Genomic DNA, 1,153,433 nt, shown 5'->3' with positions numbered 1-1,153,433 from the left:
TTTGAAACATGGTGTGGCTTGCTGTAAGACTCACTTTCAGTAAACTTGATATTTGGATATATATTACATAAATTATAACAGCAAGAAAATCTAGGAGAATAATTATGGGAAATATTCAGAAGTGGTCATAAGGAATAACTATAATCATTGATAGTAGGGTATAGTGGCCTAATGCTTAGACTTAATGGTAATATCAATGGCATTGTGATTGTGTTGGTTTGGAAATATGGCCCCCAAATGCTTTTGACCCACTTCCCATCAAGGGCTCTGTGTCCTTTACCCTTAAATTTGGGCTCTGTGACTTCTTGAATCATAGAATATGCCAAAGTGACATTGTACAATTTTCTAGGCCAGGCAACCAAAATTTGGTAACTTCCGTTTCTTGTTTCTTAGTACATTTGCTCTTGGATCCCATCCACTATGCTGTGAGGAAGCCCAATTACCTCATGGAGATGTCCTCAGAGTTGAACAAAAGGCTCTCGCGCACAGCCCTAGGGAACTTCAAGCTGAAAGTCAGCACCAACCTGCTAGTCATCTTGACAGTGGATCCTCCAGCCTCCAACAGAAGCCCTGTGGAGCAGAGAGGAGCCATTCCTATCAAACCCTGAAAAATTCTAGATCTCTAACAAAATAAATTATTGATACTATCTGAGCAATTAAGTTTTGGGGTGATTTGTTAGGTATCAATACATAATTGGAACAGGAAAGCATGCAAAGGGATATCGGTGTTGTCTAAGATTAAGGAAGTTAATTTTATCAGCAGGAGGGCTCTGTGCCCTCTGTGCTTCCTACATCTAAATTGGCTTTGAATGTTTCCGCCTAACATCCATAAGTATCCTGCTTAACTTCCATATGGATATGAAAGTTAAACAGACACACACATTAAACAAGGTTATGTATTGGTCAGTTGATAAAAATGTGACAAGAGGCTCGCAGGATCCTAAGCCTGTATTTCTCCTAGAAACAATGGTTCAGTAATAGCAAATTCAGCATTCATGTAGACTTTATAAAACATTATTGTCATGAACAAGAATCAACTGTACATATTCCAATCTAACATCTCAATGATTCTGCCTAAATTGCAGGTATTTACGTACATGCACACACACACATAAAAGACAACATGATAATATAGGAAATCATTGATATAAACCATGAAACATCAGCCCTGATTCTATTTGGTCTTTTATCATATAAAATTTATTAAAATATATGAAAAACTACAAGTGCTATTTTATGGACAGACTCACTAATGTGGTGTCCAAGTAATCTGTTTCTCAGTCATCTTTGCCACATATAAATTATGTTATCCACACTTTACCTTTTGAAGAAGGCATTGTTCTCTGGATGAGAAGTGAGAATAAATCATGATTTCCTACATATAATGTGAACTTAATAAAAACTGTATTAAACTGAAATACATCTGATTAGATAAATACAAGGCAAAGATGCTGTGGGTTGATTAAATGTGGGTACTCTAAATAGACTGGTTAATACCCCAAACTCTTAGCTGTGATTAAAGTTTTTTTCTACCACTCATTCGCTCTTTTCTTTTTGTCACTGATAAATCTCATCGGTTCACTGTCGGGAGAAGACCTCCTTCTGAATATGTGATGATTATATGATGAAAAACCTTTAGTCTCAAATGTTAACTTGTATTTCATTTTCTAAACTTAAACTCAAATCCTTTAGAGTTGGCTCACGGCAGCTGAAGGGTTGGAAACAGAGGAGCACTTAAATCTAACTTTTCCTGCATGAGCTACAAGTAATCATTTACCCTCTGCTCTCTCTTCCAGATGTTCCTAATCACCCCTCATCCTCCTCCCTCCTGCCACACTGAACTTTTTAATGTGCAGCATACTGGAGAGAAAAAGAGTACTTTGGTCAGATAAGGAAACAGAGCTGAACATGGGAAAAAGAACCATATTCTAATTTTGAAGAAAGCAGGTCAATAGAATCTTAGATTTTCCAACCTGTGGGGCCTTTATTGTGCTAGGGGCAAAAATGGGAAAATAATACAAAAAACGGATTCTATTATATTTTCCCTTAATGGCAAATCTTAATAAAAGAAAATAGAACTTTAGAATGGAAGGAGCATCTGGGCTCATTTTCTAATGAAATATCTTTACTTTACAAATGAGAAACCTAAGGATCAAAGAGAAAATGTGACTTGTCCAAGCCCTCACAGCTTTCCATGACAGAACCTGAAGTAGAATCAAAGTCTCGATGCTCATATTTTAGTATAAAATATGAGTCAGATAATAGCAGAGAACACTCAGAAAGAAACTTTAACAGCTTGTCAACATTCTTATTTCTTGGTCTATAATGTTGACGACCGTTTTAGGATTGATTATTTTAAAGATATGAAAATTTTTTTTCTGTCCTTTTTTTTTTTTTGCAGCAACAGGGCATGCTTTTTTCTCTCCCCATTATTCTGTGGGGGAAATTTTGTGAAATTCCATCCAGTAAAACTGCCTGAGGCAGTTGGGAGAATAGCCACTGCCTTCATCTAGTAATGAAAGCAATAATCTCTGGTGAGAAGACAATTGGTTGCAGGCAAGTCTCACTGGTACTATGATAGGGGACCCAGACACAGCACAGAAAAGCAAATTAACATGACCCCCCGGTCTCTGAAGTCATATAAGACACTAAGTCATATAAATCCTTTATAATGTCATAGTCATAAGGGACTATGAAGCCTATGTGAGTTCAGTGTTAGGCCATGGAGAGTGGAGTAATGGAGCAAGGGAGAATGAATGGGAAACTGTTTGGTGTTTAACTAATATGCTCATAGAAAGCCTGGTAATTTTTGGCTAGTTCAAAGTTGTGTCTGACCTGAAGCAGCTGTTATTGCCTACTGACTAGAGTTTCTTTGTGGAGGTTATATGATTCACTTTAAGTGTTTTCCAATACCAAATTGGTTAGCTAATTTAAATAAGGAACCAGATATGTTATTTCTTCTCCAGACTTCTTTCAACAAAAGCTAATTTTCTTTCCTTCCTCCTATCCAAAACACAACTAATAAAATTGGGAATTCTTAATAATTTAGAGAAACTCAGGAGAACTCCTTAGAAGTATAAACTATCAATAGGAAATAATCTGTGACTCATGGTTAAAATATGCTTAGTCAGTGTTCAGGGACTCTGCTTGGCACCACTCCAAGGACATCGTTTGTAACATTTTTGCACAAATGGAGCAAGACTATTAGTCTGGTTTGATGAAACACAAATCTGAAAAGAGGGGATAACGGAGTAGTATCACAAATCAAGAAAGCCTGAACTATGTGAAAAACCTTGACCCATATAAGAAAAATATGAAGAAAAACATGTTAATCAGAAAAAAATGAGAGCCACAATAAATTATCTAGTTTGGGGAGAATGCATAACATTCTCGAGTCCAGCAGGAGGGACATATGTCATATTTATACCTAGGATCACAAAAATGGCAGAATTGAATCATGGCAGCAAGGAGGACCTCAGATATCTATCCTTGAAATCTCCAGTAGATCCATTGTTGGGTTCTTTATTTCTACCTTTCTCAATCATGTCTACATCTATTCCTCATCTGTAGTCAAAGTCAACTTGAAAAATATTCCCTGCCTTTCCATATCCTGCCCGCCCTTGAACCTTGATTCCCACCACTGCATTCTTGATTCCTTACATTCAGCAATTTGGCCTTGTTCCTCTTCCTAGAAGATGCAAAGACTGTTCACACCTTAGGGCTAGTGCACTTGCTATTGCTCTGTATGGAATATTTTACCCTAGAGTATTTTTATGGTTTAATCCCTCTTGGAATTTAGCTCTCAGCTGAAGTGTTACTTCTTTAGTGAGGCCTTTCCTGAGCATCTAATTTAATAGTCATGGTGGATATAACTCCTTACCCATAACTTTCTGTCATGTTATGGTAATTTACTTTGTTTATAGAACCTGTAATTAGCTGAAATTATTTTGATTTTTTTGTTGTTGTTGTTTACTATGTCCTCTGTCTCCTCTCTCTGTCATGTCCTCTGCTATATTTTTCTCAACAAGAGCCTTACTTGATATATGGTAAGTACCCTTTATATATTTAATGTGAAAATCAAGTTACCAGACTAACCCTGAGGTTGCTTTGCTAACAATTTCATCTCTTAATGAGTCCATAAATAACCAAAAGGAGTTGCTAATTTGAATTTAATTCTTAGCAACAAGGGAAAACTGACTGAGTCAATGGACGTGATAGTAGCTTTGGAGAATGTGAGCAATGTTCTTGGAATTTATAATAAAGCTGTGGAAAAGAATCCTGGGGGACAGCCAGATATCTACTCTGGGCTTCAGGAAAGCAGGCCTCAAAAAGTGTAAGACAAATTAGGAATGACCACATGGCTAGAGATTCAAAAGGGAAGACTGCTTCAGGAGATGAAAGAATAACAATAACATTTTGATAATACAGTCACCGATTATATTTTTTAAAACAAACAATAATTGGAACCCTAGATACTGTCTAGGTTGAGGTCATTTTTAAAAAGACATGTACAAAAGTCAGAATAAACAGTGTATAGCCAAAAATAAAAATATAAGAGTTCCGTAAACTATAAGAACCATGCATCAAGTTGAATGGAGAACAAAATACAAAGTATAGAACTTAAATGATTTTTTAAAAAATTAAGTTTGCTCTTCCCACAGTGAAAAGAACATGTAGAATCGAATTTATTTGGGAGAGACAGAGTAACATTAGCATAACACTAAACTCTTATTTATTGTTTTCTTCCAACTTTTATATAAAGATATTCAATCCAAAAAAAGAAGAAATAAGGAGAAGAGGAAAATGAGGCACAAAGTAAAATAAGACAAATTAATGGTGAGATCAATATAGCCCAGAGTATTAAAACAACTTGAAGTAACACAATGTTTAAGGAATCACGTTGAATAACAAGGAGACAAAAAGGAGCCTTATCTTAAAGTTCACAATGAATAAAATTAATTTTTGAAACTAGAGACCTGTTAGTGTCTTTCATGGTAAAGTTCTAAAGCATGTTATTAGGTCTAGAGGGAGGTGTATTCCATGAACTAGGAACACGGCATTATGTTAATATAAATAAATCCAAACAACTGCTAAATGAGTTTTTTAATATAAATAAGCTTGAAAAATGATGGATCAATTGAAGTTAAAGAAGATTTTCCTTTATTTACTGCAAGTTCGCTGTTTATAATGTGCAATCTGCACTGAGACTTTCCAAGAAAAGGCTGATCATATGTGGTGTTTTTAGTATCTCATGGAACTAGTATCTTAAAGAATATACTTTGGGAAACAGTGTTCTGGTGACATGCTGCAGGGTTTTATACTTTCATATATTGTGCTCCACACTTTTGCTAATAACTTAAACAGGGACAAGATGGCCTGCTTATCACAAATACAGCCAACCCAAAGCTGGGAGAGACAGTTAATATGATGGATGACTAAATCAAGTTTAAAAAAATATTATGACAGGTTGGAATATTGGGCTGAAACTAACAAGATAATACTGGTCTCCAAAATTATCTCATATGTACGAGATAGGAGACACCTGGCTTAATAGTCATTTCTATCAACAAAATCTAGAGAGCTACAAACTCAGTATGAGCCAACAGTGTGTTGCCTTTGCAAACAAAAACAATGTAGTAACACTGTTATACTGGGATGTCTTAACAGAAGAAAAGTGCTTAGAGGAATTCCTAACTCCGTTGTCTTCAGTACTGGTCAGGCAACATTTGGAAGGTGGAGTGATGGAAATATGCTCAGTTGAAAGCTACTGCACCTATCATTATCCATTAAGACCTGCATTCTACATTAGCTAAACTCTAAATCAACCTTAATAGACACCTACTGTGAAGAATAACTCTTGGCCAGGTGCAGTGGTTCATGCCTGTAAGCCCAGCACTTTGTGAGGCTGAGGCATGAGGATCATGAGGTCAGGAGTTCAAGACCAGCCTGGCCGACATAGCAAAACCCCGTCTCTACTAAAAATACAAAAATTAGCTAGGCGTGGTGATGGGTGCCTGTAACCCCAGCTCCTCAGGAGGCTGAGGCTGGAGAATCACTTGAATCCGGGAGGCAAAGTTTGCCATTGCACTCCAGCCTGGGCGACCGTGCCATTGCACTCCAGCCTGGGCGACAGAGAGACACTCCATCTCAGAAAAGAAAGAAAGAAAGAAAGAAAAGAGAATAACACTTAAACATGGAGCTAAAATAACGCATATGTTTTCAAGAGGAATTAAAAAAAAGCTCATTCACATTAAAAACCGATTTTACTCAAAAGGAAAAGAAAACATAAAGAATAAAATACCAGAAGTCATCAGTCCTAAAATAATATTTCTACTTATTGATCACCCCACATGTATACATATTGCTTCTAATCCTCAGAAAAACTCTGCAAGGCAGATATTATTAATCCCTATCAACAGATGAGGAACTGAGATGTCGATGTAATGCCAGTCAGTAAGTTGCTGAACCTAAGTACAAACTCAAATTTGCCCGACCCCTGTGCTCATGATATTTCCTCTACAGCACTCAATCGTCTGCTGGGGAAAGGAAGGCAGGCTTGGTCAGATTGTCCTTTTCCATGCATCAATCTCTATTTTAAAATATTAAAAAATTACAGAATGTACATTTGTCTAGGAAAATGACCCTACTTTATACCATTCCTACCCACTCCCACTGCAACCAGTATAGCAATAGTATAGTATATAGTAAGCAATTAATCCAATTCAAAAAACATTGATTCATTCAGCAAATATTTATGAAAAGTCTATCATGTGCAGGCACTATTGTTGGCTGTGAAATACAACAATGAAAAAAACATGCAAATTCCCAGCCTTCATGAAGCTGATTTTATAACAGGAGAAATTACAACGCCATGAGAAGCATGTGAAAGATATGTTTATTCTTGGCCACTACATAAAAAATATTTAAAATTGCCCATTAAATGACTGTTTTTAGGACTGTGGATTAGTTTCTATTGCTGTGTGACAATTGACCACAATCTATAAAACACTTATTTATAATCTCACCGTTTCCATGGGTCTGGAATCTAGCACCACGCAGCTGAGTTCTCTGCTCAGAGTCTCGCAGAGCTGAAATCAAGGTGTTGCCTTGGGATGCTGCCTCACCTGAAGCTTGTGATTCTTTTACACGCTCCCTCAGAGTGTTGCCAGAATTCAGTTCAGAGATTGTAACACTGAGGTCCCTGTGTTCTTGATTGATGTCTAGGAGGCCCCTTCTTGATTAATGTGAAGGAGCCCTTCACAACATGGCAAGTCCCATTCAAGGCCAATAAAAAAAGGTCTCCGCTACTTCTAATTTCTGACTTTTGTCCTCAACCTCTAGATTCAAATTTATAGGACTCAGGTGATCAGGCCAGACCCACCTGGATCATCTCTGTTTTGATTAACCCAAAGTCAGTTGATCAGTAAATTTAAGTACATCTACAAAATCTTCAGTAATTAAAATCAAAATTTACAGTGATTAAACTCCATCATTAAAATTAGTAATCTTAATTATCTCTTCAGAAATCTATTTTGCTGCATAACATAACATAATCAGAGGAGTGATAGCTCATCATATTTTCATCCATCCACGCTCAAGGGAAGGAGACTACACAAGCACGAGTCATTTGGGGGTCATCTTAGAATTCTGCCAATCACAAGCTGTAAAGGAGTTCAAGAATTCATTTCTTCCAATTTCTTGCTTTATATTTTTCATTCATTAATTCACTCATTTAATATATATTTACTGAACACAATTACATGTGTCCTATGTGAAGAGATGCAGTTACATAGGTAAGACAGAAGTAATTCCTCTCAAGGCCCTAAAAATCTAAAGTAATTCAATAAATTGGGCCAGGTGTGGTGGCTCACTCCTATAATCCCGGCACTTTGGGAGGCCGAGGTGGGTGGATCACTTGAGGTCAGGAGTTTGAGACCAGCCTGGACAACGTGTTGAAGCCCTGTCTCTACTATATATATATTATATATGTATATAAAAATATATATTGAGTAATATATTATATATAGTTATATTATATATAATATACACTATATTATATATAGTATATTATATATAATATATACTATATTATATATATTATATTATATATAATATATACTATATTATATATATTATATTATATATATTATATAGTATATATATAGTATATATATAATATATACTATATTATATATAGTATATTATATATAATATATTTTATATATAATATATAATATAATATATTTTATATATAATATATAATATATATTTTATATATAGTATATTATATATTTTATATATAGTATATATAGTATATATATTGTATATTTTTGTATATAGTATATATATTATATAATATATTTTATATATAATATATTTTATATATATAATATAATATATTTTATATATAATATATTTTATATATATAATATAATATATTTTATATATAATATATTTTATATATATAATATAATATATTTTATATATAATATATTTTATATATATAATATAATATATTTTATATATATAATATAATATATTTTTTATATATATATAGTAGCCAGGAGGTGTGGTGGCATGCACCTGTAATCCGAACTACTCAGGAAACTGACAAAGGAGAATCGCTTGAACCTGGGAGGCAGAGACTGCAGTAAGCCAAGATCACACTGCTGCAACCAGCCTAGCTGACAGACCAAGAGTCTGTCTCTAATAATAATAATAATAATTCAATAAATAATAGTAATAATGAAACAGTATGATAACAGCAATAAAAGTATGTGAACATACAGATTTGGCACAGAGGGAGGGATCCATCATCTCGAAGGACAAGAGAGCATTGTGAATATGATGCAATAACTACATATCAGTAAGTGGACTCAAACCCTTCTAAATAAATAACCTTTATTTTGAGTTTCATGGAAGGACTTACCATGATGACATATTCTCTCTTACTAATATTAGCTTGTTTTCATTAACAACTATGAATGCTAAAATTTCCCACCTCTTCTGAGGTGGGAACACCTCTTATTACATGTTGTGGCTCCTCACTCCAAGGACTAATCAATTTCCAGGTATGTCTGTAAAGTGAAATTGATGAGTCTATAGAGAGGTATTTCTCCTCCATGAACGGAGTCAGAAAGGTCCCATTTTCTGTTAACAATAACACTATCTACTGGCTTTATTACTTTCTTCCATATGTAGGTTGGAAATACAGGTTAAGTCATACCACTAGTAAATCTGTAGCAAGATCTCACAGGGGAATAAAAAACAGTGAATGCATTCATTTCTTGGCTTACATATGGAGGAAGTACATGAATGCCTGGACTCCAAAAGGACGACTTTGTACAGTTCTGTTTGTAGTTACATATGGTCTGTATAAACAGATGAAGGGTCTTTGGCTTCCTTTAGACCAAGAAGGGTAGTGAGATTCTAGCAGCCAGAAACAAAACACTGAAGGTTGGCTACAAACAAGTTTGATCAATGGTCTGAGAGCTTTAATTCGCCATTCTATTTCCTTAGCAAGCACTTCATCTTGTGCCAGCCACTGCTGTGCATGCCATTTGATTTTAGGGACTGGCTATTCATCATCTTTTGGTTTTCTCACCAGGCACAAGGGTGCCAATAAGGCTGCTTATTGCCTCGGGATAGCAGGTGGCAATGTTGGCAGTTAAACAGTCAGAGAGACGTCAATCTTACTTTTATTGCTCTGTTCCAGAAAAACACAGAACTGAATGAAAGCACATTTCCCCACCTCTCAAGTTTTCTAAACTGTTACATTATTTGAAAAAAAGAAAAGCTTTGCCACATAGAAGTTTCTTTTAGTTCAGAGAGTCTACTTGATATTTATTTCAAGAATAAATTAATGAATTCTTCATAGATTCTCCCTAATATATCAAGTAAGATTTATCTTTTTCTGCAAAAGCAAATATGGAAATTGTCTTTTGTAGTAAGATTTTGAGTGATTTACTGTTTCATGGGTTGATCCACACATGTCATCTGCAAGGTTTCATATCATCCCAGTGAAATGTTTCATCCCAATGAAACATGATGAGAACATGTGTTAATTCTATGCCTAGATCCTCTAAGAATCCCTTTATGGTTTCTTTCTGTGCTCCCACCCCTTAGCTCCTCCATGCCGTGCTCCCACAGGTTTACTCCCACACTTTGCTTCAGAGGACTGTCGATGAGCAACTGGAGCTGCTCTTCCCAGAGATGCAGCATGCTGGGAGATGTTGTTCCCGGGGCAGCTCACAGTTTATAACATCAGTTCTGTGCTGTAATTTCTGTTCTACCCTACCTTAGACACAGGCTGAGGTTGAGACATGGCTTGACTTCTTCCCTTCTATCTTCTCTCATCAGCTTCTATTGGAAGAACTTCCTTAATGAATCTACTCAATAAGGTAAGTATTTAAAGAGATCCCTCTAGCTGTGATATGGAGAAGAGAGGGTTGGCCAAGATTACACGAAAATAAGACTGGTCTTCAAAATATTGAGCATATCATACTTGTTTGGGTAGAAACACTTCGGAGGGGATATGCAGTCCCACCTTCAGTCAGAGCAGAAACTCCTTCTAAAACATCCATTACAGAGAATCATTCAGCTTAAGCTTGAAGATCTGGAAGCTCATCCTCTTGCAGAACAGTTTTTTTTTAATATAGTCATGCCTGTTATAAACATCTTCCTATAGAAGGCTCAAATGAGTCTCCCATGAGTTTTGCCCATTGCTCCTAGTTCTGCTGTCTAGAATCTCACAGATTAAAACTGATCCTTTTTCCATGTGTGTAATGGTTAATTTTATGTGTCCATATATCCCCCTGAACTTAAAATAGAAGTTGAAGGGAAAAAAAAAAAACAGAAAAAAGAAAGTGCTACCCCCCAAAATAGATTGTTCCCGTAACAACAAATTGATGCCTGAATTCTCTCAAGTGTGCATTATTGTATACCAGATCACTATGCACAAACATGACAAGAAAGGACCTATCCCAAAAGTATTTCTGGAAGAGTTATAATATCTGCCTCCAGCAAATGCTTGGCTGTGTGGTTAAGCGTCAGGGTCATCGTCACTGCATTACAGTGAATGTAATGCAGGGAGCCTTCTTCACGAGCTGCACTGGGGAGAAGCTTGGGGATTATCTTCCCCCAAAACTGAAGTAACACAAATCAAAACTGACACACAACTTTAAAGATGCCAGCTCCAGGATACCAGTACTTAGGATCACTGCCCCTGAGATTACAAATGCAACTGGCAAAACGATCCTTGAAAGTCACTTACATGCAATAAACACATAAGATCATGAAAAAAGAAATCATGTGTCAACTTTTTTGGGCCACAGGATGCCTAGACATTTGGTCATACAGTATTCTGAATGTGTCTTTGAAGGTGTTTCTGGGTGAGATTAACATTTAAAAGAATGAGTAGAGTGAGTAAAGCAGATAACCCTTCCTAATGTGAGTGGACCTCATTCGATCAATTGAAGACCTGAATAAAACAAAAAAGCTGAGTTAATGAGAATTCCTTAAACCCTGATTGCTTGGAATATTGGTCTTTTCCCACCTCCATCTCAAACTGAAATCCAGCTCTTCTTGGGTCTAGAGCCTGCCAGTTTTGAACTGGAACTACATCGTTAGCTCTCAGGTCTCCAGTTTGCCAAGTACAATGAAGCATATACTACATACATACATACATACATACATACATACATACATGCAAACACACACACACACACAATTAATTCTGTTTCTCTGCAGAACCTTGACTAATACAACAACCTTCAGGTAGGAATATCCCTAGGTAGTCTAATTTAAGATCTACTGATATCTCAAATATATTTCATCCCCCTTGCACAGCAGAAATCTTTGGCACTCATAAGTACAAATGAACAACATGAGAAAACAGTATATTAATTCAAGAATAACTTTTGTTTTACTCTTATCCTAAATTTTATCACCTTTTGAAATAGAAGATACCTGACTAAAGCTGTAAAGAACTGGGTTGTACACCAAGAATTAAACTAAGGTTGGGTGACCTTGAGGAAGTCATACCATCCATCTAGGACTGCCGCTTTTTCTTCTATGTCAAAAGAACTTTGAGTGGGTGAGATACGGGGAAGTATATTTTAATTTGGGAAGTAGAAGTATTGATAAGAGAATTAATACAGGAAGCTGGGGGCTGGTAGAGTCTCATAATTGAGGCTTCTGTAAATTCTGGAGTGGCATGAGGTGTTTGAGATAAGGAAGGGTGCAAGAGGGTGGAAAAAGACGTCTGGTCATCTTTTTTTTTTTTTCCTCAGCCCAACATAAAAAGCTCAGCATAAAAAGAAATTTCTACTGATTATTTTGACTGGTGCCTAGTTTACACATACTTCTAAAACTAATTAGTAAATTTAATATCTTTGTGTATTTTAGACACAAACTATTGTCTTTGATCACTTTTTATGTGGTGAATTCAACTGTTAAGAACAGAATCAACAAAGTGTTTCTTGGCTACGAAACAATTGCTAAATCATATGTTAATATCTGACTTGGTTGGCAACTTTAGGATAAAATTCTCTAAGAGTATAAGTCAAGGAAATGAAACCTCATGGCCTTCAATTATGATCATTCCTGTAGGCCTGGCTTTTAAAGCTATGGAATAGAAGGATTGCACATGACTAAAACTTGCAAAGAAGTTTTGTGTTTTAGCAATAGTTATTTCCCGAGAAAAAATAGTATCTCCTTGAGAAGATTACTTTCATCTTTATAAAATCTTGGCCATTTCTCTTTATGGGTCGAAAATTAATGGGTTAATAAAAAAGATTTGGAAAATGATAACAGGCATTGAGCTATTTGAACACCTAGACATCTTAACTCGATTCATTTACTTAACTAACACCACTCTACATTTGATAGTAATTTTCCTTTGGCTACATACCAATAGCATTTCTAACTTCAGTCAACTTTATTTATACACAAACTCTCTGAAGAGAATGTGTATCATTTCAAATTTATGGCCTGAAATTATTTTAATAATCTTCTATCATACCAAATTATTATTTAAATCTTATCCTAGATTTCCTCATCTTTTAAAATAAAAGACACCTTTCTAAAGCTCAGAAGAATGGGTTGAAGTCCAAGAACTAAATTAGGGCTGGGTGACCTTGAGGAAGTCATAACACCTCTTTAGGATTGCTGCTTGCTATTCCTTTTATGTCAAAATAGGCTTTAAAATACAAGATCTCTGAAATCACTCTCAACCAGAAGATTCTACAAATAGGTTCTGTCAATAGAAATTACATGTATACTCTTATTTAGCAGTATTTACTTTTTAAAAACTTAAAAAAGTACAAGCATTTTCTTTTACCTATTCACAATAACAAAGACAGAATCAACCTAAATCCCCATTGGTAGTAGACTGGATTAAAAAAATGTGGTACATATATACCATCGAATACTGTGCAGCCATAAAAAGGAGCAAGATCATGTCCTTTGCAGCAACATGAATGGAGTTAGAGGCCATTATCCTAAGCAAATTAACATGGAACAGAAAACCAAACACTGCATATTCTCATATATAAGTGGGAGCTAAACAGTATTATATATGGGCACAAAGAAGAGAACAATAGGCAGTGGTGCTTCAGGGTGGAGGGAGAGAGGAGGGTGAAGATTGAAAAACGACCTATCAAGTACTATGTTTATTACCTGGGTGATGAATCATCTGTACAGCAAAGCCCCATGACACACAGTTTACCTATATAACAAACCTGCATGTGTATCCCTGAACCTAAAACACAAGTTAAAAAAAAAAGAGAAAGCATCATGCTTAATGAAATAAGCCAGACACAGAAAGCCAAATATTGTATGATTCCACTTATTTGAGGTTACCCAGAGTATTCAAATTCATAGAGACAGAAAGTAGAATGATGGTTGCCATGAGTTGGAAGACAAGAGAAAATGGGGAGTTGTTGTTTAATGGCGACAGGGTTTCATTTTGGAAGATGAAAAGAGTCCTAGAGATTGGCTGCACAGTGTAAACATACTTAACATACTGAGCTCTATGCCTAAACATTATTAAGATGTGAATTTTACATTATATATTTTACAGTTTTATATTAAAATTAAAAATATATTTAATACATGAAAACCAGAAATACACAGAACAAAGCAAAAAAGCAAGCATTATTTTCATAAATACTGAACAAGCGGGTCTAAGTGAGAAACAAATTTTTTTTAAAAAAGAAATGTACAAGCCTTGGCATAATAGCCGTAGCATATTAACTTTACAGTTGGTGTCTTATAAAGTTGTGGGAAATGTCAGATGTGGGGTAGGAAGGACATCTTCCCTTCTTCACACAGTGTTCTGCCTCTAAAATTTAGTAAGTTCATTCTCACACCTTCCTGAGATCTTAAGTTAAAGCAGAGTTTATCTCCCCATTTCAGATTCCCTATGAATACTGGGCTCACGTCCTAGTTCGAGTGGGAAATTAAAGCTTTTTGTTGAATTGTAAATGAAACTGTGTGGTTTCAACTGATAAGGAGGATGACGGCCAGGCCACTGGCACACCCACACAGTGTCCAGAATTTGCTATGTATTTGCCGCAAAGGCACCAATAATTATCCAGGGAACGCTCCTGGAAAGCACATAGTGATTTCTCTTCTCTTACAAACATCAGACCCTATGAAGACTCTACATTTGAGTCTTCACTTTATTTGAGTGTACACATGTAAAAGAACAGAAAGAATCAGCATACACTGAGAAAAAAAAGGGTATTTGAGTGCGAATTGCTCACACCAAATTAACCTCTTCTGTCTTTTCTTTTGGTTCCTAACATCCTGAGCATAAGTATATATGTCTTACCTATTTATTGAACAACCATATTTGGAGTGGCTACTAAGTCTACTTTAATGCGGAAGATGCAAAAATGTATGTTACAGACAATGCCTTTAAAGAGATAATCGGAAGAGAGGAATGTAAAGGTCATTTGGCACAAATGCAGCATTTCAAGTACGTATTAAGTGCAGTGATCATGTAGAACCACTGAGGTAACAACGGCCACACATACAAAGGCATGTAGGAGTAGAAAATCCATGTCTTTTGGGCTGAAGAAAGTTGTTTGGAGCTGAAGGCAAGGTAAATTGGAAAAGTAGGCAGGTATCAGGCAGCTGTAACTGATTTCAAGCCAATTTATGACACAGACATATATTGTTATTGGATGTCAACAGCAGAAATGGATATCAAACAAAGACATTTTTATTCTGCAAAATTATTGGTGACAAGTTTATCTGTTTGTGGTAAAGTTATACACTTAAGTTTTCTACTTACACAAAGTTAATCCTTCAGACACTGCAAGAAACCAAAACAAAACAAATATAACTTAAACCCAAATTCATCAATTCCATTCATTCTTCTACACAAGGACATGTTATAGCATGAGCATAATGTGAGTCTGAACTCTTGCTATTTCCTCTGTTGGTCTCAGTTCCAGAGCATCGCTCATACTGTGAGTATTTCTCCTTATTTATTTTATTATTATTATTATTTTTTGAGACAGAGTCTTGCTCTGTCAGCTAGGCTGGAGTGCAATGGCACAATCTCGACTCACTGCAACCTCCATTTCCCAGGCTCAAGCAATTTTCCTGCTTCAGCGTCCTGAGTAGCTGGGATTACAGGCATGTGCCACAATGCCTGGCTAATTTTTGTATTTTTAGTAGAGACTGGATTTCACCATGTTGACCTGGCTGGTCTCGAACTCCTGACCTCAGGTAATCCACCCTCCTCAGCCTCCCAAAGTGCTGGGATTACAGGCATGAATTTCTCCTTATTAATTAAGATTGTGAGATAATGCATATCCTTATCAGATTCTCTATATCTCCTTACTAGATTTGGATTTTATTTTAAAAATATATGTGTGTATCTATATATACACACATATATATAAAGCAATTCTACACAATCTAAATGCAAATCAACTGCCTGATGCTTAACCAAATATAAATACATAAATATACAAATAAAATAAATGTAAGTAACATTCCTATGCTGGAGAAAAAATAATGAGCTGTGTTAGACTACTTGAGAGATGCTAATTTGATCCCCAGTATGCACCTTCTTAAGAGACTTAGAGTAATTCTGATTTTATACTAATTTTATCATCTGCATCTGACTTTGTATCCTAAAGTGGATAAAATACATAATTCCATGGTGTACTCATGTTCTTTTCCAAAAAAAATTAGTAACTTAAACTAATTTTGAGAAAATAGGCAAATGAGTCAATGATGTAATAATTTTATCGTTATGAAACCTTATATTTCACATTAATGAAGATTTGTAATCCTAGTGATATCGCTTTCCTAAAAAGCATCACCACATTGTCATCCTTATCATCATCAGGCATGCAGTTTTCAAGAGGAAAACAACAGAATAATAGCAAAACTTGAAGAGATAGTGTCTGTTTTGTAATATTTTAAGTTATTTGATCTTGGTGAACTGTGTCCTTCCTGCCATCCTGACTTTGGCCTGTTTTATGCTTTCCTCCAAATTCCTCACCTGCTTAGGAAATGTGTCCAATCTTTTAAGGAAAGACTTTATAGTTTATCCAGGCACATGCCATTCTGTTGAGGTCGGGGTTGGGGATCCTCAACCTTTATGTTTTAGAGATGACAGGATAATTTTGATAAATATTTTCAAATTTTTTACAGTGATACATTTCTGTGGAAAATCCTGTCACAGCTGGGAAAACCAGTTGAGAATCAAGCATACTGACATTATCAACTCATCTTTTATTTTTTTCACCCAGATAAATGCTTGATGGGTACCGTGGCTCTGCATATCTTGAATCTTTCATGTAGAAGGCAGAGTGTGGGTGTGGAAAGATCATGGTAGGGAGAAGTCTGAGGAATGGAATGTGGTAAGGAAATTTATTGGAATATGGGAACAGACCAGAGCTAAATTGAAAGTAGTCAGCCAGCACCCAGGCCAAGAATACAAGCTTCTCTAGAACAGGAATGTTGGCTGTTCTCTTGTAGCTCATCTGGGCTATGGATTCTCACACTGTGTGTGAAATACCACAGATGTGGGAAAAAATAATGTATGTTGATATTTGAATCTACTATCCACTGACCACTCTGTTGTGATAGATATTAGGTGGAAGATACTCTGCTACCACAAAGCATCATTATTTCATCTTATAAATGTCTAAACCAAGCATGATTTTTTCATAAGAGATAAAATGTGGAGTTTTGCTTTTCCAGGATAGTTAGGCAGAATACCACATGACTTACAAGGGAGGAATAAATTAGGAGAGATGTGAAAAATCAAGAGTTCCTACAGTGTATAAACAAATGATACCTATGCTGCAGTGCCAAAAAATTAAACTTTTTAAAGTATATGTGTGTGTGTGTGTATACATACACATATATACACATATGTATACATATATATAAATAAATGAATTACCATGGAGAGAAAATCCCAAAGATGAAGCACTTTTCTCCATGACTAGTCCTTTCTGACATTTAAGAGAATCAATAAGTGGGAATCTTGAACTTATTTCAATTTTTAAGGAGAAATAGAAGTTAACTTGGAAACAAAGATGAACTCTTCGTGTAAGGGAACAAGCACGATCAGAGGCAAGAAGTGAGGCTCCTTATGCTGGATTTTGGTGTCAATTGGAAGACCGATGTAGCCTAAATAGAAGAGTTATACTGAAGATAAGAGGGAGGCATTAGATTCAGGACAGGATGTAGAAGGCTGGGAATGCCAGTTTCAAGAAATTATTATAAAAATAAAATTTAAAACTGTTACTCATAGAGATTTCACAGGATACTTTATAATTTTATAATGTAATCTTATTTTTTAGGGTTTTTTTGCAGGCAGTAGTATACAGTCTTGCTCTGTCACCAGGCTGGATGCAGTGACATGAACATGGCTCACTTCAGCCTCCACCTCCTGGGTCCAAGCAATCCTCCTGCCTTGGCCTCCCATGTTGCTGGGACCAGAGGCACATGCCACCACACTTGGCTAATTTTTTTTTAGAGACAAATCTCACTTTGTTGCCAAGTCTGGTCTTGAACTTCTGGGCTCAAGCAGTCCTCCCACTTTGGCCTCACAAAGTGCTGAGATTACAAGTGTGAGCCACTGCACCCAGCTTAATAGAAATTTTTTAAAAAGCAAATATTATAAACCATGACGAAAATGCAACTAAGTCAAAATGTAAAACTTCCATATGATACAAATTAAAAGATGATGGATGGTATAGTACTTTGGAAGACAATTTGGCAGCTTCTTATAAAACTAAACATGCTTACCCAAAGATCCAGCAATTATTCTTCTTGATATTTACCTTAAACTCATGTCATGCAGAAAAAAGAAACAAAAAGAATGGATATGAATATTTAAAGCAGCTTTTATGATAATTGCCAAAACTTGAACCAAAATGTCCTTCAATAGGTGAATGTATTAAAAAAAAAACTGTGGTACATCTATAAAATGGAATATTATTTAGCAATATAAAGAAATAAGCTTATGAGCCACAAAAAGACATGGATGAACCTTAAATGCATATTGCTAAATGAAAGACACCTGTCTGAAAAGACTACATGATGTGTGATTTCAACAATATGGCATTCTGGGAAAGGCAAAACTATGGAAAGAGTAAAAAGATCAGTAATTGCCAAGGGTTTGGAGAGAGGCACGGCAGGACAAATAAGAGCACAGAGGACTTCTGGCTAGTGAAACTGTTCTGCATAATACTGCAGTGGCAGATACATCTTATACATTTTTCAAAACCCATAGAAAGTACAACATAAAGAGTGATTCTTAATGTAAACTATGGACTTTAGTCAACAACAATGTATCAACATCGGCTCATGAACCATAACAAACATACCACACTAATGCCGCATATTAATAATGAAGTAAACTTGAGTAGAGGATAGGTTGAGAGGGTATATGGGAACTCTCTGCTTTTATATAAGCCTAAAACAGCTAAAAAATCTATTGATAAAAAAGGACAATAGGATAAAGATGTCTGCAACATATACAACAGGAAATTAGTGGATGGAATGTATAAACAAGCTCCTCAAATCAATAAGAAAAAGACAATGCAATAGAAAATGAGCAAAGGAAATAAACCAGGGAATACACAGAAAAATGCTGAATAGCAAGTAAATCTGCACTTGCTGCAGAAAATGCTGAATCTCAAGTAAATATATTCAACATTCGACAAAATATTTATGGAGTCTTTCTGAGCCAGGCACTGTTCTAGGTGCTTGGGATACATGAGGAAACTAAATATGGAGGTGTGTTTCTATGGAGGTAACATTATTGCAAGTATGACATCATTTGGGCAAAAATTAAATATTGGATTTTAGCAACTGTTGGCAAAGATTTAGAAGAACAGATATTCTATGCCCTAATGGTAGAAGTAAAAAGTGTTTCAAAATTAAAACAAATAAACAAACAAAAAACCAGAATCTTGATAGTATCTTGTAGTATTAAACAGGCATGGTCTATGACCCAAAAATTACACTTGTGAGTATATAACCTAAAAAGACTGTTACATACACAAGTATATATAGCAATAATGTTTATCACAGCATTGTTGTAATATTTTAAGAATTGGAAGCAATGAGAGATTTGAAAAATATGAGGTATATACAAAGGAAGGAATATTACCAAGTAGATAAAAGAAATTAAGCAGATTTTAATATATCAACATGGCTAGATCTCAAACCACAAGTTTAAGGAGAAAAACAATCAACTGGCAGAATATGGAGTATGCAATAAATTATATTAATAAAATTATAAATAACATGTCTATTTAAATATATTAGAATATTACAGGTATAATATTTGTTGCTTGTAGGGAGAGTAGAGTGGAATGGGTAGGGGGAAAAAAAGCAACTTCAACTTTATCTCTAATATTTTATTTACTTCATACAAAATTGATAAAATAAATATGGCAAAATGTTAACATTAGTTTCAATGAATAGGCATAGCTGTCATATATTTTTTATATTTTTCTGTAATTTAAAAAAGATCTGTAAATATAAATGAAATTGTAAGAAGAATAAGTGAATTTTTTACAATTCTACTCCAAGACAAGCAAATAGTTGTATATACCTGTCAGGATTTTTGAGCCAATAAGCCTTAACATAACCACTTCCAACCTTTTATAAAAATTGAGGATGTAGACACCAAAAAGGTAAAAGCTTCCAGAAACACAGTGACAATCTGGGCAGAATTTCCTTTAATTCTTAGACCAAAGGAATTGAAGGAAAAATTACAATCTGTGGAATGCTTAAAGCAGGGGAACTAGAAATAAAGCAAACCTACTCACCAGACAGTAATTTAAAAATCCCCTTAACTTTCCCTGTAGTCTGTTCATTGGTCCAGGGAGGGAACAAAATACCTTACCAGACAGAACAGTTGGCAGCTCTCTTCACTGTGATGGTAGTTTTTTTGTGATGGCCAAATGCAGGCTCTCTTTATACCTTTAGTCATCAGTATTTCTTGGTCTACAGCTCATCTATCGAGAGGACACATTGACTGAGAAGCTGGGATGGGCAACAAGTACTGAGCTGCCTTCCAGGTAGTGAAGTCTCCACATGTAAAGCATTATTGCAGATGTTCTCAATGTAGACGTAAATCACCTGGGAGCCTGTGCATAATATAGGTTTCTAGGTCTTCCTCCTCCTCACACTAAAGATTGTGATGCAGGGGAACTGGGATTAGGCCCAAGGCTCTGCATTCTGGTGCTAACTGGCTCTTGACTGTATATTAAAAACCACATTGTCATCTAATCCCCAGCAAAAAGAGCCCAAATAACAATGTAAACTTAAAATTGTAGGGGCTTCTTTTTGTTCTTTTATATGTTCTGAGTCCTTTTAGCCATATATTATACATTGAGAAAAGTCACAAATCAGTCCAACAAACTGAAAGACACAAGGTGTAGGACTGCAGGTCATACTTATCACCTGTCTTGGGCTGTAGATCTTAGAAGAGAGTTTGAGCACCATCCAACTAAGAACATGCAGAGTCAAAGGCAGTTTGCTTACCTGGTCTATTGACGAAAACTGGATCTAGGTATGTTTTTCCTTGTTTAAGGAGAAGTAAACAGAAAGACAACAGCATGGGATCCAGGAAAGACTACGACAGCACAAGTGAAAGCACAAATTTCCCTAGATAATGAAGAGAAGAATAAACTAAATATATCCCTGAAAACAACACATTATAGAAACAGAAAGAAAATTTTATAACATTTTGCAGTCCTCTTTAAAATATGAGAATATATTTTCATTTTAGCAGATGCAGAGAATCATCAGAGAAAAATCGGAGATAATTTGACTGGAAGATGAGATGAAAAGAATAGGAAAAATAGAAGAGAAGAGGGAAATAAAAGAAGAGGTAGAAAGGAATAAAATAGAAAAGGCAGAAAATAAATCAGCAATTAAAGTTAAAACATGACAATTCTCCTGTAATATATTTTGAACTTCAATTGATTCCAGTTGGTTTATGTGCTGCTGGATAAAATCTGCAGCCCATGAGGAAAGCTCACCCTTGAAGTATGCTCTCTTAACTTTCTCTTTGGATTCCGCTCCTCTGCCAGGTCCAGGTACTGTGTCTACCACCAAATAGCTTATCCCAGAGTTGAACTGGAGCCTCTTATTATTTTTTATAAAAAGAATGCAATTTTTCTGCTATTTTTATTTAGCACTTGAAAAAAGTATTAAGCTATTTGCATGAGGTGCTTTGCCAATAAAGGTTCCTTACCTATCTCTACGATACAGAGCCAAAAGAGCAATACCAAGCCAACTACATTGACAAGTACTTGAGGAAATATTTTTTGTGTGGTCAAAGCTCTTACTAGAATGGCTTGTGTAATTTTGTTCAATTAAGAAAGATCAAAAAGCTACCCAAAGAGGATATTAGCTGTCATCATGCCTTGGATCTATTATCTTCTACCTAGGAACTGTGAATGATCCTTTAACTGTTAATCTTTTTATTAATAATTTTTAATTGACAAACGCATATATTTATCAAGTACAACATGACATACACACACACACTGTGGAATGGCTAAAATAACCTATTTAATGTATGCATTACTTCACACACTTATTGCTTTTATGGTGAGAATACTTAAAACCTACTCTCTGTAATTTTTCAGTTATACAATATATTGTTATTAACTGTAGTCACCATAATATATAATAAATCTCTTAAACTTATTTTTCTAACTGAAATTTTGTGTTTTTTCACCCATATCTCCCCAATCCTCCCACCCTCAGGCTCTGTTAACTATCATTTTTCTCTCTGTTTCTATGAGATTGACTTTTTTACATTCCATAAATAAGTGAAAACAAGTGGCATGTGTCCTTCTGTGCTTGGCTTAGTCCACTTAACGTAACGTCCTGCAGATTCAGCCACATTGGCACAAATGACAGGATTTCCCCACTTTTTAAGGCTGAATAGCATTCCATTGTGTATATATACCACATATTCTTTATTCCTTTATCTACTGATGGACATGTAGGTTGATTCCGTGTGTTGGCTATTGTGGGTAACGCTGCAATTAAAGTGAGAGCGCAGGTGTGTCTTCAACATATTGATTCAGTTCCTTTGTATAAATGCCCAGAAGTGGGATTACTGGATCATATGGTAGTTCTACTTCTAGTTTTTTACCTATGATTTTCCATAATGACTGTACTAATTTATGTTCCAACAAACAATGTAAAAGAGTTCCCTTATTATCTATCCTTGCCAATATTTATCTTTCTTTTTTTTGATAAAAGTCACTCTAACGGGATAAGGTGATATCTTATTGTGGTTTTAATTTGCATTTCCCTAATGATTAGAAGTGTTGATCATCTTTTCGTGTACCTGTCGACTATTTGTATGTCTTTTTTGTGAAATATCTAGTTACATTTCTTGCCCATTTTTAAATATGGTTATTGTTTTCTTGACTTTTTTTTGTGTTCCTTACATATTTTGGATATTAATCCCTTATCAGATGTATGGTTTGCAAATATTTCCTACCATTTGGTAGGTTGTCTCTTCATTTTGTTCGTTGTTTCCTTTGCTTTGCAGAATATTTTTAGTTTGTTGCCATTCCGTGTGACTGTTTTTGCTTTCATTGCTTATGCTTTTAGTGGCATATCCAAAAAAATCATTGCCCAATGTCATGGAGCTTTCCCTCTATGTTTTCATCTAGTAGTTTCACAGTTTCTGGTCTTATATTTAAGTTCTTAATCCACTTTCAGTTCATTTGTGTATGTGGTGTGAGATAAAGGACTAGTTTCATTCTTTTGCCTCTGGAGATCCAGTTTTTCCAACATCGTTTATTGAAAAGATTGTCCTTAACCTTTTGTGTGATCTTGGCACCTTCGTTAAACATTGATTGACTATAAATAAGGGGGCTTATTTTTGAGATTTCGATTTTGTTTCATTGGTCAAATTGTCTGTTTTTATGCAAGTGCCATGCTCTTTTGATCATAATCCCTCTGTAATATGTTTTGAAATCAGAGAGCGTGATGCATTCAGCTTTGTTCTTTTTGCTCATTGTTTTTGCTATTCTGGATCTTTTGTGATTTCATACAACTTTACAGGTTGTTTCTTCTACTTCTGAAAAAAATTGCACTGGAATTTTGATAGGGATTACATTAAATCTCTGGATCACTTTGGGTAATCTGCACTGGATAATACAGACATTTTCATAATATTAATTCTTCTAATCTATTAATACCAGATATCTTTGAATTATTTGTATTTCTTCAATTTAATTAATCAATATTTTATAGTTTTCAGTATACAGGTCTTTTACACCTCCTTGGTTAAATTTACTCATAGCTATTTAATATTTTTGTTGGTATTGTAAATAAGATTTCCTAATTTTCATTTTTGGATAGTCTGTTATTAGTATATAAGAATGTTACTAATTTTTTATGTTGATTTTGTATCCTGAAATTTTACTGAGTTTATCAGTTCTTATAGCTTTTTGGTGGAATCCTTAGGGTTTTATATGTATAAGATCATGTTGTTAGTAAATAGAGACAATTTCACGTCTTCCTTTTATACTAGGATGCCCTTTATTTCATTCCCTTGCCTAATTGCTCTGGTTAAAACTGCCAGCACTAAGTTGAAAAGAAGTGGCAAGGGTGGGTATTCTTGTCTTGTCGCTGATATTAGAGAAAAATCTTTCAACATTTTAGTGTTGAAAATCATGTAAGCTACAGGATTTTTATATATGATATTAATTGTGTTGAAGTATATTTTTTTCTTTATTTTTTATTTTTGTGTGTATATTTATAGGGCACATGAAATATTTTGACACAGGCATACAATGTGTACTAAACCTATCAGGGTAAATGGGTATCCATCACCTTTAGCATTTATCTTTTCTTTGTGTTACAAACAATCCAATTATACTCTTCTAGTTATTTTAAAAGGGACTGTAGTCACCCCGTGGTGCTATCAAATACTTTTATATCTTACTCATCTTTATATTAGTCCATTACTCCATAAAGAATACCTGAGACTGGGTAATTACAAAGGAAAGAGGTTTGACTCATACTTCTGCATAGTTGGAGAGGCCTCAAGAAACTTATAATCATGGCAGAAGGCAAAGGAGAAGCAAGGCATGCCTTACATGGCTGCAGGAGAGTGACAGGACACAGGGGCAACAGCCACTTTTAGAACCATCAGATCTCATAAGAACTCGTGCATCACAGCCCCCATGATCCAATCACCTCCCATCAGATCCCTCCTTTGACACCTGAGGACAACAGTTTGGGATGAGATTTGGGTGAGGACATAGAGCCAAACCATATCAATCCTCTCTAATTATATTTTTGTACCCATTGACTATCCTCCTTTCCTTCCTATCACTACCCTTCCCAGCCTCTGGTACATTTTCTCTATACCTAATCTGTTGAGAGTTTTTATTATGAAAGAGTGGTTATATTTGTCAAATGCCTTTTCTGCATTTATTGACATGATTATAGTTTATTCCTTTCATTCTGCTAATGGGCTATGTCACATTAATTTGCATATGTTGAACCATTCTTGCATCCAAGGGAAAAATCTCACTTGATTATAGTGAATAACCCTTTCAATGTGCTATTGAATTTAGTTCGTTGGTATTTTGTTGAGGATTGTTCCATTTTGTGTTCATCAGAGATAGTGGCCTGTAATTTTTATAAATAGTGTCTTTATCTGGCTTTGGTATCAGGGTAATAATGGTGGCCTTGTAAAATGAGTTTGAAGCCTTCTCTTCTCTTCACTTGGAAAGAGTTTCAAAAGGATTGGTATTAGTTGTAATCTAAGTGTTTGGTAGAATTTAGCAGTGAAGACATCATGTCCTGGGCTTTTCCTTGATAGGAGACTTTTTATAACCAATTCTATCACTTTATTCATTATTGGCCTGTTCAGATTTTCTATTTTCCTGGGATTCAGTGTTGGTAGCTTGTATGTGTCTATGAATTTATCCATTTCTTCTAGGTTTTCAATTTGTTGTTGTATAATTATTCAAGTAATAGCTTATGATCCTTTGTATTTTTATAGTATTCCGGAGTTTTAATGTCTCTTCTTTTGTTTCTGGTTTTATTTATATATTTGAGACTATTCTCTTTCTTCTTAGTTTAGGTAAAGATTGTAAATTTTATTTTTTTAAAAAAACAACTCTAAGTTTCACTATCTTTTCTATTTTTTCCTACTCTCTATTTCATTCATTTTGCTATTAACTTTGTTATTCCCTCCATCCTACTAATTTTGTGCTTAATTTGTTTTTCTTTTTCCATTTCCTTGAGGTGTAATATCAGATTATTTGATATCTTTCTTCTTTATCGATATAGGCATTTATTGCTATACATTTTCCTCTTAGAATTGCTTTTGCTGCAATCCGTAAGTTTTGATACATTGCATGCCCATTTGTGTTTGTCTCAAGATGTTTTAAATTACTATTTTAATTTCTATTTTGATCCTTTGGTAACACATTCAGGAGAGTGTTGTTTAATTTTTATGCATTTGTGATTTTTTCAAAATTCTACCTATTATTAATTTCTGGTTTCATACCATTGTGCTCAGAAAAAATACTTTATATAATTTCAATATTTTAAAATTTATAAAAAAGTACTTTTTGGTCTAGCATAAGATCTATCCTGGATAATGCTTCACGTGTGTGCATGTGTGCTTCGAAAGAATATGTATTCTGCTGCTGTTGGATGAAATGTTCTGTATATATGTCTGTTAGTTTCATTTGGTCTAAAGTGTGGTTCAAATTCAATGTTGCTTACTGATTTTTTGTCTGGATAATCTGTCCACTGTTGACAGTGGCATATTAAAATCCTCTACTATTATTACGTTGCACTCTATCTCTGACTTCAGATTTATTTATATTTGCTTTATATATTAAGTTGTTCCCATGTTGAATGCATATATATATATTTATTATATCGTTTCAGTTTATTGATCACCTTATCATTACATAATGACTTTCTTTGTTTCATTTTATAGTTTTTTACCTAAGCTCTATTTTATCTAAGTATAGCTATCCCCACTCTCTTAGCCTCCATTTTCATTGAATATATTTTTCCATTCTTTACTTTCAGTCTATTGGAGTCTTTGTGGTAAACTGAGATTCTTATGGACAGCATATAGTTGGTCTTGCTTTTTTATCCATTCAGCTACTCTATCTTTTGATTGAAGAATTTAATCCATTTATATTTTAGGTAATTATTGATAGGTAGGAGCTTACTACTGCCATTTTGTTAATTGTTTTCTGATTGTTTGGTGTATCCTTTGTTCCTTTCTTTCTCTCTTGCTGGCTGACTTTATTTATTTATTTATTTAGGAATGGGTTCTTGCTCTGTTGCCCAGGCTGGAGTGCAGTGACATAATTACATTTCACTACAGCCTTGAACTCCCAGACTCAGGTGATCTCACCTCAGCTTCCTGAATAGCTGGGACTACAGGCGCATGTCACCATGCCAGGCTAATTTTTTAAATTTTTAAATATTTTGTAGAGATGAGGTCTCACCATATTGCTCAGGCTGGTCTTAAACTCCTGGGTTCAAGTGATCCTCCTGCCATGGCCTCACAAAGCCCTTAGATTATAGGTGTGAGCCACCATGCTGAGACTGTCTTCCTTTGTGATTGAATAATTTTCTCTAATGGTATATTTTGATTCCTTTTTATCTTTTGTGTATCTATGGTAGGTCTTTGCTTTGTGGTTACCATGAGCCTTACATTAAACACCATATAGTGGCTTTTTAAGGCTATTTTAAGTTGATAACAACTTAACTTCAATTGCATAATATAACTTTACATGTTTTCTCCACCTCCTTCCCACATGTTGTATTTTTGATATTAAAATTTACATTTTTATATTGTATATTCCTTAATAAATTATTGTAGTTATTATTTTTAATAGTTTTGTCTTTCAATCTTTGTCCTAAAGATATAAGTGATTTATACAACATCCACATAGTATTAGAGTATTCTGAATTTGACTGTGTACTTACTATTACCAGCACGTTTTATATTTTCACATGTTTCTGTGTTAATAATTAGTTTCCTTTGTTTTAGCCTGAAGAACTTTCTTTAGCATTTCTTGCAAGAGAGGTCTGGTGATGCTGAACTCCCTCAGCTTTAGCATGTCTGGGAAAGATTTTTTCACTTCTTTATTCTCAAAAGATGCCTTTAGCACTTTTACTATATCCTTCCACTCTCTCTGGCCTATAAGGTTTTTTTTTTTTTTCTGATAAATCCATGGCTAGCCTTACTAAAACTTCCTTGTGTGTAATTTACTTTATTTATCTTGTTACTTTCAGGATCCTCTCTTTGTCTCTGATTTTTGACAGTTTGGTTATAACATATTTTAGTATAGTTTTGTTTGGATTGAAACTTATTGGAAACATTTGACCTTTAGTACCTTGATATTGATATATTTTCCCAGATTTGGAAAATTTTATGCTATTATTTCTTTAAATAAGCTTCCTACCACTTTGTCCCTTTCTTCTTGAACCTATAACTCAAAAATTAGCTTTTTTTAAATTAAATACATAAATCATGTAAGCTTTCCTTATTCTTTTTCAATTTTTTCTTTTTTCTTTTTTTTTTTTTTGAGACGGAGTCTCGCTCTGTCACCCAGGCTGGAGTGCAGTGGCCAGATCTCAGCTCACTGCAAGCTCCGCCTCCCAGGTTCCCGCCATTCTCCTGCCTCAGCCTCCCGAGTAGCTGGGACCACAGGCGCCGCCACCTCGCCCGGCTAATTTTTTGTGTTTTTAGTAGAGACGGGGTTTCGCCGTGTTAGCCAGGATGGTCTCGATCTCCTGACCTAGTGATCCGCCCGTCTCGGCCTCCCAAAGTGCTGGGATTACAGGCTTGAGCCACCGCGCCCGGCCTCAATTTTTTCTTTTTTCTCTTTCAGCTATATATCATCAAATAACTTGTCTTTGAGTTCACATTCTTTCTTCTGCTGCATCAATTTTGCTATTAATGCTATTGTATTTTTATTTCATTAATTGTAATTTTCAGCTCTGGAATTTCTGTTTGATTTTTTTTGTATAATTTCAATCTCTGTTAAATTTATATTTTTGGTTATTTATTGCCTTCATGATTCCATTGAGTTGTTTTTCTATATTTTCTTGAAGTTCACTAAGCTTCCTTAAAGCAATTATTTTGAATTATTTTTCAGTCAATTTGTATAACCGCATTTCTTTGGAATCAGCTATTTGAATATTATTCTATTCTTTTGAGGTTTTATATCTTGGTTTTTCATGTTTCTTGCTGCCTTACATTGATGTCTGCACATTTTGTAGAGTAGTCGTCTCTTCCAAACTTTAAGGGTAGTTGCACTATAAGAAGACCTTCCCCTATGTATGGGTAAGGGGTTGCAGAGCCATTTTCTAGGTGGTGTACAGCAGTTCTGGCATCAGTGAGAATGCAGCTGTGTAGTCTCTATCCAACCCTGTCAGCTGAGATCAGTGTTGAAGAAGATTGCAGCTGTCCTTAGGGGTCAAAGCTGTGAATGTCTGCAGTGAGTGGTGGTGAGACTTGTTGGGGTCTTTGATAGTAATAGCTGCTAAGACTTTACTGATCTCTTCTTCTCTCACCCGGGAACTTGTAGCTGAGGAGATTCCCAGTGGCACTAAGTCTGGTTTAAAAACTTGTTTGCAGTGGTTATGGCACCAGTGTCTGATGGGTGGTGCCTATGGCGTGGTCATGGAGTTGAAGTCTGAAGCATGGGCATAAGTGGAAAGACTATGGCTTTGGGCTTTGGAGAAGTAATTGCACTGGTGCCTGGGGCATAGACACCTCTGCTGTCATCTTGGCAATAGAATTCAATGCATGGATGCTCATGAAGCAGCAGGGGAGCCAAGAATGGAAGCACAGGTACAGAAAAGTTAGAGTAGCTTCAGGGTTGGTGCAGGGCCTAGCCCTCCATGACAGCTCAGCTGGTACCCAAGGCACAAGCATTCCTGCTGCCACATTGGTAGCAATATGCAAGACACAGATGCTTGTGATATAGCCAAGGAGCTAAGAATGGGAACACATGAGTGCACAGAGTCAGCGAAACTGTAGGATCAGGGTGAGGTCTAGCTTTCTATGGTAACTAAAACCGTTCCTGGAGTATGGGAATGCACAATGAGAGCTTGGCTCCGGGGTTTGGAGTGCAAACTATCTTACTGTGGTGGTGACTCCAATGTCTTAGACGTGAGCAGCCCTAATGCAGCTACAGAGCCTAAGTCTGAAGTGTGGGCACTCATGAAGTGGTCACAGCTCCAGCGTTGGGGCTTACATGGGGTTGTGTCAGGTGATGATTTCTTTCCCAAAGTGAAGGGAGGTATGTGGAGCCCCATCTCTCTCTCTCTCTAGGGTCTCTCAGCAGGAATGGCTGTTGGTTATCTCAGTGGCAAGAGATGATGGTGTCATCTGCAGAGCAGACCACTGGGAACTACAGATAGCCTCCAAGTCTCTAATTTCTATGCACACAAAAGGTGAACAAACATAGGTTATGATTATGTTAATCAAGATGATATTAATGTAAACTTCTTACAAAGTATCCAAGTGATATTTGTCATAAAAAAAAAATCTTAGCAAAGAGAAGGACATCTGCTTTAAACCTATGCTTGATCTGTTTCTGGAAGTGATCAAGTAGTTTGTAGCATAGCCAAGAGAAGAATAGGCCTACATGTGGTATTACTCCTTTTTCTTTGGTTTGTAAGACTGAATAAATGGACACAACGGAAATACAACCTAACATACAGGATGTGCATGAGGCTGTGTTTGGTACAAATATATATATTTACAACACTTATTTGGGCTACTTTGTTAGAACTGAAAAAAAAAAGTTAACCCACAAACAAATACCAGTATTAAGTCTCATCACAACTGCTTTTAATTATGAGTTAACTTTTAAAAGTTAGCTAAATGCATCCACCGCACTCCATTCTTCCCAATAATTTATTAACAAGCACTCTTGATCTAGGTTCAGTATACCTTTAGCAGTGAAATCACTTTAGTTCCAATGACAAAAGTGATTATTTTATAATTCCCTGGATACATTAAGTGTACACAAAAGTCACACGTGCCTGTCCTACTGGAGAGTTCTGGCTCACATGGGGTGTCAGATATGCCCATTAGAGCCTTAGCTCGGTTTTGCTCATTTTGGAGTCCTTAGGAATGAGTCCTATCCTCCATTCCCATACTAAGGCCTTCATGCAGTGTGAGTCACTATCATCCTCTCTGATGGTATTTTTGTTGAGGTAGATCAGATTTGTGTTGAGCCCTTAAAACAGCAGCCTGTGTTTCTGTATCCCATACAATATTGTCACGTCTATGCATCCTCAGCTCAATCAAATGACTTCCACAAATGTAGTTTATAAGGAGTATAAAATATCAACGTAGGGAGGCAGAAACCTGCATTTCAAGTGCCTCTACTGGTCAATTTAATTGGTGCTTTGAGATATATGCTTAAAACACATGGAGTTCATCACTACTCTCAGTGCTAGTGTAATGTCCTTCAAATATATATTTAATAAACAAATAAATCAATAATCTTAAACAAAAAATTAGGCCGGGTGTGGTGGCTCAAACCTGTAATCCCAGCACTTTGGGAGGCCGAGGCGGGTGGATCACGAGGTCAGGAGATCTAGACCATCCTGGCTAACATGGTGAAACCCCGTCTCTACTAAAAATACAAAAAACTAGCCGGGCGAGGTGGCGGGTGCCTGTAGTTCCAGCTACTCGGGAGGCTGAGGCAGGAGAATGGCGTGAACCCGGGAGGCGGAGCTTGCAGTGAGCCGAGATCGCGCCACTGCACTCCAGCCTGGGCGACACAGCGAGACTCCATCTCAAAAAAAAAAAAAAAAAAAAAATTAATAGTTCTTTACAACAATTTGTATTGTATCTCTCAGTTGTATTCTGTTTTACCATCTGTCATAACCAATTTAATTTCAAAAGTTAAAACTAAACTTTGGAATTATTAATAAAATGGATACAAAATTACTTTATTTTTTCCCTACTAATAAGGAATAGAAAGGCCCAAAAGGAATATATTTTCCATTTTAATCTTCAATATGAAACTTTTTAATTTCATTCATAAAAATATCTTCTTTTTTCCATAAAACCTAGAAAATCCAGAGGTTTTTCATAAAACCTGGCATATTAAAACAGAATTATCTCCTGATTTGCCTGTGTAATACGTGTATATATTTCTCTTTACCACTCTGCCTGAGTTTGAATACAGACAAGGTATGCTTAAGGGAAAACATAGTAGTTTAAAGCGTCATCCTAATCCCAAATCTCATGTGAATGTGTTGTTTTCCATATTTAGAATTAACATCCCGACTGGTCAGGTGTTCATGAGCCAAGCTACCACACAAATGAGCCTGATGAAGAGAGACCCACATAACTCGGACACTGGTCCCACCCCATCAACAACAGTCTTCTGGAATACTATTTTGAGAGGCTGTTTGTCTTTCAGTATCTGATCCTTTAAGACATAAGAAACATAGCCCACCATGGCTTGTCCATACTACTCTACCTCCACGTCTCCAAAGTTGCCTTTTACTTCCTTACCTCCAAGATAGCACAGTTCCTAAGGGTAGCTGAGGCCTTCCCACTGCAGTCTGATGAGAATGCTGCTCCAAGAGATGTGGGATGCAGTGGAAACAATTCTTTACATCATTACAGCCCCATAAATACCTTTAAAGCAAGAAGGAAACAAAATTCAAAGTATCAAAATAAAAGATTAAAATGTGACAGAACCAATCAGTGTAGATTATGAGCACCCACTTCCTGCCTTACACTGTGTCTACAGGACTTTAAATATACCATTGAAGAGTGTGTGTGTGTGTGTGTGTGTGTGTGTGTGTGTGTATAATCAATAAGTACAATAAGAGTTGAAGACATATTCACTCTTTTCACTTGCTTGTAATCTTGTGGATGTAAAATTTACTCACTTAACGCAGCAAAAGTATAATAAGCTCAGATGCCTATAGTAAGTATAATAGATACTCAAAAGAGAGAATAGATTGGGTTATACGGTTATATAGAGTCAATTTTAATTTTTCTATTAGTGATATTCAAAAGTAATCTTCCTTGGCTATCTACCCAGTTACTAAGAAATTATCTTACTTATTTAAACTGCTAAAGCTGAACCCTTCCCAGTAAAGCTAAATCTGAAACTATCACCCCAGAGAATGTAACACAGAGGTTAAGCATACAAACGCTGCAGCTGGAGTGTTTGCACTCATGTTTTGACTTTATTAGGTATGTGACCTTGGGCAAATTACTTCACCTCTTTGTGTCTCACTTTTCTAATTTGTAAGATGGTATATTTTTAAATTTTTCCATGGGATTACAGTGAAAATTAATTATATTCATATTATTTCTAGTATAGTCCCTGCTGGTAAGCATCATGTAAGTTTTCACTATTATTTCAAATACAAGGATTTGTATAGGCATTATGTGAGCATTTGCTATCATTTCTGGTTTCTACCATCACGTGGCTGACCTTCTCCTACATGGTAATATAATTTGGGAATGATGGACCAGTACAGTACCCTGCAACTGGAAGTTCATGGTTTCTGAATGAAAGAGTCCAAACCAAGCAGAGTACAGATAGGTTGAGTGTGCCCAGAAGGCACTGGAATAAGTTATTTGAAAAAATTGGCCTAATCCTCCATTTCTTTGAGAAAGAAAACAGTTACCGTAAAGGGTTAAGAAGCCTTCACATCCGGAGGCTGACAACCTGTGTCAAAATACTAAAATCATGTTCGAATGTGCTAGTTTTATGAGGCTAAACCCTCAATTAGCCAAGGGAGGCTTGTATACATCACTGCTTCTTTCTTCCTGAAGAAGTCATAAAGATAAATTTATTCAATGTCCCGAGATTTTCAGATATAACAATCAGTGCCACACTGCTTGAAAGCGGTAGGAAATGGTTGGGCGCCATGGCTCATGCCTGTAATCCCAGCACTTTGGGAGGCCAAGGTGAGTGGATCACCTGAGGTCAGGAGTTCAAGACCAGACTGGTCAACATGGCAAAACCCCGTCTCTACTAAACATACAGAAAAATTAGCTGAGCGTGGTGGTGGGCACCTGTAATCCCAGCTACTTGGGAAGCTGAAGCAGGAGAATTGCTTGAACCAGGTAAGTGGAGGTTGCAGTAAGCCGAGATTGTGCCATTGCACTCCAGCCTGGGCGACACAGCAAGACACTGTCTCAAAAAAAAAAAAAAAAAATGTTTTTTAAATGAAAAGAAAGAAAGAAAAAGAAAAAAAGAAAGTGGTAGGTAATTAGACAGACTAGACATGTTGCCTTAAATCACTCAGTTATATTTCCTTTTCTTTTTTTTTTTTTTTTTTTGAGACGGAGTTTCACTCTCATTGCCCAGGCTGGAGTGCAATGGCGCAATCTCGGCTCACCGCAACCTCCGCCTCCCAGGTTCAAGCAATTCTTCTGCCTCAGCCTCCCAAGTAGCTGGGATTACAGGCATGCACCACTACGCCCGGCTAATTTTGTATTTTTAGTAGAGACGGGGTTTCTCCATGTTGAAGCTGGTCTTGAACTTCTGACCTCAGGTGATCCGCCCGCCTTGGCCTCCCAAAGTGCTGGGATTACAGGCGTGAGCCACCACACCCGGCTATATTTCCTTTTCTTGATAGGGAAGTTTTGTATTCCCTTTTCTTTACATGAAAAATCAGAAAGTTCACACCTCTACCTCCATAGCTGAAAGAGGAGAGCCCAGTTTGACTAGGAATAGCTTTGAAGATAATTGTCTCATTCCATACCTTATTTTGTGCTTCTGCAATGTTTTACAAAGAATTTTTTCAAAAGTCACTTTTACGTCTATTGTTTGCGTATAACCTCACAAAAAAAGCAGTTGTCTTTATCCTCATTTTAAAATGAGTAAACTGTGGATTAAAGACATAAAATATTTTAACCAATCACCTTTTCACAGCAAAAATGGGACTAACCCCAGTTTGGCTGGTCCTCAAACGCCTTCTCTTCCTAATCTTCATTACTGAATAGTTTTCAATTTTTCAGAGACGGTGCAGTGGCACAATCACAGCTCACTGCAGCCTTGAACTCCTGGGTTCAAGGAATCCTCCCACCTCAGCCTCTCAAGTATGTAAGACTACAGGTGTGTGCCACCATGCCTGGCTATTTTTTTTTTTTTTTTCTGCAGAAACAGAGTCTCACTATGTTACCCAGGCTGGTCTTAAACTCCTAGGCTTAAGTGACCCTCCCGCCTCAGCCTCTCACAGTGCTGGGATTACAGGTGTAAGCCACTGTGCCTCACCTGAAAATTTGAATTTTCTTAACTTCTGGTAAAAATGCAAAAATAGGGCTTAAAATTAGTTGGAGAAAATGTATTAACATACTTGTTATTGCTTTATAGTTTATCCAGTTATATTTGTATCCAAGAGGAATGAAAAATCATTCTTTACTGTCTTTCTCCCAAATGCTCTTGATCCTTTCCCATAAGGGAGAATCCCAGTTAACATACAGCTTCAAATTGTATATTATGAGTTTCCATGAACTTCCTTTTCATTATTTCTTGGATTCCTCAAACTAATCCCACACAGCTGACAGACAACTGGGGTTTACCCTTTTCTCCAATCCCATTCTTCCAAACAAGAAAAAAAAATCCCATGATCAAGGTACAAAGAGCTTTACTGAACTGTTAAAAAAAAGTTCACACCCCATTCTGTTTTTGAAAAATTAATTCATTCACACATTCACCAAAATATTTACTAAGAAACTGTAATAAGCTGAGCTCTGGAATACGTGTAGGGAAAGAGATTTTAAAAGTAATAGTACAATGAAATAAATCCTGATCTCAAAGAACTTATGTTCAGTGAAACAGCCCAGTTGCAAAGCTATATTTTAATGCTATATGTTTAATGCTCTGAGATGTCTAGGGAAGCCTTCCTGGGGAAATGACATAACATATTAAAAAGACTCCGATCTTGTAGCAACACTAAACATTTGAGGAAGAGGAAACATCTGTTTCCACTGAAATGGTACCAGTACCACTGTAAGCTGGCTGGGAACAAGGTGGAAAATGGGGCGTGGAGTTGGTGCTCCCCTTTCCCCTTCCAAAATATTTTTTTACATATAGATAAAGTCAGCATTGAGACAAATTTAAAGCAAAAGGAGTATACAACAGGCAACCTGGAAGCAAATGGATGGAGTGCGGAGGGTATTTTATCATCTTCCATTGTGGTAGTGTAGGAAGGAGTGCCTAAGGTGAGTCTGTACAGCCACTTCACTACTTCCTTCTGTCTCTCAAATATTTACAGATTCATTGGAAAGGTCAGGCACAAATCAGTGACCCTGGGTGATAAGAAAAAGTACATAAATAAAATATAAGAATGATGAGACTCTGGTTGAGGGAAAGAGAGGGGAAAATAAATACAAACAGACAGAAACGATGAGGAGCAGAGATTTTAAGCCATTTAAAAGGCAAAAATTTTAGAAACTTGGTGCAAATAAGCAAGATGTACTTTCACTATCAGTAGGATTTTGTCTTTCTATTGTTTCTTCTTTTACTTTTTTTCTTCATTTTTGAAGTATTCTGACATCCTCCTTGAAAAAAACTTTTAGCAGAGATACAAAGAAAAAAGTCAAATAAGTATTTCTTAATCTAATAGTCTAATTCAGTTCTGGTACACTCAATGACAATTGAGAAGCCAATAAATCAGTCAATCAATCAATGACTTCAGTAGTTTAAAATTTATAATTATAAGCTGGATGAGGTGGTTCATGCTTGTAATCCCAGCACTTTAGGAGGCCGAAGCAGGCAGATCACTTGAGCTCAGGAGGTGGAGACCAGACTGGTTAACATGGTAAAACGTCATTTCCACCAAAAAAAAAAAAAAAAAAAAAAATTAGCCAGGTGTGGTGGTATGTGCCTGTATTTTCAGCTACTCAGAGACTGAGGTGGGAGGATCCCTTGAGCCTGGGAGGTCAAGCCTGCAGTAAGCCATAATCACGCCACTGCACTCCAGCCTGGGTGACAGGGCGAGACTCTATCAATAAAAAGAATGAATGAATCAGTTATAATTATATAGAGGACACAGTGGCAAACTGTAGTGTGAACATTTGACATAATTGAAGGGAGGAAGGATAATAAATGGTAAAGTAATGAGTCTAATAGTGCCAAGGTGTATGTAAAAGGGAAATCCTAAGTATGTCTCAGTCTTGAAGGGGGAAGGGGAGCCTGTGTTCAGAAGCCTAAGAGAGCAGCAAATTGAAGTCATGTCCTAAGCTGAGGCTATACCTACTGATACGGTTTGGGTCTGTGTCCCCACTCAAATCTCATGTCAAATTGTAATAACCAGTGTTGAAGGAGACGCTTGGTGTGAGGTGATTGGATTATGGGGGTGGATTTCTCCCTTGCTGTTCTTGTGATAGTGAGTGAGTTCTCATAAGATCTGGTTGTTTAAAAGTGTGCAGCACCTCCCCTTCTCTCTCTTCCTTTTGCTCAGACCATGTGAGATGCGCATGCTTCCTTTTTGCCTTTCACCATCACTGTAAGTTTCTTGAGGCTTCCCCAGCCACATTTCCTATACAGCCTGGGGAGTCAAGAACCAATTAAACCTCATATCTTTTTAAATTACTCAGTCTCAGGTATTTCTTTATAGCAGTGCAAGAACAGACTAATATACCCACATACTGATAAAGGAAAATTAGTATGAGACATGTCCAAGTGGTGTGTGTGTGTATATATATATGTATTTCCAAGAGATAGTTAATCTTTAAGGTGACTATCTGGGGAACAAGGTGAGAATTGTGGTAAAACCACTCAGTTATCTACTCTAGCTGAATTTTTAATGTTGAATAATTTTAAGGATAAATGCAATCTAACATTTTTAAAGACCACATGTCTGCAATTTCTGATCAGAGGGCTCTAATATAGATTGGTTATATTAAGATAAGGTCTAGGAGTTTAGAAGAGCTGAGCTGTTTGTGGGGAATAAACACAGCTGATGTCTACCTGCTCTTCATGGTATGACCCCCTGGGTGTTTCTTTGGGATGGGGGCTGGCCATTCTTATTGGTTAGGCACTTCTTTTGATTGATGTGCCTCTGCCATTATGATTGTTGCGTATTTTGAACAACACCCCTGGAATAACTCCATGCCAGAAATGTGACCTAACAACCCAAAAGCTTCCCTTGTCAAGTGGCATTGCTTGCTCTAAGTTGTATATTATAAAGAGCAACCCTGCTGGTGCATTGGCTTTTTTTCCCCATGGGGTAGAACCCATAAACAAGTAAGATCTCCTAGGAACCACCTATGCTTAAATGAATAACTATATGATGTCCATATGTCATGCTGTAACTATCAATCAGACTGTCTCTGAGAAAACCAGGACAGTTTATTGGCAGATAAGAATTCCTTTTGGAAATATAATCCTCCTTCTCCATTTACATAAGGATTCCCTTCCTATACTTGGGGAGAAGATATGAAAGAGCCTTGATCTCCTGATGTATTCCCAAGTTTATTATTGCCAAAGAGATCTGTAATCCAACCAAGAAAAAAATCTCCATGTACTTGTAGACTCTTCCCAGCCCTTCTGCTCTCCTCAGTACTCAGGTGAAAGTGTAGTCATCTTTCAGATCCAGCCACTGCAGTACACAGACTCTTTGGCTCATGCACTGCAAACTCTGGAACTCTCTTCCACAAACTGTTGTGCAATGTGTAAGGAATATCAGTCATGTCAATAATTAAATATATGGCAATAATCATTGCAGGAATTTGTGCAATGTCAATCCACGTGGGAGCTGAGAAGTAGTAAATGCTTTGGAGTAAATTTTCCAACCAGGGCAGAGACTGATGGCTCTATACAACCGCTTGCTGAAATCTATATGACCTCCACAACTCCAGCTCCTAGCAGGCAAAAGAATTCAATGGGTCTGCAAAAGGAAGTGCAGGAGAGGGAAATAGAAAGAAACACTCTCTTGTATCCAATGAATATGTTTTTCTTTTCCTTTTACAGGAAAACAACTTTCTTATTTAGGTGTTTTAAAACACATTTTAGTATATCTCTTGTATTGAGACATGTCACAGGACCTTGTAGAATGTGATTGGCATCTCTGAGTTAGAAGAAAAAACTATCATGGATGAATAAGATTGACATTCAGATGCTCCTTGGATACATTTCACCTCTAGATTTTTCTGGGTTTTATTTTTTCGTGTGTGTGTGTGTGTGTGTGTGTGTGTGTGTGTGAATTTAGGAATGATTTTCATAGCACCAACCTTCTAAGACATCTGGTCCTAGATGGCAAAAAACGTCATGTTGTTCAGACAGTGGCAAGTTCTCAAGACAGCACAGTATTTGCTTTGCTTCATTTCTAGAGCAGCCTACATGTAACAACTTGGCTTTCATTTCCCTTTGTGTTCTTCTCTCTACACATGCCTATCAAAAAGAAGAAAATAAAATGCTCATGCCCCAACTAAAGACTTGTGCCTGCTATTTTCCATAGGGAAAATAGCTTTGCTCTGGTTGAAAAGGGAAATCTTATCACACATTATATGTGTAGGGATGAATTCTGATTGCTTGCCACCAGACCATGAAGCAAAAGAAGAGTGAATAATAACCATATACTTTTCAGTTGGAGATGGAACTGGTAGACAGAATTTGAACCCTGGCTGACTGTAGAATTATTTGCCACCTTAGTCCATACTGATATTTCTGCAAAACACTTCACATGGGCTCAAGAATAGAACCAGAGGCAGACAGAGAATTCAACAAAGGTTATTTATTTGATTAATTTATTAATTCCACAAATATTTTTAAACCTCTTCTATATGCCATAGACAAAGCACTGAGGATACAGAAATGAAGAGCACAGCCCTATAGGAGCTTGACTTCCAAAAACAACAACATAATATACACTTGTAAACACCTAAAAATATGATATAATGTCATGTACTGTAAGTGCTGAAAAGCATAATAAAGCAAAAGATGGAGCTACAATCCAGGTGCACTTTAGATGTGCCTTCAGAGGAAGCCTCCTTGATCCGCATGTGTATGTGGGAGAAGTAATTTGAACAATCAAACAAGGGTTAAGAGCATACAGCATGATTTGATTTGATTTTATCATAGAAGATAGCATGAATTAAAAAACATTAAAATGCATGACATTATCTAAATTCTGAAATGTGAACTCTTTTACACATTATTTATACAATTCTGTGAAGTGGATAGAAGGTGTTAATTTTATCCTCTTCCCCTACAAAGTAAACTGTTAACAAAAAATGTATATAGATTGTGAGAGGCATAACCAGGATCATGAACAAAGACTTCCTGACTCCAAATATAACACGTGCTCAAAACACAATATTTGTCATCTATAACCAAATAGAGGTATTGAATTTTGCAGAGGAGCTCTTTTATTATGGATTCTAAACTGAACTAGACCTGCCCTATTTATGGCCCCCGAATGGGAGCCCATATTTCTGTCTTCTACTCATGTCCTCTTTCCCTCAGATTTTAACCAGAATAGACTCCTAACCCCAAAGGAAGAGACATCCAAAGATGGGTGAACAGCCCAGATTCCATCTGGTAAAAATTTGTTTTTTGTTTGTTTGTTTGTTTTTGAGACAGAGTCTTGCTCTGTCACCCAGGCTGGAGTGAGGTGGCATGATCTCAGTTCACTGCAACCTCCACCTCCCACTGATTCAAGCAATTCTCTTGCCTCAGCCTCCTGAGTAGCTGGGATTACAGGTACGCGCCACCATGCCCAGCTAGTTTTTGTGTTTTTAGTAGGGACATGGTTTCACCATATTGACCAGGTTGGTCTCAAATTCCTGACCTCATGATCCACCCACCTCAGTCTCCCAAAGTGCTGGGATTGCAGGTGTGAGACACCACGCCTGGCCCCATTTGGTAAGAATTTGAACTAAGAGGTCAATGATCTGTAGACAATGGAACTCACAAATCAACTCAAATTGAGAGAGGAACAGAGGAAGTTCATAGGGTGAGAGGGAATAAAAGAGGAAAGTAGAGAAAGAAGTAACTAACACTGAGAAACAGAGACAACCACATTCATCCTGTAGAAAGTAAGGAATTACCCAAGATATTTGCCAAATCCTCAACCATAGCATACGCCATTGGTAGCTAAACTGAGAAAATCAATGATTTTTACCCTAATAAATATCTCTAGGGATAAAATGACTGTTATTTGACAAGGATAAGATAAGAGCTGAAGAACTGTCATCACTTGTTTACTGGTAGAAATAAAAAATGTAGATCCTCTAAAAATCTCGGTTGTGCTGTCTTTTTCAACTCCTTCACCCACAGTAGAGAGCTATAGCATTTCAGAACTGAAAGAGAACTCAGAGTTCATCGAGTTCAAGTAGGTCAAAATAATTTGATTTTATTTGGCCACATAATATCCCTGTGAGGTTCAGAGAAGCAGAGATTACAGATGGACAAGCTAAGGCACCCGAGGCTTTACCCAAGTCGTGGGCTTATGTGTGTCACAGAACTCCTGGCTTCCAGTTCTGTATCTCTTCTTCAGCAACAGTTACATAACAGAACATACTTTATTATCTTAAAGCAGTCGCTTCGTCAAACTTAAAAAGAATAAGGCTTAAGAACTCCACTTCACGGCTGGGCACAGTGGCTCATGCCTGTAATCCCAGCACTTTAGGAGACCAAGGCGGGTGGATCACCTGAGGTCAGGAGTTTGAGACCAGCCTGACTGACATGGAGAAACTCCATCTCTACTAAAAATACAAAATTATCTGGGCTTGGTGGAGCATGCCTGTAATCCCAGCTACTCGGGAGGCTGAGGCATGAGAATCGCTTGAACCTGGGAGATGGAGGTTGCAGTGAGCCAAGATCCCATCACTGCACTCCAGTCTGGGCAACAAGAGTGAAACTCCACCTCAAAAAAAAAAAAAAAAAAAAAAAAATAGAACTCCACTTCAAAATAACCACAGGCCAGAGGGATCACACAAGAAAAAGACCTTAAATGAATACAAATGAAATAAAAAGTAGAGACTTAGATGAGGAGACTCTTTCGGGGCCTAGTGGCCTCTACAACAGCATGTGTTCCAACAACTTCTAAGCTTCCTCTCTGGTCCTATCCTGTTTATTGAGATGAATTGCTCAATTCACCAAAATTCTCCAGGCCCAATTTTCATCTGCTAGGTAGAAAGAAGTTCTGATAAACCAGCATGCTATGAGGAATACAAATGAGCAAAACGAAAGGGACACTCTCTACAGCATGAAGAGATGAAGAGCTGTAAAGTAATGGGTTGATAAAGTTGAAAAGAGGCCTTGACAGGTAATCTGGCTGCAAAATATAGGATAAGGCAAATTATTATCTGCTACCCTGGCAGCTATTAGAGAGTTGAAAATACATGTATTTGTATTTCCAGAACACTTTGTCATGCAGTTGGGAAGAATGCAGAATGGGGAGCGATTCATTTACCTACTTCCACTGCTCCCCTCCATGATGGGGGTTTCTGGTTAATCCAAGATGAGAGTTGATTGGAGCAAAAGAGGTAGCCATGAATTAGAATGAAGTTTATTCCTGGAAACATTCCACCCATTCCCATTCTTACTGCCACCCCCACACTACTACTCAGCTGCTCCCCACTATCTTTTGCCATATTTAATAAATGTCTTTATGCTATCCATCATTATCCAAGGCTTCACACTATTAACTACTACAAGGAATGTTTTCCCCCAATAAATAAGTTCCTTTCCCCTCTAGACTTACTAACTAATAGTCATCACATCAACTTCATGTACTCTTCCACAAACATTTGTAGACCCTATTATTTATTAGGCACCAGCTTTAGCATGTAGCTTCTCACCTCACCAAAATCCTTAATCAGATAAAACGCAGCTAGGTTCCAAAAGATGCTGATGCTACAAATGTCAGTTGCACAGCAGGCCAACAGAACCTGGTACTTCCAACCCCCAGAGATAGGGCAATGAGTCATGTGAGGCAAGGCTGCTGCTTGAATGGCTGAGCAGAGTCAGGACCTGACAGTGGCCCTAGACCTCCTGTTCTCTGAACAGCTACTGAGCCTGAGCTTTCATCAGCGGACGCATGAGTAAAAGGGAAGTTCAACCCTGGGGAGCTGCCACGCAGTCAGAGGATGTGAGTGACCAGCAGATATTGATCTGGCTTATTCCCTTTATACCCCAAAGACAAATAGATCTTTTCACAAAAAGTAGAATGAGGTCTAATGCACACACACAACCTCAGGTTGAGGAACAGCAAAGTGTTTTCGGATATCTCCATTGATGTTCAGAAAAATGCCCTGCTTTTCTCCATGCAGTTGAAGTGCCATTTTTTCAACCCTCATAGCACCTGTCATGAATAAATCAGACAGGCTCTGTTACCATCTGAAATTCTATAACAAGCATTTTTCAGCCTTGGCCAGCATTCTAAAGAGAACAGCTTAATTCTCACCACTGCAAAGTCCAAGGAAATCAGAATATGAATCCACTGTTGATATATTTTCTTTTGACATACACAATTTTACTGAAACTGCTGACTTGGAGTTTGAAATGCAAAGATGTTTCATCTGAAAATTTTACAGGGACTATGACTTCAGGAAAGCTCTTTATATCCCTATTTCAGAAATGCCATATTGCTTATCTGTTTGAATTCACTATATTCTTAAATCTAGAAGCCTTTTCAAAAAGGTTCAAACTATAATCCCCAACATAAACCTCCTTTGTCTTTATTGTTCACTTTATTGTATACCAATGACCAATATGAAAGATGTTTCATTTAGCACTATAGCTAGCAGTATATCCATTCCTGCATTTCTGAGACAGCTGCCAAGGTCCATGTTTGAGCAAAAATATCACATATTCTGTGTTGATCTCAATTTCTCAGGAAGATATGTGAGATGGGAATAGGCAAATCAACATTGTACTTTAGTGTCTGCCGGAATTATTTTGGATCCTTGATATATAGAAAAGTGGTTTGGATAGTTGGTCAGGCCAGACATAGTGCATCCCTGTTTCAAGGAAGGCACAGCAATACACTGGGCCATTCCCAAGCGTTGGGGAAATGCTGTTTGGTTAGGGAAGTTGCTGGTTCTGAAGATTGAGTGATTTAAATACTCTGTGAGGAAAGTTATTGGTCAGTTGATAGGTCAGCCATGGTCTGAAGACTTTTTCTTTTAACATAACAATTTGTTTTCAGACTTTTGAAAACCTCCAATAGACTCAGTGCTAGCCAAGTATTTGGTGGTTTTGTGAAGGTTTTTGGTATTCATGTTGACTGCAGTTCTTCAGAAACCCATTTAAAATGTTGTTTCCTTTCCATATGGCATTCTGAAAGGGAACAAGGGATTACAAATTTAAGATTGTGACAAAAAAGAATGTTCTTTGTAACTATTTCTGTATTTTCTAAGCTTTGTAAATGAGTTTGACTCATATTTTGCCAAGACTAAATACTAGATTTATTATTGGATTGTGATTTAAAACAAAAACAAAGATACATATATTCTTGGCAACTGGAACATATTATATATGTATAATTTGTTGTAGGCTTTTGGTTTTCATTTTTCACTATGTTTTGAAGTTTGATTGACTCTATAAATGAGTCTTGAAGAAGGATAAATCATCTAAGCTTTATTTCAACACTTTCAAAGCAGGTTTAGCACAATTTTAAAGTCTAAGACACTCAGCATTCTTTGCAAGGCTTACCTCATTATCTCACGTTGCACACTGGGAATACCACATTTTCATGGACTTTCAAACACTGTTAAGGCTGTAACCTTGTCCACTCTTACAAATTTGACTCTACTAGACAAGCCAAGTAATGTATCCTTCTGAGAAACCTTGGAATCTCTGCTGAGACCACAGCCCCCTTCAGAATGGTTCTCCATTCATAGATTGCTGCACTTTATGTCTTATGATCTTCACCCCTTACCCTTCAATTCCGGTTGCAACATCTCTGTCCAGATAATGCGTGGTCGATCCAAACGCAGCATCCACAGACTGGGCAAGAACCACAAGAAGTGCAGCTTGAAAATTCCACTCAGTAACATAATGGAATGACTGATACCATCAGATGTCTCGGTGAGAGATCTGTCTGAGAGATGTACAAACAGAGTCAGTAGTGGGAAAGAATTTAAGAGATAAATGAAATAAGATAGAAGGTGCAAACAAGGGGTAGAAGCCTGAAGGAAGCACAACCCATAGGTTGCAGATTTCGTTCTCAAGCAGAAGTTATGGCATGGAAGGAAGGAGCGAGAAGAGAAAGATTTATTAGTGGTAGAAGGTTTCGAAGAGAAAATAGGTAGAGAACAAGGCAGAGGGGAAACTGAACCACGAACATGGCAGAGTATCAATGGGGGTTGCCATGCACCACCACAGCTGAGATATTAGAGAAACAGATGCATTCTGACCAGCTGCCCAGTCCTCTGTAAGTTTGACTGTGGATTTCTTGAGGTTATACCCTGTCCTCCTTTATTCCCCTTACAACTCATCCCCACTAACTAAAACAAAAGAGTAGAGCTTTATCCACTTTCTGATAAAGACATTGAAACCTTAAGTAAATAATTCATTTACTGTAATGAAATATCTATTTTGTGGGTTGGTGCTTTGACAGGTTCTGTGAAGACTATAAATATGAAAATCTGCAATCACTGCTTTCAAGGGGCTCATTTGTTTAAATATATCAGTCCATAGTATGCTGATGAAGGGAGCGAAGGGTTAAAAACAGGCACCATGGAACCAAATTGCCTGATTTCAAATCCTGGCCCCAATATCAACTAGCTGTATGACCTTGGGCCAGTTCCTGAACCTCTTTGTGCCTAGGTTTCCTCATCTATAAAAGAGGGAAATACTCTAAAACCTACCTCATAGTAGTGTTCTTGTAAGGGTAATATGAGTTAAGTCCTACAAAAAGCTCAGAATAGAGTTCAGAGTAACTGAGGTTGTTCAGGCTCTTCTCAGATATCTTGAATTTTTGTGGAAAAGGAAGGAATTGGGTGGATTAGAAGCACCTATTCCTCATGGGAGAACAGTCTTTATGCCAAATCAGGCAGGGTGGTTCAGGAATTACACCTATATTCCAAGGCAACTATCCACAAAACAGACATCCACCAGTGCTCCTGAGTCTTGGCACAGAAGATCCCTCCTCTCTTCAGTCACTCACATGCCAGGGAAGAAATCTGGCTCTCCTGCCTCCCTCCCTGGCTCCTGTTGGCCAGACATCTGCTACGTATGCTGTTGTTGCTTCTGCTTCACCTTTCCCCACATGATCTTATTCTTGCCCCTTCTCTTCCCTCTTCATACTTTCTTACAGGAAAGACGCTGGGGCAATTTTCTTTACAACATATGGAACCATGCAAAACATATATTTCTGCTTGACTCTGGTGGGTTCTCGAGTCAATCAAGACCATCTGGGCTTGCATATCTAATATCCCCCAGTCTACCCCATCTCCTAAATCAAATCCTTTCTGTATAATTTAACAGTGTCTTTGTGCTACAAAGCCCTTAATAATTTTTAAACAAAATTGCCTTAATACATAGCAATTGCTAAATGCAATACGGAAATATTTATTTCTCTTGCCAGCTATGGATTCCAAAGGCTGCCTTGCACAATGTGCAGAACTCTTTGTGATACAAACTATATAAGACATGTTTCTCAAAAACCACTTTTTTGGGGAGTCTAGCCACATATCACATTCAATTCTACTAGATCTGAACATTGAAAAATTATCAGCAAGTTAATTGCCCAAGGAAAGAACTCAAACTAGCCCTGTAATATTTAATTTCCCCTTGTCCCTTCCATGGCTGACATCCGATATGCAGTGCTGAGTCTTTCTGATGGCACCTGTTTTCCAATTGTTGACTTGTACTTATCATTACTGCAAAACACTAAGGCATGAATTCTACTGATAGAGGGAAATCCAGCTGGAAAGTAACAGCATCAGAGCATCCTGGAATATGTGATATGGTTACATAACTAGAGTCATGCATAAGCACCAAAGATAAACAATAATTTTTGTAATCATATACTTATAAAATCATTTAAATGATCAGGAATTTTTCAGTAGATTTGGAAATATTTCAAAGATCATTCTTTCAGGGATTTTTAAAGTCCCACAAGTATGCCATTTTCTTGAATGAATCTTTGAAATTGCTTCAGTTCTTCTGATGCATTCAGCTAATGCTGCGATCTAAACCTTTGTTGTAAGCAGTAGACTTGGATAGATTCTGTGAGGAATACAACAATACATCAGACACAGATTTGAGGCTCCAAGGAGTTTCCAATCTAGTAAAAAGAAATAAGACATATATACCTGTGTTCAGCAGATTGATAGCCATCTTAAAGATGTTTGTGCCCTACACTCAGGAACCTGTGAATATATCACCTTACATGGCAAAAAGTACTTAGCAGATGTGATTAAAGTTAAGCATCTTGTGATGGGAGAGATTATCCTGGATTGTCTGGGTGGGCCCAACATAATCACATGATTCCTTAAAGTGAGAGACTATTTATAAGCAGAGAAAGATGTAAATGGTCAAAGAAATACAATATTGCCAGCCTTGAAGATGAAAGGGGCCCATGAGCCAAGGAAAGTGGGTGGCCTGAAAAGCTGGAAGAAGCAAGAAAATTTTTCCCCTAGAAAATTTTCCAAATGAGAACTCAGCCCTGCTAACATCTTGATCTGAGCCAAGTGACACCCATGTCTCATTTTTCACCCCCAGAACTGTAAGCTAAAAAACTTTGTGTTGTTTTAAGCCAGTGAGTTTGTGGTACTCTATTAATGTAGCAACACAAAACTAATATAATGTGTAACTTGAATACAAATTAGAATGTGCCAATTGCTGTAGAAGAGATATAAAGTGAAGGAGATCTTAGATGAAGGTTAGCATGGCAAAATCAACTATCTGTCTTCTCTCTGATCTTTATCTTTCTTGACTCTATGACTTGGATTTGTAACAAATAACATCCATATCGAAACAGCATTGTAATGTCCTCCCCATCTTCCTGGGAACTCTGCATCACAAAACTAAGGAAATCATGCAAATGAGATAAGTGACTTTTACAAGATAGGAAGCTAGCAAAATTGGCTATTCCTGCACTGAACACAATTCACACCCAAGAAAAAGTTTCCAAAGCCATGTCTAATGCAGCCCAAAGCAAGTTTCTGAAATCACAAAGGTAGATTTATGATAGGATCACAGTGGCATCAAATGCTATTGCTACCTAAGACCTTTTCATTAAAAAATAAATTATAGCATTTCCAGAATGTGATACTCAGTTTAGCAAAGATGGAGTTCAAATAGGTAAAACGTTTTTGACTCAATTAAAGAGATAATCAAAAACAAAAAGTGGGGGGAAGGAATCTGTATGAGAGTCAATAGAAATAATACCTTATACTTGCACATGCAGATTATATTTATGTATAGGATGACACTTAATACTTACAACAATGCTGTTAAGGTCTTATTATCCTTGCTTTTACTGGTGAGGAAACCAAGGTCCCAGAGGTTTGATGGCTTGTTACTAAGTAGCAGGGCACAGGCTCACACCTAGGAGTAAGTAGAAACCCAGATGTCTTTTTTTTCACTGGTCTAGTGTAAGAGAAAGATACTAGAGTATAGACTCCAGGAGAGCAAGGGCTCTGGATACTCCCAACACTTGGCACAATACCTGCACATAGGAGGGTTTCAAAAGTGATTGTGAAATGAAGGAGCGCAGTCTGGTGAGGGACAGTACTCTCTGCACACTCCTTTACCAGACAGCCCTGGAAAAGAAGACAAAATAGCATGCCTTAGGACAACCTCCTCAAGTGATTTTAGGCAGAACTTTTAAGCCTTTGGCACATATTTGAATCATCTGTGGAGCTTTTAAAAATTCAAACATCCTGGCCACACCCTAGACCTGCTAGCATAAGATCTAAATGAGACCCTCTAGAGCTGGATCGCACTGAATCTTTGCTATTGAAAAACAACTTTTGAGTCAGCACACAGCAGAAACCAAATGGTTTTGTTGTTTCTTTTTTTTCACTAAACAAATGACACCTGAATCTTTCCAGACTCCTGAGGTAAGTAAGTACAGTGCTAAACCCTGAGCAGGCCTGGATTCCTTAGTAATGAAGTGCACCCAGATAAGTTCTCCTTGCAACTGACAACCAAATTCTGTTGGTGGAGGGAGAGCAATGGGCAACTGAAAAACTAACCTTGGCACAGGGAGGGTAACAACACACACTGGGGCCTGGAGCAGGGAAGGGAGAGCATCACGATAAATAGTTGGTGCATGTGCGGCTTACTACCTAGGTGACAGGTTGATAGGTACAGCAAACCACCATGGCACACGTTTACCTATGTAACAAACCTGCACATCCTGCGTGTGTATCCCAGAACTTAAAATATAATTAAAAGAAAAAGAAAAACTGTTCTTGGTATGTTGGAGAGGTCTATATGCTTGTACATATAGCCCAAAATAATGAGAATATTATATCATAATGCTCTTACCTCATTCTTTACTCTGAGGGACCTGTTTTTCTCTTAATAGAAACCTAAAACAATGAGCACTCATAATTCTGAATAGAGCTAAAGTTTGGAATGGGAACTCTGCAAACATTATATATTCTCTCTTATTGTAGCATCTTGTTTATTTTCAGCAGGAGGGCACAGAGATCTGGGTGAGTTAAGAACAACGGTCACAGTTTATTGAACTCACCTGTTTTCTTAAAAAGGATAAATTATGCCTGATGCAGTACAGGGTTCTTTAAAGTCTCCCAGGGGAATGGGCCAGACACAGAGATTCTTGAAAGATGTCCATAGGTCATTTTGATGCACACCAGAATTGATGACCAATGTTCTGTAATCAAAACCCCAGCTACTCATGTAGGTAAACCATGCCCAACCCTTCATTAATTCATCATAAAATGGGTCTGATCCTTGAATCTACACTCCCTCCACTGTCTTAATGAAGTTACTCTTCTCAAGTCTCCTAAATACAAAGAAAGAAACTGGTGAAATCTAGGAAGGGTAATATTTTAAAACAAACTTTTGAAATTGTAGCTGAAAAGAATTGGAGAAAATAACGAATTATTTTAAGAGGTCTAACGGCAGAATGTTCTCAAAAGGAGAAAAACAAATGTTCAAGTATCCCTTTTGCAAGACAGGCCCAACGATGAGGTCAGTCAAGCAAAGTGGCATTTTTCCTTGGAATTCATTGAGGTATTCAGGTCATAATTGGCTGTAGGACTTGGGAAAATGTGGGAGAAGAAACTTGGATTTGGAAAACAGGGGAAAATTATCTCAATGCCCCACAAGCTCTCTCAAACTACAGATCTGCAGTGGGAAATTTAGTTAGAATTTCCAGTAATGAAGACAATATATCAAAGCCCTGGATTTCAAACAAGGGGGAAGGTCAGGGAAGTGGTTAAAAAAGGAAAAGAAAACTGAAATAAATAGTCTTGGACAGTTGAATGGTCAGATAATCTAACTGAGTCATAGGAAAGAATGATATGGTGTCTAAATGTTAAGTTGGGGGCGAGTGTCTTGTGCTTATGATCTGATTATGCATTGTTAAACAGGGGTACACAAGACAGATGCAACACCCACTAAAAAGTTTCATTTATCAAGTTTAACATAATAATTTCTTCTTTATCATATTCCCTCTTTAGAATCTGTCTTGCTTACTTTTCATATTCCTTCCTCAGAAATATTAAGGGTTATTGTTATTCTCAATAATAATATCAGTAATCCATCACTTGAGCACATATTTCAGTTGTACCTACTATGTGTCCGATACTGTGCTGAGAAATATAAGATCCACAAAAGAAGTAAAACATAATGTCTATTCACACAAAACTTAAAACCTAAGTGGAACAGAATTTTTTCACATTCAGACATTAAATAATAATTGCCTATATGATACCAATAGGAAGTGTGATGTGATATGATTTCTGGAATGGGAGGTATCAGTACAACTAGGTTATGTTGAGACAAACCCCAGAGGGAAGTTGGGGACTTGATCTGGACCTTAATAATGGGGTAGAAGTGGAAGGTGTTAACTATTAGGTTGATGCACAAGTAATTGCAGTTTTTACAATTAAAAGTAATGGCAAAAACCGCAATTACTTGTGCACCAACCTAATACTAGCATGTGGAATTAACTGAGAGACATGAAAAAGCTCAGCTGGTATAAAGAAATTGGTATGTCTGCTTGACCATTGGAATCAAAAAGTCTATATTTAATATTTAAGTTACAAGAATCATAGAAAAAGACTGTAGCCTGATGGAATGAACTCAGGTTTTGAGACTGGATTCTGATTTTGCCACTATAACCTCAGCTTTCATCTAAAATAAGAAGAAATTTTGGATTTACTTATTTGAAAATGGCTTCTGACTTATTTCTGCTTGAATATTGCTCCTCAGCCTCCTGTGTTTCTCAAACTGCTTCCCCCTCTGGCCAAATGCCATCATTACTTTCCCCGTTTTGAGCCCCACCTAGAACTTTTAGGTACTGTCCACTTGATAGGCCATTGCTTCCTCTCACGTGGAAAGAGTCATGTTGAAAAAGTTTCCTTAAGCTCTCTCCACCAGGGTGGATTTCAGACAAACCTGTCTCTTCCTTTGATTGACCCATGAGTAGTTGCTAAACAAAACATACACATTGCTTCCAAGGATAAATATTTATCTCAGAGTCTTTTCATCTGGAAAAACATAATATTAGCATCAAGCTCCAAGATCATTAGGAATATTACATCTAATTTATGGAATTATGTATATGGAGCATAATGGATGGAATACAAGAGTGTTTCAAAATTGATCATTATTATTTCCACTCAAAAAAATAGGCCAGTATCTCACTTTAAGTAGAAAAAGAAAGCAGAAAAAAATAATGGAAGTAGATGGAAAAAGAAGAAAGAACAATTGATGCTATTTGAATGCCCACTATATGTCAAACATTGTGTGAAGTTCTTCACAAATATGTTATCTCAGTAATAACTACCTATGCAATGGGTGTTAATATGCTCATTTTTGTAGATGAGAAAATTGGTACCTAGGTAGTATAATAATCTATTTAATGTAATAGAGAGGAAGTGACTAAGCCAAGATTAGAAGATTGATTTTAGGCAACCTTTATTAGTGAGTTTTTCTTGGGCTACCTTCCTCTCCTACCCCCATTAGATGTATTTGATTCCACAAAGGTTTTTGACACTTGCAGCTCTCTTTAGGAGGTTCAAACCATTGAGAAATTCTCAGTTGCTATATGTGTCCATGTGTTGCAGGTGTGTGCAATTCCTCTCCCCATTTCAGATGAGTTCATTTCTATTCATGCAAGATTCATCTCACTTCTCACTTTATTATTCATTTTTTAAAATTATCATTCATCACATTGGTGCACAAATAATTGTGGTTTTGGGCTGTGAATTTTAAATAATTATAACTAGGCTCAAATACATCTTTATTAATTAAAATAGGAACAGTTACAATCAACACATTTTTGCCAATGAGAAATAAGTTTGTTTATTCCTGCAGTATAAAAATCCATGTTTCGGGGCTTGATGAACTCTTGGAAAGCATTTTCTGCATCTTGCTGATTGTGGAAGCGTTTTTCCTGCAAAAAGTTGTTGAAATGCTTGGAGAAGTGGTAGTCGGTTGGCGAGGGGTCAGGTGAATATGGTAGAGGAAGCAAAAATTTGTAGCCCAATTCATTCAACTTTTGAAGCACTGGTTGTGCAACGTGCAGTTGGGTGTTGTCCCGGAGAATTGGGCTGTTTGTGTGGATCAGTGCTGGCTCCAGGCATTGCAGTTTTCAGTGCATCTCATCGATTTGCTGAGTATACTTCTGAGAAAGCTGTAGTGGATCAGACCAGCAGCAGACCACCAAACAGTGACATGACCATTTTTGGTGCAAGTTTAGATTTGGAAAGTGCTTTGGAGCTTCTTCTCAGTCAAACCACGGAGCTGGTCATCACTGGTTGTCGTATAAAATCCACTTTTCATTGCCCATTACAATGGGATCAAGAAATGCTTTGTTCTTGTGTTGAATAAGAGGCGGCAACACTTCAAAATGACAATTTTGAAAAATTTTTGGCTCAGCTCACGAGGCGCCAACTTATTAAGATTTTTCACCTTTCCGATTTGCTTCAAATGCCGAGCTATGCTCCTCATCTTCAAGGCTTTCCTCTCCTTTGCAAAACTTCTTGAACCACCATTGTATTGTATGGTCGGTAGCAATTCCTAGGCCAAATGCATTGTTGATGTTGGGAGTTGTCTCCGCTGCTTTATGACACATTTTGAACTTGAATAAGAAAATTGCCCAAATTTGCCTTTTCTCTAACATCATTTCCATAGTCTAAAATAAACATAAAATAAACAGCAAGTAATAAGTCATTAGCAAAAATACATAAAGTGAGAAAAGCCCATTAAAACACTGTATAACATAACCATATTTACTTAACAATGTATTCCAATATCTAACGGCAAATTCCAACAATGCAAAAACTGCAGTTACATTTACACCAACCTAACATTTCACTTCCTCGCTTCAGTTATTATTATCCTTCCCTGGGACCTCATTCCAAAATGTCTTCAAATTAACCTTTATTTACTTTTACTGTTGGAATAGCTATATTGATGTGTGTGTGTGTGTGTGTGTGTGTGTGTGTGTGTGTGTGTGTGTACATGCATGGTATGATGAATATGTTTCTAACTTTTTCATTCAACATTAATTTTTGGAAATCTACTTAGGCTACTCTGTGAACATTAAGTATTTCTTCTATTGTTGCACGTATTCCATAGTGTGCACTGCCAATGGCAGACACCAACTTTGGCTGTAATACTCCAATGCCGCAAACAATACCATTTCATTGTAGACTTATGTGAGAATTTTTCTAGGTTATATATCTAGACATAGGATTTCTGGACCATGTGGTTAGTACAGGAGTGTTTAAACTAAATTGAGCGCTACATCCTTCTCATTAGAATGGTCCACATGCAATCCCACTTGTTCCGGAGGGTTTCCACTTTATCCCTAGAGAGCCTTCTGCACTTGCCTTTGTGGAAGAGCATGCCATGTTAAGATAGCATTCATGTTTATTAACATTAAGATCTTCAAAAGCCTTTAAAATCACACTTTATAAAATATAAAGAGAGATAGCCCCCAAAAGGACATTTCACAAATCAAATTCAATTCTTACAGCAGAATAGTTGTGATCCTTTTACAAGAGATTGGAACATACTAAGTTTCATGTCTCCCCTGTGGGGACGATATTACATGCCCTCCATCGGAGGGAGAGTCTATGCTTTAGCTTAATGGGAAAATGTCAAGTTTTTCTTTTGTAACGACTGTGTACTGTGAAAAATGACTTTTAAATGGGAGAATGAGATGGTCACTAGTACCTAGGTACTTGGCAAGCCTACCAAGGACTAAATGAGACATCAGAGCTTCGTATAATGGCATGGACCTAAGAAGCCTCCAAGACTATGGTGACGAGCAAGATGCAGACCGTCCATCATCTTGGAACATGTAGTTCATTGTTTCTTATCTCCCAGTTGAGAAGCCTTTCTCAGGCTAAGTCTCCACTGGCTGCAAGGAACATGAGGTCTCTTGCTTTCATAAGCTATTTTATAACTCAGTGTGTTCAGGCCCTCACTCCTTTTATTTAAGCAAGATTGTCTCAATTTAAATTTGTCTGGCACATCCAGACCCATCTTTTTGGCCAGGACTTCACTCAAAAATGTATGGCTCTGAGAGAATAATGTTCTTCACACTAGATTTCTGAGGAGCTGTTCAATGTCTTTCCTAATTCAGCAGTGAAAATAATGAGCTGAAACAAAAGTAACCGTGACAGGAATTGTCCTCATTAATCATTTTCCCAACATCTCAAGAGGATCTGGTGGGCTCTTGACCTTGCCCCTTAAGTTAAGTACTTGGAATGTATTTTGACTTCTGGCAACTTACCCAGTACTGTGATAAATGTGACTTAGCTACCTTAGTTCTGGTTTGTGGGAAACAGTTGAATTTTGTATGGTTATGTTAGTGCACTGTTAACAAGAGAGAAATTTTTTTTAAAAAATATGTGTGGGCAGGAAGGATTGTGAAGGAAAAATTATATGGCAAATCTGATTGACTCCTGGGATTTCAAATATGACAAGCAATGCTTTTTCTCTCCACATCATCAATTTCATGCTGTTTAGAATAACTGCTAGGTTTTCTTTTAGGTCTATTAGAAAATATTGGTATGTGACTTACTGTTGATAAGACACATGGGATAAATGTTAACAAAAGGGATGCTCACTCCCTACATGATACGTGGGTTATTATGTATGTTAATAAAAAAGACTGTGCTTTTCAATTTTACTTTGTAGATTTGAAGATCTGTAACAAGGGATGTACTGAAATTTAGGAAACTCTAGTATTTTCTTCTTATAGCCATTTTTATGGCTAATAATTATCATATAAATTATGAAACTCAGAAGATCCTATAATAAAACCATTCATTGGGCATTTACTTCATTTCAGGCATTGCATCATTTGTTCACTCATTTATACATTTAACAAATATTTATTGAGTACTTAATATATGTCAGGCATTTTGACAAAAACTGAGGCTATAATGGCAAGACATAGACAGTCCTTAACCAATGGGAAAGACAGAACCCAGAAAGATAACAAGCAGACAACCACAAGAAAATGTTTCAAATGTTATAATTTAAAAAAATCAGGACACTATTTACTTATCATAATAAAGAAAAAGAGAACAAAAGGAAAACTAAACTAAGGGACATGGAGAGAGAAAATTATATTTAAGCTGAAACCTAAAGGATGACTGAGAGTTCTGCTGAGGAAGAGAGGGGAGGAGTGATTTGCAGGCAATTAGCCTTTAGGAAGAATATAAACCAAAAGAAAGATTACAGCATATTCACGGAATGGAAACGAGTCCTGGTTTTCCTAAGTTGTGCAATGAAAGGTGGTCATAAGCAGTGGCTAAATTATGAAAACCTCATAAAGTATGTTTTGGACTTCAGAATTTATCCTAAAACCACAGATAGATAAATACTATACGACATGGACAGACAGTATTATTTTCACATATCAGATAAAAAATTAGCATAGAGAGGTTAAATATGCTTTTGTTTATTCAGCAAGCAATTGGTCAAACCAGATTTTTTATTATTATTATACTTTAGGTTCTAGGGTACATGTGCACAACGTGCAGGTTTGTTACATATGTATATTTGTGCCATGTTGGTGTGTTGCACCCATCAACTCATCATTTACATCAGGTATAACTCCCAAAGCCATCTCTCCCCCTCCCCGCTCCCCATAATAGGCCCCAGTGTGTGATGTTCCCCTTCCAGAGTCCAAGTGATCTCATTGTTCAATTCCCACCTATAAGTGAGAACATGCGGTGTTTGGTTTTCTGTTCTTGAAATAGTTTGCTGAGAATGATGGTTTCCAGCTGCATCCATGTCCCTACAAAGGACACGAACTCATCCTTTTTTATGGCTGCATAGTATTCCATGGTGTATATGTGCCACATTTTCTTAATCCAGTCTGTCACTTTTTTTTAACAATCACTGCCTGGCTCCAAAAACTCGGACTTTTACTTTATATGTTATGGCCTGTCTTCTAACTCACATAAAACCTAGCCACTGGGTGGCCTTATCTTGACCTACTATTGCATTCAGAGAGACATTGATCCAACATTTAAACATGATTTTTTAAAGATTAAATATATACTATTGTGCCTCAAGAAATTTCCAGGATAGAAGGAGGTTCTATTCATATTTCAAGTAAAGCTTTATATCCTCCTTTTCGTCTCTTTTGGTCTCAATGACACCTACACTTATAAGCTATTTCCCATGTCTCTCCTCTTTCCACATCCAAAACACAAATTCCCTAAGTCTTATCCACATAGGCACTCATACCCCTTCATTTTTTCACTCTTAGTGTAACCTTCATTTATTTCCACGAGTAACTCTTGGTTTACTCCAGTGTGAACTTAGCCATCTTCTACAGATTCTCCGATTTTTGTCTCTCACCTTCCTCCAGTTAGCAGAGGCAGAATAAGCCAGATAGTACTCTGCCTGACAATGTTCTATTGAAGGACAAAACTCCGAAATAATCATGGCTGAGAAGAATTCAGACATATATTAAATCTTATATGAATGAGGTGCATGAATGGGGTGTTACTGAGAGCCCAGTGACTTGGAAAGAGGGTTGCTTCTGTGCAAAGACAGATGCCACAATTCCAAGTGCCCTGGGGTGGAAATCACATGGGATATCTGGCCAGTTACTAACATGAATTTATTGGCATGGGAAAAAAATACAGCTTGCTATGTGCCACTCTAGAAAAGGCAGGCCATTTCCTTAACACAATGGCCCCAGCTGTAAATTTCAAACTGCTTCCATTTCACCCTAAAGAAGAAAAACCATTCTTCTGAAAAACCTCAAGAGAAAAGCATCAACTTGCCAAACTTATCACCACCTGGAGGAAAAAACTCCCTATGCCATTATTCACTTTCCAACAACATGTATTGATAAGAAAAAGCAATGGGTCTATCTAAGGGACATAATAGCTTAAGAGAAGATGATGGCATCAAATAATAAGGACATCGGAAGCGGAAACATGAGATTCTAATAAAAGCCTTATGAAAGAGACAAATTAGCGCACACACACACAAAGAGTATTTGGACCAAAATAAAGAAGAATCCAAACTTAAAAATTAGAGAAATTGAAAATAAGTTGGCTACCAATAAAAATTATGTTGTGTAATTTAAAGTATAAATTGCAAAGTACAAAGAAAGGAAATTCATAAATGAAATCTTAAGAGATATATAGATAAAAAATAGATTAAAAATGATAATCAGGAAGGGACTTCAAGATGACTGACTAGAGGTATCTGATACTCGTTCTCCTCTTCCACAAAGAAAAACCACAAGAGTGAGTAGATAATCACACTTCAAATGGATCATCTAACAGAGAACACTGGAATTCAACAAAAAAATAACAGGAAACACCTAGCACAAGGAGAAAGAGGAAAATGAGTCAGCCCACTTGGCAGGGATTGGCTGGGGAAACTGGAGAGACTTCCCAACATGGGGAAAGGGAAGTGAATGACCCCCAGGAGTCCATATTCCCACCCCAGATTCCTACAATCCTGGCCACAGTAGAGTCTCTAGACCCTTGCAGGCCCTAAGACTAACATAGGTAGTGTCTGGATATCATATAAAGGCATTGCTACAGGGAGAGAACTCACACTGGGTCCCACACACCTGTAGCTACAGCAAGGCTCATATTGAGAGCCCAGTCCCAACTAGACTGTATCTTGCCTTGGAGCCTACCACAGTTGGTTCCTGGAACCAACCCAATACCCATCAATGATAGACTGGATAAAGAAATGTGGCACATATACACCATGGAATACTATGCATCCATAAAAAAGGATGAGTTCATGTCCTTTGCAGGGACATGTTTGAAGCTGAAAACCATCATTCTCAGCAAACTAACACAGGAACAGAAAACCAAACACTGCATGTTCTCATTCATAAGTGGGAGGTGAACAATGAGGACACATGGACACAGGGAGCGGAACATCACACACCACGGCCTGTTGGGATTGGGGGGCTAGGGGAGGAACAGCATTAGGAGAAATGCCTAATGTAGGTGACCAGTTGATGGGTGCAGCAAACCACCATGGCCCGTGTATACCTATGTAACAAACTTGCACATTCTGCACATGTATCCCTGAACTTAAAGTATAATAATAAAAGAAAAAACACTGATGACATAAATTGAAAAGGACACAAACAGATGAAAAAGTATCACATACTCATGGATTGAAAAAATTAATATTAAAATGACCATGCTGTGAAAAGCAATCTACAGATTTAATGCAATCCCTATTAAAATATCAATGTCATTTTTCACAGAAAAATAACAACTATAAAATTCATTTGGGTGAAATAAAGGGCCCAAATACCCAAAGCAGTCCTGAGTGAAAAAGAACAAAGCTGGAGGTGTCACACTTCCTGACTTCAAAGTATATTACAAGGCTATAGTAACCAAAACAGCATGGTATTGGTATAAAAACAGACACATAGACCAATGGAGAACAGAATGGATAACCCAGAAACACATCCGTGTATTTACAACCAACTGTTTTTCAACAAAGGCATCAAGAAAACACAGTGAGTAAAAGACCTCCTCTTCAATAATTGGTACTGAAAAAACTGGATATCCATATGCAGAAGAATAAAATTAGACATCAATCTCCCAGCATATGCAAAAAGAATTCAAGATGGATTACAGGCTTAAATGTAAAAGCTGAAACTATAAAACTACTGGCAGAAAACATAGAGAAAGTTCTTCAGAACACTGGTCTAGGCAAAGATTTTATGGCTAAGACTTCAAAAATGCAGGTTAAAAAAAAAAAATAGACAAATGGGGCTGTACTAAAACAGCTTCCACACAGGAAAGGAAACAATCAACAGAGTAAGGAGACAACCTGTTGAATGAGAAAACATCTATAAACTATGCACCCACAAGGGACTAATATCCAGAATGTGTGAGGAATTCAAACAACTCAACAGCAAAAAACAAATAATCTCTTTAAAACGTAAGCAAAGGAAGTGAATATCAAAATAAGACATGCAAATGACTAAACAGGTATATGAGAAAATGCTTAACATCACTAATCATCAGGTAAATGCAAATCAAAACCACAATAAGATATCATCTCACACCAGCTAGAATGGCCATTATTAAAAAGACAAAAAATAAAATAACAGATTCTGGTGAGGATACAGAGAAAAGGGAACTCTTATACACTGTTGGTGGGAATGTAAATTAGTATAGCCACTATGGAAAAGAGTGTGGAGATTTGTCAAAAAAACTAAAAAACAGCTACTATATGACCCAGCAATCTCACTATTGGATATTTACTCAAAAGAAAAAAAAATCAGTATATCAGATGGATACCTGCACCCTTATGTTTATTGTAGCGCTACTTGTAACAGTAAAGATATGGAATCAATCTAAGTGTCAATCAATGTATGAATAGTCATACATTTTGGGTGTCTGTCCCCTCTAAATCTCACGCGATTCCCAATATTGTGTGTGGGGCCTTGTGGGAGGTGATTGGATCATGGTGGCAGATCCTTCATGAATTATTTAGCGCCATCCATTTGGTAGCAATTGAGTTCTCACTTAGTTAGTTCATGAGATAATTAAAAGTCTGGGAGCTTCCCCACCTCGCTCTATCTTACTCTCTCTCTTGCACACATGATATGCCTGCTTCCGCTTTATCTTCTACCATGATTGTAAGCTTCCTGAGGCCATCGACAGAAACCAGAAGATATTGGTGCCATGCTTGCACCAGAAGCCAAGCAGATATTGGTGCCTGCAAAACTGTGAGCAAATTAAATCTCTTTTCTTTATAAATTACCGAGTCTCAGGTATTTCTTTATAGCAATGCAAGAAAGGCCTAAATGGATTTAGAAAATGTGATGTATAGATACACAATGGAATACTATTGGGTCATAAAAAGAAAGATATCATGTCATTTGCAGCAACATGAATCGAACTGGAAGTTATTATGTTAAATGAAATAAGCCAGGCATAGGAAGATAAATAGTCCATGTTCTCACTCATACATGGGATCTAAAAAGTTGATCTCATGGAAATAGAGAGTAGAATGATAGATACTAGAAGCTGGGAAGGGTGCGTGGGTTCAAGCAGCAGGGAGATAAAGAGAAGTTAGCTAATGAGTACAAATATATAGTAAGATGGAATAAGTTCTAATGTTTGATAGCAGAGTAGGGTGAGTATAGTTAACAGCAATGTTTGGTATATTTCAAAATAGCTATAAGAGAAGACTTGAAAGGTTCCCAATACATAGAAATGACAAATATTTGAAGTGATTGACATCCCACATATCCTGACTAGGTCATTAGAGTATATGCATGTAACAAAATATTTCATGTATTACATAAATATGTAAAAATATTATGTATCAATAAAATTAATCTTAAAAATGATAATCAGAGGAATATTAGAATGCAAACTCAATGAGAACAGGAATCTTGTACTTCTTCATTATTGTCAATTGCTATAATGATGCCAAACCCATGGTAGGTGCTAAATGAATGAGTGAATGAAGACACAGGTAATAGAAGAAAAGTTACCTAAGCTCAAAATTTTTTAAATAGCCTGCTAGATGGGTACAGGCCTGATTTTCCCTACTCCTCTCTAGAAAGTACGACTATAAACTCTGGAAATGGTGTAAATGAACAAACAAATAAACACATTAGAAAGAACTCTGAAAGATGTAAAGGAGAAGGCAAGCTAGTTTGGGAGCCTAGAACTAGAGGAATGGCACAGTAGTAGGATGTCTTGCATACCTCACCGAAGAGGAGTGTCACTCAGCCCCATCTTTCCTGGTCCTCAACCTAACAACAGAAGGCAGCTGAGATAGGCTCATCCTTTCACCAGATTGAGCAGAAGTCCCTCTGGCAACATTAGGTGAGACAGACCACATGGGTAAGGTGAATGGATTTAGAGCCCTGCCGATAATAAGCAGCCTGAAGAAGCATTCTTCTTTCCTGTAGAGCCTGAGACTCCTATATTCCATCAACAGATGTTAAGCCAGGTTGGAGAAACTGGCAAAGAAACCCAGCTTGTCTAGGAAGTTCTTTGCTCCAGTGGCCCAAGAATCTCTGCCTCCTGCCCAGAGATATCATGATACCCAGGAGGCGTTATCCCTCCCCAGCTGAGAGACACTCAGCAGCTTCATCTTGGGAAACCCCTTCTTCAATCCCAGGTAACACTGTCAGAGAGCAACTGTTGTTCCAGAATCACTAGGTAAATCAAGTAGACCAAAAGAATACCACAAAGGCTCAATTTTCTGAGCTTCAGAATAATAGCTCACAAAGGTCACAGGATGACCCTAAATAGGACATGGCCTAAATCATGCTGCTATAAAGACACATGCACACGTATGTTTATTGCGGCACTATTCACAATAGCAAAGACTTGGAATCAACCCAAATGTCCATCAGTGACAGACTGGATTAAGAAAATGTGGCACATATACACCATGGAATACTATGCAGCTATAAAAAAGGATGAGTTTGTGTCCTTTGTAGGGACATGGATGCAGCTGGAAACCATCATTCTTAGCAAACTATCACAAGAACAGAAAACCAAACACCGCATGTTCTCACTCATAGGTGGGAATTGAACAATGAGATCACTTGGACTTGGGAAGGGGAACATCACACACCGGGGCCTATCATGGGGAGGGGGGAGGGGGGAGGGGTTGCATTGGGAGTTATACCTGATGTAAATGACGAGTTGATGGGTGCTGACGAGTTGATGGGTGCAGCACAGCAACATGGCACAAGTATACATATGTAACAAACCTGCACGTTATGCACATGTACCCTAGAACTTAAAGTATAAAAATAAAAAATAAATTAAAAAAATAAAAATAAAAAAATAAATAAGATTTCGCATCTCCTCACATAATAGACAAAAATGTCAAGAAAATAATTAAAAAACACCCATCATACCAAGAACCAAGAAAATCACAATGTAAATAAGAAATCAACTGACCGCAAAATAAAGATGAATCAGATGTTGGAATTACCTTACAAAGATTATAAAGCAACTATTAGAAAAACGCTCCAACAATCAATTACAAATTCTCTTGAAAAAAATAAAACTAGAAAATATTAGCACAAAAATAGAAGTTATAAAAACCAGCCAAAATGAAAAATGCAACAGAAATTGAAATGAAATTAAATTGAAAAATGCAATAGAAATTGAAATGAAAAATGCAATAGAAATTGAAACTCACTGAATGGGCTAAATAGTAGAGTGGAGATGATGACAACGAATAGTGTCAGTGGCTTGAGGACAAAACAATAGATTGGCTCTTAACCAAATCTGAGCAAAAGAAAAAAAAATGAATAAAACAATTAACAGAGTTTGAGAGACCTGGCGAACAATAACAACAAAAAAAAAATGTTCATATCATTGGCATCCCAGAAGGAGAGGGAAGATAAAAGGAGACAAAAAGATTATTTGAGGAAATAATGCCTAAAAGTTTTCCAAATTATATATGTTAAAGACAAAGACCTACAGATCCAAGAAGCTGAGCAAAACCTCTCCGACCACCAAAAAAATTAAACTCAATGAAATCTACACCAAAATCACATAAACTTTTGACAACTAAAGGCAAAGAAAAAAATATTGGAAGCAATCAGGCAGAAGTAACATATATATTTCTTTCTTTTTTTTTTCTTTTTTTTATTATTATACTTTAAGTTCTAGGGTACATGTGCACAATGTGCAGGTTTGTTACATATGTATACTTGTGCCATGTTGGTGTGCTGCACCCATCAACTCGTCAGCACCCATCAACTCGTCATTTACATCAGGTATAACTCCCAGTGCCATCCCTCCCTCTTCCCCTCCCCATAATAGGCCCCAGTGTGTGATGTTCCCCTTCCCAAGTCCAAGTGATCTCATTGTTCAATTCCCACCTATGAGTGAGAACATGCGGTGTTTGGTTTTCTGTTCTTGCGATAGTTTGCTAAGAATGATGGTTTCCAGCTGCATCCCTGTCCCTACAAAGGACACAAATTCATCCTTTTTATGCCCACATAGTATTCCATGGTGTATATGTGCCACATTTTCTTAATCCAGTCTGTCACTGATGGATATTTGGGTTGATTCCAAGTCTTTGCTATTGTGAATAGTGCCGCAATAAACATACGTGTGCATGTGTCTTTATAGCAGCATGATTTATAATCCTTTGGGTATATATCCAGTAATGGGATGGCTGGGTCATATGGTATTTCTAGTTCTAGATCCTTGAGGAATCACGATACTGTTTTCCACAATGGTTGAACTAGTTTACAATCCCACCAACAGTGTAAAAGTGTTCCTATTTCTCCACATCCTCTCCAGCACCTGTTGTTTCCTGACTTTTTAATGATCATCATTCTAACTGGTGTGAAATGGTATCTCATTGTGGTTTTGATTTGCATTTCTCTGATGGCCAGTGATGACGAGCATTTTTTCATGTGTCTGTTGGCTGTGTGCATGTCTTCCTTTGAGAAGTGTCTGTTGAAATCCTTTGCCAATTTTTGATGGGGTTGTTTGTTTTTTTCTTGTAAATTTGTTTAAGTTCTTTGTAGGTTCTGCATGGTAGCCCTTTGTCAGATGAGTAGATTGCAAAAATTTTCTCCCATTCTGTAGGTTGCCTGTCCACTCTGATGGTAGTTTCTTTTGCTGTGCAGAAGCTCTTTAGTTTAATTAGATCCCATTTGTCAATTTTGGCTTTTGTTGCCATTGCTTTTGGTGTTTTAGACATGAAGTCCTTGCCCATGCCTATGTCCTGAATGGTATTACCTAGGTTTTCTTCTAGAATTTTTGTGGTATTAGGTCTAACATTTAAGTCTCTAATCCATCTTGAATTAATTTTCGTATAAGGAGTAAGGAAAGGATCCAGTTTCAGTTTTCTACTTATGGCTAGCCAATTTTCCCAGCACCCTTTATTAAACAGGGAATCCATTAGCCATTTCTTGTTTTTCTCAGGTTTGTCAAAGACCAGATGGCTGTAGATGTGTGGTATTATTTCTGAGGACTCTGTTCTGTTCCATTGGTCTACATCTCTGTTTTGGTACCAGTATCATGCTGTTTTGGTTACTGTAGCCTTGTAGTATAGTTTGAAGTCAGGTAGCGTGATGCCTCCAGCTTTGTTCTTTTGGCTTAGGATTGTCTTGGCAATGCGGGCTCTTTTTTGGTTCCATAGGAACTTTAACATAGTTTTTTCCAATTCTGTGAAGAAAGTCATTGGTAGCTTGATGGAGGTGGCATTGAATATATAAATTACCTTGGGCAGTATGGCCATTTTCACGATATTGATTCTTCCTATCCATGAGCATGGTATGTTCTGCCATTTGTTTGTGTCCTCTTTTATTTCACTGAGCAATGATTTGTAGTTCTCCTTGAAGAGGTCCTTTACATCCCTTGTAAGTTGGATTCCTAGGTATTTTATTCCCTTTGAAGCAATTGTGAATGGAAGTTCATTCCTGATTTGGCTCTCTGTTTGTCTGTTACTGCTGTATAAGAATGCTTTTGATTTTTGCACATTAATTTTGTATCCTGAGACTTTGCTGAAGTTGCTTATCAGCTTAAGGAGATTTTGGGCTGAGATGATGGGATTTTCTAAATATACAATCATGTCATCTGCAAACAGGGACAATTTGAATTCTTCTTTTCCTAACTGAATACACTTGATCTCTTTCTCTTGCCTGATTGCCCTAGCCAGAACTTCCAACACTATGTTGAATAGGAGTGGTGAGAGAGGGCATCCCTGTCTTGTGCCCATTTTCAAAGGGAATGCTTCCAGTTTTTGCCCATTCGGTATGGTATTGGCTGTGGGCTTGTCATAAATAGCTCTTATTATTTTGAGATACGTTCCATCAATACCAAATTTATTGAGAGTTTTTAGCATGAAGGGCTGTTGAATTTTGTCAAAGAACTTTTCTGCATCTATTGAGATAATCATGTGGTTTTCATCTTTGCTTCTTTTTATATGCTGGATCACGTTTATTGATTTGCATATGTTGAACCAGCCTTGCATCCCAGGGATGAAGCCCACTTGATCATGGTGGATAAGCCTTTTGATGTAGTGCTGGTTTTGGTTTGCCAGTATTTTATTGAGGATTTTTGCATCGATGTTCATCAGGGATATTGATCTAAAATTCTCTTTTTTTGTTGTGTCTCTGCCAGGCTTTGGTATCAGGATGATGTTGGCCTCATAAAATGTGTCAGGGAGGATTCCCTCTTTTTCCATTGATTGGAATAATTTCAGAAGGAATGGTACCAGCTCCTCCTTGTACCTCTGGTAGAATTCGGCTGTGAATCCATCTGGTCCTGGACTTTGTTTGGTTGGTAGGCTATTAATTATTGCCTCAATTTCAGAGCCTGCTATTGGTCTATTCAGGGATTCAACTTCTTCCTGATTTAGTCTTGGGAGAGTGTAAGTGTCCAGGAAATTATCCATTTCTTCCAGATTTTCTAGTTTATTTGCATAGAGGTGTTTATAGTATTCTCTGATGGTAGTTTGTATTTCTGTGCAGTTGGTGGTGATATCCCCTTTATCATTTTTTATTGCATCTATTTGATTCTCTCTCTTTTCCTCTTTATTAGCCTTGCTAGCAGTCTATCAATTTTGCTGATCTTTTCAAAAAACCAGCTCCTGGATTCATTGATTTTTTGGAGGGTTTTTTGTGTCTCTATCTCCTTCAGTTCTGCTCTGATCTTAGTTATTTCTTGCCTTCTGCTAGCTTTTGAATGTGTTTGCTCTTGCTCCTCTAATTCTTTTAATTGTGATGTTAGAGTGTCAATTTTAGATCTTTCCAGCTTTCTCTTGTGGGCATTTAGTGCTATAAATTTCCCTCTACACACTGCTTTAAATGTGTCCCAGAGATTCTGGTATGTTGTATCTTTGTTCTCATTAGTTTCAAAGAACATCTTTATTTCTGCCTTCATTTCGTTATGTACCCAGTAGTCATTCAGGAGCAGGTTGTTCAGTTTCCATGTAGCTGAGTGGTTTTGATTGAGTTTCCTATTCCTGAGTTCTAGATTGATTGCACTGTGGTCTGAGAGACAGTTTGTTATAATTTCTGTTCTTGTACATTTGCTGAGGAGTGCTTTACTTCCAATTATGTGGTCAACTTTGGAATAAGTGTGATGTGGTGCTGAGAAGAATGTATATTCTGTTGATTTGGGGTGGAGAGTTCTGTAGATGTCTATTAGGTCTGATTGGTGCAGAGTTGAGTTCAATTCCTGGATATCCTTGTTAACTTTCTGTCTCGTTGATCTGTCTACTGTTGACAGTGGGGTGTTGAAGTCTCCCATTATTATTGTATGCGAGTCTAAGTCTCTTTGTAAGTCTCTAAGGACTTGCTTTATGAATCTGGGTGCTCCTGTATTGGGTGCATATATATTTAGGATAGTTATCTCTTCCTATTGAACTGATCCCTTTACCATTATGTAATGGTCTTCTTTGTCTCTTTTGATCTTTGATGGTTTAAAGTCTGTTTTATCAGAGACTAGGATTGCAACCCCTGCTTTTTTTGTTTTCCATTTGCTTGGTAGATCTTCCTCCATCCCTTTATTTTGAGCCTATGTGTGTCTCTGCATGTGAGATGGGTCTCCTGAATACAGCAAACTGATGGGTCTTGACTCTTTATCCAATTTGCCATTCTGTGTCTTTTAATTGGACCACTTAGTCCATTTACATTTAAGGTTAATATTGTTATGTGTGAACTTGATCCTGTCATTGTGATATTAGCTGGTTATTTTGCTTGCTAGTTGATGCAGTTTCTTCCTAGCATCAATAATCTTTACATTTTGGCATGTTTTTGCAATGGCTGGCCAGTTGTTCCTTTCCATGTTTAGTGCTTCCTTCAGGATCTCTTGTAGGGCAGCCCTGGTGGTGACAAAATCTCTAAGCATTTGCTTGTCTGTAAAGGATTTTATTTCTCCTTCACTGACGAAACTTAGTTTGGCTGTATATGAAATTCTGGGTTGAAAATTCTCTTCTTTAGGAATGTTGAATATTGTCCCCCACTCTCTTCTGTCTTGTAGAGTTTCTGCTGACAGATCTGCTGTTAGTCTGATGGGCTTCCCTTTGTGGGTAACCCGACCTTTCTCTCTGGGTGCCCTTAACATTTTTTCCTTCATTTCAACTTTGGTGAATCTGACAATTATGTGTCTTGGAGTTGCTCTTCTCAAGGAGTATCTTTGCGGCATTCTCTGTATTTCCTGAATTTGAATGTTGGCCTGCCTTACTAGGTTGGGGAAGTTCTCCTGGATGATATCCTGAAGAGTGCTTTCCAACTTGGTTCCATTTTCCCCCTCACTTTCAGACACCCCAATGCGATGTAGATTTGATCTTTTCACATAATCCCATACTTCTTGAAGGCTTTGTTCATTTCTTTTTCCTCTTTTTTCTTTAGACGTCTTTTCTCACTTCATTTCATTCATTTGATCCTCAATCGCTGATACTCATTGTTCCAGTTGATCAAGTCGGTTACTGAAGCTTTTGCATTTGTCACGTATTTCTCGTGTCATGGTTTTATCTCTGTCAGTTCGTTTATGGCCTTCTCTGCATTGATTATTCTAGTTATCCATTCTTCATTTTCAAGATTTTTAGTTTCTTTGTGCTGGGTACGTAATTCCTCCTGTAGCTCTTAGAAGTTTGATGGACTGAAGCCTTCTTCTCTCAACTCGTCAAAGTTGTTCTCCATCCAGCTTTGATCCATTGCTGGCGATGAGCTGCATTCCTTTGGAGGGGGAGATGCACTCTTATTTTTTGAATTTCCAGCTTTTCTGCCCTGCTTTTTCCCCATCTTTGTGGTTTTATCTACCTTTGGTCTTTGATGATGGTGATATACTGATGGGGTTTTGGTGTAGGTGTCCTTTCTGTTTGTTAGTGTTCCTTCTAACAGTCAGGACCCTTAGCTGCAGGTCTGTTGGAGATTGCTTGAGGTCCACTCCAGATGCTGTTTGCTTGGGTATCAGCAATGGAGGCTGCAGAAGATAGAATATTGCTGAACAGCAAGTGTTCCTGTCTGATTCTTGCTCTGGAAGCTTCGTCTCAGGGGTATACTGTGCCGTGTGAGGTGTGGGATGCCCATCTGCACCTAGTGGGGGATATCTCCCAGGTAGGCTACTCAGGAGTCAGGGACCCACTTAAGCAGGCAGTCTGTCCGTTCTCAAATCTCAACCTCCATGTTGGGAGATCCACTGCTCTCTTTAAAGCTGTCAGACAGGGTCATTTGCATCTGAAGAGGTTTCTGCTGCTTTTTGTTTAGCAATGCCCTGTCCCCAGAGGTAGAGTCTACAGAGACAGGCAGGCCTCTTTGAGCTGCTATGGGCTCCACCAAGTTCAAGCTTCCTGGCTGCTTTGTTTACCTACTTAAGCCTCAGCAATGGCGGGCACCCCCTTCCAGCCTTGCTGCTGCCTTGCAGTTAGATTGCAGACTGCTGTGCTAGCAATGAGGGAGGCTCCATGGGCATGGGACCCTCCCAGCCAGGTGTGGGATATAATCTCCTGGTGTGCCATTTGCTAAGACCCTTGGTAAAGTGCAGCATTAGGGTGGAAGTTACCCAATTTTCCAGGTGTTATGTGTCTCAGTTCCCCTGGCTAGGAAAAGGGATTCCCATCCCCCTGTGCTTTCCAGGTGAGGCAATGCCTCGCCCTGCTTCAGCTTTCACTGGTCGGGCTGCACCAGCTGACCAGCACTGATTGTCTGGCACTCCCCAGTGAGATGAACCCGGTTCCTCAGTTGAAAATGCAGAAATCACCCATCTTCTGTGTCGCTCACGCTGGGAGCTGGAGGCTGGAGCTCTTCCTATTCGGCCATCTTGCTCCAAAACCCACCAGAAGTAACATATTACCTATAGAGGAGTCCCAATTCAAACAACAGTTGATTTCTCACTGGAAATCACGCAGGTCATAGGATGTGGCACTATATTTTTCAAGTGATAAAAAAACTGTCAACTGTGCATTCTATATCTAAAAAAACCCTATTATTTATGATTCAAGGGGAAATAAAAACATTCTGAAAGAAAAAAATAACTAAAATAACTTTACACTAGCAAGCCTATTCTTAATTATTACCTAAAGGAAATTCTTCCAGCTGAAGTGAAATGAAAGGATGAAAGATGGAAAGAAAGATAGGGAGGGAGGGAAGGAGGGAAGAAGAAAAGAAAGAGGAAAGAAGAAAAGAAAGAAGGAAGGAAGAGAACTTTGGGGTTTTGTCTTCAATCAGAATAGTCCCGTGGAGAGTCATCAAGTTGTTTGTATAAATTATCTGTTATTTTTCATTGATAAGTGGTATTTTGTGATATACTTTTGCTAAATTTTGTTTAAGCATTCACCTGCAGAAAGGAAAGACAGATTAGTGACTACCAGGAGTTAGGGCTGAAGAGAGGGTGAGAGGTGGTGCAAGAGAATGGAGGGCGTAGTTATGAAAAGATAACAGGAGGAATTCCTGTGGTGTTGGAAACTTGTGGTGCAGTATCTTGACTGAGGTGTTTGATGCACAAACAATGCATGTGATTTAATTGTATAGAACTCAATATATACATGCAGACACAAGTACATACATGCACACAGAGATTAGTAGGAGTAAAAGTAGTAAAGCTAATAGAAATAGGTGGGTTATATCAATGTAAATCTTCTGGTTTTAACAATGTTTCACTATAGATTTTCAAAATGTTACCATTGGGAAAATTTAGACAAAGTGTGCATTGGATCTTTCTGTATTGGTTCTTACAGCTACATAAACATCTACAATTATTTCAGTGCAAATCTCAATGAAACAAAAAGTACACTACTGTGTTAGTCATCCTCAAAGACAGCTCTCCCTGATCCTGGGATTCCCACTCATCCCCAGTATTCAGCCCTTGTGTAGCTCATAAAAGACATTGTAGTTTCTACCTTACTTTTCAATGGATCATTCACTTTGGGGAAGCCATCCATCTGGCATCAAATGTCTCATCTTCACCAATGGGAAATTCAAGAGATAGCTACATTTATTGACTAATGAGAAAAAAAGTGCTATCATAGAAGATTCTTATACCTCCCTAAGATATCCTTCATTTTCAGATACCATAAAGATCCAAAACTTATTCAGCTACTCACTCCATGCACTATGACTGAAGCAATTACCTGAGAAACCAGTCTGATTCACCAAGAAAATTGTGTACAAACTCTCTAGATGTAAACAGTGCCTATAATAGAGCATTGTGCACAATTAACTTGGTAATATTCACAGCAAATTCTGAATAAATGCTTTTAATATAATTAAAAAGTATAATATAAGTAAGTGAGAATTCATGTCATAAAACAGACCTTCTGTGAAGAAAAATACATGTTAACAAGGAAGCAAAATACAAAACTATTTTAGCAAACCCAGGAGTTGGAAGAGAAGTGAAGGATTCATTTGGAGAGTATAACTATCCTAAAGGTCTAGTTCTTGTGGAGATAATGGATAGATTTGACCAAGTAAATACAGTGGGTGGAGATCATAACATCATTTAATTTTAGTAAATGATGTAGATGTAACTGTTACAGGTAAGATTTTAAAGATAAAAAAGTAATCACTAGTTAAAAAGTAGATGCCAAATTATACTTCCAAATTATGAGGGAGAGAAAGAGAATATTTGGAAAGGAATATGATAAAACTGGCTCATAGAAATTAAGGTTCTTGCTTTAGATTAGACAGAGAGGCAGAGATGTCTACACTAGGTCCATCTGGCTCCAAAATTCATGTATTGCTACTCTATTGTGTGGCCTCTATTTATGATTCTAACAGGCTTATACTGAAGATTTTCCAGGTTCACAAGCATCTGTCCCATGTTTTCATCATTTCCAAAATCAGTGAACAAAGCAAATGTTAACAACTTACCCTAGTAGCTTAATTTGGCACTGCAAAATAGCTGGAGTAACTAGCAACAGGAAAAAAAAAAGAGAGAGAGAGAGAATAGTCATTCACATAAGGAAAAATGAGTTAGATATTAGTAAAGGACATCTGACTCATTCAATGACCACCCAGGAGATCAAGAAGGAAGATACTCAGAGAATTGGTGGTGTCTAGGAACTCCAAAGATAATATTTGCAATATGTTTTTTCTCATCATCCATATTTATGTTACTAATAAAATAACAATACATAGCAGTTCTAAAGAAATCATCCATTTCTTAGAATATCATGTTCCAATGATCTTACAACATTGGCTTGTAAAGAACCCCAATAAAAATGAATTTGGATGGCCAATAAACTTATTTTTAAAATGCTTGACATCACTAATCATTAAGAAAATGGAAATTAAAATCACAATGAAATCCTACTTTACTTCTGCAAGAATGGCCATTATTAAAAATTCAAAAAACAGTAAATGTTGACATGGGTATGCTGAAAAGGGAACACTTATAAACGGCTGATGGGAATGTAAATCAGTACAATCTCTACGGAAAACAGTATGGAGGTTACTTAAAGAAATAAAAGTAGGTCTACCATTTAATTTAGCAATCCCACCACTGGGTATCTACCAAAAGGAAAATAAGTCATTATATCAAAAAGACACCTGCATGCATATGTTTATTGCAGCACAATTTACAATTGCAAAGATATGGAACCAACCTAAGTGCCCATCAACCAATGAGTGAATAAAGAAAATATGGTATATATACACACTACGGAATATTATAAAAAGGAATGAAATTATGTATTTTACAGCAACTTGGGTGGGGCTGGAGGCCATTATTCCAAGTGAAGTAACTCAGAAATGGAAAACCAAATTAAGCTATGGGTATGCAAAGGCATACAGAGTGATATAATAAAATATGGAGACTCACAGCAGGGAGGGTGGCAGAGGGACAAGGTTTAAAAATTTACATATTGGGTACAATGTACGCTATTTGAGTGATAGGCACACTGAAATCTCAGACTTCACCACTATAGAATTCATCCGTGTAACCAAAACCACTTGTACCCCAAAAGACATTGAAATTTTAAAAAACTTTGCACCTGGAAAATGAAATTATTTTGGAGATCTCAGAGCATGTAGTGAGAGTGAGTTTGATTTTTAGAGAAAATTGAAAGACAATTCTCTTTTCTAATCAAAATTTTATTTTTTTGAAAAATTGTATCCTTCCTTCAGAAGAAGGGTGCCTCTTTCAGGATGTTTCTAAATGCTCTGTGGCAAAAGTATTCCTTTTCTTTCAGACAATGTAGTATTGGCCTTCCCCCTAATGGTGCCAAGTGCTGTGAATGAGGTTTCATGGAAAAGACAGGACTTGAACAAGGAGAATTTTATCCAGGCAGAAGCACATTGTTTAATGTTACAACTGAAGTTAATGGCAACTGTTGTAGCCCTGAATTGTTTCTGTACCGCAATGAGTGTGGATATTATCCTGAAGTTTCCGAGAAAAAAGTCTCATGCTGAGGTTTGGAAATTTTCATTCTGAAGTAGTCAGAACATTTTTTAAAATGACAAGTTCTGAGCACGAATATCAAAATATTGAATAAGTTGGGGCACTGGATAACAGAGAAAGATGAAAGATCTAATTCAAATGGCTGGGCCAAATAATGACTAAGGAGAAATAATAACCATCTGTAAATATTTTAGGAAAATCGGGAGCAAGAAGGTAAAAGGAATTTCTCTGAATTATCCAAAGGGGTATAACTAAGAGAAACAGGATTAAATTGAGCAAAGAAAAGGTAGGCAGAGAATGAGGGGGAAAATGACCACATAATGAGATCTGTCAGTCTGTGAAATAGTCCTTCAAAGGAGGTGGTGGAAACCCCATTGCTTGAATCATTTTCAGCTAAGTTGGAAAAATTGATCTATTAAGAGTATTATCCAACCATGGAAGAAGAGAGGCTTGAGGATGAGCAATGTATCTTTTCCATCTTTAACTTCTATATTTTTGGAAAAGGAAAAAAAATGAAGATAAGGAAGCAACCTAGTAGAATATCTTGGAGAAAAACAAAAATAATCTAGAAACCACAGGATAACAGTGATAAGTGAAACAAATGGAAAGAGAAAACCCATGAAAACACACCACTTTCAAAAAATATGTAAACACTTAAAACATGGCTAACGAAGGGGTGACTTCAAAGAGAGTTAGGAATTTATTTAAGGGTTTCTGTTTTTCTATTTATAATAAAATATCAAAATCACAACATTCCTCTTAAGTAACTGAAGGACTGTCATGATTATTTGAGTTAGGCTAACACGGTTGTGTTTGTTTAGGACCCCAGCAAATCTGCATGCTTCAGAGAAATCTGGATGATCTGATCCTCTATAGTGGCCAGACCCTGGTAATACTGGTTAAGCAAAGTGATAGAATAATCACAATTAAATAATATATAATTAAATTATTAAACATCATATAAACTATATAAAAATATTGAACATTGACCACAGGCAAAGCACAATTTCAGATAATGTAAGGATTACAAAGGTTTATAAAACTTGGTCATTTTACTCCTTGAGATGTGAGTCTATTGGAAAAGACAGACTGATGGGAAACATAATATGTCTCTGGGCAATGAAGCACCAATGCCCTTCTTGGACAGAAATGTTCTTCTTACTCCCACTCAAAGCCTCAGGGACTCATCCTGCTTTTCTCTTCTCAGGGTGGCTGCTTCTTCCCACTCTTTCTCCTTTCCGCAAACTCAGCTTTACCATTTCTTACTACCGTGAAGAAGAGAAATGAGGGCTTTTTCCTTATTCACATTTAATCAGTATTGGAATAGCAGTGGAAACTCATAACAATATCATATTTATTTTGTGCTTTTTCTATGCCCAGATACTATAATGGGTCCTTAAAATGCAATGTTTATTTTAATCCAAGTCAACATCCTGTGTGTTGAGTAGTAGAATTACCCATATTTTATAGATTTTCAAACTGAGGCTTAGAGATGTTTATAACTTGTCCAAATTCAAACAGGAAGGAAGCAATGGAGCTACGATATGAGCACATGTTGCTATCGACTGAGTTGTGTGTCTCCAGATTCATATGTTGATGCCCTAACCCTCAATGTGATTGTATTTAGAGAGAGGGCTGATGAATTTTGTACGATTTCACCACAAAAAAAGACAGACCTTGATTTATATTTTGTTTCCTCCTACTATTAGCACATAGTTGCAAGCATGACTGTATTTCATTTAATAACCTAATTATTGGTTTAATAAGTATATTTTTATAATTTTTAATTTTATTTCTCATTGTAAAATCAAATAAGCCCTTTGTTCACTGTTACTGAAGTTAATTTAAGTAGCCTTTCTGCAGAACAAGTTGTAAAGCTTATAAGACTTAGATAACAAAAGTTTTTTCACCTACAGCTCTCTATATACTTTTTAAAAATAAAATGGAAGCTTTTTCAGTGTGTTTTATTCTACTTTTGTATCTAAGAAACACAATTAACAATCAATCCCCATCTCTCCTTTTCTGATATCTGCTACTACAACAATGATAACAGACAGCAAAGTCCATATGTATGGTCCCTGATTTAGGATAGTTTGGCTTACAATTTTTCAACCTTACAATGTGTTTATTGGGATATTAAATACATTTCTGACAGGGTATAGTTTACTTATGATGGGTTTATTGGGATATAACCCTATTGCATACCAAGGAACATCTGTATATTATTTGCGTTTAAGTCCTGAATTTAATTAACAATCCTACAACTCTTTATTTTGGTTGACTGTTTTGGTGAATATCCAGGCTACAAAGAAATGCTCTATGTTCTCCAATGGGACAGTTGTTTAAGCTAAATAAGTCCAACAGGTAAAAAGGAATCCACTCTAAGAACAAAACAGGATGCAGTCTGGGAGTGGATAATCATCATTATAAGAAAGCATCCAACACATGTACATTTATGGAGCAAATATGTATCCATGATTACAAATAGGAGATTACAAGTTAATATCCTAGGAAAATGCTACTTTGGCAAGGTTCCCAAATCAATTTGGTAACAGAAATTCTTGACAATACTACCTAAAACTCCTCAAATCTACTTTTTCTGAGAAAGCATTGTCTTTCAATCAGCAGTCTGAAGCAAGATGTGTAACAGTCTGAAATATCCTTTCCATTGTTGAAAGCTTCAAACCTTTCCACACTAAGGGATTTATGACTATTTCTGATATATTCAGTCATTTCCCCTATATTTTTCCTGGCACTATGTTGAAAGGATAATTTAAACATTAAGATTTATGTGCCATTTAAAGTAAAGGCAATCGGTTCATTCTCTAAGAGGTGTGATTTGACTGCCATCTGGCTAAAGTAATGGCTTCTTTCCAGGTTAGTGACAAGTGAAAAGAAAAAAATTGAAGACTAGAGAAGGGTATTCCTAAATAAACTCCAAGCAACAGATGAGGGGAGCCATTTGTATACCAAATGTCATAGAGGAAAGGTTAGGAAGCATTGGTTTTGGTGTCAGACAAACGCAAGTCCTGGTTCTGAATCTATTTACCATATGTATAAACCTTGGCTGAGCTTCTCAGTACTCTGAGTTTTAGCTTCCTCATAGGTGAAATGGGAACAATAACAGGGTTGTTGTATATATTAAATGGGGTAATACACATATAGTGGTAAGTGGTGAATGGACATATAACAAAGTCAATAAAATTATACATTATATCACTATCAAAATACCTTATAAGAAGTAAATGAAAGTTAATTTTTTATACTCCTTAACCACTAAATTATTCTTTCTGAGAATGTGGTATGAGGAAAATTTGCATCAACATCACAACGTGAGCTACTTGTTAAAAATGCTCATTTCTAATGCCCACCTAGCTATACTTAATTTTTTGAATTTATTTATCTGTTGAATGAATCAACAAATATTTTGGAACACTTGGTATATGCCAGTCACAGTACTGGAAATAAAATGATGAATATGACAAACAAGTTCCCTGCCCTTATAGAATTTACATTCTAATGGAGAAGACACAGTAAATAAATAATATAATTAACAGATTGTGTTAAATGTTACATAGTAAGCAGGTTGATGAAACAGAACAACCTGAAAAGGCCACTTTAGATAGGGTGGTTTGGTGAAGACATTCAGGGGAGATGACGTATGAGTTGAGACTTGAAGAAATTGAGACTACTATGATAACAGCCAGAAGAAGAGCATTCCTGGCAGAAGGAAGAAAAATCCAATGGCCTAGAAGTTTGAAAGACTTGGAATGTTTTTATAAGGAGATCAATGTAACCGGAATGTCGTGAGAGAGGAATGGTACGAACTGATATTGAATATATTGAAGAGAAAAGCCCTTGTACCTCTTGGATCCATTTGCTTTCTATTATAAATTCATCCCATCCACTTTTCCAGAATTGTGGTTGGTATCTTTTTCTGGGGAACTATACTAAGGAAAGTTAATGGGATAAGCTACAAACCCCACCATATTGCTGTCTCAAGATTGCAACTAATGCTCATCTTTCTTCTCTGCTGCCCATTCTAGAATTCCTTCAACTTCAGCACTTCTGCTGGTCCAGGTGGCTTATTTAGTGAGGTGATCCAGACCCTCACGTGGAATATAAGCTTCTGGTCACCATGTTGTTCTAGGCCATGACTATTGCACTTTACTACTACTGTTAAAATTAAGAAGAGCTGCAGGAGCATACTAAAAAAATTCCCTATTGTATCACCCAGTTGTCAAACATATTACTTCCTATTTTCACTGTATAGCAGCTATCCTGCTTCCTTCTGGTCTTCAGAGCCTATTACCCTTTGTGCTGATCTCTTTGCATGGAGATCCCAAAGTAACTGGATGGAAACCATACCTTAGAATTTAATGGGATTTTTACTGTGTTCTCTAAAGGAAGCATTATCCTTCTCAGTTAACTAGAACCCCTAGCCTCAAAAAACATGAAGCTGCTGGGCTGGAAAGCACATATGTGGACCATTGGAGGTGATGATATGTGGAGATATTCTGATTTCCACAGTTTGTTTCAAGAACCAATGTGTTTAACCTACGGGGAACCCTGTACCATATGATAGTCATTGACTTAGAGCAGGTGTCAGCATATTTTTTTTTGTAAAAGGCCAAACAGTAAATAGTTTGGGCTTTACAGGCAATATGATCTTTGTTGCAACTCTTAATTCTGCTGCTTTAGTGTGAAAGCAGCCATAGGCAATATGTAAATGAAGGAAAGTGGCCATGTTCTATTAAAACATTATTTACAACAAAGCTGGCAGGTCCTTGGACTGTAGTTTGTTGACTCCTGATTTAGAGGTGTAGTGCATTCTAGGGAATGGCATTCCATTCTTGCAGAGTAACATATCCCACTGATGCCAGAACTGAATATTCAAAAGGCAAATCCATCGCTCTACTGGGTGGGCAGCTTCTAAGTAGTGGGCTGTCATGTCACAGAACCCAAAACTATAACCATTTTATTGTTGTAGGTGGTGTTTGGGGTCTTATTTGTTATTATGAAGGACCGCTTATTATCTGTTCAGTTGATTTGATATTCTGTAGCACTCAGATGATAGTGCTAACCAAGACTATGTCAGCAGGAAAGACAAAATGAATTGCTGTCTTCTCCAGAGTAAGAGTGATTCCATGTAATCAGTTTACTATCAATAGGCTGGTTACCCTTCTGCTATATTAGGGGCTCAGTATTAGTACCCTTTGCTGGATGCTGAATATTTAGAAGTGGCAGTAGCTAGATAAGTTTTGGTAAGTGGGAACAAATAGGGGATATCCTCTATTCTTGCCATTCTGGTTACTCCTCTCATAAGCCTATTGTCTCAGCAGTGAGGTGGTAGATGCCAGATGCTATCTGATATCAGTTGACTCATAAGTTCAACATTGTGCTTTTCCTCACCACAGAACCTCTGGTAACATAAGGTCTGCTGGGCCTTATAACCCAGATGGTAGAGCTGCCTGAATTCTAGCCTGGACGTCCTGCAGACCTCTTATCTGTGTTGAGCCCTGCTAAGAGCAGATAGCTTTTATATCACTTGGTTAGTGGGTTTAAGAAGTATTCCCAAGTATGTAAAATTTTCTCTCCAGGAACCTGAAGGGGCTTACAAGGCATTGTGCTACCTTTCTAATGATAGGATTTGTAAGTTTTAATAGTTTATCTCTTATTTTGGAGGGGATTTACATGCATGCCCTTGACCACCGTAAAATTCACTGATGCAGCAGTCCTTGAATCTTCACAGGGTGTATCTTCCACCTCTGGACTATACATGATTTCCCAAGGAGCACATATATCTTATCAGAGCCTCCAACATACTTGTCACTTTTTGCTTATTTGTTCCAATTAAGATGGGTCATCAATACAGTGGAACAATATGACATACTGCAGAATATCCAGACAGTTGAGGTCTCTTGGAAATATATTACAAGAGAGGGTTGGAGATTTAATATAGCTTTAGGCCAAGACTGTATATATTTATTATTGTCTGTTCCATGTGAATGAAAACTGGTTTTAAGCCTCTTTCTTGACAGAGATGGAAAATAACACATCTGCTAAGTCAATGGCCAAATGCCATCTACCCAAGTCCATGGTAATCTGCTCTAGCGATGATACCACACCTGGCATAGAAGCTGCAATTGGGACTCGTATAATAGTTTGTTGAGTCTGCAGCACTATACTGTTATCCAATAGAATCTCAACGTTTTCACAGGGGCCAGACTGGCAAATTAAATGACAGCATCAATCATCTCTGCCTCCTTTAGGTCTTAATTTCTACCATTCTTGCTGAAATGCAATATTGTTTTTATTTATCATTTTGACTGGGCGTGGAGTGGGCAGCTTCAATAGCTTCCACCTAACCTTTCGTATCGTGATAATGCTTATTCCACAAGCCAAGGAATCAATGTGAGAGTTGTGCCCATAATGAATTACATATTTGGAGATAGGAATAAGAACTTACCTGTGAGCCATTCCTGGGCCAGAGCTCCACTTATTACCTGGCTTTCATAATCACCATTGTAAGCGGGACATCCTTGACAATGCTTCATGCTTCTGAGTATCAGTGCCAACTCAGAGCCTATGTACGAGAGTCCTTGAAATTTCTGGAAATTCCTCTTTTCCCATTGTATAGTGTTATGTATAGTTACATTTCCTTTGGGGAAAGAACTGGAAGAATTATTCCTATATATATTTACCATAGAGTTGCAGAGCCCCTTGTTCTGAGCACCCAGTCGCTCTCCCCTTCAGTCAGCAGGTTCTGGGCCCAAGATTTCCCTCAAGTCTGGAAACTGGGCAACGATTGTGGTATATTATTGAGGGAGGTGCTCTCAGCCTCCTAATCATTAATTTTTCTTGTATTTGGTAGTATAAATTAAGCAATATCCCTGTTTGCTGCCCATGTATCTTTCTCCCCAGGAATTTTGTATTCTGTTAATCATTTTATAGCTCTGTGTGGGTCAGACCCGGAATTGGCACTCCGGTTTTGCCTGTCATTACAGTAATTGTGCACAGCTTGCTTCTGATGATTAAGCACCTGCCCTCTTTCATCCTCATTGCCTGTTTTGGGACAATCCTGGTCTGCAAGGGAAAGCCAGTGTTGAGCTTCCCATTGACACTGGTATCCCTCTCCCAAGTGCAATCCTTGTTCCCTCGGTAAAAAGATTGTCTGCCTAGCCCTCCCACGAACATTGTCAGCTGGTAAGTTTTCCAGCCATATGTAGTGTATCCTTTCTAACATGTTCACTTCTCTCCTCCTATTGATCCCTCTGTCAGCTGTTTGTCCCTGTAGTTCTAGTATTCTTACTTCATTTAGAGCAGTCTTTGTTTTTGTCAAGCTTCCAAGGAGCATCCTAGCAGTATATTAATACTTTCTTCTAAAGTCTTACCAAGGGGTTAAATCCTATATCCCAGAAAAGCAGCAAATAAAGTCTTGCTTATCCAACTTTATATTCTGCGCCCCTGATCCAGCACCTCAGGAACAAATTTCAAAAAACACTCCTGGCCCCTGCTACTGTCTGTTGACTGGGTCTCACTGATCCTTTGGATTACATTTCTTTTCCTTTTTTGGCAGATCTGGCACTTCTCTGGCTGGGATGTATTATGAATTAACCCTAAATATTGATCTGGTGGTCAGGAGAGGAGATGGGGACAGATCCTGAGAGGAGTGCATACTGTCTTTTAAAGCAGGATGGGGAAGCACTGGCCTTTTAAAGGAATGTGTGGGCCATTCCTGCAGGCCCGAAGGGAACAGAGTATCTGGAAATCCAGGATTTTTGATGATTTGACCCATAATGGCCCCATCTCTAGACTCTGGATTCTCCGCCTTCATAATAGGCTTCTGATCTCAGCATGTCAGATTTGCCATGGTTGACTAGTCAACTTTCTCTGGAATTCTACTAGTCTTACAACATTCTTTTCTTCCCTTCAAATTCCAAGAATTGAGTCTCTTTTCTACTACCAAAAAAGCTCCCCAGTTTTTAGAGCTATTATTTAATTAATTGTTAATTATCGTCAGCATTTTAAGGTATTTCTTCAATGACTCAGTAGCACCCAGCAAAGACTGTCTGATTGATTTCACAGCCTTTATAATTACTATTTTCTCAGAATCTTTCAAATGCCTAAGATGATCTCACACTTGTACATTTCCTTTCACCAGGTATCTTGTTCCAGTTCACCATTAGTGAAAGTTTTCACAATAACCACTATAACACGTTAGGGGCTATGAGTACTCTACTCACCTTCTATAATGGGGTCCTCATTACCAGTTGGCCAGAGGTAGTTCCAGCTCCTAGACTTTCACTTTATAATCTATTTCCTGGAGTCGCTCCTGACTTCATCTGCCAGAGGATAGGTTCCCTGTGAGAAATACTCTAAGATAAAAATTTGTATGCAGGAGATTTTTGTGGGAGAAAGCTCTTGGGAACAACACGAGTAAATGATGGAAAAACTGCAGCATTAGGGAGAGGAACAAGTGGAACTGCAACACAGTCAAACAGATGTCTCAGTCCGTCCTCCAGGAAGCTCTGGAGCTGGGAAAGGCCTTCAAAGTAGTCCAAAATGGAGGCAATAAAGTTGGGCCATTGTACCTTCATCAACAGTCAGTCACTGGGTGCAGACTGTCACAGGGAAGGAAGCACAACTTTAGAAGAGGTGGCTTCCTGTAGTTGAGGGGAATTCCCAGAGAGAAACTCAGAGCTGTTTGCAACCAACACCTATAAACTGGGATAATGAGTGTCCTGGTCCTGAAAGCAAGGATCTGTATTGCACTCCATAGCATTTACTAAATCATCACTATTGAGTTCACTTTTTAGTGAGTCTAGAACACTAGATATCTTTCAAAATCACCATGGTGGCAAAGATACTTGGAGCGAGGAGAGTTTTTGGATGTGTGATCAGTAAATGAGATCTGCACAAGAAATGGTTCATCTCAAGTGTCCAAAAATTTTACTTTACCACAGCTGCCTTCAGTATAATTCACAATTGTTTCCAAAGATCCAAGACAATTACTCACTTATTTCTTCCCCAAAAAATCTCTTCCAATTTTACAAGTGAGGAAAGAATGTCATAATATTTAGAATAATAGAATGAGTTGGTATGCTTGCAGCAAAGCCAATCCTACAAGTGAACTTCTAAGCAGATCTTCCTGTGAATAAATGGCCGACAGAATCAAAGTCCTCCCATCATCTTCTGAGTTTGGCCTATAAGCCTGCACATGTACCGGGATTAGAATTCCCATTTACCCTTTATAATTAAGGCATTATCCAGTTAAGCAAAATATTTGTTAAACTACTGTGTGCCTTTAGCAAGAGCTATAAGATATGGGGTTGTTGCAACATCAATGACTCAAAGGTTAAGGATGCAATTTCTTTCATCAACATTTAATGTGGTGAAGTGACTTTTATGACTTTTCACTATGCATATTTTTTAAGCTGGTAAGAATTATGGGAATCAATGACACATCAACTTCCTAGAACTAAAGAATTAACAAGGTTCAAAAGCAAGTTCGTTGCTCTACTTCGTCACCTGAATTCAGTTCAACTTAGATCTAAATCCCTGGAATCTTCAAAGAGAACCAATAAGCCCCTAATATCTACCATTGTTAATTTCTGATGATCCTTGTAGGATATCTTTCTTTGTGAGGAAAGAAGAAAATAATAGTGCATTGCAGTCAATCATTAAATCATGGAAGCTGGGCATGGTATTGAGAAGAAAACTAAACATTTTAGCTGTCAGCAATGTAGAAATACTTTAAAGAATGCCAAATTTGAGGACTTAACCAAAATCCTATTTAAATAGATTTAGTATAAAACCTACATAAGGAAATAAGTCAGTATAAGTATGTGAATTCACATTAAGTTGTTTATAAATAGCAAACAGTTTAGGGAGCCTGGTTTTATGTACAGTGCATTCTTCACTTGGTACTTACAGTGCATTTGGGAAAATGGAAATATTTTCAGTATTACAACTGGAAAGTCAGTAAGCTATTTTACGCCAATGCCTCAGACTTTTCCTAGGACAAGTCTGGAAATATGGATCCCATATTCCTAGGAAACACTTGAGATGGTACTGGAGTTTCAACCTTTTCCTGGCCACAAAGAAACCTGGATATGGCACTTCCTGGCTTCCTTCTATACAGAATAGGCACTGAGAATTTTCTAGGCTGTATAACCATGTTCCTTGTCACAATGCAAGTCACATCACCACTTGTTAAAATCCTGTGAAGGTATTACCATGATCCCCATTTCATAGATAAAGATTCTGAAGCACAGAGATGTTAAATGTCTTACTCCAAGTCATAAAGTCAGTAAGAAGGGAGGCATAATTCAAACCCAGGCAGTTTGCTTGAAGAACTTGTGGGTTTAATTACTTGGCAATGCTGACTTCTGCTCACATTATTTATTAACAGTATTAATAAAACCAGGAGAATTTGAGGAGAAACAGAAATGAAAATATATATAAATCATACCTTTGAAGCTGATTACCCCATTTGATTCTGTTTTGTTACCCAGTCAGTCAGGCATCTGCATTTGATTTGCAAATCTTTACAAGAATTATGACTCTCAATGGATCAACAAATATTCCAGACACTTAAAAGAAACAGGATGAATAATTTTGGTTTTGGTAGTTATATTAGTCAGAGTTTTACAGAGAAACAGAACTGATAGGATATATAGATATAGGGAGAAATGGAGATAGAGGTATAAGAGTAGATTTGTTATAGGATTGGCTCACATGATTATAGGGGCTGAGAATTGGCATGAAATGCTGTCTGCAGGCTGGAGAACCAGGAAACCTGGTGTCGTAATTTAGTTCAGTTCCAAAGGCTTGAGAAAGAGGAGTGCTAATATTTGAGGGCAGGAGAAGATGATGTCTCACCCAAAACTTCTGCCTTTTGTTCCACTGGGGCTCTCAACAGATTGGGTAATGCCCATCTACATTGGTGAGAGCCATCTGCTTTACTCAGTCTACAGATTCAAGCGCTGATCTCTTTTAGAAATACTCCCACAGCCCCACCCAGAAATAATTTTTTATCAGCTATCTGGGCATTTCATAGCCCAGTTAAGTTATCATAGTGGTGTTACTTAAATACTGTTACCCAGACTACTCCTTTTAAAGTTCTGAGTTATCCCAGTGGCATATTTGCTTTGCCAGCTAACTAATCTACAAAATGAATTGCACATGCAAATCTATCAGATGTGCTTCTTGAGTCTCTTTAATTCATTTTTTGGCTATAATTTTCTAAATAGAAATGTGAAATAAATTATATTATCATATCTCATTTTTTTCTGATTTTAAACACAATATACACTTACTGTTAAAATTTACTAAATAGTGAAATACATACAATTGAAGATACACTTAATTTATACTCTTACTTAACAAAGAAACTAGTAATATTTTCATAGATTTTTCTTCCTCCTCCTCTTCCTCTTTCTTTTCCTTCTCCTACTTTTAGCTTTTCAATAAAAGTACATCCTGCAGGTGTGGCTTTCCATCCTACTTTATATCACTGTCTTAGTCATTAACTATTCTTCAAAAGCAAATTTCAGTGGGCAACTGAATAATACTATATTACATGGATACAACTTAAAGGACATTTGGACATTGTATCAGTTCATTTTCATGCTGTCAAGCCATCTTATAAAACCATCAGATCTTCTGAGAACGCACTCATTATCATTCACTGTCAGGAGAATAGCATGAGCAGCATGAAGGTAACCATCCCCATGATTTAATTACCTTCCACCAGGTCCCTCCCATGACATGTGGGGATTATGGGGACTACAATTCAAGATGAGATTTGGGTGGGGACACAGCCAAACCATATTACTCCTGCCCCTGGCCCCTCCCAAATCTCATGTCCTTGCATTTCAAACACAATCATGCCCTTCCAACAGTCCCCCAAAATCTCAAGTGATTCTAGCATTAATTCAAAAGTCCAAGTTCAAAGTCTCATATGGAAGGGACAAGGCAAGTCCCTTCCACCTATGAGCCTGTAAAATCAAAGGCAAGTTAGTTACTTCCTAGATACAATGGGGACACAGGCATTGTGTAAATACAGCCATTCCAAATGGGAGAAATTGGCCAAAACAAAGAGACTACAGGTCCCATGCAAGTCTGAAATTCAACAAGGCAGTAATTAGATCTTAAAGTTGTGAAATAATCTCCTTTGATCCTATGTCTCACAGCCAGGTCGTGATGATGCAAGAGGTGGGCTCCCATGGTCTTGGGAAGCTCTGCCACTTTCACTTTGCAGGGTATAACCCCCCTCTAGACTGCTTTAATGGGCTGGTGTTGAGTGCCTGCAGCTTTTCCAGGCAAGCTGTAGGTGGATTCACTATTCTCGGGTCTGGAGGATGGTGGCCCTCTTATCACAGCTTCACTAGGCAGTGCCCCACTGGGGACTCTGTATGGGACCTCTGACACCACATTTCTCTTCCTCACTGACCTAGCAGAGGTTCTCCATGAGGGCGCCACCCTTACAACAAACTTCTGTCTGGACATCCAAGCATTTCTACACATCCTCTGAAATCTAGGCAGAGGTTCCCGAACCTCAGTTCTTGCTTTCTGTGCACCTGCAGGCTCAACACCACATGAAAGCTGCCAAGGCTTGGGGCTTGCACCTCCTGAAGCCACAGCCCAAGCTGTGCTTTGGCCTCTTTTAGCCAGGGCTGGAGTGGCTGAGATGCTGGTCACCCAGTTGCTAGGCTGCACACAGTAAGGGGTACCTGGGCCCAGCCCACAAAACCATTGTTTCCTCCTAGGTCTCCAGGTCTGTGATGGGAAGGGCTGTTGCGAAGGTCTCTGACATGCCATGGAGACATTTTCCCCATTGCCTTGGTGATTAATATTTGGCTCCTCATTACTTATGCAAATTTCTGCAGCAGGCTTGAATTTCTCCCCAGGAAATGGGGTTTTTCTTCACTATTGCATCATCAGCCTACAAATTTCCAAACTTTTATGCTCTGCTTCCTTTTTAAACATAAGTTCCAATTCCAAGTCATATCTTTATGAATGAATAAAACTCAATGATTTTAAAAGCACCCATGTCACATCTTGAATGCTGTGCCACTTAGAAATTTATTCTGCCAGATACCCTAAATCATCTCCCTCAAGTTCAAAGTTCCACAGATCTCTAGGGTGGGAACAAAATGTCATCAGTCTCTTTGCTAAAGCATAACAAGAGTCACATTTATTCCAGTTCTCAACAGGTTCCTCATCTCCATCTCAGTCCACTTCAGCCTAGACTTCATTGTCCATATCACTATCAGCATTTTTGTCAAAGCCATTCAACAAGTCTCTAGGAAGTTTCAAACTTTCCCACATCTTTCTGTATTCTGAGCCTTCCAAGTCTCTAAGAAGTTCAAAACCTTCCCACATTTTTCTATCTTCTTCTGAGTCCTACAAATGGTTCCAACTTCTGCCTGTTACCCAGTTCCAAAGTCGCTTCCACATATTTGGGTATTCTTACAGCAGTGCCCCACTACACGGTACCAATTTACAGTATTAGTTCATTTTCACACTGCTATGAAGAAATACCCAAGGCTGGTTAATTTATAAAGAAAAGAGATTGAATTGACTCACAGTTCAGCATGGCTGGAAAGGCCTCAGGAAGCTAACAATCATGGTAGAAGGGAAACCAAACACATGCTTCTTCACGTGGCAACAAGAGTGAGAAGAATGAGAGCCTAGCAAAGGTGGAAGCCGCTTATCAAACCATCAAATCTCATGAGATCTCATTAACTATCACAAGAAAAGCAAGAGCAGCATGAGGGTAACCATCCCCATGATTAAATTACCTCCCATTTGGTCCCTCCCATGATACATAGGTATTATGGGAACTACAATTCCAGATGAGATATGGGTGGGGAAACAGGAGAGAACTGGTTGAGAACACAGCCAAATCATATCAGACATCGTTTACTTAAAAAAATAAAACTATAACAAACTTTTCTGTTCACTTCTCTAGTCAAATTATTATCACCTATTTCTTACTTTAAACAGTCTCTTTAATGAGCTCCTACAACTCCTCTTAATTCCCTTCAATCTGTCTTCATGCAGCAGCCAACACAATCTATAAAACTAAATGGTTACTCTTGGAATAAAGACCGGAGACTTTATTATGGATCCCCAAATCCCTCGTTCATCTCACCGCTGCCTCAATCACCAATCTTATTCTAAACCCTTCTTAGAATTCACCTTTTTCACCATATTTATTTATTTAGAAACAAGGTGTCACTATTTTGACCAGACTGGACTTTAACTAAAGTGATCCTCCCACCTCAGCCTGCCAAATAGCTAAGACTACAGGCGTGTTGTGCCATGTCTGATTTAGACTATTTAATTCCTCATCGTCCTCAAGTTTCAGGTCAATTACCACTTTTCAAGGGAAAACTCTTATGTCCAGAACTCTGATTTCTTGTTATATGTTTATATGACATGTGTACATTACATTCGTAGAAGTAATCACACTTGGTAATTACCAATTCTGTGTAATTACTTTATTAATGCTTATATTCTTCCCTATACAATAAGGTAATTAGATCAGCAACTAAGATCATTTTTCATGGTATTGCTACTGCTTTGCAGTAATTGGCTAATAAAAGTTACACAATGAATATTCATAAAATAAACTGATTTCTAGAAGATTTTAAAGCATAATCACATCATTTTGACGGCTTGTCAAAATTTATTTTTATACCAGCAATATAGTAGAAACATCTTTTATCAGTATCATCTTTACCCTTTATAAGGAATTCTGACTTATTTACTTGACATGAAATACCATACCGCTGTTATTTTGTTTCTATTCATTTAAAGAAAACATTTTTTAAAACTTCATACTGGTCTTTCATAGTTTTTCTCCAAATCCTCTATATGGTCATTGCTCATACTTCTATTGTGGTGCTAATGTGTTTCTTATTAATAAGTGCTCTTAATATATGCATACATAAATATATGTGTATCATATATAATCAATATATGTATACATAAATATATGTATATATGTATTTATAAATATATATGTTTCAAAGCATGTATATATGAATATATATATTTGAATATGTATTTATGGACACTTTGCATATTGCTTATTTTTAATGTCATAAAAAATCGTACATTTGCAGAGTGTGCTAGTACTTGTTAGTTGTTTTCTTAGCATTTCTTTTTAAGTTTAGGCAGACTTTATTATATTCAAATGCTCAGTGGTTGCTAGATGTGTAATTTGTTTTTATTATTATACTTTAAGTTCTAGGGTACATGTGCACAATGTGCAGGTTTGTTACATATGTATACATGTGCCATGTTGGTGTGCTGCACCCATTAACTTGTCATTTACATTAGGTATTTCTCCTAATGCTATCCCTCCCCCCCTCCCCACCCCACATCTGTCCCCAGTGTGTGATGTTCCCCATCCTGTGTCCAAGTGTTCTCATTGTTCAATTCCCATTTATGAGTGAGAACACGCAGTGTTTGGTTTTTTGTCTTTGCGAGAGTTTGCTCAGAATGATAGTCTTCAGCTTCATCCGTGTCCCTACAAAGGACATGAATGCATCCTTTTTTATGGCTGCATAGTATTCCATGGTGTATATTTGCCACATTTTCTTAAACCAGTCTATCATTGATGGACATTTGGGTTGGTTCCAAGTCTTTGCTATTGTAAATTGTGCCACAGTAAACATACGTGTGCATGTGTCTTTATAGTGGCATGATTTATAGTCCTTTGGGTATATACCCAGTAATGGGATGGCTGGGTCAAATTGTATTTCTAGTTCTAAATCCTTGAGGAATTGCCACACTGTTTTCCACAATGGTTGAACTAGTTTACAGTCCCACCAACAGTGTAAAAGTGTTCCTATTTCTCCACATCCTCTCCAACACCTGTTGTTTCCTGACTTTTCAATGATCGCCATTCTAACTGGTGTGAGATGGTACCTTATTATGGTTTTGATTTGCATTTCTCTGATGGCCATTGATGATGAGCAGTTTTTCATCTGTCTGCATAAATGTCTTCCTTTAAGAAATGTCTGTTCATATCCTTTGCCCACTTTTTGTTGGGGTTGTTTGTTTTTTTCTTATAAATTTGTTTAATTCTTTGTAGATTCTGGATATTAGCCCTTTGTCAGATGGGTAGATTGTAAAAATTTTTTTCCCATTTTGTAGGTTGCCTTCTCACCCTGATGGTAGTTTCTTTTGCTGTGCAGAAGCTCTTTAGTTTAATTAGATCCCATTTCTCAATTTTGGCTTTTGATGCTTTTTGTGTTTTAGTCATGAAGTACTTACCCTTGCCTATGTCCTGAATGGTATTGCCTAGCTTTTCTTCTAGGGTTTTTATAGTTTTAGGTCTAACATTTAAGTCTTTAATCCATCTTGAATTAATTTTTGTATAAGATGTAAGGAAGAGATCCAGTTTCAGCTTTCTACGTATGGCTAGCCAGTTATCCCAGCACCATTTATCAAATAGGGAATCCTTTCCCCATTTCTTGTTTTTGTCAGGTTTGTCAAAGATCAGATGGCTGTAGATGTGTGGTATTATTTCTGAGGTCTCTGTTCTGTTCCATTGGTCTGCATCTCTGTTTTGGTACCAGTACCACGCTGTTTTGGTTACTGTAGCCTTGTAGTATAGTTTGAAGTCAGGTAGCATGATGCCTCCAGCTTTATTCTTTTTGCTTAGGATTGTCTTAGCAATGTGGGTTCTTTTTTTTGTTCCATATGAACTTTAAAGCAGTTTTTTCCAATTCTGTGAAGAAAGTCATTGATAGCTTGATGGGGATGGCATTGAATCTATAAATTACCTTGGGCAGTATGGCCATTTTCATGATATTGATTCTTCCTATCCATGAGCACGGAATGTTCTTCCATTTGTTTGTGTCCTCTTTTATTTTGTTGAGCAGTGGTTTGTAGCTCTCCTTGAAGGGGTCATTCACATCCCTTGTAAGTTTTTTTCCAAGGTATTTTATTATCTTTGAAGAAATTGTGAATGGGAGTTCACTCATGATTTGGCTCTCTGTTTCTCTATTATTGGTGTATAGGAATGGTTATTATTTTTGCACATTGATTTTTGTATCCCGAGACTTTGCTGAAGTTGCTTATCAGCTTAAGGAGACGTGGGGCTGAGACAATGGTGTTTTCTATATATACAATCATGTCATCTGCAAACAGGAACAATTTGACTTCCTCTTTTCCAAATTGAATACCCTTTATTTCTTTCTCCTGCCTGATTGCCCTGAACAGAACTTCCAACACTATGTTAAATAGGAGTGGTGAGAGAGGGCATCCCTGTCTTGTGCCGGTTTTCAAAGGGAATGTTTTCAGTTGTTGCCCATTCAGTGTGATATTGGCTGTGAATTTGTCATAAATAGTTCTTATTATTTTGAGATACGTCCCGTTAATACCTAGTTTATTGAGAGTTTTTAGCACGAAGGGTTGTTGAATTTTGTCAAAGGCTTTTTCTGCATCTGTTCAGATAATCATGTGGTTTTTGTCTTTGGTTCTGTTTATATGATGGATTATGTTTATTGATTTGCATACTTTGAACCAACCTTGCATCTCACGGATGAAGCCAACTTGATTGTGGTGGATAAGCTTTTTGCTGTGCTGCTGGATTCCACTTGCCAGTATTTTATTTAGGATTTTGGTATCGATGTTCACCAAGGATATTGGTCTAAAATTCTCTTTTTTTGTTGTGTCGCTGCTGGGCCTTGGTATCAGGATAATGCTTACCTCATAAAATGAGTTAGGGAGAATTTCCTCTTTTTCTATTGATTGGAATAGTTTCAGAAGGAATAGTACCAGCTCCTGTATGTACCTCAGGTAGAATTTGGCTTTGAATCCGCCTGGTCCTGGAGTTTTTTTTTATTGTTAGGCTATTTATTATTGCCTCAATTTCAGAGCCTGTTATTGGTCTATTCAGGGATTCAACTTCTTCTTGGTTTAGTCTTGGGAGGGTGTATATGTCCAGGAACTTATCCATTTCTTCTAGATTTTCTAATTTATTTGCATAGAGGTGTTTATAGTATTCTCTGATGGTAGTTTGTATTTCTGAGGGATTGGTGGTGATATCCCCTTTATCATTTTTTATTGCATCTGTTTGATTCTTCTCTCTTTTCTTTTTTATTAATCTTGCTAGCAGTCTATTTTGTTGATCTTTTCAAAAAAAAACCTCCTGAATTCATTGATTTTTTGAAGGGTATTTTTGTGTCTCTATCTCCTTCATTTCTGTTCTGCTCTTAGTTTTTTCTTGCCTTCTGCTAGATTTTGAATGTACTTGCTTCTGCTTCTCTAGTTCTTTTAATTGTGATGTTAGGGTGTCAATTTTAGATCTTTCCTGCTTTCTCTTGTAGACATTTAGTGCTATTAATTTCCCTCTACACACTGCTTTATATGTGTCCCAGAGATTCTGGTACATTGTGTCTTTGTTCTCATTGGTTTCAAATAACATCTTTATTTCTGCCTTCATTTTATTATGTACCCAGTAGCCATTCAGGAGCAGGTTGTTTAGTTTCCATGTAGTTGTGTAGTTTTGAGTGAGTTTCTTAATCCTGAGTTCTAATTTGATTGCACTGTTTTCTGAGAGACAGTTTGCTATAATTTCTGTTCTTTTACATTTGCTGAGCAGTGCTTCACTTCCAACAATGTGGTCAGTTTTGGAATAAGTGTGATGTGGTGCTGAGAAGAATGCATATTCTGCTGATTTGGGGTAGAGAGTTCTGTAGATGTCTATTAGGTCCACTTGGTGCAGAGTTGAGTTCAAGTCCTGGATATTCTTGTTAACTTTTTGTCTTGTTGATCTGTCTAATGTTGACAGTGGGGTGTTAAAGTCTCCCATTGTTATTGTGTGGAAATCTAAGTCTCTTTGTAGGTCTCTAAGGACTTGACTTTATGAATCTGGGTACTCCTGTATTGGGTGCATATATATTTAGGATAGTTAGCTCTTCTTGTTGAATTGATCCCTTTACCATTATGTAATGGCTTTCTTTGTCTCTTTTGATCTTTGTTAGTTTAAGGTCTGTTTTATCAGAAACTAGGATTGCAACCCCTTCTTTTTTTCATTTTCCATTTGCTTGGTAGATCTTCCCCCATCCTTTTATTTTGAGGTTATGTGTGCCTCTGCACGTGACATGGTCTCCTGAATACAGCACACTGATGGGTCTTTACCCTTTATCCAATTTGCCACTCTGTGTCTTTTAATTGGGGCATTTAGCCCATTTACATTTAATGTTAATATTGCTACGTGTGAATTTGATCCTGTCATTATGATGTTAGCTGGTTATTTTGCTCATTAGTTGATGCAGTTTCTTCCAAGCATCAAAGGTCTTTACAATTTGGCATGTTTTTGCAGTGGCTGGTACTGGTTGTTCCTTTCCATGTTTAGTGCTTCCTTCAGGAGTTCTTGTAAGGTAGGCCTGGTGATGACAAAATCTCTCATCATTTGCTTGTCTGTAAAAGATTTCATTTCTCCTTCACTTATGAAGCTTAGTTTGAGTGGATACGAAATTCTGAGTTGAAAATTCTTTTCCTTCAGAATATTGAAGAGTCGCCCCCATTCTCTTGTGACTTGTAGAGTTTCTGCTGAGAGATCTGCTGTTAGTCTGATGGGCTTCCCTTTGTGGGTAACCTGACCTTCCTCTCTGGCTGTCCTTAACATTTTTTCCTTCATTTCAATCTTGGTGAATCTGACAATTATGTGTCTTGGGGTTGCTCTTCTCAAGGAGTATCTTTGTGGCATTCTCTGTATTTCCTAAATTTGAATGTTGGCCTGCCTTGCTAGGTTGGGGAAGTTCTCCTGGATAATATCCTCAAGAGTGTTTTCTAACTTGGTTCTATTCTCCCTGTCACTTTCAGTTTTATCAATCAGATGTAGATTTGGTCTTTTCACACAGTCCCACATTTCTTGGAGGCTTTGTTCATTTCTTTTTTTCTCTAAACTTCTCTTCTCACTTCATTTCATTAATTTGATCTCCAATCACTGATACCCTTTCTTCCACTTGATCAAATCAGCTACTGAAACTTGTGCATGCATCACAAAATTATCGTGCCATGGTTTTCAGTTCTATCAAGTCATTTATGGTCTTCTCCTTGCTGTTTATTCTAGTTAGCCATTCATCTAATCTTTTTTCAAGGTTTTTAGCTTCTTTGTGATGGGTTCAAACATCCTCCTTTAGCTCAGAGAAGTTTGTTATTACTGATCTTTTGAAGGCTACTTCTGTCAACTCGTCAAAGTCATTCTTGGTCAAGCTTTGTTCCATTGCTGGTGAGGAGCTATGTTCTTTTGGAGGGGAAGAGGCACTCTGATTTTTAGAATTTTAAGCTTTTGTGCTCTGGTTTCTCCCCATCTTTGTGGTTATATCTATTTTTGGTCTTTGATGATGGTGACCTACAGATGGGGTTTTCTTGTGGATGTCTTTTTTGTTGATGTTGATGCTATTCCTTTCTATTTGTTAGTTTTCCTTCTAAGAGTCAGGGCCCTCACTGCAGGTCTGTTGGAGTTTGCTTGAGGTCCACTCCAGACCCTGTTTGCCTGTCTATCACCAGCAGAGGCTGCAGAACAGCAAATATTGCAGAACAGTAAATGTTGTTGCCTGATCCTTCCTCTGGAAGCTTTGTCTCAGAGGGGTGCCCTGGGTGTCAGTCAGCCCCTACTGGGAGGTGTTTCCCAGTTAGGCTACTCGGGGGTCAGGGACCCACTTGAGAAGGCAGTCTGTCTGTTCTCAGATCTCAAACTCCATGTTGGGAGAACCATCATTCTCTTCAAACTGTCAGACTGGGAAATTTCTTAGCATTTTTTTTTTTACCAAGGTTTATCCATATTATTGTATATAATTGCATGCTTTCATCTATGGTTTATTGCACTACAAGAATATGCCACAACTTACTAATCCATTCTCCTGTCAATAAACATTTTATTTCAATTTTTTTGTTATTACAAACGGAACAAAGCTGGGATCACAGGTGTGCACCACCACACCCAGCTAATATTTGTATTTTTAGTAGAGATGGGGTTTCACCATGTTGCCCAGGCTAGTCTCAAACTCCTGACCTCAGGTGATCTATCTTCCTCAGCCTCCCAAAGTGCTGGGATTACAGGTGTAAGCCACCACATCCGGCCCAGAAATAACTTTTTTTCTGAATTTCTGGGATATACAATTTGTTCATTTAATATACCAAGAAAAGTCACAAATCTGGCCAAAGTCATTGTAACAATTTACATTCACCAGCAATGTAAATGAGCTTCCCCAGATCTACATTCTCTCCAAGTCTTGGTACTGTCAGATTTTCTTAGGTTCTGCCAAGTGGGTGTAAAGTGGTATCTCATTTGGGTTTTGGTTTTATTTTCTTAAGTTCTGAACATCTCTTCATGTGTGATCATGTGTTTCTTTGTCTGTAATATGTCTCTTTATGTCTTTTACCAATTTTTCTTCTGAGGTTTTTTCTTTTATCATTGTTAGCATTCTTGATATGTTTTTAAGGGTAATCCTTTTGTCACAGATATCTACTACCAGTTTGTACCTGGAAAGCAAGTTTCTTTACTTTGAAAAGTCTTTTTTTAAACATAATTTTGAAATTGTAGCCCAATTAACTTATTAGTCTTTTCTTTTATGGTTAACATATTTGTCTTCTTTAGAAAATCCTTCAGCTATATATTAACCTAAAAGAATGAGATTTTTCTCTTCACATTTCTTAATCTTCTAAGTTCTTTTTTGTCCCATACAGACAACTGATTTTTCAATCTTCACTTATTGAATAGCTCTTTCTTTTCCCAGTGACTTGCCATTTCACTTTTGTCATTCGTGAAAGTTCAAATATTTGTGTTTATAGGCTCTGTGTGCTGTTCCATTGGTTAATTTCCCTATTTTTTCACTAATATTCCACTTAATTGCTATAGCTCGAAAATAAGTATTATATCTGGCTATCCTCCATGTCTTAATATTCTTATTTAAATATATATTGACCATTTGTTATTCCAAATCAATTTTAGAATAGGCTTGTCATATTATACTGAATGTATAGATAATTTAGGAGAAAACTGACATTCTGACAATATTGGATATATCTATTTATCTATAGGATATCTTTCAATTTACATGTATCTTCCTTTGTACTGTTCAGTAAAGTTTTGTTAATTTCAGGAAATAAATCCTGCAAATTTTTATTTGCTTGATCCTAAATTCTTTATAGCTCTTTTTGTCATTGCAAATATTACCCCTTTAAAATTTCATTTTCTAAGTTTTGTATCTAGCATATAGAAATGCACTTGACTTTTGAATATTGAATTTATATCCAATAACCTGACTAAGGTCTCTTATAATTTTTAATAACTCATCTACAGGTTCCACCAGGTTTCTCTGCTGACATTCATATCATTTGAAAATCACAACAGCTTTATTTCCTCCTTCCCAATCATTAGGCTTTTATTTGCTTATTGTACTAACTGGGACCTCAAATATAATTTCTCATAGAAGTGGTATAGCAAATATTTTTATATGGTTGCTGGTTCTACAGGAAATGCTTCTAATATTTTCAAACGTTGAATTACATTAATTTAGGTTTTTTATGGATGTCTTTATCAGATTTAGGAAATTCCCTTTCAATTTCAGTTTACTAAAAATTTTGCCATGTTTTTTCCCCTTCATCTATTGAGACAGTTTTCCAGGTTTCTCTTTTAATCTACTGATATAATAAAGCATGTTTAACAAATCTTCCTTGAATTTGAGGTATTAAGCTCAATTTCATCATATATGATATATAATGCATTTTATACATTTTTAAATTTAGTTTGCTAACTTTTGGTTCAGGATTTTTACAGTTATACCCAGGGGTGAAATAAACCAATACTTTTTATTTCCTCTTTTGCTCTTTCCTGGTTTGGGTAAAAACTTTACAGTATTCTTGTAGAATAAAATGATGACCCTTGCTAATACTTCTCAACACTTTAAAAGACTTTACACAAGATCAGATGATGACAATTAGATTAGATAATCATTTCAAACTTGTTAAAACTTACCTGTAAAATCATTTAAGATTGATGTTTTCCCTGAGGGAAGACTCCCTTGCTGACTGTTAAGTATTAATTACTACTGTAAGAAACATATAGTCTAGGAAACTGAAACACAAACCATCTCTTAACTCCATTTCATCCAACTTTAAAAATTTATATTAACTTTATATCTGTTGATGCTTTCATGGCAAAAACTCACCAAATTTCAATTAAGGAATTAAAACTGTATGTCTTTCCAAAAAGTTTAAATGTTACAATAATATACTATTGCTCATAATACGTTCATTCATATTTTCCTAAGATAATTCTCACAGACTAAGATTATTATTTTCCTTATCCAAAATTTTCAACACTGTAATCATAGTTGTATTACAGTCAAATATCTTCCTCATTTGTAAAACACTTGTATTGTTATTTACTTAATTTATTTCCTTTAAGTCAACTATTTTTTTTATTTTTATTAATGGGAAATTCAAACATCAGAAAGAAATTTGTATTATGAACCCCATGTATTCATCACCTAGTTTAAATCATTATTAAATTGTGGAAAATATTATGTCAAATACATACTCAATCACCTCCTCCAACCCCTAGTTACAGTAAAGTTAGTACCAAAAATCATTTTTTTTCATTTTTAAATATATCAGAATGTATCTCTAATACAGTTGTTTTTTTGCATGCTCTGGTTGACTACTGGTGGTCCCTAAGACCGTTTCAGGGAGTTTATTATTATAATAATAAGAAGATGCTGGTTGTCTTTTTATCTCCATTCTTGTGAAGTTTTCCAGAGGCTACATGACTTGTGATATCACAAAGGATTGAATATAAAAGAAAATATGAGACTCCATTTGTCTTCTACTAAAAAAATCTCTTAAACATGAAATAATGCCACACTTATCCTTTTTTCTTGCTTTGGAAAATGTACTTCTTTTTGTAAAAATATGTTAACATGTAATTGGATTCTTATAATTTTAAATAAATTAATAAACAAGTTTTGTTTTAATTTTTGAGTCTTAAAATTTGAATGCATACATATCAATAAGTATAATCCAAAAGATATAAATAGATACTTCCCAAAGGAAGCATACAAATGGCCAACAAGTATAAGAAAAACTGCTCAACATCACAAATCATCAGAGAAATGCAAATCAAAACTACAGTGAGATATCATCTTACCCCAGTTAAAATGGCTGTAATCCACAAGACAGGCAATAACAAATGCTGGCAAAGATGTTGAGAAAAGGGAGCCCTTTTACACTGTTGATGGGAATATAAATTAATACAGCCACTATGGAGAGCAGCATGGAAGTTCCTCAAAAACCTAAAAATAGAACTACCATGCTATCCATCATCCCACTGCTGAGTATACATCTTCAAAGAAAAGGAAATCAGTATATTGAAGAGATATCTGTACACCCATGTTTATTATAGCACTTTTCATGGTAGCCAAGTAGAAATCAACCTAAGTAGCCATCAATGAGTGGGTAAAGAAAAAGCAGAGCATATAAACAATGAAATATTATTCATACATGAAATGAATGAAATCCTGTCATTCGCAACAACATGAATAGAACTGGAGGCCATCTTGTTAAGTGAAATAAGCCAGGCGCAAAAAGACAAATATCACATGCTCTCATTCATATGTGGGAGCTAAAAAAGAAAAAAAAAATGAACTCAGTGAGCTAGACAGTAGAACGATGCTTACCAGAAGCTGAGAAACATAGTGGGGAGTGGGGCATAAAGAAGGGATGGTTAACAGGTACAGAAAACAGTTGGAATGAATAAGATCTAGTAGTGAGAAGCACAATAGGGTGACTATAATTAACATCAATTTATTAAATATTTTAAATAACTAAAAGAGTAAATTTGGAATGTTCGTACTACAAAGAAATGATAAATGCTTGAGGTGACAGATACCCCAATCATAAATATATATGATTAATATGTATACATAATTAAAAATTTTTTAATGTAATAACTTTTGAATTCTCAATAATTTTTAAAAATATAAGCAATCCTGAAAGCAAATTTTCAGAGGAAACATTTTCATATTTAAGCACTTTAAAAATCCATAGCCATAATGACACTCTCACAGGTAAAACAAATTATAGTTTCTTTTTTTTTTTAACTTTTATTTTAAATTCAGGGATACATGTGTAGGTTTATTACAGAGGTAAACTTGTGTCATAAGGTTTTGTTGTACAGCTTATTTCATCACTCAGGTATGGTTTTGTTGTACAGCTTATTTCATCACTCAGGTATAAGGCCTAGTACACATTAGCTATTTTTCCTAATCCTCTCCCTCCTCCCAACCTCCACACTCTGATAGGCCCCATGGTGTGTTGCTCTCCTCTATGTGTCCACGTGGACATTTAGCTCCCACTTATAAGTGAGAACATGTATTTGGTGTTTCGTCTCTGTGTTAGTTTGCTAAAGATAATGGCTTCCAGTTCCATCCACGTTCTTGCAAAATACATTATCTTGTTATTTTTATGACTGCATAGTATTCCATGGTGGTGAATTTTATTGAAAGCCTTTTCTGCATCTATTGAGATAGCCAAGTGGTTTCACCTGTAGTTCTGTTATGTTATTTCACTTTATTGATAGCTCCCTTTGTCCCTTAGCACGTGATGAAAACCTGAAATAGACTCAAGTACAGTTTATTATAATGACTTTTTAAAACTTACCCTCAGTATACTAGCAATCTCTCTGCCAGCTCTGGAGAAGGCCATTAACATTTAAGAGATTGTTTAGTCAAACAGCAACAGGGTGGAAGTGAAATGCTGTCAGAGCAATGGTTGCTGTTAAGGCTTCCCACAGGACATGGTTCCCTCTGGCCCACACAGTCAAGCTCAGTCTGACTCCACATTGCTGGAGGGGCCAGCTTACGTTCTTAACACAGATGCTATATATTTTGCTTTCACCCTGCATATACTGTCAGCATAAACTGAAGGGAGCATGTGTATATGTTATCTCAATTCTTAAGTGTTTCATTTCTTGTGGACAAACAAGAAAGTATGAAAGGTGGTTTTTCCACCTCTGGCTTCTGCAGAAAACTTCAAAGAGGCCAAAGTTGATGTGCGAAGTTTTATGATTAAGGGGTGCAGCATGTCTTCTCAGCCAGGCTTCTTCAAAATCTGGTTGAGAGAGTTTGGTGGATTGATTCAGTAAAGAGTTAGAGGATGCATATTTCAGAGTGCACTAAATGTGCTTGCCACTGATTAATATCGGCATCATTTTTTCCAATTCAAATGGGATGAACAAAACAACACAAGGAGATAGTAATAAACATTAATTCAAGGGTGATAAACTTCAGCTATTTAATTCTAAACATTTTAATTAAAAATGAAAGGAGTTCAGAGTATAAGAAAAATGTCCTATGGGGCCAGAGACAAAGTTATAGTGCCAGCCAAGCCATTAAAATTTGCAATATGGATGTCCAAGTGTTTCATTTCATGAATCTCTCATGCTAAGAATAATTTGAGATGGTAGTTTATAGGTACAAAGGTTTTTTTTTTTTTTTTTTTTTTTTTTTTTTTTGAGACGGAGTCTCGCTGTGTCTCCCAGGCTGGAGTGCAGTGGCGTGATCTCGGCTCACTGCAAGCTCTGCCTCCCGGGTTCCCGCCATTCTCCCGCCTCAGCCTCCCAAGTAGCTGGGACTACAGGCGCCCGCCACCACGCCCGGCTAGTTTTTTGTATTTTTAGTAGAGACGGCATTTCACCGTGTTAGCCAGAATGGTTCCGATCTCCTGACCTTGTGGTCCGCCCACCTCAGCCTCCCAAAGTGCTGGGATTACAGGCGTGAGCCACCGTGCCTGGCCAGGTACAAAGGATTTTTATACACATTCTCTTAGTAAAACCTTATAAAATTTCTGTGAACCTTCTGTGTTCAAATCATGCTCTTTCATTCAATCTCCACCTAAGATTTACTTGTTTTGCTTTGCTCTTTAATGAAGTACAGTCAGTCCTTTGTATCCACGGGTTCCATATCTGTGGATTCAACCAAATCCAGATCAAAAATATTCAGGAAAAAAACGATTCTGATGCTTAAGTCTGTTACATAAAATGTCACAGTATTTGTGTATAACCTGCATATATCCTATAATAGACTCAAGCATCAGAGGAATTTGGTACATCGGGGTGTCCTAGAAGCAATCCCCCCAGGATATCAAGAGATGACTGTATTTTAAATATATAATCTCAGCTACGTTTCATAGGAAACTACATGGTTAAGTTGAATTCCAAATTCACTCGGCCAGCAATTGTTAATTATCAAGAGATATGTCAAATTTCTAGCCTAAAGAAGCATATGATTTTCTGAATAGACATGGCATGGAAGAGAGTAATGCACAGTTACCAATACCACACACTTAATTTCAGAGTGATCATGAAAATGATGGTCCAAATGATAAGACAAACATTGTCTATAGGTTTGAGAGAACCCAAGGAGTATTTCTTGGAGGAAGTAGAATTTTATCTGGACCTCAAAGGCAGGTAAGACTCAGCTAAGAGGAGTGGAAAAGCCATCTCAGATAAGGAAGCAGATATGGCACAAGTAGATTCCAGTTGGAGAGATATATTCAGTTGAAGCCAAGAGTTCATGATAGGGAATAGAAGAAAGAAAGCTGGAAAATAGATAAAGATGCAGGTCTAGAAGGCTAAATAATTTATCCAATTGGGAGTCATCAAAGATCTTGGAGCAGATAAATACCATGATGATAAATACTGTGTCTAAATATGGAAGTGAAGGGGAGCAAAAGAATTGAATATAACGTTTTTAATATGGATAATGAGAAAAATGGTGTCAGTGACAGAAATAGAGATGCTAGATTGAGAAGTTCTTTCCCCATACCGAACTATGCATATTTTCATTTGAGATTCTCTTCATTTTGGATTTAGTTAATTGAAAGATGTTCTCCAAACTCTAACCTTAACTAAGTACCACTTAGCCCAATACACAGTTGACATTCTCACTTGAATTTCTAAAGCACCTATCAATTTTAGTTCTGCCTATCAGAGGTCTTAACTCCCACCCCCTACCAATTATTCTTTCCTGAGTCTTCCTCATGTTAGTAGATGTCATCTATCCATCAACAAAAACTCTTGGCTCCATCTAAAAAATACATTTCACATCTTTTTATTTCTTTTCACTTCTACCATTTTTCACCTTGGTCTAAGTCACTGCTATCTCTAGCTTTGATTATTATGAAAGTATTATTCTATTTGAGCTTCTCTATAATCTATTTAAAAAGTCAGAGTAGTGCAATGAAAATATGAAATTTTTTAAAACCCCCATATCAAAATCTCCAGCAGCTTCCTACTGCATTTAGAACAAAATTTAATTATTTTTCATGGTCCATTAGGTTCTACGTGATTGATCCCGTTCTTATCTATGACTTCCTCCCCCTTTGCCCCCATCTCTCTATGCTCTTGCCACATTGCCCTTCTAGAGTAGGTTAAGATATTTCCTTTCTTGAGGCCGTTGCCCCTGATGATCCCTCATGCTGGAGTTCTCTTCCTCCAGGCCTTTGCATAGCTAGTTCCTCTAGTCACTAAGCCTCAGCTCAGATGTCACCTCCTCATTGACATTCACTTACAAGTAGCCCTTCCCCACTGGCCTCCCCAACACTTTCTATTACACCATTCTTATTTCATAGCATGCACCACTGATCTTATTTATTCGGTTATTTGATTATCGCTGCCTGCTTATCCCAATGCCATCCCTTGAGAGGGGATCTAGTCTGCATGGCTTAGCCCTCTATGCCTTCAGTAGTGTCTGGCATACAGTCAGCTCTCATTTAATATTTGTTAAATGAGCAAACAAAGTCTCTCTTATATAAGTCAATGTAATTCTAGCTATGAGGAATTCCCATTCTATGCTAGTCTTGAGGATGTGAAAATATGAGGGGAAATTAACATTTTTCAGCAAGCGCTGCTAGAGATCCAGGAGTTTCCCCCTTACAATGGAAAATTTAAACCATGAAGGAAAACAAATGAAGGTTAAATACTTGAGGATATTTGTGGACAGTTATGCTTTCATTTCACAGACTCTGTAAACCTGTAAACAATCAGAAGTTTATACCACATCTTATCTGGTGTTCTGTTGCTTTCTATAGAACAGGAAGAAAATGCAGCTTGTCTATCACAGCAGGACTGGTGGCTTGAAAGGCAGCAGGATTTATGTTTTCAAGTGTGACAGGCTCTCCCACCCTCAGCTCCCAGAGGGCGGAGATCAAGGACCACATAACCACCAAAGCCAATGCTCCGATCTCTGGAGGACTGACAGGCTCCAGGATGAGTAATGAGTTGGGCCCGGCAGATTATACAGTGCCCCTGAGATGAAGAAAAACAGAACAGGGGTGGATGAGTGCCTGTGGGAAAAGAAATGTATCAGCTCTCACACAACCACCGTGCCCTGCGTGACTGGCTTAAACAGAAATCTGGCAGCAAGAAAGGGAACTAAAGGAAGTAAAAAAAGAAAAAAAATAGCAGGCAATCTCCTCCCTTTTCATTCTTTAACTTTCTGATGAGAGAATAAAATGCTGCTACCAGATGTAGCATGTGCTGGCATTAATTATCTCATTCTTCCATCATCAAGAAAGAATCGATTCATATCATCGTTAGTGTGAGACCACTTCAGAGAAAACAGGATGTTGTTGTAATGAATAGTTCAAGCTCTGGATTCCACACAGACCTGGACTCAAATTATGGTTGTTATCATTTAGGGCCATGACACCTTTTACAACGGAAACATTTTACTACCACTACATGAGATTATGTAAGGAAAATATAGACAGTTCATGTGAAATGTTTAATTTAGCACTTGGAGCTCTCAATAAATACTAATAAAATATAAAATTACTATTTTATTATCTAATCTATGTTTTTTCTCCCCTGCCCCTCCCATAAAAACCAAGTAGTCTAAATAAACATAAATTTTCTGCACAAGAAAAATCTATTTGATGATGTTCTGAATTTGGAAGAAATTGAAGAACTTTAGAATTTTAAACTTTAAGAAATTTAGAACTTTAAGAATTATTCTGCATTTAAAATATGTGTAGTTCTAGCAAACCATTCCCACCACCGTTACCAAGCATGAGCTACAGAATTTAATCATTAAGGGTAATCACCAAGCAGTTAAATAGTGAATGAATAAGTAAACTTTTAGAATTAAAATAGAAACTTTTATTCCAATGCAATTTACTGTTGTTATTTTCCATTCACAAGTTTGGCAAAAAGTAAAAAGCTGAATAATAGCTTTTGATAACAATAATGTATATGGAAATGGGTTTTCTAATACAGTATTGTTGGAGGCATAGGTAGATACAAACTATTTGAAGGACAGTTTCTCAATAACTGCCAAACTCTTTAGAAACGTTTCCCATTAGATCCAATAATTCCATTTCTAGGAGCTCACCCTAAGAAAATAACAAAAGAGTTTCACAAAGATATATATATATGAGTATCTCATTTTTGGATTGTTTCTAATAATACCTGCTCCCACACACAAAAAAAAACCTCAACTGTTAATCATTTGAGATTGTCTAAATGATGGTAAATATTTTATAGACACTAAAAATGATATGTAGATAAATATTGACATTAAAATGGTTACGAAGGGTTATTCACTTAAAATTGTTATAAAATAATTTATAGTACAATCTCATTTTTCCTAATAATAATTATTTTTATGTATAGAACAGAAAAGCACTTGAAAAGATATCCTACAAAATATCAACTCTTCTTATTATTTGGCTATAGGATTATAGTTTACCTATATTTTCTTTATGCTTTGGTATTTTAAAAACATTTTATGATGTCCAATTATTTTCCATAATAATAAATCTATTTTAAAAACTTAATAGACTATGAAAAAATCTTTTATACAGAAATAGTATCTAGGTCTTAACATTTATAACATGTAGGGCCTTTAAATTATATCGAGTCTTTTGGGAGGTTTCTGTGGATAAGTTAGTATTTTCCTGAACTTAGAAACATGGCAGCAGTTCTTCGCTGTGTGTATCACTGAATAAAAAGAGACTAGAAAGGCATCATGATGGCACTAAAAATTACCATGCTAACATGGTCAGTGGAACCATTTTTCCTTGGAGTACTATCAGCATTTGCTTGTAGCCTCTTGCTTTGTCTTATCAGTAAAATCAATGGTATAGTATTAAATTATTTTTTACCCATTATAACTTGACCAAAATATTGGCTAGACCATAACACATTAAAGTATATGCTGCTTCAGCACTTAGTGGGAATGATGCTCCTTGTTGTTTTCAGTATGTTGGTGAAGAAAAGTCATCTAGTTTTCTGTGACCATTTATCCTCTCATAAATGACAAAAATAAATGCCAGTGTCCTGAAAGCATACAAGTAAAAACCACGATAGTGAGAACATTTTGAAAACCTACAGGTGTAACTACAAGATATAATTCAAAACAAAAGAAGCAAGAAACAATAGGAGAATTTGCAAATAAATATTTCTAAGACTCAATATTGAAAACCCTTTTCTTCCTTTTTTAAAACCAATGAGAGCTTTAAAAAGTACTGTATTGTTTCCCACTACAACTTACGTCACCATTAACACTTATAGCGTAAAGAACACGTGCCTCTTGTCTGCCCTGGGTATTAGTGAGGTTATAGCAGCCACTGAAAGAAAACTCAGATTTTGGCAATAAAGAACATGTTTTACTTGAGTTCTATTTCTCTTTCCTTCCAAGTCAATGTGTATTTAGTTAATAATTTTGAGACCATTTTGGACTGAATAGAATAACCTTTAAGCCAAATGTACAGCTTATTTCATGGTATGTTTAGAATCAGGTCTACACTGCCAAAATGAGAAAGAACTTTGGATAAATCTGAGTAGTACAGACAGCTCCTCTGGAAACTGCTAAGCAAAAAAGTTTCCTTGTCTGCCTAAAATTACTTGAGTTATCAGAAATTGTTCATTTGCACATCTTGTGTTTCAGGAAACCAACGGAATTTGTTTTTTAATATCCCCCATTTAGTTGGAATCTGTTGACCAAAATAATACATTGGAAAATATGGTGACACATAGTGGAAGAATCTTCACCCCTCCAAGCTACGCGAGTTCTCTCTCTGGGACAGGAAATACCAAGCAAGTTTTAAATGAATTCCAAGGCAATGCTTAAAGCCAAAGCATCGTGGAAAATATATAAGAGCTATTCAATAAGTATTTATTAATGTCTGTATCTATATTAATAATTTAAAGCATATTAGCATATTATATTAATAACCAGCAAATCTGTACTGCACACTTACTCCATGTTAGTCCTCAGGCTAAATGCTTTATTCCGTTTAATCCTACATAATCTAGTGAGAGATATATAATTATTATATTTATTTACTGCCGATAAAACAGAGACTTTAGGAAGCGTACACAAGGTCAGATTGATCAGTACATGATTAGGTCAGGATTTGATCCCTTAATAGGCTTTGAAATCCCAGTCTGATTTCAGAGCCTAACTTTTAGTCACTATGTTATAATTCTTATAGCAGTAGCAGGCATTGAGTGAACTACAAAGAAGTTACAGGCATGGCCCCAACTCCATAGAATTTCCTTTTCCAAATAAAGTGACTAGCTAGAGAGAATGGACTGAGAAGAGTTCTGGTTCACTTTGGGAAGGACCTGAATTTTCTGCATTCCAAAGGTTGGTTTGCTACTAATAGAAAATTCCAAGAAATTCCCCCCAAAATAAACTCCTAAACTAATAAGTGAGTTAAGCAAGGTTATAAGCTAAAAGGTAAAAGTACATAATCAAGTATATTTCTATGTTCTATCAATGAACCCTGAAATTAAACAATCCATTTACACTTCACTCCACTGAAAATTATATACTTAAGTACACAATTAACAAGACATGCACAGGATCTATTAGGTTGGTGCAAAAGTAATTGTGATTTTTGACATTGAAAGGAATTTTTTAATGCTGAAAATTACAAAATTCAGATGAAATAAATCAAAGACTTACACAGAAAGACATACTTCATGTTCATGCATTGGAAGATTCATTTCTCCTGAATTGATGGGCAGTTTTAAAGAAAAACCATTATAAAAAAAAACCCTGACTGCACACAGTGGCTCACGCTTGTAATCCCAGCACTTTGGGAGGCCAAGGCGGGCAGATCAATTGAGGTCAGGAGTTCGGGACCAGCCTGGCCAACATGGTGAAACCCCATCTCTACTAAAAAATACCAAAAAACTAGCCAGGTCTGGTGGTGCGTGCTTGTAGTCCCAGCTGCTGGGGGCGCTGAGGGAGAATTGCTTGAACCCAGGCAGCAGAGATTGCGGTGAGCCAAGATCGCGCCACTGCACTCCAGCCTGGGCGAAAGAGTGACTCCATCTCAAAAACAATAAGCTAAAATAAAATTAAAATTAAAAAAAAATAAAAACCCTAACAAGCTTTTTTTTGTAAAAATGGATATTATTATGAAATATGAATATGAAATGGCAAAAGAATTAGAATAGCTACAGCAGTGTTGAAAAAGATAAATAAAATGAGAGGAATTAGTCTTCTCAATTTTAAGACATACTCTATACCTATAATAATCATGACCGTAAGTATTGTAGAGGATAGAGAGATAAATTGAAACAGAATACAGAACCCAGAAATTGACTCATACAACTATGCCCAATTGACTTTTGCTAAATGTGCTAAAGTATTTCAATGGAGGAAATATAGTGTTTTCAAAAAATAGTGCTGGAGCAGTTGGATATTTTTAGGAAGAAAATAAACCTCAACCTAAGTCTCATACCTTATATAAAAATATTAAAAAAAGATCATGGCCATAAATGAAAACGTAAAATTATAAGAATTACATAAAATCATAGAAGGAAATCTTTGGAATCTAAACCTAGACAAAGAGTTCTTCGACTTGATAACAAAATCACAATTTATAAAGGAAACCACTGGTACACTGTACCTCACCAATGTTCAAAACTTTTGTTCTGTGAAAGGCCTTGTAAAGAAGATAAAAAGACCTACTAGAGACTGGGAGAAAATATTTGTAAACCACATATCTGACAAAGGATCCATATCCACATATATAAATAACCCTCAAAACTAAACAGTGATAAATAAATAAATAAACAAACAAAAAAAATCCAGTTAGAACATGGGCAAAGGGTATAAAGACCCATTCACTGAAGATCTAAAGATATACAGATGCAAAATAATCACATGGAAAAATATTCGGCTTCATTCGTCATTAGGGAAATACAAATTAAAGCCACAATGAGATATCACTGCCTGCCTCTTAGAATTATGAAAGTAAGTGTAGTGACGATGCAAAATGCTGGCAAGGGTATAGAGAAACTGGATCACTCACGTATTGCTGGTGGGAATGTAACATTGTCCAGCCACTGTGAAAAAGTTTGACAGTGTCTTCTAAAATTAAAAATGCACTTATCATACAATCCATAATTCACACCTTTGGGAAACTTCTGGGGATTTATCCCAAAGAAATAAAGACTTGTGTACACACAAAAACCTCTACTGAATGTTCATCACAAATATATTCATATTAACCCCAAACTGGAAACAACCTAGATGTTCCTTCAACGGGTAAATGGTTAAACAAACTGTGATACGATCAGAGCACAGAGTACTCAGAAGAAAACAAAAGGCAGGGGAGGGGGGAACACTGGTGATACACATGACAGTCTCAATGAATCTCCAGAAAATTAAACCAAGTGAAAAAAATCAGTTTCAAAACTTATATACTGTATGACTCCATTCATATAACATTTTTAAAATGACAATACAATAGAAATAAAGAACAAATTACTATAATTATTTGTCAGGGATTAAGGAGGTGAATGGGGTAAGAAGGAAGTGGGTGTGGCTACAAGAAGCAACATGAGGAATCCCTGTTGTGATGTAAATGTTCTATATGTCTATTGTATCAATGTCAGTATTCTGATTGTGATATTACAGTATAGTTTTGCGAGATGTTAACATTGGGGAAAACTGGATAAAGGGTAGATGGAATTTCTCTTTGTCGTTTGTTACAACTGCACATGAATCTATAATTATCTCAACATTAAAAGTTTAAAAAAACAATAGAACAATTTGTGTGTGTGTGTGTGTGTGTGTGTGTGTGTGACAGAGTCTTACTCTGTCACCAGGCTGGAGTGCAGAGGCACGATCCCGGCTCACTGCAACCACCACTTCCTGGGTTCATGCCACTCTCCTGCCTCAGCATCTGGAGTAACTGGAACTACAGGCGCCCGCCACCACGCCTGGCTAATTTTTTGTGTTTTAGTAGAGACGGGGTTTCACCATGTTGGCCAGGATGGTCTCGAACTCCTGACCTCATGATCCACCCGCCTTGGCCTCCCAAAGAATAATTATTTTTAAAGGAAGGAGCACAGCATTGGACATAAGTTCTTGTCCAGTAACACCACTCAGAAGCCGTATGACCTTGGGTAAGTCATATCAGCTTTCACAACTAAGGATTTCTAATGTCTAAATGTGCAGATTAGATAAGTTGATTTTTGAAATTGTGTTCCAGTTATATAATTCTTCCATGGTATTTTATTTCCTAGAAAAGATTGTTTCCATAAAATATACTTTTCTCCACACAACTGAAATAAAGTACATGGGAATTATTTTAAATCCAGAAAAACAGTCATACCCAAGTGTAAAGATCTTGCACTTAAAAAAGACCGATCTGTTTGCTTAGTAATGAAAAAATCTCGAAAAAGGGTCTTCAACCCAGCACAAGACAGCATTTTCCCCAAATATTAGATATGAGAGACTGGTTTAAGATTACATTATAAGCCTCTACATTTTCAGCCAATCAGAGAACTAAAGAAATATGTCCTTTCTAGCTATTTTTGATGTTTTCAGAAAACCAAACTTTTCCCATGCACTATTTCTCAGGGAGGGGGAATAAGTGCATGGCAGGTCCTTTACTTCACTTTAGCTTCAGCGATGTTGGGTTTGGCTTAGTTTTTAGAACTAACATGTTTACATGACATCTGGGGCACACTTCTTCTGCTCTTCTGTCTGTCACCAGCTGATGGACTCCAAGACAGTCTGGATAAGAATCCATTGCTCTTACTGGAAGCTAGTCTGTCTATATTACCTTCACACATGGTTTTTTAAAAGTCATTTTCTCATTAAAAATCTACAAAATATCTTAAAGGAACTTTAAAGGAGCAAAATGGTTATTTAAATACCACATGGCTCTTAAATTCACAAACAGTTATTATTCTGAGTTCAAATTACATAGGCACTGTTATATACAAAACATAATAGCATGATGGAATTCCATGTATACAATGCATACCTGGTGATGTATACATAGAACGATGCACTAGATGAGGAAAGTGATACTCTTGTTATTCAACCAACTATGAAAAACATCCTACATGTTAAATGTAAAACTGGGGCCCATGGGCTGTCTTTAAAAAAAAAAAGTTAAGGTATTGGAGAACTGTTTGAAGATTTTTGAAAGTTATCATACTTGAATTCTTTTCAGAAGCTCAAAGAGTATGCAGTTACAGCTTGCTTACATTTGTTATGGCATTTATCTATTATAAATTTGTATTGGAACCTGCCATGTGTCATGTACTGTCTAGGTGCTAAGGAGAGATACGAATAGGCAATTACCTTAACACGAAGTACTAAATTCTATGATAGAGGTGAGTACTAAAGTGCTATAGGAGGACGGGAAATGATCTAACCCAACCTTGAGAAGAGTTTTCACATGCTTACTACTGCTTTTTAATCTCAGACTCCCATGTGAACAGCAACATCCTGTTTTTCATGTTATGAGTATCAAACAGGTTCCAATGTTTCTAATAGCTGGGTTACAGATATATCCAGAAATTTTCTGTAAACAACTGACAACTCAAATTCAGACTACCTGGTGCCAAGCAGCCCAGCTCACTTGTCAATACCATTGAAGTAACCTTCACTTCTCATGACAGAGTGGATGTAAAAATAGACCCACCACCAAATGGTCATCTATACAGTATGTATTACAGGCTCAGCAGAAGTCTGGCCCCACAGGCTTCTCTGTGGGATGTTCACCTGCATAACTTTTCTTCTCCTCATAGTAACTCTGGCCTTGTGAGTTTTTCCTTCCTTCTCTAATAAACTAGGCCAATAGCTTCAAAGAATGTATTCTGAACCCCGTCACATGACAAGTGAAAACTCAACTGTACTCCTTTGCAAAACAGGCTTCCTGGGTGATGTTGAAATGGAAATCATATGATAGTATGTCAAAGGTTTTCCCCCAGACTTTTCTGACACAAGAGAGTTGGAGTGAAACTTAGAATTCTCATGTAGGGAATGACCTTAGGTTCCCCATGTAAACTCAACTCTCTCCACTCCAGACTGCTGGACTGTGTTAGTGTCTGGTTTGTCTGATTTGATTATGAACCCCCTGGGCAAGAACTTCGTCTAATTCTATGTTCTCTACAGCACCTAGCAATGGTGTTGGCACCATCTAATGCCAAAGGACACTCAATCTCTGTTAACTAGTAATAGGATTGACTTCTCAACTCAACATGATGAGGTTTCTGTCATCTTTATGCCAGTGTTTTTTCTGATATGTATTTCTATTTGTGTCTGGAGAGCAAGCTTCATGTGTTACTGATTCACTCCTGGGCTGATCTTCTTTTCAGGAAATGTAGGCATGAAGTTGAGATTTTTTCAACCACAAGTTTTGGGAACACAGACTGCTGAAATATGCTAGGTTACATGAAGGGGAAATGTTTTTGAAAGCATCGCTTTTTTTTTTTTTTTTTTTTTTTTAGCAGTCATGGGGATCTTTGTGAGCCAAGGATGCAGACTGGTTAGCAGATGTGACCATAAAACCAGCAGGTCTTTTCAATGCAAATATTTCGTTTTAGTTTCTCCATTCCTAAGGAAAACAGTCAGCTTTTTGTTCGATTGACAAGTCTTTATAATGGTATTTCTTTAATTGCACTTCTTGTTTGCTCCAGTACTGAGTTATTAATTAAATTTTCCTCATGTTGTATGAGCCATTGTATTGATCTTTGTAGTCATAAATCAGATGTTACGTATGAAATTTTAGAGCACAAATATAACAAAGGATTTTTCTGTGCGATTCCATCTTAATTCAACTGAAGGTGGAAAATATGTTCATAAAAAGAGGACTCTTTGTTATATGGGTTTTTCTCTTGCCATTTAGCATGCTTTGTAATTGGCCTTTAGTGTAAGGTTTTAGGCTAATCTGGCTAGGAGTTGGGCTGTGTTTAATGTTTTCTATACTTGTACATACCAGAGGTTTCAAATTCCTCTATTGCTCTTTTCGCCCCTGTGGGTTTTTTTTTTTTTTTCTTTTTTTTTTGTTTCCCTAAGAACTCCTCTTCAGAGAGAGTCTGTGTCATGTGCCTCTTTCAGCTGTAATTCTTTGTTATACTGTGTTCTGTTGGTGTGTTGGTAAGGTGTTGGGGCAGAGGGGGAAGGAGCATTCTCTAATTTTATAATTAAATCTCAGTCTTTACATGGGTCTGTATCACTCAGCCGTGACCTTAACAAGTATTTCTTAGCTTTACTCCCCACTTATATGAAACAAGGTGGCTAGAAAGAGCTAGAGAGGAGTAGATGCTCTTCTCTCAGTTGGGATAAGGCTCTAGTAATATCTTTTACCCTGGAAGGTGAGCCTTTGTATGGTGATTGCTTTGGGTAAGTCACTTTTTCCCCCTTGTGCCAAAGCAACAAGGGAATCTTTCTTGACTGTACCATAAGAATCTGGTGGAGTTCCGGAAGGCAAAGTCCAAGAAAGTTGGCGGGTGGGGGTTGCGGGGTGGGGGGGTGGCGGGGAGGCTAACACTGTATTCCTTAGGAGTTTCTCATCCATATGCTCATCCACACTCAGCACGTACAATTCATCAAGTTTGCCATGTAAGTGTTACTATAAACTTATTGCTAGAACTTCTGCTCCAGGTAAGCAGATCTTGGTGGTAACTCTGAATTTGCCTGGTTTGGAGGTGGCAATTCAACATGTGACCTCAGGCCTCTACTGGGCCTGAGAAAGGTAATGGTGTTCAGTGTGTTTAATTTTCATCTTATAATGAAAGGAGTGAAAACTTCCAAGTTCTTGACATGTTGGAGCTGAAACATATGATTTTCACAGGTAAAAATAAATTTGATAAGGGGTTGAAGTATCACTACAAATAGATTAAAGTTTATTTAAAAGTGCTTGAAAACCAATTTCCAATGACGAAGTTAAGTGGATAGGGCAATTGAAATGAAGAGCAGAGCTTAGCAGGGCTTCCACTGCCAAATTTGGGACAATTTGTGCATTATAACAAATAATAAGTGAAATAAATTACAATACATTAAACAAAGAAGGAATCCACTAGCTCTTAATGATACTTCAAAATAGTAATTTCAAGTGCTGAAGAGAAAATGAATGAAAAGCTCTTTTTTATAGAAACATAACTAATAAATATAGAAGAAATGATGAAATTAGAAAATCATTTGCTGACACTGTAGTAATGATTGATTCAAGCAATATAAATTCATGGATGCCAAAACCATCAGGGTTAGAATCACTGGAGAGCAAGATATTTGCACAGTCTCAAAGTATTGCCCCATAGATTACTTGTTAATCACAAAAAGAAAAGAGCATCTTTACAATGAAGAAATTCAGCAGACATGCCTTAACCAAGTAATCAAACTAAATTCTTCAAACAAGGGTACACTGACGTCATGTACTTCTGACAGGCTGTTCCGTGAAGGACACAGCATCTCGTGTGTATTAGTCCTGCCATAAATATTTCACCTGAATTTAATTATGAGAAAATGCTCATTTTAGGGGATAGTGTGTAAAACAATGGTTTGGACTGCAAAAATACCAATATCATGAAATTTTTTAAAAGCTGGGAACTACTTTAGATTAAAGGAGGATAGACAGACTTGAAAACTAAATGCAATGTATGATTCTTTATTGGATTTTGAAAGAAGGGGCATGGAAGAAGGACTTCATTGGGACAACTCTGGAAATTTGATTATGTAGTGGGTTTAGATAATTGCATTGTATCCATGTTAATTATTTTAGTGATAATTATATTGCGGTTTGTGGGAGAATGTTCTCCTTTAAGGAGAGAAATGTTGAAGTATTTGGCAGTGAGTGTCATGATGTCTGCAATTAACTCTCAGACAACTGAATGTTAACAACTAATAAGTCTAATTGAAGGGCCCTTATTGCAACTTTTCTACAGGCTTGATATTTTCAAAATTAGAAACAGGAACAGTAAATAAAATGAATGACGGTAGTAATCATCACTATAAAATCAAATGTTTTATCCTATGGGTGTTAGGTATCATACAGAGAAAAAGTTAAGCTTACCTTTGATCGATAAACACATTAGAAAATCTTTTAACATACTATATGTAAGTTAACAATTTTTGCAAATGAGATCCCAGTTATAGTTAAAAAATCAGTCAACTACACAGAAACATAAAGAATACAGTAGATAGTCCAAAACTTCTTGCAAAAGACAGAGAATTTACAAGGGCTTTGGCATACAGTTGTAGGAAATTAGAAGTAAAGTTTTGGATGCAATAAACTCACATGTATTTTATTTATTGCTGCATAAACATAAAATGTCAAAAATATTAATAGCAAATCTAAATAATTTCAATAAAATGTCCTCCTACCTTAATTAAGCACTTTCCACGAACTTGTTTTCTTCAAAAGGCTGTCTTTTCACTGTACTGGTTACTCTGACAACATGTGAAATAATGAGAACATACACCTAGTCTTGGCTCTGAGCTTTCCCTAAATAGGGCATTTTTAACGATGCTTTCTCTCCTGCAAGTGATGGTAAAGTGATTAAAACTATGGCAAAATTCAACATAAAGGTCAGACTGAGTCTTGCCAACTGCTAGAAACTTTCGTAGTGTGTGCCTGAGTAATGTTTTTATCCTTCCACATCGCCTCCTCTGCTCATGAATTGTGCCAAGCCATAGGGAAAAGTTAGTCAGTGTGTTCATAGACACAGGGGGAAAGTAATAAGGGGAAGGGGAATTAACTATCTTATCTATCTGGGATAAAATCCTTCTGTTTTGAGACATGCTTTTTAAGTTGCTTCATTCCAATTAGCGTCATTGTAAACTATCATACTTAATACACAGCAAATGCCACAGTCAGCACCGGAGTGTAGCCATCCTTACAGGATACAATAATTAACTCACCTGCAAATGAATTCCTGCCTTTTTTTCCCTGCCAAGTTCCAAGAGCAAGGAGTCTGTTTTCAAAGGGCTGTGTCACATTGATTAAAGGGACAATGGCTTTCAAGGAAGAAGAAGAGGTACCTAGAAAAGAGCAAAGCAGGGGCTGAAGAGCCCTGCCCGTCCAAATGCTGTCCTTTCTTACATGCTCTTTGATACTGGGAAGTAGTAGGAAGTGAGTGAGGAGGATGGGGAGAGGCAGAAACTAGTCAGACATTTACATCTTTACCTCTTTGAGACTTTCATTCTCCTTGCAAGTCACACTTTCTCCTTTTGGAGCAGAAATAGGATTTTTGCATCTCAGAATCTGGAGAAGAAGCCTGAGGCTGGCTGCAGGAAGCACTAAAGTCCCAGGAATTTTCCTTCCATTTCTGCACCAGCACAGAGGCCGCTGATCTGGGCTGAGTTACAGCGCCTAGGAACCAAATAGCATCATGTTTTTGAGGCACTTCTGATGCTAGTTCCTGTGTCTTAAGGCCCTGGGGTAAAAGCTTGAACTTCGGACTTCACGCTTTGAGGGTTAAATCCCAGTTTTATAATTTTTTTTTGTTTGATTTTGAAGTAATTTAACCTCTCAGACTCTCAGTATCTTCTGTAAGACAAAAAAAAGTGGAGATGAGGTATAGATACTATTAGCTGTCTCTTAGGTTAGCATGAGGATTAAATGAGAGCATATCTTAGTGGTTCAGCAGCATGTCTTACACGAGAAAGGGCTCAACGAATGACGACTGACCACACACTTCAGCCACTGAGGAATGGCAGGGAGCATCGTCTTTCCTTTGAGTCTCTTCTTGCAGCCACAGTGTGGGTTATAAAGGCTGTGACATTCAGTCCGTTCTGGCCTTCTGTAATGTTAACATGAGCACATCATGAACAAATCCTATACAAAGTTGTAAAGCAGACAACGCTTGTCTTTAATGTTCTTGTCCTGCTCCTTCCAAAATTAGATTTCATGTCCCAGACTTCCTTTTCCCCAACCTTCTTTACAGTGTTGGGGTTTATGCAGCATGTCCCATACAACCCCGTTTAGCACTTCACTCTCCTGTCTCCTATGGGCCCCAGGTTCTGTTTGAATACACCACCTGCTACTCCTATTAACCAATCAGTCCTCTGAGGGTAAGTTCAGTTCTCTTTTCTTATTCTATTCACAAGATTTTTCAGTAACAAAGGATTATGGCCCTAGTGCTCATTAAGTGAGCGGTCTTGGAATTTTATTGCTTTAGAAATTAAAAAAATAAATACAATTTGAAAATATTTTTGATATTTGAAATAAAATATCAAACAGTCTTTAAACATTGGGGATATTCTTTGAGTGAAATTGTGGAAGATTTTCTAGTTTTTCTAACTTTAAAAAAAAAGCAAAGAAAAATGCAGAATTGTAGATTTAAAATGAAAAAAAAAATTAACCATGACTCAATATAACTTGCAAATTCATCATTTTCCAATTGCCAGTCCTAACTCTCCCTAATTGTAAATGGTGGCATTATAGTTGACTCTATACTTATTCTTCGAAGCCCTTAGATTTTTTAAAAAAGTTCTTTGTGTAAGCAGTCTATTAGTCCTTGTCAAGAAATACAATTATTTTACAGCTTTCTGAAAATATGTTTCAGTCATGCACACTTGGGCACACAGTTTGGAAAATTCAAATTAAATTTCCAAGTATTTAGTTCATTACAGAGTCCACGCTAACCGCCTGAGGAAAATTGACTTCTCAATACCTTATCATGGTGGTCACATTCTTAAGCTATTAGTTTTTCCTTACTGAAATCCACTAGTTTTCTAAAAGTGTAGGTTCTAAAAATAGGGAGATCATAGCATTTCTTTTATCTAGAGCTTCTTGTCATGATAGGGTAATTTTAAGTGGTATTTGGAAGGCCCATTATTGCCTTTTTCTCACCAGATTTAAATGTATCTCCATTTTAATGACTTTTTCTGATATATTTGTTATGTCAAACTCCAGCACGTGATAGTATCCTCCCTTTACTTTACGCCAAGATACCCAGTTTCTTCATCCCCAAAAGATTATTCAACATTAAACCAGATGTGTTCTTATGTAACCTATAACTGAATTTTATCCTGTTGGGTACAAAAATTGAAAACAAAAGGTCTCTGACACCTCTTACTACTTTCCACCTTCCCCAACAACCAAAAAATGCATAAAAATTTAGATTTTCTTTTCGATTTCTGAATAAAGAACTCAAACTCCCGTTTTTGTTTGTTTCTTTCTTTCGTTTTAATTATTTAGTAGACTGTCTCAAAGAGTATTTGCTGTAAAGGTGTCTTCGAAGGTAAAATAAAACCTCTATTATTAGGACTGCATATTAAGTCACTCCACAAGATCTTATAAGCCCAAGACTTTTATCATTTATCCTGGGTTTCCTCCCAAGACTGAGCATTAATGCAAAGAGGAAAAGAGTGAAGCCTCTTTTTTCTTTTTCTGCCTATACTCCATGCTCAGGTTTCAAAGCAAAATGTCACACTAGAAATAAAATAAATGCAGGAAATTTTCCTCGTGGCAATACTTTTCAGAGGCAAAGACTAAATAAATAGTAGCAGAGGTGGAAAGAGCATGATAAATATTTTCACATTATTGGGAAGTCCAAATAGAAAGATGGTCACATTGTGAACTTCGCTGTACTGAGATTCTGGTAGAAATCTGCATGGAGAACATACCTTGGACTGACACCCTTGGGAGAGGCCTCCCTTAAATTCTTCACAACTGGACTCTGGAGACAGGCAGAGCTCTGCATGCCAAGGACATGAAAGGAGAGGGAACTACCCAGCTGATTTCTGAGGAAGTTGGCTCCCAACCCAAGCATCAAAATTACAGCCAAGACCCTGATTATTTGTCATGTTTTCCCTGCAGTTTTGAATCAGTAATCATATTTATCTGAAAGTAGATAACATAAAATTATTGCCAGCCTATTTTACTCAATCTTTAATCATTAATTTGTTTAAACTTTCTAAATAAAGGATATTTCAGTTAAGGTTCTGTTGATATTACACAGAAAATTCAACAGTACTAAGAGCGGTGTTTAATTTCCAAATCTTGTTCCTTTAGGAGGTGAATGAGTTTCTCTTTTCTTTATTCTTTTAGCATAAAGATCAAGACCTACTTTTTTTTTTTTTTTTTTTTTTTTTTTTTTGAGACGGAGTCTCGCTCTGTTGCCCAGGCTGGAGTGCAGTGGCGCGATCGCCACTCACTGCAACATCCACCTCCTGGGTTCATGCCATTCTCCTGCCTCACCCTTCGGAGTAGCGGGGACTACAGGCTCCCGTCACCACGCCCGCCTAAATTTTTTGTATTTTTAGTAGAGATGGAGTTTCACCGTCTTGGCCAGGATGGTCTCGATCTCCTGACCTCATGATCTGCCCGCCTTGGCCTCCCAAAGTGCTGGGATTACAGGCGTGAGCCACCACGCCTGGCCTCAAGACCTACTTTTTAAGGGAGGCTTTTCTTTCTAATAAATACTTGCATCATCTCTAAATAAAAAAATTGCTTGCTGTATTTCCTGTTCCCTTTAACAACTGCTCAGATGAATGCATTCATGATTATTATACATCTCCCATGACTTTATTACTCCTAAACTTCTCAAGACTAGTGAACATGTTCTCTATTATAAGCCATAAGAGCCTAGAAACATGTTCAACATTTGGTTAATAATTTACCTTAAGGTCTATTGGCTGTTGAACAGCTTCCTGTGGGAAAGACAAATCACTTTTTTACTCTCATTGCATTATGAAAGATTGTAATTATTTTAATGTAAGATACTATGTTGAATTATTAGAAAATTTAGTATTTGTAATATAGAGATTAATTAAGTTTATTAACTACCAAAGTTTGATCTTATTATAAGAATTAGTGGGTGTTGTTTTCTCACCATCTATTTCCATGTCTGCAGGCTACTTTGGGTTTTAGTGTCTAATTGCTCTCTTTTTTATGTCTCCTTATCTTCCTTGGCTACTTTACTAAAGTCCTACAAGGATACACATGCATTACCTGCCAGCTACACAGAAATATTCTTCGGAATGATATTTACTGGGTATTACTATAATATAAATTCTAATTGATGGTTAGAGTTGGAATAAAAACATGAAATACCTTTCACACCTTGCCATGCTCAAGAATTTCAATATGTTTAAAAGAACACAGGAATTGAAATTTACTAACATACATGCTTTCCAACAAATTGAGTATTCTACTATGTATCAGTCCCAGGGGCTATCATTCTGACACTATCTCACCAGAACTAAACTACAAATCCAATAATAATAATAATAATAATAATAATAACTTAGCTAAATAGGTCAGACTGCTGAGAGCCCTAGCACTAAGTTTATTTATGACTGGGCAAGAATTCTCTACCATGGAAGAATGAAAACGACATAATCAATCTACCTTGTGCTTGTAAAGAAGTGAGTTAATGAAAAAAAGGAGTATATCTCTGATAACATCAAATTGTTCTTTTAACTTAAATCTTGTAACTTTTTTCTCATTTTCTCCCCTCCACATTTTAATGTCATTGGGAAACGTGCCCGTTCTTGTTATATCCTGGAACTGTCTAGAGTTCCATTAGTCCATTGTTTATTTATTTTTTTTTGACTAGATCAAAACTTAATAGGTTAAACCTTATATATACAAATTGATCGATAATCTCCCTCTGTATAGTCCATAAGTGTCTCAAACTTAACTCACTCTCTTCCTGCTCATGTCAATTGGCAAGGGGCCAAACTCAGAATTTCAGAAATGTTACCTCTCTTCATACAGTCAACAAGTCCTATGAATTTCATTTTGAAGCTATAATTTGATTCTGTTATCTCCTTTTTACTCATACCCCCACTTCTCTGCCAACAAATTGATTGTTCCATCTCTGGTCTCCTTAGTTTTCATATATTTTTCACCCTGCCACCAGAGTTTTCTTCCTACAAGGCAAATCCAATCAAACTTTTCTGCTCAAAAACCTCCAATATCTTCCCTTTATGTACAGAATAAAGTTTAAAAATTATTAACATGAAATTAAGACCTGGTTTGTGACTGATTTCAGTTTACCTCCATGTTGTTTTAAATGAGATTTAGTATCATAATGTGATTAAGAATGCAGGTTTTAGATGTTAAAAGCCCTAAGTTTAAACTCTGACTCACACATTTTCGAGCTAATGGACCATGCTTTACAGGTACAATTGGAACCATAAGAAATGGTTCTTAACTTTTGCAATCTGTTTCTTTATATATTGAAAATGGAAAGAAAAATGCCTACTTTACATATTGAGAATTAAATTAGATAACTTGTATGAGGGTGCATAATAAACACTGGATATATAGTAATTATTACTGTTTTTTAACTTTTTGAGTTTAGCTACTCCTATCACCCCCCACCACCTTGGAGCTATCCTATACCTGAGGTAGCAAACAGATTTCATTACCCAAACCAAATTGGTGAAGAGGTAATGTTTGTTTCTTGAGCCCTACACTAAGGATTCTGAGGCAAATCAGACTCAGCAGGAAACAATGTTGAAATAGATTTGCAGAGTCTGCCATTGGGCATAGAAAAGGGTGTTAGTTGCATTGATACTATATACTACATTGTAGCTAATTTGGAATACATGTGGTCCCTTGTATCTCCTACATTCATAAATTTATCGGCTGCTTCATCTGTCCAAAATATTTTATCGTTCTCTCATTTTCCCTTCTACCTGTCAAAATCTTACTCATTCCTTAAGACCCATATCAAACGTACCCCTTGTTGTAAACCTGCCCTCCCTGGGTACTACTAAATGTACTTTGTGTCTCTGTTATAACTCTTCTTGCAGCCTGAGTTGAATTATAACTCTTTGTCTATATTTCAGGTTTCTGCATCTTGAAGGTAAGGACTACTGCTCATTTACCTTTGTTTGCACTGGTACACCAAGGGCAGTGCTTGCAATAGACCAATAACAGCAACAACCAAAATGTATGGAGCCCTATCTATGTGCCAGGCCTTGTTGTAAGCAGTTCTCATACATACGAACTCACTTAATCCTCACAACACCTCCAGGAGTTACATTACCTTTTACAAAGGAGGAAATGAGAGGTAGAAGGTGAAGTAATTTGCCCCAGCTCACAAAAGTAGTTACTAGTAGCAGCCTGTCTTCTCAATCACTACACTTGTACACCTTCTTAAGGAATTTATTATGTTTACTGAATTGAAGTTTTGTAAATTTTTTAATTTGAATTGACAATACTATTCTCTTCACTTAAATGTTTTATTTGTAGACAAAATGCATGGCCAGTTACATTGCAAATGCCCACTCTAAATGTATACGTGAGAAATACCATACTGTAAACACAAAGGGGTGTTGAGTGCAAACGTTGCAGTAGGGGCTGTGTTTGCTGAAATTCTGTATCAACTATATTGTGTGTATGTTTCAGTTCAAGTTATTAATAGATATGTTAGTGTATTCTGTCATGTTGAATATTTTTCTTAAAATAAAAATATTTTTCAAATATCTCTAAAGTGCTTTACAGGCATACATTTAATGTCGGAAATTTCTACTGTGAGATCATTGGAACCTGGCCAGAGATACAACCAAACTGAGAAGCGAAATGGTGCTCATAAGTGCCAAGTTAAGCCACGTGAAACCAGCGATGTCTTCATCTTGATCAAGCATGCATATCCACATGTGGAAGTCTTAAGGGGCAAAGGTGTCATATTTAACTTGGATTTGCACTCTCCCTTTCCTAATACGGATATTTTCTTCTACTTATCATGGGCCAAGTCTCATGCCTTTGGAGTCTCCGGTCTCCTCACAGGAGTTTATGCCTTTGCACTTCCCCTCACCAAAATTGAATAACCAAAGAAACAGGTCTAGGTGGGACATTTGCTATGTTCCTCTGATTCTCTTAAGTGAACTGTGATGGTCTACTAAAGAGCTGTGTAACGACAGAGCCAGAGATATTCCTGAATAAAGGATAGGGGTGAGATTATGGACTTGTCTTAGAAAGAGGACTCAGCCAGAGTCTCAGTCCATCTAGCAAACTAGACTTTTACTTAGAATCCCAATGTAAGCCTTCAGAAGAATCTCAGGCATATGAGATTAGGGAGCACGCTAATGAATACATCTTGGTTTAACATTAGAGTCACATATGTCTTGAACACAATTGGCGTTTCCTATACCATATATGTATGCCCTAACTCAGTTTGCCTTTTTTTATTTAATAGATGTCAATATTTCACTTTTTTAAATGCCCTACATTTGAAGGGCACCTGTAGTCTTAAAGATCTAGCTAAAATAATCATGAACCTTCAGAAAGTAACCAAATACAGACCTATTGAAATGAATTTGCATTTATGTACATTGACTCATACATATGTTTCCTGCCCTTGAGATTAAAAAGTCACCCTGTAAGATCTCCATGCGCAATGATTCTTGGGGCAGCCCTAACATGCTGTGGTGAGCCTCATGCACTCTCTCTCCTCCAGTCACAGATTCTTTTCTTTGACCTATTACAGAAGTGTTGGATGTCTCTGCCTTCCATAGTGCACTGACTCAGTAGGAAACAACTGCATAAGCTAAAATACATTTGGCCTGATTTGGGAAGTACTAGCATGGTTTTCCCACCTAAAAAATATTTCATAACAAGACTTCTAAGTAACTGTCTGCTCTCAGTCACTATCTTTCGTCTAACTTTCTTTGCATCTCAGCATGCTCCTAGAAAGAACTTGAAAAATCTTGTGATTTTTAGAAAAGATAGATACTTTGAAGAATTCTTACAATTGGAGAGCTCTCTGTTCTTGGTGGCTAGGGCTTCACGTTTCCAGCTGTTATCTCATTTGTTCACATGCTCCTGTCTGTCAGAAAAAGAGGAAGCGTATCAAGAAGTAGAAATGGAGTGGCCGCTCAGCATTTGTGTTTCCAGTTTCAGACTCCTACACATTGCTTGAAATTAGTTTAGAACTTCAGGTGGTCATTCCAAATATGAATTCACTGACTGGATATAATTGTAGTCATTCTAAACCTCCTCTCTTGTGAATGTTTACCTGGTGATATTTTTTGAGAGATTAATGTTAATGACCTCACCAGAGAGTTCTTTCCAAATGAAAATTGTACTCCACTGGAAATTGCCAACTGCTATCTTGGAGAATTTTCATAAGATTGCTAATTTTAAGAAAGATTTTGATTTAGGTAATAAAAGGAAGAGGGATCTTAATAACTCATCTCTAAGGACCAGAATATACTTAATTGATTAGTATAGTCTATGAAGCAATTAAACTAAAAGGGTTCTACTTTCTTCTTAATAGGTATTTCAGATTTGCAAATATTCAGATTTCTATTTTGTAGGAAACATTATGTTCAGATTCACTTTTTACATATGTAAAGAAATTCACTGATGACTAGGAAACAGAATTAGATGTTACAAATTTTATCTGATTTTTCCCTACTTCTGTTATGTTTTGTTTAATCCCCATCATTTAGCACTATGCCAAGTATAAAGTACTTATGGGAAATAGAGTAAATGCTTAGTATTTATTGAATAAATGGATGTGCTCTGACTGAAATGTTTGTGCTCCAAAAAATTCACTTAACCCCCAAAGTGATGTTATTATGCTTCATTGGGCATAATTAGCCATGAGTGGGGAGCCCTTATGAATGGGATTAGCGCTGTTATAAAAGAGGCCTAAGGGAGGCTGTTTGCCCCTTTCACCAAGTGGGGATGCAACATGAAGGCAGCATCTCTGAGAAATGGACTCTCACAAGACACAAAATCTTAATTCTGATGTCTTAATCCTGAAATTTGCAGCCTCCAGAACTGTGAGAAATACATGTTTCTTATTCCTAAGCCAGCCAGTTTATGATATTTTGCTTATATCAGCCCAAGAAGACTACTATGGTCTGAGTATGTCCCCAAAATTCATATATTGAGACTTAATGAGCAATGTGACAGTATTAAGAGGCAGAGTCTTTGAGGGGTGGTTAAGTCATGAGAGCAGAGCTCTCATGGATGGGTTTACAAGCCCTCTAAGAGGGCTTCGGGAAGTTGGTTTGTTCTTTTCCCTCCCGTCTGCCATTGAAAATATCTAGAAGGCCCCTATCTATGTGGAATGGTCCTTCACCAGATACTAATCCTGCCAGTGCCTTGATTTTCGACTTTCCAGCCTCTAGAACTATGACAAAATAAATTTTTATTATTTATAAATTATGCAGTCTTAGGTATTATGTTATAGCAGCACAAGTGGACAAAGATAGTTACTAAAACAGAATGGACTTACATATTTAGTTTTCAGTACAATCTGGGTGGTCATTTTAGCCATATTTATTCCTATTGTATGTGGCTATCATTGATTGGTTCATTCAGCTGGTAAAATGGATAAAATAACATTTCCAAACATTGTGTATTTTGGTTCATATTGCTCGTCTCAATTTGCATATTAAGGTAGTTTGTGGTAGATTGTCCTTAGTGTGTTTCCAAAATTACTTTTAGTTCTCCTAAGCACTTGGTAAATTTGTACTTCCGGGTTCCCTTGGAGATAGGTGGTGTGGCGTGATTTGCTGTGGCAATGGAATATAAACAGAAGAGGCATGTATTTTTTTCTGATGGAGGCTAAAGGCCTAGTGTATGACTTGCCATGCTTTCTCTCTTCCTTTGCCATAATATTTTGCCATGTTCTAGATACTAGCTGTTTCATGAACCAGGACTAGGAGTGAAGAGAAATCATATTGGAGCCCAAGGTCAATTTTCTACAAATATAAAGGATTTTTTATTGTGGTATAAGCGAACTCATCCTGACTGGAACCAAAGAAAGAGTGTTTCAGGAGTAAAGGATTAATTAGTAATACTAAATATTGAAGACCTGTTAAAGACTATAGGACTAAAGAATGTCTATTGAATTTGGCTACAGTGAAACCATTTTTTAAACTTTTTTCATTTTAGTGAGAATAGTTTCTATAGAGTGATAAGTGTGAAACCAGACTACAAGAGGTTGAGGAGTAAATGAGGAAGTAAAAAGAGTGATTGTGGAAAAGTCAGGAAGTTTGTCTATGCAAGTGAGAAGAAAATTGACTTGGTACTTGGAGAGAAATGTAAAAATCATAAATGTGATTTTCCTTAAAGATGGAGACTTGAAACATGTTAAAATGTTGATAAGTAGGGGGCAATAGAGAGTGAAGAGAGGGAAAAGAGCAAATAATAAATAAAAAGAGCAGAAGCCCTGAGGAAACAGAAAAGAACGAAATCCAGTGTCTAGGCAGAGGCATTAGTTAAAAAAAAAAAAATTAAAAACCCCTCTTTCACCCTAGTAAGAGGAGGAAAAGAGCAAAGATATAGTGGCCGGAAGTTGGAAGAGGTGGAGACCTACTGGGTGAGAAGTCCAAGGTGACACTGTCTGCTGAGGATGAATGAGGAGATGGCACATCCATAGTTTGAGGAGAGTAGAAGTTTTTGAAGAACAGGACACATTTGGGATATGACAAGTGAAATATGAAAGTTCTGTTACTAAGACTCAGTATGTTTTCATTTTTAATGTAAAATCAAGGAACAGAGAGAAGTATAATGCCACAGATGCAAATAAAGACTCGTGCCTGGATATTGCCAATAAAATGAACTGGCTACATTAAAATATCCCACTTTTAAATTTATATAGTTGGCCCCAAGATATTTGTATTATTTTACCTTCAAAGTTATAAAGTATTGCATTAGATTTCCAATGCTGAGACAGGGCAGTAGAGATCTTTCCATCCCCCTTTTCTGTTGAAAGTTACAACAAAAAATCAAAGAGTTAAAGAAACAGCAACATAAACCCCATGCTTAATCAAACACAAAGACATCTACAATCCTAAATTATAACATTTAAAGAAAGAAAACAGATGGAGGAATCATGAAGATCTTAGCAGGAAAAAAAGAAGAAAAGATCAAATTCAAGTACCTGCATATGGTGGAGAAAGTGGAGATAACTGATAAAAAGTAAACCAATTCACCACATAGGATTTCAAGAAAGGCTCAACAATTAGGAGCATGAAGAACTGCAAAAGGTGTAAGTTAGGCAGGTGGCTGAAAATAGAGATTTGAAAGCCCATTTGTGGAGTTGTTAGGACCCAGGTGCCCACCCTAATGCAGCATCAGGTGGCGGCCTCCCTTCTACACTCTGGAGGCATCAGCAAGGTTCCAGATGCTGAAGCACCAAGCACACAGGAGGGCAGCCATGAGGCAATGGATTGAAAATGAAGATATTATGTGTAAGTCTACACAGTAACTAGTGAAACCCTAAATTCTTCTCAAACCCACCAGCTGAACATTAGCAGTGAGAAGCCTCCAGGAGAAAGGTTAGAGGAGACATAAAATTGGTATGTAGGTATTGACATTTGTAACACCTGAAAGCAAAATACCAGTTTTTTAATCCAATTGCTTTTAAGAAAGCTCACTGACTGGCATGCCATATCTATGCACACAGAACTCCAATCAGCTTTTTTGGTTCCTGACTCTTGCAGAAGACAAAGATTAACACATATTGAAGGAAATCCACCACTGTAGAAGAGAAAGGTCAAAGTACAACAAATCTAATAAAAGGAACTTGGAGGAAACAGAGATAATGCAGAGAAAAAAAATTTAAGTACCTTAACACTTAATGCTTTCAGTTAATTAAGAAGGTGTTGTAACCTTGAAATAAAGATGTGATAAAAACAGAAAAAGTAAAAAAATAAAAATAAATATAAATTGAAGTTAAAACAGCTGAGTTTTATTTTTAAAAATAGTTTCTATTTCAATAGCTTTTGGGGTACAAGTGGTTTTTGGTTACATGGATTACATGGATGAATTGAATAGTGATTAAGTCTGAGGTTTTAGTCCACCCATCAACCAAATAGTGTATACTGTATTCAGTACATAGTTTTTTTATCCCTCACTTTACTCCCAACCTTCTCCTTCTGAGCTCCAAAGTCCATTGTATCACTCTGTATGCCTTGGTGTAAAACAGCTGAAATTTTAAATAAAATTCCTAGAATATTTAAAAGATAAGATCAAGATGATGACCCAGAAAACAGTCTTAAAAAGCAAAGAGAAGGAATATTGAAATAAAACAGATATGAAAATGGGAACATCAGTATACAACTAGTAGGAATTGAGTGAAAAACTCGTGCCTGTAATCCCAGCACTTTGGGAGGTCGAGGTGGATGGATCACGAGGTCAGGAGATCGAGACCACTCTGGCCAACATGGTGAAACCCCGTCTCTATTAAAAATACAAAAATTAGCCAGGCATGGTGGTGCACACCTGTAGTCCTAGCTACTCAGGAGGCTGAGGCAGGAGAATAGCTTAAACCCAGGAGGCGGAGGTTGCAGTGAGCTGAGATCGTGCCACTGCACTCCAGCCTGGGTGACAGAGTGAAACTCCATTAAAGAAAAACAAACAAACAAAAAGGAAGTAAATTATCAAAGAAATAATAGAAGAAAAACATCTATCATTAAAGGATATAAAACCATAGATTAAAGAGCTTAATAATGCTCAGCACAATGAATGTGGGGAAAAAAAAAAAAAAAAAAAAAAAAAAAAAAACTCCATCCAGAAAAAAATCTAGTGCATGTAGTACTCCATTATTTCCTAGACAATGAAAGTGTCTGTATATACTGGTCAAAAAATACTGTTCTCAGTGAAATTATAACTATTCTCAGCAACTTCTTTTACCTGAAATAATTTTCTTCACTGACTATGATTTCTTAATTTATCCTAATGCTTCAACACTTCTAGCTCTTATTCCATAATTTGAAATTGTCTATTTCCAGAGAGTACTGGTCTCCCTGTCCAATGTGCTGAATCCTGCTCAGAACAAACATTAATATCTAGTCGCTTAGTTGGGTCTGGCACCCATAACTCATTCTAACATACATTAGTTGCCAAATTTTAAAACATCCTAATTCCATGGATTCGTATTCAAGCTTGAGAAATTCTTACAGCTCCCAACCTCATCAGATTTTGACTTCTGAAATCATTCACTTTCTTAAAAATTTCATTTCTTGAGAAGGTTCTGAATTTTTTTCAAATTGACTGTATATTCAGATTACTGAAAAATAGGTGCAAAGGAATTGACTCTGTATTTTTTCTTATTATTTAAAAAAATTTGGCTTTCAGTAATATCTACAACAGCAGAGACATTGTCTTTTGTATAAAACCTCTTCCCACATCATATTTTTACAGTTATACTACTCAATAATGCATTTGTAACATGAAAAACTGTAGCTCACAACCTCTGTATTTCAAACTTAGCTGCTTTCATTTACTTTCTATTGGTATCAGGTAAGCACTAAAAACCCTATGTCTTAGTCGGTTTTCTGCTGCTATAACAGAATACCATAGTGTGGGTAATTTATAGTGAACAGAAATTTATTGTCTCCTGTTTCTAGAGGCTGGGAAGTCCAAGATCAAGCAGCCAGCATATGGCAAGGGCTTACTTACAGTATCATTCCATGGTGTGTGGGCAAAGAGAGAGAGAGACACATACACATAAGAGGGCCAAACATGTCTCTTTATAAGGAAACTACTCCCTTGATAACAAGCTTACTATTGTAATAGCATCATTAATTCATTCATGAGGGCATATTCTTCATAGTCTAATAAGCTCTGACTAGGTCCTACTTCTCAACACTATTGCATTGAGGATTAGGTTTCCAACACATGCCTTATGCTGTGTTGGATGGGGATGTCCATTTAAACCATAGCACCCTACCACTAAAGAAGATGGAAGAGAAGACATTCTTCGTCACAGTCATTTGAGGTTATTCTAGAATATTTATCACAATGATTGAGTAGAATTTATTTCCCTCAAGTCTTCTTTATCTAAACTATCTGACTCCAAATTTTAATACTTTTATATGCGCTAAAAATGTGTCTGTTACATCATAAGGTAATTACTAGCCATGAAATCCAGCACAGAAGCCTGTGTCTTAAGCTTTTTAGTTGACATTTAAGATATTAAAAAATATTTTTTGATTTATGTCTCTTACCTTTTGATTTTGAGTTTCTAGAAGTGAAAAAACTTAGACCCTTTTCTTTGATCTAATTAACTGAGAAACAGGTTATAAAAATTCTTAAATATGTAAATATCTATTCCCTTTCTAGAGAAAACTACTAGCATTAAAAAATATCTGTAAGTTTTGAAAACTAGGAAGCATAGGGTCTACCACATAGTAGGATGTCAATTTCTTATCATGTAGTGAATGACTGGGTAAAAAGCACATTAAATAAATGCATAACTTAAATTATTCAAAGGTGATTCCGGCTTGTTAGTAGGTCCATGATGGCATTTAAAGATGACAGATTCTCCACCTAATATTCACTGTGAGGGGGGAAAAGGAGTAAAAGTGATTTATACAGAAGATTATTAACAAATGCAACCCAAGAGACCACAGCTTTACCAGTTGGTAGATATAAATGATATTTCATTTACATAAATACCCAGCTCTTCACAATTCTGAGTAGACTCCAGAACTTTCTAATTAATGACTTCAACACCATCCCTTAATAGGCCACCTGAGGTTTCAGGTTGTTTCCATTTTTTTTCACTGTGGTCTCCCATTCAGCAGCCTTGATACTGCCTCTGCTTTAATTGTCTTCCCCTATCAATCACAATGTTGCATAGATATTTTCTATTGATGGCAGCTATCATTTGAATATGTGACTGTCCAACCTCATGTTGAAATTTGATCTCAGTGTTGGAGTTAGGGCCTAACAGGAGGTATTTGGTTCATGGGGACAGATTTTATAAATGTCTGGGTGACATCTTCCCTCCTGTTAATGTGTGAGTTCTTACTTTATTAGTTTCCATGACATCCTTTTGGAGCATGCACCTCTGCTCTCTCTCTCTCTCTCTTGCTTCCTCTATCCCTATGTGATCTCTGCACAAATCAGCTTCCCTTCCCCTTCTTCCATGAGTGGAAACAGTCTGAGACCCTCACCAAATGACTAATCCTGAGCTTTTCCAGACATCAGAAACATGAGCCAAATAAACCTTCTTTCTTTATAAATTGCTCAATCTCAGGTATTCCTTCATAGCAACATAAAATGAACTAAGACAGTGGCTACGCTATACCAAACTCCTAGTCTACCAAAGCTGTCCTATCATCTGTGTCAGAGTAGTCTGATTGTGGGTGGGGAAGTGTTAAGAAGAATAAACACTATTCCTCCAAGAGTATGTTGCATTTTTGTCTTCTTGCCTTCAAAAGAAGATAAATTTATCTATGTCTGATATGGTTTGGCTGTGTCCCCACCCAAATCTCATCTTGAATTCCCACATGTGGTGAGAGGAACCAGATGGGAGGTAACTGAATCATGGGAGCAGGTCTTTCCCATGACATTCTTGTGATAGTAAGTCTCATGAGACCTGATGGTTATTATAAGGGGGAGTTTTCCTGCACAACCTGTCTTCTCTTATCTGCTGCCATGTGAGATGTGCCTTTCACTTTCCACCATGATTGTGAAGCTTCCCCAGCCACAAGGGACTATAACTCAAATAAACCTCTTTCTTTTGTAAATTGCCCAGTCTTTGGTATGTTTTTATCAGCGGCATGAAAACAGACTAATACAGTAAATTCGTACCCATAGAGTGCGGCATTGCTGAAAGGATACCATAAATATGGAAGCAACTTTGGAACTGGGTAACAGGCAGAGGTTGGAACAGTTTGGAGGGCTGAGAAGAAGACAGGAAAATGTGGGGAAGTTTGAAACTTTCTAGAGACTTATTGAATGGCTTTGACCAAAAGCCTGATAGTGATATGGACAATAAGGTCCAGGCTGAGGTGGTCTCAGATGGAGATGAGAAACTTGTTGGGAACTGGAGCAAAGGTGACTCTTGTTACGTTTTAGCAAAGAGACTGGCAGCATTTTGCCCCTGTCCTAGAGATTTGTGAAACTTTTAACTTGAGAGAGATGATTTAGGTTATCTGGCAGAAGAAATTTCTAAGCAGTAAAGCATTCAAGAGGTGACTTGGGTGCTGTTAAAGGCATTCAGTTTTATAAGGAAAGCAGAGCATGAAAATTTGCAGCCTAACAATGTGATAGAAAAGAAAAACCCATTTTCTGAGGAGAAATTCAAGTCAGCTGAAGAAATTTGCATAAGTAACCAGGAACCAAATGTTAATCCCCAATACCATGGGGAAAATTGCTCCAGGGCATGTCAGAGGTCTTCATGGTAGCCTCTCCCATCACAGGCCCAGAGGCCTAGGAGAAAATGGTTTCATGGGTCAGGCCCAGCATCCTCATGTGGAGTCTAGGGACTTGGTGTCCTGCATCCAAGCCACTCCAGCCTCAGGCTGTTGCTTCAGAGGGTGGAAGTCCCAAGCCTTGGCAGCTTGCACATGGTGTTGAGCCTGTGGGTGCACAGAACTCAAGAACTGAGATTTGGGAACCTCCATCTAGATTTCAGAGGATGTATGGAAATGCCTGGATGCACAGGCAAAAGTTTGCTGCAGGGGTGGGGCCCTCATGGAGAACCTCTACTAGGGCAGTGCAGAAGTGAAATTTGGGGTCAGAGCCCCCACACAAAGTCCCACTGGGGCACCACTTAGTGGAGCTGTAAGAAGAGGGCTATTGTCCTCTAGACCCTGGAATAGTAGATCCACCAATAGCTTGCACCATGCCCCTGGAAAAGCCACAGACACTCAATGCCAACCCATGAAAGCAGCCAGGAGGAGGGCTATGCCCTGCAGAGCCACAGGGGCAGAGCTGCTCAAGAGCATGGGAACCCATCTCTTGCATTAATGTGACTTGAACAAGTGATATGGAGTCAAGGAAGATCATTTTGAAGCCTTAAGATTTGACTGCCCTGCTGGATTTTGAACTTGCATGGGGCCTGTAGCCCCTTTGTTTTAGCCAATCTCTCCCATTTGGAACTGTTGTATTTATCCAATGCCTGTACCGTCATTGTATCTAACAATTTATCTAAAAGGAAGTAGCTAACTTGCTTTTGACTTTACAGGCTCATAGGCAGAAGGGACTTGCTTTGTCTCGGATGTGACTTTGGACTGTGGACTTTTGAGTTAATGCTGAAATGAGTTAAGACTTTGGGGGACTGTTGGGAAGGCATGATTGGATTTGAAAGGTGAGAACATGACATTTGGGAGGGGCCAGGGCAGAATATGGTTTGGCTGTGTCACTGCCCAAATCTCATCTTGAATTCCCATGTGTAGTGGGAGGGGCCAGGTGGTAGGTAGTTGAATCATGGGGAAGGTCTTTCCCATTCTGTTCTCGTGATAGTGAGTAAATCTAATGAGATCTGACAGTTATTATAAGGGAGAGTTTTCCTGCACAAGCTCCTGCCACCATGTGAGATGTGCCTTTTGCCTTCCACCATGATTGTGAGGCCTCCTCAGCCATGTGGAACTGTAAGTCCAATAAACATCTTTCTTTTGTAAATTGCCCAGTCTCAGGTAGGTCTTTATCAGCAGCCTAAAAATGAACTAATACAAAGCCTTATACAGTTTAGCATGAAACTCTCTCTCTTATTATGGGTTCGAAAATACTTGATCAGAATTCAAGATAGGGTAAAGGAAAGTTTTATGTTTTCCCCTTTTATTACTTTCATATTCACCTTTCTTCTTCTCAGACACTCCTGTACACAAACACTTTCTTTGTCAGCAACATCTGCAAAAGTTCCTAGGCACATTATATTCAAGCAAATTCTCAGGAGTTCACAACTCAATCATAGTCTTCAAATTAGACTCAGCTAAGACATGTTTATATACAAAAAAGGAGACAAGGTATAGAATCAATGTGTGGTTTTGTGGGCTGAATTGTGTCCCCACTCCCAAATTCATATGTTGAAGTCCTAACTCTTAGTTAAATAAGGTAATTATGGTGGCCTCTAATCCAATGTAACTGATGTCCTTAAAAGAAGAGGAAATTAGGACACAGACATGTATGTGTGCATAGTTAAGACTGTCTCCAGAATTTGTGGGTTCTTGGTCTCGCTGACTTCAAGAAAGAAGCTGTGGACCCTTGTGGTGAGTGTTACAGTTCTTAAAGATGGTGTGCCTGGAGTTTGTTCCTTTAGATGTTCAGATGTGTCCAGAGTTTCTTCCTTCTGGTGGGTTTGTGGTCTTGCAGGCTTCAGGAGTGAAGCTGCAGACCTTCATGGTGAGTGTTATGGCTCATAAAGGTGGCGCAGACCCAAGGAGTGAGCAGCAGCAAGATTTATTGTGAGCAGGTTGCCACTGCTGGCTTGGGCAGCCTGCTTTTATTATTCCCTTATCTGACCCAACCCACATCCTACTAATTGTTCCATTTTACAGAGAACTGATTGGTCCATTTTACAGAGAGCTGATTGGTCCATTTTACAGAGTGCTGATTGGTGTATTTACAATCCCTGAGCTAGACGCAGAGTGCTGATTGGTGCATTTACAATCCTTTAGCTAGACACAAAAGTTCTCTAAGTCCCCAATACATTAGCTAGACACAGAGCACTGATTGGTGCATTTACAAACCTTGAGCTAGATACAGAGTGTTTATTGGTGCATTTACAATCCTTTAGCCAGACATTAAAGTTCTCCAAATCCCCACCTGACTCAGGAGCCCAGCTGGCTTTGCCTAATGGATCCCACACCAGGGCCATGGCGGGTGGCGGGGGGGGAGCTGCCTGCCAGTCCCGCACCACGTGCCCACACTCCTCAGCCCTTGGGCAGTTGATGGAACCAGGCACCCAGAGCAGGGGAGGCTCGGGCCTCATGGGAGCTCATGGTGGGGGAGGGGGATTGGGCATGGTGGGTTGCAGGTCCTGAGTCCTCAGGGAGGCAGCTGAGGCCTGGTGAGAATTGGAACGTGGCATGGGAGGGCCAGCAGTGCTGGGGGACCTGGCGTACCCTCTGCAGCTGCTGGCCAAGGTGTTAAGCCCCTCATTGCCTGGAGCCAGTGGTGCTGGCTGGTCACTCTGAGTGTGGGGCCCGCCAAGCCCGTGCCCACCCAGAACTTGTGCTGGCCCAGGACCGCCTTGTGCAGCCTGGGTTCCCGCCCACGCCTCTCCCTCCACACCTCCCCACAAGCAGAGGGAGCCGACTCCCGCCTTGGCCAGCCCAGAGAGGGGCTCCCACAGTGCAGTGGTGGGCTGAAGGGCTCCTCAAGCACTGCCAGAGTGGACGCCAAGACCTAGAAGGTGCCCAGAGGAAAGGCTGCTAGCACGCTGTCACCTCTCAATTCCCCTTCTAAACAAGACACCCCAACTGCTGTCGGGAATTTGGCCAATGACCACTTTAGCTACTTCCTGCTGGATAGGGGCAATGAAGAGGCCCTGCAGTTGTAGTGGCCTCCAGAGGGGAGCTCTCTAGGCCAGGGAAAGTGCCAGCAGGTCAGTCCAGGTGTCCTCAGTAGAAGTTGTTATTGAACTCATTTGGGGTTCCATTTGTAAGACCATCTGTAGCTTGATGGCCTCGATTCTAGGGGAAACAATTTGACAAGAAGTTTAAAAATACAGATTTCAAAGGCAAGTAACAGCAAGATGGCTGCCATGGGACCTAGAAAAGGGAGAAACCATGCTGCCCAACTCCAGAGGTTGGTATAAGAATTTGAAAGGTGTTGTCTGATTTCAGAAGCCTTTTCTTGTAAATGCTTGGTGGCATCTCATACTATCCCTGACTGGTTAGTGTAAAAACAATACACTTCCCCTAAGAAGGTGCACAGTCCTCCTTTCTCAGTAGTGAGGAGGTCTAGGCCTCAATGTTTTTGGAGAGTCACTGCTGCTAAAGTGTCTATTTGGGATTGTAGAGTAAGGATAGATTCTGTTATTTCTTGCAAACTGTCTGAGAAATTCTTTGAGAGTATGTGATAGTAGAATAATGAAGTAGATAAACTGGCTATTCAAGTTCCTGTGGCAGTAGGAATTCCTAACCCTGTCTGGGTAGACAGAAATTTACCCTGGCTTTTAAAGGAATAGGGTATGCTGTTTTTTCTTTACTACTTTCATCTCTCTTTCTTTCTGTTCGACTTCTCCTTTGTCTTTCTTTTCCTTTCCTTCCTTCTTTCTTTGACTTTTTGTCTCTCTGGCTCTTCCTCTCTGTCTCCTTCTTTTTATCTCTGTTTCTTCCTCGCTCTCTCTCTTTCTCTGACTTTCTGTCTCTTTCCTTTCTGCTGCCTTTGTCAGCTGCTCATGCTGCTGTTCTCCCCTCTCCTTCCCATTTTGATGGCTTTGGCAGTGTAAGACTGCCACCTCCTTGAGTTTTTGCACTGCATGCAATAACTCCATAATTTCCTTGTGGCATTTAATGGGGGTTGCCCCGAAGTTTAGGAACTCCCTTCTTTTCCATATTGCAGCATGGGCATGTAGGATTAGATAAGCATACTTGCTATCTGTATACACATTTATTCTTTTTCCCTTTCCCAGTTCTATGGCTCAGGTAAATGCCACTAGTTTTGCTAACTGGGTGCTGGTCCCTGGGGGAAGGGGCTTACTTTCAAGTATGGTTACATCACTAACTATAGCATAACCTGCCCTTTGTATACCATTCTCCACAAATGAACTTCCATTGGTATATAGGTTAAGGTCAAGATTAGCTAAGGGGACTTCTAAGAGATCATCTCAGGTGGCATAAGTCTGGACTATAATTTGTTGGCAGTCATGTTCGATTGGTTCTCCATTCTCTGGGAGAAAAGTGGCAGGGTTGAGGGACATGCACATATGTATTTGAAGCACCGGTCCCTCAAGGAATAGCACCTGGTATCTAAGTAGGTGGTTGTCTGATAGCCATAAACTTCCTTTGGCACCTAGTATGCCATTGACATCATAAGTAGTCCAGACAGTGAGATCCTTTCCTTGTATTATTTTGATAGTCTGACACTAAGACGGCCACTGCCACAACTACCCATAAACAGTGAGGCCAGCCTTTTGCTACTACATCAATTTCCTTTCTTAGGTATGCCACTGGTTGTGGGGTTCTCCCACAAGACTGAGTAAGGACTCCAAGAGCTATCCCTGCTCTCTCTGTGATGTATAAAGAGAAGTTTTGTCCTGTCAGAAGGCTTAAAGCTGGAGCTTGTACAAGGGCCTGCTTTAAGGTTTTGAAGGCTGTTTCTGCCTCTGGTTCCCATTCTACTAGATGAGTATTTGCCCTTTGGGTTTTCTTGATTAGAGTATAGAGGGGCCTGGCTATCTTGCTGTATCTGGGGATCCATAGTCGGCAAAAATCGGTAATTCCAAGGAACCTACGCATCTGTTTTAATGTCTTAGGGCAAGGATAAGTCAGTATAGGACGTATTCCTTCCTTGCTGAGGGCCCTGGTTCCTCTGGCTAAGATTAGGCCTAGATATTTGAATTGCTGTAGGCAAAGCTGGGCCTTCGACCTAGGCACTTTGTACCCTTGATTAGCTAGAAAGTTCAAGAGATCTAGAGTAGCCTGCTGGCACAAGGCTTCTGAACTGGTAGCCAAAAGTAAATCATCCACATACTGAAGGACCAGAGTGCCTAGACTTGAGAAGTGGCCTAGATCTTGGACCAGTGCCTGACCAAACAGGTGAGGGTTATCCCTAAACCCTTGGGGCAAGACCGTCCACATAAGTTGAGAAGTGTGGTCTGTGGGATCCTCAAAGGCAAAGAGAAACTGGGAGTGAGAGTGCAGGGGAATATAGAAGAAGGCATCCTTGAGGTCTAGAACCATGAACCATTCTGCTTCCTCTGGTATTTGAGAGAGCAGGGTATAGGGGATGGGTACAACTGGATATAGAGAAATTACTGCCTCATTGATGAGTCTAAGATCTTGCACTAGTCTCCACTGACCATTCGGTTTTTGTACTCCTAGAATTGGGGTGTTGCAAGGACTGCTGTATTTCCTTACTAAGACTTGAGCTTCTAAATGTTTAACAATATCCTGTAATCCTTTATGAGCTTCAGACCTTAAGGTACATTGCCTTTGATAAGGAAAAGTGGTGGGGTCTTTTATCTTGATTTGGACTGGATGGGCATTTTTTGCCTTTCCAAATTGTCCTTCCAATGCCCAGACTTCAGGGTTGATTCCCTCTTCAAGTAGGGGACAACAAATGGGTAACTTGTTTCCCATATTCATGTAGATAATAGCTCTAGCTTTGGTTAATATGTCCCTCCCTAATAAGGGTGTGGGACTTTCAGGCATAACAAGAAAGGCATGTGAAAAGAGCAAAGTCTTCCAATTACATCTGAGGAGCTGGGAGAAATACCTGGTTACAGGCTGTCCTAGGATTCCTTGGATGGTAACAGACCTTGAGGACAGTCATCCAGGACAGGAGACTAACACTGAGAAGGCCATGCCAGTGTCCAGGAGGAAGTCAGTTTCCTGGCCCTCAATGGTTAAATGTAGCCGGGGCTCAGTGAGGGTGATGACATGAGCTGGCACTTGCCCCAGGCACCCTCAGTCCTGGTGTTGGATCATCTGGTTGGGGGCTTCTGACCCAGAGAACCTTCATCCTCTGGGGCAGTGCACCTTCCAGTGATTGCCTTGGCATAGTGTACATGGACAAGGGGGCAGCTTGTTTCTCATTGGACAATTGAGAACAGGTCCCACCAAGCCCATGCCCACCCGGAACACGCACTGGCCCATGAGTACCTTGTGCAGCCTTGGTTCCTGCCTGCACCTCTCCCTCCATACCTCCCTGCCTCTGGCCTCCACCAACCCAGAGAGGGGCTCCCACAGTGTAGTGGAGGGCTGAAGGGCTCCTCAAGTGCCACCAGAGTGGACGCCAAGGCCGAGGAGGCACCGAGAGCAAGGGCTGCTATCACGTTGTCACCTCTCAAGATCATGTAAAGACACTAGGAAAAGACAGCCATCTGCAACCCAAGCAGAGAGGCCTCAGAAGAAACAAACTCTGCCAACCCCTTGATCTTAGACTTTTAGCCTCCATAACAGTAAGAAAATAAATTTCTGTTAGTCTGCAGTACTTTGTTTAGCAGCCCTAGCAAATGAATACTTGTGGCATAAAATTTAAAGCAGAATAAAGAAGGAGGGAGGGAGGGAGGCAGGGAAGGAGGGAGGGAAATAAGGAAAAAAGGAAAGTAGGGCAGTATAAAGTTTCCTCTCAAGAACTTTTTTCAGTACCTGAAGATCTCAGTTTTAAGGATTTTAATTAGACAAAAACTCACAGAGTTGGAAAAGATATGAGGCATTTCCCTTTTCTTAACTCATTTTTCAATTAAAGAATTGAAGGCTCAGAGACATGAAACTCCAAGTTCAATCAGTGAAAAGAAATCCAAGTACCCAATTCTAGAAATAGAGCATTGTTGAAAACTCGGGAGGAAAGTCCATGTCACTTCCAGGGGCATGGTGATTAGAAAGGCAGAATTTGGCTGATGTGGTGGCTCATGCCTGTAGTCCCAACATTTTGGAGGGCCAAGGCAGTAACTGAAGCCAGGAATTTGAAACCAGCATGAACAACAAAGTGAGACCCAATTCAAAATAAATAAATACATAAAATAAATAAAGAAAAAGAAAATAAAGAAAGGTTTTCTTTAAAAAAAAAATTACGAATTTTTAAAGACATCTTAGTATCAGGATATCAGAAAAATGGCCTCACAGAGAGGATGGCTGATAGTCCCACTTCTTTGAATGATGTAATTTTGTCAACCAACTAAACCCCTCTGACTCTTCCTCCTACTTGTTCTTTCCTTCTGCTGATTTTCCCTACATTCCAAATTTAGAAACATATACATTTTTAAAATCACTTACTTATGAAAAAGGGAGACTTACATGGGATGGCTTTGGGTAGCCAAACCCAAGGAAACCTAGTTACCCATTTTTGTGAGTGCCCACCCCAAATGACATAAATTAAACTAAGAGCAAACTGTAAGAGTTGTCTCAGAAGCTTTAGGAAATGTGGAAGTGACAGCAGGTAAAGATTCAATATAACTGATGTACTTAAAAGAAGAGGAAATTAGGACATAGGAATGTACAGGTACAGAGGAAAGACCATGTAAAGACACTAAGAAAAGACAGTCTCTGTTCCAAAGGCCATAATGGGAAAGAAAATCAATATATTTTTTTTAATAACAAAAACCCTTTTTATATACTGTCTTCCAAAGCTTAATATATACGTCTGGTGAAACAGGGTCATTTGTGTCTGCTCTTCCCATTGTCTCAATTATAGCTGTTTTAGGACTTGATTCACAAGAGAGGTAAACAGGTTTTGGTTCAGAAAACAAAAAGCTCCTTTGTTTTCCAGGGAATGGGATGCTGAAGTAATACACTACATTTATGGAACCTTCCCTAAGAGAGAAAATGGCAGATTTTCCACCAAGAAATAATTGCTTTTAGAATGATAAGAAAGGAAGTTAGTTACTCTTGCATAAGTGTATCTGTCCTGACTGGCTGTAATTTTTGTTTTTAGTTTGCTCTTTTAGGTCAGATGGTATAAATCATCATATTCAGACAGTTTAATGTTGTTCAGCTACAGTGTGATTTTCTGGCATACTAAATCTAAGTGTTAAAATAAATTGGAGCCAAGTTTTACATTGAAACAAAGTCATAAAACTCTACATATTTGAAAATGAACAGCTTGAAAAGACTTAGTATTGACCTTGTCTATTGTTTCCTGTAGAAAAGTATTTACATTAATGTCAAATTCCAAAAAGCAAAACTAAATGAGTCTAATATGAACTACATATTAATTCATACACACACACACACACACATTATTGTCCCTATGTCAGGAAAAGATAAATATACAGCCAGTTCTCATGATTTGCTTTTGCAATCTTTTCTCTTTTGGTTTGTATTGTGTCTATTTAATCAGTCTTCTTCTGATCCCATTTCTCCCTGTATTGTTTCTCTGAATCAGGCACTTTATTTTCCTTTCAAATCCAGTCTTAACTTTTTCTTTTTCATTTTTCCTCTCTGCTTTGGGACTTCATCTTATTTTTGTTCCCAGTCAATCTTTCAAAAATGTATTGAGCATCAAGTCTGCACATTAACACATACGTGATTATATACAGATGTGTATATGTGCATACACAAAGACACAGAGAATCTTCAACTTGTGAGAACTCAGCCTCTAAATTTCAAAACTTCTACCAAGCCCTTTGCATAACATACAAGACTCTTCATGATCTGGCATCTGCCTACTTATGCGCTCTCTTTTCCACCCCTTCCCTCTTCATACTTCACACTACAGAAACACTGAGCTGCTTGTAACACCTCTCTTCTGTTTGCCTTTGAACGTGATCCACACCTTAGCTAGAACAAACCTAAATCCTCTTCTCATGGGTCATAGCCTCATCACTCTTCAAGTCTGAGTTCAATAGCCACCTCCTCTGAGAAGCCTTCCATAAGCACCCCCAAGGGGCTCATAAACTCTTTCATCTCTTTCACCCAGGCTGTAACCTCTGTGAAGGCAGTAACAATGTACAGGCAGAACAGGATTATTGTTATATATTTGTCCCCTCAATTCCTAAAATAATTCCAAACATATAATAGAAAGTTAATGAATACAAGATTAATGAATCATCAAGGGAATATACCTCTTGTGCAAAAGTAATTGTCTTGTTTATTGGACATTTAATTCTTAATTGGACATTTAGAATGCCAAGAAGGTATATTTTCTCAAGAGATCCTTTTTGTAACCAGGAATTACTACCCCAGCATACTAGTAATGGAGCGCCTTCTCGCCAATGCCTCTTTCAGGAAAACTGTTGCTCTTCAGAGTAAAAACAGATGTATTAGAAGCTGGGATAAATTTATTGACAGAAATCATGGTATACAAGTTGGATAGGCATGGTTAAAATATAAATGCTCTACTTAAGCCATGCTGTAGGTTAAACTGAAGCTTTATGAGCACATCTGGAGATAACAGACATCCAATAAGCCTGTATCTCTATGGTAAATTGATTATAGGACCCCAGAAACTGATATAAAATTGAATTTCCAGAATTCAACCAAGCTGGGTGCCTCCGAAACGTTAATTAATTGGTGTCTATATTAGCAGCTTAAAACAACACAAATGTAACAACACAAGTAACTAGTTTCTTTGCTCCATGTTTCACAAGGTTTAAATCAAGATGTTGGCTAGGTGAGCTATTATCAGGGAAATAGAGAAATAAGTAGTCCCATTCAAAGCTCATTTAGGTTGCTGGTATAAGTCAGCTCCTTTCAGATTGGGACTGATGTCCTTGTTCCCTTGCTGGCTGTCAGCTGGAGATTACTGTTAGCTTTTAGAAATCTCACTCTGGGCCTTGCATGTGGTCTCTGAATCTCAGACCAGCAAAGCATGTTAAATCCTTCTCACACTTGGGATCTCTTATGATTTTTACTTCTGCCATTTGTTTTCTTCCTCTTGTGCTGCACTTTTCTTTTCCTTCTAGCCAGACAACCTTCTCCATTTTAAGGACTTATCTGATTAGATTGAGAGGCTAGCTAGATGATATAGGATAATCTCCTTATTTTGTATTCTGTAACATTAATAACATCTACAAAGTCCCATTTGCCATGTAATGTAACATATTCACAGATTCTGGAAATTAGGATGTGAACATATTTGGGCAATTATTCTCCCTATCCCAGTGCCAATTCAAAACTATAGTTTTATGATGTTTCTTGTTCATTCATTTACAGGAGCAAAGAAAAACTAATTTTATATTAATAAAAATACATTTTGGATTTATCTATTAATTTACTTCCTCTGGCCAAAACAGAGGGCAACGTTAAAGAAAGTATTTCTTATATTTTTTTGCTCTCTTTGGTTTTTTTTTTTTTTTTTTTTTGCAGTTATAGTTAGTCCATTCCTGGACCCAGATCTGAACATAGTGCATTGGTAATTATGATTTCTTCTCTGTGTGTGTTTGCCTACATTCAACTATATATACAGAGGTATGAGAGTTATTTAGAAAACATTCTTGCACAGTTTACCATCTGTAGCTTGGTAAAGCATTAAAGCAATTGTGCAACATAGAATACCTAAATCTGATGTATCTTGTCTAAAGTATCACTGATCCCCCAGATATGCAGTTGTCACTTCTTTCAGGGATTCTCTTTACACAAGCACTTACTGGGGAAATTTATTGCCAGCCTGCTGAATTTATGAAAAGGAATGTTTTGCCCAGATGTTTATCAATATTCCAGGACCTACCAGTGTTCCCTGAGCCTAGCACTGTGCTTAGTCCATGGTCAGTGCATAATTGGTGCTCATGTATTTATGAAATAAAATAGGGAAGAAAGGAATAACATGAATGAGGTCACAGAAAACAGACAAGCAGTAAAAAATACATATTCTTGACTGTCACTACAAAGATGTAAAATAATACAAGATATCAACTTGCAAAATATAACATCATAAAATGAAAATTAAGTAATCTGTATTAATGCATTAACATTAATTTCTCTTTCAAAGAGAATCACATGTCTTAAGGGAAAGTCTTTAAGACAAGTTTTAAATATCTTTATGAAAATTCTATTTTGCTTTCCAAATCTTTAGTTTATACATTAGAAATCATCATATCCATTTTATACATTATTTATTTATTCAACAAATATTTATACCAGGCCCTTGCATTCTAGAGGAAGAAAACAGACAATAAGCATAACAAATATGTAGTATACAAATTATGGATTAAGTTATAAGGCACTAAGTAAATTATGTAGTAGTTTAGAAAGCAATAAATGTTATGCAAGGAAAAAGAAAACGCAAACCATGTTAAGGGGTATCAGGAGCACAAGAGTGAAAATGTGGGCTTAGAATCATTAAGGTGAGCCTCATTGTGAAGGTGATATTCAAAGTGGTGAATGTTAGCTACACAGTTATTGGGGAGAAAGTATTTTAGACTATGGTAGAGTTCCAAAGGTAGGAACATGGTAATAAACTAGAAGAAAATTATGAGGGCCAGTATAACTGTGGCAGAATGACCAGTGGCAAACAGAGTAGATGATAAGGTTGAAGAAATAATGGAGAATCTGCTCATATAGTGTTTTGTAGGACTTTTAATAAGTTTGACTTTGTCTGAGTGAAATGGAGATCTATGAGAGGATTTTGAGCAAAAAGTTACTTTTTTTACTTGCCTTACTCTTTCAAATTATATCAGTCATGACTGTAGAGGGACAAAGATGGAAGCAAGAAATGCAGTTGGGACGGCATTGTAATTATCCAGGTTAAAGATGATGATAGCTGAGACCATTGAAATAGAAAAGGAAGTGGTATAAAGTGGTTATATTACACATGTTTTGAGGCTTGTCCCAATAGAATTTCCTGAGAAATGGCTATAGAGTATGAGAGAAGGAGAGGGTTCAAGGATGGTGCTAAGGTTCTAGTCTAAGCAGCTTGAAAGATGCTATCAACCAACATAAGGAAGGCTGTCAATAGAGCAAATATGAAGGGAAGAAACAAAAGTTCATTTTTAGACACGTTGGGTGTCAGATGTTGATATCGTTTGGATGGTTCCCACCCAAATCTCATCTTGAATTGTAGCTCCCATAATTTTCATGTGTTGTGGGAGGGACCCAGTGAAAGATAATTGAATCATGGGGGTGGTTTCCCCCAAACTGTTCCCGAGATAGTGAGTAAGTCTCATGAAATCTGATGGTTTTATAAGGGGAAACCCCTTTTTGCTTGGTCCTCATTCTCTCTTGTCTGTTGCCATGTAAGACATGCCGTTCACCTTCTGCCACGATTGTGAGGCCTCCCAAGTCGAATGGAACTGTAAGTCTATTAAACTTCTTTTTCTATATAAATTACCGAGTCTCAGTTATGTCTTTATCAGCAGTGTGAAAGCACTATTCAGCAGCGTTAAAACACACTAATACAGTAAAATGGTACTGGTAGAGTGGGGGCACTGCTGTAAAGATACCTAAAAACGTGGAAGCAACTTTGAAACTGGTTAACAAGCAGAGGTTGGAACAGTTTGGAGGGCTCAGAAGAAGACAGGAAAATATGGAAAAGTTTGAAACTTCCTAGAGACTTGGAGGGCTCAGAAGATAGGAAGATGTGCAAAAGTCTGGAACATCCTAGAGACCTGTTGAATGGCTTTGACCAAAATAATGATAGTAATATGGACAATAAGGTCCAGGCTGAGGAGGTCTCAGATCAAGATGAGGAACTTGTTGGAAACTGGAGTAAAGGCAATTCTTGCTATGTTTTAGCAAAGAGACTGACAGCATTTTGCCCCTGCCCTGGAGATTTGTGGAACTTCGAACTTGAGGGAGATGATTTAGGGTATCTGGCAGAAGAAATTTCTAAGCAGCAAAGCATTCAAGAGGTAAGTTGGGTGCCGTTTAAAGCATTCAATTTTGAAAGGAAAATAGAGCATAAAAGTTTGAAAAATTTACAGCTTGACTATGTAATACAAAAGAAAAATCAATTTTCTGAGGAGAAATTCAAGCCAGCTGCAGAAATTTTATAAGTAACCAGGAGCCAAATATTAAACTCCAAGACAATGGGGAAAATGTCTCCTGGAGACATGTCAGAGGGCATGTCAGAGATCTTTGCAGCAGTTTTTCCCATCACAGGCCCAGAGCCTAGGAGGAAAAAATGGTTTCCTGGGGCAGGCCCAGGACACCCCTGCTGTGTGCAGCCTATGGATTTGGTGCCCTGCCTCCCAGCTGCTCTGGGGGCCAAGCTAAAGGCTAGAAGGGGTATCAGGAGTGCAAAGGTGAAAAGATGGGCTTAGAATTCAGAGCCAAGTACCATGGCTAAAAGGGGCTGTAGTATAGCTCAGGCCATGGCTTCAGAGGGTGCAAGCACCAAGCCTTGGCAGCTTCCACTTAGTTTTGAGCCTGTGGGTACAGAGAAATCAAGAATTGAGATTTGGGAACCTCCACCTAGATTTCAGAGGCTGTATGGAAACACTTGGATGTCCAGGCAGAAGTTTGCTACAGGGGTGTAGCCCTCATGGAGAACCTCTGCTAGGGCAGCGTGGAAGGGAAATGTGGGGTCAAAGCCCCCTCAAAGAATCCCTACTGGGGGACTGCTTAGTGGAGCTATGAGAAGAGTGCCATTGTCCTCCAAACCCTGGAATGGTAGATTCACCGACAGCTTGCACTATGTGGCTTTCCACAGACACTCAACACCAGCCTGTGAAAGCAACCAGGAGGGAGGCTATACCCTGCAAAGTCACAGAAGAAGAGCTGTCCAAAACCACAGGAACCCAACTCTTGCATCAGCATGACCTGAATGTGAGAAATGGAATCAAAAGAGATAATTATGGAGCTTTAAGATTTGAATGCCTTGCTGTAGCCCTTTTGTTTTAACCAATTTCTCCCATTTGGAATAGCTGCATTTATCCAATGCCTGCACCCCCCATTGTATCTAGGAAGTAACTAACTTGCTTTTGATTTTGCAGGCTCATAGGCCAAAGGGACTTGCCTTGTCTCAGATGAGACTTTGGAGTGTGGACTTTTGAGTTAATGCTGAAATGAGTTAAGACTTTGGTGGGCTATTGGGAAGGCATGATTGATATGGAAATGTGAGGACATGAGATTTGGGAAGGGCCAGGGCAAAATGATATGGTTTGGCTGTGTCCCCACCCAAATCTCATCTAGAATTGTAGCTCCCATAATTCCCACATGTTGTGAGAGAGACCCCGTAGGAGATAATTGAATCATGGGAATGGTTTCCCCCATACTGTTCTCATGGTAGAGAATAAGTCTCACAAGATCTGATGGTTTTATATCAGATTTCTCCTTTTGCTTGATCATCATTCTCTCTTACCTGCCACCATGTAAGATGTGTCTTTCACCTTCTACCATGATTGTGAGTTCTCTCAAGCCACGTGGAACTGTGAGTTCAATAAACCTCTTTTTCTTTATAAACTATCCAGTCTTGGGTATGTCTTTTTCAGCAGCATGAAAACAAACTAATACAGATGTCCATCAGACATACAACTTGAGATGCCAGGTAGGCAAATGTGTATATAAATCTGGTATTCTAGAGTGAAATTTGGCCTGGAGATAAAAATTTAGGGGTTTTCAGCATACCAATGGTATTTTTTAACAGAACTGTATAATACTACATAAAAAGTCAATGTAAATGGAGAAAAGAAGAGGACCAAAGAGATACACTGAAGTGCTCCAGCACTAAGCGATAGGAAGAAGAGGAAAAACTGCGATGGGATCTTTGAAGGAGCAATCAGTGACATAGAAAAAAATCCAAGACTATGTTGGGAACTGGAAGCTAAGTGAAGAAAGTATATTAAGAAGGAGTGATCTGTAATCCCAGCACTTTGGGAGGCCAAGGCGGGTGGATCATGAGGTCAGGAGATTGAGACCATCCTGGCTAACACGGTGAAACGCTGTCTCTACTAAATATACAAAAAATTAGCTTGGTGTGGTGGCTGGCACCTGTAGTCCCAGCTACTTGGGAGGCTGAGGCAGGAGAATGGCGTGAACCCAGGAGGCAGAGGTTGCAGTGAGCCGAGATCATGCCACTGCACTCCAGCCTGGGCAACAGTACGAGGCTCTGTCTCAAAAGAAAAAAAAAAAGGAGTGATGAGTGATCACTGTGATAGGTTACTAAAGATAAAACTGGAAGTTGACCTCAGCATTTAACAGTCAGAGATCATTGGTGATGTTGGCAAGAGCAATTTTAGAGGATTAGGGGCAGTGTAAGTTTGACTGGCATGAGTTTAAGAGAGAACGAAGAGGTGGAAATTTGAAGACATTGGAGACACTGAAAATCAAAGAATCTTTCAAAAAGTTTGCTGCAAAGGGGAGATAAAAAGTGGGAGAATATCTAATGAGGGGAATAGGAGGAAACAACTGAGCAAATAAGTGGCAGAGCTTCAGTAGCCCCTAAAAGAAAATGGCAGAAAATGCTTGTCACTATATTATATTGGCTTTATATGGATACATTATTTTTTAAAAAGAGCTTCAAAGAACACTTACTATAATCAGGCTTTAAATCAGTCCATACATGCAGTCAGAATCATACAATTTCATAGCAGTAAGCAATATTCAAAATTCTATATTCCAAACTCCTTATTTCATAAAAAATAACTCTGACAATAGAAAGGCTAGTCTCTTGCTCCAGTGTACAGTTTGTTACAACCCAAAAACCACAATCTAAATATCTTGGTTTCCAATAGAGTATTTATTGTTCATGGTGGTGATAGTCTATTTAAATAAAAATGCAATAATTTTTGTGAATGCATTCCTTCCAAGGGTTGTATAATGTACATATATTCTCATATTCTAAATCCCTCCCCTTTTAAAACCATAAATTTTACCTGGACATCTATAAAGAATTGTGGTCTCTTAATTTATTGCTCCCCCTTCACCATCCTCTTCAGCCATTCTAATAATCAACTCTATGTTACTCTAAATTATTTCTGAAACAAGGTACTATATAAACCCTAAAATTAAATAAAGCCATTTGGCACTATTAAACTCTCCCTCTTTCCTCCCTTTTTCCCCTTTTTTATGTTCCACCAATGTTTGTCAAGGTTTTATGAGTGTTCTGGTTTTCATCTTTTTGTTAAGGAGGAGACAATTATAGGTTCACTAGTGTCATTTCACTAGAGTACAGCAAAAGTTAAGCACAGCGAGAGAAGATACTGAGAACTAGGCACAGGAAGAAATGAGCACAGGGTGCTGTTGGAGCTTAATTAATCCACTGTTTTCCTAGTTTCTTACATCTGAAACACAGACATTCTATCCTTATTTCATTTTCTGAGACTACAAATTCCTTCTTTTCTTTCTCTTTTATTAGTATCATGTACTTCTCCATATCATCTACCAACCTGTGAGTGTGTATTCTAACACAAATTTTTAATGATGACTCTCTTTTTTATCAATTTTTTTATTTTGATAGTTTTTAGGGGAACAGGTGGTGTTTGGTTACACGAATAAGTTCTTTAGTGGTGATTGGTAAGATTTTGGTACACCCATCAACTGAGCAATATGTTGTATCCAACATGCAGTTTTTTATACCTCGCCCTCTTCCACCCTTTCCCCTGAGTCTCCAAAGCCCATTGTATCATTCTTATGCCTTTGCATCCTCATAGCTTAGCTCCCAATTATGAGTGACAACATATGATGTTTGGTTTTTCATTCCTGAGTTACTTCACTTAGAATAATGGTCTCAAATTCCATCCAGGCTGCTGTGCATGCCATTATTTCATTCCTTTGCATGGCTGAGTAGTAGTCCATGGTGTGTATATACATATATATCACATTTTCTTTATCCACTTGGTGGTTAATGGACATTTGGGCTGGTTTCATATTTCTGCAATTGTGAATTGTGCTGCCATAAACATGTGTGTGCATGTATCTTTTTCATATAATGACTTCTTTTCCTCTGGGTTGATACCCAGGAGTGGGATTGCTGTATCAAATGATAGATCTACTCTTAGTTCTTTAAGGAATCACCACACTGATTTCCATAGTGGTTGTATTACTTTACATTCCTATCAACAGCAGAAAAGCATTCCCTTTTTACCACATCCACAACAATATCTTTTTTTAATTATTATTATTATGGCCATTCTTTCAGGAATAAGGTGTTGTTGCATTGTGGTTTTGACTTTGCATTTCACTGATAACTAGTGATGTTGAGCATTTTTTCATATATTTTTTGAACATTTGTATATCTTCTTTAAGAATTGTCTATTCATATCCTTAACCTACTTTTTGTTTTATTTTATTTTAAGTTCCAGGGTACATGTGCAGGATGTGCAAGTTTGTCACATAGGCAATTATGCGCCATAGTGGTTTGCTGCACCTATCAACCCATCACCTAAGTATTAAGCCCAGCATGCATTAGCCATTTTTGCTGAAGCTCTCCCTCCCCCGGAGCGTTTCTCCAATGCTTTCTTGTAGTAGTTTCATAATTTGAGGTCTTAGATTTAGATCTTTAATCCATTTTGATTTGATTTTTTATATGTTGAGAGATAGGGCTCTAGTTTCATTCCTCTACACATGAATATCCAATTTTCCCAGCACAATTTGTTGAGGAGACTGTCTTTTCTGCAGTGTAAGTTCTTGATGCCTCTGTCAAAAATGCTTTTACTATAGCTGTATGTATTTGTTTCTGTGTCCTCTGTTCTGTTCCATTGGTTTTGTGTCTGTTTTTATGCCAGTACTGCAGTGTTTTGGTTACTAAAGCTCTGTAGTATAAATTGAAGTCAGGTAAAGTGATTCCTCCAGTTCTTTTATTGTTTTTGCTTGGCATAGTTTTGCCTATTCTGGGTCTCTTGTGGTTCCATATAAATTTTACAATTTCTTTTCTTCTCTTATTAATTTCATTGGTATTTTGAGAGGGACTGCATTGAATCTGTAGATTGTTTTGGGTAGTATAAACATTTTAACAATATTGATTCTTCCAATCCATAAACATGGAATATGTTCCTTCTTTTTTTTTTTTTTCTGGGGTCCTCTTCAATTTCATTCATCAGTGTTTTATAATTTTCATTATGGAGATCTTTCACTTCTTTGGGTAAGTTAATTCCTAGGTATTTAATTTTATTTTTGACTCCTGTAAGTGGGATCACTTTTTTATTTCTTTTTCACATTGTTCACTGTTAACATATAGAAATGCTACTGCTTTTGTATGTAGATTTTGTATCCTGCAACTCTACTGAATTTGTTTATCACTTCTAATAGTTTTCTTGTGGAGTATTTAGTTTTTTTCAAATATAAGATCATATCTGCAAATAAGAAAAACTTCACTTCTTCCTTTCCAATTTAGATGCTCTTTATATCTTTCTCTTCTCTTATTGCTCTAGCTAGGACCTCCGGTGCTATGCTGACTAACAGTGGCAACAGTGGGCATCCTTGTTGTGTTCTCAATGTTAGAGGAAAGGTTTTCAGTTTTTTTCCAATCAGTCTGATACTAGCTGTGGGTGTGTCATATATAGTTTTTATTACCTTGAGGTATGTTCCTTCTATCCCCAGTTTTTTAGAGTTACTATCATAAAACGATGTTGAATTTTTAAAAATGCTTTTTCAGCATCCATTGAAATTATTATATAGCTTTCATTGTTGGGGTCTGCGTGTTTCCTAAACAAAGGAATGAACACACAAGACAACACAGGACAAGACAAACATGGCGGCCACCCCGAGCAGCACGCTCTGCTTTATTTTATACATGCTTGTGGAATTTTACTACGTCACAAGACACGAGTTGTTTTTATGACACAAGTTGTTTTTATGTCATGAGTTGTTTTTCTGACCTTTCCCTAACTTTCTGATTTCTCAAGATGCTTAAACATTAACCAGTTCCCAGAGTCTGCTGTTTGCGGCTGACTCTCTTGTTCTTCCTGTTTGCAGAGAAGAAACGTCCTGCTTTGTTTGCAAGAGCAGGACTTATCGGGAACATCTCGTTTGCGAGCACATAGTCCTCTACATTCATCCTTCATTCTGTTGTTGTGATGCATCACATTGATTGATTTGAGTATATTGACCCATTTTTGCATCCCAGGGATAAGTCCTATTTGATCATAATGAATGATCTTTCTGATATATTGTTCAATTCTGTTTGCTATTATTTTGTTGAGAATTTTTGCATCAATATTCATCAGAGATATTAGCCTGTAGGGTTTTTTTTTTTCTGTTTTTGTCTGGTTTGGGTATCAGGGTAATACTGGCCTTGTAAAATAAGTTTGGATGTATTCCCTTGTCTATTTTTTGGAATAGATTGTGTAAGATTGGCATTAGTTCTTCTTTAAATGTTTGGTAGAATTCAGCAGTGAAGCCATCAGGTCCCGGGCTTTTCTTTACTGGAAGAATTTTTACTATGGCTTCAATCTTGTTACTTGTTATTGGTCTATTCAGGCTTTGGATTTATTCCTGGTTCAATATTGTTATGTTGTATGTATCTAGGAATTTGTCCATTTCTTTTAGATTTTCCAATTTCTTGGCAGATGGTTGCTCAAGCAGCCACTAATGATCCTTTGAGTTTCTGTAGTATCAGTTGTAATGCCTCCCCTTTCTCATTTCTGATTGTATTTATTTTGATCTTCTCTCTTTTATTCTTAGTCTGGCATTGAAGAGTTAGGCATTTAGTGCAGTCTTCACTGTCTGGGCTAATTTGTAGCCGTCCTTCTTGGAAAGGCTTTCCAGACATTTGAAAGGACTTGGGTCCTGATCTAAGCTGTTTCATTTTTAGGGGTCACCCCACCCACAGTAACACTGGTTCTTGCAGACTTGTAGAGGTACCACCTTGATGGCCTTGGAAAAAAATCCAGGAGAATTCTCTGGATTACCAGGCAGAGAATCTTGTTCTCTTCTTTTACTTTCTCCCAAACATACACAGTCTCTCTTTCTCTGTTCTGAGCCACCTAAAGCTGGGGGTGGAGTGACACAATTATCCCTGTGGCCACCAGCACTAGGACCTTGCTGGGTCAGACCTTTCTGGTCAAGGCCCCGAGGCTCTACCACTAGCCACTAGATGTGCAGCCTGGGGTTACAGGAGGGGTGATGCCAGCACTCCCTTGGCTTCCCCAGCTGATGTCTCAGTGTGTTGCATGCTTCCCCAATCCACTGTCTCTGGGCCTTGTTCAGCCCTAGGACTCTCCTAGATTGCCTGTTAAGTTTACTTAGAGACCCAAAGCACTTTGGCAACGGGTTTGCAGGCACTCATGTCCAGACCACTGGGATTGGCAATTCCTCTCTGGCTAGGGCTGGTTTAAATGCTCCCTCTGTGGGCGGGCATCCACTGAGTTTGGTCTGGTTTTCCTTCCTGCTCTAACAAGACAGCACTGAGCTCAGTGCCTCACAGTTGCTGTGTTCTCCTCCGGCAGCCCCCAGAGATGCTCTCAGGACCACACTGTTGCTGCTGGAGACGAGTGAGACCAGCAGCAGTGATTCAGGATTGTGTTTTCTATGTCTTCAGTTCCTCTTTCAGTGATATGAAGTTAAAATCATGTACTATGAGTGTTTATTTGATTTCTTGTTGTTATGAAGCTGTGTTTTTCTGTGTAGATAGTTGTTGACTTGGTGTCAAAAACTCCCTGCAGGGGAGAGGAGGAGGGGTGAGTGGTGGAGCTTTCTAGTCCACCATCTTGCTCCACCTCCACAGATGCCAGCCCCTAAAACATAAATTTTAAAATATACTTAATGTCTTCATTTTCCACGGTTGATAATTCTTTCTCTGCAGTACTTCAAAATTTGACCCTTTTTTTCACCACCCATAGGCCTAACTTCATCAGTCCATGCCTAAATTGGTGAATAATCTCTTTACTGGTTCCTCTGTGTCTCATTTGTTTTTTGTTTTTTTTTTCTTGGAGACAGAGTCTCCCTCTGATGCCCAGGCTGGAGTGCAGTGGCGCTATCTCCGCTCACTGCAAGCTCCACCTCCCGGGTTCACACCATTCTCCTGCCTCAGCCTCCCGAGAAGCTGCCTACAGGCGCCGCCACCACGCCCGGCTAATTTTTTTGTATGTTTAGTAGAGACGGGGTTTCATTGTGTTAGCCAGGATGGTCTCGATCTCCTGACCTTGTAATCTACCCCCCTCGGCCTCCCAAAGTGCTGGGATTACAGGCGTGAGCCACCGCGCCCGGCCTGTGTCTCATTTGTTTTCTTTCTTGTCTGGACCCGTATCTTACTAAGACCATCCATCTGTCACTTCCTGAATTAAAAAAGATATATAATGAAATTTGGGTGAAGACTATCAGTGGAACATTCACAGAAGAGGAAATCTAAATGGCAATAAATATTTGAAAAAATGTTAATTTCTATTATAATTAGGGAAATGCAAACTAAAAGAAGCAATGATTTTTTTATGATAACATTGGCAACATTTTAAAAGGCTGACAATACTGTATTGGGGAAAATATTGAGAATATGATACACTTATATACCACTGGTGAGAGGGCACATTTTAATTATCATTTGGAGAGGACCATTCATGATAAGATTACAAGTGTGCATATTCTACAATCCAGATATACTACTTCAAGGTGCATGCCCTAGAAAAGCTACACATATCTGCGCAAGGAGACGCATATAAGAATATTAATTGTACTTGTGTTATAACAATAAAAAATTAAAACAGACTTATTGTAAGTTAGAGAAAAATATATTTTATCAATATAGTGAAATCATATAAAAAATTTAAAGGTATCGATTCTGATAAGAATCAGTAAGGATAAATCTTAGAGACACAGATGCAAATCAACAGTGTAGTACTATTTAAGCACATTTAAAAACAGAATGTAAAACCGTGTTTATGAATGCATATACATATGGAATGGATGGGCACACACGAAGACGTGAGAGTGGCTATATTTAGAGCAAAAGAAAATACATAAACCTGGGGCCGTAGTTTAAGCAAATATTAGCTTCATCTGTAGTACTTACTTTTAAAAATTGGGAGAAAAATATGATAACATTTAGGGGTTAAGTCATTAGTGTAATTTAATTTTGTTTCTCCACATGTTTAAACTCTAACCGAATCACTGATATTGAATGAAATTTAATTTAAGATGTAAGCTAATGCTTTATAAAATCCTATTATTCTAAATACATTAAGTGAGATATTTTAAAAATATGTATTGGTTTATTTAAAATATATAACTATACATCTCACATGTATATGTAACTGCATACTTGCATCTATATACAGTGTTTTATATATATGTATTTTTAATATTATATGTGTGTATGTATACGTAAACATCTCTGCTGATCAGAAACAGAACCCCCCTGTAAAGCAGAGAGGGGTTCAAGCCAAAGGCCTGTTGGATTTGGTTATGGAAGTAAGCTCTGGGAATGAAGCATCTGGCCCTGCAAGATACAGAAACAAAATGTGTTCCACACAAAATTGTAGAGAACCTGAGCCAGGTTTACTACTTGAAGCCAAGAACTCGGGAGGGGCTGCTGTATTTGTAAAAGGAGGCTGGAAATAAAGTTGTTCAAAGGCAGCCTAAAGCTACAACTTAAATGAAGTTTCAGGTCTATGAATTACTGAGGTCATAGACACAACAACAAAATTGTAAATTATATTGCAATTCTAACCACAGAAAACGAACTCCAAAGTGCCATTATAAGACTTAGTTCTGAACAAATGGTCCAAAACTCCAGGTGGAGAAAATTACAAACTATTAGAAAGAGCAAAAAGGAAAACGTCTCATTCAAAAAGGGCCTGCAAAGCAAAACACTTGAACAATTTTAATGCAAAGAAAGATAGGCAAAAAAAATTAATATAAATTCCCTTTGGATAAAATAATGTTACTAAGCAATCTGACCAAAACTAAGGAGTTTGGAAAAGATAAACTAGACACCTTTAAAATAAAATTTTAAACTATTTAGTTTTTAATTTCAGTAAATAGAGTAGAATGTAGACTGAATACAGTGAAAGTGAAAATTAGAAAAACGATGGATTGCTCTGAGGAATTCATTCAGCCTGTACTACAGAGAGAAAACTTAAAAATATGAAAGAGTTGTTAAAATATGTAAAGAGAGATTGAAAGACTTGAGCACATTCCTAATTGAACCTCCAGAAATATGGTATTTAGATTGATATAAGCTTCCATTGTACCTTCAATTGTGAGAGCAAAACAAAGACAACTTCAGAAATACAAAGAGTAAGAGTGTTTATTCCTACTCTGCTCCTAACTGAATTAGGATATTACATTAGGATGTAATTAAGCAATCAGAAAATTAAATCTGTAAGGAAAGCAAAGGTTAAAATAAACAGCGGGGAGCACAGACAATAATAAAATATTCTGATAAACTTAATAAACGAATACATATAATATTAACTTTTTTGGTTTAAAAATAAATTAAAGCCTGCATCCTAAGGAAAAATAACAAGATCTAGAGGCATAGCATATAATAGGTAGTAAAGGATAAATAAGATTGTTGTATTCAGGAAGAGGATATGAATGTTAAATAACTATATATTTACTTTTCAGTGTTCTAGTTAAACATGAAAGTTTAAAATATAAGGCTAACCATTAAAAATATAGAAAGATATTACTTGAAAACAAAAAACATCAGGGAAAAGAAAAACATTTAATGTTATCAATTCATAACAAATTAGGAAAAGAGTTAACAAAGCAGCAGAAAAATGTAGAGAGACAAAAATAAAGATTTTTTAAAAACAAAAGTGAAAATAAAATTAGATTTAAAATAGTCTAAAATATTAATAGTAATAAATGTAAATGAAGTAATCCCATCTATTAAATAACAGAGATGATCTGATTGGGATCTAAGAAAAAAATAATACTGCTGTAAGCTACTAAAAGTGACACATGATAAAGTCACACAGAAAATAAAAGTACAAAAAAGATATTTCAGATATTTATTGGTCAAAATAAAGCTGGTATAACAACTCATCATCAAATATAATTGAATTAAATGCACAAACATCACGGGAAATTAAGATAAGTACTATATAATGAAAGGAATAATCTAACAGGACGATAAAACAAGCATTTAATATTGATGTGGTTTTTCTCTGTATCTCCACCCAAATCCCATGTTGACTTGTAATTCCCAATGTTGAGGGAGAAACCTGGTTGGAGGTGATTGGATCATGGGGGCTATTTTCCCCATGCTGTTCTGGTGATAGTGAGTTCTCAGGAGATCTGATGGTTTAAAAGTGTGTAGCACTTCCCCCCTCACTCGTGCTCTCTCCTGATGCCATGTGAAGAAGGTTCTTCCTTCTCCTTCACCTTCCACCATGATTGTAAGTTTCCTGAGGCCTCTAGTCATACTTCCTGTTAAGCCTGTGAAACTGAGTCAATTAAACCTCTGTTTTTCATAAATTACCCAGTCTAAGGTAATTATTTTTAGCAGTATGAGAATGAACTAATACAAATATTAACCTTTAAAAAGGCCTGAAATTTCATTAAACGAAAACTCAGAATTAAAAATAAATCTTACGAATCCCAAATCATGGTGGCATATTTTTGAACACTTGTCAGAAATTAATATACCAAGCACATTAAAAATTATTAAAATTACAGAATTGTTGAATGTCAAATATAATTGATCAACTAAAATACTCTGCATCCAACAGGGAATATGTAGTCTTTTCAACATTGAATGTTTTCTAAAATTGTCTAGGTCAACAAGAATCAACACCTATCAAAGAAATGATATTATATGAACAACGTTCTCTAAACCCAGTTAAAAGATGTTCTTAATTATTTGTAGGATATAAAAATCAAAACAGGTCTGGGTGTGGTGGCTCATATCTGTAGACCCAGCACTTTGGGATGCCGAGGTGGATGGGTTGCTTGAGCCAAGGAGTTAGAGACTAGCCTGGGCAACATGGTGAAACCCCATCTATATTTTTTAAAAATTAAATTAAAATTAAAAAATAAGTATAAAAACAATTGAACTCATAGAGATAGAGAATAAATAGGAGAATGGTTACCAGAGGCTAGGAAAGGTAATGGGGGACTGTGGGAGAGTGGGAAGAATTAATGGGTACAAAAAAGTAAAAAGAATGCATAAGACCTAGTATTTGATAGCACAACAGAGACTATAATAAGTCAATATTAATTTAATTGTACATTTTAAAATAAAGAGTAAAATTGGTTTGTAACACAAAGAAAAAATGCTTGAGGGAATGGATACCCAATTTTTCATGATGTAATTATTATACACTAAATGCCTGCACCAAAATATTTCATGTAGCACATAAATATATATACCTACTAGGTACCACAAAAGTTAAAAATTAAAACATTGTTAAAAGTAAAAATAAAACAGTTCCCAATGATTTTTAAATAGTTCTTTAAATTTATGTTTGTGCATTAAGAACTATAGTTTTAAGTAATTAATGGGATAAAGAGGAAATCACATTGGAAGTGACAAAATATTTAGACTTGGAAAATAAAAGCACAACATTTAAAAGTTTTAGAATGTTGCCAAAGCAGTACATATAGAGAAACCTTAAGCCTTGAAATATTTCTACCATAAAACAAGAGTGTTTGAAAATAATGGATTAGATATTCAAATTAAGAGACTGAAATAAAAACAAAGAGTACTTAAAGGAAGTAAAATGAAAGAAATTATATAACTAAGTGTAGAGAATAATAAAATAGAAAACAAAGGCACAAGAGAGAAGATTTATAAACCAAGAATGTGTTACCCAATAAAAAATAGACAAGTAAAATATTAGGAATATTGGCCAGGCTCACACCTATAATCCCAGCATTTTGGGAGGCCAAGGAGGGTGGATCGCTTGAGGTCAGGAGTTTGAGACCAGCCCGGCCAACATGGTGAAACCCCATCCCTACCAAAAATATAAAAAAATTAGCCAGGCATGGTGGTGGGGGCCTGTAATCCTAGCTACTTGGGAGGCAGGAGAATCGCTTGAATCCAGGAGTTGGAGACTTCAGTGAGCTGAGATCATGCCACTGCACTCCAGCCTGGGAAGTGGAGTGAGACTCTGTCTGAAAAAATGTGTATATTAGGAATATTAAAAGGTCATTGAAACAGATAGAACAGACATTAAAGCTATATGCATAGAATAGTATAAACCTTACAGAAATGTTTTATAAATAAAGTTGGTACTATTATGAAAATATGAAATTGACTGAAGAAGATACAGAGAACTTGAAAAGTATATAGCACTAAAGAAAATAATCGTTAATTAATCAAAAGTCTTCTCAATAACCTATAGAATGGAGGAAGATATTTGCAAGTCATATATCTGATAATGGTTTGATATCCAGAATATATGAAGAACTCTTATAACTCAACAACAAAGACAAACAACCTAATTTTAAAATGGACTAAAGATTCCTTTAATATTTATCCAAAAATGATATACAAATAGCTAACAAGAACATGAAAAGATGTTGAGCATCATCCTCTATTAAAGAAATGCAAATCAAAACCAAGATGTGATACTACTTCACACTCACTAGGATGGCTTTAATCAAGAAAAAGGAAAATAACAAGTGTTGGCAAGGATTTGGAAAAATTGAAACCTTTATACTTGGCTGATAGTAACATATAATATAAGGATGTCATTGCTGTGGATAACATATTGGCTGTTCCTGAAAAAGTAAAACATACAATTACCATATGACCCAGCAATTCTACTCCTAAGTATATGCACAAGAGAAATGAAAACATATGTACACACAGTATTCATTCATAGTCCTAACTACTCAAGAGGCTGAGGCAGGAGGATCACTTGAGCCCAGAAGTTTGAGGCTGCAGTGACTTATGTTCATGCCACTGTGCTCCAGCTTGGGTGACAGAACAAGACCCCGTCACTCTTTAAAAAAGAAAAAGAGACAAAGAAAATATATGTCCATACAGAAACTTGTAACACCATTATCCATAATAGCCTGAAAATAGCAAAGCCCAAATGCCCATCAATGAATAAATGGCTAAACAAATTGGGGTATATTACAAAGAATGAAACATTACTTAATCATAAAAAGGAATAAAGTACACTCACATGCTACAACTTGGATAAACTTCTAAAACATTATGCTAAGTGAAAAAATCCAGACACAAAAGGTCACATACTATATGATTCCTTTTATATGATCTATCCATTATAGGGAAATCCATAAAAACAGAAAGCATATTAGAGGTTACCAGGGGATTTAGGGAGAGGGAAATGGGGAATAATTATTTAATGGATATGGGGTGTTTTATGGGACAATAAAAAGTTTTTAAGCTAAAGAGAACTAGTTGTTGTTCTAGTTCTCTTTAGAGAACTAGAATTGTATCCTGAATTGTACCCTAAATACTACTAAATTGTACCCTAAATACTATTAAATTGTACTTTAAAATGGTTAGTAGTATGTTATATGGCTTTCACCTCAAAAAAAGAGGAATCTTCCCCATAGAAACACCAGAAAAAGTTAACTTTACAAGAAACATTTTAAAAAGCATATACAACAAGTAATCTCAGTATAATAAAAACTAATTCATTGAATAAGGAGGAAAAACTACAAACGTATTTTATGAGGCTAGAAGACTTTAATGTCAACACCCAGTTGGGACAGTACAATAAAAGAAAGTCATAGAGTAATCTCATGTTTAATATATCAGTAGAGAAAATATTACATTCAATGCAGCTGTTTATTAAACATCTGCATTATCACTATAAGAATGCCTTCAAAAGTCTCATCAATCAACTTGACACAACTATAGAATCAGTGATCTTGACAGATCAATAAAATTTACCCAAACTAAACACAATTTTAAAAGAGAATTTTTAAGAAAGGTAGGGGAGTGACAGAACATCTTGGTGTTATGGTACAAGCAAAAAGGTCTAACCAAGTGTAATTGAAATTTCACAAAAAGAGGAGTCTACCCTGTGAGCTTCTCATATCTACTTTTTCTTGCATGTTCTTGAAGCAGCTTTTTCAAGATTTTGGTAGAGCTCTCTTGGGCAAACCTAGAAGATTACTTAGATGAATGACAGCCTCTACACTACTGCTGGTCTCCAGGTTGCAAATGGCACTTCTTATCTCATTCTTTACTATCGATTCTCAATTCTCCTTACCTTCAGCTAGCAACTATCCTGTTCTTGATAGCTTGACCCATGACGTGATCCAGACTTCAGCCTTAAGAGATCTGGGTCCATGGCCTTCATGTCCTTCTGAGACTAGGGTGCTGCATTCATTCATTTACCTTCAGTTGTTGGCAAGGGACTACCAACAGGTAGCCAAGTAGTTTACCTCTGTGCCAAACATATTGACAACTATGATCTGTTTCTACCTATAGAACACTTCTTTTTTTAGATATGAGATCTCCCAGGCTGAAGTTGGAATGCAGTGATGTGATCACAGCTCCCTGCAGCCTTGAACTCCTGGGCTCAAGCTGCCCTCCCACCTCAGCCTCCTGAGTAGACAGGATAGCAGGTTCATGCCACCTTGCCCAGCTAATTAAAAAAAGTATATTTTTTTAGAAATAGGGTCTTGCTATATTACCCAGGCTTTTCTCAAACTCCTGGCCTTGAGTGATTCCCCTGCCTCAGCCTCTTAAAGCACTGAGATTATGGACGTGAGCTACCACATCTGGCCTACTTCTGACACCAAGTCGGCAAGGAGGTTTTCCTCCCACAATCAATTCTCCAACTCTCTGTACACTAGCTGGGTGTCCTACAATTTAATTCAATTCTGATGCTAACTTCCTAAAGACACAGAATTTTTTATTGTTTTGATTCTGTTTCACCCATATTCCTCAAATGCCTGATATATGAAACCAACTAGTGGATTCCCTTATACTGCTATACCATCCCGATGTACCACCAGCAAAACCTTTGACAACTGGATGGTTGTACCAGGGCTCTCTGTGCTTCATCTACTACCAGGAATGGTGTCTTCATTGTTGGCCAAGTGGCAGGTAATCTGACTCCAGAACTCCATTTTAGCACTTGTTTTCTTAAACCACTCTTGGTATCAACTTTATAGGTTGGGTTTCCTGGAAAACAGATCCTAAGACAGGGTTTAGATGTTTACTAAAGTGTATACTTGAACTCAGTATGTGTAGAAAGCAGAAGTGAGCAGAGGGAGAAATAGGACCAACAACAGTGTTGGCGTAGCCATGAGGAGCTCTGGAACCTGTACACCGTTAAGACTGTCTGTTGGAACAAGATGGCCAGGCCTTTATCAGTCATTGGACTTGCCCATTTCCCACCCCTGGAGGCAGCATGACATTGTGTGAAGTGGCTTGCTGAGGGCATTCCTGGTGGGGTTGACAGCTGAAGCCTGTCTGCTAACAGCACTCTCATAGCTGGGGCAATAAGTTCTGCATGTCTGACATCTTCCTTGAGGAGTCAGGTTCATAGGTAAGTATAACTTACATTTCTGTGACTTCTGTTGTCTGGGCAATACTCAGATCTGCCTGGTGAGTCTTAGTATCCACTACATGTCCCAAACCAAACTCTTAAAATTAACCAACACCCTCCACCCCTAAATATGACCCTTCTCCAGTCTTCTCCAGTTCAGGAATCTACCCACCAGTTTTAAAATTAGAAATCTAGAAGTCCTTCCTAATATCTCTTTTTTATTTTAACCAGGCACTCACAATATAGACAAGTGTTAAGTCCAGCCACTTGTTCTCCAACTTATATTTCATATTTCGCCGATTTGTCACCACAGCCACCCACCACCCCTGTCTAAGCTACAATTATCTCATCTGGAAAACTCTGTGGTCTCCTTGCTCATCGCTCTGTTCTCTCACTTGCCTTTTTCCAATCTATTTTCCATACCAGTCATTATAAAATTTGTGAAATATAAATTAAATCTCCTCAACCCTCCTGGCTTCAAACCCTTAAGGGATTCTCGCTACATTTCAAATTAAATACAAACACCTTCACATCTCCTACAAGGCTTTGAATAATTGGTACCATCTCCAGTCTCAGCACAGGCCCTCTCTCTATCACTCATCACTCCTTAGCCATGGTGGAATTTTTTCAGTTCCTGGAAGCTGCTAAGCATTTCCCTGCCATAAATAAAACATTCACCATTTTTGTCAAGCCACTAGTTTTTGCCTGGCAAGTTCTTTATCATCCTTCAGATATCAATGTTGATGTTACCTTCTCAGAGAGCTTCTTCATAAGCTACAGTGACCTTCTTTTGTGGCTGTCTAGCATCTCTTTAATATTCTTTTATACTAATAGAAATTCCAAGAATGTAGTAATTCTTGCATTGTGAATCCTGCTTCCCCAGAGTAAATACCAGAACTCAACTTCCCAGCTCCATTGCTCCACTGCAGCTGGAGTACAGGTCTGTGATCCATGATCGGCCAGTCAGCTGCACCAGAGTTAGCCTTCCACTGAGAAGGGGCTAACATGAAGAGCAAGTCTTACTAGTACTCACTTTTCAGAAAGCAGGTGGTGGAGATGACAAGCTATTCTGGGCAGTAAGGGTGGAGATTCTGACAGCCCACCCTGAGCCTCACTGGTGGGGTTGGGGATTTGTGGAAGTTGTAGTTTCAGAGCCAAGTGGTGGTGGCTATGCTGCTTTTGTTGGAGCAGACCCTGAATTATGTGTGGACATTGTTCCTGGTTCCCCAGTCTTCTCAGAGACCCTGTGAGTCACCTTTTATATGTTGACAAATTAATTTTCTGCTAGAACAAACCACAGTGGATTCCGTTGTTTGGACCTACAACCTAACATTTATAATCTCCCATCTAAGGCATATTTAGTCTATTATTCTCTATCATAAAACACTTTTTGTTTCCTTTATTGTATTAGCAAAACTTATATTGGGTGGGGGACATCAGGGAGGGGGGTGTCTGTGTGCGTGTGTGGCGTCTGTCTGTCTCCAGATTGTACACTTCTTGACGGAAGGGGCTCTGTATTATTCATTCAGCACTGGATATCAGGCCCCTAGTCCATTCATTCAGTCAAGTTTATGGAACCATTTCCGTGTGGTAGACACTAACACAGGCACTAAGAATACAGCCTCAATAAGATACAATTCCTCCTCTCAAAGTGCTCACATCATAGTTGAAGGAATAAATCATTAAAATCTAATACGGTAAATACATTGATAAAAATTGCAAAGCATTCTTATAAGCTCACAGAGGAGGAGCATCTAATATAATCTGCAGGGAAAGGGAGGTGAGGCTTTAAAACAGGTAGAAAAACAGGTGAGTGGAGGAGTAGGAAACCTACTAGGAAGAATTCTTGGAAAACGCAATGCCAGTGCTTCGAGGTGTGAACAGAAGTCTGATAGGTGAAAGGAGGAGTGATGAGGGATCGTGTTGAAAAAGATGATTCCAGGCGAAGGAGAAAGGTCCTACAGCGATGAGCAGCCTGGTGGAGGGAGGGGGAGCTTTCACAAAAGGAAAGCAGGAGAGATGGAGCAGGCATGGAGGAGCTGGGAAGGAAGGCAAAGGACTGGACTCATGCTCCATTGGAGATTCCTAAAATTATGCCTGCATACAGAAAAGGCTTAGAAGGGAATGTGGGAAAAAAAAAAATCAATCTAAGAGATTAGTTTGAGGTATTTTATTTTTTATTTCCTTCATAGCTATTTAAATATCCCTTGTAACATTATTTCATCAATTAACTGAGGCTTGTAAAATTCCTCCCCTGTCTTCACCACACACAGTGGCCTTGCTTGTACTGTGTATTTTTCGGCACTGTGATATCATTTATGTAATATTAGTTATATGTACACTTGTTTTTGTATTTATTTTACTTCCCTTTATAGACTGCATTTCTCAAATAGATCGTGTGTATTCTGTCAATTCAGATCCCGATGATTTTAAATATCTCGGTAAGCCTGCAGTAGCATTTTATAAATGGTTGTGGAAGGAAAATGCAGTCATACTTAGGAAACTTCACTGTAAAGGAAACCTATCCCTTTTCTATGATTGCTAATGTATAGTATCCACCTAAAAGGTTCAAAATATTTCACTGCAATCTGTGTTATTTCATGGCCTATCCCTGCAGAGAATTTTTTAATACATTATTTAGTTAGATAACAATACGTATCAACTTACATTTAGCTTTTGTAAATGACAAAGCAAGACCCAAAGACTGTGATTATCAAATCAAATGAGATTCATAATTCTACCTAGATTCAGACAGATTTCATCTCCAGAACCCAGACAAACTGCTTGTCTAAGCAACCTTTTAACGTCTTGATTCCCAATAAAAAAAAAAAATGTCTTGAAGGTCTTAGTTATATGACCCCTGCTTCACACTCCAGTGGAAGGGAGGTTTCTCACAAGACCCTCACCGGTAGCATGCAGACAGAGAGTGAAGTGAAAACAGTAAAATGAAAAAATACCATTGGCTGGTTAAGAAAACAAATAACTTCTTGCCACCCCCTATTTACTTTTCACTCTGTGGAGACTCTGGATTTAAAATGCTGACATACAGACTTGTGAACAAGCTTTTATAAATGTATCACCAACAATGCCATCTGTGGGATGAATCTTCAGTAACTTCATCTGTCTAACTCCTCTCTATCTCTATTTCTTAGAGCCACACGGGCCTATTCTGCTTTCAGTGGGTTAATTACCAAGGAAACATTTTTCCTCTGTGGTCTAGACATAGAAATATCCAGATATTGTTTCCCTTGAAAGGCAGCCATCCTGCTGAATGTACTTGATCACCAATTCTTATGTTTGCCTAAGGCCAAATGGGGCTACACACAATTTCTAAAGACTCCCTCACCCCCCACCCCTTTTTAACCCATTCACAGCTTGTTTGTTTTTCGTTGAGGATGTTGCCAGACAAACGGAGGGAAGGAGAAGAAAACCCCTTAATTTTTAAGGTAGAGAAACTAGAGAACGATGAATTTGCTATTGCCAAAAGGAAACCATCCTTGGACCTAACAAATAAGTGTGGGAAAAAAGGTTACTCAATATTATATAACTTCAGGAGTATGAGTACACAATGGAGATTTTTAAAAAAATGATTTTCTTAAACAGAAAGGTATATGTGAGGGTGTGTAATTACAGCTAGGTAGAAAGTGAAAGAAAGACAGGAATCTCAACCCTTGAAAAACAAAGTTTTAATCTTGACGTTGCTCTCTATATATCTATGACCTTGGATAAGTCACTTGACTTGTTTGAAGCTTTGTTTCTTCATATGTAAACCAAAGGATTTAGATAAGTTTACATCCAAGGTCTCTCTCCATCTCTAAAATTCTTTGACCGCCCATGTTTCTCTGCCAAGAATATTCTACCTGGAAATAGCTCTATTTCTCTTATGTTCTCTCCCCACTTCCTCACACCCTCTATCTTCTTAGATAGAAACTATCTTCTTGCTTCTGTGGGAGTTACATAATAAGTGGGAAGTGAAGACAGCTGAGCCTGCTCTGAAACCATGAGAAATAGCCCCAATGTCCTGAATGTGCCTTCCCCGTGGAGGCCAAGGGACTCCATACAGACTCAGGAAGGATTATCTGGTACTCCAGCCGAGTGCAGACTGGCACAGAGGCCAGGCACATGTAGGCCACATGAGGTTACTCTGAGGCTTCTCCTTTCTGGGAGGACTTGGACTTCCCTTCTTCCATCACAGGCTCAGATTCCTGAGTCGCGGAGGCCCACGGCGCAGCCACAACGATCGATGTTGCCAGGAACAGTGGTGAGTAGCAAGAGCAGAACGCTGACTGTATCCGGACTCACTCCAACTCTTAATGATTCGGGCAACTCACTTGGCCACCAGCTCTGTTTTCTCCCAGCTTTGCTTAACTAGCCAAGTCTGTGATGGCTGATGCCCAGTAGTGACATTTCCATTTCAGTCCAGGGAATGTAAAAATAAAATTAAAAATAATATAAAAGAGTTAATATGATTAATGTTCTTGAAAATTGGTTTTTTTTTTCTTTTAGTACCAAAACATCACTAAAGTGATTAGAGGAACTGATCACTTTTAGTCACTCTGTGACTCGAAGGACATACTGCCTAAGTGCCCAGCTGACAGGAGGCCAAACTCTCCTCAGCTATTGGTGAGCCACGTGGGAATAACAAAGGCCAAATTGGCAAATGATAGGAACATTGCCTCTCACAGGCCAAACCCTCAACAGAGGAGCTCGGCACCCTCCATGGGGTTACTGAGACTGAGCCTCTCGTTTCTTTCTGAAACGCCTGTTCCAGCAGTATTAGACACACTCTGGAAGCAGCTACACATTTCTGAATGATGAGTTCTGAAGTAAAGACTTGTCAGTAGTATAGTAATGTGGATTAAAAAATATATATTTTATTTGGTGGTAGAATTGCCTGGCTCTTAAAAAGACACTGCAAAACTTAGTTTGACAGCAAATGAATTTAACCATCAAGGGTTTCTGTCTTATTCATCATCAGGAAAAGACGACCAACCTTCCACTTGTTTTTTCTTCTCACTGCACATTAGATGTCATATGAAAACATACCGGAGGAGCAAGTTCAGCCTCAGGGACAGATTTGTCATGCAAGACTCCTCACATGACAGTACTTTTGTCAAACACCTGTGGGTATATTTTCCAGCTCTGTCTCCCCGTCAAAAAACTACCAGCAAAAAAAGAAGATGACTTTCAAGATCTAAACATACTTTAGCTGTATCCCACTGGGCAAATGCCATCAAAGTGGTTGAAAGGACTGATCACTTTTAGTCACGCTATAACTGTGCATCCTAAGGGATGCCTTCACCAACTCAGGCTGCTCAGATACTGCTGAGCCACAGGGAATAATGAGGGCTGAATCGCAAATGATAGAAACGTTGCCTCTCATAGGCCAAACCTCTCACCAGAGGCTCATGGAGCCCTCCATGGAGTTAACCCCATTTGGCCTCTTGTTTCATTCTGAAATGTCTGTTCCAATAATATTAGAGGCACTCTGGAAGCAGTTACGCAGTTCTGAATGATGAGTTCTGAGGAAAATATTTGTCCACAGTATGGAGCTGTACAGTGTTTCACTTTGTGATGATGGCACGATTCATTAATCCATTCTACCCTTGACAGGCACTCAAGCAATTTTCAGTTTTGTATTTTATAAATAGTCCTACTAAGATCTACTAGGACATGTCTTTTGATAAACCTATGCTCACATTTCTGTTGAGTTATATACCTGGGCATCACATGGTTTAGAAGATAGTGCCAAACTGTTTGCCAATGTAGTTGTACCAATTTAGACTCCTACCAGCAGTGACTCAGCCAACAATTTCTGTGGCTTCACATCCTTACTAACACTCAGGATTCTCTGCCCTTTCTGTTTTAGCCATCCTAGTGAAGGTACGGTATTGTTGTATACTGGGGTTTTTTTGTTTGTCTTTTCCTGATTACTAATGAGATTGAATATTCTCTATTACACTGTCTACTTCAGCCTTGTTTATTTCTCTACTGGTTATATGCCTTTTTCTTATTGATTTTTAGTTCTTTATGTATTCTGGATACATGTACCTTGAGGTTCTTAAAGCAGTTATTAATTTTGATATAAACTGAATTATCATTCTTTTTGTTTTAGAAATAGTTCTTTTGGTGTCCCATTTTAAAGTCTTTGCCTGCTCCAAGATCATAAAGATGATCAACAAACTTTTCCTCTAAAAGCCTTATCATTTTGTCTATTACATTTGAATCTATAATCCATCTGAATTTGACTATTTTCTATTTAGTAAGACTCAGCATCATTTATTGAAAAGACTATTATCTCTTTGCTGCACTGCATTGCAACTTCTTCTACTGTGTGTCACAAGTCCAGTGACTATGTTAATATGGCTCTGGACTCTGTCCCAATGGTCAGTTTTTCTGTCCTACAAACACTACAGTGTCCTGACTACTATAATTTTATAATAAATTTTGATATCTATCTTGACTACTATAATTTTATAATAAATTTTGATATCTGGTCAAAAAAGTCCTCTAGCTGTGTTTTTCTCCAATAACACCTTGGATATCCTTGGCCTTTTGCAGTTCCAATTTTCATTTAATAAAAAGTATGCTGGCTTTAAAAATTAGAATTACACTAAATATGTAGACGAATTGAGGCAGAATTAATAGCTTAACAGCATTGAGTCTTCCATCTATGAACATGGAATATTTCACCATTTGTTTAGATCCTCTTTCATTTTTCTCAATAATGTTTTGTAATTTGACTGCAGACGTGTTTGCCCATGTTTCATTGTATTAGTTCCTATGTGCTATGATTGAAATCTTGTTTGTCCCCACCAAAACTCATGTTGAGGTTTGATTCCCAGTGTGGCAGTATTGGGAGATGGGGCCTAGTGGGAGAAGTGTTGGGTAATGGCAGCAGTTTCCTCGTGAATGGCCTGGCACCTTTCTCATGGTAATAAGTTCTTGCTTTACTGAGACTAGATTTATTCCTCAGGAATGGATTTGTTTCTGCAAGAAGGGGTTGCTATAAAGCGAAGTTCCTCCTTACTGTTGGTGTCTCTTCCCATGTGTTTACATCCCCTTTGACCCTCTCTGCCATAGTTTGACTTGGCATGTGGCCCTCAGCAGAAGCGGAGCAGATGCCAGTGCTATGCTTCCCATACTTGCCATCTGGCATAACTGTAGCTAAATAAACTCTAGTCTTTATAATTTACCCAGTCTCAAATATTCTGCTACAGCAACACAAAATGGACTAACACACTAGGTATATAATTTTTGATACTTTGGTAAGTGATAATGTTTTAAATTTATTTTTTCAAGTGTTTCTGACTTTTTAAATTATGCAGATTATTAGATTATTAGAAAGACTCACTAAATTACGCAGATTAATCTTGTATTCAGTGATGTTGCTAAATCTACTTATAAATTCTTATTCCTTTCCTATAATTAGTGTAATGAATTACATTGAGTGATTTCTGATGTTAAACTACTTTTGCATACTCAAACTCCTCTTAATGGTGATGTATCATCATTTTTTATGTATTGCTCACTTGAGTTTGTTAACGTTTTCTTAAGAATTTTGCATCAATGTTCATCAGAAAACTTGGTGTATAATGTCCCTTTGTTATTCTGCCTTTGTCAATTTTATAATCCATATTATGGTGCCTCTTTAAAAGAATTAGAAAGTGTTTCCTCTTTTTCCTTTTTCTGGAGGAATTTGTATAATATTGCTATTATATCTTTCTTAAATGTTTGAAAGAATCACCAGTGAAATTACGTGGGCCTAAGAATTTGAATATGAAAAAATTTTTTATTAAGAATCCATTTTTTAAACACATATGTCTGATTGTTTACATTTTCTATTTCTTCTCATGGCAAAATTAGTAAGTTGTTGAGTTTTTTGAGTCATGAATCCATTTCATCCAAATCAGTAATTTTATTGGAGAAAGTGTTCATAATATTATCTCACTGAATGTATTGTGATCTGTATGTTTTCAATTCTGAAAACTTATGGATTCTTTATTTTTTCTTGATCAATCCTATTAAAACTTTATCAACTTTATCTAAGTCTCAAGCCTCAGGTTTGTTAATTTTTCTCCTTTTCATTGTTTATTTCTGTTCTTTTTATTTCTTTCCTTAGGTTTTCTTTAGTTTTGATGTGCTTTTTACTGTCTAGCTTCTTGAGTTGTAAGTTTAAATAATTGCTTTTCAGTCTTTCTTCTTGTCTAATATATGTAGCATATTCTCTGACTACAAGAGAATTAAGCTAGTAATTAGAAAACATTTTGAACTAAAATAAAATAGAAACATGCCAAATCAAAATTGTAGTGCTACAGTTTCTAAGCACTGCATTACCTGCAGCAATATAATAATATGTTTCCATTGTAATTCAGGTTTTTTCATATATAATATATACTATATACAAATATATATGACATTACAATTCTTGTTTCATACATACAGGCACCAGTCATTTGTATTTATCCACATATTTACTCTCCTGAAGTTTGAAATTTTCTCCTATATTTTCATGTTGCATCTGGAATCATTTTTCTTTTTTTTAATTTTTTATTTTCATTTATTTATTTTTACTATACTTTAATTTCTGGGATACATGTGCAGAATGTGCAAGTTTGTTATATAGGTATACACATGCCATGGTGGTTTGCTGCACCCATCAACCCATCATCTACATTAGGTATTTCTCCTAATGCTATCCCTCCCCTAGTTCCCCACCCCCCAACAGGCCCCAGTTTGTGATGTTCCCGTCCCCGTGTTCATGTGTTCTCATTGTTCAACTCGCACTTATGAGTGAGAGCATGCAATGTTTGTTTTTCTCTTCCTGTGTTAGTTTGCTGAGAATGATAGTTTCCAGCTTCACCCATGTCCCTGCAAAGCACATGAACTCATCCTTTTTTATGGCTGCATAGTATTCCATGGTGTATATGTGCCACATTTTCTTTATCCAGTCTATCATTGATGGACATTTGCGTTGGTTCCATGTCCTTGCTATTGTGAATAGTGCTGCAATCAACATACGTGTGCCTGTGTCTTTATAGTAGAATGATTTATAATCCTTTGGGTATATACACAGTAATAGTAAAGACTAGCTGGGTCAAATGGTATTTCTGGTTCTAGATCCTTGAGGAATATTCACACTGTCTTCTACAATGGTTGAACTAATTTACACTCCCACCAACAGTGTAAAAGCATTCCTATTTCTCCACATCCTCTCCAGCATCTATTGTTTCCTGACTTTTTAATGACTGCCATTCTAACTGGTATGAGATGGTATCTCATTGTGGTTTTGATTTGCATTTCTTTAATGACCAATGACAATTAGCTTTTTTTCACATTTTTGTTGGCCACATAAACATCTTCTTTTGAGAAGTGTCTGTTCATATCCTTCACTTACTTTTGGATGGGGTTGTTTGTTTTTTTCTGGTAAATTTATTTAAGTTCCTTGTAGATTCTGGATATTAGCCCTTTGTCAGATGGATAGATTGCAAAAATTTTCTCCCATTTTGTAGGTTGTCTGGAATCGTTTTTCTACTTGAGAGAAGTTCATTTAATTTTACAGCGGTGGGCCTTCTAGTGACAAAGTCTCTTATCTTTTATTTGACTAAAACTATGTTTATCTTCATTTTTTGAAGGATATAAAAATATTGTGTATGAAATTATAGGTTAGCAGTTATTTTAACATTTTTAAGATGTCATTTCATTGTTTTCTAGTTTCCATCATTTCGGTTAAGAAGTTAGATTTTAGTCTTAGTGTTTCTCTTTTTAAAGCAAAAACTTTAAGCTTTTCTCTTTATATTTGGTTTTCAGAAGATTCTTTTATACACCGTGGTGTAATTTGCTTTGTTTATCTTTAAGTTGGGGTTCTCAAAGCTTTTTGAATCTCTCAGTTGTAATCTTTCATCAGTTTGGAAAATATAAATAGTGATTCCATCAATTTTCTCTTCTTACTTCTGTGATACCTAGTGTGTTTGACCTTCGGATCATCCTATACATCTCTATTCATTTTTTCTTCTGATTTTTTCCATGTTCTTAATTGTGTATGTTTTTATTGACTTATATTTTAATTCACTTGTCCTGTATACTTCTGTTTCTAATCTACTGTTAAATCCATCTACTGAGTTCTTAATTGTAGATATTGTATTTTTCAATTGTATATTATCTATTTCTTTTTATTTAACAGAATATAATTCTCTGGAGAAAATCTCCACACTTTCATCCATTCTTTTTATCTTTTTTCTAATTTATTTAATATATTAATTGTTGTTATTACAAAGGTCTTGATTGGTAACTCTGATATCTGGATCACTTATTAGTTGTTACTATTTCTATCCTTTTCTTCTTCATTATTAATAAAAATTTTCCTGTCTTTTTGCATGTATAGTAATATTTTATTGTATGTCAGACATTAAGTATAAAAGAAATAAAGAGGGTCCAAATAATGTTATCTTTCACCAGACAGGGTTTCCCCTTTCTTCTGTTAAGCCACTCAGTTAAGCAGCTGATCATTTTGTAGAGTCAGGAATTGATATAGGTTTGAGCTGGACTATAGATTATGTAAGTCCCAGTATACATCTGTTTCAGTCATCTTGTTGAAAATTACCATCTCAAGTTTTAATTAAAAGCCTAATCCGTTTCTTTCTCTGCAGTTCTGAAAGACTTCAGAATTTCCAGCTCTATTGTTCGTAAGTTTCCAGCCCAGTTCTTTAGCCTGTCACTTCAGACACCTTAAGAGTCTAGCACATGTCTTATTTAGAGACTAATGGAGCGTCTAAGGTACTCCCCCAGTATGTCTTTTTGAAGATTTTAGATGACTTTCTCAACCTCCAGTGTGGCTGCAGGTATCCATAATTTTGCCAAGGTCATATGGGATAAATTAGCATTTGAAGAAGCCCCTAAAATTTCCAGTTTCCCTTACCAGCCTCCTACAATGGCTAAAACAAACAAACCAACAAAAACTTTGCTGGTTTTTCTTTCTCCCTGGAAGTGGCTCAATGTCTAAACCAAGTCCAATCTGCAGGCTGTGCCTTTAATTAGCTATATTTTCCAGAGGACAAATATCCAGGATTCAGCAAATGTCCTCAGGAAACATTTCTCCTCACCTCAGAAGTGTTATTCCCCATCGTAGAGCCTTCATCTGTTTTCCCCATGGCTGGCAGGGAGGAGGGGGGCACAAGTAACGCCATTAGTGAACTGACTAGCTAAGTATTTTTCCAATCTATTATGTAAACCAGAATTCCAGCCCTTAGAATTTTAAGTGCTGACAATTAACCATTTTGCATTTTAGCTGTGGCCAAGAGACCAACATTTAATGTGAACAGGGTAAGGGTGAAGTAAACAAAGGCCTTACAGAGATAAGAAAAAGTTAGGTTAAGCTTATGTCATCCTGGTACAGCATTATGATCTGTCTCTGCCCATATTCGACTCACCTTTGCTTTCAAGTGTTCTTTCTCTACTCACTAAATCAGATTTTGCTTTTTATACACCATTCCATAAAACCAGGTATAGTGTCCTAGTGATGTCAGAATCCAAGGACAATCATTTGATGTTTTGCTCGGAAAATATTACCCATCTTATTGGTCTTATCCATTTTTATTTTAAAAATAGAGTGCATGTTACAATCATAGTCATACAGATAATCAAGATTTTTGGTTGCATACTCAAACAAAATATCCCAATACCATAGCTTATATTCAATTTAAATCTACTATAAACATTTTCTAATCTATAAGTCTGATATAAATGCATAAATGTTACACTTACAGAAAACAGAACATGTATTGCTGTGTTTTCCTTTAAGGCATCCAGCTACAATGACCAAAATGTTTCCAGCTTGCTAATGTATCTGAATCATGGTCATTAGTTTATGCTTACTTTTGTCCAAAGTTCTTTATTGTCACAACATGCAACAAAGTTAACTCACTGTGAAAAATTAAGACCATAGAACTATTACTTTTGGTTATTTGACTATCAAAAATTAGCTTGTTAAGCACTTAGGGTTGTTGGCACAACTGAGATGGCATGAGAAAGAGAAAGAAATTGCATGCCAGCTTTATTTGTTTGAAAGCTTTTAGCACTGAGTTACACAATGGAAAAATCTCAAGGACATTCCCTGTGTCTGTGTTTGTAATGATTACACTAAAGTCAAGCACAACTCCAATAAACGAATCACACTCAGATGCTTTGGAATTAAAATACTGGGTATGTAGATTAGGTTCCCTGAAAGAGACCAATATTTTTAATGAAATTATTTGAAGGAGATCAGGACAGGATATTTCCTGCTTTATGAAGGTAATCTTGATAATGTTGTTGAGCCAAAGTAAAAGGTTATTTTAGATATCAACACTTAGATTAATATAGTAATTCACAAATTTATAAACTTGAGAGTAAACAGTATTTTTCTCACTTATGGGTAATATGGGAGTTTTTAGTAAATAACAATGTTTGTCTTCTTTCTAAAATCTGCCTATTTAAAGTCCACTTAGAACACCCCACAAACGCCTTGGCTATTGCCTGTAAAGACCATCATGGTCAGGCTCTTGCCTATCTATGTAATCTCACCTTGCCACAAATATCCTCTGTATGAGCTACTTTGAATCATTTGAGGTTCAAGATGCATGAGGCTATTTCTCGTCTTTGTGCTTTAGCACAAGCTATTTTCTCTACATAGAAGTTCTTACCCTACCTTTCACACACAGTAAACTCAACTCAAATGCCACCTTTTCTGTGAATCCTTTCCTGACCTCCCTAAACACCGTTACTTTCTTTTTCTTGCCCCTATAACATCCTATTTATACATCTATTACAGCCTCTACCTCATTACCATCTCTAGCTTCTGCATCCTTCTAGGGCAGGGAAAATACTCTAAGCACATTGATATCCTTAAGAGCAGTACTCCACATGACACAAAGCAGCTCTATAGTTAATACATGTACACATAACTAAGAAGGGGAGGGAGAGAAAGGAGGAAGGAAAGAAAGAGAGACTTGAAGCTTTTAAAATGACCGAAAATATTTCCAAAACCTAAATTTACAATTGCCAAGCTCACAATAATATTTATTGAATGATCTAAGAGCTCCTGAATACTCAAAATGTGTGATATAATAAAGGCAGGTGGTTGCACATAATGTATAGGCTTCCAATGTTATAACATCAGGCATAAAGATATAACAACTTACATTTTAGTCTCTCTTTTTTGTCTTTTGCCTTCCTTCAGGGAGACTTCATTTTCTGTGTTCAGGAAATTTGTTTTCTGTTCTGTTATGTTATCACTCACCAAGCTTCTTAGGGTCTTTTTCTCTGTTTGATGATGGCAGTTGATATGGGTTTTGGGTGTTGTGGTATGAAATAATTCTGGAAAGTATTATAAAACATCATTTTATTAGTATTACATTTTGCACTTTTAAACTTAGAGTTGCTGACTTACAGAAAAATGAAATGGAGGCTGGGCACGCCTGTAATCCCAGCACTTTGGGAGGCCAAGGCGGGCAGACCATGAGGTCAGGAGATTGAGACCATCCTGGCTAATACGGTGAAACCCCCTCTCTACTAAAAATACAAAAAATTAGCCGAGCATTGTGATATGTGCCTGTAGTCCCAGCTACTCGGGATGCTGAGGCAAGAGAATTGCTTGAACCCAGGAGGCAGAGATTGCAGTGAGCCAAGATTGCGCCACTGCACTCCAGCCTGGGTGACGGAGTGAGACTGTCTCAAAAAAAGAAAGAAATGGAGTGGTGCCATGCCAAATAGTAATTCTATTTTCTGAGATAGAATCAGAGATTCATTAAAATCTGTGCACAGTTCAGACAAGTCCAGGGTTCAGAATAATGTATTCTTCCGTTCTGTGATGGTTACATAGTGCTTATGAGTCACAAAATATTTTGCATGTAACATCCATCTGATTATCTTTCATGTGGGGACTCCTAGAGGACAAACAATGGACACATAATCACTCATGCAGTAAATTGCAAAGTTAGAGACCAAAACTGGTCTTCTGACTTCAACTCCCGTCTTATATTTTACTATACTAGGGTGTTTTCTTGTACTTGCTCATTCCCTGGTCCCTTGTATGCACGACCCACAAAAGATGATACTCTACAACCAATGGCTTAGATATGGTGGCATACTCCTAGCTAACTACTCACCTGCTCCTTTAAGCTTTGCTGCTACATTGAAGCTCATTTCCATGGTATGAAGAGGACAATTTGCCAGAAGTACAGGTATAAGACTAGCTGCCTCTAGCTGTCTTTGTAAGGGACTTGACAGATAAACTCTTAATTAAATACACTTAAGCATTTAGTGGGGTTCACATGAATTAAAGTTCATCCGGTAGTCATTAATATTGTTCACCAAAGTACTTCGTTTTCTTTCTTAGAGATTGACATGGTTACACTTCCCTGCCCCTCGAAGTTAGGTGTGGCCATATAAATATCTTTGGCCAATGATATGTGAGCAGAAGTGATGTGTGTCACTTCTGAGAGGAAGCTTTATGAATCATTATGTCATTTGCTTTCTTCCCTTCTGCTCTGCATCATTTCCTCTCACCCTGACTTTTTTTTTTTTTTGACTTGACATTCTGGCAGTGCGGACATTTAGTTTCTCCTATGAGGGTTCTTGACAAAAGACAATGTAGAACACATCCTTCTTTCCCACCCTCCCACCCCCACAAGCCAACCCACCAGGGACATGAAACACTAGCAAATTTTTTTTTTTTTTTTTTTTTTTTTTTTTTTTTTTTTTTGAGACGGAGTCTCGCTCTGTCGCCCAGGCTGGAGTGCAGTGGCCGGATCTCAGCTCACTGCAAGCTCCGCCTCCCGGGTTCACGCCATTCTCCTGCCTCAGCCTCCCGAGTAGCTGGGACTACAGGCGCCCGCCACCTCGCCCGGCTAGTTTTTTTGTATTTTGTAGTAGAGACGGGGTTTCACCGTGTTAGCCAGGATGGTCTCGATCTCCTGACCTCGTGATCCGCCCGTCTCGGCCTCCCAAAGTGCTGGGATTACAGGCTTGAGCCACCGCGCCCGGCCAGCAAATGTTTTAAACCTTTACAATTTTAGTTGTTTTTTTGTTTGTTTTTTTATCAAGCATTACTTAGACTATCTTAACTGGTGCCCTTACCTTAATATATTATTTCAATCCGGTAGTAATGCCCAAGGGAATAGGTCAATGGAAACGTTTTGGAATCTATAAAATGTTAGTGCAGACTGCTCTTAATTAATAATTCTCTTGAAGAATATTGATGGGTTTTAGGACATACTATCCCAAAATGTGGCACCTTGCATTTTGAGAAAACAGCTGAAGCTGGAAAGTCTCTCTCACATGCTCCTACCCTTTTCCCCTAAAGAAGGTCATGAAAGAGTTCTTCAACCTTCCTCTAAAATAGAAGAAAGTTTCGTGCACCTTATTTGAAAGGTGCCCAGCCAATACTTGGAAGATAGGAATGTTTTTATCTTTGAAGACACAGGATCACAAAGAAAATTATGAACAGGCCTTGCTAAATTCTCCAACCCATTTATTACCATTAGGTCATAAACCCTCTGTTCAATCAGACTTCCCCATGACTGCCCACTCTTCATCAAACCTAAGCATAAAAATACACAGGTTTCTTGGTTTCTCTGGGTCTTCATTTCTGAAGGCTCCACATCACATAAAACAAAAGATTGACTTTTGTTCATCTGTATTTTATTCACCCATGAACCTTGTGACGTGTGAAAAAAAAAAAGATGTTGCTTTTTCTTCCTTACACTATTGTTTAAACATTCAGAGGCCCATTGGCAGATACTTGCTAAAATCCTTTTTGAACAAGTGTTTTAGTCTATAACACTGAAAAATAAACCAGTGGAAGAAACAATTTCATGGATAGCCATCTGTGTGTGGGGATCTAAGAAGACTAGGAATGGCTGTGTTTATGAGAAGCTCATTTTTTTCTCCTCCCTCAGCTTCAATTGCCTCCAAAGGTCATAGTTTCAGGAACAATTCTTTTTATTTAGACAAATCTGACAATCCTTCCTTTAGAGACTTCAGACAAGTGCTAATCTTAGCAGACTCTAAGAATAGACATAGGTTGAGACACACTCTGTTTTTGCAACTAGATTCGCATCCAACTTAAGAAGTTTGATGCTTCTCCTGAAGCTTAAAATCATTTAACAGATTAAAGAGTTCCTTTTGACTTTTTTAGTCTCAGCTGGCAGCTCCAGCAAAAAGATGCCCACAATGAATAATTTGAGAACTCATAATGAACCCAACAATTTCTAATTCTGTGCATGACAGTCATTCAGATCTCGCCACCCCAGGCCAAACCTTGTCGACAGGTGTGCCTGCAAGGTTCCCTATCAAGGCCTTAAGGACTGTATGAGTACAGCTAAGGATAGGGTTTGCCCAAAATCTGTGTTTTAACTTGATATCTGTGTTATAATTTTCATCTGGAATTGACCCTAAAGGGTCAGAAATGAGTATCCCAAGATGAGATCTGAGTAAACAAAAGTTGAACACAGAGATGTGCATTTATCTCTCTCAGTTCAACAGAAAGCAAGATCTGCCCAAATCCTACCACAGTGGTTATGCTTCTCACCACAATCAATGCTGGATTATCACATGTAACAGAAAACTTAATTGGACTCAATTTGAGTTTAGAATGTTCCCATCCTTTGACTTCTAGTTAGATTTTCTCCCCCTAGTTCAGAAATGTGAAGTTAGGATTTTGTACTAGAAATTAAGAAGTGTGATTTAGTTAATAGGAGGGAAGAACACTCTTTAAACTTTGTTAAATGGAGTGAGTTCAGATAAAACAAAGCTAACCAAATTTTTTCATCTGTTGAATTAATAAAAATCACAAAATTGAAGGTGATTTCAATAGGTCCCTGTTTACTTCCTGACGGTATTAAACTAATATAATGATCATCGATACTTCTTAACACCAACGGTTTAGATATAGTGGCATACTCCAAGATTTCTTATCATTATCCCTATTGCACAGTTAAAGCAAAAGAAATAAAGGGCCAGAACGTTCCTGGGAAGGTATTTTTTGGTAGCATATTGTAAAAGTTCCATTTTTCGATTTGGACATATTTGTTTTAAATACTAACAACTTTTAATCAGTGTGCAAAACGTAACCATTACATTTTACAGTATTTTTTTAAATGTGGCAATAGTTTCTTTAGTAAATGCTATGGAAAATTATATTAATCTATGTTTACATCTAATTAAATAAAAATGAAAATAATGTGCATATGGATTTTGGGATGCAAATTCCAAAAGCTTCAGGAAGAAAGTATACTTGGAAAAAACTGTAGAATGAAGACATGATGGCACACAAGTCCACAAGAATAATTTAAAGTACATTTCAGACACACTTCCTTTCTAGGTCACTTGAGATATACTGTTTTCATACCCTTGGCGTCCCGGGGGAGCTCAAGGGAACACCAAACCACATTCATTATTTCTTGCCAGGAAATAGTTCTGCAGATTTTTTGTTTGTGGCTACATCCCTTCCTTCCTCAATAGCTGGATTTGTGGGTGGCACACATCAGGTCTGTTTGTTTCCAAAGAGGAACCTGGACCCCCTAAAGTGTCGCAATGCTTCCTGCCTCTGTGGGGGGTCCCTGGCTCCTGTGGATGCCACTTTCTCTTTTTCCACTTTCTGCTCAGAGAATTGAAGCATTGGGATAAAGTTGGGATTGGCCATATGTGGAATGGGAGAAGTACCTGAGAACACAGACCTGGCATCTGTGGAGACCACCAGTTTGACAAGACTAATTTTGAAAAGAAAAGGAGCAACCATTTCCTCCCTTCAGTTCCAATAGCTGAAATCCTTCACACATCTCTTATTCCAGGTTTTGGATACAGTAAGAACAAAAGAGAAGTGGGAAACTCTGCAGTGGTTTGGCTGCTTAGATGTAGGCAAAGCACAAGGAAAATCACCAAGAGAACAGCAAAAGTCTCATCTCCATATATCTGTAATGTTAAGCATGGGCTGGTTTATGCTGTTGTACTACCCCACCCAGTACCATAAAGGTTTACTTCTCATTCACACAAACATCCTCTGCAGTTCAGGATACTTTCCAGGGCAACCGCCCCTAAACCCAGTCCCAAACCCAGGCTTGCAGAGGTTGCCTAGACCTCTACTCCTATCCCCACCACCCCCCAACACACTGCATGATCTGAAGCACATGGCCCCTTTGGAAGGTGTGGCAGTGGGAGAGAGCAGGAAATCCCATGCCAGTGATGGGGACTAATGGGGATATGTCATTCCTGCTTGCATTTCACTGGCCATCTCTATTCACTTTTCGGCAATGCCTGACCTCAAGGAACAGAGGAATCACAGTCCCTGTATATCTGGAAGTGGAGGAGAACTAGATATTTACAGCCCTTATCCTCTGAATTAAGTTCTAGCTCCATGTAGCCTCAGCTTTCCAGTTTTCCAAAGCTAAGGAAGCCAGGTGATAGATTACAGGACTTGGATATAGCACAGAAATAACAAAATCATTGAAAACAGTAGAAAGGAGAATTTTGCATTATCTGTGTCAACCCTCCCATAGAGCAGAGAGAGATACCCTTTGAATCGGGGGGAGAAGAGTGATGTGAGCATGGAACATTGCCTCAGACTCCAGCAAGGGGCACACCCCAGTAGGACCCAGCACCCGTCAGAACACCACAACCCATCTCCAGGTCAGTCCCACTCCCGGCCAGTGGGCTCCAGTCTCCAGCCCACAGACTCAGTCTCAAGCCCACTCCAGTACCAGTTCAGCCCCCTCAGACTCAGTCTCAGAGCCTGACCCACCATTAGGCTAGTCCCAGTGGCACCAGGTCCTAGGCCAGCTCCTGAAAACTCAGGCTGTTGACCTTCTCAGGACCATAGGCCCACCCTACCAAAAGGCTGGCTCCAACAGCCCCAGGCTCAAAACCACCCCCCAGCACCAGGCCAGCCCCTATCTACCCAGCTGTAGACTTCCCCCTTAGCTTCAGACTCCAGGCAAGGACTCACGAACCCAGTCTTTAGACCCTTCCTAACATTATGCTAGTACCCATAACCCTAGCTCCACACTAGCCCCTACTGACAAAGAACCCAGTCCACCTGAATATCAGGCCAGCCTCCATAGCCCAGGCCAACACCACTGTGAACCCAGAACTTAGGCTTGTCCCCACAGATTCAGGCTCCAGGCCCACTCCCCACTCCCCCACCCAACAGGCCATCGCTGATGGACTCAGGCTTCAGGCCAATCTCACTGCCAGCCCAGCCCCTGAAGATTCAGGCTCCAGGTTAGTTCCTGCTGATACAAGATCCAGGCCCACAGCTGTGGACCCAAGATCTAGGACCCCTCTTGGGACCCAGTTAACAAGTCCACTCCAATGGACTCTAGTGTCACACTGTCCCATGAAGATCCAGGACCCAAGCTTGCCCCATAGACTCAGGCTTCAGGATCACCTTTATGGACCTAGACTCTAGGCTCAACCCTGTGAACCCAGTCAACAAGTTCACTCTGGTGGATCATCCTAGGGCCAGACCCCTGTGGACCCAGAACCCAGGCTTAATCCCACATATCCGGGGGCCAGGACCACCCACTTGCTGACCCAGGCATCAGGACAGCCTGGCCAAGGACTACAACAGAAAGCCCTCCTGGGGACCATGCTAGAAAGCCTGCCCAGAATCTCTGGATAGACTGTTTAGTGAAGAGCTTTTTCTGCCAAATCCAGTCTTTAAAGACTGCAATAAATTCCTAAATCTTCAAATGCACAGACAGCAATGCAGGGCCACAAGGATTATGAACAATCAGGGAAATATGACACCATCAAAGAAATAAAATAAAGCACCAGTGGCCAGCCCTAATTAAATCAATATTAACTGTCTGACAAAGAATTCAAAATAATCATTTTAAAGAAGTTCAATGAGCTACAAGAGGACAATTAATTGAAATCATGGACAATACATAAATAAACTGAGCAGTTCAACAAATAGATTAAAAAAAAATTTTTTAAAAAAGAAGGAATTCTGGTTTGAGCTAAAGAACACAATGACTAACTTTAAAAACTTCATAGAGAGATTCAACAGCAGACTCAATCAAGCAGAAGAAATAATCAACAAGCTTAAGACAGGCCATTCAAAATTACCCACTGACAGGAACAATAAGAAAAATCAATGTAAATGAGTGACTAAAGTTTATAAGAACTATGGGACACCATCAAGTTAACCAATTTATGCAATATGAGAATCCAAGAAGAAACAGATAAAGGAAGAAACAAGAGTAGAAAGTTTATTTAAAGACGTAATCAGAGAAAGCTTTCCAAACCTGGAGAAGAAAATGAACACTCAAATTCATAAGCTCTCAGAGCACCAAATAGATTAAATATAAAGAGATCTTGACCAAGACACATTATAATAAAATTTTTGAAGGTCAAAGACAAAAAAAAAGTTGTGAAAGCAACAAGGAAAAGCAGCTTGAAACGTAAAATAGAACCACTTGAAGACAAACAGCAGATTTTTCAGCAGCAATCTTGCAGTACAGGAGAGAGTGGGATAATAAATTTAAAATTCTGAAGGAGAAATCTGCCAATCAAGAATAATATGCCTGGCAAGAGCATCCTTCAGAAATGAAGGAAAGATAAGGACTTTCCCAGACAAACAAAAGCTGTGGGAGTATATCACTGCTAAAACTGTCTTACAAGAATGCTAAAGGAAGTTCTTTGAGTTGACATGAAAGTATGCTGACTAGAAACATGAAAACATATGAAACTAGAAAACTCATTGTAAAGGCAAGAATATGGTAAAATTCAGAATACTTTAATGATGGTGCATAAATCACTTCTGACTCTAGAATAAAAGTTAAAAGACAGTATTAAAATAATAATGATGATGATACTTTCTTAATGGATACACAATATATAAAATATGTACATGTTGATATTAATAACATAAAATGTGGGGATAAGAAGTAAAAGTGCAGTGTTTTGTATGGGATAAAAGTTAAGTTATTATCTGCTTAAAATTGGATGTTATAAAATGATAGCCTCATGGTAACCACCAAGAAAAGTTCTATACTAGGTTCACAAGATATCAAAACTCCCTACTTCAGAAAATCATTAAATCACAAAAGAAGATAGCAAGAAAGGAAGAACAATAAAATCATAAAACAATCAGAAAACAACAAAATGGCATACTAAGTCCTTAGCTATCAATGATCACACTAATTGTAAATGTATTAAATTTTCCAATCAAAAGACATACCATGATTGAATGGATACAGAAAGAAGATCTAACTATATGCTATGTACAAGAGGCTCACTTCAGCTTTCACACATCTACTAAAAGGTAAGAGATGGAAAATAATAATCCATGAAAATAGAAACTTAAAAAGAGCAAAGGTAGCTATTCTCATACCAGAAAAAAATAGACATTAAGTCAAAAAGTGTAAAACAAAACAAAGAAGGTTATCATATAATGATAAAAGGGTCAATTCAACAAGAGGATATAACAAATGTAAATATATATGCACCCAAAATTAGAGCCCCTAAATATATAAAGTAAATATTGACAGAATTAAAAGAAGGAATAGACAGAAATACAATAATGGTAGGGAGCTTTAATATCCCACATTCAACAATGGATAGATCATCCAGACAGAAAATCAATAAGGAAACAGCAAACTTGAATAACGGGTGACCAATGGACATATAAGACATACACAGGAAGAGATGCAGAGCAAGATGGTGGAATAGAAAGCTCCAATGATTGCCCCTTCCATCTCCCACCTGCCCTGCAAGGACACAAAGTTAACAACAATCTATACACACAAAAAAACAGCTTCATAAGAACCAAAAGCCGAGTGAGCACTCATAGTACCTGGTTTGAACTTCATATTGCTGAAAGAGGCACTGAAAAGATAGAAAAAACTGCCCTGAATCACCAATACCACTCCTCCCTAACCCCCAACAGTGGTGGTGTGGTTCAGAGAGTATCTCTGGATTCTGAGGAGGAAGAACAGAGCAACTGTGAGGCATGGACCTCAGTGCCGTTCTGTTAGAACAGAAAAGAAAGCCAGACCAAATTCAGCTGTACTTATACCAGAGGAAATAGATTTCAAGACAAAAACTATAGGAACATACAAAAAGTGTTGCTATATAATAATAAAGGGGTCAATTCAGCAAGGTGATATAACAATGTTAAATATAAATGCACCCAACAATGGAGCACCCAGATATATAAAGGAAATATTAGAACTAAAGAGAGAGATAGACTTCAACTCTATAATAGCTGGAGACTTCAATACTCCACTTTCAGCATTGGACAGATCTTCTAGATAGAAAATCAACAAAGGAACATCAGGCTTAATCTGCACTTTAGACCAAATGAATCTAATAGATGTTTACAGAATATTTCATCCAAGACCTGCAGAATACATTATTTTCCCTAGCGTATGGAAAGATCACACATTAGGTCATAAAACAAGTTTGAAAACATTGAAAAAATTGACATAATATCAAGCATCTTATCTGACCAAAATGAAATAAAACTAATAATTAATAACAACAATTTTGGAAGCTATACAAATACATGGAAATTAAACAATATGCTTCTGAATGACCAGTGAGTCAATAAAGAAATTAAGAAAGAAATTGAAAAATATTTTTAAACATATGATAATGGAAACACAACATACAAAAACCTATGGGATAGAGCAAAAACAGTACTAAGAGGAAATATTATAGCTATAAGTGTTTACATAAAAAAGAAGAAACATTTCAAATAAACAGTCTAACAACATATCATATAAAACTAGAAGAGAAAGAGCAAACCACACCTAAAATTAGTAGAAGAAAAATAATAATAATAAAGCAGAAATAAATGAAACTGAAATTAAAAATACAAAAGATCAATGAAACAAAAAGTCGGATTTTTGAAAAGGTAAACATAATTGACAAACTTTAGCCAGACTAAGAAAAAAGGGAGAAGATCCAAATAAATAAAATCACAGATGAAAAAGGAAACATTACAACAGATACTACAGTAATTCAAATGATCATTAGTGACTGCTATGAGCAACTATATGTCAATAAATTGAGAAATCTAGAAAAAAAAGTTTGAATTCCTAGATATATGCAATATAACAAGCTTGAACCAGGAAAAAAAATCCAAAACCTGAACAGACCAATGACAAGTAATGAGATTGAAGCTGTAATAAAAAGTCTTCTAGTAAAGAAAAACCCGGGACCTGATGATTTCACTGATGAATTCCACTAAACATTTAAAGAAGAACTCATACCAATTATACTCAAACTATTGTGAAAAACAGAGGAGAAGGGATACTTCTGAACTCATCCTATGATGGCAGTTTTACCCTGATACCAAAACGAGACAAAGACACATCAAAAAGGACAACTATGGGTCAATATTTCTGATTAATATTGATGCAAAAAATCCTCAACAAAATACTAGCAAACTGAATTGAGCAATACGTTAGAAAGAGTATTCATCACAACCAAGTGAGATATATCCCTGGGATGTAAGGATGATTCAACATAAGCAAATCAATCAATGTGATGCCTCATATCCACAGAAAGAATGATAAAAACCATATGATCATTTCAGTTGATGCTAAAAAGCATTTGATAAGATTTAACATCCCTTCATTTTAAAAACCCTAAAAAAGCTTGGAATCGAATAACATACATCAACATAATAAAGGCCATATATGACAGACCCATAGTTAGTATCATACTGAATGGAGAAAAACTGAAAGCTTTTTCTCTAACATCAGGAACATGACAAGGTTGCCCATTGTCACCACTGTTACTTAGCATAGTACTGGAAGCCCCAGATAGGGCAATCAGAGTAGAGAAAAATATAAAGACGCCCAAATTGGAAAGGAATAATTCATATTATCCTTGTTTGCCAATGATATAATCTTATATTTGGGAAAACCTAAAGACTCCACAAGAAAACCATTTGAACAGATAACTAAATTCAGTAAAGTTGCAAAACACAAATCAACATAAAAATCAGTAGCATTTCTCATGCCAACAGTCAACAATGTGAAAAAGACATAAAAAGGTAATTCCATTTACAATAGCCACAAATGAAATGAAATACCTAGAAATTAACCTAACCAAAGAAATAAAAGATATCTATAATGAAAACTATAAAACACTGTTGAAAGAAATTGAAGAGGACCCAAAAATGGGAAAGTATTCCATATTCATGGATTGGAAGAATCAATATTGTTATAATGCCCATACTATCCTAAGGAATCTCTATCAAAATACCAATGACATTCTTCATAGAAATAAAAAAAAAAAAACCTAAAATTTATATGGAACCACAAAAGACCCAGAATAGCCAAGGCTATCCTAAGCAAAAAGAACGAAACTGGAGGAAACACATTACCTGACTGTATCAATCCGTGCTCACACTGCTAGTAAAGACATATTCAAGACCGGGTAATTTATAAAGGAAAGAGGTTTAATTGACTCACAGTTCACCCTGGCTGGGGAGGCCCCACCGACATGCTGGGGAGGCCTGCAATGATTCTACAATCACTGCAGAAGGGGAAGCAAACATGGCCTTCTTCACATGGCAGCAGCAAGGAGAATTATAAGCCAAGGGGGGAAATGTCCCTTAAAAAACCATCAGATCTCATGAGAACTCACTCAGTGCCACAAGAACAGCATGAGGGTAACTGCCCCCATGATTCAATTACCTCCACCAGGTCCCTCCCATGACACATGGGGATTATGGGAACTACAATTTAAGATGAGATTTGGGTGGGGACACAGGCAAACTATATCACTGACTTCAATTTATACTACAGAGCTACAGTAACCCAACAGCATGGTACTGGCACAAAAACAGACACATAGACCAATTGAACAGAACAGAGAAACCAGAATCAAATCCACACACCTACAGTGAACTCATTTTTGACAAAGTATCAAGAACATATACTGGGGAAAAGAAAATATATTCAAAAAATGATGCTGGGAAAACTGAATATCCATATACAGAAGAATGAAACCAGAGCGCTATCTCTTGCCATATACAAAAATCAAATCAAAATGGACTAAAGATTTAAGTCTAAGGCATCAAACCATGAAATTCCTACAAGAAACTGATGGAGAAAAATTTCCAGGACATTGGTCTGGGTGAAAATTTCTTGAGCAATACCCCACAAGCACAGGAAACCAAAGCAAATGTGGACAAATGGGATCATGTCAAATTAAAAAGCTGCTGGACAGCACAGGATACAATCAACAAAGTGAAGAGGCAATCCAAGATTTGGAGAAAATATTTGGAAACTACTCATTTGATAAGGGATTAATAACCAGAATATATAAGGAGATCAAACATCTCTGCAGGAAAATATCTAAAAATTCGATCAAAAAATGGAAAAAACTGAATAGACATTTTTCAAAAAAAAATGGAAAACACACTTATGAAAAGGTGCTCAACATCACTGACCATCAGAGAAATGAAATTCAAAGCTACGATGGGATATCATCTTAGCCAGTTAAAATAGCTTCTATTCAAAACACAGGCAATGACAAATGCTGGGGAGGATGTGGAGAAGAGGGAAACCTTGTACACTGTTGGTGGGAATGTAAATTAGTACAACGATTGTGGAGAAGAGTTTGGAGGCTTCTTAAAACACTGAAAATTGAGCTACCATATGATTCAACAATCACGCTGCTGGGTGTATAACCAAAAGATAAGAAATCAGTATATCAAAGAGATGTCTGCATTCCTATGTTTGTTTACAATAGCTAAGATTTGGAAGCAACCTAAGTGTCCATTAACAGGTAAATAGTTAAAGAAAATGTGGTACATATATACAATGAAGTACAATTCAGCCATAAGAAAGAATGAGACGCAGTCATTTGCAACATAGATGGAACTGGAGCTCATTATGTTTAGAGAAATAAGCCAAGCACAGAAAGACAAACATTGCATGTTCTCACTTATTTGTGGGATCCAAAAATCAAAAAAATTGAACTCATGAACACGTAGAGTAGAAGAATGGTTACTAAAGGCTATGAAAGGTTTTGGGGGGCTGCACAAGAGGTAGGGATGGTTAATGGGTACAAAAAAGTAGAAAGAATGAATGAGACTGAATAAGAATGAATGAATTTGATAGCACAACAGAGTGACTATAGTCAATAATAACTATACACTTTAAAATAACTTAAAGTGACTAATTGGATTGTTTGCAACTCAGTGGATAAATGCTTAAGGGAATGGATAACCATTCTTCATGATGTGCTTATTTCATATTACTTGCCGGTATCAAAACATCTCATGTACCCTGTAAATACACATACCTACTATGTACCCACAAAAATTTTAAAAATTTAAAAAAGAAAGATGTATACAGAACATTCCTTTTAAGAGCAGTACAATATACATTCTTTTCAAGTGCACTCAGAACATTCTCTAGCATAGATTATTTTAGGCCACAAAAGAAGTCTTAACAAATTCAAGAAGATTCAAATCATAGCAAGTATCTTTTCTGACCACAATGCTATTAAATTAGAAATAAGTAACAGAAAGAAAATTAGAAATATGTAACAAAGAAAATTAGAAATTCACAAATATGTGGAAATTAAACAACACACTTTGAAACATCCAATGGGTTAAAGAAGAAATCAAAACAGAAATCAAAAGACATGGTGAGACAAAGAAAAATGGAAACACAATATACCAAGACTTTGGAGATACAACAAAAATCACTTTTAAGAGAGAAATGTATAGCCATAAGTTCCTACATTAAGAAAGAATAAAGATCTCAAATAAACAACCTAACTTTATACCTCAAGGAACTAGAACAAGAAAAAAATCTAAGCCCAAAGTCATCAGAAAAATGGAAATAATAAAAACTAAAGCAAAAGCAGAGACTAGGAAAACAATAAAAAATATCAATGAAACTGAAGTGTTAATATTTTGGCAAAATAAACAAAACTGACAAACCTAAGAAAAAAGAGAGAAGACACATATAATTAAAATTATGTATAAATTAGGATACATTACAACTGATGCTACAAAACAAAAAACATTTTAAGAGACTATTCTGAAAAATTATACATCAACAAATTGGATAACCCAGAAAAATGAGTAAATTCCTAGAAACATACAACCCACTAAGACTGAGTCATAAAGAAATAGAAAATCTGAACTGACCAATGACAAGTAAAGAGACTAAATCAGTAATCAAAAACCTCCCAACGAAAAGTTCAGCGATTGATGGGTTCCCTGGTAATTTCTACCAAACATTTTAAAAAGAATTCATCCCAATCCTTCTCAAACTCTTCTAAAATATTGAAGTGGTGAGAACAGTTCCAAACTCATCTTACAAGTCGAGCATTACTCTGATATCAAAGCCAGACAAATACATTATAAGAAAAGAAAATTACAGGTCAATGTTTCAGATAAAGATATATGCAAAATTCCTTAAAAAAACACTGGCAAACTGAATTTAATAGCTCATAAAAAGATTACATACCATGATTAAATGAGATTTATATTTTATTTGGGGGGGATGCAAAGATAGTTCAACATATGCAACTCAATAAATGTAATACACTACATTGATAAAATGAATGACAAAAATCATATGATCATCCCAAGAGATGTAGAAAAAGCATTTGATAAAATTCAACATCTTTTCACAATAAAAACTCTTCAACAAATTAAGTATAGAAGGAACATACCTCCACATAATAAGAGCCATTTATAACAAGCCCACAGTTAACGTTACACTAAGTGGTGAAAAGCAGAAAACTTTTATTCTAAAATTAGGAACAAGATGAATGCCCACTCTCATCATTTCTATTCAATATAGTATGGTAGTGCTAGTTACCACAATTACATTAAAAAAATAAATACAAGGCATCCAAACTGGACAAGAAAAAGTAAAATTGCCTCTGTTTGCAGATGATGTAATCTTATATATGGAAAATTCCAAAGACTCCATCCAAAAACTTTCAGAACCGATAAATTCAGTAAAGGTGAAGGATACTAAATCAACATACAAATGACTTTTGTCATTTTGTCATTTTGTATGTTGTACTTTTGTACATACAAAAGTAGTATTTGTATACATTAACAAGAAACCATTTGCAAAAAATTTCAGAAAACAATCCCATTTACAATAGCTTTAAAATATGTGTAAAATATATAGCAATAGAGGTAAAATACCTGTACACTGAAGATCACAAAACATTGATAAACAAAATTGAAGACAAAGAGAAATGGAAAGGTATCCCAAATTCATGAATTGGAGGAATTTATATTGTTCAAATGTTCATACTACCCAAAGTGATCCAGATTCAATGCAATCAAAATTGCAATGACATTTTTCACAGAAATAGAAAACAATCCTTTGTATGGAATCACAAGAGATTCTGCATAACCAAGGCAGTCTGGAGCAAAAAGAGCAAACCTGGAGACATCACACTAACTGATTTTTAAAAATACTACAAAGCTATAATAATCAAAACAGCATGGTACTGGCATAAAAACAGGTACGTAAAACAAATTTAATTAAATGACAAAGCCCGAAAAAAATCTACACAATTACAGTAACTGATCTTTGACAAGGTGCCAAGAACATAAAATGAAGAAAGAACAATCTCTTCAATAAATGGTGTTGGGAACACTAAATATCCACAAGCAAAAAAAAAAAAATGAAATTGGACCCTCATCTTGTGTCATGTACAAAAATCAACTCGAAATGGACTAAAGACTTAAATATAAGACCTGAAACTGTGAAACTATTAGAAGACAACATAGGGGAAAATCACCATGACATTGGTCTGGGCAATGATATTTTTGGGTATGACTTCAAAAGCTCAGGCAGCAAAAGCAAAAATAGACAAATGGGATTTTATTCAACTAAAAACCTTTACAGCAAAGGAGACAATCTACAGAGTGAAAAGGCAGCCCATGGAATGGAAGAAAATATTTGCACAGCATTCTTCTGATCAGGGATTAATTTCCAAGATATGTAAGTAACTCAAACAATTCAATAGCAAGAAAAAGATAAGGTTAAAAAATAGGCAAAGGACTTGAATAAACACCCCTCAAAAGGAGACATAGAAATGGCCAACAATTATATTTTTAAAATCCTCAACATCACTAATCAAAAGTACAGTGAGATATCACCTCATGCCTATTAGAATGGCTGCTACCAAAAAAGACAAAATATAAAGATTAACAAGGATGTGAAGATAGGGGAACCCTTGTGCACTGTTGGTGGGAATGTAAATTAAGTCATTACGGAAAACAGTATTAACATTCCTCAAAAAAATAAAAACTGAACTACCATGTGATTCAGCAACCCCACTATTGGGTATGTGTACATATTTTCCCAATAACGAAGACATGGAATCAAACTATGTGTGTTAATCTACAGATGAATGGATTAAAAAAAATGTGATACACACACAAACACACACACACACACAATGGCCAAGAAATGGAATCGACCCATGCGTGTTAATCTGCAGATGAATGGATAAAGAAAATGTGATACACACACACACACACACACACACACACACACAATTGCCAAGACATGGAATCAACCCGTATGTGTTAATCTACAGATGAATGGAGAAAGAAAATGTGATACACACACACACACAAACACACACACACACAATGGAATACTATTGAGCCTTTAAAAAGCAGGAAATACACAGATAAACTTAAAGGCATTATGCTAAGTAGAAGAAGCCAGGAACAGAAAGACAAATACTGCATGAGCTCACTTACACATAGAATCTAAAAAGGTTGCAAATTTATTAATGCAGACAGTAGAATGGTGATTTTTCAGAGGGAAGAAGGTAGAGGGATGGAGAGATGTTGGTCAAAGAATACAAAGCTTCAGCTAAGCAGGATAAATAATTTCTAGAGATGTATTATAGAGCATGATGACTGTAGTTGATAATAATGCATTGTAGACTTGAATATTGCTAAGAGAGTAGATAAATGTTCTCACAACAAAAATGATAAGCATACGAGGTTACAGATATGTTAATAAGCTAATCATTTCACAATGTATATATAGATCAAAACATCATGTTGTATATTGTAAATATATACAACTTTTATTTGTCAACTATTCCTTAATAAAAATCATTAAGAATTATAAAAGAAATAAAAAATTTAACTTGTGAGGAATAATACAGATTATAAAGTTCTTTTGAAGATGTCGATTTACGTTAGTTTCAAAACAATCCTGTGAGAAGAACTTATATGCTTCACCTAAGTTACCAGTGACGAAACCAAGACTCAGTAGGTTACATAAAGAAAGTTTAAGGCAAAGGCAGGAATGAGTGTTAGTTAGGGGCAGTTTTACTTATTTCAGGGCCTTTGAAAACCCAGACAAGACCATACTTTAACACATACCTTGTCTCTTCTAAATGTCAGCTGCCACTTGCCTTTTATGCCAATGGTTATTTTCACTGGTAACATCTGAATTCACTTTCTCTAAGTGTTTGCTTATAGTTCCTGGTCTCCTCACCTGCGCGGAATTCACCAAAACTAAACCTGGGAACTCACACTGTGCTTGTCCTTACTTTGGATCACATCTACGGCATTCTCATGGGTCCCCTAAGGCTTCTTTTCCAGCCCTCAATGCCAACTCACAACCTATGGACGCCCAGCTGATCCTGTCTCACCTCCCCACAAATGAGGCTCTCATTCAAACCAGCTCGCTCTGTGGTTGTTTGTTTTGCACCCTGAGCCACACCTCAGTGATTACAGGTAGGCATGGGAGGAAGAGATGGAAGGTCTGTGTGTTTGTGGGCACAAAGCTAAATGTTCCCTTCAGCCCAACAATTAAAAGCCAAGCTCAAAACAGAGAGGCAAAGGCTCCTATCTGCCAAGCTACTTAGAAGAAAAATGTAAATGCCAGCAGCCCAGACCGCCAGCAGGACTGCTGGAAGGTATGGGGACTTGCAGAATGAGGCTGCAGCGTCATGATCTCCTGGAGACAGGACCGAGGCAGGCCAGGAACTGTGCAGGAGGGAGGGAAGGAGAGAGAGGAATGTGTCTCCCAACAGCATGTTTGAGAACAAGCAGTTATTTTCCCCAAAGCCATCTGTGAGACTCTCAACTTGTGCCTGAAAAAGAAAAGGGCGAGACAGAGAGAGAGAGAGAGAAAAAAAGTGAATTACTGGAAAAAACAGGTATCTCTTTGGGAGTTTGTGAGGGCAGCGAAAAGACTGTCTACCAGTCTGTTAGTCTTGGCAGCTGCATATCTGTGAATCTGGCCACGGTCAGGGTTTCCAAGGCCCTACTTCTGGAAAATGCAGGAAGGGTTTAACCTGAAACGTGGACTGTGGATGGCTCTGGCGTGATCTAAGTCAGAGGGAACTGTGAGGTCCCTCAGCACAAGGGGTCACTCAGGTGATATTGTGACTAATTGCATTGAAGATTGTACAGGAACATGTCTCCAATTAGACAGAAGTCTCTCAGGAGGCAGGTTCATACAAATTTGTTTGTTTGTTTGTTTGTTTGTCTCTCTCAATTGCAGTTTGAGAAGTGTTTTAAACTGTACACGATGGATAAGAAATTCCTCATTGCCAAAGGAGAGGGCATTTGCCCAGCACTCTGCATCCACCAGAGGGCAGATGTTCTGGCTAAAGTGGCTGCTTCCTCCAAGCTACTTTGTATTATACAAAAAATAGGACTTTTTCTTCTTTAAGGCTGTAGACATTTAGGGATGTCTTTGATTGCAAACAGCAGAAAACTTGCTTCACAGCCGCTCAAACAAATGCAAGTGTATTTTTCTCACATAACAAGATTTTGAATCTAGATAGCAGCTGGCATTGGTTCAGTTGTTCAGTGGCATCAGGGCTAGTATCTCTGGAATTCTCTCACACTTTCCCTCAGACTTGTCTCTCTCATAGTCACAAGATGGCTGCTGTATCATTGGGCATTATGTTCACATTCAAGATAGGAAAAAAGTAGAAGGGCACAGTCCCCTGTGTTAATCCCAAATTATCAGGACTACAACTCCATCAGAATCTCCATCAGACCTCTGCATGTGCTCTACTGGTCAGATCTCCATCACACAGCCACACCTAGCATAAATGGAGCCTAGGGATATGAGAACCTAACTGGACACCCTGTCAGTCAGAACAAAATCAGAGTTCTATCAACTACAAAGAAGACAGAACTACTACTGGGGAGGAAACCAACAGTGTCTGCCACACCCTGTGCATAACACTGATCAAATTGCATTGAAATATTCTGTTTCTTTCTCTCTCTTCTCTTTCACCAGAATTAACAGCGCTTGGCAGACAGAGACGCCCAGTCATTCTTGTATTCCCAGCACATGGCACACACTGCCTGGCACAAAATAGACTTAATAAGCATAACTTAAGTTCAAAAAATATAGGCAGAACTAAACTCCAAATAATAGTGAGGCAAAACAATTGCATTTAGGTTCGTTTTTGCCTGCACATCTCCCTAAAGATAGTAGGAGATATTGATGGAAAAGAAACATAAGTTAATCAAAAGATAGGCACCCAGAGAATGAGTAGATGATGCTCTTTGGAGGCACAAAGTTTCTAACACATACACTGAAATAGGTAATGATAATAATAGCTACTGCTTATTAAGTGCCTAAGAAACGTTCGATGTTCTGTATATACTACCTCTGATCCTAATATCTTTATAAGTTACATATTATTTGCTTAATTTTAGAGAAACTGGGAAAGTGGCCCGAGGTCTAAGAGCTGGAAACAAACATTAGAACCAGAATGTGAACCCAAGTGAGTCTATCTTTCTCCACTCTCCATCCTGCCTCCTGCATGAGGGTGTCCAATACTCTCATTTTACTCAAGGGAAACTCCAGTGCTGGGAGGTCACATGAGGACTTGCTCCAACTACATAGTAAGTTTCCTGTCTCCAAGGACACGTTTTTATCTTTATTCTCTGCTGCCCTCAACACCTCACTAAGCAGAGAAACAGTGTGCTGTGCTGTTGAAGCTACACTGGTGTTGTTAGCTGTGCTGTGCTGTGTTAGCGATGCTGCACTGTTAGATACAATGGTGTTGCTAAGTATGAAGAAAGGCTTACTGACAGCTGGCTTTCTTATCCAGATCTATGATAAAACTATAGAGAAGAAGATGAAGCCAGAAGTGTGCAAGTCCCTCCCTTCTCTGACTCCCATCCCATCCAGCGGAAGAGGCAAGTGTATGTGGTTTTGGAGCATTAGATAAATCATCTTACAAATTTCCTGTAAACATGTATGATAAAGCGTGAACAAAGACGAAATGGCTGCATTTTGATTCCTGGCTTCATGTTGCCCACAATGGTCCACAAGTGATTGGACGTCCCTGATCACCACCTTTCTCTCTAATTGATAAGTTGAGCTCTGTGCCAAGAGCTCAGAGTCAGGTACGCCTTGGTGGGAAAATGTAATATTTCAATTCTGACTTACCTAAAGGCCAATATCACATGGCCAACAGTCTGTGGATGTGTCCAAAGGGTATCAATTGCATTGCTTATGGCAAATACAATACAGATGAGGTCCTTCATCAAGAAATCAGAACCTAATTCAATAAAACCTGCTCACGCAAGCAAAAACAGTCTTGAGTATTTCAGGATGCCCAGGGGCTGAGAGACAACCCCATCCAAGTAGTGTTCATGGCATTTGCACTCTTCTAAAGCATTCACTTCTGAGAATATGTACAAAATAAGGGTGGAGTTGGACGTAGTGAAAAACCTCAGATACGTCGCAGCAAACCAAAACTGGCTTTTAAGGATCTTGAGCTCAGCAGCAAGATACACACTGAGGTCTTATAATCCTTTGGATGGAATAAGGGAATTCTCCTTAATACGAAAAAAATATTCTGAGCTATTCAGGCACAAACAGAGACTGTACGTTTTGGCAGGAAACTCATCTGGAATTTTAAAGCCAGAATTATAAGCTTGAAATGAGAGAAAAGAGAACCAGAACCAGGGTTGTCACAAATAGAATAATTTTATTCTTCATGTTTTCACCAAAATAACAATCATACATTTCAACAGTGGGTTTTTTTTTTCCATTGGTACCAAATGGATTATTCAGAACATCTCATTTTGATTTACTGAGAGCAAACATAACAACTGTTCAAATTAGAGTACAGAGTTTAAAATTAGGTAAACACTGGGAAGGAATCAAACAAAAACCTATTTTGAGCTAAGCTGGGAGTCTCTTGTGTGTTGAGGAGTGGTGTCACATGCAGTCCCAGGGCCCTCAGCTCCAAGTCCACATAGCCAGGCACTCCTGGGGCTATGCCCAAGGCCTTCAGGGCAATGGCGTCTGGTTGCTGTCTCCCAGCTTCGTTGCTGGTTTGCATAACTCTCGCAACCAACTCTAAACCAGAGGTATATCCTGAATTGGACCTCCTGGGAAATGAAGTGATTACTTCCAAATTCACCAGTCAGAATCTCTGTAATCTGGAGCTCTTGGCTGTGGCCAGAAAAGAGCAGGGTGGATGGAAGGTGGAGAGTCCTCCCTTGAGCTCTGCCACTGGTTGCAAGTTATAGAATCAACATCATACAGAAGCAAAACAACCAGGTCAGAGTTTCACCAGCCACCCTTGCGTGGGCTACTAAGAGCATACTTATTATTCCAAAAAACATGGTGGGTTGTGGAAATGGAGGATAGATGCTGGCCAAGCTATGCCTGCAGATGGGGAACTTCTAGTCTACCCTTTGGGAGGCAATCTCATTCTTGATGAAGCCATTACAAATGCAACGACAGAAGATATTATGGTCACTGCAGTAACAACAGAGATCTTATGGGGAAAAATCAACATCTTAATTTCTTTTGGATTTTTTAATAGAAAAGTATTTTCTATTCCAATTATTAAACATGAGCGTCAGGAGGAGTAACTAGACTAAAGTTTTGGGTCAGTACATGTAATAGAGGAACTTTCTTGTTTGTAATAAGCTTGTTTCTTCCTTGTGTATTTGTTTTCAAAGTAAGGGCTAAATTCTCCCCTCTCCGAAACCTGACAGGAGAAAACTACATAAATACAGTTGACAATTATAATAAAATGTATACTTTTATATACTTTTGTATATCAAAACCTGTTAAAATTTAAGGATAAAGGCATATTAAATGCTATGGAAAAAGTATACCTATTACTTTCATATGACACACTCTACACCTAACCTTGTGTGCACTAAACATTCCAGTTCGGCATCCTTTATTCTGAGAAGTCTACTTCCTGACCTGATACGTTCACCTCCCTGGCAAGGTATCAGTAGAGGAACTGGAGTATTAGAAATAGAAATACAAACTCCCATGCAGTTGAAAGCTGAGAAAGAGAAACTGTGATATGTACTTTATGGGCCAGCTTTCTCTCCCCTAACTCAAAATTAGAGCAAAGGGAATGAAATCTGAGCAATCATAACTCACATTTCCATAGCTCCTGCGGTGTACAAAGAGACTTTACACATGTGATCTCATTGAAACAGCAAAACATCCCACCTTCTGAACAATTTCTAGGGTGAGAAAGTGCATGTGTAAAACAGAATGTGGCCTATTCTTAAATAAGGATCTTCTTAATTCATAGTAGGTCAACACAAACATAGCTGAGTCCCTTAGGTTTGGGTTCCAGAAGCAGACTCAGACTCTGACTCAACAAAAAAATAAATAAATAAATAAATAAAGAGATAAAATGTGAACAAACGTGGGAGTGATTCACTCCCAACCAGGAAATTAGGACAGGGAGGGAAAAGTAGCCAAGCAAAGGTGGGATTGCAGGCAAAGTCCTAGCTTCAGCCTGATCCCCAAAAGGAGTCTGGAATATAAGCCACACTTCAGAGTTTGTCCTGACCAGTAGCACAGGGGCCGGGCTTTCATATTCCTGAAGATACACTCATGGGCTCAGGGCTCAGGGGAGTGGAGTGGAGTGATCGGGGAACACAAAATCCCGGACTCTTCTGGCTGTCTGCACAACTCCAGAAGAGTTGCAAGTGAAGACTGTCAGGAGAAAATCAAACAAACAAAAGAGGGGAAGCTCACAGACATAAACAGTAAAAGGGATTTGAGGGAATCTGGGCAGAGTAATAGCACAGTCCACTGTGGGTTTAGCTTTACAGACAACAGACTTTGAAAAACAGAATATTAAGGCTATCAATTCAAAGCCCAATACCAAAACTACTGAAATGTTTGCAAAAGAATGTCATGCTGTAAGTGTGAAAAGTAGTCGAAGGAGAAAGATCAAGTGGAGCCTTACTATATGGTTGTTCAAAGGTGGCTTAAAACATAAAATTCTATTGAGCGAATCACAAGGTTCAATTAAGGCCAACACTAAATTAATTCTGTTACTGACTAGCCACACAAGACGTAAGACAAATCTTTTCACAATACTGAGTCCCAAGCTGCTTTTTAAATGGAGGGATAGGAGATAATGTTATAATAACAATTAACATGTATTTGTATATTTATACTGTGCCAGGTGCTAAGTGGTTAGCCCAAATGATCTCATTACATGTTAGTGTTATAAATCTCCCCATTTCATAGGTCATGCAAGCTAGTAAAGGGCAGAGCCATGGTTTAAACCCAAACATGTCAGTTTCAAAAACTGGGTGTTAAACTGTTCCAACACTGCTTCCCAGAGGGAATCCACATCATTTATAGCTCTGGAATTCAATTGTTTGAACTTATGCCATATGAGTTCACTTGCGGCAGATGTAAGAAAAGAGGGACACAGAGTAAACCAAGACATTCATAGACAGGATACTGTCTCCACATTGCACGACTCCTAAGGACACTGGTTACCACCTGTATCCACCATCTGGGGTTTTGCATTGCTGGGATATTCAACAAGGCCCTGATGAAGCAAGTTTAGATGATTCCTGCCATCTCAATTCTTGATGATGTGCCTAATCAATATGTTGTAAACTTAGTTGTATGGATTAGCTTTAGAAAAAGCTAATTGAGATGTCAGGGCCTAATGACCACATTTTCCTTTTTTTTTTTTTTTAAGCCTTTCTTTTCTATTGCTAGTTATTAAGGAAGTTGCTGGCTGTCCAAGTGATTCTTAACATTTTTTAAATCCACGGTTTTCCCTAACTTAGTGTGCTGCCTCTCTCCAATAAAAAAAGCCTTCAGACCACACTAAACACAAATGTCACCTTAAAAGCTTGTACCATTTATGATGGCAGTGTGGGGAGTGGGGTAAGGGTGGAAAGGTTTTCACCTCACACACACATCATACAGGAAACTTACCTATGTTTTAAGCACTACCCATGACTTTGGTCTAGATTTGAGGCCTGAAAAATAGCATAAAATTTGTGTTCTATTAAAGTACTTTTCAGACAGAATTGACTTTGTCAAAGAACTCAAAACATTTTGACATGAAGATTTATTCCCACATTCCTGGGATAGATCTCCATTATAGAAATTATCAAATTATTATTATCTGTTTATATAAATTTGTGAATGCTTCCTCTTGAAGGTAATCTCTTTGAGGACAAAAGCCATGACTTAGGTGTCTCTCTTTCCTCAGATCTGGAATCTGACAGCTATTCACTGTCAAGGACTTAATGAGTGTCTAGTACTATGCAGCACTGAGCATGTTCTCCTATGTCCTTAAAGAAGAGAGAGAACCCTTACATTTACTTACCAGAGAACTGAGAAAATGAAACCACATTCTTCATGCGTGATGAATCAAGTCACATTGTACCCTAGGGACTCAATAAGGCTACTTCATCTTGCAAAAAAAAACTCACTAGAAATATTAAAATAAAATGTCAAGACATGTGTATTAAATTGGGTTGGACCAGAAATGTATATTTTTTATTCAAACATGAAATGGATATGTGCCTATCCAATGTGGTTTTCAGAGTCTATGACCCCATGTAGGGGAAAATATTCTCCCTCAATCACTTGCCTTGAGACCCGCCCTTAGAGCTGTATTTTTTTAGCACGGTGTTTAGGGTGGAATGGAAATCCCTGTGGGATAGGAAACACTTTAACTGTAGTTATCAATCACTTATAATTTAATATGAATAAAAGCTCTCAGAGCAGAATTTTTATCAAAAGCACTGAGGATGCGAAGGTGTAGTTACACTTATATCAAGGATTATAAAGTAAAATGAAAAGAGAGCAGAGTTTTTCTGAAGTCACATTTCACCTCTTCACTGACTTGCCTTGGGCTGACCTTTAACTGCAACCAGGCAGTCATTTGTCTGCGGGCATCAGGACCAACTCTCCCCTCCAAAGCAGAAACTCAAAATACACTGCAATCTTCAACCATTCTTTCTGTGAGTCCAACGCACAGCTGCTGTTGCTTCCTCCTCAGTCTGGGGAATCACCCGAAGATCATTAGATTCAGAATGACTTGGCAAAGCAAAAGCTTAGAGAGTGCAGTCGCGTGGCCCAGTCACTATTCCACAAGTCCTCGGTTGTGAGTCACAGTCAGAGTACTTCACAGACCTTAGCAAGTGATGCAATAATCTGGAGCCTGAGAATTGTGAAATTGAGGATTTGTCACCATTAACCCTGTAACTGTAAGGCTTTGGTTTCCTTAAATGCTAAACAAAAAAAAAAAAAAAGGAGGGGAGGGGAGATATTGCATAATCAAATAAAAGTAGGAAATGCTGCATTAAAAGAAACTAATGCTTCTTTTTTTCATTTTGGGACTCCCCAAGCCTATAATATGTTAATATGAACTGCAAATCTCCAGGAGGGGAAACAGTGTCCCGTGTTTCCCAACCCCATTTGATTTTGGAACCCTAGTTTCTTTTTTTTTTTTTTTTTTTTTTTGAGATGAAATCTCACTCTGTCACCCAGGCTGGAGTGCAGTGGCAGGATCTCACTGCAACCTCAGCCTCCCAGGTTCCAGAGATTCTCCTGCCTCAGCCTCCTGAGTAGCTGGAACTACAGGTGCGTGCCACCATGCCCAGCTAATTTTTGTATTTTTAGTAGAGACGGGGTTTCACCATGTTGGCCAGGCTGATCTTGAACTCCTGACCTCGTTATCCACCCACGATGGCCTCTCAAAGTGCTAGGATTACAGGCGTGAGCCACTGCGCCCAGCTGGAGCTCTATTTCCAAATATCATTTTTTAGAACTCGTATTCCAGTAGAATGCTAGTCTAAATGATTCCCAAAGGCCTCCCAAGCGGTAATATTCTAAAATTTTACTCTATGATCCTTTTTTCCCACTCTAATCCTAAAAAGGACCTCCACTTGAGATTCTGCATATCCAAACTCTTTGCAAACTTCAAAATACCAAATAACTGTTAGCTATTATAACATGGGGGCAGGACGAGGGAGATGAAGCATATCCTCCTGTCAACACCCTGAGAACATGGGTAACAGTCTCCACTAGAAAATCTCTGACCAGCAATTATGTCTTTTTTTTTAACGTGCTTAATTACATACTTAGAAAATAAATTCTAGAATTCCAGCACAATTTTTGTTTAAGGAAATAAGAAAACCCTTTGTTTTGCATAAACGGTGTTGTAACTAATTAAGGGAGAAATTAGCTGCCAGGTTACATGAAAAGACAAGACCTGATTCCATGACATCTTTGCATTCATGAGAAGCGAGCTGATGGTCTGCTGCCTGTGTGGTGTTTAACTCAGCCTCCACCGACTGGGACTCATTAGCCGAGGGTTACAAAAAATGTAACCAATGCTTTTTCCAGATATTCCACCGCAAACCAAGCAAGACGGTGTCTGTCCCTTGCCTTGAAGGCCTGGGTCTGAGCCACTCACGATGCTCCCTCCAGCTCAGCCTGCAGCATGGGATTTTCATTAGATGGCGTTGCTTGCATTCAAGCGAGTCCTGCTGGGGTATAAATACTGTTCCTTTCTTTTTGGAGAAGTGAAGAGGGAGGTAAGCATGTTAATAAACAGCTATTCATTAACTTTTTAAATAATTTTAATGTTTAATAAACAACCTCTTGTTCTACTCTTGTTTTTCCCAAGGATAAATCAACATATATTCCAAGTGGCTTTGGGAATTGGCTAAATACTGGCCATGCTTTTTCCCTTAGTGAAAGTTTATCCCATTTTGTGACTCGAGAGGCTTATTCACAAGCAGCATTCACCAGAAGAGCCACAGAACTGTGGATGCTTGTAAGGCTCAGGATAATGGGATGTGAAATACAGACATTAGAGGCCCGAGTGAACACAAAAAGCCACACGCAGCCCAAGAGCAGGTCTCAATTTCACTGCTCTGCAACTGCTATGGGCCGTCCCAAGGCCAGAGTGGGCAAAGGAGGCTCCCTCGATGTGGGACGCCCTCCCCAGCTCTCCCCACTTTCCTCTTGGAGATACTCTGCTAGTTTAGAGAACACTAGCAGATTCTCTGTCTCTGGATGGCTGCTGTTAAAAATCTACAAGAGTTTCTTACCTTCCATTTACTTATCAGATTTAACGGTCCTTTCAGAAGAACTAAGAAAATGAGACCACATCTAAGGAGCGTTATTATGGGGCATGAGATTGGATCCTGACAGGACCTGGGTGGCAGAGAGTGGCGAGGACCAGACACAAGGGCAGCTCATAAGATATTCACATTTCATGGGGCTTTGCCAACCAGAGTAGGAGTGAAGAAGTTAGAGGAGTATGTCAAAGAAAAATCCCAAAAGGGAACTCTGAAAAGGAAGGTGGCCAGCTTCACAGGGAAATAAGTGCTTCCCCAGCAAGTCCTGCCCAGCCCCCAAATCAAGCTCTAATGAGTTTTTCTAGTCCAAACAATATGCACACACTCAAGCAAGAAAACAAAAAGGGAAAACAGCAAACCTAAGTCACTAACAATTTAGCTCTTCCATGTACCCTAGACACAAGAAGGACAAGATTTTAGAGAGAGTGACACAAAAGCATACATTTTCTCAACAACCAGAGGTTCCATACACCTGAACTGTTGCCAATTCAATTCAAGGAGAAATGTATGGCCCAGAGATAGTGACTTTGCTGGTGCCCAGAAGAGAGTGGAAGGGCTCTGGTAAGAGAGAGGTGAAAATTAAAAGTGACAGTATCATGTTTTGGAAATATAATTGTAAGGAAAATAATGAACAGGACAAATAAACTGAGGATCCAGACGCTTCTCCTAGTAAATTGGTTGAAAGAAAGAGAAATAAACAACTGAGCTGGGTAGCCTTGTTTTCCTCCCACTGAGACTATCTCCTCAAATATCACCCATCCATCCTCAGCAGTGAGAACTTCCAACCTTAGTGGTTCTGTACTTTTGCCACAAACTTTATTCTTGAGAAGCCAAGAGCAGCAGAAAACCTAGCTTTATGTTTTCCTTTTTGAGAGAGCCTTGGACTTCCTTCTCAGAAATTTACTAAACAATGTAGAGCAGGCTTGGAGGTAGGTGGTTTAAAAAAAAAAAGAAAGAAAGAAAGAACAGACTTCTGAACATCCAGAATGATATTCAGCCTGAACTGCAGTTAAATTTCAATAAATAAATACACAAAATATATCATCTAAAGTCCTTACTATTAGACCACCAGAAACCTTAAAGGAACCCAAAATGTATAACCTTAGAGGAAACCCAAGGGCCACTTAAAGAAGCCTCATTTTACCAAACCACAGCATAGCTGATTGCTGATGCACCCTCAGAATTGCATATTTATACTCTTGTCTGCTAGTAGAATAGGTGGCTGGGCTTTTGTTTTGTTTTGCTTTATCCAAGTGGAATGCATTTCTCTAGGAGCACAGCATATCTTGGACCTGGGTCTGGATGGAGCCCAAGGAATGCAAGATCAGAGAGTGCCTGAAGTTACCAGATAATGGCCAATAGGCAATGAAGCTTTTGATTCTGTAAAACAGAGAATTGGACGAGATGAACTCTAAGAGTCTTCCAGCTTGAACATTCTGTGATTCTATGCTTCCACTCCACATTCCATATTCATTGACAAACAAGGAAAATCTGATCTGGACTGGTGGTGGTTTTTAAAACCTCACGATTCTATAAAGCACCAGGAAAATGTGGTCATACCAGACATATTTAATTTGTGTGTATTTCATCATTGCAGAGCCCTTCTCAAATGTTAAACTGGGGCTAGGGTTCAAGGGTATTTGAAAAAAAATTTTTTTTTCATCTGGCTTTTAGGTTTGTGCTATATTAATCTATGGGAAAAACAGCAAAGATTCTTAGGGGGCTGTGATCCTGAGGGCTATAATCAGATATACACTAAAGAACTCTATGATGAGAAAAAAAAATCCTTGAGGGAAGGGTTTGGAAAGGGAGATCTGAATGGTCAGTGTTTGCAATGAACTAAATGTGTATTCACCTGCCCTATTCATATGTTGAAATCCTAACCACCAAGGTGATGGTAGGAGGTGGGGCCTTTGGGAGATGATTAGGTTATGAGGACAGATACCTTATGAATGGGATTAGTCCTCTTATAAAAGAGACCTCAGAGAGGTTCCTCACTCCTTCCACTACGTGAAGTTACACGGAGAAGGCACATCTATGGAGAAGCAGGAATCTGTCAGCACCTTGGTCTTAGACTTCCCAGGCTCCAGAACTGGGAGAAATAAATTCCTATTGTTTATAAGCCACCAATTACAGGAGTATTTTGCTATGGCAGCCTGAACAGACCAAGACAGGCTTGAAGTTATGTCCAGCTATTATTAAAGATCTTTTGACTGAGCTAACAATATGTTAGAAAAACTAAAATGGTTTTGTTTGCAAAAACAAAATATATTTAGATAACAAGAACAAAAAACTACATACTCATTTTTTAAATTGAGGTTTAGCTTAGATCCAGCAAAATTCACCCTTCTTAGTATACAGTTCTGTGGGTTGACAAACACATATGATCATGTGTAACTAGCACCAAGATCAAGACAAAGAACAGTTCCACCATCCAAAAAAGCTCCCCATGCTGGCCCCTGGCAGCCACCTACCTGTTCTATGTCCCACAGTTTTCCTTTGAAAGAATGTAATTTACATGGGATAGTATCCAGCCTTTTAGGCCTGGTGTGTTCATTAGCATAATACCTCTGAGATTCATCCATGTTGTTGCATATATCAATAGTTTGTCCTTTTTGTAGCTGTGTATTATCCTATTGTATGACTTTATCACATTTGGGAAACATCTGGGCTATTTCCTGTTGTTGACAATTACAAATAAAGCCACTGTGAACATCCCCATACAGGTTTTTATGGGAATGTAAGTTTTCATTTGTCTATGGTAAATACTTAGGGAGTGAGATTTCTAGGTTTGTATGCTAAGTGTATGTTTAACTTTATAAGAAACTGCCAAATTATTTCCTAAAGTGACCAAACCATTGGCGTTCCCACCCACAATGTAAGAGGTCAAGTTCTTCTCCATCGTCACCCACACTTGGTATGAACAGGTTTCTCTTTAAGCTTTTCTAATAAGTGTGCATTGACATCTCATGTGGCTCTAATTTGCCTTTCCTTGCTAATTAATGATGTTGAGCATCATTTCATATGCTTATTTCCATCCATTTATTTCTTTGGTAAAGTGTCTACTCAGATCTTTTGCCTACTTTTTACTGGGTTATTTGACTATTGCCTTTCAAATGTTCTTTTGTATTCTGGACATAAGTCTCTTATCAGATATGTGATTTGAAAGTATTTTCTCCAGCTTATCTTTTTATTCCTCTAACAATGAATGTTTAAGACCTATAGTCCACTTTGAAGCCCACTTTTGAGAGTTGATAGAAAATGGAGAGACAGTGAAAGCCCATATCTCTCTTTTGATCTCTGTCTTCTCTGTGGAGAATGTTCTTCAGAATGGATATTGTGCTACAAACACAGTAGGATCGGATTAAGCTTAATAAATGTATTAAAATTTACATAAGTGCCAAGAGACCATCTACATTCTCTAAACAAGTTCTATATTTCTATCAGGGAGAATTTTAACCCCTGTGGTTGAGAGAAATGCAAACGTGATGTGTGCCCATGAGGAAATGGGAAAACCAATAGAGGATCAGGAATATTGCAGACCCACCAAATGTTCTTCTCATTCCAAAACAGAGAGATAGATGGAAATTGCACACACCAAAGGACAGTGAGCTACCCTCACTCAGAAGAGGGAAACATGGTGAAGACACAGTTAACAGTTTCTACTAGTAGTTAGCATGAGTTCATTAATAGGCCACAAGAGATTAACCTATTTTTCCTATTAGGCAGGCCAAAAGGCCACATGTAATAGCTATGGAACATGTGATGTCTGCATTTTACACAGTCTCTCTAAATAGTTTAGTTGATAATATGGGAAAACAAGGGAGATGACCATTTGACTAGTTGCATTTGTAATTTTTGAATAACTGTACACTATGCAATAGTCATTCATCTGTGTATCAGTGGCAACCTAGAGAGAATTGTTCTTAATTATATCATAACACATAATTTTATCAATAATTCATATAAAAATGTGAAAGATAGGTATCCCAAATTTGTAGATGGTAGAAAGCTGGAAATTATTATGAATGATTTATGATCAAATAAAGACCAAAAACATCTTCTCAAGCCAGGCTGAATACAATGAGATGAAATTTAAAGGAGATGAATTTAAAATACTTCACTGAAGTCTAAAAACAGTTTGAGTTCTGGGTGGTGAAGGACACAGGGCTCAGCATGACAGGTGAAAACATGACTTATGGTTTAAATCAACAGCAAGCCTGAGGTAAGTCAACAGTGAAATATAATGTCCAAAATTCCTAATATGCAATGTTGGGATATGTTGATGAATGTTTATCATTTTAGAGTGAAGAAGGATGATAGTTCTATTTGGTCAAACCCAGAGTTTTGTGTCCAATTTAGGGCACTACACTCTAGGAAGCCTATAAACTGAACATGTGCTGAGAACAACAGTCTGCCATATGATGTAAGCAGTGAGCAAGGAAACAGGAAATGATAGACATGTGAGGAAAGAGAAAAAGACTTTGGGACCCATAGTTGTTGACATACAACAGTTTAAGGTTTGCATGGTATTGAAGAATCAGACTTGTTCCAGATAACTCCAAAAAGGTTATAACTCTAAGAGAACTCTAGAACTAAGGCTAGGAGCAGAAAGTTCCTGAAAGGAGAATATTTCTGACATAGTTGTTCAAATATAAGCTACATTGTTTTGAAAGTTAATAATTCTCTTAAGAGGAATTCAAGAATAAGCCAGATTATCTCTCAGAGGGGATGTCTGTATATAAAGGAGATTTAAAAACACAATGAATAGATGAATAAAATAACCATGAAAGTCTTATGTAACCTAATCACTATGTGATTCCATGATCATATGGTACTTGTTTGAACTCTCATTTCTCTGAAACTTGGGATAGGAGGAGGAAAATTAACAAATATGTAGAGGGAAATAAGACCCATAGCTACAAAAGAATATTTGGAATCAATTTGGAAGTGCTTCCAAGAATTTACATTTGAACAATTTGAGTTGTTTTTTAATTTTGCATCAAACTGAAGATAAGATGTTATGATTTTATAAGTTGCAGGGATATTAAATTTTTTACATTGTTTCTTCCACTTGACATTCATAAGAAATGATAAGCAATTGAAATGAAAGTAATAAACAAATACAACGTTAAATACAGTGAGAATTTCTCATTAGACATAGTGGGAGCTTTAGAATTTTGTTGAAATTTAGGAAGAGAAAATAAATTAAAATTTGGAAGGGGGAAAAAAGAGAGTGTACTGGCATTTGGGCTCAATACTGATCAACATATTGACAATTCTCCAGAATAATCAGTGGAAAATCACTGAGAATTCTTCACTGATTATTTTGGAAAATTAAGATGGAAAAAATCACCTTAAATAGTGTAATAGCATATAAAACAAGATAATAAACTAAAATAACAAAGGAAATGTACATTGATACAAAAACGTGTCTAGAACTACATGGTAAGGAAACTGAAAACCATCAAAATCTTGTCAATAACAATGGATTGCACACCTTCTCTAAAAAGGATCAGCACTCAGTATTGCCAGGAAATCATCCCAGAATCAGATTGCTCTGGACTGATAGAGCCCAACTGGTTAAACAGCTAAAAATAAGCAATCAATTCACAAGCTGAAAAGTTCACTTGCCCTGCAGGTGGCAAATGAGAGTGCCAGACACAAAAAGAACTGAATTATAATTTCCCAGACCTTGTGATTCTTGGTGCCACAATCAACATCATGTAGTACAATGACATGCTGTGTGATATATCATGCACGTATACATATACACATACACACACAAATACATACACATACATGTATGTATAGGGCTCTATGTAAACACATATACATACTTTTTTCTGCCAATTCTTTTTTCTTTGCCCACACCACTCAAGTCTACACTGGGAATAAAAATGTAGATCTTGCATATATATAAGTAAGCCTTAAATCACGGAATTCATTCATGAGTTTATAAAGTGTAAATATATCATAACTACATTAGGAGTTTACAGTCTTATGGGTTCTGTCATTATAGCTTAACTAAATCTAAAAATCCTTCAGGGGAATACTCAGGGAGGGCTGTAAATCAAGGTAGTCACCTAAGCAAAGGAGGAAGCATTTCTTCCACGAATTTGGAAAGACACTTGGTAAAAGTATATTCTTTACCATCTAAATGTCTTCATATCAGAAATTTTATCATTCTTTTAAAACTAAGCGTTGTCTTCCTCCTATAAAACTCTTTGAAAATCAAAGTTCCTACAGTAGGGTTAACTCATTAAGTTCTAAAAGCTAAATGCCAATTCGATTATCAATTTTTTCCTAACCAGCAAAGAGAGAGAAGAATGAGTGAACCCCAGTTTTACATCACAACTGTCAAGGGAAACAAGGGTCTAAGAGAAAAAGGACGAGAGAAGATGAAGTAAGTAGAAAATACCTCTGACAAACCTCACTTCCCTTCAAACCTTTGCTCCAGCGGATTCTGACCTTCGTAATGGTCATTCCCCAAGTCATCAAGCACAATGCAACATGATAGAGCTGGTTTTACCTTAGCAATAATCAAAATAAACCAAGCTATGAAAAATGTTTAATCTTTTCATTTCAGGTTAACTTTAAAATGCATTCTAAAGACAATTCCTCCTGTTGATCAATTCACTTTTATTCTCACTCTCTCTTTTTTTTTTTTTTTAGACACGGTCTCACTCTGTCATTTAGGCTCACTGCAGCCTTGACCTTCCAGGCTCTAGTACTTTTCTTACCTCAGACTCCCAAGCAGCTGGGACTACAGGTGCATGCCAGTGCAGCCAGCCAGCTATTTTTTTTTCTTAATTTTTGTAAAGACAAGGTCTCACTATGTTGCCCAGGCTAGTCTTGAACTCCTGACCTCAAGCAATGCTCCCCCATTGGCCTCTCAAACTGTTAGGATTACAGGAGCAAGCCACCACACCCAGGCTTACTTGTTTTTTAAGAACAACACCAAAATGGCATATTTATCAATGCACCTGTTGTATTATAGAGGTAATTTTTTATAGGTGGCAACCTATAAAAAATTCTCACAAATGTCACCTCCTCCATTAAGCTTTCTCTGATTCCCCAACCCAGTCTTCATGCTACTTGAGGGCTCTGCTAGCCCTTCCCTTCTAACATTTTTCAACATATTGAATCATTTAAACTTACCACTCCAGTTAGATAATAATCTCTTTGATGTACCCAGAACCTAGCCCAGAACCTGGCACAAGGATGGTGTTTAACAACAGTGTGACACATGAATGATCAACTACCAAATTACTTGTTACACTGTAAATGTGTGTTGACTGTCTCCTTGACTATGAGCTCCTTGGCATATACCCTTAATTATAGGACAGGCCTGTTCAGCAGTGATGCTTCTTCCAAAGTATCTCTTTTAGGTCAGATGTAATTACCTAACCTTTGATAAATAGTAGGTAGTGATCCTGTACCACCAGGAAAATGAATTAGATGACTTCTTTGGGATTTTCCTTCACAGAACCATTTCAGAAGCATTAGCAAGGAGATATTACATTAACTAGAAATTCAGGCATCAATTAAAATGTCTTCTTTGCCATCACTGCCTTCATTTAATTCTTACAAAATCATCAATGTGTTTGGGGAGGTCCCAAATCTAGTTAGTCAGAACAACTCAATCCTCCTTTCTTTTGAGTCTATATCCTCTTAGTCGACAGACCAATGTAAAAATCATTTCCCTCCTGCAAAAGAGTCTGCTTCTGCCAAGACAAACAGCAGGCCCAAAAGTAAATCGAGCTGGGGCCTTGGCTCTGCCTCCAGGCCCTAGCTGTGGCAATAAGCATTTTCTACCTCTCCACCCTGCGCCTTCCACAGGATGCTCAGTAACCTCTCATGGAGCTTCCAAGTTCTTTGGCAAATGCTCATCATGGCCAACTGGATTTCTCTTAAAGGGTTTAAATTTCTCCACCCTACCACCTAGTCATGAAGAAATTCAGAAATCATTAAGCTTCTGGAATCAATGACTTCTTTTTTTTATATAAAAAAGAATATCTTACTATGCAATCTCTGATTAAAATAGTATATACATTAAGTGTCAGCAAATGTCAGTGTTCACTTTGGGATGGTACTAGATACTTTAAGGACTAGTAGTAGGACTGAAATGTAGTAGGACTGAAACTTGTAGTATATACAACAATTCAGATATATCCTACACTTGTTTTTGCCATTGTCTATAACTTTTCTTTCTCTAGAACGTCTTTTTAGGCAGGAGGGAAAACAAAACCGTTCTCTTTCAAATTAGAATTACTTCCTTTGAGTTAATCCAGTCAACTATAAGTGTCTCACTTATTTAGGGGTTTCTCCCTTCTGCTCCATCTTCCAAAGATGGCATCTACATAGTGGGAAGACTCTGCATATCCTCCATGGCTGTTTTCTTCCCTGTCTACCACACAGTAGTCGATCTGGTCTTGCCCTTAGGAATCCTTCCTTGGTATTTGTTGAAATGAAACCAGTGCCTGGCATAGATCAGTTTAATAGCTTCTGCCATTTCCTTGTCCTGAGATTTAGTGCTTAGGTGTCTACTTGCCAAGGGATACAGAAATATTTAGAACCCCTAAAGGCCACACTCAGACTACAGGTTACCAGCACATCACGTGTGGCCTATCTAACCTGGCTGCCATCAAAAGACTCCAACACACATGGAAAGAAACAAATTCTGTAAAGGGCTGACTTCAATATTCCCTGTTTGAAAAGTGAGGAGCAAGCCTCCCTGTGCTGGGAGTTTCCCAAAACTATCTGGGTATTTCTGCCTTTCACTCCCACTCCTTAGGGTTTTGGCCAAGAGAGGAAAAGTAGGACAATAACATCTGATTTCTTGTTTCTCTTCCTCTTGCCTTTTTCTCTTTATGGGAAAAAAAAATAAAAACAAAAACCTAAGTACCTTGATGAGAACTTTCCTTAAAACAGACTCCAATATTTCTATACAATGGCTTATAACAAAACTTTCTGAAGGAAGTCTGCCAGGCTTGGTTTTTGATATTTATTGTGGGAGAGAGTTAGAAAGTTAATAAATTCTTTTCTTTCTCAAAGATACCAAAACCATTCTAATACTATGGACTCAAAAACTCATCTTTGAGACTCATTTTCAAGGCAAAAACCTTCTTGTCTTTTTTTTTTTTTTTTAAACAGGGTCTCATTCTGTTGTCCAGGCTGGAGTACAGTGGCACGATCTCGACTCACTGCAACCTCTGTCCCCAGGTTCAAGTAACCCTCTCACCTCAGCCTCCCCAAGTAGCTAGGACTACAGGTGCACGCCACTATGCTCGGCTAATTTTTGCATTTTTTGATAGAGATGGGGTTTCACCATGTTGTCCAGGCTGGTCTCCAACTCCTGACCTTAAGCGATCCGTCTGCCTCAGCATCCCAAAGTGCTAGGATTACAGGTGTGAGCCACCATGCCTTGGCTTAGTCTTAACGACAGGAAGCATAAAGGAAAAGATGATTTAAGACAGAATGAGATCAGGCACAGTGACTCACTCCTGTAATCCCTGCACTTTGGGAGGCCGAGGCAGGTGGATCACTTGAGGTCAGGGGTTCGAGACGAACCTGGCCAACATGCTGAAGCCCTATCTCTACTAAAAATACAAAAAAAATAGCCAAATGTGGTGGTGGGTGCTTGTAATCCCAGCTACTCGGGAGGTTGAGGCAAGAGAATCACTTGAAACCGGGAGGCAGAGGTTGAAGTGAGCCGAGATAGCATCACTGCGCTCCAGCCTGGGCAACAAGAGCGAAACACTGTCTCAAAAAAAAAAAAAAAAAAAAAAAAAAAAGAGAGAGTGAAAAATGTAACTGATAAGTATTTTTTAAATTGATACCTTTTTAGATTTCTGATAATATTAAAAAACAGCAGAAATTTTGTATTAAACCACGCCTTTATTTTCTACCATGTAGCCTACTATAAAGAGTTAATAAAGAGAAATAAAATGGAAAAAGGCTTGACAAACTATAAATACAGAGAAATAATTTCCCTAAAAATATCTGGATGTGATGTTTTAAGGTAAAACTTGCTATTTAGCAATAAATAAACTCAACCAAAATGTCTTGGGCCTATCATATGCCAGGCACTGAGGATAAAGAAATAAATAAAAATCAAAGTCATGATCCTAGCTGTTTTAATGCTTGTTCCTGATTATATTATTCTGTTATTCCTTTAAAAATCTATCAAATACAGACACATACTTATACATAGATATATATTTACATCTATATTATATACTAACAGCAAAGAATGATAGTACCTTTCTCTTCTTCAAATACTGTGACAAGAAGGAAAAAGTATTTATAACCTTATACATAGACAGTAAATTAAGATTGAAATTTTGGGTAACCTGCCCAAGGTCACTGAAGTTCTAAGTTGAGACTTAAACCCAACTCACTTAACAATCAGTCTGCTACTTCTTCCAGTGCATCATTCTGCATCTCCTTGTAACCAAATATATCCATGAACTAGTTTAATTTTCCCCAAAGAGCCAGGAAACATATGACTCAGAACCCTATATATTGTAAACTGGTTCTAGGATAGTTATGGGACTGAAAGGGACAAAGACAGACTCCCTGTCCCAGTGTATTCTGCGTACTGCTGCCTGCCAGGTTAATTATGCTTGACCCTTGTTTCTTAGTATTTTTACATGAATAGAACCTCTGTATTTTAGCTAGACACCTGCCCTCTCCATCCTGCTTTCCTGTAGCAGTCATATGGAAACAGAAGCAAGCTGTCATGGACCATGTGAACAAGAATGAGCCCTAGGGATGGTGAAGCAATAAGATGGAAAGATACCAAAGCCCTGACTCTGTGGAGCCAATCTGCCAGCCTGGACTGCTTAAGTCTAGATAGTTAATAAACTGAAAAATAAACTTTTATCTTGTTTAAGCCACTCTTACTGATGGTTTCTGTTAGACCAGCTGAACCTTTAATACGTTTATCTTCCCTAATCGCTCTTTAACATATGTTGACATTTAGATACCATTGACAGTTCTCTGTTGCCTACAGAACAAAATACAAACAGCATTCAAGGGCTTTTATAATCTGGCCAACACTTACCTTCCTCTCATTACTTCCTCTACTTCTTTTCTCCCCAGTCAGACATGGATTCATTGTTTCTTGAACATTCCTCCACTATCCATCCTCCCCAAAGACTCTCCACAATGAACTCTGATTTCTGAAACCCCCTTTATTCTTTCAGTGAACTCTTTACAGCCCACCTTTGAGCCCACAGTATCCTATGCCCAGAAAATGCTTAACAAAGATTCTTTTGTTGAAAAGGGGAAGGCAGAGGAGGAGGGTAGAAGAAAGAGGAGGAAAAGGAGGAGGGGTATGGGGGGGATATAAGAAGAAAGAGTAGGAGAAGGGGAAAACAATTGGAAATGGGTGACTATTGTGTTTTGTTAATGTAGATAATGTTAAGCAGCAATGTATGCAATGGGTTCAAAAATAAAATGTAAAGCTATGAAAGCATGAGAGGAAGTCTGTGGCCATAAGCATGTTTTGTATACTTTTATGGACTTTCTATTTGAGCATTTTAATTTATTTCTTTGGAAAACAATTGGGCAAATGAGAAACATTAAGAAATGGGTTTCCACTCGTTTACTGAGCTATTTTCAACTCATGTAGCATAATTTGAATAAACCACAGATTAATTTTCTATTGATGGTACCAAAATGCCTTTGTGCATTTTAGGATTCTCAGAGTGGCTATTTGAAACTTTATTTATTTTTCAGTATATTGCTGAAATAAAGATAAAAATCTCAGCATATTGCTACATTTGAAAGAAGCTGCATTCTGTTTTCATTTAGGACTTTCTGCGTTGTTTTCTCCAGAATAAAACAACAGCTATGTCTAGGCAACATACAAAATGATCAGGGAGAGTTGATTTGAAATATTGAAAAAGATAAGGGAGGAGCATCAGCAAAAGAATCCTATGAAAAAGTGTAAGTTCATAAAAAGGAAAATTTCATGAAGATTATATAAGTTATACAGTTTATTATAGGTTAACTAAACATATTAACTTCCATCCCTGTGTAAATAAGGCTGAGTCACCAGAATTTTTCTTCTGGCTTTAAGTTTCCATGTCTTTGTCCCCAAATATATATTCCTAAGTATTCCCAATACTCTTGAAGAGTACAACCTTATGAGTGAGAAGTTATTTCTAGTTTTCCCAGATAGCAAAGACAACAGGCGTCCCTCATGGTAGCTAACAGAAGTAAGTACTACATGTCTCTACATACAAAGAATGGGGCTTCCTTTGTCAAGCAGTGGACCCAAAGCAACTGTATATGCAGTCTCCTTGGTATCAGATTTAGCCTGAGGATGAAGATAATGTGAGCCAGTTTAGGGGAGGGCCAGGATAATCCTCTTGTTCCCTGCAGCCAGGAAAACGACAAGCCCTGTAGAGAGAAAGACCTAATGTGTATATTTTATTGTGTTGCTATTACAGTCTATTACATAACTTGAACTGAAATGTTTGCATTCCACCCAAATGTTGGATCATCAAAAGCAGACTCAAGTCTGCTTTCGATTTGTATTTTCCAGGCCCACTACACTTGTACCACGGTTTACCGACCTCAAAGATACAAACACCTTACACTCCCTTGTCTACAAGATCGAAATTATAATTATTATTTAATGCCAAGAACTCTTATCATGTTACTCAAGCTATTTTTCAAATAACAACAATATCTTACATTTGTATCAAATTTTGTAGTCTCAAGTTCATTATTTCATAATGCAGGTGCAGTTTCTGTGTAATTCTCTTGTTAAATTTTTGAAAAATGTGTCATCTCATGTTGCCAATGATTTTATTTAATACACATCTAATTAAATTAAACCATCATTAATTAAGCACCTACTACGTCTCAAGCTCATGTCACCCTGTAAACATATTTACAAATGTTCTTCCATTGCAGCCTCAGACAAATGGAACATATCGTAAACCCCATGTCTGTCACATGAATAAACTATACTACTCTACATGATGATTCTAGTAGAAGAAAGGAGCTTAAGAACATATCTAATACAATTAAGATTTGGACAACTATCAAAGGTTTTCCTTGAATATGGTTCTATAAGTTGGGGTAAACTTATAAGCTTTTTCTGCTTAAATAGCTTCCCATTTCCAATTACTAAATATGCCATAGGAGAGTTCTGATGTCATGTTGCAAATACATTATCAAAACTGTATAAACAGCATTACTTTCTTTTACATAAGGGAATACTCTCCCCTGATACTTTGGATTTACATTAATCTTCTCATGGTTCCCACAGCGAGAAGCTATCCTTATGTGCCCTCAGTTTTTGTAACTACTTGCTACCCACTCTTCTTATTCCACAGGCACGCCTTAAGGTCTTTTAGCCAACATTTACTTTTGCCTCCCAGTTGACCCTTTCCCTGGAATACACCCTTGTCTCATCTTTTTCTCCCAGACAATCTGCTCTTCTCCATAGACAGCATGTCCAAACAACTCCAATTTGTATTCCATGACCTTTCCAACAACCCACACACCCTCTTAAATGGATGTTTTACTCATACAATCATGATGCTTTTCTTGTTTCCCTATGATTCTCTGTATTAGATAGTTTAGAGAACAGTGCCCCAGTTTTTTAATTATAGGATTAAGAACTAAGATTTATTGGATGCTGCAATGTGCCAGGTACCATGATAAAAATCTCATTTAAGCTCCATTACAATTTTTGGTGGTCAGTATTAACCCCACTCTACAGATGAGAAAACAGCCTTGGACAGTTTAAATAACTTGTCCAAATGCGTTGCTCATGACAGGTCAAACACAGATTTTAACTTGAATCTATCAGACTGCATCATTCATGGTGAAGCCAAGAACATAATGCCTGTGTTTTTTAACTCAGAAATTCAAGAGGGAGTTTACCATAGGGTATTATACACAAAGGTGTTAGAAGATCCCAAAGAGCAAACATTGGAAGGGGAAGCAACCAAGAATTTTCAACTGGAGGCTCCTATTATCCCCAGACTCAGATGAACAAAGGAAGCGACAACGTTACTAAAGCTCAGGAGGTAGATGCAGTAGAAGCTGAAATGAAACAGGCTCAGACAGTGGGAGTTGGGGCCATGGAAGAACAACCTGCCTGGCAGGAGCTGGAGCTTCACAAGACACACAGCAGGAAAAGCAAAGAGACATGGAGGCAAGTACCCTAGGTTATCTCTTCCTCCACCCCTCCTATCTCCTACCAGTGACCTCCAATGAGACTTCTAGGGAGAAGTTAATTAGCAAGGAAGTCTTGGAACTAATTCACAAGAATAGCTTCTCTCCAATACAGAGAGGGATACAAGGGAAGGAACTTGAGAATAAACAGGTAAAGGCTCACTGGACTCCAAAGCTCAGGTTAACCTCATTAAGCTATGTCGCCTACACTCCATCATTTGCATCCAATAGTGTTAACTGAGTGTAACCTGTAGCTACGACAAAAACAAGCTACCCATTTGCCAATATCAGAATGCCTTTCTGTATCTTAAGCATTACCAAGCACCTCATATAGTGACTAGAACATTGTGGGCACAATGACCATTAGTTTGCTTTTTTCCCCTCTCAAATGTTGACTAAGCCAATCAAATCATCTATAGGAAGAGTAAGTATAAGCATAAGGAATGGATCTCAAGTAACTAAATACAAAAAAGATAGAAAATTCTTTTCCATGATACAAGAAAGACAGGAGACCAGCGTAATTTTTTTCAATTTTGGCCTTTATGTAACATTGTTTTATGAATTTATTGCTAAATCAATTTGATGGCTCAGATGACTGGATCACTATGCAAGCCAAAATGCTGTCTAGGTAGCCTGAGAGGCCTTTAGACAGCTGACTGTTCCTTCCTACCCAGCCCCAACTTCTTTTTTCTGAAGAGAAAAGGTCAACACCACTTTAATGCTGTAGAAAAGTCACTTGCTCAGCTTTTTGGTACAACAATTGATATTATTTTTGGAATTCATTACTTCTCAAGTGTCCTTTATTTAATCTATTTCACATTCATAAAGAGTATAAAATCCAAAACCAGCATAGACTCAATTATCCTCATTACTTGATCTTAAATGTAATTCCCTAACATATGGAAGAGGGAACATTTTGGGAAAACGTCAATGGGTCTGAAGCATCAGGGTGACAAAGTTCTCAAAGTTGGATACTCATCCAAACATATTTAATCCCCCTCATTATAAAAATTACACTAGAAATTTCATAAGAACCATCTTACTAGCAGAATTCTAGGTATTTCCTGTTCCCAAGGGCAGAGAAATACTGCAAAATCAACGTTTTTAAAATGACATTTCAGTACTGTCTCTCTTGGCTGAAAACAGAAAAAGCAAGAGACACATAAAAATGAAAAAAAAAAGTTAATTAAACATTTTCAACTCTTAAATAGTTGATTTTTATGTTAACCTTTAAGCAAATTTGTATTTTATCCAAACGAATTTGCTATCCTTGGTGACAACATCATGAATACATTAAACACATCTGCTTCCTCTAAGTTTAATTCTTCCACGATTACTATAAAGAGAAATGAGCATTACCATTTCAGTGTAAAGACCAAGCATCATTTGATTCAACTGTTTGGCTGTTTCTGCATTATAGAAAAAAAAATTCTATCTTCTATCACTCATTTTGAATACAATCTGAGATAAGCTCATTTGAACTGGTGGCAGAGTCTAATGTTTATTGAAGTCTGTGAAATGAATTCACTTTGAATATGATCTCTTGCTCTGAAAGTTGAGTATCAAGCCAGCATAAACTCTTCTAGCAGTAAAGTTATAAATTTCTCTCAATTCGAGAAACTCCCACCCCACCACCACCACCACTCATAACACATGCGCGCGCGCACACACACACACACACACACACACACACCCCTTCCATCACATTACCTACAAGCCTCCTCCTATAAAGTAGAGCAGGCTGCTCCTTTGTGTGTTTGTTCTCAAATCTTTTCTTCCCTCACACCATATTTTGCTCTGTAACGAGGATGTGCTGACTCCTGCAGGCTGCATTCCCCAAGTTCCCAGTGGGCCTCTGGCATTTGCTAAAGAGAGGCAACTTGTGGGAAAATTGGAGAGCAGGAAAAAAGGAAATACTCAATATTTCTACCTCTCTGTTTTCCTCAGGCTGTGTCTCCAGCAAGGTTTCATGGCAGGAAAGGCCAGCCATAGTTTCAAATTCCACTGGATGACCCTCAATCCCTAGGATCCCATAAAAATGCCCCTCCCTTAGTCTCTCTTGGCATGGTTTTCTTTGTTGCTAATCTCTGGGTTGCCTCTCTATCTTCTGTTCCGTTTCTCAGATCTCTCATCATGCATATAATCAAGTCCTTCTATTAAGCTTCCATTATTTTACATACTTAGGGTATTTCCTGTGTTCCTCCTTGGAAACTGACTAATACAGTTTCAATCAAAGCTGACAAGGATTATAACTCACTGTTTTCTGTTACTCTTAACATTTGCTCCTTAGAAACATAAACTGTGAGAGAAAGTAGGAAAAGAAAGGCGAGAAGAGGTGAAGAAAAGAGGAGAGGAGAGAATGGAAGAGAAAAAGGAAGGGTGGGGAGAAGAGGGGAGGAGGAAAGGGAAAGGGAAAGAACTCTCTTCCTACGTGCCTACAAAGTTTCAGTGTGGTTCTCTGTGGAGATTACTACCTGGGTCTTTTTGTTTCTTCCCCATTTACCTAGAAATGAAATGGATTTGAAAAATATTGGCTATAACATTCTCCACCCCTCTGCAGAGTCTCTTTGCTCTTCTTGTAATCAGAACAATCCAACACTCAACACAATCCCCACCAGAATCCACTTCTCACAGCAAAGATGGGAACAGTCCATGGCTGACTGATCCATCTGAGGTCCAAAGTCAGAAGATACCTCTGCTCTCCACCCTTTTCATGGAGAAGCAAGAGCCTGGAGTGGCTAAGGACTCCTCAAAAAATTCAAGAAGTTCAGTTGCTTAAAGCAGCAGCATGATATCCTATGACACACAGACTCGGGCCTGAGAAGCCTCACTTCTGGCACTGCTGGCCCTGAGAACTCCAACATGCCTGCCAAGGTAGTTGCCTCCAGAAGCTCCCAAAACTTACGGTCTGCAGAAGGCATGAGCATTTCTCCCTGACTCCGCACTTCACTTTCCACCTGGTCTCCAAAGAATCTCTGCCGGCCAGAATCTCCAATACTCTCTTGAATAGCCAGTTCTTTGACACTCACTTCTCTAACAATAGGAATTGAAAACAGTCCACTTAAGCAAATGAGAGTGGCCATCCTCATCTTCTTGCTTCCCCCTTCCTTTGTTCAATCCTACATCTGCTTTCCCCCAACACCAAAACAAAACAAATATGACGGGGGATATCAAGAAATGTAAAAAGTTCCGTAGCAGTAATGAATAAAGCAACTATAAAGAAGGACAGACCTTCTTTAGGAAGTTATATAAGATTCAACCTCAGACCTCCATATATTTCTGCATTCTGAGAAAAATGAGTCCGTACATATGAGTGATATCGCTTTATGTACAAAGTGCCATGGGACAACGTGGAAGAGAGAAGCCAAGCCTGCTTCGGAGGCATTAAAGACAGGCCTCTGTCCACACTCCTGCTGCAGCCAACAGATCAAGAACACAGGGGTCAAAAATCACATTCACTTTGGCGATAGTACCTTAGTCAGTTGAGGTTGCCATTACACAGTATCATACACTGGGTGGCTTATAAGTAAGAAAATATTTTACTCACAGTTTTGGAGACTAGAAGTATGAGATCAAGTTGCCAGCATGGTCATTGCCAGTAAGAACCCTTTCTTGACTGCACACCGCCAGCTTCTCCTTGTGTCCTCACATGGCAGAGAGAGGACTAGAAAGCTCTCTGAAGTCCCTTTTATAAAGGCACTAATTTCATTCATGAGGGCTCCACCCTCATGACCTAATCATCTTCCAAAGTCCCCACCTCCTACTCCTAATACCCTCACATTGGAGGTTAGAATTTCAACATATCAATTCAGGGAGGACACAGAGATAATAGGGATTAAAGGAATTCAATTACTCTTTTATTTTTTTCCTTTCCCCCTTTGGGCTTTTATTGCTGTTGTTGCTTCTGTTCATTTTTCATAAAAATCCGAGTTCTGTGAAAAAATTCTGCTTGCTGTAAATAAATGCTCTTGTTGCCAAAATTTCTTACCGTGAGAAGTACTACAAAGTAGAAGAAGGAGCTGGGAAAGAGAAGTTAATTCTGAGTTCATGGGCCTAATAATTATTCTTATATTGTATTTTGCAAAGCTTTTATGAAATACTCTGATTTCTTTTTTTCCTAGTGAGTTTTTCCCTCTACTTTTTAAATAAAGGCATCAATATTTATAAATAACCATGGGCTGTGTTGATTAGATAGAGTAGCCTAGACATCCAGGCCTTGTAAAGCAAGTTGATCTTCGTTTTTGACTGGTCAGTTAATCTTGAGACTTAGTACTCACAGACTAGTACCTTGCACTTTAGTTCATTGTTATCTTTTTGGGTTTTTCTTGTTCTCTCTCTCTCATTGATGCTATAAAATTCCAGTGCAGGCCTAATCTTTAACAAATACATAGCTAGAATGCTTTATTCCTTAGCTGCATGTACATTTAGCTTATGAGAACGAACGACACTCACAGTAATGTGAAGAACTTCCGGAGGGGTCTCTATGAGCCGAGATTTCCATATTAGTCCTTTTCAGGGGGGAAAAAACAAGTCTAGGTTGCATACTTGAAATGTTTTCAATCGGCAGCTTCACATGCCAATCTAAATCCGCTTTCTACTTTCCTGGTCAAATCTCTGAGATTTGTAAGGACTGTGGACTTTTTCAACTGGTCAGCCCCTTTTTGGAGTCAGATGTTCCCATCCTAAGCTCTAAGTTCAGTTGTACAAAATGAACCGCCTACACTATGGGCAGCTTTCTGTCAGCCAGGTTTATGTGGGCCCAGTCTCTGTCATTCTTCTTGGACTGGGGAGTTTGAAAAATCATCCCAAGGCTACTTTGAATCTCTAAGTTAGCTCATTCTTCACTTTGATTTCTGGAAATTAACAAGTCATTCTGTTACACTAACCTCCTGGCCATAGACCACAGTATCGTATTAGAAATGCAAAGGAAAGTAATTTCTGTTTCTACTTTTCCCATATAATATAAAGCAAGACAAAGCAATTTTTGAAGGCTAGTAACACCAGATACTAGCTATAATATCTTATCTCAAAGCCTTAGTTTCTTTTCTGTGAAGTGGAGATAGTAAGAACTGTGCTACTGAAATTGTTACGGAAATTAGAGATGACAAACAGTATGTAAAGCAGTTGCTGCTGTTATTAATATTAATAGTGTGTTTTCAGTGAGAAACACAAACAGACTTCTATTAGATAATGGCACAACTGAGAAAAGAAAATATGCACATGGGCATATAAAATGGACAAATATCACTGCCCGGGGGCTTCACCCGGGCACAAGCAGAAATTCTACGGCCATGTGTTGAGAAGCCTATAGCCCTTCCTGGAGGGAGGCACACTGTTGAAATGACATGCCAGGAAGTTAGAGAAGGTAACTATCACATAACTGTCAGCTTTAATACAGTTTCACCAAGTGAGTGCCACAGCAGCCTTTCACTAAATAAAAAAGGGTCTTTCCCGTGTGAGTGACAGAGGCTGTGGTGGCTAGCCAGGGTATGGAGTAAGTCTGTATTAGGAAACACTCCGCAGCACTCGTACTCCAGGCTACATCCAAAACCATGGGGTCAGGCCCTAAAGAACAACAGTATTTTGGGAGACCTGACAGTTGTCATTTTGTTATTTAGCCAACTTTTTCTTTTTTAAATTTATCCTGGTTGATTTTTAAAGCAACCCTCTTACTTGATCCTTAATTATTTTTCTTCTTGATCTTAATGGGTAAGTTATTTATAGCTATCTATATAGTTGTGGGCTGGGTTTATTAGACAGCGATTGTAAAGAGAAAAAAACAGTGTAAAAGACTTGAAAATGCTATGATGCCCCTGCTCTTTTGGCTCTTTCAACAACTGAGCATATCTTCAAATAGTTTTCCCAGGCACATGGCTCTGAACTTGGTTTAAACTCAATAAAAGTTTCTGGAACCCCTGCTAAAATTAAGGACCCATTCTGCCTTCCTCTAATTGACAGTATTACTTTTTTAAAAGGAGATTATAGTACTTTCCAGTCATCAAAGCTTCCCATTGTTACAGATCGGCATTTCTGGTATAGATTAACAAATGCCAGAATTATCCTTCAACTCACAGCATAGATTCAGGTTTGAACTCTGTATGTAGAGCAGCTTACAATTTATGGGCAGCAGAAATGACATCATTGAGAAAAGTTAGCATGAACCACAAACAAAAGATTAAATTGTTTTCCCAGATGCAGCTTCTGAATTTTTAAGTTTTAAGTAAATCTTTCACCTAATTAAAGCTTATTTTAACTACAGAGGTTTCATTATTAATGCATAGCCAGAAAATTCATTACCTCTATTGAATCTCTAGTTTTCTCTAGATTAACCTGAATCATTCAGTTTTAAGTGTGTTCGGGCTTTCTGCTGCTTGAAATGTGGCATTTACTGGGCTAATCTCTGTCCTATGTTGGGAAAGATAGGAAAATTGAGATAGAGATGAGCAAGTCATCAAATTGTCAAACCTGAAACTACATTGGCCAGAGTGAAAAGCATTCAGGTGGAATACATGCGTAGAGCTCTGTTCAATATGTCAGATATCTACTGAGTAGTTCAAAGCTAAAAACTATGGATAGAAGTTCAGAGAAAAGAAGTGCCTGTTTAAATATACTTTAAACACATAAGCCTGAGCATTAATTACATTTAGAAAACTTGAGAACAGCTGGAGAAAGAGTTAGCTCAATCTTGAGTAAAATTGGTCATTTGAGGAAAAAAATGAACAAAATTGTTTCCACCGTGTCAATAGCCATAGACATTTTCACTGACCTTTAAGAAAGTCTGTACACAGCAGTCTTATAAAACACATAGTGATTTCCCATTTTACATGAAGAATTCAGCAAAATTCCATCTGACATTTATGACTTGTGATTCAAATCTATCTCCTACTAGGTAAGCCCAGAGATCGTCCTTGTATTATATAAATAACCTAAATCTGAGGTTCTCAAAGTATGATCCATAGTCAAACAGCATCAGTATTATCTGGGAACTTGTAGAAATGCAAATTTTAGCACATTTATGACTTGTGATTCAAATCTATCTCTTACTAGGTAAGCCTAGAGATGGTGCTGCTATTATACAAATAACCTAAAGCTGGGGTTCTCAAAGTGTGACCCATAGTCAATCAACATCAGCATTACCTGGGAACTTGTAGAAATGCAAATTCTAGGACGCTTCCAGAGACCTGCTTTATCAGAAACTGTTGGGAGTGAACCCAGCAATGTTTGTTAGCATTCTGACAGCAACTGGCCTACAGACTTACAGTTACAGATTGCAAAGTAAAGATGCTTCTACCTCTATTCTCTTCTCTGAAATCAGCTGAAAATAACAACAAGAAAAAAAAAAAAAAAGGAAATTCCATTTTAAATGATATTAGTTACTACAATACCAAACCAAAAACTACGAGGAATACAGTGAGATTTGGATTCAATTGAGCATAATAGATGCATACCTTAACAGACCTCAGGCAGAGCATGGAATTCTACAAAGGAAAGAGACACAGCCCTGAGGCGCCTGACTAGGGATTTTTTATTTGAAACAGCAAATTGTAGAGTGACAGGCAATGTGGGGCCAAATGACAAAGGAGGCAGACATCCCGTCTTTCAAACTACTAGGCTGGCAATATGGCAAGGAGAGATGGTGGGTAACCGTTGCTGTTTTACAGTTGCTGTTCAAAATTGCTAAAGTAAAATTAATAAATATGAATTCCAACACATTGCTCCATTGCAAGATAAGCAAACAGAAAGGGCACATCTGTGAAAGAAGTGAGCAAAAATCTGTCCCCTGGCAGAAACTTTGGAAAAAGAATTGAAAGAGCATAACCATAATAAAGCTATATTCTGCCCCAACTTACTTCCCCAGCCCTTTTTCAGACTATTGTTTAGCAAATAGCTAGCTACCCTAGAAACAGTGGCCCCATTTAAAGATGAGAAAAATATCAGAAAGAAGCTGGAATAAAACCAACATATAGAGATACTACAAGAAAAAAATGAAAAAATTATACAAAAGAGGCACACAAATTAAATGTAACAATTATAGAAAAAATATATTATTTCCTCAAATAATTTTCAATGATATTGAAAAAAATTTAAATAAAGCCTTTTTGAAGAAGTATTTGGAACAAGACAGAATGGCTCAAAGAAGAAAAGAGAAGCCAGTAGAAGGATAATAAAAGTAAGCTAGCAGAATTTAGCAAGGAAATAAAAGAAATAAATATGACTCATTCAGAAATAAAATCCACTTTAGAAGCAGACATTTTTTAATGGATATCACCAAAAATACAGAATTGATTATGGAATTTAGACTTGAGAACACTGAGTAAAATGAACAGGAGAAAAATAATTTGAAATCATTGGAAAGAAGAATTAAAGATAAATAAAAATTAATATGGAAGACAATTAAATAAGATCCAATACGCACATCCATGAAGAGAAGTAAATGAATTAGAAACAAATTCAAAGATGTATTAGAAAAAAACATTCTAGCACATTTAAATTAAAAAAACAAGTTACAATTTCAAGGCAAAAATTATTAAATTAGTCAAAGAATGGGACTTGATAATGATGAAGTACATACTCCATAACGAAGACCTAGCTATCCTTAATATCTATGCACCAAATAATATATCATCAAAACGTATAATGCAAAAAACTGGAAGAAGTAGACATAAATGGATAGTAATACAAAACAAACACACAGCCTTTGACAAATGATATAGATTTAAAGTAAGTACCAATACAGAAAAAAACTAAGTAACATAATAATATGGATGTTATATACATACACACACATATAAAATCAAATGAAGCAACTTTTAAAGACAAATGGAAAATGTGTTAAAGCTGGCAGGTAATAGTCCATAAAGAAAATTTCCATAAATTTTGTATTATAATTAAATAATGTCTGTCATCTATACTATTTTGCACTAGCAAATGTATTAAGGTTTTCCTTAAGAGCTATACATAGATAATAGTTTTTAATTATAATGCCAGACATAAGAAATTTGCAATAACAATTAAGGCCAAAAAACCAAGAACTGAAACATTCTCAAACAATTCAAGTCAAACAGGAAATCAAACTGAAATAGCCATATTAGGAGGCTGAAGACTTGAGGGTCCTTGGTTTTAATTTCCAGCCAAGGCCATCAGGTTAAACCTTTCAAAATAACTTCAAAAAGAAAATAAGGGAATACATAAGATTATAAATAATAAAAATCATACATAAAAGTAATTGCTCTCCTATACACAAGTAAGAACTTTTAAAATACAGGAGCTAGAAACATTTCACTTTCAATAGTGACTCTCAGTCAGGGCCTAGCTAGCAATACAGAGTTCTGACATATAATAATTAAATAAGAGAATTTAATGTGGGAACTAATTATAAAGGTATTAGAATAGCTGAAAGAGTAAATGAAGGAAGGTGCCATCAAAAAATTATTCACAGTGGAAAGCTGCTAATATCCCTAAGCCGCAAGGACAAAAGGAGAGGACGATATTCCTAGGGTCTAGGCACTGGGCCCACCAAAAATGCTGGAACTCTGACAGGACTGCCTCTTGAAAGCTGTGACTAAAGAGGGAGTTAAAGCACAGAGGAGACTGGACCAGAGCTGCCACCAGGAGCAGAGGAGTCAGGAGAACTAGCCTCCCTTCTTCCCAGCTCCTTCCCTCCAGTATCTTCCCAGTGTCCCCTACTGGCTAACTTTAGATGAAAGTCACCAGGCAAGGGAGCCTGGGAATGCAGTTCAAGTGGTGGTCTATCTTGTAACCTACAGGGAAAGGGAGGGAGACGGAATTGAAAGCAAACAGAAAAAAGACCATTGGCACAGCAAGCAAAACAAAAAGAAGAAAAGAGAGAGAAAATTAGCTCTGTCTCCCATACTTCACCTAAAGGTCCTTGATAGGAAATGTGTTATGGGCAATGCATGTGTTTATTTAATTATTTTAAAATATGAAGGGGAAAACCCACATATATTGTATACAAATTATACACAATAAAAAACAAGTTTATCTCTCCCTTCATACCCCCAGTCCCTCTACACAGCATAGCCACTGTTACTTATTTTGTGTATGCTTCTTGAAATTTCCCATATACACACATGAATATTTTTAAATGTCCACAAGCATCAAACACATATTATTCTATCTCTGTTGTTTTCCACTTAGGTATATATGTTGGAAACCTTGTCATAATTTATTTTTAAAAGTCTCCATTTGATGCATAAATAGGCCATTTCAAGGTTTTTTTTTATTCTAGAGAAGATATTACAAAAGTAAGGGAGTAGTGCTAAAATTATTTGGCTAGTATCTTTACATGTCAGGTATTTGAAACAATCCGGTTAGCATGTGTTGGGCCAGGGGCGATACAGCTAAGAGTAGAACATAAGTGGGCTATGGGATTTAAAAGTAAGTCACTAAAGCATGGAGCTATGTCATATTCATTGTTACTTATAATTCATTCCCATATGTTTGTGAATGTTTGGAAGGACATGCAGATGTAACCAATATGTGCATTTTTACCCCCAAGGCAATTGCACATACCAATGTTTTTATTCTCCCAAAACTAAATAAAACCTGATCCCCTCTGTTTTAGCCAGGCCTATTCACTTGCCTCTGAAATTTTTCGGGTTTTTAAGATTGCTTAATTGTGTAACCTTGGACAAGGCCATAATCTCTGTGGCCTTCAGTTTCCTCATTAAAATGAAAGTGTCATCGTAATCTATCCTGCTCTTACAAATTCAACAATTCTACTTGTCCTAGCTCTGACTATCACATTTTCAGGAGAAAAGAAAGAGCAGGCTGGGCATGGTGGCTCAGGCTTATAATCCTAGCACTTTAGGAGGCTGAGGCGGACAAATAGCTTGAGCTCAGGAGTTCAAGACCAGCCTGGGTAACATGTTGAAACCCTGTGTCTACAAAAAATACAAACAAACAAAATAGTCGAGTATGGTGGCATGCACCTGTAGTCCCAGTTACTTGGAGGCTGAGATAGAAGGATAGCTTGAGCCCAGGAGGTGGAAGTTGCAGTGAGCCAAGATAGCGCCACTGCACTCCAACCTGTGAGACAGAGCCATACTCTGTCAAAAAAAAAAAAAAAAAAAAAGAGTGGACAAAATCTCCTCCCTTTAAAGAGAGGACAGCTTGGAGCCCATTCTCCAATAATTTAAAATTTTCACACTGGGGCCGGGTGTGGTGGCTCATGCCTGTAATCCCAGCACTTTGGGAGGCTAAGGCGGGCAGATCATCTGAGGTCAGAAGTTCAAGACCAGCCTGGCCAACATGGTGAAACCACGTCTCTACTAAAAGTACAAAAATTAGCTGGGCGTAGTGGCAGGCGCCTGTAATCCCAGCTACTCAGGAGGCTGAGGAAGAAGAATTGCTTGAACCCGGGAGGTGGAGGTTGCAGTGAGCAGAGATCGCACCACTGCAATCCAGCCTGGGCAACAAGAGAAAGACTCTGTCTCAAAAAAAAAAAAAAAAAAAAAAAATTCACATTGATCTTTCTCTGTAATCCCTGTACTCTCCCCTTGATTCTTTTAAAGCTCTGGAGCTTCCACAAGTTTCCTCCAAGGAAGAAAATTAGAAGAATAAAATATTGGAGAGAGTAAGAGAATGAAACTGTTGAACATTCCCATAAATTCAGACTGCTATTGCTTTTACTGTCTTCAAAGAGAATAAATTATGATGCAACCTTAAAATGAAAGTTCTATACTCAGTCAACCACTGTAACATGACAAGTCATGAAATTAAGGCAATAAAAGTTTCCAAATTTGGGGAAAGATCATAGAATTTTTAAAGTTAAAAGAGTTTAGTGGGAATACACAGGTCCTGACAGACTACTACCAGGCAAATTCTAAATACTTGGCCACTTAAAGTTTTCAGAAAATTTGTAAGGAAGTTGTTTAATTTTCAGTAACATGTAATTCAGTTAAGGGAAAAAAAAATCAAAAGTTTCATCAAATAGGAAATGAACTTAAAACTCTGATGTTCTTGAACACATCTTAGAATTATTTTATCAGTTCTAAAAGTGAAACTGCCTAAATCTCCAGCATGGATTATGAAAAACAAAGAGTTCTCATGTCTTCAAACACCACTGCCAAAGGACAAAGGTCCTGAAAAGTCTTCAGACGAGCAATATTAAAAATGTACAGACTCAACTTTGGGATGTTGAAAAAAGTGGTAAATCGATTTGCTTTTAACAATAAGCTACTCTTCCTTTAGAAATTATTTATACATTAAATACAATGCTTTGGAAAGTTGACATTAAATGAATAGCTGCATTGAGGAATTATAAAAATTAGCTGAGCTATGTTTCAGTAGCATATTACTGAACTAGAGAGGTTAAAGAGTACTGTGAGGACATAGAATTGGCAATCCCCAAAAAAGTGATTCATTAAGTCAGCCCAGGAGAGTCAGGAAATATTCTACATAAGAAGCCAAATTTTAAATCAATTTTGAAGGGTGAGATGTAGATTACCAGTCTTAGAAGAGGGAAAATGTATTCCAGGAAGAGAAAATAGCAAGTACAAAGGCACTGAGGCATGTTTGGAAAGAAAAGAGAAAAGTTTAGTATGATTTCTGGAACAGAATTGTGTACGCACAATGGGAGGAGATCAGGCAGGAATGTAGGGTGGGGCTGGAATGTGCCGTGGAGTTTGAGGTATGCTCAGACACCCTGGCCTCTTTAACAACAAGAAACTATGCTAAACTATGGAACCATATGTTTTATCACAACATATTAATGACCACATGTTAACAGAGAGGGAACTGGAAAATAACCGCTGGCTATGGCAATGACTCAAACATTCTCCTATTTCAGTCTTCAAAGCACCAGCATGCAAGATGACACTCGAGAGTATACTTTCTTTACATCATATTAAAATAAGCAGAAGTCCAGCAATCCAGCATTTTAAAAAACACTAAATCTTGGATGAAAACTAACTAAATAAAAGTGGTGGAGTTAAATTCACTTCTTGGAGTGTTATATGTCTTTATTGTGGTTAATGGAAATACACCCAGGAAATAAGTAAAAAACATAGTGTCAGAGAACCACAGAGCTCTCCAGATTCCAGCGTTTCTCGGCTTCTGAAACCAAAAAGCAGATTTGACTTTTTTAGAACTTATGTAGAAAGTAACTGATTTTTTTTAGAACTTATGTAGAAAGTAACTCTGATTTTCCCAGTTGTATCTCCTATTTTTCCCACCCTGCTGGCATATTTACTCTTGCACATGCATATCTTGGTTTTTGCCACATTCAGTGTTCATGCCATTCTCAACACCCTCTTAATCAAATCTGCCGATTCAAATTCTACCCATTCTTTTTCCTTCCAGTTTGAGCATTACTGAGCACGTATAGGAAGCAAGAAATATGTTTTTGGCATATGGTGGTAGTGAAACAAAAGGAATAAAGCAAACATATGTTAAACACCTAGAACTTATTCAGCTTGGGTTCAGTTTTAAATGATTAATTTGATGTCATCATGTGTCAAGACCTTTCAGTGCCTTAGAGTCTAGACCCAAATGCCTGCCACTTTTCTCTCCACTGATTACAGTCTCATGCAACCCTGGCCCCTTCCTGCCTTTATCCATTCTACTACTCTTTCACTGGATTTATTAAAATCCTTGTGTTTTCTTATTTTCTTTATAACAACCTTTTCTTCAAACACTTCTTATCCTTCACTAAAACTAAAAGGTCATTTCAAAACCCTAAAAATATATTTAATATTAAAAAATTTTAAAAACATCATTGCGACCATCATAAAAGCCCTTCTGAATCAGTTTTCTCACCTATCAAAAGGGGAAATTTTCAAGATCATTTCTCTAATTCTTTCCAGGTATTTGGTAGTAAATATTAAGAATTTCCCTAATTTAGTTATTGTATTAGAGTCCTGATTTCTTAGAAGTGACAACTCAATCATATCTTACTTCAGCCAAATCATTTCTCTTCAGGGAAAGAATATAAGGTACCCAAGAGATGAAGACACCCAAATCATGATATTGCACTCTCATGACTAAGACTTATTAGTTCAAGTCTGTCAGTCTCCACGCTGCTCCCTTCTGGGTAAGCCAGCAAGCCACAAGGATTCATTCAAATGGTGAGTGGGACACAAAAATATTAAAACTAACATCAAAGATCAACTGATTAAGGTCAAGGACTATTCAATATGAATTTCTGCATTTTGAAGGACGAAACCGCATCATTCTGCACTTCAAAAATGTGGTAAATTAGGTATTTAGAACGTCAGTGTTTGTCAGACAGAATGTGTTTCAAGGACTTGATTACAAAATCCTGCCAGAAACAGGAATCTGATCCCTAGGGAATTATTAAGTTCTGTTTATTTTAGTTACATGAAAGCACATGTAAGTGAAAAGAGTTAATGTTAGTTAAATCAGATAACAAATGGCTCTTTGGAGACTCTGGTGTGACTCTCATGTGAGTCTGCGGTGTTTCTGTAACACTTCAGCTGTCTGAGATGTCCTGCCTCGTATTGTCATCATGCTCCCTCCACTTTCTGTCTTCTATGAGACTGAAACATAGATATGAGAATTCTTCTAATCCAAAACCCCAAACAGGTGAAATTAGAAGTTTGACTTAAATTTTATCTCAAATTTGAGAATTATCAAGCAGCATAAAAGGCAAAGCTGATAAAAAGGCAAGCATCAAAATGGAATCAAAAATGAAAATCAAATACATAGCCACGCTCTCCACACAGTCTCAAGAAACAAAAGCAACTGAAATGGGAACAACTCTCCTTGCTTACCCTTCAGAGACAAAGCAGCAGGAAATTGTGAGATTCCTCCCAGAGCCCCACTTGCGAGGAAGCCCATTTAGTAAATGGTATGAGTTGTGGGATCTGTTGTTATTGGTTTTCTTCCCTGGGAACATAGCACACTGGGGATTCAACTGTACCACAAAACGGTCTTCTAAAGCCTCAGACATGTCAAATGCAGACTGAGAACTGCTCCTTCTGGGTTTGCAAAGAGCCATAACTCTCCTTCTTGGCCCACTCATTCTTGGCACTCTTGAATTGCTGAGGAAAAGCTTTTGAACCCATCAGTCGAAGAGCTTGGTGCCATGGGCAGCCATTAGCTCAGCCTCATAACATCTGGTCTGTGTTTTTGTTGTATAGGGAACCTGAAGCCCACAGGATGAAAGTGAGGGGACCAGAACCAAGTCATGGAGAGGCTTCAGGGAGAGAAGCCCCTAAAACGTAGCCTGCAACTTCATATTTACCAAAATGTGCTCTTTTTTTTGGCATTAACAAAGGTTTCTCTCAAAATGAAAAGGAAAAAAATGACCTCCAGAATAGTGTATTATAACAAACATATACAGAAAATAATTCCCAAATATATATATTTTAGGTGAGATTTGTATTATGTATAATAGTATCTTCTGGGTGCCTCCTACATGCCAAGCACTACTCTAAGCATTTTACATTTATTAATTCATGTAGTACTCACAATAAGCCACAATAAATCAGCTGGGTAGTATTATCTTTTTCTCACACGTGAGGGAAATGGGGTATGTCACATGTCTAAGGTCCCAGAACTAGAAAATAGCAGAGCTGGGACTTGAACCCATGTAGCCTGGTTCCAGAACTCAGATTCTTAGCTATCAGGTCATATTGCCTCTCATGCTTACTAAAACATAAAAAGTCAAACAGAAAAATGAAAATCCAGTTTGGAGGCAGAAATTTCTCTTCAAGTGCTGGTAATTGCTCCCACAGGAACCTAGAAATACCTAGTATCTCTTTCTGGTGTCCATGGTGGGTGCACAGGACTCCACAAAAGGCATAAAAGGCATCTTTGAGTTCCTTCTGGTTCGTAGACTCAGCATCGCAGTGCCACATCAGGCAGCAACAGTGCTTGCTGCACTTCCTACACTTGTGTGAGAAAGAAGTCAATGTGCCATTGGAGTGATCATTCCCCTGTTGATAATAAGCTATGTGAGTTAGCAATCGTGTCTCTTGGGCTTATTGCTGTACCTCCAGTGTATAATACAGTATCTGACTACAGCAGACATTCAGTTGCTGTTTAGTAAAACAGTTAATTCTGCCATGTGAGTCACATGCATGCCATATATTTACGCTTTATTTTATTTTATTATGGAGAGGGTTTTCCATAATTGTGAGTTGACAGAAAACAAACATCATACTTGACGAAATACCTAAATGAGTGCAGACTAGACTGTAAACATTACATTTTTAAAGGAAGAAGGAATATCTGCTAAATCTAACTAAAATTAATCTGAGAAAAATTGCACATTTAATGGAAAATGGTTGAATAAAATATAGATGATATCTCTTTAAAGCATTTTTAATAAATTGGGGGCTCAAAATAAATTAGAGGTTCTCACTATAATTTAGAGCTGCCAACTATTTATTAGAAAGATTGACTTTGGTGGATATAATTTTTATGATACTATTTTTATTGCCAACATAGTTTTGAAAAGTATAGTCTATTAAATAGGATAATGATTTCTATTGAAGACTGTACCAAAATAGTAAAAAAACAAAAAAATATCAGTTGCATTTCATCCAGAACAAAAGGAGATTAAATTTACCTCATCCCTGGATATGGTATTTGGCCCAAATTGCAGTTTTGCAGTAGGGTGGAGTTTGAGATCAAAAACACCAGAAAATTATGCATTTGATGAAAGCCAACTTTCTGGCAACTAGGGTAAGCATTGTTTTGTCCTATTTCTGTGGAATTTTGGTGACATCCCAGCTATCAAAGAATATTCTTTATTCCTACAGAACTACAGCCTCAAGAAAGATGGATACCATATTTGCAATAGTCCTTAATTTCAATGTCAATTGTGTTTCTCCATGCACTGAAATGAAAGTACATATGCGTAAACCAAGAGAAAAGAGTATACGTTTAAACCCTTCACTTTAAAAATGAAAAACAAAGGAAAGAAAGAGGGTGACAATTGATTGCCGGTTATAGTGGCAAATCATTAACATTTTAGAGCTAAAAAGGAACCTTGAAAATAATTGTGATGGTTAATACTGAATGTCAACTTGATTGGATTGAAGGATGCCAAGTATTGATTCTGAGTGTATCTGTGAGGGTGCTGCCAAAGGAGATTAGCATTTGAGTCAGCGGACTGGGAAAGTTAGACCGGCCCTCTATCTAGGCGGGTACCATCTAATCAGCCACCAGCGTGGCCAGAATATAAAGCAGGTAGGAAAAACATTAAAAGACTAGACTGGCCTAGCTCCCAGCCTACATCTTTCTCCCATGCTGGATGCTTGCTGCCCTTGAACATTGGATTCCAAGTTCTTTGGTTTTGGTACTCAGACTGGCTCTCCTTGCTCCTCAGCTTGCAGTCAGCCTATTGTGAGATCTTGTGTTCGTGTGACTTAATATAACTCCCATATATATATATATATATATATATATATATATAAAATATATATATATGATTCATATATATGTCATATATATCATATATATCATATAGATGATTCATATATATGTCATATATATCGTATATATGAGTCATATATGAGTCATATATACAATATATGAATCATTACATATATCATATATATCATATATATGATTTATATATATATATCATATATATATATCTCCTATTAGTTCTGTCCTTCTAGAGAACCCTGACCAATACAATAATCTATTCCTATCTTCTGATTTCACGAACAAATAAATGGGAATAGTAAAAAGTACAATGATTTATCCATGAACTCACAGTTACTGAAGGACAAAGCTGAGACTAAGACCCAGGTGTTCCATTTGTAGTCCAGATGTGTTTCATTGTCCCATGCAGTCCAGCTGCAATGCTGCCTTGTGCCACTCTCAGGAGATGTTGCTCAGTAGCAAGGCATACTCAGCCTCTGGTGATAGTTCTGTGACTGGCTTTAACTTGAAGATACAATGCATCTCCCTTGGAACCTGGCACCTAATGCCCTTGAGTCTGTGTATGGTGGTTATCAGCACCATTGCCTGAACTTTGTTGGTTGTGCAGGAGTTTAGTTTCTTTTCAATTGTGTCATTCACTCATGACAGCCTGAATCAAACACATCATGGCCACATATATTTTGTGCTGTTATGTAATAGAAATCTCTAAGAAATTTATCTAAGAGGGTTTTTTTTTCTGAGTAGTAAAATTCACTATATTTGCCATTGTCTGAAAAGAAATATCTCTCTCAATCCCTTGTCTTCATCCTCTTTCAAAAAAAATCACATCTAATTTTTCAAGGAGCATGAAAATTCCATGATAGAGCAGCACATATGAGAGTCAGAAAGACAAAACTCTGGTGTGACAAGTAACCTGTAAAGACTTGAGATGATTTCTTTGGTGCACCCAATCCTGTAATCCCAACTAAACCATCAGTCACCAAGCCAGAAAAGTCAATCCTGATGGTGTTAGTCCACCAACAAAAACTTTGTTTCTGATGATATTTCTGTCCATTCAGCTGAAGTTTTATCACACAGGCTACCAGCAGATGCTTGGTTGTTCTCAGTGATGGCCTGATACTGTCATGTCCATGTTCACACATATCATCCCATTTACATTCTCATTTGGAAAACAAATTCCTTCTAAAATAAAGAATTATGTCCCGTTTACTTTATCTCTCTCATTCTGCAAAACCTGGAGATGAATAGACATTAAGACAATCACAACAGCCTATATGATTATAATGAGGAAAGGCACCTGAGTTAGAAGTAAATCCAAACACTGTTTCATAATTGTTCAATTTCCTAGAATTGATAGATGCACCATTTAGAGAAGCAAGAAGCAGGGCAGTTGAAGTAATTGTCAACCTAATTGCCTCAACCCTTGGCTTTCTTTGAGTCCCAGGGCTCCACTTTTGGGAATTGACAGACTTAGATTGTGATGCCAGCCTGGTTTCTTGCATGCTTTCACTCAACAAGCCCCTTCATGACCACATGCATTTGATATCCACCAAGAGGACATAACATCTGCTTCCTCTCAAAAGTTCCATGTAATTTGTAGAGATCAACGGGAAAAAGTCTCTGAAGAACAGAGCTATCAAGATTATTACTGTAAATTCCTAATTCTACCTATTTCATTTTAATAGAAATTCCAGTTTCATAAAATAAAAATTATTGGTAAGAGAGACTGGGGTGACATTTATAAGTCCTTTATGTAACATTTTATAGCTTTACACATTATAATTCAGTAATAAGAGGAAAAAGAAGAAACATTCCATATTTTCTCTCAAAATTATTTAGTCACATATACTCTTAATAGAATTTTTAAGATACATTATCCATTTTTATGAAATGACCTTAGTTATACCCATTGTATAAGGATATTTTAAATTATATTATCAGTTGCATATTATAATTGTTGATAATAATGACAGATAGTTCTCCAAAATATTCTAGCAGAAAACTGGAACTTTATTTCCTTTTTCATATACTCAAAGCATCATTCACTTCAGTTGTTGCTATCATAACTTACAACTCAACGATTGTGTCTGCTTAATTCTGTACTTTGCCTCAGTCAAGATCCCACATAGCAAAAATTTCCAAACCTTTTGACGTGGGAGCATATTTTCAAATTTCTAAACTATTTATAAGAGGTAACTAATACACAACAAAGCAAGTAGATGAGATGTAACAATATCTCATCCATATCTATATCTATAGGATATATCCTGTATCTCAGGAATAGCAGTTAACAGCACAACTCAGAATAGAAGCCCCAGTGTGAACCCCAACCTAAGTCTGAGGTAGAAGTAGAATTAACTGACTAGAGTGGATGAGTGGAGTTGGTCTTTATTATTAGTGATCTGAATTTTTTTTTATTAAATACAATCACAACCATTCATGTAAGGTGCCAAATCTTGTGCTAAGCCCTTTACATAGAATTTCCTCATTACTGATTATGTACTTGAAGCTCTAAGAAGTAGATCACACATAAGAAGCAAAGCCAAGAGTTGAACCCAAGCTCTCTGAGTCCAAGGCCAAGATCTTAATCTCATATGTAAATAGGTAGGTAAAAAATTTAAAACTCAGGAGTTCAAGGCTGCAATGTGTTATGATCTTGCCACTACACTCCAGCCTAGGCAACAGAGTGAAACCATGTCTCTAAAAAAATCAAAAACAAAACCACACCATATTCTATCCCTTAATACATTCTAATAACCAGAAAACTAAATGGTCAATTTCAAACAGACAATTTCAAAAGAAGTACAAATGACTCTGAATGTCAGAGAAGCTGTTGAATCTCTATTAATCAGGAAAACACAAATTGAAACAGCAATTTATTATCTGTTTTATCATCCATTATATTTGGATGTAAGCATTAAAAACATTAACAATATCTGTTTTGGGTGAAGATGTTGATCTTCCTATTTCCTGTCATTTTCAGGAGATTTTGGAGAGGTGTCTGTCTCCCCTTGTCCTGGCAGCCTGGGACACTGTTATCACATTTCCCTCACTCTGTAACACAGAAAATCCCATGGCTAGCCCCTCTATGTGTGTTCTAAGTTGAAGGAAGATATTACATCTGAGTTCCCTTTCTACTGAATTAGAACCTCTAGCAACCTCTACTCCTTCATTGTGACAAAGTAGCAGTGGGGTTTCAAGGTCTGACTTACCTGGCATTTATTCCAGTTCCAAGACTACCACATGCACCAGGGAAGAGCTCTGCTGTCCTCTCAGCAGGCACCTGTGCTGCAACCCTGCCTCTGAGGTCACTTCTTTTTCACATTCCTTTCTATCGATTTTGCAAGGCCCATTCCTTGCTGCTTAATCTCACTTCCTCTGACTTAACCCATTTCCTGTCTAGTACCTGTCTGCTCCTCCCTTCCTCTGGCACTCAGTGTCCTTGTCTGCCTTATTTATAGTGTCTGCAAGATCTTCCTTTTCCCCTCCAAGCTTTCCTGGCCACCCCTGTTCCTGAAGACCTGAACACCCTAGTTTCCCAACTTTGGGAATTCAACAACCAGTAAATTTTTTATAAAATGTAGAGAATTGTCAGAAAACTGCCAAGTGTCAATGTTGCCAAGTTGGCCCATCAAAAACAAGAAATACCATCTATCATCACCCTCATTTTGTGAACAAAAGGCATTTTAAGTTTAAAAATGAGGAAAGGTCGTAATCTCAGATAATAAAAGTGTTTCTCAAAGAATACCAATCAAACAACTTTGGGTGGAGGGGAACCCTGATATGGGGGAGGGACTGATGACTAGAAGAAGCTGATGTATTAGAAAACAGTCTGCCTGTCCAGCACAGGGATCCTCTTGGAAGTCAAAGCAAAACCACTTTTTGCAGCCCATCCCCACCTCCTCTCCCATCTTAAGGTCCCTTGTTTGAGTTCCTCATCTGCTTATGCTAATGGATCACATTACCTGCTCATCTCTCTCAGAAAACACCGTGCATCAACAGCTGCTGGCAAGCCACAGTGGAAATGCCAGCAAAATGAAGCTCACTCATGTCTGGAGTATGCTGCCTTCCATCCAGAGACACTACATAGACCCCGCATTGTGTTCTATAGCTTAGGATACTTTAAGCCCCTCCCAAAGAGTAGAGTTTTTGACATGCAGAGAGGCTGTGGAGGTGTGGAGGAAAAGCCTCAGCAGAAGTATTAGGGTGAAAATAGACAGTGGTGTCCCTATAGTGCTCATTTCATCAAGGACATGTAACTGTCCATAGAAAGGATTTTAGGGCAATCACTGGTACTTCAGCGTAAGATTTTAAATCCAAAGGGTTCTAATTATGGAGAATTTTTTTAGGTGAACATAGTTCCTGAAATGCAGCTCTTTTCTTATCGTTAATCAAGTAAACTTTATTATTCACCTTGATTACTCGTCAAAAATGTGTTCCAAAATCACAAGCTTAAGTGACTAAATGACTTTTTTTGTTTTTATTAAATGCCTAGGTTCTAAGGTGTCAACTACTAGGTTCCAAGCTTTCAGTCCTCTCTTGGTATCAGTGGGGGATTGGTTTCAGTACTCCCCACAGATACCAAAATTCGAGGATGCTCAAGTCCCTGATATAAAATGACATAGTATTTGCATACAACCTATGTACATTCTCTCATAATCTTTAAATCATCTCTAGATTTGTTAATATTAATACAACATAAATGTTAGGTAAGTAGCTATTACACTGTACTACTTAGGGGATAATGACAAGAAAAAAAGTCTGTACATATTCAGTACAGATGCAAATATTTTTCCGAATATTTTCAATCTGCATTTGGTTGAATCCAGGGATGTGGAACCCGCAGATGTGCTAGAGGATTTTGACCTGCATGTGCTAGCCATAGAAATATCCTCGCCCTCTGACTCAGGGCATCAAATCTTACACTTCTTATCAGGAAACAGTGAAAGGAAATGGAAGGAACAGAGATAGGACCATGGCCAAAAGGGCCTGAGTTATGAAAAGAAATTGGTCAACTTGGTCTACACGAGGATATCTGGGAAGGACAAACTGCACAGATGTCCCACTTCTCCACGCGCCAAATAAATATTAATGGTGGTGTATTTACTCCACTAACATTTGGTAGCAGAGGCAGTGTCTTGCCCCAGGCTTATTGCTAAATAATACAGAAGCTAGAAGGAAATGTAACAAGGAAGTTGGGAATGTGAAACATGTGGTGAGGTCAGGACACACACACCCACATGCCCACACAACACATGACTATGTGGTTTCTTCTATCACTGTGAACACAACTGCCATTTCTGTCACCATCATTAATTAGAATGAAAATTCTTAAAACTTGCTGCACCATTCATCTGTAGCGCTAAGTAGGATTATTCCGGGCTTTCAGCCCAAGTTTTCTAAAAGCCCAGCTGATTAAAAGGCATTAACATTTGTGTTTTGCCAACACTGATTATACTGATTGCTGGCAAGTGTTTATGTGATAACCAAGACCTAACATGAGAGATGCAGAAAAACACAGTGAGCATAACACTTGTATATAAGGGATACCCACCAGCTGCTGAAGTAATTGCTTCTTCCTTGGCAAAGGAAGTAAGTTACCTCATTGTGGTCTTCAAGGCGCCATCTAGGGCTAACATTTTATGACTTTGATGAACAGAAAACTTTTCAGAAGGCATCTGCTGAATAACATGAGATAAAAATGTTTCAAAGGCTAGTTATCCATTTTAAGTACTCCATACTCTATTTTTACCTCTTTTCCTTCTGTTTCTTACCACGTATTCATTTTTCACTAAAATTGCTGATCAAACAGGAGAGAAAAAGAAGTTTTATTAAGTCAAATTGGATGAGATAGAAAGTTGAAGTTCTGAGATTATGCACAGAATTCTCCCACATGTTTAAATTCTCTGAAATATGTCTTTCTTCGGTGGCATTGAACAGGAAGAGTTAGCTGTGATTTGAACCTTAGCAAGCTTAAAGATTGATTGTAAAAGCACCTCTAAAGGAGAATGCTGGCAGAAAATACAATGAACTTCCGCTAGAGACTTCAACACAGCTGAGAATCTGGAAATTTGTGCTATTTGTGATAAGAATTTAAGTAACCAAAAGTCTTTTGTTTTTTGAAAATGAAACAAAACAAAAAGCAGTGACTTGCAAGTATACAGGAAGCTTATCTCCTTCAGTTCAGGAGTATTTGTTTGCCAACTAAGGGTTACTTTTCACAAATGTAAAGTTAAGTCAACAACTTTCTTGGCATTTATGACACTATATGTAAAAGAACCTGTGAAATATGAAATGAACTTTTCAGGTTTTGAAATTGATACACCAAGGTTAGGAAAATAAACCATTTGATGAGTGTTTTGTTGGCTCATTTAAACTACATTCCCAATCATAACTCTTGATTTCCCAAGCAAGGAAACAGAAAGAGAAAGAGAACACAGTGTGTTCTGAATAGAACTGAGTGCTCCTTGCATAACTTAGGAGTTAAATCCACATGAAACATTTATGCTTACCATTACTTACCACTCCCATCATTACTATTATTAATGTTGTACATTAGAATTAAGTAGTTTCCAAAGTGCTTTCATATATTTTTTCTCATTTTTACATGACTTGCCAATCCTGTGATGTAGATTAAACAGGAAGTATTCAGATATATTAAGTAATTCAGCATCCATCACCATTATCATCATCATCATCATCATTTAATGAGCACTTACTATTTGCTGGGCCCTGCACTAAATAAATGTCTTATGTGAATCATCTCATTTAATCTTCACAACAATTCTATGCAACTGGCATTATTATTGTCTGTGTTTTATAGATGAGAAAACATGGTTGATTGGGAGCTGGAATCTGGAGCTTATGAGTCCAATTTCAGTGTTCTGTCCATATTGTTTTAATAACAGAGTTTAAAAAGAACAAAGAGAATCCTAAAGTTTCCAGTTCATTTCATATCAGTTTCTTTTAGACATAAATAAGACAAGAAAGAGACCATGAAAAGAAGGTTAAATTTTCAGCCTCTTCCCAAAATAAATACTTACAAAAATGCAATAGACAAAAATATTTGCCATATCTTTTGGAATTTTGTAAATTGCAATAAACTTGCAATTCCACTATATTTGCAGCTAAATGCAAAATTCTACTTTTAATCCTGCTACTGACCAAACAATGTCTTTTTTTTTTTTTAAAGTCTTTGTTAAAAAGACTGACAGTGTGGTGTAGCCTACCATGACTGATAAAGCTCTTGAGCTTCCAAACCAGCCTAGTTGCAGCTTGGTTGTCTTTAACTAGGTCAGATTCAATTTCCACTCAGCAAGTCTTTAATGAGTGTCTACTATATGCCTGGTGTCAGGAGATGTGGAAGTAAACAGAACACTTGTTGTTTCTGCTCTTTTGAAGCTTATAATGAGACCAAGACACATATACGAGATTAATTATAGTGTAGTTTTACAACAGAAGATTCATCCTTGTCTTGGGACTTACAGGAGGCTTCCCTGAAAAAAAAAAAATGGCATTCAGATGGAACCTGAAGGAATGCCATTAGTTAGTCTAATGGAGAAATGGCATGAGGACTAGGAGACATTCACAAACTTAAGCAAAATTTGCATCCCCCATGAGATGAAGGAGGTTTCCATAACCTGCTACAGGGTAGAGGTTTTGGAAGAGAAGAGATTAATATATAAAAAGTCAATCTTTAAAATAGTTTCCTTTCTTGGTCAAGAATTCTCACTGTGAAGAAGCTAGTTTATAACTACCTATTCTGGAAGGAGCGTGAAAGCAACACACTACTGATGGTGTCTTAGCTAATTAGAATAATTGTTTCATCAGCATCCGGGAAAAAAAGTAGGGTATGCATTTAAAAGCGCATAAGACAAGAAAGTACAGATTGAAAAAACTGATTGGAGAAGGAATAAAAATAGAGAAAAGGGAGGAATACTCTAAGTTAAATAGAATTATAGTAAGAAAAAATAAAATTTTTACTATGATGAGTTCTCAATTACCTGCATGTGGCTGGAATAATTCACAACATATCATTCCATATTCATTTATACTGCACTTGGGACTACAAGGGAAGATTATATATTTGAGCAGATTCACTTTCCTATGTTCTGCTTCAGTTGGTTAAGACTATGGATGGAAAGAAAAAATACAGTAGAATCCTTGATTATTTTCCCTTCCCTTTGAATGTGAGTTCCCAATTCACTTTAAAAATTATGCATTTGTTTTGGATTGCTAAGGACACCAACTGACAGAATAAGAAAGCAGCCCATTGAGTGCTGGGAAAGGAAGAAACTGATAGCTTCCCAGAAGTAATCCATGCACTGAATAACCTCTAGTTGTCCACCTGTATACACACATCAATCTTTTCCACCCTGCTCTGTGCTCCAAAGGTTGACCTGCATCAAGGAGCTCCCTGAGCTTTCAATTGAGTGTGGTCAATGGGAAACACCAGTAGGAGATAAGAAAATGAGAGACTTAAGAGATTAATGTACTCCACCATCCCTGGGTGGTTTCCACTAAGGCTGCTCACACCCTTGAAAACAGCCCTTCATTAATGTCTCCTTAATGGCCTAGGTTTAATGTGCCATCTTTTTCCTCACCCCAAAAAATGGAAAAAGAAGTGCAATGCAAGGTTAAGGCAATGATGATAGACAAAGAAAAGGTATATTTATGAGATAGTATGTTAGATTAAGAAACCCATTTGAAAACATCTTTGAGATATGTCCATTGTTTTCCTCTCATACCAAGAAGAGAGAGAACACCACATTAGAAGCAAGTGAAAAAGGAGACAGCCAAACTATTTTGGACAGTGATTCACAATAACCCCTGAGGGATAGGGCATTTGGAGGAACTATTTGGGAGGAGTTGAAGATAAGCACATTGAACATTTCTGTAGCCTTTAAAAACAATAGTGCCTTCTAAATACTTACCTATGCAAATCTCCAGTGCCGTTTTCCCTCTTTGCCCAGGCTTAAGGAAACCAAGCCAAGATGACTCCAGTGGCCTCATTCTGACCTTCTTTCCAAAAGTGTATATTTTATAAGAATAGCTACCAATTTAGTAACCTTTTGCATAAGTAAGTGTCAAGTTACAGACCTCAGTCTGCTGATGGTATAATGAGGAAAGAATAACTTCTTATCTCTTTACAACCACTGTGGTTAAGTTCTATTGGCTTCGTCTCAGTTGCATACATTTTAAAAATTCAATTTAGCTGGATGATAAATACTAACAAGTGAATCTCTCTCTAATATGTTTAAATTAATCATCAAATGTTTATTAACTACCTCTGCATCTTAGAGGGAAAAAAAGATGCTATACTTCTTGGGGTAAAGCTGCTTATTTTAATGTCTCCCATCTTCCTGTGCTACTCCTTAAATAACAATGACAGCTAAATTATTTTTTCTCAGCCCAAGAATAATGCGTTAGGCTTCCTTTTTAATGACAACAATCTTTTTGTTGCCAAATGCTTCACGTCTTAAATAATGGCTTGAATCTTGGCTGCAATTACAAGATAAGCTTTTTTCTCATAACCTTTTCATAATAGATTTTCATCATCTCCTTTATAAAGAAAATTAAAATTTGCATTTAACTTTAAGCTCTTGTATCTAAAATTGGACACACCACTGGCACATTTAGACAGTATTTATAAAGGAACAGAGTTTGCTTTAGAAGTTTTCATTTAATTTTATCTCTAAAGGAAAAGAGAAGGAAAAATCTAATTGATATTAATAAAGAATCAATGGAGGTTGAGTGGCAAAGTGGCAAAATAACTTAAAAGTGAAGACAATAAATATATTTCTATTAAGTACAGTGTGCTAAGTCCCAAATATTGCCAAAACAATCTATTTACCTTACAACAATTCTCAGTAACATCTGAGATTCAGATAATATGAATATACATGGATTTGATGTATAACAGAATACATGTTGCCAGACAACAAAGGCCACCATACGTATGACTTTGACACAGTGAGTGATACCTTCATTGCTCTGAATAAACCTCATAACAATAGCCATGGTCTAATAAAATCAAGATGTACCTAGGAATTAGTGAGAAACTCCTTTCAGGCAAAGTTGTCAATTCAGTTTTTCCAGAACCCAAGCTGGGACTCTGTATAACCTGAGAGTAAACATCCCTCAGGCCAGGACTTGAGAAATACCAAACTCTACACTTGTGGAGAAGTGTCTATTCCTGATCCGGTGTTCCAGCTCCCTGACTTGCTCTAAATGTCTCCTTCCTTCAGTATTAGGCAAGTATCGCCAGTTTTTATGGTAGGTAGGATTTGCCCATATTACTGTCTCAAATCAGAGAAAACATTCAAAACTAAATGAGACAATGGCTAATTCAAAAGCAACATCTGTGGGAAATATGGTTGCAAACTAAGAAGGCAAGTTGTCTATCAGGAGACAAGTGATTCATAAATGTTTCTGGCAGACACTCACACAGATGGAGTTGTACACACATGCTATTTTTTCCCACTAAGATTTCTGCCTAACACAGAGTAAGTGATTGCAGGCCTGAGTGAATATGCATTGCAATCTGAAGCAAATGTAATAGACTTTCTGATCAAAGCACAATTGAATCTCTTTCCATGTGGAATTCACAACTCTGGTTTCTTCCTTTCAGTAGGCAAGTTGGGGAGATTCTCCACCGAAATGTTTGTGCAGGTGCAAATATTGTGACTTCCCTCCTGTAGGGGATTTCAACCTTGACAGGATATAGAGGAAAGAACAGTCCTGTGCTTATTTCCCAGGGGCTCTAGAAAAAAAAAAATGCCATAAGTCCTGTTTGGGCCTGGGGTTGAGACATAGAGATGGTCTGTAATGTGAAAACACCACACGAACAGAATTTGAGAATGGTAGAGTTGGGATCTTAAAAGTTCACAGTCCCAGCACTTTGGGAGGCTGAGGCAGGCAGATCACAAGGTCAGGAGATTGAGACCACCCTGGCTAACTCGGTGAAACCCCATCTCTACTAAAAATACAAAAAAATTAGCTGGGCGTGGTGGCGGGTGCCTGTAGTCCCAGCTACTTGGGAGGCTGAGGTAGGAGAACGGCATGAACCCAGGAGGTGGAGCTTGCAGCGAGCCGAGATCACGCCACTGCACTCTAGCCTGGGCCACAGAGCAAGACTCCGTCTCAAAAATAAAATAAAATAAAATAAGTTCACAGTCCAAACTTCTCGTTGTACAGAAACTGAGATCCAAGAAAGTCAAATGATTCATAATTAGTTAATGATGGAACCAGGATTAGAACCCAGTTGTCTTGATTCCTCTTGATTCCAAGTTTAGTAAGCTTTTTCCCCATTATGACATTGATGTTTTTTTCATTCATCAATTCATTGTCCACCATATGGCAAGCTGTATTCTGAGTTCTGGACAAAGAACAAGGAACAAGACAGACAAAAGTTCTGCTTCAATTAGTTTACATTCTTGTAGAAGAGATGAACAAATTTTAGATCAACAAATAGATAATATCATGTCAGGTGAGTAAATGCTACAAGGAGAATAAATAAAGGTCAACAGATAGAGAATGATGAGGGGATGCTATACAAAAGAGATTAATCACCCTGGGCATGGTGGCTCATGTCTGTAATCTCAACACTTTGGGAGACTGAAGTGGGAGAATTGCTTGTGGCCAGAAGTATGAGACCTGCCTGACCAACATAGTAAGACTCCATCTCTATAAATAAAAAATTAGGCAGATGGAGTGGCAGGCACCTGTAGGGCCAGCTACTCAGGAAGCTGAACTGGGAGAATCACTCAAAACTGGGAAATTGAGGCTGCAATGAGCTATGATAACTCCACTGTACTCCAGCCTGGGTGACAGAACAAGATTCTGTGTCTAAAAAAAAGAGAGAGAGGTGGGGGTTAATCAAAGGAACTGTCTCCAAGTGATATTTAAGCAGAGTCTGAATGAAGTAAGGGTGCAAGCCACACAAACAATGTGGGAAGAACTTTCTCACTGAGAGAACAATATGTGCAAAGTCCAGGAAGCTGGAATGAGCTTAGTGTTTTTGTATGGCTGTCATGGAATAAATGAAGGTAGGGAGGAGTGAAGAGGAGGGCAGAGAGGCCACTAGAGGGCTTTCAGCAGGGAAACAATGACCTTATTCAGCTTTTTATAAGATTATTCTGGCTGTTATGCGGAGAATGGGGGAAAGAATAAGAGGAGATCCAAGAGGCCAATGAGGAAACGTCTCCTTAAAGCAGAACTTAAGTTATTTGAGAGAAGGGGTTTTTATTTGACTGACTCATTGTTGCAAAATTAGCACCAAGAATAGTGCCTGATACACTATTGGCACCTTCTAAGTCTTTGCTGAATAAATGGAAACCTGAGAGGTGGAGCTAAGGAGAAAGTTGATAGTGGCTTGGACGAGGATAATAGCAGAAAAAACAATAAGATATTTTTGGATGGAAGTATGTTTTGAAAGTAGAAGTGACAAGAACAGCTTCAAGATTAAATGTGAATATTTTGTAAGAAAGAACTTAAGATTGACTCCTAGATTTATGGTCTAAGCCCAACAGGTGAATAGCATTGACTTCTCAGGTCAGTGGGAGAAATTAACAATTCTGTCTTGATCATGTTACATTTGAGCTATATACTGGTCTTTAAAATGAAAATATCGAGTAAGAAATTGAATTAAAATGTCTGGAGCTCAGAGGAGAGATTAAGATTGGAGACATAAGTGGATAGTATTTAAAATCATTGAACATAATAAGATAACCCAAAGAATAAGTGTGATGGGAAATTCATAAAGTCCAAGAAACTCTTGTCATTCCAACACTTACAGGTCAGTAATGAAAGGACCAACAAAGGATTTTTGATTAACACAAAATGATACAGATAAAGAAGCCTGAAAAAAAGAAACACCAAAAATTGTGGTGTGCTAGAAGCCAAGTGATGAAAGTACATTTTAAAAAGGAGTGATAAACACTTTTAGTTGCTCCCAAAAGGTCAAGATGAAGACTGAGAATTGACCACAGAATTTGGGAACACCTAGAGCACCGATACTCAGTTTTCATGGCATGATGAGGACAAACGTCACTAAGCGAGTTCAAGAGGAAATGAAAGGAAAAAAAAGGGGGAAACAACAATAGCAAGCAAACTTTGCAGAAATTTTGCCTCATATAAAGGGAGTAAAGACATGGAGAAACAGCTGGAAAATAACAAGGAGATCAAAGGAGGGTTTCATGGGCTTTTTTTTTTAAGTGCAAGACATTACAGCATGTTTATATGCTGATAGGAAGATCCAGTAGAACTGAAGGAATTCATGTTGGAAAGAAACAGGCAAGAGAAAAATCTAGGTTAGACAACAGAAAACAAGACCCAGCGCACAAGTGGAGGACTTAACAGTAGAAAAGAGTAGACACAGTACATCTGAAAGGGACTAACGGTAAAATATACTGGTACAGATATTATTTGGTGGTAGAAAAGAAAGTCCTTTTCTACTTGCTTCTTTTTCTCCAGTGATAGGGAACTTCAAAAAGCCCATGGACATGGAATTGAAAGATAAAAAATATGAAGTATTTCTTACCATAAGCCCCATCAAGTTCAAGACACTTTTGTAAGCAATCAAATCAGCCATCGGTCTATCACTAAAGAACTGAAGGTCTTGGGAATTTAACCTTGTCACTGGAGACTTTTTTACACTATTCACTGGGAAAAAAAAAAAAACTGGGCGCCTTTTACAGATTTTTGTTTGTTTGTTTTTTGTTTTGCTTGTTTGTTTTGAGTCCGGGGTCTCGCTCTGTCGCCCAGGCTGGAGCGCAGTGGTACCATCTCGGCTCACTGCAAGCTCTGTCTCCCGGGTTCAGGCCATTCTCCTGCCTCAGCCTCCCAAGTTGCTGGGACTACAGGCGCCTGCTACTTGTGTGTGTGTGTGTGTGTGTGTGTGTGTGTGTGTGTGTGTATTTTTAGTGGAGACGGGGTTTCACCGTGTTAGCCAGGATGGTCTCCATCTCCTAACCTCGTCATGCCCCCGCCTCGGCCTCCCAAAGTGCTGGGATTACAGGCGTGAGCCACCGCGCCCGGCCCTACAGATTTTTTAAGACTGAGAAACAAAAAGAAGTTAGAAGGAGCCAAATTAGGATGGTAATGATGTCCCATTTAAATTCCAAAACTGTTATTGTTTGATGAGAGGAATGAGCAGGAGCACTCTCATGGAGGAGAAGGCCTCTCTGGTGAAGCTTTCCCAGGCATTTTTCTGCAAAGCTTTGACTAATATTCTCAAAACACTCTAATAATGTTATCATTCTTTGGCATTCCAGAAAGTCAACAAGCAAAACATCTTAAGCATCCCCCCAAAAAAACTGTTTCCATGACCTTGGTTCTTGACTGGTCCATTTTTGCTTTGATGGAACCAATTCCACTGCTTAGTAGCCATTGCTTTGATTGTACTTTGTATTCAGGATCATATTAGTGAAGCCATTTTCAACCTCCTGTTAACAATTCTTCAAAGAACTTCACACAGTCATTAAGTGACCAACCATTCTGTGGAGCCAGGTGTGCACATATAAGGGGGAGAGTTGGCTCCAAATAAGAAAAAAAAAAAGAAAGAAAAAAGAGGCAGGAGTTGTTTTAGACAATTTCTATCTACTTCAAATCCAGCTGCAAAGCTTGTAGAAGAAAGGAAATAACTAAAATCAGAAAAGAACTAAATGAAATTGAGACCCAAAAGTCTGTTACAAAGATCAATAAAATCAAGAGTTGGTTCTTTGAAAGAATAAGCAAAATTGATAGAGCACTAGCTGGATTAACAGACATGATCCAAATAAGCACAACCAGAAATAAAAAAGATGCTATTACAACTGATCCCACAGAAATATAAAAGATCCTCAGAGACTATTACAAACATCTCTATGCACACACATTAGAAAACCTAGAGGAATTGATAAATTTCTGGAAATACACAAACTCCCAAGATTGAATCAGGAGGAAAGTGGAGAGAGACCAATAATAAGTTTAAAAATGGAATCAGTAATAAGAAATCTATCAAAAAGAGCCCTGAATCAGATGGATTCACAGCCAAATTCTACCAGACATAGAAATAGCAAGTGATACCAATCCTACTGAAAAATCGAGGAGGGGCTTGTCCCTAACTCATTCTATGAAGCCACCATCAGCCTGATATCAAAATCTGGAAGAGACGCAATGAACCAAGAAAACTTCAGACCAATATCCTTGATGAACATGGACATAAACATTCTTAACAAAATACTAGCAAACAAAATTCAGCAGCACATCAAAAAGTGAATTCATCTTAATAAAGAAGGCTTTATTTCTGGGATGCAAGGTCAGTTCAACATATGCAAATCAATAAATGTGATTCACCACATCAAAGAATTGAAACCAAAAACCATATGATCATTAGAGTAGGTGCAGAAAAAGCCTTCAATAAAATCCAATATCCCTCATGATAAAAACCCTCAACAGACTGGGCATCAAAGGAACATACCTCAAAATATTAAGAGCCATCTATGAAAAAGCCACAGCCAACATCATGCTGAATGAGCAAAAGCTGGAATCTTCCCCTTGAGAACTGGAACAAGACAAGAATGTCCACTATCACCACTTCTATTCAACATAGTAATAGAAGTCCTAGCCATGGCCGGGTACAGTGGCTTATGCCTGTAATCCCAGCACTTTGGGAGGCAGAGGTAGGCAGATCACCTGAAGTCAGGAGTCCAGCCTGGCCAACATGACAAAACTCCGTCTCTACTAAAAATACAAAAATTAGCTGGGCATGGTGGCTTGTGCTCATAATCCCAGCTACTCGGGAGGCTGAAGCAGGAGAATTGCTTGAACCCAGGAGGTGGAGGTTGCAATAAGCCAAGATTGCGCCACTGCACTCCAACCTAGGTAACAGAGTAACACTCCATCTAAAAAAATAGAAAGAAAGAAAGAAAGAAAGAAAGAAAGAAAGAAAGAAAGAAAGAAAGAGAGAGAGAGAGAGAGAGAGAAGGAAGGAAGGAAGGAAGGAAGGAAGGAAAGAAAGAAAGAAAGAAAGAAAGAAAGAAAGAAAGAAAGAAAGAAAGAAAGAAAGAAAGAAAGAAAGAAAGAAAGAAAGAAAGAAAGAAAGAGGAAGTCCTAGCCAGAGCAATCAGGTATCAGGGAAAAGAAGTCAAATTGTCTCTTTTTGCCAATCTTATGATTCAATACATAGAAAATCTTAAAGACACAAACAAAAGGCTCCTGGAACTGATAAATGACACAAAGTTTCAGGATACAAAATCAATGTACAAAAATCAGTAACATTTTTATACGTCAATAGTGTTCTAGCTGAGAACCAAATCAAGAACACAATCCCATTTTCAACAGCCACAAAAAAAATTAAATACCAGCCGGGTGCAGTGGCTTACACCTGTTATCCTAGCACTTTGGGAGGCTGAGGCGGGTGGATCACCTGAGGTCAGGAGTTCGAGACCAGCCTGACCAATATGGTGAAACCCTGTCTCTACTAAAAATGCAAAAATTAGCCAGGCGTGGTGGTGGGTGCCTGTAATCCCAGCTACTCAGGGAGCTGAGGGAGGAGAATCGCTTGAACTCGGGAGGTGGAGGTTGCAATAAGCTGAGATTGCACCACTGCACTCCAGCCTGGGTGACAGAGCGAGACTTCATCTCAAGAAAAAAAAAAAAAAAGTGTCATCGTTATTTTATTTTGCTATATCCTACCTTACACCCTTTTAGTAGCTTTTCATTGCATCTAGGGTAAAAACTTAGATCATTACTGTTACTATAGTCAACAAAACTATTGAGTTTTGCCTGGCCTCTGTCTATAGCCAGTGAGGCTGCAGTGAGCCAAGATCGTGCCATTGCACTCCAACCTAAGCAAAAAGTGAAGAAGAAAAAAAGAAAATTAAATACCTAAGAATGTATCTAACAAAGGGGGTGAAAGATCTCTACAATGAGAACTACAAAACACTACTGAAAGAAATCAGAGGTGACACAAATAAAATGGAAAAATATTCCATGCTCGTGGATTGGAAGAATTAATACCACTAAAATGGCCATATTGCCCAATGCAATTTGCAGATTCAACACTATCCCTATAAAAATACCAATGTCATTTTTCACAAAATAAGAAAAACATATTCTAAAATTAATTGGGAATGAAAACAGCCAAAGCAATTCTAAGCAAAAAGAACAAAGTCTGAGGCATCACATTGCCTGACTTCAAACTATACTACAAGGCTACAGTAATCAAGACACTATGGTACTAGAAAAAAAGAAGACATATAGACCAGTGGAACAGAATAGATAACCCAGAAATAAACCTGCACACCTACAACCATCTGATCTTTGACAAAATCAACAAAAGCAACCAATGAGGAAAGGACCCCCGTTCAATAAATGGTGTTGGAATAACAGGCTAGCCATATGCAGAAGAATGAAACTGGACTGCTACCTCTCCCCATATACAAAAATTACTCAAGATGTATTAAAGATTTAAATGTAAAACCTAAAACTATAAAAATCCTAGAAGAAAGCCCAGGAAATATCCTTTTTGACGTAGGTTTTGGCAAATAATTTATGACTGTCTCCAAAAACAATTGCAACAAAAACAAAAATTGACAAATGGGACCTAATTAAACTAAACAGCTTTGGCACAGCAAAAGATATTACCAACAGAGTAAACAGACAGCCTCCACAGTGGGAGAAAATATTCACAAACTATGCATCTGACAAAGTTATTATATCCAGAATCTATGTGGCATTTAAACAAATCCACAAACAAAACCAAAAAAATCCAATAATAAATGGGTAAAGGACATGAACAGACACTTCTCAAAAGAAGACATATATGTGGCCGGTAAACATGAAAAATTACTCAACATCACTAATCATCAGAGAAATGCCAATCAAAACCACAATGAGATATCATCTCACACCAGTCAGGAGTGGTGATTATTAAACAACAAATGCTGGTGAGGCTGTGGAGAAAAGGACATGCTTACAAATTGTTAGTGGAAATGTAAACTAGTTCAGTCCCTGTGGAAAGCAATTTGGAGATTTCTCAAAGAACTTAAAACAGAACTAGCATTCAGCCAAGCAATCCCACTACTGAGTATATATCCAAAGGAAAATAATTCATCCTGTCAAAAAGACACATATATGTGTATGTTAATTGCAGCACTATTCACTAGCAAAGACACAGAATCAACCTAAGTGCCCATTAACAATCGATTGGATAAACAAAATATGGTACATATATACCATGGAATACTATGCAGCCATAAAAAAGAATGAAATCATGTTCTTTGCAGCAATATGGATGGAGTTGGAGGCCATTATCCTAAGCAAGCTAACCCAGGAGCAGAAAACCAAATACCACATATTGTCACTTAAAAATGGGAGCTAAACTCTGAATACACATGAATGTAAAGAGGGGAACAACAGATACTGGGACACCAGATGGGGGAGGGAGGGAGGAAGGTATAAACTGAAGAACCACCTGTTGGGTACTATGCTTACTGCCTGGGTGAGGGTATCAATGGGACTCCACACCTCAACATCACTTAATTTACTATGTAACAAACCTGTATATGTATCCTTTAATCTACAAATAAAAATTGAAATTATAAAAAAAGAAAGAGAACTTCAAGATGGAATAGATAAATCTTGTTCTTTATGGATATGAAAATATTAAAAAGTAATAAAATATTTTTTTCTGAATAAAGGAGGAAAACATTTGTCACCTGAAAGTATTAGTTCTTTCATTTGAATAGTTCATAATGAAAAAATATAGTCACACTCTGAGTCAGCAATCACACTGACTCTGTAAGGATCCATAAAGTAGGATCCATGAATACTATGACATTTAATTACACAGTAAGGCATTCTGTACAGGAAAGATTAATAATGTAAGTTAATTACCTAAGAACAATAATAGTGATAATTACAGAATTATGTTTTCCTTCAGTGTGCTTGAGAGTGTAATAATTGGAAAGACTTACTCATTTAATCTGAATAGTTCTATTATTTATTCTCTATGGTGGTTTTTATTTTTAGATCCTTGCTTCCTTTTTATGGAAGGTGTTAATTAATTCATTTTACTATTTTATTAATCTTTCTCTTGATTACGGTTTTAGATAACAGTGAGATTCAAATCTTTGAGTAGTTTGAGGGTTTCCTTTTTCCTTTAACACTTCTAAAGCACGTACATTCCAACATGAAAGATCCAAAAAAAGCAATATTAAAAAAAACAGCTTAGCAAGCTTGTAATTTCTTTGGGTTAAAGGAATCATAACACTGTGATTTTCAAACTGGGTTCTTGCGTCACTTTGTTGGGAAAGAGTATGTACAAAACATGCACATAACACAAATACACACACACACACACAGAGCTTTATTTCAAACTCAGATTTAGGGAAAGTCTTTGCATGGCGTTTAGATTTCATTGCAAGGAAATGTTCTCATAATTAATTTTTTTTGTTTTTATTTGAATTTAAAATGAACTTTCTTTTTGAAATATCTTGCATTTTGCTAATTTGGGTGTTGAACAGAGTATTTTCAAAGTGATTCATTCAACATATTCTTCTAAGTTAAAACCCTTCTGACTTTCAAAAACATTCTTCTTTATTTTTTTCATAAACTCCTCTTACATATTTTGCTTAGCTACATTCACATTGAGTTTCTGGAAGAATGTCACTGTGAACACAAGAGGCACCTGCATACGCCCATTTGGATTTCTTCATGTGAAGCAGAAGCCCTCTGGCCCCATCAGTCAAGACCACAGCTAGATGGCTACTTTTTTGAATGAGTTGAACTCAGAAGACAGGAAAGACAAAAGGGTCCTTGCTCTACAGTGTTCATTCCTGCTACAATCAGTCCCTTCTATCTACGTTTCTATACCCAAGTAACTGCATAATCTGAGGGCTGAGCACGAGGGCTAAGTAAGATAAAGGCTTGGGAGCCTAGGAGTTACAGAAAAGGGCCTGGATTGGAACAATTAGCCAGTCTAAGGTCATGTAATGTCAAAAGCTCAGTCTTTGAAGTTAGACCTATATTTAAGATCTAACCACACAATTTAGTGGGTGTTTAGTCTCTAAAAAGGTACTTAGTTTCTCTGACCTGAACTATACCATGGGGATAATAATGGCCCTACCTCAAAGACTTGTAAGGATTAAAAGATAAGATGATGTAAGGTGCTATACAGTTGGAATGTTTGTCCCCTTCAAAACTCATGTTTCAATTTAATTGCCACTGTAACAGTATTAAGAGGTGATAAGGCCATGAGGGCTTCACTCTCATGGGTGGAGTTGGTGCTCTTGGCCTCTCTTGCTCTTCTACCTTCCACTATGGGGTGACAAGGCAAGAAGGCCCTTGTCTAATGCCAGTCCCTCAGTCTTGGACTTCTCAGCCTCCAGAACTATGAGAAAATTAATTTTGTTCATTATAAATTACCCAGTCTGTGATATTTTGTTAGAGCAGCACAGAGCTGATAAGACCTAAGGCAACTAGCATATTAAGCATGAGTTATGCTTTCATTGGTTCAGTTTATAGAAGAGGAAATAGATCTCAGTGAATGCTCAAAAAAGTCCCATGAGGTAGGCTCCATTGTAACCATCTCTGTTTTATAGATAAAGAAACCAAAACACAGAGACTTTGAGTAACTTGCTCGAGGATATAGTCAGTCAGGGCCAGAGATGAAATCTAAAGCCGGGCAATCTGGCTTTGGAATCTGTCATCCTAACCAGGAAAGATAGAATGGATAAACAAAATATCCAGTTTTTTCTGTTCTTGGGTTAGTTTGCTACACAACACTGCCTTTCACAGTTCTTTGCTCTGAAAGGTCTGTTGAAATAAGAGTTAAGACAGTGATTGAAATTAGTCACTAGATGGAAAAGTGGAAGACATAGCAACAATGATGCCAGACAAAATCTAGCATTAGGATCCAAACAGGCAGAACTTGCTCTTATGTCTCATATGCCCATTGAAAGATAGATATCAGACAGTAGGCCAAGAACCAGCAAAGCTGAAGAATGTAGGAGGGGACCAGCTTCTGTCTGGTGTCTAGTGTTCATAGAGTGAAGCTTCAAAGCAGAGTATAGAGATGCAGCTAATGCTTCAACTACAGGCTATAGAGTGTCAGGTCTCCCCTTTATTGCCCTAAACTCTAAGTTTAATTGGTGAGGTAAATAACATGGTGCACGAAAGACAACCACAGACCATAAAGAAAGAAAAATAAAAGCAAGAACAAGTGCCATCTATTTCCAGGGCACCACCCATAAAGTAGGATGGATTTGTTGAGACCTTTCTCATAGTCAGCAGGGTATTTTATACATTTTTTCCTATTGATGGACACTTGATGATGGTTATAGACTTAGGAGGTCAGTCTGGATGCACTTTGCTGATTTTGCTTAACAGAATCATGACTCATGGTTCCAGATTAAACAGAAAAGATTATGCTGGTCAAAGGCTTCTTTTTTAGAACTCTAAGGGTTGTCACCCTTTTGCATAACCTCTGCTTAAACTGCCCTCTCCTTAAACTGAGCAGTAGCTTGATATTGTAAATTTGTAATTAAACTTGCTTATGCTATAATTCTGACCCCTCAAAAGTTTATTTCCAACAATGGACTACTGGAGATATGACAAAACAATCCTATGATTAGGTTGTATCTGGTTTCCCTCATATCATAAAGTAGGTATTGAGATTCTTCCATCATTACCTGCAAAGGGCCTAGAGAAACAGCAGCCCTTCAAACTGAACATCTTTATCTAGTTTGTATTAATATCAATGTTGTTTTCCTTTCCTCTCCTTTCCTCTCTTCTTTCCTGTTCTTCTCCTGTTTTCTTCTCTCCCTTCCTCACACCTCTCCAGATGGGACACACTAAGACCTTCAGCCTATTCCCACACGCTTTTTCTTGTTCCTGATAGGGCCAACAAGCTGTGAGCAATCAGCACCAACACCAGGGACAGCTCCTTTCCCTAGGGCTTCCCCGTCAGGTTCCCAATTGTGGTTTTTATTGCAAGACTGACATTTGTGGCTAGGAGGTTCTTCAATCTCCCACCCTCATTGTAGCTTTTAATACCAGAGTCTGGCTGAAGCAGTAAGTGTAGCTGCTGCAATATTTTCGTAGCTCTCAAGGTCCAGTGGTAGATACATGGAGACAGCAAAGACTCACAGGAAACTATTTGATCATAGTCCAGTCAAGTCAGCATTCACAAATTAGACTCTATTGGCATTTGTAAAGGGCCAAGTCTCAGATGGATGTTTGGGTACATTTGGAACCATGGAGAGGATGGGTGAGGAATAATAATCTCTGCATCAGTATTTCAGGGTCCCTCCTGGCCTGAGTTGAACTTGCTAGGCTGGGCTCCTGAAACACCTCTTTGCTTCTAGGGCCTCAGCAAGTTCTGTTGATGCCTCCACAAGCTCTCACAAGTGTCAGCACTGTTCAGACAGACCTAACAAGCTTTAAGTGGCAATTCTTGTGTAATTTTAGCACATTTCATGACATACCCCATGTGCTCTGGGATATTTTAGACAATCCCTTGGAGTCCCAACTCAGGTTCATATGTTCTCTGTAGACATCCACAGAGACTGAGTTGGAATGTGGTTCAGAGACAAGGACTGTTACATTTTGGGGAGTCAGTGTGCCCTGGAAGAAACTTATACAGCCCATTAAGTATCTTCAGGGAAGCCATAAAAGGTACTCTTGTATGGGAAAGCAAGTTCCTCCAGATCTAATACAGAGTACTGATTTATACAGAGTAGTCACTGTATTCTCCAACCTACCTGATCTAACTCACAGAGAAATTTATGGCCTATCTTAATGGAATTCCAAGCACATATTTTTCCCATGTGTTATCGGAATAATAAAACATTTGAGAATTCTTTTCATATTTCTCATGTGGGGGTCTAGCACCTCTGCATATATTTCTAGGAAGAAATAAGAAAGAACAGTTGGTGTGGGCTTTCTAAGCTAAAAAAAAAAAAAAAACACTTTCTATGACAAATAGCTTTCTGAGATTCAATATGTTCAGCTGTGACTATGCCAGAAAGTTCTAAGTAGGCAGCTTGACACTTGCTCTTAAGTTCAGTGAGCGTGTTTCAAGGAATTCAGAAAATGAGAAGCTGGGTCCCTCAGCTCAAGAGAGCTAAATGAGTTTGTAGTTATAGGCTCAAAGACACTGGGCTGCTAGTGGTACGAGTGTAGCTATAAGAGTGGGCCATCTTTAAGTTGAGGTAGGAGATGCATTTATCAAACTCTTGAACTCTAAGGAGCCACTGGATTATCCTGACCTACATAAATGTGATTTTAGAAAGAGTTAACGCTGCTAGCAGATCAAGGCATTTTGTAGGAAACTATGTCAACTCCTTGAGGGAAGGCCTTTGTCTCAGTTGTTTACTATTGAATCACTAGATCCTGTAACATACCTGGCATCTAAAAAATGCTCAAGAATATTTGTTGACTGATTGGTGAGGCAATCCAGAACACAATTAAAATGCCCAATAAGCTTGACACATATGGCCAAAGTAGGCTTAAGGCTTCATGAGAGCCAGGTATGGCCTGTTTCTGAGGATACTTTCTGAGTATTAAGATCATTCAAGGAGCTTGTTAAACTGAATATTCTCAGGCCTCTGCCCAAAGATTCTGATTCAATAGATCTCCTAGAGTGGGGCTTTAGAACTTCTTTCTAGCAAGCCTCCAATGAGGTGAATTTAAAGTGGTTTGTAGTTTGAGAGCTACTAAACTAATCTCTCCAAAAATGTGACTGAGCTGGTCCCTAGTCCTGGAACTACAAGCCTAATTGCATTGGTCTTCATAGGAAATAAATACAGAGCACTGGCTAGCTATCTTTGGGCCATCTCTAGAATAGCCTTGTTCCCTGGGAACACCCAGAAGCCTGCATCCAAACTCAATCAAATACTTAGAGAATCTATGTTGAAGGGAGTGCTTCAAATAAAGGTAGAAAATGTGAATTTTTCTAAACATTTCATCTTTAAGGCAGTCATTTTGATGGTGGAAGTGATAGTGTCTTATACCATCCTGAATCTCACAGGAAAATTTATCTAGAATTTCTAGGCATTCATAATAATAATATTATGCTAGTTTCATATGTACACATTCGTTTGGTGATAAGAGCTTGGTCTGGGCTTCATTATATCAAACAAAATTAACTGAAATGTAATAGATGTTTCACAAGTATTCAAGAGGTGACATTGTGACTGTGTATGCCAGAAGACTCACATTACCCTAGTGCTGAACTCACTCACTTCTGCTTGATGAGAGAGCAGAGGCAAAACATGTCTAAGAAATTTAGCTACAGAGATCCCAGTAGATGAGAAGGACCTCTCTTTTCAAGCACTTTTTTTCCTATGGAAATTGAATTTCCTGATTTTTTTTTTCAACTTTTATTTTAGGTTCCTGGGGTACGTTTGCTATATGGGTAAATTGTGTGTCACTGAGTTTGGTGTACAAATAAATGATCCTGTCACCCAGGTAGTGAGCATAGTACCTGAAAAGTAGTTTTCAACCCTTACTCCCCTCCTACCCGTACCCCAGGTGGTCTTCAGTGTCTATTGTTCCCATATTATGCCCATGTGTACTCGATGTTTAGCCCCCAGTTATAAGTGAGAACCTGTGGTATTTGGGCTTCTGTTCCTGTGCTAATCCTGTGCTAATTCACTTAGGATAATGGCTTCCAGCTTCATCCATGTTGTGGCAAAGGACGTGATTTCATTCTTTTTGTGGCTATATAGTGGTTCATGATACATATGTATAACACTTTCTTTATCTAGTCAACCATTGATGGGCATCTCAGTTGATTCGATGTCTTTGTTATTGTGAATAGTACCCCAGTGAACATACAAGTGCATGTGTCTTTTGGTAGAACAATTTATTTTCCTTTTGGTATATAGCCAGTAATGGAATCACTGGGTTTAAATGTAGTTCTGTTTTAAGTTTTTGAGAAATCTCCAAACTGCTCAGCCTCTGAGGAAAACAGTTTGGAGATTTCTCAAAAAACTTAAAACAAGCTTGCATTCCTACCAACAGTGTACAAGTGTTCTCTTTTCTCCACACTCACCAACATCTGTTTATTTTTTCTTGTTTTTTTCTTTTTTTGTCTTTTTATTAATAACCATTCTGATGGATGTGAGATGGCATCTCATTGTGGTTTTGATTTTCATTTCTCTGATGATTAGTGATGTTGAGCAGTTTTTTGTGTATTTGTTGGCCGCACATATGTCTTATTTTGAGAAGTGTCTCTTTAGTCCTTTGCCCATTTTAATTGAATTTTTTGTTTTTTACTTGTTGAATTAAGTTCCTTATTGATTATGAATACTGGACTTTTGTTAGATGCACAGCTTGCAAATATTTTCCTCCATTCTGTAGGTTGTCTGTTTATTCTGTTAGCTTCTTTTCCTGTGTAGAAGTTCTTTAGTTCAATTATGTCCCACTTGTCTATTTTTGTTTTTGTTGCAGTTGCTTTTGGAGACTTAATCACAAATATTTTGCTAAGGTAGATGTCTACAAGAGTATTTCCTAGGTTTTCTTCTAGGATTTTTATAGTTTTAAGTCTTATATCTGAATCTTGAGTTAATTTTTGTATATGATAAGAGGTAGGGGTCTAGTTTCATTCTTCTGCATATGGTTAGCCAGTCATCACAGTACCACGTATTAAAAGGAAAATCCTTTCCTCTTTGCTTGTTATTATCAATGTTGTTGAAGATCAGATGCCTGTAGGTGTGTGGTTTTATTTCTGGTTTGTCTATCCTGTTACACTGCTTTGTGTTTTTATATCAGCACCATACTGTTTTGGTCACTGTAGCCTTGCAGTATGGTTTAAAATCAGGTAGTGTGATGCCTAGGATTGCTTTGCCTAATTAGGCTCTGTTTGTGCTTTATATGAATTTTAAATTAGATATTTCTAATTATATGAAAAATGACATTGTTAGTTTGTAAACTGCTTTGGGCAGTATGGTTATTTTAATGATATTGATTCTTCCAATCCATGAGCATGAGATGCTTTTCCATTGGTTTTTATCATCTATGATTTCTTTCAGCAGTATTTTATAGTCCTCCTTGTGGAAGTCTTTCACTTCCCTGGTTAGACATATTCCAAGTATTTTTCATGTGTGACTATTGTAAATAGAATTGTCTTCCTGATTTGGCTCTCAAATTGAATGTTATTTGTGTGTAGAAATGCTACTGATTTTTGTACATTAATTTTTGTATCCTGAGACTTTACTGAGTCATGTGTTAGTTCCAGGAACTTTTTGGTGGAGTCTTTAGGGTTTTCTAGGTATAGAATTATAACATCAGTAAAGAGAGATAATTTAACTTCTTTTTTTTTCCTATTTGAATGCCTTTTATTTCCTTCTCTTGCTTGATTGCTGTGGCTAGGACCTCCTTTAGAAATCTTTACTGAAGTGTTACATCTGCAGCTGTATAAGATATGGCATAGTCACATATGAGTTCTTTCTGTAAGAAGCCATTAACTTATTATAAGGTAGGAACTGTACAGCACGGTGATTGTAATCCTGGACTTTTTACTCAATAAACTCCTGGGTGATTCCAGAAATAACACCTAGGGAAAGAAGTTTAGTCTGCAGGATTGTACTAATAATTTTAACATTTTCAATGTACCCAGTTATAACTCCTCGTTATATCAAAATTACTTGAGGTAATGGTGTCTTTGAATGCTTTCATAACTCAGTCGGGTTCCAACATGAAGCCTCCTATAACCTTGCACATGAAGGGAAAGTAAAAGAACCAGTGGAGATGTAATTTTTGAACCTGACTAACTACAGAGATGGTCTTGGCCAGAGCAGCTGAACATATGTATATTTTAGTACGTGGTGTGTAGAGGTCAAGTGATATCCTGACAAACTTAACCACTGTTTGATGTTTTTGTGAGCCCAGAAAGAGTAAGTACATGGATCTAGAGCTCAAGAATAAAGCCAGGGATCCATTTTTTCTTTCTTTTTGGTTCTGCAAATTGCTTTAATCTCTTAACTCAAATGTGTATACTTCTGAAAAGCCACATTTTATTTATTTTTTCTTTTTCTGGACTTATGAGTACAAATGCAGTTGTGTTATATGCATATCTTACATAGTTGTAAAATCTGGCTTTTAGTATACCCATCATCCTGATAGTGTACATTGTACCCCACAGGCAACATTTTATCTCTCATCCCTCTTCCAATCTCTCAACATTTGGTGTTTCCAATGTTTATAATTCCACTCCACTTATCCATATATACCCATTGTTTAGCTCCCACTTATAAGTGAAAACATGCAGTTTTTAATTTTCTGTTTCTGGAGAGCTCGAATTAATTCCTCATTTAATCCACAAGACAAAGATCAACTTCTAAGGCCAAGAAATTTCCTGAAAATCACATGTGGATTTGGAGGACTTGTCAATCAATTATTGCTACAATAATGTTGCATAACAGAATCCACTAAACATTATTGGCAAACAACAACAAGCACTTATTTGGCTCATGCAGTGCAGGTCTACTAGAGGTAGCTAATCCAGGCTGGACTTGGCTGAATAGTTACCCCCGTCCCCATATGTCTCTCAGCTTTCTCTTAAGACTAGCAGACTAGCCTGGGAATGTTATTCTCATGGATTGCAGAAGCACAAGACAGCAAGTCGATACACACAAAGTCTCTAGGGCCTAGGTTCAGAACTGGCACCCTAGACGTGCATCTAATTCTATTGGCCAAAACAAGCCTTGTGACCAATCCCCAAAGTCAAGGGTGAGGAAATAAACTGTAGCCTTTTAATGAGGGAAACTGAACAGTCACATGACAAAGAAGATGAATACAGGGGAGAGAATGCAATTGTGATCTGCCACAGAGGCGGTCAACAAGCAGACCAAATAACAAGCAGACCATAATGGGACTTCTGTACAGGTACGAAGATGACCAGCAGACCTGTCATCTTAGGCCAAGGCTACTTCTGCAAAGTGTGCTCCCTTTATGTGGCCTTTGTTATTACTGAATCCACAATAAGAATAATGGATATTGAATCAAATCTCCTCTGGTCAATACATACCTTCTGAAATAGCTCTACAAAAGTGAAATGAATGATCATTCTTCCCCTTAAACATTATTCTTTAAATTTACTTAGCATATCACTAATACTTATGAATAAGTAAGCATATTCAAAAGAGTTTATAAATCCCTTATTATTTGGACACTGAGTGGTGCTCACTAGTTATTGTATAATAACTAATGGTGAAGAGATCACCTCTCATAGTCTTTACCAAGCTTTAATGATTTGACCATCTGGGTGTAGATAGCATGAACTTCAAAATTTCTCTTCAGAGATTTTCAAATGCATTAAATTCTCAGTGGGCTTGGCAGTAATTATAGATTGTGTTATGACTATCAAGTGAGAAAGCTAGGTCCATCCGTCTGCCACTTAGGAATTACTATAACATTAAAAGGAATTCGGTAAGGCTTTGGCAACTTAACTATGTCCTTGCATTTGGAACAGGGTGTTAATCCATTCAAATTACCCTCCCTGGTGATAGTGAAAATATTTTTTAGAATCAGAGAGATTAACACAACATTTGCCATTTATTTAATTTTTGGATCATACTTTCAAGATTGTCATCTGTCTTCACAAACTTTCTTGTTTGTTGTTCAAGTGTCTTGCCAGAGTATTTTATCTCAGAAAATTTAACCACATGCAACTCAGCAGCTGTTCTTAGTTATTATCTTCAGGTTAAATCAGTACACACACTATAAACTAAAACTTGCCCTGCATGTTTGTTTTTAAAGTTAGCAAGTGCATTCACAGCTTTGAGACTTGTATTCCCTCTCCCAACCCCTAGCATTCTCCAAATCAGGATGTTTCAAGGAGTATCAATAAGCCATCATACTTGAAAAAGTGAACATATTTTTCAAAATATAAACACCATTAAGGAAAAGTAAGATGCATATTACTTTGGTTGCCTGGATTATCAATGACTGCTACTAGAAAATGTACCTGCTTATTCAACCATAGTCTCACAAAGGCATATAAATAAATAAACACATTTAGACATGATTAAATAAAACCCCATTCACTAGATAATCCCCCTTTTTTTTTCTAAATAAGGCATGCCATCTAGCTTCCAGGGAAAGAAATAATACTTCAAAAGATTCTTCCTTTAAGATGATGGCTAAGCAAATGTAAGCTGTTTCCATTTAGGAAAATCATATGAGGGCTTTAAAGACATTTTAATACTTTTCAAAGTAAGAAATTAGAGCACCAAAAGTTTCCACTGATAGGACATTGTGAATGCACAACTAGATGTCATAGTTATAACATGAACTCATCACCTCATGTAGCTGCTGCCTAGACAAGTGACTTTCAAACATTTCTGACCGTGGCACACAGCAAAATACACATTTAACATCACAACTCAGTATGCCCATACTCACACCCTCAAACATACACACATACATGAAACAACAGTTTTAGGAAATGGTGCTTATCTTCAGTATATAAGATATACCCTGATATTTTGCTTCTGTTCTATTTCATTATGTTTTCAAATGCTGATGGTGATGCACTGAAAATGATTGCATAAACTACTAACAGACTGTGACATACTGTTTAAACCTTGGAGAAGTTGAAACTTAACAGATGTCCAAGTTCAGATTTCCTGGAAATCAGGCCCCATGGTAAGGTTTTAGTGTTTGGGGGGCTTTATCTCAGGAAAGCAAGTGTGAAAGGAAGAGTGAGTCAGGGGAAAAGGAAGATCACATATAAGATGGTGCATTACTCAGCTGGCCACAGCTTTATAAGAACAAACAGCTGATTGCTCAGTCACAAGGGAGGGACATCTCCAGTGTGGCCACATGGAACCATTACATCCTAGAAGAGTCCTTTGTAGAGGGTGGATGACGAAGGGCAAGCTATTGACTACTAGCTCCTTCTCATCTGCAGTCTCTCATTGGTTAAACTTCATCCCAGATCAACTCCTCTCCCGGCTATTTCTAGATTGCACCACTAGTACCTCTGGGCAGAGTCTCCTCCAATAAGGTGAGACTTGTGCCAAGGCTCACCTTGGAAACACCTGCCCTTGGAAACAATGTCAATGGCCAGATTTTGCCCTCAAGGGAGGCTGAGACAACCTAAGATTAGGTACTAGTCATATAGCTAGTGCTTAATACCTTAGAAATGATGCAACCTGTCACTGTTCTCTAGCTAGGAAAAGGGACAAGCATCTAAGTCACAGGAGTCATGTAGGGCTGAGCACATGTGGGGAGGCCCAAAATTAGGGCCACTATTTGGGAAAAAGCACAGATCTTGGAGTTGAACACTCCTACATTCAAATCCTCACATCTGTACTTCCCAGGTATGTGATATCTGTGTAAGCTGCTTTACTGCTTTGATGGATGATACTAACACCCCTGCAGAGCTGCTATAAAAGCTAGAGATATGCCGGGCGTGGTGGCTCACGCCTGTAATCCCAGCACTTTGGGAGGCGGAGGCAGGCAGATCACGAGGTCAGGAGATCGAGACCATCCTAGCTAACAAGGTCAAACCCCGTCTCCACTAAAACTACAAAAAATTAGCCGGGCGTGGTGGTGGGCGCCTGTAGTTCCAGCCACTTCGGAGACTGAGGCAGGAGAATGACATGAACCCGGGAGGCGGAGCTTGCGGTGAGTCGAGATGGTACGACTGCACTCCAGCCTGGGTGACAGAACGACACTCCATCTCAAAAAAAAAAAAAAGCTAGATAGAGGTAACATGATTTCCTCCAGAAAGGCTTTTCCCTTCCTAGATTTATTTCCAGTTTATTATAGCTTATATTTTTTATGCTAGCATTATTTTTTCCTTTCTTTTGTTAATTAATGTAATTAAATAGGCAAACTTTTATTTCTGGTATCGAAAGAGAAATTTTCAGTTTCACCATTAAGTTTTATTTCTGTAATAAGGTTTTGTTAGTTGCTTTTTTTCAAGTTAACAAGTTCTCTATTTCTAGTGTTCTGAATTTGTTTCATGAATGTATTTTGAGTTTTATGAAATGATTTTCAGCATCTATTGACATATTGCTTTTTGCTTTGATCTGTCAACATGGAGAATAATATTGACTTTCCTAATGTTTCTTAAAAACTTTGCATTCCTGCAATAAACACAACTTCAGTATAATGCATTATTCTTTTCATATATTGCTGGGTTGGCTTTGAGAATACTTTGCTGAAGATTATTTTTATCTATGCTCCTAAATAAGATTTGCCTGGAATTTTCCTTTCTTGTACTGTCCACATTTGGTTTTTTGTATCAAGGTTACAATCGCCTCATAAAATGAATGGCCAGGCACAGTGGCTGACGCTTTAATCCCAGCACTTTGAGAGGCTGAAGTGGGACGTTCAGTTGAACCCAGGAGTTCAAGACCTGCCTCAACATGGCAAAAACTCATCTCTACAAAAAATACAAAAATTAGCCAGGCACAGTGGCATGCATCTGTATTCCCAGCTACTCTGGAGGCAGAGGCAGGATCATCAATTGATCCCGGGAGGTTGAGGCTGCAGGGAGCAGTGATCGTGACACTGTACACCAGCCTGGACAACAGAATAAGACTCTGTCACAAAAAATAAATAAATAAAATAAAATGAGTTCTCTTTCACTCTAAAATGTTCCCTCTTTTACTCTATTTTGAAATTATTTCTTTTTTTTTTTAATTTATTTATTATTATTGTACTTTAAGTTGTAGGGTACATGTGCATAACGTGCAGGTTTGTTACATATGTATACTTGTGCCATGTTGCTGTGCTGCACCCATCAACTCATCATTTACATCAGGTATAACTCCCAATGCAATCCCTCCCCCCTCCCTCCTCCCCATGACAGGCCCCTGTGTGTGATGTTCCCCTTCCTGAGTCCAAGTGATCTCATTGTTCAGTTCCCACCTATGAGTGAGAACATGCGGTGTTTGGTTTTCTGTTCTTGTGATAGTTTGCTAAGAATGATGGTTTCCAGCTGCATCCATGTCCCTACAAAGGATGCAAACTCATCCTTTTTGATGGCTGCATAGTATTCCATGGTGTATATGTGCCACATTTTCTTAATCCAATCTGTCACTGATGGACATTTGGGTTGATTCCAAGTCTTTGCTATTGTGAATAGTGCTGCAATAAACATACGTGTGCATGTGTCTTTATAGCAGCATAATTTATAATCCTTTGGGTATATATCCAGTAATGGGATGGCTGGGTCATATGGTACAGCTAGTTCTAGATCCTTGAGGAATCGCCATACTGTTTTCCATAATGGTTGAACTAGTTTACAATCCCACCAACAGTGTAAAAGTGTTCCTATTTCTCCACATCCTCTCCAGCACCTGTTGTTTCCTGACTTTTTAATGATCGCCATTCTAACTGGTGTGAGATGGTATCTCATTGTGGTTTTGATTTGCATTTCTCTGATGGCCAGTGATGATGAGCATTTTTTCATGTGTCTGTTGGCTGTATGAATGTCTTCTTTTGAGAAATGTCCGTTCATATCCTTTGCCCACTTTTTGATGGGGTTGTTTGTTTTTTTCTTGTAAATTTGTTTGAGTTCTTTGTAGGTTCTGGATATTAGCCCTTTGTCAGATGAGTAGATTGCAAAAATTTTCTCCCATTCTGTAGGTTGCCTGTTCACTCTGATGGTAGTTTCTTTTGCTGTGCAGAAGCTCTTTAGTTTAATGAGATCCCATTTGTCAATTTTGGCTTTTGCTGCTGTTGCTTTTGGTGTTTTAGACATGAAGTCTTTGCCCATGCCTATGTCCTGAATGGTACTACCTAGGTTTTCCTCTAGGATTTTTATGGTATTAGGTCTAACATTTAAGTCTCTAATTCATCTTGAATTAATTTTCGTATAAGGAGGAAGGAAAGGATCCAGTTTCAGCTTTCTACTTATGGCTAGCCAATTTTCCCAGTACCATTTATTAAATAGGGAATCCTTTCTCCATTTCTTGTTTCTCTCAGGTTTGTCAAAGATCAGATGGCTGTAGATGTGTGGTATTATTTCTGAGGACTTTGTTCTGTTCCATTGGTCTATATCTCTGTTTTGGTACCAGTACCATGCTGTTTTGGTTACTGTAGCCTTGTAGTATAGTTTGAAGTCAGGTAGCGTGATGCCTCCAGCTTTGTTCTTTTGACTTAGGATTGTCTTGGAGATGCGGGCTCTTTTTTGGTTCCATATGAACTTTAAAGCAGTTTTTTCCAATTCTGTGAAGAAACTCATTGGTAGCTTGATGGGGATGGCATTGAATCTATAAATTACCTTGGGCAGTATGGCCATTTTCACGATATTGATTCTTCCTATCCATGAGCATGGTATGTTCTTCCATTTGTTTGTGTCCTCTTTTATTTCACTGAGCAGTGGTTTGTAGTTCTCCTTGAAGAGGTCCTTTACATCCCTTGTAAGTTGGATTCCTTGGTATTTTATTCTCTTTGAAGCAATTGTGAATGGAAGTTCATTCCTGATTTGGCTCTCTGTTTGTCTGTTACTGGTGTATAAGAATGCTTGTGATTTTTGCACATTAATTTTGTATCCTGAGACTTTGCTGAAGTTGCTTATCAGCTTAAGGAGATTTTGGGCTGAGACAATGGGGTTTTCTAAATATACAATCATGCAAAAAACTCTCCAAAAAATCAATGAATCCAGGAGTTGGTTTTTTGAAAAGATCAACAAAATTGACAGACCACTAGCAAGACTAATAAAGAAGAAAAGAGAGAAGAATCAAATCGACGCAATTAAAAATGATAAAGGGGATATCACCACCGACCCCACAGAAATACAAACTACCATCAGAGAATACTATAAACACCTCTACGCAAATAAACTGGAAAATCTAGAAGAAATGGATAATTTCCTGGACACTTACACTCTTCCAAGACTAAACCAGGAAGAAGTTGAATCCCTGAATAGACCAATAGCAGGCTCTGAAATTGAGGCAATAATTAATAGCCTACCAACCAAAAAAAGTCCAGGACCAGATGGATTCACAGCTGAATTCTACCAGAGGTACAAGGAGGAGTTGGTACCATTCCTTCTGAAACTATTCCAATCAATAGAAAAAGAGGGAATCCTCCCTAACTCATTTTATGAGGCCAACATCATCCTGATACCAAAGCCTGGCAGAGACACAACAAAAAAAGAGAATTTTAGACCAATATCCCTGATGAACATCGATGCAAAAATCCTCAATAAAATACTGGCAAACCGGATTCAGCAACACATCAAAAACTTATCCACCATGATCAAGTGGGCTTCATCCCTGGGATGCAAGGCTGGTTCAACATTCGCAAATCAGTAAACATAATCCAGCATATAAACAGAACCAAAGACAAGAACCACATGATTATCTCAATAGATGCAGAAAAGGCTTTTGACAAAATTCAACAGCCCTTCATGCTAAAAACGCTCAATAAATTCGGTATTGATGGAACGTACCTCAAAATAATAACAGCTATTTATGACAAACCCACAGCCAATATCATACTGAATGGGCAAAAACTGGAAAAATTCCCTTTGAAAACTGGCACAAGACAGGGATGCCCTCTCTCACCACTCCTATTCAACATAGTGTTGGAAGTTCTGGCTAGGGCAATTAGGCAAGAGAAAGAAATCAAGGGTATTCAGTTAGGAAAAGAAGAAGTCAAACTGTCCCTGTTTGCAGATGAAATTATTTCTATGACGTTGAAACTATTTGTTCTTTGAATGTTTGATTGGACAGCATGGTAAATTATCTAGGCCTGGAGTTTCCCTCTGTGGGAAGATATTTAACTACCTGTTCAATTTCTTTAATGATTATGACCTTTCATGTGTCCTATTTTTTAAAATCAATTTTTGTAACATTTTACTAGGAATTTGTCCATTTCATATAAATTTTCAAAGTAACTGGCATGAAATTATTCATACTATCATGTTATTGTCTCCTTAATAGTGGCAGTTATATTCTCTTTTATATTCCTCATATTATTTAATTGGGATAGCTCTTTTTTTCGTGATCAAAGATTTGTCAAATTTATTAGTCATTCCAAACAACCAACTTTTGTTTTTGTTCATCCTTTCTACTCTATGCTTATTTTCCATTACATTAATTTCTGCCCATATCTTCATTATTTCCTTTCTCCCAGATTCTCTGTGTTTACCTCAGTTTTCTTTTCCTATCCTCTTAAGATGGCTGTATCAGTCATTAATTTTCATCTTTGTTTTTGTTTTAATATAATAATTAGAAGCTAGAATTCTAATTGCTGCTTTATCTGCATCTTATAAGTTTTAATGGTAGTATTTTCACCATCATTCCATTCTAAATATTTTCTGGTTTTACTATGATTATTTTCTTTGACTTGTGGTTTATGTAGAAATGTATTTCTTAATTTCCCAATACATGAAGTTTTATTGGTTATCTGTTGGCTATTGATTTCTAGCTTAACTGAATTGTGTTCAAAGAATGACAGGTAACTTTGGAAATTATTGAGACTCACTATATGGTCAATTTTTGCAAATGTCCCTTGTGTTCTTGTACAGAATTTGTATTCTGCATTGTGTGAGTACAATGTTAAACATGTGTAATAGGATATAGTTGGTAAACTGTATTGTTTAAATCTTTATTTTTCTTACTGATTCCTTATCTGCTCCATCACTTGTCTTCTGATAGATATCTTAAGACCTTCTTTATAATTGAGAATTTATTTATCTTTAATTTCTGTCAATTTTTGTTTCATTAATTTTGAGATATGCTATTAGGTTCTATTTATCTTGCCTTTTCCTGATTTCTTTTTTCTCATTTCTTGCCTTTTTAAATAAACTTGGTTATTTTTTATCACCTTTTTTCCTCTACTAGGTTCAAAGACATGTACCATTTTACTATTTAATGGTCTTCCTAGAAATTATAACATGCATACCATAAAAATATCTTCATTTCTTTATTGAACAACACAATTTTAACTTTATTCATTCCCTTCCCAATTTAAGTGCTGTTATTTTCCAGTATTTTAGTTCTGCCTTTTATTTCAGTATTTTAGTTTTGACCTATTCCTCATGCCCCTTTCTTTCTTTCTCTTTCTTTCTTTCTTTCTTTCTTTCTTTCTTTCTTTCTTTCTTTCTTTCTTTCTCTCTCTCTCTCTCTCTCTCTCTCTCTCTCTCTCTCTCTCTCTCTCTTTCTTTCTTTCTTTTCTTCATTTTTTTGAGACAGAGTCTCTCTCTATTGTCCAGGCTGAAGTGCAACGGTGTCATCTCGGCTCACTGCAACCTCTGCCTCCAGGGTTCAAGCAATTCTCATACCTCAGCCTCCTGAGTAGCTGGGATTACAGATGCACACCACTATGCCCAGCTAATTCTTGTATTTTTCGTAGAGACAGGGTTTCATCATGTTGCCCAGGCTGGTCTTGAACTCCTGATCTCAGGTGATTCACCTGCCTTGGCCTCCCAAAGTGCCATCTTTATTTAAATTTACCATTATATTTGCTCAGCATTTCTTAATACATCTCAGATTTCCCATCTAGGATCATTTAAATCCTTCTTGAAATATATTCTTTAGAAATATATCCTTTGATATAAAATCAATGTACAAAAATCAATAGCATTTCTATATAACAACAACATCCAAGCTGAGAGCCATATCAAGAATGCAATCCCATTCACAATAGCCACACAGAAAAATAAAACAAAATACTTTGGAATACAGCTAACGAGGGAGGTGAAAGATCTCTACAATGAGAAGTACAAAACACTGCTGAAAGAAATCAAAGATGATACAAACAAATGGAAAAACATTCCATGCTCATGGACAGGAAAATTCAAAGTCATTAAAATGGCCTTACTGCTCAAAGCAATTGACCATTTCAATGCTGTTCTATCAAACTACCAATGACATTTTTTACACAAGTAGAAAAAAGAAAACACTATTGTAAAATTCATATGGAACTAAAAAAGCGCCAGAATATCCAAAGTCATCCTAAACAAAAAGAACAAAGCTGGAGGCATCACACTACTCAACTTCAAACTATACTACAAGGCTACAATAACCAAAACAACATAGTTAAGGTACAAAAACAGACATGTAGACCAATGAAACAAGTTAGATACATCATATATAAAGGCACCCACCTACAATAATCTAATCTTTGACAAAATCAACAAAACAAGCAATGGGAAAAAGAACCCCTTATTCAATAAATGGTGCTGGGATAACTGGTTAGGTTAGCCAGATGCAAAAGATTGAAACTGGACCCCTTCCTTTCAGCATATACAAAAACAAACTCAAAATGCATTAAAGACTTAAATATAAAACCTCGAACTACAAAAAACTATAAGACAAACCTAGGAAATGCCATTCTGGATGTCAGCCTTGGGAAAGATTTTACAACAAAGCTCCAAAGTCAATTGCAACAAAAAAAATTGACAAATGAGACCTAATTAAACTAAAGAGCTTCTGCACAGCAAAAGAAACTATTGACGGAGTATACAGACAACCTACAGAATGGGAGAAAATATTTGCAAACTATGCATCCAACATAGGTCTCATATCCAGAATCTATTAATACAAAAAACTTAAATTAACAAGCAAAAAGTTAACAACTGCACTAAAAATGGACAAAGGACATGAACAGACACTTCTTAAAAAAAAAAAAGGCATACCTGTGGTCAACCAGTATATGAAAAAATGCTCAACATCACTAATGATTAAAGAAATGCAAATCAAAACCACAATGAGCTATCATCTCACACCAGTCTGAATAGCTATTACTAAAAGGACTAAAAATAACAGATGTTGGTGAGGTTGTGGAGAAAAGGGAATGCTTATACATTTTTTGTGGAAATGTAAATTCGTTCAGCCTCTGTGGAAAGCAGTTTGGAGATTTTTCAAATAACTTATTAATAAAACAAAACTACCATTGACTCAGCAACCCTCATTACTGGGTACATACCAAAGGAAAATAAATTATTCTACCATAAAAACACATGCATACATATGTTCATAGAAGCACTATTCATAATTAGGAAAGGCATAGAATCAACATAGATGCTCATCAATGGTTGACTGATAAAGAAAATGTGGTACATATACAGCATGAAATACTATGCAGCCATAAAAAAAGCAAAAGATCATGTCCTTCACAGCAGCATGGATGAAGCTGGAGGCCATTTTCCTAAGTGAATTAATACAGGAACAGAAAACCAAACACCACATCTTATCATTATAAGTGGGAGCTAAACACTGAGAACACATGGACACAAAGAAGGGAATGTTGGACACTGGGGCCTACTTGAGAATGGAGAGTGAGGATGGAAAAGTAACTATCCTAGTACTATGCTTATTACCTGGGGGACAAAATAATCTGTACACCAAATCTCAGCAACATGCAGTTTACCCAGGTAACAAACCTACACATGTACCCACTGAACCTAAAACAAAGTTGGAAATCAGGGGGAAAATATAATACTATGATGTAAATTTAAAAATAAAAAATAAAAAGAAAGATATCCTTTAGAAAGTACTTTAATGATGATCTTTGGGTAGTCAGTTGAGTTTCAGTTTATGTTTGCCTGAAAATGTTGTCGTTTTGCCTTTGATTTATAGATAGCTTCACTCGGTTAAAACTTCATAATCAGCAATAATTGTCTCTTACCATACGGAATATACTATTTCTCTTCTTCTGGCTTTCATTGTTGCTGCAAGAGACCAGCTGTCAACCATTTCTCTGTAGGTGATCAGTTTATTCCTTCTGATTGCTTTAAAGATATTTTCTTTGTCTTTGGTGTTTTGTAGCTTACTCATGTATTTTGGTAAGGATTTCTTTTTTAATGTCTGCTCTGGATTTATTGGAATTTATGTATCTGAGGATTTATGTCTTTCAATAATTTGGGGAAATCCTCAGCCATCATCTCTTTGGATATTACCTTTTCCCATTCTCTTCATTATTTTTTAATGAAACTCAAATTATACTTACATTAGATATCTCACCCTCTCCTGTGTGACTTTTAAGCTCTTTCATATTTTCCAAATATTTATCTCTCTTAGTGGAGGATGTGGAATTTATATTTCACCCTCCCTGTTGTTCACTCTCACCATTGAAGGGAGAGTGTTTTTGTCCCAGTGTCCCATGGTCTCTGTTTCTTGTCTCATAACTCTGTGAGGAAATTGAATCTGAAGGCTACTATGTTCAGTAAATGTCCTCTGGATAAAGTAAAATTTAGCAGTAGTTTAGCTGTCTGGACTTCTGTTTTATCGACCCAGATTTTAGCCAGATAGTTATCTACCTTATTGCCTGCTCATTAATCCTTTTAAGCACTATTAGATAGCATTTTTTAATGGTTTTCACTGGGAAAGTTTATTTGAGTATCTGTCCCACCATATTATCAGAAATAGAAGGTGATATTATTTATATAAATTATCAGGCATGGGTTAGGCATTTAATAAACTGTAGCTATTATTATTATTATTGTTTATTCTCCTAGCCTAACCAGCTTCTGTCTGTTATCTTCTTTCCCTCATGAAAATGTCATGCATGGAAAAAAATGATAAGTTTTTTAATCAACAAGGGAATAATTGTTCATTTGTTTTTCTATTAGTAGAATGCCAAGAATAAGTTCTGAATTCTAATAATTCAAACCAGAAAAGTAAAAAGCATGGTCATACATGTGTTCCAAGGCTCTGTAATAATAATATGGAAAAGACAAACAGCTCCTTTTTTTAGAAGACAATAACTTTGATCACGCAAAACACAGTGAATAGTTGAAAAAAAAAAAACAAAAACAAGAAAGCACTCACACACACATTAAATTATACAGCAAACTTTGTCGGAAAAAAAAGAAAAGGAAAGACCTATTTTTCCACATGAATCATAAATATCAGCTGATTAATATAAAATAAAATGTTTTCATGGCTACATGGCCATATCTGATGAAACTGCAGTGTCTGATGAGTGTTGCTGCTTCTGTCTGCAGGAACAGGAAAGAAGTAAAACACTGTAATTTCAGAATTTATAAACCAGACAGGGTTGCTGTTAGGATACTGACCATGAAAGCTGTCATAATCCTAAATCATAAAAGTGAGTATGAACACGCCTAAATGCCAATATCTCTTTACTATTATCTCTTGCCAGGTTTGTACTGACAGAACTAATTAAAGGAAAAGTGATACTCACCACATTCATCTCATTGGTAAAATATCAACCACATAACTAGCTTTTGAACTGTCAAGATTATGGCAACATTTAACACTTCTCAGGGGAAGATATCAAATAGAGTCCCAGATTGTTGCTCAATGCTGTTGCCTCCTTTCAGATGTGAAGACATGATTCTGAGGACAGCAGCAAGAACTTCAAGAACAGCACATCTGTAGAACAGAGTCAATCATGATAGAATATTTTATTTATTTGTTTAGTTAGCCCAGATATTTTCTATGGATCAAAGTTACTGGAACTCTAAATTCTCACATCTCAGAAATGCAAAGTATTCATTAGCTATCCTACAGAAGGATATCACAATTTAAGAGTATGTGGATATTTCCTGTTAGGTATCAGAATCATAAGGAAAGTAAATGTGGGGTCACATAAGATACATCCCCATTCCTGAGTAAGAGATAAGCAGTAAAATAGGGGGAAGTAAGCCAGTAAGGAGGCAGTATGGAGGTAGTGGAAAGTGTAGAGGACAAGTTGTTTGCAAATCTCAAACAAGCCCTGGGAGAGGAACTAATAACTGGGACTGGCAGGGATCGAAGGAGTGAGGGGGACAGAATTCAGACATCTGGCTGGTGTATAGAGGAAATTTACCCTGGAGTATCAACATGCAAAGGGAGGGCCAGCGCACCCTGCACAACCTGGAACCATGACAAGGGACAAATACTGGTAACTAGATTGGACACTGATGGTAGTCACCAAGGAGAAAACGCTAACTAAGCCTAATCACACTAAATTTTTGAGATGCGAGTATAATTGCTGAATTTGCTGATTCCTGAATCTGCTCCAGGCATTAAGACTTAAATGTGCTGATGGTTGAGGCCACTTAAACCATAAGCCATAAATAATCACAATTGATCTTAGTAATGAATCAAAATATGAATCATTGTGAAGACCACGCAGATGTGTATTTTAAAGAGAAAGAAATAAACTTAAGCATTTAAAGAAGTTTTTCCTTCTTCACATATAAGTTGAAGACCAGAGCAGAAAACATTCCCTAAAGCATAACTTCCAAACCACACCAAAGTCTTTGGCTCTTGACTCCCCAGTACCATGTGCTGTTGAATCAACAGTATTGTAAAACCATTCAGTTTAGTGGGACAAATAGAAGTTGAGCTCCTATTGTGTGCCAGGAAGGTGTCAGGAGACAGAGAGATAAAAAAGACATTGTCCTTGCCACTATACCCAGCATTCTCTTTTCTTCCAAGCATTCTTTATAAAAAGGCCATAAAGCCTTTGAAGAGAACTTTGTGTAATTATTTTTGGTATTTACTTAGTGTTTGTGTCCACGTGGCTCTAGACATTGGACATGATGCAGGGGCTCCATAAACTTTACTAAATGGAAAAATACCACTTATTTGACTTATGCGTTAGTTTTCTCTTGCTGCCATAACAAATAAACACAAAGTTAGTGACTTAAACAACACCCACTTATTATCTCACAGTTTTGTGCGTCCAAAGTCCAGGTACAGCCTGCCTTAACTGGGTCTTCTACTTGGGGAATCATAAGGAATTAATCAAGATGTTGGCTGGGATGGGCTATTATCTGGATGCTCTGGGGAAGATTCTGCTTCTGAGTAATATTCAGTTCTCTGTGGTTATAGAACTAAGGCCTCCATTTCCTTCACACATGACCCCTTCGTCAAGCCAACAATAGTACCTTAATTCCCTGACTTCCCCTTCTGTTACTAGCCCAATAAATACCTCAGCTTTTCAGTGCTTATGTTATTAGATTAGACCTGCCCAGATAATCCAGGATGATCTCTCTATTTTAAGGTCAGTTGATAAGTGACCCCAATTATACCTGCAAAGTTCCTTGTGCCATTTAACATAACGTATTCATAGGAGTAACACAAGGGAACCAAATTTCTGCCTACCACAGCCCATTTAATTGCAAGTGATATGAAACTGCCCTAAGTGGTTTACACCAAAAGGGAGTCAAAAGAGAATGTATTAGGTAAATGGGAAGTAAAGGAGGGATGCACCTTTACTATGAATACAGTCATGCCTGAAGACGTTTTCAGATCTCAGTCTCTGACTCTCTTTTTAATCTTTCATCTCTGCTCCCCTCTATGTGGCCTTATTCTCTCCAAGGGCAGACTAATTTTCTTTAGTTCCAATTTTATTTATTTCCAGATTAGTGACCCACCAAAAAAAAAAAAAAAAAAAGAAAGAAAAAAAAAGGCTTTTCTCTTGCGATGTCTAATCAGAGCCCCGCTGCCTGGACTTTGAATTTAAGTAGTGTTCCAGTGATGGGTAAATGGTTGTTACTCATTCATTCCAATACCATGATAACTCATTCTTGATATTGAGAACTCTGGTCCATGGTCACAACCCCACTAGGGCCATATGGAGTGGAAAAGAAGGTTGTGTTGGGAAAGGCAGGAAAAAAATAAACATGATAGTCTACTTCACTAGTAGTTATTTTCGAGAGTCTCAAATTTCTGACTAGTTTGTGTAATCTGAGAGCCAGGGCCACGTGCTAGTCACCTTTGTATATTCCATACCATATGGCATAAGGCTTTGCACAAAGCAGAAGCTCAATAAATATAAATGGATCAATTGCACAGAGGTAAATTTCCCAAAGTGTTTACTATCTATCAAAAGGCAACAAGGAAACAGACAAACTGAAAAAAATAGCGTTTTTACTACATATTTCATGTTAATTACAGCTACCTTTACATAGTAAATTCCAGTTTACATAGCATGTCTACATATAAAGACAGCTATAATACAAGTTGGATTTTAACAACAGCCCCATTTTACAGATGAGCCTGAGTGAGGTAGAGACTTGCTCAAAATAGTCAAAGTAGTAAGTATTGAACAAGAACATCTGATTCTTATTTTCTATTTTTTCTGCGACTAAATATTAGCCAGGGAGTCACACCCCACCCTCAACTTGGCCTCGTGTTCCTTGTGCTGGGTGTTCTTGGCACCTGAGACGAAGGAGAGTGACTGGACTGTGGTGATGAGAAAGTGTGCTCTGTGAACTGCCAGTCATTTCAAAAGAGAGGTTAATGGCGGCATGAAGTAAGACCACAAGGGGTGCCTAACTTAGACCTGCAAAAGACAGCCAGCTAGGGGTATATGAAGAAATAAGAAAGACCCTATCCTATTCAGAGCTCTCAGAGGCTTTATTATTATTTTCCTCTAATTCCTGGCATCTATTGTTTCAGCTACTGAGCACTTTCATTTCTCTCCCAAAAAGAAAGCAAAGCCAATCCAATTTATCTTCAATAATGTAGCTTTGCTCGTATCCTTTAAACATAATTAATTAGGGTGGTGTGTGACCACTTCCGGACCAAGAGCCAAAACTTTTCCTGTAGCCATTAAGAAAACATCTCCCACCCAAAGAGAAAGCCCTCCTTGCTCGTTCTCAACGCCAAAAAGCAGAGAGTGAGAACAGGTCATCTGTCTCAAATCTATAGGTATCATCTGGGCCCTGGGTGTCTGAGGTCCAAGAAAACACAGAATCCCATTTGAGTAGCTCTCAAAAAAATCTTTTGCAAATCTGTTTGAAATTGTCTGCTGGCTAGAGCTTTCACGTTCACACTGATGGTGTCTGATTTTCCATTTTTTCCTTTAATAATGTGTTTCTACCTGGGACTATTGATTTCAAACTATTTTACTTCAGGAATGTTAGACTTCATACTGGCCAGAAAAACAGGAGAACCCTCCCTTGGATCATCTTCCCTGCCTGTCCATCCCCCACTAACAGGAGTCCCTGTGGTCTTTCCTGTCAATGTCCTCAACTTCAGAAGATTCTTCCAAGCAGAATCCAACACAAACAGAAGATGAAAATCATCTGCCCTGTTACATTTGTCCTTTACTCAAGAATTTCAAAGCACCTCTCCAAGAACCAAAAAATAAAATATCTCTCCATAAACAATGTTTTGGTGGCCAGTATTGTTACAGTCAAAAAGATCTCAGTCCCATATTCACCAATGGTCTGATTCAAGAGTCAGAGAGGTTAAGGGACACACCCCAAATCATGCAGGGGTTCAGCCGTCAGAGGTGGAGCTTCTTGTCCACACTCTCTCCCTAGGTCTTAGCATGGTTGTTTTCAAATACCATTTTCTTTGAAAGAACTTGTGAGTTTTTCCTAAATTAAACCAATTATCTTGGTGCTAGATCCCAAATATTTTATCACCCTTTTTGTCTTTCATGTTCCCTAGTTAAAAGGTCATTATTTTTTAACATCTAATGCTTATTAATGCCACAAAGTGTGGAGATGAAAAAAAGAGGTCCTAATAGGAAAGGAAGGCATACCCAAAAGTACAATAATTCAGAGAAAGGGTGTATTTCTGAGGGATGTGTGAGTTTGGGGGAACCACAAAGGCTAGTTCAGTAACCTAGAAAGAGTGACAGCTGTTTTAACCACCAGTTGAAAGAGAGAGAGGAGGAAGCAATTAGCAGAATCCAGAATGAGTGAGAGTTGGTTGGAGTCCACTATCTTGAGAAGAATCGTGACATTTGGTAAACTGACACAGCCAGTGTCACAAGGAAGGGACCAAGGGATACTACATCCTTGACCTCACTGTCTTTCCCTGCCACAGGCTCCTGCAAGATCTTTCCATTGTCCAAATCCTGAAGAAAACCTCAGGACATGGAGAGCCCAGTTGATGTAGTCCACACAGGAAAGCCTTTCAGAACCAATAATTTTTGTGAGTTCTTGCAACTCTTAGAAACGATAATAACAAAAACCATGTATAGTATTTATCATATGTACTAGTCATTAGCACTTTATTTCTTTGATATCGCTACCACCACCCTCTCTGGTGGATATTTTCTCTCTGTCTTACAGATGTGGAAACTGAGGTTCAAAGACTTCCAATAATTTGCCCAATGTCATCACATGGCTAGTAAGTGCCATATCCCGGTTTAAAACTCCATTCTGTCTACCATCAAAGCTAGTGTGCTCCTCGTATGCCCCACTGCAAACAAAGTGCCCATGATCATGCTTAGTACATAACAAGGTTTAGAAAATACTAGCTAGGCAGGTAATACTATTAATAATAAGAAGAAAAGACCTGTCTCTTACTATCACTGCATGCTATTTGCTGTGCTAAGCCCTTTATATACATTATCTCAGTTAATCTTCACAGCCACGAGTAGATGTTTCCAAAAGAAAGCTCCCCTTGTTGCTAGAGAAAAGCACAAAATTTGACCAAAGACTACATGTTAGCCATGAGAATATGCCTCTTGGATCTCCCTCTGCAGGGCGGGTTATTGACAACAACTGGAGAGGTGGCATTCTCAAATCTCATCAATGCCTTTGCTCCTAGGTCCCACTTTCCACCAGCTACTCCCAGGCCAGTGATTAAGTGCAACAGGGACACTAAATCAGGCCTTTTCCTGGGAAATGCAAGATTCCTTTGATAGGCAACTTTGGCCCAAGGACTCTTCAGCGGGGAGGTCAACCTTTTCTTAGAACTGTACTTCAGTCAAACATGTTTCCACCTAAATTTTCCTCCTTCCTTCTCTCCTTCATTTGCTGTCAGACCTGTGTTTACAAACTGATGTCTCTCCCAGTTCCTTCCCTGTTTTTGCTCTCAGGCATTTTCCCCAGAAATTTCCCCTAAAATATTCTTGCAAATTTAATTTTGTCTTGGTGCCTGTGCCTGCTTCTTGGCAGACCCCACTAACAGAGATCCTAGCAGTCTCACTGAATTGTAATCTTAAATGTAGTACTATCGACAATTACTGAGTATCTATTATTTATTAAGTTGCTATAAAAAAAGAAACCAAATAAGAACTGAAATTCAAGTCACTTACAATCTAGCAACAAGTTGTGTATGTACAAAGATACACTGTTAGCTGGTTACCTGGTGTTCTAGAAGGAGACCCCACTGGGAGGTCAGACTGTATCCTTTCACGTTTTATGCTATTATCAGTGGGAATTCCATGTATGTTCCCTGGCAATGCATTTCTTTGAAAATTTGGTTCTGAATTCAATATCAAACTGTGTTTTTTTTTTTTAATCCTAAGTAGAAATGGCTTGGCAGGATGAAAAAAAAATGAACCAGCTGTCTTTGTCCAACTGTTTAAAATATGTTTTTTCCAAGCATCCCATTCTTTCCACGGTTTTTTTTTTTTTTTTCCCAACAGAGACCCCCCTCCTTTTCACAAAATATGTTTGCACTCAGAAAGTCTTCCTTTCCTCTGAGGCAGATGAAGTTAGCAACCAAGCCACTGGTCTAAAGCATTCTTTTAATTTATATAATAGACTACTATGGTATGCCCCCCTACCCCATTCCACTTCCCAAAAAGAAGGGTCTCCTAAAATTTTCTTATGTAGATATTTGACCAGCTTTATTTTCTTTCTTCATAATAAATTTTGAGGTATATGTGAAATATATAAAAAGACAGAGACACATAGAAATAATTCTACTTATTTTTGTTGTCAAGTTTGAAACATATCTTGTACAAGTTAAAGAATGAAGAAATGAAAGACAATTCCAATTTTCTACCATTTTCTCACTTAAGGCAGTTATGGACTTTTGTTAAGCCATGAAGCCCTTAAAAAAAAAACAACAACAATGATTTTTTTAACAAGCATGGGATGTATAGCAAATAATCACTCAGGAGATAGGATAGTAAGTATAGAAATAGATCATGAAATCCAGTTATGCTAAGTTAGTTTACTGAGTGATTCAAGTGATTTATCACCTTTGGTGTGTTGGTGTGTTATTGAAAAAAATCATAATAATAACCTTATCAAACTATCACCTGAAGGAAACAGGGAGCCTCCAAAGCTTTCAGATGTTTTCTCAACTAGCAGGAGGCCCCTGCTTGCTGAAAACAGTCTATGCTTTTTGTTTTCTGGGGTTTTTTTGTTTTTTTGTCTGTTGGTTTGTTTGTTTGTTTAGAGATAGGGTTTTGCCATGTTGCACAGGCAGATCTCAAACTCCTGGACTCCTGGGCTCAAGTTATCCACCCATCTCAGCCTCCCAAAGTCTTGGGATTACAGGCATGAGCCACCATGTCTGGTCTTAGTCCATACAATTTAAGCAAGAGGTTAATGGAGAAAGTCTCTGCTTTTCTAAGGGTCTCTAAATGTTGTGGCCAGATGTCTTCAGTCATTATACTTATGTCATCTCACTGACTCTGAGAATCCCAGCATGTATTCTGACAAGAACTCAGTAAAACATCAATTCCAAGTCATCTCCTCCCCAAGCTTGACTTAATGGCATCCTCCATCAACTGCCTGGCAGAAATCCCCACCAGAAATCATTCAGGACACTAAAGCAGCTGAGGGGCAGAATCCTCTCTACCTTACATTCAGACACTCACAAATAATTGCTCTTATTTGAAAATAACTCTTAACAAAAAGTAGAAGAAAAATAAGAAGGTATCCAAGACTCAATAAAATGAGAATAGCTATTTCTAGTCAATTTTATATAAACTTTATTAGGGTTCCAGAAGAGTCTCTCCTTTTTACAGAGTCATGTGTCCCTTCTCTGTAACTTTAAAATTTTCACTGTCTTGGTATAAAAATTAACTAAATTTATTTTAAATGTGCTGTTCTTATCTTCCTTTAATGTAGCTCCTTGGATATTGATGCAAAAATTCTTAACAAAGTACTAGCAAACCACATTCAACAATTCATTAGAAAGAACATTTATCATGACTAAGTAGGATTTATCCCTGGACTGCAAGGATGACTCAACATATGCAAATCCATCATTGTGATACATCACATCGACAAAATAAAGGATAAAAAAACCATATGATCGTTTCAATTGATGCTGAAAAAGCATTTGACATTATAAAATTCAACATCTCTTCAGGATAAACACCCTCAGAAAATTGGAGATGGAAGGAACATATCTCAACATAATAAATGTCATATATGATAGATCCACAGCTAGTAGCATACTGAGTAGGGAAAAACTGAAAGCCTTTCCTCTAAGATTTGGAACTTGACAAGGGTGCACACTTTCACCACTGTTATTCAACATAGTACTGGAAGTCCCAGCTAGAGCAATCAGACAAGTGAGAGATATAAAGGGCATCCAATTTGGAAAGGAAAAAGTCAAATTACCCTTGTTTGCCAATGATATGATCTTATATTTGGAAAAACCTAAAGACTTCACAAGAAAACTTTTAGAACTGATAAACATTCTCAATAGAATTGCAAGATGCAAAATCAGAATACAAAAATCAGTAGCATTTCTATATGCCAACAGTGAACAATGTGAAAAGGCAACACTTGTACGCTGTTGGTTAGAATGTAACTTAGTACAACCATTACAGAGAACAGTTTGGAGTTTCCTTAAAAAAACTAAAAACTGAGCTACCATATGATTCAGCAATTCCGCTGTTGGGTATATGCCCAAAAGATAGGAAATCAGCATGTTGAAGAGATATCTGCACCCCCTATGTTTGTTGCAGCACTGTTTACAATAGCTAAGATTTGGAACCAACCTAAGTGTCCATCAACCAGATTAACAGATAAAGAAAATGTGCCACATATGCACAATGGAGTACTATTCAGCCATAAGAAAAGAATGAAATCCAGTCATTTGCAACAACATGGATGGAACTGGAGATTATTAGGTTAAGTGAAATAAGCCAGGCACAGAAAGACAAATATTGCATGTTCTCACTCATTTGCAGGACCTAAAAATCAAAACAATTGAACTCATGAATAAAGAGTAGAAGGATGGTTACCAGAGTCTAGGAAGGGTAATGGGGGGCTCAGGGAAAGGTTGGGAAGGTTCATGGGTACCAAAAAAAATAGAAAGAGTAAATAAATCCTACTATTTGATTGGATGATAGGGTGACTGTAGTCAATAATCACTCAATAGTACATTCTAAAATAACTTAAAAAGTATAATTGTACTGTTTGTAACTGAAAGGATAAATGCTTGAAGTTATGAATACCCCATTCTCCATGATGTGCTTATTTCACATTGCTTGCCTATATCAAAATATCTCACATACCCCATAAATATATTCACCTACTATGTACCCACAAAAATTAGAAAATTTATTTAATAGTTTAATGTAGCTCCTTGAGGGTAAGAATCAGCGTATTTCCTCACTGTACCTAAGCCACCCCTCCCAGCAACATACACAATAGGTTGCACTTAGTAGAAGACCAATAAATAGGTAATAAAAATTAGATGCCCCAGAAAAATAATCAATTACTTTCACCTTCTAGAAAACTGATTGATGACCAAAGTATTAAAACAGGAGTTCAAATATGCAAAAAGATCTTTACTATAAAAATATACAGCCATGTAAAATGAACAATCTTTGTCTTTAGATTTCTGGGACAAAAAATCTCTGTGACCACAGAATTATTAACTGATTACTTTTGCTCTAAGCCATTTTGAGTCATTTTTTATTTCTTCCTCTTTTGTGGCTTACTTTCTTTCATTAAGTCTTCCTGGGAAGTTTCCCTTTCAGATTGGGTCAAAAAGCTGTGGATTTCCTGGCTTCTGTGAGACAAACAACTGGAGGAAAATGTTAATTTACCGGGAAGGGTGGCGATAAGAGTTCTTTGAGGAATAGTTGAGCTTCAAGAGACATTCCCCAAGATTATGTGGAATGGCCTTTCGAGGTGGTTAAGTCGGAACTGTCATTGGAAGAACTCGAGATTATAGTCGTAAGGTTAAATCATTCCAAATCTGAGGCAGAACTGATCAAGATTTAAGGAACCATCTGGGAAGCAATTCTCATTCCACAAACAGCATTTGCCTGTTTCGTTTCATGCCAGAATATTTGGAGAGGAGTGACAGGTGAGTCAGGACAGGAAGAGGGAAGGTGTTTAAGGAAATCTTTCTATGCTGACTGCTTTTCTCTTCCTTAGATGCTATCTTGATTAAGCAACAAACCATAATCCTTATTAAAGGTAAATACAACAGGGGCTACTTTTGCCTGAGAATTGCACTCTATAACTTTTTTTTTTTTTTTTTTTTTTTTTTTTTTTTTTGCAGTTTTTACATTTATTTAAACAGAAAACGTGCACATGAGCTGTCTACTCATTTTCTTCACTGCGCAGCCTGGCATTGGGGTTGGTGACTCTGATGGCCAGCTGGGCGGCTCTTTCCACGCTGGCTTTGCGGTTCTTGGAAGAAACATTGTGAGCAATCTCGGCACAGTAAGATTTGTTGCACATCAGCAGCACTTCCAACTCCTTGACGTTGTGGACCAGGAACTTCCGGAAGCCACTGGGCAGCATGTGCTTTGTTTTTTTGTTGCTCCCATAACCAATGTTGGGCATCAAGATCTGGCCCTTGAATCTTCTACGAACCCTGTTGTCAATGCCTCTGGGTTTCCGCCAGTTACGCTTAATTTTGACATATCGGTCTGACTGGTGCCAGATGAACTTCTTGGTTCTTTTTTTGACGATCTTGGGCTTCACAAGGGGTCTGAGGGCGGCCATGATGCCGAGGAGGAGATGGCTGCCACCTCCATAGGCAGCGCGGAGGAAGAGAGAAGGGACCACACTCTATAACTTAAAGCTACCATGTGCTTTTCCTGGCACATCTGATGTTATTAATGACCTGGAATATTGAAAGAATTTTCAAACCCTCAGACAAAAACACAAGTAGTTACATCAATAATTAACACTAAAGAGAATTTTCGGCATCTGGATATTTCAGTAATTAAGATGGCCCAGAGCATTTCAGTCTGTTGTTAAGCACAGGCTATCAAAGAAGCGCTTTCCACAATGTATAAATTTATTTCCTGTCTCATCTTACTTGCAGCCTATAGAGGCTGAGCGCTGGACTTTAGTCCTAAGAGCGGTAATTGAACCCCATCTATCACTTACTACTTTGTAACTTTGGGCAAGTTTCTCAGTCCCTCCAAACTGGAGCTCTCCCATCTATAAAACTGGAGTATTTTTATCTACCTTACTTAGACAAAAGGGTTTTTGTGAGGCTCAAAAAGGGGAAATAGATGTGAAAGCATTTTACAAATCCAAGGCACTGTGCAAGAGTTACTGAATAGGATCGCTGTTGTGGGGTGTCCTTTGATGACCCTTGCCTAAGTTCTACTAACAATTGTGTGGTCCTCTCCTGACCATCATCCACCACTCAGGCAGACCTTCCATTGCCCAAATCCAGCATCAGATGAGGCATGAATGAATTGAAACCAAGTCAAATCTGTGTTCACTTTGTTCCTGACAGCTCTTCTGTTGATAAGTACTCCAGAGCTGTTTTCAAAAATAAAAATTGAGAGATAAATCCTAATTGCATTGTCAGTTTCCTGTATTCTATTACATTACTTTTGGAGAGGTTGTATTAAATGATGTAACAAAGGTATATGTATTTCACAAGAATGTACATAAATATTAATATTCTTTGCTTAAGTTCTAGAAACTATTATGAAAAGTATTCATTTGCTCCTTGGGCCTTAGTAAAGATGTTTTATCCTTTCTACTAAATCACTTCAGATTGTGTTCCATGCCAGTGGTGTACATTATATATCCTGCAGGTCAATAGCTGGATGGCAATGGTGTTCATCCAGATTCTCATTTTTACATAAATGGCTTTAAAACACATTCTCTATATTACACCCTCATCTTATCCTAGCCCAGCAAAATACACATGATTCCATATAATGCGATTACTATTATGATGAGAAAAAGTTACTAAGGAGTCAAAATGGTGTTACGACTTACTATAAAATCCATATGCTCAGTCTGAAAATAATCCAAATAAGCACTAGAAATTGACAGTTTAATGTGGTACTGAAAAGGTCAGATCAAGAAGCAGGAAGGTTGGCCGGGCGCGGTGGCTCAAGCCTGTAATCCCAGCACTTTGGGAGGCCGAGACGGGCGGATCACGAGGTCAGGAGATCGAGACCATCCTGGCTAACACAGTGAAACCCCGTCTCTACTAAAAAATACAAAAAACTAGCCGGGCGAGGTGGCAGGCGCCTGTAGTCCCAGCTACTTGGGAGGCTGAGGCAGGAGAATGGCGTAAACCTGGGAGGCGGAGCTTGCAGTGAGCTGAGATCTGGCCACTGCACTCCAGCCTGGGCGACAGAGCGAGACTCCGTCTCAAAAAAAAAAAAAAAAAAAAGAAGCAGGAAGGCTCATGAAACCAAAGCATATGCAAAAGAAATAGCCAAAAGAGTATCATGACTCCTGAAAAGATTTTTATGTAGAGGCCCAAATTTCTGGCCCTAAACTTGATATACTTCTGCTCATATCAGAGAAAAAAAATCTACTTATTAGAAACATTGGAAAAGTAGAATAATGTAGATATTATGTGTTTACTCTGATTTAAATCAATGGAAATTTATACTTTTCTTAGACTAAATAAATGTGAATACTTAGAGTTTAAATCTGCCCACATACCAAGATGTTACATATCCATCTGCCATTTAATTCAGCTGGTCTGATGAGAATTCTTCATGTGCATTATACTTGAATATGCTTGAATATGTTTTATACACAGTTTGCTGTTGGCTTTTTAAGAATAATGTTTTCAAGCATGGTTATAGATTTATATATTCAAATAGTGCTTTGGGGGCAAATCTCTTAAATAATTTTTGCTTAATTAAGTGTAGCTTCAAATGTGCATCTTCTAAAAAGGGTCTTGAAGAATTTGTCAAGGTCTTATAATTACTTATATTTGTGGCCCAATAAAACATCATTTCTATATTATACCCTATATGATCCCATTTCTATATTCCAGGTGGAGAAATTGAGGCAGAAACGGGGAAACCTTGATTTAGAATATTCAGTGATTGAGTCCAGCAGCAGAAATCATGTTTCAAAATTCCTTTTCCTATAATAGTTTTCTGGAGCTGCCTTAGAAGACCTTGCTGTTGGTATGACCAGAATTATGACAAACAACTTACTGCTTTTTAAGACAAGAAATTGACTGCTGGAACTCCCTCTAATTGGTATGAGTGAAATCAAAATCTAGTAGAACCAAAGAACCTTGGCTCACGCTACATGACAATTCTAACAGTAAAATTCTGAAATGCAAACATTCAGCCATTCAACAGGAAAAAAAAAAAAAAAGGCTTCAACATGTGTCTCAAGCCAAAACAAATCAAAATAATAATAGAATCATGAGATGCTTTCAACTTGGCCTGCATAAAGCAAATAACAAAGTTGTAGTATAAAATAATTGAGAAGAAACCCTCTTTTTGAAATTGCGCAAAGAATCCCAGGTATCATGTCCCTCCCTCTTCTAGCTTTCCCGCCAGGGCTCTAACTACCTGACCCAGTCTGAGGCGGAGGCTGCTGCCTAGTGAACAGGGCGCAGTGGGAAGATGCCGCCACCTCCCTTTAAACGAGAATGAGTCAACAAAGTACTTAATCAGACGTTTTCCTTATTGAGAAAACACAAAACTAAAACAAAAAGGACCACAGAAATCATAGGCAGAAAATAGGATATCCCAGAATTCCTCTATCCCAGAATGAGAAGTTGGAACAAAAATAAGAAAATATTAAATTTTGAGGATTCTTTGGTTTGTGGCAACTGCTACAGATTCCTATGTTTTGATTCAGAAGTTATTTCTTACAGCAACATTGGTAGCAATGTGCACTCAGCAAACGGCAATTCTTTTTAATTCCAAACTTGGGAAACTGTTTCTGCTTCAACAATTATCATATGAGGTGAGAAGTAGAAAAAGATATAAATAACAGTGCCACAGAGATTGGTTGTAAGTCAGTGAAAATAATAGCAATAGAAATAAAAATCCTAACTTTCTAGTTCAGAGACTCTTCTTCCTTTTCAGCAATGTTTGTTACCACATAAGCACAATTTTATGTTTGCCTTGTTAGTATTTTGTGACAACTTCTTCCTCAGTTGAAGGGTAATTTTGAAAATGTTTTGAATAGAAAAGTTTCTTGAATCACTCAATAATTATTGGCAAGTTAAATTATGCAAAAATAAGTTTTATACAACCCAAAGACAAATCTAACTTGAGAACCACTCAAAGAAATTGACTGTTTATGTATATACCTGCATTATATCTGTTTCAAGTGTATGATTTTTTTAAAAAGAAAGCTGTCGATAAAGATGACAGGGTCATAAACCTGATAAGCCAAAGTGGAGAAACCACATGTTACAATCCCTTCAGTAGAAAATGAGACTGGGTCGCTCAGCCTTCAACCTGACAGTTTCAAAGAGAAAAGAAATCTATTAGCAAGTTGCTGATGTCTTATAAAAAGCTTATTGCAGAATCTTGCTCCTCTATTTAAAGGCATATTCCTGTCCTTTCTCATTAACTCTAAAAGAAAAAAAAAGAAATCAGATTTGACATCCTGTAACTTGCTCCTTAAATATCAGAAGTCATATGTACACAGCAAGTTCTTTATAATTAAAAATTTTATACCTTCTTTTCTACATTCCTATACCTTAAAAATGTTTTTCAAAGTTGTGTGTGATGTGTGTATTTTTAAGAACTATCATGAGCACAGAGGAAATACAAGTAGATGCCTCTTTGTGGTGTTTGAAGAGAACAAAGATTAATATTCCTGGCTGTGTGTAATGAATGTTCACTGTTGGAATCATTGTGATATTTCAAGGGGAAAAAAGTCATCAAATTTCTGAGTGGTTGGGCCAGCCACAATGGTTAATGCCTATAATCTCAGCACTTTGGGAGGCCAAGGTGGGTGGATCACCTGAGGTCAGGAGTTCGAGACCAGCCTGAGCAACATCTCTACTAAAATACAAAAATTAGCAGGGCATGGTGGTGCATGCCTGTAATCCCAGCTACTCGGGAGGCTGAGGCAGGAGAATCTCTTGAACCCAGGAGGCAGAGGTTGCAGTGAGCCCAGATCACACCACTGTACTCCAGCCTGGGCAACAGAAAAAAACTCTGTCTCAAAAAAAAAAAAGAAATCTGAGTAGTTATAGTCTATGTATTATAAATAATACCCATTGGCTGTGCCTTCTTCTTGCAGAGGTAGTGCACAGAATTCATAAGCATAAGCTGGCACGCTAGATCATGCCAGCCATGGATTCTTCACCCAAATAAGAGACTCCATTTGATAACTGCTCCTTTATACCAAATAAATCTGCTCATAAAAGCCCATATTTCAGGAAAGTTAAAAGGTAAACATAAAATAGCATGATTCCCACAAATCTTTGAAAATAAAATGGAAGCTTGTCTGTCAAGGAACTGCAGAAGCCTAAAACTCAGGACCATCTTATTCAACATCCACATTTTAAAGATGGGAAATTTCAGGCCTAGAAAGGTAAAGTCACTTGCTCAATTCACAGATGATGAAGTAAAGTTCATAACTTGAACCTTAAAGGCCAGTTTCCTGGAGTTTTCTAGTGGTTCTTCTGACCAACAGACTAATTCAATGAATTGACATAAGTGAAATGGTTTATTGTGGTATTTAATGAAATCAAAATATGGTCTAAACATTTACTCTAGGCATATTGGTTGGTACTCAACTATCACATGAAGTTGGTACTCACATGTTTATAAATACACCTAAACTCCAACCCCTCTAGACTATTACTGTTTAAAATATATATTTAGTTCCCCTATACTGTATAACCTTGCTTTTAAGATTGGACATAAAAGTTCCTTGTATAATTTGAAGCATATATTGAATGCCATCTCTACCATGATTTTCTGCAGCTTTTAACCAGAAAGGGAGACTTCCAAACCTAGAATATCTAATTTATACGTCTTATTTAGCATTGATTTATTGTATACTTCCTTGCATTGATCTTACTCATATATATATATACACACACACACATATATATATACACATGTTTGGGATGCAATCTGTCAGCATCTTTAAAAAATCCATTAGCATATATAGATACATATATATTTTACCTGATTCGTCATGTCTAAAATGCATAGAGTTTAAGTCAGAACAGTGTTTCTCCCTCAGCTATATTATTAATGTAACATTTGTCTTTTGGAAAACCCCATCAACCTTTTGGGTTCACAGTTCAACGTGTATTATAGTGAATTATTTATGAATCTGGGTCCTGCAACAAATTGGAAAGCACCAATTTTCTAGGTTTATGTTTGTTTACCTGTTTGTTCTTAAAAACTCCCATTGCATGCGGCATGTCACCTCACCTGGGAAGTGAAAGTGGTCGGGGGATTTCCCTTTCCTAGCCAAGAGAAGCTGTGACAGACTGTACCTGGGAAAACGGGACACTCCACCCAAGCACTGCACTTTTCCCAAGGTCTTAGCAACAGGCAGGCAAGGAGATTCTCTCCCATGACTGGCTTGAGGGTCCCACGCCCATGGAGCCTTGCTCATTGCTAGCCCAGCAGTCTGAGATCAAACCGTGAGGTGGCAGCCTGGCTTGGGGAAGGGCGTCCCCCATTGCTGAGACTCGACTAGGTAAACAAAGCAGCCAGGAAGCTCGAACTGGGTGGAGCCCACCACAGCTCAGCAAGGTCTACTGCCTCTAGATTCCACCTCTGTGGGCAGGGCTTAGCTGAACAAAAGGCAGCAGACAACTTCTGCAGACTTAAACGTCCCTGTCTGACAGCTCTGAAGAGAGCAGTGGTTCTCCCAACACGGCATTCGAGAAGAGACAGAATGCCTCCTCAAGCGGGTCCCTGACCCCTGTGTAGCCAAACTGGGAGACACCCCCCAGTAGGGGCTGACAGACATGTATGTGGGTGCCCCTCTAGGACAAAGCTTCTGGAGGAAGGATCAGGCAGCAATATTTGCTGTTCTGCAGCCTCCACTGGTGATACATACCTAGGCAAACAGGGTCTGGAGTGGACCTCCAGCAAACTCCAACAGACATGCAGCTGAGGGACCTGACAGAAGGAAAACTAACAAATAGAAACAAATAGCATCAACATCAACAAAAAGGACATCTACACCAAAACCCCATCTGTAGGTCACTAACAACAAAGATAAAAGTTAGATAAAACCACAAAGATGGGGAGAAACCAGAGCAGAAAAGCTGAAAATTCTAAAAATCAGAGTGCCTCTTCTCCAAAGGATTGCAGCTCCTTGCCAGCAATAAAACAAAGCTAGATGGAGAATGACTTTGACGAGTTGAGAGAAGTAGACTTCAGGAGGTCGGTAATAACAAACTTATCCAAGCTAAAAGAGCATGTTCAAACCCATTGTAAGGAAGCTAAAAACCTTTTTAAAAAGGTTAGATGAGTGGATAATTAGAATAAACAGTGTAGGGTAGACCTTAAATGACCTGATGGAGCTGAAAACCATGGCACAAGAACTTCCTGAAGCATGCACAAGCTTCAGTAGCAGATTCAATTAAGTGGAAGAAAGGGTATCAGTGATGGAAGATCAAATTAATGAAACAAAGTGAGGAAACAAGGTTAGAGAAAAAAAGAGTACAAAGAAATGAACAAAGACTCCACTCCAAGAAATATGGGACTATGTGAAAAGACCAAATTGACGTTTGATTGGTGTACCTGAAAGTGATGGGGAGAATGGAACCAAGTTGGAAAACACTCTACACGATATTATCCAGGAGAACTTCCCCAACCTAACAAGGCACACCAACATTCAAATTCAGGAAATACAAATAACATCACAAAGATACTCCTTGAGAAGAGCAACCACAAGACACATAATTGTCAGATTCACCAAAGTTGAAATGAAGGATAAAATGTTAGGGCAGCCAGTGAAAAAGGTCAAGTTACCCACAAAGGGAAGCCGATCAGACTAACATAGATCTCTTGGCAAAAATCCTACAAGCCAGAAGAGAGCAGGGGCCACTATTCGACATTCTTAAGGAAAAGAATTTTCAACCCAGAATTTCATATCCAGCCAAACTAAGTTTCATAAGTGAAGGAGAAATAAACTCCTTTGCAGACAAGCAAATGCTGGGAGATTTTGTCACCACCAGACCTGCCTTACAAGAGTTCCTGAAGGAAGTACTAAACATGGAAAGAAACAACCGGTACCAGCAACTGCAAAAACATGCCAAATTGTAAAGACCATCGAAGCTAGGAAGAAACTGCATCAGCTAACGAGCAAAATAACTAGCAAATATCATAATGACAGGACCAAATTCACACATAATAATATTAACTCTAAATGTAAATGGACTAAATGCCCCAATTAAAGGACACAAACTGGCAAATTGGATAAAGAGTCAAGATGCATCAGTGTGCTGTATTCAGAAGAACCATCTCACCTGCGAAGATACACATAGGCTCAAAATAAAGGAATGGAGGAAGATCTACCAAGCAAATGGAAAGCAAAAAAAGCAGGGGTTTCAATCCTAGTCTCTGATAAAACAAACTCTAAACCAACAAGATCAAAAGAGACAAAGAAGGCCATTACATAATGGTAAAGGGATCAATTCAACAAGAAAAGCTAACTATACTAAATATATATGCACCCAATACAGGAGCACCCAGATTAATAAAGCAAGTCCTTAGAGACCTACAAGGAGACTTAGAATCCCACACAGTAATAATGGAAGACTTTCACATCCCACTGTCAATATTAGACTGATCAACGAGACAGAAAGTTAACAAGGATATCCAGGAATTGAACTCAACTCTGCACCAAGCAGACCTAATAGACATCTACAGAACTCTCCACCCCAAATCAACAGAATATACATTCTTCTCAGCACCACATCACACTTATACCAAAATTGACCACATAGTTGGAAGTAAAGCACCCCTCAGCAAATGCAAAAGAACAGAAATTATAACAAACTGTCTCTCAGACCACAGTGCAATCAAACTAGAACTCAGGACTAAGAAACTCAATCAAAACCGCTCAACTACATGGAAACTGAACAACCTGCTCCTGAATGACTACTGGGTACATAACGAAATGAAGGCAGAAATAAAGATGTTCTTTGAAACTAATGAGAACAAAGATACAACATACCAGAATCTCTGGGACACATTTAAAGCAGTGTGTAGAGGGAAATTTATAGCACTAAATGCCCACAAGAGAAAGCAGAAAGATCTAAAATTGACACCCTAACATCACAATTAAAAGAACTACAGAGCAAGAGCAAACACATTCAAAAGCTAGCAGAAGGCAAGAAATAACTAAGATCAGAGCAGAACTGAAGGAGATAGAGACATAAAAAACCCTCAAAAAAATCAATGAACCCAGGAGCTGGTTTTTTGAAAAGATCAACAAAATTGATAGACCACTAGCACGACTAATAAAGAAGGAAAGAGAGAAGAATCAAATAGATGCAATAAAAAATGATAAAGGGGATATTACCACCGACCCCACAGAAATACAAACTACCATCAGAAAATACTATAAACACCTCTATGCAAATAAACTAGAAAACTTAGAAGAAATGGATAATTTCCTGGACACTTACACTCTCCCAAGACTAAACCAGGAATAAATTGAATCCCTGAATAGACCAATAGCAAGTTCTGAAATTGAGGCAATAATTAATAGCCTACCAACCAAAAAAAGTCCAGGACCAGACAGATTCACAGCACAATTCTACCAGAGGTACAAGGAGGAGTTGGTACCATTCCTTCTGAAACTATTCCAATCAATAGAAAAAGAGGGAATCCTCCCTAACTCATTTTACGAGACCAACATCATCCTGATACCAAAGCCTGACAGAGATACAACAAAAAAAGAGAATTTTAGACACATATCCCTGATGAACATTGATGCAAAAATACTCAATAAAATACTGGCAAACTGAATCCAGCAGCACATCAAAAAGCTTATCCACCATGACCAAGTGGGCTTCATCCCTGGGATGCAAGACTGGTTCAACATACGCAAATCAATAAATGTAATCCAGCATATAAACAGAACAAAAGACAAAAACCACATGATTATCTCAATAGATGCAGAAAAGGCCTTTGACAAAATTCAACAACCCTTCATGCTAAAAACTCTCAATAAATTCAGTATTGATGGAACGTATCTCAAAATAATAAGAGCTATTTATGACAAACCCACAGTCAATATCATACTGAATGGGCAAAAACTGGAAGTATTCCCTTTGAAAACTGACACAAGATAGGGTGCCCTCTCTCACCCCTCCTATTCAACATAGTGTTGAAAATTCTGGTTAGGGCAGTCAGGTAAGAGAAAGAAATAAAGGGTATTCAGTTAGGAAAAGAAGAAGTCAAATTGTCCCTCTTTGCAGATGACATGATTGCATATTTAGAAAATCCCATCATCTCAGCCCAAAACCTCCTTAAGCTGATAAGCAACTTAAGCAAAGTCTCAGGATACAAAATTAATGTGCAAAAATCACAAGCATTCTTATACACCAGTAACAGACAAAGAGAGCCAAATCATGAATGAACTCACATTCACAATTGCTTCAAAGAGAATAAAATACCTAGGAATCCAACTTACAAGGAATGTAAAGGACCTCTTCAAGGAGAACTACAAACCACTGCTCAATGAAATAAAAGAAGATACAAACAAATGGAAGAACATACCATGCTCATGGATAGGAAGAATCAATATCGTGAAAATGGCCATACTGCCCAAGGTAATTTATAGATTCAATGCCATCTCCATTAAGTTACCAATGACTTTCTTCACAGAATTGGAAAAAACTGCTTTAAAGTTCATATGGAACCAAAAAAGACCCCTCATTGCCAAGACAATCCTAAGCCAAAAGAACAAAGCTGGAGGCATCACACAACCTGACTTCAAACTATACTGCAAGGCTACAGTAACCAAAACAGCATGATACTAGTACCAAAACAGAGATATAGACCAATGGAAGAGAACAGAGCCCTCAGAAATAATACCACACATCTACAGCCATCTGATCTTTGACAAACCTGACAAAAACAAGAAATGGGGAAAGGATTCCCTATTTAATAAATGGTACTGGGAAAATTGGCAAGCCATAAGTAGAAAGCTGAAACTGGATCCTTTCCTTACTCCTTATACGAAAATTAATTCAAGATGGATTAGAGACTTAAATGTTAGACCTAAAACCATAAAAACCCTAGAAGAAAACCTGGCTAATACCATTCAGGACATAGGCATGGCAAGCACTTCTTGTCTAAAACACCAAAAGCAATGGCAACAAAAGCCAAAATTGACAAATGGGACCTAATTAAACTAAAGAGCTTCTGCACAGCAAAAGAAACTACCATCAGAGTGAACAGGCAACCTACAGAATGGGAGAAAATTTTCGCTATCTACTCATCTCACAAAGGGCTAATATCCAGAACCTATAAAGAACTCAATCAAATTTACAAGAAAAAAACAAACAGCCCCATCAAAAAGTGGGTAAAGGATATGAACAGACACTTCTCAAAAGAAGACACATACAGCCAACAGACACATGAAAAAATGCTCATCATCACTCGCCATCAGAGAAATGCAAATCAAAACCACAATGAGATACCATCTCACACCAGTTAGAATGGCAATCATTAAAAAGTCAGGGAACAACAGGTCCTGGAGAGGATGTGGAGAAATAGGAACACTTCTATACTGTTGGTGGGACTGTAAACTTGTTCAACCATTGTGCAAAACAGTGTGGCGATTCCTCAAGGATCTTGAACTAGAAATACCATTTGACCCAGCCATCCCATTACTGGGGATATACCCAAAGGATTATAAGTCATGCTGCTATAAAGGCACATGCAAATGTATGTTTATTGTGGCACTATTCACAATAGCAAAGACTTGGAATCAACCCAAATGTCTATCAGTGACAGACTGGATTAAGAAAATGTGGCACATATACACCATGGAATACTATGCAGCCATAAAAAAGAATGAGTTCATGTCCTTTGTAGGGACATGGATGCAGCTGGAAACCATCATTTCCGCTAACTGTTGCAAGAACAGAAAACCAAATACCACATGTTCTCACTCATGGATGGGAATTGAACAATTAGATCACTTGGACACAGGAAGGGGAACATCACACACCAAGTTCTATTGTGGAGAGGGGACAGGGGGGAGGGATAGCATTAGGAGATATACCTAATGTAAATGACGAGTTAATGGGTGCGGCACACCAACATGGCATATGTATACATATGTAACAAACCTGCACGTTGTGCACATGTACCCTAGACCTTAAAGTATTAAAAAAAAAAAAAGATAGGAACCTAAAAACTGGTTTAAAATGATAGTACATGTGTTAAATACACATTAAGAAATACATAAATACTATAATGAATGTGGCACTTAACCGTGAAGAAAACCTGAAATTTGCATGAAGAACTGGGCAGCAGTAGGGTTGCAATTTGTGAGTTATCGTGAAGTGGTAGATGGACGGTCATCTGAAATCAGATGGAACATTGGAATACCAGATGTAGATAGGTGCAGTTCATAACACAGTGAACTGAGGTAACGAGATAGTTGAGGTGTCTGTTTTGTGTTTTGCCAGGCAGCTTGGTTCAGCCGGATGCAGTTTCCTGACATCCTCTAGTATTTCTTACAGAAAAAATAATGCAGAAACAAAATCCACACTATGTTCAATGTGTTCTCTAATACATCAATTAAGTGGAACAAATTCACATTTTAAAAGTCAAGTGTTATAGCAGTGTTTACTATATATGTGTCATTATATGCCAATGCTTTCATTCGTATGAGTTAGATTTCCAGGATAGAGACTAATGGATTTTTTTAAGATGCTGGCAGATTGCATCCCAAACAGCTTTAATAATTTTAAGATATTTTATATTTTCACAACCTCAGAGAAGATAATTCAGTCCCACACCCTGAACCTGATTTTTTTTTTTTCTTTTTCTGAGGTGGAGTCTCACTCTGTCACCCAGGCTGGAGTGCAGTGGTACAATCGAGGCTCACATCAACCTCTGCCTCCCAGGTTCAAGCGGTTCTCCTGCCTTAGCCTCCCTAGTAGCTGGGACTACAGGCATGCACCACCACATGCAGTTAATTTTTGTATTTTTAGTAGAGAGAGGGGTTCACCATGTTGGGAACGTTGGTCTCCAATTCCTCACCTCAGATGATCCGCCTGCCTCAGCCTCCCAAATGAACCTCATTTCTTACAAAGTTTGAGAAAATTGTGAGACTGGGTGAGATTTCCAATAATGGACACTGACTCTGCTTCCTACTAGTCAAAGTAACCAAATGATTCATTTAAAGGACCAGGTGTTTCTGGGGACAAGCAGGAAAAGGAACCCTCCCCTACTTATCCATCCTTCACCTCTGCCTCTGTAGCCCAGCATCAGAAGTAAAAGATTAGACCACAAGGTCTTCTTTCTAAAATAAAAATTTGCCATATTGTAAAATTTAAAAATTCTCTCTTGGAAAGGATTGAAATATACGTTTATAAAGATAAAATGAAAATAAAGTATTATTACTTTACCAGGGGGAGAAAACCATTTTTAATATTTTGTCATAGTCTGTCTTGGTGTTTTGACATCACATGATATTTAGCTTTGAATATTTTCATGTCATAATTATCCTTAAAGTGCTTCATATTAACACTATATACCTGCATAATACATTCTACTATGTGTCATAATTTACTTGGACATTTTTCTATCATTGAAAATGTGGTTGCTTTCAAACGGATTCTGTCATAAAAATCCCTTTCATTGGCATTTTTTGTCTCTATATATTATATATACGTGTGTGTGTGTGTGCGCGTGTGTGTAATATTATATATATAATTTCTTCAGAATAGTTTCCAAGAAGGAGAATTTCTGGATCAATATAAGATTATGTTTAAGTCTATTAATATATTTTACAAAATACCTTTTCAAAAATGTTACACCAACTTATAGCTCTACAAATCTGGCCTTAACCAGATTTTATTACCTTTTGTAAACCTCTTCTAATTTGATATTTGAAATAATATAGCCCAGCACATCTCTGGCTGGGTTATAGTGCAAATTAACTCTAGTTTTTTATCTGGTGTCCAGGAGTGCAGGTAAGGAGAGTTCCTGAAAAGAGCATGTGTTGTCTTTCAAAGCCTGTGTGTCATCTTCAAACAGGGTTTATTGTGGGGTCGGCTACTTCTGTGGGCCCAGAGGATTCAAAGAAATAGGCAGGTACAAGATTTTTGAGGAAATTAACCTAATGTCCCCATTTCAAATCTCAAGAGTCCTTCTGCTTCCTACCTAGGCCCAGATCTTGGTATAGCAGACTTGCTGAGGTTGAAATGGCAACCTTCTCCGCAGTTCCACTATTCCCATAATTAAGTCCTGGAATTGATCTTCGATTTTTTCTTCTTTTTATAGAAGATAAAATTCATTTTGTATGCTACCAAGAAAGCTCACTGGCTTTCATACTTTACCTTAAAGTGGGGATTAATCACCCTTAACCTTTCCTTGTCTTTCTTCTTCAGTGCATTGCTAGTACCTAGGAAAAGCAATTTGACTCCCTTGACCTGGTAATTGCTACTTCCCTAGAACCTCTCAAATGCCTGAGATATTGCTCCTGCCAGTGCATTCCCTTCCACTGGCGTCCTGTTCCAGCTAAGAACTTGTAAAAATTCTAACAACTGCACTGCTACAGCATGCCAGGGGCTATCAGTTCCCCCACCTAATACCAGTGGCAGGGTTCTCATTTCCCTGCAGCCAGCAGGGAATCCAGCTTCAAAGTTGCATTTTAGAGTCTGCTTCCTCAGACACTCTAACTGGTGTTTAAATTGGGTTCCCTAGGAAACAGATTCTAAGATGGAACAATACTTATAAAGGAATAAGAAATAAGAACTGGACAGAGGGGGAAGTTGAACGTCAGTGTGCAATTCTAACAGGTCTTAGCCAGTCCTTCAAGACCCCCAGAGCTAGAATGACTCTTCCAAGTTTTCCAGAATTGAGACAAAAAGGCCAGGTCTTTGAACATCTGCATAGACCAATTCTTTGATGTGAGCTAACTCCAGTGAGAGGGTACTAGAATAGAGTACCTTTATTCTAGAGCAATGTGGTACTCAGCCATGAAAAGTCTACAGCCAATACTTCTCGCAGGTGTGGGAATGCATGCTTCAGACCTGAAGGGGCAATGCAGAAGGCATGCCACAGCATCCACCACATGCTTCAACAGCAACAAAAAATAGTTTGAATATTACTTAGCTTAATAGTTCGAAGGCATGTCCGTAAAAGTCAGCATAATGTTCAGGTAAGAGAACAAATGATGTTTTAAATAGGTAAATCAATATGCTTAAGCAAAAGTGTAGTTTGAATACTAAAGTTGGAGAAGATGTTCATAAACATCAATATATAAGCAGGTAGTATAATAATTATGTTATAATATAGAGAAGTTAATAGTATATAGCCAATAGTAAATAAAAATAGGGAGGGACCAAACTCTTTGGCCAAGAAATAAGCTTTCTTTATAGCACAAGGTGCATTCTGTAAGTTGCACATGCTCTCCACTCCTGCATTTTTCTCCACTTTTGAGTTGCTGTGCCGTCTATAAAATTTGTTTATACAAATTTTTATCTGCCTAACTTCCATGCTGCCGCTCATTATGCTCAGCCTCATAGGCAAGGAACAGTGGTAAAGAAGAGAGGGCATGGTTCCCAAAATAGATTTCATTTCATGCAGTTCCACTAACTACTGTTCAGTCAGCTCTCTGCTTTAACTAGAAAAAAAATATAGTAAGGAGAAGAGGTTGAAATTACTTGAATCTTCCTACCTCCAATATGAAGATTATTAATAAGCATAGATTATTGTAGAAAGCATGAATTTCAAAATTCTGTGGTCTAGGTGATTCTGACCAGTTATCTAGATTAATCTTCCTCATTCTATTTAGTGTGTAAAGTATTCTACTGAAGGCCCTTGAGACCCACTGGTTTGCCCTGACAAAGAAAATTCTTAATCTCATTAATGAAGGAATCAGCACCATTTCAAATAAAGAGCTAATGAACTTTAGTCATAGATAAATTATTATGCTATAAAAGTGTATAAATTATTATATTGTGAATATAACTATTCTACTAAGCAACCCAAGGCCAATTGTCAGCTCTAATGAGATCTGGTAATACGGCCCATATGATCTTGGGATTTCAATAAACCCAGGTTCAAGTTCTGGCTCTGCTACCTGCTAGCTTTGTTTTCATAAGCAAATTATTAACTTCTCTAAGCTTCAGTTGCCTCTTACATAAAATACATATATCAATGCCGCCTACTTCACAGAGTTTTGCAATAATATGAGCAAATAGCATAGTACTGGCTCCGAGAAAGTACTAAATAACTTTTATCTATATTAATTTAATATTATTTTTAGTGTAACAATAATTGTTATTTGTGTTGTTTTTCAACATGTAACTGATCTTTCTCAATGTTCTTGGGTTGTGAGAACAAAGCCTAACAGAAGCAGAGTTGATATTTTAGTGTTTTAAATTGTTGCCCTCCAGAGGACGAGCAGCCCAACTGTGCTTGTTTAATGTGGTTTGTTCTGCACCATATGCGTGTGGGCTTTTAATAAATGCTATTTGATGATGATGATGAGTTCTTGGAGACAGAGCTGTGTTCAGCAGAGTCACTACATTATGTTTGGCCTTGCTTTCTACTACTCGACTCCAGGAATGCTCTTGTGAGCAGTACCGAAACTTCTGAAATTTCCATTTGAGGTAAAGTACCGCTGCCAGCAAGCCGCAAGAAGGGAGTCATTAACCCTCACCCTCTTTTCTTGTGGCTCTTGCCAAACTGACCCTCAGAAGGGCTTTCTCAGCGGGCTGTCCTGCAGTTCTCAGCAGCATTCCACAGCAGTGCTATCTGCTGTCCTTCCTGAGAAAGCAAGGGGAGAGTAGCCACTGAGATCAGTGGGCCAACTCCTAAAGTCCAAACTATGGGGAAAAATTTATTACAACTCTACCTAGAGGAAAAACAAAACCAAGGACTCAGTCTATGGTCAGCCCCTAATCAATGCAAAAGAAGCTTACAGCTCCAGGGACTCAAACAGAATTTAAACATTTTAGAAATGTTTACATTAAAAACAATGACACATTAAAGCAACAAGCCTGAAAACTAAGATCAAAAGCAAAAATTCTTTCTCCCCAAAACTCACATTAAAGTGACTGGGCAGTATGAAGGGTTTTCTGTCCACTGGCATCAGGCTGTTCAAGAGCCCGGTTTTTCATGCACAGTTCACTTTCCAATCCAAGATAGACCTTTCAACTGAGTTTTGTCTTAGTACATTCTCGTCACTGCTATAAAACAATTATAATTGTCTTTGAATTAAGTCTCTTTTGTTTCAAATGTGCCCCCCCAATTTTTAGAAGAAAAGTATTTTTTCTGGATTGAAATGTCAAGTTTCCTATGGACAAAACTTTCACTCTCCTATCTAGGAGTTATCATTGGAAAGGGTCTGGAGACCCCTGATACAGTCTTTCCCAAAAGGGTCCTTTAAATGAACAATGCAGAAAATGCTGTAAATGAATAATGCTTCTTTTCAGACAACCTGGGTTCTCCAAACACAGACATAGCTGTGATGCTTTGCCAGGTCAAGAAAGAGCCTCATGTTTAACAATGATGACCTGGATTTTCAGCAACATTATTAGCTTTGCAGACAGTCTGCCTATGCAAGCTTAGACCTGATTTCCAAGGTTCGTTGAGACTATTGCCTGAAATATCAGAGAAGAGTTAATAGAGTGAATAGAGATTCAAGAGAGCAGAAGAACATCAAATCACTTTTGGGGGGAGAGGGGACACAGGGAGAAACCTGAGACAATGTGCTTTGACTTGGAAAAGGCAACAAGACTATAAGTTTAACATGGCAAAAGTCACAAAAATGAGAAATCTTGCCTTACTACACCTGTTTATGTGTTTACAGTTGCACTCTAAGCCACTGTTTGCTCTTTGATCCACTTAATCAGATTTTACATCCAGTTGATCAATCATTTCATCAAGTTGTTTGTTTGTTTGTTTGTTTTTGGAGATAGAGTCCCGCTCTGTCACCCACTATCTGGAGTGCAGTGGTGCAATCTCGGCTCACTGCAATCTCCGCCTCCCGGGTTCAAGTAATTCTCCTGCCTCAGCCTCCTGAGTAGCTGGGACTACAGGTACATGCCACCATGCCCAGCTAATTTTTCATATTTTAGTAGAGACGGGGTTTCGCCATGTTGCCCAGGCTGGTCTCGAACTCCTGAACTCAGGCAATCCGCCTGTCTGAGCCTCCCAAAGTGCCAGGATTACAGGCGTGAGCCACCAGGCCCGGTATTCATCAAATTTTTAAGTCCATCCACAGAGACTTTGCAACAATATTCCAAGGATTTTTTTTTTCATTGTGGGCAAGTCTGTTGTTACTGGCAATGTGTGTAGGAACTAGTCCTGGTGACCTCCCTGTGAACCCACCAAAAAGTCAAAATTTGCAATTTCTTGTTCAGTGTAAAACTGAGCTTTGACCTTGAGGACTTTGTTGTGGTGGCTTCCCCTAGGAAATCAAAGAGACTGGTCATTTATCAAGTCCCAGAAGCAGTTCTGTTGTCAGAGTCTCTCAGGGGACTTTGAGTAAGAATTCTTCAACTTAATGGTTCAAGTACAAGTTTTCATTGGTATACAGAAGCTGTAATCTAAATAACAAGTCTTTCAAGAAGTGACAGGAAGACACAAGGGAGAGAAAAAGAGGAAACTGTTTTTGAGAAAAGAAGAGGTAAGATAATATAAAAAGTAGTAGGAGGGAGTCAGTTTGAGCTACATAGCTACATCATTCTCTCCATCTTTTTGGAATGTCTCATTTATTTGCTGGGTCCTTTCCATTGTTCTCGCTGGCTCTTCTCATGCAGAAAGCAAATACTTTCTCTGCCAATTACAATTGAATCTTTTACACCTCAGCTGAGAACATTCTGTAGGTTGGACTTCATTCTAATTTACTTGGATGCCCTTCCTATTGGTCTTATTTTCCTTGTGTCTCAGTTATAAGCCTTCCTTAAGAAGTTAGGTACTGCTATTCTACAACTCACTCAGATGTTGACATAACTTTTATCACCAGCAGTTCTACTTGTCAAAAGTAATTAGGCATGCTATCAAATGTCTGGAGCCAAGCAGATCTTCTTTACGATACACTTCAGTGAGACGCTCAATTTGTAGGTTTATTCACCCATATCCTTCTCTGCTTGTTTGCCCAACCCATGGGACCACTTCTCTTTCTTAAAACCACATGGTTTTGTGAAGGCCAGGATCAGTCAGTATTTTTTGAATGAGTACCCATTATGTGCCAAAACTGTGTGTGAGAAACAAAAAATAAACATGAACAGAGCTGAAAAAGACCCTAACTCTTTAGTCTAAAATTTTCATGTCTCCCAACAATGAAACTGAGATCCAGAGAAATATTTTTTCAAGTCATTCTATAATATCATGGTGGGACTGGAATAAGAAAACAGTTCTTACCATAACTCCTGTACTTTCACAGGTTCATAAGTCTTTCAATTAGTTGCAATGACAAATTCCAGAACATCATAACCCAAAAACATTGCCATATACACTTTTATGGTCCCCTCCAGTCAAAAAAATCTATCCTGTTTGAAAATGTTTGTTAATGCCTCATCTTCCTAAGATTTTCCACAAAAGCAAGCTCTAAATAGAAAGGTAATGAGTTCTTTCCATTTTTTTTTTTAATCCAAATTCTCACTGACCTCACAGGTCATAGAAAATCACTATCAACAATTCTGCAAGAGTTATGAAGTAACTCACAGTCAGCAGTGGCCTCAGTGAATACAGAATTGCATATGTCAGGAAGCCTGTGAGAAGAACCGTATGTAAGATTGAAATGTGGTAACTTTTTTTTTTTAACTTTTATTCTAGGTTCAGTGATGCATGTACAGGTTTGTGATATAGGTAAATTTTGTGTCACGGGGGGTGGTGTATACATTATTTCATCACCCAGGTAATAAGCATAGCACCTGACAGGTAGTGTTTCAGTCCTCACTGATCTCCCGCCCTCCACCCTCAAGTAGGCCCCGGTATCTGTTGTTCCCCACTTTGTGTCCATGTGTACTCAAAGATGAGCTCACACTTGTAAATGAGAACATATGGTATTTGGTTTTTCTGTTCCTGTGTTAGTTCAGTTAGGATAATGGCCTCTGGCGCCATCCTTGTTGCTGCAAAGGACATGATCTCATTCATTTTTATGGCTATGTAATATTCTACAGTATATATGTATTATATTTTCTTTGTCCAGTCTACCATTGATGGACATTTATGTTGATTCCCTGTCTTTGCTACTGTGAATAGTGCTGCAATAGATATATGTGTGTCTTTATGGAGTACCATATGATTTATATTTTGGGGGCATATACACAATGATGGGATTGCTATGTGGAAGGGCAATTTTGTTATGAGTTCTTTCAGAAATCACCAACTGCTTTCCACAATACCTGAACTAATTTACACTCCCACAAGAAGTGTATAAACATTCCCTTTGCTCTGCAACCTCGCCAGCATCTGTTATTTTTTGACTTTTTAATAATAGCCATTCTGACTGATGTGACTGGGCATGGTGGTTTGCATCTTAATCTTGGATTATTGGGAGGCTGAGGCCAGGAGTTTGAGATCTGCCTGGGCAACATAGTGAACTATCAGCACACCACTATATTCCAGCCTGGGCAACAGAGCGAGACCTCATCTCTAAAATAAATAATTAAATAAAGAAGTTTTGTTGTTTTTTTTTTAGAACAACTCTTAAATTAGCAGAACTTACTTAGCTCTAGCTTTCAAATAATCCAGACTTTTTAAAAACACACTCAACTTTCTGTCCAAAAAATTAAAAGTCATTAAAACCAACTTACATAAGGAATTTGCTCTAAAGGTATTCCTGTATACCCTGGAATCTGGATTCTATGTATTCGAATCTCACACTAACAATCCTAAACCAAGGATAGTCTATTATTCACTGATTAAGGATTAAAATGGCCCCCATAGCCTCATGGATACCAAAGTAGGAGCATACATTGATGTATGTTAGAATGATTTTCAATACTAAAAGTTTTGTCCCTTAATATTAGAGCAAAAATTAACTAAACAACACTAACTTCTAATATTCCAATAAACCGAGATTTTAAAATATTGAATACAATAGAAATCCATTATAGCCTTTAGTATGTCTAACAACTGAGCATCAGTTTCCTAAAATACACCTGCATTGAGATAGCATCACTAATCCTACATTCAACAGTAGCCATACCTAGTCAAGTAACTTCAAGTCTTTAAGTATCACCTCTCTTAGGCTTAAACTAGAGGTGATGAGCATTCAGCTAAGTGAGTTTTAAGGTCCTTCCCAACTGTGAAGTTATTTGATTATATGGATTCTATAGCACTATTTGTGTATCACCCAAATATTAATACTGTCCTCTGGCAATAAAAGAAAAAAAAACATAAGCACAAAATAAAGTCTTATACAACCTCTCCAGTGTGCTAAAACCCTGTAATTCTCATTGACTCTAAAAGCAGTTCTGCAGATGTGGGAGGAAGAACATAAATAGTGTGCCCCTCTGCAAAGTGAAACTGAATGACTGTGAGCCAGCCAGCTGCACCAAGAATGACTCCGCTTGAGTTATGAGTTGGTAACTGGTTCTCAAACCAGCTATGCCACAATCCTTGATCCAGTCTTATTTGCAACAAGAATGTGTATGGAGACCCAAGGGAAAACATTTATTTGCCTGCAAGAGATTAAAAATAAAGATACCACAACCAATTTGAAAGTCATTGGTGACTATAAGAAATTTCCCAAAACAGAAATATTTACTGAGTATTTTGTTTTTTTGTTATGTTTTGTTTTCTTTTAAACCAATACCCAGTTGAGTATCTACAATGTATCAGAATAGTAATAGACGTGTGGAGATAGAAAGATGAATAAGGTATAGCTCTTGCCTTCAACTCTGTAGGGGAAATAAGACACATACAAATAGATAAAGCACAATGCAGTAGGGATGGGCCCACAAATAATGGAGATAACATTCTTTAAGAATCAAAGTAGGTTTTTGGCTGGTCATCATCAAGTCATTGTGACATATATCACATAATCATTAAAGATATTTATACACATACACACTGGTTGCAAGCCAAGAAATATGATCATGGCAATTGAATGTTTTAAGAAAACAATAACAAATTAAACAAAGTTGGTGAAAATTTAGTGAGGTTTGTAATTATAACTCTAGTTTTACCCCATTAATAAAGGTATTGGAATTTGGTGTTTTCGAGATTAGTAAATCTGATCAAAGTAGACATTTCATACATGTCACTCTATTAAATGAAATGTGTTTTTGAAAACACTAAACTGAAAGCAAAATGGATGACCTCACCCCAACATTCTATTCTTGGAATTTCTGACAGTCTTGTTTAATACTGTTTCATTGTCTTTTTATCGAAAAAGTTTTTAATGGAGTCCTTCATACCTTTAGTGGAAATGGCATATTTAGTAGAAAATACAGAATAAACCTAAATTCTTGTATACAGACCACTTAAACTTCCTTATGAGATTGACCACATATGCATATAACTATTCTCTCCAAAAAATGTGCTACAATGTCAGTAGAGGAATAAAAATATATCAATTCTAAAAAACAAAATAAATTATGAGAAAGAAAACATCAGAGTATGAGAAATTTCAGCACATTTTTGGAAAACTAATGGAGCGGTGGTAACTAACTTAGCTTATGGAGGAATATAATCTCAAGTGCCTAGAAAGGTCTTAGGTCAGGTTCCTTAGAAGCAGAGCCTGAATTGGAGATTCCTGCGTAAATGACGTATTGATGGAATATCCTCAGGAGTAACTTATAGGAAAATGAGGGATGTTGGCTAGAGAATAAGAAAAGGCTAGGCAAAAATGCAAAAATGTGATTTCAGAGAAGTCCAGCTTCAGCCTGATCCCTCAAAGAGTGCTGGAGGATAAATAGTACCAAAAGGTTATCCCTTCCAGACAGAAGAATGCTGGGCTATTATACCCCTGCATCAGTCAGTTACAGGTCTGTCCCAGGCAGAGGGAGAGAGGTGTAATCTCCCATGTGTCCCTGGACCAACAGGCTCCCCTTCCCCAAGGATGATCTTTCAAAGAAGTGTACAGGTGTGAGCCACTAGAGCAGCCAGCATCTCCAACAGCTGGAGGCTGAGTGTATACCCTTAGTAAAGGGAATCTAGGTAAGGTACCAACAGTATCTTCTCTAGTCCATCACTTACACAGCTTAGTCCACTTGCTTCTCACTTTAAATGTGCTCCATTTGGTCACTGCTTCTTCAGGGTTCTGGTTGGTTGCAATTTCCAGTAAAATTTATAGGAGGAGAGTTACTGGGGATGAGCTACTGTCTCCCTGCTGAAACAGGTTTCAAGACCTTAACTAATGTACAACATCTTCCTCTTCTTCCATCCTTTCTAGATTTCCTTCCCTTCTGATAGCACTTCTGATAATCTAGGTGACTTACCTATTAGGAAGACACAGGCCTTCATCCTTGAGTAGTCAAAGCCCCTTGCTAGCAAGCCTTTATTGTTTCACTTGCCAGTTTACAATTGAGACTGGGTGTGACTATATCAAGAGATGTCCCAGTGGCCCAGTGGATCATCTGAGTGCCAAACATATTCCTCCCTGCTTCTTCATATAGCAGTAACTTTACCACTTCAATGGTGAAAAGGGTCAAAATTAGCCCTCCCAATAGACAATTCCTTTCTTTGCCTGATGGTAGGCCACAATGCCAGGTGTCAGCTGTAGTTTTGTTTTTATTTGGTTTTTCTTAGCCACTAGGTCACCAGGGACATAGTTTTAAATTAGGTTGAATGCTTCCTGTGTTCCCAGGTGAAAGAATTTCCTTTGTGGGCACCAGGATCTCTAGACTCACAGAGCCTAGAGCTTCATAGCAATGTGAATTGGATCATGCTTACTTATATCCCTTAATTTCTCTTTTTATTATTACCTTTTATTTAGGTTCAGGGGTATGTGTGCAGGTTTGTTGTATAGGTAAACTGCATGTCACAGTGGTTTGATGTACAGATAACTTCATCATCCCTAGTAATAAACACAGTACCTGATAGGTATTTTTTTGATCCTCTCTCTCCTCCCACTCTCCACCCGTAAGTAGGCCCCAGTGTCTGCTGTTCACCTCCTAATATCCCTCTGTGTCCTCATTATTTAGTTCCCACTTATAAGTTAGAATATGCTGTATTTGGTTTTCTGTTCCTATGTTAGTTTGCTTAGGATGATGGCCTGCAGCTCTATCCATGTTGCTGCAAAGGATATTATCTGCTTCATTTTTATGGCTGCACAGTATACCATGGTGTATACAGGCCACATTTTCTTTATCCAGTCTACCACTGATGGGCATTTAGGTTGATTCTACATATTTTCTATCATGAACGGTGCTGCAATGAATATATGCCTGTGTGTGTCTTTACGGCAGAACAATTTATTTTCCTTTGAGTATATATCCAACAATGGGATTACTGGGTCAAATGGTAATTCTATTTTAAGTTCTTTAAGGAATTGCCACAAACTGCTTCCCATAGAGGCTGAACCCCCACCAGCAATGTATCAGTGTTCCCTTTTCTCCCCAACCTCACCAGCATCTGTTATTTTTTGGCCTTTTTCTAATGGCTATTCTGAATAGTGTGAGCTGGCATCTCATTATGGTTTTGATGTGCATTTCTCTAGTGATCAGTGATATTGAACTTTTTTCATATGCTTGTTAGCTGCGTGTATGTCTTCTTTTGAAAAGTGCCTGTTAATGTCCTTTGCCCACTTCTTAATGGAGTTGATTTTAGCTTGTAAATTTGTTTAGGTTCTTTTTAGAAGCTGGATATCAGACCTTTGTCGGATGCACAGTTTACAAATATTTTCTCCCATTCTGTAGGTTGTCTGCTCCTCTGTTAATAGTTTCTTTTGATGTGCAGAAGCTCTTTAGTTTAATTAGAGCCCATCTGTCAATTTTTGTGTTTGCTGCAATTGTTTTCGATGTCTTCATCCTAAAATCTTTGCCAAGTCCTAAGTCAAGATAGAATTTCCTAGGTTATCTTACAGAGTTTTTGTAGTTTGAGGTTTTACATTTAAGTCTTTAACCCATCTTGAGTTGACCTTTGTATATGGTATAAAGTAGGGGTCCAGTTTCATTCTTCTGCATATGGCTAACCAGTTATCTCAACACCATTTATTGAATGCGGATTCCTTTCCCCATGGCTTGTTTTTGTCAGCTTTGTCAAAGATCAGATGGTTGTAGGTATATGGCATTATTTCTGGCTTGTCTATCCTGTTTAATTGGTCTATGTGTCTGTTTTTGTGCCAATACCATGCTGTTTTGGTTACTGCAGCCCTATAGCATAGTTTGAAGTTGGATAAGTGATGCCTCCAGCTTTGCTCTTTTGCTTAACATTGCCTTGGCTTTTGCTGGCTTTTTTTTGGTTCCATATGAATTTTAAAATAGTTGTATCTAATTCTGTGAAAAATGTTATTGAGAATTTGATAGGAATAGCACTGAACCTGATCATTCCAATGCTCTATCAGGACAGCAGTTTCCAAAGAAGGCTGCAGATGTAAGCTACTAGCAAGCACCATACCCTGAAGCTGAGGAATGTGTGCAGCAGCCTAGTAAAAAGAATCTGGCAGGACACTAACAGCATCTGCTACAGGAAGATCAACCAGAATTGAAAACTGAGCCGATTCATATTTCAGAACCCAAAAAGGCTAAGAATTCTGCAGAATACAGGTAATACAGGGAACAGAAACAAAAAACATCAATAAGTTTAAATTTTCACAAAGATTAGAAAGAAACAGCATTACAAAATAGATGTACTAGAGAGGGTGCTTTGATAAAGAAATAATCCAAAAATAATGAAGAACTTTTAGAAAATAGAAATGTGATAAAATAAAAAATTCAATGGAGTGATTAAAAGATAAAGCTCTCTCTCAAAAGTAGAATTAAAAGATTTTAAAAACTGAAAAACAGGAGAGGGAGAATAATAAGTTTAGAATATTTCAACTTTGACAGGAGTTCTAGAAACAGAAGAAATGGTGGGAAGAAAATCATCAGTTAAATTACTCAAGAAAATTTCCCCATGAAGACATGCCTCCACAAACTAAGAGGATCTACTGAATGCTCACACAATGAAAAGACCTATTGCACACACATCATCACAAATATCCATAAGCAACCAAGATACAGAGTGCACAAGTTTCCAGATTGCATTCAAGAGAATTAGAATTCTGAAACTATTCCAATCAATAGAAAAAGAGTGAATCCTCCCTAACTCATTTTACGAGACCAACATCTTCCTGATATCAAAGCCTGACAGAGATGCAACAAAAAAAGAGAATTTTAGACAAATATCCTTGATGAACAGTGATGCAAAAATACTCAATAAAATACTGGCAAACTGAATCCAGCAGCACATCAAAAAGCTTATCTACCATGATCAAGTGGGCTTCATCCCTGGGATGGCAAGACTGGTTCAACATACGCAAATCAATAAACGTAATCCAGCATATAAACAGAACAAAAGACAAAAACCACATGATTATCTCAATAGATGCAGAAAAGGCCTTTGAAAAAATTCAACAACCCTTCATGCTAAAAACTCTCAATAAATTCGATATTGATGGAACGTATCTCAAAATAATAAGAGCTATTTATGACAAACCCACAGTCAATATCACACTGAATGGGCAAAAACTGGAAGCATTCCCTTTGAAAACTGGCACAAGACAGGGTGCCCTCTCTCACCACTCCTATTCAACATAGTGTTGGAAGTTCTGGCTAGAGCAATCAGGCAAGAGAAAGAAATCAAGGGTATTCAGTTAGGAAAAGAAGAAGTCACATTGTCTCTGTTGCAGATGACATGATTGTATATTTAGAAAACCACATTGTCTCAGTCCAAAATCTCCTTAAGCTGATAAACAACTTCAGCAAAGTCTCAGGATATAAAATCAATGTGCGAAAAATCCCAAGCATTCTTATACACCAGTAACAGACAAACAGAGAGCCAAATCATGAATGAACTCACATTCACAATTGCTTCAAAGAGAATAAAATACCTAGGAATCCAACTTACAAAGGATGTAAAGGACCTCTTCAAGGAGAACTACAAACCACTGCTCAGTGAAATAAAAGAGGACACAAAGAAATGGAAGAACATACCATGCTCATGGATAGAAAGAATCAATATTGTGAAAATGGCCATACTGCCCAAGGTAATTTATAGATTCAATGCCATCCCCATTAAGCTACCAACGACTTTCTTCACAGAACTGGAAAAAACTGCTTTAAAGTTCATATGGAACCAAAAAAGACCCCTCATTGCCAAGACAATCCTAAGCCAAAAGAACAAAGCTGGGGGCATCACACTACCTGACTTCAAACTATACTACAAGGCTACAGTAACCAAAACAGCATGATACTAGTACCAAAACAGAGATATAGACCAATGGAAGAGAACAGAGCCCTCAGAAATAATACCACACATCTACAGCCATCTGATCTTTGACAAACTTGACAAAAACAAGAAATGGGGAAAGGATTCCCTATTTAATAAATGGTACTGGGAAAACTGGCTAACTGTATGTAGAAAGCTGAAACTGGATCCCTTCCTTACACAAAAATTAATCCAAGATGGATTAGAGACTTAAATGTTAGACCTAAAACCATAAAAACCCTAGAAGAAAATCTAGCTAATACCATTCAGGACATAGGCATGGGCAAGCACTTCTTGTCTAAAACACCAAAAGCAATGGCAACAAAAGCCAAAATTGACAAATGGGATCTCATTAAACTAAAGAGCTTCTGCACAGCAAAAGAAACTACCATCAGAGTGAACAGGCAACCTACAGAATGGGAGAAAATTTTTGCAATCTACTCATCTCACAAAGGGCTAATATCCAGAACCTATAAAGAATTCAATGAAGTTTACAAGAAAAAAACAAACAACCCCATCAAAAAGTGGGCAAAGGATATGAACAGACACTTCTCAAAAGAAAACATTCATACAGCCAACAAACACATGAAAAAATGCTCATCATCACTTGCCATCAGAGAAATGCAAATCAAAACCACAATGAGATACCATCTCACATCAGTTAGAATGGCAATCATTAAAAAATCAGGAAACAACAGGTGCTGGAGAGGATGTGGAGAAATAGCAATACTTTTACACTGCTGGTGGGACTGTAAACTAGTTCAACCATTGTGGAAAACAGTGTGGCAATTCCTCAAGGATCTAGAACTAGAAATACCATTTGACCCAGCCATCCCATTACTGGGGATATACCCAAAGGATTACAAGTCATGCTGCTATAAAGACACATGCACACGTATGTTTATTGTGGCACTATTCACAATAGCAAAGACTTGGAATCAACCCAAATGTCCATCAGTGACAGACTGGATTAAGAAAATGTGGCACATACACACCATGGAATACTATGTAGCCATAAAAAAGGATGAGTTCGTGTCCTTTGTAGGGACATGGATGCAACTGGAAACCATCATTCTCAGCAAACTATCGCAAGAACAGACAACCAAATACCACATGTTCTCACGCATGGGTGGGAATTGAACGATGAGATCACTTGGACACAGGAAGGGGAACATCACACACCGGGTACTTTTGTGGTGGGGGGAGGGGGAGGGATAGCATTAGGAGATATACCTAGTGTAAGTGACGAGTTAATGGGTGCAGCACACCAACATGGCACATGTATACATATGTAACAAACCTGCACATTGTGCACATGTACCCTAGAACTTAAAGTATAAAAATAAAAAAATAAAAAGAATTCTCAAGAGCACCATTAGATGATAAAATACAATGGGAAATTCCTTTCAAGTTCTGAAGGAAGATTATTTTCAACCTAGAGTTCCATATCTAGCTAAACTGTCAATCAAAGATGAGGGAAAAGGAAATGTTGTTTGCTTTGCGTTCTTTATTGGGAAGCTGCTAAAGTATGTGTTCCAGCCAAAGAGGAAAAGACAAGATCCAGGGTTTGGGACATTTAACACAGGAAAACAAATATGAATGTTAATCCCAGGGTAACAGCTATGCAGAAGGCTCAAAGAGCAGTGTGTTTGGAATGGAGCCGAAAAATAGGGACTTCAAGATTCAAGAGGAAAGATCTCAAGGGAAAAAATAATTAATATGTTAACCAAAACACTTGAGCATGTGAGACAAATATACTATGGGTATATGACCAGTCTGATAGAGCAAATGGGAAATAATAAGAATAGGTACAAAGAAAATTGTGCAAGATAAAATTGAAATAAATAATCAACTCCAGGCAAAATAGATATACAAGAAAAGAATGGAATCACAATACATTGTAGCTGTACGTGGAACTATTTGTACTATTATTATTATGACTACTGTCTATTGATTTAACTAACATTGGGAGGATATATAAACAAAGACATTTAGAAGATCTAAATTTTCCTCTATCCTAAAAGCAAGTCAATAGATGAAGTCTAAAATGGATAACCCAGGGACTCGGGGGGAAGGCTGGGAAGGGGGTGAGGGATAAAAGACTACATATTGGGTACAGTACGCACTGCTTAGGTGATGGATGCACTAAAATCTCAGAAATCACCACTAAAGAACTTATGCATGTAACTAAACAACCACTTGTATCCCAAAAACTATTTAAATAAAAATAAAAATTAAAAATTAAATAAGGTAAAATGGACACCGCCCCCACCTCCACACACACACACACACACACACACACATACACATACAAAGGACTATCATTTAGAAAAATGAAGGCAATTCCAGAAAAGGCAGCTAACAGAGTTGATAGTGATGGTATCTGAGCATAGTGAGGGATATATCAGAGAATTACTGACTTTTTATAAGCCTTGTCTATAAATATTATATTATCTACCCATAGGTATGCATTACCTTGATAAAAATTTTAAACATTAAATTAAGGAAATAATATAGTGTGCAATAACAAAAATGTGTTTCACATCTCTAGCTTCTCTATATAGGTAAGACAGATCATTTTTGGCATGCTAAGAAGGAACATGTGAGCCAAGTGTTTAGCAAGTAAAAAAAAAAAACAAAAGTAATCCAAATGAGAAGCTGAAAACCTTGCTTTGACCCCGTTATTGCTTCCTGTGCTTAGAATAGCACAATCATCATTTGTGTTATTTTTATAAGCTTGGTTTGAAGTAGTATTAACTAAGTACTGTTTTATATATTTGTACCTACATAAAGTATGTAGAACATAGAGTGCTTAGGACTATATTTCTAACTTTACAAATCAAAGTGCACAGAAAAATATTTATAAGAAGTATATCTGATACATGACTTGAATCAAGAATATACTTTTTAAGGGTTGGGCAGAGTGGCTCATGCCTGTAACCCCTACACCTTGGAAGGCCCAGGCAGGTGGATCACTTGAGCCCAGAAGTCCGAGACCAGCCTATGCAACATGGAGAAACCCCATCTCTACAAGAAACACAAAAGAAATTAGCTGGGCATGATGGCACATGCCTATAGTCCCAGCTGCTTCAGGACACGGAAGTGAGAGAATCACCTGAGCCTGGGAGGTCGAGGCTGCGGTGAGCCGTGATCATGCCACTACACTCCAGCCTGGCAGATAGGGTGAAACCCTGTCTCAAAAAAATAAAAAAGTATGTTTTATGTTTTTAAACATAAAAACTCAGTAATAAGTAAACAGGGAGTTCAACTTAAATATAATATATGTAATATCATATATATTTAAAATATATTATTATTTTAAAATGCATAAGTATATTACATATTATGTATATAATGGATATATGTGAAAGATTTGAATGGTTACTTTACCAAAGAAGATATATACATGGCAAATAAACACATGAAAAAATGTTCACTGCAGAATTAGTCATTACAGAAGTGAAAATTAAAACCACAATGTGATACCACTACATACTCATTAGAATGGCTAAAATTAAAAGACTGTCCATACCAAATGCTGGTAAGGAAGATGAGGAACTAGAATCCCCATAAACTGCAAGTGAAATTTTTAAATGGTACAGTCACTCTTCAAAAAAGTTCGGCAGTTTCTTAAAAACTTTAAAACATACCATATTTCAACCTCAAACAACATGATCTAGCCATTCTATTCCTATGTATTTATCCAAGAAAAAATAAAGCATATGTCCATATAGAGACTTGTATATGAGTATTCTTGACAGCTTTATACATCCTAGACAAAAGCTAGAAAAAAAATGCAAATCATCAATAAGTGAATGAATAAACAATTATGGTATGTCCATACAATGTAGTACTACTCTTCAGTAACAACTAATGAGCTTTCAAAAATAAGGAATGAACTATTGATACATGCAACAACACAACATAGATCAATCAATCTCAAAATAATTGCGCCAATTGAAAGAAGCAATACAAAAAAGAGTATACACTGTATGATACCTTTTATATAAAATTCTAGAAAATGAAAACTCATTGATGGTCACAAAAAGATGGTAGTTTCTTAGGGGAAAGATATGTGGTATGGGCAGGAAAGGTAATTAAAAGGGGGAATGGAGAAACTTTTGGGGGTGATGTCTATGTTCACTATCTTGATTGTGACAATGTTTTCTAAACTTATCAAATTATATGCTTTAAACACATGTAGGTTATCACAGTCTATTATAACTCACAGCACACTTTTTTTTTCCACCAAAACCAAAGTTATTTTATTTTTAATTTTTTAACTTTTATTTTAGGTTCAGGGGTACAAGTGCAGGCTTCCTAGATAGGTAAACTTGAATCATAGGGGTTTGTTGTACAGATTATTTCATTTCCTAGGTATTAAGCCTAGTACCCATTAGTGATTCTTCCTGATCCTCTCCCTCCTCCCACCCTCCACCTTCTGAAAGGCCCCAGTGTATGTTGTTCCCCTCTATGTGTCCATATGTTCTCATCCTTTAGCTCCCATTTATAAGTGAGAACATGTGGTATTTAGTTTTCTGTTCCTGTGTTAGTTTGCTGAGGATAATGCCCTTCAGCTCCATCCATGTCCCTGCAAAGGACATGATCTTGTTCTTTTTTATGGCTGCCTAGTATTCGATGGTATTGATGTACCACATTTTCTGTATCCAGTCTGTCACCAATGGGCATTTAGATTGATTGCATGTCTTTGCTACTGTGAATAGTGCTGCAATGAGCAAACAGGTGCATATGTCTTTATAATAGAATGATGTATATTTCTTTGGGTATATACCCAGTGATTGGATTTGCTGGGTTGAATGGTAGTTCTGTCTTTAGGTCTTTGGAGAATTGCCATGCTGTCTTCCACAATGGCTGAACTAATTTATACTCCCACCAATACTCTTTAAAATACACAAACATAAAAGGAAAATTTTAAAATAAATATAGGAAATAAGTAACCCATATCACTAGATATAGTCATTAATTCATTCAGTCAACAACCCCTGCATGGCTCCTATGTGCTAATCATTGTGTCAGACGCTGGCAGCAGAAATATTTCTGCAGCATGATTTGCCTTCCCAAAGACTTCACAGATTTGTGAAATAACAGACACCCACCACTGGGTAAAGTAAGTTATGGTATTTGTTTCCAAGATGGTAGTTAATGTTCCTTGCATTTTTCTTTACATCAAAATATTAAATAAATATAATGAATGTTGCTAGGAATACCTATTCATATAAAGCACCCTTTCATGAGTAGCTGTTTCTCTGTTATTCTCACCGTATTAACCATATGCTCTTTGGGTAACGGTAATATCTTCCCTTTTCAACATTAGTGTATTAATAATCCAAAATCATTATAACACATTCCCCATACTAATAATGCAGCCAGCTCTCAATTTTGATGGTGGATTCCAGAAATCTGGCTTTGGTCCTTGCACCCTTCAGCCACTTGCATTTAGGGGCATTTCATTGCTTGTTATCGCCTCTGTCAAGAGTGTTCAGTAGAAAAGAGGAGGCAAATCTCAAGCCCACGTAATATCCTGATGAGGGTCATAAAATCTTAAAATTGGAAGTAATCTCCAGTGTTATCTATTCCAATTCCCACTCAGTGCTAGAATCTCTTTATCCTATCCCCAACAGATATTTACCCAAGCCAGATTCTGCTTGAACGCTTTGAATAACAACAGATCCAATTCTCAGTTACTTCACTAGTAAATTTTACAGTATTTTCCATGTTTGCAGTTCAAATAGAAGCTCTGAGGGGCATTTGAAAACAATATTTAAGTTTGGCTATGGAATAGTAACATGTATTATGTATTTCACTTATTACATACACACACATAACATTAATCAGGCAAATAAAGATAAATTCTTCCAAAGTATTATGTTATAAATACCTCACCCTAATATTCCCTATGAGTCAGGCAGGAAGGACGGGAAGGAGGGAGGAAATGGTTAAACTGAAGAATCAATCTATTAGAGCATTTACCACCATCATCTGCCCAACCAATAAATGAGGACACAGCGAGAAGCTGGCTATCTGCAAGCCAGGAAGAGGGCTCTCAACAGATCTCAACCAGTCTGGCACCCCAATCTTGGATTTCCAACCTCCAGACCATGAGAAAATACATTTCTGCTGTTTGAACCACCCAGTCTATGGTATTTTGTGATGACAGCCTGGACTGACTAACACAGTCAGTCTTAGGAAGACTTTTTTTGAAAGTCTATCAAAAGCTTTATCAGAGCTCAAAATACTTTATTGCCTACGTCAACTTCATGCCCACAATTTAAAAGATGTTGTGGATTCATTTCTTTTCAGATCACTTACTCATATTTTTTAAGAGACAAAACAGAAAGAAGAGGAGGAAGAAAACTGACAAAGAGGGTGACTGCCTGCCTGAATCCTGGACTTGAACTAAACAACATCATTGGACATAACTGATGCAAAGTTCTTCCATAAAATAAAGGATTGCAAAGTATGTTAGTGTGCACCTGTAGTCCCAGTTACTTGAGAGGCTGAGGATGGAGGATCGCTTGATTCCAGGAGTTTAAGTCCAGCCTGAACAACATAGAAAGACTCCTGTCTCAAAAAATAAAGGATTGAAACTTTAAATGATCCCCAAATATCCTCTCCATCTACAGAATTCTCCAAATCTTTTAATTTAATATTGGAGGGAAAGGAACAGATGTGTACTCAATTTGGTTGACTGTGTAAAGAACTTTGGAACAAGGTAAAAAGGGAGCAATAATTGCCTCCTAACCAAGAGCATTACAGAACTCTCCATAAGGAAACTGAATTTTTCCTGTTAAGGATTAAAGTATTCTCAAGGTAGATATTCTTACTGGAGCTTAAGTATGATAAAAAACATTATAGCTGAGGCCTTTAAAATGTACTCTGTAACTTCCTCTTCTGTCTAAAATCACTCATTCATTCAACATATACTAGGGACTGAGATGCAAAGACAAAGAAAACTTGCCCCTGCCCCTTAGAGTCAAAAACTAGGGACCATTCTATTTGACAGAGTTTTTCTAGTACTCTCAATAAATGTGATCTCAACAAGCATAATTAACGATAGGACTTCGTATCTTCATAAGCAACATAATATCTCCATTTAGTACAACAAAATGTACACACCGAAGAAGCAGTATGTCATAGATTGAGGAAATTTTCATGTGAAAGACATTTCAGAGACTTTCTTCCCCGAAACCTCTTCAAATGCCTTTGGGGACAGCAAGCTGCTACCTTATTGGAGCGTGTACAGGATTTGATTCTCTTCCTTGCAACTGCAACTCGTTATGTTGTAATATCTACTTAAATATGTCTAGATATCAAGGGGCCTCAGCAGAGGAACCAAGCCTTATTCCTTTATGTTTTCCCAGGAATTTGCACCACATTTGATTAATAACTGATGTTCAATACTACATTTTTGTGGACAATGGATCATCTTAACTGAATTAGATAAAGTGGATGAGGAGGCTAAGATTTGTAGCTACTTGTCCAAGGTCTCACAGGCCGACTGATGTGACAGAGCCAGGGCTGGGTCCCAGATCTCAGGCTCACAGTTTAGTGTTCTTTCCTCGAATAGCTTGCAATTAAGGAGCTGGTACCTCACTTAGACTTCGAATGTGTGTTCCCTTGAGGTAATTAGAAAGCCCAGCAGTATAAACAAAGAAGCAGGCCAGGCATGGTGGCTCATATGTGTAATTCCAACACTTTGGGAGGCTGGGGTAGCAGGATTACTTGATGCCAGGAGTTCAAGATCAGCCTGTGCAACATAGTGAGAACCTATCTCTACAAAAAAAAAAAAAAGAAAAATAATATTAGCCAAACGTGATGTCGGTAATCCCAGCTACTTGGGAGGCTGAGGCACGAGGGTCACTTCAGCCCAGGAGTTCAAGCTGTGATCACATCACTACACCCCAGCCTGGACAACAGAGTGAGATCCTGTCTTGAAAAAAAAAGACCTAAAGAAAGAAATGCCATTTGGCCCAGCAATCCCATTACTAGGTATATATGCAAATGAATATAAATCTGTCTAATATAAAGATACAGGCATGTGTTTGTTCATTGCAGCACTGTTCCCAATAGCAAAGACATGGAATCAACCTAAAGGCCCATCAATGATAGACTATATAAAGAAAATATAGTACATATACACCATGAAATATTATGCAGCCATGAAAAGAACAATATCATGTCCTTTGCAGGGACACGGATGGAACTGGAGGGCATTATCCTTAGCAAACTAACACAGGAACAGAAAACCAAATATCACACGTTCTCACTTACAAAAGGCAGCCAAATGATGAGAACACATGGACACATAGAGGGGAACAACATACCCTGGGGCCTTTCGTAGGGTGGAGAGTGGGAGGAGGAAGAGGATCAGGAAAAATCACTTGTGGGTGCTAGGCTTAATACCTAGGTAATGAAATAATCTGTACAACCCCCATGACACAAGTTTACCTATGTAACAAACCTACACTTGTACCCCTGAACTTAAAATAAAAGTTAAAGAAAAGAAGTGAAATTTTAAAACAGAGGAAATCATGTAAAAAGAAAGAAAACGGATTTGAATAGACATTTCTCCAAAGACAAGAAAATATATAAAAGGCTAAGATGCACAAGAAAAGATGTTCAACACCATTAGTCATCAAGGAAATGCAAATCAAAGCAACAACGAGGTACAATTTCATACCCACTAGGAGAGGTATAATCAGAAAGACAGGCAATAAGGCTATAATCAGAAATATGGGCAGTAACCCATGTTGACAAGGATTTGGAGAAACGGAACCCTCATACATTGCTGGTAGGAATATAAATGGCACAACCACTTTGGGAAACAATTGCAATTCCTCAGATAGTTAGCACAGAGATACCATATTTCATTCCTAGGATACACCCAAGAGAAATGAAAACATATGGCCACATAAAAGCTGTACATGAACATTCAAAGTAGAATTATTCATAATAGCCAAACAGTGAAAACAGCTGAAATGTCCATATACTCATGCAATGAAATATTATTCAGCAATAAAAATGTATGAAATACATGTAACAACATGAGTGAGCCTTGGAAACATTATGGTAAGTGAAAGAATTCAGTCACAAAAGGCCACATATTATATGATTCAATTTATGTGAAATATTCAGAATAGGCAAATTCGTAGAGATAGAAAGTAGTTTAATGGTTGCCAGGAACCAGGGGAAGGGGAGTGGTTGCTAATGGATATGAAATGTTATAAAATTGGTACAACTTTGCAAATATACTAAAATCATTTAATGTGCACTTCAAAAGCATGAACTTTGCAGTATGTGAGTTACGTCTCAATAAAAAGTACCATAAAAGAAAGAAATCTACATAAAACAGTCAAACTTATACAAAATAATGTCTCTATAGAACAATTTTTAAACAGTGCTATGTGGAGAACCTGGTATGAAGTGAAATGAAATATTAGTGCCTAATGTGTCCCATGAGGAAGATTGAGGGAAACCAATGTTTACTTGGAGCCTAGTGTAGGTCTCTGGATAAATGCATTTCCTGTATTTTCTCATTAATCTTTTGAGAAATCTATTATTCATTTTACAGCTAAGCAGACCAAATGTCAGAGAGGTTAAGTAATTTTCCCAAATCACACAGTAATCTAAGACAGATCTGGGAATCTAGTTCAGATGCCTAATTCCAAAACATGTGTTCTTTCCACTCTTGCAAAATACTTCCTTAGAGAGTTTCCCATAAAACTTGGTTTATTGCAATAACCAATAAACCAAGTTTATTTTTTATTGCAATAGCAATATTCCTTAGAATGAAATTCCAGAAAACTTAGTTTATTGCAAGTTCCTTCAGAAGTTGTGAAGTAAACTAGACAAACATCTTCAAATGCCTATGCAAGTGCTTGACAACATTGATAAGCCCACATACTTTTGTATTCATCCCACTTGCCTTCCTGACCATCTCCTTCATGACTGCCAAAGTTGAGGAGAGCATTTTCCCAAAGCCCTTGCCTATGCCTAGAGGACACTGTAACCCTGCAGCGTTCAGATCCGTCATTATAGTCTCCAAAGCACTCAAAGCTGCTTTGTAGTCAGTAGGACTTCAATGCATGATTGTGGTGATTGAATGAACAAACATGTTATCTCCCTTAAAATTCTCATTATCCACAGGGCACATAAGATGAAGACACAGTAATATTAACCACTTTACAGTTTCATAACCAGGTACACCCTAAGAAGCCTCTTTACAGAGAGTAAACTTGTGGACAGACTTGGTAGATGTGAAGCTATTCCCCAATGCTTCTTACAGCGGGTTATAGACTGATGGCAACAGTATCTTCCACATAATGATAGACTTACACTCCATAGTCCTCTTGGGTGGGGCCATATGACTTGCTTTGAATAGTGGGTTGAGAACCAAAGGGACAGATGTTACTTCTGGGCCAAGTATAATTGCTGACTTCAGGCAATTCTCCCTTTTCCACTGCATAGTGACCAGCAGCTGCTGAGATGGTAGCTGCTTCATCAGGTACATGAGTCCTCAATTGACCCACAAGGATATATTGTTGTTTCTGTTTCTACACCAAAACCTAGCCTTCCCTGACATCCAGATCTCCAAAGTACAACTTATATATGAAAATGGTGAGCAGTACAATTTAACTGGAACATGCTTGGCCATGAGGATCTAGAGGAGATAAAAATCGGAAAGAGAACTGGAGGTCAGATAATATAAACTCTTGAAATCTAGACTAGTCCAGAAGATATATTGCAGGAGGAAAGTACTACAGATGGAAAAAAAATAATTAGATTGGTAAGTCCAACGAAATGTGTCAGGAAAGAAACAAAAAACAAAAAAATTATCAGTTAATATCAGATATCGAGGCATGGATGATGTCTTCATTTTGAGATCTGAGAGACAGGGTTGGAAGTAGATAGTGAGGTCAAAATAGAGAGGCCACTAGGCAGGAAATGCCAAACCCAATCAGGAAGCTGCTTAAAGCCCGTGGTTAGGAGGAAAGTTGTATTCGTTTTCTATTGCTGCTATATCAAATGATTACAAGCTTGGTGGCTTATAACAACAGAAGCATTATTTTACAGGGCTGTAAATTAGCAGTCTGACATGCATCTCACTGGCTCAAATGAAAGCATCAATAAGGCTGTATTTCTTTCTGGAGACTCTAGGGAGTAATCCATTTCCTTGCTTCTTCTAGTTTCTTGAGGCCACCTGTATTACTTGGCTCGTGGAACCCTTTCTCCATCTTTAAAGACAGTAAGGCAGAATCTCTCTGACCCTTCTTCATTTTTGACATCTTTTCTGACTACAGCTAGGAACAGGATGGAGTGGAGATACTTTGAAGGCATCATGGTGATGAGACTGTGTCCATCTGGAGAATCCCAGATAACCTCCCACTTTAAGACTTGTAACTCAATCTCATCTGCAGAGCCCCTTTGCCGCAAAAGGTAACATATTTATCATGGGATCTAAGGGTTAGGATGTGGCCATCCTTAGGAGGCCGTTATTCTACCTACCATCATAGCCAGGTATTAAGAATGAGGAACACGGTCAAAATATCAAGAAACAAATTATGGTACTGGGCAGGGGAATGCTCAGTTCTAATGTATTCTGAACAATGGCGGGTCAGACCTGTGTACAGTGGCTCTTGTCTTAAGTCCCATAAAGGGCAAGTTCAGTGGTCTAAATGAGAAGTGATTCACTGGCCTGAACTCTGCCAGTAATGGGGAATGGAATATTACAGACAGCAGTGCCCATGGTGCCCTGAGACTGACTATTCCTTTGCCTCAATAAGTGCAAGCTGAATGAATGAATTGATGAGTGAGATGTCAATCAAATAAACAGGACTGAACAGCAGTTTGGATACAGAAGGCAGAAAAGGGGAAAGGATTTTTTAAAAATTTAACAATCAATGAAGCAGCTAGGAGGGGTACAAGGCTAGATACTGAAAAAACCATGGAAGAGTAAAGGATGGAATTTCTTGACTGAACTCTGAAAGTGACATTTTTTCAGAATTTAATTTCTTTTGCAAAGATGAAGTGAATACACTGGCAAATAGATATAAACTAGAGAAATGTAAAAAAATTGTATGAATTATACTTTTAGAAAAGGATAATTGGCCAGATGTTTTTCAGGAAACCAAAAACTAGACATAGGGAAACTACACATAAAAAGGGATTGAGGGAAGTTTTAATTAGGAGGGTAAGATCATTTTTAAATACATTTTCATCTGTGAATAAATATGAATGGATAGAATCATGTTTTAATTATGAAACAGGGAACTTGGGATGGAGCAAGACAGTGGAATAGAAGGCACTACAAATTGTTCCCATCCCCACCCAGGACACCAGTTTAACAACTATCTACACACACACACACACACACACACACACACACACACACACACACACAAGCGCCTTCATAAGAACCAAAGATAAGGTGAGCCCTCAAGGTGCCTGGTTTTAACTTCATATTGCTGACAAGGGCACTGAAGAGGTAGGAAAATCAGTCTTAAATTGCTGACACCCATCCCTCTGTTCCCACACCTGGCAGTGGTGGTTTGGTGCAGAAAGTGTTTCTGTGCGCTGGGAGAGGGAGATCACAGCAACTGTGAGGCACTGAACTCACCGCTGCCTTATTTTAACAAAACACAAAACAGGACCAAATTTAGCCAACAACTGCCCACAGGAGTAGCATTTAATCCAGCCCTAGCTAGAAGGGAATCATGGATCCCAGTGGTTGGAACTTGAGTTCCTGCAAGCTTTGCCAATATGGGCTACAGTGGCCTGGAGTCCTAAACTTGAAAGGTAATCTAGGCCACAAGGACTGCAACTCCTACACAAAACCTAGTGCTGAACTGGACCCAGAGTCAGTGGACCTGGTTGGTGGGTTGTGGTGGGGCGGCGGGGGGACATGACCCACTGAGACACCAGCCAGGCTGGCTAAGGAACTGCTGGCATCATCCCTCCCCAACCCCAAGCTGTACAGCTCATGACTCCAAAAGAGGCCCCTTCCTTCCTCTTGAGGAAAGGAGAGGGAAGACCGGGGAGGACTTTGTCTTGCATCTTGGTTACTAGCTCAGCCACAGTAGGATAGGGCACCAGTCAGAGTCATGAGGCCCTAGCTTCAGACAACATTTCTAGACACACCCAGGCCAGAAGCGAACCTGCTGCCTTGAAGGGAAGGACCCAATCCTGGCAGGATTCGTCACCTGCTAACTGAAGTGCCCTTTGGCCCTGAATAACCAGCAGTGAAACTCAGGTACTACGTCAGGACTTTGGGTAAGACTCTAAGACTTGCTAGTTTTGGATAAGACTCTGAGACTTGATAGTTTCAGGTAAGACTCAGCACATTCCCAGCTATGGTGGCTGTAGGGTAAGGCTCCTTCCACTTAAGAAAAGCAGAGGAAAAAGTAAAGGAGACTTCGTCTTGCACCTTAGGTACCAGCTCAGCCTCAGTGGGGTACAGCATCAAGCAGGTTCTTGGGGTCCCTGATTCCAGGACTTGGCTTTTGGACAGTATTTCTGGACCTGCTCTGGGCCAGAGAGGAGCACACTGCCCTGATGGGTGAGTCCCAGGGCAGGCAGCATTCACTACAAGTTGACTGAAGAGCCCTTGGGCCTCAAGGAAACATTGGCAGTAGCCTGGCGGTACTCCCTGTGGGCCTGTGATGGCAGCTCCTCTGCCTTTAGAAAGGGGAGGGAGAGTGGAAAGGACTGCATTTTGTGGTTCGAGTGTCAACTCAGCTGCAGTACAATAGAACACTAGGTAGACTTCTAAGGTTTTTGACTCTAGTCCCTGGCTCCCAGACAGCACCTCTGGACTTGCCCAGGGCCTGGAGGACCTCACCCTGGAGTGAAGGCCAAAGGCATGGCTGGCTTTGCCACTTGCTGACTGTAGAGCCCCTGAGCCTTGAGAAAACATAGGCAGTAGCTAGGAAGTGGTTACAGAAGGCCTTAGGCAAGCCTAGCACTGTGTGGGCTTATGGTGTGACCCAAGGCAGTCATAGTGGTGGTGGCCACAGGGATGCTTGTGTCACTCCACCCCCAAGCACTAGGTAGCTCAGAACAGACAGACTCAGTTTGTTTGGGAGAAAGTAGGGGAAGAGAACAAAAGACTCTTCCTGGTGATCAAGAGAATTCTCCCAGATCATGTCCAAGACTGTCAGGGTAAGTACGTTTATGGGTCTGAAAGAACCAGTGTCACTGAACTTGGGGTGCCCACTAAAGCAGATACAGCTTAGATCACAACATCTAAGTTCCTTTGAATATCTGGAAAGCCTTCCCAAGAAGGACAGGCACAAACAAATCCAGACTGACAAGACTACAATAAAGACCCAAGTCTTCAATGCCCAGACACAGATGAATCATCTACAAGTATCAAGGGCATCCAGGGAAATATGACTTCACCAAATGAACTAAGTAAGGCACCAGGGATCACTCCTGGAGAAACAGAGATAATGTGACCTTTCAAACAGAGAATTCAAAATAGCCATTTTGAGGAAACTCAAAGAAATTCAAGATAACACAGACAAGGAATTCGGAATTCTGTCAAACAAACTTAACAAAGAGATTGAAATAATTTTAAAGAACTATGAAACAACCTTTTTGAAATGCCTACCTTACACCTCTGCAGTGGAGGTATGTTGCCTCTGGATTCATTGACTCAGTAAGATGTAGTGAAAACTGAAAACTGTAATAAATCTCAACTCCTATGAGCAACACCCGATTAAATTTCTTTCTGGCTTTTGCACAATGGTGGCAATGGCTATAATCCAGAACATAAACAAAAACTCATATGGAAGCAACAAACACGTTTTTAAAAATCATATGCTATTCACTAGCCCAAAGAACTCTTTGTCTAGGACTTTTGTCTGTGACTTATATTTATATTACTGAATAACTCCACCCAGTGAACATGAAGCACAGATGAGTACAAAAAGGCAACATTTACATAGTCTAATGATTCCCATATATGGACAATAGATATGCACGCCAAGACGTCTGGCAATTCTTTTTTTTTTTTTTTTTTTTTTGAAATTGACATAATGAGATGGTGACAAGTGAAGTGTGTGCATGGTCAGTCCCATGATAACTCAGACATTTACATTTACATTCTCATCTCTTGAAAATCAAGCCACTCATTCTCCATTGCCAATATGCATTAAACCAACATGTCAATAATGGGCAAACTGCCACAAGTCAAATTTGCTAAAAACAGACCCATGGCATAAATAGAAACCAGAGCTTTAACCACTACTAATGCAATGTAAAAGTTAATAAGAACGATACAAGTCTTAAATCTCTTGCTTCTTGAAGCTTACTCTAGGGACTTGACAAACAATGATAAACAAGGACCAGAAAAAATCCATTCAGACTGTCACTTGAAATATGGGTTCTTCCACATCTCCATGTTGATTATCCTGCTAATATAGATTGTCTCTGGTTAAACTTACAACATATGCTGACCCTCTCTGCCACCCAGGACATCCTGTTTACTGTGTATCTGTATATGAGTGTAGTGCTTACCTAGTTTCTCCAGATGGGAGGTGAACCCAGATTTGAAATCCCCATTGAGTCTTCCTACTTCTTTGCCAACTCTTTAAAAGTTTTGCACAATTCAGGTTTTTATAAAGACTGGTCAAGAATAATTGATTCTATACTATTAAAAAGTTAACAAGAATTTGCCAGTATACAATACATAAGACATACAACCGTGAGGGTGTACATCTGAAGTTTACTACTAACCTGCTTCTCCTTTAATAAGGACAGCTTGAGCCATACTCTACACATTCTTGGTTTTCTTCTTTTCCTGTTTCCAACCACTATATCAGTTTTAATCCAGAACCTGGCACCATGAGGTTTTATCTCTTCACCCTTGATGCTCTCGCTGACTCAACACTACACCCCAATTTTCATCCTGCCTGTCCGCATCAGACTTAGTACCTCTGCCATTGTTTTCATCACCCATATTTTCCACACATATGTATTGAACACAATTTTGTGTTCCAAGCACCATGGTAGGCACTAAAGATGTAGTGGAGAAAAGACACTGATATTTGACTCTCAGCTCTTCTTAACAGATCAAGTCTCAGTCTGGTTTCTCCAGCTATGTCTCCTGAGTCTTGAATAGTTCAGTGCTCCAAGATGACTCCTTGGCCCACAAGCTGGCATTAATCATTAGGGAGGCATCTCAGCCACATTGAAACTGATCCCCCAGCAGGGGGAAAGAGGATGTCTGTACAATGTCAGAGCCTCTGTCTTACAGGGGCACTTCAGCCTCCCACCACATTGTCCCGTCTCTTCCTGGTGTCAGGGCAGATGCTACAACGCCCTTGAAGCCTCTCAGCCTGCAATTGCTTAAAGGTCAGTATTGCAGTTGAAGATCTCTATATATCTTATTTCCTTTTTTTTACTTTGGTTATTTTTATTTCTGCACCTAATGACTTTGTATAAATCTGTGTCATTCAAGGACATCAGGAAATGAATCTCTTTGGTACCACTCACTCTTTTCCCATATAAAAAGTGGGGGCAGAGGAAAGTTTTCAGACCATTCAAAATGAGTTGCCTATATGCAGAATTTCTAATAAATCTGTACCAAATTATCTGCTATCAATGAGATGTTTTGGCTGGATTTCAATAAGGACTCTTTTTCTCCTAATTCCATTATGATTCAGCATTGAATTAATCTGTTTTACACAGGCAAATAAATGCATTTGGCATGTTAATGCTGAGTCTGAAGCATATCTCTGCCCATATGGGACAATATCTGAAATCATGAGGATATCACTACACACATTAGAAACACCTCCTCTGGGCAGAGTGCTGAAAGGAGAAAAATGTTTACAAAATATAAAACAGAGAAAAACTCTATATAAGAATTACTCTGTCACGGATCTGCATTCTCTTTACACAGATCACTGGAACTCATTAAATTTTTTGACATACTAAGGCACAACTATTGATATAGTGTGTCTCATTTCGCATTTACCAAGTTTTAAAATACTACTTGCCCTACACTAATCATAGCCAATGAAAATGGAATGAGATGATACATATGGAATTGTTCTGAAAAGCCTCGAGGGCTATGTGTATTTAAGAGAGAGTGGTGATGTTGGTATTACCAGTGGTGGAAGTGTAGCCTTTTTTTTTTTTTTTTTTTTTTTGAGACAGAGTCTCACTTTGTCACCAGTCTGGAGTGCAATGACACAATCTCGGCTCACTGCAACCTCTGCCTCCCGGGTTCAAGTGATTCTCCTGCCTCAGCCTCCTGAGTAGCTGGGACTACAGGCATACCACACCCAGCTAATTTTTTGTATTTTTAGTAGAGACGGGGTTTCACTGTGTTACCCAGGATGGTCTCAATCTGCTGACCTCGTGATCCGCCCGCCTTGGCCTCCCAATGTAGTCAATTTTTTTACAGTCACCCTAATTTAGGGCCCACAGAGCATTAGTTCTGTGAGAAGCCCCTTGGAGGGCAAGCAGATTGTGGGGTTGGTTTTGCAGTCAAATAACCTCAGAAAACACTATACATGACATTTAACTTTTGAAATTTGAGAAGGACATTAGCCTTTCAAGGATTAGAATAGCCTTACAATAAAGAAATATGTTTAATTTTAATAATGCAGAATTTCTAAGATAAAAATGGATTTGAAATATTCTTTTCTACATAACATCTGTTAATATTCCAAAGCATTAGAGTTTCAAAGAGAATCATTATTATTTAGAAGGAACATAGAATTAAATGTTCAACTGAATGAAATGCTTATCATAATAGGCCAACTCCTTCCCCTCATGAAACCCCAAACTCTTGCCTATACTAGCAGCATGCAAAGTGGGATTCTTGATTTATGAGAAAGCCACTGACACTGGCATCCTCTTCAAAAATTAAAACCCAAGTTTGGGACTTAAAAACAATATCCCAAATGCCGATTATTTACACATGCCTATAATATTTTTGTCACAAAGAGAAAAAATCAGAGGAAAATATATTCATGGATTTTAAAGATGTATATAGCCCTCGTCTGAAAACGAAAATAAATCAATAAATGTTTATTAGCATGGTTAGCCCTATACTAGTGCTTTGAGTAACACAGCATTTCCTGCTTTCAAGGAGCTAATAGTCTTTTGGACCCCTCTATTTGAGAAATATATGTTCTAGAAGGTACAAGGAAGGACAAGATAACAAAACTTAAAATAATAGCTAATAGGCATTTGTTCAGATATAAACATAAGTTATCCTGATGTCACCAGCTGTGAGAAACCCTCCTGGCCCAGCCACAGAGAGAGTGGGGAATGAAGAAGCCCATCTGATCCTGAACAGGTGTCCTTCCTTTGCCATGTGGCCAGATGAGACCCAATGCCCTTCTAAAACTCTATAAGTCAGGCTTGATGGCACATGCCTGAAATCCCAACACTTTGGGAGGCCGAGTTGGGAGGATTGCTTGATCCCAAGAATTCAAGTCCAGCCTGGGCAACATAGTGAAACCCCATCTCTACTAAAAATACAAAAACAAAAAACAAATAGCTGAGTGTGGTAGCATGTGCCTGTGGTCCCAGCAACTTGGGAGGCTGAGATGTGAGGACTGCCTGAGCCTAGGAGGTGGAGGTCACGGTGAGACGAGATTGCACCACTGCACTATAGCCTGGCTGACAGAGTGAGACCCTGTCTAAAAAAAAAAACAAAAAAAAAAACAAAAAAGAAACCTCTATACCCTATGATAATAAATACAGCACAGAAAGTCTAATAAAAATATAAAAATGAAGTGTTCTGGAAAGAATGCAAAATGCAGAAAGGATAAATTGAAAATGTAAGAGAATAAGGAAATTAAAAAATAGAAGAAATGAGACTAAGAAAAATAAAATGAAACCAAGACAGAATGACACAAATTCCTTCTGTAAAATCCAATAAGGCCAAAACTATGTGTTACAACTTACAGAGCTTCATGGGATCTGACCACTTTTTTTGCCCAAGAATTTAAGTCTCATTTCTTAACAGGTCATTTCTCTTCCCACTCCCTTACCTAGTGATCTAAAGTTCATTTAGTCATGTGCAATAGCTGTGATGTTCTGGCAAAGAGACTTACCTATTTCCTTATGCATAAAATGAAACTCCAAGAGTTTGACTTTCCTTCTAGGAAAACAAACCGGCTGCCAGAAATGAAGAGATCTGGTACTGGCACGCTCAATGTGCTCACAAAACCATATGGTGGTTCTAAGCAGAAATGACAAGAGCCAACCATTATATGTCCACATTTAGGCAATACATTCATAAATAATATAAAAGCCAAGGTATATGGGGCTCTAAATTGTCCCCCTCAATGCCACAGAGACTCTCTAAAGATATCTAGAAATAGATATTAAAGGAAATAGATGGGAACTAGGCACCATGAGGGTGTCAAGCCATCATAGAGGGTCCAAAAATAAGTGCTCCCGTTCTCAAGTGCACTCAGCATTAGGTACAACTTTTGCTCAGTCAGTCAGGCAAAACTCTTAGTGTGCAGTGGTATTTACAAAAGGGCATATTCTGACCCTTTACATTTCAAAGCAATGTTGAAACACATCTGTTCAAATAACCCTCCCACCTCGACTGACTCACCTGGCAGGAAGAGTTAGTTTCCTGGCCAGCATGCAGCCAGACCCTCCTGATCTTCAACCAAAATATATAAAGCATATCATTGTCTTTTCATCCCAAAAAGCACAGAGATGAACCAAGCTTTTCTTTTCTGTGTGTTACTTAAAGATATTCTCTGTCTTACACCTGGCATTCTCAGTAACCACCTCAAAGCTCCCTCCAATGAGGAGGCTCCATTAGATCTCCGATAGAGCCCCGTACTTACCTTGCCCATAGAATTTACCTCAGTGAAGGGAAATTATCTATTTATTTTCCTCTCTCCCCTACAAGACTATTTAAAATCCTCAAAAATGGAAAGCAAGCCATATTGATCTTCAGAACTCATTTCTATGACCCTGCAAGAAATGTACCAGGAAACTCTAAATGTTTGTTTTTGTTTTGTTTTGAGGCAAATGGGGTAAAGGGGGCTGGGAATAGGGAAAGATAAGAGAGTATTTATTTTTTAATCTCTACAATTCACAGATACATATTGACCACCTTACTCTATGCTAGGCTTAGTGTCAGGAAAAAGGGTTAGGCTCTCAAGGAAAAAGCAGTAAAGTTGAAAAGAAAAGAGGTTAACATATGTATAAGACAAGGTAGACTGTAAAAAATTGCATAAGAGAAGCACCAATTTTCCTTGGCACTTCATAAAACTAACCGGAAATCATTTCCTGAAGGTGGCATGGAAGTAATAAAGGATTTGAGCATGTGTCCGTAGGTGGACCCAGCAGCAGGAGCTCCATTAGCCCCCATGCGGGATCTGAAAAGTTGACAAACAAACATTTTGAAAAGCAGATTGTTTCCCCTGACTGAAGCATAAGGTATGTAAATCAGAATGGAAATAAAGACTGGTCCTGAACCTTGGAAAGGGGCTTTGAATGCCAACCACAAATTTAGGGGTTTTTGTAAATGGTGTGATGCCATCAACAATGTCTGAACAAGGGTATCACATAACTTTTGCCGGGTTTACGGTGATTGCTCTGGAGGCAGCATGGGAGGTGGTTTGGGAATAGGACATGCCAGTCTCAGGCCAGCACACCTGTTAGATCTCTCATCCCAGATCTTCATTTTTGCCTTTCAAATCAGAGTTTTCAAATCATGAAAAATCTTAGGCTGTATAAGATACAATAATTGAGCAGAAAATACTGGATTTACTAAAATTGAACATGAGGTAAATATTAATAAGAACATAAGAGACTAAACCATGAGTAGATGGAACAGAAGATAGACGATAAAGCAGAGACAAGGAATTATTCATAAGGGAAGTCTAGGATTAAGACAATTCCCGTATGGTAGCTAGGGTCTAAGATAGCACATAGTGGGAGTGAATTCTATTTCTACTCCCCTGGAAGGCTTTTTAGTTTTCTACCCTTGAGTGGGAAAAAAAAAAAATACCTGGGCTACATTGCTCTCCTTCCATTGCCCTGCCCCCATGAGAGAATCTCAACAATTAAATTCCTTAAGGAATAAATAAAGGTTGAGGTGACTTTAGTTGACATTGGTAATAGGGAGACTGAAAGCTGAAAAAAAGGTTCAGAGACCTTAATAAAAGTCTAATAGTTTGGAGAACTAGAAAGAGCTACAATAATTTACTTTATAGCAAAAAGGGTGACCACATTTTTCCTAATTAAATAAAGGGGGTACAGCACTGGGGAGAAGGAACCATTTACAGTGGGAATAGAGAGTTTCTTAGGAAATCAAGCTAATATATGCAGACATCAAGTAAATTTGTCACAACAGGGAAAATTTTCAGAAACCAGAGATCTGTGTGGTGTGGTTACATTTCCATCAATCAAAAGGACAATACTACTTGCTTCAGAAGAATAGAGTTAAAGGGCTGATGGCTGGGTCTGGGAGATGCTTACCAAGACTTGAAACTTAGAGAGGCAATGGTTGCAGTAAAGAGCTACTTAAGGAACAATGGTAAGCCCCACCTTTTGGGATTCTGTACCTAGGATACAAAAAAGGTTTAATATTAAGGTGTACTCTCCTTGGAACAAACACTCCAGTAATGAATTAGGAGCTCTTCAATGCTGTGATGGTTAATATTAGACATCAGTTTAACTGGATTGAGGGATACCTAGATGGCTGATGAAGCATTCTTTCTGGGTGGGTCTGTGAGGGTGTTGCCAGAGGAGATGGACATTTGAATCAGTGGACTAGGAGAGGAAGACCCACCCTCAGTGCAGGTGGGCACCATCCAATCAGCTGTCAGGGTAGCTAGAACAAAGCAGGTGGAAGAAGGGGGATACATAGCTTGCTTTCTAAGTCAGATTTCTCTTTCTCTCTTCCCATGTGGTGCTGGAAACTCAGCTTCTCCTCCTCCTGTCCTTGGACATCAAACTCCAGGTTCTTCAGCCTTTGGACTCTGAGACTTGCAGCAGCAGCCCCCCAGGGGCTCTCGCGCCTTCAGCCTCAGACTGAGTGAGTGCTGCACTGTCAGCTTCCCTGGTTTTGAGGCTTTCAGATTTTGAGCCATTACTGGCTTCTCTCTTTCCCCAGCTTGCAGGGCACTTCACCTTGTAACCATGTGATTCAATTATCCCTGATAAACTCCTATATATCCTACTGGTATGTGTGTGTGTTGTGTGTGTGTGTGTGTATCTCCTACTGGTTCTCTTCCTCCTGAGAACCCTAAGACACATACCTAAATTGAGCATGTGTAGCATTGTATGTTGAGTTGACTTCATGGGGATGTTGAGCAAGTGGAGTGCCCACCAACTGGCACAGAGCAGGCATCTGGAAGGTGGAAAGAACTTTCGAGAGGGTCTGGTTAAGCCTCCTTATTTTACAAATGCAAACACATTTACAAATGCAAACACTGAGTCCAAAAAGGATAAAACACCTACCCCAAGTTTTCACTTGGATAGTTAGTGGCAGAACTGGGACTGAACTCCAGATTTTCTGACTCTCCATGCACTGCTCTTTGCAAAGCCAGCAGGAGCTGTGAGGCAGTCATCTGTGGGGTCACCCACATCAGTCAGCTCTACCCTATGGGCCAACAGGAAAACAGTGACTCACAAAATCCAATGGTCCTTTGGAATGCGTAAGAGGTGTGCCTGTCTTCTGTGCTATAAAGCGTTTTCCATTTTTGTAAATAAAATCCCATTTTAAATGCCCTAGGAGAGTTGGCAATTTTAAGTGCCTTACGGACTACGATCATATATGGTCATGCTTAGCACGGACTAAGACTGACTGACGGATGAGTCATTTGATAGATGGAGAGCAAATTTCTGTACCGTATTTCAAATTGTCAGATTTGCTTCAAGTGAGCACACCTGTCTGTGACTTTTGTTTAGGCCAAAAGCCACATTCATTTGCATTTTAAAGCTCTAAGGAGTGAAAGGAAGAATCAGAGCTTGAAATCTGGCCTGGGCAGCACAAACAAATAGTTGAAAATTAACTATTTGAGAACATAGATGTGAATGTGAAGTTTTTAAAGCCAGATCGCATTGTTTTCTGATCCAGAAATCGTTGAAAACTCAAGGATCTCATGGATCAGGTATATTATTTAGGGATAATGTAAAGCTACATCAGGTGAGAAAGAGACTGGGCTCCTCGGACACACAGAGAAGACACCACCCTTTATGTGAATCCCATATGTCATCCTGGCCACACCGTGAGAGGATCCTGCCTTCCTACTCCCTTCCTGCAACCACACAGGGCACTCCAGGGAAACTGGGCTAGAACCACTACTGTTTCTGCCACCTTGCTCAGGCCTCCAAGTCTGCAGGATGCAAACACTCTGTGTTCTCTATTCCCAACAGTCCGAGAGGTACAGGCAAGCATTTATCTGCAAAGTTACAATAAAGACCCTATATTCAAAGAAAAATGAAATCTTGAAAATATTCCATTTTCACCATGCCATTCTATTGCTCAAAAATCTTCATCGATTCTGCATTGCTTACAGAATACAGTTCAGACTACTGAGGTGACCTCATCCCTCCTCTCCATTTCTCAGCCTCATTGTTCTACTACATAAACCCTTCTATTCTGTCATGCTGGCCAATTCACCACCTTCTGAATATTCCTGTGATTTCCCTGGTTGCACACATACCCTCCCTTGTCTGGAATGTACTACTGTGCATCGCTCATCTATTCAAATGCTACTTTCCATGGCTCAGCTCAAATGCCACCTCCTCCCTGAAGTCTCTTCACTAAAATTCAACTATCAAGATTTCATGCTTTTCTTCCTTTGTGAGAACAGATGTCTTATTTTCTTCTGCTTTGAATACCTCACATTGATATCCATTTTTAATAAATATTTGTTAACTGATTAATTCAAAATAAACTCCAAAAAAGGATTACATTTGCAAAGTTCTCAAAAGTAAGGTAATGATCTGTAGCTGTTATAGCCACACAATGGAAACTTCAGAGCATCTAGTATGTTGTCATTGGATTCCTTTCCTTCCACAGAAGACCAAACTAGGTCATTTCAAACCCAGTCACCTTCAGATTGATTCTAGGAAGGGCACACTAAGAGTCAGCAAAGAGATCACATTCCTGGATTCCTGACTTGTTGTCCAGATCTGCTACTGAATCAGATTCAGGCAAGTGTGAACGGGAGAAAGGAACTAATCATAAGTGCCATCCAAACAAAATGAAAGCAGTGCTTTTGTTATGTTGGCTGGATAATCAGGTTTGAAAGGAGGAAAGAATTAAAAATAAGAAGAGAAATACAGCTTACAGCCATCAATTGTCTTTTCTTCAAATGTGCTTTTCTTCCCTTTCGGGTTTTTTTTTTTTTTTTTTATACGTATGTGATGGAACTGGAATGTTTGAGAGGCATTAATTTAGGATTGAAAACATGATTTGTTGTCATCGATAAGGGTATTTACTAACATGCTTTATCACCCAGATTCTCCTCTAAGAGTTCCATTTTGTCTCCCCAGAACACATTTCTTTGCTAAATTAAAAAGTTCCAAAAGTGCTATCGTGCTTGTAAAATCACATCTGATTTCAGGGTTAGGTCCAAGAATAAATAATGCAGTCCTATTTCTAGGTCGAGTAACAAGTGTTATTCATTTGACAGACTTCACTCAGTAGATTTGTCCATGTCCTCAAAAGACATACTACTTGGGAAGAGGAAAACTGAGTTAGGGAGGGTAAGAAGAGTGTAAAACCAAATAGCAAATGGGCAGAAAAGTTGATGTGAAAGTTTTAGCTTTCTAAGTATTCATTAAACTAACAAATGCTGACCGATCTCTATTGTCAGTGCTCAATACTGCTGTTTATTCAATTAGCCAGACTATATATATTTATATTTATTGAGCACTTATTTTTTGCTAGCTAGTAAGCCACTAGCTATAACTTTGTGCAGCCAAAAAATTATTGAATATAATTTGAATAGGGAACGTAGAGATTAAAAATTATAAAAATTAAGGCAAATAATCAATAATGCAAAACATCATGAATAAATTTGAAAACTCCGATGTCAAATTTGTGTTTACAATAAAAATTTTAAATTTTTTATTTCATATGATTGTTCTTGCTTCATATCCCAGGCACATGGGAGTTTAGTTCATTGACTCCCATGTGTAACCAATTGAGAATGAGCTTAGTTACAAAAGAAGCAATTGAGGCTTTGAGCTCTTGAAGCTAACAGATGGAAATACGTATGTAAAAAACTAAGTCCAGTGTAAACTCGGCACATATGGATGTAAGTATTATTATTACCCAAATGGCACTATTGGGTATTTTCTTAATAGATTCTTTTAAAATGCTTTTTTATGGTTGTGGACCTTTTTTAGACCAATAGTTCTTAAGAAGAGGAAGGGATTTTGCCCCTCAGGGACAATTGGCTAAATCTAGAGACATTTTTTATTTTCACAACTGGGAGGGGAGTGTGGAATGGGTACTGCTACTGGCATCTGGTGGGTAGAGACCGGGGATACTGCTTAACATTCTACAATGCACAGGAAAGATCCCTACAACAAAGAAATATCCTCGAGAAAGTTTCAGTAGTGCTAAGTTTGAGTAATTCTGCTCTTCACCATCATGTTTCCTTCTCTTGGAGCTTGGTACCAGCCAAAGACATCAGGATCTAACTTGAGACCAACCTAAGTGTTCTATGTGGCAGCCTGATGTACTGAAGAGTGCCTAAGGTTTGCAAGCCGGCTAGCTGTGGTTCCCCATCTCGCTAGCTTGAGCCAGTTATTTAAACCCTTAGAGATGCCTTTCTTTAAATTTAAAAAAAAAAAAAATCTGCGCTATATGAATCATACCTACCTCATAAGGTTGCGGTGAACACTGAATCAAGTACATATACATATTCAGTACAATTATTTCATTCCTTTATTATTTCTAGCCTACTCATCTCTCCCCCCTCCCATTCCTGCCTTTTCCCCCTCCCGGTACTGCATCTCCCACCCCAAGTCTCAGGTTCTCTTTTAAAATGCTTTAATTCCTTTGGTGGCAAAAATCAGGCTTGGGCTAGGAAGTGAGTCACCACTCAGCAGCGAAAGGAGCTTGTTTTTCTTTCTCTGAATGCATTTCTTAGTAATTTCAGACTGATCCTTTAGCCACTTGTTGGTTGAATCCTCTCTTAATGTTTAAGACACACTGAGAAAGAGCTGTGGCACCAAGACGTTTTCCGATTGTTAGGAATGAGAGTGTTTTAAACACCGAAAATAACCAGAGGGCAGAGAGCTCTGAAATCCTATGTTACATAAGCAGATGCTGGAAGACCCAGGCTGGTTCTGAGGTTCCTCTCTCCACAAGCAAGTCCTCGCGGATCCTCCCCGTTGCTGGATTTACTTTAATGCTGCCGAAGTCTCAAGAGGGGCCTCTGGATGCTCAGAAGACAGGGAGCGCAGGAACTTTCTTGTCAAATAAGCCTTGCCTGGAGGGAGAGGGACGGGGCGGTTTTCACCTGCGGGCGGTGGGACGGGGCTGCGGGCTGGGGGCTGCCTGGTTCCAGGCTGTGTCAGTGCCTCCGGCTCCAGGTTCGGGTCCAAGCCTGCACTTCGGCTCTGCTGCTCGGACGCCCCGCTTCCCCTCCCTTGCCTCGCTTAGAAACCCTTCAGTTCTCCCGGACCGCTATGTAGCTTTTCAAATTCCCAAATTCCCAGAAAACACCTTCAAAAGTCACAATCACCCACAACTCCCTCTGCCAAAAAATGTCATGCAAAAACGGAAAATACTCCAATTCCCCTTTCCTCCCAGACTCTCGCGCGCGCTCTCTCTCTCTCTGTCTCTCTGCTATTCATTTTCTCCCCCACCTTTCCCCATCTGTGGTCTAGATCCCTTTCTCTATTTCTCGTTCCCTCTCTTTTTTCCCTTCTCCCTCTCTCCCTTTTCCACTCCTTCCTCCGTCGTGACCGCGCCCCCCCTCCCCCGCCCGGTCGTCTCTCCTCCGCCTCGCGGGCTCCCGTCTCTGCCCTCTCCTCCCCTCCCCAGAGAAGAGTGTCCAGCTCCTCCAGAGGCTGCCCGCCCGCCGCTCCTTCCCTGCCCACCTACTATGAGGAGCAGCTCCTCCCACCTGCCCATAAAAGCCAAGTGCATGTTACCAGCAGCGGATCACAGCCCTTCCCCGATCCTCTCCGTGGGAGCCCGCGAGCCTCTCTCCCTGATCTTACGTGCTTAAGGTAAGATAGCGCTTCTGCAGGCAGCTGACCTACCGGGGGTTGCTGTGGGGGAATAAGACACCGTCTGGCCAACGCGTTTGCTGTTTGGTTAGAGCTGATTCTTACGGATGCGCGATCCGCTGCTCCTTTAACTAGCAACTGGTTTGAAAACAAACTTGTTTGAATGGTAAAATAAAAGCTCCTTTAGAGAAGAAACAGCAGCATAAATATTGCGAAAACCTTTCTCTTTTTAATCACTTTTTCTCCTGTTGCTGACTGTTGCTGAGGTTAAAATGTATCTGTTTGGGGTGTTGTACTGACGTTTTTCATTGTACATATTTCACACATCAGTGGGGGCAAGGCAAACGTCAAAAATGTCATTTGAAAATGTACTTTGAAAGAACACAGTTAACTTCCTAAAAATAGCACAGTCAAAAGGTCTGCTAACAATTTTGTGATGTTTTCCAAACCCCCAAGACAGCTTCTGTAGTCCTTTAAAAAATATCTTTCCAGGTTTTAGCGCTTGGAAAAAATGATGTGAACGGGTGCCCTTTGCACGGGGACAGTGTATCAGGTGGCTGGTAGATAGGAAAGAACAAATCCAAATTTACAAGCCAGGGTAGAATGTACTCTCTCACCAGGCTATCTTTTCACGACATCCTAAAATGAGAATTGTGATGGAACTAAGAAAGTGTATAAAAGAACTTCATGAATTTCTGTACACACACCTAAACACAAAGCGTTTCAATATGTTTCACAGTAAGAGAATAATACAGGCCAGATTATACAATACTTCTGTGCACACCAGATGGTTGTAAAGAAAGATCAGCTAGAAAGGCTTTGGAAGTTTTAATCCTTTTTTTCCACACGTTTTCCCCCTCATTTAGTAAATTAAAACCTACCTGATTGGCATCCACTTATCAGTGTTTAAACTACCCTCTTTAAAATAAAATGATCTCTTCTTATTCCTAAGGTAGAATAAATGTGCACCTGTGAAAAGAAAAACATACACCACAGCCACTTCTGTAAAACCAGACACTTGGTCCATGAAGTTTGCCATCAAATTCTGTGGGTTGTGTGGGATGAAACTCTCTCATGTGGGAGAAAAAAACCTCTTCAAATGTTTCCTCTGGGGAATTGCACAAGACCACTTAGAGAAGGCAAACCAAAACTGCCAGTCAGGAAACCAAACCACTCTTTTAGCCCTTAAGGTTCTTAAAGTAAGAAGAGAAATGAATTCTTTATTTTTTGTTTGTTTGTTTATATTATCTCATGTGGAAAGAAAAAACTCATCGAAGCTGTATAAAATTCTCCCCTATTAACAAAACAAGACTCATTAGAAATTTAACTTAGGTCTTCCAAACCGTTTCTCCTTAGCTTTTGCATATCAAAAGTAATAAAAATATTTAAGGCCGGGCGCGGTGGCTCACGCCTGTAATCCCAGCACTTTGGGAGGCCAAGACGGGCGGATCACGAGGTCAGGAGATCGAGACCATCCTGGCTAACACGGTGAAACCCCGTCTCTACTAAAAATACAAAAAAAAAATATATATATATATATTTAAAAGTTCTGTTTGAGATGGAGAGGATTCAGTGCTGTTACTCAAATGCAAGAGTTATATGTAAACTTTCAGTCATGTTAAATTTTTCTTCATTGGAAAAAAATATTGAAAGAAGTGCAGTTTCCTTTAAGCAAATGATATAAAATTACTATTGGCCAAGATAGTATATGGCCTGAGCATATTAACATACCTTTTATCTCATGCCACAATGCAGACTGCTTGCTTTATATCTGATGTACATAGGTAATCAACCATGACAAGAGTACAGGTATGGGACAAGGCCAAACCAAGTATGTGGCACATTCAAGTTAATTCTTCTTTTATGATAGTGCCTGACTCACATCCATTATCACAAGGATGAAAATACGCTGCTTCATTCTCCCAATCCCCTTGAGGGAAGTTATCTTTCCTTGGGGTGGAGGGGGAAATGCTCCCAGTTTAAATGAGCTTCCAGTTATTCCTAAGTTTGGGGATAAAAGTATTCTCCAAGGGTTTGCTTCTGCTTTCTCTGGCAATTAATGCACTGGACCAGCTATGAACCTTTTAGCAGTAACTGCCTTCCCTATGTCCTATCAAGTTCAAGCCCCTAAATAACTGAGTGAGATCATCTTAGTTTGCTCATGATCTAACGTTCCCAGGGGCAAAGCTATCCTTTCTCCATAGGGTACATACCAAGCAAGATGACACTACTCTTCTTAAGCTTTTAGAAAAATCAATGTTGAAGTTTCATGTAGTTGCCCCCCAATCTCCCCTTCTGCATAGGATGTGGATACTTCACGTGAGTCTCTTCTTTTTGCCATTATGTAGCTGCCTCTTGATCAAGTCCATGACTATACCCAACCAATGCATTGCAGCGGGCTTGGGAGGACTTCTTAATGTTTCTCAGAAAAGACAAGATGAGAAACTGCCCCTTTCATTAGAGACACAAGAAGGGCACTCTACTGATTTTGAGGGCTTGCTGTTCCTACAGAAACGTGCATTTTAGATGTTCTCCTAATGTCAAAATTATAAAATGATATCCTTTTCATGATCAGAAAACATATGCCACTTTATTCCTATTTGTGAAACAAAAATCAAGGAGAAGGGATTGGGGTGAAAAGGGACTTGAAAGAGAAGCTGGAGGAATCACAGAAGTGCCCTAGGAGAAAAGCAAGATTAGGAGCTCTGTTACGAAATGTAACTTCCCCCAACCCTCATTTATGTGAACATGAGGGGATGGGGAAGAGTAAAAATCCATGTCTGCTCTTGTCTTTTTATTTGTTGTTTTTTAATCAATGAAAGTATAAGATCCATCTTTACTCTGCCCCTCTCCTTAGCCCTCCTTCTTTAACAGAAAAGAACAGCTTGGTTCTAATGATGAAAATGATTTCAGGTTTGCCCATATTTAAAAACCCACAGTAATTTGCGAGTCATAATTCTAAAAGCTATACTATGAGTAAAAAAAAAAATCCTTAAAACATGTTTTTAACTAATGGATGGGTCATGTCTACAAAACCAACCCTCAGTCTCCTGAAAAGCGTAATGTTGAGTGCTTATTTGCAAGCTAAAAGTTAGAAACAGCAATTTACTCCTTATCCATGGTTACTCACTTTGGTGTGGAAACTTGCAGAGAGATTGAGACACACTGTATTTCCTAAAACCTCTGGTCCTCCAAGTAACCCTCTGGGAGCTAGGTGTTTCTGCTTTGACCTGCTTCTCTTCAACCAGACCCCTATAAACATACATGTACATAAGTTAAAGAAGGTACAGATCGTGAAACTTGAGTGTATTCTTGTGAATGGTGCACTATTCTAACTATTGAGTGAAAAGAAAACCGAAAGGAGAGGAGAGGAGAATTAAGGGGAGAATGAATGCCCTTAGGAATTTAGAGAATCTTTCTTTTTAGCATTGTGTGAAAAGGATCTCTCAATCCCTAAAGGAATACACATTTTTTTTAAAGAACCTGTTCATAAGTTGTCACAAAATGCTAAGAATATAATGAAGAAGATCTTCCAGTGACCTGGCAGACCTGGTTACACCCCGCAGTACTAAATTATAGCTCTACTAAACTCCCCCTTTCTAGAGAGATAAGGAGTGAGAAGTATGAGCATGAACCACATTTCAACACCAACAGAGCAAAGCTGCTAATCAGAGATCCCTCTATCACTTTAGTAACTGTTTGTTGTTTGAGGAAGAACGTTCTTCATAGTTTTTCCTCAAGCAGATTTGCAGGAATGGGGTTAAAGGGAGTCACACAAGGTTAGAATGTCTGTAAGCCTGGAGCCCTGTGTACTCAAATCCATGAAGCCATTGAAATTGCATCAGATCAAACTGGAGTGAATGAAACAAAAAGTGTTCACCAAAACGGATCATAATCAATTAAAATAAAAATAATGAATTCTAACTTCTAAATGTAGGATAAGAGCAAAAGCAACAACTTTAGCTGACTATGTAAAATATGAACACACACCTGACAATTCACCTTCAGTGTCCTGTATTTATTTGGTGCTCACTTTCATTGTCCCTCCTGGACAACAAAAACTGACCCTTCTCGCCTTCAGCAAATCTTTCAGGATATGCAGATGCAGTCATATGTGACATCTCCTTTGTTCTTTCACTGGAAGAAATCTCTTTTTAATTCTCATAGAACAAGTTTCTAAAGAACCACTCATACTTGTGGTTTCTCTCATTATCAAAAATTTCCTCATACTTCTCTTAAATAGGATATAAATTTCCACCCTATCAAATGTAAAAGTTTCACATTTTTCTAAACTTTAATTCACATACCTAGAAGAAAGTAATTTAAAATTGCTACTTGCCTCCAACAGAGTATCTGAGATGAGGTTTCAAGATAAGCCGTTTTACTTATCCAGTACCTATTACAACTACTTGGAAATTAAAAAAACAAACCTTAGAGAATCACAAAAGGTAAAATATTGGAAAAGACCTTGGAGTTAATTGTAACTAAAAGTTAATTTTACAGGTGCAAAAAATCAGAAAGGTTAATGTCTTTCCCGAGGCCACCCAGATGAGTATAGCACACCCAAGGCTGGAGTTCATACAGCCAAAGTCTCCAACCCATGCTTAATCTTGAATAACTACAGTGTGGCTCCTTGTATAATGTGAATCTAAGGTGTCTTTGACTATGCTGAGCATTCTGTAGGCACTTAACATACAGGGCTCTCAGAAACCATAGCTTGGTAGAAGTTTGGACTACAGCTATACCTCCACTACCAAATGTCTAGGACACATTGATATAAATTCTTGTAAAGAGTGAAGTCAGTGGTCATCACCATCACATGGATGGTATGTTTTTTACCAGCCCAGGATATGGTACATAGTAGCTGCTCAGTAAATCTGTGTTGAGTGGGTGAGTGAATGGGGAAAAAAGCTAAGTATAAAATATCCATTTTCCTAAACTCCTTTCTTACTTGTAGAAAATATAGTCCATAAAACTACTTTCTACAAAGTAAGGGATTTACAAAGTAAATTTTACTTTGTAGAAAATAGAGTCTATATAGACATATAGTGACTCAGGTCTCAAATGTATTGAGTTTAAGATTCTCCCTTGCTTTGGGAAATATAGGAGAGTTCATTTTAACCTTAGCAATGGCTAAGCTATTTTCCTGTCTTTAGTGTTCTCACTAGTTCTTCCCACATTTACCTGAGTTCTAGAAACTATATTATTTTTTACAGGAGGCTTAAGATCTAGTTCCAATATTCATTTGAGGAACAAATGTATTAGAATGTGATGATTTACAGCGTAATTCTCCTCTTCCACCCAACAGACAATGTGTTGCCAATTTAACCATTTTGTACCTTCCTCCGCCTTTAATGAGAGAAAGAGCAAAATACCCATAATGGATAATCAGGAAAAACATTAAGGGACACATCGGTCAGAATGTGTAGGTATGAGATTTGTTGTAACAGAGGGGACAGGTGATCAAGGGACCAAGAGTATAGAGACAGAACAGTGAAGCTAAGAGAGTTGATTCCTCTGAAACAGAAGAGGGAGAATCTCCAAGAGTTTTGAATACTACAAGAGATTTTAATAGGATTGTCTAAAACCAGACCCTCTCAAATGCTTGAGAGATGACTTTCTGTTTGAGTCAGGGTTCTTTAAATACAACACTAATTGAAGCCTGGATCACAGAGGTGTGAAAGCTTTACTATATCTATTAAAACTTCTTATCCTTTGATGGGACCTCAAGTGGGAAAAGGTGAAATGGGACCTCATTTCACCTCCTTTTAGACTTGACTGTGACCCAGGATAATAACTCCGTGGAAGTCAAGTCATTGAAATGTTCACTGCTAAAATAACAGCACAATTATTGGTAACACATAAAGTCACTCCACCATAGAAAGTGATGAAGGCAGGAAAGAATATTCTTGTATTGTTTCTGTAAACAATTTACCCTGAATAAGCGGACAGATGTTAGCCCAGATGCTTCTTCAGTTTCCTCTGAAGCATGCCTGACAATTGTTTCCATATCTCCGAAATAGTGTGTTTCTAAAATTGATTTATTATATGTTAAATTTAACACAGTCTATGGCTAAGCATGATTGTGAAAACATTCTTTTAAGTAAGTCTTTTTTGAAGACTGTCTCTCTTAAGCTTCCAATTGATGTGTTTACACCACAGGATATTTAGGCGTTGGATCATTTGATGTGCTGAGACTGAAGACAATCACTTCACGTGCTACTTTTCCAACGCTAACTAAACAGGCCCGGGTGTGGGTGTCAGCTGTCAACCTCTCTAGGAAATAACATGCATCTAGTCTATTGGGGAGCTTCTCTAGTCCCCTCTGTTAGCTAGATAAAACAGCTGCTTTTTGGAAGTCTGGGCCAATGGCCTCCATAATTGAGGCTTCATGTTCTAAGGCAATTATAGCTAGTTTATGGCAGCAGAGGGGTTAAGTTGCAGCTGCCATCAGTTCAGTAGGAGGATTTCAAATATTACCAGCTGACTAAAGAGCACTGCAATGGGGCAGGTGGGAGGCATTTTCAAGCAATCATCCCATTGAGGATCTTCCTCCAACTAGCATGCTGTCTACACTCTGACGATAAGCCTAAACTTCATTCATAAATTCAGTGATGATTGTACATTATTGTATTTCTTTAAAGATCCACTTAGCGATTGCCCAGCCTTAAAGTCCAGGAGTCATGGTGTTGATCAGTGCTCTCAATCCAGACAAGCGGCTTCTTGTTAAATGGCAGATGTAAGATTAAAGCCAAAAAGTACATGAAGGGAGGCACTAGGGGGAGCTAAGAATTTGTGAGTTAGGTAGCCAAGATTGTTGAGGTTGGAAGAATGAGGAAAGAAAGGGGATCTGTGGCGAAAATATGCTATCGGATCCACAGTTCCTAATTTAAGGGCATGTCTAGTCCCTTTTCCAGCCCCCAGCTAATTACAATCCCCAGCTGCCCAAATGGAGAGGGAGGTTGTTCACCAGTAGAGGGAGCCAGGGGCTGGGTGTCTCAATAGAAACAGATCTGTTCCCAGAAGGGGACTTTAGATTTAAATTTTTCAGATCGAAGGCAGAGCAAAGTGTCCTTTACAACCAATGGCTAAAATGTATACCATAGTAATACATCACATTGTTAGTTTTCTTTAAAAAAAAAAAATCCTAATTTAAGCCTCTAAGAATAAATCACCCACATTTCTGGCATTAGCAATGCCTGAAATGTCCAGGCTTGTGGAAGTTTATTTGAAAGAAAACTAAAACAATCTTAGCAAATGTTCTTTCCAAGGCTACCACCAGCCAAGACTGAATCTAAATGCTCAGTTCAGTAATAAACAAAGCCTGGCAGCTGGGGGTCAGTGAGAGACAAGCGCTAAGTCTGAGGAAGCCTGCGGTGACTAGACCCTCCCTGTCAGCAGAGTAATGGGAAGGGAGCTGGGAGAAAAAAGACAGAAATGGGCCAAACAGGCTTCTCCAGCCCAGATGGCCCAGAACCTGCTCCCCTAAATCTGGGTCTCTCCAGGGAGCAGTCAGGGTCTTGCCTAGACTGAAGTGAATACCTTTCTGTTGAACATTTCCATTGCACAGCTGTGTAGGGATGGCTTGTTAAGACTTGAGATACTTGCATAATTCAGAACCCTTTGGGGGATAGAGATCAATTAGGACCATAAAAAAAAGAATCCTTGGCACACCAGAGGAGAGCTGCTTGCTTAGTAAAAATTATGACATTCACAGCAAAACAGCAATCCTCTAAGATCATTTTTTGTGTCCATAGAGATGAAGCTATGGAGTTGGTGTGCATGTGACTTGCAAATCACCAGAAAATCTTCAGTGTTTTAATTTCAAAAACACCTTGACTGTCTCTGGGGTAAGGAGCATATCACTGATCATCTCTGTGCCTTTATTTATTTATCTTAAGCAGAACAATTTTTAAATAACTACCTTCTTTGCCACTTAGAGACATGTGAGGTCTTGTCAAGTATTTTTCAGAAAGATACTAATTAAGCATGCATTTTATGGTTATTCATTTAGTATAGTAAATGGATTATACTTACAATACCTAGGAAGGGCTCAAAGTATTTATACAAAATCAGTCAAAATGGGATAAAATGTCAAATAGCCAGATAACCTTCCAAGATATAGCAAGAGTATTTTTGTTTCTTAGAATACAGAGGTCAATCCCACATATCTCAAAAGGCCAAACAAGATCAAGGGTAAGTGGAAAGTAAAAAAACAAACAATAATTAGAAAATGGCTTAAAGAGTCTTAAAAGGCCTATATTCTTACCAATCTATATTTTGAGACCAGCCAAAGGGGAATTTCTCACATACAATACAGGGTTTCTGATGTAAAAACTCTATTTTAACTGGAGAAAGATAACTGTTTAATAATGACTTTTGTATAAAATATCTACATCCCTTGCTTCAATATTTTCCAAAGTGCGTTTCAAAACACGACTACCTGGGATTGATCGATGTTTATACCAGAAAAGGTTCTGTGGTCAAATAAGTTTTAGAAACACTCAATGAAACAATATTAAACATTTTTATTCACTGCATGACTTTACAGAAATTTTTATATGCTATATATTTTTTCATCCTCCAAAGACATTACAATCAAGTGTTCCTTAAACATTTGACGACAGATCTACCCTGCCTGAGCACATCTCCTGGGATTGATATTCTATGGAACAGCTTAAGAATAGTTTAAGAATCACTTCCTGCAGCATTATTTCAAGATCACTCAGAACATGGTATTTTCAGTCTTGCTAGTTGTTAAGTAATACATACTGAATGTCACTATAAGATATGTAGAGAGATTTCTAAAACCCAGGTGAAAAAGGAACAAAAGAAGTAGATAATATGCCTTTGTTCTATGGCTCAATGCTTTATTACAATAATAGCAGGAATGTCAGAATTATTCAAGCCTGTCTCTCTCTCACTCTCTCTCTCTTTCTCTTTCTCTCGCATATCTTCAACCTCCACTTCTACCCAAAAAATCTTTAGAACACTGGATAAACTGAAGTTGTCTCTTCATTCCCGTCTCACTCTCTGAATACTGTGTAGAGAAAAGTGGCCAAGAATGAGCAATAAGTTTAATAAACGAGGAGCCTAGATAATTCTTTGAACTAGCTCATCAGTCTCTGAGCTGTTAATTCCCTGCTTTATCTTTACTATCATTAACTAACCAAGATCATTGGCCAAATATTTTCTTTGAGCATTTGCTTTCTCACCATCAATAGGGAGCTAATTTCTGTAGGAAGAACACACTGATATTCTGGTGTAATTTACTGCATGAGGAATTATTTAGTTTATCTGTGATACTCAGACCTCCCACTCCATACAATTTACTATTTCTCTTAGGACATTACTCTGGGAATTATCTTTCCACTTCACAAAGTTAGTGCCTGGAGGTCAGTATTCCATAAGTGGCACAGTTGAGCACCCTCTCCTTTAAGAAAATAAGTAGCTCATAGTCATCTAAAGGAGAAGGGAGAAATTCAAACACATCATTAGTGGTTATAATAAAAAAAAGCTATTTGTTATTTAACAGGACCAGACATTGTGCTAGTCCCATTATCTATATTCCCCATGTCAACCCTACAAGGAGGATATTATTATTCCCAATTTAACAATGAGAAAAACTAAGCTTCCACTCCTTAAGCAACTTGCCTAGGGCCACACAGCTAGGAAGAGGCAGAGCAGGTACTTCCATCCAGGTCACATGCCAAAGTCCACGGTCTTCCTGCCCGCCTGTGCTGCCTCTCATGATGTCTTGTCCTATCATAACAGGAAAAAAATAAAAATAAACTTCCTATGACAACGCCTCTGACTCATAAAGAAAGTGAGAAATTCTAGTGGCTCTGTTCCTAGACACTTCTAACTGGCTCTCTTTCTTGTTTTAATACAGTGATTTTAATTTCTTTTTCTTTTTTGTATTTTTTTTCTAAAAGCATGCTGTCATTTCAGAGCCAAAAAAGTAAGGACTGTGTAATTAGAAAAGCAAAAAACAAACAAACAACAAAACAAAAAAACATCATTTCTCCCTGGGGTAATTTTTAAGAGCTAAAAGTTAGTCCATAAACTCTCCCCAAATGAAGACAAGTTGCTTGGCAAAAATCCAGTAAAAAGAGTGACAGTCTAGCATGTCATTCTTAAGGCAATAGAAGTTTCCATGAATCTATGAGAAACACTAGAGCAAAGGCACCTCCACACATTAAATGAACTTGTATCTAGCTCCCCAGATTATTCTCTTTGGCACGACTTTTACCATAAACCATAGCCAGATGATGACAGTAAAGATGACTTAAATGTTTCCCCCAAGCCATAAGAGTCACCTAGGAAAATGTCTATGTTGTCTACACCTGCTGCTTAGCCTGCATGAAAGTGTATATAGAAATAAATATACCTCTGTTGTGGGGTGGAGGGAGCGGGGAGGGATAGCATTGGGAGATATGCCTGAGGTAAACAACGAGTTAATGGGTGCAGCACACCAACATGGCACATGTATACATATGTAACAAACCCGCACGTTGGGCACATGTACCCTAGAACTTAAAGTATAATAAAAATTGTTTTAAGAAAAGGAAAAAAAAAAAAGAAACAAATATACCTCAAGCCCTTCCTTTATCCTGTGCCAAAGACAAAAATGAAAACAAAGCCTAGCTTTTTCCCCATGCTCACATTCTGCTATGCTTTTTGGCTTTTGTTCTTGATCTTCCCTCTCTGCTTGTAGTATTTCTCACTTAATCTACTAGATTCATTTATACTCCTCTTCCAAGAGTCAGATTAAGTAAGTATCTTCCCCTCTGTGAGAACATGCCTGAAACCAGCCTGACCCAAGCTGCCTCATGGATCTCTGACAGACTCCCTAGAACTCTGTACGGGCCCTGCCACCATTGTCTCCATTCTATAATGGCATGGGTTTAATTTGGGTATCCATCTCCGTAAAGACCGTGAGCTCCCTGCAGAAAGATTTGTGTCTTATTTACCTCTGCACCCTCAGTGCTTGGCACATAATAAGGGCTTAATAAATGTGAAAAGAAAAGAAAAGAAATAGGGATGGGGGAATAAAATGAGGTGATGGTGAATAAAGAAGATTTTAATTGTGCTACTCTCTGTCCCCATAAATTGTTCTAAGAAGGGACAATTTGGCCTAAGTTCATTCTTGAAGCCTTGATATAATTGGGGTATATCCAGATATGGTAGAAACTCCTTTCCATTCTGAAATATTCCTTGATGAAAATGAACATCTTAGAAAGAATAAAAGTTCTGAATAAAATTTAGAATATCCTGATTTCTTTAGGACTTCATGAAATGACCAACACTACCCCAGTCTTCCCTGTGGTTTTCTGAGAGAACCAAGAACTGAGCTTCCACATTCCACATCTCCCTTTCCTCCCCATCTCATAGCATAAATATGTGCTCTCTCTTGCTCACTCTCGCTCTCTCTCTCTCTCACACACACACAGTGTTACTGGGCTTTGACTCAACTCTGCAGCTAACCATGCAGCATAAGATGAATGCCTAATGGTATTCTAATGTTAGTATTGGTGCTCCATATACCAGGTTACACAAAGAAAAATTATTTTCCATGTGACCATTGTCCCAGGATTGTTAGTACCCTGCTCAAAAGGATTTAATGGCATTATGAAATGTAGAACAAACACTTCAGCTTGACAGTCAAGTCTCACAACCTATCTCACCCCAAAGCTTCTTTTCACCTTCACCTCCCTGAAATCTATAAACAGGAATTCAACCTGATGGGCTACTACTCCCCCAAACATTCCTTTTTCCTTTCTTTACTGAAAATGTCCCCCATTCTCCTTTCAACCTGTCAGAAGAACCATAATTTCAAGATCCTATTAAAGCCTTCATCAGTATTATAACAAGCATTGATCCTTCCCTATTCTCGACTAGCAAGCAGTTACTCTAAATGTCAGTAATATGTCACCTATACACTGTATTGAAATAGTCAGGGCTGTCCAATAGAACTTTCTGCAATGAAGGAATCATTCTACTTTCTACAGCTGCGCTGTCCAATATGATAGCCACTAGCCACGTATGGCTACTAAGCACTTTATTTTTATTTATTTATTTATTTATTTATTTTGAGACAGTCTCACTCTATAGCCCAAGCTGGAATGCAGTGGCGTGATCTTGGCTCACTGTGACCTCCACCTCCCAGGTTCAAGCGATTCTCGTGCCTCAGCCTCCCAAGTAGCTGGGACTACAGGTGCGCACGCCACCACACCCAGCTAATTTTTGTATTTTAGTAGAGACAGGGTTTCACCATGTTGCCCAGGATGGTCTCAAACTCCTGAGCTCAGGTGATCTGCCCACCTCGGCCTCCCAAAGTGCCAGGACTACTAAGCACTGTAAATGTGGCTGGAACAACTGAGGTAGTGAATTTTTTAAATTTTACTTTAATCTCTTTAAATTTAAAATTAAATAACCACATGTGGCTAATGGATACTGTATTGAACAACAAACTATTTAACTTTTTATGTGCTATGGTTTAGGTCCCTTGGTGAGCATATAAACTACTGAAAAAATTGAATAAGATATGCTTTTTTCTATCCCCAGTGAATGCTATAACTGCAGTAGTGTTCATTAAATATCGTTTTCAATGCATTGCCTGACTACATGGTCTTTTGCCAACTGCTATGTTATTTTAAAGAAGACTTCTTCCCTGTATCTGTAATTTTAATAATATTGAACAAATGGTGTTTGCCTCCTTTTTTTCCTTTATTTTAATGGCTTAAAATCCCTCAGAATGACACCCTATCAATGCCTGGATTCTTGATCACTATACAAACAAAACGGGATGAGGAATGGTTTAAACTGAACCTCTGAAAAAGTTCCATTATTCATTACCATCTCATTTCTTTTCCCTTGGGGAAAAAGCATGGTTTAAATACCTGCTGAGACATACAATCGCTTCAGTCTTCAATATGACCTTTTCTACAGAGACAGACTATCCCTGGGTATCTGAAACAAATTCAGCTCACAGATTTTTGCTTTTCTTTCCTCCTGAAACCTCACCACCTTTTAAAGAAAAGTAGTTCTTTATCATAGATTTTCCCAGAGCATTTTTGTCTCTATTTCTGTGTTCTGCAGTGGACAACCTGAAACACTGTGAAGAAGGCTAAGCTCTCCGCCAGCAGGTCAGGGGAGGTAGCATGTCTTGGAATTTGACAATGATGTGCCCCCGGCACTTGCTGGCTTACCGACAGCCCTTCAGGAATCATCGTGCCAACAGGCCAACCATGCAATAAAATCCTGTACCTGGCAAAGCCATGGGCAAAGTGATCAAACATTCTGGCTGCAGATTAGATTCTAAACTATTAATAAGCCTTCAGAAAATAAGCCAGAGTGAATCTCTAACAGCAATAGTTTACAGAGATGTTTAATGATTTCAGAGGTCGGCCACCCTACATGCTTTCCTTCTGACTCAGCACAGAGCAGGACAAGGGCAGGAGAGCCACTCCAGAAGCCAGGGCAATCAGCTGTATCTTTTCCATTCACAGCTAAGTTTATTTGGAATGACTGGAAAAACCTTCAATGAAAACTCTTTCTAAAATAATAAAAGACTTTATCCTGCTGTCATGAGCCAGACAACATCGAGAAATAATTATGGGTGTGTATTTTCCCCTGCCTTGTAAAATGTTTACAAATTGTATCATAAGAAAGCTCTAGAGTGAATGGTAAAGATAGCAATAACATTTAACTTGTAAATTTTTTATATCTAACCATAAAAGAATCACCATGTGTTTCAATCACATTTGAATACATATAAATAAAATTCTCATCTGCAGACATGAGCCAGTGACTAAAGGAAGAATCCATGACTCTTTTTCCACAGAAAAGTACACTGGAGATGTTTAAGCTTCTCGTATTTATGAAATAGAATTCATTGTCACCACATCAGCAAAGGAGTGTTAGCAAGGATCTTAATTTGGGAACTTTGAAACATGAAAATAATCTATAAATAATGATGATAATAACTTTTGTGGAGAAACTTACAGTTTACAACATTTATTTTATGTACATTCCTTCATTTGAATTTGGTAGGGAGGGGTTTTATCTACAATTTACACATAAGGCAGTAGAAGCTTACAGAGATTAAGTCAATTTCTTTTTATCGTTAATATAGTGAGTGTTAGGGCTGGAATATAAATGTGGATCATCCCATACCTGAAGTCCTCCCTCTTCTTTCTACTAATCTGGGCTGATTCTTAACAAAATCACATCCAGAAATGGTTTGGAGCATCCTGGTAGAAAACAGAGAAAGTGCGGCAAAAGAAAGCAGACTGACCTGCAAGGTTTGCTTAGGGAAACGTGATTGAGAATGTGCTTTTCAAGAAGAGAACCCAAACTCTCCTCAATAATATAGCAGCTAACATGTCTTGACGGGCTAGTCAGCAGGAATAGTTTTGTAGGTTATCTTCTCTATAGTTTATGATTTTAAAGGACACCCATTTTATACCTGTCTGTAAATTTTTTAAATGATAGTTTTAAATCCCCCTTTTTATTTAATGCCCAAATGTGTGTCATTTATGTGGACAAAATAAAGTACCTTAAGTTATCTATGGGAAGCTACTACCGTGTCCTGAATAAAAAGCACTGAAGTTAGCATAAGAAGCCCTGAGATAAAGTCCCACTTTTACCACTGAACAATGCAGCCATCCTGGGCAAGACAGTAAGTCTTGCCAAGTCTTTGCCTCTCTGCTCTAAAATAAACTTACCTCTCAGGATGGATGTGAAAGTTAAATAAGATAACATATAAGAAAGTGTCTGCTACTCAGAAGGTGGTCAATACAAGTTTATTTAATACTAATGAAAACCAATTATTGAATGTTTACTTAAGTGCCAGCACAGCGGTCATTTAGGTGAGTAGCAGCTTCAAGTGTCGCTGTCTACATGTTGCAAATAAGGACACTAAGGATCTCTGTGCCTTGTCGCTCATTTAATGAACTCTTTACTTTGCCAGAGTCCTGCTATGCATTGGTCATGGTGGCAGTGTAAACTATTTATGGGTTGATTTATATTTTTGGTCTGTTTTTGATTTTGGTTTGGTTTGGGTGGGGGGTTGTTTTTTGTCTAATGATTTGTTTGCACTAAACGGCAAGAGTTCAATCTCCCCACCAGTTCCCCAGAAAGGAAATTTTCCTGGTTGCACAATGCCTGTCCAGTTCACGGGCACCTCTCTCCCTTCACCATGTCAATGCACAGTATATATAGAGTCCACGTGTGGGTTGTGTGTGTGTGTGTGTGTTTGTGTGTGTGTGGTGGGCAGCTGTGGCATCATCAGGAAAAATCTGGCTGTTCTGAATGTCTCCTCTAAGATCTTACCTCATCCCATGAGTTTCTGGAGTTTTGTGCTGCTGTGCTCTACAACATTCTCCTTGAGGCTGCCAGCATCCCAGATGCATCCTGGCCCCTGCAATTTATGCACCGATAAATCTCCTTAAGGCCTGTGCATATTCCCTACAATGTTTAATGTCAGTGTACCAGAGTCCTTGTATTAGTCAGGGTTCTCTAGAGGGACAGAGCTAATGGGATAGATGTATTTATGAAAGGGAGTTTGTTAAGGTTACTGGCTCACACCATCACAAGGTGAAGTCCCACAATAGACTGTCTGCAAGCTGGGGAGCAAGGAAGCCAGTCCTAGTCCCAAAACCTCAAAAGTAGGAAGGCCGACAGCGCAGCCTTCAGTCTGTGGCCGAGGGCCTGAGAGCCCCTGGCAAACCACTGGTATAAGCCCAGGACTCCAAATGCTGAAGAACTTAAAGTCCAATGTTTGAGAGCAGAAAGCATCCAGCACAGGAGAAAAATGAAGACCGGCAGACTCAACAAGTCTGCTCTTTCCACCTTCTTCTGCTTGCTTTATTCTAGCTGTGCTGGCAGTTGACTAGATGGTGCCCACCCAGACTGAGGGTGGGTCTGCCTTTCCCAGTCCAGTGACTCAAATGTTAACCTCCTTTGGCAACACCCTCACAGACACACCCAGGAACAATACTTTGCATCCTTCAATCCAATCAAGTTGACACTCAATATTAACTATCACAATTCTACCTTACATGATTTCGATTTTTCTGTCAGAAATGTTCTGACTTTTTTACCCCTGTGTCTTCATTACCAAGAAATCTTTCAGTCCAGGTTATCTTAAGAAAATGGCTCTAAGAAGCCCAAAGTGGCTGGGAACATTGGCTCACGCTTGTAATCCCAGTACTTGGGGAGATGAAGACAGGTAGATCACTTGAGCCCAGGAGTTTGAGACCAGCCCGGGGAACATGGCGAAACTCCATCTCTAAAAAATATACAAAAACTAGCTGGGTGTGGTGGCACATGCCTGTAGTCCCAGCCACTCAAGAGGCTGAGGTGGGAGGATCACTTGAGCCTGGGAGGTAGGGCCTGCAGTGAGCTGTAATTGTGCCACTGTACTCCAGCCTGGGCAACAGAGTAAGACCCTGTCTCAAAAAAAAAAAAAAAAGCATAATATGAGAATAAAGGAAATTACAAGCTATAGTGGAAGAGATTTTAGTTCATAAAAACAAAGGAAGAAGGACCAAAGAGGTTTTTTTTAAGACTTTTCCTCTCAAGTTCTATTATCTGTTTTGTTTGGTTAGGACTTCCACGTCAATCTCATTTATTCATTCAATAGTTATTGAGACCCACCATGTGCCAAGCCCTGTGCTAGAGTTTCTACTGTTTCTGTTTCAGTAGACTGCAGGACTGTTTCTACTGCACCCATAGGATGCAGTTGAAAGGCAGAGAAACCAGTAAAAAGCCATTTGGAGAACCAATGCATGGGGAATGTGAAAACCCCTTTCTTCCTTTTACTATGGAAGAGAGGCCACTTTTTGTGCATTTCTCTGAGCCCTCCCTGGGGCAAGTGTCCTCTCACATCGTACCTATCGCTACCCAGCAGAAGGCTGTCACTCAAGGACTGTCAAGGACAATTAATTCAAGACCCATCCCATCCACTAGGTGCCAAAAAGCTAGCAAGTCAGCTACCTAATAGGTGTCTTTTGAGACATTCAACACACGTAGATTTAAAATATACAAAACAGGAAACTGTCTTTATATGGTAGTCTTTCAACTAAAATGGTTATAAGATCTTAAATTTGTTGCCATCAAGGTACTATACAATGAATACTGGTGGTCCCAGGGATGACCCTGAAATACTGTGAGGTCCTGAGGCCCTGCAGCAGAGAGAGGCACTCGGCATTCAATAAATGCTCATTGGGTAAATAGCATCTGAATCGCTAGAGAAAAACTAAATTATTGCAAGTTGAGTTTTAGAAGCAAAATACATTTAAAGTGATATTTCATGAATCTAAAATTCTAACTTTTGACAATTTCAACTTCATAGTACACAACTGAGGACAAAAAGTAAATCAAAAGTGCTCAGAGAATAAAAGACAATGGTCATTAAGGTTTGTATTCGTAAGCAGTCATGTGGAGTCTTCAGTTTGAGCCTATTTACTTTTACTTCATGAATAATGTTAACACACATGGTTCTCTGAGTTCTCAGAACATAACCGACTTGAAGCACCGACCTAGAAAAAGGAGAGGAGTTGCAACAAGTAAGTGCACTGACAGAAGGAAGAAAGAAAAGTATGGAGGCCTAACAAGAAAGTAAGAAAAAAAGAAGCTATACAAACACAAGAAATTAGAAAGCAAAATGGCATTCACTGTGGACACAAATAGTTGTACGGTTTTAGGACATCTTTAAAAGAATCACTGAATCACAGCTAACTACAAATTTATTGACATATTTGGTAGCATCTTTTAAAATGAAAAACATTATGTATTTTAAGTATATATCAAAACAAGCATATTTCAATCCTTAAAGGTATAAAATATTGGGAAAATTTTAATTATCCAAACTGTCTCATTTCCTAAAGATTGTGGAAAGTTGATATTATTCTAATGTGCATGTGTCTATGCAAACACATATGCATAAATACATATAAATTATATGAAATAGAATTCCTGTTAAGCTAGAAAATCTCATCTCCCTAACATACAGTAGAACAGATGATTAACTTTTTGGTTGTCAGCTTGACATGATCAAACTGGTTATCTAAAATCCCAAACCTGAAGTTTGTGCTTTCTTTTCACTGAGTGCAACCAAGACAAGGGAAGTTACTTCACTGGTCAGTAACTCAATTTATCTATTTGTATAATGAGGAAAAAAAAAAAAAAAAAAAAAAGCTTGCCTCACACGGGTCTGTTGGACTTTGTTACTATTTCAAAACTTGAAACTACTTAATATAAATCTCAATAATAGCTCAGTTTGGGGTTATTATTTTTTAAGCAAACACCCCTCAAGGAAAAGATGCAAAGGCAGTCAGTCTTTCCCTGCTTTTCTTTCCTTACAATCTTTCTTTTCCAAAGAACACAATAAAGAAACAAAGAGCCAAACACACTGACTCACGTCTTTTTCTAAGAGTGTTGTGGTCAATTTGCTCCTGCATAAAAAACTAGTAGTTAAGCTTTGAACTCCGGGTTTTGGAAGGCCAAGAGTGGAAAAATGTCTTTAGCAGAAAGAACAACAGCACATTCCAAATCTGTCCAGTGTTACGCATTTGTGAGAGAAGTCCACTTGGGCATGCCATCCCCATTGAAGTCCCTTTGTGTTGTCAGAACTCTCTTGACAAAGAAATGGCTGAACATTGCCTTTCAGTGGAATTTCGAGTTGGTTCTTCTGTACTTTTTTTTTTTTAATCAGACCTTCCTCATTCGAACCTTAAGATGGTTTCTCAGCTTGAACTTGCTTTTAGGACAAATAGGAAAATGGTATAGCTTTGTACCTAAAAAACTGACTTCATCCTTTTATGGGAGGAAAAGACTTATATGCTTCAGAAAGCCAAAGACGTACTGAGAATCTTCACTAAGGCATTTCCTACAGTAAAATTGATGATCACATCCCAAGCTTGATCAGATGTCATGCCTTTTGTTTTCTTAGATGTTGTCACAATCTAACATAGTCATGTGACTCTAGTGTGTTAAGGGCTTTCATGGGTGTTAACTCATTTATTAGACCTAGCATGCACCTGACTTCTTAATTATTTTACAGTTGTTTCTTGTTTTGATTTTAATTTTCAAAGACACCGACAGTCTGAAAAATAATACTATTAACACATTTCTAAATGACTAGTGTCATCTTTTAGCTGATAAGACTGAGTAGCTGGTATAGCCTGCATATCACCCAGTTGAAGAATTTATTTCAGTACTAAAATCTCATTACCTCAAATGCTCTCAGGAACGTCTCAAAAGCGTCTTTACTCTTTTCTCCTCAGGAGGATGAAACACCCTCAACTTAATGCATCTTAACTTCAGGCCATTCTGTCTTTTGCGCCTTCCCTCCTGATACAGTAGAGGAGCTATTTCTCTTCATTCATTTTCCCTCACCTCTTCTCTAAGTGCCCCTCATCCCACACCTCCTACCTTCTGGAGACTTCACTCTTAATTGTTTGCACCATCTGCCACACATAGTGTTCTTTCTCAGTACACACCGGATTGTGACTCACCCCAGTTTAAAACCTTTCAGAGGGCCAGGCGCAGTGGCTCACACTTGTAATCCCAGCACTTTGGGAGGCCAAGGCGGGCGGATCACGAGGTCAGGAGTTCGAGAGCAGCCTGACCAACATAGTGAAACCACGTCTCTACTAAAAATATAAAAATTAGACGGGTGTGATGGCGTGCTCCTGTAATCCCAGTTACTCAGGAGGCTGAGGCAGGAGAATCACTTGAACCCAGGAGGCAGAGGCTGCAGTGAGCCACGATCGCACCACTGCACCCCAGAGCGAGACTCTGTCTCAAAACAAACAAACAAACAAACAAAAAAAAACCCACCTTTCAAAGATATTTCATAGCCTTCCACTGGAGTCCTGACATCATCTCAGGCCTTCATCATCTGGGCCTGCCCGTCTTCTCAATCCCATTCCTTGCTACACCATCTGCTGTCACCAGCCCCACCCTACACTATAGTCACAGCTCTCTTTGAAATTGTCAGACCTCTTAATTTTTAGGGCTTTTATTTACATTGTTTTGTTCTCTCTGCCCAGAACACCCTGCCTTCTCATCAGCTCTTAACTCCCCAAGCATTCCCAGAAGGCTCCTTTGACCTTCTGGCCTAGATAAAGTGGCCCTGCCCTGTGCTCTCACATTGCCAGCATCCCTCTGTGGCATCTAATACTCTCACTGTTTCTGTTTAACTAACTATCTCCACAGCTAGCCTGTAAACCCAGTTACAGCCTGATTTGAGTCTGCCTTACCAAGCAGTGTGTCCCCAGCACAGAGCCTGAAACCAAGGGCAGGTACTCAGTACTGTTAATGAAAGAATGAAGGAAGGATAACAAATGATATTCAGAGAAGCAGATATCAGAGACAAACTGGCAGATACAAAGGTCAACCAAGGGTCTAGGAAAAGTGAGTGGTCAAAAGTCTAATCAAAGTCAGAAAACAAGACGTCTTTAGCAACCAACAGTGCAAGGCAGGAAGAAAAGACCTAAGACAGGCCCTTGGCAATAATGGTAAACAAACTTGATAATCACAGCACTCAATCAGTCACTCTCATTCTGACTGTGGGCAGAGTTCCCCAGAGTGTTTTAAAGTGTGGTCCAAGGACTACCTGCGTCATGATTCCACATCCCCACTAGCTCTGCTGAATCAGTCTCATGGGTTGAGGCCAGAAATCTGCAATTCAAGCCAGCATTCTAGGTGATTCTTATGTATCCTAAGGTCTTCAGGCTGGAACTGGAGACAAAAGCAATAGCTGGTTGAATAGGTACAACAAGACCAGAAAGCAGATACCTTTCCCTGATGGTGGTTAGCTCAGCACTGTGAGCCCCCAGTTGCTCCACGTGCAGTATGTGACTCATGGATAAGGCCACACCCACCCTGATTCATCTATGATGAGCTACGCCTAGCTGGCTGGTGGTTGGACCTTAGAAGTTTCAACAAGGGTCGTGTGTACGTGGAGGAGCGGCGTTTTCACCGCACATTAGTCACAACTCCCACTTAACTTCTCACGGCTGCCTCCCCTTCCCTGTTTGGGGCATAGCCCAATATAATCCATCTGTGCATTCTCTCTGGGCAAATGAATATTTCATCAGCAGTGAATAAATATTCCCTTGTCTAGGACCTGGATAAAGTGCTAATAATAATAACTATCACATCATTCTAAGGGAATACGCCTCTGAAGAAAACAAAAATGTCCCCTTTAGCCCCACTGAGACTGGTTTTAAAGCCCTAATTTGTATTATTGTCAAAGAAAAATAAGTAGATATGGCTGGCTCACAAAAGCATCTAGAAAGTTTGATGGGAGAAAAAGAGGTTTACCTGAAATTAGCATTCCTTGTTTTGATCATGTGTTCCAAGCAGTCTCTTTTTTTCTTCTGGGTTTGATACATATTTTTGTCCTTTATGATCGTGTCCATAATCTGCCATGCTCACAATGAATCCAGAATAAACACTTGATTTCTGTTTCTCTGCTATTATTTATACCTTATGGTTATCCTTTACCTTCCTCCCAAGACTCTGTTCTATTGCTGGCCATTTGATGTCAGCGCACTGCACCTTAAATTCCTGATGAACCAGAATATATGTGATTTGGGCAGGAAAAACAATACATATTGCTTTTCCCAGAGTAGTTGGAATCAAACCTTTTAGGTGTAATTGAAAACATATTTTTACAGGCAAATAGAGCCAATAAACTAGAAAAGCTGTGTGGAAGCACCAAGCCCAGTTTCTCTGGTTTTTAATAAACTGCAGTAGAGAACCTTAGGAACAGGAAGACATTTACATTCCAACCCGGAATCACGCAGGACAAGTGAGTGTGGTGCGTCACAAGTGCTCTGTACAGAAAGTTCCAGCAGGGAAAGAAGAGGAAATTCCTAAGGGCACTGTGGCTTTGCATAAGCTCTCCAAAGTCAGTGTAGGGACCTCATATGCCTTTATACAGGTGGTGTGATTGAAGGGGGAAAGCATGTCTTTTTCTTCATCTGGTCCCAAGATCTCAAAGCATGATTATCTTCCTATAACTATTATTTTTAAAATATAACCATAAAAGAAATATCCTCCTGAGACAGGTCCTTTTTCTCAATTGCAGTGACATAACTCCCACCAAATCAGTGGGACATCATCTCCCACCATTGTTGTTACTACATCCTTGCAGCCAGCCTAGCCTTTCCAGCCCCTAAAACCGGAAGTCTGTGGTGGTGCAATGGGGCTGGCAATGGGTAGAAGGATTCTGGGCTGAGACTGAATCCTTGGCATACACTGAATTGTTCTGGCATATGGGCTTCTCCTGTAATTTCTCTAGCTATGAATTGGGGTGGACTTATTTACTCATTTATAAAATGGCACCATTCATTAATCATTAAAGTAAATCACTTGAGGTATAAGAACTGATTAGAAAGCTTTTAATAGAAATAAAGTAAGAGCTTTTTACCCTACGGCTGGGGGCAGAACTAATTTCTGAATTATAGGTTTTTACTTTATGTACATGTTAAACTCCAGGGAACATGATTTGGCCCAAATTTGTTTGATAGCTAACCATAATGTAACAGGCTTTTACTGTTTGAAAAACAGAGTGGCATGTATAAAAACATCATTTTCAATGTCTATGTCAATTTTTAAAATACACCTCATGCAGTGCTGGCAAGGGAATGGAGATGGGGTAATGATCACATACTATTGGTAAGAGGCTAAATTGGTATGGCTCTTAGAGGGTGAATTAGTAATTCCACCCTAAGAAGCTATCCTTCTTACATGTAAGATAAATGTGCAAAGATGAATATGTATGTCTTAGGATATAAAAATAATGGTGTTCATCAAAGATACAATCCACACAGCAACAAGACAGACAATAGAATGGGAGAAAATTCTTACAAAACATATATTTGATGAAGAGTTAATATCCAGAATGTTTTTTAAAAACTCCTACAACTCAACAACAATGACAAAAAGAAACACAATTCAAAATGAACTAAAGACTTAAATAGATTATTTCTCCAAAGAAGATATACAAATTGTCAAAAAGCACATGAAAAGATGTTCAACATCACTAATCATTAGGGAAAATGTAAATCAAAGCTGCCATGAGATGCTGCCTCACACCAACTAGGATGACTAGTAGCAAAACAAAAAACAAAAACCAGAAAATGACAATTGTTAGTGAGGATGTGGAGAAATTGAAACCTTGTGCACTGTTGATGAGAATATAAAATGGTACAGCTGCTATGAAAGACATTATGGCAGTTCCTTACAAAATTAAAAATAGAATTAGCATATTATCCATCAATTTCATTTTGGTTATATGCTCCAAAGAATTGAAAGCAAGGTCTCCAAGAGATATTTTTACAATCCATGTTCACGGCAGGGTTATTCACAGTAGCCAAAAGGTAGAAGCAACCCAAATATCCACTGATAGATGAATGGATAAACAAAATATGGCATATATATATTCTATTAAATATTATTCATCCAAAAAAAGGAAGAAAATTCTAACACATACTACAACATGGATGAACCTTGAGGACATTATGCTAAGTGAAATAGGCCAGTCACAAAATGGCAAATACTATATGATTCCATTTATATGAGATACCTAGAGTAGTCAAATTTACGGACAGAGAAAATAGAATGATGTGCCAGGGGATGGGGGAAGGAGGAAATGGGGAGTTATTTTTAAATGGGTATAGAGTTTTAATTTTGCAAGATGAAGAGTTCTGGAGCTTGGCTGCACAACTACATTAATGTATTTATCACCATTGAACTGTACACTTAAAAATGGTTAATATGGGCTGAGCATGCTGGCTTTTGCCTATAATCCCAGCACTCTGGGAGGCCGAGGCGGGAGGATCACTTGAGGTCAGGAGTGAGAGACCAGCCTGGCCAACATGGTGAAACCCCGCTCCCTACCAAAAATATTTTTAAAATTAGCCAGGCATGGTGGTGGGAGCCTATAATCCCAGCTACTGGGGAGGCTGAGGCAGGAGAATCGCTTGAACTGAAGAGACAGAGGTTGCCCTGAGCCGAGATTATGTCACTGCACTCCAGCCTGGGTGACAGGGTAAGACTCTGTCTCAAAAACAAAACAAAACAAAACAAAAAGAATAATGTTAATTACAGTAATAGTGAAAGGAGAGAAAACATGCAAGTCCTTCAAATGAGAAAATAGTCATTGTATAGAATCCCATGCAGTCACTGAAAAGATGCTATATATATGCATGTATTAACTTGGAAGAATATATTTGATCTATCTTTTGACTTGAAAAGCAATTTTCCTAACAATGTACTTATAATGACTATCAGTTTGCTAGGGCTAGCATGACAAAATACAACAAACTGGGTGACTTGCAACCATTCTGGAGGCCAGAAGTTCAAGACCAACAGGCCGGAAGGGTTAGGTTCTGTGGAGGGGTGGGAGGAAATATCTGTTCCATGCCTCTACTAGCTTCTGATGGTTTGCTGGCAATCTTTAGTGCTCTGTGGCTGGTAGATAATGCATCACCCCAATCTCTGCCTTCGTCTTCACATGGAGTTCTCCCTGTGTGCATATTTGTCTCTGTCCCCAAATGTCCCCTTTCTATAAGGAACCCAATCATATTGGAGTAGGGACTGCTTAAGGAAGAAGAACAATGGTATCTCTGACGGGATGCATTCTTTCGACTTTCTCAAAGGTGTCACGTTTTCACTCCCGGTAGATAACTCCACTCTGACAAATCCAGGTGTAAAAGGATTTCAGATATTTGATCACAAGTCCTGAGAATAATCATGAATGCTAATAGAGAATGACTAAGTATTCCTCAACAGAGTCAGCACCTATCATAGCCCACTCCTTACTTAAAAAAAAATAATGTTTTTAAATTTTGCTTTATTGTTTTTTGAGAGATGAGGTCTCACTCTGTCACCCAGGCTAAAGTGCAGTGGTGTAGTCAGAGCTCACTGCAGCCTCAGACTCCAAGGCTCAAGCAGTACTCTCACCTCAGCCTCCCCAGCAGCTGAAACTACAGGGGCAGGTCACCAAGCCCGGTTCACTCCTCACTTTTACTAACCGTGTGCCCGAACAGGGCTCACTCCCTTTGCTGTTTGCTCTAAGGCCTCTCAAACTTCTCGTTTCCTGCTCTATGTTTTGCTAATGTTGGGCTTGCAACATTCAAGCAAATATCAGTTGTTTGGGGAATTTTTTTTTAAGGAACTCTAATTCAAGCGGTAGTGGCAGTGCTTTGTTTTGTCTTTTCGCTGCAGTAAGCTCTATAAATTTACCAAATTCCAATGCAAACTGATGTCTGACTCTTTGACTTTTAAATCATATTTTCCAGCAGTGCTTACTGCCATTTTCCCTCTTTAATCGATTTCTGAAATTATGAGAAATCCACACTAGAGGAAACAAACTGTGAAAGAAAGTAGTGAAGATGGTGAAATTTTTCCCATGGAGAGAGAGAAATCTGGATCCTTATTGAAACCAGGTTTTGTTTTTTGGGGAGAATATTTTTAATCCTAAATTTTTGTAAAATTTCTCCACACATCTAAGAAAAATGATTAATGTAGGTTGTTTTTTTAACACATACCATCTTTGATTTAAACTACGAGTTCTATCAAATTATGTCCTGTCCCAATTCTATAAACTCCCCTACCACAGTTTCCTGCACACAATGGACACTCCCTCACAATTCATCGATTTGGGGATTGGGAAGGAGTTCCAACACAAAAGGCCTACCCCTAATTACCAAATACTCAGTGTGTATAACAGCAACGTTAGCATTGAGTCTATCCATGGGACCAAAGTAGAATTTCTAAGTACATTCTCCCATCATAGAAAGGATGTGGTTACACAGAATCCACTGTGCAACGATACAACTGTTTGTTGTTCAGTGTTGGTCTTTCCTCACTCGAATATAAGCTCTCAAGAGCAGGGACTTCGTTTTCGTTCCCTGCTTGCTGATTCCCCAAGGCCTGGAGCAATGCCAGGCACAACTTAGGCCCTCAACTACTATTTGTTGAATGAATTAATGCAACAAGATATTTTTCTCCAATCACAGCTTTCAGACTGGCTCTATTAAGCCATCTTTTGCTGTCCTTTAGTGACATCTTAGATAGATTCCATAACTTCGTGGTCACTTTCAGCAATTAAAGGTTCAATCTTGTTTAAAACTTCAACCTCAGATTCAGTGCAAATCTTTCTTCTCTCCCACCAACAGCTATATTTGTACCCTGCTCTTTTACTCCTCCTCCCAGCTCAGTGCTCTGTTGTGGATGCTGGGCATGTCCCAACTCTGACATCCCTCTTCCCACTTCCCTGTGTGGACACCTAGGTCCTCAAGGGTTTGGGGATGGGATGAGAGAGAAGAAATGCATGAGCTTTTTAAAAATTGTATTCAACCCGCTATCTTCAACCTGCTTTTTCCATTGACTGAAGCATCTTCATTGCGTAGTATCAACTGGCTGTCAAATATTTATGCATGGCCATCCAGCCCCAGTGCTGCTTCTCTCTGGGACATAAGTGGGAGTTCTTTGGAGAATGCTGGAGGGAATGAAGGGGAGGAGCGCGCCCCTCCACTGCATTTTTCCTTGAAGCAGACACTTAGCTTCCACCCTTCTTCGGATGCCAGGGTCTACCTGCAGCTTCTTGCTCTCTCCTGGAAATTTCAGTCCAGCTACCATCTCTAAAGTCCACTTGACTCCGAATAAACTCACACATCCTTGTCACATCCAAAAGTAGGGTATGAGCTTCTCCATGCTCCCTCATCCTCTTCTGTGTTGCCATTTCTCAGACTGGAAGTCCAAGGAGCAGGTGCCAGGCTCTCTCCTTCTTACATGTATTCTCAACTCTCACAAGAGAGCTTCTTGGAGCTGCTTGCCTCTCTACTCCCAGCCTCTCACTTGGCTTGGGAAATAGAAAGCACTCACCATCTCCTCCCGCTCACAGAAAAGCTTCTACCATGATCGCTGACTTCTCTACAGGCAGATGGTTTTAGTCTCCAACTTTCCCCCATTTTAATGTCCTTTCTCAGATAACATGGAGGAGAGCGAAAGTGTTAGGTTTCTTTGCCATAGGGCTGGTTCTTCTGAGGTCTCTTAGTACATCTACCTTTGGGTGTGAGGAGCGATTGGTGAATGTTTTTAGACTTGAGCACCTTTCTGTTTTCAACTAGGACCATACACACCAATTTCAGTGCAACAGGAAACGTCCCATCAGCATCCAGTTACTTATGCCACATAAAATATTGCCTTGTAGATTCACACCTCTCTCAGGGGTTAGCATAGCGCCTTGTTTTGGAAGCAGTGAGGGAGACAGTTAATAAATACTTGTTGAATTAATTTTTTTTTTTTTTTTTTTTTGAGACAGAGTTTCGCTCTTTTTGCCCAGGCTGGAGTGCAATGGCACAATCTCGGCTCACTGCAACCTCCACTTCCCAGACTCAAGCAATTCTCCTGCCTCAGCCTCCCAAGTAGCTGGGATTACAGGTGCCCACTGCCACGCTTAGCTAATTTTTTTTTTTTAAATAGAGATGGGTTTTCGCCATGTTGGCCAGGCTGGTCTCGAACTCCTGACCTCAAGTGATCTGCCTGCCTCGGCCTCCCAAAGTGCTGGGATTACAGGGGTGAGCCACTGCGCCCAGCCTGAATTAATTCTTGATAGAGCAGTTGGTGCCTGAGATGTTGATCAGAAATTCCAGGCTTCCATCTGAAATCTTCTGGAAGAAACTTGTAGGTGTCATGTCCTGAATCCTGATGAAATCTTGGAGACTTCAGACCACTGCATGAATATCTAAACCCCACTCTGAACCTTCACAAGGTTCTTGGCTGGATGGCTTTCCAGGTGCTCTAATCATCAAAAAATCCCCCATGTGAGGTAATAACAGGGGCAATATTTTAAAAATTAAATCCATACTTAGAAGGAAATTAAAAACGAAACTATTTGATAATGAGACAGTGTTTCATCTCTGCTTGCTGCAAGTGCCTTGAACTCCTTGAGCTTCAAAATGTCTCATTAGCTCCTGGCATCGAATGCCATCAGAATACCGAAGCAGAACATATGTTGCATAATCCTCCTTCTTGAGATTTGATTCATATCATGGGCCTTGTCACTGATTTGTCTTTCTGCCACACTCAGATACAGTGGGATAGTTGATATGGTTTTGCTTTCACATTCACAGTTTCACCAACTTTTTTGGATCCTCCTCAAACACATTAGACACATGTATCTGTAATATACATTCAGGGAACAAAAATTTAGACTAGTGTGGAAAGTTAAGGTGGTGGAGAGTGGATTAATCTAATTTTGTTGGTTTCCACTTTCTGTTGAAATTTGTCTCATATGCTTATACAACCCACTTCCCTCTCTGTCCTTCCTTTGTTCCCTCAGTATTAAGGGGTAATATCTACTTTTCTCAAAGAAATGCTATAGGAACTAAGTAGAAAAATATTTGTATAATGAACTTTCAAGTTTATGGAAGACATTCTCTTTGCTCCACTACAAGTTCTCAAACTAAATACATGACATTTGGCGAGCCTTAAACTCTAGTCTTTATTTTACTTTTCTATCAATGCAGGACCAGGATAATTTATTATCCATTTATTATTTATTCTGTAGCATGTTCTGTGGAGAGCATTTATTATATGTTGTTATTTTATTTTGTATTCATTTTATGTGTGTGTGTGTGTATATATATACATATGAAAAGAATCATAATCTGCATTTTGTACAGGAAGAAACAGATTCAGGAAGGCTTGCACGGCATGTGGTTTGGCTGGTCAATGACAGAACCTGAATCCAAACCCTCATTTATTTAGTTCCAAACCCTAGTTCTTAACTCCTGCAATTTCCTATCAGATGAGCTCTAAGCTTCCTAAACTGTTCCTTTGGGTTCCTTGTTTTGAGCCATGGAACTATTTTATTTTCTTGTAAGAGGCATCATTAAGCATTTTTCATTGCTAGTTCCATACATAATAAAAAATAGTATACCTTAATCTTCGCAGCACTTTTGTGTTGTGAGTGATGGAGAGAAAAGAAATATCAGGAAGATTTATCTTCTTTGGCCTTAGGACTCAAAAATACTCTACCTAAACAAGTGGGATTTTTGTTGTTGTTGGGTATGTTAGAGATTCCCTCAGATACAAATTGTACAGTTTTCCTTAGAAGATCATCTATAGCTTACTATTAGGAGGAAGAATTTTTCTCTGTCTGATGTGGCTCTCTTCTATTCTAATGTATTGTCAGTACTTTAGAGTGAATTTGATCATTTTTTCCTATTCCTTTCCTAAGACAGGACATAATAGGACAGGATGCGCTTAAGGGAAGATACAGAAGTATTGTGTTGAGACAGCACGAAGAATGTTAATTCCTTCTTGTAATTAGTGTTTCAGTGGTTGTCTGTTTTCACAGATTAAAAATAGAAGAAATAAAATGTCCATAAATGGGCAGATGGGTAGCTCAAGTCTTACATTAAAGAAAAACAAGTGCACTTCCTCATCTACTCTTCTTTTAAATAACAAATGTTCAGTATCATCTCTGCCTAGGTTTTTATCTCCTTGGAGAAATAATGCATAAGAAATTAGCTCCAACTGATAGATATACTGATTTCATTAAAAAGTATCTAATAATCTTAAGAACTATTTTCTCCATATGTGCTGGACCAGAATGTGAAAAATGTCCATCAGTATTTGAGTTAATAATGATTTTCCTATCAGCTAAGCATTCAGTAAAAGGGAAGAAATATTTGAAACGATAACACAGCAAATTTTAAAAAAGTAGAAATGAGATTTTTTTTTAAACTTTGGCAATGCTATTATAAATAGCATTTTTAAAAACTGTCTGGCTAAAACAAAACAAATGTTTCCTGTCAGTGTGGAAAGAGAAATTCCTGACTAAAACTGTGTTATCAGGTTTTCAGTCCATTTAATTAGGAAAGCTGTTAAATGTCATGCTACATGTCATCAAATGCTCTTTTTTAAAATGATTTCAATTTTTAATAAGTTTATTCCAACTTTTGTGTTTTCATTATTTAATCCTTTGGGGATTTCTTTTAAGTAAAGTCATCATTTTTACAAGTCAAAAAATAAACTATTCTTGCCATAACTACTTTTTACACATCAGATTTAAAAATATACCAGACTTAAAAAGAACATAGAAACATATCAAAGATCAAGTCATCTACTAAAACATAATACCATTTCACATATATCATTAATATTTACTTTTAAGGAGAAAAACTGAGATATGGAAACTACTAGAGCTGAGGTGAGCTCTAATTAAGTGTAACTCTAATTTTTCACATAAAAAACCTGAGGCTCAGAACTTGAATGAAAAGAAGTTTATGAAGTTGGTGGCAGATGATTTCCTTTCTGCAAATCCAGTGAACTTACTTTACTACCATACTGTTCAGAAAACATTTAATAAGCAGCTGTATAGTAATATGCCAGGCACAGTATTAGTTTCTGTTGATGATGAATAAGACAGGGTGTCAGGTCTAAAGAAGTTAGAACCTAAGGGAGAGTAAAATAAACAAATTGACAAGCAAATTACTGCATAACACATTACTTACAAACTTAACAGCATAAAACAATACACATTTATTTTATCACAGCTTTAGTAGGTCAGGAGTTGGGCATAGCTTAACTGGATCCTCTGCTTCAGGGTCCCTCACAAGGCTGCAATCCAAGGTGTTACTGAAGCTGAGGTACCATCTGAAACTTCAACTGGAGAAAGATTCACCTTCAAGCCCATATGGTTGTTGGTAGGATTCAGTTCTTTGCGGTCTGTGGGACTGAGGTCCTCAGTTTCTTCCTGGTTGTTGTCTGAAGGCCACCCTGGATTGCTTGCCACATGGGCCTCCCCAGTATGGCTGCTTTCTTCATCAAAGCATGCAAGTCAAAATGGCAACAGAGAGAATCTTCTAACAAGACGGAGGCTGGTGGCTCATACCTGAAATCCCAGCATTTTGGTAGGCTGAAGTAGGAGGATTACTTGAGGCCAGGAGTTTGAGATGAGCCTGGGCAATAAATGAGACCGAATACCTACCAAAAATTTAAAAATTAGCAAGTGTGGTGGACTGCACCTGTGGTCCCAGCTACTCAGGAGGCTGACGTGGGAGGATTGCTTGAGCCCAAGAGGTCAAGGCTGCAGTGAGCTAAGACCATGACACTACACTCCAGTCTGAGCAACAGAGTAAGACCCCATCTCAAAACAAAACAAAAACAACAACAGTATATATATATATAGGCAGGGACAAAGGGACAGTTGGGGGATATGTTAGAATTTATCTGCCACACAATTTTATAGTAAAACATGATAAATGCTGTGAAAGATAAAAGCACAGGAGCAGTAGAAAGACAGGAGATACGCTCTAAACCAGACTGAGGAGGCTGTCATTTGAGTTGAATTTTAAAGAATGAAAACTCATCAGATCAGTGAAAAAAGGAAGGTCATTCCAGACAGGAGCAGAGTCTGTAAATGCATTGAGTCATTAAAAAGCACAGCATTGTTAATGTCTGTAGTTAAATTGGAATGGCATAATATCCATTAACTGAGATAATTGAGAAGAATTATGTTTGCTTAGAATCAGCAAATTTTAGGGTTGAAGACTATAAAGGGAGAAACCAAGGCTCAGAGCTAATAGGTCTGGCAAATGATATATCTTCCATAAATGATGAATAAATGAATTAATGAATGAATGAAATGCCTTTGTAGTACTAGAAATGGAATTCCACTTCCATATCCCACATAATAACCATTTAGGACAACCTCTATCTCTTTAAGAAAGATAGGAGAGACAACGTTACAACTGCTAAAGAGATAGACAGAGGGAAGCTGTGTTACAACCAGAACCTGATGGAAAAGAAACAAAGTTTATATTTCAATTCTAATATCTAATTGCCATGGTGTGATCCCTGCTTTTTGAGGGGTGGGCTCAGAGGTGAGAAAGTGCTTTATAGACACACAGAGTAATGATGAAATTTTTACAACTAGTTCTCTCACTTCATTCCAGTGGAAAAAATGTTTTCCAGAGCCTTCTTGAGCTCCAAAATTCTGTACAATTTCTGACTCAAAAACATGTAATACATCACCTCCAGGACTCAAGGAAGAGATGGTTTATATATTCATAGATTCACATCTAATTCCACATTTTTGCCTTGGTGTGAAATATATACATATTCTTGTATTTAGCTGAAGAGTTTACTTTGCAATGAGGTAAAAACAAGGTAACATCAAACTGACACGAGCAGTAATCACTAAAAAGAAAAATATTTTTAAGTAAGAACCATTATGGGAAGTTTTTTAGCCAAAAATGAATTTGAGTAGTAACGGCCATATCTCTTTTTTCATCTCAAGTATGTTTGCATGAAATACATTGAATAGAACTGTACATTCATGATTCTTCCATTCATGTGAAGTCAGACCTAATAATAGTCAAATTTAGTCATCCTTTGCTAGGTTGATGAGTAAACACACTTGGAACCAGTTTTTTGGAGAGAAAGCTGGTGAGTCTTTGAGTCTGTAAAGATACTATTTTTCTTATTATTAATATTAGTTTTGATTGATAAGTCATAATTGTAAACATTTATGGGGTACAATGTGATTTTTTGATATATGTATACAACGTGCAATGATTAAATCAAAATAATTAACATACCCATCACTTCATTTAGTTGTCTTTTTTTGTGGTGAGATATGTGAACTTTGCTCTCTTAGTTATTTTGAACTATACAACACATTGTTATTGAAAATAGTCACCCTGCTGTACAGTTACTCTCAAAACCTCTTCCTCCTGTCTGATATTTTGTGCCCTTTGATCAACAAGCACTCATTTCCTCCCTCCCCATACCCTCAGCCCCTGCTAACTATTATTCTAGTCTGAGTTCAACTTTTTTAGATTCCACATATATACCTGTGGCCGGTTTAAGGTACCCCCATTCACTGCCTTTTGAGATGGTGGATTGTTTGCCTTCTTTCCTTCCCCAGTTGTAGCACATTCAGGCTCATGGGGGGTGTGTGTGTGTGTGTGTGTGTGTGTGTGTGTGTGTGTGTGTGTGTGTGTGTGTGCGCGCGCGCGCGCGCGCGCGCACGTGTGTGTGTGGGGGTGGCATTTAAAGGTATAATTCCTTTCTGCAAATTCTCTATAAATCTACAAGAGCATCAAAATCCTCAAGGAAAAAAATTTTTAAAAGAATATGGAGCATGAACTAATGGGAAGGAAGATGATCTCAAAGGAATAGGAATAAAATTATTAAAACAAATATGAAAAATACAAGTAATAATTAAGATTATGTGATTTCAAAACATTGAGAGGATTGTAGAGAAGATCATTCTTCAGATGTGGTAAGGCTCAAAAGCATTTTTTAATGTCTTTGATGAGAGGATGTTCTAAGGTAGAAAACTTAAAACTCGATGTGTACATCAGTTTTTCTCAACTGACAAAAAGTTATATATATTTGTGGTTTCCAACATGATGTTTTCATATTAACATACATTGTGGAATAACCAAATCAAGCTACTTAACATATACATTACCTCATATTCTTTGTGGAGAACACTTAAAATCTACTCTCAGTAATCTTCAAGCATACAATACGTTAACTGTAGTCATTATGATGTACAATAGATCCCTTGTACTTATTTCTCCTGTCTAACTGAAATGGTGTGTCTTTTCACCAACATCTTCCCGGTCCCCCACCGCCTACCCCATAAACCACTATTTTACTCTGTTTGTATGAGTTTGACTTTTTTATACTCCACATAACAAGTGTTGCGAAGGATGTGGAGAAAAGGGAGCCACTGTACATTGTTGGTGGGAATGTAAATTGGTACAACCATTACGGGAAACAGTAAGAAGGTTCTTCACATAATTAAAATAGACCTACCATATGACCTAGTAATCTACCACTGGGTGTATATATCCAACGAGAATGAGATCAGTATGTCAAGATATCTGCACCCCCATGTTCATTATAGAATAACTCAAACTAGACATCAAATTTTGAGAGAAGCGAGTATTCAATTATCTAGAATATACCCAACCTGCTACAAGAGAAAAAAGCAAGTGTTTGGAAACTTTATTCAATTTTTTTGTCTTCTATAGAACACACTAATTGAATTATGTTGAGTTAACCACTTGAGAGCCTGAGAGCTTTTAACAGAGAACAGACACAAGAAATCTAGAACTGGTGAAACCTGAAGGGCTCCATAGAGGCAAACACAAAACTCATCCATAGGAAGTTTCCACAGCTCAGAGCAGTAAGAATTAATTAACGTCCTTGTTTTCAGAAAAGCTATCGAAAAGAGAGGTAGAATACCTGGCCGGGCGCGGTGGCTCACGCCTGTAATCCCAGCACTTTGGCAGGCCGAGGCGGGCGGATCACGAGGTCAGGAGATGGAGACCATCCTGGCTAACACGGTGAAGCCCCGTCTCTACTAAAACCGCAAAAAATCAGCCGGGCGCGGTGGCGGCGCCTGTGGTCCCAGCTACACCGGAGGCTGAGGCGGGAGAATGGCGGGAACTCGGGAGGCGGAGCTTGCAGTGAGCGGAGACCGCGCCACTCACTCCAGCCTGGGAGACAGAGCAAGACTCCGCCTCAAAAAAAGAAGAAAGAAAGAGAGAGAGAGAACACCTGTTCTCTTTAATTTCTTATAAGAAAAAAAAAACTATTGCTTTGATTCATACTTTGGTACTTCCGTATCAATTTGAACTACTCATAGCTATCTTCCATATTTTTCTAACTTCTTTTGTATCTTCCATCTTTTTATCTCATTGGATTACATTCTGAGTGCTTTCCTTATGTAGTGAGCTTATCTAGTCCTTTAATTCAACTCTTGAGGTTTTAAAAAAATTTTAATAACACATTTTCTTTTTAATAAGTATATTTTATTTCTAGAATTTATATTGGTTCTTTTTTTAAAAAAAATGCTTTTTTCAGTGTGCCCTTGTTTTCTCATAAACTTTATTCATTCTATTATCATTGATCATTTTTACACTTATTTTGTCTTTTAAAGATAATTATGCTATCAATAATTTAATTTCTCTAATAGAATTCTTCCATTTGTTGCATTAACTAACTTCCTTAAGCAGAGAGTCTCTGCTAATAGTTTATAATTTTGGTCTATGAGCTCTTCAGAGAGTTGCCTCCCACTTGTATGCTGATTATTCCATAAGATGTGGAGATTCCTTTTGGAATAGTTTTGGAGTATCCTTTTGGAGTAGTTTTCCATTTTCTTTTGTGGAGTTCTATACATTTCACCAGTTCCAGACAATTTTTACCTTAGACTTGTGTTCGTGCACTGCTTGGGTTATGATTAAGATCTCATGAGCAGCTCAGATTTAGACTTTCAATTTCTGCAAGGGTCTCTCCACCCATGGCCCAGGGAAGATCATCTGTTTCCAATCCATATCCCCATGCTATATCCCAGCACTGTCTCCGAACCAGATTTTCTAGCTCCCTTCATGAATTGGACAGACTATTTCCAAATATATACCACAAGTGTACAAAGAACTTTAGACATATGATTTAGACATGTTGACTCTCATTTTTGTGGACTTTCTTTTTAACAATTAAGAAATGCTTTGTAAGTAAAACTGATACAAGGTCATAATTTTATCAAAATCAATACATGTGATTAGTGAATGGGCAACACCTACCTCAGTATCACTTACTTTGATGCCAAAATGTGAGGGAGAGGGGCTTGGTTGTCCTCCTTGATCAAGAGTAAAAGTCCTTGAATTTTCTGGCTAAAAAGACTCAAAAGACTTTTCAGACTCAGATATTAGGAACATTGTGCTTCCTTTCAAAATCCATTATGGGACTACCACTCATGAGTTTGTCTAAATCATTCTCTACCTCTTTATATATTAAAACAGTTTCTTGCCTTTGATGTGAATAATATGATTGTGTTATTCACTGCATTAAACAGTATTAGTCTTTAACATTTATATAAAAGTAAATTTTGAAGAACAATATTTTGGGGAGGAAATTCTTTTTCTTGTTTTTTATTATTTTATTTTCCTGCCTTTCACTCTGATTCTAAGATAATTATTAGTTTTGGGGGATTTCTTTTAAAATATCATTTTATGTGCCATTTTAATAGAGGTAGCAGAGCATAGGTATTAAGATTCGATTCCCAGTTCTGGAGTCAGACTGCCTGGATTTGAATTCAGCCACTTATTACTGATTATGTGACATGGGGAAGGTTTTTAACCTCGGTGTACCCCAGTTTTCATATCTGAACAATAATGATGATGATGTTAATAATAGTGCCTACCACATAAGGTTATAAAAAGGGCTAAATAAGTTATTACACATAACGCATTTAGAATAGTTCCCAACACATGTTACATATTATTATATTTCAAATTTTCATGAGGTCTTTTTGCACAGACATCTCCATAACCTAGCCCAATTATTTCATCAATTACGGGAAATTTTCAAGGCATGTGGAAAGAAACAATCCTATGCTCTCAACTTTTATGATCTCTTGCTTTTTCATGAATGGGTGCTTTGAAAATTATGAATCCAAAAACCCTTCCTTTTTTCAATCAATACCGTCGTTGAGACTATTTATAGGAAATCTCTCCGGAATGGAGGGAGTTGAGGTAACATAAGAACCTTTCAGCTTTGTGGCCAGAGTGTGCCTTCATACCTCCCTGGTGGACCTATGGGCCAAGATAAACATGCTTGGCAAGGAATGCCTTGCTCACTCCACCCTGTCAAGTAGGAGGTAAAGGTTTTGGATTGTGGTATTTCTACTCCACCCAACTTCTGCTCCATTTTTAATATACCTTTGAGATAAAGTGTATTGTCTCCTTTAAAAAAAAAAAAAAAAGAGCCTTGAAGGTGTGGCTGACAAGAAGGAAAGCAATATCCTGCCACTGCCTCACACATGAAAAGTCTTCCAGCCCCAGATCACGACTTGACTCTCTATTCTGGCTATGCAGCTCAGGCTCTACATTTTGTTCAGTAAAAGCAACAACACTCACATACCTCACCACCTGGAAAAAATGCTAGAAATTGTCCCTGGCAAACACCCAGGAATGTAATTGAGCTCACAATGGCCAGGCACAGAAAGAATATCAGCATACAGTGCTTTCCTAAACAACTGTGTTGCTGAAACTCTGCATGAAAATCAAATGTTTGAAGTTGGATCATGTATTAAGTGTATTGGGAATTTGCTACTTAATGAATGCTACAGAGATTGATTTATTGAATAATGATAAAGTAATCGTGATACTTGTTATCTATTTTTCACAATTAGAATTTTGAAATCTAGTTTTCCTTAAAGCAAGACACACCCATAGCATTAGTTTCTCCACTAAACGTATCATCTAATCTTTAGGTGCTCAGTTTTCTTTCGGCGGATACTAGGGAACGAGATTCAATGACCTCTGCAGTTCCTTCCAACTTGAAATTCACTATGTCTAACTAAGGCAGTCTAGGAATAACTAGAGATAAGCCCTCTGGTTTGGTTATTTCTGATTTTCTCATTTCATCCATAATCTGAGAAACTGTGTGCTTCTAGCATCAGTTTCTCACATAGCTCCATGTGAAGCTTCACATTGGGTTGGCATGACTGTCTTGGTGGGTATGACATAGAAAGCTAGAGCCATAATAAACTAATATTTTGAAGCTCCCTCAGAGATCTCTTCCAACGGCTATCTTTCCTGCCTTATTTTTGGCCATGAGAAAAATTGTTATAGAAGATTAGGAGTGCCTCTAACAATTTTATAAGTTAGGACCTTCTTTCTGGATGTTTTCTGAGGCATAAAGCACTATATACAATATTTTGTTATTTGTTATGAGCGCCAGTGATGCAATAAAGGGAAAACCATATTAACTCTACTTCATCTACTGGAAAAATGCACTATAAGTTAATTTGGTTACTTGCAAAAATCATCCAGCAGATTGCTAATGAAGCCAAAGATACTCAATTTTGTGACAGAATTACTAAGCTACACTGCTTGAAGTTAAAATGTCTGACACCAGATATTTTTTAGTTTTTAACTTCCCTTACTATCTCCACTGAACATCATGCTCTTGATCCAGAGAGTTCACACATTCACCAACTCACCCTTGAAATCATCTCAAAAATGAAAGACAACTGAAAAGTAATATTTCAAATTTTAATTAGATATTGGTGGTGTGCCTCAGTTCACCCAACCCATAAGCCTTTAAACACAAACGTAAGTAGAATTTTGACCCCGTCTAAGGCTGAATAAATACTCACACATTAGTGTGAGCATTTGAAGTCATAGAGATAAAAAAGAGTGTGTGATTCATATCAGCGTTATTTCATCTCTTCAATGGCATAAGTAAAAGTGATAATCTATTTGAAATGTCTTGGTGAACTTAAAAGAGTGAATAATCATATTCAGTATTATCATTGCATACAGGAATAATATTAATAGCATTGTAAACTATCATCTGACATTTAAAAGATCATTAAAATATATTATAAAACACTTTATGCCTATAAATATGACAATTTGTGTGAAATTATCAGCAAACTACACAGAAAGAAATGGAAAATATGAATAGTCCTATATTATTTTTAAAAATTAAATATATTTTTATAAACCTTCTTATAAAGAAAATTCCACATCCAGATAGTTTCACCAGGGAATTTAAAGATGAAAAAACACCAATTTCACACAACATTCCCAAATAATAATAAAAAGTGATAACAGGTGTTTTCCTCTTATTTATTAGCACAGCATAATCTTGATCCCAAAACCTGGCAAGAACATTACAAGAAAGGAAAATAGCAGATTCATGGTTGCAAAATGATCAGCTAGGCTTTTTTCCAGGACTACAAGAATGGTTTATGATTCAAAAATCAACCAATGTAATTTACCACATTAATAAAAAAAAGAAAATCACAAAATAAATTCAATAGATTCAGAAAAATTGTTTGATAACATTTAATACACATTCATGACAAAAAGTGCCTAGCAAACCAAGGAGACTTCCTAAATATGACAGAGTGAATACAAAAGTTCTGCAGCAAACATTATAGTTAATTATAACTTTTGGAAGAAGACAAGAATGCCCACTATCACCACTGTTATTCAAATTTTACTAGAGGTCCTATTATGTATATTAAGGTAAGAAAGAGAAATAAAAGGCATAAGAAATTGGAATTGGAAAGGAAAAATATAATTTTCATTATTTATTGTTAGAATTAATAACTGCATTTATCTAGCCCATTGGATATAAGATCAATATTCAAAAATCCATTAACTTCTCTATATAAGCAATAAACAAATAGAAAAATGAAACTTTTTGAAAGATACCATTTAAAATAGCAATTAAAACATCAATTTTAGGCTGGGTGCAGTGGCTCACACCTGTAATGCCACCACTTTGGGAGGCCAAGGCAAGGTTTGGGCTCAAACTCTTAAGCCCAAGAGTTTGAGACCAACCTGGGCAACATGGCAAAACCCTGTCTGTACAAAAAGAAAGAGAGAGAGAAAGAGAGAGAGAGAAAGAAATTATATATATGTAACCTATATATATATAATTATATATAAACACATCAATTATATATATAAACACATCAATTTTAGCAGGTGTATGCAAAGGAATTTAAAGAATGAACATCAAGAAAAGACTGTTTTAAGAGTTACAATTTGATGTGACAGGTGCTTGAAAATACAACCAAAATCAATAAGTATAACTCATTTTTAATAATCATTTAGTAACCAATGTCCAAATCTTTCTTATTCTTGATCTCATCTGTTAGCTTCTAGATTTCTCAAATGCAAAATATCACAACTATTTGAAAATTCACCAGTCATTACCTGACACCAGATAATAGGAATGGCCTTCAGGAAACTTTCCACAGAAGCCTGGTTTTAAATTGATTTTATTTACAGGGAGAGTACAAAATAAGGATAAATTAATACATGATAGTCCAAAGTCTGTTAAAGGGATAATTTTCCATGAAATCAGATAGCTTCTTAATGCAGAACGTCTTATAGCGAAAATATACAAAGTGTTTAGGGAAGCAATTTTGAACTAATAGAGAACTTCTGAATACTATGTCAGGCAAGGTGGAAAGTACTCAAATAATGTGTGAATTTATGATGAATTTGCTAGACTTCAGGGCCAACTTGAAATCCTCTTTTTACTCCTCCAGACTTTTCCATACAGTTCCTCACTCAGAACAGCTTCATCTGTCTATGGGAAGGCTTCACAGGACAAAGAGCTAGGACTTGGCCATTTACACAAAACCAAAAATGAATTACCCAGAGTGTGCTGGCAGAGGGACTTGAATGTAAGGACATGGGAAAATCAACACAGGTTGCCAATGGTTTGTGACTGTGAGAAAAGAAAAGAAAAATTAAAGAAAATCTTACTAGCATAATTCACATTGGACAACATGAGCACATTCCAGTCAATCCACTTTATAGACATGATCTCACTGGTCTCCCCAACATCCCTACAAGGAAATGAGGGGGACCAGTATGGCTCCACCTTTAGGTCAAAAGCCCATCCTTCACTCCCACTTGTGGCTGTGAGTGGGTGGAACACATTTAAACAGGGGAACAAATTACCATCTTCCTTGCTTTCGACCCTTTAACATGTGGGTGAGCAAGTCTGCCTTTTCCCTGCTTGAGGCCGTACAATTCCCAAAACAACTTGTCTGAAATGTTGGGGACTGAGTCATTGGCCAACGATTATTCTCAAACAACTGCTGGTTTGTTTCTCAACCACTGCTTGGCCATGCTGACTTGGACACAATACAACATGTAATAAAAGCGCCTGGGATATTTTCCTCCTTGGCCCAGGGGAGACCTTTAGAAAGGAAAGACAATGGTGAATATGGAAGGGGAGGTGAATTCACCAGAAGGATATGTTGCCAGCATTGTGCTCAGCTGAAGAGAAGGTTTGAGGCCAAGAAATGTGAGCACATTGGGCATCTAGAAGTTCTCCCAGATGGTAGCATAGATCTGCATTTTTCTGGGTTGCTTGTTGTTGTTGTCATTTGTTGTTGTTGTTGTTGTCATTTTCTGCACTATGATGCCTCTCAAGACTCCCTTATGTGTGCTATAAAAAAAAAAATCCATGACAGAATGGTTTATTCTCCACAAAAATAGTTACTATTGTTGTTGAGGTGTTACTAATAGTTACAAAAATAGTTACTAATGTTGCTGAGGTGAAGTCATTGGGAAAGATAGTAGTAAAATAGCAAAAATGTATTAGTATTTTTCACATTGGGAATATAAGACAATTTATTCAAAAACCAACTTCTTAGGATTCATTTTATTATCTTATACTTAAAAATATGTTCAGATTTTTCTTTCTCCCACTAGAAATTAAATTGTCTTATATATTGAGGGATGAAAAGCACAGATCATTATCCATACAAATATTGACACACATACTCACTCTATCCACATAGCTATCTCTTATGGATAAAGAACTCGGCAACTTCTAGCAGTCATCTGAGATGAGCACCATATGTGCATTATTTCACTAAAGCTTTCGGAGCTTGAGAAAAATAGCCTGAAGAATAAGATTGTTTCTTTCTGAGCCAAGGTTGCAATCTTCCAAGTCCAAGATGTGCTTGAAAATACTCATTAGGTAATTGTCAAAGCCTAGGAAGATCAGTTTAAGAATATGAAATAATATTACTACTGACTTCTCTTTTTGTGCTCAATCCAGATGGAAGCTGGACACATGAGAAGCGGCATTTGTATAGTAGCAAAGAAAAGAACAGAGAACAAGGAAGCAAAACCCTTCACACCTATGTTCTCTTTATAGGGTCTTATTACTGTTTACTCTTTATAATCCCCAGAAAATGGAAAAAGTGTATCTATTCAATAAGTTGTAAGAAGTCTCCCTCTGTCCTTCTATAATAGAGTTTCCAGTCATTGTTAGACAATTGCATTTCATTCATCAATAGTGGCCTATTGAAATCATCAACAGGAGAGACAGTTCTTAATATCAAATAAAGAGTCTTGCAATGGAAGTCAAAATACTTCAGTCTTTCACTAACTTGGTGTATGACCTTGAACAAGTCATTTAACCTCTCTAAGTTTGCTTGCCTCATCTGTCAAACGAAAGAGATGAGATAAATTATCTCCACAGGCATTATCAGAACTCTTCTACTCTTTTTGCAAACTGGTTTATATTTGTAGAAAAGGTTCAATCTGTTTCTGGCATGGCAGTGACCAAGTCAGAATCTCTATTTGGGAGAGTGAGAAAAACACATTAACAAGATTAATTACTGCAGCTGAAAGATACATAAATATGGATTGGGGTGTATTTTTAATATACACAAAAACTTCCATTCCTGAGTTACTTCATTAGCAACTGTTACTTCAACCATCTCGGTTGAGATTTTCCAGTAATTCTAGGTCAGCAAGTATGGACCCTACTTATTTTCTAGGAAAAAGCTCTTGTATTTTCCATCCGTAAAATTTTCACACCAGTGGCCTTGTTCCATAGGGTCCAAAAAAGACTGAAAGATTTTGGAGGGAGGGATTTAAAAAAAAAGATTTATGAAGAAAGTTTAAAGGAGATAGAAAGAGTTTGAGTGGGGAGTGTATTTAGTCTAGAAACAAAAACTATGAAGTGTGGCTTAATAAAAGTCATAAGAATATGAAAGACCAGCTGCTCTCTATTTCCTCAAAGACTGAAACCCAGGAAGACTGTCTTCAATTACCAAAGCAGGTGGTGCTTTGGGTTAGACCCAAATAATTTCCTGGTTGGGTCCCTGAAACAAGTCACTAAGGGAGATTTTCACCACTTCTCGGAGATATCTTAAGACTAAGGACAGATACGAGGCTAATATTAGCTCATGTGTATGAAGGGCTTCTATATTAAGGCTTGTGCTAAGTATATTACATTTGTTATCACCTTTCATTTCACAACAGCCCTGTGAAAGAAGTGTTATCACTATTCTCATTTTGGAGATGAGAAGACTAAGAGTCATCACATGACTAGCAAGCAGCAAAGTGTGATATGCAACCAGGGTGTTGGACTCCAGAGCCAGCTCTCTTCACCATGAGGCTCTGCTGCCTCTCTGAGATGGATTGAGTCTCACATAATTAGTTGCAGTTTTCTCTGGAATAAGAAAGGGAAACTATTGAATTTAACTTTCAAATGTACGAAGGCCTTTTATACAACTCCGAAGTTCTCCATCTCCACCAACTGTGAAATAATTAGAAATGCCAGCTAGGTTTGGTGGGTCATGCTGTAATCCCAGCACTTTCGGAGGCCAAGGCAGGAGGATCACTTGAAGGCAGGAGTTCAAGACCACCTTGGGCAATATGGTGAAACCTTGTCTCTACTAAAAAACAAAAAGAATTAGCCGGGCCTGGTGGTGCATGCCTGTAATCCCAGCTACTCGGGAGACTGAGGTGGCAGAATGACTTGAGCCCTGGGTGGTCAAGGCTGCAGTAAGCCAAGATTGTGCCACTGCACTCCAGCCTGGGTGACAGTGTTTAGCACTCAGTGAGCATGAGCTCCCTCCCTACTTTCCCTTCTGAATAAGGGATTTAGGTTGCAGAGGGAAGAACTCACTGACATTAAGTGTGAAATATACCTTGAAGTGTAGAAAAGAAGAGAGAATCGTTATCTTCTGTATGAACTTTTTGAAAGTCCAGAGAGAAACATCACCAGGAAGGTCACTGTTTGCTTTCTCCTTTGTATGTTCAGAATTAAATAACATGAATGTGAAATTTTTTAAAAAGAAGTGCCTTAAGTGGTTTGGAGTTGTAGAGTTCTTATAGATTTTTTTCATAGCTTTATTATAGTACTTATATTTTAATTATTTTTACATGCCTTTCTCCCCCATAAGACTCTATATTCTACAAGTCAAAGTATGTCCTTTGCTGCTCTCCATATTTACCAAAATTTTACTCAGCCAGGGCTTGGCACATAGTAGCTACCAATGAAATATTTGTTAAAGAATGATTGAATAAAAAAATAAATAAATGATAGTTCTCAGCTGGAAAAGAAGAAAAAAAATCACAGGAGATAAAATAAAACTGGAACTTATTTCACAAACTAAGACTTAATTTCATTGAAAATAAGACTTTTGATTGAAAATGGAAACAAGTTTTTGCTTCATTTAGATGTGGGAAGACCTATAATTAGGCACAATATGTAAGCATCCCTCATGATTGTTTAAAACTTCAGAACTCTCTTTTTGGCAGCTCTTGAGGGACAGGATACATTTTAGGTTTTTTTCAAAGGAGTGGGTTGTCGTTCTGGGAAGCAGGTGGATAGGACCACAAGATTTCTTCCAGCCTGAACTTCAGTGACTCAATAATTCTAAATGAACCCTCAGGAATCCTCTCAATCAAATGACTCTTTCCAGTTACCCTGACTGTGCCACGAAAAAGCTCACATTAAAAGAATAGCCCAAATATTTAACCCAATATTGTCACATTGCAAACATTCTGTGTTTACCTAAGTGCATGCTTGCAGCCCAACAGTAGTGCTGTGACTGGACTTTGTCTCTATAAGACCAAAACAATAAGCTTTAAAAAAAAAAAAAAAAAAATCAACATTTCATGAAATTAGGTTTAGGTATCAAAAACTGAAATGAAGTTTTTGTTTTTTGGGTTTTTTTTTTTTTTAAGTGAATTGACTATGTACACTGTTTAGGGTAGTCAAACAGGTTCAGGTTCTTGGACACTACTTCGGTGCTATCAGGTCTGAAATCCCATGATGTTCTGCACTTGTTCAGGCCTGTCATGTAGCAGGTGATGGAAGTCCAGCATGCCACCAAACCAAATTTAGAGCACGAATTTACAAGAAGGGCTCTCTTCTCAAGTTTAATCACTGTGTAATGAGCTCCTCCTGGGTGCCTAGCACTATACTAGACATTTTATATATATTCTCTATATCCCTAAAAACAATCTTGGAAGGCAAGGGTCATTATTTCTATTTTAAATGGGACAAATTTCCCAAGGCTATCTGTCTAGCTACCAGGTTAGAGTCAGGATTCAGACTCAAATGTATCTCCCTGCTTGCCTTCTTAGAGCAGGAAGGTTGGGGTACTGGTATCATTTATTGGCATTTGATCCTGAAAGCTGTAAAAAGATAGGACAGTATACATAAGGCATATTGAATGAGCAATTGTTAATCTTTAGTAAGAGTTTATCACTTACTTCAACCCAGTTGTACATATTTTTCCTACTGAAATGGACAATATTCAGATCTCAATAACCCATTTCCCATTGCTATTTGCGAATTGTCAGTATTTATTTTAATGATGGAATCATTTCTTAAGGTAGAGTTGTTATGTTTACTTTATAATGTCTGAATTTGGCTCCTTGTAGCGTACTTTTCTGAACGGGAATTGTGCTTCCATTACCTAATTGCAAAAAGTTGCCAAAATTTAAAAAGGCACTGGGAAGAAGAGGCAGTACAAGAATTCAAGTGGACCTCAAGGTCTCACTCTTAAAAGAAATGGAAATATTTTTGGACTGGATTAGCATGACTGAATTATCATCCTATTTGCTGGTGTAATTGCAGCTGGAAGGGGAGAATGAAAGGCATTGCTTTTCTACCCACTTCCTCCAGTGTACTTAAAACTGAACCATGCTATTCATAAAGTAAGTCTTCCTGAGTAGTTTGCAAATTTTACCATCTTTAAAAATGTTAATACACCATTTTAGTGCCTCATTCTGAGGAATAAATTTATTCTTAATGTAATAAAGACTCAGAAAAAATGACATCAACCAACTAAAATGAAAGCTCAGACTCTAAGAAAACAAATGCAGATGATGCAAAATGCAGCATTGGAAACTAATGGAAAGGAATACTTCTTAACACTTTTACCATCATCAAAAGCAATGAGAAGGAATAAGAATTTACATACTTTTGGTGTGCCCCAAATCTTAATATCTTCCAAATGTCATGCATTTCAGTCTTCTACTTTTAATTTTATATGTAGAATCATGAAATAATATTATTTTAGTCACATTATACTGGATAGTAAAGTTAATATATTATTTTTATCCTTGCTAATCTTCTGTCTTTTTTAGTTTCTGCATGATCTTAGAAATTTGCCAAATATAAACGTGTCAACGTGAAGTTAAGAAGTGAGACTCACCCATCCCTGCACAGTCTATACTATGCCCTTTCTCAATAGGTATTTTTTCTACCTTTTCTCTATGTCTCATGTTATGGAATTGTAGAGTCTTTTTATTAATTCTCCTATGTTGGTTTTCCATTTAGAATTTTTCTTCTGATACCTTTCCACATAGTGTAAATGATTTTGTTTTCAACCCATACATATAGAACTTTCCCCTGGATACTAAAAGCCTATGGCCAAATCATGTTGATTTTATTTATTTAAGTCTGTAATATGGTAATAAATAGGAAAAGTTCCTGATAAGAGTGATAGTTTATTCACCATGGCAGTTCTCCGTGATTAAATAAATATGAATATAATAGTTAGACTACCTTACCCATGTGAGGTGCATAGCAAGGGATTTGGCAACCTTTTTAACCATGTGAGAGGTTTTATTTTTATCTTTGTTGTTTTCAGTATACGTAAAATACTTTTGGCTCTAATAAATCTTAATATTATCTCCCTTGTCAGATAGTAGGACAAAAATCTCCCAGAGGTACCTAGTTTTGAAAAATCCACACAAAACCAAAATGATTGTAATCAATTGTAACCAAGCATCAACCTCACTTCATCAGAACTAATCACATAGCCCTAAATAGGTCCTAAAATTTCCCAGACAATGTATAGTAAATTTGAACAACATGTTGCATTCTCAAAATAATAATAGAATCATGAGTTACAGTTTTTACCAAAGACCCACAGACATCTTTTAATATAATTTACTATAATACACTATGTGATATTAATGATACATTTCAATTTAGAATAAACCTTGTTACAATGTATGAAAACGAAGAAAAGGGAACAATAAAGTAGCTGATCATTTATTTCACTCCAAGTTGCTTTATTTAATAGGTTTCAGAGAGTAAATTCAGAGAAGGATTGAATTCACAAAGGAGGAAAGACCCTGGGGAGAGGGTCTTATGAAAACCAGAAGTCAGAGAAAAGCCTTCCTTATCCTACCCTAAGAAGAAGAACAGTGAAGGTTCAATAGGAGGTCACTCAAGGCCCAGAGGCAGGGAAATGAAGTCTTTAGAGCAAGAGAACATTAGGAGCAAGAGGACTGGACCACACAGTGGGCACTCCAGCTGTAAGTGCTCAGTGTGATCATCACAACGACTTTGGCTGAGCTCTATAACTGCTCATGTCTCTTTTTTTTTTTTTTTTTTTTTTTTTTTTGGAGACAGGGCCTCACTCTGTCGACCAGTGGCGTGATCACAGCTCACTGTGGCCTCAGCCTCCCTAGACTCAGGTGATCCTCCCATCTCAGCCTCCCAAGTAGGTGGCACTACAGGCACATGCCGCCATGCCCAGCTAAGTTTTTGTTTATGTTTGGGGGGTTTGTCTGTTTTGGGGACAGAGTCTCACTCTTGTCACCCAGGCTGGAGAGCAGTGATGCGATCTTGACTCACTGCAACCTCTGCCTCCTTCCCAAAGAGCTGGGATTACAGACATGAGCCATCGCACCTGGCCAATTTTTTTTGTTTTTTATAGAGTAAGTAGTTTCGCTATGTTGCCCAGGCTGGTCTTGAACTCCTGCACTCAAGTGATCCTTCCACCTTAGTCTCCCAAAGTGCTGGGATTACAGGTGTGAGCCACCGCACCCGGCCTGTAACTGTTCATCTCTGAAAATCCAAAGGCAATGTGGAGCCACCTAGCAGCAGACCAACCAGTGGTTTCCAGGTCAAAGAATTAAAATTCAAGTCTTTCCTCAACTACCTACTGCCTTTTTGACATTAAACAAGTCACTGAAACTCCTTTAGCCTATATTTTCTAATCTGCAAAATATTGATAATAACAGTGTTTGTGCTAAGGAGTGTAAGATAATGGAGGCAAAATGCACTTTGTGTGCCGTTAGGCATCATGCAAATGTTAGTTATCCTTATCTGTTCATGTGTGTGTGTCTAAAACTTTCACATGTCACAAATGGAGAGGGGTAGATGACAGAATTGCACTCCATGTGATGAGGTTGAGAGTGGGGAGCTATGCCTGGGCAGGAGGCTGCGGATGTACACACCAGAGCACCTAGGAATATATACACTAGGTGCTGGCAGTATAAGACTCTGCTGTGCTCTTAATATCATCCAATTGCTTCCACACGTAGCTAATATGAAGCAGGGAAAACTGACATCATCTTTATTCAGGGTTCAAACTGAAAAGCAGCATTTCAGTGAGGATTTGGTGAGAAATTTATTATACTAATAACATTATAACAACAACCAACTTAACATAGTTGTAAAAATTAATGAAACCATTAAAGCAAGAGCATAACAAATATTTATCATTTTGGCAATTTTGCAAATAGTTGTTCAGCTACTGTCACAATAGTTCCTTGTACTCTGCATCTTCCAACGTACTTGATGGATTATTATCCCCATAAAGTGCCTGTAAAAGAAGGCAGCACAAGATAGTTGGCTTATTTAGGATTCTATCAACCAGCTGTTACACCCACCAGCACTTCACCCGTATGATCATCAATATTCATGCAAAATCCCAAAATGCCTCCCAAACCTTTAGAGGAATAAAATGTTCCAAATAGCTATAGGTTTAGCTGTATTTTGTGGTTTTTAATACAATGAAAATATTAAACATATTTATGTTATATATGGAAACACATATCTACTCTCAAATTATGCCAAATGATAGTGTATTTCTTGCTTACTGTTGTAACAAACCACCACAAATTTAGTGTCATCGAACAATGCAAATTTGGTATCTTACCATTCTGGAGATCAGAAATCCAAAAAAAGCTTTACAGAGCTAAAACCAAGGTGTTAATAAGGCTGCATTCCTTCTGGTGGCTCCTGGGGCAAATGTTTCCTTGTCTTTCTAGCTTCTAAAGCTGCCTTCATTTCTTATTTTGTGGACTCTTCTTCCAACTTCAGAGCACATAGCTCCAACCTCTGCTTTCGTCATCACATCTCCCTTTCTGACTTTTACCCTCCCTCTTATAAGAACCCTGGTGATCAGATTGGGCCCACCCAAGCAATCCAGGATAGTCACCTGATCTCAAGATCTCAAGATCCTTAACTTAATCACAACTGCAAAGTCCCCTTTGCCATGGAAAACAATATGTTCATAAGACTCTGGGGATTGAGACATGAACATTTTGGGAGGTTCATTATTCAGCATACCACAGCTAGTTCACTGTATTATTATTACTTCATCTCTGAAGGAAAATAATGTGTTGGCGGCTTTAAAAATTACGTTCAAATATGCCCAATGAGCCCGTGTGATTGAGCTCCATAATCATTGTGTTCAATTCTTCCTGCCTAAGTCAGTCCAACTCAGGATTTCTCACCCTCAGCACTATTGAAATTTGGACCACATATTTGTTTGCTGTAGGAGGCTGACCTCTGCATTGTGAGTTTTAGAAACATCTCTGGACTTTTACTAGAGGCCCATAGACATTCTCCCCTCCCCAACTGTGACAATCAAAAGTGTCTCCACACATAGCCAAATGTCTCATAGATGGAAAAAAATCACCCTCAGTAGAGAACCACTATTCTACACAGAAAGCAGCCAAATTATTGTAATGGCCTCTTCAAGGCAATAACTCTTAGAAAGCAAAAGTTCCACTGATATTAATTAATCACTAATTTAAAAGGGCAAATGACTTACTTATCTCAGCATTTTTGGCTAAATTTACTAGTAATTTTATTTGTCCAAAGAACAAGGAAGTCAGAGTTGAGTTTTATTCATTGAACTAACTCATCTACATGGCATGTTCAAGTGTGGGGTTACACATGAGGCATTTAATTCTTTGGATAGCAGGCAAAGAGTAGAAACTTAGTAGGAAACATCTCCAAAAGCTGTGAGCCCTTAGTGGCAGGAATCAAGTCATACTGTCTTTGTTTCCATAGACCATAATCTCCTCAATCTTAACCCAGCATTATTTCCATTATACTGTGATTGTTCTCAGGCACAAAGGTGATAGCGTCTCTAAAAAGATACCAATCATGCCCTGGAACCCACTTCTTGCTTAATCCCCTAGGCATTAATTCCCAAGCTTTAGTCATTTGTACACTTCTTTTCATAATTTTGCCATTATTTATTTGGTATTTATCTTTAAATTGACTTACTTTTTTTAAACATAAATACTATTTTAGCAATATGTAATTCTTCTAAAACACTTAAATTAAATATATGGCTATAAAATATTTAACATTCATCCATGTGCCATCTAAAAGTTTCTCACTATTAGATGCATATATGATACTTTGGAAAACACTGCCCTGGATGCAACCAACATCAGCAAAAGCCTGAATTTTTAACTTTGAATTCTAAAAATGTCTTCTCATCTATTTAGTTTCCTCACAGACGAGGAAACAGCAAAGGATAGCAAACCAAACTGCTCATGGAGAAATGCTGAAAGCTCTCACAACCAGAAAGAAAAACTCGGGCTACTGTTTATACACTTTACCTAAAAATCTTCCTTTTTATTTTTCTTTAATATATGACAGTTAAAATGCATGCCCTTAAAAAAACAGCATTTCCAAACAATTTGTACTGACACATTCAACATAAGACATCAGCCAGATAACTACAGACAAAACAAAGGGAAAAATTAGGGAAAATAATCTAGACCAGCGTTTCCCAAAGTGTATGCCACTGTTTGTTATTTCTACAGGATCTTAATAGGCATTACATGAGGAAGAGTGGGTGGAGAATAGGGGTAAGATCTGTGGTCAAATAGGATTAGGAAACGTTATTAAACAAAGTTAAAATGACTCATTTATTATAAAACTCCTGATACTTTAGTATTCTACTGTGCTTTGTGAAACTTAAAGGAAAATATATATTAATCAGTCAGTCCTAAATTTATGTGATAAAAACATTTTTTTCTCGAAGAGCATTTCATGAGACTAATATTCTAAGGAATGTATTTTGGGAAATCCTGATCTATCTAGATTAGAAAAAATTTTATTTTCCTCAGACGAAGGTGGGAACAAATTCTAGGGCAATGGATATTTTAAAATGCATTCTACCTTAGTTTTTAAAGTCCCTACAGGCACAGGCTGTCTTCTCTTGATTAATTTTGTTAATCACTGCCTTGCACCCCGAGGGACTCAACAAATATTATTGAATGTGGATGAGGAACATGAAAGACATTGTGGCAGTTATTTTACTGGTGGTAGCATGGTTTGTATTGGCTACCTCTTTGCTTTGAGAAGTAATTAACTTTCATTTTATCTTAACTCATAATGTTCCACAGAATGTGGGCCCTAGTAATCTAAAAACCATCTTTGTTGTAGCTGATATCACCTGAGGAGCATAAATGGACAGCTTTTAAAATTCATGGAATCAGCAAACAGGATATTTTCCCTGGAGGACTTTTACTTCCTCTCTGTGCACAATGCACAAACCTGCAAGGGGAATTCTAAATGGAGATTAAAGCCATGAAATTACTTAATGTAACAAATTTAATTTTCCTGACAACTACAGTTGACCCCTGAACAATGTGGATTTGAATTGCAAGGGTCCACTTATGCATGAATTTTTTTCAACCAAGCACAGCTTGAAAATTCAGTATTCACAGGATACCAAAAGGCCGACATTTTCTGTATGCAAGTTCTGCAGGGCTGATGGCGGGCTTGAGCATGCACAAATTTCTAGAACCAATCCCCTGGGTATACCAAGGGATGACTGTACTGCATATGGTTAGACATGAAATCATGAAAGAGAATGAGATAATGTGGCCAAAACACTGAACCCAGAATGCCTCCTAAGACAAATGAACCACAAAAGGTCATCATCAAATGGCTTTTAGCAGCAGAAGCCATATGAGAGATGTAGCAAGTGATATTGTCATCAAACTGATAGTCATGATACCATGAATTCTTATATGGGGTATACTACCCAACTGTTGTGTGAGCTTGGGTAAATCACTTTCCTTTTCTAGGATCCAGTTTCATCTATCGAATGAGAAAGTTGGGGAAAAAGTCATTTAGCATCTTGCTACTCAAAGTGTGGTCCACGGACCAGCAGCATCAGCATCACCTGGGATCTTCTTAGAAGAAATGTAGAGACTCAGGCTTCACCCAAGAATCTGCCTTTTTATAAGACCCCCAGGTGGGCCAGTACACAGGATTGCTAACTCTGTTCCTGGCACCTCAGACCACTCTCTACCTACCTCACTGCCACCCAGCCACCCTCATGGGGCCTCATTCAAAGGGAAGAATTAGCAATGAGCTTTAAAAAAAAAAAAAAGCCTCTAGTAATCCAAGCCCTCTCTTTCCACAGGTAAGGTAACTGAGGCTCAGAGAGGTAAAGTTGATTTCCTGAAACCAAACAGCTAATTAGGAACAGAACCCAGATTTTGTTATTAGTTTTCCAGTGTGCTTTATTATAACGTTTCAAGAGAATGTTACCAAAGGGATGGGATTAAATTGCCAAGTGTTAATGTTACAACAAATGAATAGCAATGCTTTCTTCTTGCAGAAAAGCCCTTTTAAAGCCTAAAAATGACTAGTTGTTAATGAAATTACGTTATTCCTGGAGGTACTTAGAGAAGAATTGAGTTACAAAGTCTCATTCCTCTTCCAGGTGATAGGAAAGCCTCAGTACTTGGGCCAGATGTTTACTCTCCTCTTTCCTCCCTCTCTACCACCAACCCCTACTCACACACACCAGCCACAACCACCACCACCACCACCAAGTGTAATTCAATTATGAAAACTGGCAGAAACTACATGCATCCATGGTACAGGATGCTCGCAAGCCCAGTTTTAATCAATAACTCCTCAACAACCAGCATTTACCTTGTCTAAAACAAATGAAACCTTCTGTAGCTCAAAAACCAAGGATATCTCAAACAGCCACAGAAAAATAGATAGTAGGCTGAGAAAATAATATTATGGCCATATCTAAACCAATATTGAGTTTAATGGACATTTGTATATTCCCTGCTAACAAGTCTCTTTTGCCTTGGGGCAATCTTTTCTTTTCCATTTTGTTCCCGCTCCTTTTTTCATTTACTATCAAAATCAGGAACAGTAACAAAACCATTTGAATGAACAACTGATCACACTGCATTTTGCCTTAGCAGGTCAAATGTGTTCTTCAGTTTGCCTCAAGACTATTCTAGGTTTTGCCTGGGAAAAAGTCCCAGGTACTATACAGTCATGAGCTATATAAAGACATTTGGTCAACCACAGACCGCATATATTACAGTAGTACCATAACATCACCACAGAGCTGAAGTTTGTAGCCTAGTGAAGTTGCAGCCATTGTAACATCATAACACAACATATTAATCAGGTGTTTGTGGCAATGCTGGTATAAACAAACCTACTGCACTGCCAGCGGTATAAAAGTATTGCACATGGCGGGGCGCAGTGGCTCATGCCTGTAATCCCAACACTTTGGGAGGCCAAGGCAGGCGGATCATTTGAGGTCAGAAGTTCGAGACAAACCTGACCAACCTGAATAGAAACCCTGTCTCTACTCAAAATATAAAAATTAGCCAGGCATGGGGGCACATGTTTGCAATCCCAGCTACTTGAGAGGCTAAGACAGGAGAATCATTTGAACCCAGGAGGTGGAGGTTGCAGTGAGCCAGGATTGTGCCACCACACTCCAGCCTGGGAAACAGAGCGAGATTCCCTCTAAAAAAACAAAAACAAAAACAAAAGTATAGCACATGTAATTATGTACAGTTCATAAAATTCGATGATGGTAAATGACTATGCTATTATTTATGTATTTACTATACAAAGAAAAAGTGGCTGGGTGCAGTGGCTCACACCCGTAATCCCAGCACTTTAGGAGGCTGAGGCAGGCAGATCATTTTTATCCTTATTTTAGAGTGTACTCCTTCTAAATATATAAAAATAAGTTAACTGTGAAACAGCCTCAGGCAGGTTTTCCAAAAGAAGGCATAGGATATGACAGTTCCACGTGTATTACCGTCCCTGAAGTTCTTCCAGTGGGACAAGATGTGAAGATGTGCGGGTGGAAAACAGTGATATTGATGATCCTGACCCTGTGTAGGCCTAGGCTAATGTGTGTGTTTGTGTTTTTAACAAAAGAAAAGTCTAAAAAGTAAAAAGATAAAAGAATTTCAAAATAGAAAAAAGCTTATAATGATATAAAGAAAGAAACATTTTCATAGTGCTGTACAATGTTTTAAGCTAAGTGTTATTTAAAAAGATTCAAAAAGTTAAAAAATTAAAAGGAAGAAATGTTACAAGAAGCTAAGGTTAATTTATTATTGAAGAAAAATAATGTTTATAAATGTAATGAAGCCAAAGTATACAACGTTTATAAAGTCTACAGTAATGTGCAGTAATGTCCTGGGTGTTCACATTCACTCACCACTCACTCACTGACGCACCCAGAGCACCTTCAGGTCCTGCAGGCTCCATTCATGTAAAGTGCCCTATTCAGGTATACTATTTTTAAACTTTTATACTGTATTTTTACGGTACCTTTTCTATGTTTAGATACACAAATAGTTACGACTGTGTTACAGTTGCCAACAGTATTCAGCACAGAAACTTGCTGTACAAGTTTGTAACCTAGGAGGAATAGGCTATACCTAGAGCCTAGGTGTGTCGTAGGCTCTGCCATCTAGGTTTGTATAAGTACACTCTATGATGTTCATACAGTGACAAAATTGCCTGATGACGCATTTCTCAAAACATATCACTATCATGTGACAGAAAATTGTACTTATAACAAAGAAAAAGTGACTGGGTGCAGTGGCTTACACCCGTAATCCCAGCACTTTAGGAGGCTGAGGCAGGCAGATCATTTGAGGTCAGGAGTTCGAGACCAGCCTGGCCAACATGATGAAACCCCATCTCTACTAAAAATATAAAAATTAGCTGGTCATGGTACCTGTAGTCCCAGTTATTAAGGAGGCTGAAGCAAGAGAATCACTTGAAACTGGGAGGCAGAGGTTGCAGAGAGCCGAGATCGCACTACTCCACTCCAGTCTGGGCAACAAAGTGAGACTCCATCTCAAAAAAAGAAAAAAGAAAAAAAGAACTGCATGGTGCCATGTACACGCTTTGAATATGATCTTTTTCTTCTCCCTCATAGCATTTAACATGATCATCACATCAGAGAATTGTCCAGCTAAATGTGTCAAATCAAAAGTTAATTTCAGTATTTGTTTTATGCCTGATAAATGTAAATTATCAATTATCTTCCTCATTCTTCAATTCTTTGCTACCTGCAAATCTTTGTGCCTTTGAGAGATTCTTTGTGCTTAACCTCTTCATCTTATATAAGATTGCAGGGCTTTATTGATAGATCAGCATTCTTCAGTGTGACAAGATTAGGTGATTTACAAAGTTTAGCCAAAAAATAAAAAATGTCTAGCATGAAAGGAAGCTAAGAACTGAGCAAAATGCATACTTGCTTGGTTCTCAAGAAATTTTTTGCTACTGGCAGGAGTAAAAGCTGCAGTAAACTCTTATAAAAGACAGATGTTAGGGAATATAATTAACATCCTCTGCAACCAAATATTTTCTTTTGTTTAGTAATAGTTGTTAAGAGTACTCATCTTAAACCACAATCCAACCAAATAATAAATTTTCATAGCAAGATCCTATAGCAGTACTACTTAATGGAAATATGAGAGCCACATATATAATTATAAATTATCTGGCAGTCACATTTAAAAAGTAAAATAAAACAGGTAAAATTAATTTCAATAATATATTTTATTTAGCCAATAGTTCTGAAATATTATTTCAACATGTAATCAAAATAAAAATTACTCAAGAGGTATTTTCTATTAGTCATAGTGGTCCCCACAAAGCATGTTAATCTTAAGAGATCTGAAGAAAATGGTTAAAATTTAAGAGAAAGAATAAATGATTTTTAAACAATTAAAAAGCCATTTTGGGGTAAAAAACCAGCATAAGCCTTAAGATAATTCAATTTTCATGGTCTCTTGTTTTTTGTATCAAAAAATTCCAAGAGAAAACTGAAGAATTTTTTTCCCACCATGGGTGAGATTTGCAGTTAGTGGTCAGGTTTCTCCATAAAAAATAAAAATAATTAAATATCAGAAGACCAGCTGTACTGTATGTTCTCTCTTCTCCTTCCCTACTTTTTCTCTTTCTCTCTCTCTCTCCCTCTTTCCCTCCTTCCTTTTTCCTGCTTTCCCGGTCCTCTCTCCCTCCTACTTTTGTTTCTATCATAGCATTGCCACAATTTTTAATCATTCATTTATTTGTTGGTTTCCTTCTTTTTAATATGTATTGCACAAAATATAGTCTCTGTAGAGCAGGAACCAAAGATTTTGTTCATTGTTATATCTAGAATACTTGCCCCCCAGCATGGCACATAAGAATCACTGAAAATTTGTTAAAGAATTAAAAAACAGGCTGGGAGCAGTGGCTCACACCTGGAATCCCAGCAATCTGGGAGGCTGGGTGGGCAGATCACTTGAGTCAGGCATTTGAGACCAGCCTGGTCAAAATGGTGAAACCCTGTCTCTACTAAAAATACAAAAATTAGCCAGGCATGGTGGCAGGTGCCTGTAATCCCAGCTACTCAGGAGGCTGAAGCAGGAGAATTGCTTGAACCCGGGAGGCAGAGATTGCAGTGAGCCAAGATTGCACAACTGCACTCCAGCCTGGGCGACAGAGTAAAATCTCAAAAAGCAAAATTAAAAAAAAAAAAAAATTAAAAAACAAAGTAAGGAGTATGAGCTAGGTGAGTATAAAGGTAAATCATTTTTTCATTAAAAACTCTAGAATTCTAGAATTCTAAATATTGTTTATCCTAACATCTGATAGACTAAACAGAAAGAGTGAAGCTATCAGAACTTTCAACTTTTGTAGCACTTTCCATTCCTGGATATTTAAGAAAAACTTCTTCTTTCAAATACTCTCAAGATTAACAGGATTTAGAGCTTCTCCAGGTCCCTACTCAAGGGTAGGAAGAATCTGCTAGGGGCCCCTACCAGGAGAAACCAGGACCAAAAAGGACAAGTCTGACAGTTGGGATATTTTCACCCATAGCAACCAACAACATCTAAGGTAGAAACAGAGCTTGAAACAGGGCCAAAGAGGGAAACCAAAGATGGAAGAGCAGATTGGAGGGAACATCCCTCGAGGGGACAGGCAGACAGCACAGAACCAAAGATGTTGGAGGCCTGTTTGCATATGGCCGCCGCTGGTGGGGGATTCCATCTACCAGGGCTCCCGCACAGAGACACTGGGCAGCCATTCATCAGTCCCCAGTGTTACGCGGTTAATGCACCATCATAACAGAAACGAAAACCAGCCATGCGCACACCAGATTATGACTACCAGAGTTTAAGGTCGTAACCAAAGTTTCAGAAATAGAGGCATTAGTTTGTAATTCATGAGACAGATTTAGGTATAACTGATTCAGATCTACCTTGTTATACTTTCACAATCAACCTCTGAAACCCACTTTTTTCTTGAGTTTTCACGTTTAACAAAAATAACATGTTGTAATTGAGTCTGTTTGCTATAATCCCCACCTGAAATATACACAAAATTTCAAATAGCACAAAGAACTTGAGTGTCTATTTGAGCTATCAAATGTTTCCTGTTAACTACAGGAGACATTAAAGGAGTAGCTGCTACAAAGAAACCTTTGACATGATTAGATCTGCTAATAAACTTTGTAAGTTTATGACTCAGAATTAAATTAGTCAGACTAAGAAGTTAAAAGGGAAACAACCAAATTGTTTAAAATGCTGGAATTGCCTAAAGAGATGGGGGAAGCTGAGATAAAAGCATGTTTTGGGGAGTTAACTGAAAATGCTTTGGCACTAGAAAGGTGATTTCAGACTCTTCCAGCACCTCGGAGTGACTCTAGCTTGAAAAATAAACAATTCTAACAATGAGGGCTACAAATTCTCACCGACAAAAGTCTTAAAAGACATGAGATACTCAAGATTCAGTGCACCTGCTTACATCTCGGAAGACCAATTCCTTTGGAAATATTTGTGGATACACATCTGGGCATTTCTTCTTCATTTCTAATTTATAACCCAGTTCATACCAAATTATATTGTTCTTCTTTTTTTTAAATTATACTTTAAGTTCTGGGGTACATATGCACAATGTGCAGGTTTGTTACATAGGTATACATGTGCCATATTGGCTTGCTGCACCCATCAACTTGTCATTTACATTAGGTATTTCTGCTAATGCTATCCTTCCCCCTCCCCCTCCCCACAATAGGACCCGGTGTGTGATGTTCCTCGCCCTGTGTCTATGTGCTCTCATTGTTCAGTTCCCACCTATGGGTGAGAACATGCGGTGTTTGGTTTTCTGTCCTTGTGACAGTTTGCTCAGAATGATGGTTTCCAGCTTCATCCATGTCCCTGCAAAGGACAGGAACTCATCATTTGTTATGGCTGCATAGTATTTCATGGTATACATGTGCCACATTTTCTTAATCCAGTCTGTCATTGATGGACATTTGGGTTGGTTCCAAGTCTTAGCTATTGTGAATAGTGCCACAATAAACACACGTGTGCATGTGTCTTTATAGTAGCATGATTTATAATCCTTTGGGTATATACCCAGTAACGGGATCTCTGGATCAAATGGTATTTCTAGTTCTAGATCCTTGAGGAATCACCACACTGTCTTCCACAATGTGTATTTTTCTTCTTACTGATAGCACTAGTGCTACCTGGCCAGCTCAGAATACAAATATTTGTGTAAGGGAAATAGCAGAATTCATGTCAGAGAAGGATCTAGAGTAAGTGTTCAAGTCACTCACTGATTCAAAAGGAAATTATGAAGGATGCCAAAGTAACAGAAAGCTGGATCTCTGCCCTCAATTTCCTTACATTCTAGTTGGAGAGAGAAAACATACACAATTAGAAGCTAAACCACTCCATTAAAAGATTAATACAATACTAGCCCCCAGGCTCCATCACATCATTGTATTTGATTTTCTCTATAGCACTTGTCACCATCTGAAATTGCTCTGTGTATGTACTGTATGTATATTTATTATTTATGATGTGTCTTTCCTATTAGAATGTATGCTCCATGACTGAGACTGTTGAATGACGAATGTCAGTGTTAATGATGAATAAAATAGATCACCTGCAGCTTTTAACATTAGGTACTCAAAAGTGATGCCAATAACATGAGCTCCAAGCATTAGAGGAGGAGTACAGTGAAGTTTTATAGTCAAGGAATGCTCCATAGAAGAGGGGAAGATAAGTCAAATTTGAAGAAGTAGAGAAGGACCACCAAAATGAGGGAGGATGTGAAAAGCAGAAACAAGTGCCACTGGTAGACTAGTTATAGGCTGGCTCCTGGGTTTCTCCATGTGATAAATTCAAAACTAAAACTTCCTCTCACCATACACTGCATGTGTTCATTAAAATACCATTCTCTCCATCATATGTATCCAAACTCTAGAGCCACTTCTCTACTTTGCTACTACCCAACAGCCAAGAATTGTCCGAGTTCTAGAGACTCTACTCCAGCAATTTCTCTCTCATCTATATGCTCTCCTCCACTCACACCATCAACATTTGAGCAAGCCCTCATTAACATTTACCTGAACTATTGCAACAGTCTCTGAACTGATCCTCAGTGCCCCTAATCTACCTTCCAAGACATGATTTCTAGGCCTAGCTCTGCCTTTAGGTTATCTAAAGGAAGACACTGGACTTGTAAATCATAGCCTGTCTCTGCCTTAGTCTTCTCATCTGTACGGTACGGTAAGGAGCTTAGAGGGACTAAATCTGTCCACATTCCTCTTCCTGCTTTCACATCACAGAATCCTATGATGTTTCTGTCCTCTGCAGAACCTAGCATTGCGCTTTGGATAGACAGGTGATGAAAGGTTATTTTACATGGATATAATTAACACCAGATAATACTATGAGAAATTATCCAAGAGCTTCAACTCAAAGAACTTTTAGAGATATTTCTTTCTTAGGCTTTATTTTACTTTCTCAAATACATTTGCACTCTGAGCACAGGGCTTTCTCCATTCTAACCAAAAATATAGTTAATTTTCCATTCTAAGGGGGAAAAAAACCGAGCTAAAAACTTTTAATCACAAAATGTTAAGAATCAAGTAAATTCTCCATTCTGAATAACTATTGCTAACCTCTCTCTGTCCCCTCCACCTCACATACACACACACACACACACACACACACACACACTCTTACACATACAGTCTTTTTTAACATAAGTACAGATTAAACAGTCTAGTCATAATTAAAACAGAGTTCTGCTCATAATGTGTGCTGAAATTCCTGACTGTTGATGAAATAATTAGATGAATGAAAAACAAGATTAGAGAGCAGTGCCTCCCCTGTGCTAATGTGCCCATGAGTCATCTAGGGATGTCATGAAAGGCAGACTCCAACGCAGTCTGTCTGGACTGAGACCTGAGACTCTGCATTTCTAACTAACTCCCAAGTGATATCAAAACTGCTGCTCTGAGAACCAAGATGCTAACGACAAGGTACGAGGGCACAGGGAAGCTCAGAGATTCTCGTGGAAACTCCCTCATTTTTATAGATGCAGAGCATGAAATAGCATGAAATGCACGTATACCTATGTAACAAGCCTGTACGTTCTGCACATGTATCCTGTTGCTTTTTTTTTTCAGAAGGAAAAAAAGAAAGAACTAGCATGAAATGGTGTGCTCCAGGCTCCATAGGTGGTGCTCATAGAAGAGGGACAAGCACAGACAGACAGACAGTCACAGGCCCACTCTCTCACCGCATAGACATGCACCCTCACTGGGCCCACTTGGTACGCGAAGTCACCTTTTAGATGAGCAGCAAGTTTCTCACCACCTTCTACTGTGAGAGGAGAGAAGTCTTCAAATATCATCTTTGTTACTTACTTGTCTCAGTGGGCTTAACCTCCAAACCACCAAAGCTGAGAATCAGAAAGAATACTCCTAATTCTGCCAAACCCATTTGGCTGCCTTTTCTCCATTTTTACCACCTTTACCAAAATCTCAAGAGAAAAGATGACTGTTTTTGAAATTTCTTAAATCAGCTGATTATGAAATCTGAAAGGCCCAGACTTAGACATGCTGTCACTACCAAAACATGGCTGAGTCATCCTTTAAGTTGTGTTGTGTGCACGCATGTGTTTGCACACATACACACACCCTGGCCGTGTGTATGCTGGACATTTGGACCACATTCTTGTTATTTTCTGGAAGTTCCATCTCTACATGTGGGCTGTCTGACTTACACTTGGAAAGTTCTAGTAGCTTCCCATGTATAGGCCTTCCCACTCTTCCCCCCATAGCTTCATGATTTTGCGTCAGGCTCCTAACGTCAGAAGGACTTGTTTAAACCATGAAAAGCAAAACAAGAGGAATATCCAGACAATAGCATGAATTTCTTTTCCTCTTGTAAGGACCAGAGGTCACTCACAGCTCACTGAGAGAGCATCTAAAATCATAGCAAGGCCCCAACTGAGGGAACTGGGAAACACACTCATTTTTAGTTTAGTCTATTAAGAAAAAGGTCAGTCTTGAATTCATTTGGTTTCAATTTACTTTTCACAAAACACATATATAGTAAAAGATCTTGGGTTTATGTTTTCCTTTCTGCTTGCAAATTTCACCCCATTTAAAACATAAAAGGAGAAAAATAATGGTGCTAACCAGAGCCAAACAAAATATGGGTGGTCACAGTACAAACTTTCCCTTAGAAAGCTTTACCCCTACACATAATGGGTGAGATTTTTCCTTAATAGAGAAAGAGAGGCATGTCGTTTGGCAATGGAGTATTTTGTTATCAATGAGACACAACACGTGCCCTCAGGGACCTGCATTCTCCTCCACTTCTTGGAGCCCCAGAGTCTGTAGTACAAAAAATGAACTTAGAGTAAGCAGAGCTTTCACTGAGTAAGAGGTGTTATCCTCCTAATTTTGTCCTCTTGAAAGTAGTTTAATTATTTTCTTGAATTGTGGAGTCTTTTTCCAGTCTGTTTCTGAATCTCTCAGCTATCAACTTCCAACTTCTGGAGTTATATAACTCTAGAAACCATTAATTTTAGATCTGGAAGATCATCCTCCATGCATGCCTCACTGAGGCCTTTTCAGGGAAATATTAATATTTCTTAATTGGAGACAGGGCCAGGACTTCTAATTCACAATCCCATGTTCTTTTCACTATAGTTATAATATGGAAAACTATTTCAAGTTTTACATGAAAGAATGAAAAAATTAGAAAGCACTTTGATATTACTGGGACCCATTATTTTCCTCTGCCCTCTCACATTTTTGTTGTTCAGAAGGAGACTGTGATGAAGAATGAGGTAATATAAGCCACTAACTATGCATGAACCTAAGACGTTGTCTCCTTCATCATGTTATTTAAAAGGCAATAGAAAGACTTCTGCTAACTGTCTCCCAGCCCTACCACACATCAACAGCATCCACTCTTAGATATTCTAAACTTCGCGCTAAGCGTTACCCTCTCTAGTGCCCTGTCATGAAATTTATACCTTCCTGAGATATGATACTTAAAGTCATTAACAAACAACTCTGAGTTTGTCTGTAAGATACTTCTCCCCATAATGGGAGAAACAGAGCCTTGGTCTGAGTATCAGAAAGCCCACAAAAAGAAGAAAAGTGCAGAAAGAGAGATGAAGTATGCTGAACTTAACGTGCATCACACTTTTGCTTAAGCCAGGTCTTAACCATCATTGTCATGCAATAAAATATAAGCAGCAAAATTCACATGGAGTCTAGTTGCCTCTAGTAACTGTAGCTAAGGACTGACTAGTGTCCAAAGAGAACATAAATAAAGATAAGTTATCATTTCCAATTGAATCAACATGTTTTTGACTACTAATATTCCAGGGGCAATACAGGGGAGATTTCAATTCCTATGAGTGATGATGATCATGATGACAATGACAGCTAATGTCAGGTGTGTCAGGTACTATTCTAAGTACTTTTATTCATTCATTTATCAATTCATTCATTTATCTAACATATGCTTATTCAGTACCTCCTATGCCTGAGGCAGTGTTTCAGTTGCTGAGCCTTCATGAAACTCACATTCTAGTAAGGAGTCAGAGATAGAAAGCAAATAAGTATATGCAGAATGTATCTGACGGTGTAAAGGGCTGTGGAGAAAAATATAGAAAGCATTGTTAGGTGGAGTTGCTTTTTTACAGACATCGTCAAGGAAGGCTTCAGGGTAAGACCTAAAGGAAATGAGGAAGTGAGCTATAAAGATTTCAAGAGGAGAGAAAAGCCCATGCAAATATCCTGAACGGGGAGCATGTTTGGTGTGTTTGAAGCAAGGAAGCTGGTGAGGCTAGGGCTTAGTAAGCAAGGGGGAAGAATGGTAGAAGCTGAAGTCAAACAGGAATCCTCAATATGCAGGATCTCATAATGCATCAGCAAGACCTTGATTTTCATGCTAATGATGATAAGGAACTAGTGAGGGTGTTGAGCAGAAAAGTGATGTGATCTGAGTCATATTTTAAGAGAATCAGTCTGGCTGCTCTGTTTAGACTCTAAGGAAGCATATGCAGGTGCTGTATTAACTGATTTATGTCTCACAAGCTATGAGATTTGCGCTGTTTCCCATTTTACAGACAACAAAACTGAAACAGAGAAGTCACACAGACGGTAAATTGCAGAGCCAGGAGAACAGCCCCGGCAGCTGGCTCTGGAGGTCATGCTATTAACCTCTACACTCTACCCCTCCACAAGAAAGATGTTAAATGCAGAGGCAAGGAAAACTAATGCAAATATCACTGGATTGAGACCACTAGGGGTTGTCCTAATTGGGAGAAGAAACATCATTTTTCCTCATTCTATTGCCGTTATTTCACAGACCATATTGCACTTTGCAGACAATAAGTCCGAAATACTTGACTGTGTCACATTGTTAAAAAGGAGAAAGTCTATTACAAGGCAGTAATACAGGAGTTATTAGTAGAATTTAATATTGACTTTGTCTTGGTTACCAGAACTGTCAACTGCAATACTGAAACAGGGCCCTGCACGTTTCTTTGTCAGGCCTGCCCAGCAAAAGTTAAGAGGCATGTGGAAAGCACCAAAGTTTGCTTTCAGTGATCTCTCTGTTGAAATGACCCATTCAAGATTCTCAACCCTCACTCCTAGACAACCTGTGTTTCTCTAATTATTTAAAACTTATAAAGAAATTCTCCACAGTGGATATATTTTTTACTCACTTCTCATCTACTTTTTAATTAAATGCCTGGTTGCCAAAAGTTCTAAGAGAAAGTTGTCATTAAATGTTTTCAACATTATCTTAAAACAAAAAGAATCATAACTAAATTAGCTTCTTTCATGATGTGCCAGAATTTTAGAACCCATAAAATTAGATGTGTAATGTTAATAAAAACCTGTATTTTTTACACAATTATGTAAAATGTTTACATATATAATTAGGTAAAATGTAACTACAGATACATAATTATGTACAAAAAAATTATACTTTAAGAATGATTTTTTCTCATTCACTTTTTTTAAAGATTGTCTAAAAATTGACTGAATAAAATTAATCCCACCAGATAACCAAGAACCCAATTCAGCTCAAAGAGAATCTATTTAGTGCCTTAACACTAAAGGGAAAGCAAAAGCGGTACTACATGTAGGATTTTCCTACACTCAAAGATTTTACAGCCTTGTCAGAAGGACAAGGCTTATATATTTTATATCAAAAAGAAAAAATATGCAGCGATAGTAGTTAATAGCAGGGTCAGATTACACAGAGCAGCAGTCCCTGCTCCTTGGAGCAGTCTTAGGGTCAGCTTCCTGCCAGCGCTGGCCCACTGAGCCCTCACTCCCTCCTGCTGTCAGGTGTGGTCCATTCTCCAAGCCCTGCAGACTCTGAACAATCTGGGTTGCTCTGCATTACTACACTTCCAGAGTACCAATCTGAGTCTTGTAAAGTGCATACTTTGTAAGTCTTATAAAGTGCACCTCTAGGAGTGCTGAGGGCTTTTCTTTCTTTCACCCACTTGGAGAGTCACTGATAAAGCAGGAGTTTTAATTGATTGGAGAGAGGAGAGGCTGAGCCAGGCAATTTTGAACATGGATCCCATGAACAGGGTGGCAGTCCTAGGAGAAGTACCCAGCAGGCAGCTTAGGGCAGCAGGAAGGGACTAGATGTCCAGGAGTTTGGGGAAGAACATATTGCAAGGAGGAGAGGAGCCCGGCAAGAAATGTACCTTTCAAATTTGACAGGTGTGACTCTGTACCTCCGAAATAGAAGACATCTTTCTCTACACTTTTTTTTTCTTCTGGCCTATATGTTATTCTTCTTCCAGCCCCCACAAAACAAGGTAATGGTGGAGTTATTTAATTCAAAAACCCAGTTTCCCATTAGAATCCCCAGGTAGTTTTGATGTACATCCAGGTTAGTGAATCATGTAAAAGTTAATTTATTCATTTAACAAATTTATGGAGCCTCTGTTATGAATTAAGTAGGCCTCTGAGGGCCAGCCTAATGTCCAACTTCCCCCGTTTCTATAGGCAATCTATGTTCTGAGCTTCTAACTACTGATTTATGCCATTGGGAACTCGTCCCAGTGGCAAATAGAAAGGTTATTTGTATTCTTTCTCTATTAGAACTTACATGCTGCCTTCACCTTAATGTAAAGAGAGCACTGGAATCCAGAAGAAGGGACAGCAAACCCCTTGATTTTATTTATTTCTCTCCCTTTCTTTGTACTTGAATTATTTGCATGCTGAGAAAGCCTCATGCTACAATTTTTCTAAAGGTTCCAAGAGAGATATCTATCATAATACTGGCTGATAAAACTCTAATACATGACGGATCACTTGATTTACATAACAGTCAGCACAAAAAGACAATGATTCATGTTCCTAAAATGAGAAGATCTCAAAAGTTCACTTATTTATAAGAAGCAGGGAGACTTTGCTCCTGTTTTGAGGATGAATAAACTCTTGCCCCCAGGTACGATATTTTTTGGGGGACTCATAATGAACACAATAAAAGATAAATAATTATGTTATTAATTTAGTTCATCCAAGTTTAACATTTTCCCAGCATAGAACAAATATGATGATAAAAAATTAATAATACCTATTTTTCAATGTCAGTTTTTTTCTTAACATACATTACATTTTTGTATCTCTTTCTATTCTACACTTTCACAAATATCTTAGGTATTTTTAGAAAAAGATCCAAGTTGTATGGTCCTTAAGGATAACCACAGTGAACTGAGTGACAGGCAAATAAATTACTGTTAGGAAAAATATGTAGCCTGTATACACACTTTGGAAAAGGAAAGGGCGACAGCATCTCACCTTCTGTACAACTTCACCCCACTCCACCGTACACCCCGCAAAAAAGACCACACAGGTTTGTGTTTCTGCCTGCCCTCCTCAGTACTGGAAAAATAGTGACAGTGTGAACTTTTGACAGTAGGAAAGGCTGTTAATCTCTGGTTCAGGTCTTCTATTTTCCTAACATAATCTTATTTTTAAAAGCAGAGGAAATTTTCTCAATGAAAACCAGCTTTGTTCCCAGGGTGGTTTTTTTCTATTATTTATTCCTTACCTAGAACCCAGCTCAGGAGAACTGGATGTTCAGTCATTTTCTGAAACAGAAGGTGCTAACCATATCTGATGTAGTCATTCTCCTAAGGAAAAATAGAGAAACACTGCCAAACCCTAAAAAGAGTTCCAGCACTAGAATTCCAAAACCTTAAACATGTTTTCAGACTGATAGCCTTGTGTTGTTACCAAATGCCCTTTATCTTTGATCATAATAAACAGTTCTGACTCCTTGGCTTGTTAGGACTGGCAAGTCCAGAGTTTGTCAGCTGCCTTCACTATAAAACATAAACGACATCAATTCAGTCACTTGATGTGCAAATTTTCATATCATTTCTAAATAAATAACTCAGCTCTGTCCTTTACAGCTCTGCAATGGTAGATTTTAGTAACTACTTAAGAAAGGTTTATAAACTTTACTGTTCATGAGTAATATTGGGTTTTCTTGAAATCACTGCAAAAGGAACATTCTCATAGAGCGCCCAGGAGGAGAGCTAAATGTAAGTCAAGGAGCTACACCAATCTAGTTTGACAATCAGTGCCTTGGATTGATCTATATATGTGTTTTCAAATGTTTAACCTTCCTTGTTCCGAAAGGATCTGGATCAACTTACAATGACACAAATAACATAGTAAGATAAAATAGATGAAAGTAAGTGAAGAAGATGAGTTAAATGGGAACTAAGGACAGAAAAGAGAAATGCAGTATGGTGAAGAGAATACCCTGAATATGTATGAAGACATGCTGTACAGTTGTGAGACGGAGGCCACATCTAAGGCCCTGGTCTCTCTAGCAGGCCCTGTGATAAGGGAAACATGTTCAGTTATCAAAACACACACAGTAAATTAACCCACTTCTCACTACCATTGCTGACACACTAAGAGGGCAGAGCTGCACTGGTCTGAGGAAAGGTACGGTACAGCACTTTCAGGGCTGAATAACCAGGCTCTCAAGCCCTCAGAGGGCACCAGGTGTTGGTTTGACTTCACATCCAACTAAGGAGCTGTCTGCTTCATATTAGTGGTAAAACCAAGGAGCTTCAAAGCCTCAGTTAGCTAACCATTGTCCTCCTTGCTTCTGCCTATAACTAGCCATCACTCCTTAGGAAGTGTAGGTGTTCAACTCTCCCTGACGAGCGTGGCAGGTGTGTTTAGGAAAAAGTCACTGGGCTGTCCCTTGCTTCCTTTTAATTTTGGTCCCTGCTTGCTAGGGAAGAGTTTAGGGAAGACAGAGGATCACATGATTGCACCCATGCCCTGTCGAACTTGGGACACTTCCAGAGACAAAACTGGAGAAAGTGCCATCTAGTAAGAAACACATAAAATAAATAAAACAAGTAAGAAAATTAATAAGATTAAAAACCTGCTAGTCTCTGTCCATGTATATATGTTTAATAAAATAATAGTTAACCTTAATTGAGCACTTACTATGTGCAGTAATCCCACCAACAACCCCATGAGACAGATACTGTTACTCTTTTTTTTTTTTTGGCAGATGTAGAAACTGAGGCAGGGAGAGGTTAGGTGACCACTTCAAAATCACACAGCCACTAAGTGGGACAGTTAGGATTTGGGCCTAAAAGTCTTACTCCAGAGCTACCCTCTTAGCTGTGAACTCCACCCAGCACCTTCTTTGCCTCATCGTTCACCGTTCAACAGCACACATTCCAGAGACTACTGTGTCTGATTTCTTTTTTCCTTTGGTTTAGTGTGATTTCCACTCCATTAAAGAATAATAATAATAAGGGAAAATCACAGAGTGTTAATGGTGCAACCGCTACATCATCCTCAACCACTTCTCAAAGACGTCACTGCTTATGTGGTGAGCAGGCATCCAAGGGTGCATGCACTGAGTGAGTTCTGTCCTAGAACTGGAAACTGAAGAAGATGCCAGATGCCTCAAGACAGACTGTGGTCAGAGACATAACTCAGGGGGAGCGCCTGTCCCTAATTCCTCATTTCTCCTTCATTGCTGGGTCTCCATTCAATCTCTTTGCCCCACATCGAAAGCTAAGACACTCACTTCTCTAACTTGGCCCATTGACTTGCCTTGCCAGAAAATCACCAGCTTGAATTATTCTGATGATAAAACCTTCCACCCGAGGCTGGAGCCCACTTCCTCCACCCTTCTTTGATCCCTGAAGAATTTTTCTTTTTCGGAAAAACCATACTGGCAAGCACACCACACTCCTTCACATACTTGGGATTTTACAGTGGCTTTCTTGGAAGCCTGTTGTATTTTACATGTTAGTTGATCTCTGCTGGATAGGGCCGCACAAGGACCTGTTGACACCTCACGGCAGAATTTCACAAAATGTTCTAGGGAGAGATAATTTTCTAATTATAACACCAAATTTTGCTTATAAAGGCATTTTCCAACCACTTCACTTCCAGTAGTGGGAATAGTCTGAGGGTGAAATTAGACCCGGGGTGCATACTTTCTTTTTCTTTCTTTCCATTTTTTTTCTTTCCTTTTTGGTATTAGGAAGTATTTCCCGGAAAACTAGGCCTTGCTTTCCAAATGCTCACCTGAGAATGCAACCCTAAATGTTACCTTCCTTAGACTAACCCATAGAAGCGACACCACCAAGGCTCTGCCCCTGGATAAGCAGGCTGAGCACCCCCGCCCCTGCCCTGACCAAAGAATGCAGCCTACCCTTCTGGCCTCCTTGGCCTTTTCATTCTTCCTGTCTGCCTAGATGGCTCGTTCTCCAGCCACCAGTTAGAAACACAATTCCTTTTCATCCTTTCAACCTTGGTTCACTCTCAAGGCAGCCTTCCCTGACCCACTATATCAGTGTTCCCCAAATGTGGCCTGTGGACCACCCACATCAGAATTACCCAGGGCCTAGGGACCTGAATTTTAACAAACTCTCGTGAGATTCACATACACATGAAAGTTGGAGGACATCTGCTCTATATTGAGTTCAGTCTCACACTCCACCCTTCCATAGTCCCTGTCCAACCCCGCATCATACTGGTAATGACCTGTTTAATGTCTGTCTTCTACATCAGAACATAAACTCTCTCAGTACAGGGACATAATTGGGTTTCCAAAGCTTGGCAGTCTCTGGCTTACAGTTGGTGCTCAATAAATATTTATTGACTCAAATTACAGCAAATAAATTTTGCAGAGCTATTTTCTAAAAGAAATCCTGGTTTTCAGGAATTAATCTCACTCCACTTTTTAAAGAAGGCAATAAAGCAATCAAAAGATGTTTCTATGAGGAATTTAGCCAAAAACTAGTATCCACAGAATGTCACATGCCTCTCCACATTGAATCTGACCCCATATCTATTTGGTTTGACCTGTGTGATCACATCAGTGTTGTGAATAGCAACAGAGGCATTATCAGTGATTAAAATTAATTTCTGCCCAGAAGATGAGTGTTTTGGTGTAATGTTTTTCTAAATGTTTTTAAGAACAAAGCTTAGATGCAAAGAATTTTCCTATCAAGACACAGTTAAAGAGAGATAGTGACGCATAAGGAAATTCCTTTTAAGAGCCAACTCCCTTCTTCTCATGTGTGAGGAGAACCTAGCTATCAGCCTTTTTACTTTTTGGAGGGGACAGGGGAATCTCAGAACTATACTTGCTATTTAAATAGCCAGTATAAATTTTTTAAACCATACACTCATTCAAATGCCATTTAACTCTGCGTTTCGTCAAGAGTATGCATGCATGTATGTGTGCATGTGCACACACATTTAACACTAAAAAGGCTGTATCACTGAAACAAAATTCTGGGTTATATGTTAAACTAGAAAAAGATGGCCTGGGAATCCCAGAGCAAAGCAGCAACACTGTCATCCAGGGAACTGGGATGTTTCCCAGACTTTTGCCTGGGCTACTCACCAGATATTCTCTTTGCCCTGCCCACAAAGGAAATGGCATCATGCAGAGGAACAGGTTGTGACTGAGCAGGAACCACAGGGCATAGAAAATAAGCCCACTCCACTATCTCCATTCCCTCCAAGCACCAATAGGAGGATTTAATACAGAAACATAATAAAGTTATGTATATTTTAAGGAATGTCAGTTATGTCCAAATAAAAGGGACATTGTTAAACTAAGCTAAGTTGTCAGTGGCCCATAAGCAAAATTCCAAATAGCATTTAATGAACCGAAGCTGTGGAAATTCAAGCATAAAGAAAGAGGTTTTTCACAAACCTTCCATGAGTTTAATCCACTTGGTCAGCTACTGTCAGGAAGAGCAGCCAGTCTGTTGGCTGTTAACAATAATGTTTGTGCCAGGCACAGGTGTGCTAACATGTGGACCAGGCATGTGTGTTATTAATATTATTATCATTATTCCTATTTTATAGGTGAGACAGGGTTAGAGACATTAAATAACTAGCCCACATTCACATAAATGGCTAAGTGGTAAAGTTAATATCCAAAATCAGATTCTATGAGTCTAGGGTCAATGCTCCCTGCACTATTAAGAATCTGGAAACTTCTGCTTTAAGTCATAATATCTTGAAGAAGTAGGTAAATGTGAGGTAGAAAAAATATATATTTTATTTTCTTGATGGAATTTCAGGCTCCACTCCAGGGTCTTACCCAAAGGTGATGAAATCCACCATTTTGGAACTCTTAATGGGTACCAAAAGGCAAATATGTTCTCAAACTATAAATGGTGGAGGGGAGGGCCTTGAAAAAATTATCACTATAGGCAACTTATTGTGACAATTCCAAGACTATTTTCTAAATTATTTTTTCAATTGCAAATCTTCACAGTGGTCAGTCCTGCTTTTTCACCTCATTATCTCACATATGAAATCACTTCCTTTTCTGGTTTAGAAGTAAGGAGACCATTTGAAAGCTTCAGACTTGAAGAAACAGCAAACAAGAGAAAGCCCCCCAAAATGTGATCGTTATTCAGTAGTTACATAAAAAGGAAATTGAACTAGAGTCTGAAAACACAAGGAAAGTAAGTCACTAATAGAAACAAATGTAATAGTCACCATATGATTAATTGTTTTGTTTTCAGCCTTCTGAAAACCCTTTCTTTTCTCTTCTCAAAACCCTTTCTTGCCTTTCCTTTTTCAAAACTCCTGGGATTCTTTTGCACATCTGCAAAACCAATGTCAGTTCCAGGTTCCTATTCTGGTGTTGAACCAATCTGGCCTCCAGCCTTGGAAAAGGAAGCCAGTTCTCACCAGACAAACAAATGGAGGTGACCTAATACCTGGGGGATGTGGGAGTGGAGCCCCGACTGATAAATAGCAAAGGATTTCAGACCTATCTGGTCCTCAGACCATTGACAAACAGAATCACATCACAACTTAGCAGCAAATTGATGCAATCATAGGAAAAAGGTGAATTTTACTTTGAGAGTAGAGAGAGAGAGAGAGAATGTGGGATACAGAGAATTATAAGGTCAAACTAAGTAGTTTTATTCTTTTTAACAGAATGATTTTAGAAAAATAGCAACATAGGGATAATATTTCCTACCTCTCTATCTTCCTAATGATGATTTACGTCTACCAAACCAAGGCTGGTGGGGGAAAAAAGCATTTTGATTCTATCGGTAAATAGAAGTAATACTCTTGGTTTGTGACTTTCTTTCCACTAATAAAAATACTTCAGCCTTTCAGGGTTTTGTTGACCTCTATTAAATTCAGGTAAACTTGGAAGTGAGCAAAACAGAAAACCTGTAGTCCTTGGAAAGCAATAAAGTCATACTTTGGAATGAAAGGTTTTAAAAGGTTAGAAGAGAATGCATTTGGGGCCATTTGTAGCAGAAACCAAAATCAGATGTTATTATCCTCACCAACAACCATGAAAAGAAACTTAGTTATTTGTGACTGTTCAAGTGGTCCTTTCTTTGAGGAAAAAGATTCCAAACAATTCCTGGAAACTCTACCTCTCTAAGAAGATGGCATTTTTGTGAATTGAGGATAAAGGCATCAGCAACATATGGAGTACATTTCCCTTTATAATACTGATTTGTTTAAAATTGAGGGGAAAACCGCTTGGCAAGGTGTGTTGGCCAAGCCAATGGCAAAAAGTCATTTCAGTTTATCGTGATTCTTTTCCACAGTCCACCTCCCAGCCTGTCGGACATCCGGGCTCATGATTTATAGGCCCTGAATTGAAAACCAAGCAGCTGAGGATGCCTAACAAATGTGACTTTCTCTTGGCATATGAAACACAACACTTCCTTTTCTGCCCCATACCTGCAGAGATGATGGCATAAAGGGAAAGAGCTAAAGATTTTCCAGAAACAAGGTGAATTTGAAAAAGCCTCAGAAGTGGCCGTTTTTTGAAAGATTACTTAGTCTAAGGAAGAAATCCCAGAACTGGGAATTAGACAGACAGGGAAGCTTTCCAAAAGTGGAGTGACTTATCACCCTGGCTTGCCCAGGTCTCTCCTTGTTTTATTGCTGAATGCCTTGCATCCCTGGAAACCCCTCAGTTTCAGGCAAACTGGGAAAACTGAGCCACAAAGGCAACTGCAGTCTGTAACAGACTTGAGATGCCTTTCTTTCTCTACGTTTCTCTCTTTCTCTACATTTGAGCCACAAAGGCATCTCAAGTCTTTTTTTTTTTTTTTTTTTTTTTTTTTTGAGGTTTTCTTTTTTTTTTTTTTAATTATACTTTAAGTTCTAGGGTACATGTGCACAACGTGCAGGTTTGTTACATAGCTATACATGTGCCATGTTGGTGTGCTGCACCCATTAACTCATCATTTATAGACTCAAATGTAGAGAAAGGAAGGTTTTCACAAAGTTGAGAACAACTTGTGCAACGTGAGCAAGGCAGAAGAGTAACAAAAATTCTGATAAAGTAGCTAATATTCAGGTAGTCCTTGATTTGTGTCAGGCCTCTGCTGTGTGTTTTAAAAACATTATCTCAGTTAATCCTTATTACAGTCCTGAGAGTTACTTCTTCTTATTGTCCCCAGTTTACAGATAAGGAGGCTGAGGAACAGAGAAATTCAAGTAACTTGCCCAAGTTCACACAAGCAGTAAAGATAAAGCCAGAATTAATGTCATGAAGTACACTGAACTTAACCAAGAACAACTCCTTCAACCTTCCACCACTAAGTCTTCTCATGCCCCACATGCAGCCTCGTTAAATTTTAAGATGGAATTAGAACAGGACATAGTCTTATTTTTGCTACCCCAAGAACTTGCTAGATGCCAGATGCTCCCTCAAGTAACAGACTAAGAAAAAGGGAAACCAGTAAAGCTCACACTTGTTAAATGGCAATTGGTTTAGCACCTCCTAAAACAGAATCCATGAGCTTCTATGGAATAAAGCTACAAACCCTTACAGCAAGGTTACTTGAAACCTGCATCAGTAAGATGTTCAGTGCCTTCCCTCTAAAGCATTCTTTCAGCCGTTGATCCTGGGCATTGGGCAACCTCTTGTGAGCTAAGCACCTTGCCAGACGGCTGTCGTGAGCCCTGTTTAATCCTTCTCTGAAGGAGCAGTGGTATTGTTTCAATAAAGTTGCCACTGTAATTGCTTGGCTTACCGTCTAAGAGTATTATAAGCTCTGGGAATGGATTTGTGAAAAAAAATACAATTAAAAGAAATTTTAACAGTGTTCTATTGAGTATGTAGTTGCACAAGAGGAGCTGACTTGCCCCAGACTGGCCACTGGAGGATTTATCTTATGGGAAGAAGCTGTTTTACTTAATCTGGTTTCCTATATAAAAACAGAATGCCAGAAGCCTGTGGCTCTGATGAGAGGGGAGGAGAAAAAGACATTATGGATGTATGTCCATGTTAACACTTAAAATCAAGGCAAATGAAAAACACAACCAACCCGGGAGTTTAACCATAGATGCACTTGGATGACAAATTCAGACTTCCATGTTTTAAATGAGAGCCCCTGACATAGCTCTCCCTGGATGTATCTAAAAACACATGTATTTATGATTAGTGGGCCAGAGACCACCACCACACAGTTGTGACTGTAATGCAAGTAGCTCTATCTTTTTTGTATTCAGACCATCTGTTTTCAACTTAGTGCTGTACTGGACTTCCTAAAACTTGACCTACCTCAACGTCATGACCAGGGATTACATTCTATTTTCCCCAAGGGTGCCCTCCACTATGAAAGAAAAGCATAAGCATTTGGACAGGCTGGCTGGAAGGAAGAAATTTCTAAAACCTACCCCATAAAATTCCCAGATTCTCAAGGAAACAAGTGACTCTTGGAGCTCTTGATTTATGTAGCTTGTGCTTCCAAAATGTTAACAAAAGTAATGATGAAATGGAATCTATCTGAGGAACTGACCTTTGTTCTGGGGCTATTACAACTTAAATATACTACGCATCTTATTGGCCACCTGTGAGCAGCTCCCTTTATTTTTGTTGACAATAGTCCCAGGGACCTGTTTCCATCCATTTATCCATCATTCATTTATCCATCCATTCTTTATTCATTCAACAAATATTTAAGCCATGATCTCAGGTTCTGGGAGTAAAGTAAAGAATAAGGCAGGCAAAATTCCTTATCTAAAAGTGCTCACACTCTAGTGGAAAGACAGATATTGAATAAGAAAATAAATAAATAAAATTTTTCAGATGACGAGTGCCATAAAGAATAAACAGAGGTGTGCCACAGAGGGAGAAGGAACCACTTTACATAGGGAAGGCCCCTCTGAGGAAATAACATTTTAGCTATTTTATTTAGGAATAATTTTAAAAATTGAAAGAATAATATTCTAGACCAAAGGCACTGTAAATGCCAAGTCCTTAGGGAGCAATAAGCTTGGTGTGTTTCAAGAATAGCAAGGTCTTTGTGGCTGTAGGAAAACAAGCATGGTATAGTCAGGTTATGATGGAGTTGGAGGTTCACATAGGACTTCTAGCCTAAGAGAATTTTGTGTGTCATTGTAAAAGCACCAAAACATCATTGAAAGATTTGGGTAAGAGAGGTGACATGATCTGATGTATAATTGTAATGAATCTATATGGCTGCTGGGTGGAGAGTGAGAGGGCAGGAGGGATGCAGGATACGAGAGTGATCACAGGAAGAACATTTAAGAGACTGTTGCAGTAAACAAATGAGAAATGATGGTGGCTTGGACTATTACTGGAGACAGTAAGAGGTGACTATATTAGGGATTTGTTTTAAAGATAGAGCTGACAGGTCTTACAGATCGTTCAGATGTGAGAAATAAGGGAAAGAGGAGAATGAAAAATGATTTGAAGTACTGGGCTTTTGCCCTTGGGTAGGTGGTAGTGCCCTTTCCTGAGACTGACTCCCTGTGAAAAACCCTAATCTAGAGAAGTAGAATGAGTTAACTGTTCCCCATCTTGTCCATGTTGTCCTGAGAAGCAGGAGGTTATTTATGTATCAGAACTTGTATCTGTAATGACAGTTCCCAACCTCCCAATGCTTTTTTCTGCATTTATCTCAGAACAAGCAAAAATTTGTTGGAGCCAGAGCTACATAAGCTGTCAGCAAAGAAAGAATAATCTTTTCTAGAATATAAAAACATGAGAGAACAAGCAAATACATGGCTTTTTATTCTGTAGTCCTCCCCTTGAAATGAATGATTTTATTGCATCACTAGTACGTGGGAATACTAAAGTGGAGTTGGGGTAAGAGCTTGAAGTGTTTACTCTCTAGACCATTCTGCAAAGACTAGTGGACTCCTGGAGATGGCTCTGAACACTCTATTGCATTTCCCTATTTCACGGAGTTTGTGACAGAGAATTAAAAGGTCTTATGCCTTCACTCTGGGATATTTCTCAGATTGCCCTTATTAAAATAATTACATTTTACAGTGGTATAACCCTTTTTGTCCAAAGGTAGAAGCATTTACAATCAGCAAACTGATTGCCATGTGATACACATTTGAGTCCAAATTAAAACTTGGTGTGCCACATCTCAGTTTGTCATACTCTGTCATACATAAGTGGGTAATTACAGGGCCAGAATTAACCTAGGAGAGTACAGAGTAACAGTTCTTTTAGAATTATATGCTAAAACTGGTTGATGCATGAACATCATGCAAAAGACTATCTTGAGCATTCTAATTCTCATGTTGGTGGGGTAGCACCTTTTTTATCTGAATTCTTACAGCCTGTGAAAGCTCACCCATCAGACCAGCATCTTAAACACCGAGAAAGTTGCACTGAAAAAAAATACTTGTAAGACAAACATTCCGTCAGAATGATTAGCACCAAAATGTAAATTCATTGACTCCCTGAAGATAATACGTAGATTCATTTAATAATATTGACAGTGAAATTTTTATATGCATGTTCTAAAATGTGCTACAAAAAGAAAGCTTATTAAATAATAAGAATTTCAATCAGCATAGTTTTTCAACAATTCCAAACAAAATCAAAACCCAGACAGAAAATGTAGTAGGTGGCCTTCCTGTCACATCAGATGACTCATGATCCCCCTCCTTGAAAGCCCTATTAGTGACACAAGTCACAATTACAGTCAACCCTCAGCACTTCTTTGCATGACATTTGAACTGAGCAAGAAGTACTTTTCTTTTTTTTTTTTTTTTTTTTTTTTTTGAGACGGAGTCTCGCTCTGTTGCCCAGGCTGGAGTGCAGTGGCCAGATCTCAGCTCACTGCAAGCTCCGCCTCCCGGGTTCACGCCATTCTCCTGCCTCAGCCTCCCGAGTAGCTGGGACCACAGGCGCCGCCACCTCGCCCGGCTAATTTTTTGTGTTTTTAGTAGAGACGGGGTTTCGCCGTGTTAGCCAGGATGGTCTCGATCTCCTGACCTTGTGATCCGCCCGTCTCGGCCTCCCAAAGTGCTGGGATTACAGGCTTGAGCCACCGCGCCCGGCCAAGAAGTACTTTTCTAACCCCTTGGTGCTGCATATTTGACCCTAAAGCTTGCTGTTTTCTCCTTTTTTGTTTCAATCCTCATGACTACAAATGCTATTATTAGTCATAAGATTGTTCAGTCCCTTTTAAATTCCAGCCATGGCATTTGACTCTCTGGCCTAAACATAATAGGGAACTCAAAATCCTAATTATTTCCAAGGGGTCTAATTCTTCAGCATTTACTTTGAATTTTCCCAGATTCATATGGAATCAAGACCTGTGTTAAATGTTAGCAATGTTATACCTCTGAATTCTTCACTGAGCATGGAGACCAATGCTTCCTATCGAAAAGTGCATAGGTTTGTGTATCGGCAGTCCTGGAACTGAATCTCAGTCTTGCCACTGAAAAGTTAAGTGAATTTAAGAAAGTCATAATATCTCTGTTTTGTGCTATACATATAAGATAATATTTATATGAGGGGTTATTATATAAATTATATAAATATATTTTATGTAAAATTATTGGCACAAAATAGGCATTTAGTAAATAACAAATATTACTCATTATATCATCAGCAACACCACCGCATTTATGTAAAGTAACTAACAAAGCACTATTTTCCATTTCAGCCTATGCTTGGTAGGGCTTATTTTAGCCTTAAAAATCTTTGATCTGATGATTGGACTGTTCATGGCCCCTCAGAGGCACGACACATCTAATACACCACTTAGAACAATCTAAGAGAATCTAGGCTGTTAGCTGAGTTTAGTCTGAAAATCTATTCTAGGTACATGATAAAATATTACATAGGTTCTAAAATGCAAAATAAATCATTAAATCACAAATCTTAACTGCTCAGAGTGCCACTAGAAATAAAATGATTGAAACTTATTATTTCTAGATGTGAAAACTGAGCCCTCACCAAATTAAGTAGCTTTTACATGGTCATGCAACTTAGTAATGAGCTAACATCAGAAGGAGCCCAAACCCCAATTAGGTATATAACTTAAAACCTCTCTTACTCTGGTAATGGCTCTTATTTTTTTAACTAATGATGATCTTTCAGAGAGCTTGGCTTGCCCAAACTAGGGCTGTAGATAAAGTTGGAGCTACGTTATTTGTTGTTGTGGAATTGCTCAATTCAGATACTCTCTAAGGGCTCATCCAGCGCTAAATATTTTATTATTGTTCTTCTTGTTATTCAAGGTTACCCCTTACATGGACACATATTGTTCATCAGTCTCTAAAATGTTTTTTCTCTTCTAAACAGACCAGGGTCTTTGCAATCTCACAAACATCCATTCCATTGCCAAATTTTTCCCCAAATGCACAATAATCTCCCTCTGTTTATCCAGTTCCCATTCACACTGCAAGACCCAGCTTCCCATCTCCTCCATAATATCTTCCCTCACTTTTCTGGCCTTAATCAAATTCCCTGTCTTCTGAGCACCTATAGTCCCCAAGACTAGTCCACACAACTGAGAACACAGTAATCCACTGTGTATGATGTTATCCCTATTATTTCTTGTGCACATCTTATCTTCTCAATTAGATGATGGCCCCTTGCAGACAAGTACCATGACTTAGGCTTACCAAATTGTTGTGGAGCAGAACATTGTGATGAATGAGCTCAGAGTAGGTATTCAAGTAATACTCAGTTGATTAGGCAGTGGGGCCAGAGAGGAGAACAAACATTTTCTTGTTTCTCCAACCATTCTTGGTTAAGTTCTGGGAATCCTCAATGCTAATACAAAAACTGAAAACTGGCAAGTTTGATTAAGGTTTTGAACTAATTAGAACTAATTAGAGAGGGCAGAGAAGGACAGAAGATAGGCTACTTCTAATCCCATCCTACAATCCTTTCTTTGAAACGTAGGGGAAATCCACTTGAAACTACCCAAGTGACTGATAGTCGTTTCTAAATGAGATTTCTACTTCTGCAGCATTGATTTCTGGCACTAAGTCCTGTCCTTAGAAGTTAACCTTTTTTCTGGAGTAAGAAAAACTTTATTGAACCCATGTGATGAAAGATAAATGATATGGAATGTTATGAGCCAAAATTAGTAAAAAAAAAAAAGTTCAGTTGCACACTTACATGTACCAGAATGCCACAGCATCATTATACAAGGAAGTGGCATTGGGAACATCTTAGGAAAAGATTTCATATTCCAGCTTCATCTTATTTAGCATGAATTTATTGAGTGCCTCATGACAGTAACAATCATGAAGATGATAATAGAATATTAAATATTAAACAAAAATAATAAAAACATTGAGTCCAGGTTCAAATGTTAAACACTCTGGGTTTGCATTCTGATTCTATAACTCTGTGTGGGCAAGTTACTTACCATTCCTGTGTCTGACTTTCCTTGCCTACTAAGTAGAGATATTAATAGCACTGGATTAGAGATTTGTTGTAAGGATTAAACTGAGAAATATGTGAAAAAATATTTAAATAAGTATCTAGCACATAGTAGATGCTCAGTAATATTAGCTTTTCATCAATACTATTTTTATTATCATTAAAGACTTAAAAAGACTCTCCATATTTCAGGCTCTGTGTTGGGTAACTTACATATACATATTTTTAGCAGATACAAGTTTTTTTTTACAGTTTGTATGTGTTCACTAATATATTTCAACCAAATGGAGTTCCTAGCCCATAGTAGACACTCAGGAATGAATTGTTGACTGAAGTAGCCTATCTTCTGTCCTTCCCTGCCCTCTCAACAATTGTTGAATGAATAAGAAATTTCATTTACTCCTCACAACAGCCTTAAAATGTGGCAAGCACTCAGAATATAACAGTGAGCAAGACAGAGTCCTAATTTTCAGGTCTGGTGTGGCAAACCAACAGGCAATTCCTGGCCAGAGTGATTGCTCTGCTAAGGTAGTACAAGGCTTTTGGGAGCAGATATGAGGAACACTTAATCCAAACTCAAGGAAACAGGTAAGATTTTCTGGAGGAAATGACATCCAGGCTGAAACATGAAGCATGAGTAAGCGTGAGCCAGGCAAATCAGAGGTAACAAGGTATGGCAAATCCAGAAGGTAAGAAAGTATGGTGACTTCATTTAAATGAATATAGTTCTGTATAGATGAAGTGAGAGGTGAAGAGAGGAGAAAGGAAGCTGTAGAGGTCAATAGGGCTGAGTGCAGTACTGGGAACCCAGACTTAGACTCTAACATCAGTGGGGCAATTTAAATTATTTAAGTGAGTGAGTGACATGGGCTTCGTAATGATCACTCTGGTCATTTCTTCCATTTCAATGGACTCTCAGAATTCTAACACTTGCCTTGAGCTAGATCAACTTTGGTATTCATTTGCATGTTGGTAAATTTTTTAGTCCACATGACTAGAATTATAATCGTGTATGGTTTTGAGACCCAGACCCGTCTCTGCGGCAGTGGTCTCTAAGACCAAAACTATCCCGAACCTTATGAACCCATACTCTGTGGGCAGGCAGTTGTTATCAAGAATAGATCCAATTAGATCTGTTAATTGTGTCATAGAATTTCTCAGAATTTCTCACTTGGCTACCTTCCCAATACCATATTATGATTGAACTAGTAGATCTCTCTTTGCTGAGGTTAGAACAAAGAAGGCGAATTAACTTTTTGTGCATTGGCTGACCCAGCCTCAGAACATTTTATATTATTTTCTAATATTGAGTGACAGATGGAAAATTTTCAGGGAAGGAGGTAGGTTGTAAGATAGACATGGAACAAAAAAAGCTCCAGATTCCTATAGACCTTTCATTTAATATGTTATTGATATCAATATTTAATGTATATTAAATAACAATATATTACCATGGGTAGCTTCCTATATGGTTAGAATTCTGCTAATCTGAATTTTTCTTTCTCAGAATTCCAGGCGATAACATTATAAAAATAATAGTTATAGATCCTCAAAAGGATATTTCAAGGGAATTACATTTGCCAAAAGGCAGCCTTTCATATAAATATATCATGCAAGCTGACATAAATACCTAAGAGAACCTAAATTAAAACAATCTTTTGTGTTGCTCTGAGCTCTGTGTGAATTGGCTCATCATAGCAAAATGAGCTTCTTAGTGGTCAGTGCATTGAGGAAATGAAAGAACTGTCATGTATTCAAAAACCAGGACCAAGTACTGGATTAGAGTTTAAGAAAAGAAAATCTTTGGTTTTGGAATCAAAAGTGGGGAAGAATTAATTTAAAGCAAGATTTTAGAAGGATGGCGAGGAGTTTCTGAGAACTGAAGTGAGTGGGAGGAAAGACCTTCATAGTGATCCCCTTACCCTCACTTTTCCCTCAGTGCTTTGTTGATTTCAGTGTGGTGAGTAGAAACGGAGAATGGGCAGAAGAAGACAGGTGAACCAAAGGAAAGAAGGCGATGAAAAGATAAAAGGGCTGATGGAGAGCATTCTCCAAGCCACTCAGAATTTGAGGAGTACCACTACAGATAGTGAAGCACAAAAAAGCAAATATGCATCCCCTTTGCTCACTGCCAAGTCCAGCACCAAGTTGGGGGACTGCAAGGCAGGCACTCCCAGTGGTCAAAAAGTGCAAATGTTACTCAGGGAACAATTAATGTGAGCTGTGTAATGTAATATGGGTCAAAAACATGAAAAGACATTTAAAATGTCAGCGGATGGCTCAGCAGACCCATCAGGCAGCCAGAGAGTAGAACACCTGCTTTGCACTCAGTGGCACAGAAGCCACAATTTAGACAAAAAAAAAAAAAAAAAGAAGAAGAAAGAAAGAGAGGGAAGGAGGGAAGGAAGGAGGGAGGGAAGGAGGGAGGGAGGGAGGGAGGGAAGGAGGGAAGGGAAGGGAAGGGACGGGAAGGGAGGAAGGGAGGAAGGGAAGGGACGGGAAGGGAAGGGACGGGAAGGGAGGAAGGGAAGGGAAGGGAAGGGAAGGGAAGGGACGGGAAGGGAGGAAGGGAAGGGAAGGGAAGGGACGGGAAGGGACGGGAAGGGAGGAAGGGAAGGGAAGGGAAGGGAAGGGAAGGGACGGGAAGGGAGGAAGGGAAGGGAAGGGAAGGGAAGGGACGGGAAGGGAGGAAGGGAAGGGAAGGGAAGGGAAGGGACGGGAAGGGAGGAAGGGAAGGGAAGGGAAGGGAAGGGAAGGGAAGGGAAGGGACGGGAAGGGAAGGGAAGGGAAGGGAAGGGAAGGGAAGGGAAGGGACGGGAAGGGAGGAAGGGAAGGGAAGGGAAGGGACGGGAAGGGAGGAAGGGAAGGGAAGGGAAGGGAAGGGAAGGGACGGGAAGGGAGGAAGGGAAGGGAAGGGAAGGGAAGGGAAGGGACGGGAAGGGAGGAAAGGAAGGGAAGGGAAGGGAAGGGAAGGGAAGGGACGGGAAGGGAGGAAGGGAAGGGAAGGGAAGGGAAGGGACGGGAAGGGAGGAAGGGAAGGGAAGGGAAGGGAAGGGAAGGGACGGGAAGGGAGGAAGGGAAGGGAAGGGACGGGAAGGGAGGAAGGGAAGGGAAGGGAAGGGAAGGGAAGGGAAGGGAAGGGAGGAAGGGAAGGGAAGGGAAGGGAAGGGAAGGGAAGGGAAGGGAGGAAGGGAAGGGAAGGGAAGGGAAGGGAAGGGAAGGGACGGGAAGGGAGGAAGGGAAGGGAAGGGAAGGGAAGGGAAGGGAAGGGAAGGGAAGGGACGGGAAGGGAGGAAGGGAAGGGAAGGGAAGGGAAGGGACGGGAAGGGAGGAAGGGAAGGGAAGGGAAGGGAAGGGACGGGAAGGGAGGAAGGGAAGGGAAGGGAAGGGAAGGGACGGGAGGAAGGGAAGGGAAGGGAAGGGACGGGAAGGGAGGAAGGGAAGGGAAGGGAAGGGAAGGGACGGGAAGGGAGGAAGGGAAGGGAAGGGAAGGGAAGGGAAGGGACGGGAAGGGAGGAAGGGAAGGGAAGGGAAGGGAGGAAGGGAAGGGAAGGGACGGGAAGGGAGGAAGGGAAGGGAAGAAGGAAGGAAGGAAGGAAGGGAGGGAGGGAGGGAGGGAGGAAGGAAGGAAGGAAGGAAGGAAGGAAGGAAGGAAGGAAGGAAGGAAGGAAGGAAGGAACTGCATAGCCTGGATGGTCAAGGCTGAGAGAGAGAGGAGACAGGGGCCCTAGGGATGCCCACAGGAGGCCAAAGGAAATGGCTGGAAACCCAGGCAGATTTGTTGTTTGAGGCAGAAAATAAAATGCTGATAAGGTTGTAATAGAAGAAGAATGACTTAAATTTTATAACAATTATTCATCCTATTTTGATATCTGGAGTATAATTAAATTCAGACTTCCTTTGTTTAATTAGCCATTAGGTTTGATGAAGTACATTTTCAAGGCAAGCAGAAAATGACTTTAAAGAAAGGTATGTGTGCAAGTGAAAGGGCAGGGGAAAGTCAGGCTGATATGTGAAAAGACAAAAGGACGGAAGAGACTATCCACCTTTATTATAAAACCCCTGAGAAGATGGCGGCAGTGGGTTTTCGATGTGGCTAACTCTGATGTGCCCTTTTCTGCTTAATTCAAAGTTCGGCAAAAGTTTAAAAGGAAATGAAGTGAAAATTGATACTCAATAGATAATCACAGGAGAAAAAGATCAACACATAGTTGCTATGGACTTTTTTCAATGCCCTACTTTTGAGGATTCTTTTCATCATGTAATTTTTTTTTAATTCCCTAGTACTTAAGTTTTTGAAATAAAGGAATTACCTTCTAAAGGGAATTCCATGTGTCACCATATTCTCAAAAGGCTCATTTTGTTACCATGTGCTTTAAAAGATTCCAGCACATGAAAGACAGGAAACACAGTCATGTGAATAAAAGAGATAGAGAATTACAGACTCCTTTCTAGTGGCGTAAAAGCTCTTTAATAAAAACTCTTATATATGATATCAATGGCCTTGCAAAGCCATTTAGGCAATAATAAACTGCAAAATGATTTAGCATGTGCAGAAACCCATCAAGCTGTAAACTTACACCATTTGACATTAATCTGTCATATAAGCAGGAGTAGGTACCTGACAAGACTTACATTAAAATATGTAAGTTATGCCTCAGTAAAACAATTAAAAATTTAATTTAGAAGTTCTTGCTTGAAAAATTAGTGATAATGTGACACACATTGACCACTGTGAGTAAAATTAATGATAGTTAAAAGAAAACAGCTGCTCTTTTTGGCCAAAGGAATACTTAGAACATATTCATAGAATTGTTGAGTATTAAAGGTAAATAAAACCTTAACATTTTTTGTCCATGTCTTCATTTTATAGTTGCAAAACAAGGCATTCCTCTCATCATGACATCTAGAGGTAATGTTCTTGCCCAAAATGTTAAGAGCTAGGAAGTGACCATCACTATCTTGAGACTATCATTCACTTCACCCATTCCAAGGAAGCATAAACTATAAATTCCAACATTCTTATAGACTATTATGATTTAATTAAAAAGTCTGATTGGAACTAGAGAAATAGAACAGATTTACATGTCAATATCTGGAGAATTAACCTCATGAAATTAGTTATGGAAACTCACAATTTTAAGGGATCTGTAGCAGGTTATCTCATCTTGAGAAAAAAACAGAGACCAAAGCTCTGTGTGTGTGTGTGTGTGTGTGTGTGTGTGTGTGTGTGTGTGTGTGTAATAAATAGATGACTTCTGAAATGAAGTCATATATGTTCAGGAAGGAAGCCTAAGATGTGTGTTTAGGAGATGTATTTTAAGAAACGCCTATTGGTGAGTAGTATTCTGCTCTCTAACAAGGAAAAAAGAGGAAATGAATTTAAATTAGAACCAAAGGAATTTAAGTTAGATGGAAAGATCTTATTGGCAGTGAAGATTTTATAAACCCTGGAAAAGATTCCTGGAGAGGTTTTCAAATTCTCTGTCTGAATGTAGTTAAAAGAAGGGAGATACCTATCAGCTCAGGGTGGTTGAAGTAGAGACCTGCCTGGAATTTGCTTTCAGCTGAATTCTCTGCAAGTCCAGATTAGTTCCTGACAATGCTCAGGATGTCAAAGACCATAAATGCTAGACAGTGGCAAGCGATATTGCCCCTTAAAACAAAAACAAAAACAAAACTCACCAAAGTAATAATTTCCTTGGAAAGTCAATTGGCATATGGTAGTTGGTTATAAGTGAAATGTTCAATTATAATACATTCTTGTTTTATTTTCTTTTTAGTCTAGTTTCCAGTGGAAAGAAGGCTTATGAAATTTCTCTGGCAGGCTATGCCATGCTTAATACAATTTTTATTTTCCTTCTCTCTGTTGGTTACAACCAAATCTCTTAGAAAAACCTAAACCTAAGTAGCAATACATGTACCCTCTGAGTAGATTCCTCTGAAGGAAATACCCTCTCCCTTGACTCCAAAGGAAAACTTTCTCTCCTAATTGAAAGGAGCAGGATGATTATCCCACCACCATCAGCCCTCTTCTTCCTTACCTTCACAGAGTCCACACAAATTCTCTTCATCTTGCAGAATTTCTTCTCATTTCCAACCCAAAAAACAGCACATGCACTAACGGTTCATACCAAAATTCACTAATTTGCTGTACTTCTCTGCTCATACAGCTGTGTGTCTGTTTACCCCATTGTGTTTGCCACAACTATTGTCTGGTTTTTACTGCAAGCTCCTGAAGGTGAAGGATGGAGTCTGTTTAACTTGCTTTGCACGACCCTGTGTGTACATGCAGGTGGACACCATGTGACTGTCCTTGACAATAATGGTTTCTGACATGACTGGATGCTCAAAAAATAATCCCATGGATTAGCTAAAGTTGGAAAGACAGGACTTAGTTTGCAGAATCTGTGTCATTGGTTGGTCCTCCTATATGTCACATACCAAGGTGATCATTGTCTGTCAGGAGTCATCAGGGCAGAGAACAGTGTGGAAAAGGACCCAATCAGCAGCTAGAAAATCTAAGCCTACCCTAAAATGCACAGAAATCAAAACTGCATTTATTCGCATGCTTTCCTTCCACCATGACCCTTCCTTCTCTTGTGCATAAATCCAGTCTTGCTGGAGTTCTCAGCTCAGAGCATTGTCTGCCAGTGACCACTGCCATACCAGGCTGTTAAATCTCAGACACACCCTGGAAGACTATCAAGTTCACAGTATCTTGTTTTTCCTATTTCTTTGTGTTTATAGTCTAGAGGGAACAGAAGTCATTTTTACAAAGATTAATATTTCTTCTTTCCCACCAATTCCCACACAATGCTTTCCAACCTTCCTTTACATCAGTCTTCCTCACTAACCCAAGAAGACAGAGATAAGTCAATCCACATTTCTTAGGTTAAAAAATTCCAATGCTTTTTCATCCCTAGGGTCTTCAAAGTTAGGATTTCAGAGAACAAAATGATTGATGAAAATCTGCTTCTCACAGAAAGCACAGGAAATGACATTTCATTTAATTCAACAGATATTTTCTAGGCACCAATTATGAGTCACTCACTGTGTATCGGGGAAAGAAAAGGGAACAAAACATAGACTCTGGTTTCATATAATATATTTGGAGGTGTGATGTGTGTGTAATAGTCAATTTAAGATTTTATTACATGATCTTAAATATAATAAGATTGCTTTATTTTGGATTGTGGTGAGGATTAAATGACGTATAATATAGTCAAATTATACTTAACACAGAGCCTGGCATGTAAGACATCCTCAATAAACAACAGCTGTTACTATTACTGAACGAGGCTTAATTTAGAGCAATTTTGGGGGGAGTGCTCTCTCCGGAAATCAAATTTTACCTTGGATTAAAGGTATTTTGATTGTTATGGGAAGAAGAGGAATCATCCAAGAGCTGGATTCTCACCAGACTCTCTCTGGACAGCAGAACATTGCTGAGCTCACCCACTGCCATAAGAAAGTTCTTCTCTTAGCTTCTTTTAAATGTCTGTTTGAAAACTTTTCTTACTGCAAAGATGTTACATTTCCTGTAAGAAGCAGCACATCATAAAGTGTTTTGGCACAGAGCTCATTCTACCAAGATTCTAGAGCGTTTCAGAACCTGGATCATATCCCAAACACACACACAGCACATATTTTTCTCGTTCCTGCTTCCTCCTACCGTGGTCTAGATTATGGTTGTTCTGCAGGGCAAGTGGCTACTAAAATACACTTGAAGTTTTTCATATTTATTTTAAAGGTACATAAAATGATTTTATAGAGCATCATTTTAATGATTTAGCTCTTACTGAATCCGTATCAACAATTAATCTTAAGCAGGAATAAACTTTTAACCTCAGGAAAAACTAAGTCAAATTGTAGTCATCCAATAGATTTCTTTTTTAAACTTGCCCAATACAAATGGCTTCACTGGCGTCTTAGCTAAGCTATAGTATTTACTTAATAAATTATTCAATTAATTTTATGGTTAAATATATAAATTGATCATCATGTAAATGTCAAGATAATTGAATACAAGGATGTCGTAATATTATTAGCCCAAGCAAAGGAATCCACCTACTTCACTCTTTTTGGTTCAATTTACGATTTGCTCTATACTCTCAAATATCTGGATAAGTAAAAGAAGACTTCCTGCCATGTTCTTCTTTAACATTTACCATTAGGAAAAGCCTCAGTCTTTTCCTGACCTCTGTTATTTAGAAGACCTCTGACCATGTCCTGCATCACCATTATATTCTCAATATTTTATCCTGACTGAAGGTTCATTCAGTTGTTTCATTCAAAAAAAAGCTAGAATTTCACCTTCCATATTTCCTCAACAAGAATGAGGAATTCTGGGAAACATTTGATATATTTTCCATCTATTGCAAAAGTATCAGAAGGATGTGCTAGAATGAAAATCTTATAGGTATCTTCTATAAAACATTGCCACTTAAATTATAGCATGAGGGCCTAATTTTAGCTTCCAACTATGGAAGCTTCTGTTCTCCAGCTCTCTAAGCTAATGTTGCTATTTCTCAGATTTACTTACGTATTGAAGTGTTAATTTCTCACACCTACCTTCTTTATTTCAAACTAATACAATCCAAAGATTTCATATACACTTTAGTTATTTAGATCTTTTCAGTGTTTTCCTTTACCAGATTATTTAGGTTTGGCTTCTTTGAACTTTGTAACCATTAAATATGGTCATGAGACCATTGCATGGCTTTTATAAAAAAAAAAAAAAAAAAAAAAAGGAAAATTAACGTCTCTCTATCCACAATGTACTCAAAAGAAAGCCAGTGATCTACCAATCCAGACTCTCAACGGTACCTTAGTACAACCTTAGGGAATGTTTTCCTCTCTTCTAATTTATCATGATTAGTTGTTAGTTCAGAATTGATCCTATTTCTGTAGAAATGGATGTCATGATCCTAGAGTTTTATGAGACTATGCAACCTTGAGTTTTTGTAAAAATCAGCCAAAGGCTTAAAGAGTTCCTTCAGATGGATACAGAAAGGGAAATGAGCCCTCCCCACCCCCTCCTCTAGCTCTCCAAGCAGTATAAGAAGCACGAAGCCAAATCAGATGTACTACTCTATGAGAAGGTAAGAATAGCTTAAAGGAACCTCAAGATGCCTCACCCAATTGTCTTTTTCTAAATCCTGGCACTTTTATACAACACAAATGTGCAGTTGCTATGGAAACCTTGTGCCCAATTTAATAGCATTGTTGATCAATGAACATTTGTCATGCTCCAGACAACTGCCATGAATTAGTAAAATAAAATACAGTATCCCTTAAAAAACTTGAAACCAAACTCTGGGATGATGTCAATGGGATAAGAATAGACAGTTCGTTTCTTTTCCTGATTCCTCATTCACCAATCTTCTCCTTCAACATTGCATGAAATAATAGAATCTTTCTTTCCGTTGCCTTTATTCATTTACTGCACAGTTGTAAGAATTAAATGAGACTGTGCAGATAATGTAATTAGGAAGGAGACTGGTTCAAAGGACACGTTTAACAAATATGTGTTTCCTCTTCCTTCAGGAACCATAAGAATGTTTGACAACAACCATACGAATTTTGTGAAGGAAATTCAAAACTGGTGAAGATAGGCTATGTTGAAATGCATATCAAAACTGCCTGATCATCTGAGAGAATACTATATACTTTTTGAAATGTTATGGCATATCTGTAAATAGCAATTCAGATTTTGAGTCTTGTTATCATACCTGGCCACTGAGGCCCAGTCACCACGTTTCCTGCACCCCAGAGTGAATGGCAGAGAAACAGCTTGAACTCCCATGCACTCAATGGAGTCGTTAAGATATCTCATTCTGGAGGCTTGTATTAAACCAGCCTCCAAAAATGAAATACTTTTTCCAACACTTTTGGTGCTGAAAGGGAAGTCTTTTTATTAAGACTTGTTCCTAACCCAGTAAATAAATCACATATTCAGCAGCAATAAAAATATTGGTGAGAAGTGAACATTATTCATTTCAAAGCAAGGAGCCTGTTGAGTGGTGATACAATTTTTAAAGCATTGATTTGACAAGACAGCTCTCATTAAACTCATGAAATAATTTTATGCTTTTGTGATTTTGTTTGTGGGCTTTTTTCAAAATTGAAGCTATGTACTTAACTCTAATCAGAACCATCAAAGCCTTTTAAAATGCCCATATAGTTTACAATTTCTGTTCTTTTTAAAAAATAATGTCATGACGTTTCTTTTGTAGTGCTAAGTTCTGTGTTTCAAAAGTACAAATAATATTTATTTGTAAGGAGTCCAGTAAATATTTATGGAATGCCTACCATGTGCCAGGCCTGGTTCTGGTTGCAAAAGATGTTACAGCACACAAAGCAAGTTTCCTGCTTTGGAGTAGTTGGGGAGAGAAGAAGGATGGGTGTTGAGACATACTGAAAACAAACAAAATGTATAATTAAGTAAGGAAGCTATCACTGCTACTACAGAATTAAAGAGAATTAAAGATATATAAAAATGAGTGCTTAACTTTAGATTGGATGTTCAAGAAAAACCTTTTTGAGGAAGTGATATTCAAGTGGAGACATGAAATGGTGAAGCATCCAGACAGCCATGCAGTGTTCTGGAGGAAGAGCATTATAGACAGAGGAATGGCAAAGCCCTAGGAGTAAGGATCAGCTCTGTTTTTCATAAGTTGAAGACCCGCGTGGCCAGGGGTGGAGGATAAGAAGGTAGGGGTCAAGGTTGGAAAGAAGGCAGAGAGGGAATAATGTGGGGCATAGCAGCCAGGAAATAAGTTTAGATTCATTCTCAGTGCCATGGGGAGCTATTGGGTACGGGGACTGGGGTATAGAAGCAGGAGAATGACATGATCTGATCTACATTTTTCAAAGTGCACCTCATCTGCTGTGTGGAGAGTGGAGCAAGAGTAGAGGTGTGTTTAAGGCAGTTGGAACCATTGAAGGGATGTAAGCAAGAAAACTGACTCATTGGTTTTGGTTTTTGTTCTCAAGATCTGACTATGGTATAGAAACTGGGCTATGGTAGAAATGGAGGTATCAAAGGCGCCAGAGTGAAAGAACGTTCAGTAGATTTGGAAAGTGATATGAATTCAGATATGGAGATCAGATGGTGTCCTTGGGTTACAAGAAGAGACAACACTCATGAACAATTATTATGCTTATTATTTATAAACACACAAATATAAGTATAAACTGTTAAGGCCACATAACAAAATGGGAGTGATGCCTCTACAAGCTGAGAGACAGCAAGGCCTGTTAACAAACATCAGAGCTGGAAGAGGTGGAAGAATTATTTTCTAGAACCCTCAGAGGGGGCATGGCCCTGCCAATATCTTGATTTCAGACTTCCAGACTCCAGACTTGCAGAGAATACATTTTTGTTGTTTTAAGGCAAAAACTAATAAATAAATAGATAAATAAATAAATAAAACAATTATGCATTGTTATTTCTTACATAAATTATTTTAATCATCACCATATTCAGTGGAATAGGTACTCAGCTCATTTTCCTTATATGAAAAATCCAAGCCAAAGTGGTAAATCAGGTTTCCAAATATCCAGGTGTATTAGTCCCGTCTCATGCTGCTAATAAAGACATACCCAAGACTTGGTAATTTGTAAAGGAGAGATTTAATTGATTCACAGTTCAGCATGGCTGAGGAGGCCTAAGGAAACTTTCTACAATCATGGTGAAACGGGAAGCAAACACGTCCTTCTTCACATGGCAGCAGCAAGGAGATGCCAAGCAAAAGGGGGGAAAGCCCCTTATAAAACCATCAGATCTCATAAGAACTCACTATCCTGAGAACAGCTGGAGGGTAACCACCCTCATGATTAAATTACCTCCCCTTGGGTCCCTCCCATGACACATGGGGATTACAGGAACTACAATTCAAGATGAGATTTGGGTGGGGACACAGCCAAACCATATCATTCTGCCCCTGGTCCCTCCCAAGTCTCATGTCCTCACATTTGAAAACACAATCATGCCTTCCCAACAGTCTCCCAAAGCCTTAACTCATTCCAGCATTAACTCAAAAGTCCAAGTCCAAAGTGTCATCTGAGACAAGGCAAGTCCCTTCCACCTATGAGCCTGCAAAATCAAAAGCAAGTTACTTTCAAGATACAATGGAGGTACAGGCATTGGGTAAATACACCCATTCCAAATGGCAGAAATTGGCCAAAACGAAGGGACTACAGGCCCCGTGCGAGTCAAAAATACAGCAGGGTAGCCCAATCTTAAAGCTCCAGAATGATCTCCTTTGTCTCAATGTCTCACATCTGGGTCATGCCAATGCAAAATGTCAGCTCCCAAGGCCTTGGGCAACTCTACTTCTGTGGCTTTGCAGGGTACAGCCTCTCTCCGAGCTTCTTTCATGGCTGGCATTGTCTGTGGCTTTTCCAGGTGCACAATGCAAGCTGTCAGTGGACCTACCATTCTGGGGTCTGGAGGACAGTGGCCCTCTTCTCACAGCTCCACCAGGCAGTGCCCTAGTGGGGACTATTTGTGGGGGCTCCAAGCCCACAATTTCCTTCTGCACTGCCCCAGCAGAGGTTCTCCATGAGGGCCTCACCCCTGTAGCAGGCTTCTGCCTGGATATCCAGGCATTTCCATTCATCCTCCAAAATCTAGGCAGAAGTTCCCTAACCTCAATTATTGACTGCTGTGTACCTACAGGCTCAACACCACATGGAAGCTGCCAAAGTTTGGGGTTTGCACCCTCTGAAGTCACGGACCAAGCTGTACCTTGGTCCCTTTCAGCCACAGCTGGAGAGGCTGGAACACAGGGCACCAAGTCCCTAGGATGCACACAGCCAGCCCACAAAACCATTTTTTCTTCCTAGGCCTCTGGGCCTGTGATGGGAGAGGCTGCCATGAAGGTCTCTGACATACTCTGGAGATATTTTCCCCATTGTCTTGGTATTAACATCTGGCTCCTCATTACTTATGCAAATTTCTGCAGCAGGCTTGAATTTCTCCCCAGAAAATTTGGTTTTTCTTTTCTATTGCATCATCAAGCTGCAAATTTTCCAAACTTTTATGATCTGCTTCCTCTTGAACACTTTGCCACTTAGAAATTTCTTCCACCAGACACCCTAAATCATCTCTCTCAAGTTCAAATTTCCACAGATCTCTAGGGCAGGGGCAAAATGTGCCAGTCTCTTTGCTGAAACATAGCAAGAGTGACCTTTATTACAGTTTCCAAAAAGTTCCTGATCTCCATCTGAGACCACCTCAGCCTGGACTTCATTATCCATATCACTATCAGCATTTTGGTCAAAGCTGCTCAGCAAGTCTCTAGGAAGTTCCAAGCTTTCCCACATTTTCCTGTCTTCTGAGCCCTCCAAACTGTTCCCACCTCTGCCTGTTTCCCAATTCCAAAGTCACTTCCACATTTTAGGGTATCTTCATAGCAGCACCCCAGTACCAGTACCAACTTACTGTATTAGTCTGTTCTCACACTGCTAATAAGACATACCCGAGGCTGGGTAATTTATAAAGGAAAGAGGTTTAATTGACTCACAGTTCAGCATGGGTGGGGAGGCCTCAGAAAACTTACAATCATGGCAGAAGGGGAAGCAAACATGTCTTTCTTCACATGGTGGCAGCAGGGAAAAATATAAGTGAAGCAGGGAGAAGTCTCTTACAAAACCATTAGATCCTGTGAGAACTCACTCACTGTCACGAAAACAGCATGAGGGTAACCGCCCCCATGATTCACTTACTTCCCACTGGGTCCCTCCCATAACATGTGGGGATTATGGGAACTACAATTCAAGATGAGATTTGGGTGAGGCCAAACCATACCACCAGGAAAAGTAAATGGCAAATCTAGGATTCAAAGCTCAGTCTATGTGTCCATACTAAGATTTTTCTGTTCTGCTATGGTGTGCCCAGATCAGAATTAACAAAGGAAAAATATTGAAAATTCCATTCTAAATAATAAAACAATATTCTATAATATAAAATACATAATTTACTTAACTGTATTGATTTTTAGCTTGTTTCTATACTTTTATTCCTATAAATAGAACTGTATAAACATTTTCTGTATTATTTTACCTTATTTCTGATTACTTCTTTATCTGAATTCCTAGAAGCATCAAAGAATATAAATATTTTTAAAACTCTGGGTATATAATGTCAATTTATTTTCCAGTAAGTCTGTGCCATTTATACGCTCACTTAGCCCAACCAACATTAAATATATTTTCATCTTGGCTGATTTGATAACTGAAAGGTTAATTTCATAGATTAATTTGCATTTCCTTTCATTACTAATGAGATTGAAGGCTTTCTAACATATTTATTAGCTTTTTATCTTCTTTTGTAAATTTAATTGCCTATTTTCCTATATGGTGTGAGTATTTTTTTCTTGGTGATTTGTAGGAGCTCTTTCTATTGGAAAGATACTAAGACTGCCTTTTAATTCTTGCAAACAACTTTTCCCAGAGTGTATTCCACATTCAGTTTTCCAACTTTCTGTTGTAAAAATATCATAAATATAAGAGGGTATGCTCCTGCTATCTTTGCTGCATAATAAAAATCAGAGTTTAGCAGCATAAAACAATAAACATTTTATATCACAATTTTAGAAGTCAGGAATTGAGGTAGGTCTAGAAGCTTTTCTGCTCTTATGACTTACTCATCTGGCAACTGGTTGACTGAAGGGCCCAACATGGTTTTGCTCACATATTTAGTACCCTGGCAGTGATAAAAGGAAGACTGAGATTTGCTGGCATTGTCAACAGGAGTGCCTACATGTGGCTTCTCTTGCGTGGTGGTCTCTAGGTAGTCAGACTTCTCACTTGGAGACTCAGGGCTCCAAAAGACAATGTTCCAGCAATCAAGGTCAGCCTCAGGGCCTTTTGTGATTCTGCTGCAGAAGTTACATAATGCCTGCTCCACTGTGCTCAACTGGTCAGTTCATAAGCTCTCCCAGATTCAATGGGAGAGAACACAGAGGAGAATCAAAGAATCTGGCTATGTTTTAAAACCTCCATAAGGTATAACATTTTTAAGGAATAAAGCAAACTCCCCTTCACCTTTTAATTTTGTTCACAAAAATTTCACCTGCAACTGGTTTTTAAGTATTTATGTATGTTTATCTATCTTTTGGTTTCTTTCATTGCTTCATAATTCATTTTTAAAAATTATTTTTAAGCGTCTGTCTACAACCTCGAGGATATTACCAATTAATATATTTAGAACAATTACTTTTTGGTCTTAAAACACTTTAAATACTAAGTATTGTAGTTGCATTAATTTAATTTAATTCTTAATTCTTTTCATCCTTAGATTTCCATCAGTGACGTATTTGAAAATTCACTTTATAAATGCAGGTCAGACCATATATTTAATTATGCAGCTGCTGTGTGGAGAAGAAAAAACAAATCTAACTAAATAATTCTTGCTTAGTACTGTGCCAAATTTGTGGCTCATTCTTCAAAAATTAACTGAAATACAATGAGGTACAGATTGCCTGTGTAGCTAACGGTTCCCTTTAGCTCCTACAATGGTGCTTGAATATTGAATAATTTGATTAATTTCATAAACAGTAATTGTAGCACTCTTTCTCACAGTGTTATGAATAACAAAGTAAAAAAGTGTCATCACATTAACCGCAACAAAAATGTCTTTTAACTAGCAATTATTTTAAAGGACATTCTTCTGCATCATAGAGAGAAAAGAGCCTCTTTAAATAATATGTGGTAAACACTCAGTGTTAAATGACCCTTAGTCTGAGGGTCGAAAAATGGCAATTGAGGTGTCTTCAGTGTTTTTTCTCTGCTTCCACTATTGCATTTCAAAAAGCAGTTTCATCAGCTACCAAGGTGCGGGTCTGGGAAAGTTGTTCAGAGAGAGGTAAACTGAATAAGATACATGACATGTACATAACAGTGATCTTCAGCGTTTGTATTATGCTATGTATCTTCTTCTTGTTTTATTTTCACCATAACCAGAAAGAAAAAAATGATTTTTTAGAAGAAGAAGAAAAAATGAAAAAAATCTTATTGTCTAATGCAGTTCAGCAGCATGAGGGAAGGGCGGTATCTAATTTATTTCTTCAACATTGTATCTCCAACACTAAGCATTATCCTTTGCACATAGTACATACTCAATAAATATGTATTGAAGAATGATATAAAAGAGGCACAAAAATTACTTATAAGCCTCTTCCTGATATCCAGTCTGAATCTGGAGAGTTTTTTTCATGGAGGCAACTACGTTTGTGGTATATCTCCTTTCATATATGTCTGTATTTCCTGCCAGTCTTCTGCAAGAAGTCATACTACATGAGAGTGAACTGGAAAGTCAAGCTCTTGAGTCCATTTACTATCACCAAACTTTATTGCTAAAGATAATTTGAAATCCCATGGCTTTCCAGAGGCAAAGGTTCTCGAATCACCTATGGCTAAACCAAAGTTTATGTCTAAATATCCACAAGTTGAGCCAAAGTGCAAGATGCTGCTGTATCCATCCTTCGGGCCTGAACACACATTGTGTAGCCTCTGTAGGGAAAGCCACATGTCAGAGGCTGGGCCTTGTGCTTTAGGAACACTACTGCTTTTTTAGAATCATTTTGCAGATAGAAGACATTCAAGTACTTCATTTTGTGTTGAGTGCTAAATACACAGAAATTCTAGAACTATACTCTCTAATACTAGAGTCACTATCCACAGGTAGCTTAATTAACTCAAATTAATTAAAATTAAGTAAAACTAAAAATTAAGTTCCTCCATCACACTAGCCATATTTCAAGTGCTCAGTAGCTACACATGACTGGTAGCTACCATACTGAATAGTGTAAAGATGAAAAATTTTCATAATTACAGAAAGTTTTATTGGACAGTACTACTCTAGAATATACCACTTAAATCACATTTCAAACTTACTAAATTTGATATCCAATTCTGCGCTTATAACAAATGCTGGCTTTCAAACTGATGTATTTATCTGAATGACTGAAGTTGTTCCTGTTAAAATATTTGTTGAACAGCAAATGTAGATATTTCTTAAACCAGTTCCTGTGAAACACACGAAAACAAAATAGAGAGTATCTATTACCCAAAACAGAGTTAAATTTCTGAAATTCATTTTAATTGGAGACAAGTCCCATATGATTTCTAAAGAGTCTAGGTTATAGATAACTTACAAAGTTTATTCAACTAGTTAAATTGTGCCAAAAATTCAAATGAAAACATAAAAGTGTCACCATATTAAAGCCCCATCACACCTGATTTGATAAATAATCAAGAATAATTTATAACTCAAATACTGCCATATGTAAATTGATGGGAAATGTATTGTTTAAAAAGTTCATTTTTCTTAAATAAAATTAACTTTTTTCCCTGAGGTATTATTAATATTTCTTCATAAATTTGCATTCTCTATGGCAAATGCCCAAATTCTTTCCAATTATCTCCAATCTGTATTAATGGAAATTAAACTGGTGAGAACTTATCACATAATACAACCATGAAAAGCAATAAAGATATACAATTTGTTGTTTATTTGGACAAAAACCACATATAGCATATGCAGAAAAATAAACTAATAGCATTTTACGTATTTATACATTCCTATTATGCAATTTCTCGTATGATCCAGAATAATACACTTTGATAATCCACTTCTAATTGCCCTGAGTAAAAGTATCCTCTTTTTTCTACTTTAGAAGTTGCTGTGGAAGCTGAGCAGCATCTGCTGAAGAGACAGAAACCAGTCCCAGGGGTGTTACAGGAAGGCACCAGCAAGGACATTGGTCTTTGATTCAACAGTCCTGTCAAGTATAAATGTAAGTGTGAGGAGCAACAGAGGGCAGGGCAGTGGTCTGGGTGGTCCACAGGTAAAGATGCAGATCGCTGTCCAGGAGCACAAGGGCCCCTGGCAGACGCTCAGTGTCTAGCCTGCCTGCATGTCCTGTCTCCCATCCCCATTTCCATCGTTGCAAAAGCCTTGAGACCATCGCTACTATATTAGGTTTTCAAATCCCCTATAGTAAAATACATGTGCAGAGTGTGATCCTAGCTGATTTTTAAGTCTAGGCATGTTGAATACAGTCTTAAAATAATCATTTCCATAGATCTTGACTAGGTATCCAAATGTTCACCAGATGCTAGGAGTTAGATTTTGCGGAGGAAAATTGCTAACTTAAGCTTCTTTTCATGATTCAGCAGAGGGTTTTAAGTAATAAAAGATCTGGAGATTTGTAACATAAATAATTCCAGTGCAAATGGGAAAATTAAAATAATCTTATCATCTCTGTCATGTCTATATGTGTTTTTCTACCATTATCATATTTCTCTTAATTGGGCCAATTTTTTTTCTGGCTGATATTTTATAGTTTTAAGTTATGAGCTGTAATGAAGAAATGATTCTTTTCAGATGACTGAAGTGATATGTACTAAATTTTCCTAAAAACAATCTAGGATGAATGAAACAGAGCATGATATGACAGAAATGGCTTTCTTTGTATGTGGTATTGAATATACTCACAGTGAAAAATAATAATAACAGCACGCCAGAATCCCTTTTATTCCTTAATTGATCTCTCAGTAGAAGCAATAAAAATATAAAGTACCTCATTAACTTTCAAACTTTGACGGAAAAAAAAACACACACACACAACATACCATCCATTTCTGACAAGTAGACATTATCTCATAGTATCCACAGCCATCCTATGCTTATTACTATTGCCTGGTCTTAAGTGTGACTTTTGGACACACGACTCAATATTTCCTAATATATAATAGTACAATGGTTTTTATAGTCTATTTAATTTTATTTCATAATTAAAAGAATGAATTGCTAAGATTCCCCAGATTTTTCGTGTTCTTGTTGGGGCGGGGTGGATACCTGAACAAAAGGAAAAGTACAGCATTTAGCCTTATCGTTAATCCCTCATTGACTGCATCCTGTCTAGAATGAATCCATTTAGAGTTTCTAGAGAAATGCAAATACATTAATGATTTTACTAAGGCATTACATTTTTAATATAGGTACCACTAATTATTTTGACTGGATTCCATCAAAGCCAGATGTTCTCCAAATGAAATCTTTATAATGCAAACCCAGTGAATAAAAAATACATGCTCATCGAAGCAGCAGATTGTAGGACTTGTGGATAGTAGAAAAACTGGAGAAAGAGGCATGATGTGGGTAACAGTCATAATGTCAGAGTAAAGCTCTGAACTCAACCCAGAGGTACTTTATAATTGTTGCAACCAATGACAGGCTCAGCTTCTGGCTTTCTCGTAACAAAATCTTACTGCCAAGGGCATTGATGAGCTCTCCCAGTAAAAAAAGTATAATAATAATGTTAAACTAAATCATAAAAATACAGAAGGTGTTTATTAAAGGGCAGAGGAGAGAAATTGCTTGTAAAGTTCAGGTGGAAATATCAAAAATACATTTTATTGAACTTTTAAGAAATAAGCTCTTTGTTTTTAAACTAGGGTGCAAAAGCAATAAAATGTAAAGGCTATTCAATAAACTATTTCATTCAATGGTCAACAGCAATGATTCAGCAAGTAAAAATAAAAATTACATTTATTCAACATGGTCATCAATTCAGGCAGTCCTGAAGCTTACAAATTATAAGTTTTTGAGTGAAAATAACCAGCTGAAAGTATTTTTTAAATGAATTTCGATTGAAAAAATATAAAGAATTTTTTGAATGTACACCTTTTTCTCAATGAAAATGGACTTGGTTTAACTTGACATAGTATAAAACTCTTAATGTTTTATGTAGTTTATTAAGTTCTGTGGAGAAGTATATTTGAAACAAATGTAGATAATGATCAAAAAAGTTTAAATATGAACACCATTATAGGCATACAATTAAGAAAATGGAAATAGATCATGATAACTAATCTTTTGCATGCCCTCCAAAAGCACAGAAGGTAACTTTTTAAATTATTTTTTAATAATCTGGAGTTTTCTTTCTGACCCTTTTACCCTCCAAAAATATAGATTCCTGAATCATAGAACATAGATATTTTGGTAGACAGATTCTATATTTTCCTCAAGTTAAATAACATATACCTCTAAGTGACAATAATCATAAAAACAAGCTTTTTGCTCATTAAGATACCTAATATGCCTTACACATAGTATGTACTAAATAATATGGGTTGAACTGAATTATTCCCATTTTCTCTTCAGATGTTAATGTGTCTCTTGGATTTACACTAGAGAGGTGGTGTCCCACACATGGGAATTAATGAGCTACATCTGTAACCAAAAATATCCATGGAAAACCTGTTGAATTGATCCATATCTGTTTTATTAATCAAGCCCACTACGGAAGGGCTTTCTTGTGGTTGTACTACACTTTGGAAATAAATAGAGTGGGGAAACCACAGTTCATTTTAAAAGTTGTTTGAAACTTTGAAGAACATGAGGTTTTATATTATATGACAGCAATAAACTCCAGTTTTTGATGGCTGTAATTCTGAGTATATAAGTATATAAATATTCTGTATGTATAATTTTACTGCAGAACATTATGACTGTGGCCAAGAAGACCCTTACTGTTCAATATGGAATTTACTTCTTACTGCCACTGTCTTCCTTCCTCAACTTTTTAAAATAAAAAGACTTTTAAAAATAAAAAGAAATTTTAAAACTAGCTTGGTATGAACAGCCTTTAGCTGAAGCAGATGGCTGGAAGTCAGGAGCCCCAGATTCTATCCTTCATTCTCCTACCAACTTGGAATGTGGCCTTGGGCAAGTCATGAGAGTAAATCTACAATAAAAGAGCTAATAATGCCTTACATGTGTGTGGTGTTTTATGATCTAACAGAGCACTTTCACATACAATATCTTATTTAATCTTCCCCACAGCTTCCTGAAAAGAGTATGGCAGTTATTAACAACCCGCATTATAAAGAGTAGGAATTTGAGACCCAGTAAAAGAAACTAAATCATTTTTTTGAGTCAGGAACAGTCATAGTCTAAGATTCCGGGCTGGTCTTTCTCTTTCCTCTACACCACATTGCCACCCTCTGGCACCTCCAATGGTGGCAAAGCAGGAATGACTATAGCTGCACTGTTCAATATGATAGCCACTAACCACATTCTGATATTGAGCATGTGAAATGTGGCTAGTTCCAACTGAGATGTGCTGTGAGTGTGAAATATACACCAAATTTCTAATGAAATTTGAAAAACAGAATGTAAAATGTCTCATTAATACTTTATATATTGATTGCATGTTGAAATGATGATATTTTTAATATTTTGAGTTAAATAATAGTAATAAATATAAATAAATATATTAATAAATATTACCAAATATGGTTTAATAACATTAATTCCACCTGTTTCTTTTTACGTATTAATATGGATAATAGAAAACATAAAGTTGATATGTGACTCACATTGTCCCTGTGGGACAGCACTGACCAGAGAATTCCATTGTTCAGAGCCCACATGCTAATTTCACAGTACTGGACTTGTTTATGTGCCTGGCTTGATGTGGCTGACACAATTCCCTGAGATGCTGTCAAACAGACGCAAGGTAGATTAGCAGCAATGATCTGGGCATTCTTGCACAGCTTCCACATACAGGAAAAAAGTCTGGTTTCATTAGTTGCTGCCCCAAATTGCTCATTCATCAAAAGGGTCCATTTTATACCTGTTGAATCCTTGAGAGACTTAGAAGTAAAAGTGCTATGGCAAGAACTATAAATTACATTTATGGCTCTATAGCACTCTTTATTTTCAAATACGTTCCCATTAAACATTATGAATGAATGAGACATTAAACTGTTAGGCTGATATGTACTATGTAAAATAATAATTATATATAACTTTGTTGTACAGTATGTTTTATTCTACCTACAAAGTCTTTAAGATATTTTACATACAATCCCTAAATAAATAGCTTATACCTGTTATGGAACAATCTAACTGAAAGTCCTCAGGAAAAATAAGTTCTTATTTAGAAGAAAAAATATGTATAGTAAAAAATAGCACAGATCACTAAAATCTAGCATCCATTTGGCAGTTATTATGTGGGCTCAAGTACCATGCTAAGAGTTACACCAAGGTTCTCTCACTTCATCTTTACAGGGCTTTGAAAATCAGCAAGAGGGAGCAGAACCAAAGGTCTTAACCACTACTGCTTCTTATTTCAAAGCAATTTAAAATCATAACTCCACCTATCATGACAGTATAAGAATATTTGGAATTGATTTGATTTGATTCATTTAAACTCCACGAGCATCTACCTAGCAAATACAATGGACCAGGAACAGTTCTAGACACTGAGGGAATATTGAGCAATAAAACCAGAGCTCTACCCTCAAAGAGAACACTGATTGGTAGGTTTATGAACATGCTTTTGAAAAATGCATACTTATGACGAAATAAAAGGGGAGTCACTACTCATGTTCTAAAGGGCTTCTTTATGTTCCAATAGAAATCTTTATAGTGCTATTCCTCAGTTTGTTAAAATTTACCTATTGTTCATAAAGCAAAGGTCTTATGTAAAAAAAAATTAAAAAATAAAAAACTAAAAAACTATGTAGTTTGAATTTCAGAGGTTTGCTTTCCTCCATTATACTCACTTGGAAGAAGAGGTGCTGAAATTACCTTAAATGTTTTCTAGAACAAGGAGAGATGAAAGCAAATAAACAAAATGAACCTAAGTCAAAATGACTCTTAAAAAATCACAAAATAATGAAAACTAAAGAGTTTTATAACCTTTTATACAATAATAATAAGTTATCTTTGAAGATAGAGATTTAACTCATTATGCATATGAGTTAACTATTAATTTTTTAAAGAATATTTCAAAATATAATGTATAACTTGTTGCCAATTTCTTTTTCTTTTTTCTTTTTTCTTGATTTTTTCTCTCTTTATTTTTTTTTTGAGACACAGTCTTGCTCTGTTGCCAAGGCTGGAGTGCAGTGGCATGATCTCGGCTCACTGCAACCTCCACCTCCTGGGTTCAAGCAATTCTCCTGCCTCAGCCTCCTGAGTAGCTTGGACTACAGGTTCACACCACCACACCAGTCTAATTTTTGTATTTTTAGTAGAGACAGGATTTTGCCGTGTTGGCCAGGCTAGTCTCGAACTCCTGAACTCCAGGGATCCGCCCACCTCAGCCTCCCAAAGTGCTGGGATTACAGGTGTGAGCCACTACACCTGGCCCCAGTTTCCTAATGTTCATGTTTATCTAGAATTAAATAAAAATAAAATATTAATAGCTAACTCTGGGTGGCAGAATTTTAGACAGTTTTGTGCCCCTATGTATACTCTTCTGCAAATTTTTCAAAATAAACATATATTGCTTTTATAATTGGTAAACAGAAAAAATACTGTAATTGACTCCAAAATCGACAGGTGATAAAGACAAAATGTCCAGGGGAAGTAAAATGCAAATTTTGCTCTCAATCACAAAATTTTTAAAAAATAATAATAAACGTAATAGGTTCTTCCTTGCAGGTGTTATTTCCCTTTCTTTGATTCAAGATAAAGCAACCTGTAGGCTATTCAACTTCTCTAGACAAGAAAGGTTAAAAATTGGATTGAATTTTCTAGATTTTCTTGAGAAAGCATTTCACCTTCAGCTATGAACATGAGTGTAAAGATCAAAGTTGTAATGTGGGCTGGTAAAGCTGAAAGTTGTTATCGTAGCAATCAGAAAAGCAGAGCATCATTAAAGTGTACCTCTTTCACCTTAAAACATAAACTGGCTATCAATCATTTCTAATGGCATCTACTTAAAAATGGCCTTATTATTGGCTCCTAAAATGTGTAAAATGTCAGGTGGAAATACATAAACACGTCTTTGAGCTGGATAGAGTCTCGGTGATCCTAAAAAGTGAAATCTAGAGCTATTTTAGAGATGCCATTTAAAAATTTATGGAGAGAGATTTGGTCTTATAATTTCTTTCATGAATACTAAAATTTTACTACAAAGAAAACAAAGAAATGGGTTATTTGTGCCATTTAATCATTAAATCATAAATCCACAGACCATTAGAGCTGGAAGGGGCCTTCTAGATTATCTCCTCCAATGCCGATATTTTACAGATGAGAAAGTAGGAACAGAACATTTATTTTCTCAGGGTTGAGCATGGTGGCTCACACCTGTAATCCCAGCACTATAGGAGGCCAAGGCGGGCAGATCACCTGAGGTCAGGAGTTCGAGACCAGCCTGGCCAACATGGCGAAACCCTGCCTCTACTACAAATACAAAAATGAGCCAGGCGTGGTGGTGGGTGCCTGTATTCCCAGCTACTTGGGAGGCTGAGGCAGGGAGAATCGCTTGAACCTGGCAAGTGGAGGTTGCAGTGAGCTGAGATTGCACCACTGCACTCCAGCTTGGGCGACAGAGCGAGACTTTGAAAAAAAGAAAAGAAAATGTATCTTCTCAGAAAAAAGTAAAATCACTCAAAAATATCTTAAAGAATCCAGAAACATCTTGAATCTTACCTGGGAAAATTTAGGTAAGATTTTGAATCCTACTAGAACTTTAATTATAACTCGAATTTTTAGTTTTGTTGTGGGCAGTCCTACGCAATGAAGGAAAGACACTAACAGTGACTGTGGAAAGCACATTCACAATGAACACTTATATAGTCAAAACCAAAAATAAAACAGACCAATGATTTCAGACCAGGTTATTCATTCATTACTCAGCTTCCTTTCTTTAGTGAGTCAAGCAATTGAAATGAGCTTTCTTAGCCACTTTTAAGATACAATTCTTCTGTTATCATGAAAAATTGGCTACTTCTAAAGTTGCTGATATGCTGAAGAATAATGGGACCTTCATTCTTTGAGTTAAAATATCCAAATTATTGCCAAAATTTTCCTGATTTAATGCATTTATGAAAATGTGCTTATAATAAAATTATATATATTAAGAATATACTCCTCCTCTCCTGCAAATAGATACTTACTTTGCAATTATGGACATCCTGGAAGAAGTAAACATGAAAGCTCTTTTTCTAAGTTCAATGTTGGTCTAAGAAATGGAAAAAAGTAACACTTGGTTTTAAGGAAGCTAGCACAGTGTAGGCATGTTCGTTGTCATCTGTAAAGTGGAAATAAGAGTAGACTCTTGCAAAATCGTTTAAGAATTAAATCAATAATAGATATAAAATGTTTAGTACAGGGCTTGGCTCACAGTTAACATTTAATAAGTCCCCGCTATTAGTATTAGTGGTAGTAATGTTATTATTATTTACAACATGATCACTCTTCCACCACACCCTTCCCTTCAAACAAAACTCTTGTGATCCCCCTACACTATTTCATGGCTCCATGTGCTTGTATATTCTGATCCCTCTCCCCAAATGCCCTATCCTGACTTCTACAGCTGCTGAACTCCTACTTATCACCCAAGGTCAGCTCCAAAGTTTCTTCCTCTTACCTGTGTTACCTAATCCCTCGCTGCACTCACCTATTTCCCATGGCACTCTGCATATATCCCTCTCCTATCAATTGAGATGATGACTTTTACTTGATCCTCCCTCATGCCTCCCTACATGCCACACACACATACACATGCATGTACACATATGCACACACTCTGGACTGTAGTGAATTCATCATACTCAATTTTGTATCGCCATAGAAATGTCTATTGAAATGAACAAACTCCTGCATGAATAAATGACTTTTTCATTTCATGAGTAGGTATCAGGCTAGAATGTGCACCTAGTGGCCTCAGTTTAGATGGCAAGAAGGGCAGAGGGGCACATGAGGAAAGGTGGGACATGCCACTCACCAGCCTGGAGCCCGGCTTTGCCACATGCCTACTGCTATGACTTGTAGTAAGTCATTTAACTTCTCTGGACCTGTTTTCCTTCTCAGCAAAATGGGAGGACTGGGCAAAATGTTCTCTGAGGACCCTTCCAGCACCAACCTTTATATATGATGCTATGCACTGGTTTATCTCAGTGGTTCTCAGACTTCAGCAGACATCAGAATCATCTGGAAGGCTTATTAAAATAGTGGTCAGCAGATCTGATGGGGCCCAAAAACTTGCATTTTTAACAAATTGCTAGATGATGGTGAGGCTGCTGGCAGGGGGACCACACTTTAAGAACCACTAACGGATCTTCTTGACCCAGGATCCTGACACTGTCCTGTTGCTATCTGGTGAAAGGAACTCCTGATATGAAAATGTATAATAAGATGCAGGCAGGTAAACCCACCCTTCTGTGAGGCTGTCATCAGAAGGACTAGGTGCCTATGGGTGAGCCCCAAGGGTGACCACAGAATGAAAGTTTTGCTGACTGGAGTTTTGTTAAAGGCTCACTTTGTGGGAAAGAAAGTGCCTGACTTCTCAATGCTGTAGGGTATAGAAAACACTGACGCCAGGGTTGGACCCATCAGTTAGTACCTGCTGCAGCTGAAGTCGCATGGATCACAATTGCCATCTAGTGATGACTTTGAATTACTGCATCAAGAGACTACAGAATGAAATGCTGCTTTTTCATTTAGAAACTGCTTTTTTCTTTTTTCTTTCTTTCTTTCTTTTTTTTTTTTTTTTTTTTTTACACAAAACTATGTTCAAAATGAGAACCCTTAAGGATAAACTCTAATGTGCTCTGGTCTTATCTACATTTGTATCTCAGTACAATGAAAATAAACACATATATAGTATTTACTACGTGCGAGGCATGGTTCTATGCTTTATATATGTTCAATTATTCACAGCAAACCAATGAGCTAATACAAATTTTCCCATTTTGGAGAAAAATAAAACTACAAATGTACAAAGCAATGAAAAGACTTGCCTGAGGTTGCCCAGTTGGTAAAATGGTAGAGCTTGGATTGAACCTAGACAGCTATTGGGAAGATACTACACTAACCAGTCTCTCTTACATCAATTTAAAACATAGTTGCTGAAACAATTAGTACTTGTAAACAGTTGTCAGTTACAGATATGGGTCTGCAAAATTTGATTAAGTATACACTGAATAAATAAATTTTTTCTGATCCTTCCAAATGAAATCAGCTCATGTGCAATAATTAAAGAAAGGTTTCTACCTACAGAAAGCCAAATGCAACAAAATGAGCACCAACTTGGATTAAGATTTGGAATCATTTTTCTACCTGCTATACAATCTTAGACAAGTCACTTAGATCCACTTTTTCATCTATGAAATAGAAAAAAATAAAACCGTAGTTTACATAGTTCTGTAATTCCCAAAGATGTGGTTTGGGGGTTCTGTAAAGTCAGATTAAATTTTAGAGTAGCTGCTCAAGTTATCCACTGAATGCGATCACAAGAGCAAAGAGGGAGATCATGGATAATAACTATACTGTTTTTTTCAAATTGTCTCTCATGTGTGAAAGAAGCCAGGACAGAAGATTTGATCTCCTGGTCTATTGTCCATAAGTGCTAGCAGTAAACAATAACACTCATAGTGTTTGTGGGAGAATTACAGAGCTCAATCAGATACACATTTCCTTTATTTTTCTGAGTACTGTACTTGGCCTGTGCACCTGCGCTCTGCATCCCTGCCTGTTCTCTGCCTCCCAAGGGTCCTCACCAAAGAACTCCTACAGAAAGATCACATATTTGCCAGTGGATTGAGGTCCAACGCCCCCCTCCCCCTGCCCTCACTCCAACCTTCTTTTATCAGAGACTTTCTTGTATTTAAAAACCAGGTCCCTGATAATCCTTTCTTATCTAAAACAGCTCAGTTACCAAATAATTTCTTATCTCAATAGACCAAACCAGAGTTATCAAACCAAAGTACTAGAGTATTAGGTTTCTTTGCACCTGTATATGTATAACATGCTAAGACTTGCTGGCATCAAATTCATGGTAATGAAGGAAAATAAACATAGACAGAGTCAGAGAAATAATGGGTAACAATTAAAATATAGTAGGGTAAACTATCAGTACCTCACTTTAGTAGATTTCTTGATGTCGTTTCAAGTATTTGCACATATTTAGTCACCAAAGCAACCCTAAAATTAGGCTAGATAAGTTTATTATTAACACCATTTGAGAAATAAAGATATTGACACACAGAAATATAAAGAAAAACAAAGGAAACTGAAGCAAAGCAACTTTAAACAACTTGAAAAAATAAGTGAGGGTTCATATATCCTAGTTACTAGGCCTGTGCTTGGCCCCACAATTACAGTGTAATAATCAAATCCTGATACAAGATGACTCCCTCTGATAGTTGAGTTTTTTAAAAGTTCTTTATACAAATACAGTAGAAGTAAATGACTAATTAGACTTCAAGGATAGTAAAAACTCTATTAATTCACTTAACCAACATGTGTTGAGAATCTACCTTGTGGCTGGCACTGTTTTAGATTGGGGAGTTTAGCAGTGAATGAGGCCAAAAATGCCATTCTACCCTTAAAGCATACATTCTCTCTAGTTGGAGAAGAGATGACAAATGTGAACATAAATAAATATCTATATACTCTTGAGAAATAAATGTTACAGTAGAAATGGAAAGAAATGTGCTTGGTCTCTGAGTCAGTGGTTCTTTTATGGGAACCAGCGTCTTCAATTTCCAGGCAGCTATGCTGTGCCGAACTTGGACTCAAAAGATTTGGGGACAGTACCATCACATCACCTATGCATGATCAAGAAAACAATCATTTTGGGGATACAAACGTCTTAGCCAAAATCACCAGTAAATCCAGCACAGAGCCAAAACTGTGTAAACAGTAATGTAAAGACAGGCACAGAAACTGATTCATATGCAGAGAAAACTGAAGGATCACCAAATTCCAAGGAAACGTGGTTTCTTTGTCAGTCCCTACTTTTTACAGAGAATGCTCCTTTTAAATATTTTAGCTTCTCTGATGGATCTGAATTGGCTATGATCATTTTTGTAGATGAAGAAGAAATGAAATTCTAAAGGCATATAAACTCTAGAAAGACAGGCACTTTCTGTCTTCTTGCTGTATCCCCAGCAATTAGGACGGTACCTGGCAAATGGCTGGCATTCAGCAAATCTTTGTTGAATAAAGAAATGAATAAAGAAAAGCTTGAATAAATTGCTGAATTTAAAGGGGAAAAATAAAGTAGAAAGGAATCTTTTCTTTCTACTTGTTTTTACATCAAAATTCACGTTGCCAGGTGAAACCTAATAAAAATGTTGGGAGAAGATTTTCTTCCTGGGGGTGCAACTCTTGTCTAATACACTCTTTCTCTGGTGTCACAGTTAAGTTCTTGTTGATCATTCATTACACTGACTAAGCATTAACAGATTTTTATCTTAGATTCCTACAGATTTTATGGGGTCTACATTTCTCACCCATTCTTCAAACCCTTTGTTGGGGAGCACTGCCAACCTGAAAAGTTAAACAAACAAAAAAACAAAATAATTGACAGGCTGGTAGCCCCAAAAGATGACTTCTTTTGACTGCCTTGTCAATTCTGTCTAATTTTCTAAGATCCACGTCTAAGATTCTAGCCTGACTTAAACTTGTATCAGTTCATTTACCTTTATCAGTTTTGACCTCATGCTCAGGGCTGGCCTTTTTTCCATCACCATCATTTTATCTGTCATAGCTATTGAGTACCTATGGATGAAAACTAGTAAAGAGATAAAAATGAGAAATGAAGAAGGAATTGAATGGGATACAGCTGTTCCCAAACTAAGGCCCTTTTCAGAAAGTATTTAATGAGAAAACAGAAGCCTCACGCTTTTACAGCATAGAATCTAGACTGGACTTTAGAGGCTACTGTGACTCAGCCTGATCAGCATGAATCTATCCTGTATCAAGTGTTCCTTGAGATCTCTGAATCTAAAACATTTTAAAGTTTGTATAAGTTATTCTAAAGTGAGAAAATAAATAGAATAGAATACATTCTATTAGGTTGGTACCAAAGTAATCATGGTTTTTGCCACTACTTTCAATGGCAAAAACTTACTTTTGCATCAAGCTAATAGTAGAATGTCACAGAGAGATAAAATAAATCTTTCTCATCTCGCCTTTTGGTGACATCACACTTGAAAAATAGGTATGAGGAGAAGCCCAAAGGAGGAATTTCAATTAGGCTAATCTACTTACAAGTAGAATGTCTTCCAGGATTCAAGAGCTTTTGGCAAACATTAGTTAGCACATTCTTTCTAAAAGGTAAAAACCTTTTTTTCCTTTGGCAGGTTTTAAATGATACTTGAGAGTGAAACCTTCCAAACCATAGCCAAAAGCAGCTTAATCCAACTTCCCCAGCAGCTCAAGATCAATGACAAAGTTAGCCCTAAGGATTTCAGGATGTTAATTGTGAAACATAATTCCATTATATTTATGGCTGTATAAACTGGGCAGAGCTCCTCTTGAGTATTATGAGGTGTTCTTTGCAGTACGGGCAATTGGTTATACTGGATGCTGTAACAGATACTGTATTGAAAAGAACCACAGTTTAATCACAACCTATTCATTAGGACTGTGGTTCTCGATCTTTATGGGACATAAAAATTAACCAGAGAATACTTGTAGAAAATGTAGATTTCTGGTCCTCTCCCCAAGCCTTTCTATTCAGGTTCCATGTAGAGGAGACTGGGAACCAGGAAGGCCAGTGAGGAAGATACAAGTGATCTGTAAACCACACATTGAGAAATATTTCACTGAAGTCTGGCTTGAGCTCCTCGAAGTCAGGTCTCTCTCTTTGTAAACCTTAATTCCCTGCGCCTACCACTGACAGTGGAACCTGATAGATACTCAATGAATATTTAGTGAATTCAAAACAATTAGCACTTATAGATGCCAGGCACTGTTCTAAGCACCCTACACATACTAGCTCATTTAGTCCTCATAATAAAGGACTATTATTGGCCTTGACACTTGCTGAACACTCTGCCTGCACACTGTCCAGAGAGTCATATGGCTGGCTTCTTTCAGCTGCCACCTCCTCAGCAAAACCCTTCTTGACAGCCCATCTAAAGTTGCATCGATGCTACTCCCAACCCATCACAAGATCCTGTTCCTTTTGTTTCTTTTTTAAGCAGTTACCTCTATCTGAAATTATGTTGTTTGGTTTATTGTCTTGCTCCCTTCACTAAAAAACAAGCTCCACGAGAGCAGGAATCTCACCAGTCTTATTTGTCACTGTCTAGAAGTACAGTGCCTGAATCACCATGGACAGGAAGAAAATATTTGTTAAATTAATGCATTTAGCAAACACATAACAAATGAAAAGCAAGGGAGTTGTATTTGCTATGTAATTTATCAGTTCTCTCAGAGCTTCTAAAATGTATGAAAAGGGTAAAAGTGACAGAAAGACTTCTATCCTAGAAATATCCTCAAAATGATTTCCTAATCTACCCTGTCCCAAGTCATAGCATAAACATGAGAAAAAGGGAAAACTACATAAGGGCTAAAATATCTGGGTAGATTTTTCATTCTGTGATTCAATATTTTGCTTGAAATGAACTCTCAGGATGTCAGACACATCCGTGTTCAAACATAAGTAAAAAACACATTCCAAGATCAAATGTACATGATTTTCAGATTAACCAATGTTTTTTTTTTAGCCACACAATGACTGTGCTTTACTAGTTTGAAAAGCTGTATCTGCATGACACCAAAAGAGCTAGTTAAATCAATAAAACCCAAACCAGTTGTTTCAACCGTAAAAAGAATACATAGAACAATTCACTTCAAATGGTGACTGTGCCAAACTAGTTGATTGTATTGCTTTGTGCCAACAAAATCATCGTCAGGAGCTGACTGGCTGTAGGCTTGGGAGAGAACATTTTAAATGGGTTTCTCCTACAGTATGATCATGGTTCCTTTAAAAGGGGCCACTTGGCTAACCAAACCCCTGTAGTATTTCTACCATAGACAATCACATCACTCTCTTCCTCTTCTTTATATATGTTGTTGAGTCTCAGGCAAATGAAAGTAAGGCCTAGGAATTGCTACTGTATGAAGCAATTTTTACCACTTCTACTAAAATGTTAGACAGTGAATGTTGTCAGTGATGTTGCTGGAGAGAAAACACTCAAAATCAAATAGAGACTCAAAAAAAAAGTTTTCCTTGTTTTATTTTGAGAAAGTCTTTTCACTGTGCTCATGTAGGGAGTTGGCCAGACCTGGGTTGGCTTCATTAGTCATCTCAGAGCATGTGAATAGATCATGGAAAAATCTTTCCATCTTTGAGGAATTCCTGGTTTCCAATTGAGTTCATTTCAGTCAGTCATTGAGACTTAGCATAAAACTTGAAAGTACCAAAATAAATGGAGAAAAAGAGGCAGAGGCAGGGATACAAACAGTGAGGTGGCTCTACCAGGCAAAGAAAAGATCCTTTCTTTGCAAAGAACTTCAGCTAGAAAGAATTTTGCTGCCCCCTCTCCCATAGAAAAATATTGAATATTTAGTCAGAATATTTTAAAAGATAGGAATTTTTTTATTCTAAAAATGTCCAAGGGCAATCTAGTCAAGAAAGAACATAAATTCTACATTCACAACCCAAACCCTCAAAACCATTTGAGTTAACTCAAAGCCAGGTTTAGCACGTTTTGCTTACCATTTTCTGAGCTAAGCATGATTTGGATTATAAATTTCTCTGACATTCATGTGTAGACCTGACAGACTTTGTCATTTCCTTATCAGAGGCAACAGGAGAAATTCTAACTATGAAGACTCACAGAGATTTATTGCCTCCATTCCCAGCCTGACATTTGGCTCAGCACAGAGGGCAGGCAGCCAAAAAGAAGTCCTCTACTAAGGTATGAAGGGAATTGGCTGCTTGTAAAGTCCAGACTTGGGAGTGACACAAACAGGGCTTTTACACAGCCAGCAAAGCCTCATCTGTTTGAAGTCAGATCAATTGATTTCTTGAACATTTCAAATAAGCAAAATTCTGCAGAAAATGGGAGCCAGATGAATTTTTGACTCAGGAGTTCCTTGGAAGAGAGGTAGAAAATGGTCAAAGAACATCTTCTATTTCACATTTGCTCTCCCAATAGACTTACTCTCCAGAACTATACCCACATGACACGTATATAGAAACAATGATTGAATAAACTTAGGGAAGGGTAGAATTTTTCTTATTGAAATAAAAAAGGAAACACTATATGTCTGATATAAATATATATCAAATTTCTCTTAAAGTACTACACTGATTCTGAAGGAGCTCCAAAACACTTAGCATCTATTGTGGACCTGGCACTGTGTTGGCAATTTTTGCAAACCTCAGAGGTTAGTTATTATTTTCATGGTACACCTAAAGAAACTGAGGTTTATGGTGATTCTGTAACTTGGCAGAGGACACAATGATTGTAAATGAAGAGACTGAGATTGACTCCTCAAAGGAGTCCCCAGCTGATTCTCGGAGTTGAAATGGAAATGGAAAGAATCAGATTTCTAAGACTAAGTTTCTTCTCTACTGGCTATTGCTAGTTTGCACCTCCTTGCACATGGTACAGGAATAAATTGGCAGCCTGTGTTGAAGCTGTAACTACTAGGTCAGGAGTAGTCAGGCAGTTGTGTGCATGTCAGGTTCGCTACCTCGCCAAGCAGGAGCAGCCTATGCACAAATTTCCCCAGGAACAATAAGGGGACAAAAATGGAGTCCCCTCTCTCCAATACTCTCTGGCTTTAGATATATAGAGAAAACATGTGGAACTTGAAAAGAAGAAAACAGACACCCTCTCATACCTAGTTGTTATCTTGTTAACACCTTGTTCTTTGTACTTGTGACTTTCACAGAAGATGAAATATTTATTTTCTCTTAATTTCACATATGCTGCTCAGAAGCCCCCAGGTTTCGTGGAATTTTTATTAAGAATTCCAGCTATTCCAGCAATAAATTTTAGACACCACAGCTTTGGCTGACAGAGAGGCGATACATACCATGTTTGGTACAACTGACCTCTAGGGATTTTTCTCTCTGCTTTCTTCTGCTTTTTCTTCTAGTGAAACTGTCCCGTTATTGGTTTTTATTAATACGATCATATTTTCCCTTCTCAGAAATCTCATTTTTGAGATAAGGAAATAATAAAAATGGTAATAGATAGTCATCGCTGGTATTTCGTTGGCTCTCCTCTGCTCTTGCATTGGAACTGACTGCTCTGTTTCTTGAGCACTTTGATACCAGCAAAGAAAATCACACACATTTTAGCATGGGATTTTTAATGTGTATCTATGTTAATCCGGCCCACTCCTGACATTTGTCATGCTTTGGGCGAAAGTACAAATAAAGGTCCAGATACCATACTCAAATACTTAAAAGTTATCAGTTGAGTTAACAAACTGCTAAAAAAATGTTCTATCCTTCTGCCTTGGCAATATACCTTCATATCAAGCTGGGAGGTAAAGTTCAAATTTTCAGACTCTTTGGAGTTCTAAATGCGAAGATGCAGGGAGACCAGCCTGCTGCTGGGTTCTTTTGTTCCCACCCTCAACTCTGCTATGGACCACAACAGATTTCACGGCAAAACTCTATTCACACAGCAAAACGCTATCCACAACTTCCAGCAAACAGCTGTTCCCTAGCCCCATGTTGGTCCTAGGCTTGCATCCCAGTGATACAGTGTATGTCAAGAGGCAGGACCCTGAACAAAAGCCTGTGCAGACACTGGAAAGGGCTTGAGATCATCTGCACAGAGAATCCAGGATCCTGGGCATCCAGAGCATGGTCTAGGAGGGTGGGCTCTGCATAACACAATCCTTTGGCTTCTCACCCCATGGCAGCTGAGGGAGACATGGCTGGAGGACAGTCAGACCAAAGGCCCCTCTTGGCCCAACCTGGGTAGTACTTGGAGTTAATGTCCCCTTTGTTGTCATGGATAAGTGGGAATCAACCTCTTTAACTGCACACTTTTCATTCATACCTTCTAGGTGGCAGAGAAAGGTATTTCAAAAGAGATTTGTAACTAGAATTTCAAGATCCCTAGCTTCATAAGGCAAATTATCTGCACCTTGGTATCACTGAGGATTACGCAACTTGCTCTTTGAATTGCAACTGCAATCATCTGATTTCCTACCCCAGTTTCCAATGGTCCAAAGCCAACGAAGAAGCAGAACCTGTTACATATTCCAAAGGAGACATCGTAACAATGAATTATTATCTAACATAGAAATAACTTTAATTAAGAGAAGAGAATACAAGCACATATTTCATTGTCATAAATTTCTTTAGAAGACAAAATAAGCAGAAGTCAAAGAAATGTACTCTGGGAGATGAGAGGGAGAGATGGGTTCCTTGGGTTTACATTTGTTCTAAGTAAGATAGGCTGTGCACCCCCTGCCTGTCTGAACCTCTGAATCCACTCCTGCCTCCACCAGTAATGATAGCAATAATAATAACGGTGAATACCTACATCGCACTTACTTCATGCCAGACATCATTCTAAACACTTTACATGCATATACTTATTTAATCTGCATTAAAGTCCTGTGAGGTAGGTACTATTATTATCCTCATTTTCTAGAAAAGGAAAATGAGGCACAAAAACATTTTTGGAAAAAAAACAAACTTTACCTGAAGTCACGTAGGTAATAGGGTTCAGGGCTGGGATTTTAACCCAGGCAGTGTGGCTCTAGAATCCATCCACCCAGGATCATGTTTTACTTCTTGAGGTGGTCTACCACCCAAGGACTAGCCAGCTCAGCCAGTTGGTCACCATCTACTCTGCAGTGATTCCCCAAGTAACCATGCATTTGACCCCAGTAGTTAGAGGCCTCACCTAGGAAAACTGTCTCTCTGGCTGACCTGGGATATCTTGCTTTCATATGGGGTGATCTACCACCTAAGGACCAGCCAGCTCAGTCAGTTGGTCACTATCTACTCTGCCAGGCTTCCCCAAGTAACCATGCATTTGACTCCAGTAATTGGAGGCTTGACCTAGAAGAACTGTCTCTTTGGCTGACCTAGGATTTCTTGCTTTCTCTGTGGTAAGAACAGCCTCCACCTTCTCAGGCCCAGGGACCATCACCCACCAGAAGCCTGGAAAACCATATCACCCCCAAATTCTGTCAACACCTAACTGAACTTTTTAAATAGAAGCTTTGTGCATGAGAATTTTCTTATCTTCTTGTCTGAAGGTTCACAAAACATTAGAGATTGTGCTTATTTTTGTTTCCAATTTATACTAGAGTTCTCTGCATGTAAGAGGTATCCAGAGATTTTTTAATAAATAAAGTTCTTCTTGTTCTTCAATAAGTCTGAATTTTAATCTGGCAGCTCAATGAATATAAAGAGTAGAACAACATTTGTATAAAATTGCAAATTCAATTGTGAGTTGCATGAATATGAAAAAGTATGTATGTGCCCCTGTACATACATGTGTGTGCGTGTACATCATGATCTATTCAATATTCAAAGTTTCCATTCAAACAGGTAATATGTTGTTAGTAGTTAAGTGCTTAGAACCTGGGGGTAGATTCCTTGCGCTCAAATTCCGGTCCTGTTACTGACTGACTGTAGGACTTTTGACATGCTATTTAAAACCTCTGTGCCTCGAATTCCACATAGATAAGTAAGAATAATTATAGTAGTAGCTTTCAGTCAGGCAGATTTTTCTTTTTTCTTGAGACGGAGTCTCCCTCTGTCGCCCAGGCTGGAGTGCAGTGGTGAGATCTTGGCTCACTGCAACCTCTGCAGTCAGGCAGATTTTTCTAAGAATTAAGTGTGACATAATATAGGTGCTTAAATCAATTAAGCAATGTAAAGCGCTTTTAACAGTGTCTGGCCAATAGTAAGTTCTCCATAAATGTTAGCTATCATGTCAAACCATCCCATAATTCAAGTATAAATATGGTACCATTCAACACATAAAATAGTTGCATTTTTTAAGGGAATTAATGAAGTAGTTAACCATACTTTCTCCTTATGGTTATTAAGAGAACAGTTAATAATAGTTAACAGAAAAAAACATAACAAAGAGGATACAAGGAATAACAGAATATAATACATGCTGCATTGGCCACCAAGTGTAGGCAATGCAACAAGTTACATTATGAAATGGCTCACAGAGACATGGTCTTGGCTATCAAAATTAACAGCTGATTCAGTATTCTGCTCTGTCTTAGAGGAAGCTTCACCCTTCTCAGAATAACAGGAAGCACAGACTTCAATCTTAGCTCCAGTCTGGTACAACTGCTCAAACTCACACCAACCAACAGCAAGAGAATGAACTTCACAATCCCCAGCCAACATCCCATCCATTCAGCTAAGGGTATCTAGTAGAACAGGGAATACAATGAAAATCCACAATCATGTCGTTTTTTGTTTACACTCTCTACAATGAAGCCAGAGGGAATTACAGCAAGACTGCTGTATCCAAGATGTTTCAAAGCATATGCACCAGTCTAATCCTTTTTGGAGGCCAAATTCCTTCTTTTGTGATATTAACATTTGCTGTACAAACCCCTCCCAAATTCGTCCCCAGGCCTTCTTCAAGGTAAAGCTTGGAACAACTTATACTACATCTAGTTTTAGTTTGCGTCATTAGGATGTGGTATTTTCTCAATATCATTCGCATAAGTCACGGATCCCTGTAACCAGAGTAATCCTCCATTGGTCCTTGAACTCCTTTTGGTCAAATCTATGTTCTTGGCACCCAACCTAAGAATGTTAACATTTCATGGTTGCTAGATGTTTTTAATACCATTCTCTTCTCTAACACAACAGATTTCTCTTCTGATGCCTAATCAAAATTATTTAAATTACATTCCAATTTCAGAAAAGTGTTCTAAACACCATTCAATGCAACACAAAGTGGTTGTGACCACAGGTATTTTCTTTCTTAGGCTAATATGTAGTATTTATATATCAAATGTTAGCTCAACAAACCCAAGAGATATTACTTCTTTTAAAGACAATTTTGTTCATAGATGTGCCTAAAAAGAGCTGGCTGGTAAAAAGAATATGAATATCCTATTGGATCCTGGAACCACAGTAATGGCAAGAATACAAAGGCTATATACTGTATATTAGTCAAGCTACCCTTTGTTGAGTTTCTGCTAATGGTCAGGCCTCAGCATTTGTTACCAAATATGATCCCCATAGGAATTATTATTCCAATTTTTCATGCTAAGATATGGCTGTGTATTCCCTAAGATTACACAGCTGATCAGTGGCAAAACCAGAATCCAAATCCAGGTGGCTAGGATTTTGCAGCCCATAGGCTCTTTCTACCTTGCAGGCCACCTTACAGCACATGTTCCCCAATCACTGAGGCATACTTGGGAAAGAAGAACTGAGACTTAACAGCTCACTCAATCCATGCTTAAGGTTGGGAAGCAAATTATCACTACAATTATCTGGGAAAGGAAAAGTAAACTTTTATATTCCTGCCTCATTAATATAATCCTTTAACAATACTTCATTTTCCCCTAGTGTTTTCTTTGAGAAAGAATATAATAGACCTCAAGGGAAAATATGACACTATTAAAATTAATATTCACCATAATAATTGGACTTGACTCTCAGAAGCCAGTACTACTGACAGTTAAAGTTGATGTCCTGGCCGGTGCAGTGGCTCACGCTTGTAATCCCAGCACTTTGAGAGGCCGAGGCCAGTGCATCACCTGAGGTCAGGAATTCGAGACCAGCCTTACCAACATGGAGAAACCCCATCTCTACTAAAAATGCAAAATTAGCCAAATGTGGTGGCAGGCACCTGTAATCTCAGCTACTTGGGAGTCTGAGGCAGAATTGCTTGAACTCATGAGGCAGAGGTTACAGTGAGCCAAGATTGTGCCATTGCACTCCAGCCTGGGCAACAAGAGCAAAACTCCGTCTCAAAAAAAAAAAAAAAAAAAAATTATGTCCTCCAGAGGAGGGGGACTCTCTTATGATATTGCATCACAAATTTGTGTAAAGCATTAACTCTTTTCGGTTCCTTCAGATATGTTTTTGCATTCTACCTTAACAATAATAAGTGTAGTACCGTAACACCTTCAAAGAGATGGTGCCTCCTCCAAGCCTGAAATCCTCTGTGGTTCATCTTTTCCCTGTGGGTTTGATTCTGCAGCTCAGAAGGTGACACTTTTTACAATACAACTTCATTCATTTTACAGCTTGCTTTCTCTGATGATTTGGGATCTCACCTATTTTGCCACCATTTATTAATCTTAGAGCTCCTCAGACACAAGGTTTTCATTTAATATTTAACTTTGGCACAGAGACATTTTTAAGTTTCTCCAGCCCAAGGCTTGGAAAAGAGCTAAGGAAATGTAGCCAGGAGAACTCTACAATAATATTTTTAAAACCTCATATGTCCAGATTTAAAAATACATACATTTATCTTTTCTTCAGGAACAGCAATAACTCTAAGCTGACAAGATTTTTATTAATATGCTGGGTAACAGCTGGTGGACCCAACATGTTTTTTTGGAAAAAGAAAGAAACCTCAAATACCTTTCATTTACCCGTGATGACCTGGCTCAGTCCTTGAGAGGATTAGGAGCATTTCTTTCATAAAGTCACATTTCATTAGGATGAATGTTTTGCTGCAACCCAACTATATTGTAGCCCATCAGCCTTTCAGTTGATTACCGAAAAGTGGATCAACCTATAAGGCATCCTGCCACTGAACTTCTGAGTCTTAACATGCAGCAAGGTATAGAGGTGTAAGATACTATAAAAGACAAAGCAAATGCCCCAAAATAAAGAAGTGAGAAGTAAAGATAATACTAATGACAATAAAGTCATATTTTTCAGAATGAGTTGGCATGAGAAACTAATACTAGAAGAATTATATCAATTTCTTGGGCCTGGAACAAGAATATTGCCCATTCTCCTGTTGAATGTGGTATAAGGAGATTGTCACAAACAGTAAAACACAATGGAAGCTTGTCTGCATAAAAGTAACATTTGATTGAGATCAATACATAACTAATCCCATTTCAAATCCAAAATAAAATCAAAATTGGTGACATTAAGGCAAATTATTAGCAGAGTTGTCAGGGCAAAATAAACATTCCTTTTAGTCAGAAGGGGCCTACATTCCTGGATAAGGGACTCCCATTAACTCAAACTCTTGCAAGTTAAGGAATACTGAAAAACATTTTCTTTTTTGCACAGTTGTTCCTACAATCAAGCTCCAAATCATCTGGTCTGATTGTACATGTACTAGAAGGATCACATGGGACTCACAGTCTGTAATCTGCTGATGACCAAATAGGACCGTCAGATGGTATGGGCTATTGCACACTAAGAGCTGACATTTACGAATCACTAGCTACCAGATACTTTTCAGAGCACTGTATATGGAGAAATTTCATTTACCCTTAACAGCACCCAAGTGTAATATGTATTACTAGATGTCACCATTTTATAGGTGAAGAACATGGAGTAAGTGACTTGACCAAGGTCACATAGACCATGAGGGGCAGACCTGAAGCTTAAGGATCTGCTTTAGATCTCATACACATAACTTTCCTGCTATGCTGGCTCTCATACACTTGCCGTCTTACCAGTCAGAATTCTCAGTAAACAGCTTTCTGAGTACCTGATAGAAAATGTTAGTGCAGAGTCAGGTTGGTGCAGTCCTTGGACACCACCCTCACCCTTCTTATTGTCCCCAGTCTCTAACTCTACCAGAGGTCTTCCTCCCTGAGAGGCTATACTCTCAAAAACTCTCCATCTGGCCAGCCCTTCATTCCAATTGGTACCTTCTTATTGGGACAATGATCTCCATTAGAGAATAGGTAAAGGTTAATCTTATCAAAGTTATTCACACGCATGTGAATTCTAAGTTATTCATGTGTGTGAATGACTTCGTAGGATAACTCTATCAGAGAGTACTTGTATTTCAGAAGAGGGTTTTGTTAACCCAAATGAATCATACAAGAAAGGATTTTGTTGTTATTTGGTTGCTTTTGTGGTGCCTGTGGTATAAAGAGCACAGCATTTGGAGTCAGAAAGAAACTGAAATCCTAGCTCTGCCAATATCAGGTATGTAAAATTGTGCAAGTAACTCAATATTCTGAATCTCTGGTTCCTCACCTTGTTTTTAAGTTGACAACTCTTCATAGGAGTGTTGTCACAATTAAATAAGATGATGTATATCTGGCACCAAAGACACTGCCTGGCATATGAAGGGCATCTAATAAATGTCAGTCCTTATCCTATCCTCCAACCATTTCCTGAAGGACAAGGGCCATCATTTTACCAGGAATATTGGATTAAGAAGGTTTCTAGTTGTTGATAAGGGCAGACATTCTGCTATCTGCCTCCTTGGTAGCCTGCCAACTATTCATGTGCTCCTTGGAAAAGGAAACTTTTCCAAAAAGCAGGGACCTCAGAGGGCTGGTGAGACAGTGTCCTGTCACTAAAGCTTCACTAGAGATTGGCATTCACAATATTAGCATCATGTTGCTATATGCTATAAAAGAGACAAAGTACTATCTTTTCCTTACCCATTGTAAGTTTCACTGGGACCCCTGTAACAAAAGACAGATTGGGCCAGGTGCGATGGCTCACACCTGTAATCCCAGCACTTTGGGAGGCCAAGGCAGGTGGATCATGAGGTCAGGAGATCGAGACCAGCCTGGCCAACATGGTGAAACCCTGTCTCTACTAAAAATAGAAAAATTAGCTGAGTGTAGGGGTATGCACCTGTAGTCTCAGCTACTCGGGAGGCTGAGGCAGGAGAATTGCTTAAACCCGGGAGGCGGAGGTTGCAGTGAGCCAAAATGGCGCCATCGTACTCCAACCCGGGCGACAGAGTTAGACTCTCTCCAAAAAAAAAAAAATTACAAAAGACAGATTGACAAGAGAAAATCATACAATTTCTTGTTTTGATTCAAGCTTCCACAGACAAATTTGTTTAATATAAGTTATATGTGACATGGGAGCCTTCAGAAATGAAGACCCAAAGACCCAGGACAAACTTTTTCATGAACAGCTGTGCAGAAGTAAGATTAGAGAACAAAAGGGTATGGTCTAGTGGTAATTAACTGGGGGTAAATGGGAACTTAGCAAGGCCTGTTTGTTCAGATTCTTCATGGCCTCTCGGTATAGGGCAGGACATGTTTGGAATGAGGGTTGTATGACCTGCTTTCTGGAGAAATAGGTCAGATAATTCTTTTCAGGCTCACTTCAGGAGAGAAAGGCAGAAGAAGGTCAAAGCATGACCTTCTTGCTTCTGAGGTTTTCTCAATTACCTTCACCTTAAAACACTCAGTATGCTAAGGTATCATATTGTAGGATAGTGTGTCCTTCGCGATATCAACACCGAAATGGCATAGTCCGCTTTTTAAAGAGATTCATCAGCATTGCCTACAAATTTATTCTTTCACTCAAAAACATGTATTCATCAACTACCATGTGTCAAATGTTGTGCTAAGTACTTAAGACTGCAGAGATAAATGACAGCCAGTGAACTAGGTTTCCTAAGAGCACAGGTGACAATAAAAGAGAGAACAGAAAAGAGTTGTTCTACCAAGAGGTACACACATATATTTATATACAGATATACTCACAAGACACAGAATCATACTCAAAGGACAGTGATTAGCATCCATGGTGTCATCAATTCAGTCATTTTTTTCCACATTTTTTGGAGCACCTACTATTTGCCAGCCACTGGGAAAACAGAACAGTGAAAAGACAGGCCAGGTCCCTGTCTCTTGCAGAGTTTAAATATATGGCAGAGGAGATAGGCAATGAATAAATTAAATAAGCAGGATAATTTCAGCTATTGAGAATGCTATGAATGAGGCAATGTGATAGAGAGTGACTGGGTTTGTGCACCGCCTTCGCCAGAGTGGTCAAGGAAGTGACCTCTGAGGGGACAGCATTTCACCAAGATCTGCACGACATGAAAAGGGGCCATTCACGTGCAGAGCTGGAAAAAGACCTTTTGGGCAGAAAAACAGCTTGTCCAAAGGCCCTGACAGAACCAAATTGGTGAATCCAAAGAACAGAGAGAAGGTCAGTGTGGCCGATATTTATTCAACAAGTGGAAATGGAATTAGGGACAGGAAAGAATCAGACAAGATAGGGATCTGTAAGTCACAGAAGGGAGTCTGGATTCAATGAATAATAGGAATGTATTGGAGGGTTTTTAAAAGAATGCTATGACCTGATTTACATTTGTTAAATAAGAGAGAGTATTCATATAATCACACTCTAACAAAGTTAAATGCATTCATGAATAATTATTTTATATTATACATAGACTGATGACCATTTTTGAATAATTGTAACTTAAAATATACTAATTCTAGCTAGAAGTTTAATTTTAACATCACTGGGTTAAATGTAATGATTGAGAAGTCATTTGAGGATATTTCAGTGACCTTGAGGTCTATAATGATCATCATTTATTAGGTGTGAGGCAAAAAGGTCTCTTTTAATAAATTCTGGCCAAGAAGATGCCAGGCAATGTAAACTCCACTTGAAATTAATGCCCCTCAGCCTAGTGTGCTTTCTGCAAAACAGTCATGCTTGAGCGGGAGCCTTTCTAGCTCATCAAGCTAGTTTTGTGATTTTAATTCTGTGCAGCTGAGAATAAGCCAACGGCTCTTCTGTGTTTTGCTTTCATGAAAATCCCAGGATGTTAACTGTGAAGATGCTAACGGACCCAAAGTGTAATACTAGGCATGGCTAGGTTTTCAAGGGATCTTAGCTCACCCCCTCTGTAGGATGAGGTGTCCATATGGTGTCATATGGGGACATTAAGAAGCCACCTTCCCTCAAAGGTCCTCTGAGTGAGCCTCAGACTCCTGGCTTCCCCATCATACATTCCTCCTTGGGTGACCAGAACTCTAGTAAAAGACAACTGTTTTATCCTGAAGGAGTAATCCAGTGATACCATTGTCAGTCATGAATACCTTCCAATGTTGGTCTGTTAAAGTATCCAGTTACTGCCTAGCAAAGTCCATATGCATTTTTTCTTAAGTCAGAGGAGAATTCCGGGAAGCCCACAATGTGGCTTTAAGATCATTCATAAATAAGTAATAGTACATCCAGACAACAGAATATTATTCAGTGCTAAGATCAAAGGAGCTATCAAGCCATGAAAGACATGTAGGAATCTTAAGTGCATATTACTAAATAAAGAAGCTAATCTGAGAAAACTACATACTGTATAATTCTGGAAAAGGCAAAACTATGGAGATGGTAAAAAGATGGGAAATTTTCAGGGGTTGGGGAGGGTGGGTAGAGAGGAAAGAACAGGCAGAGCACAAAGGATTCTTGGAGTGGTGAAACTACTCAGTACAATACATGTCATTATGCATTTGTCAAAACTCATAGAATGTACAACAACAAGAGTGAACGCTAATGTAAAATGGACTTTGGGTGATAATGACGTTTCAGTGTAGGTTCATCATTTGTAATAAATGCAACATTGTGGAGCAAGATGTTCATAATGGGGGAGATTGTGCCAGTGTGGGGGTAGGAGGAATATACGGGAACTTTGTACTCCCCCATATAGTCCTGTAAACCTAAAACTGCTCTAAAAAATAAAGTCAGTTTTTAGAAATTAAGTGATACACGGCAGAATGAAATAAAATTAGATCTTATTAAAAATGGGGAGCAGGTTTATGTGGAAGATCTCAAGGAGTAATCCCAGGCAGCATGATGGGGATGCCAAAGGATCCAGGGCTCACCGAACAATGGCCAGAACTTGTAGGGAGTGTGTTTCGTGGCCTCCTGGAGATGATGTTTCCAGCCTGAAGATGTCTTTACCAATGGGAACAAATAACTCATACGTAACAATGAGGCATTGATGCCATGTAGTCTTCCGGTGTCTTGAATCCAGAGTAGTCCTGAAGAGTGTGGCCTTTGGAGATAGACCAGCAGATTCAAATCCTACTACGCTACCTGTTAGCTGGGTGATGACCTCAGGCAAGTGGTTTAACCTTTTTGGGCCCTCGATTCCTTGTCTTCAAAATGATTACAATAATAGTCACTGCCTCCCAGGGTTACTGGGATTGTATTAAATGGGATAATTTATGTAAAGCATCTAGTGCAGTGTCAGAACTTGGTAAACCTTCATTCAAAGTTTGTGATGTGACTGAATATAGTCATTATTAGTAGAACGTAGTAGTGTTTGAAACAGTCTAAGCCCTCACAAAATATGTGTTGTTTGATTTATTAATAATAACAAGACTTCAAGTAGGCCATGTTTAATGCCTGGCTTCCATGTCACAGCGAGCAGGCTTTTCTGGGTTTTTAAGGGGAATGGCAGCCAAGAGTGAGCCAAACCCTCCTCTAACCGAATATCACTGCATTTTAGTATGAAGTTTCGCCTCTGATTGTGATCTACACCTGTATGTTTCACAAATAGGACAAGATAAAATACAGACTTCAGCTGCTACTATTTCTATTCATGTAGAATCTTTATTGTGGGGATCTTTATTTTAAAAGTAACTTTGTATCAGTTTGAGGTCTTTGAAGGAAAAGCTTTAGGTAAATTATAATATATAATTGCATTTTATGTGTTTAATCCAAAAGGTACTTTAACGAATGCTGGAATGTTTATTTCTATATCAAATCAGAACTCAGGATCGTGCATAGCTTACCGTGTGAACTCAGGATCATGCATGGCTTACCCTATGCAGCTACCTTGTGTTTCTGTACCACTATGCCTGCTTTGATAACTATGCAGGGGAGAGAAATGATAGGTTAGAAAATGAATAGATAGGTAAGTAGATGACAGATTATATATATATATTAAATATATATAAAAATATATAAATATATATAAATATATACAAAATATATATAAATATTTTTATAAAAATATATTTTTGAGATGGAGTTTCACTCTGTTGCCCAGGCTTGAATACAGTGACACAATCTTGGCCCACTGCAACTTCCACCTACCAAGTTCAAGCGATTCTCCTGCCTCAGCCTCCCAAGTAGCTGGGATTACAAGTGCCCACCACCACGCCCCGCTAATTTTTGTATTTTTAGTAGAGATGGGGGTTTGCCATGTTGGCCAGGCTGGTCTCGAAGCCCTGACCTCACGCAATCCACCTTCCTTGGCCTCCCAAAGTGCTGGGATTACAGGCATGAGCCACCATGCCAGACCCGATAGACATATATTTTTGTAAAATGAATTTTATTCACAGGTTATGGTGCTATTTGATTGTGTTAGAAGCCAGAACAAGTAGAATCCAACAGTAAGACTCTAGTATGGTTCCTCTAAAAAAAATCCAGAATATCATTATATGCCAAAAAATATGTATATTTAGTAATTCTTAGCCTGCCTCAGAGTTCTTATGAATAACTCATCATTTTTTTCAGTGTGCACCTGTATAAGGCCAGGTACTCATAGAGATCATTCAAAAGCTATTTATGTTTGCTATGCAATGTCTTCCATTTGCATTCTTTGCAAGTCTTGTTCAGACTGATGTTAAAATAAGTTTGTTTTTTATGGATACACATCAAGGATTGGAGAGCAGAAAAAGCCTGATCACATGCTGGGAGATGGAGAGGAGCCAGCACGAGATTGTAAAAATGTTGGCAACTATTACCTAAGCCCAACATGTGTGTTGGGCTGTTCATATCCAGCCCAACACACGTGAACAGTTAAATGTTTCCCTGTTACTCATTTCACAGAGATTGAAACTGACACAGGGAAGGAGTCTGAGCAGTGAACTCCTCAGCCAGGCAAACCCTCTAGACTGTGAGTCATTCCAGGACAGGAGCCTCATTCTCCACTCATTAGTGAGTCTCCAGCACTTGTTGTGTCTCAGCACTTGCTAAGTACTGAAAAAGGTGATCAATGAATTAATTAATGAGTGAAAGCATTTCTCTGCATTCCTCTAGTCTGAGACCTCCAATCTTCAAGTCAAGCACTGGAATGGATCTGGAGGTTGTTGAGCAAACCAAAGTAAATGGCCAAGCAATGTTTATTAGGGAACATATATGGAGGAAGAAACAGTAGTGGGTGTGAGGATCCCTTGTTACGTTGGCACATTCCTGGCTAGGGTCATACCCAACGATCCAGCAGGCCTGAAAGTCAGACGCCACGAGAAGGCTCCTGCCCTGTGGATTGTAAAGCATTTAAACTATATGATTAGAGAAGCATCAGCCCTTCCCCTGATGTGATCAGGAATAAACTACTGATATGACATAGCAGAACCTGGACTCCAGTCTCTCCTGGCCACTCATCAATCATGGCTAAAGAAAGCACCAAGCTGTCTGGTGTTCTCTCACCTGGCATATGAGAACCAAGTCTTATAACTCTAGCTATCTAACGTGGCAGGATTTGCCCCATCCATGTGCATGTTTGGGAAGCACAAGACCCTCCTCTGGCATGATGTGGGAAAAGAGGGCTGGGGTCCAAGCCTTGCCAATGACCAGGACTGTTCGTCTTCTGTGTAAACTGTAACCAGTTTCCATGGAGCTTTGGTGGAGGACAATTCCTTTCCTGGGAGGCCAGGCTGCAGGAGATTCCTCTTGAATACATTAACTCTTGTCTCTAAGTGGTGATGTGATAGACACAAATTAATCATGCCATGATGGCCACCCTCTCTTCCCAGAAACTGTGAGAGAGGCTTTGTGATGAGGCTAGGCTTCTCTAGGGTTCCTGTTACATTGTACCTCCATGTTATTCTCTACCCATTCCCAGCAAGGGTAATCCACCTATACCTCCCAGACTGTCCCAGGCCCAATACTTATAAATTTCCTGAGTCCCAGTTCCTTGGGCCATGTTCTCCATTATAGATCAATCGTCTGTCATATAAATCTTTGGACTGTGGGTAAGTCACTTAGCTTCTGTAGGCTTCTGGCGTTTCTGCTGCAAGATAGTCATAAAATCTGGCTATTGAGGAAAAGAGCCCTCCAAAAGAGGCACTACCGTCTAGTGGACTATTTTCATTTATTCCTTATTTTGTTTGCTTACAATTCTGGAACTTTAATACATTCTGGAACTTTAATAGAAATTTCAGGCACACAGCAGACCTATGGAGGAGGTATTTTGAGTTTTAATGCCACCCTACTTATATCACATTGGCATTTCCTTCTTGCTTTACAAGAAGTTGGTCCCTGAACCAGTGAGAAGGAAGATGATTTTGATTCAGTGTCCCACTGTGGCCTCTGAAGGACATTAGTCTTTACTGTGCTTCCAGTTCAAAGTGATCTGAAGAGATTGTAGGCACCAGATGGGACTCAGAAACCTGGGAAAGGGCAAAGAATCAGGGAAGCCACAGGAAAAAGAGAAAGGGGGAAAAAATAGAAAGTCTGATAAGGAAAGGAAGAAGGACTGGTTTCTTTGTATTTTTTTTTTCACGTCTGTCTTTGCCTTGGATTGACATTGAGGCAGAAGTGACCTTTAAGTTGTGCCTGAATCCTCTACAGCTCCTAGCATGGCAGTTCAAAATGTCTGTTGAATGGGACAAACAAGAAATCTAAAGTGGTGTGTGGTCATGAGCTCAGGGGAATGGGTCATGAACACTGCCCCAAACTTCACTGAATGTCCCCTGGTTAGTTTCACTTTGTAAGCAAATAAAATAAGGAATAAATGAAAATGTTACCAGAAAGGGGTACCAATCCAGATCCCAAGAGAGGTTTCTTGGATCTCACACAAGAAAGAATTTGAGGAAAACCCATAAAGTGAAATCAAGTTTATTAAGAAAGTAAAGGAATAAAAGAATGGCTACTCCATAGGCAGAGCAGCAGCTTGGGCTGCTGCACTAAGAATACTTACAATTATTTCTTGATTCTATGCTAAACAAGGGGTGGATTTGTGAGTTTTCTGGGGAAGGGGTGGGCAATTTCCAGAACTGAGGGTTCCTCCCTCTTTTAGACCATATAGTGTAACTTTCTGAAATTGCCATGGCATTTGTAAACTGTCATGGTGCTTGTGGGAGTGTCCTCTATCATGCTAATGCATTATAACTAGCATACAACAAGCAGAGAGGAGGGCCAGAGGGCACTTTCGTCACCATCTTGGTTTTAGTGGATTTTGGCCAGCTTCTTCATCACAACTTGTTTTATCAGCAAGGTCTTTGTGACCTGTATCTTGTGCCAGCCTCCTATCTCATTCTTTGACTAAGAATGCCTTAACCTCCTGGGAATGCAGCCCAGTAGGTCTCAGCCTTATTTTATCCAGCCCCTATTCAAGATGGAGTTGCTCTGGTTTGAACGCCTTTGAGAAAAATACTCCATTAGAGAGTAATGCTTGTCCTGCTGGAAACTTTTCCTCAATACCCAGATTCTATTACTGTCTTACAGCAGAGAAGCCACAAACCTACAGAAGCTGAATCACAGAGGCTGGTGGCAAGCTCAGGACAGACACCACATTTCCCAGCTCTCAGAGTTAGAACTGTGAGATTCAGATGAATGAACAAAATATAAAAGACGGGGAAAGTAAAATAAATTGCAGACTGCACAAAGTTGGAATGGAATCATGACAACCAATCCTTAATCTGTTTGCTATTAGGGTGGAGAACAAGATTGCATTCTGTTCCTCTGGAATTCAGACACACTTTCTGATATTTAAAGGAATACAAGGAAAGCTCACACAGGCTGAGCTGGGTCTCTTTATAGTGTAAATATCTTTCCAATGGGAAAAAAAATTACTGAAAGATGGTAAGTTTGTCTTCTGACAATATTTCCCAGACGTTTTTCTAGTGTTCACAAAGCTCTCTTGGAGTGTCACTATTTCTGAGGAGTGGTAACTTTAAAGCAAAAGGAAGGAAAATTTCAATAAGAACCAAGCTGCCCCGATTCTCCCTTTATTTTTAAACAGAACCATCAAAGGGCAGCTAACGGAAATATACTTAAGTGGCATTAATTCATCCTTAAGAGAACTCTCAAAGAGTTTTATTGCTACATAAGGGAAAGCTATAAACCAGCAGGAGTGGAAAGCAAAGAAAATAAGTCTGGGGAGACATCTTGTGTAAGAAAGTGAGCAGGTGGTCAATAATGTATCCTTGGCTGGTTTCCACAGCAAGGAGACAGAAATTCATGGCAAGGATGTGGCCCACAAAACAGACCATCACAGAGAAAAGAATTATGAAACTTTGCAAAATGCTGTTGAAGAGTTCACTTGAATATGAAATAATAAAATGCTCATCTCCTCTCCTTTTTATCAATACCCATCCCATTTCATGTTAATACTCGACTCCAACCTACTGCCTGACTATGTCCAATCCCTGGCATGATTAAAGACAACAACAACAAAAATAACTAAGATAGGCAGGACCAACGACAGTGAGGTTTTAGACCTAAAAGTAACATTGGGGTCAGTTAGTCTAACAATCTTGGTTTTACAAACAAGGAAATGGGTCTTAGAGGTTACTTTTGTAGAGAGAAAGAGAACTTCAGAGGTTTTTCCTTGCAATGAGAAGTCTTAAATTGTATATTCAGACTGGAGATTTAGAAAAATGCCTCTATGATCCTGTCATTCAGCTCAAGCTAAGCCTAAGACATTTATCATAGGTATAAAGAGAATTTTACAAGTATCCTGAAAATGAGCAAAAGTTATCACTGATCTCAAGAATATTTTACCATCGGTCAACCCTTCATCATTCTTTACAGGGCTTTTAAAATAAAAAAAAAATAGCATTCTTTATTAATTTCTAAGAAAGAATGGCTATAATGTAGGATTTTCCATTCTTGTAAGCTGGCAGGAGACCTCAGGACATAAAATCAGGAGAGTGAAAATGAAAACAGTAAGCAGGGGGAAGAGTAACATCGATCCAGTGTTCAGGTGCTCTCTCAGCCATCACACTATGAAGATGGTACTTCAACATTTAGAAAAGGGGTAGGCAGGATGAAAATGGTGCCATTTGACAAGGATTTGTCAAGACTACTTTGTGCACAGTTACGAACTAAGTGCAAAGAGAATTCCCAAAGATAAAGGTTTGATTCTGTTCCCCCAGACACTTGAGTGAGCTGTTACATGGCATGTCTTTCCCCAAACCAGCTTCTAGAATTTATCACCAAGAATTGGTTTTTCAAAATAAAATGCATTACAGATTTGCTTCACTTAGGGGGAAATTAACCTTCTGTATTTCAACAAATGCCTATGGCTAAATATTTTTTGAGATTTATTTGGCATTTTGGACGTGAGGATCCTACTTTTCACTGTGTATAAAAAGAAGTATATACTGAATTGAGTCTGTGTTTTTTCATACACAAAATTATGTAAAGGTCTATGAGTAAGGAATGAATCTTTTAGACATAACTCTTTAAATATGGTAAACAATAAATAAATGTTTGTTGTAGCAATATTATTATTGAAGTCCCCCAAAACAGTGTGGAAAGATAAAGCTAGAAAAGTGATTGTAAGCTGATGATTTTGCTGACCTAAAGGTTTATATATATATTACTTGTGGATTTTACTTCCTTCAGCAGTAAAAGATAGCCTACATTCTGTAGTCACTCCCACAAAGGCAACCTGCTGCTATCACCTGGCAGAAATGTCTTCAGTTCTCTGAATTTCAAAGCCAAAGCCCTTTGCAGTTAATACAAAGAAGGCTCCCCAGAGTGACCAGTTTTTCTGGGGGAAAGGGAGTAAGAAGAGATCCAGCCTTTCAACTAGTGTTTGCATATGGCAAACAGGTGGGAGACACACTGCACTGAAATGGGCAAGCTGACACAATATTTGTTACTTACTTATTAGAAACTATCTTTACCTTGCCTTTCTTCAGACAAAGAGAACTTCAGAGATTTTTCCTTGCAATGGGAAGTCTTAAATTGCATACTCAGACTGGGGATTTAGAAAAATGCCTCCACGATCCTGTCATTCAGCTCAAGCTAAGCCTAAGACCTTTAACATAGATATAAATAGAATCTTAAAAGCATCCTGAAAATGAGTAAAAGTTATCATTGATCTCAAGAACATTGAGCCAGGGGACAATCGGTCAGCCTAGTTTTCCAAACAGGTCTGAAACAATGTAAAAACAAAAACTATTACCTTACAAATTCTTCAAGATGATACCGCAGTGAAGCAAAGTGTCATGGAACGTGTGCTCAAGATCCCATCTGTTATTACCACTGATCCTCCTCCACTACCACCACCGTTTTCTTTTTCTTAATTTAAATAATAGCTAACACTTCTAAAGTGCTTACTATATTAGACACTGTTATAAGCACTTTACTTGTATTAATTCCCTTAATCTTCTCAACAACCTCATAAGACAGGTAATGTTATCATCAGCAGCAATTTATCAAAAAGAAACCAAGGCACAGACAGGTTAAGTAACTTGCTTAAGATTACACAGCTAATAAGTGATGGAATCAGGATTTAATTCAGGCAGTTTACCTCAAACTTTCTGCTCTTGCTAACTTCGTTGCAAACTCTAGTCAGCCAACTGGACTCATTCATGCCCCTCGCTACTTCCTCTAGGCACTGGGCTTCTACAACCCCCCACTCCCCATCTAATTCACTCCCTTCATTTTACAGTTTAGTAAAAGGAGGCCCTGAAAGGTTTACAAGGATATCATGACAGAGAAGTTTACAGAGAAGACTCCAAGTCTCCCATATCCAGCTCAGTGCTCTACTCACACTCTAAGTCCTAAGAAATAACATTTGTGATCCATGTTTGTCAATGAAATTCCATATGTTCTTGTAAGTTCTGGTGCCTTGTAATGAGTTTTGCTCATAAAAAGAAAAGTCCTTTACACTCTCAGCGTCCTTAACTAATATATCCTGAAGACCTGGCATCTGTTACATAATACTCTGCCCTTTCCTTTCTACACTTCCATTTTTCTTTGAAAAATGTTCAGTGGATTAACTGTGAAAACCTTATGATTTTTCCTCCCAGACACCACATCCATCTCTCTATCCCTCAAAATAAATTCCACCCCTTAAATAAATGGAACTTCCAATACCAAGATAGCTGTGGTTTGGTTGCTCTCCAAGCTTTGCCTTTGTTCAAAGGGCAGGATGTTACCACGCAGGCTAATTATCTAGATGGAGCTGTGGTTGAAAAGTAGTGGATTTTAGAGACTGCCCTCTCTGTGGATGATGATTTATCACAATTGAATATTTTAGGCTTAGCCCCAGGTTTAGAACTAAATTTTTTTCAATTTAAATTCATTGTTGGGAGCAGTCCTGTGGAATGATTTCTGCTACTCTTGAACCATGCAACAAGGAAAGAACAAATCCGCATTTTCACTGACCAAGAAATTGTCAAGATTTTTTAGCTCTTTTATAATTCAGAAATTGTGGACTAAATTATTGCAACTTTAGTAGGACTGCCATTCTGACTGAATGGTGTCTTTGTGTGTGGTGGTGGGTGAGGGGGTAGGAGGAACCAATTTTAGAAAACATTGAATAATTATTTTTATTTTCCAAGTCCTATTGATATGATTTAATGTTCTCCCCATGTAAGATAGAAATCTTATGGCTTAACTTTTAATATCAAGTCATTCAGGGTTATATGATTCAAAATAACCCTAGCTAAATAAAACTTCAACAATATGACCCCCAAGAAATGTATTATAAAATTTATATTTTATATAACACATTATAGTTGTTTGCTCTAAATAAATATTTTTACGATGTCCAGTTTAATGGATTACATTAGATGAAATTTCCCCACACATCTCTCCCTTGCAAAAGGCCTGAAAACACTTATTTTATATTGTGTTGGTTACACAAACTGTACTAGTGCAGAGAAAGCAGAAAGCTGTCCATGTAAATAACAGTGTTCCGCAGTCTTTCTAGAGCCATACCAAGAAGGAACTCACCTTGCCGTGTATCGCCAGGTCCATGGAATGGCAAGAACCTTATTCTTGCAGAGCCCTCACAATCCCCTACTTTACTGTAGAGCTGCCTCTGGATGTTAGATCTTCCATTTTTCTTACAAAATTTTTGTTACTCCTAAAGCATGACTATGTCACACTCATTAACTACCCATTTCCCCTTTCCGATATGCATACTTTGTATTTGTCATTCTTATGACTGGAAGCCTACATCAATATTTGCTGAATGACTGCAGGAATTTTTGAGCACACACATTGTAGGAAGTTTTTATCTTTCATAGCCACTTTTTAAAGGTTTCTCAGTAAGTTCCACATTTGTATTGAACCTTTGAATGTGGTAAGAAAAAAAAAGTCATGTATTATTATTATTATTGTCCCTAAATCGTGTTTCTTATTTTCCCCTTTGGTTTCTGGACAAATAGCTTATTTGACCAGAGGAATATTTACGGGGGATAGGGGGTGTACAAACTCTCCATCCTTATTCCATACCCAACTGTAAGAAGAAAGAGTGCAATATTGAAAAGTAACTGTAAGTATGAGATTGATCTAACTTTCTGACATACAAAGGCTTGAGTGCCTAAGTTGGAGGTGGGGTCTTGCTCTGTCGCCCAGGCTAGAGTGCAGTGGTGCAATCTCTGCTCACTGCAACCTCCACCTCCTGGGTTCAAGCAATTCTCCTGCCTCAGCCTCCCGAGTAGCTGGGATTACAGGCATGTGCCACCATGCCTGGCTAATTTTTGTATTTTTAGTAGAGATGGGGTTTTGCCATGTTGGCCTGGTTGATCTCGAACTCCTGACCTCAGGTGATCCGCCCGCCTTGGTCTCCCAAAGTGCTAGGATTACAGGCATGAGCCACTGTGCTCAGCCCCTAAAATTATTTATTTGTAAAGTGTGGATATGTTCTTCACATTCACAGTTACAAGAAAACTTTAGAAGTAGAAGGGACCTCAAAGTCATATAGCCAATGTTCTCATTCTGCAAATGAGGGAATTGATGCCCAGTCAGGATAGGTGACTTACTTGGGTCAGAACTAAAACTTAGGTATTTTCTGCTCTGAAAACAATGATGCTTTCATATTATGGAAAGAAAAAACTATATATTCTACTTCAGAATTTCTTTTTTAGGGATTTTCTCAAGTGTTTTATAAACTATTTAGCAGCCAACATGATTCCAGTTAGAGAAACAAAAAAATTAACTGCAAACTTCAAATATGTGAGCTATTATTTTAAGAAAAATATTCTCCAGATGTTTCCCAACTCCTTTGAGAATGGAAAAAAGGCAATGAGCTTACAGTTCAGCAGAAGAGATTCAGATTAGATATTAGGAAATCTAATGTGAAATCCTACAATTGGTTACTAGGGAATATTGTAAAATCTCCTCTGGAGAACCTTTGGAATGTGGTGGTTGGCCATTCATTTCAGAGGCATTATGTGTGTGGCTCCTTTCTAGAGCTGGGGGCACAACCTAATTGACTTCTCAAGTTTTGTTGGTCCCATGAGGTCATTATCTGACTATAGCTAGTACATGGGGGTAATTGGCTACTCTCAATTACAGTATTCAGGATTTGTTAGTGAAGCATATAATTTAGGCTGTTTTACATTTATAGCCATCCTGGTAGATGTAAATGAGCAGAATGACCAAAACCAGTGAATGTTTATTTGATGGTCTTGCCCACTGCCTCCATGTGATTGATTGACCAGAATCTGACAGGCTTATTTATTTGGGCTCTCTATTAGTCCATTTTCACACTGCTATAAAGAACTACCCGAGACTGGGTAATAAAGAAAGGGGGTTTAATTGACTCACAGTTCCGCATGACTGGGGAGGCCTCAAGAAACTTATAATCATGATGGAAGGAGAAGGAGAAGCAAGAACTTTCTTCACAAGGTAGCAGGAGAGAGAGAGAGAGAGCGTGCTCCCAAGGTGTGGGGGTTGGGGGGAACTGCCAAACACTTTTAAACCATCAGATCTCATGAGAACTCACCATCATGAGAATAGCACAGGGTAAACCACTCCCATGATCCAATCACCTCCCACTAGGTTCCTCCTTTGACATGTGGGGATTACAATTTGAGATGAGATTTGGGTGGGGCCACAGAGCCAAACCCTATCAGGCTCCATCTCAGCATATTTACCTTGCCAGTGGCTTTGTGACTTAATTAACATTTTAAGCTTGTATTCCTAGTCAGAAAAGCAAAGAGTAAGGAAGCCTAAGAGCTTGTCTTATGTAACAGAAGAATTCCTTATTTCACGCAAAAAGAGGGCCTTGATATTTGGAGGACAAGATGGAGAAAACTGACAGTACAGTTAGATGGATCTGTACCTTGTAAAACAAAGCTGGAACTTTGTCAGCTAATATACTGGATGGCAGCTCCTACAAGTAATTAAATAACAGTTTTCAATTTTTGACTTGGAATGTAACAGGAATAACTGTATACAGTCTTGAATTTCAGTAAAATAATCAATCATATAAATACAGGATGGGGACATTATCAGTTAGAAACTGAAATGTCAAAAAAGACCTAAGAAATGGATATGGGATTAATGATATAATGTATTTGAAGTACAGTTATGTGTCATTTAACAATGGGAATATGTTCTGAGAGATGCACCATTAACTGATTTTGTCATTGTACAAACATCATGGAGTGTACTTACACAAACCTAGATGGTACCACTTGCTACATATCTAGGCTATGTGGCATAGCCTATTACTCCTAGGCTACAAACCTATATAGCATGTTACTGTACTGAATACTGTAGGCAACGGTAACACAATGGTAAGCATTTGTGTATCTAAATATATCTAAACATAGAAAAGATAATGCATTGCACCACAGACAGTATGATAGCTAAGACCTCACTAGGCGACAGGAATTTTTCAGCTCCATTATATTCTTATGGGGCCACTGGCATAAATAGGGTCCTTTGCTGACTTAAGCGTCATTATGCACCTCATGATTATATAGTACCTGGGACTTTTTTTCAGTAAATAAAAAAAAATGTTGAGATAATGCTGAGTTACTTACCTGAGGGTGATTGATCAATATAGTTAAAGAGTTGTTAATATCTCTAATACTAATCAGTTTTGCAACAAAGGTACATATCCTTTATCAGATGACCCTAAGGTGGGCTTATTTGAAAATGATCTTAGCATGATAATAAAAGGTCATGTGCCCATCTTTTATCTTATGGCCAAGTTTTGGGATTCATTTTCTCAACATGCCCTCCTTTCCTCCACCACTTATAGTAAGCTACATGTGCGCCTCCATATATGAATCAAAAAAGGTAAGTCTCTCTAAAAGTTGCTTAGACAATTTAAAAAGCAACAAAACTGTACAAGATAATGAGCTGCTTTTTAAATGTTCCCATCATTATTAATATCCAAGTTAAAAACAGAAGGACTTTCTATCAACAACCTCTGTAGGCAGAATTTTAAATGGGGAGTAAAGCTGAATTCGATACTTTTGAAAGCACCCCTATCAACACACTAAGAATCTGTATTGTGAGGATCCATCAGTAAATACTGAGAAGTCAAATTCTTCTTGGCCTCAGAAAGCTTACAATCATGTTTAGTCTAATGGACAAAAAACAACAAGAAAAAAAAGTAAGCCTGGTTATAATCACATCTGACTTTGTATTTAACTTTAGGAGAATAATGATGATGGAGAAGTTGGGAAGCTTTCACAGAAGAGGCAGGAATAGAGTTGGTCTGAAGGAAAGAAGGTGTGATAGGCTAAGTTGTGTCCCCCAGAACGCATATGTTGAACCCCAAGTACCTCAGAATGTAAGCGTATTTGAAAATAGGGCCTTTAAAGAGGAAATTAAGTTAAAATGAGGTCACTAGGATGACCAGTGTGGCTGGTAAATAAGAAGAGGCAAGTAGGACAGAGACATATGGAGAAAAGACTGTGAAGACGCAGGGAGGTGACTGCCGTCTACAAGCCAAGGAGAGAGGCTCCAGCAGAATCCAACTCTGCCAATATTTTGACCTTGAACTTCAATGTCTGTAGAACTGTGAGAAAATTAATTTCTATTGAGCCACCCAGTCTGAGATACTTTGTTATGACAACCATAGAAAACTAATGGTAGGACTGAAATCTACAGAGAAATAAAAGGAAAATAATTATCTTCCAGGAAAAAAGAATATGGTAAAGAAAGAATTCAAAATGAGGTCAGGCATGGATGAAGAACATACTTTTGAAATGAGTCTATATTAGTGAAAGGTACCTTCAACTAACATTGTAGTAAATAGGACCCTCCTTTTTTCCCCATACGTTGTTTTAAGAGAGATAAATTTCTCAGCCTTCACATATGTATCCAAAATTTACTTCCTCAGATGTCGTTCCCTACCATTCTTTCCAAAACATTGGAGTGCTTCCACTCCATCATTCTTGATCCCTTTACCCTGCTGCTATACACTGAATGTTTATGTCCCCAAATTCATATGTTAAAATATGACCCCCACAAAGTGATGATATTAGGAGGTGGGGCCTATGGGAGATGATTAGATCATGAGTGCAAAGTCCTCATGAATAGAATTTGTGCTTTTATAAAAGACACTCCAGAGAGTTCCCTTGCCCCTTTTATCACATAAGGACACAGCAAAACGGTGTCATCTATGAACCAGAAAGTGGGTTCTCACTAGACACCCAATCTGCTGGCACCTTGATCTTGAACTTCCTAGACTCATGAACCCTAAGAAATTGCTGTTCTTTATAAGCCTACAGTATTTTTGCTATAGCAGCCCTAATAACTAAGACACCCACAATTGCTTTTTCACAGCATTCAAATCTGAAATTATAAAATTTATTTTTAACGTTTATCACCTATCTGTCCACACTAGAATGTGAGTTCAATAAGATAAGACCTCCACTCTCTAATTCACCACTGTATCTCTAATACTCAGAACATTTCCTAACAATTTGTAAGTGTTCAATAGGTATAGCTAATGAATGAATTGCCCTGAGAAATACAATCAAGAGAGAATTTTCTTTGAGAGGCATGGAAAAAACAGGAAGGCAATTCTGGTGAACACTGGAAGAGGATTCTGCCTGACCTTCCCTTCCTTTAGGGTGGCAAATCTGAGGCTCTTGAGAGACTACAAATCTTGTACAAGTAGGAGGCACAGAGGACCAGCCCAGGAGCTGATTAGAGAGGCTTGTACACACCACACACAACAGAGACACACATAGGCTGGGTGCAGTGGCTCACACCTGTAATCCCAGCATTTTGGGAGGCCGAGGCAGGTGGATCACGAGGTCAGGAGATGGAGACCATCCTGGCTAACACGGTGAAACCCCATCTCTACTAAAAACACAAAAAATTAGCCGGGCGTGGTGGTGGGCGCCTGTAGTCCCAGCTATGGGAGGCTGAGGCAGGAGAATGGCGTGAACCTGTGAGGCAGAGCTTGCAGTGAGCGGAGATCGCTCCACTGCACTCCAGCCTGGGCGACAGAGCGAGACTCTGTCTCAAAAAAACAAAATCAAAAACAACAAACAGACACACACACACATACACAAAGACATGCTGTGTTAGCCTATGTGAAAGGGAAAGTTGTATTCAAGGCAAGGACCAACGATTAAATGTTTAAACATTCTTCTGTATAGTAAGCCAAAATATCATAAGGATAAATGTACAAATAGAATGCTGAGGAGCATCCAAAATAATATATCTATCACATTATTCTGTTAATATATATATCACATTATTCTGTTACATACATTACAGGTCATGTGAGGAATCTGAAACTCTCTGAAGCCCTGCCCAAATGTAGGAAGCCATTTAGCGCTGTTCAAGATGTCTAAGATTGGTAATTCTTGACACATGAATGAATGACTGCCTCGGTTCAGCTGTTCTTTTTCTAAATCATTTTTAACAAGTACATTTAATGGCCATTACTGTTTTATTCATGTTAGGTTATCATTATTGCAGTTAACCTCACATTTACTTTGCTACTATCCTTCTCTGAAAATGTTTGACATTTTAGTTGGTTTTGATTTGTCTTTCTGGTCACACTCCATTAATAATAACTTAAATATGAATAGTCCTTTTCAGCTTACAAAGAATTCATATTATCATTTGTACCTCTGAACAGCTTTGAGGGATAGACAGAGATTATAATTTCTATTTTATAGGTAAAAAAATTGAGGCTTAGTTAAGATAAGGGACTTGTCCAAGGTCATAGGCATGAAGAATGGCAGAGTCAAAACTTAAATACAAGTCTTTTGACTTATTTGACAGTGCTTTTGTCATATGACATGACACCCATCACTAAGCCAGCCTGGCTGGCAAAGATTCAATGTTTACATATGTTTAGATATGCTTATGTTCAAGAACACAAACACACACACACACCCAGCTGTCAAACAAATAGAAATCAAAGAAAATATTAAGGAGAACTCACAATATTATTGTGCTCCACATTCCCAGAAAGAGAGGCATGAAAACCCACTATCACAATTTCTTCCCAGCAAAAATTTGCAGGTTCCTTCTTTCTCGCCAGGTGTTTGTATAAAGTTACCCAAATTTGATGTTCTTTTTAGTGATTTGGGAGAACCATCACACCACTTTGACCACCAAAAATATCCTCAGGGACAGGAGAAAAATTAGTAGGAATAAGTAAAGCGGTAAATTCTAACTAGGGCCCTTACATAAATATTCAAGTTAAAACTGAACAAAGTTTATTTAGATAAAGAGCCAGAGAAATGGCAGATGGCAGACCTAAGGAGCTGGTTTAGAGGAGAGAAAGGCCAAGCCTATGAGAGGAAATAATTCAACTGGTATTCTTCCAGGCATTTCATCTCCTTCCAGTTTTCCAGTATTTCATTAGATTGTCCTGGTTTAAAGATTGTTAAGTATAATCCAACACATCCACTGAATTGATGGAAGGGTGAAGGGCCAAACATGCTAGCTTATTATTACAGACTTTACCACAAGTCTGGGGTTCAATAACCAAATTCATTCATCCCCAAAAGTAGAATTAAGCACCAGCTTATACATTACCAGATATTACCACACATTTCTGGTATGGACTAACACTTTCAGATCTCTAGTAACTGTCTTGCAGACATTGAATGTTAGAGCTAAACAAGACTTAAGAGAACCTCCAAGTCTTATTTTAATAAATGAAGAACTTAAAGAAATCTGTTTAGATACACATAACCAGACAAGAAATAAGTACTGATCTTTGAGTGAAAAAAGCAAAAAATAGAAGTGTGTATAGTATACTGCAACTTATGTTTGAAAGGGATGTATATTATATGTGCATATCCACAGACTATCTGAAAAATATGAGGAAAAATTGTTGCTTCAAATATAAGGGATTTTAGATACTGGAGAACAGAAGTAGGAGGAAAATTTACTTTTTGCTAGATATCCTTTGCCACTCAATAACAGTTTACACATCTGTCACCCCTACTAAGAGTACAAGCTCCTTGTTGGTAAGGCCCACTGACCATATTATATTCATCTTAGTATTCCCAAATGGGCCTAGCAACTGTTTCTTCTTTTTTTCAGAGGAAAAATGATTAGTTAGTATATTTAGAAAAATTGTAAAGCATTGAACTTTGTGATAGGGATTCATTTTAAGTATTTTCTTAGGTGCTTTTTATTAACCAATCTTTTTGTGGGCTGTTTACACTCTTGGCATTACCCTTGAATAGGATATTGCAAAATCAACACACATTTTCTAAGAAGTGGAAAACTATGATCCAGAATTAAGTAAGACAAATGCAAAGAAAACAACTCCTGTGAGAATGGAAATTGAATTATTTATAGACAGAAGTTTTTTCAAAGTTTTCCAGAAGACACTTACATTAAAAATTGTGAGAAACTTGCCACTTCTCTCTCTCTCTAGCATTATGATGACATGCCCCTTAAGATTCAAATTTTCATTAAGTCCCTTAATAAAGTGTGAGCATGTAATGGGTGTATGCCCAGTGTTAGTACTACAGGGGACGGGGCTGGGCAGGCAGAATATTGAACAGACCTAAGTGTGTACCACACTGGCCCTCTAGTGTGCGTTTGCCAACAATGCACTTATCTGGCTGTCTGGTTTTAGGCCTAGGGCGTTTCCAAACAGAGGTCTTTTCAAGCTGGTTTTTATAAACAGATAAGCCCCATTTATATTAATTCTGTTTACTGCCAATTTGTAAAGAGTGCTATTAATGGGCTTAGAAACAGCATATTCTTATCAATAGTTAAACATCTCCCTCGTATTTATGCAACTAATTTGCTTCGTAAACTCCTTTCTTTCATAAAAGGACAAAGATAGACTTTAATGGTCCAATTAACCAATTTCTAAACCAATGAATTCATAGTATTTAAATACAAGAAATAAAGGTGCATAATTATGATAGTGATTTTTAAAATATTTCATACTGTCACATGAAGAAGCATTTTTCTCTTCAATTCAGAAGACTTCCGCAGTCTTTGTTGCAGTTTGCTCTTTACATTTACATTTGTTTGAGACTACATCAAAGCAGCCCTCATCTGGCAGATGAAAACTCTCTACTGTAGCATAAAGCCTATAAATTATTAACTGTTTCCATTTAGAATTTAATTTTGGCACTTACTAACAAAGCCTAACTTGCCACCAGTTTTGCCTCCTTTTATCAGAATGTATTCTGTTAGGATTAGATTTCATGCAAATGTAGACTGCCCAAACTAACAGTGGCTTAAAGAAGATAGAACTTCACTTCTCTCTTGGGTAAACAAAGTCCAGATTTAAGGATTGGTATGGCATCTTGTATTCAACCAGGACTGAGGTTTCTTCTAGCTTGTTTTGTCATCCTCCATGCACTGCATTCACCTCATGGTCCAAGATCAGCAATCCAGCAATCCAGCAATCCAGCAAGAAGGAAGGAGGAAGGGGAAGACATGCCCACTCCTTTTTAGGATTCTTCCTGGAAGGTACACCCATGACAACTACACACAATTGGCCAGAATGGCTGAAATGGCCCTGCCTGGCTGAAATGTCTTCATTCTGGGCTGCTCAACTCCCAGGTGAAGACGGGAAAACAGGGGAAGAAAGGCAGAATCGATATGAGGGACAACCAGTAGTCTCTCCCATAGTCTGTGTTCCCACCAATTGCCTTTGTTTGACAGATTCCACTCTTCTCTATTTTTCATTTGTTTGTTTTCTATAGAAAGGTAGCATTTTTCTTTTCATTTGCCTTCTATCATGAAGTTCTGATGTTAAAGACTGTTTCCCTTTTATTCCCCGCTTCTATCTCTAAATAAACTTAAGTCACCTGGCCTTGCAGAGTTTCACCAAGTTGGTGCATTGGTTCCTCCCACAGGTGATGGCTGTGCTGCCTGGCCCTCTGCAGCTGCTGGGAGTGCTGCTTACCATTTCCCTGAGCTCCATCAGGCTCATTCAGGCTGGTGCCTACTATGGGATCAAGCCGCTGCCACCTCAAATTCCTCCTCAGATGCCACCACAAATTCCACAATACCAGCCCCTGGGTCAACAAGTACCTCACATGCCTTTGGCCAAAGATGGCCTTGCCATGGGCAAGGAGATGCCCCACTTGCAGTATGGCAAAGAGTATCCGCACCTACCCCAATATATGAAGGAGATTCAACCGGCGCCAAGAATGGGCAAGGAAGCAGTACCCAAGAAAGGCAAAGGTAATATCACACTCCCAGGCTGTTATAAAACAACAGCTTTCCCAACCTCTAAATTATGGGATCAGAGGGGGAAGATCTATTTGAGAAACTTTAGTTTTAGAATTTGTTATTGGCATTTTTAAAATGCCTACTGTGTTCTAAACCATATTCTTGAAAAGTTCAAACCTTAAAGATACAGATAAGATTACCATTTATGTTTTGCTTTGTTATTTTAAATAGCATCAGATGAAATAAAATATGTTAAATCACAAATAGTCTATCCTCTTATTATTTATTTATTCAAACATTCAGCAACTTTCTATAGGGAGCACCTATTTGTGTCAGGCTCTGGGCCAGATGCTGGGAGCTAAAGCAGTGAAAACAAAGAAAGGTGACAAGTCAGTCTTCTGAACTAAGAGAACAATGTTGTAAGGACCTGCTGTGTTAAAAGTCACATGAAAGCATTTTGCGAACAAAGTATTAGATAAGTGCAAGTGTTTTTAATACTACTCTAATTACATATGTCAATCAATAGATCAACAGAAGGAAACTAAGAGTACAGACTGCATCTAGGGATGACACCTGAAAATCTCTCCTGTTGCTTTCTTGACATATTTATTTAGCACCTACAAAATGCCCCTCAGTGTGATAGACACTGAACAATAAATTCATTTCGTTTGTCTGGAGTTCTCAGAAACCTAGCATTTGCTGCATCAGAGGAGCAATTACCTTTGAGGAAGTGGAGCCAGTCCCACTAGTCCCTACAATGGCAGGAAGCTCCACCTCTGGAGAACTACTGGATTTGGAACTTAGAGGCCTAGATGCCTGGATGCTAGAAATGAAAGAGACCTATTCATTTGACCTTTCTGAGCCTATTTTTCTTCATTTGTAAAATAAGATTGTTGATACAATCAGTGACATACATGCTAAGCAAAGTGCTGAGTAAATGCTAAAGCACCATAGGAAACTGGAGTTACTACAACTGCTCATTCAACAAATCCTCAGTAAGAACAGAGTGTGTTCCAGGCACTGTGCTAGACACCAGGGATTCCTGATTCATCTCTCCTACTCTTCCCCAAATAACTCAATACAGTTAACTACACAATTCACTGGTTAGAAATAGCATGCCTGAATAGTACTATAATCATATCTATTCACATAAAGAAATATTACTGACTTTCTACTCTTTAGGAGCTCGTACTATACTTAGAAGATTATCTCAGACATTTCTTTTCCTTCCTTTATTGAATGGCTTGCCTGGCCTTTGGCACTTCTTGTACTTACTCTGATGGGTACTCATATTTTAAAAGAATATGAATTCTCTGTTTGTATTTTATTCCCGGACAGTAAGTCAGTGAAAAGTACAATGGTCAGGATTAAGGTGCTACTAGTGACATAAGCATTATGCCAAGAAGATACTGGGACCATACATTTCATTTCTCCATGTTATCCATTAGTCCCAGCAGCATGGGAGATCCAGAGTTGTGTTTCTCTGAAAGGCACAGCATGTTCATTCTAACGGCATGTGCTGTGTATTTCAATAACAATTTGAGAAACAGTGACACCTTTCACATTTAATCTTGTAGTGTGGCTATCTTATTCTTATTCTTGTGTGTAGACAGGCAAGCAGAGATGCTCATGGCTTAAGGGACCCAGTCACAATCTCACGCCAAGACCAGAAAGATAAGCAGAGCTTCTTGCTCCTAAACCAAGCTCTCGACTTCATCCATACTGTTTTATCATTCTAAAATATCTTAGCTCTCCTACTTAAAAGCCAGATTTGCATATGAGAAAGTATTTGTTAAATTAATGAACTAATATTTGAGGCTTAGGAAATCCCATAGCACATTGAAGAAATTAAGCAAATCTACTGATTCTAAAGGTAAGATGTTACTGAACCACACACAAAATAAAATAACTCTATTCTTTCCTTTTATATTCCACATCATACTGTATTTAAGCATAAGAGGAAATATTTTGACCATAAATTATTATATTTAAAAACTTTGCCAGGCACAGAAAGAAAAATCCTGCATATTCTCACTTAAATGTGGAATCTAAAACAATCGAACTCATAGAAACCCAGAGGAGAACGGTGGTTACCAGAGCCCTTGGGGTAGGGTAGGAGGGAGAGAATGGAGAGATGATGAAGAAAGGTTTAAAGCCTCAGTTAGGCAGGAGAAATAAGTTGTTTTTTGGATATCTATTGCATAGCATAGTGAGTATAGTTAATAATAATGTATTACACCCTTCAAAATCACTGACAGAGTAAATTTCAAATTTCTCACCAGATAAAAATAAGTATTTGAAGTGATAGATATATTTAGCTTGATTTAATTACTCCACATTGTATTCATGACTCATAGTATCACTTTGTGATACTATATATCACATAGTATCACCCCATAAATAAAATACAACTATAATTTGGATAATGACTCCAATGTTGTTTAAAATACACACACACACACACACACACAGAACAAATGAGATGAAAATATATATACATGTTAAGTGGTTATCTCTGAGTAGTGGGCTTATAGGCAAATTTGATTTTTCTTTATACATCTTTGAATCTTCCAAATTCACTATAATAAACACACCATAGTATCTCCAAGTTTTATACTTGGAAAAATGTTTCCTCATTACTTTTTAGCTTCTTTACTTAACCAATGCTGATACAAGCAGCTTCACGTATCAGTTATCAAAAAATACCTCAAATACATAAAAAAAAATTGTCAGCTTGATTTTTCTTTCTTATTTATTTTTTTCTTTTTGGAGACGGAGTTTCGCTTTTTCACCTAGGCTGGACTGCAGTGGTGCAATCTCGGCTCACTGCAACCTCTGCCTCCTGGGTTCAAGTGATTCTCCTGCCTCAGCCTCCCAAGTAGCTAGGACTACAGGCACATGTCACCACACCCAGCTAATTTTTGTATTTTTAGTAGAGATGGGGTTTTGCCATGTTGGCCAAGCTGGTCTCGAACTCCTGACTTCAGGTGATGCACCTGCCTGGGCCTCCCAAAGCTACAGGATTACAGGCATGAGCCACCATACCCAGACTGATTTTTAAGTTCTAGAAGATGAGCATATTATTCCTAGTCTTTCCTCTTGATAAGTATTAGGCAAATGTGTCAGAAATAAATAATGGTTGTCAGTACTTCATTGATGCGAGAGACAATCTACTAATCAATCTCTCTCTCTCCTCCCATACCCCTTCTCTCTCTTCTCTTCCCAGTAGAAATACCATTAGCCAGTTTACGAGGGGAACAAGGTCCCCGTGGAGAGCCTGGCCCAAGAGGACCACCTGGGCCCCCTGGTTTGCCAGGTCATGGGATACCTGGAATTAAAGGAAAACCAGGGCCACAGGGATATCCAGGAGTTGGAAAGCCAGGTATGCCTGGAATGCCAGGGAAGCCAGGAGCCATGGGCATGCCTGGGGCAAAAGGAGAAATTGGACAGAAAGGGGAAATTGGGCCTATGGGGATCCCAGGACCACAAGGACCTCCAGGGCCTCACGGACTTCCTGGCATTGGGAAGCCAGGTGGGCCAGGGTTACCAGGGCAACCAGGACCAAAGGGTGATCGAGGACCCAAAGGACTACCAGGACCTCAAGGCCTTCGGGGTCCTAAAGGAGACAAGGGCTTCGGGATGCCAGGTGCACCAGGTGTAAAGGGCCCTCCAGGGATGCATGGCCCTCCCGGCCCTGTTGGACTGCCAGGAGTGGGCAAACCAGGAGTGACAGGCTTCCCTGGACCCCAGGGCCCCCTGGGAAAGCCAGGGGCTCCAGGAGAACCTGGGCCACAAGGCCCTATTGGGGTACCAGGGGTTCAAGGACCTCCTGGGATACCTGGAGTTGGAAAGCCAGGCCAGGATGGGATCCCGGGCCAGCCAGGATTTCCAGGTGGCAAAGGGGAGCAAGGACTGCCAGGGTTACCAGGACCTCCAGGCCTTCCAGGGATTGGGAAACCAGGCTTCCCAGGACCCAAAGGTGACCGGGGCATGGGAGGTGTTCCTGGGGCTCTTGGACCAAGAGGGGAGAAAGGACCAATAGGTGCCCCAGGAATAGGGGGTCCTCCAGGCGAGCCAGGCCTGCCTGGAATCCCAGGTCCTATGGGCCCTCCAGGTGCTATTGGTTTTCCTGGACTCAAAGGAGAAGGTGGGATTGTAGGGCCACAGGGGCCACCAGGTCCCAAGGGTGAGCCAGGGCTTCAAGGCTTCCCAGGAAAGCCAGGTTTCCTTGGCGAAGTAGGGCCTCCTGGCATGAGGGGTTTGCCAGGTCCCATAGGGCCCAAGGGGGAAGCTGGGCTCAAAGGTGTGCCAGGACTCCCTGGTGTTCCAGGGCTTCTCGGACCTAAGGGAGAGCCAGGAATCCCAGGGGATCAGGGTTTACAGGGCCCCCCAGGTATCCCAGGGATTGGGGGCCCTAGTGGCCCCATTGGACCACCTGGGATTCCAGGCCCCAAAGGGGAGCCTGGCCTCCCAGGGCCCCCTGGGTTCCCTGGTGTAGGGAAACCCGGAGTGGCAGGACTTCATGGCCCCCCAGGGAAGCCTGGTGCTCTTGGTCCTCAAGGCCAGCCTGGCCTTCCAGGACCCCCAGGCCCTCCAGGACCCCCAGGACCCCCAGCCTTGATGCCCCCTACACCACCACCCCAGGGAGAGTATCTGCCAGATATGGGGCTGGGAATTGATGGCGTGAAACCCCCCCATGCCTACGGGGCTAAGAAAGGCAAGAACGGAGGGCCAGCCTACGAGATGCCTGCATTTACCGCCGAGCTAACCGCACCTTTCCCACCGGTGGGGGCCCCAGTGAAGTTTGACAAACTGCTCTATAACGGCAGACAGAACTACAACCCGCAGACGGGCATCTTCACCTGTGAGGTCCCTGGTGTCTACTACTTTGCATACCACGTTCACTGCAAGGGGGGCAACGTGTGGGTTGCTCTATTCAAGAACAACGAGCCCGTGATGTACACGTATGACGAGTACAAAAAGGGCTTCCTGGACCAGGCGTCTGGGAGTGCAGTGCTGCTGCTCAGGCCCGGAGACCGGGTGTTCCTCCAGATGCCCTCAGAACAGGCTGCAGGACTGTATGCCGGGCAGTATGTCCACTCCTCCTTTTCAGGATATTTATTGTATCCCATGTAAAAAAAAAGAAAAGAAAAGAAAAGAAAGAGATTTTATAGAAGAAAAGAAAATGATGCACCAAAAAATCCAAATGAAAAACGTAATTGCTTCAAAACATTTATATAGTTGGAAAGTTATATTTAAGTGAAAATTTGGACCATCGTGTACAAATAAAAACTAAGATGCATGTTTAATACTCCACACAGCAGCCTGTAATTGAGAATGACGGAATAGATTTATGTATCAAGTACTGACACTTGGTTGTACCCACTGGAATCATATTAGCTGTTATATGTTATATGCTTCCACAATAACCTGCTTATTCAGATCAGTCAAAATATATCAGTATGAAAGATCATAGCTAATGAAAGGCACTCACTCATATTGTTTACTTTAAAATATTTATAAATATGCCTTAAAGAAATATCAACGATAACAATTACATACCGTATTTACTTGCTTAATTTCCTCTGTATTTGTGTAGATACCTTGACATGGAATGTATGGTGGGGAGACCTGTAGTGTTACCGCCCCAGTGGGAGGGGGCCCTGGGGACCCTGGTAATGCTTTAGTCAAAGGGATATCTCTCTAATATCAGAGGCTGTGTCTTTTAGTAACAGCAGTCCTCATCAGAATTGTGTGTCTGTTGTCTCTAAAAGAATGGGTGAACCAATCGGCCATTGTGAATTTACTCAGTGCCTTCTCTGTACCTAGCACTGGGTAAAACACTTTCGTGGAGCATTAGACAGTAACCCTCAAGGAGCTAGAGAACCAGATGGGAGACATGAGCAGTAATTAACTCACCAGAGTTTCTATTTCATCTTTTTTTTTTTTCTGTGACTTATTTTTCTATTTTCTTTCCTCCATGTAATTTTCACTATGGCCCAACTAATATAAACACCTGGAAATTACAAGGAAAAAACCTATTCCTCCAATTGAACTTTCCAAATTTGTGGAATATTTATTTGTAATAGCAGTTATCAGTTATGCTTATATAGCATTAAAAATTCTCCTCCTTTGACCACACACACAACCACAGTGTGGTTCTAATCATGGAGATATCAGTAATTTTTAGTAACTGTGAATTTTGAAGACATATCTCTGTTTAGTATGTATGCAAATTGATGTATAATCTGAGGTTCCAAAGTCAATTTTTTTTTTTTTTTTTTGAGATTCACTCTGTCACCCAGGCTGGAGTACAGTAGCACGATATTGGCTTACCGCAACCTCCACCTCCTGGGTTCAAGCAATTGTCCTGTCTCAGCCTCCCGAGTACTGGGACTACAGTCTTGCGCCACCATGCCTGGCTAATTTTTGCATATTTAGTAAAGATGGGTTTTCGCCATGTTGGCCAGGCTGGTCTCGAACTCCTGGCCTCAAGTGATTCACCTGCCTCAGCCTTCCAAAGTGCTGGGATTGCAGGCGTGAGCCACCGCACCCAGTCAAAGTCAATTTTCAAAATCCAAGCCATACTTTATTGGTGAGGGGGGAGTTTCAGAATTACACAGAAAAATTAATGTTTGAAAAAAATTAATTCTGAAATTTCGAATTTAAAAACGGATGTGCTACTTCCGGGTATAGGAAGTAAAATTATAGGAAAAGAACTGTTTCTTTAGAAGCGGACTGTAGAAGGGCAATGTAGAATGTCAAAGGGCAACAAGAGCCTGTATTTTTAATGTCATCCTGTACTCGGCACAAATCAAAGGCCAATACAAGTCTAAAAAGGAGAAATAAATATTTTTCCAGGTTTTTGCCTGGGCACATACTAACTGCTTTGGGCATCCTAATCTGATCTCAAAACACCGAAAACCCATTTTGAGCTTGCTATTAGCCTGCTGCTGACTCTATTAGTCACTTGGAGCAATAATGTGGGGTGATGGTGGTGGAATCTTATATCTTTTTGTCAAAAATAAAACCGTGAGTTAAGGGGATAGATATAGATGGAAAAATACACAAATAAATACGGTATGAAAACACATAGAAATGTGTCTTTGTCAAATCTGAATCATTATTACCATCACAGAAATCCTTCTCTTGGCCAATATCTCATTTCCCTATACAGTATACAAGCACCATTTCTTCTCAATTTTTAAGAAGAGAAATAAGTCCATTACCACAGGGGTTCTTAGTCACTACTAATTATACAACAATCTTTTCCCAACAAAAGATGACCTCCACAACCTTTGTTTTCAAAGCAGACAGCATTTATGTGGCCAAATATCCTTTGGGTTGTTCTTGAGGATACTGGTTTTGGGCTGATGACTATGGGGGAAACATGGATCCACTGGGCTCCTTCTGCTAAACAGCCACATTGAAATGGTTTAAAAGCAAGTCAGATGAGGTGATTTGTAAAACTGTATTTATCTGTACATGTATGGGCTTTTAATTCCCACCAAGCAAGAGAGAAATTATCTTTTTAGTTAAAACCAAATTTCACTTTTCAAAATATCTTCCAACTTATTTATTGGTTGTTACTCAATTGCCTATATATATATGTGTGTGTGTGTGTGTGTGTGTGTGTGTGTGTGTGTGTGTGTATGCATGTGCATGTGTGTGTATGTGTATTATCAGACATAGGTTTCTAACTTTTAGACAGAAGAGGAGCAACATCTATGCCAAATACTGTGCATTCTACAATGGTGCTAATCTCAGACCTAAATGATACTCCATTTAATTTAAAAAAGAGTTTTAAATAATTATCTATGTGCCTGTATTTCCCTTTTGAGTGCTGCACAACATGTAAACATATTAGTATAAAAGCAGATGAAACAACCACATGTTCTGAAGTCTAGGGATTGTGCTATAATCCCTATTTAGTTCAAAATTAACCAGGATTCTTCCATGTGAAATGGACCAAACTCATATTATTGTTATGTAAATACAGAGTTTTAATGCAGTATGACATCCCACAGGGGAGAAGAATGTCTGTAGTGGGTGACTGGTATCAAATATTTTACAGAATACAATGAACGGTGAACAGACTGGTAACTTGTTTGAGTTTCCATGACAGATTTGAGACTTGTCAATAGCAAATCATTTCTGTATTTAAATTTTTGTACTGATTTCAAAACCATCATTAAATATCTTTAAAAGTGTGTTTCTCATCTTGCTCATATCATTCAGTTGACGCTGAACCTCACAAGCATTTTTAAATTCCTACTCTTATGAATTAGCTGCTGAAATAGAGACCTAAAATAAGCATAGCTTACATGGAACAATTTATTCCTCTTTGACATAAGAGCTCCTAGGATAAGCAGTCTAGGACTCACATGGTAGTTCCAATCAGGGCCCCAGGCTCCTTCTATCTTATTGCTCTTCTACCTCAAGGCTGTTGCCCTCATCTCCATGGTCCAGGATACTAACCATCAGTCACATTCTATCCCCAGGGAGGATGAACAAAGCAGGAAGGACAGGATACGCTTTTTGCTTTAAAGAACTCAACCTAGTAGCTGCTTGGATCACTCTCTCCCATATCCCTTGGCTCCAAATTTAGTCACATGACCACAAGAGGCTGTAAGGAAGTGTGGGAAATTGAATAGTCTATGTAACCATATGCCCAGCTAAAAATCAGGGGTTCTATTTTTAGTAGTATGGGAGAAGAGAGAATCCAAATTAGGGAATAATTAGCTGCTGCATCTGCCACTTCCATTACAAAAGAAAAAATGGCCATGGACTTCTCTTTTCCCGTAAGAGACCAATCTTCAAATACTCCATTCTATTTCACTCTGCCACAAAAATAAGCCAAATATTTTGAGGGGAGATAGTGGTGAGTGGAGCTAAAGGGAAGAAGCAGACCTGTTTGAAGAGCCTAAGGGTCTTAGTAAGACCCTGAGAAGAATTATTTTGTGATGACTTACCAATCCCAGAATGATCATAACTTACCACGTCTAAAATATTACAAAGGGATTATTCAAATCATTCAATAAGCAAGTATGTACCACCAGTCTATGGCTGGTTAACTTACTTGTTTAAACCATCAGGCTACAACTTCCATTCCCATATAGCCCAGTTAGTTTGGTTTTATTTCATAGCCAAATACACTTCCCTCACAGTCATCTTATTGGCATAGAGTGTTGTCACAAAAGTGAATGGAAGAATAGATAGAGGAAATAGAGGCAGGGAAGAATAAATGGTTAGAATTTGTAATGCTGAACAGCAGGGCAAATCTATCATCACTGTTACTAAATAAAGGAAATCAAAATATATATCTTATAATGGGTGTATAGTACCCCTTTATATTAAAACAGAACACAAATAAAGTAGCCCCTACTTGGTGCCTGATACTACTAAGCAATGTGAGGCATACAAAAGGACAGAAAACATAACTCTTCTCCTTAAAAAATCATCTTCTGGGCCAGGTGTGGTGGCTCACACCTGGAATCCCAGCACTTTAGGAGGCTGAGGCGGGCAGATCACGAGGTCAAGAGATCGAGACCATCCTGGCCAACCTGGTGAAACCCTGTCTCTACTAAAAATACAAAAATTAGCTGGGGGTGGTGGCACGCGCCTGTAATCCCAGTTACTCAGGAGACTGAGGCAGGAGAATCGCTTGAACCCAGGAGGCAGAGGTTGCAGTGAGCCGAGATCAATCCACTGCACTCCAGCCTGGCACCAGAGCAAGACCGTGTTTAAAAAAAAAAAAAAAAAAATTATCTTCTGCTTGGAGGATATCAAGATGTTTGTTAAACAGAAAATTGATTTTCCAAGAGCGGAGCCTGCACAGAGCAGGTGTTGTTGACTGGATTCATACGTGCTAGAGAAATTCAGAAAGAGAAAGACAGTTCCATGCCTCCCTCTTCCTGGGAATACCTTCTCTGACCTGTCTGCTGGGTAAACTCCTCACCCTTCAGGGTCATTTTCTCCCCCACATCACCAACCTGCCTCACACATGCCTCTGTCCCTTCACTTTTTCTGCTTTGTAACTGAACCACTTGTCATCTTCCCTATTACAGTATAAGCTTCTGTGAGCAGGCTAGTTCTTTCATTTTTTCATCCACAGCCCATCATCGAGTAGTGGTCTAATACCAGGATGAGGAAAGAACGAATCCTGAAGAATGCTGTGGGGTGAGGGGTGGGGGCAGGGAGTCCTAAACTGGATGTGAGTTTAGACCAAATGGCAGGAAACTCTCTTCTAGCTCACGTATTCAAGATTATGTAGAAGCTAACTGTGGGATAAAAATTTCAGATTGTTGGAGAGGTGATTTTTAAAGATATGTAGAATTTGGAGGGAGGGATCATGAAAATATCCCAAGAGAAACAGCTTCTCCTCCTCTAATCGAGAGGAGAAAACTAAGTGTGTATGTGTATGTGTCTTGAGTGGCAGGCAGAAAGGAAGTTGAGCTCAGGGAAATGGTCTGACTAGATCAGAGCATCTACCCAAGGACTAGTAAAGGAAATTAATTTAATAACTAAAGGAAGGTCAGTCAAGTGACACAGCGCTTCACATACAGGGAAGAGACATTTCTATTTTTAATATGCAATAAGACACAGTAGGTCTTTAAGTGGGAAAATGGTATAAAAATAGGTATTTTAGAAAAATTATTTTGATGATGCTATGAAGCTGACACTGAAGAAGGCAGGTTACACGTATTAAAACCAATTATGAGACCAGACCATCTTTTATGTAGAAATGAAATATTGGGTGATGGCGAAGGACCCTAAATAGACCTTGCAAGGGAGGAGGTAGAAGAAGGTAGGTTCAGGTGTCAGGGTTTAAGGGCTGCAGGACAATGAAGCTGTTTCAGGGCCTCAGAACTGGGATGATGAAGAATGGAAAAACTGAAGAGCTAGCTGAAAGACTGAATTGAACTTGGGGACAATACTAGATGGCCTTATAAGATAGAAGGAAGTTTGGCCCCAAAAGAAGGAAACTTGGCCCCAAATGGCAGTTTCCTCCCATTGACAAACTTGGAAAATAGGGATGGTGCCATCAACAGAAGTGGGTAGGCCATTAGTAGAACCCATGCCAGGCAGGATACAGGGTAAGACACCCAGTTTGCTTATAGACTTGTTGAATCTGACCTGATGGTGGGTTTTTTAGTTTGCTAGGGCCACCATTCATGAAGTGCCACACACTGGGTAGGCTTAAATAACATACTTTATCACAGTCCTGGGGCTAGAAGTTCAAGATCAAGGTGTCAGCAGGGTTGGTTTCTTCTGAGGCCTCTCTCTTTGGCTCACAGATGGTCATCATTTATCTATGTCTTCACATAATCTTCCCCCTATCTGTGTCCTAATTTCTGCTTTTTATAAAGACATCATACTGGATTAGGGTTTACCTTTGTGACCTCCTCTTAACTTAATTACTTAAAGGCCCTATTTCCATATACGTCACATTCTGAGGTCCTGAGGTCCTGCAGATTAGGACTTCAACATGTGCATTCTGGGGGACACAATTCAGTCGGTAACAGTGGAAGATGCCTGTGCTCCAAAGATGTGTTTTTGGCAGGAAGATGAAAGGTAGAACTGTGAGTCTGGGGAGAGGTCTCGTGGCCTCTTGTAATAAGAGGGAGAAAAAAGACTAACCTGTAATTAGTAACACCATTTGCAGAACAAAATAAATTGCTTTACAATTTCCTCCTTTATGTACTACAAGAAGTTAGTTTAACACATCATTTCATCAAAGACACAGCAAAGATAAACATCATCCAAATACATATGAAATTACAAGGCATTCCAAACATACAGAGCCAACATAGAGTTGAAACAAATCATGTCTTATTATATTTTGGGAGTTTCTCCCCTTAATGGTTCTTGTGACCATTAAAATGCAAATGTTCATGCTCATTCCATATCCTGAATAACAAAAATATCTCTGAAGTAGCCTTAGGATTATCTTTTAACAGAGAGTTGCACAGAATTTTGGATATTTTCTTTCATTTTACAGAACCAATACTTGTGTCTAGACAAATTTCATTCTCAAACAACTTATTCTTTATGAGTCAAAATCATCTAATAATGTGTCTCATTATTAGAAAAAAATTTTTTTTTGCTAATTCCTAAGGATACATGTAATGGAATTTAAATCAAAGTGGGACATATCATCTCACTTTTACAAGTTATTCAGAAGCTTCTTGTGTGTGTTACTGAAATACTGGACCATCTAATCAAATTTTCCTTAGACACATCCAGAACCTTTTCAGAAACTTTTTGCTTTGCTATCTTACTGTAAGTAAAAATAGATTTGTATTAGAATCAAAGACACTTCTAAATTAAAGTTTATAAATCTTGAGGACATCTACATTTCACATGGCTTATTAAAACCATCACAACCTAAAAATTAATTTTGTAATAAGCACAGCCAAGTCAGTTCTCATCTGACAAGTGAGTGGCTGGCAGCAATTTTCACATCTGCTCTTCATTCGTGGGATGAGAGACACAGGGGAAAAGCTGATGTAACACTGACGACTCTCCCCTTGCATACTACTAATAATAGTCATCTTTCCTCAGCAAAGATGATGCTGTCTTTGCTATTTATTCTGCCAAACAAGACTCAAAATAAAAAAAAAAAATGTTAGGAGAGGGTTCTAGGGTCAAACCAAAGGAGAACAAATCTCAGCGCCTCTGTTCACCAGCTATGATACCTTAAGCCAATTACTTAACCTCTTTAAACTTCAATTTTTGCATTTATAAGATAGTAAATGATAACACTGAGTATCTTCTACAATAGTTGGAAAGGGAGGTGAAGTACTAGGGTGTGGTATGGAGGGTGTATTAGTCCATTCTCTCACTGCTACAAAGAAATACCTGTGACTGGGTAATTTATTATGTATTTATGTATTTATTTATTTATTTTTGAGACAGGGTCTCACTCTGTTGCCCTGGCTGAAGTACAGTAGTGCAATTATAACTCACTGCAGCCTCGAAATCCTGGGCTCAAGCAATCCTCCTGCCTCAGCCTCCCAAGTAGCTGGGACTACAGGCACATACCATCATGCCTGGCTAGAGACTGGGTAATTTATAAACAAAAGTTTAATTGACTCACAGTTCCACAGGCTGTATAGGAAGCATGGCAGCATTCGCTTCTGGGGAGGCCTCAGGAAGCTTTTACTCATGGTGGAAGGCAAAAGTCAGAGCAGGCATCTTCTCATGGCTGGAGCAGGAGGAAGAGAGAAAGTGGGGAGGTGCTACACACTTTAAAACAACCAGATCTCATGAGAACTCACTCATTCACTATCATGAGAACCACTGCATGGGGACAGTGCTAAAACATTTATGAAAAATGGCCTCCATGATCCAATCACCTCCCACACCCCACCTCCCACACTGGTGCTACATTTTGACATAAGATTTGGGTGGGGACAGAGATCCAAATCCTATCATTCCACCCTTGGCCCCTCCCAAATCTCATGTCCTTCTCACATTGCAAAATCCAATCATGCCTTCCCAACACCTCCCCAAAGTCTTAACTCATTCCAGCGTTAACTTGAAAGTCTAAAGCCCAAAGTCTCATCTGAGACAAAGCTAGCCCCTTCCACCTATGAGCCTATAAAATAAAAAACAAGTTAGTTACTTCCAAGATACAATGGAGGTATAGGCATTGGGTAAATACTCCCATTCCAAAAGGGAGAAATTCGTCAAAATAAATGGACTAGAGGCCCCATGCAAGTCTGAAACTCAGTAGGGCAGTCCTGAAATCTTAAAGCTCCAAAACAATCTTCTTTGACTCCATGTCTCACAACCAGGGCACACTGATGCAAGGGGTGGGCTCCCAAGATCTTGGGCAGTTCCACCCCTACAGCTTTGCAGGGTTCAGCTCCCAGAGCTGCTCTCAAAGGCCAATGTTGAGTGCTTGTGGCTCTTCCGGGTAACAAGTGCAAGCTGTTAGCGTATCTACCATTCCAGACCCTGGAGGACAGTGGCCCTCTTCTCACAGCTTCACTAGGCAATGCTCCAGTGGAGACTCTGTGTGGGAGCTACAGTCCTGCATTTCCCCTCTGCATTGCCATAGTAGGGGTTCTCCATGAGGACTCTGCCCCTTCAGCAGGCTTCTGTCTGAACATCCAGGCTTTTCCATACATCCTCTGAAACTCAGGTGGAGGATCCCAAGCCTCAACTCTTGCACTCTGCATACCCACAGGCTTAACAGCATATGGAAACCACCAAGGCTTATAGTTTGCACCTTCTGAAGCAGTGGCCCAAGCTGTACCTGGACCTTTTTGAGCCAGGGCTGGAGCTGGAATGGCTGGGATGCAGGGAGCAGTGTCCCAAGCTTGCACAGGGTAGTGGGGCTCTGAGTGTGGCCCACAAAACTATTCTGTCCTCCTAGGCCTCCAGGCCTGTGATGGGAGGGGCTGCCACAAAGATCTCTGAAATGCCTTGGAGGCATTTTCCCCATTGTCATGACTATCAGCATGTGCTTTCCTTTTAGTTATACAAATTTCTGCAGCCAGCCTGAATTGTTCCCCTGCAAATGGGCTTTTCTTTTCTACCACATGACTGGGTTGCAAATTTTTCAAATGTTTATGTTCTGCTTCCCCTTAAATGTAAGTTGTAGTTTTATGTCCTTGCTTTGCTCACACATTATTAGCATTGGTTGTTAGAAGCAGCCAGGCCACATCTTCAACACTTTGCTGCTTAGAAATTTCTACTACCGATACCCTAAATCATCACTCTCAAGTTCAAAGTTCCACAGATCCCTAGGGCAGGGGTAAAATACCACCAGGTTCTTTGCTAACACATAACAAAAATAACTTTTGCTCCAGTTCCCAATAAGTTTCTCACTTTCATCTGAGATCTTGTTACCCTGGACCTCATTGTCCATATCATTAACAGCATTTTGGTCATAACAGTTTAACAAGTCTCCGGGAAGTTCCAAATTTTCCCTCATCTTCCTGTCTTCTTCTGAGCCCACCAAATTGTCCAAACCTCTGCCTGCTACCCAGTTCCAAAGCCGACTCCACATTTTCAGGTGTCTTTATAGCAATGCCCTACTCTTCAGTACCAATTTTCTGAATTAGTCTGTTCTTGCACTGCTATCAAGAAATACCTGAGACTGGGTAATCTACAAAGAAAAGAGATTTAATTGATTCACAGTTCTGCAGGCTGTACAGAAGCATTAGGGCATCAGCTTCTGGGAAGGCCTCAGGGATCTCCCAGAGGGGTAACAATTGCTACCATTTAGTGACTGCCAACCATGTGCCACAAACTGCTTTAAATGTTTTTATGTATTGACTTAGTTACTCCTCATAATAACTCTATTATTAGCTCCATTTTACAGCTAAAGAAATGAAGGCACTGGGCATGGTGGCTCACACTGGTAATCTTAGCACTTTGGGAGGTTACCAAGGCATAAGGATCACCTGAGCCCTGGAGTTTGAGACCAGCGTGGGTAACACAGTGAGATCCTGTCTCTACAAAAATATATTTAAAAATTAGCCAGTGTGGTGGTGCGCACCTGTAGTACCAGCTACTTAGGAGGCTGGGGCGGGAGTTCAAGCCTTTAGTGAGCTATGATTGTGCCTGCACTCAAGCCTAGGTGACAGAGTGAGACCTTGGAAAAAGAAAAAAAAAGAAAGAGAGAGACAGAGAGAGGGAGAGAGGGAGACAGAGAGAGAGAGAGAAGAAAAGAACAGAAAAGAAAAGAAAAGAAGAGAAAAGAAAAGAAACAGTGATATAGTAACTTGTCCAAGATCTAATAAATGACAATGCCAGGATTTTAATGCATATATCCAGCTTCATAGTCCACACTCTCAGGTATTATGCCAGATTGCCTCCTCAAGGAAGGAGACAAATGTTCTTAGCTATCTAAGAAGCAAACAACTGCCAGTGAGGGTTCAGGAAATGACAGGGCTCTCAGTTGTTTCTTGATTATTATGCTTACCAGAGACAACAGAAATAGTCAGTTGCAAAAAGACTATGGCAGATGTTACGGTGACATTCCCATCCCTTAGAATATATAAAGGCAGCAGGCTTTGAAAAGGAAAGGGACCTACCTCACACTTATTAGGAAGACTAGTATCAAAACAAACAAAAACCAGATAATAACAAGTGTTGGCAAGGATGTGGAGAAACTGGAACCCTTGTGCACTGCTGCCAAGGAATGTAAAACTGGACCACTGTGAAACAGTATGGTAGTTTCTCAAAAAAATTAAAAATCGAGTTACTATATGATAAGCATTTCTACTTTTGGGTATATACCCAGAAAAATTGAAAGCCTGAACTCAGACATACATGTGTATATTCATGTTCATAGCAGCATTATTCACAATATCTAAAAGGTGGAATTAACCCAAGTGGCCACTAATAGATGAATGAATAAACAAAATGTGTCTTATAATGCAAAGGACTATTGTTCAGCCTTAAAAAGGAACAAAATTTTGACACATGCTATAACATGGACGAATCTTGAGGACATCACGCCAGTCACAAAAGAACAAATATTGTATGACTGTACTTATATGCAGTACCCAGATTAGTCAAATTCATAGAGGCAACAAGTAGAATGGTGGTTGCCAGTGGCTGGAGTGAGGGGAGTTTTTGTATAATGGGCACAGAGTTTCAGTTTTGCAAGATAAAAAGAGTTCTGAGGATGAATGCTGGTGATGGTTGCACAACAATGTGAATGTACTTAATGCCACTGAACTAAACTGTACTTAATATACTTAAAAATGGTTAAGATAATACATTTTATATTATGTATCATTTACAATTTCAAAAAATGGTGTCAAAAAGTTAAACTAAAGGTGAACTATTTGTCAATAGGAATAAACCATAGGAAGCAATTGGAAATGACTTCTAGCAGCCTCCCTTACCTCCAAGTTCACTGCACTTGTCACCAAATGCACCAGGGGCCTAAGCAGCAGCATTTTGGTGGTCCAAAAACCGCAAGTCCCAGCTCTCCCAGGAAAGCTTCTGCAGACCATTATGGAAACTCTCACTTTATGTGCGTCCTCTACTTCAGTGGATATTACCTCGTAGAGACCTTAAGACCTGGCTGCTGGATGCAGATGCTCTGCCTTCACCCATTAACTTCGAAGTACAAACCCAGATGACTGGATTTCTTTTTCCTCAGACCCAAATATGCAATCTGCATGCCAATTCTCTCATTACACAAGCAAAGTTAATCATCAGGTTTTTCTTCACCTAAATGAGAAGATCTTTACAGAGCCCATACATACTCAAGATATAAGATTAGAAAAAGGAAACTTTAATTCAGCCATCTGACCTCAGCAGGCCCGGTCTGGAGAAGGAAGGAAAATCCACTGCCAATCTAGGCAGGGACCAATAAAGGAATATGGTTTTGGCAGCTTGCAGGTCCCTAAGAAACAAGGTCTCCCTCTCGTGGCCATGATAGAAACAGCAGTTCAACAAGCAGGTTTCAGCCAAATTTTTTCTCACAGGAATTCTGTTATGTCAGGCCTTCAGAGAGGTCATAGTGCCTCTGCTTCATGAAGTCTTGGACCACAGCTTGGGATCAATCAACAGCTGATGACTGGAATCACCTGGAGGAATCTTTATTTATAGGTCTGGCTGTAGGTGCTGCCCGTCAGCAGGGACCTTAGCTGAGCTGTGGGCCAGAACACCTACACGTGTTCTTTCCACAGGGTTTCTCTGTGTGGGCTACTTTGAGCTTTCTCACAGAGTGATGCCTGGGTTCCAAGCGAGCATCCCAAGGGAGCAAGGTGGAAATGCGCAGAATTTTTGGGATCTAGCTTCAGAAGTCACACAACATCATTTCTACCACGTTCTCTTGGTTGACATGATAAAGTTCTGCCCAGGTTCAAGGAAAGGGAACACAGATCCCACCACTCAGTGGGAGAATGGTCAAGGTCAGATTGCAAGAAGAGTATGTGAGATGGAGGATATTGGCGGCCATCTTTGAAAAATACAATCTACTTCATTGTCTACCTGGTTGGTCAGTGCTTCACTTGTAGTGGATACTCTCTGGCGGAAACACACATGTGCCACAAAGATACACACACTTTGTGCCCACTCCTTTAGGTCCCTCACAGGCCTCTTCCTCAGGTCTCTTTATTACTGAACTTCAAATATTCTACCTTAGAGACCTTTCACCCAATCAACTATACCATTCACTGTTGCTCAAGCCCCTACGTTTATACTGACCTCAGACTATTTTCTCCATTCAAAGGAGATGAATGCATGTATTGAAGCTCTGCCCACCAGGATTCTGTTCATTTCTGTCCTGTAGGGTTCCTCCCTGAGTGGGACCACAGTGCAGTAGCAATCCATTTTCAGTTCTACCAACATACCAAGCTTAACCAGTTTTGAGTATTTTCCTCCAACATTATCAGCTAGTCATAGAGAATAACCCAGAGGACATAGGTGTGAGCTGAGAAACACAAAAGGCAAGGAGCTCTGGGCCATCTGTTCATGTATCTTGCGACTTTTGGACTTGCTTAGATGTGCTCCCATGTATACCATTTCTGTTGTTCAGTGGATTGTTGCTGTGAGCACCCAACCTTACAATAGCCAGTTCCTGAAGGGCAGTTCTGGTCATAAAATCATTTGATAGTCCATAGTCAAGTGCCTGTTTCTGCTAGGACTCAACATTTTGCTCACAGCTGCATTTCAAATGGTTTGGCTGAAGAAGGCAAAGCTGTACTAGAAAACCCTTGAGGCAGGCACCATGATTCTCTCTTTAGGATCTGCCAGAGATTCCATACAGCATCATTATCTATCACCCAGCACCTTTGGATCTGCCATGTCATTATGGCCTGAGTGGCAGGGCTGCTTGTGTCATAGCCTAGACTTGCTGCTGAGCACTCCCTTCTCTTGACCCTATGCAAAAATGGCAGCCTTTTGAGTCACCCGATAAATGAGTAAGAACACTATTTCCAAATGTGGCATAGGCTATCTGCACAAAATACTGTTTCTCTTAGTGGAAGATGAGAGATACAAAAAATTTTCCTTTACATTGAAGGGGATTCCCAGGTATGCCTCAGATCACCCAACTCCTAAAAATATAATCATTGTTCCAGGTGCCTGAACATTTGTAATTTCTCTCACCCTTTGGCACGCATGTATTTTACTAGGGCATCCAGAATACTTGCCATTACCTGCTGTCTAGATCCAATTAACACTATGTCATCAATACAATGGATCAATGTTTTGTTTCGAGGAAAAAACAGAGTCTTTTTGAACTATATGATGATGGAGAGCAGGAGAGTTAACCAGCCCTGAGAATGTTAACAGAAAAATATCCACAGCCTTGAGTTAATCTGAACTCAATCTGCCCAGGTGAATACAATTGCTTTTGATCTTCTTTCCTCACAGATTGAACTGAACATATTTGCTAGATCAAAATCACATATGAAGTGCTAGCGGCGGTGTTAATCGATTCAACCAAAAATACATTATCTGTTATAGCTTCTCTGATTGGGGATACCATTTGATTCAGTTTACAGTAGTCTACTATTATTTGCCATGGTCCACCTGGCTTCGAAGGGATCATATTGGTTAACTGAACTCCTTAGTCACCATTAGTCTTTCAAGTTGGCATTAATCTCTGCAATTCCACTGGAATGAGGTATGGCCTCTGATTTATTATCTTTGCCAAGGAGTAAGGGAGAGGGATACAGTTTCAGGGACTTCCACTAGGCCCTTCCTACCATAATGGTTCATACTTGATTGGTCAGAGGACCAATGTAATGGTTTTATTAGCTGCTATCACAATTATGCACATGGCAACTGGGGAATGACCATAAGTTTATGGACCCATGACAGCCAGTGTGAAACAGATTAGAAAACGTATCCTATCACCCAGCCACCGCATGCCCCATTCTAAAAGGGGTTTATGGTGCACCTTAGATTTCCTGGTATTGATGTAGTTCACCCTGTATCTGACAGCCCTTGAAAGAGCTAGGAATTCCCAATTTCTCCAGTGTATGGTTCCTCTGAAAAAATGCCCATAGGTTCCTGTGGAAAAAGTATGGGTAAATACCATATATATTTGTGGTGTTGCAGGGGGTCTTCCTCAGGGGGATCCAGATTCTTTTTAATTGATGAGCTCTGAGTTTCCAAACTGGCTCACATCTGGAAACCCGTCCAGAGATCATACTATTCCATTTTGGCAGTTGACATGTGCCTTCTGTTCACCAGCTCAAGTTCACTGTTATTGCTGTTATATAATTCAATCAACACTTTCATTAGCTTTCTACCTATCTTGCCCCTAAAAATATCATAGTCTATGGAACACCACAGATATCCTGAATATCAAGGACCTCTGACTGTAATTACATCCATTTTGCTTCTGATGATTCCGCGCTGCCAAATGCCTTTGCTATTCTAGGATTCTATGGTACCTATTGATACTAGAGCATCTCCTGCTATCATTCCTAGCCTGCACAGGACAGTCGCCATTAAGACTCTCAGCCAAGTTGGTGCTCAATCACTACTGCAATCTTATTGCTTTAGCAGAAAGATTGTCCTCTGGCCCTCCCAGGGGACACAGTGAGCTGACAGGTTCTTTGGTCTTAAAAAACAAATACATTCTAAAAAAAAGTCCAGGGCTCTGAGCCTTCTGACTCTTTCCCTAATAACTTGCCAAGGCAGTTCTGACGTCTCCATCTCATTTACCATACATCACCACTGTGCCTAAGCTTCAAGTTACCTCACAAAATTGTTGGTTCTTGCTGACATAGAGAAAACCTATAGCTTTTCTCATGAATAAGTAATTTTCTCCTGTAGTAAGCACTATATTTTCCACTCCATCTATGCTGAGATTTAACGCTAGTTCTTGGTGAAGAGGAAATTTAGAGAGGTGAAAGCAGATCCTAAGACAACAAAAGCATCATGTTTGTGAGGTGCTCAGAGACGGAAGCTATCAGCATGATGGAAATGGTCAATCACAGCTGCAGAGGAGCTCAGACACGGGTCAAAGGAAAATGGAGCAGGTTATCAACAGTATTGCTTCAAAGTCATAATGAAAGAAGAGGGTGGTATTAAAAAAAAAGAGGATTTTAACAGAATCCAAATCTTTACATACATACAAATACATGTAAATCTTTACATACACATACAAATCTTTCCAGGAAATTCCACCAAGCAACCAGAATTGAGAACCATTGTCCTAAATTATTGGGTTTCAAAATTCATAGAGAAAATAGAAGTCACAAGACAGGAATAGCTTCATCGTCCTGCCATCTCAGGAATCTTCTTAAAATGAAGTGACCCTGCTTCTATCAGATGGCATCTCCTGCATGTGTCTCTGAATTTCCATCTGTTTCCCCTTTGCAAGAACCTGACTCTTGCAATTATCCCCCTTTCTTTGACTCTCAGCAGTGCACCCTTGTCTCTGGACTACTCTTCTCTCTTGATTTGAAGGGATCATATTTGCCTCGCTCTCCTCTTCCCTCTATTTTCTCCTGGCTCTTTGGCCTCTCCTCCTCCACCTGACATCTAAATAGTGGAAGCCCAGGAACTCTTTTCTGCTCTCTACACTATCTCCCTAAGTAATCTCATCCAGTCCCACTTCTCTTCATTTCCATTTCTACTATCAAATTCCAAGACACTGCTATCTCGCTTTGATGACTGCAAGAGCCTCCAACCCAGTCTTTCTGTTTGTACTATTCCTACACATCACCCAGCTTAAAAAACATGAGCAGATCTCACAGCCTAAAAATTGCCTAATGGTTTCCTGCTTGAAATCCTTATGATTGCTGAGAGGCTCTTTCAGGTATGGCCCCCATCTACTTCTCCATCCTCATCTCTTGCCACAGTCCTCCACTAACCCTCCCACCTAGGTCACAATTGCTATGTAGTTCCTTTATAGCACTTTTATCTTTTAGCTGAACTTATCATTTTTATCTGAATTTATTTATTCATTTACTTGTTTTTTGTCTATTTTGTCCTTATTGTTTATGGCCTGTTTTGTCCTTGTCTAACGCCTACCTCATCATTTTATCCCCTAAACTGTTCCTTCCTCCTTTTACTACTCCCATCTATGATGTTATTTTATTTTATTTTTTTAGTTTTTAAGATATGAACCTATAGATTTTTTTGACTTCTGTTTTCCTCACCATCCTATTTCTAAAACATTAGCACAAATTAGTGGTAATGCTCCTCACTTTGGCTCTTCCTTTTTTTCTATACTATTGTTACCCTAGTCCAGTGAGTGTGGGTCATTTTGGGGACACAGACCACATTGAGAGTGCTGTGAAGGTCATGGGGCAGACGGGAAATCACTTACTAGTAACTCAGCAAGTTACTTAATTCTCTGTGCCTTAGTTTCATCATCTACAAAATGGAAAGAAAAATGGTATAAACCTGGAGCAGATGCTTTCTATGCCCCTTTGCTCACTTTCAAATTGGCTCAGCCACGGAGGAAAGCTCTGGGCACACTGTCATCATCCCACCTCAAGTGAGCTGAAGTGTGACCGCTCTACTCTTCTGCCTCAGGGCTTTCTCCAACAGCCTGGGAATATCTGCCAATTCATATCCCTGGCAACAACCCTCACTCAATGGTGGATGACAGTCAGTGGTAAGTGTCCTAGCCTTCTGTCCTTTTGAAGATGCTATGTTGTCTGGGGTGTATACCCTGGGGTTCATTGATGTGCACCAGAAAAATTTAGGACCTGGGCACACACGAGGAGTTTAGGAGCATACGTTTAACGGCAGAAGAGAAGAGAAAGAGGTCTCTTCTTTATATAGAGGAAGGGGTCTCCCTGCGGAAAAGACTGGCTGGTGGCAAATGTGCCGAATTTTCTAGTCCAGTTTGAGGAGGCGGTGTCTGATTTACATAGGGCTCATAGATTGGTTCGACCAGCTATGATGTTTACATAGCACACGGGGAAGGCCGGTCACTCCACCCTAATCTTATTATGCAAATGGACTTTCCAGTTGATCAGTGCCATCTTGTCTGCTCCTTGCAGTACACGTGGCTGGCAGAGACGGGAAGATGGAGGTGCCATTTGAACATGTCTAGTACTTAGTTCCTGCCAGCATTCATTCATGCAGGCTCCCAGCTTGCAGGCTGCTCTTTGTTAGAAAATGATTTGGGGCTGCTTTTCATTAAAAAGAAAAGCCTTACTGAGGACTCCCATACCCTTACTATCTATCTAAGTAATTTCTTCTTAACTCCTGTATCACTTTGTGAGGCTAATTCTGGGGTATATCCTATTTTTTTCAGAGGGTCTCCAACAGGATAAAGAGCCAGCTATTGTCTATATCAAAACCAGTTTAATATCAATCCTCCTTCCTTGTCTCACTCTCTCTGCCTTTATTCCTGCATCCAGGGATCACTTCCCAAATAAACTACTTGCACCCAAGCCTTTGTCACAGGCTCTGCTTTGAGGGGAATCCTAAGTAGGCAGTGATTTTATCAGTTGGGGTCCTACCGTGCAAAAGATGACCCATTTAAGTTGGAAAACTAAAAAGAATTTAGTAAGGGGAGTATTTCTGAACATGAGGTAGGGTTAGGGAAATGAAACATGGTGTAGAACCCCAGGACTAGTAATGGTGGGGAGCACTTACCACTCCTAAGTCTGAAGAGGCAAAGGCAATAAGTAGTTACTAGACTCAGAAGAAAGAATTGAGGAGAGCTGCTGAACTAGAGCTGTGGCCTTCAGTAAAGGGACCAGCATCAGGACTCAAGTGAGACAAGCATTTTCAGGTTGGTGTCAGTGTCAGCCTGAGAGTGACTGCCTCCTTAAATCTGGTGTCCTAGGTCTCTGCTTGCCTCACCCTAGTCCCAGCAAAGCATCTCATGGAGTTATGATTAGATGAATTACGATATAAAAGGCATAGAGAGGTACCTAGAACATGCTATTGTTGATATTGTTACTACCATTATTGTCTACATGATGCAAAAGTTTGAATACATTATTAAGTACACTTATAGGCTGGGCTTATTGACTAAGAACCTCTGCACTGATTAAGACCTTTTCATTGTGTGGTGAACATTCGCAAAACAGCCTTCAAACTTTATCGCTCTTTTACTAATTCAGTTCTTGCCAACCTTTCACATCATGGCATCCATAGAAAATGGTGATATTTGTACAACACTAGAGTGAAGATGATGGTCCCCTCAACCTGAGGCAACTGCCCCAAGGTCACTGTTTCCTCCAAAGGCTGCGGGGTCGGTCTCCGGCCCACCCACGCCAGGTGGGAAGCTCTGCTCAAATCCATTATCCATCCTGCACAGTAATACCAATCTAGCTTTCCTAAAACAATACTTCTAGAATGTCCTTTGCCTCTAATAACAATGATAAAAATCCAGAATTCTTGGTCTGATACTCAAGATCAAGACATGGAGTTGGAAGAGACCACAGGAATCATGAAATCTCTCCCCTTTATTTTACAGACTCACAAATAAAGGCCCAGTAAAGTTTAATAACCTATTCAAAGCAACATTCCAATCTTTCTGCCAAGGAACTATTATTTACCCTATCCATTTTTGCCCACAGACATCCATGGTCAAGTGCTACCTCCCAGTTCACCCCACTGGGAAATGAATGTTTCCTCCTTTAAACTCTGATAATACTCATTCAGATACTAAACAGTAAGAGGGAGCAGAAAAAGACCTAATAGTTATTTCAGCCTGAGCTTCCCTGTGTTAGATGATACGATCAGATATTGGAGAGTATGGTTTAACAATACACTGATTTATAAACCAGGATGCCTATTCACTAATAACCAATTCACTAATAACAAATAGAACAGAAATGAATGCTACAACTTAGGTTGGCTATTCAATATAATCTGGGGTCAGTAAACTTATTTCTGTAAAGTTAGAGCAAATACATGAGGGAATAAATAATAAATAGTACATATATGAGGGCTACAGTCTGCTGCATATCTTTCTTTACTTTTTTTTTTTTTTTTTTGGTTGTTTTGTTCTGTTTCTTACAATGCTTTAAAAATGTAAAAAATGGCTGAACACAGTGGCTTAGGCCTCCAGTACCAACACTTTGGGAGGCTGGAGTGGGAGGACTGCTTGAAGCCAGGTGTTTAAGACCAGCCTGGGCAGCAAAATGAAACACGGTCTCTACCAAAAAAAAACAAAAAGAACAACAAAATAACTAAGCATGGTGGCACGTGCCTGTAGTCCCAGCTACTCGGGAGGCTGAGGCGAGGTGGAATATAATGTAAGACCATTCATAGTTCATGGTACTAAACAGGCATCAGTGCCCATTGATGCATAAACGTTCCATAATTTAGTATTGCCAGACTTCTTCTTCCTTTTTTTTTTTTTTTTTTTTTTTTTGAGATGGAGTTTCCCTTTTGTCAGCCAGGCTGGAGTGCAATGGCACCATCTCGGCTCACTGCAACCTCCACTTCTCGGGTTTAAGAGATTCTCCTGCCTCAGCCTCTCAAGTAGCTGGGATTACAAGCGCCCGCCACCACGCCCGGCTAATTTTTGTATTTTCAATAGAGATGGGTTTCGCCATTTTGGCCAGGCTGGTCTGGAACTCCTGACCTCCGGTGATCCACTCACCTCGGCCTCCCAAAGTGTTGGAATTACAGGCGTGAGCCACCGCGCCCGGTCCATACCTCTTAATTTTGTGATTTATTGCCTGAAAAACCTTCTCGCTGTGGTGTTTTTTGTATTTCCCAGATTAATAATCAGACTGAACATATTTTCATATTTATTAGCCATAGCACTTCCTCCTCCACACTGGCATTTCTTACCTTTCTTTTTCAATAATCTATTAATCACGAAAATCTCCTGTCATCTACATTTCTTCACAAAAGTCACATTGTTTTTGATCTTTATAGATTATTTTACATTTGCCATATTTATACATAATATCTTCCCTTTTGGGGCATTTAGAGTGTGCTGACAAAGTCTAGGCAGCAATGCATTTATAAAACACCTATGAGCTGGGTGCACACGGGGTAATTTTCCACATATGGCTAATCCCGTCCTCATCAGATTAAGGTTCCCTGTCTTGTCATTTCTGAGGATGTATCCTATTAGAAGCCTAGCCCTTTATTCTTACACATTACACTTCCACTACTGTAGGGTGACATCTGAATGGACTCATCTTACTATTCCATGCATAGTACCAGGCACGTTGCGTGCTTTTAATACATTTTGTATAATTTTTACCTCTGTGTTTGACGTCCTGAAAAATACCGTCCACAATTACTTCACAGGTAGCCCCAACACTTGGTGCCCAGCGCGTTTTCCTAGTCCCTCCCTGTCACTTCACGTTGGGAATGGGACAAGAGGCACTGTGGGTCTCTTACCTATAGTTACGAAGCAACGGGCTCCCTTATTACTTCGTTTCCCAAATAGGGGGTGGGATACACAACCGAGGGAGTACGGGCAAAACAACTTTCAGGTCTTTGGCCACTTGCGTCTTACTGTGGGCGAGCCTTTCCAGACCAATTACATTTTCTTTACTCATATTGCATAAATAGCAGAACTACATTTACTACAAAGGCCAGACATTCATGGTCATGGATCCTTGTGCATGTTATTCTAAGAGCAAACTGTACAAACACATAAACTCTGAAACATTGACGCACAAGCGAAAACACACGCACGTGTTTGTGTCTTCTCCCGCGGCCCAAGTTCTTTGAAACTGAGCGGAGAAAAATCGTCTTCGCATCGCGTCTCACACTTTCGACACAATCTTATCGGGAAACAGAACACCTAAACAAAAATTTTTAAAATACATTTTTCAAAAACGATGACAATTCCTTTCGTCTTATGTTCCTTTTTGTCTTTAAGCTTTGGAAAGATTTATTTTGCGTTTCCAAACTGCTTCTGCCTGTCGGCGCCTGTGTGAAAACTGCGACGAGTCTGGAAGTAGCTGCCGGAGAGGCGGGGCGGAGGTGTGACGTCATCGCCGCGGGGCGGAGGCGACAGTGTCTAGCCGGGGCTCCGCGTGTACCTACGCCGACAGAACTGGCTTTGAGACAGCGTGATTCTCCGCAGCTGGCCGCCTCCCCGTGGTGTTCAGCCCACGTCGAATCCTGAGCTGAGATGGCAGACGATCTCGGAGACGAGTGGTGGGAGAACCAGCCAACTGGAGCAGACAGCAGCCCAGGTACCCACTCTGTACCCGCGCTCCTACGGGGCCTCTCCCGGAGCCCTTCCGTGCGCCTCAGCCCTGATCGCTTCTGGCGGTCGCGGTGTCAGCCCGACAGGGGCGCGCACAGCCGTGGGAGCGCGCAAGCATCTCGGGGAAAGTGGTGCAAGAGGCTTTTTAACACGTGAAACAGACAACATGACATTAACTCAGATCTGTCTGCCAGCCAGGAAGGATCCTTTCCCAAGCTTTCTCTTTTCATTATTTCTTGAGAATGGATAAGACAGTTTTTGTGACGAGAAGCAACTTTGTGTGATGGGTAAGGGTGACCCATGAACTGCCTCAATTCAGGGTTACCCTTCAGACTGAGGTCAGAAGCAGGGGTTACTGGTTCAGACTGCTTCCATTCAAATCACGACTGCAGTATTCTGATACTGTTTAGCCTCTTTTTTCTCATGTAAAATAATGATAACAATAATGTCTACTTCATAAAGTTGTGAAGACAGTACAATAATGCACTTTAGCATGGTGCTTGACATATAATAGATATGCGGTAAATATAAGTTACTGTATTTCTTGTGGTCATGATCCTTATCATGTAATTTGGAATATTAGAACTGGAAGGAGGCTTAAATAGAGATCATCCTTTGAACTCACTTATTTTACAGATGAGAAACGTAACCTAAAGATGTCAAGTAACTTGACAAGTTCACAAAGCTAACTCCTTTGAGAAACAATACTAGAATTCAATTAACACAATTTGAATAGTTTCTGCTATGCTTTGCTATGTTTACCAACTCCTGACGGGCATTTTCTCCCCAAGTAGAGTAGCATTAAGTAACCCCCCATGTCAGGCTGGCCTTGAACTTTTTAAGTTCCATCACACCTACCATGCAATTATTGGTTGGTTGGTTGGTTTTTATCACTCCTCAAGGTCTGTCTCTCTTCTCTACTAGAGAAGACAGGTCCAAAGTTGGATTCATACTTCTGTCATCTACAGGGCCCTGCACATGTTAGACACTTGATACCTATTTGCTGCAAACAGTCTTGAAATATTAGTTGTGAAATATCCATTAAAAATAACCAACTTTAGTTGTTGCATTGTTTCCAGAAGGACAAGCCTTCAGGTACAAACTAAGCAGATGTCATTTTTAGAAAGGTAGCCAATACAATATTTCCTTGATTAAACTTCCTGACTCTTTTGCAGCCCTGTGGTGTTCCACATTTACTTTAATAACTACCCCTACCAACTCAGGTGTTAAAAAGCTCTATTTTATGATATGACTGAAGACGAATAGTGGCCATTTAAGAAATAGTTGAATTCTGTTTGAGTGGTAAAGGGGATCTCTTGGTTCTAGTCCTCACTAGCTGTGTGAATTTCAAGTTATTCATCCCTTGAAAGAAAGGCAATCAACATGTTTTGAGTATCTATTATGTGACAAATGTCGTCATAAATATGAATTGATTTAGCCTTCATAACATCCCTAAAAGGTAAGTATTCTCTTCGTTTGTATAGGTGGAGAAACAGAAAAAAGTTAAGTCGTGTTCTTAGGAACACACATTGAAGAAGAGGGCTGGGAAGAGTTAAGTGTGATTGATTTTGAAAGTCATACTTTTCCCACTACTACTATGTGACTTCTCTGGGCTTTTGTATCATAATCTGTAAAGAGCCCTTAAAGATCATCTTTTTTAGGGTTTTACCAACCAACAGTTTTAAACACTGAATCTAGTAAAACTTTAAATTGCTACAGCCTCCTTCATCTAAGTTGCCAGAATTCCCATGAAGACAATGTGTTGGAGTGCCTAAGATTACTCTACTTCTTAAATTCCTTCTAGCCATAAGACTAAGCTTTTTTTTTTTTTTTTTTTGAAGCACAGTCTCGCTCTTGTCCCCCAGGCTGGAGTGCAATGGCGCGATCTCAGCTCACTGCAACCTCCACCTCCCGGGTTCACGCAATTCTCCTGCCTCAGCCTCCCGAGTAGCTGGGATTACAGGAATCTGCCATCACGCCTGGCTAATTTTTGTTTTTAGTAGAGACGGGGTTTCACCACGTTGGCCAGGCTGGTCTCGAACTCCTGACCTGAAGTGATCTGCCCGCATTGGCCTCCCAGATTGCTGGAGTTACAGGTGTGAACCACCGCACCCGGCCAAGAGTAAGCTTTGAAAATTGCTGACATTAAATTTATCATAGGCCTTTGCTTTGTTCGCTGCTCCTAAGCAAAGTAAATATATGCATTTGTTTGAAATCTCCTTGAGTATGCACTGGCAATTTGCCTAACTGTAATCAGTACACTGTTTCTAATTCAAAAGGAATCACAGCTGAACCATTTCAGATTTCCTGATTCTTCTTATGTTGATGGGATCTAGCCTTGATCCTAGAGCACAAGGCTTATTTACCTGGCTGCCTTCTTGAAGTCTTAAGTTATTTGACAGGGATGTCAGATGTATTCAATTGTTATTTCAGCCTAAAATATGTGAATTATGTTTTGTTTCAAAAGTCAAAGGAGAAATAATACGTTAAATCACAGAAAGGAAAGATAGTTGTATTGGTGCTTTTATTCCTATTGTGGATTATGCTACTTGCCTATAAAAAAAAACATCTTTCGCTATCACGTGTTCCCACTTCACATCCATGGTAGCAAGGCAGTGGAACATTTCAGTCACTTACAAATACTTGTTGGTTATACATGGTTTATAACATCTAATGTAGCTGTCTGTTTGTTGTCTGTCTAAGGAACTGTACTATTTTTTGGCTGTTCTCTTGTCTTCTTAGATGTGGTATGTAACACAAAGTTTTTATGGCTCTTTAAAACCTGTCATTTTTGTGCTAGAGTCCTGCATTGCACTGGAGCTCACCATGGGTCCTGGCACTTAATCAGTGTTTGGTGTATGTTAGCAGAATAAATGTGTGTGTGTATGCATGTTACCTGCTACAGAGTATGTAGGTAGACATATAATTTCTCATCCAATCTAGAAACTTTTGTGAGTGGAAGACTATGAATTTAGAATTTTGCAGGGACTCTCCTGGTCCTTAGGGGATGTCTAGTCACTCCATTGGTGGCAACTGGAGTCATGACCCAACATAAGGCAGCTGGGAGTCGCAGTGCTGAGTGTGCAGCCCAGGATGCCTTAGGCATAAGATCCCAGGAATCATCTAATGACATCTTATATTTGATTTATTTCCTTATTCCCTGTAAACCTTCAGAAACTGTTTGAAGTGACTTATAGTAAGTAATACATTCAGTAGAATAATGATTTGAAAATATTAATGCTGAATGAGTAGATACAATGCCTGAGATTTTAATGTAGTTGACCAGTCTGGGTACTTTCTCAGTGTGAAGGTGAAAACTGAGAGAATGTCAATTATAGCATGGATTTTGTGACTTATGGAAGGGAGTCCAGAGATTCTGCAGTTCAAAATGTCACTTGAGGGCCCGTCATCCCAGCACTTTGGGAGGCCGAGGCGGGCAGATCACCTGAGTCCAGGAATTCGAGACCAACCTGGCCAACATGGAGAAAACCTGTCTCTACTAAAAAGACAAAAATTAGCCAGGTGTAGTAGTAGGCACTTGTAGTCCCAGCTACTCAGGAGGCTGAGGCAGGAGAATCACTTGAACCCAGGAGGCAGAGCTTGCAGCAAGCCAAGATCGCACCACTGCACTCCAGCCTGTGCTACAGAGTGACACTCTGTCTCAAAAAAAAAAAAAGAAAGAAAAGAAAAAAGAAAATGTTACTCGATCATCTCCTTACAGAAGATGAAGAGAATACTGATTGCTTTCCCTTTTTATTTCAATGATATACCTATTAAATTACCAAGTCGAGTACCCAGTAGGCAGCTAAGTATGTGAGTCTGGAGCTCCAGGGCCAGATCGAGGCTGAGATGCAGATTTAGGAATAACTGGCATACAGATAGCTTTTTTTTTTTTTTTTTTTTTTGAGACGGAGTCTCGCTCTGTCGCCCAGGCTGGAGTGCAGTGGCGCTATCTCGGCTCACTGCAAGCTCCGCCTCCTGGGTTTACGCCATTCTCCTGCCTCAGCCTCCCGAGTAGCTGGGACTACAGGCGCCCGCCACCTCGCCCGGCTAATTTTTTTGTATTTTTAGTAGAGACGGGGTTTCATTGTGTTAGCCAGGATGGTCTCGATCTCCTGACCTCGTGATCCGCCCGTCTCGGCCTCCCAAAGTGCTGGGATTACAGGCTTGAGCCACCGCGCCCGGCCAGCTTATTTTTAAAGAGCATGTTCTTAGCAGTCTGTAACATTGAGCCTCCATGTCTTTTAAGGAGGGTCTTTCATATGCTTCCCCACCTCATTCTGAATCTTTGATGCCATCTCTTCCCAAGCATCTAACTAGAAAACTGAAGTGTTAAGACACTTCTGTGTACAATGCCAGGAGACTGCAGGTGATAATACCAGCTTGCGGCCGGGCGCAGTGGCTCACACCTGTAATCCCTACACTTTGGGAGGCCGAGGCAGGTGGATCACCTGAGGTCAGGAGTTCAAGACAAGCCTGGCCAACGTGATGAAACCCTGTCTTTACTAAAAATGCAAAAAATTAGCTGGGCTTGGTGGCACACGCCTATAATCCCAGCTACTCAGGAGGCTGAGGCAGGAGAATTGCTTGAACCCAGGAGGCGGAGGTTGCAGTGAGCCGAGATCGTGCCACTGCACTCCAGCCTAGGCAATGACAGCAAAACTCCGTCTCAAAAAAAAAAAAATAATAATAATAATAATAATAATATACCAGCTGGCATTTGTTGAGCACTTACTACCTGCCAGATACTGTTTTCATTGCTTTACACATTCTAGTTAATTTAATCTTCATAAGTACACCGGGGGTAGTTACTGTTGTTATCTTTGCTGATGAGGAATTTGAGACACTGAGAAATTAAGTGATTTACCTAATACTATTTACTTTACTTTACCCAATACTATCTATTTAATTGGTAAATGGGGGAGCTGTGATTCATATGCAGGCAGTCTGAAACCAGAGCCTGTGTGCTTATATTTCGCATTCTAATTATCAGTGGTAAGAATCTCATCTCTAAAGGAATAATCTGTTGTCGGTTTAAAGAGACTCATAATTTAGAAACTCTTTTGTTTATATATCATTATCAAATTGTGTCTGTTAGTCTTCCAAAGTTTACTCTTTTAAAGAACACTGGTTACTTGGAGCTACAAATAAGCAGCTTTTCCATTTGGGCTTTGAGAACCATTTCTGCCAGTAACTCAAACCTGACCCTGGAGCTCAAGGCTTAACATATATGGCTGCCTTCTTTAGATCTTTAGTTATTTAATAGGGATGTCAAATATAGACAAGACCCAGCTACTGAATTACTCTCCAAACATGCTTTTTCTCCAGACTTTCCTGTCTCCATAAATTAAACCACGAACCACCTAATTTCACAAAGGCCTAGCAGTATTCTGATTTATTTATTTTTTTCACCCCTATATCTCATCCATCAAGTCCTGTTGTCACTACCTCCAAAACGTATCCTGAATCTTTCTTTGCATTTTTCTTCTCTCTGCCTCCATTGGAGTATACGTTGCCTTAGCCACTGCAGTAAGCTTCTAACAGGGCTCAGAGTTTCTACCTTGTCCCCCACTCACCAGCTAAAGGTCTTTTTAAAAGAAGTCAGGCCACTCTCCTGCTTAAACCCTCCAATAGCTTTTTCCCTGGCACATAGAATGAAATTCAGATTACTTACCATGGCTGGTGGCCACCAGGTCTTCTACTATTTACTCCCCTATAGTTTATGCTGTCCCACCCACTCCAGCCTTCATTCTGTTCCTCAGTAGGCCACACTCATTCTGTCCTAGCCCTTTGCCTTAGCTGTTTCTTTTCCTTTCTGTCCTGTCCTTCTGATTGGCTGGTTTTCTTTTTTTTTTGAAATGGAGTCTCGCCCTGTCGCCCAGGCTGGAGTGCAATGGCGTGATCTCAGCTACTGGGTTCAAATGATTCTCCTGCCTCAGCCTTCCAAGTAGCTGGGATTATAGGCGCCTGCCACCACGCCCAACTAATTTTTGTATATTTAGTAGAGATGTGGTTTCACCATGTTGGCCAGTCTGGTCTCAAACTCCTGACCTCTTGATCCGCCCGCCTCAGCCTCCCAAAGTGCTGGGATTATAGGCATGAGCCACCAGGCCTGGCCAGCTGGCTCTGTCTTAACATTAAGTACTCAATTCAAACATCACCTACTCAGAGCGGCACTTCCTGATCAGGCAGTCTAGAGTAACTAGGTGCTCTGTTACATTATCACAATATCTATTAAATTATTATGTTATTGTAATCCTCAGCAGAGCCCTTAGCACCAACTACTATTTTTCCTTGTTAAATTATTACTTTTTCCCAACACTAGACTGTAAGAGCTCCATGTGAGTGGATATTTTGTTTGTCTTGTTTGCCTTAGCTTCAGGGCCTAGAGTAGTATCTGGGTACAGAGTAGGCACTCATTAAGTATTTGTTAGTTAACTAATTAGTTCTTAATATTTCATAGTCACACCTTGAAGACCTCAACCTAGGAGATCGTTATCAGAAGGACCTCGATCTGCTAGCAGAGTTGTCAAACTCCTGTCCAGGCTTTTGACAGATTTGGCAAATGCCACTTTTCTCTTTTCAAAATTACATTAGTAGTCCTTGTAAAACTGTGTCTTACTAACATTTTATTGTAACCATATTTGGATTTAATTATATAAATTACCTTTGGAAAGAGGACAACAGACTCTTTGTAAATAAGCCTGTAATGTTTACTGGTGACAACTTTTGTCACCTAGAATCTATGTGCTTATTCTTTTTGAGATTGCTGAAATGAGCTTTGTAAATATTTTCGTTGTAATATCATTTTATGGTATATTCTTCAAATTATATTGCTTTATCCATGCTGAATTCCTTCTGGAAATGGAGTAGGGGAGCACCTTGGATCTTTTCTTTAAACCCAAATGCCCAGGCTTTTTTTTGTTTTGTGTTTTTTCTTTTTTCACACTGAAGTTAAACCTTTACAGTATTAGTTTTACATATAGACAGTCATGCATTGTAGATGTTGTAAGGCATTGTCTCTACATATAAAATTCAGACTTGGAATATTTATAGGCGATGTTAATAAAACACAAAAGAGGATCGACTTCTGGGCATGTTGTTTTCAAAATCATTTGTCAAGCTCTCGTGCTTAGCCTTGTTTTAGACACTGTACCAGAATTAGAGGGAAAAACATAATCAGCTTATATTATAGGATTTACACATTGATGTGGTTCAGTCAAAATGCAGGTAGTATTGACAGATATTCAAGGGCAAAACACAGGGGCAAGATGAATTTAAAAGGCAAGGGGAAGGAAAGAAGAAAGAGGAGGGAGAAAAATGACTACGTTATTTGTCGTTGTTCTATACTTGAAGGCTGTAACAGATGGACCCTTAGATAACCTTCATGGTCTGGTTTAATTTACTGCATATAATTTCTGCAATTCTTGCAAATGATTAAATGAGTGGTTCTTGACAACAATTATGAACATTTAAAGGTGGAGATTTATGCATATTTCCCTAAATTGCATGTCAGGTAGTTCCTGCTATAATTTTGCTAAATGTTCATGAATCTCTTGAAAAATACTACTGATAAATGTGGAAAGCCTATACATAACTTCTATTTCTTCCATCAGATTCAATAATAATATGTTATTTTGTGGCACAAATCTTTTTTTTTTTTTTTTTTTTTTTTTTTTGAGACAGAGTTTTGCTCTTGTCCCCCAGGCTGGAGTGCAATGGCGCAGTCTTGGCACACTGCAACCTCTACCTTCTGGGTTCAAGCGATTCTCCTGCCTCAGCCTCCCAAGTAACTGGGACTACAGGCACGTGCCACCACGCCTGGCTAATTTTTTTATTTTTAGTAGTGAGGGGGTTTCACTGTGTTAGGCAGGATGGTCTCGATCTCCTGTCCTCATGATTCGCCTGCCTCGGCCTCCCAAATTGCTAGGATTACAGGTGTGAGCCACAGAGCCCGGCCTGACACAAATCTTTTATCTGTTGTTCATCTGATGTTCTTTAGTTGAACACTTCAGATGCATTCATAAAATTATACATTTTACTAAATATATCACAGCTTGAAATATAGTTTCCCCATTTTTATAAGATTTCATAGAGTTCTTAATTGATTTTTAAATGGCTAATATTGCTTATAAAAATTAGTTGATGAAGCTCTTAAATTCTTATTTCTGAGTTCCTTGTTCTAGTTAATACTAGACCAGAGGTCAGCAAACTTTTTTCATATAAATCCAGATAATAAATATTTTAGGTTTTGCAGGCCCAGTCATCACTGTCATAACTCTGCTGTTGCAGTGTAAAAGCAGTCATAGAAAATAAATATGTAAACGAATGAGTATGGCTGTGTTCCAGTAAAACTTTATTTATGGACAACAACATTTGAATTATATGTAATTTTCACATCACAAAATAGTCTTATTTTGATTGTTTTTCAACATTCACAGTGGGTCAAATCTGGCCTGTGAACCACAGTTTGCAAACCCTGCCCCAAACTCAGTCACATCCTGAATTGTATGTCACCTGTCTTCAGGAGAAGACATTTGAAACAAATCCAGAGAGAATTGTGTTACTCTATTACTTAGTAATTATCAGCCATGCATTAGACCAGTCACATGTCTGTTAAAATCAGATATTTGATTCTAAAAAATCTCAAGATTAGTTCAGAAACCTTGAAGGTAAGTAAGTGAAGGACCAGGAAAATACTTCAGCTTGAAAGTATCAGGTTGTTGACATTTTTGTTACAAATTGGATTTGTTTTCACTCACTTGGATTTTTATCTGCTTACTTTAAAACATTTCATCAAGTGAAATCACTCTAGAATTATTAGGTCAGCTTCTATTTTCATTGTTCGTCAGAGGCCACACTTTTGCGGAAACAGGATGCTCAGGAGGCAATATTCTTTATGTGTCAGTTGTGTTACATATAGGTCAGACATTACTGTTTTGAACTCCAAATAGTATTCTCACTCTTTAGTTGTATTTGCATTTTTATTATATTATTATTACATATTGCTTGAAATAAGCATGGTTTTTGGTTGTTAATCCTTTTGTTAAAATATAACTTTATTATTATTATTTTGAGACAGAGTCTCACTCTGTCACCAAGGCTAGAGTGCAGTGGCGTGATCTTGGCCCACTGCACCCTCCGCCTCCCAGACTCAAGTGATTCTCATGCCTCAGCCTCCCGAGTAGCTGGGATTACAGTCATGCACCACCAAGCCCAGCTAATTTTTGTGTATTTAATAGAGATGGAGTTTTGCCATGTTGACCAGACTGGCCTCAAACTCCTGGCCTCATGTGATCTGCCCACCTTGGCCTCCCAAAGTGCTGGGATTACAGGTGTTAGTCACCACAGCTGGCCAATATAACTTTACTTTGAAGACTTTTGTCTTAATGGGATTAGAACTGCTTTACCACTGAAAGATGAGTTTCTGCTGGTTCCCATAGAAGTGTCGACATTTTTCTACCCAATTTTTTTTTGGGGGGGACGGAGTTTTGCTCTTGTTGCCCAGGCTGGAGTGCAATGGCGTGATCTCAGCTCACTGCAACCTCCACCTCCTGGGTTCAAGCAGATTCTCCTGCTTCAGCCTCCCGAGTAGCTGGGATTAGAGGCCTGTGCCACCATGCCCGGCTAATTTTGCGTTTTTAGTAGAGACGAGGTTTCTCTGTGTTGGTCGAGCTGGTCTCAAACTCCTGACCTCAGGTAATCCACCCGCCTTGGCCTCCCAAAGTGCGGGAATTACAGGCGTGAGCCACCACGCCTGGCTTCCACCCAGATTTTTAGTAGTTTGTATACTATGTTGTCCCTCTTTTTGTGCTTCCTCTTAAACTTAGGCCAGCTTGGATAAAAATGTACTTTAGTGAGTCTCCTGACATGGGAGAAAACAATTTTGAAATCTTCAATATACAACATGTTTTGTGCTTCTCTTCTGAGTAAAATTTCTCCCAAGATATTTTGTTTTTTTCTGGGACTATTGTTAGTGCATGTTGTTTTTCCTGTTTATGCTTCTTTTCAACCTGTTTGGTTTTCACTATAGGGATTCCAATGAGTTTTTTTCTATTAGCATAATTACCAATGTTGAATGTCACCTGGGCATAACTACTTTTCCTAATCCTGTCATACACTATTGCTATCTCTTAGTGTATTTTCTCAAGTGAGAAAATGTCTTGACTGAATGACCTTCTCTTCTTCATTTACTCATTCTCTATTCACTCAAGATTTATCAAATACCTGCTGTATGTCAGGCACAGTACTAAACACTCTGTACATACATTTTTTTTTTTTTTAATGTCAGAGCTTCATCACCCCCCCACTTTTTTTTTTTTTTTTTTTTTTTTAAACAAACAAGATGTTGCTCTGTCAGTCAGACTGGAGTGCAGTGGTGTGATCATGCTCACTGGAGCCTCGGACTTGTGGGCTCAAACAGTCCTCTTGCCTCTGCCTCCCAAGTAGCTAGGACTACAGGTGTGCACCACCACACCTGGCTTTTTCTTTCTTTTTGGAGAGACAAAGTCTTGCCAAGACGGGTCTTGAGCTCCTGACCTCAAGCAGTCCTCTCACCTCAGCCTCCCAAAGTGCTGGGGTTACTGGTGTGAGCCATCATGCCCAGTCTTCACCTTCTTTTGCAGTCTATCCCCTTCTGCTGTTCTCTTCCTGCTTTCCTTTCACTTAGACTTTTCCACTTCAGGCTTTTAATTAATTTGACCTCCCCCTACTGCCGTCTGCCACTTGCCTGCTGGGACTGCTGCCCATCATCCCTCTTAATGCTGCCCATCATCCCTCTCAATGTGCCCATCATCCCTCTCAATGCTGCCATCATCCCTCTCAATGCTGTCCATCATCCCTCTCAATGCGCCCATCATCCCTCTCAATGCTGCCTATCATCCCTCTCAATGCACCCATCATCCCTGTCAATGCTGCCCATCATCCCTGTCAATGCTGCCCATCATCCCTGTCAATGCTGCCCATCATCCCCTCAATGCTGCCCATCATCCCTCTCAATGCTGCCCATCATCCCTCTCAATGCTGCCCATCATCCCTCTCAATGCTGCCTATCATCCCTCTCAATGCGCCCATCATCCCTCTCAATGCTGCCCATCATCCTTCTCAATGCTGCCCATCATCCCTCTCAATGCTGCCCATCATCCCTCTCAATGCTGCCCATCATCCCTCTCAATGCTGCCTATCATCCCTCTCAATGCGCCCATCATCCCTCTCAATGCTGCCCATCATCCTTCTCAATGCTGCCCATCATCCCTCTCAATGCTGCCCAGGCCTCTAGCTCCTCCTCCTCCTTGAAATTGCAGGGGCCTGGGGGTGTTTGTACAGTGGCGTTAGTGCAATGAGGCGGACTTAGTTAGATAAGTATGGGGAATGGCAGTTTCTTTGCTCTTGCTCTGCTGGCTCCAACCCAGGACACCTGGCTAAAGCAGTCCTTAACCATGAAGATTTCTTCTGGGGTCATGCTTCCAGTTTTTAGTGAAGGATCACAAAAAATATTTAGTGTCGTTCCATTGATTTTTTTTTTCCCCCCTCGATTGAAGCTTTTTGAAATGTTTTTTGAATGGCCTTTTGTGTCAAACATGCCTTGTCTTAAAATGTCCTGTATTACTCTGTCCACACTGAATTACAGGCTCACCTTTCTCTCAATTCAATGAGAGAGTTTTCAGTGTGATGAAAAGAATTACTTTAGCTTTCTGCCAGGGGCTCTGTCTGACCTTATAGAATTCAACATTTTGTCTCAATAGTTGGGCATGCTCATAGCTTATCGGAACTGGAAGGGACCTGAGGAATTATTTCACTTTCCTGTTTTACATATGGAAACTCAAGGCTTAGATTGATGAATGCAAAGCTCGGTGTCACATGAGTGAAAATCTAGGATTGGAATTTGAGTCTCCTAACCCCAAGCTTTTGTTGAATCAACTGATTTTGTATAGTGTTTATTCAGGGAAGAGATATGAATAAACAGTGTCCTATGAGATGATAAATTGTGTATTTTTTCGAGCACCTGGAACATTGATTCATCTCTCCCTAAAAGATCTCAATGTTACCTTTGATTCAGATATGTCCTTATTGCTACTGAAAGCAACAATACCAATCTAAAATTTTTGTTAGTTTTACAAGCCTAGCAATATGATTCTGAGGCCTGGTTTATACAGAAGCGGAAACATACTGGAAAAATGGGATAGGAGACTAAGTGTCAGTATTAAGGTATGCTCACTACACTGGTGATTGTCAGATATTCTACACAAAGGACATATTCGGCTGTTACTCACTTTTGTTATGCTTTTCCTCCTTGTAACTAAGAATTATCACTTTGTTTTTTTCCTCCTGGTCATAAAGAAATCATAGTTTTAGACCTTAAAGTGTGATTTTAATTGTCCTGTCACCTTGACGGAAATAATCTGATTTTCTTGACTCAGATTAGGAATTTTTGCTATCAGCTTTTCTTAGCAAAATATGATTAATTAGCAAAGTTCTATAGAATGAATAATTACGTCTGTGTTCATCAGAAAACTCTTGAATTGTTCTAGTGAATTTAGTCCTATATCAGGTTGACTGTAGATAGTCCATCTTTGGGTTAGATATATGAGATATATGTCGGATGAGGAAATGGGTAGATTTGGGTTTAGGCCTGTGAGCGTGTGTATGTGCATATATACATATAGAAGTAAAATAATTGTAGATGTGCTGCTTTTTTTGGGATGATCTTCATCAGGTCCACCAAACTGCCTCACCGTTTCCTGGAGAGATGGTCCTTTGACCTTTCATAGTGGTAATTTTAGCTTTCCACATATTTCTGTAGATGAATGTATCCAGGCAGTGCATTGATGTGAGTTACCTTCTCCCTCCCATGTGGAGGAAAGTGTTGGAGGTGACAGTTCTTACGATGTGTAGCTTCTCAAGGCCATTTTTGTAAATAGGCTTATCCATAGGCACTGTGGGGGCTTTAGTGGAAATCTTGGTGATGCCTGTAGGTTTTGGTTTAGGGATCCGTGTTGGGATTCTCCGCTTGCATACCTCCTTGATCTTGAATTAAACAAGAGAACAAAAGGTAATTAATGGTACAGTTGGTGGAGAAGCAGTCACTTCCAGCCTCCTTAGACTCCATTGTTTAGGACATGGAGTCAGTTTGGAGGATTTGGCTTTGAAAGTACCAGTTTCAGGGGATATATCAGATTAAAGATTGTCAGGTTGAAGAAAACAATGTCAGGAAGTAATCTGGTGTGTGTTGAATATGTGCTGTGTGCACAGTTCTTGATAAAGATAGTGGTAGATACGGAGATTAATAGATATTTGGCAATCACAGTGTAGTGAGACATAAAAAAGAATAGTGTCCCAAATTAATCTCAGCAAAGAGCCATGAGATTGCCAGAGCAAGGTTAATTTCAAATGAGATTGTCTTTAAGAGTGCTTCATGAAGAATATAGCATTTGACTTGGGCCTTTAGACTTTTAGAAGTTTTCGCAGTATGATTTTGCTGGGATGGGCAGCTCCAATGATGATTAGGGGAACAGCTTGGTAGTATGTATCAAGAACCTTATGAATCTTTTCTAGGATGTAGAGAGGCAGGCAAGGATATTTGATTTTAGCATTGTTTATAACGATGAAAAATGGACAGCTAAATGGATAGTATGTGTTAAATGAATTATAGTAGAATTTTGACAATATGCTATGTTAATGAGGCCAAAGCATCAGGAGAATGTTTACTTAGAAATGTTAAAAGTGGAATTTAAAACTGTATACATGCTTTAATTATTTACACACGAAAAGAAAATGCCAAAAGAAAATGCACCCATGCTATTGGTGGTTAACCCTGATTAGTGGACTTTTTATTTTTCTTACATTTTCTGTGTTCTCCACATATTTTATAGTAAATATGCTATGAGAAAAAGCAACACTAAATTGTTTTAAGAGATAAGAAAGGAAGGAAACAACTCAGAGATCAGGACATTTCTGTGAACAACTCTATTATCCAAGCCATGAGCAGTAGAAGGTGCAGTTGAAGTCAGTGACGGACTAATCAAGTCTGCTAATATTGTGACTGTAGCATTAATAATAGCCTTCCCAAGATAGGTTTCTGTGATGTCCTGTAACTTTATCAAGATTTAGATTGGTTCTCCAATTTAGTGTACAAAAATGTATGTTGGGATCCTTTTTAAATTGTAGATTTCTGAATCTTACCCTATACGTTGTAATTCACTGGTTTGTGGATAGGTCCAGGAATGCACATTTTTAATAAACTCTCAGAGTGATTTCTTTGACTCAGGTGGTCGGCCTACCACACTTGGAAAAGTACTGCCATAATTGAACTTCCTTTAAATGTAAGCTTTATGTTTTCTTCACCTGAAACTCTGGCCTACCTGGGTATGCATAGTTCAATACTGTGAAAGGCCAGGACAGATTGGTATGACACACAGTATTGGTGGATCTCGGTTTTTTTGAGCAACACTGATATGTGTTGGTGAAGAAAATGTGTCTTGGAACGGTGGTCACTGATAACTTTCAGGCCCAGCTGACTGAAAGTTACTGGGCTACTACTTGTTTCTACACCATTGATGTGCAAGCTTTTGTTTTTTAGCTTTTGTTTTAACTCTTAATTTCATTACATAGTTTTTACCTCTAGATGGCAGCAAAGGCTTGTTATTTTATCAGAACACCCCAAATTGTCATTACCAAATCTTAAAAAAAAAAAAAAATGAGCCTAGGGCAGTGGCTCTTGCCTGTAAGCCCAGCACTTTGCAAGGCCGAGGTGGGCGAATCACTTGAGGTTGGTTGTTTAAGACCAGCCTGGGCAACATAGTGAAACCCTGTCCCTACTGAAAATACAAAACAGCCGGGCATCATGGCGTGCTCCTGTAATCCCAGCTACTTGGGAGGCTGAGGCAGGAGAATCACTTGAACCCGCAAGGCGGAGGTTGCAGTGAGCCGAGATTGCAGCATTGCACTCCAGCCTGGGCCACAGAGCCAGACTCTGTCTCAAAAAAAAAAAAAAAAAAAAGTGTTTTTTTTTTTTCTTGGACATGTTTCAGTAAATGAGGTATGGAGCATTAAAATGTGTCATCTCTTGGATCATTTTTATACAGCATTATGTCAAATAGCTCCAAGAAAGTTTTGTCCAAATTTGGAATGCATATTACAAGAGAACTCCATGCATCTAGCTCTTTTAAAAAGACCACACAGTGAATGTTCTACTCAGAGTTGGAGGCTCCTGGGTTTCATCAGAAAGCAGATGTCCTGGAGGAGATTAAGCAAGTTGGAAAACTCATTCATAGAAGAAAACGATTTTTTAAAAAACGCTTAACCCAGTTCAACATGAAGACTGGGATTTGGAATGGATTAAAAGTCTGAAGGATGTTGAGTTCAATGAGGCAGAAGAAGTGGTTCCACCTAGGGAGCAGTAGAAAGAAGAGGAGTATATTTGTGGAATATATTAAATTTCAAAGGTGCTAGTTTGTTTTATCCATAGATTCTCAAAAGAAAACTAGCAATCGGCCGGGCGCGGTGGCTCACGCCTGTAATCCCAGCACTTTGGGAGGCCGAGGCGGGCGGATCACAAGGTCAGGAGATGGAGACCATCCTGGCTAACACGGTGAAACCCCGTCTCTACTAAAAATGCAAAAATTTAGCCGGGCGTGGTGGCGGGCGCCTGTAGTCCCAGCTACTTGGGAGGCTGAGGCAGGAGAACAGCGGGAACCCGGGAGGCGGAGCTTGCAGTGAGCAGAGATCAGGCCACTGCACTCCAGCCTGGGTGACAGAGCAAGATTCCATATGAAAAAAGAAAAGAAAAACAGAGGAGAAAAGAAAAGAGGAAGGGAGGAAGGGAAGAAGGAAAAAGACTTAGCAATCTAGAAGACTCCCTGTTTATAGAGAGTCATTAGGAGGCATTGAGTCATAATGATCAAAAGAAGTATGGAAAGGTGAAGTGTTTTCAGTTGTATTCAAAGTCTCAGATCGATAGCCCAATTTCTACATGACTCTTTTGTTCTTTCACATTATCATGGAGCGCAAATGTACCAGAACAAAATCAACGTTTATGGAGAAACTATCAGATCTCAGACAGCTGGAGTCAGGATGTTTCATTTTCTGTAAATGAAATTAATTTTGTAAGTGCTTTGAACTTTTTGAACTGTATTGGCAACATGTTGTGTAGAAAGCAGTGTTTTCTCAGGAGTGGTCCTGACTCCAGGGACTGCATCACACTTTAGCTCTAGAGGTTGAGAAGTTGAAGACTCCCAGAGACCTCTGGTCATTTTGATATGTGGTAATTCAGGTGGCGTGGGACGGTGGTTGGATTCAGGGCTGCTTACTCCCTCGGGGACTCAGCTGTGGAGTGCTTGGCCAAGGCCGTGTGTTATCAGAATTGACAGTGTTTTTGTAGTTTTGTTTTTATCTCAGTGTTTAATGGGAAAGTATATAAGTAATGATGATGGATATGGTGATGAAAAGGAGGAAGTGCTAAACTGAAGAAAAATATATTTGAAATATGATTGCCTTCTTTTCTTTTGTCTTTTATATTATTTGACAAATCACTGCTAATTTATGGGGAGTGGTGGAATGGAAATAAGAGATAATCTGGCAGCTAGCCCAAAATTTCATAATGATGCTTTGGCTTTTTTCTCTTGATTTTCTCAGAGCTCCCCCATTAAACAATAAAACTTATCAGTACAAGTTTTACACTTTATACAGGAAAGGGTCTTTCAAAGGGAAGCCCTTTGATTTGATTAGCTCATTCTCGTTAACCTCTTATGAGAGATCATTTGGTTTTAAATAGTGTTCTACTGCTGTGGTTTATATTAAAGAGTTGTCCAGTATCTGATGCAAAGGTTAGAGTAAATAGGTGCCTTTATTCTATAATGTATCATGATTTGTGGTTGTACCTAGTCACCTCCCAATCTCTCTTTCTGTGGAAATTATTCATTCGGCAGTGGGGGCAATCCAAGAATAAACATTGAAATAAAGTTTTCAAAATCCCTCCAAACCCCGTTGCCCCCACTTTGTGTCAGACCAAGCATCAGATGTAGCAATACTTTGTTAAAATAAAATATACTAACCTTTAATACTTGTCTTCCTCATTTGTCCTCTTTTTATCCATCTGTGAACTTTTTTCCTTTTACCTCAGCTTTTCTTTTTTTGTATCCTTTCCTCCCTCCCCTCTCCTATTACTTCCTCATTTCTTCATTTGCACCGATTTAATTGTTTTAGTCATTATCAGGGTTACATCTTATAACAGCCTTTGGGTAGTATCTACAGCACAAGCAGTGGAGCCAGTCTTGGGTCTTCATTCTAGTTTTGGCACTAACTTGCTGTGTCTGTTTGAGCAAACACTTTACCCATGTAAACCTCAGTTTCCTCATCTGTAATCTTCATCTGGGGATTAAAATACCTACTTGTAAGTTTTCTTTGGGGAGTAGAGACATTGTGTAGTAAAGTCCCTGGCCCATCTAAAGTTTCGGGTAAGTGTTAGTCGTTCCTGTTGTGATCATCATCGTCATCATCTTTGTCTTTTTCCTTATATCACTTCTTAAGATGCCTATTTCTTGGTCATAATCCTAACTTCTTTGATGGTTTTTACCTTTCTTGTTTTCCTGCTTTATCTCTTAACTATCCTCTCTCTAATTATTTATGGGCAATATGTTACTAAGGGTAGAAATTAAGGCAGCTGAATAAGCAGCACTGATTGCTGGGCTGTACTTCTAACCACCTTTGACCCAGAAATGGCCCCCTCACATGTCCTTTACTCTCCTTACGCTACTTTGTCTGGTCCTTGTGAATCTTTCTTTTTTAGAGTTCACCTAGAGACATTATCTGTTCTTTCCTGTTTTCATGTCTTTTGTTTGAAAAATGCAGTAGTTCTATTAGATCCCCTATAAAGTCCTTTGGCCTTGACATTCTGTGATTCTGTGAAAAGAACAAATGCAGGCCAGCTATGGCTACCAGGTGCCTTATTAGCCATATGAGCCTTTGTTGAGCACCTACTATGAGCACTATTTAAGTCCTGGATAGTATAGGACTGTCTTAAATTTTATATGCCCAGAGAGCCTGTTAGGATGCAGAATCCCTGCAGTGGGAATTAATAGGTCTGGAAATGTGAAACTCTGCAAAGTCATATGTGTTTCTGATGAAGGTGGTCAATGACTGCATTTTAAGAAACACTGATATAGGCCGGGCGCGGTGGCTCAAGCCTGTAATCCCAGCACTTTGGGAGGCCGAGGCGGGCGGATCACAAGGTCAGGAGATCGAGACCACAGTGAAACCCCGTCTCTACTAAAAATACAAAAAAAATTAGCCGGGCGCGGTGGCGGGCGCCTGTAGTCCCAGCTACTCAGGAGGCTGAGGCAGGAGAATGGCGGGAACCCGGGAGGCGGAGCTTGCAGTGAGCCGAGATCGCGCCACTGCACTCCAGCCTGGGCAACAGCGTGAGACTCCGTCTCAAAAAAAAAAAAAAAAAAAAAAAAAAGAAACACTGATATAAGGAGTTAAAAAATAAATGATAACTAATTCTTGCTTTTGAGATGATAGTGTAGGAGGGGTAACAAATAATTATGAGGCAGAATGGTGTGCAATAATAGAATTACAGACAGCAGTTTTGGAAACTCAGTGGAAAACTAAAAAGTAAGGAAGATTTTCCATAGGAAGTGACACATGAGGGATGAGTAGGATTTTAGTATGAGGAACAAAGGAAGAAGAGTATTTCAGCCCTACAACCAGCATGATCAAAGGTAAGAAAGCCCAGTAGTATGTGGGAGGATAGTTAGTATGTTGTCCTGGTGAAGGTGTGGGGATATGTCTAGAGTTTCAAAGGGAGATCAAACGAAAGATGAAGGCCATGATAGAAGGTTTGGACTTTGGGTACTAAGCAATTTTAAGTACTATTTTCTGGGAGGCTGGAGAATTGCCAGGATCAGAATGGTATTTAAGGCTGGATTATAGAGGTGAGGATTTAAATGTAGTAGATTAACTATCTTATAGTACCATCTGTCCTAAAGTCTGAACTTGGGGAGTAGTAGTACAAATAAGCGGGGAGGACAGAGAAGGAAAGAATATGACAGAGAGGAGGATAAGCAGAGAAGTGGGGAATAGTTCCCAGATGTTGAACCTGAGCAGTGGGGAAGGTGATGGACCATCATTAGAGGTGAGACAAAAAACAGTTCAAGAAAGATAGTAGATTGGGTTATGGGCATCTGCTAAGTTTGAAGTGTATAGTTGGGCCTTCTGTGTGGAACTGTTTGGTAGAGTTGAAATATTGAAGATGTTGCTTTGAGGATCATGATAGAGAAATTGTTGATACTATTCAAGTGTCTGAGACAGCCAGAGAGAGAAATGTAATTCCCACTCAACTGCCGCTCTTTTCTTCTCCCACCATAGGTACTTCTACATCCCTTTCCCAGAGCCTGAGATGAATTTTGTGGGATCCTCCCATGTGCCCACATCCTCTGCACAAGGCCACTTTATCTTACTGATAAGAATGTAACTAGTTCTGAGAACAGCCACCTAAGGAGGCATTTCTTCCCACTACTTGAACAGTGCATGGTGATTGAACCATTATCCAGGCACTGATTGGCTTGCTAGGGGAAAGGAAATCCTGCACCTCTCTTCCAGTAACCTGGCTGGCCCCTCGGCCATTGTGTCTGATCCAAGCAGACAGATTACCTAAACTTGTACTCTCAGAAGGGTTTGCCACTTTGTGGCACAGAGCCATGCAGTAAGGACAGGATAGCCTCCCCAAAGCATATTTACTTCCTCATTGGCAGTCTGAGAAAAACCTGGAATAGGACCATATTTGATAAGTTTGGCCTAAAAAAATAGTAATCATCCGTTGTTCTCCCTAGTCTTCTCATTGTCCTTAGAAGCTATAATCAGCAGCCTCAGAAGCATTTATATTTTTCAGTTTCTGTAATTAATATATACTCTTATAATCAGAAAATTTCATATGAAATAAATGGGCTGCTTATGTAAATTACTATGAGAGCTGTTCTCAGGATGATCCCTACTCACTGATTTCCTCCCTGTTGTCCTAAAGGAATAACTGTCTGTCTCTTGTGTTATGGAACTTTTGAGGACCTCTTGCAGTTTTTAGTTAGCTCCTGTTTATATAAAACAGTGGTTTTCTAAGGCTTAAAAAATGACTGATCTCAGGCATAGTGAATTCAGGCAAGAACACCATGAAAAGGCATAAGAATAGAAAAAGAATAGCTTTTTCTTGTTAAAGAGAAGAGAGGAAATAAAAACAGAACAAAACAGCCAAACCACTAATTGTAAAGGATAGTAATGCATTTTTAAGGAATTACTTTGAGTTGTTCGAAGAGTGTCTGTGTTGATGCAGATTCTTGTATGGTGAGGGGAGACATAGGAGCCAACTTGACAACTTTCCTTTGCCATGGCAGTTTTTACTTGGGATGCTTCCTTGGTTTGCAATTTTGTACTCCTGAATTTGGAGACTGACAAGGTTGAACCCTAACACTTCTCCTTCTGACCTGGGAAGATACATAGTGATTATTTCTAAAAAATGATTCTGAGAGTGCCAGTCTTTCCTTATTAAGTTACAGTGTTCCTTGAGAAATAGAAATCCAGATTTAGAGTGTACCATCTGGGAAAATTTTCTGTTTCTGCAACGGCAGAATCACACCAAATGTGGCCTAAGTTGGTGGTGCTAGTCTTTATAATGGCTGGACCTTGACCCCTTGATTGCCTTTTCTGAAAGTCTTGGGTCATTATCAGGATTGTCAAGGCAGCCACCTGCTTATGAGCTTAGGTGTGCAATGGTTGTGATGCTCCTTCCATGAGTCATTTTCACTCACTTCTGATGCTTTTCTCTCCCATCATCTCTGAGGCTGATCAGGTACCTCCTGCTCTGCACATATTGATGTTCTTCATGCTTGGCATTTGTGCCCTTTGCTTACAGAATCTTGCCTTAGGATAGAGTGAACACTGACTGCACCTTTTGTGTTCTGAGAACAGTGTCCTAATGAGAACATGAGCTTCTCTTTGGACTTGCTTTCTCACATCTCCTATCCCAAGTGCCATCACCAGGTCAGTCTTCTCCGTGCCTGCCCATTTGTGTGGGGCTTGGCTTCTCACATTCATTATCTCTTGTCACCCTAACAGTGGCTTCAGGGAGGCAGGTGGAGTTGGAAGGAGAGGCAAATCACTATTGGCTATGGTGATCATGGAAGGTTTCAGAAGAGGCGAGCATTGATACAGACCTTTCAGTGTGGGTCTTATTTCACTTGACAAGAGATGAAAATTGTGTCCATGTAGAGAAGTGGGGAGGAGAAAGGGGAAAGCCCTGCATATGTTTAGGGACATTCTGAGTGTTCTGGCTGAAGTGGCAGATTTGTGAGGTGTAGCACAAGGAGGCAACATTAGACAACCTGTCTATCACCACAGAGAGTGGAAAGGATCAAATTCAACTTATAATGAATTTAAAACCCCTTGCAACTCAGTGTGTTGCCATGGAAAGATAATGGGGCAACAGAATCAGACCTGTTTTCACTCCTCAGTTTTGTGACGTACTAACAGAATGACCTGGAACAGCTTTCCTTATGTGTCAGAGTTTTAATCTACTTATCTCTAAAGTTGTCATAATACCCACTTTCTAAGGTTGTTGTATAATAAAATAATGTTATATAATGGATTTTTTTTTTGCCCTCTCTTTTTTAATGTTACCTCACTACGCAGAAGCCTTCTGTGAAGACAGAGACTCCCTAGTGCTGTATTCATGGTTCTTCACAATCTAACCGGTCTGTGCCCTTTAAGCCTTACCCTGCCCCAACCATCTCAACTTCATCCATATTGCACTGCTCACTGTTCCTTGAATGTTTATTATCTGCCCTCCTGCCTGCCCCCACACCTTTACCTTGTGGGCACCTCTTTGGAGCACCTTTCTTTCTTCTCTGTATCCTAGTCCTCCCCATCCTCCATCCCCTGCTCAATCCTCCTCTGTTTCTGAAGCCTGATCCCCAAATCCCACCTGAGAGTAACCTGCTCTTCCTCTAAATTCCTGTAGTACTTACTGTCTATACAGTTCCTTCTCTGTGTTGAGCTCTTAGTTACCTTTTAAGCTACCCCTTAACTCCTGCCTTTTATTCCAAACTTGAATGTCTGCATAGCTGCCTAGCACAACAACGAGCAGTATTGCGTGCTTCATGAATGTTTGTTGGTTCATTCTTGTAGGTGAATGGTTGAGGAATGAAGGAAGCCTGTATCCTAATAGAAGACGTTAATGCCTGTAGTGGTTATAAGCTAATAATACAGAGGGAATTGCAGCTTCTCAGAGAGGACCTTTTAGAACGGTCTAAACAGTAGAGAGTTATCTCTTCAGTTCTTGGGATTCCTGCTGAAAACTAATTCCCTTCTCCCCCAACTCCATTTAAAGCCGGGGTGGTTGATTTCTAGACTCTTATTTCTCCCAAGGGCACATGAGAAATGGAAAGCTCTAGTTGAACTGAAAATTCTAGTTTAGAATTCAGGTATCTTTGAAAGAGACAGAAGTACAAAATACTGTAATAAATGTTCAAGTATGAACATGCTCTTGGGCCAGTCTGTCAAGTAAGTGGAAACAATTATGCAACAAAACTCTTCAGTATAGGTTTTTAAAGTTGCTTTGAGGCTTATGTTTAGTCAGATTCAAGGTTCTCATCTCTAGACACCAGACATGAGTTTTCATATGAGTTGTCAAATTTTTCCCACAGTAAGAGTGGAACTGGCTTATAGAGTCAGTTGGTCCATCTCTTTAATGTGGTGATTTTTAACCAGAGGGCAATTTTGCCCTCCAGGGAACATTTAGCCATGTCTGGAGACATTATTATCACAGTTGGGGGATGCTACATGTTGCGTAAGTAGAAGCCAGGAGTGTTCCTAAACATCATACCGTGCATAAACACCTCCTGCTTCCCCACAACAAAGAGTTCCTGGGCTGAAACCATTAATAGTCCTGAAGTTGAAAAAATGCTCTAATGGGGAGAAAAAGCTGATATGATTAGGGGTAAAAAATTAATTTGTAGAATCTGGTTTTTTTTTTTTGAGACAGAATCTCAACAGAGCTGTGAAGCTCTGTTGCCCAGACTGGAGCGCAGTGGCACAATCTTGGCTTACTGCAACCTCTGCCTCCCAGGTTGAAGTGATTCTCCTGCCTCAGCCTCCCAAGTAGCTAGGATTACAGGTGCCCGCCACCATGCCTGGCTAATTTTTGTATTTTTAGTAGAAATGGGGTTTTACCATGTTGGTCAGACTGGTCTTGAACTCCTCACCTCGTGATCTGTCCGCCTTGGCCTCCCAAAGTGCTGGGATTACAGGCATGAGCCACCATGCCCAGCCAATTCATAGAATCTTAGAGAAAGAAACATCTACTAGTTTTGACACCTATAAGTGAAAAAATGAGGAAGAAGTTTAATTTCTGGAGGAAAAAAACTCATGTAGGTTGTTGGCTTATTTATGCCCCGACCTTATTTCCCAAAAGGAATTTTAAATGATTTAAGGAGGGTGGCAAGATTTCAAATTCAGAAGTCACTGGAAGTTAGAACCAAATGTGATCTTAAAGATCACCAAGTTCAATTCACTTATTTCAATTCATAAAGGTTAAATGACTTGTCCAGGGCCTCACAACTGACTAGAAAAGGCATAAACCAGAGCCTGATCTATTTGCCTGCCTCCAGTGCTCCTTCGCCTAACCACTTCACTTAACTGAGTCTTCCTCTGTGAAGCTTTCTAATCTACTGTAGCCTTCCTTAATCTCCAGTTTATTGGTAGAGATTGACAGTTTCTCACTTGATTAAATGTTGTCTGATACTCTTGTTTCTTGTTTCATTTCTTGCCCAGGTTAATAAGCTCTTCAAGGGCAGTGAATCTTTCATCTCCATAATATCTGCCCCAGTGGCAAGTAAGAGGTACACAGTTTAGTGTGTCATGATCAGTGGATTGATCGATTGTGTACATGTGATGCTTTGAAGAAAACATATTGCACACTAAGATGCTGTGCATGTCACTGAGACACAAGTTTTGTTGCATAAGGATCATTTCTACTCACTTGATTGACAGATTGGTCCAGAGCATGTGCACATTTGAACATTTATATTTGTGTTAATACCTTGTACCTTTGTCTCTTTCAAAGATATCCTATTATAAACTAGAGTTTTCAGATAAACTGGAGCTTTCCATTTCTACTATGTCTGTGGCAGAAAAAGAGTCTAGACAACCAACCACCTTTACCTTTTGCCAGAACAGCAGATAACTCCCTCTACAGACCTTTCTAAAAGATCCTTTCTGAGAAGTCTCAATTCCCTATGTCTTAGCTTGTAACCACCACAGGCATGAATGTTCATTAGTAACCTACCCTCCACCTATCCGAAAACCTCAGGAATGGCTGAGGACGAGGTGTAGGCTTTGTAGGTCTCTAGGGTTTATATTTGTATATCGTAGTTGTCCAAACATGGCTAGCCTTTAAAGAGCTAAACAGAGGCACAATCCTATCATAAAAACGGACTAAGGACATGAATAGACAATTCTCAAAAGAAGATATACAAATAGCAAACATATATAAAAAAATGCTCAACATCACTAATTACCAGGAAAATGCAAATCAAAACCACAGTGCGATACCACCTTACTCCTGCAAGAATGGTCATAATCAAAAAATTAAAAAATAATAGATGTTGGCGTGGATGTGGTGAAAGGGGAACACTTCTACACTGTTGGTGAGAATGTAAACTATTAGTACATCCAGTATGGAAAACTGTGGAGATTCTATAAAGAACTAAAAGTAGATCTATCATTTGATCCAGCAATCCCATTCCTGGGTATCTACCCAGAGGAAAAGAAGTCATTATATGAAAAAGGTATTTGCACATGCATGTTTATGGCAGCACAATTCGCAATTGCAAAAATATGGAACAAGCTCAAATGCCCATCAATCAATGAGTGGCTATAGAAAATGTGGTATATATACATGGTGGAATACTACTCAGCCATGAAAAGGAATGAAATAATGGCATTCGTAGCAACTTGGATGGAACTGGAGACCATTGTTCTAAGTGAAGTAACTCAGGAATGGAAAACCAAACATTGTATATTCTCACTCATAAGCGGGAGCTAAGCTATGAGGACACAGAGGCGTAAGAATGAGACAGTGAACTTTGGGGACTCAGGGGAAAGAGTGGGAGGGGTGTGAGGGATAAAAGACTACACATTGGGTACAGTGCAAGTGATGGTTGTACCAGAATCTCAGAAATCACAACTAAAGAACTTACTCATGTAACCAATCACCACTTGTTCCCCCAAAAGCTATCGAAATAAATAAATAAAAACAGAGGCAAAAAAAAAAAAAAAAAAAGATGGTCTCAGGTAGCCCCTTAGATATCATACCAGGACCGTTTGGCTGTGGGGAGGAAGAATAACTCACTAAAATAAGAAAACTAGTTTCAGTTTTTCAAAACAGATTGCCTCAAATAATAAGATAAGTTTTATTTATCTTGATCAACAGCTTTGACAATGAAATTTTAAATGATGTCACAAGTGATTATCCCTGGGATGGCTGACTGCAATGCCAAAGGTTATTCCTGAATACATTTTTATAGCAGCATTCTAAGTGTAAAACCTGGTACCTGATGGAATGTTGACAGATTTGTAAGTGCTCCCATGTAAATGGTGTTAATTCATTATCAAATTATGAAGTACTTAGAGGTGTTGGCCAGTTAACTCGCTATACTCCCTCAAGATTCCTTAACCTACAGTGTTGCCTTTGAGGGATGCCTGCTCTGATGTATTGACTGCCCAAAAGCTTTACCCTTCTTGATGTACCTTGAGGAATGGAAAGGGTCCATCTGCTGGAAAGGAAAGGGCTTGGAGTTTAAGTAAAATGAATTTAAGTGGGGTTTAAGGTTTGAGAACCTTAGCAAACTACTTGTCTTCCTTGCTCTTTCTTGTATTTGCTTCACTGTGCCATAAGTTGAATGGAGTCCTTTGTTTTGGTTCATCTAACTGCCGTATTTAATGTGTGTTCTGGACCCTTCCCAAAAAATGCTACAGAGTTAAGTTGAGGGCCTGGGATCTGAGAGAGAAACAGACCTTGTAGGTGTCAGACAGCCTGCTGCAGCTCAGCCAAAGATTTAGGCATCTATGCTTTGCTACAGTTATAAAACTGGGAATCTTCCCACCCAATAAAATGGGAGTTTTTATTGAGCTTTCCTTTTAAATAAAAAGAAAACGTGGAGAATAAGCCTTCTGTTTGTCATGCCAGCCACTAGAGGGTAGAATAGCCACACTTGCTAGGACAGGTGTAATTTAAACAGAGGGACTGTGGTCAGAACACATTTGCCAGTGCTTGTCAATACAGATGCTTTTTGACTTATGATAGGGTTAAAACCACATAAACCCACTGTGAGTTGAAAATATTAAAAGTTGAAAATATGTTTAATACACCTAACCTACTGAATATCATAGCTTAGCCTAGCCCACCTTAAACATGCTCAGAGAACACTTTCATAAATCTACAATTGGCCAGAATCGTCCAGCAGCACAGCACACTGTAGAACAGGGGCCCCTAAAAAACAAGCCATGGACTGCAACCAGTCCGTGGCCCGTTAGGAGCCGAGTGGCACGCAGAAGGTGAGTGGCAGGCAAGTGAGCATTATTGCCTGAACTCTGCCTCCTGTCAGAACCAGTGTGGCATTAGATTCTCATAGGAGCACGAACCCTATTGTGAACTGCACATGCGAGGGATCTAGGCTGAGCACTCCTCATGAGAATCTAGCTAATGCCTAATGATCTGAGTGGACAGTTTCATCCTGAAACCTTCCACCCAACCGCCCGGCCATGGAAAAATTATCTTCCATGAAAACAGTCCCTCGTGCCAAATTGGGAACTACTGCTGTACAGTATCGGTTGTTTACCCCCATGATTGTGTGGCTGACTGGGAGCTGTAGCTCCCTGCCACTACCCAGCACTGGGAGAGAGTATCTTACAGCATATTGCTAGCCCAGAAAAAGATCAAAATTTGAAGTACAGTTTTAGGGTACAACTAACCAGCAGAAGAGTTTGTTAAAATGCAGCTTTCTGGGCCTCTGCCCCCAGAGGTTCTGATTTGATAGCTCTGAGTAGAACTTAATATCAAGGGATTCTCATACAGATATCTTGGATTTTACTTTGAGACACACTGATCTGTAAGAGTTTTGGGGCATGCATTTTTTCCTGACTATCTTTTCTCTTGGGATTACAAAGCAAAATGATTATCTGGAGGAAAAAAATCTGAACAATAACAGAAACCAGGGTATAGGAAAAAGCTAGAGTGTTGGTTAATTTAAAGGTCTTTCCCTGCCTTTGTTTAACGTATTTTAAAAGAGACTTACTTTGTAAATATTCAGAATCAAAGAAACTACTAAAACGTTTTTATTGGGAGTTTTACTTCAACCAGTAAAGACCATGGAATCCTTAGACTACAAATCTCTAAACATTTTTGATAAAATATCCCTTCTATGACCATCTCACAGCTCCCCTAATTTTATCCTTTATGGGTTATGTGGTTTGGCTCTGTGTCCTCACTCAAATCTCCTACCTGTAATCCCCATGTGTCAAGGGAAGGACCTGGTAGGAGGTGATTGGATCGTGGGGCGGTTTCCCCTGCTGTTCCCGTGCTGTTCTTGTGATACTAAGGGAGTTCACATGAGACCTGATGGTTTAAAAGTGGCAGTTTCCCCTGTGCAGTCTCTGGCTCTCTTGCTGCCTGGTAAGATGTGTCTTGGCTTTGCTTTGCCTCCTGCCATGATTGTAAGTTTCCCGAGGCCTCCCCCAGCCATGAGGAACTATGAGTCAATAAAACTTTTCTTCTTGATAAATTACCCAGTCTCAGGTATTCTTTATAGCAGTATAAAAATGGACTAATAAAAATGGATGTCATGAAGACCCCAAGCCTAATGTCTTAGCATTGTAAAATATAGTTGTGGAGACCTTACAAAGAGTATATGTAATTTTATCATGATCTTGATTGAACAAGTATTGCAATTCTTTCTTATGTGTAAAGAGTAAAGATTCAAGTGTAGTAATGCACAATGTCCTTCTAGTAAGGATGACAATTTTATTTTTGTCAGTGCCCCTAGAGAGCAGTGGCATCCTCTCCGGGAAACTTTTGCCATTACTTTTAAATAGAAAAAACATGATAAAATCATTCAAATCTGTGATAGGATTCTACCATTTAAAGAGTTAAAGAGTTAGTGGGAATGTGAGTAAAATGAAACTTGGTTCTGAAGCCAGGACTTAGACTAATGAAAGGTTGGTATGAGTTTTTCAGAGAGACGAAAAAACAGTCTGTCTTCTGTGAGCACTCATGGACCAAAGAATACAACCCTCCACCCCCACATATTTCATATGAAGATTTCTGAAGATTTTCCAGTGTCACTTCCTGTTTCCTTCCTGGTTTTGGGGGGAGTTCTATGATTATATGTTAATGAAAAAGGAAGTTCTGTAATCTTCCAATCTCTTCTCTCTCTCTCTCTTCTCTCACATGCACACAAAAAAATATAAGAAACCTTTTTAAAATTAAAGGCCAGATATCTACAGTGTGTCATTTTAGGTAAAATTCTATAGAAAAAAAGATGTTTTGTAGAAATTATGCTGCTGTTATGATGATCTTTAATTAGTAACACTTGTAATAATGTACACGTTATTAATCTGTCTTCTAAAATTTATTTTGATGCTGATACAAATTATTATACTAAAGGAATCCTCCCTGTAGAGGTACTTCTGAAAAAGAGGTGTTCCTTGAAGGTTTGGTGAATCTCCAGTTATGTTAGATTAACTACTTAGGAAGCCTCTATATAGTTAAAATCTGGAACAAATGATTAAATGAGAATTTGTGCATTATAATAATAGAACACAGGACTTACGGTGTTAACTTTATTATAGAGAATTGCTGTGGCTCACATAAGAAATTGAACCCTTTCAAAATGGGTGGGCTGATGAATAGCCCAAATTTGGCTCCCAAACTCTATTAGTTACAAGTGTGCCAAGAATGGATTTCTACCCTCCTCTCATCCCCCACCAGCACTTGGAGCAGCCAAGAGGAACCTGGGGTGATGGGAATCCCTTGGCTGGTTATCTCTGCCTCTTTATCTGTTTCCCCCAGTGCCACCCAAGCATGTGTTTTGTTTATGCCATTATGTGACAAAGTTGGGAAGACTTTGTTCTTAAATTCTTTGTGATTTCCATTGTTCATAATTTTATGACTAGTTGATTGATGCCTTCCAAAATATTACATGTACCCGCTTTCAGTAACTAGAAAAAGATCGCATGAAGCAGCAGCATTATCATTGTCTGTTTTGAAAGAGCTAAAATTAAGTTGGCCATTCCTTCTAGAGTTCTGGCCCAAGGTGACTTAAAAATAGTTTTAATAAACATTTAGACCATCTTGTATTTTGTAATACAGTTGGGTCACTGCTGATTCCTAAGATAAATGTGTTTAAACAGAAGCTTTCTCATTCATCAGCAACCTCAGCTTTCATCCAAATTTATTTAATGATGATGCAAGCCCATAGCGTTGGTGTTGCAGTTCGTCACCATGGAAGTGTTTCTGTCAACAAATCCTCGCTTTACCATCATGAAATTGATTTTGCAGGGGAAAGGAGGATGATTGTGAAAGCTTTCTTCTACTCTTAAAGATCTTCACAGTTTGCCTGGATGTCTAAATGAATTGTATTTAAAATCAATAACTGGCAATAAAATTAACCACACTAAATTAACAGTTATGAGGTTAGAAAAAGGGAAATGGCAATAAGCTACTTGGTCTGAAATCGTCTTTTTGGAATGTGACTTGGAGACCACACTTGTAAGTTAAAATGTTCCCTGAAAGCTATTGTTCTCTGCTCAGAAGTATAGATTATCCCCAGGGAGTCCCGTGAAGCAGATATCAGAATTTCTAGGATGATTTGGCTGAGTTTTTCTCATCTATATTATAAATGGCATAATAATCACAGAAGAAATTCACACTATATTACTTCTTTCAACTAATATACTGTATTTTTTTTTAAATATGCCTTTTCTATAACTTATGTCATAACTATCTTTGGCTTTTATGTGCTTGTTTAAAAAAAAAACTGTAAAAGTTAAAAAAAAAAAAAAAACCTATAAGCTTCTGAATACAGGCCCTTTATGAGCAGGGTAGGTAGCACCTACATTAAGTAATTCAGACTATTTTGGGAACCACATAGGTAAGAAACAAGAATGACATTTTCTTTTTTTTCTTTTGCTTTGAAGCAGAGTGTTCAGGAGTTTATGTCACAGTGGCTGGTTCCAGATTTGGTTGCAGACATATGTGTTCTGTGGGAGTTTTGATCTCTGGTAGAAATACAGTCGACTCTTGATTGTCAAGGTTAACTACATTTCCAAATGTACTTTCTCTGGCTTTCTATCACATGTCAGAGCTTTTAAATTTTACCATCTGCTTATATGTGCTCATGAAAACCAAAATTATTCAGTAGTATTTTATTTCATTATTATCATAAACATTTAAGTTCCTAATGTAGTCTAAGCACTGTGTTGGGCTCTAGAGATACTGAGATACATCCCAAGCATGAAGTTATGTTTACTTCTGAAAGATCTTATAGTTCACTTTGAAATCAAAGAGATGTAATTTTTATTTATTTGAACCACTTTTCCCTCTTCTAATATGTGATTAGAAGTTGACCGTAAATGAGACATAGGTCCTGTTTGTTTTTAAGGAAGAATTAATAGAGACTATAAGCAAAAGACAAAATTCTATTGTACATGCAGAAATATAACACAGAATGACCAAAAGAAAATTCAGCAAGCAATGGTAAAAATAACAAATTATTTACTGTTTTATAATGTTAAAGTATTTTGCCAAGACAAGTTGCAGTCAAATTAAAGTGAGTTATGGAAAATGAAATACATAAAGATGTATTTATACAAGTGCAGACTAAATATATTTTCCATACAAGTTTGTAAATGAAAAGATACACAGTAAGTGCACACTCGATATGACTATGCAGGCAACAGTTAGTTTCAGATACTCTTGTATAGTTCATGCACAAACCTTCCCAAAGTACGAGTTCAGTCAGTCTTGGGGGATATGGAGGGATGATTAAAAAAGGATTGAGTTCCTTGCAAAAATATCAGTATGGACTGGATGAGGGTGAGCGTGGTCAGTTATATATATTACTTACTGTAATTTGTGATTGTCGAGGAAGAGGTGTGGCTGTTGGTGTGATAGTAATACTGCTGGTGACTTTATTGGTTGTTTTGTTTAGTGCCCCGTTAATTAAGCCTTGAGTTCGGTTATCCTGCAGTGGTGCTGAAGGGCTGGCAGGTCTCACAGGGCTGGCTACAGCTTGCATGTAAGGACTTCCTAAGTGAATGTGGATTTTATTATCCTCAGTAGTTATCACACTTGAACTATTACTGTTTGAACGCTGAAACTGCCATGATGACTGCCGGTCCGGGGAGACTCTGAATATCGCATGCTTGGCACTGATTTCTATTGGTTCTGGAGAGCGTCCCTGCTCAGGAGAGCTAACTGAACCAGTCACAGCCAAAACCTGAATAGGGGACATTGTCCTTTCTGGAGTTAGAGAACCACAAGACTCTGGGGTCTGTGCTCTGGCAAAAGTTGCCATGGTAATTGGGGACATGCCTTGTTCTAAATTCATGAGGTCTTCGGTAGAGGTTTTGGATTTTACTGGTGTTATGGAGGCATTTTGGAGGATGGTTATCCTTTGCTTTGGCGTGCCACAGTTCGGTATCACTGCAGTACTCGTGTAAGAGTGAGGACTCTCTGTAGTCGGGCTTGTGATTTCAAGAGTGGCTGTGTTTTGTACATGGTCTGGAGTAACCTTTATATGAAGTGGCTGCCCAGGTGTGTGGCTTAGGACTAGATCTCCAGGTTGCACAAAGTTGGCATTGGGTTTAGTTTGTATTTTTCCATTCTGAGGATGGCCCTCCTTGGATTTCATCCAGGGAATCCATAGCTTTCTGTTAACAGGACATGGAGTAGACTGGCTGCATTTGAAGGACAGCACAGATCCCTCATCATTAGGGTCCTCGTCTTGATCCTCACTCTCCTCATATAACTGACCATTGATGACTGCACGTTCCAGAGGAATGAGGCTCTTGTAATCAGGTGGTTCATTGTCTACTGCTTCTGTCTGAACTTCTTTAGAAAATACTTGAGTATCGGAAATTCTTCTTCCATTGAGACTAGGCCTGAGGCTCTTACTGAAATGCCGGTACCTCTCTAACTCCTTAGTGAGGTTTTCAATCTCTCTTCCTAAATCTCTGTTCCTGTTTTCTTGTTGATTTAGTTTTTTTTGCAGGACTGAGTGATCTCCCTGGAGGTGACATATTAGGTCTTCAGTTGCCATGTATTCATGAATTTTCTCTTTTAATGCATCCACTTCTCTTGAGAGGTGCCCTGACTTAGCTTCTTCTTCTTGAAGCCTTTTGAAAAGCCATTGTTCATGGCTGGTCTCTGTCTTTTCTGCTAATTTGTACTTAGTAAGTTCCATTTTAACATGCTCCAGCTCTTTAGATAAAAATTGAGCTTTGTCTCTTTCATTAGCGTACCTTCGTTCTAGAGTCTCATATTCATCTTCTGTTTTCATGAGGTCGTCCTCAATGGCTTTCATGTCCTTTAGCTTCAGTTTCAGTCTTTCCACTTCTTGAGAGAGCTCCTTAATCTTATTGTTTTCTTGGTGTAATGCTGTTGTGGATTTCCCAGAGTCTTGATTTAATTTGTTTTTTGGGAAATCTTTCTCAATTGCTTCCAGTGATTGAAGCCTATTTTTCAACATATTAACTCTTGACAGGAGATCATTTCCTTTCTCTTCTTCCGCTTTCAATTTGTTTTTTAAATCATCTCTCTCCTTGGTTACGCTGTACATCTTTTCTTCTACATCGGTTTTGGACTTGAGCGCCCTTTTAGTTTCCTCAATTAACTTCTCAGTAACTGTTGTTACTTTATTTTGCTCCACTTGAAGCTGAGAAGAAGCAGCTTGTAATTTATCTTCAGTTTTCTTTAATTTTTCACTCATTGTTTTGCGTTCATCTACAAACATCACAGTTAATGTTTTCAGTTTAGTTAAATCCTCTTTTAGAGTGAATTCTGTCTTTTCTAGCCGACTTTCAATGGCTTCTAGCTCTTTAATCCTTCCTTTTAAACTCTCCAGTTCTTGAGACAACTGTTTTGTGGTCATCCTTTCTTTTTCTAAATTGCATTTCAAAGAGTAGCATTCTTGTTTGCTTTTGTTGAAAGCGTCTTCTAACTTTTCCAGAGCCATAATTCTTTTACTGAGTTTTTCAACCTCTAGTTTAAAGTCTTTACTCTGTAACGTCTCCTTTTCAAGCCTCTTATTGAGATCTCTGCACTGCTCTTCCATTTTTATGAGCTCTTCATCTTTCCCTTCCATATCTAGCACACGTTTCCTGAGCTCTTCCACTTCAGCCATGATACCAGCGTTTCCATATTCTCCCTTACTGATTTTTTCTTTTATATCCTGCAGCTCCTCTTCTGCTTTTCGTAAAGACCTGTTTGTCTCTTCTAACTCATCAATCTGCCGGCTGAGTGCTGCCAGCTTTTGTTGAAGCTGGCGATTTTGACTGTCCTCATTGGTGAGCTTCGCCATAATTGTGTGTTGGTCCTGGTGAAACTTTGTGGTCTGTGTTTGCAGTTCCTTCTCTAGTCTGGTTGCCTTCTGCTCTTCCTCCTGAACTCTGGCTTCAGCAAGGGCTAGTTTGGTATGTGTTTCCTTTGCATTTGTGGTCAGCTCTTGGATTTTCTGCCTTTGAAGGGTGAGCTGTGCCGTCAGCCTTTGTTGTTCATCCACCACCATCAAAGCAAAAGACTTCAGCTTGGTCAGCTCCTCTTTCAGGGTGGTGACCCTTTTCTCCTTTTCTTGCTCCTTCTCCTCCTGAGACTTGATTTCTTGATCAATTAGCTTCTTTAATCTGAAAAATGTAAAGTGCATTTTGTGATTGATGCTTTAGTAACTCATCGACTGTAATTAAATATATATGTAATTTAGAAATTATGTAATTGTATGAACTGTGTCAGTTCATATACAATATGCAAAAGAGTTCCTGAATTTGATGACAGAGGAAAATCTTGATAAACAGTTATCTTGCTTTTTTACTTGACTACTATTGATCAGTAACAGCTGCATTTCACCAGGAGCCTTAGTAAAAGAGTAAAGGCAAGAATATTTAGTTTAAATTGCTTGGGTAACATATAATTATTAGGCAGTCTGGCCTGAAGACTATGAAAATAGGCACAAGCTTGAGATGATGCAGTTAGACCTGGCTGCAAGACTGACCCTAATCTTACCAACTAATTGATCTGGGCAGTTATTTAACATCTCTGAACCTCAATTTCCTCATATGAAAAATGGGGGCAATAATTATATTTACTTCAGGGGCTTTTTATGAAAATTAAATGAGATGATTCATCTAAGATTCTCATTGTCCTGACACATGGCAAGCATTTGGTATTAGTTCTTGCTGCTGTTCTTTTTTTATTAATAGGGTTATTATATTTATCAAATAGTTTGCTTGAACCAAAGTATGTGGTGCATTAATGTTTGATGTTCAACTCCTTCATTCTTAGTTAAGAAAAATTGTATTCCCATTGCTTAGAAGTTATGCACTTCACTGATAGACATCTGTGCCAATTAAAACTTGGTTTGCACTGGCACAACATTATTCTGAGAACCACTTCACATATACCTTATCCTCATAGTGGACAACAGTTAAGTGAGGAGAATTGAGAGGCATCTGTTTGGGTTTGGTGTTTTCATAACATTTGAGAAGAGCTTGGGGTTTGGTAGGAAAGTGCTTATTGATGAGAGTCTGATGCTAGACATGATGGAAGAGAAACTCTGTTATCAGGAACATAATAATTCCCTCTTAAATGACGACTACTGTGACATGCTGTTTTCTTCTTTTATGTTTTAAATTTGTCTGCATAACAGGAGGATATTTTACATGTAGTATAAACTGTCTCTTCCACCTCAGTAGTGAGGTCAAAGCTTTAAATTTGTGGCACTCTCAGTTACATTGTGAATGGGCTGATTATAGAGGATGTAATTACAGCTTTGCAGTTAAACAGAAGCTAAAATAGAATGGAATCCCTGAGGAATTGAACTAAAGGACTTGTCATGGATGAAGTTATGAATATTTACATTCTGATAGGTATAGATAATTCATAATACTTTAATGTATCTTTTCTCTTAGGGATGAGTTAACTATCAAATGCATGTCTATCATCCTTATCATAGAACTTACTTTTTGAAAGTTGTGTAAGGATTTGAGAGAACTTATTATTTATTTTATTTTATTTTAATTTATTTTTTGAAATGGAGTCTCACTGTCACCAGGCTGGAGTGCAGTGGGGCGATCTTGGCTGCAACCTCTGACTGCCTGGTTCAAGCGATTCTCCTGTCTCAGCCTCCCTAGTAGCTGGGATTATAGGCATGTGCCACCACGCCCAGCTAATTTTTGTATTTTTAGTAGAGACAGGGTTTCACCATGTTGGCCAGGATGGTCTCAATCTCCTGATCTCGTGATCCGCCCGCCTTGGCCTCCCAAAGCGCTGGGATTACAGGTGTGAGCCACTGTGCCGGCTGAGAGAACACTTTAAAAGGAAACTAATTTAGGGTCATCTTCTTGGAAATTGAGTCCTTCTTTTTGAGATTCTAATCTGCTCTTTTCTGTAATTTTCTGTAATTACATTACACAGGAGGAACATGTTTAAAATAATCATATAAGAATTCTCCATCTTTTTTGTGGGAATCCACTTTTAGTTTTTTCTGTTTTGAGGACTTAACAGGAGGCTGGCCCAAGGGCTGTGGCTTGTAAAATTCAGAAGATGCTCGGCGGGATGCTGGGGTGTGGTTGATGATGATCTCATCCAAGGTCTTGGCAAAAGGCTTGCCCATGGTTTCTGGCCATGCCCCATCCCTATTTGAGACACGTGAGAGCCTGAAAAGATAAGCATGGCAGCTTCTTCTCGAATGGTCATGGGACTTCTCAACCCAGTGGCAGCGTCCATGGGTAAACTGCTTTGGTGGTGAAATAGTTAAAAAGAACTTTGGCAAAGTGCTTCTTCCTCCTGCCTTAGCATTAGAATTCATTCGATTTAATGGTTTTGACAATGCCTTGAGCATAATTACAGTGAAATATTTTTCCCCTCTCTACACCACAGTTCTTACAGTTTTATTAGAGAGCAGTTTCACAAAAACTTTTAAGTATTTATTTTCAGTTTATTAAATTATAGCATGTGCTATTTCAGTTTCATGAGAAGGGGGTGTGTTTTCTTAGGATATGAGGGAGGGAAGACTGTTTCACAGTATAATTAAAAGAGTATTAAAAGGGAATGGTGATTAGTGAGTGCAGTGCAGTAACCTGCAAAAAAGGTTTAGAAGAAAATTCAGTTGCTTCCATTTTGTTCAGTGTTTTTGGAGCAGACATGATGCATATTTTTCAGCCTGGGGCATGATGCATATTTTTCAGCATGATGCAAACATAAGCATCTTTTTCATGGTTTTTGTAATTTGGTTGCATCCCCATCTGTTCCCCAAGCTCTGTCTGATTATTTGAATGCATTTTCTCTAAGCATTTCCTTACTACTTGTTTTCCAATAACCTGCTGTTTCCTTGGGCCACTCTCATGAGCGCACCATAAGACAGTCAGCTGTCTAGTCTGGTAAAGCCTGTCGGGGAGGTAAACAGGAATTTATTTGCAGAAAAAACTGTACCCATAGCCATCAACCTGGGAGCGCAGGACAAGGATCCAGTGAGAACTGTGAGCAGGAGGCCCTGATGGAATTGTTTCAGACCCAGTTGGATGCGTGTAATGCTGTTACACGTTGTGTGGTCGTGTACATGTGTGTGAGAGAGGGAAAGAGAGCTGGTTATGCTACTGAGTTTGAAGGAATTAGCACTTCTGATAGTGATGAATGGGCCACTCTAAATCATTTTTTCTTGCCTGATATCCAGGAGCATTTGAAGGTTGAAGTTTGAGGCTAGTTTTTAGTCTTGAAGAAAGTATAGGGTGAGGAGGGTGTGGAGTTGAGCCTCCTGAGCCGGCTTCCTACTTTGAGTAGGAATGGACTTTAGAAAACACAGTCACTTAATTTTCTGTCTGCATTATTTTTCTTTGCATATTAACAGGATTTAGCATTGATACTTGCATTATATGCTAATGCAGGTTATCATGAACTCTAGGTTTGCTAGCCAAAGCAGATAAATGATTTTGATTGCTTTTAACCAGGGTTTTTATAATCTTCAAAATAGCATAGATCTTGAGGTGCAGAACTCTGCAGATCTAAAATTCATTCCCTAAAAGCTGTGTAGTCAAATTATGACTCCTTTTTCCATTAATAGTTACAGTTTAGGTGCCTTTATGCAGGAATAACCTATGTTAGGGTTTCTCCATCTTCAGCATTATTGATATTTGGGGCCAGATAATTTTTTCATTCTGGAGGTCTTCTTGTGCACTACAGGATGTTTAGCGGCATCCCTTTGTTGTGAATTAAGAATGTTTCCAGACATTGCCAGATGTCTCCTGGGGGCAGTCACCTCCAATTGAGAACTACTGATCTGTGCATGTGTATGTTTGTGGCATGTGTGTATGTCAGTCTGTCAGTAGAAGCTGGACTCCATCATTTTGCCTTACTCAGCTTTAATTAAACAGGTGCAACAGAGAGCTCCCACCTAAATTACACGTACACTTGGTGATTTGATCTTCCCTGCTAGTGGCCTATTCTTTACCAGTGCTTCTCACAGTGTAAAGTGCATTTGAATCACATAGGAATCTTGTTAAACTGCAGACTCCAATTCAGTAGGTCTGGGGTGGGCCTCACAATTTGCATTATAACAAACTCTCAGATGATGCCAAGTCTGCTGGCCCTCAGACTGACTGTGGGTAACAAGGCTTTACCATTTACATGTCAGATGTTTCCTGGAGTATTAACTCTGCCAATTGTTGTTATTGATTTATACCCAATCTGCAGTACCACAGGCTGTATTCCTGACCTATATGACCACCCACTTTTTTCAAAGAAGGTATCAGGTGAGAGAATATGACTAAATTAACTAAAATCTGTTCCCCACATTTCTGGGGAACAAAATGACTCGAAATGCATACCATAGTTGGTGGGTCAGTAGCTACATTTTCATGCAAAAAGAGCACTAAATGATTTTAGCTCCAATTTGTGTTTTTTCTCACAAGCACAAAGACTAAAATATAGGAGACTATATAATAGCTGCCATTCTTTACTTAGTGCCAGTGATGTGTTGCCAAGCACTGAGCTGAGTCTGTACATCTGTCGGTTCTAATTCTCATGATAAATTTACAGGGTTTGAGATTATCTCCATTTTACAGCAGTGAAAATTGAGGCTCAGAAAGGTCAAGAAGGAGCAAGGCTGTGCTACTGTGCTATTTCCCCACATTACATTGCAAAGAACACAAACCATTGCATAGGGCTGGTCCACACACAAGGATTTTTATCAAGAACACTCTGAATGGAGAACTATCAGCTTAAAAAATCTTACTTATCATTGCGTTTGTATTCTTTTTAAAAAGTGTGTATCTCTCAGAGCAGGGGTTTTTAAATGTTTATTCTTGTATCTGCTAAAAGAATGTTGAAGAACTAAGTACTTCTTTTCACATTTTTTAACTAGCATCTAGATTTTTTCATTCAATGTTTAAATAGTTGTAAAAGGATATATTTTAACATTTGCCATCTAATCTGAAAGTCCTCATTAACAAATTGGACAGCCAAACCAGTCATTCAGGAAAAGTCTGACTTCATTTTTCAACCTAACGAAATGTGTAAATACACATCCCTCTGGTACCCATCTCATTTCTAAAAGATAAGGCATGAGGACTTGCCCTGCATTGTCCCCAGATGAAGAAACAAGGCACTGCTTCATCCATTGTTTGGTTCTAAACCTGTTGCTGCTGCTGCTCTTACTGCTCTGCTCTGCTCTTTTCTCATAGGACTCTCAGGATTAAAGCTTTCTATAGTCATCCCTTTGTCTGATGCCCCAGAGGGGTTTCCAACCCAGGAAGAGCCACTTGATAAGAGTTTGCTAAGAAGTTTGTTTTGAAAATGTTGTTAGAAAAGGAGAACTCATAGAACACAAAGAGTATATGTATGAATGGTGGACACAGACGTTGATCCCTTAAATCTCTCCATGCCTGTACCCATAGGAAGTCTTTATGTACCCTCAGGGGTACATGTACCCCAGTTTAAAAGACTACTGTCTTGGAGTACTCATATTCATGTTCTAGTACTGACACCACAGCATTATAGGAACATTCATTGAATCCTCGCCAATAAAAACGGGTTTTGGAAGCTGGTTTTATGGACACAAAAGTGAGGTAATTAAATCCAAACTGGCTTAAAGCAGTATCTTATTACAGCTTTTCGTTAGAGTTTTTATTATGGCTCAGAATTGTTATAACTTACTGTGGTTTATCACTATTATTATGTGCAATACCAGTTCCTTGTTTTTTCAGAAACATCACATCTGTCATCTTCAGTATTCTTTGGTACTAACCATAATTCTGGTTCTTCGTTACAAATGATACACTCAGAGGGTTTTTTCAGTTTTTATTTGCAGACACATATGTCAGCACAGATGTGCACCTACACTTTATCTCCTCTGTGAGACACTGAGTGTCAGTAATAATGCAGCATATAATACACATATGAAACACATCGTATGTCTAAATGCTATAACACCAGTCATACCCATAATAATTTATATTATAATTCTTACCGTTTTTGATTTTGTTATTTTTGTACATTACAGTCAACCCTACTAAAATACAGACTTCTTGAGAACAGGATGAGTATCAGTGATTCATTTGTGTGTCCTACAGTGTCTACCACAAAGCCCTTACATGTAGAGGGAGCCACATGAATATCTTTTGAATAAATGAACAAATACTCCCTTTTGTGAAAAATACTGTAGCACTGTCCTAAGTAGTTTTGTTCATTTTTTAAGAAAATGCTCTAATATTTACCATGTACATGTTTTTAGGCATTTAAGAAAATGAGGTATGAGTGGGTTTCCCATCAGTGTTCTCCAAGAACATTATTTTCTCTATTTCATAGCTACAGAGCCTCTAGAAAGAATCAAGACTGTTGGAACAGGTCCTTTTCTCCTTTCTTCAGATCCCTGCATTAGAACTGTATGTGCTTGTTTGTTTGAGGAGAACAGGGTTAGGTGGTAAACTAACCCTGGCTAGGATGTCCACATCCTAGCCCATCAGTCTCCTTTGGCTGTATCAATTCTGCTAACAAAGGAGTGACTATTTTATGTCTTCCTCAGAGTCCAGAGATCTACTGGACGAATATGTTTGTTTATTACATAAGCAACATTATATCAACAGCAGTGACAGTGGAAAAGAAATATCTATAATCTGACCACCCTAAAACATCAATTATGTTTCTGTTTTCGCAGATCGTTTTGCAGTTTTTCAGATGCTTGGTCCATAGAAATAAACTTAGGGTGATCATCAAGCAATAAAACCAATTCCACAAGCCATTAATGGTACTGTATTGTTTCTATTAGTTCCAGAAATCAGCCTGTAAATAGAGAATAACTTCAGAGTCAGCTTAGCTTCTCATCTATCAGTTTAAGGAAACCAATTTTTCACTGTATTCACTATGTAAATCTTGAATTTAATGTTTTTGATGTTATGAATATGGCAAGAATTTTGTCCATTTAATTTACAAACAACAAAGACTATCATTAATACTAAGGCTATCCTGAGATGAACAGGGGATACAAGATCCTGTTTTCAAAGTGTTTATAGGCTATTAGGAAAGAATGAGGAGACAGTTCCAGCACAATTCAGTAAAGGCTTCAGAGCAATAGTTCTCAACCTTTTAGGTCTCATGACCTCTTTACACTCAAAAAATTTTGAGAACCCTAAAGAGCTTTTGAGTGTATGGGCTTTATCTATCTCTTTACTGTATTAGAAATTTGAACTAAGATTTTAAAAATACTCATTCGTGCTCACGCTTGTTGTCCCAGCACTTTGGGAGGCCGAGGAAGGTGGATCACAAGGTCAGGAGATCAAGACCATCCTGGCTACTAACATGGTGAAATCCCGTCTCTACTAAAAATACAAAAAATTAGCCAGGCATGGTGGCACATGCCTGTAGTCCTAGCTACTTGGGAGGCTGAGGCAGGAGAATCGCTTGAACCCAGGAGGCAGAGGTTGCAGTGAGCTGAGATCACACCATTGCACTCCAGCCTGGGCAACAGAGCGAGACTCTGTCTCAAAAATAAAATTAAAAAAAAATCATTTGTTAAAAATAATAAATAATAAATCCATCATCTGTTAATTTAAATAACATATTTTTATGAAAAAATACTTTTACAAACAAAATTATTTAGTGAGAAGAGTTGCATTGTTTTACATTTTTTGCAACTAATGTCTGGCTCAGATCTGTTTCACACATTCCATTAGCTGTCAGAGAAATATCATCATACATCATGGAGCCTCTGGAAAACTCCATATACACTTCTGAGAGAATGAGACAGAAAAAGGTTGTGTTATTGTGAAGATATCTTTTTCACTCTCATAGGGGGCCACACTTTAAGAACCATTACTCCAGAGGATAGACAGTTGTAACATCAGTGGCAAATTTGTCTTTCTCTGGAAAAGCATCTGGTTTGGGCTGTCACCATGTGCTTCTTCAGGCTGGTCAGCCTTTTGCTTCATCCTGATGAAGCCACCAAATTCACTGGCTTAGTCACTGCTTTGATGTTTCCATCATTAATAAAGCCAGTCATTTGCTAACCATCAAACATAGATGGGAGATTCTCTGCCTTCAAATTTTCTGTCTCTCAGTCCATAGAAAAGTCCTAAATGACAAAACCTTTTTCATAAGACATTGTATTTTGTTTGAAACCCCAATTTGAAATAAGGGTATGGAAACCACTAAGTTGCCTGGTTTTTATAAATGGTTCCATCCATAGTGCTATGCAGGTCAGCTGACATTTAATTCATTTCAGACCTTGATGAGACAAATACAGTGACAGCTACTATGTTCTAGGCACCGTACTTGTTGTCAGTTCTTTTTTCCCCCAAACTTGCCTGTATTCTTGCACAGATCAACCTGATCATAACTTACAGTATTCTCCCAGTAACAACCAAAGCTGGTTTGGTCTTAAGATGTTTGAAACAGTGTAACAGTCACCCTAGTCCTAAGTATGTAACTTCATTTTGATGGGCTTAAATTCCTGTATTTGTTCTCATTATTCCAGAGCTAGTTGAATACATTACTTTTTCTTCCTGATTTATATGTTGATTACTAAACAGAAAACTGCATACATCACACTCCTTTATTTATTTTTATATCTGCTCTCACAGCTAGACTTTGATAGCCTGGTTATGATTATATCCCATTTTATCTTTTAGCAATTCTTGTCTAATACATAATTTTAATTGTGTTGCATTGATAGCAGCTGTGTTCATGGTCAAATAACCATGGATTTCTAGCAGTTTGTAGAGTAATTACATGGAATTTATTGGAAAGCTTCTTTATTTGAGATAGATTTTGGTAATTAGGCCTATAATTTATGTTTCCTTGCTTTCCTCCCTGCTTTTTCAATGGGACTTTTCACTGTTTAGTCTAAATTTTAGGAGCACTCATAAAAATAGCTATGACCGGTCTTTTTTATTCTGTGTATGCTGCTTCCTTTTATTTCTCTCACAAGTCAAAGGTTTTCTAAAAATTACAGCTACAGCATACCATAGCCATAATGTAATGTACAATTCATTTGACTTGGTCAGCAAGATCAGTAGAACAGTAACACTTTTTTTTGGCATCTGCTAGTTGAATGAGTGTACATCTGTGTCTGCTTTATGTCCTTGTTACTGAAGATCCTGTCATCATCATTGAGATCCTTTAGAGACACTATAAATGGGTCCAGACCCAGCAATTTGGGTTAATACTATTTTCCTTCATTGTGAAAGAAGAATTAGGGCATGAAGTTACAGAGGAAGCTTTAGCTTGGTGTCAGAGGAATATATGGTAAAAATGGGACACTGTTAGTCAGGACTCTTCATCACCTGAACTATTAATCTTACTAGGCTCCCCAGAGGTCAGGAGAAGTGAAATAAGATGCAAATAGTCAAATGACCCATTACTTATAAGGAGCTTGGGAGCTTTTAGCAGAGAAGCAGGATTCTAAAAAAAGAGTTACTGAAATCCTCAAATTGAGCCCAAGGACTGGAATTGGGGCAAGTCTCACTCTTTTAAGAGCAGAAAAAGGAGCAAAGTAACTGAGAAAAAGGGTCTCCGAAAGGTGAGGTTCCAGAACCAATAAAAGGCCAGTCTGGGAGTCCATAGGCACAGAGCTTGGGTAGTTAGGCAGCTAAAAGGAGAATATATTTTTTTTTTTTTTTTTTTTTTGAGACGGAGTCTCGCTGTGTCGCCCAGGGTGGAGTGCAGTGGCCGGATCTCAGCTCACTGCAAGCTCTGCCTCCCGGGTTTTTACGCCCTTCTCCTGCCTCAGCCTCCCGAGTAGCCGGGACTACAGGCGCCCACCACCTCGCCCGGCTAGTTTTTTGTATTTTTTTAGTAGAGACGGGGTTTCACCGTGTTAGCCAGGATGGTCTCGAACTCCTGACCTCGTGATCCGCCCGTCTCGGCCTCCCAAAGTGCTGGGATTACAGGCTTGAGCCACTGCGCCCGGCCAAGGAGAATATTTTCATCTTGAGAACAAAGGAGGTGCCCATGAATCTGGGCTAGAAAAGACACTGTCCATGCCCCTGTGAAAGGGCCAGGTAGAGACTTGAAAAGGTGCTCAGGCTAGGCCTGGAAGAAGAAATTGAACTGACAGGGGAGTGACAACAAGTACAGCACATGTAAATCTGTACCAGGGTAATTATCACCTAAATAATGTGTTTTGACTTCTGCAATACTATATTGTTAGGGAGCTTTCTAGTAAGAGCCTTTGGACAATGGATGTTCATTTAATACCATGAATATTGTGCCTCTCCTATCACTCTTTTAATTTTTCTTATTAAAAATACCTACTCAAATGAATTTTTCTTTATGCCATTTACTCAGATGATATCTATCAAGAAGGAACTTTTAAAAAGTTAATTACTGTGAATACACTGCTGTGCTAAATAGAAAGCCCACTCATTTTTCTCACTTTTCTTTTTGTTTCCCCCCTCCGCCAGCTCCCACCACCACTCTGAATTGGGGTTCTTGCGTATTTAGAAAAGCTTCCTTAAATCAAAGTTTCTTGTTTTGCATACTTTCCATTTTGATTGCTAATACACCCCCCACCCTCCCAAAAAAAAATGCCTGTCTTCCAACAGACTAAGACTTTAGGTCTTTGTCAGACTAACAGTTTCAGGTAGATGTCCCTTAATCCTCCAAAGCCTACCTGGGCCTTCTACAGCCATGATGCCTTCCCCTGGCTGCCCTGTCCCTCTAGGGAGAAGTATTCAAAAAGCCACTCAGCATGTGATGCCTTGTATTATCACAGATGTATGTATATTCCTGAAAGTGCCTCCTGGTTCATGGCATGCAGAGCTGCCTTTACATGTAACGTGGTGATGGTGCTCCTGGGCTTGTCCTCAGGTTCCTAACACTTTCATTATGTCTCATTGTCTCCATTCCTTCTTCCCTCTCTCTGCAGTTGATTTTGTACTCTGTGATCTACATTCTTCTGTATCTCGTCTGTTTGCCCAAGGTAGCCTTCTTTAAGGCAGGACTGATGTCTTCCCTACTGCCTGTTCCCTATTACCCCAGCAAGAGATTGCAGTAAACAGTACAGGTGGCAGAGGGCAGGTGGAATGACTGACAGCATGTACACTCTCCAGCACTGAAGCACCAATAGGAGTAAGACAGTAGAAAACTATGAGAGGCAGGGCAGGGCAGTACAGAGCAAGAAATTCAGACTCTGGAGTTCAGTTTTTGCAGTTGAATCCTGGCTTTCCAACTTCTATCTAGTGTGACTTGAGCAAGCAATTTAACCTCCCTACAAGTCTCATTTTCTTCATCTGTAGAATGGGGATAATATTAGAGCCTCCCTCACAATAGGGTTGTTCTGAGGATTAATAAAAAACAATCCATACAAAAAGTCCTTATCATACTGCCTGGCACAATACATGTCAGTTCTCATTAGGAGTAGGATGGTGAGTACTAAAAGAGTAGGTTTTAGATGTTCTCACCACAAAAAAATGATAAGTATGTAAGGTAACAAATACGTTAATTAGCTTGATTTAGCCATTCCATGATGTCTCGATATATAAAAACATCATGTTGAAGGCCCTAAATATAGTTCTAATTTTCATTTAAAAAATCAAATAAAACTTTTTTAAAATAAAAGTGCTACTTGCTTGCCATATTGGAAAAAAAAGTAGGACAGTGAGACAACACAGATGAGCACATCGGTCACAATGTGCTGGCCTAAAGTAGGGGTCAGCTGGGGGAAAATAGCACAAATCACATTGGAATGAAAGATATGACTACATAATGTTTATTGCGATCTATTTTAAGGCTTTTCGTGGATCTTTTCAGCTATGCACATGGTTAGTCATAATGATTGTCATTTTAAGTCAGGGTTTTTCAGCCTTAGCATTGTTGACATTTTGGTTAATTCTTTGTTGTGGGGGCTGTCCTGTGCACTGTAGGATGTTTAGCAGCATCCCTGGTCTCTACCTACCAAATGCCAGGAGTAACATAGTATCTCCAACTCAGTTGTGACAACTACTGAATGTCTCCAGATATTGTGAAGAAATTGAGTCTGTTTGAGAAGTCACTATTTCAGGGGATAATTTTTGGGTAGACTTAAGATTCTTTGTATTCATTGTCTCTGGCCTGTATAACTCTTAATTATCTGCTACTCAAATGTATTTGGGATCAGCCACTGTCTTCCATTTCTCTTTTGCTCATAGATCTACTCCACAGCTCTTCTCCCTTCCTGGAAGAGAACGATGCTGTGAATGTTCAATATCCAATGAAATGCCAGCATATCAAAATGGATGCTAATAGTTGACCTTCCCAAAGCCTCACTGATGCTCTGCTCATCTTACTCCTGCTCTTCATTTTTTGGATGTGAATATGTACTTTGTCTGCTGGATTTAGATACTCACAGACATGGTCTACTTGGGCAGCAGTCCCTCAACCTTTTTGGCACCAGGGACCAGTTTTGTCAAACACAGTTTTTCCATGGACTTGGGGGAGGGTGGTGGTGGATGGTTTGGGGATGAAATTGTCCCACTTTAGATCATCAGGCATTAGATTCTCATACGGAGCATGCAACCTGGATTCCTCACCTGTGCAGTTAACAATAGGGTTCACACTCCTATGAGAACCTAATGCTGCTGCTGATCTGACAGGAGGCAAAGTTCAGGCAGTAATGCTGCCTCATCCTGCTGCTCACCTCCTGCTATGTGACCCAATAATAGGCCTCAGACTGGTATACTGGTCTTCGGCCCTAGGGTTGGGGACTCCTGTACTTGGGGACTCAAAGTCAGGCTGGGTTGACTGGGTTAGTACACTGTATATACTATTCCTGAGCTTGGTTTCCATAGTCAAAAATGTCAGGAAGACTATGAAGGATATTTTATAATGCTTTTTTGAGCTCTTCAGAAGAAAATACAAAGCAACAGATTGAAAGATACCCTAGTTGTCTGAGAAATAGGTCATTTGGGGTTTTCATATTGTTGGATAATTAATTTTGCAGTTTATTTTGTGTACTTTTAACTCTTTAAATTTCAATTGTGGATTTTTAGATTAAATTAGTATTCCTAAATATTTGATACATATTTCAAAATGTGTGTATTAAAAGATATACTAGGAACAGTCTTCCTCTTACCACATCATTTATCTCCCCAACTGTAACCACTGATATTAGTTTCTCTTATGTACTTGTAGAGTTTCTTTATGAGTAAATAAGCAAATATAAATAAAGATTCTTATGCTCTCCCCTTTTTACACAAAAGTAGCTTACAAACACTGTTCTCAGCATCTTGTTTTTTGCAGCCAAACATTTGTTGGAGATCTTTCCATTAGATCAGTGTTCTTAAGCAGGGGCATGAAAAGGGAATAAAAATAAACGTGATTGCTAAATACATATTTACAACTTCATGCTAAAGAAATTAAACTTTGTAGGATCTATTTTTAATGGAATTAATATGTAGGAGGTATGGGAGACATATACTTTTGCTGTTTTGAAATTATTAAGATAGATTGTAACAGTAAGATTATTTTCTATCTTTATAATGTCTGTGTATAGCACCTGCATTTATTTTCTTAGTTGAAAAACTGAGGCCCAGGCAGATTAAATACCAAGCAAGGCCATCATTATGGTGGCCCCGGAACTGGAACTAGAGTGTAGACTCCAATTCCCAGTGTGAGACTTGGCTTATAAAGAGAAGGAAGTAAGCATATTGAAGGGCTACTCTGTGCCACTAGATCTCACTTAATACTTATAGCAACTTTATAAGGTAAGTATTACTATTCTCATTTTGCACATGGAGGAGAAACCAAACAACTAAAATTTATAGAGGTTAAATAATTTTCCAAACAGTACAGGTAACAGACCAGAATAAAAATTCACTGGCTGCAAAGTCTGTGTTCTTTCTACCTAACCACAAGGTTATATGCTAGAAACCCCAGACAAAACAATGTTGACCTCAGAAGAGTTTCCTCTTATCCCATACCATGTTTTTGGTGTTCATTTGTTCATTCCCATGCTTTCTGCTCCACCCACTTGACTCCCTGACCCCTTCCACTATTCTCCTCTTTGCTCACTCTGCTCCTCTGCCCACTCACCAGCTTCCTTGCTGTTCCTCAAACAGAACGCAGCATGGTGTGCTTTTGTGCTCGCTGTCTCCCCAGGAGCACTGGACTCCCCTCACCTCATTAGTACCATCTGGCATACTATATTTTATGTATTTATTGATTACTGACTGTCTCTCCTACTAGAATATAAACTTCATGCAGGTAGCGGTGTGTGTATGTGTGCACACACGCATCTTATTCAATGATTAGTCAATCATTGGTCTGTTTTATTCAATACTATATTTCTGGTAGGGAGCAGTACCTGGTACTTAATTGGGGTTCAATAAATATTTGAAAAAATACTTCTTCTATTTTTGAAATAGGTACCATATTTGAAAGTATGGGTATAACTAAGCAATAGACATATAGTAGGCCCTCCTCTCTATAGTCTACGAATAACAGCTGGTTGAACAATTTTTATATGCCATATACCATGTTAGTCCTGGAAACAGTCGTAGGAGGCAGGTATTACTGTCTTCTTATTTTACAAATAAGAACTGAGGCTCAAAAAAGTTAATTTGCCACAGGTCCTGGTAGTAATTGGCACAGCCAGAATGCCAGTGTAGATTTTACTCCAAATCCTGTTTCTCACCCCATTACATGTACATTCACACTTCCTATCTCATACATTATATCTCATGAGCCATCCTCTCCAGTGAAATTTGTGTGTTGTAATATTCTGCCTGTCAAAGATCCCAAATCACCACCACTAGCAATCCAGTATTGTGTCACAGTATTTCCTGTAGGTTTATGGCTACTTTGAGCCTTGATCTTGAGACATTAGCAAATATTCTCTTAGTCATTATAATAATATAGCAAGTTTCGTCATTTGGCATAAATTCATAATTATTTTTGGATGGTTTAAAAAATTGTGACTTTGCCAGTAATAACATCTCATGTTCCCCAGAGGAGGTGGGTTTGTCATAAATACTATTTCTATAGAACATTTCAAGGAACCTAAAGTTCTTGGAAAATATTTTTAACAGGCAGCCATTTCTCAGACAGACTTCAAGGGCATAATACTGTATATATATATCTCCTTAGAAATATGTGTGTATGTATTTTATTAAGAATATATTTTTTTATTGCTCACAATCCATTTATATTTCAATGATCCTTTTGTATTTTAGCAGATTAAAGAATCCAGGAATGATTCTTTAGAAAATCATTCCAATGTAGCTGTTAAATTTTGTTTTTAACCTCCATTAGTCCCTTTTTTCTCTTCCCAGGTCACAGGTTATTTTCATTCAGATATTGCATATGGGTATTTTGGAGGATTTAGTATGATTCCTTCTCTTAATCCTTACTCTTCAGTGGGCTGCTTTTCTTTCCTTTATTCTCTCCTTTTTAAAAAGTAGATTACAAAGCGTGTATCCTTTTCGAGAACTTATTCTGAACAAAAAGTTAAAACTTTTTTAAGCTTCTGTTTTGTTGTTGTTGTTTTTTTAAAAAGGGCTTTCCTTTTTTACGTGGCTTTCTTACCTTAATTGTTGTTGAGTTCACCATATTTAATAAAAAGCCAAAAGAGGGACCAGTCATGTGCCAGAATGGATAAGTTCACTGGTTTTCACCTCCTTGTACTCTGGCTGCCTACACAGAGGCAGTGGCTAAAGTGGTATGCTTGGGAAACCAAACGTTTCCTAACTTGTTAGTGGGAAATTCAAACTTCAGAAATTTAGAAACCACAACAACAGATGCCTGTGTTTTACTGTGACTACTGAAGTCACAGCTTGCCATAGAAACAGGATAGATAGCAGTCTGAAGAGTATAAGATGTGAAACATTTTGATCCCTAGAGGACTTTTTTGGGTCCTCCAGTTTTGCTGTCATAAGTCAGTAAACAAGGAACAAGGAAAATAGGGAAATTTAATACATTTAAGAGTACTTAGAGGTTCAGGCAGTTAGAGGATGAGGGTTAATGTGTGGCTTGGCTTCCTGCTGAGCAAACAATTAGATCATGAGCCACAGTGAGCATCCTACTTCTACCTTTACCTACTCTTCCTAGTTCCTGCGGATGATTGGTTTAAATCTCATCCATGATATTTTTAAAGCTGGAGTTTGGGCCCTATGCAATCTCTAATTACAGACAGGTGGAAAAGTTTTTATTCTGTAATCTGCTGGAACATGAATGACCATTTTTCTTGTGGTCTCTGTTTTGCTTGTCCTCTTGCATGCTTTGTACAAATTAAAATTATTTTGGTTATCTGAGCCTTGTTTAATTTTCCCTTGACTGTAAGTCCAGAGCATTTGGGTTATGTTTTCCTTTTCAGCAAGTTCTGAATACTGAGAAGACAGAATGCATAAACAGTCTGATCGTACTTCCTTTCCTGTAAGTTGGGTTCTTTTAAGATGAACGTGTTTTAGAGGATATTAAGCTTGCATAGCAAGGAGTAATTCCATCAAAATAATGACAGTGGTCAACAGCATATCTGCTAGAGGTGAGAGCAATGACTTTATACCCCACTTCTCTTGGCCCTGGGTCTGCTGCTTATGCTGTCCCTAAGCAGGAGTTTCCTACATTTAGTTTATGTGAGAAATGTTGTTTGTGGCAGTTAAAGAAATGACTATAGTATACCTCATGTGTGTGCTATTTGAATACCATCCATGATTGCCCTGACCATATCTTACCTTGTGATTTGAATTTTAAGAGAAGGCAAACTATCTCAGGTTTGAGTAGCTGAAAAAAAAAAGGGTTTTTGAAAAAATCTCTGGCTTCACTATTCATCACTTTTTAGAGTTTACTAATTCACAGCTACAAACAAAGAAAGCAGAACCTCAGGTGTTAAACATTTGAAAAGCCACATATCTGATGGCCAGGAAATCTTGGACCAAAATCTGCTAGTGACTTAACTATCTGACCGTGCCTCATCTGCTTGTCACCTTAGCTGCAACATGGGGAGAGCAGTGCAATTTTGACTCTAAGGTCTACAAAGCCTTTGGCAATCTTCAAATCTCAGTTCCACAAAATAAATACTCCCAACAACTTTTAAAGTCCTTTCCTCCCTTCTTTCCTATATAACACCGTATACAGATTCACATGTCAAGAGATTTTATGGCTCATCAAGTCTCAATGGTTCAAAAGAATGGAAAACTGTAATTGGAATTCCATAGGATTCAAGTTTATTTGCATCGGTTGTAGTTCACAAGTTGTAAGTATGCTGTAAAAGCAAATAAGTACTTAAAATGTTATACTAAACTGAAAGGACAATTAAACTGAAAAATTAACACCTGGACAAAAAGTATTTACATTGTTAATTTCAAAAGGGACTCTATTGTTTGTGGCTAGGATCTGATATAAGCCATTTAGCCCAAATTGTAAGATTTGTCTTACAGATTTGTTTTTTGTGGGTGCATGGTAAAACAGGGAGATTCCAAACTAGCTTTTAAGCCTTTTGTAGTCACCAGCTCTCTTTGGTCCTTTACCTGTTCAGGAAGTTGTTTCTTACTTCAGATGAGTAAGACATTTTTAGGAAAGTTCTTGTGGGTTTCTGATAGGGGGGACTGCCTTGTAAGCAGGAAAATCAAGGTAAAGGGTAACCTCTCTGTAAAGAGTGGCTAAGGTTAGGCACTCTAGAGACAGATCTTCAACAAGCTTAATCCTTTACTCCACTTCACAGCTGGGTGTCTGAGAACAGGAATTCTTCATGACTGCATCCTACAAAGCACCTCCTCTTTGGCCTGAGACAGTCCCTATATGTCAGTCTGGCGGCACCAGATGATGAAGGAGCATCATCCCTAAGGATAGACTGGCATAACTAGAAGAGTAACAGTATCTGCTGTGGGTCTGGCACTGTACCAACTGCTTCATCACATTTAAACTTCAGGTTAAATTGATGTTACCTTAAGCTGCCTTCCTTTCTGTGTAAGTCCAGGTTGTTCTGAAGGCTAAATAATGGGCTGGGTATTCTGATCTTGGCACAAACCTTATTTCTCTTTTAGCCTCAGGTTGTCCTTTCATAGTAGACTTCTGAAGAATAAGTCTGCCATCTTTTTTGAAATGCTGCATTCAGTCATCTCCATTTACATTTCAGTTCCCATCTTTTCCATGAGTGTTTCTGAACTTGTCTAACCCTGGTTGATTTTCCTTTTCTAAGTCCCCACAGCCCTTACAGCTTTATTACCTAAATAGTCTATGTTATTTTGTACTGCTTTCTAATTTGTTTTAGTACATTACTTTTGCCGTTAAGCCAACTGTAAACTCCTTAAAGGAATGATATCTCTGTATCCCTCATATGGGTTTGAACTCTGTACATACTTAACCAAATGAATGAGAGGTAAAAAGAACCACTTCCTAGGGGAGTAGAACCATCCCTTAGGCTGAGTAGTACCTAAAGTTCTCAGAATTACTTGTTATTAGAATGGAAGATGGACAAGTAGAGTTTTGTTCCTCTTGTTCTTGTCACTTCTGGAAGGAGAACCATTTGGTGAAGTGAAGAATTCACTTGGAGACAAATTTAATTAAAGTCCAGATGCGGGAAATTGGCCAGAGAATCTTAACTCTGCCTGTGATTCTTTGCATCTGTGTTCAGCCTAATGAATTTTATTGAACTGTAAAAATAATCTTATGGGGCAGAATTTGGGGGAGCCCCAAATTACTTGACAAAGTTACTGTCACTTTTATTTGAAAGCCTCAAGAATAATATGCAACTTCAAACATAATGTATTTATTTTAATAACATGAGTGTTTGAAAAGTAGATAATCTTCCTTTTAGCAGGAGTGGATTCATTTTCACAAAATTCCACAGAATAATTCACTTCTTCTGCCATGCCCAATTAACAGACTAACAAGTTAAGACTAAGGGACTTCCACAGTATCTCACTGCATGGGTGTTTGTCTTCAGCAAGAAACCAGCAACTCTCCCTAGGCTCCTAGACCAAGCAACTCCTTCCTTTTCTTCAAATTTAACAGGCAGACACTTAAGTCTTGCCAGCCCAAATGTGATGTTTTACATTCCACTTATGATCTCTGCTCAGAGATTTGTTTTTGTTTTGATTCACATAAAAATGAATTTTAAAAGGAAAGAGAAAAACTTATTTCACCTTTAAACTTTTGTTCCAGGACTGGTGGGCCATGAGACACAATAAATCTGGCAGATTTGCTTCTGTCAGGGGAGCCCATCTTAGAGGACTGACCTTATCTTTGAGGCTGCTCTAGATACAGTGATTTGGAGCTCTCACAAGCCCAAGTGCTACAGCCATGTTCATCTTTTCTCCATTTACATGTGGACTCTTTTCCTCAAATTACCCTCATTTTCTTCAGCTAATTTGTCTCTGTAGTGATATAATCAGTAGCTTGTATTTTTATATTGTCTCTTCTCTACTTGATCAGAGTTCCCATGGGGGTTATTGCTCATTATTCAATCTTTATTGGGAACTGAGAAATACTTGGGGTGGATGACATTGTTCCCTTTTTTGTAGTTTGTAGAAACCAAGGGAACAGGAGTCTCACCCATTAAATGGATGGCAGAGCTAAGAAGAGTAGAACTCTGATTTATCGACCCATTATTCTTACTCTTTTAGTCTCACCATTGAGACACCAACATTCATCCATGTCAGTTCAGTGTCACTATTCAGCAAGGTTGGCCATTGACTATATTCTGTTGAAGTTTTTATAAGCACTCTCCCACACTGTTTATCTTTACTTAGTTTTTATGTGTAGCTGATCTCTCTTACCCGCATTGCATTACCAGTCCGTTAAAAAAGAGCAGGGATGGGACCATAATTGAAGTTGTTGTCCAAGAGCTGCTAGTGATCTTAGTCCTTGTCATTAATGTGGTACCAGTCCATGCTAGTAGCTATAGCTGGGTTAGTGACACGGTATGGTGTGTGGTGAACTTAGTTGCTGGGCCTGTTGTCATGCCTTGTGCTTAGCTCAGTAAATGTTCGCTACTGCTGAGGAGAATTACAAGCCCTAGGCTAGCTTCACAGGTTGACACTGGAGTAATCTAACTTTGAAATTAAAGAAAAATCACTCTTCTGTAAAATCTGGGAGATACACTGGGTTACCCACAGAAACTTTGGAATTAGGTACATGCTTGGGAAAGGCAGTCTGCTGCATGGCAAAGATAAGCCATTTGTGCCCCATAAATGCATCTTCACCTGAAGCACAGAGATTAGAGAAATTCAGAAGAGTCCACCCTTCATTAACCACTGCACTGTGTTCTTCCATATTTTGCTTGAAGGCCATTCCATGCCCCAGGGTGACTCACCTGGTACTCCTTCACCACATATACAAAGTCTTATCTTATTGGGGGGGGAGTTAAACTGCGGTAGATGAAGGTGGGCAGAAAAGCATCTGACTTAGTCTACCTATATAACACATACTGCCGTACAGAGCAGATTTCACTGCCTTGACTTAATCTGAGCCTAACTTGGTTTTTGGTTTTTCTGACTTAACCTGAGCCTAACTTGGTTTCTAGTTAAGTCACTGCCTTGACTTAACCTGAGCCTAACTGATTTCTGTAAGTCACTTCCATATGGTTGCTTTAAGTAGTGGCTGAGATTTGTTTTCGGCTCCTAAACAAAATCTAGAAGAAGGGGCCCTCCACAGCCCATTGTTTGCAGAAACACTTTTTTTTTTTTTTTTTTTTTTGGTATCAAATAAGCAGCTTCTAGGTTGTAATATGTTCGTATATTTATCCAACACCTTTTTTGTCCCAGCAACACACCTACTAATTGTACCTGGGTACCTTCCTAGGCACTGGAGGTAAAGCTGGTTGTAAAACTGACCCTGAATGAGTTTATAGTCCAAGAGACAGAAAATAAGCAAATAAATCATTAATGAGTAATTTAATGTCACATCACAGTGCACAGTTTGAAGGAAAATAAAGCAGGGTAGGTATCACCAGGAGCTTATAGCCTTTATAGGTGACTTCCTCTGCAGTTTTTGGGGAGGTTGTTTTGAAGGCACTGAGTCACTTTGAATTTTGAAAGGGATCCTGCTAACTGGGGACATCTGAGGAATGCAAAATGCTTAGCTGTAAGATAGTAATAGAAGGTGATTTGTCAAGTTAGTGGTGCAGACCTAAATGTCTTTGACCACAGAGTACATAGTCTTTCCAAGGCACCTCTCACCTTCCAAGTAGAGAGTGGGATTTGCCAGCCGGAGGACCTTTAAATACACTTATTTTTTGTTTTCTCTTTCCTCCCTTTATCACCTCCCTTCTGTTGTAGCCTGATTAAATTGTATTGATTTTCACAATGCTTCCTTATCCTTTGCTTTTTTATTGCTTATACTTAAGAACTTTGAACCTTTCTACTTTCTTTTTTTAATGGATTTTATATCTAAATTAACACCTACAGTACGGAGGCTTTTTCTGGGGCTTCTGTTCTCCTCTCTTCCTAGCATTAATTAAGGAAAAACTACTGGTGAGCTGTAGCCCAAGAATGCAGGGAGCCCTGGCCCTACTTCTGCATAGCTGTGTCTCTGGGTCAAGTCACACTGTGGACATCAGTTTCTTCTGTAAAGGGAGGCATTTGGATCAGATGACCTCCATTGCCCCTTCCAGCTGTAAAATTCTGTGTATATTCTGTGCCAAGACTCTCTGTGTGTGTGTGTGACTCTGGGGCCTGGGGTATCCCATTTTCCATATAGTAAAGTACCTTATCAAGGTACTTCTCAAATTCATAGTTGAATGTTTGCTGTTTTGATGTAATATATGCTCTCTTTTGCTGATAATAACTCCTTTAGGCTAGAATAAGTAGTTATCATAAACAGACACAGGAGTTGAGGTATGTCTGCATCCTGTTTGTCCCAATCATACACTTTCCTATCTACTCTACTTGCCTCCCTACTGCTCCCCCGCCTGCCCCCACAAACACATCATTCCCTAAGCTTGTTAAAAAAAAAAAAAAAAATCTATACTTAACAATTAATCACATTTTGGAGCCAGTAGAGCATAGAAATGTGAGGATGGTCAGACTGGAAAAAAGAATACTGCTAATGTGTTCTCGTTCTTGGGCTCAGACTTAAAACTGCTGCTGTCCTATCTTAATCTGCTAAAGCATCTCAGAGAACAAGCATGAAGAGGGAGTGTTTCTCTCATATCTGAAAAAGAAACAAGGGACTTTCCTTGGCGAGCCTTCCCATCTTTCTTTGCCCAGCTTTCCCAGGCAGAGACGATGTTAGTGCAGATGAAGGTCAAGGAGAATCTCACTCTTTTTTTTTTAAAAAAAAAGAGGGATGTGCAAGGGCTTATAAGTGTTGGTGATAATCTGCTAGGAATTAGTGCACCTAACAAAGTGATTCAAAACATGAATGTCCCACCTCATTTTAAGTAGAAAATGATCAGCCAGCCAGAGGAGGTTCTAAAAGTCATTGCAGCACACTTTAAGCATACGTGACTTGATCGGTGGCTAGAAAATGCTGTAGTGATGACAGCAGCAACCACAGAAATACTGCTTTGAAGGTTTGTGATGCTGGCTGCATATGCGGTGTCTCTCCATCTTTAAATCCTTATTTAAATATAATTTACAGAAACTAAACAATCAGTTTAAATTGAAGCTGAATTCATAGTCAAATACAAATTAAATGGACCCTAAAAATCATGTAAAATTAATATGTCCAACAGATAAGGTAGGGTGTATTAGATTTTTTCAAAGATGACAGGCTCTGTGAACAACAGATGGGGCCATTTCAGTTCCTGAAGCAGGTTGAGACCAATATTGCTTTACATCCACAATATCCAGTCTTTTATAAACAGTTCTCTTCTTGCCCCCCTTCCTTTTTCCTTTAAATAGGAGAGGCTGTATTTTTTTTTTTTTTTTCTATTCACCTTGTAAAATGTTCACTTTGCCCTGAAGCACTAGACATGGACAGAACATGACCTAGGAAGAATTATTGGAATCTTATTCTTCCTCCTACATTTTCACTTTTTTTCTTAAATCTCAAAATGCATTTATTACCAAAGGCACTTTTTTGGAGGGGAAGGTACAGCAGAGAACCCTTAAACAAAATTTACAGCCTTTTGAGAAGGCAAATTAATGGGAACTGCTAGAGAACTGGAAAGTTAAGTCAAGGCCTGATTTGTGTTTTCATACTGGCTGTTACTATAGTCTCCATCACAGCATTAGGAAAGTAGCACAAAAATACCGGGGCTTAACAGTTAAGGTTAAACACCACAAAAGGGCAAATGAACTTACTAAGCGTAAAATTATTATGTGCTTTATTTGGAAGTGTAGAAATTCACATTCATTCTATCAAAAACATTTTTCCATCATACAGATTGTCCCAAGGACTAAGAAATGCTCACCCAAAGAGCCCACTGTGAGATAATGTATCCATGATAAATCATACTTAGCTTTCAGTTTTAAAAGAGGTCTTAATATGCGATTGTTCTTTGAACCATGCTTTAATAAATGGGAAAAAGTGTGAAATATTAAAAAGTGTTATTTTAAAATTTTTAAAAATGGATGCTTGCCTGCTTTAAAAAAATAAAAGGCAGACACTGGAAACACAGCTGTTAAGAGTTTTGATGGAAGTTATGATTTTCAACAGTTGAGTTATAGTTTATGGTACAGATGGTACCCTGGGTATAGCTGGAACAATAATTGATGGTTTCTGTTTGTCTTTTCCTCTGTTAGATTCAGAAGAGCAAAATATCTTTTTTCCAACGCAGGAATTTTTCAGTTTCCAATTACTGCTTATATCAAATAAACAACTCTTCCACTGCATATTCTGTACTTCTCCACGGTGACTTGGGTGTTGGCCCCGCGCTTCTCATTATGGTAGGCTTCCCTCGGTTAGAAATAATAGTTTGTGGAAAATCCTACTTCTCAGTACTAACCTGCAGTTTATGTAGCCTTATCCTCAGGCCAAATAACATACAATTTTTCTTTTAAAATGTAAAAACCAAAGTCTTGCATTGCTCCACACAAAATTAGCAAAAACAAAAAAACTCCTATGAGGCAAAAATGATAGGCACCAACGTCATATACTTTTAAAAACCCTCCAATAGAAATTATTAGAAATATACAGATATAACCCACATTTTGAGTATTTTTTTTAATGCTGTGTTTCAGTGATAAATCTGGGATCTGACATTTTCTTCTGACAATTAAATATTAAAAACACGAATTTGTGACACACACATACACCTCAGTGGTTATAGTGTGCTGCTCCTCTGTTAAACTTTTACTGTATCTCTAGTTATCTTATATGGTCATTTTAGTGCCAACTAAAATGCCGGCATTTTTATATCTTGAAGTAAATATAAATGGCAGCCTGTGAATTCTGAGTTTGAATTGTATATACTTATAAAACATAGAGACTGTTTTAAAAGGGACAATTCTGTCACACAGTTGTTAACATTTTATTTTACAATATATGTTTAGACTAGATAGGGTTTGAATGATGAATCAGTTTTTCATCTCCTATTCCAGTGTTCTAAAGTTGACATAACCTTTTATTTTTAATTCCTCTGTTGACTTTTAGTTGGAAAAAATGAAGTGAAATATTATGAAGATTTTTCTGCCAAGTGTTCAGTTACCATACTGTAAGAGTTCACTAGCAGCAATAGCCTCTTCAGGATTTAGATGTAACTAATTATGGTTTAAAATGCTACTGATTAATACAGTTATTCTATAAGTTTTACCTTTTAAATTGGCATTTTTTGCATAATATACTACTATATACTACTATCCAAAATATTACTCTAGAAATGATAACTGTGAGGTTTGTCATTTTTCCAGTATCTGCACTTGAAGCAGAAAGTTGGAACTCAAAACTATGATAGTTGCTTCCTTGTACAAATTGACATACGCTTTTAAGACAAAATAGCATTTATACGATTTTTTGAAGTTTAAAAAGATTTTACTTTTTAAGTTAGGTTCGTCTTAATTCCAAGATGTATTCCTAACCGTGTTTTTCTAGTCACTTATATTAACATTTACAAAAAGAGGGGAAAACCTGGCACTAACAAATTTTCGCATTCTGCTCATGTAAGACAAGCGAGTTTGAGTCCGGGGGAGAAAGAGGATCAAGAGATAGGGTTGCTGCCATACAATATAAGTCTCCCCCACCCTTTCCCCAAAGATTTCTCAATATGGGCAGAATTCAATGTGTAGCTCACTTGGAAAGCGTATGTAATACAGTCAGCTCCCACCTCTCAACATTTAAAATTAAATCTCTAATCTGTTTTCTCCGCCGGAGAAAACTTTTACTTTCAAGTTTTGTGTGAGTTGGAAATGGTTTTGAACCTCGAATTCATTGGATGCGCTTTGTGAAACCTGTCTGCAGTTTGTGATGCTGAGACAGCTTTAACAGCCACCCACAGACTTGCTACCTGGCTCTCTGACAGCAGTGCCCCTTGGTGGAGCGGAGTTGTTCTCCCGGGCTTACCTGAGCTGCCTGCGCCGGGGCGGCCGGGGGCCTGGCCGGGCCGCTGTGGTGCCGCGCTGCGAGCCGGCTGTGCGCGCTCCAGGAGTCGCCCGAACAATGCGAGCGGGGCGCAGTGCGCGCCCGGCCTATGGGCCTTACGTCACTGCTCCGCCTTATAAGGCGCTCCGCGTGTGCGGTGCGGTCGGCGGGGGCGCCGGTGACCGCGAGACCGGCGGCCGCCGCAGCGCAGCAAGGCGCCCCGACTCCTGCGGACGTTCCGGCCGTGTGAATGGACCGTGGTTCCCGGCTCCCACCGGAGGGAATGAGCGGTGGGCCGGAATGAGCGGTGGGCCGGAATGAGCGGTGGGCCGGGACGCCGGCGCCCGCCTGTAGTGCTAACCAAGTCATTGGGAGGCAGGGTCGATCTGCTTGTAACTTTTCTCCCTCTGGGTCCCTAAAGCTGTCACTGCTCCAGGGACTTCAATACACATCCTGTTATTCTTATGTAAACTTTTGTAAATTCATTATACTTTTTTTTTGGTTGCTGGGGGTAGGCGGGAGAGGGAAAGGAGAAGTGTGGGGTTTTGTGGAGACATCTCTGGGGGTAATTTAGACTTCAAACCGTCTCTTTCCTCTTTGTAATGAGTAGGGGTCCTCAGAGGATACTGTTTTATTTCCTGATGATCTAACTACCAAACAATTCTTCAAGTGATGATGGGAAGGCCAGATGAAATCTTATTTTTTTTTCAGTGTTTTTCCTGAAAGAACCTCCTCTTTCCCCATTTCTGCATGCCTGTGTTTTAACGAAAGCAGTTAAAACTAATCATTTTTTGGCAGGGAAAAAAATTTAAAGAAATTAAATGTTTTGTGCTGTACTTTCAACACAATGTATAAAATTATAACTTTAGAGCCAGTTTTAATGTTTGTTCTCTTCTACGGGCAAACAAAATAAAGACAAAAATAACCATGTGAAGAAAAAAGAAATTAGCCAAATATGATTGAATTAAGCATATTATCCTCTAGTCTGGGGTAGATTCACTTGTACAAATCCTATTTCTTGTGAATGAGAATTCACCTCTGAATTATAAGAGAAGTCATACCTAAAGTTCTAGCCCAACTATATGAATCTGCTAAATAAATTAGGGACGTGGCATTCTTGTTTGCAAGCTTCAGATGAGTAATTTTAGTAGCTTCAGTCCTTTTAAAACCTCTTTTAAAATTACATTAAAATAGGATTGCTTCCTATTATGATGTACATATGTCTGTAGAATTATTGTTTCCATATGTTTTGTCAAACAGGAACGATGAAAATAGTCTGCTTGCTTCATTTTCTTAGTGTGGAGTGGCGAAAGGATGTTTGCAGAGTTGTTAGTGGAAATGGTGTGGAATAAAGATGCAGGGCACAACATTAAATGTATGTCCTCTTCGCTAAATTGGGAGTTCACTTTATCATTATTCTAGATCACTCTGAGTACCTACTGAGAAACCTAAAGTAAACTCACTCTTGCTTTTCATATACATTGTGGTATTTTAAGAGAAGTGAGTTACACATACTCTTCAGCTGAACTTAAAATTTAATATTTGATTTGCAGTTGTGTACTAACATTTTGGATGTTGAGTTTGTTAGTTTTGTTAGTTTTAACTCTTCTGCCCTATATTTGTGAACTGCATTGTAATCTTTTTAGTCTCCTGTGCCTACCTCATACTTATTAAACATCCTTTTTGAGATTTTTGTGCTACATTTTTTATTACAAATGAGATTAAATGACTTTTATGAAAGTTGTATGATGCATAAACACCTGAATCTCAGCCCCAAACTGATAGCATACTTTTACCCCAGAGCTAACAGTTTTGTAGCTTGTTTTGCATCTTTTTCCCTCTGATAGGCAAATACGTTTCCTAACATTTAACACTGCCATTTGTTTCTTTCTCACATGTCCATCCTCAAGTATTGCATTTATTTTCACTCTTTTGACTTGCTGGTTCCCCATGAAATATGTTAGTTTTATTTCCTCCTTTTCTTTAGCTCTATTCTGAAGAATAGAGAAAAGAGGATTAGGGCTTCTACTCCTTGTATGCCCTTGCCTGGTACACTACTTGCCTGGTTACATTACTAATGTGTTACTCCTGAAACATCGGTCTCTTGACCCAGCTATGACTCAGCTTTCCAAGTGAGGTCATAGTTATGTGACCACTGTCTTCAGGAACCAATATTAATAGCCCTCATTTGTTGAGCTTTTAGATCATACCTACCACCATAGTTAGTGATCTACAAGCATTTCATCATTTAATCTTCACAACACATTTTGATGTGATATGATCCATGCTTTTCAGATAAAGACGTTTAGAAAGCTAAAGTGGCTTGACCAAGGTCACACTGCTACTAAAGTAATGATGCAGGGATTTAAAGCAATGTTTACATATATAGCCTTCTTGTACATATATAGTCTTCTCTTAATGGTTTGCTCAGAATCTCTCAGAGGTGTATTTGGTAAAGGAGTGTTCAGATTTAACTGAGAAGTTTCTCTCTATTTTCTAGACTGAATCTTGAACTGGGAAAGCCAAGAGTCATCCTATTTTTTTGTGGATTTGTGGATTTACTGACAGTTTTCTGGAAGGTGGCAGCAACGTATCTTGTTCTAGTAAAATTAGAATATCATGACCATTTCACTTCAAACGAACGTCAAGGGTTTTGAGGGAGCAGGACCTTTATCTGATACAAGAGTACCCTGGGTGGTGTATTGCAAACTCCAACCAGCTGTTGGCATTGTGCGCCATTGACCACATAAGTAGATGAGTAGACTTTTATTTCCTTCCCTTTTTCAACCAAAATTCTTTCTGAGATGTAATTTTTATTCTCTTGGTTTCTGAAATTCTCTTCATTTGTGAAATTCTCTTAGTTTCTATTTGTGAAAATAGTAGAGTTATGATCACTGCGCCTCAAAATTGGCTGAGAGAGTTTTACTTCCTAACCTTGTTCTGTCCAATTACCGTGTGACTTTCTTTTCATTTCATAATCAAGAATTTCCTACAAATAAGCATACTTAGACACTAAGGTCCTTTCTACAATTAGTAATCTGAATTTATGATCTAAATCAAATTACTAGCTTTAAGCTGTTATTTAGAAATGATACAAAGAAATTTTTCTAGCAAATTCATTGCTTTCTAATGTGGGAGAAGGGGTTTGTAGGTAACAAGGCTAGAAACAAGGAGGTATCAACTAGATTTAGCCATATTATATTATGTCAAAAACAGCTTAATATCACCAGTTTCCCTGGTTCAGGCTAATTGTCAGGAGGCCATTACAATGACCACAGTAACAGGTGTTATTAGTGAAGTCAATTGCTACTGACCATAATTACAACATCATCATTATTTAACTTTTTAAAAATACCATTAATGTACTGCTAATCACATCAAGCCAGTTCCTCTTTTTGAAGTAACTGCTCTTATTTTCTTTCATGTCTTCTCTCCCTACCTTTGTTTCTTCTTTTGACTGGTCAAGTCTTTCAGTCGTCCAAATATAGTAAGTGCCAAAGAAGAAGCAATAATTAATGGGATGTTTCTTGCAGCTGCCCACAATTTTCACTGCTGGTTCTTTGATCAGTTAAGCAGTGGTGTGCTCTGCTCCCTAGGAGCTCTGCTTTGAGCTATGAGATGGTAATGCTAACTTTGTATATGACATGTTGCTTCTTTGCCTCTGTGAGATAGTATATGTGGAAACACTGTCATGTACAAAGAAAAACAGCAATTATTATGGACCTGGTCCTGTATGAGAAGCTGAACAGAGTGGGAACAGACCCAGGATTGCATAAGGAAAGATATAGCTCCATGGTCCTGCACTGCTTCAGACTACAGTTGGATTGGCCAGAATATGAGCTTTCGGTGTTTATTCCACCCCACGCTACCTTCTACTACCTTACCCACAGCCTTCTTGCAAAGCAGCTTTGCCACTGAGCACTGGATAACCTTGCCGTAGATCCGATCGTGTGCTTGTCCCTTCTCCTCTGCTGCTGCACAACTTAGGATGAAGGCTGAAGGGATATGTAGGCAACTGTGAATGTGGAGCCAACGGGAATGTCTGCAGTAAAAGCACCTTCTCTCCATGCCCTAGACAGTCGTTTTTCTAATCAACCTCATTTCTTCACTCTTTCAGTTCTTTGGGTGCCACCTATCTGACTCTGTACATGTAGATACCCACATGAAATACATCACATCTCCGCACTTAAACTGTATTTTAAGAGCCTTTAACCAGCAGTTAACTGGTTAAATCTTAATATACATACGAACTGCAGTAACTGAATATACATATGAACTGCAGGTCTATATATATAGACTGTCTTTACTTTTATCTGTAGCCTGAATCTCTGGTCCCAGGCCTATAGTCCGCAAAGTCTCCAGAACCCTTGCAATTATTCTGCTCACACTTCAGCTGACTATGACTCTAGAATAGTGACCCTTGAGAACTGATTACAGCAGTAGTGTCCATGTGATGCTAGGGTATGGAAAGTCCTTTATTATTACAACATTAAAATGATGATATTTTGTGGTTTTAAAATTAATTTTAAAATTTTTTATTTTTTTTTTTTATTTTATTTATTTATTTATTTTTTTTGAGACGGAGTCTTGCTCTGTCGCCCCCAGTGGCACAATCTCGGCTGACTGCAAGCTCCGCTTCCCAGGTTCACGCCATTCTCCCGCCTCAGCCTCTGGAGTAGCTGGGACTACAGGCGCCTGCCACCACGCCCGGCTAATTTCTTTTTTTTTTTTTTTTGTATTTTTAGTAGAGACGGGGTTTCACCATGTTAGCCAGAATGGTCTCAATCTCCTGACTTCGTGATCCACCTGCCTCGGCCTCCCAAAGTGCTGGGATTACAGGCTTGAGCCACCGCACCCAGCCAAAATTTTTTTATTTTAAAATTAATAGGCACCCTTCATAATTTGGAAAATGCATAAAAGTAAAAAATTTTACATGTAGTCCTACCACACGAATACTGCCAACTATTAATAATTCAATGTACGGTGTTTCTTATAGTCTTTTTCTGAGCATTTGTAAAGCATCATTTTCATAGTGTGGATGAACCCTGTATATGTATGTATATGTGTGTGTATATATTATGTTTCTTTTTGCCTTTATTATATATTTCTGAATCATGTTAGTGGTTTTTCTGTAGACACTGGGTTATTTAAAAGCACATATTTACATGTTCTCCCTAGCATTGGTGTTCACAAAGCCAACCACTGCCTGTTGGCCCCCTAACATTGCCACGGTCTTGTTCCTCATCAAACAAAGCAAGGAAGTCTGTTTAGTAAGGAATCATCTGTTGCAAGAGACTTCCTACCCTTGGTTTACAGGGAATACCATAAGTTGGCTATGTACTCTAGTGAGCATACTAGTAGGTGAGTAGAATGACTTAGAGAGAATGAAGAATTGATAATGTGACGCCACCATAAGATTATTAAATGGGAAGCAGGAAAAGTCTGTTATTTAGGTCCAGTCCATTTGCTTATTTATTCCTACAAACATTTTGTGTTTCCTTGGTAACTAATAATAGTTTTGAGAAAATGTTGAACTCACAAGTATTACTGCAGAAGTGAAAAAAACCCTCAAATCACAGAAATTAGAGATGGAAAAGACCTATTAGGTCATCTTCCCTGTCCCTTGCCAGTACAGATTGTTCTCAGTGCTTTGTTCAGTCCATTTTTTAAAGGGCCCTTGTCATATAATTTGTAGCCCATCTCTTTTTTTTTTTTTTTTTTTTCTTGAGACACAGTCTCACTGTGTTGCCCAGATTGGAGTACAGTGGTGCAATCTTGGCTCATTGCAACCTCCACCCCCTGGGTTCAAGCAATTCTCCTGCCTCAGCCTCCCTAGTAGCTGGGATTATACATGTGTGCTACCAAGCCTGGCTGATTTTTGTATTTTTAGTAAAGATGGGGTTTCACCATGTTGGCCAGGCTGGTCTCGAACTCCAGACTTCAGATGATCTGCCCGCCTCGGCCTTCCAAAGCGCTGGGATTACAGGCACGAGCCACCACACCTGGCCCATCTCTTTTTTAAATAATACATTTTTAAAGAAACCACTGACAGATTTTCCCATGTAGATGTGGAGCTTGATTTCAGGGTAAATACTTGCAGAGAAAGACCTGTGGATTCAAAGTACAGTTGAACAAGTTTTATTAGTTGGAAGTCATTGGAATAGTTTAGGATGTCTTTGGAATAGTTGACCAACTAAGAGTAGAACAGTTGGGTAAATTGGATTTATATGTTTTCTTTTATCTTTGGAACTCAAATAGAGCAATTCCTGAGCATAAATTTTAATTATAAACTTCTAGACTCATTGAAATGGGCTTAGAAAACCTGAGAAAATAAAGCATCCAGGAAGTAAAAAAGTAAGAGTAAACCTATTCTAAGATAATTTTTATAAAAATTACATTTTATAATATCCCTTTCTGTTCCAAATTCTGCTTTTTCCATTATTTACATAGTCAATTGATTGATATGAAGGTGGCTTCTAATTGTAAAATCCTTTATTTTGTCCAGCAACTTCTTCTAGACTCTAGAAGGACAGAATAAAACTGTCTCATAGAAGCAGTCAGTGGTGGTGGTAAGACTAAATCTTCCACTTCCTCATGTAATGGCTGGAAATATCTTCACTGAGAAAAATGAACAAATTAAGAGTAAAAAATGTGCTTAGAGTTTTATTAAGAAGAATGATCCTTTCATAAAATCGTATTTTAGAGTATAAAAGGCCTTAGAAAACATCTGATCTTCTTATTGCCACTCTCTGTTCCCAATTTTTAAATAAATGAGATAACTGGAGTTCAGAGAGGTTAAGGGACTTGCCCCAAGGTCACACAGTAAATTGGTGACCCAGTCACTGTGTTTTCTGGGACTGAATGTTTCTTTTGGGAAACATGAAAAAATGGCATAAACAGTATGATTAGTATCTGAAATCCCAATTAATAATCGAGTAATTTACCTAGCTTATACTAACTGCAAAACTAATTTAGAACATTAATGAGCTAGTTATCTACTTTATGGATTAGAAATGTTATCTTTTGTTGCATTTGTTTTAAATTGGAGATTTATAGGTTGCTGCTTATCATCTCAGGCCACCAAGATTGGCCACATGTCAAAAACCTAATGGAGATGTCTGAACTTTTAATATAAATTTCTGTGTTATCAAGGAACACCATTATTTTGCATGCTTGCCAATTGGTGGTTCTGTACATGAGAAATTCTATTATAATTTATGTCACTAAGCATCCAGTCTACATCATAAATTGTAGATTTGGAAGATATGTCAAAAATCTTGTGTCTACCCTTAGATTGAATTCTCTCTCAGAACTTCAGTGTTTTGTCCAAGAATTGGTACATGCACAGTCTAGTTGTCATTAATCAGTGCCAAACAGCTCCAGAGATTTTTCACTTTCCCAACAAGTCCATTCCATTCCAAACTGAAGACTGGCTGCTTCTAACTTCCATTTATTGTTCTTCATCTTTCCATGACGCCATGTTGAACAAATGCATTGCTTTGACATAAAAGCCTTTTAAATATTTGAAAAGTTTGTCTTGAATCTTCAGTTATTCCTATATTATATCATTTTAGTCTTTTCACACCCTGTGTCCAAATGGTTGGTGCTTCGAATGAACAAATTATTTCATCATGATTATTTTAGCATTATCAGAGTTATCCTCCCCTTTTATAGGCTATGTGAATGTGTGTGGGTGGGGGGTTGTGTAAACAGATTTTCTTACCATTTTAGACAACCATATCACACTGTTGAGTCAAAGAGCTTACTGATCATCAGTCTTCTAATGAACAACCACACACCTAAATATTGTCGTCATGTACTGCTTGTATGATAATCTAGGATAATCACTTCTATACTGATTTTGTTTGTGTGACTGCATTGTTATAATAATAACAAAAACAATAATAGGTGACACATTTAATGTTTAATAGATGTCAGACACTACACGCTTTACAAATAATAACAACTTAGATCCACATAATAACCCTATGGGATAGATAGATAACTGAGGAACAGAGAAGTTAGGTAATTTGTCTAAGATCACAGAGCTAGGGAATGATGGCACCAGAGTTTGAACTGCATACTGACTCCAGCAACTTATGGGGAAAATCACACTCAGTGTTTTGTAGTAAGATTTGGATTTAGGGGGTAAACAGTACTAACAGAGAGTTACAGAACTTTGTTCTTCTCTCATCTGCCATTTAATTCATTGGACTTGAACTATGGACTAGGAGAGTGAGAATGAATTTTGGAGATTATCTAGTTAGCAACCCTTATACTTCATGGAACTAAGACCCAGGCTGTGCAGTAGCCTGTTCAGGGATATGCAGATGGGAAGAGCTCAAGCCAGAATGGAGTGCTTTTTTACTGAAGAATTCTAAAATGTTTCTGCTTCATATAATATCCTCTCTGTCTTTTTCCCCTTCTTTCTCCTTGTCTTCTCTCCATTTTTATTTATGGTGCTGTTAGTGTTAAAGTAAGTTTCATAGCTCAAATATGGGACCTCTATAAAGAAGTTCCCGGAGTGATAAGGGAAGGGAAAGGAATCGCTGTCATTTATTAAGAGCCTACTGTATGTCAATCACTCTGCCTACCTGCTGTCTCTGATGTCTCAAACTTCCTTCCCACTTTATGGGATTCTGTAGGAGGACCAGCACAATACCCTGCACAAAGTGAGCATTCTGCAACCGTAAAGAATGAGGAAATGAATGAAAGGAAGTGCTTTGAATTCAGCAGAAGAAAGAGGTAACAATCATGTGCGAACTACTCCCACCTATTGCCGATTGACTGTTAGCTTTCAGTTCATTTTTGTACAATTTAACCATTGAGGCAAATGTGTATACAGGATACCATGGAATGCTGTTTACAGTTAGAGATTTTGGTTCTTTTACTTTTGAAGCAGCTGAATACTGATAAGGCTTGGGTCCAGAAACTATTTTTTTCCTTCATTTAATCAGGTTTCTTTACTTCCTTGACCACAAATATTATTTGCTAAGGAAATTTCTTCTTTGGAGTGGTATTTAACCATGCAAGTAGGGAAAATTGTGCTATGATACTGCTCTCACAGCCTGTAGGAATAAAAACTGCAGGAGCAGAGTTTCCTTTCAGCAGTCAACTGTAGGCTCAGTCACTTCTCGACAAAACCTAAGTTAAAATAGTGCTGATTTCTTTTTAAACAATCAATTCTAATGGAAACTGTTCCAGCTGAGTTTGGAAACACACAGAAGCAGCCTTCAGTTACCATTAAGGCTATTGCCCTAGTAATACCAAAGAGACCCTTTCAGCCCATTTATTTATATTGGATGCTTGTAGGGCTATTTCATGGAGACCTGGTGTTGACTCTCAGCAACTTCCACTTTGACTCAGATTTATCTCCAAATGCTGATGCATTCTAAGATTTATAGAAGCACAAGCTTATCTTATTATTGCTAATTTGTCCCATTATTAGACTATGCCCCTTAGAGTTGTAATTACTTCATGACTAGCCCAGTTATATTTTATTGTGCACTTTTTTGGCAAATAAAATTTCTTTGTTAAACTCAAGGATTTAAAATTTAGCACAAGTTCGTAAACTTACTCTGATACTTCTTCACTTCCTTTTTAAAAATACATTAGTAGACTCAAAATATAAAAGTGGCTTAGGGCTCACTTGACCTCTGAAAGGTGCTGACTAACTTTTAGTTAAAAACAGTATTTGTCTGTCTATATCTCTGTCATCTATTTGTGGCTATTATGTGTTGAAACTTTGTGGAACAAATATCTTTCTCCCTTCTTCTTCCCTCCTCTCTGCCCAAAACAGACACACATACACACACACACACGTACACACAGAGACTTGAAGGCTTTTGTGTACATTTACCAACTACAACAAGAAGAAATGAAGAACAATACAACTCAACTCTGTAGGTCTAGAATGGGGAATCTACTTCCCAAAGGCTGTATGCAATATCTTTTCACTGAGTCATGGTAGCCTCCAACAACTAGTAGCACTCTTTGTGCATGAGTTTGTTTCTGATTAAAAATCCACCTTTATTGATAATGTTTGTTCACTGTAAAGGAATTGAGTGGATAAAAGAGGTATTACATTTTCCTTTCTAAATCAAGGAAGGTGGACTATTCAAACAGAACGCTCTGTATGTGTGAACACATGCACATGGACGTGAGTGAGAGATGATTTATGGATATATAAGAGTTAGTCCTACTGTATTATTTTAAGAGGTATTCAGCAACTATTTGTTGAATACCTTCTGTGTGTCTATCACTATGCTGAGTTCCTGGTGAGAGGGGAATGAGTGTAAAGCAGGAGTGTCCAATCTTTTGCCTTCCCTGGGCCACACTGGAAGAAGAATTCTCTTGTACCACACATAAAATACACAAACACTAATGATACCTGATGAGAAAAAAAAAAATCGGAAAAAAAATCTCACGTTTTAAGAAAGTTTATGAATTTGTGTGGGGCTACATTCAAAGCTATCTTGGGCCACCTGCAATGCATGGACTACAACTTGGACAAGTTTGGTGTATAGCATATTCCTGCCCAGATTTTGCAGAGGTGGATAGAACAAACAAATGAACAAAGACCAAAAAAAAAAAAAAAAAAAAAAAAAGTTAACATTAAATTAAGATATTGAGTTGGGTGAAGTAAGAATATTTTTAAAGTATCAGGCGGCCAGTGTGGTGGCTCGTGCCTTTAATCCTAGCACTTTGGGAGGCTGAGGTGGGCAGATCACTTGAGGTCAGGAGTTCGAGACCAGCTTGGCCAACATGGTGAAACCTGTCTCTACTAGAAACCAGTGTCTACTAAAAATACAAAAATTAGCCAGGCATGGTGGTGGGCACCTGTAATCCCAGCTACACAGGAGGCTGAGGCAGGAGAATCGCTTGAACCTGGGATGCAAAGGTTGCAGTGAGCCAAGATCATGCAACTGCACTCCAGCCTGGGCAGCAGAGGGAGATTCCATCTCAAAAAAAAAAAAAAAAAGTATCGGCCAGGCATGGTGGTTCATGCCTGTAATCCCAGCACTTTGGGAGGCCGAGGTGGGCGAATCGCCTGAGATTGGGAGTTTGAGACCAGCCTGACCAACATGGAGAAACCCCATCTCTACTAAAAATACAAAATTAGCCAGGAATGGTGGCATGCCTGTAATCCCAGCTACTCAAGAGGCTAACAGGAGAATCACTTGAATCCAGGAGGTGGAGGTTGCAGTTAGCCGAGATCAAGGCATTGCACTCCAGCCTGGGTAACAACAGCAAAACTCCGTATCAAAAAAAAAGTATCAGGCCTCAAAATATCTGGTAGATCTTCATCAGAAGTTAAAGTTCATTTGGACCTTGAAGGGTGAGTAGGGCATTCCAGGAAGGAGAATGGCAGAACAAGCGAACCATGGATTTACTATAGTCATTGGTTGGCTCTCATGGAGCAGAACTGGGCCTCTACAGGCAGTTGTGCATGTGGTGGATATCACAGCCATGGTTGAGAGATCACATAAGATGGGTCCAGGCTACGAATAGATCTTAAAATTCAAGTAGTGGGGTCTGGGCTTTAACTTCATGTTATAGACAGTCGGGTGCCATCAGCAGCTTTTAAGCAGTTGAATAACATATTGAAAGCAGTTTTCAATGAATCATGGCATTGTTAGAAAATTCTTTTTCAATTGCTTATATAAGTGCAATATATTCATATGAAATGGAAATGGGAATACCCAGATATATATATATACTATAGATATGGATATACACGTAGATGTTGAGACGGCCTCATTCTGTCACCCAGGCTAGAGTGCAGTGGCACAATCACGGGTCACTGCAACCTTGACCTCTTGGGCTCAATTCATACTCCCTACTCCCATCTCAGCCTCTCAAGTAGCTGGGACTACTGGTGTGCACCACCACATCTGGCTAATTATTTTTTTCCCCCGTAAAGATGGGGTTTTGCCATCTTGCCCAGGCTCATCTTGAACACCTGGGAAGATTCAAGCAATCCACCCACCTCGGCCTCCCAAAGTACTGGGATTACAGGCATGAGCCACCATGCCTGGCCTCCTATTGTGTATTAATGCTTGTCTTAGGTACCATCTTCAGACAAGCGGTGATGTGGAGCAGCATCTATTGAAAAATTTTAAACGTCTGCTCTGAGAATAAAAATAAAATGGGTCTATGACATTGTAATTCAATAGGAGACTTTATTTTAGACTTATTAAATATTAGAATAGCTGCCAAAGGGCCAGGCACTATGTTGTGCACCTGTTGCTACTTGGGAGGCTGAGGTGGGAGGATCACTTGAACTTGGAAGTTTGAAGCTACCGGGAGCCATGATCATGCCACTGCACTTCAGCCTGGGCAACGGAGTGAGACCCTTTACTTGATAAATAATTATGATTTACCAAAGGTTCTTCCCAGAGAAAAGTTGGTGGCTGGGTAAAGATCTCCCAGACTACAAGAAACAAAACAAAACAAAAGCACCTCCGAATATTAATGAATTGGTTCGTTGGTTGGTTTTGTAGAGGTGCCTGTTTGATCCATCACTGAAAATAGAGAGAGGCTCTTTATGTTTTAGGTATACCCTCTTAACTCCTTCCTGTGAACAATTTTATATACTGGCTGTGGAAGGTAAAGCAGAGAAAAGAATCTTCTTAGACTGCTTTTTGTGGAGATATAAACACTTTATCTTTGTTTTTCTCTCTTCCAGTGAAAGAAATTCTGTAACCATCTTTGTTGATTCATTTTGATGTTTCATAAATTTCATTGCAAAAAAATAACTCTGCTAAGAACTTTAGATTGTCTCTTTTCTCTCCATGATCTTATTGGGCTTTCATCTCTTTACTTAGTTACTTAGAATTGTGCTTCTTATTTTTTTTTTTTTTTTTTTTTTTTTTTTTTTTTTTTTTTTTTTTTTTGAGACGGAGTCTCGCTCTGTCGCCCAGGCTGGAGTGCAGTGGCACGGTCTCTGCTCACTGCAAGCTTCGCCCCCCGGGTTCACGCCATTCTCCTGCCTCAGCCTCCCGTGTAGCTGGGACTACAGGTGCCTACCACCACGCCCGGCTGATTTTTGTTTTGTATTTTTAGTAGAGACGGGGTTTCACCGTGTTAGCCAGGATGGTCTTGATTTCCTGACCTTGTGATCCGCTGGTCTCGGCCTCCCAAAGTGCTGGGATTACAGGCGTGAGCCACAATGCCTGGCCAATTTTTAAACACATATTTTTAGGTAGAGAAAGAACATCTTTTTTGTCATTGATTATGTTCTATTCAGAGAATATGATCAGTATGTTATCTATCCTTTGACATTAACGTTTGTTTCATGGCCCCACTACATGGTGACTTTTTGCTCAGGTTCTCTATCTGCTTGAAGAGAATTTATGTTTTGTGAAACTTAACAGTTTTGTCTATATAAATAAAGCTTGTTAATTGTGTTGTTAAGATCTTCTGTAACTTTACTGGTTTTTGTCTGCTTGGTTTATTAATAACTAACAAGGATGTGCTATAATCTTCCACTGTGATGGTGGATTAGTTTGTCCTTGTGTTTCTGGCAATTGTTGCTTTACATATTTTTAGATGCACACAAATTCAAACTGTTCCTAGGAAATGGAATCTCTTCACATTATATAATAACCCTTTATAGATGTTTTTAATTTAAAGTTCACTTTGTTTGATATTAACATAGCTACACAGGCCGGGCGCGGTGGCTCAAGCCTGTAATCCCAGCACTTTGGGAGGCCGAGACGGGCAGATCACAAGGTCAGGAGATCGAGACCAGCCTGGCTAATACGGTGAAACCCCGTCTCTACTAAAAAATACAAAAAACTAGCCGAGTGAGGTGGCGGCGCCTGTAGTCCCAGCTACTCGGGAGGCTGAGGCAGGAGAATGGCGTAGACCCGGGAGGCGGAGCTTGCAGTGAGCTGAGATGCGGCCACTGCACTCCAGCCTGGGCGACAGAGCGACACTCCGTCTCAAAAAAAAAAAAAAAAACATAGCTACACAATCTTTCTTTTAATTAGTAGTTACTAATGTCTTTTCTGACCTTTTACTTTCAGCTTTACCATACCCTTATGTTCTGGTGAGTCTCATAAATAACGTATAGCAGGAATTATAATTGTTAAAATTGCTTTAATCTAGTTTTACGATTTTTGTCTTTTAACAGGATCATATTGTCTATATTGTAATTATTTGCCATCTTATTTGATAATTCCCGTACCACCTTTTTGTTGCTTTTATCTCACTTCTTGGCTTCTTTTGAAATTTGTTTTTATCCATTTTCTCTCTCTCTACCTTGTAATACACACTGTATTCCTGTTCTGTTAGGGATTAATAACCCTATGAATTCCATCTCGCAAGTTAAATTCTCAAAGTCGAAAGCTACTCAGTGTCTTAATCCTCCTCCAAAAAAAATCTAAGGACTCAAAACACTTTTAATTCTGAGCATACCCTCCCAGTTTTCATATTATTGTTATTATATATTTTAGTTCTATCTTTAATTCCATAGGACATTATAATCTATTATTGTTCTATTAGTCAATTATTCGTTTAGATATACCAATATATTTAACACTTTCCTTGCCTCTTATTTCTTCTTTTATTCCAAACTTCTCTCTGGGACCACTTTCCTTCAATCTAAATGCATCCTTTTGACGTTCTGTTAGTGGAAGTCTGCTCTTTGCACACTCTATTTGAATCTGTCTTTATTTCACCATCATTCTTGAGGATTTTTACTGGATATAGAATGCTTGGTTGAGACTTGTTTTCTGTCAGTACATTGAAGATATTATTCCACCAACTTCTGGTTTCCCATTTTACTGTTGAAAAATCATCTATCTAATTGTCATTCCTTTTTTCTCTGGCTGTTTTTATGATCTTCCCTTTGTCTTTGATATTATACTATTTCATTTGTATATACTTAAGTGCAGATTTCTTTTATTTTGTCCTTCCCAGGTTTCATTGAGATTCCTGAGTCTGTAGATTAGTGTCTTTCTTCAGTTCTAGAAAATTCTTAATTTATATTAATATTTCAAATATGGCTTCTGAACAGTTTTTTCTCTCCTTAATCTCTTATAACCTAGATTAGACACAAGTTAGACTTTCTCTGTCTTCACATCCCTTAACTAGTCTTCAGTTATTCCATCTGTTTGGCTTTCCAGACTATATTCTGTATAATTTCTTTGAATTTTTCTTCCAGTTTACTAATTGTCATTCCTTGATCTGCAGTTGTTACCTATTTCATTTCCCAAAGTTTCTCTGTTTTTCTAGTTTAACCATTTTCTATAGTCTTTTACTTTTTAAACTAGAAATATCAATCCCCTGTTTGTTTGTTTTTTTCTAACATATTAAATATGTCTTACATGCTGTGTGATTATTTAAATATCTGAGGTCTTTGCAGCTCTGATTCTGCCATTTTATGTCACTCACTGGCTTTCAGTAATTGTATATTATTTTCTCTATGGTTTCAGATTTTTTTATATGAACTCACGTATCTTAGAATTTTATATGTAGGAATTCTTTGAACCCTGAGTTTAAGGTAGTTTCCTCTAGAGAGGATTTCCATTTGTGCCAGATGCCAAGGGGTATTTTCAGCCTAAAATCTTTTTAAACTAAATTTTTTGACCTGGGATCTTTGGGATTTTTTTCTTTTGTTTTGTTTTTGTTTTTTTCAGACCACCCAGTTAGTATGAATCTGCAAATTCTCATGTGGGCTAGCTTGCTGGTATATCTTCTCAGTGGAGTTTATTTCCCTCTAACTCCCAATGCCATAGTTCATGGAAAGCAGTTTTCCTTGCAGTCCTGTAGAGGTTGATTTTGTTTCTAAATTACCCTTTCATCTGGGTAATGTGGGTACTTCCATCTGGGCATTCTGACAGGTTAGCTCTTTGAAGTCTCAGCTTTATGTGGGGCTGGGAGGACCCTGGGCTTTGTACTCTGTCTACATGCCCTATGATGTCATGAAAACTAAAATTTAAGTTTATAGAGTTTAACAAAACATTCTCAAAGCAAAAACCAGCTTTGGTGCTTTGCTTACCTTTCCAGGTTTTCACTTTTATTCAGTCTTTGGCCTTAAATATTCCTAATATTACTTGCCATCTTATGGATGTATTTTTTAAAATATTGTATATATTTTATTTTGCTTTTTAATATGTGTTGGGTTTTTTGTTTGTTTGTTTTGTTTTGTTTTGTTGGTGATACAATAGCTTAGGGTAGCTAATCCATTTCACCATCAGCAATGGACATTAGAACAATAATAATCTCATACTGAAAATCAGCCTGAAAACTGTCTAAAAGGAAATATATCAAATTAAGAAATGGAGTTTTAGCTTAACCCGGTAAAGATTTACATCACAGCATTTCCATTCATTGCTCAGCTTACTAATAAGCCACCAGTGATTTTTCAGTTGCCTAATTATATAAACATTGTGTCCAATATAAGGTCCAATTATTAACAAAACTACACTTTTTAGGTTCTAGTCTTTCTTAGGTCTACATATTAATAGAAGAATCAGTCTGCTATCTAGAATAGCTATGATTCACTAATACTTATTAGCTAAATTTATATTAAATATAATAATTTTTCTGATTTTTCACAGTTGTTACTTCTCAGTTCAGGCAGACACATTAGTCAGAGCCTGATGTAAAGAGCAATGGTCTAAGAGCTTCTGCTATGCTTTTACCAAACCTCTGTGAAAAATAGAATATCACTAGAGTCTCATTCCAGGTACTTCAAAGGGAAACTGTTCTCATGTGAATGATGCCACTTTGAGAACTGCATCTTGAATTAAGAAGTTTTTCATAGTGCACTAGGCAAGTCTCCAGTTTTGTATAGAGAACCATGTAATGTGAGGGCTTCACATCTTTGAAGAATTCCCACCATTGGCCTTCACTGAGAACTGTCATGAAAATGGTGCCCTGGCTTCTCCAAGTGGTCTGGAAGGTGAGTAACCAAAAAATTATACTTTGGCTAGGAAGTGTCCAACTATAATCATCCAAAAACCTGAACTCCCATTGGCTCAAACAATAGTGAAATATATCACCACACAGTAAAAAATCCAGCCTTGCGGCAGGTTCTAGACATACCATGTTGCCTCTGACTCCCTGGTTCTTGTGGCTTTGATCTCTTCCCTTTGATGGCTTCATTGTCACACTGATAGCAAGACGACCTTGGTAGTTCCAGGCATCTCATCCAAACCTGCAACACCCAGAGGTGGAGAAGGTACCATCTCTTCTGGTGTCTCTTTAGGAGCCAGGAAGCCTTTCCCATAAGCTCTCCCCCAATTCCCTACTCCATCTCATCCACCCTCAAAGACTTGTCCTTATGCCTTATTGTCTGGAACTGCCAAAGGGAAAGAGAGTAACATAACTAGCTTATATATCAATCAGATTTTATCCCTGATCTAACCATGGGTCTAGTTCATGTCAATCATGTGGGCTCAACTGATTATTCTGTTATCTTTTACATAAATTCTAATTATACTATTGGCCTGTATTTTTCTTCACAAAGAAGATGAGGCCCCTGTTGGTGCTGATCCCCCAAAACAGAGCTGAATTAGAAATGATCAGGACAGTGACTGGAGGAGGAGTGGCAATGTCTTGCTAAGATGAAAGCAAGATGCTCTGTGTGTCTGTTCTCTCAGGTGTTACTGGGAGGAAATCTGGGGATTTTTAGAAGACATCTTTCTGCTTTCAGGTATCTATTTCCAGTAACAAAATTGGCATCTAGACATTTTTTAATAGGCATTTAGTAACAGTGAAAAATATTATTGTTCATTTTATAGAATTTGAAGTCTTCTCAATCTAAGACTAGATTTTGGTTTTTTAAGGTATGAGGTTTTATGGATCTTTTTGCTGTCATGTAGATATCTAAGAATTATGTCATTTGTTTGACAAATGCAGATAGCTAATTCCTTTAAAGTTATCAAAGTTAGCTATTTTAAAGTAACCTTCAATTGCTTTAATCTCCAATCATTTATGCTCTACAGATAATTTATTTTTCTGTGATGAACAGAAATAGAGTTTCATGCTGATTGAGAATGATTTTTGTTTGCCAGCATCCCTTTATCAAATATATAGATACTTAAAAATATCTTTAGGTTGTACTTCTCTACATCCCAACCCAAGACATTTTGAAGGTAAAAAATCTGGCTACCCCTTTGCCAAATCCATAAATATTTCTGTGAGTTGCTCTACAGTTTTCTTCTTTTTGAAGCTGGGTGTCAAGATATTCAGTACTCATTTGTTAAGGACCTGCTATGTTAAGTGAGATACATTTTGGAGGAGGAAAGCCAGTTAACATGGAACCAGCATATAATAAGCTTCAGTAAATTTTCTTTCCTCTTTGCTATGATACTCAAAGCTTTTTTGTGATGTTGCAGAAAGGAAGACAAATCTCCTGCTTTAGGACAATTACAGCTAGGAGTTGGTTGGAGAGGTATTAATAGAAAAGGAAATAGGATGGTTAAAAACTAAGTAGATTCCACAAGATACATAAATAAAGTACTCTTTCATTGCTGAGGGAGAAGATCTGTATCTGAAAAGGTGTAAGAGAAGGTGGCACTTAGCAGTTCAGGTGAAGGTCTGCCCCATTTGTTCATCTGTTGTGGTGGCCTAACAGGAGCTAGTCAGGTGCCGGGTCTGGCCAGAGGTGGATTCACTGGCCCCGTTAGTTTTGTGTGCTGGTGTGCTATTTTCTTGTTTCCACTTTTAGTTATCACCTTTTTGTTTTGAGTTTGTTTTTTGATACTTTTAAAGTCTGTGTTGCTTATGATTTCTTTTGCTCAACATAGGATAATGCTGAATTTACTCTGAATATAGATCTTAGGGCAATCTGCTTTCTTATAGCAAGGAGGAAAGTGATTACTTTAATTTTTTAAATGTAGGAAGTTTACCATCTTGCAGAAAGACTATTTCAAAGGTTCATTTGTAAGATATTTCCTCATAAAAATGATATTATTAATCAGGGAGTTGATTCCCAGACTAGCACAAGGAGGCTTACTCAACCCATAATAAAGCTGAAAACCTACATTTAGGTAACTGATAATATGGTGATTTTATAGCACTATAATAGCACCATTCATAAGGTTTATATGTACTCTTATTATTACAGTATGGAGTAGAGAACAATATTCTTGCAAATGTATAGACTTCAAGCTATATTTGGGTCAGCTAGCTTTTTGTGGACTAGCTGGGAGCCTATGTGTTACATGAAACATGATATTTAATTAGCAAACGTGTTCCAGGTTCCCACTTTGGATTCTAGGTGAATACCTCCCTGTCACATTCATGGCAGCCTCAGGCCAACTAACCTGAAGAAAATTCAGTAGCTCTGGAAATACTCTTGCCCTCCAGGTGCCATCCTTCGAGCAGGATGTAGGCTGGCTTTTTAAATAGAGAGAATGTTCACTAGTCAGGTGTTCATAACTCAGAGAATGCTTATATATATATTATGTGGCCAGGATGGTTAAACTTAACTGTATTTTATTCTTAGCTGTCTCAGGTTCAAGCATGATAGCATGTTGTTTTAGGCAACTTGCAGTCACTCATGTTCACTGCTGGAAAAGTGGAAAATATCTCCCTTTAAAGAATGAATCATAATCCAACTAGCTCTGTAGTTGGTCTCATATATGTAGCGAGCTTTCAGTCAGCAGGACTTTTTTTTTTTTTTTTTTTTTTTACTATGTATCCCACAACATATGAATGGTAATGTTTGTGGGTTATTCAAGGTACTATATTTCCTTCTGCTCATGGACAAGAGCTTATTTTTTGGCTGATCTCCTTTTGCAGAAGAGGCCAAGTTCCTGGTGGTGTTTGCTGGATTTAGTTTAGGAACGTAGTTCATAATAGCATAACTATGAACCATGGTAATTTTTTTTAACCTATAGATTGGTTTTCGTAAACCAAAAGGGGATGATCAATGCAGATCAAAATAAACATTCATTTCTTATTGTTGTACATGTAACACCACACTTCCACATGTTGTCTTCCTTAATCTCCTTCATCTTTGATGAAAAACCTCTTCCTTTTAAGTACTCTCCATCATGTTTTCTCTTGACTCGGGACAATACCCTAGCAGCCTGCACCCATAGAACAGGTGCCTCCTTAAAAGACTGTGGGTTAAATGTTGGCTAAACTCTAGCAGTGATTGCTAGAAAATAAAACAATGTTAATGTTTGGTGAGGATTGGACAAAGCAACCCATCACCTATGTTTGGTCAAGCTGTAAGCTGTAAAGATAGTCTTCTGTAGAGGAGACATGTGGCTCACTGGAGGAGGGAACCATTCGCTTCTGCAGGGAATTGCCACAGTTCCATATTATAAAGCATGAGTCATGGAGGTCTTTGTGATTACACATCCTTAACATATGCGGAATAAACTTTTAGAAAAAAAAAGGAAGTTAAGGGAAAACAGAAGTGTGAATAACTGCTAATGGTGCTCTCACTGGCTCCATTCCGTCTGCTATTTCATGATACATAAAGGGAGTAGGTCAGAGATTCCTTTCCTGGCAAGTAAGTGGCAACATATGTTTGAAACAGTGAATGGAAACTATAGGAGGAAAATGACAGGCATATGCAAAAGGAAGGCAAGGGAAAATTTGTTGCCCTAATGTTAGCCACATAATTGGTATGCTTTTCTATAGAGGGGCTGTTTCATTTTAAACCGTCTGCATGCCCCATTAGTACAGCATTTCTGTGTGTGAAATGTGTATATTTTCTAGGCTTTGGGGATTTTGTTTTTTTTCATGAATGGTAGTCACCTTAAGCTACTGAGGCTTCATACAGAATCCTTGAGAGAAAGGTTCCCAAAAGAGAACCTAGTCAGGAAGTGAGACCCTTTATTAAAGTAGTAAGAACAAAAAGAGAGGAAGTAGTTAACACCAACTATTTTGATGGGCCAAGAACAAAGGAACAGGCACCAAATTACTATCTTCTGGAGTGCTCTTCATTTAAATTATAATTCTACAATGATAGTGTTAATGATTCATTTGTTGCCATAGCAACTGAACCTTTGTTCTGTAGAGTTTTGAGATTCTACAAGGTTCCAAAGGACTAGGGTTTAACGGTTTTTGTTCCACAATATATTCATAAGCAATGTTACCTAATAATCAGTTGAAAGCACAGTGATTTTCTTTGAAAAAATAATTTTCATAACAAATCACTGTATACAACAGGTGCTGAAGTCCATTTCCACTTACCTGTCATATACATGGCTAATAAATAAAAATTGTGTTTTAAGTCGCAAAATTTAATCATGGCCAATTGGAGAAAAGTGCTAGAGAGAAACATGATTTGTTTCTCAGAACAAATTTTTTTTCTTTATTTGCTTAGAAATGAGTGTGATTAAGAATATTATCAACTTTTGGCCGGGCATGGTGGCTCATGCCTATAATCTCAGCACTTTGGGAGGCAGAGGCGGGTGGATCACTTGAGGCCAGAAGTTCGAGACCAGCCTGACCAACATAGTGAAACCCAATCTGTACTAAAAATACAAAAATTAAACGGTGTTGTGGTGCACACCAGCTACTTGGGAGGCTGAGGCAGGAGAATCGCTGAAACCCAGGAGGCCTCCTTGGGAGGAGGTTGCAGTGAGCCAAGATTGCGTCATTGCACTCCAGCCTGGGGGACAAGAGTGAGACTTCGTCTCAAAAAAAGAAAAAAAAAAGTTGGCTGACTTGTTCTATACCTTTGACAGTAAATAGAGTTCAAAACAAAGCAAAGAAAAACAACTGAAAGTTTCCATTATATATCTCAACTAATTTGTGTTAATTTGCCTGACACCAAATTTTGAATTTTCTTTACTAGTTACATTTTAGATCTTGAGTAGTCTATATTCTCTAAGGCTTAATATTATTGCCAAGACAATGGGATGCCTTATGATGGAGTGCTGGGGTATTGTGGTGTATTTGAGGAGAAATCCAGAATACTGAAAGTAGAAAACCAAAATTGTGTTTTTGAGATTTGGGAAGCAATGAGGTTCTGAGCTGGTTAGTTTATTATATTTTTTGTCATACCACTATCTCATATTTTACCTTGACCAGATGGGGATGTCCAGGATGGGTGATGGTGGTCATAGAGGGTTCTGTAAGAGAACTCCACTACAGAGAACCCCCTATAATGTGTCAAAGCTTTCTGCTTAAATACAGGTGGGAAAACAAATGACCATGAATATGTCCATTGTTCTTGGTTAAATGAAGTTTTCCTTGTTTCTAATCACCATGAATAATTGAGAACCAACTCTATTAAGAAAAGATATCCTACCTCCATTTCTGATTCCTCATACTAATGTTACATTTAATTTTCTCACATTGGTTTTTTTTCTCCAGTTAGTCATCAAAATGTATTTATTTCTCAATAGGCTTATCTAAGTTATTAGACTCTCAAGGAAACTTTCAAAAGCGGGTAGGCTTGATTTAAATGTAGCTTATTTGAGGGTTTAGGTATGATACTATATTTTTGTTGCATATTTTGACATTTTTTGAAGTTTATTAGGAAAAAGGTATATCTTTATATTGTAGGTGGCATTATTTTTAGAGCTGTATTGTAGGTATATGGAATGAAAGATTGCAAACAAATTATACTATATGGAATTGCACAATGACCAGGGCCTGTGTTTGCCTTGATTCTTTATGCCCAACTTCATCCTATCCAATCTCTTCCATTATAAATAGAAACCCAGAAAGATCAGCTAAATAAAAATTACATTTCATGGTGACAGATTTCCATCTGGAATTATGACATGCACCCACTCACACATTAAAAATGTATGTGCAAGTCAGGCACGTTGACTCACGCCTATAATCCCAGCACTTTGGGAGGCCAAGGCGGGTGGATCACCTGAGGTCAGGAGTTCAAGACCAGCCTGGCCAACGTGGTGAAACCCTGTCTCTACAAAAATACAAAAATTAGCTGGGCACGATGGCGGGTGCCTGTAATCCCAGCCACTCAGGACGCTGAGGCAGGAGAATCACTTGAACCCAGGAGGCGGAGGTTACAGTGAGCCAAGATCATGCCATTGCACTCCAACCTCAGCAACAGAGCTAGACTCCGTCAAAAAAAAAAAAAGTGCATTTTTCACATCATCCTAGTAGTTTTGTTTTTGCTTTGTTTTAATAAGGTTTGAACTGTTACATATGAATATCACAGGAAGGTAAAATTCAATGAGATATATTGTATGAACACTGAGTCTGAAGCTCTAATGGAAGTTTAATTTTATTTCAAGTTGCTCTCTTATTAGATACTTATTAATACCAATCAAATTTCTATTGCTAGTTTCATCACCTGAGAAGGCCGGAACACACATACTTTAAAAACATGTGGTTATTCCTTCTTGCTAGGACCTCAAAAACAGCTACAGTGAATGTGCTTTGGTTATATTAGATGGAGATTTTATGTGTGCATTTATTTAGAGACTTACACTGGGAACTCATTTCTTTTTATCTGAAAATATCTTTTAAAAGAATGTAGTTTTTGATGTTTGTTGATCTTTATTTTGCATCATATAAAGAGCCTGCTCAGTTTTATTTTGAACAGGACATTTGGTTATAATTTTCAAAAGCAGATTTTTGGTTTCCAATACCAAGTTATTACACTTTATGGGTGTTTTGGTCATTTCTTATAATGATGCATTCCTTTAGCCTTCATGAGCATTACTAATGCACTAGAGTTAAAAGTAGAAATCACATATTTTAAGGTCATATTGGACATCTTCTACCTAAATCTTTTTACAAAGTTTTCCATGAATTATATTAATTACACAATTAAACAAGTTATTGTATATAAAGGATTTAGTTTTTTTGTGAGATCTAAATGGTAGCTGTTGTGATTGCTGTTGTTGCTTTTTTCTAGCAGTTTCCTAACCCCTATCGCATTCTTCAACAAACTATTTCTAGGACAAAGTACTAGGAATCTCACATAAAGTACACTGTTCCTGAAATTGTTATGATAGATGCTTTACTCCCACCTCCTTGATTATGTTTCCATTATGGTCCACCTTCAGGGCATCTTTTCTTAACACACGTTAATTCCCAGGGTGATGAACCAGTCTCCCTGAGTTTGAATTGCATAACTTCTCTGTGCCACTGTTTTCTCATCTGTAAAATGGGGATGGTGAGAGTACCTTCTTCATAGGGTTGTTGTATATAAATGAGTTGTAACCTTTAAGAGCTTAGAGTAGGGCTTACACATAGTAAGTATTCAACTACTTAGCTGTTATTAGTACATTCCTAAGGTGCTAAATGTGGTGTTCTGGTTGTACTGGATCTTTGAAACCATATAATTCTGAGGTCAGAAGCAACTTGTCAGGATTTTAGGATGAAATATATATAAATGTATGTGAAAGCTTTTTGAAAAGTTAGTATGTAACATATCTAGAACAGTATTTCACACATAGTAGGTATTCAGTAAATATGTATTGGATGAATTAATTTAAAAATTAAAAATATTATACATGTATAATGGTGATATCATTAGTAAAATTTATGACTACAGGATGGAAGTCAAAACCACTCAACCTCCTTGAGTTTAAGACAGAATATTCAACTCATCTACGCTGATGAGATACAAAAAACAAAGATGGTGATAATGAGGATATTAATAACAACTAACACATACCTGGTGCTTCCTGTATGTTAAACACTATTTTTAACCCTTTATATTGATAGAAATTAACTCATTTAATCTTTACATCAACCCTATAAGGGTTATCCCCATTGAATAGATGAAGAAACTGAGTCTCTAAGCGGTCATAAGTAACCAGATTTCAGACGAGATAGAGCGCATTCAGGGTGGTGTGGCCATAGACAAGATTTCAAACCCAAGAAGTTTAGCCCCAGTTGCCATACCTTTAGCCCTATGTTATAACTAAGGTGTAATTTCATAGAAGTTATTTGTTCCAACCATTTCTTAACACACTTAATATTCATCAGAACTTCCATAAAGTACCAAATGGGCTGATCATTGTGTAATCTTCCCTCTTTCTTCTCTTCCATGCAAGTCTAAAATGCTGATACTCAAACTGAGCTGCACATTGGAACTACCTGGTGTGAGCTTTCAGCACAGTTGATGCTTCGACCTCAGAGATTCTGACCTAATTGATGTGCCCCAGGTATCAAGTTTTTTAAAAGCTTCTCTGGTGATTCTTATATGTAGCAAAGTGTTAGAAGCACTGATCTAAAGGAAAATGAAATTGGCCTAGACCCTAGAGTGTGCCTGAGGGGAAGGGGCATGATGGTGGTAGGATCTGGACCCTGGAGAATCCAGGAGTTGAAACTCAAGTCAGTTTCCTTTGCTTCTTATTGATAATTATGAAGGCAGGCAGGGAATACTGGGTGGAAATACTGGATAACATTTGGTGTAGAATTTACCAAAGGATTAAAATGTATACAACATTCTTTTAACTTGTTATTTAATACAAATCAAGTAAGCTTTAGTATTGCTTTAAGGACTGGGTCTTAGATGATCATTACAAATCTTAAGGAAAGTGTTGTTTAGAAAAACAAAATGGCTACACGTTGAAATAGGATAGTGCCTTCCTTTAGAGATGCCAACTTAATTGCTCCAATGAGAAGAGTAGTCTCCCTTTACTAAACTGTTTAGGAAAATTGATATTTATTTCTAATGTTTATGGTTTATTGTCTCAGAAGATTAATGCCAAATGCTCAAAAATGTAGTGACGAGCGATGACTCATTTTAGCTCATGTCAAAACAATGCGCTTTTGTAATTTTCCTGTCCCTGGAGAAGCTATTAAACACTAAACAAAATGCCTCAGAATGAAACTGATTGAGTGTTTCAAATTATGTACTTTTGCTTGGCTATTAGCCAGATGTTCGTCAGGAAAGCTCACTGTACATCAAAGCCTATGATTTGTGCTGACAATAATATTACACAGTTTACACTGCTTAAATATCAGTGATGTGTATTCTAAAGCTAAATAGTCAAACACAGTTCAGTCTCTTTGCATAATCAAGTTGTGTAACTCTGCTCTCAGCCAAGTGATTTTTCCTTTGTTAACTCTGGACGGGATGTACCTAATGGGTAAGGTATTTTTGTCTGCATTATCTTGTTGATAAATAGCACAGATTCCAGCTAGCTTAGGAAGAGAGTCACACACACACATACACACACATTTTTAAGATTTATACATTTGTTTTTTTTGTGAGTGGTACCACCTGTCTTGTCCCTAGTAGAGCTCAGCATAATGTTTTATGTGTAGTAGGTACACAAAATATGTGTTGCTGATAATGATGCCAATAAACAAAACAAAACACAAAGTGTTTTTTTCATTAATTTCCTATAGTCTGTCTGCCAGTAATATATGAGGTGTTATAAGAATCAGTGTTAAGTCAACTATGTTTTATTTTTTAGGGACAAAATATTTAAATGATTGGCTTGCTTTCACTGACCTCCTAAGTAATAGAAATATTTATGATGTTATATTAGACATTTGTAGAAGACAATAAAATTAGTGTAACTGACTCTTAGTATTCAAGACATTCTTAGTACCATGTGACATGTTTTTGAGTTGGAATTTGGGGCATAGTCTCTTGACAACCAAAAGTATGAGGTTACTTATAACAGTTTCTGTTACACCCAGCACCTGAGAAAGAGTCAGTGCTGAATAGATACCTGTTGAAATGAACTGAATTGAACAGATATTCAACTCATTCTCATTTGCTTATATTTTACAAGAAACAGTTTCTCAGATGCATTTCCATGGAGGATGTGGAAAAAGGTAGTGAAAATGAAATACCTTCTGATTCTATGGCATGGTAATAGGAAGTTATCTTGATATATAAGGGTATCTAGCTGTTAGCCCATTCTAAGAAAATGGTGTGAAGGGTAGTAATTCAAACTATTTCTGAAAACTACAGTTTTGGTCCAGGGAAGAAACTTTGGATTATAGTTCATTGTTACCAGTAGACACTGGACAACCAAAAAGATTAACAAGTCAACAAAATGCTTGTCAGGAAGAGATTCACACTAAATCAATGGTGTGATCTTATTTTTTATTAAAAATGGGGCATATCCATGTTATGCTTTCTACTATTCTAGTTCCCTGTCATGGAAAAGGTTTAACAGAATTTGGAGGCTACACAGACAGAATGGTAATGGGGTAACTTCATTGTGAAGATAGTCTGAAATTTAGATGATAAATTGATAGATTAAAGAGAAAAAAAATCTATGAAAGTGATTTATTTAAAGCAACTAAAATCTATAAAATCATAAGCAGTATGGCAGGACAAATACTCTATTCACCTAAACCTAAAACTATTAGATTCAGAGGTTTGATGATAAAGGATGTAAACACATGGTCAAACTGCTGGGTTTGATTCCTTTCCTGCCCATTTATAGTTCTGTGTCCCTAGGTACCTTATTTATCATCTCAGGCCTCAGTTTCTTCATCTGCAAAATGCTGCTTATAATAGTAACTCTCTCATAGGGTTGTTATAAGGATTAAAGTTTAAGAAAGAAGCACTTAAAACAGTAGCTGGCACATCGTAAGTCTGTGTATATTCATACATATATGTACATATATAGACATATGCATGTTTTAAAGAATTTTCCATATTGGTTAGGTGGACCAAAAAAAAGTAGATTTAGAAGAATTATGATTGATTTATGGGTGATTCCAAAAATTGGCTATTAGGAGTAATTCATCTTTTAGGCTTGCATCTTCACAGTACCCTACACAACATCCTTGTAGCCACCATGAGAAACTGAGACCCTGGGCTGGTTGGATCAGACGTGGCCCCCAAAAAAGTATGTTTCTCTTTTTACTGAGATGCTTCATATAGAAAACTACACAATGCTTTTTTCTTATTTTTGAGGCGGAAATAATAATAGAGCTATCATCCCCTGCTGCTTCATTTAATGGTACTAAATTGTCCTAAATAAAAAACTCTTCATTTGGTAATAGAAAAATATGGCTTCAAGTAATAGAAACAAGCCCAAGCTAACTGAGTTAAGCAAGATCTCTGGCCAGGAAGAGTAACTGTTGAGATATGCATCTTGTTTTTCTAAGCAAATGCTCCTACTTCAGAATCTGGTTGGACCTTAATCTGCTTACCTGGTTTAAGCTGCCCAATTTTCAGACACGTAGTTTACATTTCTGGCAATAGTGAGTGTGATGAATGTTTTGGTTATTATTGCTCTTAATAATAAGTATATGGCTTTCATTACAATAAACAAAGGTCTATAAGGGCCATAGACCAGACTGTTTCACCATTAGAATGTGCTTATTTTATTTTCATCATTTGCTAGTATTTTTGTTCCTAATTTTGGAAGAGATCTTTCAGTAGGGAGAGAAAACATTGCTTTCCAATCAAGTATTTGTAACCATTTTAAGTAGTAGAATCTGCCTGGTAAAAAATTATTTGGTTTCTATGAAGGCAGTGTTTTTAGCACTGGCATTTTTGAACTATCAAATTAAAATAGAGCTTTTTAAATATATATTTACCATGCTCCTTTAGCATAGGATATTCTGTTAAAATGAGGTCAAAGAGCTTCCAAACATGAATTTTCATTATTTTGACATCTTTTTATTTCAAACATAGCCTTGAGGTTTCTGTACTTTTCTCGTTTGTTTGTTTGTTTTTACTTTTCTTTATGGATGCTTGTTGCCTTCCAGTCAACCTTAGATTCATGCTAATTGTACCCCCTCATCACTGTAGCAACTACCTCCTCCTTGCCTCCCACACCCACTTCTCTTCTGTGAGACTTTGTTCTATCCATCCTCTTTTGCTCTAGAATCTTCAATCTCAGTTGGCTTTTCCCCCTAATCTCACTGTTTCTGCAAGTGACCAGCCTCTCTCTTTTCTTCCAGTCCTTGGCAAACCTCTTGAAGGAGTATTATTACACTCTTTACGTCTACGTCCTTACCACCCTCTTTGGGTCCTTGAAGTCTGGTTTCAGTGTCTACCATTCTGAAGAAATTGTTCTTTCAGAGGTCATTGGTGACATCCTCAGACCCAAAAGCCTTCACTCTGACTTCATCCTCTGCCACTGCTTCATGCCAGTTAACGTACTTGACTGCCTGGTGACTCCCTGAAATTCTGTTTTTGGCTTCTAAGACACTGGTCTTTCCAAGTTCTCTTTCTGTTTGATAGACTGCTTCTTGTCTACCTTGCTAGATAGCTTATCCCCCTTTGAATGTAGACATTTGCCAGGACAGGCCAACTCCTTGCTTTCCACACTATTTCTCCACTGGGACTTTCATCTACTACTGTTTCAACTTCCCTTCTTTGCTGAAACTCCCAAATTTTTACCTTTAGCCAATGCTGGCCTGAGTTCCATCTAGTCCCATGTATGCGCTTACTCCTAGATATCTCACCAGATCCTCAAGCAAAGGATTCCAAAGCCAAACTCTCTTGTCCTCTACCAGTCTTCTGATTGCTCTTATTAGGACTAATCTTCTTGTCATCAGGGCCCACAACAATTGCTGGTCTAGTCATTGTATGTCTTGCATCTTTAGAACATGTAACATACTCCACTTTACATCTTATAGCATAATCATTATTTCTTCATTTTTCTCATTTATTGAGGTGTAATTTATTTTTACTAAATGTGCACAAATATTAAGCATACAGATTGATACATTTTACATATGTATATATCTATATAATCTCTATCCAGATCAAGTTATAGATTTCCAACTCTGCCACTGGCCTGCTTTGTGCCACATTCCAGTTGATATCCACTTTCTTACTGAGAGGTTACCACCATTTGATGTCTATTACTGTAGATTAATTCTGTCTGTTTTGGACTGCATGCATGTGGACTCTCATATTAATGGAAATGCAACTTCATATAAATAGAATTTACATTGCCATCAGAAATGTATGCAAACTCTAGTTGCTTCACTTCTTTAACATTTGGTAATGTCTTTTTAATTTAGCCTTTCTGGCCAGGCACAGTGGCTCACGCCTATAATCCCAGCACCTTTGGGAGGCCGAGGTGGGCGAATCACTTGAACTTAGAAGTTCAAGGCCCGCCTAGACAACATGGAAAAACCCTGTCTCTACAAAAAATACAAACATTAGCTGGGCATGGTGGTGCATGCCTGTGGTCCCAACTACCTGGGGGGCTGAGGTGGGAGAATCACTTGAGCCCAGGAGGCAGAGATGGCAGTGAGTGAAGATCATACCATAGTACTCCATCCAGAGTGGGTGACAAGGCCAAGACCTTGTCTCTAAATAAATAAATAAATATTAGCCTTTCTGGTAGGGCTGTAGTACTCCCTCATTGTAAATTTAATTTGTATTTCCCTGATGATTTATAATGTTGAAACTCCCTTTCACATGCTCATTTGCATATTCTCTTTAAGGCCCCTTGAAGTCTGTTTCTTTTATATTGGGTTGTCAGTCTTATTTTTTATTTAATTATTGCTTTGTAGGAGTTCTTCATGTATTCTGTATGTATTGCTTGGTTATACGTAAGCAAATATCTTCTCCCAACCCGTAACTTGCCTTTTCATCCCATTGTGTATTTTGATTAACATAACTTATTTACTTCAATAAAGTCTTAATTTTTTAACCTTTTATGGTTGGTGACTTTTGTGTTCTTTTCAAGAAATTTTTACCTTCTTCAAGGTCATGAAGATAAAACTGAAACACAGAAAGGTTAAGTGGTTTGCACTAAGATTGTGGCAGACTGAGTTGTCCTCAAAACTTTAATTGTCCCCATCTTCCTGGGTATATGGATGCCCAACCAGACATTTCTAGCTTTTCCAGTACTGAGAAGTGGCTATGTGAGTTTGGATTGCATCCGTGAAATATAAATAGAAGACATGGTCATCCCTAACTTGAAAGCAAGACACTTTTCATGTATTTTGCCATTTTCCCCACCCACCCCCTAACTCCCTACCATGCACTATAACAGATATATGGTAGAGTTTCAGTATTGATCATGTGGATGAAGACAACGCTGAATGGTCTCATGGAGCGGAAAGATTTTTAACTTTATTTAGATAATATTTAAGGTTATTTAAATAATGTTTAGATAATTTAAAACTTGTTTGAATAATTAGAGTATATTTAAGCCTAAATAAACACATTTTGGGGACTCTTACTGTTATTTAGACTTAACAAATATACAGTTGGTTAGCGTATAGTGGAAGCAGCCCTTCAACTCAGATCTTCAGCTTCTTGTACTCTTAATACTTTGTCATATTATCATAATGCTGATGGAATGGTGTGGAATAGTTAAGTACCTATTACCTATTTATTTATCTATTTATTTATTTATTTATTTATTTTGAGACAGAGTCTTGCTCTGTCACCCAGGCTGGAGGGCAGTGGCGCAGTCTCAGCTCACTGCAAGCTCCGCCCCCTGGGTTTATGTCATTCTCCTGCCTCAGCCTCCCCAGTAGCTGGGACTACAGGCGCCTACCACACCCGACTAATTTTTTGTATTTTTAGTAGAGACGGGGTTTCACTGTGTTAGCCAGGATGGTCTCGATCTCCTGACCTCATGATCTGTCTGTCTCGGCCTCCCAAAGTGCTAGAATTACAGGAGTGAGCCACCGCGCCTGGCATACCCCTTTAATTTGACATCTGCAGCTCTTTGTTTGCTGAACCTAACATTGCACCCATAGCTTCCACTGTTTTTTCACATTATGTGTACTTAAGCCAAACCATGCTCCTTGCTTTTTCCTGAATTTGATTGCTCTTTTTGCCCTAATCTCCTTCCCTTATGCTATTAAGTCCACCTATAATGATTTTTGTTTTCCCTTCTCTTTTTCTCCTTGTCTGAACTATGTCTATCTTTTAATATGCAACTCTAATGCTACCTTGACCCATTAGGGGATCAAGCCATTCCTCATCCCCTAATCAGCGATCACTTCTTTTTCCACCACCTGAATGCTTTCTCCTCCTGAGGTCAAGGGCCATATGTGTGATCCAGTGCCTGGCACATGGAAGGAACTCAGTAAGCATTTTGAAATGAATGAATAAATGAACTAGATGATAAGTGAATTTTTCAGGTACTGAAACTGTGTGTTGAATATTTGTAAATATTGATCTGGCTATGCAATGAGTATGGCCAAGGATTTTTAAATTGTCCAGTTGGTTTTGTGTCTTCTCTATCAGTGAAGTTCTGACTCGGCAGTTCTGAATCAGCAGAATTTCTGTGCTGTATCACTTTCATCTTCCATAACATAGCCCATGCAGCCGGGTAAGTCAGTACAAATTACTGACATAGTATGACCATGACCTCATTTGACCTTTTAGCAAATAAGACTTTTCTATTATAAAGTGAGAAGACATGTACGTGGAAAAAGAGATGCTATTTTCTATTCAAGGCAGATGATTTGACTTAGAGAACTGTGTGACAACTGGCTTCACTCGTGTTCTCTTGGCATCTTAACAGAACATTTGAGCCATATTTGAAATACCATTATGTTCCTATCTGCAAGTTCCACTGTTGGAGATTCTCATTCGGTATGTTTGGGGTTGGGCTCAGGAATCCATACTTTTAAGTATCTCCCCAGACAACAATGATGATCACTTAGATTTGGGAACCACTGGCAGAGAAGGGTTAAGAGCTCAGATATGAGAGTCCTTGAGTCCTAATTCTCCTCTCTAGTTACTAGCAATGTGATCTTGGGAAAGTTACTGTCTTTGAGCTTCTTCAGGATCATTATCTGAATATTATGTGGACAATAATATTACCTCCTTTAAAAGGTTGTTAGGATTAAATGAGATAATCTACTGCACTTAACACAGTGTTTGACAGTAAATATTTAATTAAATGTAATTGTTATTATTATCACTAATTATCAAGTTCTTTACAAGAGACCTTTCTTTGTATTTTTTGTATAGAATATACAAAGTAGAATCTAACATCTACAAAAACAATTCCTATTGTGTGTGTGTGTGTGTGTGTGTGTGTGTGTCCTTTCTTTTAATGGGAATCTTAATTTAGCTTCAGGGGTTTAGTTAAAATTCTATGTGAGATTACTCTGACCCCATTTACTCTTCATGAATAATTTGCCAGTTAGCAACTCTATACTTAAAAAAATTATTGGAGAACTTTAGTGTGTATGTGTGTGTGCATGTGTGTCTGTGTGTGTGTGTGTGTGTGTGTGTGTGTGCGCGTGCGTGCACAGGCTATCAAAGGAATGCTTACCCGGAAAATGTAAGACCAGATGTTCTAGTGCAGCATTTCTTGAACAAGTAGATGGCTAAAGTGTCATAATTTAGGAGCTACAAGTTGAGGCTGTGGGTGAAAGACATGCAGGGAGACACCTATTTCGAGTTCTGGCCTCTTCTCATAAAATTAATTTTTTCTCTGATCCAGTATCAAACAGAAAATGGAGCAGAGGTACTCTGAGCTAGGGTTTGGTGGTGCTACCTGCAAAATAAATTGAATTTTGATTGTATGTATACACTGTACCATGTGCTTGTGTATGTTTCATGTATCCATGGAGGAATGATGTGGAAGCCTTGGGTCAGGTGAGGGGGGCTGGGGTGTGGGTGGAGTCATGGTATCAAAAGGATTTAGAGCCACCCCTGGTACAATAGCTACTTGTTAACAAACTTACTCCCAAGAGTCACAGTGAATAATGGAAAGTCAGATTTTCATGCAGAAATACTTATTCATGGCAGGGCAAGATTTCTTTTAGGTGAAGCAGAAACTCTCTAGAGTAAGAGAATGAGTAAATTTATTTGAAAAATCTTCTTTGCATAAAGAAATAATATGGCTAATAATGGGGTATGAAGTATGTCATGTTTTTCATCTGTATAGATTAAAAAGTCCATCACACTGCTAATTTTAACTCATAATAACTTAAAGTTGCTATCAGTTCTAGTTAATTTAGATAACCTCAGTGTATATTTTGCCACATTTTTATTCCATTTCCATTCAACTGCCTATTGAATTCTCAAATTGCATGGAGAGTAGGTGATGAGAGTCGTAGTCTGCAACCCCTTTCCTGTTCTTTCACTTGAGTGAACCCTTCATATTCAGAGTTCATTTATCATTGTCAACAAGAGCTGTTGTCATCTGACCAGAACAAATGAGAAATTTCAGTTCTTGGGGCAAAACGCATATTCAGAGCTGAAATTTTGATTAAGTATAAGGCTGATTGGTTAACAGTGAAGGGCTTCAGTGTGGGGTCAGCTCACCCTTATTGCACATTCAAGTATAACATTAGGTATTCTTAGATGTCCAGAACCTGTGAAATTCTTAATAGAGTTGGTTTATACATTGGTTTGACTTATAAGAACTTAAATCTTGTCTAAAAACCTATATGGATTTCAAAGGCTTAGAGAGGATTAAAAGGCTATAAAAATTTAAATAACTTCATCCAGTGAGTATGTTTACCTAAATGTGTCATCAACCTTCTCAGTTTTCTGGTTAGAAAACTGGTTTGGGACACACTGACTCACACTGTCGACTGATAGAATGCAAACACATTCAGAATTCTCCTGGCAAGACTAATGTAACAAAAACAGGGTTCTGGGAGCTTTTAGAGGTGAAATGTTTCATTTCTTCAATAAATCTTCCTATCACTAAGAGCTTTTAAAGTAAACAAACACATGTCTTCACAGTTGTTAGGTGCTGGGTGAAGTGGCAGATGCATATTGTCATATCCAGTACCCCTTGCCACTTTCCAAGGAAACAATTTTTATAGGTGACCTGGGGAGTATTATGTTTTAGCCCTTAGATTGACAAAAAGTAATACCCTATAATTCTAACTATTATCTCCATATGTAAATAAACATTTTATGGGGTTTATATTTTCCCTTTGGCCTATAGATGTCAAATTCTTTGCCCAAATGATTACCTATACTCTTCTCAGGACCCTCATGCAAAAAAGTAGATAACTAGAATATTTTTACCCATTTTGTAGATGGAAACATCAACACACAACTAGTGTTATTTTTCTTAATGTTGCCCAACCAACTTGGGCCCAAACTCAAATAATGGCCCAAACTCAAATAATGGCCAAGATTCTCTAAGTAAGGTTAGCTGAGCAACTCTTTTCAAGGATGAAGACATGGAGACTGGACTGTCTTCTTGGCAGAGCTCAGGGTACAGTTAAAATAAATAGACGCTCCTGTTTCTTTCTCTTTTCCAGTTGGTTATATCTCATTGCCGTTTGTTCATTCACATGTTGCTGTAATTAGCCAATTTTAGGCTAGGCAAAGGGATTAGGTAGCGCATTACACACCCACATCTCCCTTTCTGGGATTTAGGATGAAATGAGATTTATTTTTCCATTTGCTTCATCCGAATGGAAATGTATTTCTTCAATCCTATTTGGCTGTAAAGTAAGTTTTTATCAGGAAGTTGTACAATAATGGATAATGTGAAATCCATTTCTCTTGGGTGTTTTGCTCATAAGAGTTTTCTGGTTGTTGTTGTTTTTGTTATTGTTATATATTATATAATAATGTATATATTATATATTATTATAACAAAATAATAATTGTTATTATTAAGTTGTTTCCAAATTTGACTCTAGACACACCTAACACAAGGCCTGTATACACTAACAAATTGCCAGTGGTGGGTTGAGATTTTTCTGCATGACAAATGTCTCATGGTCTCAGGATAAAGGGGAAATCCAAAGTTGTGGCATACAGGGTCTGTATGCCCTGGCTGTAACATACTCATCCTCAACAGAGGCTTAGCTCCACAAATTTATCTTTTTAATGTACCTGTGAGTGCATTTCTCTGCCTGCTAAGTCTACTCAGCCTTGAAGCTAATTGCTGCCTGCTGGGAAACCTTCACATTCCCTCCATGCAGAACTAATCCATCTTTCTAATCAGATCCTTGAGCACTCTTGTACGTGCCTTTGTTACAGCTCACAATTAATTACCTCATACTACTTACGTTTCCACCTGGGCCTCAAAGACAGGATCCATGTCTTCATTTTTTTTCCCTAGTTCCTAGTTCCAAGCATAGTGTTAAGTTAAATGAATGAATGGATAATAAATATCCCCATTTTCTCTCTTTTCATATATAACCTAAATGTTCGTTCTTTTTTTTTTTTTTTTTTTTCCAGCAAATAATCATTTTCTTTACGTTATTTCTTTTTGGTATATCTTCATTTACCTTTTTCCAAGTCTTTATTCTTTGCTTCTTAATAACATTAAAAGTTTTAACTTTTAAAGTGTTAAGAGGCCGGGCGCGGTGGCTCAAACCTGTAATCCCAGCACTTTGGGAGACCGAGGCAGGTGGATCACGAGGTCAGGAGATCGTGACCATCCTGGCTAACATGGTGAAACCCTGTCTCTACTAAAAATACAAAAAACTAGCCGGGCGAGGTGGCGGGCGCCTGTAGTCCCAACTACTCGGAGGCTGAGGCAGGAGAATGGCGTGAACCCGGGAGGCGGAGCTTGCAGTGAGCCGAGATCGCGCCACTGCACTCCAGCAAGGGGGACAGAGTGAGACTCCGTCTCAAAAAAAAAAAAAAAAAAAGTGTTAAGAACACAGCGAAACTTTATCTCATGCCCAATCTACATTATTATTAATAGTTTTATTATCTATCTTGGTCATTTAAATCAACCAAGTTACACATCCATCCTGACTTTTTTGGTTTTATTCAGCCATAAAAAGGAATGAAGTGTACTGATACATGTTACAACATGTCTGAACCCTGAAAACATTATTTTAAGTGAAAGAAACCAGGGACAAATAGCGACATCTTGTATGATTCCATTTATATGAAATGTCCAGAATAGGCAAAACCATAGCAACAGAAAGGAGATCAGTGGTTTCTAGTGGCTGTAGTGTCACTGCTTAATGGGCAGTGACTTAATGCTTCTTTTTTCTTTTTTTCTTTTGAGACAGGGTCTTGTTTTGTTTCCCAGGCTGGAGTATAATGGCGTGATCTCGGCTTCCTGCAGCCTTGACCTCCCTGGACTCAGGTGATTCTCCTACCTCAGCCACCCAAGTAGCTGGGACTGCAGGTGCATGCCACTACACCCAGCTAAATTTTGTACTTTTTGTAGAGATGAGGCTTTGCCATGTTGCCCAGGCTGCTCTCAAACTCCTGGGCTCAAGCAGTCCACCTGCCTCAGCCTCCCAAAGTGCTGGGATTACAGGCATGAGCCACCGCACCTGGCCCACAGAGCTTCTTTTTAATTGACAAGTAGTATTCCGTTACATGGATATACCACAGTTTTGTTTATCCTGGGATTACAGGCATGAGCCACCGCACCTGGCCCACAGAGCTTCTTTTTAATTGACAAGTAGTATTCCGTTACATGGATATACCACAGTTTTGTTTATCCATGCCTCAGTTGATGGACATTTCGGTTGTTTTTACTTCTTGACTATCATGAATAATGCTGCTGTGAATATTTGTGTACAGATTTTTGTGGACATGTGTTTTCATCTTCTTAGCTCTATACTTAAGAATAGAATTGCTGAGTTGTATGGTAACTGCAATGGATTGAATATTTGTGTCCCCCCAAACTCTTATGTTGAAATCATCAGTGTGATGGTATTAGGAAGTGGAGCCTTTGGGAGATAATTAGGTTTTGAGGGTAGAGGAGCATTCATGAATGGGATTAGTGGCCCTTGTAAGAACTTTCTCACCCACTTTCCACCATATGAGGAAACAAGGAGAAGACAGCAGTCTACAACCCCAGAAGAGGGACCTTACCAGAATACTGCTAGCACCCTCATCTCCAATTTTCACCTTCCAGAACTGTGAGAAATAAACTTCTGTTGTTTACAAGCCACCCAGTCTCTGGTATTTTGTCTTCATAGCCCCAGCTGACTAAGGCAATAATTCTACACTTAACTTTTTGAGGAACTGCTAGACTATTTTCCAGTGCACCATTTTACATTACTACACAGCAGCATATGAGGGTTCCAGTTTCACATCCTTGTCAATACTTGTTATTATCTTTTTGATTAAAGTTATCCTAGTGGATATGAAGTGGTATCTCTTTGTTACCAGTGATTAACCCATTTCTAAAGGAAAATAGAAAGTAAGAGGCATTTGAAGTTATTAAGAGTCAGTTAACCAAAGAATGTTGAATAGGAAATAAAAATAATACAATCTAAAGCTCATAAGGTGGCCTGGCTAAATGACTTGCATCTATAAATTTGAATAATATGGAACCACTTAAAAAAAGAATAGGAAAAGTATTGTATGATCTTCATGAATTGCTGATGTATGCTTGTAATAATCTTTTTAAACATAAATACAAGAAACCATTCACGGTGGATTATCTTTGAGGAGTAGGAAGTGAGAGGAGGGCTATATGTGGGACCCTGAAACATATATGCAAGATATAGAGTGAAAAAGCTTGAATTGGAAATTACTTATTTTTAAGAAAAGAAAAAACATAGAAAACACATATTCAGTCTTATGAATCTTGCTAATGCATTTCTTCTGAAACATCTTCTGAAGCTTCAAGTTACCTGTTTGTCAGGTATCTTGGATATTTCAGAGTGTTATTGAGAAAATCATGGAAATAAATGGAGTGTATGTGTATGATAAGTAGGGAGGAAATACAAAGAAGTGAGGATTGGCAAGTAGAAATTAAGTTAAATAGGAAACTAATGTAGAATTCTCAAACACTCCAAACTAACTGAATTTAAATTAGAGAGAGAATTTGGTAAAGTGGGCCTTAGATCCCACTATTTTCAACAAATCAGACTTTTCAGGACCATGTAGGGCCAGTAGTAAGTGTTGTGAACTGTTGTCAAATATGTCATGTGGTGAGAAAGGTGAGCCAGGATCGTGGATTTGGACTCTAAGGCTTGATATAGGATATATGAAGGAGGAAGCCTCAGACATTTCAGAGAATGAGCAACGGAAATTTTTTATTTTTGGAAGACCAGTGATGCTAGGCTATGAGAACCTGAATTTGAAAGAGAAAAGGAAATATACTGAAATTATATTGACAAGGTGAAAAAACTCTTTCAATAAAGTGTTGTAATCTTTAAGTGTTTTTTTTGATATGTTAAGATTTTTTTTTCCAGAAGCAACACATCTCTAAACAAAGCCCAAGTCAGTGGGAAAGTCTGATTCATGTCATTAACATTCACTTTATACTCTTTATAACATCATATCATGTTTAAATTGAGGTCAGATTCAAGATTAGTCTCAGGTAGAGTTATAAAGTAAGAAATTGGCTCTCTTCTTCATTGTTAGTAATGGTATAAATATCTTTTACAACAGGCAGTTTAGCTATAGGTTTTATAATCCTTAAATAGGTTCATAACTTTTGACTTAGCAATTTCATATATAAGAATTCTAAAACAGGGCCAGGCACAGTGGCTCATGCCTGTAATCCCAGCACTTTGGGAGGCTGACACAGGCGGATCACGAGGTCAGGAGATCGAGACCATCCTGGCTAACACAGTGAAACCCCGTCTCTACTAAAAATACAAAAATTAGCCGGGCGTGGTGGCGGCGCCTGTAGTCCCAGCTACCTGGGAGGCTGAGGCAGAAGAATGGCGTGAACCTGGGAGGCGGAGCTTGCAGTGAGCAGAGATCATGCCACTGCACTCCATCCTGGGTGACAGAGCGATGCTCCGTCTCAAAAAAAAAAAAAAAAAAAAGAATTCTAAAACAATAATCAGAAAGGCATAAAAATTAATTGGAATATGAGGCCATTCAGGATAGTGTTCTTTATAATAGTGACAAAGGAGGAATAGAAATGCCCACAATAGAGAATTTGTTACATAAGTTGTGATGCATCTGTGTGATACAGTAGTATTCATCTACTTTAATTGTGATGTAGAGTAGTTGGTGATTTGGAAAAATGGTCATGATGTTTTTGTTAGTGAAAAAATATTGAATATAAAAACTACAAAGTATGAGTTGACTGAGTTGCTTTTAGTGATGAGTTATTGTCTCTGATGTGTTTAATCTTAAAATCCCCTTTTAGGATCATTTTTTTATTCTAGCTCCATGGTAAGAGCACCATACACTCTTACTTCTGCCTTTTTGGGGGTAGCTCTCAAGCTCATTCTGCTTTCCTCATCAAAATGGGCTTGTCTTGTATCCCATTCTCCCATGACCATGCTAACCAAAGGGAATGAATCCAGAAGCTAATTCATGATGAGAGATTAATGGGAAATAATAGATTAAAATGTAGCCAACTTTTCCTACATTTCATTCACTCATTCAAAAAAATATTTGTTTTACCTCTCCCATGTTCTTGGTCCCGTGGAAGGGGCTGTGTAACAAAATATATCAAAAGTAAGCCCACTTGCCTTAGAGTGGGGAATATTTGATTTTTCACAATAACTTTAGACAAGAAGATGCAATTAGTGTGAGGATTTTTGACAGTGGCAAGTCAGAGGAGCACTGGAGTCTTTGGATGTACTTAAAAACCCTCACTTTGGTTCAGTCTTGATTTCGCATATTTGGAAGGCTACGTTTTTCATAATAACCACCAAACTAACATTTCTGTTTCTCTAAGTAGATTGATTTACCAAAAAGAAGAAATGAGTCTTAATGGTTAAAAAAAAAAAAAAAAAATTCACAGAGCACTGTCTTGCCCAGCTCAGTGTTATACAGTGTTAGATCATTAGGACATTCAGTAATTCTCCTACACTAAAGAAAATAGGATACAACCATGCCTTGGGTATGAGCCCTTATTTGTGCCTCCTCTGTATCCTTTGTTGTCATTAGCCTGCAACCTTGCATTGCACTTACTTGATTTTGTGTCTATCTCCCCTACACTAAACAATATGCCCCTTGAAAGCTCTTATTAATTGTCACATTATTAGAACCCAGTATAGGGTCTACTTAAATGCTTTCTTGGCAATTCAAAAAAATGTGCCCATTGGTATCATGCAGAGTACGTAAGTAAACTACTTTGAAGAAAGGCAAATTTGAAGAAAGATACGTATAATGGTTAATTTTATGTGTCAACTTGACTGGGCCATGGGATGTCTGAATAGCTGGTTAAACATTATTTTGAGGTGTATCTGTGAGAGTGTTTCCAAAGAGGTTAGCATTTTAGTTGGTAGACTGCCCTCCCCAGTGTGACTAGAATCTGTTGAGAGAATCCTGCAATCTGTTGAGAGCCAGAATGGAACAGAAAACTGAAGGCAGGTTGAATTAACTGACTGGATTAATTGCGCTGGAACATCAATCTTCTGTCCTTGCCACTACTGATTCTTAGGGCTTTAGATTGGGAATAGAATCTATACCATTGACTTTCTAGCTTTCAGGTCTTTCGGCTACATGACTGGCTTTCTTGAGTCTCCAGTTTGTAGACAGCAGCTCATGGGACTGCCCAGCCTTCAGGATCATGTGAGCCAATACTTTATAATAATGGTTTATACACACACACTCACACACACACACACACACACACACATTCTGTTTCTCGGGGGGACCCTGAAAAATACAGTGCTAATGCTCACTGAGTGCTTTGTATGTGCTAGACACCATACTTAGCACTTCCTGTGCATTATATGATTAGTAATCACAAGAACCTATGAGATCTCCATCATTTTTTAAACAGATGGTGAATTGGAGACTTAACAAGATTAAAGGCTTTGCCCAAGGTCAAATAGCCAGTAGGATCAGATGAGAGGATGGGACCATGCTTTATGGTCCATGCTCCATGTTTGTTGTTCTAACTCGAGTCTATGCTTTTAACTCTGATACCCTATGCTCTTCCATAAGGCCTTTCTGTTCAGTGATATTCACTCATCACTTGTGCCAGCCATCATCTTCATGGCTGGCCAAGGCTGTTTGGCTTCATCTTCTCATCTGAGGAATTAATACACTTGCCAGGAAAGCTTACCTGTGAGTTGCAAATTCAGGATACAGTTTAATTCTAATATCCCACCTTGATTTTCACTTATGAGGCAAAAATTTCCATTTTGATATGATTTAATGGCTCTTTTTCCTCTTTATATTTTTTAGTCCAGATGGAACAGAAGTTTGAGGTTGCCTTTCCACATTCAGTTTTTGGCTACCTGTTTTATAGGGTTGTTAAACTAGTAACCACCAGCCAGTTAGTAGATGTATTTATAGAGTATTTACTGTATGTCCTGCATTCTCCTAGGGCTGTGCGGGCTGTTGGATAATTGCTGTCTTTAATCTCCTTTTTGCCTGATCTTCCACAGTGTTGGCAACAGTGGTGTCTGTGCCACAGAACGGACACCTGCATTCTTCCTAAATTATCTGCAGATTATTTTGAGCGTCTTGTCTTTTCAACTGTATTTTAGTTGTGTATTAGATTTATCTTGGACCTCCCGTAACACCAAGCACATGGTTTGAGTACCTAGGAATGATTCTAGGGAGAATAGCATCAAATATATTGTCAGGAGAACTGGCTTCTGGTCTGGCTCTGCAACTATTTCGCTGGAAGATTTGGTGACTTTTTTTATCTTGGACTTGATAGGCCTCACTTTTCTCAATTCAAAAAATCAAAGCATTGGTCTACATTGCTAGGTCTTTTCTAGCTTAAATTATTGACTTCTGAGATTTCTATAATTTTTTATAGTTATCTGATAGATTGATTCATGGTGGTTGTATTAACAGGAATAAAAAGGTTGTGAGTAGACTTCGATGTGCAAAGGTGATATTAGGTTCAGTTCCAAATATGTGGAAGCAGTAGGGTATACCGAAATCTAGATGTCCTTTAAGAATGGACACACAGATTTGGATTTAAAGTTTTGGTGGTAGTCACTGTCATTCTCACTGACCTCTTTTGGTAGTGGAGTTAGAATCCTAGACTTGAGGTAAAAGGTACTTGTTCATGACAGTCACATAATCACAAATTTTTAGGTGTGAAAGAGACACAGAAATCATATAGCCTGCCCTTGTTTTTTTTTGTTGTTTTGTTTTGTTTTGAGACAGAGTCTTGCTCTGTTGCCCAGGCTGGAGTGCAGTGGTGCGATCTCGGCTCACTGCAACCTCAGCCTCCCGGGTTCCAGTTATTCTCCTGCCTCAACCTCCTGAGTAGCTGGGATTACAGGCGCGCGGCACCACACCCAGCTAATTTTTGTAGTTTTAGTAGAGACAGGGTTTCACCATTTCGGCCAGGCTGGTCTCGAACTCCTGACCCCATTATGTCCCCGCCTTGGCCTCCCAAAGTGCTGGGATTACAGACGTGAGCCACCGCGCCCGGCCCCTTGTTTTATATACAAGAAAACTAAAGATTTTAGGAATGGAATTTGCCAAAAGTTATACATAGCTGCAGATCAGGTCTGCAGACCAGACTCCCGCTATCTCTAAGCTCTCAGTTCATCCCTCACTAGGCTTGTTAGTGTTTTCTTTTTAGCGTTCATAGTATTCTTTTGTAAGCAATAAATTCACTATCGTGTACATTCAAATACACATTCAAAATTATTTGTAAAATTTAGTTCAAAAAACTAAATTTCTGGGTAGGAAAAGCAATCAGGTAGTATTGTCACTCTATGTGAATTTTGACCTCTGAAATTAAAAGGCATTGTATGGAAACCGCTGAATTGTGCAGTTTTAAGAGTATGGTTTTGTGACATCTGTTGAAAGTTAAGTCATCATGTACCATCCTAAATGGTTTTTTAGTACCCACATGAGGTAATTAATCTCTCTGCATCCCTTTTTAGATCCCGTGTTAGGTCTAGCATGTATCCCACAAGGCTGATCGTGTTGTAATTCTGTATAGAATTACAATAACAAAATATGTGTTTGTGGTGGATCTCCATTTTGTTCTGGTAAAGAACTAGATACCCATGACAAAGGTCAAGTGGAGATCTGGCATCCATTTCAATGCTTGCAAGACATAGTCTTGAGAATATGTAATACAAATAACTCCTTGCCAAAAAAACTGAAAGGAAATGATTGCATTTGAGTACAATGTATTCTACAACAATAGTTTAGTGTGTATGAAAATTTAAAACTGCTGGCTTTCAAAATATTTTTTTAAGTAGACTTTATTTTTTTTAAAGCTTTGTACCCACTGTGTATTGCTTTGTGGGATATCCTTAAAAGCTGAGATTTAAGACCCAAGAAGCTGAAAATCTTAATGGCACGATATTGAATTCTCTAGTAAAGTACTTTAGTTTAATGTGTTTATTGATTTCTCCTGAATGTTCTGTCTTCATGAGCATTAATGTTATTACATTAGTTTACCATAGTGGTGCCTTTTTTTCTACCCGTCATGAACTCGTAATGCCTTAGAAGAATCAGTATCAGGTCTTAAAGCCTGCAGTGGTGTCTTTGTTTTACGTAATGAACAAATATTCAGGATTGTATGTAGGTGAGGACTATATCTACCTTATTCGCCCAGTATCTAGTATGGGACCTGGCTTGCAGTAGACATATATATTTAATCAATTATTGTTTTTGTTTTGTTTTATTTTGTTTCAGTTAATGAATGGCAAGTAGCACTAGCTCCAAACTAATGAGTTTAACCTAAAAATTGGAGAAATTAACTCATTCATTTACATATTTCAAAGGAGTATCCAAATCCTCTAGAAAGAAAATTTGATGTTTTTGAGAGAAGCCTTTAAAAGTGGTCTGATTTACTCAGTTAACAGTAGGGTCAAATATGGCTCAAGCAGTGTTTTAGTCACCTTGTCTGATGGCAGTCTGGAAAAATAGGCCTGTCATAATAGAAAAGGATTGATGGTGAAAATACTTGTTTATAAAGTTGTTTCAGACAAAGGGAGAGATGGAAGTGCTTTGTTCTTCATTAAAACTTAACAGCAAAGAACTTCCCAGGGTGTGGTCAAGGCAACAACACTTGAAGCTGGACCCCTGGTGACTTTCCTCTAAAGGGCTCTAAGGCCTCTGCACCACTGTTCAATCCAGTCAAACTTGGACAGAAAAAGGAACAATAGATTAATTCTACCTTGACTCCTTTCTTTGTGGCTTTTGAGAAGCTACCATTTGAACTTCTGATTTACAAAGTTGAACTATCAGTGCTAACCTACTTGGCCAAGATTTTATGAAAAGTGATTTAAGGCTTTAACAAAATCCATGGTTGAAGCCACAGTTTTATACAGAGCTGTCATAACAATATTTGTTTCCTGCTTTAGTTGTTGTTTCAAGACCAGAAATGCAGCAACATATATGGGTAGCATACATAGGTTGTTTTAGTATTCTAAGAAAGAATGCATGGTTTAAAAAAAAAACAACTTTTTTTTTTTTTTTCCTTCAGAGCCTTTTCCTCCATTGAAACTGAAAAAGAAAAAAAAATATGCAAGCTTTTTTGAAAGTACAGGCAAAATTGGCATTTCACTTATGGGAAAATTTTGCAAAATTACATTGACTAAAAGTGACTTTTGTTTTGGCTTTCCTGTGAAGCCATACAGAAAGGCCAAAAATTATTGGCATTGCTTTTGTGTAAAAAACCTTTTACATAGACTCCACCTGTAATTCAGCCAAGTACATAATTCAGGTCATTGGTGACACATGTATCCACATGTTGGAGCTGGTCAGTGAAAGTTGTCATGAAACGTGGATAGAATATTACCATATGGACAGACCAAACCGCACAGATTACAGCTAAGGAAACTTTGCATTAACATGCTTGGGAACAGGCTTTCCTGAGCGGATCCCTGCCCCCACCCACCCTCAGTGGGAAAGCCAATTGCTTACTGATTACGACAGCGACATCACTTGGCAAACATTTTGGCCTGAGCTCAATGTGTGACATCAGTCTCCTTTAGGGTTTTCCACATAAAACAAATTCTCCAAAGAAAACACAGAAATTGAACCTTAATTTGAAATCCATTATTACATCCTCTGAGGTCTCATTAACTACCTCAATCATGTATTTCTTAATTTTTGTATTATTTCCAGGTAGATACAAACCAACAGAATGTGAGCAGAAAAGCTTTACCGTGTTTATTTCAGAGTTTCAACCAGATAGCCCTTTGTATCTGTTTTCAACCAACCTCCCTTTTACTGGGGTTATGATATCTTTGTTTCACTGCTGGGAGGGTTGCTACTTTGGGAGTGGTTTACAACACTTTGTTTGAGGAAGGAAGTAAACATTGTTTTTTGACCCTTCAGGATAAGTTAGCCTCACTTTTGTGCTAGGCAGCTGTGTGCTTGAGAGAAAGCACTCTCAGTGAAGTTGGAAGGACTCAATCATAGTGTGTTTTGCCATGTCACTTGAAAGCAAGGCACGCTACAGGTATTTCACAGTCTTGTGTGTAAGCACCTCCTCTGAGCATTTATTTACCTGAAGTCATTAGTTTCTCCCACTTCCTGTTTCGTTAGATAGTATTCATTTAATACTACTTTGATGCACATGGCTTTAAAGCAGGTAGAAGTCAGTTATGCCTTATGAGGCCTGCAGTCTCCCAGCAGAAGGCAGGAGAGCAGGAAGGGTGGGTGTGAATGGGCCCACAGTACCAAGATACGGGAATTGTGATGTTGTTCAGGCAAAGCAAGGGAAGTCACATTTGCATCAAGTGAGTTGAGAATAAGTTTAATATTGTCACATTCAAAGAATTCCATCTGGAAGCTGTTCCTTGGCATATAGAAACAGATGAATATTCTCATATCTTCTGGAATGGCTAAACAGAGAGTGATAGACACTTTTTCCTACTTCTTGTTAATTGCATGTTCATTTTAATTATTCTTCAAGGCAAAGAATCCTATAAAGGAAACTTTATATCCTATAAAGCAAATCTCTTAAATTCTTTCTCTTAAATTCATTTTATATATTTAGAAATATATTCTTCATATATCGATTCAGTGGTATACACTTTACATTTTTCCCACAATTTTTCTTTTCCTCCAGCCCATGGCCTTTATTCCCACTGATCTTTTGTTCCCATTTATCAGTGTTGTTCCTCCTTGCTCTCTTGGTTTAAATAATCTTTGCCATCTGCCTCCCAACATTCCAGTATAACTTCAGGATAGCCCACTCCCAGCCTTCCTCCAGAAGATAGTAGAGATACACAGTGAATATCAGAACTCTCCTCCAATAGCCCTTCACATTCCCACCATAAATCTGTATCATCTTGCCTTTTCATTAATGTGGTAAGCCCCCTGGGCAGGGACAGCCTGTACCTCTTTGTTCTATGCCAGGCAACACTCTGACCGTGGTCAGTAAATGTTCATAATAATGAAAGATGAAAGAAAGTATCTGTGTTTAGCAAGTTAGTGCCAAATAAGTATGGCGGCCAAATGAGGCCACTAGTGCCAAACCACAGAGGTTCAAAATAACGTTTAATATAACATTGTCTCATTGAATAACAAATCTTATATTGTAATGTCTGAGTCAAATCTTCCTTTGGTGTCAGATTTCTTGTGCTCCTTTAATCTGCCCCTGTAGATATTTCAGAGTTCATGAGGAGCAAGTTAGTAAGACCTTTCCCCTGCCCCCTCTCTGCCATGTAGTGAAAAATAAACCTCCTGGAAAAAATAGAGTGAGTGTAAGTGCCATGGTTTCTCTGGCACTCTGAACAAATGTCTACCATAAAGTATGTGGAAAATAAATGAAAGTTTGCTATTAGCCTGGATATTGAGGTAACTAACTTAAGTTCCCTAGCTGAAGTATGAATTGGAAGTAGTTGAATAAGCCATTTGAGATTGGTTACTTTCCATCTTTTCAGTATCAATAGAGAGGGTTAATTGTCCTTTCAATTTCATATGGATGCTTATACTGTCTACAGTGGTTCAGAATAGAGGGTCAAAGTAGAACAAAATAATCTACCCTACATATGATTAGAAAATACTTACCAACCAAACTCTCCTTTTTTTCAGCCGTACTTCTCAAAATACTAGTTCACATTTTAAGTTTCTACATTCTTGTTTCTTATTTTGTTTTTCAAAGCATTGCAATTTGGCTTCTGCCCTTACCGCTTTATTGAAATGGCTCATTAAGTTCCTCAGTATCTTCTTCATTACCAAATCCTGGGACATTTCATTCTTTTCTGCATTATGTGGTGCTATTTGACTGTTCACTCTCTTTTTAAAGTCTTTGCTTGCTTCATTTCATTGCCTTCTTTAGTCTTCTGGTTCTTCTAAGCTTCCACCTTTTTTTTTTTCAGCTTCCATTTTCAACCCCTTTTTCTTCCAGAAAACTGCCAAGCCTTGAGGTATTCTAAGGTTCCCTTTCAACATTCTCTCTTCTCACCACATCAACACCCACAGTTTCACCTATCACCTACTGCGGATCCATATCACCAGCCCATCCTTTTACAGACCTTTTATTTCTGACCATGGATTGACTTTATACATATTATTCTTTACACCAGATACTGTAATATACCAAGGTACCTTACACTCAAGGACTAAACCAGGACTCATCTCCTACCCACTCACCAAGTATAAACCATCCTGCCTGATCAAAATCCTGCAATACAGAAAACTGTGCCCCATTCCTGTATTTCATATGTTCCTGAATAGCCAGGAGTACGTCTCAGTAGCTCCTTGTTTCCCTTGCTCTTCTCTCCAGTCTAACCAGTCACTAATTCATATTGACTAAACATCATAAATAGTTCTGCGCACACCCCCTCCTAACCTCATGGCCATTGGAACACATCCCCTTGTCTTTCTCATCTGGATATTTGCCTCCTATGTGAGTTTCCTGTGCCCAGTCTAAAGCTCCTCCAGTTGTTCCTCCATGTTCCCTTAACTGTTCTTTAGGAAAGCATAACTGATCTCTTATTTTCTCTTTCACAATTTTCCATTTGCTCCTTCAGGCCAACAGTATAAAGTCCAGCTGCTCAAGGCAAGCCTTTCCTTTTCTCATCCTACAATCATGCCCTTTGCTGTAGCCGTGTGAAAAGCTTGAGTTCCCTCAAAATGCAGGTTCTTTTCCCACTTCTATACTAACATACTTATTTCACCCCTTCCCATGAATATAGTTTCCATTCTTGTTTGCCTAGGGACTAGATCCCTATCGCATGGTCTTTGCAGCCTTCACAGGGCACTCCCTTCAAGAGTTAGGGGCCCAACATTTATGGTTCCACAGTCCTTATCACACATCTGGTTACCCATACGTTGTACTGATAATGTCTTCAAACATATCCTTTTCCTCACCCTGGACTATGAGATCTTTGAGAACAGAGACTGTATCATATTTACCTTTGTATCCCTGACACCTGGTACAGTGGCCAGCTCATAGATTGCAGAATGGGACATTGTTTTGTCCAAAGCAGCCTTACCTTTCACATTCCTGTTCTAGTAAGCATATGAATTCATCACTCTTCTCCATATATTCTTTATGTTTTCTCTTTTCTTCCTCCAACTCCAATATGGTTTGCCTATGGGATTTTTCTACCACTAAAAGCTGTCCCAGGATTCGTCTGTAAGATTCTTTATGTTTTTCCACAACTTTGTCCAACTACGAAAGAAAACACATTTATAGCCTGTTAACAAATTGTTTATATACAGCCATCTTTCAGTCTTTTAGAAATGTCCCTGTTTTGATTAATTCAGCAATGGGTTTTTCTGTTTTTTCGTTTGTTTGTTTTGAAACAGTTTCACTCTTGTTGCCCAGGCTGGAGTGCAATGGTGCGATCTTGACTCACTGCAACCTCCGCCTCCCGGGTTTAGGCGATCCTTCTGCCTCAGCCTCCCAAGTAGCTGGGATTACAGCCATGCACCACCATGCCCAGCTAATTTTTTTTTGTATTTTTAGTAGAGACAGGGTTTCTCCACATTGGTCAGGCTGGTCTTGAACTCGTGACCTCAGGTGATCTGCCTGCTTCGGCCTCCCAAAGTGTTGGGATTACAGGCGTGAGCCATGGGAGCCACAGCGCCTGGCCAGCAATGGGTTTTTTATCTCCTTGTTTAGTGTTTATTCTCTTTTAATTGATACTTTTGGGTGCATTTCAACATAAATGTAGTCTTTTTATTGTAATCAAATTTTTCTTGAGAGAATAATCTGTGTCCCTGTGGGTATCAACAATTTCCACATAACCTCTTTCTGGCACTCTTATGTCTCTGTCCCGAGGAGCTACATTAAAGGAATGACAGGAAGTTAGAGAATCCTTGCACAGTGTTGGATTCGCAGCTGCCCCAGCTGATCTTTCTGCCCCAGCCCACCCTATAGTTCTCTCTACCAGTATATGCCTCTTGTATCGCTCTGCCAGGACATGCTCATGATTTTCATTTTTTTATACATCAAAGTATTTCCATTAAAATAGATATATGGATAGATAATCTGTTATGCGTTGGTGTAGTGTGAATGTCACCAAATGTAAGCACTAAGTCCTTTCTGATTTTCACAGCACCATACTTACATCTTTTTTACAAAATGATCAACCTGTGCCTCTGTGCCTGATATACGTGTTTGTCTCCCCTGCTAGACTGTGAACTCCCTGAAAGCAGGGCCTACATCCTTTTTATTTATTTATTTTATTTTTAATCCTTGGTGTCTAACAGAGTGCCTTGCTTATAAGAGGTGCCCTGTTTACAGATTGAAAACAAAACAAGCAAGCAAGGAAACTGAGATTTATTTATTTAGTTATTTATTTATTTAGTTATTTATTTATTTATTTTTGTTATGCATCTGCCTTTATTGTGAGCAGCATGTGGGACACTTCCAGCAGTAGTTTAAAAAATTTTTTTTTGATTAGCAAAAGTAGGGATTCAGAGAAGCTGTCCAGTTGATACCCTTAGGAGCTTATCCATGGATACTTAGCCACAGCAGCAGGACAGGACTCCATAGCCTAGGAAGAGTGAGACCCCCAAGGACATGAGGAGCGCGTGGCAGATATCCCAGGTGCACAGGACTCCATAACCAGGAAGAGTGAGACCACCGAGGACATGAGGAGCACGTGGCAGATATCCCAGGTGCGCTTGGTGGAGATGGAGGTAACCTCATAAATGAAGAACCAGGCAGTAAAGAACATGCCAGCGGCCAAAAGCATCACAGTCAGATGGAGTTAGACAGCCAGGCTCATTGGGCTGGTTTATCAGCTCCTGGCCTTGAGCTCCATTTTTGTCTGGCACAGGGTAAGCTGCCACCAGAAAAACATGTTGGCAAGAGCTAACTCAGGATCTTTTGCTAGTGATAAATTAAGATCTATTAAGAACTTGGTTTTGAAAACACCCGACTTTCTAGATTAATATAGATGCAGTAACTGATAATGTTGATTGATTTTTACAGTTTGCATTTGTCATAAAAGATTTAGAATGTGTGACTCAGTGTGAATTTAAAACCAATTTAAGTTGTGTATCCTAAAGAGCATGTGTTTGACTAGAAATGTACTTGACTAGAAATCTGGGGCACAAAATGACCTAATCATTTCAGAAAAAGAATACAACTGAGGTGTCCCAGCATATAGGACCCAATCGTTTCTCTCTGACTTCTAAATGCTTAAATTCACGAAATACGTGATTATGCCACACTACTGTTGATGATTTTTAATAAATGCAGCCAGTCCTTTTGTGAAAGCTGACACTGCTATGTTGTATTGCCTGCTGGCAGAGGCATCTTCTGAGAGGGGGGCTCTTGTATTGATTGTCATGGAAGTGTGTCTCCAACCACTGCAGCCCTCTGAAAATTTTATCTTCAGTTGCCCAAACATTAGAGTCCATTGTAAGGAAAATTCAAATCAACTCCTTTTGCAATTTGAGAGTGAAATAGTGATAGGATCAGCTTTACTTTAGGGAAGTTATTAGTTGACTTAGAAAATACATTCAATTTAATTTGTCACAAGATTGACCTTAGAATTAATATATGAATAATTATAGTAGGTATTCAGTAAAGCATAAATGAATTACTAAAAGAGGCTTTTCTAAATCCAAAAACAGTATTTCCTTGGAAAGCTTGTTGTAATTGTCAAGATATGTATATTAAACTTTATTCAAACCAAAGAGAGAAAATAGAAGGTTTATTTAACCCACTCTTGCTTTCCATTGTGTTTTTTTTTCCCTGTATATGTTGGTGGTTGTTTGAAGGGAATGGGAAGGAAGGCTAGAAGGAATCAGTGCCCTTCATTTATTCTGTGACCCCTTAAGTGGTCTCCCTTCCTCTAGCCTCACCTCCTTGCAGTCTGTCCTCATCACTGACAGCATGATTTTTCACCAGTGGGACTTCACTCTCCTGTTCAAGGCCAAAAGACCCTTCACCATCTGAACCTCCTGCCACCTTGGCCCCGTCTTCACTCCATATCTTCCCACCGATCCTACCCAACTTTCAGCCACACTGGACTTCAGGCAATTCTTAGAACTCACCATGGTGCTTCAAGACTGCTTTTTCAATGCCAAGACCTGGAAACCTTTTTTCCTCTTTCACCAAAACTTTTCCTATACATGAGCTTTTCAATGCATATTAACTAACTAGATGAATGAAATTAAACTTAAAAGTTTAATTATACCATTGCTTAAAGTAAGTATTTTAAGATTTGCCCTAGGTTATGCTAGTAATACTGAGACTCTTTTATTATAGTGCCTTGGTAAATCCAAAATGTTGTTTTTATATATATATATATATATATTTTTTTTTTTTTTTTTTTTTTTTTTTGAGACGGAATTTCACTCTTGTTGTCCAGGCTGAAGTGCAGTGGCGTGATCTCGGCTCGTCGCAATCTCCGCCTCCTGGGTTCAAGTGATTCTCCTGCCTCAGCCTCCCAAGTAGCTGGGATTCCAGGCATGTGCCACCACGCCTGGATAATTTTGTATTTTTAGTAGAAACGGGCTTTCTTCATGTTGGTCAGGCTGATCTCAAATTCCCAACCACAGGTGATCCACCTGCCTCAGCCTCCCAAAGTGCTGGGATTACAGGCCTGAGCCACGTGCCTGGCCCATATTTTCTGTAACATATTTTTTGGAAGAACTAAGAATACCTTAGGCTATTAATTTTTTTAAGGTAAATTCTGTTATAGAACCCTAGGCTGGAAAGGAATAGGAAGTCGAAACTCTTGTGGACTGAGTCCTTGACTCTTCCCTCCCTCTTGACCACACCTCTGCTCCTAGCCCCAGCCCCAGCCATGTTCCAGCTCACAGGCTTCCACCAGTTTTTCATCTTAAGTCAGTGTTCCTGTCGTGTCATGTAACTAAGAGCAGTTTGTTCTTCTAAATTATTTTGCCTTAAGAATTAGATAAATCACCTCTAGTTTACCCTAGACATGATTGAGATTTTTTAGATTTTTCAAAAAGAACATTATGAGGAAAATAAAACGGTGAAGGGGCTGTTAACACTTCAAGATGGGGGAATGCAAAAGAAGAATAACTTTAGCATGCAAGATGCTTATTCTGATGTAATTAGGGTACAGTCACAGCTGGTCTCAGCGGGAACACTGCCCTCTCTCCCTTTATTTTCTTCCGCCCTATCTAGGAAAATCCTAGGCAGAATTCCCCTTTACTGTTTATTTTCTAGGCATTCCCCTCTCACCTAGTACTTCCTAGACCGAGGAAAAGGATAGACAACTGAGTTGTGTGTGTGGAGTTATTTTGGCTTCAAGGAATTGCATAAACTGATAGCTGAGGAAAGAGAAATCCATAAGGGGGAAGTAGAGGAAAGAGAGGAAAATTGACAAATTATGGAGGTGGGAATGTGAGAGATGTATGTGTATAGGGCTGTCTGTTGGAGGAGTAATCAAAAAAGGTTGGACTTGTAAAGCAGGGCCAGATTATGGGTCATTTTCAGGGGCACATTACAGAGCTAGGATTGCAAGCATTTGTAGAAAGGGGATATTTCCAGTTTTGCATGTGCACAATAGAATTATTTTGTAATTAAAGTTTTTTCCACTGATTTCAACATAAGTTTGGAATCAAACTGTTTCATTTCACACTTAAGTGTTGAGGGGTTATGCCATTTATAGAGTTTTGTTAGGGTTATGTTCAGAGATCATTAATTTGCATTTGAGCTCACAGGGGCTGGGGAATTTGTGCCTGACACTGTTTCATAGTTAATATGTTGGGAGCCAGTTTACAGTTTTAACAGTATTCACTTGAATGCAGCTCTGGTTCCTTTTGTTTAAAATTTGGATTAAAGTGCAAGTCAACAGACTTTGGGTGGTCTCATCCTTACCCCTTAGAGAAGCAGATCCATATGACCAAACTCCTTCACTATTTGGCAAGACAGTAGTCTCTTCTCTCATGAGACACCAAAGACGAGAATAGCAAGGACATTAGAGGTCAGTCCTGAGGTAGGTTGCCAGTTTATTTGAGTTTATTTGAGGGAAATTTGTCTGAAACTTGCTTTCACTCTCCAGCCTCAACTCATGTTCCTAGTTCTTTCTTTTCTATAAAAATGAAAAATTATGAAATTTTCCATGAAGTTCTCAGAGGAAAATAGAAGAATAAAATAATAATTCCAAAGGGTTTCAGAATGTCAGCAAGTGAAAGAGCAAGCAGTACTGCCTTTTCCCCAGTGGTGGCCGTGTTGGGACTGCCCACCTTTGCGATTGTAATTGCTAGGCACACTTGGTGGGGGAAAGGTCTTTGCTGTCATTAAACTTTGAAGGAAAAAGAAGGTATGCACTCATCTAAAATATATGTTTTTAAAACCTCTATTTCTTGGACAGTTCTTCAGATTATTTCCATTCATGCTCAAAATTTCTATGACATAATACCTCAGCGTTTTCAAAAAATTAACCTCTATGGTTGAACTTTATCTGTTTTTTATTACAGCCTGGGTACCCTGCAAGTTCCCAGAGGGTGTGTGTGTCTGTGTGTGCACATGTATGTGTGTGCATGTGTGTGGTTGTGTGTGTGTGTGTGTCTGCACATGCACGTTAAGGGGGGGAGCATTCTCTGGCATTTGGTAGATTTTTGTTGAATTCAAGAAACAAACCTAGTGAATGCATCCTGTCTATGATTCATTCTTTTCAACTTTCCTGTTGAACTTGTTGTATTTCTCTATTTTGTGTAGGCTTTAAGTGCGTTAGAAAGTAAAACTGTAAGGAATCAAAGAGGAGTTACAGATCGTGCTCATCTGCAGGGCTAGTGCTTGGCTGCCTCCCAGGTACACACCCCTGATGTGGTACATACCTCATTCATTGGTTTCTCATAGATGTCCTCCTGCCAAGGGGCAGATTTCGCTTGAAAAGCATCTCTCTGGAGAGCCTCTAACACCTTTTTTGGAGTGACAAACCCATACTGAGCTTCCAGCAAAGCCAGGTCCATTTTTTCAGCCTTTAAAATGCCTATGACCTCATCTCGAGCCTGTAGGAACAAAAAGTATTTCAGAAAGCCTGCTGTCTCTACTAGCGGTCTCAGCAAGTGATTTTTGTGATAGCTGGCAGTGCTTTCTCTTCTCTTTCAAATATAAATGAATCATATTTCATTTTGACACTTCTGTAAAAAGTATCAAAACTATATCCCTTCATCCTTCTTGTAGTCTAATAACACAATGTTTTAAAAAGTGATTACTATACAACATTGGAGGACTACATTTTTTTATTGTGTTTGATGCAGCTATCATGATATCCGTCAATGTACTAGCATTTGGATTTTCAGGGGGTAGGAAGTAAAATTCTCCTATATGTGTATCAGCTGTTTTTAGATTTTCATGTAGGTTAATAATGCCAGGGCAAGTCTAGGAGCCAGTTCACTTGGGGTACGAAAGCACCTATTGCTTAAACCAATCCCGAAGTCATCTGGCATTGTTGCTGTTGATGCATGCACGTGCACTGAAGCTTCTGAGCAGCATGGGCAGAGGGCGTGACCTTTCACAACCTGTACGCCAATCACATGTCATCGTGACAGCCCCTTTAGATGGGATTAACTGCACTTTGAGTTGGCAGAGGAGAATTCTTTGTATATGTACTTATGCTTTGCTTTTGTGTACACACACGTATGAACCACAGATGAACCACAGATATCTATTTCTGAGGCAGCAGGAACACCAAATTCACAAGCAGCCTTCTGTTTGAAGCATGATGGGGATAACTACAACCCAGCTGACCTGCAGTTCTCCCTCCAGAATGCTGAGGAGAAATAACAGGTCATCTCTTGATAGGTCTTCTGCTTGGTGGCCATTACCACTGTGTGGCTTCTCTGCCTTGGGACATGGAACTATTACATCCGACTCACTGGGGGGGTCTTTGTCTTGCTGTCTGTGCTTCATGTTTTGAGGCCCTTGGAAACTGTGGCCTTTAGTATGTCTTGGAAATTTCTTGTGGGTTGAGCCCTCGGTGTCACTGTCTCTGGAACGCATTCTGTAAAGCCTGGAAGGAGGGAAGACAATTTGTAACGCTTAATGGAAATGGAGTTTTAATAAGAGTACCTATTACTGCTTTAACAAGTCTGCATTCTTGTTATATTTACCACAGCCCCAAACTCAATTTTTTTGATGTCTACAGCAGAGAAGGGTATTAGCAGATTCATAAATCACAGTCTTATTTACACTTTTGCTTTTAAAGCAAACATTTTAAAAAATGTGTTCTGCTTTGATTAAGGCCACTTATGTCTGTGGGTAAACAGGCCGTGTTTGAACTTCATCCCCAGAGCATTCCACCTCCGGAACCCAGGTCAGACCTCCAACCATGGCCTAAGTGCTTGCTTAAGATGTACTTAACATAATTATAATATTGTAAAATGGTGACTTTGCTAATTCTTCTGACTTTCTTCAGATTTACTTTATAGTATTTCCTTTAAAAATTGTTGGGGGTTTTTATGGGGTTTTTTGTTTTGTTTTTAAAATTTGTTAGCCTTTAAAAGTGCATTAGGACAGAAATGGCAGGATTACTGCTACAGAATTACTGCATTACTTTGTTTTGAAGGCCAAGTCTAGTATTAAAGGAATGAAGGCTTGGTCCCTGGCTGTATTCCTGTATTCCTGACATTCTTCTAAAATTCTAGATCTATCCTTGGGTAAGCTAAGGGCTTATATTTAGGACCCTCATCTTCAAAGCAGAGACACTGCTACCTAATGTAGTTGGCCATTCTGGAAACAATATAAAATAAATTAATATTTAAAGGACACATTAGCTCCGCATCTGATTATATAATCATCCAAATGAATTTATAATAGGAAGAAAAATTCTTCCACTGTTGAGGTTTCTAACTAGAAGATAAAATATCAGTTGAACTTATAATTGACTCCGTGGCATATAAGCAGATTATTAATTTTACTCTTTGTCCTTACAAATCATGAAGCTTTCACCATCGCCAGTACCTTCCTTTTAGTTTGTAGTATTTCTTTAAAAATCTGAAAAACTCAAGTGTCCAGAAAAGTGTAGAACTATAACAAACTGCTACATGCTACCACACAAATTTATAAAATTTTAATAATTTACTATATATTAGAAAACAGTTTTTAAGTACTGTATTATAGATGTATTGTAACGTATGTATCTCTTCTGAAACCCATTCTCCTCCCTTCCCACTCCAGAAGTAACCATGTACTCTTGAATTTGGTATTTATCATCCCCCTGCATGTTTCATACTTTTTAAAAGCGTGTATATATTGCTGAACAATGTATAGTATTGCATGTTTTCAAACCTTATTTGTAAACAGCATATTGAATGTATCTTTCTAAAACTTGCTTTTTCATCCTAGATTATATTTTTGAGATTCTTCCTTGTTCCATTTTACTGTAGTTTATGTATTTTGATTGCTGTAAGAGTATTTCATTATATAGTACATCATTTACTTGTTCATTTTACTGTTTTTGAATACTTTTTTTTTCAGTATTCAAAAAAATGCTATTTCAAACATTCTTGCACATTTTTTCCCCTTGTGTTAGGTGATAAGAATTTCGTCACAAATCAGCTGTGGAACTTAATTAAGACACTGACCCATTGCCAGGCACAATGGCTCACGCCTGTAATCCCAGCATTTTGGGAGACTGAGGCAGGCAGATTACCCGAGGTCAGGAGTTCAAGACCAGCCTGGCCAACGTGGCGAAATCCCATCTCTACTAAAAATACAAAAAATTAGCTGAGTGTGGTGGCACACGCCTGTAATCCCAGCTACTCAGGAGGCTGAGGCCCAGGAATCACTTCAATGCAGGAGGCGGAGGTTGCATTGAGCCAGGATCGCGCCCTTCACTCCAGCCTGGGTGACAGAGTAAGACTCTGTCTCAAAAAAAAAAAAAAAGACATTGACCCTCTTTAGGTCCAATGACCTGATCTGGAAGTAAGGGAGCACTTATTATGTGTGCTAAGCATTCTTCTCAGCATTTTCCATGTATTAGCTCATTCAAGTCTCACAACAACACTGTAAGGTAAGGAATATTACTATCTCCATTTTACAATGAACAAATGGAAGCACGAGAAACTTACTGAAGGTTGCATAGCTAGTAAGTGACAAAACTGGGATCTGAGTCTAGGAAACCTGGCTTAGGGACTCACACTCTTAAAAATCATGCCGTAATGCCATTATGCTGTATTGCCTAAGACAAATGCATATATACACTGGTATAAACACCTTGTCTGAAAAATGCCTATAGCCTTACTGAAGAGACTCTTTACAAATACAGTATGGATGGACAATGATGTGTGACAGTAGTTGTCACTGGCTCTTCCCTAGGTAGCCAGGGAAGGGCTCATTTATTGGAGAAAAGCAAAGGCATAGAAGGGATATTTTTGTGTAGGAATGGGAAGTTGGGGATGTGTAAGAGATAAGATTGGGAGAAACCTCATTGTGTGTATATTTATTTATTTATAAAAATATTCATGTACTACCACAGTATATTATGTGCTCTATAAAAGCATTCAAAAAAAGAAAAAAATGAAAAATTATACATAAATAGGATTTCTAATGATCTTTCCCCACCCCCATTGTATTTTCTTGAACACCTAGGAATATCCTTACTCTGGGCTATAGAAATAATGGAAGGTTGTTACATAAATATATTTAATATAGGTAAATATTACATTCTGCTTTATTTATAGATATATTCACACATGAATGATAGGGTCATCTATGTCCTTTGTCTTATATTTTTAAGACAAATGTATTCTTCATTCACATCTCCCATGGTGTATCTGACCTGGTGCTCCACACATAAAGGGCATGCGTTAGGGTGACTGGCTTGCTTCTTTTACTTTGTGCCCAACTGTCTCAGGTACATTTTAGTGTTTAACAAATAACCCCAAAACTTGGATGGAAGCTAAATAACAATGGCTCAGAATTCTGTGCGTTACTCCACAGCTTCAGCTTTCTTACAGCAATTCTGGGCATGGATGGTCTAAGATGGGCTCCCACGTATCTGACTGTTGGTTAGTTGGACTAGGAGAGCCTCAGCTGGGTCCTCTCATCTCAGCCGTATGTGGACTCTCATCCTCCCCACATGGTGGTCTCAGGACAACATTCCAAGAACATGAGAGTTGAAACTCCAACGTCTCATTTGTGAAAGAATGTCACAATGTCAGCCCAGATTCAAGATTGAGGAAATAAATTCCACCTCTACATGGAAGAAGATAAAAGGCCACATTGCAAAGGAATGGAAGGAATTAACTGCAGCCATCTTTGAAAAAGTTCGCCACACCCACAGATTCAGATTTCTGTGAAAATCTAATAAAAGCCTAGTTTAAAAGAGGAGCGAAATATATTTGGTTCTTTACTTCTTTTCATTTCCTGAAAGTACACAGGGTTTGATTTTTGTTTTTTCATTTTTACATGATGAATTCCTATGCTTTCCTCTTGCCCACACAGTCCTGTGTGGAACAATAGCCTACTGATAAGAATCAACTTGTATCCTGCTGCTAATCAATGAGAATTTCTCTGCCCTCATCACCTTAATCTAGGATATCCCTTCTAGAATACCAAGATAATGTAAGCTTTTATTTAGCAGGGTAATTTGCTGAACATTGTTCATAAGTAGTGCCCTTTTAGCTTAAGGCAGCCCTGAGCTACAACAGAAGACTGAATGGAGCTCTATATACATTCTAGCTTCCTCATCTCACTCTTAAAGTGGGTTAGATGAAATCTGACAGGAGAGCATAGATCATTTGCCAGTGATGATATTCATAAGTAGTAAAAAAAGGAATGACCTGAAACATTTTTATACTGTGTTTGTTATTCTTTTAAAGAGATTAGAGTTTTACTGAGACCACCAATTCTCTTTGGAGGCTGGGGATAGTAGCATCAACATTCTCACTGATTAATGAAGTGGTGCTCACACTGGATTTGTGAACAGACCCATCATGTGCAGACTTCTGGTCTACTGAGGAGCATATGTCTCTTCATGTTTACAGTGGTGGAGTTTCCTTGCCCCTCTGCCAGTAACCGCAAAATGATCAGTAATGAGAAGTAATTAAGTATCTAGAGGAAGCAAACAAAGACATGAATTTCATGATACTCTCATGCTTTGTATTATCAGTGACTTCATTGTTTCTCTTGGCAAATTTTTAATGCATCTGTGCTTGCCCCAGGGGTGCATAGTAGTGTAAAGAAAAAATTTGTAATAGCAACAGTGGTTTGGGATTTTCAGGGTACCAAAAAAAAAAAAAAAGTCAAGTTGCTTTTGTGTATACCAAATAATGATGCTTTATTCTTTATAAAGTGCTGACATAGTACCTGGTGAGTTTGCAAGGGAAGAAAACCTGCTTAGTTGTCAGTTTAACACAGCCTAATGTGTTGTTATCTGTGACTGTCATAACCATAGAATGATGACCTTCAGGAGTGTAGCCTGGGAATCAGGAAACCCAGCCTCTGATCCCAGCTCTGCCTTTAATTAGCCAGGGTCTGTGTTGTTGCTTATAAAATGAGAATATTGGGATAGGTTGGCCCCATGAGGTCATTCAGGCTGGAACAAGGACCAAGGATTGTTTCCCTTGACCTCTACCCTGTTCCTCACCCGCTAATGGATTCCCCTGACAGCAGGGTTAGGACCTGAGACTAGAAGATCTTTGAAGTCCCGGGATTTCCCGCTTTAGAATTCTGGGATTCTCTGTTGTCTTGTATCTATGGATACAAATACAGTGCAGTTGGCAGTAAGAAGTAGATCCTGCTTTGTTTTCCTATGTAGTTCCTTTAGTCAGTTTTACTTGGGCTTAAGTTAGTTGAAATCATGGTGGATCTTGGTAAGGATGTGTCCATACAAGAGGACTAGAAGAGAGTTTGTAATTATTTACTTAATTTATTTACAGGAAATGGCCAAATGTAAATAGAGGTCTATTCTACTCATCACCTTCCTCCAGCAGCCCCCCCAGCCAATTTCTTATTATAAAAGTTAAATTTTAAAAATCATTCTTTATTAATGTTGTATATTAAAAATTACTCTACATAGTTAGGTGCTATTTAGACATACTTTTTAGTCTTCATTTTCCTACTCATTTTTGTTTTAGAATTGTGGATGTGACTAGAGGATATTTTTGCTTGTATCAAGTAATTGAAAAGCCTCAATAAAAGAAATCATTTTTGGTCTTGGTCATTTAATATGATATTGAGGTAGCCAAGCAAAACTACTCCAATTTAGAGAAAGAAAATAATAATAATAATGATAGCTAGCATGTATTCATTCCTGATCATATACAAGCCCATCCTAAATGCCTTCCTTTGATTAACTCATTTAATCCTCTCAAAAAACATTTCTTATTACCTCATTTTGCAGAGGAAGAAATTGAAGCTTGAAGCCTTTTTTTGGGGGGGGGGGGGACAGATCCCACACTGTCGCCCAGGCTGGAATGCAGTGGTACGATCTCATGTCACTGCAACCTCCGCCTCCCAGGTTCAAGGGATTCTCCTGCTTCAGCCTCCTGAGTAGCTGGGACTACAGGCGCATGCCACCACACCCAGCTAATTTTTATATTTTTACTAGAGGCAGGGTTTCACGGTGTTGGCCAGGAGGGTCTCGATCTCGACCTCATGATCCGCCTGCCTCGGCCTCCCAATGTGCTGGGATTACAGGCATGAGCCACCTGCGCTCGGCCCGCTTGAAGCCTTTTTAAATAACTTGCCAAAGGTCATACTGCTAAAAAGTGGCAGAGTCAGAGTCAGGCCATAATTTAGGCAGTCTGGCTTCAGAGCCTACTAAATCACTATGCTGTATCTACTTAGGTCTTATAAAAAGGTATACATAGTAAAGGAAAAATCCTGGTTTAACATTAATTTATTCAACAAACATTTATGAAATGAAGCCCCTACTATGTCAAGTACTGTGCTAGACAATTTTGTTTTAACTAGCTCTTCTTTTCTTTTCTTTTCTTTTCCTTTCTTTCCTTCCCTCCTTCCTTCCTTCCTTCCTCCCTCCCTCCCTCCCTCCTTTCTTTCCTTCCTTCCTTCCTTTCTTTCTTTCTTTCTTCCTTTCTTTCTTTCTTTCTTTCTTTCTTTCTTTCTTTCTTTCTTTCTTTCTTTTCTTTCTTTTCTTTCTTTTCTTTCTTTTCTTTCTTCACTTTTGCTCTTGTTACCCAGGCTGTAGTGCAATGGCATGATCTTGGCTCACTGCACCCTCTGTCTCCAGGGTTCAAGCAATTTTCCTGCCTCAGCCTCCCAAGTAGCTGGGATTACAGGCACCTGCCACCATACGGCTAATTTTTTTGTATTTTTAGTAGAGACAGGGTTTCACCATCTTGGCCAGGCTGGTCTCGAACTCCTGACCACAGGTGATCCACCCACCTCAGCCTCCCAAAGTGCTGGGATTACAGGTATGAGCCACCGTGCCTGGCCTACCTTATTTTCATATCTGGACCAATCTCCAATTTGTTGAATTCTGAGTATCCAGAATTGCACAAAAATGTGAGTAACGTAAATTCACAAACCCCTAGCCTTTGAGTCTATTCAGTAAAGTTACTCTTTTCATATATTGTTTATGTGCAAAACCTATATATTTGAATTCGTAGTTATTTTTAAGTTTTCATGTGCTTTTCTCAACCACTGCTATCATCTTGAAGTGGCAGGAGACATGTCTTAATAGAAAGACTATGAGATTGTGGAATCAAATAAAACTGTTCTTAAATCACAGCTCCAACATTGGGCGTCTGTGAGCCTTTAAATGTAAAATGGAGATAATGGTACTTGCTAATGGGTTTATTATTAATATTTGGTGAGCACAGGGCCCCTGTTGTTCATGTCTGTATCCCCATGTCCTACAGAGTTGGACCTCAGCAGGGATTTTTTGAGTGATTGAATCGTGCAGTCCTCAGCAGAGCTGGTTGGCTCTGAATAGGAGCTGCCTCATGGTAAAGATGATTCATTTGTGAACCACTGGCTAGAAATTTAGAAAAAGGGTACTGAGAACCTACTGAAGTAGCTGTGTATAGACCTCTTACCACATGCCAGACACTGTTTTAAGCGCTTCAGTTCATTTATCTTATTTATCTTAAAGAATTTTAGCCTGAAGTAAATGAAAAAAAAAAAAAAACCCTGTAGGAAGAGGGTTGGTAAAGGTGAATTAAGCGTGGAGACTCTCATAAGAGATAGCAAAGACAAATGAATTAATATCAATTTCAGGGCAGCACTGGTGGCTATAAAAATCTCAGGAAGTGTGTGTGTGAGTGTGAGTGTGTGCACACGCACACTGATGCTGGGTGGGGAAGAAATGTTAGATCCACGTAACTTACTGGAAATCTCCATTCAATTTCACTGAATTTTGTAAACTTTTGATCATAAATACCCTGATCTGCTATCCCTCACCCCCAGCCCTCTCACAGACACCCTCACATGCATGAAATGAACTGAGTATGCACTATACTACTTTTTTTTTAAATTGACAGCACCATTAACCATCATTAGTTCTGTTTTTAAGCATGTAACACTTTATTAAGGCAGTGTCGTTTAAACTTGGTGTAGGGGGAAATTTTAGACATAAATTGTTTGTTTTGATGGCAAGAAGACTGCGTAACACAGAGTGAGTCTGTGCTAACTGTAGGACACTCATGGCCAAGGAACAAAGCTGGGAGTGATCCAAAGCTTTAAGTTTGAATATATTTAACACCCCATACTTTGCTGAGTTTAGAGGGCAGACTGTCTGTTGTCTTTACATTTGCACTTGCATTTCCCCCTATCTTTACACAGAACCTTTAAGCTAAGATTTAGTTCCCTGAAAGGAGAATGGAAAGAGATGTATTAAGATTATGGGGTTCTCAGCAGAGCTGGTTGGCCCCTTTAATATTAACTGACGTATGGTAAATGTGATTCATCTATGAAAATAGTGGCTATAAATAGATGTTAATAGTGCTCAGTTGCAGAACAGCCAGGTTGTGCTCACATGGCCAGATTAGGGGAAAAAATCCTGTTGGGTATTTTATGTGGTCTTTCAAAAAAAAAAAAAAAGTTTCCTTTTATTGCCCTAGTCACCCACATTTGAAGACACTAAACTCAGCCAGCTGCAGTAAAGCTATCTGATGGCTAAAAAAAGACAAATTGACAACAAGATAACCTAATTTAGCAATAGGCCTCCTTGATCTTTTTTCTCCCATTTTCAGTAAAAATCATTGAAACATTTTCTTAGTGATATTTTTCGTTGTAAGGCATAGACAATTCTTTAGACAAGGGATTGGAAAGTGGGGATGTATGATTCAGGTTCATATTCCCAAGGATTCTGAGTCCTAAGAGAAAGTCAAAGCCACAGAGAGAAAATCAAGAGCTTCAGAAGGTGGTGCAGTAGTCATCTCATCCATCACCCAGAGTATCAGGCACTCAGTATTTTCCATCATCACCTGCTCACTTGTTATATACCTGGGAGTGTCCCAAAGTGCTTCCTTGTTGTGAGCTGAAATCCAGCTCCCAGGAACTTTGGTTCATGTATCCTGGTTCTACCTCCGGAGCTAAAGCAAGCCAAGCTACTCTTGCCACAGTGTAGTCCTTTAACCAAAAGGACTCTATTCTTCTTTATTCCAAATGAAACACTCAGTTTCTTTATCCATTTCTTATACCACCTAGTTTCAGTCTCCTCCACCCACAACTCACAAACACGTTTTGATTGTGCCCCTTCAGCCCAGGGTCTTTCTTAAAGATATGCGTGGGGGCGGTTCCAAGATGGCCGAGTAGGAACAGCTCCAGCCTCCAGCTCCCAGCATGAGTGACACAGAAGACGGGTGATTTCTACATTTCCAACTGAGGTACCAGGTTCATCTCACTGGGGTGTGTTGGACAGTGGCTGCAGGACTGTGGGTGCAGCCCACTGAGCGAGAGCCTAAGCAGGGCGAGGCATCGCCTCACCTGGGAAGCACAAAGGGGAAGGGAATTCCCTTTCCTAGCCAAGGGAAACCGTGACACACAATACCTGGAAAATCGGGTCACTCCCACCCTAATACTGCACTTTTCCAAGGGTCTTAGCAAATGTCACACTAGGAGATTATATCCTGTGCCTGGCTCAGAGGGTCCCACGCCCACGGAGCCTCCCTCAGTGCTAGCACAGCAGTCTGAAATCTAACTGCAAGGCGGCAGCGAGGCTGGGGATCTGAAGTTCCTCTTCAAGGAGAACTACAAACCACTGCTCAGTGAAATAAAAGAGGACACAAACAAATGGAAGAACATTCCATGCTCAAGGATAAGAAGAATCAATATCGTGAAAATGGCCATACTACCCAAGGTGATTTATAGATTCAATGCCATCCCCATTAAGCTACCAATGACTTTCTTCACAGAATTGGAAAAAAACTACTTTAAAGTTCATATGGAACCAAAAAACAGCCCGCATTGCCAAGACAATCCTAAGCCAAAAGAACAAAGCTGGAGGCATCACACTACCTGACTTCAAACTATACTACAAGGCTACAGTAACCAAAACAACATGGTACTGGTACCAAAACAGAGATATAGACCAATGGAACAGAACAGAGCCCTCAGAAATAATACCACACATCTACAACCCTCTGATCTTTGACAAACCTGACACAAACAAAAAATGAGGAGAGGATTCCCTATTTAATAAATGGTGCTGGGAAAACTGACTAGCCATAAGTAGAAAACTGAAACTGGATCCCTTCCTTACACCTTATACAAAAATTAATTCAAGGTGGATTAAAGACTTAAATGTTAGACCTAAAACCATAAAAACCCTAAAAGAAAACCTAGGCAATGCCATTCAGGACATAGGCATGGGCAGGGACTTCATGTCTAAAACACCAAAAGTAATGGCAACAAAAGCCAAAATCGACAAATGGGATCTCATTAAACTAAAGAACTTCTGCACAGCAAAAGAAACTACCATCAGAGTGAACAGGCAACCTACAGAATGGGAGAAAATTTTTGCAATCTACTCATCTGACAAAGGGCTAATACCAAGAACATACAAAGAACTCAAACAAATTTACAATAAAAAAACAAACAACCGCATCAAAAAGTGGGCAAACAATATGAACAGACACTTCTCAAAAGAAGACATTCATGCAGCCAACACACACATGAAAAAATGCTCCTCATCACTGGCCATCAGAGAAATACAAATCAAAACCACAATGAGATACCATCTCACACCAGTTAGAATGACGATCATTAAAAAGTCAGGAAACAACAGGTGCTGGAGAGGATGTGGAGAAGTAGGAAAACTTTTACACTGTTGGTGGGATTGTGAACTAGTTCAACCATTGTTGAAGACAATGTGGCGATTCCTCAAGGATCTAGAACTAGAAATACCATTTGACCCAGCCATCCCATTACTGGGTATATACCCAAAGGATTATAAGTCATGCTGCTATAAAGACACATGCACACGTATGTTTATTGCTGCACTATTCACAATAGCAAAGACTTGGAACCAATCCAAATGTCCATCAATGACAGACTGGATTAAGAAAATATGGCACATATACACCATGGAATACTATGCAGCCATAAAAAGGATGGGTTCATGTTCTTTGTAGGGACATGGATGCAGCTGGAAACCATCATTCTCAGCAAACTATCACAAGAACAGAAAACCAAACACTGCATGTTCTCACTCATAGATGGGAATTGAATAATGAGAACACTTGGACACAGGAAGGGGAACATCACACACCGAGGCCTGTTGTGAGGTGGGGGGATGGGGCAGGGATAGCATTAGGAGGAATACCTAATGTCAATGAAGAGTTAATGGGTGCAGCACACCAACATGGCGCATGTATACATGCGGGATATAACAAACCTGCACGTTGTGCACATGTACCCTAGAACTTAAAGTATAATAAAAAAAAGAGAGAGAATTAAGAAGCCATTGAAGTAATTACTATAAAGCGTCGACAATATTGTGGGAAAATATGAATGATATAGTACTAACTGAGGAAAACATGATCCAAATTGCCTGTACATTATGATTTTAACTATATAAAATGTACATATGTGTATATAAAGGCAAGGAAAGATGGAAAAGTGAAGTCAGTTGATATTTGAATAAACTGAATTATGTTTCTCCTTTAACTTTTTTTCAAGATTAGCCTGGTGTTGTTATATAATGCATTTTAAAACAAATGAGTAAATAATACAAAAAAGATATGAGTGGAATTGGGTATAATTTCCCAGATATTAAACACAACTAAAGCAGTGAATTGCTGAAAGTATATACTCAGGGAAGATCTTAGCAGCTTTTCTGATAGTGGTTCTGTTGGAATTTTAAGTATGGATCCAAAAATTTGATAGTAGGTGTTTAATGAAAACTTCTTGCAGTTTACATTATCAGGTGAATGCTTGTAATGATATCTTTCACTTGTGTGTTTCTTGATACGTCAGGAGACAGGATATTATTTCCCCAGTTTGCAGCGTCCTCATCTGCAAGATTCGGGAATCTTCAATAACTTTACCTTATAAACAATGGACTAGAGATAAAACGCTAGGTATTCTGACTTTTTTTTTCTCTATGCTCATGCTAAATTAATTGACATTTACACTCTTTTTGGTTTGGAAGTGTTCTTTGGTTTCTTGTTTTCTAAGTGCTGCAGTCAGAGAAGCTGCTGCGCTGTAGATACAGAATAAACAGCCGCTGATGAGGTCCAGTAGGGCAGACTTACATCATGGCTTTTCTTAGCTGTGTGTGTGAAGAAAGGACAAAAAGAAATATAAAAATCTTCAAGTATAAATAGTGATTTATCCAAGTTTTCCATTACAAATCAGTGACTCTTTAAAGATTCTTTTCTCATTTAAGGTTGAAACAGGACTGAGAATGTTTTCCAGATCTTTGTGGAATACAGCAGAAAAAGGAAATTATTTTTATGTAGTCCAAGTTAGGTTTAAATGCATTTTTAAATGCCACACTTCCAACCCTAGATCAGAGCTCTTGAAAATCATATGATTCTTTTAACAGTTTTCAAACTACATCACTTTCCCTGTTTCTTCCAACTCCATGCTCTGGTTTTTCTTAGAAGTACAGTGATATTGAGCCAGTCACTTAACCTTTCTATTTTCTTTGAATTTTTGTCCATTTGGACCTTAGAGCCAGTTTTGTCCAATCCCCTTATACTGTAACCAAATCCCAGCAAGGTTAACTGATGTGCCTATGGTCATGCCCTGAGCCAACACCAGAAGGCAGGTCTCTTGCCTACATCTCTGTTGCTCTTTCCATTGCATCACTTCTTGTTCATAGGCCAACCCCTGTTTCCTCCAGCTCTAAGAAGATGTGAATCCTAAAAGATAAAAATGCACCTTTCAGAGCACCTGAAGTTTCCTACAAATTTTTATTTTTGTGAACCATCTTCTTCACCTTTTAGGTAACAATAGGTCACCCTGAGTGCCTTTTGGCCTCCTCTTGCCTAGGCCAACCCAGCATAATAAGGACCTTGCGGTAAACAGTTGATTCAGAGGAGCTCAAGCGTTTTCATCTTTACATTCCAATATGAGGTCTTCCCTTTCTTTCATCTAAGGAACTGTGACTAGAATAGAGATGGGTTGTTGTAGAGAAGATGTTGCAACCCTTAAAGTGCCTTGGGCAAACCCCGACTTCTAAGCCATTTGGCTCCCCTTTCCCAGCATCTCAGGTATACTCCATTTATCTTCCTATAACTGGCAGAAAGTTTAATAACTTCTTGCCTCTGAAGCATATAAGTTTAGTCTGAAACATTTACACTTTCTCTTTTTAGGGGAAGAGAGGGAAACTAACTTTTGTAAAGCTTCTGTTTTGTGCCAAATAACATGATTCATGCTTCCTATTCCTTACGTCTTTTTTTTTAAGACACATGGAGTTGATATTATTCTCTTCATTCTACCAGTGAAAAAACTGAAGTATTGTAAAGCTCACAGCTTATTATATTAATAGTAGAAATACAGGTTCACAAATAAATATAAAACATTAGAAAATACTGTAAATAATGTTCAATGCACAAAGTGTTTTGGGAGGATTTGAGAAAGAATGACTAATTCTGCCCAAGGGCCTTAGCACAGCCATCTCAGAGATAAGCTTTATCTTGGAGAATGAAAAAGGGTGCCCAGGCCATATGAGTAGGTAGCAGGTGGATGAAAAACACAGTAAGTGAGGAATATCAAATTGTCCCTTTGCTGAAGCACAGGAGGTATTCAGTGATGAAAGGTGAGGGCAGAAAGGTCAACTGTGGGTAGTATGTATCACAGGGCTGTTTATAATAAGTGAGATGAAACAACCATGTATCCAGCAAATAGTGGGGAATAATTAAATGGATCTTAGAATATCTGTGCACATATTCTGTGGCCAGTGAAGCAGCCAGTAAAAGTCAAGTTTTCAAGGAATATTTAATAATGTAGGAAAATATTCATAATTTGTAATAAGTTTTAAAATTTGGAAAAAAATTTATTTATCTATTACGTTGTTTTCACATTTGTGAGGTATTTTTCAGAAGAGAAAAGGGGATGAATGAAATAAAACCTTGAAATTTATCAACAATGCAATAGCATGTTGCCTTGATAGCAGCTGGTTTGATTATCCATGAGGTGAGAAAAGAAGACTAAGGAAATTGGAATGTAGACTATAAATTAGATGATATTAAGAAGTTATTGTTAATCTTATTAGATGTGTTAATGGCATTGTGTTTATGTGAAGAATGTGCTTTTTATTTTTCCAGATGCATAATGAAGTATTTAAATGTGAAATGACATGTTCTCCTGGGATTTACTTTTAAATACCCCAGAAAAAAATAATGGCAGGTGATAGAGGTGAAATAAGTATGGCAAAATATTGAGGATTGCTGAAGATGGGTAAAGAGTACATGGGTTTTATTCTTCTTTCTACTTTTTGTATATTTGGAAATATTCATAATAAAAGATTTAAAAGAAAGCACTAGACACGTAGTATTGGATACATAAACATTTTAAGAAGTGGTTTTCTTGGCCGGGCGTGGTGGCTCACTCCTGTAATCCCAGCACTTTGGGAGGCCGAGGCAGGCGGATCACCTGAGGTCAGGAGTTCAAGACCAGCCTGGCCAAGATGGTGAAACCCTGTCTCTACTAAAAATACAAAAAAATTAGCCGCATGGTGGTGGACGCCTGTAATCCCAGCTACTCGGGAGGCTGAGGCAGGAGAATTGCTTGAACCCAGGAGACGGAGGTTGCAGTGAGCCGACACAGTGCCACTGCACTCCAGCCTCGGCAACAGAGTGAGACTCTGTCTCAAAAAAAAAAAAGAAACAAGACGTGGTTTTCTTAAAAAGAAGAAAAACAAAGTGCCATGGGGGAAAGGGGAGAAAAGAAGGAAGGCACCAAGCTTGGATATCAGGCATACACAGAGAAGCAGGAGAGTAAACTATGTCCCAGGAGCCAAGAGAGAATTATTTCAAGGAGCATAGAACTGCTGTGACCTCATTTTAACAACATTACCACTGCTTAGAACAACTTTGGAACTCCACTTTTGGAGTCATCTGCTTTGAAATATCCCTCAGCTGGGACAAAGCCTGGTTCTTTAAAGGCGAACTCAATTTCTGACAATAAGAACAGGTTCCTTAAAACCAAATCTAGTGAATCTAGTGGTCAGCTCATGCCTATTTTGGTCAAAAGAACCAATTGTGACCTTAAAATAACGGGACTGGCTTTTATGTGTGAGCTTCAAAGGAGGTTTGAAGACATTTCCAAAATATGTCAGCCCTGACACTTTTTCAGAATAAGCTTCATAAGATAAAACCTTTGATAACATTACACATTTGGATTAATAACTCAGGGCTTTGGTTTTTCATATTCCATCTACTTTGGTTAAATGTTAAATCTTGCTGGGTGTGGTGGCTCATGCCTGTAATCCCAACACTTTGGGAGGCCAAGGCTGGTGGATCATCTGAGGTCAGGAGTTTGAGACCAGCCTGACGAATATGGTGAAACCTCTTCTCTACTAAAATGACAAAACTTAGCCAGGCGTGGTGGCATGTGCCTGTAGTCCTGCTCAGGAGGCTGAGGCAGGAGGATCGCTTGAACCTGGGAGGTGGAGCTTACAGTGAGCCAAGATCACGCCACTGAACTCCAGCCTGGGCAACAGAGTGAGACTCCATCTCAAAAAAAAGTTACATCTTTGGTGTCTTGGAGCTTCAGTCTATTTTCTATAATCCAAATAAGCAAAGCAGTAAGAAACAGCATGGTGGACAGCAGGGGAAAGAGCACAGGCTCTGGAGTCAGCCTGGCCGAGCTATAATCTTGCTTCCCTCACAACTTCTGCTGTCCAAATTGGGTCAAACTACTTCATTTCTTCAGGATTCAGTGTTTTACAGGTTATTGGGAGGATTAGAGATGACACATGTAAGATGCTGTGCCTGGTACCTCGAACAGGATAGGAACTCATAACTTATCCTGATGGAGATGTCATAATGATACAACTTTATCTCCTGGTTCAGCAGACATGCCTTCCCTCTTGGAACATCGAATGAGATAAGAAAATAACTAGTGGATTTTTAGCATCACAAGGGGAGTACATTACTCAGGCCCTACCTCACCAAAGGGAGGGAGTTCTTCTAGTCAGTGCTAAACAAGTATTTTAAGAGCGTGTGTTATTTTGTGCCTAACTGAGATGGAGATTGGCAAGCTGAAGAAATTGGGATTTGACCAAGAACCGGTGCTTGTTGTTTAGTAGAGAGGTGATAGGGAACTATGATCCTGCTAGTTTGGAGGGACTTAACATGAAATGACTGCTTGGTCCAAGCTGGCTACAGCTGTTCCAACAAAGATGACGAAGGCTACTGATTCAGAGGGGGATACTCACCCAGGCTGTCACTGGTCTGTCTCTTCAACCAAGCAAGACTGTTTTAATCCTTCTCTAACACAACAGCAACACAAAAGTTACTGTCTGCAGGCACAATGCTCAGGCACTTTGTGTACACTCAATCGTTAGGCACTGCAAACAACCCTGTAAGGTAGATACTGTGATTCCTCTGCACTTCATGGGTTAAAGTAACCTAAACCTAAAGAGGTTAAGTTAATCTGCCCCAAGCCACAGAGCTGGCAAGTGGCAGAGCAGGAATTCACACTGGCTTCAGAGCCCACCCAGTCTTTGCAAGCCTACTTTCTAATGCCTGAATTCCCTCTCTTCAGGAAGAATGATCCGTGTAGAGTTGGGAGAGACATCTCAGCAATTATGGTACACCATTGACTAGATCAGTAAAATTGAAGCAGCCAGTGTCTTGCACCAAAGACCTGCATCACGAAGTGGTGAGAAGAGAAAACAACATAGATCACCAGGGAGAAGGAAAAAAGCCTGGCTTTGCTCAAATCTGCGATTAAGGCACAGAGTGAATTAAATTCAAGCTTCTTCATTACTGTTCATTATTCAGCTCATTCTAGGCAGTAGGGAGGGAGTTATTATAAAGCAGGAGCTTATAACAGCTTTTAGACTCTGCTTAAGTCAAAAATCATCAAGAATCATCAAAAAGCATCAAGGAAAATACATAGAGCAAACAGTCACCCTGCTGTGCTTTTCTTGATGCTTTTTGGTGGTAATGTGACTGTGACTAGACCCTATGAATTTGGGTTAAGTCCTGGGTTCTTCAAACTGATAAAAGGTTTCTTCTCATGTCTTCCTCTAAGAAGGGCCATCTCCACCCTTTCCAAAGTCCCACTCATCGCTACGAAGGAGTGCTTTCCCCATGCTCCCTCATGAGGTGAGGTTGGCTCACCCAGAGTACTTCCCAGGCTTGTTGCATAGATCTGGACCTCAGACTCTCTGAGGTCTGTGGGAATGGGGATAGATTGAGCTTGGGGGTTCTACCCACTGTGTATGGTTCCATACAGCCCTTTGTTAGAAAGTACCCAGGGCAGCCAAGAGTGTGTGTTGACTAAGGAGGGTGGCTGCTGCTAGGAACTATAAGTAAATAAGTGGATGTCAGAAGCTTACAATTAAGGGGGGAAACAAAGAATCATTACTCTCCCTTAAGCATGTTGCTTTGGATGTTTTAGCAATGATTATGAAGCGTTTACACACAGACTAAACTAAGCTCTTTGTGTTCCTTGCAAGGTAGAGAGCCTGCCAAGTCAATTTCAGCATGCAAAACCCAGACAATTATTCTTTTGGCATTTAGGAGCCGCCACTGTTTTTGCTAGGGGTGGGGGATGGCAGCCTGTTGACACAGGAAGCCTTCATAAGGAAAGAGAAGTCAACTTTAACCCCAATTTTTTAAAAAAGAGAAATCCTGTCAGGGTTCTCACATTCCCACCTCTTATGCTAAACCTCTTGTCACAGAGCCAGTGGGAGAAGCCTTTGGGCTCAGAAGTGCCACACACGCTTTGATGCCCACAGCGTGCAACTCATTCATAGCTGTTTTCATATCCTCTTCCTAGCAGCTCATTTGTGAGTGTGTGCATGCAGACAGTTGGTAGATGTATTTCTAGTAATAACCAATGAAAAGATAAGTTCTTGAGATTATGGTTTGGTTCATCACATAATATATGCTTTATCATAGTTGTTCTCAACCTGTAAGCCCAGAACTCCTGGGAGCTTTCAGAGTTGACAAAAGGGGCCCTGCAATCCATATAGCAAAAGCATTGTGAGAAATTAGTATGTCTATTATGTCTTCAGAATAGCCCTGGATACTATTGTGATTGATAGCTTATAAGCTGCTTTAAAGTTTTCTGAATTTGTTTTAGGCTTTTATGACTATGTCTTCACTCAGCCAATGAATAGAAAAAGCTACAACTATCAATGGAGAATTTGGAAATTTTTTGTTACAGAAAAGGAGTTTTCATCCTAGAAAGGGTGTGTAAGCAGTATCCAAAGGTCTTTTCTGTGTGGCTGCTAAACAAAAGACTCCTTTCTTATTATTGAAATTTTGGTGGTGTTTTCTGACGCAAATGATTTCATGTCTGTATCAGAACTGCCCTGTTGATGTAGCTGCAGCTAAAGAATGGGCTGAAGGCATTTGGTCTTACAGACTGTTAATCTGGAAAAAGTAAACGATGTAGTTTTTTTTTTTTTTTTTTAATGTTATTAAAGACTTTATGCATCTAACCCACTCTCTTCAGTACAAGTTACCATGCACATCATAATTACTTGCAGGTATTTGAGAGATGATTGTAGTTTAACATGGTGGTGGCTACATCTGGAGGCCTGAATCCAAAGTATTCTTATTTTTAGCCTTTAATAGGGACTGCTTCTTCCAGTATGTTGGCTACAGTATTTAAAGTAGAGATTTGCTGGCTCTATACTACAAAGGACCAAATCACCAATAGGCACTTGCTCCATCAGGGATACAGTCATTTGTTGCACAGATGCTAACAGAGGCGGGCAGATCACCTGAGGTCCAGAGTTCAAGACCAGCCTGACCAACATGGCGAAACCCACTCTCTACTAAAAAAAATACAAAAATTAGCGCGGCGTGGGGGCAGGTGCCTGTAATCCCAGATACTCTGGAGGCTGAGGCAGGGAGAATCACTTGAAACTGGGAGGTAGAGGTTGCAATGAGCCGAGATCGCGCCACTGCACTCCAGCCTGGGTGACAGAGCAAGACTCTGTCTCAAAAAAAAAAAAAAAAAAAAAAGTAATAATATATTCAGCACTGAAAATGGGGAAGCAAGCACAAAGAATTTTTAAAATTTACCTTTAATTCAGTCATGCAGAGATTTATACCCTTGACCTTTTGTATAGTTTTCCATAGACTTTCTTCTCTTTGTATCTGTTATACTATGCATATTGCTTAGGGAACATTAGCTATTGTCATAAATCTTCCATACCATGATATTTGATAGCTGCATAGTATTTCATTGTATGGACGTGCCATTATTTATGTAACCATTCTCCTATTATTGGATATTTAGTTAACCACTCTGCAATCCTTCCTGCCCCACCCTTTCACCTTAGTGGCCTTTACCCTATGGATCCAGAAGGGACCCAAAGCTAAAAAGAAACTTTGACCTTGTCTGGACTTTACAAAACTGGCAGGAGTCCATGAAAACTGTCCTTGGCTCAGAAAAATATCTGTTTGTTGTTTTAAAGTCATGATTACAGTGTCTGCAGGATTTAATCACAACTCATAATCATTATTCTACCTCCCCTCTAAATTCTTTTTCCCTTACCAAATAAAAATATAACATTGTTTTGAATACTTTTAATAAGGTAAAAAGAAAAATAGAAGGCATGGATACTGCTGGGGTAGACCACTATACTACCTTTCTAGGCCCTGAAAGTTGAGAATTTGAAAATGAAATAAGAATTTAGAATATCTGTCCAAATAATTCATTTTTAACAATAGAAGGGCATTTATTTGCACATTTTTTCCCTTCATGGAGGAAGTTGTTACTATATTTACAGATTACCTCATCATATAGAATTGAATAAAAAATATGAGAATCAGACCTGGAGAGTATATTTCAAACAAAATTAAAAGCAGAACTGTGTAGACAATGGTGGTGGTAAGATAATAAATATTTTTTATTCTAAAGCTATATAACATTCCGTTTCTGATTTATAGAGTGAGTATGTCGTCATTTTAATGCTGTCTTATGTCCAAAAAATAAGTACTTAACAATAGTGCATTAGAAACATGGTTACCAAACAGTATACCAAAACTAAAACATTGCATGGTATAGGACATGGAGAGAAGAACCAAAGTTTGTTTAGAAAAGAGAGTCTCGGGCCAGGCATGGTATCTCACATCTGACCGCTTGAGTCCAGGAGTTTGAGATCAGCCTTAGCAACATAGTGAGACTGTCTCTCCAAAAAATAAAAATAAAAATAAATAAATAAATAAATAAAAATTTAAAAAGAAAGAAAATAAAATTAGCTGGGCAGGGTGATGCATGCCTGTAGTCCCATCTACTTATGAGGCTGAGGCAGAAGGATCGGGATAACCTGAGTCCAAGAGTTGGAGGCTCTAGTGAGCTATGATTGTATCATCACTGCACTTCAGCCTGTGGCGGGGCAGGGGGAAGGAGATGGGGAGAAGAAGAAGGGGAACGGGAAGGGGAAGGGGAAGAAGAGGAAGAAGAGGGGAGGGGAAGGGAGAGAGAAGAAGAAGAAGGAGGAGGAGGAAGGAGAGAGAAAGAGGGGAAGGGAAGGGAGAGAGAGAGAAGAAGGAAGAGGAGGAAGGAGAGAGAAAGAGACGGAAGGGGAAGGCAAAGGGAAGTGGAAGGGAAGGAAAGGAAAAAAGAGGAAAAGGAAAGGAAGAAGGAAAGAAAAAGAGAGAAAGGAAGAAAAGAAAGAAGGAAAGAAAAGAAAGAAGAGAGCCTCAGAATCATAAGACATCATTAGGGTTGGAAGGATCTGGAGATGGATTTGCCCCACTCCCTCTCAGCAGGACTTAGAGACTGGACACCCTCATTGTAAACTGCACCCTGTAACCAGCACACATCCATACTATGAGGGGTCTTTTTGCATAACTGTGTGGTCTTAAAAATGTGGCCAATTCTTTCAAGATATATCCAGAATCCTTTAGCCATTTTATTTCCTAGCACACGGCTGTTAGTTGAATGCCACCTGACATAAATTTTGGTGAGTAAATTCCAAAAACATTGGGAGGAAGATTTCCTAAATGTGAAAGCAGGATAAAATTCCCAAAAATCTGTGAGCAAGTGACCAGAGTGATTTATTGTTAAGACTATAACTAAAGAAAAACTTGCCTTGTAACCTCCTGGTTCGAAAAATGCTGAGTCTAGGCCTACAAAAAAACTTTAGGCTGGTTTCCTCAATTTTTATTTTGACATAGTTGTGTGATTCAATTTGTTTTTAATAGATAAATTTAAGTAAAACCCTTCATAGTTGGCAACTGGCTTCTTGCTTAAATATGTAAATATACTTAGGATTTTTGTTCTTCAGCTCTGTCTAAAAAGTCAGTTGTATAGCAGTTCTTTACTTGGGGAAGTCAGGAATGCATAACTCTCTGTGCTTCCACATATAGTCCCACCTTCAACAGGCAATTTTACTCTCAGTACCTTTTATCAATTGAAAGAAGGAAAAACAAACAACTCTATAGCAACCTTGGAATCTTTCTCAGGGCACTAACATGGCTGTATTTCAAAGTACTTAATATTTTCCTAAGAGAGACAAAGAAGTACATGGTGCTTACATTATAATTTCCTAATCAGAAAGGTACAACAACACTTAAAAGGTGATTATAGTTGCACAATGAAACATTTGTGTGGTTTTTTTAGCCATTATGTATCTAAAGTAGAATTTTTACTTTTTGGTCTTCTAAGTTCTGAGAATCAGAATGAGACTTACGTTAGAATAATTCTTTCCTTTGATTTGTTCATATTTTCCTTAAAATCAATCACAATTATTACCAAGGACATTCTTAATCAGCTGTGTGTGCATGTTAGGGAGGTATCAGGCTGAGTTGTTCCGTTGCTGATTTATGCATATTCTTAATTAATGATATGTATTTCCCAGAATAACCTTTACTTTCATAATCAAAGGTATGCTTCTACCTTCAACTTTATATATATATTTTTGCTACCTGCTAAGGAGAATTGGGGATAAGGTCATTTTAAGGTGTCACTTAGTCTCTTGGAACCATTAGGTTAGAGAACAAAAGTAGTTAAAGTTTACAAAGCACAAGGAGCCACCTATTATAACTGTAGATAAGACTTTTTTCTCATTTACTTCCTTATCTATATTTTCTCTTGCTACTTGCTCTGGTTTCTCTGTCCATGCTATGCATCGGAAATAGACTGTATTACTGGAAAAGGAAGACAGTTATACCAGAGCTCCTACTAAATGTTATAAATTTTTACAGCATCTCATTTAATCCTAACAATTCTGTGGTGGATGCCTGATTATTCTCAGTTCTATAGGTAGGGAAATCAGAACTTAGAAAAGTTAAGTAAGTTGCCCAAAGCCACAAAGTTAGTAAGTGGCAGGGTCATGATGCACATGTCCTATTCCTGAGATTTTTTCACTTATTTATATTATTTTCTGTTTTCACTAGTCTCCCCTGGTGACCTTCCTTTTTTTTTCAGCTACAAAATTTCATTTATCAGATAGTATAATTGAAGTTTTAAAATGTGCTATTCCTAGCAGGAAGCGGCCCATGGCTATATGAATATTCCTCACCATTTCCAGTATTTGCCTCCCCAGACAGAAAGAGGAAGGGAGGCAGCCCACATGATTCTCTTGAAATGTTTCATATGTTCAGAAAAAGCTGTGTGTTAAATTCTTTGTTATGTTTTCCTTTTTGCTTTGTGCTCATTGAATATGATGCTGGAGATTTAGGTAAATATTCAAAACAGAGCTATGTATTTGCCCCAGGAGTAAAAGGAGAGGAGAAAGAAAAGAAAAGGAAAAAGAGAAAGAAAGAGGGAAAGAGGGAGGGAGGGAGAGAGGGAGGGAAGGAAGGAAGGAAGGGAGGGAGGAAGGAAGGAAGGAAAGAAGGAAGGAAGGAAGGAAGGAAGGAAGGAAGGAAGGAAGGAAGGAAGGAAGGAAGGAAGGAAGGAAGGAAGGAGAGGGAAAAAGAGAAAAACTGATCACGGAGACAGTAGTAGCTGGAGGGAGGGGAAGGCTGTCACCCAGGGATTATTGGGTTTGACTGCCCTTGGAATAACTCAAAACTTGTTAAAAGGGATCCAAGCCCTGCTTGGTTTGGCCCACAGTTTCACCTCATGCCCCTCCCTTCGTCACTCTTTCTGCACCTAACGTGCTGGCCTTGAGTTAAGTCACTTACACTTACCATTTTCTCTCTCACTTCTAGGCCTTTGCCTGTGCTGTGCTCACTGCTTCGGCCTCTTCCCTCAGCTGTTCACCCAGCTTACTCCCACTTAGCCCTCAGCCCTCAGCTTTAGTGATACTTCCTGGAGAAGTCCTCCCTGACTTCATAACCACATTATACACTCTAGTAGCACTACGACCTCCTTTTTATAACAGTAATTACAGTAGCTGTTTTACTTACATCTATATTATTACCTAAAGAATTTCAACCTTCCCCACTGACCCCTTAGTCCTGTGGGCACAAGACATTGTCTGTTTGCTCACTGATACCTTGTGCATAGTATGTACTCTGTCAAATGAATGAATGAATGAATGAATGAATGAATGAATGAATGAATGAGGTTGTCTTGAAAGTCATCAAATGACTAGATTTTGTTTTAGTTCAGTCTCCCTGGTAAAAATCACATGGACTTGACCTGGTAGAGCTTATATATTTGCAACTCTGTGAGATAATAGACTAAGAAAGATGAGAAATAGTGATGAAGCAAGTGTTTTTGTACTACCATTGCTGCCTGACCATAAGTAAGTCAATCTGAAAGAATACTTGCCCCTACACCCTTAGTTGAAATTTATTCAAAAAATTACTGTTTGTTCCAGCAGACCATATGTAACTGCACATATGACCTAGGGCCAACTCTGAAGCTGAGAATATATAGATTTGGCACAGGCATCACCAGAGGTTATAAGAGTCACATAGACCACAGTCTCTTATAGATGTGTGTGTGTGTGTGTGTTTTGACTTAATAAGGGTCAATTTCTATTTGAGATCTGATATACTCTCTGATCACAAAATTTGTTTCCTAAATCAAATTAGGGCAGTTTCAATGGGATTATTTTGGCTTAAGCTAGACATCTGAAGTATTTTCATAATGAGCAAATTATCACTATACAATTCAAACATTTTCCTCAGCTGTTCTTCTGCCAGTCATTTTGTCTGTTCAAGTTGAGGAAACAGAATAATGTTCTGGCTGATCTTACCTCAGCCCAAAAAATTCCAACTCTGAGAACCACTGTAAAGAATTCAGGATCTGTGTGGCGTTCATTCATGGTTGGCTTAGTCATTGTGGAATAGAAGCCACAAGGAATGGATCATTTACGTTCTCAGTACATTAAACTTCTGGTGCTAGAAAACACTGTGCTTTGGTTCTTATAGGCAAATGGTTCTTATAGGCATAGATACACGGCTTTTAAACACATACACACAGAGAGAAAGAGAGCTGTTCTAGAAGCATGAATTCCCTCTTTCTACCCTCTATTTTTAAATAATATCTATAGTTTACTAGTTTTGAGTGAAGGGAAAAAAAGAGAAACAGTTATTATTAAATTGCTCATGAATATTCCTAAGAAAAAACACAAGAAAACTTGTCTTACAGATTTTATTTGAATTAGTTAAGGATAATTTCAAATGTATATGTTGGATTGTTTTTCTGCATAATGAAAAAAAGAATACTATAGAGGTATACCCCCAAAATGGGCAATGGATTGTAGATAGTTTTGGAAATAACCCAGAATAGCCTCTCATTGATTTGGTTTTTGTCACTGAACTGAGTGGTCTGTGAAGGTGGATTTTCTAATGACTGTCCTTTACTCGGAAGTGCCAGAACTTTTTAAAAATTTGTCATCTTGATAAAAATATATTTTAAAGTAATTCATACTTAGCTGCATACTTAAAGGTCAGTGCTATGTATATGAACAGCATTTGAAGTATTAAATAATATCTTTTTGTATTTCATTTTCTACCTCCTCTGTGTTGTCACCAATCATTTATTTATATTGGTTAAGTTACTGGTTAAGCTATAACCGATCATTTCTTTGTTCCTCTTACTTTCTACCCTATGTGTAGTTTTTGCTTCTAATCTACCATAGACTGAGAGATCACATAACCAATGAGATTCTAAGGAAGTGAAGTACTTCAGAGGTTCTGAGGGTGCAGTTTGAGGTACAGATGGCTTTATGTCATTTTGTCTGGATTGGAGTTGTATAATGATTATGTCCTAGGAAGGTGGCAGTTGATCTGTCTCTATTTCATGCCACAGTGGACCATTTTACCTTTGAATGGGGTCCTAAATCCTTGCATTTTTAAAAAACTCAATAAAATTCAACCAATCTGTTCTAAGATGACTCTAAGATGACTTTGTGAGGGCTGTTCCTATTGTCTTGCTCATAGAAAGATGCTATAAATATGTTTGAAACATTGATTTCTTGTCATTTCCACTGGAATGTGCTTTTCATAGCTAATGAAACCACAGTGATGGCCTCACCTAAAACTCAGTCTATACTGACAGAGAACTGCCCAAAGAGTCCACATAGGCAATTAGCCAGCTTATTCAATTGTGCCCTTTCATGGGGAATCCTGTCTTCCTTGATGCATAAATAGTCTGCCCATGCTGGAGGCAGAAGGCACCAAGGCATACCTCCCACACTGACCTGCTCTGTGGTTGACCAGTGCCTGCCTTCCCACATTGTAAGTCTCTTAAAACTCCCCTGCAGTCTTCTTAGAAGTTGCATTCTCTATTTTTGTTGCACCCTTAAGAGAGTTGCCTTGTTGTACATGTGACCCTCAAGGAGGAGAAGGAGGTAGTATCTCAGTTTGTAGCAGCCTTAGACTAAGCAAGCTGTATGAGGGCTCATCTCACTTAACCCTTCAGTAACTGTGAGGTACAAATACTGGTCTTCATATTTCACCGGTGATGAACTCGAAGATGAGAAAGCTGAAGTCCATGCCCAACATCACATAGCTAAGAAGTAGTAGAGCTGGACTTTGAGCCCAGGTCATCTAATTCCACAGCCCAGGTTCTCTCTAATACCCCATCCTGCTGCCAAGAGGGTAATAGCATATTCATGCTAGACACACTTTGGGCCAGTATCTCACATAATAATCCAACCACACTGTGAGATAGGTATGTATCATAATGGCTCCCAGTTTACACACAAACAAGGGACATTAGGAAACTTGATGACAGTCACTCATCATTTAATGGCAAAACCTGAAAAAGAACTCAACCTCTGACTCTCAGTTTCTCTAAGCCTCAATTTCCTCATTATAAAATAAGAATAATTGGGCTGGGCACGGTGGCTCACGCCTGTAATCCCAGCACTTTGGGAGGTGGAGGTGGGTGGATTACTTAAGGTCACGAGTTCGAGACCAGCCTGGCCAACATGGTGAAACCCCATCTCTACTAAAAATACAAAAATTAGCCAAACATGGTGGTGCCCACCTGTAATCCCAGCTACTTGGGAGACTGAGGAAGGAGAATCGCTTGAACCTGGGAGGCGGAGGTTGCAGTGAGCCGAGATCGCACCACTGCACTCCAGCCTGAGCCACAGAGCAAGACTCTGTCTCATTAAAAAAAAAAAAAAAAAAAAAAAAAAACACAGACTATTAAGATTATTGTTAGGACAAAATGAAATAATTTTTGTGAAGTGCTAAGCACCATGTCTGGCATAAAATAAGCCCACAATAAATGTTAGCAAAGGCAAAATCACTTTGAATAGAAAAATCCTGCCATTCTCCTCTCATCTGTTTTGACTCTTACAAAGATTCCATTATATAATGGTAAATGAAAGGGTATCTTCTCTCACTTAAAACAAAATTAGATCAAGTGCTGGGTAATTTGTCCTTCATCACCTAAGTGATTACACAAGTGGTTTCAAGGCCCCTTTCAGTTCTGTGGCTATATCATTCTAGCAATGGGGTGCTGTTTTTCCTATTAAGAAATTGCAGGTCAGAACTCACGTCTTCTCTGTAGTAATAAAGTGGCATGCTCACACAGAGGATGGAACGGAGCCCATTATCAAAACTTAGTAAAGACTTTGATTTTCACAGTTGTAAATGACGAGGAGTATAAACAGAGACCTACGGAATATTTGTTTCTCATGGAAAGATAAGATACCTACAACATTTTTAAAAGGTGAAAACAAAGGCTAGATCATTGATTTTTTTTTTTTTTTTCAGCAAAGGCATTTAAGAAAATATTTGCTTTGTGCTTGGCTCTGGGAGATAATAGAAGTAATTATTAAACCGGAATTTAGTGGCCCAAGTTGAATCAGGAAGCCAGTTCCTCAAAACAGTTCCCAGCAATGCTTGAGGACTCTAACAAGATATACAGCCAAAGCCAGACACTTTTTTACTTGTGAAAGACTGTGAAAAAACATTAATCATATTTTCCTGGAGCTCCGTTAGTCCTGCCTATCAAACTCTTTCATGATAATAAAATTACATCCTGGAGAATTGATGATTAAGATCCTTCAGTGCCAATGTACTGAATTGCTTGATTTTACATAGAGTATGGTTATATACCTTCCATATTAGTGTATCCTGGAAGGAAATAAGATGGAATTTCAAGTGGCCCATTCTCCATTTTTGCAGACTACAGATAGGCTTCAGAAACTCCCCCTCCAGGAAAGTACATCCCATCCCACCTTCGAATTAAACACGTCATCTCTGTTCTCCCATATAGCCTATGTAGACTTCTAACGTAGCACGTACCACACTGTTATGACATATTTACTTGCCTAACTCCCAGACTTGACCTTGGAGTCCTTGGCTAGGTTGTAAGGTGCCTGGCACTTCAGAGTTATTCAGTAAGTGTCCACTGACTGACTGACTGACACGTTTTTAAGTTTTCAGCTTCAAACGGGCCCTTACTGTCAATAACAGATTTATTCATTCCTTATTGCCTCTGTCTCATTGCTAAACCATGATTCCAAAGCTTTAACACTCTTTTCATGCCCTTTCTTCCACTTATTCCCTAACCACTCTCACCCTTCACAAACACCTTCACCTTCCTTACCCTTCTTCTTTGTTGCTTTCCTTCCTCTGCCCCCAACACCTCTTCACATCTTTACACATGTTCTCCTTTTCCTGTCTTTAGAAGTATTGCTCTTGGTTTCCAATTCTGTCCCCTCCATCTAAGTTTGTTTGTTTTTGTGAGATGGAGTCTTGCTCTGTCACCTAGGCTGGAGTGCCCTGGCATGATCTTGGCTCACTGCAAACTCTGCCTCCTGGGTTCAAGTGATTCTTGTGTCTCAACTTCTCTAGTAGCTGGGATTACAGGAGCCTACTACCACATTCGGCTCATTTTGGCCAGACTGTTCTCGAATTCCTGACCTCAGGTGATCCACCTGCCTCGGCCTTCCAAAGTGCTGGGATTACAGGCGTGAGCCACCACGCCCAGCCACTTCCATGTAAGCTTTGGATCATAAGCATCGCCTCTTAAATCTTGCCCATCAAATACCCCCTTCCCTTCTGTAGCCTAATTTCTTTCTCACTGTTGGTTCTTTTTCCACAACTTTGTAACATGCCCAGTGGTCCCACTTTCTAATAAAATCTCCACTTTCCCTGCTTCCCACTCTGCCAATTTCTCTTCCATCTTCACATTGCCTGAATTCATTGTACTCATCTCCTAACTTCCCACCCCCAACTTACAGTCCAGATTCGGCCCTCACCAATGGCTTCCTAATTTCCAAATCCAGGAACATCTTCTTAAAGAGGTCTTCCTACCTATTTCTGTCCAGGACTCTAGCTGGATTTAATAATACTGTCTTTTTCCCAGCTGCCCAGGCTAGAAATCTTGGCGCTATTTTCTACCTCCTCTTAACCCTGCTTAAGATTCTGTAAGAATAAAAATACTTGTGTTTATGTTTGTACATTTATTTTTTATTTGGTATACAGCAAAAAAATACTGTATGAAGTAGAGGAGTGATGAAACATTCATCAGGGTGATCTGCTTTGGCAGTGAAAGGGCCAAGCTGGTGATAAAGCATGGAAAGTAGTAAAAGCAGTGAATGAACCACATGCATTGTATGCATAGCAGCTATTAAGAATTCTGATTTCCACATATTCTAAGCACTAACAGAAGGTATTTAGCTGGGCCAGGCGCGGTGGCTCATGCCTGTAATCCCAGCACTTTGGGAGGCTGAGACGGGCGGATCACGAGGTCAGGAGATCGAGACCACCCTGGCTAACATGGTGAAACCCCGTCTCTACTAAAAACACAAAAATTAGCCGGGCGCGGTGGTGGGCGCCTGTAGTCCCAGCTACACTGGAGGCTGAGGCAGGAGAATGGCGTGAACCTGGGAGACGGAGCTTGCAGTGAGTGGAGATCACACCACTGCACTCCAGCATGGGCGACAGAGCGAGACTCCGTCTCAAAAAAAAAAAAAAAAAAGAAAAAAAGAAAGTATTTAGTTGAAGAAAGCCAACCCAACCAAGACTTGAAGCCAGAATGTTGTTTTTTTCACAAATAGTTGTGATATTTTTGAAATGCTAACACAAAATTATGTATCTACACATATATGTGTGTCTATATATAGAGAGACATGAAAGATCCTCATTAGGTTTCTATGTGGTAATATCATCAGACATCTTTTAAGGAACAAAACAATGCTCTTAATCACTTCTTTTTTTTTTTTCATGTCTTCTTTTTTTAATTATTATTATTATACTTTAAGTTCTAGGGTACATGTGCATAACGTGCAGGTTTGTTACATATGTATACTTGTGCCATGTTGGTGTGCTGCACCCATCAACTCATCAGCACCCATCAACCAGTCATTTACATCAGGTATAACTCCCAATGCAATCCCCCTCCACACCCTCCCCATAATAGGCCCTGGTGTGTGATGTTCCCCTTCCCAAGTCCAAGTGATCTCATTGTTCAGTTCCCACCTATGAGTGAGAACATGCGGTGTTTGGTTTTCTGTTCTTGCGATAGTTTGCTGACAATGATGGTTTCCAGCTGCATCCATATCCCTACAAATGACATAAACTCATCTTTTTTTTATGGCTACATAGTATTCCATGGTGTATATGTGCCGTATTTTCTTAATCCAGTCTGTCACTGATGGACATTTGGGGTGATTCCAAGTCTTTGCTATTGTGAATAGTGCTGCAATGAACATACGTGTGCATGTGTCTTTATAGCAGCATGACTTATAATCCTTTGGGTATATACCCAGTAATGGGATGGCTGGGTCATATGGTACTTCTAGTTCTAGATCCTTGAGGAATCGCCATACTGTTTTCCATAATGGTTGAACTAGTTTACAATCCCACCAACAGTGTAAAAGTGTTCCTATTTCTCCACATCCTCTCCAGCACCTGTTGTTTCCTGACTTTTTAATGATCGCCATTCTAACTGGTGTGAGATGGTATCTCATTGTGGTTTTGATTTGCATTTCTCTGATGGCCAGTGATGAGGAGCATTTTTTCATGTGTGTGTTGGCTGCATGAATGTCTTCTTTTGAGAAGTGTCTGTTCATATTGTTTGCCCACTTTTTGATGGGGTTGTTTGTTTTTTTCTCGTAAATTTGTTTGAGTTCTTTGTAGGTTCTGGATATTAGCCCTTTGTCAGATGAGTAGATTGCAAAAATTTTCTCCCATTCTGTAGGCTGTCTGTTCACTCTGATGGTAGTTTCTTTTGCTGTGCAGAAGTTCTTTAGTTTAATGAGATCCCATTTGTCGATTTTGGCTTTTGTTGCCATTGCTCTTGGTGTTTTAGACATGAAGTCCTTGCCCATGCCTATGTCCTGAATGGTATTACCTAGGTTTTCTTCTAGGGTTTTTTATGGTATTAGGTCTAACATTTAAGTCTCTATCTTGAATTAATTAATCCATCTTGAATTAATTTTCATATAAGGAGTAAGGAAAGGATCCAGTTTCAGCTTTCTACTTATGGCTAGCCAATTTTCCCAGCACCATTTATTAAATAGGGAATCCTTTCCCCATTTCTTGTTTTTGTCAGGTTTGTCAAAGATCAGATGGCTGTAGATGTGTAGTATTATTTCTGAGGACTCTGTTCTGTTCCATTGGTCTATATCTCTGTTTTGGTACCAGTACCGTGCTGTTTTGGTTACTGTAGCCTTGTAGTATAGTTTGAAGTCAGGTAGCATGATGCCTCCAGCTTTGTTCTTTTGACTTAGGAATGTCTTGGCAATGCAGGCTGTTTTTTGGTTCCATATGAACTTTAAAGCAGTTTTTTCCAATTCTGTGAAGAAACTCATTGGTAGCTTGATGGGGATGGCATTGAATCTATAAATTACCTTGGGCAGTTTGGCCATTAAATCACTTCTTTAATACCATAAATAGTTGGAATTTTCATACTCTGCAGAGTAGTTCAGCCCTCAGACTGGAAATTAAGCTAATCAGTAGTTACTTGCTTGACACTCCCCCTCCCCCTTTTCTTTTTTCTTTCTTTCTTTCTTTCTTTTTTTTTTTTTTTTTTTTTTTTTTTTTTTTTGGTGTGTGTGTTTGTTTGGAACCTGTTTAATGAAAACACAGGTTCCATTCAGTGATATAAAACAGCACATCACAAAGCTTTTTCACACATAGCTTGTTTTTAGTTCTTAGGCCTGGATATTTGTGTGTTCTTAATATAGGCCTAATAACTGCTGAAATGTCATTTTTTAGATTCAACAAAATGTGTGTTTTGAAGCTGTTTAATGAAAACACAGGTTTCATTCAGTGATATAAAACAGCACATCACAAAGCATTTTCCAAGATAGCCTCTTTTTATTTATTAGGGCTGGATATCTGAGCCCATTGAGCCTTTATGTAAATATGAATATGTCACTTCTTTTTTTGTTTTCAATTTAATTTAATTTTAATTTCCAGGATACATGTGCAGGACGTGCAGGTTTGTTACATAGGTAAACCTGGGCTGTGGTGGTTTGCTGCACCTATCAACCCATCACCTAGGTATTAAGCCCTGCATGCATTATTATTTTTATTATTATTATCATTATTTGAAGGTAAGATGGAGGTTTAGTTTGAATTTAAGAGAACAGTAACAGAAAGGGAAAAAACCAGCCACCCAGGGTCTATTTTTAACTGCCATGGCTTGAGCAAAGCCATGAAGAGAGAGAACTAGGGCCTGTTAATGCCAGCCATGAAAAAGCTGCTACAGTGGCAATGTGTGACTGAGCCTAGCAGGAAAGTGCTTACATAGCACTCAGGCCCACCTTTCAAGGGCCTTGCAAAGAAAGGAGACATTTAAGAGCCAACAGGAATTATAACATGTATGTGCCACAGAAGGGTAGGAGGAATTCCACGGGTAAATGGTCACATGGGTCTACAGTTAGTAGAATTAGACAACATTTCACCATACACTTCCAGTGAAGCTTGGTTTGAATCTTGGTACTCTTGCAAGAGAAGAAGAGAGCTGGGGGCAGAGCAGGCAGTGTGAGGCATAGAGGCATGAGCCAGCAGGGCTTGTTCAGGGAACAGCAGTGTAGATCATGAGGCTAGAGCCTGAGGTTGTGGGGAGGCTCATGATGGAGTAGAAGAGGCAGAGAAGGGACCAGAGGAGATGTCAAAATGAACTGGAGATAGCTGTACTAGTTTGGCATCTTAAAGAATTTTGGCTTTACACTTAGGCAGTGGGAAGCTATTAGTTGTTTCTAAGCAAGTTTTCTTATCTGTAAAATGGAAATAATGAGCTCTGTACCACTGGATTCTTGTGTGTAAAAACATAGCAAATTGTCATCCCTTGGTAACTATTTGTTCCTTCATTTTTTTAATCTGATAATTGAAATAGGTTATAAATGTAACAGAATTTGAAAGCACATCAGGATATGATGGTAATTTTAAAAAAATTCATTGCATAAATGTTCAAGTAGTTTCCATTTTCCCCAAACTTTATTTGTTTATTTTATTTTATTTTATTTTATCTTATTTTTTGAGTCAGAATCTCACTCTCTTGCCCAGGTTAGAGTATAGCAGCACAACCTCGGCTCACTGCAACCTCCAGCTCCCAGCTTACAAGCGATTCTTATGCCTCAGCCTCCTGAGTAGCTGGGATTACAGACGTGCACCACTGTGCCCAGCAATTTTTGTATTTTTAGCAGTGGCAGGGTTTCGCCATGTTGGCCACGCTGGTCTTGAACTCCTGGCCTCTTGTGATCTGCCTCACTCAGACTCCCAAAGTGCTGGGATTACAGGTGTGAGCCACCGGGCCTGGCCATTTTCCTCAAATTTTAAATATTTTATTTTCTATATAAATATTAAAAAGAAGAGGAATTAAGTCATTGAATTTGTCTGTAACTCTAATTCATTACATGGTTTGTATCCATTTTCTGGACTTTTCTGAGCCTTAATTTTTCATGTGTGTAATTTCTTTTGCAGTCGGATAAATTGAATTTAGTAATCTGTAGACCAAAATGCTATAGCCTTTTAGAGATGGAACAAAATTAGTTGTTATAAAAATGTTTATTTTCTAACAGACTCCAATAAATAGAACGATAATGAGTCTCCATTCACATTAGCTCCCAGAGGACATGGGATAATTGTATAGAAAACAATTAAAGGAAGGGATTGTACTAATGTAATTTTTTTAGAATTACCCAACAGTAAGATTATGAGCATGGTTCTTGACTGAGCCCCCAGCCCACTCAGTGTAGGAGGACTAAAACTCAGACCACTCCCATTGTACAAAGGAGTTGTGTTCAGAATGCATTCAGATGGCTAACATCTGTCACTTGCAGAAAAAAAAGGTGTGAGTTAGGCCTAGCTGTTCCTTTCACCTTTCCTCCTTTCCTGCCTCCTTCATTTATAAATTGTCTGAAGTGTGTATAGCATTATGCCTCCCAATAGTTATAATGATTGGCTCCATCGCAACCTGGGCTAAGTTTAACATTGAAAAATTAGTGGTAGCTCACAACCTGCCAAGTACCAGAGAGAAGTAGTTCTTTTCTGTCCAAACAGACAAATCAGTGGCGGTTTCTGTGTGTTTTTCTAGTTAGAGTAGCCACCTTTACACACCTAGTTTTAGTTATTCCTCTCAACAACACTCTGAGGTAGGTTTTAGGATCCCCATTTTACAGATGAGGCAAACGAGGGCTCGGAAAAGTTAAGTGGCAGAACCTGGATGTCAGGTCAAAGACTGTAACTTCCAGCCCAGCCCTCTTGCCACAACTGCGCCTCAATTAGGCAGCCCAGGTGTTTGTCCCTACCCACAGGGGAAAAATCAAAGATTGCGAGCACTAGTAGAAGCAACATTCCGATTAGGAATATAAAAGATTACAGCATGAAGTCAAATAATCTCCCTCCTCACCTCCTGTAGGTCTTGCCGAAATCGTTATTTAGCCTCTTCTTCTATCCCTCCCTCCTACAGTCTTTTTGCCTGCTTCCTAATCATTAGATTGACATGTCAAGGTAGGGGAGAAGTAGGGGAGTCCGGAGTCCTGGTACTGGGATTGAGGGGAGGAACACTTTCACTTTCAGGGCTATTGTTCTTGCTTCCCTTTGGATGAAGTAGTATTTTCTGTTATTCATTTTACATTTACTTACTGTCTGAATTGAATACTGTTAATTTATGTGCCCTTTGGCTCTAAACCTCTGGTTATATATTTTTGTGTTGTTAATATTTTTAATTGGTGTTTCTAAAGTAAATGTACTCTGTGTGTTTGGCAGACCAACAAAGTGAAATGTAAAAAGAGTCTATTTTTAAAAGTCACCATATAAGGTGAAAAGGCCCTTTTCGTGTGGGTGTGTGCGTGCGTGTGTGCAGATCGCAGGTTTTATCAGGAACATGTTCGTTACTATTTATTGTCACAGTTTACAGTGTGCCCCTTGAGTCCCTCTGGATTATGCACAGCCCAAATGACGTAACCTTGGAAAATGCAATAAATCTAAAGTTGGAAACCACTTCTAATGGGAAGTTTCTTGAAAGTTGTAAAGTTAAATTGCCTCTTCCAGGATGAGGGAGGTGGTGCGGAGAATGCCCGAGGGGATCCGGACTTGCCTCTTGCGGGTGTTATCCCCTGTGTTGGAATGCTGGGTTTGTGGGTTGGATTATTTTGTTTTGTTTTGTTTGAAATCCTCTGAGTATTTTTTAACCCCAACACTCCATGGGGTGGCAAGCTTATAGATATGTATACCTTAAAATGTAACCTTTGATCATCCTTTTATGTATCTAGAATGACTCTTATGCTGTATATGCATACCCAGGAGCCCAGAAGCATAATTCAATTCATCAGAATCTTAACTTTGCAAGGAGACAGGCATTATGTAGTTCATTTTGCCAGCCCATATTTGAACCCATCCAGTGCTGTGCAGCCAAATACCAGTCAAAGTATCCCATGTTTTACATTTTAGGACATTCTTTGCCATATTATTTTGGGGAGCTGGAAAGGCTCCTATACCTTTGGCCCTGGTGTCTCTTTTTGAAGCTACATAGAATATTCTCTTATAAGTGATTTAGTCTAAAAAATTTGTTTAAGAATATTTATCTCCTTCCAAGACATTTGTAGATATTTAAAGATAATGGCAGTGATCTTGCCTTTCCCCCTTTCTAGATGCCAAACATCTTTAGGTCTGCCAACCTATTTTCTTATGTCATAGCTCATTTGTACGTTTGTAGAGCACAACCCATGTATATATTGACACAGCTAGAAACTAGGGAAGCACTGAGGACCAATTAGGCTGTGATTCTGCCCTTCAGGAACTTCTGATCTATTAATAGCAGAGTGGCAAGGGCTATTATAGGGGCCCCAAATTTAGACTTGGTGATTGGGGGTTAGGGATGTCCAGGAAATTTTTCTGCAAGACACATCACACAAGTGAAGTCCTGAAGAGAGAGTACTATGAGTTACCCGAGGAAGCGACATCAATGAGGAGAGGAAGGTATTCCAGAAAGGACTGGCTTGCTGGAAAGGCTGAAGGTGAGGGGATGCATGGTGAGTTCAGGGAAGTGAGGGTGGTTCATTGTGGTTGAGGCACTAAGTGGGAGATGAGGAGTAGGGAAAACATGCAGAAATGCTAGAGCAGAAACCAGGGCTAACAGTGGGGAGATGAGGTCACATGTGAGGGGAGCGTGGAAGATGATGGGCAGTCCTCATCAGGAAGGATATTTATTGTTCTCTTGGGTACATAATTACTATGGGCAACATAAAAGGTTCTGCATGAGGTCATTTAGGTTTAGGAATATTTTGTATATTATCTTTTGTTTTTAGAGAAAGGATGTATTCAGTCATTAGGGTTAGACAGATACAGCTGTTTCAGTAGCATGACCATTTCTCCAGCAACAATATGTTTGGAGAAAGAAGAGGAAGAGATAATATTGTTTTAACATTCTTATGACTGTGAGAAAGTTTGGTGGCTTCAATACACAAGATTATAATTAATAATAACAACAACAGCAACAAACACATATAGCACTATAGGCCTGGTCCTGTTACAGTAAGAAATATAATGTCCACATTAACTCTATGAGGGAGGTATTGTCCCCAGATACAGTTAGTTTAAATAACTTACCCAAAGTTAGAAAGCTAAGTGGGAGAGCTAGGATTTGGCTGCAGCCCCTAAGAACAAATGGGGAAAGATTTAAGTCATAGATGAAGTACTCTGAGGATGCCTTAAGACATGGCTCTAGCCTGCTGTTTATGGTCACAACTACATACTCACTGGAATGTTCATGACCGAGATAAATAAAGCAAGTATTCATCCATATTTCACATTTTACTCACACACATTGCTACATGGAAGAGATTGCTCTCTTGATGGCTTTTAGGAGCTAGCCTGGGTTTTACCAGCAGTTGAGGTTGCTTGCAGCCTTAGTTTCTCTCCCTGCCTCCTGCCACTGTCAAAGAGGATTTAGCCTGCCTACGGAGGGTAAAATAATTAGGATAACAGTGCACCAGAGAAAATTCAAAATGCTCTTATTCTTAGGGAGACCTTTCCAGATCAAGCCACTTAATGCTAGCAACCATGAAGGTATAGTTGCCCCAGAACAGTGTGTGGTTTTCCACTAGCAGTGATTTTGCCCTAGCGTTGACTGATCCCATGTGGTGGATATATGTAGGTAAGTCTTGGGAACAGAAGGGATGAAGATAAATAAGAGAAAGTTTGAAGTGATGATCCGTGGAGCCTGTGCTATATAGGAAAAAAAGTAAAAATAAGAGTGGGCTGTGATATAAGGATATAGCACAGAAGTAAGGGGATGAGGGTCTCTGTGGGTCCAAAAAGAAGTGAAGTGGGAGCAACTGCTTGAAAGTATTAGAAGGACAGCAAAGAATGTTGAGTGAGCAGGATATTTACATTTTGTATCAGAGAAGACTTTTAGCACTACTCCTTGCCTTAGTGTTACCTGAATATGTATCCTTTATTATTATTATTTTTTTTTGAGACAGATTCTCGCTCTGTAGCCCAGGCTGGAGTGCAGTGACGTGATCTCGGCTCACTGCAACCTCCACCTCCTGGGTCCTGGTTCAAGCAGTCCTCCTGTCTCAGCTTCCTGAATAGCTGGAGATTACAGGCACACGCCACCATGCTCAGCTAATTTTTGTATTTTTAGTAGAGATGGGATTTCACCATGTTGGCCAAGCTGGTCCTGAACTCCTTACCTCATGATCCACCCGCCTCAGCCTCCCAAAGTGCTGGGATTACAGGCGTGAGCCACCGCGCCCTCATCCATTTGTTAATGATTTAATTAAAATGTATCGTAGCAAAAATGTTCAATAGGCCAGGCTGGAGCTCCCAGGTACAACCAAGGTGAAGCTGATTTCACCTGACTTAATAATCTTCAAGCCCATGTTTGAATATTTGAACATAATGATTGTTGTGTGATTAAATAAAAACAGAGGTCGTAGACTCATTCTGTGGTGCAAATTTACCCTATAGATTTATATGCTTAGTAGGAAGTACATTGAGTTAGTTATTATAAGCAGTGATAATTCTATCTTCAAAATCCATTATGCTTCAGTTAGATTTAATTTTTACTTATCAATATTTATCTTGATTAATGATCTTACCTCTAGCTAGCTTACAGGTTCCATGAGAATAGGGACAGTGTCTGTGTCTAGTTTCTCCCATGTTACCTAGCCCAGTACAAGGCATATGGTACTCAGAGACTTAGGGGTACCATATGCCTTGTACTGGGCTAGGTGATGTTTAGGATGGGTCCTTAAACAGGATCAAGGCCAAACCATTTATATTAGAGTGAGGCAGTCAAGGTCCTGACAGGTAAGTGATCTGCTCAGGGCTCAGAGATTGTGCCAGAACCCAAATCTCATTCCTCACTCTGTTCTTTGTACCATATCACTTTGACATTGAATCAAGTTCTTATAGTGATATTCTCTGTGTGTGTCTAGGGCCAAAGGAAATATGTTCCCTAAGCTAGAGCTTCCCAACCTGTTTCTCAGTATGACTCACAGAGAAATTGGGGATATTTGTCTAGAACAGTATGGTGAACAAAGGAGGCTTCGGAAGGCAGCTGAAGAAAGAGGTCCCCTAGGACACTAATGCCCAGAAACCTCCAGGCTACCCCAGGGGGATCATACCTTCACAAACCTCTTATCCACTATGCTCCCTGTAACTGTTAGAAAACTCTTTCTAAGTTAATATTAGATCACTTGAACATCAGTCCCATAGTGCACAGATACAATAGTTTCCCAGGCTTTAAGACTGTATAAAAATTGTTCTTCAAACCAAAAAGAAACATGATCCTTTGCATTGTATTTCTTGAAGTACCTGATATACTTAGATACTGCTGTATCTGTAAATAAATTATGATACCTTATAAATTTTTAAAGGAAATTTACAAATGTTATTTTCTAGTAATTACCTTGAAAGATTCCATTGGTCCAGGAAAATGTTTTCTGAAGCAATGTTAATCCTGCTAGCCAAACATATCACTTAGTCCCCACTGTGAAATGAGGGATATGTGCTTAAATTGTGAAACAAATATATGAGTCAGGTATTTTTCCTTTGAGTCTAAGTGGTTTATGACTTCCTTTCCTGTTCTTTGTATATGTGGGAGTTCTATAATTTTTTATCAAGATGAAAGGTTGTCCTATGTTCTTACTGGTGCAGGCTGTCACATTTCTCTCTGTTGCCCAGTCAGGTGCTATGGCATGTGCTGCTTCTGGCATAGTGTACTCTGTGGATGTACCAGCATGTTCTTCAGGGTCGTGACTGATTTTCCAGACCTTTGGAATTGAGATAAATATTAAATTTGTAGCTGTCTCTGAATGTCTTCCAGATACTTTTCTTCATTTGTTTGTTTGTAGGGTAAACATACCTGATAGCAGCAATTTAAGCATACCTTTAGAATGACCCTGTATGGCCAGTGCACCTGAATGTGTGTTCCAAGGTAGGGAATCCAGGAATGGCCAACCCGGAGATTCGTTCCTTACTATAATAAATATCTGAGCCCCCTGCTCATCCTGTGGAACATTGGCTTATTGGGAATTGCGGCCCTGAGTTTTAGGTTAAATGAAGGTTGCCAGATGGAGGTCATTAGGGGGAGGGTGTTAAATGAAAATTCTCTATAAACTGCATGCTCTTTACAAGCAGTTGTGGTTTTCCTGCCCAGCCCGCAGCCACTGGGCCATGCAATTATATTGTCCAGCCTGCTGCCACTGGACCATTTCTATACATAAGGCGGTTCTCCTGTCCAGCCTGCCACCACGTCTCCACTCTCTCCCCGTACGTAAGCCCCTAGTAAACCCCTGTCTCATTTGCTGCCTCTGGGTCTTTTCTTCAGCCTCTCTAACCTAGTGCCTTCCCTTCTGAGGTTAATAGGGGTTCAGCACAACAGTGTTTTAACAGAGAAAGTGATATTTACAGGGATACATCTCACAATATCGCTTAGGAAAGGTAAATAAAATGTTCACAACTTGTAGGTGAATAATTCCTTAGATAAATTGTTTCTTAACTTGGGAGGAGTTTGGGAAGGGACCTAAGCAGGCTGCAGAGGCTGGGCGTAGGAGCTTGTAATGAATGGCTGGAAGTTGAAATGGTCAACTCCAGGCAGATCTCCTGGGGTGAAGCAGCTTCTGCCACCAGTAGCCCTTCCTTTCTGTTCCTTTCATAGCCCCACTGCTCTATCTGAAGCCCGCACCCTTCCAGAAAATTGATGGGTAGATTTTTTTTTTTTTTGGCTATATACAGTTTTAGAGCTTAGAACTAGATATAATTCAGTCTAGCATATTTCTCCTTCCCCAGAAATGATTGTTTTTGTGCAGAGCCCCATCACAATAGTATGGAGACTTAGACTGAGTTCACTCATCACTAACAATTAACTTTATAAACATTCAACAAGTAGGACAACTGTTATTACTGTTACTCAGAACCCTTCGCTCTGTATCTACAATTTGATTTAAGATGCCACATTTACATGGCATTTTCAACCTTCAAACTCTAGCAGATTTTAAAACTAGGTGGATGAGAATAGAATCATTCTAGTAAATGTAGTGTGACAGATGTGAAAAATCATTTGGTGAGCAGGATCTCTGTGAAGTTATATGGGCCATGTGTACAAGACGTAACTGAAGAAAATTAATTCAACAGAGTATGCCGTACTTGAACGACACAGAGATTTACTCGAACTGAACTAACTCAACCTGGCAGAACTCTGAGCAGTGTTGATTGTAAAGCCTGGATGAAAATAGATGGAGTATGCCTGACTGAACCTCTGTACTGCCCCACATGCTACACAGGTGGGGGACTGGATGGCTGTTAGGTGATCATTGCATTCTCTTTTGGATCCCTATTGAGAAGAAATGATAAGAGAGGGAAAGGAGATGGGGCAAGAACAGTCTGAAAAAAAAAAGGATAAAGTTCTCAGACTCTCTTCAGACTCTAAGAAGAACTTTCTGAAAAGCTTGGATTAGGTCTGGCAATGGATATAAGCAAAGGACTCTTGGAGTGTATTCTTGGCTCTTAGCCCCACCTCTGACTTTGAGCAAATCAGCTGACTTCTCTGTCTATAAAATAATAATCCCTCTGACATTAATACTTACCTCATGAGGTTATCTAGAGGATAGTGTTGGTAATAATGTCTTGTGTTTACATTATTCCTTTCACAGAGAGCTCAAAGCACTTTACATACATTGAGAGTGAAGCTTCTTGTGAGGAGTGAATAGAAGTGTTCACTTTCTGGAAATGAACTTAGGCCATAAGAGCCCGAATTTAATGCATTGCAGGAAGAAATATGGTACATAGTGATCCAGTGGGCCAAATGAATTTTTTATTCCACGAAGATTCCCATCCTGCCTCCTTATTTTGTGATTTGAGGAAATATGGTGAGTCCATACACCTGGATGGGAGATCCCACATATGCAATTAGAAAGGTCTCTCATGACACATGCAGAGATTGAAGAACAGTCTGGACATTTTTTGATAACGTTCTTTGGGCCTTGGTAGTAACTGAAAGGCACCTGGGAAATCTTAGCTCAGAGCTACAGAAAGACACTAATGGAACCCAGAAATAAAAATGTAGATATGGAGTGTTTTATCTATTTATTTCACCTCAATTCAACCAATATTCCTTGAGTGCCTTTTATATACATGATTTTGAGGGATGTGGAGAATGAAAGAGACACAGCATGCTCAGGAAAGTTAACCTGGTATTAGCAAGGAGAAGGAGTAAGATTTACAAATAGTTAAGTGCAGCAGTATGCGGGAGTGTCAGAAAAGCATCACAGTACTTCAGTACATCTACTTGGGCAATCTCAAACATGTATTACTCATGTACCAAGCAGTATGCTCTTCACAGAGAGGTATAATCTCTGACTTAGGGATCCTTGGGGAAAACATGTGCAAAGAGATAGTTTTAGCACATTCTGGTAAAGGCAGTGATCAAGGGCACCTAGCCTTACATGGCAATTTAGGGAAGGTACCTTGGAGGATGAGACTTCTCCTAAAGTCTTAAGAATTGAAAAGAACATGGGAAGGGAATTCCAGGCTAGGAGAGTAGTATGTTCATAGGCCCTCAGTGTTTAGCCTTCTTTGAACAAAAAATGGCAAACTACAGACAGTTTGGTCTTATTATAGCCTAAATTGTACTTAGGGTTATGAGTGAGAAACAGGGATTAAGATAAAGGAGCTGTTTTGCTGTATTGTTTACTGTTGAATAGTAGTACGAAGTAGGTCCTGAAAAAAAAATGTTTTTGAAAACAAAAACAAAAACAAAAAAAACTGAATGATATGTTGGCTTTAAGTCCTTGCAGCCAGGCTATCCAGGCAAATAAACATGGAAGGTGATGGCAGGTAATCAGGGCTGGAAATACAGATTTGGGAGTCACCCCATATCAGTGGCATTTAAAATCAAGAGCAAATGAAATTGCACAAGGAGAATGTACAGAATGAACAAATTACCAAGAGTGAAGCCTTGAGTAATATAGACGTTTAAGAAGCAAACAAAAGAAGAAGAACCCATGGGGAAACTGGAAAGGAAAAAACAGAGAAATAAGAAAAAATGAGAGGAGAGAATTGATACATGTTCTTCAGGTATGGCATTATGGAGTTCACTGGTGTCTCATCAGAGACGTTTCAGTGCAGTGGCCAGGGCAGAATTGACGTTGTGTCTTGCTTTAAGGTAAATGGATAGAGTGAGAAAGTTGAGAAGAGTTAGCACAGACCTCTCTTTCAAGTCACTTGGCTTAGAAGAGAAGGAAGAGTATGGTTTGTGGGGTGCAACCCAGGTTCAAGAAGCAAAAAGAAAAAAATTCATTTGATAAAATATTTAAATGGGTTTCTGGGTTTAGAGGAAAGAGTAAATAGGCACTGAGAATTTAAAGATTTAGGAAGTAAAGGGGATAATTAATGGAGCTTGGTCCTGGGAGTGCTGAAAAGGGGGGCCATGTGTGGAGGGCAGGATCTTGACCTGGAGTAAGAATACCTCATCCTCTAATTGAAAGAAAGTGCACAAGGACAGGTCCAGGCATATCTAAAAAGGGGAGGGGAACAATATTGGGATAATGTATGTATAATTGTCTTATTGAAGTAGAAAAATGATGTCATCTGCAGAGAAGGATGTAGCCTTGTTTGGGGTCTTGAGCAATATGACAGTTTGGAAACATTGCTTAGTAAAATAAGAGCAAGCTAAGCAAGAATGAGTAGGAGGTTGAGCCAAGTTGATGGCCTATTTGTGACTGAGGAATGCAGATTTATATAGTTGCGTCAGTCTGAAAGCTGACTTTTTCTTCCAGCTGAGCTCAGCAGCTTGGTCACAGAAATATAGAAGTCTGTGTTTGAATTGATTATAAAGATATTAGTGAAAGAATGGTTTCAGTAATGAGCCATGCTATCCCAAATGGGTAAAGCAGTGAGGCCAGGAAAGAGGTCAAGGAACTATGGTTTTCCAGAGATTGGAGAGCAGAGGTAGTGAGAGCAAAGGCATGGGGGGCCTGGAAGGATCAGAGATTGTGGTCATCTTCACATAGTGGATAGGAGGCAGCCCCACTAGATGATTAGTTGCAGGGTATGACCTTGGAAATCCATGACCATGGAGATGAAGGAGGTGAGGAATTTATAGATTGTTGGATGGCTTGTCTAGATGGATACTGAAGTCACTCAGGATGGTGAGAGGACAAAGGATATGTTAAAGGTTGTTGCCAAGTGCCCTAGTCATGAATAAGTGTTGTGGAGGGACCAAGATATTAGTAAGGGGACATCAATGAGAAAAGATAATTGGATAACATGAAATGCAACAAATGAGTCTGTTACATCAGAGGCATTAGGGAGTAATGGTTTAGAAGCATTATAAAAAGGAATAATCAGTTAGGCATTGTCTTAAAATTTGGTTGAGCCATATAAACTTGTTGATATTGGAGTATTTTGACATATAAAAATAGTAATTTCATGTGGTTCGACCTCATACTTTGTGTGCATTAAATCATTCATTCTCACAACTACCTTCTGAAAGGGTTTATCATTTTGCAGCTGAGAAAGTGGAGGCACAGAAATAATAAGTAATTTGCCCAAAGTCATCTGATAAGTTTTTGAGCTCAGTTTCAGACCCAGGCGGTCTGGCTTTAGAGACTACAATCGCTCTCTGAATAGGGAATGCCCACTTTCCCCGCACTGCCCTTCAGGCCTTATGGTGTGTGAGGTGGATGAGACCGAACTCCTCTTAAGCATGTAATAAACTGAGATAAATGCTGTAAAGGAAATGAATGTAAAGTAAATGTAAAGGTTCACTAGTCAGCTTTGAAGTCTCATCTCACATACTCTGTGCTTCCCCACCCCATCTGTGTTCGCTTTCACTCCGAAACTTCTACCTAATTGCAGAACACTTTCTCTACATTTTGCCTAACTGAAACTTAGCATATCCCTGCTTTTCTTGTAGTTCACTAGTAGATAAGTAGGAAACAGTTCTAGACATTGCATGTACAGGGTCACAAGAGTTTAAAAAGAGCAAGGAAAACAATTCATTCAGTAAATGACAAGACATTCTGTATATGGGATATGAACTGGGCTGGGAGAGAGGTAGAGTACTTAAGAGAGAGTGCTAGGATAGACCTCAAAGGATTTTTTTTACCATTTTAAATACCTTAAACATTATACTATCTGCTACAGCTAGCCATGGAAAGATTTTAAGAAGCAAATGTTGTGAGGGAAAAAGACTAGAGGTGGGAAGATGGGTTAGGAAGCTGTTGCCGTCATTCATGTGAAGGAATAGGGTTTGGCAGTGCTCCTACCTGTGTGATTGAAGAGGAGGGGCTGTATTCACAAGATATTTGACAGCAAGGATTGGCAAGTTTTGGTGTCTCTTAAGAGAATATGGGATGCTGGAACCCATAAATGAGATCACCGCACAAGGAAAGAAGTCCGTTTGAAAGGAGAGATGAGGAGTCCTCTTTTCTACATGTTGAATATGAGATGTCTGTAGAATCCGGGTAGAAATACTGGTATGGGACTCAGGAATGAGGTCTCACAGGAGATGCAGATGAAAATATATTAGTATCGCTTAACCTCTCTGAGCCTCACTTCAAAATTCCCACTTCCCCCATCAGCTTCTGTCTTGCAGCCACTCCCTGATCTAAGTTGGTACTAGAGTATAGGGACAGAGACCTGGGTGAACTGTGGCTTTAGACCTGCTTTCATCAGGACCTCACACTGTGGAATCACAGGAGTCTGTATGGTGGGGTCTAGGATACACACTGACCCTCAAACTTTTGAAAGGAGTCCTCTCCCTGCAACACCATTCCCATAAAAGAGAACAGAATTGGTTCCTAGCATGAATTAATGAATGAATAATCACGTTGGGGCCTCTGGATATAGATCATTCTAAAAAGCACCTATACACTCTTTTGGTAGGATTTGGTACAGGTAAGATTATGTAAACCTGGTTGCTGACCTGGATATATGTAGTCTTGATGGGAAATATGGATTAGTCATAAAATTAGCACACTGACATGGAGTATAGTCAGCAAATGGATAAGATTAACCATATATAGTTTGACTAAGCAGTAAGTGAATCGGTACGAATATTAGTGAGAGGAACCTGGTTCTGACAGATAGAGGGTAGTGATATTGCAGACATATAAAAATAGAGACTAATATGCAAAGTGTGGGGAAAGATGTCAATCAACCAGTCTTTTTATGGGCTTAATAAATTTGATAAGGGAATAGGAAGACAGCTAGTCATCTCTTTCCCTTAGGTTGAAATAAACTTGACCCAGTAGAGTACCCTAGTTTTGTTCATTTGCCGAATTGACTTAGATTAGAAATTAGAAACGAATTCCATGGCAGGATCACTAGACTGTAAATTCGTTAAGAAGTCTGATGATATCATAAACTGCGAGAAGCCTCTGTCTTACAGCAGCATCGGAAACCTCCGCATTTGAGTAAGTGCTGGTAATCCATTTTATTTCTCCCCATTAGTTATTATAATAATAACACATTGGCGACACAGTCTCGTTTTCTGCCTCTAGTGCTGTCTACTGCTGGGCACAGCTGCTCCCAGTCATTCTTTCCAGAGTAAATAACGGTTCATGTTTCCACAGGCTGTCGCGAGAGCTTTCTATGCTTATGAAATGTGCCCATGTCACCACCCTGTTGGGAAAGATTGAAGGTATGGGCAAAGCCAAGGAACTGCATGGGAAAGCCAGAGCTTTACCCCTACCCTAAGATATGTTTTTTGCTCTTGAAGACATTTAGATGAACTGGGTGTTAATGATGTGAACTTCCATAAGTGTGAGGCAAGAAAATTCCATCACTTGCATCTGTCTGATGCAGGCCTTTTGCTTTGGAACTTTTTCTTTCATGTTAGATGTAAATAATGAACTCCTTTGTTGTGAGACGGTTTGTTATAAGGAGGTAAACACGTCAGCAGAGAGCATCTTTTGATCTTCATGCCTTTGGCAATAAAAGCTGAGAGCAGAAATAGGCCAGAGAATTTGGGACAGAAACCACTAAAAGCTCTCCTTTTATCTATTCACAAAATTAGGTGCAGAACTATAGGAATAATGGATAGAATGACAATTATTAAGAAAGATGAAGGGCAAAATGAGGCCACCTAAATAATAAAAGCCAAGGTTTAGATTTTATGATCTGCTTTAAAAGTCAGTGAATTCTCTGAAAAACTAGGAGCATTATATGGAAACATCATAAACAAAATGAATAAAAATGTTTTTTTCTCTCTCTTCCTGCGATCTCATTAGTGGATGTTAAAAAATGTTAAATACTCATTTGAGAATACATGTTATAAGAACACTGATTTTCTGTGTGTGTGCAAAATTGCAAAAACTGGTATGTTTTAATGCCTTAATTCTGTGAATCTTGTCTCATGATTGTTAATTCAGTCTTCTTCTAAATATTAAACCACATATTCATATAAAGTAGAAATCTAAAATATGCAGTTATAAATACATATGAAAATTCTTCTTTTTTTCCCTTATTTTGAAAGTTTAAGCTTTATTGCCAGGTTTTATTGGTAGAAATCTAATGTTGCTTTACTTCATGAAACTTATCAACATCCTCCCTTCAGCTCTTATAGAATTTATACTCACATCCTATAGGTAAGTAAATAGATTGAGGAGGAAAACCACTTCTGTAAGAAGAATAATAAATACACTTCAAACATGATGAAAAATAAATGGATCTGCACTCAAAAATCTGTTTAAGCTCACTTTTTCCCCAGTTTGGGTAGCTTTATAATGAAGGCAGAGATTGGGATGCAGGTATCATGTTACATGTTAAATACCTCTATTCTTAGGCCTGGTGTTCGTTGTTGGTGGCAGGTGGAGGGATGGTTGCTCTAAGTTTTAGGTGTTCTTGATAGACAATATATAATTGATAAGTAACTTTTCAAAGATCTTGCATTGTTTTCTATTTTATTCCACTGTTTCCTGTAACCCACAGTACCAAATAGCTGGCTCAATTGCTGTGTGATAAAAGGAAATCTGAGACTATGTACCAATTCCTTCCAAGTTTAAGAACAAGAAGGTTTTCTGAATATTTTTCAGAGGCAGACTGGGGAACTGTTTCTTTTTAATGGTCTTTTAATTTGAAAGTTAAACTAAATCCTTCTAATTGCTTGTAGGTATTGGACAATATGAGTATTTCCATTGGATAACATGGAAAGGACAATTTATCATTGAAGGACTTGTTGTTTTTATCTTAGCTGAATGGGGTGCCAGTATATACAGTTCGTGCTTTCAAGCACAGGTTGATTTATTATGGTTTGGACCTGCAGTTTTTAGAAGGGATCACAAACAGGATTTTTCTTTTTAAATTTAGTAAAGCCCATTTCTTACCTTGTTGACTGTCACTATCAGGTCAAACAACTTAGCAGGAATAAAAACTCATATTTGGGCCGGGTGCAGTGGCTCACGCCTGTAATCACAGCACTTTGGGAGGCCGAGGCGGGTGGATCAGCTGAGGTCGAGAGTTCGAGACCAACCTGACCAACATGGAGAAACCCTGTCTTTACTAAAAATACAAAATTAGCTGGGTGTGGTGGCGGGTGCCTGTAATCCCAGCTACTAGGGAGGCTGAGGCAGGAGAATCGCTTGAACCCAGGAGGCGGAGGTTGTGGTGAGCCGAGGTCATGCCGTTGCACTCTAGCCTGGGCAACAAGATTGAAACTCTGTCTCAAAAGAAAAAAAACAAAACCAAAAAAAAACCAAAAAACAAACAAAAAAACACAAAAACTTATGTTTGGAGGGGAAAAAACCTGTTGTTTTATGACATGTAGTTAAAATTAATTTACTTGTATTCATATAAAGATAATAATTTAGTCCTCAGGAGATGAACATTTCTATATTCTCTTTCCCACCCCGTGGCATGGGCTCTTGTGTTTGCCATACCTAGGTGGATCACTCCAAACTCTGTAAACCTGGGGGTGTTATTTGACCTTTTTGAATGTGCAAAGCCAGAAAATAATACCATTTTCACAAGTTCATTAAGACACATTTATGACAAAAGAGCAACAGTCATTAATTACAATCAGTAATTCTGAGTGTCTGCTAATGTTCCAGGGACCGTACTGAGCATCTTAGATTATCTAGATTAAGCCCAGTGAAGTACCTTTCACCTAGCAGGAATTCAACTTCCGCCTGCTTCTGTTCCTCCCCACTCCAATCTACCAGATTCCTCAGGTGAAAGGAATTTCTGTTTGTTGACATATTACTTTGTCCTTCATTCATGCATCCATTCAACAAATACATACTAAATTCCTTCTAGTTCCAGGAACTGTTGTTAAGTGCTGTGGATATAGCAATGACCAGGAGAGACACAGTTCCAATGGTCAAATGTTCTAGTACAGGAGACTGACAACAGACAGGCATTGAATATGTAATATGATACTTCAGGCTGGGTACAGTGGCTCATGCCTATAATCCCATCACTTTGGAAGGCTGAGATGGGTGGATCACCTGAGGTCAGGAGTTCAAGACCAGCATGACCAACATGGTGAAACCCCATCTCTACTAAAAATACAAAAATTAGCCAGACATGGTGGCGGGCGCCTGTAATCCCAGCTACTCGGGAGGCTGAGGCAGGAGAATTGCTTGAACCCAGGAGGCGGAGGTTGTAGTGAGCCGAGATCCCGCCATTGTACTCCAGCCTGGACAGCAGAGTGAGACTCCGTCTCAAAAACAAAAGGATACTTCATGTGGAAATAAGTGCTATGAAAAAGAGAAACTAGGGTAAACAACAGAACTGAGAAACATAGAGGAAGAGAGGATTCTGTTTTAGAGTGGTCTAGGAGAGGGACATCTCAGCAGAGTCCTGAGTATACACTCATATCTAGGTCATTCTAATAGTGACATTCTTACTCAAATTGAGAAGTCATATATATATTGAGTTGTAGAAGGAAAGTTTAGAAAAATCAACAGCATCCATTATTGCATATTTTCTTTGGGCTAGCAAGCAAACAGTAATAAAAGGTCTCTTTTTGTTGTTGTTATTAGACAAAGTCACGCTCTGTTGTCCAGGCTGGAGTGCAGTGGCACCATCTTGGCTCACTGCAACCTCCGCCTCCCGTGTCCCAGCGATTCTCCTGCCTCAGCCTCTCGAGTATTTGGGACTACAGGCGCATGCCACTATGCCCAGCTAATTTTTGTATTTTTAGTAGAGACAAGGTTTCTCCTTGTTTTCCAGGCTAGTCTTGAACTTTTGACCTCAGGTGATTCGCCCGCCTCAGCCTCCCAAAGTACCCATGAGCCACCGCGCCTGGCCCAGTGTCTGTTTTAATAGATATAAAGCACTTAGTAAGTGGAACATAGTAAGGCTGTATAGTATATTACTCTACTTGAGGAGAGTAAAAAGATACTGTGGGCTATATACTATGCGTTATTGCTTATAACCAAATAATTATATAGAATTCATACATAAAGAATTAAATTGGATAAGGATGTCTATTTTTATTGGATGTTGTAGGTAAGTTATTAAACTATGTCCAAAAGAAATTCATAAATATCATGAACTTGGAAACTAACCCCCCAAGAGAACTGCAGCCAAACTACTACTAGTAGGACCCATGGTGGACCTGCATGTTACTCCAGTAACTAGCAGTCTAGTCCAGTGGTTTTTCTTTCACCATGGTAAAGATACCACTTCATTTTCTCGTGACTTGCATGATTTGCAGCAAGAAGTTTGCCATAATTTTTATATTTTTTCCTCTGCATATGCATCTTTAAAAAAAAAAAAAACTGGCTACCTTCAAGATTTATTCTTTATTTTTAATTTTCAGTAGTTTGAATATGATATGATTTTATTATCTTATTTTATTGTTGTTACTTACCCTACTCAGAGTTCTTTGGGTTTCTCGGACCTGTGGTTTGATGTCTTTGATTATTTTTTAGCAGATGTTTGACCATTATCTCTTCAAATATTTCTTCTGTTCTTTCCTCCTGCTCAGTAATTTTCTCTGGCTTCCTACCTTGCCCCCAGTCTTTCTAATGAGTGCCTGATGTAGGTCCAAGGAGAAGAGTCTGTGAGTGAGTTTGAAACTCCCTGTGTGAGTGCACCTCGCAGGAGTTCTATCCTCTTATTCTAGCCTATGATCACCCTTTAGCAAGTACTTAGATACATAGGGGAATCCTTCTTAACTACTAATAGCACCTAGTATCTGTATGTTAGGATTTGCTGCTTTTTCTTGTCTTTTGGATAGAACAGCACGAACATTGTCATGGAGGGATGAAGCAACCTGGCATGCACTATACACAATTCCCTTGTAAGAGGCATAAGGCTGGAGGAACAGGCAGGCAGCACAGCCTGGAAAGAAAGGCTGTATCACAATGGAGCTGATGCCTCATTCCAGGAGCAACGGGGAAGCCAGAAAAGAGACTTAGACCAGGAAAGAACATTAACAGCTTAGAAAGTTTGATCTGGTAGCCGAATGAAGGACAAATTAGGAGAATAGAGAGATCTGAAGCAGGGAAACAAAGTAAGGGTATTTCTGTGGTTCAGAAAGGTATGCTGGGGGCCTATGGGCAATAGAAGTGGAGTCAGAGTTGGATAGAGTAGCTATGAGAGATGTCAAGGAAGATAGCCATTATACCTAAATTACTTGTTTTCCTGGGAATGTAAGCAAGTAATTACCTCCAAAAAGAATAAAATTATTTTAGTGTCTCCATGAAATAAATTTCAACAACAAAAAATTAGTTGATTTTTTTTAGCATACAGGCCCTAAAATGTGTAGCACAAACAGTATAATATCTTAACCAAGGTTATTTAAATTCTAAATTTTATCAGAAAAATAAGAGAATGGAATCATTTGGATGCAGCATGACACTGCTGAGATCAGGACTACTGGATCAGTTCCTTCATAAACTAGTTAACTTACTTTGTCTGATGGCCTAAACCTAGGCAGTCGTTTACAAGTATGGATCCAATAAGAAAAATCTGTTACCATTACTAGGAAGCTAGTTCAAAGCACATAATATGCATATATACATCATTAACCTAAAAGAAAAAACTGCAGGAAAAATAGAAACAGGCCCAAATTTCCATGTGCAAATTATTATGCCAGATGGTCCTCTTTAAGATTAATATTCTGTTTTGAAGTTCCTCATAATTCCACCTGAAGTCATTCTTTACATAAAACAAGAAATGAAGATTTCAAAAGAAAACATTTTTAAAGCTCTACCTCTGGAAAGTATTATAAATAAAATTTTAATAGTAAAGCATTTAGAATTTATAGACTAAGAATAGTATATAAAAATAAAAAGTCATCTTCAGTGATTCCCTCATGGAAGCAAAAAATTTCAAATCCAACCATCTCCAAAAAACCATTTAAGTTTTTTAAAAAATGAATCTAGCAATCCCACTACTGGATATGTATCCAAGGGAAAAGAAATCAATATGCCAAAGAGACATCTACACTCCCAGGCTTATTGCAGCACTATTCACAATAACCAAAATGTGGAATCAACCTAAGTATTCATCAGTAGATGAATGGATAAAGAAAATGTGGTATATCTACACAATGGAATACTAGTCAGCCATAAAAAAAAAATGAAATCTTGTCATTTGAGGCCACATGGATGAGCCTTAAGTTAAATAAGCCAGGCAGAGAAGGATGAACACCACATATTCTCATTCATATGTGGAAGCTAAAAAAGTTTATCTCATAGAAGTAGGGAGTAGAGACTGGACACCAGGGCTCTCCCCTGTAATCCCAGGACTTTGGGAGGCCAAAGTGGGTGAATCACATGAGGCCAGGAGATCAATACCAACCTGGCTAACATGGCGAAACCCTGCCTATTCTAAAAATAGAAAAATTAACCATGCAGGCCTGTCATCCTAGCTACTTGGGAGGCTGAGACACGAGGGTCACTTGAACCCAGGAGGCGGAGGCTACAGTGAGCCGAGATTGCACCACTGCACTCCAACCTGGGTGACAGAGCAAGACTTTTGTCTAAAAAACAACAACAAAAAAAATCAGAAGTCGGGAGTAGAACAGTGGTTACTGGAGGCTGGGAGGAAAGGGAGGTGGATATGGAGAGGTTGGTTAACAGATAGAAAATTACAGCTAGATAGAAGGAATAAGTTCTAGTGTCTGTAGCACTGTAGGGCAACTAGAGGGTGTACTTAACAATTTATTGTATATTTTCAAACAGCTAGAAGATAAGATTTCTAACATTCCCAACACAAAGAAATGATAAATGTTTGAGGTGATTACCCTGATTTGATCATTACACACTGTATACCTATATCAGAATATCACACTGTACCCCATAAATATATACAGTTATCTATCAGTTTTAAATAAATAAATTTTTCAAAAAACAATATTTTTTAAAATGAGACTCTACCTAAAATTTTATTATGTTCTCTCTTTGTGGCCTTCTTCTGGGCAACACTAAAAAGATAAAAAGCTTGTCTATATATATGGCTCAGAGTTAAGAGATGTTAACCAAACGTATGTTCACTTTTCTAATGAAGCAATTTCTGTGTGGGAGCTAAATTTTGAAGATGATAAACCAGCATTGGAGTCAGGTTGTTCATACGTAGAAATGGTTTTTTTTTCTTTCCCAGATTTTTTTTTAAGACTTGGTCTAATGAGAAACAGGGTAAAACTCCTTTATGAAAATTTGACTAGAAAATGTTTTTTAAAGAAAAAATGAAACCTGTTATTACATGAGTGTTAAATATTACCTCTATATGTCAATACAAAAATCATTAATTAAAATATCATTAGCTTTTTATTCTTACACCAACATTTATGGAACAATGATAATATTCGTGGCATTGCTCTAGAATTGTAAGGATATAAAGAGGAATGGGACAGGGTCCCTCCCAATTCTTACAGAGGGCACAATTTAGTTGGGAGACAAGATGAGTTCACACATAGCTATAATATGAAGTTGAATTTTGTGTATTGTCTTAGAGAGCGAGACAAAGTGCTGTGAAGGGTGAGGTAGGAGAATAATTTGTGGTTAAGGACATTAAGAACATTATTTTGAAGGAGGTGGTATGTAAGTTGAGCTTTAAAAGATGGACAGAAATTATTAAAGCAGCACTGCGGGGAAAGAATTCTAAGCAAAGTTTACTTAGAAGTTGGAAAGTAGAGGGTGTGTCTTAGAAATGATGAGAAGCCTAATTCAGGGCAGTACAGTAAGGACTATATAGCGAGACATGCAGTAGTACCGTAAGCTCTCTTTGGAGTAGTTTATTGGACACTCGGAGCAAGTTTAGCTAAATGGTTAAGAGTCTAGGAGCTGGTGCCAAACTGACCTGGGTTTGAGACCTGGATCTATTAATCTTACCTCTGTGACTTTGGACAAGTTACTTAACCTCTCTGTATCTCAGTTTGCTCACCCATAATCTCTGAAGTCTTGCATCAGATGTTTTGAAATTCAGAATTTTTCAGTTTGGGGAAAGGAATATTGTATAGTACATCAGATATGTTAGATAACGGCCCCACCAAGGTCTGAGGCAGTTCCTCATAACCAGCATATTTTTATTTCCACAGAAACCGTATGGGAATTTACAATAAGTAGAATAAACATGATACACACTTTTTTATACATTCAGTTCAGGTTTTATCCAAATGAGTTTATTACAAACTTAAGAAAAATTGCTGGCTTTCAGCAGTTTTTAGATTCCAGAATTGTGAATAAGGAATTGAGGACTTAGAGTAGTATCATTTTTATAAGATTGTTGTGAGAATCAAATGGGACAGCGTATTTGCAGAGCTTGCACCCTGCCTAGCACTTGGTAAGTTCTCACTATTACCCTTTGTGCATTATTATTAGTTACAGGTGTGACTTGTTTGAAACGAGCCAGAGAGAGAGTGAGTGACGTGTTCTAGCTATTCAGCAGCAGAACAGGACAGGAGCCTCCTAGGCCAGTGCTTCTTCCTTTAACATTATGCTAAGTTTGAGTCGGGTAGTTGAAACCCTTCAATACTGGCTACGTACCATGTTTGCTGGACAATTGGGACTCATTTAACCAAATAAGGCACAATGAAGATGTGAGCTTTGGTAGAATGACAATAAAGAGACAATTGGGCTTGCTAGTGAAATGTGGGAGTGAGGGAAGAGGCAAAGGTTTTGGAAACAAAGGACCTCTCACCTTCATGTGGGATTACATACTCCCACTCTGTCTAAACATTGTGCCACTGAGCCTCACAAACACCCTGTGCTGGGATGTGATGCCAATGTTCTTTGACACCTGACTTTTGTTATTTTATACCTTCCAACTTTTAACTGTGCTGTTTCCACTGCCCCAATGCTAAACTTGTCCCTGACCTCCTGGCAAACTCCTACTTAATCCTCAGGACTAAGCTCTGATGTCACATCTTAAGCGAAGCCTTCCTGAAATGACTTAGGAAGAGTCAGGCCCTCCACCCCTCTGGCTTCTGTGGGATCCATGTCTGTCACAGCATCCAACACTTTGCTATAGTTCCTTATTTGCATGTCCTGTTTCCCTGGCCACTCTTATTAGTATTCCTAGCACTCACGATAATTCATGATAAATGATACAATGATACATGACAAATGTTTGAGGTGATTACCCTGATTTGATCATTATACAGTGTATATCTATATACCTATATACAAATATGGTATTTAATGCAGATTTAGTGTATGTATGAATCCCTGTTTTACAAGTGGAAAATTGAGAGTTTCAATAACTTGTCTAACATTGTGCCTTCAGCACCATTTGAAAAAAATTAGTTGGAATTGGTGTTTAAACAAGGTCTGCCTGATTCCAAATTGCGTTCTATTTTCTCATCTTTACCCAAAAGAGGAAGAAATGTGTATAGGTGTTTATTCACACATGCATATATGTAAATATTGGTGAAGGTTCGTGAGACAACATTGCAGAGCCAAGCATGGCCAGGTATGGTGGCTCACACCTGTAATCCCAGCAAGGCGGGAGGATCGCTTGAGCGATCAGCCTGGTAACATGAGCAGCCTGGGTACCACGACCAGCCTGGGTAACATGAGATCCTGCCTCTACAAAAAATTAAACAACAAATAAAAGCCAAGCATAATCATTTTTGTATTTTATTTTTCTGATAAACATATGCTCTTTTAGTTGTTTATAAATATACATAAATAGAAGTTTATACTTTTGTGACAGTTGTTAGTCTTGTTTTTGTATAATGTTATCATTAGTTTAAAAAAACTAGAACAATATAAATGGTATATATTTTGATATATGTACTTTAGTATATGTTTTTCAATAGTATTGTCTGTATGCATGCATTTCTTCATCTCTTTGTATCATATCTTTTTTTATGCCTGTCATGCTTATACATTTTGCATCCACCAGTTTAATCTGGGGCTGTGTATTTACGAGTGAAGAGCAAACTTTCATTCAGCATTAGGCAATTTTTCTTTTTTTTGTTTTGGAGACAGGGTCTCACTCTTTCAACCAGGCTAGTGTGTAGTGGCGCATTCATGGCTCAAACACACCGTCAGCCTCCTGGGCTCAAGCGATCCTCCCACCTCAGCCTCCTGAGTGGCTGGGACTACAGGCACATGCCACCATGCCCAGCTAATTTTTTAATTTTTTTTATAGAATAAGAATCTCTTCACTCTGTTGCCCAGGCTGGTCTTGCACCCCTGGGCTCAAGCATTCCGCCTGCCTCAGCCTCCCAAAGTGCCGGGATTACAGGCATGAGCCACTGTGCCTGGCCCATTCAGCTAATTTTTTAAAGTATTTTTGAATCACTGAAGTGCTTAATCATGGAAGTAACGAGACCACCATTCATTTGCATGATTCTGTTAATTCCATATGTAGTATTTCATAGAATGATCCTTCTTCATTTTTCAAAAATGTGCTTATAAAATTTGTGATGACAATTGAACAGCCCAACCCTATGAAATGGTAATTTATGCAGCAATAAAAAATAAATAAATTCATATAATGTAGGCTTGCAACTGAAGACAGCTGTGTTAACAACATGTTTTCTAGTCTCTTACATCAAAGTAATACATACAGTGCTGTATGAAAATGTGTAGGGTGGATGTCTTTGAGGTGCCCACATATTAGCGGTGCTTTTGTACCCACTGGGTGAATATGAGGGAAGTCATTGTTCTGTGGCTATCAGGAATAATACATGCAATGATGGAAATATTAAAACTGCCTTTCTTTGAGATGGTGCAGAGTCTTTTTACAGCTATTATCTCACTTGCCTTCAGCGCCATTTGAAAAAATTTCTCAGGGACATTGTTCTCTAACTTCTTTGAATTATTGAAGTAGCCAAGAAACCTCTCTAGCACTGATATAAAGAAATAGAAGTACCAGCTGGGCGCAGTGACTCATGCCTGTAACCCTAACACTTTGGGAGGCCGAGGCAGGCGGATCACCTGAGGTCAGGAGTTTAAGACCAGCCTGGCCAACATGGTGAAACCCTGTCTCTACTAAAACAAAAAAAAACACAAAAAATTACACGAGTGTGGTGGCAGGTGCCTGTAATCCCAGCTACTTGCGAAGTTGAGGCAAGAGAATTGCTTGAACCCAAGAGGTGGAGGTTGCCTTGAGCTGAGATCACGCCACTGCACTTCAGCCTGAGCAACTGAGCAACAATCAGTCTCAAAAAAAAAGAAATGGGAAGTACCACATTATTTACCTAAAATCTCTGTTTCCAACTGTTCAGACCCCAATATTCCATGTAACTCTACCTGTAGCTGACAAGAAAAGTAAAATCAGAGGATGAAAGCAAAGGAGAATGGACCATCTGATGAAATAATCTCATAATGTGGAATAACTTGCCGAAAGAAGTAACAGCACAGATTTGGTTGCAAAACGGGCTAGAGGAAGGCCAAGAGAGGAAAACGTCCTATACCACAAGATATAAATCAGTTAACTAATAGATTTTCATTGTTTTGTTTTATTGATTAATCTCCTAACTTCTGTGATATGTTAATTAGCATGAAAAAAGGATGTGTATGTATGTGTGTGTGTATGTGTATTCAGCTACAAAGGTAAAAGAATATCAGGTGCTCAGGTTTGAAATAATTGATCCATAGTTCTGGAAATACATCACAAATTGACTGAAGCAGAATTTTTAAAAAGTGAAATTGGAATGTGATTGTTTGAGAGCCAAAACTGCATTCTTTGAGTATAATTTTACTAGTAGCCATTCATTTATTTATTATGTAGAGTGTCCTGTCAAACCAAATTAAAGGCTATATTTTGTCTTCTCCACATGTAATCTAGAGCCAAGAATGGAAACCACATAATATATTTTTAGGATTAAACCATTTATTACTGATAGATAATGACAGAGCAGAAACAGGAGGCACCAGTTAGTCTGCATTAGCTCATGAGCCTGGATAACTTTTTTGTGAACTCTAAAGATTTATGAAATTCTATCATTTGCATTAACTTTCTGATAAATTTCTGATGTGGTCAGTGGTTCTGTAGCCCCTGGTCACTGAAGCTCATTCTGCACACTGCCATGAGGCATCTACCCTTAGAAGATCTTTGCCCAAACTTTCCCCCTTCAAGTGCTTTTTAGAAACAATGAACACCTTTGCCAAATCTACCAAGCTTCCTCTCTGGCCAATTACTTTGGCTACTGTGGGGGAGGGAATCCTAGCATGTAGGAAGATGTGTAGTACGAATAGAAAGATCTATGTTTTACTCAGCATTCTGCCTGGTTGAGAAGGTAAGATAACTGTATGATAAAATCAAGGATCATATTCAGCTAATATTTATTGAGTACATTCTTTGTTGCTAAACATCAGCCCCAAAGCACAGTATATAGATATTAACAAATGCAAGATTACGTTAGTAAGGAATTTGGACAACTGGAATTCCCAGGTTAAATAAACTGAGGATATTGCTCTTAGAAGAAAAGATTTAGTGGAAATGAGATAACTTGTGTTAAAAATAAATACTTAAAGGGGTTGCCATGAGGAAGCTATAAGGGGTGGGGTACAAGGTATGTATGGTTAGAAGTTGCATATTCTACCTGTCCTTTTTTAATTTAAAACACAGACTACTAGAAATAAAGTTCAGAAGTTAATTGGAGTAAAGAGAAGATTGAACGAAAAATCATCCTAGGGGGTCAAAGGCTGTTTTAAAAGGTTGAGAAAACTGCAGTTGGTTCTCTAAAATTAGTCTCAAGAAAGTGAGCTAGGGCCCATCATGGTGGCTCACTTCTGTAATTCCAGCACTTTGGTAGGCTGAGGTGGGCAGATTGCATGAGCCCAGAAGTTCAAGACCAGCCCGGGCAACATGGCAAAACCTCATCTCTACAACAAATAGAAAAATTAGCCGGGCATGGTGGTGCACGCCTGTGGTACTAGGGAGGTTGAGGTGGGAGGATTGCTTGAGCGAAGATCATACCACTACACTTCATCCTGGGTGACAGCAAGACCCTGTCTCAAAAAGCCAAGGTGAACTTGCCAACCCGTACTTTTAAAATTAAAGTCTGATAATTTCTCTTCGATCTTGTGAATTTCTTTTGTAATCATGAGAAAAGCTTTTTTTTTTTTTTTTTTTTGAGATGGAGTCTTGCTCTGTTGCCCAGGCTGGAGTGCAATGGCATGATCTCGGCTCACTGCAACCTCTGTCTCCCAGGTTCAGGCAATTCTCCTGCCTCAGCATCCTAAGTAGATGGGATCACAAGCACCTGCTACCATGCCCAGCTAGTTTTTGTATTTTTGGTAGAGATGGGGTTTCCCCACGTTGGCCAGGCTGTTCTCAAACTCCTGACCTCAGGTGATCCACCCACCTCGGCCTCCCAAAGTACTGAGATTACAGGTGTGAGCCACCACGCTGGGCCTGAGAAAAGCTTTTTAAAGTTCTGTTGGATATATCCATAAAACACATTGGAGGTTAAAGTCGGTATGACCACAGAACACATTTGTATCACAATACTTTGATACTAATAGGACTTCATAAGATACAGTTTGCACATGGACCCAAGTCAATAGCAAGAAGTTTATTCACAGATGAATTAATGTCTATAAGATATTAAAATGTATTTCACTTGTGTTTTAATTGTTATGAGGACAAAAGATAGAAAATCTAAATTGTTTTTATTTTAATAAGAACCAGATATTTCAAATATGTTCAAATTATAAGATGTAAAGATAGCTTACATCAATAGAATGGTTGGTAGATGTTGCTCTGCATCAATCTGTAAATTGAATGGGATGTGTCCCAGGAACAGGTGTTCTTTCATGAAGCTTGTGGCATTCGATATGCCCTCAACTCCACTGCCATAAAGACATATCATTGTAAAATAAACAGAATAGTATATGTGCTTCAGGGGGCTTAGAATATATTTTAAATAAAGAAAAACTATATCACTGGCATACATTATTTTTAACAACACAGTTTTAGACATACTAGTGACAATCAGTTTTTCTGAAAGTTGGTAGTGAAAGAAATAGAACAGGAGTTACAGGGCTTATATGAGGTTGGTAGGTGTATTTTTATTTTTTTAATGGGGAGAATTAAGATACTTGTTTGTCAAAGAGAATTACCAACTGCACATGGAGAGAAGAAATTGACGAAGATTACATGAGGTGGTGATGGGTGTGGGCCTAAGAACTCAAGCAGAAGGAGGACAATGGTTCTTCCTCTAGTCTAGTGGCCCTAAGCAGGGGATTCTTTTGCCCCACCCCCAGGGGATGGTAGGAAGTATTATGGCATCTAGTGAGTAGAAGCCAGGGATTCTGCTAAATATCTGCAGTGCACAGGACAACCCTCCACAGCAAAGAATTATTCAGACCAAAATGTCTATAGTGCCAAGGTAGAGAAACCCTGATCTAGTTAGGACAAGAAAATATTAGGAGAGTATACAAAGAAATATTTAGGCCAGGGACCGTGGCTCATGCCTATAATCTCAGCCCTTTGGGAGGCTGAGGTAGGAGGACTGCTTGAGCCCAGGAGTTCAAGACCAGCCTGGGCAACACAGTGACACCCCATCACTACAAAAAAATACAAAAATTAGTCAACCGTGGTGGCATGCACCTGCAGTCCCACCTACTCAGGAGGCTGAGGCAGGAGGATCACTTAAGCCCAGGAAGTTGAGGCTGCAGTGAGCCAAGGCCATGCCACTGCACTCTGGCCTGGGGGACAGAGCAAGACCCTGTCTCTTAAGAAAAAAAAAAAGGCGAGGCACAGTAGCTCACTCCTGTAATCCCAGCATTTTGGGAGACTGAGGTGGGTGGATCATTTGAGGTCAGGATTTCGAGACCAGCCTGGGCAAGATGGTGAAACCCTGCCTCTACTAAAAATACAAAAATTAGCCGGGCCTGATGGCATACACCTGTTATCCCAGCTACTCGGGAGGCTGAGACAGGAGAATCTCTTGAACCTGGGAGGCAGAGGTTGCAGTGAGCCGAGATTGTGCCACTGCACTCCAGCCTGGGTGACAGAGTGAGATTCTGTCTCAAAAAATATATATATATATTTAAGAATATTTAAGTGCAAGAGATTATTTAAACTAAGGAAGTTTGAACCCTCTGGCCTTAATCTTATTAAAATAGAAAGCCACATGTCTGACAAGACTAAGAATTCTGTTATTAACATGACGCAAAGTCAGAATTAGTTTAGCACAGTCCCAAGACCGCAGTTATTTTCTTCACAGGTGCATGTAATGAAACTTTTTTGAAATTCCATTTTAAATTGCATGCATATGTCCAATGAGCAAATCAGCAAAAAGAAATGTTTTTATTAACTATAACATTCTAGCAGTAAACATTTCATTAACTTGATCTGGCAAACAATAATGCATATAGTTCTAGAACAGAGCTGCCAGTCTCATCGTGTTGAATTCCTGAAAGATGTTGAGGATAGTGTCTTCCAGGCCATCATTCTGTTTCTTAAGAATAGCTCTTTCTTTTTTTCTAATCAAATGAAAGTAAAAAGGAAGCTGGTACACCAAAATATAAGGATAAGCTGTAATTTCATTGCTTGTCAATACATACTTCTTAAGAATCTTGTTTTTATATTCTTCAGTTTCGATAATTTTTTCTCTATAAGTGAACAAAAACTAAAAGAATTGTAGGATCTTTTGTCTTTATTTTAATTCAACCCATACATTCTTTTTAGAAAATCTGAAATTTGGCTGGGCGCAGTGCCTCACACCTGTAATCCCAGCACTTTGGGAGGCCTAGGCAGGCAGATCACAAGGTTGAGAGATGGAGACCATCCTGGCTAACATGGCAAAACCCCACCTCTACTAAAAAATACCAAGAAAAAAAAAATTAGCTGGGCGTGGGGTGGCACGTGCCTGTAGTCCCAGCTACTCAGGAGGCTGAGACAGGAGAATCGCTTGAACGCGGGAGACAGAGTTTGCAGTGAGCCGAGATCACGCCACTGCACTTCAGCCTGGGTGACAGAGCGAGACTCCATCTCAAACAAAAAAAAAAAAAGAAAGTCTAAAATTTATCTTCAATTCTATAGGTTTCTCTTATAAGAAAAGCTTTGTTTTAAAGGCCATTTCGAAAGTCCAATTGTATTTTCTTGGTTTGATTCTGAACTGGCAGTTAGATGGTGCAAACAAAAAAGAAATTAACCCTTTCTGTTTCCTTTAAACATAAAAAAAAAAAAAGCATTGTCTGGATTGCCTCTATAATTTTTACAGAAACATATAATAACACTTAAACTTCCACCATTGGCCCATTGTTCTTGGGCTGTTCTTTCATTGGTAATTTTTATTCCAAATCTGGCAGATGCCTTCATTCGCCTGGCTTCTGCCTTGATTTCTATTAAAGCTTCTTTCAGCATTCAGAGTAATTGGAAACTTTCTGTTTTCAAATTTCTGTATGGAATTATTAGAAGTGTAGTGTGACTGTGTCTATACCTTTAGAGCAGGTACATTTTTTATGGACTGCAAGGGAAAAATTAGAAATTATTTTTCTCAACAAATTCTTCCATCTCATAAACTTATTTAGCATTTGTCTTGTGATTCACTCACAGTTCATAGGGTGCTTTCATAGACATTATCTTATTTGGACCTAGCAACAACTGTATGATGTGGGTATTATTATAATTTTCTTGGAGATAAATTAAGTGTAAGTTTAGTGAGGCTTATGACTGCAAAGTTCACAAAGCCAACCTCTGTTCTGATTCCTGCTTTATCGGCTCTGGTCTGTTCTGCTGTACCTTCTCAGGGGCTCTTGACTGCATAGGATTCTAGGTACTAAATGTAGAGGTGGGGGTGAGGTAAGAGGCGGGAAACAGGAAAATCCCCCAGACAAGAAGACTATCACTTTCCATTCTAGTATCTAATAACCCATTTACTGTGTCCCCCACATTTTCTGGAGACCCAACACTACAGCACTCTGTCTGGATGTTTTCCTCAGTGGACTCCAACCCTTCACTCCATTTCCTTATTGGAGCTGTGACATTGCTATCTTAGTCCTCCTGTTCCTGCAGTTTCACTGCTCTTGCAAGCTACTCTGCCTTTATTTTGAAATATTTTCAGATAGTGGAAGCGTTACATTCAAAGCAATTTTTTCAAAATACTCAATTTAGTATCTTTATATATATATTATATATACTAAATATATATATTATATATATATATATATATTTTTTTTTTTTTGCAGAAAAATACCTAAGGAACAAATACCTAAGGTAATCCTATTTAGTATGCTAATATGTTATTGACATGTTAATATTAAAAGTTAGACATTGGGCCGGGCGAGGTGACTCACGCCTGTAATCCCAGCACTTTGGGAGGCCGAGGCGGGTGGATCACGAGGTCAGGAGATTGAGACCATCCTCGCTAACACGGTGAAAACCCGTCTTTACTAAAAATACAAAAAATTAGCCGGGCATGGTGGCTGGTGCCTGTAATCCCAGCTACTCGGGAGGCTGTGGCAGGAGAATGACCTGAACCCGGGAGGCGGAGCTTGCAGTGAGCCGAGATCGCGCCACTGCACTCCAGCCTGGGCGACAGAGCGAGACTCCATCTCAAAAAAAAAAAAAAAAAACAGTTAGACGTTGATTTGATATAAAGGAAAATAGAAATAAATTTTTACTCAAATCAGTTTCATAACATCTCATTACTGAAAAAGGTAGTCAATGTTAAGATTTCAAGAGGATTTTAAAACTGGAGTAGTTCTTTCCTTAGTTCCAAAACACCCGGTATGTGCTTAAGAGTGCAAGACAGAATTATACCCACCAAAAGCAATAATGCCAGTGGTTTATTTCTGACTGTAATATTAAGAAGTATGAGTCTTTAAATCCCATAAAATGACTATTTTTGCAATTCTCTATTTGCCTCTGTTTGTTTGAGAAAGAGAAATATATTGAACTTATGTTTACCCAGCAGCTATTGTATGCCAGATATTGCCTAAGCTCTAGAAATAAAATAATGAACAAAACAGAAAGGCTAGTCCTAACAGAATTGTCATTGGGTGGTAGTCAAAAGAGGAGAGAGAGGCAAAGATAGACAGAAAGAGATAGATATTCTGTTTCTATATCAGGACTTGAACCAGAAGCCACAGATTGCCAACTGCACAATGGCACCCAGCCATCAGAGAACTTAATGTTAATCCATTCATCTATCTATTCACAGCTTACATTGAGAGCCTTATGCCCTTGGGTACTTGCTGAGTGCTGAGGACATAACAAAGTGAACACTACATGTTCAGCCCCCAGCCCTGATTACACCTCCTCTCAACTTAAAGTCAAACTAACAAATGTGTGTTCAATGAATATCTGTTTTGTGTTCCAATGGTGGTTTTCAGTCATGGCCACAATTAGAATTACTGGAGAGCCTTTAAATAATACCATTTCTTGTGCTTCACTTAACACCAATTAAATCAGAATCTTAGAGATGATATCTGGCATCAGTATCATTCCAAAGCCTCCTGGTATAATTCTGATATGCAGCCAAAGTTGAAAACCCATTTCCTATCAGTTGCCCACGGGAGGAAAAAAGAAATGTAAGACAAAAAAATTACCTATATTTGTTTAAAAAAAAAAAAAAAAAAAAAACCTTTCTGGAATTCCATAAAGAAGGTGGAAGAAGCAAACATTTAATTTCCCTTCATGTTTTCTCCAACAGATAAATATTTGTTGACTCCATCTGTGCGGAGAGCAAATGAAAAAAGCATAAAGTCTGCCCCTTCCCTCAAGTAGCTTAAACTTTGGTTGGAAATAAAAGGCAGAGACTTTTGGGAATTAAATAAAAATACAGGTGCTCTAGAAATATCCTCCAATTACAAAGATGCCCATAATCTGGTCCGTGAGTTCCCAGAAGGACAGGTGTCACTGGGGGTCAGTCCTGATATAAGACCAAAAAATTTCTTCCCATCTCCCCCCATAATGGTCTATAACAGGAAATATGCCCTTTCTCATTCAATTTGTAGTAGAAAATGCCCACTAATTTACAAATAAGCAGCCTGTTCTTCTTTAAGGAGAGAATGTTCTCATTAGAAATGTATGACCATTTCAAATGGCCGATGTACCTATTTGTGAAGTATGAGACCTACCTGCAGGGGCACACAGCCTTCCAAAGGTTTTAAAACAGTCAGTGAACGTCCCTTGTGAGGTTTTAGGAGTAATAATAGTAATTGTTCCAAGGCATATTCCTATTGTTGAAAATATGTGAAGTGATTTTATAATTTTTTAATTCAATTGATTTTAAATTTCTCTTTTTTGTGTTTATATATTTAGGAGGTACAAATGTACATTTCTGACATGCATATATTGCATCATGGTCAAGTCTGGGCTTTTAGTGTACCCATCACCTGAATCACAGACATTGTACCCAGTAGTTTTTCAACCCTCACCACCTGCCACCCTCCCACCTTTTGTAGTCTCCAGTGTCTGTTATTCTACTCTGTATGTCCATGTGTATCCATTGGGTAGCTCCCACTTATAAGTCAGAACATGCTGTATTGACTGTTTCTGTGTTATTTCACTGAGGATAATGGCCTCCATTTCTATCTATGTTGCTGCAAAAAGACATTTCATTCTTTTTTTATAGCCAGTAAATAGTATTCCATGGTGTATATATACATATATACACACACATATATATACACATATACACACATATATATACACCATATACATATATACAGGTATATATGTATACATATATACAGGTATATATGTACACATATATACGTATATATACACATATACATGTGTTTATATGTATACACACATATAAGTGGGATTTAATGTATACACACATATAAGTGGTGTATATATACGTGTATATATACATATACATGTATGTATATGTATACACACTTACTACTTTTTCTTTACATAGTCCTCCATTAATGGACACTTAGGTTAATTCCATAGCTTTGCTATTGTGAATTGTGCTGTGATAAAAATACAAGTGCAGGTATCTTTTTGATATAATGATTTCTTTCCCTTTGGATATATATCCCAGTGGTGAAATTGCTGAATCAAATGGTAGTTCTATTTTTAGCTATTTGAGAAACCTCCACACTGTTTTTCATAAAGGTTATACTAATTTACATTCCCATCAACAGTATATAAGTGTTTCCTTTTTTCTACATCCTTGCCAACATCTGTTGTTTTTAGACTTTTTGATAATAGCCATTCTGACTGATACAAGGGAGTATCTCATTATGGTTTTAATTTGCATTTCTCTGATAATTAGTAATGTTGAGACTTTTTTCATGTTTGTTGACTGCCTGTATGTCTTCTTTTGAAAAATGTCCATGTTTTTTGCCTACTTTTAAATGGAGTTTTTTGGTTTTTTTCTTGTTTCTTGTAGATTCTGGATATTAGCCCTTTGTCAGCTGCATAGTTTGCAAATATTTTTTCCCATTCTATAGATGGTCTGTTTACTTCGTTGATTGTTTCTTTTGGTGTACACAAGCTTTTTAGTTTAATTAAATCCAATTTGTCTAGTTTTGTTTTTGTTGCATTTGCTTTTGAGGACTTGGTCATAAATTATTTGCCCAGGCCAATGTCTACAAGAGTTTTTCTTAGGTTTTGTTCTAAGATTTTTATGGTTTCTGATCGTACATTTAGATCTTTAATCCATCTTGGGTTAATTTTTGTATATGGTAAGAAGTATGAACCCAGTTTCATTCTTTTGCATGTGACTATCCAATTTTCCCAGCACCATTTATTGAACAGGTTGTCATTTCCCAATATACATTTTTGCTGACCTTGTCAAAGATCACTTGGTTGTAGGTATGTGGCCTTATTTCTGAGCTCTCTCTTCTGTTCCATTGATCTGTATAACTATTTTTATACCATTGCCATGTTATTTTGGTTACTATAGTCTTGTATAATTTGAGTAAGGTAATGTGATACCTCCAGCTTTGTTCTTTTTGCTTAGGATTTCTTTGGCTATTTGAGCTCTTTTTGGATTCCATGTGAATTTTAGGATTTTTTTTCTACTTTGGTGAAAAATAACATTGGTGATCTGATAGAGATTACACTGAATCTATAGACTGCTTTGGGCAGTGTAGTCATTTTAATAATATTGATTCTTCAATCCATGAGCATGGAATGTTTTTCCATTTGTTTATATCATCTACAACTTATTTCAGTTTTGTAGCTTGGAACTTTACTAGTTCATTTGTTAAATCTAAGAGTTTTTTGGTGGAGTCTTTAGGGTTTTCTAGATATAAGATCATATCAGCAGCTAACAGGAAAAATTTGTTTTCCTCTTTTCCAATTTGAATGCCTCTTACTTCTTTCTCTTACCTGACTGCTCTGATGAGGACTTTGATACTATGTTGAATAGGGGTGGTAAAAGTGGGCATCCTTGTCTTGTTCCAGTTCTTAGAGGGAATACTTTCAACTTTTCCTCATTAAGTATGATATTGGGTGTGGGTTTGTCATATATGGTCTTTATTATGTTAATGTATGTTCCTTCTCTGCCTAGTTTGTTGAGGATTTTTATCATAAAGGGATGCCGAATTTTTCAAATGCTTTTTCTGCATCTATTGAGATAATATGGTTTTTGTCCTTAATTCTGTTGATGTGACATACCATGTTTATTGATTTATGTGTGTTGAACCATCCTTGCATCCCTGGGATAAATCCTACTTGATCGTGATATATTATCTTTCTGATGTATTCTTTGATTTGATTTACTAGTATTTTGTTGATTATTTTTGTGTCTGTGTTAATCAGGGATATTGGTTTATAGTTTTCAGTGTGTGTCCTTGTCTGATTTTGGCATCAGGGTGATACTGGCCTCATAGAATAAGTTAGGGAGAATTCCTTCCACCTTGATTTTTTGGACAATTTCAGGAATATTGGATTTTGCTCTTTGTGTATTTGGTAGAATTCAGCTGTGAATCCATTTGATCTTGTGCTTTTTGTTGTTGTTTTTTGGGGGAGATTTTTTATTACTGATTCAATGTTGCTACTCATTATTGGTCTGTTCAGGAGTACTATTTCTTCCTGGCTCAGTCTTAGTAGGTTTTGTGTTTCCAGCATTCAGATTCAGAAAACAAAGATTACTAGACTTAAAGAAAGAGATAGATGGCAATACAATAATAGTAGCGGACTTTATTTTGCCACTCACAGCACTAGACAGATCATCAAGTCAGAAAATTAACAAAGAAATATTGGACTTAAATTGGACTTTAAATCAAATGAACTTAACAGACATTTACAACAAATTCTTCCCAATAACTACAGAATTATATTATTTTCATCAGCAAATAGAAAATTCTCTGAGGTCAATCACATGTTAGGCCACAAAGCAAGTCTTAGCAAATTTTTAAAAATCAAAATTATATCAAATATCTCCTCAGCACACAGTGGAAAAAGGCTAGAAATCAATACAAGAGGAACTTTGGAACCTATATAAATACATGGAAATTAAACAGCACATTCCTGAACAATCACTGGGTGTATCAGTCCATTTCACACTGCTGATAAAGACATACCTGAGACTGGAAAGAAAAAGAGGTGTGATTCGACTTACAGTTCCAAGTGGCTGAGGAGGCCTCAGAATCATGGTGGGAGGCAAAAGGCACTTCTTACATGGGGGTGTCAAGAGAAAATGAGGAAGATGCAAAAGCAGAAACCCCTGATAAAACCATCACATCTCGTGAGACTTATTCACTGCCATGAAAACAGTATGGGAGAAACTGCCCTCATGATTCAAATTATCTGCCACTGGGTCCCTCCCACAACACATGGGAATTATGGGAATACAATTCAAGATGAGATTTGGGTGGGGACACAGCCAAACCATATCATTCCGCCCCTGGCACCTCCAAATCTCATGTCCTCACATTTCAAAACCAATCACACCTTCCCAACAGTCCCCCAAAGTCTTAACTCATTTCAGCATTAACCCAAAAGTCCACAGTCCAAAGTCTCATCTGAGACAAGGCAAGTCCCTTCCATCTTTGAGCCAGTAAAATCAAAAGCAAGCTAGTTACTTCCTAGATACAATGGGAGTACAGGTATTGGGTAAATACAGCTGTTCCAAATGGGAGAAATTGGCCAACACAAAGGGGCTACAGAGCCCATGCAAGTCTGAAATTCAGTGGGGCAGTCAAATGTTAGAGCTCCAAAATGATCTCCTTTAACCCCAGGTCTCACATCCAGGTCACACTGATAAAAGAGGTGGGTTCCCATGGTCTTGGGCAGCTCCACCCCTGTGGCTTTGCGAGCTACAACCTCCCTCCCAGCTGCTTTCATGGGCTGGCCTTGAGTGTCTGCCACTTTTCCAGGAACATGGTGCAAGCTGTGGGTGGATCTTCCATTCTGGGATCTGGAGGGTGGTGACCCTCTTCTCACAGCTCCACTAGGCAATGCCCAAGTAGGGACTCTGGGGTCTCCAACCGCACATTTCCCTTCCACACTGCCCTAGCAGTGGTTCTGTATGAGCGCCCTTCCCCTGCAGCAAACTTCTCCCTGGGCATCCAGGCATTTCCATACATCTTCTGACATCTAGGCAGAGGTTCCCAAACCCCAATTCTTGACTTCTGTGCACTCACAGACTCAATACCATGTGGAAGCTGCAAAGGCATGGGTCTTGTACCCTCTGAAGCCACGGCCCAAGCTCTACGTTGGCCCCTTTCAGCCGTAGCCAGAGTGACTGGGACACAGGGCACCAAGTCCCTGGGCTGTACACAGCATGGGGATCTTGGGCCCAGCCCAGGAAACCATTTTCTCCTAGGCCTCTGGGCTGGTGAGGGGAGGGGCTTCTGTGAAGACCTCTGACATGCCCTTGAGACATTTTCCCCATTGTCTTGGGGATTAACATTCAGCTCCTCGTTACTTATGTAAATTTATGCAGCCAGCTTGAATTTCTTCTCAGAAAATGGGTTCTTCTTTTCTATCACATTGTCAGGCTGCAAAATTTCCAAAATTTTATGCTCTGCTTCCCTTATAAAACTGAATGCCTATGACAGCACCCAAGTCACCTCTTGAATGCTTTGCCACTTAGAAATTTCTTCACCAGATACCCTAAATTATCTCTCTCAAGTTCAAAGTTCCACACATCTCTAGGGCAGGGCAAAATGCCACCAATATCTTTGCTAAAACATAACAAGAGTCACCTTTGCTCCAGTTACCAACAGGTTCCTCATTTCCATCTGAGACTACGTCAGCCTGGACCTTATTGTCCATATCACTCACAGGCCTTTGGTCAAAGCCATTCAGCAAGTCTCTAGGAAGTTCCAACTTTCCCACATTTTCCTGTCTTCTTCTGAGCCCTCCAAACTGTTCCAACCTCTGCCTGTTACCCAGTTCCAAAGCCACTTCCCCATTTTTGGGTATCTTTTCAGCAACACTCCACTCTATTGATACCAATTGACTGTATTAGTCAGTTTTCATGCTGCTGATAAAGATACACCCAAGACTGGGAAGAAAAAGAGGTTTAATTTGACTTACACTTCCATATGTTGGGGGAAGCCTCAGAATCATGGTGGGAGGCAAAAGGTGCTTCTTACATGGGGGTGGCAAGAGAAAATGAGGAAGATGCAAAAGCAGAAACCCCTGATAAAACCATCAGATCTCGTGAGACTTATTCACTACCATGACAACAGTATGGGGAGAACCGTCCCCATGATTTAAATTATCTCCCACCAGGTCCCTCCCACAACACATGGGAATTATGGGAGTACAATTCAAGATGAGATTTGGGTGGGGACAAAGCCAAACCATATCACTGGGTCAATGAAGAAATTACAATGGACGTTTGAAATTTTTTCGAGACAAATGAAAATGAAAACACAACATGCTTTAACCTGTGAGATACATCACAAGCAGTGCTAAGTGGAAAGTTTATAGCATTAAATGCATACATCAATAAAATAAAAGATCTGAAATTAACAACCTAACATCACACCTCAAGATACTAGAAAAAGAATAAACCAAACCCAAAGTTAGCAGAAGAAAAGAAACAGCAAAGATCAGAGCAGAACTAAATGGAATAGAAACAAGAAAAACAGTACAAAGATGGACAAAATGAAAAGTTGGTTCTTTGAAAGGATAAACAAAATTGATAAACTGCTTGCTAGACTAACCAAGAAGAAAGTCCAAATAAAAATCAAATGATAAAAGGAGGCATTTTTTACAACTGATACCAAGAAATATAAAAGATCACCAGAGACTATTATGAACAACTATACGCTCACAAACTGGAAAACGTAGAGGAAATGGCTGCATGTTATCTTTTTAATCCTCACAATTGTATTATTGAGAAAATGAGTCACATGTCACCATTAAGTGACAAATCCAGACTTTGAGCCTAAGTCTTCCAAGTCCACTGTTCTTTCTGATACCCCACTGGTTCTCAATCTTGGCTACACATTAGAATACGTAGGAAGCTTTTTCAATTTTGCCAGAGCCTGACTCACCAGTAATATTCACAATAGATGGTGGGGGCGGGGTGGGGAGGATAGCAGAGAAACCAACAAAAGTGCTTCCAGAAAAAAGTAAGAAGAATATTTCAGTGATCTATACTGTTACTTCCTCTGAAGTGAATAATTGAGCAGATTTATTAGTAGTTTAAAACTTTGTACACAGAGCTATGAAAATAAAGAATATTATGAAAAGATAAAATAAGAATAGCATGAAGTAATAGAGTTTTGATTTCCCTCAAATACCAAATATCTGGCAATTTAACTTGTAAGTCACTGTCTTATTACACAAACCTTAATAAAATGTAAACTAAAGTATAATGCATTTTGAAGATAATCTGCTTTAAAAATATAAGCTCAGGATTTCTACATCAAGAATCAAGATTAAATTGAATAAAATTATCCAGAAGAGTCATTTCAGGTTCTTGCTAGAGCATAGAGCTAAAACCAGTTAACTGGTATGGAAAACTTGTGGAAACGCAAGTTAACTAGTGTTTAGTTTAACTTGTGAGTTAAAACTAGTTAACTGGTGTGGAAATTCAGAATCATAGTGTACTACTGAAAGGTTTTTTGTTGTTGTTGTTTTGTTTTTTGAGATGGAGTCTCGCTCTGTCACCCAGGCTGGAGTGCAGTGGCGCTATCTCGGCTCACTGCAAGCTCCGCCTCCTGGGTTCACGCCATTCTCCTGCCTCAGCCTCCTGAGTAGCTGGGACTACAGGCGCCCGCCACCGCGCCCGGCTAATTTTTTTTTTTTTTTTTTTTTTTGAGATGGAGTCTCGCTCTGTAGCCCAGGCTGGAGTGCAGTGGTCGGATCTCAGCTCACTGCAAGCTCCGCCTCCCGGGTTCACGCCATTCTCCGGCCTCAGCCTCCCGAGTAGCTGGGACTACAGGCGCTGCCACCTCGCCCGGCTATTTTTTGTATTTTTTAGTAGAGACGGGGTTTCACCGTGTTAGCCAGGATGGTCTCGATCTCCTGACCTCGTGATACACCCGCCTGGGCCTCCCAAAGTGCTGGGATTACAGGCGTGAGCCACCGCCCCCGGCCTTCTGAAAAAGTTTTTAATCCCAGCAAGATCTGTTATCATCTGAAAAGTTATTAATGGCAAAAACTGCAATTAGTTTTGCACCCACCTAATACTTAGTTCTATAAATTAGTAACTATTTGTAAAGGATAAATCTATCCTAAATATCCCTAATTTAGATCTGAAAGTGTCTTTCTTGGAATATTTTCTAACTACAGGGTAGCCCATTGGAAACATCTTTAAGTAGAGTGAGTTTAAATGTTTGGTGTAGCAACCCATTTTGCATGTGTTTAAATGTTTGTATACCAACACATTCTTTGAGTGGGGTAAACTATAAGTACTCAAAGAATGTACATTTTTGAGATTAGATTTTTACCAAACACAGTTACCAAGGGAAGTAGGACTTGTGGGTTGTGCCACTTTCATAGGAGAAAAATGCAGGTATTTTGGAGCTAATTAAAGAAAGACAAAACTCAAAACTTAGTCTTTCTAATAACCACTTGGTGTCCCATTTCCAGAGAAAGAAGAGTTCCTTCTCCTTCCTAGGGTGAATTTACTTCATCTGTAATCCATCTTAATTCCATGACTGCTGATTTCCTCTAGAACAGACATCTGTAAGTGGGCCCTCTATACTATGTATATTCAGTCTCCCCTTTTCTCTTCACCATCTCCCCCTCAATCTAAAAACATGCTCAGATTTCCCACTTTGACAAGGGTAGGTGAGAGGGGAGCGCCCTCATCACCCCTCTGCCTCCATTCAATTTCCCCGCTAGCCATTTCCCTGTATCTTCCCTTTCATTCCTCCAATGGGATCTGTTCCCTGTCCACTGCCCATTAATTCCTCACCCATGCTTGGCCTCCCACCACTCCACATTCTTTTGTGATTATTACTGTGTTTCTTTCCCACTGGAATGGGAGGCATGTGTATTCCCTGCATCGTACTTGTAAGTATAGAGAAGGTGTGCAATAGTAGTTGTATGTTGGATGGATGGATGGATGGATGGATGGATGGATGGATGGATGAGTGGGTGGGTGAATGGATGGAAGTTCATCGCCATCACAAAGGTTACCTCCAACATCCTCATAGTCACTCCATGGACACTTTTCTACTTTCATTTATCTCATTCCACCTTTCAACAGCATTTAACACCAGAGGCCAGTTTATCCATCTTGAAATTAATTCCTTGTAGGCTTCTATGACCCCTTTTGTTTCTGTTTTTTCTCTATTCTTATGACTGTTGTTTCTCAAGCTCCCTTTGCTGGCTCACCTTGTTTCCATCTCTTAAATGTCCATACTTCCCTGGATTTTGTTCCCAGTTCTCTTTACTTTTCATTTTGTTGCTGGATAATTTTGTTCACCCTTGGTTTCAGTCAGCAGTGTGTTGGAGCCAGCTCCTAAAAACCAGTTGTGCATATCTCTTCTCAACTATTTCTTCAATGGTCCTTGTGTCAGTAGCTTGAAACTGACCAAGGTGGGAGTATTTACACCATGGAAATCAACAAAAGCTGTATATTAGAGCCTTAGTTATGTATTTATTCATTTTTTTCTGAGTGCTAGTTTAAGGGCACACCACTAGCCTCATCAATGACATATATGTCTCCAGTTCCTCAACTTGTGTTTCACATTTTCTGAGCTCTATTCATTATTTCCAGCTGATTCCTAACAAGCTCCTCTTGAATGCCTAAATTGAACTCATTATCTTCTGCCTAAGCAGCCCTCTCCTGCACTAGTCTATGGTTTGGCTAATGGCCCCTCCTGTCATTCTTGCAGAAAGCTAAAATTTCTCTCTCCCTCTTCCACTGTATCTAATTGACTGGTATGTATATGTCTCCACCTTGTTTCACAGAAGATTTGTTATCTTAACAATACACATAATGGAACAGGACAGAATAATTTCTCTCACAGTGACAGTAAAGGAGGGGATCTGAGTACAGGAGAAATAAGTTCAAGAAGAATAAATGAACTCTGAGTCCACCTTCGCTAGCAGCTGTAGTATCTTAGTCTACATGTCCTAGCTTACTTACTTTTCCCCACACTCACATCATTCACTTTCCACAGTGCTTCCAGAGAGATGAATCTTTTTTTTTTTTTTTTTTTTTTTTTTTTGAGACAGAGTCTGGCTCTGTTGCCCAGGCTGGAGTGCAGTGGCGCGATCTCGGCTCACTGCAAGCTCCACCTCCGGAGTTCACGCCATTCTCCTGCCTTAGCCTCCCCAGTAGCTGGAACTACAGGCACATGCCACCACGCCCCAGCTAATTTTTTGTTTTTGTACTTTTAGTAGAGACGGGGTTTCACCGTGTTAGCCGTGATGGTCACGATCTCCTGACCTCGTGATCCACCTGCCTCGGCCTCCCAAAGTGCTGGGATTACAGATGTGAGCCACGGTGCCCTGCCACAGTTCTTAAACTGTAACCTAATCTCTTCCCCCAACTAGAAACTTTCAGTAGTTCTCCACTTCCTTTGGCATAAAGTTCAAGCACATACCCAGAGAAAACCTCCACCACAAGATTTTTGGGTTATTCTTTAAGACTTAGCTTCGATATTGCTACTCTATGAAGCCTTCTGTGCCTCCCAAAGGCACTTGTACTGTTTACGTATATCCTTCATATATATCTCAGTTACTGATTCAATTTACAGTTGTTGAATGCCAGTTTTATGCCATGAATTGTATGTAGTTTTGAAGATACTGAGTAAAGCAGTCTTTATTTTTTAAGGATCTCTAGGTAAGGAAGCATATTTAAGCAAATTTTAGAAAGTGTGATAAGCTGTCACTGTGGCAGGGAGGAAAAAGAGGGGCACTGTCTCATAGCACATATCACATTCTTTTGTGATTATTACTGTGTTTCTCTCCCACTGGAATGGAAGGTGTGTATATTCCCTGCATCGTAGTTGTAAGTATAGAGTGAGTGTGCAATAGTAGTCATATGTTGGATGGATGGATAGGTGGATGAGTGGATGGAAGGAAATTGCAACAACTGCCTAAAATTGTTTAGAAGATTATCAACAGACTTTATTTAGAGTTGGGTAAGGGAGGTGCATGAATATGGGAACATATATATCCTTACACTGGATAGGCTAAATCCTTGCCTTGGGAACTTCTCCTTGTGGTTCAGTGAGTCTTTAATCTGTTAGTCTGGAATCTGTTAGAGAGGATCTCAGGGTGTAGGCTTTTCAGTCAGCCCTTTGCTAAACACATCAAAGAAGTCTGTCACTTGATGGTTCATTGCTTTATGATTTGCCAGAGGTTCAGGCAAAAGGTCCCAATTAAAAGCTCTGGGTTGTATCTCATGGTCTCTTGCTCAATGGCAAGGGGAGAGTCCTCAGGGCTTCATCACAGTGCAACCAGTTAATCTGCTAGATTAAAAAAGAAAAAAATGCCATGCTAAAATTTAATAGTTCAGTTTCACACATAGTCCAATTCCCTCCATATTAGACTATGGGCCTCTGTTTGTGTTGATATAAAGATATCTCTAGACTCTAGAACAGTGATTCTCAGTCCTGACTTAAAAACAAAAAGAAAAGAAATACCAGACTCCACCTCCAGAGTATTATTTGCTTGCAATGGGGCCCAAGCATCTCTATTTTTTGGAAGTGCCCAAGTTGATTCTAATGTATAATCAGGACTGGAAACACTGGCCTAGAGTCAAGACCAGAAAACTTTACAATTAGCCTGGAATTTGTTCCACAAAAATTTCTTCCTGCCTTCTTCTGATCCTTCAGGTCTCTATCTAATTATCACCTCCTCAGTAATATTGTCCGGTGACCTTGCTTTTTGTAGGAAGAAAGTCATCCAGAGGGGCTGCTCTATCACCTTGTCCCTCAAAGTATTTACTACAACCTGAAAATAACTTGTGTATTTATTTGTTTTCTTGTTTGTTATGCATCCCTCCTAGTAAGTGAGGAATATCATATATTTATTGGCAGCTGCTGTTGCGTGAATATTGTCAGCTGTAGATCTAGTAATATGTGTGACTGCTGCTAGGCCAAATCAAGGAAGGGGAGAAGGAGCTGGAAAAAACAGTAAAAACAGGTAAAAATTTGATGGGAAATGAAAATTCAGACAATACTCCTAAAAGTGAACATTCTGACCAGACACAGTAGCTTATGACTGTAATTCCAGCACTTTGGGAGGCCAAGGCAGGAGGATTGCTTGGGTCCAGGAGTTCAAGGCCACAGCGAGCTATGATTGTGCTATTGCACTCCATCCTAGGCGATAGCGCAAGACTCTGTCTCTTAAAAAAAAATTAATAAACACTCTAACCCCCATTCCCCAGGAGTAACCACTGTTTACAGTTTGGTGTTTATCATTTGAAGCATATTGAAATGTGTACACAAATAACATACAGATTGGTTTACAAATAATTGAACACTTTAACAAATGTGTTACTCAGTAACTATGTTGTATATAAATGTGTAGTCACAGCCTGTAGTTGCCCTATGGCAAGACACTTGTAAGAGTAGCTCCTTGATTTAATGCCAGCTATGTTTGCCATAAGATAGCCTAGTTACTGGGTGATAGACTTTTTAAAACTGTTCAGTTTCCTTTGAATTATTCTATATTTCACACACACACACACTCTTCCCAAAAATATCTTATTGTGCCTACTTATTAATGCAGTTTAGTTATTTTAGAGGTTAGCCATCCTCCCAGAATTGACTTAGATTTAAATAGGGTTAAGTGGTGATAAATTTGGTAGTACTAGCCATACCCTCTCACTTTATCTCAGTTCACCTATTTGATAGCATACTATGGCCAGTAGATCAAATCAGACCCTTAATCTGTTTTTGTAAGTAAAGTTTTATTGGGACATAGCTATACTCCTTTATTTACATATTATCTATCGCTGCTTCTGTGATGCAATGTCAGAGGTGAGTAGCTGCAACAGAGACCACATAGCCCACAAAATCTGAAATATTACTATCTGACTTTTTAGGGAAAAAGTTGGCTGACCACTGCCCTAGTTGATCAAAAAGATTATACCATCAATAACCAATCAGAACAAACCAACTGAGCCCAGTGTATGAGAATGTATTGGTGGTTCTGGGATTTTACGTATTTAAAACTCTGGGTCTGATTGCTTTTCGTAGGGAGAAAGTCAGCCAGAACATTGTTAAATGACAGGGTGGGGAGGGAGTGGGGAGACGTGTTCCATCTAGTTGGGTCTTGTCTTCCTGTCAGGCAGGTCACATCTTCTCCCTTTCTCTTCTTTCCCCTCCCAAAAGAAGCAGTACACATTGCAGATGTGGCCAAGGTTTTCAAAATACCTGTAGGTTGGATCCTTTGAATTTAAACCAGTCTGTCGTGTCTTTGCTGCCAAACCTCATAAATCATTTGGCTGAATAATTAAAGGGCTGGGTGTCTTATTGAATGCTGCACCAGGTGTGGTGAGGCAACTTACCCTCCCCTGAGCTGCTCAGCATGGAAGGTCGGGGACCCTACACGGTGTCGGCTATGAGGGAAGCACAACGAGATATTTGGTTTTCATCTCTAATGGGCTTGTCCATTCCCCCCCCCGCCCCCCGCCATTCTAAAGCTTTGTTGGAAATGCCCCTCTCTGGAGATTCCATCACAAATCTGCCGGTGATGTGTGTCTGGAAAGGTGCGGTGCCACTGCAAGTGGAAAACATGCCCAAAGCTCACTGGGACTGACCACCTCCTGTACAGGCCTGTGTCTCTAATGAATTCTTTCTTTGGAGCTGATAGTGTTGTACTCAAAAGCTGCTGGGTAAGTCATGCACAGACTGATCATGATTTTGGTTTAGAGTTAGGGTCAGATCATCTCTTTTAAGTTATGAATGATCAATTTTTTGTACCTTCAAAACTTCTTGTTGTTCAAAACATTGTCCATACAGAAGATAGGTCTTAATACATTATATCCCATGATACACATTGGCTTTTAAGCTTCTGTGGCTTAGACTGCAGTATCTCTATAATCTCAGGTGTGAATATTCACATTGCCTAGAACCACCAGTTTCTGCCTGCCACTGCTTACTTACTTTTGCAAGATTTGTACATAGGTAAACACTTCTAGTAATTCAGAGTAGGATGGAAGTAGCCTAAAATTTGAGTGACCTAGATAACTGAGAAAAACTAAAGCTGATTTTGTGCCTAGCTTTTAAAACCGAATGCATATCTGTCCATCATATGGGTGTGATTGACCTGAATTTGTAATGATGAAATTACACAGCTGAAAAAGACCTTGAAGCTCATCTAATTGTACATGTGGAAATGGAGCCTGTGGACCTGGAGTGACTTGTCCAAAATGATGAAGCCTAATCCCTTAGGCCTTAGACCAGGTGGCTTGATCTCTAGTTATACATCCCACCCCTACGACTTCCCCTCTAAAGCATGATTTAAACAAAAGGAAATAGCAGGAACTTCAGTTTGGGTTCATATTGCCTTCTCTGATGAGTATGTGTGTGTTCTGAAGCTCTCTCTGCTGTTTGCAAATCAGACATTCTTGCTGGGTTGCATCAGAGTCCAGGCGACAAGACTGATGAAGAAAGGGCAGAGGAGGGATGACGTAATAGATTGTGCAGCATTTACCTGCGAATTATCTCTAGCTATGTACTGCTTGATGTCTGTGTGACTCACATACTGAGGTACTGCCATCCCTGTTATTCAGCACTGTAGCCTCACACTTACCTCACCCTATGTTTCTCTCCTTTTCCTGCCAAATCTGATTAGAAGTACTTTTGTTGTAAGCCCATGTTTATGAAGCCATAAGTGGACTTCGTACCAATGACCATGTGGAGAAAATAAAAGAATGTTAGAACTGGCAAGTTACATATTGACTCAGTCAAACCAGCTTGATGTCTGTCTCAATGTAGTTCAGTAAATACTTACATAGCACCTGCCATATGCCCAGCACTGTCAGTGTTTTCTTCCCTTACGTGGTTGTTTTGTCTTCTCAGCTTCAGTTTAACAGATTCACATAGAATAAACCTGTAGCAAGTGCCTACCATGTGCAAGTGACTATGATAGATGCATTCACATGCATTTTTTCTTTTGAAAACAAAACAACTCTGTGAAGCAGTTACTCTCTGTATCCATTTTGTAGATGGCGTAAGTGACTTAACTAATGTGTGTCAGAATTGGAATTAGAATCTCAGTCCCTTGACACTAAGTACAGTGTTTCTTCCGGTGCCTCACAAGTATCTTTGATTTGTGTACTCAAGAAGTTTTTGCAAGAAAACTAACAGTTTTCTTAAGGTCATCTTCATACTTGATCTATGATCTTCATACTTGATCTAGTGTCTGCCTCTGTTGTTCGTTTGCCCTTCAGATGCTAAAAGTCAACAGCATAGACATATGTTTATTTATTGAACAATAACCATTAAGTTCTACGTTGAAGTTGTATCATACAAACACTAACTTTGCATGAATTCAACTACACCTGCTCAGCAAATGAATATAAAGAGAGAAGGCATAAAAATTTGCATTGTGCAAACAAGTCTTCTCAGGTTGTATTCAGTGAGTCTATGCCTGGGAATGAACCTGAAATGGAAGGTGTATATTGATTTTTCTGTACATGTCTGGTCCCACATGCCTCTCTCAGGGTAAGCATCTTGCCTTACTCAGATGATTACCAAAACTGGAGGCAAAATCCACCTTGATTGGGCCTACTGAGAGACAGTATATTGGCTTCCTGTATGATGACTTCCTAGGGGATTTATTTGCAAGGTAATTTTGACATAAATTGAGGGTTTTTCCCCGTCACATATTCTCCAAGAAACCTAAACCCCAAGTAAAATGCAGCTTCCGAAGGATGATACTGGGTTGCATATAATCAAGGAGGGGATTTTTCTTTAGAGTGAACTGAAACTGTCTTGGGCTCAAGAACATTGTGTATAATGGTAGCTGAACATATCTTGTATTCTCTGTGTATTATGCCAGGTTGGAAGGATTAATACTGAGCAGATCAAATATTCCTTGTGTTCATAAGAGAACTGTGTTACCACTGAAACCAAGGGAGGAGAACCAACAGAAGGAAAAATCCAATGAGGTCACCCATCAGAGTGGTAGAGAAAAAGGAATAAGAAAATCCCATAAAATTTAGCTGCAGGTGATGTTTGAAAGAATAGTTGTAGTCAGTTATAAGGTCAAAAGCAAGATACAAGGAATTAAGAAAAATCATCATCATCAGAACAGAGTAGCCAACCAAAAGAGGAGGGCTACATGAAGAGAGAGCACCATAGGTGGGGGTTGAGGACTGAGAACTGAGACTGGGTACTGATAGTACCTAACAGATAGGATTGATGGGTTTAAAAGTGGAAGCACGTAATGTCATCAAAATGAATTCTGGCTTCTGAGCTTGACTGAGATTATTAATGTTTGAGTTTCCCCCTATGGGGCAGGTGGGGAAAATCTAGCCACTGAGAGATTAGAGGCAGGAGAATTATTGGTGTCTGTTGGCAAGCAGATTCTCATAGCCTCATACCCATTAGATATTAGATTTCACTTTTATTACTTTTCTAAGTAGTTAGGTTCTAATTTGCTTGCAATTTGAGAAATCAAGGCTGGCTCTACAAGGCTATCATCATGCTGGGAAAGGGGGTGCCAGAATGCAGCAGGACATAACCAGAAAGCCAGTAAAGGTTCAACTCTTATGAATAGGAAAGCCAACTAATTCATTCATAATACCAAACCTTGTCTTATTCAAGGAAGTGGAGTTACAACCAGGAAACCTCCCTTTCTTTCCTGTATTTGTATAGCACCTTGTATTGTTTAAGGTTGTTGGTGATAATTTTCTTTTTCTCAGATTGCTCACTTTGTGTTTTTGGCTCAATATTCAGTGTGACTGCTTGACTACTGTCACTCAAACAGGCTGTCTTGAGAAAGGTGAAGCTGAGAGGTTAGGGGGCTCAGATTAGAATGGGATCTCAAAATGGGGTCCCTCTACCTCCACCATATAGGCATCTCCTTGGGTGCTTATTAAAAATGTAGACTCCAGGGTTCCACCTAAGACCTACTAAATATGAATCCATATTTATAGTATTTATAGCATCCCTGAGGATTCTTATGAAGTCTAGATTTTAAGAACCCTGGTTTAGGAAATGTGAGTGTAGTATAATAAACCAAATTTTAGAAGAATAACCTTTTAACAAATTGAATTCCAATCATTCTAAAGTTAAATTGTATTTATAAAATATAGCCAGAAATATGTGTTTTAATGAAAGTTTTTAAGGCTCTTTGAAACTCTTAGAAAAATCTAAATGCAAGGCACACAGAAAATGTAAGCAGTCATAATAAACACACTTGGTTATGAGGAAGAGTGTTGTGAATTCAGAAGGTTTGTGTGTTTTGTGGAATTTCTATTATTGCCCAAGAGAGGAAAGGACTGAAAGGAGAGAACTTGGAAGAAGCTTTCCTTGGCTTCCAAGATCCTAATCCTCCAAAATGCAGCTGCTTCCTACCCACCATCTCTTTGCCACAGACCAGCTGTGTCCCCATTCATTCCCACCTCCACTGTTGCTTTTTCAATCCACACATGCCAGAACCAGAATGGAGAATGGTAGAGAAGGGAAAGGCAGTTTGATAGGAAGTAGAATAGAAGTTTTATAGAAAAGAGGTTTCTGGAAAGCCCTAAAGCATTAGACCAGAAAGCCCTTAGCCGTAGACCTCTGGGTCAAGTTTGTTGTAGTTATAAAACTGTGTGGGATACAGGTAGGTATACTGGTGGTTTCTGGGGGTTGGGGCAGTAAGACAGGCTGACCCCATTAAGATAAGCTCAGAACCTAACCCAAACTCTTTTCCCCAGCCCTCATCTGATCTTTGACTCTTATTTAAATTTTGTTTTTGTTGTCTTTGAATTGTTTCCTTTGTATAACTATTTCCCTAAATAATCCCCAGATTTCTTCATGACTGGAATAGTTAGGTACTTCTTTTGAATACTTTGCCAACACCCTTTTTTCCTCCTTCCCCATAATTATCATAACTACTACCCACAAATGGATATATTTGGTTCCGATTTTTCACTCCTTTTCATGAGGTTATCATCTAAAATTTTCTGCCCCAGAATCTCTTTTGAAAAAAAGTATTTTTTCTATATAGTCATGAAGGCTATCATTCAAATCCCAGAAGTTGTAGTTTTACCCTTTTTGTTTAGTGCTATTAAAACTCAGCTTTGGAATGATGAGAATTCAGCTCATTTATCTTACATCTTTTCTTTCCAAAAAAAAAAAAAATTCAGCTTGGGTTGCACTCAGCCCTTAGCATAGTGACTCCCAGAGTTTGCTACTTAAGTTAAGAAATTAAAACTAAGATCTTACTCTGTTTTGAATCAGATAATTAAATTAATAATTGCGGCATGTCAGCCAAAGTAAACAAGCATTCTTGATGGGTAGAACCATGCATTGTCTTAAGCTATTTGATTACTAAACCACTGCAAGCTTTTAAAATTGAACTATCTCTAATGTGCATTGAGAAGGATAAAAAATAACTTGTTTTAAAAAGTATTTTTGTTTGATCTTGTTCTATGTACTCTTTGTCCAAAACTAGAGCATATTCATCTTTATAAATCTTTCATTACTTACTGGCTTTCTTAGTGCCTTAGCTGGTATTTTCCACATGAGGTTTACACCATCTTGTGGCCTGCAGTTTTCTGACTCGCTTTTTCTTGCATCCTTGGCATTCATTAGCCTGTTGGTAAATGCTTGAAATGGGAAGAAAAGGAGAAATCACCTGTCATTTTCTGCTCTTAAGGCTTTTATTACTTTTACTGTTTTCTCTTCATGACCATGAGAGTCAATTATTTGAGTCTCTCAGACATACCCTTTTTATCTTTTATTTTTTGAGATGAAAATATCTTATTTCCTGAAATTTTTAATTTGACTAGAAAGCTAGTCCATGTAGAGGAGAGCTTTGGTGATGTGTCTGCCCACAAAACTGATTTTTGCCATGGCTCACTAATGCATTTTGTGTGAAATACCAAATTCTGGAAATCCTTGCTTGTGTATCTCCCACCACAAAAAAAAAAAAAAAAAGTGAAGATGAAATGAGAGAAATCAAATCATGAAAGATGCAAAAGTCTAGTCAGGAGAAACCAGTAGGAGATCCATTATGTAATGAAGAAGAGAGTCAGGGACAAAACCAACTCTCAGTTAGGTGGCTGAGGCACAGAGAGGCCCAGAACTGGCCCAAAAATTATACAGATTTTGCTCTAATTGCATTTGAAGTTCAACCTTTAAAGTGCCTTAAACCAAAAAAGTGTCACTGATGGAAGCTAGAGTATTGTGTAGGCAAAATGGGCCTTGTTGCTTTGACTGCCACTGTTAGGAATTGTGATGTAGTACTGATAGAAAAAATATATTAGTTATCTAGTGGCAACAGGGAATTGGCCACTGCCAGCCACTGAGGTGGCTACTGGTGTCTGCTAGTGAACAGATTCTTACAGTCTCTCACCCACTGGGTACTGCATTGCATATAGTTATTAGTTTTTGAAATAGTTAACTTCTAATTTTCTTGCAAATTTGGAAACTGAGGGCTCCCTGGGAATTATAGGTTATGGTTGTTTTCCCCAGCCCAACCTTGCCTGGGACCTATACACAAAGTGTTTCCCTCCTCCACTAAGTTGCCGTAACATTTTCCACCTTCCTGATGTTTGTACTAACATAATTACAATAAATTGCCGCTGCTCTTGGAGACATTCTCTTTTCTCACATCTGGGTTTAAAACTTTCAGTAAGGCTGCTAAGCAGTGGGAAGGAAGGAGCCTTTCCATAACTTTAAGGTCATTCCTGATAAAGGTAACTACTCCACCCCTCCTTCCCAATTAGATTCCCTGCCAGCAATAGCATAGACTTGAACCAGTGCCAGATGTTTTAATACCATAAGGACTTGCTTGATAAAGGCTATGCATGGCAAAGAAAAAAAACAGCCAAAGTTTCCCAAACTAAAATTTTCCAGGATTTTCATATGAGTTGCAGCCAGGGTACCCTTCATCTAAGTGTTACCATGTGTTTGCTGTAGTCATTGGTATCCTGCAATTCTCATTCTCCGGGACTTCTAGAGATTAGAATTTAGAGGAAGTGCTGGTGATGTCAAGACGGAAATCTACTCTAGCTGCAAAGAATATAGTCTTTGACAAAAAGAAGGACAATAGCAAAGACAGGGAACAATGGTGGGGTTAATACTATAATCTTTCCAAATAATTACTAAATAATTATAAGTCTATTACACAGCAGCATTCAGCATTGTACTTCATTGTTCCATTAACGTTTTGCATATGTTTGCTGGCCTTGCTTCTCTTACTGTTATAAACTCTAGACTAGGAAGAGTATTGTCTTGCTCTGGCCCTTGTATTTTGCATGGAGAAATAACATAATGTGATCAACAGACAGTTGTTGGTTATCTGACTAGATGCAGCAAAGTGATTTTATTCCTGGGCATGGGTGGGATTCATTAATAATTACAAAGTGCCTACATAGTTCAGAAACTTGGAACACCTATAAATATAGGAAAGAAATTTTTTCTGTTTGACATTGATTTTCAGATTTCATTTGTAATGATAGTTTTAGCCTCAACATCCACTCAAACCTTTATCATAGTTGTTAATGAATAATAAAAATGACTGGTTTGCAGTAGACTCAAAAGAAAAAATAAAACCTCTTTGGCCTTTAAATATTAGAATATTCCCAAATGAGAATTCAAATTGAGTGCAGGTGACTGAACTTACTGAGGCCTGTTTCATTTTGATAACTCAAAGCTTTGCCTCCTGTTTGAAGAAATTCTTGGATTTTAACCTACAGTATTACCAAGAATATAAGATCTATCTTCAGTTCAATTTATTTTCCTGTTGTCCTAAAACAAATGGCAGCCAATATAAATTTCCCCATAATTTCACTGAAGGAGTTAGAGTTCGCAGTAGTAGTAATAATAATGATAGCATTAAAGGCAGAAACAAGATTGTCTGCTCCTGTTAGCAACCTGAGCAGTCAAAGACATTAATGGACCATGAAGACTGGATGGCTGTGGTGACTGTGGGTCAGAGCTAATGTACATAGGCAAGCACAGTGTAGGGGAAACTTTCGTCACCTCCACTACACTAGCCTTTTCACTTGATAGACCAAGCTCTTAATTTCCCCAGGTTGTTAATCTGGCACCTTTCATGAACATCAGTGTTCACTTTGGAAAATAAAAACGCAAACAGCCAAAACATCTAAGTGTTAAGGGGAAAGAAAATCAACAGAGGAAATTACAGTAGCACATGATACACTGGCACCTTTTACTTGAGTCATAGGAGGCAAAGATATTTGAAAGTCTGCAGCTTTGACCGTCTCTTCGTAACCAGAGGTCTTGAGAAAGAGGGTGCAATGCATGGTTTAGCTGTAGCCCTGATATGTATACGTGTCCACATTTTCAAAACTGACCCCTTAAAATATGTATGAGAGCCAAGTGGTTTGAAAGTAAATACCACTTTCTTTCACCATTGCTTTTGCTCCATGTTTACCATTTCCTTTCTAACATCAGTAACTGTTTCTAAAGGAATTGGTGTTTCCTGATCTGGTGTAGTTTCTGTTTGTTTTGGATTGCCCATCAGTTGTTAAGATATCTACCATATGTTTTAGAAACTAGTATATTGAGGGTTGAGTACCACACCAAGTTCTCACTTTTTTCTTTCTGTCTCTCTTATTTTTAGGTAAGTCATCTGATTGGAGCCACATTTCATTTGATGGAATTTTCCATTTGGTAAAGTATTGCTATTCTTATCAAATGATGTAAACTGTCGTTTTTGTGATTTGTCAGTATGTTTTTTTCCCACAACATTGTCCTTAGTAGTATACTGTGTTCTGTATGGAAGGAAGAAAAATCAGTTGGGGAGCAGGGAGATTTGGAAACAAGAGAAAAGGCATATAACTGAGTATGTTTACGTGTCGAAAAACACTTGTGAAAGAAACCTGCCTCTTTATAGCTATTGTCCTCAATTTTGCCTTTTAGAGCTCCAAGAAGTAGAGAAGTTATTACTTTTAATGGTATTTAGAAAGGGCCATGCTTACTTCAGAGAATCCAACTAAGAGCAGCGACTTCCAGCTGTGTTTGGTGACAATCTGGCATTCCTCAACATGTTGCTATACATGTTGGCTAAAGCATTCTATATCATCTGAGAGTTTTTCTTTTGCATCATAGTTTAAGTCTACAAATAATTGCCCCTTTTAAAACACAGTTATTTAATAGAAGAAATAGAAAAATACACAATTTAGGAAGTACAAACCCAGGATTCTGTGGTGCAAGGATGGTACCAGGGCTTGTGGTCTGTGGTAATAGAAGATTGAAGCTTCTGATACTGAGCATGACGGAGACAAAGGAGACACTTCATGACAGCAAATTACTTTTCCCTAATGGTTCTGGATCTTTCATTAGCAAGAAGGATGTCTGTATTTGATATACTTTCTGTAAAAGTGAGGTAGGTTATGAATCTAGGAATTCTGTTTTCCTCAGGGAAATGTTTCTTTTTCTGTAGAACTCAACACATGTTGATCTATTGAGTAACAAGCAACCAAAACCTAAAAACCTCCTCCCAGCATCGTACCATGCCCAGCGTGTTTCTTGAGTAGTACTTGCATTGTATGTTTTATTTGAAAGAGACTAACTTAATAAAAAGATATAATTTAAAATACCCAGAGGAATAGTTGGATGCCATATTCCTCCAAAATGGAGTTGGACTCCATTTTCTTTTCCTTCCCTCCATTTTTAATTTTATAAACTAAATACCTGACCATTTATATCTGTAAAGCCTGTTGAGATCATCGAATGTTGGCATTTATTGTGGCTGATTGAGGGAAGACTCAAAATTCTTGAATATTGGATGAAGCAGTGGATAGGATGTCATTGATGTTCTGCCAAAAAAGTTCATACATTAAACCAAAGTTCCTTCTTGGATAGAAGACTGTCCCATCTCTACCCATAGGCTCCACTTCACGGGTCCAAGAGCCCATCAGGTAGGGAAGATCTCTGCTCTGTAAAACACTGTGTTTTGGTTGAATGAATGAATAGAATGATGAGTGGCTGAATTGTTTAATACATAGATACTCTTATCAGACTATTAAAATTCAAGTTTTAGTATCATAATATTAAAAACTTTTAAAAACGGAGAACTTCCACTTTTAGTCACAGTTATCTTGTTTGGCAGTATAAGAGATTATGTAGCTGCTTTCTCGTATTTTGATTCTGATAATTCCCATATCAATTATCATTTACCTGAATTAGATTTCTTTTGAAAACCTTTGTGAGGGAGATGGTATGTGGGAAGCAAGGGATGAATATCATCACTGAGCTCAAAGTATTCAAAAAGCAACCTTAAAAATGTAAAATGAAATATTGTTTAATTCTAAACTTGAGTGGGATTTATAATGTCTTTATCTGTCTTTTATATTCCAAAAGGATAAAATATCTAAAATTATTTCTTCTTTTATATCTTTACACTAGAAAGGAGATTGGTAGGATTATTATTTTGTCAACCAATCAGAAGGCCTGCCAGATATGAGATGTATAAAAATAATTTCAGTGCTGTTTTCCCATTTTCTTTCCTGAGAATCTCTAATTTTCTCATCATATCATTAAAAGCCCAAAACCAAACAAAATATTCTTTGTATTTTTCAAAAAATTGATCATCCAGGGGAAACTCCAGCTTTCTAGTGTAGTATTTTCGAACTTTGGGGGAAATCGGGAGCCTTGTAAAGGGTGGAAACTTCTGGGAATAAGAATTTTCTCTAATATTGGGAAGGCTGGGAAAGGTTCTAGTGCTTCAGGAGGATTTCAGATTCCCCCACCGTGGGCCTAATTATTTCATAGACTCAGTTCAGCTAAACTACCGTGATAAAAGGCAGACATACATGGTTGCCCCAATTATAAAATCAGTTAACATCAAGTTTTCCAGATTAAATCACTAGTAATGGATTGATTGCTGGATCCAGGAAGCATATTCTTTATTTTATTATTATTATTATTATTATTATTATTATTATTATTATTATTTTGAGGCAGGTTCTCTCTCTCTTGCCAAGACTGGAGTGCAATAGCATGATCTTAGCTCACTGCAGCTTCCACCTCCTGGGCTCAAGCAGTCCTCCCATCTCAGTCTCCTGAGTAGCTAGGATTACAGACTGTGCCACCACACCCAGCCAAATTTTTTTTTGCGGGGGGAGAGACAGGGTTTTGTCATGTTGTCAGGTCTGATCTTGAACTCCTGGGCTCCAGCAGTCCACCCACCTTGGCCTCCTAAAGTGCTGGGATTATTGGCGTGAGCTACTGTGCCCAACTGCATATTCTAACAGCAGACCATTTCAAGGCCAATGAGGTCGTGGTGGTGGTGGTGGTGGTGGTGGTGTTTGAGATGGAGTCTTGCTCTTGTCACCCAGGCTGGAGTGCAGTGGTGCGATCTCAGCTCACTGAATCCTCCACTTCCCAGGTTCAAGTGATTCTCCTGCCTTGGCCTTCTGAGTAGCTGGGATTACAGGCACATACCACCACGCCCAATTAATTTTTGTATTTTTAGTAGAGACGGGGTTTCACCATGTTGGTCAGACTGGTCTTGAACTCCTGACCTCAGGTGGTCCGCCCACCTCGGCCTCCCAAAGTGCTGGGATTAAAGGCGTGAGCCATCACACCTGGCCGGCCAGTAAGTTTTATTAGATAGAAAGTATGTAGAGAATGTTTGAAATTATATTTAGCAGAAAATGGAATGACCATATTCATTTGTTTTCTTTGTAAAATAAGCTCTTTCTAAACAGTGAAACGATATTTTTTCCTAGTTTTATTAAGGTTTAGTTGGCAAATAAAAATTGTGTACATTGACCGTGTACAATGTGATGTTTGATGTATGTATACCTTGTGAAATGATAAAATCCAACGAATAAACATATTCATCATCTCACATATTTTGTGGTGAGAAAATTTAAAATCTGCTATTTTAGCAATTTTCAAGTGTACAGTATGTTGTTATTATTAACTATAGTCACTATGCTTCACAATAGATCAACAGAATTCCTGTCTAACTGAAACTGTGTACCCTTTGAACAACATCTCCCCATGTTCCTCTGTCCTGCCCCCTCCCCACTGCCCCTTGCTCCTGGCCACTGCCACTCTACTGTTTGCTGCTATGAGTTTGATTTTTTAAGGTTCCACATATAAGTGAGATAATACAATATTTGTCTTTCTGTCCCTGGCTTATTTCATTTAACATAAGGTCCTCCAGGTTCATCCACATTGTTGAAAATGATAGGAATTCTTTCTTTGTAAACCCTGAATAGTAGTATTACACTGTATATGTGTATATATATATCACATTTTCTTTATCCATTCATCTGTCAATGGACACTTGATTCCACATCTTGACTGTTATGAATAATGCTGCAATGAACATGGGAATGTAGATATCTTTTCAAGATACTTATTTCGTTTCTTTTGGCTATATACCCAAAAATGGGATTGTTGCATCATATGGTAGTTCTATTTTTTATCTTTTTTTAGAAACCTGCATACTTATTTTCTATATTCGCTATTCTAATTTACATTCCCACCAACAGTGTACAAGAGTTCCCTTTCTCCACATCCTCACCAACACTTTTCTTTTGTCTGTTTGATAATAACCATTCTAACAGATGTAAGGTGATATTGTGGTTTTAAATTGCATTTTCCTGATGTCTAGCGATGTTAAACATTTTTTCATATACCTGTTGGCCATTTGGATGTCTTCTTTTGAGAAATGACTTTTCAGGTTCCTTGCCCATTTTCAATTGGGTTATTTATTTTCTTGCTATTGAGTTCTTTGAGTTCCCTATGTGTTTTGGATATTGGATATTAACCCTTTATCAGATTATTGGTTCACAAACGTTTTCTCTCATTCCATAGGTTGCCTCTTCATTCTATTGTTTTCTTTGCTGTGTCAAAACTTTTTATCTGATGCAACCCCATTTGTCTTTTCCTTTTTTCTTCCTTTTTTTTTCTCTTTTTGTTCCTGTTGCTTGTGTTTTGGGGGTCATATCCAAAAATTATTTCCCAGACTAATATCAAGAAGCTTTTTCCCCATGTTTTTTCATCTAATAGTTTTATAGTTTCAGGTTTTACATTTAAGGCCTTAATCCATCTTGAGTTGAATTTTGTGTATGGTATGAGATAAGGGTCTAATTTCTTTCTTCTGTATGTAAGTATCCAGTTTTCCCTGTACCATTTATTAAAGACACTGTCCTTTCCCTGTTGTGCATTTTTGGCACCTTTGTTGAAGCTCAGTTGACCCTAAAGATGTGGATTAATTTCTGGGCTCTCTGTCATGTTCCCTTGCACTATATGTTTGTTTTCATGACAGTACCATGCTGTTTTGATTACTATAGCTTTATAGTATATTTTTAAATCAAGTAGTATGATGCTTCAATCTTTATTCTTTTTGCTCAAAATTGAAGTATTTGAGGTGGTTTCATAAGAATTTTAGGACTGTTTTTTCTATTTCTGTGAAAAATCTCATTGGAATTTTTATAGGTATTGCATTGAACCTATAAATTGCTGTGGGTGGTATGGAAATTTTAACAGTATTAATTTTTCTGATTCATGAACACAGGATATCTTTCCATTTATTTGTGGGATAATACTTTTTACAGATTCTTGGTTTTAAGTTCATTGCTTCTAGAATTCTGATGGTCCTTGAAACCGAATGCTAAGATTATTGAGTAAAAGTTGCTACAGCTACGACTGAAATTACAGAAGAGAAACTTGTTCTTAAGTTTTCTGTGCCTCAGTGTCTTCATCTTTTTTGCTTTCATCGAGCTGCAAGTTCCTTGAAGTTAGGGACTGTGTCTCTGCTTTTGCCCATTTTTATACCTGTAGCACTTGTCACATGGCCTGGTACACAGGAGGCATTCATTGAATATCTGATAAATGAGAGGAGGGACTACTGAATGTAAAATAATCTCTATCACATATGATCATTGTAGGGAATAATGAATGAGGTGTTGTATATGCGTGGAGAACCCAAAAATACTTGCTCAAAAATTGTTTTTTTAAAAACCTGATTCATGCTAATCAAATTCACAAAAAGACAGATTGCCTTATTTTTTTTTTATTTGCTAAAATATTTTCATTGCTTTTATGTTAAAAGAACATGTGCTGACCATAATTTAACCTTTTTCGGATAACCCAAGATTATTATTCACAACACTTCATTTCAGCAAGTGTGATCATCCTTGCAGGCCCTTTTGTGGATTTAGAGGTCTCTTTACCACTCTCCTCAACAGTTTCTGAATGCTGAGCATTGGGGCTATTGAGTCAGCTTTTTTTTTTTTTTTTTTTTTTTTTTGAGATGCAGTTTTGCTCTTGTTGCCCAGGCTGGAGTGCAGTGGCGTGATCTCGGCTCACTGCAACCTCCGCCTCCTGGGTTCAAGCGATTCTCCTGCCTCAGCCTCCCTAGTAGCTGGGATTACAGGCACCCGCCACCACACCCAGCTAATTTTGTATTTTTAGTAAAGACAGGGTTTCTCCATGTTGGTCAGGCTGGTCTCAAACTCCCAACCTCAGGTGATCCACCCACCTTGGCCCCCCAAAGTGCTGGGATTAGAGGCGTGAGCCACCGCACACAGCTGGGTCAGCTTTTTGTAGCTTTTCTGATTTCTTGGCTGTGAAGACTGGCAGACTTCTGTGAGGTGCCTTCCCGAACCTTCCTCCCTGATGTGAATGCTCCTAATCTTCTGTGACCTTGAAACTAAAATGCTTTGCCATATGAATATGCATATAAAATAAGAGTACACTAGGAAGCTCTTTCACATGTAAAGTCTGTGCAATTCATAAATTGGCTGCTCTTGAATCCTTTTTATCCTTTCGCTTATTTCTTGAATCTGAGTTGTTGTAACATTTTAGATATGCGCAAAGTTGCTATAAACTTATTAAGCAGACATTTCCTTTATCTCTTCTAATAGTGCTTCCAGGAACAGATGCAGATTTCATGACTCCTTAGTCTATGTTATCTAATGGCGAAGCAAGAATTAGTTGTGTCCAAAATATCAATCAGAATATTTCCATCTAATTATAGTTCACAGCTTCCTTATGAATCATTTTATATTTACGTAAGATTTGCTTTAATTTTGTTGAACAGTAATGGAGACTTTTAAATGGGTTTTTGTTAGTTGTTCAAATTCCCCAGTTTCTCATATGTGTGTATAATTCTTCATAAAGACTTTTATTGCAGCCTAGTTTTGATATTTCCCTTGTCAAAATGATATTTCCTGAAAATGTTTATCATCAAAAATCAGTATTTATAAAATATGTGATCAATTGTATGTCTGTATCTGATTATCAGTTAAGCTGAAAATGAATTGAGTGCTGGAGAAGAGTCCCATCCAGTTGGTCCATTATACAGCGTGGAAAGCACTAACATGTTACATCAGCAAAGTTTTTGGGGCTCCAATGTAGATTGGAGCAGTGAAGTTAGAAGAGACTTGTAGCACCTCCCGATGACCATGCTGACCACTCCACTAACACAGTTAACTCTCCCATTAGGAGTAACTGTTAGCTCATCACATTTCTTCAGCACCACTTTATCCTCTTTAATCCTCTGTCCTATTTATGTACTCAGACCTACCTGGCACCCACCTACCAAATAAGAGTAAGCACCATAGTAACCAAAGAGTAAAATTCTTGTATATATGCTTTGTGCTGTCGGCAACATGCATCCTGAGATCTTTGCTGAAAAGGCAGTTAATGAAATTTGAGTGTCCTTGGATTATCTGACATGTAAAGTTGTGAGCCAGATGTGGTGGCATGCACCTGTAGCCCCAGCACTTTGGGACAAGCAGCAGGGAGGATCCCTTGAGCCCAAGAGTTCAAAATCAGCCAAGGCAGCAAAGCGAGACCCTGTCTCTTAAAAAAAAATACGAAAACAAAAGAAACATTGATCTTCTCCAGCCGTCGGTGCTCCTGGTTTTCAGGTCTTCAGATCCAGACTGGAATCTCTACCATCAGCTCTCTATTTCTCAAGCCCATAACTACATCATCAATTTTCCTGGATCTGTAGCTTGCAAATTGCAGATTGTGGAACTTCTCAGCCACCATAATTGCCTTGAGTTTCCCAGGCAAAGACTTTGAAACTCTGAGAAATGTATTCAGGAGGATTTTTAAGTTGTGCACAGTGACCAATATGTATGAAAGGTGAAGGCTGGGCGTGGGGGCTCATGCCTGTAATCTCAGCACTTTGGGAGGCCAAGGTGGGCAGATCACGAGGTCAAGAGATCGAGACCATCCTGGCCAACATGGTGAAACCCCGTCTCTACTAAAAATACAAAAATTAGCCAGGTGTGGTGGCATGTGCCTATAATCCCAGCTACTCGGGAGGCTGAGACAGGAAAATTGCTTGAACCCAGAAGGCAGAGGTTACAGTGAGCTGAGATCGTGCCATTGCACTCCAGCCTAGGGGACAAGAGCGAAACTCTGTCTCAAAACAGAAAAAAAGAAAGAAAGATGAAGCAAGCAGAATTAAAGTGTGAGAAATTAAAATGCAGTGTTGTGGCCACAAAGCGTCAGCATATTTTGTAGGTGCTCTGGAGTTGAGCGGGCCCTTCAAAGTCAGATGAGGCTCATTTGTGTTGTCAAAAATGGATAGCCACATGCAGAAGAATGAAATTTGACCTTTGTCTCACCCCATATACAAAAATCAACTTGAAATGAATTAGAGACTAAAACTTAAGGCTGAAATCATAAAACTGCTAATAGAAAACAAAAAAAAATGTTTCTTGACATGAGTCTAGGTAGGGATTTTTTGGATATGATATCAAAGCACAGGCGACAAAAGCAAGAATAGATGAATGAAATTACATCAAACTTAAAAGTTTCTGCATAGCAAAAACAAAAAATCAACAGAGTGAAAAGGCAATCTATGAAATGGAAGAGTATATTTGCAAACCATATATCAGGTAAGGGGTTAATATATAAGACTGTCCTACAGCTCAATAACAAAAAACAAATAAACTCATTAAAAAATCGTCAAAGGCCCTAAATAGACATCTCTCAGAAGAAGATAAATAGCCAAAAGGTATATAAAAAGGTGTTGAACCTCACTAATAATCAAGGAAATATTAATCAAAACCACAGTGAAACATCACTCACAGCTGTTAGAATGACTGTTATCAAAAAGATCAAAGATAAGTGTTGGCAAAGTGTGAGGAAAAGAGAACACTTGTACATTGTTCAAGGGAATGCAAATTAATACAACATTATGGAGAACAGTATGGAGGTTCCTCAAAAAATAAAAATAGATCTACCTTACTATCCATCAATTCCACTTCTGGGCATATATCCAAAAGAAAATCAGTGTCAAAGCAAAAATTCACCTGGTATGGTGGCACATGTCTATAGTTTCAGCTGCTAAGGAGGCTGAGGCAAGAGGATCTCTTCAGCCCAGGAGACTGAGGCTACAGTAAGCTATGATCATGCCATTGCACTCCAGCCTGGGTAACACAGCCAAGGGCTAAAAGTCATAAAAATATGAACTGACAGGAGAGTAACCTCTCAAATCTTACCCTTACCGAAAGGAATAGCAGGAGATTGAAAATTAATAATAACTGATGACATTTAAAAAATAGTCTTTAAGTTCTTTAAAAGTATACTTTTAGTGATTTAATTTCTAGAAAGATTTTTAAAGTAATTTTCTAAAAGAGAGAAAAGTAAATAAGTAAAATTGTTGTATTTTCATGTACTTAAAGACAGTAGTAGATACTTTTTTCCTCTAAAATTATTTCTAGATATCTTGACTATTGCTGTTGACTATCTTTCCATTCCTTTTCTACTTAAAATTCTTCTGTTTTTAAGCAGTATGAATGTAAGCTGATGTATGTTTGTATAAAACTGTGATTCACGTTCTACAGAACTATCATCTTTCAAACTATTATATCAAAATTAAGGAGTAAGATAATTTTTCATCTTATTGTCATCCAACTTCATGACTTATTTTCTTTTTTTAATGTACTTGGAATGTATAGAAGAAAATTCCAGAAAGCTACAGTGACTCCTTTTTTTCACATAAAGGAAGTGGCTAGAATGAGATTGAGGGCAGGGGGGAATGTGGCACAAGGAAACTGGCTTGAAAGCTCTATGTATTATGTGCAATTTTATTTTCTGAGTAATATCACTGATTCAGTAATTACCCTGGGTAGTAGCCATACAAGTTTTCTTGTTCCCTGGAAAGCCTTACTATAATCCAGAACTTTGCTAGCATATCATATACCTTGTAATTTTATTTTCTAAAATTAAGTGGCATTTAATGTCTTAATTTCCCCATGTAACCTTTTAAAAGCCTTGTATCTTCATTTATTTTATTGCTCCCACGCCCTCTTTCTGTTTCACGTAATTCTTTGCAATTCACTTCACTATTCTGCAAATAAATCGTTTGCAGATTTTCTAAAAACTGGATTCTCGCATTTAGGACTTGGTGCCGTGGTTTCTTAGTAGAATACAACTTTACAACCGGAAGTTGCAAGTTCCCCAAGTTCAAAATCTGTACATGTTTGCACTAGAAAGCCAAAATATTCCCTCTGTAGTCACTGAACTTCCAAAAGAAAATAGATGCTGTCAGCCTAGATAGAATTGATTCATTTAGGCTCTAATCATTTTGAAGGCCTCAGATAGGTAGGGCATGCAAGACTTAGCATTGCTTTGGCCATTCTCTTTTGAGGACTACAATTGGGTTATATCTTTTGCCATAAGCTAAAAGACAAAAACATGAATTGACAGGATAGTAACCTCTCTCACCTTACTGTTACCAAAAGGAACAGCAGCAGATTGAAAATGAATAATAATTGATAACATTTTAAAAATAGTCTTAAAGTTCTTAAAAGTGTTGACTTTTAGTGTTGACTTTTAGTGATGTAATTTAAAAATTGCAAAGCGAGTATACATGTTACTATTAACTAAGAACTATTTTATTAGAAAGTAATGAATAATTTTGCTTTTTTTTTTTTTTTTTTTTTTGAAACAGAGTCTCGCTCTGTTGCCAGGCTGGAATGCAGTGCCACGATCTCAGCTCACTGTAACCTCCGCCCCCCAGGTTCAAGTGATTCTCCTGCCTCAGCCTCCCAAGTAGCTGGGACTACAGGCATGCACCACTACGCCCAGCTAATTTTTGTATTTTTAGTAGAGACGGGGTTTCACCATCTTGGCCAGATGGTCTTGATCTCTTGACCTCGTGATCCACCTGCCTCAGCCTCCCAAAGTGTTGGGATTACAGGCATGAGCCACTGCGCCCAGCCTAATTTTGAATTTTCTTAGTGCCAGTGTGCTGTACTTTTCAAGGCCCGTCAATTGTCTAAGACCTCAAATCCTGATGCAAAATTCCCCAGCTTACTGCTCTCACGTAGAACACACTTGTGCCGATGTCACTGCTTTTCCAGGCATCAAGCAAAACCATTGGAGGTAGTTGAATTTCTAATGACACCCTGTAGAGCTCTCCTTATACATAATAAGTTTATTCTTCTTTGGAGTTGTTAAAAAGTGAGGCTCAAGTTTTTGTGCCCTCAACTTTATCCCCCTTGCTTTATTGCTACCTTCCAAGTTCAGCATCTTCAGCATTTTTACTTCAAGAAATAAGCTTATGATGCACAGCATTAAGCAAGATGCTTTGGGAGAGGAGGACCCCTTCCCAGAATTTCAGAACTGTCCCCTTATAGAGAAAATTCCTGTAATGTTTTCTTTTACTTCCAAAATCTGAGTGCCAGAAAGAACAAAAGAGTCGAGAAAGGAGCTATCGTGAGCTCTTGAATTTGAAGCAAAATCTGTACTGTGACCCCATTTTAGAAGATCACTGGCCCTCCATAGAGCACTACTTTGAACAAATCAGTAAATTTTAAATCAAGTGTCTTGGTTGCTTATATTTTTTAAATCTCAAAAGATCTAAATTCAGATGCCAGTGAAAGCTTTGTAAAGGGAACCTCCCCTTCCTCAGCCTACCCTTTCCTTGCATTCTAGGAACTTCTGGGGGCTTTAGATATTCCCTAAATGATTAAAGAATAGATTATAATTCAATAGAACAGTGATTTGCTGATTAAATGAAGAATAGCTGATACTTTATGAAACTGTTCTTAGAAGAGCTGGGATACTAGGTCCCTTTGTGTTTCTGTGTGTGTGTGTGTGAGAGAGAGAGAGAGAGAGAGAAAGAGAGAGAGAGAGATGAAGGGGGCACCAAGACAGACATAGTTATACCCATCTCCTTTTTCCACAAAGCATTTGCAGTAGCTTGTAACCAGCACACATTATAAAATTTACATAGGGATTTTTAAATTTTTAAATAAAAATAGAGTGAAACCTATAGAAAAGAAATGGTATTAGAATAACGTTGAGTCTCTTGGGAATCCTACAAGTCTTTTGCTTCAGATGCAATTGCAGTAGCATTAAGAGAGAAGTCAAACGTCAAACACAGTTCTATCCTGAAGAAAAGGAGCAGACCTTCCATTGGCGCTCCACTCCACTGCCACCCCAAGTTGAGCCAATGCCAAGTCCAATATCAGCCCTTGGGCTTCACCTGGCCTGTGCATTCATTCTAGTTCCACCATCTCTGCCTTCATGCTTGTTACGGCACAACTCTGCTAGAGTATTCATTCCATTTCTTTGAAAAGACCTGCAGTTCAACAATTGCACATCCCATTACAGAAACAGCATTGAGCATGATTTTGGAAAAATCACACATGCATCTTCTATTGGACCTGAGTATTCAAGACAGTTTCAGACACCTTTGGTTTATTATTCTCTTGGCTTCACACGTACATTCATGGAATGGACATAGATGAGGGATACCCAGAAACTGGCCAGGCACAGGGGAAAAGAAAGTGAGGGAGATTCCATTCTGCCTGACTCAGCCGGGATAGGTAGAAAACCTAAGGATCTTTTTCTTCAGCAGTCATCAGATGTTTCCATCATTTGTTCCCATGGTTATTTTCCGCTGCCCAGTTGTTATTTGCACTTCTTTTAAAACATCAGTGCATGGGCCTCAAGAGGCAAAGAGAATTGAGGTCCTACACTAGAGTCAGAATATTCAAAGTTTTGGACTGAGGTATCACCTCTGAGCTCATGCTTTTTTATTGCACTACATTTGGCTGAAGATCTGACACTAGATGCACCATAACCATCGCAAAGGCCATGCAATCTCTTGCTTTTTAGATTTCCACTGACATTTTTGCTTGCTGTTAGAGTAACCACACCTCTCCATGAGTTTCAGGTGTTTAACCATTTAGGAAAAAGAAGGAAGGGAGAAAGAAACGAATCAGTAGTAAAGAGATGGTGCCTGAGAATGGAAAGATCACAGATGAAAGTGGAGTATGTGCTACCCTCTGGCCCAGGCCAGGTGGCTGGGTGTGGATGGACGTTTTGTGTATCCCCAATGCAGTAACCCTTACAGAGATAATTCTCCCAGTTTAGCCACCACGAAGTATTGTTCTTTGTTTTTCTATAGTGCTTGTCAAAATGCTATGACAACTGACTGGTTTTATGCAAACAGAGCCTGGCTCTCAAGAGACAGTGTGTCTGAAAGTCAAACATGGATGGCAGCCATTGGCACACAGAGGAGTCAGAAACCACAGATTGTTTTCTCGTTGGATGAACAGCTTAAAGCAACGTAAAGTTAATTGAAGAATTCCTTGAAAGTGAAGTCAGACTAAAAGAAATGCTCCGAGTCTATAATTTACTAAATGTGAAAGAACTGTAAGTGGTATGAGACTAAAATAGTTTTTTCGGGGGAAAGAACATTTTTGTAAACAGATCTGGCTTTTATTTTTGCTTGGGCTGTTTTAATTATTTGCTCTAATAATGTAGATCTCCAGAAGAATCTCTAATTAGGTAAGGCTTGATTTATGGAGTTGGCCTCATATAAACCATGATGTCATGGTATGCTGCAGAAAATTACAGGCCTGGTCTCGCCATTGACAACTAGTATTTCTACCTAGAACTACTCTTGCTCTGCATGTCTTACTCTCAGGAAAGCAAAGCATTCTATGTTCTCCTTCACAGTGCGCATTGCCCAGGTAAACTCAACATATAGTATTACTCATCAAATAATTGTATCAAACATTTTAAACACTTAGGAGGGAGGAGTAGAAGAAAAACACTAAACACTTAGGAGGGAGGAGTAGAAGAAAAACACTAGAAGTTAAAGAAATCTTTACTTCCTGGGAACCTAGTAGATACCAGCCTATGTTTCTCAGTAGAAGTGGGTTCAGTCCCTCTTCAGCTTACAGATTGGTGAGGATATGCCAGACTATCGAGAGTAGTGTCTGTGTGTGCCTTCCTCCCACAACTCTTCCACACTCCCTCTCCAGCTCCTTCCCGGAAAGGTCTTTCAGTGTCATGGTCGCGTGTTTCATCTGGTTTTAAATAAGAGCCATGGGGCCTCTGTAACATTTCAACATGGTTCTTACTCCCTTTCCCATTGCAGTAGAAACCTTGGTGTAGGGCCAAGGCTTTTCTTTGATTATAGGTCTGCCAATTACAATTTCCTAACTTTTTTCTCACATTAATTATACCTTAGTGATTGCATTTTCTATGATTTCCCATTTCAATTTTGTTAAATTTTGACTCCTATAGAGCAGGCTGTAGAAGGAATCCCTCTAGATTTTTACAAATTGTTTTCCTGTCTTCCACAATTGTCTCATTTACATCTGCCCTGATAGTCAGTTTAAGTCACCTGCCTTTATCAGGTCTTCTTAGACTATTCAATGTACTTTTCAAAGAAAGCAACTCTTTTCTTTCATGATTATATTTCACCAGTTTACATCATATTTAATTAAATTATGTAATTATAGTAACAAATCCAATAGGCACAAGCAGGTTTGGGAACAAATACAACTCTAAGCAGTTTGAAGAAATGCATGGGATATACTAGCGAATGACCTTGTAGCCTCTTATTCAGCATGTGTGGGCTCAGTCCTGGTTGAAACACAGGGATAGAATTGGTTAAGTGGAGCTCAGTTATGGAGGCTTCTGAATCTGTGCTCTCCACGCTGCCTTCATTTTATGGAGGGGGTCCAGGGTGGTTACAAGGCTTGCCCAAGGTCAGAAACAAATTTGTAGCCAAGCAGGGTATCCTGACTTTCAAGACAGGGTTTTCTCAGGGCACCAGAGCAGGACTGATATCCTGGGCTTTTAATATGCTTGTCTGACTGCTCCCAAAGGTAAAAAATGCAAGTTTATCGAGTTTTATTACCACAAAATATCTGTCTTGATGCTTACTTTACCCATAGTTTTTGTGTTACTAATTAACACGCATTTTTCTTTGAATTCTTCCTGATAGTAAAACAGACTCTTTGTTGTTACAGGGCCATAAGATTTCCCAATTCTGTCAATGACCATACTTAGCTAAAAGACAGAAAGGCTGAGTGGAAGAATTTTCCTATGCCTATAGTAGGGCTTGTCCTTCTTGCCACTACACAGCCCCATACTGTTTGTGGGTATTTTTGTTGCTCTAAAGGGCACAGGCCTCTGAAACAAAACTGCTTTTGGGTTTGAGCCAGATTATTAGGTTTGTATTTATTTGATCACGTTCACAACCCATATTTGCTGACTTTCCTAACACCAACTTGGGAAGATTTTTTTTAAATCACTTTCCTTCTTCTCTTCCTTCCTTCCAGTGTTTTCTTCCTTCTCCACCCGCTTTCAGAAAGGATTTGATGTTGCCTAGGGTTAAAATAGATAAATAAAATCAAAACCATTAGAATGAATATGAAGGAACGGGGAAAGATGTTATACTCGACTCCCTGAGGTATGGCTTTGCTGTTATATTGAACAATGCATTTGGCTCTGAGCTTCCTGGTAGACAAAGTGAAACAAGTCTTTGGGTTCATGTTATTTCTATTTGCTGAGAAGAAACATATCAGGTCGTCCACAGAGACATTGTTACCAGGCACTTTATTCTAAGCCAGTGATTTTCATGTAAGTGAAGCTAAATAATCATTTATAATAGGGGATTCATATATACATTAGAGTTTGAGAAGCTCTGCTGTAGTCCACCTCCATTTTTGGTTGATAAGCCCAGGGAAGATAAATAATTTGCCGGTTACCAGGCTTGGCAATCATAACACAGGCTTAGAGCCAGTTTGTCTTGGTACCAGCCTGGGCCTCAGAGCTCCTTTGTTTAGAAAGCACAGGTGTAGTGAGATGCCATATTAGCGCTGGTGTGGTCAAGTACCTTACCTCGCTCTCAGGCAGTATGGACACAGACTATGACATGAGTCTTGGGATTTAGACTTAATGAAATCAGAATATGTGAAAGAGGAGTTTTTTTCAAGAAGCTTTTCTTTTTACCACAAGGCTGGACCTCTGTATCAGGATGCTGTCAAATTGCCATGGAGGAGAAATCTAGAAGAGTAGGCCATAGCAGGTGTCCTTTTTATGGCCTGTTTTAAAATACTTTGTCAAAAATGCCCTTCGTTTAGTCAAAATTGTGGGCAAATTTATGTTATATTTTTGCTGCCATGAGTATATGGTAGAACTTTGGGCAGGGGTCCTAAACTCAAGCTGTCTGCAGGAGACAGACAGGCATAGACAGCTATTTATTATTCAGAAGGCCAAACATAAAACAAGGAGCAAGGTCTATAGTGAACCAAAGGGCCAGTGTCCTGTCTCAATGGGGCAACTGCTTCTCAGCTCCTGTTCATTTTTTATCATGTGAAAAATGCAGGTATGTGGACGAGCAGATCTTCCAGTATTTTGAGAGGAGCTGGAAGTCTGGATTATTAAATAAAATCTCCTGATTTTAAATGTTGGCAACTCTTTTCTTCCACTTGTTCAAGGCAGAAACCTTGGAGTTGTCCTTGACTCCTGTCTTCCTTTCAAAACCCACATCTAACTCATCAGGAAATCCTGTTGGCTCTACCCTCAAAATATATTCAGAATCTGATCACTTCTTACGGATCTCTATTGCACTACTGTGGTCCAAACCACCACTGTCGCTCTCCAAGATTGTTGCAGTAGCCTCCTAACTGGTCTCACTGCTTCCATTCTTTCTCTCCTGCAGCCAGAAGTATTAAGTCAGATCACATTGCCCCTCTGCCCACAATCCTCCAAAGTCTCCTCATCTTACTCAGCGTGAAAGCCAAGATCCCCCCAATAACCCATGAGACTCTCTGACCTCATCTCTGCAGCTACATTGGCCTCCTGTCTGTTCCTCACATATACCAGCTCATTTCCTTGTGACCTTTGTCCTTGCTGTTCCTTATTTTTCCAGGTATCTCTATGGCCCATTCATCCCCTGCATCCCTTTGCTTAAATGTCATCTTCTCAGTGAGACCTGCCTTGGACACACTATCTAAACTTACATACACGAATACACACATCCTTCCTCTCCTTCTCTGCTTTGTTTTCCTCCCTACCACATATCATGGTCTAGTATACTCCATCAGTTTCTCTTTTATTACCTGTTTTCTGCACTAGAATGTAGATTCCACATGGATAGGTACTTTATATGATTTTGTGTTTGTTCACTGCTGTTTACATCTGGAAATGAACCTCACACATGGTAGGTGTTCAATAAATGTTTGATGAATGAATGAATCTTAAAAACAATTTTTTTTTAACTTTGGGCCAAATAAAACTCTTCAATAGGCCAAACCTGGGCTGTACTTCTTTTGGCCTAGAGTCAAAAAGAAGGATGAGTGCTTCTCCAGCAGCTCCTTGTAGCTTGGGAACAGACTTTATGAATGCATCATGATGCCTGCCCTGCTCAGGAAACCACAGATGAGTTCTTCCCTTGCATTCCCACATGTACCCTCCTACTTCCACACTGCTCAACTTCAATACATGCTTATTGTTTTGTGGCTCAACATTGTTTTTCCCAAGGCATTGCTGTTTAGAATGTGGAAAATGTTGTGTGAATTATTTCAGCCTCCTGAGTGCACTTTCAAATCTCTGAAGGTAGCACACATTTGAACAGTTTGACTTACTTTCAGCAACACAGAGTTTAGGACTGGGCAAGCAATAAGTGAGAGGAAGACTGTCGCAGAGGGAAAAGCATGTGTAAAGACAAGTGTAAAAATACCCATGATGCTTAGGAAGAGAACAAGTGAAACTAGAGTGGGGAGTGAGAGGGAAAGTGGTTAGAAAAGATGTTGAAGAGTAGACAGGGCCACTTGCAGACCATGGTAAGGAGTTTGAACGCTATTGTTACATCCAATGGGAAGCTGTTAAAGAATTTCTAAGTATTGAAATGATGGGGTTGGATTTATATTGATTAAATTTTACTCTGGCTATTCTGGGAATTTAGGAGACCAATAATAATAATGACAAAGCAAATGCAACTAACATTTATTAAACACTGATGCCAGGCAGCATTCTAATTGCTTTATACAGATTATTTTAGTTAATTCTTACATCATTCTATTGAGTTAAATGATATTATTATCCCAGTTTTGCAGATGAGGAAACTGAGATACACTGAAGCTAAGTAATTTGCCTGAAGTCACAGAGCTAACCTATCGAACCCAGGCTGTCATTTTTCTGCCTTTGCTCTTACTTAGCCCTTAACCTTTACTTCTTTGACTCTTCTTCCAATCCTGGATTCAAAATGAGCATTTAGGAGGTTATTGCTATATTCCAGGCAACAGCTGGTGGTTGCTTGGCCTTTCTGCTAAGGTGGTTTTTCTATCGTTCCTTATAAGTTTAATATTCATTCTTACAGATGGAGTATGATTTAATTCATGTTGGATAATAGGCCTTAGCAAAGACTGAGGTAATACATTTTATTACTAATTATAAAATGTTTCATTGAATGTTTTTTAAAATACTGTGCATTTACCTAGTAGGCACTTAATAAATAAATCTAAATTATAAAATATCAGGCTAAAAGAGACAATGATGGAATAGCATTTATTCCCATTGATGGAAATATTTATAATTTATCCAGTTAGAAAATAATCTCTAGTTCCTTGTCAATGATAACAGCACATTTCTAGGAGTCAGTTCTTATTTTCTTAAGAAGAGTTGACTCTGGTAAGCTGTCATACCAACTGTACTAGATTCCAGACTCATTACTGTGAACTATTCAGTGGTGATTTGTTTCAATATGCCTTTTTACTGAGATGTATAACACACACAAAGACACCTGCACATATAAACATATACATACAGATATATATCCTGTTGATGTTTTGCCAGCACATCAGTCCATTGTTAGCAGTTACTTGAGCACCTAAACTCAATTCAGTTATTTTTCTTTAAAAAAATTTTTTTGAGCCCGGAATGGTGGTGCATGCCTATTGTCCCAAGCTACCCTGGGGGCTGAGGCAGGAGGATTGCTTGAGCTCAGGAGTTCCAGGCCAGCCTGGGCAACATAGCAAGAGCTTGTCTTTAAAAAATAAGTAAATAAAAACTTAAAAATTTTTTCAGACTTATTTGTCTAAAAAGAAATATTTTTTATTTTCACATGTATAAATAAAATATTAAAATTAATTTTAAAATATATTACAAAAAATAAATTTACTTATTTGTACAGAAAAGCGTTGTTTTAGTCACATAACACTATTGATTTTGGTTATGATAATTGTTCAATAAAGTCCCCTAGGCACGGTCTTCTTAATTGTATCCACTTTAGTTACATAAATAAAAAGCTAAATAGTCATTCATTTTACTGTTGCATTTGCAACCTTTGCCAAGTTACTATCACATTAAATAGTGGTTTTGTTTCTAAAAATATAGCCTATATATACATAGACCATACCAGTGTGCATTAATTGGAGTTTATGAAAGACATAGCTTTTATTTGAGCTCAAGGTTTATTCCACCCTAAATAGTCTAATCATTAAAATAAAAAAGCAAATACTGAGCAGTTTACTGACATTCCATAGAAGATAGAATAAGACTCAGTGTGTGAGAGCACTACAACATTTCTGATGGTTTCTTTTTTAAAATAAAAAACAGCAACCTCAAAACTTGAAGTTTTGGTACAACTTCAAGTTGTACCAAAATGAAAATTCAAAATTCTGCTAGACAAACTGATACTAAGAGGGCTTTTGTAGCTTAGCCTGTCACTAGGCTAAGTGACCAAAAGGGCAGGTTCTGAGTCATGATAACATTCCAGGAGATGTCAACAGTCAAAATAAAATCAAACTATATGTCATCTGGAAAGCTGAGATAAAGACCAAGGGATCTTGGAACATTTAGAAGCAGCCCAGGTGTGACATGAGTGAGGACTCTAAGAAGAAAAACTTCACAGCTGTTTGTAACTTTCTCACAACTGTGTCACATTTCTCTAGTGTGGAATGGAAACTATAGAAATGGAGAAATTCAGAACTGGAAAGGACCTCAGAACCCTTGTTTTAGGAACAAAAAGATAAGGAAATGGAGGCCCAACAAGCACCAAACACTTGCATAAAGTCACACAACTAGAGTTAACGATCGGACTGAAATTGGAATTTAGAACTCCTATTTTCTAGTTTAATATTATTTTCTCTACTCTTTTGGGGCATTTTTACTGTATAGTCATTCGAGTTGTACCAAAATGAAAAGAGCTGGCTTGGGTGAGAAAAGGATCTCTGCCACCAGAAGTCAGTGATTAGGCCAAAGCTAGACAGTGGCTCCCAGACATGCATGTTGGTTTTCCATGAAAGAGGACATGGACTCATTGTCCTCTAAGAGCTTTTCCAACTCTAATTGTAATAAGTATTGATAATTTTTATCATATGTGTAATAGGGTAATGATTCGTCCTCCCTCCTTAAGGCATTATTGCTCATTCTCATTCATGCATGTCTCATCTACTCTAGTCTTTTCTCAGAACCTGTTTTCCTGTTGAGAGCACCTGTTCCAAAGTTGCTTAGTAAGGCAGTGTGACTAAAAAAGCAGGCTAAGACTCCAAGCTCTGTTCACCATTTGGAATCATAAGTAATCATTGTCCCCACAACTAATTTAACCTTGTATATTAAACCAGTATTCAATAACTGCTGCTTTTCCTCTACCATATAAATACAAATCAGCTATATAGTTAGCAAAAGGGAGACTGGTACAGTGAAATCAATCCATTTTCCCTCCCTGCAGCAAGGATGTGGTATGGTAAAAGCTTTGGTCAATTTATAACCTAATAAGGTATAAATGGTTTTTAAAGTACACTGTGGTAAAATGTTCTTTACTGTGCAACTATATAGCTATTCTTGGCTTAGGAATTAAAAATGTATAGATTTGCATTACAAGATAAACTCTATGAGATATGAAGTCTGATTAGAACTATATTTACCACCTGATAATATCTGTGTGAATATAAACATCTCTGTTACCCTCTTCCTAATATAAAATGATCTTTGCCCGTTCTGCCTGTATCCCTTTCTCCAGCTCTCAGGTTCTATTCTTTTCTGCTGTGTTTTAGAATGTATTTTCCCAGGCATCAACATTTTTAGACTATGTACTTAAATGTCATTTTATAATAGGGAATTTCCAGAACACAAGTGATTCAGTCTCATATGCCTAAAGTACCCCATTCTCCAGTGGAAAGCAGGAAGAGTTATTCATTGTATTAGTTATGTGGTCACAATGGAGGCCTGTCTCCATAGGTTTAAAACAATAGGTTTTAAATTTTCATCCAGCAGTCCAATAGAAATGTTTCCAAAATTCCTATTACCCTTGTTTCCACTGATCCTGGATTGATTTGGGAAGTGGGGTGAGGAAGGAGTTGGTGGTAGGGTTCACGTTATTATCATGGTGATCTAGTGAGTGAGTGAAGGATTCCTTTTTTCAAATATAAAGGAAATTGAGAGCCCAACAAGAAAGAAGCCATGTTACAGAACTAGAAAAGTAATTGTCCAGACCTAGCATTAAAACCCAACACCCAAACATGACCTGAGACCCGCATCCCTTGGCTCCTCCTATGTTCTTTTTTTTTTTTTTTTTTTTTTAAACTAACCTATTCTCTCCCCTTAAGGAAAAGTCAAGTTAAGCCAATTTTCCTTCTAAGTCTGAGGATCTAGGACAAGAAGGCAAAGACAGGGAGGGAGGACATTGTATCTTACATGTATTTGCCTCACTTTCTCCCAAGGGAAACATCCCACTAGGGCAGTGTCAACAAACTTTCTTTATAAAAGTAAAAATAGTAAATATTTTAGGCCTTGCTGGCCATGTGGTCTGTGTAGCAACTACTAAACTAGATCAGAATCAGCCAAAGACAATACATAAATTAATGAGCATGGCCGTGTTTCGATAAAACTATATTTTGGACAGTTAAATCTGAATTTTATGTATTTTTTTTGCATCACGAAAAATTATTCTAATTTTTAATTTTTTCAGCCATTTAAAAATGTAAAAATCATGCTTACAGGTTTTATAAAGACAGGCTACAGACCAGATCTAGCCCATTAGCCACAGTTTGCTAACCCCTGCCCTATGGGAATAAATAATGAAATGTGAGGAAGATTGTAGGTGTTAAAACATGGAGAAAAATATGATACTTGAAGGACAATTATTTAAATGTGGTAAGGGAAATTACTGATATGTATGCCTCTTTCAGGGAGAGCAGATGGTTGCCTTGGTCCTTGATTCTGTTTTAGGTAATCTTAGTTGGTACTAGGTCAAATTCCAGATTGATTATTTTGATTTACTCTCTTAAGATTTATGAAAGGCAGGTTATAGCTGGCTTTAGAGAAGAAAAGTGGAAATAAGAAGAGGACATGTGACTTAGAGCTTGCCATAAGGTATGCAGAGCCAACAGAACATTTTATTCGAAATGGCAGCTGGTGGTTTCTGTTATCTGTGAATCATTGTGAAGTCTGTCTGAGGCAGAGAGGAGACAGCTAGCCGAATTCCCCTTTAGCAAAAACGATTCATAACATTGTAAAGCTCACAGAAAATGCATTTTATATCACAAGAACACATAAAAATCTCTATTTTTTGACATACAGGCTATACCGACAAACTTTAAAATAAAAAGAACCTGTAAACATAAAACCATAAAGAAACATTTTAAAAAATATATGAATCATTTATGGGCAGTTGAATACAGCTTTTGTTGCTTTGCAGGTAACTCACAACTATTGCATAAATGGTAATGCAGTTGTCTGTAACAAAGGACCATTAATTATGACACTGATGACAATGATAACATAATTAACTATTTTTTGAGCTGCTACTATTTGCTGCCACCTAACATACATTAGTACATTTATTCCCTGCAACAAGCCTGCAAGGTAGGTATTATTCTCCTGTTGAAAATGATGCTGAAGTTCAGTCACACAAACACAAAGTACCAGGGCCAAATTGCAGTCCATATCCCCCTGACATGAAAGTTCGTGTGGTTTCCACTCTACTATTACGATTGATGAGACATGGTAACCAAAAAAAAAAAAAAGAATTTAGGAAAACTGTCTTCAACTATATTGCTGGATAGCATTACTTTATAAATATTAATTTTACTCTATGATTACTGTATGGTAATGGAATTATTTTGGCCCCTTAAATCCTTAGAAAAAAATCAAACTAATCGTGCCTTATAACATTTGTGGTTTGTGTGTCCATTGACTGTTTGCAATTTCCAGGCAGGCTGCATCCTTGAACTATTCACTGTCTGAACTTGCCCTCAAAGAATTCTTCCTCCTGCCTCACCTCTATGGAGTGGCAGCCAATGAAAAACCCACAAGCTCGGCAGCTGCAGCTCTGGAAGGCTTCCATCAAACCCTCATTCCCAAATCCCCTTTGAAAATCACAGCTCCTAGAGCTTTGTGTTATCTTCTTGAAGGTCTTGACTAATGTTTGTAACATTGTAAAACTTAAGCAAACACTGTCTTCAAGACCAGGATTCCTGAACTTGGACTCTGTGTTAAGTTGCCGGCACCAAATCATTTACTGCCCCTCAACTGCACTATCTTAAATTCTTACCCTGGAAAGTAGCCTGAAAAGCAGATATTAGGATGGGGGCTTTTTAAATGGTCAGTAGGAAATTAGAAAGCTTAATTCGTTTCAGAGAGTGCCTATTTCACAATTCAGAATTGAATTAAAAAAAAAAAAAAAAAAAACCTGATATATTGAGAATATGTGGTGACTCAGCCCTGTTCTTGTTCCTGTAAGTTTTATTCTTTCCATGAATTGTTTTTAGGATTTAGAGGTCAAGTATATAGTATACCTGTCTCAGAGGAAACAATATTATTTTCCTAAGTGAACATCTAGTACCAAAGTAGCTGTTTTATGTATAACTGAGCAGTACCAAAATCCCGTTCTTAGCCAGCCTTTTTATATATGAATCATATTATTTAATCCAGATTTATTTGAAACCACAACCAGACACACAATATGGTTATTTGATTGAAGAAACGTGGACGCTATTATTCACCCCACTATGCGTTATTTTGCTTACATTAGTGACCCATTAATACACTTAAGAAAATAAGTAGTTTGCATCATCATCCATTGAAATTGACAAGACTGGATGCTGGTGATTATGGACACTAAATTCCATTGGGGGAAAAGTTCCTGATCTCTGTGTAGCACAAGATTGGTTTTTCTAGACTGTCTCAAAAGTATATCCAGGAACTCAGAAGTGGGGGAAAAGCTGCAGCCAGGAGACAAATATGTGCTAATGTACCACTTACTGTCTGGAGAAAATGCACACTCATGGCAGCAGTAAGAAGTTATTTGGTCTGTATTTATTTACAATGTGCAGGCTGCAGAATGTTAGCATTCTGATTATGGCCAGATGTAATGGAAAGAATTCACTAGCATTTTCACACTGGCTTTAGTAAGGAATGCACTTTTTGAATCAACATTGGTTAAAAGGTAGCCATTTCGTTCCAGTGATCCAAAAGGTTCTTTGTGTTGCCTAAATAATAGAGGAAATTATTAGGGGCCTCAAATACCATCTGAATTGACTGCTTTTGGTCACTTAAACATGCTTTCTTATCAGTCAAACTGAGTAGACACATTTTTTAAAAAATTTAATAGGAAATGTCTAGTATTTAGGTAAGACAGTGAGTTTAGATTTATGATAGGAAACCCTCAAGAGTTCAAAGAGCACTTGCTTGAAATAATGTTGATAAAGAATATTAGAGTCAGTTTTCCTAATGGGAAGGAGGGGCATGCTTTAAACCCAGACTTTCTATGAAATATGCAACCTCAAGAGAATATCCACTGTGCTCAGTAAACAGTATATACATATGAATATATTTGTGGTATTTTTTTCCCAGTAGAATATCTCAATCACTGCAGTGGTCCACTTTCCTATTTTAATGTTTGACTATCAGTTGTTTCAGTATCAAAAAACAACTTGGGATGTCAAGGAAAAGCCGTTTTGCTATCTCCATGTAGTCAGCAAAATGCTAGGGGGTTTTCTCCAGATAGCTTGAAGACCTGTTTATCTTATGTTATTTTTTAGGGGTTGATCTGATATCATAAATATATATTCAAAATTGTTATCCAAATTGTATGTGTTTCAAGTTTGTGCTTTCTAGGATGATTAGCAATTTGATGATGAAAGCCATCTACATTTTCAAGTCCCTTAAATCAAATCTATTTTAAACAATTAAATTCATAAATGAATGACCAGACTATGATCATATTCCTCCTTAAATTATTATTATTATTATTATTATTATTATTATTATTATTTGAGACAAGAGTCTCACTCTGTCACCCAGGCTGGAGTGCAATGGCGCAATCTTGGCTCACTGCAACCCCTGCCTCTTGGGTTCAAGCAATTCTCCTGCCTCAGCCTCTGGAGTAGCTGGGACTACATGCGCATACCACCACACCCAGCTAATTTTGTATTTTTAGTAGAGACAGGGTTTCACCATGTTGGCCAGGCTGGTCTCAAACTCCTGATCCACCCGCCTCAGCCTCCTGAAGTGCTGCGATGTGAGCCACTGCACGGAGCCAAATTATCTACTTGAATTTTTTAATGCCCTCTGGTTCCTGGTAATCAAATACTTTGACCTTTTTCACCCCACCAAACTATTAAATAAATTGAACCATAGAAGAGGCAGAAACTTTTATCATTCTGATATGCGGGTGTTTCTTGATTACCTTTAAATTTATTTTATTATAATAGAAAAATTCAAATGTAGAGAGAAGTGGAAAAAAAAGAACCCCCATGTGCTCATCACGAGCTACAGCAGTCATTGACTCATGGCCAACTTTGTTACATCTTTATTCCTTTCCCCCTACATTGGATTCTTTGGAAGCACATCACATACATGTAATTTCTATGGATTGTCTATTATGTGATATGAACTTTGTTGGGCTCTGAGGATAAAAAGATGAATGAGACATAGTCCTTGTTCTCAGGGATCTCATCAGATTCATCTGGAATAATAATGTTTAGTAGCCAATGTAATTATAAGTCCATTGTAACATAGAACCAAAAACTAAAAACCCTTGTACCATCTCTACACATTGCATAAACTTAATATAAAAGGAATTATGGTATAATATGAGTTCCTAAATTCAGTTTTATGAAGGCCTTTTAAGGCATGAAAAATTTCCTAGCTCTGTCAACTAAAAGGGTCTAGAATCAATGACACCTTGTAGCAATGAACACATGCAACACATAAAGCTTCTACATCTCATTTCCCACTAAGAGGAACAGAGGCTTCTTGGAGAAGTAGCTGACTGCAGGGCTGTTGGAGGAAAAAAATGATGAGCCTGGAACATCTTTTCATGCCAGGATGTTAGGAAGTCTCAAAAAATGATGAGGACATGTCAGAAGGACACCAGAGTTAGCTTGAAAGGACTCCCAGTGGCCTAATCTGAAACAACCTGAACAGCAAAATGATTATAAAATGGAAGGTGACCCCTTGAATAAAATAAGAATTCATGAATTTGTTCATGGTGATAATAGGTAGATACTACATGTGTAAGAAAGAAAAGTTGTTCTTTACAGTAGAATGCCGACTAATAAATGTAGAAGAAATATAGATTAGAAAACCACCATTTTGCAACCATCATAGTTGCAAATAGTTACCTGAATAGTTACCTGATTCAGGCAGGAAGTATCAATGGCTGCTGAAACCATTTTTTAAAAGTTCAGTGAGGAACAGGATATTTACATATCTCAAAGAATTTTCCACAAAGTACTTATTAATAATCATGGGAAATAGTAGTTTTGGAGTAGAGAAGCCTGGTAGTGACACTTTAACCAAGTGATGAAAGTTACTATCATCAATAGTGGAACAAATTGACATCTTGTGCTTCTTGATGTTATGCAGTGAGAAAGATACATTACTTCTATGGTATTCCTGCCCCAAATATGCATAATTAATTTAATGTTAAGGAAATATCAGAAAAACCTAAACTAAAAGATACTCTTCAAAAATATTAGTATCCTGAAACACATAAATAAAGCTGAGCGATTTCAGATTAAAAGAAACCAAAGAGACATAAAAACTAAATGAGTGGGTTCTTCCGGTTGGATCCTGTCAAGAGGAGGAAATGCAAACAGAACAGTATTGGGACAATTGGTAAAATCTGAATAAAATGTGGGGATGAAACATAATATTGTGCTTACATACATTTCCTGATTTTGATCATTGTATTGTCACTAGGTAAGTGAATTTCTTTATTCTTAGGAAAATACGTTGTAATATTTAGAGGCAAAGGGACATGATGTCTGCAACTTACTCAGATGGTTTAGAAAAACAAATGTGTGTGTATGTAGAAAGATAATAAAATGCAAAAGTGGTAAAAATTTTAACAACTGGTGAATATGGGTGAAGGGTAAAAGATTTTTTGTAGTATTCTTGCAACTTTTAAGTTTGAAGTTATTTTAAAATTTAACAAAAGATTAAAACAAAGCAAACAGACACACACACACATTGTTGTCTTCACTTTAAGTAAAGCCAACGCAACATGTAGAAATCTGAAAATCATACCCTAAGACAAACTGAGGAATACAAAATTTTTGTCTCCCAACAAAGTTGCTACAGAAATCCTTTTAGCAGTCTTTATGTTCAAATCATAAAATTTATAAATAACATAGAAATAGTGTCCCAAATCCCCTTCTGTAAATTGAGGCACACCTGCATTTGTTTTAGCTCTGTCCTGGTAAGTTTCTCTATGCATCTTGCTTACTTTGGGAAGCTCATTGCATAAAGCTGTGTATAAGTGAATGTTTAAATGCGTTTGAAGAAAATGACAGTGATGATAACTTGACCCCCGGTACAGATTAAGACCTTTAAAAAACTAAAGCTCTACTAATTTATTCCTCACAATTACCTGAGTAGCTTTACAGCCACACTAACTGGCTGTGAATCTCTAGGTTTTCCTTTTTAATTGCGTTTCTTTCTTTCTTTTTTTCTTTTTTTTGGAAACAGAGTCTCGAATCTTGCTCTGTCGCCCAGGCTGGAGTGCAGTAGCACAATCTTGGCTCACTGCAACCTCCACCTCCCAGGTTCAAGCAATTCTCCTTGCCTCAGCCTCCTGAGTAGCTGGGTTTACAGGCACCTGCCACCATGCCTGGCTAATTTTTGTATATTTAGTAGAGACAGGGTTTCACCATATTGGCCAGGCTGGTCTTGAACTCCTGACTTCAGGTGATCCGCCCGCCCTGGCCTCCCAAACTGCTGTGATTACAGGCATGAACCACCATGCCCGGCCTCTCTTTTCTTCTCATTAAAATATAACTCTTAATAATAAGAAGAAAAGTAATGAAGTAATGAGTCTATTATTTTGAGCCTATCCAAAAAAAAATTGCTTAACTGACAACAGGTAGAAAAATAAATTATTGAATTATCTGAACGCTGATTAGCCAAATTCTTTTTTCACCATTTTTTTTGCTTATAGAGAATTCGAGTAGGTAATGCAAACAGGCAATACTAGTCAATCAGTTGTAGTGTCTTACTGACTGTTTGGTTTAATTTCAAAATTAACAAACATTGTAATTGCAAAAGATTGGAAATAACCTAAATGTACTTCTGTAGGGACTGGAAGTAAATAGGATTATCCATTTATCCAATACTATGCTTCCATAACAAAAACTGGAAAGCTATTTATCAGTTTTGTTGGTTTGTTTCTTTTTAAAGGACATGATCTCAGTCCATGTCCTCCATAGTAGCCTCTAACTCCTGGGCTCAAGCGATCCTCCCACCTCAGCCCCCCAAGTAGCTGAGATTACAGGTGCCAAGCCACGGTGCCCAGCTGCTCCTTATATACTAATAGAGAAAGATCTCCCAGGTGTATTGTTGAGTCCAAAAAGCACAGTACAGAACGTATTGTCTATATTGTATGCTACCATTTGCATGTAATAAAAAGAGGAAAGAATGAATGTGCATGTTTGCCTGCATATGTATAAAATGTCTTTGAAAAATGCACACACAATATTGCTTGCCTAATAAGAATTTTGTATTGGGAGACAATAATTTTGCGTTAATTCAGCAATAACAGATGTTGGGAAAACTCCTAAATTTAATGCTTATTTATAAAAAGAATGGGAAATTCTGCTTTTCACCAGTGTTGTACTGGTATTGAAATTATCATCATCTAATAATAGTTCATCAAACATAGAGACGTTCCCAGACCTTTCACTGTAGTAGTGAAAACCATTATGCATTTTATCTAATTCAGTTAGTCTGCTTTACTTATTAACTTGACCTCAAAAAACTGAGCAACTTTTCTAAGTGGTCTTGGTCACAGTAGTACAGCCGGTGAAGTACATAAGAAGTACAGCCAAGACTCACCTGCTACAGGAATATCAAAGAGCAGAAGAAATATAATCTATGATTATATTTCACAGTATAAAGATTCACAGTATAAAGATTTCAGTGGAGTTCTACCAAAATACCAACTTGGTTTAATACCTAATTGAAAGGAAAAGAGTAATATTTATTTCAAATTAGATAGTGTAAGATTCAGTCTTACAATATGCGGGATACCAGGAGTACCTTGGAAAAGCCAGATACCAAATAAGATCTAGGAAATTTTTAGGAATCCAAAACAGTCTAGAAGAGCATCGTCCCTGGAGTTGATATTTTAATATATCACCAAATCATTTTGCATTCACGATCCCAATGCTTCCCTTAAATTAGATATTAAATGGCATGTTGGCATGTTGTAATTTCCCCCCAATGGTTTTCTTCATAGTTAACAACTGTCTCTTTTTTTTCTTTTCTTTTCTTTTTTTTTGAGACAGAGTCTCGCTCTGTTGCCCAGGCTGGAGTGCAGTGGCGCGGTCTCGGCTCACTGCAAGCTCCGCCTCCCGGGTTTACGCCATTCTCCTGCCTCAGCCTCCTCAGTAACTGGGACTACACGCGCCCGCCACCATGCCCGGCTAATTTTTTTTTTTTTTTTTTTTTTTTTTTTTTGTATTTTTAGTAGAGACAGGGTTTCACTGTGTTAGGCAGGATGGTCTCAATCTCCTGACCTCATGATCTGCCCACCTCGGCCTTCCAAAGTTTTGGGATTACAGGCCTGAGCCACCACGTCCGGCCTCATAGTTAACAACTTTCTTGATGAATCTACCTTCATTTTATAATTGGATACATGAATTAATCCAACCTGTCTAAATATTTCTTTTTCTTTCTGCACCCACAAAAGTCAGTGAGAAGTAGGAACCTAAGACAATCTCTGGAACAGGTAACCATCTCTTATCACTTACAACGTAAGATTAAACAAAGAGTTCTCTCTTGTGGCTTATTTGCATAATTCTCATCTAACTCCCTCTTTAAAAAGTATTGATTATTCAAATAAATACTATTTATCCAGGCCATAAACAGTATATTAAAGTTCTCTCCCCGAGAATTATTTATATAGTTCCAGATAATAGCGTTCCATTTTATTATAGATGAGTACACAGATGTGACGATGGTTTTAGAAACAGTTTAGGTAGCATCAAGAAACATCTGCACATTTTCCCAGCAGCCTGAGTAACTAGTAGTGATTTGTACAGACTTCTCTGCATCCGCTCTTTACCCCCTTCCTTTTTTCAGCACATCTAGATGATTAATAGACTGAACAGTCCCTTATATATGCATTCTTAGAGCCATTAGGACAATCTTGGTTGACAATACACACATAAGCCAATGTTGTTATCATGAAACACTTCATTTGAATGACTATTACAGGCTGAACAGGATGTCCTATGCCAAGAGGTTGTGACATTTTGAGAGGGTGGTGCTGGGAGCCATGTGGGACTCTTTTCCCATCACAGCCAAGTTAATATTTTCTCAGGTCGTAGGATCATTAGGGCTGCAGAGGGAGAAACTTTGAGTCAGTGGCTGGGTAGATGTCCCTTGAGTCTGGATTATGCATTTGAAAAAATGATTTCTTTGCCTTAGGGAAGAGAGTCTCATTTTAAAAAGAAAAAAAGTTTTTATAACGAGTTCATTTATTCCACTATGAATTTTGCTGAAAACTCTGTCCTGAAGTGTGTCTTTGCTGCCAAATCCCACGCTTTACAGTTAAGCAAAGTTGACTGTATGACCTGTTACATTTTCCTTAGACAGTCGGATGTGATCACAGAAGGGTGCTTGCCAGAGTTTTATTTCAGCTCAGATATAGCTAAATGCAAGAAATCACTTCCTGACACCTTTCTTCTGCCTGTCCCACCCTAAATCACCATTTTTCAAACAAGCTATGGGATCTACAAAATGGCCTACCTGCGTTCCAAGTTAATTTTGAGAATGGCTTTTTATGGCTGGTTTGCAATCTCTTTAGAAAGTCTAAATTATGATGGAAATTCTATGACATCCTAAGCTGTAAGCACTTGAAGATGAATGTAACTTCAGGTCTGTGAAACTAAATGTTTACCTTCCACATGATTTACTGCATCTTTGTACCTTTCCACACTGAGCTTTTTCTTTATGTACATCCCTTCATCTCCAATCTACTTTTTAGTAGCCCTGTTATATCAGTGTTTTGTGATGTTACAAAAAAGCAAAGAATGTGAGGTCAAATTTTCCATTACATACTTCAACAGGAATGCCAGGGAACTTAGCCAAACTAAGGCTACAAAAAAAAAAGTAATAAAAATTACAGGAAAGATGATTCATTAATCAACAATTGCCTTACCAAGAAAATATAATTACTTGTATGTATTTGGTTTGGGGAAGGGGGATGAGTGTAGATAGCCTGGCTGTGGGTGAAATGGAGGTGTTTTATGTCTACGTAGCATGGTTTTAGACCTACCAGAGATCTTTTAAACAGTAAAATTCAGGAGAAAGAATAACTCACGTTGTGCCTTGATTTATCTCACCTTTTTCTTCTTTCAACATGAAAGTATATCACATGCTGACCCCAACTACAATTTTATTTAAAAAAATAATGCCAGCTGAAAACTAGGATAGAAAGGCACAGGCTGCACCTCAAGAACAGTGAGAACAGGGACCATGGCCATTCCTTCCTCTTTCCTCAGCTATATGATCTAAGTCCCTTTTTATTTCATGTAGGTCCCCTTCTGCTCCCTTTCTCTTTATTTTGCCATAAGTTCTCGGTCGTGGTCCCTCCCTAAAACATTGTAATATTAATAGAAATGCTGGAATTTGCCCTTTAAATATAGTCATTGTTACATATTAAAGGATCTACAAAGGGCAAAAATTGTGGCACTAGATGAAAACAATGGCCACTGAAATTTTTTTAAGTCCTCAAGCTCATAAGATTCCTCTTAAACAGAATGATCCAATCACAGAGCTTAGTGCTGTAAAAGTCAAACTCAATATAAACTGATTTTTTTTGTATTCTAATAAGAAGACGAGCCAGTAACAAAAAACATTGGCTCTATGACCAACCAATACCAGATACAGTGAAATCTGTTATCTGATGTTTCGTTAGCTAGCCTGTGAGCACCATCTTGTAATAAAATTCTCTAAACTGTGATTCATGGTGCTACAAGATCTTTGTGCACCTATTGACTAATCAAAGACAAATCATATCAGGCTCTTGGATTATTTTATTACTGAGTATATTTTATTTTAATTCTCTGGAAATTGGTAATCCATGTATGGTTCAGACATTGTTAACCAGAGTACATAATTAATCAGAACAATTCCAGCCATGCCGGATGATACTATATTTACTGAAGAATTTTATTGCCTTTTATGGAGAACATGAGGGAGGAATAGAGAACAGGTTTTTTTTCTTTTCTTTTGCCACATAGCTGATAACCCAGTTGCTATAACCGTTTCTTCCACACAAAGGGACAATGACATGAGAAATAAACATTTTAAAGTTCCTAACAATCGAGTACTACTTATGTGAACCTGAGACAGTTCAAGAAAAGAAATGGATTGAAGGAGAGGAGTAGAACCAAAGTTCCCAGACCTTGACAACTAGGGCAAATGTAACAAATCCACATTCATCATGGAAAAATGTAAAGTCCTGCATGTTTGTGGAAGAAAATGACTGCATTTGCAGAACAAGAGTGATAATGGGCTAACATAACCTGTGCTGGTCACAGCCTTCTTTGCTCATCTCTCTTTACCTCAATGTGAAGGTCAGGGACGGACTCCCCTCCCCCACCCCCAGCAGGGAATGTTTTTTGAATTACAATGATGGAGACAAGTATCGTGTGTCTCAAATTGACAAAAATTAATCCCCAGTCCTCAAAGCCCAGAGAGGCTTTCTTCAGGCATATCCAGTATTTCATTCTTTACTGTGTTGTGCCTCTTCTGCACTCTGTACATACAAGTAAGGAAAAGAGAAAATATATGCAGAAAATCATGTCCAATAGGTTTTCTTCCCCTTTGAAAGATTATATTTCGTCTTTTCAAAGTCTCTCTGCCTCTGTTCTTTTCAGCTGTATTAAATATTTGTTTCCTTCGTTCTTGAATCTCATTTTCTTGAGGCTTATAGCAGCTCAGCAGTCTCTAAGTTCTCTTTTCCCTCATCCATACTGTGACTGCTCTATTTTTGACAACTTTTGCAGGCCAGTGGGTATTCATTATGTCTCATTTGCTGTGGGAGACAGGCTCCACCCCATCCTACCATACTCCCAGATTTTATTCCTTTTAACCATCTAACTAGCCATCCATTTGAGTCAGTAAGGACTTGGAGACTTGAGAAATTTACATCCCTGGAAGGTGATTATGATATGTTGAATTTATTTTTTAAAACTTTTTTTTACAAGATGACAAAAAATTGTGTATATTTAGGGGGTACAATGTGATATTTTAATCTATGTATACATTATAGAAAGAGTCAGTCAAGCTAGTTATATCCATCACTTCACCAACTTATTTTATTGTGACAAGAACATTAAAAATCTATTCTTTTAGCAATTATGAAATATGCAGTGTATTATTTTGAGTAACTGTAGTCATTATGCAGTGCAATAGAGATCAGCTTTTTAAATTCTACATATAAATGAGATCATACATACTTGTCTTTCTGTGCCTAGCTTCATTTCACTTAGCATGATGTCCTCCAGTTCCATCCATGTTGTTGGAAGGACAGAATTTCCTTCTGTTTGAAGGGTAGCTAGTAGTTCATTGTGTGTATATACCAAATTTCTATGATAAACTCAGTCCTGCTTTGCAAGATTTTAAAAGGCAATGTGCTTTAGAACAAGACTCGTTGAGATTTGGGTTCAAATCCTGTGACCTTGAGCCAGTTACTTGCCTCATTTATTCATTTAACAAATTTTGATTGAGCATCTTCTATATGCCAGGCATTGTGATGGGCACAAGAGATGCAGTTGTTTACAAGACTGACATGGTCTTTGCCCTAAAGAAGTTTATATTCTAGTTAGGGAAACCAATGAAAAATAAATATTTAAATAAGCATTTACATCATAGTATAAAGAAGAAGTAACACAGGGGTGATCTATCAAGAGGGGCAGTGAAAACTATTTTTGAAACAATAGGTAAGCTGAGGCTCAAATAATGAGTAGAGTTAGCCAAACAGAGAGTATATAAGAGCACCACAGGCTAAAGGACAGCCTGCTGCAAGACCCCAAGTAAGGAAGGAACTTGAAACAAAAGAGGAACTGAAGAAAGGCAAGCTAGACTAGAGCCCAGTGAAAGAGAGGGAAGTAAAAAGATACAGAGCTACAGTAGTGAAGCCAGATTATACAGGGCCTTATAGGCACTGGCAAGAATCTTGGTCTTTTCTCAGAGCAATGAGTAGCCATTGAAAGATTTTTTTAATGAGGTAAAAACTTGATTTGTATTTAAATCACTCTGATTATTGTACTTCCTCACACAGTAGATGAGAGAAGGAAACCAATGTGAAAAAGGCTGGTGCCCTTTTTCAGGTGAGAGATGATAGTGGCACTCAATGGAGTTCAATGGTTCCAAAACAGATTTAGGAGGTAGAGCTGGCAGGACTTAGTGGCTCTGCTTTGGTGACATTGCAGAATAGGAGTGTCTTTGATGACTTCCATTTTTCTGATGTGAGGTGCTGTTTACTGAAGTTAAGAATGTTTAGAGGAGAGCCTAGCCTGGGCGTGGAGAGGACTAGATCCTAAGCTCAGTTTGGAACATGTTTGATCTGAGATGCTTGTGATATGTCCAAGGGGAGATGGTATGCAGGTAATTATAAAAACAGATCTGGAGCTCACAAGAGATGTAGGCTAGAAATATAAATTGGGTAACAGTTTATAGATGATATTTAAAGCTGTGAATATGACCTCTCTAAGCCTTAGTTGTTGCGTCTATAACTTGGAAGTAATGATCTAGCTGTGCCAAGAGGTCGAAAAGGATGCTTACAGCACATAGTGCGGTATCTAGCTAATAGTAAGCACTCAGTATATGGTAATTGCCATTGTTATTATGTCTAGAAAAATCTCACAGCTTTGTTCTCTTGAGTTGGCACTAAATGACAAAGAGGAGAGTGGAAAAGAGTGAATAAAGGAATGAACATAAATCTGTGAAAATATGTGTATAAAATCAAGATAAAACCATTAGCTTTCATTGTGCTGCTGTGTTAGAATTTTTTTTTTCTAATTTTTAATTCCCAGGCATCCCTCCTCTCACAAACACCTCCTATAATTCTCCCCTTGAAAAATCAGGGGACTTCATTTATCTTAAATGGGACATTTGGACCCAAATGATTTCTGAGGCTGCCACCAGGTTCTTCATCTTGGTGGGTTCTCATCACTGCTGCTGCAGTGACTGATTGATTTGTTGAGAAATATCTGTCTAAATATTCTTCTGGTAACATTATTTTTAGGAAAGCAAAGCCTTTACATTTCCAGACAGCAGCTTTGCTGTGAATGTGGGGAAACCACAGAAAGCTGTAACACATTGCACATGTCAGCAAGGCCTTCTGGGCTTCTTGGCATTCCTAATGATGATAATGATCCCACTTGGTGGAGGCTGACCCTCCCTGCAGCTGGTGTCCTTTCTGCGCAGGGATGAGGTCATTGGGGAAGGGGGAGGAGATGAAGCTGGGGTAGATGAGAGAAGAGAAGGGGAAGAAGCTGTCACATCTGCATTCTTGGTGGAAAAATGGAAACATGTTTGCCACATGCTTGCTTTGTTTATTTTTTTTTTAAGGAAAGGATATGGAGAGGCAAGAGAATAGTGAGGAATTGTAACATGATGACGGCTTGGTTTTCCCCCAAGGCTGCACAGCTATCTGTATTCTCAGTAACAGGCTCATCAAATTTCCCAGGGCACTGATAACCCTATGAATCTAATCTTGAATACTTGAAACTGATCAGAGCCAGGATATTCCAGCTGTTTAGATCTTTACAGTTATGAAAATTCCTAATTCTAGATAGTCCACTCCTCCTTATGCCTTAGATATGTCTTAAAAAGGTAAATTCAGAATTTTCAGAATTATTTTTATATTTGGCAATGTAGTTAAAACTATCAGGTTGTTCATCGATTTCTCAAAGTTGTCACTGAAGGTAAACAACCTTTTTTTTTTTAAATTTCCTAATAGTAGCCTAACTAGTAGACCATAGTTTTATCTCTAGAGCTTGTATATACAGAGATTATAAATCTAGAATTCCCCAACTCCCCCCAGGATTTGGGCTTGTGGTTACAATTGGTTGTTGTTGATGTTTTTGTGAGGAGAGAGGGTAGCAAAAGATGGGTCCCGTTGGCATTACAGGGAATGACCTGGCCTGGGCACAATCACAACTAACCACTTGGCCATCTCAGCTCCAGGTAAGTCAATGCTGACAGAATTGAGAAAAATACTCGAAATGCTCTCAGGATGGTTTTGAACCCTTCAAACCTGATAAGGCCAGGTCTGATTAGCCTTCGAATCTTCAATGCTTCAGCCAGGGCCTGATGCATAGTAAGTGCTCAGTGAGTAGTGAGTGGCCAAGTAACCCAGTTTTCCCATTTTCCATGGTTTAGGACTACTGTTGGTAGCCAGAACAAATGACCATGAGTAATTAGCTGGAGGGAAAAAAATATTTCCTCCTAAATCCTGGAGAAAGAGGCTGTTATTTAAGTAAATGTAATAGTTGACTATCAACAGTGCTCCCGACTTGAGTTTTCAAGATATAATGTAAAGGGTACTGTCCTCAGGTTTTGAAAGTCCAAAACTGCTAAATGTTTAGCCATTAAAGTTTTTAACCTTAATTTCCTTGTTGGTAAAATGGGTATAATACTTTCTCTGCCTACCTTTCTAGAGTTATTTTCAGGATTAAATGTTTTTAAGGAAGTGAAACTAGTAAGAACTATCAGAGGTAAGTGTTGTTATTGGCTTCTTTTAAGAACAATGTATCTTTAAACATTTTTAGAAGAAAAAAATGGTTTTGAATTCCTTGAAAAAAAGGTGCTTCCAAAGCATATTTATTGATGCTATTATTGTAAATCCCTCTTTAAGCTTCATGTATTTAAAAATTAATGACAACTCTCTCTTCCTTTCTGGAAAACTTTTATGACTTAACTCCAAATTCTGTGGGTTTTAAAAAACTAAAGTATCTTGTCCTCCTTAAAGAATACCATTATTATTCATAACCTCTGAAACCAGCGAGGGTCATAAAGCTACTGACTGCAAATGATTAAGTGGCCACAAATACAAGACTGGTATTACCACATGTAAATTCTTCCCCTGCAGTTTGTGCCTCCACAAACAGTGATTCAACTGCAGGTGTCTGTCAAGAGACAGTAGAGTTTTGTCCTTCTGGAAGTCTCACTGTATATGAAGTCAAAAAACAATGCCCCTGCCACTGTCTAGCTATAGCCTCAATCAAATCATTTCACCTCTCTTAGCCTCTGCTTCCTCTTTTCTTAACTGAGAGAGCATTCAGTGGCTGTGCATCTGGGCCTCACTTCTCTCCCCAGGAGGCATTTGAAAAAAAAAAAAAAAAAGGAAGGCATTTTTGGTTGTCAAAATGACAGGGTGGGCAAAAAATGATAGGATGGAGGTAGCTTCTGGCACTTAGTAGGCAAATTTTCTATGGTGAGCTGAGCATACTCACGAAAGAACGAACTGTACCCCCTATAGTGTAAATATACCCTCCAAGAAACGCTGGACCATAGCTTGTGAAAGTGAAAGGGTTCACAATTAATAGTAAGGTGCTGTCCCAGGCAAGCTGGCATATAGGGACCAACCAGCCACAATCCAAGTCCACTTGTGCTTGCATTGTCTTCCTGCATTCTGGCCCTGTTTGCCCCACAGATAACCAGGTCCAAAGCTCTGGTAAACAGCCCTCAGGGAAGGGGAGAGATAGGTCCAGACAACATCCTTCCATTGTCTTTATTTTACTGGGAAAACTAGCAATACAGTTAAAGTTAGATCACTTGTTTAATCCCTTAATTTGGTTATGCTTTAGTCCCAGAGCCCCCTCATTTCTCCCCTTTCCAGACCTTCAGAGCCTTCGGCACTGCCAGCCCTCAAGTATGGCAGCTGCTTGAAGCATTTGTTTGCGGTGGGTTGGGGCAAGAGGAGGAAGAGTAGAGCCAGCTCTTCCCTGCAGCTGTGACTAACCGAGGCAAGCTGTGACACGGGAGCTCACTCCATCTCAGTCAGGGCCCACCCTGAAGCCATATCTGTGGGTGCAAAGTTATTGTGACACATCGCACCACGCAGTGTCAGGGGAGAAACTGAGCATGGTCATTGAGGTGCCAGGTGATTCTTGCACCACTTTTTTGGACTGCTATTTAGAGAGGGAAAATAAAAGCCAAATCAGGACTCATTTCCACTCTGCTGACATCTCACTAAAGGAAGCAATCAAGTCCGGGTGGGTTTTATGTTTCCCAGCCCCTGTACATGGACAAAGACTGGAATTCCAGATTTTCCTGACTAGCCCTAGGTTTTTCTCCAGTACATTTTCTTTCTGCTTCTAAAATTGTATTTTACTCTTTAAGAAAAAAAATCTGTTGTGCAGAATTATATAAGGTTGATATGATGGCCTAGACTAATTGCTTAAATATGGGCTTGGACAGTTATGGAAAAGCACTTTTGTTTGTGTCATGGAATTAAAGTTACCACACACACAATAGTCTATTTTCAAACCTAATGGATTACATCTTATATGAATAAAAGAGTATAGCAAAAAAAAGGGGCATAAATTTTTTATGCCGAAAACAAAGTCGATGTCTGAATGTAACTAGAAAAAAACTGTAGAAATGTGTGTCTGACAATTGCAAACAGTTTTCTTTCCTTGTTTTTTCTTTTACCTTCTCTCCTTACTATTTGAAGTTATACCTTTGGGAACACATAGCTTCTCTATGTTATAGAAAAGTGGCAACTATAAATCATGGTAACAAACTATTGTTTCATTTATCATCTCTTTTTGAGGTTTGAGCACACTCAACAAAGATTAGAGGTTAGGCTATTGCTCTTCTAACTTGTTATGAAACCCTAGAGTCTTACCGAACTTACCAAAGGATGAAGGATTAATTTGGGGAGAGCTTTTTAAAAAATCGCTCAGCGTTATAAGGGAGGTTAATATGGCACTAGAGTGTCACAGTTTTAAGAGAGAGTCTTCTTTTTATTGATTAATCTATTTATACCTCACTTCCAAAATATATGCAGTATAGAAAATTAAAATAATTCATTGAGGTAATAAAAATGATTAAAATATAAAGCCAGAGATAATAGTGAGAAACAGGAATAAGTTGACCTTTGAACAACATGGGTTGGAACTCTGTCGACCTCTGCCATTCCTGAGACAGCAAGAGTCCCTTCTTCCTCCCTGTTCTCAGCCTACTTGAAGAATAATGCATAGTAAATATATTTTCTTAACAAATAGTAAATATACTTTCTCTTCCTTATGATTGTCTTCTAACGTTTTCTTTTGTCTGGCTCACTTTTTTGTAAGACTATAGTTTATAATATATATACAACATACAAAATAGTTGTTAATTGACTTTTTATGTTATCAGTAAGGCTTCTGGTCAACAGTAAGCTATTAGTAGTTAAGTTTGAGGGGAGTCAAAAGTTATATGCAATTTTCAACTGCACGGAGGGTCAGTGACCCTAACTTCTGAGTTGTTCAAAGGACCATATACTATGTGATTCTTTACTGTTATTAGAAGTAAATCACAATTTAGCTCTAAGCTTCGTAGTGGCCTAAGTGAAAAGGAACATGCTTTTTTAACCACACAGACTCACCTGTGGAATGAATCTATTAAGGGCATCATGGGGAAGTGTTTGGGGCAAATTTTTAAAATTTGTTTATTTACCAGCATATCTGGTAGTTCAGTTTCATAGATGAATAAATAAAAAGAAGAATCCCTCTTAAAAATATGACACTCTGGTGCCATATTAACCTCCCTTATAACTCCGAGTGATTTTTAAATGTGCCCTCTAATGAGTCAGGAACTTATACTGAGAGACAGTTGGAGCAATATCCAGAGAAAGGCATATCTTTTTTAGATTTATGTGAAATGCTCAGTATGAAAATTTAAAATCTCTTAAAATTGATTATAAACATGTTTTAATGCTAAAATATAATGCTTATCTGATTATGGTAAGATCCAAATTAGATCATAGTCATTTTCATTATTTTCTGTTTTTTTAGAGAAGTCTCTGTAAATTCTCACAATTTCTTTGTTTGTTTGTTTGCTTTGAGACAGAGTCTCATTCTATCACCCAGGCGGGAATGCAGTGGTGCAATCTCAGCTCTCTACAACCTCCGCCTCCCAGGTTCCAGCGATTCTCCTGCCTCAGCCTCCTGAGTAGCTGGGATTACAGGTGTGCACCACCTCGCCTGGCTAGTTTTTGTATTTTTAGTACAGACGGGGTTTCGCCATGTTGGCCAGGCTGGTCTCAAACTCCTGACTTCAAGTGATCCACCCACCTTGACCTCCCAAAGTGGTGGGATTACAGGCATGAACCACCGCACCCAGTCTCCCCCAGGTTTTGTTAAATGAGCCGCTTTAACTTTAGAAGATAACTCTGTGAGACACATTCTTTGGGAGCATGGAAGTGACTCCTTGTGGAAGAGTCTTCAAGAATTTGATCCTTGGCCGGGCGCGGTGGCTCAAGCCTGTAATCCCAGCACTTTGGGAGGCCGAGACGGGCGGATCACGAGGTCAGCAGATCGAGACCATCCTGGCTAACACGGTGAAACCCCGTCTCTACTAAAAAATACAAAAAACTAGCCGGGCGAGGTGGCGGGCGCCTGTTCTCCCAGCTACTCGGGAGGCTGAGGCAGGAGAATGGCGTGAACCCGGGAGGCGGAGCTTGCAGTGAGCTGAGATCCGGCCACTGCACTCCAGCCTGGGTGACAGAGCGAGACTCCATCTCAAAAAAAAAAAAAAAAAAAAAAAAAGAATTTGATCCAAAAGTGAGCTCTATAATGGCCTCTACCAAACTTATTTTCAAATGTTTAGGTAGCGGTTTCTTCTTGCAAACAATCTTATGCCAACCCTCAATAGAGAAATCACATAAAAGTGATATTTTATTAGTGTAAATTTATTTTTAAACCATCATTTGAATAATATATATTTATTATAAAGACAGTTGTTGAAATCAGTGAAACCCTTTCCATAAGTCAGAAATTTAAATAGACCACAATTCTTCTCTGTCAGTATAGCTTCTTATTTTTTCCCACATTCTGTTTTGTTACAGGTTTTTAAAACTTATTTGGACACCCACCTCAATATATGCTATGCAATTAGATTAATCCAGAAGATTGAAAAAGGAGTAGTAAATAATTTTATTTCAAAATTTAATAATATAAACCAATGGCTTATGTTTCTAAAAACATACATTTTATTATATATATTTTATATAGTATAAGTATGTAATTTAATGTAATATATTTTATATGTCATATTTATTAATATGTGTTATTAAATATATATATTTATAATATGAAGTATATTATAAAATATTTTATGTATTTATACATAAATATAAATGTGATAAATATAAAATATGTCAAGCAGGAAACACATGCAATTTACCAACTCACCCTTAAATGATCTATATTGTTATGTCATATGTGTTATTTGTCACATGTTATTTAGGCTACTAATGGGCATAATTTGTGGTCTGAGAGTTCAGTTCCTTCAGAACTGACTAGGACCCCATGATGCACACTTATAATAGGCAAATGTGTTCAAGCTTTTCTTGACATGTAATTGACTATGGCATATGTGGGCTATACTAATACAATCCATTGGAGTTTATTAAGTGAACTTCTAAGTGAAACTGATGAAGGCTCTCCTCCATTTTCTTGGGCATAGATTAGCAATTCGAGGCTAGTATAGGAAAGAGGAGGGCCTGAGACATGAAGATAACCAAGGAGCAAGTATTAACACTGAGAATCCATGGGTAAGTTAATGCAGTGTTTCTTTCTATAACCAAATTTTAAAATAATTACATTCTAAAATTTTACAAAGGCAAAATGGAAAGTACCTTCCCCAACCTCATGTAAACCAGTTGTTTAAGTATATACTGTATAAGGTTTAAACTTTCTGGATGTGATACGAGATACAGTTATAAATAAATTCATATTTTAAATATGTAAATATCCTTAAATGCCTTGTTATTATTTTCTAGGATTTGTTTTTTCACAGGAATTTTTAAAACCTGTAATATATAATTTCCCCTAAGTAAAATGAAATTTAGTTCATCCCTGGGATAAATGCTATATATATATATCTGTGGAGTTGTTCTCCTGCTCTCCCTTTGGTTACCAGTCATTATTTCTTATTTCCATTCTCTCCTGAAACAAGGGTGCTCCTACTCTGTTGACAGTATGCTTCCTATGCCTTTATCTCTTAAAGCCTATATATTACTCCAATTTGGGGCATAGTTGTAAGTCATTGTATAGTTCACCATAGCAAGCCTTCTGCCCCAGAAGTGTCTTGAAAAGACACAGTTTCCTAGGACTGCCATAACAGATTACCACAAATTGGATGATTTATAGTAACAAGAATATATACTCTCACAGTTCTCGAGGCTAGAAGTTTGAAATCAAAGTGTCAGCAGGGCTATGCTTCCTTCAAAGGCTGTAGAGAAGAATACTTTCTTGCTTTTTCTAGCTTCTGGTGCTTGCCAGCAGTCCTTGGCATTCCTTGGCTTGTGGCAGCATAACTCCCAAATCTGCCGCTGTCTTTACATAGTTGTCTTCCCTCATTGTGTCTATATCCAAATTTCTCTCTTCTCATAAGGATACCAGTCATTGGATTGGGGCCCACCCTAATCCAATTTGATCTCATCTTAACTTGATTACATCTGCCAAGACCCTATTTCCAAATACAGTCACATTCACAGGTTTTGCCAGGTGCATAAATTTTGGGGAGTGGGGAAAATGGGTATTCAACCTGGTACAGGCAGTAAGAATCTTACTACACTCTCTCATTTCCCTGAGCATTTAGGGGTCTACACTGGAGCATTCTATTTGTTTTCACTGCGTTATCTTTCTTACCTGGAAATCTATCCAAAGCCACGGAAACCCTAACTAATCAATTCTTTAGTGACTGCCACAACACATGCTGAGTCTGTATTATTTTATAAAACTGCCTCTTGGGGCCAGATTTTGTTCTCCATTATTCGTGTGCAACTTCCTACTAGAATCAAACTAAATTGCATCCAAGTGTTTCCAAGCATTGACTCTGGCCCACAATTAACTTCTTCCCAAATTCTATACTTTGTTCTTTGTATATCCGGACATTAGGTTTACTTAAAAGTATGTAATATTTTCCTCAAGGCTTTGAAGAGCTACATTATTTCCAAATCTTTTACCACTTGGGCTTCCCTAGTATTGTAAAAGCTGGCCAAGGGTCTCAAACATTTGTGTGCTTTCAAGATAGCAAGTAGTGTTTAACCTTAACTTTAACCTTAACCAATGTTGCCATTGTAGTGTGAAGGAGGTTCAGAGCAGAGGTCACAAACTAACCCAGACATCACATTCCCCCTTTCCTCTTGATATGTTCTCTTTGACTTGCATGATGGTTTTTTGAAAGAACATGAGTTCCTAATAATAGCAAATTTCACAAAGAAATTGAGATATCTGACTTTTCTTGAAAGCTCAGATCTGGAAAACCCAGTCCCACATTCTTGCAGCTGGCCAGAGCTGGTAGTGGCCGTCCCATCAGGCAGAGCATGTATTCTTGCCTGCACCATGAGCCAGTTTGACCTGCTTTGTTCATTAAGTTATGTTATGTTATGTTATGTTATGTTATGTTATGTTATGTTATGTTATGTTATGTTATGTTACCTGCCTGCCCTTGTTGGCATTTGAGCTATCCACTCCTGGCCCAGGACTTGGGAATACAGCGTGAATAATCTTGCAGATGTGGCTCAGAGAAACCATGCTGGACAGTTGGATCAAAGGAGGGCAGATCACTGATTTCCCTTCCCTCTAGGCTGCACTGTCTTTTAGCAGTTCCTACCAATAACCTCAAGCCTTGGGATGAGATGCATACCTTCTATCACCATGCCTCTGGATCCCATAACCTTGCCCCCTTTCTTTCACCGTCACTGGTGTCACAGTTGAGTTCAGATGCAAAAACTGAAATGTTCAGAAGTATGAGGTCATTTCAAATTCAGTCTCATGTTATTCTGTTAAGCTTGGATTTCATTAATCACAACATAGTCCCTTCCAGAAACTTCTGAATGCCCTTTCCCAGCTTGCAGAGCCTCTTTTGGGCCTTCTTGCTGATCATCTCTGCTTCCATGCTTTACCCTTTACCTCCTGGCCCATAGTATTTTGTTGTCAGGTCACAGTTGTCTTTCTGGAAGTCTCCTGCCTCAGACTCTTACCAAAGTCCTCATGGCCTGCCCTTCAGAACATTCTCAGCAGCTCCTATCCCAATTCAGGTCTCCCAGTTCTCCTTGTCCTGCTCTTATCAATTTCTTCTTGTATGCATAGGGTTTCCAGTACAGGACTATCATCTCAAGCACTGAGGATCCTGAACAACATCTCTGTTGCTTTCCTTAGTATCTTTAGCATTACTGAACACCTCTTAGTTCTGTTATCCCCAACATCACGGGCGCACTCAATCCATCCAGGCAATAGAAAATCATGTTGACTGTATGATCCATGTGGCCATATGCTGTTCTCGGGAATTCCTAGGACATGTTATCACATTGTGACAATCACTATCTAACGCTAGAAAAAAACTGATTTATCTCTCCGTATATATTTGTAAATACTAAAGACTGTCTTTACCTTTATTTTAGAGTTTATAAGAGTAGCCCGTGTGCATTGAATGTGGAAAATATACAAAGATGCAAAGATAAAAATATAAATTACCCATTGCTATACCACCTAGATTAAAAACAACAGCCAGCATTTTGATATGCGCATTTTCACATTTATATTTAAATCTCTTCCTCTCCCTGTTCTTTAGTAGTCAAACATTCTTGAGAGAGGAGTAATTTTTGTGATTACTCTTAAATTTAGCCTTAAATTTCAGAATGTTTTTAATATTATACATATTCTTTCTTGTTTATATTAAATTACCCTTCTACAATATGAAGGGTAGATAGGAAGTTTTTTATAACTACCTTCAAGGAGTCCAAAGATTATCTGTATAGTACCCTCATTTTTCTCATAGGATAGATTGTATTGTGGACAACACAAGTGTGTGGAGTCCAAGCTTAGTCTTAGGCATTTGGAGAAGGATAGCCTACTTGATCTGGTTGGGGAAATAAGACACAGATAAAAGAAGATTCATATTTGCTCAAAGTAGCATGAAAGTGCGAGCTATGGTATACCAAGGTCTTAAGCTGGGGCTTGAAGGGAGGAGAAGGCAGGGAGTAGAGAAGAAAGCTACGTAGGTGCATTTTACATTACAAAAATGGTGGGATACCAAATATTATTACCAGCTGAGGGTGTGGCAAGACTCTGGCTAGGAATCAAGTCTGACTCTCAGCTCTGGGATTCCCCCACATTTCCAGCTGATAAACTGACAAGTCTCCAATGCATCCTTCCATAAACATTGTTACATATTCCAGACCTCCCATCTACTTTTTAAATTTTTATGGGAGGCTTTTTAGAAACTTATAGCCTAGAAATATTTATTTTAAACAAAAGTTATTTCATATTAAAATAAATTTCAGTGGCTGAATGCTTACTACCTGGTGATACAAAGATAACAAAAGTTTATAATCTGCTCTTGTTGAGCTAAATAGAGATATCATTAACATTTTAGCCTCTAGGTCAGAAATGCTTCCAGCACTTACTGGCTTTATCTGCTTGTGATTAACAAGTTTGTCATAATATAATTAACACAGCTAATGTTGAGTTTCTAGGAAGCTGAAACAACCAGGTAGCAGCTCCAGACTATTAAAAAAAAAAAAATGGAGCCAGGCGTGATGGCTCACTCCTATAATCCCAGCACTTTGGGAGGCCGAGGCGGGCGGATCACGAGGTCAGGAGATCGAGACCATCCTGGCTAACACGGTGAAACTAAAACACGGTCTCTACTAAAAACACACACAAAAAAAAAAATTAGCCGGGCGTCGTGGCGGGCTCCTATAGTCCCAACTACTCGGGTGGCTGAGGCAGAAGAATGGCGCGAACCCAGGAGGGCTTGTAATGAGCTGGGATCGCGCTACTGCACTCCAGCGAGACTCTGTCTCAGAAAAGAAAACAAAAACAAAAAAAAAGAAAAATGGGGAAGTGATTTTTCCCACAGCTTTGGGGTAGCTCTGTAAGAGAACTAATGATTGGCTGGCTAGGGCAGCAGATTTTAGTGGAAAGCCCTGGACCTGGAGTCTGAGAAGCTCTGGTGCTGACAGAGCCAGGATTTAGCTGTATAATCTTTGCCTGCCACGTGGCTTCTCTGCCCCTCCAGTGGACTAGGTGACTAAAGACCCTTCCCATTCTAATATTCTGTGACTATGTTCTCCAAGTGTCTAATCTTTCTACAGGAAACCAGAAATGCAGTGAGATGTTACTTTAAGGAAAGATAGCATGATCTCTAGGCCAAGCTTCTTGCCCAGCCTTAGGCATGTCAGCTTCAAATACTCATTACATCATCAAGGAAAAAGGCTAATAAAAGCCCAGACCTCTCAAGCTATAGAATCTGCTCATAAATTGGAATGGACAGAGTAGCTGCGGTTTCTCTAAACTCTGAAACATTACATGTTCTCGAGTAACACTAAAATGCATTTTGTGTTCTGCATCTCATTAAAGGTCTCGTGATATGTCTCTGTAAAAGTCTGCTCACCTCCTGCCAACAGGGAATGTCCAGTTGGTTATCTGTCACCAGTTAGTTCAGTTGGTTGAAATCCAAGGCTGTGGGATCAGGCCCCATATGGGACAGTTGGTTTCATGCAGAGAAGCCCCCTGCTTGCCCAGGTGTTTCATAAATGCATGCATTTGGTCACAGAAGGTATAGATGTGAGCATGGCTGGCTCAGCATAACCTATCCCTGCTCCTGGAAAAATCACTCAAACCCTACGTTTTTTTAACAGGGTCACTGCCCTCATCCTTGTTTAGAATTAACAACTGTGAGCACAATGCCGGGCCAACTTCTATGCATTCCTCAAAGATCCTGATGACCTTTAACCCAACTGACCATCTAAATCTTTCGACATTGTGAGAGTCTGATGACAATAGCTAGTTATTAGAGGCTGACTCTCTGTGAGGTACTATGCTAAGTGTTTTGTGTCCATTCTCCCACTCATGCCTCAGAGTAATCCCAGGCAATATGTACAGTTTTTAATTTTCTTTTTGCAGTTGAGGAAACTGGCTAGGGAAGTTACCTTACATTTCTAGGGCTCCACATTTACTGACTGGCAGAACCAAGACTGAGACCCCTATCTATCTGACTCTAGAGCCCATGCTATTACTCTCTATACCCTGCTGCCTCTCTCAGGCAGAAAATTAAGAGGCATCTGAATGGTGTTCTGTGTTCAAGGCACTGAACAGAATTGGGGATTTTAGAAACTGTGATGAGCTCCAACTTACGGAATGAAACTTTGTACAATCAGATGCTTATAAATGGGTATGATTTTCCATTGTTATTCTTTGGAATGAAAAATGAGGTCACCTCTGAAGGCAGGCAGAGAAAACTTGACACACAGTCAAGTGAGGCACATGTCTGTTCTTGGATGCTTCTCCAAGCTTCCCGTTGATGAACTCCTCTCTGTCCCGGCAGCTTGAGATACTCACATCCCCAATCTAAAGCTTTGCTCAGCTTTTGCTCCTCCAACTTTCATTTCAAACACAAATCCCTTGGTGGACAAACTGAGAAGTTTCTCTCCACTTTTTTTCTCCTCTGAATTCCCAAGCACCTCACCACAAACTGACTTCATTTTACACCCTCAAACCCAGAAGCATCAACAGACCACAGGGCCCGTTTTTCCTGACTGTCCCACTCAGAGGCTTTTCAGTAGAAGGAGGATGCTGTATAACGTCCTTTGTTAGAACATTGAGTTAAGCCATGGCTTCTCTTCTGGAGCCAGTTTCATATGTGAAGTTTAAAATAAAGTTTAGTAGTTGAGTGATGTGTTTAGTATTCTAGAACCCTTTTCTTTCTGATCTTCTAACTTGCATTTGAGCGCAAAGGGGCGGTTTGGACAGCATGGACAAGGCATTTGGTGCAAACTCAGGAAAGGGTCCTTGGTAACATCCATCTCTTCTAGTGTTTTTCTTTTTAGATTTTGTAGATAGACTTGAAATGAAGGCTGTCTTTAGGGTAATTTCTCTTTTACCTGGTCCGCACTACAAAGTAAAGCTTAAAGTTTCATGGTTTTCCTTAAAAGAAAGAACAGATTGACTCACTTCACTGTTGACGCAAAAACATATACTTGGAGTTGAAGAGCTTCATTAGATACTCTCGTTTGTTTCTGTCCAGTTTCTGGGAAGCTATCATTTTAAAAATACAATGCCTCTTAATTTTCTCTTTTTCCTTAAAGGGCTTTATAAATCTCTGACATTTGAGGCTGTAATGGGACAAGCCTTCCCTGTGACATCTTTTTTGAGACAATAAAAAATGCTTCACGCCGGTGTCCTTGTCTATGGTTTTCTTTTAGCCTCATCTTCGTGATCATCTGCTTTCATCTGCTTCTTCATTCTAGCCTTTCTTCCATTCATTCAGGAAGCATTTTTTTTTAAGCCCCTGTTAGTAAATAATGGTGTGCTAGGCCCTAAGGAGGTGAGGAGATGAAGACAAAGGCTCTGCCCTCCCAGGGTAGAGGGTGCAGTTCGGAGGCTGAAGATTCAAACAGCATTAAGAGCCAGGAAGGTTTATGAGCGAGCAGGAGGGGGCCAGGTGCAGGACAGAGTAGTGATTGGGACTGTACGGTAATGAAAAGGACCCGTCATGCCGGAAGAACTCAGTCTTTACACAACTCCATCTGATTGGAACCATCCGTATGTGCCGGCCTAGAATTGTCAGAGCTTCCAGTTTGTCAAGAGAAATCAGAAATCCAGATTTCTGTGTGTATGTGTCATCTCTCGATTTTTAAAACATGCTGACAACTAATTCGTATTCTTCAAAAACATCATGTAGGCCAAACAAAACATGCATGTGGACTGGATTCAACCTCTGAGCCTCCAGCTTGGGGAGTTCTGGCCTGGTTAGTGAGGTAAATCACACATGTATGAAACGATTAATTTAAAATGTAGCCCATATGACTAAGGGTCGCCCAGGCAGTTTTCCTGCTGGAGGAGTGTGGGAAAGGAGGAGGAGGAGGGCTGGGGAAATGGGGGGAAGATGGGCTCCAGGTACATGTGCCCTCAGCTGTGCCAGGCATGGTAAAGGGATTTGAGGAAACTGGAGGTGTGTGTCTCATGGTGGGTGGGCTCCGGTGCCAGACTGAAGATGTTGAGATTTAATTTCTATGTCATGAAGAGCCACTAAAGGTTTTTTGATCTACTATTTGAGAAAATAAAATCTATTGCAAGGTAAAGGAGTGAAATACCATGCAAGGAGAAACCATGAGGAAACTCTTGCCTTAGCAGTTCAACTGTTTCCCACTCCACCTCTTTCCATCCCTTTACACCACATCCAAAACCTGTCTTCCTGATGCCCTTCTAAGAGAAGGCGGCTCCCTGGCCTAGCAAGGTAGCTTTAAAGTATGCCAATGCCCTGAACAAAAACAAGAAAATGAAATCAGAGCACAATAGAATAGCATCTCCACCCAAGGAAAAAAAAAAAGACATAAAAACTCTTAGCTACCACGTCTCACTGAGTAAAAACCACCACCTAAGAAGCAAATAGGGGCTCGGCGCAGTGGCTCACACCTGTAATCCCAGCACTTTGGGAAGCTGAAGCAGACAGATAGCTTGAGCTCACAAATTTGAGACCAGCCTGGGCAATATAGTGAAACCCCGTCTCCACAAAAAATACAAGATTTAGCCAGGCATAGGGTGTGTGCCTGTAGTCCCAGCTACTCTGGAAGCTGAGGTGGGAGGATAGCTTGAGCCTGGGAGGCGGAGGTTGCAGTGAGCCAAGATCACACACCACTGCACTCCATCCTGGGCAATCGAGCCAGATCTTGTCTTGAAAAAATAAAAAACAAATAGGGCATCTGCTTGAGCCATGCAGATCTATCAGTGGCCTGTATGCCTTTGAAATGGAGGTGCAAGCTGCAGAACCACGTCCTCATTAACCACATGAGGTGATGAGATGCAGCATAGCAATAGCCACACCCAGAAACCACACGCTTTGCCCCAAGATTTATTAGCAGGGCTTTCTCTCTTACGTGGCCAGTAGATGTGCACATAGAAGGTGACCTTTCATTCTAATCAAGGCAGAAAGGCACTGTTAAAATTAAAAAAAAAAAAAATTTAAAAATAGGAAGGAAGTATACAATTTTTGGATTTTAAAAACTATACTATCTTCCAAATAAACCTAAAATACCAAAAACAAGTGATCCCTCTGTACACAGTGAGTATGTTTGTGCAATGAGAGACTCCTCATCTCTAGACAGCCAGATGCGGTGAGTCCAAGTTGGGGCCAAGCACGTGACTTTCCAGAATCTTCACAGGTGATTGAAGACCCTACACAGTTTTGCTTCGAGATTAAAACTTAAATGTTTGGCCGACGTAGGCAATTCTTGGTTATTCCACGGTGTTAATTTTCCCAGGCCCTTGTTTTACTTTCTTCCTCCTTCTACCCACATTTTCACTATTTTTTTTCTTATCAATACCTCCTGCAGAGAAGGAGAAGAAGAAGAGAAAGAAGCTGGAACTTTTTAAAAAAATTGCTTTACCTCATAATAAGAGCAGTACTAATAATTGCAACACCATTCACAACCACTAGCATTCTTGGGCCTTTATTGCATTCTAGGTGCTGTTCTAAGTGCTTTACGCGTATGAATTCATTTAATCCTCACTACATCCGAGGTATGTACGTGCCGTTATCCTCCCATTCTGAGGTGAGAAAACTGAAGCACAGAGAAGTTAGTGCAATACCCAACTCACAGCTAGGAAATATCAGAGGCAAGATTTGAAGCCAAGAAGACTGATTCCAGAGACTTCACTTTTTTTTTTCATTTATTCATTTATTGTGGTAAAATATATATAATACAAAATCTGTCATTTTAACTGTTGCTAACTGTTCAGTTTAATAGCATTAAGAACATTCACATTGTTATGCAACCAAGACTACTACTCATCTCCACACACTTTTTCATCTTCCCAAATTGATAGCCTTTATTCTTAACCACCGCTCTATATTACTTCCCCAGTAATACTTAGAGATCTGGAAATACCCACTTGTGGTTATCCTGTCTTCTTTTAACAGAAGATTTTGAGCCCTTTAAGCCTTAGCTTCGTTACTTCTCCATTAGTCCCCTGTGTTTTGCATGCCTTGCAGCCAGTCCCCCATACCGGGGTCAGTCACACCAACCTCTCCAGGCTCTGAAGTGCTTCAGTCTTTTCCAAAAGAGCTGTGTGTTGACACATGTGTGGGCAATTAGAGCTACATCACCTCTGCTGCTTCCCTTTTAACATTGATTCTAAGCTGCATACTAATTTCAAAAATCTCAAAACCATAAAAGAAATTTAAAAGCCATATATCTTAGGCTTAAAGAAATAAACTCTTCCTCCAGGCTGAGATGTCATTGTGAAAAAGCTTTGTTCTGGTTCCTCAGCATTCGCCCTATACCGGTCTGGCCCAAGCCTCCTCCCCTCCAGCCTGGATTACTGTGATAACTAGTCCCCCAACTCTCAGTTGCTTGTACAAAGTGGACATCAGGAGACCTGGTTCTAGTCCTATAACCTTGAGCAGCTTGCTTAATCTCTCTGAGCCAGCAGACCTTTTGTTCAGCATGAAAGGAGGATAGAAATGACACATAAAGGCAAAATTTCTAGGAGTTCTCAGGCATCCTCAAGATGGCATTTGGAGTTCATTGAGGCCAAAGTCAGAAGAACTTTGAACTATATTAAATGCCTCTTTGTCATTATTTTACCACTTGGCACCCTGTTTTGTTTTGCTTCGTTTTTACTGCTGAGGTATCAGTACCTTCACCCACTACTTGTTGTCCATTTAAAATCTGCTTGCCCCAGAACTTCACCTCTGGCTCACTTGTTCCCAGATAAGCCCTGGTACTGCTTCTTATTTTTCCCTTTCTCCTCAGTTTAAAAATAAAATTTTAACAGAAAATTTAAAAATTGGTTCCACATTCAGTATTATAATGATCTCAACCAACCATTGAAGGGTCTGAATGACTTATTACTATGTATCTGAATTATTGTATTTTCTTAGTGTAATTATTATTATAGTATTATTATCTGAATAGCTTTTTACTGTAACTCAAAGAATGATGGCCTTAATTTTCTCCAGGTGAATTTACTTAAAAAAAAAAAAGAAAGAAAAAGAAACTTTATAAATCAAATTTAAAGACTCCTAAGCTTCTCTCCCACCCTGCATAATTAGCAACTAATGTGCAGATCTGAATACTTTCTCATCCAGAGTTTGATAGTCTTTTAAAAGTTATTTTAAGGATTATTTTAATCTGGGGACTTGACTTTTCATTAAATACCACTTTTTAACTGGTTAGTGAATTGTGTGTGTTAGTTTTTTTTCTAGTATGCAAGGTTGCAAGAAAAAAAGTCAACCTGAATAAAATTTCATCAGAACTCTGGACTTCAGTGTACAGAGGAAAACTAATTTTTAAAGCATCTAATTTCTTCTCTCTGTAAAGAGGATTCCATTAAAGAAATAAACTGATTTGTTCTTTGAAGTATAGAGAAAAACCTAATTAAATGTTAAAATCTCGCCACATGTTTACCCCCAAGACTGTCAGGAATACATACTGTCAGCCAAACCCGCTGGTGCCAGTATTGAATGTTCACACTTCAGGTTGGAAAAGTTGCTTCTAGTTCTCCTTTCAAACCTCAACTTTCTGGACCTCTAGAAGCAGGTGGAAGAGTTCTTGTTTTGTTCGGTCTTTGTTTTGTTGCTTCTGGTTTCAGAGAACCCAGAAGAATGGAGATTTTGAAAGTGAATTTGAGGTCTGCTGTAAACCTTCAAGGGCTCTTTCCTGTTAGGATTGTGGGGTTGTCTTCTGGGAATGTATTTAAGATGTGTGGTGGTTTGGGAAAGGGGAGGATGTATCAAAGTAAACATTTCATGAGCTTCTGTTTTGCAGTTTAACTTACTAATAGACAAAACTTCTGACCATTTCCTGTGTATCCTAAAGGACCAATTTGCCACCAGCTCCCCAGTCCCACGGCCTCTCTTTTTCCAGCTAATCCTGACTCCCCCTCCCGCAACACCATTTTTTTTTTTTTTTAACATTAAAGCCACTCATTCAATGTGCAACGGTGTTTGTGTTTGCCAGCACCTTACTGCATTAAGTGTGCTGTGACTTTTTGGCTTAATTTATGGGGTAGCTGGTTTTCATGCTTTATGTTTTGACAAATGCCACCCACTATTATATGCAGAGAACTTAAAGATCCTTTGGCTCTCCAGAGGATAGAAGGCCCTGGAGCAGAGGAAGGGAGACTGGCAAAAGGGCTTGAAAGATGCCTACAGACCTGTTGGAACTTTTGATTTCCACTTGCTGATTTTCTTTAGCTTCAGATTCATTAAGGGCATGTTGGCAAATCATACTTATCTGTAAGAACACTCTAATAAGTTCCGTGTTGCTGTCTACTACATGAGAGTCAATTTGACAAACAGCTAATTTTTTTAAGGAATTCAGCAGTTGGATTTCCACACAGTAAAAAGATCAGTAGAGGGCAGAGATTTGGCTGGGGGCCTGGGGGCAGGGCGGTGGGGCAGGGGGACTAACAAACATGTATTCCTGTTGCTGTCTATGCAATGTATATCTACCAACATACGTTAAACACACACACACATACACGTGTGCATAGCAAAACACTGCGAGGCATTATGTGTGAGATGAGAAACAAGACACAGTTCTTGCTTTAGGGTCAGTCTCATAAGATTGTAAACTACGAGCCCAAATGCCTGAATTATAAGACAGAGTATGAAATGTATATATAATTAATATATACACTGGGCAATCTACTTAGTGTAATGTAACAATGCGGGTTCCCAGGCCCCACTCCAGACTCACTGAATCTGAATCTCTGGGAGTACAATCCAGCAATCCATGTTTTAATAAGCTCCTATGTTTTAACAAGAATATCCAGATAATTCTTTTTCCTGCTATAGTTTGAGAACCGTTGCTCTAAATTGCAATTCTCAGGCCAGTCTAACCTTCATGATAGGCATTATTATCCAACTCACAGGTAAGGAAATGGAGAGTCAGAGGGATTAAGTAACTTTGCCTAATATCATCCTGCTAACATTATGGCAGTCTAGATCCAATCCCAGTTCTATTGAACCACATATTGTCTGCATCCTCCATCTACCCCTGGCTGCCTCATCCTAGAAACTACTGTCAACCACATATAAGCCATTTTTCTAAGATTTCGTTCTTGGTCTTCCACTTTTCATCTTACTCTTTCTGCCTAATGAAAAAAGTATTCACTTTAACCATTTTACCACTGCCACAGTGCCCCATAGTTGTCACCATTATAAAGCTGAGGTGCCAATGACACTTGATTTGTTTTCCTTGCTATGTCATCACCAGTCAGTCGATATCACCAGCTGTATTCTTGTATCTAATTAGTCCAACAGCCTCTCAGTTCATATTCAGATTCAAGGTGAAGAATAAAACGTTATATTTCAATATGAATTCAATTCCATCAGTAAATGTTTATTGCCCGGTATCATTTACCTAATACTTGTTCTATGCTGTAAGGTAGTGGTGCTCAAATGTGGCCCCTGGATCAACAGTATCACCTGGGGACTTTTTAGATATGTAAAGTATTGGGCCCCACACTGGACCTTCTGAATCAGAAACTCTGGGAATGTGGCCCAGCAATATGTACTTTTAAAACCCTTCCAGATTATTCTAATGCACATTAAAGTTTGAGAGCCACTGCTATAATGGCTAAGAGAAGTTAGAGACATGGTCTTTACTCTTCAAGAGATTACCGTCTATTTTCCCTTGCCCACCTGTCAGTGTCTGAATTCAAACTGGAATTTCTGATAGCTAAGAGCTGACAGCGATATAATGATTTTGTTTTACCATGTCTGCTAGATTCAGAAATGCCTCCTGCAGCTCTTTGTGGGATCTTTTCTTGTTATTATTTTAATGAGAGTCAATCACTCATTTATAAAACCTCTTACAGAAATTAAAGTGTGTTTCAGTTGACAATTACACTTTTTTATTTCTCCAGGGGTCTCATTTGCAAAGAATTCTTATGGAACTGAATTGTTTTGTTTGTGTAGGCAGTCATTTGCCATGTGGTGATCTTGAAAACAGACTAAATAAATGGTTTGGATGGTGATGTCATGGATAGTGGTGATTAAAGCAAGGATAATGTGGAAGGCTGTACTTCTTAAACCACCCAGGGACCAGACCAACTCCTGAAATCCTGGGTCATAGTTTAAAGATTTTTACATGACCATACCATATTTATAGCCAGTCATTACTTGTTTTCTCACAGGATACTCTGTCTCAAAAGAATATTTGTCTTCTTCAGAAGACACATAAAAATGTGTGTCCCATACACATATTGAGTGAGATTCCTCAGTCAAGTGTGCTTTGTATACAGAAGGGCAAACATGGACTGTGATTAGGTTAACTGTCACAGGGCCACTGAGATGCATATTCCCAGGGCACCAGTCACCTAGAATACAGGAGCTTTGCAACTCTGAAGCCCTGGCTACGTTTCTGATCTTGTTTGTTGGTTGGTTGATTGGTTGGTTGGTTGGTTGGTTGGTTGGTTGGTTGGTTTTAAATAGGGAAATTTTAGCTTCACAGTTGAACTAAACTAAGATATCCCTATTCAAACTGAATTATCATGACCCTTTCTCTCTTCTTGCCTTTCTTGGCATTTATACAAGTTATTCTGGCCTTCCTGTGGCGCAGGTGAAAGTCTAGAAACTCATACCTTGGAAAGCAGGTAACTAAGCACCCTGGTGAAGGTTGTATATATAAGAAAGGTGGAGGCTTTTGGAATGTCTGTTGAATCCCTGGCTCTGATTCTTCCCATTCCTCCATTAGTATACATGATTGAGGATAGTGAGTGATTTTCAGGTAAATTCACATCATCTAAAATGCTGTCAAATCATCTGAATTTTGCAGATTTGATTCAGATACAAGTTTATTTAATGTAAATATAAGCCCTTAGGGGGAAGGAAGAGCAACTAGAATTCACAAGATTATCTAGATGATTCAATTTTCAGTAGTATACTGGTTTGATAATAAACTGATTAATGATTAACTAGCTTAAAAACTGTACTGCACACTGAGTAGGTGCTAAATATATACCACACGACTTTGAAATCGTCTCTGTGGTCTCTATCCAACCCTTGAGTGAAGTGGGCTGACATTTCATAGAGGCTTTAATGGCCACCCAGGAGGACTCTGGGTATAGTGCAATAGAGAAGCACAGTAGAGAAGCACAATATTAGTAAACAGATGCAATCAAAACTGTCCCTACCCTACCACCCGGGCAAGTCATTCATGTCCTTGTGTCAGTCTGTGTCCCAAAGACCCAAGGCACCTCCAAGAACCTTTTTAAGTGCCTCCACAGCATACGCTTTAAAGTCAAGCCAACCTGAATCCACCATTAATGATGGGAATTTAGGAATAACTACTTCATAAAATTGTGAAAGATTACATGGAGCATATGTAAAACTCCAAGGCAATCAGAGAAATGCACGTTTAATCAAAGAAGTACCATTTTTTTTGCGTGTCAAACTGGCAAATTTTTTAATGGTGATACCTGGTATTGACAAAGATACAGTGAATGAGGAGGTGTACTTGCACACTGCTAGTAGATGTGTAAATGGCCTTTAAGGCAGTTTTGCCATGTTATTATAAACCTGGATGGAGGCATAGTGAGATAAACATGAATGATGAAAGAGCCTCTGTGTGTGTGTGTGTGTGTGTGTGTGTGTGTGTGTGTGTGTCTGTGTGTGTGTGTGTGTCTGTGTGTGTGTGTGTGTGTGTCTGTGTGTGTGTGTGTGTGTGTGTGTGTGTCAGAGAGACAGATATAGTATCTTTTGACTCAGTAAACACATTTAACTACAAAACATCATCTGAACTAACACACAAGTCTATCTAGATTCTTTAACAGTTTAAATATTCATATATCTTGATACAGGAATATTAATGTTGGATTAGTGGGTACTGCCAAATAACCCACTGCAAGTTTCATATCATACATAGTATATGTATCAGTTTACTTTTCTAAAACATGAAAAATTCTGAAACAATAGTTTTTTGTTTTTTTGAGACTGAGTCTTGCTCTGTTGCCCAGGCTGGAATGCAGTTGCACCATCTCGGCTCACTGCAACCTCCATCTCCCAGGTTCAAGCAATTCTCCTGCCTCAGCCTCCCAAGTAGCTGGGATTACAGGCACCCACCACCATGGCTGGCTAATTTTTGTATTTTTAGTAGAGACGGAGTTCCACCATGTTGACCAGGCTGGTCTTGAAGATGTTTCTTCTCTTTGTGATTTCAGAGGTTATTTTGTGAATTCACAGGTACCACTCCCAAGAAACTTCAGCTTGCTCTCACCCTCGCCCAGCAGGTGGCACTGTGAAATAGAGGGACGTGACAGTGCAGGGAGCTGCCGTTCTGCTCCACAAACCCAGATAGAATGTTAGCAAGTACCCACATGATTTTGGGCACTTCATAATAGATCAGTTGACATACTTGAAAGCCTCATACAAGTCTAGTGCCTCAAACAAGTTTTGTTCATTTCGTTTCATGTATTCTGTAAGCTCCTGCTTCCTTTAAGGCTCAGCAGCGTCAAGTGCTCACATAGTGAGCATTAGCACAGTGCTCTTCCAGCATCAGCAGGACCACCTAGGTCCTTCAAAAAGGTGCAATTCTATTTCTGCACGTGGATGTTAGCTGCATTCTTTCTATCATTTGTAGGGAAAGCCACACTCTCCTCATCCTGGTGTAGGCATTATTACCCCTCCTGCTTGGGAAAAGATCTATTAACTTCTTGAATAAATTACCTAATTTGTGCAGCCAGCGTTAACTGAGCCAGCCATTAGCTGCCCACATAATGCTCAGCTGCTGTGTTCTAAGCAGGCAAGTGGTTAAGGGAAAGGAAATCGCTGGTTGTGTGTTCCAGGCCTTTCTTTTTGGAAAGACACTTTTTCTTCTTCTCTGATAGTGGTGTTTTGGATTTCTGATACAGCAGCCAGTGGAATCAATGTCACAGTCTAAAAACTAGTGGTTCCTTCAGGCTTTAGTCTCCTGGGACACCAGACAGTTTATACTCATAAGAACTTTCACTGCTTCTCACAGACATTAATAGTTTCCTGGCACTGCCTATCAGGAAATGTCGTCATGGTCTGGAGGAACCAATAAAAATACAAGTAACCTGTTTTGACAGATCTCTTTTCTGCCAGAAATTTCAGAATTTGTGGTAAGAGGAGGTGGCAGAGTGGAGGACCAGTCCATTTGTGAGGGCATAAGCAGAAATATTTGCCTTACGAGAGGGAGCTGATATCTACCGCTGGATGTGAGAAACAGAAGACTCACACTATCCAGTTCATTTTGTTGGAAACTTAAAAAAAAAAATCTGGTTTCATAGGGTAATTCAAATCTATAGTACATTAAGATATTTTTCTTTTTTTTTCCTTCTTATTTCAAACATAATTCTTAACTTGTTTGATCCTCAAATAAAAAACTCATGCATTAAAAATTAACAGTATTTGATTAAGGATGTACACGTGGCACTGTCATAAGGTATGCAGAAAGAAGCCGTGGATTTCGACAGTGATACCAAACAGCTAACATGAAGTTCTCTATGCTCACTCCTGTTACAGCCAGAGCATGATTCTGAATTCCTTTAATGTGAGAAACACTGAGTATCATCCCTTGTTAACTGAAGTTAGATTTTGAGGGGAGGTCAGTTGTTTCTGCCTTGCAAGTTTGCAGGGAAAATTGATCACCATAATACTTGAAAAAGAGTGTGATTAGAGTAAAACTAATAGAGATATCTGAAATGATTGTTTGATCTCTTCTAACCAATGAAATTTTAAAGAAAATTTTATACTAGTGCCAATTTTGAGTATTCTGCTTTTACTTAGGACTTGAGTATTAAATAATGTTGATTTATTCTCCCCATCAGTTTAGTTTTCAACTCAAGTACATTTTAAGGTATAAAACTTACAGATAAACCTTGTGCCAATTTAAGTGGATGTATGGGGTTGTAATAAGATACTGCCCATCCCCATCAAAAGTTGTCTGTGAATAAAGACTTCATATCATTGTGAGTTTTGGGTTTCTTTTTTTTTTTTCTTTTTTTGAGACGGAGTTTCGCTCCTTTGGCCCAGGCTGGAGTGCAGTGGTGCGATCTCGGCTCACTGCAACCTCCGCCTCCCAGGTTCAAGCAATTCTCCTGCCTCAGCCTCCCAAGTAGCTGGGATTACAGGTGCCCGCCACCACGCCTGGCTAATTTTATATTTTTAGTAGAGACCGGGTCTCACCATGCTGGCCAGATAGTCATGAACTCCTGACTTCAGGTGATCTGCCCGCCTTGGTCTCCCAAAGTGCTGGGATTATAGGCATGAGCCACCACACCTGGCCTGTGGTTTTCTTTGTGTATGATTTTCCTTATTAAATTCTTACTATGTGATGCCCTTTTTTTGTTTTGCTTTAAAGCTGTTCAGTTATACAGAAAAAATTAAGCCAAGTTCTTTTTCTGTTTTGTTTTTTTTTTTTTATTTAAGTTCTAAGGTACATGTGCACAACGTGCAGGTTTGTTACATATGTATACATGTGCCATGTTGGTGTGCTGCACTCATTAACTCGTCATTTACATTAAGTCTATCTCCTAATGCTATCCCTCTCCACTCCCCCGACCCCACAACAGGCCCCAATGTGTGATGTTCCCCTTCCTGTGTCCAAGTGTTCTCATTGTTCAGTTCCCACCTGTGAGTGGGAACATGCGGTGTTTGGTTTTTTTGTCCTTCCAATAGTTTGCTGAGAATGATGGTTTCCAGCTTCATCCATGTCTCTACAAAGGACATGAACTCATCCTTTTTCATGGCTGCATAGTATTCCATGGTGTATATGTGCCATATTTTCTTCATCCAGTCTATCATTGATGGACATTTGGGTTGGTTCCAAGTCTTTGCTATTGTGAATAGTGCCGCAATAAACATACGTGTGCATGTGTCTTTATAGCAGCATGATTTATAATCCTTTGGGTATATCCCCAGTAATGGGATGGCTGGGTCAAATGGTATTTCTAGTTCTAGATCCTTGAGGAGTCGCCACACTGTCTTCCACAATGGTTGAACTAGTTTACAGTCCCACCAACAGTGTAAAAGTGTTCCTGTTTCTCCACATCCTCTCCAGCACCTGTTGTTTCCTGACTTTTTAATGTTTGCCATTCTAACTGGTGTGAGATGGTATCTCATTGTGGTTTTGATTTGCATTTCTCTGATGGCCAGATGATGAGCATTTTTTCATGTGTCTGTTGGCTGTATAAATGTCTTCTTTTGAGAAGTGTCTGTTCATATCCTTTACCCACTTTTTGATGGGGTTGTTTGTTCTTTTCTTGTAAATTTCTTTGAGTTCTTTGTAGATTTTGGATATTAGCCCTTTGTCAAATGAGTAGATTGCAAAAATTTTCTCCCATTCTGTAGGTTGCCTGTTCACTCTGATGGTAGTTTCTTTTGCTGTGCAGAAGCTCTTTAATTTAATTAGATCCTATTTGTCAATTTTGGCTTTTGTTGCCATTGCTTTTGGTGTTTTAGACATGAAACCCTTGCCCATGCCTATGTCCTGAATGGTATTGCCTAGGTTTTCTTCTAGGGTTTTTATGGTTTTAGGTCTAACATTTAAGTCTTTAATCCATCTTGAATTAATTTTTGTATAAGGTGTAAGGAAGGGATCCAGTTTCAGCTTTCTACTTATGGCTAGCCAGTTTTCCCAGCACCATTTACTAAATAGGGAATCCTTTCCCCATTTCTTGTTTGTGTCAGGTTTGTCAAAGATCAGACGGTTGTAGATGTGTGGTATTATTTCTGAGGGCTCTATTCTGTTCCATTGGTCTATATCTCTGTTTTGGTACCAGTACCATGTTGTTTTGGTTACTGTAGCCTTGTAGTATAGTTTGAAGTCAGGTAGTGTGATGCCTCCAGCTTTTTTCTTTTGGCTTAGGATTGTCTTGGCAACGTGGGCTCTTTTTTGGTTCCATGTGAACTTTAAAATAGTTTTTTCCAATTTTGTGAAGAAAGTCATTGCTACCTTGATGGGGATGGCATTGAATCTATAAATTACCTTGGGCAGTATGGCCATTTTCATGATATTGATTCTTCCTATCCATGAGCGTGGAATGTTCTTCCATTTGTTTGTGTCCTCTTTTATTTCGTTGAGCATGGTTTGTAGTTCTCCTTGAAGAGGTCCTTCACATCCCTTGTAAGTTGTATTCCTAGGTATTTTATTCTTTTTGAAGCAATTGTGAATGGGAGTTCACTCATGATTTGGCTGTTTGTTATTGGTGTATAACAATGCTTGTGATTTTTGCACATTGATTTTGTATCCTGAGACTTTGCTGAAGTTGCTTATCAGCTTAAGGAGATTTTGGGCTGAGACAATGGAGTTTTATAAATATATAGACATGTCATCTGCAAACAGGGACAATTTGACTTTCTCTTTTCCTAATTGAATACCCTTTATTTCTTTTTCCTGCCTGATTGCCCTGGCCGGAACTTCCAACACTGTGTTGAATAGGAGTGGTGAGAGAGGGCATCCCTGTCTTGTGCCAGTTTTCAAAGGGAATGCTTCCAGTTTTTGCCCATTCAGTATGATATTGGCTGTGGGTTTGTCATAAATAGCTCTTATTATTTTAAGATACGTCCCATCAATACCTAATTTATTGAGAGTTTTTAGCATGAAGCGCTGTTGAATTTTGTCAAAGGCCTTTTCTGCATCTACGGAGATAATCATGTGGTTTTTGTCTTTGGTTCTGTTTATATGCTGGATTATGTTTATTGATTTGCATATGTGGAAGCAGCCTTGCATCCCCGGAATGAAACCCACTTGATCATGATGGATAAGCTTTTTGATGTGCTGCTGGATTCGGTTTGCCAGTATTTTATTGAGGATTTTTGCATCGATGTTCATCGGGGATATTGGTCTAAAATTCTCTTTTTTTGTTGTGTCTCTGCAAGGCTTTGGTATCAGGATGATGCTGGCCTCATAAAATGAGTTAGGGAGGATTCCGTCTTTTTCTATTGATTGGAATAGTTTCAGAAGGAATGGTACCAGCTCCTCCTTGTACCTCTGGTAGAATTCGGCTGTGAATCCATCTGGTCCTGGACTTTTTTTGGTTGGTATGCTATTAATTATTTCCTCAATTTCAGAATCTGTTATTGGTCTATGCAGGGATTCAACTTCTTCCTGGTTTAGTCTTGGGAGCCCTCCCATGTAGCTGGGATTACAGGCACCCGCCTGTGTATGTGTCCAGGAATTTATCCATTTCTTCTAGATTTTCTAGTTTATTGCATAGAGGTGTTTATAGTATTCTCTGATGGTAGTTTGTATTCCCATGGGATCGGTGGTGATATCCCCCTTATCATTTTTTGTTGCATCTATTTGATTCTTCTATCTTTTCTTCTTTATTAGTCTTGCTAGTGGTCTATCAATTTTGTTGATCTTTTCAAAAAACCAGCTCCTGGATTCATTGATTTTTTGATGGGTTTTTTGTGTCTCTATCTCCTTCAGTTCTGCTCTTAGTTATTTCTTGCCTTCTGCTAGCTTTTGAATGTGTTTGCTCTTGCTTCTCTAGTTCTTTTAATTGTGATGTTAGGTTGTCAATTTTAGATCTTTCCTGCTTTCTCTTGTGGGCATTTAGTGCTATAAAGTTCCCTCTACACACTGCTTTAAATGTGTCCCAGAGATTCTGGTATGTTGTGTCTTTGTTCTCATTGGTTTCAAAGAACATCTTTATTTCTGCCTTTATTTCATTATGTACCCAGTAGTCATTCAGGAGCAGATTGTTCAGTTTCCATGTAGTTGAGTGGTTTTGAGTGAGTTTCTTAGTCCTGAGTTCTAGATTGATTGCACTGTGGTCTGAGAGACAGTTTGTTATAATTTCCGTTATTTTACATTTGCTGGGGAATGCTTTACTTCCAACTATGTGATCAATTTTGGAATAAGTGCAATGTGGTGCTGAGGCGAATGTATATTCTGTTGATTTGGAGTGGAGGGTTCTGTAGATGTCTATTAGGTCCACTTGGTGCAGAACTGAATTCAATTCCTGGATATCCTTGTTAACTATCTGTCTCAATGATCTGTCTAATGTTGACAGTGGGGTGTTGAAGTCTCCCATTATTATTGTGTGGGAGTCTAAGTCTCTTTCTAAGTCTCTGAGGACTCCCTTTATGAATCTGGGTGCTCCTGTATTGGGTGCATATATATTTAAGATAGCTGTTCTTGTAAAATAAAGGGATGGAGGAAGATCTACCAAGCAAATGGAAAACAAACAAAGGCAGGGGTTGCAATCCTAGTCTCTGATAAAACAGACTTTAAATGATCAAAGATCAAAAGAGACAAAGAAGGCCATACATAAAGCCAAGTGCTTTTTCTAAAAGAAAGGGGTTTGTTTGTTTATTTTTAAGATACTCTCTTTTTTTTTGGATGGATTAGCATTTCCAAACTTTCTTTTTAAGTTTTTGTAATTACCCCCATTTCAGACATATCACTATCAATCTATGCTGGGGAAGTAGAGAAAAGAAGTTAGATTTTATCCTGATTTTCTCTTACTCACTTCATCTCCTGAGAGCTGCATTTGCTACATAACTTGCTGGGTAAGATGGAGAAACTTGTACGTCAAGAAGACAGTAAGGGACAGGGACTGTGACCTCCTGTGTTCTGTGGGGAAGAACTGCCTCAGTAATGCTCAGTTCCTGCCGAGACTGCCATCCTCCCCATCTTACTGTAGCCTGGCCTTCACCTGAGAAAGACAGTCAAAGTAGATACTGTTTCCTCTTCCTGAGCCTGCCTGGATTTCAAAGCATTCACTAAAATTTACATGGGAGAAGAGTGGGGGGCAGAGTTCAGAAAAGCCCAAGGTGTGGGTCTTCTCCTCCTGGTTCCAGTCAGAGCCAAGCCCCATTTTTGATGTCCTTGGGTGAGTGTTGGAAGTCAACTTGTGGACACATCTTTATCCTGGACAGATCTTCCTTGGTCCATTCTCGGGTCTTTCTTTTATTCTGCTCCAAAATTGCTCTTTCCTGGCCAAGACTGCTCCTCCCCAGATGAACCTTGTCTGGTGCTCCCTCCTGACTTTTCACCTCTTACTCTCTTCTTCCTGCCCTGGTCCCTTTTCCTGTCAGCTCTCAAGGCTTACACTTATTGGGCACCCAACTTCATTATTTCCCAAGTGTGAACCAGTGGCCCATCAACCAGGTGTCTTCAGGGAGACTTTGCCATATCACCTAATTACATTTTTACAATTTGGTGTCTTGTTCGGCAGACTGAAACTGAAGTATAATAAACTCTCATCTGCAGCAGTTCAGAGGACCATTTGTCTCTGTGGCAAACTAATTAGCACATGTTAGGATAAAACCTGTCATCTTTGATGGACTTAAAACTGTCATTCTTCCAGAAGAGAAAGATGGACTCATCACCCACTTTAGTGTGACATGGACCTCATTTTAAGACCAAACACTAGGCAATAAGCTGTGAACTAAAGGTCTACTGATCTTGGCCACTCTAATCTCATGTGCCAAAATCTTTCAGCTCTATCTCCCCAAGCCCAGACCCAAGGATTATTCGCTCAGAAATGGAATGTATGTAAAATTGACAGGGGATTATTTTCTCATTGGCCTCCTGCCCTGGTTCATTCTGTGCATTTCCAAATCTGAGCTCAAACTTGAACAGGACTCTGAGAGCTCTCCTTGATTCAGGCTTGGAGCTCAAGAAACAGTTGTCTCTGGCTGACTTCCTGGATTCCCCCCTTTCTAGATGGCCCTTAATGGTGTCTGATTTTCTCTTATGACTGATTTCATCAACTGAGGCATTTCAATGGTGCAATATCTTGCATTGCTTTGTAAAGTTGTGACTCCTTCTCTGGCGTCCAGTTGCAGCATTTTAACTGTCAACCGACCATCACACCCCACTTCCAACCCCCAGCTGGTACAGTCTTCTTTGCAACAATTAGGAAATCTGGGTTGCCTTCCAAAAATATGGGCTTGCTTGAACACAGCCAAAATACAGAATATGTACTGGACAGAGGTGATGAGGACTTATCACCTGATCTCACTTGATAATGTATTGTTATTTATTTTGGACAGCTTGCTAAAGAACAGAGGTTCTCAAATTCTAGGGACTCATGAATCACTTCAATATGAGAAATAATCCTCTGCTTCCACCATAAACTACCCACTTCCTCTAACTTGTCACTGAAAACCTCGCCAGAGGAGTGAATATTGAGGCTGCTTTTGTCACAGGGTAGTGAGAATAAATGATGATAGCATATGTTTGAAGAGCACTTTTAAAAGTTTTTTTTTGTGTCCACTTCCTTAACATATATCTTGATTAATATCAGAGGCAAAACATAATTAGTTTATGTGTATGTTCATAATAAAATGGAAACCATCATGTTTCTTTCATCTGCCCACCACTTTTTAAGTATGCTGTTATATTATAGAACAGGGGAGAACTAGTACCAGGAGTCACAAATTATAGCCTGTGGGCCAAATCTGGTCTGCCACCTGTTTTTATAAATAAAGTTTTATTGGAACTCCACCATACTCATTTATTTGTGTGTTATCTGACTATTTTCATCCTACAACAGGAAAGTTGAGTTCTTGTGATAGAGATTGCATGGCCTACAGAGGTTGAAATATTTACTATCAAGTCCTTCACAAAAAAAGTTTGCTGGCCCAGGACAGCAAAATGAAGCAAGCTATCCTGTCATGAAAGTATACATTTAAATACAAACGGGGTAAATGTTGTCTACAGCTTCCTAGAAAAGATTGGGGTAGAGGAGATTGTGGGGACTTTTAGGCTTAGGTCAAGAAAACAGAAATCTTGAGGTTTTCTCTTCAGATCCAAAATCAAATAAGGAACTTGGGTCCAGGAAGCAAGAGAAGGAATTCTATGAGTAAATATCTTCATTTAGCACATTTTGTTAGTGCTCCTCAAAGAAGGCCAGGAAGTTTTCCATGCCAGTAATAAATCTTGAGGGAGCCTAGGAAATAACCTACTGATCTGTCTTCTAACATGACAGCCAGTGTTCACTCTACATTCAAATAAAGAGCAGGGTGCGTACTGGGCAAGACCTGTTTGATTCCTCTGTGGGTCTTGGCACCAGGAGGGCTTTATTAAGAACCTTTCCAGTAACTCTTTTTAAGCTTATGTCCCTTTCCTTTTAAAACACCAGAGTTCAACATTCATTACCTTTCTTCCCTTTGATTGCCCACTGAAGTTTTCACAGAAGAAGTAATGGTTTTCCTGTTTCCTTTCCGTGGGGCCATTTTGCACGCCATGGTTCTCCTTCCCTTTTTTCAGTCTTGCATGCAAGTAAAAGCAAGTTGTCTTCTACTGTTAACTGCGGGAAAAGGTTTGTGGGGGCCTTTTTTTCCCTTCCCTCCTCCACAACTGGAAAATATGAGGCAGATCCTGTTTATGTATGCTGTAACCTCAAAAAGAGCTGATACACTGTTGTCATTAAAGAAGAATCCCAAGCTGTTTATCCTGCAGTGAGTACCAGAGCTGTAAATCTGACAGCCCCCCTGGGCCCTCCAGGCAGACTGTGGAGAGCTCTTCACTGCTTTCCCAGGCCAGCTCCGAAATGCAAGGCAAAGGTTTCTGTTGCTGAATCCCTACACTCTGGGAACAGACAAGATGTCAAATGTTGTGGCTTTATTAAAAATCAGGGGCTTTCTTCCCTTGTATTAACTTGTTCTTTGAAATCTGTTTTCCAGAGGGCTTTTCTACTCTAAACTGTAACTTCAATACCTATCTTTATGCTACTTTTTTCTCTGTGGATCTCTTATCATGTTCCAGAAATCATTTTGCAAATTTATTCTATAGCCAGTATGTTTGGCAAAATTATAATAAAATAAGCTTTCTTATTTGTCTAAAAACTAGTAAAACCTATGCTTTAGAAATACATCTTTCTGTCGAAGTTTCGTTCCCAATTTTTTTTAATCTTATTTTCTATTCATGTGCAACATTTGACTTTTTTTTTTTTTTTTTTTTGAGACAAAGTCTCGCTCTGTCATCCAGGCTAGAGTACAATGCCACGATTTCGGCTCACTGCAACCTCTGCCTCCTGGGTTCAAGCGGTTTTCTTGCCTCAGCCTCCAGAGTAGCTGGGATTCCAGGCGCGCATGACCACGCCTGGCTAATTTTTGTCTTTTTAATAGAGACAGGGTTTCGCCGTGTTGGCCAGGCTGGTCTCGAACTCCTGACCTGAAGTGATCCACTGGCCTCATCCTCCCAAAGTGCTGGGATTATAGGCATGGGCCAACACACCTGGCCTGATTTTCTTTTATAATAATGATTTTTTATAAAGCTATGTTTGTATAAAGCTATTTTAATTGCTTATTTTTTTAGGATTTATTTTATTTGTCTATGTTAGTTCCCTTTGTTTTGGTTTATCCTGGGGTCAAACCCAGATTCTCCTTACAAGGATTACATTAGATAGAGATCGTCAAAACCAGAAATGATCAACCTGAAATACTTCCTGGTCAGCTTTTGCTAAAAGAAGATATATCGATGCAATATGATTACCTTTCAAATAATGGACATCTAATGACACAAGAGAACAATCTAGAGCGTGCTAGTTGCTGCCACAGAAACGGATACAGAGACAACCCACAGTCTGGTTCTCATCCTTGTGTCCTTTACCTTACAGGAGAGAAGGGCTTATGATAATAAGCAGAGATTTCACTTTTTTTTTAGGAAGCTTAGGAGTTAGGAAGACCGTAATTTGTTCTTTAAACATCTGTTGCATTTTTATAAGTTCTCTTACCTTCGAAGCTTCGGGTTTTTGCTTTTTACTTCCTATCCCAATCTTTGTCTTCTTCTTTTTTTTTTTTTTTTTTTTAACTGTCTCCTATACCCGCTGATGGCAGACTCTGTTTTCTTTTATCCTCTTTTCCTTAATACACAAGAATTAAATGAAGCAGTGTCTATAATATAAATTCTTGGAAAAATTACACAACATGATAACAACTAATTATAAAGGCAATTTGTAGATTTAGGGAGAATTTCATCCCACAGTGATAGCAACATCGTTGGACCTGAAACCAGGACCTATTGATGACTGACCTGGGGCAATTTATCTCTGAGCCTCTGACTTTCCTAATCTATAAACTTATCTTAAACTCTGCAAGCTTCTTGAGCTAATCCTTCTTGGGTATTAAGATTCAGTTCGGGAGAGCTGAGTTGGAGCCTAGAAATCTTCATTTCTGATAAGCTCTCCAGCCAATAGGCCCTCAGACCTCACTCTGAAGACACAAAACTATATAATCTCTAAGATCCTTTCCTGCCTAAAATTCTGTGATTCTGAGTCTTCCTTCAACTACATGGCTTTGGGCAGGCCTGATGCTTCCTGGAAATTCACTGTTTCATCTGCCATATGTATAATTAAGAAATATATTTGTTCGTTATCTTGCCCGGAAAACCCTTAAAAATGTAAACAATAATTTTGATCAGAGTTAAGTACCTCTTTTTGTCACTGCTCAGTGGAGGCTTGTCTGTTTCATTCCTTTAATCTCTCATCATATGCTTATCTCTGTAAATATATTTTTCCTCTCTAAAGGCCTCTCAGATGCTTTTCATCTTTCTGAAAGAATGTTTAAAGCCAAAGTCCAGGTGCTTACACTTTTGGACTTAATAACTGAGCTGTTTTTACTCACCGCCCCCCCACCACCCTTCTTTTTCTTTTATCATTGTCAGCATGTGCTGAGCCCCTCTGATCGCCAGCTTCACATCTACTTTATGCTTTGCTATTTCTGTTATATTGCAAAATCCTATCTAATCTGTGGGTTACAATATCTATCCAGTTGCTTTTGACATGCTTTCGAGGTTTCATCCCCACTGAATGTCAGTCTTCTGAGTTATTTTTTCCTGGATACTTGTACTTCATTGTATTTTGCCAGACTGAACTAACGGTGTACTTTACTGTTCATTTTTCTAATCTCCAGGGATCCATGAATATTGTTTGACCTCACCTCTGTTTCTTCTACCATCTCCACCTTTAGTGCCATCTGAGGAACTTATTAATGTAACTTCTCAGATTTCCAGGTCATTAATAAAGTTGTTTAATAAGACCTTTTTATGCAGCCTAGGAATTATTCAGACTTACTCAGTTTTTACAGCTCTGCTATCATTTCTTGCCCACTATTATGTCCTGTATAGTTAAGGATGCAATAGAGAGAAAGATTACTTTTCAAATTACAGTTCCTGCAAGAGATGTCTCTTCCCAGAAGACCCTTTACTGTTCCACATAAGAAATCAAAACTCTCATTTAATTAGAGAGGGCTTTCGGAACAAGGCTGGCCAGGGTACGCTTACATAAGCTTGTTTGCAGATTCCAGTTAGGTCTCCCAAGGTCACAGACAGCTGTGTTTTGCATTTAGCGTCCTTTGAAAGAAGAGTGGATGCTTGGATAGCTTATACTTGACATGCAGAGAACTTAGGGACTGCATACTTTCACATGTTGCTCATAGGTTCCAAGCAAATGGCAACACACCATCATGCAGAAACTCTCTATCTGCCGTTATCCTGTGAGCTCCCAGTCAGTGATGCATGGTGTTCTTAAGAAGTAGACTCAGGGAACAACCAAAGTCATTTCTTTCTCTTACAATCTGAGAAGCAAGTATGTTTGTACTTCACTGAGAGTGTTTCAGGACAGCAACCAGATTTAAAAATAAGAGTAGTTACACACGAAAAAGGTGGTTAGCTGTTAAGCCATGGCTGGATTTAGCCTTCAAGGAATTTATAGTACAAAAAGTTAATGCATGGCAGTGTGTATTTAAGATAAGGAGGATTTAAGGAAATGTAGAGGGGAGAAGAGTAACATTCCAGAGAGTGGAATTACAAGATAGCCTTCATCCCCACAAGAATTAACATAGAAAGTAAAACAGTACAGAATTAGATAAATTCAGTAAAAATAATAAGGAATTGGCTGTGCCCAGTGGCTCACACCTATAATCCCAGTGAGGTGGGACAATGAATTGAGCCTAGTAGTTCAAGACCAGCCTGGCAGCATGGCAAGACCCTGTCTCTACAAGAAATAGAAAAATTAGCCAAGCATGGCCGTGCATGTCTGTAGTCCCGCTACTGGGAGGCTGAGACTAGAGGATCGCTTGAGCCCAGGAGGTAGAGGCTACAGTGAGCTGTGTTCGCATCACTACACTCCAACATGGGTGACAGAATAAGACCCTGTCTCAAAAAAAAAATAAGAATAATAAGGAATTATTAAAATAGAAATTTAGGACACCCAGTTTCACTTACTCAGACTCTAAAATGGAATGTCAATAGTTTAACAGCCAGCTAAAACATTATTGTACTAACAATATTGAGTTATCCTATTTATAAGTTAGAATTGGGCTTGCTTTTAAAAAAAAATGATAACAATACATTCTGGTTTGATAACAATTTCATGTCAGTATTTTCGTATACAAACATCACATTGGTGCTAATATATTTAGCCCCACTCAGTTAGAACAACTAAAGAAAAGTAAATTAACTTTTCAAAGTCTTGAAATATATAGGAGGGAAAGTAACAGTAGTTATTGAAATGAAACACCCTCTAGAAATAGAACCTTTACTACCAACCTACTTGCATTTTAACCAATAATTGATAAATCCAGAGAAAATGTAGAACTTTGCCTAGTTTTTTTCTGTTACAGTTCTTACATGTAGAACAATGACATAACACATAAGTAATATAAAACATAATGGTTGTCTTAATTATCTATTGCTGCATAACAAACCACTCCAAAATGTAGTTGTTTAAAACAGCAACAATTTATTTTTTATTGACTAAGTCAAGGGTGTCCAATCTTTGGCTTCCCTGGGCCACATTGCAAGAAAAATTGTCTTGGGCCACACATAAAATACACTAACACTAATGATAGCTGATGAGCTAAAGAAAAAAAAATTGGCCTGGCATAGTGGCTCACACCTGTAATCCCAGCACTTTGGGAGGCCGAGGCAGGCAGATCACTTGAAGTCAGGAGTTCAAGACCAGCCTAGCCAACATGGCGAAATCCCATCGCTACTAAAAATACAAAAATTAGCTGAGCATGGTAGCGGGTGCCTATAATCCAAGCTACTCAGGAGGCTAAGGCCAGAAAATCACTTGAACCTGGGAGGTGGAGGCTGCAGTGAACCGACATCACACCACTGCACTCCAGCCTAAGCAACAGAGTGAGACTCCATCTCAAAAAAAAAAAAAAAAACAGAAAAAATATTGCAAAAAATCTCATAATATTTTAAGAAAGCTTACTAATTTGTGTTGGGCCACATTCAGAGCTGTCCTGGGCCACATGTGGCCCACGTTGGACAAGCTTGGACTAGGTTCAACTAGATGGCTCTCTTTTCCAAATGAGGTGGCCAAGACCTCTGCGGTAGCATTCAGCTGAAGCTGAAATGCACAAAACGACCCCTCATGATCCGGGGCCTCTCTCCCCAGTCCTCTCAGCATTAGCAGTCTAGTACAGACTCCTTTACAGCATGGTTACTGGTTTACGAGAATGCAGAGGTGAGAGTCGCCAGGCCATTTTGAGGCTTGTTTACACCCCAAAGTGGTAAAGGGTTATTATCGGTGCTTTCTGTCGGTCAAAGTATTCGAAAAGCCAGCCTAGATTCAAGGTAGAGGATATAGCCTTCACCTCTTGACAGGATGAATGGCAAAGAATTTGTAACCATCTTTAATTTCTATATAGTTGCTTGGTAAATATTTGTTGACTGATACTATGAATATTGCATTTGAACTTCTTTATGTCCTTGGTTGCACTGAAGTGATGTTTATGTTATTATTTTGTAGAAGAGTTTGCTTCACAGTTCATGAAAAATCAAGAGTTATTTTATCATGTCAGCAAAAAAGTAGATTTTTTTATTTTTGGATAGATACAGCCAGTGTCACTTTTGGTTATTAAAAATCTTTGTAAGGGTGTGGAATCAGAGCCCTCTTTCAGATCCTTCTGATTTTCAATTCATTGTGAGGTTTCATTATTTTATGAGATTATATGAATGCTCCAAACATTACATACCTGTATTCACACTTTAGAACAAAAATTAATCCCACAGCAAATCCCAGGTTTGGGGAGTTACTGCCATTTTACAATTTCTATGCCTCAATTACGCTCATGATAACCAAAAAAAAAAAAAAAAAAAAATCAAGGTTTGATATCTGTATTATTTAAAAAAGAACTCACATAAAATAAACATAGATGTTGGGATTTTTTCTTTTTCTTAAAGTTTAAATAATTCATATATGGGTAATGTAATCTCTAACAAAGGTTTTCATGGCATGTTGAGAAACAGTGGTTTGGAGTGGCTAGATCAAGCAACTCAGAATTCACCATATGAGAAATTAAATGCTTCACAAAATTAACAGTGTAACATTGGGTCTTCTGCAGACTCTTTTAACTTTTACTCCATCCCTCTGCTGAAATAAGCTAGCTATTTTTCTTTTCTTTTTTCAATTAATAAAAAATTAAAAATTTCTATTTTTTTAATAGAGACAGGGATCTCACTATATTGCCCAGGCTGGCCTCAAACTCCTGAGCTAAACCATCCACCTGCCTCGGCCTCCCAAAGTGTTGGGATTACAAGCATGAACCACTGTGCCCGGCCATCATTTTTCTTAAAGCTCTCATAACCTAGCTAAGAGGAGGGGAAAAAAATTTAATAACTCTAGGGTTCTGACTTCCCCTGAACAAACTATCCCTTTACAGAGGGTTTCTCAAACTTTAGTGAGCATAAAAATCACCCAGGGAACATGTTAAAATGTAGATTTGGGGGCATACCCTGGACAATTTCAATTTTATAGTAAGAGATGGGGCCCAGGATCTGAATTTAGTACGTGGGGCGATGCAGATATAGGTGATCTGTGGACCACATTTTGAGAAATCCAGCTTAGATTTCCTCCTGCCAGTCTCAGAAAGGCTGAAAGTGGTTAGATATGAAGGAGTGATGCCTTGTTCTCTTCTCCCCACAGCAAGAGGCAGTGAGGATGGCAGAAAGACTTATGTGGGTTCATCAGATGATTAGAATCGATGTCATTTCTTGGTCATATCAGCTAATTCTTTATTTGCATTGGAACTGGAAGGCTTGTGAGAACAGATATGGAATGCTTCACCAGTTAGTTATTACCCGAATAAGGCAAGGACTGCCTTTTCTTGCATAGTCCTATTTTAGGATGGATGTGTACACTTTTCCTGCCATGGTTACCAAAGCAATCCCTCTGAAACCAGCCCATGGTGCTGTCCTAAAGGATGAGTTTGAGAATATTAATTGGTTTTAGGTCTGTGTTTGCAGAAGATAAAAAGGAGTCACATATTTATGTCATTATTTATTTAAGAAATATCTGTTGAGCATCTTGTATAATGAAGGTGTTATTTTAGACACTCTCAACAGCCAGTGTTATATCCATTAGTCTTGCTGATATTTCTAGCCCCTTATTTGATGAGCCTTAATTTTTGAAAAGAATTGCAGGACTTCAGACCACCTCCATGGTTCATAATCCTCTCTCAAGACAGGACTTCACCTAAACCACCCAAGAGTCCTTCTAATCTTAACATTTTCAAGAGATAAATCATCTTTTATCTCTCTCTCTCTCTCTTTTTTTTTTTTTCCAGCAATAAAGATGGAGAACAAATCACCTTTCATGTAAAGCAAATTGTATACCATGGTTTATTATTATCTCGCAGATACCCTGATGGTCAGTTTATGCTTTTGGAAACCCAGCAGAATTCTTTGAAATCCCACTGTCATACTCTTAAGCAAACTTTAATCTTGTTTGTCAATGCTAGTCTCTTTGAGGAATCTGATTATACTTGACAACCCTTATCTTCCATGTATACTTATGTGTAGAAAGATCTCTCTGTGGATAGCTTAGGGATTAACGACTCATGAAGATTCTTTGGTTGGGAATAACATCTTGTAGTTTGGCCTCTGCACCCTAATTGTTGCCACCTTGAAGTCTGCATGCCAGTATAGTGTGATTTTATGAGAGTGTAACAATCATAAAAAGTTCTCTAGGAAGGGATTTTTTAAAATATATCCATCAATACAGGCAAATAATAAATGTTACAATGATACATCACATCTTTTATTATTTTTATTATTAATGTCTTTTCTTAGTTGTTTTAGAGCCGGGTTTCTCATTCTGTTCTGGGTAAGTCTTAGTTGCAGAGGGCTGTCCTGTGCATTGCAGGATGTTTAACAGCATCCTTGGCCTCTACCATGCCAGTAGCACCCTCTGAGTTGTGACAATCAAAAATGTCTCCAGACACTGTCAGATGTCTTCCCAAGACAACATTGCCTTCAATCGCTAACTGTTTTAGAGTAGGAGGCATGGTGTAGTTAGACTTTAGGCTATCTGAGGAAAAACTGTTCCAGTATCTTATGGTATTCCTTCCCCATCTTCCTAAAAGTGCTACATGAGCCTCTGAAAATATTGGCATGTTCCTAGACATTTTTAGTTCAATTCAGTCTTTAAAATGGAATTGCAAAATACAAACAACTCTTTATTTTCCCATTATGTTGTTTATAACAAACCAAGAACATCGTTGCTAAAAAGTCATATATCATAAAGTGTGCTGCATAGAATTCCTAGAATAGAATCTATTTAACATACTGACCTAAGCTGCACGTGTAAAAAGTAAATACTACTTATTACTCATATAACTCCATAGGCAAGAATTTACAAATACAGTATAACAAAAACTTAAAAGGAACTCCTCTGTACTGCTGGGGAGGGAAGTCAAAATTTTTTGTCATCACAGATAAGAAAATTCACTGTTATCATAACTTACAGCTTTAAGACTGGTAGTTAGTTAATGGTTTCTATTTTCTTCTATCAGTGAGAAATTATTCATTTCCAGGAATCTCTTGGAGAAGACAGCCCGTAATATCTGAATGAGGAATGAGCCAGCTTTGAAGACCCTAAACAGCAGTGTGGCATTCATATTTCTGGTCAGAAGAATGCAGCTCTGGGAAACGGGGTCCCACGGGGTAACTATTTTTTGGTTATAGTTGAGCGCCAACAAATTTTATTTAGGAAGACTTTATAGATGCCACACAAACACACCCATTTTTTATACCCTTACTTAAATGTACTATTACCTGTTTCTGTTTCTGTGAGGTCCATGCATGTCACAAAATCTGTTTGTCAGCATGGTAGTCAAAGACACCTTTGTCGACTTAAGACAGCACCTAGTTTGAAGAGATATAATTCACCCCTTGGGTTCATTTTGTGAGAATGGCCTATTGTACATTCCACAATCTGTAGAATTAGCTCTCCTGTGGTTTTGAAAAAAGAACAAATTGAGAACTCTTGCCCTTGTGGTTTTATTTAATGTTTAGAAAACTTCAGGTTTAATCTAGTACTTTGGGATGTATATATTCTACTGGCTATATTTATGAAATTACAATTATTTTGCAGCAATTTCCAGCTCTAAATAAAATCGTGTATGGATTTTATTGTTTAGGGTCAGACATGTTGGCAGTCAGTACCTGACGGGGTCACAGTGAGAGTTTTTTTACTTAATGCCTCAGGATATTCAACATAGGACTCTCCAAAATATTCAACATGAGAATTAACTAAATAGTTTTACTTTATCTCAGGCTTGCTTGCACCTGTAACTGTTTGTTTGTTTTTATCTCGACCAACTAGTTAATTGCCAAAGGATTATTTTAGATAAGTAGCCCTTAAAGTATGTTGTGTGGAACGGCAGCATCAGCATTACCTGGGAACTTGCAAGAAATGAACTTCCTAGATCCAACCCCAGGCCTACTGAATCAGAAACTCTAGGGGTGGAGCCCAGTGATCTGTATTTTAGCAAGCTCTCCAGCTAATTCTAATGCACAGCAAGATTTGAGAACCATTGTTTCAGATCATAATCATTGTGACATTTTCCCCTCTTGTCTCTGATGCCATGAAAAGCAAATGATTTTTGCTTAGAAACGAATACTAGTTGTTTAGTGCATGCTTCTTTATCTTGTTTGAAATATGAGGCCTACATTTAGTGTCACATTTTTTAAAGTGTTAATCAGTCTTAACTGAATTGTGTTTTCAACTTCATAAAAATTTTTTTAACATCACCATTTCTTTGTTTGTTTGTTTAGAGAAGGGGGTCTCCCTATGTTGCCCAGGTGAGTTTCAAATTTCTGGGCTCAAGCAGTCCTCCCACCTTGGCCTCCCAAAGTGCTAGTATTAAGGCATAAGCCACTGTGCCCGGCCTGATTCTTGCCATTAGAAGTTCCATGGTAGCTTTTGGTCAAAAGTACTAAGGTTGTGAGCATAATTATCAAAATAAAATTTATGTAAGCTGAAGTTGACAGCTGAATTACAAAGAGCATTTCTCCATTGTAGTTAATTTGTGTTATTTCTTCCTTTCATAAAATAATAATAATGCTTGTATTAAAATCTGGCTATTCTGCTACCCCCATGCCAGCAGAAAGGAGCTCCGATTTGTAAAGTAAAGCCTCAGCCGCGAGACCCATGTCATTTGCTGCATGTCCAGGCTTCTAGATTCTGCATTTGTGCCCCAGGTAACCAAAAGCTCCATATTGTTATTTCATGTGCATGTGTAAATAACTTTAATGGCAGCCTTTGGAATGGCTCATTTTAAAAGTCCCTTTTATCTCCTACCGGCTATTTTTCACTAGCCCATTGAGTAGAGGGGTTTTTCATGCTACCCACATAAAAATATGCAAACATTTATAAGCTTAGGTTCACCAAACTAGTTAATTTGTACCTAAATATGAATCTTGATCAAGGCTGCTTGCAAATTCACATTTTGGGCTCACTTTCAGATTTCAGATATATGGAAAAACTCAAAGAAAATGAATAAAGCCTTTCAATGCTTTGAAGATTTGTTTAGAAGGAATAGCCACTAAAAACGGGAAAACAATACAGTATTATGGGAAGTAAGAACCTTATGATAGCCATGTCTCTTAAACGGAGCTTTATGAAGAGGAACTGATGTGGTTTTACTATGTCTATGCAAGGGATTTGACTGTAAAGCCCTAAGTTAGAGAAATCGTCACTTACGTATAAGCATGAGCATATGGATATTACAGATCAACCTCCCTTTTTCCACTTATTTGTGTTCCTAAAACTGAATATTTATAAATCGCATCATAGTTTTCACTTGGTTCATATTATCATCTCAGAGCTGTAGCTTCTTTTTCACTTGCCTAGGTGGAATTTGGCTGCTAAAATACCTATCCCCAATCAGTCCCAGCTTCGCATCAAGTTAGGGAATTATAAATGAAGTAGCCACTATGTAAAGGTAATGTAATGAATCCAAGAGTTATCTCATAATGCAGAAACTCATTCCCTGTCGATGTCGTTAGCTTCAGATTTTTCTGTCATTTGTTGAATTGTGGCCCACTTTTAAATATGTATTTATGGTGCAGATCTCTGCTGAATCTCCTAAACTAAGCCATATCCCCTAAAGTGATGGTTTCCAGCCCAGGCTGCTCAATAGAATCACAAGAGAAACAGTCCTGATCAGTTGAATTAGAATCCCTGGAATATGGAATTGTTTTAAAAGTATCTAAGGTGATTCTGCTGTATAACCAGAGTTGATAACCTGAAGTTTGCCAGAAGAGAACATTAATATTTTAGAGCAGCTTATTATGGTAGATAGTGTGATTATAAACTAGTTAAAATGTTTCACACCAAGAGGACTGATGTTTCATATCTTCCCTTCTCCTTAAAGAATTCATTTCTTTCTGCTTCCTCACGTAGGGAAAAATGACTGACTTTTACTTTAATAGCAGGGTCTTTTTATACAAATGTTGCCCATTTGGGACTATGCTTTCTCTAAGTACTTGTAATTTCTCAAAACCATACATTAATCCAAAGTTTCTTTCCTCTTTTGTCTCAGAAGCAAAAATATCCCCATTTCTTCCTCTCTTATCAACCAAGGCCCCTCTGTGTTCCTCTTTCATCCTTCATCTCAGCACAGCTATAAGATGCAGGCAAATAACATTCTCAAACTTACAGGCTTTCCATCTCTCATGAGGGAACAAAGTGCCTTTCCTCCAACTGAAATGTTTCTGAAGTACTCTTCAGCCACTGCAGTGTTCTGTCATTTTTGTCTGTCACCTGGGAATCAGAGCTATGCATGTGGATGATGACCCCCTCCTAAGTGGCCAAATAAAAGAAGTTACATATGTCTTTTATTCACTGTGTTTCTCTGGAGACCTCCACTAGCAGGAAAAGAGGTGGTTACGTTTTCATGAAGAGTAATATACTCCCACGTTGCATTTTAATGGATAACTTAGCTCTGGGTTAGATTCTTCGGCATAAAGGTCACCACTTTTAATATAGAGGACCATGAGTTTAGTCATTGGACAAGTTAATCAAATGGCTGCTGTAGTTCAAAAGTACATCTGCATTTGAATAAAATATGATTCGTGTTAGAGAGCTAAACTTGACGTTTGGTTTCCTCCAGGTAATAAAATAGCTTTTAATGAAATAAACATGTACCTTTCTGCAGCGAACCTGCATAAAGAGCATAGAACAGTTGCATTTCCTTTCTGGCAGTGGTAGAGAGTCTTTGACCTGCCATGGGCTGCTTTATTGTATTCAGTCTCAGGTAGTTAACCTGCTGAGCTGATTAGAAAACAACTCGAAGTCATTCAGTACCGCAGAAGAAAGGGACAGAAAAGCCACGAAGTTAGTTGTACTTGTTTGGACATCAAGATCATTGATTATATCATTCCAAGTATTACTACTGAGAAATGTCTTGGAATCAGCTGACCCCCTCTAGTTCTAATACCATAAAGGAAAAAAAAAAATCCAGGTTCTACTCTTATCTGTGCTTTATCACTTATAACAGTACCTAACTCCTAGTTGATACTCAAATACTTTTTTTACAAATTTTTTTTAGCCCTAAGCTGTGTACCCAGATCAAATACCTTTTTAAGAAAAAATTAAAGTGATATTTATTACCCACCAGGCTAAAGTCCAAAATATGTGTCTTCCTATAAATCATTGCAGCAATTTAGTGTAGAGCCTCTTAAAATTTTTGATAAAAATCATTGGAGAGTTGGGAGCAATGGCTAACCCATTTTTTCACTTTTTAAAATTTACATATGGTAAAATTCACTTTTGTGTCTAGGACAGGTCTGTAATTCAGACAAATGCATACAGTAGTGTGATCACCACCATAATCAAAATACAAAACACTTCCATCACCCCCAAAAATCCTTCAGGCTCCCTTTTTAATCAGTCCTTCTCTCTATTCTCAACCTGTAGCAACCGCTGATTTTTTTTTTCTATTCCTCTAATTTCACCTTTTCCTGAATGTCATATAAATGGAATCATAGAACTTTGAATCTGGTTTCTTTCACTTAGCAGAATGTACTTGAGATAATATCCAAATTGTCATGTGTACTACTAGTTTGTTCCTTTTTGCTGCTGTTTAATATGCTATCATACAGCCGTACCATAGTTTGCTAATCCATTTACCAGTTGAAGGACATTTGGGTTATTTTCTGTTTGGGGCAATTATGAATAAAGCCACTATTAATGTTCACGTACAGGTTTTAAGTGAATGTAGCTTTCTTGTGAGTGTTTCTCTAGAGTGGAATTACTGGGCTTTGTTGTAAATGAATGTTTAGCATTTTACAAAGAACTGCCAAACTGTTTTCCAAAGTGATTGTACTGTTTTGTATTCCCCCCAACAGTGTATGAGAAATTGCAGTTGCTCAGTAACCTCACCAGAAATTGGTATTGTCAGTGGCTTAGTTTGGTTTTGTTTTTGGTTGATGGGGTTTTGTTTTCTTTTGTTTGGTTTGTTTGTTTGTTTGTTTGTTTGTTTGTTTTTTGGTCATTCTAATAGTGGTATCTCCTTGTGGTTTTAATTTGTATTTCCACAATGACTAATGGTGTTGAGCATCTTTTCATAGACCTATTTTGCATCCAAGTATAGTCTTTAGTGAGGTATCTTTTAAAACCTTTTGCCTTTTTTTTGTTTTATTGTTTTCTTGTTATTGAGTTTTGAGATTTATTTATGTATTCTGAATACAAGACTTTTTCAGATATATGACTTGCAGTTTTTTCCCCCAGTCTTTGGTTTGCCATTTCATTATATTAATAATGTCTTTCACAAAGGAAAAGTTTTTGAAGAAGTCCAATTTATCAGTGTTCTCTTACGGACTCTGCTTCTGGTGTTGTACCTAAGGAATCTTTCCCTAACACAAACTCACAAAGATTTTCTCCTATTGTTTCAACTATAGTTGTTTTTTTTTTTTTTGGTTTTTGGTTTTTTTTTTTTTTTTGAGTCTCGTTGTGTCACCCATGCTGGAGTACAGTGGCGAGATCTCGACTCACTGCAACCTCCACCTCCGGGGTTCAAGCGATTCTCCTGCTTCAGCCTCTCGAGTAGCTGGGATTACAGGTGCCTGCCACCATGCCTGGCTAATTTTTGTATTTGTAGTAGATATGTGGTTTCATCATGTTGGCCAGGCTGGTCAGGAACTCCTGACCTGAAGTGATCTGCCTGCCTCAGCCTCCCAAAGTGCTGGGATTACAGGCATGAGCCACTGCACCTGGCCCCAACTATAATTTTTTAAACTACTTTTGTAGGTTTTTAAAGTGAAATTTGGGAGCTTGCTAGGATGGAAAAGGCAATGAAAGAGAAAAGTTCTCATATGTGTCCCTTAGACATTCCTTGCCTAAACCAAAAGCTTAAATTGATACAGAAAAAAAAAGTTTCATTTCAGAAGTTAATACAGGTTTTCAGTGTAACACTCAGACATTATGGAATAAAGATACCTAGATCCCCCAAAACTAAAAATAAGGCAAAAAAGTAAGTTATTATTGTCAGAGGAAATATATCAAGACATAGCTAATATATGGATAACTAAATAATTCATTTTCTGATTGAAATTAACTTTTAAAACCTAAATCATTTCAAAATCTTTATATTTGTAGAAAACGAATATTCTGCACATTGATAATTCATAATAAATTGCTGAGAAAACGATTACATTTTCAAAAGTGTCAAAGCACACCATTTTCCTCAGTCTTACACAGACGTCAAGTTCTTGCTCTTTCCTTTCTCTGCTTCTCTGCAGTTTTCTCTCTTCTTTTTCTCCTCATCACTCCCTTGAGTCTGCCATTTTTCTTGCTAATCCTGACTTATATCTTCTCGTCCTTGTGCCTTGTAATTTCTTTTTCTTCATATTTTCCTCTCTCGTCTCCATCTGCCCCACTTTTTTGTATCTTTTAACTCACTACGATATGAAACCAGTTTCTTTCTCTGGGTAGTATTTATTTAGTGAGCTCTTTTTGTCCTTTTTGTGATTTAAATGTTTTTTTTTTTTTTTTTTTTTTTTGTCCTTCTGACTCAGAAATTTTTTAGAAGCACTAAGTAAGTCACTGTTTGCATGTATTTGAATCACTCATGGTTTACACTCTCCAGAGAGAAAGTATCCTTTGATGAAATGAGGACATTTCCCACCTCTGCTCTGTAAAGCGCCAGTATTAGAAAGCATCAGTAAGGATCATTTTATCCATTTCCCTACCAGTGAAGTATCCAGGAGTAAAAGTTATATAATATAGTTAACATGAAGTGTCTAGACATAGCTACTTTGCTAATACATTCCAACGTCTAGGTCTCGTTTTCAGCGGCTTAAAGAAATGTAGTAATCTTATTGATCTGCTTTCCAATTTTTCTGGCTGTATTTGCCCTACAGGAAGTATTTTATTAATTAGAGTTCAGTTGCATTTTCAAATATTACTACATGCATATCCACACGCGAAACCATCCAGAGATTTACTTGGTTTTCCTGCTCTTTCCTACTTAATAATGCTAGCTAATACTCTTCGAAATTAAATATTTTCTTTGGTTTTACTAACTTTATGCAAGTAATGGATTAACTGAATTTAAAGCCCTAAAGAGCAGATGGAGATGAAGATATGAAGATTTTTCTGCATCCACCTATAAGTCAAAGCCTCATGTCAAGCAAAAAGGATAGGAAGCAGAAATATTTCTAAAACTGAACAATTTAGTTTAACAGACTAGAACTACGCATTTCCCATTATGGTTCTTTACATGATATTTGATAACTGAATCACTTTACTGATGTCTTACCTTTGAGTGAAAAGGTAGTATAATATAAATAAAAATTTCATAGGCATGTGTATGAAGTAAGAATTCATTGCTTGTTAATAATCTGGAAAAGAAGACACCTGTGGCTAACTGAGGAAGATTTAGCCAGGCTTTTTAAGTAGCATGTCATACTAGGAACAACTGGATTCTAGTCTCCATTTTTGCCACCTACTAGTTCAGTGACCTGGAGCAAGTCTTGTCTTCTGTTTCCCAGGCTGTGAAATGTAGGAATTGACTCAGATGATCTCTAAGACCTCCTCTAGTACTGAACAAAATTGAGGGAGGAAATAATACACTCATCTTCCCTACTCCAGCCCCGCCCCAAAGCCAGCTAGCTTTTCTCCTGATAGGAGTGTGTGGAGCCACAGAAAGCTTCACTGACATTTTCTCAAAGCTCATTGCTCCACTGTCTGCGGCTGCCCCTTTTGAGCTCCTTCCGTGGAGGGCTTGTTCCAAGAGCAGTCCCTCCCTGAACTATGAAGCACTCTGTGAATGCCCCTTCTGGTAAGGCCCCAGGCATCTTTGTCCACGTGGGTCCATTGTGCAGCTGTTTGCTATTGTTTTCTTCAAGATTCAAATTTAACTGTCCCAATCTTCTAAGTCTTTAAGATAGTCAAGGGAACATTAGCTCACTGAAAATAATTGAAAACACCTTTTGGAAAAGTGCAGCTGGGAGTGCAAGCATGGGATTCAATCACACTGGTCGTGATTTTTCAGGGAAGAGATTATTCCTCTACCTTATAACATTTTCTAAGAAATTTAGAGAAAGCAATTCCACCTCAGATTTTCTGAGTCATAGTGTTTGAGAGCAAGACTAGGCCACAGAGATGCGTGACTTGCCCAGGACCTCCCAGTGGTAGGTTATGAAACTGTTCTGCGATCCCCTGCCTGGGCTCTTCCTCTGCAACACTAGCCTCCACCTTTCCAAAGCCAGACAGACCATCCTGGGGTTGCAGTCATGTTCTCTGTAGCATTTCCCATTGCCTTTGACCCTGAGTCACTCCTCTCATGAAATAAGGCTGTAATTAGGACACCCAAATGCTCAAGAAAACCTCTCCATCAGAACTGCACAACTTGTCTCATCACCACTGTCCTAGGAGCTCTCTGCAGGTATGCCAGTGCTGACAGGCTGACTGGCCTCAGGAATGTGGTATCTCCTATTCTCCCTAGAGCTTGCCTGCTTCATTCCATCCCATGTAGTCTAAAGTGTATTTTAAGAAAACTTGAAATGAGTGCAGAGGTTAAACATTTCAAAGTAGCTTGGGATTACAAGTAATTTTAACCCAAGGTCATTTGGAAAATGTCACTCTTGAAACCGTACCTTTAAGGGGTGTGCATGTATGTATGTGTGTCCATGTTCACCTTCTTCTTCTAAAACAAAATGTTTTAATAAATGAACTCGGTGGAATTTGATTGGAAAGATTCATGTTTTGTAAGGGAAGAAGCAGTGTAAGAAATTAGGTAACAAGAGCAGCCAGTTTTAAATATGCTGATAAATGCTTTGCAGCACAAGTCTTCTACCCTGTCCCCAGCCATAAGCATCATGAGTTACTCTGTCATCAGAAGTGTAGCCATGTTCTAACTTATGTGCCTGACTTATATTACAAAAGCATACTAGCTCCTCAATTTCCCACATAATCTTTGTGTCTGAAGCCACTTGAGTATCCCAAATTCCTGTTTCTGCCATATCTGACAAGAACAAAAATAATATTGGAAAACTAACCGTTTTCTACCAGTATCATTAGGCAGAAGTGAAATCCTTTTTCTAGACATATTTCCAGTATTTTCCTTAAGACAGGATTATTTCCTCAGTGTCTCCTCTCGTGATTCGCAGGTACATTGTTTTGATTCCGTGTTGGGCCTGAGTAAATATTAATTGAAACTGTAAAGGCAGTATATAGCATGGTAGTTAAGAACTCAGGTTCTAGGGTCAGATTTCTCAGGTTAGAATCTTAATGCTGGTCTTTACCAGCAAGTTGCTTGATCTCTCTGGACCTATTTGTGCCACATCTGTAAAATGGGGTTGCAGATATTAATATCTATTTCATAGGGCTATTATGAGCAGTGGCCCTCAAAAATGTACTCTGTAAAGAACTTAGAAAAAATGCATACTTCCTCACACATTTTTAAGCTGGATCTAAAACTTTTTATCATGGTTTTCAAAGTTTATTTTTGTTAGTAGGAGGTAGAAAAGAGTAAATATTCCATAACATTATTAAATAAGAATTTATTGTGATTGAAAATAGTTGGCATGCTGGCTAAAGATATCCTGATTAAAGCACGTGTCCCTGAAACCAGTTGTATTTCCCGTCATAGCATATTTTGGATTCCAGGAGTCTGTTTACCCCAAAGACAATGGTATACAAGACAATGAACTATAATAAGATTTGTTATGGGTGAAAAGTTTGGCTTTTTTTTTTTTAACATGAAAAAGCCGGTATGAATGTAGTTGGATTCTCAGGCAGCTAAAAAATAAAGTACAAGTGGAAGTTAAGGTCTAAAGACAAATATCCTTAAAATACCCTTGCATGTGCATATCTTGTATCTGCATGCCCAGTATGCTTACCCCAGTTGGAAAGCCACTAGTTATGAGGGTTAAATGAGTCAATGCATCTTAAGCTCCTAGAATAATGCCTGGTATGTAGTATGCACTAAGCAAACATACATTATTGCTATTATTATTTTAGGTTCTCTCTTTAGAAAAAAAATATTCATACTTACTCTGAGGCCCTACCTTGTCCTCATGTCTTATCTCCCTGCATTCAGCATCCTTTAGAATTAAGTGACTAAGAATCAGAAGAATCTATTACCTCTGTATTAGGATCATGGTTCTATTCTTCTCACAAGACAAACTCATTCCAGGAGTTAACAGCAGGGACTTTCTGGTCAAATTCCATTCAGTTTGGCTATCTATAAATATGACATTCTCCTGGATACACATAACTTTCACTACCTATGGATCCAACCTGATGCTAAAGGTTCCATAAATTGAGAATTTATGGAGTTTCATAAATATTTTGAAGGAGTAGAGGTTACTGGATAACTGCAGAAATAGAATACAGAATGGAAAAAATTGAAGTGTAAAATTTTGAAAGAAAAGGGTAGCTCATTTTAAACATACTCTATGCACTGGTCATCAGACACTTAGAAATCTCAAAATCAAAACAGGGACCCCTGGCCTAACATATTACCAGATATGCTGAGTTGAGCAGTTTATGTCATTAGATATTAGTTCTGTGTTTTTATAGCTGATGTCTTCTGTAACTTTTTAGTTACCAAAACAATGTATGTTCATTTTAGAAAAAGTCAGATAATCCCGAAGGAGAAAATGAAAATCACTGATTTACTACCACCTAGGGATAAAGATTTTGATACATATCTTCTTGTTATTTTTCTTAAACAAAAAATATATGCTTTTAATTTTTTAAGTAAACTTTTTACTTTGAGATAATTGTGATTCACATGCATTTGTAAGGAATAATGCAGAGTGATTCCACATACTCTTCAACCAGTTTCCTCCAGTGGTAACAGCTTACAGGACTATAGTGGAATGTCACAACCAGTATATTGACATTGATACAGCTTAGAAAACATTTCTGTCACCACAAGGATCCCTCATGTTCACCTTTTATAGCTACAACCGTTTTACTCCCACCCCCTACTCTCTCCTGAAACCCTGGCAATCACTACTCTGTTCTCCGTTTATATAATTTTGTCACTTCGAAAACAGTATATAAATAGAATCATACAACATGTAACCTTTTAGGATTAACTTTCTTTTCACTTATCACTTAGCACAATTTTCTGAAGATTTATCTAGGACATCTGAGTTTTTTCTAGTTTTTGGCTATTACAAATAAAACCACCATAAAGATTTGTGTACAGGTTGTTGTGTGAACATAAGTTTTCATTTCCCTGGGATGAATGCCCAGGAGTGCAGTTGCTGGGTTCATACGGTAGTTTTATAGAGTGACTGTACCAACTTACATTCCTACCAGCAATGTATGAGTGATCTAATTTCCCTGCATCCATGCCAACATCTGGTGTCATCACTATTTTTTTTATTTTAGCAATTCTGATAGATGTGTAGTGATATTTCATTTTGATTTTCATTTGCATTTCCCTAGCAGTTAATGATGTGGGACATCTTTTCATCACTTGTCATCTGTATATCCACTTGGATGAAATGCTGGCTCATGTCTTTTGCCCATTTTCTAATTGAATTGATTAGATTGTTCTTTATTGTTAAGTTTTAAGAGTTCTTTATATTTTTTAAATGGTTATCCTTTCTCACATATGTAGTTTGGTATATTTTCTCCCAGTATCAAGATATTATTTTCATTCCCTTAACCGGGTCTTTCATGGGGCAAAAGTCTTTTGTTTTGATACAGTCTAACTTACCAATTTTTTTTATGGATTATACTTTTGGTGTTAAGTATAAAAACCTCTGTGTCCAGGCTAAGATCCCAAAGATTTTCTCTTATTTTCTAAGAGTTTTAATTTTACATTTTACATTTAGCTTCATGATCCATTTTGAATTCATTTTTGTTTAAGGTGGTAGACTTGAGTTCGGATTCATTTTTTTCCTACGGATGTCCAATTTCTCCAGCACCATTTGTTGAAAAAGCTGTCTTTTTTTTTTTTTTTTTTTTCTTTTGAGACAGAGTCTCTCTCTGTCACCCAAGCTGTAGTGCAGTGGCGCGATCTCGGTTCACTGCAAGTTCTGCCTCCCAGGTTCACACCCTTCTCCTGCCTCAGCCTCCTGGGTAGCTGGGACTACATGCCCCCACCACCACACCCGGCAATTTTGTGTGTGTGTGTGTTTTTTTAGTAGAGACGGGGTTTTATCGTATTATCCAGGATCGTCTTGATCTCCTGACCTCATGATCTGTCCACCTCGGCCTCCCAAAGTGCTGGGATTACAAGCGTGAGCCACCGCACCTGGCCAAAAGCTATCTTTTGTTGGTTGAGTTGCTTTTGCACTGTTGTCAAAAACCAGGCAGGCATATGTGCATGGTCTGTTCATAGATTCTCTGTTCTTTTTCATTGATCTATGTGACTTATCTATCCCTTTACCAGTACATACAGTCTCGATTACTATAGTTAGTCTTGAAATAGGTACACTGATTCCTCCCACTTTCTCTTCTTTTTCAACACTGTTTTAGTTATTCCATTTACCTTTCCCTTTCCATATACATTTTAGGATCATCTTGCCTATATCTACAAAAATCTTGCGGAGGTTTTAGTTGGAATTCCATTAACACTATATATCAATTAGGGATAAATCGATGTATTTGCTGTGTTAAGCACAGTTGGCCCTTCGTACCCTTGGGTTCTGTATCCGTGAATTCAACCAACTACGTATCAAGAATATTTTTTAAAATACTATTAAAAAAATTAAAAATAATACATATTTAAAACCAATATACTACAGTGAACTCATTTTTGACAAACATACCAAGAACATGCATTGAAGAAAGGACAGTCTCTCCAATAAATGGTGCTAGGAAAACTGGACATTTATATGCAGAAGAATGAAACTTGATCCCTATCTCTTACCTAATACAAAAATTAAACCAAAATGGATTAAAGACTTAAATATAAGACTTCAGACTATGAAACTGAAACAGGAAAACATTGGAGAAACTTTTCATGACATTGGTCTGGGCAAAAATTTATTGAGCAATACCCCCCCAGCACAGGCAACCAAAGCAAAAATGGACAAATGGGATCACATCAACTTGAAAAGCTTCTGCACAGCAAAGGAAACAATCAACAAAGTGAAGATAAACCCATAGAATGGGAGAAAATATTTGCAAACTACCCATCTGACAATGGATTAATAACCACAGTATATAAGGAGCTCAAACAACTACATAAGAAAAAGTTGAATAATCCAATTTTAAAAATAGGCATAAGATTTGTATGTCTTCAAAAGAAGACATACAGATGACAAACAGGCATATGAAAAGGTGCTCAAAATCATTGATCATCAGAAAACTGCACATCAAAACTGTAGTGAGATATCATCTTACCCCAGTTAAAATGACTTATCCAAAAGACAGGCTGGAAAGGATGTGGAGAAAAGGGAACTCTCATACACTGCTGGTGGGAATGAAAATTGGTACAGCCACTGTGGACAACAGTTTGGAGGTTCCTCAGATAACTAAAATTAGGACTACCATATGATCCAGCAATCCCACTACTAGGTACATACCCAAAAGAAATGAAATCAGTATAGCAAAGAGAGATCTACACTCCCATGTTCATTGCAGCACTGTTCACAATAGCCAAGATTTGGAAGCAACCTAAGGTCCATCAACAGATGAATAGATAAAGAAAATGTGGTACTTACACACAATGGATACTATTCAGCCATAAAAAATAATGAGATCCTATCATTTACAACAACATGGATGGAACTAGGGGTCATTATGTTAAGTGAAATAAGCCAGGCACAAAAAGACAAACATCACATGTTCTTACTTATTTGTAGGATGTAGAAATCAAAATAATTGAACACATGTTGATGGAGGGTTGAAGGATGGTTACCAGAGTCTGGGAAGAGTCGTAGGGGGTGGGGAGGAGATGGGGGTAGTTAAGGAATACAAAAAAAAAAAAAAAAAAATAGAAAGAATGAATAACACCTAGTATTTGATAACACAACAGAGTGACTATAGTCAAAATAATTTAATTGTACATTTCTAAATAACTAAAAGAGCATAATTGGATTGTTTATAACACAAATGAAAAATTCTTGAGGGAATGGATACCTTATTTCCCATGATGTGATTATTATACATTGCTTTCCTGTATCCAAATATCTCTCATACCCCATAAATACATACACCTACTCTGTACCCACAGAAAGTAAAAAATAAAAAAATTTTTAATGAAAGCCAATGCAGTATAACAGCTATTTACATAGCATTTATATTGCATCACAGGGGCTCCCAATCCCTGGGCCACAGATCATACCAGTCTGTGGCCTGTTAGGAACCAGGCCACAAAGCAGGAGGTGAGCAGCAGGCAAGCCAGCATTACTGTCATTGCTCCGCTTCCTGTCAGATCAGCAGCATTAGATTATCATAAGAGCACGGAACCTATTGTGAACTGCAGAACTGCACATGCGAGGGAACTAGGTTACATGCTCCTTATGAGAAAGACTCTAATTCCAGATGCCCTGCGATGAACCGTTTCATCCCCAAACCACCAACCACCCCATCCGTGGAAAAATTGTCTTCCACAAAACCAGTCCCTGGTGCCTAAAAGGTTGGGAACCGCTGTTGTATTAGACACTGTAAGTAATCTAGACATTTTTTAAAGGACGTAGGAGGATCTGCATGGATTATATGCAAATATTGTACTATTTTATATCACTGACTTGAACATCCTCAGATTTTGGTATCTGAAAGGGAGTCCTGGGGCCAGTCTTCTGTGGATACGGAGGGACAACCCAGTGCTCCAACCCATGAACACAGTGTCTCTCTCGATTTTTAGATATTCGATGTCTTTCATGAGCACTTTGTAGTTTTCAGTATACAAGTCTATATATATACACGTTTTGTTGGATTTATGTCTAAAAGTGAGATTGCATTCTGTTTTTAAAGCTACGTATTTGTGAACATGTACATCATGAATATTTTCTAAACTATTAGGTTACTTTCAGCACCATTAATAGACTCTAATAATTAGTTCTGGATTTGAATATTCTTCATTATTCAGCAAATATCACAAAGACTACTTGGTTATTAAATTTTTCCCAGCCCAGGATTGGGCCTCCGTTTCAACAAAATACTCAGCTAGGATACTTGCTACCTTCTAACTTGCAATGCCTTTGTTGCACTTTTTCTGAATAGCTTTGTGTAATATTTTTACTCAGCAGAAACTCTTATCATTTATTTCATTGGTTTTTTAAAATTTTATCAACAGTGGCATATCTGGCAAGGTAATAGTGATTTTTAATGTTTAGCTAGGCATAGTAATGATACGTGCCACATTGCTGTTTGAAAAATCTAGTAAAACAAGAATAGCAACAAGACCTTAGGTCAGGGACTACTTTGACTCTTGGCTGTGCTGTAATTTGTTATTGCCAACCCACTGGAGTCTGTACTGCTTGCAACACAGCCGGCTGAAAGCGTCCCTGTGATTCCCTCACCAGTTAGCAGATTCACATTTTATGACAGATAAAAAAACAAACTACACGGTACCTGTGTTGGTGATGATAAGCTTCAGTAGAAGGAGGCAACGAGATGTAAAGGAACAAGCACTGTGTTTTAGAGTGAAGAACCCTGTATTTGAATGCCATTTCCACCATTTAACCAGCTCTTTGACCTTAGGCCAGTTACTGAACTTCTTTCAGGCTAAACTTTCTCATCTGTAACATGACAGCTAGAATGCCTACCTCACAGGATTCTTGGAATTAAATAAGTTAGTATATTAAAGTATTCAGCATGGGTACCAGGCAGATAGCAAGCACTCAAGAATTGTTAGCTATAGTTAACTGACTCTATAAGCTTTATTTGTATTATTCATAATTGACCTTTGGCTCTTTTTGCTAATCAATACCAGTACATGCAATGAAGTTATTTTCGTGCATATATTTCTTCCCTACTGGAGTATAATTACCTACAACCCTGAAAACTTTACATGCCTCAGTGTGTAGCATATCCGTGCCTTCCAAAGAATGTTGAATGTCATTGCCATATACAGAGGTGGGAACTCACCATGAAAACAAACCATTAGCAAGAATCTGTTTTTAAAAATGCCTTCCTTAAACTAGGAAAACATTTCAGGGATCTCAAATGGCTTCCTTAAACTAGGAAAACATTTTTAAAGATTCCAACTGATAAGAAAGACTTTTCATTCATTGCCTGGAACTAGATACTTCTCAATTTGGGATTATAAATAATTCCAGTTCAGATGGTGTTGGATTCAGCCATGCATGGGATGTGGAGTAGAGTGGTTCAGGAAGCAGGTTTTTGCTTTCCCAATTGCAGGACTCTTCTTTATATATTAAAAGGGAGTTTTCAAATTTCTGCCAATGATCATTTTTCATTTGTAACCCAGAGGAATTTTGAACTGTCATTCTGCAGGCTTTTTCAGGAAGCTTACATGCAGGATTGAATTAATCAGAGGATACAATATTGGATTTCTGCATTTCTTAGTTTTGAAATTGACTTAATGTGGGTAAAAGACTGAACTTTTATCATCTTAGTACACACACTAGGAGCAATCAAATATAACATTACATAGTTCCTTTGAAAAGATACCAAGAGTCTCTTATCGGTACACCCTTTAAAGCACAGAGATGCATAATCCTATCAGAATTATTCATATGTGCATTAAAAGGTAAGCTATCATCTTTCCAAATTTTTTGATAAGATTTTGTAAGAAACAAGCATACAAGGGTAAGGAAGGTAGAGGAAGAAGAGAGCTGGTCTTGTAGTTAGGATGGTAGGAGAAGCCCCTGCCAGCCTCTAGGTGATATAAAATGTAAGTATTTATTGAGGTCTAATTATGTATCCTTAACTAAGTCATTTAACTTTTCTGAGCCTCATTTCCCTATTTACACAGGGGAATTATAATAATGTTTCTGTCTTCCTAAGGTGATGAGCAAATAAGATTACCTCTAGAAAACTATATAAATGTACCATGTTATTCATTCTGTAAATATTTATTAAATACCCACTGTGTACCAGACCCTGTCCTAGGGATAAGGTTAAAACCTCTCATAAGATATGTTCTGTAGCAGTGGGAACCTAACGGGCCACCAAGGAGAGCCAGACATTTGAACCACTTAAGTATGGTAAAGTGTCATAAGTATGCAGAGGTAGAACATTCCAGGTGTGGTTATGGAACTGAGTTGCTGAGAGTGGGCAGAGGGTTTTGGAGTTGAATTCTGAAGCCACAGTGTTGTAAAGATCATCCATGTTCAAGTTGAGACAAACCACAACTGGGAGGGAATTAGGAGGGAAAAAAGTTTGACCCAGTTGTCGAAGTCCTTATTAAAGAAAGTGCAATGATGAGGAGAGGCCAGTAGGTGGCAGAACTGAGGAGTGGGCAAGTGTGGCGTGAGCCGTGAGAGCAGAGGTATTTTGATAACAAGAGAATGGAAAGGAATTGCCTGGAAGCCGCATGGTGGGCTAGGACAGTGCTGCCACTCAGATTTTGGTGTGTGGGCTCTTGAGGCACAAGTAGCCTTCTCTTGAGATGCTCAAGGGTTGTACGTCCTGCGGAAAGGGTTGGACAAGAAATAGAACAGGACTTAGAATGAGCAGTCTGTGAAAAGGGTAAATGTAAGAGTCCCAAAATAGCAATATTTGTCATTTGTTGAACACATATAATGTACCATGTACTGTACTTGACTGTCTTATGCATTATAATATTACCAGACCCTGCAAAGTAATTACTATCATCTGGATTTTATAGATTAGGTCATAAAGCACAGTGAGGCCATATGCATTTAAGGTACACAGCAAGTCCACATTTGAATCATTAAATCCAGTTCTGCCTGGCCGAAAAGCTGTGCTTTTGCATGGTTCCACGTGTCTTCAGAGAGATTCAGAGCACACCATGGGAAGGATTTGGAGGCAAGTCAGAGAGGAAGGGAAGAATCAGAGGGAAGAATGCAAAATTATACAGGAGTGAAAATACAGTAAGTGAGGGGACTATTGACCCTTGAGGCTTCCATTTTTGCTGGTAGCTGAGAATAGCAAGATAATGAGAAATAGCATCACTGAGATATCTGGTGGAGTGTGAGACCTCGCAAGGTTAGTATCGACTTGCTGTATATTCAGGTGAAGTGCTGTGGAGAAGGTGTCCTGGTGTCTTTTGAAGAGAATTCTTTGAGGCAGTTCATGAGGAAGATCAGCTTTTCCTGATTCTTCCATTCCTGGTGGAGTGGTTGACCAAGATTTAGCTTCCTTGTGTGTTATGGGTCAGTTTTTTATCCCAGGTATATAGAGAACAGAGAAGAAAGTGTGTGATGACACTGGCATCTCACTTGCATGCATGTAGGATAGCAGCCAACAGATTTTGAATACCTTGACCACTTTTGTACTTGGAGGCCTCTGGAGCTGGGTGTTACATACTGGAATTGTCATTAGACTATAGTGAAAAATAAACATATGTATTAGCCTCTCCTGAGTGGTGGTAACCAGTTACTTTCTGAGACAGCATTATACTAAGGCTGAGAAAGAATCCCAGGCACAGGTAATGTCCTACTTTCCTTTACTGAGGGACAGTTAATACTACAGCTAAAACGACAGCTCCCCACTGCCTATGAGCTATGAGGAGGAGTGCATTGACTTCACTGACCGAGGACACAGACCAGGACCAGAGACTTTTGTGGGAAGAAGCTTCGATATTTGGTGGGAGGAGCAGTCCAGCTCTGCAGGCAGGTAACAGTGACCTCAGGTAAAGTAGATCGGGTTAGAAGAAGCAAAGACAACCGAAGAGACTCTCACAACCTTGCTTTCAGTGAAGTACTTCCACTGGAATTCTTGATTGTGGTCGAAATAAATATACCCTTCAAAGTGACACATGCACTGTCTGATCCAGTCCAACACAGGAGGGGTTGGGGTGTTAAGAGGATAGCTAAATATCCTTGGAAAGGGGATAATAAGGAAAGAGAAGTGAAAGTAGCCTAAGATGTTCACAGAAGAAATTGGATCCTCATCAGTGTGATTTCTGCTTCTCCACAGGTGTGAAATCTCTCTTTTCTTCAAATCACTCCAGTACTTTATCTGTACCTCTGTTGTGACACTTTTCATATTCCATATTGTTTTATATTTTTTGTGTTTTTCCTACTTCCATTACTAAATTGATAATTCTTAGAAGGCAAGGATGATGCCAGGCTGCATTCTGTGTCCTCCGCCATGCTTTGCATTCAGCAGCTACTCCGTGTTTGACTAAATTCATGACCCCAGGGACACTGTGCTTCCTCTGGGTTTGTTCATTTACTTGGCTATGAAAGACAATAATTTGCAAAGCCAACTTTCTCCTTTTTCTGAGGTCAGCGACTAAATTATTTTAAAAGTATTTTGCAGTGCTGTAAGTATATAGGAGAGCGGTTTTCTGTTTAGGGAATGTTGCTAAGCCCTCGCATCAAAAATAGCCTTTCCATCTACCACCAAGTTCTGCCAGGGCGGAGCAGATTGGCAAGAGCAGGTCAAAGGAAAAAGCAATGTAATGCCCTCTGCTCATGGCATTACAGGTGCCAGTGGAGGAAAAAAGTGTGAGGTTGAGGCTTGGAAGGCTGAGTGCTGTAAAAATGAAGCAGACCGACTGTGGGGGCAGAGATCTAGTCTTTGTGAAAGACCTTCCCTGCCTTTTGTATATTTCTGTGCACCCTTTGACTGTAGGCCAGGGGTCTTTAATAGGAAACTGGTGGTTTGAAGTCTCCCCACATAAGCAGACCAAGCAGCTTTTTGAAAGGAGCCTACTCAGACCGTGGAGAAGGCAGCAGCTCACAATGGCAGCAAGAGCTATGGGACAGCGAGAGTCAGCCAGACGCACACATGCAGAACCCGAAGTCTTGAGTACAGCAGGAAGTTGGGCAAAGCTGCTCCATTCTAAAGGTTATTATGGCCCCACTGGGGGCTGCCACACAAGTATTGGCATGAAAGCAAACCAGTGATGGGATAGCTGTTTTAATATTTGCAAAATCTACTCTAGGTGTGAGTTCCTTTATGTGACTGAAGATCTAGAGTCTTTAGGAGTTTGTTCCTCAAAACTTGAATCAGGTTTTTTCTAGGCAAGTTGGAAGCACGGATTAGGCAGGTAACAACAACCGTTCCTCATGTTGAGCAAAAAGGAGGTGTGGGCAGTTAAGGGCCAAAGTTGACATGGAGGAGAGAATATTGGTTGGCAGCACTGCGCTGTATTAGAAGCCATAGAATGGTCCTTTCCAGCAGCTATTACAAACTGCCCCCAGGAAATTCAAACAAGAAAACCTTTGGGTTTCTCTTCACTGGCCTTGCAATAAACATGTTTGTTCAAATAACAAATTGTTGCATTAAGATAGATCTGTCTGTGTTGTCCTAAAGAAAAGAGTCTATGTCCTGTGTGTTGGCAGGATTATCAGTGAACAGCTGATATTTATGTAAATATCAGCCTTATTAATAAGAATCGTGAGCACGGGTCTGCCAAGGTTCGTGACAGCTTGCTTAATCAGCCGCATTAACTCAGAGGTTTTCAGTTATTAGAAGCGTCCTCTAACACGCCTTATTTGCTTAAAGGCCCGGGGCCATGTCACCAAATTGGGGCCTCTAGCCATCCACTGAGGAGAGATGGTTTTCATTTCTCTGAAGTGAAGACAACCGCTGTCTGTATGTGTTTGGGTTGGAGAGCACAGATAAGTGTCCTCTCCAACACATTTGCATCTCCAACACTCTACAATGAGAGTGGCCCTCTCTCACCCCCACCGCCATTGCCAGTCATGCCAAGTTACAGGGTAAGGGCTGCAAAGAAGCTTGCTCAGGCAAAGCAACTAGATGGGCTGACTGGTAGGAGGTCCCTTTGCTGGATGGCTCACCCTGACCTCTGCCCGAAGCTGGAATCAAGACCAAGATGACATAGCTGTGGTCACACAAAGCCTGTTAACTACATCAATTGTCTTTATTTATTCAATAACTCTGAGCTACACTTTTTTTTTAACAAGAAATGTGACCCACACTTTGTTTGGGATACTCCAGAAAGATGTAGCAATGTGGTTACCGTTTTATAAACTTTTAAATAAAACTGTTAGCAGTTCACAACTTTGTTTAAAGAACAATGGCTTGGAACATAGGCCTGTGTTCCCAAGACCCAGAGGCCAGTGACCAAGGCAGAGAAGAGCCCAGTACAGATCCGGCTGACCAAGGCCTGCTTTTCATGCCCAGGAATCTAAAAGTTCAGCTCTAGGGCCTTTTCCTGTTTTGCAGGAGTAGCAGTGAATTTGACCCCATTGCTTTGGTGATTTGCATTGATGTTCTCAGCTTGTTAGCTTTCATCAAGAAAAACTTTCATCAAGAGAAACTCAGAAAAAGCAGGGATGAAAACAATCACCCCTGTTATTTTCCCTTACCCCCAAAACTGGCTGAGAATCACCATTTATAGCTTAGCTAGCTCAATATCTAGCTATTGCCATCCTTGTTTCTTCACTTCCATGTTTTTCTACCTCTATAGTTTATTCTCCCTCTAACAGCCAAAACCTCACCTATGCTTTAACTCTAATCTTTCTGTAAAAGTATCTGCCTTTATTTAACTTTCTGCTCATGGCATGATTTATGTATATAAGAGTCTTCATTTACAGATTGTTTCTTTTACTATACTTAGGTGTAGCTATTGTTCTCTTGGCCTAGTCTTGGAAAGGGTGTTCACAAGTAAGCATTGTTTAAGTCTCATACACTTTCCTCTAAGAGCATACAAACATTTATGCCTATATAGATTTCTCTGGCCTGTTGACAAGGCTGATTTAGTAGATAATGTATTCTCCTACCAGAGCTTAAAGTTGAAATAACCTATAATACTGATTTGGGAGTGGCAACATTTGGTTCGTAAGTACTCAGGAAAGACATGAGAAATAGGAATTTAGACTAGTAATATCTTTTTAGACACATGTTTCTCACAATTCAGTTTAGCTCCCTGGAAGACATTTCTTTTGGATCGACTACAATTCATATCTAACAATTTCATAGCTTACAAGTAAGACTATTATTAAAATGTTAACTAATTCTGGGGCAAAAGGGACTTCCAGGAAGGTTCAGTAATCATTGAACAGGTTGGTTAAAGGGCTATAAGATTAACCAAAAACATAGCACTTCTCATGTACCCTTTAAGCAGAATTGACAAGGTATTTCCTAGAGATTAATGACTGTCTGAGTTAATAGGCTGACGGAAGGTCATTAATCCTTACACAAAGGTAGTCTGGAAAGTAGAAATGAAAAACAACTGGTCGGTCAAGCTGATGCAATCCCAGGAGACATTTCAGAAGACCAGTCCCCTTTTCAGAAGCCCATGCTTATTACTGTTGTCACTCTCCTTCTCCACATGGCATACTTCATACTCAGGCTGTTAACCTCCTGGGATGCAAGTAGTTTTTTGAAAGGAGCTTGTAAGTTCTCCTTTTATCAAACAAAAATTTTTTTTTTAATCAACGAACTTTCTTTTCTCACTTCAAACTTAGAAACATCATCATGGAAGTCATTCAAATCACGTAGCTTCTCACCATCAGACAGTGTGGACAGAAAGTTGTGCCTGGGAGTCTGGAAGTCAAGGCAGTCAGATTATACCTCCTAGGGGTTTCAATTAGATAAAATATCCATATGTGCTGTGTATAGCATATGGAGAAAATATGAAATGACTGTCAATAGTAGACTAGGATTGATGGAACAATCAGATACAGATACCACATAGTAAATCAGAAGAGGTTGACTTATCAAATGGACACAGCAACAAGTCAGTACAGTCAGGATACCATTATAAGCGGAGGTACAAGCTTCCAGCTGTGGAATACTCTCCAGGGATTTACGCTTGCAGATGATAATGTCAGACTGAAAGCTGGGTCCTCTTCCAGACCAGCCTAGGCATGACTGATTCTACATGTAACCTAATCTGGATCTGTTCCAAGGACCCCTCACCCCCGCATCTAGCCAGATTTATTAATCTCAGGATTATACAAGATATATTTTGGCCTCAGGGGCAAGAAGGACTCCAGCAGAAATGGGGGTAATGGTGGCAGATGATCTGGAGCCACCCATCTGGAACCTGCACCAAGAAACCCCACTTTGACTCTTTACCCAAAGAAAGGTTGAGAGCTGGAGAATGATTTCTTAGTTGAAAAAGATCTGCCTTCATGTATGGGCATCATTTCTCTAACTGTGTGTCCCTGGTAAGGGCTGTAGGATCCAGAAGCATGTGCATGCTTACCTGGCCTAAAGCATGTTGCCCACCTTCCTGCTGTAAATGTAAGCTTCCTTTTGAATGCTTTAGATGAGTTATACCCCATCTGATTCAAATGGTGTCTGACTGGTGGTTGTACTACTCCTAACCTAACGCTCTGATCCCTGTAGTATGTTTTCATACGTCTGGAAAATTTAAGATGCCAGAGGTTATATTGCTGCTTTTTAAAAATATGCAGAAAGTTAATGAGATAACAGAAGTATGCTAAGGGAAACTCTGAGAAAAATGTTTTCTGGTCAGTAGATGAAGGGAGCCCCACTACAGTGGTGACTGGCATTTTGCCACCAGTGTGTATCTGATCTAAGTCTCAAAGAATAAATACTTGTGGATTTTGTTACACAGCCAAGAGATATAAATTTGGAGCTACCAGTTCAAAATGCTTAGTGCTGCAGGTGCAGGTGAAAATCTTTATATTCTTCCATACAGTTAAAAAAAAAAAAATCCTTGTTTCACATACAGATTAATTCCACTAGACCTAGCTGGACCTTTTGAGTTTCTTTACAACTGAAATTGCCTTTTAGAGAGGAACTATCTAGATATAGATGGGAATAGAATAGAATTCTGTGCTGAAGAAACTAGGTTATTTAGGTCATGATTGCAGTTTTATGATGCCATCTGGGAAAATAACGAAGTGCATGTGGGTTTTAAGTAAACTAAAGTTTTTCTCCCTTCAGTGAGCATTATAGCCTCTTTTGACACTTTGTTGGTAGAATTTCTGAACACTTTGTTTACTTTGAGAGTGGTGAATCCACGGGTGTGTCATGATTTGGATTGGAGCTTTCCTTCCGCACATTTGGCAGGTATGTAATGCATCAGTACAGTCTTTCTGAAACTGACCTAACCACTTAACGATAGGCTAGTAAAACTTGCAGTCTTGTGAGTATAAATGCTGTCTTTTTAAATTAGGAAAAAACAAATAAAACCCTGTTGGAAATTCCTTGTTTTAAAAGGAGTAATTTAATGCTCTGCTGTTAACATTCTCCCAAGGTACTATTACATAAATAACTACTGCTAGACAGGAAGAGTCATTTCCCATTCTGAAATAATTTGCACGTTTAGAAATTTCATTGTCTCCTCAGAATCCTGTGGACTGTGAGGCCAGAAATTAACACTTTTTTGATTATGGAACTTTCATTACATGATTTAAATGTTATGGTAGAAGAGAGCAAGAGAATTAAAAAAAAAAAAAAAATTACTTGCTTAGGGCCAGGAAACCTCAGGGAAGGGAAAAGGACGTTTCTACCTTTTTAACATCGGTCAAGAAAATTTCTGGTTTACATTAATAATCAATTTTCTGGGATTTTTCTTAATTCCAAAATCATGAAATGAGGCATTTTAAATTCATACCTGTCCATGGATGTGTAGTCTAGAGCATTGGTTCTTAACTTAGGGGCCCAAAGAAAATACATGATTCAAATGCCAGTTCCTTTTATTTCTAGATGACGTTTCTAGCCCGTGGCTTCTTAATTTGGTCCAGGGAATCCAAAGTTTTGTGTTTGTGTGCAATCTAAGTAGGTCTTATAGCATTTATCAGCCTTTCAGAAGGAACTGACCACATTGTCAAGGCTGATTTTTTTTTTTTAGACCCAGTGTATAGCACCATGGTGGGAGTTTTCTATATTAACGATAATGATAATAACAGCCTCTCATTATTGACCACTTATGTGCCACTAACTGTGCTTATTACTTATCAAGGCAGGTACAATTCTTATCTGCATTTTATGGCTGAGGAAACATGAGGCTTTAGAGGGTAACTTGTCGAGGAACACACAGAAATGGAATTAGAAGCCAGTTATGCCATCTGGGAAAATCTGTGCCCTTAGGCATTAAATGCATTGTGGTACATTCTGGTTTTGACTCTGATTTTGTTTGATATTCACGTATTCAATTCAAACAGTCCTCACTGTATTCTAGTGGTTGGGCATTGCTCTGTATCTAGATGCTACTGTGTTACAATTCCGAGATCAGCATTGGATTATAGGACCCACGACAGTGTCTGGCACTCGTTTGTTTGTTACATAACTAAGTAAGCAAATGAACAAATGTATGCCTCTTCCAAACATGGCTTGGGTCTTCTTTTGTGATACACCGCATGCTCAGCCCAGTGTGTGGTTGTGGTGGCTGTTGTTTTTGACAAATAGTAGGCTTGCTATAATGTCTATCCGAATACTAAAATCAGATCATATTCCCTTGTAACTGTATATCTGTCAGAAGCCAGCAGCTTCTGGCCAGTTTCGCAACATGACATTTGGAAGGCAGGTACTTGGAGTTGATTGCGTAGTTTTTGGTCCCATGGCTTTTTCAATGCAGTTTGACAGTCAGTGTTATACAAGAACAGAGTTGAGTTTTCTGGGTTCTACAGGATGATCATTTTTAACTGTCTCTTAAAGAAAAAAAAAAAAAAACACCTATTTCTCTGCCACTAACTTTCTCAGGCCTCAATTCTTCATCTGTAAATCAAGATGGTTGGACTCTATTAGTCATTTTTTAAGGGTTCTTTTTCTTTTGTGTGTTTCAATATCCTAAAAAAAAATTTTTCAATGAAAATCTGCAAGAATTCCATCCAACACCAAAGCAGAATATGCTGGTTGAAGTTTGAAGTGGGATATAGAGCCACACAATAAGGTATGCTTTACGTATCGTAAAATTACCTCTTATATAATGTACAATTCTGCAGATTTTGACAAGCTCATGCAATTATGTAACCACCGTTATAGTCAAGACATAAAGCAGTTCCATCACCCAAGATGTTCCTGCTCACGCTATTGGAGTCGGTTCCTCCCCTCAGTGTCAGCTGTTGACAAACACTGATGTGTTTTCTGTCCCTATAGTTTTTGGGGTTTTTTCCCACAATGTTGTATAAATGAAGTCATTCAGGATGTAGCTTTTTGAGTCTGGGTTCTTTCAGTTAGCATAATGCAATTGAGTTCATCCATATTGTTGTGTGTTTCATTGGTATTGCTGAGTAATTCATAGTGTTGATATACTATAGTTTGATTATTCATTCACCAATTGAACGGCACTGGAGTTGCTTCCAGGTTTTTGCAATTATGAATGAAGCCACTGTAAATATTGTTACCTAACATTCTAAGGTTAATGATATATAAGTTAGCTGCTAAAGTAGATTAAAAAGCATCAAACTCAGGAATCACTGAGGGAAGAGATAGGCACTGCAATCTGCATCTGCAAATGTTTCTTTTATGACCCCCCCAGTGCCACCCCCAAAGAATCCTTAGTAACTTCTCTACCCATACCCACTCTTCAAACTGTTGGCAACCATTTTTGTTCTTGTTTGAAGAAGAAAGATTAGGAGATGTCATCTGAGATAGAACCAGCCCCAAGATAAATCAAGTCACTAATACACCCCTGGTGGCTTTGGGAATATAATATTTTTACATTGATTGGAAGGAAATGCAGTAATAAGTTTTAAAATTTGAACTACTAACTGTACCTGCTTAGAATCTAAAACTGAAGTGGAAAACATAAAGCTTAACCCCACATGCTCCCTGATCAAATGCAAAGGTTCTTAAAATAGCTTCATTTAAAAATGTTAGTAGCAGGCCGGGCGCGGTGGCTCAAGCCTGTAATCCCAGCACTTTGGGAGGCCGAGACGGGCGGATCACGAGGTCAGGAGATCGAGACCATCCTGGCTAACACGGTGAAACCCCGTCTCTACTAAAAATACAGAAAAATTAGCTGGGCGAGGTGGCGGGCGCCTGTAGTCCCAGCTACTCGGGAGGCTGAGGCAGGAGAATGGCGTGAACCCGGGGAGGCGGAGCTTGCAGTGAGCCGAGATCGCGCCACTGCACTCCAGCCTGGGGCACAGAGCAAGACTCCGTCTCAAAAAAAAATAAATAAATAAATAAAAATAAAAAATAAAAATGTTAGTAGCAGCTGAAACAAGGAGCTGGTGTCCCTAGTCACAACCTGTCCGTTTAATATCGTGGCTCAGAAGCAGCTGCCTCTGTATTTTTTTGTTTCAGGGCCAGCAACTCTAAGGAGAAGCACAGAAGCAGCTTTATCTAGCTTGCTATCCTCCCCTGAATTCCAGTTTCCTGGTCAAGTGATTGTCCCTAGATCCATCATGAAGATATATGTCATCCATTTCAAGCCACAAATAGAGAAAAAAGTAGCTAAAAGCCTCCAAGGAATTACAACAAACTTTAAATACATGTACAGGAAGTTCCAGGAAGAATGTAAAAAAAAAGAAAGAAAGTCGTGTATTTGCTTGGTCATAGCTAATAATAGACAGTACTAGCTATGTGGCTTAACTCTCAAAATCCATCAGAAAAACCTTCTCTGTTCACTGCTCTGCTCAGCTCTGTATAACTCTCCATTTCCTGTGCTTACCATTTTTCCATGTAGAGTATTTTTTCTTGTGAATTTTTCCTCTTACCCACGATAAACTGCTTCTTCACAACAGCCTACTTATGCTTGCACCGGAAGCAGGATCTGGACTGGGTGGACAATGGTCTGATCTGATGTGACAAGTGTTTTATGTTGCCAGGCTGGTGGCACTAATAGCAATGTAAAATTCCATTTGCATTTTGCAGGTAGGTGGATATACTAATATACTATACTGTTCCTGTCCTAAACAGTCACAAACTTTTTAAAATCTTATCACTCAGAATAATTTTTTATTTCATTACAATAATATTAGGAGTCAGTTCAGAGCTTTACAGCCCAGTTTGCCATATTCTACTTCATCATTCCACCCAAAAAGAAGAAGAAAAAGGTAGCAGCTTATATCTCTTTAAGCAACTAAACTGATTTTTGAAGGGCCAGAAGGAAAAACTCTAGGGTAAGGACCTAGAAAGGCAATGGAGGCAGGAAGAGGGTGGTGGGGGGAGGCATGAAACGTTCCTCTATCTACATGGTTTCCTGTTTGCTAATACCACTTTCAAACAATAGGTCAGGGCTATGAGTACTCATGTTGAAAACACAGAATTTTTCTAGTCCTTTATTTAAGAGATTACCCCATGAGGCTGTGCATTAGAGAAAACATTAGCTGGGCTAGTCCCTTAAATATCTAAAACTTAGTTTGTCCATCTGCTGAACAGGGAACAGTAATACCTGCCTTTCCTACAACATAGGGTCAGTGAGTAATTGACAATGCGAGTTTCATACACAGTATAAAACACCTTGTAGGTATAAAATGACGTTGTAATAAAAGTCTCCTCAACCAAGATGAGAAGCACAATAGGCCTGCTTTTTCAGTGTGGGCCCCAGTGATTGACTGTCAGATTAAACAAAAAATCTTGAACTACTGTCAGATTTGAACCCTAGACTTCTAAGAGGCTATAATACAAATTTTCTTCTGTCTTCTTTAGACTTCCTGTCCGACCCAATTCTGAAGAAGCAGATGGTATTAGTATGTGAGTTTTTTGTCTAACATCTATAGCTTGCACTGAAATGTCAAATCCCTCAAAGAAGGCTCAAGTATTTACACTCAAAATGTGTTTTCCAATTCAATTATTTGATGCTGAGATGGTATCTAAAATTGTCTCCATATCTATGTTGAACAACATGTACAATATACAGATTCAGATCACTAGTAATCAGACTCTCTGTGCAGATTCCTACACTCAGGGCATCTGGAGACCATGTTTGTCTCATTCACTGTTATAGTCCCAGTAATCAGAACAGGGCCTAGCACAGAGTAGGCATTCTAAATAGTTGATGAATGCATGAACAAATGAGCAAACAAACTAAGCTATTACTATAAAAGTGTTCCCCTAATATAACTAAACAAACTTATTGTGTGTTGCTGGTAGGCACTAGTTCTACCCTAAGGAAAATAAAAGCTACTAGCACTTTTTCTTTAAATGTTTTTTAAAGTAACATATTAGAAAGGTGAAGCGGGTATTATTACATTGGTAATGAAAATTTTGCTTTAGGTTAGGACATAGAATAATATGGTCTGTAACCGGAAGAAAAGAAGATAGAGCCCCTTACTTTTAGGTTTGTTGCATCCTTTGACCTGCCTAACTTTTGGCAAGTTGCAATGGCAGTCTCCTACAATAATGCTCTATTAAAGGCACCATCATTTCGATGGCACAATAAAATATCTTCATGTCTATTGCCAGCGCCACTACCTAAGACCAAGTCTTGACTAAATTTATTACTTTAATTTATTGCTTAAATAAAGTTTAAGCAAAAAAGACAATTACACATGAACTTTAATAGAAGGTAAACTCTAAAAATAAATTGTCACTCACTTTTTAAATAATGAATGCTTTTCTTTGCTGCAGAACTTTTACAGAGTATCTTTGTATTGGTTAGTTTAAGAACCCAAACCCCACATTGCTTTGGGAAATTACTTAGAAAATTCTCATTAGAGTAGACTTTAATTACCCAGGTGGAAAGAGCCCATGAATATTATTGCTGCCTTTAGAAATTTTTATTAACAAACAGCTCTTACAGTATTTATGCTGATTTTTAATTAAGCATAATGAGAGTTTCATAATAGTGTCAACTGATAAACATAGAGAAATGTTTACTTGGAATATTTGGCTTTGGGAGATAGCAGATTGATAAATCAGAAAATGTCATCACAGGAAAAACATGTTTAACTGTAGCTAAAGGAACATTGCCGTAATTTCAATGCATTCTCTAGCATTAACTACACCATGTTCTCCTTTATGCAAATCTAATACACACGTGGAATATGGTAGTGTAAACAGTGTATTTGTTGCACCTCTTCTATTCCTTCCTGAGATATGAACAGATAATGAATAAAGAAAGAGATGTAGTCATTAATTGGTATGGAAAGAAAAAAGAATAACTGAATATGTCACAACCATTTTAACTGAACACATACCCTCTTCAATGGAGCTCCTATATACACAACTGTGCAGCCACCCTAAACATTGAATAATCCTCCCATCGAGGAGTACAGTGAGCAGAATTTTCTGTGATATCATTTGGCAGCAGCCTAGTGTCATTTCCCATTTGTATCTGGATGTGATGTGCCCATGGATATCCAGTCATCTTCTGTGGGGTGTTACAGAACAAGCTCTTGATAGGTATCTCCCAAGATCTCTCAAAAACCTTACCTCAGAAACCTGCTTCTGTTCTCTGGCTCTCATTCATTATTTCTTAACATCAACAGAAGGTAAACAAACAAAAGAAGAAAGATACAATCTAGTTGCCATTTGAAGATGTTAGTTTCTTCCGCTAATCTTTCCATGAAAAGAGAATTCTTCCTCTGCAATTTAACCTATTCAGTATACTTCTCCATTTTCAACACATTGTGATGATTTTGACATGGCATATTGATCATTCACATCGGCTTACAAAATCAGGCTATTAAGAAGGAAAGCATTTATCCAAACATACTTTTCCTTTAATCTTTGACTATTCATCTTACTCTTAACAGGATAACAATTTAAAGTTTCATTTTGGCTTCCTTTCATGTGTATCACTTTAGTAAAACTTACCTACTGTCAGGATAGTTCCTCTATTTTGCAAGCAACTCTTAGTCATTTTAGCCTAAAAGTCATCATCTGTCATGAGCTCTTAATCATACTACATTCCCTTGCATAATATTCACAAGATCCTACTTCTGGAGAGTGGTGTTGGCCACTCCTAGCTGTTGAAGAACACAGAAACATCCCATCTTCTCAGCAAGGATGGGGACACTTAGCTTACCGTGCAGGTACCGTTGTTGATCACGCCTGGTAATTCCTTCTTCTCATCCCCGCCAAAATCCAACAGTGGAACCCAGGACCAACAACAGCGTTTTCTTCTTCTCTTTTTGGACACCCTCTCAGTTTTTGTTTTGTAGGCTTGAAAGCCACCGAGAGTTTGCACCCGGGGGCCAGTGATAGCTCTGCAAAGGAGAGGCAGTGGAGAGCCCAACAACAAGTGGGCCCAAACACTAAATATTGCCCTCTTTCCTCTCCGGGCAGTGTCCTTCATGCTCTGAAGACAGGCAGCCTTACCAAAACCCTTACCCCACAGCTTGCCAGTCTCTGTGGAAGAAAGGGTCTAACTGGACTGGGCTGCAGGATGAGGTGACCCAAAAGCCAGGAACCATCTGCCCAGAGCAGACAAGTAGAGACACGCACAGGCTGCGTGAGCATGTCTGTGTGTGTGTGTGTGTCTGTGTGTGTGTGTGTGTGTGTTTGCATGTTTGTGCCCAGCAGCTGCTCTCCAGATTAGAAGACACCACTCTTTGGCCAGCAACTCTGAAACACCCTCTTGGGTAATTTTAAATTCATGTGCACATCTTGGCTGAGAGTAGAAACTTCCCAGGCACAACTTGGGTCCCTTTCTTTGCTGTGTTGCTACCCCAGATATACCGTGAACCACAGACAGCAGTGCTAGCACCTGAGGAACAGATGCCCAGATGGACATTAAATTGCACCTCATTTTGTACCCTGCAGCCATGAACCGATGGAAGCCTTGTTTGAGATTTAAGTAACAAGGGCATGACCCCTTCTTTGACACCCATAACTCAAGGCACTGTAAACATTCGCTATTATTAACACTGTGTTGGACTCAAACTGGAATGCCTGCCTGTTCCATTTAGTGTCACGGAGACATGAGGGCAAAGTGCTGAGGAAACTCTAGAGCAACATCAGAATGCATGGTGGTATGTTTATTATTTTTTATTATTATTTGACATTTTGTTTTATATTATTCAAGTGTTAAGAAAAACTTCATGCTTTGGATTGCTAAAATTTGAAGCATCTAATTTTCTTCTTTAAGTAGCATCACTTGTTCAGATTGAGGGGTTGGAGAGAAGGGAGGAGTTTGTTCATTTATTCAACAAATGTCTATTTTGGCATCCCTTATGTATCAGATTATCTACCAGACATGCCTACCACCTGCCCAGTGCTCAAGTCATGCATTATCTAATTGAATCCTCACAGCATCCCTTTAAATTAGTCCTACTCCTGGTGATCAAATGAGAAAACCAAAGATCAGAATAATTTCATAACTTCCTAGGGTCTCACAGATGATAGACAGAAGACTGAGAATTCAAAATGGAATCTGAGTTACTCCAAAGCCCATGCTCTTTATTTTTAATTTTTAACATCAAAATAATTTCAGACTTATAGAAAAGATACAAGAATAACAAAGAATTTCCATATGCTCTTCACTCAGGTTCTCCAATGTTTAACATTTTACACTGGTTGTATTCTCTCTCTCTGTGTGTCTCTCTGTCTCTCTCTCTCTCTCTCTCTCTGTCTCTCTCTCTCTCTCTCTCTCTCTCTCTCTGTTTCTCTCTCTCCCTCTCTCTCTCTCATCCTCCTTTCTACCCCTGTGAGTTTATTTTGGTGTGTGTATATATTTTTCTGAATTAATTTATATACTTTAGTGTGATGATCTTAAAAATATAAGTATACTCTTCTCCATAACCACAGTATAACAATTACATTCAGTAAATCAACTTTACTTTCTAATCCATAGATCCCATTCAGCTTTTCACCAAATGTCTCAATAATATCCTTTATAGAAAAAAAATGTTTTTTTCTTTTGGCCCACGATTACGTGTTGCATTTAGTTGTCTTGTCTCTGCTTTCCTTCAATCTTGAACAGTTCTGTAGTTTTCCTTTTTTTGTGTGTGACCTTCATATTTTTGAAGAGTACATTTTGTAGAATGTTTCTCAGTTTAGATTTGTGTGATGTTTCCTCATTGTAAGATTGAAATTGTGTATTTTTGTGGCAGGAATACTACAGAAACAATGCTGTATTCTTCTTAATCATATCAGGAGTCACATAAATGGAGTTAGTCTTGTAACCAAACCCACTTGCTTAAGGTGATATCTGTTACATTTAGTCACTGTAAAATTATAGTTTTTCCTTTTGCAGTTAATAAATATTTTGTGGGAAGATACTTGGAGACTAGGTAAACATTCTTAGTGTGAAGAAGAGCATTCCCTTCTCCCCGCTTATTTTTTTGTTTCTATCAACATGAGCTCATAAATTGCTGTTTTATTGAATGAGTTATAACTCACTAATATCATTATTTATTTTAATGCTCAAATGATGTCAGATGTGGCCCTCATGTTTTCCTGAGTACTTTCTTACCTTCTGGTAATAAAATGTTCCATAAGCATGTTGTACTTTCTCTGCCCAACTCTGGAATTAACCATATCTTCAAGAAGACCTCCATCCATTATGGAAAATGGTATTTAGAAACCAAGATCTGGGGATTGTGTGAGCTCATTGCTTCCAGGCCCTTTCAGGTAATAGGCTAGGAAACACACACACATACACACACATGCACACACACACACACGCCTATATCTATTGCTCTATTTATATTAAAGACTATGAGATCACACTGATTGCTCTATTTCCAATCTAACACCATAGAGGCAATCTAGCTTTTAACCCTTTCCATATTTGTAACTCCCTTCCCCAACAGTGAGAATAAGGTGGTTTCTGTTATCTGTTATCCTCAGACTACTTATATATTTGCTTATTGCCCCTGTGGGTAAGGGCCCCTTTGGCCCTTAGTCTTTTTGGCCCTATCATCCCTGATTTCTCAAGGAAAAGGAAAGGAAGTAGTCAAAATTTTTTGAATAAAAAAGAAAAGGAAATGATGAGAGTAAGAGTTTCATGTTCTTTCTATACCATAAATTATCTGTCTTCATGGCAAGGTAGGTATTAGAAATCATCATGCAATCTCTGTGAAGGTGTAAAGATGTCACTGTCGTTTATGGAAACGAAAGTTTAATATAAAGACTGAGGGAAGAGTTCAATTATTTATTCACATAAATAAATAATTGCCATGTGTCAGGCACACTGAAAGATAGACATAGCCCTTGCCCATGTGAACCTATAATCTAGTGGATTATTTTTATTATAGTTGCTATTTATTATGTCACACTTTGGCAACACTACATTAAGTACATTAAGCACTTTATTTATGTTATTTGATTTTAATTCAGACAGAACCCTATGGGAGAAATAGTCTTTTTTTCCAACTTTACAAAAAACAGAACTGAGGTTTTGAAAGATTAAGTAATCCTTCCAACATCACTGAGCTAATTAGTAAGAGACTGGGATCTGCATTCAGTTTAGTCTGACTTCCAAGGCCCAACTCTAAACACTAGGGCTATGTGAGAAAAAAATAAGGTGAAATTATTCATCATGGTGGCATCCAGAAGGAATCATGATTTATAAAATCTTGAATGCAAACTCTCCTATAGAACTGTGCTATCCAGTACATTAACTACTAACCACATATGGTTATTAAGAGCCTAAAGTGTGGCTAATTCAAATGGATATATGCTGTAATTATGAAATACACAGCAGATCTCAAAGACATTAGAAAACAACTAATGTAAAATATCTCAGTAATAATTTGTATATTGATTACAGGTTGAAATGATAATACTTTGGATATATTGGGTAAAACAGATACACTATTTTTTTTTCTACCTTCACAATAGCCAAAAGGTGGAAACAACCCAAATGTCCATCAATGGATAGATAAACTGCAGTATATATATATATACACAATGGAGTATTAGCCAGGCTTAAAGAAGATTGAAATTCTGATACATCCTACAATATGGATGAACCATGAAGACATGTTAAGTGAAATAAATTAGGCACAAAAGGACACATACTGTTATGATTCCACTTATATAAAGTACCCAGATTGTCGAATTCATAGAAATAGAAAGTAGAATAGGGTTATCAACAGCTGGTGGGAAGGAATGATGGGGAGAATTGTTTAATGGGTATAGAATTTCATTTGGGGATGATGGGAAAGTTCTGGAAATAGATAGTAGTGATGGTTGCATACCAGTGTAGTTGTACTTTATTTCACTGAATTGTACACATGAAAAGGGTTAAAATGGTAATATGTTCTGTATATTTACTATGATTTTTAAAAATTGGTTTTACCATTTCTAGAAAATTTAACCTAACATACATGGCTTATATCTCTATTAGATAGCATTGCTATAGTATTGTATTATTAATATAGAAAAATTAGTTATTTCTTAAACTCTTCCCTTTTCACATGGCATATTTAAGAGCCTTTGAGATATTAAATGATCCTAAATTAGACTTTTCACCTCTGATCAGTCAGCTTTGAAAGAGTTACAGGACAGCTTTTCACTTACAGTTGTATTAGTGACATAGACTTTTGAAATGAACTTTATGAAACACTAGCCATTTGTTGTTTTAATAGTTCATTTTCCAGTTGCAGAGTATCCATGCAGCTTCTGTTCAAGCACTAACAAACATAATTGTCTCAGCCTATGTAGATCCTAAAATACAATTATCTTAAAATTCCATCTGTTTAAGCTTCCTTGGGTCTATGGATTGATATTAGTTCATCAGTTAACTTTCAAAAGTTGACCCTAGGACAGATGCTCTTTCCCCTTCCTGTGGCCTTTCTGTCACAGCATCTACCCAAAATCGGTATCTGTATGGGGAGGAAATGAGGGACTGTATTGGACTGACTTGTAGGTATCGTCCTATAGATAACTGAAAGAATTGTGAGTCCATAAGCAGAACACATTCTCTAAAGATGTCTTAGTCCCACCCGCTCAAAGGTGACCAAGCAACCAAGCAAAGAAGGGAAATATCAAGAAAAACATTTCTAATCTTTTGGTGATTGTGGTGTTGTTGTTTGTTTGTTTGCTTGCTTTGCTTTGTTTTGTTTTGTTTTTTGTTGACTCTCTGAGCTTCAGTTTCCTCCTCTGTGAAGGTATTGCACTGAAAAAGATGTCTTGGTTCTATTTTAGTACTAACATTATGTGAGTCTGTGAATTAATAACTTTAAAATGATTCAGGAAAGCCTAATACTGTGCTTTTTGCTAGATTTTACAAACAATTATTACTGCACATACCTGCAAGGTGTTGACAGATATATATTGCTAATTCTAGAAAATATGAGGTATAAATTAATTTGTCTATTTATTTTGTTTCTATGAATTATAAAGGAAAAGTGAATTCTTGTAGCAGAGCTAGATCACAGGACATCAGTTTCCCCCAGGCATGCCTACTTTTTCTTGATTCACATCCCAAATCCCATCCTTCCCACTGTCCCCTCTGTATGCTGGGTGGATCATGTAATCCTCCATAGTGCTCCCAAGGCACTCAGAGTTTAACCACACTTTACCCTCAATCCCATGTTACTGCAATTGCCAAGCATACTTGTCTCTCCCCCACTAATGGGAAGTTCTTGGAGTGCAGAGTGCACCTTCCACCTTTGCAGTTGCAGCCTCTGGCACATAGTCAATACACAACACATCATAGAATTGATGCATCTTTGAATGGATGAAGCATCTGACCTCTTTAGCCAAGTGAACAAAAGATGACAGTAGCAGCCCTAGAGGAAAGCAACTTCAGAACAGCATCTCACTGAGCTAGAAGGTAAAAAAATAAGAAAATTACACATATTAAACCAATTAGTCATTTTTCAATTCCAGGGTTGTAAACTTTTGTCCTAACAGACATTTTACTAACAGCAAAATTGACAGTTAGAATTTCACGTATTATCCTGTTCTTAATGTTCCTTAAGAGTGGGATTATTTATATGTAAAAGTGAAAGGTCTGGATAATCTATAAAATAGAGAAATATCTCCAAGTTTACAGGTTTATTTAGGAACTGGTATAATGAGGGGAGCTTCTCTCTTCCTTTGATGCCTACCTTTAGGCAGTGTTTAGGTATTAGACATTTTAGAGCATCATAGTTTTCTCCAGTGAAAATGATAATAAGAGGTTAACTTTTTTTAAAAAATGAGGAAAACATGTTCTTGACCTCTGAAAATTGTTGTTGCAAATAATCTGTACTCTCCAGTTTCCAGGGACTATCTCTTCATGTTCCTCAATAATGCCAAAATACCAGGTGACAGCTGTTTTAGCTCTAAGACATTCCTCGAGTGTCCTATTTTGATGTCATTATGTAATGCTTTTCTTTGGCATAGCTATCATCGTTCAGTAGCCTTGTTGATATATATCACTGCATCGCTTTCTTCCTTGTGTGCCCATATTACTTTTCCAAATAGACACTGGTTCTCTGAAATGTAGAGAAAAAGAGAGGGAAGGGATAATTCTAGCAACATCTCAAATTGGACCAATGTCCAAAGACTGCTCCTTTTGAACAGGAAAATACACGAGTTTGAAGTCTTTTTCCCCCTCTCAGCCTCCTTCTGTCTAAAAATGTTATTTCATTCTAATCCTGTTTTCTGTATTAATTATACATCTTATAAAGAGGTATTACACCAACCATGCTAGGTGTGGCACCTAGCACTGTGCTAGGCCTTGGTCCTTTAAAGACAAAATAAAATGTTGTCCCGTCTCTGTCACTCAGGAACTCATAGTCTAATAGGAGAGGCAGTATGAAATTCTCATTTTAATAGGCTGGGTGTTCTAACGTAGGGCTGAGTAGCCTGTTTTCTGAGTCTTCCTGAGGTGGAGGTCAGGGAGGCCTCACGGGGTAGGGGTGGGGATGCACCTGTTTGAACTGGACACCTTGGGCAAGGAGCAGTAGGTTTCTGGCAGGAAAAGAGTAAGAAGGAGGGCATCCTAGGCAGAGGACACAGAGTCAACCCAGGCACCCTGGCAGGAAAGCGCAGGATGGCTTCAGCCCTGGCAGCTGCCCCTGTGCCTCAAGGACAGGGCTATGGCATCCAGCTTTGTACTCATGAAAATTGTGTGGCTCAGCTTTAACTTTGATACTCCTGCGTGCCCTGTATTTGATATAAAGCCTTAGATAAACCACTTCAGTCACAGCTTCCCCAAAGTGATCCCTGAATTCAAGCAAACTTTTTTTTTTCTTTTAATACTTTAAGTTCTGGGCTACATGTGCAGAACGTTCTGTTTTGTTACATAGGTATACACGTGTCATGGTGGTTAGATGCACCCATCAACCCATCACCTACATTAGGTATTTCTCCTAATGTTATCCCTCCCCTCGCCCCCCACCCCCAACAGGCCCCCATGTGTGATGTTCCCCTCCCTGTGTCCGTGTGTTCTCATTGTTCAACTCCCACTTATGAGTAAGAACATGTGGTGTTTGGTTTTCTGATCTTGTGATAGTTTGTTCCAGCTTCATCCATGTCCCTGCAAAGGACATGAACTCATCCTTTTTTATGGCTGCATAGTATTCTATTGTGTATATGTGCCACATTTTCTTAATCCAGTCTGTCATTGATGGACATTTGGGTTGGTTCCAAGTCTTTGCTATTGTGAATAGTGCCACAATAAACATATGTGTACACGTGACGCTATTGTGAATAGTGCCGCATTAAACATACATGTGCATGTATCTTTATCATAGAATGATTTACAATCTTTTGGGTATATGTCCAGTAATGGGATTGATGGGTCAAATGGTATTTCTAGTTCTAGATCCTTGAGGAATCACCACACTGTCTTCCACAATGGTTGAACTAATTTACACTCCCACCTCAAGCAAACTTATCCTGGTGCTCTGAGGGGGCCCCTGGTGTCACCTCAATGCATGTTTGTTGATGAAGGATGCTGGGACCTCAGAGGCTGGCCTCCCGGAGGGGCTAGAAATAGGTGAGGCTGCTCTCAGAAGCAGAACCAGTAGCATATGTTACAAGTGAGATATTTCAACACTGCAAGGAGAATCTCGGCAGGTGGCTGCAGCACAATTCCAGGTGTGCTACCTGGGTTGGGACCTGATCCCAAGCAGCAGATAGCAAGAGATAATGGAAAGATAAGAATTATGCAAGGAAGCAGAACCCCATGCAAATAAACTAGGTGCTGAGCGGAGCTATATTCCTAACAGAGAAATTAAATGCATGGAGGAAACCAAGGAAAAGTTTGGGCCTATCCCTTGAGCAAATCAGGAGGTGACTGGAGAAAGACTGCTGTTCATGCTGTGTACAAGTACCCAGGACCCACTGCAGGGCTTCTAGAGATCTTCCCCAGGCAGTAAGACAATTCTAGACCTCCCTTTCTTGTGTGGGTGGGCTTCTGGTAACCTACAAGATTTGGTTTTGCTGGCTGAAGAACCACACAGGACACAGTATGAAGACTCAAGATCTTCCATTTTAGCCACTGGGCATAGTTGGAAACACAAGACTGGCACCCAGGGTACTTCTTAGTTTCCAGCAACTCCATGATTTGGCAGCCTAGGCCAGAGCCAAATGGCAAAGTGACAAGGGTATTCCCCCTTAGGCCAGCTTCACAATAGCTCCCCAGGAATATACTGTGCTATTCATTCTTAGTGTGCTGGTGCTTCATGTTAAGTTTCTTTGTAATTTTTCTTGAGTTAAGGAACATCATGCCACGTACATAATAGGAACTCTGCTCTCAACCACAAATAGCTTTAAATTAGAAGGACTAACCCCTCTCCCCCTTATTCAAAATGCATTGTGTGCCAAACCTAGTGTTTTAAAGCAATCGTTTTGAAACGTTCTAATTGCAGCTATACATCAGCTCTCCATTCTCTCAGCTTCTCAAGTCCAGTCAGGGTGGTCCTGGTTAAAATGAATACATGAAAAACCTCTAATAGTAATCCGGATTTATGGTAGTACAATAGTATTTATGGTAGTAAAAACATAAAATATAAAGATGCCCTTCTTTATAAAACATTTATTATTTGCAATTATATTCATTTCATTCATCTATTCAACAATTATTTATTACATGTCCACTATGTCCAGGCATATCTTGAATACTGGGGAGATGATATTTAAAAAGCAGATGTTATTGGTCCGTCCTATCTTGGAATGTAAAGTCTATGGGAAGGATCAAATAAAAACAAGGTAACAAATCAGATAATAAGTACATCTTGTGATAGTGCTGCAACAGAAAGGAAGAGAAAATCGTGGCAGAGAATTGGGGGAGGGAGCGAACCTCAGATGTCAGAGGAGACCTCTCTCTGAAGAGGCGCCATTTAACCTGAGATGGGAGTGATGTGAAGGAGCTAGAGGAGGAAGCATTCAGGTCTGAGAACAATAAGCGTGAAGGCTCTGGGGCAAGAAAGGAGTTTGCATGTTCTAGCACTCCAGGAGGTCAGCATGGTTGGGGTATTGTGGGCCAAAGAGGAGGCAGTGGGATTGAAGGAGGAAGTAGGGTCCCGGTTGGGGGAGCCCTGGGGGTGGTACTAGGGAGTATGGATGTTATTTTAAGTATAAAAAGCAAACTGCTGTGGAGTTTTAACCTGGATGGTTACATGATCCTATTTACCTTCGGGAAAGATCTTTTTGGCCCTCATGTGGAGAATGGAAGGGTCCAAGTGGTTGCTGGGGGTCTAAGTACTGCCTGAACAGGCTACTCCCAGGCTGTGCTCTGGGTGGTCCCAAGGATAGTGACCTGGGAATTCATGGACTGTAGGCAGCCTATCATTAATTTTCCTTCACACGGCTCTTCCTCTAAAGGCCAAAAGTACTTCTCTCTGCCTGATGGTTAACAGAAGAAAAAGTGTCAGAAATGCTGTCTTTCAGATGGGCCAGTAAGGTGGGTCCTGGCCCTAACACTTTGTACGGATGTCCTAAACCTGCTATCATTTTCACTTTGCAGGTTGGTTAAATTTATGCCAACTTCCCAGTGTTCTTCACCTTTGTTCCTGGTACAAAGAAGGTATTCAGTAAATATTCATTACATTAATTTCACTTGGATTTCCAGTGGTCTGGGTAGAGAGGGAGAATTAGAGATAGCACTGGGCTCCTCTTTACCTCCTATGTGGAGAGGATGTATTTGTCAGGTGGTTACCATGGCTCTTGAAGTATTAGTATTTTCAGTCTATGGCGGATACAGTTCAGAACTGAACAACATGACTCTCTGCTAGAATAAAAGGTGCTGTGTACATACAAAAAGTTTTCTAAGAGCATCTGGTTAGAGTTTAATGTGGCTGAAAATACTGCTTTTTTTTTCCTGTTTCAGTTACTCGAATGTGGCTAAAAGTGTGCTTTGGAGAGTTTCCAAAATAAAAATTCTGAGGTGAGAGATATTTCAACCCCAACAATAACTTGAAAATTGGAAGTTGGACTAGCAACCATTTCTTCAACTGTCTTAACTCTGTCACCAGCACTATGATGATTCAATTACATGTGAGAAGTCTAGTTTCTGACCATTTAACTGCACACTTCAGCTATAGGCATCAGTCTTTCCCTTCTTTTCTTTCACAGTGAGTAGATTTAGGGGCAGAAATGAGAATGATGAGAGAAAGCAAGAGGCTGGGGAGTACAGGCCTTTCCACTGGCCCCAAGGTCACAGCTGGTGACCCTGACCTTCTTAGCAGCCTCATGTGATTAGGAGCCTGCAGCAAACCAGTCACAGGGTAGGTCCTGGTTCCCTCCCTGTCCTCACAGTCCTCACCACCCAGCACCAATAGCCTTGCTTGAACATCAAGGACATCCTAGAAGAGGAAACACATCCCCAAATGGCAAAAGGCCACATGGACCCATGTGAGAAGAAAGGGGACAGCACTCCTGAGCGAGGTAGTAGACACAAGGCTCTAGGGACAGGACCTGGCACTGTGTGCTGTCTAGTAGCAGCAGCTGCTCTTTTTATTATTGATGTCAATGGTTTGTAAATTGATTAGATGTATATGTGTTCACATGTCAGGTGCTAACTCTCAGATCCCCCTGTTTTCACTCTGTACCTCATCCCCACCAGCCACTCCTGCACAACCCCTCAGGCACTGCTTGATGCTGCCCTTTAAGGAAGGGCTGTTTATTCTCTGTATTTTAGAGCTGCCCCTGTTCACAGAACTTGCGTTATTCCAATATCTCCATTCGGCAATTGCCATTTCTTCTTAGTGCCGCTCCAAATCTCTTTACTGGGAGAGGTCAGTCTTTGGAAGTGAAAGAAATATATAAATGCATCATTCTAGCCACACCATTTATTCCCTGGCTTCCTCCTCTTTCCCATAGGGAAGGTGGTTTTATTATCATGTTACTCTAGTGCTTCTCATGACAGAACATAACTCAGTTTCTTCAGTCATCTTTTGCACTTCACTGAAGAGTCTGTGATCTCAGGTGCTTCGTTTTGTTGGAAAGGGAAGAGGGGGACACATCTGATCCCTCACTCAGAAAAGCAGGAAATAATCATTTTAGTTAGGGGCCTGGGAGACACATCTGTTTGCAAAAGGAAGGAGTTGCTGTTTCTCTGGCTGTCTGCTTCCTTCCATCTTTCCCAAGCCCACCCTTGGAAGTCATAGCTGAGCATCTCTCAGTGAAATAAATGTTGTAGTAGGTCAAGTAATCAGCAGGCAGAATTATGTTTGGGCTGTAACCTAACTCTAATCGCTGACCTCAGAGAATTAATTTCATATGACATAACACCTTAGCTGTGTGCTGGCTTAAAAGTTTCCACTTGTCTCTCTCTTTTAGCTAGATTGCATTTTCTATTTCTGGATTTGTCATGTTGATGAGTCAGGTGGCCCCAGACTCTTCTGTGGATGAAAGGGACATCCTGACTTGGACATATTTTCTACATATGTAAATTACAAAAAGGAAAACTCTGTGTCCTTTTTGTGGCATAAAAGTAAGGGAAACTGGAGGGTTGAGTGAGGAAGGTATAAACTAGCCAGTGTAAATAAACTCTAGCCCTAGGGCATGAATGCAGCAAGATGTACAACAGAGAAAATGGTGCTCTGGAATAATGCTTTTCTATATTAACAACAGCCATTATAAGGAACTTGTGGTATAATGGATCATGTTAATATTTGCCACCAAGTTAAAAAAATTTACAAAATAAGATATAACATCTGAATGATGAGCTGTGTATTCCTGTGCCACAGTGAGTGGCTTTATCTCTTCCCCTGTAGTACATGTGGAAATTGTCACTCTACCCACATCCCTGAGTCCAAGAACAGTTCCTACAACTAGTGGGCTCACTGGGGTCTCACCTGCTTTGACTTCCGTAATGGAATTTGCTACATGAGTTCAGAGAGATGGTATGCTTTTCATGTTTTTTTAAAATTCACAGTGAATTATCTTGTATACTGAAAAGACAGTTGAAAACCAAAATCACCTTTGAAGACCTAGTTTTGTTTAATAATCAAAGGAAGCTAGTGTGCATTATGCCAAGTTGTAATTATTATGAACCTAAAATAGTTGTACTTCTCTTGAGTAACTGATTGTTTTGTCATTGTCATTTTAGCTTATGCATACTATGAATAGTGACCAGGTTTCCTTTTTCACATGGGTTCCTACAAATGTAGAATCAAATTTGTGCCCCATCAGTAGCAAATGTCTAGGCCATTATATCTTTATCAGAAGTCTTGGATTCATTTCAGGTCCAATTCTTATTTTTCTTTCATATTCACTCCCACTTTTAATTTATACAGTCTTCTTTTTTTTTTTTTTTTTTTTTTTTGTAACCTTGTAAGCTGCCTTAAAATTTTTTCTAGAATAAAATGATGTATAGTTAACTAAGAGCTAGATATTGAAAACATGAAAGAAGAAAGTTGGGCAGAGAGAGAACTAAGGAAGGAAAGCAGACAGGCAGGCAGCTATGCATGTCTCAGTCACTTAACCTTCCTAAGTCTCAGTTTCAAATCTGTAAATTGCTGACATCCAGCATATTTGTGGGACTCACAGTCATTTTTAAATAATGAACATGAACACACTTTATAATAGAGCTCTGTGTAGCTTTGTTGTGATTATTTTAAAGCCATTTTCAATTGAGGCAATTCTCCATTGCCAAACCCTTGGCCTAATCCTCATTCATCTCTGTCCAGTGGAAAGCACTTCCCTAGAGAGCAGGGCCCACGCTCTTCTGAGAGCTTTCCATGGGTCCAGCCAAGAACCAAAATCCTTACAGCACGTAGAGACAATGTCGTCTCTCCCAGGATGGCTCTAAAACCTCTGAGCCTGACAGAGTTCTGTACCTTAGCTGTTCCAGGGCTAGGAAATCTAATTATCTAGCTGCAAAATAGCTAGCCAGCAAATCCTGTTTACCTCAGAGGACATCTGCACAAAATTCCCCAGTCAGGGACCTTCCACCCCATATATAGTTCCCACTGGGATTTGGGGACCCCAAGAGCATCCCATCTCCCACTTAGAAACTTAAAGGGCCATCATCTCACTGCTTACCTAATCCCACAATTAGAACCTCTTGACAAAGGAGTCTGTGGAATGGAGGGCCTAGAGACAGACCTTGGTGATCACTGTTCAGCTGCTGTTACTAGTGATCTTGTTAGAAATAGTTCTGCTTTCAGGTGAAGGGAAGCAGGAAGAAAGACTGGTAAGTACAGCCAAATGATCCATTATTGTCAGTCTAGCTATCTTCTTAAAGTAGATTCTGATCAGGTAGAAGCCTCTCTTAGGTCCCATCAGTGCCATGATTAAAGCCAGACACCCCAGCATGACAGGAGATAGCACATGAAGGAAGACAAGAATGAGAGTCTGCACTATCTGTGTGAGAATCCTTGCTCTGCCTGCATGACAGCCGAGGAACCTGGACCAGGCCCCGTGCCTTGTCAAGCCTGGGCTATGAAACATGGAGATAATAATGAGGATTAAACTGTCCAGGCAAAGTGCATAGCACAATGCCAGCCCTTCTCACATCTGTGACTTTGCACATGTTGTTCTGGAATGTTCTTTTCCTGGTCTGTGCACTGAAGTTCTACCCTTCAACATCCTCTTGAGACTTGCCTCTTTCTTGCCTTTCCTAAAATACAGCAACAGATCCTCACCCCAGCAGAATGTAGAGTTCTATCCTTCTCTGCACATTTTAATTATTAATTATCTTTGTCATAAGATTTATTATTAGATATTATATTTACTTCATTAACACACCAAAAAAATCAAATTGATCCTAAAAATAAACTGATAACATATGGTAGAGAGATTGTTAATGTTTTTTGCAATTTTAAACACCATTAGAAATGTTATGCTGTGAAAGACAAGCCAATAGCTAAATGCATATTTTTAATTTAGTTAGAATTTACATTTATTGAGGTACTCACATCTTAAGTGTACTGTTCAATCAGTTTTGACCCAGACCTAGAACACTTTCATCACACCTAAAAGTTCCCTAAGATCCCTTCCCAATCAACCCCACCCCACCCCGCTACTCATACACACAGAAGCAACAACTGATCTGATTTCTATCAGCATATGTTAATGTTGCCTACTCTAGAAGTTCCTATAAATGAAATCATACAGAATGTACTTCATCCTATGTGCTCCTTTCACCCAGTAATGCTTTTGAGATTAATCCATGTTGTTGCATTTGTCAGCAATCTAATCCTTTTATTACTCAGTAGTGTCTACTGTATGAATATGCCATTGTTTATCCATTCTCTCTTGTTGATAGGCATCTATCAGAATTTTTTTATTTTAACTTTTAAGTATCATAGAGTAAAATTGGCCTTTTTTTCTTTTGGCATACAACTATGAATTTTAATACATGTACAGATTTGTGTGGGTGCCACCACAATCAGTATGCAGACAGTCCCATGAAATAACTCCCTGGTGCTTCCCTTTATAGTACCCCCTACCACCCCTAGCCCCTACCTCACACCTGTTCTCCATCACTGTAGTATCACATTGCATTTTAATTGCTTAGACATGTGTCTGTCTTTCCCCCTATATTGTCAGCTTCTCAGAGTAAGAACCACATCTTCTTCATCTTTCCTCCTCAGGGCTTAGCACAGTGCCTAGTACATAGTAGGTGCTCATTAGATTTTTGAGGGATAAATGAATGAATGTCCATGTGACCACATAATGAGTCCTTTCATAATTTCTAGTAGGGAAGGGGAAGAAGAAGGTTGAAGGAAACCAACATTACCTTTGCTCTTTTAAAGAAAAATTTAGGTTCTTTTTTCACAGCAATAATGATTTTATGATTTTAAGAAATTTTAAAGAGTACTCTCTGGTAATTGCTACTTGAGAGGATATGTTAAGTGACACAAAATAGTAATCTCTCCGTAAAAGGAGTTCAGCAAATATTTATACTAAAAATATTACTGCTGATTAAGTTTGGGCTTGAAAATTAAAAAGGAAAAATTTAAACATGCTTCTTTGTCTATTACCTGTTTCTAGCTATGTTCCAGAAGCCTAAAATTCTCCCCCAGAGTCTTTAACATATTTTTCAGCTACCCCTAGCTCTATAAAGATCCTTTACACTGTATTTAGAGAAACTGAATACTCACACTGTTACTTTTGACTGAGGTTTTGGTTTTCTTATTTTTCCCTAAACCAGTGTCATCTTTATCTAAAATTTGTTTTACTAAAGTCATTATTACTATAAGTGATACTTGGTTCTTATAGTGTCTTCCCTAGAGCATATTCAGTTCTTTTCAGCTTCAACTTTACTTTTCTTTTCTTCCTTTCAGTGTTTATTACTGTTTCCTTTTTCATTAATCACAATGCTGAAATGACTTGGTATATATTCTTCTTATCCTCTTAATTTCACCCACCAGGGTATTATCTCTTACAAACCGAGCCCTTTGCCAACTCCATGTCACATTTTCTTTAAGCAAATAAATTTTCTCCATATGCTTAGCATATACCCTAGAGCCCTACAGCCTATTTCCCCTTTTAAAACAGAAATGGGGAAACAGCTGTTCCATTCCTATAAAGTGTGTCCTGTTTTATAGATAACCCTGAACAGCTCTATTTTGATGTCTGCAATATTACTTGGTCCTTGAAATTGTGAGTTTCCTGGACCTGAATTTCCCGCTCACATTTGGGAAAGAAAAATTAATTCTACTGGATGTTTCAGTGCACTACGCAGGCCATGAGGTCTTCTCTAAAAGTTTGTTTTGGTAGCTACTGAAGGGCTCATTTCTTCCCTGTAGCACAACAGACTTTTAAGCTGTAAACACTCATATTATGTGGCCATGTCATTGAGTATTTTAGCAGAAGTTGATTGTATATATCTGCTGGATTCTATGCTGCCTCCAGAACATCCTAGGATGAAAGGACACATTGCCCTAAGGTAGCCCACAGCCCAGTAGGGAGGACAGATGCAATGTGATGAGTTTTCGAATACCTGAGCTGAAACAACCACCTAGAGTAGGAACCAGCAGACTATGGCATGTGGGCCAGCTGCCTGTTTTTGTATGGCTTGTTTTGTTGTAATATAGCTATGCATACTCCTTTACATATTCTCAATGGCTTACATGTTATACAATGTGTAGTTGTGATAGAGATCATATGGCCCACAAGCTTAAAATATTTATCTGGTTCTTGAACTTTAAAAATTGCCATCTCCTAGCTTAGAAGAAGGACCATCAAGAAAGTGTATGGTTGGTCACCAAAGAATAGGATAGTAGAGGACATCCTGGAGGATGACAGCATTTTAAGGGGTAGGTGAAAGAAGAAAGTACATGAAGTGATGGGTTGGGAACCAAATCACAGTGTTCCAGAAGACAAAGGAGGACAGTGTCAAAAAGTTGAGAGTTAACATCAGTACCAAATGCCCCAGGGTAATCAAGTGACGTAATGGTTATGATGACCATTTTGTGAGAATTTACTTGTGTGCCAGACTGTGTGTTAAGCAACTTACATTCATTATATCAGGACTCCATGTAACAACCCTGTGAAGTAGGTACTATTATATAGTTTTATAGATGAGGAACTAAGGCACAAAAAAAGCAACTAATTTTTCCAAGCTCACACAGCTCATAAATGACAGAGGTAAGGTTCCAGTCTAGGCATCCTGATTCTAGGGAGCTTATAATTTTAATCCCCATGCTATAGTAATTTACAGTGGCAGGATGGCAGTGGAAGATAGCTTCCAATGAGTGATAATGATGTCTACCACGGGCAATACACTATTCTGAGTGTTTCTCCCTATCTCATTTAATCCTCTCAACAACTTCACTTTATATTTTAGGAAACCAAAGCACACAAAGAGGAACTAACTTGCCCAAAGCCAGCTATTAAGTGGCAGAGGTGTGATGTGAACCAGGGCATTCTGGAAGGACACAGCTTGGTACCTGCCTCAGCCTAACCGCCCTACCTACATCTCTACTGACCCCCATCCAGCCTCAGGCCTTTCCCAGTTCTCTTGGAGATTTTGGCCTAAATCTGGTTCTCACTTCCTTTCTACTCCCTGCACCCCAATGTGATAGCCATTTAGGAAAATAAAAAAGAAGAAAGCTCAGTGTGTTTTTTAATAACATTAAGGTGTAGTAGCAATAGAAAACTCATAGGCAGAGCAATGGAATTATACCATAGCATATGTATAATTTGTGTTTTGATTAAAAGAGTCATGACAAAGTGAGGAAGGGAAGACTCATTTGGCAAGACATTGGGACAACTGATTATATATTTTAAAAGGTAACAGAGTTAGGGCCTCACATTATACTTAACAAAATCTATTCCATATGGATTTAAGTTACATGCTTTTTTTAAAGATTAAATTATTTTAAACACTAGATTATGTACTTTGAAATAGAGATAATTTTTCTAAGCATAACTGCAATGAGAAAATGATATATTTGATCTCATTATAATTTAAAACATCTGTAAATCAAAAGTAATTATAAAAATTAAAAGATTAGGCAGCATTAAAAATTAATCTTGGCTGGGTATGGTGACTCACGCCTGTAATCACAGTGCTTTGGGAGGCCAAGGCAGATTGCTTGAGGCCAGGAGCTCAAGACCAGCCTGAGCAACAAAGCAAGACCCCATCTCTAAAAAAGTTTTAAAAATTAGCCAGACATAGTGGCATGTAGCTGTAGTTCTGGCAACTCAAGAGGCTGAGGCAGGCGGATAACTTGAGCCCAGCAGTTCAAGGCTATAGTGATCTATGATGGCACCATGGCACTGCAGCCTGGGCAACAGAATGAGAGCCTGTCTCTAAAAATGAATACATACATAATTTGTTAAGATTAACCTTAAAATCAATAGAGCCATACAAGATGATAAGGAAAACATTAAAACTTTCCTTGACAAATGAACAGTTAAGAACATTCTATGCATATAAGAAAATAAAAAGTAAAATATTTAGTCTCATCAAATGATTGCAAATTAGTAAAATGCTATATTATTTTTTACCTATTTACAATATTAGAAAGGTACTATTCAGTGTTTGCTGGGGTGTGATAAAACATACACAGTGTTATACAGTGTTGATGACTTATAAATTGACCCAAACGCTTGCAGAATAGAGTTTAGAAGCTGTTAAGACCTTTTAAAAACATGTATACCTTTTTACAATGCTATTTCTCTTCTGGAAATCTAAACAGAAATATATAAAATGTTACATATAATGATGTTTATTATACTATATTTGCAAAGCCAAATTTTTGAAATAATCTAAATAATAATAGAAGAACAAAGAAATATATTGTAGACAAACCATGGTTTACTATACAGCCACTAAAAATGTTTTTCAAGACTAATGACATGGGGAAATACTCATAATATTAAAGGATAAAACATTTGCATACGATACATAATTCCAGACATGTAAAGCTATGTGCATATATACATAGTCTTACTCATATACACACAGAGACAGACAAAAGTAAATACCAAAATTGGAATGCTGGATATCTTTTACAGTACGATTGTCTTTTTATAGTGGAACCAAATTTTTTTTTTTTTTTTTTTTACTTTTCTGCATTTTCTAAAATCTCCACAATGAATATGTACCATTTTTATATGAAGGAAAAGGGTAAAAAAAGGTTTTTAAAAATTATGATGCTATCAAATCTGTAGTATGGTATTGATAAACCAAGTCTTATTTTACTCTCTCCTGTTTGTTTACTCCATTAGACTTACATCTCAGCGTTATCTCACCCCATCATGTAAGACTTTAGGGTTGTGGTTCTCAAAGATCAATCCAAACACAAATCATTATGTGAATATTTTTCATATAGTTGGTAGTAAGTTGATAGACTAATTCCTTAAGCCCAGTTTATCAATAAGAAATTTGAAGGATGAAGCAATGAAGGACCTTGTCCTAAGCTATACCAAAAAACGCTGTAAGAAAAGGCTTTTTCCCTTGAGAAGCTGGGTGAGAAAATTAAGCATTCTGAGGCAGGGCAGGTGAGCATTATACTTACCTTGAATGATTTACATTCAGGGATACATTATGTATTAATAGTATAATAGGTAGTTGAAGTCTCTGTGAATGCCAGAGGGTACTGTTAACAGAAATACTGTGTTTTTCCATCGTAACACTCCTCTTCCTTGGGGTTCCACTCTATAACAAGGGTGAGTGGATAGCAGGTCTAGATGTCGCCTCATAGGCTTTTTTCTTATGAAATTTCTGTTCAGGGGAAATTATGTAACTCACATACCCACATGTGGGCCACATTCACCTATATTTTTTTGATGTTACCCTATTCCTCTGTACTTCAGCATTCCACCTCAGTCTGGAAATTTTGACATATCCAGGGTATATAGCGTTCTTTTTTTTTTTTTTTTTTTTTTTTTTTTTTTGAGATATATAGCGTTCTTAACAGAAGTTGGCCCGAACCAGAAGAGAATCATAAATCACAGCAGTATGACATCATCAATCCACAATTAAGAAAACTGTGGCATAAAGTGGTTTGCTCAAGATCACAAAAATTAAAGCTAAAATGTAGGCCTCTCTATCACTGTTCTGGGAGCTGTTAACAGGTGTTCTGCAGTGAGGGGTTTGGGGATCAAATAAATTCGAGGATGGCCTCATCTCCATTTCCTTACTTGGACTGTAGTAATCCATATTAATATATTAAAGAATCTCTGCAATAAGACAGATAATATTAACAAAATAGATGAGATATAGGGAAAACAAGTATAAACCAGGACTAGCCAAGGCGAACCAGGATATATTTTCTCCCTAGCTAAAAGATAGGATGGGGGTGGAGGGAGTGGTAGAGAGTTACTGACAGATATCTGAACTCAGTTAGGTTTGGGTTTTTTTGGAGGAGGGAGGCTGCCTGCCACATGTAGATGAATGTTAGTTAAATAGAACATACATTATTATATGAAACTGGGCTCTACCCATAAAGCCCAGTGGATTCTAATAACCTGCTTAAAGACCAGTGCCACCAGCAAGCTACTTGATTTGCCTTCTAAGTTTGAGGGCCAATATTGTAAAGAGCAGACTTTGAATCAATATTGTGTAGGTCCAAATCCTGGCTCTCTTTTCTTATTAATGTTGAGCAGGTGCCTCCATTTCTACCTCTGTAAAACAGATTATAACAACAGTACCCATCTCATAAGATTGATATGGGAATTACATGAGTTATTTACAAAGAGCATTTAGAACAGTGCCTTGTACAGAATAAGGGTTATATAAGAGCTGTTATCATTAGAATTGGTTTCTATTCCAAGAGTGAAGAATTTATATAGTAATGCTTCCAAATGTACAAGTATTCAGACCCAAAATGCCACCACCAGCATCCATGGCTCTATTCATTTAACTGTAAAAGTTGGGTAGAAAAGATTGAATTGAAATTGCTCATAGCTTGAAAACTGCCCCCAAATATATAAATGTTCAAACATTTCAAACAAACTAGAAAGGAGGAAGGATTGGGAGCTTTAATACTTGCCTGAAGTTCAGGTCATGTCACCTAGCCCCTGATGTAGACTGATGATTCCTGAGGAGCCTTTCCTCTGTGTGTGTGTGTGTGTGTGTGTGTGTGTGTGTGTGCGCGCGCGCGCGTGCGTGTGTGTGCGTGTTTGTGTTTAAGAGACAGGGTCTCGCTCTGTCACCCAGGCTGGAGTGCAGTGGCATCATCACAGCTCACTGTATCTTTGAACTCCTCAGCTCAAGTCATCCTCCTGCCTCAGCCTTCCAAGTTGTTGGGACTCAGATGCATACCACTGCACCTCACTTCCTGTGTGCATATTTAAAAATAAATGAATACAGCATTACTAACCTGGAACAGTCAAATTTTTAGAAAATAACCATTAAGTTCTGCTGACTTGTAGCTAGCAACAGAAATTTTGTAGCATTTAAGCATCCCATAAAAAGTTGAGGCATTTTTCTTTAGTTGTATTTTTCAAATGATCTTTTTGTTCTTAGTACTTTGCCTTCCATCAGAGTATCAGGACCCATGAAGTAACTCCAGCTCAATGTTTTACCATCCTAGTCCAAATTTTCTAGCTTTAAAGTTTTCTGTGGGTACAGGTGACATATTTTATAAACAAACTCGAGATCTGTTGCCTTAGTTAGGAAAATAGGAGCATTATTTTAATGTACATCAGGCTATAGCTGTTGCCACTAAAAATGGCAAAATGAAAGGAGAAAAAGGATCACCCACTCCTCTTTCCAGTTCAGAGTGACAAGAAAACTTCTGATAGAGAGAACCAAATCACAGGGGCTTATATCCAGAAGCATTTGTTTTGTCAAATCTTTTGGAGAGAAGACGAGATCTTAAGGAGCTTGAGAAATGGAGAAGATAGATCATGCCCGGTTTTTTGCCATATGTTAGACAGCAAAAAGGCAAAAAGGAAGAGATGATAACTGGAAAAAAACAAACAAAACTGGACTGATGCCAATAGAAAGCCTGATGAAGCACCACATGCCCACAGCTTTGAGTGGTCCTGTGTCCCGGCACCTGGACCCCAGGACTGCAGGACTTGAAGAAGCCAGGAGGCTGAGGGCCGAACCTACCTGAGCTCCTCCAAGCAGCTCCCTCGAAGCAACCGGATGCCCTGCAGTGGGCATGACAAGCCTGTCTTGGGTTTGCTGCTCCTCCTGCACTCTCCTTCAGTGAATTCCTCAATTTCATACAGGATCTGCCCCATTTTCCTTTCCTAGTGAAAGTTGTAACTGCTTGCTACATTATCCCCTAAGACAGTCTTGTTTCTTGTTTCTGCCTTCAGAAGATCTTTACAGAGGAGGGAAAACCTGAACTGAAGTTTAAAGGGTAGGGGTGAGGTTTTGATGGAAAAAGAAAGAAGACAAGGATAGAGTGAGAACAGGCATTCTGAATAATTAGAGTAAATGAGAGATACACTTACAGGCCATATGATTATTTGATCATGTGGCCTAATTGACTATAAACCCTTCTTTTCTAGTCATAGCATATCTGTAGTAATTATTTTGAAAAATGTGCAGAAGCAATAAAAGATTGACCTTTCATTGTGTAATACAGAGGTTACACAACCTCTGTGAGTATAGGTGGATTCAGAATTGAGAGCCTCTTCCTCCTTGGCCAGGCTGCTCACTGCCTTCACTGCCTTTTCCTCCTCTTCCCTTCCCTGTGATCTGTGTTGCTGGCATGGCCTCACGGCCTTCACAGAGTTCAGTCTCAGGGTCCTGTTCTTTGGATATGGGAATTGTGTTCTTTCTCAGTGATGCTGGTGGGAGTCTCTTAATGAGCTGGGAACATGGTTCTTGAAGAGTAGTTCCCAGCCCTGGCCAAATAAAACATTCTGGCTCCTCGGGATTGAGTAATTTTAGCAAAACACTTTAGACTGTTTAAGTACAGCTGTGTATCCAGCATTACTTTTCAGTGTGTATAATGTAGCTTTCCCAGAGAACAGCTGATGACCTCTAGAAATATAGAACTTCCCCCACAAAATGATACCAAACTAAATAAAATGGATTTTTAAAAATAGAGCCACAACATGATGATAAAAGGAACAGTTCTACAGGAAGTCATAACAATTCTAAACTTGCATACGCCTAAGACAGCTATGAAATATGTAAATAAAAATTGGTAGAATTACTATAAAACATTGACAAGCTCAAAATGAGAGGGGCAGATGTTAATACACACCCCAATAATTGATAGATAAAACAGATTAAAATTCATAAGCATGTAACTTTTTTTTTTTTTTTTTTTTTTTTTTGAGACAGAGTCTTGCTTTGTTGCCCAGGTTGGAGTGCAGTGGCATGATCTCGGCTCACTGCAAGCTCTGCCTCCTGGGTTCATGCCATTCTCCTGCCCCAGCCTCCCAAGTAGCTGAGACTACAGGTGCCCACCACCACACTGTTGTTGTAGAGACGGGATTTCACCATGTTAGCCAGGATGGTCTCGATTTCCTGACCTCGTGTTCTGCTCGCCTCAGCCTTCCAAAGTCTTGGGATTACAGGCTGAGCCACCATGCCCAGCCAGCATGTAACATTTTTTAAAACACAAGTTTATGATCACACATAGACATCTGTACCTAACAATTAGAAACTATATACTCAGAAACAGGCTACAGTAATCAAAACAGCATGGTACTGGTACAAACACAGACATATAGACCAATGGGACAGAACAGCGACCTCAGAAATACAACCACACACCTACAACCATCTGATCTTCGACAAACCTGACAAAAACAAGCAATGGGGAAATGATCTCCATAAATGGTGCTGGGAAAACTGGCTAGCCATATGCAGAAAACTGAAACTGGACCCCTTCCTTACAATTATACAAAGATTTACTCAGGATAGATTAATGTCTTAAATGTAAAACCCAAAACCATAAACACCCTAGAAGAAAACCTAGGCAGTACCACTCAGGACACAGGCACGGGCAAAGACTTCATGATTAAAATTCCAAAAGCAATTCCAACACAAGCCAAAATTGACAAAATAGATCTAATTAAACTGAAGAGCTTATACATAGCAAAAGAAACTATCATCAGAGTGAACAGACAACCTATAGATTGGGAGAAAAATTTTGCAATCTACCCATCTGACAAAGGCCTAATATCCAGAATTTACAAGGAACTTAAACAAATTTACAAGAAAAAAACAACCCCATCAAAAAGTGGGCAAAGGATATGAACAGACACTTCTCAAAAGAAGACATTTATGTGACCAACAGACATATGAAAAAAAGCTCAACTCACTGATCATTAGAGAAATGCAAATCAAAACCACAATGAGATACCATCTCACGCCAGTCAGAATGGCAATTATTAAAAAGTCAAGAAACAACAGATGCTGGCAAGACTGTCGAGAAATAAAAACGCTTTTACACTGTTGGTGGGAATGTAAATTAGTTCAGCCATTGTGGGAGACAGTATGGAAATTCCTCAAGGATCTAGAACCAGAAATACCATTTGACCCAGCAGTCCCATCACTGGGTATATACCCAAAGAAATATAAATCATTCTACTCTGAAGACGCATGCACACATGTTTATTGCAGCACTATTTACAATAGCAAAGTCATGGAACCAACCCAAAAGCCCATCGATGATAGACTGCATGAAGAGAATGTGGTATATATATACCATGGAATACTACGCAGCCACAAAATGAATGAGATCATGTCCTTTGGAGGGACATGGATGAAGCTGGAAGCCATCATCCTCAGCAAACTAACCCAGGAACAGAAAACCAAACATCACATGTTCTCACTCATAAGTGGGAGTTGAACAATGAGAACACATGGACACAGGGAGGGGAACATCACACACCAAGGCCTGTTGTTGGGTGAGGGGTGAGGGGAGGGAATTTAGGGGATGGGTCAATAGATGCAGCAAACCACCATGGCACATGTATACCTTTGTAACAAACCTGCACATTCTGCACATGGATCCTGGAACTTGAAGTAAAATAAAATAAAATGAAAAGTTTAAACTCTTAAAAAAAACCCTTGAAACATTTTTTTAATTGATTAAAAATCCAGCCAAGAGACTAGACACAGTGGCTCACACCTATAATCCCAGCACTTTGGGAGGCTGAAGTGAGTGGATCACCTGAGGTCAGGAGTTTGAGACCAGCCTGGTCAACATGGTGAAACCCCGTCTCTACTAAAAAAAAATATATATATATATATACACACACACACACACACACACATATGTGTGTGTATATATACATATGTATTTATGCATACATATATGTGTGTATACATATACGTGTATATATACACACATATATAGGTATACACACACACACACACATATATTAGCCGGGCATGGTGGTGGGCACCTGTAATCCCAGCTACTCGGGAGGCTGAGGCAGGAGAATCGCTTGAACCCAGGAGCTGGAGGTTAGCTGAGATCGCGCCATTGCACTCCAGTCTGGGCGACAAGAGTGAAGCTCCATCTCAAAAAAAAAAAAAAAAAAAAAGAAATCCAGCCAGGACAAGTTTCTATAAATAAAGTTCATCAGAACACTGCCATTTCCATTTGTTATACACTGCCTAGGGCAGTGTATAACTAGAACAGCAGAGTTGAGTAGTTATCAGTAATGTTCATATTATTCTGCAAACCCAACACCTACTTATCCTGTGTCCTTTACCTTAAAAGTATGCTGATCCCACTGGGTGCAGTTACACAACTGTATGCATAATCCATAGAACTGTTCAGTAAGTTATTTTTAGTATATGTAAAATATTCCTCAATAAACCTTACTTTAAAAAATAATGATTGAAGCCAACTTCCATTAATTTGTAACATTTGCCCAACATCACACAACTAATAATTGCTGAAGCTGAGATTTGAACCCCAGATATTTTAATCCCACAATCCATAATCCCCCACACTATCCTTGCTTCAAAAGAAGCTGCTTTCAGCTTCATGAAATTTCCTTCTATTCCTCTGTTGTTTTGCTAAGAGGTCTCTTTGATGCTTTTATTTTTAAATCACCCCCCAGAAGTCCCCCACTTCCAGTCCCTGGTCACTACTGATCCTTTTTCTGCCTCTATAGTTTTGCCCTTTCTAGAATGTCAAAATAAATAAAATCATGCATTACATAACTTCTTGGGCCTGACTTCTTTTGCTTAGCATCATGCTGTTGAAATTCATCCATATTATGTTTTCTGTTCTTTTTCTTTCTTTTTTAGAAATGCAGTCTCACTATGTTGCCCAGGCTGGTCTTGAACTCGCGGCTTCAAGGGATTCTCCCGCCTCAGCCTCCCTGAGCACTGGGATTATAGGCGTGAGCCACAACCCCTAACCTGTTGTTCTTTTCCTAACTATGAGAACTAATAAAGACAGAGGAGCAAGGTTGTTCGCCAGGGCAGATATAGGTTTTTCTGAGGCCTGAGCTTATGCAATGTCATGGGCCCTGTCTTAGAAAAAGAATGCAAAATTCCTGATACAAAATTAAGTATAAAAGAAAAAGAAAAAAAACAAAATTTAAAAATTAGGTATGAAACAAGTTATTTTAAATAAGAAAAAAAACAAACAAACAATGCTGCCCCAACCACAGCAATTCTGAAAATTTGTATTTTACTCATCCTCATCAAATAAATAAAAAACATATGGTTTCTTTTCAGTCATATACAGTGCACCATCTACTATATGTATCCTACAGGAGAGACGTTCAATTTCAAATAGGCAAAAATGAGAACCTAATTCTCTGCTTACAGTTTTATATTTTTTATGATTAGAAGAATCTTCCACTGACTAGTTTCAGGTTTCCTATATTCCAAACCTGGTTCCTCCTCCACTTCCCACATGGTTCTAGGGACTGATGCTCTAGGCACATCTGTGTCATGATCTACACCCTCTGGCCTTGCCCACTTTATGTCAGAATGTCTGGTGAGTTAGCACAGGGTATCTAGTGCAGGAAGCCAGCACTAGAACAGCTAGCAATCATTTGATCATAGACAAAAGTGATTGCAAACCACATAAAACTCCCATTAAATTCAAACTAAATGTATGTGCAACTAGCTTCCTCTAAATGGATCCCCAAAAATGCTCCCAGCCATCCAGCACTACTCCCTGGGAGATATGTGGCAGGAGAATTCTGAGTGGAAACAGACAATGGTCTTAACATATTGTGGTGAAGACAGCGGTCTTCACATACTCTTGCACATTTTAAAGAACAATTGACTGTATGATCCCATTGCCAGGGCCCCTCCCAGGGTCTTCAAGGGTTTATGCAAGCAAGTACCTAAAAACCTAAGGAAAATGATGGGAAACTGGATTTCAGATACTTAACCAAAAAGAAGATGAAGGTAGGGATTGAGGGAAAGAGAAGATGTGCAGCCTTCTATTTTCATTTGCTGTTGTTGCCAGGGGTTGAAAAAGGACAGTGTACTTGATGACTCTTCTTTTGGAATAACTTAACCAGTCCCATCTGGCAGTGTCTTTTTTTTAAGTAGACTCTTCAAGGAGTTGGGGAAGAGGCAATGCAGTCTTAGTGACTCCACTTAACTGGCTGAATCAACCACTGGGACTGAGTGGCACAGGCCCAGCTTAGCCTCCTCAAATCCCAGCAGTCCTGGAGGAACCTGAGTACTGGAGCCAACCTGGCTAGATTGGGTCCCCATACTTTTCTTTCAGTATTCTCTTAATGGAAATCACAGAACTAGCCTCCTTCCTTCAGAAAAGCAGTTTTCTCTTTTGGAATCAAAAAACATCACAGACTAAGGAAACAACTACATTATCCAATTCACAGTGATATAAGATGATCTCATTTAATATGTTAAAAGGTATCAGATAAAGTAACTTTTTGGAACAAGAAGTAACTCAGATTTAGAGCATTTTATTAGCAAGGTATTTTAATCTTTCTCGTAGTTTTTGTTGCATAAGTGTCACATACCTTTAAAACTATGTTACAGTCAGCCCTCCATATCCAGGAGCTCCACATATGTAGATTTCACCAACCACAGATCAAAAATATCTGAAAAAAAAAAAATGTGTCTTTACTGAGTATGTACAGACTTTTTTCTCTTGTCATTATTCCCTAAACAATACAGTATAGCAACTCTATACATAGCATTTATATTGTATTAGGTATTATAAGTAATCTAGAGATAATTTAAAGTATACGGGAGAATGTACATAGGTTGTATGCAAATACTACATCATTTTATATCAGGAACTTGAGCATCTGTGGATTTTGGTAGGTGAAACAGGTCCTGGAACCAGTCCCCTCAGATACCAAGGGACTACTGTATTTATTTTCAACTAGATTGCTTAAATATAGACTGTGTTCTTCAGCTAGCAGATTCTGAGGAATGGAGGAAAACAGAGTTTATATTTTTTTAAGATAATTCATTGATTTTTAAACATTTATGGAGCTGATCCTGGCAATTATTTATTTGTAGGTCATTCTTTTTACTTCAAAGGATTTTTATGAGGATATAAGGAAATTTGGATTAAATGCTTTACATAGAGAATATATGTTACTTCATAATAAAAATGTAAATAAAGCAATAGGTATGGGGAGTCCTTTTTATTTTTAGTCAACACTGGGTCAAGTACTTTGGGTACTCATATGTACTCTCAGAGAGTTTACAGTTCAGATGGAGAGAAAACCTAACGTTTATGCAACACCAGTACACATTGTAAGACAAGGTAAAATTATGTGCCTATTTACAAGGTACAGGCTACCAACAATGTAGAAAGAAGTACAGAGGCAAAAGGAAGAAGGAGAGACATAGTTTCCCGTAAGGATCCCAGATGAAGATGGGTTGGAGAATATTGAGAGAAAGGAGCCCCCATTGATAGAAGCCAATATAAGAATTTTCACAGAACTAGGGGTAGCCTTTAGATTTCTTGGGATTTTTTATGTACACAATCATGTTGTCTGCAAATGGAGGCAGTTTGCTATCTTCCTTTCTAATGTATATGCCTTTTATTTCCTTTTCTTATGATATTGCACTGGTTAAAAGTTCTAGCACTGTGTCAAATAAGACTGGTAAGACCTGACATCTTTGCCTTGTTCCCAACCAGGAGCAAAGCTTTGGCCTTTCATTATTAGCCATAATGTTGCTGAAAGCTTTTTTACATGCTGTTTATCAATTTCAATTCTTTTAAAATTTGTTGACGTTTTATGACCTAGAATATAGTCTGCCTTGGTATACCTTCTGTGACACTTGAAAAGAGTATGTATTCTGCCGTTGTTGATTGGATTGTTCTATAAATGTTGATTATATCCTATTGCTTGATAGTGCCACTCAGTTCTATATCTTTGCCGATTTTCTATCTAGTCATTCTCTCAATTTTTAAGAGATGACTGTTAAAGTTTACAAGTCAATTGTGGATTTATCTATTTCTCATTTTATTTCTACCAGTTTTTGCTTCACATGCTTTGTAGTTCTACAAAGCGTGTAGAGCCTGCTGTTTGGTGCATACACATTTAGGATTGCTATGTCTTCTTGACAGATTACCCTTTATCATTATATAATGTCTTTCTCATTCTCTGGTAATTGTCTTTGCTCTGAAGTCTGCTTTCCCTGAAATTAATATAGCCACTCCTGCTTTCCATTGACCAATATTTTCATATTATGTCTTTTTTCATTCCTTTGCTTTCAATTTGCCTGTATCATTATATTTGAAGTAAGTTTCTTATAACAGCATATAGTTCGGCCATATTTTTAAATTCATTCTGTCAATCTCTGTCTTTAAATTGGTATGTTTGGGCTATTTACATTTAATATATTCATTGATACGTTGGGGGTTTAAATCTGTGTATGTGTTTTTTTTTTTTGTTCACTAATTTTTGCAGCTCTGTGCAGGGGAGGAGCAGGGTTTGGTCCTCTATCTTCCTATGGATTACTTGAACATATTGTAGAATCCCACTTTGATTTATCTTGGTGTTTTTGAGTACATCTCTCTATATGGCCTTTTTAATGGTTACTGAAACTATTAGTGTGGATTTGGCCTCATTACTGCTGGGTGATGTAGAAAGTCCTAACTCTCCACTAAGCCTCCTCTGACACCATCCCAGTGGGAGAGGAAAGATATAATTCATTACAGCCAGGAGGGGATGGAAGTCCAGGCTTCTCATGTGGTCACCACTGATACCGCAGTGGTGGTGGTGGTGGTGGTGGCAGTGGGGGATGGATGAGGGCTCATTACCACCCTCTGGGGATAAAAATCCCAGCTCCCAGTTTGTCTCTGACATCACCCTGGTAGGAGATGGAGCCTTGAGGGGTCCATCATGGGATGCCTCATTACACTCTGTCAAGGGTAGAAGTCTAGGCTCCCCATTCTGTCTTTGGTGGTAAGGATGAGGTCGTAGTTTTTTCTGTGGTGGTGGCTGCAGTCAAGTGGTTATTGTCTGAAAGGTTTTAGTCTTACTAGGCTTCCTCTTTCTTGGTCATTTTGGTAGAGAGAGCAGACTTTTATTGGGGCTTTTTTGGTCTGCTTCCATTGGCATTTCCAGGTAGCTGCCTTCTTCAGCTCTTAGTCTGGGATAATGGGGCAAAGAGATAACCCAGGGAGTTTGCCATGGAATTATTCTTGGTCCCTAAAATCCCTAGCTGGTCTGCTATCTTCTCTCCACCTGTCAGAGTCTTTCTATTTTTCAAAATACGTAATGTCTAGGATTTTTCACTGTACTTCGCCAGAGGGAGAGGGAACAGTGTAACTACTACAGCTATCTTCCTAGAAGCAAAGATCCTATAAATATTATTTAATTAATGACAATTTAATTGTTCATTTTCAAAGGCCCTGTTAATCTGCCTGCTATTTTTCAGTACCCCATTGGGTAGGCTTTTTTCCTCATGCTGCACACTTAAAAGTATACATATTAGGCTGGGTGCCGTGGCTCACGCCTGTAATCCTAGCACCTTGGGAGGCCGAGGCAGGTGGATCACCTGAGGTCAGGAGTTCAAAACCAGCCTGGCCAACATGGCAAATCCCCATCTCTACTAAAAATACAAAAAGTAGGCAGGCATGGTGGTGGGTGCTTGTGATCCCACCTACTCAGGAGGCTGAAGCAGGAGAATTGCTTGAACCTGGGAGGTGGAGGTTGCAGTGAGCTGAGATTGTACCATTGCACTCCAGCCTGGGCAACAGAGAGAGACTCCGTCTCAAAAAAAAAAAAAAAAAGTACACATATTAGTCAGGGTTCTCCAGAGAAACAGAACCAACAGGATTATATAAAGAAAGAGATTTAGTCTAAGGAATTGGCTCATGTGATTATGGAGGCTAGCCAGCCCAGCCCTAAGATCTTCATGGCGAGTTGGCAAACTGGAGATCCAGGAGAGCTGATAGTTTAGTGCTAGTCCAAAGGCCTTAGAACTAGAGAAGATGATACAGTTTTAGTCTAAACATGATAGGCCTGAGATCCAGGAAGAGCTGATGTTTCAGTTCAAGTCGAAAGGCAGGAATAATTCTCCCTTATTCAAGGATGGGTCAGTGCTTTTATTTCAACCACTTGGATGAGGCCCACTCACACTATGGAAATTAATCTGCTCTATTCAGTCTATCAATTTAAAAGTTAATCTCTCTAAAAACACCCTCACAGCAACACCCAGAATGTATGACCAAATATTAGGGCACCCCATGGCCCAGTCAAGTTGACATATAAGATTTACCATCACAGTATGCAAACATTTAAAAGCTCGGGCCTACCAAACTGGTTAAGTTGGACCTAAATATGAACTCTGACAGAACATGTTCACAAATTCACATTTGAGGCTCACTTTGAGATATACAGAGAAACTCAAGGGAATGAGTAAAGTCTTTGATAGATCAAAAATTTGTTTAAAGGAAGCAAACACTAAAACCTGAAAGGCAGTGTGATATTAGGAGAAATAAGAACCTTCTGGTCACCGTGTTTCTTCAGGAGAGCTTTATAAACAGGAAAACTGTTAAAACTTTTATTTTTCCTGATTCTTAGGGTAAGAATTTATTTTTTCTATTGTGGAAAGGTTAAAAAATTGTAACTAGGAATTTCTCATGACCTGTAATCCCTTTGTCACAATCTTAACATGTCCCCCTGGGGCCAGCATCTAATGTCAAGGCCTGGCTGGTTCTGGGTGCAGGCATCACTTGCTGGGGATAGCTTCGGACTCAAATAGACTTTAGTTCCCAGGCGTGTGACCTTGGGTAAATGGCTTTACCTCTCTAAACAGCAGTCTTTTTATCTAAGAATAGAGGGATTTCATATCTGTAATCAGTAGTTATACTGTAAGAATTAAATAAAATAACGTCTATGAAGCGTAGTGTTGAACATGTAGTAGCCACTCAATAATTCTCGCCCTGACCACTTATTATCATCATAAGACAGCCTTTTGTCATTGTAAACTCTTAATAAATACCATTTTTTAAAGGCTGCAAAACGTCCTCTTGTATGAGTATTCTATAATAAAACATTCCCTCCTAAGGTGACACATCTAAGTAATCTTTAATTTTCCAGTTTTATAAATGAGATTGCCATCTTGGTGCTTAAATATCTGTTTCACTTTGGATCATTTCCTTAAGTGCAGCTTCTTTGAGGCAGAATTAAAAAGTGAAGAGATAGAACCTTCTAGAAAGGTGGTACCAAGATTGCACTAGCAATGAGAGAGAGAGAGAGACTTTTCTGACTTTCAAACTTTATGTTTTCTAGAAGCATCAGATGGTGAAGGAGGAGGAGACACAGAAGTGATGCAGCAGGAGACAGTTCCAGTTCCTGTACCCTCAGAGGAAACCAAACAGGTGAGGGGTCACTGTGGGAGAGCCACCGCTGTTAAATTCTGAAATCAGCCTTTTCCTCCTCTCTGTTGTTGAACTCCCCGTGTCCTAATATCGGTGGTTGGTGGAATTTAAGAGAGCCTTTTACTTTCTTTCCGTTTGAAAAGGCCATGGGCCATGCTTCCTTCATTGTAAACCAGCAAGGTCTGTTTTTTGCTCTAATTCTTTTTCCTCCCCCCCTTTTTTTTTTTTTTTTTTTTTTGAGACAGGAACTTGCTTTATCACCTGGGCTGTAGTACAGTGGCACAATCATGGCTCACTGCAACCTTGACCTTCTGGGCTCAAGCAATCCTCCCACCTCAGCCTCCCAAGTAGCTGGGACACCACAGGCATGCGCCACCACACCCAGCTAATTTTTTTGTTTTGTAGAGATGAGGTTTCTCCGTGTTGCCCAGGCTGGTCTCAAACTCCTGAGCTCAAGCAATCTACTTGCCTTGGCCTCCCAAAGTGCTGGGATTACAGGTGTGAGCCACTGCTCCTGGTTCCTAATGTTTTTTAACTATATAAATGTATTTCACAATAATGATATCTTAGATTCTTACATCACATTTTTGCCAAAAATTCAGCCTTATGCTTTTGGGTACAATTCCTAAAAGGAGACAAATAGCATAGATAGAGAAGATTATCACACACTCGAGTGCATGATTACAGCACCAGGCCATGCTGCCAGCAGGCTCCTGGGACCTTATTTCTACCCAGCATTATGGTCTGTCATATGCATTCTTAACAGGGGATCTGTGGTCTTTGCATTATCAGAATTGGCCATTTGGATAATCTTTTTTCCTAAACCTGTGACCTTTTACTGCCTTTTAAATCTTCCTACTGATGTGAGTAATGCTACTCACATCCATTTGTAGCTTTTTCTCCTTGGGTTTCCATCAAACCTGATTGGTATTTAGTTTGGTGCAAAAGTAATTGTGGTTTTTGCCATTACTTTTAATTTAAAAAAATTACTTTTGCACCAACCTAATAAATCTGTGTGATTTGGGCTTTTTGGGGTTTTGTTTGTTTGTTTGTTTTTGAGATAGAGTCTTGCTCTGTTGCCCAGGCTAGGGGACAGTGGCACAATCATGGCTTACTGCAAGCTCAACCTCCCAAACTCAAGTGATCCTCCCACCTCAGTCTCCTGAGCAGCTGGGACCACACTAGCTAATTTCTTTATTTTTTTGTAGAGATGAGGTCTCACTATGTTACCCAGGCTGGTCTCGAACTTCTGGGCTCAAGTGATCCTCTTTCCCTTGGCCTCCTAAAGTGCTGGGATTACAGGCATGAGCCACAGTGCCTGGCTTATGTGTGAATTTTTAAAGGACTGTCTACTACCAGTCCAAAGTTACTGTATTTTTCATTGCAACAATTTGGGGTCTTATTCTTATTGTAGGTGCTTTAAACTCATTACACCAGAGTGTTATTCTACCCAAAGTTTGTGACCCAGCTCAGGATAACTGTAAGAAGCAATTTAGTGTAGTGTGGCTTAACTTGCCCACCCAAGTGGGCAAGTTAAATTTCTCTGTGACTCAGTCAATGGTAAATGGTAATAATTATGTCTTCCTCACAGAGTTGTAATGATGATTAAATGAGTTGGTATTTGATAAGCACTTCAAACTGGTTATCAAAGAGAATCACTGAAGTGTTAATTATTATAGTTATAGTTAATAATTATAATCTTTTTTATTTTGCCCATTATTTTTTCTTCCTGGGAAGGGATATGCAGAAAGGTATACGTGTTTAATATATAATCATCTTGGTTTTTTTCTCCAACCATTAAATATTTTGCTCAAAGGCCCTATACTGGTTTTAATTTTAATCATTCTTCTGGAAACCTACAGGGTAACACATCCTTAGCTTTTCAGTTTATTTCCTCAAGGTGGGGTTTAATTTTTCCGTAGCTTATCCCACTAATCATACCATAGCCATGCCCTCTTTGACTTTTGCCTCTAATCAATGTCTGCCTACAGGACTTATTTGCACGTATTCTTCTTTATACTCCATTGGCTTTCGTTTTTTCTTGGTTTCCCCTTGATTTTCTTCTTGTTTGTTCCTTGCTCTTTCTGGACCCATTGGTAAAACAAAAAAAGACCTTTTATTGAGCAGTTAATACTGTCACTGTATAAAGCACACTGTACCATATAATCCTGACAGCATCCCTAGGATTACAAGAGAGACAGGTTCTGGGGGTCACAGCCCATCTGGTTGGCTGTGAGCCAGGCTACGAGGATACTGTTGCTTTCCCTTCCCTTTTTACCTGTCCTTTCTCTTTCAGCTGAGGAAAATTGGATTAACTATGTTCTAATGTGTTTTGTTGGTCACATGCCATTGCTATTTTCTGCCAAGCAAAAAAATAATTACAAAATCTTAAGCTGTTACTGCCCATTTTAATCACCTTTCTCTTGCTTTAATTTCTTTCACCACCAAATTGCTTTGAAGAGTCCAAGTCCTTGGTAAGCAAAATGCCCTAACCCCTTTCTCCAACCCTATCCTAATTTCCCTGGCCAGAGAAATATCCTTTTTCTCTGAATTGACATGAGAATCTGCGTGTGCCCCTCTGCTTCATATGAGTGTTGCCCATCTTGGTCCCTGCTTATCCCCAGAAGGCTCACCTCAAGGACAGATTTTATCTGTGCGTCTCCAGAGCGCCTGGCATGGAACTTTGCCCTTAATTGGCACTCATTATTTGTGAATGAAGGAATGAATGACCATACCGGTATCCCAGTTTTCTCATGACTCTTCCCATCTCAGCCCTTTGTCCAGCTTGTGAGCCATCAGCTCCCTGACACAGCTGCCTGCAGAGGTCTTTTGGGGCCTTGTGATGCCCTATCCCTCCTCCAGCCACATCCCTGATTTCCCAAAACAATTCCCTCCTTGAAAGGCTCCTCCACCTTGACATTCAGGGCTGGAGTCTGTCCTCTCCATCCCTGCCTGCCCACACAGTCACCCAGCTCCCCTGTGGCCTCCTTCGTCCTCTCTCTGCCACTGCTCTTCTCCCTCTGGAACTTATCCCACCACCCCAAGGATGACTTACTTGTCAGGCATACTGTCTGTCCTTTCAGGAGTCCTTCTCTAATTGTTTACACTCAGAACTTGAGTCTCCAGCTGGTTCATAAGTCCCTTGGGCCAGGGTTTCTTTTGTGTCCACTATAGTACCTAACACAGTTTGGGGCTCTTATTTGGCAGATATGGCCAGATGTGTGTTTTCTAAATATAACTGCATTTTTTCTGGATCAATTTTTTAAAAATTTTATGCTGTATTTAAATTTTAGATTTGTTTCAGATTTGTTTAAGACTGTGCTGTTCTTTCAGTTTGTCTTTATGCTTGTACAGGAACCACTTGGCATGATGCTGTCAGCTGTAATACACATTTAGGCTTTAATATCACCAGGCAAGAGCATCTGTCAAGATAGATGATGTTCCCTCCTTTGCCGTAGCTGGGCCTCACATTTGTGTCACTGAATACATTATTGCCTCTAGTTTGTTCATATTTTAGGCAGCAGATTTATAACTTTAAAGTTTTTAAATCCATGCAACTACCTCATCTCTAGCAACCATTTCACATCTAAATAATCATCCTTGGCCTGCTTAATAATGTGAGTATAAAGATCTGCCAACAGTTCTTTTTTCCCTAGTAATCACTTCCAAAATAAATGATGAGTTCCCTACTCCTAGAGATTGCATCACCCTCTTCCCTCTTCAACATCAGTCATTTCAGAGCCAGCCCTAGTGACTTTGTAATTATGGTTCCCAGAATATAAACCCTTACAAAGGATTTTGTGACTTTTCCTTGATGCTTCCATGATGTCAGTAGCATTTCAGTGGTTCCATGACCCATCTTCTCCTGCTCAGAGACCACAGTGGACTTCTTTTTTCTTCGCTGTCCTTTTGTTTATCTCCTTTAATCATAAAGGAATCTTCAGCAAGAGTGTTTCTCCCTTTCCCTTCTTACTTTCCTTTCTCTACTGTTGTATTTTCTTGCTACTGCTTTATTTGAGCATTGGTCATTTCATATTTCTTCCACTCTTTATCTCCAAGATTATGCTTATCTATTGTTGAAAGAAAACAGGACTATGTCCTATTAATTCTCTGATTCACCTTTTTCCTTTTCATTATGTTTTCTCAGTTCTGTTCTTTGTATTAATCTATTGTTTCATTGACAAATTGCCCAAAACTTAGCAGCTTAAAATAAAACAAAAACATTTAGCATCTCTTATCAGGTACCAGCCAAGTTGTGGGCTGGGGCTGGAGGCTCATGGGGAGAGTTTACCTTGCAGCTCGCTTGTGTAGTTATTGGCACGTCTCAATCTCTCACCATTTGAGCCTCTCCACAGGGTTGCCTCACAGCATTGCAGTTGCCTTTCCCCAGGCCGAGTGATCCAAGAGGGAACCAGCAAAAGCACCCAAGACAGAAACCACAATCTTTTTATAGTTTATTCTGAGTTAACACCTCGTCACTTTTGCCATATTAAGCAAGTTAGTAAATCCAGGCCACATTCATGGGGAAGAGATTACAAAGAGATTACCAAGAGATCGAGATCTTGAGGAGCTATCCTGGAATCTGGCTACCACACTCTTCCTCTGGCCCCTCAATGACTTACATCCCTTCAATGTGCAGAATATCCTCACCCCTCCAAGGATTGCAAAGTCTCATCCCATTGCAGTGTGAGCTAAATATCCAAAATCTTGTCATCTAAATCAGGTCCAGGTGCAGTTGGGGCTCCTCAGTTTTAATTCCTTAAGTACAGCGCTTTGAGTACATTTCTTCTCAACCTATGAAACTAAAGAGACAAGTTACCTCTCCCACATGCTCAACACACAGTGGTGGGACAAGTGTAGGATAACCTTTATTAACATTTCTATTCAAAAGGCGGCAAATAGGAGGCACATGGAGTCATTGGTACACAGCATTCTGAAGGCCATCCAAGCAAGTATCAGTTTATTTATTAAGGGTCGAGGCCTAAGAGTAATTCTCCGTGGTTCTTGGCTCTGCCCTTTTAATTATCCTTCTTTTTCTTCTTTTTCTATGAAAAGCAGCATGTGTTTGCAACTGAGCATCTAATGCAGCCTGCTTCTTGACAGAATTCTCCATGTCCAAAGGCCTCTGCTCTCATTGTTCTCTGACTCTCTCAGCCCAAACTAGTGGTATTTCTACATATATACCTCCTTTAAAAACTGTGGGTGTCACCTGTGATGCTTCTGGGTGTTTACTCCATTAGGCAGAAGTCATACCCGTAATCTCTTCTCTACCTTGGGCCCTTGCTGAGAGAATATGAGGCAATATCCCTTAAGCTTCCTAGAGGCATCTTGTTTGAGAAAATCTGTGAGCACACCCCTAATTTCTTTAAAGTGCTCCTGTGTGACTGAATAGTATTCTGAGGCACCATCTTTGTTTCTTCTGAGGTCTTAACAAATGGTTTTAAGTCGCACCCTTGATTTCATCTTTAATAGTCCTCTCAATTTAACTCCTTCCTTTTTCATTCTACTGTAAGAGCCAAGAAGAAATCAGGTGTCCCCTTCAACACTATTTGAAAATCTCCTTACCTAGATTCCCCATGCCAGTAGACACATTTTCCATATAATTTCAGAGAACTGTATTGCTAAACTTTCTACCACTGCATAACAAAGAGTCCCTTTCCTTCAGTTTTCAGTAAGATTCTTTCTTCAAGCCCTCACCTTCCATGTCTTCAAAGTCCAAAATTTCATAGAGTGTTGTTCAAGCACATTCTTCATCAATCACTTTACTTTTGACACATTTCAGAGTAGTTTGCAAAATCAGTACACTCACCCCAGATACTTCAGCATGCCTATCAATGACTAATGTTTAATATTTGTCTTAAAGTTTGTGTATTTTCTTTTGAGGTAAAGTTAATATACAATAAATGTACAAATGTCAAATATACCATTCAATGAATTTTGACAAATAAATACAACTGTGTAACCCAAAGCCCAATCTGGATTTAAAAAAACCAGGATCATCACCCCCAGAATCCTTTCATGCCACCTGGGTCAATCACCATGCTAAATTCCTTGCCCCAGAGTCAACAACTGTTCCGATTTTTTTTCTAAAAAATTAATTTTGCCTGTTGTAAAATGTCATAGAAATGGAATCATACAGTTACATGCTCTTTTGTTTAAGGCTTCTTTCATTCAACACAGTATTATTTAGATTCCTCCATGTCAGTGTATAGTATTTCATTCCTTTTTATTGCTGAGCACATTAAGTCTGCTAGGGCTGCCATAACAAAATACCATAGACTGGGTGGCTGAAACAACAGTTCTGAAAGCTGGAACTCCATAATCAAGAGGTCTACAGGTGTGGTTTCTCCTGAGGCCTCTCCCTTCACTTGCAGATGGCCTTCTCACTGTGTCTTCACATGGTCTTTTCTCTGTCTATCCATATCCCTGCTGTTTCATTGTGTCTTCACATGGTCTTTTCTCTATCTACGCATATCCCTGCTGTCTCACTGTGTCTTCACATGGTCTTTTCTCTGTCTATCCATATCCCTGCTGTTTCATTGTGTCTTCACATGGTCTTTTCTCTATCTACGCATATCCCTGCTGTCTCACTGTGTCTTCACATGGTCTTTTCTCTATCTACGCATATCCCTGCTGTCTCACTGTGTCTTCACATGGTCTTTTCTCCGTCTACGCATATCCCTGCTGTCTCGCTGTGTCTTCACGTGGTCTTTTCTCCGTCTATCCATATCCCTGCTGTCTCACTGTGTCTTCACGTGGTCTTTTCTCCGTCTACGCATATCCCTGCTGTCTCACTGTGTCTTCACATGGTCTTTTCTCCGTCTACGCATATCCCTGCTGTCTCACTGTGTCTTCACATGGTCTTTTCTCTGTCTACGCATATCCCTGCTGTCTCACTGTGTCTTCACATGGTCTTTTCTCTGTCTACGCATATCCCTGCTGTCTCACTGTGTCTTCACATGGTCTTTGTCTACGCATATCCCTGCTGTCTCGCTGTGTCTTCACATGGTCTTTTCTCTATATCTACGCATATCCCTGCTTTCTCACTGTGTCTTCACGTGGTCTTTTCTCCGTCTACGCATATCCCTGCTGTCTCACTGTGTCTTCACATGGTCTTTTCTCTGTCTGCGCATATCCCTGCTGTCTCACTGTGTCTTCACATGGTCTTTTCTCTGTCTGCACATATCCCTGCTGTCTCACTGTGTCTTCACATGGTCTTTTCTCTATATCTACGCATATCCCTGCTGTCTCACTGTGTCTTCACATGGTCTTTTCTCTGTCTACGCATATCCCTGCTATCTCACTGTGTCTTCACATGGTCTTTTCTCTGTCTACGCATATCCCTGCTGTCTCACTGTGTCTTCACATGGTCTTTTCTCTGTCTACGCATATCCCTGCTATCTCACTGTGTCTTCACATGGTCTTTTCTCTGTCTGCGCATATCCCTGCTGTCTCACTGTGTCTTCACATGGTCTTTTCTCTGTCTACGCATATCCCTGCTGTCTCACTGTGTCTTCACATGGTCTTTTCTCTATATCTACGCATATCCCTGCTTTCTCACTGTGTCTTCACGTGGTCTTTTCTCCGTCTACGCATATCCCTGCTGTCTCACTGTGTCTTCACATGGTCTTTTCTCTGTCTGCGCATATCCCTGCTGTCTCACTGTGTCTTCACATGGTCTTTTCTCTGTCTGCACATATCCCTGCTGTCTCACTGTGTCTTCACATGGTCTTTTCTCTATATCTACGCATATCCCTGCTGTCTCACTGTGTCTTCACATGGTCTTTTCTCTGTCTACGCATATCCCTGCTATCTCACTGTGTCTTCACATGGTCTTTTCTCTGTCTATGCATATCCCTGCTGTCTCTTCTTCTTATCAAGACACCAGTCACATTGAATTGAGGCTCTACCCTTATGACACCTCATTTAACCTTAGTTGCCTCTTTAAAGGCCCTATATCCAAATATAGTCACATTGGAGGTTAGGGTTTTAACATATGACTTTCTAGGCAACACAATTCAGTTTAGAACACTGAGTAGTAGTCACTTATGCAAATGTACCATTTTGTTTATCCATTCTTCTATTGATGGACACCTGAGGCTATTTCTTTTTTTTTTTCTTTCTTTCTTTTTTTTTTTCAAGATGGAGTCTTGCTATGTCGCCCAGGCTGGAGTGCAGTGATGCGATTCCCGGCTCACTGCAGCCTCTGCCTCCTGAATTCAAGCGATTCTCCCACCTCAGCCACCCGACTAGCTGGGATTACAGGCATTCGCCATCAGGCCCGGCCAATTTTTGTATTTTTGTAGAGATGGGATTTCACCATGTTGGCGAGGCTGGTCTTGAACTCCTGACCTCAGGTGATCCATCCACCTGGGCCTCCCAAAGTGCTGGGATTACAGGCGTGAGCCCCCCCAGCCTAGAGCTATTTCTTGTTTAGGACTATTATAAATAAATCCACCACGAATATTCACATATAAGTTTCTTGGGGAATAGTTTTTAAGCTTTTTATTGTATTTTACATTTTTAATTGACATGTAATAATTCTGCATATTTCTGGGGTACACAGTGATGTCTGTATAGTGTTCACATCAGGGCAGAACATAAATTTTTATTTCTCTTTAGTAAATACATGAGACTTGCTGAGTCATCTTCAGTTTCATTAAAAAAACTGCCAGATCTTTTTCCTAAATGATTGTACCATTTTGCACCCCCACCATCAGTGTGTGAGAGTTTTGGTTGCTGTATATTCTTGTCAACATTTGGAGTTATTGGCCTTTTAATTTTGGACATTTTGGTAAGTGTGTATTGAATAACCTTTACCATGTCCAAAAGAAACTAAAAGCCACTTCTAAGTTGTTTTTATCTTAATAATGAACATGCTTGTTTTGTTATAAAATGGCAATGTAAATTTTTTTATTCTTACCAACCTAATAATCATACATATCTTTTTTAAAAATACCAGCTGGGCATGGTGGCTCATGCCTCTAATTCCAGCACTTTGGGAGGCTGAGGCGGGCAGATCACTTGAGGTCAGGAATTCAAGACAAGCCTGGCCAATGTGGTGAAACCCTGTCTCTACAAAAATACAAAAATTAGCTAGGCATGGAGGCACACGCCTGTAATCCCAGCTACTCAGGAGGTTGAGGCAGGAGAATCACTTGAACCCGGGAGGCGGAGGTTGCAGTGAGCTGAGATCATGCCACTGTACTCCAGCCTAGGCAGTCTCAAAAATAAAAATTTTAAAAATTTAAAAATCAAACAATATTACTTATTTACTAAGAGAAAAATTCAGCTTCTCTAGCTTTTTTCCTTACTTTTCTGCCTTATAGTTTACACTGGTATTTCTTGACTTAGCAATGTCTGATGTAATCTACTGACATCCTGACTTAGCATATGAGGACATAGTTCTCCCATCTGTTATACTTCCTATTCCCTCACCAACTGCTACCTCCCCTGCCAACAAGATACCACATTTTGGTCAAAACAGTTGTCACTATTACATCATTATGATGATGGAAATATTGTTCAATGCTGAGAGAAAGAAGCTATAACCATCCCTCCTTTCTTATACAACTCTTTATTTTCATGGCATTAATAGTTGCTTCATTTCTTTATTTGCATGGCTTTCTGTGTTCCTATTGTTAATTGTTTTCATATGTTCCAACATCTCTTCCACATGCCCATGAATAATATTTTCCATATGTTCAAATAGGCCAGTCATTTTGTTTTGTTTTGTTTTCCTGCAAAACTCCGTATTTCTATTTCACTCCAAATTGGTTATTCTCCAGGCCCACTAAACAATTGAGACCTCTTAACTGTCATCCTAGGATGCCCCTTCAGCGCCCTCCTGGGCTGGACTCCTTTTTAGCTAAATCCCATAGCTTCCTTTTGTTTGGTTTCACCCTTTGTATTCTGAAATACAGCCTTCAGTATCTGCAGGTAGGATGTAAATTTTTTGAGACTTCATATATCTGAATATGTCTTTATTCTACTCTTACACTTGATTGATACTTTGGCTGGGTATAAAAGTTTAATTTGCAAATAAACTTTCTTCATAATTTTGAAAGCATCATTCCATTAAGTTCTAATATCCATTATTGCTTTTTAGAGATCTTGGCACTATTCTTTTTTCTGATCCTTTGTATTTTGTATGTTATATTTTGGAGGGGAATATTTTAGAATCTTCTTTGCCCATAATTTTCTGAAATTTTATAGTGATGCTCCTTGGAATGGGTATTTTTCATATTCATTGTACCCTATACCTAATGGGCTTTCAATTTGGAGTTTCATGTTCAAAATTTCCTTCAGGCAGCACAAGTTTGTCACATATTACTTCTTTTTTTTTTTTTTAATTTTATTTTGTCATGTGTTATTTCCTTGATGACTCCTTTTTAGAGACAAGGGTCTTACTTAGTCACTCATGCTGGAGTGCAGTGGTGCAATCATAGCTCACTGCAACATTGAATTCCTGGGCTCAAGAGGTCCTCCTGCCTCAGTCTTCCACGTAGCTAGGAGCACAGGTATGCACCACCACACAAGCTAATTTTTTGTGTATGTGAGGCGGAGTCCCACTCTGTCACCCAGGCTGGAGTGCAGCGACACAATCTTGGCTCACTGCAACCTCTGCTTCCCGGGTTCAAGCGATTCTCCTGCCTCAGCCCCCTAAGTAGCTGGGATTGCAGGTGTGCACCACCATGCCGAGCTAATTTTTGTATTTTTAGTAGAGAAGGGGTTTCACCATGTTGGTCAGGCTGGTCTTTTTTTTTTTTTTTTTTTTTTTGAGACGGAGTCTCGCTCTGTCACCCAGGCTGAAGTGCAGTGGCGCGATCTCCACTCACTGCAAGCTCCGCCTCCCGGGTTCACGCCATTCTCCTGCCTCAGCCTCCCGAGTAGCTGGGACTACAGGCGCCCGCCACCGCGCCCGGCTAATTTTTGTATTTTTAGTAGAGACGGGGTTTCACCATGTTAGTCAGGATGGTCTCGATCTCCAGTCAGGCTGGTCTTGTACTCCTGACCTCGTGATCCGCTCTCCTCAGCCTCCCAAAGTGCTGGGATTACAGGCGTGAGCCACCATGCCCAGCCTTTTTGTTTGTTTGTTTTTTGTTTTTTTGGTGAGACGGTCTCGCTATGTAACCAGGGCTGGTCTCAAACTCCTGGCCTCAAGCAGTCCTCCCACCTTGGCCCCACAAAGCACTAGGTTTACAGGCATGAGACACCATGCCAAGCCCCCTGCTGTTTTATGTCACCTCTTTTTCTATAATACTATTTATTGGAAAATTGAATCTCTTGGGGTGGTTCTCTGATTTTCTCACCACTTTTTTCTTTTCATTTTTCATCGCTTTCTGGGAGATTGCCTCTACTTTATCTTCATGCCTTCCTCATATATATATATATTTTTTTTTGAGACGGAGTCTTGCTCTGTGGCCCAGGCTGGAGTGCAGTGGCCGGATCTCAGCTCACTGCAAGCTCCGCCTCCCAGGTTCACGCCATTCTCCTGCCTCAGCCTCCCGAGTAGCTGGAACTACAGGGGCCCGCCACCTCGCCCGGCTGGTTTTTTTTTTTTGTATTTTTTAGTAGAGACGGGGTTTCACCGTGTTAGCCAGGATGGTCTCGATCTCCTGACCTCGTGATCCACCCGTCTCGGCCTCCCAAAGTGCTGGGATTACAGGCTTGAGCCACCACACCCACTCCTCGTATATTTTTATCCCACCTTTCTTATTTGTTTTAATGCTTAACTGTCTTTCCCATTTTTACAGCATCTTGTTCTTGTTTCATAGTTGCAAAATCTTCCCTTATCTCTCTGAGGATATTAATTATCATTATTTTGAGGTACCATCCCACTTTTCTCTAGGTTCATTTTTCTTTTTGTTATTTATTTGCTCTTGTGTTGGAGACTTTCCTTAGATGACTGATGAATCTTAGCTATCCATTCTTATTGAAGAGAGATACACTGAAACATTGATGAGTGGGGTTTGTCGATTAGTGTATTCATGGTAGGATGATAGGATAACAAGATGGATTTTTTACTATGGAACTCCCAAATGTCACTCTCTGATGGTATTTCTTTTAGGCCATTACATTTTTCCGAAGAGGCATTCAGTAGTCTCCTGCCTGCAATATATAAGCATGGAATAGGGGCAGGAAATGGAGACAAGCCTCTGCCTCTGCCCTTTCTCTCCTGGCCCAGCCTTGATCCTCTTGATCTCTTAAGAGAATAGATCTCCAGTTGGCTGGCAGGACAGGCAAGGTGAAAGGAAGCAGTAATGGGATAGTTGCTTGGCTACCAGGGTAGGAGATACCACCTAGTAGGGGACGGGGGTAGCTAATCATTCTAAATATAAACTTTCAGCCAATCTCTTTCTTTTTAACCCTTCACTCTCTGTAGTACTTTGTGCCTCCAAATACTGGACCTTCTCAGAGTTCAGCGAGTCAAAGACTCACTTATTGTTAGCTTCTACCCCTTCTGAAACCCAGATGCTAGCTTTCCCTCTGTGCCAAGTCACTTTTCTCCAGCTCCAGCCACTTTCCATTTTCCAAAAAGTTGTTGAAATCTCTCCATTACTGTTGTTCTTTCTCCTGGTTTCTTGGGTTTTACATAGATCCTGCTCAACAGGTCCTTTTCAATGCCCTTTATTTTCAGTTTACTGGCATTTTGAGGTTCATTTGCCATGTTTAACCAGGAGAATCATTCTTAAAGTAATTTTTGATAATTTAAGGAATTGAAAATATGCTCTAGTTGCTTCCCTTAAAAGCCACATTTTTTTTAGGGGAGTGTGATTCTTCAGACTGTGTATTTAAAATTGCTACATTTCATATAAAGAAATGACATTGCTTATCAACTGTCAAAGTCACACAGTTTTGGAATTGATTTCCAGAAATGCTTAGTGGCTTGGCTGGATTCTTCCTACCCAGCCTCCCTGAGGTAAACAGCAGCATTCATAAGGCAGTTAACTAAATGTAAGAATTTTCAATACTGTGGATTTGAATTTCTCCATAAAGTCATCTTACCTCTATGGAAATTGACCCCATAAAATTGGCCTCTTCACTGGCATCCTACCACAGCCAGCTAAAGTAACTAGTCTCCAAAACCAAAGATTATTTTGCATTTCCTTTAGGATGATGTAAGAATTTGAACCTGTCATTTACCTGAAGCAATATCATGGCTAAAGCAGTTCATCGAGCATGTTTGTTTTTCCTTTGCATGATTCAGAATTACATTTTTGTTTTTTCTCCCAGAATTAAAGAGTCCATATTCTTAAAATTGAGCTTATTTCTAGATTTATGTCATGTTTTAGTTAATTGGCTTTGTAAACCTAGCACAAATACAACCAGTACACTAAACTGGGTTCCTCGAGAACACCTCCATACGCTAAATAAGAAGATGAAACAGGTTTCTAAATACGCTTCCCAAAAACCTTGATACTGGTGGAGATAATACAGTATAGTTTAAGGGATCTGCTAATCATATCCCGGCCTTTGCCTTAGGAACATGAGCTGAGCACTGGCCTGGTTTGTAATTGTACTCTTATGGCCATCTGGCAGCTTCTGTGACATATTAGTGGCCTTGGCACAGTTTCTAATTGGCATGTACCAGCATCAAATTGGCATGTATCAACATTCACAAGACAGTTTAACTTTCTAAATAAAAGAAGCCATATCTCTCTTTTCTTTAGCTATGATGCAATTGCTCTTTGCAGGTTTTTTTGTTTTATCTGAAAGGAAACTAAAATTTCAAGATTTCCCATGTCACTTTAATCCTGAACTTTTTAAATCTATTTCTGTAATAACTAAAAGCGAATCTTGAAACTACTGGTCTTTGGCCCCATGTCTTGAAGAAATTATGTAGTATTATATCTTTCTCTCTGACTTCAGGCCATAGACATTCTCAATCTGCAGGCTGTCTGCAAGCTTTCATAGAAAGATTCATCTGTAATCATTTTAACAGAGCCAGTGGAGACAGGATTGCTTCAGTTAGTAGCTTATCAGTTTAAACTGCATATTCTGTGGTTGGAATGGAAAGTTAATCAAGGAAAACTCAGAATAAGTTTTCACTTACATTTTACATCTTACTTGGCAACTTGTTTGACAATGTTGCATAAAAGATCCAGCACAGGAAACATTTTATACTCCTGCTTATGATTAATAAATATGGAATCTGGGGCATTCTATTTTATAAATCAAGGTCTTAGTCCAAATTTCCTGTTTTTCTATATTAGAAAAAACCCTCAGGGTAAAAATAGCACTAAACTGTATCGGGTACTCAGGGGTCAAGGCAACAGGCAGAACAGATTACTGTAGATACTGTGGTGCTGAGACTGTTATCAGACTAGTAGCAAAGACATTCATTTTGTCGTCATTATAGTAAAGGCATTTGATGCAGCTGGTTTATAAAAACGTAAGTTAATATATCCCACTTTGGATTTTCTATGCTTATTGAAAAGAGGAAAGGAATGAATAATACAAACCAATAAACCAGTGACTTGGAAATGTAGGCTCACACACAGCTAGTTCATGGAAAACCCTAGTCACTCTAGTCAAAGACTGTCTTACCACATCTTAATTGTAATCACATCGATTTCTGCTGTATTATACAAGCTCAGTCACTGTCTTCAATCTCCAATACCCTGCACTTCCACACCAAGCACACATATATACTCACTCACACATATATCTTTGTTCAAAGATTTTCCAGTCTTAAGTCATCTGCACTTTGACTTTCTCAAATTCTCTCACCCCAGCTGCTGCATAGTAACCTACAGTAGATCTTCCAGCATCTCTCTTTCTGTAGAATATTACCAAGATACTCTGAAGAATACATGCATGGCAGAAAGTACTTTGGGGTTCATACCACTAATTGACACTTTATCATGAAAAGATTAAAATGTTCTCATTTGTATTTCTTAATAGCCTAAAGAATGTTTTTTGATACAACCAAAGGAAAGAAAAGAGAATACCACCAAGACCAGGAAGAGGAGAAAGGTAATATTAATAATTTCTTAAATTTGTATGGCCCCACATGGTTTCCATCACATTTTTATATGTCATACTTCCATGAGGCAACTATTGTAATCCCCACCTAAGAGATGCAGACATTGTAAGATTCCTTGAGGTTTGGTGACTTTCCGAAGGTCACTACTAATAAGTGTTTCTGTTGGAGCTAAGAATAAATTCTTCTGACTCCTATTTCGGTCTTGTGGAGTGCCAAATATCTTTGTTACCCACCCTATGTTTTCAGTGTGGTCAGATGTCAGACATAGGTTTCTAATTCTAGAAGGAGTCCAGAGCTATCCTCCCCCAGCCCTTCTGGCTCTGTCCATGAAAAAAAATATACCAACCTCCTTTTTGTACTCATTCCAGATTTGAAGACCTTATACCTTAAAGTATGACTAAAAAGAAAATAGTAAGCAGATGAAGGTAGTAAGAGGCACTTCTGACTAATTTGGAACCATAAATTAAGTCAAAAAAGCTCCCCTCCTCTTGCATTTTGATATTTGCCAGTGAGCATAGGAAAGACTTTCTCCTATACATACTTTTTTATGGCTCAGCCTTGGAGAAAGTATGGTTAGCTATGACCTTCTCCCACAGTTGTGAAAACAGCGGTGTAATTCTCTCCCTGCCAAGAGGGGTCTACTCCTGAAGTCAGCCGAGGAAATACGATTGGGATTAGAGGAAAGAAGATGGACTCAAACCAATTACTTAACAGCAAGCTTTTAGAAAACTAAGAGTGTGTGTGCATATGTTTTCTTTTCTTACAAATGGTCAAATAGCAAGATGGGAGATGCCAAATTGGCTGAGGTTTGGCAAGTCCTTAAAGAAGTGACTTTAACTTCTCTTTGATAATTTGTACACTAATGGCCTTCAGGAGTGTTAAGTTCTTGGTGGCTCAAGGTCAAAACTCTAGCTAGATAGTTTATCCTTGACTGAGGTCACGCTAAAATGTGCTCACTGATGACATATTTTTAAAAGTTAATTCCTTTGACAGAGCCTTGACCATTCTTGACAAGTGTATAGAAATGAGGATATTGTAGAAGGAGGGGAAAAAGTTGGGATCAGGGGTGGGGAACGCTCCTTCTGGATCTTTGATGGAACATTAGAAGAAAGTGAGAAGGGAAGCTTATGATGGAAAAAATGAATGATTGTGGGTTTCTACTACACTGCAGGCATTCAATACATGCTACACAAATGAATCCAAATCAAAATCGATGTTGGAAAGTATTTCCTGTAATATTTTTTTCTACTTTCCATAGGGCCACTTTAATACTGTCAGCTATCCAAGACCTGAGAATCAAGGGTGTTAAGTCCCCTCCTCAGTAGGCTCCTATGCTCAGATTCCTACTGTAGGTTTTACACTAATGCCAGAAATCCAAACTAAGACTCAGCACCTCACAAAGCAGGTTAGGCAAGAAATTCTTAAAATTCTAATCCTACAGGAATATAAATCATCTAGGGCTAAAAGAGAGCTTTCCATAGCAATGAGATTTCTTTACTTTTAACAGAAAATAATACCCTAGTATGGAGACGCCTGCAAAAACGTAGTTCTCCTGGAAGTCATAGACCAAGAGTTGCAGGAAGCTTTCTAGATCATTTTTTTCATTTTTCAAAGCAATAGTTATATCCAAGAAGTATTTAGTGAATTTTCTCAAATGTATTTATTAACACCCACATTCACACTTGGCTAACATCAAAAGCTATGTGCAGTTTAAATGCCAGAGGAATTAACCTATTCCAACCAAATGCCATTTTAAAGTATGTCCTCCCATTTTTCTTCCTTCTCATATCTTAGAAGAAAATTACTGATGTTCTTGCAAAATCAGAACCAAAACCAGGGTTACCTGAAGACCTACAGAAGCTGATGAAGGACTATTATAGCAGCAGACGCTCAGTGATTGAATTAGAAGAACTGAACCTGCCAGGTATAGCCAACCTTCAATTTTCCTAATGACAAGGAGCAAAACATAACTGTCTATTATGGTTAGGTGTCTCAAGCAGTCAATTAACATATTTTCTGGCGGGTGTGGTGGCTCATGCCTGTAATCCCGGCACTTTGGGAGGCCGAGGCTAGAGGATCGCTTGAGCCTGGGTGTTTGAAACCAGCCTGGGCAATATAGTGAGAAGTCATCGCTATTAAAAATAATAATAATAATAATTGTTTAAAGAGACATATTTTCAGGCTGGGCATAGTGGCTCACGCCTATAATCTGAGCACTCTGGGAAGCTGAGGCGGGTGGATCACTTGAGGTCAAGAGTTCGAGACCAGCCTGGCTAACATAGTGAAACCCATCTCTACTTAAAATACAAAAATTAGCTGGGCGTGGTAGCACACACCTGTAATCCCACCTACTTGGGAGGCTGACGCAGAAGAATCACTTGAACCCGGGAGGCCGAGGTTACAGTGAGCCAAGATCGCACCATTGCACTCCAGCCTGGGGAACAGAGTGAGACTCCATCTCAAAAAAAAAACATAATATTTCTTTCCTCAATCTAATAGTTTTAACTGATAGATTATATCAAATAGTTTTAGCTGATAGATTATATCCTTACTGGATGCTAAACAGTATTTTTCAAATCTAATACTAAGATTTGTGATAGTATTTTTTTTTTCAAAAGGCTAATTGTTGGGTGTGCATTTTTTTTAACAGACTATTCAACGAGTAGGAATTCGTCATGAGGATAGAAGTTAAAAGTACACATTTAAAAGTATAGTTGTGAAACACTGATTTACTCAACTCTTATAGACAAGAGCTTTAGCCTTAATAAGTAATTTAGTTTTGTTGTTGCTCTTATCATGGATTTCTAGTCATGGTTTTTAGAATAGTATTTTGGGTTGCAGGCCAGACTCTTTCAAGCAAACTATCAAAAGGTAGGAACAAAATTCTGCATGTTTTGCAAGGCTGACACTTTGCCTCAAGGGATTCTTCAGCCTACTAGAGTTTTAGATCCTCTGCCTTGGTGTATTTATAATTAAGCTAAAAGATACTGCAAGATGTAAACAGCTAATTTTAAAAAAATATGTATTTATTTTAGAGACAGTGTCTTCTTGTCTCGTCCAGGTTGGAGTGCAGTGGCACCCTCGTAGTTCACTGCAGCCTCGAACTCCTGGGCTTAAGTGGATCCTCTCACCTCAGCCTCCTGAGTAGCTGGGAATATAGCCATGTGCCACCACACCCAGCGTAAACAACTACTTTTAATTAATTTCAAAATTATGATGCATCCTTTAACTCTTTTAGGCAGGCATGGGAGAAATAGATGTTATCATAAAATCAAACCATAAAAAGTTTGGGTACAACTGCTTCAGATGAGCTATTTATAGACTACTAGGGATATCTAATATTGCTTTTGGAAAAAGTAGAGGGTGGCTTGATTTCCTTTTTCCATTACAATTTTATGCTTTCTAGAAGCTTGAGAAGCTGAAAAACAATCTGTTCCCTGAATTTTTATAATTCTTTTGTGATATCCTTTTTTAAAAACACACATTGGGTCTGGAGACATGAGTGCCCTGTCTGTTTGTTTTCCAAGGAGAGTACCCTTTAGGGAATTGAAGGAGTGCATTTGCACATGAGCAGGATCTGGACTTTTAGACTTACTAAGCCCAGACAGTTCCAACAGCAGTTAGAATCCACTCTTCTGAGCACACCACTGCCTCTGCTGTGAAAACTGTGTCCTGACTGCACTATCACAGGAACTATTCTAACAAAACCACTTTTGAAGCTTTAACTGAAGTTTGATTTTTACTGTGACTCAATGGTCAGTTTTCCATTCTAGTTCTTTGTTAGAGCAACTGAACTTACGAAGGATTTGTGAGCAGTGGGACCACTGCTGTTCTGTAACCTCATGGAACATCATAAACCTTGCTCCTCTCTAGAGTTATAGGGAGTCAAAGCTCAGAAGAAACTTTTAAGGAGTCATTTGAGTTCCATAGTGAATTTGTTTGATATTATTGTTTTATTAGAGTTCAGTAATATAGTTAGGCAAGAATGTGTGGTCATGGGTTGGTTGGGGAGGAAAGAAAATATGTTTGAAATAATGTTATAACCAAAAAGGACAGGTTTTTATTTTTAGTTTAAAAAATTAGGCCATTTAAGACACAATAAACTGAGACATCAGAGGAAGGTTTGGGAGAACAGGCACTGGTCACTACACTGATGAGACCAAGAACAGAGAGGAGATTTAAGCTAGATGTGGGGAAGGAGATACAGTGGGTTATTTAGAATAGGCTCAAGGAGGGACATAAATACCCTTATATATACACATATAAAGTAGATATAAATAATAACATATTGTTCCTATTTAGTTTGTCGAGCTTCTAACTTGGTTTTGATTTGAGGTTGTTTGTGTCTGTAGGGCACGAACATGTCTTTTCAATTAATATTGTGCACTGTACATTGTTAATGTCACACACACGGGCACTGAATTAGGATTTCAAGGCTGGAGTCACCCGGAGCTAATTAACCTCTCTGCTGTCTCCTGAGAGCTGCAGTGTGGTTTAGATTAGTGATTCCTAAATGCCTATAGGCTAGCTGCAACTGAATCACCCAGGAACTTAAACATCAGATCCCCAGGCCCATCCTCAAGAGATTCTAATTCATTATGCAAAAGAGACTCCATCCCAGGAATCTGTACCTTCAGTTCTCCAGGTGAGTCTGATCATATCCAGACTTGGGACATTATAAAGACCACCAAAGGCTCCACAACAATACAGGAGAAAACAGCTTTGAATTACTCACTTAATGAGTTATATGTGCTGGGTCACAACATAAATTTCATTTTGGTCAGTCCAGCCCCTGTTTTATTTTAATGTGTTATATTGTTTTTTATTGTATTGTTATGTCGTGTTGTATTTTGAGACATTATTACCATTCTTCCCTAATCCAAACTCTATTTTCATATGATAGGCATTTTAAAATATATATATATATTTTCTTATAAAATATGTCATCCTGTGTATGTATATACATATTAAAGTGTATCTAAAATGGCTCTGTGCTAATGCTTTCATTCTGTTTCTTTCTTCATTTGACACTTTTTCCAGATAGGACTCTGTAGTTTTATGCATGTCTAGTTCATTGCTTCTAAATGCAACATAATATTCCAGCGTTTCCATCTGTCACATATACTCATCCATTTTCCCAGGTATGGACACTTAGGTTGCCTCAAGCACCCTGGTATCACAAATAATGCCAAGATGCATATCCTTGTGTGTGTACCTTAATAGACCACGCAAGAATTTCTTTCTATTATTTACTTTGAGTTGAAGTGATAGAATTATAGGGTATATACATATTAACATTATTACTTTCCAGAATATCTATACCAGTTTACACTTCCACTTACAGTTCACAAGAGTTTCCATCACTTTGCATTCTCAACAACACTTGGTATTATACATCTTGCTAATAGTTGCCATTCTAATGAGTGTGTAAAGTGTGATCTCATTATATTAACATGCACTTCTCTGATAACTAGTGAGTTTGAACATCTTTACATAGATTTGTTAGCCACTTCATTTTGCATTTGTGTAGTCCCCATTTTATGGATTTGGAAAATAAAGGTGCTTCATTAATCTGCTGAGTGATATAAGAAGCTCCTATTTCACTGCTCTAAGAAATTACGGGCAGCTCCGTGACAGGTTAAAAGTTTACTTGTTGCTGCTGCTGTTATTTTAAATATAGGCAACACTTTAAGATATATAATGGGCCCCAATTCACTAATATTTTACAACCTTATACATCACTCATAACTCACATATAATCTATTTTGATTGTGTGTGTGCATTTACAAAATTCTCTGTATACCATGTTTATCATATTTCTAGACTCCTGTTTCCTCAAGGCCAATGATTTGACTCACAGTCTTTCCTCATACCTAAAAGAAAGTAAGTAAACTCTGATTTTAATCTATTTAAATTTATCCTTATTTTGCTCTGGCTTTGGAAATTTAGGTTTTGGTCTCATTTTTGTTTTATAATACATTAGGCCATTGTTGCTCCAGGAATCCAAAGAATGGTGTTCTAGTCCCAGGTCCCCCACCAATTTGCTGTTTGACTTGAGATGAGTCACTGAGTACTCCCCTGGACTTAATTTGTTATCTGAAAAATAGGGAAGATGGACTATGTGATATGTGTTCCATCTGTGAGATTCTGAAATTCTATTTGCATGTTTAGAACTCAGACCATGGCTATAGTGAAGCCAATCTAATTCTGTCTTTTCAAAATGTATTTTTTGGGAGACTGGAGAAGGACAGGGTCTCACTCTGTCTCCCAGGCTGGAGTGTAGTGGTCTGGTCATAGCTCAGTGGAGCCTCAACCTCCTGGGTTCTGACGATCCTCCTGTCTCAGCCTCCCAAGTAGCTGGGACTACAGTTGTATGTCACCACAAGCAGCTAATTTTTTTTTTTTTTTTTTGATTATTTTTGGTAGAGACAGAGTCTTCCTATGTTGCCCAGACTGGTCTCAAACTCCTGGGCTCAAGAGATCCTTCGCCCTCTGCCTCCCAAAGTGCTGAGATTACAGGCGTGAGCTACTGTGTCTGGCCCTTCAATATGTATTATATGTAGCCAGCAATAACTAAATTATTCATATCAACTGGTCATTTATTTATGGCCAGCAATGAAACAGTTTAGATATAGAAAGTTTCCATTCTTCTTTCAAACTACAAGCAATTCTGATGACACTAAACTTGAGTTCATAAACCTTTCTTAGCGTCAAATTCAGAAAATGTAAATCTAGGTAATAATAGAATCAACCTCACTAGATTATGAGAACTAAAAAGAAAATCTATATAAAGTGCTTAGCACCATGTCAGTATTTAGTAAGTGTTTGCTGTTTTTAAATGTTTGTTCCATTTTATATCTTATGTTGAATTTCCCTTTAAAATTTAACATGACTGAATCAGAATTCATTTCCTATTTAATCAACATTGTGAAGTATCAAACATAAATTAAAATATCAAAAATGTAATATTCCAAATTTTTTTACTTAATTTTAAAATTAGTCACATTTAGGGACTTGGCATGTTTGTTTTGTGTTATAAATTAATGATACTTCATTTTAATCTAATATTTACAATAACCAGAAAATTGAATTATAATTGTAATTATAATGAACCATGCTCACTGTATTTTATTTTGCTTAAACACTCAACAAAGAAGAAATACTCAACTTGGGAGGTGGGCCCTGTTTTGCCATTTTTCAAATAATTGTTTTGTGGTCTTTTTTCCAGTCTGTCCTAAGTGGGTAAAACTTAGGAAAAACCACAGTGAGAAGAAATCGGTCCTGATGCTGATCATCTGCAGCTCAGCCATCCGAGCCCTGGAGCTCATTAGGTTGGAAGGTTCACCTATTCCGTATCATAAATGTTTTCTGAATAACTGATATATGCCAAACTATTACGTTCTATGTGCTGGAGATGTAGCAATAAACAAAACAGAGTCCCTGCCCTCATGGAATTTATATTTCAGTGGGGGAGACAGATAATAAACAAGTGAAGATACATCATAACATCAGGTACACCTATATGTAAGGAAAAAATCAAGCATGGCAAAGGGATATAAGTAGATCAGGACTACTTTTAAAAGGGTGGTCACAGAAAGCTTCTCTAAGGAGATGACAATTTGATCAGAGACTTGAACAAAGTGAAGAAGAAAGCCCAGCAGCTATCGGAAGAAAAGCATTCCAGGTAGAGGGGAGAGTAAGCACAAAAGACCCCAAAGATAGGATGCCATTGTAGGATTTTGAGGAGTTACTTGATCTGAATCATCATTTTAAAGGTTCCCTTTGGCTGCTGTGTGGAGAGCACACATTATAGAGAGCACAGGTGAAGCAAGGAGATCATACCCCAAACAACCAGTTAGAAGAAAATATCTGACTTAAAATAGTAACAAGAAAAGACAGAAGCCAGGCACAGCAGCTCATGCCTACAATCCTGTCACTTTGGGAGGCTGAGATGGGAGGACTCCTTGAGCCCTGGAGTTTGAGACCAGCTTGGGCAACATAATAAGACCCCATCTCCATTATAAATTTAAAAAAAAAGAAGAAGAAAAGAAAAGAAAGAAAGAAAAAAGATAGAATACCACGGAATACACTTATCAAAACTTATGTACAGACAGCATCATCTAAGGGATGCAGAAAACTTGAACAAACAAAAATGTATACCATATTCTTGAATAGGAAAACTCAATATTGTAAGCATGTCTGTTTTACTTAGGATAGCCTACAGATTTCACACATTCCTAGTTAAACTCCAATAGAGTTGTTTTTTTTTTTTAACTGGTTAAACGAGTTCTGAATTCTTATGGGATAATATACAACTAAAAATAGGCAAAGAAATTCTGAAAAATAATACTAATGAGAGGATTATATCACTAGAGATTACAAATTATATATACATATATATATATATACACACACTCTCTGAAGTCTCAATAATTAACAGTATGGAACTGGCACATGCATGACAGATCAGACGAGTGGAATAGAATTGAAAGTTCAGGAACAGACCCAAATGCATATGAAAATGTAGCACATGCCTAAGGTGACAAATCAGAAATCAGTAGGGAAAGATGGATTGTTTAATAAATGGTGTTGAACAACTGAGTAGCCATCTGGAAAAGCAAAGTTAGATTCATATCTCACTGCTTATAACAAGATAAATTCCAAATGGAACAAAAATTTAAAGGTAAACATTATGTTTTAGGCCGGGCGCGGTGGCTCACACCTGTAATCCCAGCACTTTGGGAGACCAAGGCGGGCGGATCATGAGGTCAGGAGATCGAGACCATCCTGGCTAACACAGTGAAACCCCATCTCTACTAAAAATACAAAAAAAATTGCTGGGCACGGTGGCAGGCGCCTGTAGTCCCAGCTACTCGGGAGGCTGAGGCAGGAGAATGGCGTGAACCCAGGAGGCGGAGCTTGCAGTGAGCTGAGATCACACCACTCACTCCAGCCTGGGTGACAGAGCGAGCCTCCCTCTCAAAAAAAAAAAAAAAAAGATTATGTTTTAAAGATAATTTGTCAGTGCTTTACTAAGTGCTTTCATGTACTTTTTCATTTACTGTAGTTTTTGTAGAATAAACAAAAAGGCTTCCACTGGTCAGTGGTAACATTCAGCTTTCAGAGAAGAGCCGTGAGAGTCAGACGGAATTTGCTAGGACCAGCTCTCTCTGAGAGCCTGGCTCTGGGTCAGGCTTTGACAAGAGACAAAACAAAGGAAAATCCAAGTCATGAAGAAAGAGGAACTTGGTCAAATAGACTAAGGTGCAAATCTAGACACTCAATAGTTATTTACATCTGTTTTTTCTAAATGAACTAATGTAATCACGAATTTAGAAAAGTAGTTGTTAAACTTTAATAGTCCTTCAAACCCTCCTTTCTCCACTGAAGTGGAGACACACATTAAATTGTATCACATTGTGCACATACATTAACTTGTAGCATATAATCTCCCAGTGAAACACTTGTGTTTCTTTCCATTTTTTCTGCTCTAAACATAATTGATCTTGAAGATTCCAACTGCTTCCGGGCAGCTGTATTACCAGTCCTAAAATCATGGGAATTCACATTGACTTTTCAGTGCTTTAAAAACTACCTCATTTCAGCTTCAGATGCTAAGGGCAAAGAGTTTGGCCTGGAGGTGGACTCTTAAAATAAAGCTATCAAATTGATTCGAGCTTTTGTTGTACATAAATTCCTTACTGAGGACATAAAAGTACTATGTCGTCACACTTCATTTACCAATTTGCAATATTTTTTTGTGTCCCCAGTAATACTGTGATCCATTTCAAGGTTAGGTGATTTGCAGAAGGTGATTTCTGAGTAGGCACAACAAGCCCTACTCATAAAGACTAACATTTAAGAATTCGAACTTTTGTGAGAACATCTGTTCTACTGAGAGCCATGACTTACTTTAAATTGTCTTCCTGGTTAACCTTGCCATGGAGAAAGCTTATGTGTAAGTAAAAACTTGAGGCAACAGAACTTGTAGAGCATGATTCACTATTTTGCAAACTCTTATGTTTTTACTGGTCAATATTTCTCAAAATATAATAACGATATATGAAGGAAACTAGTAAACCCATGTTAGGTCATCCTCAAATATAGGTGATATATAGAAATACGTTCAACAAATGAAAAACAGGTTGTGAAAACAGAAGCAAGGAAAAAGTAAAGAACAGAAAATTAGGTGAAGCCAGCTAGAAATGGTGCTCAAACTCACGTCCATAAAGCCCCGTTCAGTTGCAACAGTGGCCCCAACTGGGGGCCTGCACTTTCCAACAGCCAGGATCTGTTGGGAAATACTATCAGTTGTCAGATTGATGGCATTCTGTGGGTTTAAGAAGAAAAAAAAAAGTTCCCTGAGAAATACAGTTTTTCCCTCTGTGACATAGTGATAGCAGCATTCTCAGTGTCATCTGTACAACAAGAATCCTGGACAGATAATGTTATGTGGCTGTTTATAGAACAGCTGTTGGTGCCAGCTGAGGACCTGATGCCACAGTAGAGGTAGAAAGGCAGGCATGTCAGGTGCCACCAGCGTCGTCTCCACCCTCAGAGCTGGTGGTCTGGATTGATGTGGATAGATCTAGCTTCTTGACTACCTAGAAACTAAGTGGACTGCCTGTCCTGCTGGTGTAAGCCAGAGACTGTAAAGCGACAACTCAAAGGCTAAGTTTACCCCACAAGTATTTGGCACCTAAAAAATTTTTGAATGACTTGCCCATATTTAAAATCAGATTGCACATATAAAAATCTAAATTTCTGGCTTCTCTAAAAATCAGAGGATCTTAGGCCCATAATCTCACATCCTCATAACTGGCAGAGCTGAGCACTAGTTGACCCCTGTACGGGGGGCATCACTCTCGAGTGCCCCTCAGTCCTCACACCCACCTCCCAGATCACCTCATTTACAATAACCCCTGCCCTCATAGCTTTAATTCCGCCAGTCCTTTGTGTCAGTGGTTTCTTCTTACTTTTTTTCCTTCCTTCTTTGCTTCCTCTTTCCCTTCTTTCCTTCCTTCTTTTCTTTCTTTTGGCTGAAGCTCCATTTCCACCTATAAAATTTTATAGAGAAGTTTAGCCTACAAAGTAGATAAGAAAGGACAGCTCTGACAGAAGGATAGAAACCCGCCTTCTTCCCCCTTTCCATCTCATCCCCCGGCTTTCCTCATGGCCACCACAGGCAGACCTTTGTAGATGCCCTTGGCTCCACAGAGAATGGGCTGACATCACCGCTCTAAGATATCTCTTGGAACCGAATTTTGTATGAGAACTGCTCTGCACAGTTGGAAATGAATTTTCTGCCAGGGACCTGAAATACTGGAATTCTGTATTACAAGTGAAAGGCAGATCATGTGTTACAGTAATCAAGGAAACCTAAGTAAGGTTGACCTTGTGTATGGCAGTGTGAAGCCAACACAGATAAGTACCTGAATAAAAGGCTACCCCACTCTCATTGCAAATGCTGGCTAACCTGCAAATCTCAGAATTTGTGTGTACATATGTGCATATATACACACATATGCACACATCCTTTGAATAAAGCAAGACATAATACTTAAGTAGTCATCGTGGCCTAGAATGAGTTGGTTTTCTTAAGCATTCACCTACTTCTTTTCATTAGGTCGATGACAGCATTCAGAGGAGACAGCAAAGTTATAAAATTATTTGCAAAGCACATAAAGGTAAGCAAGGGCCTGTGATCCCTAAAGGCCTCTCCCAGACCTCAGCTTTTTCCTTTCAACCTCTTCTCCTAATCTCCTTAGCAAGTATTTTATTGAGTTCCTTCCTTATGTAACATTTAACCACTTTTCTAGTTTTTTAAATTCTATGCCTCCACATATCTACCTCCCCCCTACAGCAGTTGCTTCTGCCATGCTCCGTCCCTGAGGCTTGACCCTTTGATTCCTTGAAGATTTAACTTTGAGATAAAGTTAAGAAATTGGTGTAAAATTGCACTTTCTTAATGACTTCCTTTTCTTCTCTTTCCTCTTGGAACAGGTCCAGGAGCAGGTAAAGCTGCTGGAGAAGCGTGTGGTGCACCTGGGTGTAGGAACTCCAGGGAGAATTAAAGAACTTGTTAAACAAGGTATGACAAGAGGGCAGCGATACTCTTGCCCAGGGCTGGGAGTTTGCCTTACCCACATGTGAGTCTCAGAAACTAAATTCAGGATATACAGAAACCAGACCTCTGTGTTAATTCAGGAAGTGGAAACTCAGCCTTTAATCTCTGAAGCCAACCAGCAAGTATAGCACATTAGGGAATGATAAGGGCTGTGGCAAACTGAAGTACATGTGCCCACCTAAACAGAGTCCAATTCCAGCTGCTACAAGCAGGTTAGTGGGTCACATGGCCTTCATTCCACCAGTGCGCGGCCACTGCTTCAGTTGAGTATTCCCGCTCACTCCACAGAGTCTCGGGGAGACTCCCATTTTGAGGGCTGGTATATAAAACATACTAAAACAAAACGTAGTTTCCGTGAATGTAATGCGGGCATTCCATAATTGTTCTTCCCAAATGTGTTTCTCTTTGAGTGCTTTACAGAAAGTATTCTAGACAATATCCACTGGTGAGTTTTTCTAGTTTGCCGACTTTCTCAAAGCCAGTAACCTGAGAACCTGCTAACCTGCCAATTATCTTATTACCTCTTCTACCTACCAGGCACATTCAATGATTTCTTTTCAATACTTATTTCCAAATTACTTATGTATTATCTAATAGAGGTTTTTTTTAAATAACTGTCTGGAGCTATTCTCAGATTATTTTATATACCTAAAAGTAATGTGCTCATCAGTGTAGTAACTCATTATAGAGATGGTCATTTGCCAGGGAGCAACCAAAAGCTAAAACTACTATTGTTTCTCTCCAGATGAAAATCATCCAGGGTTACTTGAACCCACTATATGCAGAGTTTTGTACAAATACCAACAAGTAACAAATTTGGCTGCCCCTGACAAGGAAGGGAAACAACACTTTTGAGTTCCTACTTGTACGCAGTGCTATGCTTGACACCCTTACATATGTTATCTCATTTAGCACTCACAGCATCCTTACAGGCCAGCCATTTTATTTCTTATGAGAGAGAACTGAAGCTCAGAGGGTTATGTCACCCTCCCCAAGGTCTATCACTCCCAGCTTTCCTGGTTCTACAGCCTTTTCTCCTCAGGGAGCTCCTGATCCAGCTGAAGAACCAAATGTACATAGACTGAGATCGATAGCATGAGGCAGTAAATGCCAAGAGCCAAATGAGCACTTCTAAGTGGTACAGGAGTTGAAATGAGAAGGAGATAGTTATGCTGGCCTGAATCTGCAGAGCAGGGTCTTTAACTGATCTTTGAAATGTGGAGAGGATTGAAATAGGCCGGGAGGGTCAGGGGAAGCATCCATGAATGGGAGAACAGCCCAGTGAGATTCTCAGAAAGCAGGCACATACACATGTTATATCACAAGGAATTAGGAGGAGGCAAAACAGTGTTGCAGTTAAGAGCCCCTGTGATGGACTCAGACCTCCAGATTCAAATCTCAGGTCTAGCAACTTACCAGCTCTGTAACCTTGGCAAGTTACTTAACCCTTCTCAGCCTGTTTCTTTGTACGAATGACCGGGATTGTAATAGTAGCTACTTTAAGGTTTGTTATAAAAACAAAATGCCAATAAAGAGCTCAGCGCACTGTCACACCCTAAACACTTAGCAAATATTAGTTATTTATTAAAGAGACCAACTTTCTTGCTTGGAGACTTTGTGGGCTATAGTAGCAGTTGATGCAATTGGAAAGAAATTTGAGGAAAGCCCTTGAACAGTAAGCCAAGGAGTTTGGATTTTTGTCTTGTGGACATCCTATGGCATTTGAAAGTTAAGAGGCACCAAGGCCTTCTATGAGACACAGATTTGGGAGTGATTGACTGGGTATCAGGAGAAGCTAAGGATGGACTCTCAGGTTGGTTCCTGTCTCCCTAGCAGCTTTTAGCTAAAGATTCACCACCAGTCCCTCCTGGCATCCAGATTTTTTTATGTGTCACCAGACTTCCCCAACCCCCACCCCATGCAACAGGATTACTCTTCTCTGTATTTAAAAGAAAGAGAGGAAGAGAAAAAGCAAAGCTCTCCAGACTATTGAAATCAGATCTCTACAGAGTTGTGAGACCTCAATATGCAGGCTTATTTCAGGTGGAAAAATCATTTAAAGGGCGATGTATTTTTACAATATTAATGAAAATAATTTTTACTTCTGATTCTAATTGGATGAATGGTTTAATATTCATTAACCACAGGTCTTTGGCTACATACAAAGTGTTTAAAGAGAATAGTCCCAGCACCCTAAAAATGGGAAATCTAACAGAGTGACACCAGTAGCACATATGTAGCTGTTTATGACTTAATAAGATGTTTATATGTTTATATATAAGGAGAGTTTTCAGACATTGAACAATATCCCATGACATTGGTATGTATACAATTACAGACAATTGTATTGTTTTAATTTAGTAATGAAGGGGATTTTCTGACTGTAGGAGCCTTTGGAAAATGCAAAAATGTACAGAGAAGAAAACAAGTCACTTTAGAGGCAATCTCTTGTTAATAATGAATATATTTCCTTTCAGTCTTTTTTCTATACATTTGTATGTTTATTTTTATATAGCAGAGATTGATTATACTGCATTTCATAACTTTATAACCTACCTTTTTCACTTGCTATATCTCATGAGGACTTACTTTCCTTGTCATGAAGCACGTTTAATTTTTCATTTGTATAGCTACGCTATTTACAATATTCTATTGTAAATTTATTTTTTTGCAATTCTATTATGGTAGACTTTGGGTTGTTTCTAAATTTTTGCTATTATAAATAATATGGCAATGATCATTTTTGCAAGTAGCTATGTTTATGTTTCTGATGCTTCATTGGGATTGGTCATAGAAGGAAATTTATTTTATCAAATACAAGCATTTTGGCCAGGCACCGTGGCTCACGCCTATAATCCCGGCACTTTGGGATGCTGAGATGGCCAGATCACTTGAGGTCAGGAATTCGAGATCAAATAAAAGCATTTTGAAGCTGTTATATTATGCTCAGTTTCATTCCAGAGAGGCTGTACCTATTGCTTTCCTGCCAGCAGTTATATTAAGGGAAGACTGATGATCAACTCATTGTCTTTTCCAGTTCACCATTTTTATTTTAATTTTGCAGAATGTTTTTAATAACAGGCATTTGAATTATAAACAGCATGAACAAGTATTAGGGGCAAAGAGGAAAATATTTAAATACCATGAGGAAAAGCTGAGGGGAAGTGCCGCGGGAGAGGAAGGCTGTAGGTACTGTTAACACGAGAGACGTGGAACAGCTTGGAGCAGAGGCAAGAACTGACTGTATGCCCAACTGTGAGACATCTGAGGACCAGACAATCCCTGAGGTCCCCTGCAGCCCTCACAGTCCATAATTGTCTTGTAGACAGACAGGAAAACAGTGAATGGAGTAATTAAGTGATTTACCAACCTCATCAAAGGATAGCTGAATAGAGCCTATTCATCTCAACTTCCTTTTCTGCCTAAAATGAACCACCCAGCCCTGTCCTCATCTTTCTCCCCACTCACCTCCTCAGAGCCATGCAGACTCCGTGGACTCAACTCCTCTGAAAGGCAACTACCCAAAACTGCAGGATTTAGCTTAGCAAATGCCTGTCAGGAATGAGACTACAGCCTCTGGGTCTTCATGAAATGGAGGCTTGGCCAGCATGTGAGCATTTGAGGAGCTTAGCAAGAGCAGCTTGTCTGCTTTCCTCAGAAGCAGTGATGAGTTGATAAGAAGAGCACGTCTCAGAGTGCTGCGTTTGTTTCCATCAGGGAAGGGCAGCACTTAATGTGCAGAGATGAGTTACTGGGGGAGAGGACAACATATGGGACAAAAAGTAACCCGGAGAATAAAAAATCATTTTAATAAGCTTATGTCATGAGGTCTTTACTGCAGCAACTCTCTCCCTGTCTCTTTCAGGTGGCTTTAATTTGAACCCCTTAAAATTTCTGGTTTTTGACTGGAACTGGAGAGATCAGAAGTTGAGGAGAATGATGGACATTCCCGAGGTACCACGTAACCAGCAGTTGCTTTTAATCATTTTTTCTCTATTTGAACTTGAGTTCAAACACAGTAATAAAGTCTTTGACATGAGGAGCCAGCACATTGTAGATTTTGAAATGATTTCTATCTTTTCTAACTCTGAGCTAACTATAATTATAGAGGCCACCTCCTCCCCTTACACATAACTGTATCCTTTCCATGTGTTTCATGGGAATCGGCTCTGTTGCTCCTTAAATGACCAATGGCCTCTCCTCACTAGGGACCATTTTGAGAAACAAGAAGATCTGAAGGACCTGCACTTTTCCTGTGCCTTTCTTTGTAGACACACTCGTCTTTGTCTTTCATTCTTCTATGTGCACTTTTGGCTCGGGTTGGGGAAGCAGGGGTACAAACTTGCCTCTTTGCCAGCATCTCCACATCCCCAATAACCCACTTACTTAATTTAGAAAGATATTTTGATTTCATGGGGTGGGGAAATTTTTTGATGTCTCAGTGGATTACAATTGAATGACTGAATGCCTTTATGGGCACAGTATTAGCTCATTATATATTTTTAAAAGCAATCCATTATCATCATAATGTGAAAAATTGACCTTGCCACCTACCATGCTGTCATGGGGCTAATTTTTCAATCTAGCCTGATGCTTCACAGTAGCTGTTAGAAAAAAAAAAAAAATGGTTACCAGTCACCAACCAAGAACAAATCATGGCAGTAACTATCAAAGAGGCTTGGAAATACTCTTCCAAACATGCTGAATGAATTAATTTATCACATAAAACTGTATCTCCAGTTGACCAAACCTGATTATAATTCATCAGTGAGTTATTTCAGACATCAGTTCAGGTTAAAAAACAGTTTGCTCAGTTACACACACACACACACACACGCACACACACATACACAGTTGTGCATTTTGTCCCCTGAATTGACTGGTTTCTTAAAACTGGTTTAACAACTTTGATATCAGGCATGAGGCCACAGTTGATTATTTCAGTTATAATATTAAACTGACTAATCTACTAAGTTTCTAATTCTAATAATGAGAAATATCCAAAAACATCTTTTCACCCATAGTTATTTTTATTCTGTTGCTGTCATTCTTAGCAGTTATCCTAAGGCAATAAAATCCTATACTGAACTATCGTATATAATATTGTTTACAGAAAGCACACTGTGGAGTCCTTGAAACACCTTTATATAGCATTTTATTTTGAATGGCTGCACTTTAATGAACCTAATGTTTTATTTAGTACCTCTTCCTTCATTTATATAGTACCTCTTCTTTCATTTATATAAATATTTTAATTCTGCCAGGCATGGCGACACACACCTGTTATCCTAGCCCTTTGGGAGGCTGAGGTGGGAGGATTACTTGAAGCCAGGAGTTCGAGACCAGCCTGGGCAACAAAGCAAGACCCTGTCTCTACAAAACAATAATAATAATAGGCCAGGCGCAGTGACTCACACCAGTAATCCCAGCACTTTGGGAGGCCAAGGCAGGCAGATCACTTGAGGCCAAGAGCTCAAGACCAGACTGGCCAATATGGCAAAACCCTGTCTCTACTAAAAATACAAAAGTTAGCTAGGTATCATGGCACATGCTTCTAATCCAAGCTACTCAGAAGGCTGAAGCATGAGAATCACTTGAACCCGGGAGGCAGAGATAGCAGTTAGCCAAGATCACGCCACTGCACTCCAGCATGGGCAACAGAATGGGACTCTGTCTCAAAATAATAATAATAATTTTTAAAATTTCAACTCGAAATCAAATGTGTGTTAGGACTTTTGCCCTCTCTGATTCTGGCCATAACAGCTGGGTAAATACCAGGGAGTCCTGATGGTTGAATTTATTCACCAAGACCATTTTTGCTTGATCTTAATCTTTTTTTTTTTTCCTTTTCTCTCATTTAGATAAGAAAGGAGGTATTCGAACTTCTGGAAATGGGAGTGCTCAGTCTGTGCAAGTCAGAATCTTTGAAACTGGGCCTTTTCTAAGTCTGTGTCTTAATGAAGATTCCAGTCTTCACAGTAGAAGTTGCATCTTATTTAATGACTCTGATATATTGCAAGCACTCAGTAAATATCAGCAAATAGTTTATGTTAACTGTGTCAGCAGATAGATCGCTGGAATGTGGGGATTCTGAAACAGGAATGAATCTGTCCTTTTGACAACTCTCTTATTTAATAAAGTATCACCGGCTTGTGTGTGATCCTTGTTGAGCAGACCGAGTTTTTCTGTCACCAACTGGCTTCTGATGTAACTGTTCAGGAGAAAGGAAAGAGCAGCTGGGTGACCTCAGGCAAGCCCCTTACCTCTCTGAGCCCCATCTCATCAGCTCAAAGTGGGAATGTCTCACAGCAGTGTTGAGGGTTCCAGGAGATGGTACATGGGGAGCAGATTTGTAAACTCTGAGGCATGGTCCCAGCAAAAAGGGTGGCAAGTATATTAGTCCATTCTCACATTGCTATAAGTAACTACCTGAGACTGGGTAGATTATAAAGAAAAGAGGTTTGACTCACAGTTTCACAGGCTGTATAGGAGGCATGGCTGAGAGGCCTCAAGAAACTTACAATCACAGCAGAAGGTGAAGGGGAAACAAGCACATCTTCACATGGTGACAAGAGAGCAAGAGAGTGAAGGGGGAAATGCTACACACTTTTAAACGACTAGATCTTGTGAGAACTCACTCCGTATCATGAGAACAGCTTAAGAGCAAGGGGGAAATCTGCCCCCATGATCCAATCACCTTCCACCAGGTCCCTCCCCCAACAATGGGAATTATAATTCAACATAAGATTTGGGTGGAGACACAAAGCCAAACCATATCATTCCACCCTGGCCTCTTCCAAATTTCATTTCCTTCTCACATTTCAAAACACAATCATGCCTTCCCAACAGTCCCCCAAAGTCTTAACTCATTCCAGCATTAACTCAAAAGTCCAACTCCAAAGTCTGATCTGAGACAAGGCAAGTTCCTTCCACCTATGAGCCTGTAAAATAAAAAACAAGTTAGTTACTTCCAAGATACAATGGAGGTACAGGCATTGGGTAAATGCTCCCATTCCAAGTGGGAGAAACTGGTCCAAACAAAGGAGCTAAAGGCCCCATGCAAGTCCAAAACCCAGCAGGGCACTCATTGAATCTTAAAGCTCCAAAATAATCTTTGACTCCATGTCTCATATCCAGGCCACGCTGATGCAAGGAATGGGCTCCCAAGGCCTTAGGCAGCTCTACCTCTGTGGCTCTGCAGGGTACAGTCCCCATGGTTACTTTCACAGACTAGTGTTGAGTGCCTAAGCATATCCAGGTACACAGTGTAAGCTGTCAGTGGATCTACCATTCTGGGGTCTGGAGGATGGTGGCCCTCTTTTTACAGCTCCACTAGGCAGTGCCCCAGTGGGGACTGTGTAGGGGCTCCAACCCCACATTTCCCCTCTGCACTGCCCTATAGAGGCTCTCCATGAGGGCTTCACCCCTGTAGCAGACTTTTGCCTGGACATCAAGGCATTTCCATACATCCTCTGAAATTGAGGTAGAAGCTCCCAAACCTCAACTCTTGCCTTCTGCACACCCATAAGCCCAATAGCACGTGGAAGCTGCCAAGGCTTGGGGCTTGCACCCTCTGAAGCAATGGTTCAAGCTGTACCTTGGCCCCTTTTAGCCACAGCTGGAACTGGGCAGCTGGGAAGTAGGGTGCCATGTCCTAAGGCTACACAGAGCAGCTGGGCCCAGGGCCTAGCCCACGAAACCATTTTTCCCTCTTAGGCCTCTGAGCCTGTGTGGCAGGGGGATGCTGCCACGAAGGTCTCTGAAGTGCCCTGGAGGCATTTTCTCCATTGTTTTGGCTATTAATATTCAGCTCCTCTTGTGCAAACTTCTGCAGCTAGCTTGAATTTCTCCTCAGAAATTGGGTTTTTCTTTTCTACCACATGGCCAGGCTGCAAATTTTCAAACTTTTCTGCTCTGCTTTGCTTTTAAATATAAGTTCTCTTTCCTTATGCAAATGAGCATAGGCTTTTAGAAGCAGCCACATCACCTCTTGAACACTTTGCTGCTTAGAAATTTCTTCTGCCAGATACCCTAAGTCATCTCTCCCAAGTTCAAAGTTACACAGATCCCTAAAGCAGGGGCACAATGCCACCAGTCTCTTTGCTAAAGCACAGCAAGAGTGACCTTTGCTCCAGTTCCCAATAAGTTCCTCATCTCCATCTGAGAACACCTCAGCCAGGACTTCATTGTCCATATCACTATCAGCATTTTGGTCAAAACTGTTCAAGTCTCTAGGAGTTTCCAAACATTCCCTCATATTCCTGACTTCTGATCCCTCCAAACTGTTGCAACTTCTGCCCATTACCCAGTTTCAAAGTTGCTTCCACATTTTTAGGTATCTTTATAGCAATGTCCCACTTCTCTGGTACCAATTTTCTGTATTACTCCATTTTTACATGGCTATGATGAACTACCTGAGACTGGGTAGTTTATAATGAAAAGAGGTTTAATTGACTTCCAGTTCCACAGGCTGTAAAGGAGGATGGCTGGAGAGGCCTCAGGAAACTTAAAATCATGGCAGAAGATGAAAGGGAAGCAAGCACATCTTCACGTGGCAACAAGACAGCGAGAGAGTGAAGGGGGAAGTGCTACACACTTTTAAACAACCAGATCTCACTATCTGAGATCTCACTATCTGAGAACTCACTATCTGAGAACTCACTATCTGAGAACAGCAAGGGGGAAATCCGTCCCCATGATCCAATCACCTCCCACCTGGTCCCTCCCCCAACACTGGGAATTACAGTTCCACATGAAATTTGGGTGGGGACACACAGCCAAACCACATCAGCAGGATAGTGGTAGAAAGAGCATCAGGTGAATTTGGCACTTTGTAAACATATAAAAAGACAACAATATAATCACAGTTATCTTACTCATTATTTTTTTTTTAATTTTCTATTTTGAAACTTCAGGCTTAATAGAAAAGTTTAAAAAATGGAGAATTCCCATATCCCCTTCCAGAGCTTTCCCAGTGTTAACTTCTTGTATAACCATAATAGAGTTATCAAAACTAAGAAGTCATCACTGGTACCGTATAATTAACTAAACTACAGAGTTTATTTGGATTTCTCCAAATAAACTGATGTCCTTGTTCTATTCCAGGATTCATTTTAGGATCCCACATTGCACTTACTTAGTTGTTGTGTCTCTTTGGTTTCTTGAGACCACTGACAGTTCCTCAGTATTTCCCTGTCTTTTCATGACCTTCATACTTTTTTGAAGAGTATCCATCGTGTATTTTGTAGAATGTCCCTCAATTTGTATTTGTCTGTAATGTTCTCATGATTTGATTGAAGTTACACATTTTTTGACCAGAATACTACAGAAGCGAGTATGTCCTTCTGGATTTATTATATCAGGGGTACATAATGTTAATATGTCTTATTACCAGTGATGTCAACCTTGATCACCTGGCTAAGGTGGTATCTGCCAGTTTTTTCTACTATAAAGTTATTATTTTCCCTTTGTAATTAATATCCATTTTAGGGGCAATACTTTGAGGCTATACAAACATCTGTTTTTCCTCAAACTTTTGCCTGCTAATTCTAGCAAACATTGGTATTTCTTGCCTGCGACAGCCATTACTGTAATGGTTTTTCTATTTTTCTCATTCCTTCAACATGTGTTACATTTATTACAGAATTCCTCTTTAAGAAATAATTATCTCTTTTCCCCCATTTACTTGTTTGTTCAATTATTTATTTACATCAGTATGGACTCGTTGATACTCATTTTATTCTATGAGTTATAAGGTAATAGTATTGTTTTTTATTTGTTGCTCAAATTCACTTACTTTTCTTACTCATTTAAATAATGTTGATTGGTTACCCACTCTGTGCCAAGCACTGTGTTTACAACTTTCATTTATATATAAGCTGTCATGTTTAATCACTGAAATAGTCCCAAAGGAAAAAGTGTTATAAGTCACATTGTATAGACAATGAAACTAAATCTGAGAAGGGACATATACTAGTTTAAGTAGCAGAACCAGAAGTCAGACCCAGGTCTCCCATATCCACTTCAAGACACCCAACTTATCTGGAGACTGAAGCGTATACAGCAAACAAGAGATAAGAAAGCAAACAGATGCCAGTACTGATATATAAAATTCAAATTTTGTGAAATTGTAAATGAGCCTAACAGGCTAGCAAGTCAAAGTCCAGGAAATCACACACGCCTGCACACCAACAACTTGTTGCTCATGCACTTTGCACCTCTGTGGTCCAAAAGCCAGAATACTGAGAGGGACTCAGAGGAAAGAGGAGTAGGTTCCATCCTGCAGGATTCCCACTAGAGCCCAATAAGTTATAAGAAAAACAACTACTACAGAATGAACATTTAAGCTATCGCTAAACTTAACTCTATCATTTTCATCCCTTTAGCCCTAAGAAGTGAGATATTCTTGGGCGATGGTAAGAAAGAAAATGGACCACATACCTTCTCAATAGAGGCATTTAACTTCCTGTCAAGTGACATGTCCTAGATTAATATGGGGAAAAAAAGCCATCAGGTATGATTATTATCAGAAGAGAGATCTGCAAATTAAGACACTGCAGTCTGTGCTGTCAGAATTCAGACCAATCTGCCAAGCTGCTATGAATTCACCAAAACATGAGACTATCGTGAATATTACATGTGTATATCCATATAATGTATGTGTATATTTAATATATATTTTTATATTTAGCATATATATTTTCATCCCAGCAGTTAATAGGAAAGACAATGAAATATAAGGCAACCCCAAATATGCAAATGTCTGCTAATGCCTGAGAAGGCTATTTAAATGAAGACAAGTTAGAAATCACTTCAAAATTTTCCTTTTTTTCCTTTTTTTTAAAAAAAAAGATGGGATCTTGCTCTGTCTCCCAAGCTGAAGTGCAGTGGTGCCATCATAGGTCACTGCAGCCTCAAACTCCTGGGCTCAAGTGATCCTCCCACCTCAGCCTCCCAAAGTGCTGGGATTACAGGCATGAGCCACTGCACCTAGACTTTGACATTTCTAGTGATACCACAGTATAACTGCTGTTAACAAATTGCTGTATTGGTATCAATCTAGAACAGTGATTCTCAAACATGGGCAATAGAGGCCAGGGATGCAACTAAACATTTTACAATCTTACAGGACAGCCTTCACAACAAAGAAACATCTGGCCCAAGATGTCAGTAGTGCTGAGAAAAAGAACCCTGTTCTGGAAATATCGAAAGGCAATGCATATAAGGTATATTTGCACATTGAAAGTAGATTTATTTAGAAGAGGGAAATAGATGAATATAAAAGTACCTGGAGAATGTATATCTAGCTGTCTCTCAAGAATATTGTCCCAGAAATATTTGTACTTATTACCTGTGATGGCTAATTTTAATGTGGCAACTTGGCTAGGCCATAGGATACCCAGATAGTTGGTTAAACATTATTCTGGGTGTTCTGTGATGGTATATTTGCATGAGATTAACATTTAAATTGGTAGACCTGAGCAAAGAGGATTGCCCTTCATAATGTGAGAGGGCCTCGTCCTGTCAGTTGAAGGCCTGAATAGAACAAAAGACTGACTCTCCTCAACCCCCCAAGAGAATTCTACCTGACTGCCTTCTAACTGAAACATTGGCTCTTCCTGGCTCTATGGCAGCCTGGTGGCCTTCAGACTTGCATTGGGACATCAGCTCTGCAGATTTTGGGGTTGTCAGCCTCCATAATCATGTGAGCCAATTCCTTATAATATACACATATGGTCATATAATCTCCTACTGGTTCTGTTTCTGTGGTGAACCCTGAGTACTACACCACCTGTGAAGCTCCTTTTAGTCTGGGATTTGGGTTAGTTGGTTTTGTTGTTTTATAAACTGTCTAAGAAATACTATTCTCATTGGTTTTTTGCTGTAATTACCCTCTTGCTAGGCATTATGTAATATAATCCCATCCAATCCAATGTTGGAATAAGTATTTGAATCACAAACATACCCCAATGTTGTGTAGGTCAACCCTGTTCTTATAATCTAATCTCATAGCTTTTTACTGCCTTTTAAACCCAAGCTCTTGACCATGTTTATTTAGTAAAACAAATGGTAAATGTTAACGAGAAGTGTTCACTGCCATCTTCTCACACAAGGCTGTCTGACACCAACAACCGTACTAGTTGCCACCTCCAAATTAGATTCAAATGTCATGCTGAAAATTTCCCATTGGTATTTTGCTCTTTACACAGTTTGTAAGTGGAAAGGTTTAACTCTGAATTGGAAACTTCCTAATGTAAGCATTTGCATCAATTTTGTATTCTTTCAAACCAGGTACATTTGCCAAAGTCATTACTTTCTTTGATACAAAAATAGTCCAGGATGGCTTCTCTGTCTAATGTAAATTAAAAGGGAAGATTAGATTAGAAATTCACCTGCTCCCTAATTTTAAAAATTCTAATTCTAAATCTTAAACACCAGTTTTAAAAAAAGTAATTATTAATTACTAATGGCCTAAGGAAAATAATGTTAGTGGATTTCTAACAAGGGAAAAAACCCAAAACCAGACCTAATACTGTACTTCAATGTTGAACATCTCACTGATTATCTTCCTCTTCCTTTCTCTTGCCTCATTCAGGCTACTCCAAAGCATGCACTTAAGAGAGGTTAGGAGGAGATGTTTTTAATCTGCATTTTCTACTAGAGTCTTTTTTATGGATGAAAAAAAATTGGAAGCTGCTGAAATGAGACATCTGTGTTCTACAATTCCCTGTTTGCTGCTCTCTTCCTCATTATCACAAATAGCAAAGTTAGCTATGATCTGAGAGCATTTTTCCAATTTAGTTTATATTCATGTTAAGCCACAGCCACATTTGGAGAAAAGCTGACAGCCCTAACTTTTATTTTTTTGTATTAATCTCCAAGGATCTAGGCAAGTTCCTAAAGATAAATCCATTTCCACCTCTCAGGAAGGGCTTGCCTTGAATTACTCACCAAATCCCAGAAATAGCCCATCGTGATTGCTTCCTAGTGTCACCAGATGTTGGTTTCTGCAGACCTTGCCGGGGACTATCCATCCTAGGCATGACATTTAGCACAAGAACCTTTTTAAGCCTGAGTCAGTTATACTCAGTAATGGCTGGTTGGAGAGAACTGAGCTCCCGTTAAATACCAGGTCTGGTTAAGGAATAATCCAGGAAGCAGAAAGACTTTGCGACTTCAAAGGAAGGGTTCACATAATTCATTTCACATTACCATTATGTGGTATGACTATGAGTAAAAATGTTCTAAATGTCCCAAAAGTATCTGAGTCACCTGCAGGACCAAAATGGAGGAGACACCACAGCATTGCCTGTCCAGATTGCCAGACAACTCTGCCCTGAAGCAGCAGGAGTTACCCGCCCACCGGCTGTATTTCACGGCCAGGAGAGTCCTCTTCGTCTTTTTCACAACAGGAATATTCTGCCTTTGTATGGGCATCATCCTTATATTGTCTGCAAGGAGCACTCAGGAAATAGAGGTTTGTCCCATCTTACGTTCTGAATGCAGTTTCTGAGAATGTTCAGCTTTGGCACCATACGTGAGTATGGTCAGTTTGAGAACACAGCCCCTCAAGAGCGTCTGTATAAGACGGGAACATCCCTCTTTCTGCTGGCAGTCACAGATGGTGACAGAGTCCGTGTAGAGTGGCTTCGTTCATCCCTGCTCCCTCTTGAGGGCAGTTACTCTCATGCCAGTGAGCTCAGACATATTTGTGTACAAGGGACTGACAAAATTAGAAGCTTTTTTTTTTTCTTTTTTTTTTGAGATGGAGTCTTGCTCTGTTACCCAGGTTGCCGTGCAGTGGCACAACCTTGGCTCACTGCAACCTCCACCTCCCGTGTTCAAGCAATTCTACTGCCTCAGCCTCCCTAGTAGCTGGGATTACAGGCACCTGCCACCACACCTGGCTAATTTTTTTGTATTTTTATTAGAGATGGGATTTCACCATGTTGGCCAGGCTGGTCTTGAACTCCTGACCTCATGATCCACCTACCTCGGTCTCCTGAAGTGCTGGGATTACAGGCGTGAGCCACCGCGCCTGGCTGAAGCTTTTTTCTTATGCTGGCAGGGAAGAGAGCAAGTGACTAATAGAGGCAGAAGGAGAGTCAAGGCCACATGACTGCCAGAGACCCATGAGTCATATTGATAAAAAGAGCAGTGTCCAAGATACAGATCTTCAATAATGCCTCATTTTCAAGCATTGTGTCTTTCCCTTTGCAGATGAACTCCCTCTGAGATCCAGGAAAGACAAAAGCCCAAGTCTTTCTGGCATCTTAAGGATATTTAGCAAAACTAAGCTCTACTCAGAGTGAGAAAAGCTGATGCTGAGGGCAGACCTCTCAGGAACAAGCCTTTTGCCAATTTAACAAGCTGTTTGAGGATGAGAATCCCCGAAGCTGGTCTAGAGAGGGAAGACAAGAGCTAGTCTAAGGCTTGATTGGCCATGCCCATATTCAATCTAATGAATTAAGTATATGTCTCATCCATATCAACTCCAGGCAGATTTCTGGACATCCCAGACCACATGAGCTCCACTCTGAAAGAAGTAACCATGGAAAGCTGATCTATTCCCTCTCCCCACATGGCTACTGGCAAAATTAAGATGAAGGCCAAGTCTACCAACATTAGTTTACAATTTTTGAGTGTCAGCTGGGTGCGGTGGCTCATGCCTGTAATCCCAGCACTTTGGAAGGCTAAGGCGGGTGGATCACCTGAGGTCAGGAGATCAAGACCAGTCTGGCCAACATGGTGAAATCCTGTCTCTACTAAAAATACAAAAATTAGCCAAGCGTGGTGGTGCATGCCTGTAATTCCAGCTACTCAGGAGGCTGAGGCAGGAGAATCACTTGAACCTGGGAGGCAGAGGTTGCAGTGAACAAAGATTGCACCTCCGCACTCCAGCCTGGGTGACACAGCGAGACTCCATCTCAAAATAAAATAAAATTTATGAGTATCTGAAGGTGCCTAAGGGTTCTGTTGACTATGCAGAAGAGTAAGATGAGGAAGAATGGATTCGTGCCCTCAATGAGCTGAGAACAGAATAGGTAAAATAGTATGTAGTAAGAACAGAGAGCTTAGCTATGGCTGGCTGTTTACTGCATCACCACCCGCTTCCTTGCACATTGCCCAGTATGTGATAGGCACACACTTATTGAAAGAATGGATTAGGGCAGATAGTGCAGAACCCAAAGAGGAAAAAGTCTTTTCAGGCTCTACTCCTCCTCCCAAAGCACACTGCTCTGTTGCCTCTCTACTTAACACTTTTTCCTCCCCACTTCCAGCTCCCAGAGCTTATCTCCCTGGGAATTAAATGACAGCCAGACCTCCAGTGTTACATGTAAACCCCCACCAGCCTCCACCATGTGGCAAAGGCAAAATGGCAGGAGGAGATGAACCTTACCTTGCTGAAGGGCATAGCAAAGGAATGGGCTTACAACGTTGATGTCCATTTCCACAGAGTTCATGCAATTTACTTTTCTACTTTCTTCCTCACCAATCCCTTTCATTCTGGTTCTTCCTTCCCATGTCATTCTTTCTTCCTCCCTTGCAACCCTGCCCCCCACCCACCCATTGTGGAGTGCAGCCTTCACTAAGACGTACCCATGCATGAGAAGGTGACCTCATTCCATACCAACTATTGGCCATGGCCACTCCGCAAACAGAATGCTTTTATCTCATGAAATCTACAGGCATTTTCCAACTAACTTTGTTTCTTTAGTTGCTTCAGATAGGACTGCTTCTGACACTTCACTTTTATACTCAAAAACCAGTGTTTCATTTTATTGGGTGATAATATAGAGTACACACTCCAGGCCAATGTGATCAGGCACAGACATCATAGAAAAGACTTCTGAGCCTTTCTTCTCACTTAGCCCTGGGGCACAAGGATGTTCTCTCTCTGCAGTTCACTTTAAACAAGAATAATTTCTGCCTCTCCAAAATTCTATGAGAAGCAGACTGATCATTGCTCCATCTCATAGCTATTCATGTACAAGTCCACTCAAGCAGCAAACTGAGGATACTGTCATTGCATAGACAATAGATAAGGGATATTTTTTAGGCAAAAAAGCACCATGGATATCAACTACTCAAAAATTATTTGATCATGAAATATTTTCTTGAGTACTACATGGACAGAACTCACAAGAGGAATTCATGAAGTAGCATGTATACTACTACAGTGACCTCACAGATCAATTAATTGCTGCATGAAATGATGTTGATGGGCAAAATGTGGGCCCTAGAGGTTAAGCACTTAACTCAAGGTCAGAGATTGGCTGAACTAGAACCCCAGTTTCCTCAGACACCATTCAGTATGCTGTCTCTCCATTGGGATACGGCCCTGTTCTTTAATGCTTTTTATAAATTGAAATGTAGTCCACCAACAGAAATGGCATAAATATTTTCAAAATAATAGTTCAAGTCTTGCTGTGTATTTAAAGAATGATTTAGCTACATATAAGCATCTAAGTACAATGAAGTGTGGCATTTTCACTAATCTTCAATTTAGTGTTCACACTTCACCTTTGGGCTTCAAAACCCTTAGTAGCTTTACAAGTATGCAAAATTCCTTCTGTCTTCCTTGTCTTCCCTTCAAAGGAATCCTAACTTCTACTAGCACCTTACCAAGGAGAAAGCTACTCCCTTGCTTCCCTGCTCCTCACACTCCCATAATCGTCTAATCACTCCTCAACACAGTGAGGGCAAGGCAGAAGCAGCCCACTGCAGCACCCAGGACAGCCCCAGGGCCCCTGAGATGGACATTCTTGCAGATCAGGCAGAAGTACAGCCCCGTGCACACCCTCCGGAGCCTCTCCTCCTTACTCTTCTAGCTGCATCTTCACAGAACTCAGTGCCTCAGCCAGAGCTCACAGGAGCCACCCATTTGGGACATACTACCCTTTTTTTTTTTTTTTTTTCCTTTTTTTAGAGAGTCCATTAAACTATTTTTCACAGAATTTTACTTTTAAAAAACAGAATGCAACAGCATTTTAGGACCAGAATAATTCAACATATGTCAATAATCTTACATTTTGGAAACACTTCTTTTTCTGTTTGGTCATTTTTAATAACTTCCTCTGGATGCCATGTAGAATAATTCACTAGTATAAATATTTTCCATACAATAGAATGGAAAAACAGTGAAGTGACTTCCCCATAAAGTTGATTAGACTCAGGCTGTAAGCCTAGTTCTCATGAGTCATTGACTAATACCTTCCTAGCAACTGACACCTCTTTATGATCGGGGGTAAAGCTTCATCACAACAGGTTATATAAATATGCAACAGAAACACTGAACTCTGGGCCAGTGGCAAAATGCTGCCAGTCCCCAGATAAAAGACTGTGGGAAGGCCCACACCTCCTGAACATCCCCAGAAACACCGGCCCTACACATGGGCTGCCGCATTCATGTCCCAGACTATGCGCCTGACCCAGACAGGCGGAGACTTGGGTGGACTCCAGATTTGAATTTTAAGATATGTACCCATGTAACTTTTTAATTAATCATTTTTTTCCTTGCCTGACAGATTAATTACACAAGAATATGTGCAAATTGTGCAAAACTGCGGGAAAATGCCTCTAATTTTGACAAAGAATGCACCTGCTCTATTCCCTTTTACCTTTCAGGAAAAATGATGGTAGGTGAAATTCAAGAAACTTCAGTTGACTTTACACTGATCTATTCCTATGTAACACTTAGAAGTAAGTTCACAATTTCCATGAAATGCTTTCCAAAACTGAAAATATAAAAAATAAAGCAGGATGGTGGTGGTGAATCCGAAAGAGTGTTGAGTTCATATCCCCTCCCTCCTTTTTGAGTATTATTCTCCTCCTTTGTTTCTTTGTTTCTAAGTTGCACAATTCTTTACCTTTCCAACTTTGTAACATAAATCTTATCTACCAAACAGGTTTTACTCTAAATATCAGCACAGGGACTGTGTGTGAATTTACATTGAATTGAACCACAAATTTTATAGTGAGAAAATTAATGGGCTAAGAGGTGAAGTAACTTGGCTAAGGTCACACAGTAGGTTGGTGTCAGGGGTCACACACTTGGGGAAACCTTCACTGGTCATTCCACATGTGCAATTACCTAATTCCCAAGGGGACAGTCTGGCTGTCAGGCACTGTGAGAAATACCAAAGAAATACTGAGAGAAGTCCCCACTCACGGGTTGATTTAGGTCTCATGTTAGTCAAGTCCTCTGAGAAGCAGATGCCAAGACAGGGTTAGACATCCGAGAGATTTACTGGGCAAAGCCTCTGAGGGGAAATGGGGAAGGAGCAGGAGGAGGTTGGGAGAGCGCTGATCCTTAGAAAGGGGAGGGGAGGGGAAGAGAGAAGGAAGGAGGAGGGGAGGAGAGAAGTGAGGAATATTTTTCAGGAGGTGATGAGTCTGGTTTAGAACCAGCTGAATTTGAGGTGGGAGCAGGGCTTGAGGTAGAATGCTCAGTGAGCAGCTCAAGAGAAGGCCGCCCTGTACCTAGATTCAGCCCATGTAGAGTCACTTATGAAGGGGAAGGATGGGGGACCAGGTCTGTGTGGAGGATGCTGCAGGGGGAAAGGTGCAGAGTCCAGAAACAGAACAGGACCTTAAAGTACATTTGAAGAGTTGAAGGAAATCAAATTTTTCATTTGATTAAGTCTTGACTAACAAGTAAGACTGTGAAGGCCATGAAAAGGCTCCTCTCAGATCTACTGCAGGGAGTGTAATTGAGGGATATCACCAGCTGCTGTGCTCTGAAATCACTGTGTGTTTGCACCAAGGTCATGCTTCCACGGCCACCTCAGCCAGTGGCTGAGCACAGCAGGGACATCGAGGTAGGTTCTTTCCTGGGAGTGGGGACTCTTCTGATGGATGTCTTTGGGGATTTCCTGTCAGCCTTGCTGAAACTTTAAGAATGCATTGCAGTCTTGGCCCTTCCTCCCTCACTCTCTTCACCCTCTCTCACTACCCTCCTTCCTTCCTTTCTTCTTTCCTCTCTCCTTTTGTCTTGAGGGCTCAGAATGCTAAAGTTTTTGGAAAAAAAAAAAAAATCCAAAAGGGCTTCAATTCCCATCTGTCAGTGTCCTTCAAAACTAAAACAGCAAATGAAGTGTTACCAGCTGCTAACCATTCCCTTCAGGCAGAGCCTTCTCATAAAAACCCAACTAAACTACTTAGAGCAATCACAGGGCCTTCAGCTCGGCAGCTACCATGCATGACACTGGGGAACCACAGCAATGAATCCACGCACACTCTGTCTTAAAATAAGCAAAGAAACCCTGCACCAAGTGCCACTGAATTTAAAGAGAAGAAACACCATAAAGTGAATTGTGCCTCCAGGGACCATCAAGAAGATGATCTTGGAGGCCTCGTTCAGCTAAATCTTGGACAAAGAATCACTGAAAAGAGGTTATGGAAACGCCCCAGTCCCTAGTGTGCCGAGTATTCTGTGCCTGTTTATTTTGTCATTTACGTGAACATATAACTCTGATTAAGTAGAATTCTCTTTTTAGCTTCCAAGAAAATGTATGGTAAGTTCCATTCTGTGGATTTCATATTTTCTATCGTCATGGGTCAACAATAGAGGTTCCTGCTTTGGATGAGGAAACGTAATGGGTCCTTCCCACTAAGCCTGGCTTGCTTGCCTTCATGCCAACACTCCCTGTTGACTACGATGTAGCCTGCTTCTTCGCCATGGCCCAGCATCTCCTTTTTCAGTGTTCCAGAAATTATTCTCTTACAAGTGACTGAGCTCTTCAGCCTTTCTTGCATTCTAAAGCTGGCCACATTTACCATGACTTTCCTTCCCTATTTACCATGGGTACCACCTCCCATTTTCCATACTCATCTTAAAGAAGATGCTCTTAAGGTCCTTAGGAAATAAGGCCAAAGCCTTTCCAAAATGCTGTTTTTGCACAGGGTAAAAGAATCAATGGACTCAGGGACTTATAAAGGAATGCTTTTGTACTTCTAGCACTGAATATAGCACCTAACACATGGGAAGCACTTAATAAAAGTTAGGCTTTTATATTTTTGGATTCAGGTCTTCATTATTTTGGAGGTATGGAGTGTATTCATTTTAAACAGCTACATGGGACATTTCTATATGTGCTGTTAGTAAAATCTATGAATATGTTAAATCCATATGGATATTTCCATATGTGCTATTAATAAAATCTGTATCAAGTCTGTCTGGAGAATTTCCAGGGCCTTAATATATTACCATAAAGGTAGAACCATGGTGGTAGGTAGTGGCTGGGCAGCCTTACTTACATGGCAGCATACGTGAAAGACACCTCTCTCCTGACAACAAGGCTACTTATTGCTAGGGTGAAAATCACCTTCTTTCTTTTGGATCAGTGAATTATTCCATCTTTTTCTCTATAACAAATAGTTCACCATTTCTTAAGCAAGTATTATGTGCCAGGTACTGCATTAGATCCTAGAGATTTAAAAAAACAAAAATTCTAGGCCGGGCGTGGTGACTCACGCCTGTAATCCCAGCACTTTGGGTGGCTGAGGCTGGTGGATCACGAGATCAGGAGATGGAGACCATCCTGGCTAAGGCGGTGAAACCTCGTTTCTACTAAAAATACAAAAAATTAGCAGGGTACGGTGGCGGGTACCTGTGGTCCCAGCTGCTTGGGAGGCTGAGGCAGGAGAATAGCATGAACCCAGGAGGCAGAGCTTGCAGTGAGCCGAGATGGCGCCACTGCACTCCAGCCTGGGCGACAGAGCGAGACTCCATCTCAAAAAAAAATAAATTAAAAATAAATAAATAAATAAATAAATAAATAAATAAATTCCTAGAGTGGGACTGCAAGCAGCTTCCAGTCTCATGCCTTTCACAGGCTCAGTGTACAGATGCACCTAAATATGCTCAATGGCTTGAATTTTAAATTCTTTTTCATGGATTTGCTGTAAAATCACGTGATTTTTGCTGTCAACCACAACCTCTAAGCAAAGCATTTTTCCTCATATTTCTGGGAAATGACAACATTTATAAAACCAAATTTTATGTATTGAAAATATGCTTGATTATAAAAATTTTTCAAAGAAAAGAATGTAGCAGCCCTTTAAAAAACATGCAAAAATAGTTATTTAGTTATTCCAACAATTCTGTATAGACCAGGATTTCCCACTGTAATTTTTTTCTTTTTTTTTTTTTTGAGATAGGGTCTCAGTCTGTCACCCAGGCTAGAGTGCAATGACACGATCATAGCTCACTGTAACTTTGAATTTCTGGGCTCAAAGGATCCTCTCCTCAGCCTCTGGAGTAGCTGGAACTACAGGCACATGCCACACCGGCCTAATTTTTCTTCTTTTCTTTTACTATAGAGACAGGGTTTTGCTACATTGCCCAGCCTGGTCTCAAACCCCTGGCCTCAAGTGATTCTCCTGCCTTGGCCTCCCAAAGCACGGGGATTATAGGCGTGAGCCACTGTGCCCAGTCCCAAAATTGATTTTTTTAAAATGATTTATTGGGTTTCTATTTCCCATAAATAGGCTTTGAGTTTCTATCAATTTTTTTCTGTGCTTTTATTTTAAAATTTCCTGTCCATGTTTATTAATATTCCAGTTAATTTTTCTTACTCTCCTCTTACTTCTTTTCTTCCACACAGGGTAATGTTTATATGTACTACAAATTGTATGGCTTCTATCAGAACCTGTATCGATATGTTCGATCCAGAAGTAATAGACAACTGGTGGGCAAAGATGTAAAAGTAAGGCTTGATTTAATCTGGTATAATATTCTTTCTTTTTTTTAAACCAAGTGGATTTTTCAGTCTAAAAGAAGAGACGGAAGATAAACTCAAATGCTACAAAACAGAAATGCTGATTTCATTCTTGTGTAAACTGAAGGGACTGGGTATTCAGGATAACTGTTATTGAAAAGTAGCACTTTCCCTCTTTAGAGCAGTGATGTGAATCTTGTCCAACTGAATGGTGATCCTTTCATGCACCATTTTGATAGCAACCTTGAGTAGTTAGTCTCAGCGTGGCTGAGCCTAACTACCATTGTCCTTCCTGTCATTGGGGCCTTCAATCCAGCCTACTTTAAGGAAATTAGTCTCTATTCGATTGAGTAAAAGCCTTTTGCTTTAATCGAATACCTTTTAAAACCTATGATTATACATTTTTACTCTTGGTAGATGATACTCAGCGTGCGTAAGAAAAGCTAGAATGAAATTTTTTTCCATAGCAACATTATTATACTAAAGTGATTTTTAGCAACCACTCTTTTAAAAATGTATTTGGTAGTTGTGTGGATGGATTCCCTGTGATAAGTCATCTAGTTGTAGACTCATGATTTTTATACTTTTCTGAATGTAATACTTCAATATTGCCGAGGCCCTGAGTGATTGTGTGGAACAAAGTCCCCCCCCACCTCCACAACCCCATTAGATAGTGATACAAGTGAAAAGTAAGTTGTTACTGTTTTAACCACTAAAATAAAATAAGCTACATGTCAATAAAAAGAGGTTTTTAAAGTGTACTTCATTATAGGTTTAGCATGATATATAGCACAGCCAGTAAGGTAAAGTTCCTTCTTGCAGACATTTTAGGTATGCTATGTAAATGAGGAAAAAACACAGAGACACACATCCACACACCTACGTATCTCCAAAACACAAAAATTTCCCAGTCTAAGTAAACCAGAAGCCTAGGAAAACCAGGCAGCAGTCTGTAATCTTAGTCACTGCCAATAAGTCATTGGGGGGGTGATTTACATTGCCAATGTTCTCACTTTTAACATTCTAAGAGAGTTTACCAAAAGCATGTCTCATTGCTGTATCCTCTTGCATCCAGGCTGTTGAGGACTGTGCCCCATTTAAAATGTCTGACAATAAGACCCCCATCGTTCCTTGTGGTGCTATTGCCAACAGCATGTTCAATGGTAGGTGACTTTTCCTATCTCCATGGTGTACCCTTTCATGAGTGTGTAACAACCTAAATGTCCAGAAATTCACCTCTGAAGCTAACTGGCAGCTTTTTGTTTTGTTCCATTTTAATTCGGTAAACATCATCTGGACTAAGTCAGAGCACTGACTTACAGTATGTCATTTGCAAATAATTCCTCTCTTGCCAAACATCTGAAGGAATAGTCAAGGAACATGAGTTAAATGGAGCTTAAGGGTATTTTTCAATAATTGGCTCAATTTTGGCAGGAAAAAGAATGGTCTTGTGATTCCAGCATCCATGGCATGTAGGCGTGTTGAGAGTCTGCAAAATCCCTGATTTGTCAGCTGTGTCTGGTTCTGCATTTCAAAGGGTGGCAAAATTGCTAGACTGCATCTCTAACATAATTTTTAATTTCCTTACAGACACCATAATTCTTTCACACAACATTAATTCATCTGTACAAATCAAAGTGCCAATGCTAAAGAGTGGACTTACGTGGTGGACAGATAAGTATGTCAAATTTCAGAATCCAAGTTCCAAGAATCTTGCTGATGAATTTAGAGGTAAGATCCATACAGTAGCTCAATATACTTATCTCTTAATGAAAACTTTGTTTCTTACATGTGGAGAAATGTTTATGAATCCTCCTTCTTTATCTCCTTGTTGACTCCTTTTTGTTCTACCTCTCCCTACCACGAACATCTCTAATGCACACCTATCAAAAACATGAAAAGATTGATGCCCTGGTTTCTTCCAGTTTTCATTAGGGAATAGACAATGGTTTAAGACACTTACTGCTTCAGCTATAATAAGGATGAACATGTAATTTGTTGTCCAAACTGGTACCCTTTAGAGAGTGAAAGGGGGCACTTGAATAGCTATATACTTACTTAAAATTTTTATATCTCAATCAATAAATTGACATAATATTGATGGACTTATAATCCAATTAAAAACTATTTTCTTAGGAGGCCAAGATAGGCAGATCACCTGAGGTCAGGAGTTTGAGATTAGCCTGGCCAAGACTGTGAAACTCTGTCTCTACTAAAAATACAAAAAATTAGCCGGGTGTGGTGGTGCATGCCTGTAGTCCCAGCTACTTGAGAGGATGAGGCTGGAGAATTGCTTGAATCTGAGAGGTGGAGGTTGCAGCAAGCCAGGATTGTGCCACTGCATTCCAGCCTGGGTGACAGAGTAAGACTCTTACAAAAAAAAAAAAAATTCAAAAATCAAAATAGCATATACATTAAACCCACTTGAAAAAAAACTACTCCAGTTATTATCTTAACATTAAAAGATAACATAAGCTGAGTCCTGGGGGGGGCTTCAAGATGGCTGACTAGATGTGTCTGGTACTTGCTTCTTCCACAGACAGGAACCACAGAGTGAGTAGGTAATCACTCTTGGAACTTATAAGAGAATACTAGAATTCAACAGAGAAGTGATGGGAGGCGTTACCAGTGGTGAATCTACAGGGGTCTGCAGCAACTTGATTGTTGCCTCCTCTAAGGAAAGAATTTGGCCAAGGGGCATAAGGCAGAGGGAGAGACCAAGGCGGCAAGTTTTAGAGCAGGAGTGAACGTTTATTAAAAAGTTTTAGTGCAGGAATGAAAGGAAGTAAAGTACCCTTGAAAAAGGGCCAAGCACGCGACTCAAGAGATCCAAGTGCCCTATTCAGCCTTTGACTTGGGGTATATATACATTGGTGTGGTTCTGGAATTTGCATCTCTCCTCCCTTGATTTTCCCTTGGGGTGAGCTGTCTGCACGCACAATGGCCTGCCAGCATTTGGCGGGGTTAGACGGCGGGGTGGGGGCACACGCACCATGGGTTTACTAAAGTTGTGCATATGCTCATTTGAGGCTTTTTTTCCCTTACCAGTCAAATGTTCCCAGAGGAAAATCAGGTATCAGTTAAACGCCTCCATTTTGCCTCTTAGTGCACATGCTTGAGCCTGCTCACCCAACTCCTGAGATTTTATTGAGAAGCTGATGATCACCAGCTTCAGGTGTTGTCTACTAGGAGCCTGCTGGTCCCTGGCGCCAGCTGCAACCGATTATTATTTTACAGAGACAGTTTAACAACCACCTGACTATCACCTGACGGTCACCTGACATTCCTGGGTTGGGTGCCTCTCCTGCCCTGCCCTTGCCTGCCTAACTACCTACTCTAACAGATGCACCAAAAGCAAGGAAGGAGAGAAAGAAAGGCCACCTGTTTGGCTGGGATCAGTTGAAAGTCTGGGGAGGCCTCCTAGTGAGGGAAAAGAGTAACTGGGAGATCTCCAGCAGTTCATATTCCCACTGCTGACTCCTACAACCCTAGCCATGGGAGAGTCCCTTGACCTTCACGGCCATGAGACTAACACAGGGAGCTCCCTGGAAACCACGTGAAGGCATTACCCCAAAAAGAGAACTCATGCTGGGTCCCACCAACTCCAACGTCCTAAGCAGCTGCAGCACAGCACCATTTTGAGAGCTCAGCCCATACCAGACTGCATCCTGGGCAGCTGCCTGAGCCTGCTGCCTGGACAGCAACAGGAGCCACAGGTAGCAATCTGCCCCAGCAGAGGGGCAGCCATGTGTTTTCAAAGCCTGGATGACAAAGAAAAACAGGCCAGGTGCAGTGGCTCATGCCTGTAATCCCAGCACTTTGGGAGGCTGAGGTGGGTGTATCACAAGGTCAGGAGTTCAAGACCAGCCTGGCCAATATAGTGAAACCCCACCTCTACTAAAAATATAAAAAGTAGCCGGGCATGGTGGCGGATGCATGTAATCCCAGGTACTCGGGAGGCTGAGGCAGGAGAATCATTTGAACCCGGGAGGTAGAGGTTGCAGTGAGCCAAGATCACACCACTGCACTCCAGCTTGGGCAGAGTGAGACTTCATCTCAAAAAACAAACAAAACAGAAAAAAACAACTCTGCCTTCATCACTAGAAAGGCTACAGCCCAACATATGGCCTTGGGGTCACTCCACTCTGGCCCACTGCAGTCAGCATCTGCCTGTACCACTGGGGAACCTGAGGGCATTGCCCAGCCTGGCTACAACCCCTGCAATACCTGAGCACATCATCCAGGAGCTTGGGAACCGCAGAGCCCAGCCCACCACCAGTGGCACATGAGTACTCCTCCCAGCATCTGAGGTTAGGCCCACGCAACCTGTTGCTACCACCACAGCTGGCACCCACCCACATATGCCACCTACACCTCTGGCAACTGACTTGCCCAACCCATGCTAGCTACCACCAACACCAGCAAGGACCACTGGGGTCCCAGAGGGTTGTCCCACCACTGCTACTGCCATTGTCCACATCACATCCACTGCCTAGACACTCAAGAACCCATCAATCCACCTGGCCCACCACTGCCATTCCTGACACCCGAGCAAGCCTTCTGGAGACCCAAGCAGCAGCCTGCCGGGCTTCCTAATACTAGTCACAGTGTACATCATGGGGTCCAAGGACCCCCATGCTCAGTTCACTGCTGCCACCACTGGGGCCCAAACACTGGCCTACCTGGTGCCCTAGTTCCCAGCAAAACTTCACCACAGCCTCCACTAACAACCACACTCTGAGCCACAGAAGAAATCACTGATACCATGGATGCTGTTTAAAGCCAAAGAAATCAAACACTGTAACTGCCCAAAGGGTCTTCCTGCCCTTCCATAAACAAAATTGACTCACTGAGACCATGTCATTGCAGTAAAGCAAGATTTTAGTTGATCTGAGGCCGGCCACACCGCACGGGAAATGGAGTTATTACTCAACTCAATCTCCATGAAGGCTCGGAGGTTAGGGGTTAGATGGTTTGGTAGGGGTAGGTAGGGTAGGGGACATACTGATTGGTTGGGTCAGAGATAAAACCATAGGGAATCAAAGCTGCCCTCTTGTGCTGGGTCAGTTCCGGGATGAGAGCCACAGGACGGTGTGGCAGGTCCAGGTGCGGCCATCCAGTTGTCAGAAATGCAAAAACCTGAAAAGACATCTCAAAAGGCCAACCTCAGGTTCCACAATAGTGATGTTATCTGCAAGTAACTGGGGAAGTTGCAAATCTTATGACTTCCAAATAATGGCTGGTAATTATTTAGAATTCAAGCCCCTCTCATCCTCCTAACTTGGCAGTCTTTCATTAGTTTTGTAAGTACAGTTTAATTTTTTTTTTTTTTTTTTTTTTTTTTTGAGACGGAGTCTCACGCTGTTGCCCAGGCTGGAGTGCAGTGGCGCGATCTCGGCTCACTGCAAGCTCCGCCTCCCGGGTTCCCGCCATTCTCCTGCCTCAGCCTCCTGAGTAGCTGGGACTACAGGCGCCCGCCACCGCGCCCGGCTAATTTTTTGTATTTTTAGTAGAGACGGGGTTTCACAGTGGTCTCGATCTCCTGACCTTGTGATCCGCCCGCCTCGGCCTCCCAAAGTGCTGGGATTACAGGCTTGAGCCACCGCGCCCGGCCGTAAGTACAGTTTAATTTTGAGAAAGGACTATTATCACTCAAACTATAAACTTCTCCCAAAGTTAACTTGGCCTACGCCCAGGAATGAGCTGGGGCAGCCAACCTGTGGGGCTAGAGGCAAGATAGAGTCAGCCATGTCAGATTTCTCTTACTGTTATAATTTTGCAAAGGAGGTTTCAAAACTATCCTACTGCATGCACCCAGAATCAACGCCAAAGTGCCCTACCCAACCAACACCATAGACATATCTTTTAAAAAAATCCTCCCCCATAAAAGCAAAATTTAAAAATTGGAAGACGTGACTGTTATATCAAATGCACAGATATCAATGGAAGGATACAGAAAACATGAAAAACCAAGGAAATAGGATACCTCCAAAGAAACACAATAATTCTCCAGCAACAGATCCCAATCAAAAAGAAATGTGTTCGGGAGTATGTTAATTTGTACAGTTTCAAGAGTTCCTCTTGGAACTGATTTCTAGTCTTATTCCACTGTGGTCCAGGAAGATACCTGGTATGATTTCAGTTTTTAAACGTTTATTGAGATTTGTTGTGTGGAAGAGACAAAAACAATTGATAAATCACTAGCTGGACTAACCAAGAAAAGAAGAGAGATGCTCCAAATAAGCAAAATCAGAAATGCAAAAGGAGACATTACAACTGATACCACAAGGAAAGAAAAGATCATCTGAGACTATTACGAACAGCTAACAAACTTTTATGCTAACAAACTGGAAAACCTAGAGGAAATGAATTCCTGGAAACATACAACCTTGTTTGAACTAAGTTTCAATAAAGATTCAAACTTGTTCAAGTTTGAACTAAGTTGAATTAGGAAAAAATAGAAAACCTGAGCAGACAAATAATGAGGAGCAAGATTGAGTCAGTAATAAAAAATCTTCCAACAAAGAAAGAGCCAGGATTGGATGGATTTACTGCAATATCCTACAAAATGTATGAAGAATAACTAATACCAATCCTCCTCAAACTATTCCAAAAAACTGAAGATGAGGGAACTTTCTATAACTCTCTAATTCTGCAAGACTAGCATTATTACTCTGATACCAAAACCAGACAAGGATCCAACAAAATAAATGGAAACTATCGGCCAATATTCCTGATGAACACGAATGCAAAAATCCTCAACAAAATACTAGCAAATCAAATCCAGTGGCACATCAAAAAAAAAAATACACCATGATCATTACACATTCTATGCATGTAACAAAATTTCACATGCACCTCATAAATATGTACAAATATATCAAAAACAAATAAGTAAAATGTAAATCTTATTTTTATTTTTTATTTTTAGTTACCAGCTCTTACACAGAAAAAGGTGAATTTTTACAAATTTAAAAAATAAAAGTAAATCTAAAAAAGGGATAACAAGCAGAATAATTATTATTCATACATACTCACATGCTTTAATGAGTTTATTGGCCATATCTGTCTTCATTACGTACCTGTGTATTTTTCTAATGAATTTATATATTTTTACCAAGGCCTTGTTAATTTTTTCACAAAATTGTAACTTTTTTTTTTTTTTTTGAGACAGGGTCTCACTTGGTTGCCCAGGCTAAAGTGCAGTGGCTCAATGACCACTCACTGCAGCTTTGACCTTCTAAGCTCAAGCTTCCTCCCACTCAGCAGCCACCCCAAGTCGCCGGGACTACAGGAACATGCTGCCACATCCAGCTAATTTTTTTTTTCCAGACAGAGTCTTGCTCCATCGCCCAGGCTGGAGTGCAGTGGCGGGATCTTGGCTCACTGCAACCTCCACCTCCCGGGTTCAAGCAATTCTCCTGTCTCAGCCTCCTAAGTAGCTGGGAGTACAGGCACATGCCACCACCGCATGCCACCACCACACCTGGCTAATTTTTGTATTTTTAGTAGAAACAAGGTTTCACCATTTGATCAGGCTGGTCTCGAACACCTGACCTCAGGCACCCACCTCTGCCTCCCAAAGTGCTGGGATTACAGGCGTGAGCCACCACACCCAGCCCCCACCCAGCTAATTTTTAAATTTTGTGTAGAGACAGGGTCTCACTATGTTGCCAAGGCTGGTCTTGAACTCCTGGCCTCAAATAATGCTCCTGAGACAAGGATTTGAATGTAATAAATAAATAAATAAATAAATAAATAAATAAATAAATAAGCAATCCTCCTGACTCAGTCTCTCAAAGTGCTGGGATTACAGTCATGAGCCCCCATGCCTTGCCTGTAATCTTTTTTAAAGTCTCATTTAATGGTTAATCAATTGGAAATTGTTTACATCTTTAGCTGATTCTTTTCCTTTGACCCTAACTTCCTTTATTGAGAAATGTTTATGGCCAATTTTACTAAATGGAGGATATTCTCAATTCTAATTTTTTTATGGAAGTATGTTACTATTTTAACCCAAATATTGACATAAGCACTGTCTTTTTGACTTCCCGTAAGTTTTTTTTCTCATTTTGGTTCTTTGGAGTGCACCATGAAATGTAGATAAAATCCTGCACCTTCTCAATATAATATCATTCTGACACAGAAAATTTTGTCCAATTGGAAGTACAGCCAAGTGCAGGGGCTCGTGTCTGTAATCCCAACACTTTGGGAGGCAAAGGCAGGAAGATTGCTTGAAGCCAGAAGTTTGATACTGGCCTGGGAAACGCTGTAAGATCCTGTTTCTATAAAAACAATAAATAAATAAGAGCACATCAAAAGAGTCTTCACATACGTCGAGATATTCCAAAGCATAATTACAGAATTTTAAAATTAAATCTTATACATATTTTGAACTCCCATTATGTAGTATATTCAATGATTCCCTTGCTCTTTTAGGGGTAAATTTCAATGCCTTCTTGTTTGCAAGTGTGGTTTTCAATAATTACAATTCTCTAAATCTTCTAAAACTAGAGTTTTTGGTATTCCATATTTCAGATACTTTGTTTAAAGATTTTCAACTACTTTGAACAAAATGCAACCAAAGTTGGAGGGCTTATTTACAGAAAAATCTCAGGGTTGTGGTAGGACACATGGTTTGATACAGAAAAAAGTTATTTAGAGGTTCAAACCCTTCTAAAATTCTGTCTGGTTGATGATGCCCAACAATGAGAGACCGCATATAATACCACATTGAAGTATTTGTTTAATTTAACATGTGTCATTACAAAAATTTTGCAAAGGAAAATTCAGTTTTTTGGCCAGATGCGGTGGCTCGTGCCTGTAATCCCAGCACTTTGGGAGGCTGAGTGGGGGGGGCAGATCACAAGGTCAGGAGTTCGAGACCAGCCTGGACAATATGGTGAAACCCCGTCTCTACTAAAAATATAAAAATTAGCCGGGCATGGTGGTGGGTGCCTGTAGTCCCAGCTACTTGGGAGGCTGAGGCAGGAGAATCGCTTGAACCCGAGAGGCGGAGGTTGCAGTGAGCCAAGATTGCGCCACTGCCCTCCAGCCTGGGCCACAGAGTGAGACTCCATCACAAAAAAAAGAAAAAGAAAAAAATTCAGTTTTTCTAACTGTTAATATACAAAAATACTTGAATTTGTACAACTACAGCTCTTCTTTTGATTAACAAAATATTGTAGCCTGTTTGGATACAATTGTGAATTATGTATGTACCATGACTAATTTTAAGTATATTTCTTCTCTGTCAATTTCTCAATTTACTAACAGCATTATCTTTACTCTGATGTTGTGCTCCACCAAATTTGCAGTTATGTTGTCTCTACAGAACCAAACAATTTAAACCTGACTGTTGAATTCTGTTTAAGGGGTTTTGGTTTTTGGTTTTGGGGGTTTTTTTGAGGCAGAGTCTCTGTCTGTTGCCCAGGCTAGAGTGCAGTGACACAATCTCAGCTCACTGCAACCTCCACCTCCCCGGCTCAAGCTATCCTCCCACCTCAGCCTCCTGAGTAGTTGGGACTAGAGGTGCGTGCTACCACACCCAGCTAACTTGTTTGGGGTTTTTTTGTTTGTTTTTTATAGAGATGGGATTTCACCATATTGCCCAGCCTGGTATCAAACTCTTGGGCTCAAGTGGCCCACCCTCCCTGACCTCCCAAAATGCTGGGATTATAGGCATGAGCCACTACACCTGGCCAATTGTTGAATTTTGTAACTGAACTTATAGTAACGTTTATAATAATGTCAGAGTTTTCATCATCAAAGATTGAACTTCTAAAAGGTTTGCTTTGACTTCATGAGGAATCAAACCAAAAATCAAATCGTTATTATAATTAACCTATTTGATTTTTCTATTTGAAGTATCTGAATACATTCATATAAAATTGACCTCATTTAACTATTTACAAATTATTTTTGCACTAAGCCAACACATTAAAAGCTGCTCTTTGATTACAAAACAAGAAAACATCAACAACCTGTAGCCAGGCACAGCTGTGCACACCTGCAATCTCTGCTCTCGAGAAGGAGGTTGGGGAGGAGGGTCGCTTGAACCCAGGAGTTCCAGTCCAGCCTGGGCAACATGGCAACACCCCATCTCTAAACAAACAAAACAAAACAAAATGTCATAAAAAAGTGAAACTAGAAGGAAATTCATTTGATCTAAATGAAAAGTCATGCTCACACAATGACATATAAGTGCAATTTCTACAGATTGTTGTCTTTGGACACAATCTTTAAAAAATAAGCATAAACTTTTGAAGTAGATTCTAATGTTCTTTGGCAGATGTATATCTTTTGATTTTCACATGGTCATTTGAGACCACTATGGTGCCCATGGTGGGGGGTAAATATCAACCAATATTGCAAGTATAACGTTCAATCATCTTAAAAAAACTGTACTGAACTTTACACGAAATACGTGTTTTCCATTTTTTAGCTCTTCACAGTGAAAATGAATTATTAGCAAATAAGAAACTGTTACCAAATACAATAGTTATATAGTCACACCATACAGTAAGTAACAAGGCCAGGTGCAGTGGCTCACCCCTGTAATCCTAGCACTTTGGGAGGCCAAGGTGGGTGGATCACCTGAGGTCAAGAGTTCGAGACCAGCCTGGCCAACGTGGTGAAACCCCATCTCTACTAAAAATACAAAAATTAGCCAGGCATGGGGGCAGGCACCTATAATCCCAACTACTCAGGAGGCTGAGGCAGGAGAATTGCTTGAACCTGGAGGGCGGAGGTTGGAGTGAGCCAACTTCACCCCAGCCTGGACGAAAGAGCAAAACTTCATCTCAAAATAAATAAATATAAAACAAAATAAAGTAACAGAACCACTGTTGCAAGAGAGTTCAAACTACTCTCAGCAGGACTGCTCAGTATCTAGTTCCCACACATGCATCATGTATCCATAACCTAACCCATAATTTTCCACGTTTCTCACTGACCCCATTGATTTGCAGCCTGGCAGCTTCGCACATCTCATAGGCTAACACAGAAAGAAACTATTGCCTAACTGGCTGGAATGCTTAACAGCTTGCATGGGTTACAGGGATATGTTTTATTATGTTTTGACTGGAAGGGTCTCTGGTTGACTTTCATGTATAATCATATGTAAAAGTAAGCATTCCATTCACTGCACATGGACATCTCACACATTACTAGCTAAGATCATGGCTGGATGCTGGAAGGATGAAATTATATGTACCTTGTGTGGGATACAAGCTAAATCAGATGAGATAATGAACAACAGACATAAATTGGGACTGTGCTAGGCAAACTGATATATATGGTCACTGTATCTATAATTGAATTACTGTTTTCAAAAGGGACTTGGCCACATTCTGTAGCATGTTCTTACCACATAACCGTAGGCCTATACACGAAGGGTCCTTAGCTTTCTCTCATCTCCTGCTGCACTTTGTTCTTACCTCTATTGTAAGAGTTACCACATTATACTCTAATTATCTGTTTATATACCTGTCATGCCCACAGCCTGTAATCCTTGAAGAAAGAGATTGGGTCTTTTGCAGTTTTGTATAAGACATGCTTAGGAACATAGATTCAGGCCATCTTGAATCTATGCTCCCAAGAAAAAAATAATTTTATTAAAAAAAGAAATGCTTATAGATGAATAAATGGATCAATACAAATGACCCGAATGAACTTAGAAAATGAAGTTGATGTCTCTTAGACCATACTTTTCATACTCTCTGAAGACATGGGATGGCATAGAAGTAGGAGTTGGTAGGGGAGGACATGCTTGAACCTGCATTTTTTTTTTTTTTTTTTTGAGACGGAGTCTCGCTCTGTCACCCAGGCTGGAGTGCAGTGGCCGGATCTCAGCTCACTGCAAGCTCCGCCTCCCGGGTTCACGCCATTCTCCGGCCTCAGCCTCCCGAGTAGCTGGGACTACAGGCGCCCGCCACCTCGCCCGGCTAGTTTTTTGTATTTCTTAATAGAGACGGGGTTTCACCGTGTTAGCCAGGATGGTTTTGATCTCCTGACCTCGTGATCCGCCCGTCTCGGCCTCCCAAAGTGCTGGGATTACAGGCTTGAGCCACCGCGCCCGGCCGAACCTGCATTTTTAACAAGCCCCCTGGGTGATTCTGATGTCAGTGGCTCATAGGACACACTGCCTTCAGTCGTGAGCTCAGGCCAAAGTAGACAGAAGGTGAAGTCCACGGTGCAGGTGCCAAAGGCAATTTCAATTTTGATCAAAATTCTTCTAGCATCAGTGATTGAGGTCTTGGGAAGAGCCAAAATAAGTAGACTGTACAATATTTGCAGAAGATGCTCCAGCAGAGGATTATTTCTCAAGGGAATATAAGTGTAGAAACATATGTCAGCAGATTAACCCAACAACACTCCACATATACTTTTACAAGCATCACAGCCCAAGCTTAGAAAACAGGTCTGGGTTTCTTTTAGAACATAGTTTAGTCAGTAGTCAGAGTTGAGAAAGAGTGACTCCCTATTTAGCATTCTAGCATCCTACAAATAGTAGAACTGGCTTTATGGAAGTACAATTTTCATTAAGCAATTTACTCTTTCTGGCTAGCTCTTTACAATTCTTAATGGTTTTTGTCATCAGATTTAACTGGAACCTTTCATCCCTTTATCAAGCACGTATTTAATACCTACTATGGGCCAGGCACTAGACTCAATGCTAATGAAAACACAGATGAGGATGACACTGTTCTCAGGTCTCCTATAGAGTGGGAGAGACAAACATGCCTCCTGCTGTAAAGTGGGAGGTGTGAGAATGACGGTAAACCCAACGGCTCATCTCCTGGAACCACCCTCCACCCTGTGCTTCCAACAGTTCTGCAGCTCCCAAACCTACCAGGCTTCCTGGCTTGAGAACAGGCTCACAATGCCTTTGCTTTCCACTTCCTCCCACTTACCAATTTCGCCTCTCTCCTTCCAGCTTTAGCTCTTAGATGTGGTGCTGCAGTGAACATCTATGTAACCCAGTCTTCATGCCATGATTATTTCCTTAGAATACATTCCTAGAAACAGAATTTCTGGGCCAAAATGTATGCAAAATATTAAAGCATTCAATGCATGTTCCTAGATTGCCGGAGAAGTTAGTGCACCTATCTGCTCTGTACAAGAGTTCTCATTTCTACTGCCTCTTCAATGGTTGTCACTTTTTTGTTGTTAAATATTTTTTTTTTTTTTTTTTTTTTTTTTTTTTTGAGACGGAGTCTCGCTCTGTCGCCGAGACTGGAGTGCAGTGGCCGGATCTCGGCTCACTGCAAGCTCCGCCTCCCGGGTTTACGCCATTCTCCTGCCTCAGCCTCCCGAGTAGCTGGGACTACAGGCACCCGCCACCTCGCCCGGCTATTTTTTTGTATTTTTTACTAGAGACGGGGTTTCACCGGGTTAGCCAGGATGGTCTCGATCTCCTGACCTTGTGATCCGCCCGTCTCGGCCTCCCAAAGTGCTGGGATTACAGGCTTGAGCCACCGCGCCCGGCCTGTTGTTAAATATTAACCAACTTTTAGATGAAAATGGTATCTTGGTTTAATTTGCACTCCTTAGATTACTAGTAAAATTAAATAAAATATATTTCCCAATAAAAGTTTTAAAGAGGTATTTCCTATGTTTATCACTGAATGCAACCACCATGATCATTTTGTTCTATTTTTTTAAATGCTTTATATGTATTGAATGTAGTTGAAGACACAGTATGCATATAATTTGATAGTCCGCTCTTTTTTTTTTTTTTTTTTTTTTCTTTTTTGAGACAGAGTCTTACTCACTCTGTCGCCCAGGTTGGAATGCAATGGTGCGATCTCGGCTCACTGCTATCTTCACCTTCCAGGTTCAAGCGATTCTCCTGCCTCACCCTCCCAAGTAGCTGAGATTACAGGAGTGCACCACCATGCCCAGCTAATTTTTGTATTTTTAGTAGAAATAGGTTTCACCATGTTGGCCAGGCTGGTCTTGAACTCCTGACCTCAAGTGATTCACCCACCTGGGCCTCCCAAAGTGTTGGGACTACAGGCATGAGCCCCCACACCCAGCCAATATTCTGCTCTTTATTAACTTAATGAAAATATCATGATCATTCCTTTAGAATCTTTAAAGCCATTATTTTTCATGGTTGCACACTCAGGTAGCTAACACACACATACACACTTTTTTTTAAAGTATAATTTATATTTCTATTTCCTCAAGAATGCAGAAGTTCTTTCATTCTCTACATTCTAAAGAAAGCTGAAGAGAATAGATGATTTTTTTTCTCTATCATATCACTTATTTTCTTCCCACAGGAACCACAAAGCCTCCAAACTGGCCCAAGCCTATCTATGACTTGGATAAAAAGGATCCAAGAAACAACGGCTTCCTCAATGATGACTTCATTGTGTGGATGCGGGCAGCTGCCTTTCCCACTTTCAAAAAACTGTATGGTCGACTCAATCGAACACACCATTTTATAGAAGGCTTGCCTGCTGGTAATTACAGTTTCAACATAACCTATAGTATCCTTTCATACCACTTTTCTTTCTGGAGATGAAAGAAAACCTGGCTGCTGGTTGTTGAGATTCTATACTTTTCTATTTTCCAATCAAATCTGTATACCAAAAAAAAAAAAAACCAAACGTGTAAGGGAGGATAAAATTCTCCTATTCCCTCCCAGGGGTTAAAGCTGGGACTGACAGATTAACAACAGAAAAGCATATGAATGTTATGCCTTCACATGTACATGTGAGCCCTCACAAGAAAAATGGAGACTAAAAAAAGAAGTGACTAAGTCTAAGTGCTCATATGCTAGGCTGAACAAAGAATGGCAATTGTAGAAACATAACTAGGAAGATAAAGGTTAGTTTAGCAAGGCTTTGTTTGTTTGTTTGTTTGTTTTTGGTTTTGGTTTTGCTTTTGTTTTTTTGTTTTTGTAGAATTCTCTCAGTCTCGACTCTCTGGGAGGCCGCGGCAGGCAGATCATGAGGTCAGGAGTTTGAGACCAGCCTGACCAACATGGTGAAACCCGGTCTCTACTGAAAATACAAAAAAAATTGCCAGGCATGGTGGCACACGCTTGTAATCCCAGCTACTCAGGAGGATGAGGCAGGAGAATCGCTTGAACCTGGGAGGTGGAGGTTGCAGTGAGCCGAGGTCGCACCATTGCAGTCCAGCCTGGGTGACAGACTGAGACTGTCTCAAAAAAAAAAAAAGAAAGAAAGAAAGATTAAATAATACCAGGCCTAGAGATCTGTTAAAAAAAACTGTGAGAAGCATGCCAGATAGGATGGGAGGAGATGGAAGACTATGAAAATAGGAGTTTGATAAGTAAATATAGACTAAAAATTACTAAAACTGAGCCTACAGAACCTTTTATTCTAGGGAAAAGTATCACAGACCACAGGAGCTCTGGACTCAAGGGACAGGTCCAGTTCATCCAAATCCACGTGAAGTGTGCGACAGGCTCTACACTGAAGACGCCATGTTCCTCCCTCCCTTAGGCACAAAGCCAGCATGTGGGAGATGGTGCCCTAACGATTAGGGATATATGGTCCAACTTAGGAGACATATGCTTATTTTTACTTTTATTTACATATTTACTTTTGAGACAGGGTCTTGCTCTGTTGCCCAGGCCAGAGTACAGTGGTGCAGTCACATCTCATTGCAGTATTGACCTCCTGGCTTCGAGTGATCTTCCCACCTCAGTCTCTCAAGTAGCTTGGACTACAGGCACTCACCACCGTGCCCAGCTAATTCTCTCTCTCTCTCTTTTTTTTTTTTTTTTTAAGAGATGGTGTCTCCCTTGCTGCCCAAGCTGACACATGCTTAAATATGAGTCTGAATTTTTTCACTTAATGTAAAAATACAAATGTAGCTCTTGATTTGAAAACAAACAGAACTTAACTTTAGCATGGCACCAAACACTACCTTTAAGAAATTATATATTTAAATGCAATTTACACTAACTCTGTTCTTTAGATTGAATTTTAAAGTCTCCTCCTGATTCTCCCTGAGGTAGCATTCTCTGGAGGCGGAATCATTCCAGGGCTTTTACATGACTTTGAAATTGCAGCCCAGTTAGCACCACTGTGTTCATCCTCCCCAGGCTCCTGGCTCGTTGTTCAATGGGACCCCTAATGGGTCAATTTTAACACAAAATTGTCCACCTCCTTAGTTTCTTTACCTTTCAGGGAGGCTGAATAAGAAATTCTTGGGGAGAAGGGAATGACAGCATGTGCTCCAGTTCCCTGCTCCAACTTTTATTCCTTTCCATCCTAGAACAGATGTGTGGACATCTCCATCCGGACAGGGAAGTGGGCGCATTTCTCAGTCAGAAAGGCCCCCACTGATGAGATGCCATCTCTGCCTCTCAACTTTTTGTCTTCTTTTGTTTACTGACCAGGTGGAGCTATGCCTTCAGTTAGTTCCTTTAGCAGGGTGTCTAATTCTGTGAAAATGAAAATGAAAGCCACAAATTGCCTCTCGTGGAGCATTATAGGTACAGATCAAAGAGTAAACTCTTTGAATAAGAATTTCAGCAAACTCCTCTCTCCCTCAAAATTATTATTATTATTATTTTATTTATTTTTTTTTTTGAGATGGAGTCTCGCCTATGGCCCAGGCTGGAGTGCAGTGGCGAGATCTCGGCTCACTGCAAGGTCCGCTTCCCGGGTTCACGCCATCCTTCCTGCCTCCTCCTGAGTAGCTGGGACTACAGGCGCCGCCACCACGACCGGCTAATTTTTTTTGTATTTTTAGTAAAGACGGGGTTTCACCGTGTTAGCCAGGGTGGTCTCGATCTCCCAACCTTGTGATCCACCCGCCTCGACCTCCCAAAATGCTGGGATTACAGGCGTGAGCCACCGCGCCCGGCCTCCTTCAAAAAAATTTAAGCAGAGGTTGAAAGTTGCTTAAAACTAGTCTCTCAAGTTAGGCCTTCTGATTCTGTCAATTTTGGGGCTGCCTTACCATTAAAGCAGTTATGGGTGCATTCAAGGAGCAGGAAAAAACTTCATGCACTGCGATACCACAATGCGTTAGGATGACTTTGGGGTTGGGAGGATGAGGGAGGGGCATGTTCCCAATAACAGAGACATTCTGTTTCTCCTCTCTGGACATGCTCTCCCTGGGTGACTACATTCACAGTCATGTCTTCATGCTAATCCCTCTCAAATGAAAATCTGTGTACGTAGAACTTCAATGCTAAGCTTCAGGACTATACCTGCACTACCTGGGTAGAGCTCTGGTGTGAGTATCATCCAACCAGACTAAGAAAGTGCCTACCACTTCTAAGGGGAAAAAAGGTGTTCTGTGTATGAGGAGAAGACCCTCTCATAGAGAACTGAGGGAGGGAGAAAACAGGCAGATGGGTTGAGGTGGCACCCAAGAACCTGGTGACAAGGAGGAATTCTGATGGAAAAGGAGAGACAGAACTAGTTCCCTACTAATTTTCCTTGTGCCTTTAAATAGCACGTTGCCAAGTGATTTGAGGCCCTTTAATAGCTTTGCTGGGAAATGCCTCTGTCCTGTGCCGTTGCTATGAGAAGCCTTTCTTTGTTTATTAGTTTGGTTTACAAAAGGCACCAGATGTTTTAAAACCTCAGGCCACATGTATAATCAAAATGACATCATTAGAATGCTAACGATAGCAAACCCACTTCAAACACTTTCTCCCCAGCATGGGGATACTGGCCTTGCCAAAACCCAAATGAATGTACCACCTTTAGTTCGACCACCAAAAATGTTTTGTGATCTTTTTGTTTGTTTGTTTGTTCTTCACTCCCCTTAAAGAATTTTCCCTGAGGTAGGAATTCAAACCTTAGCCTATTAAAGGACTATAGCCTGCCTGGGTCTCCTGATTCATATTTAAAAATTTACGTTTGTATTCTTTTAATTTCCTTGGGTTTGCCAAAGGAAATTAAATATATTTGTTCATTATTCAGTTGTCTGTAAGTCATTCAGATCTGTGTCAGAATCTCTTTTGTAGCTTACAACTATGTAGAGGGAAGGCTTGTTTTCATTTTCATTCCAGCAAGATACAGGGCAGTGCTTGGTAAAGATTAAGTTGCACCATATGAGATTAAATATTTCACCATTTTTTACCAACAAAAAAGCGCAATTTTATATACGTCAACCTAATATATTCAGTATACGCAATACTACAAATGTGAAGTGTTGCGACAGATCCTTAACAGGTCTTCTTAGACTTCCCAGTGACCAGGTTCCAAGGAGAAAAATCAGTTGTTCTCTCCACCCTGACATGGTGTGGGGGTAATAGCCTTTTCTTAGGTCTTGCCTACACAGTGACAGGAGCTATAACATGGTTGGCCTCCTTTGCCATGATGGCAATTCACATCACACTGAAAAACAAGCAAATGTCCTTCTTCCATCAGTAAAGTCAAGCTTTAAAAAGAAAAGGAGGAAACAAAAATGGACAGTGAAGTAACAGAACCAAAGATGTCTGAAAGGCTTGAAATGACTGGAATGTTTCAACAAGGGGAACTAGATTGACTGAACTAAAATCAATTTGAAATAGATAATGAAGAGAATTTTAGAGTTAAAAAGAAGAAGGAGGAAGAAGAGGGGAGGCATAATTATATGTAGTAAAATGTCCTTGGTATGGGGAGAATAAATCACTCTTGAGCTCTAGACCAGTTCTCCAGTATTTATTTGAAGTCCTTGAGCCTAAAGGCAGGTGAACTCCGTAAGAGAGTGCCATCACCAGAAAAGAGCAAGCAACCTGGGGTGCCCATGTTTAGGTGAGTCCTAACCATCAGATCAGGCTCAAACCATGAGTCTTCACTGGCTATCTGAAATTTTCTTTTTTCTTTTTTTTTCTTTTGAGATGGAGTCTAACCCCGTCACCCAGGCTGGAGTACAGTGGCACAATCTTGGCTCACTGCAACTTCTGCCTCCCAGGCTCAAGTGATCCTCCTGCCTCAGCCTCCTGATTAGCTAGGATTATAGGCGTGTGCCACCATACCCGGCTAATTTTTGTTATTTTATTTATCTATTTATTTGTTTGTTTGAGACAGAGTCTTGCTCTGTCACCCATGCTGGAGTGCAGTGGCGTGATCTCAGCTCACTGTAACCTCTATCTCCCAGGTTTAAGCAGTTCTCCTGCCTCAGCCTCCTGAGTAACTGGGATTACAGGTGCATGCCACCATGCCTGGCTAATTTTTGTCATTTTAGTAAAGACGGGGTTTTTCACCATGTTGGCTAGGCTGGTCTCGAACTCCTGACCTCAGGTGATCCACCCGCATCACCCTCCCAAAGTGCTGGGATTACAGGCTTGAGCCACCGTGCCCGGCCTAATTTTTATAATTTTAGTAGAGTCAGGGTTTCACCATGTTGGCCAGGCTGGTCTCAAACTCCTGACCTCAAGTGATCCACCCGCCTTCCAAAGTGCTGAGATTACAGGTGTGAGCCACCGCACCCGGCCTGAAATTATTGTAGCCACCCCAACAATTGTTGAACTAAATTGAGCATCAGGATGATTTTTGAAAACTGATTTTTTTAATGCTCTCCCTTTTCTATAGAGTTAAGTCTTGTTTTTTCCACTAAGAACAGACCAAGCAAAGGTTATGACAATATGCTTAGCACTCAAAATACAGCCATGCACCAAAAAGAAGGGCCAGAAACTTTCCTAAAGTTGGCCAAGAGGGAAGCATTGAAAGTGACTGATTCTCAAAACTATACTCAGCATGTTGAAGGCACAACAATTCTAGAACTTATGTTGGGATGACGTGTTCTAGAATACAAATGATGGTGTAGATTTATGATACTTGAATTAATATTTTGAGGAAGGTTCTCAGGGTCTCTCTTAAAAGGCTTTAATTCCTGCCAAAGGTCCCTTATGGGAGACTGGATGGAATGCTTAGTGAATCTGTCAGGACATGAAATCCCACATATTTGTGTACCTAGCTGGCCACAATATTATACTTTTTAAGACATTTTTATGTGAATTTTTTAGAGACGGGGGAAGATTTACTCTGATGATTCTAGGAGCAGAATTGTCATTGTTAAATAAAAATATAGTACCAACACATGTCCACCTCTTTAGGAGCCAAGAAAGCATTTCTTTGTTGCAAATTTCTGCATTTGTCACATAATCGAGCACTTTTCTAAAATATAAAATAATTTTAGGTACCAACTATGAAATTTTAGAATCCTTCCCCTATCTCACCTTCCATCTGTAACCAATTACCTCTGACCAGGTATGGTAGGTAGAATAATCGCCCCTGCCCACCACCGATGATGTCCACGTCCTAATCCCCGGAATGTGTAAATGTTGTATTAAATGTCCAAAGATACTTTGCAGATATGAATAAGGACACTGACAGAAGGAGATGATCCTGGGTGACTGGGGTGGGCCCACTGCAATCACAAGGGCCTTATAAGAGGGAGGCAGGAGATAAAAGGAGTAGCAGGAGACGCAACAACAGAAGCAGGAGGTTGGAGTGATGTGAGGAAGCGGCCATGATCCAAAGAATGTAAGTGGCCTCTGGAAGCTGAAAAAAGCAAGAAACAGATTGTTCGCTGAAGCCTTCAGATGCCCTGCTGACACTTTGATCTGATCTGCAGAAATGTAAGAGAATAAATTTACCTTGTTTCAAGCATGGAGTGTATGGTAATTTGTTACAATGGCAATAGAAAAGGAACACATCAGAGGCTGGCAATGCTTTAGTCATCTGAGTAATTGCTTCTGGAGCTTAGGTAATCTATCCAGGGCAGAGCACTAGGAAGGGACAAGGCTCACACATCACCTAGGCCCACTGACTTATGATCCTGGGCTCATGGCCTCTTAGTCCACACTCCTCAGTTATGGTACTGGTTAGGAAAGGCAAGAGCACATTTGTTACCTCTCAGCCTTGCTTGTCAGCTTAGGGGATGCTGGATTAGTCAGAGTTCTACAGAGAAGCAGAATCAATAAAGTGCAGACAGGTGTATGGACAGGATAGATGATAGATAGATAGATAGATAGATAGATAGATAGATAGATAGATAGATAGATAGATTTTAAGATATTGTGGAGGCTGGCAAGTCCAAAATCTGATGGGAGAGGCCTCTCAGGAAAGACTTGCAGTCCAAATCCAAGGCAGTCTGCTGGACAAGCAGGAAGAGCCAATGTAGATGAAGTCTACAGGCAGTCTGCTGGGGAGTTCCCTCTTGCTCTGAGGTCAGCCTTTTGTTCTATTTAGGCTTTCAGCAGATTGGATGAGGCCCACCCACATTACGGAGGGCCATCTGCTATACCCAAAGTCCACTGATTTAAGTGCAAATCTTATCCAAAAATACCTTCACAGAAACATCCAGAATAATGTTTGACCAAGTATCGGGGCGCCCCATGGCCCAGCCAAGTTGACATAAAAAATTAACCATCACAGCTGCCAAGAAGGCATCTGCATCCACCAAGTGGTCTAACATTTTCCCAACAAAGCATTTGTCATTTAACTTTATGCTAGAATCAGCTTAATGAAAAGGAGCTATACAAAAACACAAGTCATATCCATGAGAAGCTAAACTCTTCAAGAAAAATGCATGGCCAGAATTTATGACAGAATGTAGATTGTTCCACTCCTTTTTTCTCCTTCTCCACAAGTCAGTGCATCCAAAGCAGTTTATCTTTGCAGGACTCTCACTCTGCTGTGCAATCTGGGAGCCATCCTCCTTAACCCTGATAGAGGAAAAGCACTGTCATTCACAGTTCACTCCCTACCTGCAATGGGAAGCTTAACTTCTCTGGTTTTCTTTCTCGCCTATTCTTTCTCTTCTCTTCCCCTCTCCCATCATCTTGCTCTTGTCTCCTTCCTTTTTTTTTTTTTTTTTTTTTTCTGAGACAGGGTCTCACTGTGTCACCCAGGTTAGAATGAAGTGGTGGGTTCATCGCTCACTGCAGCTTTGACCTCCCAGGCTCAAACAATCCTCCCACCTCAGCCTCCTGAGTAGCTGGGACTACGGGCATCCACCACCACACCCAGCCAATTTTTTCTTCTTTTTTTTTTTTTTTTGGTAGAGATGGGGTCTTTCTATGTTGTTCAGGCTGGTCTTGAACTCCTTGGCTCAAGCGATCCTTCTGCCTCAACTTCCCAAAGTGTTAGAATTACAGGTGTGAGCCACTGCACCAGGTCCTCCCTCCACTTTTCTAATTCTTCATCCTTGTGCTTTTGTGAACTGGTTGGTGAAAATTTGGAAAAATCAAAAAAGTAAGTGCTATTCTACCCTTTCTCCAACTCCGGCAACAATGCTGGAGATGAAGAGATACAAAGTGAGTGTGAGATTGAGAGAGAACGAGAATCAGTGAGAGATTCTGAACGTGTAAGTGTGTGTGTCAGTGTGTGACTGGTTAGAAACTCATTGGGGTTTTGAGGTGCTTTTATTTTGGTGTATATTTTAAGTGCAAGGGCAAAGGCAGTAAGGTATAAAATGGGGCAGGATGAAATTACAGGTGAATGAAAGTGTAGACTTGACCTTTACTTGAATTGTACTTACTAAATCCCTACCTTGTGTGACAAGTGCACTATGTTAAGGATACCGAAATGAGCCACCTGGGCCCCTGTTTGGAAGGTACTCATCATCTCACACCAACCTTTGTGTCCTTTTGAATCCACTCGTACTCAGCCCACACAGTTGTGCATGATTCCATACCCTCCTCACACAGGTTTCTCTCAGTTTCCCGTATGTCAGTCTGCTCCCACTCCCAAAGACAGAAAAGGGAATGCGCTCACAGGGTAGCACCAGGCTTCCAACTCCCTCTGTATTATCCCAGAGCAACGAAGTCCATGCAGAGGTGTTCAAGTGGATAGAAACCTCTGACTTGGACAAAACAGTATCTTTCCCAGCCTGCAATAAGCCCTTCTTGAGGACGGCTGGTTTTTCATCTGGTGTGTTTCATGGAACAGGCTTTATTAACCAAATTTTAATAAGAGAAAACCAGCTTCAGACAGCTGCTGGTGGTTTTCCTTTGCAACGTGTCCAACAGAATTGCACAGTGCTGTGGCCTGTGGCTGTCAACATTGTTGTCTCTGGATGTTCGGAAGTGAAAGGGCTGCACAGCAGATTTCTGCTGGCTTTTCCACTGGGTTAGAGAGAGGGAAGCCCATGTCTGAGAAGGGGGTTTCTCAGAGCCCGAAAATCACTCAGGCACTCAGCCCAGGGTCACCTTCATTAGGACTGTCTCATGATTCCATTGCTAAATCTGCTTTGGTTTGGCAAATATGAAGTATTTATCACTACTAAGCAAGTTCCTGAAAACTTCATTCTCCATTACCTGGTGACAGTGTCAATATTTCATTAGAACTTCTTAGTTAAATGTATTTCAGGGCGTTATGGCCCCTTTAAAAACATCTGCATGCCTGCCCCCCCTTAAAGCTGCTATCTGGTAAAATGATTAGAAGAGAAGGAGATGAAATTATGAGATTTGGATTGCAGTGACTCAGAGAGTAGCAAGAGCAGCTCATTTAGAAGGGGAAAAAAGCTTAAACTTCACTGCAAAGGGTCAGGCTTGTACAATACCCCCATTCTAATTCTGCAGTGGCTGTGAAGTGATTCAGAGCTACTCTGACAAATGTAGGAACTTTCAAAGTCTGGGGAGTGAAATATTGTCTAATAATGAATCTTCCTTTTTTGATTAGTGTGGAACCTGTATCCTGCTTCCAGAGGCAGGACTCAGTTTTCTTATTCATTTTCACCACAGTTGGAATGGAAAAATTGAAATCATTGCTCTAATGGCAAGAAACATCTTATGGTGCTCAGAGCCAGCAATCAGTACAGACAGGCACAGACAGGGGCGCCTTTTGCTCCTTTTTTGGATGGAAAGAGCTTCACTCCACCAAAATAGATGATTTTCTAGTGGAGGCTAACATTGTAATAATAACATACTCTGATGGGCTTTTTTCTTTTTTCTTTATAAGGATTTCTCAGTTTTATGTCTATAATTGACATCTATGGACCAGCTATAAAAATGTATTCCTCAGCCTAAGGTGAGGGACTTTCGAGAGGTCCAGGAGATCCCAATTGGTTTGTGGAAACTCAAGCTGCAGAACTCCAAGAAGTAGGCGAGGGTGGGAGAGACAAGCAGGGCCTTTATCTAGGGAAGGTCAGCAAAACTTTTGGATTTCCGTATTTCTCCTAAAGGTGAAAAATGAGGTAAGAAAACTGAAGGGGAGAAGGGAGACATGAAACAAAAAGAATTAATGAGGATTGAGCCCTTTATGTGCCAGCCCAATTAGAGGTGCTTTACCCACATTACTGCATTTAATCCTCACAAGGGAGTGAGGCAAATCTGTTGCCTCTCCAGGAGTCACTGTCCTCACCTTCCATCCCTCCTGTCCCAGCCCATGTCACATGATAACAGTTAACTGCTAGAGAGCCACTTGGCCTTCATGTCAACAAATGGCCAAGGGACCCAGTTCTGACTATGGGACATAACACTAAGTCTGTTGGGGGAATTTGGAAAACAAGCTTTCCTTCAAGACAAAAAAAAAAAAAAAAAAACAAGCACACATGAGAAGAGCTCTCTTGTCACCTGAGCTGCTCCCGGCTCCCTACATAGCAATGCAATTGTCTAAGGACCCAGTACTTGGAGCTGTAGCAGCCCATCTTGCAAGTAAGACACCAAAAGTTTTCATGTGAGGACAGTGGAATGGAGGATGAAAAAAAGCTTTATTCGGGCCGGGCGCGGTGGCTCACGCCTGTAATCCCAGCACTTTGGGAGGCCGACGCGGGTGGATCATGAGGTCAGGAGATCGAGACCATCCTGGCTAACACAGTTAAACCCCGTCTCTACTAAAAACACAAAAAATTAGCCGGGCGCGGTGGCGGCGCCTGTAGTCCCAGCTACTCCGGAGGCTGAGGCAGGAGAATGGTGTGAACCCGGGAGGCGGAGCTTGCAGTGAGCCGAGATCGCGCCACTCACTCCAGCCTGGGCGACAGAGCGAGACTCCGTCTCAACAACAACAAAAAAGCTTCATTCTTCATGACATTCTTGAGACCACTGATTCAGCCCTAGAGCCATCTACTTCTGGATGTCTTTTTGTGTGAGATAATAAATCTCCTCATTATTTCAGTCACTTTTAGCTGGATATTCTACTGCTTGCATTCAAAAGCATTCTAATTAACACAATATGACTATTTCCATTTTACTAAATTTGTTTCATCCAACAAACCAAGAAAATTAATTCATTGACCACCAGAGTAGAAGCAAAAGACAGTTGGTTTATAATTTCTCTGAAATAATATCTGTACAGTCCTTTAGTTTTTAGCTTACTACATTTCGTCCTCACTGTCCTTCATGTATAGATAACACATGATGGTCATGAAATGACCATGTACCACAGATGGTAACCTTATTTCCTATTATTTCTTGTGGCATAGGTGCTAAAAGCTTAATCCCAATCATCAACCACTAGCCTTAGAATGTGGCCAACACCCTTTTCCACTGAGAAGTTAGAGACAGATAGAAGTTTAGAGGCTTGTACTGTGAGGCCAGTCTAACATATGAACCTTTGATTATGACCTCCTACCATGATGATTATGATATCAGGTTCACAGTTCGGGACAATTCTGCAGAACAAGAAGGATGTTGCTCAAAATGGTTCTTAGCAAAATCATCAGTCATATTTAAGCTTTTAGTCACAGATATATTACACACTATATGACATTTTCAAAAAGACAAATGAAGAAGATTAGTGGTTGCCAGAGGCTCAAGGTAGGAGGAGGATGTGACAAGAAAGAGATGGCAGGCAGGAGTTTTTTGGGAGTAATAGAACTGTATCCTGATTGTGCAGCAGTTACGTGAATCTACGCATGTTTATTCCTTGAACTGTATACCAAAAAGAAGTCAATCTATTGTAAGATTTTTTAAAATAAAACTAAATTCATTCCATAAAACCTGGCTCCTAGGCATTTGTTAATTAGTCCAAATTGATTTATTTTTTTCCTTCAATTGTTAGCAAGAACGAAGGGAATAGTATAGTTAGTTACTGCTGGGCTTAAGAACACAGTAGACAGGTCAGGGAAGGAAAATATCTAGCAATATCAATTGCTGCAATTGACAAGTGTTTGGATTCACCAATAGGCATGGAAGAGAATAGGGTTTCATGAAACAAAACTGTAACTTTTAAATTGCTAGGGCCTCGTCCAATAACTTTTTGGGTTGGGAATTAGAGCCATTTCCTGGTTATAGAAGCTCAGGGTTTGTGATCATCTCAACTGATGCAGAAAAAGCATTTGACAAAATTCAGCCTCTTTCATGATTAAAAACAACAACAACACAACAAATTAGAAATAGAGGAAAACTATCTCCACACAATAAAGACCATATATTAAAAACCCACAGCTAACATCATACTCCACAGTGAAAGACCAAAAGTATTTCCTCTACGATCAGGCACAAGAAAAGGATATCCATTTTCACCACTTCTAATCCTAGAAGTCCTAGCCAGAGCAATTAGGCAAGAAAAAGAAAAACATCTGAATTGGAAAAGAGGTAAAACTCTCTCTGTTCACAGGTGACAAGATCTTATATGTAGAAAAGCCTAAAGAACTCACTGAAAAAAACTGTTTAAACTAATAAATTCAGCAAAGTTGCAAAATACAAAATCAATACACAGAAATCAGCTGTGTTTCTCTACACTAAGGATGAACAATCCAAAAAGAATATTCAGACAACAATTCAACTTACAATAGCATAAAAAACAATTGGGGTCCCAGGTGTGGTGACTCACACCTATAATTCCAGTCCTTTGGGAGTTGAAGCCTGGGAGTTCAAGATCAGCCTGGGCAACATAGAGATACCCTGTCTCTACAAAAATTTTAAAAAATAGCTGGAGGGCTGGGCACAGTGGCTCACGCTTATAATCTCAGCACTTTGGGAGGCTGAGGTGGGTGGATCCCTTGAGGTCAGGAGTTTGAGACCAGCCTGGCCAACATGGTGAAACTCCATCTCTACTAAAAATACAAAAATTAGCCAGGTGTGGTGGTGCATGCCTGTAGTCCCAGCTACTCAGGAGGCTGAGGCACAAGAATCGCTTGAGCCTGGGAGGTGGAGGTTGCAGTGAGCTGAGATTGTGCCACTGTACTCCAGCCTGGGCAACAGAGCGAGACTCTGTCTAAAAAAAAAAGGAAAAAAAAATTAACTGGGCATGCTGGTGGTGGCACACTCCTGTGGTCCCACCTACTCAGGAGACTGAGGTGAGAGGATCACTTGAGCCCAGGAGGTTGAATCTGCAGTGAGCCATGATCCTGCCACTGCACTCCAGCCTGGGCAATAGAGCAAGATCCTATCCCTTCCCCCCACCAAAATATATATATATATACACACACACACACACACACACACACACATAATATAGACACATATCTAATATACACAAACACACATATATATATAAATAATAATTTTGAGTAAAGTTAACAAAAAAGGGGAAAGACTTTTACATTGGAAACTATAAAATGTTGCTGAAAGAAACTAAAGAAGACATCAATAAATGGAAAGAAATTCCATGTTATGGACTGAAAGGCTTAATATTGTTAAGATGTTAATACTACCCAAAGCAATCTACAGATTCAATGCAATGCCTATCAGCATCTCAATGGCTTTTTAATTTTTGTAGAAATGGAAAAATCTATCCCAAAATTCATAATCTATCCCAAATAACAAAAATAATCTAAAAAAAGAAGAACAAAGTTGGAAATCTCATATTCCTGATTTCAAAACTTACTACAAAGCTATAGTAATTAGAACAGTGTGGTACTGGCATAAAGATAGACATATAGACCAATTGAATAGAATACAGAACCCATAAATAAACTCTGGCATATATGATCAAATTAATTTGTGACAAGGGCCAAAACCATTCAGTGGTGAAAGAACAGTCTTTCAACAAATGACATCATGAACATCATGAAAACTGGATCTCCAGATGCAAGAAAAAAAAAAAGAAGAAGAAGTAGTTGGATCCTTACCTTATACCAAATACAAAAATTATCTCACAATGTACCTAAACATCAGATGTGAAAGGATGAAACTCTTAGAAAACTCTGGTAAAAGCTTCACTACATTGGATTTGGCAATGATTTCTTGGATATAACACTAAAGGCAGAAGCAAAAAAAGAAAACATAGACAAACTGGATATCATTATAATTTACAAATCTTGTGCATCAAAAGATACTATCATCACTCCCAACAAAAGTGGATTCCATCCATTGTACAGGTTCAACAAAACAAGATGTACACTGAGCCTGACTCCTTGTGGTGAGCATGAAAGATGGTGTCATTTTCTTGTGGGCAACAGCTATAAAAGCACTTCCTTCATTATAACCCAAAGTGCTAGAATTTCAAAATAATGATCACCTGCAACTCTCAAACAACAAAACCATTAATGATTTCCCAAACAATGAATAGATAAAATGTGCAGTACTTCTTAGAGGACAAAATAATATTACATTGATTATGCTACTTAAATTTTCAATAATCCCTACAATCTGATTTTTGCTTTTAAGAATTTACATTCTTCTTGAAAGCAGATTTGAATTCAAAATTTCTATATTATTCAGTCAAACAAATTCTTCCTACAGAAATAAAAGAAACGGTAACTTTAAGCACTTTTCAGCTACTGAGACAAGATAAAATATCCAGAGGATACAAAATATTTTACATGTACTTCCTGCATTTGTAGAGACCCTCATCCTTCAATACTTGTGAAATGGTGATGGGGTCAATAGCAAAGAGTTCTCGAGGTAAATTCTGGAATTCTGTATGACATAATTCAAATGTATCCATTTGTCAGAATCAACTCTCTGCATTTTCAGACAAAATTCAGTTAATGTCAAGTTGAGGCAAGTGCTAAACCTCGGCAATTTAAATTTTGAAAAATATTCCCAGCCAGATGCGGTGGCTTACACCTGTAATCCCAGCACTTTGGAAGGCCAAGGCAGGCAGATCACTTGAGGCCAAGAGTTCAAGACCAGCCTGGGCAACATAGCGAAATCCTGTTTCTACTAAAAATACAAAAAATTAGCTGGGAGTGATAGCACGCACCAGTAATCCCAGCTACTCGGAAGGCTGAGGCAGGGGAATTGCTTAAATCCAGGAGGTGGAGGTCTCAAAAAAAAAAAAAAAAGAAAGAAGAGAAGAGAAGAGAAAAAGAAAAAAAGAAAAGGAAAAGAAAAGAAAAGAAAGAAAAGAAAAAAAATACTCCTGCCTTGGGGAATCAGGATGAGGTAGGAAAGTACAGTTATTAAGTCCGTAGGTTCTCAGCACAGACTGCCCAAGTTCAAATCCCAGCCCTGCCATTTATTATACAAACTATGTGACCTTCAAGAAGTTATTTCTCACTAAACCACAGTTTTAAAAGGTAACAACAGCACAGTACAATAGTCCTCCTTATCTGCATGGCACATTTCCAAAGCCCCCAGTGGATGCCTGAGACCACAGATAGTACTGGACCCAACTGCTGTCATTTGGAGCGTGTTTCAGTTCATGTCTTCCACTCACAAATTTAATGCCTTTTCCATCTTAGGTAAGCACTTATCACATACTGTGGCCATAACTTTTGCAGTCTGAGGTGCAACAGCAAAACTAACACACATTTCTCTTTCTTTTCTCTTGACAAAAATGGATAAAATTCTTACTGTGGATTTTAGCAACCTCCGCATACTATTTTTTTTCGTTTCCTTATTTAGTTGAGAATGTTCAGCTTTTCATTTAAAGCAAACACTTTACAGCTTCTCTTTGGCATATCCGAATTGCCAGCATCACTACTCTTGGACTTTGAGGTGATTATTAAGTAAAATAAGGGTTACTTGAACACAAGCACTGTTGATACTGCGACAGTCAATCTGATAACCTAGAGGGCTCCAAGTCACTGTCACTAATGGGTGTGTAGCACGGACAGCGTGGAGATGCTGGACAAAGGGATGGTTCACATCCCCAGCAGGATGGAGCAGGATGACCTAAGATTTTGTCACACTACTTAAAATGGCCTGCATTTAAAACTTACGAATTATTTCTGGAATTTTCTATTAATATTTTCAGACCACAGTTGACCTCAGGTAACAGGAACCATGGAAATTGAAAACCATGGATGAAGGGGAACTATGATAACTGTCTCACAGAATTGCTAGAAAGGTGAGAAATGCACCCGAAGCACTTAGTGTCAGAGTAAATGACATCTAGAAAGGGCTCAACACATACCAGCAATTATTACTTACCTGGATACTTTTCCATGACCTTTTGTAAACCATGTTGCCTATAAATTGCACTAGAGATATCCATTGCATATCCCATTGCCTCATACAATTTCAATTGCTAGTCAAGCCCACATTTAATCCTATAATGACAAACAAATATGAAGTTCGATTTTCTTTAAATAAAATCACATCACAAAAGCAGAATTATTACTAAAACAACTCAGCCTCTGGCATAATATTTTACAGATTTTCATAGGCTTTTCCCAAGGTAAATTGGTAATTCTTCATCATAAAAGCAGTCGCTATAGCAATACTTCAACTGACTCCTGCATGACTGAAAGAGACCTTGAAAATAAAATAGCAAAATAGCAACAATTTAAAAAAATCTAGCTGCCTATTAATGGTAAAGTTCAGGTCTATATCGTGACTACTTCTACTCAGATAAATCCTCTGCCTCTGAAATATGACCAATGGTGTAGGGGAAAAAAGACACAATCAACTGAGTAAAAACGCGACTCACAGAACGGGAGAAAATGTGCACAAACCATGTATCTCATAAAACATTAATAGCCAGAATATATTTTTTAAAATTCCTACAACTCAACAACAAAAACCAAAACACCCAGTTGAAAATGAGCAAAAGGACTTGAAAAAAAATCTCCAAAGAAGTACAAACTGGCCAATAAACACCTGAAAAGATGGTCAGCATCTAATGATAAGAGAAATGCACATCAAAATCGCTATTAAATGCAATTTCACATCAATTAGGATGACTGTTATTTAAAAAAACAAAAATAACAACTTTTGGCAAAGATGTGGAGTAACTGGAACCCTTGTGCATTGCTGGTAGGAATGTAAAATGGTGCCGCCACTAGGGAGAACAGTATAACAGTTCCTCCAAAACTTGAAAATGGAACTACCATATTATTCAACAATTTCATCCCTATGTATATACCTGCTCATGTTCACAGCAGCGCTATTTACAATAGCCAAAAGGTAGAGACAACCCCAGTATCCACTGAGAGATGGCTGGATAAACAAAATGGGGCATATACATACAAAGGTCTATTATTCAGCCTTAAAAAGGAAGTAAATTTTGACACATGCTACAACAGCACGGATGAACCTTAAGAACATTTTGCTAAGTGAAATAAGCCAGTCACATAAAAACAAATGCTATACAATGCCACTTATATGAGGTACCCTAAAATTCATAGAGAAAGAAAGTGGGACAGAGATGATTACCAGGGGCAGAGGAAGGGGAGAATGAAGAGTTGTTTAACGGATGTAAAGTTTCAGTTTTGCAAGCTGAAAACAGTTTGAAGGTGGACAATGGTGATGGTTGTACAACCATGTGAATATACTTAATGCCACTGAACTCTACACGTAAAAATGGTGAAAGCGGTCCTGGGCTGCGGTGGCGCGGTGGTCGCCGTGATGGTCACAGGACTTCGCAGCTGACCCCCGGGCTAGGAGAGGGCCCAGTGCCCCAGATCTCAGTGGCCACTGCTGGAGCGCGGCCTGCACCATGGCCACCTCCGCCGCCTCCTCGGAGCATTTCAAGAAGCTGTAGGAGATCTTCCACGGCCTCCACGAAGACCTATAAGGGGTGCCCGAGCGGCTGCTGGGAACGGCGGGGACCGGAGAGAAGAAGAAGTTAATCAGGGATTTTGATGAAAAGCAACGGGAAGCAAATGAAACGCTGGAGAGATAGAGGAGGAGCTACGTTATGCACCTGTCTTTCTGTAACCCCATGATGTCTAAGTTTCAAAACTACCAGAAGGACCTCGCCAAACTCCATGGGGAGGTGAGCAGCACACCTTTGACAGCCACACCTGGAGGCCGAAGAGACATGAAATATGGCATATATGCTGTAGAGAATGAGCATATGAATCGGCTACAGTCTCAAAGGGCAACGCTTCCTCAAGGCACTGAAAGTCTGAACTAGGCCACCCACAGTATTGAATGTTCTCATCGGATTGCCACGGAGACTGACCAGCTTGGCTCAGAAATCACAGAAGAGCTGGGCGAACAATGAGACCAGTTAGAATGCACCAAGAGTAGACTGGTAAACACAAGTGAAAACTTGAGCAACAGTCGAAAGATTCTCCGTTCAATGTCCAGAGAAGTGACAACCAACAAGCTGTTGCTTTCCATCATCATCTTACTTTTGCTCGCCATCCTGGGAGGTCTGGTTTACTACAAATTATTTCATAACCATTGAACTTCCTATAGGGAAGGGTTTGTGGACCAGCACTTTGACTTTGTGAATGCATGATGTTAGGGATGTGGATGGAATAAGCATACTGCTGCTGGATGTGGATGGAATAAGCATACGGCCTAACAGTTCAGGGATGCACTGTGTAGCTGGACTGTGAGAGAAGGGAGGAAAGATGGAAAGCCACTTAAATGTGAAGGAACAGCAACAAGACCAGTATGATATACCAAGATAATAAATGCTGTTTATGACTTCTTTAAAATAAATGGTTAACGTGGGAAATTTACATACTTACCACTTAAACCATTTTTATGTGTAGAGCTTAACCGTTTAGTACTTTAACCTCCGACAGACACTCAAGTTCAATGTGCCATGCCTGGAGTTTGGAATGGCAGATATGAAAAACCCTTTTTGAGTGGGTAATTACATGTGCACTAACCATTTGAACAAGCCAAATATCAGTAAAGAAGATGGCATGATGATGGCTGCAGCTGAAAGCGGCAGCATCTTCTAAAAAGTTAGGACAGCATGCTTGTTTATGTGAGGTTCCTGTCTTGCTAGTTTCACTGGAAATGAATCGTCTCCCTATCAATGGAGAGTTTTATTAACTTGGGTTTATTCGGTTCACTAAAATAGTTCCATTATTTAAGCACTCAAAAAGTTCTTTAGCCAGAGACATCTTATGTCACTACATCACCGAACAGAACTCTGTCAAGGATGCTCTGTAGATAACTTTTTAGCACAAGGAATTCATTCTCCTAAACACATGGGAGCCTCCACATGGCCCTTTAAAAGACACTGACCTCTTTGAAATTAGGACTGCAAGATCTATGAACTGGGGGCAACTCCCAGTTGCACAGATTCCTCTGAACTCTGGTTCTCAGAAAGACTAAATGAAGGAATCATCGGAAGACTCAAAATAGAATCTGTCACATACCAATCCTATGAGATAATGCATGATCTTGCAGAGGCACTAAGAAGAAGGAAGATGGATAATCTGAGGCTGTGTTTAACGTGGTTTATTGGCTTCTATGGACTCAAAGACCATGGAAACAATCTTCTTCTTCCATAAGAATTTACTTCATATATATGTATTTATTAACCTGAAAATAATGGTTAAATCCTAGGATCAGGACTAGTACCAGTAGAATGAAGGAGTTCCTGACTCCCTGACTTCCTTCCAGCCAGATGAGATACCATCAGTCTCTCAGCCAACACAGAAACAGTCTGCATTTCAAGATGTTCATCTTTGACCTCTTTTGCATTGTCAGGGATTTTTAGACAGCCCATAGCTTCATGCAGGCTTCTTTGGCTCACACTAGTGAGAGTTTCCCATATGGACTAAGGTCAGTTTTTGACCTCTGGAATCCTCAATATGCTATTCTCAAGGCAGCTGCCTTCTTCCTAGTGTCTTATAAATTAGCTGTGTATTTTCTGGGATCAACCATATCCTTGGAAAACTGACTGCAGCTCATCCAGAGACAGCTGTGTGAAGATTTCAGGAGCAATAACTCAAGACAAAGGGTCCTCAGTGGTCACCAGAGCCCCAAATTTGGATAAGGTTTCACTTGAATATTCATTGGTTTTAGCAGCTTGGCAAAAGTAGGAAAGAACTCCTAATTCCATGGGGTTAAATATCCTCCCTGAAACTAAAATGGAAAAGATTAACTGCCTCATGGAAAGGATTCTGTGATAAATCTGATGTCCTGGGGTCACTTTCCTAATAGCACCTCCTCTTCTCATCACTCATCTCCCCTGTGTGTCTCTTGAATAATATCACTCTCGAGGATTTAATAAAGATTTCTCTGTCAGCAGCCCAAGTCAAAGCCTCTAGAGAAGCTGGTATATTGTTTGAAAAATCCTGGTCCCTCAGTCCCGATGAAGTATAGGAATAAAGAGAACGTAAGGGAAAAGACGTCTACTGGGGGCACCCTGAAGCCAATAGTATTATGTGTTTAGAAAGGATTATGAGACATCAGACCAAGAGAGATATTTAAATAGACTAGGAGTTAGATGCTATTAGCAATTATTGTTAATTTGGTGTGATAATCGCATTGTGGTTATAGTAGTATTTTTATAGTTTTTAATTAGCGATAGATAAAGGGATAACTAGTTTCAATGCATTCCACTTTATTGACATTAGCAGATATTGAGCTTTTTATAAATTGAAGGTTTGTGGCAATTCTGCATGGAGCAAGTCTATCAGTGCCATTTTTCCAACAGCAGGCACTCCCTTCATGTCTCTGTGTCACCTTTTGGTAATTCTCACAATATTTCAAGCTTTTTCATGATTATTATATCTGTTACGATGATCTGTGATCAGCCATTTTTGATGTGACTATTGTAGTTGCTTTGGGGCAACACAAACCATGCCCACGTGACAGTGAACTTATTGAATAAACGTTGTGTGTATTCTATCTGCTCCCCCAGTTGGCCATTCCCTCATCTCTCTCCCTCTTCTCAGGCCTCCCTATTCCCGGAGACATAACAATAATGAAGTTAGGCCAATTAATAACTCTACAATGGCTTCTAAGTGTTCAAGTAAAAGGGAGAGTTACATGATTCTCACTTTAACTCAAAAGCTAGAAATGATTAAGCCTAGTGAGAAAGGCATATTGAAAGCAGAGATACACTGAAAACTAGGCCTCTTGTGCCAGTTAGCCAAGTTGTGAATGCAAAGGAAAGTTCTTGAAGGAAATTAAAAGTGCTACTCCGGTGAACACATGACTGATAAGAAAATGTAATAGTCTTACTGCTGACAGGGAGAAAGTTTTAGTGGTTTTGATAGAAGATCAAACCAGCCAGGACATTCCCTTAAGCCAAAACCTAATCCAGTGCAAGGTGCCAACTCTCTTCAACTCTGTGAAGGCTGAGAGAGGTGAGGAAGCTGCAGAAGAAAAGCCTGAAGCTAGCAGAGGTTGGTTCATGAGGTTTAAGGAAAGAAGCTGCCAGGCGTGGTGGCTCACACCTGTAATCCCAGCACTTTGGGAGGCTGAGGCAGGCGGATTGCTTGAGCTCAGGAGTTTGAGACCAGTCTGAGCAACATGGAGAGACTTCTTCTCTACAAAAAAATAAAAAATTAGCTGGATGTGCTGGCACATGCCTGTAGTTCCAACTACTCAAGAGGCTGAGGTAGGAGGATGGCTTAAGCCCAGGAGGTGGAGGTTGCAGTAAACCAAGATTGTGCCACTGCACTCCAGCCTGGGTAACACAGCCTGACACTTGTGAAAGAAAGAAGAAAAGAAACAAGCAAGCAAGCAAGCAAGAGAGAAAGAGAGAGAGAAAGAAAGAGAGAGAGAAAGAAAGAGAGAGAGAAAGAGAGAGAAAGGAAGGAAAGGGAAGGGAGAAGGGAAGGGGGAAGGGAAGGGGGAAGGGAAGGGAAGGGGGAAAGGAGCCATGTTCAGAACATAAAAGTGCAAGGTGAAGCAGGAAGTGCTGATGTACAAGCTGCAGCAAGTTATCCAGAAGGTCTAGTTAAGATAATGGATGAAAGTGGCTACACTAAACAACAAATTTTCAGCATAGATAAAACAGCCTTCTATTAGAAGAAGACACTGTCCAGGACTTTCATAGGTAGACAAGAGAAATCAATACCTAGGTTCAAAGTGTCAAAGGACTAGCTGGCTCTCTTGTTAAGGGCTAATGCAGCTGATGACTTTTTTTGTTTGTTTTTGAGATGGAGTCTCACTCTTTTGTCCAGGCTGGAGTGCAGTGGCATGATCTCGGCTCACTGCAACCTCTGCCTCCTGGGTTCAAGCGATTCTCCTCCCTCAGCCTCCCAAGTAGTGGGGATTATAGGTGCCTGCCACCACACCCAACTAATTTTTGTATTTTTAGTAGAGATGGGGTTTCGCCATATTGGCCAGGCTGGTCTCGAACCCCTGATCTCAGGTGATCCACCTGCTTAAGTTGAAGCCAATATTCACTTATCATTCTGAAAATTTTAGTGCCTTTAAGAATTATCCCAAATCTATTCCACCTGTGCTGTATAGATGAAACAAAAGACCTACATGACAGCACCTCTGTTTACAGCATGGTTTACTGAATCTTTAAAGCCCACTGTTGAGACCTACTCAGAAAAAAAAATCACTTTCAAAATGTTATTGCTCATTGATCAATGCTGCTGATCACCCAAGAGCTGTGATGGACATGTACACAGATTAATGTTGTTTTCATGCCTGCTAACACAAACTCCATTCTGCAGTCCATGAATCAAGGAGTAATTTTGACTTTCAAGTCTTATTATTTAGGAAATACATTTTGTGACCAGGCACAGTAGCTCACGCCCGTAATCCCAGCACTTTGAAAGGTTGATATGAGCAGAGTGTTTGAGCTCAGGAGTTCAAGACCAGCCTGGGCAACGTGGTGAAATCCTGTCTCTACTAAAAATACAAAAACTAGCTTGGTGTGGTTGCATGCACCTGTAGTCGCAGCTATTTGGGTGGCTGAGGTGGGAGGATAACCTGAACCTCAGAGGTCGAGGCTGCAGTGAGCCATGATGGTGCCACTGCATTCCAGCCTGGATGACAGGAGTTAGACCCTGTCTCAAAAAAAAAAAAAAAAAAAAAATTTGTAAGGCTATAGCTATCATAGATAGCAATTCCTCTGATGGATATGGGCAAAGTAAATCAAAATCCTTCTGGAAAGAATTTACCATTCTAGATGCCATTAAGAACATGTATGATTCATGGGAGAAGATTAAAATATCAACCTTAACAGGAATTTGGAAGAAGCTGATTCCAGCCTTCACAGACGACTTCAGTGGAGGAAGTAACGGAAGATGTGGTAGAAATAGCAAGAGAACTATAATTAGAAGTGGAATCTGAAGACATAACTGAATTGCTCCTGTCTCATGATAAAACTTGAATGGATGATGAATTGCTTCCTATGGTGAGCAAAGACAATGTTTCTTGAGATGGAATCTACCCTTGGTGAAGGTGCTGTTAACATTGTTGAAATGACAATAGAGGAGCTAGAATATTACCTACACTTAGTTGATAAAATAGTAGCAGGATTTGAGAAGACTGACTCCAATTTTGAAAGAACTTATACTGTGAGTAAAATGGCATCAAACAGCATCACATGTTTTTCATGAAAGGAAGAGTTCATTGATGCGGCAAACTTCTTTGTCATCTTCTTTTAAAAAATTGTGACAGCTGCTGGGTGCGGTGGCTCATGCCTGTAATCCCAGCACTGTGGGAGGTCGAGGCGGGCAGATCACGAGGTCAGGAGTTCAAGACCAGCCTGGCCTGTATAGTGAAACCCTGTCTCTAGTAAAAATACAAAAACTAGCCTGGCATGGTGGCACATGCCTGTAGTCCCTGATACTCGGGAGGCTGAGGCAGAAGAATCATTTGAACCTGGGAGGCAGAGGTTGCAGTGAGCTGAGATCACGCCATTGCACTTGAGCCTAGGCAACAGGGCAAGACTCTGTCTAAAAAAAAAAAAAAAAAATTGTGACAGCAACCCCAACCTTCAGCAACCACCACCCTGATCAGTCTTCAATCACCGACATGGAGGCAAGACCCTCCACCAGAAAAGAGTATGACTTGCTGAAGGGTGAGATGATTGTTAGCATTTTTTTGCAATCAAGTATTTTTTAGTTAAGGTATATACATTTTTAGACATTGTGCTGTTGCATACTTATAGATCACAGTATAGCACAAAAATAACTTTTGTATGCAATGGGAAACCAAAAAAGGTGTGTGACTCATTTTATTGTGATATTTGCTTTATTGCAGTGGTCCGGAACCAAATATGCACTATTTCCGAGGTGTGCTTGTACTGAAATATTAATGGCGAAATGATGACATTTAGAATTTGCTTTACAAAACTGCAGCAGGCCGGGTGCCGTGGCTCATGCCTGTAATCCCAGCACTTTGGGAGGCTGAGGAGGGTGGATCACTTGAGATCAGGAGTTTGAGACCAGCCTGACCAACATAGTGAATGAAACCCCGTCTCTGCTAAAAGTACAAAAATTAGCCAGGTGTGGTGACAGGCGCCTATAATCCCAGCTAATTGAGAGGCTGAGGAAGGAGAATCGCTTAAACCCAGGAAGCAGAAGTTGCAGTGAGTCGAGATGGTGCCACTGCACTCCAGCCTGGGCAACAGAGCAAGACTCCGTCTCAAAAAAATAAATAAATAAAAATTTCAGAAAAAACAAACAAATAGAGAAATGCTGGTAGGGTAATTGATGAAATACAATTGGCAAAATGTTGAGACTTTTTGAAGGTGGACTATTGTTACCTGGGGGTTCATTATACTATTTTTCCCCCATTTTTGTATGTGTTTTAAATTTTCTATTATAAAAAGTAGGAGGGAAAAGTTGGAGGAGAAGAGGGTGCCAGCAATGCTAAATTCACTCAGTATTTCACTTTGAAAAGAACAGCTTCACAAAAATTAACTCAAAATGTATCGTAGACCTAAATGTAAAATGGAAAACTATAAAACTCATGTAAGATAGCATAGGAAAAAATCTAAGTGACCTTGGGTTTAGTGGTGATAAATTTTTAGACACAACATCAGATCACGATCCATGAAAAAATATTGATAGTTGGACTTCATTAAAATCTAAAACTGCTGTCCAGGCATGGTGGCACATGCAGCTGAAGCGGGAGGATTACTTTAGCTCAGGAGTTCGAGACCAGCCTGGGCAACATGGTGAAGCTCCATCTCAAAAAAAAAAAAAGGATGCTCAACATCAGATGTCATCAGGGAATTTTAAATTAAAACAACAATGAGATGTGACTATATAACTCAGAATGGCTAACCAAAAGCACTATGCAACCAGATGCTGGAGAGCATGCGGAGCAACAGGAACTCTCATTCATTGTTGGTCAGAATGCAAAATGTTACAACCCCTTTGGAAGACAGTTTGGCAGTTTCCTACAAAACTAATCTCACCATACTACCCGGCAGTTGTGCTCCTTGGTTGCCTAAATGAGTTGAAAACTTATGTCCACACAAAAACCTGCACATGAATGTATATAGCTGCTTTAGCCATAATTGCCAACACTTGGAAACACCAAGATGTCCTTCAATAGGTGAACTGATCAACTGCGGCACATTCATACAATGGAATATTACTCGTTCCATTTATTCCAATTCAGTAATAAAAAGAAACGAGCTATCAAATCATGAAAAGACACAAAATAAACTTAAATGCATATTGCTAAATGTAAGAAGCCAATCTGAATAGGCTGCATCCTGTATAACTCCAACTATGTGACATTCTGAAAAAGACAAAACTATGGAGACAGTAAAAAGATTAGTGATTGCCAGGGCTTTGGGGGAGGGAAGAAAGATGAATAGGTACAGCATAGGAGATTTTTTAAGCAGTCTAGGAACCCTCTGTATTTTCCATTCAATTTTTCTATAAATATAAAACTTCTCTAAAAAATAAAGTATATTAATTTTAAAAGGAAAAAAAGCTGCTGGTAATGCCTGTCTGCATGAAGAAAGGGGCCAGGGACAGATTTGCCTCCTCTCAATGCTGTACATTACATGTGTGGCCATTAAGTGGGAATACATTAGAGGGTTTACAGCACATTGAAGTTTCTCAAAATTAGGTCCAAGAACTACATCTATCAGAAGCAATTGAGTTGCTTGTTAAATGCAGATTCCTAGGCCCTAGGCCAGAGCTACTGAATCAAAATCTCTAAGAACAAGGCCTGGAAATCTGCCTTTAGAATACCCCAGTGATTCCTATGCATGTTAAGGTTTGAGACTCATTAGTATACACTCTACCAATCTGCTCAACTGTTAGTCTTTTATTTTTGCACACATGGAGGAATAAAGAGAAAATGTCCACTAAATTCTTCTCAAATACACACAACAAGCATATGAACAGGAGGGCTTAGGATGGAAAGAGTAGGATGGACACACCACAGGCTGATAAACAACCAGCTTGGAGAAGCTTCTGAGCCTAAGTGGAGAAGGAGGACAAGAACTAGAGGTAAGCTATTCACTCTCCACACCATGTGACAGCTAGGTTCATTTGAAACAGCAATTAAGCAATACAGAAGATCAGACAACATTAACAAAGTTGGAAAACAAAGGCATATGAACGAAAGTCTTTCAGAAATAAGTGCAAGGTGTTAGAAGTCATCTAGATTGAAGACAGAGAAAAAGTGACAAGAAATATTTCAACTGATTCTTAGGAAGGCTGCTCTGCAGAAGCAAAACAAAATAAACAAATCCAAAAAGGTAAGGAATGCCAAAAAATGGAAGGAAGGAAGGAAGGAAGGAAGGAAGGAAGGAAGGAAGGAAGGAAGGAAGGAAGGAAGGAAGGAAGGAAGGAAGAGAGGGAAGATAAAAAGGAAACAAGGGGAAAAACCTGAAGGAGAAACCCTGAAAAGGCAAAAGTTGAGCCTGATGGAAATAATGTATCAGAAATGACTGAGGCCAGGTGTGGTGGCTCACCCTTGTAATCCCAGCCCTTTGGGAGGCTGAGGTGGGAGGATTGCTTGAGCCCAGGAGTCCAAAGCTGCAGTGAGCTATGCTCAGTCACACCACTGCATTCCAGTCTGGGTGACAGAGTGAGACCCTGTCTCAAACAAACAAACAGAAAAGAAGTGAACCCAAGTAGGAGATAGCTCATGAGCTTTGAGTATAGGAATCATCAGTGATTTTCAGAAAGAACTGTGAAAACAGGCCAAAAAATTTTTTTTTCTAAAAACTAAAACAAATACCCAAAGCAAAGAAACAAGAATATAAAAGACGAGCATTTTCTATCATAGATACTACACTCATATATTTTCCAGATTATGGTTTTCTTTCCACTTAAATAACTATAATTGTAACCTGAGACTGAGGTAACAAAATAAAATCAAACTGCAGAGAGAGGGAGAATGAAGTATCTTTCTCCTCATTGTGCTATATCCACTTGTATAACAAAGTTCTTTTATGTTTATACAATGCTTTATTAGAGCTATTTTAGCACTTATAGCCAGATATGTACATATCTGACTCTTTCACTAGCCTGTGAACTATTTAAAGGCAGACTGGCTCTTACTTACCTCTGAGTTCCCTTTCTCGGGTACATAAAAGGTATTTTGTGAACATGTTTTGTTAATTAATTAAACAAGACCTCAGAGTTACACTCTCTGATGGAAGTAGGGTTCTATAAATGAGGGTAACAGAGCAAAATCCCATCAACTTAAAGCAAGTGGAAGGGGAGACTGAGGCAGTAAGGAAGATTAGGGTCAGCAGCTGCAGAGAGTGAAGAGGAAAATGACATGTGGTCATTAGAATTCCCAGCATTTCATCATTTTTGTCTGATTAGCAGAACAGATCCAGAACTGTACTTGGTCCGCTAATAACCACAGCCATTTTTAGTACAGACTTTTCCCTTCCTGTCTTCTAGCCAACATTTATCTTATTCGCACCCCTTCCCACCAAAACAAACAAACCAACACACCATCTAGAGTAGAACTACTTAAAAGATTCCATACAGTCAGGTGTAAACAAGTTAGGCAGTAGACATAAAAAGAAATCAGATGAATTCTGTTCTAAGTGTTTAGGTAACTAACTGCATAGGAAATGAGATTTGCATTTCAAGTGAGTATATATGCTGCTTGCTAAATTTTCCTGGCCTGTGTTAGAGCTTCTCCAGGTTCTATGAATTAGAATTTTGTTTCTGTTGTCTATAGAACTAAAGAGCATAATTAATATTTCTGCAAAACACTTAAGTAACATTAGAAAATTTTAATTTGACCTGTTTATTAGGCTTACTTTTACTTAGACTAAGAAAGGCATAGTTTGGTTAAGGCCACCCCAGAGGGTAACAGCAATCTGAAGAAAAGCTGCAAGTAGTGAAGCTTTTGTCATCTTAAGTTACTTTGTCATCTTAAGTTACTTTGAAAAAGACAAAGACATTAGGAAAATAAAATTGGAAAATACTGTGCATTTGAAGATTTTTCGTTTACCAAATTATTTTGTGTATATTAAATCTCAACAGAGAAAATACCAAGTGTTGGCAAAGTACATAGCAAACAGATATCTCATACATTACTTGTGGGAGTATTAACTGGACCATCTATTTTGAATAATTGTTTGGTGATATCTACTAAAGCCAAACATATGTACAAGCCATGATTATGCAATCCCACTTATAGGTATATATCCAAAAAAAGGCATATATTTATTTTTTAATTCATAAAGCCAGAAGGGAAAACTATTTAAATGCCTATCAACAGAGAAGCTGAAAAATCGATTATTGTATTTTCATAAAATTGAATACTATACAGCAAGAAAAAGGAACAATCTATAACTGCACAGAACAATATGGTTAATCTCACAAACATAATGTTGAGCAAAAGAAGTCAGGTATAAAAGAGTACATACTGTGTGAGTCCATTATATAAAGTTCAAACACCAACAAGATCTATAGTGGCAGAGACTGGGATACAGAATACGCTTTTGGCAGGGGATTAGTGATTTGAAGGGGTATGAGGGAGATTTCTGGGATGCGGAAACATTCTCTTTCTTGTCCTATGCCTTCATTATATGGGCATGTTCAATTTTTGAAAATTCATCAAGCTGGTCACTTCTGATGTGTATACTTTTCTCTAAAGTATAGGCCAAAGATATCTTGTTTTAGTCTCAGTTGCTACACAAATCCTAGGAGGTTGTCAAGAAAGCTACAATGATATCTCCATTTTATACAAGAAAACGGTGAGGTAAACACAAGATAAATGACTATTTCAGAGTACTTATTTTTCACATTGTTGCCCAGCTGTAAAACAGATCTTTATCCACTTGAGATCAAGAAATGTTATGCTTTGTATTAATTGTACATTTCTCCCCCTTTGCAGCAAGCAGTGCTTTAGAATAATAAATTACTAATTACACTAACATCTCATACACTTCACCTCCTGGGTTCAGATAAGCCTCCCACCTCAGCCTCCCAAGTACCTTGGAGTTTATGTGCTATGATGTCTGACTCATTTTATTTATTTATTTATTTATTTATTTATTTATTTATTTTTTGTAGAGACAGGGTCTTGCTTTGTTGCCAGACTGTCTTGAACTCCCGGCTTCAAAAGATCCTCCTGCCTTGACCTCTCAACATGCTGGGATTACAGGCATGAGCCACCGTGCCCTGAACATTCTAGTCTTTAAAATGTCTCTTTTGTCACTGAAAAGCCAGTAATAAGTAAAATCATGTTTTGGGACCAGATGCAGTAACTCATGCCTATAATCCCAGCACTTGGGAAGCCAAGGAAGAAGAATTGCTTCAGACCAGGAGTCCCAGACCAGCCTGGTCAACATAGTGAGACTTTCGTGATGAAAGAAAATGACGAACTCAGGGATTCTAACTCCCGGCTTCAGAAGCAGATACTGAGCCTCAAATCTTCTAAGATTGCCCTGATTCAGAGTCTTATCCCCTTTAGAGAAAGAGCTGAAAAAATAAAATTAAAAAAATAAAAAATTAGCCAGGCATGGTCGCACACACACATCAGTAGTCCCACCTACTAGGGAGGCTAAGGCAGGAGGATCCCTTGGGCCTAGGAGTTCTAGCCTAAGGTGAGCTATGATCATACCACTGCAATCCAGCCTGGGTGACAGAGTAAGACTCTGTCTCAAAAAAAAAGTTCTAAAAATTTTAAACAACTGTGTGATGGTTAACACTGAGTGTCAACTTGACTGGATTGAAGGATGTAAAGTATTGATCCTGAGTGTGTCTGTGAGGGTGTTACCAATGGAGATTAACATTTGAGTCAGTGGGCTGGGGAAGGCAGACCTACTCTTAATCTGGGTGAGCACCATCTAATCTGCTGCCAGCAAATATAAAGTGGTCAGAAAACTGTGAAAAGGCTAGACTGGTTTAGCCTTGCAGCCTACATCTTTCTCCCATGCCGGATGCTTCCTGCCCTTGAACATCGGACTCTAAGTTCTTCAGATTTGGGACTCGGCCTGGCTTCCTTCCTCCTCAGCTTGCAGACAGGCTATGGTGGGACCTTATGATCATGCGAGTTACTACTACTTAATAAACTCCCCTTTATATCTATTGTATATATCTGCATTTAATGTTGCAGCTCGGGGAGTTAAAAAAGGTTCTAACAGTTTATTTGCTTGGTTAGCTGAAATATGGATGAAAAGGTGGCCCACTGTGAACGAGCTGGAAATGCCTGATCTCCCTTACTTTAATGTAGAGGAAGGGATCCAAAGGTTTAGGGAGATTGGGATGGTGGAGTATATTAGTTACTGGTGAAGATATACCCTTCACCAGTGCTTTGCAAAATAGATTTGTGAGGGCAGCACCTGCATTTCTGAACAGCCCTGTAATTGCTGTTCTCTGTATGTCAGATCTAACAATGGGAACCTCAGTCACTCAACTACAAAATTTAAATACAATGGAAATAATTGGATGCCAAGATGGCAGGGGCCAAATGGTGGCACTCAACTGTCAAAGGCAAGGTGGGCATAGCTACTGTAATGAACAGCAGAGGCAAAGCAGCAATCAGAATAGTCTGACTCATGTAGAGCTCTGCATTGGCTGATTAGTCATGGTGTTCCTAGAAGCGAAATTGATAGGAAGCCTACTGCATGCCTACTTAATTTATATAAGCAGGAAACTTCTAGGTCGAATGGACAAAAGACTAATTTGAATTATGAAAACAGCGAATCATGGCTCCTCAATCAATTTCCAGACTTCAGGCAGTTTACAAGCCCAGAACCTCTCAAATAAATGGGAGGCTGGTCCCCTTGAAGAAGGACCTCACTACACTACTGACTATTTATGCTGTTAATCTTTCTCCCATCCTTCCCCAAGGAGACCTCTGGGCTTTTTCCAGGGTAACTATGTATTGGGGAAAGGGAAATGATCAGACACTTCGCGGACTACTGGACATTGGCTGAGGTGATGTTGATTCCAAGGGACCCAAAACGTCATTGTGGTTCTCCAGTTAAAGTAGAGGCTTATGGAAGTCAGGTCACTGATGGAGTCTTAGCTCAGGTTCAACTTATGGTGGGCCAGTGGGTCTCTGGACTCATCCTGTGGTCACTTCCCCAGTGCCAGAATGCATAATTGGGATAGACATACTTAGCAGCTGGCAGGACCCCCATATTGGCCCCCTGACTGGTAGAGTGAGAGCTATTATGGTGAGAAAGGCCAAATGGAAGCCATGAGAGCTGCCTCTACCTAGAAAAATAGTAAATTAAAAACAATGGCATATCCCTGGAGGGATTGTGGAGATTAGTGCTACCATCAAGGACTTGAAAGATATAAGGGTGGTGATTCCCACCATATCCCCATTCAACTCTCCTATTTGACCTGTGCAGAAGACAGATGGATCTTGGACAATGACAGTGGATTATCATAAGCTTAACCAAGTGGTGATTCCAACTGCAGCTGCTGTACCAGATGTAGCTTCATTGCTTGAGCAAATTAACACATCTCCTTGTACCTGGTGTGCAGCCACTGACTTGGCAAATGCCTTTTTCTCCATTTCTGTCCATAAAACCCACCACAAGCAATTTGCCATCAGCTGGCAAGGCCAGCAATATACCTTTACTGTCCTACCTCAGGGGTATATCAACTCTCTGGCTTTGTGTCATAATCTTATTCGGAGAGACCTTGATCACTTTTGACTTCCACAAGCTATCACACTGGTCTATTACACTGATGACATTATGCTGATTAGACCTGGTGAGCAAGAAGTAGCAAACATGCTGGACTTATTGGTGAGAAATTTGCATGCCAGAGGATGGGAAATAAATCTGACTAAAATTTAGGGAGCTTCTACCTCAGTAAAATTGCTAGGAGTTCAGTGGTGTGGGGCCTGTTGAGATATTCCTTCCAAAGTGAAGGATGAGTTGCTGCATTTGGCCCCTCCTACAACCATGAAAGAGGCACAGTGCCTAGTGGGCCTATTTGGATTTTGGAGGCAACACATTCCTCCTTTGGGTGTGTCACATTTACTGAGTGACCTGAAAGGCTGCCAGTTTCAAGTGGGGTCTAGAACAGGAGAAGGCTCTGCAATAGGTCCAGGCTGCTGTGCAAGCTGCTCTGCTACTTGAGCCATATGACCCAGCAGATCCAATGTTGCTTGAATTGTCAGTGGCAGACAGGGAGGCTGTTTGGAGCCCCTGGCAGGCCCCCATAGGTGACTCACGGTGGAGGCCTCTAGGATTTTGGAGCAAGGCCCTGCCATCTTCTGCAGATAACTACTCTCCTTTGGAGAGACAGCTATTGACGTGTTACTGGGCTTTGGTGGAAACTGAACGTTTGACTATGGGTCATCAAGTCACCATGCAACCTGAACTGCTATCAGGAGCTGGGTGCTTTCTGACCCATCTAGCCATAAAGTGGGTCGTGCACAGCAGCATTCCATCATCAAATGGAAGTGGTATACACATGATCGGGCTCGAGCAGGTCCCATAGGCACAAGTAAGTTACATGAGGAAGCGGCTCCAATGCCCATGGTCTCCACTCCTGCCACCCTGCCTGCACCGACGGCCTCATGGGGAGTTCCCTATGATCAGTTGACAAAGGAAGAGAAGACTAGGGCCTGGTTCACAGATGTTTCTGCACGATATGCAGGCACCACCCGGAAGTGAACAGCTGCAGCACTACAGCCCCTTTCTAAGACATCCCTGAAGGACAGCGCTGAAGGGAAGTCCTCCCAGTGGGCAGAACTTCTAGCAGTACACCTGGTTGTGTACTTCGCATGGAAGGAGAAATGGCCAGACTTGTGATTATATACTGATTCATGGGCTGTGGCCAGTGATTTGGCTGGATGGTCAGGGACTTGGAAGAAGCATGATTGGAAAATTGGTAACAAAGAAATTTGGGGAAGAGGTATGTGGATGGACCTCTCTGAGTGGTCAAAAGCAATGAAGATATTTGTACCCCATGTGAGTGCTCACCAACAGATGACCTCAGCAGAGGAGGATTTTAATAATCAAGTGGATAGGATGACCTGTTCTGTGGATACCACTCAGCCTCTATCCCCAGCCACCCCTGTCTTCGCCCAGTGGGCCCATGAACAAAGTGACCATGGTGGCAAGGGTGGAGGTTACACATGGACTCAGCAACATGGACTCCCACTCAGCAAGGCTGACCTGGCTACGGCCACTGCTGAGTGCCCAGTTTGTCAGCAGCAGAGACCAACCCTGAGCCCTCGATATGGCACCAATCCTCAGGGTGATCAGCCAGCTACCTGATGGCAGGTTGATTTTATTGGACCTCTTACATCATGGAAATGGCAGAGGTTTGTCCTCACTGGAATAAACACTTACTCCAGATATGGGTTTGCCTATCCTGCACTCAATGCTTCTGCCAAGGCTACCATCCATGGACTCAGGGAACGCCTTATCCACCATCATGGTATTCCACACAGCGTTGTCTCTGACCAAGGCAATCACTTTATGGCTAAAGAAATGAAGTAGTGGGCTCATGCTCATGAAATTCACTGCTCTTACCATGTTCCCCATCATCCTGAAGCAGCTGGATTGATAGAAAGGTGGAATGGCCTTTTGAAGTCACAATTACAATGCCAACTAGGTGACAATACTTGCAGGGCTGGGGCAAAGTTCTCCAGAAGGCCATGTATGCTCGGAATCAGCATCCAATACATAATACTGTTTCTCCCATAGCCAGGCTTCACGGGTCCAGGAATCAAGGGGTGGAAGTGGAAGTGGCACCACTCACCATCACCCCTAGTGATCCACTAGCAAAACTTTTGCTCCTGAGATCGTACATAATCTTCAAATAAAGACAATAATAAGGTCATAATTACACCTAACATAATACAACTATCCTTCATACAACTGGAGATGCATCAATCCCCAATCCAAATACTATTACATAAAGTTAGCAGTACTTAAATGCTGATATGAAGTCTATAAATCTTATGTCACACGATAAAGAAAAAGGAAATTAAATGAAGATATTTTCTTAGTACAAGTGTATACATGCATAAACAGGTTTTTAACAAAAGGAGGAGGAAATACTCATGACAGTTACAGTCCTCGTTTCTGCAGCTGGTCACATGGTTGTAACTGGTATCGATGACTACTTTCTTCTACTACCCACTCTGTATTCCCTTTGCCTTCAGCAAGCACCTCAACAGGCCATGGTTTTTTTCCCTGATGGAGTGACCCAAACCTTCACTCCTAAAGGGTCTGGGTAGTCCTGCCTGGATTGGGCTGTTGTAGTTTCCCATTGACCTTAATCACAGGGTATGGTAATACTGAGAGACACCCTAATGGTCTCCTGTATTCCATGCATACTCTTCCTTACCTCCATTGTGGCGTAGTGGACGGATTTCATCTTAACAGACCGGGTAAATCACCCCAGTTAACACTGTAACTCCCTTCTTAGCCTGTTGGCTTAAAGGTAGGAGGAGCTGTGTATAGGTTCAAGTTGACAAGGGGTGGACTTGTGATGGTTAATACTGAGTGGCAACTTGATTGGATTGAAGGACACAGAGTATTGATCCTGGGTGTGTCTGTGAGGGTGCTGCCAACGGAGATTAACATTCGAGTCAGTGGGCTGGGGAAGGCAGACCTGCCCTTAATCTAGATGAACACCATCTAATCAACTGCCAGCAAATATAAAGGGGGCGGAAAACCATGAAAAGGCTAGACTGGCTTAGCCTCGCAGCCTACATCTTTCTCCCCTGTTGGATGCTTCCTGCCCTTGAACACTGGACTCCAAATTCTTCAGCTTTAGGACTTGGACTGGCTTCCTTGCTTCTCAGCTACAGATGGCCTATTGTGGGACCTTGTGATCATGTGAGTTAATACTACTTAATAAACTCTCATATGTATATTAGTTCTATTAGTTCTGCCTATTAGTTCTATTAGTTCAGTCCCTCTAGAGAACCGTAATACAAACTGTAAACTCACAGTAACACAGTAACTATTTTCATATTATATTCCAGGTGAATTAGTATGTTTATGTCACGGTAATCCTAAAATAGGTACTTTTTGGGTGACATTTTATTTATTTTTAAATGAAAATAGCAATATTATACATGCTGAAATATTTTTAATAGAAGTATATAAAGTAAAAGGAAAAGTACTATACCTTTCACATCCATTCAAGAGTAATCACTGTTGGCCAGATGCAGTGGCTCACACCTGTAATCCCAGTACTTTGGGAGACTGAGGTGGGTGGATCATTTGAGGTCAGGAGTTCGAAACTAGCCTGGCCAACACGGTGAAACCTCGTCTCTACTAAAAATACAAAAAGTAGCTGGTCCTGGTGGCACATGCCTGTAATCCCACCTACTTGGGAGGCTGAGGCAGGAGAATGCCTTGAACCTGGGAGGTGGAGGTTGCTGTAAGCTGAGATCACACCACTGCACTCCAGCTTAGGCGACAGTGAGACTCCGCCTCAAAAAAGAAAAAAAAAAAAGAGTAATCACTATAAACGCATCCACCTTTTTCCTTGTATACTTATACATACACACCTATAATTTTGTCTTGTTTTACTTCCATTTAACGTTGTTATAAACATTTTCCACATTTTCATATAATTGCTATTTCAAAGGCTACATATCATTCCTTTCTGTGGATACAGTAATCAGGACTCTTAATTGTAAGTGACAGAACTCAAACTGGCTTAAGGAAAGCAGAGGCTTATTGACTCATATAATTGGGGTGAGCATAGGGGAGATGTTAGATGTGGCTAGATTCAAGGTTCAGATGATGTTTTCAGGAATGTGTCAGCTGAGTCTCTGTCACTCTTCATCTCTTGTCTCTGCTTGTGTGTAGGCCTTATTTGGTCTAACTGCAGCCAGGCTTTCTGCATGTGGCTGAGAATGTCAGGGTTATATTTTTCCAGTTCTAGACTCTAGAGGAAAGAGGAGGTCTTCCTAACCAATTCCAAAGGAAAAGTCAAAGGAAAGGACTTTCACTGACTCATCTTTAAACCAATCACTGTGGGCTATGGAGATGGGACAAACTGGTTGATCACCCTAGGTCATGTGCCTACCCATACATTTAGGAAGGGCAAAGGAAGTGATAGGGAAGAAACAGCTGAGCAGTACCTTTCACAGATTCTAAATCCTGGACTTTGAGATTGTTTCAGTATTTTGGCTGGGACTGGTAACACTGGGAACATCTTTACGGCTATTCCTCTTACTCTTATGGGATTACAATGCCCTCTGTATCTGTGGGTTCCACATCAACAGATTCAACCAACCATGGATCAAAAATATTTGAAAAAATTAAAACACAGCAAGGCAGCTGGCTGTGATGTCTCACGCCTGTAATCCCAGCACTTTGGGAGGCTGAGGAGAGTGGATCACTTAAGGCCACGAGTTTGAGACCAGCCTGGCCAACATTGTGAAACCCCGTCTCCACTAAAATTACAAAAATTAGCCGGATGTAATGGTGCATGCCTGTAATCCCAGCTACTTGGGAGCCTGAGACACAAGAATCACTTGAACCCAGGAGGCAGAGGTTGCAATGAGCTGAGATTGAGCACTCCAGCTTGGGCAACAGAATGAGACACTGTCTCAAAACAACAACAATACAACAAAAAATAATGCAAATAAAACAATATAGTATAGAAACTAAATAGCACTTACATTGTGTTAGGCATTATAAGTCATCTAGAGATGATCTGAAGTATATGAGAGGGTGTGTGTAGGTTATATGCAAATATGACACCATTTTATATAAGAGACTTGAGCATCTGCAGATTTGGGTATCCACTGGAGGTCCTGGAACCAATCTCCCATGGATACTGAGGAACAACTGTATTTCCTTATGAAAAATTCTTTGGAGTAGAATATCTGGAACCAGGGGTATCACACATTCTTGTGGTTCTTGCTACACATTGCACTTATTGTTTTTCAAGAGGATTGTGCCAAAGAAATAGCTTTTAAGAAATGAGACCATATGAAAATTCTGAAGTCCATTTATTAATTCAACAAATATTTGTTCAGCACCTACTACATACCAAGCACTATATTTACCCAGACCTGCCACACAGGGAGTCAGCAGGGTCTAAATCCAAATTCATATGTGTGATCTGTCTTTAGCAAGATGACTACATGTACAGAGATAAGTTCTGTTTAAAAGTCATTAAGGATGCTTGCGGGTGGGGCAATGGTCTTCAAAACAAATTTTTTTGGAGAAAGGCTCTCAGACTGTTGCCCAGGCTGAAGTGCGGTGGCATGTTCATAGATCACTGCGATCTCAAACTCCTGGGCTCAAGCTATCCTCCCAGTTCAGCATACCGAGTAGCTAGGAGTATAGGCGTGTGCCACCCTGCCTAGCTAACCTTTTTAAATTTTTTGTAAAGATGGGTCTCATGATGTTGTCTCAAACAATCCTCCTGCCTTGGCCTCCTAAATTGCTAGGATTACAGGTGTGAGCCACCCCACCCGGCCAGGCCAATAGTCTTGATGTGAGTCTATCAGTTATCAACTTTCCTAAAATGATGTCAGCATTTTTTGGTTGTCCAAATGATTTATTTTCATTGAGAAACTTTTTTTTCAAATGAACTGTACAGACACAATCTAAATTGTAATCTGAGTCACCACCAGCCACCAGCGAGTCTCTTCATTTTTCTGACCTTCAGCTTGCTCATCTCCAAATGACAATGCCTGCCAAGCACTCAGCTCAGGGACACCGAGGGGATCAAAGGCGATGAATGAGGGAACAAGGAGACTAGTTACTTAAAGAGTGACAAGCAGGTTTTGAAAAGCCAATGCAGTGAACATGATAGGAAGTTTAAATACTGAAAAAGATAATTTGTTAAACTGTAAAGTATGATATGAATGTAAGATATTATTACAATCAAGAGAGGTACTGCGAAAGTCAGTTCTTTTTTTTCATGTAAATATGGTACAAAATTATAACCATGGAATATAAAGCTGGGTTTTAAAATTCTGTCACGGCCGGGCGCGGTGGCTCACGCCTGTAATCCCAGCACTTTGGGAGGCCGAGGTGGGCGGATCACGAGGTCAGGAGATCGAGACCATCCTGGCTAACATGGTGAAACCCCGTCTCTACTAAAAATACAAAAAAAAATTAGCCAGGCGTGTTGGCAGGCACCTGTAGTCCCAGCTACTCAGGAGGCTGAGCCAAGAGAATGGTGTGAACCTGGGAGGCAGAGCTTGCAGTGAGCCGAGATCATGCCACTGCACTCCAGCCTGGGCGACAAAGCGAGACTCCGTCTCAAAAAAAAAGAAAAAAAATTCTGTCACTACCTTTACAAAAAGAAATAAAGAAAAAAAATTCTGAAAATGCCTCTTCCTTCAACCAGGATCTCTTGGTGTATTATGACCACTTTATTAAATATGGAGATGGAATGATGAGTTAATAAAAACAAATGAATAAATTTACATAGACTTGCTAACTTCCCTCCAGATTTGAGTTTCATAAACAAGAATGTATCATGTAAGTCATGAATAACAGGGCATGTGAATTGTACTTAGGTTTTAACATTGACTAAATGTTTTTAGAGCTAGAGCCATAGTTTTTTTCCCCCATGAGTGAACAACTTTAGAGATCATTTAGTTCAACTCCCTTGTTTTACAGACTGTTTTGGTTTCATTGCTTGAGCAGAAACTTTTAATATATGCTTCCATGTGGTTACTACCCATATATTTTAAAAAGACACGTTTCTTTAGTCCTCCTTCACTATATTGTGGCTATTTTTGAAAGGTACATAAATAGAGAAACCATTAGAACTATTATGGAGTGGTCCAGCTTGCTTATGAATACATTTCATCATGTAATCAATCACAAGATTTAAAAGTATTTGGCATTTACAAGGAAAGATTCATAAAATGCTTCATGAATGAAGGCCTCATTTATTTCTAAAATGCATTCATGGTTATTGAGTTCCATAATAAGTAGTAGTGGGAATGGAAATTCTGGAATCTCAAATCTATTGTTTTTCAATTTTCAACGTATGTTTTAAACACACACCTACTGCTGGGAACTGTGAGCTGTCTTCTTTCTGATGTTTGCCACATCATTACACTATTAACAAAAGGTTTCAGTTGACTAAAAGCCAAATTGTAGCAGAAAGGAAGATCAATTAAGCACTTAATTATAATTTTCTGTTAAATGGCATTTTATTTAACTCATACTTTATCATTTTATCACCAGTTTTAGCATATGCAAAATTAGCTAATTTTGTTATTGTGGTGAGAAATAGAAGCCATATAGAATTCACAGGCCTCCTGAGTGATGCCCGAACACAGTACTATTTACTTACTTTATTATTTTTTTTTTCCTTTTTCCAAGACAGCATCTTGCTGTCACCCAGGCTAGAGTGCAGTGGTGTGATCACAGCTTACTGCAGCCTCAACCTTGCGGGCTCAAGCAATAGTCCCACATCAGCCTTCCATGTAACTGGGACTACAGGCATGCACAACCATGCCTGGTTCATTTTTTGTAGAGACAGGGTTTCATCACATTGCCCAGGCTGCTCATGAACTCCTGGGCTCAAGCAATCTACCACCTGCCTTGACCTCTCAAAGTGTTGGGATTACAGGTGTAAGCCACTGCACCTGGCCCACAGTACTATTCATTAAGTTGCCACTGACCTCAAACCAAGGTAAGAGAATAATTAAACAATGACAATCCAATGTTTGAAGAGAAAACAGAAAATTACTGAACTAATTGTCTTCCCTATGATATTAGATACATTCTTTAGAAGTAAATAAATAAAGCAAGTGAAAACTACAGTTTCTGTCCCTATTTTTATTGAAGTATGGCATAGAAGATCATTTTCTTCTCCTTCAGCTTTGATCACTAAATTGTTATAAGCCCTTGGGTAGTTGACAATACTTAATTCAGACAGAGCTACAATGCTTGGCACAAAGTGTACAAGCTTTAGAATTGAAGAGACCTGGGCCTGTGTTGGTTCTGTCACTTATTTGATCCCTCATTTAATTTTTATCTCATCATCTGACACATCATCTATGTGTCAGGCATTGTCTGAGAAGTGGAGCTAGAAAGCTATAGAAATTAATCAGACATAATATTTTCCCTTAAGGAAGTTATATTTAGTGGTAGACATAGTCAAGCAACAGATAAATCTATAAAGTAGGACTATTAAAACCCACAAAATGAGAGTACTGTGAAGATTAAGGATTAAGTAAGATGAGGCCAGGTGCAGTGGCTCATGCTTGTAATTCCAGCACTTTGGGAGACCAAGGTGGGTGGACTGCTGGAGCTCTGGAGTTCAAGACTACCCTGGGCAACATGGTGCAACCCTGTCTCTACTAAAATACAAAAAATTAGCTGGGCGTGGTGGCGTGCACCTGTAGTCCCAACTACTCGGGAGGCTGAGGCACAAGATATAGCTTGAGCCTGGGAGGCAGAGGTTGCAGTGAGCCAAGATCACGCCACTGCACTCCAAGTTGGGCTACAGAGTGAGACTCCATCTCAAAAAAAAAAAAAAAAAAAAAGGATTAGTGAGATGACATATATAAAGAACCTGACACTGTATCTAGCCTGCAATATACATGCAACACATTTCTTTTTTAAAAAATTCAATTACAATTTTTTTCAGTGCTAAATAAGTTAATGCCACTGTGCTGGGGGTTGAACAAGTTAAGTTACGGCCCAACCCTCAAGAGTTACCATACAAAAGTTGGAGGGAGAAGAGTGGAAGCAGTCGTTTTAAGTATTTAGATATTTTTGGCACAGATAGCACAGGATAAATGTCAATAATCTATGAGTTAAGTGCCACGTAAGTAGAATAGGGAGACAATAAAACTGGATAAAAAAGATTGCAACAGTAAAAGACTTGATGAAACTGGCTGTTACAGAAGTGTTGTTTATGCTTCAGAAGATTTACATAAATTACTCCAGTAGAGCTCACTCATGCAAATTTCAGAGGAAAGAAGGCAGGCTATGGGGTAACTCAGACTTAGAAATTACTCTGACAGGCAGATAAACTTTCAAAAGATTAAGAGGAGCAAGCGAGGGAAAGATTAAACTGCTAGATCCTTAGTCCAAACTACTGAACCTTGACAGAAAGGCAAGAGAAATCAGAAGAAGGTGACAAGCTGTCAAGAGGAAGGGGGACAGATGGAGGAGGTCACAGATGGAGGGAGGAGCATGTTCAGTGCTCAGAGGGAAAATGAAGAATAACAAAGGGCAGAAGTTTGTAATCAGAAAAAGGGAATTCATGATCTTGAGATATAACTGATAAATGTCTTCAGTGGCCCTGAGCAGAGTCATATTAGTGGTTGGCTGTGGAAAACATGAGATGTGCCACTCAGGCTCCCCCTTTCAAGAAGGATTTGCTACCCAACTTTAAGAAGTCTAGTTAACTGACAGATTCCAGCTGTTAGCTCCTTAAAACCTACTCTGCATTAGAGCTGAGGTTGTACTCTTAGTAGGGTGGTCCTCAATCAATAACTGAACAAGGCGGTGGGTACAAGGAGCTAGCCATTCCCACCCATTGTGGACTCCTACAACTGTTCACCTCTGCAGAGATGCTCCCTACTGGACTAGCAGAGAAAGCATTGTATTCTGACAACTCCCTGCTCAGTCCTGCCTATTTCTCTTCTTTTACAGGTATAAATTCCCCCAAACACCTCTGGTACTCCTAATTCCATCTCACCATCTGCTTGCCAAAGAACCCACCTGTAGAATTTTAGTTCTGTCACATACATTATTGTATGTCTATTTTCACACTGCTATAAAGAACTACTTGAAACTTGGCAATTTATAAAGGAGAAAGGTTTAATTGACTCACAGTTCCACAGGCTGTATCGGAGGCATGGCTGAGGAGGCCTCAGGAAACTTACAATTATGGTGGAAGGTGAAGGGGAAGCAAGGAACCTTCTTCACAAGGCAGCAGGAGAGAGACAGAGCAAAGGGGGAAGTGCTACACTTGTAAACAGTCAGATCTTGTGAGAACTCACTATCATGAGAACAGCATGGGGAAATCTGCCCCCATAGTCCAATCACCTCTCACCAGGTCCCTCCCCTGACACGTGGGGATTAAAATTCCACATGAGCACTTTGGGAGGCCGAGGCGGGCAGATCACGAAGTCAGGAGATGGAGACCATCCTGGCTAACACAGTGAAACCCCATTTCTACTAAAATACAAAAAATTAGCCGGGCGTGGTGGTGGGCACCTGTAGTCCCAGCTACTGGGGAGGCTGAGGCAGGAGAATGGCATGAACCCGGGAGGCGGAGCTTGCAGTGAACGGAGATCGCGCCCCTGCACTCCAGCCTGGGAGACAGAGCGAGACTCCATCTTAAAAAAAAAAGAAATTCCACATGAGATTTGGGTGGGGGCACAGTCAAATCATACCATTCCATCCAAGCCCCTCCCAAATCTCATGTCCTTCTCACATTTCAAATCACAATCACGCCTTCTCAACATTACCCCAAAGTCTTAACTCACTCCAGCATTAACTCAAAAATCTGAGTCCAAAGTCTCATCTAAGACAAGGCAAGTTCCCTTCTGCCTATGAGCCTGTAAAATAAAAAACAAGTTAGTTACTTCCAAGATACAATTGGGATACAGGCACTGGGTAAATGCTCCCATTCCAAATGGGAGAAATTGGCCAAAACAAAGGGCATAGAGGCCCCATGCAAGTCCAAAACCCAACAAGGAAATTAAATCTTAAAGCTCTAAAATAATCTCCTCTGACTCCAAGTCTCACATCCAGGACATGCTAATGCAAGAAGTAGGCTCCCCAGGCCTTGGCAGCTCTGCCTCCATGGCTCTGCAGGATACAGTTCCAATTTCAGGTCATTTTTTTTGTGAACGCATATGAGTGTACATTTTTATAAAAAGATAGGTTGGGCAGGGTGTGGTGGCTCATGCCTGTAATCCCAGCACTTTGGAAGGCCCAGGCAGGAAGATCACGAGGTCAGGAGTTAGAGACCAGCCTGGCCAACATGGTGAAACTCCATCTCTACTAAAGATACAAAAAATTAGCCTGGCATGGTAGCGTGTGTCTGTAATCCCAGCTACTCAGAAGGCTGACGCAGGAGAATCGCTTGAACCCAGGAGGTGGAGGTTGCCGACATCATGCCATTGTACTCCAGCCTGGGCAACAGGGCAAGACTCTGTCTCAAAAAAAAAAAAAAAAAAAATAGCCAGGTAACCTGTTGAATGCTTTGCTACTTTGAAGTTTCTTCCACCAGATACCCTAAATCATCTCTCTCTAGTTCAAAGTTCCACAGATCTCTAGGGAAGGTGTAAAATGCAGCAAGAGTGACTTTTGTTCCGGTTGCCAATAAGTTCCTCATCTCCATGGGTGACCACCTCAGCCTGAACTTCATTGTCCATATCACTATCAGCATTTTGGTTAAAACCAACAAGCCTCTAGGAAGTTCCAAACTTTCCCTCATCTTCCTATTTTCTGAGCCCTCTAAACTGTTCCAACCTCTGCCCATTACCCAGTTTCAAAGTCACTTCCACGTTTTTAGGTATCTTTATAGCAGTGCCCCCATTCTGCTGGTACCAGTTTTCTCTATTAGTCCATTTTCACACTGAGACTGAGTAATTTATAAAGGAGAGAGGTTGGACTCACAGTTCCACACGGCTGGGGAAGCCTCAGGAAACTTACAATCATGGCAGAAGGTAAAAGGGAAGCAAGGCACATCTTACATGGCAGCAGGAGAGAGAGAGAGAGAGCAAAGGGGGAAGTGCTATACTTTTAAACCATCAGATCTCATGAGAACTCACTATCATGAGAACAGCATTGGGGAAATCCACCCCCACGATCCTGTTACTTCCCACCAGATCCTTCCCCTGACATGTGGGGATTAAAACTGCACATGAGATTTGGGTGAGGACACAGAGCCAAACCATATCAATTATCTCATTTTATCCTTATAATAATCCAGGTGATAGAGATGGTAAGAACATACATGCTTCACTTTACAAATGGAAAATCAGAACTCCAGAACACTTCAGTAACCTCACTGTGCTTACACACCTAGTTTGTACCAAAGCTGGCACAAACTTCCTCCAAATCTTTTCTGAGCCCACAGAGTTATTTACCTGGGGGATGTTAAAAGGAATAATGAGTGACAGCAACAGTGCGAAAGGAAGCCACAAATGGGTATCTGTTAAGCTTTGTAGAACTGACATGAGGTTGGAAAGTAAAAACACTATAGTAGAGAAAAGCAATCAAGAGGAGGATTATAAACGATAAAAGTTGTTTGTATTGGCCGGGCAGATGGAGGCTCCCAATTCCCCTACCTGTGAGTTGAATTTGGAAGCCAGATTGAGCAGGACTGAATTTCTGAAATGAATCTGAGTGAGAATAAACCTCCCTAGCAATGTCAGACACCAGGACAAACCAGGTTTAGGGAGCAAGTCTTTAAGTAAGAACCATATCTGACTGACTCCATCCAGTGGGGAGACATCCCAGGGCAAAATCCCATGTGCTTGAAGTCCAGTGTTGGGATAGTGAATCTTTCTCCTCTTAAAAGTTACTGATGCAGTGGCTTATGGCTGGCAGAGTTCAGTACTTGCTAAGAGAATACCTCATGTGTTTATGTCACACAAACGAGTATGTCTGGACAATGTGACAAATGTAGCTAAGCCACAGAAATCATTTTCTATACAATATTTCAAAATTTGAGATGGTAAAAGGATAGGAATATAAAACCAGAAGTACATAATGCTTGAAAGCAGCTGGTAAAATACAACAGGTGTCCGCAGATTCAAAAGCTATTCTTGATTTTAAAAAAAGACTCCTGAATAGTCTTCCTAAAAGTGCATTCTTTTCTAAGTTGCCCCTGACAGGTCCCAGGGTCGTTTAAGGGACAGAAGGAGCTTGGCAGCCAACTTGCTCCAATGGCTTCTCACTGGAGTTACATGAGTGCCACCTAGTGACACTTGTTAAAGCTGAAGGGGGCCGGGATAGACCATCTAGCTCAATTTACCTCATCTGAGGAAACTGAGGCCCCAATATCAGAGATAACTTAAACAGGGCCACACATCTACCTGGCTAGTGGCTAAGACTAGAAATCAGGCGACTTGTTTCACGGTTTCCTCAACTGGAGATAATCTCTGGAGTTTGGGAGTCCGGAGTCCTGCCTACTAGACTGTGCCAGAAAATAAAGCCTAAACCTTTCAGGGTCTCAGGTTACCCAGGCACTAAACTCATAAAATAATATTTGTTTCAAGTCTTTGAGACACATGAGTGTCAGAGAACAGAACCTAAAAGTTGGTCAAAGTGCCCATAGGCATTCAGTCTGCTTTCCTCCACCATGAGTGACTGCCCCTGAAGCAGGTGTACAAGTAATCACATTATTTCCTACAACCAAGTGCTCTGGTCCAAAGTCATCAACCTTAATTCAGGGGCAATGCATCAGTTATAGCCTTTTTAGCACCTTCTGTGGGTGTAACACCATCTTAGAGATCATTTGTAATAAAAGTATCATTGGAACCAGTCAAGTTTTGATTTCCAGAAGTCAGATGTTCTGCAGTTCTCCAGTTCGAGTTTCTATTTCAAGATTAGTCTAGGCCAGTGGTCCTCAATGCTGCCTGCACATTAGCACTGCCTAAGAAACTTTTAAAACTCACCTGTGCTTGTGTCTGACCCTAAACCAGCAGAATCAGAATTCCTGGGGGTGAGGTTCCCTTATCATTTTACGTGTGTGTGTTTTTAAGCTCCTTAGATTATTCTGAGGCTAAAAGGATTGAAAAACACAGTGCTGGGCTGAGCTTCTGCTGAGAAAGAGAATAAAGAAATAAATGTAGGAAAGGTGGGAGGTAGATAAGACCATTCCCTCTAAATCCTGAAACAGAACTTGGTCTATACTCAAGTGCTCAATAAATGATTGCTGAAACTTGTCCAATGTGAGGTGCTACGATGAGAATGAAGGAGTTCACAATCTATTCATGATTTTAGGATTCTTTATGGCCTCATATAAGAAACATTTACAAAGAACCACAAGTAAACTTAAAAGTAGGAGAAGCAGGTAGTCATGTCCATATAGATCAAGAAGAAATGTTTTAAAACCTGAACACTATTCAAGTCTACATTACTCTCTGCTTTCCTTCTCCTTTCCCGTTTTTAATTTCTTGATTCCTCCATTCAACTCACATGTCATGTATGAGATGTGATAAAGGGCACGTATGATAAAGGGACTGGCTACATTCCAAAAGGCTTTGTTGTCATTCTCTGAGGAAGAGACAACAGAGCTGAGCACTGAAGTAAGAGTAGGAAGTAACTTGATGCTATGTGTACATATGTTGGAGTCCAAGGGTGTGCAGGGCTGGCTGATCTTTCAAGACAGAAGAGACAGCAAAAGCCACATGTTGGGAAAGAGTATGGCTTATTCAAGGAACACAGAGGAGACCAGTATAAGAGAAAGAAGAACATGGTGTGGAAAGGGACTAGAATGTCCAGGAGGGTCTTGTCCATTTGCTTTCATATATATACATACCATGTACCACTCCCTCTCACAATTAAGCCTGTCACATGTTTTTCTGCCTTGCTTTGACCTGCTATTACTATCTCACCTTTAGTACCAGTGACCGACTAACGTCCTGAAGAAAATCTCTAAGTGATTTTTCTAAAATTCCAAGCACTTTTTTCTTTACTTTTCCTCTTTTTTTCTTTTTTTTTTTTTTTGAGACAAGGTTTCACTCCATTGCCTAAGCTGGAATGCAGAGGCAGGATCTTGGCTCACTGCAACCTCTGCCTCCCAGGCTCAAGCGATCCTTCTGCCTCAGCCTCCCAAGTAGCTGAGACAATAAGTGCATGATACCACGTCTGGCTAATTTTTGTAGGTTTTTGTAGAGACAGGGTTTCTCTCTGTCACCCACACTGATCTCAAACTCCTGGACTCAAGAGATCCGCCCACCTTGGCCTCCCAAAGTGCTGGGATTACAGGTGTGAGCCACTGTGCCTAGCCCAAACTTTTTTTGTTGTTTTTTGTTTTTTTTTTCAGAGACAGAGTCTTGCTCCGTGACCCAGGCTGGTGTGATCTCAGCTCACTGCAACCTCCGCCTCCCAGGTTCAAGCGATTCTCCTGCCTCAGCTTCCCAAGTAGCTGGGACTACAGGCGTGCACCACCACGCCCTGCTAATTTTTGTAATTTTTTTTTTTTTTTTTTTTAGTAGAGATGGGGTTTCACTATATGTTGGCCAGGCTGGTCTCAAACTCCTCACCTCAGGTGATCTGCCTGCCTCGGCCTCCCAAAGTGCTAGCATTATAGGCATGAGCCACCATGCCTAGCCTCACCAAACTTGTATTCATATTACAAATGTAATACATGCTCATTGGAAAACAAAATTCTAACAATTTATAAACACATAAACAAAAGTTCCCCCTAAATTCTACCCACTAAAAATGATCACCATTAACAATTCCACATATATTATTTAATTTCTATTTGCATGTTCAAATATCATCTCAATTTTTTAGAAAAAATGTGATAATACTAGGCAGCGTTCTGTAACTTGCTTTTCTAAATTAATATATCATAAATATATTTCTGTGTTAGCATCCACAGTTTTACCTTATTCTATTTTAGCATCAGCATGGTATTTCATCATAGAGATGAACCATTCAATAACGGACAATTAGGCTGACTCCACGTTTTTGCATTTACAAGCCAAACAAAACATCAGTGAGCATCCTTGTATATATTCTTACTCGATTGTATAAATATTTCTATAAGTTCTTGGAAAAGCATGTTTCAAAAGGTATGTATATTTTAATTGTAAGTATTTCAAAATTTCCACCCAAAAGTGTTGTATCAATTGACCGCCCATAAATGGCATATGAGAGTGCCTATTGCCATTCTCTGTCTCTGACTGGTAATCTCTCATCTTACATAAATAATCAAAACCAAAATTTACCATGATTCGTGTCCTTCGACCCAATCCATTTCCTGGGCTATAACCCTGTTTCCAACTTTATTTTCATTATGTTTTCACATGTTTGTTTTCTCCACTAGATATGAGATCTTTGGGACCAGGTTATACCTTTCCATTTCCAATGCCTGGCATTATACCTGATACACAACTGTAATTTGCTGTAGGAATAAATGATTGAATGGATTATATATATATACACACACACACACACACACACACATATACACACATACACACATATATAAGTACAAACCCTTATAGAGCATTTACTACGTGCCAGACATTGTTTAAGCACTTCTACTAACTCATTTAATCCTCCCAACAATCCTATAAATTATCAATGAATGAATATGAAATCCAAATTCAAGTAAATCAAATGGCAATAATTGAGGTATGTTTAAGGGGCAGCAGCAGCAAAAGGCAGAAATGAATAACTCTGTTTGGGAGAGAGGGTTACAGAGGAAACGATGCTCAAGGCTTGTAGCTAGGAGCAACCAGCTGAGGGACTGAGTAGAATTAACAAAGCAGAGGAAATAGTTTTAAAAAAGACAAAAGTCATGGAGCAGCAGGGTATATTTTAAGCCTTGAATACAGAGTGGCTGAAGTATATTTTATAAAGAAAGATGGGGGCTGGGCGTGGTGGCTCACGCCTGTAATCCTAGCACTTTGGGAGGCTGAGGCGGGTGGATCACAAGGTCATGAGTTCAAGACCAACCTGGCCAACATGGTGAAACTCCGTCTCTACTTAAAAAAAAAAAAAAAAATTAGCTGGCTGTGGTGGTGCGTGCCTGTAATCTCAGCTATGGGGGAGGCTGAAGCAGGAGAATGGCTTGAACCCAGGAGGTGGAGGTTGCAGTGAGCTGAGATCACACCACTGCACTCCAGCCTGGGTGACAGAGCAAGACTCCGTCTCACAAAAACAAAAACCAAAAAGAAAGATGGGAAAGCACTTAATGAGACAGATTATGAGAATACTGTATCAGTTATAAGAAATTTGGATATTCTTTCAGGGAGTGGGGAGTCATTGAAGCAATTTAGGTAGATTTTCATTTTAGAAAATGTGCAGCAAGAGGCACAAATTCAAATACCTTGGAGAACCTAGCAAGTAACAAAAGGGGTCTGGTTTGAAGTAATGGGAAGTCTTGCGGGAAGCACAATGAAAAGTGTATAAAGACACTGAAGTTATTAAAAACAACAACAAAATAAAAACTGCTAAGTAAATTCAGCCTCAGGATTGCTGGTTTGAACCTCTGGGGTAGAGGAAGTGCTGACTGCATGGGGAAGAGCATAGAAGAAGTAGAGACTAATTAAGGAACCCCTTCATGTAAAATATAACCAGGACAAAAACAAGAGAAAATCTGCAGAAGGGAACAAGAAGCCAACTTAAAAATATTTAGGAAGGGAAAAAATCATAGGCCATGCTGACCGATGGGAAGAAAGACAAAGAAGTCAGACTAAGTTCCCAGTTTCTGGCTAGATGACTGGAGATTTAATGAAAAAATTCAACTCTATAGAATTGGCAGGTAGATGTGCACACAGTCTTTGAAATTTAACAAAATAAAAGTAAATAATAAAGAAAAATTAACAAAAAGAAATGGCAGGTAGAGATTGTCAGGTAGGTAGACAAAATGAGTTTAGTTTTCAAATGTTGAGTTCGGAATATCTGTCGTCCAAGTGCAAGCTCCCAGTAGATGGCTGGATTTATATATGCAGAGTGCCCAAAAAAAAAATTTCTTTTGAATATCTATCTAAATTGAAGGTAGACAAATAGGCTGAAGACAAATGGGCTTTCTCTCTGCTGACAGATTATCACAGAATGCTTTGAAAATATTAATAATTTTTAAAATAATAATGTTTTTTATGGCAACATTATTGTTATAGTAATAATGGGTTGGAAACGGAGATACAGGAGTTACCAGATTATAGGTGAGAATTAACAACAGAGAATTTATTATTGTCCCGAAAAAAAGTGTGAGCAAAATTATAGAGAATAAATTCTTTAAACTGCTGGATGCTTTTGTATCTGTAGTCATTCTTTACGTTCATGATATCCTAAAATTCTTTTTGTTTACTTTTGTATTTTTCTTATGTAAATTTGAGATGTGAAAATGACAATGACAAGCTGTACAATTTAGCTAGGGTATTAGAGAAATCAGCTTGTAAATAACATATTCAGATAAATTGTAACATATACCTATATTTTTAACACACTTTGTCAAAAGCATATATCATATAATTCCATCCAGTTACCTTAGATGATTCCTTGCTAATGATTTTATTTGGCAACACATAGATATACCAAAAAGGAAGGGTGAATACAAGTGTATAAGGCAAATAGAGATAAATTATACATCAAGAATAGCACTGCCATTGTCTGAAGGATTCTGTTTTCAGATTGTGCCTGTGTGTGTGTGTGTGTGTGTGTGTGTGTGTGTGTATGTCCTTACAGCTGTTAGTTCATGAAAAAGCAGGAAGTTCAGTTTTAAAAACTAAGGCTAGTTCCAGCTAACATGTTGTTTACTATCCCTATTTCCAACCAGGAATTACTCAACCCCAATAAAAGCCTTTTGCCTGGAACATTTGGGAACGAAATTGGTATGAGCAAAGGGTTAAACAGACTCCCACATTAAAGCACAAACATCTCAAACCTAAGAATGGGTCAATCCCTATCCAAATGTTTATTTTGGGTCCAACTACAAAACCTATTTAGAGTCAACTTCAATTAGCGAAGACGACTACTAGAAGGATAATGGAGAAATAGAGTTTCCAGCTCTTTTTTTTTTTTTTTTTTTTTTATCGGTTTGCTCAACATTTTAAAACGAATTAAAAGCAGATGTTGAAATTGCAGCCAACTGTTCACTTGTCATCTGTGAATGGGAATTAACTTGGTTTTGTTCATCATTCAATTAAATGTTAAGCTTCAGTAGTTTAAAGAGCCTGGGAATGCAGGTCCTGATGGGATTTTTAAAAAGGCAAATAACTGAACTAATTTCCATAATTGTGAAAACATTTGTCCTTGTAAGGTACAAAGGGAAATTCTTGGGAAAGTTTAGAATTCTGAAACTCTCACACAATAGCTGCAAAAACAAAAATCAATATTTTGTTATTTAACAAGAACTCTTAGGCACTATCTATGCGTTCAGCCTTGCATTTGGTGCAGTGGAGGCTACAGAGGAACTTAAAAACAGTTGCCATTCTCAGAGTTAAAGAATACAAGATGCTGTATGATTCAGTGCCCAGATGAGAGTGCCTGTTGATGGTCCTAAACTAGGTGAGAGGCGACAGAATGTAAGAAGGGTTGAGATGATATAAGCAGGAATCTCAGGGGCAAGTTTCACTGAACAATGAAGAATGTGTAGGATTTAATATCACTTCATGTAGCAGCCAGCCTCTGAGATGGCCCCCAGTGATTCTTGCCTTTGGGTATTCAAGCCTTTGTTGTGGTTCTTTCCCACATTGAATAAAGCTGACCAATAAGATACTGCAGAAATTACGACTTCTGAGGGTAGGTAATAAAAAAATGTTGTCGCTTCAATCATGGTCTCTGTTGAACTCTTACTCTGCGGGAAGCCAGCCACTACGTCAAAAGAATGTTCCAGCAGCCCATGGAGAGGCTCATTTGGGGAGGATCTGAGGCCTCCTGCTAACAGTCAACACCAACTCATCAGGCATGTGAGTGAGCCACCATGGAATTGGATCCTCCAGCCCCACTGAAGCCTTTAGATGACTGCATGACTGCAACCCTGGCCAACATCTTGCCTCCAACCTCAAGAGACCCTAAGCCAGAACATCTAGCTAAGCTGCTTCTAGATTCCTGAATGCACAGAAATTGTGAGTTAAGTATTTATTGCTTTAAGACATTGAGTTTTGGGGCAATTTGTTGTGTAGCAGTAGATTAAAACATCTCAGGTCTTTGTCTTCACCTAAGAATGCACAAAAGTCAAGAAAAGGCTGCACGAATATGGAATAAATGATCAAGAGCTATGATCATTTCTCCATCTCTTTTTAACAAATGGTAAAATAATATTTCAATGAAAACTGAATTAAATTCTACTCACATAACAACTATGACCATGCAGATGAGTTCATAATCCTTACCTGTCCCTGAACCCAACCAGCCATTTCTATATAGGTGAATAGTTTAATCCATTACAAAAGTACTTCAGAAAATTCCCTAGTTCATTTTACAAATATTTATGGAGATTCTACTGTGTCGTAGGCATGGTAGAAATTAAGTACATGTAATACAGTATAAATGACATAATTATATGGCTCAGAACACCAAATAATAGATGCAAAATCTTTTTATGTTCTCTACAATTTCATTTAAAACCAAGACATTTTAATTTTATCGTTATGAGAAATACATTTTGATTTGATTTTATCCAAGGATAATATGAAATAACACACCTTCCCATTAGAATGTGGGATCTACAATTAGATGCACAAATGCAGGTAGGGGATACACCCTAAGATTTCATAATGAAATCCTCTCTAGTTCTTGAAAAGTGTTTTTGTTTTGTTTTAAGCAGAGGTCCATTATGAAAATTTAACAAATTCTACTTGAGGGAGTGAAACCTGTCTCAGAAAAATAAAAATAAAATAATAACAAAGAAAAAGGAGTCAAAGACCTTCCAAGTTTCAAGTACTACTTGGCCTCTCAGCTAGATTTCTAGAGTTATCACTAGAGGAAAAAGGATGTCCGAGGTCTTGAATATCATGACCTTGGAGCAAATACTGAGTAGAACTTACAACAGGTTGATGAATAAAGAGCAAATGGGCAGGGCATGTTGCCTCACACCTGTAATCCCAACACTTTGGAAGGCCAAGGTGGCTGGATCACCTGAGGTCAGGAGTTCGAGATCAGCCTGGCCAACATGGCAAAACCCCGACTCTACTAAAAATACAAAAATTAGTCAGGCATGGTAGCACACGCCTGTGGTCCTGGTTACTTGGGAGGCTGAGACGAGAGAATTGCTTGAACTTAGGAAGCAGAGGTTGCAGTGAGCTGAGATCATGCCACTGTACTCCAGCCTGGGTGACAGAGTGAGACTCTGTCTCAAAACAAACAAACAAACAAACAAACAAACAAAAACAAACAAAAAAACCAAAGACACAAATCCCCAGAAGATACTATCGCTAAACAATTTCGGTTGAAATCTTGTCCCCAATGGGTTATACATCACTAAGATATTGACCCTGTCTAGACCTGGCTCCCTAATTTGTGAGGACTAGTACAAAATTAAAACCAGTGGCTCCTTGTTCCCAAATTATTAAGAATTTCAAGATGGCAACACTAGACTGTGAAATTAAGCACAGAGTTCTTCTAAGCATATGGTCTCATGCTATTGCATAGACTACATGTCCATGAAGCTGGCTCTGGCTCCATTAAAGAACACAGAAGTCAGAACTTTCCACTTTACTTTGACAGAATAAAGAACTGTTTAAAAATGTCAAGTGACATATTTTTAATGGGAAAATATTCTACGAGAGACTATAAAGCAGTTGCTGATTTAATTATACTCAAAATGAATCATAATTGAGTACTAGAATCTTCTTAACCAGTGAACAACTGCTTCTCATGTCAATGACTGAATAGGTTTTAAAACCATTTTTTGAAAAGTTTCTGAAAACCTACTGGCAACAATTGAAGGGACCCAGCGGAGGTCCTGAATATTAGAATGGTAATGTGACCTAGATTCACGTCTTTTATTCTTTTTGATAGAAGGCATCTAAAGTCTCATTCTATGTTAAAAGAAATGTTCCCTAACAGAGGACTGAACATTACAGAGATCCAGACCTTGGAAGTGGGTGCAGTACCATGCAGATCTGTATTATTGCCTTTTAGGGAAGAGAGTGAACATGTTTTTGGTTGTAAATGAGATAGCTGTACTATGTTTTGTATTTATTTTAATAAAAAATAGGCTTTAAAATTATGAAACACTTTCCATACCTAAGTATAGACTCTGTAAAGAATACTGGCCACCTATGTGGCCACCTTGGGCCCTTAATAAAACATTAAAAAATTAATGCAAACTCCTCCCTTTCCCTGAATGTAACTGCCATTCCGAGATTTCTATGTATCATTCCCCTGCATTTTAAACTCATATGGATCTATTTTTAATATACTGTCTTTTAAACACCAAATATAAATGATACCATACTTTACCTATCCGTCTGCAATCTGTTTTGCTCATTTAACAGCGTATTTTTCAGATGTATCCATATTGTTACATGCAGTACTACTTCATCACTGTTGTTTTCAGGGCTTGCAAAAGCATTTCTTTAGGTCCATCCTCCTGAGTGTGTGCTCATCCCAAGGCCCCTGTGGTGGCCAAGTGTCCGCCCATGTGGTGTGAAGGGGAAGTGGAATGGGAAGAGAAGGATTTTGGCAGCTCTCCTTTCCTGGAATTCCAGTCCTAGAATTCTAAATTCGGACTTGATCTTTCAGACTGTTAGGAAGATATATTTAAGTTAGGAGGCTAGAACGTATCTCCTTTAGTATTTAGCTTGATTTACAACTTTTAAATATTCAGACAAAAAGTATGCGGGCCTTCACTTACACTTTTGACGGGGCCTCACAAATAGGGGTGGTCCTGCCCCTTTCCTTACGTCCCACTTCTTTCTGCAAATTAAATTGCTACAGCAGGAAATTACTGAACTGTGGCTCTTCTCCTACGTCCGCCTTCCCTGTGTCAATTCCCATTTCCCTGGGTTTCTCAAATAGTTAGGACTCTAAATTCTAACTTTGTTAATTTCGACGCCAAGCTGGAATGAAGACGCTAACTGGACGCCAAAAAGAGACGCTGTTACCACACAAGGCCTCCAACTGGGACGGCTCCCACCGAGCTCCGCCCACCCCGCCCCGTCCGCGGCACTGTGGCATCCTGGGACATGTAGTCTTTGGAGGGGCAGCTGCCTCCACCAAGTCTCCTCCCCCAAGACGCTGCCTTTCGGCCTCGGGACGCCGTGACGCTGCGTTCCTGCAGTCCCTTGCCACCTCCCTCTTTCTTCCCGTCTGGGGAAGCTCAGTGCTGGACTTCCGAAGACCTTTTACGACATTGGGTCTCGGAGTTGGTCTCAGCGCGGGATCCACTTTTCGGCAAAGTGACGTGGACGTCAACAGCAATGGCGGAAGGAGAAGAGGTCCTGCCGCTGCCAACGTCGAGCGGCGACAACTGGTGAGTGAGAGCCGGGGCTAATTCCCAGTGCCCCTTTATTCTTCCTTCTCAACATCGTGCCGGTCCCCGAGGAGCCGTCTGGCGTCGGCATAGAACGGAGAGGCCGGTCCTAGGCGAAGTCCGGTGCCCTGCCCCGCCCCCTCTGCCTGCCGGGTGCCCCCTGCCTGCCAGGTTCTACCCGAGGGACTGGGGCGGGACTCCCAAGGAGAGGGGTGTCATCCAGGTGCTGGGCCTCAGAACGGTCCTCCCATGTCGTCCGTCAGTCTCCAAAGTGTGCTGGAGAGGGTGGCTTCAGGGCTGGGTTTGGCCGGAGTCCCTGGCTGTGGGAGTTGGAGTAGGCTGAAGACGGAAGTTTGTTGGATGCAGATCTGAGGCACTAAAATACAATATGAAGAAAAGACGTTTTGAAATGACCACTGCGAACTTTGCTTGAGGGTTCAGAGGTTGACCCCAGGAGGATCCCTTCCACGTAGCTGGTATACTTTTTTTTTATTCCGGCTGTTATCTCGTTTTGCATTCCAACAGTTTTCATCATGCGTCTCCTTCACGCAAGTCGTCGTTTCCCCTACTACCACGTTTCTCACAGCTCGATTTCTGAGCTTTGGATGCAGTGTGGGACTTTGCTCTTGCTGCACCCAAGCTTTTGCATGCTTACCTGATTTATAGTCGGGATGGTGGGGGAGGACCGCCAATAATTTTTTGGTAAATTGCTTACCCAGTGTTAATCTTTGGGGAAGGCTTCTACTTTTGAAATGGTTGATCTCACAGTACGTTGTTATGTTCTACAACATCACTTTTGAAAAAGGGACCTTTAGAGGCTTGTCTAAGTTTTACAGTTGATCTAAGTGTATTAACCACATGTATTAGTTTTGGGTTTACTTGTTCGTTATATTCTTTGTGTACAGCTCATGGGCACTTTAAAAATAATACAGGACATTCATAGACCTCGACTTTAATCCCAGAGGAAAAAAATGGAAATCGTTGAAAGGGATAGATAATTAGTAATTAAGAAATTGAGCTCTCCATTAGCAGACATCAAACATTCCTTAGCGCTGGGCTCTCCAAGGTGTCAGAGGAACACTTCATGGTGATCTAGATGTAGTTTTTGTTCTTCAACTTGCTTATGTTGGAGTTGGGGAGGTATAACAAGGTAAAATTAATCTCATTCTTTGTGAGCGTGATTAAAAGTATTACGAGAGGTTGGCAGTGGGGGCTGGGGCAGTTGGAGTCACTGGGGGAAAGCTTCATGAAAGCAGCAGCATTTCAATTAGGCTTTGAAGAATGAGTAGGATTTAAACCCCAGGGCTGTCTGATAGAAGCCACATATTGTAATTTAAAATTCTCCAGTAGCAGCATTAAAAACTAAAAAGAAGCTGGGCGCGGTGGCTCACGCCTGTAATCCCAGCACTTTGGGAGGCCGAGGCGGGCGGATCACTTGAGGTCAGGAATTCAAGACCAGCCTGACCAATATGGTGAAACTACGTCTCTACTAAAAATACAAAAGTTAGCGTGGCGTGGTGGCGGGTGCCCGTAATCCCAGCTGCTCAGGATGCTGAGGCAGGAGAATCGCTAGAACGCGGGAGGCAGAGGTTACAATGAGCGGAGATCGAGCCACTGCACTCCAGCCCGGCGACAGTGTGAGACTCCGTCTCAAAACAAAGAAAAACAAAAACTGAAAAGAAACAGGTGAAATCAGTTTTAATAATCTATTTAACATACTTCAACATGTAATTAGTTTAAAAATTATATAATTGTACATCTTTTTTGTGCAAAGTCTTCAAAATCCAATGTGCATCTTACATCTACCTTATATTTCAGTTTGGTCTAGCCACATTTCAGATATTAAATATCCACACATGGCTTGGGGCTAACATATTAGTGCAGAATCAGATTAAGAGATGGAAAAGGCCTCTGAATGGAGTAACAGCATAAGCCAGGGCGTAGACAAGGCAACTAATTTGTTTTGAGAGTAAGAATGAGAACTACCTGGTTGGAAAGAAGTTGCAGAAAAATACGTCTTTTTGCTTCTGGTATCCTGCAAGAATGGCAGGAGAAAAAAGAAAAATAGGTCTGGAAAAATAGTAAAAAAAGTTTTTAACTAATTAAAAGAACCTTTTATCAGTGACAGACATTACAACACTTTTCAGAAAGTGACCTAGTTGATTATAGCCTGAAGTTTGCTGTTTTGGAACGGGGAATTGTATCATAACCTGGCCTTCACCAGCTCATTGAGTGCCGTGAGGGGAAATGTTTCCACAGTTAAGGTGCCTCTGGGGAGTTCTTAGGTTTGAGGGATTGTGAGCATGTTCCTGGTTCGCAGGGGCAGAGGACATGGAGTGAATATTTACTAGAGACAGCACTTGTTCTCTTGTGGGATTGCTGTATCTTTGGTGTGTCTTTGTATTTTTGCTGGTTTTATTTTCATGAATGGAGGAACACTGACATGGTCAGTGATTTCTGTTTTCCCTCCATCCTCTTCTAATCTTTCTCCTTTTTCTCCTAGCACTCTCATCGTCCCCCCAGAAGAGGGTTTGAATAGAGTCAGGAAGACTTTGGGATTGGGAGCCATAGATTCAGTAAAGCCTGTGTTCTTAGAGTGCTTGGTGAATGGGTTATAGAATGGGGATGCTTTACTCTTTTTTTATTTTGTTTTAAGAAACGAGGTCTCGCCATGGTGCCCAAACTGGCCTCATACTCCTGAGTAGCTGGAGACTACAGGTGTGCCCTATCCGTCCAGGTGTTTTACGCTCTCTTTCTCTTCCCTTCCTCTCCCTCCCTCGCTTTCTTTCTCTCTTTTTGAAGCAAATGTTTTTAACTCCGTCAGATGGAATTTTTTCCAAAATACATCGTATATCTTACTGCCTAGCTCAAACTCATCTTAATGACTTGAGTCATTCAGTTTACAAATGTAATTTAAGGATAAAACTACATGTCTGTCCTCAAGGAATTTATGGTCTAGATACAGGAGGTGTGTTTGAGAACGTGGATTACTTTTGTGTTACTGTAATATGGTGAGACTTTTGGGGCCTATCTAGACAAATTGTTGCTATGCTAAATGACACAGCAGTCCCTTTTCGAGATTGCTTTTTGTAAGTTTTTCCTATTTTCTTTTTTTGTTGTCAGTAGTATCTCTTAATTTGTTCCTAGTCTGTGAAACTAAGTCATTGAACTTGTTAAAATTGTATATACATTCTTAAAAAGGCTCAGGATGGACCTTGAAGATCTTAAAAGTATGTGGACTCTATGACATTGTTTTTGCTGATTTTCAGTTATGTTCTAGTTCAGTGCTTCTCAAAATTTAAATGTGCATTGGAATTATCTGGGGAGCTTGTTAAAATGCTACCCAGGTAATTGTAGTTGTGATTCAGTAGATTTTGAGGTGGAACTTGAGATTCTGTTTCTGACTCGCTTCTGGGTGTTGCCGATTATGGTGGTTTATGGACCACACTTTAGTTATCAGGGTTCTAGATTATATGTATATCAGAATGAGTAGGTCAGAGGAATTTGTGTATGTCACATTGTATCACCTTACAGGTTATACTAAAATACGTGTAATTACATGACTTATCGTTGCTCTTTAGATAATGAACTTCTCAAGGGCAGTGGCTGATAAAAGGCAGGCGGCTCAGTAAATGTTTGTTGAGTGAATGTACGCATGAATGAATAAAGACTTTCATATAATTATGTGCAATAGCATACTAAGCTGTCATTTCATACAAATTTCCTGACTCCAGTGTTTTTGTGAGCTGTGGAATTGTCTGTTAGTATAATGCTTATTCTTTATGGAAAGCCAGAGTAATCAGAAAATGCCTCGGCTTTCAAGCTCTCTGGGATTCAGCCATGTAAGCTCAAAGGGTGTGCTGAAATTTTTGTAAAAATGCTTATAGTTAGTTTGAAGTGATTTGAATTTAATTTAAAAAAATTAATATAAGTTGTGAGAATCTGGATTTGTAAAATTAAACATGTTGAATTGTTACAGTGAAAAGATTGGTAATTACCCTTCTTGGTATTGAAGAAAAATAGCACTGGATTTGAACATATATTCTCATTTTCCAAGACTTTCTTCCTGAAATAATGTCTAAAGATCTAAAGTCATAACTTAAAAATTGTTTTGGTCTTGACGTTAATTATATAACTGTTGAAATTGGGAGTTTGTTTAATTAAAAAATGTTACTTAATATTCAGCTTTTAGTGTTTTTTATTGCTAAACTCTTCTTAAATTATTGCTAAACTTTTCTTAAAATTGTAAAAATATCAATTCCACAAGAATCTTCTATTGTTGTTAATCTGAGATGTGAGTAGCAATTGTTTGAGAATAAGAAGTTATTTTTCAAAGTTTTCTGTACTCTGTAAATAGTACTATCAGTGGTCCCTGTTTAATAATCATTAAAATATGAGAAAAAATTTAAATATCATTTAAGAACTAAGTGTTTGAAATTTCAAATATGATATAATCAATAAAGAAATATGTTAAATACAAAAGAAAAAGTAACTTTGTTTAAGAAGAACATTGTCTACTTGTGAAATTGGGAAGGCTAGATACTACTTTAGAAGAAATGAGAAAATGAACTTCATTTGTTGAATTGGGGTTGTGATTTGACAGTTGATTTTGTAAACTATAATTAGAGGGCAGGCAAACAAATGAAAAAGACATACTGTTTACATTAAAGTCTTTAATTATAATGTAAATTTTATAATTTTTAAAGATAATTTTTTTTTTTTTTTAGACGGAGTCTCATTCTGTCACCCAGGCTGGAGTGCAGTGGCATGAGCTTATGATCTTGGTTCACTGCAACCTCTGCCTCCTGGGTCCAAACGATTCTCCTGCCTCAGTCTCTCAAGTAGCTAGGATTACAGGCATGTACCACCATGCCTGGCTAATTTTTGTATTTTTAGTAGAGATGGGGTTTCACCATGTTGGACAGGCTGGTCTCGAACCCCTGACCTCAGGTGATCCACCCTCCTTGCCCCCCACAGTGTTGGGACTATAGGCGTGAGCCACCACGCCCAGCCTAAAGGTAATTCTTAAGTAATAATTCACTTCTAGGATTTTGTTTCCTGTGGATGTTTTAATATCCATAATTTGAGTTAGCGATTGCTTTTTGCATGCTAAATAAATGTATTTCAGTTAATTCATTTTTATCTCTGTGTACTCACTGCAGAGAGGACAAGTGCATTCCCTATGTAAGTATAGTGAGCAATTCAGAGCACCCAGTTAAATATACTGCAGTATGCAGCCAACTTTTCAGAAGAATCTTCTGGACAGAATTGAGAAAATATGCTTGACAAAGCATTTCTGCTGCATAGTGCTGAAATGTGGATTCTTTTTGGTATAAAGACAGTGCCTTTTCTCATGTGTCCAAAAGCAAAATAGAGTTTAGCAAAAACATTCTCAGTTCAGCAAACATTCGCTGAATAGTGGTTATATTCCAGCTGCTGTGTAAGGTTTTAGAAAAAAATTTGAAACCGTTTTAAGACCAGGAATGTGCGTTGTGGTGCCTTCCTTGGACACTTTAATTTTTTCATCATTTTATCTCTAGGAATACTGTGTGAAAATAACTTCTGAAGATATCTAAATGCTGGTATTTTGGAAATTACAGGCTCTAGCAGAAAAGAATAGGATTAAACAGTTTGAAAAGGGGCAGGGCTTAAAATGAGTTCGATATTGAGAATTACAGATGGAAAGCAAGTAAGTACCTTCCACTGAGCTCATAAAATCAAATTCTTTCTTGTAGAAATAAAGAACATAAGAGCCACTTAAACCTATTTTCTGAAATTTACTGTCTAGTTGTTTTAAGGGTCTGCCTAACTTTTTAACCCGAGTTAAGAAAATAATGTCTAATTACATCATTTGTTGCAAGTCTTCATCTGTTTTCTTGATGCTTAAAGGAGTTTTTTCTTATCCTTTAGCTGACATTGCATTTGATAGTTGGGTGGGAATCTTGTAGTGTTTGCTTCTTTTTTAAAGTAGTTGTTACATTAAACTAGTGTTATGGTGGTATTTAATAATTTTAGCAAGGAGATACAGGTTGAATATGTCTTTGGAATGCTTGTATTATACTTAACCGGTTGAGCATCCTTAATCAAAAATCTGAAATCCATAATGCCTAAGTGAACATTCCTGTGAGTATCATGTTGGTGCTCCAGACTTTCAGATTTTGGAGCATTTTGGAGTTGGGATTCTTGGATTTGGGATGCTCAACCTATATAAGAAAATACTATACATTTACATAGAGCATTACTCTTTATATATAATGCTTATATAAACGTTTCATTTTGATCTTAAAAACAGCTCTATGAGAAAGCATAGTTATGCGTTGGGCGTGGTGGCTCATGCCTGTAATCCCATCACTTGGGGAGGCCAAGAAGGGAGGATTGCTTGAGCTTAGAAGTTCGAGACCATCCTGGGCAACATAGTGAGGCCTTGTTTCTACTAAAAATAAAAAAATTAGCCAGGCTTGGTGGTACACACCTGTAGTCCCAGCTACTTGGGAGGTTGAGGCAGAAGAATTGCTTTAACGGGGGAAATCTAGGCTGCAGTGAGCTATGATCACTCCACTGCACACCAGCCTGGGTGACAGAGCGAGACTCGGTCTCATAATAATAATAATAATAATAATGTACGTGTGTTATTTTTCCTTTAAACAGTTTCTAACCTTTGTTTTGAAGCCTCTGTGCATCACTTTGTGATGCAAAAGATTTTTTCGTCTCATGTATGTGTGCAATTTGAATACCAGAAATCCTTTATTTTGTGAATTCCATTTAGATTAATAACCATCAGCATAAAATTCAGTGAAATCCTCTTATGAAAAAAAATCTTCTCTGATGGTTTCAGTCCAGCTTAAAAAAAAAAACCCAATATGTATTTCTTTGTCGAACTATGATCCCCATTGGCATAGTACCTTTGAGAATTGTCCATATGTTGCAAAGTGTTGTCACTTCATTTGCTATAGTTGTTTCTTTATAACAACTATGTTTCTGAAGTGATAGTTTCAAGACAAGGAATGTTGGTGACACTTCTTTTATCGTTACACTTTGGATAAAGTGGAAATTTGTAATAGACGTAGGTAATATCTCTCTCTGACTTCTTGCTGTTTTCATACCACTCTCTGTCTTAGGCAAAAGATACACTCTATTTTTAGTTTCCAAATGCTGGGGGTAAGAAAACAAGGATGCATTTCATAGTGCCTTAAAAATACTGAAAAGTCACCCCATATATATAGATAGAAGGGAACAGTGTTGAGGATTTTTGTTTTGAGAAAGCATGGAAGAAGAAAGGATTTAGAGTACTCGCTGAAGTTGACTGCTCATTAGAGAAATTACTCTCCAATTTTGTAGTCAAAATCTTACAGCAAATGCATTGCAACATTATACATGTAGTTATGAGAAACCTTTTTGTGTCTGTCTTTTTATTTTTTACTTAGGCAACAACTGAGTTTTTTTCTTAGCAGAGAAAGGGGCACCATTGGTACCGTTGGTGTAATTTGATCTACATGGATTGTAGATCAAAAATAAATCTAAGATTTAAAACACCTGTTCCATTTGTAGTTAATTTTAGTAGCTTATAAAATAACATTTCTGTGATCTCTATCTCTTTTTGTCTATTGCATACAGTGATGAAATACTGTAGCTGTTAAGTTTGGCTTGTCAAGCCAAGAGGACTAGATTTAGCACCTTCTTTACTTGGCCCAAGATCATGATTAAAACACAAATTCTAGGGAAGATTACATTATTCATAAGGGAATCTCCCAAAGCTGTTTTTGTGGATCTGGTCCTAATGCAAAGTTTTACAATTTTTTTAAAGCTGGTGAATGGGTGTTTTTCCCCTTGGCATATAAATTTGTAACTTGTTAAAATGCTTGTAACAAGCATGTCTGATTCTGACACAAATCTAGATAACTTCACAATTGTCAAATTGTATCAAATTGTGTTCTCTCAAGACTTTAAGTTATCAAGTTCTTTTCTGAATGTGCTATCATACTATTGAAATACTTGGAAAGTTTTGATGGTTTGAGGTTGGTGTTTAAAAATAAGTTGCACAAGACATACTGTGGTCATTGAGCTCCATGCGCATCTACTGTACAAGTGAATATGTAACAAAGTTATTCTCTTTTCATTTCTACCAAATGTCATACAGAATATTCAAGAGCTAATTAAGGAGTTTTGTTATGGTAGTACTTTGTAACCAGCGTCCTAACAATAGTAGCAAAATAGGTTCAGACAAAGCTTTGGTCCTGATGTCTCATTACCTGGGCATTAAGAAACCCCCAGAAATGTGGTGGCACAAATTAAGCCATGAAACCACAATTCAATACATGCAGCTTGCCACTGCTTGCTCAGTGTTCCACAGTTTGCTAGTGCTTATGACTAATTAGCTGTTCACTTTAGAACATTTTTAAATAATTGGTCAGAAGCTTATACCTGATTAGGATATATACATGGACAAGCTGGGCTGTCAAGGTTTAATCTGTGCTCACAGTGGTTTACATTCTAAACAAATATGAATAAACTGCACCTCATAGGCGCTCTCACACCTCTGTTCAACAGGATTTAGATGATAGGACTTGGACTAGAACCTTGGAATAGCCATCTGGCATGTAAGCTACATAAGAGCATTGACTTTTTTTTCTGTACTGCATCCCCAGTGCCTCACACAGTGGGTAGCCTGTAGTAGGTGCTCAATACGTATGTGTTGAAGGTTTGAATAAAAGAATACTTATGTCAGGGAAGGAAATAATTCAGAATGTGGGTTAGGAAAGCAGAGGAAAATCTAAAAGAGGGTGTTTTAAGGAGACAGTCAAACTTTGCAGTGTTTGTAAAGGGGACGAGAGCTGAGAAAGATGACTAATGACTTCTGAGAGCACCTTTAGTAGAGTGATGGAGGTTTTGGGTGAATGAGGGCATTTAGCTGAGTCGAGACTACTGTTTTCAAGGAAGTTGAACTGTAAAGGGAAGGAGAGAGGTGACTTTTTGATGGGAAGTAGGTTATATTTATATATAGGACCCTTCAAGTAAGTAAATGTGAAAATTTTAAAGGAAAGGAGATAATCACAGGTTATATTTTTGAATGCTAGAAGTACTTTCAGTGAAGATTTCTGAGTTCTTTTTTTTTTATCTTGGCTCTGTTTAATACTGTTAGCAGACTCACAGGTTTGAATAATATCCTATGTGATAGAAATAACATATTTAAGATGTTTACATGTCAGGCTTTGGGCTTTTATTGATTTCCCAGTAGTGTAGCTTTTGTTTTTTTATTTTAAGAAAACAATAATGAATCTTAGACCTTGATCACTTTAAGACACAAAATTAATTTTTTAATGTGGTAACTGGATTTTCCTTGTAATTTCTCTGTACTCTGCTGTTAAGTGTAGAGTGATTACATATATTATAGGCCCTACTTGGTCCTTTTAAAACTGCTAGTCTTCATTATTTTTATAATTACAGAAAAGGATTCAATTTTGAGAATTTTGAAGATTAGTAAAGCTGACTTAGCTTAGTTGATAGACTGAGAGGCTTCATGAATTTAAAACATTTTTTTTTCCAACCCAGAAAACATTCTATTAATATCTTAGTGTTTTAGTTTTGGTTAAGAAAGAAGGTGGAGATGATACAGAGAGTGGTCCCTATGGAGTGGTGAGGATCAAAGAGGGATGAGAAGTGGAAGGGGGTTAGCAAGAGAGGGAAGAGATAAATTTAAGATGAGGGAAAAGTTGTTACATATATTGTCAAGAATTATTTGTGAAAGGAACAACCAAAAGTTTGGTAGCTGGATGGAAAGGGAAAGTGTGGGGACATTTTTGTGGTGAACATTGCTATTTCTAATGACAATTTTTGAGCATATTGTCTCGGAGGAAAGAGCCAGTAGAAAATAGACTGGAATAATAAGTTGCTTATGTTTATTTGTTTGTTTTTGGAGGGGGGCTGAGATCAAAGGGAAGAGAAGCCTGCTGGCCTATATTTTCTCTTTGGAGTCATAAGTAAAGTCACGTGAGGTAAAGTGGCCGGGTAAGGAGTCTGAAGTAAGTGGTGAATAGGAGATTCCCAGGCACTATTGTTATATGATAGCATCATAGAGTTGTCTTATTTTCCCAAGAAGCCCACAGTGAGTAGAGTATAGGAACAAAGAAGGCAGACTGGTTAGATTAACCTAATGTTAGGAATTTGCAACTTTCTGAATGTAACAGAAAGACCAAGGAGTGAAGAAGTCAAGAGTGTTGTCAAGAATATGCTTTAAGTTTTGGGCCATGGAATCAAGACTGAGGACATAAAGTGAAGTCACAAGAAGACTCTTCTAACTAATCCATGCCACCCTTCCATCCTTTACCTTTGTCTCCATCCACAGAGAGTGTAGGGAGGATGCTTACTCCCTCAAATTAATTATTTTCTCCACTCAAAAATTGAGCCACATATTTTTATATCTTTTATGTTACTTCCAAGTTTATCATACTGAAAACTTTAAAAATACAGTTTGTTGTCAGCTGTAAGTTGAACTTGTTTAGCCTGTTTATACTTGCAATATTAAGTACTGGAGAGCTAGAATGAAACAGTTTAAAGTAGCACATATGCCACGTTGTTTCCTACTTAATGGTTCTGTAAAGTATCCTTTCTTAAGTAGCAGTTACTTAATACGCTAAGCAAAGAAGTAATATGTTTGAGAACATGCAGTATTTCATTTTCCCTTCCTGCCTTAGATTGCTAGGGGTAATGACCTCCAGAGATGACACAAACAAGTGGGAAAACATTCCATCCTCATGGATAGGAAGAATCAGTATTGTTAAAATGGCCATACTACCCAAAGCAATTTGTAGATTCAGTGCTGTTCTCATTAAACTACCGTTGACTTTCTTCGCTGAACTAAAGAAAACTATTTTAAAATTCATATGGAACCAAAAAAGAGCCCAAATAGCCTAGGCAGTTCTCAGCAAAAAGAACAAAACTGGAGGCATCATGCTACCTGACTTCAAACTACACTACAGGGCTATGGTAACCAAAACAGCATGATACTGGTACAAGAACAGACACATAGACCAATGGAACAGAATAGAGAACCCAGAAATAAGACTGCACACCTACAACTATCTAATCTTCAATAAACCTGACACAAGCAACGGGGAAAGGATTCCCTATTTAATACATGGTGTTGGGATAACCGGATAGCCATATGCAGAAAATTGAAACTGGACCCCTTTACACTGTATACAAAAATCACCTCAAGATGGAAATCTAAAAACTGAAAACCCCAGAATAAAACCCAGGGAATACCATTCAAAATTATATTTTCAGTACAATTGAGTTTATTATAAATATATATGTCTATAAATATATATGTCTGTAAATACACACGTGACAAACTGAAAAGTAATTAACAAAAAGTGATTATCTCATGGTAATGGAATTGTGGTTGGTTTTTAATTTTTTTAACGCATTGGCAAAATTGTCTAAAATGATTATTAAAAAGTCATTTTAAGAAAGTAAGCTGTTGTTCAGTAATAATAACAAAAGTAATAGTATTCATGGATTCTGTTTATTAAAGAATTATGTAGCCAAGCATTGCACTGAATGTTTTGTGTTCAGAAACTTATTTAAGCATTAACTGACCCTATAAGGTAAGCACTGTGGTGCTTTTTCCTTTTATAAGGTCACATGGCTGTTGAAGGGCCAAAATTGAAACCCGGATCTGACACTGAAGCTCAAATTTATGAATTTTTATAATACATTAGAGTTGATTTTTTTAATTGTGGTAAAGTATACATAATGTAAGAAGTTTACCATCTTAACCATTTTTCAGTGTGCATTAGTATTAAGTACATTTACATTGTTGTGCATATAATCTCTAGAACTCCTTTCATCTTGCAGAACTGAAACTTTGTATCTGTTAAAGAGCTCTGCATTCTGCCATCCCTCTGCCCTGGTAACCTCTATTCTACTTTCTGTCTCTCTGAATTTAACTACTCTAAGTACCTCATATAAGTGGCATTGTATAGTATTTGTCTTTTTGGGACGGATTTATTTCACTTACCGTAATGTTGTCAAGGTTTACCTATGTCGTAGCATGTGTCAGAATTTCCTTCCTTTTTAGGCTGAATAATAGTCCGTTATAGCTGTACATAAAGTACACCCCCCCATTTTGTTTCTTCATTCATTCCTCAGTGAATGGACACTCGGGTTGCGTTCACCTTTGTGCTACTGGGAATAATGCTGCTGTGAACATGTGTATACAAAAGTCTCTTTCAGACTCTGCCTTCAGTTCTTTCAGACATTCCAGGATATGGAATTGCTGAATTGTATGGGACATTTATTTTTAATTCTTTGTGGAACTGTCATACTGTTTTCCATAGTGGCTGCATCATTTTGCATTTCCACTAACTGTTCACAAGAGTTCACAGCTTTGTCAACACTTGTTATTTTATGTTTTTGAAAGTAGTAGTCATCCTAATGAGCGTGACGGGTTCTTTGGTTTGGTTTTATTGTTTTTTGTTTGTTTGCTTTTTGAGACAAGGTCTTGTTCTGTAGCCTGTGTTTTGAGACAGGGTCTCATTCTGTAGCCCAGGCTGGAGTGCAATGGTGTGATCTTGGCCTTACTACAGCCTCTGCCTCCTGAACTCAATTGATCTTCCTGCCTCAGCCTCTTGAGTACTTGGGACTACAGCCGCACACCACTACAACTTGATATTTTTTGTAGTTTTTGTGGAAACAGATTTTTTCCATGTTGCCCAGGCTGGTCTCAAACTCCTGGGCTTAAGCCATCCAACCAGAAGTGCTGGGATTACAGGTGTAAGCTACTGCTCCTGGCCTGGTTTGGGTTTGGTTTTTGAGTGAGGTTTTAATAGACTTGATCTTTAAATTCTTTCAGACCTCTTGAAGAATAAATAATTAATAAATAATACATATGTATCATACACTTAACCAGTTGAACTACTGATACTTATGTTCAAAATTAAGGTAATTATAATAACCAAAAAGTTGAAAAAACTCAAAAGCCCATTATGTGATGGATGGATAAGTAAAATATGGTATATTCATATACAGTGGACTATTTGGCAATGAAAAGCGTGTACTGATACATGCTACATTATGGATAGATGTTGAAATGTTATGCTAAATGAAACCAGGCATAAATGCCACACATTATATGATTCCATTTATATGAAATATCCAGAATAGGTAAATATGTAGAGACAGAAAGTAAATCAGTGGTTGGTAGAGGCTGGGGGCAGGATAGGAGGTGCTGGTGGGGAGGAATAGTGAGTGACTGCTAATGGGTATGGGGTTTCTTTAAGTGAAGAAAGATACTTGTTTAAAAAAAAAAGGGGATGAACTAAGTTTTGTTTCTTGTTTTTGTGCCCTGTTTGGCGAGAGAGTGTGTACATTTAAACAGTTTTCATAAATTTTGAAATGATGGGAAAAATAAGTTTTTAGAACATGGTTGGTAGGAAAACCAAATTTAGAAAAATGTTAATATATAGTCATTTTTTGCTAGTGGGAGATTTTCTGTAACTTTTTAAATTTTAGGAACAAAATATATGTAATCCAATTGCTTTTAAAAATCATAATTTTTGTATGATTCAATATGGTTTATTCAGAAAATTACAAAATTTCTAATAATGAATTAGTTAATTATAGAAGCATTTGGAAATGCATATTAAATTTGGTAGTGCTTGAAAATTCGTGCTTCCTTCTCCCATACATTGTGCAAATGCTTCCATATGTTATTCACCATTTGGTGGAAGAAGAAAAATCCAATTCATTTGCTAGCTTGAGTATAAACATTAAACTAATTCCATGTAAATCTAGTGACATTGTTTGCTCATTGTAATTCTGAAGCAACTTGGGCTACAATGCTTAGAGTAGGTGATTTTATCATACAACATCAGGTGAGGGGATATTCTGTTATGTTTTATTTAGGTTTTGAAAATATGCTATTGATAGATCATGACAGGAACCTATGGTATTATACCAACACATGTTAATAGTTTAAAAGTCACAGAGTCAGGAGGAGGTGAGTTTCTCCTTCCTTCCAACCTCAGAAGCATTGGATTTGGTCTGTCCTGAACTTTCTGAGCAAAGTAGATAATTTTGCTTATTTTTTGTATTTCTTAGAATAAATGGACAAGGCCTGTACTTTTCTGTTTTAAAACCTTGTCTGGATGTCCAGTGTAACTGTACCAACCTTTAATTTGTAAGGTCAGTGAGAAGCTGCTGTAAGGTCTAAGAAGACTGAACAAAACACAGTCCACCTACTCATACCACACCAGATATGGATTTTGCTTTTGTGTGTTAGAATTGTATTACTTGTTTAAAAGTAGAAACTTGGTTTAGGGGAAGAGGAGAGAGCTAAATGCCATAGAATTCTTATCTCTGCTTGATCCTTCTATGAATTATTTACCTTAACAATTTTCAGCTCTTTACTACTTTTATAAGCACATTTATATTGTCGAAGGTCTAGTAACTGTACCTTTGGATGCCTTGTTCAGAAAATCATGTTACTTTTAATTATTTAGGTTTGTAAGAAGTATCTTTTACTAATTAAGGTGTAGCATTTTCTGGTCTTCGAAGGAGCCCTTGCTGATGGTTCTACTGCTGGAGAGCACATTCGTGGTTCCCTGGGGACAGCATCAAAGAATCCAACAGCAGCTGTATCAACAGAGATGTGCTTGTACATTGTTATGATTTAAAAAGTACTTTGAGGATTGGGCATTTTGCAACAAAATACAAGCTTTGTTCTCGGGAATAGTAAGGGATTTGGCAAAATTATTTCAAAAAGAAAAGAATTTTGCACTAAAAAGTGAACAATTCTAATTCTTCATCTAGTAAAATAATTTCATTTCAGTAAGTAGTGTTTTTAGTCCCTCATTATTTGATACATTTGACTGTTTAAATATATAGTATTTTTTCACCAAAGATGCCATTAAATTGTCTTTGTTTCATGGTTACTAACAGCCTGCCTTGTACATTTTGGCCAGAAGAGAATAGATAAACCCCAGTGTTTATCAGCTGTAGACCTGAACTGTCTCTCAACAGTAGACTTGAAATCTTTTTCTCTACCTCTCCCTTCCAACACTTCGGTGACCATATAGCAAAAGAACTAAGTGTTTCTTGTGTGGTCACTAGTTATCTTCTGTTCATATGAATTTGTAGTAGCTTTGTCAAGGAACCTTTCAAATTCAACAAGTACTTTTCTGTTGAGTATGATCCTATGTGATTACATTTTCATGTAATTCCTTTCCCTTAGGAGAGCAACATTTTATGAAATATGTACATTTAAACTAATATTCTTAGATGCCTATCAATGGGGAGGTTTTCATTGTCTTATTGAAAAAAATGAAGAGTGGGAGTAATTTATTTTCTTCAGAACCACAAAAATGGGACAAAAATCCTGATTTCCTGATCCTAGTGAGATGAACTGCCTTTTGGACTGCTTCAAGGAATGTTATAAGTTGTCCAGGTCATGAAGCTCTTAAAAATTTGTACAGATTTTTAATGTGTGCCGAAATCGTAAACAGTGACTGAAACCTCAGTTTTTGAAAATTCCTAAGGAATTGAGTGATTTTTTGTTTCTTTTTTTTTTTGAGACGGGGTCTCACTCTGTTACCCAGGCTGGAATGCAGTAGTGCCATCTCGGCTCACTGCAGCCTCTGCCTCCCGGGTTCAAGCAGTTGTCTGCCTCAGCCTGCCAAGTAGCTGGGATTACAGGCACCTGCCACCACGCCCGGCTACTTTTTTGTGTTTTTAGTAGAGATGGGGTTTCATCTTCTTGGCCAGGCTGGTCTTGAACTCCTGACCTTGTGATCCACCCACCTTGGGCTCCCAAAGTGCTGGGATTACTGGCGTGAGCCACTGGGCCCAGCCAGAATTGATAATTTAACTGGTTATTTTCTGGCTAGAAAACAATATATACCTTTGTAAAAGTATTCTTTTAGTTATTTTTACCTTATACAAATGAAATTAAATTCATACTTTTCTCCTAAACATAGTAGACCGAACAAAACTGCTTGGTAATTTACTTGATGATTGTTGCGGGAAGTCAGGGACCCTGAACAGAGGGACCTGCTGGAGCCACAGCAGAGGAATATAAATTGTGAAGATTTCATGGACATTTATCAGTTCCCAAATAATACTTTTATAATTTCTTTTGCCTGTCTTACTTTAATCTCTTAATCCTGTTTTCTTCATAAGCTGAGGATGTACATCACCTCAGGACCACTATGACAATTGTGTTAACTGTGCAAATTGATTGTAAAATGTGTGTTTGAACAATATGAAATCAGTGCACCTTGAAAAAGAACAGAATAACAGCGATTTTTAGGAAAAAAGGAAGACAACCATAAGGTCTGACTGCCTGCGGGGTCAGGCAAAAAGAGCCATATTTTTCTTCTTGCAGAGAACCTATAAACAGACATGCAAATAGGGAAGATATCACTAAATTCTTTTCCTAGCAAGGAATATTGATATTAATACTCTGGGAAAGGAATTCATTCCTGGGGGGAGGTCTATAAATGGCCGCTGTGGGAATGTCTGTCCTGTGTGGTTGAGATAAGGACTGAGATACACCCTGGTCTCCTGCAGTACCCTCAGGCTTACTAGGATTGGGAAACTCCATCCTGGTAAATTTTTGGTGAGACTGGTTCTCTGCTCTTGAACCTTGTTTCTTCTGTTAAGATGTTTATCAAGACAATATGCGCACCGCTGAACATAGATATCAGGAGTTCTGCCTTTTGCCTTCAGAAGCATGTGATCTTTGTTCTGCTTTTTGCCGTTTGAAGCATGTGATCTTTGTGACCTACTCCCTGTTCATACACCCCCTCCCCTTTTGAAATCCTTAATAAAAACCTGCTGGTTTTGAGACTCTGGTGGGCATCACGGTCCTACTGATATGTGATGTCACCCCTGGTGGCCCAGCTGTGAAATTCCTCTCTTTGTACTCTTTCTCTTTATTTCTCAGCCAGCCAACACTTATGGAAAATAGAAAGAACCTATGTTGAAATATTGGGGACAGATTCCCCGGTAGATGATGTGATATTATTCTTTTTCTTTAATATACCAATAGATCATTTTTCCCCTCTAACATTTATTTAATACTTATTTTAAGCTAGGCACTGCTCTAGGCATGATATTGATATAGTCATTTACTAAATAGTCTCAGGCTGCAGTGTTTTGAATTCTTGACTGAATTGAGCATAATGTTAAGAACATGAATTCAGGAACCAGACTGTTAAAATTTGAATGCTGGCTCTACTGCTAATATGACATGTGACCATAATATGACATGTGACCATATACCATAATACTGGTAAACACCTTGAAAGAATAGTAACTTTTTAATACCAATAAAGTTATTTCTTCAGTTGTCCCCTAAATGTCTATAACCCTTCTTTGCCTCCATTTTTGCATCTGTATGTGGGGCCGGTAATGTAACCTACCTCATAGGGATTGTTATAAGGATTAAAAAGAACACATAAAGTGTTTGAAATAGTGCCCCACACATAGTTGCTATGTAAAGTCATTACCACTGCTAGGAACACTATTATTACTATGACTTCACAGTGCTGTCAGCCAGCTTACTCCATCTCCTCTTTAAAGTAATCTAGGAAAAGACAACGAAACTGGTTAGAACTAAGGGTAAAATGAGAGTAAATTGACTATATGAAGCCTGAGATTTCCCACCAAGAAAACATGTTGTGTATGCCTTGGCATTACATTTTGGCTGCTGAGAACTTTTGTGTCTTAGACAAGCCTTTAATAGGCCATGCTTATAAATGAATCTTGAATAAGAAAAAAGTATGAAGTAAAGTTTATTTTAATAAATAGGACTTGTTTTTTAGGGAAAAAGATCTTGAAGAAGCTCTGGAAGCAGGAGGTTGTGATCTTGAAACTTTGAGAAATATAATTCAAGGAAGACCACTGCCTGCTGATCTGAGGGCCAAAGTTTGGAAGGTAACTAGAAACTAAAATGAATAAAATATAATCACTGAAGAATAATATTTTTAAAAGTTTGTTGCTTCAGCTGTCTTAGTTGCAGAAAACTTTATTATCTTATGAGCATGCCACATCTAGAAGATTTATCAAACAGTAGCTTATTAAAATGTGTGTTTCTGTAGTGTTTGGTATATTTAACAATAATGGTTTAGATTTTGGAGTGTAATATGTGCTTTTGTAGGCATTAGAAATGGTGTTTATGGGGCCAGGCGCAATGGCTCATGCTGTAATCCCAACACTTTGGGAGGCTGAGGCGGGCGGATCCCCTGAGGTCAGGAGTTCAAGACCCTCCTGGCCAACATGGTGAAACCCCATCTCGACAAAGAGGCTGAGACAGGAGAATTGCTTGAATCCAGGAGGTGAGGCTACAGTGAGCTGAGATAGCGCCATTGCACTCCAGCCTGAGTGACAAAGTGAGACTCCATCTCAAAACAAACGAAAAGAAGTGATATTTATGAAAATTGTTTCGTGAAACAAGATACAATCAGTGAGTAAAATAGGATGTATATTTGCAGATACAGATCATAGCAATGTTAAAAAAAAAAGAAAAAGTATGCCTCTGGCTGTTGGGGTTATAGGAAATTTTCCCTTTGTTTTCCTCTATTCAGCTATTCACCAGTGCGTGTGTATTATTATTCTTTTTAATTTTGAATTAAGATGTTGTTATGATTATAAAAGAAATACATGTATTTGTGGAAACATATATGACATAACAACCACAAAGGATAAAATAAAAATCTGTTATCTACCACCTATAGGTAAAACACGTAAGGTCTTGGTGCTTACCTTTTTACCTTTTTGCCCTATGCATATACGTAACAGAAATGGAATTAAAACTGTACATAGCATTCTGAACATTTTATTATAGAAGTTTAAGTACATGCAAAAGCGTAGAACTTGTATAATGAACTCCCATGTGCCCATAACCCAGCTTTAACTGGTATCAACATTTAACCAATGTTGTTTGATTAGTATCCTCATCCTTTCCTCCACATCTGACTCACTGGACTGTTTTAAAGCAAATCCTTGCTAGCATACTAAAAGTCTGAAACATTTAAAAGAATGGTAATTCCTGGCCAGGTGCAGTGGCTCACGCCTGTAATCCCGGCACTTTGGGAGGCTGAGGTGGGTGGATCACCTGAGGTTAGGAGTTTGAGACCAGCCTGGCCAACATGGTGAATCCCCATCTCTACTAAAAATACAACAATGAACTGGGTGTGGTGGCCGGTGCCTGTAGTACCAACTACTTGGGAGGCTGAGGCAGGAGAATCGCTTGAACCCGGGAGGCAGAGAGGTTGTGGTGAGCCGAGATCATGCCACTATGCTCCAGCCTGAGCAACAGTGCGAGGCTAAGTCTCAAAAAAAAAAGACTGGTAATTCCTTAACATCATGAGATAATTTCTTTAGTTGTCTCATACATGTGTTTTTATAGGTGATTTGTCTAAATTTGAATTCTAGTAGGCCTACCTGTTGCATTTGGATATGTCACTTAAGATTCTTTAAATCAACACAGTTTATTTTATATTTTTAAAAAAACCTTACAAAACAGCAAAAACATTTTCTCAATTTATTAAATATTCTTCTGTATAATTTTAAAATATATATGGCACAGATGTACTTTTTCTTTGCCTGTACATTCTGTTGTTTTTACATTTTAAAAAAACAGGAAAGATGATTGCTTGTGTAAATTTACATATCTAAATATATAAATATTTTGGGTAATTTATTGTATTCCCTAAATCAACATGAAGAAATATCTAATGTAGGAGAATTTAAAATAATTCTGCTGGTTGTGACATGGCTAAATACTCAACATTTGGTGGAGTATAGATACCTTAATTGTAATCTTTATTATTATTTTTAAATTCGGGCCTTTAATTATTACAGCATATTTTCCAAGAATGAGGAATAACATATGAACTAGTCGCTTTTTAAATCTTTCTTCCAGATTGCTCTGAATGTTGCAGGAAAAGGTGATAGTTTGGCATCATGGGATGGTGTTTTAGACTTGCCAGAACAGAACACTATTCACAAAGATTGCCTGCAGTTTATTGGTAAGTTTAATAATCATTTTCAAGCAGAGTTAAATTTTGGAAATAATTTTTGGGTTGAGGAATCACTCTTCAGAATTATTTTCTTATAATTTCAGAATATGAAAAAGGCTTGTAAATAGCTTTAGAACTTTTCTTTTGAAATTCTTATGAAATATTGTCTATTGATTTTAAGGGAGCCTAGTTTTGACTGGGTGCAGTGGCTCACGCCTGTAATCCCAGCACTTTGGGTGGCCAAGGTGGACAAATCATTTGAGGTCAAGAGTTCAAGACCAGCCTGGCCAACATGGCAAAACCCTGTCTCTACTAAAAAATACAAAAATTAGCCAGGTGTGGTGGTGGGCACCTGTAGTCCCAGCTACTTGGGAGGCTGAGGCAGGAGAATCGCTTGAACACAGCAGGCAAAGGTTGCAGTGAGCTGAGATCGTGCCACTGCACTCCATCCTAGGCACAGAGTGAGACTCTGTCTCAAAAAAACAAACACAATAACCTAGTTTTTACTGTTTCTTTTGCATTATATGTTAGATTTTTCGTGTACATTTATGGGTTTGTTGTAGTCTTGACTTTGATTTTTGTATAGTTAAAGATCTGTATGATTATATACAGCCCTCAAATTAAAGAGGAGCTTTGTTGCACAAGTTTATCTATAAATCATAGTTTGTGGTCTGCTGTAGAGAAAGTATTATAAATTGTGATTGAATAGGTTTCCAATCACCCACAATATCTATTTCAATTCACAATGTAGATCAATTTAGTTTATTCTTTTAAATTCATCTCTAGTGCTTTGTTGTATTTTTGTTTCTCTTTCCATCATATTTTAGTTAAATTATTGGCTTGATAGGCCTATGTGTGGTAAGCACACCAGAAACATTATTCGTGGTGTGGACAAAAGAAAGAGAATTTGGTAGTGGAGAATGAATTCCTTTCCCTCTTCTTGCCAGAGTTATAGCAACAGCTGCCCATCATGGGGTAGGTGATCATCTGTTTAGAAAACAGTTTTGCTTCCCAGGAACACGGGCTATGCCTATCTTTGCCTATCCCTTTAATTCAGATTGGCCATTCTTATGTTTGACATATATATAGGTCAGGTATTACTAAGTGCTAGTGTTTAGTAAATACTGAATATATAGAAGTCTTCTGTTTCTTTCCCTTCTCTCTCAATGGACTAGGTAAAGAAAACATGCTTAAGTGAAACTGTATTCTTAATTTTCTTTAAACAACTGTCTTAAAGTTAAAAGACTGTTAGAAGGCCGGGCACAGTGGCTCATGTCTGAGGTCAGGAGTTCGAGACCAGCCTGGCCAACATGGTGAAACCCTGTCTCTACTAAAAGTACAAAAATTAGCTGGGTGTGGTGGTGGTTGCCTGTAATCCCAGCTACTTAGGAGGCTAAGGCAGGAGAATCACTTGAAACGGAGGTGGAGGTTGCAGTGAGCCAAGATCGTGCCATTGCACTCAGCCTGGGTGACAAGCTAAACTCTGTCTCAAAAAAAAAAAAAAGGGGTGGGGGGAGCTGTTATAAAGAGTTTCGACTGTGTGTTTTCCTTGGGTTTTGGATCTGTGAACCAATGATTGTTAAGTGTAAGGGAAAATATACTTTCATGTAGTTTCACTTTGTCTTTCTCTAAATGCGCTAACATAGTATTATATATTTGTAAACAAGTGTTATGTCCAATAACAGCCTCTAACAGGCCCTGGGTAACTTTATTTTTAACATTTATTTTCTAGACCAGCTTTCAGTGCCAGAGGAGAAGGCAACAGAATTACTTTTGGATATTGAATCTGTAATTACCTTTTATTGTAAATCACGTAACATTAAATATAGCACATCCCTTAGCTGGATACATCTACTCAAACCATTGGTGCATCTTCAACTGCCACGCAGCGATTTATACAACTGCTTTTATGCCATAATGAATAAGTACATTCCCAGGTAAAATATGATTTAGTTATTGTAGTTTTTTAAAGTGAATACAGGTCTGGTTTGCCTTGAGCTAAAGTTGCTACATTTACTTTGGCGGTAAAGTAAAAGGTTCAAATAATTTTGAAGGTTGTTTGAGCCATAATTATTATTTTATTTTTGTGGTTATAAACGTTTTTTAAAAGATTCTTTAGTTAAAAATGTATACTTTTGAAACAGTGGTTATACTGGGGTTGGAGTTGGGGAGAAAGTGGGGAGATCTAGGTCAAAAGGATACAAAATAGCAAATAGGTGTGATGAACAAGTTGAAAGACCTAATATACAATGTGGGGACTCCAGTTAATAATAGTGTGTTATATTGAAGATTTTTGCTAAATAAGTAGATTATAGCTGCTTTTGCCACAGAGGGGAAAGTGGGAATGTGAGATGATAGGTACATGATTTTGTTCCACAGTAGTAACCATTTACTATGTATGTGTTTTTTATAACATGCTGTATTATGCACAGAAATTTACTTTTAAAAAAGAATTTAAAAATTAAAAATTTTTAGAGTTTATATATATAATTCTTCCAGTTTATTTGGTGGTATTCCTATTTTAATTTATTTGCCTATAAAATAAAAACATTACAGTGTCCAAGTGGAAAGTAAAATTTTGGAGGTGCTACCTTATTGAGCTTGGAAGGAAATCCTAGAAATATAGGCATTGAACAAGTAAATTGAGGTATGCTAAATGTTAGAAAGGTGAAATATAGAGTGCTATGGGGATGTGTAATGGGGGTGACCTAACTTACCCTGGAGGTCACGGGTGACTTTCCCATGGTAAGTAGCATTTAAGTTGAGACCAGACAGATGTGCAGGTGATTGTGATGGGGATTGTAGTGTGGGGGTCATGGTGGCTCATGAGGCCAGAAAGAATTGTAGTTCCCAGTGCAATAGATCAGATAGTTAGAATTTTAGTACCAAAAGAAACTTTAGACGTAGTCTAGACTAGTGGCTTGGCTGTACAACCTTGAATGCACATTAGAACTATTGAGGGAGCTCTTAAAAATCCTAATGACTATTTGCATACATGAGTAATTAAATCAAAATCTCTTGATGATGGGACCTAGGCATCAGTTTGTTCAGAGCTAACTAATTTCAGCATGTAACCAAGGTAGAGAACCACTAATCTGGACCTTGATAGTTAACTGACTCTTATTTTTTACTACTTTCTATGTGATATCACAATGTATGAGGTATAAGTGTTTTGTATGGTTCTCTACCCTGGTTGCTTGTTAAAATCAACTGAGGCACTTTTTCTTTTTTTAAATAACTACTTTATTGAGATATCATTTACATTCCTTAAAATTCACCATTTTAATATGTAAAATTCACTGGTTTTAATTATAGTCACAGAGTTGTACAGCCATAACCACAACCAATTTTAGAACATTTTATCACCCCAGAAAGAAGGCCCATACCCATTAGTAGTCAACTTTCCACTTTCCCCCAAAATGGGAATGATCGGTATGATTCTCTATATAAGGAATCATACCTTATATGTTTTTTGTAACTGCCTTTAATGTTTAGCATTATGTTTTCTAGGTTCATATTGTACCGTATCATATTTCATTTTTTTTGCCAAATAATTTTTTATTGTATGCATATACCACATTTTATTTACCTGTTCATCAGTTGATGGATATTTGGATTGTTTTCACTTTTTTACTGTTAGGAGTATGAAGCTGTGAATATTCACATACAAGTTTTTGTGTAGACGTGTATTTTCACTTTTCTGGGATGTGTGCTTACAAGGGGAATTGCTGGACCATATGGTAATTATGTTTAATCTTTTCTGGAATTGCCGGATTTTTCCATAGCAGCTGCATCATATGTTCTCACCAACAGTCAGTGGAGATCCCAGTTTCTCCACATCCTCGTGAACATTTGTCTTTTTCATTATAGCCCATCCTAGTGAGTGTGAAGTGATATCTCATTATGGTTGTTGACTTGCATTTCCCTAATGGCTAATGATGCTGAGCATCTTTTTATGTGTTTATTGGCAATTTGTATTTTTTCTTTGGAGAAATGACTCTTCACCCAAAGTACTTTTAAAACATACTGGTCCCTAGAGTTTTGTTTTTGTTTTTGTTTTTGTTTTCCCCAATAAATATTTTGCACTTCTATTTTTCCCCAATAAGCCTTTAGAGTTTCAAATATAAGTGGACTGCAAAGAGCGTTGGTATAGATATTTTTAAATCTCCCCAGGTGACTCTGATGTGTACCAGGATGGAGAATCTCTGTGCTACTTGAAGTCATACTGCTTTATGTAAGGAAAACAGACTTAAAGATACCAGAAAACAAGGCTAAGGTCATGGCAGAGCCAAGACTTGAATTCCTATTTAGGGATCATTCTGTTGTACTAGGTCTCTCAACTGGCTATATTTTAGCACTTCTCATGGCCACCTCTTGCTCTAACAGAGCTAGCAACAGCAAGATACAAGATGTCCCAGCTTTGCCTCTAGAGAATGGTGGTGATGGTAGTTAGGACTAGAGGGGAAAGACTTTTGCATTGTACTTTGTAACATACTGTTGTCAGGTTCTCTAGTTATTGCTTCTATGACTTCCATATGGAACAGCCCTCCAGCCAGGATCAGCATTAATAGCCCTGGAAAGAACCCTGAGCCCCACACAATGCTGCTAGAACTCCATTTTAACATATCTTCTCCTTTTTTTTTTTTTTTTTTTTGAGACAGAGTCTCACTTTGTCGTCCAAGCTAGAGCACAGTGGCACAATCTGAGCCCACTGCAATCTCTGCCTCTGGATTCAAGCGATTCTCATACCTCAGCCTCCTGAGTAGCTGGAATCACAGGCGTGTGCCACTATACCCGGCTAATTTTTGTGTTTTTAGTAGAGATGGGGTTTCACCATTGGCCAGGCTGGTCTCGAACTTCCGACCTCAAGGGATCCGCCCAACTCGGCCTCCCAAAGTGCTGGGATTACAGGCGTGAGCCACCCCTCCCGACCTAACATATCTTCTTCTCTTTTTTTATTTATTTATTTAGACGGAGTCTTGCTCTGTTGCCAGGCTGGCGTGCAGTGGCGTGATCTTGACTTACCACAACCTCAGCCTCCCGGGTTCAAGCGATTCCCCTGCTTCAGCCCTCAAGTAGTTGGAATCACAGGCATGTGCCACCACACCTGACTAATTTTTGTGTTTTTAGTAGAGGTGGGGTTTTACCATTTGCCAAACTGGTCTTAAACTTCTGACCTCAAGTGATCTGCCCGCCTCAGCCTCCCAAAGTGCTGAGATTACAGGCGCGAGCCACCGCACCCGGCCTTTTTTCCTTCTTTTTTTGAGACAGGGTCTCACTCTGTCATCCAGTCTGGAGTGCAGTAGCACAATCTCAACTCACTGCAACCTCCATCTCTTAGGCTCAAGCAGTTCTTCTGCTTCAGCCTCCCAAGTATCTGGGTTTACAGGTGCATGCCACTATCGCCTGGCTAATTTTTGTATTTTTAGTAGAGAGTGTGTTTTACCACTACCGTATCTTCTTATAACAGATTCACATATAAGATGGCAGAATCCCGTCAAGCACAGTGCCTTGTAGTTGAGAGCAGCTTTGCAGTGTACAGTTGTTAAATGAATAGATGCTGTTGCAATGGCTGACTCCCAGAGATGCCCCACTTTTTCAGAAGACAAGATCATGAACTAGGCAATTGTTTCTATAGTGTATGCCCCTACTCACTGTGTATTCTGCCTTAGCATTCTTTTGCCTTGTATTTATACAGTAGGGTAAGTATTAAGACTAAGGAGGAGGTAATCTTGCCAGTATGAATCTAGTTCTGTGTCTGGGCACCTGAATTGCCAGCCTGGGGCCTTGTCTGTAAAACTTCCTTCCACCTGCAGTATCAGAAAGTGATAGATTGAGAGTCATGCAAATCTTGGCATTGACCTCACATCTTAGATTTTAGAAATTATTTTTTATTCCCTTTCAATTACATTGTAAGACTGTTTTTTTTTTGTTTTTTTTTTGCTTTTTTGATACAAAATCTTCCTGTGTTGTCCAGGCTGGTCTTGAAAACCTGGTCTCAAGTGATCTTCCCTCCTCAGCCTCCTGAGTAGCTGGGACTATACATGCATGCCACTCTGCCCTGCTTAAAACACTCCTTATTGGCCGGGCGCGGTGGCTCACGCCTGTAATCCCAGCACTTTGGGAGGCCGAGGCGGGCAGATCATGAGGTCAGGAGATCGAAACCATCCTGGCTAACACAGGGAAACCCCATCTCTACTAAAAATACAAAAAATTAGCCAGACGTGGTGGCGGGCACCTGTAGTCCCAGCTACTTGGGAGGCTGAAGCTGGAGAATGCGGGAACCTGGGAGGCAGAGCTTTCAGTGAGCTGAGATCACGCCACTGCACTCCAGCCTGGACGACAGAGTGAGACTCTGTCTCAAAAAAAAAAGAAAAACAAAAAACACTCCTTGTTAATACTGTCATGTTAAAACTGTGAGGCCACTGCACTCCAGCCTGGACGACAGAGTGAGACTCTGTCTCAAAAAAGAAAAAAAAACACTCCTTATTAATACTGTCATGTTAAAACTGTGAAGCCACTGCACTCCAGCCTGGATGACAGAGTAAGACTCTGTCTCAGAAAAGAAAAAAAAGAGGCCGGGCGCGGTGGCTCAAGCCTGTAATCCCAGCACTTTGGGAGGCCGAGACAGGTGGATCACGAGGTCAGGAGATCGAGACCATCCTGGCTAACACGGTGAAACCCCGTCTCTACTAAAAATACAAAAAAAAAACTAGCCGGGCGAGGTGGCGGGCGCCTGTAGTCCTAGCTACTCGGGAGGCTGAGGCAGGAGAATGGCGTGAACCCGGGAGGCGGAGCTTGCAGTGAGCTGAGATCCGGCCACTGCACTTCAGCCTGGGCGACAGAGCGAGACTCCGTCTCAAAAAAAAAAAAAAAAGAAAAGAAAAAAAAAGAAAAAAGAAAACACTCCTTATTAATGCTGTCATGTTAAAACTGTGAGGCCACTGCCCTCCAGCCTGGGCGACAGAGCGAGACTCTGTCTCCAAAAAGAAAAAAAAACACTATTAATGCTGTCATGTTAAAACTGTGAGGCCAGGTGCAGTGACTCACACCTGTAATCCTAGCACTTTTGGAGGCCAGGACAGGCAGATCACTTGACCCCAGGAGTTTGAGACCAGCTGAGGCAACATAGTGAGACCCTGACTCTACAAAAAAATTTTTTAATTAGCCAGGCATGGGGGTGTGCACTTGTAGTCCCAGCTACTCAGGAGGCTGAAGTGGGAGGATCACCTGAGCCCAGGGAGGTCAAGGCTGAAGTGAGCCATGATCCTGCCGCTGAACTCCAGCCTGGGCAATAGTGAGACCCTGTCTTAAAAAAAAAAAAATTAAAAAAAATTTTAAAAACTGTGTCATTCATTTCATTGACTTTTTTACATGAGGCCTTTTACTTCATTTTCTTTACAGTTTGCTTTTTTAGAGATGGTACCCCTACAAAAATACCACTTGTTGAAATATCAACTTAGATATGGAAGGGGGCAGTATAGCATAATGACTTAATGTCCAGTTTCTGTGTACAAGTCTTAGCACCATCACTTCATAGCTATTTTACCTTCAGTGAGCTGAAGTGAGCTATTTTACCTTCAGTTGAGCCTCAGTTTTCTCATCTGTAAATTGGGTGTAGATTTCATAGGTTTGTTTGATAAAATGTAAGATAAAATGAAATAACTTTGTAAAATGCTTATTACATTGTCTGGCACATGGTATTTCCTCAATAAATAGTTGACTTTTATTATGATGACCTGTGCTTTGACCTGTTTGTAAGTTTTTGCTGATTCATTAGATACATTCTCGCCTCCTTCCCTTGTAATAGTAGAATGTTTGGGAGGCCGAGACGGGTGGATCATGAGGTCAGGAGATCGAGACCATCCTGGCTAACACGGTGAAACCCTGTCTCTACTAAAAAATACAAAAAAAAACTAGCCGGGCGAGGTGGCGGTCGCCTGTAGTCCCAACTACTCGGGAGGCTGAGGCAAGAGAATGGCGTAAACCCGGGAGGCGGAGCTTGCAGTGAGCCGAGATTGCGCCACTGCACTCCAGCCTGGGCGACAGAGCGAGACTCTGTCTCAAAAAAAAAGAAAAAAAAATTGTAGAATGTATTTCAGTACAAACGCTGAATGGAGTAAATTTATAGAACTGAGGAATTAGTGAAGCCTACTGGTCTAAATGAAGATTGAGTTAGTCAGCACCTTGTTAACAGTAACACCATACTTTAACCAAACTGTCTGGAAGTAACTGTGTTTGTAGTATTGCTTTTTGTTTTTAACTGTATGGGTTAAAAAGTAACTACCTCTGGCCTAGCATGGTGGCTCATGCCTATAATCCCAGCAATTTGGGAGGCCAAGGAGGAAGGATCGCTTGAGTCAAGGAGTTCGAGACCAGCCTGGGCAACATGAAGAAACCCTGTCTCTACCAAAAATACAAAAATCAACTGGGCATGTTGGCATGTACCTGTAGTCCTAGCTGCTTGGGAGGCTGAGGTGGGAGGGTGGTTTGAGCCCAGGAGGCAAAGAGGTTGCAGTGAGCCGAGATCACGCCATTGCACTCCAACCTGAGCAACAGAGCCAGACCCTCTCTTAAAAAAACAAACAAAAAACTCCCCCAAAAAACATGTAATTATCTCCCTATATCCAGTAAGATGCACTACCAAAAATCTAGTATCTTTTAAGAGATTTTTTCCATGAAGTATTCTGTTTGAGTTATCACAAACATGGACACAAGAAAATGAACTAATGTGAGTGTAATAGTATCTTAACAAATCCTCTGGGCTTGAAAGATTTTCTAAGAGTGCTACTTATGTGGGAGTTAGAAGATAAGGCTTCTGAATTCGAGATCAGGGACTGAGCATGGAAGGAGGAAGTAACTGTGCTTCCTGAGGAGTGAGCCTAGTTCATGGACCACATCTGGACCTGCTCCAAGGGTTTGTCATCTTTGGGCTCAGATGCTTGGGTTCCTGGGTAGACGGACAGTACTTTTCAGATCAAGGCTGTGGGTGGCTACTGTGACCTGTGGCAGAGGAGTCTTCTTAGAGCTGAGCAGGCTGAAATGCTTCCTGAGCTGATGACTAGAAACTAGGAAATCCATGACCCAAAATTCATCTGTAGGTGCTTTGTGATTATTTCTAACTTTTATTTTAGGTTTAGGGGTACGTGTGCAGGTTTGTTATATAGGTAAATTGTGTGTTACAGGGGTCTGGTGTACAGATTATTTTACCACCCAGGCAATAGAGTACTCTTTCTACTTTTGAAGTCTCTGGCAGGAAAATGTGGTATTTGTTTTTAAAAAGGCTTTTGATAAAAATGTTAATGTACATGTTTGGTGCCTTATACTTTAAAACAACATTCAGATTCATTTTTTCCATTTTGCTCTCACAATAACCCTTTGAAGTAGGACAGTTATTGAACAAGACGAGTATTTTGGCACCTTCTGGAATTTACTCTGAGGAGTTGGTACTTGGGCCACTTCAACAGTTTTTAAGGCCACTATTTCTAAAATGTTCACCTGCCCATTTCAGACTTGTACCTTTGCTAAAGGACATTTCTAATTGAGTATATAAACTGTGGCGCTAACCTGAAGCCTAGTTTTTAGAATTTCCTCTCTTTTGGCAGAGAAGGAAGGACTCTCCAGATCTCCTTTTGGGATCCCAGCCTTATCAAAATAACCTAAATTTGTTTTCAGTGATCCCTGTAGTTCTCTCACTTGAGTGCTGCCTGGGTTCTGTGAGAATCTCCCTAGAGTGGCTTTAGATCTACTGTTTCTACAGTAGAACTTTTGTCAAGTCAGGGACATTGAAAAAGGTGTTAGCAAGAGACCTCTGCCTGCTGCTGTCAGGTGGGCTTCCAGTGAATGCTGTGGAGAGTGTAGCAGGAAGACTGGTTACTGATGTGATTATTTCTGATCTATTAATGCAAAAAAATTTTGCTTCTTGTCTTCTAGGGATTGTTCCCAGAAAGGGAGACCATTTCATCTCTTCAGGTTGCTCATCCAATACCATGAGCCTGAGCTTTGTTCTTATCTTGATACAAAGAAAATTACTCCAGACTCCTATGCACTCAACTGGGTAATAAAGTGAAAGTAGGAACATTTAATGAAAAATAGATTTATATAAAGCTATACTTAGGTGGGTTTTTTTTTCAAGGAAGAGAAAGAAAAGTGCTAATTATAGATCATTTTTAAACCAAACGGGTAAAATTATTGGCATTTAAAAATAACTTTTTTTGCTCTTCAGTTGTGTTCAGATTATTTGATATGAAGTTTACTTTTATTGTTTTACATGTATTTGTAAATGTAACTAATATTACAACTAATTACAAGTAAATATTACAACTACTTACATATATGTAATAAATATGAATATATACATGTAATATATGATACATATATCCATTCAATTGAGAACTTTGTTTAAATTGTTGATGGTGTGTATAAGAATTGGTATACAGTCACGAGGAAAATAACTTAAGGTTATCAAGTGGTTAATATAAAAGAATATAAAGTATAACTCAGCACTCTATCATTCTGTATTTGTATTTTCAATGGGAAGTCTTACTTTAGGTCAGCGGTCCTCAAAACTTTTGGTGTCAGGACCCTTTACACTCTTAAAATTTGTTGATAATCCATATGGATTATGTTGAGAAGAAGTTAAAACTAGACTAGGCGCAGTGGCTCACGCCTGTAATACCAGCACTTTGGGAGGCTAAGGAAGGCGGTCACTTGACTTCAGAAGTTTGAGACCAGCCTGGCCAACATGGCGAAACCCCAACTCTACTAAAAATACAAAAATTAGTCGGATGTGGTGGCGTGTGCCTGTATTCCCAGCTACTCGGGAGGTTGAGGCAGGAGAATCACTTGAATCCGGGAGGCGGAGCTTGTAGTGAGCCGAGATCGTACCATTGCACTCTAGCTTGAGCAAAAGAGTAAGACTCTGTCTCAAAAAAAAAAAAAAAAAAAAAAAATTTAAGGAATTTTAAATGTTTATTAATTTATTTAAAAGTAATTATAAATTTATTACATGTTGATATAAATAGCCTTTTTAAAAATAAAAAACAACTATTTTCCAAAAGAAAATAGAGTAGTGGCATTGTTTTATATTTTTGCAAATCTCATTAATGTTTGGCTACATCAAAGATGGATTATCATATCTGCTTTTTTTTTTTTTTCTGCTTTTTTTTTTTTTTTTTTTTGAGATGGAGTTTTGCTCTTGTCGCCCAGGCTGGAGTGCAGTGGCACGATCTTGGCTCACTGCAACCTCCACCTCCCGGGTTCAAGCAATTCGTCTGCCTCAGCCTCCCAAGTAGTTTGGATTACAGGTGCCCGCCATCATGTCCGGCTAATTTTTGTAATTTTAGTAGAAAGAGGGTTTCACCATGATGGCCAGGCTGGTCTCAAACTCCTAACCTCAGGTGATCCGCTTGCTTCAGCCTCCCAAAGTGCTGGGATTACAGGCATGAGGCCACCACACCTGGCCCATATCTGCTTCTTTATTCAATCTGTGTTAATATCACATATCATGTAGCCATTGGAAAATTCTATTGTTCATTTTTGAGGGAATAAATATGAAAAAGGCAGGTAAATTCTACATATTTTTGTAACAATAGTTTTGACCTTACAGATCCTTTGTAAAGAATCCTGGGGACTTCTAGGAGGTCCCGAGACCACACTTTGAGAACTGCTCTTCTGGTTAACTTGAAGATCTTTCTAAAACAATGATTGGGTGCTAGGAGACTATATATTCATATTGTTTTATTATGTATTGCTTAACTTTTCTTCAGGAAGAATCCCATTTCTTCCGGTTATTAACTGTGTGATCTAAGACAGCCTCTGAGCTTCAATTCCTCATCTGCAAAGTGGAAATAATAATAGTACTGTACCTACTTCAGAGGATGATAGGATGAGTTAACAATCAGGAAATGGGTAATTGGAGAATTCTAACTGGTTTCACTTCTGGGCTCATTAAATCTCAAACCTCAGTAGCCTGTTCTTTAATTCCCTCTTGGCCACAGTCTTGTCACTTTTTTTTGGTTTTTTTTTTTGTTTGTTTGTTTGTTTTGAGATGAGGTCTTGCTCTGGTCTCTCAGTCTGCAGTGCAGTGGCACAGTCTTGGCTCACTGCAAGCTCCACCTCCCGGGCTCAAGTGATTCTCCCACCTCAGCCTCCTGAGTAGCTGGGACTACAGGCATGTGCCACCATGCTTGGCTAATGTTTTAATTTTTTTGTAGAGACAGGGTCTCACTGTATTGCCTGAGCTGATCTCGATCTCCTGGGCTCAAGCAATCCTCCTGCCCAGGCCCCAAAGTGCTGGGATTACAGGTGTGAGCCAAGCCTAGTCTTACCACTTTGAGTTAAAATGAATAAATACCTATAAAACTGTAGCTTTTCTGAGATTCGTATGTTGCCACTGAATCTACTTTTATGTTTAAGAAGTGAACTATTTCTCTTAAGCATTTTAATCATTAATAGTGGTCTCTCTGCCTAGGAAATGCCATTTCTGATGCCAGAGCTCTGAATTAGTGCTGGTAGCTGGAAGTTTGAACTGAGTGGTTTCTCTTCAGCTGATATGCCAGATAGTTTATTCTTGCTACTAGTATCATGTCGATGAAATAGAATTTGTTAAATATCAGGAGATGAAACAATTAAAGAGTAATTCCTAAACCACTGTGAGCAATGCAGTGGTAGCTTTAGTTGAGCTAAGTGAGCTTAAAGATGACTGTATATTGCTATTCTGTTTGTATGTACCTCTTCTAATCTGTGTTTGTAATCGTAATTTTTAAAGCAACCACAAAAAAACATTAGTAGCATTATGTATTTTAAAAGGCTTGTGGTCACGTGTGATGGCAATGACATAGGCTGTGGAGTCTCAGGCTTTTTCCTATTCCCAGCACCACTCACTAGCTCTGTGAGCTTGAGAAAGTAATCCAAGTTCCTCACCTGAAAAAAACGGGCGAGTAATTGAAATCTACTTTCTCACCTGCAAAATGGGAAGAAATGTGTTTACTTTCCAGGCCTGTTGTGAGAATTTAAGTAAGAGATATTTTTAATGACATGTGATAATAGTTTAGTATTAGTTTAGTATTACACAAAGAGTGCACTAAATATATGTGTTCCCATTAATTCTCTTTAGCCATTAAAAATGTTTTAAATTTAAACCTGTAGAGGAATTATTTCTGTATATAATGAAAGTTGAATGATCTAAAAATATTACTTCATGCAACTTAAAACACAATTGGGTTGTAGAGATGCTTATAAATTAACAACTCTTAGCTCCTGAGATATATCGAAGGATATGAATGTTGTTTATTTTATTTATTTATTTTTTGAGACAGAGTCTCACTCTGTCACCCAGGCTGGAGTGCAGTGGTGAGATCTCGTGTCACTGCAACCTCTGCCTCCCAGGTTCAAGTGATTCTCCTGCCTCAGCCTCCCGAGTAGTTGGGACTACAAACACGCACCACCATGCCTGGCTAATTTTCGTATTTTTAGTAGAGACGGGGTTTCACTATGTTGGCCAGGTTGGTCTCAAATTCCTGACCTCAGGTCATCCATCCACCTCACCCTCCTGAAATGCTGGGATTATAGGCGTGAGCCACTGTGCCCAGCCTAATCTCTTTCAAGTGATGTACAAGTGAGCTTTGGGAGCAATTCATATTTATATTATGATTAGAGTTTTATTAGCTGCTCTTAAATTACCATGTTTGATCCTCACAATTACCTTGTAATTTAAATACTGTGCTGTTATTATATTGTAATTATTTTAGTTACTGTTATGGAGCTCAGACCATAATTATGTTAGTTATGCTATGGCAAAGATATGTGCTGGTTACTTTAGGTATTCTTTTCACAATAGTAGTAGAAGATGGGTAGCAGTATTCCTCTTTTTTACAGAAGTAAAAATGGAAGCTTTAAAGAGGTTGACATGTCCTAAGTCACACAGTTAATAAGTGGCTCCATTGTCCCTTGAATTCACATGTTTTGCCTTTGGATTTCATACACTAAGATTAAGGTACGCATTAAATATCAGGTGCAGATAATTTGATGTAATGTTTCTTATTCATTTGCTTTAATACTTTTAAGAGAACAAGTCACCTCCAGTGGTTTATGTCTCTCATTTCATTTCCTGATTACAGCTTGGAAGTCTTTTTGCATGTTACTGTTCCATTGAAGTCACTCAGGCAATATGGGATGGATATCTACAACAAGCAGATCCATTTTTTATTTATTTCTTAATGTTAATTATCCTTGTTAATGCAAAGTAAGTATCTGGTTGGTTAGTTGTTTTTTTTCCCCCTTTTCTCAGGGTGCTCTGTTAATATTTAACTCAAATTGATTTGATTCCCTTTTACAGAGAAGTTATTTTAACACAAGAGTCAGACAGCAAAGAAGAAGTTATCCGTAAGTATCATTTAATGTAGCGAAAACATTTTGGGTCTCCTTATCTGTGTAAGTTACTCAGTTTAATCATTCATAAATTTAGGAGATTAGAAGAGCTCTGAGGCTCCATTCAACTCTCAAATTATATAAACACTCTCCAGGTACAGACCTTGAAGACGATTTTCCTTTATTTTGCCATCTTCATTCATTCCTTCATATTTGTTCACTCTTTCATTGCTTTCCATATACTATTCCTTTGGTTTCACTGTTCAAATAGATCGCCCTCCTCTGTTCCTCTCTACCCATCCATAATTTACCTTTCAATACTCAGTTTATATGATATTTCAATTGTGAAACTTTGGTTCTCCTTTTGGGTTCTCCCCACCATATTCCCCACATGGAGATAGTTACTTCCTCTCTATATTGCCTGTCACTTTGTGCTATCTGTATAGTAATGTTTATCTTATTACATTATAATGATTTATTTTTATTTTTTTCATACAAGACAAAGTTCTTTTAAGTCAGTAACTATTTCTTAGATATTTTGTATGTTCAGGGGCCCTGGCACTTCTTCATATATGTTTGTTAAATAAATCATAGAATTCTAATTAAGGTTAATGAATTTGATTTGATTGCCTGACACCATCCTTCACTAACAAGAGATTTACATTAACAGTTTCAGCTCACTTGGAGAAATCCACTTTTCCACAAGACATTGTAAAAGCACCACTGTTGAGACTCTATTTGCATAGTATTTATGATGAAGATATTTCAGCTCTGATACATAAACAATGTTAATGTTTGCATTTTTCACAAACTACTAAATATTATGTCTATAATCATGTTTCAGAGTTCTTGCAAAATACTCCATCCAGTCTGAATATAGAAGATATAGAAGACCTTTTCTCTCTGGCTCAGTATTATTGCAGCAAAACACCAGCTTCTTTTAGGAAGGTATAAGACAAGAAATGATCAACTATTTTGCATTTCACATTTTGTACATTGTTTAATTACTTTGTATTCACTTTAGTTAAAATACTCTAGGTTGTCAATTTTTTCTGTTTCTTTATGTGTTGTAGTTTTGTGTGGGTTTTTTTTTTCCTCTCCATAAAGACCCTCCCTAGTGGAGGAAGAGACTAGTTAAAAAGACAGTAGAAAGCATCTTACCTCTCTTCTGATTATTGTTATTTCTGATCATAAGAAAATTGACTGTGAGATATTTGCTAAATTAGTGTTTTCTTGACTTTAAAAATTATATTACAGGGCTGGGCATGGTGGCTCACGCCTGTAATCCCAGCACTTTGGGAGGCCAAGGCAGCCGGATCACAAGGTCAGGAGATCAAGACCATCCTGGCTAACACGGTGAAACCCTGTCTTTACTAAAAATACAAAAAATTAGCCAGGTGTGGTGGCGGGCACCTGTAGTCCCAGCTACTTGGGAGGCTAAGGCAGGAGAATGGCGTGAACCTGGAAGGTGGAACTTACAGTGAGCCGAGATCACGCCATTGCACTCCAGCCTGGGTGACAGAGCGAAGACGCTGTCTCAAAAAAAAAAGCAAAAAATTCTGTTACAGTAGTAATCCAGTGGAGGAGGTAGAGTTATGCCACTTTTCTCTGGAGTGCAGGTTTGTACAGTGTTAGTGATGCAGAGCTGTCTTATAATGAAAGGTCATTTAGGCCCCATAAAGACTTAGACCCTTAGACCAGACAGGTGCTTAATAAAGGACACCAGATTAGAAGTGTGAGTGATGTGAACTCCTGAAAAATGAAACTCTTAAGAAGCAAAAGCTAATAGTGGAAGAGGCACAAGTTTTTAAAGCCAGCAGGTTTGTATGTGACTTCAGGTGCCCATGAGAGCATTATTGTCTTTTTTTTTTAAAGCATTCTGCCATAATAATTTCTAGTTGGTACTCGTCATGTCACTGAAGTGTCAAGATAAAGTTAAATTATGTTTAGTACACTGTGTTTTAGAAAGCAGGTAAAGGAAACCTTTTATGATCATTTTCCCTTAAAAATAACTAATTTTAAAAGACTTATTTCTAGGGACCAATTTCAACTATTTTAATAATTTTCTTATATAGAACTCTTCAGTCCCTAACAATGCTGGATAAGTCAGATGGTAGGACAGTAGTTTAAAATACTGAATGAAAAAGACGTCTTATTTTTTTTCTCTTTCAAGAGCTGCACCTTTTATTCTTCAGACATAGTGAATCTGCACTAGCAGTTGTGAATTAGAGCAGGCTGTGGATCAGTATTTTAACTCATTTATGCAATCGATTTCTGCCACATATTTGCTTTTATTAAGATATGAAAAATTGTAAGTAACTATTTTTAAAATTCAATATTAACTACAGGTGGTAGTATAGAAAATAGCTATTTAGAATGTGTTTTTTTTTCTTAGTCTTTCATTTTGTGTGAACACTAACAGGGACTTTATGTGACTTTTTTGCAGTTCTTAGCATATAAAATTTGAGATTAGTATTAGGTTTTAAAAATCACAACTCAAGAATATTATAATTTTACCTGTTGTGGTTTAATTAGAATATTTTTAGGAAGAAATTTCGATTTTTTTCCATAATGTTTAAAAATTTCCCCTCAAACAGGATAATCACCATCTCTTTGGTAGTACTTTGTTGGGAATTAAGGATGATGATGCAGATCTGAGTCAGGCTCTTTGTCTGGCCATCTCAGTGTCAGAGATCCTTCAAGCGAATCAGCTACAAGGGGTAAGTAAAGGAAACCCAGTTTGTTAGGGGACTGTTCATTTTAAATACAAGGAACCAACTTCCTCCCTGTTCAGTGATTCCCACAAAATCAATTTACTGCAACAAGGTGGCTCTTTTGGCTTTTTGAATGATTGTGTTAAATGTTATGTTCAGAGGGTAATTTTAAAACTTGTCAGCTTGTGTGTTGTTTTAATTGTCTACAATTAATTATTGTTGACATTCTTGACACCAGTTTTTGTAAATCGACATATCTTTTTTCATATTTCAGTAGAGCGACTGAATGTGGCATTGTATAAAATACTTAAAAGGGTGAATTTAGCATTTAACAGTTTCTGGTAGTTTACAGCTAATTGAATTACATGGTTTAGTTCGATACAACTTACAGCAAACGAGAATTGTGAAAATGTAATTTTCTGCATGAAAATCTAGTAAGTCAGTTTGACTGATGATGGTTTTTAATATATAGTCTTTATTACTAGTAGTGCAACAGTTAACTGTGGTTGTATTTGGAAGGTGTAGTGTATTTCCAAGATTGAGGGCAAGAAAGGAATGGACGTGGAAAGATATCCTTTTATGGTAGATCTTTCTTAGTTGGATTTCTTACTGTATCTGTGCTGGTTATTAAGAATTTTCAAAATACAAGCATCTCGCTTTTTACTTATTCAGACTAATATTAAAAAACAAATGAAAACATGTTATCCAGTTTAAAGAGACCCACATGAACTTCTCTAGTTAAAGCTGGTATTTCAGAACATTCTCCCTTCATCCCACCCACACGAAATAGATGTTTAGTTCTTATGTGAATTGAGCTGTTGATAAATTTGCAGATTTATTTGCAAAAAAGGAAAGCATATCTAAAGTTATGTTTATAACTATGTAGTGTTTACATGGTACATTGTCAAATTCCAGTATAATTAGTTTTATAGCTCAAACAGGCATTCTCCTTCTGTGTATTTTAAGACTTTCCAGTAAAGAACAACATCTAAAAAAGAAAAATGTTTTAACTGTTAAAAACAAATAAAAGTATTTAGGGCCTTCAGGTTATTTTCTATACTAACTAGGTCCTCCTAATTCCATGTGAGATCCATGTTTTCATAAACTTATTCCCTTCCTTTGGTTAGCTGTGAATATTATATTGTGCAATGTGAACCTCATGGGAAATTCCTATATATCAAATGTTGTTTCCCTTTTAGGAAGGAGTCCGGTTCTTTGTGGTGGATTGCCGTCCTGCAGAGCAATATAATGCTGGGCATTTAGCAACTGCTTTCCACTTAGATTCAGATCTGGTTAGTATAAATGCTGATTAATTATTCTTAAAGTAACTTTTTTTCCTTTAGTTCATAAATAAATGTATAGGTCCCAGACTAGGGAATTTTTTCTTTCTGTTTAAGAAGGCAGTCTCTGCCCTTACAAGAAAAGTGTTGCTGTCAGGTTTCCTTTTCACCCACATATGCTTTTGTGTTGTTTGTTTGTTTGTTTGTTTGTTTCGCTCTTGTTGCCCAGGCAGGAGTACAATGGTGCGATCTCGGCTCACTGCAACCTCTGCTTCCTGGGTTCAAGCTATTCTCCTGCCTCACCCTCCTGAGTAGCTGGGATTACAGGCACCCACCACCACGCCCGGCTAATTTTTTGTATTTGTAGTAGAGAGGGGCTTTTGCCATGTTGGCCAGTCTGGTCTCAAACTCCTGACCTCAGGTGATCCCCCTACATGAGCCTCCCAAAGTGTTGGGATTATAGGCGTGAGCCACTACGTCCGGCCCAGATACCCTTTTGGCATCATAAAGAGTAGCTGAAACAATGCTCACTATGGCTTACTATTGCTTACCATTGTTATGTCAGTAAATTCTGAATTTAGTTTGAGCTACATAGTAGAGCACTTAGCATAGTGGACTGCACGTACTAAGGATTCTTCAGATATCAGCTCTTACTGTAATTGAGTAAGAATTCTGTAGGCTTTATAGTGTGAACCATTTTTAATCATGAGTATTTATACATATAATAAACTAATATTTAATAACGATAGTATCTGGCTTATAAGTACTTAGTTATTAAAACTACTATCCTAGGTCATTTAATTTGAAGAATGGTAAAGTAAATAATTGTCAGAGATGTATAGAGCCGTTGGTAAAATTGAGGCTAACGTCATTTAAGCCATTCTGGGATCATTAAAGCCTCAGGGATGGGGAACACAGGAGTGGGATGAGAAATCTCTTAGCTAAATATTAAGTCTACCTTTCCCCTTGCTAACTTGTCTTAAAAATTTAATGCTGAGACTGAAAGGGTGTGTGAAAGGGCCTAGGTAATATTGAGAGAAAACTAACATAAGAAATCAGAGTTTTGGATATTGTGAGAAAGGCCATCTTAGCTCATCCATATTCTATAGTTGAACTCTGTACCCTTCTCTTCCCTTGATTCCTCTGTCGTTCCTATTTTAACAGTTTACTCAGGTGATTCATGAATACTTAAATTAATTTTTTTTTTTTTTTGAGACAGAGTTTCTACTCTGCCACTCAGGCTGGAGTGCAGTGGTGTGATCTTGGCTCACTGCAACCTCAGCCTCCCAGGTTCTGGCGATTCTCCGGCCTCAGCCTCCCGAGTAGCTGGGACTGCAGGTGTGTGCCACCACATCTGGCTAATTTTTTTGTTTCTAGTAGAGGAGGGGGTTCTGTTGGCCAGGCTGGTCTCGAACTCCCAGCTTCAAGTAATCTGCCCATCTCGGCCTCCCAAAGTGCAGGGATTACAGGCATGAGCCACCATGCCAGGCTTGAATTTTTAAAAAATTTTAAAGAATATTATCAATTTACTTAATCTTGCAGACTTTTAATATCTATTTACATATTTCTTATTTTGCCACTTGATTTTTAACATAACAGTTTCTAAGAGATCTTTTGATATAAATACATTCTTTCTAATGATGCATAGTCCATGGTACATGTAGGTATACTATAATTTATTGCCTGATTGATGTATATGTGGGTTATTTTTTGTTTTCTTGTAATAATGCTGCAGTTATACATTTTGTACTTATGCAAATATTTCTGTAAAATAGATTCTTAAAATTGTTTTGTTGAGGTGTGTGGATATATACATTTTACTAGAGACCACCATATTGCCCTTTAAAAGGGTGGAACCCAGCTACTCTGGAGGCTGAGTTAGGAGAATTGCTTGAACCTGGGAGGCAGAGGTTGCGGTGAGCTGAGATCGCACCACTGCACTCCAGCCTGGGTGACTGAGGGAGATTCTGTCTCAAAAAAAAAAAAAAAAAAGATGGAACCGGCCGGGCGTGGTGGCTCAAGCCTGTAATCCCAGCACTTTGGGAGGCCAAGATGGGCAGATCACGAGGTCAGGAGATCGAGACCATCCTGGCTAACACGGTAAAACCCCGTCTCTACTAAAAAAATACAAAAAAACTAGCCGGGCGAGGTGGCGGGCACCTGTAGTCCCAGCTACTCGGGAGGCTGAGGCAGGAGAATGGCGTGAACCCGGGAGGCGGAGCTTGCAGTGAGCTGAGATCCGGCCACTGCATTCCAGCCTGGGCGACAGAGCGAGACTCCGTCTCAAAAAAAAAAAAAGGTGAAACCTTCTTATGTTTCAGAACTGTAAATGAGAATGCCATTGGTATTATTGGACATTATCAGTCTTTTCTCATCTTACCAGAGTGATGAGTGAAAAATAGTTGTAATTACCAATGAGGTTGAACATTATTTTTTGTGAGTGTGCTGTTTATATTTGCTTTTGTTTTTTACAAATTGCTTTTCTATGTGGTCTGTCCATTTTTCTGTTTTTCACCATACTTTTTGTGTATCTCCATTAAAACAGTTTTTAAACATCCTTGTAGTCATTGTCGTACTTGTTTCCTTGAGGGTAAGAAATGAATATTTCATCTTTGTGTCTCCATTACCTGGAATAGTGCCGATAAACAAATGCCTTCTGTTATTTCTGACTATGCTCTAAGAAATACATGGCTTACCATCTAAGGGGAAACTGAAAAATAGAGCTTGTTTTGATCTATAGTTTTATACTCTTTCTGTCTTGATACCTAAGGACACAGTTGCTACTTGTTATGTAAGAAAAAACAGGAACAAAACAGGTTTTCTGTAGTAGAGAAGTATTTTCTTTGCGTCAATCTTTGTGTGAATGTTCAATTTTTGTTCTATTGTATTACAGATACATTTATAAATATTTCTCTTATCCCAGGGGTTTTATTTATAAGAGTCTTTTTTTCCCTTCATTTTCGTTGTGGCTCTTTAAATATTGGGGTTTTTCCTAAAAAAATTTCAAATTTACAAATATATGTGAAACACAGGCTTGTCAAGTTTTTAACTTTAAAAAAATTGTCTAGATGCTCCAGAATCCATCTGAGTTTGCACAGTCAGTAAAATCCTTGCTGGAAGCGCAGAAGCAATCCATTGAGTCTGGCTCCATAGCTGGTGGGGAGCACCTCTGTTTTATGGGCAGTGGCAGGGAGGAAGAAGACATGTATATGAACATGGTCCTGGCACACTTTTTACAGGTATGCTGACATAAATTATTTCAGTTTTGTTTGGTTAATGTTATCACCTTTAAAAAATTTGCATAGATAACTTTTTGCTTGTCAGATTTATCTGTATTTTTCTTGGTTTTGTGACTTGTTAAGGTCTTCTCCAGATTTTTCTCATATGCTTATATGATTTTTTTTTAATGTTTAACTCAAACCATCTGGAATTTATTTTGTGTAAGAAGTAAGGTAGGAATTAAAAATTTCTCCAAATAGCTTACAAATTGTACAATTTGAAATACCACCTTATTAATATACTGAGTTCCTCTATGCATTAAGATCTATTTCTGGATTATTATGTTACATTGATCTTTTATTGTTTTCTGTTTATTATTGTTTTTTTGAGCTGGAGTCTTCCTCTGTCGCCTACGCTGCAGTGCAGTGCGTGATCTTGACTCACTGCAACTTCCGCATCCCTGATTCAAACAATTCTCCTCCCTTCGCCTCTCGAGTAGCTGGACTACAGGCATGTGCCACCACACTTGACTAGTTTTTGTTTTTGTAGTAGAGACGGGGTTTCACTATGTTGGCCAGGCTGGTCTCGAACTCCTGACCTCAAGTGATCCGCCCTCCTCGGCCTCCTAGAGTGCTGGAATTACAGGCGTGAGCCACCGTGCCTGGCCTATTATGTTACATTGATCTTTATGTGTATTTATGTCCTAGTACTTTTTACAGTAGCTATATAATTCATCTTAATATCTTCATTTGAAACTGAATAAATGCATGTACACATTCATTCACAACACCTAGCCATCTTTCCTTTTTGTGTTTAAATATTGTCTTCAACACAACTAATTTGAATTAGTGATTTTATGCAACCTGCTTCTCTGCTTTTTTAAAAATGTCGCTCAGTGATGGCTTGTTTTGTATTAAAATAGTTACTTACTAGGTATTCTTTAGCAGTTTATGTGTTGAAGTCCTTACTTTGTATGGTCCTGAGCTATGGAATCAGCAAGCTGGTAGGCCTGGTAATACACAAGCCACTCAATTTGGATTCATTTCTATTTATGTTGTATTTTACTGAGAATCTGGTTTGAAAAAATTAAAGACGAAATCCTTGAAAAGCAAAATCAGAGAAGGAAGAGGATATTTGGGAGAGGGATTGTAGGATAATTTTAAATTATATTAAAGGAAAGACTTTAGAAGCATAGGAAATAACAAAAATAAGGAACCAAACTCGTTTCACTCATAAATTTAACTGGTCTATTCTAAACATGCTTCAGGCCAGGCAGGGGGGCTCACACCTATAATCCCAATACTTTGGTAGACTGAGATGGGAGGATCACTTGAGCCCAGGAGTTCAAGACCACCCTGGGCAACATAATGAGACCCTGTCTCTACAAAAAATAAAAATATTAACTGCGTGTGGATGTGTTCATCTGTAGTCCCAGCTGCTTGGGAGGCTGAGGCAGGATAATTGCATGAGCTGGGAGATTGAGGCTGCAGTGAGCCGTATTCATGCCACTGTACTCCATCCAGCCTGGGTGACAGAGCGAGACCCTATCCTCAAAAACAAAATAAAATAAAAACGCTTTAGTGTAAACTATACTGTATATTGTGAGGGCTGTCATAGGGCAAGAGTTTGGAATATTGTGAACTTTTTAAAATTATTCAAGTTCTTTGTGTGGTTTTATAAATTTTTCCCCCAATTTTTATTATGGAAAATTTCAAGGAAATGGAAAAGTAGGGAGAACTGAATGCCATAAACTCATTATATAGACATAACCACATCATTATCATACTTTATTAAAAAAAAATTTAGTGTTCAAGTTTCCCTGATTTTCCTAAGATCTAAAACAAGACGTTGACATTTGGTTGATGTCTTTTAAGTTTCTTTTAGTTTATAGGTTCCTTTTTTAAATTGTTTTCCTTGCATATTTTTGTTGGGAAAAGCAGTTAATTTGTGTTATAGAGTTCCCCACATTCTGGATTTTGCTGATTACATTCACATGGTGTCGTTTATCATGTTCTGTCCCTGGTATTTCCTGTAAGCCAGTAGTCTAAATCTAGAGATGTTCAGACTTCTTTGTTTAGAAGGAGGTCCTGAGGGGGTGATGCCTGCCTCTTTTAGATGGTAAATACTATTTAGATATCTTTTTAGTGTTCCTCTTTTTTATTGTTGTTTTTATTACTTAGATCCATTATGTTTTTAGTAGTTTGCAAAATGGTAACATTCCCTTATTTCTTCATAATTAGCCATAATGTTTCTTTTTATATTATCTTTTAATAGAGGACCCAAATATTTTGAAAGCTTTTAAAAATCACTCTGATTACATCCTAAAATACTGTTTAATTTTTGTTTGAACATTGCACTATTGAAACAATAATACAAGTAAAATCAAGACTTGTTAATAGCCTTGAAGTTGTCCCCTTCTTCCCACCCAAGCACCAGACCCTTACAATATGTAAGGTAAATGGATATACCTCTCTGTGCCAAAGTCCAAAATGTCAAGGAAATAAGAAAGCCCAGAAATTTAATATGTAACTTGATATTGTATTTATCAGTGTTTTAGAACTAGCTGAAGTTTTAATAAAGTCACATTTTTGGAAGAATTTAAATTTTCTTTTCCATTACAGAAAAACAAAGAATATGTGAGTATTGCCAGTGGAGGATTTATGGGTAAGATTTTAATTTATTAGTTTTTTTCCTCTGTGTTTCAGAAGAAATTGTATTGATTATCAATAGAGTTGATCTGGAGTGATCACATTAGTTAATGGGTAGACTCTCTTCATTCATTCAATGTTTTCAGAAAAGGCAAGGCCAGGAGGACTTACAGATAACAGACAAACGTAATAGGCAGTTGAAATGAGTGACTATTTGATGTAAGACTATTTTAATAGATTTGTTTCCAAAAAATATTTTTGTAAAGATGAATGAAAAACTGTCCATATGATTGCCTCTGTGGAGAAGGAGGATTAAATGATGGGACGGGGAAGGAAGAATTCAAGGAATACTTTTGATAGTATACCTTTTGGACTCTTTAGGTGTTTTATTATTTTATTTTTGAACTACTTGAAGGTATTCTCTGTTTAAAAAATGTTAGCTAAGTGGAACAAAATAAACTGATGTTTTCAGAACTGCAGACTAATATTTGATAATCTAGGAAAGTAAAATAATTGGCAAGATCTCTGCAGGCAAGTATTGAGAATTTTACTTTGCAGGCAGAGTAATAAGATTTTAAAAGAGCCTGTCTTACATTAGAAAAAGAGTTTACAAAAATACTGAGCTGTAAATGCTGGGGAAAATCAATGATCAAATCAAATCAATATATAAGAATCACATGCTAACCAATTGTGCAACTGAAGCTCCAAAAATCAAATCAGTATATGTTGAGAGTAATGGAATCTTAGGCTTGAATCGTGGGAGTTAGGCTGTAACTTAGGATTTTTGGAACATTAGGATGTATTTCCTCTTGGTCTTTGTTGATATTAACAAGGATTATGATTATCTTCTATATATCATGACCTGATAACTAACGACTTTTGAGGTTCATACCCAGAGTGATGTACAAAAAAGGTTATTTTAATAAGTAGTGTTAAACATGTATTGGCCCCTAGGCTCAGTGTTATTTATTAGGAATCCTGGTAATGATATAAAACTTGATTATTAAGCTTGTAATTCTCAAAAGTGTCTGAAAAGCATTTTTTTAATAGTATAGCCCAGATTTTGGAAATGTTTTTAAAACCATGGATTATTTATTCACCAAGAATAATATCTCTTTCTGTAACTGTTAATGCCTAACAATGCTTCTTTATTATGGGAGAGATTGATTGATGTCTCCTTATGGTATAACAAAAGTCACAATCGGTTTTCTATTAATCCTTTATGTCATAAAAATGTTGCAGAAATTATCTGTTAATACTTGAAAGATTTCCTTCCAAAGAAGAAAACATAAAGCCTATACAGTTATCATCACCTTTGGCGTCACTTAAGAAATGTTGTCCGTGTACAGAGGGTTTTAGAAGGAAGAAGAGGAAGGTTTGCTCTAGCTTGGAGGCCTTTTCTCCATCACAGACGTGCAGAAAGAAATACCTGTGATTATTTCCTTTGGTCCTTTTTTCTCAGCTGTGACATGTTTATTATATTTCGTTGGTAATGAATTTTTCCAAAGAGGGTTGATATTTTAGGTTTTGTTGTTGTCGTTGTTTTTAATTTATCTTAAGCACTGCAGCAGCACCTGGCAGACATTAATGTGGATGGACCAGAAAATGGATATGGCCATTGGATTGCTAGTACCTCAGGCTCAAGGAGCAGTATCAATTCTGTTGATGTAAGTGTATGTAGAGAGTACGTTACTGGATTTGGATAAGTTCCCAGAAAAGGTGATTAACTACTAAACCCCCACCATAACAGAAATGGAGTCAAAACATTTTAAACACATGCCATGAAGAGTCATAGTTTTGTGAGATTAATGAAATGATACAGCAAGCCTTTATTGTGAGATTAATGACATGATACAGCAAGCCTTCACAGCTAAACTAGGTGGGAGCTCTTGAAGTTCAGCTGCTGAATTCAAATTTCTCCCTGTCCATCTGTAGTTTGGTATCACATAGTGACAGTTTTATGCTCTAGCTTAAATATCGATGGGGACAAATCTGGGTCCTATAAATAGCTGGGACTCTTAAGCAAGCTGATTCCAGGCATCTCCCAGTTAGTTTTTGCCAGAATACTAGGGCTCATAATCATCTCGTGCACATTGTATCTGTACCCATCCCCATCACAGACTTAAGTGATGTGAACTTGAGTCTATCCACATTGGAGAATTGGTCAGGCAGAGGAAGACAAGAACCAGTTTCCAATCCTATTTGATTTTTAGTTATTGAGATGTGTGTTACTACCCGGTTTTGCTACAGTGGATAAATCTGTTTTTCTGTTCTACTTTGGAAATATTTGGGTAATAGGTCTTTTGTGCTTTTCCAGTACTTCAGTATTTCATGTTAGTTGAATTAGATGTCATTAAATTATTTTCATAAATAATGGTCCTCATCTACCTAGTGATTATTTTTTAAAACAGAAATAGAAGGGAAACTGCAGTACAAGGGCATGGTTAGTAGCTTGGGCCTACAGGTCTGACATACCTGGGTTCAGATTTCATCTACAACTCACTTTCTTCATGATCTCCAGCAAGGTCTTTGAGCTGTGATTTCTCCACCTGTGCAATAGAAATGTTAACAATATAACTTTCTTCCTAAGGATAACTTGAGGATTAACTGTGGAAGTAAATGGAAAGTATAGTACCTGTCACCAAATATTTAATAGTAGTTATTATGAAATTGTAACTCACTACCTGTGTTAGTTGAGGTTTATCTTCGGCCATGCAAATCGAAATCAGATTATTTTCACATCAGCAGATAAGGCTTGCCTGAGAATCTTATTTTTAACTTGATACTTATTTTTAACTTGATGCTCTTTGTGTGAAATCACCATTTACTTAGTAAATGTTTGCTGTTTTCACTTACAAATAACTAGTATTTCATTGTCTGGGTATATTATAATTTATTCAGTTCTCTATTATTCAATATTTACATTGTTTCCAGTTTTTTTCTGTTACAAACAGTTTAATTTTTGTAGTGATAAATTTGCATATGCCATGATTATTTAGTCCTGGAAGTGGAATAACTTGATTAAAATGTTACCAAAGTCCTTAGACTTCTGCATTATTATCAAATGGCTCTCCAAAAAACATTCTAATTTATATTCCTGTTCACATCACTGGATAGTTTTTCTGTTGAAGCTTTTATATTCAGATTTGAAAAACGCTGATTGAGGCTATTTTAGAAATTATCTTAAAGCGCATTCTTTTCAAAGTACCAAAGAAGTTTTGCAGTTTAATTTGGCTTTGAATTTAGATACAGAAATAGAAACATAGTTTTTTGTGTTGTTAATGACATTTCTTCTAAAAATAAAAGTAACAGATGTTCATTGTAGCATCATATATAAATAAGAAAAGTATAAAGAAAACAAAATCACCTGTAGCTGTTCCAGAGATAATTTTGCCATTCATATTTTAAAGTATTTTCATCAAACCCTTTTTAGTGAATGTGTTTCTTTATTTTAAAAGTAGTGATCATAGCAAACTAGAATTTTATTTTCTGCTTTTTCACTAAACATATGAGCATTTTCTAGCATTTTAAAATGCTATTTAAAAATAGTATGAGTTTGTAATGGCTGTGTAATTTTCCATCAAATAGTACCCAAATTTCTGGGCACTTCCTTCCCATTAATTCTAAAGAGGAATTAATTGGCAAAAAAGAGGATCACTTTTAAATGTTTGACACCCATCACTGAATTTCCTTCTAGGAAGGTATATGTGAGCAATCCCATGAAACAATTTAAGAATTATACTCACAGCTATGCACAGTGGCTCATGCTTGTAATCCCAGCACTATGGGAGCCCGAGACAGGTGAATCACCTTAGGTCAGGATTTCAAAAATTAGCCAGGTGGGGATGGACGGTGCCTGTAATCCCAGCTACTCGAGAGGCTAAGGTTACAGTGAGCCGAGATCGTGCCACTCTCCAGCTTGGGTGACAGAGCAAGACTGTCTCAAAACAACAACAACAAAAAAAAACAAAAAAGAATTGTACTCGCATCTCTTACATTTGGTACATCAGGATAACTTTTCTTCAGAAAATAAAGGCCTCAGTGGCAGTGTCTTTAAAAAGCAAGCATTTACAAGGGATAAATATTTAAAAGTTTAGCTACATGGATAGTAGTTTGATTATACTTTTGCTTTATTTTTGTAGACTAGTCTAAGAAAGGTTAATAGTTTTAACTATTTCCTATTGAATAAATAAGGTAATTTCAGACTCCACACACATATGTGCAAATAGTAGTTTGATCATACTTTTGCTTATTTTTGTAAACTAGTCTGAGATAAGAAAGGTCAGTAGTTTTAACTATTTCTTTTATAATAAAGAAGGTAATGTCAGACTCCACACACATATATGTGCAAGTATATCCTAATTTTTTATTCTACCTTCTATTCTTTTTCTTTTTCCTTTTTTTTTTGACACGGAGTCTCACTTTATCGCTCAGACTGGTGTGCAGTGGCACAATCTCAGCTCACTGCAACCTGCACCTCGCAGGTTCAAGCAGTTGTCTGCCACAGCCTCCCGAGTAGCTGGGATTACAAGTGCCCATCACCATGCCCGGCTAATTTTTGTATTTTTAGTAGAGATGGGGTTTCACCATTTTGGCCAGGCTGGTCTTGAACTCCTGACCTCGTGGTCACCCGCCTGGGCCTCCCAAAGTGCTGGGATTACAGGTGTGAGCCACCGCGCCCAGCCTCTACCTTCTATTCTTAAAATGATTTCACCTAATGAATTAGTTTGCAGCTGCCGCAACAAAATATCATACCACAGACTGGTGGCTTGACCAATGTAAATTTATTGTCTTACTGTTCTGGAGACTAAAAGTCGAAGATCAAAGTATTGGCAGGTTTAGTTTATCCTGAGGCCTCTCTCCTTGGCGTGTAGATGGCTGCCTTGCCCTCTGTGTCCTCACATGGCTTCTTCTCAGTTTTCATATGCTCATGTCTTTGTCTCTTATAAGGACACCAGTCAGACTGGATTAGAGACCACCTATAAAGACCTCATTTAACCTTAATTATGCCTGTAGAGGCCCTGTCTCCAAATACAGTCACGTTCTGAGATATACTGGGAGTTAGGACTTCAACATATGAATTTGGTGGGATTGCAATTCAGTCTATAGCATGTAGATAACGGTTAGCAGTAGTATGTCTTCTAGTCATTTAGAGAGCAGTTAATCCATCTGTCTTCTTTTTTTAGGGTGAATCTCCTAATGGCTCAAATGATAGAGGAATGAAATCACTAGTAAATAAAATGACCGTGGCTTTGAAGACAAAATCCGTTAATGTCAAGGAAAAAGTTATCAGTTTTATAGAGAATACATCAACTCCTGTGGATCGGTGAGTTGTTTATATAGTATGAGTTTATGATGAATAATTAAAACTAAAGAAATAATGTCTTACAGTAAGTAAATGTTAGTTGAATTGAATGTGTTCCAGAAAAGGATTATAAAGTACATTTGCTATTAGATGATTTCATCGTTTTCATTAGAATTGCAGGAATGTGCTTTATATCCATAATTATTCTCCCTTACTACTCAGAGATGCAAATAATGTATCTGTCACATCATGCCATTCACTAAAAATAATTTATGTCCCAGTATGTATTACTTTTCATATAGTAGCTGCTTCCCAAATGTCAAATGGATGGAGAATCATCTGCTGAATTCAGTGATCTCATAGTAAGAACTTCTTCCTCTGCTCCAAGAATTTAAAACCTAGAAAATCTGGTCATGCTAAATATAGCAGAAACCCACCTTCTGATGTTTAAGATCAGACTTTCATAGAATTTCGTTTACAAAACCCCATTTCCTTGTAAATTACAAATGAGGGACGTGGTTAACAACTGATAAACAAGTTTAAAAATATCTGTTTTATGTATCTTGTTTCTTATTGTAACTGAGGATACATATTTTTCTCCATGTATGAGTCTGTTTGATCCTTCCTGTTCCTAGAGTTCAAAGCTAGTCTTATAATGGCAACACAAAATTTGTTTTTAAGGAAGCCTTATATTGGAAATGTGTTATAATATTTGGTTTCACTTTCATGTCTTGCAGTATCCTGGGAAAACTGACGTATTTTACTTTAAGAACTGAATGTCAGGGCTTTGTTGTCTGTCCCTTTATTAAGTATAGTGTATATGCATACAAAAGTACATTTTTTTGCATTTAGTTAATAGCTGAGAAGGTAATAGATTATTTTCATTGATCCAAAAAATTGTACTTTATCCAAAGTGGTCAACTGATAATTACCAAGGTGTTTTATGAAGCCTGAAAGACTTGTTTATGCAGTAAAGTTATGTCTGTTCTCAAAAGCTAACCCTTTTACCTTTTGTTGGTGCTTCTAGGTTGGAGGACTGTTATTGCTACATTTTGTAGCATGAACATTTGCAATTTTATTTTAAAATTTATTTGTTTTATTTTAAAATGGACTGGTGATAACTAAGTCAAAAAGACTGCTGCCTTGATTTACTTGTAATTGGCTTTTCTTTGTTCTCCTTTGTACTTGGGATGATGGAAACATCTTTATAATGTACATTTTGGGTGAGAAAAACTGACTAAACTGTACCATATTTTTTGTTTTAAAGCTGTTGCATTTTTTTATAATCATTTTGTTCTGTCCTCTGCCTTGATTTGCTATAGAATGTCTTTCAATCTTCCTTGGCCAGACAGATCATGTACAGAGCGGTAAGCCAATGAGTAGAGCATTTTTCTTGAACCATCCTTTTCCTTTAATATGCCTCATGCCATCTATAAGCTTTATGCTGTCTTGGCTCAAATTTCATGCAGCTATTTCAAATGCTAAACTTTTCTCATTCTGCTTTTAGGAGTGTGTCATATTGTTTGATATACTTTTCTTTTGTTTTTTGCTTGATCATTTTAATTTCTTTTCCTGCATGCTTGTTTGTATCACGCATTCCACAGATGAAAATTAAGTTTGTTCAAAACCTGCAGTTTTTATTCTGAGACAGGGAAAGGTGAAACAAAGAAAGCATGTGTGTGGTCACGAGTTGGCAGGTTATTTGCTTTGGTGCTCATTTGCTTCTATCTCCTGCCTAGCAGCAGAGAAAATTATAGCACCTAAAAATAGGCACCATTCATGGTTCAAAATTTTTGTTAATTAATGTACATTATGTAATTTTATATTTTTAGATTTTTCTTAATAAGATGTATGTATTTAGGTTGAGTTAGCATATATAAATCTAAGGAACTACAGTTCTAGGGTTCTGCCTTTGGTTTTTGTTGAAAAAACAATTACTTTTTTTTCTAGGTGGTGGATTACTTTAATGTATAATATGTCACTTCTCTAACCCAAATAAAATGAGGTGTCTCTCATTAAAAGACAAAATAAGTTTAAGGTTTAAAAATCTACTGGATCTTCAATTAGGATAACAAAAGAACTTTACTAACTTAACTCTGTGTGACTTTACAGTTCTTATACTCACAGAATTTTTCAGCAATTTAATTTAGAATATCAATTACAGCAACACCTACAAACATTTAAAAAGAAATTCTGTAAATCCTAAGTGGGCCAGAAAAAAAAAAAAAGAAATTCTAGTCATATTTTGAATGTAAGTTAAGCTTTGGAATAATGGAATGGAATTTGTCTCAGGTCACTTCAGTATTCTCAGTGACTTGAAGTAGCATTTTAAAAAATAATACTTCATTCTCTAAGACTATACTTTTGGCCGGGCACTGTGGCTCACGCCTGTAATCCCAGCAATTGGGAGGCTGAGGCGGGCAGATCACGAGGTGAGGAGATCAAGACCATCCTGGCTTACACGGTGAAACCCTGGCTTACACGGTGAAACCCCCGTCTCTACTAAAAAATAAATAAATAAATACAAAAAAATTAGCTGGGCATGGTGGCGGGCACCTGTAATCTGAGCTCCTCAGGAGGCTGAAGCAGGAGAATGGGGTGAACCCGGGAGGCGCTGCTTTCAGTGAGCCAAGAGCGTGCCACTGCACTCCAGCCTGGGCGACAGAGAAGACTCCGTCCCAATAATAGTAATAATAATAATAATAATAATAATACTTCACTCTCTAATAACTTATGTTCTAAGAGTTTTGATTTATTGTGACTATTCCTACACAATGCCAATTACAGGACTTCTGCTAATAATTTTACCTAGCACTACTTTAAAGGAAATTGCTCCTTTTAAAATTATAATCTATTTGTGAATCATCCTTTCCATTTTATTCTGTTATAGGACCATTGAATTAGTCTAATTTTTTTAACTCCCAAGTTCCCAAATTATTAATTTTTGTAACTTAAATCATCTCTGATCCACAGTTAGATGTATTTGTTTAGAAAAGAGAATCTCATGAGAAGTTAGAATGAAGTAGGTTTCTTTCTAAGCTCAGTAAATTAAAGCCTACTCAAACCATACTAGAGATGTTTCTGTTATTACCATGGCAAAAAAGTATAGATACTATGCTTTAAAAAAATAGTCCAGCTGTTGAATTTTATTCATTTTTAGCCAGTCTTTCCAGAAATGTCTCAATAATTCTTAGCATTCATGGTTATAAAGACTTTGCATTGTATTATAAATCTTGATCAACAATTAATAATTTGGTTTTTAGGATTGTCTCTTTACTCATACTTTCTGGTTACTTGGTTATCTAGTTGTAGCAAATGCTTATTTACTGTAAACATTTATCTTTGTTACTTTCTATGTTATGGCAGTTTAATTGTGCTTTAATATTAGAGAACTCATAATCTATCTAAAATTTTACAATCTAGATGGCATCAAAACATTTTTAGATAAAGCTCTTACCTCTTTCTTTTGTAAGAAAGCTGAATCTGAGTTTCAAAGGCATCCAAATTATATCATTTTCTATCTCTCATGAGCATAGTTTGGTGATTTATAGGACAGTTTTACATTAGATATATTTTAACATAAAACCAAATGATTATGTCACTTTTTGTTTAACCAGACTTTAAGCCTATGTATTGACCTAACTTGTAATTTCCAATGAATATTTGTTATACACTAAACTCTCATTATGTTGAGGAATGTTATTTTGGAAGAAGTAAATCAACAGAATTAGGCTACAAAAAAATGTTTATTGATGATGTATATTTAAAATTATTTAAAGTATGGATTTGATCTCTATCTTCTGGGAAAATTGAATTCTAAACCTAAGTAAAGGCCAAGTGTGGTGGTTCACACCTGTAATCTCAGCCCTGGGAGGCTGAGGTGAGAGGATCATGGGTGCAAGAGTTCAGACCAATCGGCAGCATAGCAAGATCCTGTCTCTGAAAAAATAAAAAAATTAGGCGTGTGGTCCTGCACCCCTGTGGTCCCAGCTGCATGGGAGACTGAGGCAGAAAGATTGCTTGAGCCCAAGAATTCGAGGCTGCAGTGAGCTAAGATTGTGCCGCTGTACTCCGGCCTGGGTGACAGAGCGAGACCCTGGCTCTAAAATAATAATAATAATAATAACTAAAGGCATGTAACTTGATTTTTTTTCTCACATTGGAATATCTCTTGAAAACAGAAGATTCTGAGTGTTTTCATACATTACATGCACACACCCCAAAAAGCTAGAGTCTTCCTTTGTAGTAGGTAATTTTAGCTGATCCTTATCCTACAAGTAAAACAATGCTTTTCCCCTCCGAAACCCATGTAGTATTTTGTTGACACATTTTAATTTTACCTCTTAGTTTATTTGGGATTACCCGAAAATTAATAGGGTATTAATTTTTATGTTAAAAAGAGAGGCCACACTTCCTGTAGACCGAATCAAGCTTGAGTTTACATGAGTTGACATGAGTTGACATGAGTTTACATGAGTTGACATGAGTTTATATGAGTTTACATGAGTTTACATGAGTATACATGCTGCTGCCTTTTGAAAAAGAGGCAGATTCTTTTTTTTTGCCTTGAGGTGGAGTTTCACTCTTGTTGCCCAGGTTTGAGTGCAATGGCGCGATCTCGGCTCACCACAACCTCCGCCTCCCAGGTTCAATCGGTTCTCCTGCCTCAGCCTCCCAAGCAGCTGGAATTACAGGCATGTACCACCATGCCCGGCTAATTTTGTATTTTTAGTAGAGACGGAGTTTCTCCATGTTGGTCAGACTAGTCTTGAACTTCCGACCTCAGGTGATCCACCCTCCTCGGCCTTCCAAAGTCCTAGGATTACAGGAGTGAGCCACCGCACCTGGTGGAGGCAGATTCATTTTTATGGCTTATATTTGCACAACAAAAGTAGAATCTTCATTTCTATTGAAACAAAAGTAACAGTAATAAAAAAAATGGGAAGATAACCCTTAAGACACTTGCACTTATATGAGAAACCTTAACCACTCATGTTGGAATTTGAATATTTGGTGTCAGTAACTTATTTTACCTAACAGACATGAAGGTAGTACCAGGCGTTGTCCTAATAGTTTTACAATAAAATTAACCGATTTAGTTCTCACGATAACCCTGACAGGTAGATATTGTTAGCACTATTTTACAGAGGAGGAATCAGAAGCACAGAAATCTAAATAACTTGCACAAGGCCAAACAGATCTAAACATTAGTTTTAATATGGATATTAAAATTGTTTAAAATTTAATTTTTACATATTTAAGAGCATTCAGTCTACCAAGGCCTTATGCCACTTTTGCTAACATAATTTCTTTATCTTCTTTTAATTTCCTTAACATAGCTCTCCTAAAACTATGGCTAGTGCACAGGGTTTTGCGGGGGATAAGGAATATTTACATTTTGTGTGAATATTCAAATGATGCTTGGTAAAAATCTTTGAAAACTTCTTAAATGATTATTTCTTCCCTAAAATTCTTTGAATATAGGCATGTGAGCAGCAGTGACAGAGTGGGCAAGCCTTACCGTGGTGTAAAGCCTGTTTTCAGCATTGGGGATGAAGAAGAATACGACACAGGTGTAGTAATACACTTAGCTACAGATGGCTTTGCTCAGTCATCAGGAGTGATTACAGCAGTCATTCTGGGAATAGCCAATCAACTGCTTTTTTAAAAAACAGATTCTGTAGAAATAATTGGAGAATCTGTGGCTTTCTATTAAGAGTTTGGTTTTAGACACCTTGAATTGTACCTATTAGAAATCCAAGCAGAAACGTTAAGTAGAGGCAATTGATTATAGGTGCCTTCAGCTGAGGAGAGAGGTCTAAACTGATGATAATTTGAGGGCTATCAGTGTAGAAATAGTATTTAAATCCAAGTGATGGGATTGAAATTCCTTTGATCAATCACCTAGGAGATTGAGAGTTGTGGGACTAAAGCACTGAAAATTACAAAATTGGGGATAAGTTTTTTGAAACTGGAGGCAATATCCTAAAGGGCCACAAGATGGTGATATTGTATCAGGGAAGGTTGTCTTCTCTGTGGTTATGTTTTTTAAAAATAATTTAGACCAGGCTCGGTGGCTCACGCCTGTAATCCCAGTACTTTGGGAGGCCGAGGCAGGCAGATCACTTGAGGTCAGGAGTTCAAGACCAACCTGACCAACATGGTGAAACCCTTTCTCTACTAAAAGTACAAAAATTAGCTGGGCATGGTGGTGCATGCCCGTAATCCCAGCTGATTGGGTGGCTGAGGCAAGAGAATCGCTTGAACCCAGGAGGCGGAGGTTGCAGTGAGCCAAGATCGTGCTACTGCATTCCAGCCTGAGCGACACAGCGAGACTATCTCAAAAAAAAAAAAGAAAAAAATTTAGTCTTTGGTTTATAATTCTACTGCCCAGTTCATCCTAATTGAGCAATCATAACTAATATTGGTTAATATGTGTTAGGTAAGCAGTCATAACTAATTTTGGTTACTATGTGTATTGAGTTAGGGAAAAAATATATAAATGTGCAGAATGAGGAAAAAAGACTCCCAAATCTCACCTTGCTTTTTCCAGTTAGTAAAACTTGTTGCATATTTCCCATTTCAGCTCGTGTATCTCCTCATTCTCCTTCTATCATATAAACATACCGTACTTTATTTAGTCCGTCTTCCAGTTGACACTGGTGGTTTCCCAGGGTTTTTGTTTGTTTCAAATGGCAATGGATCTTTATATAAAGATATATATGCAGATTAGCTTTTGATGAAAGTATATTCAGAGGGTAAATTCTTAGCAGTCAGATTGCTAGGTTATGGGGAATCACATGTGACATTTTAGTAGATACATGAAATCACTTTCCAGAAAACTTGCACAGAGGTAAATGTGATATTTCTAATTGTTTCCTTTTCTTCTTTTTTCCCCTCTCTATTGCCATCTTCTTTCTGTTATCTGTCTCTCCCTTAATATCTCAACTTCTTCCATTAACAAAGGGGAGAGGGAAATGGATGAATAAATTGTGGCATATTTACATTTATCATGTATCTACATACACATATTTACAATATGGAAAATTGGACCATAATGAAAGTGAGAAAATGAACTATGTGTATCAGTATGTATGAATTTCAGATGTTGGGAGTAGGGTAGCAGTTGCGGAAGAATGCAGTTGAGTAGTCTACTTTTTATATACATTTGGTTTGTCGAATACTACTGTATATTATTTAGGGATATGCATACATGTTATGGGATTTACATATATACATACATGTTAAAGCATGTATACTACTACTGTATGTATAATACTACTGTATATTATTTAGGGATATGCATACATGCATACATGTTAAAGCAAAGACATATATGGAACTGATAACACCAAATTCAGATAGTATTTCTTGGTGGGGAAGGGAGGAGAATGTGAGTAGGAAGAGATACATGAGAGGTTCACTTTTGTGTAAGCTGGAGTGTAGATACGTGCGATTTCCTTTTTCATTATGTCTGTATATTTTGCAGTATTTGCTAAAAAGCAAAGGACAGAACCTATAATTATTTACCTTAGAGACTGTATTTTCCCTTTCTTAAATTAGAAAATATAATTATTAATTATATTAATATATAAATATATTAGAAAATATAATTATTTTATATTTCTCTTAGGGAAAATAACCCTAGATTTTTACTTATTTATCCCAGGATTGATTATTTTCTTTAAAATCAAAAAGCAGCAAGATAAAAAGAAATCTACCATCTTTACCCTCAAGATACTGCGTATTTAACAATTCAGCCATCTCTTTACAGACTAGTCAGATCATAGTTAGGTTATGCATATCAAAACAATTGAAATTCCCCAAATAGTTTAATCTTTAAAAATGTATTCTTAATATTTACACTTGACTTTGTTACTGTATGAAAGTGATGTTTGATAATAATATTTCTATATTAATATCAGTGGCATAAGGAAATAGAGTAGCAGGATTAGAATTGGTTGTGTTATTCTTTTTTTTTTTTTTTTTTCTTTTTTTTTTGAGACAGAGTCTCACTCTGTCACCCAAGCTGGAGTGCAGTGGCACAATCTCAGCTCACTGCAACCTCCTGGGTTCAAACGATTCTCATGCCTCAGCCTCCCAAGTAGCTGAGATTACAGGTGTGCACCACCACGCCCAGCTAATTTTTTGTATTTTTTAGTAGAGACGAGGTTTCACCATGTTGTCCAGGCTGGTCTCGAACTCCTGCCCTCAGATGATCTGCCTGCCTTAGCCTCCCAAAGTGCTGTGATTACAGGCGTGAGCAACTGCGCCCAGCCTGTTTGTTTTTTAATCCATATCTTCAAAATACTACTGAAATTTTTTTAGACTGTTAGAGAATGTATCATTTTAAAAGTTGGTAATATCCATATTTAACACTTTATATTTTTTATAGATGAAATTGACAGTTCTTCAATGTCAGATGATGATAGAAAAGAGGTTGTAAACATTCAGACTTGGATAAACAAGCCAGATGTCAAACATCATTTTCCTTGTAAAGAAGTAAAAGAAAGTGGACACATGTTTCCCAGGTACTTTTAAAAATGTCTTCATCAGAAGTAAAATTGAATTTAGGGAAGTTAATACAAAACTGAACTACAGAAGAACCTTTGTTTATCCTAGTACAATAAGTTATAATTTCCTTCTGTCTACTTACATAATAGGTCTTGAATTATAACAGTATTTCTTATATAATTTTTATTTTGAAAAATTTTATACAAAAATGTTGAAGGAATAGTACATTGAACACCCTTATGATTCTTTGATCAACTGTTAACACCTTTTAATACCACCCCATTTCGTATGTATATATGTACATGTATATGTACACTTTTGTCAAACCTTTCAAAAGAAGGCTACAAATGTGACACTTCACCCCTAAATGCTTCAGCATAAACCTCCCAAGTATATGAGCATTCTCCTGCACAACTTCAATGCCATTACCCCACCTAAAAATTTTTGTAAATCCATCATTTGTCATACAGATCATACCCCAATTTTTCAGTGTTCCCAAAGTATCTTTTGAAGTGTGTTTTTTCTTTCTGATCCATGATCCAGTTCATGGTTCACACATTGCATTGCCTGTTACGTGTCTTTAGTCTCACGCTGTGTGCAGCAGAACTCATCCCCCCACTCCCTCACTTCCCTTTTCTCTTCATGATGAATGAATCCTTTGAGTCCAGGTCAAGCATCCTGCGGAATGTTCCAAATTCTGGGCTTGTCTGATAATTGTCATATGGTATTACTGTACATAAAAATGTGAAAGTATTAAAAAGAAGCTGAGGTACAGGGGTTGTGGGTGAGTGTTAATAATACTATGCTCATTTTGCCTTCAGGATCCAGTTACAGAGTATTACAAAATATGTAGGGAAACCCAACAATTGCCTAGTGATCTTGGATATTAGATATAGGATATGGTGCATTGAATGAGAATAGTTTATGAATATAGGTAATAGTGTTAAAAATCTGAAAAGTAATATACTCCTTTTCAATAAAAGATATATTATTGTAATGATTTCTATGTTGTATGGAACTTTGTATTACATTTATTATATTACTTTTAAATCATTGCAGGATTATCTGTTAATAAAATATTAATTTTGCATACAATTAAAAGCCTTTAATGTGTAGTTTACTTGTTTATAGATTAACCTCTGTTTGTATCTTTTAACTCAAATAATTTTATTTAGAGTTGAACATTTTTAATAATTGGGGTGGTTGTTTCAAAACAACACCTGTTTTGAATTACATTTACTTAAATTTTTTTTTCTTTTAATGCTCTTTTTGTCTCAAGTCATCTGTTGGTTACCGCAACACATATGTATTGTTTAAGGGAGATTGTTTCACGGAAAGGATTGGCTTATATACAGTCTCGACAAGCGCTGAATTCTGTAGTTAAAATTACATCCAAAAAAAAACATCCTGAACTCATTACCTTCAAGTATGGAAATAGCAGTGCTTCAGGAATAGAAATCTTGGCAATTGAAAGGTAAGATTTTCCTTAGGATGATATTATCTGAATTACTGCAGTTCACTATAAAGAGTTTGTTTCTCTATTTTGGGGAATGGATGGTGGAATAGGATAGGTGAACCACTTTTAGTGTTTCTTATTATCTCTTCCTCCCCAGTCCTTAGCCATATGTGGTTTAGCCATTAGCACATGATTTGAGTAAGTGCCATAGCAAATTTCATAAAGTTTCTGACGCAAGGATCCTTGTTGTTAATCTACACCAGTGCTGCACTAATTGCTGGCTTGCAGTGAAGTAAGAAACTTGTTTTAGAGTATGTCAATATTTTTATTTTCCTTCACAGAAAAATTCTTGTTTTGACAAACTGTCAGTGAACTAAGCAGTGTGCTGGGTGATATAGGTAATTTACACCCTGGTACAAGCCCCCCACTTTATCTCATTGTGGTCACTAACAGTTCACAGACTGGCCCAAGGGCTGTGGACCACACTGATATTGATACTAAACCATTTTTAAATCTATAGATAAAAATATGAAGCCCAGAGGAGTTGAATGACTTCTCAGATCCTGACACTTAGTTTGTGACAGATCCAAATATAGCCTTTCTGACTCCTGATTTGTGGTTTATTCCACCTTGCATCAGTTCAAGTTGTTCCCCTCCTGAGATTTAGGATTACACTTCTTGTTTACAGGAGTGCTTGGATAAAGAGCAAGCTTAAGGTCATATCGGAGCACTTTTAAATAATCAGCTTCAATTGGAAGGGGAAATTATTCAGTTTCTTTGATCTTGTACTGACAGTTAGGTAGCAAACATCATGAATCTGTACTGTTTTATGTACTTTGTTAAAAGAAAATAATACCCGATTTGTAAAAACAATCACTTTGTTGCTTTATGTAAGAATAAATATTTACATAGTGATATTTTCAATTAATAGAAATATAAAGAATATTTCATTCTAATTCTCTGTTAACACATTGATGAGTATCATCTCAGATTTTTTTAATGCATATGTTATTTCTTTATTAAAAACTAGATAAATGTGATACAGGCTTGTTTTTGTGTTCTGATTTTTTAAGAAAACAGTATAGTGTGATATATTTACATTTTAATAAATATAAATTATTATTTTTTTTTGAGACAGAGTCTCTCTCTGTCGCTCAGGCTGGAGTGCAGTGGTGCGATCTTGGCTCACTGCAAGCTCTGCCTCCCGGGTTCATGCCATTCTTTCTGCCTCAGCCTCCCAAGTAGCGGGGACTATAGGCGCCCACCACCACACCTGGCTAATTTTTTGTATTTTTAGTAGAGGCAGGGTTTCACCGTGTTAGCCAGGATGGTCTCGATCGACTGACCTTGTGATATACCCGCCTCGGCCTCCAAAAGTGCTGGGATTACAGGCGTGAGCCACCGCGCCCAGCCCAATAAATATAAATTCTTAATTTTTTAATGGTAGATATTCTGTTATAAGGATTTCTCAGGAGATTGATTTAACAAGCCTCATGTTGATTGGCATTTACATTATTTCATATGTTTCACTATTAATCTTCTAGTGGGCCTTTAAAAAAATGTATATTTACATAGTTGTCCAATTCATCTTCTCAGGATAAATTCCTGCAAGTAGATTCAGTGGGTCTCTGAGGTATACACATTTTAATATCTACTGATAAATTAATTTTAACCAAAGGATATTTGAATTATGACTTTGTCATGCATAGTAAAAGTTGAGAATTATGTTTTAAAGGCTTTCCCATAAATTTTGCTAAATAAATTGAAGTTTATTATATATAGATCAACATCTTTTTTTTAATTCAGAGTTGTGGCAGATAGTCTTAATAGTGGAAGATAAAGTAACTAGATTCTCCCTCTGCCTTTCTTCATTGATATTTATGGTTTCTATTCTGCCTTGCATATGTAACACTTACAGATGATTTATGCAGTGGAATTGTTAGGTTTTACAGAAAATGCTGTGGAAAAAAAAACAAAAAAACAAAAAAAACCACTATTTTTATTCTCCAAGAAAATGGACATTTAATCTATAGTGTCGATATTTTGTAATAGTTATCATATGTCTTTGTCTTTTTTAAATATTTCAGACCTTACAACACCATTTTATTATGTACATAACCCTCTGTAAAGTTTGGATAACTACACCTATTTTTTATGTAGGAATCTGTTTTGGTGAACTTAAATTACTTGCTTAAAGTCAAACTATTAAGTGTTGGAATTGTCATTGTCTTTGGAATTGGATACCAACAATTTGTATGTGATTTCTGTAGCTAATTGAAGGTACATCTGTATTGGGGAGTGGAATATTACATTTTTTATCTTGTGTTTTATCTAGCTATTACCTATATTTAATAATGGCTCAAAGAATTTTAGCTTTACACTGTATGAAAAATGACACTGCCTTTGCATTTAGGTTTTCTCTCTTTCAAAATAAACTTTGGATTATGTTCAAATAAGCTATGGGAGTACATAGGAGGCATTTCTGCTGGCTTTGTGGGTTAGGGAAAGCTTCCCATTGGAGGCGACCTATCAGCTGAGTCTTGAAGGGAAAGCACTGTATTAATATATATATGTGTATATATATATATGTATTTTTTCCCTCCCCTTAGGTATTTAATTCCAAATGCAGGGGATGCTACTAAAGCCATAAAACAGCAGATCATGAAAGTTTTGGATGCTTTGGAAAGTTAATATAAAAGAAAATTATATAAAAAGAAATTAAGACAACCAAGAGAAACATGGACATATACTTCCTGGTGAATACTAACTGGAGACCTTTCATTTGCTCATGGGGCTGCTTAAATAGCAGGTCTAAGAAAGCATAAATTATTATAATCAATCTGTGGACAGTAAACTTTTTAAAAGTGTTTATTTTGCATTTTGGTTTTATAAAATGATGTATTATAAAGGTCAGTTATTAAATTACTTTGAAGTAACTGACCCTGTGCCCTTATGGACTAAGTAAGGATACAGAATGCAGTTCTGTTTTGAAGAGCTGTTTTAAGGGAACATGCATCACTTTCGGGTTCAAAAACAGTTGTACATGTACATATCTGCAGTGTCTTCACTGAAAATTAGAGATAGAATTAGTTGAGGAGACTTCCTTAATTGCTAGATTGTTTTACCCACTGAGCAATATCAGAAACTAAGAACATAAATAATTCATTCACTGTTTCTGTTCTTCTTAAGAAGAGTGAAATCTTTTTAATGGAATGGTTGAAGATTCCTGCCAACTCAAAATACAGTACAGCTAGTAAAATGTTGAAACATCATTTTCTAAATCACCTTTGCTCCATTAGCTAATTATTTGGACACTAAATGCTTCAAAGATAAGAAACTTCATCCTAACGATTTATAAAGAGCAGTTGAAAGCATTAAAATAAGTAGGTAGGCTGTTAAGATTAACATTTTGGGGACAGAATTGTGTCTGTAAAAATGTCGTTGGTTTTTATTACAAGTGGATTATTTGATTTATATTTTAAAACAAGTGTTTAAGCCACATTGATTTGTCCTCATTGAGGATTATGGTCTGTAACCACAGTAATATCCACTTATATAAATGCCAAATAATCAGAGAGCTTATAAAGTACAATTGTTTTTGTCATCATTTTCTGAATTTCTTTCTCTTCTTTTGGTTTTATCCTCTCATTGAAGTTCCAGTGGTTTGAATTTATTTTTGGACACATTGTCTTAATGTACTGAAAATTGCTCTGCTGTGGTTTTGCAGAGTTCTTCATTTCATGTATAGTGGTCCATATTAGACACATTTGGTAAGAGAAATCCAGGAACACATTTAGGGCCATGGAATGATATTTTGTAAAATCCATTTGGGAAGTTGCAATACCCACAATCTGACGTGTCCTAAAATGTAATGGATTATCTCTAAGGGGTTGATGGGAGAAATATTTAGATGTACCTGGTTAACAGCCAGTCATTTTGATTTACTTATGGAAATCAAGTGAATAGAAGGCAACATAATTCAGGAAATCTTATTCTAATATCTAATAAAAACAGTTTGAGTGGTTGAAGACATCTGCATGAAATTGCACCTAGGTGCATTACTTGGTATAACTCTCCCCTAAAACTGTTGTATTGCATTTTTTCCCTTTTCTTGGCACCCCTTTAGAAATGTGCTGAAGTCTCATTTTTCACCCATTTCAGCCATGGGACATTTTTCATAATATTATTGTAAAGATGTTTGTGTTACTGTTTATAAATTACAATTGTAAATAAATTAATACAGTTTGCTCAGAACTTTCTTCTTAAAGACACTGTCTCTCTCTTTCTTTTCCCTATTTGCAAATCTCTTAAGACCGCAAAATTAGAGAATTGAAGGCATTTAGTAAGTTACCTACTACCGTGAACTACACAGTTATAGGATTATTTATGACTATTAAACGAAAATACATTTCATTGAATGTTCTAGGCACTTGTGTAGCTCATCCTCCCTTCACTGGCCCACTGACCACAGAGCTGGGAATCACTCTGGGGTGGCCACCTCTCATGGGCTTTCATGATTGCACAGGTTGCGACTTTAGGAGGTTGTTATTTTTTGTATTTTCAAGAGAAGGAAACCAAGGCTCAAAGAAATTGAGTGAAAAGAGAAAATATTCCTCTTATCTCCACACTCCCTGGAAATTATTTTTGTCTATGAAGGTATACAATTATTTCTCGTGTATAGGATTGATGCCATTTGCTCACCATTAATAAAACTTGGTCATTATGATAAATTTGTATTGACATACTCAGCCGTTTTTGTCACTGTGTTTCACACAGGACCTTTAACTCCTTAGCATGATACTCTGACATTAGACTAACCAGCTGTAACTTGGCAGTCCTAGTTAAAATTGATAGTTTGATGTGGGGGACCCCAACCCTGTAGGTTGAATGAGTAATGAATGTAGTATCTCAGTTTGAACATTAACATCTTGAACTTAACATACTTATTGAAGTATTCACATGCCTTAAAGTTCCCCCTTTTCAGTAGTTATTGGAATATCCACAGAGTTGTGCAACTCTAGTTCTAGAACATTTCATCACCTCAGAAAAACAGAACAAATCTATACCTGTTAATAGTCACTCTCCTTTCCTCTTCCCTCCAACCCTTACCAAGCACCATTTTACTTTCTGTCTCTGTGGATTCCGGACATTTCATTATAAAAGGAATCATACATTGCCAGCTTTTTTCACTTAATATACATATTTTGTTTTTCTAATTTTTAAATCACATCTAATTCTTCAAAACATATATATATATATATTTTTTTTTTGGGTGGGGGGCGGTGAATGGAGTCCCACTGTGGCGCCCAGGCTGGAGTGGAGTGGTAAGATCTCGGCTCACTGCAACCTCCACCTTCCCTGTTCAAGCAATTCTCCTGCCTCAGCCTCACGAGTAACTGGGACTACAGGTGTGTGCCACCACACCCGGCTAATTTTTGTATTTTTAGCAGAGACAGGGTTTTGCCATGTTGGCCAGGCTGGTCTCGAACTTGTGACCTCAAGTGATCTGCCCGCCTCAGCCTCCCAAAGTGCTAGGATTACAGTCATGAGCCACCATGCCCAACCTCAAAACATAATATTTTAAAGCTTCATTTGCATTGTAGCATGTATCAGAATTTCATTTTTTGTGGCTGAATAGTATTTTATTGTATAGATATAACTCATTTATTCATCAGATGGTGGACATTTGGGTTTCTTCCACTTTTTGGCTTTTATGAATAATGCCCTGTGAACATTTGTGTACAAATTTTTGTGTTATACGTTTTCAGTTCTTTTGGATATTTACCTAGGAGTGGAATTACTGAGTTGTATGTTAATTCCATGTTTAACTTTTCGAGGAACTTCCAAACTATTCCACTTTACTTCCCCACTGGCAATATGAGTGATTTCTCCACTTGCTTGCCAATACTTGTTACTGTGTCTTGTTGATTATAGCGATCCCTAGAGTGGCCACTGGGTACACCCGCAAGTTCACTAACTGGGCAAGGAAAAACAGGTTGCCCATTTTTCATATCAGTGGAGTTTGATGGAAAGAGAGGCACATTTTTGGAGTTGTTATTATGTGTCAGAGACTGGAGAACATTGATTAAGGAAGCATTTTCATTTTCCTGATTGATGAGAAAAGAATTCAGCTATGGTCACTTACCCCTGCGAGAATGTTATGCAGAGTTTTATGTGGCATGCAGTGTGTTATGTAGTGCTTAATAGAAATATTTTTTTTACTGAGGACTTTTAAGGATCAAGGACTTAAATCTAAGATCTGAAATTATAAAAATTCTGGAAGATAACATCAGAAAAACCCTTCTAGACACTGGCTTAGGCAAGGATTTCATGACCAAGAACCCAAAAGCAAATGCAATAAAAACAAAGATAAATATTTGGGACTTAATTCAACTAAAGAGCTTTTTTCATGGCAAAAGGAACAATCAGCAGAGTAAACAACCCACAGAGTGGGAGAAAATCTTCACAATCTACACATCTGACAAAGTGAAGGGGTGGCCTGCCCCTCCACACCTGTGGGTGTTTCTCGTTAGGTGGAACGAGAGACTTGAGAAAAGAAATAAGACACAGAGACAAAGTATAGAGAAAAGCGGGGCCCAGGGGACCGGCGCTCAGCTTACAGAGGACCCACGCCGGCCCCGGTCTCTGAGTTCCCTTAGTATTTATTGATAATTATCTTTACCATCTTAAAGACAGGGGAGTGGCAGGACAATATAAACAAAGAAAAAAGAGGAAATCGGCAGTAAGACATATGAACAAAAACCTCTGTGACATGAATAAATTCAAAGGACAAGGCTGTGCCTTGAGATGCATATGCAAACATCTCCATAAACCTTTAGGCAGCATAGTTTCAGTCTATCACATGGGGAGAAACCTTAGACAATACCTAGCTTATCTAGGAACAAAGTCACACCCTGCACGCCCAAAATCCATTAAACCTTGAGTTACCACAGCACATGTCTCTTGCAAGGACAAGATTGGGGGTAGGGTCACAGACTAACAGCATCTCAAACACAGAACAAAATGGAGTCTCTTATGTCTACTTCTTTCTATATAGACACAGTAACAGGCTGATCTCTTTCTTTTCCCCACAACAAAGGACTAATATCCAGAATCTACAGCAAACTCAAATTAGCAAGAAAAAAATCCCATCAAAAAGTGTGCCCATGGAATACTATGCAGCCATAAAAAAGGATGAGTTCATGTCCTTTGTAGGGACATGGATGAAGCTGGAAACCATCATTCTGAGCAAACTGTCACAAGGACAGAAAACCAAACACCGCATGTTCTCACAGGTGGGAATTGAACAGTTAGAACACTTGGACACAGGGTGGGGAACACACACTGGGGCCTGTCGTGGGGTGGGGTGAGGGGGAGGGATAGCAGGAGAAATACCTAATGTAAATGATGAGTTAATGGATGCAGCACACCAACATGGCACATGTATACATGTGTAACAAATCTGCACATTGTGCACATGTACCCTAGAATGTAATATAATATTAATATTTGGGCTCTTAAGTATAATAATAAAAAATTCAGGACATATAAAAAGTAAAATTGTGTTCTACCACAAAAGAAAGTGTGCTAAGGACATGAATAAACAATTCTCAAAAGAAGATATACAAATGGCCAAAAACATGAAAAAATGCTCAACATCACTAATGATTAGGGGAACGCAAATCAAAACCACAATGTGATACCATCTTACTCCTCCAAGAATGGCCATAATCAAAAAATTAAAAAATAATATATATTGGCATGGATGCTGTAAACAGGGAATGTGTCTATGCTGCTGGTGGGAATGTAAACTAGTACAACCACGGTGGAAAACTGGAGATTCCTTAAAGAATTAAAAGTAGAACTACCATTTGATTCAGCAATCCCACTGCCGGCTATCTCCCCAGAGGAAAAGAAGTCATTGGCTGGTCGTGGTGATTCACACCTGTAATCTCAGCACTTTGGGAGGCTGAGGCAGGTGGATCATCTGAGGTCAGGAGTTTGAGACCAGCCTGGCCAAAAAGGTGAAACCCTGTCTCTACTAAAAATGCAAAAATTAGTTGGGCATGGTGGTGGGCGCCTGTAATCCCAGCTATTTGAGAGGCTGAGGCAGGAGAATTGCTTGACCGCAGGAGGTGGAGGTTGCAGTGAGCTGAGATCACGCCATTGCGCTCCAGTCTGGGTGACAGAGCAAGATACCATCTCAAAAAAAAAAAGTCATTATAAGAAAAAGATAACTTGCACATGCATGTTTATAGCAACACAATTTGCAATTGCAAAAATATGGAACCAGCTCAAATGCCCATCAATCAACAAGTGGATATATATATATATATATATATATATATGTATATATATGATGGAATACTATTCAGTCATAAAAAGGAATGAATGAATGGCATTCTCAGAGACCTGGATAATATTGGAGACTATTATTCTAAGTGAAGTAACTCAGGAATGGAAAACCAAACATCATACGTTCTCGCTCATAAGTGGGAGCTAAGCTATGAGGATGCAAAGGCATAAGAATGAGACAATGGAATGTGGGGACTCGGGGAAAGAGTGGGAAGGGGGTGAGGGATAAAATACTACAAATTGGGTGCAGAATGTACTGCTCAGGTGATGGGTGTACCAAAATTTCACAAATCACCACCAAAGAATTTACTCATGTCACCAAAGACCACCTGTTCCCCAATAACCTATGGAAATAATTAAAATAAAATGAAAAAAAATAGACTCCCACAAATAATGGGCAGTGGTTTTGAGCAAAGTTTCAAAGGCAATTCAATTGAGAAAGGGTACTCTTTTCAACATATGGTGTTGGAACAACTAGATACCCACATACAAAGAAATTAACCTCACCCTTTATATCTCAAACCTTATACAAAAATTAACTCAATGGATCATACAGCTAAATGTGCAGTGTAAACCTATAAAACTAATAGAAAACAGGAGAAAATTTTCATGATTTTGGGTGAGGCCATAGTTGTTAGACATATGAAAAGCACAATCCATAAGAATGAATCACGTCTATAATCCCAGCACTTTGGGAGGCTGAGGCGGGCAGATCACGAGGTCAGGAGTTAAGAGACCAGCCTGGCCTGCATGGTGAAACCCCCTCTCTACTAAAAATACAAAAATTAGTCGAGTTTGGGGGTGTGCGCCTGTAATCCCAGCTACTCGGGAGGCTGCGGTAAGAGAATCGCTTGACTCCGGGAGGCAGAGGTGGCAGTGAGCCGAGATCGCGCCACTGCACTCCAGCCTGGGTGACAGAGCGAGACTCCATCTCAAAAAAAAAAAAATTAATTAAAAATAAATTTAAAATTTTTGCTCTGCAAAAGACACTTAATAGAAGGGAAAGACAAGCTACATACTGGGGGAAAATACTGTACTTGCAAAACATACCAACAAAGGATTTGTGTTCAGAATATACAAAAATTTTCACTACAACAATAAGAAAACAAAACAATGGGGAAAAGAAGCATTTCTTCAGAGAATCATGGGTGGCAAATAGGCATGTGAAAAGATCATCATTAGCTGTTGGGGAAAAGTAAAAACCACAATGAGATGCTACTACACACCAGTTAGATTGGCTAAAATTAAAAACAAAAAATGACAATACCGAGTGCTGGTGAGGATATGGAGCAACTAGAACATTCATACATTGCTGGTGGGTGTACAAAGTGGTACAGACACTCTAGACAACAGTTTGGCAATTTCTTATAAAGAAACATACGTTTACTATACAACCCAGCAATCCCTCTCCCAGGTATTTACCCTAGGGAAATGAAGACTTAAACATCCACGTGGAAGAGTTCATGGTCATAACTGCTCTACTGTGCCACCTCTTTGCTGTTTGCTGTCCTGGAAACAGTAGGCCAGAGCTACTGGCCTTCTCAGTACTTGCTTTTCTCTTCAGGTTGCCAGCTTTACTGCACAGGTACCTGTCTAACCCACGTGGGAATATTAAGTTGGTTTCCCAACATTAAGCAAGTTGTCCAAAGTTACATGGTGTGTCAGCACTGTTTTGAACTCAGGTCTCCTGATTTGCAGAGAACTGCATCAGAAATTTAAAAATTCTATGTATCTATGCATGTATGTGTATATTTAGATGCATACACACTATTTGACTCCTCGCTGTACACAGTTCTAACTCAATATGATAATTCCCAAGTTTGATCCTTTGCTTTCTGTAGTATCATACTCTTTCCTTCTCGGATTGCATCTACTCATAGATTTCTTCTCTTATTCTCTGCAAATGACTGCAGTTCTGATTTTCAGCCCCTAATTTCTGACTGCTGTTAGCATTTGCATATTGTGGTGTTACGAGGTATACACACACATACATACACACGTTTTCAAGCACAGTCCCTGACTCCTACAGCCCTGTTAAGTCTTTTGTTAGAATGCCAGGTGTGTTAGGCCTCAGGGGCAGGCCCCAGGCAACAGAATCTCTCCGCCTCTCCTGCTCTCCTTTTCACCTGCCCCAAGGCAGGACTCTAATCTTGCAGACGCTGGGTCTTAAAACTCTCCTGAGAGCTCCTGCGCTATGCCTTGGAGGAAGGAATGCTGATGACATGAAGTTCCCATAGAAGCCCAAGAGAACTGGGGTTGGAGAGCTTCTGGATAGCTGACCACGTGGAGGTTCTGGAGGGTGGTGTGCCCAGGAGGGCCTGGAGGCTTTGTGCCCCTCCTCCCATACCTTGCCCTACACCTCTTCATCTGTAGCCTTTGCAACATCCTTTATAATAAACCAGGAAACATGTTTCCGTGAGTTCCGTGAGCTGCTCCAGCAAATCATTCAAACCCAGAGATGGGGTCATAGCAACCCCAACTTGAAAGTGGTTGTCAGAAGTTCTGGAGTCCAAGACATATGGCTGGTGCCTGGTGTGTCTTCCTCAGGTAGACGGTGTTGGAACTGAGGAGGAGGATACCCAGCTGGTGTCCGCTGCTTGGTGGTAGGGAGGAACCCCCTCACATTTGGTCACGGAATTCTTCCGTGTTGATGATTGCTGTGATGGTGATGTAAGAGCAGAGGAAAAACACGGAGAGTTTTCCTGGAACACATATCCACCTCTCTCCCAAAAACTGAGCTCATGTTCCCGCAGACTCAACTCATGCTATGAAGCGGCAGCTGGAGGAATGCTGACGGAAAGGAGACACCAGTTAGGAAGTGCCTGTAGCCGTCTCCCCAAGGTGAGCAAGGCCTACCTGTGGATGGTGGTGGTGGGAACTGAAAGGAGGAATCAGGGACATTTCAGGAGAGTAAGAAGAGCCCTGTCCCTTACCAGAGGCGGGGAATGAAAGACTCGAAAGTCACTGAAGTGACTTAGATTTTCTTGGAGGGCTGGAAAGCAGGGAGAATTAGAAAACTGGGCATACATTGTGGTGCCTGTAAGTGCTGGGCGGAGAAGCTCCTGGAGGCGATACACTTAGCTTCACATAGTTGAGTTTGAACTGATGTTAACACATGTACGTAGAGATGGTGGCAGCTGGAGATGTTGAAATAGGTCCTCTGGAGTACAAATTAAAATCTGACTAGTAACAGCCCGGAAATGGTCATTAAGCCTGTGAGACATGGGTAGAAATGAGAATAGAGACTGAAAAGGACACCAGATGTTTAGCTGGGCTTTCAAGATCCATTGGGCCTGGTGGTTTTGTTTTTTGGCCTATTTTCATATGTCAGATGAACAGGAACATGGAGACAAGGCAGAGCTGCTGCAGAGAAGGGACAGTGAGGGGAGTGGTGGCGGGCAGGACTGCACAAACTGCACCCTTCAGCCAGATTCTTCTTCCATTACCTCTAAATCCTTTTACATATAGGTGAGGAAAAGGTCCTGAGGGTGAGGTGATTTGCCCTAGGTCTTAACATCCCAGTGTCAGAGCCAGAACCAGAACCAGAACCCAGTGGCTAGTTTTTCCATTATGCCCAGAAAGTTCTAAAGAAAGGTGTAAAAAACACACTTCCATTTAGCTTTTCCTTCTCTAGGAACACCCCTAGTGCCCAGAACACCCATAGTGCCCAAGTCAGCAGTTTCCCTGCATGTGACAGAGGGACAGTACCCATAGGCTTTTGGTCTTGAAGGCCTTCTCCTGGTCCTGCTTCTCTCTCTCTCTTTTTTTTTTTTTTTTTTTTGAAATGGAGTCTCACTCTGTCGCCCAGACTGGAGTGCAGTGGCATGATCTCGGCTCACTGCAACCTCCGCCTCCCATGTTCAAGTGATTCTGCTGCCTCAGCCTCCTGAGTAGCTGGGATTACAGGCATGTGCCACCACGCCCAGCTAATCTTTGTATTTTTAGTAGAGACGGGGTTTCACCATGCTGGTCAGGCTGTTCTTGAACTCCTGACCTTGTGATCCACCTGCCTCGGCCTCCCGAAGTGCTGGGATTATAGGCGTGAGCCACTGCACTCAGCCTGGTCCTTCTCTAATGGCTCCTTCCCAGGCTCCACAGCCCCTTCTTCTTCCGCATGTGCCTTTCACACTCCGCTTGTGTGTTCTCATCCAAATTCAGAGCTTCCTCTCAGTTAAAACTGCTGAGGACTCCTAAGTCAATTTCCGGCCCAGACATCTTCTGAGCTTGAGGCTTTGGTCCAGTTGCCTACTGGGCATCTCCACCTGGATGCCACGGCTCATGCCTAAAAGGCCAGCACTTTGGGAAGCCAAAGTGGGAGGATCACTGGAGCCCAGGAGTTTGAGACCAGCCTGGGCAACATTGTAAGAATCCATTTCTAAAAAATTGAAATAATTTGCATTTTGAACAAGCACTTCAAATAACATGTCCAGCCAGGTTTAGGACCACTATTAGATACAATGTCATGCCAATAAAATTGGAAGTCTAGATGAATTTTTTTTTTCACAGGTTGTCCGTGACCAAAGGTTGACCCTGAAACCTCATAGGTTAATGAGCATAGCAGAAATTAAAAGGTTTTTAAAGGTCTTCCTGCTACAAAGCCAAGTCCAGATAGTCTCTTAAGCTGCAGAAAGACCATAACTGCTACATATTTCCCCCCAATTTTTTGTTATGAAAGCTTAAAATTTTAAACTTCTACAAAGTTTTAATCTAGTACCATGAACAGCTGTATCCTCCTCCTAGATTTAATAATTAACATTTTGCCATATCTGCTTTATCTTATGTATTTTCTTTTTGCTGACGATTTTCAAGTCAAACATTCTGACAGTTCATCCCTAAATACTTCCTCATTTTCTAAGAATAAAGACATTGGCACAATCACAACATATAGCACACAAAATAATTCATAAAGCATCGAATATCTCGTTCATAGTTAAATCTCCCTAGTTGCCCCCAAAATGTTTTTATAGTGTTCTTTTACAAACCAGGATCTGTTTCAGTATAAACTATTCTGGGGCATTCCAAAAGGTGGTAAGTTTTGGAATTTTGTTCCACAAGTTTGACAAGGCACAAAACCACAAAACACGAAAATTAAAAAGCAATCTAATAAATAAAAATGCAAAAATCAGAGTCTATAGGCCGGGCTCAGCGGCTCATGCCCATAATCCCAGAGGCTCACGCCTATAAATCCCAGCACTTTGGGAGGCTAAGGTAGTAGGGACTTGAGCTCAGGAGTTTGAGACCAGCCTGGGCAACATAGCAAGACCCTATCACTACTAAAAGTAAAAAACTTAAAAAAAAAAAGAAAGAAAGAAATAGAAATAGCCAGGCACGGTGGCATGTGCCTGTAGTCCCAGCTGCTTGGGAGGCTGAGGACGGAGGATCACTTGAGCCCAGGAGGTCGAGGCTGCAATGAGCCGAGACTGCTGCACTGCACTCCTGACTGGGTGACAGAGCGAGACCCTGTCTAAAACAAACAAAACAAAAAAGAATATTAGCAAAGAGATGACAGTGTATTCGGGGACTGACTCGTTGAGAGCCTCGCGTTGAACCCTCAGCATCTTTCCCGTTGGTCTAGCAGGCTTGTAGTCAGATCCTACAGACGTCTCGCGTGCCTAAACCAACCAGGGTCATTCCATCCCCGTCACAGCGACTTGTTCAAATAGCTCAAGCCTATCAGCATACGATGTTACCCTGGCCACAGAGTTGATTCAACCAGCTAAAAGTTAGTCCTTTGGCGGAGAATCAGCAAACGCTACAAATCAGGGCTTTCGTCCCTGAAAAGTTCGGTTGTTAAACATTCACCAGCACACCACCTCGACTTAGGCTGTTCCCTTTTGCCCTTTGCCTTTCGAGGCATGCTTTTTCCGGACATTTCTCGTTGGTCCGTCCTGGTGTTCCAGGCGCACTGGAATGAACGCAGACCCCTGTACTCCGGGCCGGGCCCGGGAGGAGGGGTGGGGCGTGGCCTCTGACGCGGGCCCCGCCCACCGTAGCGTCGCCGAAGTCCGCTCGGACTCCAGCTCTCAGCCGGCGCCGCAGGTGGTGCTTGTCGGGAGAGCCATGGCCAGTAAGTGGCGCGGCCGCGCGCTGCAGCTCGAGCTCGGGCCGGAGGGGAGGCTTTGGAGCGGCGCCGGCGGTGGCTTGGCCGGCTCAGCCCCCCGCCCCGCGTCCCCGCCGTGCGCGGCCTTCCCTGATGCGGGCATTCGCGTGGGTCCGGGATCGCGCGGCGGGGCGGCCGGGCGTACTCCCGGGATTCCGGGCTTCCGGGGTGGCGGGCGAGGCCCAGAAAGCACCAGGCCGCCCGGGCCGCGCCGGCACCCGCCGCGTCCTGCTTGAGAGAGGCTGATGGACGTGTATTTCTCCACGGTGTGGGCCGCGGTGGTAGGATCCGACTCCCTTGGGTGTTTTCAAGTTGCGTGACCTCCTCCAGCACCCCCTGCACAAAGGTGCCCAGGCGGTTCTTCCTTTACCCCCTCACTTTCCAGCTCCAGATTTTGACTTGGATTCTTGCTGTGTCACTTACTTTGTTCAGTGACTTTGTGCAGCTTTCTCCCTGCAAGCCCCGTTTTTTTATCTGTAAAATGATGTTAATGATACCTCACAGAAGTTTATGTGTGAAGGACCTGGCACATTGCTTTAAATTTTATTCCCTTGTTGGTTCCTTCGCTCACAGTGTTTTATTCTTTTTTTGCCTCCCCTTTGTTGGGCCTTCGTTGTTAGATGATGATGAATATTAGGGCAGCCTTAAAAGTCACTGTGTCTCCACTTTACAGATGAGACGGAGTGACTGGCGTCTCGTCCTTAGCGTGAGGAACTGCCCAGTGGCGGGGTCTCCCTGCTGCAGCACGCCTGTAGAGGGGGTCATTTGCAGAATGACAGGCAGTCCTAAGCTTAGTTGAGGACCCCGCCCTTGTGGGTGAGATGTGTGGGAGAGGAAGCCATCAGCATAGCCATGGTGAGCTTTATCTTTCCCACCCTCAGAAGAAGAGACATGGCCAGGCACGTGGCTCACGCCTGTAATAGTAACACTTTGGGAGGCTGAGGCACGAGGATCGCTTGAGTTCAGGAGTCAGAGTTAGAGACCAGCCTGGGCAACATGGCGACACCTGTCTGTACTAAAATTAAATACAAAATTAGCCCGGCGTGGTGGCACGCCCCTGTAGTCCCAGCTTACTTGGGAAGCTGAGGAGGGAGGATGGCTTAACCCTGGGAAATGGAGGGGAGACATTTAGTGGATTTGTCTGCTGTGCTGGTAGCAGCTCAAAATATCTGTTTGCCCCAGAATAATCCCAGCTGTTATTTCCTGTTTAAGTTTCCTTTGTATTCCTTCAGATTCTGTAACTATGTAACAGGCTGCCTTCAGGGTTAAATTTAGTGCTTCTCACTATATTTAGGATAGATGGAGGAATGGGACATCTGAGTTTTCCTTTTAGTTAACCCTGAGCCGAACAGGCCCTCATCAGAGGCCAGGTTTATCATCGTTGCCGCTTCTGGAGACATTTGCATTGTTACAGGAAACACCCAAAGAGATAGCTCTCTAATGGTAGGATTTTCAGACTGGAGCAGAGGTGGGATGGGGAGTTTGGGCAGGCCATTACTAATAATTCCTGAAGTTTCGCAGAGCTTCAGAGGTTATGATGTGCTTTGGATCCTTTACTGCGGCGTCCCACCAGACCGTGAGCAGGAACTATGTATCCATCAGGGTCCAGGCAGAACGTGGAGACAACACTAGTAACTGGAACAAGGAAATTTATTTATTTATTTATTTTAGAGACTAAGTCTAACTCTGTCGTCCAGGCTGGAGTGCAGTGGCATGATCTTGGCTCACCGCAACCTCCACCTCCCAGGTTCAAGTGATTCTCCTGCCTCAGCCTCCTGAGTAGCTGGGATTACAGGTGCCTGCCACCACACCCAGCTAATTATTGTATTTTTAATAGAGACGGGGTTTCACCGTGTTGGCCAGGCTGGTCTGAAACTCCTGACCTCAGGTGATCCACCTGCCTTGGCCTCCCAAAGTGCTGGGATTACAGGTGTGAGCCACCACACCCGGCAGAAAATTTTATATTAAAAATTATTATCTGGCCAGGCATGGTGGCTCATGCTTGTAATCCCAGCAGTTTGAGAGGCTGAGGCAGGAGGATTGCTTGAGCCCAGGAGTTCGAGACCAGCCTGGGCAACAAAGTGAGATCCTGTCTCTACAAAAAAATTTAAAAATTAGCCAGGCATGGTGGTGCATACCTGTGGTCCCAACTACATAAGAGGCTGAGACATGAGGATTGCCTGAACCCAGGAGGTGGAGGCTGCAGTAAACCATGTTTGTGCCACTGCACTCCAGCCTAGGCGACAGAACAAGACCCTGCCTCAAAGTTAAAAATATTAGCTCATGGAAAGTGATTTTCATAAAAGCTAAAAGGGAACTCTAAAAAACAGAAGAAAAGCAAATAGATGTCTAGCTACCACCTCCAGGAAGGAATAAGCTTGGAAGAGCCGCCAGCCTCCTTGCTCCAGTGCTGAGCACAGACCTTGTCAGGGCTGGCTACATCATTTGTGGGGCCCAATCCCCTTGTTCAGAGAGCAAGGAAAAGTGCTGTTAGCTTTTCCTCCTGCAGTATCTCTCTCAACCTCTCATGGTGTTATTTGCTGTTTAATGTCATGTTCTCTTGGACACAGGAATGTTTATGGGGTAAGTGCAGACTTTTACAGGTGCCTGGGACCCCTGTCCTGTGAGTAGGCATGTGCGCAGCTCACGGGCTGCCAGGGCTTCCCTCTGCCAGCAGCCGGATCAATGTGCTGTGACCCAGCCAGTAGTGGGGAAACTGAGACAGACATCTTCCCTTCCCACGAGCTGGGCTGCCCATGGGAAGCACGTGAGCAACTTCCAAGGAATTGCACTTTCTGTGCTGGGACATACTCAGTATATGGATTGGAGATAGGCGAGAGGTCCAAGAACAAATAGTAAGGGACAGGACCATATTCAAACCCAGTCTTTTTACTTTAGCCATATTCTCATTTCATTCCCTACACTGCATAGTAAGAAGCTGGTTCGCTCTAGATTCTTGTGCTTGGCATGGGACTTTACCCATGCATATTGCTCTATCTCCAGATAGACTTTAGCACTATTGACATTTTGGACAGGATAATTCTTTGTTCTGGAGGGGGTTGTCCTAGGCATTGTAGGAAGTTTGGCAGTATCCTTGGTCTCTATTCATTAGATGCCACTCATACCTCATCAGTTGTGGCATCAAAGGTGTCTTCAGACTTTGTCAGATGTTCCCCAGGGGACATAATTGCCTTCCATTTGAGAACCATGGCTCTGTCTGAATCCAGCAGTTCAAGCTTCTGACAGCTGTTTTCTTTTGTCTTTGTCCTCAGCTTTCCGCCTGGCCCTCATCCAGCTTCAAATTTCTTCCATCAAATCAGATAACGTCACTCGAGCTTGTAGCTTTATCCGGGAGGCAGCAACGCAAGGAGCCAAAATAGTTTCTTTGCCGGTCAGTATGGGGGCAGCCATCCTGTTCTGGGCTCTGTAGACCCAGCAGAACAGTGTTTGCTAGCTCTGGTGGTCCTCTTGTATCCTGGGGTCGAGCAGTGTCCTTTGGAGCCCATAGATTGTTTTGTGTTTAACTGGAGGATGACCTTAGCAAGGGTCTTTGTAAGGTAGGATGTGCCAACACGGTCATAGGTCTTTAGCTTTTGGATCTTCCTCTTTGTTCAGATGAAGTAGCCAAAATCCTAGTATTTCAAGGGACATACGGAAAACTGAAATACTCAGTGCTTAGACACTTTGTTCCTTATATAATTAAGTCTTTATAGGACCAGACCATGTTGGTTTTAGCACTGAGCCTCCAACATTTTTTTTTTTTAAATGAACTCTGGGAGAGCCCATGTGACTTGTCTCTTCTAACCCACTAGGCTAGCTTTGTAGTCTTGCCTGTGACTACAGGCTGTTTACCCTTGAGATGTCAGTGTTTTTCTTATTAGCTGTGTTTTAACCCTTCCACTGAAAGCAGAGCTAGAAGCAGCAGCTATGGCCTCTTACAGCAGAACTTTAAAATGGATGGGTGTTTTGATCTTTTTTTTTTTTTTTTCTCTGTCAATATTTTTCTAGGAATGCTTTAATTCTCCGTATGGAACGAAATATTTTCCTGAATATGCAGAGAAAATTCCTGGTGAATCCACACAGAAGCTTTCTGAAGTAGCAAAGGAATGCAGCATATATCTTATTGGAGGTAACTTCATACCCACAAGGTATAATGGCCTAAACATTAAAAACATCTGAATGAACCAGGTGTGGTGGCGTGCACCTGGATTCCCTACTTGGGAAGCTTCAGTTTGGGAAGCTGAAGCAGAGAGTTTCTTTTTTTTTTTTTTTTTTTTTGAGGTGAGGTCCTGCTTTGTCACCAATGCTGGAGTGCAGTGGTGTGATCATGGCTCAGTGCAGCCTCACCCTACCAGGCTCAAGTGATTCTCCCACCTCTTAGCCTCCTGAGTAGCTGGGACTGCAGGTGTGTGCCACCATGCCTGGCTGATTTTTGTATTTTTTTGTAAAGACGGGGTTTCACCATGTTGCCCAGGCTGGTTTTGAACTCCTAGGCTCACGCAGTCTGCCCACCTTGGCCTTCCAAAGTGCTAGGATTACAGGCGTGAGCCATCATGCCAGGCATGTTTTTTGTTATACTAATAGAGGATTGAGAAAAAAAATTTTTTTCCATAGAGGCCACATACATAAAGGTAACTTTATTTTTGTGGTTTTGGAATAAATGTTTAAAGGTTTTATTTGCTTAAATAAAAAATAAGCATAGAAAAAGTTCTATAAATATAGCAAATAAAATGTTTTCTGTACGATGATATATTAAGAATGAGAAATGAAGGCAAAGCAAGAAGCCTGGAGATGAAACTGCATTCAGTGATAGAGAGGCTTCTGACTTCACATTCTCATCTTTTGGGATACAGTTTTGTTGCAGGACCTGGTGAATTCAAGTTAAGCAATGGGAAATTTTTCATTTTGCCCTAATGTTAGAGATTAAGTGTTGCTCAGGATCATGGCTGAATTTCAGGAACAGTTTGGTTATTTTTTAAGCCTGTCTTTGGCATCTAACCTAATCATATCCCGGCTACACTCTGCAGTTTATCTCTGAAAGATCATATTCAAGAAGGACCAAAAAAAAAAAACCATGATTAAATAACCCATAGAAGGGAATACTTATTCTGTATTGTAGAATGAGGTGTTGCCTTATTCTAAAAACAAAATGAATAAATAAACCGTAAAAGATGGGTTCTTTATTTTTGGAACCAAGTTATCAGGCTTTTATCCCTTTCTCACACAAGAATTGTTCTATTCTTTTTCTTATGGTATATTTCTTCTCTCAATGAAAGGCTCTATCCCTGAAGAGGATGCTGGGAAATTATATAACACCTGTGCTGTGTTTGGGCCTGATGGAACTTTACTAGCAAAGTACAGAAAGGTAAGTAGGAAGTGTGGCAGAATAATTTGTTATCTTTAAGCCAGCAACAATGTGTGGAAAAAAAAAAGAATTTGCTATGAAGTCCCCTAGTTCCTCTCATTATATCATACATGTATTAGGGTTTTAACTGATTGGCATAGGTGGTTATTCTCGGCCATCTGCATTTTTATATAAATTTTAGACACAGCCTGTCAATTTCTGCAAAGGAACAACCTATAGTAATTTTTTTTGTTGTTTTTTTGGTTTTATTTTTAGACGGAGTCTGGCTCTGTGGCCCAGGCTGGAGTGCAGTGGTGCAATCTTGGCTCACTGCAAGCTCCGCCTCCTCAGTTCACATCATTCTCCTGCCTCAGCCTCCCGAGTAGCTGGGACTACAGGCGTCTGCTACCACACCCAGCTAATTTTTTGTATTTTTAGTAGAGACGTGGTTTCACCATGTTAGCCAGAATGGTCTTGATCTCCGGCCTCGGCTTCCCAAAGTGATCTGCCTGCCTCGGCCTCCCAAAGTGCTGGGATTACAGGCATGAGCCACCGCGCCCGGCCAACCTATAGTAATTTTTATTAGTATTTCATTGAGTATATAGAGAACACTTTGGGAAGAGTTGCCATCTTTTTAGTATTAAATGCATATACATGGCCAGGTGCAGTGGCCCATGCCTGTAATCCCAGCACTTTGGGAGGTCGAAGTGGGTGGATCACCTGGGGTCAGGAGTTCAAGACCAGCCTGGCCAGCATGGTGAAACCCCGTCTCTGCTAAAAATACAAAAAATTAGCTGGGTGTGGTAGCAGACGCCTGTAGTCCCAGCTACTTGGGAGGCTGAGGCAGGAGAATGGCGTAAACCCGGGAGGCGGAGCTTGCAGTGAGCTGAGATCCAGCCACTGCACTCCAGCCTGGGCGACAGAGCGAGACTCCATCTCAACAAAAAAAAAAGATTTAAAAAAATATATATAAAATTGGCTGGGTGTGGTGGCTCATGGCTATAGTCCCTCATGGCTGTAGTCCCACCTACTTGGGAAGCTGAGACAGGAGAATCGCTTGAACTTGGGAGGTGGAGGCTGCAGTGAGCCAAGATCGTGCCACTGTACTCCAGCCTGGGCAAGACAGAGCGAGACTCTGTCTCAAAAAAAAAAAAAAATGCATACGTTTAGAATCATTAAGTCTTCTTGATGAGTTAACCCTTTTATCATTATGAAATGTCTCTTTTTTTTCTTGTAATACCTTTTGTCTTGAATTCTGCTTTATCTCTGCTATCACTGTAACCACCCCAGGCTTCTTATGCCTACTGTTTGCTAGTACATGGTTTTTCCAGTTCTTTGTTCTCAAGCTATATGTGTTTTCATATTTTAAGTGGATCTCTTGTCAACAGCATATAATTGTATCTTAATTTTTTCTTTATTCTGACAATCTGTGTCTTTTAATTGAAGTGGTTAGTCCATTTATATTTAATGCACTTATTGATATGATTGAATTTAGGGATACAGACATTTTGCTTTTTTTCCCTTTGTTCATCTTTTCTGTATTATTTTGGATTAATTGAATATTTTTTAGAGTTCTGTTTTAATTTATTTTTTTAGTTATACCTCTTTGCTTTTTTTTTTTTTCTTCCAGTTGTTGCCCTGGGAATTATAATATGCATCCTTAACTTTTCATAGGCTACTTAAGAGTTCATATGATATAACTTTATGTGAATTTTAAGAACCTTATAATGGTATAAGTCCATTTTTCTACCCCACTGCCCCTGCCCTTATTCTTTATGCTATAGTTGTCATTTGTAGTCCATGTATATATGTTATAAATCCAACAAAACAGTAATACTTGATTTAAATAGTCATATGTATTTTAAAGAAATTAAGAAGAAAACAATCTTTATGCTTATCCAAGTATTTATCATTCCTGGTGTTTTTCTTTCCTTCCTGAAGATCCTTCTTCATCTGGTATATCCTTCAGACCGAAGGCCCTCGTTTAGAACTTTTGTACTGAGGATCTGTTAGCTAGGAATTCTGTTCGTTTTTCTTTACGAATATGTCTTTACATTGTTTTCATTCTTGAAAGATAATTTTGCTGGAATAGAATTTTGGATTGATAGTTTTCTTTTTTTTTTTTCCCACTAGTAGTTGTTATCTAGTCTTTTTTTTTTTTTTTTTCCTTCCCTGATGAGAAGTGGGTAGTAATTTGTATTGTTCCCTGGGACATAATTTGTTGTTTTTCTCTTCCTCCTTTGAAGATGTTTTCATAATCTTTAGTTCTTAGTCTTTTGACTTTGATATGCCCAGATGTGGTTTCCTTTGTCTTTGTCTTCCTTGGTACTTCTTGAAACTGTAAACTTAAATCTTTCACTGTGTTTGGGAAGTTTTTTTGACACTATTGTGTTAAATATTTTTCTGTTCCTTTTTCTTATGGAGCTCCAGTGTATATACATTATATTTTTAAATATTTTTTCAGGTCACCAGGCTCTGTTTTTCTGTTTTTGTTTTTCCAATACTTTTTCCTTCTCTTCTACAGATTAATTTCTGTTGATCTTTCAGACTTATTCACTGTTTCTTCTGTCTTGTTCAATTTCCTGTAAGCCAACACAGTGACATTTTAAAAAATTCAGATATTAAAATTTTCAGTTCTGAAATACCCTTTTGTTTCTTTTTTATAGTTTTTAGTACTCTATATTTTCTGTTGGTTCATTAAAAGCATATTTTTCTTTACACTCTTGAGCTTAGTCAGTTTCTATAGCTGCTTTAAAGTCTGATAATTATCACATCTGTGTGCCACAGAATGAGACTCTTAGGCCTTTAAAAGGCCTTTGATGTAAATAAACTCATGTCTAAACAAACAACAACAACAAAATTGTAACATCTGGGTCATGGCAGGATCTGGGTTCATTGATTGCCTTTTCTTTGCAGTTTGAGTCACATTTCTGTTTCTTTGAGTATCTACTAATTTAAGATTGTATAGTGGATTATATGTTGTAGAGATTCAAGATTCTATTATAGTCTTCCAAAAAGTGTTGAATATTTTGTTTTAACTGATGGTTAACTTGGTCGCACTCAAACACCAAACTCGCATCTTCTTTGTAACGTGGGCAGCAACTTTAGCTGCTCTGTTCTATCTGGTTGTTCTGCCCTACTTCTGTTTAACTCAGTGATCAGCCAGAGATTTAGAAAGATTTTATATGTAGAATTTAGGGCTCTTGACTCTTTGCTTTCTCCATTTCAGGATTTCCTCCCTTGGTTCCAGCTCTGGTTTTCAAGCCAGTGTGATTATGGGTAATTTTCACCCCACTTATCACAGCAGCTAAGACCTTGCTTCAGGGTAACAGTGGTAAATAGAACCGGGAAGTTCATCCAGGGCTGTTCCCTGCTTCCACATGTTTGTGTTCTTCTCTTCAGGTTTTGCCTGCTTTGTTTTGGTCATTCTTCAGTGCTTTAAGTAGTTGTGCCTTTTATTTTGCCCAGAGTTCATAGTTAACTACAAGAGAGCTGGTCTGATAGGAGCTACTGTGCACCTGCTGGAAGGACAGCCAGCACTGGGCTATTAACCCAACTCTTTGAAATACATCTTTTTAGTATTAAGTTTTCCATCCCATGAATGTGGTATATATCCTGACATTTATTACGCTTTCTTTACTTTCTCTCAATTTCTTTTTATAGTGTTTTGGGTATAATTTTGTATAACATTTGTGAGATTTATTCCTCATTGGTGTTTTTAGATGCTTTTTCATTTTCTGTTTTGTTGTTGTTGTTGTTTTTTTTTTTTTTTTTTTTTGAGAGGGAGTCTTGCTCTGTCGCTTAGGCTGGAGTACAGTGGTGTGATCTCGGCTCACTGCAACCTCCACCTCCCTGGTTCAAGCCGTTCTCTTCTTTCAGCTTCCCAAGTGGCTGGGATTATAGGCACACACCACCATGTCTGGAAAATTTTTGTACTTTTAGTAGAGACAGGGTTTCACCATGTTGTCCAGGCTGGTCTTGAACTCCTGACCTCAGGTGATCTGCCTGCCTTGGCCTCCCAAAGTGCTGGGATTACAGGCGTGAGCCACCATGCCCGGCCCATTTTCTGTTTCTTGCTAATATATAGAAGTAGAGCAAGTTTTTAAAATATTGACTCTGTGGTGAGGCACGGTGGCTCCTGGCTGTAATCCCAGAACTTTGCGAGGTAGAGGCAGGCAGATTGCTTGAGTTCAGGAGTTGGAGACCAGCCTGGGTAACATGGCAAAACCCCTTCTCTACAAAAACTACAAAAGAAATTAGCTGGGGTGGGGGTGGGGTATGCCTGTAGTCCCAGCTACTCAGGAGGCTGAGGTGGGAGGATCGCTTGAGCCTGGGAGGACAAGCCTGCAGTGAGCCAACATCACACCACTGCACTCCAGCCTGGGTGCCAGAGCACGACTCTGTCTCAAAAAAATTTTTTTTTAATGAAAAAAACTTACAGCAACCTTGCTAAACTCACTCATTAATTCTAATAATTTGTCTGTAGATTTTTTAAAATTTCTAGGTACATAATTATATCATCTGAGAATAATGACAGATTTCATTTTTTCTTTTCAGTTGTTACAGTTTTTACTTCTTTTCTTTTCTTTCTTGCTCTGTTTAGGCTCTCTGGTACCTGTACCAAGCAGGTGTCCTTGTCTTGTTCCCAATCTCAGTGGGAGAGTTTTCAGTATTTCATCATCAAGTATGATGTTTGTTTAGGTGTTTTGCAGATAGTCTTGATCAGATTAATAAAGTTCCCTTCCTAGAAGTTTTTCTTTCTGTTTTTTTTTTTTTTTTTGAGACGGAGTCTCTCTCTGTCGCCCAGGCTGGAGTGCAGTGGCGCGATCTCGGCTCACTGCAAGCTCCGCCTCCCGGGTTCACGCCATTCTCCTGCCTCAGCCTCTCAAGTAGCTGGGACTACCGGGGCTCAGCACCACGCCCGGCTAGTTTTTGTATTTTTAGTAGAGACGGGGTTTCACCATGTTAGCCAGGATGGTCTCGATCTCCTGACCTCGTGATCCGCCCGTCTCGGCCTCCCAAAGTGCTGGGATTACAGGCGTGAGCCACTGTGCCTGGCCTCTGTTTTGTTTTTTAAATCGGGAATGGCTTAGAAGTTTACCAAATGCTCATACATCTTTTGAGATGATCATGTGATTTTTTCTTCTTTATTTTGTTACTTTAGTAAAATCGATTGATTTTCTAATCTTAAACAGCATTTGTTTTCTTTGAATAAATCCAATTTGGAAGTGATGCATTATTCTTTTGCTGAATTTGGTTTGCAGAATTTTTACCTATTTTTAAATGCCCACCCACTTTCCACCTCTCCTGTCAATTTGTCAGTTTGATTCTGATAAGTCTTTTTTTTTTTGAGACAGAGTCTTGCTCTGTCACCCAGGCTGGAGTGCAATGGCGCAATCTCGGCTCACTGCAACCTCCACCTCCCAGGTTTGAGCAATTCTCCTGCCTCAGCCTCCTGAGTAGCTGGGACTATCGGCGTGCACAATCACCCCCGGCTAACTTTTCTTCTATTTTTAGTAGAGACAAGGTTTCATCACATTGGCCAGGCTGGTCTCAAACCCCTGACCTCAGGTGATCCACCCACCTTGGCCTCCCAAAGTGCTGGGATTACAGGCGTGAGCCACCATGTCCAGCCTGACTCTGAGAAGTCTTTATTTAGTGCATATATATATATATATATATATATATATATATATATATATATATATTTTTTTTTTTTTTTTTTTTGAGACGGAGTCTCACTCTGTTGCCCAGGCTGGAGTGCAGTGGCGCTATCTCGGCTCACTGCAAGCTCCGCCTCCCGGGTTCACGCCATTCTCCCACCTCAGCCTCCGGAGTAGCTGGGACTAGAGGCGCCCGCAACCACGCCCGGCTAATTTTTTGTATTTTTAGTAGAGACGGGGTTTCACCGTGTTAGCCAGGATGGTCTCGATCTCCTGACCTCGCGATCCGCCCGTCTCGGCCTCCCAAAGTGCTGGGATTACAGGCTTGAGCCACCGCACCCGGCCTAGCGTTTATATTTTTAAAAAGCAACACATTAGTTACCTGCCATGAGAAACCTAGAGGTTGATTTGCATACCACATATAAAATAGGGGTTATAAAAGGTACAGCATCATTTTTCCAGTTCCCTGTGGTAGAATTCATTTTGATAAGGTGTCAGTCAGCTTGTGGGGTGGATTATGAGCAGTCTGGGGGTACTCTTCGCATAGTTGATCTTAGAGCACCTTCTGTATCCACCCAGGGAAAGATATTGTCGTTACTGCCATTCCATTTTACGTGCTGGAAAAGAGGTAATCAAATCCATTATTTGTGATGCAGATCCATCTGTTTGACATTGATGTTCCTGGAAAAATTACATTTCAAGAATCTGAAACGTTGAGTCCGGGTGATAGTTTCTCCACATTTGATACTCGTATGTACCAGATAAGTTTGCCTCTTTAGCAATCTCAGTAGAAGACAATCAGGTATTTATTTCTTTTTTGTCTCTCTCCAATTTCTTCACATAACCTAACTGAAAGACCGTAAATGAGAAAGGCAGAGAATTATCACCGATCTAGAAAGTTCGGCCTTATTTGAGAACTAAGGATTTGACACGATTTTGCCCTTTGAGTTGATTGTAGCCTCCTGTTATGGCTTCCAGAGTATACCTATTAGGCCATGGTTGAGTACCTCCCATCTAGATAATAAGCATTCAGTGAGAATGCATTTCTCATCTTTACTCTGCTGATGTAAATGATGTCTTTATGAGATGAAGTCCAAGTAGGAATGAGCTCGTCCATGGTCTCTGTCCTCAGGTCCTGTGTTAATTTATCCCTGTCAGTGTTTTGTGATCATTAAGTCATGGAGGGGCTCCTCTGCCACACCACGCTGTAGGGAGTTAACTTTCCACGTGTGCGTTTTCTGTTTGGAAACAGCTTACTGCAGAGTGGGTCTGGGCATCTGCTACGACATGCGGTTTGCAGAGCTCGCACAAATCTACGCACAGAGAGGTGAGGCACTGCAGCAGCTGTGTTATGTGGGTGCTTGGAGGCTTGGTTCTAGGCTGGTCTAGGTGGGATCCTTAGTCAATAAAAGCTGGGAGGGGGCTCTTTCATCTCTCCATCACCAGCCCTTTCACCCCCTTGAGGCTTCCCAGACTTTTGCTGCGTGTGGATAACAGGGTTTTTCAGGGATTGTGATTAAACACATCATGTAAGGTAGGAGCTATGCTCATAAAGGTCTGGTCTACCCTTGAGTCCTTCTTGTTACTGTGTTCGGAGAGTCACTTGAAGCCCAGTAGAAATGAAGTGGATTTCACCACTCAGTACCCCTAGACACTGGGTAGAGTGGAAATGTAGTCTGTGATATTTCGGTCCAGACGAGGAGAAATGTGCCAGTGTCTGGGAAGAGCCAGTTCAAAAGATGTGGGTTCTAGTTCCAACTCTTCCCTTTAATTGGCATAGTGCTTTGGTGAAATGATTTAACCTCTAGAGCAGTGTGGTTCTCAGTTTAGTCACAGGAATGATATGAGGAGTAAGAAGAGAGAACCTATAAGCCCCTCGTGTGGTACTCAACAAATCCCAGCATCCTTACTAGACTGCTTGAAGCTACTTCCAAATAGACTGTCACTTAACCAAGTGAAGCGGGTGGAAATGGTTTGACTGCCTGCTCAGAAGGGGGAGGTGCATGGGCTCTGGGGTCAGTAGTCTCTGTTGAGCCATATATCAATAAGCATTAGGGCAACTACTCTGCCCCTAATTTCAGTTGAAAAGAATTACAAAAAGTGATCATTGGCCATGTGGAGCTGACATATGGAGCTGAGAGAAATTTGTTTTTTTGTTTCTGTTTTGTTTTTGGGTTTTTTTGGGAGACAGAGTTTAGCTCTTTCACCCAGGCTGGAGTACAATGGTGTGATCTCAACTCACTGCAACCTCCACCTCCCAGGTGATGCACCCGCCTGGCCATAATTTCGAGGCCAGACTGGTCTCGAACTCCTGACTTCAGGTGTATACCCGCCTCGGCCTCCCAGAGTGCTGGGATTACAGGCATGAGCCACTGCGCCCAGCCAGAGCTGAGAGAAATGTGAATGACAGTTCTCTACCTTATTTTTGTTTGTTTGTTTTGAGGCAGGGTCTCACTGTCACCCAGGCTAGAGTGCAGGCGTGATCCTGGCTCACTGAAGCCTTGGTCTCCTTGGCTGAAGTGATCCTCCCACCTCAGCCTCCCAAGTAGCTGGGACGCCACCACACCTGGCTAATTTTTAAATTTTTTGTAGAGATGGGGTCTCTCTGTGTTGCCCAGGCTTTCTGTACTTTTTTTTAAGTGAAGTTGATGCCGGTGGGCTAGGGGAGGCCCCCAAACACCAGTAGGACCTTGACCCCAGCCATGTCCATGCTACACTATTGCAAGAAGGAATTCAAGAATGAGTCAGAAAATAGTGAAAGTATGGAGATTTATTGCAACTATCATGGCACTGTTGGGTGTGTGATTTAGTATGTTAATGAGCTTATAATGAGGATAATGAGGTCCTAGGTGAAACCTAGGTCAAATCCAGCACCATATTGAGTCCACTGGGTCTTAGCCCTGGTTTCTCAGGGTCTTAGCCCCTAGCTTATACAGCCATTTCAACAGTTGCTTTTTGCTAGTCATATGAAACTGCTGCGTAGAATTTTCTGTTCTCTTGCAACCATCCTGTATTATTTCTGTCTCAAGGTCACATGTGATTTTGGTCATCAATACCACTTTTCTTGTGTGTCCATATGTGTGTGACTTTTAAAGGAATTCAGAGCCATATCTTAATTGCTGCTGGCACTGTCTGACTTGGCTGACATCTTCTTGTGTTTGGGAAAGTTTGAGTTCAGTCCCTGCTGGCTAAGGAACAGTGGGGAGGACTGGTGGTGCTGGGTGCTCACTGCATCCACTGTCCTTTGGCTTTTCTCTCCACAAGGCTGCCAGCTGTTGGTATATCCAGGAGCTTTTAATCTGACCACTGGACCAGCCCACTGGGAGTTGCTTCAGCGAAGCCGGTAAGAAAGGAACCATATATTCAAGCCTCTCGGTATGTCCTCTTTGTGGAAAGATTTCCGGTTGGGTGGAGGTGCCAGCCTTCCTGATGTGGATTCTGTCCCTGACTTAGGATGCCCTTGTATCCAAATGCGGTTGGAAAGGATGAAGCTGTAGGGAGGACTTCTACTGCTGGGCACTTTCTCCTCAGAAGCCACAGTACTAACCTCATGGATTTTGGAAACGGTCCTTTTTTTTTTTTAAGAGACGGGGTCTTACTGTTGCCCAGGCTGGAGTGCAGTGGTATAATCATAGCTCATGACAGCCTTGAAATCCTGGGCTCAAGAGATCCTCCTGCCTCAGCCTCCTGAGTAGCTGGGACTACAAGCATGCGCCACCATGCCTCGCTAATTTTTTATTTTTTGTAGAGATAGAGCCTCACTCTGTTGACCAAGCTGGTCTCAGTCTCCTGGCCTCAAGTAATCTTCCCGCCTCAGCCTCTCAAAGTGCTGGGATTACAGGCGTGAGCCCCAAGCCCTGCCGGAACTGTGGTTTTGGCATTTCAATATTCAGTGTGTTAGATGGGTAGTGATTTCATTTTTCTGTGATTAGATGTGGATTGTTCCCTCTTACGTCAGTTCCAGCAACTTTTACAGAGAAATTGAGAACCACGGAGCTTATGTCTTCAGAGCCCCAGCAGCCAATGAAAAGGCAGGGATTAGTTTAGCTTGACCTAGGGAGAGATCTGTGGTCTGTACCCAGCTGATTCTATGCCATTCAGATCAGGATGCTTATCCTACCCCCTCCTTCACACCGTCCTACTAGTCCTGACGGTACTGTGCCAAGAAACTCACTAGCTCTTGTTCTTCTAACCTGTAACTCCAGGGCTTTGCACAAGCATCTTTGGCAGGTCACAGGTGCCTTTCCTTAGTCTTCTAAGGCTGAGAGGTGGTAAAGGGCAAGTAGCACAGGCGGACGTAAGATGGAAGGGAAAATGAGTGTGACTGTGTGTGTGAGTGTGTCTGTCTGTCAAGTGCTCTACAGCCCATGAAATGCTGGTCAGAGATGAGGGTTTTCTTTAGAATTTTTAAAAGTTGAAGTAATACAAGAAAGTGTACTAATTTTAAGCATATAGGTTGGTAAAGTTTTGTGTGTTCACCTGCCACCAAGATGAACATACAGAACATTTCCGGCCCCCGAGGATGCTCCCTTTTCTGCCCCTTTCTAGTCATTACTCCTCCCTCTGCCTAGAGGTAGCCGCTCTTCTCACTTCTAGAGATGGTGGTAATTTGTAATGGAAAGGAAAGAGGTTTTAGCTGCTTGCATGGTGGAAGATGGGGGTAGGGGTATAAGATGCCATGAGTATTAATGAAGGTACAGTTTTGTCAAAAGAAAGAAAAGTTTCTGGGATACTGACATGACCCAACATGGGTCCATGAAGTCTGGAGGGCTCCCAGGTGAGGTGGTTTGATGTACCTGGACTGCGAGCTGCCATTTTTGTTCTATTTGAGGTGGTGGGACTGCCACCATGGGCACGGAAGCACCATGCGGCCTGCAAGGTGTATTGCTCTCATGAGGCCACTCCCGTTCTCTCCGGCCACCTTGACTTGCTTTAACCAGAGAAGCTCCTCTCTCATGTTAGCTTACGGCGGGTATCTCAGCAGCGGCACTGTTGACATGTAGGTGTGTAATTCTTTGGGGGCTTATCCTGTGCACGGTAGGATGTTTGCAGCATCCCTGGTCTCTACCTGCTCGATGTCAGTAGCATCTCCTTAGTCATGACAGTCAGGAAGATCTCCCGACATTGTCAAATTTGGTGGACAACATTGCTCCTTCTTGAGAACCACTGGCTTATGCAGTAATGTAACTTTAAAGAGAAGGTTCCATGGCTCTGGCTTCCTTCTACATCTGAGTTAGCCTGAACTGTCCTATTTTTTAAAAGAAGGATCTATCTACTTGGGTTAGAAAAATGTCAGATTTATAATGTATGATTTACCTCTTCCCTGTCTGTTGACTACAGGGCTGTTGATAATCAGGTGTATGTGGCCACAGCCTCTCCTGCCCGGGATGACAAAGCCTCCTATGTTGCCTGGGGACACAGCACCGTGGTGAACCCTTGGTGAGTGAGGCTAAGTGAGAACAGGCTCAGTCGGAGCTTCAGAGGTGGCTCATTGGCAGATGGGTGTTCCAGTTCCTGAGCAGCCAGGCGCCCACCTCTCACTCCCATTTCCCCACATATCCTGCCAGCGTTCTGTCTGTCTCTGTGAGGAGCTTCCACTTGAAAACCGTGTGGAAAGGAATCACCCTGCTCTCACGATCAAGCACTTGGCCTCAGCCCTCTCCTGAGCTTCTGGTGACCTCCATTGTCGGTCATACTTGGATCCCATGGGGAAGCAAGGCAGCAGTGACAGGCAGGTTGTAGTAAGAGACTGACATTTTTGGTTAAAATTTAAGTTGGCTGGCTAGTCCCAGGGTAGGAATGAGTTACAGGGGGAGGACTTTGCTCCCAGTATAATGGCCAGAGGAGCAGTAAGGATGGGTTCAGTAAGTGAAACTATGACCCTCTCCCCTACAAAAGGGTGAAGCATTTGATTCCTCAGTGGAGCCAGCACGTAAGCCTGCCCAGACACGGGTACAGACATACGCTCATACACATTCCTTATGGTCTACATTTGTACAGTTTACATCGTACTTTCACACACATGGTCTCAACTTGAACTCCCGGGAACTTGTTCTTATTAAGCCCAGTTTATAGATGGTAGAATTACAGAGCTGAAGTGGCTAGAAATGAATCCAGGACATCTGCCTTCAGAACTTGGATGTGTTCCACACTAGTTCTCTGTTCGAAAGCACGCACACACACTGGTATGTGTGTCTACATTTCCGGATGAGTATACCAGTAACAAGACTGAGAAGAGTGAAATATTGCTGTGGGGTTTCTGAGGGCTTCTCTCTTCTGCCTTTATAGGTAGGGCTCAGCTCAATGTGTGTGGTGGGGAGGCCTTGGAAGTATGACTTGTGTGAGATTCCAGTTGGCCTCCTGCATATTAGGCTTGAGGAGGGACATTGAAGGACTTAAGTTGCCTTGAAAATTTTCTTGAACTTGCATCAAGTTCCACTGTCCAGAGATCTTTGAAGGCCAGGGCAAATGGGGAAGAATCAGAAAATAATTCAGTTACATGTCATAAATGGTGGTGCTTGTAGCTCATTTGTGCCAAAAGTCTGTTTGTGGCTATCAGGTAAACAGAATCAGTTGTTATGTCAGATTATTTTGGAGAAGCTTCATTTCTCTAGATAAGGGTTTGAACCCTTGCTCTGGGCCAAGAGACTAAGCACTGAAGCCAGTTTCTTTCTTTCTTTCTTTCTTTTGTTTTGAGATGGAGTTTCACTCTGTCGCCCAGGCTGGAGCGCAGTGGTGCAATCTCAGCTCACTGCTGCAACCTCTGCCTCCCAGGTTCGAGCCATTCTCCTGCCTCAGCCTCCGAGTAGCTGGGATTACAGGTGCACACCACCATGCCCAGCTAATTTTTATGTTTTTAGTACTGATGGAGTCTTGCTTTGTTGGCCAGGCTGGTCTCGAACTCCTGACCTCAAGCGATCCACCCACCTTGGCTTCCCAAAGTGCTGGGGTTATAGGCATGAGCCACCGCACCCTTCCTGGAGATAGTTTTACAGGTCAGCCTTACCCTGGATTTATGAAGGAGGGTGGCTGTTCTCTAGTGCAGGGCTCCTGCCAGTGCGAGGTTATCCTCCATCCCCCACACCACTTCTACCCAGTCTTCAGAGGTTGAACTCTTTTCCCTCAAATCTGAACTGAAGCCCATTAACACAGGGGTTCAGGCATCACAGCCACCAGGGCACAGACCCCAGCAGATCTGGGGCCCTGCCTAGGCCCAGCTTCATCACGCTTACGTAGGGTAGCAGCCCAGGCAGGTATGAAGACAGGTCTGGACTGCCCTTGTAAAGGGGTCCACTGAATTGCACTCATGAGGGCATGAGATGGAGCTTCCCGTTGGTTGTAGGTAGCTCTATTCCCAGATCTTTATAACCATCAGATAACCACCATCTCCTAGTGGTTTGCAGTTTATGAAACATGATCCACAATTTTATCACTAAGCCCTCACAGAGCTTATTTCCACTTTATAGATTAGGAAATGGAGATTTAAAATACCTTGCTATAAGGTCACAGAGTTACCTAAATGATAGGACAGAAATCTGTACCACTACCTTCTTGTTTTCAATCTCATGCTTTTCCCTTTGGCCTGTGAGCTTGGGAGGAAAAAACAGACCTTGAATATCACCAAACATCAGTGAATCCACTCATTCTCTTCTGCATCTTTTTCAGGGGGGAGGTCCTAGCCAAAGCTGGCACAGAAGAAGCCATCGTGTATTCAGACATAGGTAAGATTTTCCCAGATATGGTTTAGGTCTCTGATGTCCCCATTGTTCTGAGGCCAGACTCCGTAGCTGGGAAGTCCCTGTCATTTGTAGGGGTTCCTTTATGCCCCTCCTCATTGATCTCTGAGGATATTCTAGGGTCTGGTTCTCTGGCCAAGCCCTGGGGAGTATATCAGCTTGAGTTTTCTTGGTTTGGTTTGAAAGGATGCCAGGCCATCTGTGCCCCTAGATAAGACCTATGTTACTAAGTTACTCACTAAGACTCTGGTGGTTTATACAGTGTGGGGAAGAAATCCCCTTGGTTAGTGAGGAGTTGCAAATTATTAATAGTGTACTTTCCCGTTTTTTGCAGACCTGAAGAAGCTGGCTGAAATACGCCAGCAAATGCCCGTTTTTAGACAGAAGCGATCAGACCTCTATGCTGTGGAGATGAAAAAGCCCTAAAGTTTATGTTTCTAATGTGTCAGAACAGGAAGATATGATTCTACAGCATAATCAACTCCCTATTAAATTCTTTCATGAAGGTTTTTGTTTTTGTTTTTAAACTCAGCCTGGTCCTTCCTAGGTTCTCTATTGAGATGACAAAGCCTCATTATGCTGACATTTTCCACACCACATTAAATCGTTAAGAAGGATGTAGCCTGGAGCCCGAGAGCAGAAACCTGGGCTGGTTCTGAAGCTTCTTCCGTACTTAAGTTGCCTCCAAGCAGTTTGTGAAAGTATCAGATCTTGGTATCCTGGTGATTGAGTCACCTAATATAAATATATTTATGTCATGAACCTCTTATCCCATTGCTGGAGCTGGAATCTTCATCATGTAGAAAACGTGGTCTGGTGCTATTCTTTTCCAAGCAGTACCTTGAAGTTCCATTTTTGGTTCATGAGTAGCTACAGGACGCAAGGTGACACATCTTTGGTGTTTGCCAGAGAAGTTGGCAGCCCCACGCCTCTTACCAGCCTTTGGGCTCTTCAAATTTAAAAAGGAGCTGCTCATCCAACCTCAGGCCCTCCGGGTCTTGGAGGAAGGACTGGGTCAACAAAGAGCCCCATGGGAGAATGGCAGTGGTGCCATTAGTGAAGGCAATTTAGTATGAATCTCTGCAAAAGATTTTTTTGATAGCGTTGAGTGTCCGAAAGTTCCATTATTTTTCTTTTTTCTTTTTCCCCAGTAACACTTTCTAGCTCCACAGATAAACAATCACTGAACCTAGTAGTTCTTAGACAGTCTGGTTTGAGAATCCTTTTGTGGTTAAAAATTAGGGACTGAGCCAGGCGCAGTAGCATGTGCCTGTAGTCCTAGCTACATTGGAGGCTGAGGCAGGAGGATCCCTTGAGTCCACAAGTTTGAGGTCAGCCAGAGACTGACTCTCTGTCTGTCTCTGTCTGTGTCTCTCTCTCTATATATAAATATATGGAAATATATATATATATACTTCTGGAAAACAACACTGTGTACTGAGAACAAGAGAAAGACAAATGACTTTTTTTTTTTTTTTTTTTTTGAGACGGAGTCTCGCTCTGTCGCCCAGGCTGGAGTGCAGTGGCCGGATCTCAGCTCACTGCAAGCTCCGCCTCCCGGGTTCACGCCATCTCCTGCCTCAGCCTCCCGAGTAGCTGGGACTACAGGCGCCGCCACCTCGCCCGACTAATTTTTTGTATTTTTTTAGTAGAGACGGGGTTTCACCGGGTTAGCCAGGATGGTCTCGATCTCCTGACCTCATGATCCACCCGTCTCGGCCTCCCAAAGTGCTGGGATTACAGGCTTGAGCCGCCGCGCCCAGCAGACAAATGACTTTTTAAAATTAAGTTTTAAATTTACAATTGATGCATAATTTTACTTTAAAAAAATAAGTGTGCAATTTGGTAAACTTTGACATATACAGCTGTAAACCACTCCAATCAAGATAACATATTTACCACACCCAAAAGTTTCCATGTGCTCTATTATAATCCCTCTGGCTAGTCCTCTGTCAATCACTGATAAATTTTATTACTATAGATTAGCTTGCATTTTCTAAAATTATATAAAAATGAAATCATGCCATTTGTGCTTTTTCTCTGTCTTCTCTCAAAATTCTTTCACTCAAAATTACATACTCTGTATGTCTTCTTTCACTCAAAATTACTTACTTTCACTCAAAATTACTTCTTTCATTTTTAGACAGAAGCAATCAGACCTCAAAATTACTTGGAGATTTCATCTGGTGTGTGCATTAGTAATTCATAATTCATTCCTTTTTTATTGCTGAGTAGTACACAATTTGTTTATCCATTTACCTGCTGTTGGAGATTTGGGCTATTTCCAGATTTTGGCTGTTGCAAAAAAGCAACCTCACAGATCCTTTTAAAGGTGCTTTCAGGTAACCCTAGTGACTATGGTACCACTGCTCTCTATCCTAGCAGGCACACTGAAATAGTTAAACCTTGCAATAGTGTGAAATCATTTTCTTTTTAAACAATGTATTTCCTTATTTTTACATATTTTACTCTAGTCTCATGACAGATTACATTTTCTTTTTTAAATAGAAAGTCTTACTGTAAAGCCCCCATCTGTATAAAAAAATGAAAGATCTGGTTGATGTGGATGTGTGGAACCCAGGAACCCTCTCTTGGATTTTCTCTTACTCCCCAAAAAACTTCCTTTCCTCCAAAGAGCTGCTCAGAAGTTTGAAAACCAGTGGACAAGCCATCCTAACTGTCTTGATGCTACAGAAGCAAAGATGCCGTACAGAGATGTAGCATTCCTGTAACAGGTAAGGCAGGTGGATGCTAAAACTCTTTTTTTTTTGAGAGAGAGTCACGCTGTTGCCCAGGCTGGAGTGCAGTGGCATGATCTCGGTTCACTGCAACCTCTACCTCCTGGGTTCAAGCAATTCTCAGGCCTCAGCCTCCTGAGTAGCTGAGACTACAGGCATGTGCCACCATGCCTGGCTAATTTTTGTGTTTTTAGTAGAGATGGGGTTTCACCATGTTGGCCAGGCTTGTCTTGAACTCCTGACCTCAAGTGATCCACCTGCCTTAGCCTCCCAAAATGCTAGGATTACAGGCGTGAGCCACCGCGCCCGGCCTAATTTTTGTATTTTTAGTAGAAATGGGGTTTCACCATGTTGGCCAGTCTGATCTTGAACTCCTGGCCTCAAGTTATCCACCAGCCTCGGCCTCCCAAAGTGTTGGGATTACAGGCGTGAGCCACGGCACGCAGCCTTTTGTTTTTATGTATTTCATTAAATGAATTGTCCTTTTAGTGGCATATCAGGTGATCTTGCCTTCTGGTACTCTTGAAAAATATGAAAAGAAACCAATGAAGTAGGCATCTCCTGTAATTAGTACGTAGCATTTTATTCTTAGAAAATGTGTGGTGCCCTGGCCCTGGATTTTACCTCTTTGCAAAGTGGTATCTGAATACAATGAACACTAGATTCCCACTTGGAGTGGAAGAACATTGCAATTGAGGCCATGGGTAAGTTTTAACTGCCACACCCCTGTACTCTCGGACTTTCTAATGAATTAGACGATGTTTTATTTTTGTTTTTGCATAACATTTTGAAGTCTGCTATCACAAGTTGTGAACCAATATCTCTTGCAGTTTAGGTAAAAGGCAGAGCATTTAATGACTTCACATTTAAGTGAATTCCTCACAGGGATGATGACCTCTGCTGAAACAGGCCAGGATGTGCAGTTTGTGGTGACAGTTCTACCTGACTTTGACCTAGCTGTCTGAAGCTGAGAGCTCACAGATAATGAGTGCTGCATTGGTTGCAAATGAATAAACAAATAACATTATGGGGTTTTAAATGACCAAGGAGTAGATTGTGACATCGACTGGGTATTTAGGGAAGGACTCCTTCCTGATACCAAAAGTTAGGTCTGTGCAAAGTATACCAAGTGAAAAAAAAGTTCAGAAAAGAGTTTAGGTTTCAACATAAATGTTGTTCATTTGATTATGAATCAACTGTGAAGTAAATCATTGAACAAGAAGCACTATGTACTATCTACTGTTGGCACTGGTGTTAAGTCTTTTGTGCTACTTTTTAGGCATTGCTGTGTAAGTTTTGGTGGCGCGTGGGTACAGTGAAGCCAGGAGGGATAAAAAGGGAAATGACGCGTGTGCTACAGGCTAAGTAGGGGCTCTTCCTTATGCCTCCTAACCACCTGTGTGACAGTTTCACATTTCCTATCAAATGACCTTCATTCATTTCTACTTGCGAAGTTTGGAGACTAAGAAAAAGCCAGCTGTTGGAAGAGAAAGCACTTTAGGATAAAATGGTCTTGTTAAAATCACCCATTAATAAGTTCAGCCCCTGATGTACAAATAACCAAAACACATACATACAAAGATAGTGCTTCTTGTTCAATGATTTACTTCACAGTTGATTCATAATCAAATGAACAAGAATCTGCAAGAATAGAACATGGAGGGCAGGCTCCAGGAATTCCAAATGTCATCCTAGCTCTTCCTGAAGCATATTGAATCCTCCAAGTATACCCCGTTGTGCTAACTAGGCTTTAAGTCTTTTGTTTGTAGATTCATTCTCAAGGTTTCTCCCTCAGAACAAAGATCATGCCATCCTCTAAACTACTCTGATTTTTTTCACCAAATTTCTTGGTTTCTTTCACTTGCTTTTCAGACCCCCGCAGCCAGATTCTACCCTCATCTTTCCAATGACACTCTTGTGGCAGATTATACTAAAGACCAATTTGTAGACCTGTCCACGTGGCCTCTCTCAAACTCAACACCATGGATGTGACGTTCATACTGCCTCTCTGACCACTTAACATCGTCCCTTAGATGTCAAAGGTCCTTATATTAATAGTTTTATTTTTAGCTCCTTTACATTTTACATTTTGTCCTGAGTCATCTCAGCTACATGCATGGTCTTAAATATATGCTGATAATTCTCATTCACGTAGCTCTCCTGCTGGCTTTTCCCCACTCGTTTAAGAACAACTTCACTTTGCTGGACTCCACCTTGAGTGTCTCATTTTCCGCTCACACTCATGCTGTGCCTTTACTTAGATTTGTTGTGGTTGTTTCCCCACAATCTGGAAAGCTCCTTACCTAAATCCTATTTATTCCTTAATGCTTAGCACAATGTATTACTCTTGTTTGCATGGCACATTGTACTTCTGTTTTAGAGACTACCTTCCTCTGAAGCATATGGCAGGTTCATTTACTATCCAGCCCACCACAACTCAGTTTTTGAGCTCCTCTGTGTTCATCTTTTTATGGCCAACCCTCACCGTCATGAGTGCTTAGTAAATGTTGAGTTGGAATGAATTTATTCCTACAGGTTGCACTTGTTCTCTCGCCAAGTTTTCAGGCCAAATAATTCTGGAATGATTTCCTTACCTTAAGGGAGTCTGATCTGGGAAGAGCCTGGGACGTGATGTAACTTCATATGCTGTAGAGCTGAATATTCATTTACTTAAGATCTTAGCTCTGTTAGAAAGCAGTGTTGATTCAGAGGCCGGGCACGGTGGCTCACACCTGTAATCCCAGCACTTTGGGAGGCCGAGACGGGCAGATCACTTAAGGTCAGGAGTTCGAGACCAGCCTGTCCAACATGGCAAAACCCCATCTCTACTAAAAATACAAAAATTAGCCAGGTGTGGTGGTGCATGCCTGTAATCCCAGCTACTCGGGAGGGCAAGGCAGGCGGAGGTTACAGTGAGCCAAGATCACACCACTGTACTCCAGCCTGGCCAACAGTTAAACTGTGTCTCAAAAAAAAAAAAAAAAAAAAAAAAGCAGTGTTGATTTAGAGCTAAGGTCACCTGATGCTCAGGCCAGTAATATTTCTCCCTGCACCATGCTCTTGTCCACAGCAGACACTGTAATGCTCTACACTGGTGAAAAACTAAGCTTGAGATGCACAAAAGAACACATAGAGATGGGAGGTCAGTTCTCCATACATTTTGTGAGTAGAGGCGTTGGTGTTTTGTTCCAAACTGTCCAATCGAGAATGTCCATACAATGACCGCTTTGGAAGATGGAGACTGTCTTCCTCTGGAGCATAGGACGGGTTTGTTTACTATCCAATACATTTAAAAAAGTGTTTCCCTCTGAGGCAAAACTCAGGCCAGTTTGCTTGTGGCCTCATTAGATGTGGGCTGTGGCGCAAACCCACTGCATGTGCAGTGTCTACCTAGATCACCGCGTGTCGCTCCCATGGGATCTGGGGCTCAAGCTCATGTTGCATGCTGTGTTCTAAATAATTAAGTCTATTGTCTGACCCAGGAGTCTCATGTCTTCTGCCAGTGTTCAGGAAACCGAGTTTTCAAGAAGGGCAAAATCTTAGGCCTTTTACAGCTGACACAGAGCAATATTGAGAAATACAATCAGGTAAAAGTTATTTAATACAGCAGTTCATAATTTAGGCCACGGATCATCTCTGCAGAGAATCCTACCATGCTGCATTCCTGCTTTAAACCTTTCATCCTCTAGAACGATGCCCAAGAGCCAATGTTAGTCATGTCTTCCTGTATTTGCTCTAGGTAAGCTGTTTCAAAGCCTTCCAGGACAACTTTTGCACAGTCACGTTTATCTTTAAGCACCAACAAAAGAAATGGAGAAATTTGAGCCGTGTGTCCTGGGCTCTGAAAGGCAGCAATCATCTTAGCCCCTAGCATACGCCATGTTCAGCTTCCTCGCCTTGGGCAGGTACCACAGCTACTTCTACTCCAGTGATCAGCAGGCCCTCCAGCATGAAGACCTTTGAGAAGGACCTGAGACTACTATAGCTCTCAGCTCCTAATATGATTTGTACACTATCACCTTGAAGTAAATCAGACTAGTTATTTTCATGCTAAGTTTGAAAACAGTGCCTTCTTTTTGATGCCTCTTGTAGGGTATTGGCAGAGGGATCTCAATTTTTACTTTATACCTGAAGGGCAGCTTTTTGGTCTGATAATTATAGTGTAATCATTCATATTTTAAATCACAAATACCCCCACCTCTTGATGCAAACTTCAGTCTGTGGCGTGAGTGTACATTCACTGCCTAAACCACCTTTGGCCAAAATTTATGTGTATATGAAGTCATTCTACTTTAGCACACTCAAAGGAATTCCTTTAAACCATTTATCTGCTTGTACACAATAGCCAAAGGAATAGTCCTTTCTATGGCTGATGTAATAAACTATCACAAATTTAGTGGCTGAAAAAAAGTTATTCTCTTACACTTTTCGAGTCCAAATTCATGGGGCCAAATGAAGGTGTTGGTAGAGCTGTGCTCTGCTCTAGGCCAGGATCCGTTTCTTGCCTTTTCCAGTTTCTGGTAGTTGCCAACATTATTTGGCTTGTGGCCACATCACTCTAGGCTCTGCCTCTGTGGCAACACTGCCACTTCCTCTTCTGTCTGAAACCTTCCTCTTATGTAGACATTTGCGACTGCATTTTAAGGTCACCAGATCATGCAAGATAATCTCCCCTTCTCAAGACCCTTCATCACATCCGCAAAGCCCATTTTTTGCCAACTAAAGTAACATTCACACGTTGCAGGGATAAGGATGTGGCTATCTTTTGGGGAATCATTACTCATCCGATCAGCGTGGTAAAGCTTGCAAGTAAATTAAAATTTTGTCACTTTGTTCACAAATCAATTTAGCAGAAGATGGGAACAGGACTAATTATAACCCGTATCCCCACAACAACTCCTAAGTTATTTCCTTATAAATACAAATGCCATACAGGACAGTCTTGGGTAATTATTATTCTATACTCATAAGTTTCTTGGTTTGGTTAGATTATATTGCCCTCCTGTTTATAGTCTTACGATAACAATTAGTTGACTTCTACAGGTCCAAACTGCTATTTAAACTGCAATTTGAGTTCCCAGAGGGCAGAAAGTTCTGTTTGAATTGTTTTACAGCCAAAGTTGCTTTTTATTGTTTTGGGATGTATTCTCTACTTACACCACAATTTTCAAGGATGATTATTTCAGGTATGCTTTCTGAGACTCCATGTGGTTGACAACTATGATCAATCCCACTGGTGAAACCAGATTCGAAATAAACTTATCCGCAGGGTCCATGTCTGATTGGCAACCTTCCAGGCTGCTGTGCATGTATGGGTAAGGTAGAGGCAAAGAATGAAGTAAGTTGGCTCTACCAGCTCTCTGTGGAGCCTTGTTTCACAGTAGGAGGGGTGGATGCTCTCGAGAAACTCCACCATTCATACCAACAAACTTATTTTGCTTCATATACTAACATTTCCAGTATATTCCTATTTTCAAAGTTATTTTGAGTTGACAAGAGATTCACTGTGAATTTACCCAATAGCATAATAAATGAATAAACTACCTTTTTTTTCTTGAGACAGAGTCTCACTCTGTCACCTAGGCTGGAGTGCAGTGGCGCGGTCTCGGCTCACTGCAACCTCCGCCTCCCAGGTTCAAGCGATTCTTCTGCCTCAGCCTCCTGAGTAGCTGGGACCACAGGCGCCCACCACCACACCCGGCTAATTTTTTGTATTTTTAGTAGAGACGGGATTTCACTGTGTTAGTCAGGATGGTCTTGATCTCCTGACCTCGTGATCCGCCCACCTCAGCCTGCCAAAGTGCTGGGATTACAGGCGTGAGTGAGCCACTGTGCCCAGCCTAAACTACCTATCTATTTAAATAATAGATAGAAGAGCTTGAATGTCATATTTATTTGGTGAATTTACATGTGAGGTCATTTACAAAAGAAAGATACAGACAGATGCAGCTTTCAGTGCGTTTCAAATATTTTCACAACAGGCAATAGTCCATGAGAATTTGGAATGACAGTATAGAATGGCACATGCTTCAGTTTCCTTTGTGTTTCTCTACCCAACCCCAAGGTGAAAGAAGGGAGAAGAGTAGAAGAAAATGTCAGTGTTAATGTAAATACAGCCATGCAAATAAAAACTTTCTTAAAGTCAGAGATCATCCAGAGATGTAGAACATTTCTGCATTCGGGGCCTATCAGAAGGTGCATAATTTAAAAACAAAATGCAGAGGTCTCAAACTTTCCATCATCCAAATCATCTTGAATTATAATAACCGCACCAACTAATTAGTGGTCTCCCCAATATTTTCCAAAGATTGACTTTGAAAGGGAGTCATTTCTAATAGTTTCTTAAAAAGATAGCATTTGTAGACAAATCTTTTTGGTTTCAACAGAATTAAGCACCCTTAAGGGGTGTAAAAATGCTCCTTTACTCCCAACAGTGTAAACCATAATTATAATTCCTTCTTAAATAAACCTCTCCCCATCCTGAGTATTTCAAAACAAAAGACCACTGAAGAACACAACCCTTCCCTCACCAGAAAAATCTAGCATATAAGCAAAAGGATGGTCTATAAAAGTGGAAACTGGAAATAAATCTTAAAGTGATTTCTAAGTAAGGAGGCAGAGTAAAGATAAAACACTGCTATCAGTGTCCCTAGTGAAAACCTGGACCTGGGTGGGTAGTTAGTCCTTAGAGATGAAGGTTAGCTCACTACAAAAAAAGCACTCTACATGTCCTCAGCATCTTCAAAAATAAGTGGCTCAAAATTCCTTAAGCACATGTAGCCTTAGTTAAAGCACTAAACTTGTTATTTCAGGAAATACTATGCTCTGGCTCCAAGTCTTACATCCTTTTTGACCCTTTAGCTACATTTTCTTCACTAGAAATTTTAAGCTATTTCAATACTCCCATATATCACACTTACTCTACCTTTATTTGGGTTATACATACAAGCAATCTGCACTTTGATTTTTTAAAAGTTCTAAAATTTTTTAAAGAGATGGGGTCTCACTATATTGCCCAGGGTGGAGTGCAGTGGCTATTCGCAGGTGCAATCACCATGGCACATTACAGCCTTGAGCTTCTGGTCTCAAGCCTCTTGCCTCAGCCTCCCAAGTAGCTGAGACTATAAATAGTATATACAATGCCACTGTACCCTCTATCCTACGCTTTTAAAAGCACACCATTAAATAGTACTAATTATTATAGAAAATAGTTACAGACAATTATAAACACACTTCTGTTTCATCTTACCTCTTTGTCTGGTCCACTCCCCCATCAATACTCAGTCTTCCAGCATATATATCAATTAGAATATTTTGCATCTGCATAATTTACTGTAAGAAAATCTGCTGTTGTGGACTTTAAGAAGAATGTACATTATCCATTAGAGTGGAAAGGGGCCAAGAGGATTAGTAAGTGCCACCGAGTTTCTAAAACTCTGCAGAATCAGAGGCATTGTGCATGCTGACAATGGTTTAAAGGGTCTCTCAATTTTACTTTAATCCCCCATTGAACCTTTGTTTCTTTCAAAAAATCAACTGAAAGCGGTTAATTGAATATAAATCTATTTTACAGCATTTACTATGTTAATTTAAAAATCAACATGCTGTAAAATACTTACATACATTATTCACACATATATATAAAGACGAAATCATCCAGAACATAATCAACTCCCAACCCCCATTACAAAAAAAAAAAAATCAACAAATCAGTTTTTATTTGCATGGCCAATTATCATTTGTACTCTTTGCAACTTTATTTAAATATCCCTTTAACATGTTCTAATCTTTTGTTGCACAGGGAATAAAAGCTGCAAGACTGCAAACTTCCTTCAACAGCCACACCCACAACACCTAGACATGAAACAGATGTAACAAATAACAACACCACAAACAAATACTAATTTCCACCATTCAACACAGTTCATGACAGTGTCTTTAGGGTTCAGTTGAAGAGGGGGTAAACTTTTAAAAAGAGGGTCAGTCTGCTTTCCCCCTATTTTATAATGTTGGTGGTTTTAATCCGTATTTCTTTGCAACTTCTGTCTGGGCATGGGCGGCATCACAAAGTGAATACAGATGGGCCATCTCCATTTCCGATTTGGCCAGGTTAATAGCTTTGTTGAACATGTCAATGGCTTTCTCCATGTTTCCTCTAAAAGAACAAAATTTTTAAGTCTCAGATTCAACAAGCACTTCACAATATTCAATGAAGGTTGTAAGTGATGCTACATGAAGTCTCACCACTAAGTTTCTACTATGATTCTGGTAAAATGCTTCTTTTATAATAAACAAGAGTACCTACCACATTGAGAGCACTCAATGAATGTTAACTACTATTACAAATATTATGTGTTTACATTATATCTCTTGTATTCTGTATTTACTGATAAGAACAGTGAGACTACGGAAATTAATTGGCTTATCTAAATATCACAATTCCGTCTGGTTCCTAAATTCTGCATGTTTCTACCATTAACATGAGACTCCTTTGGAAAGCAGTAACATAATCTCAGGACACTAATGACGTGCAAAGGCCTCACCTTCACAGACTGATGTGGGCCCCCCTCTTTCCGCTTCATCTCTTACCAGCACGTCCCCAACCCCAAGCACCTCTACTCTTCAGGCAGTCTATGTGAGTTCCTTGATGTACTGCACACTCATACCTACATACAATACTCAGATTTATGGCCTCTGCCTGATTCTGGTCAAATCCACAGCTATCTAAGAACCGTTTTAAGTAACTAGTATTAGCTACATCTATATGCAATCCTACAAAGAATATTAAGTCCCTACTATACACACACACACACACACACACACACACACACACCCCTACCTGCATATATAGTTTAACTGGCATACATGTTAGTAAGGTACATTTTACTGGCATATGTGCCAGCTAGACTCTGTATATGCCAGTAAGAAGTACCACTAGGGTGACTATATTTAATCCCCTATTACAATATATGGCAACGTGATAGACTTATTTTTAAAAAAACTTTTTTCAAGATTTCATGTTCTGGCATTAGGCCAACAGCAAGCAGCTCTGCAAAATCCTAGGATAATCTGCGATTTCATTTATTCAAATTCACTTATTTAATTGTAAAGGTAAGGTTCAGAATGGATTTTTTAAAAGTTCAATTAACATGTGAACAAAATTCCATCAAACCCTAAATCAGAGGTCTTTAATTAACCCAGGATCTATGAAAGCCTTAAATTAAAAGCAAAGTGTTTTTGTGTGCATTATTCTAAGAAGAATCCACAGCGTTACTCAAAAAAGATTAAGAACTACCACCCTATCCTATTCTAGTACAAGAATATTTTATTCACATTAACAAATTAGCAATTAAGAAATAATTTAGGCTGGGTGTGGTGGCTCACACCTGTAATCCCAGCACTTCAGGAGGCTGAGATGGGCAAATCACTTGAGGCCAAGAGTTTGAGACCAGCCTGGCCAACATGGCAAAACCCCATCTCTGTTAAAAATACAAAAAGTTAGCTGGGCATGGTGGTGCGTTCCTGTAGTCCCAGCTACTTGGGTGGCTGAGGCACAAGAACTGCTTGAACCCGGGAGGCAGAGATTGCAGAGTCAAGATTGCACCACTGTACTCCAGTCCGGGCTGGAGACTCTTTATCTCACAAAAAGGAGAAAAACAAAAAACAAAAAACACTTAGTATTTACATGCCACTGTGGGTACAGAATGGTTCAAAAGAAACACAATTTTTTTTTTTTTTTACCAGCCTATATATATTCTGCCTATTGTAGAGCAGGGAGAGGACTACAGGAGGGGCTGAATGATAGGGAATTAAGAAAACTCATGCTGCTTCCTGACAAGTGATAGTGTCAAGATCAGTGACTTTGGCATCAGTGATATCAGAGCTCAAACCCTGTCTTCTCTGTTGGCTTACTGTGCAACCTTGTAAACCTAAGCAGTCTGGGCATCAGTTAAACTAGGGATCACATAATCTCCACCTTTATTAAAGATGGGGGTGAAGATTAATTGAAAGAGTACTTAGAAAACATCTAAAGTTCAGTACTTGCCCTAGAGTAGGAAACTCTAATGGCAATGCCAATATTAAGATGGTACACAGTAAATCCCATGTATAAAATAGTTGTCACCTTTTAATGGCGGATCTTAAGAGCAATTCTGGATAAACATTTACACAAAATAAGAGGTTAAGGACAGAGCCGCAAAAAAGATTCTTATCCAACTCTGATTTTAGAGAAAATTCAGGGGCTCTGAGTTGATGTTGCAACTTGCCCAGTTATTTGGCGGATGCTTCTTTGTAAGAGGGTCCAGAGTTCCTGGCAACTTGGCTACCAATCCTTCTGTCACTGCCTAAGCACATTACAGGCATTTTTTTCCCCCAACAGGAATAAAAAGGAAAGAACATAACAGACTTTAACATGTATGTAACAAGAACAAAAAGCTAAATATCTATGGAGCTGCCACACGTTTCCTAATAACAGACTCCAGAAGTTACCTTTGTACTTCAATAGTTCCCATGGTTTCATAGGCAAAATCACATTTATTGTCAATTTCAATAGCCTTGCTGATAAGTTCCAAACCTCTATCCAGATCTTGCTTCCACTGAAGTTGAAGTAAACTGCAAATGCAAAAAAATAGTCAGATATGACCATGGCCCAGTATCAGTAGAAATACACATGTATTAATATGACTCAATTTCTACCTTCAATGAACTTATAAGTTAACTTACAAGGAAAAACAAAACCTAAAGCAATATATAATCAGCATCAAATTGTGTTTTTTTTTTCTCAACTTATATTGGTTTTCTAATCTAAGTTCCTTATTACAAAAAGGGTTCAAGGTCTACGCTCTATTACTAACTTATCTTGCATCCCTTATTTTTCACTTTATATAAATTTAAGTGAAATTTCTTAGGCTAATTCAAGTACACAAAGGCCACGAACACTTGTGTATGCTTCCTATTTTGATATAAGCAACAGCTGACAGGATATTCAGTTTAAAATTAAAACCCTTAACATAGAGCAAAAATAGTACGTTAATTTTTCTTTCTTTCTTTTTTTTTTTTTGTTGAGACACAGCCTCACTCTGCCGCCCAGGCTGGAATGCAGTGGTGTAATCTTGGCTCACTGCAACCTCCACCTCCCGGGTTCAAGTGATTCTCACTCCTTAGCCTCCTGAGTAGCTGGGAATCGGGCATGTGCCACCACACCCGGCTAATTTTTTGTAGTTTTAGTAGACACTGGGTTTCACCATGTTGGCCAGGCAGGTTTCAAACTCCCAATCTCAGGTGATCCGCCTGCCTTGGCCTCCCAAAGTACTAGGATTACAGGTGTGAGCCACTGCGCCTGGCCTCCTTAACTAACTTCTGTAAGAATGAAAAGACATCCAGGAGCATTAAGAAGTTTGTCAATTAACTTCTCTACTGCAGTCCCCTTCCTCAGTGGCCAAAATAAATACATTTTATTACTATGCAAGAAATTCATTATCTCATTGGAACAACCACAAAAATACATACCCTTTATGAACATATGTTGTGGCATTATCTGGTTCCAAATCAATACATTTATCATACATTTCATCAGCTTTACCAAACTGTTGTTGATCTGTTAATGCCTATGTGAGGAGATACTTCAGTTATATTAAGGTAACTGTCAACCTAAGCAGTTAAAAGTGTATTTATTATTCATTATAAAAATTTACTTCATTTATTCATTATTACAAAATTATGTTTTGGGGATACAGACTGATTTACATTTTACAACTTAATTGTTGGAGTTTTTAGGTGGCACTGGTATAAATATAAAGTCTTAACTGTCCTCTTTCTTCAGCAAGTGGTTACCTGCCATAGCAGATCATCTCTGGTAAACTGTTCAATACAGATAATCCCATTCTTAGTGACAGCTCTAATATCACATTCTCATAGGTACAGTCACATCATTTATTCATGATTTATCATAATATAGCTCAAGGGAATTTTTTTTTTTTTTGGAGCCAGAGTTTCATTCTTGTTACCCAGGCTGGGGTGCAATGGCACAATCTCTGCTCACTGCAACTTCCGCCTCTTGGGTTCAAGTGATCCTCCTGCCTCAGCCTCCTGAGTAACTGGGACTACAGGCACGCAACACCTTGCTTGGCTAATTTTTGTATTTTTAATAGAGATGGGGTTTCACTATGTTGGCCAGGTTGGACTCGAACTCCTGACCTTAGGTGATCCACCCACCTTGGCCTCCCAAAGTTCTGGGATTACAGGAGTGAGCCACCGTACCCAGCCAGGGAATTATCTTAAGGGCAATATTCATCTGTAGGTATAAATTAAGATGTATGTGTTAAATGTCTTCAGAGCTATTTCTTTGAAATTATTGATTTTTTAAAAAGCAGCTATAACTGCTTCAACTAATACATCTCCAAAAATAATTTCCTAATATTATCTAATACCTAGCCCATATTCGGTTAACCCCAGTTATTTATAAGATGACTTTTAAGAACTATGTGAGTCATTATTTTTGGCTGTATGGCTCTTAGTCTTTTCATATCTAAAATAAGCTAACTTAAATGTTTTAAAAATCTCTTAAAAATATCAAAGAAATATAGTCAGCACATCTTCTTTGTAATAAAAATCAGAAAGATGTAGAAAGTAGAAATATTTTTATAGCTTCCACCATTGTGAGCATATGCCTTCCTGATACATTTATCTATCTCTATTTACCTCCCTATTTGTTTTCTTTCACATGGTTTAGTTCATTTAGTATACAATTTTCCCTTTAATAACAGGCAGTGCTATATCTTGCTTTGTTAACTTTAATGTATTTTTAACTTTTAATGGCTGCATAATATACCATTAAGTGAGTGTACCACAATTCTGAAAACATAATTCAATCTTCTGTTGAACATTTACGATTTTCCCCAATTGTCTGTCATAGTTAACAATAATGTAATAAACACTTGTTTTGAAAACAAAAGCAGCAGCTATAATCAGCTATCTTTTTTTTTTTTTTTGAGACGGAGTCTCGCTGTGTCGCCCAGGCTGGAGTGCAGTGGCCGGATCTCAGCTCACTGCAAGCTCTGCCTCCCGGGTTTTTACGCCATTCTCCTGCCTCAGCCTCCCGGGTAGCTGGGACTACAGGCGCCCGCCACCTCGCCCGGCTAGTTTTTTGTATTTTTTTTTAGTAGAGACGGGGTTTCACCGTGTTAGCCAGGATGGTCTCGATCTCCTGACCTCGTGATCCGCCCGTCTCGGCCTCCCAAAGTGCTGGGATTACAGGCTTGAGCCACCGCGCCCGGCCGAATCAGCTATCTTAAGGCAAATCCCACAGCTGAAATGTAAGGCATAGTTCTGTGGATATCAGACTATGCTCAAACTGTAACTTTGCGAGTTGGCCAGCATCTAAACCAAAGCTTTGAGGGCCAAAAAAGTTACACTAAGTATATAAACACACACATACATACACGTACTGTATGCATATATAAAGTTACATATACCATATAGTGAAGCTAAAATTAGAAAACAGATCAAAGAAAAGAAATCTGAGTGCAAAATGACTGTAATAATGCTAATGCTGATGAGAAGACAGCTCATACAAACCAAACCTATCTTGAAGGCAGAACGGTAATAGGGAAATATGCTATTGGGAAAGTTCTGCAGAAGAGTTGTTCCCCAGTAGCGGTTGCTATTCGGTGGCCTTTGCTCTTCTAGATGCTTAGAGAAATCTGCACCAAAAAAGCCCTTCTGAATTCCATGACAATGATGAGGATGTTGCTGTCACTTCCCGGTTTGTTACCAATTATAAGGCATAAACTCAAGTGTACCCATTCATAGGATTAAAATGTACACTTCAATGCAGTTATATATAAGACCTACCTCTAAAGAACTGATCCAACACAAACCAATTTTCTCATAGTTCCACCCTCAATAAACCCTTAAAATCCTTGTGAAATTGTTCTTATAACCTGCCTAGAGATACCATGAAGGAAATTAGAAACAAAGCAAGCAACCTTAAGAAGGGTTTAAGGAGAGGGGTCAACCAGGGATGGTAATACATATATATATATATTTTGGAAATACAGTCTCACTCTGTTGCCCATGCTGGAGTGCAGTGGTGCAATCTCAGCTCACTGCAACCTCTGCCTCCCAGGTTCAAGTGATTCTCCTACCTCAGCCTCCCCAGTTGCTGGGATAACAGGTGTGCACCAAACCACACCCAGCTAATTTGTATATTTTTAGTAGAGATGGGGTTTCTCTATGCTGGACAGGCTAGTCTCAAACTCCTGGTTCAAGTGATCCGCCTGCCTCAGCCTCTCAAAGTGCTGGGATTGCAGGCAGGAGCCACCACACCCAGCCAGGGGAGGGTAATTTGTTATTGTTTCCTATTTCTATGCTGTGGAGAAAAACCCAACATGTCTTTTGTAATTAAAAAGAAAAATAAAGTATATAGAGCATCAGTCCCCAACACTTTCCCAGCACTTCTGGCACCACAGACCAGTTTTGTGGAAGACAATTTTTGTATGGATGGGGGTGGGAGGAGGAGGGATGGTTTTGGGATGAAACTGTTCCACCTCAGATCATCAGGCACCAGAATCTAATGCTGCGGCTGATTTGACAGTGACAGGAGGCGGAGCTCAGGTAGTAATGCTTGCCCAGTGCTCACCCGCTGGGCGGCCCCATTCCTAAGAGGCCTCAAAGCAGCTGTACCGCTGATACAGTGTTGAGATGGCTAGTTTATGCAGATACCAAAACCAATTTTCAGCTTTAAGAAAGAAAACTGAGTCATTCAGAGGTCATTTATTTGAGGGGAAAATGTATGACCATGACCTACAAGAAGCTAATCATTTTCATTTAAATGGATGATTTAAAACTAAGAAGTTTTCAAGAATTTCAGACTACAATAAGAAAGTTAAAACAATTCATATTTAAATCCTGCTTTTCATACCTTCAATCCTAAACCAAGAGAGTTTCAAGAATTTTAGATAAAGTAAAGATAAAATAAACTATTACAACAACCTAGCCATATAAAAAGGCAGTGACCAAACAGAAAGAAATGCCTTTCTGTGGATATTTTCTCCACCAACTGCATACAGTAAATTTTCCTAAGGCAATTACTTTTTGCAAAACCAATCCAAAAGAAGAAAGGACAGAAATTTTTGCCTTAAGCTTCCCCATATTGAGTTTAGGGCCATCATTTCCAAATTGTGTAACAAAGGAGCCTCTTCTGAGGTGATTCAGGACCAACCAGGAGCCATGAGAATCAATTAGGAACAAAGCCACCTGCTTCCAAAGAAGCTGCAACCATGACAGCACTGTTTTCTGATTTCCACACTGAGATGTAGCATATATATGCAGTTATTTTTTAAAAATCTGAAAAAAACATTTACCTGGGCGTATAGTGCATAGCCTTCGGCACACCTTGGAAATTTCTTTATGACCTCTTCAAAACCTTTCATAGCTGCTTGGATTTGTGAAGAGTTGTTTCCTGTATATGCCTGGCGGTACTATAAAAAAATCAAAACAGGCCTGTCAAATCAAGAACTCAAAAACTCATGGAATGTTATCATAAACATACAAAATTACATAAATATTTCCCAAAAACAGGTGATTTGCTAACATAATCTGCAGCATCCAAAAGGGTTCCAAGTAGGTATCTCAGCAGCAGAGAGCCAAAGGTTACGTACAACTACGACTCCATGGCCACTATACAATTTCAAGATGTTCAATACTGTAGAAGAGGGCATACTAATTTGTAAGAAGTGAACTTTGCAATAAATGAATTTTAAATCTAGTAAAATTTTTGTCATTTTTTTCATTTATAATATATATTTGTGACACAATTTCTTCCTTTAAACGGAAAATTCTTTTAGGACTCTAGCCATACAGCTAACTGGAAGTACCTTATTTTACTAGAAATGCACTTAAAAAAAAATGCAACCTTTTGAGCTTTATGTTTCTGAATATTAAGAAATAGTTCTATGAAACACGGGTGAGAGAGCAAGTTACATGATGTCATGTTTACAGAGTATTTCCTCAAAATGTTTTTCTTTTTGTATTGATTTATGGTGGAGAAGCAGGGAGACCAGTTCTGTTTAGGGAAGTATAAAATCAGGGACAAACATCTATCAAGATGAACCCAAACAAATGTCTAGAGAAAAACAAGAGCTAGGTATTAACCAGCACCTTTTTTCCTCAGTAGTTATCCTTTGGGAAAGAAAGAAAGAGAAGACTTTGTAGACAATGAGATACTCATTTTTGTTGACACTGGAAAATAAAAGTGATGTTTAGGAAAATAGAAGAGATAGTAGTACCTACCAATGCAAAACATTTCTGTGCTTGTGCCAGAGCAGACTCAGGTCTTAACCTAATACACTCATCAAAATCTGCCACTGCTTCTTCAACTTGATCAAGGAGTATTTTCAGCTAAGAAAAAAATATGTAAATAAATGTAATTCAAATAGGCCCACCAGTTAAGTATGTTCTGTATCCCATCTCTATTATTACAGCTCAGCATAATGCTGAGCATGCAGTAATTATTCAATATATAATTACTTTCTAGAAACAGTGAATTTAAAAATCTTGAAATTTAAAAGGCAAGATTCCAAAACATAAAAATGGTATCCAACTTTTAAAAAGGACTACAAGCCAACCATTTCTGCACTGCAATTCTGACCACTATTAAGCAAGAAACCCCTTCTTCTAGAAAACTAAACATCCTGTACCTTCTAATATCAAAGCAGGTTAGACATCAGATAATTACCTTTCAAATGAATCTTCAGACACTACCAGTAAAGATCAAAATGTCAAGAATTTTAAGAGGTTATCTCAACGCTTAACATCCTTCCGAAAGAAATAGTCATGCATAATTACATTTCAATCAACAGACCGCAAGATTGTAATACTGCATTTTTACTGTACCTTTTCTATGTTTAGATATGTTTTAGACACACAGATACTTACCATTGTGTTATAACTGCATATAATATTTGGTACAGTAACACGCTATACAGGTTTGTAGCTTAGGAGCAACAGGCTACAACATACAGCTTAGGTGTGTAGTAGGCTATACCATCTAGGTTTGTGTAAGTACACTCTATGATGTCCGCACAACAAAATCACCGAATAATGCACTTCCCAGGCAGGACACATGACGCTATTAGGTAAAATTCTCCACTAGAAAGAACTTCAGCTCTTCTGTTATTATCATGCATAGCCCACACTTTCTACCATAAAGCATTCCAAGAAGCCATGTTAAGCCCACTATAAAGCTATGTTTTCCCCACCTGAGACAGTAATTGTAAACTGTTTCTTCTCTATATATTTCCACTAAAAAACTAATATGCCTGTTACAAAACTTGAAAAGATAAATACACTTATTTTTACGATTTGGACAGTCCAGACTATTTCCTTATATAGCAGGAAGCTCACAAAAATCATCCTGTTGATTCTAGAATTAACTCAGATTGCTTACTAAATGTTATTAATGTTTTACTCATTGAAAACCTATGAACCAGAAACACCAGAAGAACAAACTTGAACTGGTAAGCCAATAGTTTTTGCCTTCCTTTACTCTTTTTTCGTAAGTAAATACCAAAATTAAACAAAGGCCAATTCAAACTGTAAACCACTGTGGTACTTTGTTCACAACTATCAGAAATTATATAAGAAAAATCAAGAAAATTATACAAGAAATTCTCAAAAATGGTATCAAATAACTCAATCTAAAAGTCAGACCTCTAGGTAAGAAAACAGACGTACCTGTCCTCGGTGGTGATAAACATCTGCATTCTGAGGGTCGATGTCAGCAGCCATGTTAAAATCCTGAGTGGACAGCAAAGGCTGCTGCTGTTGCATGTACATGCTGCCTCTTTTGATGAGAGCATTTGCTCGAAGCTATATACCCCAAATGAGGAAAGGTTCAGCATTACTTTTTTTTCCTCCAATCTAGTTTCTTTAAATAACAGCTTTTTTCTATCATCCACATATCACAAAGGTCACCCTTTTAAAGTATGCATGTCAGCTGTTTTTAGTATATTCACTAAGTTGTATATTGATTACCACTATCTAATTCCAGAACATTTTCATCACCCTTAAAAGAAATCCCATACAAATAAGCAGTCACTCTCCATCCCCGCTCACCTCCTACACTCTTCAGCCCCTAGAAACCACCAATCTATTTTCTATTTCTACGGATTTGTATATTCTGGATGTTTCATATAAGTGGAATCATACATTATATATAGCCTTTTGTGTCTGGCTTCTTTGATTTAGCATGTTTTCAAGGTTCATCCATATTGTAGCATGTATCAGTTTTTCATTCTTTTGTTATGCCTGAAAAATATTCCATCGTACAGGTATCACATTTTATTTATCCATTCATCAACCGATGGACATCTGAGCTTCTTTCACTTTTTGGCTACCATAAATAATGCTGCTATGAACATTCATATACAAGATTTTTTAAAAAGTTTTTTAACAAAGGATGAGATTTTGCTGTGTTGCCCAGGGTAGACTAGAACTCCTGGGTTCCCAAAGTGCTGGGATTATAGGTGTGAGCCTCCACACCCAGCTCTCATGTATAAGTTTTTGTGTTAATGAATGTACTAAATTCTCTTGGGTATATACCTAGGAGTGGAATTTCTAGATCATACGGTAACTTTTTGAGGAACTGCCAAACTAATTTCCAAAAGGGCTTTCCCATTGTATTAACACATTTCCACCAGCAATGTATGAGGGTTCCAATTTTCCACATCTTCAAAAACACTTATTATCATCCACCATGTTTTTTATTAGAGCCTTATTGTCTTTTTGATTATAGCCATCCTAGGAGGTGTGAAGTGGCATCTCACTGTGGTTTTGATTTGCATTTCCCTAATGGCTAATGACGCCATCTTGTCATTTATATATTTTTTGGAGAAATGTCTATTCAGATCCTTTGCCCATTTTTAACTTAGGTTGTCTTTTTATTGTTGAGCTCTTAGAGTTCTTTATTCTGGATACAAGCTCCTAATCAAATACATGATTTGTGAATATTTTTCCCATGTTGAGTGATGTGTTTTCTCTTTCTTGATGGTGTCTTTTCACACCGAAGTTTTGTTTTGTTGTTTTGAGACAGGATCTCTGTCACCCAGGCTGGAGTACAGTGGCACAATCACGGCTCACCGCAGACTCGACCTCCCAGGCTCAGGGGATCCTCCCACCTCGGCCTCCTGAGTAGCTGGGACTACAGGCACATGCCGTCATGCCCAGCTAATTTTCAGGCATGAGCCACCACCCCCAGCCAAGCACAGAAGTCTGATCACGTCCAATTTATTGTTTGTTTGTTTTTTTTTTGGTTGCTTGTGCTTTTGGTGCCATATCTAAGAAACTACTATTTATCTAAGGTAACAAACATTTAGTCCTCTATTTTATCCTAAGAGTTTTATAGTTTTAACTCTTAAACATTAAGGGCTCTAATCCATTTTAAGTTAATTTTTGTACATGGCATATGGTAAGCATCATTACTACTTGCCATTAAAAGTCATGTGATCATGAAAACAATACGTTTCTTTAAAATTTTGTTCAAAGCAATAGTACATACATATAGAACAAATAATATACTCCATAATTGTAACAAAAACATATAACATATAACAGTTGTAATCATCAGGAAAATCAGCAGAATATTAAAGATAATATTATGAGGGTATCTTCAATTTGAAAATCTCATTTTGAAAGAAACTTTCAACAATATTTAGGTCTTAAAAACAACTATTATATCCCCCCAAATACAGCAGATGAGAGAGGCTACAGAGTTCATGTAATGTAATGAGGAAACAGGTCAGAGATGTTAACAAACTAATAAGTAATATAGTGAATTGGTGGTTAAATTCTGTTTTGTTACACTGAATAGAATGTAACAATTCAACAGATACCCCTGAATCTTAATTATGAAATGCATAATACACAGCACATTAAGAATACTTAGAAAATGTTAGGCTGTTCCAACTGTACAACTGCAAAACTTTTGGCATATTTATACATTCTATTTTTAGAACCTTTTTTTCATGTAACATAAAACCTTTCTGAATATATTAATGTGTTTTTATTAAGTGTTTTATACCTGGTGCTACAAATTATACGTTACTTACAGCATTATCTACAGAATTGCTATATCACTTTTACCACTGCCCAAATACAGTCCAATACAGTAGGCAGTGGCTACAGGGAGAAGATGAAACTACCAGATGCTACAGGGAAAAAAAAGTCCTTTCCTAAATAAAGATAAATATCATTGATATTTATATTTTCAGATTCACTGCACCAATTACGTTATTATTAAGAGTAGTTTCTTCAAAAACAAAAACAGCCCTTCGAAGAATGGCAGTTGAAATGCTTTAAAAAATCTGGCAAAACATAATGAAAGGCATCACCTTCTATTTAATAATTTCTTCACACACATTTTTTAATGTACCTTCACATTAGCTTCTTTCAAACTGATGACTTTATCTAAATCTGGTTTGGCCGCATTGGCACTGCCAATAAGCAGGTAGAAGGTAGCTCGTAGTAGTAATGCTTCTGCCATGTATTTGCCTTCAGCATCTATTTCTTTTGAGCATTCACTTATGATTTTATCGTAGTTTTCTTCTTCCATATACTGTTTGGCCTTTAAATATCCAGAACTGAAAATAAAAACAAACATAGGAAATTATTTACTAAGAAAAAATTAAATGTGCCCGGGTATAGTGGCTCACGCCTGTAATCCCAGCACTTTAGGAGGCTGAGGTGGGCGGATCATTGAGGTCAGGCGTTCAAGACCAGCCTGGCTAACGTGGTGAAACCTGTTTCTACTAAAAATACAAAAATGAGCTGGGCATGGTGGTGTGTGCCTGTAATCCCAGCTACTCAGGAGCTGAGGCAGGAGAATCGCTTGAACCTGGGAGGCGTTGGTTGCAGTGAGCCGAGATGGAGCCACTGCATTCCAGCCTGGGTGACAGAGCGAGACTCCATCTCATAAAAAAAAAAGAAAGAAAAGAAAGAAAAAATTAAATGTTAAAACATGCCACATTTAGCACACCTGAGTAAATTAAGCAATTGTCTATTTGCCCTTAACAAGATAATCAGCCAGTGTGGGATGGAGCTGGGGTGGGGGAAGGGCGGTGTGGTTAAAGAGATTAGGATTTTTGATGTAGATGGGGATTTTCTTGAAACCTTGGACAAGGAGTTTTAAAAAGGAAGCAGCAGAGTCCTGGGTAATACCTCAGCTCAGACATTTAGATACTGAAAAGATGAGCTAATGAAAGAGAGACTGATCTGCAATATGGGTAAGGATCCTGTCTTATTCACCTTCCTATCTGAAGCACATCAATGGTACTCAACAGTGTTTAACGGTTAACAGAAGGAACAGGGAACTAGGAAATAAGTGAGTTTAGAGTCACAGAAGCTAAGGCAAGAGGTGTGAGCAGACCTAGAATAACTGAACTTATTAAAGAAGCGAATTCAAAGTACGACTCTTCCATCAATTAATACTTTAAAAAACATCCTTCTCTATGTTTTAAAGAGCAGTGAACACAGTATCTCTTATTATTCTTCTAAGATGATGACTTTTATGGAGATGCTTGTAGAAGTAATCTTTGTATCTGAAATTTGTACTAGGTGTCATGAGGTACATGAGATATCTTCCAAACATAAGGCATTGTAAATTAAAGTACATTTTCTTATTTCAGTTGTTATATGTGTATAGAAAAAACTGGCAAATGACTTAAAAGTTACGTCAGGCCAGACGCGGTGGCTCATGCCTGTAATCCCAGTAGTCTGGAAGGCTGACGCGGGAGGATCACCTGAGCCCAGGAGTTCAAGACCAGGCGGGGCAACATGGCAAGACCCCCATCTCCATAATTAAAAACAAAAAAAATTGGCCAGCCATGGTGGTGTGCACCTAGAGTCCCAGCTACTTAAGAGGTTGAGGCGAGGGGATAGCTTGATTCCAGGAGTTGGAGGCTGCAGTGAGCTATGATCGCACCACTGTATTCCAGCCTGAGTGACCCCCTCTCTCTCCTTTTTGTTTTTTGAGACAGAGTCTTGCTCTGTTCCCCAGACTGGAGTACCGTGGTATGATCTCAGCTCACTTCAACCTCTGCCTCTGGGACTCAAGCCATCCTCCCACCTCAGCCTCCCCAGTTGCTGGGACTATAGGTGGACACCACGATGCCAAGCTAATTTTTGTTAGTTTTCTGTAGAGACAGGGCTTCTCCATGTTGCCCAGGCTAGTCTCAAACTCCTAGACTCAAGCAATCTGCCCACCTCAGCCTCTCAAAGTGTTGGGATTACAGGCATGAGCCACCATGCCTGGCCTGACCCCGTATCATAAAAAAATAAATTAAAAAAGTTATGTCAGTGAAAAATCTTTTAAGCTCTACCCTAACCTCTCCTGAAATTACATTCAAATGTTGCCTACATTCTAGTTTTGTTTCTCAGCTCACCAGGCTAAGAAAACACAAACAGGCCAGGCGCGGTGGCTCACACCTGTAATTCCAACACTTTGGGAAGCCGAGATGGGCAGATCACCTGAGGTCAGGAGTTCGAGACCAGTCTGGCCAACGTGGGAAACTCCGTCTCCACTAAAAATACAAAAATTAGTTGGTGTCGTGGTGTGTGCCTGTAATCCCAGATACTAGGGAAGCTGAGGCGGGAGAATCGCTTGATCCCAGGAGGCAGAGGCTACAGTGAGCCAAGACTGTGCCACCACTGCACTCCAGCCTAGGCAAAAGAGACTCCGTATCAAATAAAAAAAAAGAGAGAGAAAAGAAAGAAAACACAATGATTTAAATCAGATTAGAAGTAATGTCAACTTACTGAAGAACATAAGTGTTAGTTATTTATAAGCATGATTTCTACACCTCGCAATAACCTCGTAAGGTAAATATTACTAGCTCCATTTAAAGGATGATAAAGCTAAGGCTCACAGTAAACTGGCATTTAAAACTTAGGTCCAATTCCAGTTAGTGTGCTGATGATAGCTAGCTACATCCTACCATCTCTCAATAAAGCTTTTAGAATAATGGTATTAAATTCATTATAGCTTTTGTGGGACAAGGACTATTTCCTAACCAGAAGAAGAAATTGTTTGCATAACAGTCACAAGGAGCTAACATGACATCTTGAACACTTACTTCCCAACTACAGTCTTCTCAAAAATTGTGTATCAATGAACTAAAATTTGTACACTGCAGTATAATTATGCATAGTATCTTCTCTTAAAAGGTCACCAGCAATGGTAGAAAAATTGGAAGATAAAAATCAAAAGCAATTTGTTTCTTCAAACCCTGCAATATGCTGCAGATGCAAAACCCAGTTATGCTCAGCTACTAGAACAGTATTTCCTTTTCTTCCTAACTCATTAAAAAATATCATGTTGATAATATCGTACCTTCTCTCAGGGAGGAGAGCTACCCTTGACAGAAAAATACAAGTATTGACAAATATGAATGGAATAAAGCAGGTTAGATGACTTATATGACATTATATCACTAGGTGTCCAGCTAGAAACATAGTATCCTGTACTTTTCAGCTCTCTACAGACCCCAACAAGAAGCCCTCCAAATAGGCATCTTCCTAGACAAGCAGAAAAAACCTTGAAAAAATTCACTCTTTGGACATCCCTAAAAGTATCTCAGTTTACAAATTAAAAACTTCCCTGTACTAGAACATCTGCATGTCGAGCTATACAGTAATTTTCAAGTTATTGCCTCTATTCAAACAGTCAGTCACTGGATTCAATGGGAGTCCTCTTGAGAAGATCACATAGGACCTTGAGTAAAAGCAGGGCAGAATCCTGGCAGTAAAACCTTGAGTCACCAGAGAAGTAACAGACATATGCTAGAAAGAAAAGTCTTTTTATAATAATAATATTATATAATTTTAAATTATATTTCTGTCTATCTCTATCTGTAGATAGACAGCTGCTGTGACATGGCTCAGAACCCATCTGGGCCCTAAGGAATATTCAAAGCCGCCAGAACACCACTAAGCAGACACTATGCTTGACATACTTACTTTTCTTTCACTTCTAAAGCCTCCCCTTCCTTGTCTTTATCTTCATCAGACTTCTCTCCTTTAAGCATGGGCTGGGAAATGATATCATCCGTGAAAGAACTGAAGTAAGATTTGATAAACTGTGGAGATGGCATCAGAGGTTCACGATTCTGAAATTTAGTCATGTTCAAAGACATCAGAATGGGAAATACTAACCAAAAAAGCAGGTACATTGTAGAACACTAAGAATAACTGTCATAAAAATTGGATTTTCATTTTTCAAATAACTAAAATTAAGCTCCAAGCCACAGAACAAAAGACAGTGGAAAAGGTGAAGCTGCCAGTCCCAGCTGGTCAAAGCAGGTTTTAAATGAGAGCCTTTTCCCTCTACAAAGATGTAAGATCACATCTTACACAGGTGCTGAAAATGTTAAGTCCATTTACCTTGGGCTTTCATCTAAAGATCTTTATTACAGGTAAGTGCCACTGAAAACCATACTGAAATCACATTTCCTGTTTTGATTATTTATTTGACACATAGCAACCTAATTCACAATTATGGGAGAATTTTTTTCCTCCCAAAACACAATTATCATTATAAAGTTTTAAATAAAGTGGGAACAACACACCCAAAGGGCTCTCATAATGTATTTTGAATCCTTTATCTACACAATTCAGCCCAAACAGTTTAATGGAAACACAGAATTTTAAATTGTATGTGTAACAAATATCATTACTGTTATTTTGGTAATGTCTTCATATTCGAAGGAAGAAAAAAAGGAATTGGCTTTGTAAGTAAATTAATCTAGGATAGATCAATGTGGGATCCAAAGAGAACTAAAAAGGAAACCTAAGAGAAAACCCATATTGATCTGTGGGCACTCTCTGGGGAGAGATTCAATTTGTTTTTATTTAGGATAATAAAATATTTTAAGTCAAATGGTCACCTATCAAGTGATAAAAATGCCTAACTTTAGTACTTTATACTAAAGACACTCTGAGAAGAAATACGTAGTGGCAATCATTTACCATTTTAGGGGAAAAGCTTAAATAGAAATTTAAACAGCACTTACTTGAAGCTAGATAAATCACTAATGTTTTTTAGTTTCCTATTTCAGCTTAGAAAAGCAGCTATCACCTCCCTGCGTTCTATATAGGGTTATAAATTTAAAGTGAAAATAAACTGTTACAAGAAAGGGATTTAAGTATCAAAGGAACACGATACAAATTCTAGATGTACGTCATTAAACTTTTAGTATCAGTGTTCTCATCTCTAAAATGGCAATAGAAATACTTGCCTTATTTATCTTATACGGTTGTTATAAAAAATCAAAACAATAATATAGAAGGTATTTTGTGATTTACAAAGTGACAAACAGATTAGAAAATGTGGAAACTGATCTGTAACCTATGTAAATATACATTATTTTACATTTTCTTACCATCCTGCAATCCAACCAGTCTAATTACTCCACACTATGTATAAGGAAACTAGGTTCCTTTGAGGTTGAATTTATGGACTCTACCATGGTGTTTTACAAAGTGATTTCGAGACACACTAGTCTTATGAGATGCTCAAGAGAAAAAAAAATTCATAGTTTAAAAAGACTGGGGCCAGGCGCAGTGGCTCACGCCTGTAATTCTAGCACTTTGGGAGGCTGAGGAAGGTGAACTGCTTGAGTTCAGGAGTTTGAGACCAGCCTGGGTAACATGGTGAAACCCTGTCTCTACTAAAGTACAAAAAATTAGCCAGGCGTAGTGGTGCATGCCTGTAGTCCAGCTACACGGGAGGCTGAGGCATGAGAATTGCTTGCACCTGGGAGGCAGAGGTTGCAGTGAGCCAAGATAACAACTGCAGTCCAGCCTGGGCGACAAAGAAAGAAAAAAAAGAGAGAGAGAGAGAGAGAGAGAGAGAGAGAGAGAGAGAGAGAGACTGGGAATCACTTCAGCTATACCCCTCTTAAGAGATTCACGACACGCCTTAGTAGATTATTAAAGTCCTGCAGTGAAGAAACTTGTTTTAACTGTTTCACTCAGCTAACATCCAGAGATGTAAAATTAAAAATACAGATTACTAAAATCAATTCAAGAAAAAAGCAAGTTATTATTAAAGGAAAAAGAAACAATTACCTCGCTATTACTGGGATTTAACAATGAATCTCCAGTGATGTTTATTGATGCAAAGAGAGTATGTAAGTACTCTCTTTACTTACATCTCACCTTGGGCAGTTAACTATAGCATGCCTTTTATACACAGTAACAGTCAGTCTCTCTCACTAAATTTTAATTCTGTAAGGGCAAAGGCCATGTCTTTGAACCCATCCCTCCAAAATGCCAAACATGTAGCTTTGTTTAATAAATGATTGTTGAATTAAACTACCTGTTAATAACAGCCTAAAACTAATGCCAACTTACACAGTATACCTTTAAAAACTTAATAATATAGAAAAATATTTTTCTGTAAAGGGCCACATAGTAAATATTTTAGGCTTTGGAGTCTATACAGTCTGTCACAACCACTCAACTCTGCTGTTGTATCTCAAAGGCAGCTGAAAACAACATGTGACTGAACATCTATAAAAACAGGTAGCAGACTGGATTTGGCCTATGGGCCACAGTGTGGCAATCCCTAACAGAGATGAATTCCAATATTCTCCAGGTAGAGTACTGGATAGAGCATATATTCCTACTGAAGAAGGACAAGCCATAAAAGCCCAAGATAATAGGAAGAAGAAATATAGCCCAGTTCTAATTGCAGCTGTTGCCATTACCACTATGCCTAAGCTTAAGCAGCATAAACTTAGAAAATACCCCTCACAATGTACATAGTATGCCCTCTATTCCCCAAATCAGATAAATTTACCTTATATTTTTCTTTGGCTTTCTCTTTTCCAAGGAGTTTAAGAACTTTATCGGCTAAAAGCATGCTTTGTTGATTTTGGAACCCTTCTAATATACACACAGCAGTGACATCTAGAAATGATGAAAAACACAAGGGTAAATATAAAATTACTGCAAAGATGGTCAGCAGCAACAAATGGGTACAATGTAACTACAGAAAGCCAAACTAAATTCATGGCCAAATGGGACTGTTTCATTTCCAATTAATTGATTCTTAATACCTAACTTTATATTCTCTATGACCAAACTGAAAGCTCAGAAAGTCACTCCACTTCTCTGGGGTTTGCTTTCTTTACCTGTGAAATGAAAGGGGCTATGCTGCATGATTTCTGATGTTTCTCACCACTCTAACATTCTATATATAGAAAATAAAACAAGGAATCCAGGAATATTCTCTTCTGGCTAGCAACTCAGGCATATCAACATAGTGTGGCTCTCTCATGTCTGGTGTTTTTTATAGGCCTGAGTTATTCCTTGTCTCCAAAGCCATCTTGCCACAGAGCTCTCAAATAAATCTGCCTCCATACCTTTTCATCTGGTTATGTCACAGCTCAAGATGCATGCAGAGGTTTGAAATTCGAAAGATAATTCGTTCCTTAACCTCTCAGTCTTTCATTCAAAGCACTCAAACAATGACGTCTCTTCTCTTTCTGAATTAAATTTCCTGTAATTCCACATCCTTGCTCCACCAAACAAGTCAATCTGCTGTTATATTCCCCTGATAACCATGGCTAGAGCCAATGTCAATGTCTTTTTTTCCCCATCCTGTTTCTTCTACGTGACACTTCAATCACCCTCCTCTCTGCCAGTTATTATGTTAGTAACTTCAAGGTCTGGTTCAAAACTCAGGATTCCCTTTTCTAAAACAATACTCTTTCCACATACTATCAAAGTATGTGCCACCACAGAACCTCAAATTTTGCTGAAATGTTCTCTAAAATACCCTCATTTGGGAATCTATACTTCTCTTTTCAGAAAGGGGCCTTTTCCTTTTACTGATGCTTTTAAAGCAGACTTAAATATGAAATGGAAAGAACTTTTAGACTGTAGAAAATTATACTTTGGTTTTGCTTCATGTCACCTAGAAGAATGTACTTCAAAGGCCAGAGGTATACTGTAATTGCAGCTTGGGAAGCAGCGAAATGACCAATCAGAGATCACAGAATATTTATGGCATTTACTGAGAATGACAAATTCACTTTGATGCTTTGTACCAATTACATCAATTCCAAGTAGGTGTAAATTAGGTATAAAACAATTTCCAATTGGGTATAAAATAATGTTTGAAAATGCCGCGGGCAAAACACAATGTTTTCTTTAATGATTCAACTCAAAGCTATGTTTATACATATTATAAACATAGCTCATGTTTATACATATTATAAACATAGCTCTCAAAGCTGTATTTACACCTATTAAACGAAATATGTAGAACCTTAGAAACACTATCACTTGCTAAAACCTCTTTTCGGATTTCCTTATTCAGAGAATTATACTAACGCTGATGAGCTGCTAAGTTTAAAATGTGTAGTAAACTCGTAATCTTAATACTCATTTAATTCCATAGTTGAGAACAGAGACAATACTTAAGTATCAGCAGTCTTAATTTAAACTAGAAGACACAGTCTTAATTGCAAAGGAATCCAACTTTTAAAAACAACTGATTCTTGCACTCACAAGGCACAGTTTCATACACATTTACCAATGACTACAAAATCTTAAGTAATTTTCATATGTAAACACAAAATGACCCTCACCTTCTAAACATTCCTTCTTATTGTCTAGCTTCTCATGGGCTTTTGCACGTCTAAAGAGAGCTTTCACATATTTGGGATTAAGTTCAACAGCCTTTGTACAATCTTGTGCCACTTCTTTCCATTTTTGCTGTAATTGAAAGTATTCCAAAAAAGTCACACTGAAGAAAGTACTGTTCAATAGAAATCAGTTCAAACTTAATAGGCTGAGTATTAAAAGTCCTAGAATAAAAAAGTAGTCCTAATAGAAACAAAGAGTTAACATCTGCAATACATTACAAAAGCACATATAAATATCAAAAAGTTAAAGAAATAGCCTCAAACTGTTGAGGAGAATAGGGTCACCAGAAACTTTCCATACTATGTAATTTTATAAAATCTGAAATATACTTAACTTTGGAGTATATCTGTAGTCAGCAAAACTATAGAATTTGTTCTTTAAAAAGTTTTGCAATTAATGGAAATAAAAACAACATCCCATAATTTTGAAACAACTTCAAAAAATATATTAGGTTTATTTGAGTAGCATTAACTGAAACTTTAAGCAAATAAAAACAAAAGGAACAGAAGAAACAACCTAGAGTACATACCAACTGTTCAAAGGCAGCAGCTCTGTTTTGATAAAATGTAGAAAGATCGACATTCTTCTCTGTAGGACACAAGCTAATAGCCTCAGTATAGCACTGAATAGCTTGTTCATATTTTCCTGCTTTAAAATATTTATTGCCTTTATTCTTGGCTGCTTGGGCTCTATCAAGAGAGTTCTGAAATGAGAAGAAACAATGTATCAAACACTAATCGACATTCACAGACTCAGACCACAGTAATTAAACAATAAACTGATAAAAACAGGAAGACAGAATGGCTGTTTATAAGGTAAGTTGCTTCATACAAGTATCTTCATGGAATAGATTCTAACTAGTAGGATTGTTGAGTCAAAAAGCATATTGTGGCCAGGCATGGTAGCTCATGCCTACAATCCCAACACTTTGGGAGGCTGAGGCGGGCAGATCACTTCAGGCTAGGAGTTTGAGACTGGCCTGGACAACGTGGCAGAACCCCGTCTCTACGAAAAATACAAAAACTAGCTGGGTATGGTGGCACACACCTACAGTCCCAGCTACTCAAGTGGCTGAGGCATGAGAAATGCCTGAACCCAGGAGGTGGAGGCTACAGTGAGCCAAGATCACACCATTGCACTCCAGCCTTGGTGACAGACTGAGACTCCTCTGTCTCTGCCCACCCACCCCTCCCTGCAAAAAAGCATGAGAGGTGCCCTGCTATATTGCCCAGGCTAGTCTCAAATTGCTAGGCTCAAGCAATCGCCCTACCTCCATGTTCTAGGCAGATGGGATTATAGGTGCACACTACCATGCCCAGCTAAAAGACACACACACACACACACACACACACACACACACACATATACACAGAGGTATATACATATATACTTTTTTCTCTCTCTCTGTCACCCAGGCTGGAGTGCAGAGGCACAATCTTGGCTCGCTGCAACCTCCACCTCCCAAGTTCAAGTGATTCTCCTGCCTCAGCTGCTCCTGGCTACCAGCACGCACCACCACACCTGGCTAATTTTTTTATTTTTCAGTAGAGATGGGGTTTTGCCAGGTTGCCCAGGCTGGAGGTTTATATGTTTTTAATTTCAAAAACAATCAGACTTTTTCAAAAAGGCTGTAGAACTTTAAAGTTTTTAAAGGATTTAAAGTGTGCAAAGGATTTCTAGGAAGCTCTAAGTATCTAAGCTCAGAATATTACATAGCTACTTTAAGCTAGCTAGTGTCAACCAGAATGTATATTTTAAAACTGATGTGGGAGGATGAAAGGAACCAAGACAAGCACATATAAATTAATAGATGAACTTAAAATCTTCCATTTGTCAGTAGACTTAATTATCTTCCAAAAGCTTTGAAACATAAGTTTAATTTCAAGGATACATCATGTTTCAGGACTATGAATACGTGCCAGGACTAACAGAGACTGCTACAGGACTGACAGAGAAACACCCACAAAACACCCACAATAAAGCAAAACTAGGAATCCCTTATGTAGCTGTAGGCTCTAGGGGGCAATCATCAGGGTGATTGCTAGAAAACTTGCATTTGAGACAACCTCAACAATCCTCCCACTCCACTGGAGAAAGCAGAAATCACATTAGAGTAGGGCTGTGTCATTCAGGAGTGAGGATCTTCTACACGAGAGACAAGTGGCTGGGTACCATGGCACACACCTATAGTTTCAGATACTTGGGATGCTGAGGCAGGAGAATTGCTTGAGCCCAGGCGTTTGAGATTAGCCTGAACAACATATTGAGACATTGAGACCAGACCCTCTTCAAAGAGACAAGTGACAGTGACAGGGCATACCATACCTTGCCTCTGTTTTTAAAAAGACCACACAATCAAGAATTGCTAACAGTAAGGGAAAACCAACCCATACAAAAAGAGGCCCCCAACTCAAATAGAAAAGCAGTATCTGAGAAAACAAGATAAGCCAAGCAAACAAAAAATTTAGTTTCAAAAAAATGAGAGGCTATCTTGCCATCATTTAAAAAAGGGTGCTTTTAAAGAGCACCGATTAGAAATTTTGAAAATGAAAAATGATTATTAAAATTAATTCAGCAGATTGGCTGTATATTAAAGGAGAAAGCCGAGGAGCGAATTAACAAGTAGAGAATGGGGGAAACCTGACAGAATGCCATGGAAAGAGAGGATAGGGAGATGGGAAGTTTGGAGAAATGAAATGACACGAAGTATAAATCTAGAAGTTCCATCATTTGCCTACCTGGAGTTATAAAACGAAAGGCATAGAAAAAAAAAATCTAAGGAATCAGAGAAATTCTTGGAGTTGAAGAAAAATGACACACATTTTTAGACATTATGGTGAAATTTCACAACAAAAATCCTGAAAGTATTTAAAAAGAAAAACAATCCAGTGCCAGACTGTCACCAACATTTGGTACCAAAAACCAATTAAGTAACAATTTCAAAATTCTAAAGCAAGATTATTTTGTAACTAAAGTCTTATACCTAGCTAAACTAACATTTAAGGTTGAACACAAGAACAGAAATAGAAATGTACAGCTTCCTTACCACTAAAAATAAACCCCAAATAGGGAAATGACCAACACAACAAAAAGCAGAAAGAAAGGAAAAATAAGAAACAAAAAAGCAGAGTAAACATGGCAGTAATCGCTAAACATGTAAATAGTAACAATAAATGTGAGTAGTTTAGATCCCTGCATTAAAAGACTTTCGAATTGTTTAAAACCAAAACTAACTACCTGCTGCCTATAAGGCATGATGTAAAACCAAATGACACTAAGGCCAAACAATTTTTTTTTAAAGGAATGTAAAAAGTTGTGGAAGGTGAATACTAAACAATAAAAATTTTAAAAATGCAATATAGACAAAATACCATTCAAAAGCATCAGATGATGTCCAGATAGTTTTACTGATAAAAGGTTCAATCTGCCAAAAAGGCACAACAATCATGAATCTTCAGGTATCTAATAAAGGTTTAAAATAAACTCAATCGGCTGGACGCGGGGGCTCATGCCTTTGGGAGGCCGAGGCGGGTGGATTACCTCAGGTCAGGAGTTTAAGACCAGCCTGGCCAACATGGTGAAACCCCGTCTCTAAAAAAATAGAAAAATCAGCTGGGATGGTGGCGGGCACCTGTAGTCCCAGCTACTCAGGAGGCTGAGGCAGGAGAATCACTTGAACCCGGGAGGCAGAGGTTGCAGTGAGCCGAGATCACACCACTGCACTCCAGCCTGGGAGACAGAATGTGACTCTATCTAAAAAAAAAAGAAACAAAGGAAACAGACTCAAGTATCATTGTCTCATGCACCACTGGCTCCAAGACAAAAGGTCATTAAAGTGAAAGACAAACAGAATCAGTATAATTACATTTTTTTCTTTTTGCCAAGCAAGTACAATTGAATTTTAGTTGATGTGATTCTACTATACAATAACCAACAGTGTAGTCTTTATCCTGAAGGACCATACTGGAGACCAGTGTAGGAAACAAACAACTGTCAATCTCGCAAAAGAACTACTACTGACAGAAACACTAAAATCCCATTATGAAAATGTACCGTTATACGCAACATAACAATATTTTAGTCAATGACAGACTGAATATACAATGGTGGTCCCATAAGATTATAATAGAGCTGAAAAATTCCTATTGCCTAGTGATGTCACAGCCATTGTAATGCACTCCTCATGTGTCTGTGGTGCTGCTGATGTAAACAAACCTACTACACTGCTAGATGTATAAAAGCATAGCATATATTGTGGGGCTGGGTGCAGTGGCTCATGCCTGTAATCCCAACACTCTGGAAGGCCAACGTGGGTGGATCATTTGAGGTCAGAAACCAGCCTGACCAACACAGTGAAACCCCATCTCTACTAAAAATACAAAACAATTAGCCAGGTGTGGTGGTGAGCACCTGTAATCCCAGCTACTGGGGGGCTGAGTCAGGAGAATCACTTGAACCTGGGAAGCGGAGGTTGTAGTGAGCCAAAATCGTGCCACTGCACTCCAGCCTGGGCAACAGCGGGAGACTGCATCCCAAAAACAAAAAGAGGCCGGGCGCGGCGGCTCGCGCTTGTAATTCCAGCACTTTGGGAGGCCAAGGTGGGTGGGTCACCTGAGGTCAGGAGTTCGAGACCATCCTGGCTAACATGGAGACACCCCGCCTCTATTAAAAATACAAAATTAGCTGGGCATGGAGGCACGTGCCTGTAATCTCAGCTACTCAGGAGACTAAGGCAGGAGAATTGCTTGAACCTGGGCAGCGGAGGTTGCAGTGAGCTGAGATCGCGCCATTGCCCTCCAGCATGGGCAACGGGAGTGAAACTCCATCTCAAAAAAAAAAAAAGATAGGGAACCAACCTAAGTGCCCACTGATAGAAGTGTAGTATATATACATCATGGACTACTACTCAGCCATTAAAAAACAAAAATGAAGTGATGTTTTGCAGCAACTTAGATGGAGCTGAAGGCCATTATTCTAAGTGAAATAACTCAGAAATGGGTAACAAAATACCGTATGCTCTCACTTATAAGTGGGAGCTAACCTACAGGTACACAAAGGCATACAGAGTGATATAATGGACTATGGACACTCAGAGGAGGAGGGTGGCAGAGCATGTGAGTGATAAAAAACTACAGATTGGGTACTATGTACACTTGGGTGATGAGTGCACTAAAATCTCAGACTTTACTACTATACAATTCATGTGACCAAAAACCACTTGTACCCCAAAAGATATTGAAATAAAAAATAATAAATATATATTTTCTCTCTTCAGTGTACTGAGACTTGTCAAATGAGGCAGAACCTAGGAACATGCCCCTCAGCTCTTCATGACACCAAATCTACTCTAGAAAACAGGTTACATTTTGAAATGAAAGCTACAATATTAAGGTACAATCTAGGTAAATCTAGTGGAATACAAAGTAAGAAAATCAGGTTTTGCTTAGGATAGTCAGTGAAGGCTACTCATGAGAATCTGCTCTGAAATAAAAATGACTAACAAAAGGCAGGAAAGTACTCCAGGAAGGAAAAACAACCCTAAAAGGATTAGCCCACATACTGAACCTCCGGAGATCAGAGAAGCACCAGCCTCTAAAAACAAGTCCTGCGACATGATTACATGACTACATTGCAAAAAGCTGTCAATGATACGTATCTGGCAATAAGAAAACTATTGTAAATTCTCAGCATTTATAAAATATTAACCTGATGATCATGCATAGTCACTGTAAAAGAAAATGAGCTAGAATTAAGTACATTAATCTGCATGTGAGAAAATAAAATGGGTATTAACTTGTCATCATGACACACTTACACCCAGGTAAAATATACCTGAGGTGGTTTGATGTTTCTCTTAAAATGGTTTTATTGTTTTAAATTTCTCAAACTCAAAAAGCATGTATTATACTTGAATCACAGCTTTATAGAAGTAGGAAATAACTCTGGAACACTTGCTGTATGAGAAACAATGTTTCAATACTTATTGACCAATTGTTACTTTCTTTCCTTTTTTTTTTTTTTTTTTTTTGAGACAGCATTTTGCTCTGTCGCCCAGGGGGCACAATGTCCGCTCACTGTACCCTAAATAACTCTGGAACACTTACTGTATGAGAAACAATGTTTCAATACTTACTGACCAACTGTTACTTTCTTTCTTTTTCTGAGACAGAGTTTTGCTCTGTCGCCCAGGCTGGAGTGCAATGGCAGGATCTCAGCTCACTGCAACCTCAACCTCCTGGGTTCAAGCGATCCTCTCCCCTCGGCCTCCTCAGTAGCTGGGATTACAGGCACCCGCCATCATGCCTGGCTAATTTTTGTATTTTTGTAGAGATGGGGTTTCACCATGTTGGCCGGGTCAGTCTTGAACTCCTGCCCTCAGGTGACCCACCTGCCTCAGCTCCCCAAAGTGCTGGGATTAAAGATGTGAGCCACTGTAGCCGGCCAACCAATTGTTACTTTCATATGAATCAAACCTAGGATAATAATACCTAAGATAATAAGGATTCAAACCTAGTAAGGAATAAAACCTAAGACAATAAAAAAGTCCTTTCCCATCTCATGTCTTGAAATTTTAAAAATCTACAACCAACCCCACCTACTAAATCATAGTAACTCTTTGCCTAGGAAGAATATACTTGCATAACGACTGCTTCTGCAGGATTATGGTTGCAGGTCATACATAATCAACTCATTTACAAAAAGTATGCCCAAATGAGGTTTAAGACTTACACGGGGCCGGGCGCGGTGGCTCAAGCCTGTAATCCCAGCACTTTGGGAGGCCGAGACGGGTGGATTACGAGGTCAGGAGATCGAGACCATCCTGGATAACACGGTGAAACCCCGTCTCCACTAAAAAATACAAAAAACTAGCCGGGCGAGGTGGCGGGCGCCTGTAGTCCCAGCTACTCGGGAGGCTGAGGCCGGAGAATGGCGTGAACCCGGGAGGCGGAGCTTGCAGTGAGCTGAGATCCGGCCACTGCACTCCAGCCTGGGCTACAGAGCGAGACTCCGTCTCAAAAAAAAAAAAAAAAAAAAAAAAAGACTTACACAGGGCCGGGCACGGTGGCTCATGCCTGTAACCCCAGCACTTTGGGAGGCAGAGGTGGGTGGACTGCTTGAGGTTAAGAGTTCAAGACCAGTCTAGCCAACATGGTGAAATCCAACTCTTATTAAAAATACAAAAATTCACCAGGTGTGGTGGCAAGCTACTTGGGAGGCTGAGGCAGGAGAATCGCTTAGACCTAGGAGGCGGACGTTGCAGTGAGCGGAGACTGCACCACTGCACTCCAGCCTGGGTGACAAAGCAAAACTCCAACTCAAAAAAAAAAAAAAAAAAAGAAAAAGAAAAAAAGATTTACACGGAATCCAGCATTAACTGGTAGAACAAAAATGAAGAGCTGGAAAATGTGAAAAAGTAAACCACTTGTGAGATTTACACACACACACATATATAATATAAGCTTAGGGTTGTCAAAGGAACCCTTAATTATTAGTCAAAAAATGAAACTTCATTCATTCAACACTTGCTATGCACCTGTATTAGGTTCTGGGAATACAATGGTGAACAAGACAGAGCCAGTCTCAGCCTTCACAGATTCAAAAGCATAGCAGGAAACAGGAATGAGTAATTCTAGTACCACGTGGTAAGTGCTATAAAAGGGAAAAGTCCAGGGTGTTACAAAATCACATAGCGGTGTGCCTAGGTAGCGAGAAGTTTCAGAAAAGGTGAAATGACTTCTGTGTTGTGATAAGGAGAGTAACAATCCGTGAGGTTGGTATTTGTTTGTTTGTTTTTTTAAATTAGGAAAATTTAGTACCTCAGAAGCAACAGGAAAAGTTACGACATTTAGCGCACAATGTGAAATACTGCCAAGGATTAAGATAAAGATTGAAAAGTGTAAACTAAACTTAGAGAGGAATGTCACTGGTGTCCCTGATTTTAAAAAAATAACTCAAAACAGATCATTTGGGGGAGACAATAATTTCATTTCAAACAAGATGACTAATAACAACAGTTTATGCAGTCCTTGACCCTTTACTAAAATGTGTAGGTACATCTTTCCTTTCCTACTGTAGTAGGCTGGCTTAGATTATTGGTTCCTAACCATTTTATGTGGGTTAAACTCTGTGTAATGTTAAATATGAACACAAGAATGACTGCATTTTTTATCATCAGATTAAATAACAATTGGACAAAAAGTTACTATGTAGTCAATAACGCTTTTAAATAAGTGCATTTTTCTAAAGAATCACAGAATGTTTGAAAAAGAAGTATCTAAGACATTGGTACAGCCAGGATACCATGCTTGGAATATATGTGTGGTGGTCCCTTGTGATGACTCAAGCCCACAGATTGAGAAGTACTATGGATAATATCATCCTCTAAAAAGTCTTGCAATTTAAAAATTTTTTAAAATTCTTTAAGTCCAAAAAAATTACTGAAGCAAAATGGCACATCATGGTAGATTTCATAATGGTTCAAAATGGAATATGATCTAACACTTTAAGCACCTCAGTCTGAGACACTATCAACTGTGACTAAACGCTTTTCTTCAGTGATACCCCAATATTCCCATTAATTAAAACAACGATGAATATCCTTTGCACTTCCTGTACAAGTTTTTGCTATCCCAGAAAAAAAGTAATTGTACACTCTCATTGTAAAGGAAAATCTCAAACCCAATAGACAGAAGCCCAGTAATTCTATCAGATCATTTTACATTAAGGTAAACATAAGTCAAAAGACAAAAATGCAGATTTTCCATTCTATTTGCTGATATCAAACCCTACACAGACAATATTTGTCTATTTATTCATTCCCTTAAAAACTGTAGCTATTGCTTAGGTGGAGAAAGGACAGTTAGGGCATCAGGATTCTGCCAGTTTTCCATCAGTGAAAGCAAATGCTTCTGGTTGCGAAACCCATAGAGGATGCCAATTTAGAGGTGCTATTCAAATGTATAGCAATTTCTCCAACCACAGATAAGCAATTACAATTACTGATCAATTATATTTAGATAGTCTAATAATAACTCTAAGGACGAGACTATTAAAAGAAGACAAAAGTAGTCTTTCAACATTTACTGGTCACCAACAGTTAAGATAAAAATTTCCGTTTAAAAAAACCACAGGCCAGGCGCGGTGGCTCAAGCCTGTAATCCCAGCACTTTGGGAGGCCGAGATGGGCGGATTACGAGGTCAGGAGATCGAGACCATCCTGGCTAACCCGGTGAAACCCCGTCTCTACTAAAAAATACAAAACACTAGCCGGGCGAGGTGGCGGGCGCCTGTAGTCCCAGTTACTTGGGAGGCTGAGGCAGGAGAATGGCATAAACCCGGGAGGCGGAGCTTGCAGTGAGCTGAGATCCGGCCACTGCACTCCAGCCTGGGCAACAGAGCGAGACTCCGTCTAAAAAAAAAAAAAAAAAGCCACAAAGACCTTCTTATTGTTGCTTTACCAAAGAACAATCTAGTAATTCAAAGATTCCAGGTGTAGGCCTACAAATTCCACAAGATGAACAATGGTAAATGCAAATTCTTTGCCCTGTTTTATTTGGGGCCAAAAATACATCATTTTAAAGCAGTTTAAGTAACACAAAGAGTCCAATCTTAAATTCTAATTTTTAACAGCAGTCAGATGAATAAAAAGCTATTTGTGGTCGGGGGCGGTGGCTCACGCCTGTAATCCCAGCACTTTGAGAAGCCAAGGCGGGCGAATCACAAGGTCAGGAGTTCAAGACCAGCCTGGTGAACATGGTGAAACCCCATCTCTACTAAAAATACAAAAATTAGCCGGGCGTGGTGGCGGGTGCCTGTAATCCCAGCTACTCGGGAGGCTGAGGCAGGAGAACCGCTCGAACCTGCGGAGGCAGGTTCAGTGAGCCGAGACCTCGCCATTGCACTCCAGCCTGGGTGACAGTGAGACTCCGTCTCAAAAAAAAAAAAAAAAAGTTATTTGTAAAGTAAAACTAAAAAACTCTGAAATATCATGAAATTTAAATTCATCAGTGTTGATCCAGACAATGTGGAAAAGAGGAATTAAGGAAATCTAAAATCTGAAAAGGAGTCGGCTAGGTTTTATTAAACATCAATGGCACAGAACCCCTGGGATGAGGTGGGTTGGCTGAAACCACAATGAAATGTTAAAATCTAGTTTTGGCCGGTGAGGTGGCTCGTGCCTATAATTCCTAGCACTTTGGGAGGCCAAGGTGGGTGGATCACCTGAGGTCAGGGGTTTCAGACCAGCCTGGCCAACATGGCGAAACCTCGTCTCTACTAAAAATACAAAAATTAGCCAGGCATGGTGGCACATGCCTGTAATCTCAGCTACTCGGGTGGCTGAGGCAGGAGAATTGCTTGAACCCAGGAGGCAGAGGTTGCGGTGAGCCAAGATTGCGCCACTGCACTCCAGGCTGGGTGACAGAGTGAGACTCCGTCTCAAAAAAAAAAAAAATCGATTTTCATGTATACAAACTATCTTTATTTTTAATGTTTACAGAACTGAAAACGTTTTGGATCTTTCATTTTACCTACTATTCTTCCATGATTAAAACTAAATTAACAAACGAAATAGAAAATGACTGGAGAATTTCAGACATCCAAAAATGATGTAAGACAAGTGATAATTAATTCAAAGAAGCCTCTTCATAACTACTTTTAACAGCAGCAGTGAGCTATTATAAATGATCAGAACCAGAATCATCAATTTTTAGTGCTAGAAGAAACAGAAGAAATCTATTATTTTAATCTTCTTATTCTACAGGGATGATGCTAAGGTCAAGGACATAAAATGACTTTCCCAAAGTAGCAATGCTGCAGAGCCCACTATAAAGCTTAGAAATCCTAGTTCTCACAGTCCATAGGTTCTTCTACTACCCAGTCATAAACCTTTTAGAAAATAGGCAATGCTTCACCCTCCCATAGGAAAGATCATATGGTTTTCTCATGTCCTAGCACAATGCCTCACACACTGTAGATAATAGTTTGTTCATTCCTATACCAAAACTTCCTTTAAAGCTAATTTGACATCCTAGTAAAAATATCTTCGCCCGGGCACGGTGGCTCACACCTGTAACCCCAGCACTTTGGGAGGCTGAGGTGGGCAGATCACCTGAGGTCAGAAGTTCAAGACTAGCCTGGCCAACATAGTGAAACCCCATCTCTACTAAACATACAAAAATTAGCTGGGCATGGTGGCGCACACCTGTAGTCCCAGCTATTCCAGAGGCTGAGGTACGAGAATTGCTTGAATCCAGGAGGCGGAGGTTGTGGTGAGCTGAGATCAAGCCACTGCACTCCAGCCTGGGCAACAAAGTGAGACTCCGCCTCAAAAAAAAAAAAAAAAATCAACATGAATAGTATAAGATGGAAATGACTTGCATACGTATTTAAGTGTATACACTTAGATACAACTGGAAGTTACTTGACCAACTGTATATACATATTTATAAAACCGGGAGATATTTGACCAAACGTTTCTCTGACCTCGACTTACTCTGGTACTACCACTGAACAACTCCAGACCCAGATAAAATCCACCACACCCAATCCCAGTAGTGTCAAATGCAGCCAGGCTAATTCTCTGCACAGCTGTCAGATACCAAAAGGATTTAACAGTCAGTTCACCAAAACCATACAAAGCTGTTCACTAAATGCTCCAATGCTTGGACTAACATCAGAGAAACTATGTCATGCGTATTAGGCTTGGTCATGTACATTTCCAGGTGAAATGGAAAAACTGAATTTAAGATGCTTCCAATCAAAAAGTTTAAGAAGTCACTCCCATTTTTTTGGTATGTGTGTGTAGGGCCTGGACCTGGGGCAGAGGGCTGTGTGCAACCAAGCCTGGTGAGCACTGCTGTGGCTGCTACTCTTGTGCAACAAGAGGGGACAGTGCAGTGCAGAGCGTTTTCTGAGAAAGGCCAAGGGGTCCGGAGTGTAAAAGGACACCTCCGGGCTGGGGCATGGCAGGGGAGGTTCCCGGGTCGCTGAGCGCTTGCAGTCAAGGGGGCTTCCGGGCCGAGAGAGAACGAGCCTTGGGAGCTTGCTAGTTCTGCTTACAGTTCAGAGGCTGTAGAACAAATGCCACTGAACACCATTTCACTCTTTAGAACCTGTGTAGTCTTTCTTTTTCTATGTACAAAGCCATCTAATCAGTTTTTTGGGGTTTTTTTTCTGCTTTTGTCAACAACCGTCACTGTAGTTGCCCACTTACCCCCAGCAAAAACACACTCTAAAAGGGGGAGTGGCTCGTTATTAAAAGGCTTTTACCGATTAAGTTGTAGGCTTTGGGAATCACAGAAACAGTTCGTATCACGATACGCCAGTTGTTAATGGAATTTAGCTTCCTTCACTTATTAAACACAATCATCACATTTGCAAATGCCCCACTCCCATCTACAACACTAGGAATAAATGCTGTGTCACTGAGAAGAAAAGCAAAAGATTTTTCTGAAACCAAAAGGAAATTGTCAAAGAATGCCAGTAACCTGTCATCGGGCTACTCCTGTGCCCTCCACTGGCAGGCAGAAATGAGTCTCCCTAAACCCATGTGTTGCGCTGCCGCTTGGCAGCTTACGTCTGATGGGAAGCCCCCTCACTGACAGCCCACCAAGGAAAAGGTGTACCCGCGTTTCCACCTCTACGGCCTGGGGCTACTTCTCACCATGTCCAAGTGAGCACCGGGACCTTCAGGGTGTCCGCTGCCGGGGGCCGGACTGGCCCTGCCCTCCGGGGTCTTCCGTTCGCTGTTGCGCTTCAGGCCGCTGGCGTCGCCCCGGCCTCTGGACTCCCGGCGCCGTTGCTGCCGACTCCACAGGTATATGGCACCCGCGCCTAGCAGCAGGGGTGCCCCGACCGCCAGAGCCAGCTGCCATCGCGGCAGCCCCCCCGTGCCTGGGCCCGCAGTCCCGCCGCCGCCCACCCCACTCGCGGAGCTTGGTGCAGCTGCTGCGACCACCGCCGCCTCCACAGGCTTAGAGGCGGCCATGACGAGTGTCCTCCGCCACCGCCTCCCTGCCTGTCGCGAGCGCCACAATCACCAAGCAGCGTGCGAAGGAAGACCGAGGGAGGGAAGGAAGGCAATGAGCGAGCGAGCACGCTAGGCAGAGAGAGCGGACGACAGAAAAGGGCCAGAGGTCACCGGAAGCCCAGGGCATGCCGGGCCAGACCTGGCCGTCCTTCTCCTCCAGTCTCAACCGTAGAGGGAGAGGAGGGGCGGAAATCACTTCCGGGTTAAGGCAAAGCGTGGGCGTGAGTGGAAGTCCTCGGAAACCCTTTTTCTTTCTTTTCGCCCCGCTGCTTTTCGAGAGATTGACTTCTGGAGTCCCGTCGTAGCTGGTGTTGTCCCCTTTACTTTCAGGAGAGAAGGGCAGATGGCCCTCTTGCCTACTGAAGCCGAGGAGGGGCGCGTATACACCTGGCTAGCGGCACTCAAGAGATCAGAGCGGAGGAAAAAGCAGCGCCGTAGCACTGGAATGGGCGGGAGTGGCAGAAGAGTTGTGAAGGCTATTGGCTGGCAAGGGTGGTGGGCGGGGCGTAGAGCTAGCTACCCAGTTTACTGGTTGATTTCGGATCCAGTTTTCCCGTTATAGCCACGTTGGCACGTCTTGAACCTCTGTGGCCGTTAGCTCGGTTTTCTGCCCGCGTGCCCGGGAAACCAACGGATTGGAAGGACTTTTAAAGATGTATGAGGAAAGAGCTCACTGCTGAAGAAGCCTGCTGCATCACTGAACTTCTTACCACTAACACAGCCAGATTTTAATTTGGACGAATTTGAGGTTATAGGGGAGGTTAGCGATGGCAGAAGACTAGGTGGAAATGGCATTTCTAGGTTGGCTGCAGTCGAAACGGTTTGAGCGTGGTCGCTGTGGCTTATCGTCGCCTCCAATTACGAAAGCGATGACTTCTACGTTGTTAGGTATTTCTTAAACTGAGTTGGTAGAAATGCGAAGCGTCAGGGTTCCCGCCGGCTTCGAGCCTTTCTTGACGTGTTTGTATCTTGAGCTGATTTCTACGTGACACACCAGCCCACATCTCGCTCAGGTCCACACACCCCCGGGTTGTTTTGCAATAGCTGTCTCAGCCCTCTTCTCCTCTCATTCCCAGATCGTAATTTCAATTCATAAACTTTCGTTTCTGTAATAGCTTTATCAACTCTTTTTCCGATGCTCCGCCCCAGATCTCTTAAAACATAAAATTACCTTGCAAGGCATTGTTTGGAATTCACGGTATTTTCATGAAGAAAAGACAACTATTAATAGAAAATCAGAGTCCAGAACTATGGCGCTCCATTTCTGGTATACTGGTTTGCAGAAGCCTTACATTAAAATTTCATAAATGATCGTTTTGCTTTCAAGTGCAACAACATCACAGTAGAGCTACAAAAAGATTGAAAGGAGATATTTTATCAAGTGGCACCAAAATGGATTGATTAAAATAGAATGGCCTGATTTGAAAGAATTTCAGGATCACCGGTTTCTCCTGCTTCATGTAAGTTCCTATTAGTAAATTGCCTTCGGGCAACAGGGTTTCTTAGCAACAGACTAAAAAAATGGGCTAAAAATAGGAATGGAATTGAGTTGATCGTTGCAGGCAATCGGCTTCTCTCCCCTCCTCATCCCCCAATCCCCAAAGGCAAAATTTCTTCCCCTTAATATAAGCTCTGCCTTGCCTTTTTCAAAACAGAAGTTAGGATTTTTTGTTTTCTGAAATTTCAGTTTTTCTGTGGCCTGTTGGAGGATTGTAGAATGCTAACAATTACAAACTTGATAGGAACTAAAACATATTTAAAGGTTTTTTTTTTTTATACCCTTTTTCTTATTTATTGGAGTAAGCAATACACTGTTATGGTTAAACTCCAAAAGTTACAGAGTTTACTGTGAAAAGTCTTCCTTCAATCCCTGTCCCCCCGCTGCACAGTTCCCCTCTCCAAAGGGAATCGGTGTTATTTTCTCGAAACATAAAAATGTTTATCTGAAGGCCTCATTTTGTTTGGCTTTATTTTTAAGGTTGGCATTAGTAAACAAATCTGTTCTGGTTACTTTTATACTTTGATAAACATCTCATTTCCATTCCCTAGCCTGTGCTGCTCTATTCTCTTCTTTTCTCCTCCATTTCCTGATTGATGGTAGTGTAGAGGCACATTAAGAGTGTCGCTTACTGGCTTTGGGAACTTACTGATCTGCTGCATGTTTTTCTAATCTGTGAAATGGTGAAAACATCTACCTCTCAGGCCATAGATTTACTTAGATAATATTTAAAGTTCTTTTGATGTTTGTTACAAAGTAATAGATATTTGATGCTTAGTTCTCAGTTTTTCTAAATTTTAAAGTCAAGAAGTAATGGACTGCATTTCATTTCTAAAAAATTGAAGTTGTGTATATGTGAACATAGACATTATCATTTTCTTGGTAGATTAGTGGAATTCAACTGAAGAAGCTTTCTTCACCTTTGATCTGTATCTTAGGAGGCAGTTGAATGAGATAGTCTAATGGACTAAGTTGTGGAAGACCTGAGTTATTTTTTTGTTTTTTGTATTTTTTTTTGAGATGGAGTTTCTCTCTTGTTGCCCAGGCTGGAGTAAGTGGCACCATCTCGGCTCACTGCAGCCTCCTCCTCCAGGCTTCAAGCAATTCTCCTGCCTCAGCCTCTGAGTAGCTGGGATTACAGGCTACTACCATGCTGGGCTAATTTTTTGTGTACTGGCCAAGCTGGTCTCGAACTCCTGAACTCAGGTGATCTACCCACCTCAGCCTCCCAAAGTGCTGGGATTACAGGCATAAGCCACCATGCCCTGCTGACCTGAGTTCTTATTCTAGATTTTAATACCACTGAGTAGTGTGTGTGACCCTGGGCAACTCTGCTTTCTTTATAATGTGAGGAGGGGTGGATTAGATTATTTTTAAGGCTCCTTATTGTCTTAAAATGATGCAATCCTGTCCCTTCAATTGTCATTACTACATGAAAAGCCTTTCAGATTGCTAGAGTTGGTAAATAGCTGGTTGACTGGCGTCCAAGCCTTCCAGCCAGTGCACAAATCTGCTTATATTAAGCACGTACATATAGAACAACTCTATTCTCTTTCAGCTGTCTGATGTTTTCATTCAATTTTTCCTTACTGAAAAATTACTGAAAAGAATTGTCTACATCTGTTACTTATTTGGCACCCATTTCATCCAAAATCTGTTGTAATCTAGTTTACAACTTTATAATTAGTCTGAAAGTGCTTTAGAAGTCATAAAATTCATTTTTTTTTTTTTGTGGGGGAGAGGTTGGCTGTCACCCACTTCATACCACTGATTATTCTCTCCTTGAAATGTTTTTTCCCTTGGCTTTCAGGAGAATAGATTCTTCTGGTTCTTCTACACCCTGACCAAACTCTAGATCAGTGCTGTCCGTCACAGCTTTCTATGATGTTGGAAATGTTTTATATTTATGATGTCCAATATGGTAGCCACTAGCCACATGTGGCTATTGAGCACTTGAAATGTAGTGTGACAAGGACTACAGTTTTCATTATTTAATTGACTTAAGTAGTATCATGTGGCTAAAGACTACCATATTGGACAGCACAGCTCTAGATATTCCTCAAGTGAGGAATTTATTAGAATATGTCTTCTTCTTTATTTTCAATCTCTCCATTAGTAACCAAAGTAAATCTCATTGCTTCAGTTACCATTTCTGTGCAGATAATCACAGTCTATATATCTTTTGGCATAGCTTCTCTTTTTACCTCTAGCCCTATGTTTCCTACTAATTACTCAGCAGTTTTTCTTGGATTCCTGACTTTTGTCAAAGATATAACTCATAACCTTCCCCCACCCATTCTTTCTCTGTGTTATCCTTTCTTCTTTTTCTTTTTCTTTTTCTTTTTCCCAAGACGGAGTTTTGCTGTGTCGCCCAGGCTGGAGTGCAGTGGCGTGATCTCGGCTCACTGCAACCTCTGCCTCCTGGGTTCAAGTGATTCTCCTGTCTCAGCCTCCTGAGTAGCTGGGACTACTGGCGCCCGCCACCAGGCCCGGCTAATTTTTTGTATTTTTAGTAGAGATGGGGTTTCACCATGTTAGCCAGGGTGGTCTTGATCTCCTGACCTGGTGATCCGCCCACCTTGGCCTCTCAAAGTGCTGGGATTACAGGCATGAGCCACTGTGCCCAGCCTGTGTTATCCATTTTTTCTAATAATACCACTATTTCCTGAGCAGTTACTTGTATTTGAAACCATAGACCTTTATAGACCTCTCTCTTTTTCAACCTTACCTACCCAAGCACAAATGATTATGCTATTGTATTTATATACACACGTAAACACAAAATCAGCTGTTAAGTCTTCAACAAATTCAACTTTGTTGTAGTATCTTTCTTACAGTTTTCTTTTCACATCTTCAGACACTTCTTAGTTCGTATAAGTGAAAACTCCTAAGAGTACGTATAACACATAACAGATGCTCTATAAATAGTTTCTTCCCGTCTTACTCAGTTCAGGCTGCTATAACAAAAATACCATACAACTACTTAGCTAATAAACTCTAGAAATTTATTTCTCACAATTCCTGAGGATGGGAGTTAGAGATCAGTGTGCCATCATGGTCAAGTTCTGTAAGAGCCCTCTTCTGGGTTGACGACTGAAAATTTGGTTTGTGTCCTCAAATAGTGGAAAGGGGCAAGAAAGTTCTCTGGAATCTGTTTTATAGGGGCACTCAGGCACTCATCCCGTTTTTAAGGGCTCTACCCTCATAATCTAATCACTTCCCAAAGGCCTCAACACCTAATACTATCACATTCCCTTCTTTTTTCTCTTTTATTCATTTCGTTCATCTTCCCTAAATTCTATATTTGCTTGCTTCCCAGATAACTTCTCTGCCTCTAGTGCCTCTCTTCTATGTGTTACCCTGCACCTTGATATCAAATTGCTCTTCCTATAGCATAACTGTAATTTCACTCTTGAGCACAAAGACTTTTAAATCCTCTTCACTTTCACTATAAGGTTCGATGTTTCTGCCCACCCATGCCTCCCTTCATACACCTCTTCACTTTCCTTGGTCTAAGATATTAGCACCTAGCACTATTAGAAATTACCTATGTGGGCTGAGTGCAGTGGCTTGTGCCTGTAATCCCAACACTTTGGGAGGCTGAGGCGGGCAGATCACCTGAGGTCAAGAGTTCAAGATCAGGCTGACCAACATGGTGAAACCGTCTCTACTAAAAACACAAAAATTAGCCAGGTGTGGTGGCGCACACCTGTAATCCCAGCTACTCGGGAGACTGAGGCAGGAGAATCGCTTGAACCCAGGAGGCGGAGGTTGCAGTGAGCCGAGATCACCCCACTACACTCCAGCCTGCCAATAGAGCGAGACTCTGTCTAAAAAAAAACCTCTCATTTTGTACAGCCAGAGCCAGAACATAGGTGGTGTGATGGGTAATTTCATGTGTCAATTTGACTGGGCCATGGGATACCCAGATAGTTATTAAACATTATAAATGTGTCTGTGGTGGTGCTTTTGATTCCTTGATTTTTATTTTTTTATTTTTATTTTTTGAGACGGAGTCTTGCTCTTGTCGCCCAGGCTGGAGTGCAATGGCATGATCTCAGCTCACTGCAACCTCCCCATCCCAGGTTCAAGCGATTCTCCTGCCTCAGCCTCCCAAGTAGGTGGAATTACAGGCGCCCGCCACCACGCCTGGCTAATTTTTGTATTTTTAGTGGAGATGGGGTTTCGTCATGTTGGCCATGCTGGTCTTGAACTCCTGACGTCGTGATCCGCCTGCCTTGGCCTCCCAAAGTGCTGGGATTACAGGCATGAGCCACTGCATCTGGCTGATTTTTAATTTTAGTGTATAAAGGGGTGGCCTGCCCCTCCGCAACTGTGGGCGTTTCTCATTAGGTGGAACGAGAGACTTGAGAAAAGCAATGAGACACAGAGACAAAGTATAGAGAAAGAAAAAGTGGACCCAGGGGACCGGCGCTCAGCATACAGAGGACCCGCGCTGGCCTGGTCTCTCAGTTCCCTCAGTATTTATTGATCATTATCTTTACCATCTTAGAAAAGGGAAGTGGCAGGATAATAGGATCATAGTAGGGAGAAGGTCAGCAGTAAGACATATGAATAAAGATCTCTGTGACTTGAATAAGTTTAAGGAAAAGTGCTGTGCCTTGATATGCATATGTAAACATCTCCATAAACCTTTTCAGTGCATAAAGAGCAGCAAAACTTCAGCCGTAAGACGTTTTCTCCCATCTCAGTAAATAGAACATACAATTGGGTATTTACACCGAGATGTTCCATTGCCCAGGGGCGGGCAGGAGACAGATGCTTTTCTCTCTCTCAACTGCCAAGAGACCTTCTTTCCTCTTGTACTAGTCCTCCTCAGCACAGACCCTTCACGGGTGTCAGGTGGGGGGGAAGATTAGGTCTTTCCCTTCCCACGAGGCCATATTTCAGACTATCACATGGGGAGAAACCTTGGACAATACTTAGCTTTCCTAGGCAGAGGTCCCTGCAACCTTCCGCAGTGTATGTGTCCCTGGGTACTTGAGATTAAGAGAATGGTGATGACTTTTAACTAGCAGGCTGCCTTCAGGCACTTGTTTAACAAAGCACACCCTGCACAGCCCAAAATCCTTTAAACCTTGAGTCACCATAGCACATGTCTCTTGCAAGGACAGGGTTGGGGGTAGGGTCACAGATTAACAGCATCTCAAATACAGAACAAAATGGAGTCTCTTATGTCTCCTTCTTTCTATATAGACTTGCTTCACCTAAACTCCCAAAATACTTTTTCTGGGACTTTCTCAAAACTTATTACTTTTCTGCCTTGTTTTATAGTATTATGTTTGTCCTAACTCATCCACTGGATTATAAGTATCTCAACATTGGAAGCTGTGTCTGATTTATTTTGTATCCTGTACAAAATCTACAGTGCCTTCTCTAATTCTGTATGTCAGAGCAAAGTAATATGTTTTCTCTTTTTGTATTAGATCATACCTCAGTTTCTATTTCTTCCTCACAATTACTATATTGCCATAATTATTCATTCTCATATCTGCTGCCTGTGCTCAATTCTGAGTCCCTGAAGGGCAGGGACCATGTTCTAGTCATCTGTGTACTCCTGTATCTATAAGAGGGTTGGGCATATGATGGGTGCCTGTTAACTTTATTTATCCACCAAACACAATACCTGAAACATGGTCAATGCCAAATAAAAAGTTGATGAAGTGTTTGTTGAACAAGTTTCTAACTGATATTGTTGTCAATATTAGCAGCCTGGCGCCACCATTGCTGTCCAGTACCACTGGTGTCAGCTGGGACACCAATGCTCCTGCTGCTGCAGCTGCCAGCACCAGAAATAGTCTACTTCTACCACCTCTGTAGCCTCTAGCTAGATCCCAGTCCCCAGCATGCTGTGGTCACTGCTACCACCTCCACTACTGAAGCTGCTTCCTGGAAGACCTGATTGGTTTGTGCTTTGTAGCTCATTTATGATATATAGAAGCCTGTTTCTTTTGAGCCCTTATGCCGTTATTTTTTTCCCCAATCCTGATGGTTTCTGCATTATTCAACTTCCAGTAAAGCATCAGTTGAGTGGGTGGTACTGCTTCACTTCTCAGAGGGAATGTCACTTTATGATTCAATCAAGTGGTCGCCCTTTTTGCTGTCAGAAGGAGCATCTGCATTTATCTTCAGGGAACAATCTGTAGTAACACTAGTTTCCTCTCCTTAGCTGTGACTGATGGCTCATATGTATATTTTATGCGCTCATTTGCCACCTTTCTTCCCACTCACATGAATTTATAAGATCTTTCCATCTTCATCAATTTAGTTCATTGCCACCCACAAGAATTTGTGTCATTTGTAAATGCAGAATTGTTGCCCTGCACTTTAATTTATAAAGCTATTACATACAGATTATGCTCATGGTGCCCTACACAAGGATGCTGGGGCAAGTGGGGGTTGAGGTCCAGCCTGCACTTTGCTCAGCACAGCCTTATGTCAGACTTCGTCTGCCTGGAGAAAGGTGCTTCTTTTTATGATTTGCATGAAAATGCTGGTCCATTACTAAGTGATGGGCCTACAGTATTCACTCATAAAAGGCATTCAGACTAGTAGCCATGGTTATGCAGTGCTGATCTTAGCATTGCTCTAGCACTGAACCTGAGAGCCTCTAGTCCATGCTTTTCCATCTTTCTGCCATTTTTTCCCAACCAGTGGAAAATAGCCTTAACTTCAACAATGAAGAAAAGACCCAATTTTGTCAAATTTTGAGAAACATTAAAAACTGCAAAAAAAAAATATTGTTTCTGTAACTATGTTCTGACTATCTGTTGCTGCTTCACAAACTACCCCAAAACTCAGTGTCTTGAAACATTGTTTTATTACATATCATAATTTTGTTACTCAGGAATTTGGACATGGCTCCTCTGGTAATATCAACAGAGATTACTCCGTGTTATTCAGCTGCTGAATGGGTGGGTCTGAAGGTTCAAGATGGTTTAATCACGGTTAATGAAAGGGGCCAGGTGCGGTGGCTCACACCTGTAATCCAAGCACTTTGGGAGGCCGAGGTGGGCGGATCACTTGAGGTCAGGAGGTTGAGACCAGCCTGGACAACATCGTGAAACCCTGTCTCTACTAAAAATACAAAAATTAGCCAGGCATGGTGGCAGACACCTGTAATCCCAGCTACTTGGAAGACTGAGGCAGGAGAATCGCTTGAACCTGGGAAGCAGAGGTTGCAGTGAGCCGAGATCACACCACTGCACTCCAGCCTGGGCAATACAGCTAGACTCAGTCTTTTTTTTTTTTTTTTTTTTTTTGAGACGGAGTCTCGCTCTGTCACCCAGGCTGGAGTGCAGTGGCCGGATCTCAGCTCACTGCAAGCTCCGCCTCCCGGGTTCACGCCATTCTCCTGCCTCAGCCTCCCGAGTAGCTGGGACTACAGGCGCCTGCCACCTCGCCCGGCTAAGTTTTTGTATTTTTAGTAGAGACGGGGTTTCACTGTGTTAGCCAGGATGGTCTCGATCTCCTGACCTCGTGATCCGCCCGTCTCGGCCTCCCAAAGTGCTGGGATTACAGGCTTGAGCCACCGCGCCCGGCCTAGACTCAGTCTTAAAACAAAAAAAAAGTTAATCAAAGGGCAGATGATCCTGAGTATACCTGATCTAATCAAGAGAGCCCTTCGAAGAGGTCAAAGAGATTGGAAGTGAAAGAGATTTTTCCTGCTGGCTGTGAAGAAGCAAACTGCCTATGGAGGGGTCACATAGAAAGGAACTCTAGGAGCTTAGAGTGATCCCTGGCCAACAGCCAGGAAACTGAATTCTGCCAATAATGGGTGGACTTGGAAGACACATGAGTCTCAAATACCTTGATTTCAGTCTAATGAGACCCTTAATAGAGGACTCAGCTAACCTGTGTTCAGACTTCTAAGTCTTGGAGACTGTAAGATAATACATTTGTGTGGTTTTAAGCTGTTAAGTTTGTGGTAATTTGAAATACAGCCAAAGAAAACTAATAAAGATACCTAAATAACAAAAATTAAAGGAGAATTCTACCCCATACCATACACAAAATGGCAAATAGATTAAAATCCCAGAAAACTAAAACTTTAAACTTTTAGGAGAAAATATGAGAGAATATCTTGATGACTTTGTGATAGGGTAAAGGATAAGCTTATGAAGAAAAAGATCAGTTTGGGTACATTAAAAGATTTTAACTTACAGAAAACATATACTACAAAGGGTCGGAAGATAAGACATACTGGGAAAAGGTATTTGTGATGTATAAAACTTATAGAAGGTTAATATACAGAATACATGTAGAACTCCTATAGATCAATAAGAGAAAGACAACTCTGAAGAAAAATGAGCAAAGGATATAAACAAGCTACTTGTAAAAGAAGTGCAAATGGAAAATATACATATGAAAACATCCTTAATCTCACCAATAAATAGGGGAATACAAATTAAGACAACAATGAAATTTCATTTTGCATCTACAATATCGGCAACAGTTTTTAAATCCAGCAGTACCAGTGAGGCAAGAATGTAAAAAAATGGAATTGTAAATTGATTTAACTACTTTAGAGAGCCAACCGTTGTGAATATTTTTTGTGGGTTCCTTTTCTCAACTGTTAGTGTTTAATAAAATGGAAGATTCAGATACCTCCAATCCAGAGATTTCACCTCTAGATAGAAAACACACTGCACACACAAAAAACCTGTTTAGGGCACCATTGCGTGTAATAGCAAAAAGTGGAAATTACATAAAAGCTTACCAGTAGAAGAATGGATGGATTATCGTAAAGATAACACCCTTGATATTATTTTTCACCATTCAAGCCAAGAAATAGAACTGTGCCACCGCCTTAGAAGCTTCTTCTATGACTGTTATCCAAATCACAAATCCTCTTCTACCACTTATAAGTAACCATTATCTTGACTATCAACAATAGTTTACTTGCTTTAAAAAAAAAAAGAAAAAAGTTGTGTTGTCACTCAAGTGTGCAACCCCAGATGCTGTGGTTTAGTCTTGTCCATTAGCAAAAATTGATGTTTTCTAAGTTTCTTGTAATCTATGTTGGTAGATGCACCTAGAGTCTGGACTAGACCAAGGTTTGATTCCTTTGCAAGGCAGAAGGCAGATAATGTCTGATTGTCTGTAATATTAGCAACCCTTTATGCTTACTGCTCACTAATTCAATGGTGATCACAAAATGGCAATATTCTAATTCTTTCTCTTCTCTCATTTTCATTTATTAGTTGATATTTTTATAAGGGGAAATTGAAATTCAGACTGTTCCATCTGAGGCTTTGAGTCTTTTTGAAAAACAAACAAACAAAAAAACCCGAGTAGTCATTCATAGTTTCCTTGTTCTATATTATGTCAAGAGGTTCCAAGGTCATTTTGTTTATTTCCTGCAACAGACCAGGAGTCAGCCATTTCTTCAAGAAGCTCTGTTTTGTTTTGTTTTCTTTGTCTTCATTTATTTTTAAATCTTTTGTTGCTGCTGCTGCTGTTGTTGTTTAATGAGAATTGGCATTTCAAGACCACAGTCTGGGTTTTCACTGCATTTGGGTTGGCCCTTGCTTCTAGGCCTTTTCTATGGACAGAGTCAGGATATTAATACAAGTACATCTTTTTTTTTTTTTTTTTTTTTTTTTTTGGTGTTTTTAGTCTGTCCTTATTGTAAAAAAATATTATGGTTAAATATATAAGTACTTTTTTTGTTTGTTTGTTTAGTTTTTTTTTTTTTACATTAAGTTCCAGGTTACATGTGCAGAATATGCAGGTTTGTTACATAGGTATACATGTGCCATAGTGCTTTATTGCACCTATCAACCCATCATCTAGGTTTTAAGCCCTGCATGCATTAGGTATTTGTCCTAATGCTCTCCATCCCCTTGCCCCTAACCCAGTAACAGGCCCAGGTGTATGTTGTTCCCCTTGAGTTCATCTTGACATGTCCCATTCAAGTTCATGTCTGCCACAGTTGATTTTGCTAGGTATAAAATTCCTAGCTCATACCTTCTTTCTTTCTTTGTTTATCTTTTTGCGTCTGTGCATATTTTTTATTCTAATTGTGCTGACAGTATGCTTTTTGGAAACCATACTTCCAAAGCAATGTTTCCTTGGTATCTTAAGTTCATATATTTTCCTTGGCCATAAAATATTGCTGGCAAAAGGTCTGCGGATAATCTAATTGTCTTTTCCTTATAACTCATGCTCTCTATTACCTCCCTCTCCCCATCTCTGCCCAGGTTCCCTTAAGGAATCTTTCTTTCTCTTTTAAAATATAGCAAACATACTATGATATGTCCTGGTGTTGGTTGTATGGGGTTGATATTTTCAAATATATAGTATACTTTTTCTTTCTCTTTCTTTCTTTCTTTTTTTGAGAGAGGATCTCACTCTGACACCCAGACTGCAGTGCACTGGCATGATCTTGGCTCACTGCAACCTCCGCCTCCTAGGCTAAGCACTTCTCCTGCCTCAGCCTCCTGAGTAACTGGGATTACAGGCCCACGCGACCATTCCTGGCTAATTTTTTTATGTTTTTAGTAGAGACGAGGTTTCACCATTTTAGCCAGGCCAGTCTTGAACTCCTGACCTCAAATGATCCACCCACCTCAGCCTCCCAAAGTGCTGGGATTACAGGCATGAGCCACCTCTCCCTGCCAGTATACTTTTTCAATATGTAGTTTTAAATCTTTTTTTCTTTTCAGGAGAGCGTTTTTTTGAGTTACAGTATTTGCTCTGTTCCTTTGCTTTTCTTTTCTTTTTCGGGGAGTTCATTATCTATAATGTCACTCTCCTTTGCATATCTTTGTAATGGTTAGTCTTGAATTCTTCTGATTTCTTTCTTCATTTATTAAAAATATATTTTTTATCTTCTATTTATTTGGAGACATTATTGGTTGCATTTTTTACTCATTCCTTCTAGCTTAACCTTTTCTGACATGATTTTTTTCTCTTTATTTCTGAGTATTTCCTGAGTTTTATCATATCATTTGTATGTTATTCTAATTCTGTTTTGTTCTTTCATGTCTCATACTATTTATTTATTTATTTATTTATTTTTGTAGATGGAATCTCACTCTGTCACCCTGGCTGGAGTGCAGTGGTGCGATCTCAGCTCAGTACAGCCTCTGCCTCCCGGGTGCAAGCAAATCACTGCCTCAGCCTCCCGAGTAGCCGGGATTACAGGCACCTGCCACCACACCCGGCTAATTTTTTTTTTTTTGGATTTTTAGTAGAGATGGGGTTTCACAATGTTGGCCAGGCTGGTTTTGAACTCCTGACCCCAAGTGATCCACCTGCCTCGGCCTCCCAAAGTGCTAGGATTACAGGCATGAGCCACCGTGCCTCACTTCATATCACTTTGTAACTATCATTTAGTTCATTTTGAAATAGTGGCTAACAACATTGATCTGTTCACATCACTTTGTAACTATCATTTAGTTCATTTTGAAATAGTGGCTAACAATATTGATCTGTTTTGTAGGTTTTTTTTTTTTTTTTTTTTGGCATGCTTTCATTGTCTGTAGGTCTATAGTCTGATTTTTAAAACAGAAATGCTGTGCGAGATTCTACCTTGATATTTTCTGCCCCTCATTTTTATGTACAATTCTGGAACTCTTCGAATGACATAGGGTGCAGGTAAGTTTTTGAAATTCCACAGAGCTTCCTCTTCTGTTGTGTTCGTGTAGTGTTCACAAATATGGCAGCTTGCTTTCTAAGATGTGCTGGCTGTGTTCCCCATCCCATTTTGTTTTAGGCCCACTCTTTTCTTTATCTCTGTTGTGCCTGTCTACTGCAGTTTTGATTCCACTCTTCCCAGTTTCTCCTCAGTGTGAGGCTTTGTCCTAGAAGATCAGATTTGAGAGTTTATGGTGGCTGGACAGTTCAGCCCTTTCAATCCTTCTTACCACAGGCTTTTTGTACTCACTCAGTATCGGAGAGAACAAATCCTTCCCAGTTTCAGCTACTATTCTCCAGTTGGTTCCCTGTGCTTTCCAAACTATTGGCTATTTTGTGGTTCTCCTGTTCTCAGGTCTGGAGGATGCCCTGTTGCTTCTTTCCTCTTCCTCCTGCATGGACAACCATACCAGGTCTATAGCTATATTGGTGGTTTGACCTCACAACCTGCACTTGGGAGTAGAGGACATCTTGGGGTTCAGCTTGTCACTTAGTTTTGTTGTAGAGCTGGCCATAGGTTTTTTTCTTTTTTCTGCTACAGTTGCTCTATTAGTTTTCATGTGGGGATTCAAAGAGATTAAAAACTTATGTTGTCATTGTTGCTTTTTTCCCAGAGTACCTCTAACTCCACGGCATTTTGATCCTGTAGCTACCCATTTAGAGAAGTTTCTTTTTCTTGATATGTCATTTTTCTTTTTTACTTTTTGTTATGAAATAATGACAAGAAGTTGCAAATAAATATACACGGAAGTCGCATGCATCCTCCACCTACTCTTCTAATGTTGACATCTTGTATAACTATAGTATAATGTCAAAACCAGGAAATTGACATTGGTGTAATCCATATAACTTACTCAAATTTCACTAGCTATGCACATACTCATTTGTGTGTGTGTGTGTGTGTGTGTATGTAGTTCTGTGCAATTTTATCACATCCATAGCTTTGTGTAATTGTCACAATCAAAGTACAGAACTGGTCTATCATCAGAAAGCTTCCTCAAACTAAACTCTGATAGCCACTTCCCCAATCTCTAACCCATGGGATCCACTAATCTGTTCTTCATCTATGATTGTGTTATTTGAAGAATGCTATATAAAAATATTTGTATTTATATAGGATTATATTTTTATTTATACAATTATAAAATTCCTTTTGAGATTGAACTTTTTTACTCAACATAGTTCTCTTGAATATGTCAAGTTGTGTGTGTTAAGCCTATACATTCATGTGCAGGCTCTTGCATGAAGGTAGGTTTTAATTTCTCTAGGATAATTGCCCAAGAGTACAATCACTGGGTCACATGGTAGATGTATTTTTAGTTTTAGAAGAGATAGGCAAACTATTTTTCAAAGTGGCTGTACCATTTTTTATTCTCATCAGCAATGTATGAATGATCTAGCTTCTCTGCTTCCTCTTCAACATTTGGTGTTAATACTCTTTTTAAAAAATTTTACACATTCTGATAGGTATGTAGTAATACTGCATTGTGATTTTAGTTTGTCTTTATCTAATGGCTAATGATGTTGAACATCTTTTCATGGACTTATTTGCCATTTGTATATCTTCTGAAATCAGATGACATTGGGTACATTCAAGGTGTTATGGCCATAGACACCATTTGTATATCCTTCTCGGTGAAATGTCTTTGATGTCATTGGCTTGTTTTCTTGTTTTCTTTTCTTTACCTGACTGCCTGCCTGCCTTCCTGCCTCCCTCCTTCCCTCCTTTCCTCCTTCCCTCCTTTCCTTCTTCTCTCCTTCCTTCCTTCTTTCCTCCCTTCTTCCCTCCCTTCCTTCCTTCTTATTGAGATGGGATCTTTACTGTCACTCAGGCTGGAATAAAGTGGCATGATCAGGCCGGGCGTGGTGGCTCAAGCCTGTAATCCCAGCACTTTGGGAGGCCAAGACGGGCGGATCACAAGGTCAGGAGATCGAGACCATCCTGGCTAACATGGTGAAACCCCGTCTCTACTAAAAATACAAAAAACTAGCCGGGCGAGGTGGCGGGCGCCTGTAGTCCCAGCTACTCAGGAGGCTGAGGCAGGAGAATGGCGTAAACCCGGGAGGCAGAGCTTGCAGTGAGCTGAGATCCGGCCACTGCACTCCAGCCTGGGAGACAGAGCGAGAGTCCGTCTCAAAAAAAAAAATAAATAAATAAAAAAATAAAGTGGCATGATCACAGTTCACTGTAGCCTCAACCTCCTGAGCTCAAGCCATCCTCCCACCTCAGCCTCCTGAGTAGCTGGGACTACAGATGCATGCCACCATGCCTGGCTAGTTTTTAAAAAAAAAAAATTTATAAAGACAGCATGTCCCTGTGTTGACTAGGCTTGTCTCAAACTCCTGGGCTCAAGCGATCCTCTTATCTTGGCCTCCCAAAGTGCTGGGATTACAGGTGTGAGCCACCATGCTTGGCCTTTGTTTTCTAATTGGATTGTTTGTTCTTTTAATGTTTAATTTTGAAATTAAAAATATATATATATTCTAGTTACTAGTCCTATATCAGATACATGGCTTGTAAACATTTTCTCCCAGTGTTTATCTTACTTTTTCATCCTCTTAACAGGAGCTTTCATAGAGCAAAAGTTTTTAATTTGGTGATGTATAATTTATCAATTTTTCCTTTTATAGATTATGCTTTTGGTGTCAAGTGTAAGAGCTCTTGCCTAGCTCTTGATCCCAAAGATTTTCTCCTATGCTTTTTTTTTTCTAAAAGTCTTTACAATTTGGCATAATCATGGCTCACTGGAACCTCAGTCTCTGAGCTCTAGTGATCCTCTTGCCTTGGCCTCCCAAAGTGCTGAGATTACAGGCATGAACCACTGCACCAGGCTGAAGCATTTTTTAAACTGTGGATGTTCAATTGCTCCAACACCATTTGTTGAAAAGGCTATCCTTCCTCCATTAAATTGCTTTTGTACTCTTTCCAAAATTCAGCTAGAAATACATGTGGGTCTATTTCTTGATTATCTTGCTGGGGCAGTTAATCTGTATTCTATTCAGGCCTTCAACTAATTGGGAAATCTGCTTTACTCAAATTCACCTATTTAAATATAAATCTCATCAAAAACATCCTCACAGAAACATCCAGAATTAATGTTTGACCAAATATCTGGGCACCATAGACCAGCAAGCTGACACATAAAATTAATTATCACCCTGTATTGTATTTTATTTTGTCACCTATTTTATTTTGAGAAGTTTCCTGTGTCATTAAATCCTATGATTTTTGATAATTGCATAGAATTCTATTGTAAAAATATAATGTATTAGCCTGATCTCCAGTTGTTGTACTTTTAAGATGTTGCCACATCTTACAAGTTTTTGCCATTTTAAATAATGTTATATGAACAAACATCCTTGTATGTTTAGTATCTACTTGTAAAAAATAGAGAAATTTCTGGGTCAAAGGATGCAAATTTTTTTTAAAGCTTTTAAATGCATGTTGCCATATACCTTTCCATAAAGACCTTATTCCTACTAACAACATATGACATTTCATCCTCAGAAAAGATTGTTATGGAGCTTCATTTTTTTTGTTTTAATAGTCTGAAAACTTCACATTATTTTTTGACTCAAACTTTAGTTTTTGCAATTTATTTTCCTAAATGTTGTCTTCTGTCAGTTTTCTTTATGTGTATGATGATCCTCTTCTTTATTCTAAATTGCAACATTTTGTCCCTCTCAAATATGAGGTACCCAGGACTCTGAATTCCCCCAGTTCTTGTTTGGATCACTTCTTATGGAGAGGCTTGTAGACTCAACAGAAGTGCTGAGATATTACCTTTAGATTCTGTGACATTGCAGTTAATAACTGAAAGGAAGCCTTTTCTGAAGTATAGCACACTGATGAACTGGATTGATAAAGTGGTTTTTTTCTTTTGAGACAGAGTCTTGCTCTGTCATCCAGGCTGGAGTGCGGTGACGCGATCTCGGCTCACTGCAAGCTCTGCCTCCCGGGTTCATGCCATTCTCCTGCCTCAGCCTCCCAGGTAGCTGGGACTACAGGTGCCCGCCACCACGCCCGGCTAATTTTTTTGTATTTTTAGTAGAGACGGGGTTTCACCATGTTAGCCAGGATGGTCTCGATCTCCAGACCTCATGATCTGCCTGCCTTGGCCTCCCAAAAAGTTTTTTACATAGTAGTAAATTTTAACAGTAGTAGCTCATCTGTTTTAGGATAATTGGTGCCTAGGGATTGAAGAGACCTTGAGAGGTCAACCAACTAATAACATTTCTGGAGGCAAAGCTGCACAGATTTCATCTTTGGCAGATGAGAATAAGGGCGGTGTTTGAAGGTTTCTTGTGGAAGAGATGATTTATTGGCTCTTCAAAACCTCTTCCAATGTCTAACAACTATTATGAAGCCCACCATTAACCAAAATCCTGAAGAATTTAATGATGCTTAATGCCAAGGTAACTGGATATTTATATAACCAATATTTTGTAGGCAAATCTCTGAAAACATACTTTTCTTTTTCTCCTTTTTTTTTTTTTTTTTTTTTACACCACTAGTGGTATAGTCTAAAAACAGTTCTTATAATACGTGCTTCATGGCTTTTTAGAGTAAAAAATAATGGTGATATACCCTTAGAGACATGCTTCAGGACACTTGGTTAAAAAAGGTGTGTCTCTGATGACCACCTCAAAAGAGTGGCAAACTTCACAGTGTAACTTGATAACATACATGGAAATGGATGATTATACTATGACACATTGCCACTAAACAAGATTCTGGCAATCGGGTCATTGAATAGAACATAGCACACAGTTTCAAGTATTTAAGCACTGCTTTCTGGGAAGTAAAAACTGACTCAAAACCATTGATGTATTTTGACCATTAAAAATAAAAAAAAGAAGATGTAGCAGTTTAGCTCTTCTGGACATAGCATTTCCTTTCTAGAATGAGACCAGTTCAGTCAAGCTTGAAATCAGTATGAACAATGATGCTTTCCCTTAACTGTTAAGGAAAAAAAAAAAATGAAATAAAAAAAATAAGTTACTGCTGCCACAGAGGCATGGCACTGGGAAAATGAAATAAATAAAAGGAAAATCGGGTGGGCGTGGTGGTTCACTCCTATAATCTCAACACTTTGGGAGGCTGAGGTTGGAGGATTGCTTGAGCCCAGGAGTTCGAGACCAGCCTGGGCAACATAGTGAAACCTCATCTCTATAAAAATAAATAAATAAATAAATAAAATAAATAAAGGGAAAATTGTTTTCTCATCATTGTATAGTCTCCTAAGAGAGAGGGCACTGAGAAGCCACTTGACAGCCCAAGGATCATTTTCACTGATTACCTGGGCACCCACGATGTCTGGTCACTTTATGAGAATACACACACCACAAACTTCCTATTCTCTAAGAGAAGGTATTTTTTTCACATTCAGCATGATAAGAAAATGCCTACTCAAACTCTCAGCTCAGAAGCTGCAACTGTCGGCAGCTTTTGCATACATCCTGCAGGCTCAAAAAGGTGCAGGGTCAAAAGGGCAGCTCCCTTTGGTATGTGTCCCCAGCAGCATCTCCTCAAGGCAGGTGCCCAGGGCCCTTGCTAGGGAAGCAGGTGTCTGGGCTTCAAGGGTGGGCTGGAGCCTCCCCTCAGGCCAGGGCTCCCAAGAAAGCCCAGAAGAGCATCTCTCCCAGTGCTGAAAGACTTGACACTTTCTGCTGTTGCTTTTTTGCTGCCCCATGTTTGTTTTTAAGAACCTTAGCATAGGCAGAGTAGGGAGCTATCTTTTCCTCATATTTTTTTTTTTTTTTTTTTTTTTTGAGACGGAGTCTCGCTCTGTAGCCCAGGCTGGAGTGCAGTGGCCGGATCTCAGCTCACTGCAAGCTCCACCTCCCGGGTTCACGCCATTCTCCGGCCTCAGCCTCCCGAGTAGCTGGGACTACAGGCGCCCGCCACCTCGCCCGGCTAGTTTTTTGTATTTCTTAGTAGAGACGGGGTTTCACCGCGTTAGCCAGGATGGTATCGATCTCCTGACCTCGTGATCCACCCGTCTCGGCCTCCCAAAGTGCTGGGATTACAGGCTTGAGCCACCGCGCCCGGCCTCTTTTCCTCATATTTTTAAAGAAGAAATAGGCTTAACTAGGGAAAATAATGGAGTTGGAAGTCTCGTTTTCTATAATGTAGTTCAAATCTTTTTTTCTTTCTGGGGTATATTTACATCTTGTTGTTTTGGGATAATTTTTGGTAAAAGATTTGAAGAGTTCCCTTTCATTCCAGTATTAGGAGGTTCCCCAGGACCACTCTTAGGTTCTTGACTTGCTGAAAACGACTGACAAGGCTCAGCATATAGTTGTACTTATGGCTAAGATTTATTATAGTGCAAGGATACAAAGCGAAACAAGTAAAGAGAAAAGTTGCATAGGGAAAGTCTGGAGGAAATCTGGCTGAAGCTTCCAAGAGTCCTCTCCCAGTGGAGTTACAAAGTGCACACCTAATTCCTCCAGCAACGAGTTGTGGCACATGTGCAAGGCAAGTGTTTACTAGGGAGGCTCAATAGAGACTCGGTACCCCAGATATTTCCTGGGTGTTGGTCAGGTAGGCACACTGCCTACCACATACACAAACTCCAGATTTGCAGAAGAAAGTCAGTTGTTCAGCATAAACCACATTGGTCGGGCAAACAGTTTAGACCACTCTTATAATTTAAGGAAAATGTTATGTTACTGCAAGAACTGTTTACCAGCCAAGTTCCCAGAAGCCAGCTAAGGGCTAATCTTGCAAGCCGGTCCTTCTAAGGATCAGCAGTTTCAGGCCTGCTATGTTAACCATTTTCTGTGTAGCTGATCTCCTTGGTCAAGGCATTTTATAGCAAAATTATTATCAGTAGTGTCCCACGACACAGTATGAAACTAACCTGAATATTGACTTTACTTAAAATCCGGAGGTCTTGGATTTAGCCAATTAAAACAAATCCCATTAGCTATAAAGGTTAATCTTAGGAAGCCAGTGGCTTTCTCCTTAAGTTTTTGTATTAACCTTTTTTAACCTAGCCCGAGGCATCAATTCAAGCACAGCACATCTCTGGGTAGTAAATTGAAACTGACCTGCTTGCCTTCTTGGGCTGAGGCAGGCCATGATAGTCAAGATATTTACACAGGAAGTACAATCCCAGGGAGCATTCTTAGAAACAAAGAATTCAAGTTCAATTACCCCAGTGAAAACATGCGTTAGTCAGGTTAGCAGAGCCCCCAGTATGGCTTCCCACTGTGGGGACTTCGGCCCACAGTTTCCCTGTCCAGTCTAAATAATTCAGCTAAGTTCTTTGTTTTAGAAGGACTGCCTGAAGGCAGTTTGTTTCTGTCAGTTTTGCTCATAAGTGTGGACAGTATCTGGAGGTGTTCTTGGAAGCTAGAGGAGCTGGGGCCAGTTGCTGCTCTCTCATAGTCAGTACTGTTGGGTGTGATCATAGGCTCAGCAGTCAGTTTGAATTCAAGCCCTCACAGCATCCTGCAAAGGCAGCACTGGTGTTCAGGAGCAGTTCCAAAAAACAAATCGTTAATGCCCTCTTTCTCCTGCTCCAGGTGCCGGGTTTTTTCCTTCTTTGCTATTACACAACAGTGTGATTCATTCAGAAATCATAACTTCCCCAGCCATTGTTCATTCTTATCTAGACCTTTTATGAGGAAGGGTAGGAAGGGTTGGGTGTTAGAGGGACAAAATGATTTACATAGAAAATCACTGTTTCATGTAACAACCAGAAAAACAACATCATGTTTCAGAATGGGCTAGGACAAAATCCTGAATTTTCAAAAATTTTCAGACTGTGTTTACATTACTTATCCCTTTTGTCCTGATTATTTATTCAGGAAGCAGCCTAGAAAATATCAATTTCTGTCTAGGAGCAGCTGCATTTAGCAATCAAACTGCTTACCTAAGAAGAGAGGCGAGCAAAGAAGAGTCAGACTATCAATCCATCATTGCAAATTTCAAAATACTCTGGCAAGCTGAACACAAATTAATAGCAGTAAGCTATCCCCAGAAGGGGTCAAGAGCCCTATCTGTCAGGAATGGATGGAGGGGTCCCACTCTCTGCGATGTGCTCTCCCCAAGCTTGCAGCTTTTGACAGGGTTCTTGGGATCAATCATTTCTGGTGCAACTAGTTCGGTTTCAAATGGTCCTATCAAAGAACAAGCGCTTTCCCGCAGGCATCTGCAAGTGAGCCATGTGATAGCATAGTTTATGGCCCCACAGAGGAGTGTTGTAAACAAACCTGCAATAGTTCCAGAGACTGAGTTCTGTTCCTTGAGCCTATGCCTGTCTTCAGAGATTGGAACCGTCCCTCACAGACAGTATCAAGTTTCAGCTTAGCATAAGCTCCAGGCAGTTAGGATCTGTGAATTCAGGATTCCAAACTAGCTAGCAACTTTTCTTCTTTAGCAGCAGCAAAGCCAAGAAGATACAGGGCCAAACAACTGTGTTCCAAGTGCAATTGACAAGAAATGTTTTCTAAGCCTTTTTTATATTGTCAGGTTTAGAGTCCAATCGACCCACTCCAAAATAAGCACATTAGGCTGGAAAATCATTAGCCTCTGAGGGTCAGACAGACACCCGATTTTATAAGAACTTATTAGCAAACTAAAAACCGCTTTTTAAAACTCAAAAGGTGTTTTTTCCAGTGGAGATGAGCTATCCTTCTGTTGTCTACCTTTTCCCATAGGCTCCAACAGGCAAAAATTATAGCAAAATAATCAGTTATGGAGATTTCAGTATTTAAATACTCAGAGTTTACATTGTAATGTGTCTACTAGCAACAAAAATCAAGAGGTGCATATTCTCCTAATATTTCTTTTTTTTTTTTTTTTTTTTTTTTTTGAGACGGAGTCTCGCTCTGTCGCCCAGGCTGGAGTGCAGTGGCGCGATCTCGGCTCACTGCAAGCTCCGCCTCCCGGGTTCACGCCATTCTCCTGCCTCAGCCTCCCGAGTAGCTGGGACTACAGGCGCCCACAACCGCGCCCGGCTAATTTTTTGTATTTTTAGTAGAGACGGGGTTTCACCGTGGTCTCGATCTCCTGACCTTGTGATCCGCCCGCCTCGGCCTCCCAAAGTGCTGGGATTACAGGCGTGAGCCACCGCGCCCGGCACTCCTAATATTTCTTACAGAGTCACTTTCCCTAACTAGGGCAATCCCTCAAGCATTTACAAAATTATAAGCATATAATATTTTACATCAGTTTTTGTCATATTCATTCAGGTACAATAGCCACAGAATAGAAGCCATTTTTTAAAAATCTCTTTTTTTTTTCATTGCAGGTTTTCTCAAACTCCTAGTAGTAAAGTGGTAAATTCAGCATATATGACTTACATTATACCTGCTGAGAGATTTCTAGTTGGAATGTAAAGGGCTGCTGTACCAGGCGATGGGGTATTATTTCCCCCACTCCCCTTTCTTGTTGGTTTATCTAAAGCCTTGTTCTAGCTCTTGGAACTGACTTAACAAAAATGGTAGAAGTTTGCATTGCTTTCTCTTCCTTCCCACTTGAAAGAGAAAGCAATGCAAACTTTTAACATTTGTGGCCCATGCAAAATGTGTTTTGGGAATGTTTGGACCCTTTCTCTTCTCGTCTAGAGGAGAGAACAAAACCCAAAGGCATCAGCCAGGCTGCACTTTTTAATCCCTTCATTTTAGCTACCCATGGCCAAAAGTATCCAGGGAATCTAATGAACCAATTGTCCTGGGGTTGAGTCCGTTATTTTGAATTCTGTAGGTAACTTTTACCTCTCACAACAGACATCATCTCAACAGCTGATTCATTCTACAGATGGCTAGGTAGCCACTGGGCATTGAAGGTTCACCATCGTGTCCTCTTCATCCTCCCTTTCCCCAAACCCTGCTTTAGCCATATTTCAGTGATTTGGGTTGTTTTTTTTTTTTTTTAGCAAATCCCACTTGTGATAGTAGCTGTCATCCCCAGTTTGGGGATTTGCTAGAACTCAGCATATATAGTCGTACTCATGGATACGATTTATTATGTTGAAAGGATACAAAGTAAAACTGAGAAAGAAAATAGAAAAGGCATATGGGGTGCAGTCTGGAGGAAATTAGGCACACTCTTCCAAAAGTCCTGTTCCAGTGCAGTCCCACAGGATGTGCTTAATTCCTCCAGCAATGAGTTGTGATAACACAGGAAGTCTTGGCCATTTGCAAAAAATAAAAATGTTACAAGATATGTTAAGCTTTGGCTACTTTTCCTTAGTAACATAAAAGTTGTGATACCATGCTCTACAAACATTGGTCATAGTTACCAAGCTTATCTTTTTGCAGCTCAAGGAAGGATTTTCGTATGGCAAATGGCCAAGAATTCCTGATTGAAAATGCAAGACTTCTCCAAGTTCTCTTGAAATACTGACAGGATGGTGGAAAGAGCCTGGACTTTGTTTTTCTATTCCCCACTTCAAACTTGGTTTTGCCACTTAGTATTAAGTTCACTTTGGCAAGGGGTGATCTATTTGCATCTCAACTTCCTTATCAATAAAATGTCATACAAATCTCCCAGTCACAGGGTTGTTATAAGAAAATTAGCATATATGGGGTCCAGCGTGGTGGCTCATGCATGTAGTCCCAGCACATTGGGAGGCCGAGACAGGCGGATCATGACGTCGGGAGTTTGAGACAAGCCTGGCCAACGTGGTGAAACCCCGTCTTTATGGGGTTTTTTAATAATACAAAAATTAGCTGGACGTAGTGGTGGGCACCCATAATCCCAGCTACTCGGGAGGCTGAGGCAGGAGAATCGTTTGAGCCCGGGAGGCGGGGGTTGCAGTGAGCCGATATCGTGCCATTGCCCTCTAGCCTGGGCCACAGGACCAGACTGCATCTCAAAAAAAAAGAAAAAAGAAAAAAGAAAATGAGCAATATGGAGTACTTGGTGGCTCCATACTTGATGCAAAGTAGGAGTTCCATAAACGTAATATTCTCTTTACCTTGAAAAAAATGCCCACTAAAAGACAGGGACTGTAAAATTTATATAAACTTTATTTACAAAAGCCCCAACTAGAAAAAATCTAAATGACAGCCTAAAATGACCATCACTGGTAGACTGAATTTTTAAAAATTGTGGCATGTTGATGCAATGCAATACTACACACAGCATCAACTACTATTACTGCAAAAACATGGATATATCTCACTGACATAATGTTGAATAACATAGGATAATGCATACTGTATAATGCATTGAAAGTAAGTTCAAAAACAAGCAAATTAATCTATGGTGACACAGATCATTAATGGTAAACTTTTGAAGGGAGTATGGATTGGAAGGGGGATACATGGAGCCAGTTGGGGTGCTGGCAGTGTTCTATGTCTTTACCTGCATGGTGGTGGTAACACAGGGGTATACGTATATAAAAATCCATCAAGCTGTGCACTTATGATTTGTACATTTTACATGTACTTGTATATTATTTACATTTGTACATCAATTTTTTTTTTTTTTTTTTTTTTGAGACAGAGTCTTGCTCAGTCGCCCAGGCTGGAGTGCAGTGGCCGGATCTCAGCTCACTGCAAGCTCCGCCTCCCGGGTTTACGCCATTCTCCTGCCTCAGCCTCCCGAGTAGCTGGGACTACAGGCGCCCGCCACCACGCCCGGCTAGTTTTTTGTATTTTTTAGTAGAGACAGGGTTTCACCGTTTTAGCCAGGATGGTCTCGATCTCCTGACCTCCTGATCCACCCGTCTCAGCCTCCCAAAGTGCTGGGATTACAGGCTTGAGCCACTGCGCCCGGCATGTACATCAATTTTAAAAGCTACTCGTTTTGATCCAGGAGCTGGATTTTATATCAATATCATTTTATTAGGAGAGTATCTAGCTCTAGATATGACATGGCAACAGCTGGCTACCTGGCAAGCTGTGGTCAGTGTGTTCCTTGTATGTGGCCCCATTTCAGAGCTTGCCTGGAGCTGACGGGCATATTGTGAGGGTCATGCTCCATCATCATTGACAGCTGGAGATGCCATCACATGTCATTGGCAGCAAAGCACAGGGAAAACCAGGCAGTGGACTCTGCTTCCCACCCTTAGGCTGTGAGGCACAAGCCCCAGCAATGGAAGGATTAGAAAGCCTCTCAATTTAAAAAGACAAGGGGAGGGGAATGTGGGCTGCACAATTTATAAATAGACATTGCCCAAGGCTGCCTGATGATGAAGTGGTTGTTTAGTAAATCTTTCTCCTTTAAGGATGCCAGTATCGGAGACCATTTTAAAAAGACCAGTTTCATTTTGTCTTTTGGGGGAGATCTGGGTTTCATTGTCAGCCCTGTTGGGTGATATTTCCCTCTGTCGGATTTAGGGGCAGGCCTTCAATATTTGGCATCACCTTTACATGGAGCACAAAGATGATGATGATGATGATGTGTCTTTTGCCAAATGGATGAGCAGCTTCTGGGGCCACAGCTGGAGAGAGGAGGATCAGAGAGGACTCCGGGAACGCCACCGACCACAAGCCACCAGTCACAGGAAGACCTCCCTGCCCTGCCCAGTGAGTGATTGTCATGGAACCGGAGGGGAGAGCTGGAATAGGGGAGGGGGTTTCTCTTAAATAATTTTTTGAGGAGTCTTTGGATTTAAAGTTTTCTTTGGTTTAAAACCAGTACTTCCGAGTCTTTCTCATACCCACAGAAATCTCTCTCATTATTCCATCTTGTCTTTCAAGGGACCTGATTTTCATCTAATGGGTAATGATTTCTTCATTTTCAGTTTTCTGAGAGATCTTTAACCACTCTCCAGAGCTCCTGATAAGCCTGAGATAATCCCACCGAGTGACAGAACTTAAGCCAAAGGAAAGAAACTTGATGCTCTACTTAGTCTGTGTAGCTTTGTGGCTCAATGTGTGATTTCCATCTGAAATACTGAAAATTGTTCCACTCTTTGGTAGACCTTCTAAGGAACTGGGGATCCCACATAACAAGTCACTACCTTTGAGACATTTGACATACTTGTTTTTCTTTCTGGGAGGCCATTTGGTCTCTAGATGGGAGAGGGAGCTAAAATTCTCCTGCCCTCGGCACTGTTTTGTTATGGCTAGGCAGAGCACCTGGTATCTGGGGAACAAGATGCAGAAAAGCTCCCAAGAGGGGAATAGCTGGGCTTGGTCAGCTGTGGACTCAGTGGCAGGTATGGGTGGCTATTCTCTCTGCTCTCCTGTGATGCTAGAAGGCTCCACAGTAGACATGTGTGTCCTCCGCTTCACAGTTACACAGCAATAATACAGCTTTTCTTTTATGTAAGTCACATGAAATGTCAGCTACCAGAGGATAGTTTCCCAATCCCCTGCTGTTGCCAACCCCAGAACCAAGTAAGTTTTGTTTGGGGTAATATTATTTTATTTTTAACTTCAGGCTTCCCAGACACATAATGTCTATAAGACATATGAAAGTGTATAAGGCAACCTCTGTTACTCCTGGTGATCAGCAAGTTTGAGGAATGAGAATTCTTTGAGACACAAATATTTCAAAATAGATCCCTTGCCAAATGCATACTCAGGGACAAAGGGCAATCTTCAACCCTTCTTTCAGCTTCAGGTTGCTAAAGTGAAAAAGATGGGGGTGTTGGACTGAGTGATCGCTAAGAACCCTTCTACCTCTGACCTTCCATGTTCTGTTATAAAATAAACACCTACTTATTGCCTCTCATTTTAATCTATGTTCCACAATAAGTGAAGTATCCAGGCTGTGTGAACCAGGAGTATGATTACTTTCCAGTTTCCAGATGTGAGAACAGGGATAAACAAAAACAAAAACCATAATTTACTATTTATTACAATGGCCCCTTGGAGCCACAGGAAATATGAAAACAAAGAAAGAAATATGATTTACTAGTTCCTTGAATAAACTTTAGCGTCTATAGGGCTTTTAAAACGGAGATGGTTACCCTATTTATATAATTCACTTTTAGGTTGCAATGTTGTTTGCCTTAGTCTATGGAATCACAGCATCTATTATGTATAACATTTGTAAACTGTGTCCTTATGACATCTTTATCTGCTCATCCCTGCTTCAGGCATTTGCCTGAATTAATCTGTTTAGATTCTCTGAGTCAGCAATGAATTCCATAATTATTAGACTAACATGCAGAATAAAAATTGCTGGATTAAAAAAGTTAAAAATATGACTGAATAGAATGGAGAAACAGTAAGCACAGAGCACAAATCAGAGGAACCAGAGGTCAGTGGGCAGAGTCCTGGAAAGTAGTTGGGGAGTCTAATAGTTCATTCTTTATGTACGTAATGCTGTATGTGTATAAGTGAATCTATACTTGAATACTTAACTCTTTCTATCTCTAAAATGTAATCAAATATTCTTACTTTTGGTGCGGTGCCGTGGTTCACACCTAGAATCCCAGCACTCTGGGGTGCCAAGGTGGGAGGATCACTTGAACTAAGGAGTTTGAGACCAGCCTGGGCAACATAGTGAGACTCCGTCTCTCCAAAAAAAAAATAGCAGGGTGTGGTGGTGCTCCCATAGTCCCAGCTACTTGGAAGGCTGAGGTGGGAAGATCACTTGAGCCCAAAGGTCGAGGCTGCAGTGAATGGTGGTCATGCCACTGCTTTCCAACATGGGTAACAGAATGAGACCTTGTCTAAAAAAAAAAAAAATATATATATATATATATATATATATATATATATATATATATATATTCTTATTTTAAGGAACAGTTTGGTTTTCAATTTTTCGTCTGCTTTGAGCTAATGAAAATACCTTAAAGAGAAAAGCTTACTCTTATCCTTACTTTTTTTCTTCTCTCCCGACTGCTCTAAGGCCCTTCCCTCTCTCAACCTTTTAATACTCTATAACCATCAATATTACATTCAGTATTATATGCATAGGAGGAGAAGAACTTTCGCCCTTGCCTACTTGGAATGTGGTTTCTTTTTTTCCCCACTTCTCCTTGAATGTAGTTTCTAATACATCTTCATCAGTCTCATGATTCACACAAAACCACAATGATCAACGTTAATTTATTTCACATATTTATTGAACACCTACTGTGAGCCAAACATTGTCCGAGTATCACAGGGTGAAACAAGACATGTCCAGACCCCACACTTGTGGAACTGTCAGTCTAGTAGAAAATACAAATTTGGCAGAAAGAATGAGGTACAACAAAGGGTAAGGCTTAGGCCTTTTTATAGAATGCTACTTTTTCTCCAGACTCATTAGAACCTGTGTTTGCTGAATTAAAGTGAATAAAGAAATCCAACGTTATTGTTCTGTTGTCCTTAGTGAAAGGAACGTAATATGAAGTTTCTCTTGTTATTAAACTGACTCTCCAACATCACATGAATACAAAACTGAAGTAAAACAGTTTCCCTGTCATGTATTTATTCTGTGGAAGTGCATTTTTAATATGTTTAGTCTGTTTAGCTTTCTAGTCATCATCTCCTTCAGCTTAACATGGTTCTCTTAACATTGTTCTATGTAGTCTGGGCCTCGTGGAAGGGAAGATTGTGCTAAATGAAAGATCTTTGGGAGAAGAAACTGCGTTTATTGGCCCAGGGCTTTTGTAACTCCAGATGGGCCTTCACAGTGCTGCTTCTGTGCTCCAGGGAAGGCACCATATGTACTTGCCCACATGATATAGTTTGAAGGATATAGAATAAGTCTCTACCGATGTACACCCAAGACTTTTTCTTTTTTCTTTAAAGTTCTGGAATACATATGCAGAACGTGCAGGTTTGTCACGTAGGTATACATGTGCCATGGTGGTTTGCTGCACCTATCAACCTGTCATCTAGGTTTTAAGCCCTGCATGCATTAGGTATTTATCCTAATGCTCTCCCTCCCCTGGCCCTCAACCCTCTGATAGGCCCCAGTGTGTGAGTTGTTCTCCTCCCTGGATCCATGTGTTCTCATTGTTCGACTCCCACTTGTGAGTGAGAACATGTGGTATTTGGTTTTCTGTTCCTGTGTTAGTTTGCTGAGAATGATGGCTTCCAGCTTCATCTATGTCCCTGCGAAGGACATGATCTTATTCTTTTTATGGTTGCATAGTATTTCATGGTATATATGCACCACATTTTCTTTATCCACTCTATCAGTGATGGGCATTTGTGTTGGTCCCATGTCTTTGCTATTGTAAATAGTGCTGCAGCAAACATACGTGTGCATGTGTCTTTATAGTAGAATGATTTATATTCCTTTGGGTATATGCCCAGTAATGGGATTGCTGGATCAAATGGTATTTCTTGTTCTAGATCCTTGAGGAATCACCACACTGTCTTCCACAATGATTGAACTAATTTACATTCCCCCCAACAGTGTAAAAGCATTCCTATTTCTCCACAGCCTTGCCAGCATCTATTGTTTCTTGACTTTTTAATAATCGCTATTCTGACTGGTGTGAGATGGTGTCTCATTGTGGTTTTGATTTTGCATTTCTCTAATGATCAGTGATGTTGAGCTTTTTTCATATGTTTGTTTGGCCGCATTAGTGTCTTCTTTTGAGAAGTGTCTGTTCATATCCTTTGCCCACTTTTCGATGGGTTTGTTTGTTTGTTTCTTGTAAATTTGTTTAAGTTCATTGTAGATTCTGGATATTAGACTTTTGTTAGATGAGTAGATTGCAAACATTTTCCCCCATTCTGTAGGTTGTCTGTTCACTCTGATGATAGTTTCTTTTGCTGTGCAGAAGCTCTTTAGTTTAATTAGATTCCATTTGTCAATTTTGGCTTTTATTGCAATTGCTGTTGGTGTTTTCATCATGAAGTATTTGCCCACGCCTATGTCCTGAATGGTACTGCCTAGGTTTTCTTCTAGGGTTGTTATGGTTTTGGGATTTACATTTAAGTCTTTAATCCATCTTGAGTTAATTTTTGTAAAAGGTATAAGGAAGGGATCCAGTTTCAGTTTTCTGCATATGGCTGGCCAATTTTCCCAGCACCATTTATTAAATAGGGAATCCTTTCCCCATTGCTTGTTTCTGTCAGATTTGCCAAAGATCAGATGGTTATATAACTGTGGTCTTATTTCTGACTTCTTTATTCTGTTCCACTGCTCTATGTGTCTGTTTTGGTACCTGTTACCTGTTACCATGCTATTTTGGTTACTGCAGCCTTATAGTATAGTTCGAAGTCAGGTAGCATGATGCCTCCTTTTTTTTCTTCTTTTTTCTTTTTATTTTTTCTTTCTTTCTTTTTTTTTTTTTTTTTTTGAGACGGAGTCTCGCTCTGTCGCCCAGGCTGGAGTGCAGTGGCGCGATCTCGGCTCACTGCAAGCTCCGCCTCCCGGGTTCACGCCATTCTCCTGCCTCAGCCTCCCGAGTAGCTGGGACTACAGGCGCCCACAACCGCGCCCGGCTAATTTTTTGTATTTTTAGTAGAGACGGGGTTTCACCGTGGTCTCGATCTCCTGACCTTGTGATCCGCCCGCCTCGGCCTCCCAAAGTGCTGGGATTACAGGCGTGAGCCACCGCGCCCGGCTTTTTCTTTCTTTCTTCTTTTTTTTTTGAAATGAAGTCTCATTCTATTGCCCAGGCTGGAGTGCAGTGGTGAGATCTCGGCTCACTACAACCTCTGCCTCTGGGGTTCAAGCAATTGTCCCGCCTCAGCCTCCTGAGTAGCCAAGACTACAGGCATGTACCACCACACCTGGCTAATTTTTGCATTTTTAGTAGAGATGAAATTTCACCATGTTAGCCTGGCTGGTCTTGAACCCCTGACCTCAGGTGATCTGCCCGCCTTGGCCTCCCAAAGTGCTGAGATTACAGGTGTGAGCCACTGCACTCGGCTTTTTTTTTTTTTTTTTAAATAAAATTACCTTTCTCCATTGTATATTCTCTCTCCATGCTCTCACTTTAAAATGATGAAAGGTATTTGTAATTTTAGTTTTTATCGTTGATCTACTTTCAGTTGGCTACACTCTCATTCTTATAGTATCTCTCTACAGGGCAGGTGGGGCATGGCCCTCTTAGGGGAGTTCTCACAAACCTGGACACATACTATCAAGTGTCATGATTGGCAGTGGCTTCTTGTATTTCAGCTTATATTTGAATTTAATTTTCATAGGAGGCAATTCCTTAATCCAAGGAAATGAAACTAATGATAGAATTTCAGGTACCAGTGACAACTGTATAGGGAGCTTTTAGCATAATGTTCCGTGGACTTTTCTGTCTTCTTCTAGGTGCTAAGGTGGAGGAGTTGTAGAAAGGCAGCGGAGAGGAGTGGTCAGGAGCAAGTGCTCTGGAGCTGGCCTCCTGTGTCCTTCATTTACTAGCAGCATAACTCTGAGCAAGCTGCTTGAACTCTCTTTGCCTCCAGTTCCCTACATGTAAATGGGATTGGTGATCATAGTACAGATCTCATAAAGGTGCTATGAATATTCAATAAGTAATGTATATATATAGTGCTTTGGACAGTGCCTAGTACCTATTAACTTATTTATTAAAATAGTCAGTTTTTTTTTAATGCTAAATGTATACAGTGTATACATTTAGAAAAGGAGAGGGGACTTTATTTCCTGTAAAGCTTATAGCCTGCAAGGTGGCCATCCCACAGCCTGGGAAGCATAGCCTCCAGAAAGACTGGAGACAGACACTTCAGAGGAGGAGGGGTAAGGGGTAGGAGCTTTATGCTGAACAGGTTGGCTAAACATCCATATGCAACAGCTGATAGGAGGAGCTATGAATATTCTTGAAGGTGATCCTGACACAGTTCTGTGGACACAGGAATTTTGAACAAACATGCATGTAGCATGTATGACCCATGCTCACTTTGGGATGGAGACTTAACATTTAAATATATTACAATTAGGCCCTATTCCTGAAAAGATCTTCTCAGGGCAGGAAGGTGAGTGAGTGTGCAGCCCCCATAAACCGGCTAGGACCAGTCCATGGTTGGTAGTCTTGTCAGGAGAAAGTTATTGAAATCAGTCTCTTGTCCAATCAAAACTGTAGTAATGGCTGGTGGAACAAGAGAATCAGCTAGTCAGCATGTGATGGAGCTACAAATTGTTTTAATGCTGCATGTGTCAGAGCTGGTGCTTGTTTAGCTGCTAGAGGAAAGTAAAAACCTTGTGGCAGTCAGAACATGGTTTATTCTTTAAGTGTAGGGGTGCACGACTTAACCCTTGCCTAGCATGGCCTTAGGTTCTGTTTATAATTAGGTATCTTATTGCCACAAAGACTTTGTTCTGTCAGTGTTGTGATCTCTATTTTAACATTAATGCTGGTCAATTGTTGTGTCTAAACCATACATGACGGGGTACAACGAGGCGCATCTGAGCTCCTGTCCTGTCATGGCTCGGAACTAAGTTTTTAAGGTTTTTATGGAATCCCCTTGGCCAAGAGGGGGTCTGTTCAGTTGATGGGGGGCTTAGGATTTTATTTTTAGTTTACATACCTAATAAGATGCTTTCTCTCTTTCCATCTCCTCCCTCTGCACCTCCTCCTCCTCCTCTGTCAGAGGTGTTGACACTTGGAAATTTTTTTCCAGATGCCTTCAGTTAATTACTGCACAAAATTCTAGAGTTTTTCATTTTCCGTTTACTTCATTGTCTTTCATGTTTCTCTTTTATATTACAATGGGAAGATCATTGGTAATTTTATATTGAACACTGGCAGGTAGCATATGTTCTGTTATGGACTGAATGTTTGTGCTTCCCCTTGCCCATTCATATGTTGAAGCCCTAATCTCCAATGTGATGGTATTTGGAAATGGATCCTTTGAGAGATAATTAGGGTTAGATGAGTTCATGAGGGTGGGGTCCTGGCCTAATGGGATTATACCCTTATAAGAAGAGACATCAGAGAGCTTATTCTTCCTCTCTGTCTCCCAATGTGTGCATAAAAAAAAAAGCAGACATGTGAGGGTGCAGTGAGAAGGCAGACATCTGCAAGCCAGGAAGAGAGCCCTCACCAGGAACTGAATTAGCCAGAGCCTAGATCTGGGACTTCCTACCCTCCAGAACTGTGAGAAACAAATTTCTGTTGCATAAGCTACTCAGGTTATGGTATTTTGTTAATGGCAGCCCAAGGTGACTAATACATTTTCATAACAAGCATCATCACTAGAGAGTGGAGAGCTAGTAGGGAAAACATTATTATACATGACCTAATTTAATGTCATTTGGGGTTATGATCTCAGAGGCATATGGTTTAGATGGGCTTAGTTTGGCTACTGCAGCTTTGGGATGAGTAAGACAAGTCCTTGAATTTTGCTTTAGGAAAAGATTTCAAGTGCCTGAGGTGTGAAGTGTTATAAGCTCACAGGAGTTTCTTCTTATAGCTCTCCTCTAGCCACTGTATAACTTGTGATAGGGTGTTGATGACAGTTTTGCATTGATTTAATGTGTAATAGTGTGACCAAGCAGGGTCTGTTCATTTCCCTAATTAAACAAAGTTATTTTACTGATTAGTTTAAAACATTGTTTGACTTCCCTGAAGGATGTATAGTACATGGCTACTAAGCTTATCTTTATTATTTCTAAAAGAACTATCATTTTACCAGTTGAACATTTGAATGTTTTCCCTGATAGTGTTTCCATGTATAGCTAGTCTACTCATTTGTAGTCCTCTGGTTCTGATGATAGCATTAGACTACGTTATAAAATACTCCTCCTATAAAATTCTTTTAGATGAATTCCTAAAGACCTATAGATTATTATTACTAACTTTATAATAGAATTCTGTTTAAATTGGCACATGGTTAAAAGTCACATTTACAGGCAGTTTCACATGGAAATAGAATAAAGCTGTTGTTGTTGTTAAAGATAAAGGATTTAGTACTGCTAAGCCAGGAACCAGATGTCACATGCTTAGGCATGTCACTTTATCTCTCTAATAAAGTCACTAGTCACATAAGTCTTAGGCAAGACTTAGCCTCACTAAGATGCATTTTCCTCATCTGTAAAAGGGGAAGAATCACTCCTTGCAGACTTTATTCTGAAGTTAGCTATCAAGGACATGGCCCCAGAGTGCCAGGCACATACTGTGCACTGGGACTCAGTATGGGTCTTATTATCCCAGCACCTGGATCTTTCTCATTATGTCTCATTATGCTGTTAACCATTGACTACAGGGTTGGAGGGATAAAAATGAAGGGTGATTGCAATTAAAGCCAAAATAAATAACATCAAGTAGTTAAGCTCTTGAGGTGAATATATTACATAACCAATCTCCCTCTCCCCACCTTTCCTTTTAGGTTTATTGGCACTTAAAAACACACACACACACACACACACACTTTCTTTTTTTAGATCTGTTTTAGGCTCAAAGCAATATTGAGCAGAAGGTACAGAGTTTTCCATAGCCGTCATACTCCCAGATATGCATACCTCTCCCATGATTAACCTTCCTGACTAGAGCGGTACATTTGTTCCAGTTGATGAACCCACACTGACACATCATTATCACCCAGAGTCCATAGTTTACACGTTAGGATTCACTCTTGCTGTTGTACATTTTATGGGTTTGTACAAATGTATCATGGCACGCACCTACCATTATAGTGGCACACGGAATAGTTTCACTGTCCTAAAAACCAATTTCTTTTTAAATGAGAACCAATGACTTGGGGATAGAGAGTGCATGGGATTTTCTTTGATGGAGATCGTTGTTCTGGGACCACAGGGGAAAGAGTCATGCTGTTTGGAGCACTCTAATTAGGAGAGTCGGTGTACAGGGCAGTCATGTCCCTCAGTCAGTGCCTGCTGCAATGCGGTAGCCCAGGAGCCCAGGGTGAGCTCAGAGTGTGAGAAGATAGCAACCCAGGTTCTACAGCATGATTCACAAAGTAAGGGATAGATAGGTGAGGCTATTTTAAATTACCTTAGGAGGTCATATAAAATTCCAAAAATAGAACTCGCATAGCAAGTAAACATTTTTAAAGAGGAAGAGTTTCTCCATGTCCTAATTACAGTTCTCTTTTAGGCTCATGTTCCACAAAGTCATATGCCAAAGCAAAGAGACAAACTGGAAAACCTATCTGCTGTAAGGAGTTTTAAGTACACACTTTATGTTGTGATCAAACTCTTGCCATTCTTTTTAGGCTCCTTAACGGAAAAAGACATTTGTACAAACTTCCATTTCACTCCCAGTTGCAAAACTTTAATGTATTTTTTTTCCTGACAATATAATACATGCTACCCAGATATAACTGTGAAAAATACTTAAAAAAAAAAAAAAAAAAAAAGGAAAAGGAAGAAAACAATAGCACACCACAGAGAAAACCTTTGGTAAGAGTTTGATATGTTTTCACATTACCAATCATGGGATATTGCCCTACTTGAAATCCCTCAATGTCTCCTTATTCCAGCTCTCTTGGCTCCTGTTGGTCCACTGTGCTCCCCAGAACCACTATGCCAGCAAGCTTCTTCCATGGCAGTGGATCTGCCCATGTGGTGCTCATCTCCAGGCAGAAAGCAGTCCTTGTCCTCTAACCCTTGCTCATCCTTCAGCTTGTAGTTCAATCGTCACACATTCACAGAATTCTCTCTGGATCCTTCTTCCTTACCCCCCTAAGACCCACCCCAATATATATAGGTTTACCCCATTCTACCTTCTCATTGCACCTTGAACTCCCCTTTATAGCATTTATCCAAGGACACAGACACATGCCCTATTTGTTAAACATCTATCTCCTGTGCAGATGCAATCTCTAAGAGACTGTTTTGCTCCCCATCCTATCCACAGCACCTACTACCATGACTGACCTATTTAGTAAATGGACTAATATATACAGATTTATCTTAGGTATCTTAGCAGCTTTACACATCTTTAACCATATTTCTGATTATTTGAGAATAAGTTTCTAGGTATGCTGTTATGGCATAAGTTTCTAGGTATGCTATTCAGCAAAGTCTCAGGATACAAAATCTGTGTGCAAAAATCACAAGCATTGCTATACGCCATTAACAGACAGAGAGCCAAATCATGGGTGAACTCCCATTCACAATTGCTACAAAGAGAATAAAATACCTAGGAATCCAACTTACAAGGGATGTGAAGGACCTCTTCAAGGAGAACTACAAACCACTGCTCAATTAAATAAAAGAGGACACAAACAAATGGAAGAATATTCCATGCTCATGACTAGGAAGAATCAATATCGTGAAAATGGCCATACTGCTCAAAGTGATTTATAGATTCAATGCCATCCCCATCAAGTTACCAATAACTTTCTTCACAGAATTGGAAAAAACTACTTTAAAGCTCATATGGAACCAAAAAAGAGTCCGCATTGCCAAGACAATCCAAAACCAAAAGAACAAAGCTGGAGGCATCACGCTACCTGACTTCAGACTATACTACAAGGCTACAGTAACCAAATCAGCATGGTACGGGTACCAAAACAGATATATAGACCAATGGAACAGAACAGAGGCCTCAGAAACAACACCACACATCTGCAACCATCTGATCTTTGACAAACCTGACAAAAACAAGCAACAGGGAAAGGATTCCCTATTTAATAAATGGTGCTGGAAAAACTGGCTAGCTGCATGTAGAAAGCTGAAACTGGATCCCTTCCTTACACCTTATACAAAAATTAATTCAAGATGGATTAAAGACATAAATGTTAGACCTAAAACCATAAAAACTCTAGAAGAAAACCTAGGCAATACCATTCAGGACATAGGAATGGGAAAGGATTTCATGACTAAAACAGCAAAAGCAATGGCAACAAAAGCCAAAGTAGACAAATGGGATCTAATTAAACTAAAGAGCTTCCGCACAGCAAAAGAAACTACCATCAGAGTGAACAGGCAACCTACAGAATGGGAGAAAATTTTTGCAGTCTAGTCATCTGACAAAGGGCTATTACCCAGAATCTACAAATAACTCAAACAAATTTACAAGCAAAAAACAAACAACCCCATCAAAAAGTGGGCAAAGGATATGAACAGACACTTCGCTAAAGAAGACATCTGTGCAGCCAACAGACACATGAAAAAATGCTCATCATCACTGGTCATCAGAGAAATACAAATCAAAACCACAATGAGATACCATCTTGCGTCAGTTGGAATGGTGATCATTAAAAAGTCAGGAAACAACAGGTGCTGGAGAGGATGTGGGGAAATAGGAACACTTTTACACAGTTGGTGGGAGTGTAAATTAGTTCAGCCATTGTGGAAGACACTGTGGTGATTCCTCAAGGATCTAGAACTAGAAATACCATTTGACCCAGCAATCCCATTACTGGGCATATACCCGAAGGATTATAAATCATGCTACTATAAGACACATGCACACATATATTTATTGTATATATACCTGAAGGATTATAAATCATGCTACTATAAAGACACATGGACACATACATTTATTGTGGCAGTATTCACAATAGCAAAGACTTGGAACCAACTCAAATGTCCATCAATGATAGACTGGATTAAGAAAATGCAACACATATACACCATGGAATGCTATGCAGCCATAAAAAAGGATGAGTTTGTGTCCTTTGCAGGGACATAGATGAAGCTGGAAACCGTCATTCTCAGCAAACTATCACAAGGACAGAAAACCAAACACCGCATGCTCTCACTCATAGGTGGGAATTGAACAATGAGATCACTTGGACAGAGGGTGGGGAACATCACACACAGAGGCCTGATGGAGCATGGGGGCCTGGGGGAGGGATAGCATTAGGAGAAATACCTAATGTAAATGATGAGTTGATGGGTGCAACAAACCAACATGACACATGTATACCTATGTATCAAACCTACACATTGTGCACATGTACCCTAGAACTTAAAGTATAATTAAAATAAAATAAAATCCTTTTGTTATGTCTTACACAGACCATTCATGACATGCTTGGATTTTCTGGTTTGATCTGAGCATCCTTCTTTCTTAAACAATCAGTCATTTTACTCTAGGACTAAATTTGCCATACAAGAGTCTTTCTCCTATGAAATTATTTCTCTTCAAGCTTTCTTACAAAGAAACTCCCTCTTTATTTTTATAACTTTTTTTTTTACATCTCTCTTGTTTCCTGTTACCTTGTTTTATATATGACCTTTAAATAAGCTTTGAATTAGACAAAAATTGTTCTTCTCTTTTAAAATAACACACCTTTTCTTTAAGAAAGAACGTTTTCCTACAAATATATTTTTGTTGGAAAATACCCAAATAATGAAATATCTATTGTTTAATTTAACTTTAGATTCTAAATTATGACAGGTTTGTCTACAAGTATTTATCCCATTACATTTACCTAATCATTTTATTTTAATTGCTTACCTGGATTATTTATGAAAACTGTAATAATCATCATTTAAAGTTATGGAACCACCATTGTAAGATTATAGCTGAGACAGTGAAAAAGATTGAACTTCACTGACTCCATCTTGCTTTTAACCTCCTTTTAAGTTTGTCCTTGTTTATTCCTGGGCATAGGCTGAACTAACTTTGGGAGGAACTTAGTTTATAATTTAGCTTTGAAACAAAGACAATAACAGTCCTTTGCCAAAACAAACCTCACTGCCTGTGGACTAGACTGCCTAAAGTCACAAGATGAGAAGTTATGGTAATCTTACTAAATTCACAATGTAGCTGTTTTTATTAAACCAATATCATTGTCAAATTATTAAATATTACACAAGTAAAGATCATTCTGTTTTTGGCTGGGTTTATAGTTCTGTAACCCCTATGTCAAATTTTGTCACCTTATAGTATTTGGTAGGGATAAGCATAAAATTACTTGATTAATAAATGCAAACAAATATGTATGCTGGCAATTCTTAAAACATTTCTAGTATTATTTTACCAATAATTTTAAAGTTAGCTTACTTATTAAAGGTTTTACTTAAGTTACATAAAGTTGAAAACACATTTGACTAGTCTTTTCTTTTGTCCTGATAAAGTATTGATTCAAGTGCTTTTATTTTTCTTTAAACCAATTAATTAGAGCTCTTTTATATATTTTCAGTAGTGAAACTCTGTGTCCACAACACATAAATACATAGAGGTATTAGGGATGCTGAAAGAAGTACATCTTATAGATTCATAAAAACCGTTGTTTTTTTTTTCCTATCTTAGACATTCAGATTCTTGATAACCTGTTTCACAACCCTAGGCAGTTATCAGCTAAATAGCTTTAAGTTTACATATTAAAGGAAGCAACTCAGGTGAAAAATCTAGTAGCAAAACTTACATTGTAAGGTATGGAGAATAAAAGTCTGGTATGCTAGAGGAAGATTAACAATGGATGTCAAATAAAACATAAAATTATAAAAATCTATTATAGGATTGTATAAGGAGACTAATTTTATTTACATAGGGACTACCTATCTTTCAACTGGATGTCTGAGCTTTGGGCAGAGCCCACACTGAATCTTGGCTTTCCAAAAATGGAGAATTATCCTGAGGCTAGCCCATGTGATGTTTTTACAGTGCACTTAATTTTTTTTTTTCAATAAAGACATTTCTAAGTGTCTAAATACATTCTTCCCTACAAACCCAAGAGCATTCTCTGTTGCAGTAATTATTTTAGACAATAAATCAGGTGACAGAATACAAAAGCAAGCAGTTTAAAAGCTGAGACAAACTTGTCTGTTTACACTCTTGTGGTTCCATAAGGAAAAACAGGTTTCTCCCCCAAAGGGAGTCTGGCACCTTCTCTGTTTTCGTTAAAGAACCCTGGGCTATTATATACTGTTTTAGGTCTTTCATGCAGCAGAGGGTGCAAGAGAAAGGAGAGACAGCAGAAGTAAATGAAGAAAACAGGATTCAGTCAACCGTGAAGAAAAAAACTTCTGCTTAAAAAAGGACAAGGTCCTAGGAGACAAAACAAACAAACAAACATACAAAAAGAAAAACAAAAAAAACAACCAAAAACATGAAGGCCTTTTAAATACAAACACACACACATACACATATACACATACATCTTCAATGTTAGCTTTTAATTAAGCTTACTTTAATCATTGAGCTCTTTAAAAAAAAACTTTTTAAATCTTATTACCATATTTTAGCTAGGACAAATTACAATTATTTCAGAAGTACCAAGTATCAAACCAGAAAGGGCTTTATTTAAGAAACAAAACCCAGGCTGTCATGGTGGAAAAAAGAAGGCAGGACCTTAGTTATCAAACTGCAGTGTGGGGTGACAGCCATTGCTTTCAGTTTGGCCTGGATAGCAAAAAGATGGCCTTGTTATGTAAATAAAGACTCTTAAGTAGTCAAAGTAAAAAAATCTTTCCTTTTTTAATTTTTCCTTTTGCTGGCTGTTTTTCTCCCCCTACCATACCACTTTTTTGGTGGGAACATAGCCACTTCAGAGGCCTTATTCCCCATAGTTTTGGAAATTTCCTTTTGATTTGATCAAGTCAGGTAGAGTTGATCAAACCCAATGGGAAAAAGACTGAAACAATAACAAAAACAGAAACAACAATAAAAAAACAGTTAAACAAAACAAATGATGGCACAACTTATATGGTCACTGAGTGCTCTAATGACAAAGATAAATTAATGCCAGCTGGAACTGTGTATTAATTTTTTTTTTTTTTTTTTTGAGACGTAGTTTCGCACTTCTTGCCCAGGCTGGAGTGCAATAGCGCGATCTCAGCTCACTGCAACCTCTGCCTCCCGGGTTCAAGCTATTCTCCTGCCTCAGCCTTCCGGCTGGGACTATAGGCACACACCACCACGCCCAGCTAATCTTTTGCTATTTTTTAGTAGAGACAGGGTTTCACCATGTTGTCCAGGCTGGTCTCGAACCCCTGACTTCAGATGATCCCTCTGCCTTGGCCTCCCAAAGTGCTGGGATTACAGGCATGAGCCACTATGCCTGGCCTGGATGTCAATCTTAACTTTAGCCAAGACAAATGCTAATTCAGTTCCTTACCTAGGGATGGGTCTCAGGCTGTGGACTGCTCTCTACCATCCTAACAAGCAGGAAAAGAAAAAAGCAAACACCTCATCTTCCCTGTTGGAAGCAAGCTCAAACTCCATAAAAGTTACCTGCCTTCCATCATCATGGAAACAGGAAATCTTGCCTTCCTTGTTGGAAGCAAGTAAAACTAAACTCCAAAAAAAAAAAAAAATAAAAATAAAAATAAAAAAAGGAGAGAGAGAGAGAGGAGTTGTACAGCAAAATAAACTTTAGATCGAGACCAAATTTTGGGAGATCAGGGACTCTCTGGAGGGGGTGCTCTCAGACCTCAGCAAATTGTCCTATTGGTTTGAGCCATAGAGTTAGCTCATGCTGGTACCAAGCACCAATAGGAGATTTGTCAAAGGTCAAGGGCATCTCCGCTCAGAATCCCTTCATGGTTGCCAAAATGTGAACCCCCAAAATCTGAGGCAGGTCTCAGTTAATCTAGAAAGTTTATTTTGCTAAGGCTGAGGATTCATGCCCATGACACAGCCTCAGGAGGTCCTGACGACGTGTGCCGAAGGTGGTAAGAGCACAGTTTAGTTTTATACATTCAAGGAGACATGAGACATCAATCAACATATGCAAGATGAACATTGGTTCGATTTGAAAAGGCAGGACAACTCAAAGCAAAGGGTTTTGGGAAAACCCAAAGTGGGCAGGGGGCTTCCAGGTCATGGGTAGTTAAGAGACAAATGGTTGCATTCTTTTGAGTTTCGGATTAGCCTCTCCAAAGGAGGCAATCAGATATGCGTTTATCTCAGTGAGCAGAGGGGTGACTTTGAAAGAATAGGAGACAGGTTGGCCCTAAGCAGTTCCCAGCTTGACTTTTCCCTTTAGCTTAGTGATTTGGGGGCCCCAAGTTTTATTTTCCTTTCACAAAGAAAACATATCAATTCAACGTGAGATTCATTTAGTTAGTAGTTTATAAACATTCTGCCTCTGTGCTAACATTGCACAGTCCTTTTATATTGTAAATTTTTTCATTCTGTATTCTCAGCTTCCTGTGCTTCCCAGAATTCCATCATCTGACCGCCATCCTAGAAGGCATTCTCATGAGGACCAGGAATTCCGATGCCGATCATCTGACCGTCTTCCTAGAAGGCATTCTCATGAGGACCAAGAATTTCGATGCCGTAGCCACGTGCGGGATTACGGAGAATACTCAGAGGACGGGTCATTCAAGGAGCCACTGGAATCAAAAGGCAGATCCCATTCCAAAATTGAGAAATTTTCGGAGTCCTTTGAACGACAGCTGTGCTTTAGAACCAAACGTTCTGCCTCTTTGGTATGTAGCAGAGCTACTGAATATTTAAGCCACTTTAGAAAAGGAAACCCAAAGGTTTTGTCCTCTTTAACATTGAGGGGAACAAATGTAACTTCTTCATTTACAGCTTAGTAATAAGATCTTTGAAAAATGACATTCAGTTTAACACAACCCAGATTGAATTTTTGAAAATTATTATTTATAATTGAAGACATCTGGCATAGGAAGAGTTCCCGAAACATTTTTCTTACCAAAGTCTTCTAGTTTTTCTTTTTTTTTTTTTCGAGATAGGGTCTCACTCTGTTGCCCAGGCTGGAGTGCAGTGGCCTGATCATGGCTCACTGCAGCCTCGAATTCCTGGTCTCAAGTGTTCCTCCCACCTCAGCCTCTTGAGTAGCTGGGACTACAGGCATGTGCCACCATGACTGACGAAATTTTAAACTTTTTTTTTCTAGAGACAGGGTCTTGTTATGTTGCCCAGGCTGGTTTCAAACTTTTGGGCTCAAGCAGTGCTCCTGCCTCAGCCTCCCAAAGTGCTAGGATTCCAGGTGTGAGTCACCACACTCAGCCCCCTAGTTTCTTGAGCCTACTTTCATCAACCTTATTATAAATAATTGTAACTCATTCTCCTTTTACAATTTGGGGGAAAAAAACTGCCCCCGTGGCTTCTCTCCTTTCATATTTAATCCTCTAGCAAATAGTCCATGATGGTGTTTTGTTCTCCTATAGTTAAAAAACACAAGAACGACCAAACACTGTCTAGTAAGTATCCAGGAATAGGAGTGGGCTAGGTGCTCACGGTGACGTCATGGGAGTCTCAGTAAAGTAAAAGGAAGAGACAGACATGAAATGGGGGGAAGTATAGAAATATAGAAACTCCACTCATGATGCTAAACTTGATAAATAAAGTAATAAACTAAAGATCAAATAAAGTAATAAACTAAAGATCAATTAATGTTTCAACTCTGCAGCATGCTCACTGACTGGCCTTGAGCAAAATGCTTCTTTTTTGTAGGTCTTTGGTTTTTTGTTTCATTTTGCAAAACCGGAATAATAATGGGTTGCTGCCGTGTAGTAGACAAAACAAATAACTGAACCTAAGCGTAATGACTCCTGGTTCTGGAGCTAGACTCTGAGTCCACTGGTGAAGATACTTGAGTGCTTTGTGTTTCATTGTCCATCTGAGCACGGTGCTGTCTATCTAGCAGATTAACTGTTGAGACTCACTGTGCATCTTTGCCTTACAGGTGACACCTTACTTTTGCTCAGAGTGACCCTGTATCCATATGGTTTCCCTTCTGTAGGCTGCTTTCTCCACCTGATCAGAAGAGGAACAAGGAAGGGAGAATAGTGGACAGCTGTCGTTTTACTGTATCTAAACCTTATTATTAAGAATTCTTATAATCCCAGCACTTTGGAAGGTTGAGGCCAGGAATTTGAGACCAGCCTGGGCAACATAGTGAAATCCTGTCTCTATGAAAATTAAAAAAAAAAACAAAACTGCCAGCCATGGTGGCCTGTACCTGTATTCCTGACTGCTTGGGAGGCTGAGATGGGAGGATCCCTTGTGCCCAAGTTTGAGACTGCAGTCAGCTGTGATTGGAGCCATTGTACTCCAGCCTAGGCAACAGAGCAAGACTCTCAAGGAAAAAAAAAAAAAGAATTGCTGTTTTGCTTTTTTAAAAAAATACTGTTTGTTTTCATATTGTCTCAGGCTTAGAGAAATGTTGCAAGAATAGGACAAAGAATTCCCATACACCCTTCACCTAGATTACCTCCAAATGTTAACATGTCCATATTTGCCTGCACTATCTCTCCTCTTCCCATCTCCAAACACAGGCACAAGAACTTTCTCTGACATAAACACAATACAATAATTAAACTCAGGAAATTAATACTGATATAACACTATTATCTCTAATTCATAAACCTTATTTATATTTTTTGCCAGTTGTCCCAATAATATTCTTTATAGTGAAATTTGAAATCATGTGTTGCTTCTGATGTTCATGTTCCTGTGGTCTATTTTACCCTGGAGCACTTTCTCAGTCTTTCCTTGTCTTTCATGACATTAGCTAATATTATTATTATAATCCCTAGAAGTGTATAAAGTCATTTTGCTTAAAAAGATCCTCATCGTATTATCTCTAAAATATAAAATATGCTTGTTGCATTCATTTTCCACGTTCTTCCTTTTGAGTTCCAAGATACTTAGGGAAGCATTTTCTACTTTTTAAAATCGAAACTCTTTTTCATGGTTATATATAATAACTAGAAACCTGTTAGGAATTTATAAAATTTTTAAAATTTGCACATTATATAACTAATTTTAATTTAAATATTTTATTTTATATCAGTTTTTAAAGAGTACTTTATAAAATCTTAATGCAAAATTAGAAATTCAGAACATATACAGATACACTTCAACTTTTCCCTATTTGATAATCTACACGCTTTCCTAAGGCTAACTACATTAAAAAGTGTTATTTTTCAGCAAATTTAAAAATGATTTATATCGTCTTTTGTTTGGGGACCAAATATATACTAATACCTAGATTTAAATTTTACATAGTTTGACATCAAAAAGAACCAGAAACTGTTTCTGTGTCCTGATCATGACCAACAATGTTAAATTCTTTCATTTTGATATTTAAAAATTCAGTCGGCTTATTTTGATAATTTTCACATTTAGCATCTAAGTGGTGTGATAAAATGTATTTCCGAGCGTTATTTACAAGCATTTCTCAGATGGTCTTTAATCATCACTGTATTTTCTCTTTCTTATACCATTTTGGTAAGAGACCTTAATGACTGCATTAACACTGTAGAGTGGCTGACACCACTGTGTTAAACAGATAGATGCCTCAATAACTCTCAGCCAGCACGGCTGAGCACGCATGACCTTGCTCATGTGACCGCCACTCACCACTGCTTAACTTCACCTGATAAACACTAAGGGGTTTCCCAACATTTCTAGTTTGAATAGGAGAGGAGTAATGGTTTTGCTTGTTTATTTTTTAAAATAGAAGCATAAATAGATACCGTGGCCACATTTATTAATGCCATCATTTTGATAATTCCTTGAAAGGCACCCTCTGGCCATACAAACTAAAGAAGCAACCCCCCACCCTCCAGTAGGTCCCTATCACTCTGTTTACAGTTATCATTGCACTTATCACTGTGGATTATTTTTTCACTTCCTTTTAGGCTTATTGATGACTGTCTGTATCCCTCCACCTAGGTGTAATATCTAGGAAGTAGGTCTATTTAGTGTTATATCTCCTGATCCGACAACAACAGTATATGTTCAATTAATCAGTGAATAATGTGGAATCCTGGGGACACATGTTGGGGGTTGTTAATCTGGTTGGGTGTCATTCCTTAACACTTCATCTTCCCATAGTCCTCACATTAAAATTTAGTGAAAACTCTACTATTAATATAATTTAAGGGACTGAACACAGAGCGCTAAGAATCATTCCATGTGTGATCTCACTTGACACTTTCCTTTTCAAAAAGCACCAGGGGATTGTTAATTTCATCATGCCATGAAATCATGCCCCTCAGTATGTTCAGAGACAAAGAGTCACAGGTGTGTGTGGGTTGTACTTCCTTCCCAGACCATCTGCTGATGCCCAATCCCCTCTATTCTTTTCTTTGTGACCAAAACCTTTAGCAACATCCTTAGGTTTATGCTAATGTATTTCTGGAAACCAAGAGGTGGAAGTCTGCTAAACCATCAGGGCTTTCTCTGTGTCTGATTATTAAGAGAAATGTGGAGTGTTGTCAGCTGTTTGTGCATTTTTACCTGTTTCTGCTCTTTCCCTTTCAGGGACCTGAAAGCAGAAAGGAGAGAAATGAAAGAGAATGCCTGAGGATGGAGATAAAATCCCGAAAGAAAGTAGAGGAAGAAAGGAGCTCTAGGAAAGAAGAACATGGAGAAGCACACATGGCTCCCCTGTTTGAAAAAGGGCCTGAATAATACTCTGCTTCCGCCTCATGACATCAGATGCTAGTTTTGGTTTTTTTCTTTGAGCCCTAATTCACCATTTCAGGATGTGGACGGGGGCGGGGTTGGGGGTAAAAACAGCTATAAAAAGCAACTGCAGATGCTGAGTGACTGCAGTGGGCAGGGTAGGTAGCTGCTCCAAGATGACTTGCATCATACCCCAATTACTGCTGGCATCTTAGTTGAGAGTATATTCTGCCTGGTTGCCTTTTTATGGGAATAAAGAGAATAAAAGGTATTTTAATAGAATAAAGAAAAATTTGAAAACGTAATACAAGGTATTTAAAGAGCCACCCACGTAGCTTTACCAACCCTTCTTACACATCAACTCACAAATCATCTTAAATAAAAGTCATTGGTATGACTCTTGAGTTTACTTTCTTGTCAGAAGTAATTATGTAAGTATGTCTAATGGCCATCATTTAAGGAGAACTGGTAATTAACCTGCCAAGTACTATGCTGGATGCTTTAATGCATTATGTAAAATAAGCTTCACTACTCTGAGGTGGGACCTTGTATTAGTCAGGATTCTCCAGAGAGAAAGAACCAATAGGATAGAGATAAAGATAGATAGATAGATGGATAGATATATAGATAGAGAGATGATAGATAGAGATAGAGGTAGAGATAAATAGGAATAGAGATATATGAGAGGGGATTTATTAGGGGAATTGGCTTACATGATTATGGAGGCAGAGAAATCCCAACATAAACTGTCTCCAAGCTGGAGAACCAAGGAAGCCAGTAGTGTGGCTCAGTTCAAGTTCAAAAGCCTCAGAACCGGGGAAGCCAGTAGGGTGGCTTAGTCCAAGTTTGAAAGCCTCAGAACCAGGGAAGCTGATGATACCACTTTCAGTCCTAGGTTGAAGGTAGGGTAGGGGAGAGTCACTGGTGCAAGTCCCTGACTCCAAAGGCCACACAGAACCTGTAGTTCTAATATCCAAGGCAGGAAAAAAGGGCATCCTAGCTTTGAGGGAGAGAGAGGAGAGAGAGAGAGAGACAATTCTCCTTTCCTCTGCCTTTTTTGTCTATCCAGGTCTTCAACCAATTGGATGGTGCCTGCCCACATTGGGTGAGGAGGATCTTCCTTTATTCAGTCCACTGATTCAAATGCCCATCTTTTCCAGAATCACTTTAACAGACATATCTGTGCAGAAAGAAATAGTGCTTTGCCAGCTGTCTGGGTGCCCCTTAATCAAGTCAAGCTGGCACCTAACATTAACCATCATAGACCTATTTTTTTCTTCACTTTCTAGATGAGGAAACAAATTTTAGAGAGTTCTGTAGCTTGCTGGCAGAGTTAGGTGGCAGAGTTAGGGCCAGAGACGAGTTCATTCTGATGCCAGAGCTTATGGTTCTCACGTGAGGCAGGATGTTCATTTTCCTCTAGTAGCAGGTTCTGAGACAGTCTCTGTGTGATGTGCATGTGAATGAGTGGATGTGAGCAAGAACAGCAGGAGTGGGGTAGGTTGCAGTTTTGATTACTTGGGTGAAGACTGATTCTCTGAGGTCAGATTTATGCACTGGGTTTTAACTTTGTGGAACCATACTCTATGAGTAATTGTTTTCCCCTGAAAGCAAAGATACTGGAGTTCTCTAATGCTCTCTCTGTTTATTCCTCATCTGTCTTAGACCTTCAAATGCCCAAGGGCAGCTACATACTCCATTTTGTGAAGAGGAAAATCCCCCAAAAGTACTACTCATAACTAATCTGTAATTGATTGCTTGTGCAAGCACTGACTTTGACTTAGTAGAAATAAAAAGGAAAAGGGGTGTGTTAGTTCGTTCTCATACTGCTATGAAGAACTGCCCAAGACTGGGTAACTTATAAAGAAAAGAGGTTTGACTCACAGTTCTGCATGGCTGGGAAGGCCTCAGAAAACTTACAATCATGACAGAAGGTGAAGGGGAAGCAAAGACCTTTCTTCACATGGTATTAGGAAAGAGAGAGCTAGCAGGAACAGGAAAAACTGCCTTATAAAACCATCAGATTGCAAGAGAACTCATTATCATAAGAACAGCTCCAACCCCACATTTCCCTTCTGCACTGCCCTAGCAGAGGTTCTCCATGAGGGCTTCACCCCTACAGCACACCTCTGCCTGCACATCCAGGTGTTTCCATACATCTTCTGAAATCTAGGCAGAGGTTCCCAAATCTCAATTCTTGTCTTCTGTGCACCCGCAGTACCAATCCCACATGGAAGCTGCCCAGAGTTGGGGCTTGCACCTTCTGAAGCAACAGCCTGAGCTGTACCTTGGTCCCTTTTAGCCACGACTGGAGCGGCCGGGACACAGGGCACCGAATCCAAGGCTGCACACATCAGGGGAGCCCTGGACCTGGCCCAGGAAACCATTTTTCCCTCCTAGGCCTCTGGGTCTGTGATGGGAGGGTCTGCTGTGAAAGTCTCTGACATGCCTTGGAGACGTTTTCCCCATCGTCTTGGTAATTAACATTCTGTTCCTTGTTACTTTTGCAAATTTCTCTAGCCAACTTGAATTTCTCCCCAGGAAATGGATTTTTCTTTTTTTATATCGTCAGGCTACATATTTTCCAAACGTTTATGCTCTACTTCCCTTTTAAACATAAGTTCCAATTTCAGATACTCTCTCTCAAGTTCAAAGTTCCACAGATGTCTAGGGCAGGGGCAAAATGCCACCAGTTGCTCTGCTAAAGCATAGCAAAAGTGACCTTTGCTCCAATTTCCAAGAAGTTCTGCATCTCCTTCTGAGACCATCTCAGCCTGGACTTCATTGTCTACATTACTAACAGCATTTTGGTCAAAACCATCTGACAAGTTTCTATTAAGTTCCAAACTTTCCCACATTTTCCTGTCTTCTTCTGAGCCCTCCAAACTGTTCCAACCTCTGCCAGTTACCCAGTTTCAAAGTCACTTCCACATTTTCTGGTACCTGTATCGCAGTACCCCAATCTGCAGTACCAGTTTCCTGTATTCGTTCATTCTCACACTGCTATAAAGAGCTGCCTGAGGCCAGATGCAGTGGCTCATGCCTGTAATCCCAGCACTTTGGGAGGCCAAGGCAGGTGGATCACCTGAAGTCAGGAGTTTGAGACCAGCCTGGCCAACAAGGTGAAACTCCATCTCTAATAAAAATACAAAAAATTAGCCAGGCATGGTGGTGGGTGCTGTAGTCCCAGCTATTCGAGAGGCTGAGTCAGGATAATTGCTTATACCTGGGAGGTGGAGGTTGCAGTGGGCTGAGATTGCACCACTGCACTTCAGCCTGGGAGACAGAGCAAGATTCCACTGGAAAAAAAAAAAAAAAAAAAAAAAAGAACTGCCTAAGACTTGGTAATTTACATAGAAAAGAGGTTTAATCAACTCACAGTTCCACATGGCTGGGGAGGGTTCAAGAAACTTACAATCATGGCAGAAGCTCAAGGGGAAGCAAGGACCTTCTTCACATGGCGGCAGGAAAGAGAGCGCTTGCAAAAGCAGGGAAAATTGCTCTATAAAACCATCAAATCTTGTGAGAACTCATTCACTATCATGAGAACAGCACTGGGGAAAACTTCCCCCATGATCCAATCATCTTCTGCATGCAAACACTGCTCACTGCAGCCTCAACCTCCCAGGCTCACGTGATCCTCCCACCCTAGCTGCCCTAGTAGCTGGGACCACAGGCACACACTGCCACAGCCAGCTAATTTTAAAAAAATTACTTGTAAGGGTTGCGGAGAGGTTTCCCCATGTTGCCCAGGTTGTTCTGAAACTCCTGGGCTCAAGAGATCTTCCTGCTTTGGCCTCTCCAAAGTGCTGGGATTACAGGTGTGAGCCCCCAAGCCTGACAGAATAAAAATTTTAAACATGTTTGTTTACCTTCTTGGAGATAAATATGGTTAATATCTTGGTGTATATACTTCCAGAATGCTATTTACGTGTACATGTGTACATGAACAGAAGTGTGCATTAAACACTTTTTCAGTCATAATCTTCAGTTAAGAATATATCATTAACATCTCTTTAATCAATAAAATTGTTTATTACATAATTTTAAATAGTCTTTAAGTGGAGTCAAGTCACTTTTTTTTTTTTTTTTTTTGAGACGGAGTTTCATTCTGTCACCCAGGCTGGAGTGCAGTGGTGCGATCTCAGCTCACTGCAAGCTCCGCCTCCTGGGTTCACGCCATTCGCCTGCCTCAGCCTCTGGAGTAGCTGGGACTATAGGCGCCCGCCACCACGCCCGGCTAATTTCTTTATACTTTTTTAGTAGAGACGGGGTTTCGCTGTGTTAGCCAGGATGCTCTCGATCTCCTGACCTCGTCATACGCCCACCTCAGCCTCTCTAAGTGCTGGGATTACAGGCGTAAGCCACCGCGCCCAGCTGTCACGTCTATCATAAAAACTTTCCCTCATAACATACCAAGAGATACCATTCTTGATAGCCAATAGTAACCAACTTAGCTATCTTCCTTTTCACAAAAAATTTCTTGAAGAGTTATCTACATTTTCCCTCAGTTTTCAGTCTGCTGCAATGTGACTTCTATCCTTACCCTTTATGGAAACCATTCTCTTCAAAGTCACCCTTGAGCCCTTTACTGTCAAATTCCGTGAAAACGTCTCTCGACTTTGCTTGACTTTCTAGCAGCATCAGACATTGCTGATTACTCCCCCCCTCTTGAAGCCCCCTCTCTGGCTGGCTGTTGAGACTTATATTCTTGTGGTTTTCCTTGTACCTCTCCCATCACTCCTGGTTGTCTTTGGTGCTTTGGTGAGAGATCTATACACCTTAAATACGGATTTTCTTCAGCGCTCTGCCTAAGCACTTGTCTCAGTCACCTTATCTTCCCTGGGCAATCTCAAACATGTCCAGGGTATCTGCCACCTATGTGCTGATGGCTCCCAAATCTGTCCCTGTGGTGCAGACTCTCTCCTGAGCAGCACACTTATACATAAAAGCATCCCTTTGACATATTAGTTATAGGTTTCACAGACATCTCAACTCATCTTTTGAAAGTAAACTGTTCTTTCTTGCCCTGTGTGTTCTCCTGCCCCTCTTTCTGTGTTACCTATCTCAGTGACTGGTAGCATCATTTAACAGTTGCTCGTAGAAGAACTTGCCTGGGTTTGAAGCCACTTGTACTCCTCCACTTCTCCCATTCTCCATCTAATTAATCATCAACTTGTGCCTATTTTGCCTCTGAATATCACTTGGATCTACCCAATTCCCTCCATTCTCATTGCTACTACCTGATTTCAGGCCCTTTATATCTTGCTTTGTTTCTTACAATAGAAATAATAATATTTCAGATATATTTGGTTAAATCAGATATATTGCAAACATTAATTTTTATCTTTTTTCCCTTATATAAATGTGGTTACTAGAAAATTAAAAATTACGTATATGTCTCATATTATACTTCTATTAGATAGCACTGATCTATACCTTGGCTAACTTTCAAGCCTCTTTTTATATTACTAAAATTTTAATTTTTAAGTTTAACTGAGCTTAAAGTGTGTTGAAATTTAATTAATCCAAGGTGCTATTTTGGGTTAATTGGCCTAATACTAGTTACAACAGTTTAAGTAAATTTCGTTATACCTAAACTGTCTTTCTTCCATTCTTCCTTCTTTCCATCTTTCCTCTCCAAATAAAAGTGCCCTGTCTATTCATATTCTTTCTTGTGCTATAGTATACCTCATGTAGGTTTCACTATGTAATGGAATTATTTCCTTACATGTCTGTCTTCCTCTCTAGCCTGTGAACTCTTAGTGAGAGAAACCATATCTTAATCATCTTTCCATTCCCAAAACTCAGTAGGCACCTATCACATAGTAGCATCTCAATATATAGCTGGCCTTCCATATGCACAGGTTCTACATCAACAGATTCGACCAGTCACAGATCAAAAATATTCAAAAATAAAACCAATAATAATAATAATAATACAATAAAAAACTATCCAAATAAAAACAATACAGTATAGCAACTTTTTGCATAGCATTTACATTGTGTTAAGTATTATAAGTAATCTAGAGATGATTTAAAGTATGTAGGAGGATGTGAATAGGTTATATGCAAATACTATGTCATTTTATATAAGAGACCTGAGCATCATCGGATTTTGGTATCTGTGAGGATCCTGAGACCAACCTCCTGTGTATCCTGAGGGACAACCTTATGCAGTTTGAGGGTGTGACTCTATCTAAACAAGCAGAACCCTAAAACTTGAATTAATTCTGCCTATTGTAGGCAAAACACTGTCACAGATTACTCTCTTACAATGAAAAATTGTATTTGTAGTTAATATTTTCCCTGATAAAATGGAAACTTTTTTTTGCTTATAAAAGTAATAGCTGACACGTTTTCTAATAACGCAGAAAACAATATGACAGCCTCCCGGAAAAGCCAAGTGTCATTACGACCTTAACACAGCTCTTTATTACTGTCAAGACATTCTGGTTACTCCACTCTAGGGGGCAGACTTGAACCAGCATTTGGACAGGTAGTGCAGGACCCAAGCCTCAGTGTTTGGCCAATGAGAAAATCACTACTGTTACTTTTTTTTTTTTTTAGATTCTGTCGCCCAGCCTGGAGTACAGTGGTGTGATCATAGCTCACTGCAGCCTCAAGCTCCTGGGCTCAAAGGATCCCCCCACTCAGCTTCCTGAGGGGCTGGAATTACGGGTGTAAGCATCAAATCTCTTGAGAACTTCTTCACTATCACAAGAAAACATGGGGGAAACTGCCCCCATGATCCAATCACCTCCCACCAGTTCCCTCCCTCAACACGTGGGGATTACAATTTGAGATGAGATTTGAGTGGGGATTCAGAGCCAAACCATGTCAAATGGTAAACAAAAATCAAAGAAAAATATAGCATAATGTCATGAAGAATCAAAAACAGTTAGGAAATAGAGACAATGGAAATGCTTTTTAAGTGTATTTCCAAAAAAGCCTGTCTGATGAGGTGGTATTTGAGCTCAGGTATGAACGAAATGAGGGAAAAGGGTCTCAGGCAGCAGCACATCAGTGTAAAGGCACTAAGGTAAGAGCTTGCTTGGCTTTTTTAAAAAATAGCAAGATATTCCTGGAAAGGAATGCATGACAGGTGCGTAATG

General features: G+C 38.9%; 8 protein-coding genes, 2 long non-coding RNA genes, 1 other non-coding gene and 2 pseudogenes across 27 annotated transcripts; 7 read left to right on the top strand and 6 right to left on the bottom strand.

The window, feature by feature from the left end:
* Positions 1-281,328: 281,328 nt before the first annotated feature.
* On the bottom strand, positions 281,329-281,845 carry LOC699344 (large ribosomal subunit protein eL32 pseudogene; annotated as a pseudogene). Its single transcript, XR_001442381.3, has one exon. The product of XR_001442381.3 is annotated as a large ribosomal subunit protein eL32 pseudogene (transcript).
* Positions 281,846-335,740: 53,895 nt separating this feature from the next.
* COL8A1 (collagen type VIII alpha 1 chain) lies at positions 335,741-486,941 on the top strand. 8 transcript variants are annotated; one of them, XM_077994041.1, is made up of 6 exons: positions 335,741-335,811; positions 343,569-343,661; positions 433,211-433,330; positions 455,519-455,630; positions 478,414-478,744; positions 481,962-486,941. In XM_077994041.1, the coding sequence occupies exons 4-6, from the start codon at positions 455,628-455,630 to the stop codon at positions 483,866-483,868; spliced, it is 2,241 nt and encodes a 746-aa protein (XP_077850167.1). In that variant the 5' UTR covers positions 335,741-335,811; positions 343,569-343,661; positions 433,211-433,330; positions 455,519-455,627; the 3' UTR covers positions 483,869-486,941. The 8 variants fall into 8 exon arrangements, with proteins under 8 accessions (XP_077850167.1, XP_028700520.1, XP_028700522.1 ...); XM_028844687.2 differs by having other exon boundaries at positions 481,959-486,941; XM_028844689.2 differs by lacking the exon at positions 343,569-343,661.
* Positions 432,429-505,536, bottom strand: LOC144339425 (uncharacterized). The gene is made up of 4 exons (XR_013414448.1): positions 504,998-505,536; positions 491,832-491,939; positions 440,454-440,518; positions 432,429-432,560 (listed from the first exon to the last, which is right to left on the bottom strand). It is a non-coding gene; the product is annotated as an uncharacterized LOC144339425 (long non-coding RNA).
* A 56-nt stretch (positions 505,537-505,592) lies between these two features.
* CMSS1 (cms1 ribosomal small subunit homolog) lies at positions 505,593-877,998 on the top strand. 4 transcript variants are annotated; one of them, XM_077990279.1, is made up of 12 exons: positions 505,621-505,803; positions 589,959-590,069; positions 706,271-706,320; positions 844,605-844,693; positions 859,601-859,672; positions 861,477-861,606; positions 865,506-865,565; positions 866,911-867,013; positions 871,309-871,369; positions 871,686-871,773; positions 875,675-875,763; positions 877,671-877,969. In XM_077990279.1, the coding sequence occupies exons 4-12, from the start codon at positions 844,643-844,645 to the stop codon at positions 877,752-877,754; spliced, it is 738 nt and encodes a 245-aa protein (XP_077846405.1). In that variant the 5' UTR covers positions 505,621-505,803; positions 589,959-590,069; positions 706,271-706,320; positions 844,605-844,642; the 3' UTR covers positions 877,755-877,969.
* On the bottom strand, positions 518,519-812,694 carry FILIP1L (filamin A interacting protein 1 like). Of its 3 annotated transcripts, XM_015129448.3 has the most exons (6): positions 812,218-812,694; positions 620,706-620,967; positions 619,790-619,963; positions 614,011-614,189; positions 536,987-539,762; positions 518,519-518,843 (listed from the first exon to the last, which is right to left on the bottom strand). In XM_015129448.3, the coding sequence occupies exons 2-6, from the start codon at positions 620,955-620,957 to the stop codon at positions 518,652-518,654; spliced, it is 3,573 nt and encodes a 1,190-aa protein (XP_014984934.3). In that variant the 5' UTR covers positions 620,958-620,967; positions 812,218-812,694; the 3' UTR covers positions 518,519-518,651. The 3 variants fall into 3 exon arrangements, with proteins under 3 accessions (XP_014984934.3, XP_077850165.1, XP_014984943.3); XM_077994039.1 differs by lacking the exon at positions 518,519-518,843 and having other exon boundaries at positions 536,618-539,762; XM_015129457.3 differs by lacking the exons at positions 518,519-518,843; positions 614,011-614,189; positions 619,790-619,963; positions 620,706-620,967; positions 812,218-812,694 and adding an exon at positions 564,979-565,078 and having other exon boundaries at positions 536,618-539,762.
* On the bottom strand, positions 817,190-876,497 carry LOC144339426 (uncharacterized). The gene is made up of 5 exons (XR_013414449.1): positions 876,364-876,497; positions 870,659-870,739; positions 869,905-870,012; positions 839,862-839,942; positions 817,190-818,560 (listed from the first exon to the last, which is right to left on the bottom strand). It is a non-coding gene; the product is annotated as an uncharacterized LOC144339426 (long non-coding RNA).
* Positions 877,999-885,094: 7,096 nt separating the features above from the next.
* On the top strand, positions 885,095-912,723 carry TMEM30C (transmembrane protein 30C). The gene is made up of 7 exons (XM_001091269.5): positions 885,095-885,286; positions 889,338-889,448; positions 893,418-893,519; positions 894,607-894,694; positions 895,122-895,262; positions 907,820-908,029; positions 911,715-912,723. Exons 1-7 carry the CDS (start codon positions 885,095-885,097, stop codon positions 911,903-911,905), a joined length of 1,035 nt encoding a protein of 344 aa, XP_001091269.2. The 3' UTR covers positions 911,906-912,723.
* Positions 912,724-921,921: 9,198 nt separating this feature from the next.
* Positions 921,922-921,993, bottom strand: LOC114676585 (small nucleolar RNA SNORD61). Its single transcript, XR_003727636.1, has one exon. It is a non-coding gene; the product is annotated as a small nucleolar RNA SNORD61 (small nucleolar RNA).
* A 3,238-nt stretch (positions 921,994-925,231) lies between these two features.
* LOC699964 (vesicle transport through interaction with t-SNAREs homolog 1B pseudogene) lies at positions 925,232-925,927 on the top strand (annotated as a pseudogene).
* Positions 925,928-962,811: 36,884 nt separating this feature from the next.
* TBC1D23 (TBC1 domain family member 23) lies at positions 962,812-1,026,685 on the top strand. Of its 3 annotated transcripts, XM_015129478.3 has the most exons (19): positions 962,812-962,891; positions 980,714-980,825; positions 982,816-982,921; positions 984,645-984,849; positions 992,846-992,969; positions 997,033-997,157; positions 997,251-997,297; positions 998,127-998,230; positions 999,880-1,000,002; positions 1,001,196-1,001,288; positions 1,004,345-1,004,515; positions 1,007,117-1,007,159; positions 1,008,704-1,008,810; positions 1,012,330-1,012,469; positions 1,013,771-1,013,815; positions 1,017,933-1,018,021; positions 1,020,844-1,020,979; positions 1,022,242-1,022,436; positions 1,025,028-1,026,685. In XM_015129478.3, the coding sequence occupies exons 1-19, from the start codon at positions 962,839-962,841 to the stop codon at positions 1,025,107-1,025,109; spliced, it is 2,100 nt and encodes a 699-aa protein (XP_014984964.1). In that variant the 5' UTR covers positions 962,812-962,838; the 3' UTR covers positions 1,025,110-1,026,685. The 3 variants fall into 3 exon arrangements, with proteins under 3 accessions (XP_014984964.1, XP_077850164.1, XP_014984969.1); XM_077994038.1 differs by lacking the exon at positions 984,645-984,849; XM_015129483.3 differs by lacking the exon at positions 1,013,771-1,013,815.
* A 9,935-nt stretch (positions 1,026,686-1,036,620) lies between these two features.
* NIT2 (nitrilase family member 2) lies at positions 1,036,621-1,056,121 on the top strand. Of its 2 annotated transcripts, XM_015129494.3 has the most exons (10): positions 1,036,621-1,036,840; positions 1,040,146-1,040,264; positions 1,040,882-1,041,002; positions 1,042,150-1,042,238; positions 1,048,537-1,048,630; positions 1,049,133-1,049,207; positions 1,051,145-1,051,223; positions 1,053,221-1,053,319; positions 1,055,546-1,055,601; positions 1,055,951-1,056,121. In XM_015129494.3, the coding sequence occupies exons 1-10, from the start codon at positions 1,036,684-1,036,686 to the stop codon at positions 1,056,040-1,056,042; spliced, it is 981 nt and encodes a 326-aa protein (XP_014984980.3). In that variant the 5' UTR covers positions 1,036,621-1,036,683; the 3' UTR covers positions 1,056,043-1,056,121. The 2 variants fall into 2 exon arrangements, with proteins under 2 accessions (XP_014984980.3, XP_028700518.2); XM_028844685.2 differs by lacking the exon at positions 1,049,133-1,049,207 and having other exon boundaries at positions 1,036,647-1,036,840.
* Positions 1,056,122-1,064,249: 8,128 nt separating this feature from the next.
* TOMM70 (translocase of outer mitochondrial membrane 70) lies at positions 1,064,250-1,100,523 on the bottom strand. Its single transcript, NM_001266153.1, is given in 12 exon segments — positions 1,064,250-1,066,509; positions 1,068,843-1,068,965; positions 1,069,863-1,069,960; positions 1,073,717-1,073,833; positions 1,074,645-1,074,752; positions 1,076,088-1,076,222; positions 1,078,783-1,078,990; positions 1,082,364-1,082,512; positions 1,085,206-1,085,315; positions 1,087,001-1,087,127; positions 1,087,588-1,087,761; positions 1,099,723-1,100,523. Coding segments are annotated over 12 exon segments (1,827 nt in total). The 5' UTR covers positions 1,100,047-1,100,523; the 3' UTR covers positions 1,064,250-1,066,355.
* A 111-nt stretch (positions 1,100,524-1,100,634) lies between these two features.
* Positions 1,100,635-1,146,715, top strand: LNP1 (leukemia NUP98 fusion partner 1). Its single transcript, XM_001093026.5, has 4 exons — positions 1,100,635-1,101,548; positions 1,125,548-1,125,736; positions 1,142,076-1,142,363; positions 1,146,175-1,146,715. The coding sequence occupies exons 2-4, from the start codon at positions 1,125,581-1,125,583 to the stop codon at positions 1,146,322-1,146,324; spliced, it is 594 nt and encodes a 197-aa protein (XP_001093026.1). The 5' UTR covers positions 1,100,635-1,101,548; positions 1,125,548-1,125,580; the 3' UTR covers positions 1,146,325-1,146,715.
* Positions 1,146,716-1,153,433: the final 6,718 nt, after the last annotated feature.

Source organism: Macaca mulatta, chromosome 2, assembly GCF_049350105.2.
Source record: "Macaca mulatta isolate MMU2019108-1 chromosome 2, T2T-MMU8v2.0, whole genome shotgun sequence".
NCBI lineage: Eukaryota > Metazoa > Chordata > Mammalia > Primates > Cercopithecidae > Macaca > Macaca mulatta.
The sequence above is the reverse complement of the archived record's forward strand: the minus strand, read 5'-3'. Positions and strand labels throughout refer to the sequence as shown.

Bases quoted from the DNA above. Each gene is read 5' to 3' on its own strand.
- COL8A1 (XM_028844686.2), top strand. The intron at 478,745-481,958 runs GTAATATCACAC...TTCTCTTCCCAG, and splicing joins AGTACCCAAGAAAGGCAAAG to TAGAAATACCATTAGCCAGT.
- FILIP1L (XM_015129448.3), bottom strand. From the start codon at position 620,957: ATGCGTTCCAGAGACAGTGACACCGAGGGCTCAACCCACAAGAAATTT. The intron at 619,964-620,705 runs GTCAGCTGGGTT...TTGTTCCTACAG, and splicing joins TTCTGGAGGGAGAACTGCAG to GCTCGAGATGAGGTCATAGG. The intron at 539,763-614,010 runs GTAAGGCTGCTT...TACATTTTTCAG, and splicing joins CTAGAACAGGAATGTGAAAG to ATTAAAGAAGCTAATTGATC.
- CMSS1 (XM_015128690.3), top strand. The intron at 871,370-871,685 runs GTAAGCAAGGGC...CTCTTGGAACAG, and splicing joins TATTTGCAAAGCACATAAAG to GTCCAGGAGCAGGTAAAGCT. The intron at 871,774-875,674 runs GTATGACAAGAG...TGTCTCTTTCAG, and splicing joins TAAAGAACTTGTTAAACAAG to GTGGCTTTAATTTGAACCCC.
- TMEM30C (XM_001091269.5), top strand. From the start codon at position 885,095: ATGGAGGAGACACCACAGCATTGCCTGTCCAGATTGCCAGACAACTCT. The intron at 885,287-889,337 runs GTTTGTCCCATC...CTTGCCTGACAG, and splicing joins GGAGCACTCAGGAAATAGAG to ATTAATTACACAAGAATATG. The intron at 893,520-894,606 runs GTAAGGCTTGAT...TCTTGCATCCAG, and splicing joins TGGTGGGCAAAGATGTAAAA to GCTGTTGAGGACTGTGCCCC.
- TBC1D23 (XM_015129478.3), top strand. From the start codon at position 962,839: ATGGCGGAAGGAGAAGAGGTCCTGCCGCTGCCAACGTCGAGCGGCGAC. The intron at 982,922-984,644 runs GTAAGTTTAATA...TTTATTTTCTAG, and splicing joins AGATTGCCTGCAGTTTATTG to ACCAGCTTTCAGTGCCAGAG. The intron at 997,298-998,126 runs GTAAGTATCATT...ATCATGTTTCAG, and splicing joins CAGCAAAGAAGAAGTTATCC to AGTTCTTGCAAAATACTCCA.
- NIT2 (XM_015129494.3), top strand. From the start codon at position 1,036,684: ATGAACGCAGACCCCTGTACTCCGGGCCGGGCCCGGGAGGAGGGGTGG. The intron at 1,049,208-1,051,144 runs GTGAGGCACTGC...TCTCTCCACAAG, and splicing joins ACAAATCTACGCACAGAGAG to GCTGCCAGCTGTTGGTATAT. The intron at 1,055,602-1,055,950 runs GTAAGATTTTCC...CGTTTTTTGCAG, and splicing joins CATCGTGTATTCAGACATAG to ACCTGAAGAAGCTGGCTGAA.
- LNP1 (XM_001093026.5), top strand. From the start codon at position 1,125,581: ATGGAGCACAAAGATGATGATGATGATGATGTGTCTTTTGCCAAATGG. The intron at 1,125,737-1,142,075 runs GTGAGTGATTGT...CTGTATTCTCAG, and splicing joins AGACCTCCCTGCCCTGCCCA to CTTCCTGTGCTTCCCAGAAT. The intron at 1,142,364-1,146,174 runs GTATGTAGCAGA...TTTCCCTTTCAG, and splicing joins CCAAACGTTCTGCCTCTTTG to GGACCTGAAAGCAGAAAGGA.